The sequence below is a fragment of the Callithrix jacchus genome, chromosome X (assembly GCF_049354715.1).
Source record: "Callithrix jacchus isolate 240 chromosome X, calJac240_pri, whole genome shotgun sequence".
Classification (NCBI taxonomy): domain Eukaryota; kingdom Metazoa; phylum Chordata; class Mammalia; order Primates; family Cebidae; genus Callithrix; species Callithrix jacchus.
The window spans coordinates 144,838,478-145,987,776 of NC_133524.1; the positions used below are offsets into that span (position 1 = coordinate 144,838,478).

Genomic DNA, 1,149,299 nt, shown 5'->3' on the forward strand with positions numbered 1-1,149,299 from the left:
ACAGGCTGGGCACGGTGGCTCACACTTGTAATCCTGGCACTTTGGGAGGCTGAGGCAGGTGGATCACTTGAGGTCAGGAGTTCGAGACCAGCCTACGCAACAGGGTGAAACCCTGTCTCTACTAAAAATATAAAAATTAGCTGAGCATGGTGGCATGCAACTGTAGTCCCAGCTACTCAGGAGGCTGAGGCAGGAGAATTGCTTGAACTGGGGAGGTGGAGGTTGCAGTGAGCCAAGATCATGCCACTTGCACTCCAGCCTGAGTGACAGAGCAAAACTCCATCTCAAAAATAAATAAATATTTAAAAAAACAAAATAGCTTGTACATATGGCCTCTTTAGAAATGAGTGAAGCAAGAGGAAAAAAGAGCAGACCAACTGATGAAGAGCTAAAGATGTTGTTGACGAAGTATCACCGCAGCTTCAGCTTATTCAGTGCAAAATATCCATATTATGTCTACAAACTGACTCCAAGTCACCTAATAATAGTAGATGGAGAAAAAAACACACTGTCATTGTTAAAAATGTTAAGTTTCGGAGGGGGATTTCCAAGATGGCACGGTAGGAACAACTCAGGATTGCAGCTCTCAGTGAAGGCGCAGAGGGTGAGTCCTAGCCGCATTTCCAGATGGATCTTTGTTGCCCACAGAACGGGGAAATTCCCAGGTGTAGAAGAGACATGGGACGCCAGCGCAGCCCTCAGCTTGCCCGACCATTTCGGCCGGTGCTGCAGCGCAGTGGCACCCCGCACAAAATGCGTTGGTCTGGGTGCCCTGTTAAACCAGCAATCTGAGATTTGGGAGGGCAGATTAGCATATCCATCTGATTAAACGGGATGTGGACAGAGAGCCAGACCAGGAGATTCACGGGAAGCGACATTTGAACTGGTGCAGTGGGTCGCTGCACGGGAAATCACACAGATCCCAGTGCCCTTTCAGCAGGTGACTAAAACACCTGGGAGAGAGTCAACTGTTCAACTGAAAAAAAAGAGAGAGAAAAAGGGCTCTGAGGCAGGAAGCCAGGTGATCAGGCTCGGCGGGTCCCACCCCACAGGGACAAACAAAATGGCGATTTGAAACGCTCGCGGTTGAGAGTTTCACCGTGGGCGCAGCGGAATCCAGGACAGTGCGGCTCGGTGGGGGAGGGGCGTCCGCCACTACCGAGGCATTCCATGCCTACTGAGGTACACTCCCATTGCTGACGCAGCCTGCCATTGCCAAGGCAACCCACCATAACAGAGAGACTCCGCCAATAGGGCAGAGCCCATGACAGCAGGGCAGAGCCCACAGGCAACAGAGCAGAGCTCATGGCAACAGGGCGGAGCCCAGACAATAGGGCAGAGCCCACGGCAACAGGGCGAATCTCGTGGTAGCTGGGCAGAGCCTCAGCAGGCAAATAGTGACTAGACTGCCTCCTAGCTGGGCAGGACAGTGCAACGGATTCTCATAAAGAAAGCCCTAACTCCCGGAGACAGAGCATCTGAGGAATGAAAAGGGGATTTATAAGTTCTGCTGCAGCAGACTTAATGCACCTGCCTAACAGCCCTGAATGAACAATGAAGCTCACAGCTCAGCACTTGAGCTCCTATAAAGTACAGTCCGTCTCCTCAAGCAGCTCCCTGACCCCTGTATATCCAAAGAGTCACCTCAAAAAGGACTGATCAGACAGACAGTTGGTGGGCATCATTCTGGGACAAAGATAGCAGAAGAAGAAACTGGTAGCACCCCTCACTGTTCCGCAGCTGCTACAGGTGTACCCCAGACAAGCAGGGCTTGGCGTGGACCTCAGCAGTCATACAGCAAAGGGGCTAGACTGGTAGAAGGAAAACTAAGTAAAAGAAATACTTCATCATCAACAATCTGGGCATCCACTCAGAGACCCAATCGAAAAGTCAGCAACTACTCAGACGACGGGTGGATAAATCCACAAAGATGGGAAGAAACCAGTGCAAAAAGGAGGAAAACACCAGAAACCAAAACACCTCACCTCCTACAAAGGACCAAAACTCCTCACCAGCAAGGGAACAGAGCTGGACAAAGAATGACTGTGACGAAATGATGGAATCAGACTTCAGAAGGTGGATAATGAGAAACTTCCATGAGCTAAAAGAACATGTCTAAATCAATGCAACGAAACTAAGAACCTTGAAAAAAGATTTGAAGAAATCATAACAAGAATGGACAACTTAGAGAGGAATATGAATGAACTGAAGGAGCTGAAAAACACAACACAAGGATTTCGCAAAGCATGCACAAGTTTCAACAACCGAATTGACAAAGCAGAAGAAAGAATATCAGAAGTCGAAGATCAACTCAATGAAATAAAATGAGAAACCAAGATTAGACAAAAAAGTGCAAAAAGAAATGAACAAAGTCTCTAAGAAATGTGGGACTATGTGAAGAGCCCTAACCTACGTTTGATAGGTGTACCAGAAGGGGACGAAGAGAATGAATCCAAGCTGGAAAATACTCTTCAGGATATTATCCAGGAAAATTTCCCCAACCTAGCAAGGCAGGCCAATATTCAAGTCCAGGAAATACAGAGAACACCATAAAGATATTCTGCAAGAAGAGCAACCCCAAGGCACATAATCGTCAGATTCACCAGGGTTGAAATGAAGGAGAGAATACTAAGGGCAGCCAGAGAGAAAGGTCGGGTCACCCGCAAAGGGAAGCCCATCAGACTCACAGCAGATCTCTCTGCAGAAACTCTACAAGCCAGAAGAGAGTAGGGGCCAATATTCAACATTCTTAAAGAAAAGAACTTTCAACCCAGAATTTCATATCCAGCCAAACTGAGCTTCAGAAGTGAAGGAAAAACAAAATCCTTTGCCAACAAGCAAGTACTCAGAGATTTTGTCACCACCAGGCCTGCTTTACAAGAGCTCCTGAAAGAGGCACTACACATAGAAAGGATCAACCAATATCAGCCATTCCAAAAACATACCAAATGCTAAAGAACATCAACAAAATGAAGTATCTGCATCAACTAACGGGCAAAACAGCCAGCTAGCATCAAAATGGCAGTATCAAATTCACACATAACAATATTAACCCTAAATGTAAATGGACTAAATGCACCAATCAAAAGACACAGACTGGAAAATTGGATAAAAAGCCAAAACCCATCGGTGTGCTGTACCCAGGAAACCCAACTCACATGCAAGGATACACAAAGGCTCAAAATAGAGGGATGGAGGAAGATTTACCAAGCAAATGGAGAGCAAAAAAAGCAGCAGTTGCAATTCTCATCTCTGATAAAATAGACTTTAAAGCAACAAAGATCAAAAGAGACAAAGAAGGCCATTACATAATGGTAAAAGGATCGATACAACAAGAAAAGCTAACGATCCTAAACATATATGGACCCAATACAGGAGCATCCAGATACATAAAGCAAGTTCTTAATGACTTACAAAGAGACTTAGACTCCCACACAATAATAGCGGGAGACTTTAACACTCTACTGTCAATATTAGACAGATCAACCAGACAGAAAATTAACCAGGATATCGAGGGCTTGAACTCAGACCTGGAACAAGCAAACCTGATAGACATTTACAGAACTCTCCACCCCAAATCCACAGAATATACATTCTTCTCAGCACCACATCACACCTACTCTAAAATTGCCCACATAATCGGAAGTAAAGCACTCCTCAGCAAATGCAAAACAACTGAAATCATAACAGTCTCTCAGATCATAGGGCAATCAAGTTAGAACTCAGAATTCAGAAACTAAATCAGAACGGCACAGCTTCATGGAAACTGAACAACTGACTCTTGAATGTTGATTGAATAAACAATGAAATGAAGGCAGAAATAAAGAACTTCAAAACCAATGAGAATGAAGACAGAACATACCAGAATGTCTGGGACACATTTAAAGCAGTCTCCATAGGAAAATATATAGCAATAAGTGCCCACATGAGCAGAGTGGAGAGATCCAAAATTGACACCCTATCATCAAAATTGAAAGAGCTAGAGGAACAAGATCAAAAAAACTTAAACCCTAGCAGAAGACAAGAAATAACGAAGATCAGAGCAGAACTGAAGGAGATAGAAACACGAAAAACCCTTCAAAAAAATCAATAAATCCAAGAGCTGGTTTTTTGAAAAGATCAACAAAATAGACAGACCACTAGCCAGACTGATAAAAAAGAAAACAGAGAATAACCAAATAGATGCAATAAAAAATGATAAAGGGGAAATCACCACAGATTCCACAGAAATTCAAACCATCATCAGAGAATATTACAAACAACTCTATGCACATAAACTAGTAAACTTGGAAGAAATGGATAAATTCCTGGACACCTATATCCTCCCAAGCCTAAACCAGGAGGAAGCCAAAACTATGAATAGACCAATAACAAGGGCAGAAGTCGAAGCAGCAATTAAGAGACTACCACACAAAAAAATCCCAGGTCCAGATGGGTTCACAGCCGAATTCTACCAGACACACAAAGAGGAGCTGGTACCATTTCTTCTGAAACTATTCCAAATAATCCAAAAAGAGGGAATCCTTCCCAAATCATTTTATGAGACCAACATCATCCTGATACCAAAACCCGGCAGAGACTCAACAAGAAAAGAAAATTTCAGGCCAATATCCATGATGAACATAGATGCAAAAATCTTCAATAAAATACTGGCAAACAGATAGCAACAGCACATCAAAAAACTTATTCATCATGATCAAGTAGGATTCATCCCGGGGATGCAAGGCTGGTTCAACATACACAAGTCTATAAATGTAATTCACCACATAAACAGAACCAAAAACAAAAACCACATGATTATCTCAATTGATGCAGAGAAGGCATTTGACAAAATTCAACAGCCCTTTAGGCTAAAATTCCTTGATAAACTCGGTATTGATGGAACGTATCTCAAAGTAATAAAAGCTATTTACGACAAACCAACAGCCAATATGATACTGAATGGGCAAAAACTGGAAGCGTTCCCTTTGAAATCTGGCACTAGACAAGGATGTCCTCTCTCACCGCTCTTATTCAATAGAGTACTGGAAGTTCTAGCCAGGCCAATCAGGGAAGAAAAAGAAATAAAGGGTATTCAAATAGGAAAGGTGGAAGCCAAATTGTCTCTATTTGCAGACGACATGATAGTATACCTAGAAGACCCCATTGCCTCAGCCCAAAAACTCCTGAAACTGATAAGCAACTTCAGCAAAGTCTCAGGATATAAAATCAATGTGCAAAAATCACAAGCATTCCTATACACCAATAACAGACTTAAAGAGAGCCAAATCAAGAATGAACTGCCATTCACAATTGCTACAAAAAGAATAAAATACCTTGGAATACAACTCACAAGGAACGTAAGAGACCTCTTCAAGGAGAACTAAAAACCACTGCTCAACAAAATCAGAGAGGACACAAACAGATGGAGAAACATTCCATGTTCATAGTTAGGAAGAATCAATATCGTGAAAATGGCTATACTGCCCAAAATAATTTACAGAATCAATGCTATCCCCATCAAGCTACCATTGACTTTCTTCACAGAACTGGAAAAAACCACCATGAACTTCATATGGAACCAAAAGAGAGCCCGCATAGCCAAGTCAATTCTAAGCAAAAAGAACACAGCGGGAGGCATCACACTACCGGACTTCAAACTATACAACAAGGCTACAGTAATCAAAACAGCATGGTACTGGTACCAAAACAGAGATATAGACCAATGGAACAGAACAGAGGCATCGGAGGCAACACAACATATCTACAACCATACAATCTTTGATAAACCTGACAACAATAAGCAATGGGGAAAGGATTCCCTGTTTAACAAATGGTGTTGGGAAAACTGGCTAGCCATGTGCAGAAAGAAGAAACTGGACCCCTTCCCGACACCTTACACCAAAATTAACTCCAGATGGATTAAAGACTTAAACATAAGACCTGGCACCATAAAAACCCTAGAAGAAAATCTAGGCAAAACCATTCAGGACATAGGAGTAGGCAAGGACTTCATGAACAAAACACCAAGAGCATTGGCAACAAAAGCCAAAATAGACAAATGGGACCTAATCAAATTCCACAGCTTCTGCACGGCAAAAGAAACAGTCATTAGAGTGAATCGGCAAGCAACAGAATGGGAAAAAATTGTTGCAGTTTACCCATCTGACAAAGGGCTGATATCCAGAATTTACAAAGAACTCAAACAGATTTACAAGAAAAAAAAAACAAACAAGCCCATTCAAAAGTGGGCAAAGGATATGAACAGACACTTTGCAAAAGAAGACATACATGAGGCCAACAAATATATGAAAAAATGCTCATCATCACTGATCATTAGAGAGATTCAAATCAAAACCACACTGAGATACCATCTCACGCCAGTTAGAATGGCGATCATTAAAACATCTGGAGACAGCAGATGCTGGAGAGGATGTGGAGAAAAAGGAACACTTTTACACTGTTGGTGGGAGTGTAAATTAGTTCAACCATTTTGGAAGGCAGTGTGGCAATACCTCAGGGACTTAGAAATAGAAATTCCATTTGACCCAGCAATCCCATTACTGGGTATATATCCAAAGGACTATAAATCCTTCTACTATAAGGACATATGCACACAAATGTTCATTGCAGCACTGTTTACAATAGCAAAGACCTGGAATCAACCCAAATGCCCATCGATGATAGACTGGACTGGGAAAATGTGGCACATATACACCATGGAATATTATGCAGCAATCAAACACGATGAGTTCGTGTCGTTTGTAGGGACATGGATGAATCTGGAGAACATCATTCTCAGCAAACTGACACAAGAACAGAAAGTGAAATACCACATATTCTCACTCATAGGCGGGTGAGCAAAAATGAGAACACATGGACACAGGGAAGGGGGTACTACACACTGGGTTCTATTGGGGGGAATAGGGGAGGGACAGTGGTGGGGGGGAGCTGGGGAGGGATAGCCTGGGGAGAAATGCCAAATGTGGGTGAAGGGGAGGAAGGCAGGGAAACACACTGCCATGTGTGTACCTATGCAACTATCTTGCATGTTCTGCACATGTACCCCAAAACCTAAAATGCAATAAAAATAAAAAAATAAAAAAGAAAATCTTTGCTGGGCAAACACCTCCGTATAAAAAATAAAAATAAAAAAATAAAATAAAATGTTAAGTTTCTCCATAGAATATGGGAGGCTTTTTTAATTTGCCAGTTGATTTTTTATTTTTTTTTTACTTTAAGTTCCAGGATACATGTGCAGAATGTGCAGGTTTGTTAACAGAGTTATACACGTGCCATGGTGGTTTGCTGCACCTAGGTTTTGTTAAATTTTTTTTTATTATACTTTAAGTTCTGGGGCACATGTGCAGAATGTGCAGGTTTGTTACATAGGTATACACATGACATGGTGGTTTGCTGCATCCATCACCCCATCATCTATATCAGGTATTTTTCCTAATGCATTCCCTCCCCCAGCCCTCCACCCAGTGACAGACCCCAGTGTGTGATGTTTCCCTCCCTGTGTCCATGTGTTCTCATTGCTCAACACCCACATTTGAGTGAGAACATGCAGTGGTGCACCTAGGTTTTAAGCCCCACATGAATTAGGTATTTGTCTTAATACTCTCCCTCTCCTTGGCACTCAACCCCTGACAGGCTTTGGTGTATGTTCTTCCCCTCACTGTGTCTATGTGTTCTCCTTGTTCAACTCCCATATGAGTGAGAACATGTGGTGTTTGGTTTTCTGTTTCCATGTTACTTTGCTGAGAATGGTAACTTCTAGCTCCATCCATGTCTCTGCAAAGGACATGATCTCATTTTTTTTTTTTATGGCTGCAGAGTATTCCATGGTGTAGATGTGTCACATTTTCTTTATCCAGTCTACCATTTATTGCGATTTGGGTTGATTCCAAGTTTTTTCTATTGTAAATAGTGCAAATTTACAAGAAAAAGAAAACCACATCAAAAAGTGGGCAAAGGATATGAACAGACACGTCTCGAAAGAACAGACACGTCTCATTGGCCAATGAATATATGAAAAAAAAGCTCATCATCACTGATCATTAGAGAAATGCAAATCAAAACCACAATGAGATACCATCTCACGCCAGTCAGAATGGCAATTATTAAAGAGTCCGGAAACAATAGATGCTGGCGAGGTTTTGAAGACATAGGAATGCTTTTACACGCTTGGTGGGAGTGTGTATTAGTTCAACCCTTGTGGAAGACAGTGTGGCAATTTCTCAAGGATCTAGAAACAGAACTACCATTTTACAGCAATCCTATTGATGGGTATATGCCCAAAGGATTATAAATCATTCTACTTTAAAAACACATGCACATATAGGTTTATTGATTTTTTTTTTCAGGAGATTTACCCGGTTTCATTCTTCTATTGGAGTAGAGGTTATAGATTCGTTGACTCATAGGTTATTAGACCTTAGAAGTCCAGTAGTTTAAAAATTTTAGCAGCAGAATTATTTTTTAAATGAAATCTTATGTGAAACTCCATTATAACTATGGATGAAAGCAGAGTTGCTTGGGTAAGAGTGGGGAAGGGAGCTTGCCCCACCAGCTGCCCCCATTATCTCTGCAGCAGACACTCCTGAGGCACATTAGGGGATCCCTAGAATAGTAGGTGTGATTAGAAAACCCATAAATTTCACAAATGATAAAACAAATCTCAGGGGTAATGCAATGACTTGGCCAAGGTCACGCAACCAACAAGGCAGAGGTAGTATTTAGGTATTCTAAGTACTTTAGAAGTACTTAGTCAAAATAGTTAGCTGGGCTAAAGTCAAGATGTTTACAGCCACCCAGTGGATGGTAAAAGGTGGCTTAACTCATCAGACCTCTCGAACTATCACTTTTTGGCAATTTTTAGAAATAACACAAAAGAGAAAGTTACATTAATTTTCCTCCCATTAAATAGATGGCTTAAGAGTAGAAGGCAAAACAACTTTTGTCTAGTGCTTGGTAGCTCTCAATTCCATGGAGGAAGGAAGAGGCTAGGCACAGTCATTAGGAGGGCTTCTTATAGAAGAAGTTGCTTGGGAAATTATAGAACCATTGACTAAAATACATCAAGTACAGAAGGGATATGTAATAATAGAAAAGTAGTTATGCACCTAAGTCCTGAAATGTGGTATTACATCCATCCTGAGAGGTAATCACTCCTGTCATTACTAAGCTCTGCAATCACTCAGTCTAGCATGATAGATGGCTTCACACTCAGTCCCATCATAGGCAGATCTTGCTTCAGAACCCTGGGCTCTTATGGCTCAGCTGTGGTTCAGGCAGAAGAGAGAAATAGCCACTCTGGCAGTTTTTCACTAACCTTTAGGTATTCGTTACTGGCCTACTTAATTAAAATAAATGATTTTTTTTCATTAGTGCTTTATGGAGCCATTTAAAATTATAATCTTTCCTGTCTCAGAATTAGTTTAATATGATCCACTATGATTATCTCTAATTGTCTTTAATTTAGATTAAAATGTTTGAGCTCATATAATGGATAAGGCTCTACTGCAGTGTGTGGGGAGGGGGGCATGTGGGTATGCATGCTTAAATTTCAGGAGATTGATTCCTATTGCTATTGACTGCTGCAATTATATGTTACTAAACTCTGGACTAGCATACAGTCAGAATGTCATTTTACTGCAAAAATAGTTTGTCCTTGTTGAAAGTTGTAGTTAGAGAACATAGAGTGTACTGAAATTCTATCTTGGGAAGGAATAAAATGGAGCTATGCTATTTTCTTCTATCCCTCCCCAAACTGCCACCCCTAAGTATATGCTGCAACTTTTGCCCTAAAATGTATATTTTTACCTAAAGCTCTTGAGGTTTGGTTGGCCATCCCTCTTGTGAATAGTGAAGAACCCTTGTTAATAGGCAAAATGGTAAATGACATAAGCATTTAATTCAGGGAGTAATCATGGTAGAAACAGTCTAGGGCTCTAAACAGTAGATAAAATGTTCCTCATTGTGAAAGAGTAGGGGCTGATGGCTGGCATTGTATGAGCCCATTGGCAGCACCTGATAGTGGTGTTTGCTTTCTGCTTGCTTCTATGTCCTGAGTGGATCCTTGTTTGTGTCTTGCTGCTTCCTTCCTCCATTAGGGCTATAAAGTGACTTAGTTCTGCCATAATCAGGTGACTAAAACATTGTGGTACTTTTCCAAACATGCATTTTTAAAGCCATTTACACAGTGACACTGTGTTTTAAGAGCTCAGTGTGTCTCACCAGGGGCCTGGCACTTGCAGCTCACTAATGCACTGGCGTAGTTCCCTTTCTAACAGGAGGCACCGGTTAAAAGCCTGCTCCCACCTCAGGCCCATTGAGTCTAAAACCTGATTGGCCCAAAAGAGCCTTACTTTAGTGATTAAGACTTCAGATGGATTACCCTTGACTTGAATGCTGTGGATGGATTTGGTTATCACAGTGTGCAGATTTAAGGTTGCTATTGAGAACCACAGAGATGAGTTATCAGAACTGTTCCCTGTAAAACTGGAAGCATTATATACTGACTAAACATGTGCACGAAATCCAGAGAGGGTAGGAGAAGCAAATCTATTTCCAAGCCTGATGAGTGTAATGCTTCCTTCCTCTGGTTGCTGTCCAATGTTTCCTAGTATTCTGGGAGCTAGAATTTACAGCCTTGGGAACCTATTAAAATGAGTTTCAGAATACTATGGGATTAAAAAATGAGGAGTTAGGGAAATTTGCTTAGAACCAAGCAAACTTATTAATACTTGTATTCTCTTTGATTTTGCTCTACCCTTTTTTTTTCTTTTTTTAATGTCTAAATAGCTATCCAAGCAGAGATGCCAAACAGGTAGTTGGATATTATCTTAAAGAAATGCGAAAGCTAGAGGTAAGGGGAAAAAGAAGCCCACAATGATTTTTTTTGAAGTTTCTGTCATTAATATCACGGAGGTATTCAAAGCTATGTGTACAGATAGGTCTCCCAGAGGAAGCAGTAAGTAGCTAATAAGAGCTAGAATAAAACTTTAACACATTGCAAATTCATATTTCATTAGTTCAGCTTTTATTTTAAGTTTACATGAAAGCATTTTCAACATTTTCTGAATATCCTGCTGGTAATATGTTATCACATCTATTAACTGTTTTGAAATGATCTTATTACCTTACTAAGCATAAGGCTATTCATAGAAAATGGGCTATATCAACTTTTGATTCAATTTAACAACTTTTGACAAAGACTCATTTCTGCAGGTACTACAGGTATAATGTTTTCTGGCATAGAATAATGTGTGATAAAACTCCGCAAACTCTATGATAAGTTTATGCTTTTAGCCATTGAGAAATTCATCCATGATCATATTTCTGTTGTTCTTCAGTAGGATTTTGCTCCACCTTTAAACATCTGAGCTAGATGATAGAAAGTGGTAGAAACATTGACTCATCAGAAAAAGTGAGATACTAACAACTGAGCAGCTGACCTTGATAACCCTAAAGGAAGAGTTGGATGTTGGTGCTTCCTCTTTTATCCTTCATAGCTTTAGTCCCCTTAGAAACTGTTACTCTTGGGATGAGACATTGATTATAATCAGACTTTCACTTGACTATGGGTTGTTATATTCTTGTTGAAGGATAGACAGGAAACATCAAGACAGACACCATTGTTGTCAAGAGGACTGGGTAATCCCTATTCACTATCAAGAGAAGGAAGGAAGTCCAATTTTCATTTCCTTCTGTGAGCTGGAGTATACCACAAATATGAAAACCATCAAAGAATCTATGCAGGCTTCTGTTTCGTCTATAGCAAGTCTCAATGTGAAGGGCAAAGATATATCTTCAGTAATTCATATAATTTAATAAAGCAGCTCCCGAGCAAAATAAATGTGAGGAAGTGTGATGCTAATCTTAATAGAAAGGAGGAACTGGTAGCACAAATAAACAGTTTTCTGGATTGTCAGGACACTTACATGTTCATGTAAATCTAATCCAGAATATGAGCTAGGGACTCCCAACTCTTCTTTAGCAGAGATGCTCCCTTACCTAACAATCTTATGTCCCAGCCCCATTCCTCTGAATACAAGCAGTGAATGACATTTATTTGTTATGTTTCGGATTAAGTGAGGATAAAGTTATTTTTAATGAGGGGTAATAGAATTTTCAGTGCTCCTTAAGATCACTGGAGGCATTCTAAGGTGTCACAAAACCAATATTGGGAAACTAAACTAACTCTTCTGTTAAACTTGGTTTAAAGAGTTGGCAACTTTCAAATGTGTAATAAGTATGTTTAGAAATCATGAGGACAAACTTCCTTTTGGTTTTTACCAATTTCACCTTTTACCACAGCTCTTCCCACTCTGCGGCCATCTGTTTTGAGGTGGGGACTGATAACTCCCACAGGAAACTTCAGATTCTTATCTATTCTTACTAATGTAAGAGACATCTCAGCTTCAGGGGAATTTTGTGGTTAGTTCTTTAAATAAGAGCATCCATATTAAAATGTACATTTGGTGATTTGGTGCATCTGAATAGACAAAATAAGAGGCTACATGGGATTGGTTGATGTTAGTACAACCAGCCAAAGAGAGCACAGCCAGCAACCTACTGTAATTTTGGAAAGGGTGAAAATAGCCAGTGCAAGCTGTTATTGTCTTTGTTATTATTATCATTGTCATTGTTATAAAATAATACACATACAAATATAATAAACAGTATAAAATTAAAAGTAAAGTTATATTCTCTCTCCCCTCAACTCCAGTCCTATTTCCTAGAGAAGCTACTTTTAACTTTTTTAATGATTCTAGAAGATCACAATGCTAAAATATAGTGATATTTCTTGACTTTTCGTTGTTAGATAGTGTAAATTGACAGTATTTTCTGTTGCTCTTATAGATGAGGAACTTAGCAAACTACGCTTATTGTTTTCCACATTTCATTTCAACTTCCTGATTTTATTTATTATATTATTTTTAAAACCAACAGCGATTTCAAACTTGAATAATGTATATCCAGTTCTATTTCTTGTTTCATCAAATTTTGACACTATTTACTTATTCCCTACTTTGTAAACAAAAGAAATTAACACATACATACATATCCTACCTCTCCTTGTCTCCCTGTGCCTCCTGTCATCTCCTATATCATTACTCTTATGTTGTCAAGGTTTGTAACATTTACAACGTATTCTGTAACTACTGATTTTAACCATATGAAATTGTCATTTACGTTATTCAAAACTAGTAAAATATCAGCAGTTTTATGTGGTCCATTCCATGTTTGCAGATGATATAATCTTATATTTGGAAAACCCTAAAGACTCCACCAAACAACTATTAGAACTGATAAATTCAGTAAAGTTACAGTATACTAATACAATTATATTTTCTGTGCTTGCCTATAGCTTGATTCTCAATATTGAAAGCCAATAGACATTCATAATATTAGATATATGTATGTTTCTCATGACAACAGTTTGATAGTATCCACGGTTTTAAATAGCATTTAATAACTTTCACAAATAAATTCCCAGTCTCAACCTCTTCCCCGTAGTACATACTGATATCTACCTACCTACTTGTTACCTGTACATTCTAAAATGCTATCTCAAACTTAACTTGTCCCAAACATCTCTTCTTTTCTCTTTAATTTTTTATTTATAATTTTGTGGGTATGTAATAGGTATATATATATTTATGGGTACATGAGAAGTTTTCATACAGGCATATAAAGTATAATAATCATGGTCTGGGGCCAAGATGGCTGACTAAAAGCAACTATAGTGCATGACTCTCATGAAGAGGAATGAAAAGGGCGAGTAAGTAAATATGGCACCTTCAACTGAAACACCTAGGGACTTAACATTGGGACTGATCAGGGAAAGAGCTCAACCCACAGAGAATGGAGAAAAGCAAGGCAGGATGACAGCCCACTTGGGAGTGACATGAAACCAAGGAAATTTCTGCTGCCCATAGAAGCAATGAGTGAATGTGCAATCCAGGGAAACTATGCTTCTCCTATGGATCTTTGCAACCCTTTGGTCAGAAGAACCCACTCCTCTAGAACCTTCAGTCTGACACACAGAGGTACATGGAGTTTTGGCAGAACAGGTACTCAGGCATGTGTGGAAGCCCAGGAGCTTTATCTACTCTGGCTCTGGGCTTCCCGGCAAAAATGACTGCCACTCTGGCAAGGTAGGAGGTTGGACCTTCATACATACCCTTACGTAGGGGACTGAATCCAGGACATGGAACAGTGATGGTCTGCAGGCCCCACTTCCTCTGTGCCCTGAAAGATAAGACCCACTGCTTTAGAATTCCAGCCAGCCACCAGCAACAGTATTACACCTACCTGGGATGGCGTTACGAGTCGGGTGGAGGGGGAGGGCTACACTGCCATCTTTGCTGTTTGGGCAGCTCAGCCATTCTACCCTGTGGGCTTTAAAGAGTCTAAACCAACTGTGGTCCAAAGGTATCTCACAACACAGCACAGCTGTTCTACCTCAACATGCCCAAACTGCTTCTTTAAGTGGGTACCTGACCTGTTCCTCCTCACTGAACAGGGCCTCCCAACTGGGACCTCCAGTCACTCCCATTGGTATTCTCTGACTGACAGAGATTTGAATTCTTCCTGAGATAGAGTTCCCAGAGGGGTAGGAAGGCTGCCATCTTTGTTATTTGGGCAACTTAAGACATTCCAGCCTGTGGGCTTTGGAGAGCCAAAGCCAACCGGGATAGAAGCAATACCCCAGCATAGCACAGCTGGTCTACAAAAGTGTGGTCTTCCTTAAAAGGGTCCCTGATCCCATTTCTGCTCACTGAGAGGATCTCTTAACCAGGTCCTCTAGCTACCCCTGCCAGCAGTGTTCTCCCTGGGATGGAGTTTCTTGGTGGAGGGGTTGGCCACCACCTTTGCTGTTTGGGCAACCCAGATGTTTCAGTTTGCAGGCTTTGGAGAGTCCAAGCTGATCAGGGTTGGTAGGGATCCCCCATCCCAGCACAGCTGCTCTACTAAAACATGGTCAGACTGCTTTTTTAAGCCTGTCTCCAATCCATTCCTGCTCACTGGGTGGGACCTCCCAACTGGGGCCTCCAGCCACCGCCACTGGTGTTCTCTGGGTGACAGAGATTTCAAAACTTCTTGGACAGAGCACCCAAAGAGAGGGGCAGACCACCATCTTTGCTGTTTGGAGAATTCAGCCATTCCAGCCTCCATACTTTGGAGAGCCAAAGCCAACTGGGGACAGAGGCAGTACCCCAGCATATTGCAGCTGTTCTATGAAGGTGTGGCCAGACTGCTGCTTTAAGCAGATCCCTGATCCCATTCCTCCTGACTGGGCGAGACATCCCAATGAGGGGCTACAGTCACTCCGACAGGTGCATTTGGGCTGGCAGCAGGTTCATACCTCCCTGGGCTGGAGCTTCCAGATGAAGGGGTGGGCTTCCATATTTCTTGTTTTGCAGCATTCACTGGTGATACCTCCAGGTACTGGAAAATCCAAGGCAGCTAGGGACTGTAGTGGACCCACAGAAAATGGCATCAGCACTATGGAAAAGTGGCCAGACTGTTAAAGAATAACAAAAGCCACCCAAAGGTCAGCAACCTCAAAGATTAAAGGTAGATCAGCCCACAAAGATGAGAAGGACTCAATGCAAGAATGCCGAAAACTCAAAAAGCCAGAGTGCCCTCTTTTCTCCAATGACCAGATCATCTCTCCAGCAAGGGTTCAGAACTGGGCTGAGGCTGAGATGGCTGAAATGACAGAAGTAGAATGCAGAATATGGATAAATACAGTCTTCACTGAGCTTAAGGAGTACATTATAACCCAATGCAAGAAAGCTAAAAATCATAATAAAATATTTCAGGAGTAACAGACAAAACAGCCAGTACAGAGAAGAGTGTAACCAACCTGATGGAGCTGAAAAACACAATACAAGAATTTCATACTGCAATCATAAGTATTAATAGGAGAAAAGATCAAGTGTAGAAAAGAATCTCAGAGCTTGAGGACTGTGTCTTTGAAATAAGACAGGCAGATAAGAATAGAGAAAAAGAATGAAAAGGAATGAACTAAACCTCCAAGAAATGTGGGATTATGTAAAGAGATAGGATCTATGACTAATTGGTGTGCCTGAAAGAGATGGGGAGAATGGAACCAATTTGGAGAACATATTTCAGGATATTATCCAGGAGAAATTCCCCAAACTAGCTAGACAGGCCAACATTCAAAATCAGGAAATGCAGAGGACCCCAGTAAGATACTCCATGAGAAGATCATTCCAAAGACACACAATTATCAGATTCTTTCAGGTTGAAATGAAAGAAAAAATGTTAAGGGCATCTAGAGAGAAAGGCCAGGTCACCTACAAAGGGAAACCCATTAAACTAACAGTAGATCTCTCACCAGCAGCCCTTCAAGGCAGAATAGATTGGGGGCCAATATTCGAAATTCTTAAAAGAAATTTCAACCCAGAATTTCTTATCCAGACAAACTAATAAGTGAAGGACAGATAAGATCCTTTCAGACAACCAAATGCTGAGGAAATTCATTACCACCACCAGACCTGCCTTAAAAGAGATCTTGAAAGGTGTACTAAACATACAAAGGAAAGACTGCTACCAGCCATTATAAAACACAGTGAAGTGCATAGACCAGTGACACTGTAAAGCAACCACATAAACAAGTCCGAAAAATAACCAGCTAACAGCATGATGACGGGATCAAATCCACCACACATATAAATATTAACCTTAAATGTCAATGGACTAAATGCCTCAATTAAAAGACACGGAGTGGCAAGCTGAATCAAGAACAAAGACCCATTAGTATGCTGTCTTCAAGAGACCCATCTCACATGCAATGACACACATAGGGTCTAAATAAAGAGATGGAGGAAAATCTACCAAGCAAATGGAAAACAGTAAAAAGCTGGGGTTGCAATCCTAGTTTCTGATGAAGCAGACTTTAAACGAACACGATCAAAAAATTCAATGGCATTACATAATGGTAAAGGGTTCAATTCAACAAAAAGCGCTAAATACCATAAGTGTATATGCACCAAATACAAGAGCACCCAGATTAATAAAGCAAATTTTTAGAGACGTTCAAAGAGAGTTAAGACTGCTACACAATAATAGTGGGAGACTTTAACACCCTCTGACAATATTAGATCATCAAGACAGAAAATTAACAAAGATTGTCAGGACCTGAACTCAATCAACTCATGTTCACATGGACCTGATGGATAGCTTCAGAACTGTCCACCCCAAAATGACAGAAATATTCTTCTCATTGCCACATGGCACTTGCTCTAATATTGACCATATAATTAGAAGTAAAACCTCCTCAGGGAATGCAAAAGAACTGAAATAATAAGTCTCTTGGACTACAGTATAACCAAATTAGAACTCAAGACTAAGCAATTCACTCAAAACCACACAATTACATGGAAATTGAATAACCTGCTCTTGAACGACTTTTGGTAAATAATGAAATTAAGGCAGAAATCAAGAAGTTTTTGAAACTAATGAGATGAAGGATAAAATATGCCAGAATCTCTGGGACACAGTGAAGGCAGTGTTAAGAGGGAAATCTATAGCACTAAATTCCCACATCCAAAAGATCTCAAGATAACAACCTAACATGACAACTAAAATAATTAAAGAACCAAGAGCAAAAAAAAAAAAAAAAAAAAAAAAAAATCTCAAAGCTAGCAGAAGACAAGAAATAACCAAAATCAAAGCATAACTGAAGGTGATAGAGACATGAGAAGCCATTAAAAAAATCAATGAATCCTAGAGATTATTTTTTGAAAGATAAGAGAGAAAATTCAAATAAACACAATCAATCAGAAATGAAAAGGGGTATATTATCACTGACCCCACAGATATACAATCCACCATCAGAGAATATCACAAATACCTCTATGCACACAAACTAGAAAATATAGAAGAGATGGATAAATTCCTGGACACATATACCCTCCCAAGACTCAACAAGGAAGAAACTGACTTCCTGAACAGATCAATAATGAGCTCTGAAGTTGAGTCAGTAATAGTCTACCAACCAAAATAGCCCAGGACCTTTTTTGTACCAGATGTACAAAAAAGAGCTGGTACCAGTCCTACTGAAACTCTTCCAAAAAAAAAAAAAATGAATAGGATGGACTCTTTCTAACTCATTCTATGAGGCCAGAATCATCCTGATACCAAAACCTGGCAGAGATAAAACAATAAAAAGAAAATTTTAGGCCAGTATCCTTGATGAACATTAATGCAAAAATCCTCGATAAAATACTGGCAAACTGAATCCAGCAGCACATCAAAAAGCTTATCCACCACAATCAAAGAGACATTATCCCCAGGATGCAAGGTTGGTTCAACATATGCAAATCAAAAAGTATGATTCATCACATAAAAAGAACTAAAGAGAAAAACCACATGATTATTATCAATAGATACAGAAAGGTCTTCAGTAAAATTCAACACTCATTCATGTTAAAAACTCTCAATAAACATCGTACTGAGAGAATGTTCCCCAGAAAAATAAGAATCATATGTGTCAAACCCACGGCCAATACATACTGAATGGACAAAGGCTGGAAGCATTCCCCCTGAAAACTGGCACAAAACAAGAATGCCCATACCACTCCTATGGAAGTTCTGGTCAGGACAATCAGGCAAGAGAAAGAAATAAAGGCATTCAAATAGGAAGACAGGAAGTCAAACTATGCCTGTTTGCAGATAGCATGATCCTATATCTAGAAAACCCCATCATCTCAACCCAAAAGCCTGTTAAACTATTAAGCAACTTTATCAAAGTCTCAAAATATAAAATCTATGTGCAAAAATCACTGACATCACTATACACTACCAGCAACCAAACTGAGAGCCAAATCAGAAATGAACTCCCATTCACAACTGTCACAAAAGAACAAAATATCTAGGAATACAGCTAACTAGGGAGGTGAAAGATCTCTAGTAGGAGAACTACAAACCACTTTTCAAAGAAATCAGATGGCACAAACAAATGGAGAAACATTCCATGCTCATGGATAAGAGGAATCAATATTGTGAAAATCGTCCTACTGCCCTAAGTAATTTATAGATTCAATGTGATTCCCACTAAACTACCATTGACATTATTCACAGAACTAGAAAAAACTATTTTAGAATTCATATGGAACCAAAAAAAAGCCCTAAGCAACAAAAACGAAGCTGACAGTATCACGCTACTTGACTTCAGACTATACTACAGAGTTACAGTAACCAAAGAGCATAGTATTGGTACAAGAACAGACACATACATGAATGGAATAGAATAGAGAACCCAGAAATATGACCACACACCTACACCTATCTGATCTTTGACAAACCTGACAAATGCAAGCTATTAGGAAAGGATTCCTTATTCAATAAATGGTGCAGAAGATTGAAACCAGACCTCTTCCTTACAACATATACAAAAATCAACTCAAGATGGAATAAATACTTAAATATAAAACCAAAAACTATACAAACCCCAGAACACAACCTAGGAAATACCATTCAGAACATAATCACTGGCAAAAATTTTATGATGTAGACACCAAAAGCAATTGCAATAGAACAGATTGACAAATGCGGTCTGATTAAACCAGCCCCTGTACTGCAAAAATAAACTATCAACAGATTAAGCAGACAACCTACAGAATGGGAGAAAAGTTTTGCAAACTCTAATATCCAGCATCTATAAGGAAATTAAATTACAAGGGGAAAAGCAACAACCTCATTAAAAAGTAGGCAAAGGACGTGAACGGTTTTCTAAAGAAGACATACATGTGACTAATAACCATATGGAAAAAAATGGTTGTCATTAGAGAAAATTCACTTATCATTAAAGAAAATTCAAACTGCAATGAGTTGTCATCTCACACCAATCAGAATGACTAATATTAAAAAGTCAAAAAATAGCTGCTTGCAAGGTTGTGGAGAAAAGGGAACACTTACACAATGTTGGTGGGAGTGTAAATTAGTTCAACCATTGTGGAAAGCAGTATGGCAATTGCTCAAAGAGCTAAAAGCAGAACTACCACTTGACTCAGCAATCGTATTATATACCCAAAGGAATATAGATCATTCTTTTACAAAGACACATACACAGGTATGTTGACTGCAGCACTATTCACAATAGAAAACACAGGAGTCAAACTAAATGCCCACCAGTGATAGACTGGATAAAGAAAATGTGGTACACATATGCCATGGCATACTATGCAGCCATAAAAAACAACAGGACCATGTCCTTTGCAGGGACATGGATGAAACTGGAGGCCATTATGCTTAGCAAACTAACACGGGAACAGAAAACCAAATATTGCATATTTAGAAGGAGCTAAATGATGAGAATACATGGACACGGAGAGGAACAGCATACACTGGGGCCTATTGGAAGTTGGAGGTGGGAAGAGGGAGTGGATCAGGAAAACTAATGTGTACTAGGCCTAATACCTGCGTGATGAAATAATCTGTATGACAAGCCTCCATGACACACATTTATCTATGTAACAAACCTGTGCATGTACCCCTGAGTTTTATTTTAAAATAAACATTTAAATATGTGTGTATTAATCACATCATGTGAAATGTGGTATCCATCTCCTCAAGGATTTATCCTTTGTGTTACGAACAATCTCATTATACTCTTATTTTAAAGTGGATAATTAAATTATTATTGACAATAATCACCCTGTTGTGCTATCAGGATTGTGTTGATCTTACTAATTTCTATCTCAATAAACTATCTCTCATTTCTAGTAAAGGACACCACAACCCATCAGTTGCTCAAACCCCAAACCTGGGAGTCGTCTCAGATTCCTACCTGTTTTTCACTCCCTACTCTACCTTCAATAATATCTCCTATTGTCTCTTCCTCCAAAACATAGACTAAATTGATCAATTCTCAACCCCTCTAATATTACCAGCAAGCTGTTATAATCGCTTGAATCATATTCTAGCCATAGTCACCTAACTGGTTTCCCTGTTTCTATTCTTGATCTCATACCTACAGTCTATTCTCCAGAGGGTAACCAGAAAGATTTTAAAGCAGAGTCTGATCATTTCCCTTCCCTGCTTACAACCCTCCAATGGTTCTGTTGTTGCATTTAGAATGAAAGAAGAAAGACTTTTGCATGGCCTGCAAGGCTCTGCATAATTCAGCTGCAAACAAACCTCTCTGATCATGTGTTCCATCACTCATGTCCCTCATCTGTGGTCTTTCAGCTACAGCGGCCTTGCTGTTTCTGCCACATGCCATGATGCTTTCTACATTAAGGCCTTAGAATGAATTGTTTTCTCTGCCTGCAATACTCTGCTTTCAGGTCTTTCCATGGTTGGCTCTTTGCTGTCATTCAGGTCTGAGTGCAAATATCACCTCCTTGCCTAATCACCCAATCTTAAATAGAACATACCACCCCATCATTGGTCACTCATAACCTGCTCTACCACCTGCCCAGTTTTATTTTCTTCATAATACTTAGAAGAAGTTGAAATTTTCTTGTTTATTTATTTGTTCACTATTTATCTTGCACTATCTGAATATTTGCTCCATTATGGAAGAGTATTTTTTCTGTTTTTGTTTAGTCATGTATCCCCTGAACACCTAGGACCAATGTCCAGTATGTAATATGCACTCAAAAAATTATTAAACAATCTACTTTGTAAAGAAAGATGCCACATTTAGTTTGCTTCATCATTTGAAACGTAGCTCGTTTGTGCAGCTTTTGTTTTTGCTTTTTGTGCCAGAATTTCTAATTGCCTTTTCTTCCCTCCATCTCCCCCTCCCTTCCTTCCTTCCTTCCTTCCTTTCCTCTTTCCTGTCTCTGACAGAAGAGGCACTTGCTACTATTTCATCACTAAGGACCTCGAAGTTCTTATACATACAGTTTGTGGGATAGATTTATTTTCTTCTTAAAGATATTTTTCAAGCATTCCTCTAACTTCATGTTCAGACTGAATCAATTACGTTCTATCATTCTGGGATATATTTTTGTTTCCCAATTTAAAAGTACATCCTCCAATGTCCCCCCACTCCACCAAAAAAAGAATGAAAATTAAAATTTCCAAGTCTTTTATGCAGAAGATGGCTTTACTTTGTTCTCTCAGTTGATTGTTTTTTCTAGAAATAAAATTTCAGGTTTAAACTTACTTTCATTAGAACTTTAAAGACATTGTCCTTTACAGTTTTAATAATGAGAGTAACATCAATCTGATCCTGCTCCTTAGAGATGACTGATTTCATTGGTTTTCTTTTTATATCAGGAATCTTTTCATTTGTTCACTCATTCCACAAATGTTTATAATGTATCTACTATATGTCAGGTAGTATTTGAGTAACTAGATTTATAGAAGTAAATAAAGAATTGTTCATTGTTTTGTAGGCTAAAATCCCTGCCTCATGAAGCTTATTTTCTAGTAGGTAAAGAGAATAAAAAGTATATCAAATTTGTGGTACATAAAATGATGATAAACCCTATGTAGACAAATAACGCATGGAGGGATCAGAAGTAATAGGGGAGGCCGGGTGCGGTGGCTCACACCTGTAATACCAGCACTTTGGGAGGCCAAGGCAGGCAGATCACGAGGTCAAGAGATCAAGACCATCCTGGCCAACATGGTGAAACCCCATCTCTACTAAAAATACAAAAAATTAGCTGGGTGTGGTGGCGTGCGCCTGTAGTCCCAGCTACTCAGTAGACTCGCTTGAACCCAGGAAGCAGAGGTTGCAGTGAGTCAAGATTGTGCCACTGCACTCCAGCCTGGCCACAGAGTGAGACTCTGTCTCAAAAAAAAAAAAAAAAAAAAAGAAAAAAGAAAAAGAAATACTAGGGGAGGGGATTAAACTTAGATAAGGTGGTCTAGGAAGTCTTCTCTAGGAAAATGACTTTTGAGTAAAGATTTGAAGGAACCATGAGGATAAATCATGCCAATATCTGATGGGAATGATTTCCAAGGAAAATGAATAATCATAAAAGCCCTGATTTTAAAGCCAGGCAAGTTCATTTCATAAACAGTGGGGAGGGCAGATAGACCAATAGATTCAATGAATGAGTAGTGAGAGATGAAGTCACGGGCAAGTCGTGGAAGATGTGATAGGTTAGAATAAAGACTTTAGTATTTACTCTGAGTGAGATATGAAACCACTGTCAGATTTTAAAGAAAGTCTTTGGGATTGAAAGTAGATTAAATGTGGGCAAAGGAAGACGCAAGGAGAATAGTGAAGAGGCTGTTGTAATAATCCAGATAAGAATGACGATGGTTTGGGCCAGGGTGGTGGCAGCTGAGGTGGTGAGGAGCATCTAGATTCTGGATATATGTTGAGACAGAGACAACAAGGTTTTCTGGATCTGAAACATGGGAGAAACAGACGAGTCGAGGATAAATCAAAGTATTTTTTCTTAAGCACCTGAAAATATGGCATAATTAAAGTATGTCAGGCAAATTATAGGAAGGTATTTTCCTTGGATGGGGTGGGTGGGATATCAGAAGCTCAGTTTCATATATTAATTTTGAGATGTCAAGTAGGTGGTTGGATATACCAATCTGGATTCAGGAGAGAAATCCAGGATGAAGATATAAAGTTAAGACTTATCAGCCTGTAACTGGTATTTAGATTCATGGCACTGGATAATTCCACTTAGGAAGTAAGAATAGATAGAAAAGAGGACCAAGGCCAAGCTCAGTGGCTCACGCCTGTAATTTCAGCCCTTTGGGAGGCTGAGGCAGGTGTATCACGAGGTTAGAAGTTTGAGACCAGCCTGGCCAATATGGTGAAACCCCGTCTCTACTAAAAATACAAATATTAGCTGGCTGTGGCGGTGTGCGCCTGTAGCCCCAGCTACTCAGGAGGCTGAGGCAGAAGAATCACTTGAACCCAGAAGGCAGAGGTTTCAGTGAGCTGAGATCGAGCCACTGCACTCTAGCCTGGCAAAAGAGTGAGACTCTGTCTTAAAAAAAAAAAAAAAAAAAAAAAGGAAAGAAAAAAGGACCAAGAACCAAGTCCTGGGTTATTTCAATGTTTACAGTCTGTGGAGATAAGAAACCAGCAAAGAGACTAGAATGGAATGACTTGCTATCAAGAAGGGAAATCTACAGTGAATGATGTTTCCTGGAAGCTAAGGGATTTTTCTCTTTATCTTTCATGAACTGAAATTTCAACATGAGTAGTATGGGCCTTTTTAAAAATTCTGTTTGACACTCAAAGGGCTCTTTTTATTTTATCACCCAGGTACTCACCATAAGACTTGATAGAGTTTTTTGATACTCACCCTCCTCCCAACCTCCACTAAATAGGCCCTGGTGTCTGTTGTTCTCTTCTTTGTGTCCATATACACGCGGTGTTTAGCTACCACTTATAAATGATCTCAGGATTATCTATTTCCTCTACAGTCATTTTTTTTTCAATTCGGGCTGGTCCTTCTCTTTCATGGTGTTATTTTTCCTCAAACATCTGATTATCTATTATTGATCATTTATGGATGAAGAACTATATTGATTAGAACAGTTTCTGGCACAGGTTTCTTTTACAGTTATTCATGTACATAACTTCAAAAAGCTACTTTCTAGATTGATAATGAATACTAAATGTAGACTCTGTGGAAATGAGTTGACAGGCTTCTTTTTAGGATTTCTTAGTGGAAAGTGGGTAGGCTGCCTCAAGTCTCCTCCATGTAAGTGCTAAAGTAAAGGAAGATTTTACTTTGGGAGTAGAGTAATTCAGAGTTCATTTTGGAAGTAGAAGACTTTCATGTATTTCATTCCTTGGTAAAGTTAGCTTTTCTTGTTGTTGATTTAGCTGGCGCTACAGGTGCATGCCACCATGCCCAGCTAATTTTTGTATTTTTAGGAGAGACAGTGTTTCACCATGTTGGCCCAGCTAGTCTGGAACTCCTGACTTCAAGTGATTCACCCACGTTGGCCTCCCAAAGTGCTGGGATTAGAGGCATGAGCCACTGTACCAGAATTTTCTTTCTTTTTTTTTTTTTTTCGCTTCTTATGAGGTGTAGTGTTACAATACTCTGTACTCTGTCTCTTTATATAGCTACAATATTCACACTATTGGCCGTCTCTAGGAAAATATTCTACTCCATTTAGGAAACTGTTCTTAGAACTCCAGACAGGAATAAATATTATAGCTAGCTACTTTGTATACATTGAATAGGGGGAAGGGACAGCTAGCCTTATTACCCATTGGCAGTTTCCAATGTGACTACTCTGATTTCTTTCCTACAGCTCATTTCTGCACTTAGCACCTGCTGACTATGGGCTTGATGCCTTTCAGGGTCTCTGACAAATTATCTCCACCTCCCTGAGCCTTCTTCCATATGTATTTTGGATGACACCAGGCAGTACGGTTCTGATCAATACACTATGCTGCTTCCCAATATATCTTTACTTTGATTTGGTTGGGTCTACGAACAATGGGGAAGTAAACACAAGTGCTCAGTCATCTGGAACCAGAAATCCTGAGGCTATTTTCCAACTTTCAACACTAACTACAGTACTTCACTCACTTTTCGGCTCATTTAATAAAATGTTTACAGTATTAGACAGCTATGTACGATATACTCCTTTCAACAAACTGTTCTTAGCCTCCAGATATCCTACCACATGCTTATATTTTCTTCTTTTACCTGGTGGATGGAAATGGTAGCTAGGGAAGGGAAGAAGACCTAAGATATTTCATTTAATATCCTTTATAGCTTTATGAGGTGGATAACACCCACATCTTACAGATGACAAAGTAGAGGCTTAGAGAATACAGTAACTAGCCCAATGCCATTTGCATTGTCAGTAGTAGACTTGGTACTGGAATCCAAGTCTATTTTACTATAAACCTATATTTGTGTTACAACAAGCTCCCTCACCACCTTTCTGTCATTGTCCTCTATCATAGAAAAGAATTCTGCCCAACTTAATGAAAAATATTTATAGGCATGAAAAATTTAAAATTTCAACATGGTATGTATGAGAAGCATTGTAGTTATAGGATTTAATTGGTGATTAAGTGATTTAGTGATTTATAATCTTTTTTCTTTGTGAAACACATGTTGCTTTTCAAATGTTAAGCATTCTTTCTCAATGGGAAGGCTGATACTTTGTGCCTTTCATTTCTATCATAAGTTTAATTAATAACCAGTACAATTCTGCTGGAGGTAGTGGTTATGTGAGTAATTTTCGTTGTTCATGGTCTGAGTTTGCATTTCAGGCAGGTGCTCATTTTTTCTCAATCAGGCACACTGAATAGAAGAGCAGCTATCCTGAATGCAGTTGACTGTTACTGTCCAGCTACAACAGCTAAATCCTACAGGGATTTACTCAGTTGTGGAGCTGCGAATGCACCTGATAAGCAAAGATCTGACCAGACTGAGGGAAGTATATTGGAGAATTCAAGGAGCATGCTGGCTGTAGCAGGATAGACCCCTCAAACCAGGGCCATGGTGAGAAGTCTGTCACTCTTTTCGTTTTACAGCCACTTTTCCATTGACTGTCTTAGTCCATTTTGTGTTGCTATAAAGGAATACCTGACTGGGTAATTTGTAAAGAAAACAGTTTTATTTCACTCACAGTTTTATAGGCTGGGAAGTCTGAGAAGCATGGCACTGGCATTTCCTTGGCTTTTGGTAGGGCCAGGTGCTAGGTCAAAATATGGGTGGAGGTCAAAAAGGAAGTGGATACATGCAAAGAGAGAAAACCTGAAGGTCATCTTGGCTTTATAACAATCCACTCTCACGGGAACTAATCCATTCACAGGAGAGTTAGAGTTAATCCAGTCCCATGAGAGTGAGAACTCACTCACTACTGTAAGAATAGCAACAAGTCCTTCGTGAGGGATCTGCCCCCATGACCCAAACACCTCACACTACGTCCCACCTCCCAACACTACCACATTGGGGATCAAATTTCAGTATGAGTTTTGATGGGGACAAACTCAAACCACATTAAAACCATAGCAGACTGCTACCATATAATCTGCCGTTCAACATGCAAACACCAGAACACAGGAAAGCACATTCTAGTTACAATAGCATCTACTCCTAGCTACTAAAAAAGTACACTTGGGTCCTGGGGAGAGTGCGTCTGACCCTCTTGACCTCTGTAACTCACTTTTCCACCCCAGCTTTTCTGTCCTTCAGTGAGTTTGCCCTTGTTTCTGGGGACTGCAGAGCTCAAGTATGATGTATTTGTTTATGTACTGGGTCACCTTATGATAAAAACATTCAACTGCTCATCCCTTGTGTGATGTCCTGTTACCCATTCTTTTTTTTTATTTTTTTGAGATGGAGTTTCGCTCTTCTTACCCAGGCTGGAGTGCAATGGCGCGATCTCGGCTCACTGCAACCTCCGCCTCCTGTGTTCAGGCAATTCTCCTGCCTCAGCTTCCCGAGTAGCTGGGATTACAGGCACGCGCCACCATGCCCAGCTAATTTTTTGTATTTTTAGTAGAGACAGGGTTTCACCATGTTGACCAGGATGGTCTCGATCTCTTGACCTCGTGATCCACCCGCCTCGGCCTCCCAAAGTGCTGGGATTACAGGCTTCAGCCACCGTGCCCGGCCCTGCTACCCATTCTTAGACTAGAGCACTTCAGTCCTGATTCTTTCAAGGCTCATTGGGCTTCCCCCCAACAAATGTTTATTTGGTTATTACTAAATGCAAAAATAAAACTCCTTTCATTATGAGAAAAATAGTAAAATGTTTATGAAGGTAGAATCTGATAGGGCTGGAATTTGGGAGAGGTGAGAGAGGTGAATGAGCCTTGCAAGTTTTGGATCTGCTCTCACCAAAATGTTTTCTTAATATTTGAAACAAGGACAAGAAAAAAATTGCTGTTTTGCCTTTTATCACTTCAAATGAGAAGTACAAAAATGTATTCAAAAGGTCTTAAGAGTGACATAATTTGTAAGTGTAAGTCTTTAGTGAGTCAAAGAATTTTTGACTTTTTTCCCCTAAGTCATATAGAAAACAATAAGGTAGCTAATATATGCCGCAAGTGTCACTGTAAGCAGAAAGAATGTGACCTGCTACTGGGGAGCATTCGGTTCAACTTTCCAGCCTTCCTTTCTTTTCTTAATTACCATTTACTTAGAACACAAAACACAGAGAAACACAGTGTCCAGCTCCCAGTCACATTTAGGGAGATGCCTTTTACAGTCCTGAACTGAGAAAGGATAAGATGGCAATTGCATTTTATAAGCAATTAGAGGAATTTCTGAATTTCCACACACTCTGTGACTTGGCATCATGATAGAATCTAAAAGATTTTAATGTTAGTCCTGAAAGATGATAAAAATCATGTCTTGTGATGTAGAAAATGGAAGTTTCTTCCAAAGCTACATTAATGAGCCTATTTCCCTAAACCTCGTCAAGCCAACCATAGCCTATCTTACAGTTATGAGATGATGTCAAAGTGACAAAGATTTAGAATTTACAAGTTAAGACTAAGTGTTCAACTCTGGCCTTTGAACTACCCTGAAATTATCTTCTAATTTGATTAAAGGCACTAACTAATTCAATAAGCTACACATATCCTGGCTTGGAGTACATTGCAGGTAGTCTAGGAAGAGAAAAGAGGAATAGAGAAACGATGTTTATATAAATACACTGTAGTACAGGTGTTACTGGCTCCTGGAGATATTCAATTCCTGTGAATTAACAAACCAAGGTTGGAATTTGAGACAATCATAGAAAATTATGGACTAGATCATAGTAAAATAGAAAAACAAATCTAAATCCAATGTAAGAAATTAAACTCAGTGAAGGTGTTCAACAGAGTGTGTGTGTGTGGTTGGCCTAAAGGTACAAAATAAAACTTGCACCTTGACAGGGTAGCTCAAGTTTTTGTCTACAGAAGCATGATGTTTCTCTGTCCTCTTTCATATGGGATTGCCTAGGAACATTCAGAAGGGAGGATGAGAGTCAGCCATTTGACTTTAGGTCAGTTGCTATTTTAAGGAAGCCATCTCTGAAAGCCGCTCATTTCTGTTTCTATGTCCAAATTTAGGAATAAAATAAATACTACAAATATCCATTAAAACAATCCCATTTTTCACACTGCTTTACAGTTTATGAAGCACTTTGATCTCCCATCATTTAATTTAACATCTGAGAGGTGGGAAAGTAGCATAGTAGAGAGTTTGGACTCTGGGCATCTGCCTAGTAGCTATGTGCCCTTGGAAAAATAAAATGCCGTGCTGAGCCACCATGTCTTCACTTATCCTAAGGGGATCACAGTACCTACTTGTGAGAGGGATTGTGAAAAACAAAGGAATGCGTGCCAAGTGCCTGGTGCTGTCCTGGCACAGGAGGAAGCCCTCGCAAACATGAACTTTCATTGTTGTTAATACACCAAATACCTTATAAATTGGACATGATTATTTCTAAATTACAGCTCATAAATCCAAGACTTGGGGAGGTGAAATGACTGGCCAAATTAGCAGAAAATGAATTTGAACTCAAGTCTTCTTATTCAAGTTTAGAGTATACTCCAATCTCTAGACCACAACTGCTTACCTAGTGTTTTTGTTTCCTATGGCTTCTGTAACCAATTACCACAAACTTCGTAGCTTAAAACAACATAAATTTATTCTCTCACAGTTCTTGAGCCCAGAAATACAAAATCAGTTTCACTGAGCTAAAATCAAGGTATCAGCAGGACCCAATTCCTCCTGAGGCTCTACGGGAAAACACATATTTTGCCTCTTTAGCCTCTAGTGGCTGCTTACGATCCTTTGATTGTGGCTGCATCACTCAAATCTCTGTCTCTGGACACATCGCCTTCTCCTTTTCTGTGGTGTCAAATCTCTGTTGCTTCGCTTTTATAAGGCTACATGTGATTCCATTTAAGACCCACCTGGATAATCCAGTGTGAACTCACCATCTCGAGATCTTTAACTTCATCCCATCTGCAAAGTAACAGACATGTTACAGGGATTAAGACATGGATATCTTTTGATGGCCATTTATTCAGTCTACCACAGCTAGTGTGTAAAAAATTGTCTGGGCAACCTGTTCCTAGCTTGGTTTCTACCCCATGCCAGTTTATTCAAATGCAAATTCATCTCTATTCTCCCACTGGCTTAAACATCTGGAGCCCTGTCAGCCAACCTGGTCCCCTAGCCTGCCTTTGCATACGCCTAGAACTTCAAAAGTCTGTTTCCAGCTTCATCCTCAAGATCCACAATTGCTTTTCTACTTGGGTCTGACCCTTACTGGTTTGTCATGCCTCTCCCCAACTTATGACCTATACGCCCAGGAAATGCCCCTAAAAGTCAGGGTAATTTCATCTCATTCAACAAGGGTTGATCTACATTTTACAGTTAGAGAAGGAGATAGTGGTGGAAGGTTCTAATGCACTCAGATTGACTGGGATGTGAGTCAGGAATTTCAGGACCTACAACCCTGGATACCTTCTCTAGGATAATGATGCTTTGAGGAAGTTCTGGAGGCTACTGCTCCATGGCCAGTGCTGACTGCTCTGTAGGCCCCTGTATAATTTTACTGATGCTTATCAAAATACACACATACACACACAACATACATGTATATATGCACATGTGTATATGTGTGTATGTATAATATAGTCATATATACACACATAGGATAAAGTATTTTGATGAAAAGTACAGGATATATGCAGAAGTATGTAAGTATATAAGTATACATACATATCCTATACTTTTCATCAGAATAGTTTATATATTTTAATTCACATGACAACTCAAATAATACCTCAGTGGTTCTCATGCTTTCATTTACTGAGCACCTCCTCCATGCCAAGCCCCTTTTCTTGGGGTTAGGGATACAGAGGTGAATCTCCTGTGGTCTGCATTCTTCAGGGATCACAGTTTAAGGAGTAGACAGATTTAGATATGACTTATTAAGAAATAGAGTGATTGTTGATATTAGACTATGCAATCCTGGGATCAGGGTAAGGTGAGTGAGGTACACACCTGGGCACAAAATTTAAGGATTCTCAAAAATCTCATTAATCAAGGTAAATCACATTTACTGCAATACTTTGAAAAAAAAATTAATGGAAAAAAATCTGTGATGAACAAAAGTGCCTTCTTTTGCCATGTAAGGTAGCGTATTTACAGGTTTCAAGAATTGAGTCATGAATATTATTGGGGAAGGGACATTATTCAACCTACCACAAGTACTACCATGTGAATGAGTGGAATCCTTTGAGGGACAGTGCCTATAGAAGGGGAAGTTGGGAGAAGGGTGGCAGAAGTGAGTCCTCCGCCCACATTTATAAATAGTTACCTGTCTTCTCATTGATTCTTGTAAGTGTTTGGCAGGTGTTGGCAGTAGCTGAGCTTTGGTAGGATCTTTTGTCTTGCCGAAATAGACTAGGCACTGATCAATTTGGCAATCGCTGCTCTAGGAAATCAAAGCAGGAGTTTGAATAGAAATATTCCACCTTGACAGGGTGCTAGCCAAACTTGGCATTATGGCCATCTGGAGAGATGACGAGTGATGGAGGTTCCATATGTGCTGGAGGGAATATTTTTTTGGATTGCTCAAAGCATTGACTGCTGTGGTCTCTGCAACGAGCAAGCTTGAAATTTGTGAGTTGATCAGGGCTGATGCCTTCAGGATGACTTCCTTGGAATGTTTCACCAAGCAATTGAGGGTCACAATGGACAAAAGAGTTAGTGTAATGTAAATGTTAGAGGCAACTCCTAATAGGCAGTAGATCAAGTTGAAATGTCTAAGCATATTTTGCTTGCATCAGAGAGAATTTGTTCTAGCCTGCTTCAACTTCAAGATAAGAGCCAGGGCACTGCGAATCTTAAGTCAATGCAAAAAAAGAAATAGAATACTTAGGATCAGAAAGTACAAGAAGGGCCAGGTTTACTAGCCCACATTATACCTCTCCTCTCCTGCCCCATTTCATCCACATAGCATCACCTGTTACAGCTTCCTCTCAGAAGGTACATGTTTCATTTCTCAAACAGAAGCAATTTTCATAGTCTTCTAGCAGGTCTTTAGCCTTATTTCTATTTCCAAGTCAGGGCTATATCATGGTCAGCTAAGAAATATATCTTGTTTTAATATTGTTTTTTTATTATAAGAGTAATAAATATTCATTCTAAAAAGTTAAGAAAGGATAGAAAAATGAGATAAGGGGAGAAATCATATATCAGATCCCTGAAAATTGCTTATTGAAGTGTATTTTCTTTCAGCTGTTTTCAATGAATAGTGACTTTTCTATGCTTAGTTATATACATGCCTATAGGTATATCTATATATATGTGTGTTTCCATGTAGAAATATGTATATGTGCATATATATGTGTGTGTGCCTATACAGGATACACACACATCATATACATACACATACATACACACATACATATATATACACACATATATGATTAAGAGTTTTTCCAACTTTTAAAACTTTGTACTCTGGTTATTTCTTTGTTCTCATCTATTTTGATGTGATGATCAGCATCCGCCCACACAGTCAACCACTTCCTTCTCAAAACACTTACTTCCCTTTGCTTTTCTATCACCGAATTGTCTTAGTTTTCCAGTGATTCACTTCCCATTTGTTCTCAGAGTCTTTTGTCAACATGGCTTTCTTTATCTGACTACTGTATGTTGGAATTCTTCAGAGCTAAGACCTGCTCCTCTGTTCTTCTGGCTTTGTGTTTCTGATCCAAGTGGTTTTTCCCATTGTCATGATTTTAAATACTATTTGGATGAAGGTGCCTCTCACATTTCGATCTCTAGTACAAACCTCTTTTTTAAATCCAAGTTCACACGCCCAGCTGCCATACTTGATATATCTACTAGAATGTTTCAAAGGCATCTCACTCTCAACAGGTTTACACAGAGCTCTTGACTTCCCCTTCCCACACCTACCTCCTCCAATCTTGCCCATTTCAGCAAATGGGACCATGTTCCACCTGTGGCTCAATCCCAAAATGGAGGAGTCACCTCACTTTCCCTGGCCTCTCACATCCAATTCATCACCAAGTCCTGCTTAGCCTATCCCACATTAGGCTTTGAATTGACCCATTTCTTTATATCTCCATTGCTATCCCTTAGGCTTAGCAAATAGCTAATTTTACCTGACTGTGACAACAGTCTCTAACTCTTGTCCCTTCCAATCCATTCTCTACACAATGTCTGTAATCATCTTTTACAAAATAAAATATGTGATAAAAATTCTTTTTTTTTTTTTTTTTTTGAGACGGAATTTCGCTCTTGTTACCCAGGCTGGAGTGCAATGGCGCGATCTCGGCTCACTGCAACCTCTGCCTCCTGGGTTCAGGCAATTCTTCTGCCTCAGCCTCCTGAGTAGCTAGGATTACAGGCACACGCCACCATGCCCAGCTAATTTTTTGTATTTTTAGTAGAGACGGGGTTTCACCATGTTGACCAGGATGGTCTCAATCTCTTGACCTTGTGATCCACCTGCCTCAGCCTCCCAAAGTGCTGGGATTACAGGCGTGAGCCACCACGCCCAGCCAAAACTTCTTAAATATCTAGCTATTGACCTGATAAATGAATTACAGTAAAAATATATGTTGGAATACTACACACTTATAAAAATGAATGAGGAAGGCAGCTATGTACTGAAATTGAAAGATCTCTAAGATATATTATTAAATGAAAAAAGTCAATATATAGAGTAGTATATAATAACAAAAGTGTTAATTCAACCATTGTGGAAGACAGTGTGGCAATTCCTCAAGTATCTAGAAATAGAAATACCATTTGAACCAGCAATCCCATTACTGGGTATATACCCAGAGGATTATAAATCATTCTGTTATAAAGACACATGCACACGTAAGTTTACTGTGGCACTGCTCACAATAGCAAAGACTTGGAACCAACCCAAATGCCCATCAATGATAGACTGGATAAAGAAAATGTGGCACATATATACCATGGAATACTATGCAGCCATAAAAAAAGATGAGTTCATGTCCTTTACAGGGATGTGGATGAAATTGGAAACCATCATTTTCAGCAAACTGACACAAGAACAGAAAACCAAACACTACATGTTCTCACTCATAAGTGGGTGTTGAACAATGAGAACACATGGACACAGGGAGGGGAACATCAGGCTCTGAGGCCTGGTGGGTGGGGGGCTATGGGAGGAATAGTAGGGGGTGGGAGGATTGGGGAGGGATAGCATTAGGAGAAATACCTAATGTAGATGACGGTGTGATGGATGCAGCAAACCACCACCATGGCACATGTATACCTATGTAATAAACCTGCACAATCTGCACATGTACCCCAGAATTTAAAGTATACTTTTAAAAAACTGACATAACAAAAAGAAACAGAGATAAAACAACAATATCCATTTGTATCTCCATCACATTCTAAAAGCATTCATAAGAAACTAATAAAATGGTTATTTGTAGATGGGTAAGGGAAATATATAGTAGACAGGTAAAGGAGTGGAGGCAAGACATGACACAGTATATCTTTTTTATATTGTTTGGATTTGTGAACCATGTAAATGTATTTCCTATTCAAAAAATAAAGCTAGAAATAGCTTCCCATTGCACTTAGAATAAAACTAATTTTCCCTGCCATGGTCTACAAGGCCTGTGCCCACCCAGCCCCACTTCCCTACCATTCCTATTACTCGCTCACTGTTTTTCAGTTCAAATGATCTTCCTTAGTTAATCCTATACATTCCATCTCAATGGCTTTGTGCTTCCTTTTTTCTTTGCCTTGACTGCCATTTCACCTGGTCTTCGCATGGCCAACTCCATGAAATCTCTGTTAAAACATCACTTCAGGCCAGGCACAGTGGTTCATGCCTGTCATCTAAGCACTTTGGGATGCGGAGGCAGGAGGATCACCTGAACCAGGACTTTAAAATCATCCTGGTAAATATAGCTAGACCACCATCTCTAAAAAATAAAATTAGCCAGGTGTGGTGGTGTGTGCCTGTAGTCCCAGCTATTGGGGAGGCTGAGGCAGGAGGATCTCTTGATCCTAGAAGTTCGAAGCGTCAGTGAGCCATAATCACACCACTGTACTCCACCCTGTGTGATAGAGTGAGACCCTATTCCCCCGAACAAAAAAAAAGGTCACATCAGAGATCTTGTCCCTGAGGTGACTTGGTAGGTTCACTGCATCCTACCTTTTATTTATCTCAATCACAGTACCTTGGTCTCTTCCTTTCTAGCACACTCCACCATTTTTCATTATTTTGTTTAAATAAATAAATTATTTGGTTGTTCATCATCCGTATCTTCCACTAGAACCCAAACTTCATGAAGATGGGAACTATGTATGTCTTTTTCATTCTTGCACAACCAGCTTCTACCCTCTCTGCCTGATGCGTAGTAGGTAATCAGTAAATGCAACAGCATGTGTGAATGCAAATGCTTGTCATAAGCATTTAAGCCATATCACTATAAGTTTTTCAGAACATCTTTGTAACAATTATATAATATTCCATCCAGTTGCTACATAATAGTTAACACGGCCATTTTCATGTTAACATGTAGGTGGTTATCAAAAATATATAAAAATATGCTTAACCTCAACATTGTCAGTGTTGCATATAGTCATGTTTAAACTTTTTTGATTTATGTAATAGTTTGAGAATTGATAACTTAAAATTTTAATTTTTATTTCTTTGATTACTGGTACAGTATTACATGCTTTCCATATGAATCCCTTGCATTTTTTCATGGATTGTCCTAAACATCTTTTGAATTGTACCTTTCTCTTACCCTAATGCTAATGTCTTAAATCCAGGTCTTACCATTTCTAGCCTATATTGTTTTGTAGCCTTCCTACAAGTCTTGTGACCTCTAGCCTCACTGCCTTCCTTACAGGAGAATGTATCCTTTCCCCTAAAGCCAGAGTGGTTTCTTTCCAAAATGAATATTGTTCACAGTATTTATAGTATGACTTAGAACTCTTGATCCCATTGCCTCAAAGATAAAAACTAAGGTCTGTCAGGTTATAGCCCATAATTATAGCTTTAATGGATCCAGCTAAAAGTCTTAACCCATCCAATATCACCTACTCATACCCAAACCCCTGCCATGCATACACATCATGTTCATGTCTAGTTAGGTTGTTCTCTCTTTGTGGAATACTCTTACATCCCATCTTTCATCCAGCTGGGAAATATCTGCTCATCTTTCAAGATTAGATCAAGGGTCAGTTCTTCTATGAAGACGGAGTCTCCCAGTCTTGGTAAAGCTGATCACTATCTTCTTTATGTTCCACTTATACCTTATTCAGATTTCTATCATAGCAACCGTAATACTTGTTTGTGCTCCTTATTTCATGTATGATTTCCAGTAGATTTTAACTACTTTAAGAGACAGACCATTTCTTATAAATTTTACCTTCCCCAATGCCTAGCACATTTCTTGAAATATGGAGTCTATATCACATGAATATGTATTGACAGTATTTGCCATTATTTATGTCTTTTCCTTTTAGTTTTATATGAGTTATTTATATGTAAAAGATAATTCTTTACTTATTATGAAGTTTTTTTTAACCAGTTTGCAAATTATTTTTTAAGTTTGATTATTATATGCTTGAATAAGTTGGTTGTTTTATAGGAGTTTTATATCTGTATAAAGCCAAATTTATTAATGTTCTAAGTTTTGGATGTTTTATAGGTGTTTTAAATATCTATAAAGTCAAATGTATTCATGTTCTAAGTTTTTTCCCCTATTCCCATTAGAGATTTGATAAATATTTATCTGTTTTCTTCTAGTTTTATTGTTTGCATTTTTTAATCACTTAACTCAATAATCCATCTGGAATTTACTTCCTGGTTTATAGTAAGTATTTCATCTATTTTTCCTAGTTGGTTAACTACTTGTCCCAATATCATTTATTAATAAACCCTTTTCCCCCTTGATTTGAGATACTTTCTTTATCATATATTTGTTATAAACTTTGCCTTCCTCAATGCCTAGCATATTTCTTGAAATACATAGTCTACATCCAATGAACATGTATTGACAGTATTTGCTATTATTTGATTATTAATCTTTTCCTTTTAGTCTTATGAGTTATTTAAATGTAAAAGATAATATGTTTTACTTATTAATATTCAACTTATTCAAGCATATAATAATCAAACTTAAAAAATATATATATAGAGAGAGAGAGTAAGATCACCATGGGCAATACACATGCTTTAATATTTATAGATCTATAACCTGTATTTCAAATGCAATAGGGTATAAATAAAATTCTTAATATCTGATATGATGAATTTCCATTCATTACTCTTGTTTTTCAAAGTTTTCTATGTAATGTTATTCCAGTTTTTCCCAACTAATTCTTGGGATTATTTTGTTGAGTTCCCAAAGAAGTACTGTTATTATTTTGTTTGGAATTCAACTGAAATTATGAGTAATTTAAAAGAGAATTAATTTTTCTTTACCACATTTAGTCTTCCAACTCAGAAACATGGTGTTGTCCCCTACTTATTAAAGTCTTTTTTTAATGTATTTCTCAGTAAAGTTTTAGAGTTCTCTTTTGTAGGTCTCATATGGTTCCAATTAAATTACTCCTAGGCATTTTGAATTGCATTCAGATAACCTCTCTGGTATGACTGAAAATGTCCATGCAACCCATTGATAAATCTAAACCAGAATATTGGGGCCAATATAGTGTAGTGGTTACGTTTATACACTTTGGTGTCTAGATAGATGTGATTCTGAACCCTGGTTGTTCCTTATTACCAATGTGACCTTGGGCAAATTATGTAATATCTGGTCTCAGCTGCTTCATCTAGAGAACAGGGATACTAACAGTATCTCTCCTCATAGGGGTTTGGTAAGGAACATGCAGGATAATAAAAGTGAAGGCTTAACATGGTGCTTCAGACATCATAAGGGCTCAATAAATGTGAGCTATGATGGCAGTGCTGGTCAATGTTGACAACACAGTAGAACTGGAAATAGAACTATCTTGAAAATTCTGATTGCCAGAAATCACAGGAAAATAGAAAAAAAAAGTACCCAAAGGAAAGTGAGGATAAACAGGGAGAGGAAGATGGGAAAAGAATAGGTGCTTGTGTTAGGGAGTTATATCCCTCTTCTGGTTTGAAGAATATGGGGAAAGGGCTGTATCACTATTGGAAGTAGCAATAAGAACTATGCTAGGGTAACTACTGGAAGCCAAGGAGAGGGAAGGGGAAGCAGTGGCATGCGTGGTTAGTCATTCCTCACATAGCTACTCTTCTGCCTACTCAGCTGGGCCCTAGACACAAGATGAAGACAGAAGATGACCTGAGAACCACTGTGTTGGCAAGATTTGGTCCAATGGGCATGGAAACTCCAGGCACCAGATTTTCTACTTGCAAGAGATGCTTGTTCAGGACAGTCAGGACAGTGTAGATCAAAAAATGAAATTGAGTGATTCTCTGGGGGTGGCTGCAAAGAGAAGTGAGCACAGCCCTTGGTCTTTGGAAAGAGATGGAAAAATGTTTGATAACCCAACCCCTTGATCTGGGGGGCTTTTTGGCCCTAGATTTGAGTAATCATATTATTAATCACGGCATATTTTGTTTGAGCATGTGAGTAGCATTCAACTAGAAGGACAGATCACTTTTCAAATGTCGACAGGCATGGAGTAGAGAATGGGGAGGATGGAAAAGAGGGAGGCAGGGAAATAAAAGACAAGAGAGGTTGGTGCTTATGTGTGAATGCTTACATGAATGTATACTTAATTATGCCATGTGAACAGCAGAGTTTCCATTTAAATCTGGAGGTGATTTGGCATGGTCCACTGCAAGGAGGAAACTTTATCTATTGTGTGTGACCTTCTTTGGGGACAAATCAAGTTAGCATCCTTAATTTAATCTGAAGTACACACAGGAAGCTGAAGGCTTGAGGAGCCCTGTAAAGAGAATATGGGAAAGTGGCATGTTGCCTAATGGTTCCTGTTCTAACTCCTTTCTATTTTCAATAATATCCCCAAGGTGCAACTCAGCAATGATATTGATATAGTTTGGCTGTGTCTCCACCCAAATCTCATCTTGAATTGTAGCTCTCATAATTCCTACATGTTGTAGGAGGAACCTGGTGGGAGATAATTGATCATGGGGGCAGTCTCACAAGATCTGATGGTTTTATAAGGGGAAACTCCTTTCACTTGGCTCTCATTCTCTCTTGTCTATCACCATGTAAGATGTGTCTTTCACCTTCCACCAGGATTGTGAGTCCTCCCCAGCCACATGGAACTGTGAGTTCATGAAACCCCTTTTTCTTTACAAATTACCCAGTCTCAGGTATGTCTTTATTAGCAGCATGAAAACAGACTAATACAGTAAATTGGTACCAATAAAGTGGGACAATTCTGTAAAGATACCCAAAAATGTGGAAGGGACTTGGAAACTGGGTAACAGGCAGAGCTTAAAACAGTTTGGAAGGTTCAGAAGAAGATAGGCAAATATGGGAAAAGTTTGGAACTTCCTAGAGACTTGTTGAATGACTTTGACGAAAATGCTGATTATGATATGGGCAATGGAATCCAGGTTGAGATGGTCTCAGGTGGAGACAAAGAACTTCTTAGGAACCAGAGTTAGTTGGAAACATAGCAAAAGTGACTCTTGCTATGTTTTAGCAAAGAGACTGGTGGCATTTTGCCCCTGCCCTAGAGATTTGTGGAACTTTGAACTTGAGGGATATGATTTAGGGTATCTGGTTGAAGGAATTTCTAAGTGGCTAAACATTCAAGATGTGACTTGGGTGTTGTTGAAAGCATTCAACAGTTTTAAAAGGGAAACAGAGCATTAAAGTTCAGCAAATTTGCAGCCTGATGATGCGACAGAAAAGCAAAACCCATTTTCTGAGGAAAAATTCAAGCCAGCTGCAGAAATTTGCATAAGTAACCAGGAGCCAAATGTTAATCCTCAAGACAATGGGGAATATGTCTCCAGAGCATGTTAGAGACTTTTTGTAGCAGCCCCTCCCATCGCAGTATGCTCCTCAGAGGCTTAGAAGGATAAAACGGTTTCATGGGCCAGGCCCAGGACGCCGCTGCTATGTGTAGCCTAGGGACTTGGTGCCCTGCATCCCCACCACTCTAGCCATGGCTAAAAGGGGCCAAGGTACAGCTCAAGCTGTTGCTTCAGAGGGTGCAAGCCCCAAGTCTTGGCAGCTTCCACATAGTGTTGAGCCTCCAGGTACACAAAAGTCAGGAATTGAGGTTTAGAAATATCCATCTAGATTTCAGAGGATGTATGAAAATGCTTGGATGTCCAGGCAACAGTTTGCTACAGGGGTGGGTCCCTCATGGAAAACCTCTCCTAGGGCAGTACAGAAGGGAATTATGGGGTTGAAGCCCCCACACAGAGTTCCCACTCAGGCACTGCCTAGTAGAGTTATAAGAAGAGAGACACCATCCTCCAGACCCCGGAATGGTAGATTCACCAATAGCTGGCACTGTGTGCCTGGAAAAACTGCAGACACTCAATGCCAGTTCGTTAAAGCAAAGAAGAGGGCAGCTATAACCTGCAAAGCCACAGGGGTAGAGTTGCCCAAGACTATGGGAATGCACCTCTTGCATCAGCATGACGTAAGATATGGAGTCAAAGGAGATTATTTTAGAGCTTTAAGATTTGACTGCTCTGCTAGATTTTAGACTGCATGGGGCCTGTAGCCCCTTCGTTTTGGCCAATTTCTCCCTTTTGGAATGGGTGTATTTATCCAATGCCTGTATCCTCCATTGTATCTAGGAAGTAACTAACTTGTTTTTAATTTTATAGGTTCATAGGCAGAAGGGACTTGCCTTGTATCAGATGAGACTTTGGACTGTGGACTTTTGAGTTAATGCTGAAAGAGTGAAGACCTTGGGGGACTGTTGGGAAGGCATGACTGGTTTTCAAATGTGAGAACATGAGATTTGGGAAGGTCCAGGGACAGAATGACATGGCTTTGCTATGTCCCTACCTAAATATCATCTTTAATTGTAGCTCTTGCAATTCCCACACATTGTGGGAGGGACCTGGCAGGAGATAATTGAATCATGGGGGCAGTTTCCCCCATCCTGTTCTTGTGATAGTGAATGAGTCTCACGAGATCTGATGGTTTTATAAGGGGAAACCCCTTTTGCTTGGCTCTCATTCTCTTTTGTCTTGTGCCAGGTAAGATGTGCTTTTCACCTTCTGCCATAATCGTGAGGCCTCCCCAGCCATGGAATTCTATTACATCTCTTTTTGTTAATAAATTACCTAGTCTCAGGTATGTGTTTATCAGCAGTGTGAAACAGACTAATACATACATATTTTAGCTGCAATGTCCATTGTTAAATATAAGATATCCTAGCTATTCTGCAGTATCATGGTATCCTCTAACATTAGTGCTGTAAAAGCCCTTCAAGACCAACTAATTGAAGAGCTTCATTTGAGAGATAGCATCACTAAGGCCCAGAGGAGGAAAATGACTCATGCACAGTTGTGTGGTGAGCTGGTGGGCAGAGCTACAACTGACACAGATCTCCTGATTCACAGTGCCTTTCTGTCCACCATGACACAGGGTCTGCCTATTTTTGGAAACCCCCTAGGATATCTGTCTCTCAGAATGTACTCATCCTTTGCCCTGGGACCTTCTAGTGCATGTAGGAGATGTTTTACAAAAACTTACCAATGTCATTTTCTTTCTTTTGGGGACTAGGGTTATAGGAACATAGAACAGACCACATATGGAGAAGGAAGAATATTTTCCAGAAGCTAAATTGTATTTTTATCTTTTTTCCCTCTAGAGGTATTTCTGAAAAGATTTTTAAAAATTTAAACATTTTCATTTCATAGCTTGAAAGGCTGGCCTGCCTGGGCAAGGTATTCAAGATAGGCTATGCCAATGCTGCTTCCCTTCTAGGCATCCCAGGGGTCTTGAACATATCTTCTGATATTACTTAGCTCACTGTGTAGTAATTAGGTGAGTTGACAGCACTACAGCCCCTTTCTCTCCAAGGTTAACTGTGATCTCCTCCAGCACCAGGACTGGGCCTGATTTACTACTCAGAGTGAAGGGCAGGAACCCAGGGAATCCCTATGGATTAAATCCAAGGAGCAGAGAGGATATGAAAGAAAAGCTTAGATTTTAAGCTCTGGGCTTCTATTTTACTATGTGACCTAGAGTCAGTCAACAAACCACTCTCAGCATTGGTCTCCTTTGTATAAGGGGTTGATGATAATAATAGTGCCACCACTACCTCCCAGAGGATTATGAAGATGAATGAGGTAACTATCACCAAAGCTCCTAGTGACCTGAAAAGGACTATAGAAAAAGCAAGCATCTGAGAATAATGGCTAATATTCACTGAGAACTTATGGTATACAAGGAAGCACATTCAGCCTGTACAACTCTACTAGGAAAGGGCTACTGTCATCTCTATTTTATAGTGGGAAAATTAAGGCAAAGGGAGGCTAGACAACTTTTCCAAGATCACACATACCCATGAAAACACACAACTAAAGTTCAGGCTTCTTGTTTCATACACTGCTCTTGCTATTGAACTTATTGCATCTTGTCCTGGGAATATCATCCCAGTATCTCCTATGGAAGCATGCTTGGAGCATAACACTGCTGCTTTGAATATGTCCTCTCACCTGGGAAGAAGGTACAGATTGAAAAGATTGAAGGTACACATGAAAAGTTCTCCCTAAAGTTGGAAGATTTCAAATTATGTGTCAATTTTCAAAATGGGTTACTGAAGTGCCTGGGAGAGTCTGTCATCCCAGGTGGGTGGTGGAAAGTGAATGAGTACAGACAATCTTGGATTAGAAATATACACATTACTATCTGTTCTATATTTCACTCCAAACAATCTAGATCTGTATCATACACACACACACACACACACAGAGAGAGAGAGAGAGACATATAGCACTGACTTGCTGAAAGGTTGTTTAAAGCAATTTTTTTAGACTTGCAGTCTTGCTGTGTTGCCCAGGCTGGTCTCAAACTCCTGGGTTCAAGCCATTCTCCCTGCTTCAGCCTCCCAAGCAGTTGGGACTACAGGCATACACCACCACACTCAGCTGTGAGAGATAATTTTTAAATAAGATACAACACAAATGTAAGTTGGCCAACAGTCAGCTCCTTTGTAATACAATCTGACATTTCTAATAGATACCCAATGGTGTGGGGCTTATTACTTGCCCTTTGTGTATGAAACTAGGACATTTGTACTGTTTTCAAAAGCAAACTCCACCATTCAACACTAATCTAGAGATCCTTTAGGCACCAATAAGTAAGTCCACACTGTGTACACGTCTGGGCCACCTACTCTGTACGTGTGTGTGTGTGTGTGTGTGTGTGTGTGTGTGTGTGTGTGTCTATGCATTAACGTATGTCTCTGTACATCTTTGTGTCCATGCTTGTTTATGTGTGTTGAGAACACAAGGAAAGGACATGCGGTCCCTGTCCTGTGAGAGTAAAATGGCTTACATCTACAGAACACTAGTTTTCTTCAAAGTATGTAATAACAATGATAATAACACTTACAGAACCCTTTATAGCTTTCAAAATGCATACATACTATTTTAAATAGCTATATTATGTTTCTGATTATACATCTTCTTGCTCTTTAAAAAAATCAAAACTCTAGAAACATACATTATAGACAGTGTGCTCCATAATCTTATACCACTGGAGATAGTTATAACTGTTAACCATTTAGTGTCTGTTTACTATAGACCTTGTTCTGTACATATATAGATGTATAGTTTGTTTATATTACAAAAGGAAGCACCTAATAGAGTTTTGCACTTGATTTCTTTCACCTCTTTTAGTATGTCCTGGATACCTTTCTATCGCCATCTATGTATCTTATTATTTTTTTATTTATTATTATTATTTTTTTGAAACAGAGTTTCGCTCTTGTTACCCAGGCTGGAGTGCAATGGCACGATCTCGGCTCACTGCAACCTCCGCCTCCTGGGTTCAGGCAATTCTCCTGCCTCAGCCTCCCGAGTAGCTGGAATTACAGGCACACGCCACCATGCCCTGCTAATTTTTTGTATTTTTAGTAGAGACGGATTTTCACCATGTTGACCGGGATGGTCTCGATCTCTTGACCTCATGATCCACCCGCCTCAGCCTCCCAAAGTGCTGGGATTATAGGCTTGAGCCACTGCACCTGGCCCATATCTTATTATTTTTAATGGACATGTAGTACAGTTGACCCTAGGACAACACAGGTTTGATCTCTGTAGATCCGCTTAGAGTTTCTTCTATTTCTACCAGCCCTGAGATGGCAAGACTCTTTCTCTTCTTCCTTCTCCTTCACCTACTCAACATGATGAGGATGAAGAGGATGAAGACCTTTATGATGATTGACTTGCGTTTAACGGATAGTAAATGTACTTTCTCCTCCTTATGATTTTCTTAATAACATTTCTTTCTTTCTAGCTTACTTTATTGTAAGAATACAGTATAGTGGTAATCAATTGTTTATGTTATTGGTAAGGCTTCCAGTCAAGAGTAGACTATTAGTAGTTAAGTTTTGAGAGAGTCAAACTTATACATGGATTTTCAACTGTGCAGGAATTGATGCCCCAACCCCCAAGTTGTTCAAGAGTCAATTGTATTCCATTTCATATACATATGTATATGAAAGGTAGTAGATGGTAGTATATATATATATATATATATATATATATGAAATGGAATACAGTTGACCCTTGAACAACTTAGGATATATATGAATAAAGAGCCGGTTGTGGTGATGTGTGCCTGTAGTCCAGAATACTCAGGAGGTTGAGGCAGGAGGATTGCTTGAGGCCTGTAGTTTGAGAATGCAGTGAGCTGATATGATGCCACTGCACTCCAGCATAGAAGACAGAGCAAGAGCATACCCCCAAAAAATAAAAAGGTGGGATGCATTGGATTTGATAGATCTATGAGCTTGAAGGTAGGAAGGACATTCAGTGGAGTGAAGAGCAGGAAAAAAAAAAAAACAAGTTGGAAGTGGGACGCCCAGATGAGGAGGGAACAGGAGACCGGAGGCTCCCTAGAGAAGGCTAGCCTAGTGGAGAGACCTGCTCCTGTAAATCAGTGGTTTGTGTTCTGGGGCAGAAAGGGGGAGAAGAACCTATTAGCAGTGCTATAGGCAAGGTGGAATGGGAAGACCAAACACATGGAAAAGATTGTGTCATTAATCCGAACAGGCGCAAAAAGAAAAGCCACCAGTTGATGAACACTTCCTATGAGCCAGGCACTAGGTTAAATGCTTCTCTGCTTACCTTAGTTAAACCAGTACTGGCACTTCCCCTTCCTATCTGAGCAACTTAAGCTGAGTCACTAAACCTACCTGAATCTCCCTTTCCTCATCTATAGGCTGGGAATAATAATGGCATGGCCTTTCTGGTGAGTTAAATACTTTTAAAGTGCTTAGAGCATTGCTCAGCACTTACACAATAAATGTTAGCTACTGTTATCTTTGTTATCATTTCTTTGCCTATGACATGGGTGCTATTATGATTGCCATTTTACAGATGATGAAATAGAGGCTCAGGGAGTTCGCATGACTTGTCTAAATTCTCACAGAGAGTACATTAGAGGAGCAGGTTTTGGATCTCCAGTGAGAGTTCTTAAACACTCTACTCCAGGGCTTCTCCATCTTCCACTTGCAGATGGATCACTGGAGCATCCTATTAAAATGCATACTTTTAAGTCTGCAGATCTGGAAAGGGGCCTGAGATTCTGCACTTTTAAGGAGCCACCAGGGGATGCTGGGTTGCTTTTCTTTGGCCACATTTTGAGGAGGATGGTTCTATTACCTTTCGATTAGACACCTAGGTTTTCAACTGGGGAGATTCTTCTTAAGAAGGTTTGTCTGAATTTCTCAACTCTCTCCTCATGGAGTTTAGAGCACTGGCTCTCAGGTTTTTGTCTTTCACCTTAGGTATGAGTCTCACAGAATTCAGTTTCGTTTATTCTGTAACTTGTCATTTTCAGACATGTCATTTGAATCAGCAATACATAAACACTCACCAGGTTATCCTAGCTTTGACAGCTAATTGCTTTCAGTCCTTATCAAATCAGTTTCTGAGATGCCAGTTTCATATTGTTAATGATTACCTTTTTACTTTTATGAAAGGTAATATATTTTCTTTGGTTCTTTTCCTAACCTTCCATTCAATAAATATATATTACCTCCTCACCATGGGCCAGGCAGTGTTATGGACACTCAGCACAGAAAAATGAACAAAAACAGGCAGCTTATCCTCAGGGACTTGAAATCCTGTTATAGGGAGAATAAAGAGAAAAATAAGCAAGAATACCAGCTAGCAAGTTGTTGATAAATTACAGTAGAGACAAGTAAATCCAGGCAGGAAGGCAGGGGGAAGGTTGGGGTTCTCGGTGGGGGGTGGGAATGGGAGATGCTGTTTTCTGTAGAGTATCTAGGGAAGGCTACACAGATAATGTGTCCTTTAAGCACAGCCCTCAGGGAAATGAGAGCATACGATGTGTCTATCTGGGGAAAGAGTATTCTAAGTAATTATTTGGAGAAAAGCCGGGAGGAGATTGTGGGAGTCAGAGAGTAGAAGGTAGTAGGAATTAAGGTTGGAGAAGTCATGGGATGGCATCGGCTAGGGAGTACCTTAGACAGCTGTGGAAGAACTTGGGCGTTTCCTTCCAGGAGATGGGATCAACTGCAGAATATTGAACAGAGGAGTTTTTACAAGATGACTCTGGCTTTTGCATAAAGAATAATGAAAGGGGAGGGGTTAGGGTCAGGTATTAATGGGATGTACACCAGTTAAGAGGTTGGAAATGTTTGCTTTAAAATATGTTATGATGTCAGTATTTTAACCACTGACAAGTTTACAGAGGTGAAATCTGTCCAAAGAATCAGCAATAAGGAGGACAAAAACTACAACTGACGAAGGATCTACTCTGTTTCAGGCACTCAGATAAAGGCTTCACATGGTGTGATCTCACTGAATCCTCATCCCAATCCTGTCAAGTAGGTCAAGGCCATTTTCAGAGAAGGAAACCAAGGTACAGAGAGGTTAAGCCACTTGCTCACGATCACACAGCAAATAAAGGGCAAAATCAGGATTCAAGCTTAACTCTCTAATTTCACAATACTGCCCTTGCTCCCATAATCAAGGATCACAAGAAAGATAGATCAAAATTACTGTCAACTGTAATTTATCCTTATTCTATCCTTATCAATACGCTAACAAAATTCTGCTATTCCATGGCTCTATGACCAACTTTTAATTTGGAACAATGCAAAATAACACTATTAGTATAAGGTCCTAGGCTGAGCTGTTTGAGACAAACTCATTTTTGAGCCTCTTTTCCGCTAATTCTGGTAATTTCATCAGCTACTTGTATTAAAGGGAACAGCTCACTCTCCCCTTTCGACACTGCTGATTAGTTTATGTTGGAGGCCATCTTATGTGCTTGGTTGTTTAGGACGTCTTGCCTCTGTGAAATGGCACTTAATACAAAACAAGGTTTTTAAGGCAAAACAAGGTTTATATTGCTTTTCAACCCGGATATTAGAAAAGCCTCTACCATGGATCATATGCTCATTGAATTAACTGCAATTTTTTAAGAACTTTACAGTGAACCCGCTGCATCTTGGAAATTCAATTTAGTAGCCAAAAGACAAAGTTGTTGCTGTAATTGTTAGAATCATATTACATTGGAAATATTGGAGTAACTTAAACAGGGAAAATATATTTGACTTCTAGGTAAAACAAATCTACTAATAGATCCATGTAACTCAGTGGTGCTACCCTTGCATTTTTTCCCTGCTCTCCTAAACATGTATGCACACTCATGCTCACGCTCACTCATACATGCACACGCACACAGGAAAGGCTGCAAGCTGACTTTATGGACTTTCTATTGCTTCAGAAGCCACTTCCTGGCCTGGTCTTTCATCTGAAATCTCAGTATGACATCTCAGCACTGAAGGCAGTTATTTCTGTTGGTCTCTGGTTGAGAGATAGGCAACGTCCCATCTCCAAAGCTTCATTCTGTGGGTTAGGTAGTCATGCTGCCCCTCACCCTCTCCCCAACCTGCTCCCCACCCAACATCCAGGAAAGAAGATGAAACTCTGGTGTGTAGACTTAACAATATATTTTCAAAGACTGTAAATCTCTACTATTTCTTGTTAGCAAATAAGCATCCTGTGGATTCACACGTATTTTCTGGCAAATGCTCAGAGATACATGGCCAGCTGTTCCCCAAATTAAAGGGCATAGAGGTGTTCCCTGTGAGCAAAAGTTGCAAGAACTTTATCTAGAAACTGTCAAGCAAATCTTAAGGCTTTGCCACTTAACTGCCTCATGACCACAAGCAAGTCACGGGGTTCTATTTATAAATGAGGTAAATGGCATTTCCTTATTTCCACTTGCGTTGGCTCGCATTTGCCCCAGTGCAGGTCCTCTGGTTTGGTGGTGCATTGTTTTCCCATCCTAGATGCTCTTAAGTGCTGTTTCCAGGTAATGGGAAAGCAGAAATCCCCCAGGTGAAAACAGAGAGCTAATTGGCCACATTCTCCCTGATTAACCCTGTGGGAATCCTTATGCACATTCCAAATACTTTGGCCAGAATGCAGGCCACCTAAGACCCTGCAGGGGCTGAGGGACCAGCCTTTGGGAAAAGAGGTGCTGCCTCAAGAGGCCTAAGGAAGGAGTGGCTAGAATGCCATCTATCAAAGGGAAAGTACAGGAGTTATGTGACCTTGAAAATGACCTGGAGTCTCCTCTGGGACCGCTGGGAGGTATTTCAAACTTAGGTTCGAAACTGAAATCCTGATATTCCCTACCCGCTTCCCAAACAGGCCATTCTTACAGCTGCTCTGGCCAAAAGGCCTGGAGTCACCTTTGACATCTCTCCTCATGTCTTTGACATCTCCCATGTCTGAGCTATCAGCAAAATATATTCTCCCATCTAACCTTTTAGTCCCTTCCCACTTCAGCCATTCGGGCCCGAGTGGATCTCATCTCTCCTGTGCATCACTGCAATCCCCTCTTTGTTCCTACTTGTTCTTTCCTTTTCCCCTCTATATTTTATTCCTCCTGGAGGGAACGTGATCATGTGTGAGTCACAGCATAGTCCTCCTCTTCTTAAAACCTTCCCATGGCCCTTCAAGTCACTAAAAGTCTCCACAGTGGCCTCTGAGGCCTTGCATGGTGCAGACACCCTATAACTTCTGAAACTTTCTCTCTTATTACTCTCTTTTGGCTTCTCTCTTTTTCTTCTTCTTTTTTGTTAAACCTGTCACTGACCTGATGCTCAGCCCTTGGCTATTCTCATCATTCAAACTACACCGCCCATGTAGCTGTTCCAGAAACAAACCAGACTATTCCTACCTCAAGGCCTGTGTCTTAGCTGGTTCCTATGCCTGGACCATGTACACTCTTCGCCCAGATGTCATCAGGGCTACCCCCTACAACTCCCACAAAGTAGTAGCTTAAAACATTTTGTTGGATGGATATTCACTGAACGTAGAAAGGTGGAGATAGAAAGCCAGTGAATGTCAGAGATGAGGAACTAAGGGCACCAAGTCATCCAACTCATGCTGAGACCTTAGTCCCTGCCCCCAGTGCATTATAATTTATAGGTTTGCATGCCTGAGTAATTCAAGGTTAGGGTAATTATTAGGGACAGGGTTAACAGTTGCCTCTCAAGGACAGGGACCCGTATGCTTCATTTTTGAAACTCTAGCTACTAGCACAGCTATTAAGGCATAGTGAATGCTGAGGAAAATGTTTATAGAGTACATGAAGAAATGATGGGTGATAAAAACGCTGGTGAGAGAGAGAACAAACATCCTTAATGACGATAATAGCAAACAGTGTGCAGCATTTACCCCATGCCTGGTACTGTTCTAAATATTTTATACTTGTTAACTCATTTAGTTTTCATGTAACCTTCTGAGGTATATATTTCCCCATTTTTCCAATGAGGAAATGGAAGTACTTTGAAGTTTAGCTTGACCATGACCACACAGCTACTTAAATTTAAAGCTGGGATTTGAACCCAGGCAATCTGATCCCAAATCCATGGTTTTAACTCTCACATTATACCAAATCTAGAATTTAAGATTATTATGAATGTCTATTTTAACATGCTTAGCCCTGGAGAGAAGATTAAGGAGAGAATAACACTACTAGAAATCACTATTTTCGAATCTTTATTAGACCAAACTCTTAGACTACCTTATTGACTAATGTTTAACAAGTCATATTTTAGTGTATTATTCTACTTGTTTTTTTAAAAACTCAATGTAATTTATGAGTTTGCACACCTACATGAGTCAGCTTCAGGATAATGATTACAAATGAGTTAGGGGTTTCCTCTCAAGAGGAGAACCTTATATGCTTCATTTTTGAAACTAACTTTTAGCTCAGAGGAGATATTGTTCAAATAATATAAAAATAAAAGGTTTTGCTCATGTGCTCTACTAAAAATATCATGGCTGGGGCATGGATTGGGATGACTTTGACCTAGGCTAGAATGCTATCTATTAAAGGAAAAGAACAGAAGTTATATGACCTTGAAAATTGTTTTGACAACCAAAGAATAAATATTGCTATGGACTCATACTACAGGAAAGAACTCTGCCAAGATAGGTACATATTTATGCCAAGCAAGCAGAAATTAATGTTGGTTTCATTTTGATTACTGCTCTTTGAACATCCTGGGGAGATAGGCTAACAAGATGTTTGTGCATATATATATTCATATATATGTATATATATAAAAGGCCTTTAATATATATGAATGTATATATATTCATACATATGTTTATATACACACATATATATTCATATATATGTATATATATAAAAGGCCTTTAATATGTATGAATGTATGTATATTATTCATACATATGTTTATATACATATATATATTCAAGAGCTTTTAAACACATATCACTATTATTAGAATGATGAAGAGACTTAGAACTGTTTGATATTGTTATCTTTAGATTACATGATTTAACATATGTGATTTCAAAACTATATTCCTATTACACTGTTCCTTTCAGCTAGTAAAAGCATTAAAATCTCAGTGAATATTGAGTCAATAAGATCGCATAATATATACTCAGCTGCACGTCTCTATTGATAAGAGTACAATGAAAACTTTGTTTTATGTAGATCTTTGTAGCTCACTGGAATAAGTAGATTCTTAGACATTTTAATACTTTTTGTTAAGTATATGAAGACAACAGTGAACTATAGGTCCAGTAGATTGCTACCTATGTTTTGTGATACCATCTGTATTTGTGGCCATCTGTGTCCCAATATAATTAAGTTCTTGGATCAGATGATTCTGACATGGGGTGTCTTTTGCATCAATTTGATGGACAAAGGTAACAAGAATTAAATAATCTTCTTGGATAGTAGTTGCTAAAACTTGCTATAGTCTTGCAGAATAAGAGAGGGCTCTAGACTTATGAATATACTCTATGAGCTTGGCAGAATGCATTTCTGTAACACGCAGTCCCTGATAAAGAAGTAGTCATTATAGGGATGTTGGGGAAGGACAGTGACATCATCCAGCATCGTTCAATAGCCATTCACACAGTACATGCTGTATGCCAGGCCCTGAGGTAAGCACTGGGGATACAAAGATGAAGAAGTCATTGTCCTGCCCCAATTTGTAGCACTCCCTTTGGCTTTAAAATGGTATCTAATAGCTTTAGCATTCAATGGGAAGCTTATCGTGGCATTGGAAGGTAAAGGTTTCGCTTGCTTTGAGAAGGAAGGTTTCATCAGGTCATGCTGATTCAATGGCTTGACATTTTCTCTTTCACTTTTCAACAGGGAACAATGGATTTGTGTGCAGAAATTACATGGGTTGGCAGTTTGTAATTTGGGTTATTAGGATTTTCCTTAAAAATGTAGAGCTGACAACAGCTATAAATAAAAGTTTAACTATTCATAATTAATTTAGTCGTAGTTTATGTATTACTACAAATGCTAGTAGCATCACTTGTAAATATGTCACTGACTTGGAAATGAAAATGACTTATTGAATTTTCTAGTCCATTCTCTATCAATGCACAATTTTTCCCGCCTGTAATTTTTTAATTGCTTAAGCCAATCCGTCATGTTTTTAATGACTTGATATGTTAATAAATTAAGGTTTGGGGCCCACAGAGGGAAAATGTATATACATATTACAGTAGATTATGTTCCTCACAGGAGGGTTATACTCTTGCCAGTATAAAAATTATTTGCTTTTAAAAAGAAAACGAAGGAGACTTAAACTTTTCAGAGAGAATTTTGAGCTCAATATAAAGGCTAGCAAGAAAATTATAGTTATTCAAGGCCTTCTATTTGAGCAAAATGATCACAATTTAATATTTACCCTCATGTATTTTGAGGTTTTTCTAAAATTTTCTTAAAGAAATTAATGAACAATTGACTCTTTTGGTACCAGCTGATTCTTTATCTCTAATACTCCTGCTTTTATCGAAGACACAATAAGCTCCAACTTTTTCATGTTTCTCCTGCTGTGGACTCCAATATGCTATATTTTTATCAATAAGCACAATTCTGTTGTGTCCTCTAGTTACCTATCCCTGCAACCCCCTTATCTCTGTCTCTCTCTCTCTCTCTCTCTCTCTCTCTCTGTCTTTCATTTGAAATGTAGTTCCCTTCTTTCAGTACATTGTTTTCCCATCCCAAACTGGTGCCAAAGGTAGAAGAATGACATGTGATTGGGACCAGTGAAGCAACTATTATTACAAATCCCAAGAACTAGGCCAAAAACGAAATGAATAGAAAAGCAATAATTAGATTGAATATAACTTTAAAAAAAACAGAAAATACAAATGAATTATGACACTTCTTGTCTTTTTAATATGGAATGCTGTCCAATAGCCCAAACCACTTGACATTTATATGTGACTTTGTTTTCACACACCCTTTGAGTAAAAAGAGCTTTGTGAAAATTAGTTGGTTATTTATGTTCATGTTCTGTGTGGGAGTTCAGCATTACATCAAGATCTCCTTTACATCGGGGGACCTTGAAGATGACTTAGGAAGGCTGAGCTTTTAGCACCACTGACTCATGGGAAGTACAGAGGAAACCAAGAACAATGCTAATCTAAACAGCTCCACCTCCCAACTTGGACATGGTTCTCCTTGGGATCAGTAATATAGAACCATTTATTGTTCATTTCTTGAACTAAGGAGCAGGCAGTGTTTTCCTTTCTTGAACTTTGAGATTGGAGACTTCATATTCATACATTCAGATTCATGATTACAAGATTCTTACTTAATTAATCTTATACATGTATCTTTTTTTTCTTATGGTAAAAATTTCAGTAATTTGGAAAGAGGTAGGTGGAGTCCTAGCAGAGTTTATAGAATGGAAAAGACTGGAATTCACTTAAATGCAGATAAGTAAGAGGCATCAAATTAGGAAAAGTTGGAAATTTTAAAAGGAAGGGATGGTCAGTAGTGTAAAGTTCCAGGAAGAGGGACACTCTATCCGTAGTATTACCAGGCCGCAAGCAGGGTTCTAGAATACTGGTGGACGAGTCCTGCAAAGTCTTAGCCACTTGCAATAGCTCTTCCTCCTGCATTCTGTAGGAATGGATATCTCCCCCTAAGTTGATCTCGTCATGACCATTTAGGTTTAAGAGATGGCATCATATATTGGTTCTCTACTGTCCATGGCAACACACTTAGGAAAAGAACTAGCTTGGATTCCCAGGCCAATGTTCTTTCCCTTCTTTCCCTACATTACGCTTTTGTTGTTGAACATAGTGTTCCACAGTCTTTTGCTACTTATTAAACTTTGAAAATATCTTGTTAGGTTGTTTAATTGTTTATGATCTACTTAACGCCTCACTAGACTTTGAGCTCCTTGAGGGTATAACATTTCTTTCTTCTGGTGCTATGACCATACCCCATATTCTAAACAGTGATCATCACAGGAGGCCTTGGATAAGGCCATTGTAAGAATTTCATATTTGTCTTTTCCTCTAGAATATAATTTGTAATAGATAAACACTAAACTCATTACATGGAGTCACTACAATAAAGTAGTATATGTTTATTCATTCATTTTTTGATCAAATATTTACCAAACTACCATTTGGGCTATGCACTGGACTAGATGTTTAGAATGCAACAAAAATAAGGCATGGCTCCTGCCTTCAAAGAACATATAGTATAGTAAAAGAAACAGACATGTACACAAAAACAGAAATATTGGGTAAAAAGTACTATATTCAAAGTCGATAGAAATCATCTTTTCCCTCTCTACCCTGGCTTCACTGGAGTCATAAAGGGATATTTTAAAAATACTGATGCCTGAGAGAAGTCAGACACAAAAGACCACATATTATTTGATTCCAGTTATGTGAAAATTTAAAATATGCAAATGCATAGAGAGAGAAAGGAGATTAGTGGATACCAAGGGCTGAGGGGTGGAGGAAGGGAAGAAATGGGGAGTGACTGTTAATGAGTATGAGGTTGTTTTTTTCTTTTTTGGAGTGACGAAAATGTTCTAGAATTGGATAGTGGTAATAGTTGTGTAACCTTGTAAATATACTAAAACCTCAATTTTATACTGCATGGTATGTGATTTTATATATTGCATGGTATGTGATTTATATTATATATCAATCCAATTTTTTTTAACTCTGATGCCTGACTTTCACTCCTAAAGACTGTTATTTAATTAGCCTGAGGTGTACTATAGGCATTGAAGTTTTCACAGGCAGATCTGGGGACCTAGGTTGAGGACCACTGGTCTGACTACAGTGGTAGGATAGGGAAAGCAGGGATCAAACCTATTCAGATAAATCAGAAAGACTTCCAGTGGTGGAAGATGGAATTAAAGGACAAACAAGTCATTTGACTTTCATAGATCTGACTAAGACTTGATTCGACATAGAAATATTCTGTTAGTTCTAATTTGCCAAGATTTCATCAATATCTAAGCATCAATTTAAAGTAGTCCCTTTTATCTGCAGTGTCACTTTTCAAGGCTTCATTACTTACAGTCAACCATCGTACAACAATATTAAATGTAAAATTCCAGAAATAAATAATTCCTATGTTTTAAATTGCACACCATTCTGAGTTGTGTGAACAAATCTTGAGCCAGCCAGCTCCATCCTGCTCGGAACAAGAATCATCCCTTTGTCCAGCATAGCAACGCTATGGATGCTACTCTCCTATTAGGCACTTAGCAGCTGTCTCGGTGATCAGATTGACTGTTGTAGTATAGTAGTGCTTATGTTCAAGTAAGCCTTGGTTTACTTAATCATAGCCCCAGGACACAAGAGTAGTCGTGCTGGCATATTGTTAATCGCTACTTGTGTTTAATTTAGAAATTAAACTTTATAATAGATATGCATCTACCGTACAGAGGAAAACATAGTATATATAGGTTTTGGTTCCAACCGTGGTTTCAGACATCTGTTGGGGGTCTAGAATCATATCCCCAAAGGTAAGGGAGGACTACTGTGTTTCTGCAGCATTGTGAATATGGCTTCTAGGTGGTCAAGCAGGTGAGATTTCTTACCTTCGAATGTAGAATATGGAATTTGATTTTTCCATATCTAAGCAGTCACACATATTCTGCTTAAATATGCACTCTGACCCTGATGTAGCAAAGTTTTTGGAATTTCACAAGGGAGTTGATGAAGCCAGTGAGCGTAACACATTTTGAATAACTTGGGATCATAAATGATTCACTGTTTGATCAGAGAGCTTTCTAAAGTTTGGTAATTTTCTACCTCATAGCTGGTAAGACAGTAGATATACAGAATCAGTACAATTTACAAAGGAAATTTCTTACATGTTAGCCTCCCTTTGTGCTATTTTCAAAGTTACCTTAAACTATTAAAACAATATTAGTCAAAAGCTGTTTAATTGGATTATTTTTAGAACAGAAAATGGCAATTTGCTCAAAGGGAGAATTCAGAAATTTGTTATGAGTTAGACTCACCACCCCACTTCATATTTTACAACCTAAAATTTAGATGACAAGGCTGAATTATCCAATTACTGACTTCAAATTCTTATCATCTCAGATGTTGATTAATGTTCTCGTGCTTCCCTGCCTCCTGTTACTTCAGCGTTTAGAACTTGATTAGTAGACAAGAGCTTTCTTGTTGGCTGGTGATGACTATAGAAACTCCACAGGAGCAAAATGGTCAGGAAAGATGACAAGAAAGAATAAGAGAAAGAGGAACACAGAGAAGGTGGTAAAGATGGCAGAGCTACCGAAATGCAGATTAGAAGTGGCAGCTCACAGACTCACAAGGCAATAGATGACCACTTCCAAACCTTTGTGCTTATCAACATGACCTTTGTCCCTATTAAAAACACAGACCTCTGGTTGCACCACTAGAATTGAGCAGAACATAAAAGGGTGAGGCCCTAGAATCTGAATTTTTACGGTCTCACCCAGATGCAAATGGTTCCCAGCCCACACTTTGAGAAACCCCACAAGAGTGATGACATGACTGGTACTAGTAACAAAACCATGTTTTGTAAACAGAGAGCATTTTCACTGCATTTTTATTTTTGCTTCTCATATGATCTTAGAAGATAGATCGGGTAGATATTGTTTTCTTCATTTTAAAAATGAGTACACTAAAGTTCTAGGAAGTTAAAATGATCTGAAATCCAACTTTTTCTACTCTTAGAAAATTCCTTTTACAAAATCAGGAAATATTCACTAAAATAATTTAGTAATATAGAGTCATCCAATGTAAGAGCAAGCCTGACTCATTAAGAAAATGGTCTTTAATGCAGGGTACTATTAAAGGGTAGAAGATAATAGAATCTATTGTGGAAAGTTTTTTTAAAGTTTTAAAATGTCAAAGTTCAAGACACTTCAAGTGGTTCCTCTCTTTAGTTTGAGCCTTCACTAACTGAGAATCATCTAATGAAATATTTATTCATTTATTCAATAAATGTCACATAATTGAGATATTTCTAGGACAATGTTTACACAGCTTTGCATTTGTAACCCTTTGAAAACATCCTCACTTATATATATTATTTTATTCTTAGTCTCCTTTATGATTTTAAAATGTATTTGCATCTTACATGTAACTATACTGTGATGCATGTGTGAACACAATAAGCACATAAGCAGCATTCAACAGTTCCTCATGAAGTCAGACTCTCCCATCCCCGTTTTCCTCCTACTTTATCTACTACTTTCAAAGATGTGAGTCACCCATTCAGGTGCTCACTTTTCATTGCATCCACAAAATTGTAATTCTTTGTTCTTGATTCTCATCCCTTGACCCCACTGTATAGGAGTCTATAAGCTTTCTTTGTGGCCATTAACTTGTTTCTTCATTCTTCCTCACATAATCTTGGCTGAAAGGCTCTTGTGTGGCACACTGTGAACTTACGTTGCTACACGGCCTGGTGGGTTGGAGCTAGCCTCTGATCATTTTCTTCTGCCTTCATAAACTTGAAGAGCTAAAACATGAAACTATAGCATAATTCTGTATTGATTATGTTCAGCCCTCCCTCCTCTGGTGACAAGCTGCCTTCTGACTATAAATCAAGAAGGCTATGCCAAGAGTACCTCCTGGCAGGCCTATACATTTTTAAGGGAGCCATGAAATGAACAGGAAACTAGTGTGAAAACGTGCTTGATCATTCATGTTATTTCCTAATGAAAAACTCCCAAATCCTTCAGATGGTCCCTTCCTTTATTGATGTCTTTATTCCCATGGACCAATTTCTTTTAACATCTTCCTCTTCAAATAATTGTCAAAAACCCTGATGAGCCCTTCTTCCACCTTCGTATTTTAAACCCTGGCTTTTTTTTTTCACTTGAGCACCTCTGTTTGTAGCTTTATGCTTTGTTTCACCAATTTTGGCTCCTACTTCTTAAGCTTGCTCTTTAGAGATGTTTAATCCATGCTGCCTTTCATCTGCTGCTTTTGCCAAAGTGATATAATATATCATTTGTATCAGCTGTGATTGGTGTGGTTGGCTATACTGGGCCTGACCAAAGAAAGCCCCAAAATGGACCAAACTCTAAGACTTTTAGTCCAGAGAATACTCATGCAGAAAGGTGGAGCCTATCCTGTCAAATTCAGAAAAGCAAGAGTTTCAAGTTTTCAAAAATCACAGACATTGGGCCCAGATGACATGGCTTTCTGAATATTATCTTATGTCTCATATAAGGTGTTCCTGGGTTCAAAATACTAAGTATCTTAGTTCACACTGCTATGACAAAATGCCACAGGCTGGATGGCTTAAACAATACAAATGTATTTCTCACAGTTCTGGAGGCTGGAAGTTCAAGATCAGAGTGCCAACATGGTTGGATTTCATTGAGGCCTCTCTGCCTGGCTTGTAGATGGCTATTTTCATAGGTGTATCTGAATGACAGGCAGGAAAAACAAATGATAGAATATGAATGCAAGCTTTCTCTTGTCTCCTGTTATAAGGAAAAATCCCATCATGAGGGTCCCACCTTCCTGACCTCATCTAACCCTAATTACCTCTTGAAAGTACCATCTCTAAAAACCATCACATTAGTGCTTTCACATACAAATTTTAGAGAAGGGGACACAAACATTCAGTCCATAACACAAAGGGTGGGAAAGACAGCAGACTCATTTCCAATATTTCTGGTCTGGTGGACATCTCCATGTGAGCTGCCAATACTACAGAATTCAGGGCATGCCTTTGAAAGATGTAAGGGAAGCCTGGGAAGCTGAGCCCATCCCGGCATCCTTATCTCATTTGATCTTTGGTACTGCTGATCTACTCCTTTGATAAACCAAAGTGAAAGTGACCTCAAACCTGGACCAAACTTCATAGCTTAGTCTCCTGCAAATGTAATCAGCTATTCCTTTTTTTATCTCCATTGCTCTGTAGACCTTATCAGCAGGTCCACAGTCAACACATAGAGGAAGAGGCTCTGGGAGAGGCTTTGCCTCACTCTTCACTTTATATTCATTTCTATTCCCCACCCCGCTTTTTCTACCTTTTCTGGTTATTGATCCTGATCATGTGATTGCACTGACCTTGAATAAAATCATTCTTTAAATAATTTAAGATCCTACTGTGTGCCAGGTGCTGTTCTAAGCACTGAATATACAACAATGAACAGTAGAGATAAAAACTCTGCCCTGGTGATGCTGACATTAGACAGAATATTAGATGGTAAGACGTACCAAACAGGGAATGGTGATAAGCAGTGCTAGTGGCCACTTCAAACCGGAACTTGAACAAATTTACAAGAAAACAACAAAAACCTCATTCAAAAGTTGGCAAAGGACATGAACAGACACTTCTTAAAAGAAGACATATATGCAGCCAACAAGCATATGAAAAAATGCTCAGCATCACTGATCATTAGGGAAATGCAAATCAAAACCATGTTGAGATATCATCCCATGCCAGTCAGAATGGTGATTATTAAAAAGTCAAGAAACAACAGATGCTGGTGAGACTGCAGATAAATAGGAATGCCTTTACACTGTTGTTGAGAATGTAAATTAGTTCAACCATTGTGGAAGACAGTGTGACAATTCCTCAAAGACCTAGAACCAGAAATACCGTTTGACCCAGCAATCCCATTACTCGGTATATAGCCAAAGAAATATAAATAATTCTATTATAAAGATACATGCACATGTATGTGTACTGCAGCACTATTCATACTAGCAAAGACATAGAAGCAACCCAAATGCCCATCAATGATAGACTGGATAAAGAAAATGTGGTACATATACACCATGGAATACTATGCAGAATACATACCTCCTCTGTAGAATCTGATAGAAATGTAAGAAGATCATGTCCTTTGCAGGGACATGGATGTGGCACGAAGCCATCATCCTCAGCAAACTAACACAAGAACAGAAAACCAAACACTGCATGTTCTCACTTATAAGTAGGAGCTGAACAATGAGAATACACGGATACAGGAAGGGGAAAAGCACATACTGGAACCTGTTAGGGTGGGGGATGCAGTGGGAGGGAGAGCATCAGGAAGAATAGCTAATGTATGTAGGGTTTAATACCTAGGTGATGGGTTGATAGGTGCAGCAAACCACCAAGGCACAAATTTACCTATGTAACAAACCTGCACATCCTGCACATGTATCTTGAAACTTAAACTTTAAAAATGAACAAATTTTAAAATTAGATAGTGGTAATCATTGCACAACTCTGTGAATGTACCAAAAACCACTGAATGTTGCAGTTTATATGGATGAATTTTATGTGAATTACATCTCAATAAAGTTATTTTTAAAAAGTGGAAGGTCTAGCCAACAGGGCCTCTAGAGCTCTACTTGAAGTAATAGATTGTGAAAACTCAGCATGTGATACATGTGAAGGGGCCACTCTTTAGGAAAAAACATGGAGCACACTGAGTGGTGGGAGAGTGAGTGAAAGAAAGATGATAAGTAAGTGTTTCATCTCCCCCACCCACCCCATGTTAATAAGAATGGACTCTGGGGAAATGGAGGTTTGACATAAATATTTTTGTAAAAGTTGCCAATGGAGCAGATTCATGCCATTTTTATTGTCTGAGAGTCTGGAAGATCACCTTTAAGAGTGTCCCTCATCTGCTGGAGAGGACATGGAGAAATAGGAACACTTTTACACTGCTGGTGGGAGTGTAAATTAGTTCAACCATGGTGGAAGACAGTGTGGCGATTCCTCAAGGACCTAGAAATGGAAATTCCATTTGACCCAGCAATCCCATTACTGGGTATATATCCAAAGGACTATAAATCATTGGACAGGGAAAATGTGGCACATATACACCATGGAATATTATGCAGCAATCAAAAATGATGAGTTCGTGTCCTTTGTAGAGACATGGATGAACCTGGAGAACATCATTCTCAGCAAACTGACACAAGAACAGAAAATAAAATACTGCATGTTCTCAGTCATAGATGGGTGTTGAACAATGGGAACACATGGACACAGGGAGGGGAGCACTACACACTGGGGTCTGTTTAGGGGAATAGGGGAGGGACAGCAGGGGGTGGGGAGTTGGGGAGAGATAGCATGGGGAGAAATGCCAGATATAGGTGAAGGGGAGGAAGGCAGCAAATCACACTGCCACGTGTATACCTATGCAACTATCTTGCATGCTCTTCACATGTACCACAAAACCTAAAATGCAATAAAAAAAAGAGTGTCCCTCATCAATAAGGAGTGATCATAGCAAAGGGGAAATGGATACAAAAAGGAAGGCCACTTCTTCCATAACTCCTACCTGGCATAGAGGGATCCAGATGTCTCTATAGGCTCCCAGTGAGGGATATGGAAGATTGCTGAATATTGAGAGCCAAGGTGACTCCATGGCAGAGGTTATAGATGGCCAGCCTAATCCAAGGGCTGGTAGAAGGGTATGCCTGAGACTCAGAGGGCCTCAACGGCAATTATAGGCTAAGACAGGGCTTACTGGGCAGGATAGAAAGCAACATCATGCCTGGAATGAGATGACAAAAGAAGCAGTATTTCATTAGCCCTATACCTCATTGTTGGATGCCAGGATGATGGCGTATCTGAGGACATTGCTGTAGAGGCCAGTGAGCATTCACACAAGGATCTCTTTGCCAGCCTCTGTTGTTAGCTTGGGGAAAAAGGGATATAGGGATGGGCAGTGAAACTCTGGACCACTGAGCTTTTACCTAAAGGGACTAAGTTAAACCAGAAAAGACTATTTTTGATGAATGGAGACTACATACCCCACTAATTAGATTTTAAGGTGCTCCTCATCACCATCATTTATTGTAATAGGGACTTCAGATAGAGGTTAAAACACTTATCAGAATTTCTTGACCAATCACTGACACTCAGGGTAAGATAATCCTTTGTTATGCAGGGTTGTCCTGTGCATTTTAAGATATTTAGCAGCATCTAAGCCCTCTACCCACTAGATGCCAGTAGTCACTCGCCTCTCCATTCTGGAAGTCACAAAAATCTCTCCACTCAAGAGTAAAATTGCCCCCAGCCAAGAAACATTTCATTTTATGCATCCTATACATATCGAAGAACAGAGGGTTCATTTTTCGGCCCCTCTCTCTACCTATACGTTCTAGCTCAGGCCTCGAATATTCTACATCATGTGAGACAAGCTCACTTCCTCTCTTGTGTGACTTCTTCCTCTTGTTTAACAATGCAAAGAGCCTGAAAGCCATACCCTTTCCTGCATAATACATGTCCTTCTTTGTATTCAGCTTTGTTTCTTATACTAAAATTACATCCTGTTTCTTTGCTCTCAGACCCCACAGGCTGTGTTTTGACTTCCTGTGTTCTGATAAGATTGTATTACCTGTTTTAAGATGTGCTTTCTGCCACTCATGTGATTATAATTCATCCTTCCAGGTTTCTTTCCTTTGCGCTTCTGCGTTTTTTCCCCCTTCTGCACTGCCACCCATAGCTGTTACTGTTACCTCTGCACTCCTCTTTGTTTCTTCTTTTTTGAGTTGGGTTCATCTCTCTTGGCTCTACTCAGCCCTTTTTCTCTTAGTTTACTTTCCAATGGATTTTGGGAGGTGCCTATCCCCTGCCTGCTCCACCTCCACCCTGCTGACCTCTGTAGAATCTAATGAGCCATTGCTACTGAATAGGCAAAGGCTTGCTTTCCATTTCCCCAACCCACATTCCTTTCCCTGGACCCTCTTTTTCCTCCATAGCTTCTATCTGTTTTTATTCTTGGTTTCTTGTCCACTGCAAGCTGAAATTCAGCTTTTTCCTTTGTTCCTAATCTCACCCTTTCCCACATTTGTGACATGTCTGTGGTCTTCCCTTTGTCACACGAAAAACAGCAGGTGGGTGGAGAGCCTGGTGGAGAGGATGCACACACTGCTGGGAGTCAGTCATTCAGACAGAGACATAGATCTTGGAACGTATACATTGCTCAGTTGTGTAAAATGTGGGTAATAAGAGTACCTAATCCATAGGGGCACTGAAGGATTCAATGAGTTTCTAGCGTACAATGTTTAGTACATTCTAGACTGCTTGCCCTGATATCTAGTGGATACGCAGTGAATGTTTGTCAAATCCTAAAACTTTGGATCACGTGCAGCCCAACCCATTGCATAGTGAATGCTCAAAATGTCCTTCAGCTGAATTGAATCAAACTCTCTTTTTGATTATTAGATTTGATGGTCCAGACCTAAAAGCCAAACCTTACTTTCTTCATAAGACAGTCTTTTCTTCTTCAGGTTGAAACTTCTATGTCTATAATTTGATTCCTCAAGAAAGTAAAGATGCTACCTTAACCTACTACACAGAATCCTTCCCAAACTTCTTACTGACTCTTCTCCTAGTGTACCCTCCAAAATAAACTCATTATTTTTCTGCTGATTTGAAGCTTATATCAAACTCGTTTACTTTATGGGAATTTAATCACAACAAATAGGTCCCTAGGGTACATGCCAATTGGATTAGTAATCAGGATCCCCTGCACATAATCTCTGTGCACCTTTTGAAGCAGATCCACATGCCAAATCTTCCCTTGGAGGTCTCTCCCTGCTCTCCTCCCCCTCAATGTGGAAAAACTTTACTTTCTCCTTTGTTGGCTTCTCTTCTGCCTGTATCTCTCATGGAGGGCTAAGGAGAGATGTCACCGATACTGCTCCCTTTTTACCTCCTCCTTGCTCCCCGTTATTTTCTTCCTCTTCCCTCCACCCTGCTGCCATTCTTCAGACGTTTTTCTTTTTCCTCTGATTATTAAAGTTAATTTAATCCTGCTGGACAAATTGAACAGGTGGTATTAGCTCCATTGACAGATGAAGAAAGAGTGGCACATTACCACCATTGCTCAAGTCATAGAATGGCACAGCACTGCTGGAATCTAGATTAGAAGTGAATGTTCCACCTCTGAGCCTTTGGATTTTTCACTTTGTCAAAGCTGTATTGACTTCAAACAGTGTCAGGGATAGCATCAGTGGACATTACCAATCTCTACAAAATCTGAAATATGTTGTGTTTTTATCATTAAAGGTTGCTACCCATAATGAAGAAAGGATTCATATTAGTCTCTCTAATACTTCTATGGAGCAGTGTTCAAAATCCTTAGTATTTTATCTCCATATTTGTCATTTGTTATTTCAAAAATTATTTATGTATGTAAACAGGAAACAGTAACTACAAGTTATAGCACTTGAAATTTACAAAGTCATTTTATAACCCATTGGGTTCATTTGCATCCTCAAAACAATCTTGCAAAGAGTGTATTATTAACCCTATTTTACAGATCATGAAACTGAGGCTCAGAAAACTTCAATAATTTAATGTGAGACACTCAACTAGGAAATGGCAGAACCTTAAGTTGGAAATTTTCTTCTTGATTTCAAAGCTCATGCTCTTTCATTTTGAGCATTTTATGCACACATGAAGGGGCTGCATTTCTAAAACCCATTTAGCTTAGTTTATTTTCCTCTTAAGAGTAGAAATGCATCAAATATACAAACAAACAATGTAAAGGCAAATCAGTAATGTTATGTTTAGCTATTGATATGAGATGAAGTCTCTTGCAGAATTAAAATTCGTTAGAGGTAATAGATCTTTTTCATGACTAGGCTCTGCTAGATCTTATTATTTTGTAAATAGCACCAAAATAAAGGAGTTGGGTTTATTAGGGTAATTAAACAAGTTGATTTAGTCCCCAGTTGAGCACAGTGGGCTAAGTTTCGCCTGACTGCTCCCTCACAGTGCACTAAAGGTCTGTGACAGAGCGTAGGGAAAACACTGGGCTTTGCAGAGCTGCATGTGAGTCACCTGCATTTTCAGCATTGGGGGCTTGATCAGGCTTTCCATAATGAAGTTAGAAGACAGCAAGATCTGAGACTAGATTATACAGCTTAGCGAATACTCAAACTCTGTTTCTATGAATTATTAGAATAGATCTAATCCCCAAGTTAAAATGTTACATGCCTGAATTCGTTTTGTACAGGGAGATGAGGTTCCCTTTCAATCTTGTGTTTGCAGATGGACCAGATGGCCTGTTGATGCCCAGAACGTCAGGTGACACATTGAGGAGACATATGCATATGTACATGTTTTTGGATAGAGGTTTTATAATTTCCATGAGTTTCACAAAGAGGGCAGAGATTGGCTAGCCACTGATAAAGAGGACAGTTGATGCCTTGGGAGTGAATAAGTCTACCTGGAGGGAGTGGGGATAGAGGAAAGTCCCAGGCAGAACCTAGAAAATCGACCAGCTATAATACGTATCAGGCATTTTAATAAAATTATTCTCAAATAGTGTCACATAAATTACAGATAGTGTGATTGGATATCAGGTCACAATGATAAAGGTGGTGTGATTACTGGTGATTTTTAATCTCAAAGCCTATGGATGCATCATATGTGATGCATAAACCCCTTCAAAGTAAATGCATAACTTTGTGTGTATGTGCATATTAGCATGTACAGGGAGAGGAGCTCTAGATCATCAAAGTCTTAGAGAGGGTACTTGACCCCTTTGAAGGTTGGGAATTGCTGTGAGGGGTGGAGCAAGATGGCAGAATAGAAACCTCCACCATTAGCCCTCCCCAATGGAGCAACAAATGCTAACAATTATCTGCACACACAAAACCACTGTCACAAGAACTGAAAACTAGCTGAACAATTATAATACCTGGATTTGACTTCATATTACCATGAGAGACATTGAGGAGGGCAGGAGAAACAGTGTTGAATTGCCAACACCACCCTTCTCCATCCCGCAGCAATGGCCATGCAGCATGGAGGGAGAATCTGCACTGTGGGGAGGGAAAGGACAGAGACTGGGGTACTTTACATTCAAATCAGTGTTGCTCTGTCAAAGCAAGCAGAGAGTAAAGCCATGCTCTGTTCAACTAGCACCTGTGCATAGAGGGATCATATGGAAAAGACCTGGCCAGAGGGGCATCACCCATGCCAGGGGTTTGAACTTGAGTTTCTCGGCAAACCTCACCACCATGAGCCGAAGTGCTCTGGGATCCTGGGTAAACTTGAAAGTTAGTCTAGGACAAAAAAACTGTAATGTCTAGACAACTCCTAGTGCTAGGCTGGGCTTAGAGCCAGTGAACTAGGATGGCACATGACCTGGGGAGACACCAGCTGATATGGCTAAGGGAGGGCTTACACCATCCCTCCCCCAGCCTCAGGTAGTACAACTCACAGCAACAAAAGTGACTCCTTCCTTCTACTTAAAGAGAGGAGAGCAAAGGGTAAAGAGGACTTTGTTTTCCACCATGGATACTGGCTCAGCCATAGTAGGATAGGGCACTGGGCACAGTTGTGAGGCCCCCATTTCAGGTATAAGTTCACGGATGACATTTCTAGACACACCCCGGGCCAAAAAGGAATCTGCTGTCTCAAAGAGAAACACCCAGTCCTGGCAGGATTTATCACTCACTGACTAAAGAGCCCTTTGGCCCTGAATAACCGGCAATGATGCCCAGGGAGTACATGTGGGCCTTGGGCTCTAAGACCTGCCAGCTACAGGTGTCACCCAGCACATTCCCAGCTGTGGTGACTGTGGTGAAAGAGTCCTTCTGTTTGAGAAGAGCAGAGGGAAAAAAGTAAAGGGGACTTTGTCATGCACCTTGGGAACCAGCTTGGCCACAATAGAGTAGAGAAACAAATAAGCTCTTAGAGTCCTCGAGTCCAGACCTAGGACCTTGGACAACATTTCTAGACTTGCCCTTTGCCAGAAGGGAGTCCACTGCCCTGAAAGGTGAGTCCCAGGCCTGGCAGCATTCACTACAAGCTGATGGAAGAACCCTTGGGCTTTAGGTGAACATTGCCAGTATTCCTGTACCAAGATATCTCATGTACCCCATAAATATATACATCTACTATGTACTCACAAATATTGAAAGTTAATGTTTTTAAAGAATCACTATGATGAAAGAACCATCTGTGAAGCTTTCAACTCTGACAATAACAGTGATTCAGGCTTCTTCCTATGTCAGACTCCCAGATTTACATACTCTGTTTTCTATCTCTCTTTTTTGTTTATTTGACAAAGTAGTCCATTAATTGCAGAATAATGCAGTCCAATCTAAATACGTAAGAGCTGACAGGGGATATGTGAAAGGAGTATGTCTGAAGGGTTTACTCCATGAATACTCCCCCAGAAGACGTCTCTGTTAAAGTGAGACCTAACAGGTCTGTTTAGCATGTGACTCTTGAGCTGGCATGCAGGAAGAAGGCTGCTTGGGCAGAAAGGTTTGGATAGGAGGGCTTTGGATGACCACATAATTGAGTATTGAGTTCACATGCAAGACAAGGTATTTCCTTTTTGATTGTGTAAAACTCTATACACGAGGAAGGTCATTGCCAGACAGAAAACTTATGGGCTATTTATCATTATAAAGTGGGCAAAAGAAATTGACTGACCTGGTGGCTTAATCAGAATTTTGAGCAATGGCTTCATTAAATGATAATTCAGTGCATGAGATTTACAAAGCCCCTGTCTTCATTAACAATATAAATATTTCTTTAAAATAACATTTTTAAAAAATAAAATAAAATAAAAATTAAAAAATTACATTTTGGAATTGAACACAGTATGGTATAATAAGTTTCTTCCCTCCCCAAGCTTCTGGCAATTGATTCCTACCTAGCTGCATAGATGACACTTAGGTTTTAGCCCTCTTAAGAATCAATCATGAGACATGAGTTCCTGTGCTGTAATTTATATTTTGCCAGGGTTTCTAGATTTTATATAGGAAGCTGTCCTTGGCATCAGTGGGAAATCTCCAGGAACAGACTGGATCTGTGAGAGGATAGCCTCAGAATATTCTGGAATACAAATGGTGCTCTCGAGTGCCCCAGTTTATTCCCAGCAAGAGGCTGAGGCTGTTGAAGGTATACCCCCATTTATGTAATAGGTGTGCTTCTGAAAATCACTGTGTAAACACACCCACATAAAAATAATGAAGCTTTAAATTAACACAATATGGTCACTATTGAAGACAAAGTTTTTGTAAAGTGAAATATCTTTTTGTAGTGTGAATAGTGTCAGTGGATTTATAAGCAAGGTTTCTGGTAGATTCAACTTCTATAGAAGTGAAACCTATTCATATGTGAGCCCAGGGAGCTAGTAATTGCAGTCTTCATGTGTTCAGGCTGATTGAGTCAATATTTTTACAGGGTCTCTCTAATTCTTCTAAGTTGGGAGCAGATGGCCCTATTACATGAATGATAAATTGTGAAAATTCAGCATACAAGAAGAAGTAGTATTAGAATCAAATAAAACTTGTTACAAAGTTAAAATGCGACATGTATAATGATTTGTGTGGTAATTGGGCCAAAATAGTAAGTGGTTTCTGTAAATGGCTATAATTAGTATGGCTCCTGAAGGCTAGTCAAACATTTCCAGGGACAGAGGATGTTGATGGGAGTGTTAAAGAAAACTGACCAGACCTTTCGGAGAGCCCCTAGAATCATGACTCAGAAAGACTCAGGGCTTTCTCTCCTTCAGCTAGGCATGCCAGTAGCCCAGTTCTCAAGGAATTCCTGATTGACAGAGATTTATTGTGTCAGACCCAACCCTGTAAGACCAAACCAAGCAAGTCATACTTATCGTGGACCACTTGTTTTTCAACTTGAGCATGAGTCGGACTCCCGTGGAAAGCTCGTTAAAGCATTGATTACTGAGACCCATTCCCAGTGCTTCCCATTCAGTAGGCCTAGGATTGGGCTCAATAATTTATATTTTTAGTAAGTTCTCATGTGATGCTACTGCTTTGGGGGAAATAGTCTTTGAAAATCAGTGGCTTAGAGAAAGGGTGCACATCTTAGTCTGTTTTCTGCTACTATAACAGAATACCTGAGACTAGCTAACTGATACGCAGTAGATACTTATTTGGCTCGTGGTTCTGGAGGTTGATTCAGTATCCGGTGAGGGCCTTTATGCTACACCATTCCATGGTGGTGGGAGGAAGGACAAGAGAGGGCAAGGGTAAAAAAGCAAGAGAAGGCTGAACTTGCTTTCATAATAACCGATTCTCACAATAACAACCCACTTCTGAGATAATGACATTAACACATTCATGTGGGTGGAGCCCACATGGCCTAATCACCTCTTAACAGTCCTACCTCTTAATATTATCTTAATGACAATTAGCATTCAACATGGATTTTGGAGGGGACCTTCAAACCATAGAAGTGCTACTGCAGGAACCTCAGGAACAAATGGCTTATCACTAGAAGAAGCCCAGTAAGTTGTCATTTTTACCTCATGACATGGAGACAGAACTGGGTACAGGGGTGGATGGCCTTCAAGAGCTATCAACACTCCTCAGAATCCCTCTCCCCAGAGTCTTACCTGCATTAATGGATTCATTGGAGACATATCAGTCATGGGAACTGCAGCAGAGACTATTACAGTTCAGATGTATGATGAAATGTGCACACTGATGAGAATCTAGGTTGACAATGCTATGTGCATACAAGAGGTACAACTCCTAATACAACTATACTTTTCTGTTTCATTCCCATCCTGTTCTCCAATATGATAATTTCCCACACTCCATCTCCATAATTACCCAACATATCTTGCTTCATTCTCACTCGGGGATGACCTTACGTTTTATTTCACCAAAAACACTGAAGCAATCGAAGTAATTTTCATAAGCTTCCACATCTCCCCAATCACCTACACCTGAGCCATGTACCTAGTCTTCTATTTCATTACACTGAGTTAATTAGAGTTCTCCAGAGAAACAGAACCAACAGGACGTGTGTGTACAACAGTATATGCATAGATGATAGATATATAGATAGACAGATAGCTAGATTTTAAAGAACTGGCTCACACCATTGTTAGGGCTGCCAAGTCTAAAATCTGCAGGGCAGTTTGGCAGGCTGGAGAACCAGGAAAGAGTTGGTGTTGCAGTTCAAGTCCAAAGGCACTCCAGAAGTAGAATTCCCTCTTGTTCCGGGTACCTCCGTTTTCCTTAAGGCCTTCAACTGATTGCATGTGGCCCACTCATTTTGTAAAGGGGAATCTGCTTTACTCGGACTCTACTGATGAAAATGTTCATCACATCCAAAACACCCTCACAAAAATATCCAGGATAATGTTCAACCAAACATCTGGGTAATGCAGCCCAGACGAGTGGACACATAAAATTAACCATCACACTAGGTTAAATGGTCATGCTCTTTCCTGGGCCAGTCCTTCCCGTGGTGCCCTACCTCGATCCCATGCTCCTCACACATTTCTGAGCTTCTTTCCTGCCATCTGTCCTTGTTTTCCTTCCTGATCAATATTTTTCTGATACTTCCTGATCTTTCTCATCAGCTATAATAACTCTCATCATTATAAATTTTTCCTTGACCCCCATATCCTGCTCTAGCTACTTCCCAGTGGCTCTACTCCCCTTTACAGCAAAACTCCTCCAGAGAGTTGTCTATAACTGCTCTCTCAATCTCTACTCCTCCAACTATCCATTGAACTCACTGCAGTGAGTTCAGCTGAAGGCCTTAAGTGAAAGCAGTCAGGCTTTCATCCCCAAAACTACACTTGTCAAGGCTACCAGTCACTCCCTTGGTGTCAGCCTCAATGGATATTGCTCAGTTCTAATCAAGCAGCAGCATTTGGCACACTTGGTTTCTTCCTTTTTCTTCACATATGTTCGTCACTTGGCTTTTAGTACACCACACTCTGGGTTTTGCTCTACCTCATTGGCCACTAATGTATCAGTCTTCTTTGCTGGTTTCTCCTCATCTTCCTGATTTCTAAATATCAAAGTACCCTTGGGCTTAGTCCTTGGCTCTCTCATCTATTCTATTTGTGTTCACCTGCTAGGTGATCTAATGTGGCCTCATGAATTTAAATACTTTGGATATACTAATGACCTCAAAGTTACTCCAATAAATGTGTAACTGCATGCTAGAATCAATGCAATGAAGGAAAGATACACTATGCTATGGTATCACATATCAGGGTTTCTCGTCCCAGTCTGAAACAGGTGTTTGCAAGCTTTGGCCTGCAAGCCAGTATTCAGCTTGCAAATCCGTTTTTGCCGATAAAGTCTTATTGGAACACCCATTGTGTACTATAAGGCTACTTTTTACACTACAATGGCAGAGTTGAATCTTTGTGACAGAGATTATACAGCCAGAAAACCTGAGAATATTTACTGTTTGACCCAGAAGTTTGTTGACCCCTGGCTGGGAGATCAAGGAATACATGATGTTTGAATCGAAGTCAGAAATATGAATAGGAGTCATCCAAGCCAAGGAGAGACAAGATCATTTCAAGCCACTAGAACAACACTGTACAAGCCTTGAGAGGGACAGAAGCGTGGGGAATCAGAGGACCTAATGGAAAGCTAGTATGCCTGGAGAATGGGTTCAGCATACCAGATAAGGCTGATTAAATGTGGAGGCAGTTGTGTACCTCACAAACACTGCCTAAACCAGTGCTTCCAAGACTTTAGTATGTATTAAAGTAAAAACACCTGTTAAAATGCAGATTCTGATTCAGTAGGTGTGGGATGGGGCCTGTGATGCGTTTTAAGCAAGTTTCCAGGGGACACATAAGCAGTGTGTCTCCAGATCACATTTTGAATAGGAAGCCATGCTGAGTGGTTGGATAAGAGGCATGGGCCTGGGAGGAAGGAATCAAGGATAATTTCAAGTTTCTAACTTGAGCAGCCAGGTAGTTCCACTCACTGGGATAAGAAGACTGAGGACCAAGAACATTTGAAGATGGAGATGATGAGTTAAGTCTTGGATCAGTTAAATTTGTGGTGCCGATGGGACATTTAGGTGTAGACCAGCAGGCAGTTGAATATTGAAAGTTGAATTTAAAAGGGGAAATTGGTATTAAGGGAGGGCTTTTCAAAATTGAATGAATGAGACTTGAGCATTTTGATAGACTGAGAGAAAGGAAGGTTTCATGAGGATGTATCCAGAGGAATCACTCCCCTTGGACAGGAGGAGGTGGGGGTGTGAAAGGTAAAAATGTTTGTTTCTGTAGATGTGGTAGGGGGAGGGAAGCTTGAAGGCATCTCACTGTTTGCCCTTGTTTCCCTTGTGAAGAAGGCAGGAAGGCCATCTGGTGATAATTAAGAGACAGAGTTGAGAATAGAAGAAGAGGGACACGTTTGTGGTATGTGTGAGTATATATGAAATGTCAATAATTTGCATCTTCAGATAAAACTGTATTTTATTTTAAGCATTGTGGCTACACAGTGTGGTAGAAAAAGCCTGAAACTTGGAGAGAATTAAGAAACCAGGGTCTTAGTACACGCCTTGGTATTGACTTACTATTTGACACTTGACAAATCACTTTCCCTGTCTGGGCTTCAATTTCCTCATTTATAAAATGGGAGGGGTGGGAATTTATCCCTAAGGTGCCATCCCATTTGATAGTTCTGAGTCAATACCAAAAAGTTTAAGTTTAGCATATAAATAAAAAAAAGAAATATTTACATTATATATAGGAACCTAATGAGAAATACTCACTATGTCAAGAATTGGATGAGATTCAAATATACATTTTTATTTCAAGTCACCCTAAAGGTAATTGATGCATTAAAAAATATACAAAATTCTATAGAGATTTAGGTCTGTTAGGATTTCTGACTAAGGGTTTGCAATAATACGTAACACTCATAATCTTGAAACTGTTTGGCAGTCATAAATCTATCTTCACAAAATACCCTGGGAGATTGTTTCCCTTTTAAGATGGTACAGAAACTTAGGCAAGGAAATTGTGACTTGTCGAGAGCCTCAGAAGGAATCTTGCAGTCCTGTTCATTAAAGCCGGGACATGAGAAGGGTCATATTTGGCTGATTTTCTTTACTCAAACTGAAACTGCTCTGGAGGAAGCTGGTAGAAAAACTGGGTCATGTCACCTTCACCCAATGACATGAAGCATATCCTATCAACAAGATTATCTTCTTTTAAGGGATATTTTAGAAGATTCTTGAGAGCAGAAAACTATATACAACCTGTCTAGATATTTCTAGGAGACATAGTAGGAACTAAATAAGTAGTAGTTGAATAAGATTTTCTTTTCAAGCATTGTGTTTTGGAATGAGAAAATTAGACTTTTCCCAGTAATGTCTGGCCGTAATCAGAAAAGTAACAGCTGATCCTCAAGGTCAGAGTTTTGCTCACAGAGAATGTGGTTCTGATACTTTGTTCCTGGCAGGAAATTGGTGCTTGCCCAACTTGCTCTCTGGAATGAGAAAGTGGACTTTGGCCTTTTACTAAGTTGCTGTGTGCCAAGGTAACTGAAATTTTGCTTTACTGTTTTCCCATCTAGATGTTCAAAGCAATGGTGCCTTCTCCTATCTACCCCAAAGGTTTCTGTAATTATAGCTCTTCAGGACACTGAGCTCTTAGAAGAAAGGTATTATGTATATGACAAGTATTATCATATACCCAACAGATACTTTTTAGCCAAAATACATTTTTTTTTTTTTTGAGACGGAGTCTCGCTCTGTCGCCTAGGCTGAAGTGCAGTGGTGGGAGCTCAGCTCACTGCAACCTCCGCCTCCCTCCTGGCTTCAGGCGATTCTCCTGCCTCAGCCTCCTGAGTAGCTGGGATTACAGTCATGTGTTACCATGTCCGGCTAATTTTTGTTTTGTATTTTTAGTAGAGATGGGGTTACCCCATGTTAGCCAGGATGGTCTCGATATATATTTTAAAACCAAAATAAATACAGTTTCTGGCATGTCAGTTAATAAATATAAATGAATATACTGAATTTATCTGTACCATAGGGAAATTGAAAGAAGTAATTGATGCTTATAAACTTCCTGGAAGTCTTTGAATTAAAGAGTCTAAAACTTGTATGATTATCTTCCTTATTATGAAAGTTTTAATTAATACACATATGTTTCAATTCAGATGCATAGCTAAGACTTGTTTAAAATGAACAACCCCTTTAGAATTAATATTTGGGGAGGTAGCCTCTATTTCCTCTAGAGTTCTGACTCATTTGGCTGGCCACAAACTTATACAGATTCTAGTCTCACCCAAGTACATTCTGCCACCTGAAAAAATGGAGCTTCGCCCTTGTTGCCCAGGCTGGAGTGCAATGGCACAATCTTGACTCATTGCAACCTCTGCCTCCTGGGTTCAAGCGATTCTCCTGCCTCAGCCTCTGAAGTAGCTGGGATTACAGGCACATGCCACCATGCCTGGCTAATTTTTGTATTTTTAGTAGAGACAGGTTTTTACCATGTTGATCAGCGCTTCCCAAAGCGCTGGGATTATAGGTAGGAGCCGCTGCACCCAGCCCTGCTACCTGTATTTTATAATTTTAGTAATTTGCCTTGCATTAACAGCAGGAAAAACTTAAATAACCCTGTGTTATCATTTATTTGAGCTTCACAGAAATCAGGAGCTAAATAAGAGGGAGGAGAGATATTTCTACATTTAGCAAGGTTACTTCAGATGGCTTGATGTTCTCTGTGACATTTGCTTTAAAAACATTCTTCCAGTTTCATTAAACTGTTTTTGATTGATATCAACCAAATATTCCCTGTAGTCTAGATTTTCACATTCCTAAATGATTGGCATTAGAGTTAGAAGGGGAGAAGGGATATATGAGTAAATGGGCTGAGATGGGGGACAGACAGTTGGAAGAACTTATGGGGCAGGGCAAAGGAGTGACCACTAGTCATTAAGCAACAAAAAGCTCTGGAACTTTTTAGAAGTATACTGTATTTTCATTCATTTGCTGAGAACACCGATACAATTTGTTCAGATTACAAAGGAATGTCCCTCTTAAGTACATACTGTTCAGAAGGACAGAGAGCAAAATGCTTCTGCCCAAGCCCACTTGGTCAGGGTGTGCTAGGGAAAAGATTAAAAAATTACCACTTTAATCGTTCAAAAACACTTGAATAGTGTCCCCTGTAAAATTCTTTTAACATTGCTGTGGATTTCAATTTTCTACAATAAAATGTCAGAGAAAAAAATAGAAATGTCTCCTTGCTCCTATTCTACTACCACCCCTCCCTACTCCAGACATCAAGCACATAGAATTAGAACTCGCTGAATCTATTTAATTATTTTGTAAATTATATATTCTAGAATGTTCTTTGCCATTCTAAAGTGAAAATTAGGCATTTCTCTCTCACCACCTAAGGGAGTGGCAATAATATTATTAGAGCCAAACTATAGTAAGAGGCCTTTAAACACATTGAATCATACAGGACATAGAAAAGTTCATAATAACAGACCCATACACACACATTAATACCAAGTAGCCAGAGGTGATCTGAGGTTTTCCTCTTTGGAGGTGACAGACCGAGAGGTACACAGGGAAACAGTTCACAGTGAAAGAAAAGAAAATAAAAAAGTAGTGGTCTTTGTTATGTGGTGTACCCTGAAGTTTCTTAAAAAAAAATGTGGATTGACTATTTAAACAGTGAAGTAACCAAATCTCATTGTTCAATTACTGTTGCAATTATGAGGATTGTCGTTTCCAAACCTAAAACTGGGACACACACTTTGAAACTGGGACTGCCTAGAAAATTCAGAATGTGTGATATATCCAGCAGTCTGATTCTGGTCTCTTCCTTTGTACTCCATAGAACTAAAGGAAACCATTTGAGATAAAATTCTATGAAGGTTTGTCATGAATCTCATTTTCTGTTAAGGGAAAATTGGCATTTTTGAATTGGAGTCCTGGGGCTGAAAGCACATGTGCATAATGTAAATATCTTAATTATCATTCATTATCTTCAAGAGGTACATTATTATACATAATTATGCATATGCCTCTAAAGAGGTATGGTTTCTACCTACAGTGACCACAGTTCTCAAACCAAGAAGCATAATCAGCATGATTTAACAGGAGATTGGATTTTTTGAAATCTGGGCTGTCCTGAAAAAGCTCAAATATCCCTTGGCAGTATCTGTGTCAAATATGCATGCACCTTTTAACTAAGGCAAGGCAGAATAGGCCTGTTGTTCAGAGGAAAAATGTCAGAAGAAGGTCAGGGCTGGGTGACCTTGGAGCCATTTGGTCATATCTTTTTTGCAGCTGGGAAGAATGAGGAAGGTTAATGGCAGAAGCTCTAAGAAAAAAATAATAATAAACAAGGTCTCCATTTGGCATTGGAGTGAAAGAGCATTTCACATTTTGAAGGGCAGGCAGTACCCTGGGAGGATTCTCTCCTAGGCTGGGGACTTGGACCCTGGGCTCACTGTGTGTGAGCATATAAGCTGTGATGGGATGAATTAGATACCCCAAAATTTATATGTTGAAATCCTAACTCCAAGTACATCAGAACATGACTGTATTTAGAAATAGGATGTTTAAAGAGGTAGTTATGGTAAATGAGTTTAATTGGGTGCCACATAATCCAATCAGACTGGTGTCCTTATAAGAAGAGATTAGGGCACAGACACACGCTCAGGGAAGACAGTGTGAAGACACAGGGAGAAGACGGCCAAGGAGACAAGGCACCAAAGAAACGAAACCTGCAGACACCTTGATCTCAGACTTCTAACCTCCAAAACTGTGAAACAGTAAATTTCTGTTGTCTAAGCCACCCGATCTGTGGTACAATCAGTCTTCTTTTCCATGGGTTCAGCAGGTGCAAATTCAATCAATCATGGATCGAAATTTCTAAAACTAGCAATACAAGAGTAAAAATAACAGAAAATGTAAAAATATACAGTATAACAACTATTTATATAGCATTTACATTACACCAGCTATTATAAGTAATCCGGAGATGATTTAAAGTACATGAGAAGATGTGTGTAGGTTATATGCAAATACTATGCCATTTTATCTAAGGGACTTGAGCCTCCAAGGATTTTGGATACCAAGAGTATCCAAACCTCCATGGATACCAAGGGATGACTGTACTTTATTACAGCAGCCTGCCAAACTAGCACACCAACATAATGTTGATGCAAAGCAGGTCCTCCAACAGAAAGGGAACCATTTGGACCTGGAAGGGAATACGTCCTTTGGAAATTTCTTGCCCTTGGCGTTGTATTTCTCTGGTTCTTGGAGCAAGCCCCCAAAAGAAAATTAGAAAATGTGACACACTCTGAGACCTATAGTTGGTGAGTTTTCTACCCCTGTTTGCAGCCTCTCCACAGTGATCTGAGCATCCTGTATAACCAGTATGAGGCTTTACCAGGACTTAGATGAAATCAGCTTGCAAAGACCCTAAGAAGGCTGGTATCATCAAAAAGATTCCTGATAATAACACTGATGGATGTTACCTTCTAGTGCCCCTATAGAGAGTTACAACAACATGAGATGGCATCATCTTCAACTGACACCTCAATAGCTATGTGAATTTGATCATGCACAAGGACGGTATTTGGTTGTAGTTGTTAACAGTGCCCTGGGTTATTGTGATCTCCCAGGATAGAAATCAAGAGAGATCACCAAACACAGCAGCGAAAGAAAGTTTATTCAGCTTGTGCAGAGGGAGTCAGCACCAAGAAGGGAAAAAGGAATGGCTGCTTCTTGAAGATGGTCTGTGGGTTAGGGCAATAGGGATTTTGTAGAGGAAAGTATTATATCAGGGCATGCATAGGAGTAGGAGGGTTTTTCTAGTGCTTGTGCATTGGCTCAACATACTTTTTCATATATCATGTGTTGCATTAGTATTTTAAACCACCACCTGAGGCATAATTTTTGGCATTAAAATGAGGAGGCATTAACTATTGTTTGGAGTTTAAGACTAAGTGCACATAAACAGCCCCAGGGAAATCCCTAGCTTCCTGAAGTAGAAACTTTCTACTAATAGCTTCTTGCTTGGGTCTTTTGTTACTGATTGGCTTAAAGTTAGGTAAGCTTCAGCTTGAGTAGTAGACTCTTGTTATTTTCCTTCAGACCATATTAAAACATGAGTAATTCATGACCAAGAACCCAAAAGCAAATGCAACAAAAACAAAAATAAATAAATGGGAACCAATTAAACTAAAAAGCTTCTGCACAGCAAAAGAAATAATCAGCAGAGTAAAGGGACAACCCACAGAGTGGGAGAAAATCTTCACAAATTACGCATCTGACAAAGGTCTCATATCCAGAATCTACAAGGAATCCAAACAAATCAGCAAGAAAAAACAATCCCATCAAAAAGTGGGCAAATCCCATCTTCTTCCAAAAGAAGATACACAAATGGCCAACAAACATGAGAAAATGCTCAACATGACTAAAAATGCAAATTAAAACCTCAATGAGATACCACCTTCAAGACTTGTCATAACTAAAAAATCAAAAAATAGTAAATGTTGGTGTGGATGTGATGAAAAGGGAACACTTTACACTGCTGGTGGGTATGTAAACTGGTACAACCACTATGGAAAACAGAATGGCAATTCCTTAACTCAAAGTAGAACTACCATTCAATCCAGCAATCCCGTTACTGGGTATCTACTCAAAGGAAATGAAGTTATTATATGAAAAAGACACATGTACACACATGTTTATAGCAGTACAATTTGCAATTGCAAAAATATGGAACCAATCTAAATACCCATCAACCAACAAGTAGATAAAGAAAGTGTGGTGTGTATACACCATGGAATACTACTTAGCCATAAAATGGAACAAAATCATGGCCTTTGTAGCAGCTTGGATGGGGTTGGAGGTCAGTAATCTAAGTGAAGTAATTGAGGAATGGAAAACTAAATATATGTTATCACTTATAAGTGAAAGCTAAGCTATGAGAACACAAAAGCACAATAATGATTTAATGGTCTTTGGGCATTCAGGGAAAGGTGGGAGGGGTGAGGGATAAAAGACTACATATTGGGTATAGTGTACACTGCTCAGGTAATCGTGCACCAAAATCTCAGAAATCACCACTAAAGAACTTATCCATGTGACCAAAAATTGCCTGTTCCTCAAAAGCCTTCTAAATTAAAATAAAAAAATAAAATAAATCAAGGAACCAACCAGCCTGCTTATCTCATTCCTCCCTGGGAGATTGTATCCCCCTTATTCTTAAGGAGTTCTGCATGAATGTCTTTTTTTCTGTAGCTACTTTCTGCTGAGCATGGGCATATGCCCTATCTTTATCCCTGGGAGGAACAATAATCTCTCATAGCTTGGTAGAGGGACCAATATGTTTCTGGGCTGGTGGCCTCCAGAAATGGCTGGAAGCCTTGTATGACTGCTAACTTGACATAAAATCGTTCTCATCCGGAACACAAAAATCTTACTACTAGGTTAAACAAACATTAAACAAACAACAACCCAGAAATTAAGAGAAAAAGCGTTGCCAATAAGGGCCCCAAGAAGGGAAGAAACCAAGTTATATAGGGTAAGGCTGATTTTACAGCATTTCGTATCAAGTCAGTTATTGGATCCCCTTTACCTCAGAGTGTAGCCACTTTGCCTGATGACAGAGTCTTTGGATGTTAACTTCTACTTTCCCTGTAGTATTTATCCAAGTACAGCAGGAGGTGTTGGTGACTGTGCATATGTCTCTTCGTTCTGCTGATAGGTAGTCTAGGTCTAAGTGGTTATCCCACAACACGTTAGCAAGGAAATTGAGGGAGGTCTTCAGAACTTCCAGAGCCTTTCCTGTCTTGTCTACTATATGACCAATCTGTCATGTCAGATTATATGTTTACCTCATGATAAGTGAAGACTCTGCAATAGGCTAGTAGTCCAATATTTAGGCCTATTTCCACTGTGACCATACTGAGGTCTCACCTTGTTCAAATAGGGGCCTGATGTTGGCAGGTAGAGTTACAGAAGGTTACTTCATTTATCGTTTCCAAGGCACATTTACCCAGGAATTGTATATTGTCTATGCAACAATAGGCCTGAGCCAATGGAGAAAATGTATAAGACAAGCAGGACGTGATCCATGGGAAGTGGTTATTATTATTATTTGCATATACACAGAAAAACAATTCTCAGAAGAGTCCAAATACGAATGTCCTCCTGGGTATTATTGAGAATTGTGAGGTTTAGGTTATTAACTGTGTAATTCAGGCCTTGATAATTGTCTGTGTATTGCTCCATGATTTAATGTACTAGGTGGTCGGGGATGACCTTTGAGGTATCTTGGAGTGTGGCAGATCTGCCCCCATAGCTGAGCTTGTAATTTACTGTGAATCCTTGGGGCAGTGTAAAGCCGTATTTCCAAAGTGGTGGGATATTACCCTGCTGGTATTCACATTGCCCTGAGTAATCAGAAAGCATTTTGTAGAAGGTTTGGGCCCCTATATTTTTAATAAATCTGTAGGGAACCAACGAATTATATGTGCAGAATTTTAAGTTACAGGTGGGGTACCAAGCAAAGTAATGAGAAGGAAAATTGCAAGGAATACGTCCTGCTCAGGTGCAGTTTAATTCCTCATTGCCTATAGTGAGAGAATCATTTTTAGCTGTGGGAAGGGTGTAACAAGGAACTTGATGGTAGGAAGCAGTCTGACAGTTAAAGGATAGGGTTTAGATAGCTGGCTATCACTCTATTTAAGTGATATATGATCAGATTTAGGATAGACAGGTTTAAAGGATCTGCAAAATGAACACCCAAAGACAATTGGGGGTTCCTGTGGCGGATCAGCAGCTAGAAAGGGATCCTCCTCTACTGATGATTTTGGAGAAGTTGACCAGGCTATTGGGATTCCAGGGACCTTGCACCCAGACTAAAAGGAAGAGGGAATAATGACAGCGTGATTAATATTTAAGGCAGGATATAAGTTTGGTTAATAATTATGCACTTGTAAGTGACTTGATTCTAGCTAATAGGGAGCAGAGTGATGCTATATTAAGAAAACACTAACAATTAGGAGCAGTAAGCACACCCGTATCAGTTATTTATTTAAGAGTACTACTTAACTTCATTGCTGCCTTCCAGAGGCAGCTTCCTGAACAAATACTTGAGGTCCTCTCCAGTAGTAGACAGTTTCCTCCGAATAGGGCTATTCATCAGGAAAAGCAAAAGGTTTTTTTCTAGAGACATGGACTCAAGTTGGAAGTCCTTCCAACTTTATGACTGTTGGAGTGGACAAGATAACCTCGTAAGGACCCTTCTGTTTTTCAGTTAACTGATCCTCGAGGCTTCCTTCTCACCATGTCTTAAGTAGGACCTGTAAACCTGGGCAATACGGAAATGATCTGAAATCACCTTTCCTAGCTGAGGTCATCTTATTACTATACTAAATGATTGCCTGCTGAACTCGTCCCAAGTTAATGATGTATTTTAGAGCCTGATTTAAATCTTCATCTAGTAGAAAGCTTGTTTTGAGAAAAGGATGCCTGTAGATCATTTCAAAGGGGCTGAGCTTCGTGTTTCCCTTCAGGACAGCTCTTAATCTTAGTAAGACAATAGGGAGAAACTTAATCCATGATTCCTGGGTGTTTTGGCTTAGTTGAGCCAAGGTTTTTGTTTGCTTGTTTGTTTCTTGAAGAGTTTGGTTTACTCTTTCAACCTTCCTGGAATACTGAGAGTGACACGTGGAGTGAAGTTTGTACTGGATACCAAGACTGCTAGACAGTCCTTGGGTGACCCAGGTGATAGAAGATAGGCTGTTGTCACTTTGCAGGGAGGCTGAGAGCCTAAACCTATGAATTATTTTTTTTAAGCAGCCACTTACAAACTTTGGTTGCCTTCTCTGTTCTCATGAGAAAAGCTTTCTCCCAGCCTGTGAAAGTTTCTGCCAAAAATAAAAGATATTTGAATCATCCTTTGGGGGCATCTCTGAAAAATTAGTTTGCCAATCCCTCCAAGATACGTCCCCCAGTGTTGCAATGGAGAAGTCAGAGGTGGAGTCAGTAGATGGGCTTGGAGATATTTCTTTTTTTTTTTTTAAATTGCATTTTAGGTTTTGGGGTACATGTGCAGAACATGCAAGACAGTTGCATAGGTACACACATGGCAGTGTGTTTTGCTTCCTTTCTCCCCTTCACCCGCATTTGGCATTTCTCCCCAGGCTATCCCTCCCCAGCTCCCCCTCCCGCTGTCCCTCCCCTTTCCCCCCAATAGACCCCAATGTTTAGTACTCCCCTCCCTGTGTCCATGTGTTCTCATTTTTCATCACCCGCCTATGAGTGAGAATATGCGGTGTTTCATTTTCGGTTCTTGTGTCAGTTTGCTGAGAATGATGTTCTCCAGATTCATCCATGTCCATACAAACGACACAAACTCATCATTTCTGATTGCTGCATAATATTCCATGGTGTATATGTGCCACATTTTCCCAATCCAGTCTATCATCAATGGGCATTTGGGTTGATTCCAGGTCTTTGCTATTGTACACAGTGCTGCAATGAACATTTGTGTGCATGTGTCCTTATAGTAGAACGATTTATAGTCCTTTGGATATATACCCAGCAATGGGATTGCTGGGTCAAATGGAATTTCTATTTCTAAGGCCTTGAGGAATTGCCACACTGTCTTCCACAATGGTTGAACTAATTCACACTCCCACCAACAGTGTAAAAGTGTTCCTTTTTCTCCACATCCTCTCCAGCATCTGTTGTCTCCAGATTTTTTAATGATCGCCATTCTAACTGGCGTGAGATGGTATCTCAATGTGGTTTTGATTTGCATCTCTCTGATGACCAGTGACGATGAGCATTTTTTTCATATGATTGTTGGCCTCATATATGTCTTCTTTCGTAAAGTGTCTGTTCATATCCTTTGCCCACTTTTGAATGGGCTTGTTTGTTTTTTTTCTGTAAATCTGTTTGAGTTCCTTGTAAATTCTGGATATCAGCCCTTTGTCAGATGGGTAAACTGCAACAATTTTTTCCCATTCTGTTGGTTGCCGATTCACTCTAGTGACTGTTTCTTTTGCCGTGCAGAAGCTGTGGAGTTTCATTAGGTCCCATTTGTCTATTTTGGCTTTTGTTGCCAATGCTTTTGGTGTTTTCTTCATGAAGTCCTTGCCTACTCCTATGTCCTGGATAGTTTTGCCTAGATTTCCTTCTAGGGTTTTTATGGTGCCAGGTCTTATGTTTAAGTCTTTAATCCATCTGGAATTAATTTTAGTGTAAGGTGTCAGGAAGGGGTCCAGTTTCTGCTTTCTGCACATGGCTAGCCAGTTTTCCCAACACCATTTGTTAAACAGGGAATCCTTTCCCCATTGCTTGTTTTTGTCAGGTTTATCAAAGACTGTATGGTTGTAGATATGTTGTGTTGCCTCCGGTGCCTTTGTTTTGTTCCATTGGTCTATATCTCTGTTTTGGTACCAGTACCATGCTGTTTTGATTACTGTAGCCTTGTAGTATAGTTTGAAATCCGGTAGTGTGATGCCCCCCGCTGTGTTCTTTTTGCTTAGAATTGACTTGGCTATGCGGGCTCTCTTTTGGTTCCATATGAAGTTCATGGTGGTTTTTACCAGTTCTGTGAAGAAAGTCAATGGTAGCTTGATGGGGATAGCATTGATTCTGTAAATTACTTTGGGCAGTATAGCCATTTTCACGATATTAATTCTTCCTAACCATGAACATGGAATGTTTCTCCATCTGTTTGTGTCCTCTCTCATTTCATTGAGCAGTGGTTTGCAGTTTTCCTTGAAGAGGTCTCTTACGTTCCTTGTGAGTTGTATTCCAAGGTATTTTATTCTTTTTGTAGCAACTGTGAATGGCAGTTCGTTCTTGATTTGGCTTTCTTTAAGACTGTTATTGGTGTATAGGAATGCTTGTGATTTGTGCACATTGATTTTATATCCTGAGACTTTGCTGAAGTTGCTTATCAGTTTCAGGAGTTTTTGGGCTGAGGCAATGGGGTCTTCTAGGTATACTATCATGTCGTCTGCAAATAGAGACAATTTGGCTTCCACCTTTCCTATTTGAATACCCTTTATTTCTTTTTCTTGCCTGATTGCTGTGGCTAGAACTTCCAGTACTATATTGAATAGGAGTGGTGAAAGAGGACATCCTTGACTAGTGCCGGATTTCAAAGGGAATGCTTCCAGTTTTTGCCCATTCAGTATGATATTGGCTGTTGGTTTGTCATAAATAGCTTTTATTACTTTGAGATACGTTCCATCGATACCAAGTTTATTGAGGGTTTTTAGCATAAAGGGCTGTTGAATTTTGTCAGATGCCTTCTCTGCATCAATTGAGATAATCATGTGGTTTTTGTTTTTGGTTCTGTTTATGTGGTGAATTACATTGATAGACTTGCGTATGTTGAACCAGCCTTGCATCCCTGGGATGAATCCTACTTGATCATGATGAATAAGTTTTTTGATTTGCTGTTGCAATCGGCTTGCCAATATTTTATTTAAGATTTTTGCATCTATGTTTATCATGGATATTGGCCTGAAGTTTTCTTTTCTTGTTGGGTCTCTGCCGGGTTTTGGTATCAGGATGATATTGGTCTCATAGAATGATTTGGGAAGGATTCCTTCTTTTTGGATTATTTGGAATAGTTTCAGAAGAAATGATACCAGCTCCTCTTTGTGTGTCTGGTAGAATTCGGCTGTGAGCCCGTCTGGACCTGGGCTTTTTTTGTGTGGTAGGCTCTTAATTGTTGCTTCGACTTCTGCCCGTGTTATTGGTCTATTCATAGTTTCAGCTTCCTCCTGGTTTAGGCTTGGGAGGACACAGGAGTCCAGGAATTTATCCATTTCTTCCAGGTTTACTAGTTTATGCGCATAGAGTTTTTTGTAATATTCTCTGATGATGGTTTGAATTTCTGTGGAGTCTGTGGTGATTTCCCCTTTATCATTTTTTATTGCATCTATTATTTGTTCTCTCTTTTATTTTTAATCAATCTGGCTAGTGGTCTGTCTATTTTGTTGATCTTTTCAAAAAACCAGCTCTTGGATTTATTGATTTTTTGAAGGGTTTTTCGTGTCTCAGTCTCCTTCAGTTCAGCTCTGATCTTAGTTATTTCTTGTCTTCTGCTGGATTTTGAGTTTTTTTTATCTTTCTCCTCTAGCTTTTTCAATTTTGACGATAGGGTGTCAATTTTGGATCTCTCCATTCTTCTCATATGGCACTTATTGCTATATACTTTCCTCTAGAGACTGCTTTAAATGTGTCCCAGAGGTTCTGGCATGTTGTGTCTTCGTTCTCATTGGTTTCGAAGAACTTCTTTGTATCTGCCTTCATTTCATTGTTTATCCAGTCAACATTCAAGAGCCAGTTGTTCAGTTTCCATGAAGCTGTGCGGTTCTGGGTTGGTTTCTGAATTCTGAGTTCCAACTTGATTGCACTATGGTCTGAGAGGCTGTTTGTTATGATTTCAGTTGTTTTGCATTTGCTGAGCAGTGCTTTACTTCCAATTATGTGGTCAATTTTAGAGTAGGTGTGATGTGGTGCTGAGAAGAATGTATATTCTGTGGATTTGGGATGGAGAGTTCTGTAAATGTCTGTCAGGTTTGCTTGCTCCAGGTCTGAGTTCAAGCCCTGGATATCCTTGTTGATTTTCTGTCTGGTTGATCTGTCTAATATTGACAGTGGGGTGTTAAAGCCTCCCACTATTATTGTGTGGGAGTCTAAGTCTCTTTGTAAGTCATTAAGAACTTGCCTTATGTATCTGGGTGCTCCTGCATTGGGTCCATATATGTTTAGGATCGTTAGCTCTTCTTGTTGTATCGATCCTTTTACCATTATGTAATGGCCTTCTTTGTCTCTTTTGATCTTTGTTGCTTTAAAGTCTATTTTATCAGAGATGAGAATTGCAACTCCTGCTTTTTTTTGCTCTCCATTTGCTTGGTAAATCTTCCTCCATCCCTTTATTTTGAGCCTTTGTGTATCCTTGCATGTGAGATGGGTTTCCTGGATACAGCACACTGATGGGTTTTGGATTTTTATCCAATTTGCCAGTCTGTGTCTTTTGATTGGTGCATTTAGTCCATTTACATTTAGGGTTAATATTGTTATGTGTGAATTTGATACTGCCATTTTGATGCTAGCTGGGTGTTTTGCCCGTTAGTTGTTGTAGATTCTTCATTATGTTGATGCTCTTTAGCATTTAGTGTGATTTTGGAATAGCTGGTACTCGTTGTTCCTTTCTATGTTTAGTGCCTCTTTCAGGAGCTCTTGTAAAGCAGGCCTGGTGGTGACAAAATCTCTGAGTACTTGCTTGTTCGCAAAGGATTTTATTTTTCCTTCACTTCTGAAGCTCAGTTTGGCTGGATATGAAATTCTGGGTTGAAAGTTCTTTTCTTTAAGAATGTTGAATGTTGGCCCCCACTCTCTTCTGGCTTGTAGAGTTTCTGCTGAGAGATCTGCTGTGAGTCTGATGGGCTTCCCTTTGTGGGTGACCCGACCTTTCTCTCTGGCTGCCCTTAGTATTTTCTCCTTTATTTCAATCTTGTTGAATCTGACGATTATGTGCCTTGGGGTTGCTCTTCTTGCGGAATATCTTTATGGTGTTCTCTGTATTTCCTGCATTTGAGTGTTGTCCTGTCTTGCTTGGTGGGGGAAATTTTCCTGGATAATGTCCTGAAGAGTATTTTCCAGCTTGGATTCATTCTCTTCGTCATATTCTGGTAGGTTAGGTCTCTTCACATAGTTTCACATTTCTTGGAGACTTTTTTCATTCCTTTTTGCGCTTTTTTCTCTGATCTTGGTTTCTCGTTTCATTTCACTGAGTTGATCTTGGACTTCTGATATTCTTTTTTCTGCTTGGTCAATTTGGCTATTGAAACTTGTGCATGCTTCGCGAAGTTCTCGTATTGTGTTTTTCAGCTCCTTTAATTCATTCATATTCCTAAGTTATCCATTCTTGTTATCATTTTCTCGAATCTTTTTTCAAGTTTCTTAATTTCTTTGCATTGATTTAACACAGGTTCTTTTAGCTCAGAAAAGTTTCTCATTATCCACATTCTGAAGTCTAATTCCATCATTTTGTCACAATCATTCTCCATCCAGCTTTGTTCCCTTGCTGGTGAGGAGTTTTGGTCCTTGCTAGGAGGCGAGGTGTTCTGGTTTCGGGTGTTTTCATCCTTTTTGCGCTGGTTTCTTCCCATCTTTGTGGATTTATCCACCTGTCGTCTGTGTAGTTGCTGACTTTTTGGTTGGGTCTCTGAGTGGACACCCAGATTGTTGATGATGAAGTGTTTCTGTTACTTGGTTTTCCTTCTACCAGTCTAGCCCCTTCGCTGTACGACTGCTGAGGTCTACTCCAGGCCCTGCTTGTCTGGGGTGCACCTATAGCAGCTGCGGAACAGTGAGGGATGCTACCAGTTTCTTTTTCTGCTTTCTTTGTCCCAGAATGATGCCTACCAAAGGTCAGTCTTTTGGATATAGAGGGGTCAGGGAGCTGCGTGAGGAGACAGTCTGTACTTTATAGGAGCTCAATTGCTGAGCTGTGAGCTCTGTTGTTCATTCAGGGCTGTTAGGCTGCTATGTTTAATTCTGCTGCAACAGAACTCATAAAAAAAACCTTTTTTTTTTCAGATGCTCTGTCTGGGGTGGTTGGGGCTTTATTTATGAGTGTCTGTTGCGCCGTCCTGCCCAGCTCTGAGGCAGTCTAGTCACTATTTTCCTGCCAAGGCTCCGCCCTGCTGGTGTGAGGTTCGCCCTGTTGCTGCAGGCTCTGCCCTTCTGCTGCGGTCTACGCCCTGCGGCGGAGTCTCTCTGTTGTAGCGGGTTGCCTCGGCAATGGCAGGCTGCATCAGCAATGGTCGTGTACCTCAGTAGGGGCGATTTGCCTCGGTAATGGCGAACGCCCCTCCCCCACGGAGCTCGCCCTCAGGGACTCTCTCCACCAGGAGTGTTTGGAATCACCGTTTTGTTTGTCCCACTGCACTACCCCAAACGCTGTTTCCTGGAATCTCCTGGCTGGCTCACTGTCCAAGTCCCATTCAGCCTCAAGTTCAGCCCTCTCAAGTCTCAGATTGCCGGTTCAACTGGGCAGCCAAACCAACGTGCTTTGTGTGGAGCGCTGTGTAGCGCCCCTACAGCGCAGGCCCCCGCACACCAACTGCCGGCTGCACCAGCCAAAACCTCTGCCTGGCGTCCCGTGTCTCTTTTATACCTGGGAATTTCCCCATTTTGTGGGCAACAAAGATCCGTCTGGAAATGCGGCCCTGACTCACCCTCTCCGCGCATTGACCGTGAGCTTCAATCCTGGGTTGTTCTCACAGCGCCATCTTGAGTCCTCCAGCCAGGCTTGGAGATATTTCTAAGACAAATTTATATGCCTGAATTACCTGATCTGCTGTGATTTTTAAAGCCTTGCCCAGTAGGAGATTTTGAATTACATTTCATACTGAGCCCCTCTCATAATAAGTTGCCTCATGAAGGCCCTTGATGATTTTCCACCAGTCAGCTTCTAGTAGGAAGAGGCATTTTTGCTGATCTGGACATTCCTGACCATTTAAGTTGCATCCCTCATCCTCTGCCAATTTCTGTTGTAACTGGCTATATTGGGAATTTGAAGGCAAAATAGAGGGTCCAATTACAAGGGCCAAATTATCAAGTTACCCTATGCATGCTGCCTGTTTGGCGGTTTATCAGCCCGGTTGTTTCCCTGGCTGATTAAAGAACTGTTCTTTTGGAGCCCCTTACAGTGTATAACAGCTATTTGGTCAGGGAGTTGAACTTACTGAAAAAGGGATAGAATAACTTCCTTATCTTTTATCGGGGAACTCCTAGCAGTCAATATTAACTGCTGTTTCCAGACGACTGCATGAGCATGGAGCACTAGGAATCTATACGTGGAGTCAGCAGATACCTTAAGTCTTCTTCCTTTCCCAAGTTGAAGAGCCCTGAGTAGGGCTCTGAGCTCTTTTCCTGAGCTGAAGTGCTTAGGGGAAGTGCTTTTGTTTCTATGGCTTAGTTTAGGCTGATAGCATATCCTGCCTTCCAGACTCCATTCTCTACAAAGCTACTCCCATGTAAATTGGTCTTCATCTGGATTTTCCAAGAGGGAGTCCGGCAGGTCCATTCAGCTAGAATAGGTCTTCTCTAAAGTCTTCACACAGATGCGTTCTGGTGTCCCCAAAGTAAGCTAGGGAAACAAGGTGGCAGGATTCAAGGTCTGACTTACCTTTACGATTAAGTCTGGAGTGTCCAAAAACAGGGCCTGGTATTGAGTTAACCTTCCCCCAGTCAACCAGTGGTGCCCTTTTATTTCTAACACATCCTGGACCTGGTGGGGAGTGTCAATGACAAGGAGTTGCCCTAGTATAAGTTTGGAGACCTCTCTGACCAGGAGGCTAGTGGCTGCTACTGCCTTAGGGCAGCTGGGCCGCCCCTGGGCTACTGGATGTAATTGCTTTAAAAAGTAATCCACTGGCCTTTGGACAGGCCCTGGCTTCTGAATTAGGGCTCCCAGGGCTTGCCCAGACCTCTAATGTACAAAGAAAAAGAAAGACTTCTACAAATCTGGGCATCCCGAGATTGGAGCCTGCCAAAACTCAGACTTTAGCATTTCCTATGCTTGCTGTCAGGCCTTTTCCCAGTGGAACAGTTCTTTTTCTCCACACTTGAGTAACTCATAAAGGGGTTTAACTGTGAGGTTAAAGTTCGGGATCCAAATCTGGCAGAAGCTGGCCATCCCAAGAAATCCCCACATCTCTCTCATATTACCAGAGACCAATAGGAAGCAATTGCCTTCTTTTAGTCTGGGGTGAGCATTCTGGCTGCTGCAGTAAGTATGAATCTTAGAGAGTGAACCTGTATCTTGGAGATCTGAACCTTTGAATAGGAACTGTTTTATCCCTAGTCAACCAAGAAACTTAACGTTTTAATAGTATTTTGTTGAGAATCATGGAAGTCCTCATGGGGGGCTAGGGGAGGACAGAGGAGAGCAGGGAGGCTGGGGAGGGAAAACAATGGGAGAAATGCCTGATGTAGGCAACGGGGGGATGGAGACTGCAAATCACCATGGCATTGTGTGTACCTATGCAATAACCCTGCAGAATGTGCACATGTACCCCAAAGCTTAAAGTACAATAAAAAAAAATAAGCAGATTATCCACATATTGCAATAAGGTGCCACTTGTAAGTTTAAGGTCTCAGGTCTTTTGCCAGGGCTCACTCACAAAGGTAGGAGGTATCCTGAAACCCAGGGAATAGGATGGTCCAGGTATATTGGAAAGTTTCCTGGGTCTGTGGATCCTTCCATTTGAAGGCAAACATGTAGATGGAGTCAAGATGCAGCAGTATACAAAAGAAAGCATATTCTAGATCCAGCACAGTATAGAAATGAATACACATAGGGATTTGAGAGATAAGTGTGTATGTTTAAGGAGCTATAGTATAATGGGGACAACTGAGTCATTCACTGCCCTAAGGCCTTGAACAAAGTGGTACTTTCCATTTGTTTCTTTCACAGGCAGGATTGGAGTACAAGGGGGATGGCAGGGCTAAATTAGCCCATGCTGTAGGAGTTTTTCCAGAAGGGGCCATATCCCCCGTAGGGCCCTTGGCATCCAGTGGTATTAAGGCTTGCATGGGTAGGATATAGCTGGCTTCAGTTGTATTTTAATAGGCTCCGCAGTGATGACTCCTTCCAGTATACTGGTATCCCATATGGACTTTGCCACTCAAGCCAGTATCTCTTCTGAGACACAAGGCAGCTTCTAATCTTAGGGAGCCAAAAAGGCCAGTTAATAAATTTCCTTTCCAGGGGTTATCAGAACTTGTATGGTATTCTGCCCGAGGGAAGGTGAGGCTCCAAGCTTGTATAATAAATCATGACTTATTAAAGGAAGAGGACCCTCAGAGATATATATAAAGGAATGAGTAATAGCCTTATATCCAATTTAACAAGTTAAAGGAAAAGTAAGCTGTCTAACCTTTGGCCAATCACCTATTCCTGTCACCCAACAGTCAGCATTGGAGAGAAGTCTGATAGGCTGGGTCAGCATGTTGAAGGTGACCTGAGGCTCCAGAATGGTGATGATGACTGGAGCCAGATGAGCAGGCCCCCTTAAGCAGATAGGATAGCCTACTCACCTGAAAGGCTAGCAACAAGAGTAACAGGTTGGGGAGAGTCATTCTATCATGGCTTCCTGTGACAGAATTGACAGTCCCTTTTCCAGTGCCCCTTTTTCTTACAGTAAGTGCACTGGTTGCACACCATTCCTATGGCTGTTGGTTGAGGTTTATTCATACCTCATCCAAGGTTTTTCTGTTGCCTAGGGTCGCCTCAAGGCAGACCTATAATTATGGCACCCAAAATGTGTGCTTTTTTTTCATTTTCTCATCCTTCTATCCTTCTTTTCCTCCTCTGTCTAGTCTAAATTGTTAAAAGCCTTTAAAGGCCTAAGGAGCCTGGGGGTCACATTTCAGTTTCTGAAGCTTTCTCTGAATATCTGACACAGTTTGAGTTATGAAATGTATGACCAGAAGTGTTTGACCCTCATTGGTCTTTGGTTCTATATTGTTAATAGCATGTTTTCTGAACTTTTCAGAGAGCCTATTAAGGTACACAGCTGGACTTTCAACCTTTATCCCGAGTAATTTATTTTACTTTGTCATAATTTGCTGGATTTTCTGGAATGTTCTTACTCCTTCCATTTTGCAGTTGAGAAAATGACCTACCTTTGACTGTTGTCTTCTATCTTCATAAACCCACTGGGAGTTTTGTTCTGGTACCACTTCGCTAGATTCATGGTAAACGACATGACCAGAATTAGATTCTGCCATGTTTTCTGCATATTCCCTGGACTTTTTTAAGATCTGAACTTTCTCATCAGGCATATAAAGGTGGGTCAGAACTATCATAACATCTTGCCAAGTTCAAAAAACAAAAACGATTAGATCCAATTTAGTAAATTCTTGACTTTCCAAGAACCAGCTGAACCACTCCTTGTATTGACTTATAGCTGACATTGAAAAGGGCACAGGGGAATGGCCAAGATGGACAACCAGAGGACCTAGCGTGAGTGACTTTCACAGAGAGGAATGGAAAGGGTGAGGAAATACATCACCTTCAGCTGAAACATCCAAGAACTCGCATTGGGACTAATCAAGGAAACAATTTGACTCACACAGAAGAAAGAAAAGCAAGAAATGACAACGGCCTACTCAGGAGCAACATGAAGCCAGAGGATCCTCTCTCGCTGAGGGAAGTGGTGAGTAAATGTGCAACCCCAGGAAACCATGCTTCTTTCACAGGCTTTAGAGAGTCCAAACCAACAGGGGCAGAGGCAGTTCCGCACCACGACACAGCTGTTTTGTCGAGGCATGGCAAAACTGCTTCTTTAAACAGGACCCCAATCCACTCCTCCTCACAGGGCAGGTCCTCCCAGCCGAGTCCTCCCAGCCAGGGCATCCGGCCACCTCTGCCCGTGTTCTCCCTGGGACCACAAGCTAGACTAATTAAGAAGAAGGAGAAAAGATACAAATAAACACCATTAGAAATGACAAAGGAAATGTGACTGCTGACACCAATGATTAAAAACAAAAATTACTGCTAATACCTCTGTGCACATAAACTAGAAAACCTAGATGAGATGGATAAATTCCTGGACATGTACACCCTTTCAAGACTGAGCCAGGAAGAAACTGATTCCCTAAACAGACCAATAATGAGCTCTAAAACTGAATCAATAACAAATAGCCTACCAACCAAAAAAAAAAAAATGCCTGCCATCTGATGGATTTGCAGCTGAATTCTACCAGATGTGCAAAGAAGACCTGGTACCATTCCTACAGAAACCATTCCAAGATAATTGAGGAGGATGTACTCCTCCACAACTCATTCTATGAGGTCAAAATCATCTTGATACCAAAACATGGCAGAGACACAACAAAAAATGAAAACTTCAGTCCAAAATCCTTGATGAACATTGATGCAAAAATCTTCAACAAATACTTGCAAAACAAATTCATCACCACATTGAAAAGCTAAATCACCATGATCAAGTAGGCTTCATCCCTAGGATGCAAGGTTGGTTCAACACACACAAATCAATAAATGTGATTCATCCCATTAACAGAACTAAAGGCAAAAACCATGAGTGTGTCAGTAGATGCAGAAAAGGCTTTAAATAAAATTCAACACCCATTCATGTTAAAACTCTCAATAAATTAGGTATTGAAGGAACATACCTGAAAATAATAAGGGATATTATGACAAACCCACAGCCAATATTCATACTAAATGGACAAAAGTTAGAAGCATTCCCATTGAAAACTGGCACAAGACAAGGATGCCCTCTCTCATCACTTCTATTTGATGTAGTATTGGAAATCCTAGCCACAGCAATCAGGCAAGAGAAAGAGATAGGATGAGAGAAAGTCAAACTATCTCTGTTTGCAGATGATATAATTTTATATCTAGAAAATCATATAGTCTCAGTCGAAAAGATCCTCCAGCTGATATATAACTTCAGCAAAGTTACAGGGTATAATATCAATGTACAAAAATCACTAGTATTCCTATACACCAACAACAGCCAAACCAAAGCCAAATCAGAAAGACAATTCCATTCACAATTGCCACAAAAGGAAGAAAATACCTAGGAGAACAGCTAACCGGGGAGGTAAAATGTATCTATAATGAGAATTACAAAACACTGCTGAAATCTGAGAAGATACAAACAAATGGAAAATCATCTCATGATCATGGATAGGTAGACTCAATATCATTAAAATGTCTATACTGCCCAAAGCAATGTACAGATTTAGTGCTATTCCTATTAAACTACCAAGGCCATTCTTCATAGAACTAGAAAAAAAAACTATTTTAAAATTCATACAGAACCAAAAATGAGCTCGAATAGCCAAGACACTCCTAAGTATAAAGAACAAAGCTGGAGGCATCATGTTACCTGACTTCAAACTATACTACAAGGTTACAGTAAGGAAAACAGCATGGTACTTGTATAAAAACAGGCATGTAGACCAACGGGACAGAATAGCCTAGAAATAAGGACATACATCTATGACCATCTACCCTTCAAGAAAGCTGACAAAAACTACAATGGAGAGAAGACTCCCTACTCAATAAGTGATGCTGGGATAACTGGCTAGCCATGTGCAGAATTGAAGCTGGAGGACTTCTTTATGCCATACACAAAAATCAACTCAAGATAAATTAAAGACTTAAGTGTAAAACCCAAAACTCTAAAGAATTTGGAAGACAACCCAGGCAATACCATCCTGGACATAGGCATGGGCAAAGATTTCATGATGAAGACACCAAACGCAATCATGACAAAAGCCAAAATTGACAAGTGGGATCTAATTAAACTTAAGAACTTCTGCACAGCAAAAGAAACTATCAACACAGTGAACAGACAACCTAGAGAATGGGAGAAAATATTTGCAAACTATGCATCTGACAAAAGTCTAATATCCAGCATCATTAAGGGACAAATTTACAAGAGAAAAGCAACGTCATTGAAAAGTGGGCAAAGGACATGAACAGGCATTTCTCAAAATAAGACATTCATGTGGCTAACAAACATATGAAAAAAAAAACCTCAACATTATTGATCATTAGAGAAATTCAAATCAAAACCACAATAAAATACCATCTCACACCAGTCAGAATGGCAGTTATTAAAAAGTCAAAAAATAATAGATACTGGGAAGGTTACCAAGAATAAGGAATGCTTTTACACTGTTGGTGGGAGTGTAAAATATTTCAACAATAGTGGAAGACAGTGTGGTGATTCTTCGAGGATCTAGAAGCAGAAATACCATTTGACCCAGCATTCCATTACTGAGTGTATACCCAAAGGAATATATATTGTTCTATTATAAAGATACATGCATGTGTATTTTCTTTGCAGTGCTATTCACAATGGCAAAGACATGGAAGCAACCTAAATGCCCATCAATGACCACATTGGATAAAGAAAATGTGGTACACATATACCTTGGAATACTATGCAGTCATGAAAAGGAATGAGATCATATCCTTTGCAGGGACATAGATGGAGCTGGAGGCCATTATCCTTAGCAAAAAACCCAGGAGTAGAAAACCAAATACCACATGTTCTCACTTATAAGTAGGAGCTTAATGATGAAAACACATGGATACATAGATGTGAACAACACACACTGGGGCCTATCAAAGAGTGGAGGGTGGGAGGAGGAAAGGGAAAAGAAAAATTAACTATTGTGTACTAGTCTTAGTACCTGGGTGATTAAATAATATGTACATCAAACCCCATGACATGTATTTGCCTATGTGACAAACCTTCATATATACCACAAACCTAAAATAAAAGTTAAAAAACAAGATATTGAAAGACACACCACAGACTGGTAGAAAATATTTGTGTATTATAAACTTGCTAGGAATTGTATTTAGAATGTATAAGTACCGATGCAACAATCCTGCATGATCTGCACATGTACCCCAGAACCTAAAGTACAATTAAAAAAAAAAACTCATTCAACTCAATATAAGTAAAAATCTATTTTTTTTAAAGACAAGTGTACATGTATCTGAACTGTTTTTCCATTGCCAGCTGTTACTTTCCAGAGGGGAAAGCAGCTCTGAGCTGGTGGAGAAGTAAAGGAAGGTGTAAGCTAGGAGCCTGATCAGAGCCCCATTGGGGATAGCACTGGGGGTTGTTGGGAAGTGAAAGAGGAAGTCCTCCCTGACCCAGTCCAACATGGAGGAGGCTCAGAGTGCGAGGAAGAAGGACCCACCAGGGCAGAAGGACTCATTGCTCCTGCATGCCCCTGGAGAGGTGTTAAGAAAACAGCCATCTACAAGGTCAAAGTCTGAAGCAGAAATTGGCTCCTTTTTCAATTGTTTAAGAGATGCCACACAGACTCTGTAGGCGTCCAAGAGTTTTGAATCTTGGTTTAATTTTATAAAGGCCAGCACATATGGGATCTCAATGCATTTATTAGAATTTCTGCAATATAAGTTCAATTGTAAATGGTGTTATAACTCAAAGACCCCATTCCTAGGCTATGTCTCTTTGTTCCCCAGGGGGATTCCGAAGACAAGCAACATTACAAAGAAACATCAGCTTCTTTTTCATGAGAGTATCCAATTCTAATTCATCTCAATTACTGAGGATGCATCCTAGCCGGGGATGTTTTGGTGTGCCTGCAGTGTTTTCCATGATAGAGCTGGTTTCCTATGATTAAGTAGCCCGGAGAAGGATGGAACCTTTGGCTCTGATGAACCACTCTTCTTCCCATCCAACCCAGACCGTCAGAAACCTGGTGAGAACCAGGCAAGACAAGGAGGACAGAGGGAAGGGAGCTGACTGAGGGAGCTTGAGATACTCTAGCTCTCAAATTTTCTGCCCACAGCCCTCAAAATCTAATAGCTTGTAGGTTTTGCACCAGCTCTAAGTAGAACATACGATGTATTTACATTCACCAACCCTGATTCTATACAAAGATAAGGTGATGGACTAGGCAAACAAAAGTGTAAAGTGCTGATCTGGTCTAGTGAGTAAAGCCTTCTCCCAGGAATTGCGAAGTGTCAGGCTCACATACAACAAAGATCGTTAAAGGAAGTACATTTCACTTAGACAAATGGCAAAACAAATTTCCAGCTTCCAGACCCCACAGAGAAGACAAAAGTTGAGGAAAGTACTGAGAAATTTCAAAGTCTCAGACAAAAGAGAACTGCAAGTTGCTGACTGCTTTTTAGTCAGCTCAAGACCAGGGGACAATTGTTACCAGCGTCATGGATTCTTGTGACTGCCCAGGATAGAAATCAAAAGAGATAACCAAACATAGCCTCAAAGGGAAGTTTACTCAGCTTGTTCGCAGGGGGGTCAGCACCAAGAAGGGAAAAGAAATGGGCTGCTTCTCGAGGGTACTCTGTGAGTTTGTTTTATAGGAGTTTTCTACAGGAAAGTATTACCTCAGGGCATATCTAGGAGTAGGAGGCATTTTTTAGTGCTTGTGCATTGGTTCAACATGCTTCTTCATACATCATACGTAGAATTAGCATTTGACATCTCCACCTCTGGGCACGATTTTTAATGTTAAAATAAGGAAGGGGCAACTGCAGTTTGAAGTCTAGCTCTAACTGTACACGCGGAACCATGGGGAAGTCCTTAGCCCCTGAAACAGGAATTTGTGGTTAATATCTTCTTGGGTCTTTTATTACTGATTGAGAGTTAGGTAAGCTACAGCTGGAGTAGAGAACTTTCATTCTTTTCCTCCAGACCATATTAAAACAGGGAACCAGCCAGACTGCCTGTCTCATAGCTAGTTTGCTTTTATCTATTCCCAGCTTACCTGCCTTTTCCCAGATGAAATGAGACTCAGGTTAACCAAAATGCCATCCCATCTTTTATGCCTTTTGACTAGACACATTGTAGAGCTTTGGATTTGTTAACCCGGGATGGGAAAGGCTGAGAGGGAAAATGATCCTGGGTATGCTAATGAGAAGAAAGGAAGCAAGGATGGCATGGATAACTCTCTCTCTCCCTTCTCTGTGTGTCCTCTAGCTGTTGTACATTCATATGAGGTAGGTATTAATATAATCTACCTTTCGTAGGTGAGGAAGCAGGCTCAGAGAGTGAAAGGGACTTGACCAAAGTCACAGAGCCAGTGAATGACAGGGTAAGGGAGAGAAGCCATGTCTGCATGACTCAAAGTTTATATCTCTAATTACCCTACATACTACCCCGCCGCCTTTGCAAGTTATAAATAGGTCATGCTGGATTTACTCATTAAGTCCTGAAAAGTGAAAGAACAACTAAAGTTCTTTCACTTTTCAGGACTTAATGAGTAAAGTGAAAGAACAGCTTTCTTCCGGTATGCCTTGTACACATCCTGAAACTGAAAGGAAGCACTTTAGAACAAATTAAAGGCAGTCGTCTTCTGAGTCTTAGGGAACAAAAATACTAATTGTGTTTTTAACCTCAAGTTGTAGAGCCTGAAAAGATTGGCTTGAGAAGGAGCCTGGATCGTTCCCTGTATACCTTGAGGTCTAGAGTGCATAATAGAAGTTGACGAGTTTTTCTCAATGTGAAAGAAACAACAATCCTCCCAACCAGACAGAGAATTTACATATACTCCCTTTAAGACTGGGCAGGCAGCCAAAGGCACAAGTGCTTTGACTTTGGGCTAGGATTCTGTCAAGTCCATCAATCCTTTAACCTCACCTTCATAGCCATGATAGCCAGCCCAGTCTGGGCACTTGCTGTGTCCCAGCCACTGTTCTACTTCCTTTACTCTTCATTACAACCCTGAGGTTATGACTAGTATCACCTCTAGTTTGCAGATGAGAAACTTGAGGGCGTCTCATACTGACAAGAAACTGATTGGGAGTTACCTAATCCTTTCAATTAATTCTTTACAAGGGAAAATTTATTTAATTATGACCTCATAATTGCAGGTGGTAAAGAAGAATACTCAAATAAATAAATGCAGTTTGATATAGCAAAATATTTCAAAATGTGTAATCTCCAGTGGGGAGAGTTCTTTATAAAGGTGGTCTTGATGATGAGAAGCTTTGGACTGTCGATTGCTTTAGAATATATAATCTTACACAATTCCAGAGAATTCCAGGAATTCTAACGTAAATCTTAACCTTTGGGGGCCCATATCGGAAAGATCAGTGACCATTCTTGCTCAAATTCATCACTTAGAGCCTCTGGGCTGGGTCATTAGAATGACCCATTTCATATGTAAAGGCTTTGAACACAAGAAATCGGTCATCTTGTACCATTAAGACAACATGAAAACCCCCAAAACACGCAAGAAGGGACACACGTGCACAATAAATCTGTGGCTTGGGCCCCATTTCTACACTAAAATATATCACTCTTGCCTTCTATTCTACTTATTGTCACGGGCTGCACTTTGCTAGAATGGTCAGATCCACTGGGGGTAGAAATCCCAAGCATAGCAACAGTGTCCAAGCAGAAGCAGCAGTCAAATGTTTTTAACTAGCAGAGGAAAGGCCTGAGTACCAATAATCAAGCTCAGAAGCCAAATCAAAGTGGGTTCCACTGTAACAGAAATGACGTGGGGTAGAAATGACAATGAAGGGCAGGCAGGCCCTATCTTTTAGAATTTTGCACCAGATCTATGGAAATCTCCGTTCAGCAAAATGCATCTCAGCAAGCTGGAAAAACCTGGACTGAAAGTTTAGTGGCAGAAAAATGTGACCTGATTTTCCTCAGAAATAATAATGGTCATTGAGTGGTAACTGACTACATGCCAGATACTGTTCTAAGTGTATGTTACCTCATTTGATTTTGTAAAGGGATACACAACAACCCTATATGGTAGGGACACTTACTATGCCCCATTTTGCATGGAGGGAAACTGAGGCTCAGGAAGATTAAGGAAGGTGACACAATTTCAAAGTAGCTGGGCTAGAATTCTAGTCTCAGTGTGTGCAAATTCTAAGCCTATGAATTTACCAACTAGACCAGGGAATAGCAAACTTTTTCTGTAAAGAGCCATATAAATATGTTCAGGCTTACATGGTCTCTTGGACCGTGTAGACAGACTGCATGGTCTCTCTTACAATGATTTCTCTGCTGTCATAGTGCAAAGGCAGCAAAGGACAATACATAAATGAATGTGCATGACTGTGTTCCAACGAATCTTTATTTTAAAACACAGGCAGTGGGTCAGGTTTCACCATAGTTTGCTGACTACTGAGCTAGGCTATAACACTTCCCTAGTTGTCTGAAGCAACAAGCTGCTCTGCTCTTACACTTAAGTGCCCTGTAATCAGAGACAGTGAGCTATTGGAAGGAAAGGGAACTGAGCTTTAGGTTTTGGGCCTGAGCCTCAATAGTGTCACTTTTCGTGGGAACTTGGGCAAGTTATGAAATGCCTTTGTGCCTTAGTTTCTCTATTTACAAATAAAAATGAGACTTACTCTTCTGTGTACCTCACTGGAATATATGTTTTCAGGAAGATAGGGAAAACATGGATGGCCTGCACCTTGAAAAATGTAATTACCATGTAAATCTTATGTGCTTACTTTTCCTTATACCAGGGAGTGGTTATCTGGAGCCCTGTTGTCTTTGGAAGGAAGAGATACCCCATAGCTTTTCTGCAGAAGCAGGTGAGTCAGGGGCACTTGTATGCTCCTGTGAAACTCGATGCCTATGGCAACAAGCAGAATCAGAAGCAGCTCCCACGCTGTGCAAAAGAACAATGGGAAGACAACAAACTAGGAAGGGAAAATCAGACAAGATATGGAATTGCAAGAAGAGTCGGTTAAGCTCATCTTGAGTGGCTGTTGCTGATACTCAAATAAACTGCTGATGTTGATAATGTACTGTCACTCTCGGTGATACAGATTGTTTACATTGGGTGAGAGAGCTCTTGCCTTGTTGAAGTATGTGTTTGTGACATCATTAAACAGTTAAATAATATAGCTCTTCCTGATAAGGTGCTTCTCAGTGCTCTCACATCTGGGCACTAGGAAGAAGCTTTCCAACTAATCCCAGAAGCTTCTACCCTTAGCAAGAGGCTGCAAGGAGGATGAGTGCACTCCAGCTGAAATGGCCTGTACAGATTATTTGCTCCAGCTCATCATGCTTCCAGGAGGGAAACAGACCCAAGAAGTGGCCAGCTGAAGGTCCTTAGATGTTCCACTAGAACCTGCAGAAGATCTGACTCTTTGGACCAATGAGTCATCCCATATTTAGAATTTGAAATGTCTGCTTCAATACGCTGCTATGTATTACCGTTACTTTCATTGAAATACCCTGATATTTGCAAATGAGCCTAAGGCAAGAATGTTCTTACTGATTATTTTGCAGAACTTCAGTTCAAAGCCAATTATTTGGCCTCCTTCATTTCAAAGCAATAAAGAATGAGGCCTTCTACATCTCTGTTTTCCCATGCAATAGTTTAAAAAATTAGAAGGTAATCAGTAGCTTGCTCTTTCTTCTTAGTTCTAGTCATTATTACTTAGCGTCACATTGTAAATAGTTAATACTGATTTTCAACATGTTTTAAGAGAACAAGTGGTATCTATTGTAAGACAACTTTTTTTTTTGAGACAGAGTCTCTCTCTGTCGACCAAGCTGGAGTGTAGTGGCGTGCTCTAGGCTCACTGCAACCTCTGCCTCTAGGATTCAAGTGATTCTCTTGCCTCAGTCTCCCAACTAGCTGCGACCTAATGTGATCCTCCTGCCTTGGCCTCCCAAAGTGCTAGGATTATATGTGTGAGCCATTGCACCTGGCCAAGCCAATCTTTTTAAAGCTTTTCTTTACTAAAGATATCTAGACCCAATCAGTGTGTATTAGCTCTTAACAAATATTTTGTAAATTTTACCCTTAAAGTTACCAAAAAATAAAATATTTTATTTTGTTAATTTTTATTTATTTTATGTTTTATGATACTTTAAGTTCTGGGGTACATGTGCAGAATGTGCAGGTTTGTTACATAGGTATACACATGCCATGGTGGTTTGCTGCATCCATCCCCCTGTCACCTACATTAGGTATTTCTCCTGATGTTATCCCTCTCCAATCCCCCCAGCTCCTACTATCCCTCCCCTATCCCTACCCCCGACAGGTCCCTGTGTGTGATGTTCCCCTCCCAGTGTCCATGTGTTCTCATTGTTCAACATCTACTTATGAGTGAGAACATGCTGTGTTTGGTTTTCTATTCTTGTGTCAGTATGCTGAGAATCATGGTTTCCAGATTCATCCATGTCCCTGCACAGGACATGAACTCATCATCTTTTTTTATGGCTGCATAGCATTCCATGGTATATATGTGCCACATTTTCTTTATCCAGTCTATCATTGATGGGCATTTGGGTTGGTTCCAAGCCTTTCTATTGTGAACAGTGCCATAATAAATATAAGTGTGCATCCGTCTTTATAATAGAATGATTTATAATCCTTTGGGTATATACCCAGTAATGGGATTGCTGGGTCAAGTGGTATTTCTATTTCTAGGTCCTTGAGGAATCACCACACTGTCTTCCACAATGGTTGAACTAATTTACACTCCCACCAATGGGGTAAAAGTCTTCCTATTTCTCCATGTCCTCTCCAGTATCTGTTGTCTCCAGATTTTTTAATGATTGTCATTCTAACTGGCGTGAGATGGTATCTCAATGTGGTTTTGATTTGCATTTCTCTAATGACCAGTAATAGTGAACTTTTTTTCATATATTTGTTGGCCACATAAATATCTTCTTTTGAAAAGTGTGTGTTCATATCCTTTGCCCACTTTTTGATGGGGTTATTTTTTTCTTGTAAGTACTTTGTAGATTCCGGTTATTAGCCCTTTGTCAGATGGACAGATTGCAAAGATTTTTTCTCATTTTATTGGTTGCCAGTTCACTCTAATAATAGTTGTTTTTTGTTTGTTTGTTTGTTTTGCTGTGCAGAAGTTCTTAAGTTTAATTAGATCCCATTTGTCTATTTTGGCTTTTGTTGCCATTGCTTTTGGTGTTTTAGTCATGAAGTCCTTGCCCATGCCTATGTCCTGAATGGTATTGCCTAGGTTTTCTTCTGGAGTTTTTTATGGTGTTAGGTCTTATGTTTAAATCTTTAATCCATCTGGAGTTAATTTTTATGTAATATATAAGGAAGGGATCCAGTTTCAGCTTTCTGCATATGGCTAGCCAGTTTTTCCAACACCATTTATTAAATAGGGAATCCTTTCCCCATTGCTTGTTTTTGTCAGGTTTGTCAAAGATCAGATGGTTGTAGATGTGTGGCATTACTGCTGAGGCCTCTATTCTGTTCCATTGGTCTGTATCTCTATTTTGGTACCAGTGCCATGCTGTTTTGGTTACTGTAGCCTTGTAGTATAGTTTGAAGTCAGGTAACATGATGCCTCCAGCTTTTTTTTTTTTTTTTTTTTTTTTTTTTTCTTAAAATTGTCTTGGCTATGTGGACTCTGTTTTGGTCACATATGAAGTTTAAGGTGTTTTTTTTTTCCAATCTGTAAAGAAAGTAAATGGTAGCTTAATGGAAATATCATAGAATCTATAAATTACTTTCAGCAGTATGGCCATTCCATGGTACTGATTCTTCCAAACCATGAGCATAGAATGTTTTTCCATCTGTTTCTGTCCTCTCTTATTTCTTTGAGCAGTGGTTTGTAGTTCTCCTTGAAGAGGTCCTTCACATCCCTTTTTAGTTGTATTCCTAGGTATTTTATTCTCTTTGTAGCAATTGTGAATGGGAGTTCAGTCATGATTTGGCTCTCTGTTTGTCTGTTATTTGTGATTAGGAAGGCTTGTGATTTTTGCACATTGATTTTGTATTCTGAGACTTTTCTGACATCACTTATCAGCTTAAGGAGATTTTGGTCTGAGACAATGGGTCTTCTAAATATATAATCATGTCATCTGCAAATAGAGACAATTTGACTTCCTCTTTTTGTAATTGATTACCCTTTATTTCTTTTTCTTACCTGATTGCCATGGCCAGAATTTCCAATACTATGTTGAATAGGAGTGGTGAGATAGAGCATCCTTGTCTAGTGCCACATTTCAAAGGGAATGCTTCCAGTTTTTGCCCATTCAGTATGATATTGTCTGTGGGTTTGTCATAAATAACTTTTATTATTTTGAGACACGTTCCATCTATACCTAGTTTGTTGGGAGTTTTTAGCATACAGGGCTGTTGAATTTTGCTGAAGGCCTTCTCTGCATCTATTGAGATAATCATGTGGTTTTTGTCTTTGGTTCTGGTTATCTGATGGATATTACTTTAACTTTACCAGTCTAGGAAAACCTCAAACAACAAAACCTCCGTGTGCTTGGATTTGAAACTTAATTAGCTTTTAGATATCTGCATCTATTTGCAGAGAGTTTTGTATTTATATGACGTTTTCAGTTAAGGTATTTCCTCAACATTGCCAAGTTATTTAATTTTATCCCATGCATTGTACACATGAGGAAACATGGGAGCAAGGATAGTTTAAATATAATGGTAAAAACATGGGATTTGGAGTCACTGAAATTCAAGTCATAGCTCCTTTGTTTTCTAGTTGTATGATTATGGGATCATTATGCCAACTTTCCATCCTCAGTTTTCTCATCAATAAAGTAGGGAAAATAATGGTACCTGTCTCCTAGGATTGAGTTCCAGGTGAAATGACCTAATGCAAGCATGCTTGGCAAAGGTATGCTTAATAAGTGTTAGCCATTATTTCCTTGGGGATCCTGGGAACTTTATACCACTTACTTTTTATGATACAGGAAAAAAAATGTGAAATATTTATTTTGAAGCCATGAATAATGTTAGAGAAAAATGCAGAAATGCCAATTGTTAGTGCTGACATACATGCACCTTTTATGTTAAACCAACTTAAATTCAATTTCTTCATCAAAAATTCTGTACTGTGAGAAAATTTTATCTGTCACCCAAATGCATTCCCATTTTGAATGTAACTGGTATGTTTTATTATTGCGACATAATTTCCCACTGAACCGTTTTTCCTCCAGAACATGTGATGTCATTTATAGCTACTGGCACACACATTTCTTCCATATTTTGTCAATTAAGCATGTCATAGAATTTAATATTTATAGTCTTGTATGGTTCACTGAACTAATTGAGGGAAAGAGAAATAATAACATGGGGAACAAAATAAGACATTCTACTTTCACCAAAGAACGGGGATAGAATCCTACCCTGTTGATTTCATTAGTGAATATTAAATGTAATTATAAGCCTTATAATGAACATACTAATAACTTTGTTAAGCATTTCAAAGAACAAATTAATATTTAAATATTTAATATCTGGAACTCAAACTTTCACAGTCATGCTTGCCAAATCTCTCATAACAGACAAGATTTGCCTTGGGAAGCAGATGGTACAGCATGTTTGTGGAAGGTAATGTTGCTTGTTGCTAAAACCTAGATAACACAGAGGCAAACTCATTTGTATCAGTGAGATTGGTATGGTAATATGCACAGGTCACAGAAATTTTTGGTTTTGGTATAAGCAACTATGAGCAGAAATGCATTACCCCAAAATTCCTACCTCAGGATGTGACTGTATTTGAAGGTAGGGTCTTTAAAGAGATCATTAAGGTTAAATGAAGCCATAAGTGGAAGTTTCTAATCAAATCTGACTGATGTCCTGATAAGAAGAGGAGATTTGGACACAGACACACAGGGAAGACCATGTAAGATGCAGGGAAAAGGCAGCCATGTGCAAGCCAAGGAGAGACGCTTCATAAGAAACCAACATTCGTGATACTTTGGTCTTAGACTTGTAGTCTCCATAACTATTAGGAAATAAATTTCCATTGTTAACGCCAACCAATCTGTGGTGCTTTGTTATGGCAGCCTGAACAAACAAATATATAAGTCCAGTCGTTGATGACTTGATCCCCTCAGCTGAGGCAAGGAATCATAGTAAGTTCATATATGTGTATCCTTCCACCTCATTGACTCAATGAGTGAGGAGCGAAGCTGTCAAAATACCCAGAAGGCCCTATCTGAAGGCCTGCTTCTCAGGTAACAGAAGAGCTGGAATTTTCAAACAGATGTCAGGCATGGGATACCAGACTACATTCAGGGGTTCAGAAACCGAAGTATCCAAAGCACAGGTTAAAGAGACAGCAACGTGTCAGGAGCCATGGCAGACAGAAGGGCCATAATACAGGCTGATAATAAATCTAAGCAAAAGTAAATGTATCAATGATCAAATGCCAAGATGTGAACCTGATTCAGACAGTAATTTCTGCTTTTGCAAATGGTTTTCTATATTCTCTCTGTAGATGCATGAACAAGTTCTGAGATGGTTAATGTTGAGCTGGAAGAAAAAGCATGGTACAACGAAAAGGACATTGGGCCTCCAATAAGTAAGTCTGATCTCACATTTCTGGTTTCAAATTATTCTGGCAAATCATTGTTCTATAATACATTAGATATTTATTTACAGTGTGTCAAGTGCTGATCAAGGTGCTAGGGACAGAGAGGAATATGCCATCCAGAGGGACAGGAGAAGGAGATAAGGGAAATCGCAGCAGAGGTTAATTATGTTAGAGCTATAACAAAGCATGTGGTGAGGACTTTCATTTAAGTTTCATCAGAATAAACACTCTGGTGACAATTCAAAATGCTGGATAAGGAAGGGGCCTCGGCATAGCTGACTAGATGTCTCTGGTACTTTCCTTTCCCATGGAGAGGAATCAAAATAGTCAGTAGATAATCACATTTTGATATATCATCTAAGAGAGAACATTTTAGTTCAACAGAGAAGTGATGGGAAGCACTGAAAGCAAGGAAGGAGAAGAAAGCCAGGCAGCCTGTTTGGCTGGAATTGACAGAGGGTCTGGAGAGGTTCCTCAATGTAGGGAAAGGATAAATGAGAGACCCCCAGCAGTCCACATTTTCTCTGCAGATAATCTTAGCCACAGAAAAGCACCTCTACCCTCATAGGGCCTGAGACAAACATAGGGATCTGCCTGGAGACCTTGTGAAGGCATTGCTCCAGAGAGAGAGCTCATGCTGGGTCCCACAAACCCCTGAGTCCCAAGCAGCTCCAGCATGGCACCATTTTGAGAGATCAGTTCTCACCAGACAGTGTTCTTCCCTGGGGCTCAACAGCCCCTGCATCTCCACATCCCTGGAGCTGACATTCCCTACTCATAGCCACCACCACTAGGATTGAGATGAGATTTGCAGTCAATGACTCCAAACCCCACAGCAAAGGGGTGGCCACACATTTTCACATACCCAAAGGACAAATTTGGAGTTTGCTCATGCCTTGGCTCTACACTGGCGGCAAAGCCCATACCGTCAGCCACCTGCCTACCTCTGTTCTCACTTAAAATAACACTGCTCTCCTCAGTAGTGGGGCCACTATACAGCTGCTGCTGCCTCTGCCTAAGAATTCTGCTCAGGACCTATGGATCACCCATCCTTGCCAACCATAATCAGTGCTATACACACCAACAAGGACTCTGAGGGCAGGTCTGTGTGGACCAGCTTTACCCATTCCCAGTATCCAAGCACACCATCTGGGTATTTAGAGATGGCCTAGTCCAGTTCACCACTGCTGGGACCTGAGCACACCTCCTGGGGTCTGACGTCAGATCCATCTAACCTGCTGCTACCATCACAGCTGAAACTCAACTGCACAGGCCGTGGGAGGGCCGGGGACTGGCCCACCCAAGGCAGACACATGCAACCACCAACCCCAACATGGACTGCTTGTGTCCCAGAATGTGTCTTACTACTGCCACTGCCATTGCTCAGGTTGCACCTGCCGCCCAAAAGCTGGAAAACTCTCTCACCTACTTAGGCCCCTACAGCCACTCCTGGCACATGATCAAGCCATCCAAAGGCCCCCAAATCAGCCCACTGAGACTTGCTAATAGAGGCGGCAGCACATGCCCCTGGGACCTAAGAACAGGAATACATAACCCACTATTGCCACCACCAGGGCCCAAAGACTGGTGTCTCAGTCCCCAGGAAAACGTCACCACCGCCTTTATTAACAACCATGCCATAAGCCATGAAGGAAATCACAGACACCACTGGCACTGTTTACAGCTGAAGAAATCATACAAAGAACACACTACTGTATGCGTAGAATCAAAGCCAAAGTGCCCTCCCAAACCAATAGCATAGATACATCTTCAGGAAAAAGTCCTCCCCTGCAAAAATAAATATAAAAAAAATAGGAAGAAGTGACTTATACCAGATGTGAAGATATCAATGTAAGGACACAGGAAACATAAAACAGCAAGGAAATATAACATCTCCAGAGGAAAATACTAATTCTCCAGCAACTGCTCCCAATCAAAAAGAAATTTACAAAATTTTAGAAAAAACTCAAAATAATCATAGTAAAGAAGCTCAGTGAGATACAAGACAATTCTTGTATGCTACATAAAAATCCAAAGGTTACCTGTCATATGTGCATTTTGATGACATTTTTGAAAAGACAAGACTAAAGCTATAGTCATAGATAACTAATCAGTAGTTTTCAGGGGTTAGTGGTAAGGTGATGGGACAATTTTATATTTTTATTGTGCTGGTGGTTATATGAATTTATACATGGGATAAAATTCATGAAACTCGCACCAAGAAGTAAAATTTACTATATGATAATTCTTAAATTAATAAAATACCTACATCAAAAATTAGTTTACTTCATACTTTACTGTATTTATATTGTAAACATGGAAAAGTGAAAGAATTTTGTTCATGGTGTTGTGTGGATTAATAGCTTGTTCCTTTTAGTCACCGAGTAGTATTTCATTGAATGGATAAACCACAGTTTATTTATTTATTCAGCTATTGAACGAGATCTTTGTTGCTTCAAGTTTGGGGTAATTATAAACAAAGCTGCCCATAAATATCTTCATACAGATTTTTGTGTAAACATCGTTTTTCAATTCATTTGAAAATACCTTAGAGTGGCATTATTGGATTATGTAGTAATTATACATATAAATTTATAAGAAACCACTAAACTCTCTTACAAAATGACTATATCATTTTGCATTCCCACCAGCAATGAGTGAAAAGTATTTTTGCTCTGAATCATTTCCAGCAATTGGTGTTATCTTTTTTAAATTTACTTTAGCCCTTCTAAATAGACATGTAGTGGTTCTTATCAAGGTTTGATTTGCATTCCCTAATGGCTAATTATGTTGAATGTCTTTTCATGTACATATTTGTTTATATCTTCTTTGGTGAAGTTCTAGTTCAAGTTCATTGCTCTTTTTACAATTGGGCTATTGTTTTCTTTCTATGGAGTTTTAAGAGTTTTTTTTATATATTCCAGATACAAGCCATTTGTCAGATATGTGGTTTACAAATATTTTCTCATAATCTGTGTATTATCTTTTCATTTATTTGACAATGCCTTTAACAGAACAAAATCTAAAAAATGTTTTGAAGAGCAATTTATCTTGTTTTGCAGAATTATGCTTTGGATGGCATATCTGAGAACCTATCTCCTAACCCCATGTCATAAATATTTTCTCCTATCTTACCTACTTAATATCTTATGATTGTACGCCTTACATTTAAATCTATCATTCATTTTGAGTTAATTTTACATAAGGTGTGAAGTTTAGATAAAGAGCCATTTTGTTGTTGTTGCTGCTGCTGTTTAGGGATATGTAATTGCTCCATCATCATTTGTTGAAAAGACTGTTCTTTCTCCATTGAATTGTTTTTGTACCTTTGTTATAAGTTAAGTGGTAATAGTTGTTTGGGTCTATATCTGGGTTTCCTATTCCATTCCATTTCTGTATGTGTTTAGCTCTCAGCCAACAGTAAACTGTCTCAAATACTGTAGCATTATAATAAGTCTTAAAATCAGGCAAAAGAATTGTTCCCGAGTTTATTCTTCTTTCAGTTTTTTTTTTGTTTGTTTTTCCTGCTATTCTAATTCCTCTACCTTTCAATATATGTATTTTAGAACCAAACCATCTATATCTGCAAAATGATCCTGCTAGGATTTTGATAGGAGTTGTATAAAACCTGTATATCAATTTGGGGAGCACTGACATATTTGCTATGTAGAATCTTTTTATCCATAAATATAGTATGTCCCTTCATTTATTTAGGTCTTTGGTTTCTTTCATCATGTTTTTGTAGCTTTCAGATTACAGATTCTGTGCATTTTTAATGCACTTACTATGTTTCCCAGTCTGGTCTCAAACTCTGGCCTCAAGCAATCATCCCACCTTGAACATACAAAGTGCTGAGATTACAGGCATGTGCCATGATTCCAGGCCTCTGTGCACTCTTTAACTCAAATGTATACCTAAGTATGAAAAAGAGCAGGATAATGGAGGCAGGGATTATAATTTTAAGTCGGGTCGTCAAGGTGATAGTTGAGAAAAGACCTAAAAGACATGAGGGAGTTAGTCATGCTAATACCTTGAAGAAAAGAATTTCCAGTACTGCCAAAGCTCTACCAGTGAAAAAACCTTTAATGCAGGAACATTCTAGGAATAGAGAGAGAAAGGAGGCTAATTGACTGGTGTAGGGCAAATGAAGGGGAGAGTAATATGAGAGGAGTAAGAAAGACAGAATAAATGGACAAGGCTGTATAGGACCCTGTAGGTCAGGCCCTATACAAGACTGACTTTTATCCTTAGTGAAATGGTAAGCTACTAGAGGAAACTGTACAGAGAAGGGCCATCATCTTGTTTTGATTTTAAGAGAACTGCTTTGGCAGCTATGTTGAGAACAGACTATGAGTGATCAAAGATAGAAGAAGCCAGGCCAGCTTAGGTGACTATTGCAGTAAACCAGAAGTGGTTGTATTCTAAAGAATTTGTTCATTCAACAAATAAACATTGAGTAATGGTGGAGGTTGTGGGAAGTTGTCAATGATGCCACCAAAAGCTCAGGCAGTGATCTGGAAAGTGACAACTGTGAAATCAAATTTGGAAAAGAAAAATACATTACAACAGCATGAATAAACCATCTAATTACAAGTGTTAAAATCTAATTAGTATTCAGTTTATAACACCTAAGGTGCAAACAGCAGTGTGTGGGAAGCCTAGGATGCTATTGGACTCTTCCTCTTTGCTTCAATGAACAGTCTATTATCTACAGTAAGTCTCCACAGAAATATGTATGGCATATCTACCAGCTTTGCAAAAGTTATAAGAACTCAGTGTTAGGAATTGGGATATCTGATACAGCTGAAATGGTACTACATGGTAGGTTTATTTCTTAAGGAAACCAAAACTTGAATTAAACTGTCAGTCTTGTTGATTGGGGAAGAGCAGCAGAATTTTACTTAGTGTTCTTTCTGCTGCTCAGCCAATAATATGTGATCCCGAGTCACACTTCTATTTTTTGATGTGTGCATTCATAAATATTTGTCATGGGACCTCATATAATTAAATGGATTTTCAAATGTTTTTCGAGGTACATTGCCCTCCCTCCTCAGAGTACGCTGGCCATTATACTATAGATATTCATTAGGCAAAGACTTACAAGTCTTTAGTGACTTCGTAAGGATGGATTAAAAATTAAATTGGAGTTTTTAATGTTGAAACTTATGAGCTGTTATTTTATTGGGATATATTTTATTCTTCCTACTGCACATATCTGCAAATAGCATATACTCTTTGTATAATCCCAGTACTAGTAATAGACTGTTCACTTGTTTTAAAAAGTAATTTAGACTAGAATGAGGAACTATGCCCTAATTGATATAAAACAGGTTGAAGTTATTTCTTTGATTAGTTTATTTATTTTTTTTTTGCATGGGGTTATCCATAAGGTGACTTATAACCTAATGGAAGCCTCCCGAAGTAAATGATAACTATAGATCTTCTAGCTTGCTATAAAGTCATCGGGTAATATCATCTTAGAGGTAGAAGGATCCCCATTTTCCAAAGGAGGGAATTTGCTCCCCCACCCCACCTCCCTAAGAATTGGTTATTGAGCCTCTGCTCAGACAGTTTCATCAATGGGGAGCTCCTTCATTTTGGATCAACCCAGTTTTATCAAATCTGTCTCTCCAGCCCTTTTACCTACTGGTCCCACTGGAATAAATCAGAACTGGTCTACTCCCTTTTCCACTTGAGAACCCTTCAAATACTTGAATCCCACCGTCCCTGTCCTCTAGACCTTTCCCTGGTCTGGTTTTCTTCCTCTGGATGTCTATATTCAACTTGACTATTGACATCCTTGGTTTTGAATACCAAACACCTTGCCATCCCAGCTGGGCCTTTCCTGGGGTCCCTTGAGGTTTCTGTCTTAGCTTGTCATTTACCTTAACAAGAAAAAGGTTTCACAGAGTTTCTGGGTCTGAAAAGGAGTTCTAAAGGGGAGATAGCCCAACCATCTGTAAGCCAGACTCTCTCTGAGTCATACAGGACACTCTTCAAGTGTGGTAGGGAGGCCAAATAATGCAAACATCATTAAATTTCAGGGTCATGCCACACAGTCCTGCTCCCTAAGTATAATCAGCCAAAAGGATTTGTTGGATTCTTCTGAAACTTCGCTATTCATTCCTTCTCCCCATACGTTAACTGATTAGTTGTTAGCAAGTGCATTGGATAGTAGCAAATTAGACCACTAAATGCCCCCATTTGGTTAGTAAGGTGGTATAATTGGCCCACGAATAGACTAAGGTTACTTTGGATTTCTCAGGGGTCTAATTAGATCAATTAGTCAACCATTTGATCTACTGTTCAATGACTGACTACCAGAAGCAAATGCTAATTTGCCTGGATTTGGTTCATTAATAATACCTAATACTGGCTGGGCATGATGGCTCACGCCTGTAATCCCAGCACTTTGGGAGGCCAAGGTGGGTGTATCACCTGAGGTCAGGAGTTTGAGACCAGCCTGACCAACATGGGGAAACCCTATCTCTACTAAAAATATAAAAATTAACTGGGTGTGGTGGCGTGCGCCTGCAGTCCCAGCTGCTTGGGAGGCTGAGACAGGAGAATTGCTTGAACCCAGGAGGCAGAGGTTGCAGTGAGCCAAGATTGCACCACTGCACTCCAGCCTGGGTGACAGAGTGAGCCTCCATCTCAATAATAATAATAATGATAGTAATAATACCTAATATTTATTGCTTATTACATGTAAGGCAGTGTGTTAAGCATTATGTAATTTAATCCTCATAATAACTTCATTAGGGAAGTTTCATCATCCACATTTTACAGATGAAAAACTGAACATCCATAGAGCACAACTGAGCTGCTCTGGGTCACACAGCCAGTAAACAGTGGAGATGTGATTCAAATACAAACCTGTCTCACTGCAAAATCCCAAGCTCTTGGTCACAATGTTATTCTGTAGTGGTCTATGGACTACAGCTCTGTAGTTGTAACATCAGGCTTAGGGCTCATGATGCAAGTCTGGAGGATGAAGATATGGTGTATGTGGTGAGGTTAGAAGTGTAGAGTTCTGGTAGGTGAGTAGGCCATTTCAGCAGAGATGCTGTTAGTCCATTATTGTGTATCCCTTCATATTTATGCTCAATATCATTATCCAGGAGTGGCCAAGGCCTCCTTTCCGATCCCTCCCACTGATTCCTGAACCTCATTCTTCACGACAAAAAAGTTATCTCTGGATTCCAAGGTGTCAAATATGTGATAGGATAGACAAATTCATCTCAATATGTGAATAAAACAAGACTAGAGCACCTATGTCCCAGAATATTCCTTTCTCTCTCTAGTATTATAACATGTTCTCATTTAATGGAAGACTTCTGGATGCATTCTTCTGCATTAGCTGTCAAACCTTGAAGAATCACTGAAATTATGGGGTTTTCAGAGAAACTCCTAGACAAGCACGTGGAAGGCACATGTTGGATAAAATATAACCTTGGGTAACCTCATTGATTGCAGCTTTCTGTAGTTTATTCTATAGATGCATGATGAAGGCCATCAGTTAAGAATTCAGATATTACATTTGCTTTGCATAAGAACATACACTTCATAGGCAGAGTGGGGGCAATGTTGTCATCTGCAGTAAAACCCCTGATTAAGTCACTTAATTAGGTTAATCAGGTGCTTTGCTTTCCTAACACAAAAAGTTTTACTGAATAGTAATACTAAATTCTTGACAGCAATATCAAAGATAAACTGGTGTGTGTGTGTGTGTGTGTGTGTGTGTCTGCGTGTGTGCGTTTAAATGCATTTCAGATAAGATAATCAGATTACTGTCACAATATTATAGAGTATTTGGCTGTAAAGTGACATATTAAATATTGCTTTCCAATTTTCTATTATAATGCACAAAAGAGGTAAGCACATACTTTCATCAACAGCAATACAAAATGCAATACCATTGGAATGATAATAAGAACTACTTAATGTTAATTAAGAGAGAACTTTTTAAAGGAAATAATTTGGTGTTTGGAACTGTTCGATACCAAAGATCTGCTTCAGAAGTTTAAAGGTTATTTTTGCAATTGATCTCATATAGAGAACTGTCTTCCAGGACTGTTTTTATATTGTTCCAAAGTGAGCATAGAGGGAAATGTAGAAGCCAGGGATCAAAAGAAACCGAGCAATGTGAAAATGATAAGTGGGGCAGATGGAATTAATTTACCAAATAGCAAATATGTTAGCTTGAGTGTCCAGTCTGCACAGTGGACATCTATAGATAGCTTATTATTAATAAACAATATAACATAATTAAAGCTTCACCCTAGTGTTTTTGAGAAATGATGTGGTTACTCATTTGGGAGTATCCATCCAGAAGGGATTATTATTAGTCCTCAATTCTTAGACACAAGAGCCAAAAAGTTTGTTCCTTGGAGGACTAATTTTATTCCATAACATGTAATATTGTCTTTATTAGTTTCCCGGGACTATCATAACAAATGACCACAAATGTGGTAGATTACAACAACAGGAATGTATTGTCACATTGTTCCAGAGGCTAGAAGTCTGGACTCAAAATGTTGGCCGGACCATGCTCTCTCTAGAAGCTCTAGTGCTCTATCCTTCATTGTTTCTTCCCACTTCTGGTGGTTGCCAGCAATCCTTGGCATTCCTTCCAATCATTCCAATCACTGATACAACTGTATTAGTTCGTTTTCACACTGCTGATAAAGACATACTGAAGACTGCACAATTTATAAAAGAAAGAGGTTTATTGGACTTACAGTTCCACATGACTGGGGAGGCCTCACAATCATGGTGGAAGGCAAGGAAGAGCAAATCATGTCTCACATGCATGGTGGCAGGTTAATGGAGGAGCTTGTGCAGAGAAGCTCTCATTTTTAAAATCATCAGATTTCATGAGGCCCATCCATTATCAGGAAAACAGCACGGGAAAGACTCACCCCATAATTCAGTCATCTCCCACCAGATCCTTCCCACAACACATGGGAATTATGGGAGCTACAAGATAATATTTGGGTGGGGACACAGAGCCAAACCATATTACCAACTTAATCCAGTATGACATTATCTTAACCTGATTACACCTGCAATGATCCTGCTTCCAGATAAGGTTACATTCACATGTATCTTTGTTAAGACTTTCACATACCCTTATGGAGGACACAATTCAATTCATAAGAGTATTTGATAAAAGCACTAAAGTTTTAGAAATCTCTTGACTAAAGGAAGAGATTCCAACAGACTACACTTCAATGATGCTATATCTTCAGTACAGACTGTAGAAACTTGAATGAGTCCATTTTCACACTGCTGATAAAGACATACCCAAGACTGCACAATTTATAAAACAAAGAGGTTTATTGGACTTACAGTTCCATATGGCTGGGGAGACCTCACAATCATAGTGATGGAAACCATCAGGTCTCATGAGAACTCACTCACTATCATGAGAACAGAAGCATGAGGTAACTGCCCCCATGATTCAATTACCTCCCCCGGGTCCCTCCCATGACATGTGAGGATTATGGGAACTTACAATTCAATATGAAATTTAGGTAACAACACAGCTAATATGGTTTGGTTTGGTTGTGTCCCCACCCAAATCTCACCTTGAATTATAATAATCTTCACATGTCAAGGGTGGGGCCAGGTGAAGATAATTGAATCATGGGTTGGTTTTCCCTATGCTGTTCTCACGGCAGTGAGTAAATCTCATGAGATCTGATGATTTGAAAGTGGGAGTTCCCCTGCAAAAGCTCTCTTGCCTGCCACAATGTAAGACATCCCTATGCTTTTCATCTTCCTCCATGATTGTGAGGCCTCCCCAACCATGTGGAACTGTGAGTCTATTAAACCTCTTTCCTTTATAAATGACCCAGTCTTGGGTATGTCTTTATTAGCAGCATGAGAAACATATCATTCTGGGAAGCCCTTTTCCTATCTACCACCTCTGCTGCCCAATATATCCCGAGAGTTAGTGGGGAGGGTGGGTGGCATCTTCAGATCATACATCCCATCCCTGAACTTCATCTGAACTCCATTTCACACATCCTTCTTGGTTAGGAGGACAGGCTCTAGAATCTTATTTAGATTCAAATTTTTGCTGACCCCCCCAACCCCAATTGGCTCCATCCCTCAATACCAACTAACACATAAATTGAAGGAGCTGTCGCCATTTCGTTAGCTGGGTTTCTTACAGTGAAGTTGTTTAGCGAATTATATCATTTGATGTCAGACTCACTGCCACAGCCCTATTAACTTTGGAAATCTTTTTTAAATGTTTTCATTAAAAGAAAAATATCCTTCTCGATGCATTACGTTGTTTTATTCATACATAATTAGATATTTAGCTCTTCATTTTGAGCCTAATGATCATCGTGGGATTTGCTTCTTTGACCTTTATGATCATGTGGAAATCAGCATACAATATTTCCTGGGAGTTCTTTTTTCTAAATATTATTTTTGACAAGTGCTAGATCTTTTAACTGATCTTTGACTTAAACCCTGGCAGTTTTATCTTTTATGTCTTCCTTTGCTCTTGTGCATGGGTTAGGGTAGTTTTTATGAAAAGAATGTCAAAACACAGCAAATGGTTTAGAGTAACTCTGTTTATATCTCTTGGTGAGAGGGGAAAGGTCTTGGGAGAGAATTAATAATATCCTATTGCTGCTCAAAAAGCACATCAAACAAATTGATAGTGATCTTGTTTTTCCTGAAAGATAGTACTGAAATTCATGAGGATGAACTAAAGCTGAAGAGGCTAAAGCCTGAACCCTATGAAAGGGCTATTCTGTGCAAGTCTGGGTTGTTCATTAGTGCAAGATGAGAATTCAGAGACAAGATGGCTGGTCAGTAAACTCACAGGAGAAATGTATTTATGGATGGAATAAGGGTATAAGAATTCATAGTCAGAAGCAGAATATGTTTGCTTTTGTCTATATTGTAATATTATTCTGAAAATGTTTGAAAATCGCTTGCTTCCATCTGCATCTCAAGGAAATTCTTCCAGGTTACAAGCTTTCTCTCTTTCTTCTCCACTGGGTATCAATGGGGCAAATAATCACTCCACAGCATCAGCCTGTACATCAAGAATGAGAAAGTCACTCTTTTCTCAGAAGAAATTATAAATTTCATTTTTAATCTGCCTTGATAAAGTTGTTCAAGACTCAGGACTTTCATTTCTCTCAAGTCAGTAAGGCTCCTTCACTATTGTTTCTAGGGCTTTGCTGGAACCCTTCACCTCTTGGCCTCCCAAAGAACCCAAGCTATAGCCAGGCAATCATATATCACTTATAAAGCACAACATGCAATGAAAGCTTGACTTCTAGGGCAGGAAGTGGCATGAATATACCTGCAGTCTGATGCAAGTATTCTAGGAGAATAGTAGTTCTCATTTACAATGAACACATGTACCCGGGAAGGGACAAATTTTCAGAGCCCCAGATAAGGAGGCCAGTGGCCAGGGATCCTGACTCAGCTGTCCCACAGACTCTCTATGAGCAGGCATGAGCAGGCAGCCTGCAATTTCCCCATGTCTAATATGAACAGGTTTGAATAAGTGAAACCTAAAGAACTTTCTGCGCTAAAGTTCAGGTGCTTCCCTACACACTATGCAGCTGTGTCCCAGTGTGGCTTTTGGGAACCATTTCTGTGTCCAGGCTCTTTCTCATGCTTCTGCACTATACATTCCTATTTCCTTCCATCCTCTGCTCCTTACTTATCATTTTTCTTTTTCTCTTTGTTTCTCTAACCCCATTTCTTCCCTTTCTCCTGACCCTACATTAGGATTAAATAAATTCCCTTTGGGATCTTTTTAATATTTAAGTGGCATTTAGATGTCAACAAGGTTCCTCACCTCTGTTCTCTTAACACATCAGCCTTTTTTATTTTAAACCAAATTTTAAAACATATCCAAGAAGCTCTTAATACCCCCAGGTTATGATGAGGCATTCTAAAGATCTTGCAGTAATGCTGTTTCCATCTGGCACTCACAGACTCTTTCACCAGGCTGCTGACATCTTGCAGTCAGTAGTTTCCTAACCTCATTGTTCCCCCTACCCCAAGGAGTTTCCCAGGGCTAGAGAGACAAGCTGATTGTATGGGACCCTTCTGGAAACCAAGATGCTCTAACTTGAAGAGAGTACAGCTGTCACTTGGCCAGGAGCCACTCAGACAGTCTCAGTGGACATCTCCACAATGTGACCCTTCTAGCCTTGTGTAGCCACTACTTTGAACAATGTGCAATGCTCCATCTCTCATGTGTATGTGGAGTAAATCACTTTCTTTTTTGTTTTATAATTTCACAGAACGTATCTGCAGCCCTTTAGGTCCTCAACAATCACAAAATATTCCCTCACCTCTGATCGGGGACATTGGGAAATTAATATAAGCTAACATCTATTTACCTAGCACTCAGTCCCTCCTCACCTCAACTCCATGGGGTAGATGCTATTATTAGCAAACCTATTCTGCAGCTGAGGACATTGAGGCATGCAGATGTTACGCAATTTGCCAAAACACGTGCAGTTAAGCAAGGAGCTGAGCTGGAGATCAAAGCAAGATAGCCTGGATGAAAGCATACAGACGTAACCACTATACCATATTCACGTTTTCTCTTCCCTAGTTCTACAGCCAGTCAGTAGTGCAACTAGAATAAGAACCCATGTCTGTCCGGGGATAGAGCCCACATTCTCAGCCAGCTTGTCCTGTGGAGGCATGTTGGGGTTATGAAGCGGGCTAACCACGATGTGCCTGCTTTCTTGTGATTCTGAGGCTGCAGTGATTGAAGCAGGGCAGGAGAAACACAATCAACAGTTGTAGCTATTCAGGCTTTGGAGTATCACTTTGTAAAGGAGAAACCTGAAACTAAATGCATACCATGAGAATTACAGAATTACCAAACTAAAATGCAGGGAAATAGGAATATCGAAAAATCTCAGCTTGAGGCAGAATCTAATAAAGAGGAGTGGGGGTTCAGTAAAATAGACTTCTAGCATTCACACAGTAAACTAATAAACTTGGTAATTGTCATAATATTTGGTTTCATTGAGAACACAGCCTGTTAGCAACAGGGAATAACTTAATCTGTTAATTAAATACAAATTTCAGTTCTCATAAAAGCATAATAATTAACCTTTTCTTACCTTAGGATATCTGGATCGGCAAATACTGGAATTTCTCAAGAAAGGAAATACAGGGGTACTTATGTCTGTAATGCTCACTATTGCTTTGCTGCTGTAGATTTGCAAGTTCAGCACTCAGGAGACTTTTGTTTAACTTTTAGACCCTTTTTATTTATTTACTTGCAATTAGTATATGCTACTACCTGGCAACAGTAGATGACTCAGTTAAATTCATGTTACTTGAGCTGCGAAAGACTCTTAAAGGAGTGTCTTGCTCTGAATTTCTACTTCTTTAAACCCAACTAACTCTTGCACCCCAAAAATTCATTTTTAACACTGTAAGAAGCAAGTCAATTGATCATTAATTGGTTTGGTAGATAATTAAATAGAACAAGATTGAAAGGATTAATGCTTGAACATAGGGCCAATCACAAACATCTGTGCAGGTAGGGTGGTGCAGTGGTTAAGCAGAACCATAGGCCAGTTACCTACCATCTCAAAGCCTCCTTCCCTTGTTTGAAGTTAATGATATGTTCCTATTTTGTAGTACCACTGTTGTAAAGATTAAGCAAGACAAGATGGAGGAGCTTGGCCCAGTGCCATCTGCATTCTCCCTTTGATGAGCTAGACAGGACTAATCTTGTGGTTTTCCAGAAGAGCCAGGCTCTCTCTAGTCTCTTTTAAGGGCTTAGAGTCCCCTGAAGGCTTAGAGTCCTCTTCACTTGGCCAGAATCACAACCTGCCCTGTCCATTGCCTTCTCTTGACCCCTCCTGCATGTCCTCCAGGCGTGTATTCAGATGTGACTTTTCTTAAGAAGTCTTTCTTATTGTTATGTGTTAAGTGTGATAACAGTTGAACAAGTTTTTAAAGTTAAAGATGTGCAATAAAGTATGTCCGGATGAAATAATGTCTGTGATTTGCTTCAAAATAATACTTCAGGAGAAAATGGGAAGAAGAAATAAATGAAATTAGGTTGGCAAGATGCTGATAACTGTTGAAGCTGGGATATGGGTACACAGGGGTTTAATTTACAATTCTCTTTACTTTAGGGCATATTTAAAATTTTCGATTAAAAAAATTAATCTTCCTTAAATCCCCTATTGAGCTGATTTAGGTATCTCTCCTAGATAATCCTTAACAACAGTATTATATTATCCTCTAACTGCTACCCTAATTTTCTGTTTCCTAGATGGTCCCCACTATTAGACCATGAAAGGTAACAATCTGTGTATTATTCATTGAAGGTAAGAATCTGTGTATTATTCATTTCTGTATCACCACACCAAAGCAAAACATATAAATATAAGATGAACACTGTGAAAAAAATACTCATCGAGTTGAATAAACATTTTATTTAGAATGCCTCTTTCATGCTTTGAAGGCTTATTTTCCGAGGAGCTTGTTGTCAGGACCTTCCTCAAGCAGTTTTAGGTGCTGAGAGTTCTGTCCTATATCAGGCACTGGCTTTTAGAACTAATTAAAGAGAAAAACCATTATAACACGTCCTTGTGCTAAGAATCAAAAACTATCACTACTTGTCTAGTTAGAAAGAGGTGAATTTCCACTTTGTCCAAAGACTGCAACATTCACTTTCTCCCAACAGCTTTAAGCCACAACTTTGACTTAACAGATGTGTGTATAGCACTTTCTTAACAGCTCCCCAGTAATGACTGGAGCCTCCAAAACTATCATTATCCAAATAAATGTAAAGATGTTGTTGAGTCTATATTTAAGATATATTTATGATAGTATTGATGGTACTGCTCCTGTCTCCAAAACATTTTCTTGCCTGTCACTTTTAGATTATGTATACAGGTAAGAACGTATTTTTAGAACATATGGTATGCTTCTGAAGATCAAAATTTCATGTTAGCATACATCCCACTAAATTGTTAAAACTTCATAGCATGGCAGGGGTGAGGGGAGCTTGGGGAGATGTTGTTCAGATGATACTAAATTTTAGTTAAATACGAGGAATAATTTCAAGAGATCTATTGTACAACATGGTGACTATAGTTAATAACAATGTATTGTCGTCTTTTTAAAAATTGCTGAGAGAGTAGATTTTAAGTATTCTTACCACAAAAAATAAATATGTAAAGTAATACATGTGTTAACTAGCTCAATTTGGGCATTCCACAGTACATACGTATTTCAAAACAACACGTTATGCACAAGAAATATACGCAATTTTTATTTGTCAGTTAAAATAAACAAACGTGTTTAAAAAAAAAAAACTCCATAGCACTATGCAGCCCAATCTTGAAGCACTGGGGCCATACATTATCAAGTAATTAGAGGCAAGTTAGTCACCCATTCAATAAATATCTGTTATGCTTTTTTCATACGTGCCAAACCATCTTCTAGGCACTTGGAATACATTGAAGAACAAACTACATAACACTCTTGCCATCATGGAGTTTGTATTTTAGAGAATTCAACTAGTCCCATGTTAGAGATGCAAACAACTACTATAAAAAGTTCTCACTGGGAGCTATTCACTGAGGAGCTTGTTACACCACACTCCTCCCATCTCATCGACTCGTTGAGGGCCTTGTCGCTAATCATTCTCCTCTCTGTCTCCTGCGTCATCTATTTTATTTTCTCTACTAGATCATTTTCACAAATGTATACACATATTATAATATATTCCAATTAAGAAAAAACGCTCTTGGCCCCACATTTCTCTCTAGTTACCACTCTACTTCTTTGTCCCATTATAGAGTAAAAACTCCTTTAAAAGGTTGCCTGTATTGATTTTCTCTACTTTCTCTCTCCCTAAATGGTAATTTTGTCTCCTTTCATTCTCTCTGGAACCTGTTCATATCAAACATTCCCTTCTACCAGAATGGCTTTTGTCAAAGTTACCTATGACCTCTACTTTGTTAAACCTAATGATCGACTCCTAGTCCATATGTTGCCTGACATGTCAGGAGCATTTGGCTCAGCTGATCAATTTCTTCTCTTTGAAAAACATCTGGGACAGCACATTCTCCTGACCTTCCTCTTCCCTCACAAGCCATTTCCTCTCAATCTCCTTTGCTGATTCTCCCTCTTTCGCCCACCTTTTACCTTCACTCTATCTACACTCACCCCCTTGTTGCTATTGTCAAATTTCCTGGCTTTGCTATCTATATGCCAATCACTGCCAAATGTCTATCCCCAGCCTGGACCTCTTCCCTGAACTCTAGGCTCATACATCCACCCGCCTACTCAACATCCATACTTGACATCTTAAAGTTCACATAACCCAAACTGATCTTCTGATTCTTCAGTCCCCAAATATGCTCCTTCTAGAGTGTTCTCTATCTCAGTAAATGGCAACTCTAACGTCCCACTTTCCCTGTCAAAAAATGTCAAGCCATGCTTTACTACTCTCTCTTCTTTTTCTCACCTGACATACTATCATCTAGCAAGTCCTTTCAGCTTTACCTTCAAAATTTATCCAGAGCAGGATAACTTATTCTAACATCTACTGATCTCATCTTGGTCCAAGCCACCATCATTTCTTGATTGTACGTTCTCTACATTTGCCTCCTATATGAGAATATAAACACTAAGAGAGTCAGGGAGTTTTGTCTGTTTTATTCATTGTTGAATACCTAGTGTATAGAAAAATCTTGGACACATGGTAGGCACTCAGTAACTGTTGATTACTTGAATGAATTAATAATGAACATTTATTTTTACACAGGTATAGGAGATACAGTAAACAAGACATGGTCCTTGCCCCAAAAAAATCACAGTGGAAAGAAGAGAAATAGAAAAGTTAACAGAATTTCTATTCAATGTGTCAATTGCAGTCCTAGTTATGAATGTCCAGAAGGCTCTGGGAACACATGGTAGACAATAAATGCTTACCACACTTTAATAAATGATTTCCAGTTAGTTTAACTAACAAGAGACACACTTCTCTGGAGACACTGACAGTCTCCTAATGACTCCTGTCCTTTACAATCCCTGGGGAAGGACTGGAAACTAAAGAGAAACTGTTAATATTACAGTGTCTAGCTTTACCATGGGAAATGTAAAGCACTGATCTTTGTTACTTGTTAAAATCACAAAGTAAAAATAGAGTTAAACTGAAAGCAAAAGGCAAAAATGTACCAGGATAGGTCTACCCCAGAGAATTGCAATGAGACTTATTACTCTGCATTAAGATGTAAATTGCATAGTCCTTTGAGTCACTATTTGCCGATTGTAGATTTCCTTTAGCCAAAGGTGAGTCAGTTTGAGGAGTAAAAATAAAACAACAAAAGCATGAATTGCGGAAATGAAACCATCCCCCTGCTGCTAAAACTTTGCACTGACACTGTGTCTGCCAACAAACCAATAGATTGGAAAATGAAAAAGTGAGTCAACCAATTGTTCTGTCCACATGACACATATGCTCTGACTTCTTTACCCACTGAATTGATACTGTGTATATGTGGTTTGAAGGGTAGAAATGGGGCAGTGGAGGGGAGGGTATTTTGAAAAGCATTTGGTTCCACATCATTCTCTTTCCCATAATCTCACTTTTCCTGGGTGGTGAATGATTGAGAGTCAGCATAAACTATTCTGCAGCTATTCCAAACATAGTTTACATACTGTGGTTAGAAAAACTCCTGTTTCATTTTTCTTCACATCCTGGGAATAGTACATTTTGATCTGTACTAGAAGCAGACAAAGTCATTACAGGGGCCATTAGTAATTGGTACTATGGAGTAGGTATGCCCACTCAAATAAGTGGAGTACAGAGAATGAGAAAACGAGATCAAGGCTGGACTCTTTGGAATCCCTACGCTGAAGAACCCCATGAAAGAGAGAATGTGAGGGTGATGGTCGGAGAAGTTGGAATAGTGGTCCGTTTCAGTAGTGAAGGAAAGAAAGGGTTTATAATAGAGGTGAGAATGTCACATGCCTCTGAGAGGTCAAATCAGATGAGAACTAGCCACAAGGTGGAAGCAACCTAAATGCCCATCAACTGATCAATGGATAAGCAAGGTGTGGTAAATCCATATAATGCAATATTATTCAACCTACAAAAGAAATAAAGTACTGATATGTGCTATAACCTGGATAAACCTTGAAAAAAAGTATGCTAAATAAAGGAAGCCAGTTACAAAAGACCACACATTGTATAAATTCACTTGGATGAGATGTCTAGGAAAACCAAATCTATAGAGACTGAAAACAGATTAATAATTGTCAGGGGCTGAGGGAATTGGGGGGAAATGGTGAGAGACCCTGCTTAATGAGAACAAGGTCTCCTTTTGGGGTTATGGAAATATTTTAGGACTAGAGGTTATCATTGTACAACAAATGAATATACTAAATGTCATTGAATTATATACTTCAAAATGTTTATTTTATGTTAATGTGAATTTTACCTCAATTAAAAAAAGGCAAGGACTGAGCATGGCCCTTGGTTTAAGAGGTCATTAAGATTTCCATAAGAGCAGTCCCAGTGGTACCGTGAGGCAGAAGTCAGACTCTAGTCAGTTGAGTAATGATGGGATATTGAGAAAGGGGATGTAAGAAGTATACAGAAATCTTTCCAGAAGTAGAAAGATAGAGTTGGAGGGTTAAAGGAGGATAGTTTATTCACTCAACAATGCAGGAGACTTAAGCCTTTGTATTTACTAAGGAGAGGCAACTAGAGGAGAGAGAGGGGCTGAGAATGCAGGAGAGACACTGGCTGACAAATAGAGTGAGGTTCCTGCAGAGGCGATTGGGATGGAAACCAGAGGTAAAGGGGTTCACCTTAAATAAAAGATGGAGCCATGCCTCCTATGAGAGGCAAGGAAAAGTGATGCTAAGGCAGATGAGTGTACGTGGAGGAAGTTGAAGATTTTCCAATCTATTCACATTCTCTCTATGAGATTGGACACAAGAGCAATCTATAGAAGAATGATGAAAGCTAGCTAGTTGAAATAGCCCCCATATGATTACCAGAAATTGACTGACTTTTCCTTTCCTATAACCCTTAATGAGGGAACAAAGACTAGTCTCAAGAGTCTTTCATTTTTAGTTGTATCAGTTGTCTATATTGGGCTCATTCTTTTTTAATTCTGTAACTCCTTACTCCCCCACATATACATGAATTTAAATTATGAATTCCATTTGTCTAATGAGTAAATATATTTATAACATTAAAATAACAGTTAACCCAGTGAGCTCTCCAATTCTAATAATCTTAAAGTACAGTGTCTGAGGCATCGAAAGTTCAGTACCTTAGAGAGTTAATTAAGTAAAGTTAATTGGAAAAGATCTAATCTCCAGATAGGTAACATGGTTGATTATCTTGTTTATGTTTAAACAGAATAACGGAGGCCATTACAATACTTCTTAGTGCATTATTGATTGATACATAATTTCTTAATTAATTTTGATTGACAATATCTTGCCGCTTGAATTCACTGTTTCATCGGAATGTTGAAATCATTTGATCATTGAAATCATGATTATTTAGTAAATGATCATTTGTATAATTTAGTTTTAACATACAAAATACCCTGGCATTTGGCATTTTACTGACACTCTGTGTAAGCCAGCACATTCACGCATATTTGTGACACACTGCCAAGGGCCAAACTGAAAGCTTCTGGGAGCAGTAGAGGTACCAGTGAGTAGTTTGGACAGGATTTTTAGCCTTGCTTAATCTCCATAGATTTCTCCCACTCCCGAGCTACTTCAAGTAAACACATACTCTAGGTAAAAACTATGTGCTTGGTCAAGTGCAGTGGCTCACACCTGTAATCCCAACACCTTGGCAGGCTGAGGTGGGAGGATCGCTTGAGTCCAGTAGTTTGAGACCAACCTAGGCAACACAGCAAGACCCCATATCTACAAATTTAAAAATTAGCCAGGTGTAATGGTGCATGCCCGTAGTTCCAGCTACTTGGGAGGCTGAGGTGGGAGGATTGCTTGAGCCCAGGAGGTTGAGGCTGTAGCGAACCATGATTGTGCCACTGTGTTCCAGCCTAGGTAACAGAGTGAGACCCTATCTCTCAAGAAAAAAAATGTGTATTTGCTTGGCAAATACAACTTCAAGACAAGTTTTCTAACCCCTTCTTCCAACCAGTTTGCAATCCTGAAGCCCCTGCTTTATAAAAATGCTGGAGCTCTGCATAAGATAGTCATTTCTCAAAATGAAGCTGGGACATGCTGCTTTGTGACTGGAAGGTACTGTAAGTAGCGGAATCTGCTCAAGAGACTGTAGAGGGAGTTTCTAGTTTCAGTAGAAGTTCACACTAATATGATCTTCTAGGTGCATTTAATTATAAATTCTTAAATTCCAAGATTTGCGATAAGGTCAAACTACCAAAGAGACCTTGAGCTCATTCATGTTTCAATTATATATGTATGTTAACTATATATGTAGTTAACATATAGTTAAAACATACATGTACATATATATGCAAACATGCACATATGTATATATAGTATATACTGTATATATTGTATATGTATATTCTGTATATACGTATGTATATATATACTACGTATGAATGTATGTGTGTTTGTACTGAAATATAGCTGTGTTTACATGTGTATATATATGTATATTTCACTGAGATCTCAGTTTTACAATATTACAACTATTAAAGTAGTTATCTATAACTCTGTATTCCTCTCCAAATATTAATTATCAGGAAACTTAGTTACAGCAGTAGCCATTTGTAAAAAGATATCCCCAAATAAGTTCTGAAGGCAAACTGTCTTTCTTTTCTGCAATATTCCATAAATTAAGGCCAATGATTTTAGAGCAATTATCTGGAACAAACCATGGGCTTTTAGAGAAAAGGAGCTCATCTGGATTCTAACTCACTATGGAGAGTGTTCTTTTGCACATTTGTCAGTTACCGTCATCAAATGTCTACTATTCTGACCACTTTCGAAACATAAAAGATGGAGTTCAAAGATTCAAACTGAAGAGAATGGAGAAAATTGACAATAATACATAAAGCAGCTGTGTTTAAAATAAATCTTCAAATATTCTCTACCTCACCACTGGCACAGCTGTAGGGGAAACTGCTGTAAATGAGCATGTTTTACATTTGGACAGTATAATGAATTTTCCCATAATACTTAAGCAATTAGCTAAGTGTTAGTGTTTTGCATAGAATTTTGTCCTTGTCATAATTTCTTGCATGTTTATATCACTTTAGAGTTTGTAGTGTTCTTTGATGTATATCCTTTCGCTTTAACAAGTTACCCAACAGTTTCTCTGTGCTAGGCATTTGACATGTTTTACAATTTATCTCATTTAGCCTTCACAACAACCCCATACAGAAGACTTGTGATGTCATCTTGTGGATAAGCAGACAGGCTTGGATTGAGTACCTTATGCCTGCTGATGCAACTTCAAATTAGGATATGTAGCCTGGCTTCTACCTCACATCCCAGTTACCTGGAGCCCATGCTCTTTACCACCATTCATTGTGGCTTCTGAACTTTGCCTTCTCTTTCTTCTTGTTTGACTTTCACCTCTTACTTACCTGTGGTCCCATACTGTTTAAAACATTTATTGGTAGTCACGCTGGGGAGGTAGTCATAGAAGATAGAGCTGCTAAACAATGCAATCAAAACAATGACAATAATAGCAGTGTTTACTAATAATTATTGAGCTAAACTGACTGTATCTGGCACAGACTAGGGGCTTTTGATTCTTTATCTCCTTGAATCTCCACATCATTCCTGTATTTCATTTAAAACTTAGTCCCAGGAGGCTGGCAGAACTAGTGTCCATATCTATGATTCTCTCAGGCTAAGAGACACATCTAAGGTCACACTGCTAGTAGGATGACTACCAGAATCTAGGTCATCTCTCTTCCCATCAGATACCCTTACTCTCTCTACTACACACCTTACAAATACTAGTGATTGGCCACTATATACCCCCAGATGATACTATTTATATTTGTTTTACCAATTTATTTCACAGCAGGCACTAATACTGCAGTAAAATTAATGATTGTGTTCCTCTTTAGTGCTCTTCTATTCAAATTACTTTATGCCCCAAGGATAGGAAAGTGATGGCCTCTCTGTGAATCCGTGTCTCTTTTTCATTTCATCTTATTCCTGACAACAAATTGAACTTCTGATGTGGATAGATAAGATTCTGACTCACTGAGCTGCAAGGCAGGAGTGACTCAGTAGAATGAATATGTTTTCATGGAATTCTAAAGAGGTGATCTTAGGGCAGAAAAGAGTATGTACTAAGAAAATTACGTTTATCTCCAAGATGAGTCATTGTGTCGATACCTCATCACAATTAGTCCACTTTGTCCTAAGTTCTGTGAAGCAGTTAGCTACTTTGCTTCCCTTGTCTAGAAGGAAGTATGATATAATGGCAAGAGCATAGGAGGCCAGAAAATCGAGTTCTAAACTGATCTCTACCACCAACTAGCTGTAGGACTGCTTCCCTTCTGTAAGCCTAAGTCTCCTCATTTGCAAAAGGAGAATGTCATTACTAACTCATCTATAAATGCCTTTTTACTTGAAAAATAATGATAGATAAGTTTTGCAGAGGGTTTTATGAACCACTTCTATGCACCTTATCACATTTGCTCATCATTACAGGCTTGCCAGGGAACCATTTGTCTTTCTTCATTTTACAGACAAGAGAAGGACCGGGGCTCAAGAGCCTAAGTGACTGATCCAAGGTCATACAGCTAGAAGTGATGTAGCCAGGAATCAAACTCGTATATCTTTGATCCTGAATTTCATCTTATTTTCACTGCCCTACATCTACATTTGCTTCTGCTATGTCTGTGTTAAACATTTGTCTGGACCTTATTGATTGACATGACAGTCTCAGTAGTTGATTTTGTTGTGTGTATAGATTCTTTTCTAAATGGTCAAACATTACCTTAATTTGCTGATTTCCAACTAAAGAAATGCATTATAAATTGTAGAGAAAAATAATCTTTTATGATAGGAGTAATAGTGAAAGTAAATAGTTTCTTGAGTAAAGTTTAAACTTTATAAACATGCCATTATATTTAGGGCTTAAACTTACTCAGAAACCAATAAATCCCCCAAATAATTTATCCTTCTGAAAGGCCAGCCAAGACCTGCTTCTCACTCTTTTACAACGTCTCTTTCCACACATAAGTCTGAGATAGATAGAGACTTTGGGTGATATGTGGCCAATCAACCACACCTTATGGCTGAGCCCTGGGGGAAGTAGACCTAACTAGAAAAACACCCAGATGGACTTTTGGCTTGGTTTCAGTAAGGGCATTCCATCTTCTCAGAAGCAGAAAACTGGTAAGTCATTCCTTCTTTTAGGTACTTGATGCAGTCTACAGATTTAAATGATTCTGTTTAGTTTCTGACTCAATAAGCATGCACTGATCTCCTAGAAGGCAAATTGTGCTGTGTGGGAAATAAGAAGAATGAATAAAGATGGATGGTTCCTATTCGTAAAGAGCTTGCTTACAAGTGGGGGAGACAAGCAAATCATGATTACTAATCCACACAGGATCCACTAAATAAATAGGAACAATAGAGGGGCTATGGAAACTCAAAGTATAGAATAAAATAAATCTGACTTGATGGAGGCAGGGAATGGAATTGATGATCAAATGATCAAGGAAGTCTTCACAGAGGAAGTGGCACTTGAGCTGTGACTTGAGGAAGGATATGATTGCAAGAGATGGAGAACTAAATAAACAGCAACTCAGGCTGAGAGAACAATGTGTGGAAAGTTACAAAGGCCTAAGTGTTTATATTGACAATTAAATTGTCTTGAATTCCATGCTTTATTCTGTAGGCATAAGGAGGCATTGCACATTTTGGGGCAGGAGATAGATATGATCTGTCTGGAGGTTAAGTAAAAAGGCGTAGGTGGTGGTATGGAAGGATGGATGTGGGGGATGGGGAGATATGGGATAAATCAGAGGTCATGATGAGGTTAGTAAATGATGATCAGATATTGAGAGCCTGAATGGTGATACTGATGGAAAAGAAGACATGAATGCAATTTTTTTGTAGTGTTTCCATACTGAAGAAGGAGAACTTGATCACTTGGATATGGAGATAATGAAGAAAGATGTGACCATCTGGTCTTCAATAAAGCTGATGAAAACAAGCAATGGGGAAAATACTCCCTATTTAATAAATGGTGCTGGTATAACTGGCTAACAATATGCAGAAGATTGAAGTTGGACCCCTTCCTTACACCAAAATGACAACTCAAGATAGATTAAAGACTTAAATATAAAACCTAAAACTGTAAAATTCCTGGAAGACAACCTAGGAAATACCATCCTGGACACAGGAATGGGTAAAGATTTCATGACAAAGACACCAAAAGCAACCACAACAATTGACAAATTGAATCTAACTAGACTAAAGAGCCTCTGCACAGCAAACAAAACTATCAACAGAGTAAACAGACAGCCTACAGAATAGAAGAAAATATCTGCAAACTATGCATCTAACAAAGGTCTAATATCCAGAATCTATAAGGAACTTAATTCAACAAACAAAATGCAAATAACCCCGTTAAAAATGGGCAAAAGACATGAACAGACACTGCTTGAAAGAAGACATACAAGGAGCTAACAAACATGTGAAAAAATGCTCAACATTAGTAATAATCAGAGAAATACAAATCAAAACCACAATGAGATACCATCATGCACCAATCAAAATGGCTATTATTAAAAAGTTTTTAAAAATAGCAGCTGCTGGCAAAGTTGTAGAGAAAAGGGAATATTTATACATTGCTGTTGTGGGGTGTAAATTAGTTCAACCATTGTGGAAAACAGTACAGCAATTGCTCAGAGAGCTAAAAGCAGAACTACCATTCAACCCAGCAATCTCATTACTGGGTATATAACCCAGAGAAATATAAATCATTTTACCTCAAAAACACATGCATGCAAATGTTCATTGCAACACTATTCATAATAGCAAAGACATGGAATCAATATAAATGCCCATAGACTAAATAAAGAAAATGTGGTACATATACATTATGGAATAATATACAGCCATAAAAAAGAATGAGATGATATCCTTTGCAAGGACATGGATGGAGCTGGAGGCCATCATCCTTAGCAAACTAACTCAAAAACAGAAAACAAAATACCACGTTCTCACTTATAAGTGGGAATTAAATGATGAGAACACATAGACACATAGAGAGGAACACACACTGGAGCCTATCAAAGAGTGAAGGGTGGGAGGAGGGAAAGGAGAAGAAAAAGTAACTATTGGGTCCTTGGCTTAATACCTGGGTGATGAAATAATCTGTACAGCAACCCCCCGAGACATGAGTTTACGTATGTAACAAACCTTCACATGTACCCCCGAACCTAAAATAAATGTTTTTAAAAAGCCAAAAATAAACAAATAAATAAATAAATTACATAACACTTAACTTTGAGCCAGGTCCTGTTCTAAGCATTTTACATAAATTAACTTGTTTAATCCTAACAACAACTTTTATGAGATGGAGACTGTCAACTTTCAACATCACGAAATTAAGGAAAGAGAGAGATGATTTTCTGCCCAAATTCACACAGCTGGCTTATGGTAAAAATTATATCCCATCTTTATCCCACATGGATACAAATTCTAGCCATATTAACTACTCATATTTATTATAATGCAGTATGAACACTCATGTCTTAGCACATATTGCATCCTATGAATAGAATGCATTTCTGCCTTATTCCCCATCTTCCTGGGGAATAACCCTTCATATCTCAACTCCTCGGCTCTTCTCTGAAGACTTTTGAGTTATCCAGGCAGCTTCTCCATACCATTCACTGTGTTTCCACATTGTACCGTTTATATGTCCCCAATATTGCACTTACCATGCAGGATTGTCATGTTTCTCTTAACAGATTGGTAGTTAAGATGACTTTCAGAGAGTTCATGTCCTTTGCACAGACCTGGATGAACCTGGAAACCATCTTTCTCAGCAAATTGACACAAGAACAGAAAACCAAACACCACATGTTCTCACTCATAAGTGGGTGTTGAACAATAAGAAAACATGGACACAGGGAGGGGAACATCACACGCCAGAGCCTGTTGCGGGGTGGAGGGCTAGGGCAGGGATAGCAGAGGGTGGGGGGATAGGGGAGGGATAGCATTAGGAGAAATACCTAATGTAGATAATGGGGTGATGGATGCAGCAAGCCACCGTAACATGTGTATACCTATGTCACAAACCTGCATTATCTGCTCATGTACCCCAGAACTTATAATAATAATTTTTTTTAAATGATGGCCTTTAGAACCAGACAGATCCAAGTTCATACCTCATGCAACAACTTGTTACCTGTGTGACCTTGGGAAGGGTTTATGATCCCTTGTGGATAATAATACATACCTCAACAGGAAATTGTGAGGATTATTTAGGACAAGGTGTACAAAGTGCATAGCATAGTGCGAGAGACACAATTGATACTCAGTATTGTTTTAAATTTAACAATGCAGAAGATGAGAAGAGGTAAGACTAACCAGATAGCCAAGGCTTCAGGGGCAGAGGTTGCTAAAGATTTATGGAAGTTATGCTGGAGAGCAGGGAGAGAGAGAGCTTATATTTTATCCCTGAGGAGTGAGTACTGTGGAAAAGTGAGCAGCCTTCACTGAAGAGTATTACTAAACAGTGACATTTTAAAGGAAAATCATGTTTTGGTTAAGGCAATGATAGCTACAGATGAAATGTTTAAGAATTTCACTAGAAGTTACATATGATATCGTACCTGGAAACCCTCAACTCTCCTGCTCTGGAGAACAGGTTGCCCTAATAGGCTGAGGTAAAAATGTAGTCGATGGTAGTTCATAGGAGGGATGCCAAGTGTGGAACCACCACAGATGCCAGTCGAGGTTCAATATGACCACCTGTTCAGGGTGCTTTGACAATTGAAAGGCTTGAAACTACCTAAAGGCTCCTTCTGAGTCAAGTATGAAAAAAATGGATTCCCAAATTATGATTCATAATAGGATTTCTTCAGATGCTCTTTCTGATAACTTTGTTTCCAGTGTTGATATCTGATGTTCTCCTAATTACTTTGGAAAGCTTTCTTCCTGGAAGGCTCTATATGGCTCTTATCATTGAGCAGCTGCTTTGCAATGAGGGTGGGAAAAGAGCTCCATTATCTTCTGTTATGATCTAAGGCCCTCAGTGATGTACCCATTGCCTCCATGTATCTTCTTGGGAAGGCCTTTCTGAGGCTTTGGCTGGTATCCTAATTCTTGTGAAATATACTGATATTCTGGTGCTGTGATGTCTGGATATGTTGAGGTATTCATCATTCCCTGGCTGATGGTTTTCCTTTTGTTTATGTAGAGAGAGTCTCTGCTCTGGCAAAGGAAGAGATGAAAGGAATGGGAGGTAGAGGAGGGGAGGGGAGGGCAGGAGAGGAAACAATTTACTGTGCATTTTGAAAAAGAGATCAGCCAATAACGATGTAAGTTTTGAAGACAGACAAATCTATGTACAGCCTTGCCTTCATTGCTTTTAGGTCTGTGGTGTGGGGCTGGTTAATCTTTCTGAGCTTTAGGTCATCTGTAAAATGAAGCCAATACCATTTCATGTGCATGAGCCAGTAGACATATAAAAATCTTTGGAATTTTTTTATCTCGTTAAAAAGAAACTTTTTAAAAAGCAAAACCAGACCCAGAAGTTGTCACATTGACACCACAATGAATTTAGGACCCACCAAGTCCTGGGCTGGAGTACTGGCTTGTGTGACACTGAGGAAGTCACATTGCATTTCTGAACCTCAATGGTGCCTAGTGCAGTTTCTGAAACATAATAGGCTGTTTTAGTCAGAGCTCTTCAAAGAAACAGAACTAATAGCATATATATATATATATATATATATATATATATATATATATATATATATGTATGCATGCCTTTTACATATGTATATAAGGATTTCTTAGGAAGAATTGGTTCACATGATTATGGAGGATGAGAAGCCCTCCAATCTGCTGTCTCCAAGCTAAAACCTAAGAAAGTTAATAGTATAATTCCAGTCTGAGCCTAAAGGCTTGAGAACCATGGGAACCAATAGTGTAATTCCTAGTCTAAGAGCAGAAGATAAGATGAGATGTCCCAACTGAAGCTGTGAAAGAGAAAAAAAAAAAACCCACACAAAGTGGGGGCTGGGAAATTCCTCCTTCCTCCACCTTTTGTTCTATTCAGACCCTCAGTGGATTGGATTATACTCATCCACATTGGGAAGAGCAATCCTCTTTATTACTGAATCTCTCTAACTGCTAATCTTATCCAGAAACGCCCTTGAAGATACTGAGAAATAATGTTTAATCTGGGCAGCCCATGACCCAGTCAGGTTGACACATAAAATTGACCATCACATAGGCCCTTAGTAATTTTTAGCCATTGTTATCATCATCATCATTATCATCAATGGACATGTTGCTTTTCTGGTTTTGGGGTCAACAGAAGCAACAAACGTTTATTTGATACTTATTCTGTCCAAACAGATATCCTTTTTTTGTTATCCCAGTTGTTACTTAAATGTTGAATAGCCTTGAATAGTGGAAGCCAAATCTACGGTTTTGGTGGTAACATCTAGTCATCACTTATCAGTATACATAACACACTAAATTTAGAAAGCCCCTAAAAGTTCTTTGTCCTCAGACATAGGAGTGTTCCCAGAGTCACAGGGAAGGTCCTGAAGCAGTTGCCATGTATTTTTAGTTCCTACATTAAAGCATTTTCTTCTCTCTTTTGTATGTACGTGTGTGTTAAGTGAGATGGTGGAAGTAAGAGATCTTGAGATTGAAAATGGGCTAGATTGTCTTCTTTCTTTACCATTTAAGAAAATGATTCACCTTTCCATTTTGGGACCCTTTCCATACTAAGGGGTACCTTTAGCCAATTGTGACTCACTTTTCTATTTTTGTGTTACACATTCAGACTTGAAACATTATACAAATGCAATTTTGATTTATGTTTTCTTAATAGTAAAAGTGATTAAAACTCACTATAAAATCAAAGATCTTGGTGACAATGTCACCAACATGGAAAAAGAAACCTTATATAGAAAAAGAAACCTTTTATATGTAGTGGCAATTTACTCTCATCTAACAATGCCAAGGAGTTGAAATAATTATCTCAGATATTTTTTAAAAATCGATGGGCTTAATTTTTTACATCCTGGATTGTTAACAAAAGAACAATAACACAAAATATTTTAATAGGCAGACATGCACACACACCTGGGACCAATTAAATCTTTTCCTTGATCTTAATCAGAACTCTGGGGCTCCTCTCCTTCATAGTAGAGCTACGTTCCTCAGTTTTGAAGGTTTTCTTTTCTAAATTCAATTTTTAATAAACCAAATATGCTTATATTGAGGCTTTGTGTAAATGAAATAAATTACTGGTTTTAATGGTAGTAATGATATTTCACATTTGGATAGATTTTACAGATTTCAGATTACTTCCACACATTATTTTACTTGATCTTTCCAATAGATAAGTCTTATAAATTAAGCCAGCCAGGCCACATTCCCATTTTATAAATGAAGAAACTGAGTCTTAACTAGTTCAGGATCATACGTTAGCATCAGATCCAGAGTCAAACTCAGATCATCTGATTACTTAACCCAGTGTTCTTCCAAATGCACTGTCCTACTACTCAGCCATTCTTTGTTTCCTTTGTATTCCTTTAAAATGGCATGAAGAACTCTATTAGTTTCCTGCAGCTGCTGTAACAAAATACCACAAACTTGGTGGCTTAAAGCAATAGCAATTTATTCTCACATAATTCTGGAAGCCAGAGTCTGAAATAAAGGAATCAGTAGAGCCATACTTCCTCTGAAGGCACTAGAGGAGAATCCTTCTTTGCCTCTTAGCCCAGCAATCCTTGGTGTTTCTTGGCAGGTAGTTACATTACTCTAATCTCTGTCTTCACTGTCACATGGCCTCACTGTGTGTCTCTGTACCTTTGTCTAGATCTCTGTCTGCTCATGAGGATACCAGCCATATTAGATTAGGGGCCACCCTACTCCAGCATGACCTCATCTTAACTAATTACATCTACAACGTAACATGACATACCCGAGATACGTGGGATTAGGGTTTTAACAAATTATTTTTGGCGCAATTCAACCCATAACAATTTGTTAAAACCCTAATCCCACGTATCTTACACTCTTGCCCCAGTTGAAAGGAAATGCCTCCTTTTCCTGGGTGTAATTTGATAAATTACACTAAAAAATGTTATCACACCAAGCATCAAAAGGCATATATAAATATTGACAGAAACACACAAAATATCTTCATCAGTGATATATTATTTGGTGATGATTTCTATCTTTACCAAAATGGCTGGTGGGTTGAGTTTTATGTGTGTACTTTTGAGGCATTTTCTTGTGAGTGGGCATGTGTTCTCCCATAAATAATCTCTCATTTTTGAGGTATACCAAAACCTCTTAGCTCCTAAGGGGAGGAGAGATTACTAAGTCTGGACATGTTTGGAAAATATCTTCAGGTATATATTGGTGTCTTTTGTGATGTGGATCTGGATAGCATAAGAGCTGGAATTGGATCCATGTTTGAATGTGGTTCTCAGGAGCGGCTGCTTTTGGAGGGTACTTAGAGATATTTTGTGGTTAGAGAGGAGTCATCAGAAGGCATTTCCTTTCAACTGGGGCAAGAGTGTAAGTTTAGCTTTGGGGGATGGCCTTGTTCAGTGCTTTGTAATAAGAAAAAATCCCCATTACTTTCATAACAGCAAGGCTTGCAGGAGGTCTTTGAGTAAATAATGGGTTCAACGTAAGGAGCATTTAGTGAGCAGTTACTCTGTGCAAGGTCCTTTATTATGTTCGACACAGAGAGGAGTCAATCATTACACTCCAAGGAATCTAGCCTAGTTGTTCAAGTAAAAATAATACTGGCAACCTGCTTTGTGCAAGGCACTGTAAAGACACTGGTGATATAAAGGGGATGGAGAGGGAAAGGAGAAGGAGGAGGTATGGGAGGAGAAAACATCATGGGGGCATTCAATTTCCAGTGATAGAGGGAAGGCAAGTAGGAAGCCTCATATAATGCTGCAGATTCAGGCCTCTGGGAAGACAGACAAGGTGCACCTAGCACAGCCTGGGACTTCAGGCAGGAATACCACATTGCATGATTCTGAGGAACATTAGTCGCATAACTTGCAATATGAGGTTCCTGTTTCTGGGAGGAGGTACTGCTGCCTTAGCTCATTTAATAGTGAATTAGAGTCGACCAATAAATATGGAGAACAGATCCACCTGCCATTCATACTGTTCCACAAATTAGACAAAGTACCCCTTTCTCTAGGTGTGTACAGCCTTGCAAGTGGAATATAAGAAGTTTGGACCTGATTCTGCCAGTGGGGAGTGGGGAATTGTTGCCTTGACTGTACTGGGCAGAGTATTCAAGTAGCAACATTAAAACGGTTGCTAAGGTAGCAATACAAAGAGCAATGGAAGGGGAATCATGTGGAAGCAGTGAAGCCAGTTAGAGGCTATTACAAAGGTTCAGGAAGAGGAGGATGCTGTCATTTCTGACCAGGTCAGTAGCTTGGTCTTCACACTCCTTATCTAGTCCTGCTACAACCTATTTTCCACCCAGCAGATAAAGTCAGTGTTTTAGAGCATAAGACAAATCTTTTTTTTTTTTTTAATTTAAATGGAAGCCTTTGATTCTACAGTTGTTTCTCCCACTGACTTTCCAACTTTATTTTCTGTATAGGTAGTTCACATTTCGTTCAAGAAACAAAGGGTGTGTGAAATAAGTCCTGTAAAAATACAGCATTTTTTCATGGCCATCCTTAAGTATTTTTTAAAGGTAATTTAATTTATACTTAAATTAAATTATGTCATTCCCCTGCTTATAGCCTGTCAGTGACTTCTTATTGTCTCCTCATATCATTGACCTTGATATCCAAGGCGTGGAGATGGCACAGTGACCCTCTTCAAGTTTACCCTATCCCACCTTTCCCTTTGTTTTCTGAGGCATTTCCCTTTGTTTTCTGGGATCTAACCAAACTGCCTTCTTTTCAGCACTTGAAACACAAAAGCTCTTAGCTGCTTTAAGACTTTTGCATGGACATTTTCCTTCTGCTTGAAAAGCTTTCCCTCTGATCTTCTTATCATCCTAACCTTTCAGATCTTGGATAAAATGTCTTCTACTGAGAGAGATCTTTGTTACTCGATTTAAAACATCGTTTCCATTACCCTACCTCCTCATCCTACATGGTGGACACTGCTAATTGACTACATAGCATGAATTCCCTCTTCCTGCCTGAGTGGGACACTGCTTGTGTTCATGTGTTTAACTGTCACCCCTTGAACTCTGTCTTAAAGGGAGCTAATGCTGCCACAGTTGCAAGAATGGGCATGCTAAGTATACAGGTAACTGTATTTTACTTGCTAATTGTTGGTTGAGGAATGGTCATAATACCCAACTCTAGACAATTCATTGATTCACTCAAGAGATGTGTTCTGCACATCCTCTGCCTTTGTTTGTGCTGCTATAACAAAATACTATAGACTGGGTTATTTATAAACAATAAACATTTATTTCTAACAGTTCTAGAGGCTGGGAAGTTCAAGATCAAGGTACTAGCAGGTTTGTGTGGTGAGGGTCTGGTCTCTCCTTCCAAGATGGTGCTTTGAGTGCTGCATCTTCTGGAGGGGAGGAAAGCTATGTTTTCAGATGGTGAAAGGTGGAATGGTAAAGGGGGTAAACTCCCTCCATCAAGCCCTTTTATAAAGAAGACCTAATACCACTCGCAAGGGAGGATACCTTATTGCCTAATCACCCCTTAAATGCCACATCTCTTAATGTTATCACATGGGCAGCATTTGAATTTTGCAGAGACACATTCAAACCCTAGCACCTTCTATAAGCCGTACACTTCTATGTCCTGGGGATGTAGGACTAAGAAAAGCAAATTTTAAAAATCTGCCCTCATGTATTTTACATTGTAGTAGAGGGAACAGGCAAGGAGCTAAGGCAGAAATAGGGAGAGCAGCTTATTTATCACAATAATCCAGGTTAGAGATGGTAACAGTGAATTGGTGAGAAGTTGTATGTTTCTGTATATATATATATATATTTTTCCTTATGTTTTTATTGCATTTTAGGTTTTGGGGTACATGTGCAGAGCATGCAATACAGCTGCATAGGTACACACATGGCAGTATGTTCTGTTTGCTTTAACCGCTTCACCCACATTTGGCGTTTCTCCCCAGGCTATCCCTCCCCATCTCCCCCTCCCACTGGCCCTCCCCTTTTCCCCCCAGTAGACCCCAGTGTTTAGTACTCCCCTTTCTGTGTCCATGTGTTCTCATTTTTCATCACCCGCCTATGAGTGAGAATATGCGGTGTTTCATTTTCGGTTCTTGTGTCAGTTTGCTGAGAATGATGTTCTCCAGATTCATCCATGTCCCTACAAACGACACGAACTCATCATTTCTGATTGCTGCATAATATTCCATGGTGAATATGTGCCACATTTTCCCAATCCAGTCTATCATCTATGGGCATTTGGGTTGATTTCAGGTCTTTGCTATTGTAAACAGTACTGCAATGAACATTCGTGTGCATGTGTCCTTATAGTAGAATGATTTATAGTCCTTTGGGTATATACCCAGTAATGGGATTGCTGGGTCAAATGGAATTTCTATTTCTAAGGCCTTGAGGAATCGCCACACTGTCTTCCACAATGGTTGGACTAATTTACACTCCCACCAACAGTGTAAAACTGTTCCTTTTTCTCCACATCCGCTCCAGCGTCTGTTGTCTCCAGATTTTTTAATGATCGCCATTCTAACTGGTGTGAGATGGTATCTCAATGTGGTTTTGATTTGCATCTCTCTGATGACCAGTGATGATGAGCATTTTTTCATATGATTGTTGGCCTCATATATGTCTTCTTTCGTAAAGTGTCTGTTCATATCCTTTGCCCACTTTTGAATGGGCTTGTTTGTTTTTTTCTTGTAAATCTGTTTGAGTTCTTTGTAAATTCTGGATATCAGCCCTTTGTCAGATGGGTAAACTGCAACAATTTTTTCCCATTCTGTTGGTTGCCGATTCACTCTAGTGACGGTTTCTTTTGCCGTGCAGAAGCTGTGGAGTTTGATTAGGTCCCATTTGTCTATTTTGGCTTTTGTTGCCAATGCTTTTGGTGTTTTGTTCATGAAGTCCTTGCCTACTCCTATGTCCTGGATAGTTTTGCCTAGATTTCCTTCTAGGGTTTTTATGGTGCCAGGTCTTATGTTTAAGTCTTTAATCCATCTGGAGTTAATTTTAGTGTAAGGTGTCAGGAAGGGGTCCAGTTTCTGCTTTCTGCACATGGCTAGACAGTTTTCCCAACACCATTTGTTAAACATGGAGTCCTTTCCCCATTGCTTGTTTTTGTCAGGTTTATCAAAGATTGTATAGTTGTAGATACGTTGTGTTGCCTCCAGTGCCTCTGTTTTGTTCCATTGGTCTATATCTCTGTTTTGGTACCAGTACCATGCTGTTTTGATTACTGTAGCCTTGTAGTATAGTTTGAAATCTGGTAGTGTGATGCCCCCCACTGTGTTCTTTTTGCTTAGAATTGATTTGGCTATGCAGGCTCCCTTTTGGTTCCATATGAAGTTCATGGTGGTTTTTTCCAGTTCTGTGAAGAAAGTCAATGGTAGCTTGATGGGGATAGCATTGATTGTGTAAATTACTTTGGGCAGTATAGCCATTTTCACGATATTAATTCTTCCTAACCATGAACATGGAATGTTTCTCCATCTGTTTGTGTCCTCTCTGATTTCGTTGAGCAGTGGCTTGTAGTTCTCCTTGAAGAGGTCCCTTACGTTCCTTGTGAGTTGTATTCCAAGGTATTTTATTCTTTTTGTAGCAATTGTGAATGGCAGTTCGTTCTTGATTTGGCTTTCTTTAAGTCTGTTATTGGTGTAGACAAATGCTTGTGATTTGTGCACATTGATTTTATATCCTGAGACTTTGCTGAAGTTGTTTATCAGTTTCAGGAGTTTTTGGGCTGAGGCAATGGGGTCTTCTAGGTATACTATCATGTCGTCTGCAAATAGAGACAATTTGGCTTCCACCTTTCCTATTTGAATACCCTTTATTTCTTTTTCTTGCCTGATTGCTCTGGCTAGAACTTCCAGTACTATATTGAATAGGAGTGGTGAGAGAGGGCATCCTTGTCTAGTGCCGGATTTCAAAGGGAATGCTTCCAGTTTTTGCCCATTCAGTATGATATTGGCTGTTGGTTTGTCATAAATAGCTTTTATTGCTTTGAGATACGTTCCATTGATACCGAGTTTATCGAGGGTTTTTAGCATAAAGGGCTGTTGAATTTTGTCAAATGCCTTCTCTGCATCAATTGAGATAATCATGTGGTTTTTGTTTTTGGTTCTGTTTATGTGGTGAATTACGTTTATAGACTTGCGTATGTTGAACCAGCCTTGCATCCCCGGGGTGATTCCTACTTGATCATGATGAATAAGTTTTTTGATTTGCTGTTGCAATCGGCTTGCCAATATTTTATTGAAGATTTTTGCATCTATGTTCATCATGGATAGTGGCCGGAAGTTTTCTTTTCTTGTTGGGTCTCTGCCGGGTTTTGGTATCAGAATGATGTTGGCCTCATAGAATGATTTGGGAAGGATTCCCTCTTTTTGGATTATTTGGAATAGTTTTAGAAGGAATGGTACCAGCTCCTCTTTGTGTGTCTGGTAGAATTCGGCTGTGAGCCCGTCTGGACCTGGGCTTTTTTTGTGTGGTAGGCTCTTAATTGCTGCCTCGACTTCTGCCCTTGTTATTGGTCTATTCATAGTTTCAGCTTCCTCCTGGTTTAGGCTTGGGAGGACACAGGAGTCCAGGAATTTATCCATTTCTTCCAGGTTTACTAGTTTATGCGCATAGAGTTGTTTGTAATATTCTCTGATGATGGTTTGAATTTCTGTGGAGTCTGTGGTGATTTCCCCTTTATCATTTTTTATTGCATCTATTTGGTTGTTCTCTCTTTTATTTTTAATCAATCTGGCTAGTGGTCTATTTTGTTGATCTTTTCAAAAAAATCAGCTCTTGGTTTTATTGATTTTTTTGAAGGGTTTTTTGTGTCTCAGTCTCCTTCAGTTCAGCTCTGATCTTGGTTTCTCGTTTTATTTCATTGAGTTGGTCTTCGACTTCAGATATTCTATCTTCTGCTTTGTCAATTTGGCTATTGAAATTTGTGCATGCTTCGCGAAGTTCTCATATTCTGTTTTTCAGCTCCTTTAATTCATTCATATTCCTCTCTAAGTTATCCATTCTTGTTATCATTTCCTCATATTTTTTTCAAGTTCCTTAGTTTCTTTGCATTGATTTAATACATGTTCTTTTAGCTCACAAAAGTTTCTCACTATCCACCTTCTGAAGTCTAATTCCGTAATTTTGTCACAGTCATTCTCCGTCCAGCTTTGTTCCCTTGCTGGTGAGGAGTTTTGGTCCTTTCTAGGAGGCGAGGTGTTCTGGTTTCGGGTGTTTTCCTCCTTTTTGCGCTGGTTTCTTCCCATCTTTGTGGATTTATCCGCTTGTCGTCTGTGTAGTTGCTGACTTTTCGATTGGGTCTCTGAGTGGACACCCAGATTGTTGATGATGAAGTGTTTCTGTTACTTGGTTTTCCTTCTACCAGTCTAGCCCCTTCGCTGTACGACTGCTGAGGTCCACTCCAGGCCCTGCTTGTCTGGGTTGCACCTCTAGCAGCTGTGGCACAGTGAGGGATGCTATCAGTTTCTTTTTATGCTATCTTTTTCCCAGGATGATGCCTGCCAAATGTCAGTCTTTTGGATATAGAGGGGTCAGGGAGCTGCTTGAGGAGACAGTCTGTACTTTATAGGAGCTCAATTGCTGAGCTGTGAGCTCTGTTGTTCATTCAGGGCTGTTAAGGCTGCTATGTTTTATTCTGCTGCAACAGAGCTCATTAAAAAAACCCTTTTTTTCTCAAATGCTCTGTGTTGGGGGGTTCGGGCTTTATTTTTGGATGTCGGTTGAGGTGTCCTGCCCTGCTAGGAGGCAGACTAGCCACTGTTTGCCTGCCGAGGTTCCACCCTGCTGTTGTGTGGTTCGCTGTGTTGCTGCAGGCTCTGCTGTTCTGCTGTGGTCTCCGCCACGCCCTGTGGTGGAGTCTCTCTGTTGTAGCAGAGTCTCTCTGATGCAGCCTGCCTCGGCAACGGCAGGCTGCATCAGCAGTGGGCGTGTATCTCAGTTGGGGCGGGTTGCCTAGGTAATGGTGGACGCCCCTCCCCCACAGAGCATCTCAGACCACCTGCACAGGGATCGTTTGAAATCGCGGTTATGTTCGTCCCACTGGGCTACCCCAGACGCTCTGTCCCTGCAATCCCCTGGGCTGGCCCACTGTTCAAGTCTCGTTCAGTCTCAAGTCCAGCCCTCTCAAGTCTCAGGTTGCTGGTTCAGCAGGGCACCCGAACAAGCGCTCCCTGTGGGAAGCACTGGGTAGGGCCGGCCGCCACCACCCCAGCTGCCGGCTTCGCCAGGCAGAGGTACTGCCTGGCGTCCTGCGTCTCCTTTATACTTGGGAATTTCCCCATTGTGTGGGCAACAAAGATCAGTCTGGAAATGCAGCTCCGACTCACCTCTCCGTGGATTCAAGGAGAGCTCCAATCCTGGGTTGTTCTCACAGCGCCATCTTGAGTCCTCCCCTTTCTGTATATATTTTTAAGGTACAATCCAGGTGAGAGATGGTGATAGTGAAGTGTTGGGAAGTTGTATGATTCTGAATATATATATATTTCAGGTACAATTAATAGAATTTATTGGTAAGTTTAATATGAAGTATAAACAAAATAAAGAACAATCCTGGAAAATACAAAGATTATTTTTCCTGAGAAGCTGAAAGAATGGAGTTACTGTGAACTGGATTAGACAGATGGCAGGATAAGCTGGTTGGGGGGGTGGTCAGGAGTTGAATTTGCAACATTTAAGATGCCTGTTAGACATACAGATGGAGTTATCAAAAGGCAGTTGATTATAAAGGTTCAAGGGAGAGGTATAGATTGGGGTCATAAATTTGAGAGTCATAAGCATATAGATGATCTGAGTCTTGAGACTGGATGATATAATCATGAGACTTGCTGTAGAAAAAAAAAACAGGAAGAGAAATGAGAAATAAGACCTTAAGCTGAAATCTGCAGAAGATGAGGAGAACCAGCAAAGGTGACACACAAGGAATGGTCAGAAAAGTAGGAAGAAAACCCTAAAAATATGGCTTCATCGAAGTCAAATGAGGAAAGTGTTTTAGGGAGGATAGAGTGATCATTTGTGTCAAAGGCTATAGAAGGGCCAACCAAAATGGGGTTATGAGCACTGGATTTAGTCACATAGAATTCATGATCATTTGGGATTGCAGGCAGTGTGAGTCTGATTAGAATAGGTGGAAAAGAAAAAAGCAAACAACCCCATCAAAAAGTGGGCAAAGGATATGAACAGACACTTTTCAAAAGAAGACATTTATGTGGCCAACAAACATATGAAAAAACGCTCATCATCACTAGTCATAAGAGAAATACAAATCAAGACCACATTGAGATACCATCTCATGCCAGTTAGAATGGCGATCATTAAAAAATCTGGAGACAACAGATGCTGGAGAGGATGTGAAGAAATAGGAACACTTTTACACTGTTGGTGGGAGTGTAAATTAGTTCAACCATTGTAGAAGACACTGTGGCAATTCCTCAAGGACCTAGAAATAGAAATACCATTTGACCCAGCAATCCCATTACTGGGTATATATCCAAACGATTATAAATCATTCTATTATAAAGACACATGCACATGTATATTCATTGTGGCACTGTTTACAATAGCAAAGACTTGGAACCAACCCAAATGCCCATTGATGATAGACTGGACAAGGAAAGTGTGGCACATATACACCAGCGAATACTATGCAGTCATAAAAAAGGATGAGTTCACGTCCTTTGTAGGGACATGGATGAAACTGGAAACCATGATTCTTAGCAAACTGACACAAGAACAGAAAACCAAACACTGCATGCTCTCGCTCATAGGTGGATGTTGAACAATGAGAACACAAGGACACAGGGAGTGGAACATCACACACTGGGGTCTGTTGGGGGTGAGGGGCTAGGGGAGGGAGAGCAGGGGGTGGAGAAATTGGGGAGGGATATCATTAAGAGAAATGCCTGATGTAGGTAGTGGGGGAATGGAGACAGCAAACCACCACGGCATGTGTATACCTATGTAACAGTCCTGCAAGATCTGCACATGTGCCCCAGAACTTGAAGTATAATAATAATTTAAAAAACTAGAGAAAAAGAACTTAAAGACTGTGAACATAGGTTAATCTTTCAAGTGTTTTGCTATAAACAGAAGGAGAGAACTTGGGTAGTAGCTAAAGGAGAAATCTGAGTCAAGAGGTTTATTTTACTTAATTGTGTCAAGGTAAAAGAAATAACAGCTTATTTATACACTCATCAGAATAATACATGACAGAAGAGAAACTTGATGATGCAGAAGGAAGAGATTTATTAGAACAAAGTCCTTGATTAAGTGAGAGGTGATGAATTGTACTGCACAGTACATTCATAGAAATGGTAGGGAAGGCAGGCTGTGTGCAAATCCAAGTAGGTGTGAGCTCATGGAAGGTTTCTTCTGTTTTCTCATTAAAATAGGAAGCAAGGTCATCAACTGATAGTAAGGTAGGGGAGGAAGAGTTCAAAGTATGAAAAAAAGAAATGAACGTATATTACTCAAGGTTCTCCAGAGAAATAGTACCAATAATTTATACGTAGATAGTAACTTACGTATATAGAAATAATATGTGTATATAATATATATTTATATATGTATATAATAGATATTTATATATATATTTATATAATGTATAATATATAAATTAAAGTTTTATTATGGGAATTGGCTCATGTGATTATGGAGTCTAGTAGTCCCATGATCTGCCATCTGCAGGCTAGAGAACCAAGAAAGTCAGTGGTATAATTTAGTCTGAGTCCAAAGGCCTGAGAACCAGGGGTCTGCTGGTTTAAGTTATAGAGTCTGAAGGCCTAAGAACCAAAAGCTCCAGTGTGTGAGAAGATGAGCATTTCAGCTCAAAAAGAGAAAGAATAAACTCCTCCTTCCTCCTTCCTCCACCTTTGTGTTCTACTCAGGCACTCAACAGATTGCATGATGCCCACCCATATTGGGGAGGGCAGGTCTTTACTCAGTCTAATGATTCAAAGGCTAACATCTTCCAGAAACACCCACACAGACACACCCAGAAATAATGTTTCACCAGCTATCTGGACAGACCTTAGACCAGTCAAGTTGTCACATACAATTAATCATCACGGAAGGTATAAAATAATTTTCCAGAAGAGTAAAAGAAAGAATGGACTCAGGAAATATGATTGCATGGAAGCATTAAGAGTTCACCTAAGGCAATGGCCATTAATTTCAAGTGAGACCAGTCCTTACAGTGGTAAGGTTATCTCTTGGCACATTCAGCTAAATGGGTAGAGACATGAGTAAAAGATGGATATAATGAGACATAAGGAAAAGCCTTTTGCAGAATTTCTGGGAAGATTTTCCTCTCATTTATTTGAGTAGGAGTAGATCCAGATCATGTGGGAACTCAAGTGTTTACAGTTTCAGGGGAGTACTCGTTGATAAAAGCAATTCAAAACTGCAAATATAAAATTGTTTATGGAATTTCATACTTAAAACAAGATCATAAATCATAAGTTATAACTTTTAAAAATCTAACATCACAGGTTTGGCAAAACAACACATTGTTTTTATCAGCTGCCTTGCAGACTGTTATATATTTTTCCCTAGACTTTTTTGGCTGATATTCTTTGATCACCTCTTTTAATGACAATGATTTTGTAATATTTTCTACAGAACGATAAATTAGTGTTTCCTCTAACATCGTTGATTAAAATTTTATTTTTTTATCATTGGTAATTTAGAAGCATCAAAACTTGATGTTAGTAATATCAGATAGATTTTTAGAATTGTCAAATTTGGGGAAAACCTTTATCAAATTTCTTTCATAAATGATGAAAGAAATGTTTTTAAGGTCTTCTTGTGCAAAGATTACTGTTTGAATTAAGACACTCATAGACCAATTTGTGGAATATCCTCCTACAAATGGCAAAATCAATTTTATATTCATTGTCAGTGTCATTAGTTCACAGCAAATTACAACGAAATTTAATTTTTTCAAATATGTTTATGTGATTCACTCCTCTTCATTAAGTGGAATATCAAAAAACCCAAGTCTTTCTATTGGATGTTTATAATTATGCTGATATAGGAGAAATTTTTTGTTTTCTGGTATAGGCATGGTAGGATAGTACTGTAATATGATCTCTGTCCAGCACCTTCATTTCCCTAAAATTCCCAGTGCAACCTGACCCAAGGGAAAATGTAACAGAAGAGATTTTGGAGTAGAAAGAGAGAGTGGCTTTAACTGAAAGTGGTTAAAATCTTATCTTTTCAAATTTTATGAAAACCTATGAGCATGTGAATACATTGCTCGACCTTACCTAGAGCTTTGAAAGGAGCCTGTTCAAGTGAAGGACCCTGAAGCTTGATTAATCTTCATCACCATTACAATAAGGTTTCCGCTGTTTTGTGAGAGGCTCAGGAGAAAAACGATTTTGTTGTATCTTCAGGCGATACCTAAAATTGCTGCAGCATCTTGCTCCCAGGCTGAGGATAAAGCCAGTTTCAAAGATGGCAGAGCAGTGATGGAGACTTCTTGGATTCTTGATATTATTGAGCCATTATTGAAGCAATCCTGGAGCCTACCTTACCTCTGGATTTTATTCTTTAAATGACTTTGAGTTGGAGTTTCTACTACTTATAGTTGAAAGCATCCTAATTTCCTTTGTCTACTATCCTTTCCTCCAAGTACTTACTAATTTCCAAAATTATCTTTTGAGTTTACTTGTTTGGGGCTTTTCTGTCTATCTCAATGTAAGTTTTATTAGACTTTATCTTGTCTACTCTAGTATCTACAAAACCAAAACAGTGCGTAGCTCATAGTAAATGTTCAACAGTATTTGTTGAATTAGATGAATGAATGAACAAAGTATGGTGTTAACAGTGTGTGAGGCTGGCAATGAATCCTCACTTTCCTTAAGTTTTACACTCTCCAATGTGTACACTACAGGAAAGAGCCCGTTTCAGTAAAAATATTCACCTGGTTATTGTGATTACTCTGCTGAAGCACTGCTATTGCAGACATTTCTCCATTCTACTCCGGACCAATGGCCTACTGATTTCCTCCAGCCAACAAAGGCCAGGATGCTCTGGGGACTGAATGTGAAAGCCCAAGGGATGTATTGTCTTATTTCCAAATGTAGTACTAAATTGTGGGCTATCCAACTGTCAAAGAAGCTAGACCTCTTGGTAGGGAAAAGAAATAAAACATTTTCTTTGGAGAGTAACTTTTGGCTCCTAAGTATGCTTTGTTCTTCACAACCCATCTGTCACTATGTTCTGACATTTCTCGGAACGGAACATCATGTGTATTTGCCCTCGTCTCTTTATTCCCTGAGTAGGCTTCTTCCTGGAGTTATCTAGTGTCCTCAGCACTTTCACAAGTGTTCTTCAACAACCCACTCTCCATCTCTGGCCAGTTTTATCCTTAGTTTCTCACTTTAATGACTGCTGTCTACCAAGGAGCCTTTAGTGACTTCCTGGGGTCCTGGAGGTTAAGTCTATATTAGATTCCCTGGATACAATTAGTTAACTATATTCTTGGTGCTAGTGACAGCAGCCAATTCCTATTAGAGGATTAGCAAGGCACAAGACCACTCTGTAAACTAGAGAAAACTGCCTAGGTACTGACTTATCCATTTACTCTTTCTTTTCTTTCTCTCTCTTTCTTTCTTTTCTTTTTCTTTCTTTCTTTCTTCCTTCTTTCTTTCTTTTTTTCTTTCTCTCTCTTTCTTTCTTTCTCTTCTTTCTCTCTTTCTTTCCTAGTTTCTTTCTTCCTTTCTTTTCTTTTTATTTCTTTTCTTTCTTTCACACTTACTATGTACCAAACACTATAGTCAAAGCTGGAGATACAGAATCAGGCATAGTCCTTGCCCTGAAGGTGCTCACTGTCTGGTGGAGAAAACAGACACATAAACTGATATTTACAATGCAGTGTAATGACGGTAGATTCAGTGTTAGAAGAGCCCTTTGAAGGGTCATCTACCCCCTCATGATGACTCAGGGAGAAGAATCCTATGATAATCTAGCAAGGTTGAGTACAAATTAGCCCTTTTTGATACAGTATTGAAGTAAGATATTCCAGAAAAGGGAACAGCATGCATAAAGGCCTGAAGGAAAGAATGTATGTGTGGCACATTTAAAGAATGAAGAAACTCAGTATGGCTGGTGAAAGCTGTGAGAATAGGGTTAGTAGATAGAAGAAGCAGGAGAGGCAAGAAAAGAAACACAGCATGAAAAGCTATTAACATTTTCAATGCATCTTTAAGATTTTAGACTTTGCCTCAATGTATCTTTAAGAATTTAGACTTTGCCTCAAGACTTTGCTGCAGCATCTTGCTCCCAGGCTGAGAATGAAGCCAGTTTCAAAGATGGCAGAGCAGTGATGGAGACTTCTTGGATTCTTGATATTATTGAGCCATTATTGAAGCAATCCTGGAGCCTACCTGGTGGAGAAAACAGGCACATAAACTGATGTTTACGTTGCGGGTTTTCAACATGGGAGTGGCATGGTTACATTTGCATTTCAGAAACATCACTATGGCTTCAATGAGGAAAACTGATTGGAGAGAATTCTTGTGATAGGGAGCACAGTCAGGAGACTGGTACAGCAGCTCAGTGAGAGATAATGGTGACCTGATCTATGATTTTAAAGGTGAATATGGAAAACATGAACATATTTGAAATATATTTTGGAGGCATAGTTTACAGGAATTGGTGACTAGTTGTCTGGGAGTTGAAGCATGGGGAGAAGTTAAAGTAGGGATGGGGGTAGGCAAGAATTTTTTGAAAAGAAAACAAAAACCAGTAGAAAATGAAATTTTAATAAAGATACCTGCATCGACTTTACGTTTTATTAAGAACTTCTGTTTGTCAAAAGATACTATTCATAGAATGAAAAGGCAAAGCAAGGTCTAGGAGAAGATGATTTGAGCTCATATCTAGAATATGTAAAGAAATTATGTATATTAAGAAGAAAAAGCCAACCCAATTTAAAATTTGGGTAAAAGACTTGAACAGTCACTTTACAAAAGGATTTCTAAATGGCCAATAAGCATATGAGATGGTGCTCAACATTACTAGTCATGTGGCAAATTTACATTAAAATCATGATAAGATATTACTACACTCCCAGCAGAATGGCTAAAATTAATAAGGCTGACAATATCAAGCCTTGGTAAAGATGTGGAGCAATTAGACCTCTCGTACCCTGCTGATAGGAGTATCAATTGGTATAGCCAGTTTGGAAAACTGATCAGCAACATACAGTAAAGTTAAACATACACCTGTCCTGTGACTCAAAAGTTCAACTCCTGGGATAGAAGACTATGCTTACCAAAAGATGTATATAAAAATGTTGATGCCATTCTTATGAGCCCCAACTGGAAACAATGCAAATCTCCATCAATAGTAGAATGGATAAACGAATGGTGGCATATTCATAAAATAGAATACTACAGATAAATTAAAAAGAACAAATAACTGATAGATATAATCACATAGATACATATCACAGATATAGTGTTTATGAATGAAAAATGAGTAACTACAATATGATTCCATTTATCTGACCAGGCACAACTAATAACTTATAGATGTCAAAAGAGTGATTATCTTTAGATGCTGGTACTGACTGGGAAGGAGCATTAGGGAGCCTTTTGGGCGCTAAAAATATTCCACATCTTCATAGAAACAGTGTTAATGTTGGTGTGCACACATGCAAATATTCATTGAACTTTCTATTGGTGGCCGGTTCACTCTAATGATTGTTTCTTTTGCTGTACAGAAGCTCTGGAGTTTAATTAGGTCCCATTTGTCTATTTTGGCTTTTGTTGCCAATGCTTTTGGTGTTTTAGTCATGAAGTCCTTCCCTATGCCTATGTCCTGAATGGTTTTGCCTAGGTTTTCTTCTACGGTCTTTATGGTGTTAGGTCTTGTGTTTAAGCCTTTAATCCATCTGGAGTTAATTTTAGTGTAAGGTATTAGGAAGGAGTCCAGTTTCTGTTTTCTGCACATGGCATTCAGTTTTCTGAACACCATTTATTAAACAGGGAATCCTTTCCTTATTGCTTGTTTTTGTCAGGTTTGTCAAAGATCAGATGGTTGTAGATGTGTGGCTTTGCCTCCGAGGCCTCTTTTCTGTTCCATTGGTCTATGTCTCTGTTTTGGTACCAGTACCATGCTGTTTTGATTACTGTACCCTTGTAGCATAGTTTGAAGTCTGGTAGCATGATGCCTGGAGAGCAGCACTTCTAACCCCCACACCTGTCTCTTTAACCTCCTGATATCTACATCAGAGAAGGTAAAAGCAAGGGCTCTTACTGCTTGGGTTTGCATACTGGCTTTGTCACTCACCAGCTGTGGAACAATGGGTAAGCCTCTTAACCTCTTGGCACTACTATGTCTTCAACTGTAAAATGGGAACAATAAATGTATCATCTTACAGGGTTGCTGTGAGGTTTCAGTGAGATTATACATAAAAAGTGAGGCTTCAATGAGATAATACATATACCAGTATATGTTACCTAATGACATTATGTATTGCTCCTTGAGTCTTTCTATCAGAATTCTAATATTCTCAAGTGTCTTTCATCTTAAAAACAGAAAAGCTCCCACATACTCTTCCAACTATTGCCTTATTTATTTGCTGCAACATAACAACTGGACAAGTACTCTATACACATTACAGTCATTCCTTTCCTCCACATTTATTCAAATTCTTCCAAACTTGTCAAGGTCCCCAATAATTAAACTGTTGCAGGATCCAACAGACACTCTTCTGTCTTCATATTATTTAACCATTCAGCAGAATTTCCATGGCTTCTTGGGCATGCCCTCATCCATTAACCCCTCACTGCCATTGATTTTAGGACTTTCGGTGATCTTGGTTTTCCTCCTGCCACTTTACTGGATCTTGTATGATCTTCACTGACCAATCCACCTCTACCTGAACTTTAGTTATCAATTCTAGACCCTCCCATAACTTCAGTTACCACCTGCTTTAGTCAGGATGAGCTATTATACTATGGTCGCAAATTACTCCTGTAATATTAGAGATTGAAATAACAATTTATTTCACACTCGTGGCCGATGCAGGGACACTGGATGACATTTTATCATGTCCCAATCTCCTGATATGGCCTCATTGTCCACAACGTAAAGGAAAACCGAACATGGAAAACTCCCACTCCCACTTAACTGCCTCCAACTTTACAGTGACAAGTGTCACGTTCACAGCCAAAACTAGATATATTGTTCGAATTCACTTTAAGGGGGGCTGAGAAATCATATTATGTGCCAAATAAGGAGAAAAGAGCCAATTAGGGTAAGTTCTGTGTATTTGCAGCAAACCATGTCTATGCCAATTAACTTGCCAAATGATATGTCAAGCTCAGACCTTTCTTCTGACTTCCAAATCTATTTAAGTTGGGATTCCTGGTTGCAAGTAATAGAAATCTAACTCAGATGGTTTATGGATATAACATAATTTGTTTTCCAGATTATTAAATTGTCTTGAGAAAGCTAGATTCTGGGATATCTGCCAGAAATGAACTGGAACCAAGAAAACTAGAACCCAAGAAGGATTCCGTCCATCTAGTGTTGTATTCCTCCCTGTGTGCATCTACTTCATGATTTCCTTTTGCTTATACCCGAATGTTTCTGCTTCTAGTCTGCATTTCAGGACATGGTCACTGCCATTCTTTGGATTTCCAAGTCCTCTGTTTATCTGGCAGAAGAGAGTGTGACTCCTCTTTATCAGCTCTGTCTCTCAAATGCTAGGAAAGAATGTTGATTCTTTCAGCCTACAATAGATGCCAGCTCCCTGGCTATGTCACTGTGTGTAGGGGCTCTGTAGCTAAGTTAGTGATGGAGGAGTGGGCAGCAGAAGGGCAATTCACAGGAATTGAGGACAATTTGGGGATAAACAAGACAATAGATGTCAAGTAAAGAATTTAGTAATATGTTTAGCAAAGAGTTCATGAAAGTCTATTATATACCCAATCCTGTTCTGGGCACTGCTCATACATTACTGAATGAGATAGAGTGCCTGTCCTCAAGGAGCTATATTCCCATAGAGGAGAATGATAGCAAAGAAATAAATAACATAATTTGAGTTGACAAGAAATACTAGAAAGGAAAATAAAATGAAATAAATGGAATAATGAGTGATAGGTACTGCTACTTGAAATAGCATGATGAAGGACATGACTTCTGAAAAGGTGACATTTGAGCAGAACCATGAAGGAAATATGATAGCAATGCATGAGAATATCTGGAAGGGAGAGTGTTCCAGGCCAAGGAAAGAGAAAATATAATGGCCCCAAGGCATATATGAGCTGGAGGTGTTCTAGGAGAAACAAGAAGAGCAAGCAAGGGTCAGAGCGGCAGGAACTGAGCCTGGAGAAACAGGCAGGGTCAGGTTATGTCTAGTTGGTTCTGTTAAGGATTTTGGATTTGAATCTGAGTGCAGAGGGAAGTCTGAAGAGTTTTAAGAAGCGGGAAGATATGATTTGTTTTACATTTTTGAAAGATGATTCTGGCTGCACTGTTGATTAAAAAAACCCTCTAGTGAAGTGAGAGTAGAAGCAGGAAGTCCAAGTAGAGGGCTGTGGCAGTTGTTCAAGTGAGAGAGTGCAGTGGTAGAGATAGAGGGATCACAGTAGAGGTACTGAACAGCAGTGTTTAGACTGTGGATTCATTTTGAAGAAAGAGCTGCCAGAACTACCAATAGATTGGACACAAGGAGTGAGAGAGAGGGAGGAAACCCATAGGATTTCAGCTGGAGTACCCAGATAGATGGTGGTACCATTTACTATAATGAGGAAGATGAGGAGAAGCTATTCATTCCTGTGGGAATGATTCAAGTTATGCTTCTTTGGATAAATTAAATTTCAACAGATGGCTATATCAATAAGGTGGGAGTCATTGGCATATAGATGATATAAATCCAAGGGACTCACATGCTTCCCACAGCCTCAAGCCAGCCTGTGTCTCCTCCAGCAATCCCTAGTTCATTAGAATGTATCACCACATACAAGATTGTTCCTGTGACAAAACCTGCACGTCATTGTTACTGTTTTCCTCTTCATACCCAAACACCCAGCTTTTCACCAAGTTGTAATTGATTTAAAAGGCGAAATTTTCCTTAAATCCTACAATTTCTCATAAAAACAATTATGTTTTTCCATGCTCAAAGCCTTTTGAGGGCTTCTCACTGCTTGAAGAAAAATCCAAACCCTTCCCACAACTCACAAGACTTTGAATGAGTGGTCCTCAGGCTTTATTTTAGATCTCACATGGTTCTTTCTGGTGCCCTCCACTCCTGTTACAGCAGCCTTCTCTCAGTTCCTTGAACGTGCCATCAACTCTTTCCTCCAGACCTCGTTCGTTGTTCCTGAAACACTCTTTCTCCACCTCTGTTAAGTTAATTTCAATAGACATTATAGCGTAATGGTGACAAGGACAGGCTCTGCAGCTGCAGAATCTTGGAGAATTACATAAACATGCTGTGTGCCTCAGTTTTTCCATTTGCGCAATGATGATAAATGACTTTTTTGAGGATTAAGTGGGTTCCATCATGTAAAGCCTTTCAAATATTACCTGGCATGGAGCAATTGCCCAGTAAACAGGTGCTCTTATTCATTCTTTCAGGTACAGTTTCAATGTCCTTTCCTCAAAGAGGTCTTTTTATGATGCCAGCTGCCCCAGACATGCTTAGGTCTCCCTGGTAGATATGCCCATGGTCCATTGTACATATCTATATCTCTCTTATCACAGTTATAGTAATTTTGTGTAACCCTGAAGTTACAGCTCCTCCAATCCCGGGCTGTCTTGTTCTATCTTTCTCTAATAGCTAAACACAGTGTTTCAACATATATAACTAAATAAAGTAATATGTATGCCACACACTGCTAAACATGGGGATTCAAAGATATCATCATACTCAGCAACACACGCATACACACACACAGACAGCGAGCTCTGTTAACGGAGTTCTAACATTCATCATTAATGTAGTACATGTAAAAAAGTAATACGCTGTGAAACATAGTGTCTCACACAGATATTCCTATAGTGAATTATGCATGTACCTAGCTCTGTTAAAATAGTTTCAACATGCATCCCTAAAGAAGTCTACATGTAGTATATGTTACTAAACAGTGTTTCACACAGATATCACTGTAGTGAGTCATTCATGCACCTAGCTGTGTGAAGCACAGTTTCAAATATGCCACTAAAGAAAGCGATACATGCACCCACACTGCTAAATACAGCATTTCACAGATATGTCACTGTACTCAGTAACACATGCCTCTAACTCTGTAAACAGAGTATCTTTTACGGAGCATATTTGGGAAGGTGAGAGTCAGTCTATTCCAGAGGCCACCGCAACTCTCCCTTGCTTGTGCCTTCTTGCTGCTCCCATTTCCACTTCATTTTGCAGCCTGCAATTCCTATGGACCATTTCTGTAGTGCAAGGGGTGAATACACATGCTCTCACAGGAAATATACTTATGGGTTCACTCCAGTGCTTAATATTTTTTATTGTCCAGGGCCTAGAGCCTTGCACAGTCCCAGTCTTCACAGAGAACATCCCCACCTTCACACTTTCTCTGTGCAGATTCCCACTCAGCTTTAGGGAGGGTCCTCAAAAGAATCCATTCCTTTCCCCAGGACCTCCAGCTAGGCTCTGACATTCCTAAGTCCCTTTCCTATCCACCTCTGTGAAGGACTCACAGGCCTCTCTTCCCAGGTGATCCAATGGGAAATTATTAGGAGGAGACAAGGCCTCCATGTGAACATATCTGCAGCCCCAAATGACAAATATAAATTCTTCAAACAGGGTTGTCTGAGTCCTTTTTAAGGGAGAGAAACACTTGACTTCACAGTGATCAGCCCAGCTGACCCAGGAGGTACAAAATTGTGCTGGAGGTAGAATTTTACTCTGCTCTGCAGTGCTGCGTCAGTTCCCCTGTGTTCCTTTTAATGCCTTCAAGACTGTGCCCAGGGAGCCTGTAGGTGCATAAGAAATGGGAGCCATTACTGGGCAGTTGGCCTTTTAATAGCCACCACTTAGCTACGCAAACACCTGGCAGAAGCTTCGAAATGAAAGGGTTTCCTTTGTTTTGCGTCGTTTGAATGTGGTTACTTTGCTAGGCAGGATCCTCAGCTATAATCTCAGTCTTATGAAGGAGGTCCAAAGTGAGGACTTCATATTCTCTAAGAAACTGCCTGGGGTAGAGATGCTGATGGGACAGCAGAGAGATGCTCTTGAATTTACCTATAAAATGATTTGAATAACTAACTTTTATTTTTGCCTCAGACTGGAAGCTCTGTTTGTCCCCATATCCTAGTTCCTGGCACATAGTAAGTGTTTGATGAATATTTAGTCAAGGAATGAAACTTCCAGAAGTGTGAATAACTGCTCACATACTTAGATAAGTTATGAGAAAATTCAGAGAGCTCAAGTGGCAGATTACAATGTGGGCGGAAAGTACACCAGCCAAGTTCACTATACATTAAGGACAATGCAGTTGAGAACCCTAACTAGGAGATGAATTTGTATAGAGTTTGTCTTGCCGGTTGCCATTGGTTCAGGTGGGAAGTCACCGTCTTGAGGCAGAGGGCTGGAACCCAGACAAAAACCCAGTATTGTGCAGTGGCAGCTTTCCCAAGGATCACATAGGGGAAACAGGTGAGTTCTAGAGGCCTACATAAGCACCCTGTGAGGGAAAGAGTCCTGAAGAACATAGAGGTGGAATACTGGCAATGGGAACTTCCTCTGCTCAGGGCAATTAGGCAGAAGGAAGCAAACCAAGAAATCTCAATGAACTCAGCAACAGAAGTCACCTCTTCACATATGCAGAATATGGATCTGAAAAACAAAAGTATGGGGCTGAGCAGCATGCCAGGAACTGGCAGGAACATGTGAGTAAATATCATTTTAAGATAGAGGGTCTACATTCTGTCTAAGGCCAGAATAAGGCTCCAAGCGTTGATGGGATAGAACCCGCAAGTGGGTTCAGGAAATGAACTTGGCTCAGGGAAAGTTTACAAACTAAGGTCTGGATGCCAAGCAGTTCCTGACAGCAGAGGGTGATGGAATTAAAAAGAGTGCCTGCATGATTTTGACCTCCTGGACACAATCCCTTCATTCCTCTTCATGTTCCTTTGCTTTTGCTCTTCTTTTTCCTCCATTCTCTCTGTCAATTACATTCTGTTATTTTTATCATACTTTTCCTCATCCTCTTCTTCTCCTTCTCCTTATTCTGGTTCTTATTCATATTAAGCAGATAATATCTGAATACCTTTTCCTTATACAAGATTCTCACATTACCATTATTTATCTGAAGCCCAATTCAAGACCCAAGACAGGTATGTTCTAAGATGTCTTTCTGATCCTGATACCATTCTCATGTTTTAGTGTTTCTCTTTGGAACTTATAATTCCCCTTTTTTTTGTCCCAGTACCATGACCTCAATTACTGACACTTTGTAAACTCTCTAGAATTCATTTATGCCCATTGCAAGTTTTAAGGACAGGGTCTATTTCCTTGTTAAACCTTATCATCCATTCATTCATTCAAAGCATCTGTTGAGTGCCTGGTCTGTTCTAAGTGCTTGTATAATCTATAGATGAATTGCTTTCAGAAAGAGAAGCACAGAAAACATATTTATTAATAGCATCTTAGTCTGTCCAGGCTGCTGTAACAAAATACCTACAGCAATTTATTTCTCATAGTTCTGGAAGCTAAGAAGTCCAAGATAGAGGGATCTGCAGATTCAGCGTCTTGTGAGAGCCCACTTCCTGGCTCTTACATGGCACCTTCTAGCTGTTTCCTCACGTGGCAGAAGGGGTTAGCCAGTTCTCTGAGGTCTGTTTTATAAGGACAGTAATCCCAATCATGAGGGCCCTGCCTTTGTGACCTAATCACATCTCCAAAGGCTCCACCTCCTAATCCCATCACCTTGGGAGTTAGGGTCTCGACATATCAATTATGGGAGGACATGAACATTCAGACCAGAGCAGTCAGATATCTTTTTAAAAAGAATGAAAAAGGACAATGTTTAATATTCTCAATGTTGATTAAGCAACCAAACCCAGTATAGTTTTATTTTAGGACTGATAGTTGGTTTAGCCTAGCTGAATTGGCCTTTTTCCAGCTCTTTTTGCACAGCCTCAACTTTAGCCTTCTGATACCTTTTCAACTGACAAGGAACTTAGCTCTTCTTGCTAAAGGTCATCGTCCTTGCAGGCTGCTGTAGTTTATTGCTCTTAACCTGGGAGAATTCCCTTTAACAGGTTCAATTTTCATAAAGTCTTTTCTGCTTTTCTGGAGCAGCCATAATTTAGTGCCCCCAATTAATTGAGGGAGCTAAAATTTCATACATAGTTAACTACATCTTCAATCAGTATTTGGTGCCTAGAAAATAAGTCCCCAGTGGACATTTGCCCCAGCAAGTCATGTTGCACTGAAAAATTGGTGCCTGTTCACAGACTTTCTCCTTCAAGTGTTCAAGTTCAGCAGTGATAGCAGTCAGCTAAGTAGAGAGTGTTTCTAAGAAAAAGAGTGCTCGATGCTACTCCGGGGTATCTGACAAAGAAATGGAAGTGACTTTAACTTCCTCCAAGTAGATGAGTCAATAGTTATATTATTCACTCTTCAACCCATGTTAAATAAATGAGGGTCCCCAAGAAGGTGTACGTTCTCTTCCAATGAGTTGTTACTGTTGTGTAGAAGCAGTCACTCAACCCAGTTGCTGTCAGGACCTCAGCAATTATAGATGGTTCATATATGGCAGCTCACCCTGTACCCTCCTCCAAATCCCTGGAAGAACATCTCTGAAGGGTTTGCACAGATTTCTGACTGGGATGAACACTTCAGCAAAGGGATAGAGTCCTGGCTGGAGAGTTGGGAGGTCTGAGCTCTGGACTCAACTCTGCCACTGATTCCTTGTATAAGCTTACACATGTCCTTTCCCCAAATCCTGCGTCTGTTTCCCCACTCCAGATCTTTGATTGTTGCCTGCTATCACTACACACTGCAAGAGAATTAAAAATCAGGTATCTACTCAACAAATGTCCATAGAAGCATTATTCATAATAGTCCAAAAATAGAAACAACCCAAATGTCCATCAGCTGGTGAATGAATAATCAAAATGCAGCATGTCCATACAATAAAAACTCATTCAACCAATAAACAGGGATGAAGTACTGATACATGCTATGGTAAAAATTAACCTTGAATATATTATGTTAATTATGCTTATTGAAAGATGCCAGAAACAGAAGCCCATAAACTATATGATTTCATTTATGTTAAATGTGCAGAATAGGCAACTCTATAGACACTGAAAGGAGATCAATGGTTGTCAGAGGCTACAGGAGGGAGAATGCAGAATGACTGCTTCATGAATATGGGGTTTCCTTTTGGTGGTGATGATGTTCTTGAATTTGTTAGTGGTGAGAGTTATGCAACCTTGTGAATATACTGAAAACCACTGAATCATGCACTTTAATATAAAAGAATCACCATAATAGCTTGTTTGAATTATGGATTCCAGTCAAGAATGGAGACCAGATCATCTATATTTTTAACAAGTGGCCAGGTAACTCTAATGGTCACACAAGCTTATAATCAATCACTTTTTCCTAAGGGCCCTATCCAGTCTCTACTATTTGATTTCTTGCTGTTCAAATTATTCATTTGTTCATCCATGCACCATTCGCTGTGTACCTGAATAAATGTATCAGACAGCTCATGGTAAAGATATGTGCAATAGACAGTTCTTGCCCTGTTGAAATGTACATCTAGTGCTTTGGTTACAAGCAATGTTTCTAAATGCCTTTTACATTTTAAATCACATTCTATCAAACAACCAAACAAACTACTATAGAGAGCTCAGCTCATCTACTTAATAAAGTATTTTTTTTAGGTGGAAAACAATCATGATATTAAAAAGTGGCTTCTCACCACATCACCCTTATTGGAGCTAGTCCTGCAGGGTCTATGACTAACTTCCAGAATCCCTTTGGTTATATTAATAATCAAGACACTCGATGGTCTTTCGGAGCACAATAATATGGAAGAGTCCACACTGAGATATCATTTCTGTGGCAGCTCTAGTTCATAGCAACACAGAAGGCTGAACACATTCAGGGTTTGGGGGAAAGCCTTTCTAACTCATGAATTAGGAGGGTGCCTCACAGCAGATGCCTCTCTTGGCACTTGGAAAAAAGCTGCTTCTCACATGATTGCTTGCTGTCATAAAGCCTTGAAAATTCCGTGATTGGCCTTGAAAAAGAAATAAAACCGCTATACAATGGTGTGATTGAAATTTCAAAAAGGGTGCCACACTAATTAGTGCTTATGATTTGGAGACAAATTGCCTGAAATGATGCTGATGTTTTTGAATGCAATAGAAAAACATATATTCTCTATCAATAGTAGGCTCTCCAAAAGGTTTTTTTGAATTGAATTGAAGAAGACAGGTTACATAAAAAGAGGTAGCAGAGCAGGATTCTTCCATGCACACTTTTAGAATTCTAGCAGATTCTGCTACTGCCTACCTTCTCTGAATTTGGTGAGCTCCAATGTCTTCAAAGTGGTCTCTTCATACCAAGAGGAATGAGATTTAAGGAGGAGGAAAGAATGATGCATGCGACCAAACCATTCACTTTTCGGCAAAAATGTTTCTACTTTGGATACAGATAGACAACACCATCCATTATTGAAAAATAGAATGGTGAGAGCTTCATGAGACTCTTGTTCAAGCCTCCAGGCCTCTCAGCACAACTAGATAAGGCACACCTGAAACAGGAAGCCCTACGTGGTGACTTCTGTCTATCTGGCTGGCTGCAGCAGATACTCCCACTTATTTCTTTCCTCCCCTTTTTCCTCCCCTCATCTATCCTCTTCACTTTCCTTCTGTTACCCTTTGTCTACCCTGCCTCAGGCTTTGTTGTGGGTTCTATGGAATCAGAGATAACTTACCCTCATTCTTGTCCTAATGGAGCTCACAGCCAGTAGGAGGAAAAAGCATGAGTATCAGGCCAAAAAAATTGCCATTTCAGAGGTGTGCATAGGAGGCAGCAGGTACTGGTAGCTTTCCTCAGTAGAGGTGTGGCAGAGTAGATGGGCAGGGCCCAGCAAGGCTTCCCTCGGAAGAGGAGAACTGATGAGGCAGGTGCTATGATTTCCTGCAGAAGAGAGGTATATTTTCAATGCAAAGGGCTTTGGCAGTCCGCATGTTTGTGGGAAAGTAGGAGGAAGTCACATGAAACCTGGCCATTTATGTGTTTGGATGGGCCTTCTCAGGACGGTGGGGTGCGAAGGCTGCTGACTTCCCGATTCCCACTGGGGACGCCTGGTTTGTCTTTTCCACTTCTGGTCCTGCAATTTTGCCATTTAGTTGCAGCAAACATCCTAGGACGCATTGTTTGTGGGAAATTGATTAAATATTTCAAACTAAATGTGGTGAGTGGAGGATTATAGAACACTTACTTTGGTTAAGGGGCGGGGGAGGATCTTTTTTCTTTCTTTCTTTTTTTGGAAAAGGCTACCCTGATTCTCAGAACCCCATGAAATCAAATAAGGGCACCTGTTTCCTTTATCGGAGGAAATACTTTTTAAAAAGCAAGACCCCTTCCAGATTTCTAAGGGCTCCCAGGTTCTTGCATGCTTATGAAATAAATGTTGTTTTCAGGATAGAACGTGCCTGCTAAAAAGTCACAGACCACGAAGGCATCTCTCTGCCTACTAAATACTTGGGCTGTGGTGTAGTGGACGTGACAGGCTAGAATTTCAGGATGGGAGTCTCTCTTTCCTTCTTTCTTTTGTGCTTTGGGATATAACAGTGCTGGAGAGCTTGGTTATTCGTACACCAGTCTTGTGACAAGAATATCATGCAAGGGCAGCTTAGAGTTTATATTGATTAATATTTGTTCAGATATTATCTAATGGAATCACTGATTTTGCAAAATGGGAAAATTAGAGGAGGACAAGTTTGTTTTGTTTGGAGACCAGATCATCTATGTTTTTAACAAGTGGCCAGGTAACTCTAACAGTCACAGTTTCTTTTGGGAATCGAGGCTGTCTAATATGTCTTTTATGTCTAGTTGAAGTTCACCATGCATCATTGCTTATATGTACATTATTATTTTCCTCTTTAGTGTATAAAATCTAAAGAAATGGTAATACAGCCATGAAATATTGTAAGTAATCTGGCGATGAGAAAAACAGAGACATATTGCTTATTTCTCACTTTTTTCTCATGTTACTGAATGCCCTTCCCTCCTCTAGTTGTTTCCTTGTGATTTTGTGCCACAGTTTAACACTGCACATGTCCTAATTCTGCAAGACGGTTTGCTGAGTATCTCTAGGCGTGGAGAATAGAGCTGAAATAAAATGTATTTTTAGGCCATGGTTAACTCCTGCTTGCTCGTGTACAGAGATGTAGTGCTGAATAGGACATGGGCTTTGGAGGGAGCAGAAGTTACATGAGAACCACAGTCTTGCCCTTCAGGTACCAATACTCATGTAGAAGCTGCCACTTTCCACTTATTAGCTAAGTGAACTCGAATAACATGTTTAACTTGCCAAACTATGCTTCTGTCATCTGTGAAATGGGAATAATCACTCCCATGCTCAAACCCCTGCACTATCTTCCAATCACACTCAGAAGAATACCCAGGGCCTTTACCATGACCCTAGGCAGGACTTGCAAACTATCCTAAAGAGAACAATCACCCACATTTTTTGTTAAAATTTCCGATTTCCTGCCAGAAGGCATCTCCCCTATGACACGTGGTAGTCCTCTTCTTCCAGGCCTTTGATCACTTCCCCTAGTTTCTTTTTTTCTCCTTTGATGATTTTAGCTCCTGGATCACTGTTACTCTCTCGAATACTAGTCTTATATTAATTATTGGTGATTTCAACACCAATGTAGAAGAAATTTGAACAGCTTGGCCTTTCAGTTCCTTCACTTCCACCTCTTCTGTGACCTTCTTCTCTACCCCCTCAGCCAGTCACTCCCATGGCATGCCTCAGCTGTTCGCATTACCAGTAACTGCAACCCCTACAACCTCAATGTCAGGTATCCTACTCTCTTTCTACCACTTCCCATCTTTCTGGCTCATTCCATCTAATGCTCTATCTCCAGTCATCCCTTTAACCATGGCAGACCGTACAACCCATTGATCCTACAAACTTTTCATTCTGATGTCCCCTCTTCCCTCCTTAATTGCATGGACAAGCATTTTAATTGCTTCCTATATATAGCCTCAACTCCCTTGCACCCCTTTTACTTTGCTTAGCAAAACCACAATCTCAGTTAAATCTATCTCTCTGCCTACTCTGCGCTGTACTTGTGCAGTCAGTCATGACTGGGCAAAAATCCACAACTATGCTGGCTGGTATCACTCTAAATTCATGACCATTAACCTTAAGTGGACCCTTAATGTTGCTCAATAATTGTATAATATTTGCCAGGTTCTTCTACTCTCCCACTCTCCAAGACGATGATTATATAAGTTTTCTGCTCATCAAGCTTCCACCTCCTCCTTTCCATATTCATTTTCAGCTGATAAACATGCTTCCTATTATTGACTGAGAAAATCGAAGCAATCAGAACAGTTTAGTCACATTCCTTCCACTAGAGCTGCCAACCTGCCTTCCTTCCTGTTAACTTAATAAGCTGTTAGTGCTCAACCTAATGGTCACTTTATTGTTTTCCTCTTGACATAGCAACAGCTTGTTGGCACAGTTGACCATTTCCATCTCCAGGACAACTCCAAACTCTTGGTTACCTTCTACTTCGCTGGATGCTCCCCACATAATCTCCTTAAGCTCTTTGCTGGCTCCTCCTCACCTCTCTATTCTCTAAACACTATAGTTTCAGAGTCAGTCCTTAGACCTTTCTGTCTATACTTACTTCCTTGGTGATCTCATCCAGTTTCATAGATTTAAATTCATCTATTTGCTGACAACTCCCAAATTCATATCTCCAATCCAGACCTGATCATCCTGTATAAAAACGGTGCAGCCTACCCGCATCTGTAGCACTGGCAGTTCTACTTATGGGGTTATATTTTGCTTGTTCTCCAGCATGTAGCAATATGTAACGTACCTTGTCATTGTTTAGCCAGATTCTTGCTCTGTCATCTAGGATGGAGTGCAGTTACATTATCCTGGGTGACAGAGCAATGTCATCCAGGATAGTGTAATTACAGCTCACTGGAGCCTCGAACTCCTGGGCTCAAGAGGTCCTTCTGCCTCAGCCTCCAGAGTAGCTGGGACTACAGGTGTATAGCATCACACATGGCTATATCATTTTTAAAGCTGTTTATTTTCTGTCTTCCCCTACTGGAACGTAAGCTCCATTGAGAACATAAACTCTTTTGCTTGTGCGTGTGTATTTTTGAAGTGATGTATTACTAGTGCCTAAAATGGTATTTTCCACGTAGTAGGTGATGAGACTATTGGAGCTGAATTTTCAAGGAAAGGCCCTGGCAATTTGACATGGGTATTTGACATGGGTCCAAGGTCATTATTCCCCTTATACTGGGGAATTTAGGGGAGAGTTCTGGCCTAATCAGCCTTTCCATTGTCTCCTTCCTCCTTATCTGCTTGACCTAATTTTAGTTACTCTCTGTACTTCCCACGGAGTTTTACCACACTGGTCTTTTTATGATTCTTGTAACATGCCAAATATTTTCTGACCTCGGCACCTTTGCACTCGCTGTTCTCCTTGCCTGGAATATTCTTTGCATGACTTGCACCATCAGTTTATTCAGGATAATATTTAGTTTATTTATTTGGTTTATTCAGGACTGATAAATATTTGGGGATGTGCTTAAAAGACCATCCAAGAGGGCTTTCCTGCTCCATCATTCTCAGTCCTCTACCTTTTTTCATAGCACTTAGAACTACCTGGAATTAGATAATCCTTTTTTTTTTCGGTCTGTCTGGATTGCTATGTGAAAGTAGTACTAGCTAACACTTTGTTTTTTTATTTTTTTTATTTTTTTTATTTTAATAGGCCAGATGCCATTAAAAGTGTTTTGCATATAATAATTGTTTTAATCTTTATACCAACTCCAATGTTGTAATTTTATCATATCCATTTTGTAGACATGGAAAACTGAGGCGCATGGAGATTAAGTAACTAGCCCAAGGTCACACCACCAGTAAGTAGTGCGGCTTTGGCAATCTGGCTCCTGAATATACCTCTTGTTAGGTGACTTGAAAATAAAGAGGTTTGTCTATTTTCTTTACCATTGTATCTCCAGGGCTTAGAACAGTGCTAGGCACATAATGAGTGTTTCATAATAGTTAAATGTTGAATCAACGGGGCTTGTACTAGTCTTTTAGGGCTGCTATAACAAAATACTGTTTTTTTTAATACATCAGGCTGGGTGTCTTACACATCAGAAATTTATTTTCTCACAGTTCTGAAGACCAGAAATTCAAGATCAAAGTATCTGCTGGTTTTGTCTCTCTTGAGCCTCTCTTCTTAGTTTAGAGATGGCTGCCTTCTCTCTGTGTGTGTCTGTGTCCTGATCTTGTCATTTCATCAAGACACCACAGTCCTTTTGGAATAGGGCTCTACCCTTAAGGCTTCATTTAACCTTAATCCCTATCTTCAACTACACTCACATTAAGCATTAAGATTTTAACATATGAATTTGGGGAGAGGTGTATAATTCAGTCCATAACAGGCTGAAGCTCAGTTCCTAAAGAATCAGAATACCAAAATCAGAGTCACTGCCAAAGACCAGACATGCGAAGGAAGAGAGAAATTCATGTGCCAGGTACTCCATTGGTTTTCAAAGTCTGTGTGTGTGTGTATGTGTGTGTGTGTGTGTGTGTGTGTGTGTGAGAGAGAGAGAGAGAGAGAGAGAGAGAGAGAGAGAGAGAGACTGAATCCCTTTCTCAAAAGAAATCTTCCGTCTTTTATGGAAGCCTATTATATATAGTAAGCATGGAAACAGGGATTCACTCACTGTTGGGAGCTGAGGTGGAAGCCTGAGTGGACCCCAAGCACTCACTGAGGACTCACAGACCCTGGAGGACTCTTGACCAAAGCCCAGTGCCTCACTTTACAGAAAAGACTTTTGAGTCTGTAAAGGAGCTAGAACACTCTGCACATTCCTCATGTCTAGCAACAGGGTAGATCTCAGCTTATAGAGAAAGCCAGAATGCCTAGTTCAGCATTCATGGACTCCAGCAGGAAGCCTGGAAGCTCTGGCAGCAGGGAACCAGGCCAGGCCTTAAACCAAGAGTTTACGTTTAAGGTGGCCATCACAACTATGCCAGATGTAGTTGGGGATGCTGAACCCCACCCCAATCAGAATCATGACCAGGCTGCTGCTGCCTTTGTATTATTGGCAACTCATCATTTTCAATGAGAGGTTTAGGCTGTTTGAATGTGAAAAAATCCTGCAGTTAAAGTTCTCTGATTGTATAGATCTATATCGCCTTCCTTCTAAAGCACTGGAACTGTTGAAAACCCTATAAATCACTCCTGAGTGCTTCAATTCAAATATTATTTCAGTATGCAAATTACAGTCATAAAGCATAATGAAGCACATTTGAATATCAAGTACAAAAGTCACCATATAAATATAAAATAGGAGTGAATGAATGTGGTCAACGTTTTATTTTATAAATGCAATTTGCCTTCTGAATAGTTTAAAGAGCCTCTGACCAATATTTGTGTGTGTGTGTGTGTGTGTGTGTGTGTGTGTGTAATTTTGTCTTCTTTTCCATATTTCTCCATACCCCATTTTTAGGTAGGCTGTCTGGCTTGGCCATTCCTTGCCTTAAGAATTTTTACAGGTTTGAAGTCATATGTGTGCCCTGGACCACCTTTCTGTGAAAGGACTATGAGGATGGAAGAACTCAGGGAAATGGCTGCAAGGGTCATGTAGAAGAGATGCCCTACTGAAGAGTAAGGGCCTCAAGTAACAGAGCTATAGCCCTGAAGGGCCCATGGGGACTGAGACAGTATTTTTGCTAGGAAAAACCAGCTTCATGACCTGGAGTTCTCAGTGCTTCAGTGTTTAAGTACCTGAGGTTTTTGTATAATCACTGGTGTGGTAGAGTCCCCAACAATGACTACATTTAGGCAGTCTACCATTCCAAAAGTATAGGACCTCAGAAGTAGAGTTAAGATGGTTCAACAGACTGTCAAAGAAATATTCTCTCTATATAATATAGAGAGAATAATCATATTTCTATATAATATATTGAATATTTCCATATAATATAATATACATAGAATATTTCTACATATAGAATATTTCTATATAATAATATAGAAATATTATATATATATATATACACATATATATATTTGACTATCTGACTTCAACCCAAACCTGTGTCCAGCCCAGAACATAAATGGGAATGAAGGCCTCAACTTTGTCAAATGCCTTGCTTCTGCTCTTCTCTTTTTACCTTCTTTTTAGCAGTTGTATCCCATTATATCTTTTAAATTACATAGATAATACAAGAGCACATTCTTGTTAAGTAAGATTCTGAAATTTCAATTGCTTCAGTCAAGATCCAGTTCAAGATTTCTATTTTGTAGGAGGTCTTTCCCATCCTTATTTCTGTGTAATGACTTAACTCTGTCTTATTAGAACATCAGATATTAGTTTGTTTCTCATAACCAGGACTCGTTATTGATTATTTAAAAGATATTCTAGAATTTCATTTCTATACATTTTATCTGAGTAGATTACCATCTTCTCAGGGGAAAGGGTTACATAAGGGCCTTTATTTCTTTGATAAAACTCATGCTCAATTCAATAACTCAAAGCATTTGCAGAGTGCCAACTTCTATGCAAAACAATGTATCAGGGATTTTTACATTAATGAGCAGATTAATTGCTTTTGGAAGGTGAAGTTCTGACCAGAGTTAGAAGAGGAGAACCTCAAAGACATAAGCAGAAAAGCTGCATAGCCTTCACTGACCTTGTAGTCACTCACTTTGCACTTGGACATGAAAGACTGTATGGTTCTCAGCTTTAGGAAAGCTACCCTTATCCCTGCCCTATTCTCTTTTCCTATTTGTCTGAAACCAAGTCTCTGTACATTGTTAAAAACAGCCCTATACATTAAGAAATGTATCTTCACTCTTTATTCTAGTGTATTGTTTGGGTCAGTCTCTCTAGTATAGATTTTCTCAAAATGTGGCAGTCCTCTAGGGTGCTTGATAGAATGCATATTCCTTGGCACTAGACCTTCCAAATAATATTTGTGTTGGGCCTGAAAGTCTGTATCATAATGTATCTATCCCAAGTGATTCTGAAGCCCAGCAGTATCTGAGAGCCGTGTCTCTAGTACCTCCGTGGCCACTGTGGTGAATGCCATCTTGGCTCTCAGTGTCTTCACTTCATCTCCTCTTCCTAAATCACACAGAGAAGACTGTCTCCTCTTTCTGAATGGCTCTCTCTAGATTTAAGAGTCAGTTCTTCCTCAGATGCAAAGCAGATCTGCCTAACAAAAACTGAGCTCAGTAGCCAACCCAGCTGATCATTTATATAACTGTTTCTATTGTCCAATTTTTGGCAATTCTCCACTAATTCCAGAAACTCGATATCTTCAGGGGCATGGTCTTCCATAAACTTTCATAATTTGAGCTATATCATAATACTTTAAATGAACATTAGTAGTGATGTAGGCAATAATTCCACCAATGGAAAAGGAAGTTATGTGTACATTCAAAGTGATGTACACACACAGAAGCTGTTTCCCACATACTCAAAATATTAAATCTGTGTATCAATTCCAGTGGTATTTATGTCACAATTATGTCACATTTTGAGTGGATGATGGTGCTATTTATTGCTATGAGAAAGACAAAGCATATAACATCTGGTGGTAGTTGTGCTGAGGACCTGAAAGCTTTAAATTATATTATAGTTGACATGTTCTATGAGAAATGCAAGAGTATATTTTGACATGTAATCATAAAATTCAGGGAAGGGCCAGGGCTGGAAATATAACATTGGTAGTCGTCAGCCCACATGTTGGCTAATTGAAAATTCCTGGGAAGAGAATGTGGATAGAGAAAAAAGAGAAACCAAAAGCTTAACAAACATTTTTTTGGAAAATACACTCAAATGCACTAGTTATCTAGGAAATTAAAACAAGAATGAGATAATCCAGTGGACAGGTAGGCTCAGAAAAGTGAAAAACGCCAAGTTTTGGTGGGGATGTGGCATCACAGAGCCCTCATGTACTGTTGTTGGCAAGTGAAGACTGGAGCAGCCATTCTAGAGGGCAACCTGGTAGTACTCACTCAAATTAAACACATACCCCATGACCTAGCAATTCAGTTCCTAGGATTGTAGCTCAAAGGAATATTCACATGGGCCAAATGGGAGACAGAAGCAAGGATGTTCATGGAAATGTTGACAATCACAAGGTGGTGGTAAGTTGGGGATAATTTGTGCATCTACAACTGAAGGACAGGATGGGCAGGATGTGGTGTGCGTGCTGTGCAATGCTCAGTAATGGACCAAAGGGATCTAACTACTGTGTGGTAAAAACAGCCTGCCACATATTATGTAATACCATTTATGTAAGTTAAAATGTATGCGTACAGGTAACTATGTGAAATGATGGATATGCTAATCAACTTGATTGTGGTAATCATTTCACAATGTATACATATATAAGATATGTCGTACACTGTAAATATATATAATTTTTTATTTGGCAATTATACCTCAATGAAACTGGAGAAAAACATGCATATGAAATGACTTTCTGTTTTATAAGAACGCCTACAAACAAAAGGATACACACTGACTATATGAGAATGGTTATCCATGAGGCCGAAGGGAAATGGGATTGGGAGTTGGTGAGGAGTGGGAACAAATTCATAAATAAAGCAAGAAAAGGGCCTTGTGCAGTCCAATTATAAGGGCCATGATTTGAGAACTAATAAAACCCAATACACCTGAGGTCCAAGTCAAAAGGAGAGAGATGAGAAAAGCAGGTAGTAGATCGAAAAGCACCAGCATTTCGAGGTTAGGTGAGGTGAACACCTGAGTCCGCCAGGTAGGCTTTGTGTGCACCATGCCCTCCGAATAGATGCAAGATATATTCACATATTTGTTTTCTGCTTGACCTCAGAGGATTCTCTCTTCTTGTTGTCAGGAACTTCAATCCATCCCCACCTCAGCAAAGGTTTTATAAGTTTTAACACTGGACATATATAACACATAATTAAGAATAACCATTTCTGATTTGTTTCAGGAGATACTTTCCTTCAACAATTTAGGAATAAAAGGGGCTACACAAATATATTTTTCCTCAGTGTTTTCAGGTATGAAATGGCTGTCATTTGGTTTTCATCAACTTGTACTGTCAGCCTCCTAACTGATTTCCTTGCCTGAGAGCTGTCCTTCAGTCCTCCCTTTATGTTGCCACAATGATGTTTATAAACATAAAAATGGGATCCAGTTATTTTCCTCATTAAAAGTGTTGCATGACTCACTAATGTCTTCAGCAAAATATCCGCTGCCAGGAACAAGGCAGCATGATGTTGGAAGAAGCTCAGGGGTTTGGAGTTTAGACAAACAATTTGAAAATTAACTATCTATATGATCTTAAACAAGTTACTCCACCCCTGAGTTTAGTTTCTATACCTGTAAAATATGAACAATTCTCACCTTACAGAACAGTGGTTCTCATGATTTAGTGTGTTTTAGAGTCACCTGGAGAACTTGTCAAAACACAGAGTGCTGAGACCCACCCCTAGAGCTTCTGATTCTTTAGGTCTGGGATGGACTTAAGAATCTGCATTTCTAACAAGTTTCCAGGTGATGCTGTTGCTACTGGCCACTTGACTACACTACAGAACCATTATTACAGGGTATTGTGAGGATGAGAGATTATGCATATTGAGTACCTCCCTACTATGCCATCCATAAATGAAAGTTGCTATTGTTTTTTTCATGTCCCTCCAACAACTTGGTCTCTACTTCTCCAGTTTCATAGCCCACTACCAGCCTGCACACATCCTGTGTGCCAACCACAGCAAACCACTCACTGTTCCTGGAAGCTCCAATGTAGTTTTGCCCTTGGGGACCTATGCCTCTACTTGTCTTTCTTCCAAGAAGGTCCCGGCCCCTCCTCCCACCTACACTACCATCACACTTTGGAAGAACTTCCTCCTCTTCAAGACCCAGGAAGTTTCTGTATATCTTGTTCAGTTGAAATTAATTGGTCATTCCTACAACACTGTACCCATCTATTTATTTATTCATTAGGTAAATGTTTATTGAGTATGTGCTAGGCTCTGTGTTGGCTGCTGGAAATGCAATGTTGAACAAAACCAGATATTATCCGTGTTTTAAAGGAACTCAAAGTCTTTGAGGGGAAAAGAATTGTTACTCAAATAAATATAAATAAATGTAAAATTACAATACTGACAAGCAACAAAAGAGGAAAGAACAGGATGCTTTGAGCACTTTTAATAGAGAAGGATTTATAGAGGATTGAAATTCCTCCTTTTCTATATGAATTGTTTTACTCCGCAAGGTTAGAATGGGAGAACAATACAAAAATGACTTGGGTTTGCATAGCACCTTTTATAATGAACTTATATTTTGGCCCATTATGAAGATAATCTCATTAATTTTCATAATAGCATGATATGCAGTCTCACAGCTAACATATTGAGTACATACTAAGTTCGTGCAAATATTCTAGCTAGTATCAGGGGCTGTCAAAATAAATAAGATGTGGCTCCTACTCTCAAATTGCTAATACTCCAGTGGGAAAGGTTATATTGCACAGAAGTCTCAAACCCAAAGCACAAGAAAAAAGTAAAGGAAAAGGCATAATCATCTAGTTCCCTCCTCCGCTGCCAGAATGCAGGTAGTGACACTTTCTCTCTTGTGTACCAGTGTTGCCCAGGATCAAGACCAGTGCCTGGTGTATGATGGACAAGCAGTATCTGTCAGGTGAATGAACACATCCCCACACTCAATGTGCCTGTTCAGGCTTCCATCATAACTGCCCTACACTGCTACAACCTGACCTTCCTGACTTTAGCCGTGCCACCTTCAAGTCATCCCCCTTACCACAGCAAAAACAACACCACCAAAAACCACCACTGTGCAACTTGCAACTCTTCTATCTCCTATTTAAAACCTGCCAGTACTCCCTCTGCTATTGGGAAAAGTCCACTAGGTCTTATGTGGGCTATGAGGCCCTTTGTGATATGGGTCTGGTGTATAGCTTCTGTCTTAGCTGCTGTCCAGCAGCACCCCTCCACCAATGTGGTCCAGCCAGAGTGTGATACTTGTGGTTCCTTGAATGTGCCAAACTCCTTTTCCTCCGGAAACTTCATCCCTCACTTATGTTCCCACTGCCCACTGCTGATGAATATAAGCTAAAAGTTAAATTTCCCAACTTTGAGATACACCTGCCAATTACTTCATTATATCCTTTCTTATATCCTCAGCTTTCTACCGAGGGTAGGAGGATGAAGTTAATTATTAATGATGATTAACAATTGAGATAGAATTCTAATGGTTCTACAGAACTCCAGACACTTGTAGCTCCTGACCTAACAGCCCTATTTTCAAATAAATTTTGGGTGAATATGTGATTGTTGGATGAGTGAACACAGCAGCTTCCACAGGAAGTCAGGTAAAGTGATAGTGGCCTGCCTTTAAGAACAAGCTCCCCTATTTTGTTAATCAATGAGGGACTAAGAGTGTTATTGCTTGTGACTCTGCTAGGAACAGATCATATCTGCACATTTTCGTTTTCCTAATTTACAAATTGAAAACTAATATGTCCTTATCAACAGTGCTTTAGGACCCTGGATGGGTCTGTCCCGTAGGTCCAAAGCATAGTAAAGAAAGGCAAACTGGAGGCCGGAGCCCAATCACATGGCTGCTCCTCAAGGGAAGCCTCCAGTCTCTTAGGAATGTCTGCATCCTCTTCCTGCCATGTTGTTGACTGTTAACACCTGGCCTTTCAGTGCCATTAGAAAAAACTTCATTAAAATATTTTGGCACTTCTGCTTTTAGTAGAACCAGAAAGCCATGAAGCATGCAAACGAAGCATGAAAATGAAACGTACCCTGAGGATGGTTATGAAACTTTTTCAGACCTAAGAAAAGTTTTACTGCAGTCTGCATTTTGGTTTTGGTGGGAGCCCACATGATTTCCTTCACTTAAAGCTATAGATCCATGCCTGTTTTCTAACTAGCTCCTTCTTGGTTACATGGCTAATTGACCTCCACAGAGCCAACTTAGGCAATTCTAACAATGTCAGGCAGTGAAAATGTCCAGGCATAGATAGACCTCTGGTGCCCATTGCCCACTGAAAAAAGTCAAAATGTGAAGGCTGACTTGTAGATTTCTGAGCAAATGGTCAGTGAGCTGAGACACCCCGGGAGACTGTGACTATATCCTTTGAGGATCCTCAGGCACAAATCAGTTGTTCTATAATATAGTTGTATGCTTACCTTCTCCATAAGCATGTGACTATCTATAAGGTGAGAATTCTGATCAATCTTTTCTCTTTCGATCTCCCTTTATTCCCTCCCCCATCCTTCTCCTGAACATGTGTACAGCTTCTGACATGGTGCCTTACAGGACTTCAGGAAATTTCTTGAATCAATAAATGGCTTATATTCATGTTTGTGAGACTAAGCTATGCTGACCTCTCACCACAGTTCAACCCATGTTAGTTGAATGCCCTAGACATCTCTCTGGCATCTCACCCTTCTGGGGGATTAATACTGAATTTCCAGAAGACTTCCCAAAGCACAAGCTCTGAATCCAACAGAGTAGGAAGGTTTATAAATAGCAAACTTATGTCTTTTTCTGATAAAAGTTGCTTTTCATTCATTAGTGAAAAAAAATCAGCGTTATTCTTCTTCTTACTTTCTTTTAATGATAAAAATATGGCCATCATGTTATCCTTTTATAAGTATATTGCTTATTAAATACCCTGATTCTTAATTTTTCTGCTTCCTGTCATATCTGAATCCTACTTATGAAGTCAATTCATCTAAAAGGAAATCACCCCTGCCATTTCTCAGTTCCTGCTTGTCTCTCAGGTGATATATGAGTTCTTGGATACATTTAGGCAAGACCTGAAAGTATAGAATGTTCCAGGGTTGTAAATAATGCTAGGAAACCGTTCTGCCACAGCCCATTGGGACAAGTAAAAGAAGCCCTGGACACTGCCGTTCTGGTAAGCTGCTGGCAGTTGAAATGCACACAACCTTCTGTTCTCTCTGTTTCTAAGAAAGGAGTTATAATTATGAAAGGGCAAACAAAAACATTTGGATGCTTAGATGACTGTATCCGTAATGAGAATCCATGCTGTCTAAATGTAGGCTAGGAACCAGTTAAATGGAGAGGTCCCAGAGATTCCCATTCAAGAACCCTGGAAGGACAACATGAGTAATTTTAATCTTAACTATTTATTGTTGCTGTGGATACCAAAGGCTGTTAGTAAAAACTAACACAACAGATTCCTAAATCATAAAGTTGAGAAATTGTTGGCTGAGGTCTGAGCTGATGGTTTCTATTCTGACTAGGTCCCTTTCAAGTGAGAATCATTTGTCATATTTCAGCTTTCCATTTTCTCTAGCCAAAAACCTTGGAGTGAACCTTGAAGCCTTTCATACTCCAACTCCAAACCATTAGAAAACCTTATGGGCTTTACCCTCCAAATTATGTGTAGAATCTGACCATTTCTAACCAACTCCACTGCTAACTACCCCAGTTTAAACCACAATTTACTCTCACCTGGATGATAAATAGCCTCTTTCTTTGATTGTGGGTTTATATATTTTTATCAAAATTGAAAATTAATTGGCTAATTATCAAATAGGTTTTCTTCCCTCCTTTTCTTCTTTTTTGGAGACTTCAATTACTCAAGTATTAGGGCACTTGAAGTTGTCCAACAGCTCACTGACACTATTTTATTTGTTTATTTTTTAATTCTTTTGTCTCTGTGTTTCACTTTGGATACTTCCTATTTACATATCTAACACATTTATTATTTTTTTCTCATGCAATGTCTAATCTGCTGTTAATCCAAAATTCAGTTTATATTTTATTTTAGTCATTTTCATCTATAAAATTTCAATTTGAATCTTTTTGTATTTTCCATCTTTACTATATTCAATCGTTACTCCAGCTTCTTGAGCATATGGACTATCGTTTTGATATTTTTACCTGTGGTTTTATCATCTGTTTTAATTCTGGGTCCGTTTCAATTGATTGAAATTTCTCTTTAGTCTAGGTGATATTTTTCTCCTTCTTTGCATGTCTGATAATTTTTGATGAAATGCCAGACTTTGACTTTTTTTGTTGTTTGTAGGGTATTGCCCATTTTTACTGTCCTGTGGCTATTCTTGAGTTTTATACTGAGACATAATTGCGTTACAACTTTTGGGGGGACTAAATTTGTGGCCACTAACCTTCATGGTACCAATAACTTTGCTACTAGACAGCTTATGCTTCTGTGGCGTTTGGTACTTAGAAACAACTGTCTACACACTACCCAGGAGGTCTCCTTTGATGTTCATATATAGTGCTCTTTTGTCACTTTTCACATCTTGAGTTGGGAAGACTTTATACTACTATTGACACTACAGTAAGTCCTCACTTAATGTCACTGGTAGGTTCTTAGAAACTGTAACTTTAAGCATAATTATATATAGCAGGTTTTCAAGTAACATAATTTCCTTCAACACTATTTCCTTATAATGTGGATTTTAAAAAACTGGTTTGTTATATGTCATTTCACTTGAAGTCAGTTTCCAACTACCTATTGCCCGTGTTAAGTAAGAACTTGCTACAGTTGACTCATGTCTTTTCCGTCTTTGTTTCTCCCCCACCTTGTTATACCCATTCACACCCCAGGCCTACTGTCCTTGCAATTGTTTGGGGCCCTGGCCTATAATTGTTAATGATCATGGCTAAGGGCCTGTCTAGATTTAAACTCTGTGATACTGTACATGTAGACATCTGATAGCCCCCTAATGGCCCAATAATATTAGGAGTATCCTTTTCAATTAGAAAATTTAAGGCATCACTAAACAAACAAACAAAAAACTTGATGTGGACATGTTAATAAAAAGAAGATAATTATAAGCAGGATTTTCCAAATTTCTAGTGAAAATCTATTTTGCTTGCTTCTGATGCATCTATAATATCACATAATCAATATTTTTAGTATGAATTACAACTTAAATACATGTCATTTTCAAGTAGATGCAGATCATGTTTGTTAGGGGAGAAATAAATGATGACAAATGGAATTGGACCATAGCATTTCCTGAATCCTGACTATTGAAATCTGCTCTAAAGTGTTAAGAATTAGGTGGTACAAATGTATTCCCTTTTGAAAAGCTTTTGTTGCATAATTTCTAGACAGGGGAGAAAAGAAGGATAGATGACAGCTAATCTATTCCTGTAAATGAAAACAGCATCTAGAGTCTGCCTGAGGAGAAATTGTCTATGAAGATTATATTTCTGAATAAAAACAGGATTTCCTTTGTGATTTAATTCAATGAGCAATTATGGCAAAACATCATTAACTCAGATATACTCATTTTCAATATGTGATCTTTTGGACACAGTGGACAGAAGGTTACTTCTGTCTAGAAAATTTCTTCTTCCTTTTTAGAAGATAATTCTTATCACTGCAATTTGTTTGGCCATTACCCATAACTTTGTCTTATTAGGACCCATCCTTCTTCGTCCTGTTATACTTATCATCATCCCAGCTACCCACACTTCCATGCAGTTCCTTTGTGGCTCACGTTCTGATCCTGATCTCACAAAGCAGAAACCCCATGAACTAACTGGGTAATGATCTTTTACCTGTGCATACCACTTCTCGCTTTATAAAAACTTTTATTTTTATATTTCATTTAATCTTCATAAGAGGTCATTTTTCTCCCATTTTACAGATATGAATATTCAGGTTCAATGTAGCAGTTGTTAATACTGTTCACCACATGTTTCTACTTCTCCCCCCCATACAGATGCTAAGATGACACTTCCTGGCTTCTTTATGGTTTTGTGGAGCCAGATGACTGATACCAGTGAGTGGTTAGTGGCAGTGGCACGTACCACTTCTGGGCAGACAAATTAATTGTCAATATCATACCCTCGAGAGCTCTCTTTTCTATTTGCCGCAGGGACTGACAATGTTTGCTATAGCAGCTGCTAAGTGACAATAATGGACATGGAACGTGAGCTATGCTGGTATTTTCAAAAATGTCCTTGAGCAAAAAGAGTTAATTTTCTGCACCACTGTTTGTCCAAGGCGCAGTGCGAATCTGCAGGAACAAATAGTATGCAAAATTTTCTAGAATTATTTTACCAGAAAAAACAACAACAACTATCTTTTCTTGTGTAAAAACTTGGAGGGTTAGCACTGTGCAGAACATACTTTGGGAAGCCTTGTACTAGACCCTTTTTCTGCTTCTGTTCATGCATGCTCCTTCATCTTCCTCGGGTTAAGGGCCTTGGTTAGAGATGTAGTTAGGGAAGTTAGGTGGAGGTCTAGAGGGAAATTAGAATTAGATTGAAGATCCCTTACCAGCAATATCAGCATGAGCTAGGCAGACGGTAATGGCCATTGAGAGTATCTAAAGAAACAAGCTGAAGGCCAGCTGTGGGTCCAAGCCCAGTGTGAATAGTGAAGAGGAAAAAAAGGGCAGTCGCCTAGAGAAAGGGACAGTCAAATGAGCCTCCAAAGGACATGGATGGTGGAAGAATCCATAGATGAGGCAGACTGCTGAGCAGGAAGTGAGCACGAGAAAGGCAGAGATACAGCCTTACTAACAGCTACTATAACAATTACTAAGTCTTAGAGAACTCACTAAGTGCTGGGTACTTTGGTTAGCACTGTTTACATTTTTCTCACTTAATCCTGCAGGCATTATTAGTATCCCTACTTCACAGGTGAGGGGCTTACATAGTGTTACACAAACATTAAGAAACCAAGTTGGGATTTGGATTCATATCCCCTCACTTTCAAACACCATGTTTTTAGCCACTATTCTCTACTGCCTCTCTATAGCTTATGAGGCCTAGCTCTTAACAAATACTTTCTGTGAGTAGTTTCAACACTAGAAAGATGGTGGAGCAAGAGCAAAGAAAAATCTCTTTGGTTCCAGAAAATCTCCTGAAAAAGAGGAAGGCTTATCAAGCCCTCAAAGCCACCCAGGCAAAGCAGGCACTTTTGGCAAAGAAGAAGCAGAGGAAAGGAAAAGGGCTCAGCTTTGAGCGACTGGAATCATTCCTGTATGATTCTTGGTGGCGGAAATGTGACAAGCTGTGTCTCAGTGAAACCTCATGCCTTGGAACTGCCAGATAAACATTCCTTGGCTTTGTTGTACACATTGAAAGGATCAATGGTGTGAGTTTACTGGTGCAGAGAACCATTGCAAGACTTCACCTAAAGAAAATTTTTAGTGGTGTCTTTATAAAAGTCACCTCCCAGAATCTAAAAATGCTGCGTCTTGTGGAACCTTATGTGACCTGGGGATTTCCAAATCTGAAGTCTGGGCTGGAAATCATTTTGAAATGTGGACAAGCCAAGGTCAAGAATAAGACCATCCCTCTGACAGACAACACAGTGACTGAGGAGCATCTGCGAAAGTTTGGTATCATTTGCTTGCAAGACCTCGTTCATAAAATTACCTTCCCAGGGAAGCATTTCCGGGAGATCTCATGGTTCTTGTACCCTTTCCACCTCTCAGTGGCCCGTCATGCTACCAAAAATAGAGTGGGCTTCCTCAAGGAGATGGGCACACCTGGCTATTGGGGTGAATGCGTCAATCAGCTCATCTGCCAGCTGAACTAGACCTAGGTGCCAAACTGCAGTACAATTTTATCAATGAAGTGGAAGCATGTGATTTTGGTGTTTGGGCATTTTTGTCAACTATCTTCAGAGAAGAATATTTCCTGCTTTATTTTCAAAAACTGGAAAAGAAGGGTCAAAGAAAAGACAGTAGCTTATGTTCATGGCAAGCACCGCTTATCACAGTCCAGCTCCAAGGAGAACTTCCCAACATTTTCTACATTGGCTGCTGCTCGTCTGAAATCAGCACATTCCATGGAGGAAGGAGACCTGCTTTGTTGCCTCTTCTATCCTAGTGTTTAATGTTGGTCTATGAGTAACTCTAGCATTTGTATAAGGCTTCCTAAGACTACTACAGCAGTTGACCAAGTCCAGGGACATAATTGAATCTGGAGATTCCTGGGGCCTTGTTTTGAAAAAGACTTTAAATACACATAGGAATAAAGACCCCAAAATAAATGTTCACTTGTCTCTGCAAAAAAAAAAAAAAAACTTTCTGCTACATTGACTTTTCTCTTTGCTAGCCTAATTACTGAGATTTGAGTGTATTAGCAATGAAGAATCTAGAGCAGTAGACCTGTGGGATATAATTTTAGGGGACTTCCATGTTTGTATAACCAGGTTTTCCAGTTATTTTCTCAAAAGTCAATCTTGTAGATTAATCATCTTCCAAAATGGTCTTAGTCAGTAAACAAAAGACTTTCAAAACATCTTAATAACTAAAATCACTTTCTAATATAAGGCAACATCATTTTGATATCAACAAGAAACTGTTGTGTTTTGTGACAGAGGCAGAAACTGGATACAGACTGATCTCTTATATAGAAAACTGGAGAAATCCATTTCAAACTGTTCAGCCTCTGAAAGAAGATAATTTCTAATTCAGAAAGTTTCTTTTTTTCTTGCACTGCTCTAAGATTGGATTTGGATCATTTCATTTTAGTTTAGTTTCTGTGATTAGGTCCACAGAGTTCAAGAGAAATGAGTCCTAAACTTTGAAACACAAAGACCTCTGATTCATCTAGATTTGTTGAGTAGATGAGTCAGTATATTGATTAACTTGAGTGGCTACTGACACTTTTCCCTTTCATTACTAGTCATTCAGACACAGAATTGTTGCTGAGATACTTTTTTATACTTCTTTATCGTCAGACTTTGTTTTCTGTGGTTTGCTAGCTTTTTTTTTCTTGGTTATCTGTACAGAGATGAAAATTAAGCTATAAACAAAAGCATTGATTGAGTCTGTGAGTTGAATCACTTCGTCTTTAATTATGAACTACTTGGAGACTGTTAAAAATTCATGCAGTCTTGTATTCATAGTGGTACAGGTTTAAAAGTCATTAAGAAACAGCATGACTAGCTTAGATAATTAATATTTGGCTTGAAAAATGAAAACATTGCAATTATGAACAGCATGACCCATGGTCAATTATGTATCACATTTTTCCCAAGTAAAGTCTATAATCCAAATGAATGTATTATTAAATTAGCAATTCATTCATTCACTCAGTCATTCATTCAACAAACATTTATTATTCCTAACTACTGGGTGTCAGGAACTCTGTCAGAAACTGTCAAGGATCAGAGATGAAGAAAATCCCATTCCTACTCTCAAAGAGCTTGTAATCTAACAAAGGAGTTAATACCTCTGCACACAAAATGCCCTTTAACACTAGATATATGTAGAAAATGAGCAATAGAAGCATCAAAGTAATTCAATAAGAGATTCACTGGGGGAATATAGGAAAAGCATCTTAGAATACATAGAGTTCTGAAAAGCAACAGGGAACAGAGAAGGCATGATCAGAAAGTAAAATGTCATGAAAGATAAGGTATATTCAGGGACTGAAACTAAGATATTTTAACAACTGCAAATGCATGGCATAGGGCATTGCCTCTCAAACTCTATCATTTGTAAAAATCACTTGAAGAGCTTGTAAAATGCAGAGTATTTTTGGTAGGTCTGGACAGACTATATGCATTTTGTTATGAGATTCTTCATGTTTAGCTAGCTCCCAAGTACTGCCCATTCTGTTGGTCCATGGACCGCATTTTGAGTGCCACTGTACTAGAAGTCAAAGACTGAAGAGTATTTACAGTCAACAGTGTGATACAGACAATAAGGGCTATAGGGTCTTATAGGAGGGTGAAGTCAGTAAGCACTGGAGTAGTTATAAAATGTTTCTTAAAAGAAGTAGAGCTAGAACTAGGATGTGAAAGTATAGAGGACTCACTCAGTCAAACATGTTGGAGAGGCAGAGATTCTAGGTAGGTAAAATATGGTGAGCAAATATGCGGAGGAATGCATATAGTCTGTCCAGGCAACAATAAGCAGACCAGTCTGTCTGGAATGGAAGTTTTTTGGAGAGGATTAGTAGGTTATAATGCTATAAGCATAGGGTTAAGATGAGATCATGGAGGTCCTTAAGAGTCAGACTAAGATGCTTAAAAATCAGCTTGAATGCAGGCTTCGTCTGATGGAGACATAATACTGAAAAGTCAACAACAGCAACAAAAATCCCACAAAAGTACAATCCTGTCACTAAGCCCTGTACCCAGTAGCACTGGACCTCCCTGAAAGGTGCACTTTAAAATTTTTGTGCAGAGCTGCCATATGGGTACCTGGCAAGGAGGGCTGGTCAAGTGAGTGTCTCACTGATTGTACCTTCCATAGAGTATATATTTACTAATGTGTAGTGTGTAGTACTACTGTTTACCAGGAGGAAACATAAAGAATCAGAGATACTTAAAAAGCTAAAGATTAAGAGGATGGCCAGGTGGAAGACTGAGATTTGGGAGGCAATCATTTCAGCATTGGATGATGGTAAAATTGTCCAAGGAGGAAGTATAGACCAAACGTTAACATTTTCTGCAGGGTCCTGGACTCCTTTGAAATTCAATTAAATTATGGCCCCTTTTACCCAAATGCATAAACAGGTGTACACACAAAATACAATTTGTCATGAACTTACCAAGATTTCCTGGAACCCTCAGAAGTTTTTCCATTTTTTTTCTAAGACTAGAAGCCTTGCTTCTAAAGAGGGGGAAAGAAAAGGTGAAGGACAAAGTTTTGGAAGAAGAAGTGGTGAAGAAAAATAAGGAGCCCTCAGGTAAGAGGAGATACCACATATTTCTGTGTAAGATTGCCTGAGCCAAGGGAAAAGAGTTTCTAAAAGGAAATGACAACATTACGATAGGTCATAGTTCAATGAGGAAGAGCATGTTGATGAACATCATGATCCAACATGGTTGGATCATGGTTGCTTGTAAAAGAAAATGTTGAGTAGCATGTTGAGAATATAAACCCTAAGTTCAGCAGTAAGTAGACAATGAGGGAGTAGAGTTGGAAAGAAAGAGAATTGTAAAGAGATGATAGAAGAAATTAATAAGGTAAAGAGGAATTTTAGCATGAGTGAGAAGAAAATTGAGGAAACTCATGTCAGTAAATTAAGGTGTGAGGTTGCCAACTTGGGAGGGTTTGTAGAGTTGGAAGCTTGATGAACTGTTGGAATTGGTTGTCATGAACATAGGGAGTCCAGAAGGGATGAAATCAAGATCTGCAGTCTGTATTTGATATATTACTGATGATGAAATGTATGAAGCTTTTGAGCTTACAGTGTTTCTCTCTGCCATCATTCCCCAAGGATTGGCAATTTATATGTGACATGGTCAATTGCTGGGCTAAATTCTTGAGACAAAATCCTGGGCGTATCTGCTTCAAGTCATAATCTTCTCGTGTTACTGAAAAGCTGTTTTCTGTAAACAACTTTCCAAGAGTGGTTTACTTCACCCATCAAATGAAATTTCTCCCTTGAAAAGGCAGTGTTACCTGTATAGATCCACTGGAACAGGCAGCCACTGACAGTGAAACAAATTAAAAACTTCATTGAAATGACTGTATACACATGCATACGGGGAAGAATTTCATATTAAAATGTGAATGTAAATCATGAATTTGAAATGTATAACAGTTATTGTCATACTACCCAGGGTAGTGATAGCCCAACTTGAAACATTTGAATACAGGAAGATTTTAGTTTCCTCTGCTTCCTGGCAAGGATCTGAAGGTCTTGAGAGGGAAGTTATACGGATGAAAAAGAACAAAGACTGATCCAGGGGAGCCTGGTGAGACACAAGCACATTTTGAAGGCAAAATGTGTTGCTTGTACCTGCCACAACTGTGATTGGGTTTGTTAGATGGATTGAAATATAACAACTACCTACACAGTAGGCAGTCCCCAAATCATCCAAGTCACTTCTATCAGGTCTGATATATGGCACCCATCGAGATTACAGGCATAAAGTACATAGTACAGGGTCTGGTATGCACAGTAGCTTGTCAGAGAGGGCAATTTCCCCTTTCTCCATTTGAATTGGTGAGTGCAGGGAGGAAGTGTTGCTGTTTTGATAATGGCACTGAATCTAGTATTTAAGGCTTCTACCCACAGCAACACTTACATTTAATTTTAATTCATAAATAGTTAGATTTTTGTGCCTCCACATGAATTTTGTCGACATTTGTCCACATTACAAAAATGCAACACCAGATGACACATTTTGGCACTGCATTTAATCTCCATTTGAAAGACAGAGAATTGTAACGGGGAGTTGGCAAAGGTGTATATCTGCATTTCTAGCTGGTTGTAGCATTCTGCTTCTCTTTGAAGCTCTAAAAGTCATCACTTTTCATAACCCGCATAAAAAAATGGCTGCACTCTCTGAGATGTCAATATTTTACCATTGTCAATTCATCCAGAAGCTGGGAACACACTAATCAGTCATCTCTGACATTCTTACAAAATAACTGAACCAGAGAGCTATAAAATATAGGGTCACAGCCTACCAGCCACTCAGTTATTATGTATAATGTGCAGGCAACATCACCTCCATTGAGAAACCTTTTCTAAAAACCTGCCGTTCTGGGGTTATTCTAAGAAGAGAAGGGCATAGAACCCAAGCCTTTGAAGAGGAGGAATGAACTCTGAGCCCTCAGAGGTCACAAATATCACACAGTGACAGTGAAGCACGTCTTTGGAGAGCAGAAGAAACATGCTCAGCCATCCATGACCGTCCAGTCAAGCATATGACAAGAGCAATTTTCCTATTTGGCATCTTCCCTGCTTTTGGGCATCTCACAATTAATCAACCACTATTTTTGAAGGCCTACTATGTGCAGGGCCTCATGCTTGTATCTGTGGTGATCTACCAAACTGGCTGGATTCAGAAAGAACAGCACAGAGGCCTTTGCTGTAACTTGTCCTCCTTTCACCAGGTTTTCCAAGGTTTCTGAATATTCAAGTGTAACAAGGGGGGCAGGCTTAATGTTTTCTTTAATTGAAATATGAATATATAGGGGAAGCAGAATCTGGTCATTAAAAATTGAATATCAATGTTAAAACATTTTGTGCAGAATTAAGTTTTGTGTGGAGCAAATTTTTGTTCTGAGGACAAACTCCATGATACAGAACTTAAAGACAGAGATGGGAACTAACTTATCTGTGCTTGAAAAGTGCAGCAGAATACCAATTATGAAGAATTAGCTGCTATCCCCCGACAAAAGGGACACATGTTGTACTGCGTTCCCATTCTGTTCTTTTCATTGCCACGGTGAAAGGATGCTACAACAGAAACGAAAAGGAAATGAGAGCCAAATTCATGGCTTTTGCCTTTCAAATGCTGAGATCTAGAATGTCTAGGCATGCGACCAGCCTGAATCAGCCTTCTCACCGACTCCCTTGGCATATACTCTCTGAGGGGACTGTAGTATCATTATCAAAGTGTGACCATCACAGACAGGTTGCGTGAGTGAAAATCCCAACTCCACGGCACACTAGCTATGTGACCTTGGGCGAGGCCCTTAACTTCTTGGTGCCTCAGTTTTTCCACCTGCCAAAATAGTGCCAACAGTAGTACCTGCCTCACTGGGTTATTCTGAGGTTTAAGTTTCTAAAATATTTAGAACAATGCCTGACATGTAATAATAGTAACCACTAGATAAATGTTAATTGTTCTGTGGGTGAACTCCATGATATGAGCTCACAGCTTACCCTCTGTGGGAAAGGAGAGAGAGTGAGTGGAAATAAGAGCTTATGTCTCTGAGAAGCAGCTCCCTATAGCCCTGAGGTTGGGGACAGAGGTAATAATATGGTCTGGATGCTATTTCTCTCCAAATCTGTTGTTGAAATGAGACCTCCAACGTTGGGAGTGTGCCTGGTGAGAGATGTTTTCATAGGAGAAGATCCCTCATGAATGGCTTGGTGCCATCCCCATAGTGATGAATGAGTTCTAGCTCAAGTAATTCACATTAGAGCTTGTTGTTTAAGAAAGCCTGGAACCTCCCCGCAACTCTTGCTCTCTCTCTTGCCATGTGGCACTCTGGCTCCCTCATTATATTCTGCCATGATTGTAAGCTTCCTGAGGTCCTCACCAGAAGCAGATGCTGGCACTATGCTTCTTGTACAGCCTGTATAACTATGAGCCAAATAAACCTGTTTTCTTCATGAATTACCCAGCCTCAGGTATCCCTTGATAGCAACACAAATGGACTAACATGGGACGGGTTGGATTACAGGAACTGTAGGCAGGTTCTAGGCTTTCAAGAAGAGACGTGACTTGTGCCACACTTTGCAGGTAGTGGAATAGGCAGTAGTGAGCCTCAAAGATCTCTCTGTTGAAACCCAAATGGCTCAGGAGTAACAGATTTGAAATGGATGAGTATGTACCTAGGCTAAAGATGCAGAGGTAGCCTCTCAGCTTCTCTCAGTCCCAGAGCAGCAAGAAATAGGAGTTGGATGGTTTCCCATACACCAGAGATGAAGTCCAGAGCTGAGAAAGCCAGAATGTGGAGAGGGCCCACAGTGAAGAGTGAGGTTCAGAACAGTAACAGCTTGCATGGGTGTGCTATGGTTTGAATGGTTTTCACCTCCAAAACTCAGGTTAAAATTTAATTGTCATTGAAACAGTATTATGAGGTAGGGCCGTTAAGAGGTTATTAGGCTATGATGGCTCCATCCTCATGTATGGGATTAATGCTGTTATAGAAGGGCAAGTTCAGTTGCTTTTTGTCTCTTCTTCTGCCTTCTGCCATGTGAGGACATAGCAAGAAGGCCCTTACCAAACCTCTATAACTGTGAGAGAATACATTTCTGTTCTTTATAAATTACTCAGCCTCAGATATTCTGTTGTAACAAAACAAAACATACTAAGGCAGGGTGCCAACATGACAAGATGGTACCTGCTGATGATCAATACACTTGACCTGGGAACTCCAGAGGTAAGTGGAAAGAGCGAGCCCCTGACCTGACTGAGATGGTATGTCTTCCATCTAGCAAAGTAAAGACCAGTTAAAAAGGAATTAAACTGATTTATCAAAAAAGAAGTCACACATTTTACATACTTGTATTTAAGGCCCGAGGGTCATACCAGGGACTCATGTTTAGTTTTTATTAATAGTCACAACCATAATATGTATTGGTTAGTATTATCCTCGCTTTATAGATGGGGAATGTGAAGCTTAGGAAGGCTAAGGAATTTATCTAATGTCACAAGCCTAACAAATGACAGAGCTAGAATTTCAACCAGATCTCTGGATCCAAATGCCATGCCTGATCTTCCCACAATATCACTTTGCTTCTCAAGAGTTTGCAGGAACTATGCAAGTCTAGATGTCAATAAAGCAAGACTAAGATGGTGTCCATCGAACAATATAAAGCACACTGTATACCTTCTCCTGAACCTCCTTCTCTGCCCACAAGTTGAGTAGGTCATCGAATGACATGTGCTGAAATGAACCTCCCAGCCAGGCAAACACCTCAGCCTTGCCACCTCAGCCTTTCAATACTTATCTGGCAGATTTCCCAGAAAAAAACAAGGGAAGGTCATTTTATTCCCAAGAAAGCTAGACAGCATTCATTCAAGCTATTTTCACATGGTATTATTTCTTACTGTATGAAATAAATATATCAGGCCTCAGAGCCTCAGTGACAAGAAATCTCCAAGAACATCTTAGATACTGTTTCTGAAAGAAGACTGAATCCAGAGATTGGTGTGTCATTGGAACAAAGATAACTTAAACCCTTAAGCCTGGAATTGATTTGGCAGCTAAGCCCTGTGCCATCTCTGATTCAAAAAGACAGTTCTTCTAGCTGATGACCAGATTATATCTTCATAGGCTGTATTGCCATACCTCTTTCTCATCTTTAACTTGTGCCTTCTTGAATCTATCTTCTACTGATAATTTTCCATATTAAACCACATTAAAATGACAGCTCTGCAATTAATTTTAAAAGATCTAGGATTGAACAGAAGAAATACCAAGCTAATACACGGATTTGGAATCAAAGAAAATCCAGTTCCATGTCAACCCTGATAATAAGAGACCATGCTAAAATAAACCATAGGAGGTACGGTGCAAGTGTTTGAAGACATGACTACATTGGGTTTTGTTGTTGTTGTTGTTGTTTGCTAATAAAAAGGCACCTGGTAGAGAGCCAATATTGGAGGCAAATTTTCTTTGTTTTTGTCAACTTTATACAACTATCTAAGTCACAGAACTTAAACACTTTGTAGAAGCACACGAGGTGCTTTTATTTATAAAAGTCTCCCCTACTTATGCAAGAAATATTGAATCTTATTTCCTTTCTATGTTTGGAATTCTGGCTAAGCTTATTTAAATCTTTACTGACTTACCTTTACGCAGTATCTCATTTGAATGCTTCCATTGCATAATGCTAATTTTACATTTTTCTTGATGCTTTTGGTTTCACCTTGCTTCTTAGTAGGGTACATCATTTTTAGAAATAGATGATCATAGTCAAAATAATGCAACAAGGGGTTAATATACATGGAGAAATGAACCTCTTAGCCAGGGCAAACACCTCAACCTTGCTGAGCACCTTGACCTTGGACTTCCAACCCTCTATAACTGTGAGAGAATACATTTCTGTTCTTTATAAATTACTCAGCCTCAGATATTCTGTTGTAACAAAACAAAACATACTAAGGCAGAGTGCCAACATGACAAGATGGTGCCTGCTGATGATCAATACACTTGACCTGGGAACTCCAGAGGTAAGTGGAAAAAGAGAGCCCCTGACCTGACTGAGATGATATGTCTTCCATCTAGCAAAGTAAAGACCAGTAAAAAAGGATGATGTCAGCACCTTGACCTTAAACGTCCAAGCCTCCATAGAGAAATGTTATTTTGTGTTTTCTGTAGTTTATAAGACTCTCCCAGGTATTCATGCACAAGACTAAGCAGGCATAATTTTCACCTTTTGAATATAGTATAATAGAATCAATGCCTGATTATCCATATGTACCGTATTATTTTTGTGAATTGTTTGCATTACTTTTTAATGCCTCTATCAGCTTCCCACAACCCCATGCAACATTCTTCCAAATCAACTTCCCCCATTGACTGGAATTATTTACATTTTCATTTGCTGAAAAGACTGACTTATAAAACACAATTAGGAAAGTAGGCTTAATTAAAAGACAAAGTATTCTGAGCTAAGCTAGAGAACATTTCCAAAGTCAAACCAAAATGACTTTAGGTTTTTCGGACTTCTTGAGTTATCTGTACTACAATGCTCCTCTCTTTTATGGGTTATTGAGAGTTGGCTGTAATTCCCATTTGGTGTTAAATCATGAACATATGAGTAGACATAAGCCAAGAAGCATGTACATCATCCATATGGAGCTGTTACAGAAAATACCCTGCTGATGCTGAAACAGTGAAAATAAGAAGCCAATCTTGCTGGGACAGTAAAAATAAATGTGAAGATTGTGAAGATAAAAGACCAGAGTATAGAAAAGTTGACCTTTATTTTCTTATTTTTTCCTATGCTATTCATTGTTTTAACTATTTTTCAAATAAAAATTGCTGTTGAATACAGAGATTTGAATAAAATTCATGAAAAGTTCCATTCTAGACGGCAGAGCAAGAGAGCTTTTCGGCATAAGTGCACATAATCGTATCTCTCGGAATAATTAGTCATAGTGAACCCAGCATATTATGTTTTTACCATGGTGAACATCGCAAACCATTATTCATTTATCTAGGAAAACCTCAAGTGCCCTTTTCAGAGACTTTTAAAAATAGAATAGTGAATCTGTGTATTTGAGAAAAATACACATAAGAAGATGCTATGTATTGTCCAAGTAAGTTATTAAGTCTTAAAATAATTTTTCTTGAAGACTAAGCATCATATTTTGTAAAATTATACAGACTTAAAATGCAATAAGCTCATGTTTATCCTAGAGAAATTTGGAAACTGATGTTGGTTGTAAGCGTTGGCCAAATTTTTTCTTGCTTCTTGACTGAGTCGTTTAGTAGTTCATTTAAAAATTATTTAAAGTACAGTATTATTTGCATTATTAAGGAGAATAAAGGAGAAATCGAACAGTGAAATATATTTTTTTTCTATCATGGTTTTATTTGACTTTACATGGCTACATGGCTGAAATATCAACGTTGGGTTATCTGTTTATCTTTGTTTTATAGGCAAATAGTGTTAGGATTGTGCTGTTGGCAAATGAGCTCTTGCTTTTCATCATGATACAAGTTAACTCCTAGTTTATGTCCAGCTGGAAAAAAAATGGAGACTAGCATAAGAATGGCAAATGCCTTATTTATTGACAGAAACAGTGGACCAAGACATTTAAAATCAGTTAACTCCTCTGAAATAGTGGTCCCACGTAGACCCGGATTTGAGACTTCAGTTCTTTTTAGCACAACAGGGGTATAAACTTCTCAGAAATATATTATTTCAGATATCTGAACTGCAAAGCAGTCCAGGAAACAGCCTGCAAATGTGGAAAGAGCAATGGATGAAGACTCGGGAAACCTAAGGTCAAGTCCAGCTACTTTCCCTAAGAAGCAGGGAGACTGTGGGCAAGTCACTTCCCCTCTCTGAGCCTATGATTCTCATCTGCAAAGTAAGGACAATAATGTGTCTTCTGTTTTCTTGGGAGGATCAAATGAAAGTTTTGCAAACCATAAAATGCCAGAGCTTTGTACTAGATTCTCAGCATTGAGAAAAAGTATTTCTATTCTCCTATAAGAATGAAAAAACAATTGGTTGTTTATCTTTATGTCATGTGTAATATGTATTTGTTGCTGATTGATAACTATGTAGAATGTTCATATTCCACTAGGATGCCAGCCGGCATAGTTTATAATAAAGTCAAAACAGATAAATAAGGAGATGAATTATATCAGAATGAATAGTGGAAGCATTCATAAGTGTTATATGTTAATGGTATGCCCAAATCAGTTTCCATACCCAATATTTCCATTAGGAATTTATGAAAAGTGATATGATGTCTTTGAGCTTCTAAATTCTATTTGGATGCCTTGTTGTTCCCTAATCCAAATTCCCTCATTTTGAAAGCCTATAAGTCACCAACGGTCTTTACAATTCATTGCCTAGAACATGCAGAGCGCACTCTGGGTATTAACAAATGGTAACACTCAAAAAGGAACCAGATCATTTTCTGTACACTTTTTTTTATTCAGTGACACAATGTCACAGTGACATTATCAGTCTCTTAACCACTCAGGTCAGACAAAGTCACCATCTCCAAGCACTGAGCAAGCAGCAGAGCACTATAATTATGTAGGCTGTGTCTTGCTTGTACACTCCCTACACTTCCACTGAATACCTCACACCATCTTTCCAAACACTCATGCAAGTAGGGCTTTGTACCTCTTCCTTAAGCCAAAGGGCATAAGTACAACAGAATGGTCAGAATGAGAAAAACTTTGAACTCCATATCTTGGTTAGAATAAGTAGCCTTAAAGTGTCAATGACAATTATTGTCATTTAGAAAGCATCTGGACTAGAAGTATTCCTTGATGTCTTTCCTAGAACTGCTAGTGGCACCACCTAACTATTTTGGAACCATTGGTATATACATTGTTGGCTGGCAAATTCAAAAGCCTTTTTCAACGTTCTTCTCCCTGCTTCCTACAGATGTTGGAAGGCTAGGTACTTATAGCTGCGTTTGGTCGGAATTTGTTTGGAACTTGAGAAAATCATTGTGGTTTCCAGATAACAAAGTACATGTGTCCTCTCCTTTTCACTCTTCCTGCTAAATTGAAGACATAATGTCTGATGCTATAGCAGCGTTCATGTGACCATAAAGTGATAAAACCTTACGACCACACACACACACACACACACACACACACACACACACACAGAGAGAGAGAGAGAGAGAGAGAGAGAGAGAGAGAGAGAGAGAGAGAGAGAGAGAGAGACAGAGAGGGAGAGAGAGGCAGGCCAAAACTTAGGGTGTAGCAGAATAGAGAGATGGAAAGAGCCTGAATTCTTGAGAACACTGTTAAACTATCTGCTTAATGATGAGACTACCTTACTTCATACTTCATTTAAGTTCATAGTGAATATCCTCATAGATTTGAACTATACTCATCATCAAGTATTAGTTACTTTCAACCTAAAGCATTCCTAATGAATATAAGAATATTCATAAGGAATGTTAACAGTTTTAGAAAGGTGAATAACATTTTTCCTTAGAAATGCCCATGCTGTACATCACTTAGATTGGAAAAGCAAAAGATTCATAAAGTATATTTGAAGGAGGAGCCTGACAGAATTTTTTATTAGACATCATTTTTATATCTAAAATTTTGAGTTTTCCATTGCTAGTGGGCAGTCTCTCACCTCAAATTTAAATTTTTACATTTTAATCTCTATTGAATTATAGCAATATTTTTGTTATTTTCTACCCTCTATAAAAGGGAGTAAAGTTAGTATCTACAATATTGGGAAAAAAGACAGCCTTAAATCTCTTTTAAAAAGATCAACATAAACACACATCTACTAGTAATTGTGATATAGCAACCTGCCTCGTAATGTAGCCTACAAAAATGACAAAAAAGAATGAAGAAATGAATCAACATGACAACCATGTCCTTAGCATGGCTTAAGCATAGAGAATGCCCAAACTTCAAAGTAACTAACTGCAAGTGAAAAGAGAAAATTCACCAATTCCCAGAGAGTGATCTCTCATGGTCCTGGCCCATGCCTGTCCTGCTGTAAGACTCTATGGCCAGCAAAGGCAGACTTAACAAACAAACAAACAACCAGCCTCAGGGAAGACAAACAAGGGAAGCTAGAAAAATGTGCTAAGTTTATTTTAAACTTACTTCCAGAAAGCCTAAGTCCACTTTAATCCTGAAAATACTGAAACAAAAAGTTTCTAGGAAGATCAGAACATGAACTATAAGGAGAGAACTTAAAATTATACATAATCAAAAGGGGCACATATGATTTAAAGGAGTCAGGCACGATGTAACAGGAATTGGCTTCAAAACGCATAGCTTTGGTGGGGAGAAGAAAAGTAAGAAGGAAGGGAAAAGAATCATTCAGCAATTGGGTAGTCATAAGGAATACAAACACAGAGGGGGGAATTTTACAGCCCTGCAAGACAAAAGAGAACCACATCATCTAAGCACTTACAATTCCAACATTATAAACAAAGTATCTGGTCCTTGCTATACTGACAAAAAAACGATGGCATTTAATTTGGAGTCTTATAAAAATAACTCAATACCATAAAAAAGAACAAAAGAAAAGTGAAGTTAACAAAGCTATGGCAGAAAATTAGGAAACAAAATAACATACATATGAACTGAGGAACGCCCCCCTCACTAAAATCCTGTGAATCATACAAAGAACTAAGTCCACACACCAAACAGAATTAAATATATTTAAACAAGCCCTTGAGGCTATAAAAAACTGCCTTGAGTCAGAAAGTCGAAAACTAAAAGTAGAAATGGACTAAACAAAGGAAAAAATTAAAAGACAGATAAGTAACCTCTGCAAATAAATGGAAGAAAAATACAAAATTATCTTAGGAGTATAAATTATAAGGGATCCAAGGGAGAAGGAATAGGTTGAAATGAAAATGTAATAAGGGGCATTGAAAAAGGCAGAGAAAAAAAAGATTAAGACAATAAAAAATAAGAAAAAAGGTTCAAAAAGAAGGTTGTGGAAATGGGAGAGAGGCAAAGAAGCAATAGTATTTGTATTATTGGAGTCCCTGGAGAAGAAAACGCAGAAATACTGAAACAGGGCTAATATTTAAAACTATGAAACAAATATCTTCCCTAAAACAGATAAATGCCTACGTTTGCCCATGAGTACTTAGGGAAATTAACAAAGAATTTTCAACTCTGAAACAGACCTGGTAACATGAATAGATTTAACAAATAAAAGTAAAATCTTTGAGGCCACTAGGCAAAAAGATCAGTTAACTTACAAAACAATTAGATTGGCACAGAATTTTCATAATCAGCATACAAACAACATCAATGAAGCAGCATTTTGAAAAATAAAACACTCAATGAAAGAAAGTATAAACCAAGAATTGTGTATATTAACACAATCAGGCTGTCCTTCAAGTTTCAACTAGAAAACCAGTTTTCAACATTCAATAATTTAAGGAATTTGGTATTCATCAGGTTGTTCTGTGGAGTTCACTGCGGGATAAGCTTCATCCAATCAAGTTATGACTGTGAAACTTCCATAAAATAATTTATGATGTCATATTAAAACTGTAAAAGTACAGCTAAGACAAAAAGTATGAATGAGGGTGACATACACAGGCACAAAAATAATCTATTGTGATAAATTAATGTAACTGAAATTGGAAGGAGGAAGAAGAGTAAAAGAAAAAACATAGAAAGGTCCCTGCTATGTAAGCAATAGACATGTACTGAAGAATACAAATTAATTTTCTCTGTTTATTTTTTAACTGAATAGATTTTTCTTCTAATTTTTATTACTTCCTTCTCTTAACTTTGGGTTTAATTTGCTCTTTATTTTCTAGTTATTTAAGGTAGAATCAGGTTACTGACTTTGGATCTTTCTTCTTTTCTGATGTGTACATTTAATGATATAAATTTACCTCTGGGCAATATTTTAACTGCATCCCACAGATTCTGATATTCAGTATCAAAATGTATTTAGTTCAAAAGACTTTTTAATTTTTCTTCCAACTGCCTCTTTGATCTATGTGTTATTTAAAATGTGTTTGTTTTTCAAACATCTGGGTATTTTACAGATATCTTTTTGTTATTGATTTCTATATTAAGACCATTGGAGTCCAAAGTGCACTTTATTATTTCTATTCTTTCAAATGTGTTGAGCTACTGTTTTATTGTTCAGAACATGGCCTACCATGTGCGCTTGGAAAGAATGTGTGTTCTGCTATTTCTGGGTAGAACATTCTATTAATATCAATGAGGTAAAGTTGGTTGATAGTGTTGTTCAGGTCATCTGTATATGTTCTGATTTTCTGCCATCTTGTTTTATCAATAACTCAAAGAGGACTGTTAAAGTCTCCCACTCTAAGAATGAATTTATCTATTTCTCCTTTCAAATTGATTAGTATTTTTGCCTCATGTATTTTCAAGCTCGGTTATTAGATGCATATACATTTTCTAATTGTTGTGTCTTCTTGAAGAATTGACCTTCATCATTATGAAATTTCCCTTTTCCTCTCTAATGATATTCTGAAGTCTACTTTGTCTGAAATGAATATAGTTTCCTTTTAGTTAGTGTTTGCCTGATATATCGTTTTTCAACTTTTAATTTTAACCTATTGATTCATTTGTATTTAAAGTGGGTTTCTTATAGACACAAGGATATATATTAGTGCTTAAAGTCATAATTTATAATACAAATATATGACTTATAAATATTTATGCACCAAATAAGATCGCAACCACCTTTATGAAGAAAAACTACAGGAGATGGCATTAATAATGGGAGAGATTAATACACCAATTCTAGTGCAAGGCAGATCACATTGACGAAACATAAGCAAACAGAGAGAAAATCTAAACAACACAATCAATAGAGTGTATTTTATGGATATATATTGAATTTCCTTATAATAGCAAATACACATTTTTTTAATCAATGTGGCACAGGCACAATACTGATCAATGCTGGAATCTAAAGTATAGGTATACTGTTTTGGTTACATTCAGAAAAAGCTATAACAATAGTTTCCATGAAGTAAAAATATTACATGCAATACTCTAATCACAATGAATGAAAGAAGACATCATTTTTTTAAAAGCCCAAAAATAGAAAAGGATCTTCAACCTGAAATTCAAAAAAATATTCTATTAAACAACTATTTTTTTTAATGGAATTCCTGCTCTGTTGCCAGGCTGGAGTGCAGTGGCATGATATTGGTTCACTGTAATCTCTGTCTCCCAGGTTGAAGTGATTCTCCTGCCTCAGCCTCTGGAGTAGCTGGGATTACAGATGTGTACCACCACGCATGGCTAATTTTTGTATTTTTAGTAGACATGAGGTTTCATCATGTTATCCAGGCTTTTCTTGAACTCCTGACCTCAGGCAGTCTGCCCACTTCAGCTTCCCCAAGTGCTGGGATTCGGGGCGTGAGCCATCACACCTAGCCAACAGCTCTTGAATGTAAGAGAAAACGTAAATTAATATCATAGAATTAAAACATAAAATAATGACATTAAAAATATTTCTTATCAGAATCTATGGAATGCACTCAAAACAGTGAATTCACTATATTGCACACTAATTGATAAAAGTGACAGTTTGAAAATAAATGAAATGCCCAGCTCTAAAAAAACTAAAAGGAGAAAAACCAAAAGATAAACAACAAAGTACACAAAACAAATGAACAAGGAAGAATGTAAAGTTAAAAACAGAAATTAATGAAGCAGAATATAGAAAAAGTAGGTCTAATTAATCAATAAAAAAATATTGGGGATTTTTTTCTTAATGTTACCAAAACAGCAAAATCAGTAACTAAGTAAAGAAAGAAACAAAGAAAAAAGTAAAATCATACAAAATAAGAGCTGGTAAGAGGGAAGAAATCTGAATAAAATCTAAAGATACTATTTTTTAGACCTCTTGTAAATACATTGAAAACTTAGAAAAATGAATACTTTTTAATGAAAATCCATGTACTAAAAGTAAGCTCATTTGATTTAGAAAATTTAAGCAAACCAGTTTTCATAGGAATTGAGAAAGTTTTAAGAATTTACCTTGTATTTTTTTTAAATGCCATACTCAAATGGTTTTATAGGGGAATTGTACCAAACTTTCAAATATCAGATTGTCCCAATGTGCTATAAATTCTTTCTAAGCATTGAAAAGGAAGGAAAACTTTCTAATTACTTTTATGAGGCAAGTTTAACATAAATAACTAAATCAGATGAATATATTACTAAGGAACTAAACTAGAGAATAGTCTCACCTATGATTATAATGCAAAAATACTAAATAAAATATTATTGAATAGATTGTAATATCATATTATAAAAATAATATGCCATAATCATGTGAGATTTATTCCAAGCATATAAGGTTGGTTCAACAATAGAATATTTATTAATATACTATATTAGTAAATCTAAAAAATGCAATTATCTCCATGGGTGCTAAAAAAACCTTCAACAAATTTCATTATTAATTCATAAAAATGAAGAAAACAATAATTTAATATATGATGAAAGTGTTAAGTCACCAAGGTAAGATAAAATAAAGACTTTCTCATAGGTCGTTCTGGAAAACCTGGGAAGCCAATTGATGAAAAAGAAAAGATTAATTACATCCTCATTTCACATAAAAGACATTGACTCCAAATGGATTGGGATCCAAATGTCAAAAATACAACCTTACAAGTACTAGAAGAATACTGAGAGAATTCCTCTTTAACCTTAAGGTAAACTAAGACCCAAAATCCAGATCCAAAAAGGAAAAGGTTGATGAATTTGACTACATACAATTAAAAGAGAGACCTGAAAAATATTATATAAAAAGCCAAAGACATCTGATAAACAGGGAGAAAAATATTTGCAACATACACTACAGACAAACGGCTTATATCCTTATTATATAAAAACTCTTAGAAATTGAGGAACAAAGCTTCTACACAACAAAAGAAACTATCAACATAGCTAACAAACAACCTACAGAATGGGAGAAGATATTTGCAAACTATGCATCCAACAAAGGCCTACTATCCAGAATCTACAGGGAACTTAAACAAATCAACAAGCAAAAATAATCCCATGGAAAAATGGACAATGGACATGAACAGACACTTCTCAAAAGAAGACATACAAATGGCCAACAAATATACATTAAATGCTCAATATCATTAATCATCAGAGAAATGCAAACAAAACCACATTGAGATACTATCTCACACCAGTCAGAATGGCTATTATTAAAATGTAAAAAGAAAAAAAAAAACAGATGCTGGCAAGGCTATGGAGGAAAGGGAACATTTATACACTGTTGGTAGGAATGTAACTTAGTCCAGTCACTGTGGAAAGCAGTCTGGAGATTTCTCAGAGAACTTAAAATAGAGCTCCTATTCAACCCAGCAATCCCGTTACTGGGTACATACCCAGAAGAAAATAAATCATTCCACCAAAAAGTCATATGAACTCATAAGTTCATTGCCATGCTATTCACAATAGCAAAGACATGGAATCAACCCAGGTGCCAATCAATGTTAGATTGGATAAAGGAAATGTGGCACATACATATCATGGAAAACTATGCAGCCATAAAAAAGAAAAAAATATGTCTTTTGCAAAGACATGAATGGAGCTGGAGGCTTTTATCCTTAGCAAACTAATGTAGTAAAAGAAAACCAAATACTGCATGTTCTCACTTACAAATGGAAACTAGCCATTGAGCATACATGGTCAAAAATATGGGAATTATAGACACTGTGGACAACTAGAGGGTGTTTGGAGGGAGAGGATTGGGTTTAAAAACCACCTATTAGGTACTATGATCACTACCTGGGTGATGGGATCCGAACTCCAAACCTCAGCATCATGTAATATTCCCATGTAACAAACGTGCACATATACTCCCTGTATCTAAAATAAAATTTGAAATAAAAAAATCGAGGAACAAATAACCAAGACTTTGATAGGGATTGGAAAAAAAAGACAAGAACAGGCAATGCACAAATACACACACACACACACACACACACACACACACACACACTTCCTACTTCTGTCTGCTGGAGACCTAGGAGCAAGAATACCCCCCTAGCAATGAACACATCCAGTGCCCAGATCTCTGTCTCTAAACTCTTTGCTTCCATAAAGGAAACCAGGAGCTCTGAAAGACGTGATTGATTTTGGAGATGGGGCAAAGAAAACACAAGATTATCCTGGAATATCTTGTGGTAATCAAAAATAAGGAGGTGCTCAAGAAGGATGGAGGCATATCAAAAGAAAACCCCATTCTCAAACTAAAGAGCTTTTGCATGGCAAAAGGAACAGTCAGCAAAGTAAACAGACAACCCACAGAGTGGGAGAAAAATCTTCACAATCTATACATCTGACAATGAACTAATACCCAGAATCTACAATGACAAATTAGCAAAAAAAAAAAAAACCCAACAAACGTTCATCAAAAAGTGGGCTAAGGACATGAATAGACAATTCTCAAAAGAAGATATACAAATGACCAACAAACATGTGAGAAAATGCTCAACATCACTAATGATCAGGGAAATGCAAATCAGAACCACAATGCGATACCACCTCACTCCTGCAAAAATGGCCATAACAACAACAACAAAAAAAACAGTAGATGTTGGCATGGATGCACTTAACAGGGAACACTTCTTCACCGCTGGTGGGAATCTAAACTAGTACAGCCATTATGGCAAACAGCGTGGAGATTTCCTTAAAGAACTAAAAATAGAACCACCATGTGATCCAGCAATCCCGCTAATGGGTATCTACCTGGAAGAAAAGAAGTCATTATACAAAAAATAAACTTACTCATGCATGTTTATGGCAGCAAAATTCACAACTGCAAAATGTGGAAACAACCTACATCCCTATCAACCAACGAGTGGATAAATTGTTACATATATATATATATATATATATATATATATATATATATATATATGATGGACTACAACTCAGCCATAAAAAGGAATGCATTAATGGCATTTGCAGTGACCTGGATGAGATTAGAGACTATCATCTTAAGTGGAGTAACTCAGTGATATACATATATATATGTATGATATCTATGATGGAATACTACGCAGCCATGAAAAGGAATGAATTATTGGTATTTGCAGTGACCTGGATGAGACTGGAGACTATTATCCTAAGTGAAGTAACTCAGGAATAGAATATCAAACATCTTATGTTCTCACTCATATGTGGGAGCTAAGCTATGAGAATGCAAAGGCATATAAATGACAAAATGGACTTTGGGGACTCAGGAGGAAAGGGTGGGAAGAGGGTGAGGGATGAAGGACTACCGGTTGTGTGCAGTGTGTACTGCTCGGGTGGTGGGTGCGCAAGAATCTCACAAATCACCACTAAAGAACTTACTCAAGTGACCGAACACCACCTGTCCCCAGTAACCTATGGAAATTAAAAAAAAGAAATGTTAAAAGAAAGACAGAAAACCAGATTCCAAAATGACAGCACTCCCAATGGCCGAAAATGGAACAAATTGGAAATAAAATAAAATAAAATAAAACGATGGTATTGGAGTACAATTATAGAATAAAATTTACATCCGTGAATCCATATTGATATAAGTAATTCAAAAAATGAGGAGAGGAGTTAGGTAGTTCAATTTAACAAAAGAATGCCAATTGATAAATGTAGCAGGAACGAGAGAAGTAGAAAATCACCACTAAAACATCACCGTAAGCTAGGCATGGTGATGCGTGCTTGTAGTCCCAATTACCTGGGAGGCTGAGACATAAAGATTGCTTGAGCCAAGGAGCTCAAGGCCAGCCTAGGCAGCATAGCAAGAGCCCATCTGTTAAAACAAACAACAAACATAGTAAAGCCAAAGTCTAAATGACCTAGAGTTTGATAGTGATATTTTTAGATATGACACAAAAGGCATGAAAGAAAAAATTGGTGAGCTGGGAATGATTAAAATAAAAAAATTCTGCTCTGTGAAAGATACTGTCAAGAGAATGACAAGACGAGCCACTGATTGAGAGATAATATTTATAAAGACAAGCCACTGATTGAGAGATAGTATAACTGAACATACTCTTACCATACGATCAAGCAATTGTGCTTCTTGGTATTTACCCAAAGGGGTTGAAAACTCATGTCCACACAAAAACTTGCACACAGATAATGTCTTTATTCATAATTGCCAGAACTTAGAAGCAACTAAGATGTCCTTCAGTAGGTGAATGGATAAATAAACTGTGGTATACCCAGATAATGGAATATTATTCAGTGCTAAAAAGAAATAAGCTATCAAGCCATGAAAAGATATGGAGGAAAGTTGAATGCATATTACCATGTGAAAGAAGCCAATATGAAAAGGCTACATCTTGCATGATTCCAACTGTATGACATTCTGGAAAAGGCAAAACTATGGAGACAGTAAAAAGAGCAATGGTTGTCCAGGATTAACTAAAGAGGGAGGAATGAATAGGCAGAAGACAGGGGACTTTGGGGCAGTGAAACTACTTTGTATGATACTGTAATGGTGGATGTACGTCATCATACATTTGTCCAAACCCATAGAATGTACAATGTCAAGAGTGAATCCTAATGTAAACTATGGAACCTCGGTGATAATGATGTGTCAATATAGGTTCATCAGTTTTAACAAATGCATCACTCTGTGGAGGATGCTGGTAATGGGGAAGGCTGTGTATGTGTAGAGACAGAAGGTGTATGGAAATCTCTGTACTCTCTGCTCAATTTTGCTGTGAAACTAAAGTGTTCTCAAGAATATACTTTGTTTAAAAATAAATAAGTAGATAGCTTTGGGCATACATCGTTTAAAAAAAGAAAAATACTTGCTTATCCCTAAAACAGGGGATGGCGAGAGCAAGCATGGAATAAGCAGAGAAGGAAATTCAAATCCACAACTATTAGGTTGGCACAAAAGTAATTGCAGTTTTTGCCATTACTTTTTTTTTTTTTGAGACGGAGTTTCGCTCTCGTTACCCAGGCCGGAGTGCAATGGCACAATCTCGGCTCACCGCTACCTCCGCCTCCTGGGTTCAGGCAATTCTCCTGCCTCAGCCTCCCGAGTAGCTGGGATTACAGGCGCGTGCCACAACGCCCAGCTAATTTTTTTTTTTTTTTTTTTTGTATTTTTAGTAGAGACGGGGTTTCACCATGTTGACCAGGATGGTCTCGATCTCTTGACCTCGTGATCCACCCGCCTCGGCCTCCCAAAGTGCTGGGATTATAGGCTTGAGCCACCGCACCCGGCCCTTGCCATTACTTTTGATGGCAAAAACCCCAATTACTTTTAAGCTAGGAACTGTTACAAATTTAATAGTCATTTTCCATTTCAACATCTCAAGAACCTGAGTTGATATTTTGTAAGTGGACAAAAAAAGATGTTCAAAAATGTGGAGTAACTTGCTCAAGTTCACACAGCCCTTAAATTGGAAGATTTCTGGTAATACTTATTTTTTACGTTTATTTGTATTTTCTGCATTTTTCTAGATAAAACATATATTTTGTTGGGGAATTTTTCAAGCATCAAAGAAATACTAAATTATTTGAATTTGTTTAGGTCTTTTAAAGCAATTGTTTAAATATTCCTAGAGTACTATAGAAAACTTGCTGATCAAGCTATAGTTTTTTGCAAAAGGTCAGTGACCAGGTAGAGCACTACTGCATAGACTTAGAAAAAGAAGGGATTGGGGATTCCAGTTGACCCTTGAACAACATGGATTTTAACTGTGTGAGTCCACTTATAGTGGATTTTTTTCAGTATATTACACCTAGTGTGCCCACCTCCCCTGTTTTCCCTTCCATTTCCTTCACCTCTTCTGTCTCTGCTACCAATGAGACAGCAAGATCAACCCCTGCTCTTCCTATTCATCTTCAGACTACTCAATGTGAAGATGATGAAGATAAAGACCTTTATAATGATCTATTTCCACTGAATGAATAGTAAATATATGTTAAATATATTTTATCTTCCTTATGATAGTTTTAATAATATTTAATTTTCTCTAACTTACCTTATAAGAATGCAGTATATAATGCATATAACATGCAAAGTATGTTAATTTATTGTTTCAACTGTCAGTAAGGTTTCTGGTCAACAGTAGGCTATTAGTAGTTAAGTGTGGGGGAGTCAAAGTATATGTTCAGATATTCAACTGTGCCAGGAGTTAGTGCTTCATTCAACCCCTGTGTTGTTCAAGGGTCAAATGTACTTGGAACCAGCTTAGTCCTCTATCATAACAGCCCCTCATAATGTAAGGCCTCCTCAGACTTGACAAACATGATCTTTAGGTCTTAATTCAAACCCACTGATTAAAATGTTAAATTTGAATACAGAGGAGCTAATAGTGATCCCAGCATACCTCACCGTAGGATATTTTTAGGTCCTGTGAAGAACTACAAAATCCTAGTCATTTTTTGTTATCAGCAGCTAGTAAACTCAATTGTCTGTTCAAATCCCTCCCCTTCTAATGGTTCATTTGGTACTGACCCTTGGCTCTCCATTGGAAAACATGCTTAGGGAGACTGTGAGTAAAGGACTAGCTATAAGGAGAGATTAAGCCAAAGTCTTCCAAAACAATGTGGTGGCAAGTGTGCTGTCAGTAAACCCTGGATATTGTGTCATCCCAGCCCACTTTGTGACTGCAGCAAGGCTTTTGCCTTTTTTTTAGTCTTCTCACTTTCTAAATGGGGGATGTCCAGGAAAGGAGTGGAACATTACAGAACAGATCTCGTTTTGAGTGTTGGCCCTGCAACCTGTCAGCAGTGTGATGTTGAACAAGTTAATGAAGTTCTTGAAGTCTCAGTTTCCTCACCTGTTGTGATGGTTAATTTTACATGCCAACTTGAATAAGCCATATGGGTAAAGATGTGAAGAGAAACTGATTATTTTCATAGTCTCAAGGTATTGGCCACAATGTATTTATTAATTACACTGGAGAAAGCCAACAGAAACTTTATCAAGGTTAACGTCACCAATGATAACATCACCAAATCCATGATGAGACGTACTGAGAAAATTACAGTATTACTTATGTGATATTCTTGTCAAAAATGCACAGCCTCAATGTAATAATGAGAAAACATAAGATACACTCAAATTGAAAGACATTCTAAAGATAACTGACCAATATTATGAAAATCAGGGACAGACTGAGTAAATATTTCAGACTGGAGAAGACCAAGGTGACAGGACAACTAAATGTAGTGTGGGATCCAGAATTGGATCCTCAGGAAAAAAAATGTCATGAGAGCAGAAAGTAGTGACATTTGGATAGTTTATACAGTTTAGTTACTAGCACTGTATCAATTGTAATTTCCTAGTTTTGATAAGTTGTATCAAAACGCAAACAAGTTTTATGATTATATAAGATATTTACATTAGGGGAGGCTGTGTGAAGGGTAAATGACAACTTTCTGTATTATTTCTGCAACTCTTCTGTATGTCTGAAGTTATTTCTTTAAAAAAAATACAAATTAGAAAGGCACAAAAGTACCTGCCCTTGTGAAGCTATCATTCTGCGGGGGGGGGGGGGGGAGGGGGGAAAGGAAATAAAGAAAAAGCATAATTATATAAGTTAAAAAAACAAAAACTCTGAACCTATCCACCAGGAAATATAGTAAAAACCTGGGGTAAAATACAGCCTTAAGCTTTCGAGGGGGTAAATACACGAACATAGATTCTTGCACTTTCATAACTTCTGTTTGCTGACTTGAGATGCTGTAATGGTTCTTTTATGATTCCTTGCTGTGTTTTCAGTGTTCGTATGAATCTGTTTGAATCAGGTATAACAAAAAACATCATCTGTGATTTCCCCACCCCTTTCAATTTCCTTCAATGATTTTGTCTCCAAAATAGATTGTCTTTTCTACTTCTTCACAGGAATATACCTCACTGAGAAGATTTCTTCTAATTTACATGTCTTAGATAATATAAGGCAGATTTTAGTGACCCAGTGGGGATTGGCCTTAGGGAACTTCTGTGGATAACCTATCCCAATCTGAATGCAGAATTAACCCTTTTTTATAAATAAAATAAAATATATATGTATAGATTTCATTTAAAAGGTAATACAGGAGCATTATAAAAATGTTTGGAAAACACAAAAATATAGAAAAACAAATCACCCACATCTCATTCCCTTGCCTCTGACTGAAGACAATATATTTACTTTTTGGTTCATTTGCTTCCTTCCAGTCTTCTTCTTATGCATCTGTTTCATGTAGTTCAGACTTACTTATGTTTATATGATTCATAATATACATTTTCCCTTCATAATAAAACATTTTTCAGGTTATTACAAACCTTTTGTTAGTATAACTGTAATGGCTGAGTAATATTTCTTCATGTGGCTCTTGACTCAATCACTTTTTCCCATTTTTTGATATTCCATTTGATGAAATGCCTTGATAGTTTATGTGGCTTTAGGAGTCATGCTACTCTTCCAGGGGATGCTGACTACTGGCGTGTTTTCAGAGAAGGCATTGTGATGGAGAGGAATGAGCTCTAGATTTGTAGCAAAAGACATGGGTTCAAATTGTGAGTTTTTTATAAAGCTTTTAAACTTCATTTGCTCATTTTTCTTTTCTGATTCATTTCCTCAATTGTAAAATGCCATAACAGATCCATAATCTTCAAGTTTCCCTTGAGCTGTTGAGCTGTAACATTCTTTTTTTTTTTTTTTTTTTTTTTTGAGCTGTAACATTCTATGATAAGATTATGTGTTTTCCTATTGACTTGTGTGAGTTAATTATATTGTATTATTCTTTGTTTCCTTTGTTATACTGGAGCTTTTTAGCCCAATATAATCCAATTGTCTATTTTTTTTGAAGTCTTAGTTAAAAAAATTATTTTTTTTACCCAGACCAATATCCTGTAGTGTTTCCCCAATGTTTTCTTTTAGTGGTTTCATAGTTTCAGGTCTTAGATTTAAGTCTTTAAGTCATTTTGAGTTGACTTCTTTATATAATGAAAGAGGGGATCTAGTCTCACTCCTCTGCATATAGATTTCCAGTTTTCCCAGCACCGTTTATCAAAGAAACTGCCCTTTGCCCAAAGTATGCTCTTGGCACCTTTGTCAAAATGAGCTGGCAACAACTCAATAACAAAAAACAAAACCAAATAATCTGATTTTAAAATGGGCAAAAGACCTGCATAGACATTTCTCAAAAGAAGACATACAAATAGCCAACAGGTATGTGAAAAGATGCTCAACATCAGTAATCATTAAGAAAATGCAAATCAAAACTACAATGAGATATCCTATCATTCCAGTTAAAATGGCATTTATCCAAGAGACTTAGAATAGCTATTATTAAAAAAAGACAACAAATAGCAAATGCTGGTGAGGATACAGATAAAGGGAAGTGATCATACACTGTTGGTGGAAATGTAAATTAGTACAGCCACTATGGAAAGCAATATGGAAGTTCCTGACAAAACTAACAATAGAACTACCTCATGATCCAGCAATCCCACTACTGAGTATATACCCAAAAGAAAGGAAATTAGCATATTGAAGAGATCTGCACTCCAACATTTAGCGTAACACTATTCACAATAGCCAAGATATGGGATCAACCTAAATATCTATCAATGAATGAATAGATAAAGAAAATGTGTGTGTGTGTGTATATATATATATATATATATATAAAATGGAATATTATGCATCCACAAAAAATGAAATCTTGTCATTTCCAGCAACATGGATGAAACTGAAGGTCATAAGTTAAGTGAAATGAGCCGGGCACAGAAAGACAAATACTGCGTGTTTTCACTCCTATGTGGTAACTTAAAAAGTGGATCCCATGGAGATAAAGAATAGAATTGTGGTTACCAGACGTTTAGAGATAAGGGGAAGTAAATTATAAAGAGAAGTTGGTTAATGGGTACAAAAATACAATCAGAAGGAAGGAATAAGTTCCAGTATTCAATAGCACAGTTAGGAGACTGTAGTTAACAATAATATATTGTCTATTTTAAAATTGTTAGAAGAATTGGAATGTTTCCAACACAAAGAAAAATATTTATGGTGATAGGTATCCCAATACTTTGATTTGATAATTACATTTTTTTAAATTTTTTATTGGATTTTAGGTTTTGGGGTACATGAGCAGAGCATGTAAGACAGTTGCGTAGGAACACACATGGCAGTGTGCTTTTCTTTCCTTCTCCCCTTCACCCACATTTGGCATTTCTCCCCAGGCTATCCCTCCCCACCTCCCCCTCCCACTGGCCCTCCCCTTTTCCCCCCAATAGACCCCAGTGTTTAGTACTCCCCCTTCTGTGTCCATGTGTTCTCATTTTTCATCACCCACCTATGAGTGAGAATATGCAGTGTTTCATTTTCTGTTCTTGTGTCAGTTTGCTGAGGATGACGTTCTCCAGATTCATCCATGTCCCTACAAACGACACAAACTCATCATTTCTGATTGCTGCATAATATTCCATGGTGTATATGTGCCACATTTTTCCAATCCTGTCTATTATCAATGGGCATTTGGGTTGATTCCAGGTCTTTGCTATTGTAAACAGTGCTGCAATGAACATTCGTGTACATGTGTCCTTATAGTAGAACGATTTATAGTCTTTTGGATATATACCCAGTAATGGGATTGCTGGGTCAAATGGAATTTCTATTTCTAAGGCCTTGAGGAATCACCACACTGTCTTCCACAATGGTTGAACTAATTTACACTCCCACCAACAGTGTAAAAGTGTTCCTTTTTCTCCACATCCTCTCCAGCATCTGTTGTCTCCAGATTTTTTAATGATCGCCATTCTAACTGGCGTGAGATGGTATCTCAATGTAGTTTTGATTTGCATCTCTCTGATGACCAGTGACGAGGAGCATTTTTTCATATGATTGTTGGCCTCATATATGTCTTCTTTCGTAAAGTGTCTGTTCATATCCTTTGCCCACTTTTGAATGGGCTTGTTTGTTTTTTTCCTGTAAATCCGTTTGAGTTCTTTGTAAATTCTGGATATCAGCCCTTTGTCAGATGGGTAGACTGCAAAAATTTTTTCCCATTCTGTTGGTTGCCGATCCACTCTAGTGACTGTTTCTTTTGCTGTGCAGAAGCTGTGGAGGTCCCATTTGTCTATTTTGGCTTTTGTTGCCAATGCTTTTGGTGTTTTGTTCATAAAGTCCTTGCCTACTCCTATGTCCTGGATAGTTTTGCCTAGATTTCCTTCTAGGGTTTTTATGGTGCCAGGTCTTATGTTTAAGTCTTTAATCCATCTGGAGTTAATTTTAGTGTAAGGTGTCAGGAAGGGGTCCAGTTTCTTCTTTCTGCACATGGCTAGCCAGTTTTCCCAACACCATTTGTTAAACAGGGAATCCTTTCCCCCTTGCTTGTTTTTGTCAGGTTTATCAAAGATTGTATAGTTGTAGATATGTTGTGTTGCCTCCGGTGCCTCTGTTTTGTTCCATTGGTCTATATTTCTGTTTTGGTACCAGTACCATGCTGTTTTGATTACTGTAGCCTTGTAGTATAGTTTGAAATCCAGTAGTGTGATGCCCCCCGCTGTGTTCTTTTTACTTAGAATTGACTTGGCTATGCGGGCTCTCTTTTGGTTCCATATGAAGTTCATGGTGGTTTTTTCCAGTTCTGTGAAGAAAGTCAATGGTAGTTTGATGGGGATAGTGTTGATTCTGTAAATTACTTTGGGCAGTATAGCCATTTTCACGATATTAATTCTTCCTAACCATGAACATGGAATGTTTCTCTATCTGTTTGTGTCCTCTCTGATTTCGTTGAGCAGTGGCTTGCAGTTCTCCTTGAAGAGGTCCCTTACGTTCCTTGTGAGTTGTAGTCCAAGGTATTTTATTCTTTTTGTAGCAATTGTGAATGGCAGTTCGTTCTTGATTTGGCTTTCTTTAAGTCTGTTATTGGTGTAGACGAATGCTTGTGATTTTTGCACATTGATTTTATATCCTGAGACTTTGCTGAAGTTGCTTATCAGTTTCAGGAGTTTTTGGGCTGAGGCGATGGGGTCTTCTAGGTATACTATCATGTCGTCTGCAAATAGAGACAATTTGGCTTCCACCTTTCCTATTTGAATACCCTTTATTTCTTTTTCTTGCCTGATTGCTCTGGCTAGAACTTCCAGAACTATATTGAATAGGAGTGGTGAAAGAGGGCATCCTTGTCTAGTGCCAGAATTTCAAAGGGAATGCTTCCAGTTTTTGCCCATTCAGTATGATATTGGCTGTTGGTTTGTCATAAATAGCTTTTATTACTTTGAGATACGTTCCATCGATACCGAGTTTATTGAGGGTTTTTAGCATAAAGGGCTGTTGAATTTTGTCAAATGCCTTCTCTGCATCAATTGACATAATCATGTGGTTTTTGTTTTTGGTTCTGTTTATGTGGTGAATTACATTGATAGACTTGCGTATGTTGAACCAGCCTTTCGTCCCCGGAATGAATCCTACTTGATCATGGTGGATAAGTTTTTTGATTTGCTGTTGCATTCGGCTTGCCAATATTTTATTGAAGATTTTTGCATCTATGTTCATCATGGATATTGGCCTGAAGTTTTCTTTTCTTGTTGGGTCTCTGCCGGGTTTTGGTATCAGGATGATGTTGGTCTCGTAAAATGATTTGGGAAGTATTCCCTCTTTTTGGATTGTTTGAAATAGTTTTAGAAGGAATGGTACCAGCTCCTCCTTGTGTGTCTCGTAGAATTCGGCTGTGAACCCGTCTGGACCTGGGCTTTTTTTGTGTGGTAGGCTCTTAATTGCTGCCTCGACTTCTTCCCTTGTTATTGATCTATTCATAGTTTCAGCTTCCTCCTGGTTTAGGCTTGGGAGGACACAGGAGTCCAGGAATTTATCCATTTCTTCCAGGTTTACTAGTTTATGTGCATAGAGTTGTTTGTAATATTCTCTGATGATGGTTTGAATTTCTGTGGAATCTGTAGTGATTTCCCCTTTATCATTTTTTATTGCATCTATTTGGTTGTTCTCTCTTTTCTTTTTAATCAATCTGGCTAGTGGTCTGTCTATTTTGTTGATCTTTTCAAAAAACCAGCTCTTGGATTTATTGATTTTTTGAAGGGTTTTTCGTGTCTCAATCTCCTTCAGTTCAGCTCTGATCTTAGTTATTTCTTGTCTTCTGCTGGGTTTTGAGTTTTTTTGATCTTGCTCCTCTAGCTCTTTCAATTTTGACGATAGGGTGTCGATTTTGGATCTCTCCATTCTCCTCATATGGGCACTTATTGCTATATACTTTCCTCTAGAGACTGCTTTAAATGTGTCCCAGAGGTTCTGGCATGTTGTGTCTTCATTCTCATTGGTTTCGAAGAACTTCTTTGTATCTGCGTTCATTTCATTGTTTATCCAGTCAACATTCAAGAGCCAGTTGTTCAGTTTCCATGAAGCTGTGCAGTTCTGGGTTGGTTTCTGTATTCTGAGTTCTAACTTGATTGCACTATGGTCTGAGAGGCTGTTTGTTATGATTTCAGTTATTTTGCATTTGTTGAACAGTGCTTTACTTCCAATTATGTGGTCAATTTTAGAGTAGGTTTGATGTGGTGCTGAGAAGAATGTATATTCTGTGGATTTGGGGTGGAGAGTTCTGTAAATGTCTATCAGGTTTGCTTGCTCCAGGTCTGAGTTCAAGCCCTGGATATCCTTGTTGATTTTCTGTCTGGTTGATCTGTCTAATATTGACAGTGGAGTGTTAAAGTCTTCCAGTATTATTGTGTGGGAGTCTAAGTCTCTTTGTAAGTCATTAAGAACTTGCCTTATGTATCTGGGTGCTCCTGCATTGGGTCCATATATGTTTAGGATCGTTAGCTCTTCTTGTTGTATCGATCCTTTTACCATTATATAATGGCCTTCTTTGTCTCTTTTGATCTTTGTTGCTTTAAAGTCTAGTTGATCAGAGATGAGAATTGCAACTCCTGCTTTTTTTTGCTCTCCATTTGCTTGGTAAATCTTCCTCCATCCCTTTATTTTGAGCCTTTGTGTATCCTTGCATGTGAGATGGGTTTCCTGGATACAGCACACTGATGGGTTTTGGATTTTTATCCAATTTTCCAGTCTGTGTCTTTTGATTGGTGCATTTCGTCCATTTACGTTTAGGGTTAATATTGTTATGTGTGAATTTGATACTGCCATTTTGATGCTAAGTGGCTGTTTTGCCTGTTAGTTGTTGTAGAATCTTCATTATGTTGATGCTCTTTAACTTTTAGTGTGATTTTGGAATGGCTGGTACTGGTTGTTCCTTTCTATGTGTAGTGCCTCTTTTAGGAGCTCTTGTAAAGCTGGCCTGGTGGTGACAAAATCTCTGAGTACTTGCTTGTTTGCAAAGGATTTTATTTTTCCTTCACTTCTGAAGCTCAGTTTGGCTGGATATGAAATTCTGGGTTGAAAGTTCTTTTCTTTAAGAATGTTGAATATTGGCCCCCACTCTCTTCTGGCTTGTAGTGTTTCTGCCGAGAGATCTGCTGTGAGTCTGATGGGCTTCCCTTTGTGGGTAACTCGACCTTTCTCTCTGGCTGCCCTTAGTATTTTCTCCTTTATTTCAACCTTGTTGAATCTCACGATTATGTGCCTTGGGGTTGCTCTTCTTGCAGAATATCTTTGTGGTGTTCTCTGTATTTCCTGCATTTGAGTGTTGGCCTGTCTTGCTAGGTGGGGGAAGTTTTCCTGGATGATGTCCTGAAGAGTATTTTCCAGCTTGGATTCATTCTCTTCGTCCCCTTCTGGTACACCTATCAAACGTAGGTTAGGTCTTTTCACATAGTCCCACATTTCTTGGAGACTTTGTTCATTCCATTTTGTGCTTTTTTTTCTAATCTTGGTTTCTCGTTTTATTTCATTGAGTTCGTCTTCGACTTCAGATATTCTTTCTTCTGCTTGGTCAATTCGGCTATTGAAACTTGTGCATGCTTCGCGAAGTTCTCGTATTGTGTTTTTCAGCTCCTTTAATTCATTCATATTCCTCTCTATGTTATCCATTCTTGTTATCATTTCCTCATATCTTTTTTTAAGTTCCTTAGTTTCTTTGCATTGATTTAATACATGTTCTTTTAGCTCACAAAAGTTTCTCATTATCCACCTTCTGAAGTCTAATTCCATCATTTTGTCACAGTCATTCTCCGTCCAGCTTTGCTCCCTTGCTGGTGAGGAGTTTTGGTCCTTTCTAGGAGGCGAGGTGTTCTGGTTTTGGGTGTTTTCCTCCTTTTTTCGCTGGTTTCTTCCCATCTTTGTGGGTTTATCTGCTTGTCGTCTGCGTAGTTGCTGACTTTTCGATTGTGTCTCTGAGTGGACACCCAGATTGTTGATGATGAAGTATTTGTGTTACTTGGTTTTCCTTCTACCAGCCTAGCCCCTTCACTGTACAACTGCTGAGGTCCACTCCAGGCCCTGCTTGTCTGGGGTGCACCTCTAGCAGCTGTGGCACAGTGAGGGATGCCACCCATTTCTTTTTCTGCTATTTTTGTCCCAGGATGATTCCTGCCAAATGTCAGTCTTTTGGATATAGAGGGGTCAAGGAGCTGCTTGAGGAGACAGTCTGTACTTTTTTGGAGCTCAATTACTGAGCTGTGAGCTCTGTTGTTCATTCAGGGCTGTTAGGCTGCTATGTTTGATTCTGCTGCAACAGAGCTCATTAATAAAAACCCTTTTTTTCTCAAATGCTGTGTGTTGGGGAGTTTGGGCTTTATTTTTTGATGTCCGATGAGGTGTCCTGCCCTGCTAGAAGGCAGACTAGCCACTGTTTGGCTGCCAAGGCTCCACCCTGCTGTTGTGTGATTCGTCCTGTTCCTGCAGGCTCTGCTGTGGTTTCCGCCACGCCCTGCAGCGGAGTCTCTTCCTTGTAGCGTGTTGCCTCGGCAATGGCAGGCTGCGTCAGCAGTGGGTGTGTATCTCAGTAGGGACGGGTTGCCTCGGCAACGGCTGGCTTCGTCAGCAGTGGGTGTGTATCTCAGTTGGGGCGGGTTGCCTCAGTAGTGGTGGACACCCCTCCCCCACAGAACGTCTCGGACCGTCTGCTCGGAATAGTTTGAAATCGCGGTTTTGTTCGTCCCACTGGGTGTCCCAAACGATCTGTCCCTGCAATCCCCTGGGCTGGCCTACTGTCCAAGTCTCGTTCAGTCTCAAGTCCAGCCCTCTCAAGTCTCAGGTTGCTGGTTCAACAGGGCGCCTGGACAAGCGCGCCCTGTGGGGATTGCTGGGTAGGGCCGGCCGCCGCCGCCCCGGCTGCCGGCTTCGCCAGGCAGACCTACTGCCTGGCGTCCCGTGTCTTTTTTATACTTGGGAGTTTTCCCGTTCTGTGGGCAACAAAGATCAGTCTGGAAATGCAGCTCCGACTCACCGTTTGCGGATTCAACGAGAGCTCCAATCCTGGGTTGTTCTCACAGTGCCATCTTGAGTCCTCCGATAATTACATATTATATATAGGTATCAAAATATCAAATATACCCTCAAAATATATACTAGTATTATATATCAACACCTTTTTAAATGTTTTTAGTCAAAAATTTTTATTCTGTTTTCAGCAATTTTTAAAATCTTATATGCCAATGAATCAGTTTTGATGTTTACATGTCAATGCTTCAACATTTATAGAGGACATATTTATATAGTTCAAAATGTCAGAAAATGCTACCTACATTTTTTGTCAGTAGGCATACTCTTTGGCATCTGGGACCTCTAAATGAACTCTTTACAATTTTTCTATATTATCCAGTTTGAATAGAAAGTCTCTGTTTGCACGTCACAATGACCTACATACTCTGAACCAAATTAATTGCTGACGGAAGTACTGTTGGAGGTCCAAGAGGAACCCTAGGCCCTTGCCTAATGAACCTCTTGTAAGATGTTTCTTCCTTATTTTATGGTTTTCTTGTAAATCTCACAGAGATTATATACTTCTTGTTCCTATAAATGGTCCTGATACCTGTTCAACCTTTAAAAAATATTAACTATAAACACAATTACTGCAGAAAATTTCTATCATCATCTTTTTATCAGTGGACTTCTAGAAGCTACACTTTGGTGAGTGTATCTAATGGTTCTAACTGGCTGCTTGAAGGCCTGTAATAGAGGTTAACATATCGAAAAAACAACTCATTTAAAGTGCTTTTGGTTAAAAGCAGATACCTTGACTAAAACTGGGGCATGTGAAAATGGAAAGAAAATACTAGGTAACATTTCCATTCTTCACTAGCTCTCGAATATTAGATCAAAAGATTTTCTTCACACTCACATTTGCCTCTGATATACTCGAGGTGAATGAGAAAAGTAAGCAAAAGTTTTGTCTGCTTCAGAGATAGAATATGGTTTCCTTTTGACCTAGGTGAAACATTTTCCCATACACAGTCCAGCAGCTCAGAATGGGGAAGGAAGGATTCTATCATGAAAGGAGATTTGGGGAGACAGAAAGGGGGCTGCATGTAGGACTTTACATATGCTATGTAAATGATACCATGTTGGAGAAAATACACATTACAAATGAGGATAACAGAAAGTAAAAATACAGCCAGAACTTTTCCAATCCTAGAGCCTGTGGCTTTGTTTTTGGTTTTATTCTTTAACTGAGAATTACCTTGGCACCTTACACACAATAGAGCAAATATAATTCATTCCAGGAAGGCATGCTTTAAATAAAGAGAATTGTATGTGCTTTCCAAGTAGAGCTGACCATTTTCTCTTTCAAGTAAAGTGTCTACTTAACCTTGAACCTTAAACTGGGAACTTAATGAGCACTTCCTGATGATAGTTGATTACAGAGATAATCAATCCTCAAAAAAAGTAAATCATTCTTTTACAGACTATTGGATGGAATTTTCTTTTTTCTCCAAAGTATAAAGTTTCCTTAATTTATAGTTAAAGTGAAAAGTATTTTATAGTATAAAATGGTATAAGATGCAGTGGCTTAAGATTTCAAGACTGCGTAATTTGAGACTTAGGAGACCTGGTTATGGTTTTGATTCATATGGCTAGCTGTGTGATCTTGGTGAGTAATCTGGGCCTCCATTGGACTACAGATAATCAATAGGGTTCCTGGTAGTGCTGATATTCTATTATCTATATTTAAAAAACCCTAAATGCCAGCAGAAAAGAAATAGCCTATCTTGGGGCCATCATCCTACTGAGAAATTTAAATTAAAGGACTAAAATGTCATGTTCTGATAAGTAAAGTCTCAAAGTATGGCCAGTTGACCTAAGGAGATGCTGTTGAGTGAGGCTCAAGTGTGACACCTGGAAGTGCAGCTGAGTGAGGGATATGGCCCTCCTCTAAGCTGCAGTCTCTCAGAAGATTGTGAAGGCTTTTTGACCTGAAGTACACCTTTAAATTGGATCCCTCATAGCAATGCTAAGTAGACTATGGGGTGGAAATGGGCAGATACTTGTTTGCCTGTTCATAGTAGATCCCATTATCATTGGTGGTGGATCCAGAGACATCTCATTCATTCAGGAGGTTGCAGGTTTATGGAAGAAAGAGCCTAAGTGGAGACCATTGGGATAGTGGTGAAAAGTCTCCTCAGCCATTTAACGGTTGCAATCCAGGCCGACTCTGGGTCAGCCTGATCGTTCAGATCTGGTTTGATCCCTGTTAAAGGAGGAAGGACGAACTACCTAGTGGCAGGGAAGCATGGCCTCTTTGGAACAGCAGTTCCCAGGAGGAGAAGTGATTAGGCAAAAATTTTGGAGGCTGAGGCGTCTGCCCTCCTTTCACCCACAGAGCAACACAGCCTAATTGTATCTCTGATGGCCATCACTGAGCCCAAGCATCAAAGCTTTCAAGAATAAATCAGAGCTTGAGGGGTTTACTGCATTCCATTTTCTGAAAATAAAAAGGCAGAATCAGCTAAAACTTGACTGTAGGCAGTCATTTCATTTCTATTAATGACATTGCCAAGGATTTCATAGTTAGCGACTTATTAGAAAAATAAAAGTTTCTCACGATGCTAATAACCAGGAGGATTTAAACAAAGACACTGATTTCAAACCCTTTTATTTTATTTTATTTTTGAGACAGAGTTTCGCTCTTGTTACCCAAGCTGGAGTGCAATGGTGCGATCTCGGCTCACCGCAACCTCCGCCTCCTGGGTTCAGGCAATTCTCCTGCCTCAACCTCCCAAGTAGCTGGGATTACAGGCATGCACCACCATGCCCAGCTAATTTTTTATATTTTTAGCAGAGACGGGGTTTCACCATGTTGAGCAGGATGGTCTCGATCTCTTGACCTCGTGATCCACCCGCCTCGGCCTACCAAGGTGCTGGGATTACAGGCACAAGTTCAGTTTGAAAATCAGTGATCTGAACTCCCTCCAAAAAATGATTACCAAGTAAAAATAAGTTTATCCGTCTTAATAAATATTACTTAAAAAGCATGAAAACTTGCAACTGGAACCCATGCCTGGTTAATATATGCCCTTTTGTAAACAAACTAACAACAACCCAAAAAAATCCACCTAGAATTAAACATCCAAGTACTGCTAGTACACTTAGCACTGCTGATGTCACCTGATGGAGAAGCCTCTAAGACATCAGCTCTAGGGATGATGAGAGCACATATTTATCTGGGGCTTTTTGCCATTTACAAAGCACTTTCATATACATTAGCTTTCCTCTCTGGCCGCTGTGAAAATGCTTGACTTCCCTCTGGAATCTAGTCCTTCAGCCCCACAGAGCTGGCTCCAGGAAGAGACTCTTGGCAGTCATGCTGCTGAATGGGTTGATGAGAGCAGCCCAGGGATAGCATTCGGAGCTCCAGGAAGTAGATTTCTCAATCACCATATCAGACATGGTGATGACGGACAGGGCAATTGAGGTGACTCTTCAGTTTGCCTCCCTCATCATTGTAAATTCCCAATCTGCATTTCACCACGGACTGGAGGTTGTATAAAAGGACTTCAAATCAAGGAGCCATAGAATGTCAGAGCTGGACTGTTTCCAACTTCCTTGATTTATATACAAGGACATGGAGCCCTCAAGAAGTTGGGAGAGCGAGCCAGGGATTTGTCATTGTGTAGCAGCATAGCAGCATAGTCATATGCAGAAGATAACTCCCTGTGGGCACCTTATAGCCCACCACCATGTGTTCCCCAACAGTTGGCCAAAGAGGTTTCTTAGCCCTAGATTTATAATCTCCAGGAAAAAGGCCCACCCGAGTCTCCTTAAATGATGAAGCAAGAATTGCTCCACCGTATTCTTACTTCCTGTTGCCTATTAGATAGACTTTCTTTAATACAAGGGCCATGGCTAAGTCAACTGCCTTCCTCCAATTCAGCCACAGTTGAGATCAGGGAAATTGCACCATGAGAATTTATTTTCTAATCCAACAGTTAACTGATGCCACTTCAGTCCCAAACTTCCAGGGTGTGACCCTGAGACTATAAACAACAATGTGGTAAGTAGAACAAGCACTGGACTTCATGCCCAGACTCTGCTGCTCAGCTGTCCCACCATGTGCCCTTGGTGAAATCACTTTAACTTGTTTCCTCTACTGTCAAATGCAGATTGTGTTAATTATTTGTTTACCTCTCAGAGGTAAAGTGAGATGAAATACTTTGTGAATGCAGAAAGGGGGTAGTATGGCAGTGTGGATTAGTACATGGGTTTTGCCAGCAAACCAGCTTGGTGACAAAATCTGGCTATGGCACTTAGGAGCTCTGTGACTTTGAGTAAAATACTCAGATTCTGTGAGCCTTGGTTTCCTCCTACAAAATAAGTAAGTACAATACTAGTATCTACCTCAGAGCATCATGCTGAGGAGTAAATGGAATAATGTACAGATAATGTTTAGTGTGGTGCCTGGTATATAGTGGTTCAATCAATGTCGTCTGTTTTATTGTTATGCTAAATATGTACAAGGAATTACAGAAACATATCATCTAAAATCAGAATAACATGAACTTTCAAGTACCGTCAACCTAATCAAGCAGATGATTGACGTAAGGTCAGCTGGTGTTTGATATTTAAGACCTAGTAGGAATCCAGAGACAGGGACTTAAGAAGAGCTCTGAAATGGGATCATTTTCTATGATAACCGGAAAACTCAAGGGTAGGGTCTTTCAATCATAGTACATGATTGAGATCCAAAGTATAACGTGATAGAAAGAGGAGTTGTGGAAAAAATTACATAAGCATACTCATGAAGTTCAGAGAATTGTCCTGACCCAATTTGAAATCAACTCTTGAGATTGCTACCTACACAGAGGATGGTTAGAGAGATCCTGGAAGGGCCTACTATGTGTCAGATACCATCCTAGGCTTTGATGACATAGACTCAGGCCCTGCCCTCATGAGGCTTACAGTTTCTGGGGAAAACCAAGATTGAAATAGGCTGGGAACTGTGGCTCATGCCTGTAATCCCAACACTTTGGGAGGCTGAGGCGGGCAGATCACTTGAGGCCTGGAGTTTGAGACCAGACTTGGCCAACATTGTGAAACCCCATCTCTACTAAAAAGTACAAAACATTAGCTGGGCTTGGTGGTACATTCCTGTAATCCCAGCTACTGGGGAGGCTGAGGCAGGAAAACTGCTTGAATCTGGGAAGCAGAGTTTGTAGTGAGCCGAGATTGTGCCACTGCACTCCAGCCTGGGTGACAAAGTGGGACTCAGTCTCAAAAAAAAAAAAAAAAAGTACAGAAAAGATTGAAGTACCATTCCGGATGTTGCAGCCCATGTGTAGAAACAGCCCCAAGTTCAGAACCTTGTCAGTCCATTCTAAAATCATGGCGGCACCAAGTGGTTCTGTCAGAAGAGGAGCCACAGTCCATGAAAGGTGGTAGTCCCCATGGTGCCCACGGAATTCTTTCCAGCAAGCTTCCCGAAATGAACTGTAACCTGGATCGTAATTTTTTCCTAGAAAGTAAATCGGCCTGACAGAGTACCAGGTCACAAACAAATGCTTAACATTTTAAGTAGAAATCCGTGGTGTGACATGACATGTGTATCACACGCTGTCAATTTGTTCATTTCCTGTAACTGACATGCACAGTGCAACTTTCTTAAATTAATCCTAATTTTTAGACATGATCTATTCTAACCTACATGACAGTGCCTTTAGTACAACTATGCAAACGGAGGATTTCAAGTTCTTTAAAACAAAGATTAGTACCTGGAGACTACAAGTTAAACTTCTTTAAAAGTAACTCAAGCCAAAAATCTCACTTTAGAAAATCTGAAAATCAGCATTTCTATAAAACCAATATCTATTAAAATCAATTTATAGTTTTATCTCAATGGATTGGGTTATGGAGTCTCAGTTTTGACCCTTTCCTGTCTGAAAAGATGGCTTTCTATTGGCCCAAGAGTTCTCCCAGTAGGTTCCGTTTTGTTGGGGTTTTGTGACTAGGGGAAATTGATGAGGCACTGGCAGAGGTGGGGAGGCAGTTCGAATGGGAGAAGCCAACAGAGGGAGAAGGGTCAGAGGGAGAGAAGGTTGTTCAGTTTCTGAAATATTGGGTTGAACTGAGAGTTCTGAAACTGGGGCCTGATGTGGGTTTTGCTAGGTAAGATAGAAGCTGATTCCAGCCAAAACCAGGGCAACAAGCTGGTGAGGAAAAGTATTACACCTTAGCTAAGATGCCATAGGGAGTGGAATGAGAGGGAAGCAATTCGATCCCCACCCCAGGCTAGATGACAGCTAGATGACCCCAATATGACAAAAGCAGTGGGCCCTCCCTCCAGATAGCCTTTTAATTTCCTCTTGCTACTGCCCTCTTTGCAAAGTGCTTTCTCCTCCCTACTGGTAGCTTTTTGGTGGAGGAAGCATGGCTTGGATCCAGCATCCTGCCCACATATTTGAGGGTTCATTGAATAGCTGAGTTCTAGAGCCCCTGGCCCCATCAGAGCCAGGGAGGGATGCACAAGGTGAGGAGGAAGGGAGAAAGCACCCCTTGGATCAGAGAAGACAAAGCTACCTTGCTCAGTAGCTGATGCTCACTGAGCATGTGCCAGGCCCAGGCCAAGAGGCCTCAGGAACAGCCTGGCCCCTTCAGTGTTGCCTGTCTTAGCCTCATCTCTGTTTGAGGAGAGTGGCTAGGAAGTGGGGGCTCTTTCCACCCAACCCAACCTTCCTGCTTCGTTTTGATCTCAGGAAGGGAAAGCCCCTGCCCCTCTTTTGAAGCAGCAGCAGGCACCACTTGTCTCTTCTCTCCTTCCCGCAGGCGCTTCTGTTCAGAGTGCTGCCTCTTGCTGGCTCCTTCTGCTTCTGCTTGGTCCTCCTGCTGATTGGGAAGAAAGTGCACCAGTGGGGTGATGGGGGGCTGGAACTCTTAAAGGAGCAGCTTTATTTCTGTTGAAAATTTGTTTGCCTAGCATATTATTTTTTCTATCTTCCCCCAATAAATACAATTTTGTGAGAAAAGTAAACCAGAAATAAAGTGACCGTAATCACCATTTAAATGTTAATTGTAGATGTTCTGGCTTTACTTGAAGGATTTTCAAGCAGATCAAGTACTAATGCTGGCAACAATCATTACTAGCAATCAAATCCAATTCGAGGATCATTTACTGAGGGTAGAAAGGTTGGGGGCCGCAGATCTGAGTGAGGCAGTCCCTGTTGCTTTAAGGGCTCACAGTCTAGAGCTGAATACTTGAATTCCTTGAATAAACAAGGCACAGAGATAATTTGAAAATCCGCAGCGCCATTTTTGCCAATAGCCCTTCCTCCATAGTCTTTTTGACCAGAGAAGTTTACAGGTAGCCAAATCTACAAGTCACTTTGAGATGTAGTCTCCCCTTGGCTGCTCACTGGTTGATTTCCATCCATCAACCACTATCTGTTGAGGGCTTGGTCCCATGTAATATAAATAGACATCTAAGCAAAGCCCCACTGGACGCCTGAGTTGCAGAATCATAGAACCTTCTTCCTTTATGTTAATGATGTGCTTTTGTTTTGTTCTTCTATAAAAGAATATGAAAGAGACCAGAGCTTGGCCCCTTGTAGCTCAAATGCCAGTCATTCGTGGTTAGAGCTGAGGCACCTTCTACTGGCTCCAGCCCTGGAAGAGCTTCCCAGGTTCTAGGTTCTAATCTGGGATCCCTCTCTCGGGGAAAAGTCAGATCTTGAGCATTTTACTGTTTGGGGGCCCCTGTTTCTTCTGGAAAAAAATGAAGTTAAAAGCTATTTGGATGATTTTGACAGTATGAGATAATACCGTAGAAGCATAATTCAGACAGAAGGGAGAATGTCAGAGCAGTATGAACCAGAGGGCTGCTGGGTGTTTTATGGGGAAACTGAGGCCCAGATAAGTGTGACTTGCTTGGAGTCACACAGAGAGCTACTGGCACCCTGCTCTGACAGAGCTCAGTCTACTGTCCTTCCTAAAAGAGTACTAGCCTTAGAATTTGAATAATGTACCAATACTATTCCCTCTGTATAAAGACAGGAAGAAGCCGAATTAGATGCCTGGGACTCTAGAATGCTCAGGTCCTATGTGCCAGAAACTGGTCCCGCCCCTTCCCACATGCCTTTCTCTGCAGGGAGGCCAGGGAACCTTTCCCTCCAGGGAATTGGCAAAGGGATCCACCCCTTCCTGGACCAGTGGGGGAGGTTGAAGGAAGGAGGAGGCTCGGTTAAACCCTCCACGTGCAGAAAGACAGAATTTCAGGCCAGAAGGGAGACGGGCAGCCGGTGCGTGGGATACTGGGCACATACCCAGTGGTTTTCCCATTTCTCAGAGGAGGAGCGTGCAGAAGTCTTTTGCTCAAGGCACCTGGTGACTGTGCGAGGAAAGTGACAGTGGAACCCAGTTTAACTGTGTCCCAACCCCGAACTCAAGGACCACACAAGGGCATTCATTTCTGCCTATCCCTGCAGCCCGCTGAATCCAGGGCCTACATCTTGCTGACCTACTAGGTGCCTGCCCAGAGGCATACCTGGAGGGCTTGCGTGCGGGCACGTGGGGCCTCGGGGATGGTGAAGGTGACCGCCTTCTCATTCCTGGACCCGCCTGCTGTGCACTACAGACCTAAGGGGTGCATGGGCCCCCAAAAGTTTGCACCGTTACTGGGGGGCTCAAGGATCTGTCTCCGGACAGAGACTGTTTTGCGTGGCAGGGGGCGACCTTCAACCCCACAGCGGTTTGTGCTGTCTTTTCTAGTTCCAAACAGTAACTCTTAGCAGTGGGGGGCGGGGTGGGTCCTATTACCCAAGCCGGCGTCCCGGTCCCGCCAGCCCACCTCCTCTATTCCTGCCACAGCCCCTGCGTCCCGGCTCCGGGTCAGGGTCCTCAGCTCTGCGGCCGCTCTCACTAGCTGATTTTGACAGTGGGGCTGAGGAGGGGTTCCCGAACAGCGGGGGCGGGCGCGGCGAGCCCCTGCCAGATCCGGGGATGATAACGTGCCTGCTCCATGTCGCGGCTTCGAGCTGTCCAGGCTCCGCCCCCTGTGAGTGTGTAAGTGTGTGATGCTGCCGCGGCCGCCGCCGCCGCCTGTGCAGCCGCTGCCGCCGCCGCCGCCGCCGCTGCCTCTGCCCCGGCCGCCCCCGCCGCCGCCGCCGCCGCCGCCGCCCGCCCTCCCGCCGCCCGCCCGCAGCCAGCCAGGCGGGCGGCCCAGCCTGCCTGAGCCCGCAGCGGCTACCGCCGCAGCGTCGGGGCGCTGGGTGCGCGGACTACCGCGGACCGAGCGGACCCGAGTGGGCGGCCAGGCGCTTGCCCGCCCAGTGCCACTGCAGCCGCTGCCTCTCCAGAGCGCAGGACCAGGCACCTCCAGCGCCCGCCGCTGCTGCCGATGCGGCCCGGATACTTTTAGCTGGGCGGGAGGGCTGGAGAGCCGGGTCGCCGAGAACCGCCTGCGAGCTGTGCAGAGAGCCGCGCCGACCCGCTGCGAGCAGGGACAGGCGCCTGCCCGCCACCGCCGCTATGGATCTATTCGACTTTTTCAGAGACTGGGACTTGGAGCAGCAGTGGTAGGTGTTGATTTTTGCCTTTTCCTTTGATGAGCCAGTCCCCTAGTGAAGTCTCAGGTTTTCGCCTTTGTTAAGAGAAGCTGGAGCTGTCGTGGGGGGCGCCCCGGACCCCCTCCCACTTGCTCTCAGCCACCTCTGGCCCCGGCCGCGCGGACTCCTAGGTCAGATGCTGGCGTGGGGGGAGGTGTGGGAAGAGGGAGGGATGCGGACCCGAAAGCGTCGCTTTGCGCTCGGAGTCTAAAGAGTTGCATTTGGCTCACATCTAATTCGGTGCAGCCGAAGGGCTGAACCGCACGACCTCCCAGGAGCTTTTCTCTTGGAGAGGCTCGCGGGTCGGGCCTCCCTCAGCCCCAGATGCCGCCCGCCCGAAATGCCTCAACTTTCCAGGTGCCCAACGCCCGCGGCCGGCCTTGGGGGAAAGACAAGGGCCAGGTGCCGCCAGTCGCCCTCTGCTTCCTCGGTAGCCACCGCCCCCGCTGCCGCCACCTCCATCCCTGCTCTGCGCGGCGTGCACACCTTTCCTTCTGCCGACTCACCCCAAGTTCCCTGCTCTCCGGGGTGGAGCGGCGGCTTTGGGAACCACCACACTGGGGACCTCGGTTCGGGGCCGACTTCGGTGCTTGGCTTTTAAGACTCAGGGTTTTTGGAGTTGGCCCCCAAAGTCCGCCTCTCTTGTCAATGGACATTTAATTACCGGCTGGACCCACGTTGGGCTCCCACTGGGAGGCAGCCGTAGGTCTGTGTAGTGGGCACCCAGCTCAGATTCGGAGGTTGAGACAGCTCTTCACAAAATACCCTAAACTTGTCTTCCAGACATTCTGAAAGATGGTAGAAAGGTGACTGGGGAGCGGGAAAGTTGTTACTCTCTTAGAGATGTGCATGCGCGGGTGCATAAATACTTATATACATACCTATTAACTTTTCAAAAACTTCACCTACTGAAAACCTTATCACTGTTAATTTGTCATAATATTTAACATATCCGTTCTCCCCCGCCCCCCACAGTCTAAGAAATTAGATTGAGGGGGGGCCCAGTGGTAACCACTTAAAATTGCACTGTTGGTTATTCCCTTTTTAAATGTAGTTAAAACGATCTGTAGTACCTACCAATAGTGGGAAATATTTTGCAATGTTTAACTACTAGCGGCCGTTGGTTATGAATGCTATGTATTTTTACAAGGATTTCCCCTGTTGATGTGATATTTTAGGCAATTTCCTTCTTTAAAAAAGGGTCATACGCTTAGCCAACAGCTTCGTTATGCCAGTCATGACTCCTTTAGTTGCAAATCCAAGATAATCAGAACTTAAATACATTTTATTCTACCACAATTCCGGGTAAATCCTTGAAGCACAAATTATGCTGTATCAGTATTAATCTATAAGGCGTTTTTGAAACCAAGGTTTTATCAGCTCTGCAGAAATACATTGTTACATTTTAAAAAAAATCATGCTGTTATTTGAAAGTAAAAATTACAATAAAATTATTGCTCAGTTAGATATTATGCTCCTGCACACAGCCTTTACTCTGTTTCCCTAATTTATTTTGCAGACAACTGATGATAACCATAGCACCACTATTTGCATACAATTTGCCTAATACATGGTGTGGGTTACATCGTTAATTTAACAGACATTGTTATAATTAATTTCATGGGTATAGTTCAAATGTTAAGCATATACAAGGTATCAGGTTTTTAGAAACATGCTTTTTATATCAATTCTGGTTTCATCTTATGCATATGCAATTGCATATTTAAAGGAAATGCACTCTTTTATGTTTGATTTCTTTAAAAAAAAGATATGCTCCCTCACCCCTTGTGGGAGGCTGTCTCTTCTTATCTTAAGGAAAATGCAAAACCTTTTTTTCCTCCAGGTCCCTAACTGAGCCACATCAGTTAAGAAGCATAGACTTGGACACTTCGTGAATATTATGTGAAATACTGATTAATTAGTGTAACACATCTGCATAAATAAGCCTGTCCTTTCCTTCTGTACATGATCCAGGAAAATTTCTCTTCTTACTGCTTGTGAGTGACACACTTCGTTATGCATCTCTGTTTATAAACATTTGTAATGTGCTTGTGCTTCTGTGTTTTGTACGGCTCCACAGAGAAAAGGAACATAAATGTGACAATAGTGGATGAACTGAAAAGCTTGACATTGTCATGAATAGAAATTGGTAGCTTTCCCACTTCTCTTTGAAAGTCCAGAGCATGCCAGTTATATGTTCATTATATATTTACTTCTCTCCCTTGGGAGTAAATAGCTACTTAAAGTGATGGCCTCCACTCCCCACACCCCCAACCCCCGAGGAGGACCAAGTAAGGGAAAAAGACCAGCAAAGTTAAGGATCTTATTTACCTTGAATTTATTCTTAACATTCACTTGTGGAACAGTAAGCTCTGAGCTATCTCTACTGCAACCCTAGATGTCTGACAATAAATGGATCAGGACAGCTTAAAAACAAACTCATTTTCCTGGACATAATGAAGAAAGACTTTACATACACAGGCATATGTGTTATTTGCAAACACTTGACTGTAGTAAACAAAAAGTGTGTGGCCATTTATAAACATGCATATTTGTTAGGACGAATGGAAAGGATGGGATACTATTGATGCTGCAGTGTGCATGTTATGTGCAGTGTTTGGGAATGCTCACGTGCCTAATGCAACATACCACTGGATTTCACAAACTGCTAGAATAACTTAATGGGTCATGCTCTGGACTCGATTAAAGGGCCAAAGCTCAAGTTCTTTAGGATTCCTGGATGAATGAGCAACGTTCACCTGAGTTTGAATTTAATATAAACCATTCTGTGAAAGAAAAAAGATGGCACAGATGTGTCTGCGTGCGTGAAAGACATCACTTGCTCTTACAGAAAAAGATAAATTTTAAAATTCAAATTCTTCATTTAAATCATTCCATAGACTTGTTTTTGATAACCAAGTAAATGAATTCTTGAGGTGACTGAAGATCATGTAATGATGTCATTTATCCCCAGTTAAGGGTGGGGAGGGGGTGCGGAACAGATTCAGAGGGCCTACAAAATGTACAGCCTTTCATTTCTGTAAGCACCTCCCACCCAGTATTGATTAGGTATTGCTTTGTGACAGGCCAAGGTTCTTTGTGGGGCTGCTTACCTCTTCATTGGAAGGAAGGAAAGGAAAGAACAGAAAATACAGAAAGGGACACATTCTTAAAAAGAAGAAAAAAGAAAAGAAAACCACCATGATAGCAAAATCAAAACGTTGAAAAGCCTAGTTAAAATTGTGGTTAAGTGATTGTGACAGTGGCTGGCTTCTCAGTGCAAGGGACAGCATCAATTGTTTGTAGTTTTTATGTGATGTCTCACAAGTAGCCTAATTAGAGGCAAGCTTGCAAAGGGGCAGTTATACAGGAAGAGACTTAAACTCACTAAACTGTTATATAAATAGAAAGTTCAAAGGTCTGTGTGGGGCTGTCAAGGCTGAGAAGGGGCCATGTGCCGGCCAGGCTTCTCCTCCTCCGGTAAAGGCAGCCCCCAGGGCCTGCCCAAGCAGTCCGAACTGCACTTTCCCCAGTTTTCTTCGACCTTGCGGGGGCGGGGCAGTGCCGGAGAGGGGGCGGGGGGCTGCTTTCCAGACAAAAGTGAACTGTTTCAGCTCCAGCCAGGCATGGCCCATGCACTGCAGCAACCCGGCTGCCTCCTTCTGCTCTGTGCGCACAGGTCTTCCGAGGCCTCGTTAGCTACAATCCTCCAGAAGAGCGGAACGGGACTGTTTATGGATGGGAAGGTGTGGGAGATGGGGGGAACAGAACCTTTGCCAAGTTGGAGATACTAGGGCCGTGATGGGGTTGGGGGAGGGGAAGTCCTGTTTTGACTAAGGCTTAGAAATTCCCAGCATTTCTTGTTCTCTACCTCCATCCATCTATCCCCTTTTCCCTCTGTGGTCTCTTAAAAGGGAGACTGCCTATGGTCTGTTTTCTTTGCCAGTATAATATGCATTCTCCCGTGTGTTTGAGCATTCATTCAACAAACCATTTTGGGTTGTGTTTTCTTAAGGGAATGTGTGGGTAGGAGAGATTTAAGTCAGTGAAATTCGCTAGTAAGGTCTCCTCTGCAACCCCACCCCCAAACCCTCCAAAGAATAAAAGCTATCTCAGTAAATCTTAAAAGGCACATCTATTGGACACGGAAGAAAATTATCTCATGGTAGAAATCAGTTTAATGATACACGAATTGTTTTGCTAATGATTCAGTCAACCATTTAACAACTTTAAAATATACAAATCAAGATAGAAAATGACCGCCTTGAAAATGAATCCATCATTATAGACGTAAATGAGATTCCATACATTTAAGCATGCTGTAGATGGATAAAAATTACACTGTATTTAAACATGCTAATTATTGTTGAATAGAAATGGCTTTGATGTGCTAACCTTTAACATAAAATTAATATCCATTATTCGTAGCTCATATTATTTTTGCTTGCAAAATTTGCACTTATTTAACATAATTTCAAAATTGTGGAAGTCCAGTGAAGTGGCCTTCTTTGGAACATTATAGATCTGTGGCCTTAAGAGCTTGTAACTGTAGGTCATACCTCAAAGAGGAAAACTGACATATACTTGATTATCCTGTTATTTAGACAAAACAATTTTTGCTGCAGTGACTACATTTTTCACTTTTAATATTTTCTTTTTCTGATTACTGTTAGGTAAACAGAGATTTGAAAAACTTGCTTACTGATAAATGGAAAGAAATGTTACTGATTAAAGAGCTCAAGACTAAACTTGGAGAAGCCTTTTTGAGTGATTAGTGTGTGTGTATGTGTGTGTGTTTCAATTCTGATAGAACTCATCATTATCATTGCTGCTATAATTTGGGTGTTTACTCTGTGCTACAAGCTTGGATGAAATTCTGTAAAGAATCAATTTCGTTTAATCCTTTCAGCAACTTTCTGCGATAGGACCTGTTATGATCTCTGTTTTTTTGTTTTGTTTTTGAGACGGAGTTTCGCTCTTGTTACCCAGGCTGGAGTGCAATGGTGCGATCTCGGCTCACTGCAACCTCCGCCCCCTGGTTTTAGGCAATTCTCCTGCCTCAGCCTCCTGAGTAGCTGGGATTATAGGCACGCGCCACTATGCCCAGCTAAATTTTTTGTATTTTTAGTAGAGACGGGGTTTCACCATGTTGACCAGGATTGTGTCGATCTCTTGACCTCGTGATCCACCCACCTCGGCCTCCCAAAATGCCGTTTACAGATGAAGCAATGAAATCACACAGCTACTCACTCAGTGATGCAGTCTAAGTTTCAGCCTAGATGGAGCTGACCCCAGAGCTTGCATCATCAAAAACTTTGTCTGAACCTTTCCAATACGTGGAATGCTGTTTCACATGCTTTCTTATTTGATCATTGTGAGTTAGAATGTTCAGGTATTCTTCCCATTTTGCAGAATGGCAAATTCAATCCTAGAGAGGTTGTGTGACTCACCTAACTTCACACAGCCTGTTGGTAGTAGAGCTTGGTCACAAATCCACATCTCCCCTATTTCAAAGTCAGGTGCCTTTCCACAAAAGCTCATTGCCTATTATTTGTTGTGTGGGTCCGAGTATTTATTTAACCGTCACTGAAATAAATGGATTGGATTGTGTACATTGTACTTGCGGAAAAAAATCTGTGGAATTGCCATGGAATTTGACCAGGCGTGGAACTCTGCTTTTTCCTTTTAATTAGAAAGGGAACAGTCTGTATCTGATACAGTCTCGTAGCACATCATTTATGGATGCCCCTTTGATGAAAATGTAAGAATGAAAAAATTATATATATGTGAAACAAATCTCAAGTCCTTGAGAATTGTCCATTTAAATCTGAATGCCCAAATTTTGAAGATTTGATACTTGAAAATAAAGAGGACCCTGGTATATTTTTTGGCTCATTTGGAGGCTCAAAACTGGAGGTGTGAGGTTGATAACAATTCTTTCCAAAGCTTTCTAATTTACCACATGTATTGATTGATTTGATCCTCACAATGACCTTAAAAGTTTGTTAGAGATGGTAGTTTAGCTTCATTTTGTCGATAAGAAAACAGAAGTTCAGAGAGGTTAAGTTACTTGCCTGAGTTTGCACAGTAGGTGGATGGTCTTAGGATTTGTGTGTATTGCTCTTTTTGCTGCATCAGCACTGTTGCATTAAATTGTTCATGTTTAAATATCCACATGGCTTCCTAGAGAATGGCGTCTCACCCTCTGGCATCATTTAGCACAGTGTTTTTCCATCGCAGGTACTCAGTAAACATCTGTTGATTGATGTTACAGTCACATTCAACTCAAAGACTGTTCCAAGCAGATGCAGATCTCTTTCAAGGATAGTTGTTTAGTAAATCCTAGTGATAATACTGTCCCTCTGCCTGTGTGATCATGTTTTAATTATTTGTAATTCTTTCATGTTTCTTAGCAAGTATAATCTCTTTTGCAGAAAATAAAGAGAATAACCAATGGTTACAGAAGATTAATAGGAAAAGACAAAAATAGAGCCCATGTAATTGGCATGATTTACAAAAATAGAATTTCTATGAATTCCAAGATATGTTTAGCACAGAAAAAAAATGAGGAAAGAATATCCTTTAAGGTACAGCACTATAGGAATTAATGGACTTGTATTGTGTCTCAATCTGCATTGAGAACATTAATGAAGAATGTGTAACAAAAATCTGAGGAAAAAATGAGTGGTCAGAGGGTTGGGATTCCTCCAGCTTTCCTTGAGTTTCAGCCTTTATGACTTGTATTTCATCATGAGAAGGCTGTTTTTCTACTTAACTGTAGCAGATCCACACCATAAATTATCATGACTGTTAAACAAAGGTCCAGCCCTGGGTTCCTCTAATGTAAAACTTTTATGTTACACTTTAATGAAATTTTATATGCATGTTCAAAGCAAGGCACACTTTACATCATAGAGAGGGTGATGCTCTGAATTGTTGCATTTATTTTAAAGTAAATCTTTTAGATGACCTGAGCTTCCAGCATCTACTACTTACTGAGCTGAGAAAAGTTATCTGAGAACTGAAAAAAATGGCACGATTTAAGCAGAGCTGACAATAGCACTATAACTAGAACCTGATTTTGATTATGGATTGCTTTGTTTATGGGATGCTGTTTCTCAAATATACCTGTGTATTTTGCTTTATTTGAAAAATAAAATCAGCTAACATTTCGAAGTAATTTTTTACTTAGTTCTTCAGTAGGTACGTTCTCTTATATGAAGGTGTAAAAGCCACACTTTGAGGAATAAGCTAAGGAAACTGGGTTTGTTTTCATTACGAAATCAAAATCACTCATCTGTTTATTTTTCCAATGTTTCTTTTGTTGGAGAAGAAAAGAGACATTACTGCTATCCTATGAGGAACATTTTGTTTTGTTAGATTTCCAAATAATAGTTCTTGGTATCATCTACCATCTTCAATGAAAACCAGATCTCACTAGCAGATACTGGTTCACTTGGTGACCTTCATTAAACCATTTTCCCGGAGTCAGATTTTTTTGTTTTGTAGGCAGTGTATCTCCTGGAAATAAATAGCTCTGAAATGATTTCTTTTTTATATAAATAAAAAATAATATGCTACTTGTCTTGTAGTGCTGCTGAAATTGAAATCTTAGCTTTAACAATCATTGGAGGAAGTTGTTTGCTAAAAAGTGTGATGTCTTCTTGGTGTTTGGGTTTCTAGTATGGTTTGATCAAACCAACCAAGCAGATGGAATGTGTTGTTACTTTAACCTTTAGAGTATGGCAGTATGTACATGACAACCTGACTATCTGTTGGACAATGAAAAATGCAATCATGTAGGCTTTATTTCCCCCTTCAGGACATCAGTCAACTAATTTCTTAATAAATTAATTTTCCAAAGGGACTGATTGTTTTCATGCCAGGTCGACACAGCCACAGTGACTAAATTAGAATCAGCGTGATGGATGTTTCTGATGAAGTGCCATGGAGAGGTCTCATCAATTCACTATTATTTATTTGCTGGCAAAGTGCTTGGCTTTGGTGTGTAGACATTAATCAGTTCCTAGAAACCAGAGCTTTAAGGCTGGAGGGCCCCTTTGGATCATGTGATCCAACCTCCTCATTGTGTAAGTAAGGAGACTGAGGCCCAGGATGGGAAAATGACTTGCCCAAGGACATCCAGTCAGTAATTGGCAAAGCTGAGTCAGGAGCCCTTGTTCACTGTTTGTCACCTCTCAAGAACTGTTTCTATTGCCTACCTTCTCTGTGCCCAACACTTTACTGGTCAGTCCTTTTTAGGGAGAGATGAAAGGACTGTAGAAGATGACCTTTGGCGTCATTTTACATTGGAATGTATAATTAGAATTAGTATGACATGGACTCTAAGTAAAATAGGAATTCTGCGAGCGAGAGCGAGAATGAAAGCTAAATAGGCAAACCAATCCTGGTCAAGGACTGTGAAACTCTGATTACTATTAGTGCCGTTCAGAGTGAAATGCCTGAAATTTTGATTGTTGAGGGGACCAGGAATATTGAATATTCAACATAAGACAATTGACTTTGGACCCTGAATTATCTGGTTTGACAGTAGCTCACATTCATCACATAATTGCCTGAGTCCTCTTTTGCTGTGTGAATGAAGTATTCTCATTAACACTGAACACCATTTGCTGTGGGACAACCACAAAACTATCCCAACAATTATTTTAACTGTCTGAGCTACGGAAACATTTATGCAAACATTCTTCAAAGAAATGTCAAATGAAAATGTGTTTTTTCCGAAACAATTGAAACAAATGTTCGTAAATTGGCGCAATTGCTAGCAAAATGGCTGTTTTCAAAAGAAGTGTATTTCGTAGCTCTTGAGACGTTCACTAATGCATTGCTTTTGCTTTTTCTCCTTTTCTAAGAATATAACTGATTATTTTGTTTGTTAGGTGTGTACCAATATTTTACCATCAGTATTTCTTTTTCCTTAAAAGTGCCTTAGTACTATGTGATTGGTGTTGACATCTGTGTTTACGATTAGCTGTTTGGCTACCAAGTAATTCTTTGTCTGGCTATGTCATTGTTCAAACCTCAGCTCTATCTTTGGGAAGCTGCTAGCGAGCAGCAGACCTCCTGCCTCCTCCACCCCTCAAACTCCCATACTCCTACCCAGTCTGTTCAGATGCTTCTCTTCTGCTTTCATACCTTCCTGAGCTGACTTCTACCTTGGCTGGATCCTGCTTTCTCCCTCCCCCAACTCCTCCATGCACCTTTGTTGTTGTGAAAGAGGAGGATGTGTCTTTTATTTTTGTGTTCCCAGTGCCTGGCCCAGAATAATAACCTAATGCTGCCAGTTCAGAGTGCAGCATCATTCATTTATTCAGTTCATTCAGGCACTATGCTAGCTCTTCACAATATTAAATCTAGGTGAGAAGACCTAAAAGCAGTATCAATAATAGTAATAATTTAAGCTAATAATTAGAGGTAGCATTTCCTATGTGACAGGCTCTGATTTGTGTTATCTGATTTCTCTATTTAACAGAGCAGGAAACTGGGACAGAAGGGTTCAGCGACTTGCCCAAGGCCACACGGGTAGTATGCGGCTGAGCTGGAATTAATGCACAGGCCATGTGAATCCTTAGCTTTTCTGCTAATCTATAAGGATCCCCTAGGATAGATACTATAATAGCAGAAAGCCCTGCTTGTGCTGGGGGCTCTGTAGTAGGCTGGGCTAATGAGGACTTTGCCCCTCATCCTTAGTATTTACAAACTGGGTTTAAGTTCATTACCAAATGTGAGGCATGACTTTACAGGTATCCACTCCAGCAAGAGACACACAATTCCATTCCTCTTTGGTGTACGTGGCAGATTCTCTGCTTGGGAGGAAGGTATACTGGTCCATAAACCTGAACTTAATTCAAACTTGACGAGAATGTGAGCTCATTGAGGGTGGAGTTTTGTTGGTTTTATTCACTGCTGCTACTGCAATGCTTAGAACAGTGTGTGGTGCACAGTAGGTGCTCAGTTATTTTTTGCTGAATACATAAATGGAATGATTAAAAAAACCCTGCTTTTAATGCTTTGTGTGATCAAATTTGTGAAGAGATACCTCAGAGGTATAAGAATGAGCACTACGAGAAGTGCTAAAATCACGGTGGGCAGACAGGTAGGTACAGGTAGGTGTGTTGCCTAGCCTTCAATAGATATTATTTCTGAAATAGCATGCTTATTAAAATGTTATTAATTAAATGCTCTTTATGTGCATCTTACTTGCCAGAGATACTGTAGGGAAGTCTTTGTTGATGAGTAAAATCTCTCCTGAACAGCCCTAAATTTATCAGATTTCTGTACAGAATTTTTAGATTTTAGATTTTTGGGTAGAGCATTTTCTTGTCATGAGGTATACCTACATTGAATATCTGCAACAGTGCTTTAAGGGTAATTGTGCAGCCTTTAAAAAAAAAGTAGTAGCAACTTGTTACCATCCCTGAATTGTAGCTTTCATCTAGTACAAAGAGGGGGAGAACATAACTTCAACATTTGTTGAGAGTTTTTCTCTACACTTTTGTAACATTGTCTCCTCTTAGCTAGCTAGATATCTTGGTTAATAGTTCCTGCTTTGGAGGCTAACCTGGGATTTGGGTTTTCCTGACACGTTTTTACACTGAACACATTTTCTATTTATGCCTCTGGAGGATTCAGATTACAATTTCATCCCAAGGATGTGCAGTGAAGTTTCCACGTGTGTTGATTTTTGAGAAATCCCTAAGATACTTTGGTAGGGAAGGGGGATTAATTAGCATTTACAGAGCATAATGGCATATACTTTACATACATCACCTCCTTGAATAAGGATCCTAAAAGTTAAGTGTTTTCACCCCCCATTTTACAGACAAGAAAGATGAGGATCACAGGGGTGCACCCCTACCTTTCCCAAAGTCACACAATTAGCCAACAGCAGAGCCGCAAGTCCAACTCAGGTTTCTTGGGCCCAAGGCCCTTTTGCTACAACCTACCTTCACAGAGTTGAAGATGATCTGGTAATCGAGTTTGTTGGGTACCTTCAAAGTATTACAAGTAATCTGGAAAAACACCCCTGAACACTATTTTATTATTTTCAAATTGCAAAATTAAAAGTGGTGGGATACAGGTCCAGAAGATACACATAAACATGAGATGACAAAGAAATTTAGGAAATTTTAGTGAAAAATGAAACACCCAGTCAGTTAAATGAACCAGACTTTAAGGTACATACTAGGAGGACAGACAGTAGATAATTAATGGGTCTTTAATAAATTGGGTCTCATAATCAGAAATGAAACTTATTGAAAATTAATTACAGATCCAGAAAACATGCAAGATCCATGATGGGTCTTTTTAAAAAATAACAGTTAAATGTTAATTATATCTCTTTTGCTACAATTAGGCATTTTGGCCATTTAACTTTGAAGTCCTGTAACAGGTTAAACTTCAAAAGTGCAAATATATTCAGACTGTAAGTCGTAAAACTTCCTGTCAAGAATGATGAAGACCGTTTTCATTGGATGCTGATTAGCATCATACTTAGAATACAGCGAAATGCCAGTGAGCACTCTAATGCCATTGAAAAAGGACACCCATGACACATGTCTGCCGTACATACTTCAGTAAACAATTTCAGTGACTCATATATCTTGAACAAAAAATAGAAATTTGGTCAACCTATTTCAAAAAGCTTGAAAGTTAAAGCGAATTCTAAATGTAGATTAGTAGCAAATGATGACAGCCAAGCCGGCATTACCTCAGTTGATTAATTTATAAAGATACTGGTCAATGATTTTACCCAACAGCTATGCATAGTAGAATCCTAATGGGATCCGTCTGTTAAAATTACATAAAGTAGGGCATTTGATTTATTTCATAGTTTCTCAAGGCTCAATTTTAACTTTATACAAATAATGCATTAGTCACCCAGGATAAATGACATGCTGAATAAAGTTGTGATTTTCTCTGCTTCTCATAAGCAGATTTAGCAAAGGATTACATCCGTCTTCATAGTTTGTTCCTATCCTCAACATTTGTAGGTAGAGTGGGATCTTTACATCTCTTGTTTCGTATCTCATTAGATGACATCGGACCATCTAGCCCTTGCCCTGCCTCTTGGTTTCTGGAGTGTGTAAGGAACATTCACTGATTTAGGGGTAGTACCAAGAACTACCACATCTATAGCGAGGCACACAGAAGGATTTAAAGACATTGCTACTCTAAATATGTCATTAAGAGTATATTTCTATCTATATATTGCTGAACTATTTAATTTCATTTTTGAGATTTGGTTACATTCTTAAGTATGGAGTACATATTGTCATAAAGCAAATTCAGTAAAATAACACTAAAATCACTCAAATTCACTAAAGCAGGTGAAAATGTGGGGATCACCAAACTTTGCACCTAGTGCCTACTCTAAACCATCACCTCTAGTCATGCCCTCACCCTTGACCCTGGGGTTGGAAGAGTCTTTTCTGTGGGCTGTGAATGCTGCAGTAGCTGCTCCAGGGATGTATATCTCTGAGCCCTACAGTGTCACCCCAAATATTATTTCAGTGACAAGAACTGGCTGACTTTTATATTCCGATCACTGTTATTTCTGTCTTTTAGTAGCTTCATTGCCTTAATGGAGGATGGAAAGGTGAGTTTGCCCAACTGAAAAACTTTGAAATCTGTTCAGCCTACACTTGCACACCAAAATTAGAAGAAGGGGGAGGTTTTAAATTTGCGGCTGGCTGGAAATATGTGGGTTTATATTTTTAAGATATAAAAAAATATGATTAGGAGAAAGTTCTCAGAACTTCATGGACATCATGTAACTCTTAAAAAGTAAGGTAAATGATAAAATATGGGATAAGTTTCCTTAAATTGAACATATCATAAAAATTCAAGGCAAAGCAACATATTCTGCAAAATTTATGAGATTTGAGGGTGGGGGAGAGTTTGCAAAGCTTGACAACCTCCAGTGCATCTGACCTGGCACATTCCTGTTGGTAATGAGAACCTTATGGGGTGCTGGGCCTTGGTTTTCTTAGGCAGGGCCTGCTCCCCAAGGGTATCATAAATGATATGCAAGTCAGGAACTTCATGGCTCATGGTATTTCTCAGGGATGTTTTTGTTAAGCTGTCCCTCCCAGCTATAGTGGCAGAAGTTGGGAAGAGGGCCCACTCATAAATCTTTATTGAACATTAATTAATTAATTAATTGCCATTGTTCATAGGAATTTGAAAGGGAAAGACATATTGAATGACCATGCCTATTTGACTTTATAGAAATGGTCCAAGTTCTTGGGGTTAATGTGACTTTTATTATTTGGTAGGCATACATTTGTTAACAGTGAGAATAACCAGAAAACCACAGAAGTCTAAATACCAATAATGGAAAGTTTAATGTAAAGAGGAAAAAAAAAAAGAAGAAAAAGTGCTTTGCCAAAATTAGGGCTATTTCTTCAGGTATTATTTTATATTTCGTCTTTCCTTTTATTCCCACATGCCGTGGAAGTTTGGAGTTGGCCACAATCTCATTTGTGAATTCCGGCCTTCCACGGTAGGATGTGTAGGGTGGTAGGTCATGAAATGTGTATTTGTAAATATATGTTTGTTCAAACACGTTTTAACACCCAGATTTCCTGAACCTAGTTCTGATATGGCTTTATTCTCAAAAGACTTCCAGCAATGATTCTGCATTTTGGTGGCGACCTTTGGAGGCAAGGAAATGTCCAAGTTGAATTGATCTACATGATGTTGATCCTTTAACTATGAATGTTTACTGCCTTCCCTGGGAACTTGGAGCTTGGCTGACTTTAACAGCCATAGGAGACAAACCTGATGTTACTTTTAAATACAAACCCTCAGATTGCTGTCACCTACACTCTTCTTTCACTGTCTTTTAAATTCCTGACATTTATTCGTATAAACCGTTTACTAGTTACTGTTTTATTTGATTCCTTGAATAGGTCTGACAGCATTTGGAAAAAGCTTATGACGTGGGCATCATGGGCTTACTTCATTGTCTTCCTTTTAATCATATTACTTACAACTAATACATTTTCAGATTGTTTCCTACCCTTTATTAGTGATCTAGGATACTTATGGCAGTGTTCTGAAAGGTGAAAAACCTACCACTGTTTTCTGGGATCTGCTTAACTAATTTTTTATAAAGACTATTGTGCATTTCATGAGCAAAATGTTTAAAAGGTTGTTATGAATGAGACAGCCTACACTGAATGACTGAGGAGATTGGACAAAAAGAAACCTTATTTTAAAGGAAAAATAAGCTATTTTTACCTTCTATGAGTTTATTTTGAAAGGGTAATAAACAAATTGTTTCCTCACTGGAAAAAAGGGATGAAATAACATACTCAGGAGACAGAAGCCATTAATATCTTGCAAGCTGTTTTACTGTATTCTGAATTTCAGATGCAAAACTGTCATAGCTAATGTAGATTTATGACCCATCATTGTAAAAAGATCCAAGGAGGCATCTTGCATTTAAATTGTCGAATTATTAGACCTTAATTTTTGATGAAATAAAAAGACACTGGAAATTTCAGCTGTTTTGCTTTAGCTAATAAAGCCATGCTTGTTTCTATTTCTTGTGTCTTATTTCCAGTAAGACTGATTTTTCATAAATAGACAGTGGATAAGCAAGCCTTCTTAGCTTTAGTACTGATACTTTGTATCCCTCCCTTATTTATTAACAGGACAATTAAGGCCCTTTGCAAGCTACATTTTTTTCATAATGATAGTCTCCCATTTAAAAATAGAAATATAAAAATCATAAAAGCTACAACAACATAAAAAGAAATATGATTAATTTTTATGAATCAGTATGAACTAATTTCAGTGGTGTGCAGGCAAAATGGTAAATGCAGCTATGGCTCAATTCTCATGCAGAATCTCCCATTGGTTCTTTGCAACAGTTGCTCCTGATTCATGTCCCAGCAGTGCTATAGAATCTTAGAACTTCAGATCCGTAAAAGTCCTTAAGGGGGATGAGAGCAGGGCCAACCCCTTGCTCCCCACAAGTCGTTAGCCAGCTTCTGGTAGTCAAAAACCAAAACCAAAAACAGTAGGAGAATGAAACTACCTCCTATGGTAGCACATTTCTTTTTTGGATAGGTCAAAACAAATTCCATTGTATATGGGCAAAGAATCCTTCTTTGAACTTCTAGTCCTTGGTTGTAGTTCTGCCCTGGAGACCACACAAAATAGTCTGAGCTCTTCAGTTCACGTCAGAACCTCCCAAGGTCGAAGGACAGCTTGCCTATCTGTGTTCACTGTGTTTTCATTTTTTAGGACAGAACGTCCCAAGCCAAGCTTGGAGAGACTTCAAGAAACTCTGTCTAGATATGTAGGTGAGAGGTGGCTGGGTCCTGAAGGCTCTAACTGTACTTTTAGATTAGATAGAGCAGGGAGAGGCCCCTTTATCTCCTGCATATAAACTTTTTCAAGGCAACTTGAGCTGAGAAGCAGATATTCAACAGCCTTTTCCCAGGAAAACACTCCTCTGAATATCCCTTCTCATTGCCACAGTATGAGAACCCCAAAGGATCAAAAGACTAACAGGGATGTTTCCAGGAGGAATCAAATAACTAATGTTGAAGCCTGATACTTCCTGTGCAACCATACATCTCTCACTCTCACCATATTGGCATATACTTGGCAGATGACAATGGCCCTCCGAGTTTAGCAACTACTGCACATCAGACTCTCATCTGAACACTTTCCATACACAAACTGTTAATACTTCCAGTAACCTTGTGAAGTAGCAGGCAAGCTTATTGCCATTTTTATGATGGGGAAATTGAGGCCCAGGAAGGTTGAGTCACTTGCTTAAGATCACATAGGTAAGTAGTAGAGCTGGGATTTGAACCCTGGCACTGTAACACTTAACGGTGATATAGATTCCCAGAGATCGGTCCTAGATGTTGCTCGACGTTGGCCCCCTCTGAACAAACTACTACTCAGATGTTATGAAAAGCCAGTCTTCTGGCTATAACCATCACTCCATACTGTAAGGTGGAGATTGGGTCCTAGTATTATTTATTCCACTCTGATACCACATCCTTGAATAGCTACATTCTCTTTGCAGTCTATTTGGTAGGCGAGCACCAGCTTTGTGGTGGGTGAAATCTTAAGCATAGTGCCTCCTGAAGAGAGGAATGGACATTCATTCATTCCTTTATTCATCAAATATATTCTGGGTGTCTACAATTAGCCAGGCACTGGGGATATCACAGTAATCTTTGTGTAAATGGCCCCAGGAGTCAGACCATTAAATACTTAAAGTAGAACAAGCAACTGGGCAAAAGTCCAATGTTTCTCTAAGATGCCCCAGATCATATCTGAAAGTCCGAGATTGTGGCACTTTAAGATGGCAAAAGCAGATTCCCATTGCCCAGTCCTACCCAGCCTTTCCTTCAGTACCACTGCGCTGGTTGATTCATGCTGGAGATTTATGTGCATGAGATCAGCATAGGAGTTGTAATTGGTCAAAGCCACAGCAAACCCATTCCGTCGTATAAGGAAACACATGACCCAGGGCATCTGGCTTTCTTTGTGGCTGCCAGGATGCCAAGTGGACCCAACACTGCCTTGAATGATTTTTTGTGTCTGGTACTCATTTTTTTCACTTGTTGTACAAGACGCATCTTAAGTCTAAATCTAGCCCTTATTACATTGTACCACATTGTTGATTACTGCAACCTTTTAGTCATTATTCAACAAAGCATTTCTTGTACTGCACTATTGATTAGTTATTACAAAACCCTGAATTCAGCTGTACAGTATTGGTTCTTTTTGCCAGAGACTCTAAATTAGAAAATAATTTTGTCAAATACTATTGTCATAGCTATTAATGGGGCATCCCGAGAGGAATAGTTTCTTGCTACCAAATACTTTTTATAAATATTGAGTTTAGAATTGATACCAGAGATTCATCTTGACTTGAGGGGAAAAGTCTATTAAAGAGACTTTATATTCCATTTTGTTTTGGTCTGGTCTTCGCACAGGAGTGTGGATTTTGCTAAAAAGACCAAACAGAGCCAGCTGTTTTCTTCCAGAGAGCCATCTTGACTATCAGTGTGGGTGACAAAGGACAGCCTTTGTGGTGAGAAGTTTATTGTATTTAATTGGGTGGTGGTCTGTAGTATTTGCAGAGCTTCATTGGCATGGTGTCTCACTGCTGCAACAGAAGTTATCCACAACCATGGGTCATTTACTGTCTGTCAGGCGAGACCTTTATAAACCAATGTCTTTTGTGCTCTGCCCTGAGCAATGACCCCTACATGTGACTGAGCTTTGATGGAGAAAGGAAAAAGTGGTGTGTAGTGTTTGGTCACTTTCCACTTGAGTGGAGGTTACCTGGTAAAATTTAAGGTAGAGGAGTATGCCTGTCTGTGTTTAAGCAAAGACTGGATGACCCTTATTAGGAATGCTGTGGAAGGAATTCCAGCATTAGATAAAGGTTGAACTGGATAACCTTTCAGGTTGTTTCAGCTGCTGAGTTTTTATGGTGCTTTAAAATCCCCTAGGAGAAAATGGTAGTATAGGCCATTGGCTGTGAATCCCAAGCTTGATATTATCAGAAAAAAATGCTCAAATCAAATCACATTAAATTCACTTCAAATTTTAGAAATATATGACTTACAATATTTTGCCTGTTGTTGGTTGGGTTAAGGGGGAGAACAGGAGGAAGATTATTGCAACATAAAATACAACAAACCATGAAAATAAGATCATACTTCAAAATTATTTTTTTTTCAAAAAACTGAAAGTACTGGGAATTAATGACCTATATATTGCCTTATTTTTCTTTTTGACTCATTTGTGAGTTCAACAATTCAAGCCTATTAATTACTGTTGCCTCCTATTGGCATTTTAATGGCACCTTATATAAGTAGAGGCAGTGAAGCTAGTTGCCACTCTCCCAAAACTCCCCATATTTTGCATTTCTGACTTAGTGCAGGGACCCTTCTCCATTTGGTTGTTGGTATGCTTGTTCCAGAAGTCGGTTAACTGTTCTTCAGGTCAGAAGTGAGATGATAGCCTTCTCACAATGAAGAATGTGTGTTTATCTCCCTCTTATCTACTCACGTTCTGTGTGTTTTTAAAATAAAACCTAACATCTTATTCTTCTTTGTTCATAGCATAATGGAATAAATATTACAGTCTTTGCACACGTTCTTAGTGAAATCACTCGCGGCATTGTCTAGCGTTTGGTTTGTACTAGATATCTCCTACTCGTGTAGACATGAAAATACTACGAAGCGGAAGAAACTACAAATGAAAAAAGAAAACCAAAAAGACTGTTTACAAATTCAGAGAAGAATCTAAACGATTCTTTTGCTTATGCATTAAGGGCACATACTATGCACATGACATCATGTAATGACATTAGAATGTGCCATTCAGACACTGGAGGAAGTAAGTTAATAAGAATGTTTACCTGTGCATATATACAGTGTGTATATATACACACATATGCACTTATATACACGCTGTATATGCATATAAACTTTTGCAAACCTTCCTCACCACCTTCACTGCTGCTTTCCATTATGCTATGAACAAAGAAGAATAAGATGTTAGGTTTTATTTTAAAAACACACAGAACGTGAGTAGATAAGAGGGAGATAAACACACATTCTTCATTGTGAGAAGGCTATCATCTCACTTCTGACCTGAAGAACAGCGTGTATATATACATATATAATTATATGTACGCTTTATACATATATACAAACACATACATGTATATATACATACATATGTACTTATATAGATACTGTATATGCATATATATATGCACAGTGTATATACATACATACATATGTACTTATATACACACTGTATATACACACATATACAAACACATACATAAGCTAGTTGTAGGTCTAGGCTTTTGTGAAACTTAAACTCTTAAATATATGGTCCTAATACCCCATTCCACCTCTTTCCACTCCGTATATACAAATAACCTTTTTTACTCCACTAGCCTTTTTGTCTGGTTGAAGGCTGTTTTGTCTAAACACATTACAACATTTTATTTTAAACATTTTTTAGAATAAAATCATTAATGTTAGCTGCTCTGAACATTTGTGCATTTAAAAGTAAAATGAAAGCATATAAATGTAGTTTATGTCTGAGAAGCTTCAAAGAAGGACTTTAACTAGCTAACCTGTAAAAAACTTACAAAATCCCCTTAATGTCCAAGATGGACACACCTAGCTGTATTCTGGGCCTGCTGCTTGTCTAGAACTATTTTCAAACGCTTTTGGATTCAGTGAAACCCCAAATGCATGTTGCCTCAAGCCCTTTTTCCCTCTTTAACTTTGAGACCACTGTGTATTTGGAGGGAAGTGAAATGCATATGTTTCTGATTCATTTACACTTAACTCATCAAAATGTTTTGTAAGACCATTTGATGTTCCAAAAACTTTTGTGATTTTTTGAAAATAAACTTTTGCAAACCTTCCTCACCACCTTCACTGCTGCTTTCCATAAGAAACTGATATTTTGCTGAGGGTAAACAAATTGAAATGCCCTACAGGGTTGAGTTCAATTCTTTGTAGCTTTGTCAGAGTGTTCTGGGGTCTCCAGGTGGCAGGCACTGGGCTCCCACGTTTTTGTGCTAGCGTAACTGGGCTCAGCAGGTCGCAGGACTCTTCTGGTTCTTCTTAACACTGGCCCAGCTATTCTTTGTTTTGGATGCAATAGAAAGAATTTACAAATAGATTTAAACTGAACAGAGAATTGACTCCCGTAACGAGAACTTTCATTGAACTCTTCATAGAAGAAAGGCCTTTATCCTTATTTGTTATGTGAAATGAAATGTCTTAAGTGGGAATAACTTCCATGTCACACAGTGCCTTGTACTTTAGACATTACAGCTCTGTTAATAATTGTACTCGCTATACCTACAGTTCCTTTTTGAAAAAAATTAAGGAATCTCATATACAATAATCAGAAACAGTTTTGATCAATCTCTTTCATTATGGCTGGTGGCTCTCGCCTTTTTTGTAAAGTAATTTGTTTATGGTTACGATGACAAAACCCTCTAACAGCCCCATTCTATAATGACCCAAACAGTGCCTCTGCGAAGAAGTCTTTGTATGGAAGTCATACAGGTTAGTGGAGCATAAAGACAGCAAACATTGCCAAGGCCAGGACAGCCACTTATCAGTGCATGGCCTCCTATGCACTGGAAATGAACTTGGATAGAAGCTACCTTAAGTCTGCTTCCTTCTCACAGGGGTTTGACTTGAGGGAAGCAGGATTTCAGGGTTGCAGTCATATCAGTGTGTCAGTGGGTCACCAGGTACCATTTGTGTGGAGGCTCAGATAATGTCACTGTCACCATTCTTGCACCCTGTGACAATACAGAGGACTGGCCAATTACAAACCCAATATAGCCTCTAGTAATTATTCAAATTCATGGCACATTCAGGTATAACTTCCAACCTGAATGACATTCAGGTTCCACAGATACCTGAAAACACACACACACACACACACACACACACACACACACACACACTTTTGTCTTGATCTTACAAAAAGTTACCCTGAAAAATAATATGTCTACCTTTGGTGATAACTAACACTGCCGTACGTTTCGTAGGAGGTACTTTTGGTTATCAAGATACACCCCCCATCTCATAAACCTTAAGAAGGTATTAGAAACAAATTACATTGCATAGTTTATATATGGATATCTCCAAGGATTTCTATACGTCAATAAAATGCCAATCATCAGATTTGTCCTGATGTGAAAGTCAGGGACAAAATGACCACCTAGCTTCTCGGTTGAGGCTACATGGAATTACCTATGAGTATTCAGATAAGATCAGATCTGATCATAAACTCTGTATTTTTGTAGCATGTGATTATGTGGATAATGTGTAAAAAAGGAAGACATAAGTCAAATGTGTTGCATCTGAGACTCTCTTGCACTGAGGTTGGAAGGGCATTGCATCCATGAAACAGCCCTTGTGCTGTACACAAGTGCTACTCCTTTCTCCTCAGTTGCATCAACTTTCTGTGGAGCTCATACCGTTGCCAGATTAGGGCAATCAACAGGGGCAGAGAACTTCAAATGAAACTTCTGCCGCAGTGCAAGCATTTGTCACCATATTGCCAGTGAGCCAAAACATTTCCCCTTTGTGCTGATGGCTACGCAAGAATGCTCTCACGGTCTCCTTTGTTGTTCTTTTTCTGAGTGTGCCCTGAAAAAGTTCTGATGCAAAATAGTCAAATCATGGCTGTACCTGCTTGCCACCTGTCCTGATGACAAGAGGAAACAGGGGTTGCCCCTACTGGAACTAAAGTCTTCACTTCTCCAAGGATTGCAGGTGCACAGCTTGCTCTATTTAACATGTGGGCTGTCCCAGAGGCAGTTGAGAGGGCTTGTGCATGCATTTGCATGCGGCAGAATGATCAACTCTTGCCTCCAGTCCATCTGGTGATAGGGACAGTTTCACATTATATGTGTATTTTTGGGAACATTTTGTATTAAGAGGTAAGAGTGGACTTTCTGGGCATGTAATTGTTTATGGAAACAGGAATACATTGTGTCTACAAAGCAATAGGGAAAAGGCTATGAGGGAAAACTTCAGTCTCTTCTTGATTGGGGAGTATGTTGTGGGGACCTTTTAAGTTTTCTATTCACTATTTTACTCTAGATCTGCATTGAGTGGGATTAAATTTTAAATGCACATCAGATCTTTGCGAAGACTTTTAGCATATAGTTCCTGGTACAGTTGCTCATACCATTCTACAGTTGCACAATAATTACTTATGACTGATATGTATTTAGATTGACTTTGGCTAGGCAAGAGTGCTGTCACAAAACCCTGTTCCAATTTTGAAAAAAAACTACTTTATTAATATATTCCTATCTTGTTGATATTGTCATATTTACACATTTGTTTCCTGCAACTAAAGCCTTCTGTATTCCAATAACTTAGTATAAAGGACTGCTCTACATGATCACACACATGGGCATGCAAACACTAATAAAAGCAAAAACTGAGGCAAGGAAATCATGCAAATTTCCTGGGGTCAAATCTCTCATTGGTGATAGTATTGAGAATACATCCTTAAAACTGGAATTCAACTCAAGTGACTAAAACACTTGCTGTCTGTACAATCTTTGTGAAATGCAGGGGTGATATATATGCATATATATCATCTTTATTGAGAGGAAAGTGAGATATTTATGGTAGCAGCCAGTGTTAATATCAATTTTCAACATTAATAACAAAATGAGCAGAATGAGGCCAATAGATCCAGGTCCTGTGTATGATTAAATTTATTTATTTTCATTTTTAAGTGAAAATGTTAAATCAATTGCATGATTTCTTTTCAATTTGTAATAATGACATTATAAAACATATACATGCACCTAGACACCATTCATATAATTAAACAGATTCATCAAACATATTGTTGAAGAATCCTGGAAATGTGTGGGACAGAGGATTAATTAACTCAGAAGCATGTAAACTCTAAAAAGTTTGTTAATCTATTTTCATTATACATATGCTCTTTCATGTATGATTTGTGACAGCTTAAGGACAGATGGCCGAGTAATTTACAACTCTGACTTCAATTATATACCGTGTTGTTCAAGTGAAAATAGCTCTCTTGCAGCACAGATAGAGATGTTAGTAACCACTTATAAGAAGTGTTTGGAAATTAGGATAAAAGACAAAGCCTGCTTTGTTTGATTTCATGCAAAAAAATTTAAAATGCCTGTTCACAAAATAATTTTCAAATATTAATCTTTAGTCCTTGACAGTTTTAAAACCATGCAAGGTTAAAAGGGAATTATAACTGCTTTTCTTTTCTCTCTCATGTAGTTCGTAGCAGATATTTCAACACTGTCACTGCTCCAGGAAATCCTTGGATCCAGTTCCTCCAGATTGAGAAAGGAATGACATACTCCTTAGGGTAATCATGTAGGCAGGGATGAGGAGAATGGTCGAAGAGAGAATTCTGTGTTTTGACTTGTAAAGGCACCCACTCCACCTTTGTATTTTCAAAGTGGCTGTTAGATGTCAGACAGTATGATTCTCATTGAAAGCCTGGGATACCACAGAAGAAACTCTGCGTCTTGCCACTTAAACTTACTGTTAGTACTTCAGTACTGATGTGCAGCTTTGGTTGAAATCTGTCTGTCTATGTCTCTCTCTTTCTCTCTTTCTCTGTCTCTCTCTATGTGTGTGTGTGTGTTTGCTTTGAAAACTGTATCCCCTTTAAGATTATAACCTAGTCTGGTAACGTGCATGAGGAGGGTAAAAGTAAATATATGCCCCTATAGAGAAAAGGAGGTAATTTATTTATTGCTTTTCCATTTTTAATTTGCCCATTCTAAATAATGTTCCAGAAGGATTTGTATGACTTAATACTTTCCAGAAAATATTCTATTTTTGCAGGCTAACGGGTTCAGTTTACTTATTTTTTCATTGCCTTTCAGATAAGTACTTCCACAGGAACTTAGCATTAAAATTTGCCTTTTCAAATGTACCATATGGAATTCCCAAAGGAAATTATTTTTAAAGTACTAGTCTCACTCGTTAATTTGGCTGTAGAGCTGAGTTATTTTCCTCTTACATGCCTCCTCCCCAATTGAAAACACTTTCATAAACTCAGAAACAGAGGAGCCAACAAGAATCTCTGGATCCATTAACATTTAGACCTGTAGAATTTCTCAGAATATTCCCATCCTAAACGGAATGTAGAGACATTTGAATGGATGACATTATGTGTGTTTCAGAAGCCAGGTGTAAAGAGCACTTCTCCATACATTTTGTATCTGAGCCACCAGTGCTCCATTTTCCAGAGAGCAGGCAGCAGGCAGCATGTACGTCTTGGGACACTGAGCTTGCCTTCCTTTACTAAGGGCTGTAACTGCCACATCACCATTTGGAGTCATGACTTAGAAAGTGCTCAGTCTTCTTTGTTGACAACTGTTGTGGGCACCTCTCCCTTCTAAGTGTTCTAAAGGAACAAGTTTTGAGAAATTAGGTCAGCTGAATTTTCTAATATTTTTGGAATGTAAATTAACTACAAAAAGCTTCAACTGCGGTTGTAATTGTAGCTTGTTAAAAATGAAAAACAGAGATGTCAGAATTCTATTAGGAAAAAAATAATTCTGGTACTATTTTCCTGCTATATTGACCCTGCTAATTGTATAAAAGGAAGTATGTTCAAAATTTAACTTATGTGTGCATGTGTGTGTGCATGTGCAGGGGAGGGAGGGAGGGAGGGGGAGAGAGAGAGAGAGAGAGAGAGAGAGAGAGAGGTGCTAGAGCCACCAGTTTGCTGAATATGTAATAACTTTCCTTTTCTTCTTTTCTGTAACTAAGCATAAGATATTGAGAGCTTTGACATAACATTTAAAGTCTAAACTCCAGCCAATGTCAATATTATATAGCAAATATTGACTTTAATCAAAAAGGTCTGACTGATGTTAAAGCTTATAAGAACAAACAAAATTGTAGCCTTTATCACTAAATTACCAGTATATAGGTATGTAGACGATAATCTCTGCCCAGTGAATGGGCTGATTCTCAATAGATAATGGTGACATTAGTCAGATGTTATCATTTAGCTTATCTGTATTACTTATAAACAGTTTTTATTTAAATAACCAGAATAGAAGACTTCATAAATACACATTAAGCTTTGGGCTATAGATTTCAACACTATCTATCTATAGATAAAGCTATAAATAGATGAATATTAAATATGTTAATTTGACAATTAATTGTATGGTATTATTAAAAGGAATCACACTTGAGCCATTAATTGTAAGGATTCAAAATGTTAGAAAAAACAATTGTGAAATTCACAGAGAAAGACAGAAGGAACATTCTGAACATTATCTATTTTGGAGCTGGAAAACAGCATTTGATCTCACGTATATATAATGTATCCCATAGTGGGGACCCAGTGTCAGTGGGCTGAGATAACGTACAAGAAATTTGGAAGTTCTGACTGCTGTTTGTGCTTAGAGCCTTCACAGGGTACCAGACTTTACCAACTTCAGGACTTCCACCAGTCTGAGTAGCCAAGGCCCTCCAGTTTCAGCTCAGAGAGATACATCCTTAGGTTTGTTAAAAATACCCATTTCTGAGAGAATCATAGTATAATCGTTTTGACTCAATCCAGTGCTCTTCAGTGAGCAAAAGATCAGTTGGCAGAAATGGAATAGGAAATGTGGGCACTCCACTAGAAGAAAGAACTTTACCTTTGTTAATTCACGTAATCAGTGGATTCTTATTTTATTTAAAGAGTTGTAATCCATTACTATCATCATTTATTTATTTATTGCTAAATTTTGAGATAATTTTAGATTCATACGCACTTGCAGGAAAGAATATGCAGAACTCCTGTGAACTTTTATCCAGTTTTCCACAATGGTAATATCTTGCAAAACTATGATACAATACAACCTTTTTATTTTTTTGATGCACAAATTTTCCCATACTTGACCACTGGGAGCCATTTCAAGCTGGCTTCTGTGTCCTTTTGATTTTTAATCACTTCTTTAATTTCTGGAACAAAATACTTCAGGTTCATCTGGTACTTTCTCTGCTGCAGACATGGAATCATTTCTCTTAGGGGCCTAATTTCCTAATTGGAAAATGGTACTTATAGAACAACATACGGTGGATAGGTATACTTTTACTACCAGAGTGCCATTATTTTTAGGCCATCTCAACAAATAGAGCTAGAAAATACATACATGTACATGCACCATACACATACATGAACACACATCTATTTCTATATCTGTTCATCTGTATATACAGTATATTAAAATATCATGAGGTTATAATGATCTCACCAATTGCAATCAAACACCGCATTCCAGTCTTTCCCTTTTCTTACTGGTAACTCCCTTCTCTAAAATTGGGAAGTTTGGCTTACATGATCCACAGTGTACTTAGTCATGTGCTCAATCCAAATGTGAGAAATCAGATCAGGTCAGAGTCATCAATGGATTGAAAAAGGTGGGTGACAGTTTGAGGAGTAATGAAATATTTACATAATTTAACTATTTTCCTGCAAAATATTTATTAATTGCAAAGGGAAGAAATAGCAAATTGGCAGTGGAGAAACCTGGCAGACACTATACCTTAACCAACTGATCAAAGTGAGCATCATCAGGCATGAGACATGAAGACCTCCTGTGCCTCCTGATAAATTGCACTAAGGGGAACACTGAGGGGAGCACTTCTGTGGTATTTCTGCCAATAGTGCATAACCTGGATTTAACTGTGAGAAACAACAGACAATAAACCCAAATTTAGGAACATTCTACAAAGTAAGTGCCCTTTTTCTTAAAAAAAAAATTCAAGACAGTGAAAAATAGAACTAGAGAACTGCTCCAGTGCAAAGGAGGCTAAAGAAACATGACAACTACATGCAAGGCATGAATCTAGATGGGATCTTGAACCTTTTCTTTCTTTTTTTTCTATAACATATATTATTGAGACTGTTGGGAAAATCGAAATAACGTTTTTAGATTAGATAACGGTGGAATATCAACATCAATTTCCAGATTTTGGTAATCACATTGTGGTTATGTAGGAGGATGTTCTTTTTTTTTAGGCAATATACAACGTTGGGTTTACAGGTAGAGGGCTATCATGACTGCAACTTAACAGTACGTGAAAGATACATAGGCTGTTGTTTTAATATTCTTGCAGCTTTTCTGGAAGTCTCAATTTTTTTCAAAATGTTTCGAAAAACAAATGACAAGTATCCCCCTGCCACCTAATCCTCGTTGTATGCCTTGACCTTTGTCATTTCCTGGACCAGTAATTGGGTCCCTTCTAAGTCACCTGAAGCCATCTTGTTTGCTTGCCCTAAGTCTAGTACTGGCTCAGATGAGCCTGCCTCTGTACCTCTGTATCCCATTTCTCCTGTTGATTTCATTCTTCTCCTGACAGCGGAAAATCATTTGAAGGACAATGTACAGATTATCCTTTCTCTTGACTCTTTTTTACTAGCTCTCCAATGACTATTTGTCTTTATCTGACCCAATAAAATGATGCTGCTCATAACTATAGGTAGTGTCCTGTAATTGCAGATTTCAACTTTTTTTTGATATGCTCAAGATAGCCTAAGGCAAGTAACAGTCTGTGCTAGGAGAAGAGCAAAGACGACTGTAATTCACTTTACTTTTTAAATTTACCTCTGGAAAAGAAAGAACAAGAGAGCCAATAAAAATTTGAGGGATTTGTTAATGTTTTAACTTGGTATTTGATTTCCTCTTGCAGGTATACCTCACCGTATAGATTTTTTTCTACTTTGGGAACACATTAGCGCATTATTAAATTATGCACTATTTTAACTTATCGAGGCGAGCTTCTCATTTAAAGGGAAACTGAGAGAAATTCTTTTGTAAAATCAGTCATCATTTCCTACTCTTGTTAAAGGAAATATTTTCTATGTTCATATGTCTTTACGTGTGACGTGCACATACATGTTATAGAAATTCTCATGGTGTTCAGCCTCAGACCTTTGACAAGCTCCTGGTCACATGATCTCTTGAAAGGCAGAGTGGAAATTGGGGCTAGGCATGGTGTTGTGGCAATCATCCGGCTCAGGAAAGCTTCTGGAACTAGGGAGGGAAGCGCCTTCCCAGTTACATTTTGCATTCATTCCAGTTCACTTTTTGGATTCATTTCAGTTCATTAATTTTTTTCCTAAGCACTATAAGACTTTAAAATAATAAATATTTCTAAAAGAAACCATCCGTCCTCAGCTCGCTTAAACTAATGTATTCAAAAAGCCATATGAATGTTATTTTCATTCAGAAAATTACACATCTGGGTATGGAATTTGCTTCAACTTCAGCATGTTGAGTACAAGTGGTCCCTATTGTTTTTTAAATAAAGGGCTTTTCTGTAGTTATCTGAGCACAGTCGTACAAATATCTTTCAGATAATGAAAGTAAAAAATATGAGTCATGCTGATTAGTTATTTTAAAGACCTTCCTTTAGGAACATCTTCCATTTTCCTGCTGTGCTTGTAAAGTTGATAATCTTAACTTAAAATTAAATTGATACAAATTTTGTCCCATATTTCAGATCTGAAATATCACCAATCATAAAGATTTATACAAACACCATTAAAAATAAGTCCATCTGTTTTCTGCTCCAAGGGTGCTAATGTTAATTCTGAATTAATTCTATGCATTGAGATTTCTTAAGTCTGGTGGCAATTCTTGTGAATTTGCATACCAGTGTGATGTCCAGGACATTTTGTCTGCCTTCTTAATTAGCGAGAAAATCTGTGGTAGCCCAGTGCTGGCTTTGGTAGGTTGAGGGAGTGGACTGTCATGCATGATCCCATGTCCCTTCCCATTCCATTGAAACTTTTCTTCACCCATGATGACATGAAGCTGTGTGTTACATTTGAGGAACACTGAGAGCTTCTATCAGGCACCTTTTTTGTTCCTATGAAATGGGGCTTTTGTATATAAAAACAAAGTATGGGTAAACACAGCTACAGCAACTAGCTAATCAGTAAATGAGTAGATTGTGCTTGTGTTGATATTTCTGTTCTCAACCTAATCATTTGTTTGTTTAGCTGATGGTTGTCAACACATCAAAATTAAGCTTGAGGTGGTGATACATTGGATGCATATTTGTCCAGTTGTCTCTGATACAAAATGATATTTTATCAACAACCTTTTGATATGCACAAATTCTCTGATGAGGTTCAAGGAATAAATAAATTATTCTGAGGGTAGGAATACTCCCACCACATGGCAACCCATTTTGAAGTTTCTAGCACCCTCATGACCAACTTACCAAACCAAAGAATGAGGCTCTTAAAAACCCACCCATATTTTAATAAGTATTACAGGATGGTTGTAATGATTATTAAAACACAGTTGGAAATGTTTTTCCTCTACTGTTGGGAATGAAGTGACATAAGTGACTCTGCTGGAATGGCTGAATGGATGAGGAAGCAGCAAGTGTGTAGTCAGCAGTTTCTGGAGGCACACTGTTGCCCATTTGAATGTTAGCTTAACCATGTCATCCTGTGATTTTGGGCAAGTCACTTCCTCTCTTGGTGTCCTAGTTTCCTTATCTGTAAAAAAGGGTGGCTGTGCTTATCAGACAGGTGAATGTGTGAAGGGGCTGAGAAGAGTGCCTGGCATGTGATAATACCTGTGCCTACTTGGTAGGGCAGTCAAGAACGTTAGATGACTTCATACATGTCAAGTATCCAGGATGGTGTCTGACTCATATTGAGCACCCAAGAAATGTTAGCTACTGTTACCATTATTGTCATTCTCAGGTGCTCTGTGGACAGATTTGCCAGCCTTTTCCATTGAAGAGTAGATGCTCAATATATGGTAGCTATTGTTAATATTATATAATATTATGCTTGGCACATAGTAAGTGCTCAAAAAATATCAGAATGACTACTATTTAAAGTTGTTATTACATCATGAAAATGCCCAGAAATCTTCCATTTGGTTGAATTAAAACATTTTCCAAGTTAGGTGAGTTGGCAAGTGTTGCTTTGGGGTAATTTTTGCAGTCTGTTCATAACTTCAGTATTTAATTCCCATCCCATGCCTTCCTCTTTTCATATGAATTAATTCTATGCATTGAGATTTCCTAAGTCTGGTGGCAGTTCTTGTAAATTTGCTCCCTTTTTTTTTTCTGCTGCTTGCAATGTCTTATATAGTTAAGCTGCAATTCCCTACATCACCACCAGGTGCTGACGACTAACACATAATATGTTTCAGTCTCAAAATTTTTAAGATTGGGAAGCTTGAGATTCAGGAAAAAAATTAGTGTTATACTTAGGAAATGAGAATATTGGAAATTATATAAAATACTTTGGACTACAACAAGTAGATCCTATAGGTATGGTACCCTGACTATTCTTGAGAGAGAATTTAAAGCTTAAGACATCCTGTTTTTGTCTGTTTAGTCATTTACATTTAGCACATGTCTGGGTGGCTCTGCCAGGTGCTCAGCTGAGTGCGGTGGGACCAATGATGAGGAAAAAATGGAAAACAGACATTAGCTTTGCCCTGGCTTTCTCTCTCTCTCTCTCTCTCTTTTTAGGCATACAGATAGTGAATTGTTCATCAAGAAAAATAGAACTTCTGTTTATTAAAATGGACTTTCTTTATTAAAAGTATATCAGAAAGATTAAGGCAAAAATATATAGTAAAGTATGAACATAACATTCAAAGGCATCTTGGGATGATGAGGTAGACACAAACACAATTCTTTCCCTATCCCCTATCTGACATAGTCTTCACAATGCACTATATTTGCAAGGAGAACTGAATATTTGCTTCATGAAAGAAGGCAATAAAACAGCACTGATTCAAATAAAATGAAATCTCATGTTCCAGAATTCTGAATATTTATTTTAGGTACAAGGTAAAGAGCAGGTTGGAAAAATGTGGCTTTTTAAATCATCATTTGATAGAAGATATATTAGGAAAACATTCAGCATTATGGAACATGAGAGTTCATCTTCAGGAAAGTTACCCTGAGTTCCACTGGAGCAAAAGGAATGCAAATTTGTGTTAATTTATGCATGATTATTTATTGCAAGTAATGCATGAAGTAGAAGGAGGAGCATGGGACCTCTCTGAGCCTCAGTGTCTTCATCTGTGTAATAGGGTTGTTCTGAGGCTTTGGGGTATAGTGTAGGTGAAAACATTTGTAGACTTTTAAACAGTATACAAATCTGGAAGGTGGTTAAGGGGTTAACGTGTTTCCAAATATTGAATTTATGTTTGTAAGTGTAGACAGCATCTGTCTGTCTACATATTAAGTTGGAAATATTTATATTTTTATTACCAGGAATCAGATATTTGACTGTGTTAATAGCTACACAAGTCAGCTGGATTTCCTCAGCTTTTATTTTTATGTATTTATTTATTTTAGAATGTGTATATATGTGAGAAGAATAAGTATTGATAGGAGATCATGAATTCTATTTTTTTTTTAAAAAACCCAAAACCCAAAACATTGAACTAGCTCCTTCCTGTCATATATGTTCAAGTGTCATTAACATTCTTTAATGGGGGGGTTTTAATCAGTTCATCATCATCACCGAAAGGATATCACTGAAATCTAGATTTAGTAGCACAGCAAAGGCGGAACATACTGATTGACATTTGTATGTTTTCATGATTCCCATTTTGTGCAAAGCTAACTTACGATGCCAGTGACTCACAAAACATATTGTTTAAACATGTTCAGATTGCTAACAGACCATACTGTTATGCCTTTTAGATTCCAATAAAACATATGAAAATGCTAATTATTGAGTCTACATTAATTTGTATAAATTATGCAAATTGAGTAGCAATTAAGTATTACTGTAGTTGAGGTGGATTCCATGACATTTTTTAAGTTAATGTTGGACTGACACAGACACTGTTCACTGAAACAAATTGTTTTATTGTTGAGTGTTTACAAAACAATTGCTGATGGTAACTGGTTGTTGATGACACCATTGTGTATCTCAGTAAGATTCATTGAACCATATGCACCGCGACCAAAACACACAAACACAGGTAGAATGGTCAAGGAATGGCTTTCGACAGTTTGTTCAGAAAAACTAGAGTTTCTGTCCATGAAAATAGGCATTCTTTAAGAAAGTTATTTTAGGAAGATGAAAACAGACAAATAAGATAAAGAAAATCACTTGGAGAGATGTAGTTAAAGAACAATTGAAAGAAGTAAAATTTAGCAAAAAGTCAAGGCATCACGTTCAGTCTTTTAAGCAGGATATTAGGAAGTAATTATAATTTTAGCTGCCTCCACAGTATATGGATGAGGAATTCAGCCCTGATTTGTTCAAACTAATTGTGTATACTTTTGCTATGGCACACAATGGTTCTATGGTTCTGTCCAAATTATTTAGACATACACAAATATTCGAACCAAATAGTGAGCCTGGATATGGGGTGTGTGTGTGTGTGTGTGTGTGTGTGTGTATGTGTATATTCAACAGTGGGTCAAACAACATCTTCGTACTTTATCACACATTAGCTAAGTTATGAAGTGTTGGTATCTTGGGAGCAGCTTAGCCAGTTTTTAGTGATATTTCATAGAAGACTAATTCTGGGAGTGATCATTTCAACCCATTTCCATGGAAACCAGGAATCTGCAGTCATGCTCTGTCACCACTGAATGGAACTCAAGGTCAGCTATCTTCTGTCTCTGGGATTCAGGGTGGGTTTCGCAAATGTAAAGGTTAAGCACATTGATGCAATAATTATGAAAGGAAAACAAATCTTTCTTTTACCAAAAGTTCTTGTGTTAAAGAGTGCATAAATTATGATTCACAAGTGCAGTAATGGCTTTAATGTCGAAACATGGCAGGTGGTTAGTAGATTGTGTCAGTCTTTGGTCGTTTATTTTATGTTAGTTTCTCTAATCAGTGGTGGATTTGGGGAATCTGGATTCATGACAAGTGATCTTCTGGAAAATTGAGCCAAAATAAACAGAATATGTTATGAAATTTCTGCTAGGGTCACATTTATGCCATCATTCTAGTAAGAACTAAAGTTCTTACTAAAGTAAGGCAAATCGAAATTGATTAGTTTTATTGGTTTCATAAATTTGTCTTTCATAGTCTCTAACCCGATTTTCATTTGCTTTGGCTTAAAATATATCAGCATTCTGAAAATTTTGAAGAGTGAATCATTACATTCTGTATTTATTACTTAATATCTTAATAATAAATGTTAAATCTCCTAACAGACTGTATTTCAAATACAGCTCACTAAGTCCTCTGATTTTCTTTTAAAAACCAAGCTTCATTGTAATTCCCCCATTGCCACTTTTGCCAGACATTCCATCTCCCTGGCTAATCCAGGGAGGAAAAATGAAGTTTTCAAGCAAGGTCTGTGCTTGGAAAATTGAATTCACACTAACTCACTAGGTCACTTAGAACCAAATGATTCAAACAGAATTCTACATACAACAAAAGAATGGAAACTGTATGTAGAGATGTGAGTGAAAGCCTTGCTGCTTTTATCAGATAGGATGATTGCGTACAATAGCGGGCCAGCACTTCGCCACGAGTCTGACCGCCCCTGCCTAGGACCAGCTTCATGGCTCTAGGCAAGTTGTCAAACTCTGTGCATGGGTGTCCTCATCTGTGGCTACCATGAAGATCAAATGATATGCAAATGTGAAGGTTCTTTGGAATATGAAAAGGTTGTATACATGACAAGAATTACGGCTTAGTTAATAGGGCAAGGCATTTAAAAGCTGGCATCACATGTTGATTTTGGCTCAAACTGTGGCACTGCATAGTCTACATTTGAATTCCAGAACTACCCATGTTGAGCTGTGCAACCATGGACATATAATATAGTTTTGTAGGCCTCAATTTCCACAAGTATGAAATCATGAAAATAACGGTATCCACCTCATAAGGTTGTTGTAATGGTTAAGCAAAGTAAAGTCTGGCCCAAAAAGTGACTTAATAAAGGTTAGATGTTACTACCAGGATGTATTATATTAATGATGACAGAAAGAAAAAAACACTGTTCTGATTTTGCAAGTAATAGATGTCTGACTAAGCTTTATTTCTTTTTGTATTCGTTATCCTCCTATTAGAAGTTTTAGTCTTCAACACTTTATTGAATTATCACGAGTATCCCACATTTGTCCATGTAGTTTTGTTTCATTTCTGAATCACATCTCCAATCTTGTTACCTGCTTGCTCAATAGAATAGGATGGCTCCTTAAATGACACCCTGAGCTATTGTATAAGGAAACGTTAAAAGGTGTGGCTTTGTGGTCAGAAAGACATGGATTTGAATGCTAACTCTTCCCCTTACTCATCATGTGGCCTGGGAAAAGTTACTTAAATTCTCCATGTCTCTATTTCATCATCTGGAAAATGGAGATAATCATAGCACCTGAGTCATGGGATACTTGATTGTGAGGTAATTTACACAAGGACTTGGCCCATAAGAGTCAGTCAGTCTGACAGCTGCTGCCACCATCACTGTGGTTGTTATTATGATGATTGATTATTATGATTATTAATCCAAAACTCTTGAGGCTGGCATTTAGAAGCCCTCTTTAATGTGATCTACCTTTATTCTTTTCATTCTTTATGCAACAGTTTTTAAATTTTTGAGTATTAATTAGTAAGGCCCAAATATTGCATGAGGCATACTTATGTTAGCTAATCATTCACTATGTATCTGAAATTCAAATTTAACTGAGTATCCTGTGTTTTCATTGGCTAAATCTGCCCACCCTATTCACACATCTATACCTCCTACCAGTGTGCCTCCACCTCACCTCCTGCCAGGGGACAGAAAGTCTTCCAGAGTTTCCTAAATGTACCCATTTCTGGAGTCTCTACTCAAGGCGGCATTCAGGCCAAGTGCCAGCCATTGTAACAAGAAATTTTTTTTGTTATTTCCCTTTATTTATTTTTATTAACATTTGTTAATTCTTACTTGCCAAATGTGTAGTGTATGGAAGATTGGTGGGCCCGCTCACTTTCCCCACGGCTGTAGCCTTAGTTACTCACCCCATTCCCTACCCTGCTCTGCAGCTCTCTAACTCTCACTGTGGTTCTCTGCTCTGGCTTCATTGTAGCCGGTGGAATCAGATTTTATGATGGTGTGACTCAGCACTGGCATGTTGTAAAAAGCTCCCCTAGGCAATGCTGATGTGCAGCCAGGGTGCTGAATAATTGCTAGGCTTCTGCTTCAAGCTGTTCCTTCTGCCTAGAGTGCCCCCCTCATTCCCATTCCCACGTTTTTTCCTTTAAGAATTTGACCACCCATGTAGACCCTAAACCATATCACTTTATTCTTCTTCCCCAGACTCAACACTATCTGCCTTTCATCAGCAGGCAATCTTCTTGTGCCTAGCTATTGGTCCTGCAAGATTGGGAAGTCTGGAGGGCTGGGGGTGCCCGATTGGATTCAGTGTCCCTCACCCCAAATCCCAGCACAGTGCCCTCAGCATCACTGACAAGCCATTGATGGCTGATCAATTGAATTGACTGTGATATGGAGGCCCAAACTTTCTATGAAGCTAATAGAGATAGAAACTCATTATAGCTTTTTTAAGTACTTCTTTATGAAGAAACCTATGCAGATATCTAGTAATGATTTTATCCCAAATTGAGATAACTGTTAACTACCTGTGTTGAAACTTTAATAAGGAGAATGATAAATATTTTCATAGAAAACATTAACTATTATCAAGCTTTGGTTTTTAGTTTTATGTTGCTATCAAAAGTCCAGTAAAGTTATTTCAAAACCCAAAGAGCAGACATTGAAGTGGCTTAATTATTTAACCAGCAGCAGTGAACTTTGGGAATTTTGGTCTCTGTATGTGATTCCTAGACACCCATTGTGATATCCACATTTTTGTTTAAAACAGATTAATAAGCCAATAGATTTTTTAGGAGATCTTTTCCCATCTCAGTGAACAGTGAAATCTGAATCTATAGCTTGCAATTGAAACTATTTTTCCCCAAAGCCATTGAGGGCTGTTACTCAGTCTGGTGTAAACAATTTATTGGTAAAGTCTTAGAATATTTGCATTTTAATTATTAAAGAAAAATTTAATTAAATTCTAAACTTTGCTCAGAAAAGGCCAGTTTGGGCAGCTAGTGCATGCTAAGGTGCCTATTCAGAGATGACTTGAACGTCAGGAATTCTATGTTTGGTGCCATTTAAATAGCGAAATGGAATGTGTGTCTTTTTTGCTTAAAAATATTTTTCTGATGCCTTTGGGGACCCTCTCCAGGAGCAGACAGAGGGTTTGGAAAAGCTACAGACTGGTTAGATGTTGAGATGTTTTCGACAGACAGAGATGGATACAACAAATCCCATTGTCGTGGAAGTGGGGAAAGAGTTGGTGAAAGGTGTTGCTCAGGAGAGAGGTACGTATGAATAGGTACAAACATTTACTGAACACCTTGTATGTGCTGGTACCAAGTTAACCTGAATTCAAAGATGCGTTTTGCCAAGATGATTTACATGGTCCAGTTATAAGTTGATGAGAGGGCCTGCTCTGTGATGAAAGCTGTGGGAATGGAAAGGAAAGGAGGAGAAACTTATTTCTAAATTTTGATTTTTTATGTTTTTTTTTCTTTCTTTCTAGCTAAGCTTATATAATTGGAGCCTCCTGGATCCTGCCATTACACTCTCGGGAAAATAATTTGCAGTGTATGTTTTTGTTTATTTCCAGGACCTTGTACTGAGATCCATTCACTGTCAATCCCCTGGCTGCATGCGTTACTTTTCCTCCCTGCTGCTTAGCTCATGGCTTCAGATAGAGCTACTTCGTTTTGGGAGGTCAGGATAATGATGCTGCCCCTTTGTTCTGTTCTCCTGAAATGAAGCGCTGATAGCAGAGGGTAAAAGGCAGTGGCTTAGGGAGAAGCAGAAATGGCCCCATCAGTCGCATCAAGATTAAACAATTCTCCCATCTAATGGTAGGAAATGAGGCATTTTCTGTGAGCCAAACCCTGATAGCTGTGTCCTTGTGCCACACAGGATGTGCGGGGGTGTAGGTGCTTTGTAATGAAGCAAGTTAAGAAATAGACTCAGACGTGGGCTATCCTTCCCCTCCCATTAAGGGCAGACTTCAGTGCCATTAGACCAACCTCCTCCCTAGTAGCAAAACCTCTTATTCAGAAACACTGACGGGTATTTGACTGAATCCAAGAAAATCTGCTGTTTCTATTCTTATAACTGTTTATCAAGGCATTATGCAAAATTATGGGGACATATATTAAATGTTTCCCTGCATATAAGGCATTGTGCCTAATACCGTTGTTCTCAGGTATAGGTGAGCATTGGAGTCACTGGACTGTTAGCAGCATGCAGACCGCTGGACCTCTGCTTCAGTGTGTATGGGTTGGGACTTGAGAAGCTGCCTTTCTGACAAGTTTCTAGGTGAAGGCCATGCTGCTGGTCCCTGCACCACACTTGAACTATGAGGTTGAAGGGCAACATATGAGGTCAGTGCTTTCAAAACGTTAATGTACACAGAAATCATCCAGGAATTTTGTGGAAATACAGATTATGTCTCAGAATATCTGGCAAAACAATGACTAAATTAACCTGAAAGTTTAAGCAAAGCCTATTGGTTTATTTGCCTGAAAATTTTGATTTATCCAAAACAATATTATAAAGAAAATAAGCCTTTCATCACAAATAGCTACTATTTCCTAAATCCTTACAATGTGCAAGGTCTTGTGCTGAGAGCTTTGTATGTCTTATCTTATTTAGTCATTCCAATAACCTTATTAAAGTGAAGACAATCCCCATTTTACAGATGAGAAAGCTGAGGGCTCAAGAGAGATTACTCAAGTCATACAGCTAAATAAATTACAGATTCCAAATCTGAACCTAGGTGTGGCTGACTCTGAAGCCCTGTGACTTCTCTTTTATACTACACTGTTTCTTCTAATAGCTACCCAATAGTATCCACTCTGAAGACATTGATTTGATATTTAAAGTGTCTACCTCACTGTCAATCATGTTCCTTGCTGATCTTTCTTTGACTTGTCCTCTGCTGAGCAGAGTATTTATGACATGATACAGATAAGCAGGCAGGCTCTGCTAACCAGAAATTTAAAAAATGTTTTCAATAAGCAAGTGATGGGTTATAGAGTTGTCATTTTTCTTACACTTTGGTCAGCCTTTAAATGTAGTATGTCCTATGAGAGTTATAGGACGACAATGTAATCTAATTCATTAAGGGTGTGTTGTGTACCTTGTCCTTTAATATCTTTTTTTATCTTGTAACTCTCTTAACCATCCAGAAGGTTGGAATTACCCTCCCCATTTTATGGATGGCATTAGAGAAGTTTACTAACTTGGTTAGCATCACACAGCTAAAGAAGAGACTTGAATTGTGATCAGAAGTTGGTTGTGTTAGATTTCTAAGCCATGCTATTTTCATTAGGTCATAGTGTCTCTCGGTTTCCTCATCTGTACAATGAGGAGAATGATACTCATTACACAGGAAAATAATAATGTTTGACATAGATCAGGTGTTCAGTACACGGTACCTGCTTATTATTTTTATGAGAATCAACAAGAACTGGAAGCAACATAGATCCATAACACTCCACCTCCTCATTTCGCTTTCTTTTGCTCTTCTGTGCTCTCTGTTGTCCTCTCCCCCTTTCCATTTTCCCATCCAACATTCTCTAAGATTGATTTATCTTTTAAAAAAAATATAACAATGAAGTAACTCTTTCCTGTCTTATTTGTTCAAGTATTGTTAACATTCTTTAATTGGGGTTTTTAGTCAGTTCATCATCATCATCAAAAGCACATAATTGAAATCTAGATTTAGTAAGCCCCACTAAGCTCTACTTCGGCTGCAGTTTGGACACAGGGATTTTCAGATCAGTAGTGTTCACCGTGACCCTCACAATTACAAAGAGGAGTGCCATTAGATTTCCCATTAATTAAGGGCAGACGCTACCTGTTTTGGTGTTAGAGTATGTCTGTATCTCCAGTTTAGAAAGCCGTGATCTAAGTTGCTAGATATAAGATGTGATCTAAGTTGCTAGATATAAGATGTCATTTCTTGTCTTTTCTGTTAGGCCTAAAAACCAGCTTGCTTTCATTAGAAATAACTGTAAGGCATCTGCTGAAAATATGTGCACTTTCATTAATCTGGGATTACTCAAGAGAATGGCAAAGGGGTTTCTATATTACATTTGCTAATAAAGAGAAATGTTAAATATAAACAGTATTTCAAGATGAGAACTAAAATGAAATACCTAAAACCTCACCAGGTCCAGCTGGTTCATATTTACATTGCCAGAAGGAGGGATTAGGGAAGCACTGCAAATGCACAACACCTTCTGCATTCTTAAAATTAAAGGGACAAATCGTTATCTGAAATGAGCTGGAGGCCAGAGGGGGGAAAGATAACAATATCAGCAGGAACAAAGGTTGTGTCTGACCAGCTAAAAAGTGACCTTTTTTTTTCTTTTTCTCAGAATCTATAAATGAAATCCCATTAAAATGCATTTAAAAAATAGAAACAAAATATAACACAAAAAAGCCAATATAGTCGCAGATGCTAAGTTTACACTTCCCACAACAGAGATTGTGCTTTACTGTCATTCCCATCAACCCATCAACCCGGCTTCCCTCTAAACAGACACCACTTCCTGGGAGTAAATGAAGGATTTGGGGAGCTGCTCTCCCATTTGGTCTCAGGCCACTAGGGTCCCATTCAGTTAGTTATTACTTCAGGACACTTACTGGTTCCCTAGTGGCCCCAAATGAATGCTTGCAGCTCCTAAAACATCCTGACTTCCGGAAGTAGCTTGTGCATGAGGAGAATGTGCAAAACTCATCCAATGACATAATTCTGAAGCTTCCAGAATCCTGTTACATCCAGTATAAAGCTGTGAAGCAGCCATCATTGGTGCCTTTCATTGGTCAAAATCATAAGCATCCTTCAGGAAAGCAGAACTCTACCCTCTCACTGCTAGTTTTCTTCTCCATAGCCAAGACAGGAGAAAAAATAAATGTCTAAAAACTAAAGATCTTTCAGCTACACCAGATGTCGTTGAAAAGAAACAACTCAGTCATTCAAACAGCCTGATTTTATGAGGTGACATTTTAGATTATGATATGACATTGCAGATTTGACATGATTGTGCTAATTGTGAGAAAATATGCTACTTTGATCAAACTAGAATGAAGGAAATAAAAAGACACTGTGGCTCAACTTGTAATAAAGAGCAGCTCATCCTCACAGCTTTTTGATTGTTGCTCTAGTTATCTGTTCAACATGGGTTGCACAATACAGTTAACATTTCATTACCAGTAGCCTGTTGCGTGCTTATTGTTAAAAGGAATTTAACATACAAGTTTTTGTATGGATTGTTCGCCTAGTTCCGATTCCTCGTGCTGACTGGCATGAGACAGGGAGCTGGACTGTATTAAACTGGTTTTATTGTGATGTGACTATGATGGATGTGACAAGGACCTCTATTATTCACTGGGGAGTGTGGCCGTTAATGAAGCCATTAGCTGAGCTAAGGCAAGTGAAGAAAATAGGGAAATTACCATTATTCTGAAGCCATTAAGTTGTAATCCACCACTTTCTCTCCTTATTCAAAAAGGCATCTTCTTTTTAAGGCCTCCCTGACTGTCCTTTAAAGATTCATTAATTCATTAACTTTCCAAGGAGATGGGGGCGGATAGCATAGTTGAAATTTTAATCAGTTCAGCGTATCATATTATTAACATTATGGCAGCGTCTGTGCTCATTGCTGGACCACATCAGGTTAATTTTAAACAAACCACATTACAGCAGATGTCTTTCTGTTCTATGCATAACAGAAGAGTTTCCATTTGTAGAGTACTTTAGATTTCAGCAAACTCTTTTATGCTTGGTAGATACCTAGGGCAGGCACTATATACCCCTGTTATACAGATGAGTGGACTGAGGCTTAGTGACGCTAACTAACCTGAGGAATGAAGGTCAGCCAGCTACTAGATGGGCAGAAGTGGGTTGCAGCCTTAAATTCTCACTGAACCTTTGTATTATGAATTGTGCTTTTCCCATGTATAGTCTTTGCTGGAAAAAAGGGAAACCTCTGGTGAGCAACTTGTGTTGTGTTCTGTATTAAATGTTTAAATATATTCGTTTAGCTAATCAGGGCTTTGCATCTTTTTAAAACAATGGTGATGTGCTCTGTGTGAGTCGTGTATGTTACATACTACCCTATGGGCGGTTTTAGTTTACTCATAAAACGTTTAGCCCAGTCAACTTGAGTGAAGTCTACTTCTTGGCAAAGCAGAGTGGTTCTTAAAGATACAAACTTTGGCTCCACAGCCCTTAGAAAACCAACATTTCCCAAGCAGAAATTAGGACAGTTTTTTTCTTTAAAGGGATAGTGAGGTCCATTACCTGCTCAATCCTTGCCATGCTAAGAAAATTTGGGACCCAGAACCAGTGCCTTAGCCCATCCCCAAACTGATGCATCTTCAAACCTATTTGTGTAGATATGTTGCACATGTAATTGTTGTTACCTATTGCGAGGTCCAAATGGGTAAAGGATACATATTTTGATATTCTACACTAGGATATTCTTGAGACCTCCTAAAAGGGAGCATGAAGAACTGAGGCTTGGCTGGCCCCTGGGCAGACCACTTTGCTTAGCAGCCATCCATGCAGACAGGTGCCCACAGGCTGAAGGCCTCTCAGGGGAAGGCAGTCACAGGAAGGAAGGAGGTGGGATAGGAAGTGAAACACAGATCATTTCTCCTCATATATTTATGAGTTTCTCTAGGTGGGCTAGGGCCTAAAGCAAGGAGAAACTCACTATGTAGTGGTAAACAGAATGGATAAAAGGAAAGGGACTGTGGCTTAAGAGCTCGTTCAGCAGTCTATGATTTTTTGGGCCATCCCCATCTTCTTCACAAGTAAGTCCATACCTGGAAATGGAACTTTTCCCTCCAATCCAGAGTGGATCACCAGGGAGAGAGCTGTAATGAAATCTCTGTTTCTGAAACCAGGTGGCCTTACTGTTTCTGTGTGAGTTGCATGAAAAACCTTTCTGATGACTTCATTCTTTAGAGTGCAGAGGCAGGACTGGATCCGGGCCTCCTAAATTGTGGACCCGGGCATTCAAAAGGGGGTCCATGGAACAGCAGCGGCCTCTCTTGCTATAACATGTTGGAAATGCCTAATCTCAGGTGCCAGCCAAAACTTCCTCAATCTGAGTCTGCAGTGTCAAAAGATCCCCAGGGAATGCATATGCAGAATAAAGATCAAAGAACCCTGCTGTTGAGCTCACACTGCTGATAGGCTTGGTTCATTGAAATGTGAATCTTATGTGCAATGAGTAAACATTGTGTTCTTTTACCTTACTTTTACAAAAGAAGAAGAAGGGAACTGATCTTGATTGGACCCCCTACCCTGTGTCAGTAACTGAATGTGTCTGGCATGCTGTATTTCTGCTTGTTCAACCTTCACAACTACCCCAGGAGATAAGCATTGTCTTCCTGATCTTACATACAAGGAATTCTAAGCTGAAAAACAAAGCAGCTTGCCCAAGGCCACAGGGTAATTGTCAAGGCTGGGGTTTGAACCCTAGTTTGTGTGATTTCAAAGCCTTCCGAGTGACAGCATGCTGTAGTAGAAAGCACAGAGAGAAAATCTGGAAGAGATGAAATTGCTTAGTTCCTCCGGGAACATCTGTAGAGGATTGATTTTATTATCATTGTTCAATAACCCTAATTATTTGGGTCTATTTTTTATGGTGGCTTAAAGCCTCTCTTGATAAACATGCAAGAATTGGTACTTGGCAGTATTACGAAAAATAACATTAGGCTGTAACAGTTTTTTAAGTTTAGATATTTTTGTTGTATGCTCAATTATCTGCATGTCTTACTTTCAACTTTTTATTAACAGAGTTAAAGTAAGTGAACAACTCTTCTGCTGCTCCCATCCAGATCCCTTATTTATTTTTGTCCCTCCATATTCTGTGAAGGCAGAAGTCTTTTAAGTCACAACAGCTAATTACCTCCCCTGGGAGAAAGCTGGGAAGACAGGAAACATCGGAAAGGTCAACTCAGTTTAAGCTGGTGATTTGCCACAATCTGAGGTGAGGTGGTCACTTTCGAACTGGGAGTAAATGGTCACTAAGCAGGGGCCTTGCCAGGCAGCAAGATAAGGAACCTCCCAAGGCCACCCATCTGCTTCAGGCCTTGTGTTTTATTTCGTAGCCTGTTCGAATTCATTATATGGTTACATTTTTCCCAAACAAAATACTCACCGCTTAAATATAAACCAGTCCTTTCCAAGTTGAAGTAATTTTGGTATTTGCCATTTGAATTACCCACAAGACTTCTTTCCTATATACTCATGACCGCTGCTTAAAAGTATCCCAGTTGGGAAATGATTTTGCTGCCCTAAGAAAACAAGGCGGGTTTACATATCCCCCCCGCCCACCCCCGCTTTCTCTTTCTCTCTGATTTCTTCTATTCTTCCACTAGGGCCGACTGAGAATCCTACGAACGTGTGAGTGTGTACACACGTGTGTGAGTGTGAGTAGGTACACGTATATCAGTTTGCCTCTGTTTTAGGGATTGGGGGCCGCTGTAAAGCAGCCTTATAACTGGCAGTTTTCCTACATGTTGATTGTTAATGAGATTAATATTTTCTCCCTTGTTATGTAGGGCAATTCTATATTAACAAGCTGTCATCTTTTTCTTTTTGACTGTGGGACTTTCTCAGCTGTCACGCTATCAGGCTCGTGAGCCTTTTGTGAGAAAGACACAGGCCTCTTATGAGTCCACTGAGCTCAGTCCACATGAACTACCACTGCAGTTACTGGCAGAATTTTGGTACTCTGTTACAATCACCACAGCCATGAGTAAATCTGAGAGGAGATGCAGTGAGGCTCTGCAGATATCCCATTGTTTCTTAGAGCTTCACCCACTAGTTTTAGCATCAATTGATGAACGTTGCCTGGAAGAAATATTACTTTGGCGTTCTAATAACGATTTTCTATTTCCCTCCTTCCACCAAACTTTATTAATTGGAATTATTCTGTGAAGAATCCCTTCTTCTACTTTATGCGTTATTCAGTTTCTTTATATAAGTTGGGACTCATGGGTGTTTATTTTATTCTATGAGTTATAATCACATACTGTTGTTACTTATTTTGTTGATCAAACATTTCTAGCTGTAGCCAGGGGTTTTACACCCTCTACATTTCTGGTCGAGGAACAGGCTGGAGAGGGAAATGTCTTGCCCACTCACACGCCTTTGGAGGGCGTGCCAGGATTAGAACACAGATGTCTTTTTAAACTCATAGTTCAGGCCTGTCTCCATTATATTGTGCCACTTTATGAAACACTGAAAAGTATCTAGGTACACACTCTGACTTTGTTGTGTGTTTTTTTTAATCTTTTGATTAATACAGTTTTGATTGTCCTTCAGAGTTGGGTACGGGAGGAACTTTTGGGTGTCAGCTTGCTGTGTTGGAAAGTCTTTTTGTCACATACAAATAACTTCACTAGCTTGATCTACTGTAGAGTGGAATTTAAAATAAACGGGATGCCTTTTGTATCCCTTTTAGGTTTTTATCCAATAAGAAGGCAGCATAGGTAGGGTGACCGCGCATACTGGTTTGCCTTGAATAATCCTACTTAATACCTGTTTTTCAAGTATAATCATCAGTAGTACCTTCCCCCCTCAAAAGTGTGCATATTTAGATTATCAGTTATATGGTTACCTCAGTTTGCTGGTTCTCAAACTTTGGCTCCATATCAGGGTTACCTGGAGGGCTTAAATAAATTAGAAAAAAAAAAAAGGGTCACCTCAAGGACTTGTTAAACTACAGACCTCTGGACTCCACCCCCAAAATTTCTGATTCATTTTGTCTGGGGCGGGGCCTCAGAATGAGCATATCTAACAAGCTCTAAGGTGCTGCAGGTGCTGCCTTTTAGGGGACTCTGCTTTGAGCACCACTGCCCTAAGCATTGGACATACACTGTTTGGTTAATGCACAGGTGAATAGTTCAGCAAATAAATAGATGAAGGGATGAATGAATCTGTTGGGTGCTCACTATGTGACAGGCAAAGTGCTGTGCTGGTTGGTGGAGATAACATGGGAGTCTAGTGGGAGGAGATAGACAGGCAGTTAGCTAATGATAGTGGAGCTACGGGGTGCTCTGTAGTTAGACACCAAAGACACTGCATAGATTTGTGGTCTCTCTTTCTACACTCTGAGGCTAAGATTATATTGGGGTTTGAGTATTGTCCTAAATCATTTTTTTTAATTGATTATATAAGGGTAGTAATCATTCAATTGATTAGACACCAACTGAGAGTCTAAATAACTTTTTTCTACTCTTAAGCTTTTTTCAATTCAAGAGGTAAGGAAACAATTGCTATTAGCTTCTCTCTACTTTCTGCATGAACACATAATATCTCAGATATAAGAACAATAAATACATAAATAAAAAAATACTTGTTAGATTGAATTGGATTAAATTTCCCGGATATGTCATGGCCTTAGGATGATTCATTCCAATCTGCTGTTTTTATCTACTGGACTGAATAGTGTTCAATAAGGACCTGAATCCCTGCAGAAAGCAGAATGCTGTATGCCTTATTACTGTACTTAATGAAAGTCAGAAATCTGAAGGAATATGGCCCATTGCCAAAGGAATTTTAGAAATAAGAGAAGAAATAAAATATTTTCCTCGAACCCTCAACGGAAAAGTGTACTTCATTGGAAACTACCTTCCAAACACTTGAGCACAATTAGGTTTCCTTGAGTGTTCATTGATTGTATATAGTGATATGGGTGCTTTGTGTTTGCTTTAGCATTAGGAAGAATCTTACATGGACCAACCTGTCTAGCTATGGACATTGGCCAATGAAAGTCTAACCTGCAAACTCTGGTCTCAACCTGCTTTAAATTTGTGTTGGAATCTGGCAATGAATGTGGTTTATCCTCATATAAGCTGGTTTCCCGACACAGTGAGACCTGAAGCTGATGCCATAGCTGTTGGATGTCTAGGCTTTTGCTTGGCATTAAGAATATTGCTCTGCTTTTTTCAGGCTAAGTATTTGCCCTGGCCTCCATCCATGTCATGTTGAACCAGAATTACCAACATATATGCTGGGCACTATGCCATATTTTTATAGCTAAGATGTAAACAAGAATGGTCACATCACCTACAGAGCTAGAAACATACTGCATGATTAACGTGTTGATTAGCATCAATGAATTTCATAATATTGTAATATTTTATACCTTGAGATGATGCTATGGAATAGATTTATATTGAAAATTCTTGACTTTTTCTATCTAGTAAATTATGTTTACAGAGATGTGGTTACTGACTCAAAGATAAGATAGGAGTAGTAGCACTGCTGATTGTATTGCTGTGCATAAAAAATGACATCAATGTTATCGAGTACTGTTGATAGTCCTAAATGCAGGTGGATATAGTAAACTTTGATTTGAATATTCCCTGTAAATCTTGCTGAATCTTTTTCTTCCCTTCAAATTTTAAATTTTGCGTAGGCTCCATAGTTTTTATTTAAAGAGAAACGGAACTGGTAGGGGAGCCAACATAATTTTCCACTCTTTGCAACACTGACTTTGGGACAGATTGACACCTGCTCAGGTAGAGGACCTTTTTGTCTGATGATAGGATAAGGGCATAAACTGACCTCATGATATGCTCTTTCATATAAAGAAGACGCAAAAGATGCATGTGTGCATGCAGACATACTACCAACTATAATGATGACGACAAATTTCCTTTTTTTTGCCTTCTCTTGTTACAAGCCAAAGTTCAACAATGGTATCTCTGGCTTTTGGTGACTGTCATAGGCTTTCTTTCTGCATCAGTTCCCCGTTTTAGTACAGGAGTATCCATGAATGACGCAATGCAAGAACTGAATTTGAGACCTAATGTGTACCATTGTATCATGCTGTGTTTCCACACGTTGTTATTCCCTGACAGTTGATAAATATTGTTTCATTAGTACTACTTCAATAGTATTATAAACATAGCTCATTTTCTTGTCTATGCTGGAGAGAATCTCTTGGACGGGTACATTACCGGGGTTCTAATCATGTAATCAATAGTAAACCAAGTCTTGAAGCTCTGTGCCTCAGTGTTTCCTTCTCTGCAGGCCAATATATTTAGTGTTTTGGTAGTATTGGATTTAGATGTATGACACTGCTTTGTGTTGGCTGTGGCCATATCTTTAGCACTGATTGGTCCTCCATTGCTGTGTTATCAGGCATGTATTTAACTGAGCAGCTACTATGTGCAAGGAGCTGTGAGAAATCAACATGAAGCCAAGATATCGACATTGCCCTCAAGAAATTTACAGTCTTGTCAGAAAGATAATCCACACCCACAAACACCAAAAAAGGTAGACAAAATTTAGAAGTATGAGCGCTACACAGAGAACATGATGCGAATTCAAAGGAAGTACTACTCCTTTCTTACACTGAGGGGTCAAGAGTGGCTTCGAAGTTGATTTTGTACATGAAGAGAGGAGAAAGGACAATCTAAGTAGAAGATACAGGAGAAAGACACAAACAAACAAAAGAATGTCCAAGGAACTGTTTACAGATCCTTTGGTCTGGTTGCATGACACGGAATACAGCAGAAAGCCATGAACTAGCTGAAAGTAAGAAGGATTTGGCTGGCTGCAGAAAGGCAGTACCAAAATATAAGGGCACACTACCTCACTGCGGGCCAGTTACTACGCTAGGAATCTTATATACCTTCTCTCATTTCATCCTCAAAATTTCTCTGAGGAAGGGCTTGCTTTTATTTTACCTTGTAGTAAAGCCTGTGAATATATTTCAGGAGCAGAGCTTCCAAAATACTTCCAACAAATATGTGGGAGGGTTAAGCAATGGCACAACAAATTTAGTTACCATGACCTAGGTCTTTCCAAAGGCCCCTCTACAATTCAGAAACTCTCAAGGCATAAATGTCAATTTTTCCAAGTGTCCAGGTTTAATAACATTTGAACAAAGAAAAAGCTCTTCCTGGGAGACCTCCATTTTACCTGGAGGTATTTCCTTTCTATTGGTTCTACCTCTCTTGTCTATGCGAGTACCAAGAAAAGGGTCACATTTCCCCTTCATCCTGCACCTGTCACTCTCCACTACTCTCACCGCTAAGCTCTTTCAGCACCTGACATTGACTTGTGATTTAACAGGGGCCATGTGCTAAGCAGGACATTGCAGTATTTGGCTGGCCAGTTGAACTCAGCTGTCTCCGCACTGCAAGTCAATTGTTTTTGCCTGAAATTATTTCAGCAAGCTTTGTGCTGCGGCTGTGTCACACTTTTGGCTAGTTTGTGAATGTAAATGCTCCTTGGTAGTAGTAGGAAGATCAATTTCTGCTCCACCCACCCATGGACTTTGGAAAGTACCCTGTACCCAGTGGGTTTCACCAATACACATTTTGTGGTAGGCATGTTGGCAAAAATATTTGACTCCCAACCACAACTTCTCAAGGTTTTGCCATGCACATAACTCTCCTTATTGGCACACTGGGGCTTTCTGCAAATGCAATGTCCATCCATGTCTAAGGATGCAGCCAAATAAAGAAGCTGCTTCCCATTTATTTTATTTTATTTTTTTGAGACAGAGTCTCACTCTGTTGCCCAGGCTGGAGTGCAGTGGTACAATCTTGGTTCGCTGCAGCCTCCGCCTCGTGAGTTCAAGCGATTCTCCTGCCTCAGCCTCCCCAGTAGCTGGGATTACAGGCACGTGCCGCCACACCCAGCTAATTTTTGTATTTTTAGTCGAGATGGGGTTTCGCCGTGTAGGCCAGGCTGATCTCGAACTCCTAACCTCAAGTGATCCACCCGCTTTGGTCTCCCAAAGTGCTCGGATTATAGGCATGAGCCACCATGCCTGGCTTGTTTCCCATTTACTTTAAAACATCTATTCTGGCCGGGCGCGGTGGCTCACACCTGTAATCCCAGCACTTTGGGAGGCCGAGGCGGGTGGATCACGAGGTCAACAGATCGAGAACATCCTGGTCAACATGGTGAAACCCCGTCTCTACTAAAAATACAAAAAATTAGCTGGGCATGGTGGCGCGTGCCTGTAATTCCAGCTACTCAGGAGGCTGAGGCAGGAGAATTGTCTGAACCCAGGAGGCGGAGGTTGCGGTGAGCCGAGATGGCGCCATTGCACTCCAGCCTGGGTAACAAGAGTGAAACTCCGTCTCAAAAAAAAAAACAAAAAAACATCTGTTCTAGTCTTCCAGTGTAGGCATGGTCATAAGACAGGGATACCTTTAAAAGTTAAAATGGATTCTGACCAATTGGCTCATGAGATTAAGAGAAGATAAAAATGTAATCTTTTTAGTATGTGTGCCAAAATAAATACTGGCTAGATACATCTTTAATCATTTTTAAAGTCTTGAAATATCATCTGTCATGAAAGTAACTCTGCATTGCTATAAAATATTTGCTATTCATGACATTTTTGTTTTAGTTAAAACGAGTCATACAGCTAAAAGGAACTTTTAAAGGTCATCAGATTTGTTCTCGTAATCTAGCAATCGGCCATTCTAGGCAAATGAAAATGTAGTTTGCTTCTAACAGTGTTCTGAAAAATAATTTTTCAAACTTGAGGTGGGGCTTTGTCAACTATTTCCATATCTCATTCCTTGCCTGGAAATAGTAGAGACTCGACAAATATTCACTGATTAAGCAAATGAGCCTTTAAAGGAAATGCATTTAGGTAGAAAGCAAATTGTGAACACTTATTTGTAGCGTGGATGCATGGAAGAAGGAATGGACAGACAAAGCACTAGGAAATTTTCTGATATAGCTAACGTGATTTTCTCATGTTGCAGAGGAAATCAGTTTCTTCTCATTCAGTTTGCACGGTGTAAGTGAGTTTCTTCAACTAGTCATCATACCCTCTCTATTTGAAGGAAGTTATTAATTCTTCCCTCAGTCCTGTCTCTTCTGGCTGTGTAATCATAGCCTCGTTTACCTTTCCTCATAGGTTCATCTTTCCAAGCCTGTGAGAGTCTCTGTGGCTCTCCGATCCTCAAATGAGTCATAGTCTTCTCTCTGTTGGAGAGCCTAGGCCTAGATATGCCAACGTGAGATTTACAGAAGGATTAGTGAACATTTTGGATCTAAACCTCACGATGACAATCACAGACTTCATTAGTGGATAAAGAAAACCGTAAGACAATAGGGGTTTTGTTGGATTTGTGGTGAGTTTGTTTTCAAAATTATGTTTGACCGCTCTTTGCTCTTCTTTCCCCAGTAGCTATTTCTAGAACTCAACAGCTGTGATTAGACAGCATCAGAAAAGGAGGCTGCTACCTTTCACTCTTGGTTATTAAAAACAATATGTCTATTAGTTTATTACACATTTTCAAAGAGCTTCCTCTAAAAACTGGAGAAAGATTTCTCCCACCCCCGTACAATTCTGTGGCTCCAAGATTGTCTCTTGGCTAGAAATATTGATTTGCTGTTGTTTAGCCCCCAATGGATTACCTCTTATCTCTAAGACTGGATTTTTGTTAGAATAAGAGTTGACAGAATTCAGATTTAGTCAAGTGATGTATGTCAGAGTTGGTGAAATGTTAAAGTTTGAGGACAGACTGGATGTTAACCCAGGACATTTTGTGTGAATTTTATCAAAAGAAGTGATTTCAGGAAACAAGACTTTTGTGGTGTATTTTTGCAGAGAAAAATTATTTAATTGCAGAAGATAATTATTTAAATGCCTGTGTCTCCTTTGGGAGGAGGAGAATGAATTTCCACAGATTTGTTTATATAGGTTTAGTCATAAAGTAAATATGAAATGAAGAAAAAATCCAAATTTTGAACAGAGAATTGCATCCGGTTTGGTACATTCGTTTACTGGATGATAATTAATTTTTCTTCTTTGTACTTTTTTGAAATTTCTAGTTTTGTTTTATAGTGAACCTGCATTACTTTTATACATGCTCATATAACAAGTAAAAAGAGACACAAAAATATATCAAATATGACTCCTATTTTATCAAATAAGAAATCATATACAAATGTTCCCCCATCAAGCTATGATTTTTCGACCTTACAGTTGTTTGAAAGTGGTAAGCATTCAGTAGAAACCATACTTCAAATTAATAATTGAAGTGCATTTTCAGCTAACAATATTTTCAACTTACGACGGGTTTATCGAGGGGCATCTGTGAATACATATGTGCAGAAAAAAAGCTAGAAGGAAATATACCAAAATGTATCGTGTTAATGGTAATTATCAATGATTGGTAAGATTATAGGCTGCCTTTATGTATTTCTTCTCTGTATTTTTACAGTTTAAAGAACATGTATATGTGAATTAGGATTTCGTAATCTTGGCACCACTGACATTTGCAGCCAAGTAACTCTTTGTTGTAAGGGGCCATCCTGATCATAATCCTGAGTTTCCCTCATCTCTACCCATAGATAACGGAAACACCTATTCCTCCATAGTTGTGACAACCAAAAATATCTTCAGACATTGCCTAATGTCCCCTGGGAGGGGCAAAATCAGCCCTGTTTGAGAACCACTGATATAAATTAAACAAGTGTTTCTTTAGTAAGAAACTTTCAAGCCATATAGAAATAAAACTAAGGCTTACATAACTACAGATAAGGTAAGCAACAGTGTGGCTCCCCCGTACTACTCTGTTCTCTTTCCGTTCTCAGTAGAATGCGAGCATCGGATAATGGCCTGGTGAAAGTTTCCAGAGTTGTCAGGTGATGAATGGTTGAAAAGTCACCAATTCCCTCCCCGTAAAATAGATAGATGACATAAAACAGTATAAGCATAAAGATTTCTTATATGTTTAGGGACACAATTAGCACTTAATATATGTTTAATAATAAGCAATGAATCTCTTGCCAAATTAGCAATAGAACTTATGGTCCTTTTCTACTCTAAACTCTCCTCCAGATGCTGAGAAGTGAAAAAGAAAAAGAAAAAAAAAAGAAAGAAAGAAAGAAAAAGAGGTTGGGCAAAAGTCAAGGTGCTCTCTGCCTGTGTTCCTTGGAATGACAACTCTGAAAGTTTGTTCTGGAGACCCTGTGTATTGCAAAGGTCCCATTCAAGAAGAGAACTTCCTTTCCTTTGGAGAGCACCTGTGCAGTAAAGGTTGACCTAGCAAGCTTGGGGTGTTCCAACTCTGCATATTCCAAATATAGGGCCAGTCAGGGGCTTCTGGGAGATAATCTCTAGGTCCTTGAAATGTTCTGCTGCTGAGAGGTTCTTTGTATACCTGGGGCCTTGAGCCTCACAAGCTAGTATATGTTAACAATGTGGGTTATAATAGGGACCTTGGGCCACACTTTATCAGTTTGACCTCAGGAGGGGCTAGAGTCTGAATAAGTAAAGTCAGGCATGTGGGTGCTCCATAACTACTGACTAGTCCTCAGTAAAAGTCTGAACACTAATACTCAGGAGTGCTTACCTGGTTGGCAATATTTTGTACATCTTGTCACACATCATTGCTTGGGGAATTAAGCACTGTCTTTACTACTCTCCTGGGAGAGGAAAACTAGAAACTTGCACTCAGTCTCTCATGGACCCCACCATATGGATCTTTTTCCTTTGCTGATTTTAATCTGTACTATTTCACTGTAGTAAACCATAACCATGAGTATAGCACTTTCTGTGACTTGAGTCCTTCTAGTAAAACATACCTGAGGGTGGTCTTGGGAACTCCTGACACAGCCACATGTCCTTTAACTCACAGAGAGTGATGGGAAAGGTCAGGGTTCAAGTGTGGTTTGAAAACCCCTCATCTATGGCCTTGCCCAGTGTGTGTCAACTCTGACTTGATGTACAGCTTGAAATGGTTATTTGGCCCTCTAGTAGGCAGGGTCTTCACAAGCCAGGTGAATATTGAAACACAAGGACCTGACTGGGGGGCAAGCTGCACTTCAGAGCTGGGAGGTTCTATCCACCTGGGGAGGATATTGGTCAGTACCCCCTTCTCTGAGAATCAGACACATGTGCATTTGCCAGGGTTTCCTTTGCCAGGCAAGCATAGCAGAGGCGTGGCCTTTAGTTGCCTTTGGTTCTCAAAGTGTTCTGAGCAGTGTACCTGAACCACTATGCTTGTTGGTCTGCCCATTTGCTGTTTTGGTTTTTGAGTAGAGGGAACAAGTTTAATATTACAAAACAATTCTTGGCTTCATAGCACAGATAGGTTCCTTTGCATGAATGAAAAAGTCAAATCTGGGAGAATGGAAGGCCTTATGCTTTTGTATTGTTCTCTAACATGTTTCATTCAAAGCCTGTTTACCTCTGGATGTGGAAATTGGGAACATCCTTTACTTACAGCTTCTGCAGTGACAGCTGCCCCTAAGTTAGTCAGGGACCCAGCTCCACTTTAGGTATTTGTTGCTTGGTGGGAAGAAAATAAAAACAGTAAGAAATGAGAGGTTTTTACCCCTAGTAGTTTGATGTTGGTGGTAAGATAGGGAATTCCACCACAGATCTGACAAATGGTGGGGATTTAAAAAATGCTAAGGGTGGTTCTCCCCTCTATGTCAGAACACAGTATTTGAGGCTAAAAAGAGAAGATGCTTTTCTGTATGTAATTTTTAAATTGAGCTATAATTAACACACAATAAAATGTGTGAGTTTTGACATTGGCTCACACCCAGATAACCACTACCCAAAAGAAGATGCTGACCAATTTTGTCCAATAGCAATATAATACAAGCCACATCTATAATTTTGAGTTTTCTAGCAGCCACATTAGAAAAGGGAAAAAGATACAGGTGAGATTAATTTTAACACTGTATTTTCAATCCAGTATAATTGAGTCATCATCATTTCAACACATGATTAATATAGAAATTATAATTAAAATTCACGTTTTCTTTGTAACAAGTCTTTGTTATAAGCATATTTTATACTTATAACACATTTTATTCAGATGCCAACATTAAAAAAATTGTGGTAGAAAACACATAACAAATGTACTGTGGCCTTCTCTGAAAGGGGTATAAAGTTCTTAAGCCGTGAATGAGTAGAGGTTTCTGGAACAGAGCACTCTCCTTCACTTCCCAGTGACTTAAATCCTGGATCCCTGTGGTCAAAAGGTAGATTCTTAGAACTTGATCTGAAGACTGAAACTATACCTGAGCCTCCATCTGTGCCCTCAACTCATTCTTTGCTATTTGTTTATTTCTTCCATGTCCCCAAACCCTAACTTCTGTCCACTAATATTACTGAGAATTTGCCAATGCAGGACAATCTACACAGTTCTCCCAAGAGAAAGACAATGGCATTGCAATCCCTGGAAGAACTTGTAACTCAGTACAGGAAGACACTTGCAGACACCATTTCAAACTATGACATAGCTCTCAGACTAGAGGAAGCCTATGGTTAGAGGAAGGTCCAACCTGGAAGTGTGGTTAGGAGTTGAGGAGGCAAAGAACACGGTCTAAGAATGAATACAGTGTGGATTAACTGTCAGATGGCCAGCTCTACCATTCACAGGCTGTGTCACCTTGAGCCAATTGTTTCAGCTCTTTAGGCTTCTTTTCTATTACCTGCAAAACAGGAATAATATACATATTTACCATAGCTGTCAAACATGAAATAAAGAAGAATGTTAAACATTTGTTACAATGACTGACTCATTTACTCACTCATTCATTCAATAGATACTTTAAAACATCAACCATATGCCGAGTGCTGGGTTAGCTGCTGGGGCTGGGGTACAGCAGTAAAGTGAGGTACGCGTGGTCTGTATTCTCTTAAAGCTTGACATCCAGTTGAGGAGTTTAATTAACAGTATTTATTATCATAGAGAGAGGCAGACATGAGACAGGCCATGGTGCATGGTGCAGTTGAAGAAAAGTGAGGGGCTTAAATCAAGTTTACCTGTGCCTGTAGGGAGACAGGGCTGGAGGTTAGCAGAGGGTGATAAAACTGAAAGTGTTACATTGGGCCCCCCATCACAGCCTCAATCCTGCTGCAAAAATTTTGGAAATCTTCGATACATATTCCAATATTTGAGATTATTCAAGTATTTGAATAAAACTAGAATAGAATATTATGTTTCTTGTGAGGATAATGGAAGACACTTCAATTGAATTTACATTTGCCATGCCTCACCATCCAGATTTCAGACTCCTTAAGATTAGGGAGCATGCTGTACCTGAATCTTCCACCCAAACTGCTTTTGCAGTGTAGCTTAGATTTAGATTCTTCTTGACTCACTGCATGTGTTGGCCAGAACTGGGTCTGGCGCAGAATGAATATTCAATAGATGTGTGTTGAATGGCTAGATAGGAGAATGGATGGATGCCCAAGACATTGGCAGAATCAATCTGGCTATTCCAGGCTCCTCCTACAAGTCAATCTCTGCAGAGAGAAGGCATCTTTCCACTCAACAGAAGGAGCCCTGTCCTAGAAATTAAGGATATCTGGGTCCTCGCCCTGTGTCTGCCATTCATTTGCATTGTGATCTTGGGCAAGTCACTTAACTCCTCTGGGCCTGTTGCCCAACCTGCAAAACTAATGGGCTTTGACTTCTGGGATCTCTTTTGTGTTTCACATTTCATGATCTTCTGCCTCCCAAGGTTCATTTTCTCCTGTCTCCCGTCCCCTGACACTCACATGTTGTGCAAGCTGCTCACTAGCCTATGTTTTGTGGAACTGAACTCAAGCCAATTAAAACCAGAGTACATTAACAAGAGTTTCAGTGAAGATGTCTGATCCCATTGTTGTTGCAAAGGATTAGTGAAGGGGCTGTGAGAGGATTATGGTCTCTGTTGAAACCTGTGTTTAATTCTTTGTTCCTTTCTCTGTATTTTCATCATATACCCACTGAGTACTTGACCATTGCTGTGCATGAAGAAGAGGAAGAATTAACCCTCATCTGACCTCTATTTAAATGATACGTTTTAGTTTTGACATACAGTGATTCCAAGTTCTGCCCTGATAAGGCTGGTTTCTGCTACCTTTTTGATCTACAAGATGTTCTGCTTCCTGGTTTGAGCATCGGACTTGGATTTGTCAAGACATGCCCCTCAGCAATATCAGCATTTCTTTTTTTGGACAGTTACTGATTAAGCTCACAGCACTGGGGAGAAAGAACCGAACAGCTAGAAAGATGACAGCCAATGACTATAGGGTTCCCATCCCATTTTAGTCATCCCACACAAAACTAAAATCACCATAAGAAATCTTTCTGCATATGTAAGAGTCTGTATTTTCAGCCTTGGAATATTCATTCAGTTTTTATGCATCTGATTATGCACATACCAATAACCCTCTAATTTATGGATGCTTGCTATTAGGTTTTGTTTAAATGAGTTCCTTCCAAAAGGAACCAGCCTTCTGTTCTAAAGAGACACATAAACCACACGAGGTGAATTTTCCTGCAACCGATTTCAAACGTGGAGTTTTCAGGGTGTAATTTAGATGTAGCTGTGGTGGTTTATGGCCACAAAAAGTGTACGTGTGTGAGTAGGAGGCTACATGGTACTTATGAATGACTGGAAGCCAGAGAGCAGAGGGAGAGAGCCAGCAGTGAGGATTTTAGCTCAGTTTCACATCTCTACCCTAAGGCATTGGATGCCCCTAATTCTTCAAAAGCCAAAGATTTGTTTTACAAAAGAAATTCTGATTTGATTAAGATATTGCTTCCAGACCTAATGTTCCTTTAGCAAAGCATGCCTACATCCATGATTAGAAAAAAACTGCATGTTATCTAAGCATAGAAAAGCCACATGATTTGAAAGTATTCTACAGAAGTAACATTTAGTGTAATTACAGTACATTTAGATTAATTATAGCCCTGGTTCTGGGCGCCACCATACTTAAGGTCATATCAGCATTTTTGTTTTTAACCCTGTGTGGAATAAGTTTATCTTTTGACTTCATATTTTTTTTCTCTAGAGAATATTTGAGTTCCACAAAATGCAAGATCAAAATTGAATGGCCTTTTCTACTTTTAGGCTAACTTTAAAATGATATAATTTCAGAGAGGCTATTCTCTTTAAGACTGCTGTTTGTATACAGAATCTCAAAATAGGATGAGATTAATTTTGAAAAAAATTGGAAATGGTCACGATGCTTAGATAGGAAGCTGACTTGCTATAAATGGCTTGTGTTTCCCTTTGAAAGGTCTTATAGAATTGGTCATAAAGCAAAAACTGGTTGGTATTTAACTGCCATGTCCATCCAGAACTTACCTGTCTGACCTGAGTGTCCTTAGGGAGGCACCGCCTTATTCCGACAGTTGTACCTTAGGTAACAGTTTGAAATTCCATCTTTACGAATGGCTTTTGGAATCTGTCGCTGGTTCTTTTTTAGTATCCTTTATTCTAAGCCCCAGATTTTCATTTCTTGATGGTAGTGGTGATGGTGATTTGTTTTGAAACAACCAGAAAGTAATTTGGAGCCAGATTTGGTGAGTAAGGAGGCTGATAAGGTTGAATACAGGTTTTACTAAAAAATAAGCTGTGGCTCTAAGATAATGAATCTCATTTTCATGCATGGTTCACAACTGTAGCTGAATGTAATTCCCCCAGAGCAGTTCTGAATGTGGTTGAAGAATGCATGTCTCCTTGAAGGCGGTGTATAGTTTCCTCATAAGGTTGCTTCTAAGTGTCAGCATTCGTTTAAATGTTGAATGTCTGGTAGTTTCTCTTATGAACAGTCTCATGGTCTTATCGTTATACACTATGTAAAGAAAGGGAGATTTCTTTAAATTATAAATATTGGACTGTAATGACACTAAAAATTGTTATGACTTATGGCCTATTTGGCTGTTGTTATCTTAGAATACCAGAGACGGGTGATCTATAAAGAAGAGAGATTTATTTGTTACAGTTCTGGAGACTGGGATATCCAAGATTAAGGAGTTACATTTAGCAAGACCCTTCTTGCTGTGTCCTGCTGTAGCAGGAGGTAGAAGAACATGGTTCATAGCTGTTGCTGAAGATGATTCCCTCAGAGAAAGCATGCATGAAAAAGAGAGAGAAAGAGAGAGAGCAAGGTGGGACCAAGGAGAGGACTGAACTCTTAAAGATCTCACCTCTGCCATGTGGAGAAAGCAGAAACTGGACCCCTTTCTGGCACTTTACACTAAAATTAACTCCAGGTGGATTAAGGACTTAAACATAAGACCTAACACCATAAAAACCCTAGAAGAAAACCTAGGCAAAATCATTCAGGACATAGGCATAGGCAAGGACTTCATGACTAAAACACCAAAAGCATTGGCAACAAAAGCCAAAATAGACAAATGGGATCTAATTAAACTCCAGAGCTTTTGTAAAACAAAAGAAATAATCATTAGAGTGAACCAGCAACCAACAGAATGGGAAAAAATTTTTGCAATCTACCCATCTGACAAAGGGCCAATATCCAGAATCTACAAAGAATTAAAACAGATTTACAAGAAAAAAGCAAACAAAACCATTCAAAAGTGGGTGAAGGATATGTACAGACACTTCTCAAAAGAAGACATTTTTGTGGCCAACAGACATAGGAGAAAATGCTCATCATCACTGGTTATTAGAGAAATGCAAATCAAAACCACAGTGAGATACCATCTCACGCCAGTTAGAATGACGATCATTAAAAAATCTGGAGACAACAGATGCTGGAGAGGATGTAGAGAAATAGGAACACTTTTACAGTGCTTGTGGGAGTGTAAATTAGTTCAACCATTGTGGAAGACAGTGTGGCAATTCCTCAAATATCTAGAAATAGAAATTCCATTTGACCCAGCAATTCCATTACTGGGTATATATCCAAATGATTATAGATCATTCTATTATAAAGACACATGCTCATGTATGTTCATTGCAGCACTGTTTACAATAGCAAAGACTTGGAACCAACCCAAGTGGCCACTGATGATAGACTGGACAGGGAAAATGTGGCACATATATACCATGGAATACTATGCAGCCATAAAAAACGATGAGTTCGTGTCCTTTGCAGTGACATGGATTAATCTGGAAACCATGATTCTCAGCAAACTGACAGAACAGAAAATCAAACACTGCATGTTCTCACTCATAGGCAGGTGTTGAACAATGAGAACACATGGACACGGGGAGGGGAGCATAACACACTGGGGTCTGTTGGGGGAACTGGGGGGTAGGGAGGTTGGGGAGGGATAACGTGGGGAGAAATGCCAGATATAGGTGACAGGGGGATGGAGGCAGCAAACCACATTGCCATGGATGTACCTATGCAGCCATCCTGCATAATCTGCACATGCACCCCAGAACCTAAAGTACAAAAATAATTTAAAAAAATCTCACCTCTCAACACTGTTGCATTAGGGATTAAGTTTCTAACTTTGGGAGACACATTGAAACCATAACAACCTGTCACATATGACAAACACATTTCCTAAAATCTATTATCTTCATACAAATGAATGGAAACATTCTCAAAAATATTTGTTAATGCTAGTGAATAGTTGGCAGTTTTTTGAACACTTATTATTAGGCAGTGTGTTTCCCATGGTTAAACTGGTTTACTTATGACTTTTTGAGAACCTTAGAGAGCAATCCTTTCAAAAGGTGCCAATTATGTTGACGGAAAGGTTAAGTAACTTGTCCAGGGTACACAGCTTGTAAAATGCTGAGCTGGGATGAGAAGTAAGGCCAGTCTAACTCAGAGTCTGCACATTTTGCCCCATCTGATACTTCACTACATTTGGTAGACACATGCATCCTGAGCGGAGCCACAGATTACCGCTTTCCAGCATTCTAGCTGTTCTTTTTGTTGATCCAGGCAAAAATAAGGACTGTTCAGCCATTTTTTTTAACAAAGCAAGTAATTTTAAATGAACAAAAGAATCAAGGCAAAAGCAGTGAATTTCTCCAGCCCTCACTTGTTTTTATTTTTCTTTTCCCTTTCTATTTTGTGCTGCTAGGTTATATTTTACCTTTCTGTGGTGGAGTTGTGCAGGTGAGTGACTCTTATCAAGAACAAACGATGCCATAAATCTGGGATAAAATCAATGAGGTTATGAGCTCTAAGAGTGACATGCAGTTCTGTGGGCCCAATTGTTTTCCCTTCTTAACATGGTGCACCTTGGAAGCCAGAAGCTAGAGGCTTGGGTGTTGTTCTACACGCCATTAGTTCTCTCATTTACAGACCTATCTATATATAGCTGCTGTGTCACTGAGCTGAGTGCCCAATACCCGTCTTCCCATTTTAAACAAGAGGAATGTCGAGAAGAAATAATGGAGAATACGTATGCTCTCATGCCTGTCCCAACATATAAGAAAAGAGACAGAAAAGGTTGTGCCAAACAAAACCACCTCTTAGTAATAACACTGTAATGTAAAAATTATAGCCTGGAATTCTTGCAAATGGCTTCACCTCTCTCTCTCTCTCGGAGAGACTGGCATCAGCTCTTCAGCTTTACTCAGCTAAAGGGAACTGATTTTCCAGTGCCAAATGCATTACTTTAGTAAGAAAGAGAAAAATAGCAATGGATGCCATTCAGTTTTCTGATGACTGGTTGTGGCCATTTTCTGAAGTACTGATTTCACTTACAGGAAGCCCATTAACAGACACCAGGCATCCTAGGCAGTGGCTGTGAACGAGAAACATGACACTCAAATACTGTGCTTTTCATTCTCAGCTGTTGGTGCCCTTAATGTGTGAGATAGTGGAAGGGTAATAGGAGTGACCATTGAGATTTCCACTCCAAAAAGATAGGTTCGATCCTGTGAGAGAAACTAGTTTGGCAGTTGGAGTTGGCCTGTTCTAGTTGAAAAGGTGGGAAAATGGGCTTATTTTCTACTTCCTCATCACGCAGATTTCTTGGCTTGGGGAAGGGCCATTACTAAGGTCACAAAATTTTTAAAAAATCAGTAATCAAGATGAATATTATTTTAATGCGGTATTTGTGAAAAATAAAAACCCATGCAGAAAAATCCACAATGGGTAAAATATCAGATTTTTTTTTGTTGTTTGTTTGTTATACTTTACGTTCTGAGGTACATGTGCAGAACGTGTAGGTTTGTTACATAGAAATACACGTGCCATGGTGGCTTGCTGCATCCATCCCCTCCATCATCTACATTAGGGATTTCTCCTAATGCTATCCCTCCCCTAGACCCCCACCACCTGATAGGCCCCAGTGTGTGATGTTCTAGTCCCTGTGTCTACGTGTTCTCATTGTTCAACTCCCACTTATGAGTGAGAACATGGAGTGTTTGGTTTTCTGTTCCTGTGTCAGTTTGCTGAGAATGATGGTTTCCAGCTTCATCCATGTCCCTGCAAAAGACATGAACTCATCCTTTTTATGGCTGCATAGTATTCCATGGTGTATATGTACCACATTTTCTTTATCCAGTCTATCATTGATGGGCATTTGGGTTGGTTCCAAGTCTTTGATATTGTGAATAATGCTGCAGTAAACATATACATGTGCATGTGTCTTTATAGTAGAATGATTTATAACCCTTTGGGTATACACCCAGTAATGGGATTGCTGGGTCAAATGGTATTTCTAGTTCTAGGTCCTTGAGGAATCGCCACACTGTCTTCCACAATGGTTGAACTAATTTACAATCCCACCAACAATGTAAAAGCATTCCTATTTCTCCACATCCTCTCCAGTGTCTGTTGTTTCCTGACTTTTTAATGATTGCCATTCTGACTGGTGTGAGAGGGTATCTCATTGTGATTTTGATTTGCATTTCTCTAATGACCAGTGATAATGAGCTTTTTTTCATAAGTTTGTTGGCTGCATAATGTCCTCTTTTGAGAAGTGTCCATATTTTGATGGAGTTGTTTGTTGTTTTCTTGACTTCAAACTATACTACATGGCTACAGTAACCAAAACAGCATTGTACTGGTGCAAAAACAGAGATGTAGACAATTGGAAAAGAACAGAGGCCTCAGAAATAATGCCACACATCTACAACCGTCTTATCTTTGACAAACCTGACAAAAACAGGCAATGGGGAAAAGATTCCCTGTTTAATAAATGGTGTCAGGAAGCTGGCTAGCCATATGCAGAAAATTGAAACTGGACCTCTTCCTTACACCTTATACAACAATTAACCAACGATGGATTAAAGACTTAAACGTAAGACCTAAAACAATGAAAACCCTGTAAGAAAACCTAGTCAATACCATTCATGACATAGGCATGGGCAAAGACTTCATGACCAAAACACCAAAAGCAATGGCAACAAAAGCCAAAATTGACAAATGGGATCTAATTAAACTCAAGAGCTCTGCACAGCAAAAGAAACTATCATCAAAGTGAACAGGCCACCTACAGAATGGGAGAAAATTTTTGCAATCTATCCATCTAACAAAGGGCTAATATCTAGAATCTACAAGGAACGTAAACAAATTTCCAAGAAAACATATGATTTTTAAACAAAGACAGGATCTGTAACAGTGCCTTTCTGAGCTGTATTGAAGCCTGATGCAAAGGAAAAAATAAGACATTTTGATGTTTAACTGCATTGCATTAAAATTTCATTTATCTTGATGACAGTTTTCTTCTGAGGGGGGGTCACCTCCTGTTCTTCTCAAAGTTCAACTCTAATGCTATCTCTCTGGGGTTTTACCTGATTTTTCTCTGTACCCCTCGTCACTTCAGCGTCAGTAGATTTCACCTCTGGTCATCCAACAATACTTTCTGCAGATCTCCTTACGGTTTCTGCCTTGGTAGACCATATTTTTAAATTTATTTGAGGTATTTGCATCTGTCATATGACAATGGCTTCCTTGAGGAGGAAGTCTATGTGTTTTGCTTTTTTTATCTATAATGCCAGCCATATATTTCATAGATATAAAAAACATATATGTTGATTGATAAAAAGCAAAAAAATGAGTGAATGAATGACTTAAATGAATAAATGAATATAACCTTTGAGATTTATTTTAGTACTTTATTAGTGTATTTATATTTCAACAATTATTCCTAAATATAACCTTGGGTCAATTTTGACCTGAATTTGGGAAATCAAAGTCAAATGGAAAGAACTAGCTGTAGGATATTTTCTTTTATACCATCAGGCAGGGAGTCTTGTTTGCTAAATGGGTAATGATAAAGTCATCTTCGTGAACCCCTCCCAGCATTGAACTCAATTTCATTACATAGAAAACTCAAGAGCAATTCAGCCTCAATTTAGTGAAGTCTTAGGACAGAGATGATATTTTGTTGAATGGCAGCTTTCAGTTGATGCTTCAGTAAGCCGTATCTGACTATTCTAGGGCGTGGTCCTTATCTGGGTCCCAGCCTGAGGATCAGGGGTGGGGTGGGCTTCTTTTCCCAGATGCCAATCCATACTTGTACCTTGCCTCACTCCTACTGAGCCAGGATCTCTAGGGGTTGACTTCCTTGGTCCTAGAAGGACTGTGGTGGAATATACCATAGCCCTTACTAATTTTACCTAAAAGTTCTATGTGGCCAAGCTGTTTGGAAGCTTGCTTTACTTTTTTGAGAGCTACATTTTTTTACCCATTTTTATGATAGTGATTCAGGGGTAAGTTTCTTTTGACTGAAACAGTTCAACCTGGAGGAAATAATCTTTTTTTCCTAAAAGAAAAAAAACCAGAACCAGAGTGGAGCAAGTTATACAATATTCATGATCACTTCACATCAGAGAAGGAAAAGTCAGTATTGAAGTGCCCTTTGCATGTGGAGCTATTATGATTAGGATTTAGGGTCTGTGTCTTCTAATGCAAGTTGCAGGACACTGTGAAATTATTGAACTTACATATTGGAAAATGTTAACAAAAGTGGAGTTCCCACCCCCAACATTGCTACTTGTTTTAGAAATTTAATACAGCAGAGTCATGCCAGAAAATGATAGCTTTATTCAGTCTACCTGATGTCAAATGACTGGTCTGACTGATTTCTTTTTAAACTACTTTCAATCAGTTGTCAAGTTGCTTTGGCATTATACAGACACAGCCTGTGCTGTGCTGGGAGCTGTGTATTGATTCAGTATTAAGAAGCCATGGCTGAATGCTGAGTAAAAGTCATGCAACACCAGAATACAAACCATGGAAAGAATGGAGATTCGTAATCACAGACACTGCTACTCAGCCTTCCCAAGTGGTTCAGAAAAGTGCCACCTCCGGTGTCTGCCCTGGGCCCCTTGTTTTCTGCTGCTCTGCAAAAGATCCTAAACCTCACTCATAGCTACAGTAACAAGCCACCAAAGGGCCTCAGGTTTGTCCTTTCATGTAAGGTGTTGTTAAAACAATCTGTCTAACCACGCTTTCTTCCTTTCCTTCCCCAAGCCCTCTGGAAACCAGGGCTAGAGACATAGGTCAGCTGAACCATTCCAAAAAGACCCAAACAAACCTGAAGACAACTAAGTTCAGGTTGAAACGGATTTCATTGTTATTCCCAAGAATAACAGATGTCACTCTTCCTCTCTCTTCCTCTTTTTCTTCCTTCCTCTCTTTCTTTTCCTTTCTTGGAGTTCTGCAAGGGGCCTGCCAGACTGGAGGCCCTGAACCAGCTACTGAGGGCTCAGTGGGGAACTTGATGCCTGGTTGCACGGAGTTTACATTTCAGTCAGGGTGTGCAGACATGAGAAAAGCAACTAAGAAAGGCACAATCCAGTTTCAGATTGCAATACTGATTAGAGGAAACGAAAACAGGGTGCTGTAATGCAGTTACAGAAGAGGAAGAGGCTGACTTTAACCTGGGTTGTCTGAGCAGGCCCTGTGTGAGCTGAGGTCTGCAGGATGAGAAGCTGGTCAAGTGTAGATCTTGGGGAGAATTTCAAGGAGATAGCAGCGCAATTACAAAAGGGCCTGAGGCAGGGACATGCCTGGCTTGTTCACAGAATAAAACGAGCCTTGTTAAGGAGGGTAACTTTATAGAGGATGAGGTCAGCGAGGTAGGCAAGGATCAACCTGTGGGTACTTCAAAGGCCCAGATAAGCAATTGGAATTTTATTCTACCTATAATGGGAAGCCTTTGGAGGAGTTTTACCCGTGGGAAGGGGGATCGGATTTACATTTTAAAGGGGCATTTGGCTGCTATGTGGAGAACAAAATAGAGGAAGGCAAAGAAGGCACTGGAGGCCACCTGGGAGGCTGTCATTGCAGTGGTATGCACCAAGGTAGTGGCCATGGGAGGAGAGATAGGTTGGAGGTGGAGTCCACAGAAGTTACTGATGGATCCTGTATATGTGTGTGCATGCTGGGAGTGATAGAGGTGAGTGAAAGGGAGGAGTCCAGTGGTACCTTCTTAATTTTTCTGTTGAACGGCCAAGAGGATAGTGGTACCATTTGCTATGCTTTATGCTTATATAACTAGGACAGTCCGTTGAGACAGTTTTTCCCAAAGGACTAATCTTTGCCAAGTAAGTTTTATCTTTGCTGAGACAACAGTAAAATAAAGTAAAACTATTCGCAGTACTCAAATAGTTGTCTTTTACTAGTGGATTCACACATTAATTCGTCGAATTTCCAACATTTGGGGACTGATTTTCTGCCTGGGTTATCTCCCAGACTATGAGCTATTGAGGGTAGATAAGGCAGCCTATCTTATTTCTCCTGGTACTTCTAGTGTCAATGTCAGTGACCGGCACATGCCAGGTGTTTTATAAATGCTTGTTGAAAGGAAGAACTTAACAGTCTTTTATTTCTAATGCTTAACATGACAATGAAGAGGATACAAAAGGGAGAATAACATAAGGGCATCTCTGCAGATTAGGAAGAAAACTTCAATAAATCGTCAAGGGAAAAATATGATAGAACAAAATAAACAGACAGGCTATAGATCACTTCTTCCCTCACGGTTGAAATACTCGACAAATATCTAGCAGCACTTACCTGTCTGGCAGTATCTTAGTAATTAGGACTAAATTTCAACTCAGTTGATCCTTTGAATTCAATCCCAGATAAGTTTTAAATATATGTGTTGTTCATGTCTGAGACACTTAGGATGACAGATATATTATCATTAGGCTATATTCAGTAACTAATAAAGAAATTCTTAAGAAAGGAAAGTCCAAAATGCCTATGTAATTATAGAGGAGCTGCCTCATTCATTTGATGCAATAGAGTTAGTGAGCTATCTGGAAGAAAACCTGTTTTCCTCTAAAGCATTTGGTAGTTCCTTCTTGATTCTGGAAAAAAAAAAAAATCAACATTACTCTGCATGCCATTTTGGAGGCATTTTGACATGGCCAAAACCAGCCTTTTTTCACCCCAGCCTCTTCTCTGCCATTTTACACCATTTTCCATTCTCAATTGCTTACTCTTCTGTGCCTTTACTCTTGCTCTTCCAGTATTCAGAAAGATATCTCCCTCACGTTCTCTACTTCAAGTAGCCTAATTATCCTTCAGTGAACAGCTCAGATACAGTTACCCCTAAGCAGCCTTCCTGGATTTCCCCAGGCTGAATTCACACCATCCTGCATGTTTCTCTGCTTTATATTATGTGCGGTTTTTATGGATGTCTCCTACAGCTACATTGTATTTATCCTCCGCAGTTCCTAGATGGTGCATTCTGCACAGTAATACTCAATAGAGTTTTATTGAATGCCTAAGTGGAATTGCAATAATGTCACGGTCCCGTTTCTTATTGTCTTCCTCTGCATCGGAAGGAGGATATGTAGAATTGGCTGCTTTTTGCTTTTCACAGCAGGTCAAAATAAATGCAAGCTCTGACACATTACATGGAACTGAAATTAAGAAGACAGAGTATGATGCTTGTTATCAGTGGAATCATGGGCATGGTGGGGAAAAATTACACCAGTGTCAGGACTGCTGGTCTCAACCTAGAAAACTGGCAGTGCTTTGCTTTGTGACTGCAGGCAAAGATTATACCACAGTATATTAGTTGAGTGGTTGAATATATATCTGTTTTTGGAGGAACAGTATGCAATTCATCTCTAGTTTTTTAATATGTTTATGATAAGAATGCTGTTTCCCTGGTATTTTATTTTTCTTAGATTATTGAAAAAAAAAACAACTACTAACATTTTTCAAGCATTTTACTCAATATTATCCCAAAGACATAAGCAGCAAAAATGTATCAATATTCTTATTGGAGATGATTTGGTTTTTATTCCTGAAAAACAGAGCTAGAAAAATTTTAAGGTCATTAGCCATAAGAGTTTTAAATACACAGTCATTTGAGTATCTCCCTCAGATAACATAACACTCAAATATGTTAGTTTTAGCTTCTAAATTCTCTGGTATCTTTAGCTTTTCCCAATTTAAGTTAATGATGATAAAAATAAATTTCATACTTACTAGCTTTTTTCATCCTAAGGTGTTTAACAAACCTTAGGGGTGCAAATATAATGTGTAGCAATCCATATGCTTGCTCATAGGTTTATGGCCGTAAGAGCATCAGTTGATTACAATTGCTTTTGTTTCACTGAAATTCCTCACAATCAGCAGACGAATTGGGTCCTAAGTTACTGGAAAAATAAAAGCAGAAACCCTCGTCTACTTAGTTAACATGTCTTGGAAGATAACATGTTACATTAATACCAAACCTCCATATTTTTAGACTCTTAAATATATCTTTATTTCTATTCTTCCTTCCTTTCAACAATCCTTTGTTACATAACAGCTATGTGTTGGGTTCAGAGCCCAAGACTAGAAGTACAAAGATCAACAAGGTTGTTAGAAGTTCATATATATGTGTGTGTGTGTGTGTGTGTGTGTGTGTGTGTGTGTGTATGAGTTTATATATACATAGGAGTTAGGCTCAAAGTGTATATAAATATGACTGTGTGTAGTTTTATATATATATATGAGTTAAGTTCAAAGTGTATATAAATATGTGTATAGTTCAAAGTATAGATGAGAAGTACATTGTCAGATGTGTATACATATTCTTAGTAACTTTAATTTCCTGAGTGTTCACTCTCTGCCAAGCACTGTGCCAAATAGTTCACGTGCATCATCTCATTTAATGCTTACGACAACTCTGAGAAATATCATTATCCCATGGTGTAAATAAGAAAACCAAGACTCACAAATATTAATATTACCCATTTTGCACACGTCTACGAGCTAATAGTTGTCACAGTCAGAGTTGAAACCCAAGTGTGTCTGACTTCCAAGCTCATGCTCTTTCCCTATGTTTATAAGTGTTTCTCACTGAATCAGATGCTGATTTGTTCCCAGAAGTCTAGATTCAGAATAAAAGAAACAAAAGAATGAAAGTATTAAAATGGTTGCTCGAATATCAAAACTAGATGGTCATCAATACCAAGGATCTATTTATTTTATTATATACATGCTTTGGCAATCCTGGATTGGAGTAGGGAGTCAGTCCTCAGACACTAGTTCTCTATTTGATTCAGAGCAATGAAATGCAGCAATTCAGTGACTGTTGCATTCCCTTTCCATTCGCCAACTGCAGACCATTTTCTTGCTGAATTACTTAATGGTGTAGTCCTTTAGGTACCTCAGTAGCTAAGAAAGTGTTTTCAGATTAATAAGATGTTAAAATACCAGATGATACATCAAGGAGTATGCAAGGTCCCCATCCTTAAGAATCTCCATGTTGAGAAAACTGTTCACCCTAGAGAGCTGAACCATTCACCTCTTGGGATCATTGACAGTTCTGTGATTTTCACAACACGCTTATCAGGTTGATTTCACCTTAAGCCAAAATCTACTTAATAGTTCTTTATAACCAAAGTGCCAGCAAATCAACAAGGTGTCTCTGACAACCCTTAGACTGGATTGGACTCTCCATCAGGCACTTGCAGTACTTTGTTTCACAGTATTTCTTACCCTTACAGTTCATTGATTATTTGTGTAATGCCTGTCTCCCATGCTAGACTATGAACTCTAGTTGGACAGAGACTGTATTTTTAATGCTCAGTACTCCACCTTACCTGCAGTGCTTAACCTTGTGACTGGCAAATAGTAGGAAGTCAATAAATATTTATTGATGGAAGAATAAATGAATGGAATTTAATAGAAGACTAGACACATACAACCATGCAGCGGATTTAGTGTTGATTTATGCTACAGTGATTCCCATTCTTAATTTTTAAGCACGCCCCTAGTTCAATACCTCTTTCATGACCTAACAGCTCTAGGGGTTTTATGTGATGGAGGGCAATTCTGTTTGCTTGGTGATTACAAGAGGACAGATACAATATTTACTAGCCTTAGCAACTCCTGAGCAAATATGGTCCCTGGAGAAGAGCACATAATAATAAAGCAGGGAAACCTGGCTGCTATCTTGAAGCAAAGCCACACAGGCATCAAGGCTGTGGCTTGCATTCCTGTGGTCAGGAGCTCTGGAATTTTCAAGGATTATTTATGGTGACACTGATGAGATACTTCATTTAAATACTGGAACTGCTGAAGTATCCCAGAATGAAAAAGTCAGCTTATGGTGGAGTAAACACCTTGCTGACTCTTTGAACTCTCTGATATACCATTGTTTCAAGGATTTACACTAAAATTCTTGAGCCTTGTGCCCTAAAATGACCCAAGAGAGATAAACTGACCATGGCTGCCTCCTTTACATAGGATTTGGCTTCTTAAAATGAAGCTCACTCTTAACTTTACTCTGCCCATTGTTCTTTGATTGGTTAAATGACGCTATAAATGGAGGACTTTGATAGCAAAAAATAAATGTTTTATACATTGTTAGAAAAAGCTTTAGGGGAAAATTTTAGCAAAAGAACAGATTCTTTCTTGTTTCTATAGAAACCAGTAGCAATCAGGAGAAGCGAGGTGTTCTTTTAAGTACACACGTTAGTAAGGCCAGCTCAGCAGTCTCCAGCATACTGGATAGCTGGAGTCAGAGACCCACTAGCTGGGGGAGTGCCTCTGTCTGAGTCCTTCTGATGTCATTGGGAGTTAGGGACATCTTGCTGGAAATCCCTGGTTCCTCATAGGCTGAGTAGGGTTGCAGTCCACAGTCACTCAGCATCACAGAGCCAGAAGAGTTTTCAATAGGAATCCCCTGTCAAAATGGGGAGGAAAAAGATAAACATAAGGAATGCTTTAATATCAGATGTCAACAGGCCTTTAAACGTGCTCTTTACCACTGAGCAATAAATATCCTGGTTGTGTCCTGACCAGATCACTCGTTAACTGTTCAAAGTATGCATTTGAATAATTAGATTGTTAGATTGTATGACGATTTGTTGCCCTTTTGATTTGTCTACTTCCATAAAATCTTTTAAAAATGAAATTAGAATTAAATGTCTCTTTTTAAGTTAAATTTCTTTTTAAAAAAAAATTTTTTTAAGACGGGGTTTCACCATGTTGGTCAGGCTGGTCTTGAACTCCTGACTTCAGATGATCCACCTGCCTTGGCCTCCAAAGTGCTTGGATTACAGGCGTGAGCCACCATGCCTGGCCTTTAAGTTAAATTTCTAGAGCTGTTACATTCCTGACGAGTGAATGTTGGACAAGAATTACAATCAAATTCCAAAGCAAATACTTTTCTAAAGCCTAATCAATACTACAGCTTTCAATGATTTCTCTAGTCTTTTAAATGAAGTTTAGGTCAAATGGAATGACAGGATGAAGCAGATGCATTTTACTTAAACCTGACATGACCCAGAAGGTAAGAGAAATATCTGGTAACTGACAAAAGAGTTTTCTGTTTGCTTGACATTTACTCTGTATGTAAACAATCCAGTATATTGGCATGTCAATGTATTAGTTGGTGGTCGTCCAAAACATGATGCGAATTTAGATAGTATTTCTTTCTGCTCACAAATATATACTCTTGATCAACAAGAAAACATTATTGCAATCTAGCCTTGCAGTTGGCAGAGCAGACTGAATCATTTTGAAATATAAACTTCCTCAGATCTAAAATATATCATAGGAAAACACAATACATAAGGGGGGTGGATTATGAAATCAAAGGACCATATTTCATAGTCTATAAGTTATAACCATTAAAGATTGCCATTAGTAAGATGGTGGGCCAAATGTCTAAGACTACATTTGGCGAGCAGTTTTGAAAAACTCGTGATTTCCTTGAAACTTTTCTTTGGAGGCAACACTGCATTGTAGAAGGGTAAGAAGTGGCCCCTTACTGGCTGTGTGACCTTGGGTAAGTCACTTCCCCTCTCTAACTTCAGTTTCCTCATCTGCAAAATGGTAGTAGTAAAAATGATAGTGATGGTGATGATGATCATGATGATGATGAGGAGGAGGAGGAGAAACAGAAGTAGGAATATGAGGAAGAGGATTTCTCTATCTAGGGTTGTTGTAAAGTTTAGATAAGAAAATCTAGAAAACTCTGCATATAGAAGATGTACAATGTGAGTCATGTTCCTTCCTACCTTCCTTAAGAACAAACCATATTAGTACTTAACATCTCTCTTTTATCAAGCTTTCAGTGGTTGTTTCTCTGCTATTAAATGAGAACTGAAGTTTTGCTAAAATATGCTTCGGGAGAAGAGTAACCAAACATCTCTAAATAAAAAAATACAAGGAGGCCGGGCGCGGTGGCTCACACCTGTAATCCCAGCACTTTGGGAGGCCGAGGAGGGTGGATCACGAGGTCAAGAGATCGAGACCATCCTGGTCAACATGGTGAAACCCCGTCTCTACTAAAAATACAAAAAATTAGCTGGGCATGGTGGCACGTGCCTGTAATCCCAGCTACTCAGGAGGCTGAGGCAGGAGAATTGCCTGAACCCAGGAGGCGGAGATTGTGGTGAGCCGAGATCGCGCCATTGTACTCCAGCCTGGGTAACAAGAGCAAAACTCCGTCTCAAAAAAAAAAAAAAAAAAAAAAAAAACCAAAAAAACAAGGAATGAGAAATATGCCATGTTTTCTAAACACATTTTATTTCAGTTTTTTTCCCCCTGGGTGTAAAGTTAGGGTGCAAAATCCATAAAATTCTTCTATTAATTTTAAATTAAGAAATGTGGACACTTGCTATGTTAGAACCAAAGCTTTTCTGAGTCTCTGAGGAGAACTGTGTGTGTGTTTGACCTCTAGGGCTGAAGTCATGATATCAGCCTCATGTGACATTAGTGTTCAAAAGCTCTTTCTATGCATGGATGAATCTTGGTTGCCTAGCACAGGGCCTGAAACATAATGGGGCTCAATAAATATTTGTTGAATGAATAAATGAAAATCTTATAAAATAAAATTAAAAGTGTAATGTTTACCAAACTAATCTCAGTACATTTGTTTTAGTAATTTTTTCACACAATCATATGTGATATCAGACCACATGTGATATATATAAAAAGGATAGCTGTCAGTAAAATGGAAAGAATCCTTGTCTCCATCTCACTGGCTTGACTGATATATACTCATATCCAATATTTCCTATGGACAGGCTGCCATAATTAATTTGATTGTTCTTTCACATAATTTTGACTGGATCAAGATGCAGACGATTTACAATTTCTTTTTTTATTTTATTTATTTATTTATTTTGAGATGGAGTTTTGCTCTTGTTACCCAGGCTGGAGTGCAATGGCGCGATCTTGGCTCACTGCAACTTCTGCCTCCTGGGTTCAGACAGTTGTCCTGCCTCAGCCTCCCGAGTAGCTGGGATTACAGGCACACACCACCATGCCCAGCTAATTTTTTGTATTTTTAGTAGAGACGGGGTTTCACCATGTTGACCAGGATGGTCTCGATCTCTTGACCTTGTGATTCACTCATCTCGGCCTCCTCCCAAAGTGCTGGGATTACAAGTGTGAGCCACCGCGCCCGGCCCTGACGATTTACAATTTCTACCTATCCAAAGTGTATGGTGTATGTTGGTGTTGGTCTGTAATCTCTAAATAGCCATTGTCATCATCATCAACTGTACTTTGAGCCCTACTAGCTACATAGTATCACATCTACATAGTTACAGACCCTCAACATGCTTAAGATGAAATTTCATATCTCCCAATAAGAAATCTTCATTATTTATTAAGAATGAGTCAGGATGTTAAAGCAGTTGTGATTTATTGGCTTATTTCACTGAAAAACTCTTCAATTTGAACCAAGCAATTGTTACTCTTCTTTTAATGCAAACCACACACATAGGTGGCCCAAGAGTTGTAGTCTCATAACATTTAGTGAAGTAGAAATATGCATCTTCGTGGAAGAAATGTGGACTGTGTACTTGTAGTCTTCCTTTTCATTTCAAAGATAACACTACTTACAGCACTGATGATCTGGGCATGCAGATGTGACTGAAACAGTCAGTGTAGAATGTGACAAGCCTTCTACTTGAGACACAGAAAGTTCTCCCTTTGCATAGGGTCTCGTGTTTTATATTGGTTTCTTGGAGCTGCCGAAACAAAACACCACAAATTGGTGTGGCTTAGAACAATAGAAATGTTTTGTTTCCCAGTTCTAGAGCCTACAACTCAAAAATCAAGGGGTTGGGAGGGCCATGCTTCCTCCAGAGTTGCCAGTAAAGATGTGTTACATGCTCTTCCCTAGCTTCTGGTAACTGCAGACCGTAGACATTCCTTGGATTGTTGATCCATTGCTCCACTCCTCCACCTTTACATGGCCATCTTCTTTCTTTGTCTTCCCATTCTCTTGCCTCTCTGCATGCCTATCTCTCTGTCCCCACTCCAAAAAACACAAAAACCCACACTTTTTATAAGGATACTACCCATATTGGATTAGGGCTGACCCTAAGACCCTCGTCTTAATTTGATCACCTCTGTAAGATCCCCATTTCCAAATAGTTTACATTCTGACATGCTGAAGATAAAGACTTAAACATATATTTTTTTTGGGGGGGGGCGGTGGAAACAATTCAATGCATAACAAATTTTCATACCAAAGTTTGTTATTTTCAACTGTACCTCTGGTACTTGTGGTATAGATGAAGCATTAGCTCAAAAAACCCAACTGCATTCTTTGGAGCTGCTTTTCTGGGCAAGCCCATGGACTACTTAATCGCCACCCAAGTTCTATTATTAGGCCACTTGACTTGAAGCCATACTTCTGTGGATTCTTAAAGATGACACTTCTGCCCTTCTGCCTGTGATTACTGTGCCTAATTAGCTGCAGCATTGCCTTCCAAATATTCCAAAACTTGGAAGTTCCAATAATTTAGCTTGGACTGGTCTCTACTCTGCGCCATGCCCCACCTCCAGCTGCAGCTCATCTAGGTTCCTAAGTTTAACTAGGTCTGAAAGATATCAAGAAAATTTAAACTTTTGGGCACATTTTAAGGGAGAAAACAGATGGAAAAGGTGTCTTGAAGTGTAAAGTAAAGATAGTATTGATTAAAGAGAGGAATTCTAAAAATCTTGCAGCTAAACTTACTTTTGTGGAAAAAGCTGCTAACTGAAATCCTCCTAGACAAATAATTTAAAAAAGCACTGAGTTCACTGGCTTAAAAGCAGCCATTCTCAAGATAATATTATCATTTTAAAGCTTCTAAAAGCTTTCTGGAAAACTTAAGCAGGTTCATTGTCCTAAGGACAGATGGACACCTGATAAAGTATTTATGGCCTCAACTAAGGATCAGCACAGGGTGTCAGAAGGCCAGTGATAATAGGACTAATATCTCTACATCCACCTACATATAGGAAGCACTTTCTAAAAGTTATGAGAAAAAAGATTATTCAGCCTGAGGCATCAGCAACTATTTTGATTAAATATTGGTAGGAAGCTTCAAAGACCATCGTCAAGTAAGTGAAAAGACACATCATAGAATGAGAAAAATAGGTGCACACCATAGATACAGAAAAGACCAAAAAAAACCTGTTACAAAATAATTCAATTAAAAATTGAGAAGGCATCTGAATAGATATTTATTCAAAGATACACAAATGCTAATAAATACATGAAAAGACACTGAGTGCCTTAGTCATCAGGGAAATGCAAATATTAAAAAAAAACATAATGAGACACCACTTCACACCCACTAGAATCACTATGCCTAAGAAGATACACAATAACAAGTATTGGTGAGGATGTAGAGAAATTGACACCCTTTACTTGTAGAAATGTGTTAAATAAAATGATGCAGACACTGGAAAACAATTTTGGAATACCTCAAAAAGCTAAACATAGAGTCTTCATGTGACCCAACAATTTCACTTCTAAGTATACATTGAAGAATATTTAAGACATATGTCCACAAAAAACCTTGTACAGGAGTGTTCACAGCAACACTATTTATCACAGCCAAAAGTGAGAATGACTCAAATATCCATCAACTGATGAATACACAAACTAAATGGGGTCTATCTATACAAAGAATATTACTTGGCCACAAAAGGAACGAAGTACTGATGTGTGTTACAACTTGCGCTACAATTTTGATGAACCTTGAAAACATTATGCTAAGTGAATGCTAAAACAGACATAAAAAGTTACATATTATACGATTCAATTTATATAAAAAATACAGAACAGGCCAATCCATAGCTTGGTTGTCAGGGGCTGCTGGGAGGGAGAATGGAGAGTGACTGCTAATAGATACAAGATTTCTTTTTGGAATAATAAAAATGTTCTGGAATTAGATAGTGATGTTTGTTGCACATCTCTTGATATAAAAGAACCACAGAATTATCAACTTTGAAATGGTAAATTGTATTATTTATTAATTATATCTCAGGAAATTTTTAGAAAAACAGTTTAACTAACTAGCTTTAACATTAACTGATGATTCTTTGAAACAGCAACTATATCTATTGTTTACAACTTAGACCAACAATTTTTTTCCGAAAAGAGTATTTTGTCACTGGCATTTAGAATTGCTGCTGAGTGGTGGTGATAAATAGCAGACAGACTTAAAAAATTGTTAGGGAAATTATGTTGGAAAACATTAATCACTCTAGTTTTGTAAGAATTCACCCAGCTTCCAGAAAAAGATACACAGGCTGGTTTCAGTGTTGAACCAGCCAGCAATGACAGTCAAAGCTCAGTAGTTTGCTGGCTTTTCAGTTGTAAGGTCAGCCACGTACTCCTTGAAGCCTCTGGGACCCTGATCCCCAGCACATCCACTAGAGGGGGGCAAGGGAGGTAGAAGAAACATGCAATGAGTGAGGTCTTGGGGTGGCTAACAGTCTGGGAGAAATGCTATATGGAATGGATAGGAATTTGAACTTCTAGACCAATGTATTATTTCTTGATATTGTGAGTGTCTGTGGAATGCAATAATTGATACTAACCTCTTACTATTTAAAATGGTGATAAAGACAATTATTTTTGTCCTCAGGAATCACACGGAAAGCACCTTAAAATTAGAATCTGTTTGCATTAGACATCGGGGGTCTTTTAAAATTACATTTTAAGAAAAAACATATGGAGGAAAGTTAACTTTGATGTGAACAACACTTGAAAACCAACCGTAGGCATTTAAGGTTAACATATGTATTATTCCCACAACATAGGCAACTTTACTGTTTTTTGCAGTCATGGAAACAAGTTTGGGTTAAATGATATAGAGATTTGAAGCTTTACTCTGTGAAGTGAAGCTGAAAGACAGAACAAATGGAATATTTCTTGTATTAGGGAGAAAGAAAAATCATGATTCCACAATAAAGTTAGTATTTATGGGGCAAATATTTATTTCTGAGACTCCAAACTAAAAAAATCTCGGAGCTGGATTTTTTTCAACCTTAGCATCATGTAGTCTGCCTTGATAAGGAGGTTGTTGATAAGTCAACAATCTTAATTTAAGATAATAAATATAGAAAGATAGTTGAGATTTAGCCCAGTCTATATTTTTCACAAGAAAATCAGGGTTTTGATGACCTGAATCATCCAAAGAAAAAATAAATATTTCTCAGTCTCAATTTAATAACAACTAAATTTTGTTATTGTCTGAGTCATGGAAATCAGTATTTCTTGTCTACAGGGCACTGATGGCTCATGAAAATATTCATTCTCAACAATAGATAGTCAATTCCCACCAATCCTAAAAGCAGATTAGCTAATATGTAGATTATTTCTGGCCCAACAATTCAAACTAAAAATGTGTGGTAAATTTTTGTTTCTGAGACTCCAAACTAAAATTCTTGGAGCTGATTTTTTTTCATCCTTAGCATTGTGTACTCTGCCTTGATAAGGAGTCAAAGGATAAGCTAACAATCTTTTAAGATAATAGATATAGAAAGATAGTTGAGATTTGGCCCAATCTATATTTCTTAAAGGAAAATCAGGGTTTTGATGACCTGAAACATCCAAAGAATAAATATTTCTCAGTAAGGATTTAATAACAACTGAATTTTATTATTGTCTGAGTCACAAAAATCAGTAATCCTTGTCTACAGTGTACTGATGGCTCTTGAAAATATTCATTCTCAGCAGTACATAGTCAATTCCCACCAATCCTAAAAGCAGATTAGCTAATATGTAGATATGTAGATTATTTCTGGCCCTTCTGCCCTGGTGACAAAGAGAAGAGTCGGGCCTTAGTGAATGGATGTGATTGAATAGCTCTGTAAGTGTTGGTGTTGACAAAAAGGCCAAAGTTAGTGTATCCTTCATTATGATTCATGGCTTCTTGTAGGCAGCAACACCCAGCAAACTGAGCCATAACCACAGCCTTGGGTTTCGTTGCTTTGATCTTAGTCAATGACCTGGAAATCTCCCTTCATCATAGAAGCACACGGATTCATTCAGTAGCACAGCAACTTGTTTATTCTTGTTTGGGTCAAATTGTTTAGGGCTGGGGATGTGACTGAGGATCTTACTTCTGAAGGCAAGGATGGCGGGCTGAATTTATGGTGCTTTTTCCTACCCTGCCCTTGTGCTTCATGAAGATAACTGCAGAACAGCTGTAGTCTTAGTCTTTACCCAACTGCTAATATCTAATAATACTAACTACCATTGACTGGGTACTGGACTATGACTTTTACTTACCTTGTCATTTAATTCTCAAGAAAGAGCTAAGAAGTACATTATTGTTTCCATTTCAGGGATGATGAAACTGAGAGTCTGAGAAGTCTGTGTGTATAGTATCGGTAACTGCTTTCATTGGAATATTATGCCAATTCATAAATACATGCATATGGCGTGTGTGTGTGTGTGTGTGTGTGTGTGTGTGTGTGTGTGACTGAGCACTGGACACTGTGCCTGGGACAAGAGAAGCACTAAGTAAACGAGATTCACACTTTGTTTGTCTGACATAGCACTGACTATTTGCCAATGCCTACCTAGCAGATTCAATAGATAATGGTTGAATTGAATTAAAATCTCACTAAATAGATTTTTCAAGTTTGTTTTCCTTCTGTAATTAGCTTTCTTACAATTTGAGTGGTAATTAGTTGATGGAAAAAAATAATTAATAATAAAGGTTGTTTATTTGTGGAGTGAGCATTTATCACTGTTTTCGCCTTTTTCCATCAGCATTTAATTCACAAAAAGGAGTATAAGTTAACTATAGAGAAATTATATTACTATATATTTAATAGCGATTGCAATACCTGATATATTTTCCTTTTAATTAGCAAATAGACGGTTCATTATGTGTTAGATAATTGTTACATAGTACTTGATTTTATTTCTTTATCATTTGTGGCAGGTGATTACATTTCCAAGGGTATAATTTTTAATCACATTATTTTGAAATTTGATTGCAAGATTATGCAGTACAGAATTCAGTGTATTCAAATCACCCTAACTCTCTCACATTCTTTGCTTCTTGAAAATTTTCCCTTCTTTCTTTTTCCCTGAATATGTAGGATAAGCAAGAATTCAAAATTAATGAAGCCCAGTACTGGTGTAAATTTCTCTAAATTGCCCATATTTAGAGATCTTTGAACTTGAACTCAGAAACTTCAACTTGTGTCCCATTGCAATAGCTATCTCTTTTAAAATCAGTCTTCTTTCTGCTAATAAATGCAAATAATAATTATACAATAAAATAGAATGTAATACATAATTATTACCTGATATTGTAATATTATATATAATAAATGCAAATAATAGCATCTCTGACCCCTGAAGAAGCTAAATAGCATGTAGCGTGTCGCTTCCCACTTTCCTCTCTCTGTCTTTGAGTAATTGAGCTGATCATGCCCCTTGTTGCTCTGCTATGGGATTGACACCAGACGTTTAGCTATGACAAGAATTCAGTAGGAGTGCACGGAGACCTCCCTGCCTCTGCTTTGATAATGTTTATAATAAAGGAAAGATCATAGGCAGCAGCACCTATTACAATTATTGTTATATTCGGGCATTGGCAGATATGGCACCCAGATGCTTTGTCACAGTTTGTCTTAATAACTGGAATATCTGATTTCCTACAGGTTCTACAATGGCAGCCTTTGGGGGAAAGTTTCGTAGACTGAGCACTGTTTTAGACAAGGCAGCCAACTTGGTTTAAAATAAGATTCTATTAGAGGAGTGAGCAGAGTCTACAATTATAGGTCATACGAAGATTGTGATGACATTAAATGTGAAGCGAAACTCTTTCATTCCCTCATTTCATTTTATTCTGAGGAATTTAAATAATATTGCTTAATGCCATCAGGACAATGTTAGTACTTCAAGGGAATAACTTCCCTATTTAGACTTGGTCATGCAGTCTGTTTAACAGCTATTTCCTTTATAATGGCATGTTGCATTTCCCAGCATTCCTTAGGGTATGCAAGGAGAATGGCACGGACCTCTTGAATAATTAATATGGTTTTCTGAGCAGTAGTCATGGAAACCCAAGCAGTGTCACATATTTGAATTATAAGAATTAGGCACATTTCGAATATAACATTTAACCAGAAGGGTGGCTACCCACCAAAGAGGAAAGCCTTTTTCCCAGTTCCCCTAGTTTAGTGACGTGAATGTGGTCTGGGGTGTGTGTGTGTGTGTGTGTGTGTGTATTTGTGAGAGACAGAGAAAAGCGTTCTTGCTTCATAATACAATTATTTTTATATTTTTGTGTTTGAATTGCTTAATTGGTTCTCTTTGCTGTATTTTTGAATCCTCTGTTTAATTGAAATGTTTCACCTGCAAGCTTGTGTTTTCATACTTTATCTAGGGCTGCTCAGTCACAGGTTATTACTTTTTTATTAAAGATAAAATGTAGAACTTAATTTACAATAAAATAGCATACACCATTCACTGTCTTGAGTGTCTCTAAGGTATCACATCCTTTCTACTGCTGCCCCAAACCTCTGATGTTATTAGGTTGTAAGATTTTCAAGTGTATTAGACAATTGCTATTCATGAAAAAGCCTAAAGTGTTACCTGTGAAGTTTCTAGACCTGCTTTATTAGACCAGTTGTATGTATGGTTCTTTTATTTGTCTCAAAAAGTGTCTCTTCAGAATCAATATCGTCATTAGCTTGGATGTGTGTGTGTGTGTGTGTGTGTGCGCGCGCGCACGCACATGTACGCACAAGTCAACCAGGCAATAGCAAAAAGCTATCCTCCAGTCTTTAGTAATAGTGTACGTGAAAAGAAGAAGAATAACTGGAAGTTATTTATAGAGTGTAAACCCTCTGGTTTCATAAACCATGTATGCTGTTATTTGCTCAGTTTTATTCCACAAACAACTGCAGTGTCTAAGTCTCCCAAACCTCTGCTTTGCTAGCCTGATGAAGGAAGTGATTAGTAATACCATTAACAGAAGAGTAAAAAGAATACAGGGAAGCAAAGATTCCTTTTTGTTACTACTTCTAGTTTTATGCTTACTATTTAAAATTGTCTTCTCACAAAAATTTGCCATCTCATGGAAGCCCATACATGTTTTAACTATTTTGTTTTGCACTCTTGTTTGTTAAATGTGCTTAAATAGTGGGGACCTTCCTCAGAGCTCCAGATTTTTCTCTCATCTTACATTGATCCTTTCTCTATGGTGAATATGCTCAGTGGTATCGTCTTTTTTCCCCCAGATGCCTTTACAACAAGGCACTACTGTGTCTCACTTGCATTAGGGCCCACCTACTTTTCACCTCTGAGGCTGCGCCTGTGCTGTTATTAGGATTCCAGCTGCATCACTGGCCCAGCTTCCATCCATCTGTTGATAAGTTGCAGCTCCTCTGCGATTCTTTTTGGAATTACCAGGCAGATACTGGACTGATGCTTCAGCAAATCCCCAAATTCTTTCCTCATTTTTATTTGGTCATGTGTTAGCTCTTGGCCTTTAACTTTTCTGTGAACTGATTCAGTCAGAAAATTCCAACTGGAGGTGTCTTTTCTTATATAGTTTTGCTTGTGCTTTTAGGTTTTGGAAATTTGCGGTCCTGTGCTTATGAAGTTTACCTGCTTGGAAGGGCTTGTTGACTTATTCTCGTATGTCGCTACTTTACCCTGAGGCTCTCTCTCTGGCAGTTCCCTTGGTTGTTTCTTGAAGGCCAAACTGTCATTTTGATAGCTTCCCAGCATCTTTCTTCTCCCTCATCATTTTTTTCTAGATTAATGCTTGGAGGACTCCACTTAAGAGTCATTTCTTCTTTCATGATGCCAGCCCCTCCCAGGCTGAACCAAATGCCCCATGTGTAGACCATGGCATGACACTAACAGGTATGTTGAAGGGATCTGCTTTTATGTTTGCCCTACTGCCCCAAAACTTTGAGGTTTTTGAAAACAAACACCATATGCTGTTTTATTTTCTGTCTTCAGATCTCTGTATATTGTTAATCACATAGTATGTGCCCAGTACATATTCCTAGCAATGTCGGTTCCATGTTAAAGATTGTTAGGCTGCTTCTTTTTCTTACTTTGGATTATTTTTGTTATCTATAGATGTGTTCCGTTTGGGGGGAGAAAAATCACATCATGGGATACTTGGTTACACTGCGTTTGTCACTTAACTAGCACTTTGCACGGCAAAAATATTTGAATATGGACTTTGAAACATTGGTTTAATGAATTAATTTTTTTAATGTGTGGAGGGCATCCAGGGACATAAATGTTAGACTCTAGCCTCTTAGGCAAATGTTTTAGAAAGGCACCCTCCTCAACGAAAAGAAAATCACTATCATCACCTTAATTACTTACAAATAAAAAGATCTTACCTTGAGGTGAGATTCACTAGAAACGATGCCTTTTCTCAGAGGCTGAGCTCGGTTGCAGATTTTGTTTCTAGGCTACACATTAGCCATACCTGTTAGCATGGCAGCTAAGCTGTTTTGAAGCATCAGACACGAGGACTCTTGTAAACCTATAGAAAATGTGTCTATGACCAGGAATGTAAGCACTCTTTGAGTGATCCAGCAGCAGACAGAATCAATTAGTAATTTGGAATAAAAGCATTTTTGTTGTGATAATTAAGCACCATTGTTCGATTCCATACACTGAACTGAAAACCCATGTATGTCTGTAATTGATGGCTGAAATGGCTGAATACAGCTTCTGAATGTGTTACCAGAACGGCTCCAATATATTTGGTCTATAAATAACATTGGATTAGTACACATCCATAGAGAGCTAAATTTTACCTGAGATACACATGCACAATTTTCTCTGAGTTCAGTGCAAGGCCAAATACAATATCACAGCTACACATGTTTTGAAAAATAAAGTGATTGTTGTCGTTTGCCGTAGTAAAAGAGAGTTGTCTGTAGTAATATATTTAAATGATGCTGTTAGTCATTTATGCCCCAACATAAATGCCGTTTCATGTTTGTTTGATTAAATATAGTAGTATAGGAAGAATATTTTGTTGCTCAAAGACCTACATGAAAACTGGACTAAATAAAGTTAAGGAGCTGTCACGGCATGCAGCGTGTGGAAACGAAGTAAAAATAGTTTGATGTTTTGTGACTGTGACTGGAAAGCTCACCATGATCTTGCCAGCTGAGCTTTATTAAAGCATTCAGTGTGCAAGGTGGCCAAATAAATATGATAAAGTGTGAGGATTTCTTTAGAGGAAATAATTTGAGGTGCTATGAATGACATGGAGGAGTGGCAGAATTTAGCCTGGAGTTCTTGTGTGTGTTGAGTGAAAAGGGGAGGTAGGTCAGCATCTCTTTCGCAGTCCCGTTAAACTAATTTCCTTTGGGTCCTGCATCACTATTATACACTTTAGAGATAACATGTAACGTTGCAAGCCCCTTTGCTGCCAGGTTGGTAAGAGCTCAGAGACTGCAAACTGAGCTGAACATGCTATGCTGTTTATAAACCAAGGTGCCTCTGTGGAACTAGTATTTTAGTTACTTGTCCAAGTAGTGCTGGATTTGCCTGGATACACTTGCCTGTTCATGTCCAGGGGCCTTGTGCCCAGTGCCTCCTATTTGCCAGATGGCTGCTACTGGTTATGAGTCAGTGAAGCCTGTGGTTATCAAATAGAACTCAACTTCTAGGAGCTCTTAGGGGGCTTATCCTTGGAACCAGCCCATCCACCTTTTGTAAAAGAACCCCCAAACAAAATCTCTGTCATTGGATATTTCTTTAAGGGGAAAATAGGTAAAATAAAATGAAAAATATTGTCTTCTTATTCTTTTAGCCATGCCTGTTAGCATGGTAGCTAAGCTGTTTTGAAGTATCAGATATCAAGGCTCTTGTAAGCTTAAAGAAAATGTGTCTAGGATCAGGAATTCAAGCACCCTTAGAATGATCCAGCAGCAGACGGAATCAAATAGTAATTTGGAATAAAAGCATTTTTATTATGAAAATGAAGCAACATTGTATCATTCAGATTAAGTTGTAGCAAAGACCAAAACAAATTTTTAATGAAAATTATTTGAAGTTAGGCACATTTTTGAACAAACAAGTTCATAACAGTTATACATATATACATATATATGTGTGTATTTTTAAAAATAAGCTCAAATAGATGGGTTGAAATAAAACATTTAATTCTTAAGGCAAATAAATCAACCTTATACTATTATTAGAGCTTTTAAAAAATTTTTTACTTTGACATGTAGAAAGTTACGAGTCATGGAAAGAATTCTCATATCCTCATTACCCAGATTCCTCCAATGTTGGTGTTCATACCACATTGCTTTCTCCTCCCCTCTCTCTTACAAATATATACCTATATACACCTCTCACACACACATATGTGTGTATATACACACACACACACACATATACATACATGTATATGTATACACAAGCACACATTTTTCCTGAATGGTTTGAGAATAAGTCGAAGACATATTGAACATAAAATTCGATGGATATTTACTAAACACAAAGATTATTTTACATAAGCACAGTATATTGATCAAAATCAGGAAGCTAACACTGGTACTAATCTATCTAAAGACTTTAAAGGATTTATTCAGATTTTGCCAATTGTTCCAATAATGTCCTTTGGAGCAAAAGAAAATCCAGGATCATGTGGTGCATTGGGTCATTATGTTTCTTAAGTCTCCTTTAATCTGGGAAGTTCCTCATGCTGTCTTTGTTATTTCATGTCCTTGGTATTTTGAACACTACAGGGCACTTTTTGTTTTCAAAGTGTCCTTCATTTTGGGTTTATCTTATTGGTTTTGTCTTTGTTAGTTTTCCAGTGATTAGAGTCATGTTATGTGCTACTGAGGGGAATACCACAAAAGTGACGTTGTGTCCTTCTCAGTGCATCATTTTAGGAGGGACACTGTTGATGTGTCCCGTTACTGGTGACGTTTCACTTTGATCATTTGCTTACGGTGGTAAGGTGGTAGAAAGCTTGTCATGATACTGCCATGTTTCTCCCCTATAAAGTTAGTATGTTTTTCTTTCTAAATTGTAAATATCTTCTAGGGAAGTATTTTGAGACTATGTAAATGATCTCGCTGCTCATCAAAATTTTACTCACAAACCAATTAAAAAATAAGAAGAGCATATAAATATGCTCATTTCTTCAAAGAGCATATACAAATGTCCAATAAGCATATATAAAGATGCTCAACACCATTAGTCATCAGGGAAATGCAAATCAAAACCTCAAAATCAAAACCACAGTGAGGTACCACGTTACATCTGCTAGAGTAACTATGCGCAAGAAGACACAAGTAACAAATATTAAAAAAGTGGAGAAATTGGAATCTTCATACATTGCTGCTGAGAACATACAATGGTATAGCCACTGTGGAAAACAGGTTGGCAGTTCTTTAAAATGTTAAACATAGCATTACCGTATGACCCAGCAATTTCACTCCTAAGTATATACCCAAGAAAATCGAAAATATTTGCTCACACTAGAACTTGTAAACAAATTTTTATAGTAGAACTAATCACAATAATCAAAAGGTAAAAACATCCAAAATGTCTATCAGTTGATGAATGCACAAACTAAATGTGTAATGTCCATATAATGGAATATTATTCAGCCCCAAAAAAGAATGAAGTACCCATGCATATTATAACTTGTAGCTCAACTTGGACAACCTTGAAAACATTATGCTAAATGAAAGATGGCAGACACAAAAAGCCACATATTGTATATGATTCCACTTATGCATAATATGCAGAATAGGCAAAGACACAGTAACAGAAAGTAAATTAGTGGTTGTAACTGTTTAGTGATGGAAAGATGGAACACAACTGCTTAATGAGTACAGGGTTTCCATGGGGTTAATAAAAAGTGTTCTGGAATTAATAATGGTTATGGTTCCATAACCTTGTGAACATACTAAAAGCCTCTAAATTATACACTTTAAAATAGTAAATTGCATGGTATCTGAATTTTATCTCAGTAAAGCCATTACAAAAATGAAGTTTCCCTCACTAGATTTAGCATTCATTGACAATTCTGCTGAATCAGTTATTATCATGGTGGATGCCAAATGGTGATTTGTGAAAAACTGACTTTATTTTTAAGAGCGTTTTTAGTTTCATAGCAAAATTGAACAGAGGGTACAGAGATTTTCCATATACACCATGTCTCCATACATGCATAGCTTCACACCATTATAGTATCATGCATAGTAGTTTCACTATCCCAAAAGTCCTCTGCAAATACTAAGTCCTCTTAGCAGATAGAGCTAGAAAATCCATGTGTATACATATGTGCATATATGCATATGTAGATACACACATCTATTATATATTTTTATCTTTCATACAGACTTCAACAAAGACAAAGACACACATTAAAAGCCAGAAGCCTTATACCTCCAATTCCCATCTGACATAACAAGGTTCATTCTTTCTTTTTCCCTTTCCATATTTGTAACTCCCTTTTCTGACATTGAGAAACCTGAGCCCAATTATTCACTATATATTAACTATTCATTCAATTCTAGAATACACAGAAAAGTACTTTCAGAATTGCTAACCCATGACACGATGGAAATAATCCTACTATCTAGTGTACAACATTTGCTCAGAGTTCTTTTTGTCTTTAGCCTAAGGACATAAAGATTGAAGACTGTGCAAAAATCACTTGCCTTAGCTCTTAGTCCTCTTACACCCCGACCCTCACTGTGGTTATGTTATTCATTTGAAATATACTTAAGTTTGTTCATTTCTGTTTGTATTCCTTTAAAATTTTTGTTTCCTCACTTTCATTTATTTCTTTTCTTTTAAAAAAAAACACTGTGAAACATTAATGTGTTTTCAAATGTCAGAACTTTTTCATTTAAAAAGGTGTCTTGGATCTTACTCAACATCAGTTTATAGAGAGCTACGTCAGTTTAAAGCTTATTTTAATTAAACAGATCTCTAGTAGAGGTTTATTAAATAATGTCTTACTCTCTTTACAAGAAAAAATGTCATTTTATTTTCTCTTTTAAGTTTTATTTTCCAATTCCTGGGTCTGGGAAACTGTTAAAATGGTGGCAGAGTATGTCCAAGGAAACATTAGCATTCAAGAGAGGAAACTAGGAAAATGACTGATGTAGTAATTAAATAATCAGGGAAGGTATTGAAAAACTGAATTTTATTATGTCTGCTTACCAGCTGTTAAAATCAGGAGCACGGGTCAGTTTGACCTATTTATTTGGCCCTGGAGTTAAATGAAACGATCTTTTTCTTTTTCTTTTTTTTTTTTTTTTTTTTTTTTTTTGAGATGGAGTCTTGTTCTGTTGCCCAGGCTGGCATGCAGTGGCGCAATCTCGGCTCACTGCAACCTCCGCCTCTTGGGTTCAAGCGATTCTCCTGGCTCACCTTTCTGAGCAGCTGGGACTACAGGTGCATTTTTTGGGTATTTTTAGTGGAGACGATTTTCCACCGTGTTAGCCAGGATAGTCTTGATCTTGTGACATTGTGATCCTCCCGCCTCAGCCTTCCAAAGCACTGGGATTGCTGGCAAGAGCCACCTCGCCCAGCGTTAATGATCACTTTTTAACTGAATGCCCACTTAGTGGCAAGTGCTATTTAGGACATAAAAGAAACATGAGATTTGGCTGCTGACTTTATAGAACATCAGATCTAATTGGAGAAAGCAACCGAACATATACAAAAAGAAAATTAAATCTTTCCAAATTCAGATAAATAGAGGTGCTGTTCCAGGATACTAGATAATTACTTGATTAATGGATTGTCCCAGCTTCCAAGGAAGTCCTGACTGCTCTGAGAGTAGTTCAAAGGTGAAGTGCTCTGAGAACTGGATTGGTCAGGGGATGTCTGAGGATGAGTTGGGGTTGAGAAAATTTTTTGGAGAACACCTGGGTAGGTGAAAGGAACCAGGGATCTATTGCAGAAGTTAGGACAGCTACTGGGTACAAACATAGGCAGGACTGTCCAGTGGTTTTGAGGAAAGAGCCAGAGCGAGACTCCCTGGATTTCACTATGGTGGCCCTGCCATTTATTAGCCCTACAATTGTGATCAAGTCACTCATTGCTACAAGTGTCAGTCAGTTACCCTCGTCTATAAAATGGAATGATAATAGTACCTGCAACCTAGAGATCTTGTGAGACCAAAATAGGATAATCACTGCAACTTTTAGCACCGTGTTTGGCACACAATATGCTCTCAGTAAATATTTTGCTATTTATTGTGCAAAAGCATGAGGGCAAGGAAGCACAAGATGTAATTTAAGAAGACTGAATAAAACGGCCTGATTGGATTAGGATGTTCAAGATGGGAGCAGTGGGAACGTACTGGATTGTGGAAGGAGCAGTATCGTAGTTAATATTTATATGAGGAGACTTACTGTATGCTTGGCAGTCATCTAAATGTTTCTTAAAAATGTATAACAATCCATTTCTGCCTCTCGCCAATCCTATGAGAAAGGTATTATTATTATCCTCAGTTTACTGGTGAGGGCAGATTGAGGCACAGAGATGTTAAGCAACTTTTCCAAAATTGCACAGCTTCTAAGTGGAGAATCCTGGGTGCCAGATCAAGGAGTTTGAATTCTGTTATATAGGTAGTGGAGAGTTATTGGTGGATTTTTATTTTATGTATAGATGCATGGGGGTTATTCATATGCAATTGCTTGAGTTAAGTAGCCACTCAATCAGCCTCTATTACATGAAGAGAGAGAGAGAGAGAGAGAGAGAGAGACGGAGAGAGAGAGAGTGAGAGAGGCATCAGGGCCAAGCAAATAGATAAGTAATGACAGTTCCCCACTCCTCTTCACCTCCTTTAGCATGTATAGTGGTGTATAATGGCAGAAGTACCTCATCAGAACATAGTTTACAATTGTGTGTATATCAATAATTTAGTTTTGGTACATGTGCATTCAGATGAAGTATATGATATTAGAATATTTTTTCAAACTTGGGAAAATACTATTTTCTTTTCAAAGATTACTAAATTTGTATGCTGAAAACTCACCAATACTGAATGTGAAGTCGCACAAATATTCCTGCATATTGTAATATAAGTACTAGCTCAGTAAATACTCAGTATTAAGTAGCCTTGAGTTACAGGGTTTTATAGACACTTGGAAAAACTTCATTACCTCACTTCCAGAAGATATGAATATGGAAGTGGAGGAATTAATGGCAACAGTGGCAACATTTGTATTACCAGAAGATAATCTCAGGCATGCCATGATGGAAATACAAATTAGGCTTTTGGAATTTGAAGAGATTAATATTCTACAAGTATTCATTTTAAGTGACATCAGCGTTCTTTCCTCTCATAAATATACATTATTACAAGAGGATAATACTCAGATTGTTGAATTAGAGTGGTGATAAGTGTTTTAGTAAACCTATGGAAACACTTCTCAATCCGAGCTCTGCCAATCTGCAAATTAAGCAAATATATACCCAGTTCATCTTTTTAATGTAGTTTAAATATTTGAGACAAATAATTCTTCAATGTTTAGAGAATAGGACAGATATTGGACTAATAAGGGATGCTCCCCTGAATACTCTTACATATTTCATTGGTGACCAAAGGGCTTTTTTATTAACTGTATTATAACTGATATAAATGGACAGTTTAAACCATAGGAGCACAGACTTACAGAGCAGGCCTGTAGAAATTATCTGCCTCACTCTCTTCATTTGATATAATGGGGTAGGCTTGGGTGGAGTCAATTACTTGCTGAAGGTCACACACTCAATACAGTCTTTCTTCCTTCCCTCCCTCCCTCCCTCCCTATCTCCTTCCTTTTTGGCTTCCTCCTCCCCTTCCTTTCTCCCTCCATCTCCTTCCCCCTTCCATATTTTCTTTCAACAAACATTTGAATTGGACACATTCTAGGTGCTAGACCCAATTCTCAGCATTGGGGACCCAATAGTTTACAAGGTAGAAGCGTTCTGTGCTCTCATAACTCTAGCCCAATACTCTTAATAACTATTTGTAGACTAGAGCTTATACACTACTCCATTACTCTGCTAAGGATTCACTGGCTCAGATAGTTTAGAAGGGGAGATACTTCATGTGTTAAACAAAAACAGTTGTAACATACAGCCAGCATTTTGCATATTTTAGGGGATATGTACAAGAAGGGCTATTATTTCTACCTTGATTCTAACTATGTTTCTTTCCAAGGACTGTTGAGGAGCCAACCACTCTAAAATTGAATGACCAATTGGAAATTACTTTTAAACATATTACTCGTGATGAAAAAGCATGCATTTTAGTGTATGAATATTTTATTAAGCAAAGTGCCTGTGACTAGCTCCAGAATTTTGTAATACTTGGAGTGAAATATGTAATAAATTGCACAATTGAAAAAATAAAGGTGATTACAAAAACATGGCTTAAGGGGCTAATAACTCCTAGAAAGAGCACACCAATGCATAACTGCTTGAGCATTAGAGTACTATATCTCGAAAAAGGCCTGTAGTGGAAGTTTGAGTTGAGCCTTTAAAAGGAAACATCACACTAAAGTACCTTTATCTCTTTGCCAAAGGAAAGCGATTGATTGTTGAAAAGTGGCTGAAGTTGATTGCATGGTCTGCCTGGCCCTAAAGTACCCTTGCAAATGGGACCGAAAATCCAGAGTTATATGCCCTCCAACTGAGAAAGCGTATTTGTTGACTTTGAGATGTATCTGTTTTTCAGGCATGCTTAGAGACCTACTCTCTTTTCTTACGTATTATTCATTCTATTTATCTTCAAGTCCCATAATTTCCTAGACGCTCTGCATACTCTTCGCCCACAGTAGGTGTCACACGTATAGGTTTGCTGGTAGCATTGATTTTGCATGGGTTTCAGCTTCCCAAAAAGGCAGTCTTCGAGCTCCTCTTTAGGGAGCATCATGTGCTTTTAACTGGTGGCTTCATTAGTCTTGGTCCCTTCAATGGCGTTAGTGGATTTTAACTGAAGGAAACTAGCCTGCCTGCTTCATTACGCTCTCCAGCAGGGTTCTGATGCAGTACCTGCATTCACATGGGCTTTATCCATAGCACAGCTTTCCAAGTGAATGAAATGTCAACATTAATCCAGAAGCAGTGATATTTGTTCATATGTGTAAAATGTAGACATTTCTAATACAATTATGTGAGTCTGTCAAAGGTACTCCTTGAAATGATGGTGTCTCAGTAGTGTCATTGCCTTAAGATTGGCACTCACAAAACTGGCAGAGGCCATAGATGTGCAGCAGACAGTGAATGTTTCACAGTTGTTGCCTCATCAGGCCTCTATATGTTAGTCCCTCCAACAAGCCAGAGGGAAACTGTTTATGGAAGGTAGAGACAGGACTGTCTCATGAATCCTGGATTCCAATAAAGATCATACTGAGCTGGTGGAGTTGTTCAGTGATTCAACTTGCCGAAATTATCATGTAAATTTTATTTATCCAAACCAATCATTCCTGTTCATGTTTTTTAAAAAAATTCATCAAAATCTGGGTCTTTCCTGATTAGTGTACTTTCCTTCTACTGTGAAAGTTGTCCTCTAAGTAAAGGCAGCAATATCAAAACATTATGCAATTTGTACTAGCTTACCAGTGTAGTCATGTTTGTTTGGTCATCTGCATGCCACTGTCTTCTTCTTCTTTCTGATCATCTGCTCCAGATTGTTTGAGAGAGCTCGAACCAGGCTAACTTACAGTCAGTCACAGCACTCCCTCGTCTTTCTGTTGTGAGTCAGCATCAGAACTTGTAGAACTGCAAGGACATACTCAGATTTGTTAATGTTCACTTTGGAGATCACATGAGCCACTATAAGTTATTGCGTAAAAGAAACTGAATGTATACCATGGATCCACATGGTATGTGGACAGTTACAAGCTGAAATCGGTCGGCTTTTGCAGCAGGAGAGTTGGAAACCTGTCCTGGTCATAGCTAGCCCAGCAGGTCTCTCAATGCAGTGACAAGACAATCAGATTGATAGGCTTTGAGAACTTTCCTCTTTCAACATAAGTGTGGGGGAGCGGACACAGAGGCAGCGAGAGCCATTTAACTGTGCTGATGTGACTTTTTAAATTTGCTGTCATTGATGCCACGGACATTAATTCTGGCAGGGTTAATTATTAGAAATTAAAAAGCTGCTCTGAACAGACTGTACCCTTCGCACTCTGATAGAGCAGGCTCTGACATGAGAAAATCTCTTCATTAATATCCATCCCCAAAGGGCTACTACATGCAGCGTTTGGAATATGAATCCTGAACTTCCAGGGACAAGGCGGGACACCAGGGAGATAGGGTTCAGAAAAGGATGGCTATGCTTATTTCACATTTTCAGGAAAACACTGCAGTGCCTGCCTGGAAATCACCTGGCTGGTGACATTTGGAATGGAGAATTTATTTATTTGCTTGTTGGCGTGGTATGAGTTTTGAAATACGGTTTTAACTTCATTTCATGTAGACCCCACTGCATCAGGGTTCTCAGTGTTTCTGTGTAATCCATGCAAACACCAACAGGTAGGCTTGCAGAAGCCTTGTAATTGTTTACCATTTAGTATGTCACCCACGTGGCTCTAGGGTATGCATTTCTTTCTCAGGAAAATTTCACCAGCTCCTTACACTAGGCACTCTTCCACCAGCCTAATATATTATACTAAATAGCAATCTTGTTACACCAAAGACATTGCAGAAAGTAAACTGTGAACAAATACTTATATAAATAGTGCAGCTGCAAGGCAGAAGCTGGGGAAAAAATAAAAGCTTTCCTATGCAGTATGTTTAATATATATTATTGTAACCTGAAAGGCCATGTTTTGAGGGAAACTCACCAAGAAATGGAAGTAGGTAAAACAGTCAAATGCCATAGCGGTGTTACCTTTCAGCAGAGATAAAGCCCTATTGTTCAATGGATTGGGAACTGAGGCCGGTCACAGAGCAGCTCTTCATGCTAAAGCTCTGTTCCAGAACACAAGTGGAGTTCCCCTCAGTAAGGGCATCTGCTAATCATTACCACCAAACACGCAGTTGGAAAGACATTAAAATATACTACCTTTTTATACTGCAGAGCTGGCAGTGTGAACACAGAGCTATTCTTGGATTTGCTGGCTCTCTGAGGAGCTGACAGCCATTGGCTGTTAGAAAAAACAAAATATGAAAATCCATCAATATGTAATTATTTCTTGTGTTTTGTCTGAAGATCATATTGCTCAAAGGGATATAATAAGGCACAACCCTGTTGTTCTGCCTCTGCATTCTCTTTCATGCCTTTTCCTTCCTAGTGAGTGGGCACCTACCTACCTGGGCCTTGATTCTGATAGTCCACTAAGAGCTATTTTCATAGCCATGGTCTCTGCATGGGTTTAGGCCTCCCTCCCTTCTTTCCTTTTAAATTTCTCAAGCCCCTGAAACATCAGTGGTTCTCTATGAGAGGCATCTCGCTTCTTTACATTCTTAGCTAGGAACTGGGAGTTAAACCCCAATGTTGCCTAATTTAAGACCTCAGGGCATCATACTACATGGAAGTGTTCTTGGTGGCACCCTAGTGGCTTTAAAAAATACCCACATACCCTTCTAGAAGAACCTGAGAATCGTGAGAATAAAATAGAAAGGAGCCCAGGGGTTGCTAACTTTCAAAACAAGGAATTGCCTCATTTGTTATATTTGTTTTCCTCAGGAAATGTTTCCTACTCCCAAGACCCAGTAAAATGAATATTTTTCATTATGATTTCATAGAGGGGTAAACACAGAAGGGGAAAGAATCACATGTGCAGAATAACTGGATCATAACTACTCTTGTCGTTTTTCCATTCAGAAAATACTTGTACACAGAAACTCATTGGGGGAAGAAGGTTGTGGTTTATTATATAATCCTGGTCTGCAATTTTCCTTAGACACACAAGATGGTTGTTTTTGTTTCTCTTTGAATTACCCATGTTGTCCTCTGGGTATTACATAAATGGTAAATTTGTATGTTCATTGAAACATTACCAGTCTTCATCCAAAATGTTCGGTATAATTTTTCTTCCTCCTGAGCTTATTGCTCTTGCTGTGCTGCTGTCACTGGTAGTGTCATCCAAAGATAATGGACCTAAACACCATCAGCAGACATGAGCCACAAGGAATAGGGAATAGGTGGGGGACATAGGTCATCATAATTATGTGAAATTTCTTGGGCACTGTTTACATGGAAATAACACTTGACGGTGTGTGGAAGCTTGTCTACAAGTGAGCCCCCTAGCTCAACTCTAGAGTAAAGAGTTTCAAAGCTCTGGAGGCAGGATACCTGGGTTCAAGGCCCAGCCCCGCTACTGATTCATTCTGGGCCTTTAAGTTAATTAACCAACAAAAGCCTCAGTTTCTTTCTCTCCTTCTGGAATAGAGCTAACAATCATTTATGTTCTGCTTTTGTTACTAAGGATCAAACGAAATGCTGTAGAAGTGCTTTAAAAACCAAAAACTGCCATGCATATGCTGGTTATTCTTGAAGCTTGTATATTATTATCTAAGTCCTTTATTTAATGGCTTCCAGCCGCAATCAACTCTTTCAAGGCATGGACTGGATTTATTCCATCATTAGTGAAGAAATTTTCTTTTCTGAGAGGGCCAAGATTACATTTTGTGTAATCTAGCCTTCCATAGAAGTGACCACTGTCAAATACTGAAATGCACTTGAGCATTGGGCAAATGAAGTGAAATCCTTTTTTAAAAAACATCTTTTCTTTTGGGACAATTGTTGCAAAACACTGATAGATCATTTCTCATCAGGGTAAGGATATGCACTGTTTTCAACTGCATTTCTTGTTTTCATAAAAAATGCAGCTCATTCAAAACTTGTTCCTGTCTGAGGAAAAGGCTTGCGCTTGCCGCATTTCCTCATTAGCTTTGCCTAAGACAAACTCCTGTGTCATGGCTGATGGAGCCTTTATGAGCTTTTTAGTCAAATGACTGATGTTTGCCTCATTATGTTAGATCTAAGGGCACTCCTGGCTTCTCTCTTTATTCCCTAACACCATCAATTGAGCACTGCTGTGCACCCATGATCAGGCTGATTAGGAAAATGTGCTCAGGAGCCTGACAACTCCAATTGTCTTTTATCTGAAGAGGCCAGTAGATGCTGGCTAGAGCTTATAGTTATGTGAACAGTGGATTTTGTTCCAGGAATGGCAGATGAGAGTCACTGGAGCTGAGTCCATAGCAGCTAGGTGAGTGCCATGAAAACTAACATTGGTTTATTATAGAAGAAGCTCCTAGAAGGACTGGTTCTGGCCATTTTAGTCATTTTCCCATTCATCCCTTAGAAAATGTTTTTGGACTTTTCATTTTGGTTTCATGTCCTAGACAAGTTTATTATTCTCATGACCATAAGAGAAAAGCTTTTTAAGCCCAAGGCCTGCTAAAAAAAAAAGTATATTTTTCCTAAGTGCACTTTTTAATGAAGATAAATATTTTTTTATGGGACACATCAAATTTCAGCTGTACCTTCATGAAGTTTCCCTGAATATATGATGACAGGTTTCATTTGCTGCTGAAATTAAAAGTGATCTGTGACCTTCTCTGATCCTGGGAATGCTACTGGCCTGGTAGAGTGGTCTGCAAATGATGGGGCTTGGGCTTCATTAGGGAACTGGCCTACTCCTGTGAGCTAGCTTGATGGGGTTAGGCCCTGAGGCATGTGGCCTTTGGATGGAGCTCAGCTAAGTGCCTCAGCAGGGAGTCAGCTCTATAACCTCCCAGCTGAGCCCAGACAGGATGAGGTTGAAGCAGCCCATTGTTTTTCCTCGTCTAGGCTTTTTTCCTTACCCAAAAGTAGCCCTGTGGCTTTTCTCTTTTTTCTTTCTTGCCTAGTCTCCCTTTGTATCATCTTTTACTTGGAAAACCAGAAACCTGTATTATAATTTAGTTCAGAACCTCAGGTTGTTCTAAAGTGTTTGAAATAGATCACTCTGCTGAGCCCACACCAGAGGACATCCTTGTGTATTCAGGAAAACTTGGTGAGACAGTAGCTGGATCTTGATATGCTAATTTGTAGTCATTTCTGAGAAGCTGTGCATTCTCTAAACTAGCAAGTTCTTGTGGTGCTCAAACAAGTGAATGGGGGTAACAATTTTTATGTTTGCTTAACCCTTTTTATAATTAGTTTATAATCAGTTTATCATAATTGCGTTTCTTGCTACTGACAAGGGGTGTAGAACATGGGTGGGCGATAAAACACAGTTCGAGGCCACCTGGAAGTGAAAGAGGAAGTTTGGTAAAGAATATAGGTTTTGTAACCCTTGTCTAGTGTTAGAATCACCCAGGGAGGGTTGAGAACAAACCCATGTCCAAAATCCACAGCTGAACCGTTAAGTGGTAATCACTTGGGTGGGCCCTGCATGGGGATGTTTTCAAAGCCTCCCATGTGATTTGAGTGTGCATGCAGCCAGAGATGGAACCGCTGGTGTGGTAGAAGCAGCATGAACTTCCAAGTCAAAGACGAGACTTTGAGCCTTGTCTTATGTCTGTGCCTTACTGGCGCTGTGGATTTCAATAAACCATGTAACATCTCTGTACCTCAGGGTCTTCATCTGTAAAATGGGAATCAGAGTAATAGCTGCTATTTATTGAGTGCTTTCTTGTACCAGCTATTGTGCTGAGCATATTACACACACTCTTGTTTAATCTTCACAAAACCTCAAAAGATTTGCGAAGACTGTAGTTATCTCCATTTGACAGATTTAGAAACTGAAGCTCAGAGTGTGAATAATTTGTCCAGGTCATATGAACAATCAGCATGGAACTAGGACTCTTACCAGCTGATGTTTGCTCCAGAGTCCAAGCTCTTAACCATGATTCTAGAAAGAATGACCACCACAACAATTTCTTGACAGGGATATGAATTAAGTGAGTTAATATATGTTTAAATCCTTTGTAAACTGTGCATGGATATACATGTGGAAGTTGCCTATTAGTAGTGGTGGGAGTAGGAAGAATAGGCTGGGAACTTTGGTGTATGAAACATCGGTGTCAGTTGAAAAGCTATAGACATGCAAACAGAAGTGAGTGGGATGCGGCTAAGCATTTGTGGGCTCTTGTGACTTGGTTAGAATTACAAGACAGCTCTTTAGAAATGCTTAGTCTGAGCTAGTCAGGACTTACTCGGGTCTGGAATCAATTCAGAAATACATCTGGGACTGCCTCCTGAGGACCTCTTTATCTTATGTTTATGTCTAGTAAATTTCAGGTTCTTTCTCAGTTTACAGAAGTAACATCAGGCACATAATTTATGTTTTAAAGGAAGGGAGAAAGAGACGTGATTGTCATATGTGAATTAGCAGCTTCGGGTTTTTCAATAGTGGACTGATGACATACCTCTAATTTAACTCCTTTTTAAAACCACACCAAAACTATGATAAGGGATTTTTTTTTTAAAGACATAAACTCAAAAGGACTGGGGATATGGGAGAGGAAGTAGCCAAATTTCAGAAGCTGGAAAGCATTTGAGTAAATATTAGCTGATTTAGCAGGTCTGGAAATCCAAATCCTAACAGTGGGAAAGCTAAGAATCAATACAATTCACATTGCAGAACCTTCAAAAAGCCCAGGAATTGGTGATATCAGATATTCCTTGAAGTGGGAGTGAAGAGGGTTTAAAATATAGAGGATTGATTAAAAGCTGTGTCAGAAGTTGGATCTCTAATTCCTCTCCCTCAGTCTAACTGCTCTTTCTTTTCCCCATCCCGGCAGAAAATTGAACTTTATTTTTTATAGAGGATAAAACAGAGAGTTGTTGTCCTGAAGCACTTTCCTGGAAACAAGGACTTTTAGCGAACAAATACATACACCACAGCTAGACACAGGGACCGCTGGTTTGCTTCCACTAGAATGCTGGCAGTGAGGACTCACTGTGACATTCCAGAAAATAAGGAGATAAAGAGAAAATTCCAAAAGCCTCAAGAAAAAAGTAGGAAGAGAGGAAGGTAGGAGAGAGAGAGAATAGGTTATTGTGCAATGGGAAAGAATGGCTTTGGCTTTCACAGCAACAATGGAAACTCAAAGACAATTCTGAAGGAAAATAACTTCCGTCTTAATATTTCTACTAAGCAGGTGATAGTTACAAAGGAAACAAGGAAGTCCAACGGTAGAAAAGCAAAGCCTTCTTCAAACTTTTATTTTGAAGGAAAAACCATCAAACAGCAATGAAATGCGCTGCAGTGCATCTGAAGGAACAAGAGCGCTGCCCCCAACCACTTCGTGGCCACTTGTGCCTTGGTGTGACGGCCTAGCCAAGGGGTCAGGGAAGCTGCACAAAAACCCTTTCATCTAGCCAGGTCTCTCTCCTTAATTGCCTGCAAACCCAGTAGAGCTAACCCAAATACAATGAGTACTTGAGATGTGTCTGAAAAAAGCATAAAGTAGGGTGACTATGTTCCCATCTCCTCTGGCTGCAGGAATCAGGATTTCCCTGGAATTTCCCATGAGCCTCGCTTTTTAGTATTTCAGCTCTCCCAATTTGGCCAAGTACTGATATGCTGAATGCAGGGGCAGATCCTAAATGTCAGTTAGTGAGGTTTAATGAAAGGCAAGAGCTCCGTGCATAGGAAAGTCATATTAACAGATATTTGTAGCTATTTGCATAATTGATATGACTAAATACTTTAATCAGGAGAATACTGGAAATATCTGTTATACTTTTAGCCTCCTTTTGTATTGCTCTAGGATAAAAACTGTGGAGATAACTGAATGTATTGACGAACTCCTCAGGGAATGTGATACATCTTTTGACAATGAAAACTCCCAGCACTACTAAGCAACAACTCAATGGACCACGTTAACACTTCCTGTCTGTCCCCAGACAACCACCAGGGGTTACTATTGCCAGACTGTATACAGAAAGAGTTAGAACATCAGCTGGGGGGCAGATGAAGGGATCTGGGGTACCCTATTTTCTGTGGTGAAGCTACAGTCAGTTAATTTGAAATGAATAATGCCTTAGTGGACTTTACCAAAACCCTCTGCTTGTAGGGCCTTGCAACAAAGAGAATGCTTAAGCTGAAAAATGCTTAATATCTTTTAAAATCTCAAGCCAGGTTGTTTTTTTGTGTTACCCTGTGAAAGGTCCTACAAGGAGGTGGAGAAGCTGAGGTGGGCAAAGAGGGGAGTGTGGTAATTTCAAAGAGCCAGGTGAGCTGGACAGCTATTTCTTTTCTCTATGCCAGGTAAAATCAGCACAGGAGCCCTTAATCGCTTGTTGTTCTAGGGTATTATTAAGTGAATACATTTTTCATGGCCCACCTGCTAGTGTAACTAATTAACAGCCATTCTCATTAATTACATTGATCAGGATCATAAAATAATTTCAAATTGCTGAACATGATCAGCGGGAGTAAAATGGTTTCACTTTAATCCCTTAATGATTTTTTCATGATTAATCAAACAAAATATATGTAGTTATTTGATCCACTTTTTTCATCTTAGAACTGCAACTCAGGGCAATTATAGTCGACATAAAGTTGATGCAAACACAACTACATTTCATGCAGTAGCTAATTAAGCAATAAGACACAATGGGGTGGGGGTATATGATTATCATGAGATAATCACCCCCCTGAGGAGTCACAGAGCAAAAGGTACAGTTGAGTACCTCTGCTCCCACAGGGCTGTCATTACCTTCCCATAACCACGTATCCCGCCAGCGCCTTATTGCTAATCGGAAACTCTTTTCGTTTTACACAGAAATAAATTGAGGAAAAATGACTTTGATCATAGGAAATGGCTCACTGCAGTATAAAGGTTTCATCTATTAATAGTGACAACATTAATGCATACTTTGAAAGGTTAAATAATCAATCATGCTGTTCTCACATCATCAATGGGAGTTGGGGGATTTTAAATTGATTGTTTACACTTTGAAGTGTACATACATCTGGTGGTTTGGGTGTGTGAAATGTAGTCTACAAATGCTCATACATCTAATAATTAATGTTCAATTTAATTGGAAAGGTTTTGATTTTAAGGTACTAGACATTTTTGAATGGAATTGTAAAAAATAGTAAGGCAACTCATTTCCAAAGTCTAAAAAAGAGAAAAAAATACATCTGCTAAATTTTGGCCATATTTTCTCAAATTGTTGCCAGCATTAAAACTTTCACACTATCTTCTGGCCAGCAATAAGATGTGACAATGGGAATACAAGGCCATTTAGGTGAAGGAGGTAGTTCTGGCTCTATCTGAGACATGGTTCATCCCCTTCCACCTCCCCATAAATGAATAAACAAAATAAAACCTAAACAAAAGCAAAGAAAAATGACCTTGACCAGGTGGCAGAGTGAGAAGGCCTTGTTGCTATAGTGCCACCATCCCAAGGCAGTAGCATTCTCCTGTCCTCATCCGCACACTGCATGCTGTGGGAAACCTGAATTCATTCCAACCACCAGACTTAATTATTTCTTCATCTAGAAACAATAATGGTGTTATAGTAGGGGTCACACAAAAGAAAAGCAAAATAAACAGGCAAAAACCTACTACCCTTACCAGGAACTTCTAAACAATTGAGAGTATAGATAAAATCTAATGGCTGACAAATATACCTTTGGCTACCTTGGCCGGGTAGCGTTTGCATTTAATATCTTGAATGATTTTGTTCTTGTTAACTATAAAGAGATCCCTTGTAAACTTTAATGATATTGATCAACCAAACTTCTCTTTTTTTATGAAAAAATGACTATATGTATCTGGGTTATGCCTAAAACAATCAGATATATTTCATTTTGTATTTACCTCCTGTTGAGTTAATAATTATGGCTTTCTCAAAAGTGGTTTCTTTAAAACCGTTTTTGTCTCTTTTAACTCTAAAACAATAAGAGTAGATAAATAGTTGTCAGCTCTTGAGAGGTTCATCCAAATTTGCCCGTTTGTTTCAAAATTAGAATGCCTTAAACTAGGCATTCTAGCATCTATGGACTTCCTGAAGGAAATACATTTGTGTACTTATTGTGACCCTGTGAAATGAGTATAAATTGTGCCACATGCAGGATCCCCTGGCTTTATGACATGCATATATTGAAAATTGAGTATCTCCTATATATAAAAGCATCCTTCAATTTCTTATGTTTTTAACATAAGTTGGTTAACAATGTGGTGAATTGAAAAATATGTATGTAAAACAATTGGACACCAGATGCAAGAATTTTCCGTAATGTGTTGATAAGTGCTGTTTTTGGAAACAAGAGTCTCACTTTAGCCTTGCTAAACATTCGATTCAAGCCATATGGCTTGATTAATTCAAACATTTGACTTGATGTGCCTCTGCTTGGCATGGGGTTCCCTACCATAGTGAAACACTTTTTGTGGTCAGCGTTATGAATGACCAAGACTTTACTGAAAAACAAAACAGGCAGAAGATAGAGGCAATCGATATGATCTTTAAACATTGGCTTCATACTGAGTCTACTGGTCTCTCGGCTTATCTAGGGTTCACAGCAGCACTCAAGCTTACATTATGTATTACGAAGAGAAAATGTCAGTTATTAACTTAAGTAGCATAGGTACGAATTGTAAAAGGGCTTTTAAAGTGCCAAATGCTGGAAAAAGGAAATTAAATGTAGTTATTTACGATGGAGCTTTAGAAATACTTAGATTTATTCTTGGAAGACCTGGCATTTAGATTTTAAATCATGTTCAGTCCTCGAACTTGAACAATTCATCTAAAAATAAAAATATAGGCATCTTCCCCCATAATCATCTAAATGCATATGTATGTTTGGCCATGATTTCTGCACCCCCACCCCAAGCATTCAACCATCACAACTTTCTCCCTCAATAAAAGATAACACTTTCTTCTATCTGGTGAGTTGAAATGAGGACAGGTGAAAAAATTGACAGCTTGACAAGTGAAGGACATTTGTAAACCTCTTTCAATTGAGATTAATTTGTGTGTGTGTGTGTGTGTGTGTGTGTGCGTGCGCGTGAGCGCGTATATGTGTGACTCTTCCACATTTGGTGGAGATTGTCTACAGAGATCTTTGTATTTGTAAACCTTACAGGTGTTTTGATCTTTCCAAGCTAAGGAGACTTGGTAGTCTTATGTGGAATTTAGCAACACAATAGGTCTTTAGATTGATGGTCCACATGGTTATCAATGAAGTGCCATTTAGGAATTGTTCATTGGCCCAAACAAGTGGGAGGACAGCTTGGTGAGACAGATGGAAAGGGCTACTTTAAGAAGGGATCAGAAAAGGCATTGCTCCTCTGCTGGCCTAAATCCACTAATCTGATGTTATTATTAGCGATAAGGAGCAGTGGCCAGAAGAAAATCTCATTCTCTACAAATGTCATTTAAATAGGACTCTGATATTTTCTGGTCAAGTCAACAGGCATTATTCAAATACTGGGCACTTTATTTGTAAATGCAATAGGGAAAGAAAAGCTTCAGTTCAGCTTTTCTTTTCATCAGTTCTTAGGATGTCAGCTTACTAGTATTGATTAATCATTCAGTAGTGGCAGCTGCTTCTTTATTAAATGTGCAGCTCACCATACAAAAGATATCAGCTGTAGGAAGTGTTGATAATTCAAATTTTTGCACAACGTGGCAGAACCTACTCTTACTTGTTCAACTCCTGTTCCTAGGAGTTCACTTCCTTCTGTCTCCAGATGCCTGCCACTCCTAAACTCCCTGTACCAGCTCCCAAGTCAGTTAGTAGGGTAAGCTTCCACCAAACAGGCAGTGACTGCAACATTTAAAAAAAGTCTCTGAAAATATTTTTAAACTGTCCCAAGCTAAGTGTACAGCAGATGCAAAGGCTCTGGGATATGAATGAGCTTGGCAAGTTGAGGAAAGACAAAGGAGGCCATTATTGGCAAGAAGAGAGTAATTAAGTTGGAGAGTGGCATGAAATGATACAAAAGAAGTAGGGAGGACAGATACTGTGGGGCCAGGAAGGCCATGGGAAGGAGTTACATTTCATTCTGAGAGCACTTCTTTTACATTTCCTTTTCTTTTCTTGTCATTGTTTTGCTCTTTGGAAAGATCTTGCTACTTAAGTACTGATTTCAATTATAGATGTAGCACATATATTGCTAATTACTTGTATTCTCAGAATTGTGAAGCTACTTCTTACCTGTGGAATGAGGCATCTTAAAAAGCTGAAAGAACTCTTTGAGACCACTAGGGGTACTGTTTAGCAAGTTATCTGCTTCACAATTGTACCCCAGCGAGGGCGATTATTTTCTGAAGTTTCCTGAAATATCTCACAGTCAGAGGTGAGTTTACACTTTAGGAGAGCCTGGCATATATGTAAATCTTCAACGGGTTTATCTCAAATGCACTTTTAAGAAACAAAAATCCAATAAAAAAGCTTTCTTACTCTTTCCTACCCTTCAAGATCAATTTTAAGTTCATCTTACTTTAGTATTCTTCAGCTCTTTAAATTTTCTTGGCATTTAACTACAGTGGCCCTCACTTGGCATTCAGTATAAATGAAATGTGCATTATTACAGGCATATCTTTTTTCCCCCTCCAACTAGAAAGTAGGAATTTCTTAAAGTTATAACTTTAGTACTTGAAATCCATAGATTATGAATTTTTAAGAACAATCTATTATAATATAATTTAATTCCATAAATCACTAAAATGTCTTATAAATTTCAATATTTCAATATCCCAGTGACAAACTCTAGATGCCTCTTTCTGCAAACAGCATAAAAAAGTTTTGTTAGATCCTGTGTCTCCATTCAATAATGGTATTTTTCTGGCTCATCAGGAAACATGGCCAATATATTGATTATTCTTTCCTCATTAAATAAATTTATTTTGAGTTGTTACTGTGTGCTGTATTTTCTGGATACCTGAGGATACAATAAATAACTAGACCAAATGACAATTGATACTGCTATGAATTAAAAAGCATTGGCTACTAGAATAAGGATGCATGGGGTAAAGTGATGGAGTGAGGGCATTAGCTTTAATAGGATGCTCAGAGGAAGGCTTTTCAGATGAGGTTCCATTTAAACAGAGAGCTTGGAGAAAATTGTCCCAAGCTAAGTGTACAGCAAATGCAAAGGCTCTGAGGTATGAATGAGCTTGGCAAGTTGGAGAAAGAGAAAGGAGGCCAGTATTGGCAAGAAACGAGTAATTAAGTTGGAGAGTGGCATGAAATGAAATCAAAGAAGTAGGTGGGGAAAGATTGTATGGCCTGGCAGACCATGGGAAAGAGATTTCATTCTGAGAGCAGTGGGAAGTTGTTGGAGAATTCAAGTCAGGCAGTGACAAGATTTGATTTATGTCTTATTAGTAAAAATGTAGTCCTCTTCCACATGGAGAATGGATTGGAGAGTGTGGGATTGGAGGGGTGATAATAGAGGATGAGAGAAGAGTTGGGTGTTATTATGGCAGTTTTCTAAGTGAGAGTTGATTCTGGCTTGGGCCAGGGTCATAGAAATATAGATGGAGAGCAAGGGAATACATTTTGGAGGTAGATAGATGAAACTTGCTCGTGGGGTTGAGTGAACAAAAAGAACCAAGAAATGACTTGAGAGTGATTGTTGAGGCCATATAATGAGAAGAGGCTGAAGGAGAAGAACAGGGAATATAACAGTTAAGAGCTCCAGTTTTGTCATGGAGCAGCCTTGGTTTTGATCCTTGGACATATTCTCTAAGCTTCATTTTCCTAATCTGTAAAAGGTGAATAATAGTAGCCACTGCAAAGGTTTTTTTTTTTTTTTTAATGGAATCTGTAAGGACTAATGCAGGTAAAATGCTTAGCACAGTACATCATAAATAATAAATGCTTAGTAGATAATTACAAAGGAGTCTTAGGAGAGAAACAACTTTGGAACTTCATATAAGTATTTTAGTTAAATAACTGATGGAACTTCTCCCTCTTCCAATATGAAATTTCTGATTTGACACATTAAAAAGTCAAGAATGTGTCTAGTCAAGCATAATGTCAGCAGCACAGCTGGCTAGCTTGAAAGATTTACCTCCACAAATCATAAGAAATAACAATATAGGAAAAGTAAATTCTACACAAAACTAAATGCTTTCAGCATAATTTGAAGACAGACAGTGCCAAATGTGAAATCACTACATCGTAAAGAGGAAAAAAAGTTACCAAATCTCAGTGTGTGATTTCGTGATTCTGCCCTGACTCTGCTCAAATAAAAGACTTTGCAGTCAGCAAGGGGAGACAGAAGAACTTCAAAAAGGGCCCGTATGTGCAGAATTCCCTAAGTTCTTCTATGTTGAAAAGTTTTATTTTCTGCTATATTGGTCTTTGAGTAACAACGTGGCAAGATATAAAATCTAGCCACTTTCTTGCATTAGGAATTTTTTAAAATTATTATTGTTATTCCCCATCATTGCCTTGGTTTTGAAAACTGATGCCAGTCCAATTCTTTTGCCTTCTGTAGCTTATTTGTATTTTGGGGGTAGGCTTCAAGAGGTTTTTCATTATCTTTGAAATCTACTAGTTTTGCTACCAAATGTGTTGAGCTGATCATTCAGGATACTTTTTCTGGATATGCAGTGAGCCATTTTAGTGGGTTGATTCAGATCTTTTTCTATTTCAAGAATGTTTTCTTGTATTATAATTTTAATTATTAGCTCTGTTCCAGCAGTTTTGTTTTTTCTTTTCCAGGGACCCCAATAATATAAATGTGATTTGTTTTTTGCCCTTCTTCCATTTACAATACACTCTTTCTGCCTCTTTTTGGATTTTTTATTTATGTATTTGTCTTGGTTATTTTCCTATCTTCTTTCTTCAGCTAAGATTATTGACATCTTGAACTCCCTGATGTGATGTACTGAGAAAAGTATGATAACTCCAATATTACTTCTGTGGTATTTGCCCAAATGCATAACTCCATATAATCATGATAAAACATAGAACATACACAAATTGAGGAAACTTTTCCAAAATAATTTACCAGGATTGATAAAAGTCTGATGATCATGAAAGATAAAGAAAGATGAGGAATTAATTGTCGCAGATTGGAGGAAACCAGGGAGACACAACTAAATGCAATGTAGAATCCGAGAGATGATTTTGTACAGAAAGAAGAACATTAGAGGAAAATCTTTGGAAATTAGAACAAGCATTGTAGTTTAGTTAATTTTGTTGTGTTAATGTTGATGTCCTTTTTTTATATATAATTCTATTAAGGTAATATAAGTTGCTAACGCTAAGGAAGGGTGGACAGAGGTTACACCTAAATTCTCTGTATTGAAGTCTAAAATTCTTTTAAAATAATGTTTTGAAAAAAGTCAAGTCAGCCTTGTGGATAAATTTGTAAAATTTTCTAAACCTGACCCACTTTTTAGTAGCCTGTATATTTTCTATGATGTTTCCCAGCCTTGTATATGCTATAGCATGTGAAGGCTATATGCCAGAGTTTTCATTTTCTCTACCATGCAGGAATTACCCATTTTCAAATGATCACTTAGAACTAAAACTAGATTGTATGTAATTGAATCTTTGACAATTCATTAGGCACTTCAGGACTTTGTAATACCTCTGGATCATGATTATGAATGTCAAATGATGGTTGTACAACATAGGAGACTCACAAAGAAGTGCCAATTAACAGATTCCTGATTGATACAATACCATACAAATGAGTGTTTTCCCAATTCAGACCTGAATTAGTGAAAGTGAAATAAAGAACTTGTTCTATTTCTTTAAAGCATTTACTCTGAGTTCTCTTGAGCTTGTTTCTGGGGCTTATACAGCTCTCAACTATAAGAAGTTGGCTTCATGTGCCATGTACCATGTTTAGGGTCATAGATGTTAAGATGTAAAGCAAGAACATCGAGACCTTACTATGGGCTGAGTACTTCAAGATGAGGAAACAGAATCTCATAAAGGTAAACTAACTGGCTCCCATGCTCACTAAGCTAGTAAAAGCTTTTGCCCAAATTTTCCAGATTCCAAAACTCAGGTTCCTTGATTTATCCAATATTGTCTTTAGAATAGAGGTATAAAATCATTTGAGAACTTGGCCTGTGATATTGTTTGGCTGTGTCCCCACCCAAATCTCATCTTGAATTGTAGTGCCCATAATCCGCATGTCATGAGAGGGACCTGGTTGGACGTAGCTGAATTGTTGGGGTGGGTTTTCCAGTTCTGTTTTCATGATAGTGAATAAGTCTCACAAGATCTCATGGTTTTTTGAAGGGCAGTTCCCCTGCACACATGCTCTTGCCTGCTGCCATGTAAGATGTACCTTTGCTCCTCCTTCACCTTTTACCATGATTGTGAGACCTTCCCAGCCATGTGGAACTGTGAGTCCATTAAACCTTTTGTTCTTTAGAAATTACCCAGTCTTGAGTATTTCTTCATAGCAGTATGTAAATGGACTAGGCCAGGCACAGTGGAGTGGCTCACGTCTATAATCCCAGCACTTTGGGAGGCTGAGGCGGGTGGATCACCTGAGGTCGGGAGTTTGAGACCAGCCTGACCAACATGGAGAAACCTATCCCTACTAAAAATTCAAAAAGTTAGCCGGGTGTGGTGGCACATGCCTGTAATCCCAGCTACTCGGAAGCCTGAGGCAGAAGAATCGCTTGAACCTGGGAGGTGGAGGTTGCATTGAGCTGAGATTGCACCACTGCACTCCAGCCTGGGCGACAGAGTGATACTCCATCTCAAAAAAGAAAAATAGAGAAATAAAAAGAAAATAAAATGGACTAATGCAGCTATTTACAGTAGAGGGCAACATCAAAGGAGCACACAACCACTCTATACAAATCCTGCAGGAATATCTTTTCTCTTATCATTTGAAAATTTGTGTCAATTATTTTATGACAAAGTTGATTTTGTATTTAATTATAAGGAAACAAATCTCTTTACAAATAGTTCTACAAATCTATCTGGTTTCTTTTTATTTATTTATTTATGTTAAGACAAGCTATATACTGGTAATGTGCCTGGCAGGCCCTTGCTATCTCATCAGACCAAAAAGAGGGTTTGCACTCAAAATGTTGCCTAAGCTGCAATGTGGAGCTTTTGAACAGAATAATAAGATGAGTATTTTGAGAAGTTGATGATGCCTTGCCATCTTCACAACTGCTGCTAAAAGGGAATATTTAATATGCCGTGTAAAGTGGCAGTTGTGTTTTGGATACTAGAAGTCAGTGTGCAGCTGTAATCTACTTCAGTTGCACTTACAGAGGTCCAGGATAGAATGAGAACAGGGTTTTCTGCAAAAAGGGACAAAAAAGCTATGGTCATGTATTGGATTATATAGGACTGGGAAGATGTATTACAGGACTTACAGACTGGTTTTGACATACCCCACTGTGTCCACAATTTTTTTCCAAATGGTGTTATGAAGCTGTCATAAGGTCATCAGAGCAAAATTAATTTGGTTAGCATACACACAGTCACATAACTATGCAGTACTTCTGTAAAGAAGTGGGAAGGATGTCATGAAATCTAAGAAGCACAGATATGGAATTGCACCTTCTGAATCCATGGAAAACTCTGGCTACCTGGTGACTTTCGTGTAGTTGCTTGGCTCTACAGGAAGCTAAGGTTGGTATTCTTTATTGGTAGGGGAGTCTGTGGAATACTTTATTTTAATTGATTTTTTTTAGGGACAGGGTCTCGCTCTGTCACCCCCACTGCGGTGGCATGATGGTAGGTCACTGTAATCTCAGATTATGTGGTTCAAGCCATCCTCCCACTTCAGCCTTCCAGATAGTTAGAACTACAGGCACGCACTACTAATGCCCCCATGCTGGCTAATTAAAAAAAAATAAAATTGATAGGGATGGGGTCTCACTATGTTATCTGGGCTGGGAGAAATATTTTAAATACTTCTTCAGACATCTCCAAAGTTTACATTTTACATTCTTGTCCTGAAATCCAATCTTAGTTTGTAATGGCGTATATGTGTAAAGGTGCTTTTAACAACATGAATGTTTAGTGTGGCGTAGAAAGTCCTTGAGCGAAATCCCGCCTTCAATGTGAACTTAAGTTTCCATTAAAGGAGAGTGGCAACTGAGCTTATAGAGCTAAGGGTAACATTTGAACTCTTCTGTAAGAAATCAGAGTACTAGGAACTAGGATATTGAATTTCACTTTTCCCGGTGCTGACATTGACTTTCCTCTGGAGCATCACCAACTAGTGAGATCTAGTTCAGTTGTGTGATTTTTTGTTTTTCCTCAGTAACCAAAATCCAGAGATACAAATGCAGGGCTTAGGGGGCTCTCATATAGATTTGCCATATTCCTGAGGGCCTGTGGGAGCTTAATCACTTTCATATTTTATTTATAAAGCAAATGTTCCGTGACATTGAAACATTAAATGTATTATACTCAGTCATGTGCAATGTATAATTTTCTAAAATCTCTGATTAATTTAATATGGGTGATTTTCCTTCTTTGATATGTAGCCTTGGTATAATTTATAGCAAGCTATAAATATTTGAAATGCCATGAAAACGTGGTTTGGGGAATAGTATTAACACCTGCCTTCTATTCTAGTTGGCTTATATTAAGCTCTGAATGTACGTGGGTATGTTTCTGGGATATTATTTGATCTGTGGTCTGTCTGAATCTGTGTACGTAGTGACTGGATGAATTACAAGGGGCTCTCACTATTTTCTTAGCTTTTGATCTGAAACCAAGTCTAATTTTGGGAGTTTTATAGCAGCATTCCTTTTCTGTACTTCTTAATTCCTTGTAGAAGCAGAAATGCCAAAGCACTTTGCATGCTAACTCCTCTCCTTATTACTCCACACAGCCTTCCCAATTCAGTATGTGCATTATAAACAGGAAATAAATAACATGATCCCTGTTAAAGCCTGTGCCCAGAGACACAGACATTGGATATGGTCCTGGTGACATTCGTCCTGTCATGGTATGGCTTAGCGAACCTGCCCAGGGAACTACAAGGATAAGGATTGTCCTGGAATCTGATCCTTTCCTGCTTCCTTGGGAAGGCAGGTGAAAGGGGCAGCCTCTGATACTGCTCTCTGAGCTCAGTGCCCTAAGATTTGCCCCTCCCACATCCATCTTGGTCTTAGGAAGGGATAGAGTGAGTGTCAAGCAGAACCTGTGAAAGCTTTTGGATTTCCCTAAGCACTTCCTGGACTCCACTACTGAGTTATCTCAGCCTCATGAGCCTCACTTCCCTTATCTGTCAATGATGGGTGATAATAGTGCCTATCTCATAGGATTGTTTTAAGAACTAGAGATTCTTTGGGAGGCTGAGGCAGGTGGATCACGAGGTCAAGAGATTGAGACCATCCTGGTCAACAAGGTGAAACCCCCGTCTCTACTAAAAATACAAAAATTAGCTGGGCATGGTGGTGCACACCTGTAATCCCAGCTACTCAGGAGGCTGAGGCAGGAGAATTGCTTGAACCCAGGAGGCGGAGGTTGTGGTGAGCTGAGATCGCGCCATTGCACTCCAGTCTGGGTGACAACAGCGAAACTCCGTCTCAAAAAAAAAAAAACAACAAAAACAAAAACAAAACTAGAGATTGAGCAGGTGAAGAGAGAGGGGGGCAAAAAGGGTGAGAGCACTCATGCATACTTGGTACATAGTATGGGTGTGTTGTTATTATCACTGTAGTTCTGTCACCTACGACTAATAATTCTAACTGTAAATGACTTGGCATTGAGTCACAGGTGGTCAAACAGCCTGTTTGTTTCTCACTTGGCAGTTAATGGCCAATCCAGTAACAGAATGTGGGATTCCTGACTCCTACTTCAGGGTTTATTCTACCTGATCATGATTCTCTTTGCCCTCTTAGTATTCCATATTTAATGATATCTATGTTTTGTATATTTCCTTTCAAAACAATACAAACCAAAGTGAAGCAAAACAGAAAACAAATATTCCTGCAAACAACATTTAGTGAGGGCAGAGGAAATTGAACTTCCCTTTTCTGTGTTTTCCCCTTTCATTCTGAGTGAGCCATAGATTTACACCTAAAAGTTACGCAGCTGCTTCTTTTTTCTTCTACAAAATGAGTGATTTATGATTTATGGAATCAGTTGGGGGTTTACTTATGCGAGTAAACTTCTGCCATTTTAACTGCATTTCTAGTGGGTGATGTGCCTGGAGAGGTGTAGGGCTTGGTCTTAAGGCTGCTGCTACAATCTGGCATTTGGGAAATGGCATCAGGTTATCTCTACTTTGTGACATGGGGCTCAACTCACCTTATGAGTCTTTCCAAAGACTGCTGTGTAATATTTGAGGGTCAGAATAAAATATATTTTAAAATAGACTTTATTTCTCTATATAGGCATTACAATCCCTTTAAAAGGTATAGAGGGAGCTTGTTAAATGGCAAATAAAGCTAAGGAGGAAACAATGAATGAATTATATTAGCTGACATTGAAAGCAGTAACTTATTAAAATAATATTTTATAATTATTTTACTTAGCCCAATGTTTTCCAAATATTATTCTGTCTTTCCAGTATTTCTAGCAGAGACATGGAAAACAGGCCCATTTATCAACCATGTGATGTGACAGTCAGATGGAAAGTTGGGCTAGATTTTTACTTGTGTGAATTTACACCCTGGAAGTTGGACATTCGTGGTCACGCGGTCTGGCAGGTAGAGGAATCCCTGGGTAAATGGTTGTTGTTTTAGTCAGTGAGATATTTGGAAGATAAGTTTTCTCTGGCGAAATTGGCTTTGATGTCTTGTCTACAATTTGTTGAAATTAAACGGTACATTCAGGTAGTATGGTCTAATGGTTACAGAAATGTTTGTGAGGATGAGAAGTGTATTTGTATACACATGTATTTGTATTAGTGTCCTATGGCTGCTGTAACAAATCATTACACACTTAGTGGTTTAACACAACACAAATTTATTTTCTCACAATCCTGGAGGTTAGAAATCTAAAATGAGTTAGCAGGGTTACGTTCCTTCTGGAGGCTCCAGGGGAAAATCCATGACAGCATCCCTTCCACAGTACTTTCCCAAACTCATCTTCCTTTGCTTCCTTAAAATCGCTCTTTCTTCAGACAGGCTGGGACACTCACTGTGCCCTGAGTGGGCTGGGTGGATTCCTATCTCTGAGCCTTACATAGTCTCCCTTCTTCATCCTGGGAGGCTCCAGTTTCAACTCCTCCATGAAGCTGTGCTTGCCCACTCCAGCCTCAAGGATTTCTCCTTTCTCTGGGCCCACCTGGAGTGCGCCTACCCACTCATTTGGCATTTGTCAGGGAGTGTCTATATCACTTCATTGTCTTTATGTGTCAATAGGTCTTATTTCTCCAAATAATTATAATCTTGAGAACTGGGGCCATTCCTTGCACATTTGTGTGCTTTCCACTCAGCATTTAGTACACAGTAAGCCTTAAATAGATATTTCTTGATAACAGCATGTGTGAATACGGATTAGCTTTACAGGGCTTTTGTTCTGGGATTTATTTTCTGTGCTATTAATCAGGTACTTTATGCCATTTAAATGTATTGACATTTAATTTCTTAAGCTTTCACGTAGTGGAAACCCCCTCAGTCTACCATGTAGAAAGATTTATGTACTGACTCATTTTCATGACTGTGAAACTATATGAAAGTTCATGTAAGTTTTGTGGTAAGCTAGACACCTTTTATAGTTCTGACAATAGCGACTTTTCCTAAGCTTCAGTCCATGTATCAGACTAGGCCTATTTAAAAAGAGTTCTTATCTATGGAAATTTTCGCTCCCTGCCTAAGATGTCTGAAATCTCTATTAACAAAGCCCTCTCTTCTTGTGCATTATATTTGTAAGGCATAATCTTTGTAATTTCCTCCAAGGATTTCCTCAATATGAAAGAGTAAACTGTTTGGCTAAAGCAATGGAATATCCATTGCTTTTTCAATAGAATATTTTCACCTGATGGATGCTGCTGTTCCTGCTGCCAAACTGAGAAGTAAATGCATATTAGCAAATGGACGTCCTTCTACAAACAGACACTGCAGGCCGGGCGCGGTGGCTTACGCCTATAATCCCAGCACTTTGGGAGGCCAAGGCGGGTGGATCACGAGGTCAAGAGACCGAGACCATCCTGGTCAACATGGTGAAACCCCGTCTCTACTAAAAATACAAAAATTAGCTGGGCATGGTGGTGCGTGCCTGTAATCCCAGCTACTCAGGAGGCTGAGGCAGGAGAATTGCCTGAACCCAGGAGGCAGAGGTTGCAGTGAGCCGAGATTGCGCCATTGCACTCCAGCCTGGGTAACAAGAGCGAAACAACATCTCAAAAACAACAACAACAACAACAGACACTGCATATGTGGGAAAAACATTTCTAGAGACTTTCAAGGTAGAAAGGAGACTTGATCACCAGACCGGTTCTAGGTTTGTGGCTTATGTAAGATCTGGGTTGGTAAGTTAGTTGTTTACCTTGTGGCAGCCCCCTAACTGGAAGAAACAGTCAGTGCTAGCTGAGGCCAGACATTTTGTACAAGAGAATTTTCTTATTGGTAAGAGAAGATAACCAATGTGCAAATATTTATGATCCAACTGGTGAAATTTCCCAAGTGGTTTTGAGACCTTGGAGAATGCGGCCTTCATGAAGTCTTTTGTTTGTACTTTCTTTCCCCCTTTTTAAAACTTGGCTCTTAAAAAGGAGGGGAGGGAGGGAGGTGGACAATCTTTTAGAGAAGTTACAAAATAAGCACTGTGTTTGTGTCAAAGCTGCCTTTTGAGACTATAATAATGATCACATCATTATTATAAAACTATGACAGTCACAGTTTCTAAATTGGAGAGGCTGTTTCCAGGGGACTCAATAGTGACCATAAGTATTGTTGTTAGGCTTCATTACAGCCTGTTTCCATTTTACACCCCCTAATATATTAGGCCGTAGAAATCAGAAGTGTGAATTCACCCTTTCATTTATGATTGCAGCTCCCCACTTACCTTTAAGGCCTTAATTTTGCAGGCTCAAGTGGGCCTCTTGTGCTGGCAATTAGCCAATTGCAGGTGCAAAATCTTGATGGCATCCATAGGGAGGCCTTGGTGGGAATTGTCCAAAGAAATGGATCCCTCTTTATACACTTGGATGTGGTATTTGCGAGGGGACGGGTATAGAGAATATTAAATGCATAACAGATGACCTGTCAGGAAAGTATTGCAAGTGAAAATAAATGTGAAATTGCTTGTCTACAGATTGATCTTCTTTGATTAGGCAAAGGAGACCCTTCACCCTAAGCCCTTTGCAATAGAAATATCCAGGGTACAGTGGGAATGGAGACATTTAGATGTATACTCCATCTAAGGATATACCTTTGCAATAGAAATACCCAGGGTACAGTGGGAATGGAGACATTTAGAGGTATACTCCATCTAAGGATATTTATAGGTATACTCCATCTAAGGATTATCTAAGAGTATAATTACAAATACCATAATTACAAAGATTAGGCCTTACAATGGCCATCTGCCTAAAGAGTTCAGTAATGGGTTGGCCTTCCATGTCTTTCCATCCCCATTCAAAATCAAGGCAAAATGTTAGAGCTTGGAATGTGAGCACCAGCACAGTTTAGCCCCAGTTTTATCTCCCGTCACATGCCCTCATGAGCCCTGTGCTATAGTCTCTTGTTGTCACCTGAGCGCACTGTCTCTCTCTGTTTGAAATTCCTTTCCCTGTTTTATATACTTTAACTCATTTGTAAAGACACACATCAGGTCCTTATCACTTCTGAGAAACTTTTCCAGATCATTCCAGCCAAAGGTAAAATCTGTATTCACCACATTCCTGCTGCATTCTGTATCACTGTTTTTGTACTTACCCTTGAATTAGAGTAATTTATGTTTCATTGATTTGTGTACTCCTATAAAACCTAGTCTGGTGCTTTGGTACCAGTTCATTAAATTAATAACAACTGTATATTTAGGTTAGGAAAAACTTGACATAAGAAAATCTGAGCCCATTCTTTTAAATAAGATATGTAAGAATTGACAACTCATTAATGACTTAATTGAGAGGCTGGGTGGGCCTTCAGAGATGGAGAGCTGAATTGTTAGGACAAACTATCAATTGATGATCAATTACAAATGAAGACAAATTATTTGTAAGACCATAATCAAAGAGAAAGTGGGAAGTGACTGATGATCGTTTAATCCACACACAATTTTTTTTCCTGCTACACCTTTCTGAAATGTCTTCCATTATTGTAGAAGTAGATGGAAAGCTGAATTGGCCCATTGAATGAGAGCGATGTCTGTTAATGCCATTTATGAATCTAATGCTAGAGGCCAGATTGAAGAAATGAGATACGGTATTCTATGTTTCATACATGAGATGCAGTTTTGCCTCATCATAGCCAACAGGATTTGAAAAGACCAACCTTCAGAGTCAGCAGATTCAAAACTACTATAGCAGGCCACTTCCTCCATAGCTTTTCCTCCCTCCCTCTCTCTTTTTCTTTCTCTCTCTTTTCTTTTCTTTTTGTTCTTTCTTTCTTTTCTCTTTCTCTTTGTCTGTATTTCTCTCTCTCTTTATTCTTCCTTTCTTTTAACTTCTTTCTTTTTTGCTTTTCTTCCTCCCTTTCCTTCTTTTTCAGCCTTATGTTTCTTTATAGACAAAGATAAAGGACTAATCAGTTTTCTTTAATGAATAGATGATTCTATGCAAGAGAAAGGGGAAATGATCATTTAACTTTACATTATTTCCCCACCCCTCCCTTCTTTCTTTCTTTTCTTCTTCCCTCCCTGCCTCCCTCCCTTCCTTCCTTCCTTCCTTCCTTCCTTCCTTCCTTCCTTCCTTCCTTCCTTCCTTCTTTCCTTCCTTCCTGACTTCCTTCCTTCTTGAGACAGAGTCATGTTCTGTCATCCAGACTGGAGTGCAGTGGTGCGATCTCGGCTCACTGCACTTCCACCTCCCAGGTTCAAGCGATTCTCCTGCCTCAGCCTCCTTAGTAGCTGGAATTACAGGTGCGCGCCACCACACCCGGGTAATTTTTGTGTTTTTAGTAGAGACGGGGTTTCACCATGTTGGTCAGGCTGGTCTCGAACTCTTGACCTCGTGATCCACCTGCCTTGTCCTCCCAAAGTGCTGTGATTACAGGCATAAGCCACCACACCCAGCCCAAAATGAACATCTGTTTCTGTTGGCTGGTGTAACTTGTGCCCTGTTCCAAAATGTTGTCATCAACTATTGAAGGTTTGCAGGTTTGCAGCAAGTTTATATGTCTTTTGTCACCCAGCATAATTCATGCCTGCTTTTTCCTCCTGTGACTTCCATACTAAGGAAGATTAAAAGCCCATTTTAGCCTAAGCAAAACAAAGTTTTTTACTATACAGCACGTAGATTAAAGAAATGCAACAATGCACTCAGAAGCCAAGGGCTGAGTCTCCTCAGCTAATGCATTATTTCAAGTCTCTGTCACTGGCCTTCTTACACATAGAAGTTATGTGATAAGTTTGTAGAAGTTAGAATGGAATTTTACATCGACAATGTCATTTTGGTGGTTTAAAGTTTAGATGGAATTGTCAAACCATTATTGTGGCTCTGTGTTATCATCCCTAAAAGAAAATTACTGTATGTGAAATTAAAATGAATACTTTCTGATTTTCCCATCTCTTTTCTATTTGTGCCTTTAGGGGGCCTTTAAGGACTAGAAGGCAGAATATTATGAAAGGAGATAGATATATTTATTCTACTCATGAGAAGGCCCAATGCTCTTGGCTTCAACCGCCTGTGAATCATCGTGTCTTTCCTCCCTTGAAGGATAAATATGGCATTCATTCCAACCCATTTAGCCCATTATTCTTTTGTATATAAAATAGGTCCAATTAAGACATTCTTGTGTTAATTTCTGCATTCTATGTATGGCTAGAAAGAATTTAAAAATATCCATCACAGCAAATGTCTCAAAATGTTTCATGCATACTGAGCGTACCACTCTTGCCCCCCTCTTCAACCCAAAGGCAATAATTCACCCAATCATGGAGATTTGTGATTTTATGTTTTCCACTTACCTACATTAAGGCTCTGTGTTTGCACAAATCAATATTTAGATGAAGCCATATATTTGTAAATATCTGGGATTTTTACTGAAAGTTTTCATTTTCATCCAGATGTCTGACATCACAGAAAATCAGTCTAAGAGTCTGCTCTTTATGTATTAACTCATTCATGGTTACTCAAGCATACAAACAGAAACAGACATGCTTACCTTGTTCTCTGCATCCCCTGCCCCTCCTCAACCACTGAGGGGGTGGGATCATCACGTTCTAAAGTATCGAATTGAAACTTTATTATATGTCTTTCACTGCTCATGGCAATTCATTAGACAAGCCACTCTGGGCTCTAATCTTCCACCATTTACTAGCCATGTGATCTTGGGGAAGTCATTTAACTTCTCTTTAGAGCTGGCTGCTTTAACTCTTAAAAATGAAAGGAACTCAGGGAAGAGTTGAGATCTTATAATTGCTTAGACTCCATTGCAACCCAAAGTTCTGTGAATTTCTTTAGTTGTACCTTGTATGAAAATTAACAGTCAATGAATATTATCGTGAAGGTGTCCCTGGTGTAATAATTTAGCATACTTTAAGGTGATGTTGACATCTTGTGTGTAAGTTGGTAGAGGAAACAATAACCAAAAACAGTGTTTTCAAAATTTCAAAATAAAAGGACAACGTTTTCAAAGACCCCTTGAATGTTGAATGTTGTGTATTGATGCAATTCACACTCACCTTATGTTTACTCCTTGTAAAATCTTTCTTTTGTAAGAACCTCATACAAAATATCTATCTTCAAGATCCTATAATATTTGGTTACTAAAATGATTCACTGCCAGAAGAGATACAACAAAGCTCCTCTGAATTATGATGTAAAACTTTGAATTTCAAAATGTTGCTTTCCACTGAAAGGTATCTTTCCACTAGGGAAAACATGATAGATCTTTACACAAGAATGACACCCGGGGAGAGCATTTAGGGTATATATACAATGAACCTTACTTATTATTTTTTTCTCTCTCTCTCAGTGTATCTGTACATTTATATTTATGTGTGTATATATTTATATATGAATATCTATTGTTTATGTTATTAGAAAAAGCTGAAAGTTATTTATAACCTGAATTTTGTTCTTTCTGTGACTAATGCTTTAAAAATTCTAAATATCTATTTGAGTCATTAAAATAAAATCTTATTTTCTTACCTACGGGACACCTGAGGTTTATAGCCTGTGTTAGTCTGTTCTCATGCTGCTATAAAGAACTGCCTGAGACTGGGTAATTTATAAAGGAAAGAGGTTTAATTGACTCACAGTTCCACAGGGCTGAGGAGTCCTCAGGAAACTTACAATCTTGAACTCCCGACCTCAGGTGATCCGCCTGCCTTGGCCTCCAAAGTGCTTGGATTACAGGCATGAGCCACCACGCCCGGCCCAGGAAACTTACAATCATGGTGGAAGCATGTTCTTCTTCACGTGGTGGCAGGAAGGAGAAGTGCCAAGAAAAGGGGGAAAAGCCCCTTATAAAACCATCAGATCTTGTGAGAACTCACTCACTATCACAAGAACAGCATGGGGGAAACTGCCCCCATGATTTAATTGTCTTCACCTGGTCCTGACCTTGACACATGGGAATTATTATAATTCAAGGTAAGATTTAGGTGGGACACAGAGCCAAGCTATATAGCCTTGAGATTGAATGGATCTAATTTAAAAGATTATACCATTTCATTCCTTTATAAATATTTTCATTTATGATGACATTAGCAGAAATTGTTACAAGGTGGATTTTTATAAGGGGGCTTCATGTTAGCTGGGACATATTTAGGCATGGTGATTATTTTCTTATGAAGGAAACAGATTGAAGTGACAAAGGGATTCTGCTCTCTTTAAAAGTGAGCAAGTACTGAACAGGGAGAAATATCTAGTCAAAATGGATGCCTACTGAACAATACTTTTGGAACTGAAAGAGTATGTTGCATCTTTTGTCTTGCTTATTACCCACTGCCTGATAACTACCAGAAGGAAAGAACTCCCTATTCAACTGAGTGTAGTTATGATGCAGCCTGTCCAGAGGCAAAGAATGTTAAATGGAAACACCCAAGGACACCAGAAAAATTTAGATCAACATTCTTTTCTTTCTGTTCTTCCTTAGCTTCTTATAGTCTATTTTCCTTCACTATGACCTATTATTCATCTTCAAAATCCCTCAAACTGGCAGTTTTGAAGGATTCCACAAATAGCCTTGCATACAATCCCTCATGGCTTTCATAAAGACCCTGTCATTTGTCCTGCATGAGTCCCTCCTGACCTCTCTTATCCTGGGGCTACAGACTTTCTCCAAGATGGCTCAGGTGCTAATGTCAGTAAAACAAAGCTGAGAATGGTTGGTACTGTGTGTGGGAGTGCACTCTGACTATTGAAACAGCACTAGAACAAAGACTTTGGACCAGATACATAGCTGAGCCCCAAGGTTGCATTATGAAAATGAAATTCCCCAACTTCCCTCCCTCACACACTTCATCTCATTTTGTTGGATGGCTCCAATGTCATTGATGAACATATTCTTTACCAGAACTGTTAACAAATAGATTGAGAAAAAGTGGGTTTCATCTTTTATTCCTGCTATTAATCTTCCAAAAGGTGGTAAGACATCCAAAAGATGAGAGATTGTTGGCAGGTGGAATGCTGCATGAATTTAAGACTTCTCTGTGTTGATAGAATATTCCTCATATGCCTACTGTAAACAGCTGTGTGAGAAAGATTTATCATAGTCCGTGTATCTGAACTCCCGGTTGCATAAGCTACCTACAGAAGTCAAGCGGGTGATGTGTACCCAAGTATATAACAATAGTTTTTCTCCATCTTGCCTCCCTAGAGGACTTTCCCAAAGCACAGTCTTGGTGACCGCTATTTCACACTTTGGCTATGTGATTTTGTGAGTTCTGCGTGATCTACCAGCACATTTTTGTTTGCTTTAGCAATTTTGCTAAGAAATATGTAATTGGGATTATTGTCCTGACAAAGCATTTACATCAGTGTGATTAGAAATCTGTAACTTTAGACAGTGATAATAATTCCCACCCCAATGCAGGCAGTTTTGTGCTTAGATTAGAGGGACTAAGTTCTCAGAATGCCGATAACATGAGCATGCAGATGTAGTCAGCATTGTCAAACTCTGGAGTTCAGTCTCAACAGAGCTGTCGCCAGGACTTGAGTCGCAGGTGTCAGTTTTTCTTGGTGAAGGGTGTCTTGGGCCATTGGTTGCGTAAAGTAAGGCTTGTCTCTCATTGCTACTCAGTGGTCTAGTAAGTGATTTTCTTAGGAAATCCATACTTTGTGGTTTGCGGCTAGCAAATGTGAAGGGAATAAGTTAGGTGGCAGGAGAGCTGTGTTTGTAATAAAGATTGTTTTCATTTTTCCAATAACTTCACCTTCATACTATTGTTATTCATAATATGTGCCATAGAACTCTCAAAATGTAAGGTAAGGACCTTTTAAAATGTATCTTAATTTACTCATTTTAGAGAAACTGAAATGTACAAATTAGTGCATTTTGTCTGTGCTGGTCAATTTCTGAATCACTTATTATGCCCTGGGTTCAATAAAATATATATGTATATCCTTGTTACAGTGAGTTTTGGGTTGTAACATAGATTGACCTTACTGTGGAAAAAGACATTCTCATCAGAAGAACTGCATTCCAATCTCTCTAATATTTTGAGCATGTCTTTTTGTATATCTCTGCCTTATCTTAGCTACTTCTCCCTAGGGGGCCTTTTAAAACTTTTTCCCCTCTATTAGATTTCTGGACTTTGTTGTCTCCAAAGGAAAAGCAGTGCCTCTTTAACCTCCAATTTTTAGCAATCGTAGCAATCACCCATTTCATGAAAACCTTTTATCAGAGCTGCCAACTCATACCATAAAGGATGAATTAGCATTTTTCAATTCTTCTATTTTCTGGTCTGCCCTTTGTTGGTGATTTCACCGAATATCAAAATAGAATCCTCGCACAAGTATCATAACTCTCGGACAGCAAAATAATGATAGAAAACACTCTCAAGGGAGAGCTGTCCAAGGCACTGAAGGCTTCTGAGCCAAACAAGCACCTGAGTTCAGAAGAGACGATTCCAGGGAGCTGTCCTGGTGTAGCCGCCGTAGCAGAAGTGATGGCAGGAGCTAAGGACATATAGATTTTTTTGCTTTCCCGAATTATACAATCTGTGGTTAGAGCAGAAGCCCTTTTGTTGGACGAGCTTGGGACAAGTTACTGGTTGACTAATCAAAAAGTCATTTCAAGCAAGGAGTTATTTAGAAATTTTAACACATAAAGCATTTTGTTTTAATGTGTATAAAGCATATATATTCATTTTCTAGTTGTTGGTCTTTTTTGGAGTATTGAATGACTTATTGAAGTTCCATATTGTTGTTGTTGTTTTTTTTTTTTTTCATAAACCACGCCCATAATCCATTTCCAGTTTAAGTTTCTTTAAACTGGAATAGAATTTACAGACAGTTGGGAAATGATCTCAGCAGTTTTTTTAGTGATACATTTTAATCAAGTTTCTCCAGATATTCAACTTAGTTTTTATAGAAACATTAAGTCTGTTTTGCACACATAGTCAGTTTATCTTATATTTGTTTCAATTATGTAATCATAATAACAACTACAACTGGCATAAACTCTTCTGTGGTAAGACAGCAACTCAACTAACAAGAACATAGCGTTCAGGTACTCTACCGAAGAGCCCATTAGTTGTGGATATTTAGCTTTTTTTTCAGTAAAATGTGTTAGGATTATCTACTCATTTATTCTATTTATTGAGCTACCTACTATGTGCCAGGTACTCTGTTAGGTGCCGGGAATATGTTGGTGATGCATTAAAATGCCACTGACCAGGAGCTTACATTCTAGTGGGTGAGACAAAGTGAACAAGTAAATATAGCTATCGAGGTTTATCCTATTTACTTTAGTCTAATATGCATAATTTGTAAGTACTCATTTATGATGTTAGCATGTCGAGAGCATTGGGAATATACTGCTGGTTTACCCGTAGTTACTTTAACATTGTCAATTGTTTACTTGAAATTCAGCTCCTGAGTGATTGAAAAGTTACATATTCTCAAGCCTGAAAGAGTCAGTGAAGTGGGGCATTTTTGTTGTGTCGTACCTCTGATGCTTATAAAATAGATGCAAACAGCAGCTGAGGCAGCCCTCTCTGAGAGCTCTGACAAGGGTTTCTATTTATTCAGTGCACATGGTTTGAGACTGCAGTCGTCAGGGTCCTTCAGTGAAAGAGAGCCAGTAAGGAGATAGTGTAGATAAATAGAGGGAGAGAGAATTTTAGTTTAAGGGACTGACTGACACACACAATTGTGGGAGCTGGTACATCTGAAATCTGTAGGAAAGCCAAGAGGCTGGAAATTCAGGTAAGAGTTCATGTTGCAGTCTGGAGGCAGAATTTCTTTTCTGGGAAACCTCAGCTGTTGCTTGCAAGACCTTCAACTGATTGGATGAGATCCACCCACACTATGGAAGGTGACTTTACTTAATGTCAACTCACTGTAAACATTAATCACATCTACAAAATCCCTTCCCAGCAACACCTAAACTAGTGTTTGACCAGCTGACTGGGGACCATAGCTTGGCCAAGTTGTTTTCTGCAGTTTACCCTCACAAGCACCTACTCTGCTGGTATGGTGCTCAGTGCTGGGAGCTGACAGGCTGTTTCTGTGCTCAAGAGCTCTGAGTCTTGTAAGTCAACACAGTCTGCTGTGAGTGTCATAACTGTACAATGTAGTAGGGAATCAGTTGCTAATGTCTCTTGTGATGTAGTCCCAGGCCAACCTGTGCCAGATTTCTGGCATCGGCTGTTTGCCTATTCTTGCTACTCTCCTTCCCATACCACACTCTCATTCACTTGCTCCTTGAACTCAGCGTATGATTTGGTAGCCATGGTTGAATGGCTCCAACTACACTGGAAGCTCTTCAGGGACATTATATGTTGGCCTCCTGGACAGGAGGCTGATGAAGATGAAGCAGGGGCTTGGCAGAAACAATTCAGGTGCAGTGTGTTGCCATTGATTCTAGCAGGAATTGCCCAGAGATTAAGAAATAAAAATAAAAAGCCATCAGATTAGTTTTAAAGGCTATAAAGATGATATCATATAACATAAAGAGATTTACATGCTGTATCTTTCTGGGCAAATCATTGCTCTTTGCTGACCCTTAGTTTTCTCATGTGCAAATGAAAGAGACAGATGAAGTGTTCTCTTTGCTCTAAAAGCAAGTGATTTTAATTGCTTCCATGCAGAAGACCATTAATATTATTTAGTATTAAAAGAATGGCCAACAGTTGTTTTTCTAAACCTTTGAAAGGCTTAGAGGTAGAAAGAAATTGTTCTTCTTAAGATCTGTTTGAATTGGTATGCCTTAAAAAAGTGAATGTGTGTATCTCCCATTCCACTGTGCCTAGCTTAGTGCCTGGCACCAAGGAGGTGCATATTAATGTTTGCAGAAACTGACTGAAAGAAGAACTTAAATATTGGAGGGTTTATTTTACTCCCTTTTTTATGAGCGTATTATGTAGTTCATATATATGTCCCACTCAAACATCTGAATAAATATGTGTTTTTTCACTTGGTATAGAATTTAAACCACCGCAACTTATATGAGGAACAAGAAATGCTATATCAATAAATATATAGGTAATTAAAATAAAAACAGATACTCTGTTTGCATGGAAGGCCTGTGTAGTTTTTATGTGTTAACATAAAATAACTACAGGCTTTGAAACTGCATCAAGCTAGAAGGGCAACACCAGATTCATAGTTCCAAGTGTGAGCCTCTCCTATCCCAGCTCTTTTGAAAATTCCTGCCTCTGTTAACATGAGGTTTCATAATTTGGCCAACACATGTGCCTTTAAAGCCAACAGGGTTGGTAGAAGGTCTGCGATAAGCTGGCAGTTTTGTTATTCAGATAGGGATTTTGTAAGTGCAATTTGACCAAAGCTACACATTTAATTTAATTCTTAAGATGTTTCTAAACCAGCAGCTCTAGACATAGCAAGCTAATGACAAATAGCATAGGCTTATTTTTTAAGGACCAAGTCGTTACAATTTCTGACTTACTGGGCAATTTTGAAGTGTCGAATGATGCATCTTCTGCATCTTCTCACAGTTAAGCTGCTTTGAATTGGCAGCGGTTTTGCAGTCTGCAGCCCCTTCCCCGTCACCACGTCTGAACTTATCACCAGCCATGTTTTGTTTTGAACCTCTCCATTAGCAGCTAATTTTGTCATTCTGCACATAAAAAATTATAATGATCTAGGTTAAAATGTATTCGATTGCAATATAACTTTAAAAAAAGCTTTCTCAGGATGTATCAGCGTTGAAGTTGCTTCCACCTTTTAAAGCCATACAGCCATATTACCAGTGTTATTTTACTTTGCATACCTGCTTCAATATGTTTTATATTGCCTTTGCAGATCATATTTAATTTGCTGATCATAGCAACATGAGTTTCAAATGATTTATGTATATGTTTTCTTTACATACTATAGACATACTTCTTATTGAACAATGATAACCAGAAGGAAAATAAGACTGGATTGTTGAAAAATGAATGTAATTAGTATTCATTTCCTTTTGCATTTCTTTTTGCTTACATATCATTAGTATTTATAAAGCCAACATAATATTCACAGTTACTTTCAATATAAGAGAAATTACCACTGCCCAAAACCTGACTATAGGGCACCCAAAATCCAGATGGGAACTAACATTTCTGTCACATATCGAATTCCCCCATATGGTAATAGTCCTCTTATACTCGGACATTATCTGCATCCTAAATATGTATTCAGAAACATTGATGCGTCTAAGAATGGAGTTACAATAGTTGTCCCAAGATGTCTGAAATTTAGTTTGTACTTACCCCATAGCAAAATGAAAGTGAACAGAAGAAAACCACTTCTAACATTTTGAGTCTCTAGTTATAAGCTCCATTTTCTCCGTTGTGATTACCCTTTGTATGCTAATCAGATGAGTTGTCTCTTGTGAATCTATCTGTGCAGGCTTCTATACTATTTCCTTGTGTCTATGAGGGACCTGTCACTCTTCACTGACTTCATCTTAATAATTTGCTTTCCCTGTGGGCTTTGCTTTTCCACAGGGATTAGCTACTCCAAAGAAGGGTTACCTAACTTGAGGCCCTAAGCTCAGCAGCAAGGCCCTGTCAATAGCTGTGAATAACTGACTTCTGGGCATTCAGCTGCACATGAGCTTCCAGAGGTGCAAGACTAATGTGTCCCCTGCTGGATTAGCATGCTGGTCTTTCCTGAGACTAACGTGACTTGTAGAATTGTTACCTTGTCACAGACAGATTTTGCTTAGTGGTGTTGACTCTTGACCCCTTACCCTCCCGCTAAAGAAAAGGTCAGTGCAGCAAAAGAAATCTTCAAAGGACAGGAGAGTGGTCACTCTTTCCAGGCAGAAAGAATATGCAGCTCAGTCAGCCTCATTATCAGTCACATCTGGCCTCCCACCAATTAGAGGACACTTCATTTAGTGATCTACTGCTGCCTGTCCCTTCCTCCTCTGGACTGGCTGGACATCAGAAACTTCAGATGCCACTTACCTTTCTTTCATTTCTCCAGTCTTACTAACGTGTTACTTAAAAAACGTCACACTTTCTCTTCTCCATCGGAAAAATGTCTTTGTTCCTAAAGATAGAGGATTCTTCAGCCATTCTGACTTAGAAGGAGAAGGTAAAATGCATTAGTTCAATTTAAACACCAGAGACTATCACCGATGACCTGTTTAAGCAGGGCGTATCACGGGGATTAATGACAGACTCAAGGGAGCCGATGACCCACTGCGAAACCAAAAGGCCATTAACCCCCATCAGTCATTTAATTCCTGGGGAAAACCCATTTGGAGGTAATTATTGCTGTTATAAACTGGAAAAGAAAACCAGAGGTGCATGAATTATATTAGTGAACTGATCATTTTATTTTATAATTCTAGTCCAAGAAATAAAGAAATGTTTTAAAAATTTTAGTTTCCCTACTTAATTTCTAAGGAAATGCCCCTTTGGAAAATTTTGTGGTGCCAAGAAAGGCCCAGCAGTTTGGTAGACTCTGGCCCTATTCTCTATTCAGTTGTTAATCTCAGACATGCTGAACTAAAGAGACATGGATGTCAGGTGGTATTGTCTTAGAGTATCATCTCTCTACCCTTTACTCTTTATGGTTATTTGTGTTAATATTTAGCCAGAAAGGCCTTCTGCTTGCTAGCTTGCACACAAATCATTTTACTCTCCTGGTGCAAGTTCAGGTCTCTTCTTCACTCCCTCCTCTACTCCCACCTTTGTTCAACCATATTTAGCAAGAATGTACTATGTCCAAGGTGCTGTGTTCTACTGGGGTAGGTGACATGGATGTATATTTTATATAGACCAAGAGGCTAGATTAGGATTTCTGAGATAGAAGGGGTGCATTAGTGTGATAGGACTGCTGTAACAAATTGCCACAAACTTGATGTCTTCAACAATAGTTTTTTTTTTCTCTTATGCTTCTGGAGACCAAAAGTCTAAAATCAAGGTGTCCAGGGCCACACTCACTCTGAAAGTTCTAGGAAAGAATCCTTCCTTGCCTCTTCCAGCTTCTGGCGATCCCAGGTATTCCTTGGCTTTTGGCTGTAGTACTCTTAATCTTTGTCTCTATCTTCACATGGCCTTGTCTCTGTCTTCAGTCTCCCTCTCCTTTCTCTCATAAGGACACAAGTCAATGGATTTAGGACTCATCCTAAATTCAGGATGATTTCATCTTGAGATTCTTCATTTGCTGTGCTGCAAAATTTCGTATTTTCAAGTAAGTTCACATTCACAGGTTCTGGGGGAACATATATTTTGGAGATCACTATTCAAAATACTATAAGACTGGACATAGTGGCTCATGTCTGTAATCTCAGTGCTTCGGGAGGCTAAGGCAGGAGGATTGCTTGAGGCGAGGAGTTTGAGGCTCCCATGAGCTATACTATGATCCTGCCACTGCACTCCAACCTGGGTGACAGGGCAAGATGCCATTTCTAAAAACAAAAACAAAAAGCCAAATTCTATAGGAATGAAATTCCAGACAGGATCATTAGAAAGGACTTAATGGAAGAAGTAGCCTTTACATGTAGACATGTTTCCAGGTGGAGAGAATAACGTGAGGGCAGAGACACCAGACAAAGGAAGTATTGTGGCAGGGATAGAGTTGCAAAAGGATTGAATGGGGGTTGGCTTGCCTGGGCACAGAATGCAGACAACAGAGGAGTGAGGGACAAATTTAGGAGATGGGCATGGGCCATATCATAACCATTGGCCTTGGAAAGACTGAACACTGTAAAATAAGACAGTAGGCTTTGGAAGTGCTTGTAAGAGAAAAGTAATAAAAACTTAGGGCAGTAGCAATAGCAATTGATAGGAAGGACTGGATTCTGAAGGTAAAATGAATGGTCTGGAAGCTTGTAGATTTCACAAATGGATGAAGTAGTGTAAACAAATAGCAGCGAAGGGATGGAGGCAAAGATGATGCCTATATATCATACCTGTGTGACTGGGGATTTGGTGAAATTGATTAAAGAAATGAGCAACACAGGACAAGGAGCAAGTCTGAGGAAAAATTTGTATCATATGGACTTGGAGACATTGGAGAGCCAGCCAGAAACGACCCTCTACCAGGTGAGCTTTCAAGGCTTGAATTCAAGTGGGTATCACAGGTGTCTTTTATGTAGATTTAGGTGTCTTTTGTATAGAGCACCCTTCAGAACTCTAAGATTGGCCAAGCTGGCCAAGGGGAAGCTTATGGTGTTTGGGAAAGAGCAAGCACAAAGAGAACCTTGGGGACTTACTCATTTGAAGGAGGAGAAGCAGAAGGTGGGAAAGGAGATTGTACAGGAGAAGCCAGGGCAGCAAAATTCAGGGCTGATGAGCCCCATTCTCCTGAAGTCAGGCAGGAAGGTACCAGGAAAGTGGGACTGCTTTGAAGTGAGAGACTGGTGATGAGTGGACAACACTGTAAACGCACCTAATGCCACTGAATTGTATGTGTAAAAATGGCTAAAATCGCACATTTTTTACTCTATATTTTTGATTATATATTAATATATTTTAATTTGAATAGAATATTAATGTAATGTACCAAAAAAGTGGAAAAGATCAACAATGTCAAATACTATGGATGAATCCATGGAGATAACTGGGAAGAAAAAGCAGCCTGCTTTAAAAATATTTGTCAGATACTTTAAAAATATTTGCCAGAGATAATCAACCATGATTAGAAAGGTCATTTAGTTATCCCCAATCATCCTGATTATTTGGCACTTTGAAAAACATGTTATCATATTGGGTTACTTCTTGTGTTGCACACTTGGCATTATAAAACAGATAGATGACCCAAAACAAAAAGATTCATGGGGCTGTGAATGCACGGCCTGCTTAAAGTCAAAGTGGTCATACACACGGGAGCAGAGGAAGGTAGCTATGAGATTTGTTTCTAGAAGTAAAATCCCAATTCTGATAGTTAATGATATGCTAATTGCTGTAAAGATATAGTGGCAGTTTCTTCAAGACTTTGACACCTTCTCCCGAGAGATGTAACAGCCGCACTGTATTGGAAAGCTGCATTCTGCCTTGGCAGATGAATGCTGGCAATCTCCAGCAGGCATCTCTCATGGTTTGCTGAGATATCAGTTTGACTCTAACTTTTTTTTTGATGTGTTGGTTGGCATTGCCCATAGGAATGAGCATTTGCACCATAAGTAAATGCGACTTTTATGGTAGTACTATTAGATACACTGATATAAAATATGTATTTCCCAAAGTGTATCTCATTTTAAAGTAATTATTCAAGGAAAATAGAAATTTAATAATAGAAATTTTTATTATTAAAATATTCTTTAATAATAAAGAATATTAACTGGCCTCAGATGAATAACAATTATATGGCAAGAGGTATGTGTCTATGTGTGTGTGTGTGTGTGTGTGTGTGTGTGTGTGTGTTCTGAATGATCAGGGAGGTTGGAGGAATAGGGGGAAGAAGATGATAATATCTCCATGTCTCAGTTTTTTCATGTATAAAATGAGGGGGCAGAACTGATTAGCCTCTGAAAGAGTACCTTCAACTGTAAATATTATGTGCTTTTAATATTGTGAATAAAGCAGCAACAGACATACCTAAAAGTCTGAGATAAAGCTTTGTATGCTTTCAACTGGCAAATCGTTACTTTACTTTAATGAATCCAAACTTTACGAAGTCAAATATTTGATTAATTGTGTCATTAATCTGTTTCTATTAGCTGATTGAAACAAATTGTCTATTAATTTCCAGTTGGTAATATGTAAATTTATAATTTAATTAAAATCTCATTATGTATTTTTTAAGACAAAGGGCACACTGATACAGAGTTTGATGAGTGAGACACAGACAATGCTATAGAATCAACTCAGCTGCAAGAAAGATAATTCGTTACCAGACTCTGTGCAGACGGAGAGCTGGGCCTGGGGCCAAGCTACTGGGCCCTCTTAGAATCATGGGGAAGCTTTTTATAGAATGTGAGTTCCCTTGAACACCAACATGCTTCCTCATTGAGTCTGAAAATTAGAACTTTAGAAGTGAGAAAGCTTTTCAACATTATCAGGCTCTAGTCTGGCTCCCTATCAAGTATTTGAACCCACAACTCTTGAGCCCATTTTGTGGGCCAAGCAAAGTTTGCCTCCCTGTGGTTGGAACCCAGCTCACCCTCATATACCTTCTTCTCTGTGAACCCCCAGGAATTCTGCTTTATCTTCCTGTAGAATTATCTACAGGACAGCATTATGAGCCCACTCTGCTTCCCTTGAAGCTGTTACATTTCATTTTGCCTAATTTTCCAGAGAGTACCAGACCCCACAGAAATGACCCCTATGAGCCCTGTGAGGAGTCTTCTCTGGTCAGGGTTACCAATTAAAGGTATTTTCCTTAGAGACCTGCGTGCAGGTTAGTGAAGCATCTTGTTGAGGGAGGAGGTTTCTAACACAAATGGCCAGAAGGTAGCCATTTTTCAGTGGGGATTAAAGTCCCTCACTGGGCTGAAAAATTTGCAGTGACCTACATCTTGGTGATTTGGTTTTGATTTTCTGGGTAAATTTGGGGAGCAGTTATGGGGGAGATACAACATTTGCCTTTGCCTTTGTAGCATAATTATTGACCATTTAGGGAAATATTTTTATTCTTTGTTTTCCTCAAATAGTTCCCTGATTCTTGCAGGTGGGAAACAGTTAATGTCACCTGGGTGCAGGTGCCAATGATGTTTCCAAGGTGGGGAACAGCTTGCCTCTGTCCATTGCCCTCACTGCTGCCTAACAGTAGAACGTTTAGAATGTTTCTTTTGGGCACTTCCCTCCACTGGAGGAATGGACATTGCAGATGAATAACCTCTCTTGCCACTCCTGTGTCCATTCCTGTCCCCAGCCAGCCTGCCCTCCTTTCTATGTTTTATAACTTTTCTGGGCAGAAAGACAAAGAAAACTGCTGGTGGAGTCCAGAGAACACTTTCATTCCTGCTAACCTTTACAGGTTCCTCGCTCATGACTGTTCGTCAAATACCGGGTTAAGCCTGACCCGTTGTTCATAGTTGCCATTCCACACCTTTCCTCTCTGTGAGTTGAGGCCCTTACTTACCCCAAGCTGGGCAGATGCATTCATCTTCTGCTTCTCAATCTTTCTTCCTCTCCAGCTGTCATAGTGGTGCTCACTGCTTCCAAGTGATTTGTCAGTCTTCAGCCCCTTCTCCCTTTCCCCACAGACTGAGAAATACCCTGACGCCATCCCAAATTGGTCCATCATTCTTCATTCTTCCAGTGCTTTTGTGCACCCATGAACAAAGGGATGATTTTTTCTCTTTAGGCTAGGTTCAGCATTCCAGAAGACTATATTTGTCTAAAGACTCAACACCAGAGAAGATACAGCCCAAATGAAATGCATCCCTTATCAGTCTAAGAGTGTAGTGAAATTATATGGAATAAGTGATTTCTGATTCAATATATGAAAGGAACAAAGTTCTCAGTTTTGTATAAGATTGTTTTAAGAAAGTTTTTAGAGAGAGGAAATATATATATGTATGTGACTGTCAAGTACAGATGTAGAAGTACAAGGGCAAGGCACAAGCCTGACTGATTGAACTGGGAGAGATATAGCAAGAAATTTTCAAATTCAGACAGTTTGGTACCTACACAGACAGCAAAGAGAATAATAAGCCAAAGAAGCCACTTCCCTATTATCCTTTCCCCACACTACAAGAAGGACAACAGAAAAATAAAAGGGGCCAGATGGCTGTACAGTGAGTTGTAGAATACCTCATCGCTGAGGACATCATTCCAGACTGCAGCTAAGTGACATTTTTACTCTGAGCTCCATTGAAAGGCATGGGGAGGAGGGCATGGGCCAGAACCCGGGAGTTGATGAGAAACTGGCTTATAACAGTCTTCCAGAGGAGTTAGGGAGGTAAGTGGGAGACAGCCTCAGAAGAGCTCTTTTAATAAAGGCCTGACATCCTCTCATGTTTTGGGAGATCACAAGGCATTCCACAAAGACTCACATCAGCTATGGTTCAAACTTCTGCTTGTGTGGCTATGTGCAAGGTTGCCAGGGTGCCATGCCAGAGCCATGCCCCAAGAACAGTAAGAGACCAGGTAAGGCACAGATGAATAACGTGTATCTTGGTGTCTATTTAAAAGCCTGCCTCTGTGAGAAGAGGGATTCCACTCAAATGCATCCATCATTTTGGGTGTCACTGGTCTATGAACCCCGTAGTGAGAGACTAAAAACGAATTTGTGTTGAACTTGAATGTTAACTTAATAATCAAATAAATACCTTCATGTTTAATGCTTAAGCAGAATTTCATTAAAATTTCTTTGACGTTAAGCCAAATTTTGAAGTGAATTGGAACTGGTTTGCATTTCTTAAATTGGTCTTTCTTTGGAAATAATGAAAAAGTGTTAGAGTCTTGGCCGAATTCCAATGACTGTGACTCAACTTGTTAAAGTTAAATTTTAATATTTACACATTACATAGTATAATATTTATACTAGGCAACAGATTGGGTGTGTAGAATTCAAAATAGGATACACTTTGACTTGGAATTGCAGTGTGGTAGTCATTACACCCAGAGAATTGGGGGTTATCAAATACTGAGAGTGAGGCAGCCCAAGCAAAGGAGTCTGAAATATAAACACTGCTAAGTGTGCAGTTCCAGCTTGTACTTATGTGTTGATTTTCATGACAATGTGTGCTTTGTACTCTGGCTGATCATTGATTTGACTGTTATTGAGATACTTAGGGGAAATCTAGCTGGTACATGACACCATCTACTAGGCTGGATGATAATGTAGTCAGTGAGACTGTCAGTGACCTCCCCTCAGCATGACAAGAGCCAGGCTGGCTCACTACTGGAAACTAGGGGAAGTTATGTAAAGATGAATGTAATCTTAGAATTCCAGAGTGTAAGAATTGCTTGGCACACTGGAAAGTTTCCAGTACAAACTCCCTGTTTTACATGTGAGGAAGCTGAGACCCAATAGGGTCAAAAGATCTGCTCAAGATCACTGAGCTAGTCAGTGGTAGAAAGATGGAAACCCAGGTCTCCACCTCCAATCCATATATATTAGCTACCCATGAATAGAAACTCACATCAACCTGAGATTGATCTTTTTGAAGACAGAGAAATAATGGAGAAACTCCTGGATCAAACATCCCTAGATTTTTTGGCAATGATGTTGTAAAAGGCATTTAAGAGTCATTTGGAGTGTAGAGTGCAACTGGATACTGCTGCAATTCCTTTCAAAACTCAGGGTTCCAGGAGTACTGTGAAAAAACAGAAAATACAAGTTGGTGTAATATTAAGATCTCAGGTCTAGGGCCTGGAGGGCAAGGGACTCAACACAATGCCCTTTCTCGCCCACTCACAATCATACACAAAGGGATTACTGGGCCAACTTGTGAGGTCATTGGCACCCTGAAACTGATCTTACTACTTGTCAGAAAGAGGATGTGACATACTGAGTGGAGCATCGAGTAGTTTAACTCCATGACTACATGCAGCCTCTTTTACTCTGTGGTACCATAATGTAAATCTGCCTGCCTCATCCCTAAATTGTGGGTGTGCATATGCTGTGCATATACACACATACACACACACACACACGCCTCATTAGCATTCACTGTACCCTAATATTCAGCCGTATCATTGGCTTAATAGCGTCATGTTGTCCCTACAAGATCAAATTGAGACAGCCACTTACAAAGAAAGCATTCTGTTAGTCACTTGGCCGTTTAGTCTCCACATTCTTCTTTATTTAATAACTTTCTACCTTGTGCCAAACCATGGGCTTTCTTTGGAGGGCTTCCAAGTTACTTTTTTCCTAAACTAATCCCACACAGTCTGGAATATGACAGCCTTTTCACATAGACTGGATTGCTTGCAGACACTATGTCCTGTTAAGTTTGTAGTGATTCATGAGCGTTTTAAATGAAACTTCCAAAACTCATTTTATGTGTTCAGCCTCCTGTTTACAAACCACAGGACTAGAGGAATGATCTTTTTGTTGCCTCTTTCACCTTTACTTTCTCCTATGAAAAAGTGAACTAAGATCAAGGGTCAGAATAACCCAAAGAGTGGTAGAAAGAAAAGAGCACCAAATGAAGAGTTAGGAGACCTGGGTTCCGGCCCAAGTCATGCCACTGACCAGGTGGATGACACTGGGCAGCCCACTTCCCTTTCTTGTACTTGATCTTCCCTATAATTGAAAATGACTGCCATGATCTCGATACCCTCTAATAACCCTTTGACTGAAGGTTGTTTCTGTGCTCAATTTTCCTCTGTTTTTCATGTTCCTGATTTGAACTACCATAAAGTGTTTTGCAGGTGTGTCATGTCTTTCAGGGTAATTTTCCTTCTATTGGAAGACGTATTGTCTTTCTATTGTTGCAATGTCACTGAAACTCCTTATTATCAATAAAATGGATGGGTAAATATGTTAGGTTTTATAAACAAGTAACCACAGATTTCGTAAGACTGTAATATGTAAACATGACAAATCCGTCTTTGATTGTTGTGCTCAAGTGAAATGTAAGAGGACAACTGTGGCCCCACTTATCTAGAGCAGTTGAGCATCTAGTTATTTGAGGTAATTTAAATGTCTTGTGTCAGACTTTTAAGCTACTTGCATATGAATAGAAAACATTTCTATGGTCACTTTTGGATGGTTACTTTTACTGAGTTTTACTGTGTAATAATACCTTACATCTCTATGTAAGTGAGACCTGTTCCCTCTTCTGTCCCTCTCTCAAAGATCTAGTATCTCTTCTCTTAGAAATAACAAGCATAGAGACAAATAACGTGTATAAAGCAATTTATCTTCAACAGACATTTTCACATACCTTATCTTATTTGAGAGTCATAGCAATCCCTGGAGATCCTTACTGTTGAGAAGAGTCAGCCTTGCAGAGCTGAAGTGGCTCACCTCAGCTCTCATGGGCATTAAATGATAGAGCAGGTGTGGATGACACAGGCCTTCAGGCTCTGCCCTGCCTCACCCAGTGATCACTCTTCATGTGTGAGGTGATTCTGAGAAGAGACATTTGAAAGCTTTCATAAATAATTCTCATGCATTCATTTACCTCAGGAAGAATTTTTAAGCCCTACTGTATGTCATGTGATGGTCTGAGACACTAGGATGACCACAGTGAATAAACCGTTATACCTATATTAGGCAAAATAATGCGCCACTTCCCCCAAACTGTCCATGTCCTAATGTATATATATATAAAGAAGTATATGAATGCACTACTCTATAAGGCAAAAGGAACTTTGCAGATGTGATTAAGTTAAGGATCTTTAGCTGGGGAGATTATCCTGGATTATCGTGGTGGGCCTAAAGTAATCATAAGGGCTCTAATAAAAGGAAGGCAGAAGGGTTAGGGTTGGAGAAGGAGATGTGATAAAACAAGCAGGGGTAAGAGGAAGAGAGATCTGAAGATACTATGCTGCTGGCCTTGATGATAGGGAAAGGGCCACCAGCCAGGCAATAAAGGTGGTCTCTACAGGCTGGAAAAGGCAAAGATAGGGATTCTCCCCTGGAGCCTTCAGAAGGAATGCAGCTCTGCCAGCACCTTGATTTTAGCTCAGTGAGACCTATTTCAGACTTCCTACCTCCAGAACTGAAAGAGAGTAATGTTTTGTTGTTTGAAGCCATAGCATTTGTGCTAATTCATTACTATGAAACTGATGTAATACATGTCTCTAGAAACTCATCATGTATTTGGGAGAATCACAAATAAACAGCTCCATCAAAGAGGAATAAGTGATGCTGAAGAGAAGCTGCACAGTGTCGCGGACTAGAGACTCTGAATGCAGCCTGAATGAAGGGCGCAAGGCTTCCTCAAGGAGGCATCTAGGAAGATGAATCAGAAATGTTCGGGCATTTCAGGAACTAGTGACTGGGGCACATTGTTTTATGTGTCACTGTGCCCAGTATAGGGCCACTCCAGAGGTAAAGGAATCATAGCCTAAGCATTCAATTTACATTTAGGAGTTGGGGACAGAGAAATAGGGGGCACACCATTCATAGGATTCTGTACCCTGGCCCAGCATTGGTAGAGTTAGCCTATCTGCTTCCATGGAATAAGTAAGCTGCAGTATGGGCTTCAATTATAGATATGTGTGAAAACTACATATATGCAATATATAAGTGTGTGTGTGTGTATTTATTGATATATTTTCATCTAGTGCACCCAGCATATTTATCAGCATAATATTCAACATCCATTAACTTAGGGACACACTGTGGAATTTGAAACAGCTGAAGCTTAAAGTAGATCATCTCCTTTCTTTCCAGTCTGCGTTGGATGATACATTACAATGAATAGAGGCAATTATAGGCAGATTCAATGGCAGTGCTGTCATTTATTGGAGTATAATTCCTCTAGCCAATCAGTGCTCTAAGTAACAATAAATTATGTTGAACTTCCAATATTACTTGAGCATGTCTAGGGCTATGGATCAATGGGTATCTGATACTTGAAAAGCTTCAGCGTTCAGTACTTGTTGAATCTGTAATTAACAAATGAAACTAAACTAATCATAGTAAATTGTTTGTTTGGCAACATTTTTGTTGTTGAGCACGCTGTGTACTGAGAAACAAGAACATGAAGTGCTGCAGGGCATGGGCCTGCACTTTTCTATGTCAAAGTGCCCAACAGCAAATGAATGCATCTATCAAGGCATCCAAATGGTGAGTTGCTGTGATAAAACGATTCATCCTTGCAGGATGCTGATTTATCTGGCTTGAACAGTGTGTGTTAATCAAAGATTGTTTTACATTAAAAGGCAGAGTTTAATTTTGATACAGATTGGCTATCAGTTTTCCAAGAAAATATCAGTAAACTGAGGGGGTTCTAAAAGTTGTGTGTGAAATGTATGTGAAACAGGTAGAAAAAAACTCCTGGTGGTTTATGTGAATCAAAATCCTTTCCAGCTATTATAAGTATCTTGGGAAAAAAACAGACATAAAAGGCTTCAAAACTGCACAGTTTAGATTTAAAGACACAGTTATTGGTAGATCGCCCCACTCAATTATTTAGAATTTTTAGCTTCTATGCCTGAAAAATGACTTCATCTTGTAAAAGGCAATTTACATTAATCCCAGAATAGTGCTTAGGAGCTTCAGATATTTCAGAGAAGGGCATGCACTGGTTCCCACATACCAGCACAGTGTTTGTGATGTTCATTAAAAATATTAGGGACCACGATGTTCAGAAACTACTTAGCATAATTTTGTTTTACTAGTTTACTATGCACCAGTGATGCTCAATTGGGTCTTAGCATTAATACGCTCATAAAATACAGTGCACTGCCTCCATATGGTGCATTGGATAGAAGCATATTAAACATATTACACAAACAGAGCTCAACACCTCACATATTATTGATCAGCAATGCACCAATTAGACAATACAACAGTCATGAAAATAAACACTGGCATATGTGACCCAGGTCTAGATGAAAGTGGATTGATGGGGAGAGATGAAAATAGAAAACGGGAGATAATTAAACAGGATGGCCCAAGATGGCATAGGTTAGACTGTTACAACAAACCCAAAGGCACTGTTTTTTATTGTCCTGAGGCACAGCACTGAAACCAATACTGTTTAAGCTGTAAATGCCTTATTAAGTAGACCTAAAAAATTTCTACTTTTAGGCTAGTGCTAACCAGTAGAAATATAATGTAGGCCACGGACACAAGCCATATATGTATGTAAGTTTGAATCGTACTCACATTAAAAAGGAGTATAAAGAAACAGATGAAATTAATATCTTTTAACTCACTCTATGCAAAATATTTCATAATGTTGTCTGTATAAAACTATTAATGCTATATTTAATGTTGTGTACATATTAAGCCTTTGAAATATGTTATATATTTTACACGTATAGTGCATCTTAATACAGACTAAACACATTTCTAGTGCTCAGATTGGCTAGTGGCTCAGATTGGTTAGTGGAGTTTTGGATTATTTCATTACAGTTGTATCTTATCCTCCTTGTTTATTGTATGCTCCTTTGGATAACTGGGTTTCTTTTTTAGAAGGCTGTGAGGGTGCAGTTGAATGCATTAACTGCAGGGACAGAAACTCAGAATAGTCCAGGGACTTGCCCCAGGTCACACAATCTCTAAGTGGCAGAATAACTCTCTGAGGTCTTTTTCCACCACATGACCTCCTCCTTCTAAAAGTTCATTCTGTGTATGTCTTTCCATATCATTGTTTGCCATAAAAGCACAATCATGATCTATTAGCTAGTCAGTTAATAATGATGACCCATTGTATTGGTCCATTATTGTATTGCTGTAAAGAAATAGCTGAGACTGGGTATCTTATTCCATTTTCATATTGCCATAAAGACATTACTTGAGACTGGGTAATTTATAAAGTAAAGAGGTATAATTGACTTACAGTTTTGTATGGCTGGAGAGGCCTCTGGAAAGTTACAAATATGGTGGAAGGAGAAGGGGAAGCAAGGCGTGTCTTACATGGTGGCAGTAGAGAGAGAGAGCAGGGGAAATGCCACATGTTAAATGCCATCAGATCTTGTGAAAACTCCCTCACAATCATGAGAACAGCATGGGGGAAACCACCCCCATGATCCAATCAACCCCCCCCACTAGGTCCCTCCCTTGATGCTTGGGGATTACAATTCAAGATGTGATTTCGGTGGGGACATAGGACTAAACCATATCACTGGATAATTTATAAAGAAAAGAGGTTTAATTGGTTCACTGTTTTGCAGGCTTTATACACATGGCTTGGCTTCTAGGGGAGGCCTCAGGGAGTTTTAACTCATGGCAGAAGGCAAAGCAAAAGCAGGCACCTCAAATGGCAAAAGCAGGATCAAGGGAGAGAGGGGAGGTGCCACAGACTTTAAACAACCAGATCTCATGAGAACTCATTCACTATGGCGAGCACAGCACCAAGCCATAAGTGATCTGCCCCCATGATCTAAACACCTCATGAGATTTGGGTGAGGACAAATATCCGAACTATAACCCCTATAGGAAGCTTGTCTCTAAAAACCTTAAAATAATGCCCCTTTGCTCTAACACTTAGGACCACTTTCTACATTCTATAGGAACAGAATTTGAAAGCATTTTACAATGAGAGCAGGGGGTGATAAAGAAGAAAAAATAACTGCACCCGGACTCAGACCATCTGCATTCATATTCTGGTTTTGCCCTTCATTACCTGAGTGACAGTGAATGCTAAGCAGTCAGCCCTTCTGGGTCTCAGTGCCTTCATCTGTGAAGTGGGAAGTCAGAGTGCCTGTCTGGCCTATTTCTCTAGATTGCTGGACATTTTGTGTAAGATCTTATTTCTGTAAGGAAGTGCTCAGTAAAGTGAAAAGTACCATGCAAATGTAAGAGTCTGTTGCTTTTCAAAAGGGAAACATTTTAAAATCCTGGTATGCCCCAGATTTATTCATTTATTTATTTGATAATGACATCAATAATCTGTAAATTTACTCACCTTCAAAAAATTCAGCCATGACAGAAAAGGCGAATATCGTCTCAGTATACCCCCAACTCCACCCTTACTTGCTTAGCTACCTATTGCTAGTTTGCTTGATACAAGGATTTTGTCAAAGTGAGAACCTTTGGATTAAGGCCCAGTGCTATATAGGAGACAAGCAATTGATGCACACAGAGTTTTGAATGGAAGGCTGAGCTGGTGACCCCAGGTAAGCAGAGGCTATTCACCTCTACAACAGAACACATTTGTAGCAGTGGAATTGGTCCTGTGCTGCCACATATAATGTGTTTATTGTGTATGTAAGGGTGTATGCATGTGTGCGTGCAGTGCCGAGGCTCAAGAATGAATTACTCACTAGTGAGAAAATCCACTGAGTCTACACAAGATGCAAAGGATAAATGTGGCTCACATTGAGTCAAAAAGAAAGAAGAAAATCAAGCATTTTCTATTTTATATTAATTGGTAGAAATGTGGGCTATTAAATCCACTGTGGCAGTACTTGGTGCAGAGAATGTTTTCTTTATTCAGTGAGGATAGTAGAGGAGAAGACAAATCTGCCCCAAACACTATCATACCACCTTAAGTAGTGCTAAAGATAAGGATTCTAATTATGATAGAAAAAGGAGCTGCTATTTGATGAATAAGTTTTGTTTAAAATATGAAATATTAAAATATTAAATTGCAAGGCACTGTCCATTTTTATTCACTGTTCTTCCGACAGCAAATGCAAGGTGACAGAAGACTTTTATTAAAAATAGCATGCGGACCTAGAAGAAGCATTGTTAACCAAATTACTATCACTGATATCATTTACATGTGTCATGTTTTAAAAGAAGAGTGTGTTGTTTTAATTTGCTTTTCAAACACTACAACAAGGTCTCAAAACATTTAAATAACACAGAAACAGTTCATTCGAACAGAAGGAAACTATCTGAATATATTGGTCACAACTTGCTTGCAAGCATTTCTGACAGCACCCCTCTGTTGAAGAGAAAATTGCACAAATTGCCAGTTATTATCATTTTTAATAAATAAGCCTTCTACTTGCTCCCTCCCTCCCTCCCTCTGGCTTCTATGTGATTGTGTTCAACACATATTTTCAATGGGACCATTTCTATTACCGAGTGATTGAGCTCTGATTTACACATCAATTACCCACCTTCGTGGAGATTTTCATGCTCCCCTAGCTGACATCAATGAAGCGTAACTGCATAAATGCTTTATTTCATACCAGTTTTAGATAACTGAGACTGATAACTAATCATATTGAGAGACAATGTGCTATAATACACTAAACAATAAATGTTTCTCTTAAAAATGTCATTTCTTCTTTACGAGCTAACGGTTCATATGCTTATCTCAGTTGTCCATTTCTGTCTTCAACGATCTTCCTGTCACTAGATATCTCAAATGAAGTTAGGCTTTTACCCTAGTATACAAGCATTGGCAAAGGCCAAATTACCATTTTCCAGCTTCAAGGATCAGAAAATCTTACTGTTTTCTTTGCAGTGTTGTAGACCAATTTTGCCAGATATCTCATGGACAACCCGCTGGACTAGACTTGGCTGTATCTTTAATCTCTTGTTGACCCTTCCATGTTTGTCCCATGGTATCATCATTAATACCACTTCATTCATGTGTACTTGAATTAGGTGAAATGTTCAAGTCCCAGCTGGAGCACAGCTGGCTGATTTTGTTTCCTACCCCGCGCCAACCTGAGAGTGCTCCTATGGCACTTACCTCGTAAAGTTATAACATGTGTTACTCTGCACTGCAATTATTTTGGAATGGATTTTCTTCTCCTTCTGGGGTATGAATTTCTCAAAAGCTTTTATTATTATTTTTTTTTCTGAGCACTAAACATGATAGCTGGCATGATGTAGATATCCAGTAAATGCTTGTTGACTAAATAGACAAATTAATATATTAATTAATATTTTGTCAACATTTGTCACTGAACTTGGGCAGAAAAAAATGTTTGCCTGTCATTTGTTCATTCATTTTGTTGAAAAATATTTATTTTGAGCTGAACACTGAGCTTGGCATGTTTCCAGATAAATGGGAAGCAGAAATGTGTTATTCCTCCCTAGTGACAGTTTCATTTAACACCCACAAGTTCTTTCAGACATAGCAGGAAAGGGGGGAAAGAAGAATGAGTTGGGAAGCCAAAGGAGCTGTGCTAGGGTAGAAGGGACAGGACTAGCATGGATTGAATGTGATATAGAGTAAAAGAGACAAGGTCTAGATGATCTGCATGCACTGTGAGGAAGCCTGGAGAGTTCACTGTGACCTGGCTCAGGAATGCAGTCTGCCGGTACATGCGTTTGGTAGTCTGAAATCAAGATGCTGGCAGGGTTGGCTCCTTGTGAGGGATATTAGGAAGAATCTACTAATTCTTCCTAATACCCCTGAAGTTTGAATGAAGTATGAAGTTTCTGGTAGTTTGTTGACAATATTTGTCATTCCTTGGCTTGTGGAAGCATCACTGTGATCTCTGCCTTTACCTTCACATGGAGTTCTCTCTGTATTTCTGTTTGCACATTTTCCCCCTCTCATAAGTGTGCCAGGGACATAGGATTAGGGGCCCGCCCTACTCCACTATGACTTTATTTTAACTAATTACATCTGAAATGACCCTGTTCCCAAATAATGTCATATTCTGAGGTACTGTGGGTAAGCATCTCAATGTAGGAATTGTGGCTTGACACAATCTAACTCACAAGAGGGTTACCCTGATTCTAGTCAGGCACCTTGTTAGGGCATGAGGGAGAAGTGTTACCTAGGGGAGAGTCAAACCTATAGGTCCACGTGAGAAAGCAAGCCTACAGTTATGACAGTTTGCTGCTGCCCTACTCTCATAGTCAGGCCAGGGCTCTGCAGGAGTGCATAGTAGAAGGAGGCAGGGCCAAAAGGTTAAGCCTATAGGGGGTTGGATTTGCCTGGGCAAAAATTAGTGCGTGCAGGTGGATCAAAGGGTTTGTTGAGACGTGAAAACAGAGTCAGCTTAAAATTGTCAATTATAAACTGCTCCTTAAGGGCATTAATTTCCTTAGTTTAGAAATAATTAAGAATACTATTGCTGAGAAAATATTGTTTTAAATTAAGTAGTTATTGAAATTGCCTTGCTTATAGCTAAATGAAAATAAAACACGTTTTAAAGTGTCATTTATGAGAAGCCAGAAGGTTATACTAAGACTTTGACTTGGAAAAGAATTCCTGATATTTAATGGGAATAGAGAGGAAATACTTCAGGTAGCTTTTTCCTAATTTGAAAGACAGAGCTGTTCTGTGTAAGTTGGCTGCAGAAGCAACTAATATGGAGCTTGGGACCTGGCACATGGGATGAAGTCAGGACACATTGGGATGGGACAAGGGCTCATCAAGAGCAGAGGGCCAAAAGCCACTGGGCAGGCAGGCCTGAGGAACGAGGAAGAGGAGGAGAACCTCATTGATGACACCAACTGTGTACTCCTGAGCAGTACCATAGATTCCATAAACTCAACCTTGCCTCAAGCCAGAATTCAAATAAACCATGAAGTACTTTAGTGCCATCGCAAGTATTCTAAGTTTGTCACTGCCTCTCTGCGTCCTTTCTCATAAACCCATGGGACCATTTCTGGTTGTGGAAAGCATCCTCTTGAAGTAAATCAAGAATTAGATCTAGTAGCTCTTTAAAGCTCAGCATTACTATCAACTTTGACTAATTTAGGTAGGGAATTATAAATGAGGTTGGTTCAAATTGATAGTAAAGAGTGAATGAAGAAATATTGGACGAAACATGAACAAATAGGAAATTTATAAAACAATTGTTACCTCTGGCAACGGGGAACAGGGTGGATGCTGACGAGAAGTGCGAATGTGTTATATCAATTTGATTTTTATGTTTAGTAGTTTAAATTTTTGATCCTATTCAAAAGTCATGAAATATAAATGAATACATGTACTATATTCACTATCTGATTACATATTTGCTTGGTTTTTGACATCCATTCAAGGCCCCTACTAGTCTTCAGGAAGTATTTTTATAAGCTTCCAAGTCATGCAGTTGTCTGCAGCTCTCTTGCTTTGGCCATATTGAGTGTGAGCACTGTAAGGCATTGGTTTCTGTTACAAATGGGTCAATGACCCATATGAAGTGATAGTGATTTTTAATTAATAGGTCAGAACTAAAGTTATTTTAAAATGATTTTCAATAAAAATGAAAATCAGACATGTAATCTAAGAGCATGTTATAAGAGCAGAGCAGAAACTCAGGGATCCTTAGATACCTGTTGTGCAACAGAGCTGTAGTAGGATATATACGTGTGAAAAAAGGACAAGGAAGCGCTAGGCATGAGATTTAAGGAGATAAAGGCAGACAGTCCATAGTTGTGAATGGATAACTGACACATTCTGAGCTGCTTGGGAGAAAAGGGAAGTAACACTTATTGAGGACATAGGTACACCTCTCAAGCAGTCAGGGATGTTGGACCATATCTCTTGCCCAGCAGTTATAGTTTATGAGGACAAAATAATTTAATTTCACTGGAGAGGTTGCTTTTAGAGGAAATTTCATTGGCATAGAAAGTGGTTGATATGCTGAATACTGCAGCAGGCAGATGGGCACCTTTGGGTTGCTGGAGTCATGGTCATTCTATATAAAAGTGGCATTTCCATTAAAATGGAATCCCCTGAAAATGTAGTTTTAGTGCACTCTTACAATATTTTTCATAATCAATATCCATCTGAGTGTCTACCTGTGCCTGCTGTTTTGAGAAGAATGTAAACCATGCTCCCATAGCACCTTAGAAGCCTAGATATTCTGAAGAGAGTTAAAATTTTAGACATACCTTCTGGATCAATTGCACCAAGCATGTTGTGTGAGCAGAGCTTAAATATGTGAATGTGCCTCTCTGTGAGCAGAGTGCCCTTCTCTTCTGTGAGGAAGACTAGAATCTTCTTTATGACCAAGAGGGTGGCCTCTGGATTCTGCCAGCCTCAGTGGTTATTGTGTTTGTACCACTGGCTAATTGTATGGTGTTGAGCATGTTAACCTCCCTGTGTCTCATGTACATGTCTCAGTTTCCTCATCTGCAAAATGCGGATGGTGTATAACTTCAGAGTTTGTGTGAGGATTAAATAAGATAATACTCATAAAATTCCTGGAACAGTGGCTGGTGTAAACAAGGAGTCAACAGATAGTAACTATTAGTGTTATTGTTCTTCTGCACAAGTCTATTCTTGTAATAATTGCTTTCACGTTCTAGGTACTTTTCCCAACATATATCAGTAATATATATTTCTACATAACAGAATACATTAGTTCTGTAAAGGTGTCTGGTCCTTGATTTTCCTTCATGAAATAAAGAGATAAATGATCTCTTCAGATTCAGTTTGTCAGATTTCGATATGCCCAAATGGGTCAAATAAATAAATTTATCTATTAATATAAATGACTGTATTGTGTGAAAGACCACGAGTTGTTTTCCATATGATTCCTGGGGCCCACACTGTGAGATTCTGATGCAGCTGGTCTAATGTATGCCCTTAGCCTGGAGATTTATAAAATCTTCTCTGGATGATTCAGATGGGCAGCCAAAGTTGAGAACCAAGTGATAGAAGAAATCATTACAAACATTTTAAATTAAAAAGTATTATTTTAAAATTCAGGTCAATATCAATTTGTGAATTACATTTTTAAAGTGACAAATTTAGTGTTTCTGTCTCTATCTGAGTCTATAGAGAAAAAACTGTAAAGAAAATTGTAAAGGATGTCTAATGAAATTAACTTAATCTGTTACTAGAAAGACTTTAGACTTCAGCAATCATGAAATTTTGCTGTTTTTACAGAGTAAAGAGAACTCTTAAAAGCTGTAAAGAGATGTACACATTGCTTTATCAGGGTGTCAGTACTCACATCTGTTAAATGTGAGCAGCCGTTAGTAGTTCACAGAAACCTTTCTCGGTAACTATCGTATTTAACCTTTACATTAACTGCATGCAAAGAAGACATAGAGTTTATTTTCATGTACAAAGGAGGAAACTGAGGCTTAAATATAAAGCAATTTATCAATGAACAAGAAACTTGTAAGTGAAAGAGACAGAGCCTATCCCAGATCATCTGAATCTGGCTGCCATCTTTTATGGGCACACTGTAAAATTCCTTTAAGCTTTCTACCTGGGAACAACAGAATCTGTTTCTTCGATTGGCATCCGGTTAGGTTTTTACTAGGTTTTTACCATTTCTAAGTGTATTAAATTATCTTTGCAGCTTAAGTATTTGGTATTTGTTAGAGAGATGACAATGTCTTCTTTTTTGGTAGGCCAGTCAAAATAATTTTGTCCAAAGCCTAAGCCACACACCTTTTTTTTCAAAAAGCAAATACATTTTCCTCATGACATTTGCATTGGCCATTGCTTATTTATGTACAGAAAGGTTATTTGTGTTCACTTGGAGGATGCAGTGACTTAAAAGCCTCTAATCTTAAGAAGGGAAAAGTCTAATTGGAAACAGAGAATCCTGGTTAAATCATTACAAAAAAAAACAAGATTAAGCCCTCTTAATGCCCAATGAAAGAGGCCATGCACAAAAGACCACATGTTGCATGATTCCATGTATATGAAGTATCTAGAATTGGCAAATTCATTCAGAGAGAAAGTAGATTAGTGGTTGCTTAGGGCTGGGCTGGATGGTAGGGATGCAGGGCAGGGTGATACCTAAAAGTGTATAGAGCCTCCTTTTGAGTTGATGAAAATATTCTAACATTGTATCATGGTGATGGTTTCAAGACTCTGTGAATATGCTAAAAACCACTGAATTGTACACTTTAAATGGGTGAAATTGTATGCTATATTAGTTATATCTTAATCAAGCTGTTATTAATAAAAAGAGAGGACTAGAAAAGAAGCAAAGCAGTGGATACAGAAACAAGGTAGGAGGAATGGCTCTTGGAGGGTCTGCCTGACTTAATTGGAAGATGATTAGACAGGCTTTGCAGATGAGCTGAATCTTTGCTTCCATTTTCAGAAATGGAGGGGATGAGGTAGGCCCAGGGTGCTCCTACATTGAAATATTAAGCCTGTTTCTGCCAAAAAACGCAGATATAAAGGAAAATCAAAAACAAATTGTAATGATCAGATGGGCAGCTGTCTAGAGCTAAAAACATGTGTTTCTCATCTTTTCATTCTCTTCTTGATTATTTTTCATGAGAGAGAGTGTTTGCAGGGAGATAGCTCTTTTGTTGGAGAGAGTGGTTGTATGCAGAGCTCCTCTGAGTCTTGCCATTAAATATAGCTGAGGAGGTTCTACTGATTTTGGAAATTCTTTTCTAAGGCCAGTCACCTCCTATTCTTTTGCACACCTCCAGATCCAAGGTTGTTGTGTTATTACTCTATATGTGTAAAATATTGATAACCTGTTTAAGTTGTTTTTCTAGTTTTGATTTAGCACTTTACTGAAGTTAAGTTTGAGTTTGAAGATATTGGATAGCAGAGATTTTCTTTTCTTAAGAAAAAGAAGTTACATAGAGATTAGATCAGTGTCAAATTCAAAATATGACTAGATATAGAAAAAGTACCACCTGAAACTCTGGAACATGTAATATGGATACATATCTACACATGTTATAGAAGGCAGGGACTCATTCAGAAGAACCACAGGAAGTGAGTGATAGCTTGTTTGTCCTTTGGGTGGATTAAATATGTATTTTTATGCTTTTGCAAAGACATTAGCCGAATAAGGGTGTTTAGTGCAGTTGGACTGGAAAACAAGTGAGGCTGAATGATTTACCTTCATGTACACTGCTGCTACAGTAAATCATAGTAGCAGTATTTAAAAATGTCAATTTTTAAAAAAGTTTCCCCAAGTAGCTTTGTAAAATAACCAAATTAGGTAAACAATGAGTATTAGACTTCATGAAATATATGAACCAAATGGACTGAAACTGGTTTATACTCTCCCTCCCCCAGCCTCTTCCCCACAGATGCAGTTAATTTTTACAATCCCCTTAGAGTCTGTACATTTTGATATAAGGAATCTAATGGTTTGTCTATACTCCAAATTAAATCCCTAAAGTTTTTCCCTACTGGCAATTTCGAATAAAGTGCAGTCCTAACAAAAGGTGACCAGTGGAGCGCATGTGAGGCTCATCTTCATTCTGGAGTGTGATGGAAACACAGGAGGCAGAAGGGACAAACCCTATAGCATGGGAATGTGAAAGCCTGAGTTCCAGCCTTCTAGTTCTCCGACAAACCTGCTGTGAGGCCCATTACCTTTCCTTAGTTCTATTTCCTCATCTGTAAAATGAGGGCACTGCAACTAGATGATTGCTAAACTCTCTTCCTGTTTTAAACAGTGTCTGTTCTGAAAGACTAGCCTGCATTGTCAGCCTGCATGTACCACCACTGTGCACTAATGAATACGGCATAATTGAACTTTCTAGATCTCAGGGAATCTACATGTACCCTGTGTTTTATTGTCCCACCAATGTACCTGAGGCTTTAATGAGCAAAATGAGGTTCAGGTGTCTGAGAGAAGGGGAAGATATTACTTGAATTTGAAGATGGAAGACACAGATTCAGATCTTCCTTTGCCACTAGCTTTATGACGGCTTGAGAAAGCTCCCTCTCTTCATTTTAGGAGGGCCTTAGTTTCCTCTTTTGTGAATGAGGGCAGTTCATCTGTTTGTGGAGGCTAGGGAAGCATACAGGTGGATGAAATCATAGCTAATATGAAGGTTCTAGGCCGGGCACCGTGGCTCTCACCTGTAATCCCAGCACTTTGGGAGGCCAAGACAGGTGGATCACCGGAGGTCAGGAGTTTGAGACCAGCCTGGCCAACATGGTGGAACCCCGCCTTTACTAAAAATACAAAAAAAAAAAAAAATTAGCCAGGAGTGGTGACTGGTTCCTATAATCCCAGCTACTTGGAAGGCTGAGGCACGAGAATCACTTGAACCCGGGAGGCGGATGTTGCAGGGAGCCGATATTGTGCCATTGCACTCCAGCCTGGGCAGCAAGAGGGAAAACTCTGTCTCAAAAAAAAAAAAAAATTATGTGATAGAGAGAAGCTTCTCACCATCATGCCTTACACCAGAATGATTAACAAAGTAGTTTAAATGTAATTTGTTCTTCTTTCTGACCTTTTCCAGTCAGCTAGTGTGGATATCAATGAAACAGGGATTCAAAAAAGGTAACCTGGAGAGAGAGAAACCTAAGGCCTTCGGATAATTCATAGTAAATTTGGGTTTGAGTAGTCAGTTTTTGTATTATCATAATGTGACCAATTTTATTATATCCAGGAGAAAAAAGTTGGAAAAACATCTCAACTTGCTAAGAGTGGTGAATCCCTGAGTTGAGCTTTTTGGCTTAACTTCTCAATATGAAGATGGGTTTCCATGCTGATAGATAGGATCAGTTCAGTTTGTCCTGTCTCCATCGCGGAGAATAAACTTGAATTGTTCATACCAACGATATGATGATTAATTCAGGTTTTTGGCTTCAGCATTTCTTTGTGAACTATGGAGCTCTTTTTCCTTTGGAAAGCAGGCCTGTGTATATATGATATATCGAATTGTCAGGGGACAGACATATGCTTTCCTGCAGCCTCTGCAGGGCTCACAGGTTCAAACACAACCTGCCTGAATCATAAGAAATTTAATTGAGTAGATAAAGAGGTCCTCATAATTATAAACTGCAGTAGGTATAACAAGAGGCTAAATACATAGCTGTGGTTTTAATTAGCTGGTGCTTCAAATTAGTAATGTTGGTTTCAGTCAGAAATCAGTGACGTTATAAACTGAAAGCCTCATCACCATGTAGTTCATTACTCATTAGACCTCACTGCGTGAAGCCTTCAATACAACGCCATGCTGAGCAAGAAAGGAAAAAGTTGGAGATATTTGGTTGCCTTCCAAGAGCAGTGGAGCTCTGTGGAGATTAAATTCACTCTTGCCAGAGATATGAGAATTAACTGTTCTTTGTTGGATGTGTTAAAAAATGCAGCAGGCAGTTTTGCTTGCAACAGATAACACCCGTGTGCACACTCAATCTGCTATTCAAATTTGTGTCTGGAATTTGGTAGCTAATGAACTGATGCAAAATGCAGCCAAGAGCCTCCTAACAAATCAAAGCTGGAGCTAAAGCACCGAAAGTGCCCTTACTGCTGGTCGTTTGAAAGGTTGTCATGCAAGTTGAAGCACGTTTCCTTTTCTTCTCCATCTCCTTTATTTTTTTTTTTCCTTCAGGGTTTTAATTATATCTTTCCCTCGGAGGAGAAAGAAGGTAGTTTGCAAAGCCAAGAGACCAAAGCACTTCAGTTCTCTTCACGGAAGAATTAAATGTGATGTATGGGCCTGTCATTCTGAGCTGTCAGGTGCACAAAATGAACAGATAGCTAGAAAACTGACATCTTGCTCGCATTACTCAGAAAGAAAAGACTTTGGTTCTTGTTTGTGTGTAGACAATAATCCGCTATGGAAAGCAAAGAAATTAAGTGCCCTTCTCCTTTGTAACAACCCCGCCCTCACTAAATACCGCTTTAACTTGTTACTCTGCTCCCATCCTAACATCCAATCTTTCTTACATTTGGACACATGGATGGGATTGGACTACACACAGCCAATTTATGTTGTTGAGGTACAGTCACAAGCTCCCCACTTAATGGACTGAAGATGTTACTGTGCCTGATTGTGTCCATGTCAGTCTCCAATGTGAAGACATGGAGACACACAGCAATTGTTTGGGGTTCTGAGTTCAACTTGTGAATGGAAATGAAAGATGATACTAGAAAACCTGATACATGTGGAGGGCATCTGAAACTGCAAACGATAGGCTGCTTTCCAGTATCTGGACATGGCATCTTCCTTGGCCAGGCGAGGACTAGAGGTGGGGCCCTGGCTTTGGCTAGAGCTGTGAAGGTTTTCTTCGCTTTGCTCAGACAGTGATAACATTTGTTGAATATAGTCATGAATGGCCCAGTGAACTTTAATGTATCTGACATTGTTTTTATTATGAAAGGATAATGTGCACTTAAGCATCCTATAAATGTTGTCACTGTTTTTAAATGAAGAAATGAGTGCTCTTTATCCAGGAGATGAAGTTATCAAAGTCACTTTGAATTTGACCATTCAAGGATTTCTGGGAAGAAAGGTGGAAGATTAAGTATAGTGGGATTGTGTACACTCCATGTTTATCCACATCTACTTAAGCTGTGCAGATAGTTTATGTTCTAGGTTCTTACTTTGTAAATTAAATTTTGATACTCAGCAAACTAGCCTACCAATGACAGATATTAAGATTTGGGATATAGTCAAAGCCTATCAACTGTACTTTTATGTCAGTAGATCTCTTGTAATTCCTTTAGCTATTATGTTCATTTGCATGATGATTAGCTAATTAAGTCTTAACATGGGAATACTAACATGGGGAAGGAAACCAACATTTATCCAAGATCTGCTAGGCATTTCGTGGACATTTATATAATTTAAATTTGCCCAGTAGATATGTACCCTGGGTAAGGTTAACACCAAAAGCATGAATAAAAGGCCAATAAATAAAATAAAAGATATACCACTATGAGACTTACAGATTATGGTTTAATTTGCAGTCTTGCATGATGAAGAAAACAATTGTTTCCTTAGTAAAGAAGCATTCCGTTCCATAAATCCAAAAGGCCCAGAATATATCTTAAATGTTGTTTAGAAGCTTTTGATCCTCCAGTGGAAAAGCCTGAAATGTGGTAAGAGTCACAGGCATTATAAAACATTTGTGCATTAAGGCCATTATAGGCTTTTGACACCTTTTTTTCATCCACAGTTAGTCATTTGTTAACTAACAGATCCCCTTTTTTGTGAAGAGTTTCTCAAAAAGGCTTCCATTCACCTTTGAAGAAAATTATGAGAAGACCAACACCACAACAACCAAACAAAAAGAAGTGTAGGTGATTTTTTTGTGTGTGGACTTCTGAAAATGTACTTAAATTCCCCTGTGAGTTCATTCAAACACGCTCACTTTGGCTATGGGCTCAGGACAGAATTCCAGTTTATCTGTAGCTCCACACTTTGATAATTCCTTTCCCTTAGGACTTTGTGACATCTGTGGATTCTGAGCTCTAGGTAGTTGGCAAAACAATGCAACTTTAATTCAGTACCTTTCTGCACTGTGGACTCACTTTTGGGGAGTATGTAACTGCTTATAATAATCAAACAAGGACAAGGGAAGAAAATTTTGCTTTACTTGCTTGTCGTGAATATAATTTCAAATAAGCAAGTGTCTGTTTTCTTCTTTATTCTGAAGAACTGGTCAGCATCTTAAACTCAATAGGTGTAATGAAAAGGATTATCTGCTCTCTATGCAGTGTCAACTTGGGCAGCAAGTTGACTTGAATTTTTTTCTTCTTATTGACAACAAGGGGAATGTCAATGACTTGCATGATTAATCTTTTTCTCTTTTCCTTTTCATATCAGCCACTATGAACAAGACCGTAGTGCACTTAAGAAAAGGGAATGGGAGCGGAGGAATCAAGAAGTCCAGCAAGAAGAAGATCTCTTTTCTTCAGGCTTTGATCTTTTTGGAGAGCCATACAAGGTAGCTGAATATGTATGTACTTTTTCTTTCTGGAAAATGGTTGCTTATTGCATTTTTGAGCTCATTAATCAACATTTAATTTATGTTTAAAGTACCCAACTCATTTCCAGGGGAATATATTTTACAAGTGAAATACATATATGCACTGTATTTGAGACAACTGCAAGTTTCTGATGAGGTCTTCAGAAACGGATTTCATTTTCTTTGGGGAGCACAGAATGATTGAAGAGAGGCTTGTGAGACTTCCTGTTTTGAATGAGCCCCTCTCTGCCCCAACACTTCCTACAGTAAGGAATGCCCCCTTGACACTTTCTACTGCTGTGGTTGTCAGTAGGCAGCTCCTGAAGACTTCATCACAATGTCAATGGAGATGTCTATTTCTTTTCCCAATCAGTGTCATCCATCGCAAGGCCACTGTTTTTCTTTGCCATTTTAGGTTGTTAGCAGTTCTTCAGTGGTTTGAATGCTCTTTGAAAATCACTGTTCTAGAATAATGGAAAAAGCCAATCATTTCTCCTGGTGGTTAATAATCATGGGTTAGAAGATTGTCTCAACCAGAGGAGGGTGGTATAGCTAGGTTGAATTTCTAGCGGTATTCTGGCTAGTGTGTAGCTCCAATAATCACCAAACTGCTGTGCCTACAAGTATTGATTTTACAATGACTGCTTCTTAACTTTCTATTTGGGGGTAGAGATGAAAGGCGACTGAAAAGAGATTATGATGGAAGAAACTTATTGAATTGCTGGCAGCTGGTTGGTTTTTATTGAAATGTAGTAGCAATGTAATTTTCTGTAATAAAACAAAAATGATGTAAGAAATACAAAAATGGAGGAAATTTTCAAGAGTTGTGATTTTGGAAGAGCATCCTTTAAGGGACAGTGACTTCTGGAAAAGGGGAGTTCTTAAGGATGACAACGTAGGCCCAAATGTTACTCTGGGGTGGAGAGTAAGCTGTTTGGATTGGTGACCGGTGAGACGAGGGTCTTGTTGCCTTGTTTAGAGCAAATAAACAACTCTTGGTTGAAACATTCCAGGAACTTTCAAGTTTGGTAAACCTGCTGAAGAAACTTAGGTCACCTACGCTTTTGGTTTTCAATCTGTCAGTAATAGTATGATCCTGCAATAAAAAATAAATAAATAAATAAAATAAAATATCTCTCAAGGTTGAAAAAAAAATAGTATGATCCACAAAAAAGCACTGTTGCCATATCAATAGGTTCATTTTTATACTACTTTGGAGGTATACATTTAGACATATAATTAGTTTAACAAACATTTGTGAAGGTCAGCTGTGTGCTAGTCACTGCATTAGACAAGTGTACAAAGAGAAATAGCATAGCCTCTGTTTTCAAGGAATTCTAGTCAAGTTGCAGAGATCATTTGAACCAGTGATATGGCATGCCTTCATGGTGACAGAGAGCTAGCAAGGGAATGATCAGTGAAGACTTTGTATTTGAAGTCATTCTGAGGAGTATGAACATAATTTTTTCCATGATGAAAAAATCATTACAAGTATTTAAGTCAGGGTATGTCCAGAACAAATGAACAGTTTAAAATGATGTTGTTGGGCAGTGTGGAGAGTGGGCTGGAGGGAGGGAAAACTAAGGGAAGATAAAGAAGCTACTATAATTGATGAAGGGAGCTTATGTCAGGAATGACTTAAGGTAGAGTAAGGAAGTTGAAATGTTGGAATTGGGTATCTAATTGCATGTGGGGAGCATGGAATATGAATTAATGGTTCCCCAGTTTTTTATTTGAGACGACGGTAATATCATGAACAAGTTGTTCAAGAGGAGAACAGGCTTGGTGCTTGTAGAGAAAAAAATAATTCATTTAGTTTTGAGCATATTGGCTTTGAGATGCTAGGTAGTTAGTTATCAGGGGAGAGCTATCCAATAGTCTTGAATATATGGGTCTGAAACTCATGGGAGTGATCAAGAGAGAAATTTAGCTGCTACTGTCTTGTAGGTGTCAGTAGAAGCTGTGAGAATGGCTACCATCACTGAAGAGATTATGGAGTTAAGAGGACATACAAATAGTTCTTGGGAGTAGCACCATTTAAGGGGTAAAAGAGTTGGTGAAAGCAGAGGCCGGGAAAGGAAACTTCGGAGGAATGACCAGTGTGGTAGGAAGAGAACTAGAAAAGAAATATTTAATAGCAACCGAGGGAACAAAGGATTTTATGGAGGAATGATTTGCTGTGCCTCAGAGAGGTTAGGAAAGTTAAGAACTTTAAAGTGGCTGTTTGGATTTGGCAGTTAAGGAGTAACTGATGACCTTAGTGAGAGTTGTTTTATTTGTTGATGGCAATGGTCATTGTAGGATGCCAAACTGCCAGGGGTTGGAGAATAAATGGGAAGTGGTTAGGTAAAGAAAGTGAGACAGTCAATGTAGATATGATCTTGCAGAAATGTTTTACATAGAGAAAAAAAAGAAAGATAGAAAGTAAAGAGAGGAATGATATAAAGGGAAGCTTTAAAGAAAAATGAGATAAACGTGAACATGTTCAGAGATTGATGGGGAGCAAATAACTTCAATGGAGAAAGAGAAGGTGGAAGATACAGGAGAGAAGGGTGAAGCTAAGTGGAGCAAGGGCCAATGGAGATTAAAAATAATACAAGATGGAGAGCAGTTGAGGAATCATGAGGTATGGTGTGGAAGGTAGATATAGAACATTAAAATGAGAACAAAGCAGGAGAGGGGAAGGAAAATTAGGGAAGTGAAAAAAGTCAGGGCTTCTTGCATTTTCTCCAAAAGATGGAGGAGAGGTCAAAGGATGGTAGGTGTCTTGTCCTTTCTCAAGGTGAAGAAAGAACAAGGAGATAAGTTTTACATGTTATCATTGGATGGGTTAGAAAAATGAGCTTTACTCACAAGGTTTATTCTTAAAATCCAATATCCATACTATCCTCAACACTATAATTAGGTGAAGAACTCTTGATTTATTCTCCCTTCATAATTTTAAGTCATGATGAATTGATGGTCTTGTACTTTTAAGGGAAATGCCATCTTTTCACAAGATCTGTTATATGGAACCATTTTAAAAAAAATGTTAGCAGTGTATTTTTGAGTAAACAGTTGGAAAAAAAATCTGTTACCAACATTTTCAGAAGTTTTCTTCTTTTTTTTTTTGAGATGGAGTCTTGCTCTGTCACCCAGGCTGGAGTGCAGTGGTGTGATCTCAGCTCACTGCAACCTCTGCCTTCTGGGTTCAAGCAGTTGTCTGCCTCAGCCTCCCTAGCAGCTGGGATTAACAGGCGCCCACCACCACACCTGGCTAATTTTTGTATTTTTAGTAGAGACGGGTTTTCACCATCTTGGCTAAGCTGGTCTTGAACTCCTGACCCTGTGATCCACCTGCCCCAGCCTCCTAAAGTGTTGGGAGTATAAGCGTGAGCCACCATACCTGACCAACATTTTCAGAAATTTTCAAAAGTCATCTGTCTTGATATTATAAGGATACATTAGGTAGAGATATAGAAGGGAATATTTAGTATAGTGTTGGGCAGGGCATATTGTGTGATTAGTAGTAGCTTGTTACCTTTGTGCTTCCTGATGGGGAAAAACCTTTGTTATTTTTTATTTTTCTGAGATGGAGTCTTGCTCTGTTGCCCAGGCTGGAGTGCAGTAGTGCGATCTCAACTCACTGCAGTGTGGCCTCTTTTTTTTTTTTTTTTGAGCCAGAGTCTCACTGTGTCACCCAGGCTGGAGTGCAGTGGTGTGATCTTGACTCACTGGTGCCTCTGCCTCCCAGGTTCAAGTGAGTCTCCTGCCTCAGCCTCCCAAGTAGCTGGTATTACAGGTATGCGCCACCACACCTGGCTACTTTTTGTATTTTTAGTGGAGGCGGGGGTCTCACCATGTTGGCCAGGCTGGTCTCGAACTCCTGGCCTCAGATGATCTGCTCACCTTGGCCTCCCAAAATGCTGGAATTACAAGTGTGCACCACCACGCCTGACCAAAACCTTTGTTCTTAAGTCAAAACTGTGAAGGAAAAGAATAACGCTAGTGCTTGCTGACCTAATAATTATTTTTCTTTCACCCTTGCTTCGATGATTGGTTGTCATCTTGGGCTACATCCACATTCAGGGTTCTCCGAGAGAGCGCTGAGAAGTAAGAGAAAAGTAGAACCGATGTTGCACCTCCATAAGTCTCCCCAGACCAAGACTGGGCTGGATACCCTTAGAGTATCTGGATATGCCAGTGGTCATGGGAGTCCTAGAGCTGGCTTATGGTCCACTGGTAGAAATGAAGACATACCACAGCTCTTCCCTAAGGTAGTAGTGGGAGTGCTTATCAAATTTAGAATAAAAATTCCTGATGGTAGATCAAAACTTTCAGTAACGTTCTTGCTACCCTGAAGCCTAAAACAAGGTCCAGTCACCTGTCCAATAGCGTCAGTGATTCATAAATTATCCAATATGAACACTGATCTTTAGGACCTATTATTCTTTTTTGACAGAGAGATAAATGGTGACCTCTCATGTTCCTGACTGATTTCTTTCCCTTCTTTGCTTTGCCTCTACCACTGTCAGAATGGAGAGAATGTTGACCACCCCTAGATTTGGTTGGTGATAGGAAACTTCTCTCTGGGCTGCTTTTGTAGCATGTGATTTTTAAACTGGAGTTTGTGTTATGCTGTTGAGTAGGATGTCTTCAAATGTGCCTGAAAAATATTAAGCCATTTGACTTGTCTAGGTTAATGCAGTAAGTTTGGTGAGGAACTGGCATGTACCAAGTGCATACCAGCTTAATGTGTGCTAGGCATTGTGCTAGGGTTTCATGTATGTGTACATTTAGCTCTTAAAACAACTGGAGTATGTAATTTTCCCATGTTTTCGATGAGGAATTTTAACTCAGAGAGTGAGATGGCTCTTTGCATTTTTATATCCTTATATGTGAGAAATTTAGACCTTGCATCCAGTTCTGTATGATTCCATATCTGTAACAGGAAGTTATTAATCCTCTGACAGGAAGTCAGAAGACTTGATAAGCTTACTTGCTGGGTGACGGTGGAAAAGAAACTCCCTTTCTCTGATCCACAGGTTTTCTTTTTCCTTTCTGAAGTGAATCATAGTAATTAATAAGAACAGTAACATTTTATGGCTCTTCGTAGCCTAATGAGAATGAGGAAACTGAGGTGTAGAGATAATTATTAAGTGGCTTACCCAAGGTCATTTGTATTGGAGCACATAGAGGTAGAGGCTGGATGGAGGCCAGAGCTACTCTGCTGACTCACATGGTTGTTTTAAGAATCAAAATGAAATAATCTGGGAAACCTTGCTTTGAAATCTGTAAGGTGCTATGTAAATACAGGTATCATCATGGTTAGAATTAGAAAAAAAACAAATAGGAACTTAGAGCTTAGAGAGATTAACTGCAAAAATATTAGAATTAGAAAAAAACCAAATTACTAAATAAACATTAGCCACAATAAAATAAAAGAAAAAAATGAGCTTCAAAACATAAATTATTTTGCTACTTTTATTAAAAAGAAATACTATGGTACAACACCCAGCACCTTAGTCTTTCATGCAATGAAATTATACTACTTATTTGTAGATAGCATTAGAAGCAAACTGAGGGAAGTTTGCATTTCTTTAAGTAATGAGAAGCAAAAAAGCTTAAATGAAGGAATGCTGTTAATCATGAGCCACAAATCAGACATGTAATTTATGCTTGAAAATACTTGGAAAGTGCATTTCTTGATGATAGAGAAATTGTGATTACTTAGAAAATAATTGCTGCAGAGGTTACCTTTAAACAATCAACCAATTATCTAGACCGGGAAGTAAAGAATTGGCCAAATTGAAAGAAGCATGTAATTGATTGAAATGGCTGTATTTTATTTTTGTAATGTTTACAATGTTCAATCAAGATTACCAAGACTATTTTGCTCCTTAATAGGATTACTAAGACTCTGGAGAGTGAAAAAGAGCATTTAGTATGAATCTGAAGTTGCTATGGTGTATAATGAGAGTACATTGTGTAGGTGTGTATAAATGTATTTCAGGCCCCATGGGTTTTCTATCCAGTGGTTCTCATATCTCCATCTTGAGAAATTTAAAAACTGGTTGACAGTTACCCACCTCCAGTGGTGGGAAGGTGGAGTGCTTACTCTGACAACCTGGACTGGACTGCTAATTATGTGCCAATTGTCAAATGGTGAACTTCTTGAGGCTCTGTGTCCATGCGTCCTCTGTGCATAACCCTGCCTCAGGTGGGTCTCAAATTTACCAGTGTCTGTCTTAAGAACTACTACGATAATTCTTACTTGTAGCCACAGAACATCTGTTATGCAAAGCATATGGATCTTCCTTCAATCAGCAACTCAGCATCATCAGTGAACGCAACCTTGAATTGTGTATTATACATTTCCTGTCACAAGCCCTTCCGAGACAATTGCTCTATGACGAAGCTAGTCTAAGGGAGATGACATCCCTCTATTTCTCCAAGTTATCACAGCTTCACTCCTGTGTCATTAGTGTGCAAGAAACCTGCACTCCTCGACTGTATTAGCCTAGACCTCTAAGTCCACATGCAGACATGCTTTCACTGAGTTAGTCATCAAAAGAAAAAGTCACATGAAGACATCTTTGTTTCATCTTGGAAAATGAGGCCCCAAATATTGTTTTATTGCTCAAATGTTCTTGTAAACATATCAATGAGAGGAATTCCTTTTCACATTTTATTATCATGCAACCATTTGTCTCATTTAATGAATTAGGATATGCTTCTTTCCATCCAAGATAATTCTGTAACCTACAACCTTTTCCTTTTTGCCTTAGCTACCAGGAAACCCAAAGTTCAATTTAATGTTCAATCATAGTAACCAAGTTAGCTTAATTTTTACCTTCTATTTATGTACCTTTGACTCCAGCTATTGCAAATTCTTTATTTTGATATAGACAGGGTATGAATTTTAATTTATCCTGTTCAATACTGTGAAAACTTATTGCATATTTGATAAGCACAAGACATGGTGCTACATCTTGGGTATATAAAAATAAGTAAAATGTGGGCTCTGACCTTTAAGATCGCATAGTTTTATTCAAGAAAAGATATCATAAATGTAGTATACACTATGTAGCAAAGGTTGATTTTCTAGACTTATTGAGAGAAATTTCAATTTTCATCTAATTTTGTTCACATAGACACAGTTTTAGACATTGGCCAGTTTAGAAGTTCTCTTCATTTCAAGCATATTTTTGAAACCTAGATATGGAAAATTATATCTAAGCTTGCTTCAGTAACCCAGATTATTATAAGTAAATGTAAATGAAGAGACATTACAAAGTAGGCAAGGTTCTCCCTACTGAGATTAAGATGAACCTCTTTATTTATTGCTGAAACAAGAACAAGAATTTGACTAGCTTACTTTTAAGCAAATGAGCTTTCATGTTCTTGGGTCCTGATTGTGTTTCTCTAAGGAGACTAGAATGACTTCTCAGGGCATGGAAGTGTTACAGTGGTCTCCCTGACACCTACGGACAAGGTTCTGATTTTGCAAAGCTCTGTTTCTGTGAAAGCCATATAATGAAATGAAGGCATTTCCAATGGGAAGTGAAATGGTGCTGTTTTCCCTTGTTGGGTCAGATCCTTGAATATGACCAGGTATCACTGTTCATGAGGCAAACATCTGACCCAAGAGCTAATCTGACAGGCCAAAACAGCCTGCAGATGTTTAAAGCTTGCATCAGATTCTTGTTAGACCCTCAGCACAATGAATTTTTTTGTTGTTTTAAATTTAGAGATTGAACAGAGAGCCTGGTTTTGGCTGCTGTCCATGTGGTTCATTGTGCAACTCAGTTGAAGGAGACCACTATATACAAAGAGTTTGTTCTTGTCTGTGCTAAAAAGTAATTCGTTCCATTAAAAATGACAAACCCAGAGACTTCTAGGAAATAAAAGTCACTACTACCCATCTATAACTATTAAACATGTCTTTCAGATGTACTTCTAAAAACAGAGTATTATTCAGCTGAGGATTATATGGAATGTGAATTGTTTAATCACTACTTCAGTACCAAGGTTGCATATGATGCAATATATGATTGGAGGATGAGCAAACTAAAATCGACATAGTTATTTGATTTCTAAAAATTCCTGTCCCTGACAGAGCTCCCTTATCGTATGTTTAGCATACTTTTCCTTAATCTTTGAAATTTATATGTCTCCTGGTGCCCTCATTTCTTTGGAAGTGTCTCATAGGGTTTCACACACACGGTATGAGTTAAATACTTTATATGGTATGTTGAGATGGTGCTAATAATGAGGCCAAGGTTCCCAATTTGATTCTGTCTCTCTCTGATTGTTTCTTCTTGGTATCATTTGCTGGCTCCTTTTCTCTTAGTCTCTTAAAGATTGATGTTTCCCAGGGTTCTCTGCCAATCCCCATCTTCTCATTCTACATTTTCTTTCCCCAGGAGATTTCACCCATTTCTGGCACTTCACCCTCTGTCCATCTGCATATCCTCCCATCTTCACATACAGAGGAAAACACACAGCCATACACCCTAAGTTTAGACTGAGATGCTAGACCTAGATAGGTATACTCCCTGTGTACACCAGGAGACTGGGCTATGTTAAACTCATGCAAAAAATCTTAGATGTTAAACAACTATCTTCAGCAAAGAGTGTATCAATGGTTAGATGGTCACTCCCTCCTGTGCATGGAAACTGTGCCCATGACTCCTTGAAGGGGACTTGAAGGTCACATAGGGTGGCATCTTTCCCATCTAGTGGCCCAGTTGGCAGATGGCTCCTTGAATACTGGTAACCTTTTATCATTGCAACATCTTGGGCCACGATAGTGCAGCCTATGTACAAAAAAAGTCCTTTGGCTTTTGGAATTCAGCAGCTTGTTTTGATTACCTCTTTGGCATATAACGAGAATAAAGAAAGCCACTTTTGGGGATGAACAACGGAGCTTTCATCAGTTATTTCCAAGTATACAGCTAACCACTGTGTTCAAGTCATGATAACTTTGCTTTCTGTATTAAAAAACCCCAGGCAGGAACATAATTATTTTAATAACAATCACAACCATTTTAATAGGACTAATACTACAGGGGGTGGTGTAGCTGGTATACTCATTGTCCATCAAATGCTTTGCTTGCCTCTGTAACTGTTATGCATTAGGCTAGCATCACTTTGAAAAGATAACTTTGTTTTGGTTTACTTAAATGACAGTTTAAACACTTGAAGAAATTTTCCTTAATCATTGAAAAGACACAGAAGGGCTTGAGTCACTGTTGATGAACAATTGCACCATCTCAAAGTAGATGAGTATGAATCATCAATATGTAAGCACAGTCCTTCCAGAATATATAGGCAGACACTGGTAATTCCTACAGTTCTTTGATTAGAAGAAATCAGATTCACGTTAGTCATAAGATAGCTCAATTAGATGCTGTTTAATTCCATGCCTTTTCTAAACTTAGTATAGTCATGGTAGCACAATTTAACTGATTTTTTTATCCAATAGTCTAAGCCTTTTTCATGGTATAATGTGGTGTAAAGGCTGATATGTCAAGAATATATATAAGTAGAACATTCCATTATAACTCCAATGATTGGTAAGCAGAAGTTAATCACAGTGTAAAATGTAGCAATTCAGCTCATCTGACACAGAATAAGTTATTTTTCTAATAAAATCAATAAATGATGTAATTTAAAACTTTTTCTCAATGAACATGTTTAAGGATTGGCTAGGGAGTATACAAATGTTAATCATACCCACTCATTCCAAGAGGCTTTTTCAATAGTGTTATTGATTTTTTTTTCTTACATAGCACATGAAAAGCATGAAATTAGATGGCAGCATGACAATTTTAAAGAACCCCGTATGCTAGTCTACTTAGGGCATCTGTTTGAAACATTAACATTAGGAAACACAAACCTATTCATTCTCTCTCCTCCCACCCCCATCTTTTTGTTATTTTAGACAAACAAAGGTGATGCACTTGCCAACCGCGTCCAGAACACGCTTGGAAACTATGATGAAATGAAGGATTTGCTAACTAACCATTCTAATCAGAATCATCTAGTGGGAATTCCAAAGAATTCTGTGCCCCAGACTCCCATCAACAAAAATGAAACAAGCTTTTTTCCAGAACAGAAGAACAGGATAATTCCACCTCACCAGGATAACACCCACCCTTCAGCACCAATGCCTCCACCTTCTGTTGTGATACTGAATTCAACTCTAATACACAGCAACAGAAAATCAAAACCTGAATGGTCACGTGATAGTCATAACCCTAGCACAGTACTGGCAAGCCAGGCCAGTGGTCAGCCAAACAAGATGCAGACTTTGACACAGGACCAGTCTCAAGCCAAACTGGAAGACTTATTTGTCTACCCAGCTGAAGAGCCCCAGATTGGAGAAGTTGAAGAGTCAAACCCATCTGCAAAGGAAGAGAGCAATGCTAAATCCAGTGGAGAAGATGCTTTCAAGGAAATCTTTCAATCCAATTCACCAGAAGAATCTGAATTTGCCGTGCAAGCTCCTGGGTCTCCCCTAGTGGCATCCTCTTTGTTAGCTCCCAGCAGTGGCCTTTCAGTTCAAAACTTCCCACCAGGGCTTTACTGCAAAACAAGCATGGGGCAGCAAAAGCCAACTGCATACGTCAGACCCATGGATGGCCAGGACCAGGCACCAGACATCTCTCCGACACTGAAACCTTCAATTGAATTTGAGAACAGCTTTGGGAATCTGTCATTTGGAACACTCTTGGATGGAAAACCCAGTGCAGCCAGTTCAAAGACTAAACTGCCAAAGTTCACCATTCTCCAAACAAGTGAAGTAAGTAATTTTTAAAGTTTCGTTTGGTTTCACTTTTTTTAGTTCTCTGCTCTAACCTCTATAATCCAGTATTCACAAGCAGCTCTCATTTACCTTATTGAGCTGTATAAGATTCTCTTCAAGGTCAGAGTCTGAATTTTTTGATCTTCTGTCACTTGTGACATGACTGATTAACATGCTGCAAATACAGTTAAATCTCCATAATTTGGAATGGCAAAAGACAAGGTTGGTCTGAGTGAATGAATGACAAGTTGGAGTTATAAAATAGTATCATAAAATACAGTTGTGGTAGTATTATGTGCAAATTAATAACATTTGAGATTATAATTGGCCATAAGTAGTATGAGGTTCATGAGAAGATTGCGAGTCACTATAGGCCTTCACTACTCAATATTGTTAACTTAAAGCATATTCTAAACTTAAAACACAGAAGTTCCTTAAAGTACAAGAATGTGCAAGTATGGTTTGCTGGAACCTGAAGTAGAAGGCATTCTTTAAGAATCTTAGTTTCTTGAGTGATTACAGGGCTATTCCTTGGCAAGATCTTAATGTGATCTTCCGTATCCATCAATCTTCCCTTCCACATCGCCTTCCTCCACGGGTGTCTCCGTAGCCCTTTTACTCTACCTTCATCCTTTCTGTCAAAGCAAAAGGCATTACGATCAACCAAAACCCCACTGGTGTAGAATGACTATCCTACCCATCTCAGGAATCATTGCCTTGTAAAAGAGAAGTCCAGAGGGACCAAAGCCTCTTCCAAGGAATGAATCGCTAATGATTGGATTCCAGGCCTTGTGGCCCCTGGGTGGGGGGCATATATGGTGCTGCCTCTCAGACACCACCATGTAAGCGGCTGTCTACTGCATCTCAAGCGCTTGATTGGAAGAAGCCACTGCCTTTAGATTGGATTCCTGTCACTGGTGACTAAAGGCTTGAAATGACACAGAGGAAGAAAGTAGGCTTAAATTCTTACTCGATAGGAGTGACAGGCAGTCTGTCTGAATGGTTGCAGATTCCAAGTTAGTGGTATCTAGAGAAGTCTGATCCTATAAGTCCCTGGATCTCCTTCCTTTATTTATCCTCAGCAGATGCGGTGATTTCAGAGGACAATGGGAACATGAAGGGAGGGAGGCCTGGGCTGTTGGCTGTATTTTCTGAATGTATGTTTTTAATATTGTTTCATTTCTGAGGCGATTTTGCTTTTTGTGTCATCATTCATCAAGTCTTGTCAAGCTTCCTCTTAAGTATCTCTCTAGTCTGTCATCTCTACCCCCACTGCCTTTGAACCACCTGTGAGCCTTCAGTGGACTGCTGTGAGAGCCCCTCCTGACTGGTCTCCTTCCCTCTAGTCTCATCTCTCTTCCAAACCATCCATGCAGGCTCATCTAATAGGCAGATCTGACCATGTCACTCCTTGCTTTTGATTCTTCAGTGCCTTCTCATCACTTCCAGGGAAAGTCCAACTTACTTAGTCACACATACAAGGCTCTTCACCCTTTAGTTTCATGCTCCCTTTCTGGCTACATATTTCACTACTTCTTCATGTGCAGTTGAAATTCCAGCCATATGGGACTACCTGTGGTTCCCTGTCATGTCATGCTTTATCACGCTTCCTTGCTTTTTGGCCTGCTGTCCCCTCAGCATCGAATGTCTTTCCTCACCTTCCCTTGTCTTCCTGGTAAAGTCCTGTTTCTTTCAGGTCTGGTCATTTGTCACTTTCTCTGTGCAAGCTTCCCTCATACCCCCCAACTTAAAAACCCCTTCCTCTGACATCCTCTAGCACCTTCTATATGCCCTGATTGGCACCGACTTCATTGTATTATAGTGATTTGGTTATGTTTCTCTTTCCTTACTAGACTGTGAGCTCGCTGAGAGCAAGGAATATCTCATTCTCTCTGTATCCCAAGTGCCTAGCAAATATCTAGCACATAGTAGATATTTAATAAATGTTTGTTGAATGAATGAATTTCAAAAATGGTTACTTGATTACATTTTCTAAGCCACAGTGTTAATTTACTAACATGTACAAAGGTAAACAACTGGTAGGAAACCCACTATGAGTTATATCTTTTTCAGTTGTATTCTGTCTGCCTGTTTCTTACTCTGCTCTACTCCTGTTCAGTCATTGAGAAATCTTAGCCGTAATTTCTACTGGATGACTTAATACAGGCTTTAATACTTAAAAACCAAAAAGAGATCTGCTTTGAAAAAGTACAAGTGTAATGGGTGGTGGGAATATCATTCTTGTTTCTTCTTTTGCCCTGGTATCTGCTGTTGTTCCCTCCTTATACAGCCAGAACTGATCTGGAAATAGCACTGCCCCATAAAGCAGTCTGTCAGCCTGTTTCCATACCTCATTAGTGGAGTGACAGATCACAGACCCAGTGAAATCCACTCTGTTGTAATTCTCTCTCTTATACATTCACAAAATGGCTGACCCAGATTCAGAAATGACTTCATGCTTTCACTCAGTGCTCTGGCATGCCAATGAGAGGTACATTTTCAAAGAGAGTCTGAGCTGTCATCAGCTCTGGAGAAGATTATCCAAGGAGCAGCCTATGTGCATGCAGCCTTTGGTAATGGTACAAACAGACCTTGGTAGAGGTCTGCATGAAGAATGGGCCAGGTGCAGTAAAGTCATGATAGGAGATCAGTGAAGAAAGTACTTATTTTAAAATATGGGTTTCAAGGAAGGATTTGACAGAAGAGTAGAGAGAAGCTTAAAGCCCTAAAGGCAGGGGCATATACAGAACCCAATGGTAATGTGAAAACCAAAAATAGGAGGAAAGGAAATGAGAGGTTAGACAGCCCAACAAGAGAGCTTAGGAGGGTGCAGATTAAAATGCCGGCATAAATACAGACAGGGTGGAGCATTATGGAGCTTTGAACCTAATGGAATTTATGTGGCTAAAACTCTGACCAAGTCTGAAAATTCACCCTATTAAATCTTGATGCACTTTTCAAAAGCACTTAGCATTAGAATTCAGCCCCAGTTCCTGGCGCCAAGAAATTTCAGGCACTGGGTTCCGGGTCCCTAGTCAGTGTAGTTCTCTTTGATGAGTGGTAGCATTACTCTGAGTTATTACCAAAAAGGCTTATCCATGGAGCAATCACAGTATTTCTTTGAGCATTCTCAACTTTTCCCCTGTCTTCAGTGACAGGAGGTTGATGAGTGTTAGTTAAGTGCATTTGTAGGGAGGGCGAAGCAGGGTGGGTTGAATGGCCAGAAAACAGACAGCATTCTAAGATGTACAATTAAGCAGATAACATGATATTTATGAAATGAAAGATCACAAACTATTATTGAATTGTGATGTGCAAGTGTGTGTGCCCATGTTTGTTTATGTATCCACATATTGAGTATATAGTGATGAAATTTTTATTTTTTGTCCTTGAAACATTCCATGCTTCTTAGAATTCCTGTATCAACAATAAGGATATTAGAAGTATAACCAATTTTTTTGCAAAAGGTCAGCTTTTCAATTGAAGCATGTCATTTTAACAAATAATTTGCTTAAAAACTTCACGTCAGCAGGGTGCAGTGGCTCATGCCTGTAATCCCAGCATTTTGGGAGGCTGAGGCAGGCAGATCACATTGTTAAGAGATCAAGACCATCCTGGCCAACATGGTGAAACCCTGTCTGTACTAAAAATAGAAAAATTAGCTGGGCGTGGTGGCACACACCTGTAGTCTCAGCTACTTGGGAGGCTGACGCAGGAGAATCACTTCATCCTGGAAGGCAGAGCTTGCGGTGAGCTGGGATTGTGCCACTGCACTCCAGCCTCGTGTCAGAGTGAGACTCTGTCTCAAAATGAATAAATAAATAAGTAATAAACAAAACTCCATGTCACAGAATTTATTAACATTTCTGGCAACAACAACAACAAAAGGCTGGTGTGTTCTGCAGTTGGGTTTAGAAGAATTTTCTGGGAACTGCATCTGAAAACAGTAAAAGGCCTAATTATATCAAGTGGAAACATAGGGTTGCTTGCAGATGGTGTTTTATTAGGAAATGAATTTGTTAATAAATGTAGCTTTATACATGATTTATTTACAGATGTTTTTGTTTATTTTTACCTTAGGATAAAAATCTGCTAGTGTAGACAGCTTTGCATTTTGGTGCAATTTGTTATTAGTATAGTTTGCCAAGTAAATACATGCACATGAAAGGATTGCTATCACATATTCAGTGTCTCCATCCTGAGTCAATAAGCTTTTGAAAGTATAAAGCAAATGTGTGGAGTGTCATTTCCGGAAAGGGTCATTTTTTTTACATGCTGCTCTTGGCTGTGATCTAAGGCTATCTGAGGCTCCAATGGCTGCAGAACTAGATGCCTTAGAAAAGTTTAATAGAAATTATGTGGGATTTGTCTGTAGCTTATTTTAGTGGTTAGCTTTGTTAACCAGCTGAAAAATAATTGTTGACATTTGTAATTGTGCCTGTTTTGTTTCACACCCTATGCAGTGAACACTGGGAGTACAATTACCTTTATTTATTATGAGGTGGAGAGTAAACTCAGGTCCCTTCTGTGACAACTGCAGAGAATACTGGGATATTACCATTGGTGTTCTAGATATGTCCATGCAGCTACACAGAAATGAGACAGCTGCTTCAATGAATGGAAGGCCATCCAGTTACTATTTATAATTCATGCTAAGAATTTTTCACTTGATGTATTAGTCTGTTTTCATGCTGCTTATAAAGACATACCTGAGACTGGACAAGTAACAGCAGAAAGATTTTAAGGGACCTACAGTTCTACGTGGCTGGGGAGGCCTCACAATCATGGTGGAAGGTGAGAGGCCTATCTCACATGGAGGCAGGCAAGAGAGGAGAGCTTGTGCAGGGAAATTCCCCCTTATAATAACCATCAAACCTCATGAGACTTAGTCACTATCACGAGAACATCACAGCAAAGACCAGCTCCCGTGATTCAATTACCTCTCATTGGATTCCTCCCACAAAACATGGGAATTGTGGCAGTTACAATTCAAGATGAGATTTGGGTGGGGACACAGCCAAACCATATCAATCTGCTTCAGCCCCACCCAAACTTCATGTCCTCACATTTCAAATTCAGTCATGCCTTCCCAACAATACCTCAAAGTCTTAACTCATTTCAGCATTAACTCAAAAGTCCACAGTCCAAAGTCTCATCTGAGACAATGCAAGTCCCTTCCTCTTATGAGTCCGTAAATTCAAAAGCAAGTTAGTTACTTCCTGGATACAATGGAATAACAGGCATTGATTGGGTAAATACAGCCATTCCAAATGTTAGAAAATGGCCAAAAAAAGGGGGGGTGGCTACAGGCCCCATGCAAGTCTGAAATCCAGCAGGACAGTCAAATCTTAAAGCTCCAAAATGATCTCCTTTGACTCCATGGCTCACATCCAGGTCATGCTGATGCAAAACATGAGCTCCCATGGTCTTAGGCAGCTCTGTCCCTGTGGCTTTGCAGGGTATAGCCCCCATCCTGGCTGCATTCATGGGTTGGCATTGAGTGTCTGTGGCCTTTCCAGGTGCATGGTGCAAGTTGTTGATGGATCTACCATTCTGGGGTCTGGAGGATTGTGTCCTTCTCACAGCTCCACTAGGTGGTGCCCAAGTAGGGACTCTGTGAGAGCTCTGACCCCTCATTTCCCTTTCACATTGCCCTAGCAGAGGTTCTCCATGAGGGCCCTGCTTCTGCAGCAAACTTCTGCCTGGACATCAAGGCATATCCATACATCCTCTGAATTGTAGGAGGAGGTTCCCAAACCTTAGTTCTTGACTGTTCTGTACCTACAGGCTCAACATCATATGGAAGCTGCCAAGGCTTGGACCTTCCACCTTCTGAAGCAATAGCCCAAGTAGTACCTTGGCCTCTTTTAGCCATGGCTGGAGTGACTAGAATGTAGGGTACAAAGTTCCTAGGCTGCACAGAGCAGGGGGCCCCAGGCCTGGCCTGCAAAACCATCATTTCCTCCTAGGCCTCCTGGCCTGTGATGGGAGGGGCTGCTGTGTAGACCTCTGACATGCCCTGGAGACATTTTCCCCATTGTCTTCAGGATTAACATTTGGATCCTTGATACTTAGGCAAATTTCTGCAGCTGACTTGAATTTCTCCTCAGAAAATGGGATTTTCTTTTCTATCACATTGTCAAGCTATAAATTTTCCCAACTTTTATGCTCTATATCCCTTTTGAAACTGAATGCCTTTAACAACACCCAAGTCCCCTCTTCAGTGCTTTGCTGCTTAGAAGTATCTTCTGTCAGATACCCTAAATCATCTCTCTCAAGTTCAGAGTTCCACAAATCTCTAGGGCAGGGTCAAAATGCCACTAGTCTCTTTGCTAAAACATAACAACAGTTACCTTTGCTCCAGTCTCCAACAAGTAACTCATCTGCATCTGAGACCACCTCACCCTGGATTTTATTGTCCATATCATTATCAGCATTTTGGTCAAAGACATTCAACAAGTCTCTAGGAAGTTTTAAACTTTCCCACAGTTTCCTGTCTTATTCTGAGCCCTCAAAACTGTTCCAACTTCTGCCTGTTACCCAGTTCCAAAGTTGCTTCCACATTTTCATGTATCTTCTCACCAGCACCATACTCCTGGTACCAATTTACTGTATCAGCCAATTTTCATGCTGCTGATAAAGACATACTGGAGACTGTGCAATTTACAAAAGAAAGAGATTTAGTGAACTTACAGTTCCATGTGTTTGGGGAGGCCTCACAATCGTAGCAGTAGCTTAAAGACACATGTCTCATGGCAACAGACAAGAAAGGAGAGTTTGGCAAGGGAAACTCCCCCTTATAATAACCCTCAGATCTCATGAGATGTACTCACTATCACCAGAACAGCACAGGAAAGACTTGCCCCTGTAATTCAAGTTCGTACCACAGTTTCCTCCCATGTGGGAATTGTGGGAGTTACAATTCAAGATGAGATTTGGGTGGGGGCATAGTCAAACCATATCACTTGATGTATATCACCAGTTTACTTTTTGTGCATTCTTATGAAAATAAAATAGTATTTAGTTCAAGGCTGTATCTGGACTATTTCCGACCCCATCAAAATGAAGTATATCTTTATATTTTGATATCTTTATACTTTTAGGGTGCCAGAAAAGACTCTTGAACTACTTAGTATTTGTTTTATAGCTGTGTGGAATCTAGAAAGCTTTGTACCTTCTTCTCTGCTAGTCCATTCCCTGGTAGTTGCATTTTGTGTGTGCTTTTTTACTAACTTTTCCAACTCACTGGTCTCATTGGTGTTCAAATTCATTTTCTTATTATATTCCTCCTTTCTCTTCGTATTCCGCCTAACTTTAGTGTCTCCCTAAGCTAAATGAAGTGGTCTCCAACTGAACATGTATAGTTGATAGTAATACAAGTAGAATACCTGGATTTGCATTCTTTGTGATGGAAAGGTTGAAGATGCTAGGAAAGGAGTGATTAGGAAAGGTGTCCTGAAGAGGGGACTCTGAGACCGTTCTCACAATAGCAGGAATGATTTGTCAGACAGGGACATGTAGTGGTAATCCACGAGGATTTTGCAGAGAATGAATGGGAAGCTTGTTTTGAACTTGACCTTTAACATTGGGTGGTAATAGAGTAGTTCAAGAGGAATCTGGAGAGCAGTTCATGTGTGTACATATTAGTGGATTGAGATAATAGCATATACAAAAAAGGGAAGTGAGAAAAATGTGAACTGTATTCTAAGGACAGGCCAGATTATCTGCAGCTGTGGGCATGTATGACCACAGTGAGAGAGCTCGAAAGCCAGACTGTCAGTTATCTTGAATTTATAGGCAATGTGGCAACCAGAATGTTATGCTGAACTTGGCACTTTACTTTCCCTGGCTTCATAGGAGACTAGGAATTCTCTCAAGACAATTGTTTTCATCAATTCAAGCAGTAATTTATGAGCTTTTCCAGGTTTGTTCTCTATTTCCCTACAAGAAAGGACATCTCATTTCTTCTCTTTTAACCATCCAGTCTTTTTCACTGTGCTTTCCCAAGGATCTTCCTAAATTAATGCTGAACTGGCTAGTTTATATGATACCTTCCTTCCCTTGGAATCTCTGTCCTCCATTCATTCCCTTTCCCTTCCACTTTTTTCATTAGCATTAGTCAAACTCAGAGATAGATCTCAAGGAAGGTTTATTAAAGAGTATGCAAATACTTGGGATTTCTTTTCTTCCTGTTTCCTCAAGTCCTCTTCTATCTCATTTGTATTTTTTTTTTCCTTTTCTAAGGCTCTATGCGAGTGGTTCTAGCCATCAGCATCCTAAAACAATGTCAGTGATTTTAACATGCCATTTTCTAAGTCTATCAGATATTTGGTTTCACTGCATCTTTCTTGGCGCTCTTTGCCTTTAAAGCCCTTGTCGTTTTTTTAAAACACTTTTTTTGGTTGGAAAGAAACCAAAAGATTGATTTAGTCTTACTCTCTTAAAAAAAAACTTTAATTCTTATGTTATACACATTTCTGTCATCATTATTAATAATGGTGCAATTTAAAACAGACTATTTGATAATTTTAGTGATTCTTCATGAGATAGCTGAAAGTAAATCTCTATGTTGGAACATGTGAAATATTACAAAGCATAGTTTTAATGAGGTATACTGAAATGTGCATTTCACTTCTTGCCTGGACTGGGTTTGTAAAATTAAAAGAGTTATTTTGCCTTTCTAGGCCTCTTGTCACATGAGGAGATTAAACTAACTCATTGGTGGGGTTGTTAACAGCTCTAAATCTTCTCTTGGTGGTTAAGCCCAAACCCACCTTGCTTCTATAGTAATGTCAGCCATTAGCTCCCCGACCCGTAACCCTCTAGGAGTATCCACACTACAACAACATGAAGGGATCTGAGCCCTGCCTGTACACATTCAGAATCGTTTGGGACTTTGTAAGACTAGGTAAATATGGGCAGACTCAAATTGGATGTTTTTAGGGATTGACTACCAATTCAGCTGGAGTATTCTTATATTTCACCATTTTTTTTTCAAGGTAACAACTATATGCTGCATTTTACCAGGAAGTACCAAACTGTAGACTCAGCAAATAACCTCCTAATCCTTTTGTTACCACCCACTGAAATAATGAAAGTTAGAGAACTCCTATTTTCACATTATTTCTAGGAAAATATTTTGGCAGATTCAGCATGCAGTAAAGTGATAAGCTTTTGTTATGTGTGTTCCAAATCATCTTGTTGTCACTGGATATATCGATTAGTTCAGTACTTTCTGACCCAGTCATAAAAAAAGACTTCTCTCTTTCTGCATTAAAGAATAAGAGAAATTGACAGGTAGATAACCATGTTGATTCAACCCAAATAGTAAATGCAAGGGGCTTTAGACATAAGTTATAAAACTCTTTATGGGAGTTGTAAGTGTGTTTAGTGTTTTCTAACTGACATGAAAGAAAATAATCTCTAATTAACCATCATTTTAAAGTGAACTATGCTTTTATTTGAGTTTATAGTATAGGTGCCAATAACAAAAACCTTTATACTTTATACTTTATACCTTTATAATTTATAATTTGCAAATGCCTTCACATACCTTATCTTATTTTGATCCAATTCTAGCAGGGTCTGGAATTATCATCATTTCCTTTTCACAGATGCAGAAACTTAGTCTTGGAGAGGCTAAGGGTCACTCGCCTGAAGACACACAGCCAGCAAGTGGCTATGGTAGGACCAGAATCCAGGCTTTTAGTGACACTTCCACGTGGCATTTGGTGCATGGTGTCCTACTGTATATGTATGGGTTAATTTTCTAAAAGTAGCTCCTCTACTGGCACATAAAGAGCAAGAGAATAATGAGCTGAATCCAGCTTAAGTTAAAATTCCCTTGTTTGGTTCATATTTCAAAAGTCTGGGACCAAACACACCAAAAGAGCAATTTTTCTTGTGGCATTACAGGTTACAGTCATGTGTTTTTCATTTACAAATATGGTGAGAAGTAGTGTTTCTGCAATATTCCTAAATGAGTAACATATGACATAACTTGTTAGAGGACCTTTTCTTGGTTCATAAAGTTTCTGAGTTTTTGTGTTTTTAGTGGGATGACTTTATCAGAAATACTCAGACAACACAGCTAAAATCTAAATTTATGTGGTTGAAACACAGCCACCCTCAAGATAAACCTTAGATGTAAATGAGATGTCAATAAACAGTGGGTATGAAACTAGTTGCTATAGAAGGAGTAAGACCCCTCAATTGTTTGAGCCCCTGAAAAATAGATTAATTTTTAAAAAACTGTCTAGGATCATCAAATAGCAAAAGTAGTTAGCAAGGAACAGACAGAATTTTGACTTTTATTCATAGACATTAAATGGATGAGTGCCACTCTATCTCAGCAAGAGAATGCAGATAGTCTGCAGACAATCTATTTTAGAAAATTACAGTGACAATAAATGAACTAAGTAGCTGTGAAACTTCTCTGAAAAGTGTATAAGACTCTGCAAATGGGAGGTGTATTAATTTCATCTAGCTGCAACGGAATATCACAACTGAGTGACTTAAAACAAGAGATGTATTATCTCATACTTCTCGAGGCCAGGGGGCCAGGGGTCCAAAAAGATGCCACACACATTGCAAATACTCTAGAGGAGAATATTTCCTTGCCTTTAAGTAGCTACTGGTGGCCCCAGGCATTTCTTGGCTTGTGGCAGTGTCACGCCAATCTCTGCCTGCATCTTCACATGGTCTTCTTATAGGTCTGTCTCTCTGTGTCCTCTTCTTCTAAGGACATCAGTTATTGGATTTAGGGCCCACTTTATATCCCAGGTGATTCATGTCTAGATCCTTAAGTAACTCCATCTGAAAATATTATACATACATCCAAAAAAGTCACATTCTGAGGTACTGAGTGGACATGAATTTTTAAGGAATAGTATTCAATCCTGTATAAGAGAGGTCATTTTTTCCTAATTTTCAGACTAAGAATAGAGGTATTCCATGCTCTATTCATTGTGAAAAACCTAAGCCAGTTTTTTGGAGGGAGGTAGGCTTCCCCAAGTCAGAACTGACTTCAGGTTCAGTCCACAATGCTTCTGAGCCGAATCTTTAAGCTGTTTGTCTTCACTGTGACTGTCACTATGACTTCACTCTGAGTCTTGGACTCAGACACAGTGAAAGACAATGGCTGTAGGTTAACTGTTCAAATACAATTGTGCAAAAGTGAGATTTAAAAATCTTTTAGGGAAGTATAAAGTTTCTTTTCACTTAGATAATAGATAAAAAACAATTTGTTAGTACAATTGACTTTTTTGGTGAGCTATAGCCAGATGGCCAAAACTTTTCTGAAAAATAATTATTTTCCACTATATGGGCTATATGGTCTGTCTGTCACGAATACTTATCTCTGCTGTTGTAGCATGAAAACAGCCAAAGACTGTACATAAACGAATGTGTATGAGTGTGTTCCAGTAAAATTTGATATATGGATTCTGAAGCTTGAATATCACGTATTTCCATGTGTCACGAAATATTCTTTTCCTCTGTTACAAACATCTTACCGTGTAAAAAGTACTTAACTTGCGAGCCAAAACACAACAGGCAGTGGGCTGGATTTGGCTGGCAAAACGTAGTTTGCCGAACCTTGGGCTAGATCTAGACAAATTTTCAGACAGCAGAACACATTTTGCTTCTTGTTACTGTTATCAACAGGAAGACAGCTTTGAGAAAGTGGGGAAGGTCAGTCTTGTTCTTATACAGAGCAGAATCCTAGAGTCAGGAAAGGTATCTTACAGTCAAGGGAGAACTAGCCAATGGAGTAGAGGCTCTCCCAGGCCTGGCCTTACAGACAGGTGGATGTAAATGTTGTATACCCAAGATTTGAAATACTCTTCAACACGTCAACTCTCACCCTCCATTCAAAAGAATCTTTTTTCTTAGTTACTCATGGGGTTGAAGGTCATTTTGCTTTTTGCTTCCTTAGAGTTTCTGGACTCCCAGGGCAGGAAACCATTTGCATGCCCAGTCTTGGACTCAGAATCACAAGATATAAAAAAGGTGACCAAAGAGATAACGGCTAAAAGGAAGCCAGTCCTATTATTTTATCTAGGGAGAAGGTGACCTAGGCCAAACCCAATTGGCATTCTGGCATCCCTTATGGATCAGAAGGACTAAAGCATGTATTTGACTTGGGCATGGGAGGTAGAGATTTCTAAGATTCGTGGAATAACAAATCCTCTTCTATAGCCTAAGGTTCTGAGTCAAATTGGGTGAAAGGGTTGATGGTCTGTGGCAGTTCCTACAGGCTTTGCATAACTGATGTGTAGGGGTGTTTTTGTATGTGTGTGCACATATGCATGTGTTAGGTGTCCATGTGTCTTTTTACGGGGAGTGCTGAGAAAGCCAGTGGACTTCTGGGTTAGAAGGCTAGAAATTATGGCATTCTTGGTACTTTCTGAAGATTTTGCCCAGCGTGCAGGGAGATATCTAGGTTCCTAGATGATGTAGAATGAAGGAGCGATAACAGACGGGATCTGTTTAGTTAAAGCTTTAAAGATGAGGTGAGGTTCAGCAAGGACTTTGGGAAGCACATGGATTGATGGAAAGTAAGAAAAGAGGAGGCAGTATCTTAGATGTGATGAACTGCGTAAAAGTTTGGAAGTTAGTGGGGCTCTAAGGTTCATGCTTCCTATGAACTGAATTATGCCACTCACGTCTTAAAGTAGGTATCAAAGAAAAATGCTCCAATGATGTTGCCGTTTCCTGAAGAAGTTTGGTGTTGGGAGAAGTAGCTGCCATGTTGTGTAGTTTCAAGGTCGCTGTTCTTATAGAAAACAGGGTGAATTGTGACCCCTGGAGTCAGTTAAGGAGATGGTCCCAGCTCTAGATTGAACTTGTTCTTTGGCCTTTCTGCTTGTCAGGATCTCTTATTCTTCCAGATCTTGATGTGAACTTACTGAGGAAGCTGATTTTCTCTGGGACATCCAGAAATGCTTTCCTTGGGCATCTGCTGGAGATGCAGACCAGGATGCTCATCCCAAGTGGGGTCTGACCAAATGGTCTCTCCCGTGTGTTGAGACACCAAAACTGTCTTTCTGCAATTCTACTCTATTTAACTTGAATAAGTATGGTCTTCAGATGCTTGGGAAGATGAGATCTAACTTCCCTTCCCAGTCAAGATTGATGTATAAAAAGGGTTCACACCAGAGACATAAGCCTGAACCCGCAATCCACATAAATTATAATAAATCTAGAAGCAAGTGGTCTTGTTCAATACTAGAAGGAAGCATTTGGCTCAAGGACAAATGTTTTAAAAAACCTAGTGTAATATTTTGAGTAGTTCACACTGAGTTTGATACTATGAATTGTGATTTTTTTTAACTCTGAAAATGTGATCTTACAGACTGTTGGAAACATTCACTAGATGCCTGTAAAATCTCCTATTTTCTTTTTTCATTCATTCATTTACCAAATTTTCATTGAGTGCCCATTGTGTGCCAGGTACTATGCTAGAAGCTGGAAAACTGAGATGATGACATGTTGCCTTATCTTAGGTAGCTTAAGTCTGGGGATGTAGACACAAAAACAGAAAAGTCACAATGAAGGACAATAGAACAGTGTTTGGTATTCTCTCTAAGCAGAGAAAGAATAGATATCTGAGGTGTTTAGAAAAGCTTTCTCAGGGGGGTAATAACTTGCAGCTAGCTCTTAAAGTATGATTAGAAGGTTTATTGGTGAAGAAGTGGAAATATAGGCGTTCTCTGCAATGTAGACCCATATCAAGTTGTAAATTGGCTTGATGGCTTCTGGGCTTGATGAGACACAAGAGTCAGCTGTGTCTGGATAGAGAAGGGAAGATTGGGAAGACTGGGGGCTTGGTATCAGCTCTACATGATGGGGAGTCTTAAATCATTAAAAGGTATAAGGTATAAGCATGATAGATAATGTTTTAGAAAAGCCATCTTGACAGGGTGATTGGCAGGGGGGTTGGTGGAAGGGAGTAACATGTTAGGGCTGGTGAGATTCAAGGCAGAAAGATTGAGCAGGCTATTGAAATATTCCAGGCCAGAAATGCTAGCAATTTGAATTAGGATAATTTTTGAGATAGATTTTTAAGTCGGATTCAGTGGTATTCAGTAATTAATTAGATGAGCCATTGAAAGAGAGCCAACAGAGAGAAATTTAAAATGACGCTGAAGTTTCCAGCTTGGGCAAGCAGTAGAGGGTAATACCGTTACCCAAGAATCCTTTCTTTCACACTGAGAGCTGCACAAAGCAGGTAAGTTTTTCCTTTGATCTCTTTTATTGTCATGCTGTCATGATATAGGCTTTGAATGTCATGATATTTGATTTATGTTTGCACAGTTTTTCTTGTTGTAAAGCTATGTTCGAAAAAATCATGATTATTTTCCTATAGCTCATTGAAAGATTTATTTCCTACAAATGACGTTTTTGGTTCACCACTTAAAAAGTTAATATCTTACCTCAGAGAGGTTTGATAGTACAGAGAGCATGGGAAAATATGCTGAATATTTTTTTAGAAATCATAGAAGTCATAATTTTCCATTAGTTATGCAGCATATTAAATATTAAATTATGTTTTGTCTTTTGTAGTTTTTGAAGTCCAATGAACACATTACCAGTTGAATTTATCTTGTACTGATAGCTGTGGACTTTTCTATGATACTTCCTTACTTCGTTTCCTTTAGACTGAAGCTGGCTACACAGGGAACATGTTTACAATAGAGAGTGGGTGTGGCTTTGCACTCCATACTGCTCTTCTCTCCCTCAGCCCCAGTGATATAATCTTGAGTGAGAAATGACATCCTTTGATTTTGGTGGAGTTGGTGTAGAGTTGTTCTGACTAACTGTCTATATAAATTGTTACCTCAAAAACTGTTCAACTCAGCTCCCCTGCTGTTATTTGGTGGACATGGACATGGCCTTTTAGTTAAGATCAGTGAATTTCTGGTAGTGGAAGCAGGAGGAAAGAGTGGAATTGAGTGTACAATATTTTTGCACTCCATAGTTTCTATGATTGCAATTATGTTTTTTCAAATATAGATAAATTAGTCGTAATATATTTATTTGACTTTACTTATCTAGTCCTTCTCAGTTCTCAACTATATGAAACTCTCTCTGTAACTCCCATGTACTTTTGTATTTTGAAATTACTGTAAACAGAGACTTTGAGACCTGAAAGCTTCACTTCTTGCAATGAAGAATGTAGAAGCTTGGCAAGAGGAGGCCTCACCAAGTGCCTCACCATGGCTAATTATAGAACTGAGCCTTGAACTCTCCACCCATGAATCTGGGCATTAAGTGAAAAGGAAAAAATAATCAACATTTTGAAAAGCACTTATATTCTATTAATGCACATGAATTAAAAGAGCAGTACTCTGAGAAAATGGAATCATTATTTTCTTTGGGTGGGGGCCAAAGAGTGGCAGTAAAACTGTGGAGGTGATAGTGGTACTATTTATAGAATTATAGATTCTTGATTCTGAGAGGGCTCTGCAAAGCCAGTGAGTCCAATTGGCTTAATAGAAACACGTTAGTCTGCTTTTAGGCTGCATATTCCTCGCTCAGGAATGAGAAAGTCCTGAAAGGCCACAGGTGAAACCTTCATCTGAGAGAGCTTGCATCAAAAATAATCAAGTGTAGCGTGAAACTTGGCCGTGTCCCATAACCCGAAGATACATATAAAAGTTCCTTAGTTGGTAGACTCCAGCAAACATATTAGGCATGTAAAAAAGCAGCATCTAACTTCTGTATTTTGACTTATATTTCTGTATTTTGACTCCCAGTCACATGAATAAGTTCATTTCACCTACTGTAGGGAAAAGAAAGGAAACTGTAGCTACACTGTGTTATTGAATCTTTCTGAAATCAGCCTTTAGAATTTCGGAAGATTGAAAGATTGACTGCCAATGCCTTCCACACACAAAAACCAAAAAGTTATTATATGTTTGCATCAACATAGGTTCAGTGATGAAATACAGCTAGTCAAAATCCATGTTAAAATTTTTCCTATATTATGTAACACTGCTGCATAATACATTAAAAGACATCCTGGGTTGGGGATAAATTACGGAAGAGATACCAGATTTAGTTTGTAGGTTTTAACTGCAACATAATTCAGTACATGATTTACATAGGTAGACATAAGTACATGTCTTTCCAAACTACATAGCAATGTAGATACAAAAGCTATAAAATAAAAGAAGCAAAACCATACTAAATGACTGCTGGGAAAAGATGACTGTTAATGTTTGTAAGCAGCAATCTGATAGTAAAGTTAACGTGATACAGGAGAAAAGGGAAAAGGTTTTACTAATAGACATTTAAAATTATGTCTTCATAAATCAAGAGGATATAGTACTTAGAGCTAGAAATAACAGTGTTGTGATTCCTGTTTTGAATAAACCATTATGCATTTTTGTCTTCGCATCCCTATTTAATTTGTACAGTGTTATTTATTTCAATAATTAGTGTTAACTTTCTTGGCAGTAGGCGATATAATTACCTTTAAAATTTAAATGGGATAAAAATGCCTTGAGAAGATGGTTTAGGAAAATTCTTAATATTTATTTTCACTTGCCTCTTTAATTATTCATTTATGTAGTATTTGAAAGAAAGTCTTGAAAAATGGAAGGCCGCTGACAGAATGACTTGCCAGATGAGCAGACTTGGTTTTTCAGTTGGTTGGGTGACATTCTGGACTGCTGAGGCATTAGTGATGCCAAACTGAAGCTCTACTACCCATTCAACATTGCAAGTCATTATTTCAAATAAGTCATTATTCTGAAAATCAGCCATTCACATGACTTCTGATTTCAAATATACATATGCAGGTGATCATTTTCCCAAATATATAAATTAATTTGAAACTAGTTTATAATCTTAATAAATGCTGTAACTCTGAATAAGTATACTAGTCTTCAAGAAAATCAATGTTTCAAAAGATGGACGGGATAAATCTAGCCTGTCCTCAGCCATTAAAAAATACACAAGCAATGTCAAGATAAGGTTTACAATATTCATTCATTTATTATGTACTGAACACATCTATATGCATCACATAGTTTTAACCTTATAGGGGGATCTAAAAACTTTAGAAGAAGAGATGACTGGATTTTTGCCAATTCCAGTCATAATACCTGGCACAGAGTAGGTGCTCATTAAATATGTGCTGAATAAGTGAATACATCCCCTGGAGAGCTGAAGAGTCCATAGCATATCTGAAGCAATTAGACAATGATAATAAGGAAATCTGTATGCAGTTGTGTGATAAGAAGTTATAAAATAAGGATATTGCACGTGCAGGACTTTCTCGAAGATGACAGCCCAGAGATTGACCAGAAACAATTCTGACACTTGGGGAAGTTAGCCTTCTAGGTGAGAGGAATTAGATGACCAAAGATCAAGAGTAGGAGTAAGCATGGTTTTCGTAGGTAACAACCAGTCACTAAATTAAAAACAAAACAAAACAGAAACCTCTGTTTGATGTTTATCAAGCACTTATCATATGCAGAGTATGGTGCTAGGGCTTTGAGAGAGACAAAGTTGGAAAAGATTGTGATCTGCCCTCAGGTAACTTATCTTTAGAAGGACAATTGTGATATATTCACAATGACAACAGAGCAACACAATGAAGTAAAAAAATCTGGGTTGCAGGTTTAGAGTACCATGGGAGCCCAGAGCAGAGAGAGGTGCAAATTGGCAGGTAGATCTAGGGTGACTCTAGGGAAGTATGGTATTGGCATCTGCACTAAACCCTACAGAACCCTGGGATGAAATCATGGGCATTCATAAACTTTTTGGGCCTTCACCCTTTGTGAGAAGCTGGTAAAATCTCTACCTCCATGTCTCAGAAAAATGTGACTTGGAAATACTCTAACTATTTTTTATGCAGTTGCTTAGGCAACCTCAAGTCAAACTATGAACCTCTAAGGAAATTCATGTACCCAGATTTGACACTTTTGATGGAGTGAGAGAAAACTCTCTTTGGAAAGGGGTAGAGCAATATTCAAGTTGCAGCTACCACCTCTAGCTTTGTGATTTGGACAAGTTTCTCAAGCCTTCAGAGTCTCAGTTTCCTCATCTGTAAAACAAGGATAATAAATCTTACTTGAGATTATTTTAGCATAGAACAAATTAACAGAAATCATCTGATCACACCAGGCACCAAACACATTATACTTTTCAGAGTACCATGGGGCTGATTATGTTTTATTGAGAGTAGGGGAGTTGGCTGCATCACTGGGTTATTATCAAGTGCCATCATTTTTCTTTCCTTTCCTAACAATCAACAGATTATTTGTATTTTAAAATAATCCTCAATATGCAGAGTTTATGAGTACACAGGGCCAAATTCACTGAGAAATATAATCCCTCACTGGATTCTTAGGATAAAAACACCAGAAAATGAGCCTACATTTTCAGTTGTGATGTTGATGATCACAGTGTGCTAAAAGTTGTGTGTGTGTGTGTGTGTCTGTCTGTATGTCTGTGTGTGTGTGTGTGTGTGTGTGAAAGAGAGAGAGAGAGAGAGAGAAGCAAACAAAGAGAGAAATAGAATGTTAAAAGGGGACTTCAGTGGTATCTCTGTTTTTATGTTCCCCACCAGAGGGCTTTGGGATTTTGTAGGCCTCGGGTATTTCCATCTTCATGTATTTCCCTATGCTTTATTTTCAGTTACTGATGGATGGCTGAAGATTTTGGTGGAAGCATCCATACTCACAAAGAAACACACAAACACACACATAGACATGCACAGTAGCATGTATTATAACAGAGGAAAAGCAGCAGGTGACAAATACATACTTTAGCTGTTGTACAAACTTATAATGTAATTTTACAAACACGATTTTTAGAAGAAATAAAAGGAGTTTAGTGATGGGTGGTTGGGTTTAGAATCAAAAGTCACTCAGCTGGTCGTTATACAGGTGGCTCAGTTTGGCTTTGTATACAGTGAACGTTTTTATTGCAGGACTTAAAAATATGTAATCCTAATTTTAAGAAAACTAATGGAATAAACACTCATTATGCACACAAAAGCCCTTCCATTCAGCCATTCTTTGCTTTGCAGTTATTTTCTCCAAAATAGAATGAGTAATTATTTGGAAGTACTTTCAGCACATGCACCATGTGGGCTAAGCTTGTTCCCAACATCTACAATCCTTTGAATGGAAGTGCCAAAGGCCTCCTGCCACCATGGGCCACAGCCAAGTGTCATGTGAACCTGAGTCTCACAGGTTACATGGGAAATAAAGGACTGCCAGAACAGCCTGCTTCTGGGAAAGATGCGAAATGCAGGAACTAGAGAACAGCGAGAACAGCGAAGAGGTATTTTTGGATACTAGGCACCAAGTAGGTATATCTTATGTGTAAGGATGGGTGGACAAGTGGATGGATGGATGGATGGATGGATGGATGGATGGATGGATGGATGAATGGATTGATGGACATTTCAAGCAAATCTAAGGACATAGCAAGTTTAGAATCTACATAATGGCTCATCAGGGCCATTTACTTAAAGGAATCTTTTTCAAAACATGATACTTGTGATTTGGTTTACCAATAGTTAACATTCTATATTTTTAGCACAAACTTATGCAAAGTGTTCCTAACATGTATTATTTGAGTGATTTTTTCTTGTACTGAGAAATTCCAAAAAGTTAGGTTGCATAGACAGTAATACCTAAACCTCAGGTCTTTGGTAGAGTATATCAGAGATTTGCAGTACTCATTAAATGGTAGATATTACTATTCTCATTATTATAATTGTTAGAAGGACAAATAGTTCTAGAGTGTGAGGAAATAAGAGTGGATACAGGTTTTGCTATACCACACTCTTGTCTGAGGTGACCTGAGTGGAAAGATCCACAGAGAACTTTGCCATCATCTAGCTGATGAATTGTGTGGTCTTGGATTTTCGTGTATTGATTACACATACACTCAGCAAGTTGCATCTACCCTCTGAGCTGACTTTCTCAACTGTATCAGAGGGAGTAGTAATCTTTGATTTTTGCTTTCTTTAAAAGGCTGCATGAAAATGTCCTGAGGTTGTGGACGTGTGAGTGCTGTGTAAACTCTAAAGGGTTTTGTGCTTACAAGATGAGGGCTTCATACATCTTCAGTAGAGCTCCCCAGATACTTTTATCTGTGCAATTAGAATTACCTATGTGTTCTTTTCCATTTCTATGGTTGCAAAAATGAATGTATCAGTCTACATAGTACTCAGTGACAGAATGGATTAACTTTTAAAATACCATGTTTTGAGCTCTGGCTTTGGATATTTATGAACTTCTGGAGATGTCCATGTGGACGTGTCCTGTGCTACTCTGCTTTCTTGTGAATGAAGAGGTCTGAAACGCTGCTGGAGTGCTTCTTTGCCGGTTTTGCTTATGTGCATTTAACATGTTGGTCTTACATGAAAGACATGCCTTTATAAGTATAAAGCACATATTTCTGGCCTTTTTCTCCCTTCTCCATCGATAAATTGTAACTGCAGTTTTTGTTTATAACCTTTCCAAGCCTGGCGATTTTTCATCTGATTTAACCTTTCTCTTGACAAAACCCCAGCCTCAAATGCTTTGGCCATTCCTGGTCAAGGATTACACTTGCACTCTTCCCTAGGGGCAAGAGACTTTTAGTTGGCTCGTTGCCTCTCAGAAGACTACTTTTATTGGATCACTGACTTTTTTGGCTTTGGAGGCTTGGGGAACTATTTAGAGCATTTCTTTTTATGAGGCAACATTGCCCAACAGAAAGTTACTTTCTGTTGACTTTCCATCATTAGGATGGATTTGTGCCTGGTATACATTAATTTCACCCATACCTAGTTTCTCAGAAGTTACCCTGTGAGAGAGCCTGTGCAAACATTTTAAATGAAATAGGTCTATGTACAATCTAGGTCTGAAAGACATGAAAGATGTTTAAAGTGTTGTCATTGGAGAAGAAGCTACGGAGGCTACTTTTAATAAGAGTGTGACAAAAGACATGTCTTTCATGTAAGTCCAACATGTTTAGTGCACAGGAGCAAAATTAAGAATAGATCGTTATTGTTATAAAGTAATTAATGCATATCATTGGCCTTTACTAATCAGAGGCTTTCAAATTAGAAATATCAGCTCTTAGATTTCTGACATTTTTGAATTTAGCAATGTCCAGCAGTCATAATTTTGAAGGAAGCTATTGGTTGGCCTTTAAGTTTATATCTTCAGCTTCAAATTCAGCATGTTCATGCAATATTATATGGGAGCCTCAGTAAATCTTACTGAAAATGTAATACATTTCTTCAAAAAAGTTTTAAAAGGCAGTATTTCAAGTTCGATTGATAAAGGAAGTACCCATAAGTTAATGAGGCAGTCCCAGTTTCTAAGCTGGGTCCTTTATTATAAGCACAAATTTCTGTAACTGCTCAAAATAGCACATAGGCACTTAGAACAAATATACATCTGGGCCACCTACACACCTATTTGATTTTCTAAATGTTGGAGCTAAGCTGCTAAGTTTGAAAATGAACCTCAACAAGCAAGTATCAATTGAAAAGAATAAGCACCCCAGTAGCTAAGTTGAGAAATGCAATTGTAATTATTTGGTGAAATAGAAATCAGGTCATTGCAGCTGCACATTGTCATAGAATAAGCTCAAAAGAGAAATGTCTTCATTTTGACTAACACTGCCGTATTTTAACTTTGGGTTTGTTATAACTTGTTTTCTACAGGCATTATCTGTATTACGTATGTTTAGGAACCAAAGTAGTTCTTAGGCTCCAACAGCTAAGTAGAAATAAATGTGTGTTGAAGAGCTTTTCTAGCGTTTAAGGAGAAAGCAATGCTTTTCTGATTTAAGTACCATAACTCAGACTTGATTCCACAGTGGACATCCTTGACTATAGACATTTCTGTAGGCACTTAAGTGCAAATTAAGCATGCTAAAACCCAAGTTAGAGTGAAATCTGTTGTGAGCCGATTTACTCTGAACTGCAGTCCTGGAGAGTGAGAAGTGATCTGCTAGGTTGCTGCTTAGCTTAGACCTTGGTGCTGCCTCCACTGGGGAGGGAAGAAAAAGGGGAGATGGAAGGAAGAACACTTATCAGTGGCTGAAAGTAATTTAATAATCAGTTAGTTTGTGCATTATTTAAACAAAACCAGAAACGTTTTTAACGTAGTTAAGTATCCCTTCCCATAGCAGGAATTATTGGAGGATGCCACAGGAATATACAGGCTATTGAAAGCATCTGCTTAGAGCCTTCAAAGCTTGAATCATGATAGCACCAATGGTGACTTTATTTTTATATGAATTCAAATTCATATAAAAATTTAATTTTTCCTTTTAAAAATATTCCATAAAGCATTCAGTATCATCAATAACAAAATGAAATTCCCAAACTCTAGAATGGGAGAGTAAATTCTCAGTGGAGAAATCGCTATTCTTATACATAATCAACGACAACAGTTCTGGAGAAATGCTGTTGTAGGTAGGAACCATTTAAGAGCCAACGTTCATGAATATAACGTTCAAAATTTCCAAATACCTCCCTTTTCGGCATAGCTGCCTTCTAGCGCCATACCAAAATATCACTTAATCTTCATTTTCTTGAAAAAATTACTGATCTATTTATCTTTTTTGTAAATTTTCAGGACTTTGACATAGAACGTATCCAGGTGAAAATATATTACCTTGTCTCTTCCTTTCTCTCTCTCTCAATCTATTTCTCTCTCACACACACATAAACACACACTCCTATCTGTAACCATTTTTCTTCTTTTTTTTCTTCTCAGGTGATTTTAAGCCAAAATGGCCATTAATTTTTCTATTAAGAAATACCAACATTGACTTCAGTAGTATATTAGCAGTGGAAATTTTGAAGTCTGTAATTTTTTTTTAGCAAAGCCTAAGTGAATGTGTGAGAACTAATGAACATGATGACAAAATGTTGCATCTCTTTAACGGTTGGTCTTCTGACAAATTCCCGATCATTTCATATATATGTGAAGCAATCCAGAAATCAAGGAATGGGGTGAAACCATTGATCTTATTTTACATATGCTGAATGAAAGGCCTAGGAAGAGAGAGATGCCATAGTTGACCACAGTTCTTCTGACTCTCACATGAATGTATGCAGCAGCGGTGACCCTTGTCTTTTGCTCTTCCTTCAGTTAGACTGAGTCAATCCATCAGCACACATTAATTGAGTACCTACTCTGTGCTAGGTAGTGATAGAGTGACTGTATGAGTTATTGTTCTGAGCAGGACAGGTTTTAAAGTGAAAGGTGGCATAAACCAGTGAAACAGATGCCCGACTCCAGCTGAGGAACCTTGGGCAAGTTACTTAGCCTTTCTCTGTCAGTTTCCTCAAGTGGGGATGCTGAAAATATATGTATCAAGTGGCATGTGTATATTGCCTATCAGTACCTGCTACACACAGTAGGCCCTCCAGAAGATTTTGATTTCTTCCTTTTTCCTGGAAGCATTTCCACTTCTGGAATCTTGTGTGTTTTTGTGCAATACTTAATGACATTTACTGAACGTGGCCTCCTATTGGGTTCCTTTGGGTACATGCCTGTGTTCTCTTAGTGCTGTTTAGACCAGAATTTCTTGGAGAGCTGGGTCTATGTCTTTTTATTTTTGTATTTACTCTGATGCCGCTAGCTGATTAATTAATTCAATAGCTATTGATTGAATACTCTCATTTAGCAAATAATATATACATTTAAGATGAGTGTAGAAAGATAGGCAAGTAAAACAAACCTGTGTCAAATGAAAAAATAAGAACCTGTGGAGCTTAAAGAGTTGATACCACCTCTATAGACACTTTAATGCTTAAGCAGTGGCTTGTGACTCTAGGGGAATATTCCTGACCACATTTAGATGTACAGATCATCAGTTTTATTGTCATATGTGTTGGCATTTTCATTGGAATGAGAAGGTAATAAATACAAATAACCATCTCTATATCATAGGGTTAAAATAAAACAAATTATTGGGTTTCAGTTTCAACTATTAAAACAATATTGCCAAGAACTTATTTTAAAACCTGTAATTTTGTCAATTTTGAGATTTATTTGAAATTTTTTAGATGTCCAAAAGATAATTTATGGCGATTTCAAATCTGGTTTTCACATAAAGGTATTCTTGTTTATTTTTAATTAAAATCAATTAGGTACATATCATTGTGTTGATCTGGTAGCAGAAAATATAATATGTAATACCTTTAATAGTAGAAAAAAAATGTCGAAAGGCATATTTTCAAATGTCATTTAGCCGATGAGATTTAGAGTTTTCTACATATTTACTTCTTAAGATGATATTGGTACTTAGGTAGGAGCTCATTACTTAAAGCCTTTGATTTCCCTTCTGCTGGATCCTTCTGTGAAACCAGAAGTTTGTGTCTCTAACTTCCTAGTCTCTTTTTATGCCATGTCGGTGGGGTGTGTGTGTGTGTGTGTGTGTGTATGTGTGTGTGTCAGGGGGGCACAACCAAAGATGTCAGGAGGTGTGCTACTTTGTTTAATATACATCAATGTTTAAACATTTAAACATTGCTAAAGAATATCAGCTGGCAAATAATTTAGACTTACGTATGGTAAGTAATTCCTTTTTCCTCTTTCTCCCCCTAACCCATGTCTTTTCCTTCTTTCTGTGTTGGATACCTACTCTGCACTAGGCATCAGATATGTATATGCAGCTGTCTTGTACAGATCTCTATTTAGAGGTTCCCACTGGGACCTCATATTCATCATAACTAACACTGACACAGTTGATGGTACTAGTAGCAATGCCCGAAGCCTGGAGTCACCCACAATCCTTCTCCGCCTCATGTTCCATAGCCTATTAATCATCAAATCCCACCTGCCTCATTTACATTGAAACTGTAATTCTAACACTTTTGCCATCACCTTATAATAGGTAAGCAACACGACTCACCTGATTTCTGCTGCTGGTGTTCTTACCTCTGGCCCCACACTGCTGAGCTCATGCCTTCTCCACATTGCAGCCAGACTGATCTGTTAGTGCCACCCATTGCCTAAAGAAAGAAGTCAAACCTCTGGAGATCCCCTTGTGACCTGGCCCTTGCTGCCCTTGCCAGCTTCTTCTAACATACTGCCCTCCATCTATATGAAGTGTGCCGTTGTACTTTTACCTGCTAATCTCAGTTTACTCTTGATATCCTTTGGGAAGACTTCTCAAAGCAGGTATTCTTCTTTACTGTTTCTGCAGTTTGTAGTCCTTAAGCCGCTGAAACTCGACTCACATTCTATTTTGATTGCCTGTTTAAATATGTTTCTCTCCCAATAGCGTGGAATCTCCTTGAGGGCAGGGAGTGTAGTGAAATTAATTTATCATTGTATCCACTGTGCCTAGCACAGAACCTAGCAGTTAAGTGGGGGCCCAGTAAATATAGTCATGCATCACTAAGCAACAGGGATGCATTCTGAGAAGTGCATCATTAGGCAATTTTATCATTTTGTGACTATAATGGAGCATACTTACACAAACCTAGATGGCATAGCCTACCACACACCTAGGTTGTATGACATATCCTATTGCTCCTAGGCTACAAACCTGTATGACATGCAACTATATTAAGTACTGTAGGCAACTATAACACAATGGTAAGTATTTGTCTATCTAAGCGTATCTAAACATTGAGAAGGTACAGTAAAAATACATCATTATAATCTTACGAGGCCACCATGATGTATGTGGTTAGTTGTTGACTGAAATGACTGTACTTGCTGTTTTGTTTCTTGTAGTTGTTTGCTAGGTTGGCTATAAAAGATTATGTACTAAAGCCTGTGTGGTCTAAGCAAGAGAAACATATATATCCTCCCAGATCTGGAAGCTAGAAGACTGAGGCAGTGCTGGTTTCTTCGGAGGCCCCTCTCCTTGGCTTTTAGGTTGCTACCTTCTTTCTGTCTCTTCACATAATCTTCCTGTGTGAGTCTGTGTCCTAATCGCCTCTTCTTGTAAGGATACCAATCAGCCTGTGTTAGGGCCCACTCTAATGACTGTGTTTTGCTTTAATTACTTTCCTTAAGGCATTATCTCCCAAAACAGTCACATTCTGAGGCAGTAGGGGTTCGGACTTCAACATACAAATTTGGACTGAGGCAACACAACTCAGCCCATTGCACTTGCCTTTCAGATATTTGCAAACTAGTGCTTGATTGTCACTAAGGTCTGTCTTACGAGATGTGAATAGAAATATTTGGAGTGGGACTTTCACAGTGGCCTTCTGGAGTGTCTGTGGTCCGGAAGGCCCCAAGTTCTAAGTGTGTTTGGTCCCCAGGACCACTCCTGGCAATGAGTTTCTCTTTTTCTAGTTCATGGATTCAGATGGTTTGATTGCTTCAGCAGCAATGATGATAGGCTGTGTTTAGGAAACCAGAGCTGAAAGGATGTCTTTTGGTAATGTTGGCTGTACTGCCAGATCTGAAGGCCTTTCCTTTACTTTCAGGGCCCAGTGAATGATATTGTAACTATTGAGAATGTGACTATTATCAGAAACATGTTTCTGTGATAAAATTTAACTACTCACTTTTTGCAAACATATTTGAAAAACTTTACCCTTAGTGAGTTGACTTACTACTGTTAAGGCAAACTTGGATAGTCAGAAAGTATTTGCCTGGCTTTGTTGCATTTTCACCTTCTTGATGAATGGAATCTATTAGTTATTTGCTTATTCAGAAACATGTAAATTATCTATAGCATATGCTAAGCTCTCTTAGTGTATCTGAATCAGTGACACTGTTTGCCATCTCTCAAGTATTCTTTGTGTATATAAAATCCCAGACTCCTGTGCAGTTTAAATGTAAAATTAGAATGTAACCAAAAGACTCAGGCATTTTCAGCTTGGCCTGACAGCTCATCTCATGGAAGGCCTGCTGGAACTGATGGGCCCTTGACGTCAGCAGACCCAGACTTCTGAGGTCAGAGGAAAGAAAGTATCTAGAATCACAGATCTTCCAGAGGAAAGGGGCTGCATGGCAATTTGTACTGAGGGACGGTTGTGATCAAATAATCAGGAAAGGGGATGCCTCAAATTGTCAGAATGTGTAATCATTTTACGCTAAGTCAAGGATAACTCAGTAACTGAGCAAAAAAGCTTTTGTTTTCCAGTTAACCAATTAGGTACAACCCACTCTCTGGTAGTGTGGACCATAGAATCATAGAACCACAGAGAATGTAGCAGTAAGTACCCACAGGAACCATCTAGTCTAAACCTCATTCAGACATTTAGGGAAAGTGAGGTCCAAAGAAGAGAATGAACTTACTCAGGACCATGTGCTGGGCCAGAGACTGAGCTGGCACCTGCATTTAGGTCTCCTGACCCTTGGTCCAGTCCCCTTTCTTCATTATATCAGCATTTAGGCCTCTGCCAGCCCTGTCACCATTTACACGCACTATAGCTTACCATCTCAGTTGAGAGGCAAAAGAGTTTAGCAGTTAACAGCATGTGCCCAGGGACTAAACTGCCTGGATTTGTATCCCATACTAGCTCTATGACATTCACTGAGACACTTCCTGTCTGTATAAGTTTTTGGCATTACCAGAACAAAGTGCCACAGACTTGGTGGCTTAAACAACAGAAATTTACTTCCTCACAATTTTGGAGGCTAGCACTCTAAAATCAAGGTATCAGCAGGGTGGTATCTTCTGAGGGTCTCTCTCCTTGGCTTGTAGATGGCCACATTCTCCCCATGTCTTCATGTGGTCTTCCCCTGTGTGTGTCTTAATCTCTTGTTCTTAGAAGGGCATTAGTCATTTTGGATTAGGGCCTGCCCGTATTACCTCATTTAATCTTAATTACTTATTTAAAGACCCTATGTCCAAACGTAGTCACAATGTGAGGTAGTGGAGGTTAGGACATTAATATATGAATTGGAAGGGAGTACAATTAAGCCCATAGCCATGTGTCTAGGCCTCAGTTATTGTATCAACAAAATACAGATGACAATAGATTCTACCCAAAAAGAGTGTGAAGATTAAATGAATTGGTCTAACATAGAGTGATTAGAACAGTGGTAGTGTGTAAATTGTTAATTCATCAAATGACAACAGCAGAATCTAGGATTTTCATTTCATTCACAAGTATGAAATGTAAGTGTTTAAAATGTCAAAACATTGTTTCCTACTTTCATTTCCTTATTCAACAGTTGTTTATTTATATCTGTGTATCTTACATTGTGGTAGTTGCCATTCTGAATGAATAGTAGGCTGGCAGAGGCCTAAACACTCTGATATAATAGTCTAGAGCAGAGACACTTGACTGCAATGGGTACAAAGTACAATGAAATATGAGCAGGGAGCCACTAAGAAGAACTAATTTGACCTAGGAGAATCTAAAAGGCTTCCTGGAGGATGTGATGAGGAGCTAAATAGTGAAGTGTGAGTATGAATTGCTCAGCAAGCCAAATGCAGGAAAAAATTTAGACTTAGGGCAGAGCGTGAATAAAGGCTAGGGAATGTAGTGGTGAGTGGACCCACTGTAGTTTGGTGTAGCTGGAGTATCGGCTGTGTTGGGGAAAGTGGTATATGATGAGACTGGACATTTTTTCATGCTCAGTAGGTTAGACTCATATTCCATAAATTGAAGCTGGCTAATAGTGATGGCTGCCATTACTAATTGATTGCATCACTCATTCTCACTGATCCTGATTGAGGCCTTAAAATCCATCTCAACACAACTCTAACTAGAGTCGACCTGTATCCCAGCTGTCGACAGTAATAATTATTAACGAATAAAATTAAGTCGGAAATATTCATTTTACCTAAAAACTACTAGACTTGAGATTATTAGTTTAAAACTGCATATTTTCTTAGGTTGCAAAAATGTTCTTTTTTTTTTTTTTTTTGCCTGATTTGTAGATCCAATAGGAACATTCCTTGAAAGAACCGGAATTAGATAACATACGGTAAATTGGGTTTACAACAGTTTTGTAAAAAAAAGGAAAAAAAAGATAAAACTGTCTCACATTTTGATCTGAATTTATCAGGCTCTTGAAGTTCAATGAAATGTTCAAATACATCATCATATCCTGACCATTGGAATCTCGAATGACACATCTTAGTGTTTTTGCTTTTACTAAGGGATACACGATTTTCCTCAAGAATGCAAACAAAACAGAATCTTTAAGATTACCCTCTATTGTAATAAGGTAAGCATTTAGGACTGAATATATTGGTCAGCATTACTGATTTGTATCACAAGACCCACAATATTCCAGAAAACTTGACCTGCTTTTCTGTGTGCCATTTTAATACTTACATTTGTGTTCAGAAAAGAAGAGGTTCCTGTTAAGGAGGTAAAATAGACTAAAATGATTATTCTCGGTTTTGGTGAGTTTTATACAATTTTTATAAATCATGTACTATTCATTTCTGGAAAGATAAAGTCATATTTACTTTTGGGTCATACATGTAATTGTATATAAGCAAATTAAACTTCACATGTAGTTGCATGTTCTATTTGCTTTCTTAAGTTTTCTCTTGTATGTGTGCAGAGACAAAGGATGGTATCAATGAAGCCATCTCAGGACAGTTTCTTGAGGAAGTTGATTCTGAGATGAAGATTTTTGCATGTGGCCAGGTTCTTGTGGAGTGCATTTATGGTCAACACTTCTGAAGGAGTAAAGAAAATAAAATGACCTTTAGAGTTGTCCTGAATTGAGGCAAGGTGCCAGGCTTTTAAACCCCTGCTTCAACTAGTAATTGGATGTGGGCTGCCCAGAAAGTCAGCACAACCTTGAGTCAAGAGCTCTCTTAGGATAAGAGAAACTCTTGGAATGGTAGCTCAGTGGAGGTCAGCCAGCAGCCCACTCTCCCAGCAGATGAAAGAGTTAGTGTTTCTGCTCAGAAAGAGGCAGGGATCTGGGACACCTGGGGTACACCATGGACATGTTCATCTGGACTAATATTCACATCCTTTGCATCTTATGGAAACCTGTCTTTACATGGATGGTGGTATATTTAATAGATGTTTAGCTTATGACTTCCCACATCTAATTTTAGTTCTTCTACTATTTATCTCCAGAGTGGTCTGATATATGCTTCTTTTGCTTACATCTTCTTCAACTGAATCAATTTGATGTCTGTTTCTGGCCTCCTGGACCAAGCCACTTAAGAAAAGGCCATAATTTGCTATATATTAATATAATTCTCCCTTCTGTGTGTACCAGATATTGTCTGCCCAAGGAAAGGAAGTTATTAGTTTGCCCAGAAATAATCAGTTGTTTCAATGGAATGCATGCTCCTGGCCTCACCTGGCAAAAAGTTATTATTTGGCATAAATTTACAATGAATTCAACTTCTTTTCCTCTTGCCACACTTCAAAGTGAAAGTAAAAACCTGAGTCACATTTGAGAATGAAACACAAGCAGACAGGAAGCTGTGCAATTGGCTAGGACCAACTTATTGTTGATGCCTTATGAAGAAGGCTTTATTAGATGGAGAGAACTCTGAACTCAAGGATATGGGACTATTGCATACAATTTAATGTTCATCAAGTTTGCTAGGTAGGGGATGGAAGAGAGGCAAGTAGAGTTTATAAAGTTTGATAGCTACCATAGGCACGTTTTTTTAGTGTTTTCAGTCTTAAAATAAAACATTGCTTTGTTGTGCCCAAATCACCTGCGGCTTGTTTGCATGTTTTGCTGTTTTAACTCCAAGAGATAAATGCACATAAGCACTATGTATTCATGCTGTTAATGTCATTAATTTAATGAACTTAGAAAAATTACTTGATTATAGTAAGCGTTTTAAAACTTTATGTTTACATTTTAAATTTGAAAATAAAATAATCTGTTTTAAACCATGAGTAAGGTATCATAAAGCACATTTAAAAAGTTTTTTTAGCTGGAGTCTCACTCTGTTGCCCAGGCTGGACGGCTCACTGCAACCTCCACCTCTCAGGTTCAAGTGATTCTCCTGCCTTAGCCTCCCTAGTAGCTGGGATTACAGGTGCTCACCACCACATCTGTATCTTTAGTAGATACAAGGTTTCACCATGTTGGCTAGGCTGGTCTCGAACTCCTGACTTCAGGTGTTCCACCTACTTGGGCCTCCCAAAGTCCTGGGATATAGATGTGAGCCACCACACCTGGCCTCCTAATAGCGTATTTTTAACTACTACCCAGTCATTCCAGTTACTATATGTGTGAGCTGGGTTTTACTTCTAGCTTCATTTCAACTTCACCAGTAATCTTTTGAGAGCCTATTAAATACAAATTGTATTTGTATGGTCAGGCTCCATCTGGTGACAAGTAGGAAGACTGTGTATTTGGATGTTGCTGACACCTGGTCATGATGGAATCTGTGCCATTGGAAGCAGAGGCCCAAGTATGTCTGAGATAATGACACTCTAGTGTAATGCATGTATATAGAATCCGAAGACAGGCTTGATGAATAACAATACCATCTGACAGCAAATAATCAACGCAGGAAATTTAGGCCACAACAGCTTGCTTGCTCTTTACACTGTCATGGTTGATTGGTTATTCTCATCACCCTTTGTTTAAAATCATTTCAGAATTAATTGGCATTCATTAACGAAAGTCTTTGCAGTGGAATTGCAGAAACAGTCATTAATGTAGCTAATAAACATAAAAAAGAAAAAAGGTCCTATTACTGGGTCCCTACAGGCTGTTAACTAACATTTTGAATAAGAATACATAAACATAAATTAAACATTTTTCAAACTGCTAAGAATGTGGGAATTTCACATGGTGGTCTGTAATAATGCTTTAAACTAATTTGTTCCTTTTTTAACATGTAGTTTAGAGAAAGTGATTCTGTTTAGAAATTATCATCTTGAGTGATCTCTCAGAGAAGCCAGAGCAAAGCCAAAGGTAAGCCACCATATCAGCCAGCAGATTTTAACTAAAAATAGAGCACTCAAATGTGTATGACAATAACAAAGTCTGACATCATGGGGTTATTTGATCACTTAGTAGGTAGGTTTCTAAGGTATGAACCTTAATGATATTTAGAAAAGCACTCATTCCACAAGACAAAGAAACAAATCTTTCTTTTCAAGAAGCAATGCGTTATTGATCAGGTGCCTCAGTGGGTGTATCAGTGTTGTATAATGTCGAATCTTCTACCAGATGCCATTAGAACAAACCCCAGGGAATATCCACATCATTTTGAAATGATGAAATAATGCCAACTTTTGTTTCAGTTCAAGGGCCTAGGGCTTATAAATATTTTTAAATTAGCTTCTGACTCGCATCTTTATCTTCATATACATAGCTCTGGTTAACTCCAAAACGTGCACCATTCTAGCAGTGATCTGCAGCCTGGGTAGATAATCCATCAAAATGTCTTATTATTCTGTGACATGACTAGGCATTTCCAGTTATCCAACGTGAAATTGAAAAAATTGCATAGTTTTAAAAGTTTACTTTCCTATTCAAAGGATATTTGTGTCACATGCCAGTGTTGTGTTTTTAAGAACAAAACAAAGTATGGAGAGAATCTGTGCTAACACCAAATACAGTAGAAACTCCCTTAACTCACACCGAATTCAAAATTTGCAGGATTAACCAACACTCTGTAAACCCCGTGGGAAATATGCTGGCTGCTGCCCATGACATACACATTGTTGGACAGAGGCAGCTTTTGGGTACACTGCCCCTTCTGCTCCCAACAGTTGAATTGGGTGGCTAGTGGGGATTAGTTATGTTTGCTCCCAACCCTATTAATGCCAGTCGTACGTATTATTGTATTTAATGAAATTTAGTATTGCATAAACCAAAGAAAAATGAGTGAATAAAAGGAAAATTATTTCTCCTATAAAATGAATGTTTTAGAAAAATGTAGTGGTATGTTTCCTATCTCTTCTCAAATGTCTTTAAGTTCCTACTCCACTTTCAGGAATCTCAAATGAGCAATCTTAGAGGTGTGTATGTTGTGGAAATCCAGTCAGCGATCTGTACTCAAAGAACTTAGCCTTGGGTTAAAAGATTTACCATTTTATGGATGAACTTATAATATAATTTTTAATATACTAAATGTTGTGATACCTCATTTAAATTAACTCCTTTGATTTGGTGGCCAACTGAGGGTTATAATCAATTCCAGTTGAAAGAGCTTCTCCTCTAACTAGAGAGTATCATCATTGTAGGCTGAGATTTACTGTCTCATATGAATAATCAGTATTGAGCATTATAGATCTTGCCTTTATGTCCTGCTACAACATCTACAGCAGATGGGTCAGGCCATTTACCAACCCAGTCTCATCAGGCACATTTCTTTCTCTAGGACATTGTTCATACCATTTTTCCTTATATACAGTGCTCCTTCTGTTCCCACTTTTTCAATCTTTCCCTTTACTCTTCAGCAGGAGACATTTACCTTATTCCTTGTTCTCATTAGAAAAAAAGAGCCAATTTAGGTAAATTTATAATTCTGAACTTTGTTAATTTGATGTATCATCTTCGTACTTGAGTAGCCTAGGTCATGGGCCTGCAAAGACCTATTGTGGTTGTTGCCTATTCTATACTGAAGATGATTTTACTGCATTTATACATGATATGACTATGGTTGGTTCAAAATATATGTCATAGCTTTAGCCTAGAAAAATGTTTTGTTAATGTATTTGAACATAAAATACCAGGACAGGTAATTTATAATGTGATGTTGATACACTTTTAGTAAATTCCAGATCTCCTCAGAAGTCCAAATGCTGAATGTATTGCAACCATGCATAATTGTATTATGGCAACAAACATACACGTGTGTGTCTAGAGTACACATGTTATTGCAGGTGTCATAGTACAGTGGATTTATATTGAACTCTTAACTATGACTAAAGTCGGTCCTGATTTCATTTAAAAAATTGTGTTAACCTTTGGTAATTAGAATAAAAAACCAGGAAGACTCAAAATTGTTAGCCTAACTTTTGTTTATTGACTAGAACATCTAAATGGCTTTAGGCATCACAAAACCATAAAAAAATGTGGCTTCCTATTGGGTCTTTGATCCATTTTAATTTATTTTTGATGCTGTATGCAGTTTCTGAATATCTTTTGTGGCTTGTAATAAAATAGCCGCAGTGCAATTTTGCATGTATGTCAAGCGACGCGTGACCTGCTATGCAAATTTAATACCAAGGTGCCAAAGCTGAATTCATAATGTTTCCCAGCTACAGAGCTGTTTAAGGCAGTTTAGAAATCAATGAATATGTAATATGAAGGTGATAAGACCTAAATAAAAACCCTATTTATCTACTATGAAAAAGTATTTATACACAGAATACTTAGCACAAGCAGAAAATGGACAGAGTTTCCAATTATATGGTTTGCATAAACAAATGTTAAACTGCGTGCTCTGAATAGATAATAATGTAGCCAGTCCCTCTGCATTGTGCTTTAAACTTTGAAAATGTTTACAGATGTGTTTCCCCTCTTAAGATATAAATAAAACAAAATGTGCAGCTGAAGCAGTGGATCTACTCTGAGTTCTAGTGTTTTTTTTTCCATATTTTATGTTAACCTAGATTCTATACTTGATATGGGACTGATCTTCTTTAATACCAGGGTAAGCAGATATGTGTTTTATGAAGTCCTGTGCTTTATTTTGCAATAAGAAAGATCAATTGACAGCAATTGATGAAAGTGAGAAAATTCCAGTAACCCAGGTTACTGTAGAATGTGTAATATTATTTGGATCTGAACTTCTGATATGCCACTTTTTCAGTCTATATGATGCTACTGTTTCTGTTGGAGTGGTTATGCCATAATTCTAGTAAACATTTAAGGAGTTTGTATGGTAGCTGACTACAATGTGGGAAGAGATTAATAGGGAAGACAGGGCTTGATTGATGGGAATCAGTGCTGGCTTTTTATCATGGGAAAAATATATTCGCATTTCTCCCTAGAGAGAAGGAGAAAGCAAGTGAGTGTGTTTTTGTATGTGCAATGTGTGTGGATACATGCATATATAAGTCTGTATATGTATACATGCACATACATGCATACACACATACACTCAATCTGTACTGTTTATGATACCCCTGCCAGTCAGATTCCAGACACATTTATATCCTCTGGTTTAGAGTAAGCTGCTACAATAATGACTAATAGTGTGTAGAGCAGTCAAGGAAAATATAGGGGCGAGATTTGAAAATAGCATCTATAATGCCATCTGGGTGGTGCTGATACTTACAAAAGCATGGAATACACATATCTAGAGGGCAAATGCTATTATAACAAAGTCAGAAGAAGGTCTGTACGAAAGGAGAAGTCATGACTCTTGGTAGATAATGATCAACTTTCACTCAGGGTCTGTATTTAGGTCTTTGAAGGAAGATACTCAGTTTCTAGAAATTTAGCTCAGTTAAACCCACAATTGGTCCTTAGATAAGCTGCCAGAATAGACACCACAGCTAGAAAACTGGTGGGTCGTTGTCTTTGAATTTTTACTCACCATATGTTTCTTTTGGAAAGCAGCATACTCAGTAAGACAGTAATTCTAAGGAAGGCCAAAATAAAGACCAAGTATAAGTATATCTGATTAAATGTCAATGTTTTAATGTTAAATTTTACTTATATTGTTTTGGTCCATTGTATTTTCTTCTAAAAAGCTTAAGCACATAGTAATGTATGCATTTCACCTGAAGGTTACATATCACTTTATAAATGGGATGTGATTTCAGGCACTGTTCATCCTATTTAAGAAATGGGGAAACTGTCAGGGTATGTGATGTGATTCTCAAAATATCAGTGATATATTTGGGTTGTGGGGACTGGTGAAATGGAGATGTGGCAATTACCACGGTCATTTCAACAACGTAGACAGCCAAACTTGATAACTCAGACAAAAAATAACATACCTTGGCCACTTTCATTGAGCAGATGAGCTGAAAAATCGCCAAATCTCAACTTCCTGATGCTCTATTCAAACGAGCCTTCTCTGCAACAGGACAAGGAAAGAAGGCTGACTCCCAGCGCAGGCTCTTGTTCTTCTTAGCTTAATTAAATATGCCAGGCACCCGAAGTGGTGGAGTTACCCAAGGGAATATTTGGATCCCATATTGATCCAAAGGAAGGGAGCACTGTTGAAGAGTGTGTGAGTGTGTGTGTGTTTGTGTGTGTGTGTGTATGAGTGAGACGGTGGGTGGGGGGTGCTATTCTGAAGTGCCCACCATGTTTCTAAAAGAACCTCAGTCCTAACACTGAAGCACTCCTTCCTCCACAAGCCCCCCTCTCCTGATATATTCCTTCCAATAAGCTCTTCTGTCCTTGGCTTTTTGCAGATGCTTCCGGGAAGAGGAAGTTAATAATGGGTGTTTTGGAATATAACTACAGAAAAGCATTACAAATTGTTGTTGTTGTTTAGAAAGAACATCTGTAGACTCGATTATTTTTCAAGATTCTAATTTACTGCTGTGCAAACAACAGGCCAAATTATATTATCTGTATTTAGCCCTACTCTGTTGCTATACTCCTGAGGATTTAATTGGCAAGCAAATGTCCTGTAAAAATGCCTTCTGTGGCTGGAAATCTTTCTAGCTCTTAGAGATCATAAGAATCAAAATTAAATAGGATTCCCCTAATAAAATTTCAGTTGATAACTTGGGGCCTTTTCCCTTTGTATTCATTCTGTGAGAACCTTTTTGGTAGGTATGAGGAGAGAGAGAGAGAGAGAAACAGAGAGAGAGGGAGAGAGAGAGAAAGACGGAGAGAGAGAGAGAGAGAGAGAGAGAGAGAGAGGTATAGAATGTGTGTGTGTGTGTGTGTGTGTGTGTGTGTGTGTGTCCGTGTCTGTGTCTGTGTTTTGTGCCCACGTGCACATGTGCCCACACCATTGTGGTAAAATGCCTTGGTGGATTCCACTCAGCTGTGTAAAAATCTGTAATGCTAGCAGGAACAATTATATCGTATCCATAATATTGAAATAGACCTCCTAGGTTTAGAGAAAAGTGGTTTTGTGCAAGCAAAATTGTGTTCTGAGTGATGTGCTAGTAAGCATTTTGATGAGTAAAAGCTTATGTGTGGAAAATGTTCGACCCATCTCTCAGCGCCTGGTGGAATATTCACTAGTTTTAACATTTAATGTGCTTTTAAAAAATGACACTTTGAAAAAGTATATAGGGTCTTCCATCTGTTTTGATATCTATTCCTTCATAGATAAGAAAAATATCTTCATTGTTCTAGAATTCATTGCCATGATAAATGACGAAACTTCTAGGGAATTTATATAATGTCCAAATGAGGAAAGCTAGTCCAAGTTGAATCTGCATTGAAAATATAACCATTATTTGCAACCATTACCCATGATTTTGAATGTTCAAAAATTAGCAACAAAAATTTGGAATTATTTGAATACTCTACAGAACGGCACTATTTTTCTGAAGAGCAAATTTTCTAGACTCGTTGCTTTAGAATGTAGTTTTCAGTGCATCTTAATTGGGAAAAGCTTGTGGTACTCTCACACACTCAGTTTGAACCTGAAGTATAATTTACTTAGCACTTAAATTGATTTTATTTGTGGTTGTATGTCTGTGAATTAGTCTGTAACTTACTGTGAAATTTACCATCTCTGCCATGACCAACCCGTGAAATTTATCATCTGTCTCTCTGATTTACATAAAACTTCATTTATAATCATCAAACCCAATTCACAAGTGAAAAGTATTAAACTAAAATACTGAACATTGAACATTTTGACATTGTATTTGCTGTGCATTGAAAAAGTAAATTACAAGTATGAACCATGTATAGATATTTTGATATTTATAGTTTTAGGTTTCATTTGATTTTAAGTATGCCATTATTGTGAATTCATTTGCTGTTACTGGAAAAGTACTTAATATAATGGATTCATTTGGTATCCACGTGGATGCCACATTTTTAATGTATATTCTACTATGGTTTTATTTCAGTTCCACTCTAGAATTGGTTGATGTACTCTCATAACTATAGTTCATTTCTAAAAATCTAAAACTCTTAACTAAATTTTCTCATATTTAAAATCGTTTAACTATATGACTTGGAAATAGAAAATTTTATTTGGTCCTTGTCAGAAATATTGAGTAATGGCAGCTCTATTATAATTACATCCATTGTTGATAACTGGGAACAATGTGTTGAAAATGGTGTTAAAGAGACATTGGTGAGGAGGAAAACAAGAGAAATGCCATTTCCAGGTAAGTTTTTCCGCACTCTTTTCTTTTTTGATAAATACCATCATCCTGAGCCCTCACTTGTCCTTGTCTTTTCTTAATGTTTTATCTATTCCTTCAGTGCTGCATTCAGGCACAGGTGCTTCCCTTCACCAAGTGAATGAATATTTAGTGCTGTCAGGAGTGTCCCATGAAAGCCCTTCCTGATATTCCCAAACTAGGCTGATTTGTCATTTCTGAGCAGGGGATTCCTGTTGAGTCACTTCTACTTTTAAGTGAAACCTAACCAACAGAATTACCTAACACTGCAGTTCAAACCTATATGATTAGTGGTGAATCTTCCTAGGGCATTTTAAACAAAAGTGGCTTCATATCCAATTATACTGGAAAGGGTAGACGGTCTGCGTCAAAGCTTCGGATTGTTGAGAAACAACAGCATACGGTTATGATTTTAGCTTGTTTGTACAGCTACAGTGAACTATTTTCTTGAGATTCGATCTCGGGTAAACAAGCCCCTCTAGACTCACTTTGAAAAGTGAACAAGCTCATTAAAACTCTTTGCCTGTTAGTCTCAGGAAGAAAATTGAGGCTGAAAGCTGCCAATGTTTATAATGGAGTATTTGATTCAGTTGTTTTATCTTATAGTAAAACCAGTCAGAAGAGACAAAGAATTTGAGGGACCAGAAGAGACAAAAGTACATAGAAAGGTATGTTTAATAAAGGCATAGTGTCAACGCATTTAGACCTCTCTATTCTACTGTCAGCATTTCCTGATACCTTTAATGATGTGGTGATTATCCACTCTGATATCAAATGCAATCTTCTAATTCAGGAATAAATTATATACAAAAGTTATTTTCATATCACAGGGACATGAAGACAAAGGAGTGCCAAGTCTGGACCAAGATATTCCGATTATAATTTGTTTTCTTTTTCTCAATCCTCACTAAACATGAACCATTCCTCCCATTAATGGACTGGTAACAGGTGTCATGCCAAATGATTCTTTTAAAAATAATACCTGTTTCCCATGTGGCAGGTGTGTGTCTATCTCAGGAAAAATGATGGTCATGATTTATATGGATCCCCAAAGTACATTAAACTTGGATATTAAAACAGTAGGTTTATTCTAGGTGAGTCATGGATTAGAAATTTAGTTTTTGTTTCAGAGTTTTTGAGAGTAAACCTCTTGCTTTAGAGTTACGGATGCAGTGGAACAGACAGCATAACAATGGTTGATTCTAAGGTAATAGAATTTAATAGGGCTCACTGTATGGTTCACAACCTTTTCCTCTACCCTCTTCTTGCGACCTATGTTAATCATTCCCAAATCTGATCTCCTGTAAACTCAGATTTCTAACTTCATTTTGTATTTTCATCTGGATGCTTCACACATATTAAAAATCCTACTAATTTTATTCTTAAGATTTTCACTTATTAGTTATAATTATTAGTTGAATCCTAAATAGGCCAAAAAGATTAAACTCAGTCTTCTTTCTTATTGAGACATGATCTTGCCCTGTAGCCCAGGCTGGAGTGCAATGGCACAATCATGGACCTCAACTTGCTGGGCCCCCATCTTTTATAACATGATTTGTTTCACACAGGCACCCAAGTTCAAAACCCTACCTTCAACTGCCAATCCAAGACTGCCTGATAATTTACCAATTTGTGTTGCATTCCTCTTTGGATCTTTTAAAAATTTTAATCATAACATATATCACACTTCAATTTTTATTATGATACTTCTATCTTTTCTCCTATAATGTGTATTCCTTGAATAGATCCTTAATATTCATCATGGTATTGCCTCTCCCCAACACAGTATCATTTACACAGTAAGTACTTCGTCAATGTTTGTGAATCAAGTCAAATGGAATCAAATGGAATCCAAGTATATAATTGCAAAAGGTCAAGGTGCCACAGTTAAGACTTCATAGCAGAAGGATTACATATTTTAGTGGTTAACGTGGGATGTGGTGATCAAACAGCAAACAGACTCTTAGCCAGGAGGAAGTGTAGTATCTTCCAAAGGGCGGTGATCACACTGCAGTTGACTCTATACTGTTAAGACTGTATCACAGGAGTTTCACTGAGGACTGGGTGCCACCATTAAAGGGACCGTGAACTGGAATGAGTTAAGAGGAATGGGAGCAGAGGACTTTGAGCTTCATCATGTCAAGCCAAGTCAGATAACTTAGGGAAGAACAAAGTTTTCATCACATATCTGACAGTCTGTTGAATGGAAGGGAAGAGGATTATGGCTCGTTCTATGTGGCTGTAAGGAATGGAATCCCCATCAACTGATGAAAACTTCAGAAAGGCCAATATTAGCTGAGTGGTCAATAATGTATGCCTCATCTTGAGTTAGACGAAGTATGAGTTTCCTGTCACAGAAAGTGTGTAAAGAGGGACTAGAGAGACACTCGAGAGGGGATGATTCATAGAGGAATCAAGTATAAGATGAGGATCCTCATCAACTAGACGTCCACAATAAGGAGATCCTTCTAACTGTGCAATCCTGGGGCTTTCTATATTTGGAAGGGTCGTCCTTATCATCTCATAAAATATTTGTCGACTTAAGTTTTACTTGTACATTTTGATCCTCTGTCAGTCAGCTGGGCTTCTTAAACCTCTTAACTTAGTCTAGCTTCTGATGACACTCTCTTCATTTTAGTGCAAGAATGATTTGTGTTCTCCAGTAATTAACTCCAAAATCTTTCTCTCAGAGCCTTGCTTTAAAATTGCAACTTCAGAAGTGAGTGCTTCTGGTAGCCATTCCAGCTACAGTTCTTCCTAGAAACTATATGGACATGATGTCTGCCATTTTAACCTGTCTGTTCAGCAAGAAAACAAGTGATTCACCTTTGCATATGGAGCAATAGAATTGTAGGTCAGAGGAACTGTTTATAGCTTCTGTCAAGAGTTCTCCCACCATTGAATCCACCAGCGTCACTATTGCCAAAAAGCTATTGGCCATGGTAAACTCAGCTATTTAAAACTTTGAGAAAGCCCATATGCCATATGACATTCATGGCACATGCTTCCACTACTGTAATGCCTTTACTTTATTGGAGTTGTCCCAGATACATTTAAGTACCAGTGTACATCCTTTTCCAGATCAAGAATGTTCAGCTCAGGATCAAGAGGGTGTGTTGATGTGATAGCGTGCACCAGAATGTAAGGATGCTCTTTCTTTAAGGATTGGAATACAGCGAAAGAGATCACTTGAAATGCATATGGCTTCCTATGCCCCTATTTCAGCTTTACTGACCATTTGCAAGGGTGTTCCGTAGTTCCTGAATGCAATCACTTTTAAGTGTAGTGAGGAAAAATCATTGGCCAATTTAAATAGTCATTGTCTGCAATTATTTCATCAGAATTATGCCTAAACAGAAGATTCTCTTTTTAGGATAGATACCATTCTTTCATCCTGTCTGGTGTTAGAGCCAGGCTGTTTCTTTCAGTAGTCTATCATTGCTTTGAGGGCAGAGATTATGTCTTGTCTTTCACTGCGTAAACAGAGCCTATCAGAGTCACTTGTACTCATAGTAATGGCTTTGGACCCATTTACTAGATTGAATGGATTGAATTTAATTTGGAAAGTTGTGATCTGTTCTAGTTTTTACTTCAGTTTTAGTTTCAAAACAATAGCTGATTTGCAAATTGGAAGAATCTAGACTGTTAGAAGACTGTCAAAATAGAATGTGACTGTACAGAGAGTCCATCTAATTCTTATTTCTGGGGACAGTAACACGGTGACCTCTAATGTTGCCCTAAACATATATCTTTGAAGAGTTGAAATCATTCTGCTTGCTGTATTTGTACAGAGATATATTTTATTCAGTTTTATCTATTCATCGTAGAGAGTAAAATCTGTGTGTTATAGGCATTAATGTATTAATCTTTTTTAGTTCTCCAGAATAGAATCATTCTGGTACTTTCATCTTTGGAAATTATATCTCATAATTAGGCATATTATCACTTTATGGAAAAATAACTGAAAAAAATATGTATTTTCTTTTTCGTCATTTGGGGGAAGGAAGGTGGTTTACATTGAGTATCTCTTATGTGCTAAAAAGTGTGGTAAGTTTTTCGTATACATCATTTCGTTCAATTTTTGTGATTCTTTGAAGCAGGTGTTATTGTCATCCCAATTTTATTAATGTTCAAACTCAGTCTCCAAGGAATTAAAGTGTGTGGCTTAAGGTCATAGAATAGAGGATTTAAACTAAAAATCTGTTCAGTTTCCAAACCAGTGTTTCTTTAAACTACAATATATCCATGCAATTGGACTCGTTGTCTATGGCATCATACTATGTATTACTGTTTTACTTTTGACCCCATGTCATCGTTGCAATTTTGCAATGCTTCTCCTTTATTCTAAGAATAGCTAAGATTAAAAGAAATGCAGAAAGAATGACCACTCAAATGTTAGTGGTGGTAATGTTAGAGGACAGAATTTCAAACAAGTCATTACAAATATAAAATAAACACATAGAATAAAAAGAACAAAGTATACTGTTGGAATTACTCTGCAGCCCCTTAAACCCTACTAACTTGCAACCACAATTGTTGGCTTTTCCTTGTTAGTGTTCCAGTATTTTGATTGTCGTTTTTTAAAGCTTACTCACTCATTGTCACAAAATGTTCTGTTAATTGGATATTTTAAAAATCTTCAGATTATTATAGATGAGCTTGTTTGCAAATGTGCATGCATTAGAGTCTGAACTGTGCACTTTAACCATCCTAGAGATATTGAAAACATCCTATAAAGTTGTGTCCTGGAATAAAAAAGAGCTAAATCAAAGATAAGCTGCCTCCTGTCACTCCATTACAGACAGCTACTCACATGCCCCATTGTGGTCTAAGTGAAAGATAAATCTTATAAATAATAGCCTTATCCTCATATTCTTTGATCAACTGAGCTCATTTGGAACTATACAAGCAACAAAAATATCCCCTGCAGGTTAAAATTTGCCTTCCTTCTAATCTAAGTGAAAATATTACGGTCACTAGAAATATGGTAATATGATGCAAAATGGATCACTTCAGATCAAGATTTCATGGGTCAGCTTGTTTGTTTAAATTTTCAGCTAAATTTTGGATTGACTGCCTTGCCAAATGCGCCACAGTCATTTAACTGCCTCCCTGACCACTTTTAACTCAAATGGGAAAAGATAGGATTAGAATGACTGTTTTTAAGGATGTCTCTTATATGTCTTTGGCACCTAGAATAGTGGTTGGCCAACTGTTCTAGGTGCCAAGGATATATAAGAGACATCCTTAAAAATAGTCATTTTATTGAATGTCAGTTTATTGAATGTATAACTTAGTGTGTTTAATGTGAGTGCTCACCAAGGGAAAAACACAATATATAATTTGTCACTTCTGCAAAATTATAATTGTAGCTATCTCATGGAGTTACAGTGTAAGGATAAAATTATATAATCATGTTAAATCCTTCGAGTAGTGTATGAGACATTGTAAGCACTCAATAAATATTAGAGTATAAGATATATAGTAGAGGTTTGCTTTTTACAGTGACTTTGCTGTTTGAACTGTGAGATACATGTATACACGCACTTGCAGTCAAGCTCACACACATAGACAGTGTGGCATGGTAGAAAGGGTAGCATACTAATGGTCGGGAGAACTGGATTTGAATACGTATTGCAAAGTTTGCATGTTCTCGGAAGTCAGGAAGGCGTTATTACCTATCTTGCTTCAATTGTCTGGCCTGTAAAATGGGAATTGTAATACTTGAATTGCTTGAAGGCAGGGTTTTAAGATAAACTCTCTTTAGAGGGCTTTTCAAAGGTACTTAATGGCCCTGAGTCAATGATAAACCTACTATAAATTGAGAAAGCCTAATAGAATAGATTCATGATCTATAAATACTTAATCTAAAAATCATCACTTAATGATAATGATCACATAACCTAGAATAGTTATGGATTATTTAAACTGGAAAGATCCCTTACTCAACAGATTTGGAAATGGAGACCCAGTTAAATTAAGTAAATTGTGCAAGCCCAGACACAATTTCTAAGAGGAAGATCCCAATTAGAAATTACACATTCAACTAGTGATGAAATTGATCAAGTTATTCTCATTGCATCACTGACTTGGATTAAAAAATGGCACAACAGAACTGAAGACAAATAAGGCTCTTAAAACATATGCAGTGATAATAAAATGGATCTCTTTCAAAATGGATGATTCTCTGTACCCTTCCTCTCTGCCTCCTTAGATAGCAGTTTCCATCCATCATATAGGCAATATAGATTTGAGAGCAACATTTGTAATTTTTCTAGGCTTCTGCTCCATCTTCCTGCATAGACAAATGGAAACATTTAAATGCTTATGATTTTATAAATAACATAGCATTACATATTTATTCTTGTGGAAAAACATGTATAGCATCAAGTTTACCATTTTAATGATTTTTAGTGTACAATTCTGTGGCATTGAGTTTATTTGTAATATTGTATAACCATTATCACTATCTATTTCCAAAATTTTACTTTTTCATCACCTGAAACAAAAAGTTCTCAACATATTGAGAAATAAAATATATGCTGATTTTTGGAAAATCTGTTAGACTAGTACATTAACCTCATGTAGATAGTTTGCACAATGGGTTTATGTCTCTTTTTCTGTTAAATTCAGTTAAAACCATGATTTTATTTGCTCTAGGTATATGTCATAGCCCTTGGAGGCAAATTTCATGTTATTTCAATCTGTGAAATATTACCAGTTTCATAGAATGGGGTGAAGCACTGGCTTCAAGTCATTTGACTCGATGAAATGTAACAATTGTCTATCTTAAAAATGACAGCTGGACTGGGCTCATTGTAATACTCTTACTGATGACCATTTTCATCTATTGTTTAATTATTTAGAAACCTTTTTCTGTAATGAATTACACCTGATTAAATTACTTGCATTACCATGTGTTTAAATATGCTAACATCAGCCAAATATTATTATTAAAATGCTCAATGTGCCAAGTATGGAGTCACTGGCAAATGGGTAAATAAAGGATGTAGTAATTTTCTCTATGTAGAAACTTTTTTCTAAAGGATGTAGTAATTTTCTCTATGCAGAAACTTTTTTCTTTGCTTGAATATATCATAATTAAAATTTTTTCTACCAGAGAACAAAGGCTTAAATTCAATTCAGCTCTGGGAAAAAAATCATTTTGTAAAATGGATAAACTGCCATTTTTCTTACCCAATGATTCATCATGTGTTTCTAAATTCTGATAAGAATTGTTACAAGTCTTTTCTGTAGCATTATTTGAAAATCTACATTATTATGTATGACAGACCATGTCAAAATAATTGTGTGTGGGACTAGTCTAGGTTAAGGGGGATCATATTTGATGTTACTAATTTTCACATTATTTCACCTATAAAAATTCTTCTAGCAGCAAAAGTTTTATTGCACTGTATTTCAGAGTCTCTAATTTATTCATGGGATAAATGTTTCATATAATGAATTTTCAAGTAAATGTATTCTGAAATTCATGCAGAACCATGCCTGCTCTAAAACTATAAAAACTTGCTTAAAATCGAGGCACCTCCTCATTCCCCTTGGAAAGTGTATTGGGGAACCTGGAATATTTTATGCTAATGAAAGCAATATTGTTCAGCTTTCCTTTTAATCCAATATAGTTATTTTATTGAGTTCAAGCCATTGTCCTAATTAATAACTTTAAATGGAAGCACTTCATTAATTGTATTGAGGCACTGCTACTGCTTAAAAGGTAGTATGTGCTAGGTCCGTTCTGTGTCATTTAACACATGCCTTGTGATAGAGAAATATGTTATATTTTCTTCGGAATATTTTGTGTAGTTTAAGAGCCCTCTGCCATGTGGCCTTGCATCTGCCTTTCTTCCCCCACTTACTCCCTGCTTCATCTCCTTCTTTGGATTTTTGTTGTGGTGGTAGTGGTTGCTCAATTCGATGTTGTGCTATAGTCTCTGGGCATTGGTAAGAAGCATCTCTCTGGTGTGATCCACACACAATAAACAGACATGAATACATGTAATGAATGAAAGCATGCAGTCACATCTGCCTCTATCTTCACGTGAAAGGGTGGTCTCGGGTTATTTTGGCAGGATTTTATTAAACTATTTGTTCAGTTTGCCAATGTAAGAGAGAAACACAGGATTTGGAAGTATAGAGTCTGTGTTTATCCTCAATACCAAGAATTCTTGTGCCTTGGGAATGTTGCCATGTGCCAACCCAAGGTACTATATTTAAAGATTAAGTTCCTGAAAAACCCAGATTTTCAAAGAATAACATTATATTCATTTGAAAAGCTGTAAAGTAGAATTTCATATTTTAAAAAATCTGTTATTCACTCCCCTCAAGACAGTGAAGAAGGTCATTTTTCCTAGGGAAGAGAACAACACAAATCTTAAAAGATCACATAGTGTATGTTTCTCTGTCTAGACAGCCTCTTTGGTTTGGAATCCTTCCCTGAAAGATAGGCAATGATCAGAATGGACAACCCCTCCCTTAATTAAAAATAAGGAAAAGATCAGGCTATTATGTATACTTTTTAATGGGTATAAAACTCAATATGAAGTGAATTCCATATACAATGAAATGTCAAAAATTTGACATACAATGAAATGTCTCATTTGAAGAGACGGGCTTTTGTGCAGTTATACTCACTTATTCATTCAGGTATTCAGCGACATTTTCTGTGTACCTAGTATATACTTGTCACTTTTCTACATACTAGAACTATAATAATAAAACAAGTCAGGACTGTGTCCTCTTCTAACTTGCATCCTTGGAGGGGTGGGAGATGAGTGACAGAGGATAATCAAAATAAGTATGTAAAATACAAAATATGTAGGATGAGGCAAGTGCTATGAAAAACACGAAAGTGGGGAGGGGTTAGAGAATGGCTCAGGGGCTCAATTTTTAAGAGTGGTTAGGAGAGGCCTAACTGATATGATGTTTCAACAAAGACTTGAAGGAGGTGAGGAAGAAGCCATGGACTATGTGTGGGAAGAGCCTACCCAACACGGGAGAAATGTAAAGCAGGTCATAGGGGCTGGAGCCTGGTACTCAAAGGAGAGAATGGCAGCAATGAGACAAGGAGGGGAGGTTGTTTCCCTTTTGGGTAGGTGGAGAACAGGTCTTGGAGCATCTTGCAGACCATTTATAGGGGCCCTGCATTTTACTCTAAGTGAGATGGAGAGCCATTGGAGGGTTTCGAGCAGCACGAGCGAGGCACCCTTGTGTGGCACTTTAGTGTTTATAGAAATGCATTAAATTTAGTAATTTCCCTTGATATGATATAGTAAACTTTGATAATGGGATTTTATAAAACTCATATCTCTTAGGGCTAGCACCTTCAGTGGTGGGGGAGGTTGGCCTTCCAGTGAAGAATGTATAATGTGCCTTGATTAACTAATTAGCAGTAGATTTTACAGAAAATGCCTTCAGTATAGGATTTCCAGTACTACCTATTCTACCCAACAGACAAAATTTCTGAAAATAAATTGTGTTCAAAAACCACTTGCAGTCAGCCTAATTATAGGCATCTCTATCTCTTCTATCCATTGGCAGGAATAAGCTTGAAATGTCTGCCCAGTTATTGACTCTTGAGTCCAAAAATCAATGTGAGGTAGTCAGTTCTCAAGAAAGCAGAAAGATGATTGAAAAATCGGCCTCCTCAGAATGCACGGAGAGGACATTTGCAGCCTTAAGGGGCATATTTTCTAGTAGTATGTCTTGTTAGGGGCCCTACTGAGGTAAATGAGTTAATCTTAGTCTGTTTAAGAAGTTCCATTATAATGCTTCTTTCAGGGTATGAAAATGCAAAGAAGTGAATCTTTTGATGACCAGAAGCATGGAAGCATGTTTTAAATGGCTGCAATGTAATTGATATATGCTGCCATCAGTTGTGATCCAGGTAATAGTGCAGCTAAAATAATTTCAAGTGGGTCAACATATCCCTGGAGTACTTCCTGCAGTGTTATAAAAATCTCCCAACAATGTGTCTTAAGTTCTGTAAATCATGTTAAACTTAATGAAACCTTCTAAAAGAGCATTCCATTTCTATGATGCATCTAACTGCAGTTGTTGACATGTTGTATCTTGATTGAAGAAATATATAAACTTTTGATTAGTTGCTGTGGTACTAGGAAGATAAAATATATCAACCACTGTTTTTCTAAGTAAGATTTAGGGTATGTGTCTTCATGTATAATTGATTACTCCCTAATTAATTAAAATATGTTCCTTTAGACTTTGTTTTCTATCTCAGACTAATATATGCATTCCTCTGTTGTGGATTTAGTTTATCATGCTTTTTTTTTTTTTTTTTTTTTTGAGATGGAGTTTCACTCTCGTTACCCAGGCTGGAGTGCAATGGCGCGATCTCAGCTCACCTCAACCTCCGCCTCCTGGGTTCAGGCAATTCTCCTGCCTCAGCCTCCCGAGTAGCTGGGATTACAGGCATGTGCCACCATGCCCAGCTAATTTTTTTTGTATTTTTAATAGAGACGGGGTTTCACCATGTTGACCAGGATGGTCTCGATCTCTTGACCTTGTGATCCACCCGCCTCAGCCTCCCAAGATGCTTATTTTTTTAAGACAGAAAACTCTGAAACTCAAGGCTGAACTGCAGTATGTTCATCATGTTTATTGTTATTGCTTTGGCACAATTGAGTTTGATAATAATAGTGTTAATTGAGTTCCATCGGATTCAGTGCCTGTGGAGTACCTACTCTGTGCAATACCGTCTTTTGTGAAAGTCGTGCAGTGTCTTCAAAGTGAACAAGTATATACCATGGTTACATCACAAAAAATTTACTGAGAACCAACATTTTATGCCAATGGCCTCTTGGTAGTCTCCTTCCCTTCTAAGATGTGGCCTTCAGAAGGTCAGGAGCTTCCTCTGTCTCATTCACTTCTGTATTCCCAGCTAGATTCACACATCAAGTTAACCATCACAGTGCTGGACACAGAGTAGGTGCTTACTACCTATTTGTTTTCACATGAATAAATGTGAGAACGAACATTTACTGTATACCTACTATGTGCAGGGATCTGAGCCAAGTAGCTCATAGTCCCTCCCATCAAGTAGTTTAAAGTCTTGATGACATGAGAAATGAGGCTGAAGACAGAAATCAGAGAAACAAAAATAAAGGGAAGAGGAGAGTGAAAGTGCAGAAATGAGTTGACGGTGTCTGCCCAGAATGAGACAGAAATGCCGTCACTGCAGAGGTGGGGTTCAAGGAAGCATCTCAGGACCTTGAACAGCAGACAGGGTGAAGGGTAGTCTGGCTGGGAGAATGACGTTAATAGAAGCACTAACAGGGGAAAGGACACATTATGTTTGCAGAGCAGCAAGTGATTTGAGTTTCTTATCAAGCAATTTATAAAAATGTAGCCATGTTCCTTATCAAGCAATTAGTAAGCATGTTCTTCTAGCACCTTTCATGTCACTAGATTTAGTTTCTGGTTAGGTATACAAGCAAAGGAGAAGTTGTTCAGCAGGTAATCCATCAAGAAAGCCACAGATCAGCACATGTATGTACACTGTCCCACTCCCATGAGTGTGTCCTCACTGGCACACACAGACATGCATACACACACACATGCATGCCGTGGATGATTCTAGCATAGCTCCCTCCTGTTGCTGCCAGACTTGAGTTCTTCTAATGGTGGGGAGCAGACCATAGAGAAGTCTCTTGCACATATCCCAATGTGAGGATGACAGGAACCATGTGAATACATGTGTCCAAAGAGAAACTATGAGGTTTTAATTGTGGTCAAAAGTATTCTACATATAGACTTGAATCCAAATGGATGAATTCACTGGTCAACAGCATAGGTATGAATTTGTTTAATCAACTTCCTAAGAGCCATGTCAGATTCATATACAATTATTTTGTAGTCAAATTTTCTAGAGGTCCCAAAGTTTTAACAACCATCTTCTCTGATTTCTTATAGGAAATGATGATCTCATACATCTAAAATGTTTTAGTTACTCAAGGAATACACGAATACATTATTTTTAAACACAAACAGTACAGATAAGCCTCAAGTGCCCTTTTGCTTCTGTCTGAAATTCTTGTCTCTTCTGCTTTTGTAGGTAAAAACTGCTATGAATTTGGTGCATACAAGGTATCATTTCTCTGTGTGTGTATTCAAAAACACACCATATATATTATTTTGCATAGTTGCATTTTACATAAATGGTTTTTTATATATACATATATATCCATATATGGTAAGTGTTGCTGTTTTTGCCTGACTATATGTCATAGTAGTCTACTGCCTCTAAGTCAATCCATTGACCAGCCATCCCAAATTCTATGCTATTGGATATGATAATGCACTGTTTTTTGGGCCATTCCCTTGTTGGAGGACAATGAAGTTGTTTCTAGTTTTTTGGCTGTTGGAAACACTGCCACACGTAACACATTTTTATGCTACTCCTAGTGCTCCCATGGAAGAATCAAAAGAATGTTGGACACTACAACTTAGTTTTAAACAAATGTCTTCCCATAGAAGAATCTAAGCCTGTGTAAGATTAGCTTCCTTATTTCCTCAACTTCTTATTTGGGTGATATGAACAATCTTGGTTGGGGGAGTGTTTCTAGATTTGCCATTATTGGTTCTACATATATTTTCCCATGGCATACAGGGTGGCAGGCCATTTTCTCTCTGAGTTTACTATGGATGGCTCTGCTGCAGTGTCTTGTGGTGTTGAGATTGCATATCAGAGGGGAGTTCTAAACGCAGGGAGCCCTGTGTCAGATACCTTATCTATAGATACTCTTACATAGGAACAGTGACTTACTACTTGGTCTCCTCACTCACCACAGATGCCTCTTGGGGTCTCTCTCTTCCTTCTTTCTCTTACAAATAGTTCTTGGGCATCCTTATGTGCCACACACTATTTTAGACACTGGGAATCCATCAAGGAACAAAACAAACTAAAATCTCGCCCATGTGGATGTTATATTTTAGAGGGAGGAAACAGATAATAAATGGTAAACACAGTAAAGAAAGTTTAGTATGTTCAAGCATGCTAAGTGCTAGAGGATAAAAAGGAAAACAGTCTGGCAGTTGTGCAAAAAGTTAAACATAATCATATGACCCAACAGTTACACTCCTAGGTATACATTTAAGAGAATTGAAAACATATGTCCACACAGAAAAATTGCACACAGATATTCGTGATAGCATTATTCATAATAGTCCAAAAGTGGAAACATCTCAAATCTCCATCAATGGATAAATGAATACACACAATATGGTGTATCCATACAGTGGAATATTATTCAGCTATGTAAATGAATGAAGTACAGTTACATACTATAACATAGATGAACCATAACAACAGTAGGCTAAGTGAAAGAGGTTCGAAACAAAATGTCACATATTATATTACTTCACTGATATGAAACATGGATAAGCATCCACTGCTGTATTTTCAGGTCTCCTTTGACCCCACAAAATGGGCATAGGGTCATCATTTCCTTTTCAGAAATACTTATACATAATTGAGTGAGGCAGTGATGTGAACTGAGAATGGCAATGGACTTAGGACAAGAAGCATGTATTTGGGGCCCAACGCATGTATTTATAATTTGTACAGCCTTCCACAAGGCACTTAGCTTCATCTTCAAGCTAGAAATGTTATCTTTCCTACCTATGTAACTGCATAACTATAAGGTTCATATGATCAAAGATATATAACTGCTTTGAAAAGTACAATTTCATAAATCAAAAGTATTACTATTAGTCATCAAACATAAAAGCTGTTATTTAGAAAACCTAAAATCTCAATTCTTTGTGTGCTTGCATATTTATATATTTTTTATTTTATGATAGCATACACGTGGAGACTCTGAGCCCCTTGAGAAAAGGGAGACCTGTTTATTCTGTATCCCTGGCACTGACCATAGTTCTATACACACAGTAGGAGCATAGTTAATTAGGCTAGGTTGAGTGAATGGATAAACAAACCAACTGTATTTTGAATTATTCTCATGAGGTAATGGTTTACAGTGTCCCATGATTTACCATGAGCACTGTTTGATAGTTTGAGTGCTCAGGTGTCTAAAAATAGATGGAGGAAGCTAATGAAACAGAGTTGAAATTGAGATTATGTCATAATTAGCTTTTTTATTGTGACCTAGAATAGGTAAATAAAATAAAATAAAATAAATAAAAGAACATGGTGAATCCACAACAGTTTCGGGGCCAGTAAAAATTGGCAGTCTGGGATATTAAGGTGGGTTTTAGTTGTAGCAACCCACAGGAAGGTTGTAGTGGCCCATCTATCTATCCCAGATGAAAGACATACTTCACCCCTCCTTGGTCCATGAAGTTCAAAAGGAGGCACCAAGCATTTCAGTCCTTCTTGAGGATGAAAGTAGGCAATATGAGTTGGCTGTAGAAGGTCTACAATCAGCCAATGGCTTAACGAGTAGCTGTTCTCCCTCTTTGCAAATGAGTCCTTGATCATAGTGAGGTATTTCCTTTGGCTTAAGGATATCCAAAGCACTGATTAAAATACAGTTCCTTAGAGGTAAAATTGTATGGATTTTCTTCTCTCAACATAGGGAAACTGAGACAAATACAAGTTAAAGGCCTCAGGGTAGTCAGAATGCTTGCCTGACTGTCCCTTGTGGAACTAAGGACAAACAGAGCATAATGGACTGGATCTGAGATTCTCACATCAGAAAGTGAACAGAAGAAACTGAATGTCATTCTGAGACTTCAGTGTAGGATCATGTCAGTTTTCTCATATGCCAAATAGGGATAATTATCTCTACCTTACTAAGTGGTTGTGGGAATCAAAACAAAAACAATAACAGAACAACCTATTGGTCTGCTATTTAAGTGTTCACATGTTCCAGAATGGATGGTGCAAGCCAACAACATGGGGTTGAATTTGAAGTCAGAATTAGCTTCTTTATTATCAGCTAGATTTGTTGCTTTCTAACCAGCAACAATGATGACAAAACTTAGCATATGGAAGGGCCTAGCAGAGTTCCTGGCACATGGTAGATGCTCACTGAATATTAAGAAATACAGACCCTTAATGAGGGTTGCTTGGCAATGGGTGTGTGGAATGCTAGAGATAACCACTTACTTTGCCCAGATACATCAGTTAGACCATTGCCACCGTTTGCACTCCCAGCCTCTTCTCTTCCTCCTACTCGACTCTCTCCACTCCCTGTGTGTTCTCTTGTGTCTTTCTCTAATGTTTCTTTTTCAACTCTCACTTTTTTTCCTCCCCTATTTTTGCCTTGATTCCTCAGTGAGATCTATGAGCACATTACACTCCAACCGCAGTAATTCACCTTGCTGAAGTGGCTGCTGAGTTTTGCTTTGAAGCAAATTTATTTATTTAATTTTGTTGAGTGAAGTTGTGACTGGACAACTTATAGAAATATAGCTCTAGTTTTCTGGGAATGTTTAAAGAAATCATGCACCAATGTACGTTGTCTTCCTCCGTCTCTCCTTCCTTCACTTTCTTTCTTCCTTTCTCATTCCCTTCCTCCCCCTTCCTTCCTTTCTTCCTTCAGTCATATATCCATATTAGTATATAGATACGTATTTTTTGCCTGTAAATCTTGTCAATTCTATCTTCATTTTCCCCCTTTGGGCTTATAAGTATCTATAGTCGATGTTCCATAAATGTTATGAGTAACAATGCTGATACTGCTAGAAAGAGCAACACATGTGCTATTTCTCAGTGCTTTTTATCTCATGTACAAAATTAAACACTAATGTTGCCATCAGTTACTCCCAAAAAGATGGTGGAAGCATATTTGTTAGTAATATTTTTGATAATAACTATATAAACAGATATTTGTCATGCTATTCTGACTCCTACGTCTTCATTCACAGCAGAACATTTTATTTACATTGTCAAGTAAGAGAGTGGCAATTTAAGTGAGACTTGCAATTTATCACTTGCTTTGCTTTCCAAGGCAAGTCCTGGGAGTTGCATTTTTGAAATGGATCTAGAATCATTCTTTTCTAAATGTTTTCAAATATACTCAGAAGGATAAAACAGATATCTATATCTATATCTCATATCTCTGTGGAGGACTCATAGGATATTTGTCCTCCATAGAGATATGAGATATAGATATTACCTCCATTTGCACCCTGGGACATTTTCCTTGCCTCAGGTAGTTTAGTTGATTCAAAGCCACCAGGCTTTACAGTATGTCTGTCTAACTGCCTCTTGACATTATAGGCTTAAAGTCTATGTGTGGAGGATCCACTTGGTGGAGGGCTACTTTCTTTTGGATGTATATTTTACAATCAAAGTGAGATGTTTCAAAATGCAAAGGAAAACCAGTACACAGGAAGTAGCATAAAATTGAACAAAATTGGGCAAGCCTGACAAAAAAATACGTGTGGATAAATGCCAACTTGAACCTAACAATGAAGAGCACATGATTTAGAGTGGGGCAACAATGGCCCTACCACTTACTTGCTTTGCAACACTGGGGAAGTCCTGCTCTGGTCCTCAGTTTCCTCACATGTAAAATGGAGATAATAATAGTCTCTACCTTATGGTGTTATTGTGAATCACAAATGAAACAAATGCATTGAAACTCATCGTGAGGATAACACGAACTAATATTTATCTAGTGCTTAGCAGATAGATAAGAGCATGTGATAAATAAGAGCAGCTATCACTACTGTCCTATCAGACAGGTTGTCTGTGTCAGCCCCTCATTAGGATGGCATCATCTGCTTAGGACCAACAGTGGGAGGCCATGAAGGATTATGGGGTAATGATTGTTTTCTGACCTTTAAGGATGAATAATCTCAGAATCTCAGGTTTGAAGAGACAGAGTAAGCTTCATGAAGGAGACATGATTTTATTTTAACGATTTCAATTTATAAGTGTATCAGATTGCTAGGGCTGCTGTAACATAGTACCACAAAGCAGGTTGCTTAAATAACAAACATTTACTGTCTCATAGTTCTGGAGACTAGAAGACTGTGGTGATGGCAGAGCCATGGTCCACTGGAAGATGCTTCCCTGCCCCAGGTGTAGCCGTAGCACTTCAACGTCTGTCACCATTGTCACATGATACTCTCCTTGTGTGTGTGTTTCGATGTCCACATTTTCCTCTTCTCATAAGGACATTGGTCATATTGAATTAAGAGCATACCCTAATTTAGTAACAGTTCATCTTAATCTCACAAATTACATCTGCAGTGGCCCCGTTCCAAAATAAGGTCATATATACAGGTACCAGAGGTTAGGACTTCAACATATCTTTTGAGGGATGAGGATGCAGTTCAACTCATAATAGCAAGTATCTGTTAAGGTCTTATAGTGTACTAGGTGTTGATCTTGATGTGGAAGGATTGGTCAGAAGGGCAGAGGAAAGAGGGCTTTAAATGAGGGAAATTGTGTGAGTTCTCATTCAGGCACAACAACAACAACAACAAACCCACAAGATTTTGTTCAGAAAGTAACACTGCATTGATTGTCAGCGTATAGATTTCCCAGTGAGCATGGTGGGTAGAGTTGCTGACAAGAAAGGCTAAGCGACACATATCCACACCTTCCAATATTTGGGGTCATGCTGGCTCTTTTTTTGCCTTATTCCCCCACTTAGAGAATGGCCTTTCCCTCCACTCAGGCTTGCAAGACCTTTACCAGCAAGACCTTGTAGAATTCCTGCCTCTTTTCATGTTCATGTGAGATCTCCTCTCTCATCAATCACTGCAGGCTGTCAAGCTGGCCTCTGCTCGCACCATTACTGCCTGGAACACGGTGGTGACTTCTTTTTAACTTGTTTTTCTGTTTCCAGTCTCTTCTCCTGAGTTGGTCCTCCATAATACTGCAAATCTGAACATGTCAACACCCTGCGTAAAACTCCATCAAAGATTGTCCAACACTAACACGATGAAATTCAAACTCCTTAGTTTAGCATAAATGCCTAATGTGCCTACTCCCTCACTTCCAATGCATTCTGCAGTGCCATTACAATGAACTACCAATGTAGCACCTCAGCTGCCCCAAAGTGTGTCATGCCTCACTACCTTTCTATACCCCATCCCTCAGGGCAATGTTCTCTTCCTTTCTCTCCCTGTACCATCTTGCTAGCTGTTTCTTAAGTCTTTACCATTCAACTTAAGTATCACATTCTCCAGGAAGCCCTCATTGATCTACTGTCTAGTCTGAGATAGATTCTCATTTTTCATGAATATAGAGCTGTGGTCAATCCTCTACCTTGTTATATAGCACAGTGTACCACAATCACTAGTTACTGTGGTTTTCCACTCCACCACACAATGAGAAGTGTGGCTTGCCAAGGCTTGCGGCTCATGTCTCTCTGTAGCCCCCGTGCTGAGTGCTGGGCATAGCCCAGGACAGAAGGCCAATATAAATGTTCATGGGCTGGAGAGTAGAAAGGCAGCAAGCTAGCCAACCTCATGACGTGGGAGTTACCCCTGAGATGATTGGTTCTCTCATGTCATCTGGCAAAAATGCAGATCAAAATATCTCTTCTACCACCTACAAATGCTTTGACAACGGAGACATTTAATGCAACTGAGAGATAAGGAGACAACCTTTCTAATTATACTGCTCATGGGCCTAGCGTTTGGCAGGGATCATGTGAGGCACTGACTTTTCTCTGTTTTAACTCACCATTTTCCAAAGTCTAATTATTGAGAGCACATTAGGCAGAAGATGAGGAGTGAGAATAAAAAAAAATAACTTCAGTAGACAATCACCTTGTAAACATCTTGTGATGAGGCTGGCTGTTAAACAGGAACGTTTGGTACCAACTGAAGCTCAGGCGAGTTTAGCCAAGCAAATCAATGCAAGTTAATCTTTCAGTGTCAGCTGGCTGAGTTTTGGACTAGTGATGAATGCCTTGACTGGAAAGATGAAATGCTGGAATGCCAGCCAGTGTTCTGACAGCTACAGATGGTGCCAATTACTGCCAGTGGAGCCTGTCCTGCTGTGAGCCCAAGATGTCTGATTTGTGGCCACAGGAAAATGAAAAAGAGGCCTTCCAGCTGGGCCTGTCACCTGTCCTTTATTGTTCTGTAACCAAAATTGTATTCAGGTGTGAAAACCATTTTTTTTGGTGATGGTGCTGGGGGCACTGGGTATGGGGAGGGAACAGTGTTACTCATGTTAATTACACAGCCATGCTTATTGCCAAGCATATGCCTGAGGAGGTAAAGCAAGTCACTACCAAGGTTGGTCATTTCTTCACATCCCATTCCTAGCAAACAAAACACTGTCAATTATCCTGAAACATGGAAAAAGGCAAATGAAAATAGCCCCAAGGCTTATGATTGCCATGGGATTTTGTACACACAGGTATGATCTATTGTATCATTTGAGGAGGGTGGTTTTTCTAGGAGGATTGCTGTGCCTCTCTCCTATGGCAGACCTCAGCACTGGTCTATCTTTGTATTTAGGCCATGGTAACAAATGAACTCAGGTACATATTTGGTGTCTAACACCCAAAGGCCCTCTACTGTGCTCCTCCTTTGAGAGAGTAGGCTGCACTCAAACTTTGGAGGCCTCCAAGAATGATATGTTGGCATAAATTGCATCCTTATTATAAGAATAACAATATAAAAATAATAACATCAACAACAGTAATATCTGCCATCACATTCATTTATTAGGAGCTTTTGATGAATAAAATATTAGGCCACGTCTTTTACATCCTTTGCCCTTAATCTTAACAAAATTGCCTGAGACATATTACTCTCCCATTTTACAAATGAAGGGACTGAGTAACAGAGAGGTTGAATGGCTTGCCCAAGGCCACAGAATTACTGAGTGATGACACCTAGATTTGAACACAATTCTCCAAATCTTACGAGAGAGTGCAACCAAAAAGAGAAAAGAACACTATTACTTTCATGTCTCATAGTTAAAGAGTAAGGTGTTCAATTTATGTTGGAATGAGCATAAGGGAGCTAACACTAAGCTCTTTAGTAGTAGTGGGATAGCAATAGGCAGAACGGAAACAACAGCAGAGATAGTAATTAATACATCAGCTAGATTTTTACTATTATTACTGTTAGCCAAGTTTTGCTTCCAGTAGGTCGCTGCTAAATGTTATGGTTCCGGTCCTAGATAATGGATAGATAATACTAGGCACAAGGGTAGTCATTTTGTGAAGCAGGCAAGGACTGTCCTGCTGTGGTATCCAGCTTGAGTCAAGAAGAGACAACAGCCTAGTGTAATTGTAAAGCCATAGGGTGGCATTCGAGTCTTACAACACACCTAAAGAAAGCCACTCCAGACATATCCATCAATAATTCCATCAGTCTCTTGAGAACCCTTCAGAGGCAATGTGACGAATGGAAAAGCCAGTCTCAAAAGCCCCACCCCTAGGGGCCCTGCAGTAGTGTCACTCCTGCATGGCCTGCTCTTCTGCTCTACATTGGCTGAGCCCTGTCAGCCTGGATGTTGTCCTCCATCCAGTGTGGTTTCCAAGGAGGTGGAGTGGGTTCTGGGATCATGTTATCAGGATTTGGTCTAGAAGATCAGGTACTCTAATAAAAGACCATTCCCTCCTTTAATAAAACGTGCAGCATAAAACAGGCTCCAGTGCCCTCTGGGAAAATCTCAAAGACTTAACACAGTGTCTTAAAAGGCACTTCCTCTAACTTTGTGGGCAAGCAGAGATTAGAGTTTGGGTCCTAAGAAAACTTAGCTCACTAAGATGTGGCTGGTGCCTTGAGAACATTTTTACTTCTTTGACATATTGTTCATCTTTGATCAGCTTTCAGTGCATTTCTCCCTTTTCCTGTTTTCTTATTCAACACAAATCATTATTGACTGCACTTCCATGTTTCTTTCTATCTTTGTTGAGACATCTGTGATCTCTAATTAATTTCTTCCCCAAAAGACAATTGATTATAAAAACTTAAGTGACTCAAAATTATTTTACTTGTAATACTTTAAATTATTGTGGATAGTATATCTTGATCACTTTAGTTTGCATTCCTGGCTTTTCAAGATGCTCAAGAGTTTCTTGAAGAACTAGCAACAAATCAGAATAACTTTGTAGTTTTGGAAGAACTTTATATTAAAAAAATAGAGTGTTGAAGGGCTATCGGCCAGTTTTCCTCAGTAATTTCCATGTGGGGACTGTTTAGGGGGTTCCCAAGACCACCCAGTATTCACTGACTTGCTAGGAGGACTTGTGGAACTTAATATGTGTCAAATTCAAGACAGAGACACAGCGAGAATAAATATTACAGCAAGAGCAGCAAAGGGAAAGACACATCAAGAAGAGCCTTGAGGAATCCATGTGCAGGATTTCTATGCTCTATCCCTGCCATGAGGGGCCGCACAGCAAGCTATCACCATAGGAACAAAAATGCAGCAGTACACATGCAATGTTTCTTCCCAGGAAAGTCCATTTGAGACTTAATGCCCAAGGTTTGTACTGGGGTCTAGTCACATAGGCCCACTCTGCCTAGCAACTACCAAAATTTCCAATTCCCAGAGGGAAAACCAATATTTACGGCCCCAGGTGGGCAAAACAGCCTTATCACCAAGGGGAAACTTCTTATCAGTATAGGGAACTGTTTACCAGTCAGGTGCCCAGACTTCAGCCAAAGACTAACCTTGTAAGCAAGACTTTCTAAGGAGAGCAGTCTCAGGCCTGCTATGTTACCTCTGTTTTTGCACATACCATCATTTTGTTCATTGGCCAAGGCATCTTTATAACAAAATCACTATCAGTATGACCCCATTTGGCAGGGTGAGACCAACCTGCAGTATTGATCTCAGTCATGTCTTTTAGGGGTCATGGATTTAGCCAGTTGAAACAAATCCCACCAATCGTAAAGATCTTTGTTAAAAAGCCAGGTGGCTTCCTTCATAATTTTTTGTGTGAACCATTTTGACCTGGCCTTGGGTATTGATTTAGGTGCAGCACAGCTCTGGCAGTGTGTTGGCAGTTGACCCAAATACCTTGCAAGCCTGAAGTGGTATCCTGATAGCCGTGGCACACACAAGAAGCACAATGCCCCAGGGCACAAATGGTCCCCATGCAGATGCACAACTTACAACTGTTAGGGCATCCTGGGCAGTACAGATTAACAGAGCCCCTACTGTGGCCTCCCATCCAAACAAGATGGGGCAGGCATCCTTTTTCTTGTGCTTTTGGAAAGGCAGAAGAAATGCTTTATAGTCAAATTTGGATGTTTATTTATTTATTTCAAATTAATAATGACCTGTAATCATTGACTTCATTTAAGCATAATAAAATGGGGATCTGCTTCTTTCTCTTCAGAATTATCTGACTGGAATAACCTAACTGCTAATAGCTTCTAAATTAAGATGGACAAAGGATATTTTTCTCATTTTATTAAATATGTCCTATAGGAATTGGGCTATTTTTCTCTCATCTTCAAATATAAGTATTTAGCAAATTTTAGGATACATTTAATAATAGAATTATGCCAGCAGAAAAATAGCCTTATAAAATGACCATCTAAGCATCTGGGAAGCACGTCAGAGTTGTGCATGTTGTATTTCCACCATAACACTTTGCAGAATTGATAGTTTCTGCCCCAAATGACTATGAATGCTAAACCACAGTCTTTTAAATAGGAAATTGGCTTTTACATTAGAAGTTTTGGAAACAAAGATAAATGGAGAGAGTGAAAAAGGGGCCAATGACGATACAGCGCTTTACAGTTTGCAAAACACTGTCCCATTGATTCCCACAATTGTCCTCTGAGGTTGGCATTCTCATTGCCACTTTACAAGTAAAAAAAAATGAGCTTGGAACATGCTGAAAAACACTCTAAATAAACAAGTGGCAATGTATGGAATTAGGCATAGATGTTCTGACTCCCACCACTACTTTTTGCACTAGTGTTAATACCACAAGGCTAGCTTTTAAGCCTTCAGCCTCTCGCCTTGCTTCAGCATGGAAAAAGCCTACAGTACTAGAGGAAGCCTAGCTGACCATTCACAAGTGTTCTTCGTAGCCTTGTAGTGTCTCAAGGCTGTGTTTCTGTTGCAGATCTTCCTCACTTTTTGGATTCAAGATCAACAAACAGTGTTCCTATATACAAAAATATATTGTATTTTGTATGTTTTTTATAATTGATGGTGTTCGTGTCTTTGGTATTAATACATGAGAGCTTCTGAAGAGCCATTGGAACAGAGATAAAGATGGAAGACACAAATCTCAACTTACCAAATACTATTCCGAGACACTAACTAGTTAATCATCTGACTCGGGTAACTAGCTGAGCTTGGGTGTGGCATGCAAGCCTCACTCCAAACAGAGTTGCTGTCACAGCCTCATTGGGTTTAACTATCCGTTTTCCTTTGTTGTAGGCTATTTAACAGCAAATCTCTAGCCTTAGCCTTTCCAGGGACTGGCTTCTTGTTGAAGAAATCTCTGCTGTCTACTGAACTCATTTTCATTTCCTGCCAGCAAGAAGAGAGGGGATAAAACTGGTGCAATCCATAGGCCATAGGCCCCAAGTGGACAGTTTTCTGTAGAGTTGGAGCAGACGATGGGTGGGTTTATGTAACATTAAACCCAGGTGGGTACTTACCCACTTTGCCTTGGTACAGCATGTTTTGGACTTGGCACAAATTGGTGTGTTTGTCTTTCATTCTACTTGGCCACTGGCCAGCAGGGACACTCTATTTTCATTTTGAAATTTCACTTGGCAGATCCTTAAAAGTCACCAGAGGACTTTTCCCGAGTAATAAAAAGCAACTTTTATTGAAAACTAATTATTTTTTCAGTTGAGTATGCCAGCTGTTTAAAAATGCTGTGGTCACGTTAAAGCATATTTTAATAATGTACTTGCAAATGCAGATCCAGTTGTGAAGTGCTTTTTGACAGTGACTTGTAAGCACCTTGTTCCAGTGTACCTCTATGTCTAGTTCCATGCAGGTCTGAAAATCCGATAAATGCCAAAAATATCCACTAGGTGAGTGAATCACTTATTTGAAAATGGACACATATTATAAAATTCACTATATAACTAACAGATTCTCCCTGCTTAGGAGTGAAGACTGACAAAAGAAATGCATACATTATTCATTGAGCAACTCTAAGCTTTTAGGAGGAAGTAGGATCGAATGACTTGGGAAGGTTTCCGTTATTCTGTGTATACTTGGGTATGTGTGTCACTCTGCATTTTTGGCTGTGTCTACACAAATAGTTGTGTATTTCCTGTGTTCTGGGCTCCACGCTAACCACTGAGATAATGTATGAAACACCAAGATGAATTAAACATTGTCTTTGCCTGCCAGGAATTTACAGCTTCATGGGGTGAATCAGAAGAGAAACAAGAAGAGAAATGTGAACAAGACAGAATTATGCACGTGTGAAGGGCTGTCTTGGACTGACACAAAGCCTGGTGCACATTCTGACTCGAGGGACCAAGGAAGAGTGTGATAATAGAGGTCTCATTTGACCCAGGTCTTGAAGGATGAAAATCACAACGATTAGTGGAATGTAGAGAAAGGACATTTTTCATTCATTGAAGGAATAATAACAGAGACACCAAAGAATAAAAGGGCATGGTCTGGAAGGGAGAGTATCAAAGGAGATGAGGCTGGATGGAGCAGATGATAGAAAGTCTCAACGTGACACTACAGAGGTTATTTTCTTTTCTGTATAGATTTGTAAGAGGGGGAATGGATTTGCTCTCCGTTGAGTCTAGGCTTGTGAGAACAAACCTGGCATACTCAGGCTTTGTTTTGTTTTCATTCTGGTGAAGAGTAGAGAATGAATTGGGGAGTCATAAGACTAGAGACAGGGAAACAGACCAGTTAGGAGCTATTACAATCGTTCACGGAAAAGAGGACAAGGGCTTGAAAGGGGCATTAAAACAATTATCCAGTGAATTTAATCAATGCAGAGAGTGATCTGGCTAATTCAGGGGGATAAGAAGAAGGCACTTTACTCTCAATTACTTGTTTTTATTGGCCTGACTTGGTCAGATAATTGTCTCAGCTTTCCACTTTGCTATGCCTGTGTCACAGCCATTGTATGGTTTGGACAAACTGCTTAGTATCTCTGGGTTTCATTTTCACCAGCTGTAAAATAGTGATAATAATTCTTGCCACCAATGATAATTGCCTCATAGGAATGTTCTATGCATTTGTGTCAGTGTTAGCATATCTGTGGCATGCAATAATTATTAATAAGATTTCTAATGCTTCTACCAACATGCTTCAAGATCTTCTGGAATGTCAACATGCCTAAATACTAAATATTTTAAATTCAAGGAAACATTTGAAGTGATAAAAGTGTGACATCATTTGATTAAGCAATAACCCCAATGGCTTCTTTTATTTGCAAATCCTTTCTGATTTATTTTCATTTAAAAACTTCATTTTATAACATAAATGTAATATCAAAATTGTCTTAAGAACCTTTCTAGGATTTTTGCAGCAGATTGGAGGCTGGTTTCCACCAGTTACAAAGCTGGTCCAAACACCAAAGATTTCCTAGACCATGAGTTTGCCTGTCTGTCTGCAGGTAACAGTTGAAGTCCAGATGTGTTTTAGAGTTCAGCAGTGTCCTTTATTGAAGACCTAAGGATCCAGTAATAGGATTAAGTTTTATTATTTTTCTAAATCATGATGAAAACTTTAAGAAAAATATGTCTTGGTTGACTGATCTCAGACTATTGTGGAGTGTTAAGAAAATTAGGGGAAGATTTAGACCACATTTTCTTTCAGGAATTAAGCCTCCTCCTCCCCCAACCTCTACTCCATGAAACAAGACAAAACTGCACATTCATGAGATGTACATGTGTTGACACGATCCAAACTATGTTTTTCAGAACTTCTGGGGTTAGTTGGCCAGTATTAGCAGTACTTACAAAACAAAACACCCAAAGCCAATGTTGCATGTCAGTTCTACTACTAACAAACAAACAAGTGAAACCATTCCTGGGGCTTAAAACTAGTTCAGCAGAAAGTTCAGGTCAGTGAGAATTGAGCTGCCCATTGCCAGTGCAACTTTCTGATGGTGGTGTGGTCTCAGGAAGCCAAGCTGTGGAAGAGAGAAACTCCATTTCAGCTACTAACCTTCTAGATGTCTAGATGTTGAAGCATGTTATTCCAAGATGAGGTGTCTGGCAGCCAGGAAGATTGTGTACATAAATCTGGGAAAGACTCTAAAGGCCTCTGTCTCAGATCAGCTCTTTCTGCCAAGTTATTTCAGTGAGACCATTTCAAGGTATGGCATCCGGTTCCTTAAGTGACCTAAATCTCCCCAAAGCTGCTCTACCCCCAAAAAGATTCCAAAGATTTCACTTCTATCTATGCGTTGCCAAGCATCTTAGACCAATTTATAGAGAAGGGTTCTGCTCCACTTGTGCACACCTCAGGGCTTAGCAGTAGCAAGCCAGGTTGTATCTTTTCCCAGCTGGTCTTGGTGAAAGACCTGTCCCAAAGGACCTAAACTGAAGTGGCAGTGTTTGATCTACCTAAATGAGTTGCTTTCATAGGAATGGGAAGATTTTTTCTGCGAGTGTGTGGGGCTGGCCCTGACTTGATAGCTGACTACAGGTTCACTTTTTATACTCCATCCCCAAGCATCTGAGAAATTGCATTTTCCTTCGGCAGATTGCAACCCCTACCTTTGCTCAGAAATAACAGAAGAAAGGAAGCACTTACTTTTGAACAAGGTAGAAAACTCTTCATTTTTAGAAGGAAGAGTTTTAAAAATCACTGGATACAGAGTTAAAAGGCTCAGGTTCAAGGAAAAATTCTGCCATTTAAAAAATTACTGTGATTTAGGGGTAAGTCACTTCAGTATTCTGGTCTTGTGTAGCTCTTATATATAGAATAGGACTACCTAGTACCTGCTTCACCAGCCTCTCAGCATTGCTTAGAGGGCCAAAGGAGGTGATCCACGTAGTCATTCCTTGAAAATATAAAGGATTGCTTATTTGGAAGTCTCTGTTTGGAATGAGGTATGCTTTATGAGCGAAGAGCTGTAATTGTCCAGGTTAATTACCTGTCACTAGAGGCAGAAATAATTCAATATCTCAGCGGCCTACTTTCTTATTCAAGCAACATTGAATAATGTGTTGTGGCTTCCTTTTCCTTGTATATAAATAGCACCAGCTTCAAAATGATTTGATGTTTGGTCAAAGGTTATGACTGACTCTGATTTAGAGATACAATTAACTTCCCATCAATAACTGTATTCAACCTAAAATTATTATGATTATTATTTTACCTGCAAGATTGTTGTCTGGAGGTAGGGTTCACTATTTTACCCTTGTTCATGAACTGCTGAAAATGAAGTAATAAAGATTAGTTCTTTTGACTACTCATGCAACCTTGTCTGCCTGCTTGACATTGTGTGTTAAGAACATTTAATTATGGATGGCTGAAATTGTCATTCATTGTTTATTAAAATATTTGTGACACAAACATTGTATCCCTTTAAACCTAGTATACTTTTCCTTCTTTTGTGCATTCATTCATTCATACTTTCATTTATTCGTCTCCTTGATAAATATTGGGATGAACCCTTTTTCTGTCTAAGAAACAGTGTTAGTGGTCTGGAAGTTGGAACTCAGTAGGTTGTCTATAAGATACCTGACACAAAAGAGACTATAAAGTGATTTTTGTGAAAAACAAAAAATTAAAATATTACTGATAAGCAAAAAATACACGTTTTATCAAAGCAAAAGCCATACTTTCTGAAACTCCATGATTCGTGTTTTTGTGCTTGCAGGTTTAACTTTTTGTCCTTTATAGTGCTGCCACTGACTTAACATATCAATAGATGCAGGACCCACCAGTGGATATAATTTATGCTTGGAAATTGTGGCTTTCAGAAAGTCACACCAAGCACAGGAAAATGTCTTAATTTGACTATGGGTCTGACCAAATGCTGCTTTGTTTTTAAAGACGAAACTAGCCAGTTATGCAGTGTATGGTCTGTAATCTGACAGAAGGAGACTAAATCCTACCTAGCTATTTCCATTCAGTGGTCTTGGTTCCAACAGTAGTGCCATTCACAGCAAGACTATTAAATATCCTTACATGGCATCAACTTATATAAATATAGTGGTGAGGGACCAGAAGCCTAGGGACAGAACATTGTGCTGCAGCCCTCTGTCTGCCCAGTGGGGACCTTCCGGGCCACATTACACTCACACAGGGAGGGCGGTGAAGTGCTTACTCTGCACTTCATTTCCCTCCAGTTGTTGCCGATGGATTCCTTTCCTGTAATAGGAAAGTTATTTGACTACTGTACTCGAGCTCTTGTATGATTTCAGCTCAAGAGTTTGGATGCAGTAGCCAGGGACTACTACAAAGGTAATAGTGTGAGACTAGCCATTGAAAATGGAAGAGAAAAGAAATAGTTACTAGACATATACTATGTGCTTGGCACTCTGTTAGACCTTTATGCACATTATCTCATGTGTATCTCTCAATACTATGAAGTAGGAACTCGTAGTGTATCCCCACTACGTTGCAGAGAGACCAGCCACTATCCCGAAGCCGCACAGTAAAGCATGGAGCCAGGATTTCATCCCACGTCCATGTAGGTTACACAGCCATATGCTTTATTCACTTTGCGGATCCCCCTTCCTTACCACTTCCACCAAACAATAGAGGCAATGAAACCCAGTGTTTACCAAATGGTTCTTTGTAAACATATTTTTCTATAAGTTTTGTGCATTTGTATTTTTCGTGTACCTTCAACTGGTTTGAGTATGTTTGGAGACACACGTGTGAGAACTGGAAGAACACTGAAAGATCATCTAGCATGTTTGACTGATGCATAAATTTAGACCCAGAGAAGGAGACTGTTATTGTCTCCAAAGTCACCAGCAAGCAAGTGAAAACACTAGAAGCTCACCTTGAAGATAATGTCATTGTGTGCCTATAGCTATAAATTAGAGCACCCAGACTTATTGGGCATCGATTCATTTAAGAATGGACTCCTTAGTTTTGCAGAGGTTTGACAGATATGCACTAGTGGCTTGCATGGGAATTACATGTATCTCAGGCAATGAAGCAAGAGATGGCACATTATCTTTGATGCTGTAAAGACCAAAGACCTAGGAAAATAATTTTTCGTCCAAGAATGAGTACACAAATATTATCTCAAATTCTCTGATGTTCTCTTTGAGAGTCTGCATATATTTATGCACATATCCACCTTTAGTTATTCTCTCAATCCTATGTTTAGCTTTTTGGAATTTAAACATAGTGTGAAATTTTTGTTTTGTTTTGCATTTCATTAAGGCACATGAAGACTATGTTGGAACACTTGGGCAAAAATGCAGTTCTATCATATAGTTTATCAATTTTAAACAAGCCAAATATTGGTACATATGATAATATTAAAATGTGTTGTTCTAGTACCTCCATCTTTTTTCCTGCTTATGTAAAGAAATGAATGCAATTCATTGAGACTCCTTTACTGTGAAGATAAGTGAACAGTACAGATAAGTTTCCTTTTTTCGGAGTACCTAAATATTTATCGTATGCTATTTTTCCTTAAGTCTTATTGGGGCACAGGTGGTAGTTGGTTGCAGGAGTCAGTTCTTTAGTGGTGATTTGTGAGATTTCAGTGCACCCATTAACCAAGCAGTGCACACTGCAGCCTATTTGTAGTTTCTTAACCCTTGCCCTTCTTCCACCCTTTACCCCAAATCCCCAAAGTCCATTGTATCACTCTTATGCCTTTGCATCCTCATAGCTTAGCTCCCACATAACAGTGAGGACATATGAAGTTTGGTTTTCCATTCCTCAGTTACTTCACTTAGAATAATACTCTCCAGTCTCATCCAGGTCACTGTAAATGCTGTTAATGCATTCTTTTTATGGCTGTGCTGTATATACCACAGTTTCTTTATCTACTCATTGGTTTGTGAGCAGTCGGGTTGGTTCCACGATTTGGAAATTATAAATTGTGCTGCTAAAAACATGTGTGTACAGGTATCTTTTTCAAATGACTTACTTCCCTCTGAGTACATACCCAGTAGTGGGATTGCTGGATCACATGGTGGTTCTATTTTTAGTTCTTTAAGGAAATCTCCACGCTGTTTGCCATAGTGGCTGTACTAGTTTAGATTCCCACCAGCAGTGAAGAAGTGTTCCCTGTTCAGTGCATCCATGCCAACATCTACTTTTTTTTGTTGTTGTTGTTATGGCCATTTTTGCAGGAGTGAGGTGGTATTACATTGTGGTTCTGATTTGCATTTCCCTGATCATTAGTGATGTTGAGCATTTTCTCACGTTTGTTGGCCATTTGTATGTCTTCTTTTGAAAATTGTCTATTCATGTCCTTAGCCCACTTTTTGATGAACGTTTGTTGGTTTTGTTTTTTTTTTTTTTTGTTGTTGTTGTTTTTTTTGCTAATTTGTCATTGTAGATTCTGGATATTAGTCCTTTGTCAGATGTATAGAATGTTAAGATTTTCTCCCACTCTGTGGGTTGTCTGTTTACTCTGCTGACTGTTCCTTTTGCCATGAAAAGCTCTTTAGTTTAATTAGGTCCCAGCTATTTGTCTTTGTTTTTATTGCATTTGCTTTTGAGTTCTTGGTCATGAAATCTTTGCCTAAGCCAATATCTAGAAGGGTTTTTTCAATGTTATATTCTAGAATTTTTATAGTTTCAAGTCTTAGATTTAAATCCTTAATTCATCTTGAGTTGATTTTTGTATAAGGTTAGAGATAAGGCTCCAGTTTCATAATCCTACATATGGCTAGCTAATTATCCCAGCACCACTTGTTGCAAAGGGTGTCCTTTCTCCACTTCATTATTTTGTTTGTTTTGTCATAGATCAGTTGGCTGTAAGTATTTGGGTTTATTTCTAGGTTCTGTATTCTGTTCCATTGGTCTCTGTGCCTATTTTTATATCAGTACCACACTGTTTTGGTGACTATGGCCTTATACTACAGCTTGAAGTCAGGTAGTGTGATGCCTCCAGATTTGTTCTTTTGGCTGTCTCACTTTGGCTGTGCAAGCTCTTATGTGGTTCCATATGAATTTTAGAATTTTTTAATAGTTCTGTGAAGAATGATGGTGGTATGTTAATGGAGATTGCATTGAATATGTAGTTTGCGTTTGGCAGTATGATCATTTTGACAATATTGACTCTACCTATCATGGGATGTGTTTCCATTTGTTCGTGTTGTCTGCGATTTCTTTCAGCAGCATTTTGTAGTTTTTCTTGTAGAGGTCTCTTCACTCCTTTGTTAGTTATATTCCTAAGTATTTTATTTTGCAACTATTGTAAAAGGGGTTGAGTTCTTGATTTGATTCTCTGTTTGGTCACTGCTGGTGTATAGAAGAGCTACTGATTTGTGTGCATTAATCTTGTATCTGGAAACTTTGCTGAATTCTTATAACAGTTTGAGGAGCTTTCTGGAGGAGCCCATAGGGTTTTCAAAGCAAACGATCATATCATCAGCAAACAGTGACAGTCTGACTTCCTCCTTACTGATTTGGATGCCCTCTATTTCTTTCTCTTGTCTGATTATTCTGGCTAGGGCTTGCAGTACTATGTTGAAGAGAAGTGGTGACAGTGGGCATCCTTGTCTTGCTCCAGTTCTGAGTGAATGCTTTCAACTTTTCCCCATTCAGTATTATGTTGGCTGTGGGTCTGTCATAGATGGCTGTTATTACGTTAAGGTGGGTTCCTTGTATGTCTATTTTGCTGAGAGTTTTAATCATAAAGGGATGCTGGATTTTGCCGAGTACTCTTTCTTCATCTATTGAGATGATTATGTGATTTTTGTTTTTAATTCTGTTTATGTGATGTATCACATTTACTAACTTGTATATGTTAAACCATCCCTACATCCCTGGTATAAAACCCACTTGATCATGTTGGATTATCTTTTTGATATGCTGTTGGATTCGGTTAGCTCATGTTTCCTTAAGGATTTTAGCATCTATATTCATCAAGGATATCGGTCTGTAGTTTTCTTTTTTGGTTGTATCCTTTCCTTGTTTTGATATTAGGGTTCTGCTGGCTTCATAGAATGAATTAGGGAGGGTTCTTTATTTCTCTATCTTGTGGAATAGTGTCAAAAGGATTGGTACAAATTCCTTGAATGTCTGGTAGAATTTGCTGTGAATCCATCTGGTCCTAGACTTTTTTTTGTTGGTAATCTTTTAATTACCATTTCAATTTCACTGCTTGTTATTGGTCCGTTCAGGGTATCTAATGTTACCTGATTTAAGCTAAGAGGGTTGTATTCTTCCAGAAATTAATCCATCTCTTCTAGGTTTTCGAGTTTATGTGTGTAAAGGTGTTGATAGTATCCTTGAATAATCTTTTGTATTTCAGTGGTGTCAGTTGTAATATTTCCTGTTGCACTTCTTAGTGCGGTTATTTGAATTTTCTTCCTTCTTTTCTTGGTTAATCTTGCTAATGGTCTATCAAGCTTATTTATCATTTCAAATAACCAACTGTTTGTTTCATTTATCTTTTGTATTTTTTTGTTTTGTTTTAATTTTATTTAGTTCTGCTCTGATCCCGGTTATTTTCTTTCTTCTACTGGGTTTGTGTTTCGTTTGTTCTTGTTTCTCTAGTTCCTTGAGGTGTGACATTAGATTGTCTGTCTGTGCTCTTTCAGACTTTTTGAGGTAAGCATTTAGGGCTATGAACTTTCCGCTTAGCACTGCCTTTGCTATATCTCAGAGGTTTTGATAGGTTGTGTCATTATTGTTATTCAGTTCAAAGAGTTTGTTAATTTACATCTTGATTTCATTTTTGACCCCATGCTCACTCAGGAGCAGGTTATTTAACTTCCATGTATTTGCATGTTTTTGAAGGTTTCTTTTGGAATTGATTTCCAGTTTTATTTCACTGTGATCTGAGACAGTACTTGACTTAATTTAAATTTTCTTAAATTTATTGAGGCTTATGTTATGGCCTGTCACATGTTCTATCTTGGAGAAACTTCCATGCACTGTTAAATGGAATGTGTATTCTGTTGTTGTTAAATGAAATGTTCTGTATGTATCTGTTAAGTCCATTTGTTCCAAAGTATAGCTTAAATCCATTCTTTCTTTGTTGACTTTCTGCCTTGTTGACATGTCCAGTGCTGTCAGTGGAGTATTGAAGTCTCCCACTATTATTGTGTTGCTGTCTATCTCATTTCTTAGGTCTATTAGTCATATTTTTTATTAAATTTGGGAGCTCCACTGTTGGGTGCATATATGTTTAGGATTGTGATATTTTCCCGTTGGACAAGGCCTTTTACTATTATATAATGTCCCTCTGTCTCTTTTAACTGCCATTGCTTTAAAGTTTCTTTTGTCTGATAAAAGAATAGCTACCCCCTGCTTGCTTTTCATGTCCATATACATGAAATGCCTTTTTCCACCCCTTTACTTGAAGTTTATGTGAGTCCTTATGTCTTAGGTGAGTCTCCTGAGGGCAGCAGACGGTTGGTGAGTTCTCATCCATTTTGCGGTTCTTTGTCTTTTACGTGGAGCATTTAGGCCATTTACATTCAATGTTAGTATTGAAATGTGAGCTGCCATTGCATTCATCATGCTCTTTGTTGCCTGTGTACTTTTTTTTTTTTTTTTTTGCTTTTTAACTTATATTTTTGTTTTATAGGTCCTGTGTGATTCGTAATTTAAAGAGGTGCTGTTTTGATGTGTTTCCAGAATTTGTTTCAAGATCAAGAGCTCTTACAGCAGTTCTTGTAGTGGTGGCTTGGTAACGGCAACTTCTCTCAGCATTTGTTCATATGAAGAATACTGTCTTTCCTTCGTATATGATGCTTACTTTCACTGGATACACAATTGTTGGCTGATAATTGTTTTGTTTGAGAAGGCTGAAGATAGGGACTCAATCTCTTCTAGCTTATAGGTTTTCTGCTGAGAAATCTGCTGTTAATCTGATAGGTTTTCTTTTATAGGTTACCTGGTTTTTCTGTTTCACAGCTCTTAAGAGTCTTTCCTTCATCTTAACTTTGGATAACCTGATGACAGTGTGCCTAGGTGAAGAGCTTTTTGTGATGAATTTCCCAGGTGTTTTTTGTGCTTCCTGCATATACATGTCTGGGTCTCTGGCAAGGCCAGGGAAGTTTCCCTCTATTATTCCCCCAAATATGTTTTCCAAGCTTTTAGAATTGTCTTCTTCCTCAGGAACACTGATTATTCTTAACTTTGGTCGTTTATAATAATCCCAGACTTATTGGATATTTTGTTCATATTTTCTTATTCTTTTTCCTTTGTCTTTGTTGGATTGGGTTAATTTGAAGATCTTGTCTTTGAGCTCTGAATTTCTTTCTTCTACTTGTTCAATTCTGTTGCTGAGACTTTCCAGAGCATTTCAGATTTCTAAAAGTGTCCAAAGTTTCCTGAATTTTTGATTGTTTTTCCTTTAAGCTATCTATTTCCCTGAATATTTCTCCCTTTACTTCTTTTATCATTTTTTTTGGATTTCCTTGCATTGGACTTCTCCTTTGGTTTCTCCCTGATTAGCTTAATGACTAACCTCCTGAAATCTTTTTCTGGTAAATCATGGATGACTTCCTGGTTTGTATCCATTGCTGGTGAACTAATGTGATTTTTGGGGGGTGTCTAAGAGCCTCATTCTGTCATATTACCAGGGTTGGTTTTCTGGTTCCTTCTTATTTGGGTAGGTTCTGTCAGAGGGAAGGTGTAGGGCTGAAGGCTGTTATTCAGATTTCTTTTGTCCCACGGGGTGTTGCCTTGTTGTAGTACTCTCCCATCTTTCCTGTGGTTGTGGCTTTCTTTGAGACTGTTGTCCCTCTTCTGGTTCTAGCTACCCAGCGAGTCTACCCAGCTCCAGGCTGGTACTGGGGGGTGGTCTGCACAGAGTCCTGTGATGTGAACTGTCTATGAATCTCTCAGCCATGGATACCAGCACCTGTTCCAGTGGAGGTGGTGGAGGATGCAATGGACTCCATGAGGGTCCTTAGCTTTGGTGGTTTCATGCTCTATTTTTGTGCTGGTTGACCTCCTGCCAGGAGGTGGTGCTTTCCAGAAAGCATTAGCTGTAGTAGTGCGGAGAGGGACTGGTGGTAGGCGGGGCCCTAGAACTCCAAAGAGTAAATGCCTTTTGTCTTCTACTACCAGAGTGGGTGGTTAGGGAAGGACCATCAGGTGAGGTTGGGGTTAGGTGTATCTGAGCTCAGACTCCTTGGGTGGGACTTGCTGTGGCTACTGTGGGGGATGGGGCTGAAATTCCCAAGTAATTGGAGTCATGTACCTAGGAGGATTATGGCTGCCTCTGCTGAGTTATGCAGGTAGTCAGGGAAGTGGGTTAAAGCTGGCAGTCACAGGCCTCACCCAGCTCCCACACAAACCAAAGGGTTGGTCTCACTCCCACCATGCCTCCCCCAACAGCCCCAAGTCTGTTTCCAGGCAAAGGGCAATATAGGCTTGAAAAGTTGCCCAAGGCTTTCCACCTCTCAGCTGCCAAAGAAAAGGGCTTTATAGTTCTTCCCCCTGCCTGTGAAGTTGGCTTGCTGGATTCGCACCCTCCCCTGAGTTCTGGCCAGGAGGCTTCTCACCCCGTTCAAATTGTTACAAAGTTCAGCTAGAGAATTCCTTCTCCCTGTGGAGTTTTACCCCCTGCTCCTCTGGCCACCCGCCCAATGGATCCCTGTGGTGTCAGGCAAGAATGGGCTACTTGGGGGCCCAGAGAGCTCTCAGGGCCTTTCTGCTGTTTCCTCTACCCCTGTATTTCACTTGGCTTGGCTCTCTAACTTGACTCAGCTCCTGGTAAAGTTGGAAACGTCTCCTGAAAACAGACTTTCAGCTTCTCCTTTGAGAGTGTGTGTTCGGGAGAGGAGGGTCTCCCTTTCCCACTTCCACTGTGGGGCACTCACAGTGTTTGGGGTGACTCCCAGGTCCTGCAAGAGCAGTTTGCTTCCTTCAGAGGATCTGTGGATCCTCTCAGGATTGCTGGTATATTCTTGCATTTGATCTGGAGCTAAAATTCACAGTGCAAGCCCCTGCATGCTACTCTGTCTGGAGCTACAATTTAGTCCTGCCTCCCATCTGTGATGATCCCCACAAAAAAGTTTCAATTAGTGTCCATGAGTTACAATCAAGATAACTATACATTTCAAGTGAATACTTCTATGAATCTTTTATGTATTAAAATACAAATCATCATTTAGCAATGTTTACTGAACATATTTCTGCAAAGAAATCTCTCACTAATTGCTGGATGAAAATTATACTTGATGATCTGTATCTCATCAAATCTTGAACTTATACATGTTTGTTAAAATCGGAAAGGAGAAAGTAAAATTTTGGTTTAATCATTACATTTTATATGAGTTTTAGGAGGTATTACACATTATCTGTTTCAAGTACAATAAAAAGCTCTAAAATAAGTGTAAGCATTTCAGTTTTAGTTTGCTGAGGACTATAGCATGCCGTAGTGGAGTAATTACTGCATCAGAGTCAGAATCCACTGGAGTTCTGTTTTTCTGTCTATAAAATAAAAATGAGACTAAGAGAGTCCCTAAAATTCTATCACGGTGTTGGAAAACTTGCATGTGCTTTGTAGGTAATGGATTTAAGATTCATATTTGCTGTAAAAAATGTGAGATGAGTATTATTTTCCCACAAGAACAGGATGACCACTTGCTAAATACCAGTGGGTTATGTTCTCTATTCCTAGACTTCCCATTTCCTTCATGGACTCCTATCAGTCCATCTTTCTGCAATCACTCAAGAGGTCTGTATGGCTTTCTAGATTTCTTCTCTTGGCTTCAGAAATTTTATTTGGGTTTTGTTCCAGGTCACATTTTATTTATTTATGCAAACTTTGTCTCCTCTTGCTTTTCCCTTCTTTAGGGTCTTTTAAAAGGACTCTGTTTGGTGGTCAGAATAGGGTGTAGTAGTTATGTTATTTAAAATGAAGTCCTTAATGGCTTCTATTACTGAAAAATTCTGAATTGATTATGAGAGTGTGGAATGCTGGCAAAGAATGGAGAAAACTGCCAAATACACACTGGATTTGTTTGAAAGGAAGCCTTTTAAAAGAGGGGGCAGAAACATAAGTAAATATGTGTGTATGAAATATATAGAAGGAAATGGGTAACTGTGTGCATATGTTACTACTTTCTAGTATGCCGGCATTTCTATATGGAAACAGCCCAAGGAATTATATCTCTAATTTTTTTACATATTATGTACCCAAAGAAAGGTGTAATTAATGGTGCTAAGAATCCAAGCAGATTACATTTATATTTTTCAAATCTCTGCATTTTATCTCATCTCATTTAATGCTCACAACAGGCCTGTGAGGTAGAGGCTCCTGTGAAGATAGAGATCCCGAGTCTCAGCATAGTTAAGTAGCAATCTGCCTTGGGTTACACAGCCAATGAGTGGAAGGGCTGGGGTGAAAGCATGGCTCATAACCAAGCGTCCTGTCTATTTTTTGTAATAAAGTTTTATTATTTAAAATGATGATTTAGTTAGGAATCTTGCGTGTATATAAACATGTGAAGAAGAAAACAATGCTAAGCATAATGTCATTACCCAGAAATATCAACTATTAATGTTTAATTTCCTTTCAAATACATGCATGGGTAGATAAAAGACAAGAATTGAAGTTATCATGGCAATCAGAGTTTTGTGCCTTGTTTTTCTCCTTGTAATGCAATATGAACTTTTTAATCATGTCATTAGATAGTCTTCAGAATTATAAGGTTAAACTCTCAATTCCTTTCTCCTGGTTCATGCCACCCCTTTCTAATGGAATTCATCCATCATTGGTGACAGTCCAAAACAGAAAGATGACACATGCCAGCATTCTAAGAGCCTTCCAATACTCATGATCACATTGTCATGGGGATATGTTACTTTAGTGAGTTTTGTTTTGTTTTTGTTTTTTGTTCTGTTTCATGTTTTTTAGGGCGGCATGGAGAGAAAAGCCTCTAAACTGTTAGGTTTTAAAGCAGACCCTGCTTCCATTTTTAATCCTCAACTTGTCATGATCATCTCTCTGTCATTTATCTATGAAGTAGGAGTGCCCCTCACTGGTGAGGGAAGGATTGAATGAAGATTCAGGATCCCTTAATATGTAGGACTTTGGCTGAGGAAATAAAGGATAAGCTAGGATTTTCCAAGCTGTCTCTACCATGGCACAGGGAATAGAGTCTTGTGCCTGGCTCCCGATTTAGGTGGACATGTTGGTGGATTATTGCTCTTGTAAATATTCTGCTGTATATATACTTTGGTAAATTAACAGGTTGTTAGCACTCCTAGGTTTCCATGTTGCTTTAATTCTCATTGCCCTGTATCTCTGAGGCAGTCATTTCCTCAATGTGGCTTCATTTCTAAAATGAAGATGTTGGATTAGCTGATCTTCTTATTCCAACAAGTTCTAAAATTGTTATACATCTATCATGTACTATTCAACAAATGGATGATCAGACATGAGCCCTCTAATGCAGCTCCACAGGCAGTGATGGGGACGTAGAAAACATTTTCTAATTTCTGTTAACCCTTTTCCCCATCTATTCTATCTGTAGACTTATTTTTTAGAAGTCAAGTGCTTCTTGACTTTTTACAAAACAATATTTTGATGAGTTAATTTAAAATAGATCAGCAACATATGGACTCTATTTTACTTGAAGTGTCCACTCATTTAAAAACGAAATGATGATTTTGGCAGATGTTTTTTTTTTTTTTTTTTTTAATTTTTTATTGGATTTTAGGTTTTGGGATACATGAGCAGAGCATGCAAGACAGTTGCGTAGGTACACACATGGCAGTGTGCTTTGCTTTACTTCTCCCCTTCACCCACATTTGGCATTTCTCCCCAGGCTATCCCTCCCCACCTCCCCCTCCCACTGGCCCTCCCCTTTTCCCCCCAATAGACCCCAGTGTTTAGTACTCCCCTTTCTGTGAGATGTTTTTTAAAGTATCTTGAAACTTAACCCAGACTTTCTGTGCCTGTGCCTTTGTATGAATGTGATTATTGTTCTTGTTTCTTTAAATCCTGAGGCCTGTAGTGACTATTACAATTACATGTTCACTAAAGAACAAGTAAACATCAGCTGACATACTGCATTATTATTATTGTTGTTATTATTTTTTTATTGTACTTGAGGTTCTGGGGTATATGTACAGATCATGCAGGATTGTTCTGCATGATCATGTATGCATAGGTACATACATGGCAATGTGGTTTGCTGCCTCCATGCCCCCATCACCTATATCTGGCATTTCTCCCCATGTTATCCCTACCCAACCTCTCCACCCCCGGCTGTCCCTCCCGTAGCCCCCACAACAGACCCCAGTGTGTTGCTCCCCTCCCTGTGTCCATGTGTTCTCATTTTTCAACACCTGCCTATGAGTGAGAACATGCAGTATTTCATTTTCTGTTCTTGTGTCAGTTTGCTGAGAATGATGGTTTCCAGGTTCATCCATGTCCCTACAAAGGACACGAACTCATTGTTTTTGATGGCTGCATAGTATTCCATGGTGTCTATGTGCCACATTTTCCCTGTCCGGTCTATCATTGATGGGCATTTGGGTTAATTCCAGGTCTTTGCTATTGTAAACAGTGCTGCAATGAACATTCGTGTACATATGTCCTTATAGTAGAAAGATTTATAGTCCTTTGGATATATACCCAGTAATGGGATTGCTGGGTCAAATGGAATTTCTATTTCTAGGTCTTTGAGGAATAGCCACACTGTGTTCCACAATGGTTGAACTAATTTACACTCCCACCAACAGTGTAAAAATGTTCCTATTTCTCCACATCCTCTCCAGCATCTGTTGTCTCCAGATTTTTTAATGATCACCATTCTAACTGGTGTGAGTTGGTATCTCAATGTAGTTTCGATTTGCATTTCTCTAATAACCAGTGATGAGGAGCATTTTTTTCATATGTTTGTTGGCCTCATATATGTCTTCTTTTGAAAAGTGTCTGTTCATATCCTTTGCCCACTTTTGAATGGATTTGTTTTTTTCTTGTAACTCTGTTTTAGTTCTTTGTAAATTCTGGATATTAGCCCTTTGTCAGATGGGTAGGTCGCAAAATTTTTTTCCCATTCTGTGGGTTGCCGATTCACTCTAATGATTGTTTCTTATAGAAGCTCTGGAGTTTAATTAAATCATTTGTCTATTTTGACTTTTGTTGCTGATGCTTTTGGTATTTTAGTCATGAAGTCCTTGACTATGCCTGTGTCCTGTATGATTTTGCCTAGGTTTTCTTCTAGGGTTTTTATGGTGTTAGGTCTTATGACACTAAAATTAACTCGTTAATCCCTCTGGAGTTAATTTTAGTGTCAGGTGTATGAAAGGGGTCCAGTTTCTGCTGTCTGCACATGGCTATCCAGCTTTCCCAGCTCCATTTGTTAAACTGGGAATCCTTTCCCCATTGCTTGTTTTTGTCAGGTTTGTCAAAGATCAGATGGCTGTAGATGTGTGACGTTGCCTCCGAGGCCTCTGTTCTGTTCCTTTGGTCTATATCTCTGTTTTGGTACCAGTACCATTACTTTAGCCTTGTAGTATGGTTTGAAGTTTGGTAGTGTGATGTCTCCAGCTTTGTTCTTTCTGCTTAGGATTGTTTCTGGCTATGTGGGCTCTCTTTTGGTTCCATATGAAGTTTAAGCTGTTTTTTCCCAGTTCTCTGTGTTATTATTTTTAGAGTCTCATTCTGTTGCTCACACTGGGGTGCAGTGGCACAGTCTTGTTCACTGCAACGTCTGCTTCCTGTATTCAAGCAATTCTCCTGCCTCAGCTTCCTGAGTATCTGGGACTACAGGCACCCACCACCACGCCTGGCTAATTTTTGTATTTTTAGTAAAGTCAGGGTTTTGCCATGTTGGTCAGGCTGGTCTTGAACTCCTGACCTTAAGTGATCCGCCTGCCTCATTCTCTTTATGTGCTGGGATTACAGTTGTGAGCCACTGCGCCCAGCCCATAGTGCATTATTGGAAGGGAAAAATGCCTGCATTAAAAAACACAATGTAGCTTATAAATTAAAAAAATAGTAGCCAAAGCAAAAACAAGAAATATCCATTGAAACAGCTACTTTGTTAGTAGTGTGTGACTGTGATGGTGCTATAGGCAGACAAGTAGCAATAGTCTTCTACTTACATATTCTTAATTAATCTTGAATCCCTGACAAGCTTTTCATTGAAAATTCCATTTTGCTCCTTTGGATATCAGATCCTGTTTGTAGATGCTATTTAGTTTCTCATACCTATGAACTAACCTTTTCTCTCTCAAGCCTTTTCAAAATGAATATTTCATAGCATCATTTGCCTTCCTTTATAACTAGAGTGTTTTGGAAGGCTACAAATAAGAAAACACAGGTTGTAAAGTCAGGCAGAATTATTCGTCTTACTTCTATTGTATAAATCAGAGTGTTGGTTTTCTAAAGGGATCGGTGCCATTTATCTGTTGGAGCACATTAAACCCCTGCCTAAAGGATTTAGGCTACTGCTTTCTCTTCCAGAAAGGAATTACCACAACCATACAAGTTGGCATAGTAAGAAGCTAAGAACATTTTATCAATTCTTCCATTCATTCATTCATTCATTCATTCACTCATTCTGCATTTCCTGCAACTTCCTATCCTGGGCAGGAGATAGATGAGTAAATAAGTAGTGACAATGCCAAGCTCTCTAATAGAGGGATGATGCAAGGAGGGGCTTACTGCCATTAGGCAAGTCTTCGCAGAGTCAATTCCCTTCTGGCCGACTGACAGCCAGTTCACCGGTAGAGACTAGTTGAGACTGACATCCCAAGGAGGGAGAAACAGATTGTACTGAAGCATGGAAATGCAGAAGGATCTGGCCCACTTTGGAAAGAAATTCAGCCTGTGTAGTCATTGACATGCTGGCAGAGAGGTAGGTGGACTGGGAATAGTGTTCCTAGCACAGAGAAGCATTAGGTATTTGGTTATTTCTCTAAGAAAAATACAAATAATTTTCAAGTATGATCCTAGGATTTCTACTTGGAGCACTCCTGATTTACATACCCAGAAACATTTATATCAATAAAAGCTATTGTTGGCAGTAACCTAAACTCCTCATGAACTCCTGCTCATCCTTCAAGAGCTAGCTTAAATAGCACTTTTGTAAGGAAGCCTCCCTTGATCCTAACTTCATGTCCCCTCTCAGAGCATCATCTTTTGTACTAGTCTGATTTGCCTATATTGTTTACCACCGTATCTCAACGTTCAACATGGTGCCTGCCCCTAGATGGAGCTCGGCAATTTTCGAATGGGCAAAAGAATGTACATTATGCCCATTAAGACTCTATGAAGGCTACAGGGACAACCTTGAGCACACATGCAAAAAAATATTGTAGCTAAAATAGCAAAAGGAAGTAACACAATTTGAATCTTTATCATAAGACATTTAACTTGAAAGCACCAAGTTGAAAGTTTTTGGTTTTTGATTTGTCTTTCAAAGCCCAGAGTCCTTGGCCAGGCGCGGTGGCTCACGCCTGTAATTCCAGCACTTTGGGAGGCTGAGGTGGGTGGATCACGAGGTCAAGAGATCGAGACCATCCTGGTCAACTTGGTGAAACCCCATCTCTACTAAAGATACAAAAAATTAGCTGGGCATGGTGGCACATGCCTGTAATCCCAGCTGCTCGGGAGGCTGAGGCAGGAGAATTGCCTGAACCCAGGAGGCGGAGGTTGCAGTGAGCCGAGATCGCGCCATTGTACTCCAGCCTGGGTAACAAGAGCGAAACTCCATCTCAAAAAAAATTAAATACATAAATACAAAGCCCAGAGTCACTTTCCAAATAATCTGCCTGGGACTATTTTGTTGTTTACACATTTCTTTATTTTTTTTTTCCTGCTGTTATTTTCATTAACAACAAATACTTTTAATATCATTCTAAACTGAGCTATATTAGATCAACTCAAAATCTTTTCAGCTGTCAAAAGCTGGGCATTACATATGCAAAACAGGACCTAATGTTTCAGAGCTTCATATTCTACTATAATTATATGGTTCAATGCAAGTGATTATATCTCTTCTTCAGTAACGGGCTGAAAAGTTTTGGTTTGCTGGTTCCCTCATAATTTACTGCCTAGGTATAATAGGCTAGTCTTGTGGAAAAAAAGATGATAAATGATGCTGGCTAGGAATCATAGATTTATTAAATTTCTATCAAACAGTGCAACAAAAAAAATCTGCTTAAGTTAGAAATGGGCTCAAATTTTTTAATAAAAATTCATGAGTCCTGATGCTTGGTTCAGTAGGTCCAAGGAAGGCTTGAATTGAAGACTGATTAAAGAAAATAAAAGGCTTATTTGAGGTAATTTTTCAATGACGGCTTTTAATTGGATGTTAAATCAAATTCTTATCTGCCTTTCTGCAGATAGCACATTATATAAAATACAGTTAGCAGCACGACCACTGTAACGGATACACTGAATAACAATCGACTTCTCACTTTACAGTGAGAGGGTAGAAGGGCTGTGTTTGTCAGCCTGTCAGAAATTAAGTATGTAAATTAATGCTTAAGTGTATGAATATGAATATGATTTACAAGAGGCTTGGAGTATTGTTGGGGAAAATACTGAGGTTTCTCTTTCCCCTTCAAGGTTAACAAGTGCTCAGTGACCTTTACAGACAACGTGCAGCCATGAGTGTGTTAGTGTGTGTACTCACGTGTGCATTTTGTCACTGAGCTTGGGCTGGGAGCTTAAATACTCCCGAAGAGCAAATACTGCACTCATTCTCTAATGTCCCTTTCTGCCATCCATGAATGTCAGCCCATAAAAGCAATTTCATTAGCATTTCCTCGTTTTCCAATATAAGCAGTCAGTGTGGTACTAATAATGGGTCCTTATCTATCCTTTGCAGAGGATGGGTACTGTGCCCTATGGAGGGAAGATGGGCTACCTTGACTGCGGGTCTCAGAGAGTACCCTGGCTAGCAAATAGAAGCACTTGAGATCCTGTTTGGGAAAAATGGTTGGCATTCCTGAAAAAGTGCTTGCTCTTTTGCAGGCCATACTGGGGATGGGGGTGGAGCAAATTCATCTTTCACAGCTGACTGATATGAAGATGGTTTGCAAGACTTAGTGGAACTTTTGTTAAGTGCTGAATTAATTCCCAGGATAGCATCTACAGATTGGAGGAATGGAGTTTGCATAGACTGGTTTTCTCACATACGTTTTTAATGGTAGATCTTTAGTAGACAGCTCATTAATTTCATGATTCTTTATTGCCAAGAATAATATCCTTTAGGTTTGGGAAAATTTTCTCCCATTTTTGTTCTAACTTTTGGAGGAACTATAAAAGCCGTGCTTCATAGAATTTAAAAAGGGGAAACCCCAGTACATAGTATAGTTACAAATACATATCAGTTTCTCTGTTGCCCTAAACAGAATACCTTCTGTGTTGGCTTTCCATGTTTGAATACACACAATATCATCATTTTGCTGATTGAGAATTATTATTTAAACTAGTAAAATTTACATTGTCTTCCTAGTCTTTTTCTTTTTCTAATTTTAGAAACAGAGTCTTGCTCTGCCACCCATGCCAGAGTGCAGTGACATGATCATAGCTCACTATAGCCTCAGACTCTGGGGCGCAACAGATCCTCCCACTTCAGCCTTCCGTGTAGCCAGGACTTCAGGTGCATGCCAGCATTCCCAGCTAGTCTGTTCCATTGTGTATTTTCTTTACCACTTGAGTAAAGTTATTTTAATTGACAAATTCTAAATTGCATTAATAATAATAATACTTACATCTGCTATATATTGAGTGACTCATTTGGGTCAGGCTAGTTACTTGATATTGATGGTTAACAGTCGCTTGTGGTGAGTGCTATAACACCTGATGAATATTCCAAGGCCATATGGTCAGAAGTGGCCCAGTAGGTATTGCAGCCCCACTTGTATTGACCCCAGACCCTACGTGCTACACCATAATGTAGTGTGCTTCTCTCCATCAAATCTTCACAGCACTTGCAAGGTAGGTGGCATTAAGCATCTTTTACAGTTGAAGAAACTGAGGCTCAGGAAGGTAAGTAATCCAGAGCACAAGAAAGTCATCGGTGAGAAATTTGAGCAAAAAGTATTTTCATTTCTACCCTTCACCCACTGCCACCTCCTCACCTTACACTGAGCACTTTCTCCACCATGATAGTGAATGCCTTCACCGCCCACCTGCTTTTTAAGATGGAATTTCACTCTTGTTCCCCAGGCTGGACTGCAATGGTGCCATCTTGGCTCACTGCAACCTCCGACCCCCAGGTTCAAGCGATTCTCCTGCCTCAGCCTCCTGAGTAGCTGAGATTATAGCCTTCTGCCAACACACCTGGGTATTGTTTTGTATTTGAGCATGTTTGCCAGGCTGGTCTTGAACTCCTGATCTCAGATGATCCGCCCACCTTGGCTTCCCAAAGTGCTGGGATTGCAGGCCTGAGCCCCCACGCCTGGCCACTTGCACCCTTAACAGTCATTCAGAGACTCCTGTGCAGTAGTCCTTTCTGGGACCTCAAATTTGTTGTTTTTATATTTTCGTGGGGATTAGCATTTGACACTTCCCCATCCTTGTTTTGAAGACTTTTGACTTGACATTGTATTTTCTTGGTGCTCATCCCACCTGTCTGTCATTTGCTCTTTTCCCTTCCATCCCTCAGCATGAGGTATCATTTTATTACTTTAGCATTCAGCCTTTTTAGCCATCAGATGCAGTCATTCTCTTATCCAGTCATTTCTAACTGTGTCATCTCTCCCAGACTGCTGGCTCACACTTCTAGCCATGCTCTACTTGTGTCAGATTTGTATTTAAAGCTGGATCCTGTGGAACCCTGGAAAAGTCAATGAACATTTCTATGTCTCTGTTCATTTGTAAACTGGGAATTATAATACTTCTTCATAGGGTTAAATGAAGTGCAGTGTTTATAGGGTTAAATGGTTTTTGCAAGAATTAAACAAATGAGATAGCAAAACTAGAGAACTGAGCACAGTGCCTCGCACATAATAAGCACTCAGCAAATGGTAGCTCTTATTCTTGTTATTAGCATCCACCTTTGGATCACATGGCCCAAGTTGCCTTGCATTGTCATTCTTAATGGCCATGTCCTGTCTCCGTGAGAGACCATGAGCAATTTGAAGCTGTAGATGTCTGTATATTATTCTGCCTCAATAAAAAGGCATATTCTTGACTTTTTTTGATAGCAAGCATTTAGAATGGTTTATTTTCATTCTGTGAGCTGAGTATAACAATATGCTTATTTCCAAATTCTCCAATGTTTGCTGAATATTATTTTTTTTGAAACTACATAAAGATACTATGTTTAAATCCCATAAGTAATAATTCTGTGCTAACAGCATTTTTGAATATTTCAAGGAAATAGCCAGTTTATCCAGAGAATTGCTAGTATTACCAACATTTTTGGTGAGGTTTCTGTCTTGGTTTGTTCACTTTTGTAGCCAGTTTGAAACCCTGGATATGGACTGCTGTGGACAGTGTAAAAACCAACAACAACGTTCTCTAGCTAGTTCATCAGCTGCATTATGATGTATGTGAGAACTAGATTATTCCCTCTATGCAACAGTTGTGTTTTCTAAATGAGGCAGTTGCTTTGGGAATGAGGGACCTGTGGTATTTCCAGAGCATTCAAGATTTCCAGATTTGTAAACACTTATGCACAATTTTATGCCTTTCTCAACATGACACAGAACATGTGGCCAGACTGGTCTTTCTGTAGGAAAAAGCACACTACAAGATAAGAATGGCTGAGCAACCTCTAGTAGATAGGGCTTGTTCTCTGGAGAAATCTGCGTATTGTGATTATGTGTGCATGTCGGTGGACATGAGGAGTTTCTGATTAGAAAGCTCGTCTTGTCTTTAGTAGCCAAATAGCAGGTGCTTGAAAAATGGTGGTATTGGCATCCATCACCATTTCTTAACTAGGCCTCATGGATTTTGCCTGGTTAATTTGCCTGCTTTCCCTGACATGATTTGTTTGTTCACTCTCCGTGCATATTGTGTTATTTCAATTGGGGCTGCTATAACAAAGTACCACAAACTAGGAGGCTAATAAACATTAGAAATTTATTTCTCACAGTTCTGAAGGCTGAGAATTCCTAGATAACAGCACCAGCAGATTTGATGTGTAGTGATGCCCTCTTACATTCATAGTATCTTCCTGTGGCATCCTCATGTGGCAGAAAATGCAGAAAAGCAAGGCAGCTCTCTGAAGCCTCTTTTATCAGGGTACTAAACCCATTCACAAAGGAGAAGCCCTCATGACCTAATCACCTCCCAAAGGCAACATCTTCTAATACCACAGTATTGAGGGTAAGGATTTCAACATATGAATTTGAGAGAATGTAAACATTCAGACTATAGTACCTGTACTAGTCCCACTGCCGGGAATACCATCCTCTTTTCTCTGCCGATAATCATCTGTACCTTTGACAACAGAGCAAACAAGTTGTAATATGAACTTTGTTAGTCATTGTCTTTTATGTACTGCTAGGCCTTCCACCTACCTTTGTGTCCAGTACTCAACAGGATGTCTTGAACCCAGGATGAGTTCTCTTAATGTTTATAGAAGTAAGGAAGAGAAGGGAGAAGTGTGCAATTTAGTCAACTTGTTAATAATCCCAACTATGGAGTTTGCCCATCTAGTTTTAATCCTGAATAGCATCCCATTTTAAAAAAATGGATTTCAAGTGAGAGAATGTCATGGTCACATTAGTATTGAATGAGCCACAGCATGTCCCTGATTTAATTAATGTTATGTGAAAATTTAAGTGATGATGTAAGAACATATCCCTTTTGGAGCATTTGCTGTTTTTTAATTTAGCCTTTGTAGCAGAAGAAACCATCTCCTCAGTGAAGACCCCTAATGAAAGCTGGTGGAAATTCATGTTTTTGTTTTAACTTCATGGAAGAAAAATAATACATTACTTGCATAGATATGTTTCTAATTATAGTTTTTCCATTATACTCTTTTAATTGTCTTCTTAAATGCAGTATTTGTCATGCTGCCAGGAACGTCTAAATGACTTCTTCATTGAGCAAAGGGTTTTTAGACATCAACTACGTTTCTTAAAACTGTACAGTTTTACAACATTAAATCTTTTCTTCCAGAGTCACGTTGCAGCTTATATTCCTCCCTTCCCAGGACACATCATCCCCCTCTGCATAAATGTGAAGGGTGAGGCAGGAAGAGCTTGAGCAGCCATTTGTAAGGCTCGCTTCTTTTTAAGCTGTAAGACCTTGGGGATGTTGTGATGATATAGCTGTTTGTCTGTGGTGGAGGAAATAGGATTAAATGAAATGAAACCATACCAGAATCACTCAACTCCACATTTTTATAGTATGCATAATCTGCTTTTTTTCTGGAAGTCATGAAAGAAGTTCTTTATTTCTTGTTTTACAAAAGTAGCTGCCTCTGGGTATTGATAACACTAGTTTAAATTCTTTAAAAGAATCCGTGAATTGTAACTGCTCTGACAGTTCTGCAGCTATTTTTAAATTTGTGTTTTTGCTGAGAAAATTATAAGCTGTGGCATAAATTTTAAGTGCAATTATATACCCCTGGAGGAAACTTTTGAGGCAATATCATAAATGGACTTATGGGGCAACCTCCTGATAATATGGGACAGCTGATTCCGTAACATATGCATCTGGACTTTCTCATTAAACCCATTCTGACACATTTTTCATGTAATAGCTTTTCTGATAACTTTGGTTTGTAAAACATTAATATTGTATCTTTTGGAGGAAGACAATGATGTCTCTGGTTTAATCTCCTGTAGCTATGATGTGTATACTACACTTTACAGAGTGGCAGAAGGTGCAGCTTCTAACCATTGATTGTGACTGGGATGTGCTGTTGATGCTGAGATTCTAGCCAGTGTCCTGAACTGAAAAGTTTTCCATAGACCACTGACAGAAGATAGGCCATGGAGTCGTGTTCCTTCAGTTTAGTTCTACATTCCGTGGAAGCCACTGATACCTGGTCTGTTGCTTAGCCTTTCAGACATCTCCCCCATTCCTTCTGATTATGTAATTGGCTCTCATCTTACTAAGTATGCCTAGCTACAGTGTGCAGAATACAAATGACAGAACCTCCCAATATTTAAGCAAATCCTTTTGCACTTGAGGGAGGAAGGCGGGAAGTGGGGGTTTGTTTCTGATCAAGAGTTTCCCATCCAATCAATCACAGCTATGATCAAGAATAGACCGCTAAAGAGGAAGGCATAACAGATCACTGCACTCTGTGAAACTATGCTCCAAGTCCTGTTAACATACAATACACAGTGATTATACAAAAGACCCTATTATGTCACATACAATATGCAATCCACACCAGTAACCATGCTATATTACACTTTAAAACTCTATTAATCTAATAAGCAAACTGTAACAAGCCTTAATTCAACATTAAGTACCAATAAGTATGTTAGACTTGTTAGAATCTTAAGAAACTTTGGGGGATTGATTTGGTCCTCCATGTACTTTTAAAGTCTTTTTTTTTCTGGGAAACGTGAGCTGATAACAGTTTTCTTCATGTCAATACATTTCCCCATAGCAAAGACCATCAGGAAGGCGTGAAGAGGGTGAAGAAAATTTATTTGCTTTCAGGATCCAGAGGCTAGCTATGGGGATCCAGGGATCCAAACATCTGACCTTTCTCGATCTCAACTAGTAGAACGAGTCACCTTTCACCTCTTCTTACTGTGTGGCCCCTCCCGCTATTCCCTTTCCCTCACCAGCAGGATAGAGCCCTGTTGCAGAATCCACTGAGTGTTTGGATGTTGATCATACATGGTTGAAAAAACGATTAGCTATTGTTAAAGGGGGATGTATAAAGTGCTGAAAAGTGGTAACTTGTGATTAGAGGCGTTCCCCTTCTTTCTTGTTGAGAGACTGTTCAATTTAACTATGCTATTAAAGAATACAAGAGGTATAACACAGATAACCCCTGCCCTCCAGAGGCTCATAATCTATTATGAAGACTAAGAGAAACATACAAAGGATTACAATGAAATAAATAACAGGGCTCTTCCTCATAACATCTTAAAGGATTCTGAATAAGTTTGATGAACACATCAACATGCTGATTGAGTTCATGCTCTCGTAGATGGGTTTTTCATGTTGATTGTCGTGGTGATTACGTTTTGTAACTGTCATAGCTAGTGTAGGAGTCTAAGAGATAGATTAATATTTGAAACTTCCTGATTGCTTTCCATCTTGGCATCAGGTTATCATTTTACTTGCACTCATACCAGAAACTCCCATGTTCAATCACTTCCTTCCGTATTATATATTTAGCTTTATCTTGATTATGACTGAAACTGCATTTGTCACTTTTGTTTTCAAATCATCATGGCATTGAGACAGTTCAATGCTTTGTCTGTGCTTAATTATGATATTCAGTTACAGAAAAATGGTTCCGTTTTTTCCAATTTGCCTTAATCAGGGCCTTAAGTCTGACCTCTAGCTCTGAATGATGTTGTATTTGCCCCTCAACAAAATAGCAGAGCAGTCCCTGTTCAGGTTACACTAAATCAGAAAGTGATGGGGAAAAGGAGGGGTGACAGGTTCTGCAGCAAGTTAGAATCATGTACTGTTAGGTTTTTGCCAGGATGGGCCAAATTCTAACAGAAAAAAAGAAAAAGGAGATCACTGCATATTTCCAGATACTCTGAAGTGAAATCATAGCATTAGAGTGACAGTATCTTATTCTTCAGGCAAAGGAAGTATATAGAATTTCTAATTAGAAAATCAAAAATACTCAAACATCATTTAAATTATCATACAGTAAAATATCCAGAGATCATCTGTTATCTCTCTTTCTCTCTCTCTCTCTCTCTGGATATATATATATATATCCATTCATCCATCCATCCATCTTTCTGCTTCTGTTTACTGAGCCATCATATGGGGTGTTTCATAAATTTTGCTTGGAACACCCACATAGCTTCCCTGAAACAACATGCTGTTGGTCATCTGAGCCCTTTGCTCCTTCAAGGAAAATTAGTGGAACAGAACAGCTTAAATTGAAACACTGGCTAGTTTTAATGTTTATAATTAGCGATTGTTTACAAGCTTGATGGACTGGACTTGAGCCAGGAAACTATTAAAAGAGACTGGGCCCATAACATTGTGGAGTAATGTAGGCTAGGGTATTCATATAAAATAGGCTTTAGAATATAACAGTCTGCATTCACATTCAGGAACTGTCTCTTTCTAGTTGTAGGGAAGATATTTAATTGCCCTGAGTCTCACTTCCATCATCTACAAAATGGGAACAATAATAATGACTACCCTAGAGGGTCATTTAGGATCACACGAAATAAACCATGTGAAGTGCTTAGCACAAAAATTGCCTGTGCTGTATATCTGCTAACATTTATATAAAGCTGGCTTGGTGGAAGAACAGCACTGGCTAAGATTGGTGAAAGGTAAGAACAGTTAGCGAGTTAATATAGTGGGCTTCTCTCCTTGTGCTGTGTACCTTAAACTGGGAATGATCACATATGAAAGAGTTAACTGTGTTTTCCTCTTTGCTGGTGAATTATGAGAATTCTGAACTTTATGAATTTGGAATGTGAACATTTCATTTCAGAGTGGTGATTTGTGTCCTTTATAATCTGCAAATAACCTATTTATTTGAAATCAAAAAGAAGACAATTCAAGAATTGACTTATTTCCCTCTGACATCTCAGTAGTAGTACATTTGAATCTTCATTCATTCACCATGTCTAAGTCGTATAAACCTGCCCAGGCATGATGAATGAACGTATAGTTTTGAATTTTTAAAAATATATGAAACATGTTTGTAGCAAGCTTCCTCACTTTCTGGATGATTAGATATAGGTGGTGCAGACTGAATATTTTGAGGGCTTATCTGGCAGCTTAAGCACAATGTGCATGCTTGCAAGTTAGCAACTAGAATAAAAGAAGTTGAGACACATAAATGTAACAAGTGAATGAAAAGTGGTAGCTTTTGATTTCTCAAGCCATTATATTTGGCCTGTAGGCCCCTGGTTAGGGTGGGAGTTCATAAATGTCAGAGAATAACAACATAACATGAGCACATGGAGTCCAACAAAAGGATCAGGAGGGGAACATAATATGAGGAGGGTGAACTTTAAAATCATATTCAATTTAAATTCATTCTGATACATTTAGAAAATGTTCGGTTCTGTAACAATCCTACCTCAAGGTATAATACGGTACTGGCCATTGTAGCCAGGACTGTATTAAAGTTCCATCTGGTGTAGACCAGGGGTTTACAAATTACAAACGCCTGTTTTTAAAATAAAGTATTATCAGCACACAAATATACCATTCATTTACATATTGTCCATAGTTGCTTTTGCACTGCAAGGGCTGAGTTGAGTAGTTGTGACAGTGACCATATAGCCCACAAAGCTGAAAATGTAGTATTTGGTCTTTCACAGGAAAGTTTGCTGACTGCTATTTTAGAGGAACAACAAAAAAGGCTATCATACACATATATGCTATATGTATGTCTATGTATATGTGTGTGTATGTCCATATATATGTATACAATTTAAAGCTCCATATATGCACGTTAATTAGAAAATTATAACGAGTACTATAACATGCTACTAGCATGGTAATTGACTCTCAGTAGGTACCAAATGAATCAGTTATTAGTACTAAAAATAGTCTGCATACAAAATAGCCTAGATTAGATCTTTAAAAAGTGTTTTGCACAAGCAAGGATTATTTTATAAAGAAACTGAGGAGCAGAAAGACTTGTTCATTTTTGGTAAAATGAGAACTAACCCCAATCTTTACTTTTCTTTGACAAAATTGAACACAATCATTGACTTAATAAGACTTAAAAATCCTCAAACCTTTTTTAAAATTTATCTTTCCCTCTTCTTTTTGTTCTTATGCTTTATAGTTATTAAAAAAATTAAACTCTCATGCATCTCTGTGCTTTGTAAGCTGGGAAGAGAACAGCAATATCAAAAAAACAAAAGTCTGTTCACATAGTAACTGTAATTTTGTCAAAACATGCAGTCCTAAATGCTACCCTGGAGCTCATTTGGAGTAAATTCATATATTTAGATGAGGTCAGGTGACATTGATAACTATCTGAGTAATTCATTTCACATTTGGCCTGCTATTATTAAAAAGTACATTTTTGCATTATTTAGTATGATCTTATGTAGAGCCAAGCCTCACATTGAGCAATCTGGTTGATTCCAGTGTATTGTATTTGAGCAAAATACCATGTAGGTAGGGGCAGAAACCAAGAAAGCAGAGTAAGAAGCTCTTGAGAGTAATGTATAGAACAAGACTTTCTGAGGCCAAATTTTAGCTTGGAAAATATCAGGGAAGAATTTAACTGTCAATCTAAATGTCAAGTTTTTTGAAACAACATGATTCTTAAGACACAGAAACACCTTTCTCAAATATTGGATAGCTGTTTTTGTGATTTTGCTTGTTTAGTTTTAGGGGCGGCACTTTGGCAGATATTTCCCATAACTTGTTTTAATAAAAGTGATAGAAGTTGATTGTGGAACATTGGGAAACTGCAGAAATGAATTAAAACTAGAATGAAAATTACCCATAATCTCATCAACAAGCAATAACCACTGTAGATAGCTCAGTGATATCTATGTCTCTATCTGGTTATCTATCTCCCCAAAACAGAATCATGGTACGTATATGGTTTTCTGTCATGCCTTTTTGAGCATTTTCACTAATCATTAATTTTTAAAACTTGAAGGAAGACCTTCCATATAATGTCATGGAATATGATTACATATTTGATTTAACCTTTCCCCTTTTGTTCAACATTTAGACATTTCCATTCTTTGGTATTGTAAACAGGGCTGCAATAAACAGCATTTTGCATGAATCATTTCATATGTGTTTAGCTTTTCTCCCTTAGGATAAAATCTTATGAGTGGAATGATTGAATCAGAGAGTATGAACGTTTTTAAGTCTATTGATACACATTTCTCAACTGTCTTCCAAAAAGGTGGTAGCATTGCACCTAAATCCCAGCAGAATGAGACTCTCTCCTCCTCCTTGACAGTGCTTGGTAGCATCACTTTTAAAGTTTTGCTATTTTGAAAGTTTAAATTTGTCATTTTGAAATGTGTGTTATGAAATATTTACCATTACCTAGCTATTGGCTATCATTGAGTCATTCAGAAACATAAGGCAGATTCTTTGCTCTTCAGGATACTTTTATAGGAATAGTGTCTCTCAAAAGTAAGATAACAGTTTCTCATTTTATTTTGCTGCCTGAAGCTCCTGAAAAAATGTGTGGGGTGTGTGTGTGTGTGTGTATTGAGACAGAGTTTCACTCTTGTTGCCAGGATGCAGTGCAATGGTGCAATCTCGGCTCAATGCAACCTCTGCCTACTTGTTTCAAGTGATTCTCCTGCCTCAACCTCCTGAGTAGCTGGGATTACAGGCATGAACCACCATACCTGGCTAACTTTTTATATTTTTAGTAGAGACGGTGTTTCACCATGTTGGCCAGGCTGGTCTTGAACTCCTGACCTCAGGTGATCTGCCCACCTCAGCATCCCAAAGTGCTGGGATTACAGGTGTGAGCCACTGCACCCAGCCAACAGTATGTTTTAAGGAGTACCAACAACAGTCCTGAATTTTCAGTGCTAAACTTGGCAGTCCTGGGCACATGAGGACAGTTCGTCATTCTATTTTGCTTTGTGTCACCTGGACATAGGACTTAAATCCTGGAAAATGTCAGGACATTGGGTTTGGAATTTGAGAGAATCTTTACAGAAAGCTGCATTTCTGTGGGAAAGTCATTCCTTTAGTTCACATGATCCTTGAAAATATGTACACAATTATAAACCATTCTACTTTCAGAGCCCTGAGTTTTTTGTACTAGCTTAACTATTTCCATGACATTAAGGGTTCTGGATAATTTCTGATTTCTTTTGAATTATGAAATAAACACATTTATATTCCAAATAGAAAGAATGAAGAGTTTTATTTCCCAACAAATATTGTGGAATGAGTTCAAGGATTATTACTGAGATAAGAAAGAATGAATGCAGTATGACAATGAAGACCCAGTGAATTCAGAGAAGCAAAATCATTCTGAAAGTGACATTTTCTCACACAGTCCTCTCCACTGACATTATTGTAATCAGTGAATGCACAGTGCAAGCATGGTGTTGATTTTAAATCACAGGGAAATAGGGCTGGAGAAATTTTTCTTTATATTTTGAGGATATAAGGATCATTATGTTATCCTACGAATAGTTTTGTTAATAGAAATGCCTCTGATTCTCCCTAGATCTATCATAAATAGATTCAAATAGCTTCAGCAGCATTGATCCTGTGCTTCAGTCGACTTCCACGATGTACTGTGATTATGACAATGCCTGAACTGTGTCTGAGAATTGTAAGTTACATTCAGCCTGGAATAAGAAATTATTGTCTTACCAAGTAAATCCAGTAATGCCATCAACTTTTTGGCACATTGTGAAAGCAGTTGTGAATTAATACTTTTGCTTTGAGCCACAGTAGACAGAGTAGAGAGTGGAAAATTCACCTGAAAGAGTTTTTTCACTTTTCTAACAAATATATCTGCCCAAAAGCCATTTTGACTGTTTTCATAATAGTAATGTTTTAGAATAAAAAATAAAACATTGAAACTTAGCCATTTGTGATTTTCTTTGTTCCAGTTTCCCATAGTTGGAATTTTCATCAGATTGGAAGAATAATTCACTCACAAAGTAACCCTTACTATGCTAGGTTTAATAAATGAGCTTCAAACCCACCCAAATCAGGATTTAGAATGGAAACAGTGACACGCTTTCTGAAGTCTTTAAAGTAGCATTGAGTGGAGCTGCTTAAAAGGCCAGAGTGGAGTTTTCTATGGGCCTCCTTTCAAAGACCTGCAATCTCTGCTTGATTACAGAAGACAATGTTCAAGACAAATAAATGCTTCGTTTCTTTCTTCTTTTCAGACAGAATTCACAAAAATTTCCTCAAGCTTTCAACAGTGTCTCTCTCAGTGGCTCCTCAAGAAGGATAGCCTTCAGGCATCCTCAAATATTCACAGGGAAAGAGGCTTTTTTTAAAGAATTGTAGTACCAACTGCATGCTCACAGCTGGACTCACTCAATGGGTTATGAGACAATGGAAGGGCAAGATGTTAGTGTTATTGAGGAGAAGCAAAATCATTGAAAATAAATAGGAAATTTCCCATTTGTGAAAGAGCGAAGTATGCAGAGGTATAGAAGTGCATGCCTAGAGTTTGTATCGTTCATCTGTTTGAACACTTACAGCATTTTCCAAGTGCCTTAAGTGACGCAATGTTGGATAGTCTGTCAATATAATAAATAGTAAATACAGCTTTTATTAAAATATAAAGTCATGTTCTTAGAATATAACTATGTAAGATTTTAACATATTCCTGTATTAAACTGGCATTCAGTGCCAAGTCTAAAATTATTGAACATACACACCTCTATTTGCCAATAGATTGAAGTGCAGCTCTTCTGCATGGGGCTCTTTCCATGTTACCTCATCTATTTACGTATCCTTCATTTCAAATAATCTGTGCATCTTATAACTTCTCAGGAGCCCCTCTTTACTCTGGCTGCTAGGGTAACTGCCCTTTGCTATCCACTTGGACTAAATATTCAAGATTTTTAAGAAAGTACATGTGCTATTTAATCTTGGCCTGATCCCGCCGTCCATATTTCTTCCAGTTTTAAATATCATTGTATCGTGTTAGTGTCCACAAACTGCCTCACATCTATTCTGTGGCAGAACAGGATTGAACATGTGAAATATAAAAGTTCATATGGCATGAGGTGGCTGACCTTACAGCCCAGGCTGGCAACACTTTTTCTGAATAGTTAACCTCTTGAACTCTGTGCTCCCATTGCTGAATTACTTTACATTCTAAAATAAATGTACCACATCCCTTCTCAAAACAACAAATATTGATTTCAAAAATCTTTTTTAATTTTGAGAATCTCAAAGTATTTTATAGTTTAAAGGTATCTAGACTGGACCATTCTTTTCTGCTAAAATTTATCCAGCAGTACTTGGCATTGTGTTGGGGACTGATAAAGTATTTAGTGAATTTAATCATGCTCCATATTTTACTTTCTGGGCTTTTCTGTGTGAGTACAAATCAAAATCAAAATCATAATCTTAGTCTCGGAAATATGGGTAGAACATGTTAATCAGTGTTAAACCTCAGGTTGACATTCATCTCTGCATCCTGCACCAGTATTCATTTTAGGATGCTGTATTCCAAACACTTTCTACTTTGAATGAATGGGAAGAGATTGCTACAGGGGTAATTTGTTATCTTCCACCCAATTTTTTTCTCTTTTTTAGAGAAGTAGGTGATACTGCATGGTGACTTTAGTTATTAACAATGAATTATTGAAATTGCTAAGAGATATTATAAGTGTTCTTACCACAAATAACTAGTAAGTATGTGAGATAATGCAAAAAAAGAAAGAAAGACTAGAAAGGTAGGTGGAACATAAAAGAACAACAGCCAACACTGAGGAATATAGAAATCTACCTGATTAATTTTATGAAGTGGCACAGTAGAAAAGCAGTAACAGAAATTGAGGATGAATGCAACAGTTCTGGACCTCCCGAAGGGCAGCTTTGATTCCCAACTGATTTTTATTTCTACCACTGTTTTTATATTGGTGCCAGTTGGAAGTATAGCATGCAAGGTGTCACCAAATAAACGAACTTGCCCAGGGAGTAAACTAACAGAGATAACGTTTTCCTGGAAGCTAAGGGAGTAATTAGAGCAATAACTTTTAGAGACATCATTTCATAAAAGTTCATGCTTTAATATTCAAATAATTACATTAATCTGTAGATTAGTCAGCTGAAATATTATTTTTTTTGGCACGAGCTTAATGAAAATTGTCATAATGGTGCCAAAAAGAAATCTTATGGTCGCCTTTTCTATACAAAAGAAATTCTCCATTGTTGTGCTAAAATACAGATGTGACTTAGAAAGAAACTTGCGTGGTGAGCAGAAATAGAATATATAATTAGAACAAAGAGGGCTTAAATCAAATTAATCTTCATCTGACAGGAACGGTTACATTTACATCATTGAGTGCAAAGTCATAGCCAAAACTGAAATTAGAAACAGATAATTATGATAAGAGAGGACACTTATGCTGACTTTTCTCATGCATAATTGGAAAGCATACAAAATGCAATGCTTGTTCTAATTAGAATTAGCATTAAAAGATGCCAGTTTTGATGAATTCTGGATTTTTCCATAAAATAAGTTGTCTAAATAATTAAACTATGGACATGCAAATTTGTTTGCCTGTTTGTTCAAGATACAACTTTAATAGTATCCGTGATATGAATGCTGTTAATTTCTTTTGTCAATGGCATATTGTAGTTTTGTTGGCTTTTTTTATTTCTATTTCTTCTTGAGAATCTGATTTTATTCTTAAAACTCTGCCATTCATTTCTTTCGGCAGTCTCTTTTAGTATGTGTACCTACATATACACATGTCTTATAAAAACACAGAGTCTAATTTTTCACTTGGCATGTACGAAAAGAGTGTGTGTGACAGTTTCAAAAATGCAGATGTCAAAAGACTGTGATACAATCCTTCTTTTTTCACCTTGGAGTTCAAATGTGCTATTTCTGAATGGTACTGAAAGAGAAAATGTGCATCCCATTGACAAATTCTTTTTGGAGTATTTCTTCCTGAATTCTTTACTAGAATCAATCCCTTGCCTGGGTGGCTTTTCCAGCGATTCTAGCAGTTGAGAGAAGCAGGGACAGGTGTTGGCCATCATCTTGGGGCTTCATTCACCACTCTGTAGTCTTTGCTTTTCTTTTATTGTCGTCATTTAAAAAAAACATTTAATTTATTTATAGAGATGGGGTTTCGCTATGTTGCCCAGGCTGGTTGACAACTCCTGAGCTCAAGCGATCCTCATGCCTCGACCTCCCAAAGTGCTGGGATTAGAGGCATGAGCCACCACGCCTGGCCAATCTTAACTTTTCTTGATCTCTTGTTCTGTTACTCTTTTCTTATTTTCCTTTTTCTTCTTCTCTTTCCCTTCTCCAAGGTGAGGCTTCCAGTCTCTGCAGTAGCAGCGGTGGGTCTAGTTGTTTAACTGAATCTCCAGGGGCTCTTGGGAGCAATTTCATTCTGTTCCATTAAATTCATTCTGACATACAATAATGCATGTTATTGTAGATTGTGAAATTCCTGATTTTTTTTTTTTGGAAATGCATGAGTTTCTTTCACAAGAGGTGGACCCAGACCAACCAATGAAAATTCATTACAAAGCTTCTTATTTCTTGTTTTTGGATAAAGAGTTTTTCTCTGCATAAACAAAATGGATCTTATCTGTATAGCATACAGGGTTTCTGGTTAGGGTAACATAGAATGCCTTTCCACCTAGGGCTCTTTAAAAACTTGTGAAGGATTACTAAGGGAGGTTGTAGATTTCCTCCCTAAGGAAGTCTTTATAAGCAAGGAGGATTCTAATCCCTCAAGGATTATTTAGAGTGATGCTGCCTGAGGTTTCTCTAATTCTATGCTCATGATCATTATCAGATTTCTTCCTGGTTTAGTGTTCTCTCAAAATTTCCCAGTACTCAGAAATGCCAAAGAAACATCAAAGTGTAGATTCTCACTTAAATCTTCATTGCAGTATCTTTCCTTAGCCTTCATACTTTTCTTTGAATTGTGTTTTTGTTTGTTTAGTTCATTTTGGTCTAAGGGCTAAGGGTAAAGAGCAAAGGAAAAAGTCATCAGTATTTTATTTTAGGGACTGCAGTAGAATGATACTTGAAATGCCATTCTAATATAACTTTTCAAATAACTGTATTGTACAGGCAAAATAGTTGTTGCCAGGATGAATTGTATAAATGATTCATTTATTGTATATTATATTAAATAAAGGCAACATGGAAGAGGGAAAGGATTTTTAACACCCAAACAAAAATAATAATTTATCATAAGAAGCTCCAATTTGTATTGTTAATGTGGTTGGATGATGTATGTTAAATAATAGTTGATTCAAAGGTAATTGTAAAAGCTAAACAGTAATAACATTAAATAACAGGATATTATTTGAGAAAATGGTATCATGGAAGAGAGTGTGATTGTTATGTAACAAGTGGCATCAATGTGACCATCTCAGGAAGATTTTTGCTTTTAAAAGACAAACAAAACTTTTCAAATGATGGACTCAAAAGAGCATTTTCAGTTGAGAGATTTAGTCATATAGGCTGATTTGCTTCAACCTGAATGCAAGGTTTCTCAGTGCATTTTCCCCTGAAAGCCACTAGCAGCCTAAAGCTCGGTCTTAAGACAGCAAGGCATCCTAGACCCTGTGATTTCATAATATCCTTGCAACCATATGCGAAACAAACTAGCTTGCTAAGAACTTAAAAGGGTTGACAAACAAATTACAGCCATCTTGATAGGAGGTGATTATTGGCATTACCAACTCAGTTGGGTATTCTTAATGAACTAAGACAGCTTTATTTTCACAACTTGCCTTGAAATGTAGGTGAAGGATATTTAATGATTTTTAAATTAGCAATATTATATAGTTACACAGCGCTTAAATTTGCACATATCATTTAAGTGAACTCTATTTATTTTTCCTTCAAAGGCTTCTAGGAAGTGGGTCAGGATAACCAGGCCCATTGTATGGAAGACATAATTGTAACATGTGCTCTATCTGATGAGCCTTGCCTATGTAATCTGAACTCTTACAGACTAATGGCCATCAGCCCTGGGAGGCTGACTGGTGCCTGCCACTAATTTATGCCTCCTCTATGCTGTCACTTCTGCTTGGAATACTTGACTGTTTCCACTTACTTCCTCTGCCTGGTGAACTTTTATTCATCCTACAAGAGCCTGATCAAACTTGCGCCTCTTCTGAAGTTTGCTCTGCCCCTTTTTCAGCCCTTTTCCCACCCCCATGTTCACCCTCACCCCCATCCTCAGCAATTAGTCCTTCTCTTTCCTAGTTCGAACTCCCTCTGTTCTGTTCATATGGGTACTATAGCATCTATCACACTATAATATAGTGATCTCATTGCATATGCTTCCTGCATTTGACTGGTGATCCCTGTGGTCCCTACATCTGGGACAGTCCAGGTTACCTGCAACTGTCTCCTCTCCTGAAGAAATGGAATCCAAAACTAAGAGTCCTTAATTAAATGCGGTTCACACCTCCTTGACTTCACTTCCAGGTCTTCAGAGGTGAGGCCTGCTGTTAACCACTCCTGCTGTTCTTGCTGACAATTTTATAGAGGATCTTTAAGGGCTTTCACACTGGGCCAAAAATATGTGCATATGCGCACGTGTGCACACACACCCACCCACACACACACACACATATTTGCAAGTTACTGTGACCTGCAAGACCTTTCAGTTTGAGAAGAACAATGGCTTCAGCTATAGAGAAGCTGTTTCCATAGCTATAACATAGAGAATAGATTAAAGTTGCCATCTAAGGCACAGGTTAGGGAGGAAAAAGACAGCATTTTGGGTTCATTGACCCAAAGGTCTTTGCTGTGGCAGAAACTTATGAGGACATGTTTTTGTTCATTGTTCTTCTTGTTTGTCGTACAACTGGCCATTAAATTGCAGGTGGATCCTCCCAGCCAACAGTCCCATCTGTGTCCTGGACGGTGGCAAGTTTGTGATGGTTCAAGATCAAGTTCAAGATCCAGATTAAGAATCAGATCTTGACAAAATGTTACTTCTTTTTTATTGCAGTCTTTCTCATTCAATTCCTGTCTACAGCCCTTTGAAGTAGATGTTATTCTTTCTCATTTAAAGGTAACAATATTGAGACTTTGAAGGGACAAGGAGCTTGACATGTGTACAGCTAGTTTTATGCCTATTGGACTGAGCCTTGAAATCGTGCAGCCTCTCATTTCTTCCCACTGAACAGAGCAGGGACCCTGCTTGAGGAAAACTTGGTAGATGAAAAATTATATTACAAGACAAGTACATTTGAATTTTTACTTTTAGAAGGATTACTATAGAAGTCTTTACAGTTTGGACTTGCTTTGTGGAAGGCAAGATGGGCCTTCCTTCTGAAGAGGTTCTATTGAATACATTGGGTAAAACGCAGCTATAGTGTCATGAAGGCTGCCAACAGGCATGGAGTATGAGTGGTTTTCATGAATAGCAAGAATACGAACCTGTGACAGAAGAAACTTAAGTTACAGGGTAATAGGCAACACTGACAATGATGTATTTTTGTTCCCTATTGATAAACTGTTAAAACACTTTTGCAATACACCGTTCTTTATGTTCCTCAGAATGTGTCACGGGGAAGCTCAGTTAGAAATGTAGAGCCATTACTTAGTACATAGTGGACTAAGACCTCAGTCTTGCCCCTTCATCCTGGATTTGATTCCCATTTTGCTCTGTGGCGCGGGGTGGGCAGTCTTTAGTTTTAATGAGAATCCAGAACAGACATTCTGAATGTTTTGGGAGAGAGCCAGTGCAGCTGGAAAATGATGTGCCTCTGACACAGGACTCTAAATTAGTAGAAGAGCTTCCAAACCCAGATACCTTCTCATTAACTTGATATTATATTTCAGACTGACTTTCAGAAAGAATCCCCAGGTTTGCAGCTGTTCAAATGGGCAGTTTTATACAAACAGGTGCATTTTGTAAACCAATAAAAATGGTTTCATAGCATGTGATCTCTGCTGCTGCAGGGAGAGCTTTCCATGGAAAGATATGCCTTCTTTAGAAGTCCAGTTATCAGCAATTTCACAGGGGCCAATTCAAAGCCTTTCCAGATTATTTAGTCATCCATCTGTCTGACATACATTTGCTGAGTGCCTACTATATGCAAGCACTGTGCTAAACATTGGTGATGTGTAATGGGGGAAAAACTGGAAAGGACAAAAATCTATTGTAATTGGATTAGACACCTCCTTGGTGTGGCATGATATTCACCCAAACATCTGTAGCTCAAGGTAGAAATTGCTAAGAGGTATAGATTAACTCCAGCCAGGGTTACTGGGGAGGGCTTCAGAAGCAGATTATATCTGAGAAAAATCGGAAGTCCATTTTGTAAGTGGACATCCTGAATTTGAAAACTGATATTTTCTTCTCTCGAATGACACAAAGAAAATTGTTACTCTTAGATACATTGTAATCCAGTTTGGTGGAGTCCCACACATTTGAAATATCAGTGAGATTTGTAATTGTAAAGTTTGGGGTATCATTTTAAGAGCAGGAGGTACTACAAATGGAGGAAATGTTAATAAAAACATGGACAAAGGGGTAAAAACTCACACAAAGTTAGGTCATATAATACGTGATATTTCTCAGTAGTCCATAATCTTTTGATAATTGGGAGAGATTGTCCTGGCTCCTGTAGTCTAGAAGGGCCTCACAGAAGTCTTCAATAGAACATATTTAGAGCTGGGATAAAGCCTCTCACTCCTTCGTGAGGATGGTAAAACATGTTTTAATGCAGATGCTTCCTTGATCTGCTTATGATGACCTTTCAGTTGCTGAAATTATTTGCAGCTTAATATGGTGTAAATGTATTTCACTGCAGGAGTATTGGTGCTGAATAGAGTTAATATTGCAGTACTGAAACTGCAGTTTTCTGAAGGGCCTGCTTACAAGGTTGGCCTGTGGCTGGCCTCTGGGAACACGGCTTTGAAAATCTTCCTTAACTGAAAAATGTGGCTCACTGTGTCTCAATTGTTTGTACAAACGTTGTGATTCATGCTGAATACCTGCTTTCTTTCACGGTGTCTGGAATTTTGGTATATGCTAGGCAGAAGGGGCCTATGTGGCTAGTCCCAAATGAAAAGATTCAGTGTGAATTCTATAATGGGCTTCCCCGAGCAGAACTTCTCACGAGATAGAGAGAACACCAGGAAGCCTGCATATGGGTTCCTCCAGACTCTGCCTGTTTCTTTTTTCTTATTTTCCCATTGTAAGCCTTAGTCGTGAGTGAACTACATGTTGAATTCCATGTGTGTTTCTAGTGATTCTCCAAATGTGTGGGTGGTCTTATGGACTCTGCCAAACATAATTAAAGTGTATCTAGGAGTAGCTATCTTCTTTGTGTTGTTTGAGAGAATAAAATACCAGTTTTAAAATTCAGGATGTCCAATTAGAGAATGTGCAGCTGATTTTTCACAAACAGAACCAGGACCTGCATTTCCTCCTTATATTCATTTCTCCTTCTCTTTTCCATGTGTAATTGCAAGAGAATGGCCCCTGACTTTTGTATTGAACTGCCTAATAATGATCATTCCTTCAACACACTGAATTCTCTGAAAAGAAGCTACCTTTCAGGCTTGTGACCAGTTTGTGTTGTGATTGGCAGTAATCCAAGTAAAGACAGTAGTAAATATGTTTTCTCCTCTCACACCAGGTGATCCTCAGTCAATCTGATTGTTGACTCATTTGCTCTCTCACTGTAACAGATGTTGCTTTTGGAGATGGGAATCAATGTTACAAAGTATTAACAAGGGGAGAACTTACAGGAAAGTGAACGTAAATGATTCTTTGCTGATTTAATACAGCCTGATCTTGGCCTGTTATTATGTTGGATTTTGCCGACTTATTTTAAAGGTGTAATGTCAAGTAGGAAATTAGTTCTGTGAAGTGTATATATGCATCCCAGAGAGGCAAGAGTAGTGAAAGTAGGAAGACAGGACCCCAATTTGAAATGTAAAGACAGATCAAAAGTTGACTTGAAAAAGACACCTGCAAAATTCATGCAAGACTGGATGTAGGCAGGAGACTATTGGCCCTACAAATGTGTTTTTTGACCCATAATAGGTTACAGCCTGATTTAATAGGTCACATTTCACTGCTTTTATGGGCATCCTTACATCTTCTTTTCAGGGTAATTATCTCAACACACAACTGATGTGGCAATGTAATTGACTCCTGCTTTTGTACAGTTATAGGTTAATGAACCAGACTGACTTTTTTAGAACAAATCACTCATGTTTTGTTTTTGAAATGAAATAGAAATGTATTTAGAAGGCGATGTTTGATATATTGAAAATTCTCAGATGGCTGACAACTTTGATTTCTCATCCTTTAGGCATCACAGTGTGTAGCCATGAAGAAAGGATTATAGAGGCATCTGAAAGCAGCTTGGATGTTTGAAATTTAGAATCCAAGGGGAAAGAATGGCAAAATGATGTTTTCGATGAGTTAACGTTGACTATATAGAATAGTATGTGATTATTGTAGAAGAGTGGTTTACATTTTCAAAGTTTTCTTTTTTTTAACCAGACCCCACTATTATTTTCAGGTATAATATGTGGTTACTTTAAATTTTCAGTTAAAATTCTTTCCAAAAGGCTGTTTCAGATGTAATTTGTTTGTTCTCTGATGAAGCTGCATAAAGATTTCCTTATTAATAATTTCTAAATGGAGGCAATAAAGATATAAAAGATATTGAAACTTAGAATTGGGATTGAGAAAACAAATACCTTATCATTTATTTACATTGTCATGGAGTCAGTCCTGTGGAATCTATAACAACAGAAATGTGTAGCAAATAATAACTAATAATTCAACCATTGATCAAGAAGCAAATCATTATGTATAGCATAATTATTTTTGTTTAAAAATGCTTGAGTAACATGGACACAGAGGGGAACAACACACAGCAGGGCCTGTTGGAAGGGTAGGGTTGAGGAGAGGGAGTTTAGAGGACAGGTGCAGCAAACCACCTTGGTACATGTATACCTATGTAACAAATCTGCACATGCTGCACATGTGTCCCATTTTTTTTAAGGAGAAATAAAGAAAAAATAAAAATCAAGATAAATGATAAAATAATAAATAATAACAAAAATAAATCAAGATAAATAAAACAAGTATAAATCAAGATAAAAAAGAAAAAATAAAATGAAAAATAAATTGCATTTGACTAATAGAAAAAAAAACCACTTGAATATATAAAAAATGCTAGAAGACCATATGCCAAGATGTTAAACCTAGTAATTTCTAGAAGCCATGGATTCTCCTTTTAAAGATATTTCCTAAATTTTATATAAGTATCATACAGGTTTTGTTATAAGATGAAAGAAAATTTGTGTATCTCTTTTAAAAAGTAATAATTAGTGTAGGGAGTTCTGAAAGTAATAGGGACTATGTATTTGATTGTGGTTGCATTTTTTCCCCAAAAATCTTCATGAGAAGAAAGTAATCCTCCTAAGAAGTCTGTTTCCAGCTCTTATTAACTAGCCTCTTATAACCAATCAAGGGCCAGGGCAATTTCACAAGCATTTGTGAAGAGGGTAGCCTCCTGAGTAGTAAATGAGATTCATCTTGGAAATATGCAAAATTGGGGAGAGAATTAATCAGAGTGACAAATGCAAATGCTGAGTATGCTATAGAGATGTAAAGCTGTAGTTCAAAAAAATATTGTCCAAGGTTTGGTGGTAGAATTAGCTCTCATTTCAGGAGCCCTTAAAGCTGGGAAGAAGAGGACTCCAAATGCACAGGAAACTGGGTCTCATAGAAAATCTGAGCTAGAAGTTGCTCATTTTGCGAAAGGTCAGAATCTAGGAGAGGTGTGACCACCATGCTCCAATAAGTTATTTCATAGACATTCTTAAGATTTTGGGAGAACACCACCAATTCTAAGAATTTTCTCTGAATGAAGAATTAGGATTCATCTTGAGTTACTACAAATATTAACTCGCAGCACGTATTCGTCAGAAATGCCAAGTCAGGGTGACTGCCTATATCCTATAATATTTTTAATTCACTTGCCGTTATTAGTTTACATCCCATCTTTTCCAAAAATGAATCAGGTCAGCCAAAAAGTTAGAATGAATGTCAGCAAAGACAATTCAAGCAAATGATTAAAGAGTTCTACATTTATTTAGACCAAGAGGAAAGAGACATACCAGGAACCTCACCTACAATCACCATCCACAATTGAGTACTTAATTTAGTGCTGGTAATCTTTTTAGTGTGAGAAAGATGTCATATCCTTCTTGTATGAGCACAGACTGACATGGAAGAAAAGAGTCTGGAAAGATTTGTCTAACAGCCTATAGATCCATACTGGTTTCCTGTACTTGATGAGCACTTTAATAATTTTATGTCTTCTTCTCCTTTTTCCTCTTCCTTCCTACTCTGCTGAATTCATATCCTACATTCGTCTCTTATTCATCAGCCTTTCTGTTTGTTTCCCCTGTATACATAATTTGGCTCTTGCTATTCTAACACTCATGGCTGCTGCACTAAAAAAAAATTCGTAAAAGCCACCTGTGCAATTCTTCCAGAATATCCCTCCCTCCTTCTTACTCATATTTTTGTGAAAATGTTGCTTTTGCTTGAGGAAAATGTTGTTTCTTTGGGCTCAGATCAGTAGGTAGGGACTGCAGTTTATAGCTAACTTGGCAGGCTGTTCTCTATATAACAGTAGCCCAATCCCGTGCTTGTTCTTTGGTCTAATGGCAGAAAAGATAAAAATCAGTGAGTGTTTCATCATGTAATGAACTTATGTGACCTTTTGAGTGATCAAAATGAGTGAGGTGGACTTTACTGGACTTGAACCTGTGGAGTAATTCTATTGATTGTATAGTTCAGCACTTTTGCTTGGTTATTTGTAATTATGCACAATCAACACATCCTTATTTTGAATGTTTATTCATGTAAATGAATACACCTTTAGTGAAAAGCTCTACAGAGTAGTACAGCCCTCTTTCTTCATTTAGATGCATTTGATAATCAGGGGATACATTTGTTATATAAATTGATTAGGTGGCCAGGAAAGAGTCTCATATTTATTTTGGTTCATAACTTCTGGCAAGTTTTACCTAAAAGTTCTGTAAAATATGCATGTTCTACTCAGATTTCTGAAAATAGCTTATAAAATTAGAAATATTGAAGCAGGCAAGGTGGAATAATAATGACCCCTGTGCTGGCATGCACTTAGCCTTCTTTGACAGCACTTGGTAAGTTTTATGTAAGTGTTAGCCTTTATTATTTTTACTTATTTGTTAAACTTTTCACATTGAATCTGTGAGGTAGGCATGGTTAGCCACCTTTGACAGTGAAGCAAAGTGAGGACCAAAGTTGTACAGATTCTCTATGGGAGGTATAACAAATTACCAAACACTGGGTAACTTAAAATAATGTAAATTTATTATCTCATAGTTTTGAAGGTTAGAAGTCCAAAATCAATGTGGCTGTAGAACTTTCCAGAAGGCTTTGGGGAGAATCTTTTCTTACCTCTTTTAGTTTCTGGTGGCTGCTGGCAGTCCTTGACTTGTGGCCTTATCACTCCAGTCTCTGCCTCCATCTTCACAACGACTTTTTCTCTGTGTGTTTTGTGTGTCTTCTATTCTTCTCCTTGTGTCTGTCCCCAGACTCCCTCTGACTCTGTCTTATAAGGATACAGTTGATTATATTTAGGGCCTATCTAGATAATCAGATAAATCAGGATAAATGCATCCTCTCAAGATCCTTAACACACATATATTTATATGTATATATACACACACACACACAGACTTTAAGTTCTGGAATACGTGTGCAGAATGTGCAGGCTTGTTACATAGGTATATATATGCCATAGGGGTTTGCTATACCCATCAACTCATGATCTATATTAGATATTTCTCCTAATTCAATTCCTCCCCTTTCTCCCTACCCCCAACAGGCTCCTGTGTGTGATGTTCCCCTCCCTGTGCCCATATGTTCTCATTCTTCAACTCCCACTTATGAATGGAAACATACAGTGTTTGGTCTTCTGTTCCTGTGTTAGTTTGCTGAGAACAATGGTTTCCAGCTTCATCCATGTCCCTGCAAAGGACATGAACTCATTCATTTTTATGGCTGCATAGTATTCCATGGTGTATATGTACCACATTTTCTTTATCCAGTCTAACATTGATGGGCAGTAGGGTTGGCTCAAGTCTTTGCTATTGTGAATAATGCTGCAATAAACATATGTGTGCAAGTTGTTTCCTGACTTTTTAGTGATCGTGGTTCTAACTGGCATGAAAACTATCTCATTGTGGTTTTGATTTGCACTTCTCTAATGACCAGTGATGATGAACTTTTTTTCATATATTTCTTGGCTGCATAATTGTCTTCTTTTGAAAAGTCTATTTTCGTATACTTCACCCACTTTTTGATTTTTTTTCTTGTAAATTTAAGTTCCTTGTAGATTCTGGATATTAGCCCTTTGTCACATTGATAGATTGCAAAAATTTTCTCCCATTCTGTAGGTTGCCAGCTCACTCTGGTGATAATTTCTTTTGCTGTGCAGAAGCTCTTTAGTTTAATTAGATCCCATTTGTCAATTTTGGCTTTTGTTGCCATTGCTTTTGGTGTTTTACTCATGAAGTCTTTGCCCATGCCTGTGTCCTGAATGGTATTGCCTAGGTTTTCTTCTAGGCTTTTCAAGGTTTTAGGTCTTATGTTTAAACCTTTAATCCATCTTGAGTTGATTTTTTCATAAGACTGTAAGGAAGGGGTGCAGTTTCAGTTTTCTGCATATGGCTAGTGAGGTTTCCCAAAATCATTAATAAATAGGGAATCTTTCCCCATTGCTTCTTTTTGTCAGGTTTGTTGAAGATCAGGTGGTTGTAGATGTATGGTGTTATTTCTCAGGCCTCTGTTCTGTTCCATTGCTCTATATATGTTTTGGTTCCAGTACCATGCTGTTTTCGTTCCTGCAGCCTTGTAGTATAGTTTAAAGTCAGGTAGCATGATGCCTCCAGCTTTGTTCTTTTTGCTTAGGATTGTCTTGGCTATACAGACTCTTTTTTGGTTCCATATGAAACATAAGGTTGTTTTTCTAATTCTGTGAAGAATGTCAATGGTAGCTTGATGGGGATAGCATTGAATCTATAAATTACTTGGACAGTATGGCCATTTTTCATGATATTGATTCTTTCTATCCATGAACATGGAATGTTTTCCCATTTGTTTGTGTCCTCTTATTTCCTTGAGCAGTTGTTCGTAGTTTTCCTTGAAGAGGTCCTTCACATCCCTTTTAAATTGTATTACTAGGTACTTTATTCTGTTTGTAGCAGTTGTGAGTAGGAGTTTGCTCATGATTTGGCTCTCTATTATTGGTGTATTCCTATGTGCTTGTGATTTTTGCACATTGATTTTGTATCCTGAGACTTTGCTGAAATTGCTTATCAGCTTAAGGAGATTTTGGGCTGAGATGATGGGGTTTTCTAAATATACAATCATGTCATCTGCAAACAGAGACAATTTGACTTCCTTGCTTTCCATTTGAATATCCTTTATTACTTCTCTTGCCTGATTGCCCTGGCCAGAACTTCCAATACTATGTTGAATAGTAGTGGTTAGAGAGGGAATCCTTGTCTTGTGCTGGCTTCCAAAGGGAATGCTTCCAGCTTTTGCCCATTCAGTATGATATTGGTTGTGAGACTGTCAGAAATAGCTCTTATTATTTTCAGATATGTTCCATTAATACCTAGGTTATTGAGTGTTTTTAGCATGAAACGTTGTTGAATTTTATGAAAGGCCTTTGCTGCATCTATAGAGATAATTGTGTGTTTTTTTCATTGATTCTGTTCATGTGATAGAGTATGTTAATTGATTTGCATATGTTGAACCAGCCTTGCATCCCAGGGATGAAGCCAACTTGGTGGATAAGCTTTTTCATGTGCTGCTGGATTTGGTTTGCCAGTATTTTATTGAGGATTTTCACATTGCTGTTCATCAGGGATATTGGCCTGAAATTTTCTTTTTCTATTATGTCTCTGCCAGGTTTTGGTATCAGGATGATGCTGGCATCATAGAATGAGTTAGAAAGGCATCTCCTTCTATTGTTTAGAATAGTTTCAGAAGGGATAGTATCAGCTCCTCTTTGTACCTCTGGTAGAATTTGGCTGCGAACTGTATGGTCTTGGGCTTTTTTTGGTTGGTAGGCTGTTAATTACTACCTCAATTTCAGAAATTGTTATTGTTCTATTTGGGGATTGGACTTTTTCCTGATTTAGACTTGGGAGAGTGTATGTGTCCAGGAACTTATCTATTTCTTCTTGATTTTCTAGTTTATTTGCGTAGAGGTGTTTATAGTATTCTCTGATGGGTAGTTTGTATTTCTGTGGGATCAGTGGTGATCTCCCCTTTATTATTTTTTATTGTGTATATTTTATTCTTCTTTCTTTTCTTCTTTATTGGTCTGGCTAGCAGTCTATCTATTTTGTTAATCATTTCAAAAAACCAGCTCCTGGATTCATTGCTTTTTTGAGGGGTTTTTCGTGTCTCTATCTCCTTCATTTCTGCTTTGATCTTTGTTATTTATTGTCTTCTGCTAGCTTTTGAATTTATGTGCTCTTGCTTCTCTAGTTCTTTTAATTGTGAAGTTAGGGTGTTGATTATAGATCTTCCCCACTTTCTCTTGTGGGCATTTAGTGCTATAAATTTACCTCTAAACCCTGCTTTAGCTATGTCCCAGAGATTCTGGTATGTTATGTCTTTGTTCTCACTGATTTCAAAGAATGTATTTATTTCTGCCTTAATTTTGTTATTTTCTCAAGAGTCATTCAGGAGTAGATTGTTCAGTTTCCATGTAGTTGTGCAGTTTGGAGTGAATTTCTTAATCCTGAGTTCTAATTTCATTGCATTGTGGTCTGAGATACTGTTTGTTATGATTTTTGTTCTTTTGCATTTGCTGAGGAGTGTTTTACTTCCAATTGTGTGGTCAATTTTAGAATAAGTGTGATGTGGTGCTGAGAGGAATGTATATTCTGTGGTTTTGGAATGGAAAGTTCTGTAGATGACTATTAGGTCTGCTTGGTCCAGATCTGAAGAACTTGCTTTATATATCTGGGTGCTCCTCTATTGAATGCATATATATTTAGGATAGTTAGCTCTTCTTGTTGCATTGATCCCTTTACCATTATGTAAAGCCCTTCTTTGTCTGTTGTGATCTTTGTTGGTTCAAAGTCTGTTTTATGAGACTAGGATTGCAACCCCTGCTTTTTTTACTCTTCATTTGCTTGGTAAATCTTCCTCCATCCCTTTATTTTGAGCCTATGTGTATCTTCACATGTGAGATGGGTTCCTGAAAACAGCACACTGATAGGTCTTGACTTTTTATCCAATTTGCCAGTCTGTGTCTTTTGATTGAGGCATTTAGCCCATTTACATTTATGGTTAATATTGTTATGTGTGAATTTTATCCTGTCAGTATGTTACTAGCTTGTTATTTTGCCCATTAGTTGATGCAGTTTCTTCATAGTGTCAATGGTCTTTACATTTTGGTTTGTTTATGCAGTGGCTGGTACTGGCTTTTCCTTTCTATATTTAGTGCTTCCTTCAGGAGCTCTTGTAAGGTAGGCTGGGTGGTGACAATCCCTCCATATTTCTTGTCTGTAAAGGATTTTGTTTCTTCTTCACTTATGAAGCTTATTTTGGCTGTATATGAAATTTTGGGTTGAAAATTCTTTTCTTTAAGAATGTTGAATATTGGCCCCCCTTCTCTTCTGGCTTGTAAGGTTTCTGTAGAGAGATCCACTGTTAGTCTCATGGGCTTCCTTAGTAGGTAACCCTACCTTTCTCTTTGGCTGCACTTGACACTTTTTCCTTCATTTCTACCTTGGTGATTCTGGCAATTATGTGTCTTAGAGTTGCTTTTCTTGAGGAGTATCTTAGTGGTTTTCTCTGTATTTTCTGAATTTGAATGTTGGCCTGTCTTGCTAGGTTAGGGAAATTCTCCTGGATAATATCCTGAAGAGTGTTTTCCAACTTGGATCCATTCTCACCGTCACTTTCAGGTACACCAATCAAACATAGGTTTGATCTTTTCACATAGTCCCATATTTCTTGGAGGCTTTGTTCATGACTTTTCATTCTTTTTTCTCTCATCTTGTCTTTATACTTTATTTCAATAAGTTATTCTTTAATCTCTGATATTCTTTCTTCCAATTGATTGATTAGGCTATGAATACTTGCATATGCTCCATGAAGTTCTCGTGCTGTGTTTTTCGGCTCCATCAGGTCATTTATTTTCTTCCCTAAATTGGTTATTTCAGGAAATAACCTCTAACCTTTCTTCAAGGTTCTTATTGGGTTAGAACATGCTCTGTTAACTCGAAGGAGTTTGTTATAACCCACCTTCTGAAGTTTAATTCTGTCAGTTTCTCAAACTCATTTTCTGTCCAGTTTTGTTATCTTGCTGGCGAGGAGTTGTGATCCTTTGGAGGAGAAGAGACGTTCTGGTTTCTGGAATTTTCAGCCTTTTCGTGCTGTGTTTTTTCTCATCTCCATGGATTTTTCTACCTTCAGTCTTTGCTGTTGGTGACTTTTTGATGGGGTTTTTTGGGTGGTCTTTTTTACTTATTGCTGTTGATGCTATGCTTTCTGTTTGTTAATTTTCTTCTAACAGGCTCCTCTTCTGCATGTCTGCTGGGGTCTGCTGGGGGTCCACTGCAGACCCTGTTTGCCTGGGTATAACCAGTGGAGGCTGCAGAACAGCAAAGACTGCTGCCTGTTCCTTCCTCTGGAAGCTTCAACTCAGTGGGGCACCTGCCAGATGCCAGCCGGCCCTCTCCTGTATGAGGTGTCTGTCGACCCCTGCTGGGAGGTGTCTCCCAGTCAGGAGGCATAGGGGCCAGGGACCCACTTGAGGAGGCAGTTGGTCCCTTAGCAGAGCTGGAGTGCTGTGCTGGGAGATCCACTGCTCTCTTCAATGCCTCCAGGCAGAAATGTTTAAGTCAGCTGAAGCCCACAGCCTCCCCTTCCCCCAGTTGCTCTGTCCTAGGGAGATGGGAGTTTTATCTATTAACCCCTCACTGTGGCTGCTGCCTTTCTTTCAGAGATACCCTGCCCAGAGATGAGTCTAGAGAGGCAGTCTCACTTTAGCGGGTTTGTGGCACTGTGGTGGGCTCCACCCAGTCCAAACTTCTTGGTGGCTTTGTTTATGCTGTGAGGGGAAAACTGCCTACTCAGGCCTCAGCAATGGTGGATGCATCTCCCTCCCCCAGCAAGCTCCTGCATCCCAGGTCAACTTCAGACTGCTGTGCTGTTGGCAAGAATTTCAAGCCAATGGATCTTAGCTGCTGGGCTCGATGGGGGTGAGATCCACTGACCAAGACCACTTGGCTCCCTGGCTTCAGCCTTCTTTCCAGTGGAGTAAACAGTTTTGCCTCCCTGGCATTCCAGGTGTCACTGGGATATGAAAAAACAACCCTGAAGCTAGCTCAGTGTCTGCCCAAATGGCTGCCCAATTCTGTGCTTGAAACCCAGAGCCCTTGTTGTGTAGGCACCTGAGGGAATCTCCTGCCCTCTGGTATGTGAAGACTGTGGGAAAAGCATAGTATCTGGGCCGGATAGCACTGTCCCTCATGGCACAGTCCCTCATTGGCTAGGGGAGATAGTTCCCCAACCTCTTTCACTTTCCGGGTGAAGCAATGCCCCACCCTGCTTCTGCTCACCCTCCATAGGCTGCACCCACTGTCTAACCAGTACCAATGAGATGAACCAGGTATCTCACTTGGAAATGCAGGAATCACCTGCCTTCTGCTTTGGTTTCGCTGGGAGCTGCAGACTGGAGCTGCTCCTATTTGGCTATCTTGCCCAGGAAACTTTAAAATCCTTAACTTAATCATGTTTTCTAATATAAAGTAATAGAATAGTTAATGTTCATAGATTCCAGGAACTTGACATGGAAATATCTTTTAGGAACCATTTTTTGGTCTTCCACAAAGGATTTACACCAATAAGTGACAGAGCTGAGACTGACTGAAATTTATGTATCTTGATAGCCAAGCATGTGTTCTTCTAATACTCTAGAAAACTACCCCTATCTCTGCTCTAGAATAAATTTGGAGACCACTCAATGTTACATCTATATTTTGGAAGTTAGGAACTGAGTCCCCAAGAGGAAAGATGTTTTGATATATGGTTAAGAAATAACAATAACAAACATAAAAACAAATCAGATTCACAGTTAATAGAGCAGAATGGTTTTTCCCATTTCTCTATAAGGAAGTAAGGATTTTGCTTGGTATATTTTATTTGAAAGAGTTTTGTATATTATTTGGACTAAACTAAGCTAAAAAGAATATTTTATTTTATTATGCATTTTAGTTAGCTTATTATCAGTAATATGTTTAGCATAAAATTTATTAGTGACATGCCCTTTAATTTAGCCTATCTAATTAGTGCTAATTTAGTTAGATTGCATTAAATCACACCATTTAATGTAGCTATACATGAGTCAAGAAATTTATTTCAACAAGTTAGGTAATTTTTATGCAACTGAACAGTAAAAATGGCATTTAGGTGGCTGAAAAATGCAATGTTCCAAAATAACAGTTTTCCTGAAGCCTTGTTAGAAAGGCACACAGATCTTATCTTCCAACATCTCTACTCATTTTTGCAACCTGTAAAAATTAGCCAAAGTATAAATCAGGATAAGGGGACTGATGCTTGCAAGGATACTGGAATCTTAATGGACGATCCTTGTTCTAGCCTTCATTTCAGATTCCCTATGTTATGGGGCAAATAACATTGAAAAAGAAAAAGTCTGATTTCTATCCTTGATCTTTATGTCTTCCTATTTGGATTTTGTTGGTTTGGATATGGAAGTATGATGCTATTGATATTTCCCCCTCAGTGGTATAAAGAAAAAAGTCAATTGATGTTCAGAAAACACATACACAAAAACAAAACACGTTGCCAGTGTGTAGCCTGTGCCATTTTCTCAGACTCCGTTTTAACCATCGTGAACCACTGGAGGTTTGGATGAGGTTTTATGAAGACATAAAGATCAAAGATGGGAAACAACCATTTTTTTTTTTCTTTTCTAATGTTATTTGCTCCATAACATAGCAAATCAGAAATGAAGCCTGGGAGAAGGTTTGTTTGTAAAGTTCCCGGTACACTTACAAGTGTTGATCTCCTTTTCCTGATTTGTGTTTAGCTCATTTTTACAGATTGGGAAAATAAGCAGAGATTGTCTTTCAGGGGATCTTTTCTTGCCCACTTTTGTCACTCATTTCTGTCAACTCTGTCAGTGCCACACGTCTCCCATAGATAACTAAATGGATACTTTAACATTACTGGAGCTCATTCTAGAACTTAATAACCATCCCAAGATGTGAAATTTTTTTAGCTTGTCTCTAGAAGGAAGAATTGCCTTGGTCTTGAGGGAAGGTGGATCTGCAATAATCCTAATTAGATCCATAGGTGGCCTGCAGTTTGCTGTCAGATAGCTAAAAAACGAGGGCAGACTTGCAGAAGTATAGACAGATTTGACAGAGAATGAATGCTTCTCTTAAGGGAGCCTGTAGAGTACAGGTGAACCAAGCATCAGATACCACAGGCCTTTGAACTAATGGGGCATCACACAGTATTTGCAGTAGCCCTGGGTCTCTCCACGTGTTTGCAACACAATTCAGCTGCTGCCTCCCCTCCTTAGCTTTCTATAGTTCTGGGAGCAAATGCCCCACAACCCAATTGGTTTTGCCATTTTGCAAGTTAGAAACTCCAGCCTTCATTGAATGTCCTCTACGGTGGCTGAGGAGATACCAACATGGCCAGAGTGTTACAGGAATGCAGAGTAGATTAAGAAAACTTCCCTAATGCCAGAGAACTAGGAATGTATGCTAGCCATTGCTCCAATGTGCAACAATGCTGCCACCCCTCAGTAGCCAGGCTGTGAGTACTACTTGGTTACTGCCGCTGCCTTTTTGGATCTCTTCCTTGCAAGAGGCAGCTGAGGTGATGCCTTTGTTCAGCCCCTAGTGCTAAGCTCTTGGGTTGCTGAACCCAAGACTCAAGAGAAATGGGACTTAATTAGGAAAAGCTGCAGGGAGCCAGCAAAATGTGAGCAGCATTTTGAAGGAGAGACAAGAGGAAGTTGGGGATATTCTAGACTTGGAAAGGCCAAAGGAGAGTGTACAGGCTGGCAGCATTATGTCTGGGGTGCCTGTATTGGCAAACCCCCAGAGCTGAATACCTTGGTGAGGTGAAATGTTCCCCAGTACCTAACACTACAGTGCTTAAGGATGAGAACATTCTCACTGAGTACTGTTCCTTCCAATAATAAAACTAATTTGACCATTTGGAACAATATTTAGTAATGGGCCTCATCCAAGCCTCTAAATATGCATATCCCACTTTGGAACTGTACATAATTGCTCAATTGCACCTGTAAATCATGTTGTTAGCTCACTAATTATTCAAATAGTGGGGGCAATTCCACAATCGTGTGTGTAATTGTGTTAATTGTTAATGCAGTTAGGTACAGGTGCACCGTGACTAATTACACATGCAGAAGCTGCTCCCGAATGGCCCACTGTCTCCATGCAGGCGCTGCCCCTCTCGGAGGCAGACATAAGTGGGTGACACAAACAAAGCCATAGGCCGTCAGTGGGGTTCCATCTGGCAAAGCTTTCACTTGGGAGCTGCATATACATTTGGGAAACAATCAGGTCTTTGACTGAATTCAGCTGTTTTTGCTTTGGTTCTCTTGTCCCCCCCTTCCCCCAAGGCAGTGAGAGGCTTGGGGCGCTGGGTGCCTGAGCTTGTGTGCACGCATGTGCATGCACACATACACAGAGTCACACAGAAACTAGTTTGTAGGGCTCGCTGTACTCATCTTTTTGCTGATATTCCCTTGCCTGATGAGATCAGCTTTTAGTCAGGGATTTTATTGCTATCTTTGTCATCCATATGGTTTCAGGAATCATGCTTATCTGTACCCAGTATCAGGATATTTTTGCCATTTTCAGGGTAAGAGATGCAGCCTGGGAGGTGAAATTTAGGTGATTTCTGGGACATTCTTACGGCTTATGTTAATGGGACCAGAATGGGGACTGCTGCCACATTCGTACTTCACCCAATTCCTCATCTCTTCCCCCAGGTCGGCCTCATTTTGTGGCTTGGTGCACAGCACTAGTAACAGCCTTCCTGGCTACAAGACATGTGTGATAAGTGGTGAAGTGGCTTTTCTGTGTCTGTGGGTCGGGGCTGGTTGCATGTCTCATGCTGTGGAAGGCATGCTGTAGATATGTTCCCAAATTTTTAAGACTGACCTCATATTGAATACTCTGCCCGGTTGTCTCACAAACAAGAAGTTTTACCTTTTGATGGATCACGGGGTTATTCTGAAATTTTGATCCCAAAGATGCACATAGGCACACATACAAAAGTTTCCATACAATTTCAGACTCCCTGAAGCTGATTCATGAATCTCAGTTTATCATCCCCTTCCAGAAACCCTCACGATTTCAACACCTAACAAAGTGCCTGGTTCATAGAATTGGTTTGATGGAATGAAATAAATGATATGAAGGCATTCTCATTTGACGTATATGATAACTGAATGAAGTTGGTAAAAATTACAATGCAAATATACACAAGTCTCACACACACACACACACACACACACACAAAGAACTTTAAGTTGATAAATCCTACATTTTGTTAGGAAAGACATGGTCAACGCAGCTATAGGCTTTTATTATTGTCACAACTATTAGTTTCACAACATAGGTGGTAAATTTAAAGATGAGTATTTGTTGCCAAATATGCATTTGATGATCTGGAAAGTGTGCACTTAGAGGGAGAGAGGGAAGGAAGGAAAGAGAGGAAGAATTGGGGGAGGGTTGCAGGGTAGAAGTATACGGACTTTTGTAACCATAGACTCTCTTATACATAGGATGTGGGACTCCCAGGCTGCACATGTGCATGGCACCTTGGGCCCTTCTAGCCATCAACGTGTACTTACTGTTTTGACTCTGTGCTCTGTAAGCCTAGCTCTGAGGAACTGGCTCTCATAAGAATACCCTCCCTGCTATAAGGAAGACAGATCAGCTGTAAAAAAATTAATTACCACTGCCTTGGAAGCTCAATGCCAAGAGGAAAATAAGCCACGCTTAAGACAAATTAGTCTGTGACTGAAAAAGGAGAAACTTTTGAGGGAACACTGAAGTTAAGGTTAAGGGAACCCACACAAATTGGCCTCATACTGGTAGAAGCAATTAACTTTGCATCACTGCTGCACAGGGCACAGAATTGACCCACTTCATACCCAAGTCTGTCCCAGCAAGGTGCCCAGTGTAACACAGGAATAATGTAGAACTCATATTGCAGGATTGTTTTGAGTGTTAAATGAGATCATCTTAGAGGCCACGTGTGGTGGCTCACTCCTGTAATCCCAGCACTTTGGGAGGCCAAGGCGGGCAGATCACAAAGTCAGGAGTTCAAGACCAGTCTGGCCGACATAGTAAAATCCCATCTCTACTAAATACAAAAATTAGCCAGGTGTGATGGTACACACCTGTAGTCTCAGCTACTTGGGAGGCTGAGGCAGGAGAATCACTTGAACCCAGGAGGTGGAGATTGCAGTGAGCTGAGACCATGCCATTGCACTCCAGCCTGGGTGACAGAGTGAGACTCTGTCTCAAAAAGAAAGAAAAAGGAGAAAGAGAGATAATCTTTGTGGGGCACTTAGCACCATGCCTAGCCCATATTAAGTATTTAGTAATTGTGACTGCATCATTACTATCACTATTGTTGTTGCTGTAATTATTTCTCCTATTGTCCTTTTACTCTATAAATATGGGAAATTAACCCTGCACTGCTGTTGCCTCCCACCCTGATCAGTCTCTGCCTCCCGTCACTGAGTACTGTTCCTGCCTTCCTCTTGTCATTTTCTGTAGTCTGACTTGTAGTACAGGCATTCATACATTTGTCTTAACCCATTAACTAGGCTACATGACTTAATTAATTTGCTAGGGCTGCCATAACAAAGTACCACAAAGTGGCGTAAACAACAGAACTTCGTAGCCTCACAACCTGGAGGTTAGAATTCAAAGGTCAAGCTTTGGCAGTGTTAGTACCTTCTGAAGACTGTGAGAGAATCAGTTCCAGATCTCTCTTTTGCTTGTAGATGGCCATCTTATCAATTCTTGTGTCTTCATACCCACTTCACTCTATGCATATCTTTGTATAAATTTCTACATTTTATAAGGCCACCAGTTATATTGGATTAGGTCCCAGCCTGGTGAACTCATTTTAACTTTATTACCTCAGTAAAGGCCCTATAACTAAATAAGGTCACTCTCTGAGGTACCTGGGATTAGGACTTCAACATGAATTTTGGGGCACTCAATTGAACCTATAATAATCACCATTAACAATATAGTCTGCGTTTTATTTGTGCTTGAAACTCCTACAACAATGTCCAATTCAGTGCCTGGACTGTATTTGAAGAAGCAATGGGCCTGCCATGGTAGAAGCCAACAGGCGTGGGTTCTAATCACTTTTCTCTCCACCCAGGGGTCAGTTAGCCAGTGTGAGTCTAGTACCTGCACATAGTAGATGCTCAATAAAGTTAGTTTTTGCTCAAATTTTTGCTGTGGAAATTAATGAAAAAGTAATGTCTGCAGGGGTGATTGAAAACAATGTATCTAGTCACAACTGTTGGCCAGAATTAAGTTTTTAACATCTTTGTTAGATTGGCCTCTTTTTCATTTACTTTCATGTTTTTTTCCCCAGTCCATGTGTAATGGAAATAAATTAATACACTGATTTGGAACAGTGTGAGCAGCCAGCAACTTCCTGAACCAATTTGGTAAAGAATGACTGACATTGTGGCCGTGCATGCATGTGTGTGTGTGTGTGTGTGTGTGTATACAGAAGTTTATTTGGGCAGTCCAAGTTGCCTTTTTAGGTGTGATATTTAATTTGTGGATAGAAAAAGCCAGCTTATCACTTCAAATTAAAATTTGTCTATTAAATTTCAGAAATGTTTATAATTGTGTTAGAAAATATTCCCAATAACAACAATGTATCTAAGGCCATGATGTCTGGTAGTAAGGAAGCAGAAAATAGGCACTTGTCCAGAAAGGAGGAAAATTCAAAGTTCACATTGACGTTGTTCTTCATTATGGTTTCAGTTCGGTAACACAAGAGTGTCAAAATCAAATTCCAATTTCCTTTTGCCTGCTCGTCTCCACATGGCAACTGTGGCTTAATGTGCATTATTTGCTACTTGGTTGACGTACATGGGAAAATCACTAACACCAAAAAGCCAACCTCATAATCACTGATTTTTTTCACACTGTGTCAATTGCAGTAAATCACGGAAATATAGATACGTGTAGTTGTCATGTTGAAGGTGATTAAAAGATGTTGAATCTGTAATCACTACAATGAAAGAGATTGTCATCAATAAAGAGACTCTAGAGCAAGGGAGTTATATTGATCTGAGCATAGGAATTTGCAGACTCTCTCAGTATCTTGCCCTTCAAGAACTGTAAAAGATATAGTAGCACATTTTGTGGAAGAAAGTTCATATTTTAATTCAGAGTACTTTGTTCATTTTCAGCTTCCAGGTCCTAATGTGGGCCTTCTCAGTGGATGGCTACATTGTCATTCATGTTATCTAAAATTTGATATATATCTCCTTACTAAGCTCAGCTTCAGTGCATTTGGCAGCACATCCTAACTGAGTTAGGCATCATGGAAAAATCATTTGGAGGAGAGAGGGAGCTATAGAGACTGTTTATTTTCATTCGCAATTATCCACTGGCTGCAATTGGTTTCATACTAATTCTATAAAGCAGTATAGAATTGTGAGTAAAAATGCATACTAAACAACCTAATGCAATAAAAATTAAGCAAGAACACTGTACTTCCATTAAGTTTTCTCTCTTAAGCAGTTACACAGAGCCATGTATCAAGAACATGTGTCTGTGTGGGTCCCCATTAATATAAAGCTTGCGTTATTGCAGGTCAGAGGGGCCTAAACCAACATTCTGTGTGCCGAGTCTATGCACCTTCCTACTGTCCTGCCGCTGTTCTCACCACTCTCTTCTTTATGCTTGGGTGGTCATATTTTGAAATTTCCCCAGGACCAGTTTATCATGCAGTCACGTTTCTCATCACATCTGAAGGATGTTGTGCTTCGCATGGTAATGAGGCCCTCTTTGTTTCAGCTGCTGCACTGCTCTCAGTAACTACCATCAGTTCCTACAGTCTGAGGGCTAGTGCTGTGATGGTAGTGTGTGGAGGGTCTCTCAGGGAAAATAGCTTGCTTATTACTTGATTAGGTTTTCAAAAACAGATTTAAATCAGTTGCAGGTTTTAAGCTGTTATGTTTACTCTGGTTTTTTAATGCATTAAAACAATTTCTGAGCAACACTTGCAAATTCTGTGTGGTTATGTTTGTCCAGATTATTGTGCCCATGTATACAACTTACTATATGTTTATAAAAGAGGCTGAACCAAGTCACTGACACTCACTTGAACATATTCTAAAGAAAGAGATGACATTCTTGGATGGCATTAATTAATTTACAAATGTATTAGCTGTGATAGTGTATTTCTCACCAGAACTGCTGAAGAATATTATTTTCTGTCTTCTTTCAAAATAATTGTTGGTTTCAAGTTGCTTTAAATTGCATCCAAAGAACATGTTTCCTCCATAGAGATATAGTCTGCCAATTTTATAAAATACGTGCCCATGCCTTATCTCAGCTAATTAAGCATCTAGTCCTGCAATTCTTATCTAGACCCTGGGAAATTGTGAGAACGTGATGCAATAAAAGGATGACAGGATTGAGTTCGTTTTCCCACTAGCTGATTATACCATGATTCCAACAAAATCTATGTCCCCTGAATTTGGACAGAAATACTGGCTATTACCAAAAATAACGGTTTCACTGAAAAATGCCCTGAAATCTTATGAATCATACTTGTAAATATAACATAAAAGCCACAATAGACCAAACAGGCTAGAGAGGGACTTAGGCCCCTTCATTTCATAGTGTAGATACTTTAGCCCAGAGAGCATAGGTGATTCACCAAAGACACACAGCTAGGTAAATGAAACTTTATTTTAAAAATGAACCCTAACTGCCAGAATAGAGAGGAATGATCCCTGTGATATATTTTGAGGCTGACAAAGGTTGCCTTGACAAAATGGAGAACATCTGGCAAACTAACCCTTACCAAGTGTTCTTGATGAAGGAATACCATGTTCTCCTAAAAGCAATAATCAATTGTAGAGTATTATTAAATGACTATCTCACCATTGTTAATCGGTATAATCAATACATTTGATCTCAGTTTACATCTTTACACTTTTGGGAGGTGTGCAAAACCTGGAATACCTGCTTTTGCAGTCTCTTCAATTCATAGGAGGAGAACCTGACAGAGATCTAAAGAAAGGCGAGTATATTCAGGATATTCTGACCTCAGCTGCAGGGCTCTTTATTATGGGTCATCTGTCTTCTTTCACAGTGAACCAAACATTTAAAAAATTTCCTCTCTGTTGTTGGTATATTGTAATCTCATAATTAGGCAAACCCATTATGAGATTTATTTATTGTCCAACTTAGCACTTTCAAAACAGAGAGCTGTAAGAATAAGTCCATTGATATGTTGAATTGCCCAAACAGTGGTACTGGTTGTCAAACAGTTAGCTTGGCCATGCCAGTCAGAATGACAATTATTAAAAAATCAAGAAACAACAGATGCTGGCCAGGTTGTGGAGAAATTGGAATGCCTTTACACTGTTGATGGGAATGTGTATTTGTTCAACCATTGTAGAAGACAGTGTGGCGATTCCTCAGAGATCTAGAACAAGAAATACCATTTGACTCAGCAATCCTATTTCTGGGTATATACCCAAATGAATATGAATCATTCTGTTACGAAGATACATGCACATGTATGTTAATTGCAGCAGTATTCACAATAGCAATGACGTGGAATCAACCCAAATGCCCATCAGTGATAGGCTGGATAAAAAATGTGTTATGTATTTACCATGGAATACTACATAGCCACAAAAAAGAATGAGATAATGAATGTCCTTTGCAGGGACATGGATGGAGCTGGAAGCCATTATCCTCTGCTAAGTAACGTAGGAACAGAAAACCAAACACTGCATGTTCTTACTTATAAATGAGAGCTGAATGATGAGAACATATGGACACAGGGAGGGGAACAACACACATGGGGCCTGTTGAGGGCAGGGGGAAGCAGAGGAGAACATTACGGAAAATAGCTAATGTATGCTGAGCTTAATACCTAGGTGATGGGTTGATAGGTGCAGAAAATCACCATGGCATATGTTTACCTATGTAACAAACCTGCACATCCTGCACGTGTACCCCAGAACTTAAAATAAAAATAAAAATTTTAAAAAATGATTGAAGGAGTATTTCAAACAAGACCAAACTGCAAGATCTATGCACTCTGAAAGCTTTGGGTGATAATAATGGAAAGAGCAGGTTTTCTCTCACTAGAGCTAAATGGAGCCAACCAACCAGTAGTGAGTCCATTAGAAAGAACTTGTGAGAAATGCAGCTTTTGAAAAATTAGGCTTTGAAATTCCCATAAGGAGGACCCATTTTACCATTATTTGTCAATAGCAGATGAATATATATTTATTCTATGCACACTCCCACATAGACTTTCACATATTCAGAGAGAAACACTAAAGTTGCTGTATTACTCTGTTCTCATGCTGCTGATAAAGACATACCCAAAACTGGGTAATTTACAAAGGAAAGAGGTTTAACTGACTCACAGCTTTACACAGCTGGAGAGGCCTCACAGTCATGGTGGAAGGTGAATGAGGAGCAAAGTCACATCTAATATGGTGGCAGGCAAGAACATGTACAGGGGAACTCCCCTTTATAAAGCCATCAGATCTCATGAGACTTGTTCACTATCATGGGAACAGCACAGGATAGACCTGCCCACCATCATTCAATTACTTCTCACCAGGTTTCTCCCATGACATGTGAGAATTATGGGAGCTGTAATTCAAGATGAGATGTGGGTGGGGACACTGCCACACCATATCAGTTGCAAATTTAGAAATCCATAGCAGGTCAATTAATTGTTTTAAAAACTTTCATTCTTGAATTACTTGTCTTTATTCAACAGCCTCAAGATAATCTTAGCTTCTTGTTTAATTTGTTATGCAAAAAATGACACCAAATCATCTTATGGCTATTTGAGTCAATTGTTTTTTGAGATTTTATAAAATGGCCAATTGAGCTCCACATTGTATTTTTCTGTGATTAATCTGAAGTGATTATATTGGCCATAGCAGTTATGAATGCAAGAAAATAATAATATTATCTTGTTTATGATACTGAACTGGGTATATATAACTTTATACTCATCAGAACAATGGGCAAATTTGGCTCATTAAACTGCAACTTATATTTTTATGTTCATTCCATTATATTACACTGGTACAAAAAGGAATTTTGCAAAATAAAAATAACGAAACAACTTAGTTTTAGTAGTGACTACTAGATTTAGATATACATATAAATATAAACCACTGTTTGATAATATAGTTGAGAACTAGTCTTTTGTACAGTGCTTAAGAACATGGGTTCGAAGTCATACAGACATGGTTTTGTATCTTGGCTTTATTATATACTAATGGTGTAACATTGGGAAAATGACTGAGCCTTTATGAACCTCAATTTCGTCATCTACACCATGGAGATAATAATGCTTATAGCATAGAGTTGTCATGTAGAATAAGCAAGAGGAAGGATAGGTCTGGCACACCTAAATGCTCAACAAGCATGTCCTATAAAAATAACCATTTATGTACAAAAATTAGCCGGGCATGCTGGCATACACCTGTAATCCCAGCTACTCGGTAGGCTGAGGCAGGAGAATTGCTTGAACTCAGGAGGTGGAGGTTGCAGTGAGCCGAGATTGTGTCATTGCACTGCAACATGGGTGACAAGAGCGAGACTCTGTCTCCAAAAAATAAAAATAAAAATAAAAATAAAAAATAACCATTTACGTGACTGTTTTAATACAAAAGTGATAACAAAGGCTTTGCTGACACAAGTTATTTTCATTTTCGTACCTTACCTTTAACTCAGTATACTATTAATCATTCCGTTGGGAAAATAATTATGTAAAATGTCAGTGCTAAGAGGGTCTTTATATAGAACTGTATGTAAAGTTCTATATAACTTTGTGTTATATATAACTTTGTGTGCCTGGGAGGAAGTTGTGATAAAGTGTTTTCTCTAGTATAGATGGACTAGGCCTGAAGATTACTGTTAGGCTATGATTTGGCTGATGGCATACACCACAATGCCTAATTAGGGAGCCCCAGTGAAAGTGATCATTTTCTCTTTGATGTGACCCTTCCATTTAAGGGCTGGATGTTAGGGTTATGTTAATCAAACTAGACAAGAAAAAGAAATGAAGAAGGCAGAAAATTTCCAAAACTTTCAGAAACACAGCTCATAGACACTCTTAGAAAGGAGGCATGCCTGAATCCTTTACAGGAGTGGGGCGTTTGCAGCTGCTCCAATGCATCTCTCTCCAGAAATTAACAAGTATTATTATTTTCTGCACTTAAGTCATAATTTACAAAACAGGTTTATTCATCCAACTTTCTCTTCTAAATAATTCCAACTTGCTAACATTACATTTTCTCATCTTCTTTTGAACATGGCCATGACATACCAGCTAACCTCACCTCTACAGCCAAAGCCTCTAACGAGGAGCTGCAGCCCTTCGCCTAACATAACATACCTGGTGCTAGGCAAAGCTGGATTCTGACTTCCTGAGGGACCAGCCTTTGGCAGCATGGGTGGGAGAGGGCAGGGCCTACACTGCTGGGTAACTGGAGAGCAACTGCATCAAAAAAGTGCCCACAGACTTTGCCTCCCTTTTATGTAACTTCTGTTCTTGCTTTCACACTGCTTTTTCAGACATCTTTTTGTCACAGCTTTAACAATTACCCTATCATCACAGTATTTAGAATTTTTTGAAGAGATACTACATTTGAACACTGTTTTCAGAAGTAAGGTGGGGCACACCTCCTCTCCTCCCCTCCACCCCTGCTGCTTCCCAACAGGATACAGAAGAGACTTTGTAGATCTTCCAGTAGAAGAAGCTTGATGAGAGCTTCTTGAGTTGCTTAATTAAATTGCAATCAATTCAATGGAATCATGAAGCAATGAGTCCCCTGTCATGAGATTCATGTCAGCAGTACTTGTATGATATGATGGAAGAACTTGGCTTGATCAGATGTTTTAAGGTTAATCCCATACCTTCCATTCACAGGGTTATGTGACCTTGGGCAAATCATTTCACCTCTCTGCACTGCATTTGTCCTCATCTTTAAAATGGGACAGAAGGTAGAAGGGTGGAGTATATGACCCCCAGGGCCTTTTCTCTGTCAGGAGCCTGTATAGGAGATGAGTGTATCCAGTCATTACTGGACAGGCAACTCAGACGTATTCTACTGAGAATGAACAAGCAGCATTAACTCTGCATGTGAATGATGGCAAATTTATTATCAGATTTATTTGATTTATTACCTGTCCTTCCCCTCCCTGTCTTCCAATAGATTTAGTAGATCTCAGTCAGTTTTAATGCTTTGGGCCTCTGCTGTACCTGTAATATCTGGCTGCCAGAGGCAGCCCTTTTTCAAAGTCCCCATCTTACTGTAAGTAACCAGAATTTCTAAGGACAGAAGGGTTGCCCCTGCGAACTCTATTTCACTGTTTCCCTATTCCTTGAAAGGATGAATGAAAGGGAGTGGGTATGCCATGTTGTATAAGCATGTGCCTGCCTTCATTCCAGCCTTGCCAAGGCTCCAGTAAGCTCATTTTATCACAAATTTATGACTCCTAAAATCAATACTGGCTGTGGATGTTCTGGAGAGGACAGTTTTCAGGGCACGTCTGGATTACCAGCCAACGCACAGGAATTCCTTTCAGTTGGTTGAAAAATGACTGAGAAACAAAAGCTAACGGAGGAGTCAAGGACTACAGCATCAAGGTGCTGAACTCAGTGTTAAACCTGAGTCCTTGGTGCTTAGCAACACTGAAGTCCTGGATGGAGGAAAGGCTTGGTTGGTTTGTGATAATAGCAGATGCTTTCCAAGGTACAGACTGTCTGAGTCATTATTATACAGGCCAAGTTTTCCACATGCCATTTTGTAGGTTCCTTTCTAGACTGTCGGTGTATTGCCTTGGATGTTGATGGTCAGTTTGGAATTTGTGAAAACATTATTTACCATATAACAGGGATAAACGTTTCATCTTGCGGGGAGGGAGTTCCCAGCAGTTTATTAGATTGGCTCCTGGATTGCTATGGCTCTAGAGGGAACTACATGGATAAATCTATGTTAAACAATAGCAGCATGAAATAGTGGAAGAAACGCTGGACTGTTTAGCCCAAAACCCAGGGACTAGTTTCCACCACTAACTAGCCACACAACTTCAGACAAATCATCAACATTTTGAAGCCTCGCCTGTTTTTCTTCTTAAAAACCAACTCATTTTATCTTTTGCCTACTTCAGAAGATTGTTGTAAGCAACAGATGGTACCGGGAGGGAGATAAGGGATAGAGATGTGAAAGGACTTTGTAACCTGTCACGACTCTAAATTTCCAAGGAATGATTTGGATTGACAATGGTCTTAGCAGCAGTAATAGTAGAAGATATTCTTAATATCATCCTGATATAAATGTCTTCATTCCCCTTTGTTTTCATATGCCACCAGGATGCTATTCTTAAAGTTTCAAATTAAGAGGTTAATATCTTCACTTTAAGGATTTAGGAGATCTCTCTCATGGGCTTAGATTATCATTTATAAAGAACAGAAATGGAGGATCTTGAAAATGTTAATTGTAAAGCTTATCATTACAGAATAGAGGTTAGATGCTGCCCTAAAACTTTGTAGCATCCTAATAAGGTGTCATGCTTTCCTTTTGAGCATAGATTGTAAAATGAAGGGTAAAACATTTCAAAATTAATAAAGCATATTTAAAAACAATACAACTGGCAGGGCATGGTGACTCACGCCTGTAATCCCAGCACTTTGGGAGGATGAGGCTGGCAGATCACGAAGTTAGGAGTTCTAGACCATCCTGGGTAACAAGGGGAAACCCTGTCTCTACTAAAAATACAAAAAAATTAGCCAGGTGTGGTGACAGTTGCCTGTAGTCCCAGCTAATGAGGAGGCTGAGGTAGGAGAATCGTTTGAACCCAGGAGGCGAAGGTTGTAGTGAGTCGAGATCACACCACTGCATTCCAGCCTGGGCAACAGAGGGAGACTCCATCTCATATATATATATATGTATATATATACACACACCACAATGTGTCAGACTACATAATTTCAAGATTAGTGTAATCATAATAAATTTTTATTTACCAAATACCCTCAACCCAGAGCTTTTCAGATAACCAATAAATGCACACTAAGTATTACTAATTGCAGTATTTAAATTGGTATATTATTTTAGGTTTAGAAGGTCCCTCTTCTTGATGATAATGCATTTTCATGAAGAAAGACCTTAAAACTGATTCAAAGGATCTTCAAATAACGTATCATAGTGTACTATATGTTGGTGAGTTTGTTTATCTTGAGTTAGGAGCTTTTATAGATTCCAGCTATATGTCTTCACCACAAATCTTGGTTTTTTTTTTTTTTTGTGCTCATGGCATGAGCGAGAATAAATGGAAGTTGTGGAGTCTGTGAAGGCCACTGGAGGGAGATTTCCCAGTCTCCTAATATATCAGTGTCTCTTCCTGTCTGTTTCTGATGGGTTCCTACGGCAGGTCAACATCCTTAGGTAAAGAAAAACTTCCTAAGAGTGAGCAGCAGTCATTGAAAGTAAATTAATGAAACCCAGCATCTGTTGATCTCTTTGACAAGAAGGAATTCTAGCTGCCAACATTTAGAAAACACTAGAAGTGGTCTCCATTGGAAACCAGGTTTCGACTTTCTGCCCTGGGCTGCCAAAGTATTGCAGTAGAAACATGCGAAAGTAAGTTGAACTTTGAATTATAATTTCAATGACTGTCTAACGAAATGGATTCATGCTCTGGCACTGCACCTTTGAGGCTTTGGGGTTGATTCACATAAGATAAAAATCTGTCTGGCCTGACAGTTGAAAAGGTCGCAAGAACACTTGAAGTCTGATGGTCTCAGCGTACTGCCATATCTTGATTAAAATGGAAGAGTTAGGAACAATTATGTTTTTTTCCAAAATAATCTTTTCAAACAGAGTCATTTCTACGTGTTTTGGCTTCAAGTTTATTGACTTAGCCAAGTGTAGATTATATTTTCACTCCCATTTAGTAATAACTCTTACTTAACGTGAAGCTCTCACGTAATTGAGATACTTTGGTTTTGGGGCCAACACATTATTTTTGAAAATGACATCTAATTGTCAATATCACAGCTTGATATTAAAAATGGAACTGTCTAAGTTTTAATGCTTCCACTGTAGCACGTTGCCTATTATCTGTTTTCATTTTGAAAATACATTTTTACTTCTGTAGATCATACAGGTTCTGTACCTGTGAAATGTATAGCTTTTAATTTTAGATTAGAGACTTCTACTAACTAGAGACTAGCTAACACAAGTTGAACCTTTCAAATTAATCTGCTTTAGGACCACAGATTGATAGGCTCAACAGACAAAAGTCACTTTAAAGAATGAATTCTAAGCCAATCCTCTTGTTTTGCATCTGGGAAAACTGTGATTTGCCCAAAGTCATACAATTTGTCACTGAACCAGTAGAGTTTTTTCAAGACAGTGAATTTAACTATATTAAACAATATTTCATGAAATACTAAAGGAATCCTGAGGGCAGGGACAAAGTGTTACATATAGATGTCCACCACACTCAGAGAAACTGTGTTCGGATTAATCTACCACATTTTCTGTTCTTAGCCAATTACATTTGACTATGACAAAAATAAGGTGCTTTCAGGAAACTACTTTCTATCTTTTCCAAATGTGAAAATCACTCTCTATCTGAATTTCTTCTATTATTCAAAGTTAAGGTCATGTTTAACTTCCTTGCTTGACCACCCAGATCCATGTACAGTTTTTTTTCTTTTGTGACTTTCTATTAAAGTTATTGTCAGAGACATACATAAAGCTTTTTAAGATAGGATCACCACATAAACTAGGATTCAGGATAGCCCTGATTTCAGTTCATTCTCCCCATAAATTGATATTCTAGAAATTCCAATATTTGGCCATGTAAATCACGTCATGCAAGCTGCTTTTGGTACCGACTGAAAGAATTTTTTTCTGCCAAGGTGCCTCATTTAGGGATCAAAAAAGATATCTGCTAATGCACTGTAATTCCTCACTTTAGATATGCAGGTCTTGTCTACTCATCTATAGTATACACTCCCTGTCTTAGTCTGTTTTGTGCCTCTGTGACAGAATACCTGAGACTGGGTAATTTATAATGAACAGAAATTTATTGGCTCCCAGTTTTAGAAACTGAGAATTCCAATATCAAGATTTCAGCATCTGGCACAGGCCTTCTTTCTACATTATAACATGGTGGAAGGCATCACAAGGAAAAAGTTGGGGTGGCAGGGGAACAGAGACAACAGAGTGCCAAACTTGTCCTTTTATCAGGAACCTGCTCCCATGATAATGGCATTAATCCATTCATGAGGGCAGAGCCCCCATAGCCTAATCATCCCAAAGGGCCCCACTTCTGAATACGGTTACAATGGTAATTACATTTCAACATGAGTTTTTGAAAAAACAAACATTCAAGCCGTAGTACTCCCTGTGGACAGCCATTATTTACCACGTACTCCATTTCACGTAATGCGTAGCTCAGTGCACTGTGCATTGTGGGGGTGCAATGCATATTTGTCATTTGGGATTATTTACTTTACATGAACGGATTTTCCAAATCCCAAATTTAGAAATACTTTAACACATTGATTCTGGTCAAGAGTAGGTTTGGTTATTTCATTAAGAATTTATTTGGTCAGTAATGTGTCATGCTTGTACATGAAATTATAAATGCCTGCCAGGTATCTGTTAATCCTACATACTTCCACAACTCAAAAATAATCAATACCTTGTTTTCATGTGGATGTGAGACAAGATAGGATCATTGGTGCTGGGTATATGCTGTCCACGTTAATTGGCATAGACCATTAGGCTTCATAAACCATGGTACACCAGGTATCACTCCTTCTTTGGTCTTCACCATATAATTCAATGGGCTTGAGATGCTCCACAGAGCTGGACCACACTTAATGTCACAGAACCTTTATGACACACACTATGTCTATTTCAGGGGTCGGTTTTTGCAGAGTGATTTTCTGGAAAAGTGCCATGCCCTTCCATGAGCCAAGAATATCAAAGTGTCCCGTAAATGGTGGACAGACAAGGCCTTGGGGCCATCTCTCCAGCTAATAGAAGATACGAGGCAGGTGGATCACGACGTCAAGAGACCAAGACCATCCTGGTCAACATGGTGAAACCCTGTCTCTACTAAAATTACAAAAAATTAGCTGGGCATGGTGGCGCGTGCCTGTAATCCCAGCTACTCAGGAGGCTGAGGCAGGAGAACTGCCTGAGCCCAGGAGGCGGAGGTTGCCATGAGTCGAGATCATGCCATTGCACTCCAGCCTGGGTAACAAGAGCGAAAGTCCATCTCAAAAAAAAAAAAAAAAAAGAAGTTACTAAGTAAGGCCCAGGGGAAGTTTAAGTAACAAACTTCTTATGTTTGTTCTACTGATTTTCCTGCCAAGAAGAAGTGTAACAAATTGTGATGTTTTCAAATAAAAAGTATCAGGAATAAGCTCCAATTTTATTAAGTGATTTCCTGGACATACATGCCAGGTGCATTTTGGAAGAGGCTTGATATAGCCAGGGATAGATAACAAAGCCAGGTCACTTAACATAGCAGGGAAGATAAGGACCATGCCTGCAAATCATTATTTATAATGAAACAAAATGGTAATTTTGCCAACACTCCCTTCTCAAATATCAGACCATCATCATAGTAACGAAACTATTACTCTGACACAGTTTACTTATCAGGAGACCAATCTGAGATTGATGACCTGAAAATGGAGCTTGTCTTTAAATTCATTTGAAATGCAAACCAAGTAGACAACCTATAGCTACTATGGCATATTTTTTAAGCAAAACCAGGCACCTACATTGACCTCCTATTTACATTTCTTTGAGAAGAAAAGAAAATCACATAAAAGCTATCAAGAAACACATTTCACAGCAGGCCAATTAATTGGTTTTACAGTATTTGAATGGAGGGTTTGTCTAATAAAACATGCCGTGACAGTTAATAGTGTCATTTAGAGCCAGAAAATTATTGGCTTATTTGTTATTGGATAAAAGGAAGGCAAACATTTTGTATTAGAAAGTTTTAATGTGTTTAAAATCCTCATTAGGGATTAATGGACATGCTTGCTTAGCATAGCGCCTCATTAATTTGAGGCTAAACAGTTACTTCTGTGTTTCAATCTCAGCGTTGTTTCTTAACATTTTTTTTACTTCTCTTTAATTAGATCTTGCATTTGAGTTTGGTCTCTACACCACTGGAGATGTAGAATTAATTAATGAGATTTATAAATCTAATAAAAGTGAGTTATTCTTAGCTATCATTTCATTTCAGTGAGCAGTTAAACCACATGTAAGTGGGTGCAGATCTAAGAGATTTCAGAAGTACAGAAAAAATGTGAACTTTCCTGAATATATTTAGCTGTGTCACTTGGCATTAATAGATAAAAGTGTTTTAATTGGAGTTATAAATAATAGGGGCTCTGGCGAGGCTTCAGTTCCCATGCACACGGCTTGTTCTTTTGGATCGTCACTGTCAAAGAAGAGCAATTGTAACTCTGTTTCTGTGGAATTCCTGTGTCATCCACTGGCAATTAAGACAAGCCTATGTGCAGAGTATAGTCAATAAGGCGCCAAGCTCGCTAGAGGTTAGTCTGAAAGTATAGCCACTTTCTATCAAGTGCATTCTGTTGTCACATTTTTATTGGGGACATCTGTGGATACCATTTATAAAGCCTATTCCATTTACATTGCTTTAAGTGGAATTTAGTTAAAGGGAAAACTGAAATCTGAGTTTTCAGTTTTCAAACAGATGTTTTAATCATTAGCTATTTATTTATAAGAAGAACATTATAGTTTCTTTAGGGTGAGGAATTGTGAATGTCACAGTGAGACCATTTTTTCTAAAATATTTTCAAAAATAAGAGTGAAAGATACATATTTAAAAGCTTCTTTTCTAAATGAGGTTATGGAACTTAATTTAAGATCCCATAATATGCCCTTGGCAATGCCTTCAGAAACTACCAGAAAAGCCTGAACTTCCACTTTTTTTTCCCCATGAGGAAGTCCTTGTATCTTAGACACCATAAATCATTTGAAGAACTTGTCAATCCAAGACATATAAAAGATAATTATATTTTAAAATACTTCATGATAGCAATCACATGTTAAATGTATAAAATGCTTGTTTGAACACAAAATATTTCAATGATTAAAAATAGCTCTTCTTTAAACAATTCAGAAATTCCTTCCAGTGTTCTATAGGAATGACTTCTCACAGGAGGACATGAGTGAATCGAGTTCTCTCTGCCCCCAAAGAGACAGAGTAGCATTCAGTTAGGCCCAGAGGAGATCCTCAAGCCTTGGGGCTTATATTTAGCCCTGGGCTTAGTTTCATCTGGCCTTCTGGATAATATTACAGGAGTCACTACTGTGAAGTCCTGGTCATTAGTCCTACTCCTGCACTTTTGGCTACTGCAGTCAGAATGAAACCTCTCCTAAATTAGAGCAGTTGAATTGTGAACTGTGGATAATTAGTGTTGGCAAGTGCAGAGGCTAATAGTGAGGAGCAGCATCAGCTTTGTCCAAATCATCAGAGCTACTTGGCCTCCAACTCCCTTCTTCCCACCCCTCCGACCCCACCTCCTTGTCCCTTCTATTATATTTCCCTAGAAAGTCTGTGATCCATGTTTCTGTTTTCCAAGACAACTATTCCAACCTTTCCTTTCTCTTCCAATTTCCAATAACCACACCCCACTCTCAGCTGATGACCTTGTCACATATTTCATAGAGAAAAATAAGACACAGTCAGACAAGTACCATTTCATCTTCTTATCTTTAATTTCTCCAACCCAGCTGCGTATGTAACTAGGCACTCTGCCTTCCCTCCTGTTACAATGGAAGAAGCGTCCAGAAGTGTCCATGATCCTATTTCAGGCCAACCTCTTCAGTTGTGTCCCGATCCATTCACTCCTTCTCAAGGACTTTGCTTTTATAATCATCCACCTTCTCTTTTGCAACACTTTCCCCCTCTTCACTGAGTTCTGTGCATCAAGTATATAAATATGTCTTAATATCGTCCCTCTTATAAAAATAAAACCAGACAAAAACCTTGACCCCACATCACCACTTCCTATTCCATTTCTCGACTCCCTTTCACATTAGGAATTTTTATTCACTCTCCACTTTTGCCCCTTCCACTCTCTCTTCAATACACAATCAGGTTTACATCCCCACTATGCTGCTGAAACAGCTTTGACCAAGGGTACCAATGACCTAGAAATTGCTAAAGCCAATGGCCTATTCTGCAGCCTCATCCTTATTAATGGCCACTTTTTCCTGGAAGCACTTTTTCTTCTAGGCTTTTGGGACCCCATGCTTGTTTCTATACACACTTTAAGAATTCATGTTTGGCTTTGGAATACATGACATGTGATAGACGATATGCCACGCTATATGGAGTGTGGCCTCTTAGCAAAATGACTATTACATATAGCAAAATACATAAAATAGGAAAGAATAGAGCAGGGTGTTAATAAAATCGAATCCAAAAGATGTCTGAAAGATCCCATAACCTGGTGACCAGTCCAAAGTGAAGGTGTTGTTATTCAGTGACAACAAAGGAAATATAAGATAATGATGTGTGTTGATGTTAGCATAAATTTAACTGTTCTGTATTTTGAACAAACTGGCCTTTATTCTGAGATTATGCCTTATTAACCTTTTGGATGGTATAATTTTTTTATAAAATAATAGTGCCAGTGGTTGATTTTGTTTTGTAATGCCTTTATTGATAAAAGACAAAGTTGTTAATATTGTATGTATCCCTCATTATTTTTGTACTGTTATGTGAAATACAAAACACTGGGTAATTGTAATATACTCCCATGCCTTGGCTGTATAAGCTGTTTAGGCTACAGGCTGGCGAGTGAGGAAGTAGATTGTCCCATATTACACAGGTAATTTGTGGCAGAGCTTGGACACATAACTACTACTTCCCATCAGGTTTTTTCACACTTTATAAGATTTGTTATTTGAAAGTGAGATGACTGCTTTGCACTTGTTTACTTTCTCTGTATTATGAGGGAGTGCTATGATCATTGAAGAGGTCAGGAGCCTACTACAACTTTAAAGCCTGTAATATTTACTTTTTAGTTGACAGAATTCAAAGGTGAACTTGCCTCCTGATATACCTTTTCTACACATTTAAATAATGGATTCATTCACTCCAGTTTGTACATCTCTAGTTTTGCAGTCTTCTCTTTTATTATGAGAGATTATTATGGGCCTGCACACAAGACAGTCGTTAACATTAATGAGAGTACAGTAAATAGGGATTAAGTGGAATTTAGATTTTGATCCTAAATGGTCTTTGGTTGCAGTGCTAGAACTTTGGGAGAGAAGTGGTTATCCTGCAGGCCCTGAGGAGTTTGCTGCTTACCTAGGAATTTCAAAAGGAAAGGACCAGGGCCAGAAGATCTGTGGATTGTAGGGCAGGCACCAAAAGGAGAAAGAAGGTCAGGAAGAGCATAGGCAAGAGGGGGCAAGCAAGTGAGGTCAGAATCTTGGAGGCTGGCAAAGAGAAGTAGGAGGAGACATCTCAAGTCTGAGCCCAGAATGATGGCGTCATGGCAAGAAGCCTAGAGACTCTGTAAGTTAGAGATCCGTCCCTGTGAAACTGGGCTTGAAGACCCTACTCAGCTGGGGCATGAGTCTGGGTAGATGCAGCAGTAGCAACCAGAATGACCTTTCTGGCTAGCCCAGGGGACTTGAGGCAGGGCATCCTTGGGGGAATGTGGGCCAGGCAGCAAAGTGCTTCCAGATAGGTATTGATTTCTAACAGTAATATTTCTACATGTTTACCTTGTTTTTCTCTAAGACTGTAACATATCCTCACTCCCCCTCAACCCCTTTTATAGCTCACTCTTCTGTAGAAACTAGTTATTAGAGCAAATAAATGAACAGTGAGCTAATGGCTATTCAGAGCCCACTGAATTAAGTACTCTTCACTTGAAATTCCATCTGCCATTAGGTACTCTCAGCTGATGATGGGTCTTTCTGCATATGCATTCCACGGTTGCCCATACCCAATATAATCAGTGAAGAGATGTCCTCATAATGAAGCGTGTCACCCACCCCTCCTCCACCCTTCTCATTCCCACTGTCTCTTATCTCCGTTGTCATATCCACTTAAGTCCCATCTCCAGCCTCCTTTTTCACCGTTAGTGAGAGCCAGCAGATGGAGAAGCAGCCTGAGACTTTTTACACACTGGGCTCCTGAATAGGATTTAGTTGTTAGCAACATCCATAAGATATCATGGGAGCCAGTTGACATGGCGAGCAAACTAGCTCCTCAGTGGTTCCAAGGCTCAGAGTGCTGACATCTTTCTAAGGACCTTTGAGAAAACTTAGCATACAAAGTGCTGGTGGAGACAACATGTACCCCCTACTAGGCTAAGGTATTTTTTATACACTTCACTTCAACCTCACAAAAATCCTAGAAGTGGATTCTTAAATTTTTTCTCTTACACAGATAGGGATACAGAGGCTCAGAGAAGTATAAGTGGCTTGCCCAAGGTTATAAAGCAAGTTACACTTCAGAGCTGGGACTGAAATCCAGTTGTATGGAGCTTCAAAGACCAGGCTCTTTCCACTGCCACTTGAAGCCCCCAGAAAATATAGTAAAGTATCTCATTCGTTTGCTCAAAGCAATAAAAGTTCATGGTTACCTTTTAGTTTTATGTTCATGTATGCTCCAAACAAAGGGTCATTTTCTGCACTTCGCTAAAAAGACGTGTTAAATTCTTTTGATCTTCATGCTCTACTTTTTGTTCTTTTTGTGTGTGTGTGTGTTTTTTTTGGTGCATATTAGCTTGTTTTACATGAAGTATTTTCGCCATGAGACTTACTTAAAATTTGGCTGGAAGCAGTATTTTAAAGTAAACACCAGCTCTTTGGATGCCCAGAACTTTTGCTGTATTAAAATGAAATTGGAAGATGAGCTGGTTAGCTGGACCATGTAACTGTTGTGAAATTGTTTTTGTTTTGATTAAAGTTATATTACCCGAGGACTTCTGTCTACAGCTTATGCAATATTAACTGTTCCCGTTTAATCATAGACTCATGAATACAAACTAGACAAGAAGCAAGAGACAGATAGATCCTAATGTGAACTGAGCTTGTTTTCCAAATTCATTTTGGAAAACTGGGGCTCCCAGGATAGAGACATAAGGGATTCCATAATGCATGCAAATAAGAACTTCAGAGGCTACTGTCCTCTGTTTTTACAAGTTATCAATGATGGGAATTACAAATTTTATAAAAGATTGAAAACTCATCTGATAGTACGATATCATAACCTAGGTCTTTATTTTATTAGTAATTCTGTGTCAGGGGACGTCTGTGTACCATAAATCAATCATGGGGATAAATGGGGAAGTTTGTTAATGAAAGTACAAACGAAATTAGTTTGGAAGCCGCCAACAGTGTCTGTTGTGGATATTGGTTAACTGGACCCAGTTGTTTAATTTGCAATTAAATTTCTGTTTTTAAGTTTCACTTTGCGAAAGCATTTGTCAAGGTGGAATATACCTAGACTACTGGAATTTGATTGCCAGGTATTGTAGGACCACCCTCAGGATGATTTTATGGGAAAACATGACCTCTCTTCCCTCACAATGCCTTAATAATAACATACTCAGAGGCATGCACTGAGCGCCTCTGGACGAACCATGTGATGATCATTATTCTATTAATGTTTTACATTAATCTCCATGTTTTCTATTAGTGACGGCTGCTTCTTACATCTCTCAATGCCACAATCAAGGTGTTTTTGATATCTTGTATTAGCCTAATTGCTAAGAACTAATGCTCCAAACTGATTAATTCCAGAATGATTAAAACATCCTATGCAATTCATTTATTGTTGCTGCGGTTAACTGAATATTTGATGATTGAAAGGTACCCTGATTATTTCAAAAGATATGTGTTTATCGCCAGGCAGATAATCCATTCATGGTCTCCCTGTGGCTACATGGGTGGCAGCCTGCACTGTCAGATGCAAAGAGGGTAGGCACTTGTGAGGGTTCTCAGCAAACTCACCACCTGCCTGATGTGCACCTCCCTTTCCTGGCCCTCGGAGGACCACATTTGTGCCCAGCACAAGAGGGTCGTCTGGGGCCAGGAGTGAGAGCACAGCCCCCCCCTGTGTGTCGTGCAGCTTGCTTTCTGCTCCAGAAGGAGGGGGCGGAGAGGGGGAATGAGAAAGGACGCTGCAGCTCTGAGTGGCTAACTTGCGCTTTGTGGACTATCTGAATACTCAAGAGTGGATTTAAAGAGAGGAGAAGGTGCCTCCGGAATTAAGCAGCAGCTTGGCAACTCAACGGGCAGCAGTTCTAATCCCAGTGCCACCACTAGTTCTCTTCCTCGGTCTCTGTCTTTCACACCTGTCCGAGTAACTCCTCCAGAATTACTGCAAAGACGTGTGGGTGTTTGTGGGAGAGAAAGAGAAAGAGAGTACAAGAGAATAGCATTTGGGGCCGAGCCCCGGCCTTAGCTCAGCTTTCTTCCAGTGTGCAGAGTGACCCTGGTGCATCTCCGCAGGGGACTCAGTGACTGAAGTGGCCTCAGGTGGCCCCACCACTTCTCAGTCATGTCGAATCCTTGGCCTCTCACTCCCATATGGAGCGAGGACTACAGTGGGGACCTCAACGGCTGGGAGCTCCTGTCTGACATGGCGCTGTCGGTGAACCCGGTAGGTACCATTTCCCTGGCACTTAAATCAGACCTCCTGTTTGGTCTTGTCTGTTTCCCTGTAAATGCTGTCTCCTCTATCTGCATGGAGTCTTGAAGGCAGACATGATGTTGTCTTCAGTGTCTTTAAATCTTCCCTCTTGGCACCATCCTGAGCACAGTGTGAGTTCAATCAGGATTTGTTATCTAAAGAAATAAATGGGAGAGCTGATGAATAGGCGGACAGGCGAATGAATGCGATCCTATTACCCTTGTCATGACTACCTTACAATGTATGTCCCAGTGGGTTTCTAATTGTTTGTTTTCCTATCCCATCTAGACGTTTAACTCTGAGAGAAAGAAGCTGAGACTCAGAGTGATTTGTATTACCAACTCTCCATGCTTTGCACTGTGCTAGGCACGTAGGAAATATTTGCTGGTTAATTAAAAAGCATTTGCAGGAAGGAAAAGCACTTGTGGCTCAAATGTAGTTGTCTTACGGAGAAAACAGCGGCGGGCCTGGGCTAGATGAATTTGTGGAACTACTGACTTCATGAGAATGTTGGATTTCAGTGTTTTCTAAAGAAAAAATATCTGAACACTGAGTTTGGATGCATATTTGTTTCACTGCTCTTGTCTTTAGAGTTCTCTGTCCTGAGTGCTGCCGACTCCAATAGTCTGTCATTATTAGATTTGCTGCAAAGCTCCAGACTGCACAGCACTTTCTTTTGTGACAGTATTTTGTCCCATAAAGAAGTGGATATTTATATAATATAAAGAAGTGTAGAGATGATATTTGCAGTTGGCAAGAGTGAGTCAAATCTTAGTTTGAAAAGATGAGAAGACAGGACTTAAGAAAAGTAAGGAGAACAACAGGACGAGCGGTAATAACCTAATTCATTGTATGGGGCTTTGCGGGTTACAAAGCACATTCACATCACTTACTTCACTAGATGCTCACAGAAACCCTGTGAGATTTAAAAAAGATGGGTATTACTATTCTTTGCTTTTGTTTACATTTGGAAAATCTGCAACTCAGAGGGGTACAGTTATTAAGTCCTATTCCCAAGTGGTAGGGCCAAGACTCCCTCCAAATTCTTTTGACTCATCAGCAGATGCTCTTGCTGTGTCTGCATATCACTGGTATATTTTCACTTTGATTTGAAAATTAACACTGATGTGTTTTTGTGGGAAAAGGGGAACAAAGACCTTTTCATGAGACCGGGCCACACATTTTTTAGCGTAGGCTGCCCACTCTGATACAATGCAACAATGATATTGAAGATTTAAGCCTTTCTTATAATCCTTTGACCTTTGTATTTGGGGAATGTATTTGTTAGAAGTTCAAGAACTCTCTTGGAAAATACAGTTTCTGGACCACTGAACAACGGAATGAGATTGTATTTGCAGTTAAGAAGTACCCGTTTCGTCGTATAATCATATAAACATGTTAAACCAGCTTCTTCAGTTGTATGTTCTGCAAACATTCATTTTGTGTAATAGCAGTAGTTATTAATTGAAAAATAAAATAACAAAAAAAAAAAAAAAAAAAAACCTAAACCTAAACACCCAAGACTTAAAGGTCTAGGAAGTTGGGAAGGTACTTTATTAAAAACTTAGGTGTCTCGTAGCTTTTTGTTTGCATCATGGATCTCCAAAAGGGGATGCAATATGGGTTGCAGCATTTCCCACACTTCTTTGGACACAAAACCTTTTATTTTGCACAACTAGTGTCCATGGGATGCTCACCTTTGTAGTACTTCCTCACAGCTTATAGTTGTGCATTAACTGTGTGGTTCCTCATATTCACCTTCCTGTTGAGCCTGTAAACTCCATGAGTGAGGAAACTGTGTCTCCTTTTGTTTCCCATTGTACTCTGCCTAGCACCGAGTGTCACAGTCCTTGGCTCTCAAAAATTATTTGTTGAATGAATGAATTAACTGTGCTACACCAAATTGCCAGTGGTTCTCTATCTGAAACCTGTATTTAAGATTCTTTACAAGGTGTGCCTGCCAACTTAAGTCTTTTCTTCTACTGTGTCTTCTACCCAGTATTAGAGTATTCTTGTTGCTGAGATGATGACTGTATAAATTTGTCATCCAAACTGGGATATTTTTGAGAGGGAAGGGGAGTACTATCAATAAGAATACAGATAACAGATATAACCTGATGCTATACTGGACCATCTAGAATTGATAGCCCTTTGTTATTGGTGACAGTCTCAGGCTGTCTCTCCTATTTGGGATCTTAGGCCTCTTGGAGCAGGGACTTTTACATGTAGAAGGTCTTCAATAAATACTGGTTGTAATTAATGCATGTACAGAAGTGACTATATATATATAATGCTGTTTGAAGATTTGCTGTATTGTTTAACTTGTAGTTTTTACAGGCGAGGAAATCTAGTGCCATAGTCTAGTCTTCATTATTCCAAGTATAGTTGAGTCCGTACTGAAGTCTGTTGGGGAGTGAATGATTCTCCTTGCAAGAAGTCTGGGCCATGTAGATGTTATGGCAGTGCTCTCTTAACCGGACTGGGCTTTCATCGATCAAGGCAGTGAATGAGAGACCCTCTGTTCTTACTGGAACAGGCAGGAAGCAGATGTGATCAGATTGCAAAATCCTGGAGAGGGTGAAGGGGAGTTAGGAACGTTTGGGGGATGCTTGAGACCTGCACAGATGAAATGGTGATCAGCAGACATTTTTCTAGATAGTTGTCTGACTCTCAGGTTCCTGATCATGCACTGTTTTATAGCTGGTATCTTATTTTGTTATTTCACTTCTTGCTTTCACTGATTCTGAAGCACCTGCACAAAAGGGCTATGGGCCTGACATGGAGTAAACCCTCAGTACATTTCTGCTAGTGGCTTGAATCTTGATTCATTAGGAAGGTGTCACACTAGGAAAAATGATCATGAGATTCACTGAATATACTTTTGAGACTTTCTCTAACTGCCAAGGCAAGCATGCAATTTACACAGGCCATTATCCTTACTGTTTTGTAGGTATCTAGTTGGACTCCCAAGTTGAAAAAGAACTCAATTTAATCACAAAAGTGTTTTATATAGGCCTCATATTTTTAATGAATAATATCTAAAACTATGCCAGAAGGTCAAAGAGGCCTTAAAGATCACGAGATCAAGCTCTCTTTGGATCGGTGAGCAAAGAGAAGCTCCAGGGGAGGAGGGATGGGTCAGTGTCTCAAAGCAAATCAGTGACAGAACAAGGAGTCACTTTCTGTCTGCGCCATACACTGTGATCGTACCACTTCATTAAAGTAAAACAAAATTAGTCATTTTCAAATACTTTTTTCTATTTAATAGGAAAAAGTTGATATAGATTTTCTTGCTTTACAATTTGTCCTACAGAGTAAACTATTATACAAGAAAAATAATTAGATGTGCCTAATGTTTTCTGTTTATTTTGTTTCAGGTAAGCCTTCCCAGTGATCCAAGCTGTGTTGAAGAAATCTTGCGGGTGAGTTTAAACCTTTATTTTTGTACCTTTTAATAATGAAGCAATCTATCTGCCTAAGCTATTTAAAGTAATTACTGTTCTGTTTCAAGGAGTTTCATGATGGGAAATCCTGGCATTCTACTTCAAGACCATTCTCCTTATTCCAGTGGTCTCATTTCTTACCTACCTTCTTTCCATTTTGTAATCAAGCTAGTCTTGTAATATCACTAAGCTTCTGCCCTATACATTCCTACATCCTTCTCGGACAGAGACTCAGCACCTCCTTTAGGAAACTTTCCCTGTTCAAGCACCATACCCTAAATTTTTGCCTTTTACCTTTCTGGGATCTCAACTCAATCTCACTGCTGCCGTGCACTACATGGAACAGTGTTATCAAGATTGATTGTGGCCTATAATGAGGGGAAGAGATGCGGGAGTGGGAGAGGAGGAGAAGATGACAGACTTGAAAATGAGGGCATGTTGTAGGAAGTGTTACTTATGGAAGTGAAGCTATGTGTGTGAATGCCATGGGGACAGAACAAAGTTGAAAAGAGTGGCTATAATCTCTCCTCAAGTAAACAAGTAAACGAAAAGAAGAAACAAAAGTTAAGCCAGAAAACCGTATCTGTCTACTATCTCTGGCCACTGGCATCATAAGGCAATGTAGAATCTCAAGAATAGGAGTCATGGTAATGAGCTCCTGTCCCAGCTCTACCATTTGTCACTTCTGTGACTTTGGAAAGATGACTTTATGTCTCTGAATCTCCTTTCCTTGTCTGTAAAAGAGGACAGTAATACCTGCCCTAACTCCCTTATAGGCTGCCAAGTGGTATATAAATTCTTGCTATTCTGATAAATGATGACCAGTGTAGTCATGTGAAAACCATGAAGGCTTTCTATCTGGTAAAGAAAATAATCTGGGTGCCAGGGAAAATTCTGCACTCCCTTTCCTCACTTACCAAAGTCACTCCAACTCCCTCCTGATTCCCCTCTCCCAGTAAGTGCCTTCTCAGCAGCCCAGTGTTTGAAGCAAGCCCTGAGAAAGTGCAGCCAAAGGAATAGTTAAGAGCCAAAAGCTGTTTACCATTGAATTGGCTTGCCACCCGGAGTGTGCCTGTTGTGAATATTTGTGCACCGGTTTCAGCCCAAGAACATTATTCCTGACTATTAAAGAAATGAGTCAGTCATGTCACTGTCATCAGAGATGAGACTATATGGATTAAGGCAAGTGTTCCCAATCCCCAGGCCATGGACTGGTACCGTGTGTTCTTTATGAGAATGTAATGCCTGCTGATCTCAGGTGGAACGCTTTCATCCGAAACTATCTACCCACCCCTACTCCCACTCCCTACCTCTTCTCCCGTGAAAAATTGTCTTCCATGAAATCAGTGCATGGTGCTAAAAAGGTTGGGGACTGCTGGATTAGGGCTATGCTGACTACTATTGTAAGATAGGAACCCAGCAACCCTTCAGTCATCTGTCTCAGGGGTCCGATATCGGGTGGAGACAAGGCCGCTGTTATGAGAGCCACAGAAGGAACACACCCTGGAAACTCAGCTGCTTGCTCCTTTCCCATTGGGAAAATACATTCAATCCTTGCTCATTTATCAACAGCCTTCCTTAACAGAAGGTAACAACATTGAAGGAAATGTCTTACTCTGCTCTAGATAGTAACCTTGTTATTCCTTTCTTCCCCAAGTCACAAGGGTAAATAAAGTCAGTGGTCTTTTTCTTAACTCCCAAAGGAATGCCAGGCATATCTCAAAATCTCCACCTAATTTGTCGCAATTGAAATTACCTACTTAAAAGCAACTGGGCCCTGGCACCTAGGTGGTTATGTGACTAAATTCAGGAAGTAGGGTGAACACCTGGCACAGGCTGGTGACACCAGTCTCCTGAAGCAGCCACTTAGAGAAACAACGAGAATTTCACTTACACATGGGAAAAAAAAGCAGGTTGCCTTAATAAGCTCACAAAAGATAACATGCTTTGAGAAAATAACAAAAGTCCTGTTATTCTTAAAAGAGAATCTAGAGAAATGTTTCTTTTTTTGAAGGGCTATAGATTGTATAGAATTCTCTTTTTTTTCAACAACACGGTTAATGCGTGGGCTTTCCTGTATTAAAGAATGAATGTTTCATTCTCTGTGCTTCAAATAAAAACAAACTTTCTGAAATTTGTGTCCCCAATTTTATGACAAATTCTTAAATTTGTATAGACCATATTGCAGGTGACAGTGCTTGTTGGGCTTTTTGTTTTAATCACACATTCGTGTTCCTTTTACTTTGAGGGCCTTAGAAGCCTGTGGAGGTTTCCTTACTAAGTTGGTCACCTCATTCCCCACCAACGTCTTTCTTAGGGAAAAGTATATTTTCTATTTCTCTCTGCCTCTCCTGGCCCCACTCAGTGCTTCTCAAACTAATCAGAGGCTCAAGCAAGGTCATCTCTCCTCACTGAGGGGCGCTATGCAGAGGAAGGACTGCTAGCCCCAGAGTGGAGGAGCTGGCTTCCAGTTGCTCATGAGATTCCCTTATTTCCTAGCTGTGTTGCTTTTTGGTGTCTTCATCTAGAAGCATTGGCTAATTATTACTCCCTCCATCTCACTGCCCACCTCCAGTGAAGGAATATTTAAATTATACACACTGTTTGCGTCTGCAGCATGAAAATCTGAGTCCGTTTGCTCTCCCAACTTTCCCACCTCCCTTATCCCCCTTTTTTCCCTCCACAGCCTGGCAAGCAGACACATGCAAACCCACTTCATCTCACTTGGGGACAGACTTCTTTTATTAACCAAATGCAACACAGCCAGCTTTCCGCACTCTCAGCCCCTCAGTTCTCCAGGCAATGGAAATGCTTTGCCTCATGTGTTTTGTTATGGCCCCCTTTCTCAAAATGCTGTCCAAATTCAAGTCAGTTGGTTTATATTGAAAGCCCCTCTCACCATTTTTCTGAGAATGGTCTCAGCTCCCCTTTAGACCAGTGGGTCCACTTTTTTTTTCTTTGCTTCCCTGGGCAAAGTGCTATAACATGCTGGAGCCCACTTTGTCTGTTCTTCCAGCAATTTTTTCTTGCCCTCATGCCCTTGCAGATGGAATCAGATCACAACAGGCTAACTTGATATGGCAACCTTATTTTCCTATGGCAGGTGACGGCTTTTAGAAGCATTTTTACCTCATTGTCTTATTTTGGTCATAAGGAGTAAGGTAGTTCTTATTATTTCATGAAATCAAGGTCCAGAGAGGTTAGATAACCTGTAATCCAGAGTGGGGCTAGTATGCGGCAGAAGTAAAATGGTATCTGGCCTTTGCTTTCTAAATCTAGTGATCTTTGCACTATACCCAACTCTCAATCACCCTGTCACAAATCTAGAGTGAGAATCTGTGGATAATAAACAAAATTGCTTCAGACAGTAACTGACATTTCTAGCAACTTTAAGAATACCAGCGAACTGACATAATTTGAACAGGTATTAGAAATTAATTCTTCCTTTTTGTCATTCTTTAATATTTTAAAATTTCATTTCAAGTAATAATAAAGCAATAGCAAATTTGCTTCTAATAATAAAAGTACTAATAATAGTAATGTGTTGTCTGTTGCATGCCAGGCACAGTTCGTAAGGACATTATATCTTTGAGCCTTTGCAACAACCCTCAAAGATTGTATTATTAGTCATGCTTTACAGAACGGTAAAGAGTGAAAGTCAGAGAGGTGAATTAATTTGCCTCAGGTCACAGTTCTCCAAGTCTCTGAGGAGTCATGCTATCCATTCTTCTAGTCCTGTTGGCTTATCTGAATCCATTCTTATTTAACAGGCTGCAGTCTGCTCTATGATTAACATTATAGTGGATTCAACCACTAATTCATTTCAGCTTCTGTCCTTTCCTCAATTTGTACAATTCAATTATGCCAGAATAGTTTAAGTAGGTTTTTGAACAAACTAAAATTCTTCAGCCTACAACAACATTCCGCCAAACTGACCTTCTCCCACAAAATGAGCTACACGAATTCAGATGTATTTGCTCATTTTCAAGCATATTACTGCTTATTATGAATTTTACAAATCAGAAGCTTAAAGGCAGCAATCTGTGCAATGCATCCCAGCTTGTACACTTGCTTCCGTAAGCATGCTGTTTACTCTTTAGAGTCAAGCTACCCTCACGTGCAAACGGAAATGAAAAATAATAACAACTCTGGCCACAGTGATGGCATTTTGCAGTTACAATTCATCGATCATGTGAGGGATTCTTACGCTGCTCATCTGTAATAATATGAGCACCAGCAGCAGCTTCTTTTCTGAGCTCTACGGGGTTTTATGGATCCTAGACTAATCATTTCTGGAAGAGTTAAGCCAAGGAGAGCAGCATGCTCTAAATGCTACTAGCTAAGGATGGGTGCTCAATGATTATTTGTTCTGCAGTGGTATGATTTATTTGTTCATAGCAAGAATTTACTTTAAAAAATCAACAAACTATTAAATCCTTTCTGGAATCAAAAATGCAGATAGAGCATTTCTTTTAGATTTGATGCTGAACAGATTGTCTCTCCTAGCAAAGCACCTTCTGTAGTTGATAATTTCATAGGCAAACATCTGTAAGGGTAATTCAATGTTTATGAGGGATGCTGAATTTGCTAGCTAGGATTTAGGGAACTTGATTTGATAAACTGTATCTTCTTACAGATTTATCCCTGCCATATGGATAAGGTTGGTAAACACCTACTTGGGCACCTCTTTTTGATTACAGTATGATGTGTGTTTACAGCATTCTAAATTATGGCAACTCTACTTATTAGGTTGGTGTTTTAGTTAACAGTTTTAGCATGGAAAAAATTACTAAATATTTACAGGGCAGTGTTTGTTATTTTATTTTTATTTTTTAACAGAGAAATAAATGAAAAAGCCCATCTTGCAAATAAGAACAAAATGGATCAGGGAAAAAAAACTGATCAGACAATTATGTCTGAAAGGAAATTTCATTATATTATCATAACTATGCAGCATAATCAAGCACCTTTCAGTAGAATTTCTTTTATAAATTTAACCAATGATTAGGCAATTGATTTTATATCCTGTGAAATTAATGTCTAAATAATGTTCAACTTGGATTCATGCAAATGATTTTCTATATAGCTGTCTTAAATACGCATCCTTCTGGAATGTTTCAGAAAGCGTGTATCTTATTCAGGTGTGGACTTTTAAAATCATAGTTTCTTGAAATAATAATATAGTGTTTCATCCAAGAAAGACAAATGCTAAATATAATTTAGGCTATAATTAATGTTAACATTGATGAAGTTAAATAAATGTATTAACTAATGATTGTGCCCTTTGCTAATCTGATGACCAGTTCTTACCTAATGGCACTGGGAAATATGTAAATTTGTCAGCAGGTGAAAATGCCCTTGACTGAGTAAATTATCTACAGTATTACCTTTTCTGAAGCTAATTCAGATCACTAATGGACTTAATACATAGCACGCATATGTGAGGTAGGCTATTCATGGAACCAAATTAGCTCATAAGAGATAGTATCCATTATTTGCCTCCTAGTAATCATTTCCTCTTTTCTCAAACACAAACCAACCCAGAAGAAAGATGCTACATTTAATTATAACAACTATTATGTGAACAGTGTAGGTAAACCATCCAGTGTGCTTCCAAATGCACTTAGAACCGGTCAAGCAGTTTAAATATTTTCATGTGGAATCCAGGAGTTTGCAGCTAGTATATGAGGCGAATTTTAAATGATTTTACAGACGTCACTGGGAGAGTGAGTAATATGAGTAATGAGGTGACTGGGCCAGTGAATCATGGGAACCTGTCAAACATGGGGAGATGTCAGGGAAGAGATGATGTCAAATAGCAGTAACTTAGCAACCAGCATTTAGCCGTCCAGAGAGTGAGCAAGAGTAGCCCCTTTAAAATAGCTGAGTAAATATATGAGTCCCTATATATCTTAGGTATGCTATAAAAATAAGTCTGTTCTCTGTCAACCTGTTTCTTTTTGGGAATATGGTGATTTATGATTTCCACTGAATTGGATGAAAGCAGGTGAGAATTTAGGCCATGTGTAGAATTTACACCTGCTTTCTGTATCTTGATTGTACAGAGAGGGTAATGAAACAATGTATTGGTTTGCCAAAAAGCATTCTAAGCTTATCTGAAAGAAGAAATAGCTTCCAACTGTTGTCTGAGAACGAGCATTTTTGTCCTAGTTTTGCTAGTGGGATTGGGCTGGGGAAAGGAGAGGTAATGCAACGAAGTTAACCATTCCACTCACATCTGTGTAAAGGTGAAACTCACATCTCTGGAAAACACATTGAGGAAGTAGCCTCTTGGAATCAATTTGGTAGGCATCTCCCAATTTTGAAATGAAAGAAGGAAAGAATAAAACAAGGCTTGTCTTTCTCTTGTTTGTCACTGGAAGCATTTGGGAAAATGAGAAAAATAACTTTACACTCCATAATTGATGTAACCAAAGGGTATCCATAACCCTGACTCACAATTTATTCTGTGAAGGTCAAACAGGGAAGAAACCAAAAGGTGATGCCCATGGTCTTAGATTTGTGGCACAGCAGTTGAAAGAAACACTAATGTTCAGGATAAGCAGCACATGATGAAAAGCAAAAACAATATTAGAATAATAAGAATGCGTATTTAGGTTGGAGATGGGAGCTTCCATGGACTAAGTTTGGGACACAGTCTTGAGAAGTAGGGAAGACAGGACTGAATGAGAAATTACATAAATAATCCATATTTGTGAAAGTCACTTTGTTAGTGATGCAGGGTGGATGACTGAGATGCTGCTGTGCAAGTAGCCTGTAGAGCTGATGTCTGTTGATATGAGAGAAGTAAAGGCTGAAAGCTTTTGGGCACACAGCATTGTATTCTGAAGAGAATTCCTGCTAGTCTGGAATTCAGACAACAGCCCTGACTGGTCCTGGAAGAATTCTTGACAGGAAAAAAATAGCAATAGAAAAAAAGAATCACCAGAAGATCTATGCAAAAATATATACACAAAAAAGCATGTGAGAAAAGTGTACCAGAAAAACAATATTGTTATGGAAAAAATTAAAGCTGTGACCAACATAGTGGCATGAATTTGTTAAAACCATGAAGCAATTTTATCTAAAAAGACAAGAACAAAATCAGGGATACAGGAAATTAAAGATGGTATTTAAAAAGTAGATAAATCAAGAGGTGTGAATTAATGTATTTTGACAGAACATCATTATAATTAATAAATTCAACATCATTTTCCCAAATAAAACAAAAACATGACAAAATAGATACTTGGTTACCTAACCTCATCAAGAAAAAATGGAAAACACTAATACATAAAACAAGAACTAATAAACAGAAACAAACTCAGATACAGAGAAAACTAAGAGCATCACAAGTAGCAATTTTCTCACCTCTGTCCAAATAAATATGAACAGGTGGATGAAATGGATGGTTTTTCTACTGAAATGTAATTGACAGAGACTAATTCCAGAAAAGACAGAAAATCTAAACAGACTTATAGGCATCAATGAAATGAACACTCTCCCCACCCCTTAACAAAAGCATCACTCCCAGATGGGATTTCATGAGGAAATTCAACTAAACTATCAAAAAATATCACAATATAACTTTTATACAACATAGAACAAAAATAAAAATTTGCAAAGTACTTTTTAGAAAAGCCAACCTCGCTTTTATACTGATACTAAAACTGCCAAAAATAGAACACAATAAAGAAAATTACATAATGATATCATTTATGAATAGTGTTGCAAAGCTCCTTAATGAAATACTAACAAACAGAATCAGACAGCATTTTAAAGGATACACCACCTTTATCCATCATGACAACATCACCAAGTGAATTTTATTCCAGGAGTATAAAACTAGTTCAGTATTAAGAAATCCATTTATATAACGCCTTTTACAAAGGTAATTAAAAAAAATTACACAGTCATCTTCATATAGATGATAAAAGAGACTTGACAAAACTGACCACACAGTCATGATAAAATAGAAATAAATTGAAATATCTTTATTGTGATAAAATATATCCACCACCTTAACCCAAAATCTAGTACCACATTTCATGGAGAAACTCTCCAAATATTCTCATTATAGTTAAGAAAAAGACTAGATATTCTTAATACCACTATCATTTTATGTTTTTCTGGAGGTTAGCCAAGACAATTAAACATGGAAAAAATAAGATGGAATTAAAGTGAGAAATAATGCTTAAAATGGTTATTATTTGTATATTATACATATATTGTTTTCTTGGAAACAGTAAGCAAATTAACTAAAAACACCATTGTGAATAATACACAAATTCAGCAGTATTGCTGTGTGCAAGACAAATGTATGGAAATAGTCTTTATATATAAAGCAACCAACTATAAGATATAATGGGTAAAAAACTCATTTATAGCTTGATATAACAAGAAATGTGTCAGAGAGCTATATAAAAAAACTAAGTCACTATGAGAGATGCCAAAGAATACTTAAATAAAAAAGCATACAATTCCTGAATTGGAAGACAATGTCACAGACGTTTATGTTCTCCGTAATTTAAACTTGGATCCTTACCTCACACCATACAAAAACATTATTTCTAGATGTATTAAAGATTAAAAACAAAAACATAAAGATTAGAGATATATATGGGAGATTTTTATTTATTTTTAATTTTCAGGTCAAGTCTCAGAATTAGATGGCAGGGATAAGAAGCAGTCAGGGGAAAATTCAGAGGTTAGAGGAGATTGGAGAATGAAACAGTAATTGAAAGTGAAAGAGAGAGAGATAACTCTCTCTCTCTAAGGGAATGTAGTAAGATTATGAGGCAACAAGGCTCCAGGTGATATTGAAGATACTATATTTATACAGGTTCCAATCTGTAGATTGTATAATTTCCTCCAACAGTGTTTTTTCATTACCCAGAGACCACCACCTAATGGGTTGATGACAGCCTGGAGGCCTTAGAGAGGTTGAAAATTGCCCCTAATCACGTAATAATATAGTTATGAAGCAGTTGATACAGAATTGGAACTCATGTTGGCCTGAATCCAAAGTACACACTAATAGTAGTACACACTAACAGTAGTACCACTTACCTAGCAAATTTTTGTACCTGGCACTGTTATAAGATTTTCACATACAGTAACTCATATAATCACCATATCAATGCCAAGAAGCAAGTACTATTATCATCCCCTTGTTAGATAATGACATAGAAGTACTCTGAGCCTAAGTGATTTTCTAAATTCAATAGCTAACCAGTGACAGAGCCAAAATTTCAAACCGGGCAGTTTTTGGTGATTGTGAATAATGTGGGTATTAATAATTGTGTAAAGATTTGTACATGAACACATGTTTTCATTTATTTTTTGAATATATCTAGGAGTGGGATTGCTGAGTCATATGCTTAGAGTATGTTTAAATTTATAAAAACCATACAAAATTGCTTTTAGAGTGGCTGTACCATTTTGCATTTTCACCAGCCAAGTGTGAAAGACCCACTTACTGAGCATCCTTGCCAATATTTGTTCTACTACTATCTTTATTTAAGCTTTTCTAATATATGTATACTGGTATATATTGTGATTTTAAATTGCATTTCCTCAATAACTAGAGATGTTGAGCATCTTTTCATGTGCTTATTTCCCATTTGTGTATCTTTTTTGAAGAAGTGTCTGTTCAAATGATTTACTCATTTATTAAATCAGGTTGTCTGTTACCTTAGAAATGAATCTTGAGCGTGTTTATTTCTGGATATAAGTCATTTGTCAAACATGTGATTTGCAAATATTTTCTCTCAGGCTGTGGCTTGTCTTTTCATTCTCTTGGTGGTATCCTTCTAAGAACAAAATTTCTTAATTTCGATGAAATCCAATTTATCTTTGTTGAATGTTATAGATTATTATTTCATTGTCAAGTCTAAGAACTTTTGGTTTAATTCGAGGTCAAAAAAATTCCCTCCCATATTTTATTCTAAGAGTTTTATTTAAGTCTTAAGTTTGGATTAATTTTGATATGTAATGTGAGGTATAGATTAAGATTTACATTCATTGTGTTCCAGCACCATTTATTGAAAAGATTGTATTTAATCTTTCTCCATTGAATTGCTTTTGCATTTTTGTAAAAAGCCAATTGACCATATTTGTGTGGGTCTATTTCTGGATTCTCCAGTCTCTTCTACTTGTCTGTATTCCTGACTTTTCACCAATACCATAATGTCTTAACTTCTGTAGATATTGTCTGAAAATAGCATACTATGAATCTTCTAACTTTGTTCTCTCCTAAAATGGTTTAGCTACTGTAGTTCCTTTTCCTTTCCATATAAATTTTAGATATGTCATTTCTATTTACAAAGAATTCTGCTTGAATGTTGGTTAGTATTGCATTACACCTATAAGTAAATGTTGAGGGAATTAACACCTTGCTGTGTTGCATCTTTCAACTCATGAAGGTGGTCAATGTACCTCTCCATTTATTTTGGTTAGCCACTCCATTTTTGAGGGACACTGGTAATGTATAATTCCGCTTTAGATAATTAATGGTATGAGAAAAATCCAAACTGCTAGAAAAACTATGTGACCAAAGTTATTCATTACATGATTCTTTATAATAGCAAAAAAATTACTATATATCTAACAATAGGAGAATAGTTAAGCAAACTCAGATACATTCAGAATCATAATCAGCCATTAAAAAGATGGCTTTGCTGATGATATAACAACATGAGGAAAAATTACGAGATAATGTTAAGTAAAATAACATTTCTCAATTTACATAATTTATATTACTTTCATAAAAATATTTAAGAAGCAATTTACTCATGTAATGAACCTGCATGTTTACCTCCTGAACCTAAAATAAAAATGAGAAAACGATTTAAGAAGTATGTTGCTGAACTAAAATTCATTTAGCAAAGTAACCAGACTCAGTGGGTAGTTTCCAAACTTGAATGAGTAAAGAGATAGACTAGATTAAACAGCAGACAGTTGAACTAGTTGCCTGAGAGACAACCTTGTGGAAGCAAGAGGCTCAGAGGCTGCATTTGGGATGGAGAGAAGGCCTCAAATGGTGGAATCCAACTTTTGAGGGGCAGTTATAGACGTATAAGTGTTAGGACAATAAAAGCAAGAATGTTCTAGAGGGGCATCATGTTTATGGCAGTAGAGCTTGGCTTTTCTCAATTGCCAAATGTTTTTGGGTAAATTAACCATTTTGTATATCATTTACAAAAGTATGATAATATGGCCCAATTCTCAGAATTTTGGGACAGTTAAATGAGATGATGCATATGAAACCTCCAGAACAGTGCTTGGAGCACTAATTAAAGTCTTCCTTTCTCCCCTGTTCTAATTGGTAAATCTGTCCAAGGATAGATGGAGGGGAGGTCTTTGTCACTGAAAGTCTTCAAATAGAGGCACTGTGCTCCCCCAGTACCTACAGGATAAACTTGCCAACCCTGATCTTGGAAGTCAAAGTCCTTCCTATATGTCACTACTCATGCCTGTCTCATGTCTTGCCAATTCCCCCAACTATGTGCCCTTTTCCACATCCATTGCAGACTTCTCCCCTTTTATCAAATGTGCCATCTCCTCCTCTGCCTCTGTGTGCTGCCCCCTCCCTCTGCCTGGGATCTCATCCACTCCTTTCTTTGTCTGGTGACCTCCTGTTTATACCATGTAAGATCCAGCACAGAGACCACAGATATTAATGAATTAATTTCTTGATCTGTCTTCTAGGTCCTGATAGCAATTTTTATATACCTACACTTGCCTTTGTATGTGTGTATGTTGGGGGGTTGCCTCTTATGGCAGAATGTGAGGTCCATTAGGGCATAGTCTGTGTGGAAATCCTTACTCTGTCTCTTTGGCAAATTCCAGGTGCCCCCCACATACATGCACACAGACGTGCCAAGTGGAGGAGCATAAAAAGTGCATAGAGTAGATGCAATGTGTTTATTAAATGAGTTACATTTGTAGAGGAATGGTTAGAGAAATGACTTCATAGTGTTAATTCCAGCCAAGGTACAATAATGATTTGATTTTCCATGAAAATAGTGTAAGGTAAAAAGCAGATAATAACACTTACTGGATAGAATAATTATACAAATATTAGGCATTTTAATGACTCCATTTCTTATTTATCCAAATGATATCTTTAGCACCATTTTTGTGCTTTCTCCATTGCCAATTTCTTTTTAAGAAGGACAAACACACATGCAGCTCTAATCATTCAGATGTGTGTGGATTCTTGGAAACTTGACTACCCTATGTTCTCCTGCAAATGGACCTTGAGAGCTTGTTTGGATGTTGTAGCAGGGAAGCACAGCTGCTCCTATACCTTTAACCTAAGAAGGGCTCTCCTCTAAGGAGAAGCAGTGATAAGAGTGGAAAATGACACCCATCTAGCAAGCCAGATCAGTTGAATCAATCCAAACGGTCAGTGGGTTAACAGATGTCACAGCCAGACAGTCATCACATCTTCAATTGCCAATTATTATTTCATACCGTTGTTATAGCTCATTTTTGATATTGTTCCTGAAAATGCAATAATGTTGGCATTATCACTTTAAACAAGGTACTGAATAAAGACAAGGCCCCATATGCTACTACAATGGGAGAGATTTTCAAATCTCTCAAATAATGTTTTGGCACCATTCACTGTGCTTATTTATCATTGTGATCACAAGAAAAGAGCTTCCACAAGATTCATTTTCTTCTCTAAAGTGATTCCTCTAGGTTTTTGTTTGTTTGTTTTTTGGTGGATAACCTGTATGTTGCTTCTATTAAACACTCCCTTTCTCCATTCCCCAAAGCCCTTCATTATTGGAATGAACACACTAACACGAACAGACTCATCCTGCTCTTTTCTTGGCAACATGTTAATTGAAATTGTGGAATTATAAAATAAATAACTAAGGCCAATCTAAAACTAAGGTGTAAAAACAGCATCCTGGCTGTCTGAGCCTCTGATTATTTTCTATTCAACTCCTTTACTGCTTCTTAGGACCTGTTGGGTTTAGAGGACACCTAAAAAGCTAGTCCATCCTACAACTTTGCAGCCTCCTCACTGCTGTTTAATCCAGGAGCCCCAGCCCATTCTCACACCCCTAGTGCTTTTGATGCAAAAGTGAATGGCAGGTTTGACACCTGGAGAATCCACCCTGATGTCAGAGCCTGGTCTGTTAGAGAGGAGACCATGCAGCATCAGCCTTTGAAAGAACTGGAATTAAGATAAAAGCAATGTGCCAGTGACACTGGACCGGGAAGAGACCTCGGAGCTAGTTCTGATCCTACCTCTACCTTATTCTGTGACCCCTGGCTAGTCTCTTAATCACAGTGTGCTTCAGTTTCTCCATCTGTAAGGTGTTCAATTTTTTGCACTCTCCAGTACAGAAACACCAACCACATGTGGCTGGTTATATGAATTTAAATTAATTAAATTTTAGTAAAAGTTCAGTTCCTCATCCATTTCAAGTTCTCATTAGCAACATATGGCCAGTGTTTGCCATATTGGACAACACAAAACTCAACATTTCCATCACTGTAGAAAGATACAGTGAACAGAACTGCCCTGGATTATCTTTCAGATTTGCTCTAGGTTTTTATTCTGAGTTTTATCAGCAAATAAAACCAAATCTTGTTTTACCTTCTAGACTGTGTATTCTAGACTGTGTTTAAAGTGTATCTGACCAATTTATTTCCTCCTGAGGCTTATATACAATACATTGATCAAATTTTACTCTAGTTCTGAGCAGTACCCCTACTATATAAGACAGAACAAAAAAATAAGGCTAAGTAGGTAGAAGGAGATAAAGCAAGTATTCCCACAAAATAGAGAAGACTAGAGACATTTCAGGTATACACCTGGTTTGTTGGGCAATGCACGGACCCATATATTTCTCATTCAGGCCTCAGGCAAAGTGTCTTTCCCTATGTTCAATAAGACTAATAATGCTTTCATCCCTAGGCTCTGGAAATAAGAGGGTACATCAGACCCTTGAATGGCCCTTTTAGGAGAGAAATTGTTCTATAAAAACCCAGGACTTGATTCATATTTGCTTCCTCTCTCTCTCTCTCTTCCTCTCTCACTCTTTCCTGCACTCTTCAGCTTTTCCATCTCTTTAGACATCTACCTAAGATGCATCATTAAAGAAAGGACCACAGCAGCACTTGGACAGCTCCAGTGACTTTAATTGTCCCACCTCCTCAAAAAGGGAAGTTGCTTATCTACACCTTGTTGTAGCACAGGGGCTTGAGATCTAGATTATTAACTTTAAAACTGATTGAGTCCTGAGAAAAGCCATTCATTGTACAAATTTTCAGTTATACAGGGTAAATAAGTTCTGAAGATGTACTGTATTACATACTCAAAATTTACCAAAAGAGTAATGTTTTATGTTTTAAGTAAATGCTTAAATGTTCTCACAACGTTTAAACAACAAATAAAGGTAGCTATGTGAGGTGATGGATATATTAATTAGCTTGATTGTGGCAATCATTTTATATAATGTATACATACATTGAAACCTCACGTTTTATACCATAAATACATATTAATAATATTTCTTTTGTCTGTTATACCTCCATAAAGCTGGGGAATAAAAAGCCATTAATTGGAATGTATTCTGGTGACAAGGCAAATCTAATCAATTTGTGCCTCTCCTTAGGGACAGGCTATTTTCTCTGACTTGCCATTTGGGTCACTTGCCATTGGGTTGTGTGTGGCATGAGTAAGGGCAGTGGTTTCAAAACAATTATAAGTTTGGTTATGTGACATGTAATCCCAACATTTTGGGAGGCTGAGGTGAGAAGACTGCTTGAGACCAGGAATTCAAGACCAGCTTGGGGTAACAAAAGGAGACCCACATGTCTATAAAGGTAAATTAATTAGCTGGGTGTGGTGGTATACACCTGTAGCCCCAGCTACTCAGGGAGGCTGAGGTAGGAGGATCGCTTGAGCTCAGGAGTTGGAGGCTGCAGTGAGCCATGATCACACCACTGCACATCACTCACTCTGAGGTGACAGAGTGAGACCTCATCTCTAAGACCACACACACACACACACAGAAAATGATGATAAAGTAGTTCTTATAACCACCAAAATATAATAGGCATCCAGAAAGGTGAAGGAGCCTTGTTCCTGCTACAGGATTGGAATGTTCCCTTTTAGAAAACCCATCCTATAGAGCATGGTGGTGCCCAAAGTCTAGAGCCCAAAGCCAGACACCTGGGCGGAGGTCCTTGAGCTGCATGATATTGTCTCCAAAACTCAGTTATCTGACCTATGAAATGAGAACAATAAAAACTACTTTTCTGTATTCTTCAGTGGATTAAATGTGATTACATAAATGAAACAGTGAATTCTAAGCCCTAAATACATACAAGCTCCTATCAGATTGTTATTATGACTCTTCTTGTTGTTCAGAAATTCCAAATATTTTCAAAGTATAACTTTAAATTTCATATTTCAACCCTTCACAGACTCTTTATCTGATTTGGCCAAGGAGTTTAGATGGCCCCTGTGATTTTCTTTAATATTAAGTATGTAAGCTCCTTTCATGTCTTTAGTAGAGTGGATTTTTTTTTCATTTTTGACCACTCCATAGTTCATAAGGCACATTGCAGCTTGTCGAATTGTCAAATTTGTTTAATTAGCCCAGGACCCTGCCAGGTTGGTTTTTGTCAGCTGTATAACAGCCTCTGTGGGTGGCTTGCAAATCTGTGATCAGGATTAAAAAAAAATCATTTTACACATTTCTTTCCTTCTTTAATACAATTGAAGGAGAGACTATATGAGCAGGAGGCAGTGGTGGGGGTGGGAGTAGGAGGGTAACAGGCTGTGGCATTGGGAAGAAAGATGTGAGTAGAGCCAAGTATGAAACTACTGGTTGGCAACTGGCTTTCGGGCAAGAGTTACAAATTGATTACAAGTAACGGTTGGAATCCCAGGTCTGAGAGATCCGGGTTTATATGTGTGTTGAGGATGGGGTAGAGTTCTCCTTGATCTACTTATGTAGTTCAAGACCAGTGTTTCCCTTGCACACCAGAACCTTCCTAGGTAAAGAGTTGACATTGTTCCCTTTGAATCTTCTATTTGGTGCTTTGCTAAATGTGTAGCCAGGAGTAAAAGTATTGATCTGGTTACCCCAAGAGATGTTTTAGGCCAAAAAAAGATAGAGGTTTAAAGAGGATTTAGAGACACTGGATTCTCAGAGGGATATTAGGGAACCGTGCAAGGGAGGGTGGGGGTAGTTGGAATGCACCCCTTCCTTATGGTTTGTAAATGTTTTGAAGTACAAATGTGGATGCCCTAAAAGATGTCAATTTTTTAGGAAACTATTACTAAAATAAACTTTTATAATAGTCTTCCTGTGTGATTGTTGCCTTTTAATTTTTTTAAAAAAATAAGACTACGTGGTAAAATCCAATAATTAGATTGGATTGATGTTTAACAAATACTTGATATACAATATCTTCTACATATGAATCAGTAACTACTTGTGCCTTATACTGACAAGTGGCTATTTACACCAGGGCACAGAGGGATTTTTGGGTTTTTGTACATACCGCTGGCCCCAAGTGTTCCCATTGAGTTTAGAATATTCTCCTTCTTCATCAAATATCCTTTTAGAAAAAGATATGCCTCTCACTTGTGCTGCATTTTTGCCATTGTTAATATGGAATACAGCTGCTATTTATTTTCCATTATTTGGAGGAATTGCAGAGAAAAACGAATCTGAGGAGAGGAGTGACTGTCCAGGCATTTAGAAATACTCAAACTATTAGGGGCTTGAAATACTTGGAGGGGGCTTTCTGAATCAATTTCACTGTGACTTAATAGTGGTTTTGATGTTGCTAAATTTAGGCTACTGCAAAGAATTTGATACCTCTGCTGGTTTATTTTTATTTTTATTGAGGGGTGTCTCGTGTAGGGGTGCAGTAGAGAGGGCCTGTGTTCAGTAGTTAGACTGACATCTTGTGATAGATTTGTTAGTTAATTTCATGTGAATGGGACAAACCATTTCTCTTTCATCCCCCGGCACTGTGATTCTTAGATTGAAATAGCTGTTTCAGAGGAAAGACAATTCCATGCAAATCATATTGAATGGAGTTTCAGCTGTGTTAGTGGCCTGGGACCTTATTTTTACTGAGCTTACGAATAATGAGAGAGCAAAGCTTATAGACAAGTTGTTCACTGGAGGTTTCTTTAATAGATATTACTTCTTTATTCCCCAGCAATTGAGCCTTTGTCCCTTCTAAAAGCCGTTGTCTCGAACTCCTCATAACCATTTTTCTTAATGTGGTAAGTGTAAACTACAAGAAAGCTATCATGTTTGAAAAGCTATAGCAGCCCTTAGAAATGGAATACTAATGCCTTCTGTAATTCTTTGAAAAGACTTAAACTGAGGATTGTGTGAAATGTATCCTTCTGCCCGCCTTTGCCTAGAGTTGTCATTCTCTGGTGCCTTTCACTTATAGCATAAGCTGGCTTTCTAAAGGACTGCTGTGTTGATGCATCGACAACGTAGTTCTCCAACAATGTGAAATCAACAAATCTTTTTGCTAATTTCTGAAGCATGATAACAAATTGTGCGTTATTCTCTAAAAAAAAATAGAAAAAATCAACTCCGATAGGGTTATTTTAATTCTACTTTGAATGGTAACTGGTAATTGTTATTACTTTACTCTCATTCCAATTATGAATACTCTAGCTACCTAGAGTGCCCCCAGACCCTGTACCTGGACCTAGTCTAGCCTCCTGGCTGTTAGATGCCTTGCAGGGAGTAGACACTCAATAAATGTTTTCTGAATGAATAAAATTAAATATAGATTATTAGATATGGTGCTGGAGGAGAAGCCCATGAAGGTGTGTGAGTTTTATTAAATTGGTTTGCCTGAGCTGGTGCGAAAGGAACAAATTGGAAGTTAACCATTAAGAAACATCTCATGCTGTGAGGATATAGCATGCCATTCCATCTTATGAAGTGACTTTGAAAGAATAAAAAATTATGGCTGCAGTATTATGAAAACCTAGTGAATTATCTCAAATTAGTATATTTTAAGTGATGGTTGTTGGATGTAGTTGATGGGAAAATAATTTGAAGCAGAAGAGCTAGAAGGTCAGTAGTGGCAGTTAAAAATAACTTTTGAAAGGAGTTACAATTATCTGATGTCAAAATTAGCCTCTTTTAAGAATGTAAGAAACAGCTTCATCCTGTGTATACCTATGTAACAATCCTGCATGATCTGCACATGTACCCCAGAACTTAAAGTATAAAAAAAGAAAAATATACCTAATTATTATTTTAAGTTATGATAAAAAGCTCTCAAGTGGGATTTAAAAAAAAAAAATGTAAGAAACCATTTCAAGGGTTGGAAATGTTCAGAACTGGCCCTCAAGAACCTTCAGAATCCTGAGATACGTGAACTGGACCACTTAGCAAAAGCCCTCTGTCTCGATTCACTTTTGACTACTGCTCTTTGCAAAACAGTTTCTCAGTGGCCACTTCTTACATTTCTCACCTTTGAACTTGTGTTAATTTTGCCTGTATCAAACAAGGCTAACAATTCAGTGTTCAATCTGATAACATTTCCTAGTGAGATGTCCAGTCTTCTATTCTGACTGGTTCAACCTAATTTACACAGAGACGAAGGCCATAATAAAGATTAAAATTTACAAGGCAATCATGTGTTTAGGAAGTCAAATCCCTTCAGTTAGATGGGCTGTGGCCTCAGGTTGCTGCTGCTGAAAACTTTTGCCTAACTAAAAGTCTGGTCGAATTCTATCCAGTATATCACTATAGTGTTCTGTTCCCCTGTACTTACATTTGGAGACCTTTCTTTGCAGTGTCTGAATGTAGAATGCCCAAGGAGTAACTTGGCCAAAAAAGGATGCAACAATAGGCCCTGCACATGGTCATATATGTTCCTGTTGTATTTAGTGGGCGAAATTGAATTGATTGCATCTGGCAATGGCAAGAAGATGGCTTGATTGATTGCCTGATTGAATACACAGTGGAGATTCAGAATACTGATCACTATACTTCCCAACTGTATATTGCAATTAGGGCTCTTTTTCAATGGAACCCTGGTTTGGGGGCTGCCAGGATGAAGGCAGCCAATGTGAGCTGAACTTTTTGCATGTACAGTCCTGGGTCCGAAGGAGAAAAATTCTAGATTCCCTTAAACAACTGCCAGCACTAAACAGTTTGAATAAAGAATTCAATTATGTATTTGAAGAAACATTGCCAGGGTTTTTATACCACACCACTGAAATAATAAGTTAGTATTAGCAACTTTTAAGAGAATTGCATTTTGTGTTGACCCATTGTTATGCCATGATTGAGAAGTTATGTTTAACTTACCAGTTGATTTTATACTTCCTCTCTATGAGCACTTGCATGGAAATCAGAGGAGCAATCTCAGGAGACAGTCTTGACAGCATTCCAAACAGAGGAATATTCATTCAATTGAATGGAACAGAGTTTTGACCCCTAGAGAAGCTTGGCAGGAATGGTTAGTGATCAAGCCCAGGAAAGTCTATGGTTCCACTGTTGTTAGACTTTCTAAGAGCTGAGCAAACAGTCAGACAAATTGGGCTGTTAGCTGTCTCACTGTGAAACAATAGGCTCCCCTCAGCGTGTTCCCCCCACCCCTATTCCTGGGAGAATGAAAAATTTTCTTAGCCAATTTAGTCAGCCGTGTTTATGTGTCATGCAAAACAGCTGCTCCAGGTTTAGTTTTGCATTTTCTCATATGTATCTGACTTTACAGAGGTAAAGTGTGTGATTATCTGATTAGGTAAAGCAGTACAGTTGGTTCACAACCCCCACTCCACCACCTTTTAGGAATCCCTTTTCACTGTTCTAGGCAGAGGCCATTTCACCTTCAGAGATGAACTGCCTTCTAAGGCTGTAGCCTCCATGATTGGAAAGTTCACATGATTGGAAATTCTTAGTTTGAGCTAAAATTGGTCCCCTGACAACTTTACTTATACAGCCAGCCTTAACCTCTTGGTCCACAAAGCAGTCTCAAATCTCTTTCACATGAAAGCCTTTCATGGATTTAAAGACACTCCTCCCTCTCCCTTTTCTGTGGACTAAACTTTCCCTGTTTCTTTAATGTGTATGTATATAAGAGATGAGCGCTCCAATCTGTTGCCATTCTGGTAGCTGTCCCTTAGAGATACTGCAGTATTCCCATACCCCACTGAGATGGGACATCTAGGAGAGCACTCTGAGAGGGCCCAGAGAGGAAAAGATCAGTAGCACTTCCCACATGCCCTACTTCCTTCCAAGGGGAATTTCATTTGGAACAGCCAAGCTGCCTGACCCAGGGCAAAGGGCCCTGTCCTTCAGAAGTCTGCCTGAAGGGGATTAGTAGAGAAGCAGGCAAATTCCTGTGTCTGTAGAGGCTGCACAGCAGTGTGGCCACACTCTGGTACATCACACGGGGAGCAGCAGCCTGTGCAGATCACATCCAGACTGTGAATCCTTTTACAAATGTGTAGCTCCCTCCATGGGCCCATCATAACCCTACTCCTGCTATTGTTGTCCATTTTCTATTAACAGCCCCACTGCTGCTACAGATAAGGGTGCTAATGCCCCTGCCTGGCTTTGCTCTCCTATCAAGGAGAAGCAGAATGTCCTACAGGCTGGTTAGCAATTGATAGCAGATTGAGGGCCAAGGAAGGATTTGATTGCTGCTCTCCTGAATTCTAGCCCCAGGGCAGCCCTTTCTCTGCATCCTAAGGGCACTGTTGCCTTATTCCCTCACAACCTGGTGTTCAGCTGCTTCATTCCTCCATTTCTGGCTCCTCACAGAACTGTCAGGAACCATGGATACAAAGGTCCTAACTCATTCATTCAAACAAATTAGGTTTTCTGGTGAGTCATTAACACTGCCCCCCCACACACACATATCTGTTTTTGTAAATGCATGAGAGCCTTTAGATAAAGAAACAGATTCATCAGTCTAATAAGAAGACCTCAGTCACATACATGGGACATGTGGATTAAACGTTTTCAGGTTTACTTTAGTTTTGGAGAAGGAAAGATGCTGATGTTTCTTCATCCTTAGTCTGTGATGGCTTGTAAAGCTACTCAGTAGGATGCCTCTTGGGAGTACACTATCTGGAAAGCAAAACTAAAAAAGAAAAGAAAGAAAGAAAAGAAAAAAATGAAGGAAGGAAGGAGAGAGGGATGAAGGAAGGGAGGGCCCCTCCAATAGAAATCAGAGACCAAGGTGAGTTACCATGACTCATCAGTTATGTACTTCTGATTCCCTGCGAAAATATTAATAAACTTGAACCAATTTTGCAGATGTATTCTTCTATGCAACCATATTTTTATTTGAGCCACTCAGCTGTTCCCATCTATTCTTAATCACAAGAATTTGTGAATACTTTCAAAATTTTATCTATTACATTCTTGGTATTTCAGTAGAGGGAAGGGAGAAAGGTATATGCAAACCCTGTCTTGAGCCTTGGGCAGATCCCAAGCTGCCTGGTTGCTGAGCCAAGCATGCAGGCTGATACTGGCAATGCATAGCCATACCTGTTGGGCTGGTAGCAATGAGGTTTGAATGTGTACAACACTATATGGTTTCCAGAGCACTTGCAGACTTATTAATTTGCTTTTCCTTATGTCAATCCCCTGAGGTAGACAGAACACATAGAATCGGAGATGAACAGTATTCCTAACTGGAAGCACTAGAGGCCATCCACGTCAAAGTCCACATGTTATAAGCAGGAAAGCTGAGGCCCAGAGCAGAGAAGCAACTTGACCAGGGCCGCCTAGATGGCTTTTTGCAGAACTAGACTTGAGTTAAGCTCTCCCTATCTGAATACTTAGTCCAAGTTGCTTTGGGGGCTCTTTCTGACTATAACAACATCAATGAAATATGTGAACTATCATCACCATTCGCCTTCATTAAGGTGGGCATTTGAAAAATTGCCCTAATCATCTCTTCAGTTTGAGCTCTTTTATGCTAAGTACCTTAATATTTATGCTTAACCCAAACACATTATTTGAACAGCTACTATATGCCAGGTATAATAATGGCCCCTAAAACGAATACACACACACTCACACATACACGCGTGTGCCCACAAACACTGGTCCTCTCACTTCTGGTGACTTTCCCCACCACCTTGTTCTCTGCATCTTTGCTCATTCCCTCTCAAGGTGATTTGCTTGTCAGGCAGTGAGCTCTTCAAAGAGAGGTACTTGACTTTATCATTTCTACGTCCCAGTGACTGGCTTATAATGGCTACACATTAAAAATTAGTAGAACAAATGCAAACAATCCACCAAACAGATCTGCCATTTGCTATGTGACCTTGGACAAGTCACTTTACCTCTTTGTGCTTTGATTCCTTATCTGTGAAAAGGGTGTGAGGCTAATGCCAGCCTGTTTAGTTTTTGGTACAAAAAGACCAACCAATTACTTCCTACACACTAAGCAGGAGAGATGAAAGGTGAATAAGGTAAGTCTTGTGACAACGTACGAGTTACTTGAGAGAACAGCAATTCAGGTAGCTGTATGTTAGGTGAGTACAGAATCCATCTCAGGTTAGCAAAGCCTGGGACATAGACTGTCTTCTGCCCTCTGGCCTGTCGCATACCAAGCTCTTGTGTCTAAATGGGCAAAGCAAGGATACCTGCAAGTGGTTTTGGATTTCTTTTGAGTCCTAGCTGTGAGCTATGGTATACATAATATGGTGGAAATTGAACCTTTTGTGATTTTGTGGGGTTTGACTTTGGGATCTTCATATCACATTAACGCAAGTGTCTTCCTATTATTAGAAATTATGTAGAATGCTCTATCTCTTATGAAACCTATTCTTTGCCAGATACTAAAAGATTAAACAGTATTCCTTAGTCTTTTCTTCTTTGTCCATGTTAGTCAGTCTTACAAAGTGGAGACATATTTGTTATAGTGGAAAGAACGTGCACTCTTGTACCAGTAGCCAATCTTCACTTACTACTAAATGTAAGGCTGTGTGTAAGTGACTTCAACTTGCGGAACCTCCATTTCCTCAGCTGCCCATTGGGAGTATGAATTCCTTCTCTCTCTCTCTCTCAAAGGATCAAAGGATCCCAAACATGAAGTAGCGCTTCTTTGTGGAAGTTCAGACTAATCTCAAGTGTGTGTGTGTGTGTGTGTCTAACTTATTTTTGTTAAAAGAGAAGTGATTTTTGGTATTGTGTGCAGGTACTCATCATTGGATCCTATTGGTAAAAGCTGTGGCAACATTTTGGGAGCAGGGGCTCATTCCTACCTGATTCCTGGGTGAAGGATTAGTAAAGTTGGGAAAGAATGCATAGGTGTTCTTATCTTAGGAGTAGCAAGAACATAAAATGTATTAATATCCTTCAAGTGTTAATGAAAAGGATAACAATGGAATATCTGCTGTGAGCATGCCACACTTTACAAGTCTGACTCATTTTGAGAAGTGAAAGAGCTTGCTCCAAAGTCTTTTGCAAAAGATATTCTTTCAGGAAATTATGTTCCTTTAACTACAGCCTGCTACTGTAATCAAATGCATCAGCGGTAACATGGACTCAGTGTGCTGGTTCATGAAATTTCACATTTTCAAATACAGTTTGAAATCAGTTGTAATTGAAAAATACAAAAGTTTATGCAGTTTCACGTGGATTGGCCAACAGGGCAGTGCACTCCACTAGTAATTCAAGATAATCAGATTCTGCCTCAGAGAAAATACGGAAATCTAAGGGAAAAGCTACACCTTTGAGTAACTTTATTCTTCCCAGTGTCTGAAACACCTTTTAATAAACCCAGAGGCACACCTCTAAAATCAGTGGTGAAACCAGATAAAACTAAGCCTCTAATCAATTTAGGCATATCCAGTAGTTGCTGAAAACAGACAACACTCCTTTTTCAGACAGAGGCTTACTGCTGTTTTTTTGACTCTGACTAAATATGAACTATATTTTATTTATTTTGAAATAAATATATTTTGACAAAAATCATATATACTTACAGGGTAAAACAGGATGTTTTGATATGTATATACATTGTGGAATGATTAAATGAAGTTAATTAACATATTCATCACCTCACATACTTTTTTATGGTGGGAATATTTAAAATCTCTCAGCAATTTTCAAGTGTACAGTACATTATTACTATTAATAACTATAGTTACCATGTTATACAATGGCTCCTTCAAAATGAAACTTTGTATCCTTATACCAACATCTCCCCCATCTCAAGCTATATATTTTGAATGATATGACTATTTTGGAGACGAGCCTTAATCAGGAAAAACCATCTAAATTTTAAAAGACATCATGGAGTATTTTAAAAACTCATAGTAATTAGAATTTAGCTTTAAACTGTTGTCACATAGAGTGACTTTAGGGCTAGTTTTGATGAATACATAAGTAGGATTTGTCATAAATGTTATCAACTGGATACAAATGCACAGCTCAGAAACACTTGGAAGTAGTCTGTCTCTTAAGTAGGTTAAGCACCTCCTCTAAACTGTGTATGCATTTTTAATGGACTTACCTCCTCCTTTTTAAATAGTGCTAGGTGAAATTCCATCTTTGTCAGAATAATACTTACAAATTCTGCTTCAGCAGTCCCACTGTGAATGAATCTGTGAAGTATCTCTTCGCATTTCAGCTCTTCATACATCAAAGACTCTTTTTGAACTGAGTAATTATAGAAGGAAAAAAACACCTTGTTTTAGTGCTACCTGAGAGTTCTTATTATTACCTTTGAAATGAATTATGTTACTTTAAAGACCCCATAAAAACAAGTATCATGAAACTTACTCATTTAAAAAGACTGTCATAAACTTTGATCCCCTTCATCCCTCCCCAAATCCCTCCTTTATTTCTATCATGATTTTTGTTTAATGCTTAATGTTTATATATGGAAATGATGACTCCAACACATACTGACTCCCGCATTCCTGACAAAACTTATCATCTTTCTGTTGCTGGGATTCTGAGCATGTGATTTAATTATCTTTGTTCTTAGGGTAAAGCATGTTGGCCACATGCCCTAGAACTCGAGTAAGATTTGAACAGCATCACGTCCAAACTTAGTATTTGAAAGAGCTGCTGCTAACAGAGGGTGGGAGCCTCAGGGGCTTTTCCTGTTTTGAGACTTGAACTCACAAATACACTGTCTGTGTGTATGGCTGTGTGAAGCCGAGCTACTGATCACATAGTAGCCTTCTCTGTGAATGAGAAAGAATTCTCCTCAGCTGCTTCATCTTTGCATTGGAAAACCCACAATATGTGCATCACATGTCACTAACGGTTGGACTGTGTCCAGAGAAGATGAGTATCAGAAGTCAGTGACAGTGCTGTCCTCCCTTGAGCTGACAGATCACAACTGGACTAGGACACCATGATTTAGAAGTGCCCCAGGCAATCTGGAATTCCTCCTGGAAGCACCAAAGATAGTGACAGAGTGCAGAAATTGAGCATTAGAAGAAAAGTTGAAGGTTCCCAATAAATGATTGAAGAAGCTAAGAATGTCTCAGCCTGGCGAAGAGACCATGATAGATAGATTAGTCTTCCGACAGCTGAAAGCCTGTCATTCAAAAGAAGGAGAAGATGCATTCTGTGCAGCTCCAAAGTACAATCTGTAGGTAGAAGTTCCTGGGTGACAAGTTTTTAGCTCACAAAAAGGAAGAGCATCTGCTGGATGGTCCAAATGACTTTAAAATCACCTTAAAAATTAGGTCAATTGGCCGGGCATGGTGGCTCACACCTGTAATCCCAGCACTTTGGGAGGCCGAGGCAGGTGGATCACCTCGGCCTGGCCAAGATGGTAAAACTCCGTCTCTACAAAAATATAAAAATTAGCTGGGCATGGTGGTGGGTACCTCTAATCCCAGCTACATGGGAGGCTGAGGCAGGAGAATCGCTTGAACCTGTGAGATGGAGGTTGCAGGGAGGTGGAGATTGCAGTGAGCCTAGCTTGCGCCACTGCACTCTAGTCTGGATGACAGAGCAAGACTCCTTCTAAAAAGAAAAGAGTAAATTAAGTTAGTAATTATAAAGGACCTACTCCATTTAATGCCAAGAAAGGGCTTGATTTTCTATGTGCCCTGAAATAAAGTTGCTTTATTTTTCCCCATCAGGAGATGACCCATTCCTGGCCTACTCCTCTCACTGCCATGCATACTGCTGGACACTCTGAGCAGAACACATTTTCCATCCCAGGACAGGTCAGTTCTCCTCCTTCCTGCATTTTTCTTTGTGCTATTTTAATTATATCAATCTTCGAACTGGCTTCTCAGTGACAAAAATGCGCTTGGTCTTCTAGTGCCATAAAATCTAGACTCTTTCTCTCACCCCTCAGAATAGCAACATGAAGATCATTTTTATTGAAAGTGAGTCTTTAAGATAATATACACACAGATACTGGCATGCATATCTTAACTCCATAGGGTGTTGTCCAAGTCACTGTACCTAGAACAGATGAATCAGAGATTGAAGGACTCATCCTTTAAGAAATATCAGATAGGTGATGGAAAAACAACATTCAAGATTTTAAAGTTACAAAACCTGTACTCTTTAATGAACTGATTTCATTTTTATCACTTTCCAGTTCTTGCTCACAAGAAGATGGATCTTTACGAAACACCACATCACATTGACAGAGCTTTTTCTTCTATAGTTCTACTGTTAAATGTTTAATATTATTTTTATTCACTTTCTCTCAGTAAGATTTGCTTCTTTGCCAGCAGTTTTTAAAATGCTCAGACATGGCTATTCTAACATGCTTTAAAAAATATATATATAATGTCTTCCTTTCTTCACCCATTCCTTTCTTCCTTCCATCCATTTATTCAGAAATAATTTACTGAGAATATACAATGGACTTAAAGTTAGGGGTGAAGAAAAATCCTCCACATGTTATCACATAGATCACAAAACAATGTAGTAAATGTCTTTATAGAGAAGATAAGACTCAGAGTAGTATCTAACACTCCCCTGGGGAGTTGAAGAAGTGCTCACCACTGATGTGGTGGCATTTAGAGGATGATTAAGATGCTGATGGGTGAAGAAGGGCCCAAGAGAAGAATACAGCATGCAGAAGACTAGCGTGAGCAAGGTCGTGAGAGATGAGGGTCATGCTGTAATGCATGGTGATATAAGGTCTCAAGTGGCAGAATTAAAGTTTGTGTGATGAAGAGAGTGGAAAGAGAGGAAACCTGGGCAAGTAGGTGCGTCTTTGGAAAGCGCCTCAGATACCACCTGATGGAGTTTGGACTTTGTTTGTAGAAGGACAAACACCCAAAGGAGAAACCCTTAGATTTTAGGGTAACGATTTTGACAATAACACTGGTCCAAACCTTGATTAATGATCTTCCTTCACCTATGAAAGAGGTCAGAACTAAATGAACCGTGTCCCTCACTGTCCCTGTATGGGTGTATGCTATTCCTTTTCGCATCCCCACTCACCCTCTTTAGGCTTCTGTGACTTATTGTCCTCCCTACCATCTCCAGCAAAGGGAGCTCTCCATCCAGTTCAGGACCAACACTTGGACAGCAATTGCAGTGTTTTCAGCTGGGTTCTCCAATTTTGGAAATAATTTGTGCAAGTTGCAAATTTGACATTTACAAGTGTGTACAATAGAACTGTTCTTTAAATGGGCTTTTGTAGTAAGTGCACAATTTAAAATCAGACACAATTTGCATTTTCTGTCAATTATCTGTGCTACCATCAACCCCATAATAAAGGTAGAAGCAAGTGGGCTAAAATGGTGAAAGCAAGAAGTCTATACACTCTCTCCTGTTTCATTTGATTCCTGCCGAAATGTTGGTTTGAAAGAAAAGTACGTTGTAAATAACAAGCAACACATATAATGGTACCATGTGCCTCATGTCATCATTTTTTGTGGACTCCTTTGCTATTCGTTTTCACCTGTCAATTTTCTCAGCGCCTGTGCCTCTAGAAGTGTTTCCCCTTCCTTGCCATCTTTGATTTGCAAATGAGTGGGAATCAAGTAGTCAAGCGTTTTAGAGTCCTTTGTCGAAAGACAGTGCTGTATCAGGGAGAGCACAGAAGCCCCTGAGCAGCAAACAATATGGGCTTTGTGACAGACAGCTCTTTCTCTAAGAGGTCTTTTCTGCCTCTTACTGAGTTTGTGTTAGTCTTCTGGAGTGGTGATCTTGCTGGAAGACAAATCTCTTGAGCAACAGAACCATAGTAAATACACTGGAAATTACACTTTTCATTAAAGCAAAGTGTTATAGTTCTTCCTTATTTTTTATAGAAGATAATGAATACTGTGAGCCTAGTTTATCTACAGAGGGTCAACATTAGGCTTAATAAATAGATTACTTGGAACAGTGACTGATAGAACTAATTCTTGTATTTACTTGAATTTATTGTCTCCAGTTTTAGAACACCTGCTTTGTGGTTTGTACTGTTTCTCTTCCATCCACATGGTGCCATGTGTGCCCTGAACATTACTGTAATGCTTCCACCTTCAAGTTTTGTCATATCCACACAGGTGTGCCAGACCCCCAGCAAGGCAGTATGTGCAAATCTGGATTTCTCAAAACAGTGAATGAGTTGTGTATAGTGTGACTTTCAAATCAAATTTAACTTCCTTTAAATAACACAGTCCACCAACATTTGACATTGCTTCCTATACTTCAACAGACTTGCAATGCAGTTTTAAGAACACTTCTTATACACAAAATGAGGTACATCTGTGCAATGTGTCATAAAAAGTTGGATCTGTTTCTGTGAAAGGGAAAAACTGAGCAAATCTATTAATTATGATCTTGTTTACAGTTTTAAAACAAACACGATTGTTTGACTCAAGCCCCCTGTACTCTTTTAGAGACATTGTTTTCCAGCTAAGTGAGAAATTATACACTTCAATTTCACACACATGGGTCATTTGTTCCCATGTTACACACATTTCCAAATAGTTACCAGTCTTATAATTTTGATTAAATGGCAGTTATGATCATGTTGCAGCAGGTTTGGCTGGCAAATATTTATCCTTCAAACAGAACTATAGACAGAAGCTTAATTAATGGAATTGTTAACAGCAGTTTCCTATGTGCAAACATTGGTCAACTATATCTTCAGCAATAATTAATACACCGCTATTCTCCTTGTGTCATTTAACTAATGTTTGTATCATATATGTTCTTCCTTATAGGAATCGCAGCATCTGACCCCAGGATTCACCTTACAAAGTAAGTGGTTTTGAAAAATCCTTCTTAGTCCAAACATCCATGTCCTCTGCTCCCTCACTTTTTCCTTTTTCCTACTCAAATTCATTAAAACATGAAAGAACAACAATAACAAAAAGTTACTTTAATGTTAATTTTTAGCTCTGTAAGTGAGGCCAGGCAAGGTGGCTCATGCCTGTAATCCCAGCACTTTGGGAGGCTGAGGCTGGCAGATCACGAGGTCAGGAGTTCGAGATCAGCCCGGCCAACATAATGAAACCCCCATCTCTACTAAAAATAGAAAAATTAGCTGGGCATGGTGGTGCACGCCTGTAGTCCCAGCTACTGCAGAGGCTGAGTCAGGAGAATTACTTAAACCCGGGAGGCGGAGGTTGCATTGAGTGGAGATCACGCCACTGTACTCCAGCCTGGGCAACAGAGTGAGACTCCATCTCTAAAAAAAAAAAATAGAAAAAGAAAAAAAGAAGTAAGAAGATGCAAAGCTTGTCTGTCTGTACCTGGCCTTTTTCACTTAACATAATGCGTTCCATTTCCATGATAGATCTAATTGGTTCCCTTTTTTTTTTTTTCCACCTATTACTTATCGCAAGAAGGTAACTTGGGGTATTGAATGTTTGGAGATCAATTTAATTCAGAGTAATCATTTGACAGTAGAAACATGAACAGTAATTGTTTATATCTTTTCTTTTCAGAGTGGAATGACCCAACCACCAGAGCTTCTACAAAGTCAGTATCTTTCAAATCGTGAGTGGTTAGATTTCCAAATCAGGCCTTTTTGGGGATATTTGTCAAGGAAACAGTGCCTTAGTGTTGAGCTAATCTTGTTCTTTCCTCTGCTCCTTGGAACTATGAACCTTGACTCATAACAACATGTAGTTTGGTTGGGGTGTAGGGAGAATCAGATTTGTCATCATCTTAGTCTGCTTGAACTGCTATAACAAAATACCATAAACAACATGGCTTATAAACAACAGAAATTTATTTCCCACAGTTCTGGAGCCTGAGAAGTTTGAGATTAATACACCAGCATAAAGGGTATTTTGTGAGGGACCATTTCCTCATAGAAAGCTGTTTTCTCACTCTGATCCCACATGGTGTAAGAGGTGAGGGGTTTCTCTCAGGCCTCCTCTTATAAGCGCACTAATCCCATTCATGAGGGTTCAACTCTCATGTCATGATCCCCTCCCCAAGTACCCACCTCCTAATTCTATCACTTTTCGGGTGAGGATTTTAGCATATTAATTTTGAAGTGATTCAAACAGATTATAGCACGCATAATAAGTAACAGTAAAACGAATGAGATCACCATCAGGCTTTCTAAGTGTGTAGACACAGACCAGGTTGATACCTGGGATGTGAAAACAACTGTGATTTCAGTGAAAAAAGAAATCTCTAGATGGTTTGTTTCCCACATTTTAACTAGTTGTTCAAACACTGTATAATTTCAGCTAAAGACATTATTTTACAAAATATTCAGCCACCACTGACTGGAACGGACAAGGGACATATCTAAGTAGCCATGATTGCACATGAAATGTGAGTGAATTGCTATGGCCAGTTAGCCCATGACCTCGCTATTTACAGGTCGTCAGGCCTGTATATTAAAGACAAACAAGGGCATCCAGGAAGAGCCTGGAATAAGATATTACATGATGGTGGGTTGAAGTTCTGAAGCCAGTGCCCTGCAATTCACTCAGCACTGTCTTCATTTTTTATTAATGCTAACTGAAGGAGGGGTTTGGAGAAACCAATTTCCTCAGATTAACTATTGTAGATTTTCTAATATCCATTTGTCCAAGAAAGTATCAAGGGAGTATTTCTCTCACAACTTCTTTCGTACCTAATAATAGAAAATGGAAGTCGACTTTTCTGTGTAATAGGCACATACTTGCAATTTTTCAAAATGAAATAATTTATGACATTAGTGGCCTAATGGCACACTTGAAGTGAATTGCTCACCTTTTGGAAGATCATGAATAATTGCATAAAACAACTGGGAATGACTCCCAAATAGACTGAGGATTCGAGAAAGTCAGTGGCATTTCTAAGTTCTTGGTGCAGTGCAGTAGCAAAGCCCCAAAGCCCTGACCCCATCACTGGTCCATTTATTTGGTTTCCTAGCTGATCTGTGCCTTCTAATTCAAAGTTCAGTTTTAACAACCAATAATTGTCAATTTTAAGAAGCAAGAAAAAAAAACAGAAGAAGGGGATAAAAAAACCATAATTCTGAATTAAGGACCAAATTATGTGAAAACACAAAAATCAAAGTCATCTTTGATACTGTACATTTCAGCTCTTCCATTAATCACATTTTGAATTGCCCTTCCCCTTGTTATTTTAGGAAACAATAGATCTGATCCTCCCTGCCTTCCCTCCTGCCTTACTTCATCCCCATTAAAAAGTCAGTAAGATTCACACACACACACACACACACACTCACATGCATTAGAAAATCAACACGTTTCCAAACTTGAAAAAATATAAAATGGTATTTTCTAGTGTAAAATTATCTTACTCCTAAAGCAAGAGTATTAGGCTCCTACTGTGAAATATGCTGCTTTCCATATATATCATAGAATGCAATGTTTCAGCAGTTTGTAACTAACAGAAATAAACTCGTCAATTGTGGTTTATAGTTAGAGGCTGCATTTTCAGAGAACAGCACTTCATAGCAGAGTAATATATAGTGTAGTCAATACGACTAAAATACCCTATAGGAAGCATCTGTAAAACTAGAAGACACTGAGTCCATTTTATCAATGAGCTCCTCTCTTTTTGTCTGTTTGATCTAAAGTCCAAGGACTGCCCATCAGATTTTAGCTGGAAAAAGTTCCCTTCTTATGATAGGGTATGGGTTTAACATGGGACAGATCAGAATCGTAATAAAGTTATTTTTGTTTTTAGCTTCCAAATTATCTGCTTAGCCATCACCATCGTTCTCCCATATTTAACTGCAGTGTGCTTTTTAAGCCGCCTCTTAGGATTTTCCATTTGGCAGAGCAATCCTCCCAGTGATTAAGATCATTCTGAGTGTAGACAGACTGCTAATGCCTTCACCTTGGTGAGAAGCAGCCTGTAAGTCAGCCATGCAGCAGGAAAGACCCAAAGCCAGAAAGTGTCCTAAGCACACTCCTGACACAGTGCAGCCAAGAGAGATTAGAGTCTTGTAAAGCAGAATCCCTTAATTACTGGGACACTTTATTACTTTTCCTCATCTTGGCCTGTTTTCCCTGGTTGACAAAACACAGATCTTCCATTGGAGTATGCATTGTTTAGAAGGACTACACACATGGGCACAAGGTCTGAAAACATTGGCCACAGTGTGCCTGAGTATAAACTTGGAACTAGCCAGTCTCCCTCTTTCTTTTTGACAGTTACTGCTCTGTCTGAGCCTGACCTCAACAATATGACTGGCTTTTTGGAACACTGGGTATTTTCCTTCTCAGTATACTCCATTGGCATACAGTGCTTTTTATCAGTATTCGTTCATGCCGTGACATCCTACCCACTTCAGCTGGAACTGAATGCTTATGAGGCAAGAGTACTGAAGTGGGGAAGTTTGGAGACCTAGGTTTAATCTCCCACTTTGTGTCAGTTGTGGTATTGGTGGGGAAAGTACTGACCTAGGATCCAGAAGATATGAGGTTAAATCACAGAAGAATTTATTTTTGTTTCAAAGTATACAGATAGAATCTCTTAAAGGAAATTAAATTAATGAGTATATGTGTCTACACTTGCAGGTATACCCACAAACATTTGTCAGTGTTCAAATTTAAGTAGTTATACTCTTTAATAATTAAATATAGCAACATAAAAATGTGTTTAACTTTAATCATGAATACTATCTGGAGGAGAAAAGACCAGGTCTCCTACCCCGCCCCGCCCACAGCTTCTATGAATCTGAGCCATGTTACGGTCTTGAAACAGCCCCCACCTAGGTCTTCTAAATCAAATGGAGTTTCTAACCTCCCCAAAAAGATGTCTCTGTCCCAAAAAAGAGGGTGAAGCATGGCATAAGAAGGTGAAATTGCAGTTCTCAGGGCTGTGGAGTTGTATGTTTACACAGTAATATCATGTCTGTCTATTCTGTCTCAAGATCTGTTTATTTCAATGACAGGATTCAGGCTCTGAATGGACTCACCAGTCATTGTGTTACTTTGTAGTTACATAATGAATTTATTAATGGGCAGTGAGGAAGAAAACAGAAACGAAACTGAAGAACTTGGATTTTCTGGGTTCAGTTGGACTGATTTAGCCAGTGGATTATAATGTCTTGCCACTTACCTGTCAGTTCAGTGGCCTTCCAAAATGCATGACCTTGTTGGTCTTTTATGGACCATCATAGGTAGGAAAAGATAAGAAGTATTAAGTCACCCTGAGAAGGATTTTCAGGCAGCTTCCATGAACTTAAGGGTGAACATCCAGTTAGTTCTCAACTTCAGTTTTCTGAGTACTGTTTAGGGGATGGCAGCTCCAAATATCAAGTTCCTTTGTAAAACTTGGTTATTATCATTAGGATTATGTCCAGATGGAAACCATTCAGACACCCATTTAACTGAGCAGCTCCTGCATTTTAAACCATGCTGTTGAGAATGGCTGGATAGTTTCCATATAATCTTAATATAGCTGTAATGCTGTTTTTTCTTTCCATAAAACCAGTTCCCCAACTTATGGTATTAACTATATGTTTTAAAATATCCCAACTATGGATTCAGAGAGTTGATGGAAGGTCTAATGGAGACAGACTGGTTGAGGCCAGCGTGAGTTTACATGTGGGTGATTGTTATGCATGTCTCATGAAGACATCCTTGATTCTAGCACTAGTTAGGAGGAAAGGGCACTATACTATCGCAGGAATGGCACACACAAACGATAATTATTGTGCTGTTGAGAGCAGGTGCCACATGCTTTTATGTACATTGCCTTATTAAGTGTGCCAGCCATTGTGGAGGCGCTACAAAATTATTCCCTTCTTACAGATAAGAAAAGCAAAGCTAGAATAACAGTCCTTCTTCCTGAAGTGTACCCTGTCCAGTAGGAAGACAGACTGGTCAGGGCCACTTATTTTGAATGGATATTTTGGCTCTAAACCTACAGAAGAGCCCCAAGTCACAGTGCTCCTTACTGAGGAAGTTTGAATGCAGGCGGCAGTCCCTGTGAGTTCAAAGCTTCCTTTCATCCTACTGAGTTTCCCTTCCCCACGGGATGTGATAAGTTCGGGGATTTAGTATGCCAAATTTGTCCTTTTGTACCTGGACACAACATTCCCACAACCTGGTGGGATATAGTCCCACAAGAAATTATACCTCTCTGTCTTCAGTGAGGCAAAACTGGGTCAAATTGTTTTATTTACATAAAATGCCATTATTTCTAAAGTTTTCTGTAAGTGCTATGAAAATCTCATTACCAAAGAGAATAGAAAAACTGTGAGAATGTTTTCCAGATTGCTATAACCAATACCAGAACTACATTATTTCTTAGATAAATTTTGAAAATATTTTTACTAAGAGAAATAATTCATATTCATTACAACCCTGGCCATCCTTTTACCAAACCTTTCATCATTGAAAATGTTTCCTTTGAGATTTTGATTTGAAATTGAAGAACCAGAATGCATTATTGCAGAGCAATAACCCACTGTCTACCAATTTCATATATTCTTTCCAATGTAGATGTTTGGTCTACTACTTAGATGCAATTTTGGTAGCAAAGTGACTGTGTAATTGGGCAATGGAAAAAATGACTGTTATTTTCTTAATCAGATTAATTCTTAATCAGAATTTATGATTTGGTACTTGGAATTTAAAATTACTACTCGTCAGTTTGAGACTTATAAAAGCCAAACTAACTCTCCTGATAAAGAGGTAATCTTGGTAACTTTACTAGTTGCAGCCATTCTGGTTTTTAAATAAGAAGTATACCAACTCTTGCTTTTAACTTGTCTTGTATGCCCCGCATCTCTGAGCTTGCCAACTTTTCCTAAGGACTTAATATGTTTTTGGAAGTCCTCCACTGCATCAGGGGCAGCCACCTGGGAGCAAAGAAAACAAAATGTGGCAGCCTGTTCAAGCTGTGAATTAAAGGTAATTCACACTTTGAAATGAATCAGCGTGAGGTCCTTAAGAGTAATCAGACATCAAGAGGATTTTATGTTGAGGATTGTATATTGGCTAATGTGACAACAAGCAATATTGGCATTTTGAATGTTTGCATCAAGAACTCTGAAGCTGCCAAGGCTTGATGGGTACCAAGATCTCAAATGGGGGCTCCTGTGAAAGAGAGCTGTAGATTTACATTTCTATCACAAAAGCTGAAAACAACAATAAGTTGGCTCAGCCATCGTAATTGAAAGATTAGATATGATATTTTTGGTGCTGTGATAGGACCTCAGTCTATCATAGGATTTGTCTGTCTCAGATGACTTTTGAGACACCTCTGTAATTGAAAGCAAATGTAATGTCTCTCTCTCTTTGTCTGTTTCTCTCTCTCTCTTGCTGGGAAAAGTCAAGCATTTTTTCCTTTCTACTAAATTTCATTGTTTTCAACAAATATGCATTTAGTACCTACTATACGTAAAGCTCTGGGCTAAACACTGGTAAATCACGGTGAAACACTGCATATCATTGTCTCAAGGAACTCATGGTATAGTGACAATAAGCCTTGCATCGACAATGCCGTCAACCCAACTAACACATACTTATTGAGTGCCTACTATGTGCCAGGCACTTTCCATGTACTTTTTTCCTTACAAGCAATCCCATGGGGTTCATCATCATTATAGTGTATGGAAGTAGAAACCAAAGCTCACAGACATTGAGTGAGTTGCTTAAATTATCACAGTAACAAAGAGGGAAGAACAGGACTGACTCCAGAGCATATGCTTTATTTTGTTTTATTTGAGACAGAGTCTCACTCTTTCCCCAGGCTGGAATTCAGTGACACGATCTCGGCTCACTGCAATCTCTGTCTCCTAGGTTCAAGTGATTCCTCTGCCCCAGCCTTCTGAGCTTCTGGGGCTAGAGGTGCGTGCCACCATGCCTGGCTAATTTTTTGTATTTTCTTAGAGATGGGGTTTCACCAAGATCGCCAGGATGGTTTCAATCTCCTGACCTCGTGATCCACCCACCTCGGCCTCCCAAATCCAGAGCATATGCTCTTAACTTACACTAAACTATCCCATGAGTCATTTGGAGGTGGCTTTACTGATTTGCAGTCAAGTGTGTTCTTGCCCAGGCACTAGGCCAAAAAGTACTAATGGCAATGCCATTTTGGTTTAAAACAGGGGAAGTGTTAGATTTAAATATAACTGAGTTAGGTCTTGCATATACTACACATGCTGACATGGACATTGAAGACAGATCTACCCTCAACACAGGGCATCCAGATTGTGTCACCAGGACTCTAGAATGTTCCCTTCAGTGAGGCTGAAGGATCTATTCCTGCAAGGGACTTAGAGCATCACAAAAAAATTCATGTAAGATTGATTTTGGCGGCATATCCTTTCAGAAATCTTCATTGTGCCACATTAAAGTGAAGAGAAAAGTGATATTTGGGTCTGTTTTAATAAGAGACTCATCCATCGCCTTTCATGCTTGCCAACTTGTTTGATAATTAGAAAGTGGCTTTATATCCTCATGGTGAAATAATTTCAAAAATATCCCCATCTGTTATCAACCACAGTGGCATATTTCCAAATTCTTCTCAGCATTTTTAAACAGTACCTGGAAGTGAAGCAAATAATGTTGGTGGAAGGAACTGAATTTAATAAGCAAGGGACCAAAGTTAAAAACATTTCAGTTGTATAATTGAATGTAATGTTGTGATAAAACACCCACGCACACACACATGCATACATATGCTCTGTATCCCAGAACAGTAGGTCACTCTAATGTTGTCTGATCTAATGAGATGCACACATACACATATGCACACTCTTTTTTCAGTTATTAGATTGTAAAGTGCTATGACCAGAGATATTTTTCATGTGCATAGCAAATGACAATTTTAACACACTTTCACACAAGACATTAGCCCATGTGAGTGGCACAGCAATCCTGTTAGATAGCCAATTGAAAATAAACCAGGCATAAGGAGGGGAAGAGATTTTCCTGAAGTCCTCCACCTAGGCAGTGGTAGGGCTGGGACTGGAAATCAGGATTCTTCATTCTCATTAGAATATGCTGCCTTGTCCCCAAATTCCACAGATGACTGCAGGGCCAGAGCTCATCAGAGCCCTGACAAGTCTTCTAGGCCCAGATGAAGAAAATATAGCAGCAGTGTAGACAAGCTCCATGGGTCATTATTCTTAGAATTAAAAAAGAAACAAATAAAATCCAACCGAGATTGGAGTAGAGGAGAAGAAATATCCGCTTCTGAACTATTCATTCTGTTATTTCATCTCACAAACAGCAGATCCTTTACCACAATTACGTTATTGAGAATGTTAGGTTTAAATGGTCTGCCCTTGACACCTTCTCAGAGTTGCTAAAAGCGCTTCCATTTTACACTGATGAGTAGGGAGCAGTGTTGGCAGAATACCGCAGATGCACACACAATTACAGCTGTAAAATCAGTTGAAGTATCTAACAAATGCCTTTCTTTGTGGTTCATCCATCCACTTTAACGATGAGGACCAAAAAAGGAAAAGGTCTCAAAGCTATTTGATTGACATCTACACATATGCTGCCAAGACTGGGACAGAGTGGGTGGGATGGAGTAGATGGGGTTAGGGTAGGCGTTCTGAAAACCAAATGAACAAAATTTATTTTCTTCGCTATCCTGTGGGATTTTGACACTGAAGATCTACCAGTACAAACCCACAGTACACTGCTTTGTCCTTGTCAAAGGTTCTTGGGTGCCTGAGAGAGCAATGAGGGAGAGAAAAATATCCAGAGAAGAGTACAAGCTAATGATTTAGCAACTTATAACTCTGACAGCTCCATTGCCTAATTTCTGGAGTTACTTGTTTTGGCATAAGAAGCCCACGTTTTAAAAATCCCAGAGAGAGATCTCAATTTTGTAACTACATAGAATATTTCTTTTATATTGTTTTTTTTAAACGTTTAGGTTTTGAGGTACATGGGGGTTTGTTAATACGTATTGTTTCATCACTCAGTTTTAAAGCCCAGCACTCAACAGTTATCTTTTCTGCTCCTCTCCCTCCTCACACCCTCTCCTCTCAAGTAGACTCCAGTATCTGTTGCTTCATTCTTTGTGTTCATAAGTTCTTAACGTTAGCTTCCACTTGTAAATGAGAACATGCAGTATTTGGTTTTCTGTTCCTGCATTAGTTTGCTCAGGATAATGGCTTCCAGCTCCATCCATGTTCCTGCAAAAGACATGATCTCGTTCTTTTTTATGGTTGCATAGCATTCCATGGGGTGCATGTGCCACATTTTCTTTCTTCCTTTTTTTTTTTTTTTGTTGAGACGGAGTTTCGCTCTTGTTACTAAGGCTGGAGTGCAATGGCGCGATCTCGGCTCACCGCAACCTCCGCCTCCTGGGTTCAGGCAATTCTCCTGCCTCAGCCTCCCAAGTAGCTGGGATTACAGGCACGCACCACCATGCCCAGCTAATTTTGTGTATTTTTAGTAGAGTCGGGGTTTCACCATGTTCACCAGGATGATGGGCATTTAGGTTGATTCCATGACTTTGATATTGTGAATAGTGCTGCAATGAACATATTTGTGCATGTGTCATGGTACAATGATTCATATTCCTCTGGGTGCATAACCAGTAATGAGATTGCTGAGTTGAACAGTATTCCTGCTTCTAACTCTTTGAGGAATCGCCATACTGCTTTCCACAATGGTGGAACTAATTTACACTCCCACCAACAGTATATAAGTGTTCCCTTTTCTCCACAGCCTCACCAGCAGCTGTTTTTTTATTTTTTATTTTTTACTTTTTAGTAATAGCCATTCTGACTGGTGTGAGTACATAGAATATTTTTAAATTTTTCAAAAGAAAAATCTTTTAAAAGTATCTATTGCTCAAAATATCTGCAAATTGTCTAAGCTATCTAGAAATGGAAAGGGTCATTGTAGGTTCCTCCAAAATAATTTTTGTATATTATATGATACAGAAAGAAAGGAAGGAAACAATCTGGATGTAAGCAGTATTCTCTGCAAACACCACTTTTGGCACCTACTATATGCCTGGCACTGGGGCAGATATTTTACAAACATTAGCTATTTTATGCTCACAACAGCCTCGTCAGATGGATATCATTATCTCCATCGCCATCGTCACCACTATCATCACTCCCAGGATTGTCCCCTCACGGGCTCGGAGAGAATGTCAAACACCTGTGACCACACAGTCAATGCTGGTACGCGCATTTGAGGTCAGGCCTGCCTGGTGCTCTTTGCTGTGCAATTTCACTGGTTCACTTGTTTAATCACCTTCCAGCCTCATAATGTCTCTGAGAGGTTGATAAGATTAAACGGATTTTAGGGAGAAGGAAATTTTATCCCACAACAGTTAAATGACTTGCTCAAGATCACACAGCTAGTTGTTGAGGGAGGTGAAATTTCACTCCAGAATTCTTGGATCACAAAATTCAAACCTTTCTTAATACCCTATTTGCCTCACCCACATAAGGTTTAAATTGAACTGTTATTAAATGTTAAATACAAAGGAAAATAACATCATAACCTTAATACTACCACTACTTTCTAGTTCTTTGGCATTATGTGTTTTCTACACATATTGTTCTTTTTTTTTTCTTACATTTGGTCTTTACTCAATTTCTGGAGCAAGGATACAAGGGAGGGAGCCAGTATTGTCCTAGAGAGCTCACAGATGTGGGGCATCCATTTCCGGGTGGCTTAAATCCCAGCTCTCTCACTCCCCTGTCATGTGACTTGATGAATTTACTTGGTGCTTTTCTGAGCCTCTGTTTCTTCCTATAATAAAACAGAGATGATATATTACTCAGACTCTGTAGCAAATTTTGTTGTCAACAGATGAGCTCATGGTTGAGCTTTGCAGTCAACTACTCTCTCTGGTTCTCTCTCCATGTTAGAAGTGAGGAAAGTCGTGCCCAGGTGACCAAAGTGAGGCGTCCCAGCTCACAAAACTAATAGTGTTGCTAAAGCTCAGTCCTGTTTTTTTGACTCCCAGTTGAGTGATCTTTTTGCTAATATTGGCAATTATTTTTCAAAAGTGTTTTGTCAATGCAGTTTGAATCAAAAGCCAATGCTGTCAGAGAGCAGTAGACTAAAAATCAATAACTATGTGTGCCACTCCTCTCCTAATTAGATATCCCCTGCATGTTTCTGGATGTTTCACGCTGCTGAGAAGAGTGAGTGCATTTTTCCACTCAATTATACCCAAGGAAACATTGTTCAATTTACTAATAGTTTTAGAACTTGTAGAAGAATTTGAAAACCTTACAAAAATCTCATTCGTTTTACAGTCTCACTGTGTCATAGAGAATGGAATTTGGGACTGGGTCCACCCTTTATCTTTATGGTTTTATTCAGTGCTTTAAAATTTTGATATTGAAGAGGGCCTGAAACTGGTGACCTGTGTTGCCCTTTACTACTGGATTAAAATTTCAAGTTGCTACTATGGTAACCGTACCTTGAAAATTAGATCCTGACAAGAGTTACTAAGAAATGTAAAAGTGCACTGCTGCCATGAACTTTGAAGAAAGGTTGCACACAATTGTTAGCGACAGCCTCTTAATTGAAATAATCTGCCTTTCCCATCTGCTAGAAAGAGTTTGTGTGTCTTGGGGAGGGGGGACAATAAGATTATATCTTGATGGATTTTTAACACACAAATGGCTGTAGTTCGAAGCAAAGCTGTTTTCTGCATGAAATTTAAATCAACTTCAGCTCAATTTATGCTATTCAGAAAGAACTGTGATACTCAGTATTCATGGTGGCAAGAAGCCAAGATGCACAGTAAAGATGTAACGATACTGAGAAAAGATACTGCCGGGGATCTATCCTAGAAAAACCCCAGTGACCCCAGGGTCCAAATGGCAACCTCTTTCAAACCACAGATTTCTGTGCCCAGGCCTCTGGGAAGTTGGGGAATGCAGAGCAGCCGCATGACAGACTTTCACATCAAGAGGGCCAGCAGTCACTGATTTGTTTAGTGGCATAAAAGCTGAAATCATGTTGATGCTCCCAGAGCCAGGGAAATGAAACAAGCAACATAGGGTCCCTTGGCTTTCAGGAACATGAGGGATTGAGGCACTTGCAATTTCAGGAATTCCTTTGTGCGTGTCTTTCCCAAGGCAAGCACATCAAGGGGTGTCTGGCTTTATAACTAGTTGTGGCTATATCTGTGGTTCCATAACAGGACTTTTGTTGTTGCTGTTATTAGGCATTTTTCTTTATTTTTTTTCGAAATTCTCATAAAGGGATTTTGATGTGTGGCTCTAATGCCACACATAGAAAATGACTCTTTAACTCTCTGAAGGACAAAATTTCAGACCAGAAGTGAGGTTCTCCGAGAATGTTGGTATACTGTTTCGCACACAACAGATATCAAGTATTAAACCTGTTGGACATTATCAAGTAGTTAGGACTGAGGGATGTGAGCCATGGGAATTCTCACCACCCAGTGGTGGGAAAGTACCTTGAGTGGTAGTTCTATCTGGAGACTGCATAGAATCGCCTCTCACCTCACTTACGAGTCTCTTCATTTTGGTTTGGTCAGTGTGGGTACTAAAGAGACTCTGATAGTGATGATTGAATTGTGATATACCTCCAAAACCAAGGAATGCCATGAAATTCCAACAAACACATATTGCCAGTCTTCTACCTGTGAGGAGTATGGATCCACATGTAGCAGGATGTTTGACTCTCCTGACATGATAGTTTCACAAATCTGTTCACCTGAGTGGAAGAGGTGGTAAACCACTCCCCTATTTCTTCAGCAACCAGTGCAGGAAGAACCTACTACGCAACAGATAACCAGAAAATATTCTTGAGTGTAAAGTGAAAGAATGATCCAGAAAGTGTCACTTGCTCTGAATTAATATTATTTTATTCTTATATTTGTTAATCCATATTTTAAAAGTAGTATTGTAAGAAAAAATATAAATGCATGCATGTGTGCATATGTGTGTGCATATGTATGTGGCTGGAAAGCAAATACAATGCAGAACTTGAAGTGGACAGGCTCTGGAGCTTGAATGCCTGGTTTCAAATCCCGGCTTCACCATCTTTTAGCCATGTGATCTTGGTCAAGTTACTTAACCTCTCTATCACTCAGTTTCCTCATCTGTAAAGTGGTGGGTGGTAATAGCACCTACATCATACAATTTAATGATTGAAGTGCTTATCACAGTGCCTGGTACATAGAAATTTTTTGATAAACACTTTAATTAGTCATCCTCATGATTATTGTGATCATCATCACTGAGTCTTTCGAGTGAGTGCTGTTTGTACTACGTTCCAATCTTTGGTCACTTGGGAAGCCTTTCACTTTGTTCCCTGACTTGTCCCAGAGGCCCCCAGTTGGAGAAAGACCTCTCCAGAATGAGCAAACCTGGGGACTCCATTGAATATTTCGTCAGCTCTCATGCATACCCAGACATTAAAAACAAAGAATGGCTAGAATGTCTTAAATGTATACATATTGGGTACTAGGCACAGTCTTCTCATTCTTGGAGCTCATCACAGCATCTTATCACAGCCATAATTGTACTCTTAGTTTGTAGTTATTTCCAAAAATAAAAGCTAGGACTTATGTGCCAGGCACTATGCTGAGTGTTTTATATTCACTAGCTAATTGACTATTTACAACCCAGTGAGATGTAGGCACTGTTGTTACCCACATTTTACAAATGAAGAACTGAGGTTCACAACTTGAAGCTGAATTTTTATAAACAGTAACGATGGATTCATTACTTGAACTTATATCTGGTTGACTCTAGTAAGAAACTCCTTAACCCCGGCCCTCCTACCTACCCATGGACTCTCCAATCTCAGAGTCCATCAGGACTTGATTGTCTTGGGAAATGACAACACCTCCTCAGAGGTAGTGGAGCAAATATAAGAATATGAGAGGGAGGAAACAATGGAGGACAGGAGTTTGACCAGAGACATTCTCTGCTCCTGAGTTCCAAAATAGCCTCTCACATTTTATAAAATCACCACTGGGATAATTTGTTGACTCATAATTATTGATTCTGTGGTTCACATATATATGAAAAACTACTTTTGAAATATATAACAAGCATGTTGTCAGTTTTCTAATCAGGTAGAAGAAATTATTTTCTTTATTCCCAGTTTTTGCATGCATAAAGGAAGTCGTCTGAATAAGAAAACATGTCAATAAAATTTCATGGAATAGCCTCTGCCATTCTGTGAAATAAACATTCCATTCCCTTGCCTGGGCAAATTGTTCCTATTGCTGCATAGCTACTTCTGTTTCCTTGGTCTAAAAAAGACACTTCAGACTCTGCCTTTAATTATAATAAGGATTGACTATTAACCCTTGAGAATTAAGCTTTATTTTTGCTGGGAGGGAAGATAAAATAACATTTAAATTGGTTTAAAAAATAAGACTGGAATCTCAGAAGACACACTAATGTAGAATATACTGTATATCAAAATATATAAGTACATAGTTGTAAGTTGTAACAGTGGCTTAGTAAACACATTGCTGAGTGAACTATGAAAAATAATTCACCAAGGTACTATTTCCCGTACTTCTAAGAACTGAGTTAAGAGAGTAATTCCATAAAGTACATATACACTGTTTAAAAATATTTGTGTGTTTTTTAAAAAATACTTTGTTAAGACCCAATAGACTAATCATTTTTTTCTTCCGTTGCAAAAAAGTACACTGTAAGGAATTTAACCAAGTGGTATATTATGTGAGGGTCTAAAATAGAAGATAACAATTCTGAGCAAAGAAATGTCTTTAGTAATTTGATTCTGAATGTGACGTAAATTAACTTTATAAAATAGAATTAGAAGACGTTCAGTTATAGCTTTTCATATTTTCGCATAATTTAGCATTTCATACTCATTGTATTTGCTGCGGGCACCTTTATTATAAAAGCATGAAACTTCAGGTCAGTTGAGTACATATATGGATATAAGTAAACTGATATTTGTTTTCCAGAGAAAGATTTTTCTCTGGGCAACCTGATTTATCCCAGTTAAGAGATTACCTCTATGGAAGAACAAGTCTCTTGAAGACCATTCTTACATAAGGTTTTATGCAAAACTCTTAGAAACCTGTTCAAAATTATAGAATAATAGGAGGTGTTCCTAAGCTTTCAACCCTCCAGTGCTCTCGCTTAAATTTTGGATCTCCAGTAAAGTAGCTTGACTTTTGAAATTATGTTTCAATTCAGGTTTGTTGTCTTTTAATTTCACATAAAATAGTTTGATGAGATTATGATGAGAAGAGGGGGGAGATGATAAGGCAGTTCATTATGCACATCAGAGCATTTCAAAACATTTCTGGTTTAAAACCATTAAATAATCTCCCAAATTTGAACCTGTGATATAAACTCTTTTTACAGTCTAAATCCAATGTAAATGGCATACCTGTGGAAAGGCTTCAAAGCAATATTTCTTATAAATAGATTTTCAAGAACTTCTCCTTTAAAAAAGAAAGCAAGGAGGAAAGTGGATGAATCATGACAGTCTCCCGTAATGAGAAAACTGAGAAAATGCTCATTCACATGCCCACCCTATTACAGTGTAGTTTGGCTGCATGATGGTTACTACTGAATGATTATAACACACGATTTTACATGGGAGGGAAACAGAAAATCATATATAGATGTTTTCCCACTTGAAGCAAACCTGTCACAAAAATTCTAGCATATATTTCCAAACAGATAAAAAGGTAGTTTTTCACCCTTAAAAAGAATCCTTCACTTTGAAAATGATTCACTGCAGGTTCCCTCTAAATAGTAAGCTCATCTCATGCATTTACAATATGGTTTGATTTTCAAAACATCAATTTGCATTCACTTTCCAATAACAAATCTATTGTGCCAAGTGATGCTTACTTGTATAAGATAAAAAGCAAAAGTATTTTTTTAATTGGACTCCATGGTTTATAGTTTGCTTGCCTTTAATATTGACTATAGTCCAGCAGATTTTGCTATCACAAGTAGAGATGGAGATGTCACTGGCTGCCTCAAAGGTAGTTCTGTAATGCTCATTCATGATTATCAAAATGCCGTATTTCAGCAGCAATCAAATACAACCTTGTTCTTGTTCTCATGGGAATCTAATCCTTAAGTCCTTTCTTTCCCCTTAAATTTGTCTGGTTCAGAGACACATTCCATGAGCTGAAAATCTAACAATAAATTAGTGAGGAAATTAGAGCATAACATTTGAAAAGGAATGTAACCTTTGTGTGAGCAATATTCCCAGCCGAGGTGAAATGGACAGATCAGTAACTGGAGGTGTGGTGTCATACCTCACAGAACATGAATTCTCTAAAGAACCCTAGCCACCCATGTGAAAATTGTACCTGGAGTCATCATTTTGAATAGAGCAAAATACCACTGGAAAAGAGGCTAGCGCTGAGCTGCGCAGCGTCATTTGAGATCTGTGCACATAGAAACTGTAAGCACATCTCAAATACAGAAGACGCACCTCCCTACTTTCACTGTAATATTTTAAATAGTGTGCTGGCTGACTTTGCTTTTTAAAACAAATGTCTTTAATCTTTATTAGGGAGAGAGTCAAACCACAAAGGAACATTTACAGCAATATATACATTGACATTGTATGGATTTTGTACTCTCTTAAGAAACTTTGTTAGGGAAAGTCACCCTTTTCCACATAAAAAATAGCAGCCCATAAAATATATCAAAGCAGTTAAGGCTTCACTCCGATAGCTTCAGTAAACACATTTTTTTTAACTTTCCCATGGAATTCAACTTTGAGGGTTTTACATGAGGTAATACTGAAATGGTTGTACAGAGTTAATCTTGAGTCTCTTATTTATAAAGCAATAATTTCAGACTTTTTACAAAATGTAATTGTCTCAGATAATTTCTAAGAACAAATTGAGCTTCTATGATTTAAAAAGAAAAGGTCCAATTCTGTTTATTTGTGGCCACCAAGCAGGTCAGTGAGAGAATCATGTATGTGTCACTGAGTGATTATTGTGAGAAATTGAGTATACTGACTCTCATCTTCTAACTGAAAATTGGATTGCTGCTGTGCTTTTTAAACAGTTACTTATTAATATGAGACAACTTTCCTTGGAAGCTTTGGGCTATATGGTTTTATTTATACCATGCAAATAATGTGAATAGTTGAGGCAATAAAATGAGAGGAAAATAAAATAACCTCACTTTTTTGTCAATTATGTGGATGTGTTAGGCAAAATTATTTTAGGAATGAAATATTTAGATTCCCTTTTCTAAATCCTTTATTATGAAATAGTTACTATGAAATATTAATTGGTATTCAGCAAAAAAAAAAAGAAGAAGAATTACATGATCCAACATATTTGGGAAACAGTGGGTTAAAAACAACCTAACAAGTCTTTTCATTGTAGGAATTCTTTGAGCCTTTAATATGCAAATGTTCACTGTGTTTCTACAAGAGGGGTGTAGAATATGAAGTGTTTTTCAAACTAACTTGGCCATAGAATTTTTTTTTTTCCCAGAATCCCCACCAACATGATGTGGAATAATTTGCGCCAGTCCAATCTAGATAACTACACCATTATAGAGTTCTTTGTGCATATGTAGACTCAGCTTCAATCTCGACCTGGCGTGTGGATGCTCATTATCTTTTATCTTACCATCTTCACTCCACCTTTCCTCCAGTTGCCCCACCACATCAGAAAATACATTTTAAATTAAATATCCCTTTTAGGCAGCTTAGTGAAATTACAGATAATTTGTATTCCAAAATTATGAGGGCTTTACTTTTGTACTGATAATGTGGAGGGTGTTCTGAAATTCCAACGACTCTCAACCAAAAGATTTCTTTTGTGAGGAGGCTTTTGTCTGTTTTTTTTTTCCCCATCAGACCACCTGCAAGTCTAAGTTGTCTCTGGGTGGCTGGCTGGGATCATCTTCCTTCACTGTGAAGAGAAAAGCTGGCTGAATAGAGACAAAAACACTGCATACTCACTGAACATTCTTGGGAGATAATTTGCTGCCATGTTTTATAAAACCAGGGACTGGATGTGCTTAAGAGCTTTTTATTAAATATTGCCAAGAGAGATAATAGCCCTATTATCCGGGTGACTTTCGAGACGATTCTGAATGCTAGTGTTATTGAAAATGCAGTAATGAAGTCAACTCTCAGATCTAAGCATGTGGATCATCCACTTCAGACTGTGTCTTCCCCAGCTGCCTTGCTGAGGTCACTTGGCCCAGCTCTGGGCTGCCTTCCCCTGCCCTCTGTGGGAATGTGTTTTGAGAATGCAAATTCACATAATGTGAGACTGAGAAAAAATGCAATGAAGAAGATATTTTTTTAAAAATGTTGGGAGGGGGGTGATGCATTATACACAATCCGGAGTCTAAAGGAAAGGACTTCCCATTTTGCCCTCATTTTCTGTGCACTGATTGGCTGTATTAGCGCCAGTAATCCAGAGCTGCTGTAGTCCCTCCTAAACAGCCAAATCATATTTTCAACAAGGCCAAGAACGTGTCCTTTATTTAAGCTCTTTCTTGATAACTGATCTCCTATTATGAGAGACATTTATACATAGTTAAGCTGGTACAAACTAGAATTTCTGGTTTTCTGATCTACACACTTAGAGCAAAGATGTTTCTGTGTACACAGTACTTCATTCAATTATCATTTTAATTCTTTTATTGACTTAAACATTAGTATTGAACACATTTTACAATAATAAATGTAACATACAAGCAATTTATAATTTTAATTATGTCTTACCTCATTCACATTATCTGAAGCTTGATAGCAGATAATTAGTTGATAGAATATGAAAACACCCAAAATATTGATGGGTAGCAGCGATGAGCTCCAATTAGTTGACTCTTTCTTCCCTCAGCAATTATATATTATTCTCTATGTTTATTCCTGGTATATACTCAATATGTATAATATGCACATTTGGAATTTGTACAGTGGGAGGTGGCTCAGTGATTGTATTTGGGCTATATGGTAACAGCTACCTTATAATATCTATGAACACAAATATCAAAATTTTTATTTCTGAAATTAACCTTTCTACTTTAGAGTTTCTCATTAATTATTACTTTTGTTTATTTTATATATGGTGTTAGAGACCTGTTTTTGAAAATATTTTTTCTCAGCAAACTGGTAGGGTTAAATTTAGAAACTTGACACTAGAAGAACTATCTACAGAAAATAACAAAGATGAAAATGCAAAATGCTGAGAGGCTGGGACAAAAGTACAGTTTACAAGACTGTACTGTCCTTGAGGTTGGAAGTTCCTGGAGAAAAGTGGCTGATGATCTCACACCTAATCTAGCTAAACTCACTTTCCATACATCAAACTCTTCTTTACATTATCTTGGTTACCTGCTCTATGAAGTGGCCATTCAACCTTATTTAATGTTCTCAAAATCTGGCTGATTGATTGCCTATTCACTGAGATTTGGGGAACCTCAGATTGAAACGTTATCCAGGCAGTAGCAACATGTACTTTTTCAAGGACATTTAGAGGAATACTAGTACACTTCCAATGGGTATTCCAAATCTAGGTTTATAGTCATTCTTTGAGGCAATACCAAGAGTATGTAGAGATACCTAGCTTGTCTTGTAAAGTTGAGGTAATCATTTCTTAGGGACGCTTTTCACTGTTATTTGAGCCTTCCCTTGCTGTTGCAATTTTATTTGTCCACAGGGAGAAAAGGGATGGAAGGGGAACAATGCTGGGAATCCAGGTGGCAGTATGGGAAGAAATGTATATTTTCATCTACAAAGAGAAGAGAAATTAAATTCTTAGAAGTCAGAAGATTCTTATGTTTGCTATAAATAAATTTCTGCTGGCAAATCCACCTCAGGTGGACCTGGGTTTGGGGTGGAAGATCCTTAATTTGCTTTCCTCCCCAAATTCTGATGAAAGCCAAGAGAAAAATTAGTCAACCAATATCAAATCAGGGCTCAAAGATATCCTGATGCTGCACTGTGTGTTCATTGGTAAGCCCCAGTGTACTGTGGGCAAGTCTTCATCATTTGGTGTGTGGCCAATGAGAGATACTTAACTCAAAGAGAAGTGGCATGGCATAATCATTGAATTTGATTCTGCCAGTTTACTTACCCTGAATTTGAAAGTGGATTGGCTTCAAATGGTGAACTGGCAAAGTTTTCAATAGAATATTCTCCTCCAACTCAGTGACTTGAGATTAGCTAAAAGATAAAAAGGCTTCTCTGTGTCTGTAACTTCTGCTTTAGCAATGAATAACTAGGAGTCTTGGTGGTGGTGTGGTTAATATACATACCAGTCATTTCCTTTGGGGAGGAGAGCCTTGCTATTTGAGGTAAAGCCCAATTGCTTGACTTTCCCCCAAATTCCACCAACACAACAATATAAACAGATTTTTTTTCCATGAACTCCATTGCAGTATCCGAAAAACAGGTAGATTTAAGCAGATTAATTTGGCATAGTTCAGCAAATTGCTGCTGTGAGATACATCATAGAATTACTTCCTAGCTCAGGCTAGCTAATGGCTAGAATGAAATAAAACATAAAAATACATTTACATGGACTTTTTATAAGTCAGATAAAGCTTTATGTTACCTACCATTGGAACTGGACATGTTTTTGCAAGCAACATAAAGGTTGTTCATTTAATACTTTCATTACTTCCAGCAAGTGTAAAACAAAATAAAAACAAGAACATTGAATTTAGCTACCATTAACTACCATTAACTGTAATTTTTTCTGACAAGCTCTCTCTCATATGATGATGAGTGAAACGCTGGGAAAAGTCGACTGAAAAATTGTATCAAGGTTGATGAAATATGCCCTTGTATTTTAAGCATGCCCAGTTCAGACATTTAAAATAGAGCAATTTATAATGTGTTAGCAGCCAGAACTCCATCATGTTTTAAATAAATTTATTTTTCTACTTCTTGTGAGACTCTAAGTCACTCTAAGAAGACTCATGACATTTCACTGTACAAGGCAGGTCACAAATTGAGTAATGCGAAATAACTTTATTAGAGAACTGAAGAAAATGATATGGGAATAATGTGTTTTACAGTAAAATTTGATAGCCCTCTAAAGATCAATGAGTGTGTTTGTTTACTTTGAAGTGAAAGGACAAACGTTTCAGAATGGAATTCAGAGAAATGCCTGAATTAAAGGCATCGTTGCCAGCTAAAGTGGCTTTCCTTGTCTGTGGTGAATTCAGAAAACCTACCACGTACTTTGCAGTAGAAAGAATAGCCTAGGTACTGTCTGTGATAATATGCCATTATAAAGCTGCTCTGGAATGAATGAAAGTCCTCTCGTGTGGCCACACAGAATAAAACAAGCTGCAAGTCACAAGGTTCTTGTCCTGTCCCAAACATTGATTGAAAAGGCACTTTATAAAGGGAGAAAGAAACAGCGGGGGCACCCTCATTTGCATCACCAAGCCCTAATGATGGAGGCGCTTTTATGGACACACTGTGTACATAGAATGGGTTCAATTAAAAAGAAGCCATTTTACACTGGCCTTTAACCCACTAGGATTTTTTCTAAAGACAAAACAAAGACCATTTATCTGGGTAACAATACATTACTTTAAAAAATGAGGCAGAGTGTAGAACATAGGGTAAGCAAGAGGCATGGGTCTCCCATGGTTTTATCTTTGCCACTTCTTTTCTTAGCCAGTGCACTGCAGACGTCATGAAAGCATATTTTTGCCAAAATAAGGTAAATATGAATGATGATTAGAGTAGGCAGGAATCTTGTAGCTGGCCCTAACTAGGAAGAGCAAGATTCAGAACTTCACATGAGTTTAAAATGAAGCTCCATTAGCAGGGACCAAAATGAATTGCTGTCTGATATTTTTGGCTTCAATAAAACGAGTTGGGGGTTTGAGTTCAATGCCTATGGACAGATGTTCCACAGACAAAAAACGCGCCTCTTAATTGGCACTAATTAGCACCCTTGATGGCAGGGAGAGATTGACAAGGTTATTTCTATGACACTGCCCCTGCTGACTCCCATAGCTGTTCTTTCTAAGATAAGGGGAAAGCAATGTAGGTAAACTTATGGTCTTAGCCTTCAAGGATTATTTGTGCCCCCAAACAAAGAGAGTCTTCACATTTCCAAGCTGTCAACTTACTAAGATTCTTTGCCTAGGATATACATTGGCTTTTATTTTTCATTAAATAAAGTGTAATTAGTAGGAAACAATCAATGCGGTAGAGTGACAAGCACTTTTATGTTGGTTTGTTTGTCCCTGCTTAAAGAAGCAGAAGCAAAGAGAGAAAAAGAAAGAAGCTGTATTAAGGATGAGAAAAACAATCTAAGCACATTATAGATGTTAACACCAGTAGAGAACATAGAGGATGTTTTGTACTGACACAAATCCCTGCAACCTGCTGTGCAATACATCTTTTCAGTGCTCTGTTTATAATCACCTGCATCTGTAAAATGGGGAAATGGCACCAGCCTCCTGAAACGGCTAAAGTCTGTAAAGAACCTGGATGTCCTGGGGCAAAAAGGTATCTTATAACTATAAGCTAACTCTAAAATGAGTAGCATGATGAAGGAGCTGTGGCTGCATTCTAACATACATTAAGCAGAGCTATACGGAAGTATGCTTTAAGTTTCTGCAAATGCTTTTTTCTCTATATTGCAAACTTGAGAATTATGCAAAAGTAGTCAGTTCGCATTTATTCAATTTAGTGCTAATAAGGAACTCAAAGAATGGATTAAAGTCATTTTTAGTAACTTGACAGATTTTTGTCTACTGTAGCATAATGGTGTACATTGCTGAAGAACTGGAGAGGCTCTTAAATGTAGACTAAGCCCGTTTATTTTTCCAAGAAGACAGAGGGATTAGATCTCCTGAACTAGATTCAAAGAATGCTGATCAACAAGACCCACAGGTGGTAGAAATCACCTGTGGGGATGGGGTAGCTGGATGGCAGGGTCCTGAGAAGCAGAGCCTGACATGGCATTCCTGTGGATGAACTTTAAAGAAGAAGAAAACTGTAAGGAAGTGAAGAGAACAAGTTAGATGATGGGCTTGGCTTCAGCTTGATCCCATGAAGAGTCCTAGAGCATGGACTAAATCACAGAGTTGTCCTACACTGAGGCAAGATGGGGAGGTGGGGACAACCATTTGGCTGGATACTGGCTGAACACATTCCTGTCATTTGGACAGGGGTTTCCTATCCGAGAGCCAAGTGGCTTTCCTTCTGCCAAGGACAAGTGTCTGGGGAAGGGCCCATGTGGAGGGCCCCAGAGAAGGAACCACAACAGCTAGAGTATCTGTGCACCAATATGGTAAAAGAGATGAGGGAAGGGCCATGCTACCAGCCTTCACAGGACTAAGGTTGGTAGAGCCAGGTAGCTTCTCATTTAAGCAAGGCCTTTTGTTTCCTGAGCAACTTTCAGAAGACCATGATATTAACTGAGCAGAATAAAGCCCATCCTTAGATAATGAAATTTAAAAAAACTATCATTTGATAATTAGCAACAGTATGCACATAGATGAGCTAAGCAATATTTTCTTTAATGTGAATAGTCTTTGAAGTACAAGAAGACAACACAGATGTTAATATGGGTTTTCATGTGTTCAGATACTATGGAAACAGAATTCCCTGTTCCTCAAACTCATCCATACCTGTTTATACTTGTATGTGCCTCCTGTGTCATGCCTCTGTCTGGTACATCACAATGCCAACCAACCCTCAACCACCCGTTTTATATACCCTTAAAACAACCACCTCCAGATGCCCCCAGCTCTTCTTCCTTCAGGGCCACAGAACTCTGCAGACCACATGCATCCCAGCAGTTAGTTTCAGAGACTGTGGCTTCTGTTGCCCTTGAAGTATCCTAATTAGGAGTATTGCCTGGCCAAAGTTAGGCCTTAGAATGATTATTCAGGCCAAAATGAGAGATCCTGAAGGCTTGAAATAAGGTATGGATAGAGAATAGAAGACAGACTGTGCTCCCGTCAATGGATCTGAGTAACTGACAAGGTGTGTGAAGTGAGAAGGAGGGTAGAAGTGTTAAAATGACCAAGCTTGCTGGCTTGAAAATTTGGGTAGATTTGTACTGCGATAACAAAATACCTAAGACTGGGTACTTTATAAAGAAAATAAATTTTTTTTCTCACAGTTTTGGAGGCTAGAAGTCCAAAATCAAGACACCAGCAGGTTCAGTTGTCTGGTGAGCACCTGTACTCTGCTTCCAGGATAGTGCCTTGTTGCTGCTTCCTCAGGAGGGATGAACACTATTCTCACATGGTAGAAGAACAAAATGGCAAAAAGGGCTTAACAAGTTCCGTCCAGCCTTTTATAAGGCACTAATCCCATGTATGAGGGCAGATCCCTCATGGCCTAGTCACCTCCTAAAGCGTCCATCTTTTAATATTGTTGTATTAAGGATTAAATTTCAGCAAGAATTTCGGAGGAAACACAAACATGCAAACCATGGCAGATGCAAAAATAAAGCAGAGGAATGAAGTTCTGACACATGCTACAACATGGATGAAACTCAAAAACACTGTGCTAAGTGAAATATAATATGATAAAAGCCACATATTATATGAGTCCATTCATATGAAATGTCTAGAGTAGGCAAATTAATAGAGATGGAAAGCAGATTAGAGGTTGCCTAGGAATGGAGGGTGGAGGTCATAGAGAGATTTGGGGAATGATAGGTAGTGAAAAGTTACAGGGTTTCTTTCTGGAGTGGTGAAAATATTCTTCAAGTAGATCAAGGTGATGGCTGCACAACACTGTGAAGATACTAAAATGCACAGAATAGTCCATTTTAAAATGATGAATTGTATATGTATTTTATTCACAAAATAAGTACATAGATTAAAAATAAAACAAAATAAATGAATGAATGCATATATACATACTTAAACCAGTAGGAGGGACATGCAAGAGATGATGAGCTCAGTTTTAGCTTTCTTAGGCTTCAGGTATTTGTGAAACAAGGTGGTGAAACTGGATTTAGGTGCCCGGAGCTCAAAAGAGTGTTATAGTTGTTAGGGCTGTGAATGCCCCCATTTTGGGGAGCTGGGACTCTAAGAACTGGGGCAAAGCCCTGTATTAGCTTCCTAGGGCTGCTATAACAAAGTCCCCGATGTTGGAAGGATTAAAACAACAGGAATATCCTGTCTTCCTAACTTCCAGATGTTAGAAGTCCAATAACAAGGAGTTGGTTCCTTCTTGGGGTTGTAAGAGAAGATCTGTTCCAAGCCTCCCTCCTTAGCTTGTCTTCTCTCTCCCTAAGTCTTTTCACATTATCTTCCTTCTATGTGTGACTGTGTCCAAACTTCTCCTTTTTATAAGGACACCAGTCATATCAGAGTAGGGATCAATCTAACGACCTCAAGACCTTATCTCCAAATAAGACCACATTCTGAAGTACTAGGGGTTAGAGCTTCAACATATGAGTTTTAGGTAGGAACACAATTCACTCCTAACAAGCCCATTTTCTGAATTTCTCTTTTCTGAATGGCAGCAATCTTAACGATCCTCCAATTACAGCAGTGGTCAGCTGCACAGTTCTGTCCCATCCTAGGTAGTGGGAATTTGGGGGTGCTTTCCCCAGGAACCACTCTGGAGCTTCCTTTCATTCTTCTGCACTCTCGCAGAATAACATGGACTTAGAGAGCTGACTCAAGAGTCATCTGCATGCAGTCATTTTCAAATAACATTGTTACTGCAATTACTAAGTTGAGAAAAGCTTACTCAACCACTACTTGGGCAATTGATAAGGTAATGAAACAAACAAACAGATTTACTTTTTCATGTGAAGACAAAATGTTTGTAGGAAGCAGCTCCCAGATTCTTTGTAAGTAGCTCTGCACTGTGGATTTTTTCAACATCTTTGACCAAGCCTGGCTTCTGACCATTTTGGTTTTCTTTTTTTTTTTTAATTGTACTTTAAGTTCTGGGGTACATGTGCAGCTCTTGCAGGATTGCTGCATAGGTGGTTTGCTATCTCCATCCCTCCGTCACCTACATCAGGCATTTCTCCCAGTGTTATCCCTCCCCAACCTCCCCACCCCCAACACACCCCAGACTGTGATGCTCCCCTCCCTGTGCCCATGTGGTCTCATTGTTTAACACCCGCCTATGAATGAGAACATGCGGTGTTTTGTTTTCTGTTCTTCTGTCACTTTGCTGAGAATGATGGTTTCCAGATTCATCCATGTTCCTCCTACAAAGGACAGGAACTCATCTTTTTTTTGTGGCTGTGTAGTATTCCATGGTGTATATGTGCCACATTTTTCCAATCCAGTCTATCATCAATGGGCATTTGGGTTGTTTCCAGGTCCTTGCTATTGTAAACAGTGCCACAATGAACATACGTGTGCATGTGTCTTTATAATAGAACAATTTATAATCCTTTGGGTATATACCCAGTAATGGGATCGCTGGGTCAAATGGTATTTCTATTTCTAGATCCTTGAGGAATCGCCACACTGTCTTCCACCATGGTTGAACTAATTTACACTCCCACCAACAGCATGAAAGTGTTCCTATTTCTCCACATCCTCTCCAGTATCTGTTGTCTCCAGATTTTTTAATGATCGCCATTCTAACTGGCATGAGATGGTATCTCAATGTGGTTTTGATTTGTATTTCTCTAATGACCAGTGATGATGAGCATTTTTTGATATGTTTATTGGCCTCATAAATGTCCTCTTCTGAAAAGTGTCACTTCATATCTTTTGCCCACTTTTGAATGGGTTTGTTTGTTCTTTCTAAGTCTGCTTTAGTTCTTTGTAGATTTTGGATATTAGCCCTTTGTCAGATGGGTAAATTGCAAAAGTTTTTTTCCCATTCTGTTAGTTGCTGGTTCACTCTGATGATTGTTTCTTTTGTTGTGCAGAAACTCTTCAGTTTATAATTAGATCCCATTTGTCTATTTTGGCTTTTATTGCCAGTGCTTTTGTTGTTTTAGTCATGAAGTCCTTGCCTATGCCTACATCCTGAATGGTTTTGCCTAGGTTTTCTTATAGGGTTTATATGGTGCCAGGTCTTATGTTCAAGTCTTTAATCCATCTGGAGTTAATTTTAGTGTAAGGTGTCAGGAAGGGGTCCAGTTTCAACTTTCTGCACATGGCTAGCCAGTTCTTGCAACACCATTTATTCAACAGGGGATCCTTTCCCCATTGCTTGCTTTTGTCAAAGATCAGATGGTTGTAGATGTGTCACATTACTTCAGAGGCCTCTGTTCTGTTCCATTGGTGTATATGTCTGTTTTGGTACCATGCTGTTTTGTGTGTGTGTGTGTGTGTGTGTGTGTGTGTGTGTGTGCTTTTGAGATAGGTCTTGCTCTATCGCCAGGCTGGAGTGCAGTGGCATAATCTCGGCTCACTGCAACCTCCACCTCCTGGATTCAAGCAATTCTTCTGCCTCAGCCTCCTGAGTAGTTGGGACCACAGGCACATGCCACCATGCCCAGCTATTTTTTGTATTTTTAGTAGAGACGGGGTTTCACCATGTTGGCCATGATGGTCTCGATCTCTTGACCCTGTGATCCACCTGCCTCAGCCTCCCAAAGTGCTGGGATTACAGGCATGAGCCACCGTGCCCGGCCCCATGCTGTTTTGATTACTGTATCCTTGTAGTATAGTTTGAAGTCAGGTAGCATGATGCCTCCAGCTTTGTTCTTTTTCCCTAGGATTGTCTTGGCTATGCCAGTTCTTTTGGTTCCATATGAAGTTTAAAGTGCTTTTCCAGTTCTGTGAAGAAGGTCAATGGTAGCTTGATGGGGATACTGCTGAATCTATAAATTACTTTGGGCAGTATGGCCATTTTCACGATGTTGATTCTTCCTAACCAGGAGCATGGAATGTTTTTCCATCTGTTTGTGTCCTCTCTTATTTCCTTGAGCAGTGGTTGATAGTTCTCCTCAAAGAGGTCCTTCATATCCTTTGTTAGCTGTATTCCTAGGTATTTTGTTCTCTTTGTAGCAACTATGAATGGGAGCTCACTCATAATTTGGCTCTATGTTTGTCTGTTATTGGTGTATAGGAATGCTTGTAATTTCTGCACATTGATTTTGTTGAAGTTGCTTAACAGCTTAAGGAGGTTTGGGCTGAGACGATGGGGCCTTACAAATGTACAATCATGTCGTCTGCAAATAGAGACAATTTGACTTCCTTTTTTCCTAACTGAATACCCTTTATTTCTTTTTCTTGCCTGATTTCTCTGGCTGGAACTTCCAATACTATATTGAATAGGAATGGTGAGAAAGGGCACCCTTGTCTAGTGCCAGTTTTCAAAGGGAATGCCTCTAGTTTTTGCCCATTCAGTATGATATTGGCTGTGAGTTTGTCATAAATAACTTTTATTATTTTGAGACACGTTCCGTCAATACCTAGTTTATTAAGAGTTTTTAGCATAAAGGGCTGTTGAATTTTGTTGAAGGCCTTCTCTGCATCTATTAAGATGATCATGTGGTTTTTGTCTTTGGTTCTGTTTATGTGATGGATTATGTTTATAGATTTGTATATGTTGAACCAGCTTTGCATCCCAGGGATGAAGCCTACTTGATCCTGACAGATAAGCTTTTTGATGTGCTGTTGCATTCAGTTTGCCAGTATTTTATTGAACATTTTTCTGTTGATGTTCATCATGGATATAGGCCTAAAGTTTTCTTTTTCAGTTGTGACTCTGCCAGGTTTTGGTATCAGTATGATGTTGGTGTTATAAAATGAGTTAAAGAGGATTCCCTCTTTTCATATTGTTTGGAATGCTGTTAGAAGGAATGGTCCCAGCTCCTCTTTGTACGTCTGGTAGAATTCGGCTGTTAACCCACCTGGACATGGACTTTTCTTCATTGGTAGGCTATTAATTGCCGCCTCAACTTCAGACCTTGTTATTGGTCTATACAGGGATTCAACTTCTTTCTGGTTTAGTCTTGGGAGGGTGTAAGTGTCCAAAAATTAATCCATTACTTTGGTAGTTCATTCCCTGGCTTTGTGGTGGAACATTATGCCAAGAGAACTCGCTGGAGACCAAGAGACAGATCAGACTATTGTCCCACACTTTCTTTCCACTAAATCACAGTTTTCCAAGGGAAGGTGGTTATTGTGAAGCTGTCAAACAGAGGCATGTTAAATGGGCTGAAGTGAAGGCTCTTATTAACAATAGCAGCTATCTCTGTCAGATTCTAGCTCTGCAGACAGTTACAAGGCAATTTGGCCCTGATAGGTGGGCTATTAAAAATAACCAAAAGCAAGAAGAATGAGAGAGGAACATCCCTTTTACTTCCTGGTCTGAAAACCAAGGGGGCAACTGAATATTACACACTTGGACCTAGCCTGCAGTTAGTGTGGCCTTCATAATCGCACAGGGACAAGACATCCTCCCCGTCTGGGTGTTTTCCTTTAGCCAGGGCTGGAATGGAAGGTGGCAGTCAGGGAGACAGCAACAAGGTCTCTATCAATTTCAAGGTGACCAAAGAGTTCTAAATCTGATAATGATTGGAAACAGTGTCACTGGTAAGGGGAGTATGTATGGTGGGGGTGGGGTGATGATGCCCTCTGCATGAAAAAGAGCAGTGTGGACAGTTTTACAGTGTCATATCTAAGACTGAGAAGGTTAGACTATAGACAACTGGAAGAGGATTAAAGGGAAATTATCTCTCAGCTTAAGGGAGCCCCAACCTAAATTGGATTTTTGAGTTAACTTTGGCTTACTGTAGGAGTTGCACACCAGTACAGGGTCCTGGTAGGAACCTGGCTACCTAATCTCACATGTTAAGATTTGGAAAATCAATTAGCCCGCGAAGGACCAGGCCTTGCATGGACCCAGCAGAGGAGAGAGACACTGCTGCAACCCAGGCAGTCTGTACCTCTGACCAGCAAGAATGGACACCTTTTCTCTCGTTGAAATAGATTCAGAGTCCCATTTTACCTGTGCTTAATGAATTCATACATAACATGATCCTTACCCTAGCTTCTTCTGTAATCACTAAAATGTGAGCCTCCTTCCATCAGCCATGACATCGTATTAGAGCAACTCATCCAAACTGGCAGACCACATTAACCACATGCCTCCTTGTAGGTTTTATTGGGGGTGGGGGCAGGTGATTTGTACTGTTGTGAGGGACATTGCTAAGAGAGATTCCTTCTTTACTGACTTCAGGTTTAGAAATTCCGAAGTCAGAGAAGAGAAGAGTCTTTGCCCACAGGATCTTGGCTTGGTCCCCACCCCTTCCAGTCAGCTGTCTCTTTAATGTAATGCTTTGTCTCTTTTGGAAAAGACAAAGCCCTTTTCCCTTGGTGAGGCTTCTGCTGGTCGTATCAATTGCAGTTTTAATGTAGGAAAAAATACAGTAAGAAAGAGATTAGACAGGAAAAAAATAGCTCTTTTTCTCTGTGTTTTTGTCCACAGATGTGCCTAGGAATGCAGAGACCTTCTGCCATACTTCGTTGTACAGGACAGTAAGCAGAATGGTTAGGGACATGAGCTTTGGCATCATGTGGATTTCCATACCAGCTCCCCCTTCTTCTTTTGGCCAGCTGTGAGACTTAAAAAAAAACAGCTGTATTTAGATGCATATAACATAAAATTTACCATTGTAATGTATACAATTAAGTGTTTTCTAGTATATTCACAGAGTTGTGAAACCATCACCACTATCTAATTCTAGAAAATTTTCATCACCCCAAAAGAATCTCCATAACATTAGCAGTCACTCCCCTTGCCCCATCCCCCCAAGCCCTGGCAACAAGTCTGTTTCTGTCTCTACAGATTTGTTTTAGACATTTCATATGAATGGAATCATGTGATATGTGGCCCTTGGTGACTGGTTTATTGCACTTAGCACATTATTTTCAAGGTTTATTCATGGTGTACCATGTGTCAGACTTTCTTCCTTTTTATAGCTGAATAATCCTTCATTTCATGCGTCTATCACATCATGTTTATCCATTCCATAAGTTCATTGACATCTGTGCTGTTTCTACTTTGTGTCTATTCCCTGATGGCTAAGGATGTTGAGCATCTTTTCATCTGCCTATTGGTCATTTGTCTTTCTGTATCTGTCAGTCTGGGCTGCTGTAACAAGAATACCATAAGCTGGGTGGCTTAAACAAGAAACATTTGTTTCTCACATAAGTAGCTGTTGGGAAGTCCATGATCAGGATGCCAGTATGGTTGGGTTCTGCTAAAGACCCTCATCCTGATATAGTCAAATGGTAGAAAGAGAATGAAAGGAAGCAAGCTCTCTTAGTTACCTTCTTAGAAGGGCACTAATACCATCATGAATATTCAACCATTATGACCCAGTTACCTCCTAAAGACTCCACCTCCTAATACCATCACACTGGGGATTAGAGTTTCAACTCTATATGATTCTGAAGGAGGAGAACACACAAACATTCAGTCCATAGTGATATCTTCTGTGGAAAAATGTCTATTCAGATCCTTTGCTCACTCTTTAATTGGGTTACTCATCATTTTATTGTTGAGTTTCCAGAATTCCTTATAAATTCTGGATACTAGATCCTTATCAGATATATGACTCACAAATATTTTCTCTCATTCTGTGTGTTGTCTTCTTAACTTTTCTAAGCCTGAATTTCCTCGCTTGAACAGAGAAAATATAAGTACAACCTCCCAAATTTCTTGGAAAGGTCAATGAAGTGATCCATTAGAGCACTTAGAGAAGTGAATGTCTGGCATACATTAAGCTTACCTTAGTAAGTATTAGTTATTATTAGTTAGTATTTGCTGACTTGGATTTATTGTGAGACAGAGACAAGGTGTAAGTCCTCAAGTCATAGTTGTACATCTGACAGGTGTGATGTGAAAGGTTCAAAGTGCTTTGATTATACTCACATATTATTCCTAGAATGATTGGAGCAATTTTATTTGAGAGACTACATTTTTTATCCTTAATAGATTTCCTAGTTCTAGATATTAAAGGCTAACTCTTGGCCAGTATTGTGCTCTGCTATTCTCCACGTAGCTATATTTATAGTTCTTTCTGATTCTTTCTAAGTAACTAGCTACCTAGCTATCAAAAATGTGAGTCTATAAATAATAGGATAGAAATAGGCAAGTTCTGGGCAAGTATTCAGAATTGCCACCCTCTTACCCGAAGCCAAATCAGGAAAGAATAGACATCCAATTTAATAAAATGTTCATCTACTGTATGTAAAACATACTTTCATGTCTCTCTGCTGTTGCTTAAACTGCTTTCTTCAACCAGAGACCTGGTGGTTTCCTCTATAGTGACTCTTTTAAGGCTGCTTCTAAATATATTGATATAAAAACCAGGATCCTCTTTGTCTTAGTATCAGTAATAGTGGAAACAGTGGCATTTATCAAGTGCTCACAATGAACTCTTTTCACATATTAATTCAGCTAATCTTTGCAACAACCCTGAAAAGTTGTCATCAATAGCCTCATTTTAGATACCAAAAAAAATGGCAACTCAGAGAGGTCAATTAGTTTGCCCAGATTTGTGCAGTTAGTAAATGCAAGACCACCGGCTGGACCCATAGTCTATTCAGCTCCGAACTCCTTGCTATTTCCTTTACTTATTGTTGTGCCTAACGATATTGAATTACAGAGCCTTTGATTGTTAGACACCTGTGTTATTTCTGTGTTTCAGAATTAGAAAGCCAGTCTCTTCTAATTCATTAATATACGGTAATACAGAACAGTTTACCGTAACCTACAAATATTATGGGTATGTTATTTGTTGACAGTGGCCCTCCCTTTCCTTGAGAATCCTCCTCTCTGGTTCAATTTTTCTTTAGGAGTCAATGGGAGTGCTAAGACAATGGCCTTACATGTGTTCAGCAGGGTCACAGGATTAAGAAACACCCATAGTATATTGGTGAGCCACAGAAAATTCATTTGCCCTGAGTTGCAGTTTGAAGAGAGATGGCCAAAATGACTCAACATGATTGGCTTTCCACATCAATGTAATTGTGCCATGTGCTATAATTTATAGTGTAAACAAGTTTTCTGCAAAAGCTAAATAAATCATGCAACTCATTTAACATGCACAGAAGGAGCCGTTAAATTATTTCAGTCCCATTACTCAAAATGTTAAGAAAATTCCTCTGTGTTAGAGCCAGTGTAGGATTGGCTCTGCAGCCAAGTGCATCAGCATAAATGTTGAATTCTCAGAAGAAAATGCATGCCTCGTACTGTTACTTAGGGAAAATATATGCCCAGACATTGTGGAGCCCCTTCTAAAACAATTTCATTTTGTTAAAACAGTAAGATCAAATTTTCAATCAGGTTATAAGACATCTCTGCATTAATAAAGCTTGCAGACAATTGTGAATGTCAATAAAAAGGTGATGTGTTTTTAAAGGATTCATAATTTATGAAACATGGAAATGGAAACTGAGGCTTTTTATGTCATTTTCTTATTTTGTCTTTACCTACATGGAAAGAATGCCTTGTGAAAGCCATATGTGATGCTTTAAAACTGTTTAAATTGGAGTAATTATCAGAACAAATGGTGTCATTGGATGATATTAGTCTGTTTCTGTTCTTTCTGTCTACCCAATGAATCAACATTAATACATATTTTTGAAAACATTTGAAACACGGTCATCTGTGATTTCGTTTTCATTTTAAAGTATATGTTTAAAGTTGATCTAAACTTCCATATGTACTAAAACATACCTTAGATTGATAGTTTCAGTTACATATTCGTTATGTAACTTCCATATCCTTCTCTACTCAGCTGTTAAAGAGTCTAGATAAGGAATGGATATAACATTTTATTAAGCTTATTTTTGGCATCTATTGAGGTGATCATCTGGTTTTCATCATTTTATTTATTGATAATGTGTTATATTCTATGAATAGACATTTCATTATCAAAATGTTTTAGCACTCCTGGTATATACTAGATTCATATATTATGATATATAGTTCAGTTACATTTTATGTAGATTTGAATTTTCAAGACTTGAAAAAGTTGATGTAGTAATATTAAAAAGGTTCTCATTATACTAAAAACGTGATCTACTTCTGTTTCTGGCATGCAAAAGCTATTTGTGGCAAAGATACAGTTATTTTTCTTCTTTCAAATTTTACTTTAACACAAGAACACATTTCTCTAGTTGCCTTGTTTCCAAATAAAATGACATCTGATGTATCAGGATAATTCAAGCTGAACTATCTTGAGCCAGTAATCACAGATGATAAAAACTGAGTGATTCCTATGTGCTAGGGGTTTGAAGTGAGATATCGCATTTAATAGTTACGGCAATTCTGTAAGACACTCAGATGTTCAAGGGATTTGATCTGAGGTGATACAGCTAGTGAGAGTCTGAACTTGGGTCTGACTTGTGTGTGACTACTGAGTACGGTAGCCTGCTCTATTGCTACACTGAGCTCTTCACCGTACGCAGTAGTCACACACAAGTCAATTAGCTTTGCAAAGTGGAAAGTTACTGGTGTCTACGGACTCTGAATACTGGCTAGTTCTTATGGATGTGTGCCCTTGGACCTGACATGTTACATGATGAGCTCTGGCTAGCTTAGCTTACATGCATCACCCCTAACAGAGAAACAAGTCCATTAGCTATTGTTCTGTTTATGGTAATGATACTACCAGCCTTTGTTAGAATTTAAATGTAGGCAGCACATTCACAATGAGACATTAGTAAATGAGAGTTATGTTCAGCAGGTCACCAGGATCTGAAACTCACGTCTTGTAAGAAGTAGTTATCAACTGACAAGAATGTCTTGTGCTGTAGGGGAACAGTTTTATCATGGCACTCTGGAGACCTTCAGGAATCCAAATAGACCCCATAAGCAGAGACTTAAACCACAGCTAATCTGAGCCTTCGTGGAACACCCAGTGATCCTCCCATAACAAGAGAGGACAAGAAGATCGTAAGATGTACTTCAAGGCCATTTTCCACTCACCTCCCTATCTCCTTTGGGATGCTTTTATGAGACAGTTTCCTATCACCTCCTAGGTTCTGTTGAGTTTTCTGTCCTGCCCTCCACAGAATAGAACTCTAGCCTATACAACTGCTAAGGTGAAGTCTAAAACTGACTCCTCAACCACAGTGTGTCCTATAATTTGGTCTTCAGTCATCTGGTCTCTTTTGTTTTGGTGTGTGGGACAACAGTCAGGGATTAGCTGGCACCTTTGGTAATTCTTCTTTTATTTCAAGCCTAGTTTAGTGAGTACTAAACTATCCATATCTAAAAGTGGGCCTGTATCTTTACTGGTTGAATTAGCCAGGCCTTGGCCTTGACCTTGCCCTGTCTCGTATGTCTGTGTAGCAGGTGGTACTCATATTCATCTGCTGAAATGCTCATAGGACTCCTGGGCTACATGTGCCCATGAAGATCTATCCAGCTCTACAGAGTTAAAATACTGTCAATATGGGTTAGAAAGCAATCTACTTCTTACCCTAACCTGGAGTATGGAGAGTGATTTTGATGCAGCCAAAAGAGCTGAGCAAACAAATCAGGTGGGATTTTTATAAATGACTGAGCAACAATGCTGTCAAAATTTTAGTTGGGCCTACATTGTCAGGCTTGAATATTTTGCTTAAACAGTCCGAAATAAAATGTGAGTTCTTTATGCGCCAGCATAAGGGAAATCCTATCTGCTGTGTAAATTCAGGTAAATAGACCTTCTTGACAGCCTTTCTCTGGAAATGGGTTTGAGAAATGGTTTAAAGCATTCCAAGCTAAAGTGTTCTGTTATCAGCAGCTGAGAATTTGCCATGCATCACATAGGACTAAGAATTGGTCCTTGTCCCCATTGAGTTTAATGTAAGACACAATGGATGTCAGCAGGTATGAGTTGTAGTGCACTTAACAGTGACTTAATATTTCAGTTGTTTTGGAGAGTTTCCTTAGATAAATATTAGTGGACCAACTCCATAAAGGAGTTATCTCCTTAATCCTTTGACAATCAGGAGCTGATGTGAAGAGATGGGTAATGAAGTACCCTTTGTGATTGTACTTTGGAGATAACCACAGGGGTTTCTTCTATCTAATCTGCTCTAGTTGCTCTAAGAAGCTAAAGGGAGACTGAGAGGGACAACTCCAAAAGAAAGCCTTCTTGACAAGAATTCTGCCTTTCCTCATCACTTGGGAATGTAAGCTAACCAGTGACTGGGTCTGTCTTTAAAGAGAAATGCTGAGTACTAGAGACACTCTTCTGCCTAATAGAAAGAGGTCTAGCATAGGTCCTCACTCGACATCTGAGCCTTATCAAAATTAAAAGACATTCGATAGAGAGGCAGCCTAGTGTGAGGGATGGCTTTGATGTCTGGTGGAATCCCTGATTTAAATTCAGTGTTCTCAGATGACCAAGAATGTTAGGATCATCAGTGTCCAGAGTCAGTTAATTCTAATTCCAAAATGTCTCTAGAATCTGGCCTCCACTATCTGCACTGTCTGTGCTCTGAGCCAGGCCACCAACCTGTGTTACCTGGAGTACTATGACGACGGTCTAACTGGTTTCCTTGATGCCTCCTTCTTTCAGTCAATCTATATTCTTTACTTCCTGCAATCTCACCCACAAATACCAAGCATCGTAAATGGTCTTGAATGAATTGCTACTGCTCCACTTGGATGACTTTCCATATCACCTAGTATGACTCAAAGGAAATTCTTTCAAGAGGACTTGCACTGCCCTACCAAAGAGCAGAACATCAGCTATCAGGGTCCATGCTTGACATTTTTTTTAAAGATAAAAGATTCTATGTTCTCCTTTGGAATTATCCCAGCATTTGTTTTCAGGCCCAGGTTGGTCTACTGAATTATGGTCTTCTCTGGGGAAATTCACTCTTAGATGTTTTAACACACATACTTCTAAAAAATGATACAAGAGTGTTTTGTTGTGTGTAACATTTTCTTGAAAGCCATCTGAATTCTATTAGGCACTTTGTCATTTGCATGATACCTTGAGTTCCCACATTGGGAGGAAATTATATAACTCAGAGAAATATACCAAGAAAATGAAAATCAAATCCGAAATAATGACAGTGGAGCAGAAAATTGGTATTGTGCTGAATTTATGTGATCAATTCTAAGGAATTCCAAGGTCGAAGAGGTGACAATTTGATTCAAGTCAATAATCATATACACCAGCGTTCATGTGGCTTTTGTGTACAATATAGATATAATTCATATGTACCACATATGTGTCCAGACAAAAGGATAGTTACTCTACTTTTTTCCTACTGTTTATGAACTCAGCACTCTAACCTGTCAGACTATGTGGCACTTTCTGAATCTCTGAGATACATATTATTTTTATTTCCATTGCATAGAAGAGAAAACTGAGGTTTGGATAGCATAAGTAAATTAGGCTCAGGTTCTCTTATTAAATCATATGCAATATCCATGAAGCCTCAACCATCTCCATGAAATGAGGAATCTTAAGTAGTTAAGTTGTTTTTATGCATTGTTCCTGCAAATCCCCGGGAGTTAACAAAGCAAACTACTTTAATCTTATTTGAGGTGTCTTGTAAGGTTTCATTTCGCTACCCAAGAAAAGATTTTTTGAGTTTGAGAGTTTGAAAATTGTTGACTTAAAGCAAGGGTCAGCAAACGTTATTTTGATAAAGGCCTAGGTAGGAAATATTTCAAGGCTTCCTTTGGTAGCAGCTACTCCACCTGGTCCTCACAGCTCTAAAGCAGCCATGGCTTTGATATAATGAATAGGAGTGGCTGTAGACCAACAACACTTTATGGATAATGAAATCTAAGTTCCATATAAATTTTTATGTGTCATGAAATACTATTCTTCTTTTGGTTTTTTACACACTTAAAAATGAAAAAAAAAAAGCTGTTCTGAAATCATAAGCAGTACAGAAACAGAGGAAGGCTGCTGTGGGCTGAGGCCTTCAGTTGGCCAGTCCCTGGACTAGATGGTCCCTAAAGGAACTCCTAGTTCTCACACTAAGGAGCCCAATTAATCTTATGAAATACCTATTTTCTGAACCACGTGGAAGGCCATCAGCTACAGAAGACAATCTTTATCAGGCCCACATGCCCATGGCAGGGTGCATGTTTAGATCCTGCCTGTGGGCACTGTGGTTGACACTGAGCCATGGGTCCCCACCTGATAGGTCTTGGAGATTTGTTCATATAGAGTGTAATACAGATTTTCAAACTCGTTGTCACTGCCACAGCCCTCAGACAACAATTTTGTAGGATTCTCAGTGAGGTGGTGGCCGTTGAATTAGAAACTTTTCTTTTTATTATTACACTTTAAGTTCTGAGGTACATGCGCAGAATGTGCAGGTTTGTTACATAGGTATACACGTGCCATGGTGGTTTGCTGTATCCATCCCCCTGTCACCTATATTAGGTATTTCTCCTAATGTTAGCCCTCTCCAATCCCCCCGCATCCTGTGCTATCCCTCCTCTAGCCCCCACCCCCTGATAGGCCCCGGGGTGTAATATTCCCCTCCTTGTGTCCATGTGTTCTCATTGTTCAACACCCACTTATGAGTGAGAACATGCACTGTTTGGTTTTCTGTCCCTGTGTTAGTTTGCTGAGAATGATCGTTTCCAGCCTCATCCATGTCCCTGCAAAGGATGTGAACTCATTCTTTTTTATGTCTACATAGTATTCCAAGGTGTATATGTGCCACATTTTCTTTATCCAGTCTATCACTGATGGGCATTTGTGTTGGTTCCAAGTCTTTACTATTGTAAAGAGTGCCACAACAAACATACGTGTTCATGTGTCTTTATAATAGAATGTTTTATAACCCTTTGGGTATATACCTAGTAATGGGATTGCTGGGTCAAATGATATTTCTAGTTCTAGATACTTGAGGAGTCGCCACACTGTCTTCCACAATGGTTGAACTAATTTACACTCCCACCAACAGTGTAAAAGCATTCCTATTTCTCCACGTCCTCTCCATCATCTGTTGTCTCCTGATGTTTTAATGATCGCCATTCTAATACACCATGGAATGCTATGCAGCCATAAAAAGGATGAGTTCATGTCCTTTGCAGGGACATGGATAAAGCTAGAAACCATCATTCTCAGAAAACTAACACAAAAACAGAAAACCAAACACTGCATGTTCTCACTCATAAGGGGGTGTTGAACAATAAGGACACATGAACACAGGAGAGGAACATCACACACCAGGGCCTGTCAGGTGGTGGAGGGGCTAGAGGAGGGATAACAGGGGGGTTGGTGAATTGGGGAAGGCTAACATTAGGAAAAATACCTAATGTAGATGATGGGGGGATGGATGCAGCAAACCACCATGGCACGTGTATACCTATGTAACAAACCTGCATGTTCTGCACATGTACCCAGAACTTAAAGTATAATAATTTAAAAAAATTAAAAAATAGTTTCTGATTCAATGGCCACCACCTCACTGAGAATCCTACAAAATCAGAAACCATTAAGTTAAAACCTTGGGAAAATAAAATGTGGCTAGTCCTAAGCAGGGGTGGGGGAAGCCTGAGGACCTTTACTGCAGGGAAACGGAATGAATTCTCTGAAAAGTATCACCTCCACTTCCTTATCACCTGCCTTCCTAACAACAAATGATTTAGTGCTGCAGAGACTACAAAGTACTAGATAGGAAAATATATAATTCCCTGAGTAATTCTAAACCAGTCATGTTTTATTTCTTTTAGCTTACTTTATAAACAGGAAGTACCATTTAAAGAGTCAAGAGGGCTAAGTTACTATTCTAGAAGAGGGACCACAGTGAGACTCTGCCTGATGAGAAGGTGCAAGCCCTCTCTGGGCTGTGTTATTAACATCAAAGTCAACTGTGTCATTCATTTAGGCCCTTAGAAACTTACTCTGATTGCCAGGAACTCTGGGGTATTTAGAAAGACAGTGATAATTTAAACCAGTAACTAGAAGACCCCAAACTCACTGGGCCAGAAGTTATAGCTCTGTGTTTTAGTTAAGAGCTCAAAACCTCAGTGAATGACCCCTTCCCTCTCTGCATGACAGAGGTGGCAACACTGGTTCCATCTTCAACACCATTGCAAGTCCAGGTTCTGAGTGTGGACTATAGGGAACAAGACTCCAGCTGCAAGGTAGAAGGTACAGGAAAGCACGTGGTAACTCCTAAATGGCAGATCATTCTCACAATTAAAGATACTGAGCAATAGAAAGCTATTATCTATCAGAGAAAACATGTGTGACCCTATGTTAGTGATGTCGAGGTTCTCTCCACTAGGAGGCACAGTGACATGGTGAAAGAGATGGCACTCACAAGTACTTTCAACTGCAACAGTACATCTGAGCATCAGTCATCAGCATTGCAGCTAGCACCATACATACCTTGAAGCTGGGATTTAGCCAGTATCAAGTGCTGCTCTCTGCCAAGAGGAACACCATTTTGTAGTTCATAAAAAGGCACTGAGTAGGCTTGCAAGCCCTGAGAACAACTCAGTAGTCCCAACGGTTGTTTCTGAGCAAGGATTCTGGATCAACTAGCAGCCTATTCTGCCCAGTCTTATACACAAACTTCAGAGCCAGATGAGTGTAGGAATAACCTCCTGAGAGTGACAGGCCCAAAGACATGGCGCTCAAGGTGAGCACAACTTCTAGTGGGGGTCACCCTTGATTCATTTCTCTGGATCCGCAGGTAGCTTCCCAGGTATAAGAATTAGAACCTCGGGGTCACTCATTTATTTCTGAACTCTCACTTGATACTGTCTGGATGTTTCCTCTTGCAACTGGCTTTCAAAATTTCTGGGATATTTTAAGCACCCCAAGAGAATCTAGGGAAACCCAAGACAGAGCTGATGGCTTTAGACCATTTCTAAAAGAGTAAACCAAAGCCCCAAAACTTTCCAAACTCCTTAATAGTCTTTGAACCTCTCCTTATTTGGGCAAGGATTTCCAATGATGTGTGGGGCCTGATATTTATGCCAGCCTCTGAGTTACCACCTCACCTTTTAAAAAGTATTCTTCCCACCTCTAAAAATTTCTCTGCCAATAATAATAACAATAGCAACAGTAACTGAGATGAAAGTGATAGTTGGTAGCTATATTGGCTTCTTGGCAATTCATATAAACTGTATTTTCTAATTCTAGAAATTGTACAGAGTAGGTATTATTATTGCCCATTTTAACATACACAAAATTGAGATTTAAAGGATCTTATTTACTGGATCAAAAAAACAAATCCATTAGGATTCCTGTGTTTGAACTCAGGTCTGTTTGGCTCTCTAGACCTTGCACTTATGTCCATGCTGACTCAACCAAGGGCTTCTTCCTACAGCCTTCTATAATAATGTTTCACACCCTCTATTTTTTCCTCTTCAAAATCACCTAAGCATTCCACTATGTAAAACGGCAAAGTTTTTGAAGAGTGATCTTAGGATTTTATGGTTATGATTCGCATGGGGCCTGTCATGTCATAGTGCACTAGAATGTTTCAATGCAAAGAACCCTTTGAGGCTACTAGGTTCAGCTTAAAGCTCAGAAAACCAAGGGCAATGATCCTCTTTTGGTCCATTCTATATCATCCAGATTTCACTATCTGAGCTTTTTATAGGATCATATCCTCAGGGCAAGAACTTGGGTTTTTTGGTCACAGTTTTATAGATTATTCTATGTCTTAGTGCTACAAATAATAGGTTATCGTAAAAATGAAAAACAGCATTTTTGCACCAAGGTGAACATTGTGGATGGCTAGACCCTGAACAAACAACCAGCTTCACTAAGGAGGTCTAATTGGTTCTGTTTTCACCTAATTGAAAAGTTGAAGAACAATGTCTGTTTTTAAAGATCACACACACAGGCGTACATTTATATGAGCATTTTTTTCACATTTTTGTGATAGCCAATGTGTGATGAATTTGTCTATGGAATTATAACCTCATGAAAAGAGATTACCATTTTTCTGCTGAGACGACCTTAACTGCAATGGGTGTGAATGGTGCTGCTATAATAATTAAATCTAAAATCTTTCATAATCCTACGCTTTCCCTAGAGTAATGTTCAGCATTAGCCAAGGATGAAAATGCAAACAAGTACATGTATATTCAATAATAAAGCTTAATAGGTCAGGGAAGAAGTGGAATGAAATGAATGCCTGGTGCCTCCAGAGATAAGTAATAGTAATTTGCCTTCCTAGTTACTTCTTTGACTTGTGTTTACTGGGACTTAAGTATGTGCATCAGATTTTCCGTTATTAACAACCAAATTCATACCAAGCTTGTTGCATGGTGGGGCGGGGGGAGGTAGTTTAATGCCAATTGCTGTGTAGATTGGCTGCCTATTTCCAGAACTGTACATTTGAGGACATTTCATCTCCATGTTGAAATCATATAATGTTGGTTGGAGAGTAAAATAACTGCTGAGTTCAGTCCTCTGTGCTCTGACTCTGGATATGCTAGTTCTAACTGAAGGAGAGAAACCTGAAGACCATAAGCCCATTTCTACATCTGGCCTTGAGATGCCCTTAGACATTTCCCAAGTCATCATGGATTACCTTCAGGTTGTTCAGAAAATTAAAAGGAGAAGGGCAAAGGCACACAGAGACTTCTGTTTCTGATTACTTGTTAATAGTACTAATGAAGTCCATTATTTCCAACTGAGATATCTTTCCAGACATAATGGTGCCCCGCATTGTTAGTTCTGTGCTTTCATAAAGCACTTTCACACGCATTACCTCTTGTTATGCTCACCACCACCCTCCTGTGACAGAACCAAAGTATTATCCCATTGAACAGATGAGGGACACAGATGTACCTCAGAGCTGGTGAATTACCCCAGATATTGGGGTTTATGATTAACCAGCAGTTGAATCCAAGTATCTTGACTCCATGTTAATATGTTTTGTGAGATTCTTGTTGTTGCCATCAATTTTACTGAATATACCGTCTTTTATAAGTTGTACCCTCTAGAAAAACCTTGTATACTCCCAATTCTGGCTGGTTATGATCTAGGTTCTATGTTTGCCTCCATGATTTCTGGCTGTGTGTCTGAGCAAACACCTTAACCTTTCTAAACCTCAGAGTCCCCATCTGAAAAATGCAGCTGTAACACCATCTCCTTCATAGATTTATTGTGAGGACCAGATTCCATGCTGCTGGTCAAATACTTAGCACTTCCTCTGTCTCAGAGCATTGACCATCTAAATGCGGGAATTATTTCCCATTTCTTTTGTTGATTACTTGAATATAAATTAACATATAGACATTCCCTAGATATTGAGGTGTGCGCGTGCACACACACACACGGAATGTAAAGCTGTTTATAATAACAAGCATAGGTAGTTTTTAAATATTTGGGTTCTATAGCTTATGAAAATGATACAGTCTTCATTTCCCACAATGTGTTGTAAAGAATTATTTGTTCAGAGTCATAAGCCTGCAACTGCAAAAGAAATACCAAGATATATTTTTCTCCTTCTGTAAGATCTTCAGCACATCCTTTAGTCTCTTGAAGGACAGTCATAAATCCTGCAAATTTAGTTTATCTGAAAGCAACTCTAACAGTTGTCCTTCCCACCAATCATCCTTTATATCAGTCTTTGGTTTGCAGACCTCAGTGTACACATTCTACTGTTATGTGGCTGAGCATGAAAGTGGGGGAGCTGTGCTTTTTTTGGAGAGTTATTGGATGCCCACTCTGCTCTGAATCTCTTTTCAATATTTGAACGTAACCTCTGAAGTAACTTTTTCCCTATTTATCAAATTAGAAGCTTCTTCTTTCCTTCTGGATTCTCTTCTGGAAAAACACCCAGGTGGGATTACAGAGGTGAAAATTTTGGGAGTGGCTCTAGCACTAACTATTAATAGCTGTGTGACCTTGAGCAAGGCAATTCACCTCTCTGAATGTTTCCTTCCTTGTCTGCAAAATGAGACCAGTAGACTAACTCTATCATTTCTGGGAAGGTGCTGTGAAGCACAGTCAGCTGAAAATGCAGCACCCTCTGCCCACATGGGATTTATGGACTTGTGGGGAGACATTCAGTGGAAAGCTGTGCTGTGATCCAGCTGGAGCTGAGGGTTCAGCAGAGGAAAAAAAAATACTCTTCCTGAGATAGGGATTCTTTCTAGAAATCTTTTGTAGTGGAAGTGGGATCACTGGGCTACAAAGGATAAATAGGATTTCCAGAGTTGAGAAAGAGAATTCTAGCCCTGGAGCTGAGACTGATGTAGAGCCTAGGGGCAAGGAAGAGCAGTATATGCGTAGGAAATGGTGATTGGTCCAGAGAGCCTGAGACTGTCCCCTCGTGAAGCCTAAGGATGAGGTATAAAGTTGTATTTAATAAATAAAAATATGAACACCAACAGGACTTCAAAGACAGTGTAGCTGGAATTTTAAGATAATAAGCTACTCTTCCTGCTGTAGCTCACACTTGGAGATAGAGGGGATGCCACTGGAATTAATATCCCCATAGAAACAAATGACTCTGTGGCTCCATAAACAATTTGGAAAGTGCTGGTTCATCACCAAAATCCAGACCACTCATTTTTCAGGTGCCTTGCCTTAGGAGAGAAACATTTCTTATCCACATCATGGGCTTACATCTCTCAGATCAAATTTTACAGGAAGAGATCGGTCATATATCAGAAGGTTAACGACTAGTCATTTCTCTCCCAGCTCTTTTGTGGCCACCTAGCTACCCAGCAGCAGAGGGCACTGAAAGCCAGTGCAGGTTCACTGTGCCTTTTACCGCTATCATCCAGAGAGACCCAGCAGGTTTTTGCAATAGTCTCTAGAGCTAGGGACTGCTATCATGCCCCTCTTCTTTCATGGGAGACGCCAAGCACCTTGTCCTGTAGAGATCCAATGCCCCATCCCACCTACACAGTGATTGATCGGTACATTTATTGCACTTTTAGTAGTAAAAATGTATAGAATCCAGACATCTCTGGAGATGCTGAAATAGTATTTTCCCCTTGATTTAGGGGAAGGTAGAGAGGGAAGATGTGTGCAGAGTATGACATAAATATAAGAGCTCAAATATCTAATTAGCTGAAACAATCTTGGTTCCCTCTAGACCTTTGAAGGATTTGCAGCTGTCAGATTGTAGCTTCAGTATTTTATTCTCATTGCAAGATGTATCTGAGGATGATTTAGAAAATATGTTTTCTAACTCAAACATGACTGTGATTTCTTTGTAGGATGCTTGAGGATGACCTGAAGCTGAGCAGTGATGAAGATGACCTTGAGCCTGTGAAGACCTTGACTACTCAGTGCACTGCCACTGAGCTCTATCAGGTAAGAAGAGCTTATGGCTTTGTTTTGGGACTAAGCGGGGAGCAGGAGGAACTGGAACAGCTTTGACATGCTTTGACATGCACAAACTTTCCCATGCTTTATCCCTGGGCTTTGGAGAGAGGGAAAGAAGCAAAGATGAGCATAGTGTTCTGGAACAAGTCAAATCAGCTCAAACTTACATCAAAGCTGTAGTAAGGAGCTACAGAGCTCTTTAAATGTGCTTTCGGCCCCCTCCCATCTCTCTCTCTTTTCCATACACAAGTGCTGGTCATTAGTAAACAATAGAGATTTTCTTGCCTTCTCTTGGACTACTTAATGTCTTGGGTGACGTATAACTTTTGTTTGGTGACTCCGCCATGAGGTTTCTAGCCCATACCCATTAACTTACATATAAATGTGATGCTTCATTCACCTTTCCCAGATGCACCATTACAGAATGCGGCTGAGAATCAATACGCAACATCTTGCCACTTAAATGAACCCTCAGGCAAAAGACATTCAGCAAAAACTTGCTGCTGCCCTTGTCTCCTTCTATTCCACATTTTAAGCATTTACAGTACTTTACCACCAAATGAGATGGCAGAAATGTGTGTTTTCAGCATTTCCTTGAGACTGGACTTTATGATTTGAAAAGGCCAAGTATCATTTATGACTTATGAGAATGGCAACCTAGTGTGTGATGTCAATGATGCTTGTGCATTTTCTCTTTGAGAGAGAACTGTCTCGAATGTGGGGTCCTTTTGGGTGTGCTTATCACCTTGAATGAGGAATGCAGAAGGATTGCCTTTCTTTGAATCCCGTATCTGACCAAGGTCTTCCTACAGTGAAGTCTGCTACATCATAGAACTGAGACTGTTAAAAGGAATGCTTATGAACTGATATTTCAAGAGAGTTAACAAACATGGAATTCCATGTTCATTAAATAGTTCATGAGGAAGAGCCTGCAAAGAAAAGCTTAGGAAAAATTATCAAGGCTCACCTACTCTATTCTCACCCACAGTTGTTTATCGCTTTAGAACTCCTACCATTCTGGTATACTTTAAAAATCAAATGCATCTTCAAAGTTATGTGGCCAAAACTTTCATCTGCTTTACTTTCTCCATTTTCCTGTGCTTTAATTTTAATAATATGTAAAAAAAAATTGCATCTTTGCAAATTTAGTGCTTTATCAACATCAACCACAGGGTAAGTGCAGACATCGTACATTTACTGAATGCAGGCTGTCTCTCTCTTACTTGAGTTGGGCTTCATAGGAAATGTGAAATGCACACTTAATTTCCAAAAACGACATTTCTGCTTCCCACATTGAATACGCCAATGACAGGAGCATCATATTTATAAGTAAAAGAAAAAGAAAAACAAAAACATTCTAGGATCATTGATTTTGACCGATAGAAATTTACTTTTCAATGGAAATATTTAAAGTAGAAATCAATAGTAGTTGAAAGTAGAGTTTGCACATTGAGTTCCTCTTTATGTAATTATATGAATGTAATCTGCTTTTTAGTTTATAAAGTTATTTTCGGTACTTACGTTAAAATTGGCAAAGGGTCTCTTGGCCTGAATCATCTGGGCTTTAGGGTGTGTTCATTGACTTTGTGTAAGTGCCAAGACTCTCAGATGATCAGGATTGGTGGGTTGGAATGTTTTTATGACATGCTACCCCTAGTCATGGTGTCCTCCTCAAAAAGGCTTAGGTTCTTAGTAAAAGTTCATGAGGAGATTGAACTGGGGGCTCTAAGTTGAGGCAATATGACAACTTATTCTCTCTAGTTGAGTCCTAGGAGACAGATGTAGGCACAAGGTTATAAACATTTACAAATGCACCCTCCTTGTAGAGTTTGAAGACTAGTTACAAGGCCTGGAAGGGTATAGACAAAAAGAGAATGCTTGTGCAGTAGTGGCTGCAGTAATCATAGCAGTGTTTGCAGAACTCTGCCTTTAGGATGCATAATGTCCTTTTGCAAAAATAAATGGGTTGAAATAATTTTCTTTTTTATTGTGGTAAAATTCACATAACATAAAAGTCACCATTTTAAAGTGTACAATTCTGTGACACTTCATACATTCACAAAGTTGTGCATCCATCATCAGTTCCAGAATTTTTCATCACTCTAAGTGGAAACTCCATACCCATTAAACAGTTACTCCCCATTTTCCCCTCCCCATAAACCCTGACAACTGTTAATCGACTTTTTGTCTCTATGAATTTGTCTATTTTATATCAATAGAATCCTACAATATGCAACCTCTTTCGTCTGGCTTCTTTCACTCACCATAATGTTTTCTTGGGTCTTCCATGTCGTATATCAGTACTTCATTTTGTTTTATGGCTAAGTAGCATTCCATTGTATGAATAAACCACATTTTCCTTTATCCACTCATCATCTGGTGGACATTTTGATTGTTTCCAACTTTTGGCTATTGTGAGTAGTGCTACTATGAAGATTTGTGTACAAGTTTCACATGGTTATGTTTTCTTTCTGGTATGTACCTAGAGGTGGAATTGATGAGGCACATGGTAATTCTACTTATAGAGGAATAACCAACATCATTTTCTTTTAGATAACATAGTGCCATGTAGCACTTAACATTTATTGCGGCACTGTTCACAATAGTAAAGATTTGGAACCAACCCAAATGCCCATCAGTGATAGACTGGATAAAGAAAACGTGGCACATATACACCGTGGAATACTATGCAGCCATAAAAAGGATGAGTTTGTGTCCTTTCCAGGGACACGGATGAAGCTGGAAACCATCATTCTCAGCAAACTAACACAAGAACAGAAAACTAAACACCTCATTTTCTCACTCATAATTGGGAGTTAAACAATGAGAACACATGGACACAGGGAGGGGAACATCACACACCGGGGCCTGTTGGGAGGTGAGGGACTAGGGGAGGGATAGCATTAGGAGAAATACCTAACGTACATGATGGGGGTTGGATGTAGCCAACCACAATGGCACGTGTATACGTATGTAACAAACCTGCACGTTCTGTACGTGTACCCCAGAACTTAAAGTACAATTTTAAAAATGTTCAAAAAAAGAAAAAAACATAATATAGTGCCGTGTAGATAACATAGTATTGTTCACTCATCTTTGAATTGGGACAGTCGTACCTCCATCACCATCGTAAGGAGGAGTATGGAGACTACCACTTTTGGAACCACTCTTGCTCTGTGTCAGGTACAAGTTAGGTGTGGTGTCTCATTTGAACCTCACAGCAAACATTACCGGTAAGTTTGGGCCTCCTGGCTGAGCAAAAGAGTGCAGAATCATTCCATTTGTGGCAAAATGCTTAGGGAGAAAGCATACAAACAAATGCATCAGTCCATAAAACTGTGCTCAAGGGCCCAGACAACACTGCTGGTTTCAGCCGACATAATAGTTAGAAATGGCTCAGAACCCAGTGGCTGCATTCATGCAGACATAGTCCAAGAAAAAAGCCATTTACTTTCTGGAGACATCCCCAGATCATCTCATACATAATCATTACACCTTGACTCATTTGAAGAAACTCATATTGTCCAGGTGTAGTGAGTACATAGGAATCTTTTTCAAACAGTGTCTAAGAACTTATACTGTGGGCTTAGACCATAAACATCCCCAAGAGAATAAAGTTAAAATACATGTATGAAATCGAAACACAGGATCAAGTTATGTCAGCTTCTAAATTGGCACTTGGGTACCAAGTATGTTACAATCAGAACAGCCTTCCCTTTTACTGCCACTTCCACCTTCCACAGCAGTATTAGCCATGCTGAACCAGCTGACGGGTCCCACGCACAAATACAAGCAGAGCAAGTAGGGTATGTTTAAATGCTAAATATTATTCCCTCAGATGGGAAAATGGAACATGAGGCCAGAATGGGGGCATTATAATATAGAAATTAAAGATGCCAGTGGTCATCCACAGAGACTCATGGTCATATGAAAACATTTCTAACAGAAGATTTTACCTTCTACTGACCCTTTAAATTCAGTGATATATAATCACACGTGTGCATGGCTTCAATGAAGAAGCATAGTGATTGCAGCCTGAAAATGTCTCTTTAAACTTTCTATTTTCTCTCCAGTCCCCTACTGCATTTGACTTTCTTGGTTGGGACTATTTGGGCAGCAGACATGTCCATGCTGTATTCTAAGGTAGAGGGACAATGCTGGGACAGTGAAGGAGACTGCATGAGAGTATAGCTCTGTAGTCAGACAGACATGGCTTTGAATTCTAGCTCTGCCACTCTCAAACTGGTTGACCTTGGGCAAAGATCCAAGTACCTGTAAAATAGAAATAAAAATAGCAACTTCTTCATTGGGTCATATTGGGGATTCAATGATTAGGTAAATCAATACAGACAAAGGCACCTGACACTATGCTTAGCACATAGTAAGTTATCACCACTTTACGTGATAATCATCATCATCGTTATGAGGGCTACTAATGATCTAAAAACTTCTCATTCTTTGAAATGCTACACATATTTCCTTTCCCTTTTCTTGTCAGGAAAGGGATATTAAAGACAGCTCTGGATTATCTATTCTGTATGTGGCAAACTTGAATGAAAAGGTTCTGTCATCCTAAAATTTATTACTGGTGTGCCTGGCCATGAGTAATTTTAAGTGTAGATATTAAGAACATAGTTTTTGGAATAAAGAATCCTGGGGTTTAATCCTAGGCCTCAAATACTAGCTGTATTGCATTGGGCAAGTTGTTTAACATCTCTGAGTCTCGGACCTCTCACCAGTAGACCGGAGTAAACCAGTCTTATCTGGTTTAAACCATAGGAGTATTGTAAGGATCAAATGAGGACAATGTATAAGAAAGTGTCTTGAACTACAAAATAGGTGGTTATTCTTCCTTGCAGTCCTTTTAAACATTAACTGGCAGCCCTCTCTTTATGATCCATACGGAAATACACATAGCCCTTCATTTTGGCCTAGGTATCCATAGGCATCTGTTAGGAACTGCATTGCATGTCTTAACTGGGCCCCAAAGGCAGCCATCGGATATCAGTGACCTTAACTTTCCTCTAAGCCCTGACAACTTTTAAACTAGAGATCCCAGGAAGAAAGGCTAGGTTGCCAATGGTCTGCGCCAAGTCCTCCAGGAAATTATGTGTCTCTAAAACAGTTTTTCTTCCAAGGATTTGTGCAGGTGGAGAGTTGATTCATACCCTTCTATTGCAGTTCTTACCTTCTCTTTCTGAGCTCATGCTGTGCCCTAGAGAAAGACTTGAAGGCTCTTCTAGGATGCTGTGCTCACCTTGGTTCTCTCTAAGGAACCATCCCTGAATGGGAGATAAATAACTATTTCAGGTTGACATTGGACATTACAAACATCCAGAACAGAGTTAGAATTGGACATAGTGCCTTGTACTAGTGTCTGAATAAACATATGTGGTGCAATGTGTTTTTTAAGTTTGATATCAATGGCATAGGTGAGATATCGGGGCCACATGATGTCCATTTCCCAGCTGATTGCATTTTTGTACTTCTCAGCTGCCACTGTTGACATCATAGATATAAAATCCAACCCTGGCCTTCCCCATGCAACATTTATTGAATTGCCGTTTTCAAGCCAGCCCTCTAGGCAGGCAGTGATGGCCACTGGAGTTTGGCTAGAGAGTGGCTTGACCCAGAAGGACAGATATTTTGGGAGCGGGAATATGTTATGTTCTCTGTATGCCCCTACCTCATACCACTAAACCTTTGGTTTTTCGTTTTTGTCAGTTTTTCTTTTCATTTTTCTCGGGGTTGAAGGAACCCCTGAAAATCAGGAGTTAAACCTGGAATCAATTTTCATTTACAGCTGAGAAGCAGTTATTGATGCTGTGCTTGCAGTTCAATAAAAGATCTAAAGATATAGACCTTGTGCTTCTCTTTCAATATAAGCAGGCTAATCAGTCTCAAATGTTTTTTTAACAAATAAATTGTATTGACAGGTTTATTAAAATCGCTGTCTTTAAAGTTTTAACTCTCCGCAATTTGACCTATTCCAAAGGCTTCTAGAATGTGTGGTAGGCAAACTCCAAAGCTCCCTCCAGCACATGTTTTTAGAACCAGGTGAACATCTGCTTAAAGTTTCATTGAGTGATATTATGATGTTTGATTTCCACAGTTCTAAACATGTAGTCTGTTGTCTACCGGTGGCAGGATGGCTTGTGATGCCTGAGTTCTGAAGCCTAGTTAGATCTGGGCATGGCTCTCTCATGCCTCAGTTATCTCACACTAGCATTAGAAGCAGCGGACTTTAGAAATCTAAAAGCCATAAAAGAGATGGGTCTTGTTAAAAACTTCCTTTAGGGCATGATAACATGAATATCATCTTATTAATATGAATTAGATTGAAATATTAGATGACTTCATTTAGCCCAATTAGACGTTCCGAAAACATTTGATATGACTGAAAATGTTCAATTAATGACCAGGTTCACTAAAGACTCTAGATAAAGCTTGGAGTAGTATGCTAGTGCTTTAAAAGCAGAACTGAGCCATTAAAATTTTTTTTGAGCACAAAACATTCTAATATGCTGTGTCTGGGCACATGATTATGAGTAGCTCCAGTGTACCCAATTTTATCTTCTTTTTCTGCCAAAGAAGTACCCTGGTATTCTGTGAAATATTGACTTAATTGAAAGCATGTTAATTACTGGAGATGTATGGACACTAGTAACAGAGTTGCACCTTAAGCTTATGACCGTTTACAGAAAACAATAATCTTCTTAGATCTTCCCCCCACTTCATAGTTTTGCTTTTTTTCATCTTCAGATTTCTAATTACCTAACACACACCAAAAAAAAAGTTTATTTTAATCGAGATTCTTGATTTTGGTTTTATATTTGATCCATTTTGGTTTGTTTGTTGTTTGGTGGTGGTCATGTCATGGTGGCTGTTCTTGTTGGGCGAGCTTACTGGCCTCGTTGGTATTTGAGAATTTCAAATGAAATGAATTACGTAGACGCTGAAGACTCGACCATTCTGGCACCTTTGGGATGTGTTCCTGATAACCTGTGATGCACACTGAACTTTCAGAACCTAGTAGCCACGTTAAATTGAAAGCCCACTTTTATGTTTTAAGTTTGCTAACGAAAAAGATGCAATACATTTTACTCCAGCTATCAGCTGGCTCTTTTGAAGTTGTTGCGCTGTAGAGAATATATTAGTTGTGACAACAGATACTCTTCCCTGCTGTAATCGGTCCTATTTTGTAGCCACAGTTCTCCCTCATCATACTGAACAAGTCGTTACCTCCCCAAGGTTTCTCTGCACTTCCATCTACTTTGTTATCAGCAGAAAGGCTGGGGAAAGCCTCTTCGGTAATGACATCGATACAGCACACACAGCAAGAGAGGTCAGCCTGTCAGAGCTCTAGAAACAGCAGATGGATTAGGATGAAACTGAGTGCAAAATACCTTTGATAGAGTCTTTTAATGTAAACAGTTTATCTGTCATTGCCTTTCATTGAAATCCCTCACAAAATGATAGTATTTGGGCTGTCAGGGTTACAGAATGTAGCTGAATAAAATCCATACATTGTCATACTCAAACTATCCACGAATTAGAGAATGAGAGAACATTGTAATTTATTCATTAAAGACAGGAAAGTAAATAGGATAATGTATAAGGTTAAATAGAATAACACTGGCCTTCATATTCCCAAGATTGCATTTCCCATTTGGCTATATTAGCATAGAGACTAGATTAATAGCAAACTGCTTAGAGCTTGTATCATGTGATTTTTTTAATATACTTGAGACAAGTCTGTCACTGTTTAGAGACCTGTGTACTGAATTATTTTTATTACAATTAGGTCTTCTCCTTTAGTGCCAAATTTTTTGACTTGCAATCTACATATAATAGAATGCTTTCAGCATACAGAGATGCATAGAAGTGTAATGTTTTTACGTGTTGTGCTTACCACATGGTCAGTAATGACCAAATATTGGCTAATGTCTCAAACACTTTATGAACTGTCCAACTATGAGCATGTCAGTTGCAAAGCCAGTAGCTCTTTCGCTCAGCTTAGCACTTTTCCACAACGACCTCAAGTCGGACACTGGGGAGGGTATGTTGCTTGCCCCAAGATACAAACAGAAACAAAAATGGATATGATCTGTCATTTCAAAATAGATAATGCTCATGTATGACAGGGATGACCACAGCCTTTTCACCCACAAAGAACACACAGCACATATATGGTTCTGTAAAGAGTGTGGCAGTGAGAGTAGCAGCCACCTCTGGAAAGCTGGGGACCACTAAGTACAGATTTCAGCTGAAGTGCTGGAAGAAAGCGTTCTCATCATGTTGCTCTTGTCACTATTTCTGGGCTGGAGGAAGTGGCTAGACATCACTGGTCCTTTCTTCACTCAAACCCCACCCCAAGCACATTCTATTGCTTAAGTCTCTTCATCACCCCAGTTTGGGTCCTAATTAATTTTTGGAGCCTGGAAGTTTCACTCTGGAGTCATTCACAAGTAAGTCCCAAGAAGTGCACCATGTGTGCCTAACTTCACTGGTAGCTTCCAAGCCTCGAGTTTAATCAGGGTTCTACAATATACCTACAACAGTATGCACATCTCAAGCAAAAGCTGTATCATGAAACACTTTGCCACATTGAAAAAGTAAGATTTTGAAATTTATATCCTGGATTGAAAATTTTACTGGGGCTTTGGTTTAGGGCTCTGTCCCCTCCCCCCAGATGTCTACCATCTGCTACCATAGTCACCAGGTGGGCTACAAACACCAAGGACCTTGTTCTGTGTGGAAAACAGAATTGATAATTTGTTAAGCAGCTGTATTTACTTTTATACTTATTTATCAAGAGCAAAGAGCACAAGCATTGTAAGTGCACAGAACAGTTTCCAAATTTCAGATTAACCAATTCAATATTAACCATTCAAAATACAGGTGGGTGGACAGAAAAAAGAAACTAAACTTTCCAAAATGCATGGGCCACACAACTCATATTTCACACAGCAAAAATTTCATGGGAGTCTTTGGAACATTTTACTAAAAACGTATAAACTTGCTAAAGCTAGTTTCTCGTTAATGGAGGTGGACTAAGGTTTCATATTTAGCCCTGAATCATATTTGTGTGTGTGTGTTTCTCAAAACACTAAAAATAGACCTACTACATGATCCAACAATCTCACTACTGGGTAGTTTTCCAAAGTAAAGAAAGTCAGTATATTAAAGGAATACTTGCACCACCATGTTTACTGCTGCACAAGTCACAATAGCTAAGATATGAAATCAATCTAAATGTTCAACAGATAAATGGTTACAAATGTGATATATATATATATCTAAACTAAATATAAAGAACTAAAGCAAGTAGGGCTTTAGTTCTTCCCCCTCCTATGTAATCTAGATTCATGCCCTTCCCCAAGATTTCTCAGTGGGTTCAAATTGTTACAAAGTTTAGCTGGAGGTTTGTTCTCCCTGTAGCCTCTTCCATATGCCTATGGCAGTCCTCCTAAAGGACCCCTGTGAGGCAAGATGGAAATTGCTTACAGGGGGGCCCAGCAAGCCCACAGAGCTTTTCCCACTGCTTCCTCTACCCTTGTGTTTCACTAGCATGGATACTGTGCTTACAATAAAAATGGCTTGGGTATGATTCCATAAAGCAGTGGGGATACAGGTAACCAAGTTACAATTAGCAACATTTAATTCGCTCAGACAATGAGGGAAAGAGAGACTAACACTGTACTGACCAAATGTGTTATACCCATATATTTTTATTTGAATATTGATATAAGTGACACCCACCACCACCTTAGACACACACATATAAATGAAGTGTGCAATAACATCCTTTTGTCTTGTTGAAAACAAATATGGCCATGCTACTATATGACTGTATTTGTGATATTTTTGCTGTGAACAGTGTACTCTATGAGTGTGTGTGTGTGTGTGTGTGTGTAAGAGAGAGAAGGAGAGAGACAGAGAGAGAGAGAGAAAGAGATACAGAGACAGAAATTCTGTGCATTACTAATTGGTACACCACTGCCCTCACCTATGGATGTCTGTTCCAATCACATATACTCTGTTGTGTTCCTCTGTGAAGTGAATGGTGCATTGGTGCTTCTAATAATTCCTCAGAAAAGTGGAAGAACCTGGGCTCTTCTATCCTTATCTGCCCTCTTCTCCCCTCTGTGTCTTCTCACTTCTCCTGCACATGTATTCTTACCTCTGTAATATTTCTCCCAGCCTTCACTTGGAGCAGAATTGCAGCATGAGCCCCGGTTCTTCAAGACAGTGATTAGGTTTCCCTTCAAGCCTCTGAGCCATGAGCTTGCCTGGTAACGTGGAGAAAACTTTATAGTGAGTGAGAGCATCCCTATGACCAGGCATGTCCCAGAACCCCCAAGCCTGTCTTCAGAATACTCTAGGCATAAACATGGACTCAGGCGTCATTAAGTCTTAGTAAGTCTTTATTCCTTTTTACTGCATCTGCAGAGAAACACCATGCTAGATATAACTCCTTAGCTCAGGGGAGCAGATGTGTTATAAAATGATGGGAAGGGAACTATCCTGAAGAGAGAGGAATCTGTTTGGGGGATGGTGTTAATTCAGCTTCCCTCGGGAGTCATGACATTGATTTTGTACCATTAAGTCTTCACAATGTGACCATGAAACTGTTCTCAGCAACTTTTCTGTTTTAATATATTTGTACAAATCCTGATGTAGTTTCATAACTGTTACAATTGAGGCTTCAAAAGATGAAGGACAAGACATCTAAAATAGACAAATTAGACTCTGTGGCACAACTCTGTTTATTGGCAGTGTGCTTGCCTGCAGATAATGGCAGCAACTTTCTTTCAACCCAGCAAGATTCTCCTTTTCAGTTTATCACTAATGGTGAATAGATACAGTCTTTGGAGAGAGGCTTGCATGTGTTTCAGCTCTTTTGGCAGAAGGTGAAGAAAATTCTACATTTTCCTAATGAAACATATTATATTGTCCCTTCCGGCCAGAGCAGAAGTAGCATTTCCTGAGAGGCTCCCTTCCTGAATGATGATAGGATAGACCTGATAATATGACCAGGACATGCTACAGAGCATGGTTTTCCTGACTGTAGTTAGAAATAGACTGGGGGAAAATTGAGTACATTAGACAATGAGTTGGTATTTTTTTTGCTTTCTTAAGTTTAGTCTATTTTGAGTTATTAGCACAGAAATAGTAATGTCGTCCATGGTCCAAGAGAGATTCTGGTTTCATCTGCCATGTTCTTGTGTTCATTACTTCTCTTTTGATTAACGAGAAAGTAACTCCCTAGCTTCCTGTTTTCCCCTCATTGTGTCCATCTTCATTATTGTATCCACGTTTGTCTTCACAAATTAAATCTGACTCTATCCAATTCCTTCCCATGAGCCCTACATTCTCCATTGTATACTACAGAGTTTATGTAATAAAGGGCAAACACCATTGTTGCCAAAGTCCTTCACTCAATATCCAATCACACATATATATGATTCAAGGCTAAATGTGAAGCCTTAGTCCACTATATATATATACACATACATACAGATAGATACATATAGATATGCCTTTGAGATATATATATATTTATATATATGAATTACTCCTGCATGTGTACTAAAATATAGAATACCAGACCTTAAAATGACCATAGGGAGTTTTTACTCCAGCTTTCAATTTTCACGATAAGAAAACTGAGATACAAAGCAGTCAGTATTTAGTACATAAATAAAAGTCAATGTAGTTTCATCACCCAAAGTATAATGTGTTCCAAAGGAACAAGAAGCCTGATCTTCCCAGTCCAGACTATCATCGATGGGCATTTGGGTTGGTTCCCGGTCTTTGCCATTGTAAACAGTGCTGCAGTGAACATTCGTGTGCATGTGTCCTTATAGTAGAACAATTTATAGTCCTTTGGATATATACCCAGTAATGAGATTGCTGGGTCAAATGGAATTTCTATTTCTAGGTCCTTGAGGAATTGCCACACTGTCTTCCACAATGGCTGAACTAATTTACACTCCCACCAGCAGTGTAAATATTATGCAGCAATCAAAAACGATGAGTTCGTGTCCTTTGTAGGGACATGGATGAATCTGGAGAACATTCTCAGCAAACTGATACAAGAACAGGAAATGAAATACCGCATGTTCTCACTCATAGGCGGGTGATGAACAGTGAGAACACATGGACACAGGGAGGGGAGCACTACACACTGGGGTCTATTGGGGGGAATAGGGGAGGGACAGCGCGGGGGGAGCTGGAGAGGGATAGCAGGGGGAGAAATGCCAGATATGGGTGAAGGGGAGGAAGACAGCAAATCACACTGCCATGTGTGTACCTATGCAACTATCTTGCATGTCCTGCACATGTACCCCAAAACATAAAATGCAACAGAAAGGAAAAAAAAAAGAAGCCTGATCTTACTAGTAGCTTAAGGATAAAGATATATTACCCAGTATTTCTTGCCAATTAGGTTTTTGAATACATAATTGAGTACCTATGTTCTAATAATACACTTCCCATTTCTTCTGCTTATACATGGTAGGGAGGAAGCCTCCATTAGGCATTGATTGTCTCTCACTAAAAGACACACGTCATTTTGTGAGGTGTGCCCCCTTAGCATCAGGGGCAAGAGGGCTCAGATTGGTTAGGGGAAAGAAAATTGAATTTTCAAACCCACAACTCCCAGGAGAACAGAGTGACCAAGTGCCACTTACATTGGGCCTCCTGACGGGAAAATAAATGCCTCATAGCAATACTGAAACGCTTGCCTGGAGTCTCCATATTTACTCCACTTAGAGAATGATTAGTGTCAACAGATGACTTTTATGGGTGAAACATGCCTCTTCACCAAAGACAGTACATTTTTCATTAAGTTACAATAAACCAAACTTTAGTTATAAAGGAAATTTCCAGTTGACAAATGGATATTGCTAAAGGATTTTCTGTGCAGCAAAATAGCCAGAGTGAAGGGAACAAGTCTTTATGGAATGTAGGCACTTCTGAATGCTGTTATCACATCACCTTTGGGCCAGGCACTCACAAACTCTGGCTGCCATGGTAGTGAAATGCACATGCAGGTACAACGAGCACCCGCTACACTGGCTGTGGCAGGGTCTTGAATGGCAGTGAGGGTAAAACTGATATTTACTCAATGAGCAATGGGAAGCCATGAAGGATTATGACAATGAAAGCAATGTGATCAAAGTGGAGCCTTAGGAAGATTCGTCTTGCAGTAGAACATAAAATGGATTTAGGACAGGGAGACCAGTAGAGCAGTGAGGTGGCAGTGGCCATAGTCCTGGTGAGAGGCAGTACAAATCAAGTTAAGCAGCAGCTGCAGGAAGAGTGAGGAAGCCACAGGTAGCTACAAGCCTTCTTTCAGAAAGTGGTGCTGGAAATTCACCCTGTGAATGCTGCTCCAGACTCCCTCCTCTCTGGAGTGTAAACAAGAGCCTTACATTCAGTTGCAGGATGAATTTAGATGCACAGCAGCCTGGAGCTCAGGTTTTCCTCCAGAGGCTTATTTTTCCCTCCATAGAGAGCTTAGAGTCCTCGGGTACATTTTCTTTTTTCTTTCTTTTCTTTTTTGAGATGGAGTCTTGCTCTGTTGCCCAGGCTACAGTGATGCAGTGGTGCAATCTTGGCTCACTGCAACCTCTGCCTCCTGGGTTCAAGCAATTCTCTGCCTCAGCCTCCCGAGTAGCTGGGATTACAGGCACCCACCTCCGTGCCCAGCTAATTTTTGTATTTTTAGTAGAGATGGGGGTTTCTTGGCCAGGCTGGTCTTGAACTCCTGACCTCGTGATCCACCCGCCTTGGCCTCCCAAAGTGCTGGGATGAGCCACTACATCTGGCCTTCTTAGGTACATTTCCATACCCAGAGCACAATATCCAGGCCTCTGAGACTGCCTAGTCATTCCTGATTCATTTATCTCATCAATGGTTATTAAGTGACTATTAAGTGCAAGACATAGTTCTATCCACTTAGAACAATTTTTCCCAAACTCTCCCTGTCAAAATTCTATTTCTTCCCGTTATGTATAGCACAGACCTATTTCATTGATTATTAGAAAGGAATTAATAAAGTTAAAATGTGGAAAGCCCAGTGATCTAAAGATCGGTAATGTGGTTTTGCTTCCTAGAAGTTCAAGGTTCAAATACAGGATATTTCCATGTATGTTTTCAGGCACCCATACAGAAGGTTAAAAATAATGGGTAGTCTTTTCCTAAATATTATAAGCTCTGTATGTAAAGTCAGAAATTCAGGCAGATATCCAGGTGCTGCAATATGTTGAGTGACATTTTGTCCTCTTAATCTGCCATCCTTGGCTGTGTGTGCTTTCTGCCAGGCGAAACCCCAGCCTACAGGATACATTGTCTTTTGCCATTTTACTCATTCCAGTGAAATCTATTTAAATGCTGTAATTAAGAGCTTCAATTTTATATTTAAGCAAGTGCTGTCAGTATATATCTCTTCAATTGATTTAACCAATTCTGTACGTATTGATTTTAGACCATCTGAAAACCAAATGATGAGTTCATTTGTTAATAGAAGAGTTTCTCTTCTGAACTTAGGCAATCAATGCAATTTAGCGATACATGCTGGTAGGTTAGGGTATAGCTGTGTCTCACAGAACAATCATGTGAAAAGAAAATTTAAATCCAAAGCAAAACAAACACAAAACCCATGCAATTGTTTTGCTGTCTTTTTCCATGTTGTTGAATATCCAGTTATTCGAAATTACCTGAATGACTGGGTTTTCTTTTTTGATTAGGAGTTATAAAAACCCAGTTTGGATGTATCTGCTAGTAGAATGTAAGGAAAATGCACATGAACTAGGAAATGTAAAAAGCATATAGAGCAATACTAATAAAATCACATTTATGCTTGACTGACAGCATTATTATTGATTATGGAAAACAACACCTGAGTCCACTGCTACACTATCTCTAAGCCATCCAAGTGTTCACTCTGATAGTCTCAACATACATACAGGCAACAGATTGCATTAGATTGGTTTTCTGTCAAAGGAGGGGAATAATGTTATAAGTCTGACTATAACTATTCAGGGCATGCTTCTTGTAACCCTCAAAAGATTCTCTACATTTTCTATAAATATAGTATACATGTCTATTGGACTAGAAGAGCAATTAAAGGAGTATAATCTCTGGGACAGAATTACCTTGCTAAAGAATTTTGAAGATGTGTGATCATTATATAGAAGATGACTGGCAAGTTTTCTAAGCACTTTTTATGTCACATTTTATCCCTAAGGAAATATATCATGTATGCCATGTTGTTGGGACTCAAGAGACAGCAACTGTCTTTCCTTCCTTCTTTCCTTCTACCTATTTTTTTGATGATAGGTTTATGTAATTCAATATGGTTCCTGAGTTACTGAGCTTTAGTGCAGCACAAGGATTCTCTACATAAAAGAAAGACAAGGTTCTGATTTTCAGAAACATAGGTTTAGCGAGGGAGCAACTCTGAGCCTGTCTGTAGCCACTTCATCCCTCCAAAGGAAATAAATTTGCTGATAATGAGAGAGGAGTCAGCTCAGAAATGCTCCTTGGAATCATAGAAGTGCTTTCTTCCTTGGATAGAATTTCTCAAGATACCCCATGACAGAGGGGCCCCGGGTAGAATAGGAGCTTCAGGGCTTCCCCGTCCTCAGGGTCCAATGTTAATAAAAAAAGTCAAGAGCCCCTCTGATGGAGTGAAGTGTGGAAGGAGGGGGCTACTAAAAGACGGATCAACTGGAAAATATGGAATCATCTTAGGCTTCCTTAGAAACAGAGCAAGAGAGAGAAAAGAGAGAAAGACAAATAGAGTGTCAGAGAGAAAGAGAGGTCTGTAGAATCTAAACATATCAAAGTCTTCTGTGAATAGCGCTTTCCACACAGAAGTATTCTGTTCACTCTGGAACCACTACTCAGATGGAGAGTAAAAGCTAGAGGTTCCTGTAATCCTCATTGGAATAACTACTTAGGTCTCATACTACAACGTAGCCTCTACTCAGTAAGCCCAGTAAACGATCTGGCTGTAAAAATCTATGCATGAACACCTGTGTAGAAAGCAGTCGCAATCAAGATGCACCGCATTTACATAACATGCTGCAGCTTCCAGAGCACTTGTCAGTGTTGGCTGCTCACAACCACCCTTGCTGTAGAAAAGGCAGAAATTGTTATCTTCATTCTTTAAATGAAGAAACTGTTTGTTGCTCAAAGGTGTTTAGTACTTGCCGATAGCGTAAATGGCAAAGCTGGGACTAGAACCCAGGTTTTTAACATTTCTGGCACAGCACTCTTTCCACTCTAGCCTATTACCTCTCATCTTACCATACTGGAGCATATTCTCTAACATTTTGATTTCTTTTATTGTTTTTAGTTATACTAGAGCTTCCTCAAAAGTGAGATAAATATCATGATAGGAAACCAGGATACAAAATAAGAGAATATAGGTTTATAAAAGCATAGAGACGTTATAAATTAAAGCAGCATAACTGTTAACTCTCTAGCTTCCATTTTCCAATCAGTTTTAATTACTTTAATGTGTGTTTTTAAATGTAAAATTAGCTGCAATCCCAATATGTAACTGTCTTGATGTTTAGTGAATTGTGTTATGTGATTTCCTTTTAATTTCCCTTCTTTTGTAGTGTGTCTTACATTCCGGCATGTATATCTGGAACTTGGGATTGTCTTCTTATGTTCCATCATTTCAAAAGGGAAATTCGCTCTTCGTGTATTTTGTAAAATAATTCTTCTACCTTAAAGGCACATATCATTTGCACATAAATAATTAACTTAAAATGTTTTCCTCAAAGTCTCTTAATATAATAATTCTTCATAGCATGCCTAAAACAACATCAAATTACAGTGAAAGCAAAGTAACAAATTGAGAGCTGTTTCTCATATGGTGATGTTCTCTGCACACAAGAGGATGACATAAGGACATCTGACTAGAGCTGTTGGGACATCAGAATGATCACAAGTTAATTTCCAAAGAAAAGAGAACCTCTCAGCATAGACATTTTCAATCAATAAGCAAGCAACCCAGAAAAAATTAATTTGAAGGAAGTCATTTTCCTATGTTGGCTCTATAAAAAGATATATGTTCAAAGAAACTGGCCTCAAACATGATCATGTTCCTTTTGATCAGAGAAAAATAACTGGGTCTAATTGACAGTTCGAAACCATAGAGCAGAGAGGGTATTTTCAAAAAAACATGCTTCTAAATCAAAGGGAGGTTAAGCAATGTCACTTTGATTTTTCCCTCTCCCTGTGTCCTGCCACTGGCATGCTCAGCCTATCACATCCAGCATGTTTTAAAAGGAAACCACTTGAACACAGCCCCCATTAGTCTGTGATAACCTAAGTCTTCTAGAACAGACTTAACTGTTCTAAAAAAGTGGATTCGCATGATTTCCACAGTGACATGTCTTCAGCCTACTGCTGTATCTTATTGCAAACCAGCCAGCCTTGGGAGAGAAAAGGGTGTTTTTTTTTTTTTAAAGAAAAAGCAGATGTGAGTGTGCATGTGTGTAGAGACTGGGTCCTGCTGCTGTAGTAAAAGGTGCATGGCAGTCCCCACTCCATGCCAGTACCACCTCTCCCTTTGTTCCTCTGACCTGGCAGAATCTGCAGGGTCAGTGAGATTTGCATCCTCTGTATATGGACTGAAAATGGACACGCTTTCATATGTAAGATATACGTGACAGGTGAGTTGGGCCAGCCAGACACATATGTCTTCTTTTCTCATTTTCACCTCTTACCTCATTCCTTAGCTTTTTTCCTACTCTTGCCAAAATTCAACCTCAGGCACAGATGGTGAGAAAATGATTTTTGCCTACCAAGCCAAAGAAAGTGCCCAAATATTAATGGTTATTTATCTAGAAACAGAACCTGAGACTTAATAAATGGAAGCATGGATTTCTAGCACTAACATCTAAACTTCAGAAGTGTTTTATTTATTTTTAAAAATACTTGCAATTGCATTCAGTTGTTATGCATAGAGTGTCACCCAGAGTGTCAAGTCCAGAGTTAGATTATACGTTGTCTCTGCTAAAAGTGGTTGCTTCCGTGTTCTAACTTATAGCAGTATTTTCTTCTGTAGCCCTTACCCACGTCCAAGAAGTACAAATATAAAGGTCCCCAAAAAGATACGTTTTTAAAGGATCTGAACAACCCTGAGGTTGTCAAATGGCTGCTTCAGTGCTCTTTTATCAAACGTAATTTCTATGGCCTGAAAAAGTCTATAGGAGTACAAGTTTGGTTCTGATTACATAATTATGCTACAGAAATATGAAAATAAAATCATCACTAAAACCCTCCAGGTGCTTAAACAGTTTGATAGACTGTAGCCATTCTGCCATCAGCACCCCCAGCTGTGTTGCTTAGCAACATTTTAATTCCAGAAGAATCGAAGGAGATGAAATCCCTGTGGAGAAGGAAACAGAAATAAGAGGGCTGTTGACAGATGATCTGAGTTGTTTCTTCTAATATACTGTGAAGATCACTAGCTCTTTTCATGAATGATAAATGGACTGTACACAGATCAATGGGTTCAGCACTAAACTGGAACCAGACTCCATGTCTAAGGCAACGCAGGCCGAGAGGCCCAGAGTTTTCCTCATTTCTATGATTTGGTGTGTATTTTCTTAAAGGTTCCACAGGAGGAAATTGATCTGAGTATTCAGTCATTTTTTGCCCTTTTATGGTGTCGGCTAATAAAAATGATTTTGGAAATGGACACTCGACTTTCTGTCATGGTGCGAGTGTGGCCAGGTTTCAGTAGTAGTGTTAGGATGAGCAGTTCCCTACCACAAATCTAAAACTCCAGGATATGCCCACAACCACTCCCTCTGCATCTATTTCCCCTATCTGTCATTACAACCCAATCAGGTCCAAACAGGGTAAGATGAGAGTGAAAGGTTGGAAGTCAGGCACCCTAGTTGTGCACCCACGAGTCTACTTTTATGGTCCCTGATGAACTTTCTAGGCAGCTGTCACAATGCCTGCCTGTATTGGAAAGCTGCACTTGGACAGGTAACCATGTTTCCCAGGAGAAGAAAATTGCTTTCTGAGTCTCCAGTCTGCTTATCTACAGCACCCTTAGCTCCTTATGTTTCTGAAGAGCATTTTATATTGCTTATTGTTTTGGTAGCTAGTTGCAATGATTAGGCCTGCTAATGTCGTCTAATTGTGTATTTTCTTCTGTTTACAGGCTGTTGAAAAGGCAAAACCGAGGAATAATCCTGTGAAGTAAGTTATTATTTTTATTAGTTGCAAATGTTAATTTTAATGGACTCAGTGCATGTGAAAAAATAAGGTCATAAAAGAGACCTTGGATTTTGAGTTAGTCTCTGTTCATGACAATTTGAAGACAAAAACAAAACAAGCCAAAAAAAAAAAACCTCCAATGAGCAGGGACCAGCTTATACTTTTCCCTGTGTTCCTGATGAAGAAATGCCCCAAGTTGTACCCAGTTTACATAAATTAATATGTTCAGTCCATGAATAGCTGCCAAATACTATTATAATCATATTCAATGCATAGTACTTCAAGCCTTTGGGTTTTGCACATGCTAAAAAGATTACATTTTTAATTGCAAACCTTGGACCTATGACAGAGACGTAAATGACTGAAAGTGTGCCAAGTGATTTCCAGCCACGTGGGGAGGTTTCGCACCTTGGCATCAAGGCCTCAATACTCTGTTAATGAAAAGCTCATAAAATATACTTAACTAAAGGCTTTTCTTTTTTGTTTTAGCTAACAGAAAGCAATTCCCAAGGCATTTTATGAGATACTCTTAAATCATAAACAAGCCACACAGCCCTCTTTTAAATATAGTACATCTTAGACATCCTGTCTCTTCCAGAAGGGAGACTTTCAAATTAAGAAGGATGACTGTCTTGTCATTTGGGTTTGTGACATCTGATTGCAGTGTTACAATGCATACTAGTCCTGCCAGCTCTGTGGCTGAGGGAGGACTTTTTCTATTTGCTGGGTTATTTTAGGTCTGGTAATATCACATCTTGAGGAACACTATGTGTTAATTTATTTCGGCTGACTTCCATTATAGTTGGTACCAAAGAAAGAAAGGGAGAGTGCATTGATTATTTAGTTTCTGGGAGAATGGATCGGCTAATGCCAATGACAAGAAGCCTGTTTATCTTTTGTATAATAAAATAATTAACTTTTCCAGGGCTTCAGGGTAGCATTTAGCATACCATTAAATCCAAGCCCTAGTACATGTTTCCAAAAGGTGTTGTGTGCTTTTAAGTTTCATTTTTCTTAGGCCAAAGAATGTTCCGTATCAGGCTCTGTAACGTATAGAGGGGCATCTGTAGTCTAGAGATATATTGTGCTTTAGTCCTATTGAAGTATTTGTACTAGCTGAGGTTTCGTCTGGTTGTTCATTTGGGGTTGAAATCTTCTCTGCAGCCTGATTTCTTTTCCGTCTGAATGCCCTGAAGGCTCCTCCACTGTGAGCCTGTGGCTGGCAAGCTCAGAGAATTAGAGGATGGTGCTAATGAGGCCAGGGTCAGAGCTTCTGTCCCTGGGTGGGCGATTAGTGATCTTCTCTCCTGCAGTTCAACTGCACTCCTCCTTCCAGTCCGCCTGCATGCAGATGTGTGCCCCAGGTTACAAAGCATGGGGCTAGGGCTGGAGGAATGTAAATCGAGGCCCTCTATGGCAAATGTCTCCAAGCTCCAGCCCTCCCAATAGGAAGTGATTCCCAAGCTGCATTTTTGCATTCACAGAATAGCCCATTGGCATGTTTGGGGTTGCATTTAATTCTATTCTAATGGCCTAGAAGTGGGACCAGTTTTCTCTTTGCTCCTTGTGAGAATTTGACCCTACAGTAATTGTATTTTTTATGAGTTCTTATTAATTCATGGCGCAGACTCTATCTAATGTGTGGCATTTTGAGGAATGTTATAAAAAGAAGGCAAGGAAAGTAGAAGAGTCAAAGGATTATTGAGCATTGTGCTTTAAATATATTTAAAAATCCACTTAGTAATAAACCTAAGTCACAACCAACTGGTATGTGTTTAGAATTGTCTTCTAATTAAAGAAGATACTATTCTCAGGGTGAGTTTGGGTTCATGATACCAAACTCAGCACTTGAAGAAGAGAGACTTCCTCAGGACCTCAGTTCAGAAACAGAAACTTCACCGTAGGGTTCAGTTGCACTGCCTGACAGAAGAACAGAGTCAAAGGTTTTAAAAGTTGTATACATAGTGGTCCTTTCGCCATTTCTGATGTCTACTAGACAATTTCAGTTACACGCAATGCACTGGAATCCCAAACAAAGGTTCAATACATGTTTTCTGAATGAATGAACAAGTAAACAAATTGCACATATCCCAGAAAACAGGGATTCTTCCAGGAAAATAGGTTTCTTCCGGTAACCTAGCCTGCAGGCTTGATAAGGCTGGTGGCTCTCCTCTAGTAGAGTGCCACCATCATGTCAAAAGGACGTGTGCATTTGTAACTAACCAAGTGGTCCAATCCCTGTTATTCTTGACTCATGACACATGTAAAAATGTTCCTCCATTGCTCTGGTTCTCTCTAGCTGTTTTGTTTCTGACCAGTTCCTTGTTTGATCTCATATCAATAATTAATATTCAACTGTCTTTTTGAGCATAAAAAGTGAGTACAGTTTTGCTGGAAAACAGAGGTCCAGTGGCATCATTTACAACTCAAGTTTGAACACAAATTGGTGAATATGGCCATGTATATGATTTGATATAGCCGTTTGGTGTAGAGTTTGGCAAATGGTTGAAAAAAATCAGAAGAAGATTTCTTGACATGTGAAAATTATATGAAATTCAAATTTCAGTAAGTATAAATAAAGTTATATTGGAACACAGCCACACTCATTCATTTCCATATTGTCTGTGGCTGCTTTTGTGCTACAATGGCAGAGTTGAATAGTTGTGACAGAAACTGTATGTAGCCTACAAAGCTGAACACTTTTACCATATGGCCCATTATAGAAAGTTTGCGGACTCCTGCTCTAGTTGGTAAGGTAGAAAAAAGCATTAAGCTTTTTTGTGATGCTGAAGGTTGAACTATCAATCCTTTCTCCTTTGGTGTTTAAAACAATGAGTAGATATTTACTGAGCCCTTATTGTGTGTTTAGGACTTTCTAGGGTTGATGTGCCACTTAATTCTCATTCAGAGGAAAGAGACTCACTCTTCACTTACTACCTTTGAAAATCATACAGATACGAAATCCAGTGACAGGGCGTTGATGTCTCAGAAACCAGTGAACACACAGAACACATATCTAGAGCATACTGAGCATACTGCTAGTCTTCCAAATTGTGCATAGATGGATTTATTGCAAAAGCATAGGAATTTTCTAAAATTCTGTCACTTCCATATCTAACTAAGGCTAAATAAGCTTTCAGTTATGGTGATGGTCAATAAACTTCTTAGTACATGGCTAATAAGTTTCTAAAAGTTTCACCTCCCCCTCCCTATTTCTCAACCACTTGTTCAATTTATTTTTAATACTTTCATGGTTGTAAGCTGCTTCTTTCATTGCCATAGGGAAACTGTGATACACACTAATTACACTCCATATAAAAGAGAAATTAAATATATGCCTAGTGAATATAAGCACATAATATGCCTGGACACACTAATGCCATTCCCTTGAAACATTAAATAGTACCTCTGAGGGTAAGACTCAAGCATGATTGTTCTTAAGATCAGTGATCCAGGACAAGAGCAGCCTGGTGTATTTCTCACCGTATTGGAACCATACTGGTCTCAGAGCTTGATTAGTGTGTTCAAATTATGGCTTTTTAATGCGTCAGAAAGACTTTCACTTATATTTTAATGTTCTGTGCTGTCATCTCCAAGATTTCATTGTGACTGCAAGGCCTGAGAGATGTACAGATTTCTTCCACCATATGTGACTTATCACATACATTTTTTTCAAAAACACATTTCTGTTATTAAGACATATGTGATAGTACATTTCTAAAAATGTGAATTGCTTTTGGCTAAAAGCCATGCACTAATAAGTTGAATTGAATCTAACCAAGGTTGACATCTGTTACCGAAAGAGAGACAGGAAGAAACAGAGAGAGAGAGAGCATGCACACACTGTTGTCAAGCATAAAATTATTTCCTGCTTTTACGCTTTAACAACATTAAAAAATGTGATGGTTGTCTTTCCCAATTCGGGATCAGAATCCACTCTGTGTAGGAAATTACAGGTTTTTTTTTTTTAGGAACTGATTCATTATAGACATGGTGCTTTCATTAGTGAAAATAACAAATAGCCACAAAAGTTTTCCTGATTATGATGTTTGTGCGTTATTCATTTACTCACCTGATGAATATTTATTTAGGTTCTACAACATTCTGGGAACTGTGATAGATGCTGAGGGAATTAAAAGTAAATCTGACACAGATCCTACCCTTGAAGAGTTTAGAGTCCAGCAGAAAAGATAAAATCGGTTTGTAAAGAATTAAATACAAGATACATAGGGAGAGAAATGTTTGTTAAGTGGGGAACAGATAAAGTATAGGGAAGCTCTAAAGACAAAAAGTTCTTCTGGTTAACACTGTCGAAGATGGAAGGGATGATGGGGGAGGAGGAAACATTTGCACCAGGATTTTAAGGACTGCTGGTTTGTGACGCTGGTGCTGAGGTATGGCAAGGGGAAGCAAGGAGCCCAGGATGCTTGATGGGATGCAGGCAGTGAAAGGCCAGGATGGAAACCAAGGCTAAGTAGAAATGGAAGCCTAGGGCCCTCAGAGCTTATCCAGATGAAAGAGATTCACACGGTAGAGTCAAACAGCATTGAAGAGCTCTTCACTTGGCACCGAATGAGAATCATCAATCACAAAGAGTTATTAAACACAAATAGTTGATAGACTTGGGTTCCAGTCTTGAATCTGATATTAGTATGGAATTGCACATGTCGCTTCCTTGGTATAGGCCTCAGCTAGATGACTTATACGGATATTCCACTTCTTTAAAAAAACCAAAGCTTGGAAATCTGTTTTATAATTTTACTCATTTTAGAACAATATTAGCCCTGTTAGTTTGATGTAGATTCATGCATGAACATAAATTATATATGTGTTTATATGTGTGTATAATGCATCTGTGTTTAACTCCATACACACTCACCTGCAGACACATAATGCCTTTCCCCATCATTTTTACCTTTTACTTTGGTGAAATAAAGTACAAAAAGCCACATCATTAGAGTTTTAAAAAGATATCTTTTGTAGAAAATAAGTGTGGCTCCAAAACAATATTAGCCCTGTTAGTTTGATGTAGATTCATGCATGAACATAAATTATATATGTGTTTATATGTGTATATAATGCATCTGTGTTTAACTCCATACACACTCACCTGCAGACACACATAATGCCTTTCCCCATCATTTTTACCTTTTACTTTTGTGAAATAAAGTACAAAAAGCCACATCATTAGAGTTTTAAAAAGATATCTTTGGTAGAAAATAAGTGTGGCTCCAAAGGCATTGGGTAAAGCCTCTGAAATGGCCCCTAGGACCAAAGGGAATTCCCCATTTGGAGTCCGTATCTCTTGTGATGTTCTTGTATACATGCACATCAGAGATGTGCAGAATGTCAGTCAGTTAAGCCACCATTCTGAATGATAAGACAGCAGAACCTGATTTGTGTTCTGCCAACCAAGTTTTGAGGGATTGTCTCCTTTAGAGACAATCCTTTTAGAACAAAAGGCTCCAGCACCATGAAGTTTCGGCATCTTCTATACTATCCCTTTCCTGGAGCATCACTGTGCACAATCACATAAGGTAGCCTCAAAGAAAAAGTTCTGTTTAGCTTTGTCTTACCGAAGGATTCCCAGATGTGTTTGGCCGGACGATATCTTTGTCTGGCAGGGCAAATATTTCATGAAACGTAGAATTGGTTGTTGTTGCTAAAAATGAAGTACTGTAGTTCCATTTAAAATTGTTTGATTCCACATTTGTTGGCAAGGTTACAGAGAAAAGGGAACACTTATACACTGCTAGTGGGAGTGTAAATTAGTTCAACCATTGTTGAAAGTAATGTGGCAAATCCTCAAAGAACTTAAAATAGAATTACCATTCAATCCAACAATCCCATTTTTGGGTATATATCCGAAGGAATATAAATCATTCTACCATAAAGACATATGCATGTATATGTTCATTGCAGCAGTACTCACAATAGCAAATACATGGAATCAACCTAAATGCCCATCCATGGAAGACTGGGTAAGGAAAATATGGTGTATATGCACCATGGAATACTATGCAGCCATTAAAATAATGAAATTATGTCCTTTGCAGCAACATGGATGGAGCTGGAGGCCATTATCCTAAGCAAAGTAATGCAGGAACAGTAAACCAAATACTACATTAAAAAAAATTACTTTAAGTTCCAGGATACATGTGCAGAATGTGCAGGTTTGTTACATATGTATATGTGTGCCATGGTGGTTTGCTGCACCTATTGACTCATCCTCTAGGTTCCCTCCACTCGCACCCCACCCTCCAACAAGCCCTGGTGTGTGTTGTTCCTCTCCCTGCGTCCATGTGTTCTCATTGTTCAACTCCTACTTATAAGTGAGAACACGAATACCACATATTTTGAGTGGGAGCTAAACAATGAGAACCATGGACACTACAAAAGGGACAGTAGACACCTGGGCCTACTTCAGGGTGGAGGGTAGGAGGAGGGAGAGGATTAGAAAAAATACCTATCAGGTACTATGCTTATTAACTGAGTGCTGAAATAATTTGCAAATCCAACCCCATGACATGCAGTTCACCTATATAACAAACCTGCACATGTACCCTGAACATAAAATAAAACGTTGTTTTAAAAAGAATATGAATTTGCTGTAAATGCTTAGATTTATTTCTGGGTTCTCTATTGTGTTTCATTCTTCTGTGTGACTCCTATGTCTTTTTTACAGTGTCACACTCTAAATTATTTTTATGGATTGTAAATGTCCTGAGATACAGTCCTCAATGATGGTACAGGAAATTTTGGGGTGGGTCCCAATGGTGAGATACATGAAGCTAAGTAGTCCCCAGTGAGCTTCATCAGATCAGTGAGCAAAATGCCCAGTCCACTCATTTCATAGTAATAAGGCACCCTCAACGATGCGCTTCCTACCACCTCCCCAGACCGCTAGTCAATCTCTTACTGGCTCTAGCCATTTTAAGTACAATTGAAATAACATTTCTCTCTAAATTACTGCATAAAATAAATTGGGCCTTTTATGTTGTCCAGATAGATACAATTGGATGCAACAGGTTCCAGCAATCATTCTGTCAGTTAGTGAAATTTGCACAAATTTCTGGACACCTTCCTTTTTATTGGTATTTGGAGTTATGCCATCTAGATGAGAAAACTGAGACCCAAAGAGCAAACTGCCCAGAACCCCAAGTTTCCAGGAACTCTCCAGTTTTTACCAGCTCCCTCTCAGGATACATGTGTCCACTTTCAATGCCTAGAAATGTGTTATTGGTTTTTTCAGTTGTATTATGTAACTTTATTTAATGATTTATTTTCTTAGAACATGATACCAAATGTGTCAAAAATTAATAAATCATCGGATTTGAAAGTTCCTTAACAATTATGTCAACTTCAATTATATTAAATTTATATCTGTAAGGATAAGTTTCTTCAAACTTCAAACACATTGGTTGCCTCATTACCATCACTCATCTTTGCAAAAGTTTTATGAGAACCTTTTCTCTTTAGGTGTTAAATTAATACTCTAATAACCATGGAGATAAAATAGAAACAGAAAGCACCCATTTGTTGGTGAATCTGATGGACCTCAACTAAGCCAATGTGGAATTAAACCATTTTAAAGGGAACTAAACCACATTCTTCTTAGTAACAACATTCATAAAATACTGCCTGGTCCACATGTTAGTTTTTTAACTCTGTCCTTCTTAGTGTTTGCTGCTTAGACAAGAATGGACAACTCTGTCTACAATCTGCCAGCACAAGTCAGCTCAGTTTTTGCTACATAAAAGTCACACCTAGAATTTTATTTTAATGTTTCCATGTAGTTATCTTTCAGTAAACTGTCAAAAAGTTAGAGTCACATAGCTAATCTGCTAGAATTCAAGCAAACCACATTTTTGCTCTTTTAACAGACAATAATGATGTCCCTACTATGTGACAGACTCTGTCGATAGAGAGATGAGTTAAATGAGATCTCTGCTCTGAGAGTCCCCATACAGTGGCAGGGAAAGACAAGGCCATTATACTACAGAATAGGTTGTTTGTATGATTGAAGCATGTGCAGCATTCTATGGGGCAGAGATGAAGGAAGGAGCAACTGCTGAGAGTGGGCTCTCCCTATCTCAGTAGGAGTCCACCAGTGAACAGTGGGGAGAGGCCATTCAAGAGAACAGAACAATACTTTCAAAAGGCACTAAGAGAAGAAAGCAGATGCTGTGTTGTGAGCAATGTCTGGTACTTAGAGTCAGCTTAGGAGGGGGGTCATTTTTCACAGTAGCAGAAGATACCAAGTGTGTGAGCTGCAGAATAGAAAAGAAAGAAAAGAGGTGTTGCATGTGCCAGGATACCTGAAGCATCACGCTGCCACATGTTAACACTTGGGCTCCACTTTTGGTATTCGGAGGAGAACAGTGCAGTGTGGGTAAAGCTAACAAAATGCTGGAAAGGATTCTTTTATTCTAGAAACTTAAAGGTTAGATTAGGGAGAGATTATAAGGTACTCTTTTTAAACTGTTTGCAAAGAAATAGACACATCAAGTCCTTTCAGATTATATCTAGCTAATCCTTCTCTATGAACTGTGATGTAAGTCTCAGCTCATATAGAGTTCCTGTAAGTATTCAGCTGTTCCCTTGTGGCTTCATGAACCCCTGATTATTTCTTACATTTTAAAAAATGTTTCTTTCATACAGTTCCTTTCACATTACTCAAATGTCTAGGTTACACTAAGATATAGTATTTTAAGCATGACCCAAACACCATTATTTTAGCTTCAGTTTCTGAATTCACTTCACAGACATAAAATTTCTTGCTGAATGTATTTTTGTCAGCCCAAAACATAAGCATAGTAGGGCTGTTTTTATTTCTAGGGAAATGATGCCTGCCCCCATGGTGACTACACACAAGGCTCCAAACAGTCAATCAGTCCTCTGTCGACCACAAAATGCGTTCAGAGTCAAGAGCCTGAGGTAATAAGTTATTATTTAGTTGACTACTAGTTTGGGGGGACTGAGAACTATAGAAATCACTCATTTTGGCCAGGGACTCAAATAGGAAAAAATAGTATCTGCTTTCTTAAAGCTTTTGCCTAAACCAACAGCAGTTAACTAGAGAGCAACCATTAAAAAAAAAAAGTAAATCATTCTATAGGAAAATGTTTTTATTTGTAAAATTTACAGCATAAGGTATATTACATGTCATTATAATCCAGTTATATGCACATGTGTTTATATACTCTGCATCAGCATACCCTCATGCAACTTGGTAATTTGGATCCAAGACAAAATTGTTCCCCTTGTTGAGGCAGACAGAAGCAGCCATTACTAAAAGAAGGTCTCAAATCTTTTTTCTCATTTCTCATTCCTTTTCCAATTTTTTGACTGCCTTTTGCCTGTCTCACCACCATACTGTCATAACAAGTGGGTCCCACGTACTTAGGGAAAATGTTTCAGAAAGCTCTTGTGGCCTAGATTCCTCCATGGAAGTCCGGCAAAGGGAGCTCAGCGCAGCCGGAGAGCTCATTTGTACTCAATCATGTTTGTGTTATCAAACGCTGTAGTGTGGTTGCTGGGGATCTGCAAATAATAGCATCTACATCTAAAAACACAACTTTTTCATCTCTCCAACGAACTGGACATGTGTGTTACCTCCAACACTGGCTAGGTGAAAGTTTAGCTTGACTCAAACCATGATGCAAGGGTTTGATAAGCAAATTAGACATGTTAGAAAACTTGCTTTAAATATATATGTGGATGTATATATACACTATCTACATATACATTGTACACTCACATATAATTTAAGCTTCACCTGTTTCCAAAAAGGGATGTAACATAATAAAAACAAGATTGTAGAGGAGAATGCTTAAAGAAAATGGAAGAACCTCCTATTTCCAAACGCTACAGTAACATCTGTTTACATATGTGATGGAACTAGAAAAAGCTATGTGTTTTTAAAATCAACACCCAAGTAAGGGCTGCCCAACAATGACAGAGCAGAGCACAGCTGTGCCCTTCCTGCAATGATGCTGTTGTGGTGCACAGCCTGTTGGGAGATCTTCTTGGAGAGTACAGTCAAACCATGTATGAGGATCTTGTCCTGGTCTTAGTGATGGGTAATAGACTTTTGAATTTAGTTTTAACTTTTTAAAACTAATCTACGATGGTGATTCAGAGCCGTGGATGTTGAAAAACAGTTGTCAATCAAAGCAGCTAATGTGGTTCAAAATAAGAATGATTTCCTCTTGCACATAGTGAATGTCTTGAAGAGGAATTTTACAAGGCTTTAAACAGGGATAACAATATTGGACCACTGCTGTATACAAAATAGCATACAACATATGCACTTTTACTCTCTTTACCTACTTCATTTTTTTCTCTTATCATCATTATTTTCTCTCTCTCTCTCTCTGTCTCTCTCTATTTCTCCATGTTTTGAAGTGTCACCTCCCACAAGAATGTAAGGTTCACAAAAGTGAGAATGTTGTTTTAGTCACTGCTGTAACCCTAGCATCTCAAACAGTAGCTGTCATATAACAGCAGCTCAATATCTTGAATGAGTAAGTGCAGGCATCTAGGGATATGACTTTAAAGTTCAACTGTCCTTGTTTAGTTTGAGTATGAGTTTAGTCTTAGAAGGATTATGATTTTGTGTTGCCCATTGAAAATCATACTGAACTAATTATTAGCCATTGGGTAAATTATTAGCTTTTCTTAGAAAGAAATAGAGTTTTATTTTATAATCATCTATATTCCATATTAGCTTTACTCTGAGCCATCATAAAGCTAGTTTTACCCTTATTAATAGATCTAGAATTTGACTTTCCAATAGAATTTGACTTTCCAAGTGATTCTTCTGCTGTATGTCCACCTTCCTACTTTTGATGAATTCCCTCTATGAATTTAAAAGAGGAGGCACAGAAGTGAAGATGTAGGCCTCCCTATGAATGGGGGTAACACAAGTGTAGTTATGTTTGATGTATGTCATTAGGCATTTTCAAGAATGACCGAAGTCAAATTTTCATAACATGGGACAAGGAAACAAAAACGTCATTAAGATAACAGTTGAAAACACATGCAATTTTCTATTTTTGAAAGGCATCTTTATGCTCAGAAATTCGCAGGATTGGACACACAGCAGCCAATTTCAGAATCCACACACTTGTCCTCTTCTTTGGAGTTGTGGAGTCTGAGATGCATCTGATACTTCCCTTTTCTCTTTTATGCAATACTCCACTATCACAGCACTAAGAAGCATTAGGCAGCCTTTCCCATTGGCCAATAGTTGCAGAAGTTCGATGGCTCCAAAGTTTTAAGGGAGCTGCCCTTAAGCAAGGCTTGACTCACAGTCATGGATGTTTCTAGACACAAGGCCTAGGCAATATCTCTGTAAAGTGGTTAAACAAAACAAGCTTTCTTTAATGTTATATTCTTCTCATAAATATGTAAGTCATTAAATCATTTGGTCACATCTCAGTGATGGGGTTTTAAAAAATTCCTCACTTAATATTGAAGTGTACAAAATAAACAAACAAACAAACAAACAAAAAACCCGAGACCATGTTACAGGAAATAACATTGCTGCAAGGTTAATTTTACCTCATACAGCATTTCCTAGAATTGAATTGCCTGATCTCCTCTCTTGAGGATTGCTCCAATGCTTGCAATAACCAAGGCTGATTTTATTGGAAAATCACCTCCAGAGGAAGTTTTGCGTGGGACAAACTGATTTCTGGTGCCAGTGGCATGCTATCCAGGCTGGCACTGTTTGAGTTCCCAATCTTTCTGTTCATTCGGGCAGCACATTCATTAGCAACCCTTAAAACAGGGTAGAATAACTAGACATCTTAGGGAATTTACTTTAAATTGTTTTCAAGTCTTACTGGCTAGCAGGCCAGCATTCAAATTGTAGCTCTTAACATGCACATTAAATGTTTTACTAGTAGTGGTGAGACTCGCGGTAATTTTTATTTCAAATGCTTAACAGATAACTCTTTTACATAATATAGGACACTCAAAGATCCTGACTGGGAAGAATTATGGAGGGTAGAATGAGAGGAGAGAGGATGATGATACTGAGTAGTGAAGCTCTCACGTTATCTTTGTAGGCATGGCTTATTGATCAGTCACTTTCTGTTAGTTGGCTTTTGTAATTATAAAAAGAATCTGTAGTTATCTTGACAGCACAGCTTAGCACAACTCACCAGGAGACCCAAATTCAGAAATGCACCCCAGCTTCCAAACTTCACCAAGTGGAAACAGAGAATATTATGAATGACATACATTGAGCCTCCAGGAGGAAGGAAAAGGAGGAGGAAATTGATAGAGAAGCCACACATCAGAGGAATCTGGTGACCTTGTATGACATTAATTCTAGAGGCTAGAGGACAGATACTCAAAAGCTGATTTGATTCAAGATTGGATAGTTGGAGACAAATCAGAAAGGATAGTTTTATGAACAAGAGGGGGAAACAGCATATATCTCATAAAAGTACAGACTGAATCTGATCCTCAAGCTCCTCAGGCAAAACCTACAATAAGAAAGAGACAAATGACCCCCTGTCCTATTCCCTTTAAAAGTCTCTCTGCCTGGGCCACTCACCAAAGCACAAGAAAATTTGTTCAGAGACAATCTGCCTAATGCCTACTTCTAGGTTTGTAATAATTCAGACATGAATGTAAAAAGCCAAAATATCTATCTGTGCTGACTGGTTGGTACCCTCTCTTTATGAATTTTGTGTCCAGATTACTATTATTTAATTTAACTGAAAGAGGGAAAGTAAAACAATTCCCAAGATTCAGCAGTGACACAAAGCTTTTTAACTACTGATATAAGTGGCATATGGCTTAATACTTCGGTTTCTAGCAATCAAGAAGCAACCCTGTGCAATATCACCATAGCTCAGTTCCCAGTGGGCATAACAGAGATGATTAGATATATTGAGTTCTTTGTGTCATTCAAAGAATAAAGAATCTCATACACATTGGTGTTAGCTTCCTCTCACTTCATTTCAATTTTCAATAACCAGTGTCATCACTTGTAACAGTTTTTTCATAATGAAACCTCATGTCGAAATGGATTTGTCTTTCAAGTGAAAGCATATTGGGAAGCCTTCTGAAACCCGATCCTTGGTAATTTTTACTGCAACAAAAAATTTATACATATATATGATTCCCCAAGCAAGAATAACATAGAAAATGAATAATAAAAACCAAATTGTGACATTTGAAAAAAAAGTTATAGGTCCACTTTTCATATTTGACAAGTCTGGGGGAAGAAGGGCTCTGGTTAATCCAAATAATTTGGTTAATATAGCTACCACCTATAGAGAGAATGATTTTCAAGGAATTAGAAGGCTATATACCCTTAATAAGAAACAATGGGACTCATAATATAATATTTTCTTGATAATTCAGAAAGGCGATATAAGATTATTGTTGTGAATAGTTTTCAAATATATGGTAGTGTCTGCACAAATTCTATAGTGTCCAGGTTAAGTCAAACATTGCCTAGACATTTTGTCTCCTTCTTTCACAACATGAAGATAGTTGAATTAAGGTCGTTTTCCTATAGAGTCGTGAGAGTGGAACTTCGCCAAGGCTTTTTAGTGGTATAGATGACAGAAATCCAGACATATTGATCCTTGTAACCCTAGGAGCCCTGAGGTCTCTTGACTTCAAACCATCATGTTAGTTTATGCTGACGTACTATTCCAATTCTTTCCTTTGTGGGACAAGATTTGTAAAAGGTTAGGAATTACTATCCTAGGAATTTAGGTGTTGCATATCCATGTTTATTTTTTCAAAATTAAAATTCTATAAAGCACGGTAAAGTACTCAGATGGTAAAAGCTTTAAAGTAGTGCTTCTCTCTTCCTTCAGCCAATTTGATGGGCTAAGTCAGCATTTCTTAAGTTATGGTCCCTGAGTGGTGTTTTGAGGCATGTTAATAGGTATTGTGAAGGACACAAAACAAATGTGTGTGTCTGTGTAGGGTGTGTGGTGTGTGTGTATGTGTGTGTGTGTTTGGTGGAGAGTGGTTAAATAAATGCTGAGGTTTAAAAGTTTTCTTCTAAGTTGAATTTTCAGCCCTTAATATTACGTTGTGCATCTCTAAGATGGAGGACATAGTTTATTGTTGTGTTTCCATAGCGTATTTGACTCTAGAAGCTTTTTGCCTATGGAGTATCAGAATCAAGAGACATGCTGGAATGAGTGAAGTTGAGTTGTGTTGGTGATTTTGACACATCAGTGGGTTAAGGAAAGTCATTGTCATGTGAGGCTACGCCCAACTGAGCCAGAAACAACAATACCTTTAGCCAATGTGTTTCTGACATATGGAGCCACTGAAGCAAACCCTGGAAGGTTCGCCAGCCTACCAATGGGGCCACTAAGCTGGACAGTGGTCCTAAGCAGAGAGTCTTTAAGCTACAGCCTCATTTCAAGCAGATAAATTCAGCTAAAAAAATCAGAGATTTATGGTTCAACGATTTAGGGGATTATGAATACTCATAGTGGCTAGGTCAGCATCCTTAGTAATGTCTATTCCTCCCTTAAAACTTTCCCTGTGGTAGAAATATAAAGTGGGGGTTTTGAGATCATTACACTATTTTTAACAGCTTTTTTGAGATATGATTAACATCCATACAGTTCACTGATTTATATAATTCATTGGCTTGTATATGCACAAATTTTTGTAACAGTCACCACAATGAATTTTAGAACATTTATTTTACCCCCCAAGGAAGCCCTATACCTCTTAAGTAATCATTCCTCATTTCTCCCTCCAGGAAGCCTTGGCCAGTAAACTACTTTCTGTTCCTATGGATTCGCTTATTTTGGATATTTTATAAAAATGGAATCATACACTCTGTGGCTTTTGTGTCTGTCTCTTTCACTTAGCATGTTCTCAGAGTTCATCCATGTTTCAGCATGGGTTAGAACCACTAGCTGACTCTAACTAGGGAATGTTACTAGGAAAAAAAGAACAGTCTTCCCTTTTGTACATTCCAAAAGTATAGCGAGAAGGAATATGACGGCATTTTAAGAACATTGAGAGGTACTGAAATAAAAGTAAATTAAAACTTGATATATTCTGATGCTTAAGATAAAATGACTCTATTATGTGGATCTTTCTCAAAAGCATTGAACATCTTGCGGATTTACTTTTTAGTAAGCTGGTGTTAAGTATGAATGGTGTTCTTCAGTTCCGTAAACCATTCATCCTACTTGCAAAACAAGGAGGCGGTGCGGCTGTTGTATCACATGTCTATGGCTTCCCAATCATATTGTTACATCTGGCAATTTCCTATAATTTATGAAATATTTTAATATGGCAAAAGTCATTTCAATTACACAGTCATTATAAGATTTGCCAAGGTTGAGTATGGATCATTTTGTGTTCATTAGAGCACAAAATTAGAATTTTCATTGCTGCAACTATAAACACCATTGGCACAAAGGATTTGAGCATTTTCTCATAAAATCTTGGATAACTGATAATTGGTGTTTTCCCTGTCTTTCAGCATATTTTAATTTTTTGAAACTATTTTCTGTTTTCCCTCCCCTGGTATATTTCTTCTGGCCTAGATGTGATTCTCTTCCAAACGGATGGTGTTGCATGCAATGCATGAACCAGTGAACACAGAGAGCATCATCCCTAGAGTCAGGCGAAAGTGAATAAATTATTTTTTTAATTTTCTCAGCTTTAGGTGGCCCAAAGTCTGGCAGTTAGACCTGAGTAAGTCTGGAAAAGCTGTCTGGCATGCCTACATCTGTTCTCACATTTGCCAATCAGGATTTATCAAAAATCAATGACTCAAAAACATGAAGTTCTTAAGAGGTGCTAATTTGTAGCTAAAGAATAATTCAAATGCAGCACCATTTGATCTTCATAGAATATGGTTTTGATTTTGGGAAATTCAATGACTGTTTCAACTTGCTCTCTTATATTTTCTGTTAAAAGAAGAAAACCTGGAAAGTAGTTCTAATCTAAGGACTTTATTTTCCATACCTTTGTCTCTTTGGAAATTTGGAGTAACTTTGCCAAGGGGATTTAGATACCTTGGTGCTATTTATTTATTAATAGTCACTCATACATCCCTGATCTCTTCCTGATGTTCTCAGCAGAACACCAACACTTGATTGTGTTTTCCACTTACCATCCCTTTTTCCAACCGTCTGCCTGATATTCGAAGTCAGTCACCTATGAAGAAGGTAACTCCCATTCCTCTCCCTCCCAGGCAGCAAAGAAGATATAACATTCATTATTCATTGCAATGTTTCTCCTTTGCCAAGATATATTCTCTTGCTTCAAACTCAGAACAGCTTATTGGCTTGTTGGAGTTCAACAGCCATGGGTGGAGGAAAATGTTCATTAAAGGAAGCCTATGACTCTGCCAGATTAAACTGACAGATTTTGAAGCTGGAGCAAGCAATTGGCTGACACTCTTCAGGCATGAATGCCCTTTGACTCATGCTGTGTTCATTGTTACAGAGGTGCTCCTTATAAAGTACATGGACACTTCTAAGATCATAAAACCAATAATGTCATTCACATACCAAAAACTATAGGGAGCTTATGCCTCCATGCGGAATTTGAGATGGGAGCAATCTATACTATGATGTCTATGTATGGTATGTATACATATGAATGATTCAATGTAACTGGCTAAATTATGCTTTGATACAGTTAGATTGCATTGATCAGACTTTGTAGATTTGAAGATTGAAATGATTTGCTTTTGAACCTCGTATGCTTGGAACAAGAGGTTTTGTCTCTGAATGCCAAAAGCTTCTTGTCAAAAGGTAGCTTCCTTAATATTGCTTCTAAGATGAGCTTTATGACGTGAGGTCTAGTGTATAAACATTAAACTCGACTACTGTTTGCCAAAATTTTTAAACAGAAAGATACCAAACCATATTTAGCTCACTAGTAAGTAAAAATCAAAGTATGTGTGATAGATAAAATATGGGCATGTGTTAAAAAACCATGGTGTATATTAGCAGACTTGAACTGGGTCCCACAGATACAGCACAGAGAATTGAAAAATACTTCAACTTCTAAGAAAACACTCAGTTGTTTGCCTCGTAGGATGTATATAGTTTGCCTAGAAGAGTTTTATTCTCTGTGAGGGAATCTACAGTGTACCAAATATTCCCTCTTGCAGGATCACAAATCACTTTCTAAATCTAACCAAAACCTTCTCTGATTGCATGTATTTATGAGGCTGGTGAGTGTCCAGGCCCTTGAAGAAGGAAGACTGTTTGGGTATATTTGTTACAGGAAAAGGAAGTTATGGAGGTTTCTCTAGAGCTGTTTATCTTTTGTGAAAAAGTAGAATATGTCAAAATAGAGCCACAGCTAAAAGTCCGGCAGTTGCCAGCAAATAAACGAGGCCTAATTATATTTAAGACTTCAGCTCTATTTATTTACATCAATAATAGCGATAGAAGTGACGACCAGATTTTTAATTTTTCCATAAAAAGTGAATTGAATGTCAGCTTCATATAGTTTGGATGAGCTTCAACGATCCTTAGAATAGAAGAGCAACTATAGGAAATCAAAATGTAAAATCAAAATGTGGACTTTGATTTTCTTCAGGGACATAATTAACCACCAAAGATAATGATTCAACCTATCAGCCAATGAAAAGAGAATAGTGAGATAGTGCGATTTGTAGAAAACCCGTCATGTAGATGCATGGGTTTGCATGTGTGTGTGGTGGGGGGAGGTGTTTGTATACACTTTTAGCAAACATCAGTTTTCTTTCACTAGAGGTGAATCTGCCTAAATTCAGGGTTCTTACCTGCAGCCTGTGCCTTCCATGTTGATGAACAATGCTAGACATTATGAAATTATAAAAAATGGAGATAACTTGGACAATTAGTATCTCTTCCAAGGAAAACAATCTCTTTAATTTGATGGAGATTTTAATTTAATTTAATTTAATGGAAATGTGTTGAGCCTCTACTCTGATAGACAGAGTAGGAAATTCCAAAATGAGGAAGCAGTGCCTGCCTGTAGGGGATTAGAGTTTAGGTGGGGTGGGAGCGGGGAAGGGAGGCATTCAGACACACAGCGTCTTCTACTTACAGATAGATGCCAACCCAAGTATGACACAGAATAATTTTGAAAATGTTAGAATCAGGCCAAAATTCCCCACAAATCCTGCTAGTTTCAACAATATTTGGGTAATATAGGCTTACAATGATCTGTTGAGTTCTAATGTCTACACACTTTATCTCAGATTTTGCCAGAAGGTTTTTTGTAAGCTGAATATCAGCAGACAGCCCAGCCAGATCTACTCAATAAGTGCATGCATATAACAAGACACTTGCACACACATCTAAGTCTAACCATTCCATCAAACAGTAATAAAAAGTAAATCTGCATGATATGAAACCAGATTATTTTAATGATTTCCCTTTAAGACCAGCTGTCCAGTTTGTATACATCCCCTCTTGAATCAAAAGAAGGGTGGATATGCTCCACGCAGCTCTAATCCTGTCTAATCTGTGAATCCTTATCTGCTAGTGTGTAGCTTCCTGCCAGTAGATAGCCATAGGGATATACTTAAGAATATCCAGTGGTGTTACCCCAAATCTTAAAGAAACCATCATACTAATAAGATGTTATCATTTTTTTTTTTAGAGAAAATTTTAAAGACCAACAAATAATTTGAACTTTTAAACCAGCTTATAGAGTTAGTGCCTAGAACACAGTACGCATTTAATATTTGTTTCAATGATTGAATGCAATAAATATTAAAGAAGAACTCAGCCTTTAGGACAATTTATCCACAGTGTGTTACAGGCATACTTGTTCCGAGGGATGCTAAGGGGTCAGCAGTTTGGTGTTCCAGTTACCTCCAAAGAAGAATGCTGGCCGATGGCTCTGGCCTTGGGGGTCCAGGCCTCCTGTAAGGCTGTCAAAGAACCTAAGTTACAAGAGGCATAGCCTGGAGTAATGAGGAGCACAGTGTTCAGATTCAAATCCCAGCTCTGTCACTTCCTCACTGGGTAGTTTTGGGCAAGTTACTTTAGCTCTTTTTGTTTCCCTTTCCTTACCTGTGTAATGGGGATAATGGTGGAATGTGCCTAATAGGGTTGTGATGGAGATTAAATGAACTGATATGCGTAAGGCACCACCTGGAATAGTGTAGTTATACAAGCCTTTGGTATGATGTGCCTTCCCATATTGGATAGCCTTCCAGCTGGGTTCAATGGCAAGAGTTCCATACCTGGTGTAAGAAGACCTAGATTTGAAATCTGGTTAGCTTTGTGGCCTTGGGCAATTTCTCTAATTTTTCTCAGCCTTAGTTTCCTTGTTTCTAAACTGACATAATGCTTCCTGTAATTGCTGTGAGGATTTAAAAAGATAATTAAATGAGATTCTATGTGTACAAAAATCCCTGGCATATGGTTAAGTGCTGGATAAGTATCTTCTGAGTCTCCTGGATGAGAGTCCTTAGAGCAATGCGCCGCCCCCCCCACACCCAGCCACGCTTAAGCTGATCTGATATTCCTGGTATTTTCCTTGCCTTATATTGCAGCTCTACTGCTTCCTTTGCATTGTGCATTATGTAGAGAGTAAGTCCAGAGGTGGGGAAGCATCAAGGCTGTACTGGAAGTTCCATTTTAGGCCAAGGCTTGCTATGTCATAAAAGAAAATAACGAAGTATGTGTTGGTATTTTTTGCCAAGAGCAACCTAATCACAGCAAAGCCTGACAGTTCCATTTATTTGCTCTCTTCTGAGATGAAAAGGGCGAATGGAAATCCTCGCACTCCACATCACACTGGTTACATGAGCTCCCTCTCCACCACTGACAGTGGCCGACTGATGGTACAGTTTAAGAGGGAGATTCTCCCTCCACCTCAGTCATTACTCTTGTTGGGGATCTGTGGGAAGTCAATTTCATTGCAGAGCAGAAATGGAAGTTGCCGTGAATGCCATAGTTTCTAAATGAAGACACAGCATATGGAGAATACAGAGTGGAATTTCTAGCTGTTAATTACAGAGGATATGTGGTTGGTCAAGTCCATCTTGCTGGTGTTCACAGCAATCCACTCCTGCCCACATTAAAGCACTGCCAAATTAAAACAACCCCCTGGCCATTTTCCCAGTGATTGAAGCTTGCACACCACTTCAATCCATATTTGTTGATTTTCGTCAATCAAAACCTTATTAATGGATCTATTTGGGTGACCTCTTAGAATAGAAGCCTCAGTGTCACATAGAAATAACAGCTTATGAATTCTGCTCTGAGGCTCTAATTGAAAGATATACAAAATATTTAGCAGGTGCCCACCTCACCACTCTTCTTCTTCCCAGATATTTTCAGATTCTCCAACCCTGAGACCTAAGGCATCGCTTTCTCTAGTAATTGTGTTTGAGGATTTTTTTTAGGAATTCTCATCATCGGTTTACCTCTTGGTGCCACTCTGAGTAATGTTAGGATTTCTTCTTACGGTATGCCTGAGACTTAAAGTTTTCTATTTTTCCAGAGAGCTAATACATTTTGGAAAAAAAGAGAAATTGGGACCTTAAGCATGGACATTTATCAATAACTACTAATGCTGTGACTAATGAATTCTTTAGAGAGAGGGAGGGAGTACAGCTGAGGCAGGGCTCAAGGCAGAGAATATGTATTGGCAGAAAGCTTATGGCAGACAGACTAAATAAGCTTAATAATTTTCTTATTTAAACAAATAACACTTTTACTGTAAATCAATCCTCCCTGTTTTCTTCTCTACCCTTCTCTCTTTTATCTTGTTTTTCCTTTTGCTGTATGTCTGCCTCTTTGTCTCTTTTCTGTTTCCTCACTGTCATCTCTTTCCTTTCCTTTCTTTTTTTTTTCTGTCTTACACTCTCATACTCTACCTACCAGGCCTCAAACTCAACTGTGATCTCGTTAGACTATAGTTTACAGAAGGAAAGATACCTGGAGGCTAGGCTAAAGGGAAGGGTCCTCCAGCTATTCTCTTATGCTTGGTTATTATTTTGAACACTAAACAGCAATTCACTCACCGGCAAGAGGGATCTGGCATTCTGTATTCTACTGTTATGTTGACTGCTTTCATGGAGTGTCATGAAAAATATTTATTACCAAAGCACTGCCAAACTCCTTATTTTTGGAGATGGAATAAATGATGTTGTAATGCTTTTACACATTCACTACTGAATTGCACTTTACTTAAATGAAACAATTCTGGGGAAGGAATTACTAAGTATACCACACTGTCATCTTTCAGGTGGTGTTTCCATGTGCTGAGTTTCTTAAATGAATGTAAAGATGATCAGGGATTTTCTTTGTATTCCTAAAGATACAAACGGTATACAACATCTCCTCAAGGAAAGCTTTGGCTCTGTTTTTCGTGAGGTTCCCACTCTGTTCATATAAAGAAGTGTATCTTAAATATAAACCTATCATCAGGTTTAGCAAATCAATACCGTAAGAGTGTGAAATGTTCCCCAGAACTCTCTACAAGGGCATTTCACAGTAAAAGCAATTGGAAAAGAAGCTGCAATGGAATATCTTATGAGATAGCCATTTAGATCACAAAAGGGCCATAAAAGTCACAAGCAGTTTGTGTGAAGCAAGGTTCATAATATAATCATACAGGACTTGCTGGAAAGAAAGAGGAAAATTGCAAACCAATTTGTGGTTATAGCTTTTTCTGTCACTTCTACTGGGATTTAAAACTTGTAAAAGGTAGCAACTTCTGCCAGTGTACATTATGTAGAGAGACTGTGATAACCATAATCACAGTAGCCAAACAAACACCAATTATTTGAAGCCAATAAAGCCTTTATTAACTTCAAAGCAATTAGTGCTTCTTGGACTTATTAAGCCACAGAATGAGAAGGTGCCACCCAAGACCATTTGTCAGCAACGAATTTGGGAGTCATCTCAGGATGCTTCATTTACATCTTTCAAAATGGTTTTGCAATTGAAGGATGAATAGTTGTAAAATCCAGTAGAATAAAGGGTGGCCCTGCTTTGGGGAGCCTGTAGACGCTCTAAGATGGCACTCAGAAGCAGGCCCTGCTTGGTATTTAATGCTGTTGGACAACCTGCCGTGTCCATCATTTCAGGCTCTGCAGACCCAGCCAGCTTTCTCAAACCAATTGCAGTAGTATTTGCTGTCTTTACTGAGGGCGTGCTGGACACCGCAATTTCTATGTGCATCATCTCTAATCAGTTCATCAGCTCTGCAAGGCCCTTATTCTCTTCTTACAGATGAGGAAACTGAGGCTGAGAAAAGTTAATTAGTGGTATTTGAGAATGGAACCCCATCTTGCTGGGTTACCTTACCTGTGATCTTGCCAGGCTCCTCCCTCACTTGATGAGTCAGTTGATGGCCAGAGCCATACCACACATTTTTCTACTTGGCTCACCGTCACATTACCAAATTCAGACTTAGTCCTCATGTCCTCTTAGACTGGAGCCAGGAGCTGACAGATCTCCTGGCTATATGTAATTCTGTATTTCTTGCTCTAGCTTTAAATTAATCTTTCCTGAACAGTAAGAAAACTAATAAGAGTACAATTGCAAGTCTTTTAGCATGAATCTTTATGATTCACTCACTGTTGATTACAAGCTGATGCACAGCCATTCTGTCCAGGTCTTTATTTTCATCTGAGCAATGCAACTAGTTTCTGATTTCCCTTCAGTTAACATTTCTCTTTAAAGAGCAGCATTCCATTAATGAAGACATGTGAAATGAAATTTTGTTGCTGCTATACTCAATCTGATTTCTACAAACAAATGAAAAGTTATACTGCCTCTTTTAATATCATTAGGAAAGCTGACATCTCATAATTATCTTTAGGTTGTAGTACATCTGAGGCAAGAGTCCTAGTATTTTTGCGCCACGTGTGCATCAATGAAGTACTTTCCTCAAATGGCAAAACAGATTGCACTGGTGCTCTTGTCATCTGTATATGTAGCCTTTGAGACCAGACAAAAATGTCTATTTGTGTGTTTGCAAAATCTTCATTCACCCCAAGAATTCATGCCTATAGAGCCCTCTCAGTGGATCACTCACTAGTCTTAGCTTAGCTAACAGTCTGGGACCCAGTCGGTATTATCCCCTTTCTTGGCTTATAAAAACCAGAGATGAAAGGAAACCCAGATTCAAGTTGTCCAGAAGAGTTCTAAAAGTCCCCAGGACTCAAAGCCAGCTCTGAAAGATCCTACAAAATGAGTCGCACTCTAGTACATGGAAGTTGGTGGCCACCCACTATTTAGTAAATTTATGGGCAGAAAGTTAACACACTTTGCCTGAGTGTGTCCTGCAGCCTCATAGCCTCAGGCAGAACCTTGGCACAAGACGTCAGAGATGAGACAGACCTGAGCCATTCTGACACTGCTGTGTTCTAGCTCTGTGGCCTCAAACTAGTCTAGTTCCCTCCAAGAGAATCATGATTTTTACTGGCAAATGGGAAGAAGTAAACGGAGGTTATAATCTCTGCACTGGCTCCCTCACGAGGTCACTTCAAGGAAGGAAGAGGATGTTCTTTGTCCAATTTGTGTATAAATGATAAGAACCTGTAAATTAACATGAGATTATTCTCATCATACAGTATCCAAAGGAGTAGGTAAAACATCAGGTCTCAATATGCCCCTGCCTACAGTAGACATTAGAAAATATCCTATGAATCTGAAACATCTTTCACACTGAACTATACCAGCTTCCTTCATTAAAGGGGAAGCAAATGCCAAAGGGGAAGCCCTGGTGGGGGCTGAAGTTGTGCAGGGCACTTGGTGTTTCTACACTGGAATGGAATTACTCAGGAGATGGCAGAAGCCCTCTGTGTTCCTGAGCCAGCCTAGACCATTGTGAAATGTCCACTGTCCCACCATTACCGCCCTGGCATAGAAACTAGTGATCACTTCAAATAGCTACAACCAATTAGCAGCAGAGCCTTGCCCACAAGCCACTACAACTTCAAATGCTCTGTTCTCCATCCCCATTCACTACTGGCATTCTAAATGTCTGATTTCAACTGCATTGGTCCCAAACCATGTTATGTGTATCACAAATAAAGCAAGGACTCTTTGAGGCCTCTGGCTCCTCAACCTGGAAAGATGTCTATCACCTTGCTAATCACCGACCTCAAGCAGATGAGGGTTTAAATAACACAGTGCTCCTGGTCCCATGGCCACTAAGGCAGTGCATTTCAGCAGCTTCTCCTGGCTGACTTCAGATAGAGTCTTGGGATGACTGATATTTTTGCAAGCTGCAAATGCCTCTGAGTAATGGATTTCATTCATTTCGTCCAAGACCACATTTTACAACTTGTTGTGCTAAGTGGACATTTAAGAATTCATATGCAGCTGGGTGCAGTGGTTCGTGCCTGTAATCCCAGCACTTTGGGAGGCCGAGGCTGGCAGTTCACAAGGTCAAGAGATCGAGACCATCCTGGCTAACACAGAGAAACTCCATCTCTACTAAAATTTTAAAAAAATTAGCTGGGCATAGTGCCATGTGCCTGTAGTCCCAGCTACTCGGGAGGCTGAGGCAGGAGAATCGCTTGAACCCAGGAGTCGGAGGTTGCTGTGAGCCGAGATCACGCCACTGTACTCCAGCCTGGGTGACAGAATGAGAGACTCCGTCTCAAAAAAAAAAAAAAGAAAAAAAAAAAACAAAACAGAGAGAATTCATATGCAAGCCGTGTTTGTGATTTGCATTCTCAACACAGTTATTTCACAGTATCTGCCCGTTGCAGTGCATTGATATTTTAAATAACATCTCTGCTTCTTAGAGTAAATATTTTAAAATGTGAAGGTTATAATAAACATTATAACCCATTTATCAGAGCAGTACAGCTACAAATTGTACCGCTCCAATTAATTTGTGACTTTAGTTATTATGTAAACACAAATCACACCAACTAGCATCTTCTTATTTCCATGTTTTACACCATTTTTATCAAATAGAATGACTTACATTGTTGAAATAGATTTGTTAATGTTACTCAGAAGACAAAAGCACACTATCTTGTTTTCCCTTGTAACTGTTAATAAGGTGAAGGCTGAAATGCATGTTTTTATCCTGCTGTAGGTGTTATGTCATATTTGGAAAGGAGTGGGGTTCTTTTTCTGAAAATGCATTGGGAAATTCTGGTTTTCGACTGGGTAAGTGCTGGAGAACTAGCCCAGAACACCATTATGGGAAGAATCCACTCCACAAAGAAAGGAGGGATGATCAGTCTGTTCGGCCTTAAGTGCAACAATTTGGACTGCTCACTTGCTACTTACATGTAATTGGGACTTTACATTTTCTTCATTTCTATTGCTGCTACTGCTGATATCAGGAAACATATCCTAGGCTAACATCATCCTCAGTGTGGCAGATATATAGTAGACTCCACTGGGAGCCAAGAGACTAGCACTCTCCCACCAAATCTGCCTCCAACTCGGCATTTCTGTTGTCAAGTCCCTTTCTCTCTGGGATTCAATTTATGCTCCTGTTGAATGGAGGAATAGATGAGACATTCTTCAAGTTCAATTCTAAAAAGTTTGGTGGGAAATTTTATAAATTTGGATCTGCTTCTGAGGATGAATCATGTAACTGAAGGTACCACTTTGGTTGAGATGAGGTATGGCTTGTGCAACTTCATCTTCTGAGAATTTCTCAGATTGGAGACAAGTGAGGGTTATTCTGGATTTCCTGGGGATTCACCAGAATCTACAGGCCTGCTAAGAGGCTACTGCTCCTCTGTGGGTTTGAAAAGAATGATTTGATTGGGCATCTACCACTTTCTTTGTTGTTCCCTTTTGCATAATAGGAAGAGCTTGGGACTGAGGTTGACATAGATGACTGCTAGCTTTTCCAATTACAGCTGTGTGATCATTGGCAAACCTACTTAAGCTACTGGAGTCCTGTCAGCTACACACTAAGAAGCCTTTCTTCCCTACTTTCCAGCATCAAACTCATGAACACAGTCTCCCTCCAGTTGGGTTAACTGGGTTCCAGCATTATTCCCATCTCTTCAGAGAATGATTGTGAAGATTGAGAAAACTTATGTGAAGTATCCAACCCCTATCACTGAGTAGTTGCTCAGTAAATGGGCACTTTTATTCCTATAATCTGTTATTAGGGTTCACTTTGTCAGTTGTTGAAACCATCAAGCTTACCATAATTTTGAAAACACATACTTTTACAATTATTCACATTCATTCATTTGTGTATTAAATATTTATTAAATGCCTGCTAGTTGTCAGGGACTATTCTAGGAACTAGAGATACAGCCAAAAAAAAAAAAAAAAAAAAAAGGCCGGGCGCGGTGGCTCAAGCCTGTAATCCCAGCACTTTGGGAGGCCGAGGCGGGTGGATCACGAGATCAAGAGATTGAGACCGTCCTGGTCAACATGGTGAAACCTCATCTCTACTAAAAGTACAAAAAATTAGCTGGGCGTGGTGGCACACGCCTGTAATCCCAGCTACTCAGGAGGCTGAGGCAGGAGAATTGCCTGAACCCAGAAGGCGAAGGTTATGGTGAGCTGAGATCGTGCCATTGCACTCCAGCCTGGGTAACAAAAGCGAAACTCCGTCTCAAAAAAAAAAAAAAAAAAAAAAAAAAACCAAAGCTCTGCCCTAGTGGAGTTTATATTTCCTTTGGTGGAGACAGGCAGTAAATAACATGAAAGTATAATGATAAAATATATTGGAAGGTGATAAGTATTATAGAGAGAAATAAATCAGGGGAATGTGCTAGAAACAGATGAGATGGAGCTGTAAATAGATGAGATGGAGCTAGAAATAGATGAGATGGTGATGAGGGAAGGCTTTCTGAGAGCTACATCTGAGCAATGTCCAAAAGGAAGTAAGGCAGTGAGCCCTGCAGTGACTGCAGGGAAAACATTGCAAGAAAAGGAATAGCACGTAGAATGGCCTTGAGGCAAGAGTATACCTGGTGTGCCGTAGAAACAGTAAAAAAGATAGTTCAGCTGAAGCAGAGTAAGCAAGGGTAAGAATATTAGAAAAGGAGATCAGAACTTGCACTGGAAATTAAACTGTACAAGAGCTGGTAGGACATTGGAAAGACTTGGCTTTGATTCAGTGAATTGGGAACTGTGGGAGAATTTCAAGTAGAGGAGAGACATGATCTGAATTATGTCATAAAGGGATCACAGTATACATATTGACAAAGGACTATGGGAAGGGAGCAAGGGTAGAAACATAGAACAGGAAGGAGGCTCTTACCATAAGCCAAATGAGAAGGATGGTGGCTTGTATCAGAGTAGTGGTGATGAGTGGTAGACTGGATGTATTAGCGATGTATTTTGAAAGGAGAACAGATGAGGTTTGCTAATAGAGTAATTGAATAGGGTAGGGATACAGACAAAAAAAAGAGAAGTAAAAAACAATTCTATGAGTTTCGGCCTGAGCACTTCCAAAGGTGCTGTTTGCTATTATCTGAGTAATTTACTATAATTATTGTTTGCAGGTAGCATGGTATCAATAAGACCATATGGAAATATTTGAATAATTTTTTTCAATAAACAAAGTGGGAGAATGTTAGTTTCTTGTTATCTATTACCAATATTGAGGGGGAATGTCCAAAATATGTGAGATCATTTATCCTCACACTGACCAGTGCTTCCCCCTTTCCTTCCCACCTGATCAGTCCTTTGATTGACTTTCATAAATCCAGGCTGCAAGTACTTGCACCAAATCAGTGTTTCTCAAAATTGGAAATCAACTATGGAGCTTGTTAGATAATCCAGGTATGAGATCACCCTCTCACATCCATGGAATCTGACTGGTGAAGCATAAACACACAGCAGCCACACACATCAAGTTGTCACATATTTTTACACGACTGAATCAGTCAAATACCTGGTTTGTGGCTGATCACTAGTCAGCTCTCAAAATAAAATAGTTGGGTGTTTTAAAGAAAACATTTTTTCTGTCCAGGTTATCTGTATTCATCAGCTTCTGTCCACCACCAAAGTAAAATGCCCATAACCGATCTTACCCAGATGAGGGTTTAAGAAGTTGATGGACTCACTCCTGTGACCTTTAGTTCCCTGAATGCAGTTTTGTTTGGCCTCCATTACTGTTTTGACAGTTTCAAGAGATGAATTAGTGAATCTCCAAGGTCTTCTATACCCATATGATACGGATACTGTAATTCTTCTGTGTTGCTATGAAATAGAAGGCCATTTACCTCTTACATCTGGGTATTCAAAAAACTAGAAACCAAAATGATGATGATAGATGTTTTATTTAAATTTCATATAAGAATTAATTCCAAGTCAAAGTAGCATAGTAGTAAAAGATCATACAGTCTTTGTGATTGGAAAGACTCTCATTCAAACTTTGATTCAAGTTGCTTAACCTCTCTACACCTCAGTTGTTCACTTGTAAAATGAAGATAATAACAGCATGTACACCATACTCCTGTTATGAGGGTGAAGTGAGGTTTCATGAAAAGTAGTTAGCACATTACTTGACACAGAGTATGTCTCATAAATAGTAGCTATCACTATCATTATCATTATCAACATCATAATTGCTATTAACTGAAGAATAATAAACACGCCATTTCCAATTGTCATTGAAAGGCATAGAGAAGGCTGCAAATACTTTTATGAAAGCATATGTTTGAAGATTTTAGCACTAGCTCTTCAATAGGTTTGTCTGAAAATACACATATGGATGGATGATTGGTTGAAATAGAGCAGAATTTTTCCAAGTGTGCTTAGGTAAAACAGACAAACAAAAACAACCAAAAAGCATGCTTGTTTTTTTCTAGCCACTTACTGGCTGTGAGACCTTGGACAAAGTCATGGCACATATTAAGAACTCAGCAAACGAAGTGTTATTGGTATTATTATTATTATTTTACACACACACACACGTAGACATAATGGTGGCAAAAGGAACATGCTGGAAAAAAATATTTATATGCATGATGGCCTAATAACTTCATTAGGTCTTACAATCAAGCATCAAACTCAGAGAAGAGAGGAACATATTTTGAAATTAGGTTTATATAAGGCTTTCTCTTTATAAGCTACAGATTGTTGATAGGCAAGCAATAAGCTTAAATTTTTGTCATTTGAAACTGTATTTACATATATGAATCTGCATTCTTATACAATTCCATGCCCGCATTTCATATTCCTATTATCCTTTTCTGTATGAGTAGCTCAATTTCAGAGGAAATGTTATTGGTCCTCTTCACTCTCATGGACAAGTTAAGTCCATATCAACACATATCAGACCTTCCTGAAGCTCTCAGCACACCTCCAACTTCGTGATCCTTGGTTTCATGTGAAATTGCCTCCTTCTGAAGGCCAGACGGGAAATGAGGACTTTGAATAAGCACAGCTCTCCAGCTCTGCTCCTGCCTTGGCAATTTCGGTGTTTCACAATAATTGCTATGTTTTTTATAAGAATGATAAAAAGGCAGATATAAAGGCAAATATCAAGAAGACTTCCGGCTGACAAAAGCAGACTTCAGAGAGAAATGTGAAAATAGCAACTTATTTCAGCAATAAAGGGAGTACATTTTATACTCCAGTTTTTTTTTGTTTTGTAAAATCATGACTTTCTAGTAAATGACATCCTAGAAGATATTTATCAAAGCAGGAAATCTGTGGAAAAGAGCACCTCGCATTCACTTTAATATTTTGCCTTTTCTTTTGACATTTTCTTGCCTAGAGATCTAATTCCATTAAATATGTACATTTTTTTTTGGCTGGAAGTCTTCTTCGTGTATCTTTCAGATAAATCTTAAAAGTACATAAGGTCTGTAGGTCAGCTTTTTTTTAAGTGCAAATGAGACACACAGTAGAATATTGTCTCCAAATTGTTTATATTCCTGCAGAACTTTACCTTGAATTTTCTGCAATAATGATAAGGGAAAAGGTAAAATTCCAATATGCCTTCTGTGGAGCACTGTCAAATCATATGAGTCCTATTTAATATCTGACATGCAGGAATTTACTTTGGCTGATCTCCACTTTGATTGGCTTTATTTGGCATTGTCAAGACTAACTTAGCCTGATGGACAAGGTAAATAGAAGTGTAACCAAGTGTCAAGTAACAGTGTACTGGGTAATATTCCATTATGCCTTTGCAAATGGACATGGCCTCACTACTCTGCTTCACCATGACACTTCCCTAGGACTTTGAAGTGAAAATGTTTGCTAAATTGGAATATTACATTCCAGGTTCTATAAACACTCTGGGTGAATTGGAATGTCTCCTAGTAGACTTCCAAGCATATACTGTTACATCTGTAATTTCTTCTGTTGCTTTTATTTCCCATTCCCTATGCCTTCAACTATTTTTCTGCATTCATATGAAATCAAACTCCCACCATAGGATTCACAAATACATGTTTTTGAAGGTCACATTTTATGGTTAGTCACTGTGGGGAAAGGGGCTACAGTTGAGAGAATCTAAAGTTGGAGTTGAGGATAGGAGTAATCTAGATTTGGGTTATGTTCTGCAGTGGAACTACCACTTCAATTGCTACATACCTTCTAAGTGTGATCTTTTCAGCAGGTAAGACCTTCAGTATATCAAGGGAAAATGCAAAGTCATTGAATAAAGTGAGTAGGAGCACTGAGAAGCTACTGCAGGGCTGAAACACTCAGTGACATTACTCAGAGGCTCAGAAATGCAGTGCAGGCTCCAGCCTTCTGCAAGCCAGCTCAATTGATGGCTGCAGGCTAGGCTGGTAGTCCTATGGGATAGGAGACGATACTACAGTTAAGAGTAGTTTTTCCTTTGCATTATAAAGGCAGGAAAAAAGTCTCCGTGATTATAAGGTTCTTTGCTTCCAAATGACCCATCTATGTGACTAAAAACTATGAGACTAGACATTAGAAAGACACATATGAGAACCCAGAAGAAAGGAGAAAAGAAAGGGTAATCAAGAAAATCTTCCAGCCCTAAACACAACTAAATCACATCCCCAGTTCACCTTAGATCTCTGGTTTGTTGGAGACAACTTTCCATGAGAAGAGTTGATTCATTTTTCCCCCACATATGTCTTACAGCTTTGGGTTGTCTCTGGTCATTAGGTAATTGTGGAAGCTTTCCACAAGTAATTTTCCTATTGCCAAAGATAAACATGTGTTGGAATTTTTGCATGGTGAAGGAGACAGTGGGAATGAAGGGAGAGTGCAAAATATGTTGCCTTTGCAAAATTGTCATCGAAAGGATAGCCAGAACATAAATGATACTGTTTTGGCTTCAAAAGGGTAAGCAGGTGTCTTCAAAGTCCCAAATGAGCTGTGTACAAGCTTGTACAAACAAGCGCAGAATCAGGCCTGTTTGTTATTCACACAAACAGAGTGTAAACCATGTGAGTTCCACAGTTCCCAGGATTCAGATGGTGCACAATGGTCCATAATGAGCAGCACCTGTGCTTACCTCAATTACCAGACAGTTCTCAACAGCAGCAGAAAGGGCTCACTAGAATTGTTTTTCAATAATAGATTTAGTTATGTCTTTCATAATTGGATTCAAAAGCTCAAAATTTCATTTTGCAACTTGTTCATAAAATTTGTATGAAAAAGTCTGGCATTTATTCAAAAGAAAGAGTCTATGAAGAAAAAATTGCAAAACAGCCAACCACTGGTAACTAAGCAGCCAAATTATAGTCCAACCACTTGGCAAATACACCATCTTTTTATTATTTCAGTAATTGAATTTCTGTTAAAGTATGGAGCATAATTTTACATGAGAAATATATTTATAATACAATAGTGTTTCAGTAATAAATGCATTATGATTGTCACTTTTAATGGAGTCTTATGTATTCCCTCTGAGACTGTGTGGCAGACTTTGAGACAGCCACTGCACCAGTGTTGTTTGTAGACAATTGAATTAATTGGAGACAGGGTCATTAACTCGACCTGAATACCTCTGATTGCTTCTGTAAATAAGGTTAGAGAGCAAATGGCTAATCTTCGTTGTCATTATAGATTCCTCTTACATTTTCACACTGCCTTGTATATTAAGATCATTTTGCTAAGCAGCTTTTCAGACTCTCCTTATATTTACAGTATGGTCTTGTGTGGCACATAACCATAATTGTATCAGACTTACATTACATTCTCCATAGCTTTATAAAGCACCATACTAGAAAAGAACCTATGTTGAATCACAACTCGTAAAAACCATCAGACCAATAAATGAAGAAACCACAGTGTGTAAACCATCATATCAAAGGAAAGTAAAACCACACAGCAAAAGTTGCTTTGGTCTCCTCTTGCATATCCATGTACAATTTGGAAACACAATTAACACAGGATGGGCTCCCGAAGATGCAATCGCTAAAGAAAGAGCACAGCAAGGGAAGCATTAATTTAAATATCTTTATGTTTCAGTTGATGTAATGCCCTTTCTTGCCCTTCTGTAACAACATTAATAACATGGAAATCAGAGGAGGTTAGATTTTTTTCTCCTTGTTCATTCTAGAGTGGAGTTAAATAAGAACTATTTCAAATACAGATATTAAAAACATTTAAATATTTGACTTATAGTGCTATTTTTGTAGCTTTATCCTGTTATAGGCATGCAAGATATTTAGAGGGGATTTGAAGAAAAAATCTTCTTCCTTTATGACTCAAATAATTCAAAAAGTGCCTATACTGGAAACATATCTAAAAATGGACTTTCCAGTCATTTTATAATATGAATCAGAAATATTATAAAGGACCATTAAAAATGTACAGCATTATGTTGAATAATGACACATTTACAAATAGGATACCACAAAGAGATGAAAAGGAAGAGGAGGAGCAGGAGGAATATGAGGAGGAAGACAGGAAAGAGGAAGGAGAAAAGAAAAGTAATTATGTGCTTTTGTTTTCCTTGGCAAGATTAAAATATACTGAATATATCAAAGAGATCATTTATACTAGATCTGTATAAATTATCTATACTACTAGAAGAGTAGATCACTTCCTCATTGTTGTATGAAGCCATTGGAAGCCTATCAGTTTTCATGAGTTCCATAGCTCACTGAAAGTATTGACATTTTCTTTGGATATTAAATGGGTCATGCTCAAAAGAGAAAAATAACAACCATTTCAGTTGTTTCAGACTTTTTGTCTTTGTATATTCTTATTTTAACACTAATATTTGTGTCTATGACGAAAATGTTACATTTGACTCTCATACATATGAATGTACATATGTGTATCCTAGTAATCATGGCTAGAACCCAAATGTGGGTTATCGTAAACATTGGCTGGCAGCAATAGTGTTTTTAATAAATGACTAATGGCTAACATGTGCTGCAGAAGTCAACATCTCTGTCCTTAGCCAGCTAACAGAAACATTATTTTTAAATTAATATTATGCACACCATTCGAAGGATGACACTTCTTTTAATGTTTTTACTTCTTAACCAGCCATCTCAATTAATGCTGAAATGATTTGACTTCCTTGGTATTACCCATCTTGGATTTTAACCAATAGGTGTATACATACATAAATACTCACTCAAATGCAGACTTGCACACATACATACACACACATGCATTCATCCATTAACAAGGCACAAATACTCATACTCATGCACACACATATCACCTCTTATTTGAACACCTTGAATTTAGGCATAGTTATCTGAAATGCATATTGAAATATAATTACAGTCAAAGGGAACATTTTCACATATAACCTTTCTGGAAAATATCTCTCTGCCAGTGTTTTGCCCAAGTTTCTAACTGGCATAGTAATGTACCCAGGTTTTGTCATTAAGAATGACAGTAGTAATATGGGACTCACAGAAACTGCACTGGATTTTGAGATGTTGATACCATCAGATTAGAAATTACTCTTATTGGCTGGGTGCAGTGGCTCACGCCTGTAATCCCAGCACTTTGGGAGGCCAAGGCGGGTGGATCACAAGGTCAAGAGATCGAGACCATCCTGGTCAACATGGTGAAACCCCGTCTCTACTAAAAATACAAAAAAATTACCTGGGCATGGTGGCGTGTGCCTGTAGTCCCAGCTACTCAGGAGGCTGAGGCAGGAGAATTGCTTGAACGCAGAAGGCGGAGGTTGCAGTGAGCCGAGATCGTGCCATTGCACTCCAGTCTGGGTAACAAGAGCGAAACTCCGTCTCAAAAGAATAAAAAGAAATTACTCTTATCTCAATAAAAGTATATGTCTCCCATGTTTTGCAGGTCAGAATATTTTATCTGTTTGTTTGTTTGTTTGTTTGTTTGGACATTTAAACCCCACCCCCCAAGTTGTCAAAGCCTTGTGTACACTATAATCCCTCAGATGTGCATTTGTTTGAATTTAGTTGGTAGGGACCCTGTAGCATTGTGATTTGCTGTTGACACACTAAAAGGGCATATGATGTAACCTTCGGAACATGCAAATTCCTAGATTTTTCTGATGAAGTGATTGACCACAAATGTAATTTGTTTAACCCCAGAAGGTATTTTAACTCCATGTTTTAAATCCATTTTATTCCAAATTCTGCCTTCTTTGAAATTGCTAAATTTCCTAAATTCCTCTTAATAACAAAACCAAACACCCTGACCTTGTTACCACAACCTGTTTGACGTCATCACAAGTCCTGCCAGTTCTTGGTGCAATGCCTAAGTTTGTTTCCATTTCTTTCTGTGTCAGCATTTAATAGATTCTGTGTTCATTTGTAACACAGGATTGTCATTCCTCTGTTGATCTGGTTGTAAGCCCTGCCATTTCACATACAGGAGTCAGTGTTGAGTAAGGCTGCCTGTACTTAGCTATCTTATCACTGGTGGCCATGTACAGACTTCCTCTTGACGTCAAAGGCAAGTTGGTTACAATATCAAATGAGTTCCCCTAGCATGGGAAAAGTGTGGTCCTCTTTTCTTCTCCCATTTGCACTTGGCCTCCTTCAATTTAGCATTGATGAGAAGGGAGACTATTAGCTAGAAGGTAAAATTTTCAGGCAGATAGTGTTAAGGGACTGAAGATCCAGTATTTCCTATGCTGTCATTCAAATTAACAGGCATACGAACTTCTGTTTAAAATAGCTGGGCTTTTTGACTAGAGGGCTTTTGTGTAGAAGATTGAAGATGTCAGCTTTAAATATGACGTTGATAGTCTTTGGCGAAGAATGGGGGTGAATTTTTGTAGAAACTGCCTTTTTTCTGACTGTTTATTAATGGTCTTTGTGATTTATAGTAAATGCTGGGGAGGATTTCCAGGCCCATTTATCACGAGAAGGGAACACCTTCTTGTTCTTAATGTGACTGTGTCATAATTAGCAATGCATGTGTGCCAGGAGATTTAGTTCTGTCTTTTCTGAAAGTCCTTCAACCTTGTATTTAATCCCAAACTGATTGAATATTTTTTCTTCTCTGAGGAAATTAATTATGCCACTGGAAAAATTGTCAACTAGAGAGGGAGTTGGTATCAGGCACAATGTAGGCTGGGTTGGCTGATGTATCAAAATGACATGATTAGAGTAACTCACATCTTAGACAAATTGGAATAATGGAGTCATCGTTCTAATTAAAAACAGGAAGGTCTGTTTGTATGTAGCATTCATTTTTAATAAGAGCCACACCATTTGTTTTTCATGTTCAGGCATGTTTGCATGTTTGTATACTCTGTGACCCATCAATGGCTGTTTCTCTAAATACCAATTACGTCAAAAATATCCATCCAGATACTTTGCATTTTGCCAATGGAACTGAAGCTGAAGAAGGAGTTGGGCACTGTGTCATATGACACAGAAGCAGTCGAAAGGCTACAAATCCATCATCATGCACCCGATTTGCCTGATTATTTTCATCAAATTAACTTATACTTCAGGATGTTTCTGTGTTCCATAGGCTGGCCTAAGTACTGGCTTCTGTTGATAATCAGCAACACATAGACATTTCACAGTTAAGTATTGTTCTTTACCAGGCAACTTTGTGCTTCATTTGTATATATTATAAGGCCATTTGAAGTATTTTTTATAACAAGAAACCTATATATAATTTATCATGCCAGTCACCCCAGGATATGCAAAATGACTTTACAATCTGGTCCCTGCCATCAAGGAATGTACAGTTTCGTTGTGCAGGTTAGCACAATGAGATAAAATCATCTGAGAATAACGAAATGATAAACTGTGATGCAAAACAGGGAGGTATTTGTAAGAATTAAAAAGTCATTAGTGATGACCTCATATTATTTGAATTTGACCTTGAAAGATAAAGATTTAACCAAGCAGAAGAGAGGGGAAAAGTGTCACTGCAGGTGGAGCGAACAGGATAAGCAAAGACATGGAGACAACGTGGGAGCAGAGGGGAGACAAAAGCTGCAGTTGTGTTGGGAATAAGTCAGAAATGAAACTGACACTAAGGTAGGGTGTAGATGGAGATCTATCTCTGAAAACCTTATAGCAAAGAGTGTATATATCTGCCAGAAAGTCATTGTGAATTCTGAAATCGAGAGATTTCATGACATAACATATTGTCACAGAGGGTGAGTACAAAAGAGTAAAGCTTTTAGTTCATCAGGGAATGAGGTCAAGGTGAGTAAGAAAAGAACACTGGATTTGCTGCTAGGCATGGTGGTTCATGCCTGTCGTCCCAGCACTTTGGGAGGCAAGACAGGCAAATCACGAATTCAGGAGTTTGAGACCGGCCTGGCCAACATGGTGAAACCCCATCTCTACTAAAAATACAAAAAATTAGCTGGGCGTAGTGGCAGGCACCTGTAATCCCAGATACCCGGGAGGCTGAGGCAGGAGAGTCTCTTGAACCTGGGAGACAGAGGTTGCAGTGAGCTGAGATCATGCCACTGCACTCCAGCCCAGAAACTCCATCTCAAAAAAAAAAAAAGAAAAGAAAAGAATGCTGGATTTGCAATGATGAGTCAGCAAGAGAAGGGTTGTTGTTGGCAATTAAGAAGTAGTTTTACTAGCCACAAGAGTTTCAAAGCCTACTTATTAGGCATGAAGATGTTTCTAGTGGTGAGGATGTGGAAACAGTAAGTGTTAACCTTGACAACATCTTTAAGAAGTTTTCATGGTGGAAGACAGTCAGTGACTTTTTCCTAATTAGGAATATATGGGCTAGTCTGGGTGACCATCCAGAAGGGCTGTCTGTACAGCATCCACTTCTCTTGGCAATGTGTTGTGTTGCTGCCTTTTCCTCTTGTGAGGGTTAGACAGCAATTTTGCAAGTTTCCGTTTTCGCCATTCTCTTAGATTTCTAATGCTCATATTTACAATACAATTATGAAGTAAGATTCAGTAAGGAAACTATGTGACTTCTATTTTAGAAATTGTGTATGTGCTTTTGAATAGGCCAACTGCAACAAGGTTTTCGTAGCACACAGCGTTGGTGTCCTTCAGTGTTTTCAACACCAAATTGTTACAACCGGTTTCATTAGATCACTAGAAGAAAACTTTTGGATTAATTCTGAGTCTTATTTCTTTCTGATATGATTAAAAAGATGGGTTTCGTCGTGCATTTTGATTGTTTTCATTGCCGCAAGCTTGCCAGTGTTTAGTTCATGGTCACAGTAGCCTAGTGAATAGGTAGTTGGAAGGATACCTGTTCCTTCTACCTTCTAGTGTTCTTGTGGCAATCAAATCATGGGAGTTAACTTGCTTGAAATCTATCAAGTGCTCTGCACTTAAAAAGTATTCTGATCTTATTGATCTGATGGTGATGATAGCCTCTTGGAACCATAGGGTCACAGAGCAATAGGGATGTTAAGTGCCTACCCAAAGGCAGAGGATGTGTTTGGGGACAGTCCTCCCTGAGATCTATAAAGAAGACTTCTTTATGGCTTTACTCTAGGGTATATTAAGCACACTAAGCATTTTACAGAATATGTGGTTGATAAAGTCTCTGGTCTTTGAAGCTTACCTTCTAAATCAAGTGTCTGTGATACATCAGGTAACAGATCAGACATGAAGGGAAGCAGACAATACTGATAAGAAGAATGGCATTGACCGACATCACAGAAGAGATATAGTCTAAAGGGAGATTGGAAGAGCAATGCCCACTTCCCAAATTGAGCAGCAGGTCTAAGTACAAACAGTAAAGAAGACATAAAGCAGGGAAGAAGGCAGAGGCTTACGCTACACCACTGTGAGACTGTCTTGAGGAAGATCTGTGCCTAAGCATGCTTTGTACTTTCCTAGGGAATTCAGCCTGCCATCTGCTTGGATTTTCCTGACAAGCAGTTGGGACCCATCTTCAGGCCAGTTTTTGGAACACAGTGGAGGAGATTCCTCCATGGAAGCAGGTTCTTGGTTTAAGACACCCAGTAGAAGTACACACCCTGCTCCACCTAGGATTCCTGACTAATATGATTCTTTATTGGAAAGCCTTGACCTTGTTATACACTCCTGGAGGCTGTTCTAAGTTTCTTGTGAATGCAAGCTGCCGCTCAATCATTCATTCTCAGCTTTGCAGAGGCCAGAGGTCACGGGAGTCAGTGTTCACATACACTTGCTCGCCTTTCTTCTCTCTGTTGCTCCCATTTTTAAAAATGGACTTTAAAGGCAAAAGGTACAAAAATACTTGGCTTTATATGATTTTTTTCCCCCACCTGTTTGGCTGTTTGATTGAAACAGTTCTGTCTCATGCCAGAAAAGTCAGTGTGATTTTTTTTTTATTGTTTCCATTGAAACTAAAATATCAGTTTATTCTCCCATATGCAAATTGCAATGCTTTCAAGACTTAATGGCCCACTAGCCAACATTGGCCAGTCTTACTGGGAACATGCTGACATCCTCCAGAGTGTCATCTCACCACGTGCCATGGTAAGGTTGAATCCAGGGTCCTTTTCTTCATCCAGGTTGAATCCAGGTGCCTCTTTTCATTCATTTGAAATTGCATATTGAAGTTAATCTCATAGTATCCTTAAAACTATTTTTCAACTTGATATGGTTTGGTACTACATCCCAGTATTCTCAGCTGTAAACTGGAAGTAGTCAGAGTATCTACTTTATAGTATTGCGGTGCAGATTAAAGGAGAAACTGCAAGGTAATCGCGCAGCAGCCCAGTTCCTGGCGTACGTTCACTAGCACTACCAGGATGAATTATGCCATGGATCTTCACTATGGCAATGGATATAGCCTGCTATGACCCTGAGCCTTGGTTGAGCAGTGGGAAGCCACCTTTGAATGTCCTTAGTGATCCACAGGACATGTTCACAGGAAAGAAACATGCATTCAGTGAACTAGTGGTATGGACAAGTAGGCTCAGGAAAGTGGTAAACTGATATCCCAGCTTATCAGAAGGAATCTGATAGAAATCGTTCAGGAACAATTGCCTAAAGAAAGCTTAAATTTCATCAGGTCAGATTAAAAATGACACAAGTAGATAACTTTCTCTGTTGCTAAAGGAGGACAGAATAATTATGAAAAAACGAAAATCACAGTTCTCCTCAGAATTGGGTTTTAGCCTTTAGTTTCAAATTTGTAACTCACCAACTTCTTTTTCTCCTAGTGGCTCCCATCTTAATAGCCCCATGTAGGTAGTAGCCTTGTGGGCCACTGGGAGTTATCTGCGTCACCTGTGATTTTATTGGAACTGCAGAACTCAGACCTTGCCCCAGGCCTACCTAATTAGAATCTGCAGGTTAATAAGATCTCCAGGTGATTTCTATGCACCGTAAATTGGAGAAGCACGCGTTCACGAAGCTCACTCACCTAAATTATCTCATCCAGCCCTCTTAAAAACCTGTGTGATATATTGTCCCCATTTTACAGTTAAGGAAACTGAGACCCTTATGTTAAGTGCCTAGCCTAAGGTAATACAATGATGAAGCATCCAAGGTGACATTCAAAGGCAGATCATCTGACTTCCAACCCTATGCTCTTCCCCTTGTACTAAAACTGACTCTTTAAAGCCATTAAGGAAAATGCAGCTATCTAGATATGTGTCAGTGAAATTGAAAATGGGAGACAGGCACGGGTAGGAGAAGAAGAGGCCAAGTGCCTGGGTCTGGTCAGTCTACAGAAAGGACAACCAAGCCCTGATTAGTTGTGAGTCAAACATAGTGCTACAAATCCACTGGCAAAATCACTCACAATTATCACCTCAGAAAGGAAATAGGGGTTAAGTTAAAAGAAACAGGCACCAACAGCTGGTGATCGAAAAATGTCAAAAGACAGTCATTTACAGTTTTCATAAACGTTCCAAACAGTCTGTTTGCAGCCTCTCTGGAAGATGTAACTTCTCATTGCACCATTGATGTGGCATTAATCTAGCGTCTTTTTTATTCAGAGATCTGTTTCCCAGCACATCATTTAGCCAACAAGGTTTCCTTCCCAGGGTGGCTTTGTATGTTTGGACTTCACTGAAGGGAAACTAAATTTTACAAACAACCAAAAAAAAAAAAAAAAAAAAACTCTGTTCAGGTATAAGAGGCTGCACTCAAAATTTTAATTCTTTGGATTTTGTATTAGCTCTTTATTGCTGCCGTAAGAAATTATCTCAAACTTAGTGGTTTAAAAGAACGCACGTTTGTTATCCTAGAGTTCTCGAGGTCAAAAGTCAGATGTGAGTCTCACCTGGTTAAAATCATGGCTGTGTTCCTTTCTGAAGACTCTAAGGAACAAACGGTTTCCTACTCATGTGAGTTATTGGGAGAATTCAATTCCTTATGGTTATAGGACAGAACCCTCCATTTTTTTGAGGGTTAACTCATTTTCTTGGCTGGTAACTTAGGGCCAATCCCAGTTTCTAGAGGCTGCCACATTCCTCAACTTTTGGCTGCCTTCTTCCATCTTCAAAAGCCAGCATAGTAGATCAAGTCCTTCACATGGCATCACTCTGACCTCCTCTTCTGCCTCCCTCTTTCACTTCTAATGATCCCTATGGTTATATTGGGACCACTTGGATAATCCAGGATAATCTCCCCATTTCAAAATCCTTAACATATTCACATGTGTGAAATATCCTTGGCTATATAAGGTTCTAAGTTCACAATTCACAAGTTGTAAGAATCAGCATATGGACATCTTTGGGTGAGTCATTACTCCCTCAACCAAAGATCACTTCAATCATTCAGGGCTTTCAGCAATATCACGTATAGTAACTTGTCTGAAAAAATGAATAGGAATGAAGAGGTGTGGACCTCCTTATTATTCTTTGCAAATAAATTGAGACTATTTCAAACAACAAGATGAGATAACAGGACAAGCATCTTAGTCTATACATGTTAGGCAAAGAGTATCTTTTCTTGAAGTTATATCAGGTTGTGGCCCAGATCACAACTGGACCATGACTGACTGTCTGGTCATCAGTAGCATCAGAAAATTAGCAGAAAATATATTTGATTGTGACTTGCTTGTGATGATGTTGGGATATGAATTATTTTATTTTCAAATTGTGCTCAGGGGGCATCTTAAGGAGGCTCCCTCCTCTCTCCACATCTCTTGTTTCTTGTGTCCTCCAGGGCAACTCTGCTTTTATCGGTTTAATATAATATACTTCTGTGTACACTTTCTATTGCATACACTCTTTGTTGCAGAAATGGGCTGAGTGGATTTTCAGGGAGCAAGGGAGATGGGGGAAGATTTCAAAATTGCTGACACAGACCAAATGGATTCTTCCCACTCTCTGGCTAGAATAGGTTCAGGGTTCAGAATATCTGCCTCTGGTGGCCTAATGTGATGAGGCAGACACAGTGCTCCAGTTCTGGAACCCAGAGTTCAGAGACAAAAATGAGGGAGGAAGGGAGATAAGATCAGCTGTGGATGTTGATTCCTTTGTCTGAAGTTCATTTCACTACAGCTTCATGATGAAATCAAATATGAAACCATTCTAAATTATCTAGTAGACAGACATTTGATCCCAGTAAAACTGGAACGCAGTCAAGTTGATGAAATTCATACAAGTCTTAACTGAGGAGGAGGGTTTCACATAGGACTTTCTCATTAAACATCTCATGCTCCATGTCTTTGGCAAGTTCTGGGCCTTGTGAAATGTGTTGCCAAAATCAATACCCTGCGGACTTGCTTATAGAATCTTCCCATGTACATTTCCCATTCATAGTGTGGATGCCCACACAGCTTGATGGAGCAGAATGGTCAATTCATCATCTCTGTTTATTTCCAGAGAAAGGGATTTACAGTTAAATTAGAACTAGACTCAAACAGCACTGGTGCAGATGTTTGGCTTTCTCGAGGCCGTTAATCTGAGTTACAAAAAGTCTGACTTACAAAGTATCCTTACAGAGGTGCGGTTTTAATCCTGTAAGGTTTATGCAATAACCCTACGACTGATAAAGTATTGTAGAGAGCAGGACATTCCTAGACTTGCCTTACAGAGCAGATTGGATTGCACGAATGTCTCCTCACAATTTTTCTCATAAAGGCCATGAACAGCCTCACTTAAAATCCCCAATACACTTTAGGTTCATAGGGATTACAATCTTTGAGTTGAAAGACACCTTAAATGTTGTGAGTAGTGACTATCTGGGGCCAGTGGTGCAAGTGGCAAAAGAGTTTACCAAGAGAGTTATAGGTAAAACAAGGAAGATTTATTTATTTTTAATTTTTATTATTATTATTTTTTGAGAAAGAGTTTCGCTTTTGTTACCCAGGCTGGAGTGCAATGGCATGATCTTGGCTCACCGCAACCTCTGTCTCATGGGTTCAAGCAATTCTCCTGCTTCAGCCTCCCGAGTAGCTAGGACTACAGGCACGTGCCACCATGGCCAGCTAATTTTTTGTATTTTTAGTAGAGATGGGGTTTCACCAAGTTGACCAGGATGGTCTCGATCTCTTGACCTCGTGATCCACCCGCCTCGACCTTCCAAAGTGCTGGAATTATAGGCGTGAGCCACCACGCCCGGCCGGAAGATTTATTAAAGTATAAAAATATGTGGCAAGGTTGCAACAGGCAGCACAGCACATAGCCCCTTCTGGTACAACCCTATAAAACTTCATTTTGCCCATAAAACAACGTCATTGTACCTGTGTAATGAGGTCATTGTTTGAGAATAGCCATCTCTCAAAACAACTGGGTCCGCTTTCTCATTGTTGTTTACTTATCAGGACTCCCTGTTAAAGATCATCCAACCCCATTTCAGACCCACAATAGGGATTTTTTTCCCACATTCTTTATGGCCTGATGGCTATCTAGTCACCTAAGGTGTAGGGTTCACTGGCATGCAAGGTAGTGCATTTTTTTCTGTGGTCAGCTGTAAAGTTTTAAAAGTATTTCCTGGTGTTGAGGTAGAATCTTTCTGACTAGATCTCCAACTACTGGTTTTGTATTTACCTTGAAATTTCAGAACAAGCCCCCTCTTTCCCCACCGCCAGGGCAGACCTACACATTGTTTGAAAATTTTCATTACATGTGCCCCTTCCCCCACCCCCAATCCAGAGTCTTATTCAGGCAGAATAGTCAGTTTCTTCAATGTGGCCTTTGGGTTCTTCATCTTTTCTGCATCTATTCATTAATTACGGTGCTACACATTAATCCCTTTATTGCAGAAGAGTCTGGATAGTGTAAGCATAGAAAGACTATCACTTATAGAGTCTAGGGTGCCCAGACTGTCTCTTAAAGCCCATCTTTTCCCCCTGGTACTCTCAAGCTTTCCACCAGGGCCAACCCTGTCTGGAGAAGGCATCTTAAATGCCTCCCCAGCTTCTCTCCCATGGGCCTACTCTTTGATCCCCTTCCCTAGCTTTGGATTCCCACACTAGTGTCACTGACTTGCTAAGCCATCTTCTCTGACCCCAGTCTGGCCTATGATCATGAAGACCTAACGAAGGGATTTGGGATTAAAATGAAGCTTAGTTCTATGCAGTAAAGATGGCTCACTCTGATGAATATGATAGCAAAATCTGATCTTTGAAAAGGTTAAACAGTTGACTTTGAAGTCATTACAAATGTGGGTCCTTTGAGAAGTTTTATCACATTGTAGCGAAGTTACTGAGTACACTTTTAATATTTACAGACTGTAGAGTACATGGTTTAATATAACAGTATTAATTATTTTTAGTATCAGACATTATGTTTGTTGTAACCACTAGCATTCTTTTTAAAAGAAGCTTATTAAAATATGAAAGTAAATGATGTGTGAAAAATAACATTAATACAGTTTTAGTGAATGAAGAATATATAAATTGTGCATTAATTTTTCATCTCCTAGGCAGAATCAAGTATTACATGGGCTAGCTTTACTCTACAGCCACTTTAATATACATCTGGAAAACAAATTAGCAATGTATGAAAATAAATGTAGCAGAAGTGGAAATTTAACTAGCTGAACAGCTAATAACAGATTTCAGTAAAGAACCGAAAGTGACATATTATGATGCTTTGCCAACTTGAAAGTTCCATGGTGTATTCTAGACAAGAATGTGGCCTTAGGCCAACTATTCTGATATTGATGTTTGACATGCTTTTAAAGACAACGTTTCAGTTTTGTACTCACTTTTTGTCCCCGGGAGCAGTCCCAAGTGGGAGCTAGGTAGGCCCACAGGAAATGAGGCTCAGACTCAGATGTGGAGCTTACATTCCTTAGCAGGCTGGGTGCAGCTACAGTTTCCAGCAAGCCCATGAGCAAAAGATGGAGAGTAGAATCACAGGAAACGTGCTGGTAGGAGCAATTTTGCCTCCATTAAATCAACCATTATTCCCTTCCACAAACGCTTACTCTCCATTTCCAACCGTGCAACTGCCCAGAGAAAAGAATTCCTTCACATTAATAACTGAAATCCTTCACCCCTAGTTTGAGTTTTCATGGCGTCCTCCCTGAATTGAAGTCCCCCTTCCTTCTTATCCCCAAGTCTGTATGTCTGAGTATAAAAAGCTGATGTCCTTCTTGTTCTTCCCATACTGATTTCTTCTAAGTGTTCATTGTCAAAATTGACTGTCCATGAGGTCCCACCTGAGAACACAGAAACAGATTTAGCTATAAAGTTTCTTAAGATAAATAACTTCAGGTCTCATTTCACTGGGTCTCAGTCAAGGTTGCCCTTATGTTTAAAACAATTCCACGTCTTTATTTATATCTATTTATAAGTATTGTCAAATTTTCATATATGGTTTCTATTCACATCCATAATTTCTTACAATTCTGAAATTCAAAAAGTTCTAAGAACCATCATTTTTTCTAACCTTGAAACAAACTCATTTGATGATAAGACTTAACATAAACTGCTGTAAATATATTTATTTAAAACATTTGTGTATTCCTCTTATTGTGAATGTTACTTCAGCAATAGTAACAAGTTTTATTAAAGGGTGCTTATCCAGATCCCACTGAGAATATTATATATGATATATTCAGCATATTAGTTTTTGTTTTTTTTTTAAGACGGGGTTTCACAATGATGGCCAGGCTGGTCTTGAACTCCTGACCTCGGATGATCCACCCACCTCAGCCTCCCAAAGTGCTTTTTAAAATTAAAAACATCTGAATACTAAAATGCACCTCTCCTCAGAAGGGCTTTAGATAAGAAAGATCTATACAACACACACACACACACACACACACACGTACAGCCCAATTTCTACTACATTCAAGAAACTTTGATTTAGCTGAGGAATAAGTTGATTTTGGTAAATGAATCATCTGTGATTCATGTACATCACCTTAATGTATTTGGTTGAGGGAGTAATCCCTGGGATTTTTCGTTTCTTACAGAAGTTGGTAGAAAATCATCTAGTAAATGGAACTCTATCCAGAAATATTCCAAAGTCAACCTAGAATCTATTTTAGCTTAGTAATAACAGGATGACCAGCTCCTTATTGAAAGCCAGAAATGAATGCATAGATGTGAAATGATAACTAGGAAACGGCGTTTTCACTTGAGAATCATAAATGTGGATACAAATTAGATTTTATCCCTCAATCTACCACCCAGTATTCTCAGTGTTGCAGATGCTCTGTGTTATATTTAAAACTTCACTTGGGGGGAATTGAGGCCAAGTTAGCCTAATCTCTGGATTAGTCTCACTTAGATTTCTGTTCTCTCAATCTTTATTTAGTAACCAAAGGCAAAAACAATTGATTAGATTTAAAGAGAACTTTGCATAAATAGGGTATCATTACTGACAAGAAAGGAAGAAAGGGAGATCTACAAAGGAATGCAGGGCAAGAAGAGCCCTGCCATAGTCTCCTCACTTTACTCCCATTGCTGGAGGAAGGCACACAGTTCTCAGGAGATACAGTAGTCTCCTTATTTCTTATTATTATTTAGTCTACTTATTTCTTATTATTCCCCAATCTCTTGATGTACTTGACAGAGGAACATGCTTGTAGTTAGCATTTACTTAGCAAATAGCAGTTCAAAATGAGCTTTCCCTATATGAAAGAAAATGTCTACCTGGGAAATTAAAGGGCCAGTCTTCAGGGACACAGGGCACAGGAAGTGGAAAGGCTCTCTATACTGAGTAGTTACTGACAAGGAGCCCATGCTGGCTTTGAAGGGATCCTATTCCTTCCCAAGCAGCAGCACAGTATGGCTTGAGCTCAGCAAGTGAGAGTTGTAATGTTGGAGAAGAGGCTTTAGTGAGGGCGTGGGATGGGGACATGAACTTGTTTGGGTTCAGGCAGTGTTTTAAAGATCTATGCTCCTTGAGTTGGGGGCTGGGGAATCCTGTGGATCCTTTTTCTCACATTTCAACGAGGGGCCACAGGACCAGATGACCTCCAGGACCAGACTGGGCTCTCTTAACTGAGCTGCTGCTTCAGATTTGGGGAATGCGAGGGAGAGAGCAAGTCAAGATGCTGCGAAGATCATGTAGATGGAGAACAGACGAACAGGCCCCCAGCACCCCTCCCCATGAGCTAAACTGATCTCCAAAGAGGATTGGGCTGAAGAGACAGAGGGAGATTAGAACCTTCCCCCAAATTTAGAGACCCATTTCTGAGAGAAAGCAAACTTCAATCCAAAGCAACAATGAGAAAAAGAAAGAAAGGTTATAGCATACCCCAGTTTGCCAAGATGCAGCTGAGGCTGATTTGTTATGGGGCACAGAGAGCAAACGATCGGTGAGGAGGAGTATTGATTATCAATAAAGGCAGAGTAGCAAATGGTGTCACTTTCCAAACACTTTGCTTGGTCAGCTTTACAAATTTAAAATCAATCATTACAGCTGGTTGGTCTCTTATGATTATACTGGTAAGACTTACAAAGAGGTTATAAAAATTAGGGCGGAGGAGACCTGGAAGTGTGTTATCTCATTCTCTCATTCATACACCCCACAGACAGCAATTGAGGACCAACTCTAGTCACTTTGGGACGGAGCCCCAGGCCCTCAGCAATGAATATGCTCAGCATAGCTAGTGCCCTTTGAGGGAGCTGGGAGGTCAGCGTGCTAAGTACTAGTCTTGGCTGTCCAGCTAGCTGTGAGGCAGAGACCAACCCTACCACCTTTCTGAACCTCAGTTTCCTCCAATTAAAATTATAATTGAACTCACTCCTTCTGGCTAATAGAATTATATACCATGTGTTTACCTAAGATCAGAGCCCCTTGACGGACCTGTGGGGTGTTGAACAAGGAGGGAACAAAAAAATGAAAAATTATCTTAACTGAGAAAAATGGGACAGTTTAACATCTAAAGCTCTATATCTGTATCTGCATCCAGAAGGCATGCAAACTTGGCTTAAGGTTTGTATGTTGAGGTAGGGTGGCAAGGCTTTTCTGGAAGACAAGGCAGTGTGATGGAAAGCCAAGGAATGTGGATACACACAGGCCTGGTTCTTATCGAACCTTTGAACTTGGGCCAGTCACTGGGCCTCCTAAGCCTCAGGTTTCCTATCTGTAAAATTGGGACACTAAACCCCACTCTGCCTGTGTTTCACGGATCATAGGCCCTTCTGCTGAATTGGACTATTTTCCATCTGATTTGAGACTAAATGAGGCAATGATTTATGTCATCTTTCTTTCAGCTCACCTTTGGCCACTCCCCAGCCCCCACCTGCAGTGCAAGCCAGCGGGGGTTCTGGCAGCTCCAGCGAATCAGAGAGCAGCTCTGAGTCAGATTCGGACACTGAAAGCAGCACCACTGACAGCGAATCTAATGAGGCACCTCGTGTGGCCACTCCAGAGGTGAGTGAAAGACCCAGGGCCCTAACCATGATCTGCCTGTCCCCGAGGCATTACACTCAACACACACACACACACATGCACACAGACACTGACACACACACACACACACACACACATGCACACAGACACAGACACACACACACACATGCACACAGACACAGACACACACACACACACATGCACACAGACACAGACACACACACACACATGCACACAGACACAGACACACACACACATGCACACAGACACAGACACACACACACACATGCACACAGACACAGACACACACACACATGCACACAGACACAGACACACACACACACATGCACACAGACACAGACACACACGCACACAGACACAGACACACACACACATGCACACAGACACAGACACACACACACACATGCACACAGACACAGACACACACACACACATGCACACAGACACAGACACACACACATGCACACAGACACAGACACACACACACACATGCACACAGACACAGACACACACACACACATACACACAGACACAGATACACACACACACACATGCACACAGACACAGACACACACACACATTTTCAGCACAATAATTAATTTAGCATAATAACCACTTCAGAAAAGTATCCAGATGTTTAAAAGTATTTTAAAAAAACATATATTCACAAATCCTAACATGCATAAATTTTTTGCTGTGTGACTGATTTGCTGTGTGACTCACTTAGCTACTCTTAGCATAGTGAAGCTACCATAGTAATGACTAGACTAGCAGTTTGTCTTCTGAGAGGACCAGTGAAGCCAGTCAAGATCCAATTCTGGCCTTGGGGACACTAACTCTTACTCTAGATTAAAGTGTGAATTGTTCCTGGGCATGTAAGACCCAAGAAGTTTGACTTTCCTTAAAGGTTAAATGATCATTTAAATGTTATATGTTCTTTATTTTAATATGCATCCTTTAAGTGTGTTTGATAATAATTCACAAAAACATTCGACACAGCTCCATGAAATACTAAAATAATAATTTTGAAATAAAAGAATTTGCTTCACATCCTCTGATTCCAGGATGGCTGCTCAATTTTCCTGAGCCTGCATTTGGTACAGCAAGTAAAATTCACCCCCAACACCTGGCTCTTCATAAACTTGTTTTTCAATAATCTGAAAAGAAAACAATAGGAGACAATAGTAATATTTTTGCTATTAATAATAGAAACTCCTGTTGAACATGGACCATGCATGTTCCAGGCACTGCTGAACCCTTGACTTGCATTTTCTCATATCATCTTCATAACAACCTTTTAGAGTACTTATTATTATCTTCATTTTACAGATGAGAGAATAAGGTTCTAGGAGGTTGAAAAGAACTTTCCCAAAATCTCACAGACAGTGGGAGAGCTGGGACTGAAAATTCGGGTCCATTTGTTTCCAGAGCTGATGTTTAACCCAACAGCTCTGTTGCCCACAGTGGCAGTGGATACAACTTGCTCAACCCTTGTCTGTCATCGTCTTGTGCAGGTTGCAATCACAACTACTCAAGTGGTTTTAATTCTGTCATCCTCTATTGGCTGGTACCATAAGCTTCTGCTGATGGTTTTCCAAAGAAAAGCTCTTCTAATAAAAATGATGGCTCTTTTATTTCAGCAGGCAGACCTAAGAGTTGGGAATCAAAGACCCGAATAGTATACATCATTGCCATGGTTTAGTGGACGCTAATATCTGCGTGCATGTCCCTATAAATAGGTTATTGCCCATACACCAAGAAAAGTGCGGTGGTTTCTATTTTTTGGAAGTCAAATCTTTTTGACCTTCAGTAAAAATACAAAAGGCTTGCTCTGTTTGCAGTGAAAGACAGCATCACATAGAAGGTACTGGCATTTTGGCAGTTGGAAAGCCTTTCCTTTTGAATTACACTTGAGATGCACTTACATTCCTTTCAGGATCAGAGACTATTACCTCTGCCTCCTGGTGAGAGGTTGAGTGATGATTCCCACAAAGGATTTTGGAAACAGGTTTCCCTCATGGGCACCCCTGCTAAGCCACTGGAACATCTCTCGGTGAATAATTCTTTTCTTCCTGGCCAAAGTGGAGAATATTTTCAGAGAAAGAGTGGAAATGAGTTTAAATAAGTAGACTGCAGCTGGTTTATATCTGACTATTTAGGTCGTTTGAATATTGTGGACAGTGGGTGTGTGCAGGGGTGTGTGTGTGTGTGTGTATATGAGTGTGTATTTGTGTATGTGTGAACAGTCACTTAACATCCAAAGCTTTTAGTAGTAGTCTCTGTACTGAGGGTTCTCCTGAATCCTTCCCAAGTGTAAAAATCTTTCTCGATGCTGTTTCTCAATCTGCAGCCTGAGCCACCTTCAACCAACAAGTGGCAACTGGATAAATGGCTTAACAAAGTGACATCCCAGAACAAGTCTTTTATTTGTGGCCAAAATGAAACACCGATGGAGACAATTTCTCTGCCTCCTCCAATCATCCAGCCAATGGAAGTCCAGATGAAAGTGAAGACAAATGCCAGTCAGGTCCCGGCTGAACCCAAAGAAAGGCCTCTCCTCAGTCTCATTAGGGAGAAAGCCCGTCCGCGGCCCACTCAGAAAACTCCAGAAACAAAGGCTTTGAAGCATAAGTTGTCAGCAAGTAGTGAGACAGTGTCTCAAAGGACAGTTGGGAAAAAACAGCCCAAAAAGGTTGAGAAGAACACCAGCATTGACGAGTTTACCTGGCCCAAACCAAATATTACCAGCAGCACTCCCAAAGAAAAAGAAAGTGTGGAGCTTCCTGACCCACCAAGAGGCCGCAACAAAGCCACTGCCCACAAACCAGCCCCTAGGAAAGAACCAAGACCTAACATCCCCTTGGCTACCGAGAAGAAGAAGTACAGAGGGCCTGGCAAGATTGTGCCAAAGTCTCGGGAATTCATCGAAACAGATTCATCTACATCTGACTCCAACACAGATCAGGAAGAGACCCTGCAAATCAAAGTCCTGCCTCCGTGCATTGTTTCTGGAGGTCATACTGCCAAATCCAAGGACGCCTGTGGTGCCGGCCTGACCCTCAGCACCTTAATGAGCAACAGTGGCGGCAACAACAACTTATCCATCAGTAACGAACAGCCAGCATTTTCACCCACTCCTGTCATGCAAACTGAGATTCTGTCCCCTCTGCGAGATCATGAAAACATGAAAAACCTCTGGGTGAAGATTGACCTTGACTTACTCTCTAGAGTACCTGGCCACAACTCCCTCCATGCAGCACCTTCCAAGCCAGACCACAAGGAGACTGCCACAAAACCCAAGCGTCAGACAGCTGTCGCTGCTGTGGAGAAACCAGCCCCAAAGGGCAAGCGTAAGCACAAGGTAAATAGTCCAAAGTGGCCTGCCCAGTGCTTGTGAGCAGTGGCTGTCTGTTGTCTGACTTGATCTTGAGCTTCATTTTCAAGGAAGCCAAGGCCGTGCATTGCAGATTTTGGTGAAGGTGATGATGCTTTCTATGGGAAATGCAGTATTTGACATAATCAGAGAGGAAATACTAGGAATGATCTGTAGCCAGTGGCAAGACTGTCCATTATGGTAAATGAGGGCTTACGATGTGTGGGAAAGAAAAATACGAAGAAAGTCTCCTTACTTAGGCAAGGCACCCAAGTGCCCCCAGTGTCTAAATGCATTTTCTAGGGCTTATTCATTTCTCTGGACAAACATTAGCATCCCCACAGCCCAGTTATACTGTTAGTGTCCAGGGTCCTACCATCCACATGTTCTGCCCAGCCAGCCTGCTGGGATCACTGACTTGGTAGGCTTGACTTGGGAAAATCTTACCTCCAGAAGTTTAGGGATGAATTCCAAGGCTATAAATTATACTGATAAGGGGAAATCCAGAATTGCCCTTTTCATCTGAACTGTATCTAGAGAGATGGTTTGGTATCCAGTATGCTCATTCTGTCCTATCTCCACATCTCAGGGTAGTTTTTTTTTAGGGTGACATCTCATGATAATGATATTCAGGTAATCTTATTTCTAAGATTGTCACAGTGGCTAGAAAGGAGGGTCCCAGTCTTCCTTTCTTCTGTCCCTTTCCAGGAAAGACTTAAGATTCCTCACTGAGTCACAGCCCCACTGTGGCCAGGCCATCCTACTGACTAGGAAGCTGCAAGAATGATTGCAGTCATCATTCAGCTTGACTGTACAAGTTCCAAAACAAAGGGCATTCTCTCTGAGTTGCATACAAACATACCTAATGAGAGTAGGGTTTGAACATCCCAAATCTGAAAATCCAAAATCCAAAATGTTCGAAATCTGAAACTTTTTGAGCACTGACATGGCACTCAGGAGAAATAAATGTTCATTGGAGCATTTTCCAATTTTGGATTTTTGAATTTGAGATGCTCAACTGGTAAGTTTAATGAAAATATTCCAAAATTCCAAAATATTCAAAATCAGAAACACTTCTGGTCCCAACTATTCTAGGTGATGGCTACTCAACCTATATTCCAAAATAGGGACCAAGAAGTCAAAGGCCTTTGCCCTACCACTGATTCTCCATACTTAGTGATGACAACAGTACAACCTCAGCTGACAATGTACCTTCAGAACAGCACATGCCAAAGTCCAAAGGTGTGCTTTGAACATGGTTCATTTCCTTGCATGGTGTTCATTGTATAAGCAACCTTTAGATGTCAACCACCATCCCCATGCTGCTTGGACAGGGTTTATGTCACGTTCAAGTTACAATGTTAGTTTCTAAACTACTCATTTATGGGGGCACTGTTGATGGGAGAAGTGCCCAAAAATTGTATTAATAGATTCTCTTTACTGTTGTTGTGAGAGTCCCATGCCACCCAGTCTTTACACAGAGGTTCAAATCACACAGTTCTACTCTCTCAAAATGCCAACTTCTTGGTAGGACTAGGCGAGGCAAGGTTGATTGCTTTTCTGTCTAATCAAAGGTGCAAATTTAACCTTCCTACCTAATCTAGAGATTAAAATAAAAGCAAACTATGTATCTTGCTCATTTTTTAGTTTATAAAACATGGTTGTCTGAATGGTGCCATGTATTTCAAGCCCTGTGTATTTTTTTCCTGTTAAAGCCAACAGAAGTTGCAGAGAAGATTCCAGAGAAGAAGCAGCGCCTGGAGGAGGCCACGACTATCTGCTTGCTCCCTCCTTGCATCTCACCAGCCCCACCTCACAAGCCTCCCAACACTAGAGAGTGAGTTTGCCCTGTCTCTGTATGATGGCTTGGTGTGATTGTTCAGACTCCTAGGAAATCCTGTTTGAACCTGTTTAGGGGATCCTGCCCCAGAAGACTCTAAGGTAAAAAACAAGAGTATCTCAGTCAAGGCCTGACAGCTGTCCCTGGCCACTGGTCTAACAAGGGTGTGGTAAAAGGTGGAACATAGGCTGCCAGACTTGGAGTGACTCCATGAGCTTTTAGCAACATTTCTTTACTCCAAGTCAGATTGATCACTAAAATCAGTCAAAACAAAATCTGAGTACTCAGTAAAGGGTAAAAGGAAATAAAGAAATTAGGAAGCATCAAGAGAATCCCTATCACTTTAACCAGATCACCTGCTCCTACCCAACCTTCAGTTCTGATGGTGATTACTCCGTTTCCCTGGAAAAGCAACTCCCTGATCTTGACAGGATGAGGCAGCTACTTCCTCTTTGATGTCATTACTTAACATTGATATGAAGCTTGAGGACCAGTAGCTATGTCTGGAGTGCCACAGAAGCTAGGGGAATGAAAAATAAAGCGGCTTTCCCTGACATGGAAGTGCCCCAGGAGGAGGGCCACTCCCAGACAGCTCATCTCTCTGGCCTCCCCAAACATGTCATTCCAAGGAGGTGGCACCTCGTCTCCCTTCTCTCTGTGTGGAAGGTTTCAGAATCCAGCAGGAGGCCTCCTGGTACCTCCTCACTCCAACAGCTTGAGTCTTCTCCAGAGAAGTCCTGCCTTGTGTTTCTGCCAAGCATTGTGACCAAGTTCTTTCTGTCTTATAAATATCACTTAACTAACAATCATGTCAGCTACTTGAACCATTCTGTCTGAGTAATTATTGCCATAAATTCATTCAACATTACAGATTACTTTCATCAAAGCCCAGTTTTGGAGCCTATTAGCAGCCCAGAGCAGAGAGCAATCTGGCTAACTGCTGCGAACAATTGATTTCACAGACTATTGTTTAACGTCAGTGATATGGCATCAATCTGCTACACATAAGATGTCAGAAATAAGTTATCAGCTTACATTTGTCTGAATTTTTGTTTTGAGATGAAAGGAAGGAAAAGATCAATTACCACCAGATCTGGTTTAACTAATAAGGGGATTCGGATCCTCCCTGAGGATCAGGAGCTATTGGTGAGGTGCATCTGTATTCTCTGATACAACTTTGCTCTGAAACATCCCTTCACATACACACTTGGAGTTCTGAGAACTAGAGACCCTTCCAGTGGAACAAGCTGACCCCTTCACCTCAGGGTGGACCAGCCATATGAGGAGGCATGCTCCCCTGATGGTCAGACATGGTCATTCCAGGGCCCTCCTCCTTCAATTGCAAGGAAAAAGGACCTGTCACAACTGTCAGTCCCCACTGCTACACTCTCTAGGTGACCAGTAGCCTATCGCTTTCCCCAGTTTATAAAAGAGAGATGACCAAGTATTACATAAAGATCTAGTCATTTGAGTTGGTTCTTACCAAATGTCATGCTCAGGATTGGGGTCCAGCCCCAGCTGAGATCTGAGGGGAGTGGGTGGATATGGAGCAGAGAGCTGGAAGAACACTCAAGAGACAGCAGGTAAACGAGGCATAATTTTATTTAGCAGCTCCTTCGCAGGGTGAGTGTTGTATCTATACACTACACAAACAGTAGCGGCTGAGAGCCAGGTGGTAAGCTTCTCTATGTTATGTCTACATGGCTATGATTATATAAGACATGGGACTATGCACTTGTGCCCAGATCCACTGAGTCATCTAGGCTGTTTACCTCAGCCTATGCCTGCTTGGCTTTCGCACAGCCATGTTCCTTACACCAAATGCTGTCTTTAATCCACTATCTTTACAATGTCTTTACTTTTCTTGTAGGTGGGAAAGCAGTGTTTCCCTTGTAGCATTTATTATTCAGAAAGGGCCTCAATCACTTTCTTATGCCCACCAAACAGATGTGTTTTCTCTGAAAAACTTTCTGGAGTTGAGGAAGAATGAAGCAATGACTGGCCTCTTAGGGGTCTACTCCTGGGAACCCTCTCCCCAAGCTTTGCTCCTTTGTGCTCTATTAACCTTTCAAACAAAGTGGTAGACAACATTCATTTTTCTAAATGACTATTTTTAACCTCATAAAGATGCCACATCAGACTATGACAGCTATAATTCCCCATAGTTCCACAGAATGACTCTCCTGAGTCTCACCTTCTTCTTTAGAGCTGGTACCATCAGCAGGGCCTCTGAGGAATTAAGTGCAGGTGGTGATGCCTTTCTTTTGTCTCCTATTCTCCTCTGGCCTATTACAAGAGGTACCCAAAGAAGCAGAAGCTGTTTTTTAGTTGGCAGTCATAACAATGACAGAGTGGTCTCTAGAAAATGCTCCCTGGGTGTCTTTCACCAAGGAAGTCTTTAAAGACTCCATGGTTCCAGGTCATGACCAGGCAGAAGTAAAGGGGGACAGGTCACTGGTGCTCACTGTGCAGAATGCACTGAATTCCTGCTGGTTCTTTCAGTGGCAGATGGGCAGGCATTGCGTGACTGTAGTTGCCAATGGCGAATTAACTGCCTCTCAGAAGCAGCTCTTTCCCCTGCAGCCCCAAGTTCCTTCTTGGGCAGCTCAAGTAGTCGGGGAGTAGTTACAGCTAATGAACCACTGTTCACCTCCTGTAAATACCACAGCAGTTCTTGACATCTGCACATATAAATTCCCAAAAGCCTGGTGCCTTTGTAATTATTACACTTAATGTGATCTGATATTTGTGGAGCTTCCTCATGGACAAGAATCTTAATCCGTATGTTCACCATCATTTCAATCAGGCATTACTGCTATTGTAAAATGGTTATGCATGTGAAAGCAATTTTTAAAATCTATTGAAAAGTATCTTTTAATTAATTTTAATCAATTGAGGTAATGACAGAAACAGTTGTGTTTTTTTCAGTTTCGCTACTCAACAAATATTAACATAGGGCCACATTTATGAAACAAAAGATGAACAAGATGACAGGTATTACAATTGGCAAATTTGCCACAGTGGAGGTGGGACAAGGAGGCTGCACTGGCTTTTATTTCAGGGAATCAAACCACTTGAGTGCTTGTTCATCTTTGATTTGTTGCTTTGAGATATTGTAAATCTATATTTCTAGACACTGACCGAAATCGACCAAGAGGAAAACATAAATTCTTGTTGACTTAATCCGCTATTGAAAATTGTAGTCAATAATCATGAAAAGTAAATAGCTGCACAGTGCAATAAAATAAAATAAAATTCAAGTAATCTTCATTGATTAGTCTCAGACAGTAAGTAAAATGAAAATCCATGACCCAATTACCATGTTAAGCAGCAAGCATAAGGTTTCAGTTTTTCTGTTTTATTTGAAGTCTCAGACTATTTGATGATGCCCATTTAATGAACAGATAAATCAGTTTGAAAGTACGGGAGCACTTTTAGAATTGCAGATGTCTAGTGTGAATATGACAAAATAGCATTTTTCAATGGAGTTTTGTAAAGTGGAGTACATCAGTACTTCAATGTAACAATTTAAGATTACAGGCTCGTTATGCCTTGGCGTTGGAGTAGAACATTCTGTATATACAATTTGCAATGTGTGTCACAATACTATTTAGTGCATTATTTATTTCTAAGTAATGTATAAGCATAATATTTCTTAAGAAAATATTCTTCCACTGTTTATTGTGCCATTTATTGCATGATTGTGCTGTTAAGTCCTAGGGCAAAGTAAGTAGGAACCATCCTGAAAAATGATGGCATTAAAGTCTGCATTGTATTTTCCCTAAAAATCTAATTAACAGAAATCCTGAAAAGTGGAAAACACCCTACTACAGCACACTCCATTAGACATTTACATTTGTCATGGAGTTCCGCTGCAAAGACTTTAGTTTATTCTTAGATACATATGTATGCATATATCTATATTTATGTAGAAAGCTATCTACATCTATATGCATTTTTATATATACTCTTCACCATAGGTTGAGGGATAGCAATTTAAATATTACTTCAGCTGACAGTACTAGCGTCATGGGGAAAATCAGAATAAAGAGAAATAAGACTTTATGACACCCTACACTTCTTGTTTTCCACAGAAATAATTCATCCAGGAGAGCAAACAGAAGAAAGGAAGAAAAACTATTTCCTCCTCCACTTTCCCCACTGCCAGAGGACCCTCCACGCCGCAGAAATGTCAGTGGCAGTAATGGTCCCTTTGGACAAGACAAAAACATCGCCATGACTGGACAAATCACATCTACCAAACCTAAGAGAACCGAAGGCAAATTCTGTGCTACTTTCAAAGGGATATCGGTAAATGTAAGCATCTTGGAAGAAATATTATAATTGTCAGGTAGCAATGAGTTAACCCAGCTCATCTAATTTGATCATTTGGGGATGTTGCAGGAGGAAGGGAGGAAGAAGCAGAGAAGAAATATGAGAAGCGGGTGTGCACAAATACACAAACTGTTATTTCTCTTCGTATAGTGCCTTGTATATTGTCACAAATAATTAGGTATTATAAATAACACTGATGTTATTATGACAATGATCATGCTTTAAAGAATCTGCAAAGTCATTCTCATAAGGGCTAAAATCTCCTGGGGAAACGTGATAAATATATAAATATTTGCTCCTAGAAATATATCGTCCTTCTCAGGGAAATCACTAGGCTTCTCTGATAGGAGTGAGCAACAATGCCTCTTAGTCCATTCTTTCTTTCTATTAATGATTTCAAATCTAGGAGACTTGTGGTATGATTTTTGCCTTAGCCTGTAAGTTAAGACACTTAACTCTTATAGTGCCAGCACTGCATCAAATTTTGTCTGTGACTCTGGGCCAATCATGAAACATCTCTGAGATCATCAAATGAGTGGATTTGACTAGAAGATCTATAGAGCCTCTTCTAGCTCCAAACGTGTTTACAATTTTGTGCTCGCAGAGTCTTCTCTATTCCATTTAGACATGAAGTTCTGTTTATTGACTCAGTGGGTGAGCGAGTGTGGACAGATGACATGTTTATATAACTGATATAATCATGGCTGAATTCAGCCATTTCCAGTCAGATGTGCCAGGACTGACATCCATGCCATGTGTGGTGGATGTAATGTTTCAGGGTTCTTGCCACATATCTTGGCCATACAGACAAATGACACTGTCTTGGGCTGATCTTACTGTTTGGTCTAGGCCAAGCTGGCTCTGGCAGTGGAGACATGGAGCTGGCTTACAAGTTTCTTATGGCACTGTTTCATTTAAAATGTTTGGGTTGAAAAAAACTCTTCATTTTCTTTATATCCATCATAATAATTTGCAGATGCCTAGCTTCTCAGCACATTTATCTCAGTAAGATCTAGGTGGTAAGACTTATTTGGTATTCAGAAGGTCCAGGATAAAGTGTAAAAGATCCACATAAATATAAGAAATACATTTCACGTTTGGCTTTTATCTTTAAAGTGACCCTGTTGACTATGGCAGGTGTCCATGTATGTGTGCATGCATGCACTCAGCAAACACTGAGGGTACTGGGCTGTGGGATGGAGGGACAGTATCATAAATCAGAGATGGCTCCAGTGCTCAAAGAGCTCTCAGTCTAAAGTGAGCAATGAGACATGGGCTCAAAGGGCTAGAATATAAAATAGCTGGTGACTGGTGTCTCGGGGCAGGGATAGAGACAGGTCTCTGAATGGTCCAAGGAGAGTTAAAGCACGTCTGCACTTCTGGCTGTAGGGATAAGGTAGTTCTCCTGGTGGAGGAGGCATTTCTTGAGTTAAGCCTTAATAGATGAGTAGGGTTTAAAAATGAAGGGAAGTGGACAAACAAAACGTGGTCTATTGATACAATGTAATATTATCCAGCCTTAAAAAGGAAGGAAATCCTGTCATATGCTACAACATGGATCAACCTTGAAGACATTATGCTAAGTGAAATAGGCCAGACATTAAAGGCCAAGACTATATGATCCCATTGATATGAGGTCCCTAGAGTAGGTAAATTCATATGAGGTCCCTAGAGTAGTTAAACTTATAAAGACAGAAAGTAGAATGGGGGTTGCAATGGGATAAGGCAGAGAGTAAATTGGGAGACATTGTTTAATGGGTACAGAGTTCCAGTTTTGCAAGATGGAGAGTTCTGGAGACTGGTTGCACAACAGTGTGAATATACTTAACATGACTGAACCGCACACTTAAGAATGGTCAAAATGATAAATTTGGCTGTGCACAGTGGCTCAAGCCTGTAATCCCAGCACTCTGGGGGGGGGGGGGCCAAGGCGGGCAGATCATGAGGTCAAGAGATCAAGACCATCCTGGCCAACATGGTGAAACCCCGTCTCTACTAAAAAATACAAAAATTAGCTGGGCATGCTGGCACACACCTGTAGTCCCAGCAACGCTGGAGGCTGAGGCTGGAGAATTGCTTGAACCCAGGAGGCGGAGGTTACAGTGAGCCGAGATCGTGCCATTGCACTCCAGCCTGGCGCCTGGTGACAAAGCGACACTCTGTCTCAAAAAAAAAAAGATAAATTTTATTATATGTGTACTTTACCACAATTAAAAAAAATTTTAATGTGATAAAAATAATAAGTGGAAAAAATTATCACAAGGTAGTAAAAAAAAAAAAGGGAAATAAATGAATGGAAAGCTTTTTGAAATCTAAAACTTCACATGTACCAAATCAGGAAAGTGAAAAAAGCAGGGGCATGTTAAATTCAGTTGAAATTAAGGTTCACAGAAGGGAACAGTTGCAATTGGGCAGAAAGCTACAGCCAAATCAGGTAGAGCTTTGAATGCCAGCAAAGGAGCCTCAGCCTTGAGTTTGCATTTGAGTGCGGGACAGACAGATGCTAGGAACTTTGTTCAGAAAGTTCAAGCTAACAGACAGCAGACTGAGGCCAGAGGGAGAAGCGAGCTCAAGGGTTGGGAGTCCAGCCAGGAGACTCTTTGGTAGTCTCAGTGAGAAGCCATGAGGGCCTGCATTTTGAGGCTTTGAGGAAGAAAGGGACAAATTCGAGAGATGTTGGGGAGATACATTTAAAAGGAGTAATTAACTGTAATTAACTGGTAATGTTGAGGAAGAAAAATGACAAATTAAATAGCGCAGTAGTTTTCGAAAAGAGTTTTAGGAGCATTATCATGTTTCAAAATGAAGTAATTTATACAATTTCAATATATAAAGCCGATTAAAGCAGAACAGCTCAGATGGAAAGAAGGGTGGGGAGTCCCTATTTTGCAGGTTTCAGTGCCCACTAGCCCGGATAATACTGCAGTTCCCTGGGTAACTGTGCCAAACTCAGTTTGGATTTTTTTTTTTTTTTTTTTTTGAGACAGTCTCGCTCTGTCACCAGGCGCCAGGCTGGAGTGCAGTGGTGCAGTGTCGGCTCACTGCAACCTCTACCTCCCGGGTTCAAGCAATTCTCCTGCCTCAGCCTCCCGAGTAGCTGGGACTACAGGCATGCGCCACCACGCCCAGCTAATTTTTGTATTTTTAGTAGGGACAAGTTTTTACCATGTTGGCCAGGATGGTCTCGATTTCTTGACCTAGTGATCCACCCGCCTCGGCCTCCCAAAGTGCTGAGATTACAGGCGTGAGCCACTGCACCTGGCCCAGTTTGGAAATTTTTTATCAATATGGAGAAATTCTGCTTTGATGACTAGGGAATACCATCCTGCCATCAACAGGAAGAGGTAATTGGTTTGATTATTGATTTGGTTTGTGAAAAATTTGAGGTGCTAACGGCCACGTTGGTGGAATTGTCCTAAGACAGTCACTGTAGGCTGGAGCTTTGGAGATTGGGTAAAATTGAGGTTTCCATTTGGGTGTTACCTACTTATTGTTGAATCCATGCCAACAACATACAAGATTCACAGATCATATCAAGAAAGAAGAGAACTGAGAAGTGAACTTGGGGAATACCAACCTTAGGGAGATACCAACTCAGAAGAGCAGAAGGAAGAAGAGGCACCCTAGGAAGCATGGTCAGAGAGAGAACAGTCAGGAGAGTCCCACCATTACCAGGGGTGGGAGGGCAGAGTTGGCCACTTGAACACAGCAGGTGATCTCGTGATACCACACTGTCACATAATCTTACCACCTCCTTTCTCCATCCTCTCTATAGCAATGACAGTTCAAAGCAAATCCCTTGTAAGTCTCTTACTCATTTTATTTTGGACCTAGCAGAAATGAGGCTTCACCATCTTAAGGTTTCAAAACAAAATGGAGACACACTCACATGGCATTCACTTAGCCAGAAGCCAATCAAGTGCCTCACGTGAATAAAAGGGCTGCTTCAACCTCAGTTCAGTCAGGGCAGGGATTAAGTAGAGTACCATTTCCTGGTATTTTCTGGGCTGTATCTGATATTTTGCAGTGACCTGAGAATGTTACTTACTCTGAAGAAAGCTTCTGGGCTGGTTCCCTTATCACAAATACCCACATCAGGGTCAAGGGCTTTATTTAATATCTCTGTGTCTCTCTCCCTCCCTTTGTTCATGCATCTCTTCCTTTCTCCCTCCCTCCTCCTCTCTCCTCTGTATTCTTCCTTCCCTTCCCCCTCATATTTACCATTGGATTTAGCCCTTTGCCATGGCTGTCTTAATGGTGGAACTATGTAATTGCAGCATCTGATTAGATTGGTGTTTGGTATCATCATAGAACAAAAGCTGTTGATTTATGGTGTTCATAAAATATCCAGGGTCACCTATTTATCCTCAAGCTGTGTGAATTATTTTCTTTTCCTTTTTTTTTTTTGCCTTTTTTCTTAACGTGCTTGACATTCAAAGCATTTATGAAAAGATGTTTCGAAAAGTTGGAACTAATGGAAACTGTCCTCCTTTTTCTCAGGAGGGAGAAACTCCGAAAAAGGCAGCCTCTGCCACTGTCACTGTCACCAACACTGCTATTGCCACTGCCACTGTCACTACTACTGCCATTGTCACCACCACTGTCACAGCTACTGCCACCGCCACGGCCACCACCACAACTACTACCACTACCATTTCCACCGTCACCTCTACCATCACTACTGGCCTCATGGATAGCAGTCACCTGGAGATGACGTCCTGGGCGGCTCTGCCCCTTCTTTCCAGCAGCAGCACTAATGTCCGGAGACCCAAGCTCACTTTTGATGACTCGTACGTTGTTCCTGATTATCATGGACAGTTTGGAGTAGTGAATGGGGGTGGGGGCAGCATGGCTTTTCTAGTGCTGTGTATATGTCACCCTAAATAAGACCTCAGCATCAGCTCCTATACCCTTAAAAGTATACCCCCTCTCCCCGCTGCATGCACTGTCCCCACCAAGAAATGTTTTGGGCCCATTTTAATCATGCAGCATTGTTACTGTTCCAAAGCAGGTGCAAATGCAGGTTGTTTTATCCTTTCCTATCCATGGCCTCACATATAACCAACACACGGATTTAAAGCCAGGGGTTGATCTATTTGGACAACTGTAATGGTTGGGGTTGGAGGACGTGGTTATTTATCCTAATGTGACATTATGTACTTCAGATTTCATTTACGGTATTAATTCAAGGTTGGTTATGATACGAATGGCAGCATTAGTCTGCCTTTTTCAAGGCATTATATGGGAATAAATTTATAGCAGAAAAGGTTTGATGATTCAGTCTTTTAATGAAAAGATGAAACACTGGTTTCTGAAAGACCTTGTTTTGTTTATTTAGGGTTCACAATGCTGATTATTACATGCAAGAGGCTAAGAAGCTGAAGCACAAAGCTGATGCACTGGTAGGTTTCCTTTTTCTCATCGCTCTGTTTCCATTAAGGATTTATGTTTCAAAAGAAAACAAAGAAAGCACTTTTCCAACAGATTTTCAGTAGCACAGCCCACACCTGCCTGGCAACACATTGCTGCCCTGGCATAGGGAGGTTGGAACTGGTGAATTACTTAGCTCTGTAATTCCCAAAGTTCTCAGGGCTGTGTTAGCGTGTCATTCGTTTTTCCACTGTTCTTCCCCTTACCCCAACTTCAGAGGCTAAATAGCATATACCATTGTCATATCTTTCAAGTGAAATTGAAATGACTTATAAAACTTCCCCTGGAAAGTATGCTCTCTTTGGGTCCAGTAAACCAGGACTCATGTGGGAATGGGAGTGTTGTTGAGAGCTATCTAAATGTCCTCAAAAATTGGCTTTGCGAAAACTAGACCTGAGGAAAAAGTCAGCTCCTTGCTGCATTTGATGACATGTTTTCAGAGTGAGCCCCACAGTTAGGCTGGGACCCCAAGCAGAGAAAAGAAATGCTGTCATCTGGATTTCTCAAGATACTTTGTCCAGCTGTCTCCAAGGGTTTTGGCCACCTAGATCAGTGATATGCTCAACATTTTGAGTTGTTTGATTTGGTTGAGGATCCTAACAGTGGGTCTCAACCACATATCACATTGGGAAGCTCTAGAATAACTCTGGCCCATACTCCAGACCAATGAAATCAGAATTTCTGGGACTGGGACCCAGGAATGAGTATTAAAGCTCCCCAGGAGATTCCCAAGTGCAGCTATTTGAGAATCACTGTCCTAGGGAGTGCCTAAATTCAGGCTTCTCACTTTAACTAAACCCCATTGAGTTAAAACAATAGCATCCTCAAACATTGCATTGTGTCCAGCTAGGACTTAGTTGTCCCGGTGGTGTTTAATTTTTGGAATGCTGTGATGAAATACCATGACTACTGTGTGGCCAACATCAATGTCCATGGTTCTTACATCTGTCTTTTCTCTGCTTTCTGTCATTTCCCCCCTGGGGCACAAATTGCTTAGCGTCTGCAGCTAACCTTTCTGTGGTGTAAATTGTTCCTTAGAAACAATTTTCCCCTACTCCTGCAAACAAAAGTGACAAGGCAGGCTGGGTGCTAGCTCCACTGGAGATGCCAGGACAACTGTGCCTGTGACCATTGTATGGGCGATGAGAGATTTGAAAGGTATTGGATGCCAGTGCTGCTGCCTCAGAGACCAAAGGTGTTCTCTAAATGCCTTCAACTCTACGGCACTACAGAGCACTCCAGTGCTCCTAGGGTTTTCCCTCTGTCAAAACTGGGGTTAGAGAGTACACACATGTTCCTTTGACAAGCTGTTACATGAGCTGATGAAGACTGGGGCGTACATAGGAGACCATGTAGATGAGATGCTTGAAGAACTGAGAATGCTCGGTGCCACAAACATATGTACATATGATTATGAACTAACATCACTCTACATTCCAAAGTTGTGTTTATATGTATGTCTTCCAAGTGATCACATTTGGCCTAATCCATTTAGAGGATGAATTCCCAGTTCAGGAGATACTGCCCATATGGGGGCAAAAATTGGTTTCAGAGAGGGGATAAAAAGGTCTTAGGTATTGCAATGGGGTGTGACCCTCCAAAGGGCCACAGGGCATAAAGAGAGGATAAGTATATTTTTTGTATTAAAATTTCATTGGGGGTACATGAAAAAATACAGTGATCCCTCTGTATCCATAGAGGATTGGTTCCAGGACCCCCTCAGATACCAAACTTCTCAGATGCTCAAGTCTCTGATAAAAAATGGCCATTTGCATATAACCTGTTCACATCCTCTAATATGCATTAAATCATCTCTAGGTTACTTATAGGATCTAGTAGAATGTAATGCTATGTTAAGAGTTGTTATACTGTATTGTTTAGGGAATAATGATAAGAAAAAGTCTGTGTATGTTCAGTGCAGATGCAACCATTCATTTTTTTCTGAATATTTTTGATTTAAGGTTGGTTACATCCATGGATGCAGAAGCCTGGATACAGAGGGCTGACTGTATCTTAAAATGTCCTTATTGGGGGTGGGTGGTATTGAAAAAAAGGTTGCGAAACACTTAGAGGAATTATATTTTTGCTAGGCTTATGCCTATATTAACCCGGGAAGCACTCTTATAGTTTAAGCCACTCATTTTATGGACGGGGAAATAAGCCCAGGGATCGGGCATAACTTGGCTATTAATTGGCACTACGGCCATGTAATTTTTTGTCTAGACATCAGCTACTCCTAGGGAAAAAGGAGTTTAGGCTAGGTGATCTTTCCAGATCTTTCCAGCTATAGGCTAATGAATGAAAAGCCACTTTCAGAAATCAGGATCTGAGATTAATTTCCAAATGGGAAAGCCAGTAGAGCCAGATGACCTAAGGAAATTATCTTGCAAGGCAAAAGAGAAAGGACCTAGTTTGCATGTATGTACACAGGGCTTCATGAAGTCAGTTTGAATTTGATTGAAACCAGTATTTCTCCACAGTAGCTTACAGAAAGAAACCCACAGAATTCCTGCAGTTCGCAAAAGCTAAAGAACATTTATTGTAAAAAGTCATTTACAATAAGAGATTCTGCAGGACCTATAACTAATCATTTGATAGTTGTGCTTAATCCTTTGCTAGAGACATCTACCCTGCCATTTAGAGAATGAAAATATTTTGATAAAAGGTATACAAGAAAATTAAAATAGCTAAATCTGCATTACATTTGTTCTTTTACATAAAATGCCATATTAGTGGAATTCTTACATCCTGCTATCAAAAATTGAAAATGTGAAATCCTGTTATAAAATACTCACTATAAAAGTGTCATATATAATATTCATTACACATAAAACGAAATCAGTATGGCTAAGTCAGTTTAATCATGACCATTATCAGGGCTAAAACCTTTGCAAGAAAATTTTACTAAACTAAAATATTTAGTGGTACTATATTGTTTGGCTTTTTGACACACTATTTCAAGCCATCATTTACAGTGAAAGTGACATGATTATTGTCAACAGTCATACTACAGCTTCCCACTTTTCATGACAATATCATCAATTTGTTAATCTTCTCCTGAGGGTGAGGTTGATGTGCTCACAAAGAGTTCTAAAGCAAAAATATATGTGTTCATTGTCCATGAAGCTTATAAAAAGCAGCCCTCAGTTGCAAATACTGTCTATAGGACACTACAATGACCAGACAGTTAGTAAATTTAGTGAATAGAAGCTACTTGAGGCAATGATTTTGATTCAGGTCCACCAAAAAGATAATGATAACAGCAACAACAATGCCTCAAACCACATATGATACCCTGCCTGCGTTTTTCTCCTCTCAACTAGCCTTGGTGTCGTGAAGATAAAACCATTAGCCAGGAACTTCATTGTTAATACCAATTCATACATTGTCTTCTTGATCTGTGTTTCTTAGCCTGGGTACTGCTGACATTTTGGTACAGCTCATTCCCCATTGTGGGAGCTGTTTGGGGCATAGCAGGAAGTTTCGAAGCATTTCTGGCCCCTGTTCACCAGATGCCCCTTCTCCCCAGGGATGACAACTAAAAGTGTCTCCAGACATTCCAAATGTTCCCTGTGGGAAGGGGGCAAAACTACCCCCTAGTTGCAAAGCACTCTTTTATATGAAGGAGAAAACAGAGTATCATCTTGACAAGTCATCTTCCTGTTTCAGTTCGAGAAATTTGGCAAAGCCGTGAATTACGCCGATGCCGCCCTCTCCTTCACTGAATGTGGCAATGCCATGGAACGCGACCCTCTGGAAGCAAAGTCGCCATACACCATGTACTCTGAGACTGTGGAGCTCCTAAGGTGAGTGGCCTTTCTGCAATTGCCTTCCTACACTGATTTCAGCTAGAATTAGAAACTGTGTTTTAAAATATATATCATTTCCATTTATTAATAATTTGTCCAAGGCATCTTCTTAGAAGTCATCATAATCAGTTCTTGCCATTTTATTAATATCATGAAAAATTTATAATTGATGGACACTGATTTTATAAATTATCCCCTTCAGAAGTTATAATGTGAGTATTATAATTCGCAGCATTTGTAACATTAAAATGGAAATGTAGTGGGTAGAAGTAAGTATAATCATTTTACCATTTAGTATCGACTTGTCTTTTCAAAGGTGCAGTTTTATAATTCAAAAAAATGGTGTTCTCAGGATTTCTATTACAAACCATGTTGTCTAAGAATTTTTATCTTGTTATTAAAAAGGGAGGGGGTACTGTTCCAACTCAAAGTAGGCGTTTAAGGCCGCAGGTGTGGAGTAGACTTTCCATGCATCTGGAATTAGGAAAATAGATGAGGTGGTAGTAGGGGCTGGTGGTACAGATGAGACAATGAGAATAGGAGAGGGGATATTAACTGCACACATTATTGGTTTCATTTACATTTTAAATGAAATTTTCTGGCTGTTGATCTTGGTGGTGTAGAATTTCTGGGTTATCAAAAAATCCATAGAAGAAGAGGTAGAAGAAGAAATGATCCATTCTGATGTTATCCAGTAATTTGTAGATATTTGTACAATAATTTAATCCACCCCTGAATGGTGGCTAGGCACCATCGTTCACTAGATGAACCAAATAATCACTTTTGGTTGATTCAGTAAGCAGTTTTTACCTAAAAAGTCCTTATGTCCAGTCCCATCTGGCTTGATTAATCAATAATGCCAGGACTGGTTTATACTACCTTGCTTGTATTTGCATTAACCATTACAAATCTGAAGATATTTGTACCTAAATCTTCAGAAAAATGTTGGACAGATTTAGTGTGCATATTTTCCCAGTGACACATTCCAAAAGATAAAAAGAAAAGAACTATTTTTTTTATTAAGAAAAAAACAGCAACTCTCCTCACATAGAATCAGAAGTTTACTTAGAGCCACAAAAGTAGGGTGATTATAGGGGCAGCTTTAGCCTTGCCTGCTGAGTCAATCAGCCAGCTTTCTCTTTGCACTGCTCTGAAATGTGGGCACCAAAAAAAGTGTCAAGTGTTTCTCCTTGATTTACTTTATATACTGTGGAAGGCACCACTACCATTCTGTAGCTTTCAAGAAGGAATTGATGCTTAGTATCTAGTCAAAACTACCTGTGATTTTCAAAGATACACAAGATGAACATATTGGCAAAAATTGTAAGGATTCAAAATTGAGGGGAAACATTAGTGAACAAACACAGGGATAATTTATGCTCTACATTCATTCAAAAATGCAGATTTAAAAAGGCACTTTTTAAATTAACAAGAAAATGTAACAACATTAATACCTAGCATTAAGAACTACAGCAAAAGCTGGGTGCGGTGGCTCACGCCTATAATCCCAGCACTTCGGGAGGCCGAGGTGGGTGGATCACGAGGTCAAGAGATCGAGACCATCCTGGTTAACATGGTGAAACCCCGTCTCTACTAAAAATACAAAAATTAGCTGGGCGTGTGGCACACGTCTGTAGTCCCAGCTACTCAGGAGGCTGAGGCAGGAGAATTGCTTGAACCCAGGAGGCGGAGGTTGTGGTGAGCTGAAATTGCGTCATTGCACTCCAGCCTGGGTAACAAGAGCAAAACTCCATCTCAAAAAAAAAAAAAAGAACTACAGCAAAAAAAAAAAAAGCCTCACAGTGAACGAGACCTCTCCTATGCAGCTGATGGGAATAGAAATTGATTATTGTAAATTGAGGGCAATTTGGCATTGTGTAGGAAAAGCCATACAAGTGGGTATTCATATCTTTTGATCCAGTACCTTAACTTGTAGAAATCTGAGTTTTCTCTCCTGATGAAAACAACTGTAAAGACTAGAACAAGTAATCAGTATGATGCTCAATTTGACATTATATATAATAGCACGCAATTGGAAGCACACCAGTAATAAAAGAAAAGTAATTACATAGTAGGACACTCAACAGAATACTTTGCAGCCATTGAAATACAACAATGACAGAGACTATGCAGCCGCACAAAACGTATTTATAATATGATGTTAAATAAAATCAAGCTGCAGAATAACCTGCACATTACAATTATGATCATGAAAAGTTTGTTTATGCATCTCAATCAAACTGGAAAGGAAATTAGATCCCACCTGTAATAGGTGAGTGAGATTATGAGTGTTTTCCCTTTCTACATATTCTTCTTTCTTATTTTCTTTTAAGAAAACACATGCTGTCTTAAAAACATAAAAGTAAAATACACATTTTATTTTATGGTAAAAGTGCAATGTGAATCATTAAGTAATTTTTCCTTAATTATTCACAAAATAAGTTATTTAGGGAAGAAGCGTGATTTATGTTTTATTATATGATATTTTACTGTCATAGAAGTTTATTTCAATGAAACCTGAAAGTCAATGGAGAATTTATGGACATTCACTTTAAAGTTAATGTTTTTAGACTTTATTTTCAGGTAACTGTAGATGCACATGCAGTTGTAAGAACTAATACAGAGAGTTCCTGTGTGCCCTTCACCCAGTGTCCCCCAATGGGAACATCTTGCTTAACTATAGTACAGTATCACAGCCTGAATGCTGACATTGATATACTCCACAGACATCATGCAGATTTCATCAGTTTTATTTTGTTTTGTTTCCAACTTCACCATTTTTTGCATGTACTCATTTATGTCTTCTCAATTTTTAAATTTTTTATACTTTCTGTAAATTACATGTGTGTATAATATTTTTTAATGAGAGGAATTTCAGTTGGGACTAAAATGAGTTAAAGCAACTGGGTCTTCTGGTCCATTTAAGCAATTGAAACTCCACTATCAAGCCACTTCAAATGTGGTTGCAATTAGAGGGTGACTGTAATATAAACATAGTTTTTAGTAGTGCAATATTATGTTGAAGAGACTTTTATTACTCTCTCCCCAACAGTATGCTGGCTACAGAGAGAGCCCCATTTTCTTCATTCAAGTAATTATAGTTCCTCTGAGCTCTGGGAATCTGCAATAGAAATGTATTTGTGAAAACAAGTGGGGCATCACAATGACTTGACATTTCAGTGATCCACCTGTCAAAGAAAGTTAGATTTATTCCATAATAAAAATCCCTTTGCTTCATATTGCAACAAAAGAAAGGACCCACATTCAATGTACAGGTGCCTTTCCTGGAAAAAGTTCACTCAACAGAACTGGAGCAATAACCAGGAGAGCAAGGTGGCTACAATGCTGAGGAGGCCGAGTCTCAGAGGGTGAGCATAGGCTCCCCAGTGTTCTGCTAGGGAAGGCTGCTGTAACTGAGGAGTCAAGCATGCCAGCTCAGGGGCTCTGCAGGCTTTCCATTGCCTTCTTACAAATGAGAAATTTCAACTTCCTTCTGGCACGCTGAACTCCATTACTTATTCTACCACAAGTACCTGTGAAATTGCATTAAAGCTCAGACAATGATTTTATGCAATGAATTGATTTTCAAGAGTCTAAATGCCCTGAATGGAATGTACTTGGCTAGAAGAAAAAATAAAAGTGGGAACTACTCAACCTTTTATCACCCCAGTGCAGAACAGTAACAATTAAGGAGAATAGAAAGACAAAATATACAGGCATCATAATTTAAGGGTGCTTAGACCTTAAAATGCTGTGAAATCAACCTTTCTTCTAAAAAAACTAAACCACTTTCAATAAGAATATATTCAAAACCTGAGCCATTAGAAAAGACCTTTTAACTGTGTTATTGAGGTCTTGCTGTGCTCGTGTCAGACATAGTTGTGTATTATTTACCTAATCTGTCATAAACTGAACTGAAACTGACATTCTTGTCCACCTCTCATTGAAAACCAATAATGTTGTTTAGCTACAGTTTTCCTAGAAACAGTATTTTATCAGCATTTAGATACACACACACACAAACTCACAGTAATTGCACAGCATTGCCCTAAGGCTCATGATTACATTGCCTTCTCCAGAGATCAACTCTGTATTTCACATGAGTCCTCTTATGATGCTTTGATCCCCATTTTGTGTATGTTTTGGGAAAGCATGCTTTTGCCCGCATGCACCAGTCAGTCTTGTTGCCCAGAGCAAATATGGGAATAACTCATTCAGGCAATCAGAATACCAATGACTTCGGGCATTTCTGAGGCATAATACAGATTCCACTTCAGCTTTTCCTTTCTCTTCAAAGGTATGCGATGAGGCTGAAGAACTTTGCAAGTCCCTTGGCTTCGGATGGGGACAAAAAGCTAGCAGTACTATGGTAAGTCCTGTGGAGGCCACAAGGAAAGCATAGAAATGTCATGGAAGGATTTGAAAACTCTACATCAACTTAAACTGCTTACCCCAGATCATTGCTCTTGTTTTTCATGAAACTATTAAAGGATAACTAATAGATTTCTTCAGTCGCTGACTAAACATTTACTCTCCTAATTTATACCCTTATCAAAATGGGATTTGCATGCTTGCCCCTTCTCTTTTTAGAATTTATTTACTTATGTTTCTCAATCTAACCATAGGAGAGTAACTGCAAATTGTGAATCAGCATTCTTCTTAACAGTTTATAAATTTCATTAAGCACTGGCATTAACAGAAGACTTTCCTCATCACCACAGCTACCGATGTTTATCACTCCTCTATTTGAGGATGTTTAAGCTGAAGAAGGACCATGCTATGAAGTACTCCAGATCACTGATGGAATATTTTAAGGTAATCCTTATTTTATATAATTTATAGGTACAGGACGATAAAATCACTAATAAGACATGACATGCATGTTATCAAACATCAAATGCTGCCAAAGGCTTAACTTCTTTCCTCCCTGCTGGCCATGGCCCTCTTACCCCTCCTTAAGGGCTCAGCAAGGAGTTTGTGTCTGATTCAATTCCAGGGAGAGAAGGCACAGTAGTGCAATCCCCTGACTATTTTCCAGACTTACCAAATGGCCCTTGGCAGCCTTCTGGTTGCAGTGGGGAGTATGTCACCTTTTGTGTTGCTCCGTGAGGTGGGCACAGCTTGTGGCTGTAGGTATGCCCAGTCTTTTGTTAAATGATAGGTCAGCCTAGGAATCTCTCAGAAGTGAGAGAAGTCACTGTGGCCACCCTGGCTCTGTGTGGACACCCACACCCCTAGAAGGCCTTTGGCCATGGGGTGTCTTGGAGTGCAGTACTTGCAATTTAAAAGAACTGATTGCTTTGGTTACCAAAACAAACAAACAGGGCCATATTGTAGGGAGCTGGGGCTTTTAACTTGCAAGCACAAAAAAGATAGGCAACCACAAAATGCAATGCTAAAATCTGAGAATGAGTCCAGGTAAAAATTGCAAGTAGCAGCCTCATACTAAGCCTGGTCACTGTACCCTCTAACACCAGTCATGATTTAAAGTTAGGGAGACTCAATGTTCTTCTCTTGCACAGGTCTAAAAGAAAAGGACATTATTTTTTTCTTTTTTTGCCAAGTGCATGAGTCTTCATGGCTAAATTACACCAGAGTAGTTGTTTGAAACGAGCGAAATTATGGCCTTACATGAAACATGCAGTGAGTCGAAGTGCATAGCTTTATGAAGACACTGTGGCACGGTTGGGAAAAAGAGCAAGTTCCCCAGCTATTATGTGGTGTGGCCATAATCCCATACAGCTAGTATTCATGTGGGTAAAAGGGGGTCATGTGCAACAGGCCCTCTTCCCTCCATATGTCTACACTCTCAACCTCTGCTTTAGAAAATGCTTTCTTGAACTTCAGTGGGCATCAGAATCCCCCAGAAGCCTTATGAAACAAGAATGCTGTGCACCAGGCCCCGGGTATCTGATTCTGTAGGTCTGAGGCAGGGCCCAAGAATTTGTATTGCTAATAAGTTTCCAGGTGATGCGGCTGCTGCTGTTCTTGTGATCACACTTTTAGAGACACTGCTGTAATATTTGCCCTCTTTGGCCTGTCCTATATAGTTTACAGGGTATTGCAAAACTCCAAACAAAAATTAAATAATTCATTTATCTAGGAGTGTTTTGAGCTTTGTTGAAGTTAAAAACTGGAGTCTGCAGAATGCATCTTAGGTGTGGGTCTGCAAAGCTCCAGAGAAATATTTCATTCTCACTGGACTCCTGAAAATGCTGACTCTTTCCCTGACACTGCTTTTACAAAGGGGGCTGGGCTGGCAGCAAAGAGGCAGAAGATGAGCATCATTGGGGCTGTAACTGCTGAAAGCACATCTGAGTCAGGCACAGTGCCACAGGAGTTGTGGCCATCTATGCTGCTTAACCTTCAAATTGGGGAGGCCATTACAATGAGCCTGATACCTGTCCTCTAGTGGTAATGCTGAATGTCAGGTTTCCCTCTGATCCACAAGTGTGTGGCCATGAAAATAAAAGGAGGCCCATCCTTTAAAGCAGCCCAGTTCCATCAGAGGAACAAAAGCATGTTTAGCGTTTGATTTCAACACAAACCAGTCACTTTGTTAAATAGGGAAGCTCTTTAACCATGAGGGTTTGCATGTAAATATAGCAAATCAAGGTGATTCCTGAAAACTTACAAACAGACACATGAAAATGCTGCTTGGCTCTGACACATTCTTGGATTATTAGAAATTACAGCTCACTCTACATCCCAGGGAAAAAGTTTGCAACTGGAGCTAAAGGTGAAAAGCTTACTTCTACTCTGAAGAGCTTGTTTTGCAGAATAAATTTCAGATGACGATAATTAAACCACTTCTTGGAGAACTGAGTCTGATTTCACTGGGCCTTTTAGTATATAAGATCTTTCATCAAGTGACTTTCATGGTCCTGATTGGAGCCCACTAATTATCCTAACCAGCTATTTTCATCGAGTATGCGTCGTGGTGTGCTGACGTGCACATACATCCCAGCTCTGCATCCCGAAATGCTGCAATCAATATTAATGTACTCTAAATCACACTTCCATCTGTTTCTGAATTAATAAAACACAAAATAGATGTCCTTATTTCCCTTTCTCTCTCTCTTTTAGCAAAATGCTTCAAAAGTCGCACAGATACCATCTCCATGGGTAGGCAATGGAAAGTAAGTATTTTATGAAAATTGATTTTTCATGACAATGAGTGATTCAGTAGACCCCAAATATTTTGCATTGACAACTCAGGAGTGAAGGTCAATTGTAAAACTACAGTCATTCTTGTGCATACAAAATTCTAGCCATTAAAAAGATGTGGTTCAGAGTTATCTCACTATTTGATCTTTAAGCCAAATTATAGCCATAAAAATATCTGCTAATGAGATGGCAAGCACCATGCCATTTCAGGAGGCAGGATAAAGTTAACTCCACTGCAGTGATTTATCAATGATTCACTCAATAATGAAAGACCAATGAAATATTCATTCATATATGGTAAATGCTGTTTAATAAAACCAAAGGCATAATAGTGCTGAAAATGTGAAGGCACTTGGTCAGGCAATTATCCAAGGCTTCATGATAATGTTTATATTAATACTAAAATGCCCTGACCTAAGATAGAAAAGCATCTACTATAATGCTGATCGGAGGCTCAGGGAACTCATCCGTGCCTAGGCCTTATTTAGAGTTATATCTGCTTGGGACAGCTCAGTCTTCACAGCAGTGGGGTAGGGTTGTCAAAACTGTTGGCTTGTTGCTGAAGTTGCCCTTGGCTTATAGGGTAAGCTAAGAGGGCTCTTGCCTCTATCTGGGCTTGTGCTCCTGCTAAAATGAAGGGTTTGGACCCAGTGCCCTCCAAAGCCCACTGAAGCGATGTCTCTTATAGAGAGAGAGTTTGAATCCCAACTCTGTCTCAGCCATGAAGTTAGATAACTTTCCTGAGCATCGTTTTTCCTCTGATTCTCAATCCCCCCTCACCAGCCCAAGCCAATATCCCCCCAGTAATGGTAAGGGAAGCTAGATGACTGTGCACATAGGCCATTTTACAACTCCAAGCTGCTTTTTCAGTTTTTCATCATTTCAAAATTCCTGATCTCTGATCAAAAGAATTTCTTCAAGGATGAAACAGTCTCTACTGCCACTTCATAAATATCTACAAAACATACTCCAAAAGCAATGGGACAATGAACTCTACCTTGAGACCATAAAAACCTTCAGTGCAAGGGAACTGCTCCATTGAAAACTACACATTAACTCAATTATTGCATTGAAAGGAAGCACTGTTTAAAAAGTTGAATTAGGTCTTACTCTTATATTGATAAACAAAAAGGAAAGAGTGCTTCTCTCTTAAGAGAAAAAAATAAGTTCAGACAATAAAAACCCAGAGAAAGCTGTTTTCTTTGAGCACAGAGTAAAGCAAGGGCAAGGGCAGGTAAGCAGCTAGTAAAGGATCACTGGACAAAAAAATGCTTTTCTAAAAAAATTCTGAAACGAAAGAACTCAGACACATCCTAAGCTTGTGAAGTCTAATGAAAAGCCTCCTGAAATGATTTTTTAGCAGGTTCTGCATAAAGAAAGCACGTTCCCTTTGGTAGGCCACAGAGCTTCTGAGTGTGGCAACTCAAAACAGTCACTCAGGGTTTATGTCCCGTTCATTCAGCAAATGCTGTTGCGTGCATCTGCAGCATGAGGGGCTGGGGACAGAAATCTGAATTTGATGTGATCTCTGCACTCTGGAAGCACTCAGTGCAGTGCAAGGAGGTGACAGATATGAACAAGGTGCTGTGGAAGCCTAGAAGGATCTGGGGCCTCCCTGCGTGGCTAGGAAGGGCTTGCTTTTTGTTTGCAAGCAAGATTATGGCCTGGTTTCTCTGTGAATGAGGGTAGTGTGCCCCTAGAGGGCCTCTCACAGCACCTTCCAGCAGCATCCTCTGACTTCAAACTCTCAGACGCTGGCTAGCCATTGGGGAAGTCAGTTGCCCAGAAGTGGTTAAGGTCTCTGCAGGAAATTATATGGAGAAATGAGCAGAGAGTTGAGAACAGACATTCAGGAACTGCTTCCAAGGAAGCTGGGGAAAGAAAGTGCAAAGAAGCAATTGGAAGAAGGAGCAGAAAAATCTGCTGGGTTTACAGCAGGGGCCAGCAAACTTTTTCTTCAAAGCACCAGACATGACATATTTTGGGCTTTGTACCAAGAGGCAAAACCAGGACTACTATATAGAAAAATATGAGAGAAAACAAATTTTCACCAAATTTTTACTGATAAGATTCAAAATATAATAATATAAATTTTGACATACAAGTCTATTGGTAAGAAGAATGTAAATCTTTTTTATAACATTTTGCTTAATTGGGGTTCAAAGTTAGTGTTCCCTCTCAACAAATCAATTGCAAATGTTCATCTTTTGCAAACTACTCATAGCTCACAGGCCATACAGAAACAGAAGATGGGCCAGATTTGCTGACTCCTGATATAGGGTTCCAGAATCCACATTGTTGAGAGTTTTAAAAGTCTGGGCAACAATTCCGAATGTCATAGAGAGTTAATAAAAGACAGAAGGCTGTCATGGTGGTACATGCCTGTAGTCCTAGCTACTACGGAGGTTGAGGTGGGAGGATCTTTTGAGCTTGGGATGTTGAGGCTGCAGTGAGCTGTGATCCTGCCACTGTGCTCCAGACTTGTTGACAGAACAAGACTTTCTGGAAAACAAGGCAAGAGGAAAGCTATAGAATTTTGGAAGAAGACCATTCGAGGCTTTCAGATGAGCTTTTTTAGTAAGCAGGTAGATGTGGAGTCCATATGAAAAGAGCTAGTGGCCAGGTGCGGTGGTTCCCGCCTGTAATCTCAGCACTTTGGGAGGCCGAGGCAGGCATATCACGAGGTCAAGAGATTGAGACCATCCTGGCCAACATGGTGAAACCCTGTCTCTACTAAAAAACAAGAATTAGCTGGGCATGGTGGCGTGCAGCTGTAGTCCCAGCTACTCAGGAGACTGAGGCAGGAGAATTGCTTGAACCCAGGAGGCGGAGGTTGCAGTGAGCCGAGATTGCGCCACTGCTCTCCAGCCTGGCGACAGAGCGAGACTCTGTCTCAAAAAAAAAAAAAGAAAAGAGCTAGAAGAAGGGATATTTCTATGTGTTTGAGATGTTAGCAAATTCAAGGAACATGAGGCATCTGGTGGTCCCTGGAGAAATCGTCCAGATCAAGAAAAACCTTCTCTTTAAGCTTGCAGAAGGCTGTTCCTGTATAAACCTGGAGAGAGGAGGAAAACAAACTATTGTGGATGCAAAGATGAGGGGAGAAGTAGACACTCATATCAAGTGAAATCTTTAGTCATGTGGATAGAAGGACTTTGAGGTAACATGGTGGAATGGGAAGAGAATGAAGAGAATGGGCTTTGGTGGAAAATGGATGTGCTCTCAGATCCTAGCTTTTCAGCTGTTTAGGCTCTGTGGCCCTCCAGACAGAGCTGAACTTCTCTGAGGCCAGAAGCAGTGGCAGCAGAATTTGCCCTGCAGAGTTGTGGTGAGGCTTAGACAGAATATTGGTGAAGTCCTGAACTATGCTTGGCACACAGAGAATGTGCAACAAATGATGGCTGTTGCAGCTGCTGTTGGCATGATTATTGTTGTAATCGTGACCTTTTCAACTTAGAAAGCATAGTGGTCCTGCTTCTAGAATTCCCATAATACTTGGTTAGGACTCCAGTTTTGGCACTTACCGTAAATTGCCAGAAAAGAATGTATTTTGCTCCTGTATTAGACTATTTGCTCTTTCCCCGTAAGTAGCCATTTATCCTATCATTCACCAAATATTTATTGAGTACCAACCTTGTGGGAGATACTCTGCCAGGCCCTTTGTAGACATATCCCCTATCCTTGTGCTGTATATGCTGTTCTCCTTCTACCTTACAGAGCACTTTATGTGTAGTAGATACTAAATAAGGCATGGAAGCAAGTCATTAATTTATTCAACTGGTATTTATTGAGAACATATTATATGCCAGACACTGTTCTAGATGGTGTGGTATGGCACAGAGCGAAACAGAAAAAAAACAAAACAACCTGCCCTCATCGAGGACATATTCTGTTGAAGGAGAAAGGTAACAATGAACATGTGACATACTAGGTGATGGGAAGTGTCATGGAGAAAACTGAAACAAGGAAGGCAGGCAGAAAAGGCTGCTGAGGATAGGGAAGGGAGCGAGGGTATCGTGCTGAATCTTGGGTAAGGGCGTTAGAGAAGGATGATGGCAAAGCAAGCCATAGCAATACTGTAGTGATTTCTTCCAAGCAGAGGGATGGCAGCTGCCTCTGAAGCAGGAGGGAGCATGCCTGACAAGTTCAAGGAACAGCATGGCAGGGCGTGGCTTTGCAGGGGAAAGAATGGTGTGTTGGACCAAGGTGGTAGTGGTGGAAGCAGTGAGATGCATGTGCTTGTGTGTGCATGCTCATTTGCATGTGCCATGGAAATGTGGAGAAAAGGGAGATCTGCAAGTAGATACACACCAAGAGCAGGAAGGGAAGCCGTAAGCAGTGATGAGAGCTGAGTCAGTGCTGGAGAGCATGCTGAAGTGAGAGAGCCTGCATCAGCCCTCGCTTAGCCACAGTCACAACTTCTTTTTCGTTTTCTTTCCTTTTTTTGGAGATGGAGTCTGGCTCTGTCACCAGGCTGGAGTGCAGTGGCCCGATCTCAGCTCACTGCAACCTCTGCCTCCTGATATCAGGTGATTCTCCTGTCTCAGCCTCACCAGTAGCTGGGACTACAAGCACGTGCCACCAAACCCAGATAATTTTTGTAGTTTTAACAGAGACGGGGTTTCACCATGTTGACCGAGTTGGTCGGAAACTCCTGTCCTCAGGTGATCCACCCGCCTCAGCCTCCCAAAGTGCTGGGATTACAGGCGTGAGCCACTATGCCCTACCATTTTTTTTTAATGATACAGCCTCACTCTGACTGCAGGCTGGAGCACAAAGTGCATGATCATGGCTTACCAAAGCCTCAATCTCCTGGGCTCAAGTGATCCTCTCACTTCAGCCTCCCGAGTAGCTGGAACTACAGGCACATGCCAGGTGTCTTTCTAACTTCATTCAATATTTGTGGCACATGACAGCTTTGTCATTTTTTCTAAGAATTGCAAATGAGAACATATTCCTTTCTTGTCATAAATTGACATTTAATAGTTAATGACTACCACTGGGGAAAAACACCAGGAAATAGCTTTTGCAATGTACCACAACAAAGAAACCCAGCTTTCAATGCCTTTTCGTTATTTCACAGCGTTCTGTGCCTAGGCCCCTTAGCTTGGACATCTCCTCATCCCACACCTACCTTGAGAATAAATCTTTCTTTCAAGAAGGAACAAAATCATTCAGAAATTATAAACATAGCAGGACCATTCTCAAACCCACTCATACCAGACAAGCACAGAGCAAGTATGAGGACCAACTTGCTCCCTCAGACCAGACCAGAACATATCAGAAAATAGACTCTGTTTGCAGAAACAGTCCAGCTCTCTCTATAGCTGTAGACACAGCCTGTGTGAGTCTCAAGAGCATTGCCATTGTAATTGTTCCCAGATCTAGTCAGCAGCATTTCAGCATTTTGGTACACTGCGATTACTGTTTCCCCAAATCATCTATATGTGCTGCCCATCAGGGTGCACATCTGTTCTGAGAGCCACCCTGGAAAGCTACAGTTGCCAACAATAGCAACGGGTAAGGGGTGGGGGTGGGGCATGAGACAGAGTTCCTTGATGGTGTGATGAGGTATGTTCAGAGGAATAAGGAAGAGATTCTTTCAAACATGCAGACTCATGGAGTCCCAAAGATATCTTCCCCCCAGTTTTTTCCTCCCTCATTACATTCTGTACTGATAAACTGATGTGTTTGCCTGGGCAGGTGTCCAAAGTGTGGCTAGAGGAGGACAGAGAGGCCAAGGGGCACACAGACCTTGCTTCAGTGACTCTTCCTGGGCAAACATGTGGATTCCTTAGGTAGCCTGCCCTAAGGCTGGGCCTCGGAGGAAAAATGACCTCCATGCTGTATGCAGCCAGCAGATGACTCCTTGTTGCAAGTATTAAAGAATGTAATGAAAATGTGTGTCCAAACAGCGGTACTGTCTGAAGTGGAAACTCTGAAGACTTCTTTTCATAAATCAGCATGCAGGTGGATAGTCAGCAATTAACAGCCCATCTCTGTAGCATGTCTTAAAGAACCCTAAAAAGAGAGAATACTACTTTTCTCAGCTTCCCGAATACTGCCCCTTGGGGGCTGTAAGAGTTGTACTTTGCTTACTGTGGTAACTGTATTTAGAGCAAACTGACATTGTGGTTTCCACAAAACACTTTGATGATAGACCAATATTGTACATCAAGTGTTTTCTAACTGCTGATAGCCATTGCGGCAGCAGGTAGAGAAATCATCATAGCTCTGAGGTGTTTCTTTCTCTGAAACATCACAATACATTGTTATATATATTCAAAGGAAGAGCTATATTTGTGGATAGAATTAATGCCAGAAAAATATCCACCAAGACCTCTCTGGTATTTGAAGACAAAAGCAGTGGTGTACAGGGAGCCCTCTGTAGTTGTCAAAAGCAGTGGGGACCTTGGTGTTTAATGTTAGAAAAGAAGGGGAGAGGGCCTCATTCTGTAGCATGGTACTGTAGTCCTGGGTGGCTTGGTCAAATGAGGCAGGTATGGGGTGGTAATAATGTCTGTATCCACTGAAGCCTCTGGAAAAGCTATTGTGTTGACAAAAGCTATTGCATTCACAAAAGCTGTAGATGTCCTGTGAGAAGAGTCAGTGGGATGTGGGAACAAGCACACTGTGATGGGGCTTCACGTATGTATACTATGCTAAACTTCACTCTGGCGGATGGCATTCTGATGAGATCCCAGCGTGATGGGGGAGGACTAGAACCCCACTGTCACTCTTTCCTACCAGCCTAACAAGGCCTGTCTCTTTCAATTCCCCAGGAACACTCCATCTCCAGTGTCTCTCAACAACGTCTCCCCCATCAACGCAATGGGAAACTGTAACAACGGCCCAGTCACCATTCCCCAGCGCATTCACCACATGGCTGCCAGCCACGTCAACATCACTAGCAATGTGTTACGGGGCTATGAACACTGGGATATGGCCGACAAACTGACAAGAGAAAACAAAGGTATGCTCACCTGTTCTACCTGTATAGCTCACAGACCATGATGAAATTAACTTCACTTTGAAGGACTTGAGTTGTACTTGGTGGCCTTATATCTTTCTGTCTCTCTGATTTCCAGGACTTAGATAAGGGAAGACAGAGTTCACTCAGGGCTGGCACAGTGACCTATTATTTTTGAGAGAATTAAAAAGCCCTGGAATTTTTTTCTCCTTTAAAACTTAAACTAATTTGAACTGTGATGTGTTTTGAATTTCACTCAGTGGCAAAAATCAACACACAGAAACAGAGGCAAAGTCAAAAATAATGATTTGCAAATTAATTAACATCCTTTTGGCTCCTGTTATTATTTTTGTTTTGAGAGGTGAGGTTGAACTAAGGCCTTCTACCTTCATTATAATTATTAGCTCCAGTGAAGTACATGATAATGCAGCTTGCATTTGGAAGCAAGGGCCAAAGCTCAGCTAGTACTTTTCACACATTTGACAGCTGGGATGAAGAATCAGGGTGCTGTTCATAATGACACTTGAACTTTGCTACAAAACAAATGCAGAAAGGATCCTGCTTAACTAGAATGAATTTGTGGTCTTTGGTGACTCATGTTGACATCTGTGACCTTAGCTGTCGTTGAGGATCACAACAAAACCTCACTATCCTAATGAAGGTGGGAAGTAAAATTAAACTGTACATTGTTCCCAGCCATTCTTTTGACTTGGCTGATTCTGACCCAGCAGTCACAGACTGCTCCACACCAGTCAATGTGGGGACAAATGTGGGCTGCCCATTCCTGCTGTATTGCTGAGCATGTGGGGAAATCATCTCATTGGAATAAGAAGGATGCAGATTTTGCAACCCGATCATTTAAGTTTGAATCCTGCCTGGGTCATGCATTACCTGGGCAACCTTGGCAAGTTAATTAAATCTGTGAGCTACTTCCTAGCTTCCATTTCTATAATGGACATAACAATGATGATGATGGTGAAACTTCCCAGAAGGATGATAGAGATGAGTTGAATTAAATAATAGGTGTAAAGCACCTAGTATAAAATTCTGAGTTCCAGGTAGAAATTTTACAAATGTTTATTATCTTTCCTTACTCCATAATACCATGTATCTATGTAACTCAAAGATTTTGTGGCTCTCAAAGCATGCTTCATAGTTTGATACCTCACCTTTCAATGCAGCTATAACCTTACACTGACCCCTAGGAATATGTGCATGTATTGGTTCCACAGGTTTGCACAGCAATTTCTATATGCCAGGAACTCCACTATTGCTTTATCGTTTGTTGTCTCGTTTATCCTTATTTTATACATGAGGAAACTGAGGCTCTATGAGATTAACAAACTCATGCATGTTATCACAGCTCTTGCTTGTTAGAAGCACGAATTGAATCTAGATGTGTCTGATTCCGGAGTCTCATCTCTTAATCAATAGGCTACGCTGCCCATCTAGAGAGCAAGGGTAATGACAGGTCCTCAAAGACCTTTGGTGAGATCCCAAACCATTTATCTGAGCAATGGATAATTATTAAATTGTCCACTTTTTTATACCTCTGGAAATCCAGAGGCAACTGGCCTATACAACCAGACCCGTCCAGGGGTTCTAGAATTGCAAGTGAGGACAGACACATCTTAAGATTTGCCTAGCATGTCTGCCTCTACTATTTCTCTGTTACTTTGTATCAGAAACCGGAGGGCAGTTCAATATTTATGGATTTCCTTTATCATTGCATCCATTTCCAAAATCTCTTAAAGTATTTCCTTCTAAATTAACTTCAGAACTTTCCAGGAGCAATGTGGTGGCTGTGCTGATGTTAGGGTGAAATGATGTTAATCTTGTCATTAGCACAGTGTGTCAAGGAGTTGCTAAATTCCCTGTGTAATATTGAATGAAAACAACTCCGTCACTCCACCAGCAGAGAGAAAATGTGTCCTGCTAATGCTGTCATTGAGGTTTTCAGTGGACTGGGGAGAGGACTAGTGTGAAATCTGCTCACAGCCTTGAGTTTCATACCTTGTCATTTCTGATCTACTTAGCTTTGGGGATTCTATTCACATCTACCTTGTCTATGTAGAAATGAGGGAAGTGAGGAGCTTCCCTTTTGGTTGCCGCTCTGCATCTCACTGGAGACAACCACGTACTTGCACCTTTTTTACCCAGTGGAGGTGGGTGAACCTGGTTTTCCCAGTGAAAGGTCTCCAATCCTGCCTCATGCTGCCTACCAGCTACAGCTGCAGATGGCTTATGGTAGAAGGTTCTGGTACTGAAACAAGCCAACGGGGCTTATGCTACCCTCTGGCCTTTGGTCTAGAAGCCTACCTGCCCAGCTCCTTATACTGCTCACTTGGAGCAGTTATTAAAATGGTGTCTAATTAAGAATGCCACAGAGAGCTTTGTACAGAATACCCAGGGAACATCCTGCTCATACAAGGCTCACATTCATTCAACAATGACTAGGTCCTTGAATATTTTCCTTAATACTGTATTACATAGGAAAATATTTTAGATGCCAGAAATAATTTACTCTTTCATCAGCAGAAATTATTTTTATTGCATAGTGCAGGTTAAAAAGTATCACATAATCAAATGAGGTTGATACCTAGAGAAGGATCCTATATGTTATATATAACATGAAGAATAAATGCATTGTTTGATGAAATTCCATCTGCTGAGCAATCAAGCACGTGTAACCCATGCATGGAAATCGCTTTCCAAAAAGGCAGGAGAGCATCCCACATTAGGGCAGTCTCCAGTCCTATCCACTCACCCCACCCCCTGACCCAGATTCCTACCTCCCAGCCAGCACATAGCTGAGGCTGCTTCCTTTGCCAGAGAGCTCTCTCATAACCAAGCGCCAGGAAATAAATTCATATGTGAAATGGGAATACCTAGCTAGTTTTTAGAGATCATATAGTTTTTCCCACATACTATTTCTGTCCCCTAAGGCAGACATTCCAAAACTCCAGTCATGCTGGTTAGTAGTGTAGCCTCTGGGCTGCCCCCTTTCCTAAGTGAGCCAAGGGGAAATCAGCTGGGCATTCTTACATTCATGTCCTGGGTCAGGAGCTGGAAAAGTTGTTAAGTGACAGATAATTGCAGGCCATCTTCCATCCCCAATGAAATTGGTAATAAGACTTACAGAATCAGATTCCTCCTAGATGCTTATTTAGCTGTGGAGGCTGATGGCTACTATTAATGTCCAGATTCATGGGCCTTGTCCACACCATGCCAAGAAAACTCAGTAAACTCAGTTCATTTAGACAAAAGGAAAAGAGGATATTTTCAATTCAGTAACACATAGAATAACAAAATAACAGCTTGACATTAGATAGACAATGTGGTATAGAAATACCCTTTTCTAAAAATAAATGTATAATCTATAAAAACACAAATTTATTATGTGCTGGAGAGTTTTTGGAGCTCACTAAAGATGATCAATAATAGGGTCTGATAAACACAGAATTTTGCTCTCCTAGTAGGCACTTTATAAATGTTTATGGAATGAATGAATGAACAAATGAATCACGTTTCCAATGTCCATGTGGTTGTGGTGGATTGTGAAGGCAGATTCTCAATGTGGTGCATATTTTCATGATATCATATAAAGACCTGACTGAGGACTGCTCTGCTTTTCAGAATTCTTTGGTGATCTGGACACGCTGATGGGACCTCTGACCCAGCACAGCAGCATGACCAATCTTGTCCGCTACGTTCGCCAAGGACTGTGTTGGCTGCGCATCGATGCCCACTTGTTGTAGTGGGTGTTCTTCCATCTCTAACATCACGACCCATCACTCTACCTCTACCAGCGCACTGATGGTCACTGGTGGAACTCCACTCATTGGGAAAAGTTCTCTTTGGTTATATTTGTTTTTATGCTTCTTTTGTTATCTGTGAAAAACAGAAGTCATTGTAAGTTGACACTACAACTTAAGAGGAGTGTACATTTTATTACCTATTTTTTAGCATTTGATATGCATTTCTGAGATCCCACCATCTTTTTGTGCTTTATGGAATGACAGTCCTACAATATTGTTTTAAGTCCACACTACCCAAAACAAAGAATGGGAAGCACTTGTGATAAAGACAGGCTCCTGAGAAATGCAACAACTGGTCTTACATATACATTAGAATTTACACACAAGGGACCATCCCCCAAACTATACACTTATGTCCAGAAAAGAACATATTTCAGAATCTATCATTAAACTTTTGTGTATCTCACAGATTCAATCTTCAGGTGAGAATTTTCATTGTTAAAACCCACTGGTTAGATGTTGTAGCAACATCATAAAATCAAAAGCATCAAGAAAATAAATGAGCTTAGCATTGCTACTCTAAAAAGATGCTATGCCACACGACCAGAGGACTTTCTTGTTAACATCCCTTTCCTGATTCCCTATTTTGTTAATTTTATTGATAAGAAGACATTTAATAATGTCAAAATTTTATTTTGACAACTTTTAGACATCAGGTGACATCAATATTTTTTAACTCCATTATTCAAAGTGTAAATCCTCACCTGGGATTCTCTGTGTGCAAAGCTCTCCTTTTCAGGAAGACTTTGGTCGAGGCACGCCTTAGTAGCTACAGTGCTACACTCTAGACTTATAGTTGGGGGTTAAGAGAGGTCTGGAAAGTGTCCAACAAGGAATTCACACCTCTGCCTCCTTTGCAACAACATTTACACAGTTGGTAAATGGGTCCATAACTGGCAGGATTTTCAAATTGTATTTTGCTCAAATCTATAGAAACAAAAGTCAAGTTATCACTATCTAGAAGTAATAATATATAGTTTTCTTCCTAGTGGCTTGAAAATCCGGACTTCCTCAATTATTTTCTTTCTTTTTTCTACTTTCTTTTTTCTCTCATCTGTGTTTCCTTTTCCTTTGTTTGGCTCATTAACTTTTGACTGAATTACAATTACTGAGTTTATTAAAGTCGATATTATCATGAACTATTTCCATGAAAATTCCTAAGGAAATTCTAAACTCTAAATAGTAGCTAGCTTTTTTTTTAATGAGTCTTGGGATAGTGCTTCACCCTGAGATGCTTTGAGAGACCTCAACGTAGAGAAAAATTCACCTAATTTGGAGACATTTCCCATTGGTTGTGACGACCCCATTATGATTCTTTACATTCATTTTATGTCCCTAAACATCACAATGTAAATATCATTTGTGATGTTCCAGCTCACCAGAAGATTCTTACACTTGTAGTAAACACTACCCATGCATTACTTACTGGTAATTACCTGCTGGTATATAATTCCATGTAGCCTTTAATATGCTGAGTTATCAAATTCTGTTCACTGAGTGATGACCAGATAAATAATAGATATGCACATGAAAGATGCAAACTTGTATGATTATTAAACAAGTCATGCAGGTCCATGATAGAAACAGCAGGTGATCACTCAGTACTCTCATTGTCAAGGTTAGATATATCCCCAGTTACAAACAGCCAGACTTGAGCTGTGGTCTGGTCATCTTTGATTTTAAGGCCCTTTGTTGTATACGGCTGTGGAAGTTGTACTCCAATGGCTGCAGCCATGTTTTTAATATGGCTGATGGGAGCATCCCAGCAGCTGAACCCAGCACTTTTTATGCTCCCACTGTGGTTGAGCTTTATGTTTACAGTCTTGACAACAACACTTATGCATGTACACACACAAACAGTGAAACCTGAAGGAATCTTTTCTGAGCCTCTTAAAAGGGGAAAATAATAACATTAAAGACTGAACACCCAAGGTTGGTGTCACATATAAAAATTTAGCTGATGACTTTACAATAACTCAAGTTCTCTCTTTATCATGGTTTACCAGGTAGAGTGCCTGGCTGTTATTATATAATGAAGCCCACTAACTTGACTTGTGGCCTGTATCACAGTCCTAGACCATCATGGATTTAGGAGTAGATTCTTCTTGAAATCCCACATCCAGAAACTAGACATTAGAATGTTGGGTCAGTTTTCCAGAGAAACAAGTATATTGCTTCATGGATGAAAGACTTGTAGTTCTAGTTTCAGTGACTTGTTATATCTATTTACATACAACAGGGAAGCAAGAGGACTCTCTGTCATCTCTGGTGACTGAGTGTAAAATATGTGCCAAGTCAGCAGCACAATGACCGAATCTGACAATCGAGCTCTGAATCACCACTTGATTACTTAGTAGACTCATTTATAAAGCAGCTTAGGAACCAGCTAAACATGGAGGATGAATTACCTTCCTATCCTTTGAGATAAGACATCTTTCGGTTTCATGATTAAGGATTGTTGCTGTTTTATAGGTACTCTGTTAATTACAGTGTAAATGGTGATGTGTGTCGTAGGTGTGCAGCTATTTGAGGGATTAAGGGATGGAGATATTCTGTCAAATGAATCTCTTCAGTATACCAATTTGTGGGAGGGATATGAGACTTGTGGATGGCAGTGAGAGATCGTGCCTCTAGATCTTGATGGAGGCTTGGTGAGACACACTTAAATAAGCACATGGAGGTTAGAGGGCAGAGTAAAAGGAAACGCCATCTGACCAAGTACACCAAATGATCTCAGCCCTGCAACTTGACCCAGGTAGGGCCACCACTATGCCTTCACTTGTCACCCAAGCTCCAACCACAGAGAGTTTGACAAGTTTGTGTTATGATGTTGGCTTGGCTTTGTATTTTTAATTAACTTTGGATTTTTAGTGGTTTTATCATATTACTGTCTGAGTTTGGTAGGTAGGATTACTTTGAAAAGTTTACTAGTGTGGTCCTCCGGGTAGAATTTAGCTGTAAGCATGTTGTTAGCCAGCCTGTAGACTGTTAATTACTTAATAATCTCATTGGGAAAATACCAGTAGTTTTATATTTGGATGACATAACTGGAAAAGCAGATTAGCTGCTACTACTTTTAAAGGACCTGAGGTCGGGATGCCTTTTTTCCATGTAAGGAAATGAAAAGATCAAAATCTTCAGGCAATAAGCAAGTTGCAAAATTAGAAACCATTGGTGAAAATGTGTTTTGTTGAGTTTCCAAATGGATGAATTTTCATTTGGACATTGCATCACTAAATGCATTAGATTTTGTCTGCATTGGAAAGATACTTCTAGCATATCTTTCCCAAAGATATCTAATTTGGATTCTGTTTTATGCAAATTTGCATCCGGGAGGTTGAAGTTGGAGTTTGAGATTGGAAAGTATTTTTGAAGGCAGAATCAATTGAGTTGTGAGGGTGAAGCCCTCACATACTTCTCAACAGACATGATAAAATTCACCTGCATGAGTTGGCAGGTGGGAGAACCAAACTGGATCACTGGGTAAGACTACTCAGTAAAGCAATGAACTGCTTGCTTAGAGAAGCATCACTATCCCCATTGAGAAAAAACGTGTGGCAAGACGATATAGCTACACAGTATCAAATGAATGGGTCAATTCAGTGCCCCCAAATTTAATTATTTGGGGAAAAATTATTGAGCCAGTTGTCAGTGTTCTGTTACACAACTGGCAGACTAAATTCTTCATCGTCGTTGTTATTGTTATTGTTGTTTCTCATTTTCACTCAAACAGCCTTATTCTCATAATTAAAATCTGATTCGTTTTCTCTTTAGTATTAGCAGACTCCAACAGCAGAAGTGGCATCTGTGTATTCATAATCAGCATTTACCCTGGCAGGAGACTAATCAGATAGGCCGCTCTCAGACATTAATTCTACTATCTGATATTTTTGGTGACAGAAAACGTGTTAATTTTCTTTCCATTATCCTCAGAAATATAGAAGACCTCTTTACCAAAACCATCACATTTTACTCTGTAATCTACCAGCTAAAAGAAAATTGCATTGTGGGGAGGGTAGAAAGAGGGTGTGGGTGGGGGTGGAGGGTGGGGAAGCCCCACAAAGCCAGATTGCAGTTCTTGCCCCTTTTTGCTTCTGACATGAGATGTTAAAGAATTATTCATAGTGCTCACATTCGGTTAGGGGACACTGAACTGCTTCTTAGATCCATGATCAGTCATCATTCTTCTAAGAGATTGGAGCTTTGCTGTTTCATTAACTGTGCAGTGTAGACTAATGGTGTTTAATAAAAATCATTCAAAATTTCAAACTCTTTTGCCAGTGACCTCAATTTTGTTGGCTCTTTGATTTGTATCAGACTTTGAGGAGGGAAGGGGGAACTGAAGGAAGCCTGCTTCCAGGCCCCTGGCAGGATGCTGCAGTGGCAGACTCAAACTCGCCTGCCTGCCAGCAGTTGCTGGTGAGCTGCAGCATGCAAAACAGCTGTGGGAAGCCTCCTGAAGAATGCCCCAGCTGATGCTTTCAGCTGGGAATAGCTTGTTCCTATTGGGGAACTCATTGTTCTCCAGTCTCTGCAGCAGGAAGCCAGCTGTCATATCCAGAGGGAATTTCAGATGCTTTACCTTTTTGGTTTTGCCCTGCATCACTCATGTGGCTATGAAATAGAAATGTCTCTGTGAGTAGATCCCGATGTGGTGACAATGGGTAGTCAAATGCATCCCAGATGCTCATGCCCTTTTGCGGTTCTGCAATGCATATGAAATTGGGGGGAACAGAGACCCTAGACAGTAAGCAAAATTGGAGAAGCTCCAACGAGGCTGAGATGATGCCATGTTGCCCAGACCAAGAGCTAGTTTCTCATTTGGTCAGCCTAGCATGTAACCAGTGGCGTCCTGGTAAAATGTTTAACCAGCTCACTGAGAACAGAAAGCACCTGGTTTGCACCATTTGCCAATCTCCATGGCATAAATACTACCACTTTAGATTATTTTAAGCTACCAACTGTGATGTCACTGAACACATGGTTGGAAAGAAATGCACACAGTTGGCCCTTGCAAGCCTGGGCAAAAATGCTTCAACACATTACTGGATGCAGCCACAGAGGGTTCATATTTCATATATGTGTTCATGTGGACACACAGAGACACATAGACAAACTCACCTTCACACACACACTTCAATGACTAAAACAGTTACATAGTTTTAAGTTATGAATCAATCTGTGAATGTAGAAAGTTTATGGTAAGGCCCTAGAGATATGGGCTGTCCTGGAAGCCTAGGTTTTAAGCAGGGGAATAGCTGAGAAGAATGAAGCCATCTTGCATTGAAAGGAGATATGGATCAATGGAGATGGTTTCATCATCTCCCTCCATATCTCATAAGTAAAATGGGCACTTAGAAAACCCTCATCATTGATTTTTTTTTAAAAGTAAGTGTTTTTTATTATCATCATTATTTTGATTTACACATGTTATTTGTAACTTTTACATGTAACTAGTGTAAAGCATTTACAGGAACTCTATGGAGAATAGCACAATCCAGAATTTAATGTATTATTTTTTTTGTGATGTGGAAACTCAGTAATTCTCCCATCTTCACATTGTTGTTCATAAGATTTTTTACTTTAGTTATTAGGGAATTTAGGGTTTTTGTTAACATTTGCTTTTAGTTAAACATATCTATTTACTGTTTTGCTCTGAATTCAAACCAAGATGTTTCTGTATCAACTACATAACTAGTATTCAGAAACAATCATCCAAACCAAAATAATCCTCTTTTCCACCCAGTCAAAGAAAACTTAAGCCCACTAACAAGAAGACATACTAAAGTATATAATGAGGCTTTCATTAAATACACACGCACTCTGTCTCACACATACATACATATAGCTTTTAAATTAGGCCTCCACACATAAATAATCTTGAAAGTAGAATAGAAAAATCTCAAAGAATTCATTCTCCTGGTCCTGTGCATCTTCTGCAGTTAATAAGAGGTTTGTATCTGGAAAGACTGAAGAATGTGTTCTAAAATCTTATTTTTTAAAAAATATTTCCATTTTCTATCTGGGCCTGTGTCCGTGGTTGAATGTTAGCCCCGGAGGAAACCCATGTCTTGCTCTTTCTGACCCTTATCTTTTGCCTCTGCAATTCTTTTTGTCGCTGGCACAATAGCAGGGACTGGGGGTCTATCCTTTCATGGTGTTGCTACAACATTTGTCCTTACTGGAAAATGGTAACATCCGGGGCTGATTGAACGGCATTACACACACAGGGACTCCGAGCACCCCTGTCACCACACCAGACAGTGGACAAGTTTTCACAGCTACGAAGAGTAGAGATGTGTTTAACATCATTCAATGCATCCCCTGCTTCAAAACCACCCTAATCAATCATATTCACCCATAAATATTACAAATGAGATTGATTCTGTCTCAAGACAATTTGTCAAATACTTAGTTTTCTTCCTGGATGATTCTACTCACTGGATATTTTATAAAGAGAAATATCTGAGATAAAATCCCTCACATTTACTCAATTCTACAAATTGCTGTTTCTATTCCTGTTCTGAGTAGTGCTTCTGAAGACTGTTGTAGTGTTGTCTTTGATAAAATGAATGTCAGTAGTGAGCCTTTTAGAGATACCATGCTCAGAAATCCTTCTGGGGATCAGAAGATACCTAAATTTCTCCCTCTTTGCCCACTTGGTTAGATGAGTGACATATTCTTTGGACCCTTCAAAGAAGAGACTGGTTTCTTTTCTTTTCTGGTGGTGATAGTGGTCGTAGCTGTGGCTGTGATGGTTGTTGTTACTTGTCTCTCTCTCTCTCTCTCTGGCTCTGGCTTTTGCTTTCCTGCTAGTGTTCTTTCTTTTTCAAACCAAATAGTTAAATTAAATGTGAGCCTCTGAATTGTACTTGTTTATGCTTTTAAAACATAACAGATTAATAAAAATAAATGTGTCCTGATTTAAAACATGCCTCCTAGAAAGGCATGCTGTATTACGAAATCGTGATAATATAACTGCATTATTACATGGCAGTATAAATAGTAGTCTGTTGAATTCATTTGTCCAGTTGTATAACTTTGTGGAGCAGTGTTTTGACCTTTGCTACATAATTTTGGAGCAAGTGGAGTGGTTGCAGGCAGATGAGACAGTATTATATCAGGATTTTTCAATGAACTTTAGTTGGAGGCCTGGCAATGACCAACATCTTCAGATGTTTCTGGAACCATTATAAATATGAAAAAAAAATCTTCAAAAAATTTCCCAAAGTACTTGAGTGAAGACTTTTTAAATACATCTTTTTTTTTTCCTTTCTTCGTTTCCTTTTCCATTATTTTTGGAGGGGGGGTTGTTATCAATGACTGAAGAAATATTTTGATTGCAATAGTCTCTCTCTCTCTCTATCTCTCTTCCCCTCTCTCTCTCTCCCCTCTCTTCTTTCTTCCCTCCCTCTATCCATCTCCCCTCATTAAAATATTGACATCTGGAGTCTTTGATAAATCTGCATTAGACAAGGCTATATGCTAGGAATGAAATTTAGGCAAACATTGATGGGTTTTCAAAGAACATTCCATGTTCACTGGGCCCTTTCACACCCCACAGTGATAAATGAAAAGGATAGACGTAGTTTTTGCAAAGGGGCACTGTGATGCTATCCTCTGAGACCTAATGCAGTTTAACAAATGACTCCACCTATTTTTCCAGTAAGTAAATTGAGACTTGCAAAATACCCCTGAGAGTTGTTAGGGGTGTCTTCTGCCTGGTCTATAGTGTGTGTGTTTGCTTTGTATCTAACAGGCACATTCACGTCTCATGTGCTCATATGAAGTATTTCCTAACATTCCCATTAGCCTGTATATAAAAACCAGAAAGATAATCCCAACATGTTGTAATTGAAGATGTGACTCTATAACGTTTCTCTTCTTCTTGGGAAAAAAAAAGACATTTTCATGCGTATTTTAAACAGAAACTTTGTATATTTAAGTGTCATGGAAAATATTTATTGAGTAACTGGGATACAAATGGGAATTTAATTGTCATCATATGCTTCATGTGTGGGGATGCTCACTAACACCATGTCGCTGGACCATTGTGGCAAGCCATAACTGCACAAAGAGTACAAAGTGTATGTGTGTGCGCGTGAGCGTGCGTGCACATGCGTGTGTGTGTTCCTGCATGTGCAACATGTCTAGCTTGCTGTCCTTCATGGGATTTTAGCTTTCCCTTCTTGAAAAACATTATTTTGCAGTTCTAGGAGGCCCTGGTTACATTACTATATGAAGGCAGTTTTTTGAAATGAAAATTTCTTTCCTCTTGGAAGCTTTGGTCATAATATCATGGTTCAATGAAACGGATTCCACCGGTCTTTGTGATGGAAGAGGCTCTGTTTAAATCCAACTGAGTTTCCCAGAGGAAGTTGTAGGTCAAGATGGATGAGAGGGAAGATGGAGGCCACCTCAGCTGCAGCAACATGAGCTGAGTTGAGCCTGCAGTGTTGAAGTTGACTTGCTCCAAGCTGCAGTCCAAAACCCTGGGGCCCATGCCTGGCCTATGCTCCCTCCCCAGTAAGTAGAGGAGCAGAACCATCAGGAACAGCCTGCCTGGCTCCTAAGAAGAAAATTACCTGTGGTCCTGTCCCCAGAGGAAGACCCTTTCCCCAGGGGCACCCCAGGTGGCCATTAAATTGTGATGATCATTAAGAAAGTGCCCCCTTGGCTTTATGAGACTCCACTTAGTGTCTTGAGCCACCTTTCCTTGGGTGCAGATTTCCAGTATTCATACTCATTGCAGATCCACCAACTGTCACTGTTCTTAACAAGCATGCTAGTCTTGTCAGAATTTCAGTAAGTTCCAATATCCTGTACAGACCAGGGTAAACTAACATCAAACAATTAATGAAATGTTATCTGGTTTTTAAAAGATGGTTTCATGTGCTTTATGTGTATAAAACTATATCTGCCTGTGTGGCTTTGCATTTTAAATGTGTGGCGCACAAGCCTTTTGTTGGTGCTTTGTTATCAGTACAGTAACTCTGTGTACAAACATTCTAATGTGGTTTTGTTGTTTTCCAACAAGATGTCTCTGTAAAAATGATATTGGCTGAGCTGGTGCGTTGGTTTCTCTCATAGAGGCATTAACTATACTGCCAATGCATTGAATTATTTAAAAATGCAAAATAAAATTTTTATGAAAACCTCATTTTAGACATGTAGATCATTCTGCTTAGAGACTTTCCCAGCCATAGCACCTTGTCATCAACTCTTCCACATTATAATACATAGCCAGTGCCTCCACTTACATCAACAGCCGTAACACTGGCAGCCATAAAGAAAGCAACTTTCACAAAGCCAATCCATTTTGTAGGAAAGACCCTTGGACCATCATTCAAAGCCCATTTAAGAGAAACTTGTAATATATTTAGTTATCTGTATTCCTAACACAGAGCAGAAAAAGCTTGCAAAGTATAAAGTTATAACTGTAGCAGATGCTGACAGAAGAGAGAGAATTATGAAACTAGACTGAAAACTTAAAAACGCAGCTGGAAGTGGCCATTTACTGCAGGGGTATGCAGCCACTAGCCCTGGGAGGACAGCACAAGCAATAATTTCGGGTCACAATAAATGTCTGAAAGTCATGAGGAAAAGGTTAAGTATACTCTTTTAACTAAGGCAGAAACTCATGCCATATATTTTAGAACTGTTTCCTTCAAAATGTTAAACATTTTCTGGACAGCTGAAGAGATTTCAGGTATCTAGAAATTTCATGTACTTGGACTATATTCTCTGGCCACTTAAAGTGAGGAATTGCAATGCTAAGACTACACGGCACAAAACACCTGTCAGTAAACACAACATTAACAGCTTGGCTGGATTTCATGTGAACAAATGAACTACATTTGGCTTGACCGGATATTTTGACTCTAAATAATTATAATCATAGTCCAAGTGTGAACATGAATGTAGCTAAATGTGATTACACCTGATGGTTGTAATACTGCCACTAAGAATTCCAAATCCTTTCCAAAACGTAAGACCCAGTATCTGTAAATAAGAACATTTTTATTGCGAGATGATGGGGAAATAATGAGCTGAGTAAAAAAGAGCTAAATGGATTATCAATGTTTTCTCAAGCAACCAAGTTGTTTTCTACTTCTCTCAAAGCAAACAGATACTATAAATGATGACCATGCCTAGGTAGAAGCATGTACACATGCAGAGAAGAACTTAGAGGAAATATGCAGAATGACATTTTAAAAAATTAGGGGTGCTGGGATTATGCTAACTGATTAGTTGCCATGACATTTACAAGCACCAGTAAGGTGCTACTGTCCAGGCACTGTTTTAGCACTTTCTTATGTATTAATGCACGTAATTCTTTTAAAAGCCCTATGAGACAGGTACTAGTATATCTCTGTTGTATAGATGACAACATGGAGACACAAAAAAGTTAAGCAACTTGCCTGACGTCACACAGCCAGGTGGCCCCAAAGGCTTTAATCTTAACTACTACCCTCTACTACCTGTTATTATTAACAATGCTATTGATTCTATAGCATATATTATTTACATTTTAGAAACAAATGTAAAGCAGGACCACAAGCCCTCAGGAAGTGATTTCCTCTCAGTCTTTCCAGAGGTCTCTAGAGGAAAGGCATTGGGCCAATCTTCTAGAAACACCTTTTTCTATGAAGAGAGACTAAGGCACAGGAGGAGTCAGCAACTCAGGGAACATTTGGTGAGGTGGGACCCTTTAGTCTTGGAAGTAACAAATAGAAGAAGAGATGACACCACCTTTCAGGCGAGTCACTCTTGCTGAGATAACGATCAAACCTTGGACTGCTAGAGCTACTTATTTATTTATTTATTTATCTGAGATGGGGTCTCACTCTGTTGCCCAGGCTGGAGTGCTGTAGCACAATAATAGCTCACTGCAACCTCCACCTCCCGGGCTCAAATGATATTCCTGTCAGAGGTGTTTGAACAAGAGCAGCTCCATCTTGAATAAGAGCTGGGTGAAATAAGGCTGAGACCTCTTAGGCTGCATTCCCAGGAGGTTAAGGTATTCTTAGTCACAGGGTGAGATAGCAGGTCAGCAAAAGATACAAGTCAAAAAGACCTTGCTGTTAAAAGAGCTTGCAGTAGGCCGGGCGCGGTGGCTCAAGCCTGTAATCCCAGCACTTTGGGAGGCCGAGGCAGGTGGATCATGAGGTCAAAAGATCGAGACCATCCTGGTCAACATGGTGAAACACCGTCTCTACTAAAAATACAAAAAATTAGCTGGGCGTGGTGGCGCCTGCCTGTAATCCCAGCTACTCAGGAGGCTGAGGCAGGAAAATTGCCTGAACCCAGGAGGCAGAGGTTGCGGTGAGCCGAGATCGCGCTATTGCACTCCAGCCTGGGTAACAAAAGCGAAACTCTGGCTAAAAAAAAAAAAACAGTGTGGCGATTCCTCAAGGCCTTAGAAATAGAAATTCCATTTGACCCAGCAATCCCATTACTGGGTATATATCCAAAGGACTATAAATCATTCTACTATAAGGACACATGTACACGAATGTTCATTGCAGCACTGTTTACAATAGCAAAGACCTGGAATCAACCCAAATGCCCATTGATAATAGACTGGATTGGAAAAATGTGGCACATATACACCATGGAATATTATGCAGCAATCAGAAATGATGACTTTGTGTCCTTTGTAGGGACATGGATGAATCTGGAAAACATCATCCTCAGCAAACTGACACAAGAACATAAAATGAAACACCGCATATCCTCACTCATAGGTGGGTGATGAAAAATGAGAACACATGGACACAGAAAGGGGAGTACTAAACACTGGGGTCTATTGGGGGGAAAAGGGGAGGGTCAGTGGGAGGGGGAGGTGGGGAGGGATAGCCTGGGGAGAAATGCCAAATGTGGGTGAAGGGGAGAAGAAAAGCAAAGCACACTGCCATGTGTGTACCTATGCAACTGTCTTGCATGCTCTGCTCATGTACCCCAAAACCTAAAATCCAATAAAAAATTAAAAAAAAAAAAAAAAAAAGAACTTGCAGTAAAGGCCCGCCAAATCCTGCAAAAACCAAGATGGCAACAGAAGTGACCTCTGGTGGTCCTGACTTCTCATTATATTCTAATTATAACACATTAGCATGCTAAAAGACATTCCCACCATCACCATGATAATTTACAAATGCAATGCCAACCTCAGGAAGTTACCCTATATGGTCTTAAAAGGGGAGGAACCCTCAGTTCTGGAAATTGCCAACCCTTTTCTCTGAAAACTCATGAATAATACCCCTTGTTTAGCATATAATCAAGAAATAACCATAAAAATGGCCTTCCAACAGATCCTGCTACTGCTCTGCTTATGGAGTAGCCATTCCTTTATTCCTTTACTTTCTTTAATAAACTTGGTTGTATTTTATTCTATGGGTTCACCCGAATTCTTCCTTGCATGAATCCTGTCTTGGGGTCTGGATCTGGACACTTTTCCAATGACAATCCCACCTCAGCCTCCAGAGTAGCTGGGACTATAGGTGCAAGGCAACATGTTCAGCTAATTTTTGTATTGTTAGTAGAGATGAGATTTCACCATGTTGCCCAGGCTGGTCTCTATCTCCTGCGCTCAAGTGATCCATTCACCTCAGCCTCCCAAAGTGCTGGGATTACAGGCATGATCCACTGTGCCCAGCCAATGGGTAGAGTTTTAATATCAGTTCACTTTAAGACAGGCCCAGCCCTGCCTTAACTCCTACTCCTTGCCTCTGAGGTGCAGTGAATGGTTCAAAAGGGAAGTCGAACATCCCAGAGGAGTAAGTCCCCTAGGCTTTTGGCAGGATTTTAAATGAGGTTCTCACTGCCTGAGTTAAGTGAGATATGTAACCTTTTTGTGCCCAACTTTCTTCCTCTGCAAAATGAAGTTGGTCATATCCACCTTCTCCCTGCTACCCACAAGTGAGCAAGATGTTATCTAGACTGGTGTTTCTCATCCTACATTCTGTCTTGGAAACCCTGAGAATTTTGTTTTTCCAAATAATTTCTTCTGACACACTGTCGTTCCCAAGGCCAAGAGACTTAATCCTTTGAGGGTTTAAGAGTAGTGAGGCAACTTCAAGGTTGCGTGTCTAGCAGGGGATGTGCCACAAGTGGGTAGGCTGTGGCAGAATGTATCACACAGAGGACTAGGAATGCACTGAGCCTCATGCTTTGGGGAAAGTGTGTTTAGCTTTGTGAGATTCTCCAGGAAACACATTTTAGGCTTTGGTGGGAGATTTTGTTTCATCCCCGCTTTTAAGAAAAGAGAATAAAATAGTAAAAATGATAGTTGTGATATAAGAGGGAATCTCTATAATTTGGTAAGGGAGATTTGGCCAATAAGTTTCAGGTATCGGCATTTGAAATTGACTCATGGTGTCAAAGCCCTTTGCAGTTATACAGGTCATGAGCTGCAGGGTTACTGGGATTGACAATTACACAAACTAGTGTGTGAGTTCAGGAGTTCAGGGAGAGACAGGAATGACTTTCAATCCCTGTCTTCCTAGCCCTGGGACTCTCCACCCTGAAGAAATAAAGGAGGACTTTTAAAAATGCAAATGTCAGGCCTCTTCCTCAGAAATTCTGATTCCATAGGTGTGTGTCAAACGTCTCTGATAACTGTATCTTTTAAGGCTCCCTCGTTGATTCTTATGTGAAACCAGTATGAAGAACCACAGCTGTAGGCTTATCAGAGAAAAGGCCCAGTTTCCCATTTATCCCACCCACCTTCCTGGGGGAACAGGAGATAATGGTGCTTCTTGTGTTCCAAGAAAACCATCCCACAGGAATCCAACCTCTGAGTATTCTTCTCTAGGGAAGGAATTTCTTTTCATGCTTTTGTAACTCTCCAGGTGTTTTCCAGTTAGCTCAAACCACAATTCACTTGAACATATTCTCATTTCCAAAATAAGATAAACCCTGCAGCAGGCCAGAGATGTGAGGGGAAATTGATGAGGAAGGATGTATATCTCTGGAAACAATCCTCTTCAGCATGAATGGACCTGGGCGGAGGATTGTGGTATGGATCTGAGGTTCTCCCAGAATTCTCAACTCTGAAGACACAGCAATGAATGACCAGAAAGGATCCAGAAGGAACCTTCTCTCATAGAGGTTAATTTTAAAAGTCCCTCCCACATCCTTGCTGGGCCAAAGCATTTGCAGGACAAAAAAAAAAATTAAATTAAAAAAATAAAAATAGAAACCACAGACTAAGCAGTGGGAGCAAACCTTCCTGAGTTTATCCTAGTGTTATAAATGGTCTCTGTGTATGGGTCCCTATGTTGTTTACCTGTTCACAGCAGGCCAGGACTGGTTAGCTCAAAAGCCCTGGGGACAAAATCAAAATTTTACACATCAAATTGTTTTAAATATAGCCCGAATAAGCAGATTTTTAGCAGTTTAGAGCCTGTTTGTTTTGCACACCGAATGAAGCTGTACCCAACATCTCTTAGGCATAGATTAGATAACCTTGGGGATACAAAGACCACGGCTGCCCTTCAGAGCTGTCTGACCCAGAGACTCCCCATTGAGTTACTGAGTGATATCAGCTAGACATAGAAGCCCACTCTCTCCCCACTACCAGCTTCTTAGCTCTCTTCCCCTTCCTGATGGTGGCCTCTGGACCCTCGCATCTGAAAGGTCTTATTCTGTGAAGGACTTATCTCACCCCTCCACATGCAAATCTGTCAGTGTCACCCAAATAAGCTTTTTGTGTGCTACTGTCACCTCACAATGATAACCTTTTGCCTGATGAACCCCCAAATTTCCTCAAACTCACTATAGGAATCAAAAATGGGCCCTGAAAGGTCAACTGACAGGAGGAAGGGGCAAGCTTTATTTGGGGTCTTCTCCTGCAAGCCCCAAAGCATCCTGGTCACCCGCCTAAACTGACCAAGTCTTGGCCAAGAATCACTGAACAAGTCCTGTGACAGACACCAAACACATCTAAAACATTGCCCTCACTGAGAAAGAGCCAGCTCCTTCAAAGTATGGCCCAAACACCTCCAGTACCCAGTTGGTGTATCCTTGCTCTGGACTTTAGGCCCAACTCATCTCCCACACTCTGGCACAGAGCACCTTCACCTTGGCTGAACTTCAAATCTTACCAATTCTGGGAGCCCATCTCAGAAATTCTGATCCAGTTGATTTGGATACAACTGTCTACCTCCAACCCTCAACTTCCGCAAATGGGTAGTTTATAAAGTTTTCCAAGTGATTCTAATCTGCAATGAGAACTAAGAATCCCCTTTCTAGCCAAAACTCCTTCATCTGGGGTTGTGCACCGTACCCAGCACCAACCCCAATCCACCACCAGTGTCTGGCAGTGGTGGACTGGATCCTTGAATATGACCGAATTTCTGGGCCCATAGCCTATCTTTGGTAGATAATCAAAGGTCATTCAAAAGCCGTTGGACATTTGGGCTTGGGAACTCATATTCAAACCCCATGGTGTACACTTTGGATCCTGGAATATCCTTAAAATCCCTGTAGAATCTGTTACTAATGGAAATAGTCATCCACAAAATGATTATAATCTTTGCTAACTAAACTGTCAAGTGTAAATTGTAGTCCCTTAGGAACTAAGCCATGCCAGTGCCTTCTGAGAGAATAACCTTTAGTTTGGGGCAGAGAAGAGACCCAGGTTTGCATCTAAGCTTTGGGGAGACCTGCACTTGTGTCCCATGATTCCATCAAATCTTTGAATGAAATAAAGGCCTTTTAAGAGAGACAACATTGTTTAGGGCACATCTGGATACAGGATGACTGAGAAAAAAGTTTCTTCCATTTAGGATTTCAGAGTTATATTTGACTATCCAGTTGAATCCATAGTCTTAATCAGTTCCAAACACAAAGCACAACATTTGCAGGGTACAGGTGATGCCTTTTGTTAGCTTCTGTCATTGGGTAACAAAGTATTTTCACAAACTTAGTGGCTTAAAACAATGTATGCAGTTATGACCTCTCTGTTTCTGTGGGTCAGGAGCTCAGGGTCTCACAAGGGTACAATCAATTGTATTTGCCAGAGCTGTGATCAGCTTCAGCTCTGGGTCTCCTTTTATACTTCCTCGGGTTGTTGGCAGAGTTCTTTTTTTTTTTTGCAGCTGTGAGGTTATCTAGCTTCCTCAAGACCAACAGAAGACAGGGCCTGTCCTCTATACCCTCTTTCAAAACCTCCCCTAAGTCAGACTCACCCAGAATAATCACTGTGCTAATGTACTCAAATTAAACTGATGAGGGACCTTAATTACATCAGCAAAATCCCTTCACCTTTGCCATATAATGCAACGTAGTCACACAAGTGACATTCATCTTCACAGGTCCTGCCCACACTCAAGGGAGTTTATGCAGGGTGTGTATACTGGGGGCATGAATCTTATGGGCCATCTTAGATTTCTGTCTACCCCGTTCCCCTTAGGTACAAGAAGACTTCACATCCCGCACAGAGGACTCTTCTACCTTCCTATTATCCCTGGAGCATTGGGCCTGGAGCTACTTAAACTATGGCCCTGCCACCAACACCGTCCTTTTCTCTATGCCTTAGTTTCTCCAAGCAGAAAATTATTCATACAACCCTCACTTCTGTGCTGCTTAAGGGAGCATTATAAATTAATGAACTAATTGTGTTAAGCTCATTAGTCAGATGAAAGGTGCTATAGAAATGCAAATTATTGTTATTTTGAAGTCTTGTGGCTGTCATCACAAACTTTGCACTTAGCTATTAGACACTGTGCCTTTGCCATCTATCAGCCCCCAGTTCACTAACAATGCTCATATTTTGCTTCAAACCATTAATTTGCAAATAACCACCTTGGTGCTCATGATGTGCTGATGAGGAATTATCTGCCCTGGGAACTTGCCAGTAATAATTATTTTTAAAAAATTTGCATTAGCTGAAGCTGAAAGAGGAGATCCAATGAGGAAGAAGGAAGAATATATTCCCACTTTTTGTTTCTCTTACCCTCCAGTGATTGCAGAATGGCTTCTAACAACTCTCATACCCCCAAGGAGCCCCAATATTCTGATGGGAGAGGTGCAGATAGACTCCTCTTTCCTTTTGACTATAGCTGCTAACATGATGTAAGGTTTCCTGCCCGGGGGGCTTGCCAAGGACAACTTCCTTTTCTGGTCCCTACTTTCCAAGCATTCCTGGAAGACCTAAGCCCTGCTCCCACATAGCATCAGACTCTTGAAGGGGCCAGGTTTTATTTTTTTCAGCCTTTGTCTACAGTCCCTGCCTACTTCCACCACTTCCCCTTGAGCTTTGCATATTCTCCTGAGCTGTTTCCTTGCAGTCAATCCTGCCCTTGTTGGTCATGGGGGAATCTCTGATGTACAGGCAGGTCCTTTATCTTTTCGGGAAACCCCTGCCCTCTCTCCAACCCTAGAGAGTCCTCTTAAATCAATTCTCCCTAAGAGCACCCCTCAAGGCCTAGCCCAGCCTCTGCCTCTCTGTCCTGCTGTAGGAGCCAATGGGTAGAGAGAAGACTGAGTGGGTGGGAAGGGAGAGGAAAGCAGGCCTTCACCTAGAAATACCCAAATCTGAGGGCTTGTGTTTGTGCTCATCCCTAGCTGGTGCAGTACCTCTCACCCGCTGTACTAGCCAAGGGCTGGACCCCAACTGCTCCATACTCTTGGGGTCATCCAGCCCTCCACTAGCTTCAGGAGACTTCCATGCACCCATTGGTATCAGGGCTGTGCAGGTTAGCTGTAATCCTCCCAGGGACAGGCTTACTAGATTTGAATGTGCAGTGTTGTAGGAGCCAGCAAGGAATTGACCTGCCATTCTCCTTAACTCTAAGCTGGAAGAAAGTTCTAACTGCTTGCCATGGAGAAGTCTGAAGAATTTCTGCCCTTGGGTCAGTTGTGCCTAGCTATGGGTTGAATCCATGTCAGAGTCCTAACCTGTAGTACTTCAGAATGTGACCTTATTTGGAGAGAGACTTTCAGAAGTAATCTCAAGTTAAAATGCGGTCCTTAAATTCAGTGCTAATCCAGCATAACTGGTGTTCTTAGCCAAAGGGGATATTTGGAGACAGACTCACGTAGAGGAAGAAGGCCATGTAAATATGAAGATGGCCATTTATAAGCCAACGAGAGATGCCCAGAACACATCCTTCCTTTACAGCTCTCAGAAAGAACCAACGTTGCTGATGCTTTGATTTTAGACTTCCAGCCTCTAAATGTGTGACACATATGCTTTATCCATGTATAAATGTATACACATGTATAAATATAAATATATATGTATATATATGTGTGTGTATTTGTGTGTGTGTGTGTGTGTGTGTATATATATATATATACGGAGATGGAGTTTTGCTCTTTTTGCCCAGGCTGGAGTGCAGTGGTGCAATCTCGGCTCACTGCAACCTCTGCCTCCCGGGTTCAAGCGATCCTCCTGCCTCAGCCTCCTGAGTAGCTGGGATTACAGGCATACGCCACCATACCCAGCTAATTTTTTTGTATTTTTAGTAGAGACAGGGTTTCAGCATGTTGACCAGGCTGGTCTTGAACTCCTGACCTCAAGTGATTCGTCCACCTCGGCCTCCCAAAGTGCTGGGATTACAGGTGTGAGCCATCATAATATAAAGCCTTACTTTATATTATTTAAGCAGCCAAGTGTATGGTACTTTGCTATAGCAGTCTAGCAGATTAATATAGCACTCATTCCTTTATTTGCTGAATATTCATTATGTGGACAATATGAGGTTCTAATACCTCATGGGGAAGCAAAACCAGATGCTCCCCAACCCTCATGGATCATATGGTCCAAAAGGAGAGAGAGCCATCCAGCAGGTATTTACACAAATGAATAGGAAGTTGCAAATAAGAGAAATATTGTGAAGAAAAATTGCTTGCTACTGTAAAAGCCTAGCATCTAATGGGAGGTGGGTGGCAAGTCAAGGAAGGCTTCACTGAGGAGGTGTCACTTGATCTGAAACCTGAAAGCTATGAAAGCCTCAAGTAGACAAGGAAGAGAGGGAAGAGCAGTTCACGCCTAGGGCATACTAGGTACAAAGGCCCTATGCCGGGACCTGCTGCAGGCCCCCACTCAGACTCTCAGATGGCCCTCAAACACGCTGTCACCCTTACAGCCCATGAGCCATTGTCAGCTCTATGAGGGCATCCCCAAAGAACCCTCAACGGAGGATATCCATCATTTAGGAAGGAAGAATTCAGATAAGAAGAAGGCCTGGGAACTAAGGCAAGAACAGTTTTGCCCAAACACTGGCTCCAGTTCTCTGTGTCCATGACATATGCACTGAAGACAGCACAGGTGTCCCAGGAAGGAGCCATGAGAAGGCTGGCCTTGGCTGGAATAGTTGCTCTGCCACTGTCTGGTCAACACATCATTTAACCTTTCTATTTTGTAGATCTATTTGAAAAACCAGCTCCTGGATTTATTGATTTTTGTAGGGTTTTTTGTGTCTCTATCTCCTTCAGTTCAGCTCTGATCTTAGTTATTTCTTGTCTTCTGCTAGGTTTTGAGTTTTTTGGTCTTGCTCCTCTAGCTCTTTCAATTTTGGTGATAGGGTGTCGATTTTAGATCTCTCCTTTCTTCTCATGTGGGCACTTATTGCTATATATTTTCCTCTAGACACTGCTTTAAACGTGTCCCAGAGATGCTGGTATGTTGTGTCTTCATTCTCGTTGGTTTCGAAGAACATCTTTATTTCTGCCTTCATTTCATTGCTTATCCAGTCAACATTCAAGAGCCAGTTGTTCAGTTTCCATGACGCTGTGTGGTTCTGAGTTAGTTTCTGAATTCTGAGTTCTAACTTGATTGCACTATGGTCTGAGAGACTGTTTGTTATGATTTCTGTTCTTTTGCATCTGCTGAGGAGTGATTTACTTCCAATTATGTGGTCAATTTTAGAGTAGGTGTGATGTGGTGCTGAGAAGAATGTATATTCTGTGGATTTGGAGTGGAGAGTTCTGTAAATGTCTATTACGTTTTCTTGGTCCAGGTCTGAGTTCAAGTCCTGGATATCCTTGTTAATTTTCTGTCTCGTTGATCTGTCTAATATTGACAATGGGGTGTTAAAGTCTCCACTGTTATTGTGTGGGAGTCTAAGTCTCTGTAAGTCATTAAGAACTTGTTTTATGTATGTGGGTGCTCCTGTATTGGGTGCGTATATATTTAGGATCGTTAGCTCTTCTCATTGCACTGATCCTTTTACCATTATGTAATGTCCTTCTTTGTCTCTTTTGATCTTTGTTGGTTTAAAGTCTATTTTATCTGAGACAAGAATTGCAACTCCTGCTTTTTTTTGCTCTCCATTTGCTTGGTCAATCTTCCTCCACCCCTTTTTATTTTGAGCCTTTGTGTATCCTTGCATGTGAGATGGGTTTCCTGGATACAGCACACCAATGGGTTTTGGCTTTTTATCCAATTTGCCAGTCTGTGTCTTTTGATTGGAGCATTTAGCCCATTTACATTTAGGGTTAATATTGTTATGTGTGAATTTGATCCTGCCATTTTAATGCTAGCTGGCTGTTTTGCCCGTTAGTTGATGCAGTTTCTTCATTGTGTTGATGCTGTTTACCATTTGGTATGTTTTTGCAGTGGCTGGTGCTGGTTGTTCCTTTCTATGTTTAGTGCCTGTTTCAGGAGCTCTTGTAAAGCAGGCCTGGTGGTGATGAAATCTCTGAGTACTTGTTTGTTCACAAAGGATTTTATTTTTCCTTCACTGATGAAGCTTAGTTTGGCTGGATATGAAATTCTGGGTTGAAAGTTCTTTTCTTTAAGGATGTTGAACATTGGCCCCCACTCTCTTCTGGCTTGTAGGATTTCTACTGAGAGATCTACTGTGAGTCTGATGGGCTTCCCTTTGTGTGTAACCCGACCTTTCTCTCTGGCTGCCCTTAGCATTTTCTCCTTCATTTCAACCCTGGTGAATCTGATGATTATCTGCCTTGGAGTTGCTCTTCTTGAGGAATATCTTTGTAGTGTTCTCTGTATTTCCTGGACTTGAATATTGGCCTGCCTTGCTAGGTTGGAGAAGTTTTCCTGGATAATATCTGAAGAGTATTTTCCAGCTTGGATTCATTCTCTCCTTCACATTCATGTACACCTCTCAAACATAGATAAGTTCTTTTCACATAGTCCCATATTTCTTGGAGACTTTGTTCATTCCTTTTTACCCTTTTTTCTCTAATCTTGTCTTCCTGTTTTATTTCATTGAGTTGACCTTCGACCTCTGATATCCTTTCTTCTGCTTGGTCAATTTGGCTGTTGAAACTTGTGCATACTTCGTGAAGTTCTCGTGTTGTGTTTCTCAGCTCCATCAATTCACTTATATTCCTCTATAAGTTGTTTATTCTCATTAGCATTTCATCAAATCTTTTTTCAACGTTCTTAGTTTCTTTGCATTCTGTTAGAACATGTTCTTTTAGCTCATAGAAGTTTCTTATTATCCATGTTCTGAAGCCTGATTCTGTTAATTCATCACACTCACTCTCCATCCAGCCTTGTCCCCTTGCTGGTGAGGAGTTGTGATCTCTTGTAGGAGGAGAGGCGTTCTGGTTTCCGGTGTTTTCTTCCAGTGTTTGCTCTGGTTTCTTTCCAGCTTTGTGGATTTATCCACCTGTCGTCTTTGTAGACTTTCAGATTGGGTCTCGGAGTGGACGTCCAGTTTGTTGATGATGAAGTTATTTCTTTCTGTTTCTTAGTTTTCCTTCTAACAGTCAGGCCCCTCTGCTATAGGATTGCTGAGGTCCACTCCAGGCCCTGCTTGCCTGGGGATCACCTGCAGCAGCTGCAGAACAGTAAGGGTTGCTGCCAGTTTATTCTTCTGCTATCTTTGTTCCAGAAGGATACCCACCAGATGTCAGTCTGAGCGCTCCTTTATGAGGTGACTCTTTGGATATACGGGGGTCAGGGAGCTGCTCGAGGAGTCTCTCCTTTATAAGAGCTCAAGTGCTGAGCTGTGAACTCCATTGTTCATTCAGAGCTACTGGGCAGGTACGTTTAAGTCTGCTGCAGCAGAACTCATAGACTCCCCTTTTTTTTTCCCAGGTGCTCTGTCCCAGGGAGTTAGGGTTTTAATTATGAGTTTCTGTTGTCCTGCTGCCTTTTTTCAAGGCTGCCCTGCCCAGCAAGGAGGGAGCCTTGTCACTGTCTGCCTGCAGAGGCTTTGCTGAGCTGCTGTGGGCTCTGCCCAGCTGCCGTGTGAACTTCCCTGCAGTCCTGTTTATACAGGTATAGTATATGCCCAGCTACTGTGTGAACTTCCCTGCAGTCCTGTTTATATGGGTAATGGCAGCCCACCTCTATAATGGCAGACTCTCTCTGCAATGGCGGGCTGCCTCAGCAATGGCAAACTACCTCTGTAGTGGTGGACTGCCTCAGTAATGGCAGACGCCCCTCCCCCACAGAGCTGTACCATCCTGGGTTCAGCTGTGCTTGCTGTGAAACTCTCAATCCAGAGCATTTCTGATTGCTGTTTTTTTGTGGAGGTGAGACCAGCCAAGCCTGATCACCTGGCTCCCTGCCTCAGAGCCCTTTTTTTTTTAAGTTGAATGGTTGACTCTGTCTCCCAGGTGTTCCAGTTGCCTGTTCAAAAGGCACCAGGATCTGTGTGATTTCCTGTGCGGTGACCCACTGCACTGGCTGAAACAGCCACTCTGAGATTCATGGGCCCTTTTTGCCCAGGAATCTCCTGGCCTGGCTTTTTGTTTCAGTCCCCTTTTATATCAGTTGAATGGGCAACTCTGTCTCCTAGGAGCTCCAATCACCAGCTAAAATGGTGCCTGGACCCATGTATTTTGTATGGAGAACTTCCATGCCGGGGGGCCAGCCAAAACAGCCACACCAGCAAAAACAGCCACAGGGGCCAAACAAGCCACGCTAGCCAAACCAGCCACACTGGCAACCCATGGGGCTCCTCCACCTGGGAATCTCCTGGTCTGTGGGCAATAAAGATCCCTCTGGAAATGCAGCATCCACTCACCCTCTGTGCTTTCACTGGGAGCTGCCATCCTGAGCTGTTCCTAATCGGCCATCTTGGATCCATCCCAACCTTTGTATGTTTCATTTTTCTCACCTATAACACGGAGACAACAAAATGCCTCCCAATCTTAGCCCCACACAAAGGGTATATATAGCATAGAAGAAATACTCAATAACTACTACAATTAACCTAGCAAACCTACCCACATTCTACTCCTCTACATTCACATATGGCATTGGGATTGTTTCTGGAAATAGTGAATGGTACACACACTACACCCATAAGATTAACCTTCCATATACCCCTTAGGAGAGTACAGGTGGTAGGGTATGAGAAGGCAAGTCAAGCAGGTTGGGCCCCATGAGGAGAAGTCACCTCCAATCAGGCCAAAGGCCAGTGGGATGGAGATGCAGTAGTCAAGGGGAGGATGCAGGGCCAAGGGAGCTGCTTCCTAGACCTGCCCCCAACCCCAAATGGTCCTGACCTACCACTTCTGGCCATGTAGCTATATTTCCTTCCTGACTTTCAGGGACTGTAATTTATGGCTTGGCAAACTATGACTTCTTTGTAGTGGAGCCATTGTGTTTGTTAGCATAATCATTTCACAGAAAGAATGTCAATAAAGGCTGGAGAGTGAAACACAAAACCCCCTACAACCCTAACTGCTAAATAATTTCTGGAATGAGTTGTCAGGAACCTTTTATTTACTGATTTTGTGCATTTCATTTATTTCTGGCACAGGGCCAACCTTCCTGACAGTTAAGATTTATTGATTTAATTGCCTAGGGTAACCATGCAATAAAATCATCTCAAAGATAAATTTTCATGGCACTGTGCAGCATGGAGGTAATTTTTCAAATGCTACGGCTATATTTCTGCAGGTTACAGGTGCAAAATTTGCTTAAAGCTGGGATGTCTCATTATTGCAGCTTGGGAACACTGGGGGCCAGCTCTTCAGTGGAAATTCTACAGAGGAGAGAGTAAGACACACAAAGAGACAGAGAGAGACAGGGAAAGAGGGAGGGATGGGGAGGGGAGAGAGAGAGAATGAACGAGAGAGCACAGCCCTTTCAGAAAAGAAATGATATTTCCTTAATTGGTTCATATATTCAATGCCCATGAGAAAGTGGGGCTTCACTTTAATTAGGAATGGGCTTGGAGGTTATTTACAGTGTTCTGTGGAATCATTTGTTTCCAGCTGTGCGATGCTTTGTATGGCATGAGCCTCAAAAGGTAGATGATTGCCACTTGTGACATTCGCGTTTATTGCTTCTTTAGATCTTTTTATTTACCCTGTTAAAGTGCTCATATGGCTTCTAACAACGGGTAAATGAAAAACTCTGATTAACTCTCAGGTTAATGGTAACATTTTGGGAAGTCAGAAATAGCATAAACTTTTAACAATGTGAAATCTTTTCTTATCTCTCTTGATTTGTTTTACATTGTTTTTGCTTTGATTGCAGTTTTCAGATGGTGCCATTTAATAGCTTATTAAACTTGCAGTGTAGCAGGTCGGCTGTTTGGATGAAATTTTATTTTTGCTCAGGTGTAAACTTTTGGAGCAGATAGGGTTTTTTTCCCCACCTTATTGAATTCCAGTGACCAGGGTTTGGCTGATTTTCTCAGATGTTCTTTGTGTGACACAGGACCATGCAGGGACCAGTCTGAAATTGTTGCCCATTAAACCTCATCGTTTCCCATAGTGGAGAAGGATGACAACCTCGGATGGGAAGGAGAGCTCAGGCTTTTCAGATGAATCTGAACAAGGAGCCAAGAACTATTAATATGTGCTATGTTTAAATCAAGCCCCAGCCTCCTCAATGCTTGGATGGAGAAACTGAAGCACAGAGAGTTGGGAGTAGAGGTCCTAAAACCAGATCTGCAGACGCTCAGGGCAAATCATCTCATCTTTATACTATCTATGCTGCCCTATTAATATTACTCGCTGCAGTATAGTCCAAGTACACATTAGCCGGGGTGACTCATCCTTCTCTATACTTCAATTTCTGTTTATAGGTAAAGGAGGTTGGAGTAGATGCTCACTGCTTGCTTGCCCACCTTTGACAGTCTGTGGTTCTAAGGACATGTGCATATCTAACCAGTCTTACTCCCATCACCTGGCCATTAATCCAAGTGAACCATTCTTCCCATGAACCATTAGACTTCACGAATTCAATATGCACATGTGCCAATGGCCCAGACACATCATCCACTCTTTCATGGTTATACATTCTCTCCCAATGGAGTAGGCTTTGCATAGTTCAGTTTGGATTTGCAGAACTACAAAAGTGAAATTAGACTTTGACTAAAGATGCAGCAATGGAAATTTGAACTAAAATGAAGTAGTGAGCACAGCTGACCATGCAGACATTTCTCCCTACTGGAGCCAATGGCTGGGTGGAAACTAATCTGATGTCGGGGTGTCTGCAGCAAGTTTCTGAGGGTCAGTGCCAGGACTGGTTGCTAGCCACTGTGTCTGTGTGTGTGCACATTCACATAACCCACCCAGATGTGGGAAGAGACCATTCTAACTAGGGTCCTACACAGGAAGGAGTGTGAAGAATGAGAGGCTATGTGAGCATTGAAGGGACATACCTACACCCGGCTCAGGTGTTCTGACTTGCCCTGTCCAGGAAACTAAGGTTTTGGGTGTTATATTTTTGCACTGTAGCAACAGCCTCCTATGTGTTCTTTCTGCTTCAACTCTTGCACCTTTTAATATACTCAAACAGCAGCCAGAGGCACCTTTTTAACATGCAAATCTGATTATGCCAATTCTCCATTTAAAATTCTTAAGAGACTCCCCATCACTCCCAGGATAAAGTCCAGAAGGCTTGGTTCGATGTGACAAGACTTGGATGCCCTGGTTTCTGCCGTGCTCCCCGGCTGTCCTCTTCGAACCAATTACCAATTCCTCTAGAGCTTCATTGAATGGGCCAGCAACCAACCCACGTGCTCAAATGAAGCATGTGCATGCGTACCTGTATGTGTTCACATACATGCATGTACACACACACACAGAGTTCTCGATTTTCTCCTTTCCATAATCACTTATAACCAATCCAGCAAGAAGTCCTGTCAACACAACTTCTAAAACAGATTCAAAAGCCCTCTTTCCTCTACCTCCACTGCCTCCATACTGGTTCAAGCAACCATTATCTCCCATTTGTTCAGTAGCATATTAAAGAGTCTTAAAAATCTCCTGGAAAAGGAAACTTCTGTTTCCTTTTGAACTATGGTTAACCCTCAAGTTCCCAAATATATTAGACAATGACTTTTGTTGAACAACTGTTAACATTCATTCAGCAACTATTTTTTGAGGGCTTTATGTTATAAATTGTCTAGATGTTGAAAATATATCATTGAAAACAAAAAGACAAATTCCCTGCTCTTGCAGAGCTTGCAGTCTGGTGAGAAAGACAGGCAATACACAAAATTAACTCTACAACACCAAGTAATAAGTGCTGCTCAACTGGGATGAGAGGATGACTGGAAGTGATTCAAATGAAAACGCAGAGGCTTGGCTCTCCACAGGAGTACAGACAGTTCGGCCATTGTGACAGAAGGGCAGGCAGAGCACATTGACACACATCTGAGAATGAAATGTTCCAGTGTTCCAGGAAACTGTGCAGGAAATTATACGTACAGGATAAATGCCCAACTCAAGAAACTTTTTGCTGCAGCTGAGTTTTTCACTATATCTTAGCTCTTGTATCACTGACCCCCTCATCCTCCCTTCCAACACACTCATATACCTCTCCACTCCAGCAGCTCCCAGCTACTTTCCAATTCCCCCAAAAATACCTACTGACTTTCTTTGTCCACACAGCCCTCTTTACTTGAAATACAGACTCCCCCCTTCTTTGCCTGGCAAAATCAGATTTGTTTTTGCATCCCTTATCTCTTTAGCAGTTAGCACAAGGTCTTGCCTGGAGTTGATGCTCTGAAAATGGTAACTTGAATTGTTTTACCTTACTCTTTACTTTGTTAACCCTTCCCTTCCCACAGCCATACCATTGCCATTACTTTTCAAAGGAGGAAACTAAAGACTCACCACAAGACTTCCCAGGCCAACAGGCTGGCATGTCCCATTTGGACACAAAAGGATGTCTTAAGGCCTCTGGCCCCCAGTGCCCCAGATATCCCTAAGAGGAAGCCCTATATGAAGAATGGGAAGCTCAGAGTTGCTTTTCCACCTCCCCTCTATAAATCCTGAGAGTGAAGGCCCAGCCTAAATCAGCACTTCTGATTTTCTGATTCTTTCCACTTGTTCCCAAGTTACTACGGGGAGCATGTGAAAGTAATCAAGGTCCTTCCAAAGGCAAAGAAGACAATGGCCAATAAATGGCTAGTTCTTGCCAAGAGAGTGGTTTGGAGACCACAGAAGGGCAAGACAGAAAGCTGATCCCTTGTGAACATTTCTAGGAGCTTGTTAGGACCCAGTTAGTCCAAGGTAAGGGGTGGAAAAATGAAGGTGTCCCTCATATGGAAGATGTTAAGATTACAGGGCAGGAAGTTCATGTAGGGAGGATATTAAAAAGCACACATTTGTGCTAATTTGGAAATAGTCATTGGAAGAGTGTACAGGAATGGGGCAGCTCTGGCAGTGCTCTCTGGTGTAGAAAGCTGGGGGCATATTTCTCAATTGATCAAATTTGTATGGACATCAGGCGTACTTCTACTCCTACCCCATCAAACACCAGCAGGAACTTAAAATATACTAAAGTTTTGTGGCTCTGCATTAACATTTTAAAGTCCACTGGGACATTCATGTCTCTCTAATTAGAAACCTTCCATTGTCAGGGGTTCAAGGCTTCCGGTCTGAGAAAACCTCTAAGGGCCTTTCCAATGTAGTGGCCTCTGTGCACCTGTATGGAATGAATGGCCAGGTTTCTTGGCTTGTCTATGCAGGGGACTTACCAATGAATTTGGCCTGGTACACACTACAGTGACCATTATAATATAAGCACATGTACACTCAGGCTAGAAGGCTTTAAAAAAACTACAATGGGTAGAATATAAAGCCCTTCCCGTTGCTGAGTGGGTTAAACTCACAGGCATGTGTCCATGAACACTCTGCTGATTTGCGATCACTTACATGAGCCTGGTTGGTGTGCTGGCAGCAGCCAGGTTAAAGCACATTTCCCATTGAATCAGGTCATTGCTTTGGAGCCAAGCAAAACACATCACTTGAGGTTTCTTCTACCTATGGCAGTCCTTCCCCAGGGTACCTGTGTCTTAGCATGGCCAACTGAATCAGCATGAGAGAAGCCAGGGCATAAGCCCTGATAGCTGATTGAACAGCAAAGTAGAACACTGGAGGAAACTGAACTGGGTCTTCAGAGATCATCTCATTATATCCACCTAGGTCTGACTTCATATTGAATTAAGCTGCTCTGCCTATGTCCCAGCCCCTATCTTCTGTGAAGCTATCCAGTATCTCATTTATTCATAAGCTCATGAGCTCAATAGTCACTGGACACTCACTATGTGCCAAGCACTTGTGTTAGTCATTAAGAATACAAAATTGCATGTGACAGGCTCCCCTCCCCAAGGGGAGACAAAAGGCTCCCACAAAACCTGTGCTGAGAGACTTGTGGGTGGTGAGTACATAGCCACATGCCACTTTCTCTACATTAGCAGATGTCAAGTTCTATATTCTTAATAACTATCGAGAACCCCAAACAACTTGTATTTACATGTATTATGTCTATCACTATCTACCACATTAGAAGTCAAGAATAAGATATGAAAAATATTAATTTGTTAAATAACTATAAAATTAAAATATCAACCCAGTACATGTTTATGAAAAGTAACTATATATTTTCAAAACAAAAAATATTTAGTTAGAAGAGATGCATTGTTTTACAGTATTGCAAATGTCTAATCTCTGTCTTAATGAAACATAGATTCTCCTACTTCCACATTGAATCTGTTGTTTTGTTTGAAGTATATGAAGAAAATGCATTTAGAAAAAAGAAAATCATTTTAATAGACCAGATGGTTTTGAATATTCTTCATTGATGCAACATGAAAAATCTCAACAAAAGGTACTTTTTAAAAAGTTTAGTAACAATAAATATCTAAAACCATGTGAATGTTTGTACTCTGCTATATTAAAATCCATTGGTCTCTCTATCATGCTTTTGTAACACTGTGCACTGGTCATTTGGAAAACACTGGTGCCCTGAGTTGTATCTATCTTTTAAATGATGATACCTTTCATTATGTAATACCCCAAAGCCACATTTGTTAATATCACCACTAATCTGATGAGAAATGTTTTTGGATACTGGGGAGCTGTCAAGCTCACAGTGGTGAATCTACATTTCCCAAAATTCTAATTTTTTCTTGAAAGCTAAAATTTTGTCACTGGCAAAAAAGTTAATTTGCTTTTTTATTTTTGAAGTGGCAGGCTCACTGTGTTCATTTTTGAGCTGTTTACTAAATACTTAAGTCTAAGTCACCATAGATTGTCCTACAAAATTTCAAGTCAAAATAGGGTTCTATGAAAAAAAAAAATTCAGCCAGTTCATCTCACAATTCAATTGCGCAATGAGTCAACCATTGTATTGTAGTGTATATCAAATGCTTTATATGTAGTTCCCATTTTGGCGCACAGAATATTAAAAAGACCTGTACTCAAGGCTCGAGATTTCATAAAATTAATAACGTTTTCTACTTCTTCAAGGACATTCTTAAATGAAACTGTTTTTTTAACTGCAGATGTGGCAGTGAACAAGCAAAAAGCTACTAGAACAGTTTGGTTCTACTAGTTTGATTTGCACCCAGGTGCCAGTAGCTTTACCTACTACTGCTTTTCCACCGTCAGTGCAGATGTCAACTCAGAAGGCAAATAATGAAAATAGTTTTTACTTCACAGAATCTCCAAAAGAGTCTCTGGATACCCATGAGTCTATGGATCACACTTCAAGAATCATTGCTCTGTTTAATTTTCATGCCACTCCCTTTAAATGGGTGGCTATGTTCCCCAGACTCTGGGACCTGTGCCATTGAATCTGCCTCTATGCATAAAACTCATCCAGTCTGCAAACTTTATGAGGATGGGGTTCTGCTCATTGCTGTATTCATATCATCAGGCACAGGGTCTGATATGTGACAAGACCTCCTTTAATATTTGCTGAATGAAAAAAATGAGTGAATGAATGAATGAATTGCTTGAGAGTGAAACTGAATGTAGTGTACTGTAACAGGTTCACCAGGAGGTGGCTACTCTGCTCTCTAGTTCATTTCTTGACCTTTCTGATTTCTGTAGATGTAAGAATGGACTATACCTCTCATGGAAGAGTGGTGCTTTCAGAAATGAGCAAAAGCTACACTTACAGAGCTTCCTCGGCAGGGAGTGTTTGCAGAATTCCTAAAATTGCTCACTCAATGGGAGCTTAGAGAGAAAAATGAAAATTCCACTCTTTTTCTTGCAAAGGCTATTTCATTTTCCATTTTAAGATACTGATGATGTCGGCCTAATGGGGTCTTTTGAGAGAGGAAGATGGAACCAGGAGGCCCCTCAGAGAGAGACAGCTTCACCTAAAGGGCAGATTAGAGTGAACCACAATAAGCCACATAAAATTGGTCTTCTGAACAACTCTACAGAGAGCCTTAGACGTGAGAGCCACATTTGAAAACAAATTCCACATTTAAAAGGTAGCTCACAAAGATCACAAAAGAAGCAGGAGCTGTGTGCAAGAGCGACAGCAACCCACAGGGAAGTTTTCTCCTGTTCTGAGTTGTGTGAATGAGTGTAGCAATCATGACTGTGGGAAACCCTTCTGTCTTGTTCACTGTGGCTTCTTAGGACATTACCTGGCCAATAGGAGGAGCTCGATTGAATGAATGAATGAATGAATGAATGAATATATGAATGAATGCTGAGAACTATGTAATCCAAAGAGCACATTTTACTACAACAGGTTGCTCCTCTTTACAGTCATCCGCCTTACCTGCTTTGGTTCTGGTTCCCACAGGCTGAAATGCTATTCTTTGTCAACATCAACCTCGCCCTACTCAGCCTTGAGTCTCCATACCAGGCCAACCCCCTATGAAGGCACTGTCTTTCTCAGGCGCTGACTCCACGTGCCGTGGAAGAGTTGACCTTAGCTAGGAGTGCACACAAGATTTTTTTCTCTCCATTTTATAGTTTAGAATAAAGCTGGAGAAGGGGCTGTCCAGACAGACAGAGTGGCCCCTGGGATGTGCAGGGTCCTAGGCAAATATTTATATTTTTGTGGGCTGTTCTCTATGTGAACAATTTAATGAAAACATGTATTATGAAATTCATGGGCCCACGTGAGGTATAGTGATTTGTTGATGAAGATTTAGCATAAGAGGCAGAGAGGAGGTACCTAGCTGTCTGTTTACTATGCCATCAGTGCTTGTGAAGGTTCCCTGTAGGATTCAGGTTCCACATCTTCTTGCTCAGGCCCAGGAAGCATCTCTTCATGTTCCTTATTGTGTAATGCAGCACATATGGCAAGCTCCTATCTCCCACTGAGAGGAAAAGAGAACATCACTGTTGTTGAGCGCCTACTTGTACTGGAACAGTCTAGATCTTCTTACTTCTACAGGCCCCTGACACCTTTAAGTTCATGCTCGCTACACCATGACCTGTGGCATTGCCATTATCCACATGTGATATTCACTGGTGCCTGTGAATATCAGCTCCCAGGGTACTCTCAGACATTGTTACTGTGTATTGTTGATCATGAGCACAAATGCACACCTTCCCCAGAGTTTGTAGAAAAATATGAACAACGTGTCATTTTATGGTCATGGTAACATACCATTTGGCACTTTACAGCATACGTGTAAAATGACATATCTTCCAACCATGGCCTCATTTGAACCTCAGAGGCCATAATCATTGCATTCCTAGGATGGGATGTCTTTTTATGTTGACTGCACCTCTGCATTCTACAAATGCCACCACAAGCAGAGAGGATGAGTGGAGGGCCCACTGGCAGAACATGAAAAGTGTCACATGAAAAGTGATCTCATTCACATAAGGAATGATCATGACATCATCACATGAGCGAAAGCAAAAGAGGACATTCATCAGAAAGGACCACTGAAAAAGTGAGACAACAATATCAGAAGCTCACAAAGGAGACAGAAATAGTTAACTCTATATAACTGCTTGACAAGGGCCACAACGTCTATAGAGAGAGTAGTGTCCTGGGTGTCGGTGGCAGAAGTCATATCAAGTAAAAAACTCCTGCCATAACCTCCACCTCTGGTGCTGTAGACTAGAAGTGGGTACACAGATGGCCAAAGACTCATGCATAGGTTCACACGTGTAACTCAAGCTCAACTGGTTCTGGTGGACTAACAGGATTCTACGGTGCTGAGTCTGTCCTGTGTCAGTCAACTCAGCATGTCAGCATTATTCTAGCAGCCCAATCTTGCACAATTTCCTAAAAAAAAAAAATGCCATACAACACACTGGAACAACTTACAGATATGAGTCCAGGAGCTCCTAAGGGGATCTAGTTGACCCCATGACCATCTGTGCCCTGTGAGGGCACCACAGGGGAATAGGTGGAGAGTACTCAGAGAGAAGAAATGGAGACAAGAGCCTATGTGGGTCTCTGTTAGGGCTCAGGGTGCCCTCTCAGCTGGCACTGCCAGTCTGACTGGTCCCTTTCATTGGAAGGGGACTTAGAAATTTTCAAGGAAGGATTTTCCAGTGATCAGAACCTATAAAGGACCCAGTCCAGACTGGCAACACCCTGCCTGGATGGTACTACTTGTCCTGGCTAGTCACAGGTACCAGATGGAGTCTTAGAAAATTTTGGGCAGCATTCCAAAGCAGGGGACCCCTGTGGAATAGGGACTGGATGAGAAGACATGTTTGTTCAGGTTTGAGGGTGGAATTGCAGCTAGAGACTGTATTTCTGAGCTCTCCTTGAATCTAGGTAGAGTTATAAGACTAGTTCTCACAATGGAATGTGAGTGAAATTAATGTGTACTCCTTCCAAGCCAAACTAATGAAAAACCAGAAATGATTTATCCATCTTTTATTTCCACTTCTGCCCACTGGTAAGTGAGTTCTCTGAAGCCCTAGTTGTGGCACATACATAAGATGGAAGGACCCAACGTCCCTGGATCATATGTGGAGGAAAGGCTGCCAACCAGCAATTTCCATAATGCACTGCCACCTGAATGAGAAATAAACCTCTATTGTGTTAAGCTACTGACATTTGGGAGGTTTATTTGTTAGAGAACCAAGTGTTATTCAAAATGTAAAGTTCAAGTTTACATGGGGCTTACATTAAGAGTGGGCATGATACAGTGTTAAAGCTCTCCAAATGTGTCTTCTAGCCTTCTGATTACCAGCAACCTCATTAAGTCTGACATAGCTTGGGACTCATTGGGACTGCAGCAGGTGAAGATACAAAATGCCTGGAGGTCACAGCTCAGGAGAGAAGGATTAGCAAAAGGGATGGGTCTTTTTTATTTTTCGCATTTCTAGCTGCACTCTACAAACTGACTCTTACAGGTTCAGACAACTGTGTCAGAGCTCTCTGCAAAAATTTTCCAATGTCCAGGAACCCTTGTAGACATAAAGGATCTAGGATAATGGTGGTTAACCCTGGAGCTAAAAAAAATATAGAAAGGTAATGTGGTTGATTTGTGCTCCCTGAATTTATTAGGCAGAGCTTTGATTGACTGCATGATATCATGGTCCTTCATAGTCTTCATTTTTCTTTGAAATATAGCATATAGAACACTAATAATAGATGATATTGATTTAATGGGGAATTTTCATGAGGAATAGATTTTTATGAGATGCAACAGTACTTATTTGAAACATATTGACATTTTTAGTGCATGCTGAGCAGCTTCCAGATTTATGGGCTACAGCCTTATAATAGAAAAAAACCACCATGAAGATCATTAGGAATCCTAAATTAAATTGGAAATCTTTAAGAACTATACAGTTTTAGTCAGAAAGTAACTGTCAAGAGGGTCCTAAGTATTAACTCTGGGATTTCCAGCCACAGCAATCATGCCTTAGAAAACAATAGAAAGCATAGTTCATTTTTAGCTGTTTTAATACAGACACTCATCCTGATAGGAAATGTCTTCACTTTACTCCAAACATGGCAGTTTTTAGCAAGTATTATCTCTTCTTTTGTGGTTACCCTGCTATCAAATCCCAAGAAACACTGCATAGATAAGTGATGGAGTTATATGATCAAGACAGAGATATAAAGACAGCGTGAAAAGCAACATCTCCATCATCAACTGGTTGTCAGCTTCTAAATATATCACTAGTCCCTTGAGGGTTGAAACACTGTCAGCTACTCATCTATGTAAATTCTTCACAGCAATCACACAGTAAGTCTAATCCAATAATGTGCACATAGTAGGAATTAAAGGTCACTTACCTATTGACTTATTTACTCATTAAGTGTATATTTCCTGAAGCCTACTCTGTGCTGAGCCCTGGGGGTGCAGAAATAGATAAGCAAGGTTTAACTTTAGGCTTTCAGTTTCAGACACATACCATATCTAGTCGATTAGCACAATCTAATTTGATCAGCATGAACAGAAATGTACTGTTGTAGAATATTTAATGATGTGTAGAGTGTTCAAAATATAGCAGATTACAAAAGAGAGATAACACTACCTTATCTAAATGATAATTTACATAATAATCTTATCTAAATAATAATAGATAATCATTATTTTTGTATAACACTGAAACAGTGTTATCATAATAACATAAGCATATTTTTGCAAAGAAAAAAATTGGAGACTTCTAATTAAGATGGTATTCTCAGTTCATATTCTGAACCATATCCTACCACATCACCCTTTCTTCCTCCCTCTTCCCCTCCCATTCTTTAGACATACATCACTGTTAGATAAAATGTACAGAGAAAATTTTAAAAGAAAACAGCCACATTCTGAGACAGAATAATAACCCTTAATACAGAAAAACAAAGTAGCACACAGGATGACGTGTCCAGGAAGGTGTACAGGACATGGTTTTAAAAGCAACCAGAAGTGTTTAGGAGTTTCTGATGTTTAATGAGGCACAGAAATACACCATGCAATATGGAAAAGATGCAAGGCTTGTTGCTCGAAATGAGGAATTGGCATGGTGCTCCATTCAGGCATCTAAGCTGACAGCCAAATCAAGAATGCAGTCCCATTAACAATAGCACACACACACACAAAGAAATACATAGGAATACAGATAACTAAGGATAAGGAAGCAAAAGAGATATCTACAAGAAGACCTATACAATACTGCTCAAAGAAATCAGAGATGACACAAACATATGGACAAACATTCAAGCATTCCATGAACATGTACAGAAAGAATCAATGTTGCTAAAATTGCCATACTGTCTAAAGCAACTTACAGATTCAATGTTAATCCTCTCAAAATACTGATGACATTCTTGATAGAATTAGAAAAAACTATCTTAAAATACACATGGAACAAATAAAAGAGCCCAAATAGCCAAGGCAATCCTAAACCAAAAGAACAAAATTGAGAGCATCACATAACCCAACTTTAAACTACACTACAGGACTACAGTAATCAAAACAGTATGGTACTGGTACAGAAACAGATATATAGACCAATGGAACAGAATAGAGAACCCAAAAATAATGCTGCACATGTACAACCATCTGACATTCAACAAAATTGACAGAAACAAGCAACGGAGAAAAGACTTCTTATTCAATAAATGGGAATGAAATTGCTATGGTTATAGTTAGAATGGTTATGGTGATAATAGAATGATTATGAAATAACTGGCTAGGCATATGCAGAAGATTGAAACTAAATGCCATCCTTATACCATATACTAAAAAAAAAAACTCAAGATGCATTAAAAACTTAAATCTAAGCTCAAAAACTATAAAAATCATGGAAAATAGCCTAGGAAATACCATTCTGGACATAGGACCTGGCAAGGATTTCATGATGAAGATGCCAAAAGCAATTGCAGCAAAACAAAAAATCAACAAATGGGACCTAATTAAACTAAAGAGCTACAGCATAGCCAACAAAACTGCTGTATATTTTTGGTGGCTTTGTCAAAAATGGGTTGACTGTAAATGCATAGATTTATTTCTGCATCCTCTTTTCTGTTCCATTTGTGTATGTGTCTATTTTTATGCCAGGATCATGCTGTTTTGCTTACTATATCTCTGTAGTATAGCTTGAAGTCAGGTAATGTGATTCCTCCAGCTTTGTTCTTTTTGCTCAGGATTGCTTTGGCTGCTCTGGGTCTTTTGCCAATAAATTGGAAATCCTAGAAGAAATGGATATATCCTTAGATATATTCAACCTACCAAGACTGAACCATGAAAAAATCCAAAACCTGAATATACCAATAACAAGTACCAAGGTAGAAGCCATAATAAAAAGTTTCCAACCAAAGAGCAGTCCAGGATCTGATGACTTCACTGCTGAATTCTAGCAAATATTTAAAGAACTAATAGCAGTCCTACTCAAACTATTCCAGAGAAGCAGCACTATTTTTGAAAGCCCCAAACTGTAAAAAAGAAGCCCAAATGTGTATTAACAATACAGATAAATACATTATTACTATACAGCAATAAGAATGAATGGTCTACTTCTACATGCAACAACATGGATGAATTTCACAAACAGAGATGAATAGAAGTATTCCAATGCAAATCAGTAGAAAATGTATGATTCTATATGTGTTGAAACTTTGAAAAACAGGCATATTAATCTAAGGCAATAGAAGTTAAAAATCATGGTTAACTTTGAAGAGGTGGGTGTGGAAAAGGATTGAGAGGGTACAAGACAAGGGCTTCTGGATTTTAGTAATGTTGTATTTCTTGATCTAAATGGTACTGATATAGATGTATTCACTTGGTAATTTTTTTTTCAAACCATACCCCTTAGAATTTATGGACTTTTATGCATGTAGAAAATTTATAATGGACAAAAGACATCCAAAATTGCTAAGTGAAAAAAAAATCAGGGTAGAAAACATATGTGTTCTAATTTATCTAAAAAGTGGAGGAAGCAAATGCACACAAACATACATACACACACACGTATCTGTGTGTCTTTGCTGTACTCCTGCCCCTTCCACCCAAAAAGCATGGAAAGACAGCCATAACATTTTTAAAATGGAACTTACAGAAAAAATTAAGAAACAAGATGAGAGTATGGAGATAAAAGCCATGTCTCCTGGGGATATTTGGATTGTATATTATACTTTGGAATGTTATGAATGTGTTACATAATTTTCAAGGATAATTGAATGAAAAGGAGAACAAATCCACTCCTATAAACTGGAAACAAAATTTAATGAATGAAACTGTGTATTAAGTTTGTGACAGAGCCACACAGAAATAGATTATTTCAACTGTCAGTAACTGAACCATTCATCCTTAGCAGGATATACACTGGGACAAAAAAAGTGCCAACCAAACAATGACAAAAAATTAACCAAACCAAGCTCAAAACCCAACAACAAAACAAAACAAACAAGCAAAGGGGAACTGGAAAAAATTAAACAGTTTTCTGTAACATTGGTAATAAATATTATTATTGTTCTCTTAAACAATTATATATGTATAATTTACATACATAAATTATATATGTATAATTTGTATACATGTATATATAAATTATATATGTATAATTTGTATATATGTATATATAAATTATATATGTATAATTTGTATACATGTATATATAAGTTATATATGTATAATTTATATACATATATATATATATATTTTAACCTAGTTAGGGAATTAGGTTAATAATGTCTTTAGCAATGAGGTTTTCCTCTCCACAAAAGAAAAGAAATAGAAACGTAAAATGAAGGAAGCTGACTATGAAGTTTATGAACCTGATTTTGATTTAGAAGTATTTCTTATCCCAGCCCTCCACCACTATCAGTTAAGTATTGCACCAAATTGCATATAACTTCTTGTGAGAGTCATTAGTGCTAATCACCCAATATTCATGTCTTGCTGTCATCTAGGCACATGGTAGGATTGTACCTCCCCTCACTTCTTTGAAGTTAGGTTGGAATGTGTAACTTGATTTTCCCATAAATATGAGTACAAGTTACACTGTCACTTCTGGATGCAATTTGCTGCACAGTATTCCACTTTCTGAGTTAATCATGAACTCACATACTGAGGGGGAACATCCAGAAGTGTGGGTTTCTGAATGGCTCCTATGAGCAGAGCCCCTCTACTGACTCATGTTGGATATATAGCATGAGTGAGAAACAGACCTTTCTTGTTATTCCACTCAGATTTGAGAGTTGTTTGTTACTGCAGCATCTTTCAGTCTATCCTCACTGATACACTCTCCTCTGGGCTCTGGAAGAATCATATTAAAAGCCAGCTGTGTACCTCTCACAGCTCTATTACTGAGCACCTTCTGCAAAATTAATCGTGCTTATCCTAGAACATTCTATGAAACCTAAGACTTAACAATTCTTCTTAGGTATTTCTCATATGATAGTCATCTTGCAATCAACAAAGCAGAATGATATTAGCCCCATTCCCCACAATTTGTGGCTCAGGATTTAACCTTCTATCTGTAGTAATCTGTCCTTGCAGAGCTATAAAGAACTACTGGAGGCCAGGCATGGTGGCTTGTGCCTATAATCCCAGTACTTTGGGAGGCCAAGTTGGGCAGATCACTTGAGGTCAGGAGTTCGGGACAAGCCTGGCTAATATGGTGAAACCCTGTCTCTACTAAAAATACAAAAATTAGCCAGGTGTGGCGGCATGTGTCTGTAGTTCCAGCTACTCAGGATTCTGAGACAGGAGAATCACTTGAACCTGGGAGGCAGAGGTTGCAATGAGCTGAGATCACACCACTGCACTCCAGCCTGGGTGACAGAGCAAGATTCTGTTAGAAAAAAGCAAAACAAAAAAAACTACTGAAACTGAGTAATTTATAAATAAAAGAGGTTTAATTGGCTCATGGTTCCACAAGCTCTATAGGAAGCAAGGTTCAGGAGGCCTCAAGAAACTTGCAATCATGATGAAATGTGAAGGACTTCACATGGCCAGAGCAAGAGGAAGAGAGCAAAGAGACGTGGGTGCTACCCACTTTTAAACAACCAAATCTCATGAGAAATATATTATGAGACAGCACTAGGGGGATGGTGCTAAACCATTAAAACCACCACCGTGATCTAATCACATCCAACCAGGCCCCACCTCCAAAACTGGGAATTACAATTCAATGTAAGGTTTAGGTGGAGACACAGAGGCAAACCATATCATATCACAGGCTGGATGTCAGCTGAATGAGCTTGGGAACTAAAGGGGCTGAAATCCATCAAAATGGCCTATAGTAGATAAAATGTAGACTATGTCATGTGGCAATAACAAACTACATAGGTGATGGGGACAGAGAAGAGGGAGCATAAATCAAGCAGCCATTTTTTCATGGAAGTAGACAGTCAGTGCCTGCAATGGAGAAAAGTGATGAGGATCTTTCCAGTGTTAACAATAGAGGCTTCTTGGAGTAACAGAAGGAGTATTGACTCAGAAACCAGGAGACCCAGGCTATAGTCTCAGATCTGCCACTGAGTCACAGTAGCCCTGGGCAAGTCCCTTGGCTTCTCTGTCTCCCCATTTGTAAGATGAATGTGTTCGGTGGACTCTGGGCTGGTAACACTCAAGTGCCAGAAGGCACTAGGAACTAGGAAGATAACACAAATATGTTATGTGCCTCAACTGACCCTACCGTAGTGGTAGGAGCTTAGGTGAGTACATGCTCTGCCTAAAGGAATCAAATTCAAGTTTTTGAAACATTATGGAAGACAGAGGAAAGGTATGTGTGGTCTCCTTTGACTAGGACATCTCTATGATTGACCACTGATTAGTCTTGAAATATCTGTCTAGGTGATACTGCATTGTTAGGGCTTCTCATTTTTTCTCCTGACAAATTTTAGAATGCAGTGAACCCAGTATTGGCCTCCCAGAATGTCTTCCAAATGACAGGCTTAAAGTCACATGATGACTTCACTTTTAGCTTTTAACACTTCATAAAGTGTTAGAATCTTAAAAGATTGGCTCCAATAGCCAGGGTTTCAGAAGGATCTATTTCTATTATTTACTCACGAAATGTCTCTAGTACTCACTCAGAAAAAAATCTCAGGATTGCTGTCCATTATGGCCTTCTTTTCTCCACACAAATGACTAATTGCCTTGGAATCCCAGAGGCAGTGCAAGGCAGAGGGGAGAGGGAGAATAAAAGAAAATTGCTTTAAATGGGCTAAATATACCTACGAAGAAAAAAAAGCAAATTTTACTACAAGGCAAGTGCATCAATTAAACCTTTCAATGCTCTGGAATATATATTACAGAACTCTATTTACTACTCTAATTAATATAAATGAGTGGTTACCATAGCAATTATTGCATTATATGATACACATTAAACTCTGGCTATGCTTAGAGCTAGGGTCAATATTTTAAGTCACTCTTGGCTCATCATGAATCAAATATCCCTTTCTGGATATTCCAATGCATGAAGGTTGAGCCTTTATAAGTAATAATGGAATGTGGAATTAATGTAGCACATTTTATCTTTAAAGCGTTTTAACTATATTGACCAGCTAAATTCCACAGCATACTCTTTGTGAGCATCTGTCTTTTCCACCTTTCAGATGGAGAACCACCATAACCACAATGGAGGTCTGTTGAAGGGCATTTCCTTAGAGGGGAGTGGCACTCTTTTCTATGGTTTGGAAATCCAAGGAACAGAGTTTTATTGTCTATTGTAGGAATGACATAAGAAAGAATTTACATCAAATCATAATTCACAGATGCCTTTTGGTATGTGCCTGAGGAAAAGTGTCTGAGGAAATGTGAGAAGCCGGGAGTAGCCAGGTAGGGAGAAATGGGGAGGGAGTGGAGAAAGGGAGTGGGTAAATTTTGTCTGACAGCCTGATGACCTGAGACATGTCAGGGAGGAGAATGGATGTGCAGCTCTCCTCTCTCATGTGTCTGTCTCTCAGCATCTTTTTCTGTGGCAAATCTATTTCCCAGGCCCTTGATGCCACTTGGTACTTACTATAGCCTGGAACTCTGCTCCCTCTATTGCCTGACTGTCTGCCCCTCTGGGGCAGAGGAAGGCCTAATTCCTCTCTGTACTCTCTCAGCAATGAGTACAAAATCTGGCACATAAGAGGTGACCAATCAGGGTCAGCTTCATGGGCATGCAGTCAGGGTAGCTCCCCAGGGCCCCAAGCTCAGAGCTCACAAAGGTCTTGTGCTTAGGTTAATGTTTCATGGTCAATGTCTTGAAATTCTTAATAATTTCATTTGAATTTGTGTTTTATAAATGAAATCTGGTGAGACGATAAGGCCTCAGCTCATCTCCCACCAACCCCCTACCTCTCTGGAATAGGTTCTTGGGTACTTGCTCCCCTGACCCTGGTATTCTAGAGACCACCAGTTTTTTCCCTCCACATCATCTCCCAGAGACTATAGCTGCCCTCTATCCCTAGCAAGGGCCTGAGTATGCAAATTGCACACGGCCACTGTGGAGTGTCAGGGTGAGTCATGCCTTCCCAGCATATTCAGCAACTCGGTAGGGATGAGCCTTGCATCTACCCCTGACCTAGGTACTGTAGATGTTCTGGAGTGGAGACTGCGATCGCCAGCAGTCTCCTGTATGCTGTGGGTTGGGGTGGTCATCCAATGAGAAGAAGAGATGCTTGGGTTGACTTCTCTGCTCTCAAGCACTCAGCCAGGGCTGTGTGTATATATGTCTAGAAGCTGTCAGGAGGGAGAATCTGGCTGCTGGTGGACGTCATGGTGTTCCCTGGGTATCTCTGAGATTTGCACTTGCCTAAGTATCTCTGTGCCCAACTGAATGTAACACTAAAAAGCAAATAAAAATCACCAGGACAGGTCCAGAGAGAGAAGACAGAAGAAAGAAAAAAAAAGTTTTATGTTTTTGTGACTTTAACAGCATTTTCCTCTGAATTTTGAATATGGAAAACATTTTAATTTTGTACTGGACCCTGAAAATTGTGTAGTGAACTTGTGTTCAATGAAGGCTCATTAATAATAGTAGATACTATATATTGACAATTGTTCTGACTAGGCACTATTCTAGGTTTGCATGCATCATTTCATCTAATCCCTATGACAGCCTTATGAGGCAAGTCAGTTTCTTACTACTTTCATCACTGAAGAGATTGTGTCCACAGGCATGTTAATCATCTTTTATGTGCCCCAGTTTTCTCATCTGTAAAATGGGCCATATTAGGTTAAACTACATTAATTAATGGTCACTACAGTCAACTTTTAGTCATAGATATGATATTTTTAGTAGTATATCATCCTTCTTTTTATACATAAGGAAACAGGGGCTCCTAGGAGTTGGGTGACACAGCCAGAAAGAGGTAAGTCTTAGATGGGAGCTCAGGCCTTCACTTCTTGAGCTGAATTGCCTTTCTTTCATGGGTATTTGGAGAAAGCACCAGGTTCCTCCCATCTTCGTACAACCTTGGCCCAAGGAAATGTGCCCTGAGCTGCAGCCCTGACAGGTCTCTGTGAATCTATCCTTAACTCTGTTCCTCCAAGCCCTTACTAGCATTGCTTTTTCTCCATCTCTAAAATGAGAGAAATTTCCTCAGCCTGAAAACGCAGTGCATTTATGTGCGTTGACAGCAAGAGAGTAAGAGGGCAGCTGGCCAGCAAGGTATTGTCTAAAGAGAATGAGTATTTTCTTGTATTTAAATCTAGTTTTCCAAGGACAGAAACGTCTCAAGATTTGTCCTCTCTGATGTCTTCTTTCTTGGAGGACTCATCAGGATTATAACTGCAATTGATTTCTTTTTATTAGCTGATGATGAACTGTAAAAGGGTAAAGGTTCATTCTGGATAAATCCTCAAAAGTTCGGAAAGCTCCCAAGACTCCTGCTGAACTTTCTGAATCTCTCCACAGCTTTGCGTTCTGTGTAATTATCCATATTTGTGAAGGGTAAACTGCTCTTGGCTTCTTCATCTCTGTCACTTCCGATTGCTTGCTGGTCCCAGAAGCACCACTGCTCTTCCATGAGAGTCCCACAGTGCTTTCTCCTGAGCCCACACAAGGTCAGTATTGCCTGGGAAGGTACAGAGGCAATTCTTCCCTAAGGATCCTAGGCCTAACAAAGTGGATTCCATTGAAATCAGAAAGCCAATAGTCAGGGGCCAGCGGGGAAAACGTCCTGAAATTAAGAATATTTAAAAAATGAAAGGCCCTTTGAAAATGAATGTGTTACTAAATCTTCCTGGGACGTAAGACCTTAGTAATGGTTCCCATTTCTCTTACTCACTGAAGAGTGAACAAAACTGTCTCTTCCACTCTCATTTCCAAGAATTTCCTGAAAAAGTCATTCCAACAGTCTTTCTGAGGAATTTTGAGAAATGTTTTTTAACCCCAGCACAGTCTTAAGACAAATTGCCCCTGACGAGTGAAAGGAGAATGTAGGTAAAGTGACCTGGAAATGCTTCGCAACCAATCCTGTCCTTCCACAGGAGACAGTCCCAGAGGTTGTAAAGCTCACAGCACCATCTGAGAGTTAGGAGCCCTCAGTTCATGACCTGGCTTTGCCACTCATCCCCAGGGATACCTTGCCCCAGCCATTTCCCTTTTTGGCTCTTGGTTTCTTTACTAGGAAAATAAGGGTTTGGAATGCAACCTCTAAAGAATCCTTCAGTTTCAACACCCTACTTTAAAAATTTAGTGATGATATTAATGGCAGTTACCTAATAATACTCTCTATTATTAAGAATCTATTATGTCCAATGCCACTTAGTAGCTAAGTGAATTTAGGGCAAGTTACTTAAACTCTTTGTGCCTCTGTTTCTTTATTTGCAAAATGAGGATAAGACTCACTTCCCACATAGGATTATGAAATGACTTAATTAATCTACATAAAACTCTATATGCTTGGCACATTGGAAGGCCTCAAGAAATGTCATCTGTGACATTATTACTATCTGCTGGGTATTATGTTAGGTAGTTTGTAGAAATTACGTGGTCTGTGCACCTCCTTCAATGCTAAAATTACTACTCAAATTAGCTCATCTAGAGGTGAGGGTATAGGTTATCTGGAGTGATGGAAGTAACAGAATTAGTGAGAAAAGGGGTAGATTTGTTCCATATAAAAAATTATGATTTTTAACTCAATCTTCTAAATGTGTTTGTTATTTGTGAACTGATGGAGTTCTCCAATAATTCTAGGGATTCACAACCACTGAGGTCCATGTTTCTCCCAACAGGAACAGCTTACCAAGACCATGTCAATTACCTTCCCACTCTAGCTTCTTTGAGGGGCCTGGGCCAGGCCTGGGTTGTGAAGAAAATACACAAGTGTCCTGGATCTTCATCCTAGCTCTGCTAGTCTCTAGTTCTGGGCCTGAGAATGAGGCTAATCTTTCTGGACCTTGTTTTCCCCAGCTAGAAAATGAGGAGTAGACCAGGCAGATGGTCTTACAGGTCAGTTCTGCCACTCTAGTATTAAATAGTGCTAAGTGAAATTTTATCCACAACTTATATTGATGGCTCTGTCTACTTGAAGAAAATTACTACCTTCCTAAGTAAAATAAAGTTTATATACTTCAAGGCTAGCAATCTCATGCCAAAGGGAGATTCTTGAAGTGAGAAGGTCAACTTTATAAGCTGTATCTTGCATCCTTACCTAAAACCAGCCCCATTCATTGTATGATCTCTCTGATTCCAGATGTCGCTCATGCACTAGTGTTATTGGAAGTAGAAAGAGGGTATGGTGGTGGAGGTAGCCCCACCCTGTTACTCATCATTCTGGCTAGAGTGTGAACATAGGACTTTGCACTTTACTACTTCACAGCTTAATGGAGAAATGGCTGGAGCATTTAAGTAAGATTTTACTAAGGGTTTGAAAATAACAACTGGAAAATTAACCAAAGTCAGCTAAGTATCTACATAATCTGTCTTGCAGGCTTAGTTTTACTCTCTAGGGAGCCCCTAGTTCCTGTTCCATCCTAGCTCATGGTCTACCTGCAAGAGCAACAAAAGCAATCTTGTTAAGCACACAGAGGTACTAGCTCAGAGATCTGTACTCCCTAAATAGTAAACTGCAAAAATATCAGTTTAAAAACAAATCAGGTCCCCTTCCCCTCTCCTGGCCTCCTCAAGACCACCTGCCTAGCTGTAGTTGTCTAAGAATCCACTTTTGTTAATTATAGACCCTTGGAGTCAGAACAGAGCACTACCATGGACTACCCAGACAAGTTGAACTTGACTGAAATTAACATAGTAATAACAATTCTCATAACTGCACCAAGAACTAACATGTTTGAGTGTCTATTCAGGCACTGTTCTAAGCACTTTACATGGGCTAATTTACTTCTCCCAGCAAGGTTATGAGGTTGATACAATTATCCTCATTAACAGATGAGGAAACTGAGGGACATAGAGGGGAAATAACCCGCCCAAGGCCTCAAAGCAAATTCCAGCAGAGTTGGGAATCCAGCCCAGGAAATCTGACTCCAGAGTAACCATGTTTAACTGATGCCCTATGTGTGAGATTCATTCAGAAATAGCCAGAACTAAGCAAGTCTTGAAATGAACTGGAGAGAACAGTTTTCAACATTGAGTAATATGCTCAGAGCTTGTAGGTGTTAGAAAAATGACCATCTTTTGAATGAGTACATAAGGAATTGCCTCAAACTGCTGATAGGCTAGAGGAGAGACACAGGCACATAGACAAATAATGGTATAATACCATGCACACAACGAGGACAGTTACTGTTTACTTTTGTATCGAGTTCAGTATAAAGTATGAAAGAGGCAACTTCTAGGTCCTTCTTCCAGGGTAAGCTTACCAAGTCTCTCAGAGTATACTGCTTCTATGAATACACAGAGGATGTTGTTGCTCCTCGTTGTTTTGGTAGACCACACTTGATATGTAAAATATGTAAGAAATTATTACAGAGAAAAGACAGAATTTTAGAATACATAAATGTTTTCTCATCCATTAGGATGGCTACTGTCAATAAAACAGAAAATAGCAAGTGTTAGATGTGGAGAAATTGGAACCTCTTGGCACTATTGGTGAGAATGAAAAATGATACAGCTGCTATAGATGACAGTATGGCAGTTCCTCAAAAAATTAAAAATAGAACTACCATATGATCCAGCAGTTTCAATTCTGGGAATATATCCAAAATAATTGAAAGCAAGATCTCAAACAGATATTTGCATATCCATGTTCATTGCAGCATTATTCACAATAGCTAACAGGGGGAAGCAACCCAAATGTCTGTCAATGGATGAACTGATAAAACATGGTTCATACATACAGTGTAATATTATTTACCCTTCAAAAAGAAGGGAATTATGTCCTATGCCACAGCAACTTTGAGGACATTATGCTTAGAGAAATAAGTCAGTCACAAAAGACCAATATTGTATGATTCCACTTATATGAAGTCCCTAGAGCAGTCAAATTCGTAGAGACAGACAGTAGAATGACGGTTATCAGGTGTTGTCAGGAGGGAGAAATGGGGATTATTGTTTAATGGGTATAGAGTTTCAGTTTTACAAGATGAAAATGTTCTGAAGATTAGTTGCAAACAATGTGAACAGAGTTAACACTACTGAACTATACACTTATAAGTAGTTAAGATGATAAATTTCATGGTACGTATATTTTACCTCAAATTTTAGAAAAGCATATACATAAATCATGGCAGTTGTGCTATAATCCTGATCAAATATAAAGGTGTAATTTTGTGGTGACGCCCAGAGTATTGCTGACTCCTAAAGGTCTTTGTTCACGCTGATGCGACCTTGATTTCTAAGCATAACATGAAATGGCAGCCAGATGCACCTCGAATCCACAAATGAAATCCACTTTGCCCTTTTTTCGGTCTCTGCAAGTCTTTTTTCCATATTAGCACATTATTAGCAACATAACATGCCAACTGCCTAATTGAGAAGATGCAGCCACAGCATAATGATCAATGTGTTCAATAACCATAACAATATTTATTCTGCAAGGGATAAAGACCATCAGAGTCTTGTAACAGGCCCCTAACATGGAAGCTATTGTATTCCCATTTAAACAGAAAAGAGGAATCCACAATCTGTGCTGCATGTTAAAGAATAAAAGCCCAGGAAAGGCAGTGAATAGCCCAGGGCAGTAAAGACTGGGATAGCTCAGTGCCTGGCTATAGCAAGTCTTGTTCTCCATCAGTGTCTGGTCAAGGGGTCTTTGGGATAAATGGAGCCCAGGAGGCTTCTGAAGCACTCCCTCAGCAAAGGCAGGCTTTGTCTAATCCTTCCATCTGACAAGTTTGTCAGTCACCATGTACTCACTTGGGTGGGCCCCTGAGAGAATCTCTAATTGAGCTCATTTTTAAGAAGTGTTTAGTCCCACTGGGGAAGACTTAACATGCAGCTTTTGAGTCCAAAAATCCCAGATTCAAATTGTAGCTCTTCCATTTAGTGGGAGTGTGATTAAAAAACTTGTTTTCCTCCGAGTTTCAGTTTCTTCTGTAAAATAAGAATAATAACACTATTGGGCTCGTAGAGTTGTTGTGAGGATTATACATGTAAAACTCAACCACAGTTCTTGGAATTTATTATTAATAATTCCATAATACATTATTGCTATTGATATTATTATTATTTTAATATTGTGCTAAATAAACAGAGTGTCCAATGACCTTCCTGAAGTATTTCTGTGGCTTAGAGTTCCTGGAAAAGAGAAGGGGGAATATCTTCAGTACTTGCTACATTGGAACATGGTTCAGTCTGTTAACAAGTAACTCCTGAGGACTCAGGGGGCTATAGCACAGTATTGTGCTGGAACACTGCTGAATCTTTACCTTGGTCTTCTCATTAGCAATACTGCTGTGCATTTAGTAGACTTCAGTAAATGTGGCTGCAAGATGTCGGAGCATGCACTGCCATGGCTCAGTTCAGAGATTTCTGCTGTGTCAGCAGAGCCCTCAACCACTGCACCTCCCTACCACCAACACAGCATCTGCCAAGTAGCTGGGCTCAGAGCCAGTAGCAGAAAAACCTGAAAGCCCAAGTCTTCCTCCTAGAGCTAGTGCTCGTGTTGCTTGATCAGCCTTCAATGGCCTGACCAGCAGAAATGCCTCCCTTATTTCATAGAGATTAGCCTCTCCTCAAAGAATTACTAGAGTTTCCCCATACCAGTTAGGCAGTTGTTTGAGGACCCATGAAGATAGGACACTGGCAATCAGCACAACCACTGGCTAACATAGGCTCCAGGCTAGACCTGGTAGAGACCAAGTCTTAACTATTTCTAACAATTTTGCATAGAATATCTCATTCTGAGATATGTATCACATGCTTAGACATGATTCTAAACACTTCACATGTATTCACTTAATGCTCACAAGAACCCTATGAAGTAGATGCTCAAAGAGGTCAAGTCTTCTGGCTACTTTTCATAGATCTCAGCTGGAATGAGGCTCTTGCCGCTGCTTAGTTTCCATCTCAGTTCATTTCGTGCTGCTACAATTGAATGCATGAGATTGGGTAATTTATAAGGAACAGAAATTCATTTCCTCACTCTAGAGGCTGGCACGTCGAATATCAAGGCACCAGCATCCGGTGAGAATCTTGCTACTGTATCACCCCATGGCAGAAAGCAGAAGGGCAAGAGAAAAGGAGGAAAAAGATCCAAATTTGCCGTTTTATAACAAACCCACTCCTGCCATATGGTATTAATCCGTTAAGGAGGGCAGAGTCCTCATCCACCTCTTAAAGATTTCACCTCTTAATACTGCTACAATGGCAATGAAATCTCAATCTGAGTCTTAGAGAGAACAAACATTCAAACCATAGCAGTCCCTTAAAGACACAAATTATACTATATAGAAGATTCTGGTATAAAGCCATAGTCCCTATCCAAACAATCTGCTCTCTACCTGTGAACTGAGGATAGCCAAGGTTAAGGTACAAAAAAGGAATCAGAAGTGTTACTTTTTTTTTTTTTTGAGATGGAATCTCGCTCTGTTGCCCAGGCTGGAGTGCAGTGGCATGATCTTCGCTTGCTGCAACCTCCACCTCCTGGGTCCAAGCTATTTCCTGCCTCAGCCTCCCGAGTAGCTAGGACTACAGGTGCATGCCACCATGCCCAGCTATTTTTTTTTTTTTGTATTTTTGGTAGTGATGGGTTTTCACTGTGTTAGCCAGGATGGTCTCAATCTCCTGACCTCGTCATCTGCCTGCCTCAGCCTCCCAAAGCGCTGGGATTACAAGCATGAGCCACTGTGCCCAGCCGGAAGCGTTACTTTTGGTGAGTAATGGAAATGGTTTGGAGTTTCAGCACTAGCAGTATAACACTAAGATAATACATGTGGAGTAGATTAATAAATGAATAAATCATATGAATTGTTTTTCAGCAAAGACTTATGTTAAATCACCCAATAGCCAAACAAACAAACAAAAAAACACATAGATAAGAAGAGATTTTTCACTTCTGTTTTGTGGGACCTAGAGCTCAGGAAACATAGAAATAATTCTATTGGTTTCCGAACCTCTGCTATGTTCTGACATGGAAGTGGTAGAAGAATGGGAACTCAGGAACAGGGAAGCATGATGCTTTGGACAACTGGGTAGTGTGTATTCAATGTAGTAAAAGTGGAAATTGGCTTTTGTCTGTCAACCAGAAGAGACCCTTGCTGACTCTTTCTGCCCCACTGGGCCATTGAACATGAAGTTATGAAATGACTGCAGCCCTCCCAGGGTCTTTCATCTGGCCAGAAACCCACTGAATGCCTTGTCTTAATGCTACTTCCCAGGGAAGCACCTTTAGAGGCAACTCAGCCCAGCCCTGCACTATTAGCTTCAGATGATTTGGGCAATGCAGATTTGTCATCCTTAATCTAGTGGGTTACTCCGATCCCCAGGAAAGAGCTTTGAATCCAGGTTTCAGTAAACATTTTCTCTCTAATCTGTAAGCTATTTATCAAATATGAATGCGCTTTTTGAAATGAGTAACTCATTTCCCTGGTGTTTTTGTTCCAGAAATAATTGAAAATGACGATACAAAGAATTACACAGAGTTGAATCATCATAAAATAAATATAAAGTTGGAACTGCCCTTGGAAGCTCACTCTCTTGTGCAGCTTCCTCTCTGAGGAGGCACAGATAATTCCACAGGCAGATCTATGTTCCATTATTGATTAGCTTTTAGACGCTCGTTACATATTATTTTAGAATGGTTCTGTGAATAAAGAATAAACAGTCCACCATACACAGAAACATCTTATGAAAGAGCTTCTAACTTTTTTTTAAAGGAAATGTCATTTGGGTAAAATCTGAGAAAGTGACAGAGGCCGTTAAACCCATATTCTAGGTGACTTCTTACATTTATATTCTGTTCTTTTCAGAAGGAAGCCAAAGATCACATTTACCCAATTTAGCATGTAGGTGCACAAGTGTGTGTGTGTGTGTGTGTGTGTGTGTGTACATGTCTGTGTTTATGTATCCACCACTTTGAGCAGCAATTTGAAACTAAGGCATCAGATGACATTCTAAAGGAGAATAAATGATTTATGAGACCATTCTTTAAGATTAGCCATTAAAAGTCTAAGGTTGATGTTTAAAAGGGGATGCAAGTTCAAATATTCTTGAGTTCAGCCAAAAACATCTGGCAGCACACTCTTTCTCCTGCTTCCTCTCCCTCTCCTCCTTTCCCTGAGTTTTCCTTTCTTTTTCGTGTAAATGCATCTGCCTCAAAAACCATGTGGACAAGCGACCAGTGAACCTTGCAAAGTTGTGTTGATTGCCAGAAACAACCCACTGAATGTGGACCACTTGATCCAGAGCACTATTTTGGCATTATCCCAACTACAAAATCCTGGTTGCTACACTTAACTCCACTTTACTCATTCTAGAATTTATGCCCACTTCAGGCTGCCATTGTTGTCCTTCAATAGAGAAAATAACCTTCCTGACCAGGCACTTGTTGGTCATTATCTGAGCTTGTATATGTTTTACATTGTTGCTGTAACAAATTACCACAAACTTAGAGGCTAAAAACAACAGAAATTTATTGTCTTACAGTTGTGGGGATCAAAAGGGAGACATGGATATAAGAAATCTAAAGTCAATATGTTAGCAGGGCTGTTTCCTTTCTGGGGGGAGAATCTGCTTCCTTACTATTTCCAGCTTCTAGAGACATTCCTTTACTCATGGGCCTTTTTCCCATTTTCAAAGTCAATAGTGTCACCTTTCTCTTACCCTTCTTCCATTGTGACATTGCTTTCTGATTATGGTCAGGAAAGTTTATCTACTTTTAAACACTCATGTGATTAAGGTGAGGGTCCATCTGGGTAATCCAGTACAATCTTCCCATCTCAAAGTCATTCACTTTAATCCCATTTGCAAAGTTAACTTAGCCATGTAAGGTAATAGATTGTGGATTTAGGATACAGATATCTGTGGGGGCCATTATTCTGCCTTCTGCAGAGCTCCATCGTATTTTTTCCCCTTGTGATGGCAATACTAGGAGAACCTCCCTACTTCCATTGGATCTGAAGAAAACAACAGAGGTTATTCAATCTAAGAAACAAAAAAAAAAGGCTCCAGTGTTTCAACCATCATTGTGGTCACTGAGATGCTCACTGTCTACAGCCTATCAGCAAGATGAGAAACTCATCTAGTTGGCTCAGATGAACCTGTACACTCAGGCCCTCTGGTGTTTGGGATCCATGATACAACCTGGCTACTTAATAGCTCTTCCTTCCTGGAATGAGAAATTGTTTCTGCAGAAGTGAAAATTTTTGACTTCTATAAAATTGTACTTTTACTGTTGTCTGTTTTTCACAGATACATAAAGTATGTATACTTCTAACAACAAAAAAACCCCACATTTTCTTTTGTCAAATTAGCACATACCATGCTTTTGCTTTCATTTGAAAAATATCTATTTTTATTTAAATGCCTAGTAAATAGCAATGCAATTGTACACTGAAGGGAATAGAAAACTTACCTGAAATGCCATAATCATCTTTTAAGTCAAATTGCTAAGCTTTCATTGAATCATGATTCCATGGCAGTTAAAACAAATGTAGGCGGCTAATGCTGAGAAGATCAATTACATTTTTCAGCACAGGGAAGTAATGTATTTGCCCCCCTCAAAAGGTGTTTAAGTAATAAAATATTTCACAATGCAAATGGGCTGCTGAGGTAGGGGAGGCAGTAATTTCCAGTGAGGTTTGGTGTGGGAGTTGATTCAGTCACTACGACTCACACAGACAAATCCAGGCTGCCAAGTCTAGAGCATTAGCAATGTCATAAATTTGGGCAGTTCAGAATGTATAATTCAGCCTGAAAAAATAAACAATCCCTTTCTCCCCTTCGCTTCCTGTGTAATAAAGGAAAATACTGACTTAGTTGCCTAGATAATTACAGGGCTGTAGGCCTGGCCTCAGGCAGTTTACAGAAGTGCCAATAATACCATCTGAAAAGTGAAAAATATCAGGCAATCAACTGTTGGCTTTGTCAAATAACTGGTTTAAATGATTTCCTTACTCCTGTCCATTTTGAATTGAAGAGAAAATGTTAATATGCCTGAGGGGTTCATTGCATACACACTTGGACTATGGAAGATGCTGACAAGGACACTCCTGAATGTCTGCTCTTTTATACAGTGAGCTCGCCTATTTACCTAGTGACTCCCAGCCTTAAAACCAGAGACAGCACCGATTCTCTCCTGTGTTCCTACTTCATCAAGGAAATTGAGGCCAAGGGGCATAAATTAATCTTAATTTTCTGCCCTCTTCCCATCTGCTAAAGTATTCTCTAGGCTCATTCTTACTTGTCTCCCTCTTACTAGTTTTATGAACTCAAGCAAGCCATTTTACCTCTGTGAGCCTCAGTTTGCTCCTCTGTAAATAAGGAAGATTTAAAGGCACACTACAAGTGCTCTAGGGAGTATGAGTGAAGATGATGATGGCAGTGTGATACTGGTGACTCTGCTGTGTCTCCTGAGAGAAGAAGGAGGAAAATGGGATGAGACTGGGGAGTTGCCTGCCTTGGAGGATCTCTGCTTCTGCCTTTCTCCACCCCTCACTTCTCTATCTCATCTCAACTCTTTCAGTTAAGGGCTTAGATGAGAGAAGGTGAAGGGTAATGATATAATACATCTCTAGAACACACAATAGTGAACTGTTCTGAGAGAAGCCAGGTTGCCTTTTGTGCTTCTTCCTCACTTCTGGGAGAAGGAACCTGTACAAAGGGATAAGTGGAACCAGAAGCACAATCATAAATTTCCTAATCTAAACACACACAAAAAAACATGGTTTATAATCCAGAAGCATTTCTCTACTACCTGAATTCCTTTCAGTTTAGTGGGTTAGGTGTTCAAATAGAGGCAGGAAAATCATAAGATGTGATTTGAAGTTCTAGTTCTTCATGTACAAGCCTTTATCTTTCAAAGCCTTGGTCATCTAACTTTGACGGGGAATGAAGATTATAGGTGTCTTAGTCACTTTTAAACATATGAAACTTGTATAAGAGCTATTTTTTTGTGTTTTTAAAATAAGCTTTCTTAGAACAGTTTTAAATTTACAGAAAAATACAAAGATAGTAAAAAAAGTAATCATGTACGCCATATCAATGTTCCCCTATTGTTAACATCTGATATTAGTATGACATATTTGTCACAACAAATGAGCTAATATCAATACATTATTATTACTAAGGTTCATATTAATTTTATTAGTTTTTTTTTGTCTTTTTTTTTGTTTGTTTGTTTTGATGGAGTCTCACTCCGATGCCCTGGCTAGAGTGGCACAATCTCGGCCCACATTTGTCTCCCAGGTCAAGCAATTCTCCTTTCTCAGTCTCCCAAGTCTTAGTTTCAACCTAATGCTATTTTTATGTTACAGGATCCCATCCAGGGTTACATTTCATTGTCTTGTCTTCTTAGGTTCCTCTTGGCTGTTACAGTGTCTCAGGTTTGACTTATTTTTGATGACCTTGATGGTTTTATGGAATACAGATAATCCCCAACACAATAGTTTATGAGTTTTTTAATTTATGATGGTGCAGAAATGATATATAGTCAATAGAAGCTGTGCTTTAGCAGAGTATTCAATAAATTACATGAGTTATTCGATACTTTATTATAAAATAGGCCTTGTGTTATATGATTTTACCCAACTGTTGGCTGGGATAAGCTATGGTGTTCAGTAGGTTAGGTGTATTAAATACATTTTCAACTTAATATTTTGAACTTAAGATGAGTTTATTGGAATATAACCCCATCGTAAATTGAGGAACATCTGTATTGGTCAGGTATTTTGTCAAATGACCATCAACTGGGAATTGTCTGATTTTTTTCATGACTAGATTGGGATTATTGGTTGTGGGGAGGAAAGCCACAGAAGCAAAGTGCTATTTTCATCACATCACATCAAAGGAACATGCCATCACCATCTGCCATCCATTGCTTATTTTTTTCAATCCCATTCTACATGTATAATGGTTTCAGAATTTTTCCTCCATATAGTAAAAAACAACTTCACCAGCATAGTTCTTTTTGTCTTTAGACTTAACATCTCCACTTCTTTCTAAAGTTACTTAAATCAGCAACTCTTCCCTCACCCCTTTGAGTGTGGTTATGTCAAACATTTCTAACACAACTAGATTATTTTGTCACAGTCTGCTAACTTGGGTTCATAATCTCCCAAATGATTTTTTAAATGTGTATACAATAAGATTCATACTTTGTGCTCGTGTGGTTACTGACAAATACAGTTTCATGTACCCATCACTATAATATAATACAGAGTAGTTGCACCACCCTAAGGAATCCCTTATGTTTCACCTATTCAATCTTACTCCCATCCCAAACCTCTGGCAATTGTTGGCCTGTTTTCTGACTTTATTTTGTCTTTTCCAGAATGTCAAATAAATGGAATCATACTGTGCATATTCCTTTTAAACTGGCTTCTTTTACTTAGTCAGATGTATTTAAGATTCATCCATGATTTTGTGTGGCCTGAAAGCTCATTCCTTTTCATGATTGCATAGTATTCTATTATATGGATGTACCACAATTGGCTAACTAATTTGGTAATTGAAGATACCTTGGCTGCTCCAAGCTTTTGGTGATTATGGTTAAAATTGCTATAAATATTCATGTGCAGGTTTTCTGTGTAAACATAACTTTTCAAGTCAGTTGGGTAAATACCTAGAAGCACAATTGGATTTTATGATAAGACTATATTCAGCTCTGTAAGAAACTGCCAAGCTGCTTAGCAAGGTTGCTGTACCAGTTTGCATTCCTACCATCAATGAATGAGAAGACCTGTTGTTCCACATATTTGCTAGAAATTAGTAATATCTGTTTTTTGGATTTGGACCCTCTAATATGTGTGTAGTGGTATCTCATTGTTGTTGTAATTGGCAATTCCCTAATGACAAAAGATGTTGAGCCTCCTTTCATAAGCTTATTTGTTTGTTTTGTCTTTTTATTATACTTTAAGCTCTGGAGTACATGTGCAGCTCTTGTAGGACTGTTGCATAGGTACACACATGCCATGGTGGTTTGCTGTCTCCATCCCCCCCGTCACCTACATCAGCCATTTCTCCCAGTGTTATCCCTCCCCAACCTCCCTGCCCTCCGTTGTCCCTCTCCCGGGCCTCCACTCCCCAACATACCCCTGTGTGTGATGTTCCTCTTCCTGTGTCCATGTGTTCTCATTGTTCAACACCCACCTATGAGTGAGAACGTTCAGTGTTTGGTTTTCTGCTATACGTACATCATCTTTGGTGAAATATTTTTTCAGATATTTTGTACATTTTTAAGTTGGGGGTTTGATTTCTTATTGTTGAATTTTACGTGTTCTTTATGTGTTTTGTATACAAGTCCTTTATCAGCCTATGACTTGTCTTTTGATTCTCCTAACAGTGTCTTTTATGGAGTACATTTTTAAAATTTCAGTAAAATCTAACTTATGCACATTTTATTTTATAGGCTATGTTTTCAGTGTTATATTGAAAAATTATCACCAAACCTAAGGCCATGCTGATTTTCTCCTGTTTTCTTCTAGAAATTTAAAGGATTTTGCATTATGAACTTATCTTCTCATTTCTAAAATGTTTTGCATTTTATATTTATGTCCTTGACCCATTTTAATTTTATTTTTTAAATTTAGGGTGTAAGGTCTGTGTCTAAGTTCTTTTTTTCTCCCTTTTACTTATGAATCCCAAATTGTCCCAGCTCCATTTGTATTTTTTTAAACTGGCTTCTTTTACTTAGCAAGATATATTTAAGATTCATCCATGGTTTGTATTCTTTCTCTATCAAACTGCCTTTGTGCTTTGGAAAAAATCAGTTGACTATAATTGTGTGGTTCTATTTCTGATCTCTATTCTGCTTTATGGATCCATATGCCTATTTTACACCAACACCACATTGCATTGATTAAAGTTGTTCTGTAGAAAGTTTTGAAATTGGGTAATATGAGTCACCCATCTATGTTTTTCTTTTTCAAAATTGTGATGGTTATTATAGGTCATTTGCTTTACATATAAGTTTTATAATCAGTTTGCCAATATGTTTTTTAAAGAAGCCATTTTAAGAGTTTTATTGGAATTGTGTTGAATTTGCAGAGCAAATAGGGTAGAACTTGGTATATCTTTACAATAGTGAGTCTTCTATTCATGGATTATCTCTCAATTTCTTTATATATTTTATTTCTTTCATCAGTGTTTTGTGGTTCTCTGAGTTCAGATATCATACATATTTTGTTAAATTAATAACTTAGTATTTCATTTTTGCTGTTATTATAAGTAACATATTTTAAAATTAAAATTCCAGTTGTCCATTGTTGGCGTATAGGAAGGCATTTGACTTTTGTATATAGACTTGTATCCAGCAATCTTGATATACTCACATTAGTTCCAGGAGTATTTTTTTATTTTTTGGGGGTTTTCTACATAGAAAATCATGTATCTTCAAAGAAAGACACTTTCATTTCCAATCTCTACACATTTTATTCCTTTTACTTATCTTATTGCACTAGCTAGGACTTCCAGTTGTCTTAAGACTTCCTATTCCAATGTTGAATAGGAGTGGTGATAAAGGGTACTGTTGCCTTGTTACTTATCTTAAGAAGAAAGTATTCAGTTTCTCTCTATCAAGTATGATGCTAGCTATAAGTTTTTCATATATGCTCTTTATTAGAATGAGGAAGCTCCCTTCTTTTCCTAACTTTTGAAAGTTTTTTTTATGAATATGTATAGAACTTTGTCAGATGCTTTGTCTACATCTATAGTTACATCCTCATTGTTTTTCTTATTGATGCTGTTAATATGTTGATTTGCATTGACTCATTTATTAATGTTGAACCAGCATGTATTTCTGGAATGAAACCCACTTGTTTACAATGCATTATCCTTTTTAGATATTGCTGGATTTTATTTGCTAGCATTTTGTTTAGAATTTTTGCATCTGTGTTCAGGAGAAACAGTATGTAATTTTCTTTTCCTAAAATGGCTCTGCATAATTTTTGTATTAGAGTAATTCTGGCCTCAGAAGATGAATGGGGAAGTGTTTCACCTGCTATTTTCTGGAAGAAATTATGTCAAACTGATACTAAGTCTTCTTTTTTTTCGTAGCATTCATAAAAAAGGACATCTGGGCTAGGTGGTTTACTTGTTTGTTTTGGAATGTTTTAAACTACTAATTCAATTTATTTTCATAGATTTAGCACATCCAGGTTATCCACTTCTCATTGAGTAAATATTCTTGGTTTGTGTGTTCCAAAAGATTGGTTCATTTTATGTAACATATCCACTTTATGTGGACATAGGGTTGTTCACAGTGTTCTTGTATTATCTTGTTTAATATTCATAATATCACTAGTGATAAAGCTCCTTTCATTCTTGATGTTGGTAATTCCTGTCTTCTCTCTTTTGTCTTCATTGGCCTAGCTAGAGGAGGCTTGTCAATTTATTGATCCTTTCAAAGAATCACCTTTTGGTTTGGCTGAATTTCTCTATTGTTTTTCTGTTTTTATTTCATTGGTTTCTGGCTTAATATTTATTATTTTCTTTCTTCTGCTTACTTTAGTTTATTTTTTAATTCATTCTCTATTTTTTATAGTAGGAACTAGGGATTATTAATTTTGGATCATTTTTCTTTTCTAATATTTGCAACTAATTCCATAAATACCTCTCTGAGCACTGTTTTAGCTGTATCACACAAATTTGGTAAGAGATATTTTCATTTTCATTCAGTTTCATAAACTTTTAACTTTCTCCTGACACTTCTCTTTTGACCCATGATTTATTTAGAAATGTGTAGTTTAATTTCCAAACATTTGAGACTTTTCCAGCTGTCTTTTTGTTATTGATTTCTAGTTTAGTTATATTTTTGTCAGAGAACATATTTTATATAATTTCTATTTATTTAGATTTGTTAAGGTGTGCTGTATGGCCATAATGTTATCTAGCTTAGTGAATGTTCCTTGTATACATCAAAAGAATGTGCATTCTTTTGTTTGATGAATTCTGCTATAAATGTAATTTAGATCAAGTTTATTGATCGATATTACTGTTTGGGTCATATATATCATTACTGATTTTCCACTTCCTGGATCTTGTAATTAATGACAGAGAGGTGTTGAAGTCTCTAACTGTAATGGTGGACTATCTATTTCTCCTATTACATTTATTTTATAAACAATATGCACTTTGCCCTTCTATTTAAAATTTATTCTGATAACTTCTGCCCTTAACTGGCATATATAGAGAATTCATATTTGGAATGGTTATTGATTGATCTAACATTTCTGCAAATTTTTTGAAATTTTTTGTTTCTTTTTCTCCCTCTCTGATTTCTCTGGTTTTAGGTCAGCATTTTATATGATTCCAATTTATTAATTTTATTTGCATATAATTTCTACATGATTTGTAAATTTTTTTTTTTAAATTTTTGATTGCATTTTAGGTTTTGGGGTACATGTACAGAACATGCAAGACAGTTGCATAGGTACACACATGGCAGTGTGTTTTGCTTCCTTTCTCCCCTTCACCCACATTTGGCATTTCTCCCCAGGCTATCCCTCCCCACCTCCCCCTCCCCGCTGGCCCTCCCCTTTTCCCCCCAATAGACCCCAGTGTTTAGTACTCCCCTTGCTGTGTCCATGTGTTCTCATTTTTCATCACCTGCCTATGAGTGAGAATATGCGGTATTTCATTTTCTGTTCTTGTGTCAGTTTGCTGAGAATGATGTTATCCAGATTCATCCATGTCCCTACAAACGACACAAACTCATCATTTCTGATTGCTGCATAATATTCCATGGTGTATATGTGCCACATTTTTCCAATCCAGTCTATCATCAATGGGCATTTGGGTGGGTTCCAGGTCTTTGCTATTGTAAACAGTGCTGCAATGAACATTCCTGTGCATGTGTCCTTATAGTAGAACAATTTATAGTTATTTGTATATATACCCAGTAATGGGATGGCTGGGTCAAATGAAATTTCTATTTCTAAGGCCTTGAGGAATCACCACACTGTCTTCCACAATGGTTGAACTAATTTACACTCCCACCAACAGTGTAAAAGTGTTCCTTTTTCTCCACATCCTCTCCAGCATCTGTTGTCTCCAGATTTTTTTTTTTTTTTATGTGTTTAAAATGGAGACCTCTATTGTGTTTATTTGTTCTGGCTCTGAGTTCAAGTCCTGGATATCGTTATCAATTTGTTGTCTCATTGAATCTAAATCTCTTTATGTGTCTTATGTATCTGGGTGTTAAGATCTCTTATTGTTGCATTAATCCTTTTACCCTTGCATCCTTGTAGCTTTGAAATCTATTTTATTAAGTGTGAGAATTGCAACTCCTGCTTTTTATTTATTTATTTTTGCTCTTCATTTGGTTGGTGAGTTTTTTTTCCATCCCCTTGTTTTGAGTTTTTGTATATCTTTAGATATATCGTTAGATTTTGTGGATAATATATATTTTGCATGTTTAAAATGGAGAGCTCTATTGAGTTTATTTGTTCTGGATCGTAGTTCCAGTCCCGGATATCGTTATCAATTTTCTGTCTCGTTGAATCTAAATCTCATTATGGGTCTTATGTATCTGGGTGTTAAGATCTCTTATTATTACATTAATCCTTTTACCCTTGTATCCTTGTAGCTTTGAAATCTATTTTGTCAAATGTGAAAATTGCAACTCCTGCTTTTTATTTATTTATTTTTGCTCTCCATTTGGTTGGTACATTTTTTTTTCCAACCCTTTATTTTGAGTCTATGTATATCTTTGGATATACCATTAGATTTTGTCTGTATCTTTTAATTGGGAGATTTGGTCGATTTAAATTTAGGGTTGCTGCCGTTTGATATTAGCTGGCTATTTTGTCCTTTCGTTTATAAAAATTCTTCTTTATGTTAATGCTCTTTACTTTTTGGTGTATTTTTAGAAAGGGTCATACTGGTTGTTCCTTTCTGTGTATAATGCTTCTTTTAGAAGTTCTTGTAGAGCAGGCCTGGTGGTAATAAAATCTCTGAGTATTTGCTTGTTCCTGAAAGATTTTATTTTTCCTTCAAATGTAAAGCTTAAATTGGCAGGATATGATATTCTGGGCTGAAAGTTCTGTTGATTAAGTATATTGAATATTGGCCCCCATTCTCTTCTAGCTTGTAGGGTTTCCGTTGAGAGATCTGCTGTAAGCCTAATAGGCTTACCTTTATGGGTAACTTGATCTTTCTCTCTGGCTGCCCTTAATATTTTCTCCTTCATTTCGATCTTGGTGAATCTAACGATTATGTGCCTTGGGGTTGGTCTACTTGAGGAATATCTTTGTGGTGTTCTCTGTATTGCCTGGGGTTGAATAGTGTCCTGCTTTGCTAAATTAGGAAAATTTTCCTGGATAATGTCCTGGAGAGTATTTTCCAGCTTGAATTCATTCTCTCAGTCACATTCAGGTACACCAATCAAGCGTATATTAGGTCTTTTCACATAGTCCCATATTGCTTGGAGACTTTGCTCATTCCTTTTTATCCTTTTTTCTCTATTCTTGTCTTGTTGTTTTGTTTCATTAAGTTGATCTTCGACCTCTGATACCCTTTCTTCCGCTTGATCCATTTGGCTGTTTAAGCTTGTACAAATTTCACTAAGTTCTCGTGTTGTATTTTTCAACTCCATAAGTTCATTTGTATTCCTCTCTATTCTTTTCAACATTTCATCTAACCTTTTTTCCAAGTTCTTAGTTTCTTTACATTGGGTTAGAACAAGTTCCTTTAACTCCCAGAAGTTTCTTATCATCCACCTTTTAAAACCTACTTCAGATAATGGAACACAGTCCTTTTCCATCAGGGCTTGTTCCGTTACTAATGAGTCCTTTTCCATCAGGGCTTGTTCGGTTGCTGATGAGTCCTTTTCCATCACGGCTTGTTCCGTTGCTGATGGGTTCTGATTTTGGGTATGCTCGGCCTTCTTAGGCTGTTTTTTTCCCTTCATTGTAGATGAACCACCTTTCTAATTAGTTTTCTGAGTCGACGTCCGACTTATTGATTCCCAGTGCTGGGATCCGAGCAACCCACTGTGGCGGCCTAAATAGCAGCGATAAGACTGATGGTGCTCTTCTGCCCGGAAATCTCTGGTCTGGCTTCCCTCTTGAGTCCGCAACAAGCGGCTCTGACTTCCCGGAGCTCCAAACTCCGGTCAGTAGGGGAAGCAGTCCCGTTGGCTCTGCATGAAGAGCTGCTGCGCCTAGATGGCAAAACCGCTGCGGCGGGCACAAGAGTCGCGCTGGCAACCCGTGGGGCTCCTCCACTGGGAATCGGCTGATCGGTGAGTGACAAAAATTTTTCTAAAAGTGTGGCATCGTCTCGTTCTCTGGGCTTTCACTGGGAGCTACAGTCCTGAGCTGTTAGTGGTCGGCCATCTTGGATCGATCTCCCAGATTTTTTAATAATCGCCATTCTGACTGGCGTGAGATGGTATCTCAATGTGGTTTTGATTTGCATCTCTCCGATGACCAGTGATGATGAGCATTTTTTCATATGATTGTTGGCCTCATATATGTCTTCTTTTGTAAAGTGTCTGTTCATATCCTTTGCCCACTTTTGAATGGGTTTCTTTGTTTTTTTCCTGTAAATCTGTTTGAGTTCTTTGTAAATTCTGGATATCAGCCCTTTGTCAGATGGGTAAACTGCAAAAATTTTTTCCCATTCTGTTGGTTGCTGATCCACTCTAGTGACTGTTTCTCTTGCCGTGAAGAAGCTGTGGAGTTTGATTAGGTCCCATTTGTCTATTTTGGCTTTTGTTGCCAATGCCTTTGGTGTTTTGGTCATGAAGTCCTTGCCTACTCCTATGTCCTGGATGGTTTTGCCTAGATTTCCTTCTAGGGTTTTTATGGTGCCAGGTCTTATGTTTAAGTCTTTAATCCATCTGGAGTTAATTTTAGTGTAAGGTGTCAGGAAGGGGTCCAGTTTCTGCTTTCTGCACATGGCTAGCCAGTTTTCCCAACACCATTTATTACACAGGGAATCCTTTCCCCATTGCTTGTTTCTGTAAGGTTTATCAAAGATTATATGGTTGTAGATATGTTGTGTTGCCTCCGATGCCTCTGTTCTGTTGCATTGGTCTATATCTCTGTTTTGGTACCAGTACCATGCTGTTTTGATTACTGTAGCCTTGTAGTATAGTTTGAAACCCGGTAGTGTGATGCCCCCCACTGTGTTCTTTTTGCTTAGAATTGACTTGGCTATGCGGGCTCTCTTTTGGTTCCATATGAAGTTCATGGTGGTTTTTTCCAGTTCTGTGAAGAAAGTCAATGGTAGCTTGATGGGGATAGCGTTGATTCTGTAAATTACTTTGGGCAGTATAGCCATTTTCACGATATTAATTCTTCCTAACCATGAACATGGAATGTTTCTCCATCTGTTTGTATCCTCTCTTATTTCGTTGAGCAGTGGTTTGCAGTTTTCCTTGAAGAGGTCCCTTACATTCCTTGTGAGTTGTATTCCTAGGTATTTTATTCTTTTTGTAGCAATTGTAAATGGCAGTTCGTTCTCGATTTGGCTTTCTTTAAGTCTGTTATTGGTGTAGAGGAATGCTTGTGATTTTTGCACATTGATTTTATATCCTGAGACTTTGCTGAAGTTGCTTATCAGTTTCAGGAGTTTTTGGGCTGAGGCGATGGGGTCTTCTAGGTATACTATCATGTCGTCTGCAAATAGAGACAATTTGGCTTCCACCTTTCCTATTTGAATACCCTTTATTTCTTTTTCTTGCCTGATTGCTGTGGCTAGAACTTCCAGTACTATATTGAATAGGAGTGGTGAGAGAGGGCATCTTTGTCTAGTGCCAGATTTCAAAGGGAATGCTTCCATTTTTTGCCCATTCAGTATGATATTGGCTGTTGGTTTGTCATAAATAGCTTTTATTACTTTGAGATACGTTCCATCGATACCAAGTTTATTGAGGGTTTTTAGCATAAAGGGCTGTTGAATTTTGTTGAATGCCTTCTCTGCATCAATTGAGATAATCATGTGGTTTTTGGTTTTGGTTCTGTTTATGTGATGAATTACGTTTATAGACTTGCATATGTTGAATCAGCCTTGCATCCCCAGGATAAATCCTACTTGATCATGATGCATAAGTTTTTTGATTTGCTCTTGCAATCGGCTTGCCAATATTTTATTGAAGATTTTTGCATCTATGTTCATTATAGATATTGGCCTGAAATTTTCTTTTCTTGTTGGGTCTCTGCCGGGTTTTGGTATCAGGATGATATTGGTCTCATAAAATGATTTGGGAAGGATTCCCTCTTTTTGGATTATTTGGAATTGTTTCAGAAGGAATGGTACCAGCTCCTCTTTGTGTGTCTGGTAGAATTCGGCTGTGACCCCATCTGGACCTGGGTTTTTTTTGTGTGGTAGGCTCTTAATTGCTGACTTGACTTCTAACCTTGTTTTTGGTATATTCATAGTTTCAGCTTCCTCCTGGTTTAGGCATGGGAGGACACAGGTGTCCAGGAATTTATCCATTTCTTCCAGGTTTACTAGTTTATGTGCATAGAGTTGTTTGTAATATTCTCTGATGATGGTTTGAATTTCTGTGGAATCCGTGGTGATTTCCCCTTTATCATTTTTATTGCATCTATTGGGTTGTTCTCTCTTTTCTTTTTAATCAATCTAGCTAGTGGTCTATTTCGTTGATCTTTTCAAAAAACCACTTGGATTTATTGATTTTTTGAAGGGATTTTTGTGTCTCTATCTCCTTCAGTTCTGCTCTGATCTTAGTTATTTCTTTTCTGCTGCGTTTTGAGTTTTTTTGATCTTGCTCCTCTAGCTCTTTCAATTTTGGATCTCTCCATTCACCTCATATGGGCACTCATTGCTATATATTTTCCTCTAGAGACTGCTTTAAATGTGTCCCAGAGATTCTGGCATGTTGTGTCTTCGTTCTCATTGGTTTAGAAGAACTTCTTTATTTCTGCCTTCATTTCATTGTTTATCCAGTCAACATTCAAGAGCCGGTTGTTCAGTTTCCATGAAGCTGTGCGGTTCTGGGTAGGTTTCTGAATTCTGAGTTCTAACTTGATTGCACTATGGTCTGAGAGACTGTTTGTTATGATTTCAGTTGTTTTGCATTTGCTGAGGAGTGCTTTACTTTGAATTATGTGGTCAATTTTAGAGTAGGTGTGATGTGGTGCTGAGAAGAATGTATATTCTGTGGATTTTGGGTGGAGAGTTCTGTAAATGTCTATCAGGTTTGCTTGCTCCAGGTCTGAGTTTAAGCCCTGGATATCCTTGTTGATTTTCTGTCTGGTTGATCTGTCTAATATTGACAGTGGAGTGTTAAAGTCTCCCACTATTATTGTGTGGGAGTCTAAGTCTCTTTGTGAGTCATTAAGAACTTGCCTTATGTATCTGGGTGCTCCTGTATTGGGTCCATATACGTTTAGGATCATTAGCTCTTCTTGTTGTATCGATCCTTTTACCATTATGTAATGGCCTTCTTTGTCTCTTTTGATCTTTGTTGCTTTAAAGTCTACTTTATCAGAGAATTGCAACTGCTGCTTTTTTTTTGCTCTCCATTTGCTTGGTAAATCTTCCTCCATCCCTTTATTTTGAGCCTTTGTGTATCCTTGCATGTGAGATGGGTTTCCTGGATATAGCACACTGATGGGTTTTGTATTTTTATCCAATTTGCCAGTCTGTGTCTTTTGATTGGTTCATTTAGTCCATTTACATTTAGGGTTAATATTTTTACATGTGAATTTGATACTGCCATTTTGATTCTAGCTGGGTGTTTTGCCCGTTAGTTGTTGTAGATTCTTCATTATGTTGAAGCTCTTTAGCATTTAGTGTGATTTTGGAATGGCTGGTACTGGTTGTTCCTTTCTATGTGTAGTACCTCTTTCAGGAGCTCTTGTAAAGCAGGCCTGGTGGTGACAAAATCTCTGAGTACTTGCTTGTTCGCAAAGGATTTTATTTTTCCTTCACTTCTGAAGCTCAGTTTGGCTGGATACGAAATTCTGGGTTGAAAGTTCTTTTCTTTAAGGATGTGGAATATTGGCCCCCACTCTCTTCTGGCTTGTAGTGTTTCTGCCAACAGATCTGCTGTGAGTCTCATGGGCTTCCCTTTGTGGGTGACCCGACCTTTCTCTCTGGCTGCCCTTAGTATTTTCTCCTTTATTTCAACCTTGTTGAATCTGACGATTATGTGCCTTGGAGTTGCTCTTCTTGTGGAATATCTTTGTGGTGTTCTCTGTATTTCCTGCATTTGAGTGTTGGCCTGTCTTGCTAGGTGGGGGAAATTTTCCTGGATAATGTCCTGAAGAGTATTTTTGACCCTGGATTCATTCTCTTCCTCACATTCTGGTACACCTATCAAACATTGGTTAGGTCTCTTCACATAGTCCCACATTTCTTGGAGACTTTGTTCATTCCTTTTTGCACTTTTTTCTCTGATCTTGGTTTCTCCTTTTATTTCATTGAGTTGATCTTTGACCTCTGATATTCTTTCTTCTGCTTGGTCAATTCGGCTATTGAAACTTGTGCATGCTTCGCGAAGTTCTCGTATTGTGTTTTTCAGCTCCTTTAATTCATTCATATTCCTCTCTAAGTTATCCATTCTTGTTATCATTTCCTCGAATCTTTTTTCATATCTTTTTTCAAGGTTCTTAGTTTCTTTGCATTGATTTAAAACATGTTCTTCTAGCTCACAAAAGTTTCTCATTATCCACCTTCTGAAGTCCAATTCTGTCATTTTGTCACAGTCATTCTCCATCCAGCTGTGTTCCCTTGCTGGTGAGGAGTTTTGGTCCTTTCTAGGAGGCAAGGTGTTCTTCTTTCAGGTGTTTTCTTCCTGTTTGCGCTGGTTTCTTCCCATCTTTGTGGATTTATCCACCTGTCGTCTGTGTAGTTGCTGACTTTTTGATTGGGTCTCTGAGTGGACGCCCAGATTGTTGATGATGAAGTATTTCTGTTACTTGGTTTTCCTTCTACCAGTCTAGCCCCTCCACTGTACGACTGCTGAGGTCCACCCCAGGCCCTGCACCTATAGCAGCTGTGAAACAGTGAGGGATGCTACCAGTTTCTTTTTCTGCTATCTTTGTCCCAGAATGATGCCTGCCAAATGTCAGTCTTTTGGATATAGAGGGGTCAGGGAACTGTTCGAGGAGACCGTCTGTACTTTATAGGAGCTCAAGTGCTGAGCTGTGAGCTCTGTTGTTCATTCAGGGCTGTTAGGCTGCTATGTTTAATTCTGCTGCAGCAGAACTCATAAAAAAATACCCTTTGTTTCTCAGATGCTCTGTCTCAGGGGGGTTGGGGCTTTCTTTGTGAGTGTCTGTTGTGCTGTCCTGCCCAGCTAGGAGGCAGTCTAGTCACTATTTGCCTGCCGAGGCTCCACCTGCTGGTGTGAGGTTTGCCCTGTTGCTGCAGGCTCTGCCCTGCTGCTGTGGTCTCCGCCCTGCTGCCACCGGCTATGCCCTGTGGTGGAGTCTCTCTGTTGTAGGGGGTTGCCTCAGCAATGGGAGGCTGCGTCAGCAATGGGCGTGTACCTCAGTAGGGGCAGATTGCCTCAGTAATGGTGGATGCCCCACCCCACGGAGCTGCACCATCCTGGGTTCAGCTGTGCCCTCAGGGAACCTCTCCACCCGGAGCATTTGGAATCACTGTTTTGTTTGTCCCACTGCGCTACCCCAAAAGCCGTTTCCCTGGAATCTCCTGGCCTGGCTCACTGTCCAAGTCCCACTCAGTCTCAAGTTCAGCCCTCTCAAGTCTCAGATTGTCGGTTCAACAGGGCACCCGGACCAGTGCGCTTTGTGCAGAGTGCTCTGTAGCACCGCTGCGCTACAGCGCCGGCCACCGGCTGCACCAGCCCAAACCTCTGCCTGGTGTCCCGTATCTCTTTTATACCTGGGAATTTCCCCGTTCTGTGAGCAACAAAGATCCGTCTGGAAATGCGGCCCTGACTCACTCTCTCCCCGCATTCACTGAGAGCTTCAATCCTGGGTTGTTCTCACCGCACCATCTTGAGTCCCCCCCTGTAAAAAATTTTAATGTTGTCCTATGGTTTGCAAAATACATTGTTAAATAAATAACACATGCCCTCAAACAACACTATATCAGTTCACATAGAATATAGGTATTTTATAGCAGAGTATTCTCATCTTCTTTGTTGTGTCTCTTATGACATCCAGTAATTCACTAAACTTACCTGTTTGCTAAAAACATTGAATACGTTGCTATTATTATCGTTTTAAACAAGATTTATCTTTTACCAATTAAGAATAAGAAAGATACTGCAATGAGAAAAGGATAGTCTCTTTAATAAATGGTATGAGTGAAATTAGACACTCATCTCACAGTATATATGAATATCAACTGAAAATTGAATAAATACTTAAGCATAAGACCAGAAACACTAAATCTACTGCAAGAAAACATTTTAAAAAGTACATGACATTTGGAAGCTATTTAGATTTGATCCCCCAAATTCAAGCAATAAAAGCAAAAATAGACAAATAGAATCACATCAAATTGCTGGACACGGTGGCTCATGCATGTAATCGCAGCACTTTGGGAGGCCAAGGTGGGAAGATTGCCTAGTGAGACCCTGCCTTTACAAAAAATTTAAAAATTAGCCAGGCATGGTTGTGCATGCCTATTGTCCCAGCTACTTGGGAGGCTGAGGCAAAATGATTACTTGAGCCCAGGAAGTCAAGGCTGCAGTGAGCCATACTCAGACCACTGCACTCCAACCTGGGCAACAGAGTAAGACCCTGTCTGAAAAAGAAAGAAAGAAAGAAAAAAAAAAAGAATAATATCAAACCAAAAAGCTTCTTCAAAGGAAACAATTAGCAATAAGAAGAGACAGCCTATGAATTGGAAGAACATAAATTTGCAAGCCATACATCTGATAAGGGGTTGTATAAGAAACTCCAACAACAGAATAGCAAGAAAGCAAAAAATCCAATTAAAAAATGGGCAAGAGACTTGAATAGACATTTCTCAATACAAGACATACCAAGAAACAACAGATGCTGAGAGGTTGTGGAGAAAAAGGAATGCTTTTACACTGTTGGCAGGAATGCAAATTAGTTCAACCATTGTGGAAGACAGTGTGAATATGGTGATTCCCCAAAGATCTAGAAGCAGAAACATCATTTAACCCAGGAAACCCATTACTGGGTGTATACTCAAAAGAATATAAATTATTCTGTTATAAAGACAGATGCACATGTATGTTCATTGCCACACTATTTACAATAATGAAGACATAGAATCAACCCAAATGTCCATCAATAATAGAGTGGATAAAGAAAATGTGGCACATTTACATCATGGCATACTATGCAGCCATAAAAAGGAATAAGATCATGTCCTTTGATGGCTCATGGATGGAGTTGGAAGCCATTATCCTCAGCAAACTGACGAAGGAACAGAAAACCAAACACCATGTTTTCACTAATGAGAGCTGAACAATGAAAATACATGGACACATGGTGGGGTACAACACACAGTGGGGCCTGTCCAGAGGCTTGGGGAAGGAGAACATCAGAAAGAATAGCTAATGAATGAAGGGCTTAATACCAAGTGATGGGTTGATCTGTGCAGCAAACCACAATGGTACATGTTTACCTGTGTAAAAAACTTGCACATCCTGCACATTTACCCTGGAACTTAAAATTGAAGTTGATGAAAAAAACAAAAAAGAAAACATGCAATGGCCAACAGATATTTAAAAAAATGCTCAACATCACTAATATTGGGAATATGCAAATTAAAACCACAATGAGATATTATCTCGCACTTGTCAGACAGCAATTATCAAAAAGACAAAACATTAATGTTGGCAAGGATGTAAAAAAGGAACCCTGTACATTGTTGGTGGGAATGTAAATTACTGCATCCATTTCAGAAAACTGTATGGAGGTTCCTCAAAAAACTGAAAATAAAACTTCCATATGATCTAGCAATTCCACTGCTGGGTATATATTCAAAAGAAAGGAAATTGGTATATCAAAGGGATATCTGCATTCCCGTTTTTTTTTTTTGTAGCACTATTCATAATACCAAATTACAGAATCAACCCAAGTGCCAACCAACAGACGAATGGATAAAGAAAATGTGGTATATATATGCAATGAAATACTATTTAGCCTTAGAAAAGAAGGAAATTCTTTCATTTGTGACAACATGGATAAAATTGGAGAACATTATGCTAGGTGAAATAAGCCAGGCACAGAAAGACAAAATACATATGTTCTCACTTACATGTGGAATCTAAAACAAACTTACAGAAGCAGAGAGCTAGATGGTGGTTAAAGAGACTGATAGGGAGAATTGGGAGATGATGGTCAAAGGGTACAAAATCTCAGAGAGAAGGAATAAAGTATTTTTTGAGATCTATTGCATAGCATGGTGTGTATAGTTCATAATCATGTATTTTAAATTTCAAAATTGCTAAGAGTAAATTTAAAATATCCTCACTATAAAAAAATAAGTATTTGAGGTGATTGATATGTTAATTAGCCTGATTTAATCATTCCACATTTAAAAAATAAATTATAAAATCACTTTTTATCCCATAGATACATACAATTTATAACAAAGTATAAGAAAAAGATTTTATTTTATCTTCATGTATTCATTCTATGACACTCTTCCTTCCTTTATGTAGAATCCAGTTCTGTTCAATATCATTTGGCTTCTGTGTGAATAACTTTTAATATTTCTTGCACAACAGGTCTGCCAAGAGTGAATTCCCTGAATTTTTGTTATATAAGAATGTCTATTTCCCCTTCATTTTTGAAGGATAATTTTGCTGGACATAGAATTCTAGGTTGAGGGTTTGGAAGAAACTATTATTGATATATAATACACATACCATAAATTTCATCATTTAAAGTGTACAATTTAGTGGTTTCTAGTATATGCATATCTTTTGCAAGCATTTTCATTGCCTTATTCTAGAATATTTTCATTGCCTGAAAAGAAACACAGTAAGACTACTGGTTAGCAGTCACCTTCCTTCCACCACATGCTGTCCAAGCCCCTGACATCCACTAATGTATTTTCTGTCTCTATAGAATTGCCTAGTATGGATATTTCACATAAGTGTAATCATGCAACATATAGCCTTTTGTGTCTATCTTCTTTAAATTATTATAATTATTCCAGAATGGTAGCATGTTATAGCATGCATCAAGACTCCAGTCCTTTTATGGTCAAATAATATTTTATTTTGCAAACATACCTAGTTTTGTTTATTCGGTTGATGGAACTTCAGATTGCTTCCACTTTTTTGTTATTAGAAATATTGCTGCTATGAATATTAGTGTTCAAGTCTTTGTGTACACATACGTTTTCAATTTTCTTTGGTAGATGTCTAGGAGTAGAATTTCTGGATCATACAATATCCCTATGTTAACTTCTTAAGGAAATTGCAAGGTGTTTTCCACAGAGATTGCACCATTTTATTTTGCCATCAACAGCATATGAAAGTTCCAATTTCTCAACATCCTTGTCACACTTGATATTTTCTGTTTCTTCATCAGAGCCATCTATACTGGTATATAGTGCTTATTTACACTCCTATATCTTTTTCAATGAATTGACTGTACAAATCTCTTGTCTATTTTTTACGTTGTTATTTTTCACATATTTTGTCAGATTTATCCCTAAGCATTTCATACTTTAATGCTAGTGTAAATGACTTTACTTTTTACAAATATTTTGATTATTTGTCCTAGTGTATCAAAATATATAATTTAGATATTGACTTTTATCTTGAAACCTTGCTAAAATCACTTACTAGTTTTAGCAGGCTTTTTTTGTGAATTTCATTGGATATTCTACATAAACGATTAAGTCATCTGCAAATAAAAACAGTTTGAGTTCTTTTCTAAACTTGTTGCTTCTGATATCCTTTTATAGTCTGATTTCATGGCCAGAACTTCAGTATAATGGGAGTGAACATCTTTTTCTTGATCCTTACATTAGAAGTAAAACATTCAGTGTTCTACCATAAAGTATGATGTTACCTATTGGGCTTTTATAGATGCTCTTCATCAGTTTGAGGAATGTTTCCTTCTATCTTTAACTTAATGTGAGTATTTTTTAAAAATAAAGAATATGTATTGCATTTTATAAAATTATTCTTCTGAATTTATTGAGATGATCATATAGCTTTTCATTTTTAGTTTGTTACTAATATGAATTACATTGATTTTCAAATGTTTAACCAACTCTTTTGTTCTCATTTGATCATGGTGCATTGATTTTTTATGTAATCAATAATACAAATTTCTCCTTCTGCCATGCCTAATCTGCTACTAAGTCCAACCACTGTGTTTGTCACCTCAGACACTATAATTTTCATCTCCATAAGACCAATTGGGGTGTATTTTATGATTTCCATGTCTGTACTTAATTTTTGGACATATGAAATATAGCTATTATAACTATTTTAATGCCCTGTCTGATAATTCTGAAGTCTGTGCTAGTTCTGGGTCAGATTTGATTTTTCAAGGTAATTTTCATTTGATTTTCTTACCTTAGTGAGGTTAAACGTCTTTTAATATGGTTAAGACTAGTACTATATTGTTTTTGTAAATTGTCTGTTCATGTCTTTTTTTCCACATTTTTCTATCAAGTTTTCAGTATTTTGTTCCAACAATTTTTAAAGTTTTTACATGTTAGTCATATTAATGACCTAGGTTATAAATTTTCTCCAGTTTTTCAGTTGCCTTTTGATTTATTGTGATGGTTTTGTTCTGCTTTTTAAAATTCTAAGCATTGTGATGCTTCTTGGATGAGCACACAACCAGCAGACACCAGAAAGTAAGTGCTGCATAGGAAATTATAGGAAGCCCTGCTAACCCCAATGGTTGTGTGCTCAGGGGACCTCAGGCAGGCTGAATCCACTAGTTGATCAGAAATATAAGACATATGGATAACTTCACAATCTCTTTTCCCTTTTCTTCAGAAATTTGAATGGGAGACCCTCTAACTAGGGAGCTTCAAAGATATAAATTAATTACACAGTGTCTCATCCAAGAAGCTGGAAGCTTGTTAGAGCTACTCAGAAAAATGAATTATACCAGTGTATCAACTGTGAGGCAAGCTCCCAGGAAGGTAGGATGCTAACAGTGTCAGCAGTAAAACAGGGTGAGAATAGCCTCTGACTTGTGAGGACATATTTTGAGAAGACCTTGGCACCTAAAGGTCACATACCTCTGCTTAAGGCAAGCTCCTTCTTGGGAATACTCATCAGTCTTAGGTTGTGGTTTTTTGCATGCAATCTCTCAACATAACTTCTGGCACATGGATATCTGCCTCATCCCTCCTACACTGTTAAAACCCAAGTCCAGTACAACATCTGCTGAGATGACCATGACCCCCAGGTTTGAGATGAGATGAGGATACCCAGTGAAGCAAGTATGTTTACTGAACATAGACTAAAGACAGTGTTTTCAGAATGGATTGTGAAAAACTGAAGAGAGCTGCATGGATTGGGAAAAGGAGATGGGATGGAAAAGTTTACTGGTGGTAGCCTTAACGTGAGAAGTCTTCCAGATGCATAAGATAAATTTGTAGTAGGAAAGAGGATGATTCATGTCTCCACAGACACTTAAATATGGCCATATCACTGTGGATGGATTGTAGGTAAGACATACAAAAACTAGGTAATAGTGAAGAATGGGAGAAAACAGAATGTACCATTGGATGGTGTGGCTGTGGAGAAAGACTTGGAAGAGACATCCTCTCCTTGCCACATGATCCACCAGAAATAACATGGGAAGCTAAGAAGGGTGACAGTAAATCTGGAAGCTCTTTTAGGGGTGCCAAACAAGTGCTCCCTTTCTCCAACCAGAACATTATAGCTTCCCTCACATTACCTCTTCCCTTAAGAAGCTATCCGGATAGTGCATTTGATATCTAAGCCTCTCTCTCCCCAGCACCCAGGGCTACCACTGGCTGGGTAGTGGCTTACTGATCAATCAAAGCTCAGGGGTAAGGCTCGTCACTGTCCTAGGAGGGGTACATATAGGGAGAGCAGGTGGGCTGAGGTAGGCCATTGAGAGACACTGACACGGTGAAGATGACCAGGAGGACACCATGAGCTTCCAGTCCAGTTGTAGAACAACCACTGGCTGACACCAAAGAGGCGAGGAAGAGGAAGGCCACCTCTCAACCAAAGTCTGAAAGCCCTATCAAGGTGAGTGACCCACCCAAGCTCCTCTTCATCTTCCCCTTGACTCCTCCCTCCCAAGACTCCTACCCTGTCCTTGCCTGGTACAACCCCCACCTCAGCCTGTACTGCTTCTCATAAAGCTCCTGTTCCCACCTCTCCTCTATCCACTTCTTTAAAACAGATGCCCTTCTGTGATCTCCCTATTGTCCTTCCAGGTTTACAAGACAACCTGAAGGAAAAAGGAACCCTTTGAGGGAGTTCCAGGAAAAAAGCTACTCCCTAAAAGATGACCTCTTTAAGAAAACCTGAGAAAGAGAGCAAGGCCAACACTATGTGGCCACTGTGACCAACTGAATGAGGAGCTCAGTTAAAATGAGTCACAACAGGACCAAAAAATCAGGAGACCTCCACTATCTGCAGCATCTCCCTGTACATCCAGTAATTTCAGGACAAGGCCAGAGACCTCATCTATATCTGAAAAGTCTCCAGAAGTCTGACTCCAGAGAAATAGCTAACAGGGTCTAGAGTACATCCTACACCCCACAGGGTACGCCCCATGATGATGAAAATAAAATAAACCTGTTGTAAAATGATGTGCGTGTCTGCATGTTCTAGGATGGTGGGGAGGGAGGAAGGAGGGAAGAGGTGGTGTGTGGGAAGGGAAGGAAGTGGATTCTGTGGTTGGAGTCAGACCGACAGTTCCACAGTTAACCAGACATGGAGGATAATCACTGGGTAAGTGCTGAGCACTACTGAACACTTTCACCAATGGGTAAGGTGGAAAAAACTTGGTATCTTTGCCTATGGGGTTGGGGGAAGACCCAGATGAGATGTGATGTGCGGGGTGACAATGACAATCCGTGAAAAAGGCAGAGAACAAAATCAACTGCGGGCCACCTACCTGATAATGGTGCTTGCTGCACTCTATGATGTAAGCACCAACAGCCTTCAAAACACCCCAAACATCTTACCCTACTAAAAGTTAGTTAGTCCAAAGAATCAAAATAGTGATGTTTTTTGGAGATCTCATACACTACGCTGATTACACAACTTTCTTGCTAAGAAACTTGGGGTGGAATAGCAGATGAACAAGGGTGCAGCAGTGGGGGAAGTAGTCTGCATTCCATGCAAGCAATAAAGTAAAGCATTTTCTGTAGAGGGTTTTTTCTTGTTTGTCTACAAACATAAGCCCTGCAAAAGTTATTCATCTTTTTAATTGTTACCTTTTTACTCAAAAATGTTTGAATAATATCAGATGTCAGTCATGAAATACTCTCCACTCCCCGCAAAGTCTTCTGTTGGTCTAAGTTCTGGAAGTTTGGTGTAATTTATGTTGTATGTATATGCATGTGTTGTACATGTGTGTGTTTCTGTATGTGTATATATATGAATGTTATTATTTCATTTTACCACATTGTTAGCACTTATTCCTTAAAATCCAACATATTCTTCAAGGGAGTTAATTTGGAGAGCTTCCTGTTATACAGGTTGGCCCCCAACCCTGGCTGACAGTAACCATTGCTTCTTTTGTATCAAGTTTTTGAAGGTTTGGAATCGCTTTAGGTAACTTCAACGGAATCCCAGTCTTCAATTCCCGTATTGATGTGTGGAATACATATATATTAGGTTGAAAGGGTCAATTTGAAACAAACAATGATAGCACAAAGATTGTAAAAGTTTACACTACTGCGTTAACTTGTTTTATTTATGTTTCAATCAGCAAAACGGTGTGAACTCTGAGGTGCAAAGTTTTGTTCTAGAAATCCAAAATTTTCCTGTATTTGAGCATAAAATATATATATATTTTGAGACAGAGTCCTGCTCTGTCACCAGGCTGGAGTAGGTGTGATCTCGGCTTGTTGCAACCTCTGTCTCCTGGGTTCAAACGATTCTCCTGCCTCAGTCTCAGTCTCCTGAGTAGCTGGGAATATAGTCTCATGCCACCATGACCAGCTAATTTTTGTATTTTTAGTGGAGACGGGATTTCATCACGTTGGCCAGGATGATCTCGATCTCTTGACCTTGTGATCTGCCCTCCTCTGCCTACCAAAGTGCTGGAATTACAGGTGTGAGTCACTGTGCCCAGCCAACATAATATATGTTATACTCATCTTCGAAAGTGTCTTTATCTTTCAAATATAAAAAAATATAGTGGAATTTATTATTATTTAATTGTCAGTTACTTATTTTAAGACTATAGAACCAAGCAAGAAAATAAAGCATTACATTAGTTGTGGTTACTTAAATTGTACCCTTTGCAGATGTTTTGGTTGCCTTAAAATATTTTTACTGTCAGAATTATAAATAAAAGTCAATAAAACAAATCTTAAAATATGTATATATTCCAAGCATTATTATTTTCTTTATACTATTGAAAATTTGTTCTATTGAGGAGGGAGTATTAAAAAAATACTACTCTCTGGTATGGAATACATTATGTATGCTGCTAGTAGGAGACTTGTTTTTGCCAAAACCTTTTTTAATTCAGATGTAGTGTCCAGGCTTTATTTTGTATTTTTTATTAGAATTTTCCCTTCTATTCCTACTTTGCTAAGAGTTTCTATAAGGAACACTTGTTGGATTTTGTTAAATGTTCATTCTGCATCTATTGCTTTCTTATTTGGTTTGTTAATAAAGTAAATTACATTGATTGGTTTTGAAATGCTTAAGCAACCCTAGATTCCTGGGAAAAGCTTCACTTGATCATGATGTATTATCCATTTTATATATGGATGAACTCTGTGTCTCATTCTAGGTGGCTTCTACTGCTATGTCTTCAAGGCACAGAAAGATTTCCTTCTGCTATGTCTAATTTACTATTAATATTATCAAATGCATTTTCCATCATAAATACTAATTTTTATTTCTATAAGTACAAGCTAGGTGATTTTATGTCTTCCATGATTCTACTACACTGTTTGAACATATAGAATTCAGTTTTAATAACCATTTAAATGTCATCTAATTCTAAAATCTGTCAGTTTGGAGATAGTTTCCATTTCTCAGGATAGGCTTTTAAAATTTAAATTCAGTTTTTCTTTTAAGTTAGTCTTAGTCTTCTCAGGCTACCCTAAGAAAGTGCCATAAATTTGATGGCTTATAAAGAACAGATGTTTACTTCTCACAGTTCTAAACGCTGAGAAGTCCAAGTTCAAGGCAACAGCAGATTTGGTGTCTGTTGAGGGCCGGCTTCCTGATTCATAATCAGCTGTCTTCTTGATGTGACTTCACATGGTAGAAAGAACAAGGGGGATCTCTTTCAGGCCTCTTTTATAAAAACACTAATCCTATTCATAATGGCTTCACCCTCAGAACCTAAACACCTCTCAAATACTCCACTTCCTAGTACCATCACCATAGGTGTTAAGATTTTAACCCATATACACACATATTCAGTGTATTGCACTTAGTGAGGTTAATCAGCTTTAAATATGGTTAAGGGCTATTTCTATACCTACTTATGAATGGTCTGCTCATGTCTTTTTCATATTTTTCTGTTAGGTTTGGGTCCATTGTCCAAAAAATTGTCAAAGTCTTTACATATTAGGGATATTAGCCCTCTAAGCTACACATATTTGTAGCCCTCTACAGTACAATTTTTCCCCAATTTGTCAGTTGTCTTCTGATTTATTTCATGTTGTGTTTTGTTCTCCCTTTTAAAATTTTGAGAAATGTAGTGCATTTTGATTGAGTAGGCAATCAGCGGACACCAGGAAATAAGTGCTTTACAGGACACCCAGGAAAGCCCCCTATACCAAATAGGTGTGTGCTCAGGTGAGGACCACAAAATGGTTCAATTTGCTAGTCAATTAGGAATCTATGGCCTAGGGTAAACTCCACCATGCCTTTCCTCCAGGTCCATGAACCCAAATAAGAGATCGTCTACCTGCAGAGCTGTATGGACAGGACTTGATTACACAGTGACTCCTTCCGGAAGCTGGCAGTTTGTTATAACCAGAGCCAACTTTGTAAGCATGCAACCTATGCACTCACACAGGGCCTGAAGCTTAGAAGGGCTCTATGTACTTGGTTTAATGCTTGTCTTGAATTTTGTAATAATTTTTGAACAGGAGTCATATTTTCATTTTACACTTGCCTTGAAAATTATGTGATTTGTTTCTTCCCCACCCTCAGGCTTCTAGAATCAGGATTCCTGTGGTGAGTGCTAGACCTAGAAGTAAAAAGGCTTCAGTCCCATTACTTTACCACTTCTTAGTTGCAAACAGTTCTGTGACTCTCTCCTATTTCACATGGGAAAAACATAAAGACACAGACAGAAGACAAATATGTTCCTCAAGATACTCCTCCTCTGGCATGCAAAACCAAGATACCAGCTGTTGGAGTCTCCTGTCTGCATCAGGAAAACTCATGGAACTTGTTCTTTCACTTTCCAGTTGAACTTACACCTTGAAACTAAGGGCAGCCTGGCAAGTAGGCAATATGGACGGACTCCCGGAGATATTGAATTCAAATCCTTGAATACTCTTCACTTCTAAGTTCTCAAATGAGGCCATGATCTACTGCAGCATTGTGGCATACTTTGTCTATGAGTCAGAAGAAAGGAACTGGCCAAGGCTTTGTATGTTGTCAAGACATCAAAAGGCCCTTATGACCTTTTTATAATTGTAAACGATTCAGCAAGATTTGGATGAGATTTTGCCTCAAGCACTCACGAATTCTAATACTAGGAAAAGGTGATGAACAAAATATATTGATCAGAGGTCAAAAGCAGCAGACTACAGACAACCCCAGATGAAACCTCACTTTTCTTGCCCAGGTATGCAAGCCAAATGAAAGTACTTTATCCTTTTCAGAAACCTGGATTTTCACCATCTGGTCCAACAGTCATGGAAACCTGAGAAAGCAGATTTTAAATGCTAGTGATCACATACTCTGGAGAATGATACATTCAAGGCACCACAAGCAGCTCCTTTCACACCTTTGTTTTCTAACTTGTTAGCTAAAACAGTTCTTGCCTGCCATATAAGCCATATCATCTGTCTTTCATAGATGTTTCAAGTTGATAGTGACCCAAGTACAGCAAAAGGGTATTTTAGGAATTGACCCTGGAGGCATTGTTTTCTGCATTGCATCTTCTGCTAAGCATCTTCCAGAGCTGAAGATGAGCAAGATGGCCCCACTTCCTACATGTCTTGTGGCATGACAGCTCCAAACCATACCAGAATTCCCATGTCCCCTTACATTTTGGCAATTAAAAAAAATGGGACTAGCAGGAACTGCCAACATTTGGAAGGAGATTGATCGTATCCATTCTGTGTGTTTAGAGATGAAGCATCAGGACAAATGGGGTTGGCAGTTGTGGGACAGATACCTACCACTGCCGAGACACTTCAATTCTGACCTGTGACAGAGTTCTTGGGATAGCTAGCTGAATCAATCTCCCAGGCTTTTATTTGTGAAATGTAGTTATAGAGGCTCATTCATAGGTGACAAAGATCTAAGCATGCTTGGTGAATGGAGTACTGGTTGGTCTGCCATGTGAAAAAAATGGAAGCAATCATTTTTGGGGTGCTTTAACTCTTTAGGCCCTTATGACATAACTTGGTGGTTACCTGATTTGTGAACCACTAATGTCCTCATTTGTCACCAATAGTAGACCCCTTATTTTGAAAAGACTGCTAAACACTGGTTATCAGGCAATGATCTCTGAGGCAGGCTGCACCAGCAGCAGTTCCTAGGCCTCATTCCAGCTTTTTCTCATTGGAAAGATCAGTATCCAGAAGTATGCGACTCTCTGAAGTGATACAGATTCTAATTAGAAATAAATAAACATATTTTGTTTTAGCAAATAAAAATGTTTCAAACTGAGAAGGCAGAAAAGCAAACACAATTCCCTTCCAAAGACAAAGCCTCCAAATTGACTGTTCCACATTGGTGTCTTTAAAGATTTTACACCACTCCTGCAATGTGCAAAATTGCTGTATATAAAAAATACAACATGCAAAAAAAATTTTAAATTATAATTCACTCACACCCATTAAGATGGCCTTCAAAAAATCAAAACAAAACAAAAGAGAAAATAACAAGTGTTGGCAAGGATGAAGAGCAAAGGGAACACCTGTGCACTGTTGATGGGAAGATAAATTGATACAGTCACTATGAACAACAACATGGAGGTTCTTCAAAAGCTAAAGATAGGACTACCCAAGATTCGGCAATCCTATTACTGGATATTTATCCAAAGAATATGAAATCAATTTGTTGAAGAGATATTAACACTCCCATGTTCATTTCCATATTATTCACAATAGCCAAGAGGTGAAAATAATGTAAATGTTCAACAAATGAATGAATAAAGGAAATGTGTTATGTTTGTACAGTGGAACATCCAACCTTTTTAAAATAATGGAAGCCCTATCATGCTACAATATGGATGGCACCTGAGTACATTAGACTAAGTGGAAAAAAACAATCACAGAAGGGCAAATACTGCATGAATACAGATATATGAAGTATTTAAAGTAGTCAACCCATAGAAACAAAAAGTAGAATGGTGGTTGCCAGGTGCTGGGGGTAGGGGGAAAAAGGAAGCTGCTGATCAATGGGTATACAGTTTTGGTTATGCAAGATGAAAATGAATTCTATAAATCTGCCATATAACAATGTGCATATAGTTATTTATACTGTACTGTACATTTCAAATTTATTAGGAGGGTATATTTGATGTTATGTGTTTTTCTTACCAAAATATTAAAAAGTAGTTTATTTGCAGAGGCATCAACAGTAGCTGCCAGTGGTTGGTTGCAGTGAGGTTGTGATGGTCTCAAATGATGCTCTCCAACTCTGAAAAACTAGGGGGATATAGGGGACCCAGGGCCGTTCTAGGCACCATTCTTACGATGCTTCCAGCTTCACCCATTTTCTCATTATTTGTTAGGCTATATCACTCCTCTTGTTAAATGAGAAAAATAAGACATATGTCTAGCAATATCTTGGAAGGCAACTTAAATAACCTGTGTCTTTAAACACAGTGCAAGTACAACATGGGCTCTGACAGGCCATGAGGAGTGGCACTGGCAAGATAAGGTCTGGGGATGAAGCAAGTAGCCAGGTGTCTTAGTCTATTGAGGTTGCTGTAACATAATACCATAAACAATACAAACTGATTTCTCGCAGTTCCAGAGTCTGATAGTCTGAGATCAGGGTGATAGCATGGTTGAGTTCTGGCCAGAACCCTCTTCTTGGTCATGGAATGCTGTCTTCTTGCGTCCTCGCATGGCAGAAAGATAGCAAGCAAGCTCTCTGGGACCTCTTTTATAAAGGCACTAATCCAGTTCAGAGGGCTTTACCCTCATGACATAATCACATAACTCCCACAAGCTCCATTTATAAATACCATCAAATTCAGGATAGATATAGCACCGTATAAATTTTGTGGGGGCACGAATAGTCCACAGCACAGGGCTTTGAATTTCACCAGTGAGCATCACAGGTCATTGATTCTGCTGAGTCTGGGGCCAGGAGTGCTCAGGATAGCTTCTAGCTGCCATTGATCATGTTTGATAAGGAGAGTTCAGCATTTCAGAGCCAGAACAGTACACTTGACTGATTTTATTTATCTGCCATTCATAATTGTATTAGTCCATTCTCACACTGCTATAAAAAAACTACCTGAGACTGGGTAATTTATAAAGAATAGAGGTTTAATTGACTCACAGTTCCACAAGCTGTACTGGAGGCATGGCTGGGGAAGCCTCAGGAAAGTTACAATAATGGCTGAAGGCAAATGGGAAGCACATCTTACCATGGCAGAGCTGGAGAGAGAGAGCTAAGGGGGAAGTGCTATACACTTTCAAAACAACCAGATCTCATGAGAACTCTATCACAAGAACAGCAAGGGGAAAGTCTGCTCCCATGATTCAATCACCTCTTGTCAGGCTCCTCCTTCAATATGTAGGAATTACAATTCAACATGAGATTTGGGTAGGGACACAGAGCCAAACAATATCAATGATTCTCATTCATAACACACACATTTTCATGCCTTCTGTGTGTCTGACACTGTGCTGGGCCCAGAGGGACTAGTAGAGAAAGGTGGCCAGAGGGGCAGAAGAGAAAATCTTTTGGCTTGGGCTCTAGACCAATACTTCTCCATCCATAAAATCATGGATCTCTGAGGGGCTTTGGAGTTAATGAAGAAGCTTTAGCACTGAAATGAGCACCAATTTTGGGTTGAATAAATAGTATAGGCACTTCATAGAGGTTCTATAGCATAGTGGTCAAGAGCTGGAGCCCCAGAGCCAGACTGCTTGGGTTCAAATCCCAGTTCTGACATGTAGGTAGTTTCTTCATTTGTCATGCCCCTGTTTCCTCATTTATATAATTGAAATAATAATATTTACCCAAGTGTTAGCACATGTGAAGCATATAAATATTTGATTATTACATGTGTGCCACATTTTTTCAAATGTTTCTAGATGCCATTAAAATAAATTAAATATAAATTTGTTTAAAAATGTAACCTAATGTAGCTTATGGTTATTCTGCATTTTCTCAATCAACTGATGCTGAAAAATATAAATAGTGTCAAGTAAGGATATTAAGATTTATTTGTATGTATGGAACAAAAGATGACATACCTCCTTGATGATGTTACCCTATGATTCTGGTGCTTTCCAGCCATTTTCTTACATAGACAGAGTCTAAGATTAGGGACTGGCTGGGTCCAGTTTCTCATCCCAGCTCTACTCTGTCAAACATTCAAGAAACATTTATTAAGAATCTAATTATACAAGGCCAGGTGTGAAATACTACCTCTTACCTGCAAACCCTGTCACAAATTATTTCATCTGCCTAAATATAATTGTTAATCTGCAAAGTTGACATCTAACTTCCAGTTTGTTTTGAAAATTAGAGGAGTTATACATGTAAAATAATCTAGCACGGTGCCTGGCACAAAATATATGCTCAATAAATGTCTATTTTGTCTCTAACTCATGACACAACAGTTTGAGAAATGGCTGTGTTACCTGCTTAAACCTCTAAATACGAGAAATCATATTTGGTTTCATGATAGTCACCAGAGGTGAAATGTACCCTGCTCTCTTCAAGCAAGGGTTGGGGAAGGTATACAAATGAGATCCCATAAAGCATATCTTGGCTAGGGGCTGCTACTGCCCTTTACGGAAAAGAACCCAGCAGGCAAACACTGGTTAGGAGAGATTCTAGCCTAGAAATGCTCAGTGGCTTAGAATTTAATCAAGTGGGGTGTCAACATTTAGTTATGAATATGGCTCCTAAGGGTTTCTAATCTATATCAATATCCTTTAGATAAACATGGAGCTCCCAAAGCCAAAGGGAGGAGGAGCATGGCTCTGAATTATAGGATGAGACAGGAGGATGTATAGGGAACATTAATTAACCCCAATCGTGGAACACTCATTTGAAATTTCATCCCTGTGGATTACATGGCACTAGAGTCTATGCATGAAGAATACTGTAGTAATGATAACAAATCCCTACCACATCAGGGATCAGGGCAACATGTACTATGAGCTTCCTGGAAAAAGGTTACGTATCCCCCGACCTGGCATAGAGGAAACAGGAATGAACAAGTTGGATAAAGAACCTTCCTTCATGGACCTTACAGTCTAGTAAAGGGACAAATAACAAACACATGAATATACAGTATCAGGTGATGCTAAGCACTATGAAGCAAACTGAATCAGGACAAGGGGTCCATGACTGACATATTAAGTGAGGCTGGGGGCAAAGGGGCTCTTTTAAAATAGAGAGGTGAAGGAAACTATCTCCGAGGAGTTAGCTTTGAACACAGGGGAGTATGTGGTAGGAGAGGAAGCCTTGTGAGGATCTGGGAAGAGTGTCTGAGTCAGATGGCAAGGCAAGTGCAAAGGCTTCGAGACATGAATAGGCTTGATGAGTCCGGGAGTAGCACGAAGAGCAGCATGGAGGTTGTGAGTGAGAAAAAGTGTAGGAGAAGAGGTCACAATGGTAGCCAAGATATGACCACTTCCAGCCACCTCTATCACTAACATCATGGCCTAAGCTACTACCATATCTTGCCTGGATTCCATATATTCTACTTAACTGATTTCCCAGGTTCTGCTCTTGATCTCCTTCAGTCTATTGTACTGGTTTGCAAATTTTGCTGTGCATTGGAATCATCTGCAGAGTTTTTATTTATTTATTTAATTCATGTTTTTGAATAATATCTGTTCACAAGTGGAAAAGCATTCCAAAGGCTAGTAGAGGCAGAATTAGGATTTGAAACAATTCAGTTATTTCCAGAGTCTCGCACACCCTAGCTATCATAATTTACTTCCTACCTGCAAATTAAAGATGCTAAATAGATCACAATTACACAGTACCTACTATGTGTTGTTAGTCACTATTTTACAGATATTAACTGGTTCAATCCTCATGAAAATCCTATAAGGTCAGTTTTATTTTTAACCTGTGATAAGGTTGAGGAAACCGAGGCTCACAGATGTTATACTGCTTAATTAAGTTCACACAGCTAGTAGGTGGTGAGTTTGGTATTTAAGCCCATGTCATCTGGCTCTAGAGCACTCATTTTCAACAGAGTCCATATCACTACCAAAAGGACAATAATTTTTTTGGCAGGATGAAAAATTTTTACTTTTACATAGAAGGCCCAAATATACATACAGTACCTAAATAGTATATTAGTCAAGTTTCTCCAGGGAAACAGAACTAATAGGATGCATGTATATATTTATACAAATATATAGTTATTATAAGGAATTGGCTCATATGATTATGGAGGCAGGCTGAAAATCCAGGAAAGTCAATGTTCAAGTCTCAAAGCAGTCTTGTATAGGACAAGAAAACACTGATGTCGCAAATGAAGTCTAAAGGCAGTTTGCTGGGGACTTCTCTCTTGCTTGGGGGAGGCTGTTAACTGATTAGATAAAGCCTACCCACAGCATAAAGGGTAATCTGATTTACTCAAAGCTCACAGATTTTAAATGGTAAACCCATCCAAAAACAACCTCACAGAAGCACCCAGAATAATGTTTGACCAAAATATCTGGGAACCTTATGGCCCAACCATGTTAACACATAAAACTAACCATCATAAATAGACATACAATATATCTGTGGTATTAACATCTCATGGGGAAGGCGAATTGGAATTTTTTTTTTAACTTTGAAAGGTTCCTTGATTGGAGAGTGTTGTCTGGGCAATAATGAAAAAAGAGATTGAGAAACATGGTGCTAGAGTGTGCCTTAATCACCACACAGTTTAGGATGGCCAATCTGCTAGAGAAACCACATAGGTGGACAAATGGCTTAGTAATTATAACTGACAACTAATACTTATTGCCAGCATGTAATGTGCAGATACTACGGTTAGATTTTTACATGCATGTGCAGGGAGTATGGCTAATCAGTGTCATAGTTCCAGCTTGCTCTATTTAGCTCCTTCCTCCTGCTCCAGGGGTAGGGTAGGGGCTCCTACAGGTGTAGGGGCTACCTCTATTACCCAAATCCCCCTTCTATGAGATCAAGGTATCATTGCCATTATGGGTTGGTGTCCACTGAGCTAATAAGGCAAGGACAGAGCAAGGCATGGCTGGGCATCTCTCTCACTGGAGTTCAGAACCCCACCCCTAATGTACAGATAGAGGTGGTGAAGGGGTTATAAGCTCTGGGTGACAAGTTCATGGCAAGCAAGACTGTGACTTGTGGGCCCTTTAAGACAACTTCGCTGACATCAAATCCCAGGATTTTAGGCCCCACCGCAAAAACGTTCTCGCTTGTGCTTCACTGGGGAGCTGTTAAAATTTCCCATTCCCATGTCACACACTTAACTGAATCAGAAGGCCTGTGGGTAAGGGATCAGCATGTTGTAACAATCCCCATGTGATTCCATTGTGCAGCAAAATTTAGGAGTCTCTGGGCCAGGCGTGGTGGCTCATGCCTGTAATCCCAGCACTTTGGGAGGCCGAGGCGGGTGGATCACGAGGTCAAGAGATCGAGACCATCCTGGTCAACATGGTGAAACCCTGTCTCTACTAAAAATACAAAAAATTAGCTGGGCATGGTGGTGTGTGCCTGTAATCCCAGCTACTCAGGAGGCTGAGGCAGGAGAATTGCCTGAACCCAGGAGGCAGAGGTTGTGGTGAGCCGAGATCGCGCCATTGCACTCCATCCTGGGTAACAAGAGAGAAACTCTGTCTCAAAAAAAAAAATTTAGGAGTCTCTGACTTATTTTCAACACTGCTGCTAGAGTTATCTTAAAAAAAAAAGTCTAATCATGCAATTCTCCACTGCTTAAATTCCTCCAGTGTTTACCTATTGTACTTCAAATCCACTTTTTTCATGTGACCTATAAGCCCATCTCCCCATTGTTATCTGAGTGCATTCCTCCCCCACTTACTATCCTTTAACTGACCTCTTTTTGCTCCTCAAACATGCTGAGCTTGTCCTGCCTTAGAGCCATAGTACCTCAAGATTGGAACACTCTTCTCAACCTTAACTCTTCATGTTATTTAGACTTCAGCCCAAATATCACCTCTCCTAAGATTCCTTCCCCGACTCTTCTAGATAATTTTGTGCACAGACATCTTTTAAATAAATACTGTGATGTACAATTGAGATTCCCCTTCAGGGACTGAAGAACTTGCCCCAGCTGTTGAGAAAGGTGTCAGCACTTGACTTTGGCTGGATAGACTGCACCTAAAAAGGTGCAGTCTACATCCAGTGACTTGTCATTGGCAAAGTTTTTGGGCACAGACACCTTGCTGTAACGTGGGACAACTTTGGAGGGCCATCTTAGCCTCAGCACTCCCCAACAGGTGACATAAGCCTTGGCTGAGAATATACCACAGCACAAATTCTCCCCTGTCCAATTCTGGTTCTTCCCCTTGCATAGCTATTGATCCCAAGAGCATTTCCCAAGGATATTTCCATACACTAATTTACATCTCAGAGTCCAAGGTAACTAAAACTGCAAAGGTTGCTGCCAGGAGTAATCTTAGAAAGCAAACACTAATATGGTATTCTGGAGCTGGAACACCTGCCAGACATTTGGCACCATGAACCCCTTCACTGCATATAGGTGGGACATAAATAGGTCTAGCACAAGGCAACAATTAAATTCTTAACACTTTTACCTGTGGGAACTGGGATGTGATGCTTGTGGAAAGAAATTCACTAGCAAGGGTAGACTTGGTTGGCCTGTGTTAAGCATGATTAATGCTTTGGAGAAAGGTAGCAAAAGGCTACAAGTGATTAATGTAGAAGGTAAAGAGGTTCTCATGTCTTGCATCCAGAGAGCAGAGAAAGCTAAGACCCAGGCTTAAAAATGAATCACCTAAGTAACAAAGCTCCAAAGAATTTTAAATTCCCAACCAGGCCTGTTACACCAAAGCCAGGGCCCTGATTGGGAAAGAATGGCACCCCAAATCATAGTGTGGGGACATCTGGGCTGATGTACCTGCAAATGTGGAATCCTCAGGAGTTCCCTCAAACCTTTTGCATATGCAGAAGTGGCCCACTCCTTCCTAGAAATGCGATTTCCTTTCCTGATGATGATGCAGAGGCCTCTCCCTTGAAAATTACACTTGCATCTCAGGGCCTGCCTCTGCCTCTTCTTCTGGCAGATAGTCTAATAGGGAAGTTCTGTCACAATATAACCTGGCTGGGAAAAATGATGGGCCTGCTAAGGGAGGAAAGGAATGACCTCAAAGAAGCTGCTGGACCTAGTCAACCTGAACCAGACAGCACGAGCCAGGAGAATGTTTATGGGACTGAGTTCAGAGGGTACTGGATCAAAAGGAAGTCAGAATATTAAACTGCATAAAATCTATTTATATGGGAGCACCAGTAGACACAAGATTTAACACTCTGGCAAGGACTCTGGGAGATGATATGAAAATGCTGCCTAAAATGACACTTAGAAATATGGAAAGAACAGTAGTCTGCACCAAGCATTTAAGGTAGAAATGCCAGAATTGTTGAAACAGGCAGTAGTAAAACGAATGAAAGGACCTTGGAAGTGAGCATGCTACATTAGCTACCCCATGGAAGTCTGGAATTCCTACTGGATGAATATACCATTTCCCGAGGCCATTGGGAAAACATAGAATAGAGGAACACCAGCATCATTAAGGTCAGTGGTGGATCTCCTCTGTAGGACAGGGAAGATGGTAGTAAAGAAGACCATAGAGATGAGTTCACAGATCACAATAAGAACAGCAATAGAGGCCAGATGATAATATTTTACCATCAGAAGCAATGAGTGTAATTATCATAATGAGCCGCAAAATGAGAGTTGCCATGAGGACCTGACCCACAGAGAGCCATGGAGATAGTTAAAAAACAAAACAAAACAAACAAAACACACACACACACACACACACACACACACACACACACACACACACACACACACACAGAGTATCCCTAGGGACAAGCTGGATGGGCAGCCAGCAAGCGTAGCATTCAATCTATTCAATCAGAAGAAATCAAAGACAGGCGAGCAAGAGGTTGTGACCAGTCACATGGACAAAAAGTCAAAATTCCTTGTTTAGCTTCTAAAACTGAGCAAATTTTCAGATCTGGAATCCACTGAATGAAGGAAAGGCTGGGTCCCTGGGAGGAAGGATCCCATAACACCAGGCAAGTATATATGGTAATGGTTCCTTTACATGTTTGCAAAAGGGACAAATGGCCATTTACTTTGGTAACTGTATAGTTGTGAAGGAGACTACCCAAACATTTCACAACATCCATGTTTCTACTGATAACCAAGGACTTGAAGCATCATTGACCCTCCATTACAGCAGGGGCACATGAAGACCAAGTAACCAATGTAGTCCTGGCCCAGATCTGGCTCAACAATGTGTCCGCAGAATCCACTGACCCAATTGATAATCACTGATTCCTCTACAAATGTATAATTGGAATTGACACACTTGGTAGTTGACACATGATCTGAATTAGTTCCCTGGCCTGAGAGATAAGAGGTATAATAGTGGAGCAGGCCAAATGACGGCCCTGTGTCACTCGGGTTAATGGCAATCCAAAATAGGAGAATCACAACAAAGATTTCTAGGGCTGAAGAGGAGCAAGGCCATGACATCTAAGGTGGAGAATTATATAACTTTTATTAGACAGTTTCTGGCATGCTACCAGGCCCTGGGAGAAATGAAGCATCTGATCATGAGTCATCAAGTGACCATGGAGCCAGAGTTGCTATATGTGAGCTGGGTGATTTTAGACCCACCAAGTCATAAGGTTAGGTATACTCAGCAGCAATACATTATAAGACGAGCTGATGGTGGAGGGAAAGCACAGCTTCTTTCTCACATTGGCTGAAGAAACGGGAAGCAAGCTGATGACAGACCATAGCTGCATTGTAACCCACTGAGGACTGACCTTAAAAGAAGCAGTTGATAAGTTCTCCCAGTGGGCAGAGCTTTGGGTGGTGCAGTTGTTCATTCACTTTATTTGAAAAAAAAAAGATACCCTGAGGTTATAATATGTAAGGAATCACAAGGAATCACCAACAGATTGGTTGGTCAGAGGCCTGCAAATAGAAATAAAAGATTGAGGACAAGGAGGTCTGAGATATGTATGAATTCACAGAATTGAGTATGAAACGTGAAGATCTTTGCATATTTCATGATAAAAATCCATGAGAGAACATCTGCTGTAAAAAAGGCACCAAAATCACAAGGTGGACAAAATGACTAGTCCAAATGATGTCAGTTACCCCAGTGCTCACACAATAGACACACAAAAAGAGTAACTGTATGGCACAGATAGCAGCTATGCATGGGCCCACTGGCATGAGTTCCGACTCACCATGGCTGATCTAACTACTGTCATAGCAGAATGTCCAACTTGCTAGCAACAGAGACCAACACTTAGTTTTAGTCCTCAATATACAATATATTCCTAGCTTGAGGAAATAACCAGACATTTTGTGGCAAACTGACTACATGGGAACTCTTCCATCTGAGAAGAGTGATTCATTTGACAAGTGGTTCATTTTGACAAGAATAAAACTAAATTCTAGAAATCATCTCAGACAGCACAGGAATATTTGATTCACTAACTGGCATAAGATTATATATAACATCACAGCAAGCCAAGGAATGTATGTTACAGCCAAAGAGGTGCTGAAAAGCATGCATGACCATGGGACCCACTGGTTTTAGAACACCTATACTACTTAGAAGCTCCCATCCTGACAAAGTACAGTCTGATGAAGGTACAGCAGAGGTGACAGTTCAAAGGGACAGTTCAAAGGGAGTTACCCTCAAGGATACAGTGTACACTATAAATCAAGACCTTTATATGGTTTTGTGTCCCCAGTGGGTAAAGAATACATTGAATCTAGATTCAAAGGGTAAAGGCAGGAATGGCCCCTCTTATGGGACTTGTGCTTACTGTTTTCACTCAATGATCTTTTGGAGAATCCGTGTTTCCTGTCTTCACAAATCTGAGCTCTATGGATTTAGAGCTCATAGTTCCTAAAGGGAAAACACTTCTACTAGGAGCGCAGCAAGAGACCCATAGAGCTTTAAGCTACAATCTTTTGCTATGGGACCAGCAGCCAATAAGAGGAGTCACCATGCTGGCAGGGTAATTGATCTTGATCATCAGGAGGTGGGTGAGATGCTATTGTAGAACAGAACTAGGAAAGAATATGTGTGGGACATAGGTGACCCAATTAGTTGTCTAATCCTGATTGTGAATAGATGAAATTAGCAAACAATGGATTGAAAAGGTGAACAGGGATTCAGGCACTTCAGAGATAAGATTTCAGTCATGCCACCACGTAAGCCATCAAGACCAGTCAAAGTACTAACTGAGGAAAAGAAGAATTTGGAAAGGAGACTAGATGAGAGATATATTGAGTGTCAGTTGTGGCCTCAAAACTAGTTGCAACAGCAGGGGTCATAATTTGTCTTGTAAATCCTCTTACAAATTTTTCACCAGGAAAAGAAACACACCAGAGTTCTGGAGTTGCTGCTCCCAGAATTTCTATAAAAAAGAGGGTCCAAGTGGTAGAAGAGATGGACTGTAGTGGATGTTAAAAATGTACCACGCAAATATGCCTTCAGGACTGAAGGATTTATTTCCCTAGCTTCTAGGGGAGCTACTGGGCTAATAGTTTTCAGCTGTCAGTTCTCTTCGGAAATTGCCTTTAGCTGGACCTCTCCCAAGCTCACATCACCCTTCTTAAAATCATTTGCACCCAAAAACTGATAAATGTGAAAGTAAAAATGCTTCATCTTTTTGCCACAATGTGGCACAACTCTAAAGGGTTGTCTCAGCTTGGCAGCCCTGTTGGATTCAGGCCTTTGTTGAGCAGTGTTACAGTTTAACTTTCCCTCTGCCAATCTTTCTTGCGTTTCTTCTCTACCCTTCCACAGTTGTTGATCCTGAGGTAGCTCTCTAGTAAATTTCCTGTGTACTAATCTCTGTCTCACAATCAGCTTCGTGTAGAATCCAACCTGCAAAATACACACACACACACACACACACACACACACACACACACACACCCTTGTAGTAATTCTCTGTTATATCACCATTTAATTGCTCCACTAGACTTACAACATATCCACTTTTCCTATGCATTTTTTGGTTGTTTATTATCTGTTTCTACTTCTAAACTTGAATGCCACAAGAGCAGGAACCTAGCATTGTTTATTTACCATGACATACTGTACCCTTAGTCCTTCCTTTGTACATATATGTAAGGAACATGCTTGCACTGCAGACAGGCAGGCATAGGCTGAGGTAAACTTCCTGCATGACTCAGTGGGATTGGAGTTCAGGCACACAATTCTTTGCATTATATAACCACAGCTATGTAGCCATAACATGGGAAGGCTCATCACCTGGCTCTGAGCCACTATTGTATGTGAGGTGTATAAATGCAGCACCAGCACTGTGAAAGAGTTGCCAATTAGAGCACTGTCTCCTCTACCTGCTTTCTCTTGACTGTTCTTCCAGCTCCCTGGCCCCCGTGCACCCTTTTCTCTCAGACCTCAACTGGGGCTTGAACCTGACATTTGACATAGTCAAAAGGATAAGGTGAGTAAGTCTTAAGCCCCTGAGGCTCCCGGGTCAGCTATGTGGCAGCAGCATGGGTTGTGGCACCCGGCGGCAGCAGTGCTGCTAGGATGGGCCCCAGTGGAAACATGGGAGGCAGTGGACGGGTCTCCCATGAGTGTGGAGAAAGCACTGAAGCAGGCGGAAGCACACAGCATTGAGAAGGAATGCATCTTTACTGGCAGAGTCAGATAAGTCTTTCTGATTCAACTGCGGGAAGTATATGTTCAGTCCCTGTGGGATGCTGCACAGAAGGGACCTTCAAGCACAAGCCACAGGCCTGGGGACCCAAATACACAGCTTGGAGAAAAACCTCGTGATAAGGAACCTCCGGGCGGAAACAGGGCACTTGGAGGTCCAGATAAACGTCCTGGAACAGGAGTTAGAAACTGCTGTCGTTGGGACCTTGAGCCCATCCTCCTGGCCGGAAACTGAGGAGGAGGAGGCTCCCCTGCTGCAGACTCACCCCGTGATCCATCAGAAGGTAGAACATGAGCAGCCGATGGGGCCTCAGGGGCGGGGTCAGGTACTCCTTACCATGGTGGAAGAGATTTCCTATAGTGCCTATTCCCCTGCTGAGCTGTGGGAGTTAGGCAAGCAATGTCAGCAGTGTCCAGGGTAGCCCCTTCCTGCTTGGTTACTCTGCCTTTGGGAGGAAGGAGCTGACAGCATTTCCTGCCCTGCCTCTGAGATGGAGAAGCTGACTTCTATTACAACTCACCCCTCCCTTCCTCAGTGGTTGCAGCTGAGCCAACAGTTACCACAGGGGCAAGGTGACCACACTCTGATTGAGTGGCTGATGGCAGCCGTACAAACTTTGTGGAATGATGCTGGAGAAATACCAGAAACTGAGTTAAAAGCAATCATATACAGATTTGGTGCAGATACTCCGGGAGATAGGTATATGGCAGGCTGTGGTGGATCTGAGCACGCAAGGGCCAGATGATGAATGTTTTACCTCCCACATGAGGGATCTTGTGCTGGGCTCAGTGCCCCTGAGTGCTTTTGGCTCTCTGGTCACTGTCCCCACCCTGTATGTGGGGCGTCGCATACATGAAGTGACTACTGCTATGGCAACTCTCAGGGAGGCAGAAGGCCATTGGTGGGACTGGGGAGTCTGTGCCATAAAAAAAGGGAAGATGCCCGCTCCACAGGTAACCACCCCACGAGATCAAAAGGGGCCCCAGTGGGTGACTTGCATGCAGATGTGGATTGATTTAACTTCAGCTGGGGTTGCTCAAGAGAAAATTGGCAGGCAACCCAATGGAATGCTGTCGGCTCTATGGAGGCAACTGTCCCCAGAGCAATAATTCCAGAAAATGCCAAAGAAGGGGCAAAACAATGTTGCTCAACCTAATCCCACAAGAACGCTTCAACTCAAGGACTATTTGCAGATGGGTGAAGATATGGAGACTTTCTTGTCTGATTAGGAAACTGGCCAAGGTGCCTGACCAGAAGCCATATGTGGAGCTGGCAATCCACTGGTCCCCCACTAACATACAGTGGATGCTAGCACAAGTAGATACTGGTGAAGACTGCAGTCTTGTTTATGGGAACCTGGATAAGTTTCCAGGCAGACCTGCATTTATTAATAGTTATGAGGGCCGGTCAGTGAAAGTAAAACCTGTCTCTCTGCATCTTGGCTTGGGCCGCTTGGCTCCCCACCTATACACTGTGTATATCTCTCCCGTACCCGAATATATTTTGGGGTGGACATTTTGCATGGTCTGAACTCACACACCATGGCTGGAGAATTCACACTCCAAGTCTGTGTAGCAAAGCCAGTACTGCATGGACATATTATATATCACTGGCCTCAAGTTGTGGCACAACCCCGACAGGTTACTTCCACTCATCAATACCATTTGCCAGGGGGGCATAGGGAGATAACTGAGACTATTAAGAAGTTACAGGGCCAGGCACAGTGGCTCACACCTGTAATCCCAGAACTTCAGGAGGCCAAGAGGGGCAGATCATGAGGTCAGGAGTTCGAGACCAGCCTGGCCAACACAGTGAAACCCCGTCTCTACTAAAAATACAAAAATTAGCTGAGTGTGGTGGCGGGCACCTGTAATCACAGCTACTTGGGAGGCTGAGGCAGAAGAATCACTTGAACCTGGGAGGTGGAGGTTGCGATGAGCTGAGATCATGGTATTGCACTCCAGCCTGGGCAACAAGAGTGAACTCTGTCTCAAAAAAAAAAAAAAAAAAAAAAAGGAAGTTAGAGGAGGTACAAATAGTGTGTGACATTGATAGCCCCTAAAATTCCCTGGTGTGGCCAGTCAGGAAGCCTGATGGGACTTGGCAGATGGCAGTGGATTATTGGAAACTGAATAAAGTAACACCCTCTCTGCTTTTAGCTGTACCTTCCATCATGGATTAGATGGACCACTTGACAATGGAACTGGGACAGTACCACTATGTTGTAGACTTGGCTAGTGCATTTGTCTCCATTGACATTGCTCCAGAGAGCCAGGATCAGTTTGCCTTCACATGGAAAGGACGACAATGGACTTTCACCATGCTGCCACAGGGCTATGTGCACAGCTCCACCATTTGTCATGGTATTGTTGCCATGGATTTAGCTACCTGGAAATGTCCAAAAGGGGTCCAATTGTTCCATTATATTGATGGTATGTTAACCTCTGATTCTCTTGTAGATTTAGAAGTGGTGGCATCCCTCTTGTGACAACATTTGGCAGCATGTGGATGGGCCATCAATGAATCCAAGGTCCAAGGGCCTGGATTGTCTGCCAAATTCTTGGGAGTTATTTGGTCAGGTAAGGCAAAGGCCATACCAGAGGCCATCATTGATAAAATCCAGGCATACCCCCAGCCCACCATGGTGAGGCAGCTGCAGAATTTTGGGGGCCTCTTGTAGTATTGGCTGGCATTTGTGCCCCTTTTGATTCAAATGATAAAACCATTATAAAGGTTAACAAAAGTGGGGGCTTCCTGGGATTGGGATGATGAGGCTGACATAGACTTTCTGGCAGACAAGTGGGTTATTCAGCAAGCACAGGCCTTACAAGTGATTGATCAGGGGTGCCCATTTGTACTTGAAATACATGTGACTACAGATGGTTTTGGCTGGGGCTTACTGCAGCACACAAAGCTTTTTAGAATGCCAGTAGTCTTTTGTTCCCAACTGTGGAAGGGAGCAGAGCTCTGGTATTCATTGATAGAGAATTAGCTGCTGCATATGCTGCCCTTCAGGCCTGTGAGAGCATGACAGGATGGGCTAGAGTCACCATATAGCTGTCTTACCCAATAGTAGAGTGGGTATGCTTCTCAGTAACAACCCCCCACACTGGGATGACACAAACACCCACTTTAGCCAAATGGGGTGCCTACTTGGAACAGTAAAGTACACTGTGTACAAGTCCCTTAGCAGCAGAGTTACAAGAGGCCTTGGGGCCTACAGTCCTAATGTAAAATAAGGCCATGGGGCCTGAGGCAACCCTAGGCCCTGAGCCATCACTGTTTAAGGAACGGCATTTCCCCATTTTTGATGGGGCATGGTATATGGATGGGTCCAGCTAGGACACTACTGCTGCCTGGACTGCTATTGAGGCTTACCTTATGGTTGACTACCTGGAAGTTACAGAATTGGCTTGTAGGTCATCCAGTCCATTTGGGGCCAAACCATTTGGGAAATAGGTCATCAGAAAGATGTAACTGTCGATCATGTGTCAGGCTATATGCATTTGGCAGCCCCAGTAATGATGAGGCAGATGCCTTGACCAAATTCCAATGGTTAGAGTCAGCATGAAGTATGACCTTGTGGCTACACAGGAAACTGGGACATGCTGGGGGTTAGCTGATGCAACAAGTCAACTGGTGGTGGAGTCTTTCTTTGCCCTAGCAGGATATTTGCAAGGCCTGCCAGAAGTGCCCAGTGTATGCTCAGGCATACCCTAGAGAGAGACAACTGCCCAATGTAACACAAGTGACAGTAGGGCAGATGCCCTTGACTAGATGGCAAATATATTACATAAGGCCATTGCCAAAATCGCAGGGTTACACACATGCACTGACTGGTATAGACATGGCGACCAGTCTGTTGTTCACCTACCCTTGCAGGGTGGCCAATCAGCAACACACCATTCAAGCCGTGCAACACTTATGTGCCTTATACAACCTTCCCCTGGCCATCCAAAGTGATAGGGGAACACATTTCACTGGACAGCAGGCACAACAGTGGGCACAAAAGGTAGACATACAATAGGGGTTTTATATTCCTTATAACTCATAAGCCACTGGCATGATTGAGTGACATAACAGACTCCTGAAGAATGGGTTACATTTGCATGTTATTCCCCTGTCTTTGTGGGGCTGGAGTTCCAGGCTGGACCTGGTGCTCCAAATCTTGAATGGGTGGCCACAGAAAAGTAGCCCAGCCCCAGTGGAGGCACTGTTACACTGGGATGGCACCCTATCCAGCTACAGATACATACCAAAGACGACCTGCTCCACCCAGGTATGGGGACAAATGGTAACCCCTGTTAGTACCCCAATGCCCCTGAAGGCGGGGAACAGAAAACCTGGTGTTGGACATGTACCAATCTCCAAGCCAAAACCTGGTGTTGGCCATCTCCAAGCCCCAATTGCAGATGGTTGGCTATTGTAGCCCCCTGCGGGGAGGGCCTGCAGTATGATTTGCATGTTACTCCTTGGGTATTTAATGTGTGGCTTCCACAATAGACTATTCATAAGGCAACGGTCAGGGAAGGGACCCTTCTCCGGGGCACATATGTGCTGTCTGTGTGGCCTATCATGAGCTCTCCTGTGACCCTGACATGGGTATGGAACCTAAAAGAACCATGAGGAACTGAGGTGTGGTACCATGGCCCAGGGCAGAAGCCCTTGGTAGCTGCATTCTTATCCAGAGATTAAAAAGTTGGCCCGTATCTTGCCTGAGGGATGTGATTTACCCCTGTTAGTACCTGTGCCTACTTTGTGATTTTGGCCATAGGTTGGCATGCTCCAACAGCATTGTGGACTCGGCCCACACCTATGCCAAGGTGACCAATGTCTCCAACTGTTGGATCTGCACTGTCATTCCAGCAGCAGCTGCAGATGGCTTGCCCTGGCATGTACATTCAGCTTCTGTGAAAAACTGGATGTGGCTAGAGACTTGGGGTCCCATGGACAATGGTTGGGATGCAACATGGCAAACTTTGGATAAGGGGAATTACAAAACCCATGGCATGCTTGCCCCCTGGCTGACCCATAGCATTCATGATAAATGGGGCTTGCTAATGGGAGAACACGTGGTGCCTCCATTGCAGGTTCCTTGATATATAGATCAATGCTGGGGTAAAGTCACTGCGGGATGGTTGCCCACTGTGGCCTGTAAAAACCTAACACATGTCACCACACCAAGGCTGTGGTGAAACAACAAGCAGCCTTACTGAGGCCAAGCCCTGATGGACTTTGTGCTCCCTGGGAGTTAAGGGGTCTGAGGAGACACTGGATGGCCATATCTGCCAGCCAACTGGACTGGATGCTGTACTTGGGAATGCCCTTATGTGCCTGCTGCTCTACTTCCCATATTGCCTAGGCACCTACACAACTGGGAGGTGCTACATTCCTGGTTTTTGCAAGTGTGGTTTGCCCCTGGTGGCTCTACCCCTTAGCAATAACTATCCCTGGATCAAGTTTCATCTCTGTGGAAAGGCAGGTTACAGCCCTTGCTGAACACACAATTCAGGCCCTGAATTACACCTGAGTTGCTCTTCTGTTAATTGATGAGGTTGATCAAACCAGGAAGGTGGTGTTGCAAAGCTGGACAACCTTAGACATAGTAAAACCTGCCCAAGGTGGTACCTGTGCCTCTATAGGGTCACAATGTTGTACATGTATCCCACAAGGGGTGTCACAGGACATTAAGGGATTGAGCGCATTATTGATGACCCCCTACAGAGATGGTAGGTGTCTCTGGGCTCTAACCTACATTGGGCCCTAATAATCATGGGTAGTAACAGCAGGAATATTAGTGAAAGGTGGTTGCTCCCTGTATTGTTGCTGTGGCCTGTGGGTTCAGGGTGCTGCCTTATGTGCACGGGTCTCCACTAAGAGGTCTCCATCGGCCTAGAGAATTGAGTGTAAGGAACATGGCTGCACTGCAGCCAGGCAGGCATAAGCTGAGGTAAACATCCTGTGTGACTCAGCGGGATTAGGGTACAGGTGCACAATTCCATGCATTATATAACTAACCACAGCTATGTAGCCATAACATGGGAGGGCTCATCATCTGGCTCTGAGCCACTATTGTCTGTGAGGTATATAAATGCAGCACTGACACTGTGAAAGAGCTGCTGAATAAAGCCATGTCCCATCTAACCACCGTCTCTTGAGTGTTCTTCCAGCTCCCCGTCTCCCGTCCACCCACTCCCTTTGGACGTCAGCTGGGGCTCGAAACTGACAATATAGTTCCTTAATAAATATTTTTCAAAAGAATAAATGAACATATGAATGATGAAAGAAAACACTATTTTAGAGGTCTGAGTTGTGTCTCTTGCTTGTTTCTAGGGGCTCCTCAGCATTGATTTGGTTGAGGAAATGACAGATGTGTGATGGAGAAAAGGGAGTACCAGTTAGGCTTAATGAGAGACTGATAGCTTTCTCCACAGACTTCTGCCAGCAAGTGAGCAGAACAAAGTCAGAGTTTATGACTTAAAATTAGGCCTCAGGAATGGAGGAAGGTGTTCAAGTCCCTTGAAGAGCAGGAAATCTGAAACAGCCTGTGTGCTGGTTATTGCTCATTAGCCACATCTCTATCTATACTCCACTCCAGAAGGCTGATCTCTATGAACTTCAGACCCAGGTTCCTTGATTATGGCTAATGGATGGGTGGCTGGCTAGGCAATTGGAGAGAACAATATTGACATTTTTATGACAAGGTGTTGAGAGATATGTAAAAGGACATCTCAGAATGGGCACAGGGTGTCAAAATAAATGTGTCTTAGGCAAAGTCCAATAGACAGCCAAAAACCTGAGTACCCAAAGTGTGAGACAGGGAAAGTCCACCTCTGAACACACATCCTCCCTAGGGAGCCTGAAAAATCTAGATCACAGGAGAAGGATTTAACCTTCCCTAGAGCTGAAACAATTTAGAGAGCTGAGCAAAATATAAAATAAGCAGCAGCAGGAAGAGCCCTGTAGGCACTCCCAGACCCCAAAGAAGCCAATGAAACCCGTTTCTGACTTTTTGCCACAGGGATTTTTTGGGAGGCTGTCAGTGGAATTAGGGAAAGACTACAAGGACAAGGAAACTTCCAGCTGAACTTTATAATAATTTTAACTGGGCGTGAATTTTCCAGGGCAGAATCTGGGGGTGCAGAGCAAATGGGAAATGCAAATATGAGCACAGAAGCCGTGTCATGGAGTGGGAGCAGGTAAAGCCTGAAGGTCCTGTGGGGAGGCTTATAGCCTGGGGCAAATTCCTAGCCCTGCTCACCAGCTACCTGCATATAAACTCAGTGCTGTTGGGGTAGCAACACGAGTGAGACTGGCGTTTCTGGCCGTATGGGAGCTGGGTGAGGCCTGTCACTGCTAGTTTTCCCTCACTTCTGTTGTGGCCTGTATGAGGCAGCAGAGGCAGCCATAATCCCCCTGGGAAGATAACTTTATTGGCCTGAGAAAACCACCCCATCCCCCACAGCACCCACAGCAAGCTCTACTCAAGGAGACTCTGAGCTCAGACAGGTCTAACCCTTTCCACATCTGATGGTCTTTCTCTACCAACCCTGGGAGCTAAAGACAAGATATAATCTCTTGGGAGCTCTATGACCCCACCCACTGACTGAGATGTGCAGTATTTATTCGGGAGACCCTAGGGCAAGCTTGTATCTTCCCTATACTATCATAGCTGATGCTCTCCTGAAAGCTCCACTTCCTGGCTGGAGGGTAACCAACACTAACCATTACAGCAACTCATAAAACAACAACACAGCCCCAAGAAGGGAGAAAACAACAGCTAACCTCACTGCCTGTAACGTCCCAGCTAACCAGAGGTTCTGAGTCTGTCCACATGACAACTTTACTGCCAGTACAACCAGCGTTTGAGAAAACTGGCACACTAAACAAAACTACAACCAAGGTCCCACACAGAGTCCACTTCACTCCCCTGCCACCTCCACTGGAGCAGGTGCTGGTATCCACAGCTGAGAGATCTGAAGATAGATCACATCATAGGAGTCGTTGCAGACACTCCTCATTACCAGCCTGGGGCCCAGTAGCTCCGCTGGGTGACTAGAGCCAGAAGAGAAATAACAATCACTGCAGTCTGGCTCTCTGGAAGCCCCACCCCTAGGGGATGGGGGAGAGCACTACATCAAGTGAGCACTGCTGGAACAAAAGAATCTGAACAGCAGCACTTGAACCCCAGATCTTTCCTCTAACATAGTCAACTCAAATGAGAAGAAACCAGAAAAAAAAATTCTGGTAATATGACAAAACAAGGTCATTTCACACTCTGCAAAGATCACACTAGCTTACCAACAATAGATACAAACCAAAAAGGAATTGTTGAATTGCCAGAAAAAGAATTCAGAAGGTCGATTATTAAGCTACTCACAAAGACACTGGAGAAAGGTGAATTCCAACTTAAAGAAATTTTTAAAATGTTACAAGATATCACCAGAGGAATAGATAGCATAAATTAAAAAAAATTAAAACTTCTAGAAATAAAAGACACACTTGGATAAATGTAATACACAGTGAAAAGTGTCAACAATAGAACTGAACAAGCAGGAGAAAGAACTTCAGAGCTCAAACACAATGACAAAAAAAATAAAAACAAGTGAACAAAGCGTCCAAGAAGTTTGGGATTATGTTAAATTACCAAACCTAAGATTAATTGGTGTTCCTGGGGAAAAAGAGAAATCTAAAAGGCTGGTAAACATATTTTAGGGAATAATTTAGGAAAACTTCCCTGGCCTTGCTAGAGATCTAGACATCCAAGTACAAGAAGCTCAAAGAGTACCCAGGTTATCTAAAGTCAAGACAAACAAAATAATCTTAAGAGCTGTGATGCAAAAGCATCAGGTAAGCTATAAAGGAAAACCTATCAGATTAGCAGCAGATTTCTCAGCAGAAGCCCTACAAGCTAGAAGGGATTGGGGCCCTATCTTTGGCTTCCTTGAACAAAACAATCACCCACCAAGAATTTTGTTTCCAGCAAAACTAAGTTTCATAAATGAAGGAAAAATACAACCTTTTCCAGACAAGCAAATGCTAGGAGAATTTGCCGCTACCAAGTCAGAACTATAAGAACTGCCAAAAGGAGTGCTAAATATTGAAACAAAACCTTGAAATTCACCAATATAGAATCTTCTTAGAGCATAAATCTCACAGTATGTATAAAACAGTAACACAATTTACAAATGAAAGTATTCATGCAACAATTAATGTGATGAATAGAGTAGTGCCTCATATCTCAAGGCTAATGCTGAATGCAAATGACGTAAATGCTCCAGAATGGCAGAATGGATAAGAATTCATCAATCAACAGTCCGCTGTCTTCAAGAGACTCACCTCATACATAAGCAGTCACATAAAATTAAAGAGGTAGAAAAAGATATTCCATGCAAATAGACACCACAAGCTAGCAGGAATAGCTATGCTTATATTGGACAAAACAGACTTTAAAGTATCAGCAGTTAAAGAGATGAAAAGGGACATCACATAATGATAAAAGGATTTGTCCAACAGGAAAATATCACAATCCTAAATACATATGCACCTAACACTGGAGCTCACAAATTTATAAAACAATTACTACTAGACCTAAGAAATGAGATAAACAGCAATGCAATAAGAGTGGGGAACTTTAATACTTCACTAACAGCACTAGACAGGTCATCAAGACAGAAAGTCAACAAAGAAAGAACTGACTTAAACTATACCCTAGAACAAATGGACTTAACAGATATATGCAGATCATTCTACCCAACAACTGCAGAATATACATTCTTTTCATCAGCACATAGAATGTTCTCCAAGATAGACCATATGATAGGCCACAAGTCTCAGTACATTTAAGAAAAAAGAAATTGTATCAAGTATTCTGTCAGACCACAGATCAGAGTAGAAGTGTATGAAACTGAAACCAAAAATATAAAAGATAAATGAAACAAAAATTTAGTTCTTTGAATAAACAAAATTGATAGACCAATAAATGATTAACCAATAAAATAACAGAGAAAATCTAAATAAACCCAATTAGAAAAAAATGGGAGATATTACAACTGTACCACAGAAATAATGCAAGGGTACTATGAACAGCTTTATGCACACAAACTAGAAAACCTGGAGGAGATGGATAAATTCCTGGAAATACACAACTCTCCTAGATTAAAACAGAAAGACATAGAAACTCTCAACAAATAACAAGCAACATGATTAAAGTGGAAATTAAAAACTTGCCAACAAAAAAATTTAATGACCAGATGGATTCACACCTGAATTCTATCAGACATTCAAAGAAGAATTGTTACCAATCCTCTTGACACTCTTCCAAAAGATAGAGAAAGAGGGAATCCTCCCTAAATTATTCTATGAAACCTGGATCACCCTAATACCACAACCAGGAAAGGACATAACAAAAACAAAAGAAAACTACATATAAAAAGAAAACTATTGGTGGACCGCTCTGCACCTCATGGGGCATGTCCCGCCATGCGCTGGGACCGGGGTCTGGTGAGGAGTGCCCTTTGTCCTGGGAAACGGGGTGTGGCCAGAAAGGCGACTGCCCTCTTGCCCATTACACAATGTACGTTCACGTTTGTGGGGAACCTGGCACTAAACAGTTCGAAGACACCCTGCTTCTGGGTCGGGGTTTCAAATGTAGCAGAGCAGTTCCCTGCCTGCGATCTATTGAAAGTCAGCCCTCGACACAAGGGTTTGTAAAGAAAAGAAAACAAAACAAAACTATTTTATATGAATCCTGAAATTCATATGCAAAATGCCTAGGTAGCCAAAGCAAGACTCAGTAAAAAGAACAAATCTGGAGGCATCATATTACCTGACTTCAAACCATACTACAAGGCCATAGTCACCAAAACAGCATAGAAATAGTCAGTGGCATAAAAATAGGAACAATGGATTAGAATAGAGAACTCTGAAATGAATCCAAATACTTCCAGCCAAATACTTGACAAAGCGAGCAAAAACATAATGTGGGGAAAGGACACCCTATTCAACAAATGGTGCTGGGATAATTGGCAAACCACATGGAGAAGAATAAAACTAGATCTTCATCTCTCACCTTATACAAAAATCAACTCAAGATGGATCAAAGACTTAAATCTAAGACCTGAAATCATAAAGATTCTAAAAGATAAATTGGAAAAAGGTCTTCTAGACATTGGCTTAGGCAAAGACTTCATGACCAAGAACCCAAAAGCAAATGCAAGAGAAACAAGGATACATAGATGGGACTTGATTAAACTCAAAAGCCTTAGCACAGCAAAATAATAATAATAATCAGCAGAGTTAATAGACAACCCACAGAGTAGGAGAAAATCTTTGCAAGCTATCCATCTGACAAAGGACTGATATCCAGAATCTAAAAGGAACTCAAACAAATCAGCAAGAAAAAAAAATCCTATCAAAATTAGACTGAGGAAATGAATAGACATTTCTCAAAAGAAGATATACAAATGGCCAACAAACATATGAAAAAATGCTCAACGTCAAAATCCCTGAGTTGGTCGGGGAAATGCAAATCAAAAGCACAATATGATGCCACCTTATCCCTACAAGAATGGCCATAATAAAAAATTACAGATGTTGGTGGGAATGTGGTGAAAACGGAACACTCCTACACTGCTAGTGGGAATGTAAACTAGTACGATCAATATGGAAAACAGTGTGGAGACTCCTTAAAGAACTAAAAGTAGATCTACCATTTGATCCAGCAATCCCACTCCTGGGTATTGCTACCCAGAGAAAAATACCTGGGTATTTTTCTACCCAGAGAAAAATAAGTCATTATACAAAAAAGATACATATATATGGATGTTTACAGCAGCGCAATTCGCAATTGCAAAGATATGGAAACAGCCCAAATGCCCATCAATCAACAAGTGGATAAAGAAATGTTGGTATATACATACCATAGAATACTACTCAGCCATAAAAATAAATGAAATTATGGTATTTGCAGCTACCTGGATGAAACTGGAGACCACTATTCTAAGTGAAGTAACTCAGGAATGAAAACCAAACATGTATATTCTCACTTATAAGTGTGAGCTAAGCTATAAGTACACAAAGGTATAAGAATGATACAATAGACTTTGGGCACTCTGGGGAAGGGTGGGAAAGGGATGAGGGACCAAAGATTAAACTTTGGGTACAGTGTACATTGCTCAGCTATGGATGCACCAAAATTTCACAAATCAGCACTAAAGAACTTACACATGTAGCCAAACATCACTTGTTTCCCAAAAACCTATTGAGATTATATACATATGCATCTTATATGTGTTCTTGCCAAAGAGACTTGCCACTCCAGAGGATGCCACTGATAACCTGGTAAACAAGATGAGACTTTCCCCAACTACATCAATACTTGCTCAATATACCTGTGTACAAAGTGGCAGGGTTGAAGACTATGCATGGGCTCCATACATGGCCTTTGGCTCACTGGGCTTGACTTGGATACTGTCACTACAGGGTGACAAGCCTGTCAACTGAGGGAGCCAACGCTGAGCTCCAATATGGTACCTCTCCCTTGGAATACTGAGCTAATCACCTAGTGTCGGGTTTGTTCTGTATGGTCATGAAAGAAGCAGAAATTTGTCTTTGTAGCAACAAATATTTTTCTGAGTACTGATTTGTTTTTCAGATCCACAGCACTTCTTCTACCCTCACCATTTATGGATTTAGGGAATATTTTATACTTTACCTTGTTATTCCCCACAACATTGCCTCCTTTGACCAAAGAATTAATTTTGCAGCAAAAGTGGAATCATTCGATTTTGCCCATGGAATTTACTAGTGTTAACTTATGTCCCCTCACTCAGAAGCCTAATAGAAGGTGGGATGGCCTACTGGAGACTCAGTGATGATGTCAGCAGGGAGATACCAATGCAAAACTGAGGTGCTGATCTATAGGAAGCAGTATATGTTTTAAAACAGTAGCCAAGATATGGTGATTCTCCACAGCCAGAATACACAGGTCTGGGAACCAAAGGGAAGAAATAAAAATGACCTCAATCACTATTATACATTACACAAGTGTGCTTCCTGTCTCTCAAGCCTTCAGGTTAATGGATTTGGAAGTTCTAGCACCCAAGGGAAGCATATTTCCACCAGAGAATAGTGGTAATGATTCTCACTGTCAGGAGCTTAGCTGAGCTGGGAGAGCTGGCTGAACTGCCAGGTGTCATGGTAGCCAATTAAACTAAGAAGTTACAAATGAGTTAAGCCTCTAATCACTTACTAAGATGGTATTAGCAAGAATCCAAACCAGAGTGCCAACTCCTTGTTTTATTCCCATCTATGGAATGGCACACAAGTTGAGGGCCCAGTGGGTCAGTGCAGACGTGGAAGTGACCTCACTATTAAAGGAGCCCTAAATAAAAGGCTCCAGTAGTTTTATGGGCCCTGGAATGGGGAATGAGGAAAAGAAGAGAGCTCAAAATAAAAAAGTACTAGGTCCTGAGTCGGTCTAAGGGCCTTGACTCCAACTCTACTTCTGTGTACTAAGTCTAGTGTGAACAGGGAAGATTTTTTATCTGCCAAGTAAAGTCTTTGTAATTGCCTATGGTAAGGCCTGAAATATCACAAATATGTTTCTAAGCAGGAGCTGATGAATTAGAAGTTGACACTGCCTTCTGGTCACTTCAGGTCCCTCAATATGCTGAACCAAGAGGTAGAGAAGGAGGTGACCATGTTGAGTGGGGTGATTAATCCTGATTGCCAAAATAAAATTGAGTTACTGCTACAAACTAGCAGCCAGGAGGACTGAAAAGGACCCAGGTGATTCACTGAGGTCGTTCTAGCATTCACATTGTCAATAACAAAGGTTAATGTAAGATTGACGCAATTCAGTAAGAGTGGACCAATAAGGACTTAGAGTCTGTGGGAATGAAGTTTTGGGTCATGATGCCATGTAAAAAACCTTGAAGATATTAGAGAGTATAAAGAAGATGGAATGGGTATATAAAGAAGGCAGATAGGATTTATCAATAGAGACCTAATGATCAGCTACACAAAAGGAACTGTAGCAGCCATGTATTTTGTGTTATTTCCCTCCCTTCATCTTGTTACATTACAAGAGTATCAGGTCCCCTTAATATTTCTAACTTCACAAAGTATGTTCTAGGTAGGAGTATGAATAAACAGATATGAACTTGTGATACATTGGCTAATGGGACTCTGTGTTGAAGACAGGAGTTTCTTCATCTAGGCAAAAGATGAGACTAGGTGCTGCAAGGCAAAGTGGACCTATAGGGCTTATTTCCAATTTTGCCACACCAAAATCCATTATACACCTCTCTCTGTTCTTCTCTGTACCCCTATGAGATTGCATCACCTGGATTCCCTAGCATCTGGTTGAGTTTGGTCAATTCAAGCAACAGTGAGAGATAGGAGAGTGAGAGGAAAGAGATTTCAATACTGATACCCTTCTCACCTCGTCCCCACTGTGCCTTGGATTTTCAGGGCCTGCTTTCCTTTACCCATGGCCCAATAGGGTAGTCCCTGTTCTGTGGCTTTAATTTTCACTGAGCGGTAGTAATGATGTTCTTACTCTTGCTTCTTTAGGTCTTAGAGATGTGGCAGCTTTTCATTATTGCTAGCCTCTGAATGCCTCACTACTCAGGCACTGAAGAGTGTCAGTTCCCTTAACCCTCCCCATACTTTTATACATAGTTCCTTCATTAAATTGTTTTCAGTTAAACTCTTTTGCATATGCTGTCCCTTTGCTCTAGAATTCTAGCAACACATAAGGATGAGGATTTCTGTGATGTGAGATTTTATGGGGAGATAGGTTTATGGGAATTTCTATGTTGAGGAAAGTAAAGTTGGAGAGGAATAGATGTCTAAAGAACAATGGCTAAAATCCCCCCAATGTTTCTTTTCTAAACTTCAGAAATGATGTTACTACTTAGCTTTTTTTCTTGACAGTCATAGGCTAGGCTGGGAATAAAGTTCTAGAACTCTAGGCTTGCAAGCTCCCTTCTTGTTCTTGGGTAGGAAAGTTGGAGTCACCAAACCCGTCAGAGGGAGACTGTAACACTCTCTTTATTCTAGTCACCAATATCTTTCATAGCCTCATCTTGGTTTGCCTTTCTTTGATTATCTGCTGAAAATCAATCTAAATTATTTTACTGATGTCTTGCTATTCCAGTTACAAGAAATTATCTGAGGAAGTTAAATCAGTAAATTTCTAAGGTGAAACTCCAAGTGCTCTTTACATTATAAATCGTTCACTGGGTACAAATTTCAGTTTTTGTGGTAGAAAAGAAACAATGCTTAGTCCTAATGCCCACTTCCCAATAAACTAGTTATACAACTTTGGGAAGATTTTCTAATGTATATGAGCGTCATATCGGGTTTGTATACCTCTTATGGTTATTATAGGCTAATGAATATGGATCCTAGATAGGTCAAAAGTGAAAATGCCAAATGCACCCTTAGTATTCATAGAGAATGTCAGCTACCACCTACTGAATAGCCAGTTGTTATATGAAATATTCAGTAAATAAATTTATTGAGCACATGCTATATGTCTGGCACTGTGCAGAGCAAGTTATACACATGCCTCTCAAGAAATGAACAAGATATCCAAATGTGAACTGATTTAAAAATTCTTTCGGGTGAATTGTTTTGAAGCAATAGCTGGGTTCTTGGCCATATTCTTAATCACTGGGACTATTGGTCTCACTTTTAGATTGAAAGGGTTTAACTACACTCTCTAAGCTATAGATGACAACTTATTCCTAGATAACTGGATCTATAACATACCTCCTCCAACATAAATTCACATCATTAAAAGGATTCCAGAAGATCTGATATATACATATCATATCTGTATAAACCATACACACATACACACACACACATACACACACAGAGGTATACACACCTATACATGTATACAGGTACCCATTTCATGCACACACACACACATCTTTCCACTCAGTTATAATTATTAAGACTAAAATTTCCTGATGACTTATCATGTATTCAGTGTCATTCATCATGCTAGGTGTAGGTGACACATTATTTCATTTAATCCACATAAGCATCCTAAGTAGTAAATTCTGATTCTCATATTTTGCAGATAAGACTTAGTTTAAATGATTAACCCAAAAACACATAGATATAGTAAATGGTGGAGGTGGGATTTGAATTGAGTTTTGTCTGACTCCAAAAGGTGTCCTTGAACACCTCATTCTATTTCATTTAATACAAATGTCTGTGTTCCATGTCATATGACCCTCATCCTTCAGTGAGCTATGGTTTGGGCAAGGTTTGTTTGTCCCCACCAAAACTTGTATTGAAATTTGATCCCCGGTATGGTGGTGTTGGGAGGTGAAGCCTAGTGGGAGGTGTTTGCATCATGGGGGCAGATCCCTCATGAATGGCTTAGTGCCATTCTCACAGTAGTGATTAAGTTTCCACTCTGACAGGACTGAATTAGCTCTTATGGCAATGGATTCATTTCCTTGAGAGTGGGTTGTTTCAAAACTAAGATGCTTCAGGTTTTGCTTCTTTCCATGTGTCCACTTCCTCTTTGACTTTCTCTGACATGTTATGACGCAGCACAAAAGGCCCTAACTAGAAGCCACGCAGATGCTAGCAACTAGCTTCTTGAACTTCTCAGTTGATAGAACCATGAGCTAAATAGACACTTTTTTTGTATAAACTATCCAATCTCAGGTGTGCTGCTACAGCAACACTAAACGGACTAATGCAGGGTATATGAAAAAATGCTCAACGTCACTAATCATCAGAGAAATGCAAATCAAAATCACAAATCACAAGAAATATTATCTCTGTATCTCTCTCCTGTTACAATGGCTTTTATAAAATGGCAGGCAATAATGGATGCTGGCGAGGATGTGGAGTAAAGGCAATCCTTGTACACTGTTGGTGGGACTGTAAATTCATAAAATCACTATGAAAAATTTTACAGAGGTTCCTAAAAATAAAAATGGAACCGCCATATGATCCAGCAATCCCACTACTGGGCATATATCCAAAGGAAAAGAAATCAGTATATCAGAGATGTCTGTACTCCTGTGTTCATTGCAGCATTATTTACAATAGCTAAGATATGGAATCAACCTAGGTGTCCATCAACAGATTAATAGATAAAGAGAATGTAGTATATATACACAATGAAATAATATTTGGCCATAAGAAGGAAATTCTGTCATTTGCAATTATATGGATGAACCTGGAGGACATTATGTTATGTAAAATCAGGCATAGAAAGACACATATTGCATGATCTCACACATGTGTGGAATCGAAAGAAGTTGATCTCATAGAAGTAGAGAGTAGAATGATGGTTACCAGAGGCTGTGGTGATTGGGAGAGATGGGGAGAGATTGGCCAAAGGATACAAAATCACAGTTAGATAAGAGAAATAAATTCAACAGATCTATCTTCAGCATGGTGTCTATATTTAAAGAGGGTGTATTCTTTAATTTTTTTAACTTTTATTTTAGATATGGGGGCAGATGTGCAGGTTTGTTACATGGCAGTGAGCATATTACCCAGTAGGTAACTTTTTCAACTTATGACCCCCTTCCTTAACTCCCTCCCAATTCTAGTATTCTGCAGTATCTATTGTTCCCATGCTTATGCCCATGGTGCTCAATGTCTAGTCCCCATTTGTAAGTGACAATATGCAGTGTTTGGTTTTCTGTTTGGGCATTAATTTGCTTAAGATTATGTCCTCCAGTGCATCCATGTTGCTGTCAGAGATGTGATTTCATTCTTTTATATGACTGTGTAGTATTGTATATATGTACCATTGTATATATGTATATTTTCCATTGTATATATGTACCATATTTTCTTTATACAATCTACCATTGATGGGCAAATAGGTTGATTCCATGTTTTTACTATCATGAATAGCACAGCAATTAACACATAAGTGCATGTGTCTTTTCGGTATAATGATCTATTTTCCTTTGGGTGTATACCCAATAATAGGATTGTTGAGTCAAATGATAGCTCTACTTTAAGTTATTTGAGAAATCTCCAAATAGCTTTCCACAGTGGCTGAGCTAATTTACATTCCTACCAACAGTGTATAAGTGTTCTCTTTTTTCCACAGCTACACCAGCATCTATTTTTCTCACTTTTTAATAATAGCCATTCTGACCGGAGTGAGATGGTATCTCATTGTGATTTTGATTTGCATTCTCTGATGATTAGTGATATTGAGCACTTTCTTCATGTTTTTTGATCACTTGTATGTCTTCTTTTAAGAAGCATCTGTTCCTGTTCTTTCTTTGTCCATTTTGTTTCCATGAGGCTGATTTTGCTCATTGATTTGTTTAAATTTCTTATAGATTCTGGATACTAGCCCTTTGTCAGATGCATAGTTTGCATTGCCTCCCATTCTGTAGATCATCTGTTAACTCTATTGTTAGTTTCTTTTGCTGAGCAGAAGCGCCTTAGTTTAATTGGGTCTCCCTTGTCAATTTTTGCTTCTGTTGTGATTGAAACCAAAAATTCTTTGCCAAGGCTGATGTTGAGAAGAATATTTCCTAGGTTGTCTTCTGTTTTTTTTTTTTTTTTTTTTATAGTTTAAGATCTTACCTTCCAAGGCCGATGTTGAAAAGAGTATTTCCTAGATTGTCTTCTGTGACTTTTATAGTTTGAAGCCTTACCTTTATATCTTTAATCCAACTTGATTTAATTTTGCATATGATGAAAGGTAAAGGTCCAGTTTCATTCTTCTCTATATGGCTAGCCAGTTCTCCCAGCACCATTGTTTCAATAGCGTGTCCTTTCTGCATTGCTTAGTTTTGTCGGCCTTGTGGAAGATCTGATGTTGGTAGTTGTGTGTCTTTATTTCTGAGTTTTCTATTCTGTTCCATGTGTATATGTGTCTGTTATTGTACTAATACCATGCTGTTTACGTTACTGTAGTCTTATAGAGTATTTTGAAGTTGAGTAGTTGTATTCTTGAAAAATGGTAAAAGAGTGGATATTAAGTATTCTCACCACAAAATGATAACTATGTGAGGCAATACTTTAATTAACTAGATTTAACCACTCCACTATATATATATATATAAAGACATCATATTGTTTAAGAAAAATATCTGCACTGCCAAGTTTATTGCAGTGCTACATTATCTATCAATTTATAAATAAGTACATATGAACATTCTACCTAAAAAAGTTTTACCCATCAAAGATTAATTTCTATGAAATGTTTAATGGAAGCTAAATGACTAAAACAGATACATATTTATCAATTATTCTCAAAAAGTTAAATTTGGTTTGTCATTCTCTGTGACCTGGAAAATGTTATAAAATTTGGATGAGCTAGCTCCACATTTTCACAGTTCTCAACTGTGAAAGCATAAATAAAAAAGAGTATTTTTTTCATGTATTTTTGAAATGAAGAGTGTTAATGCAGAGAGACTAAGCAAACTACTTCAAGACCCCTTCAAACAACCAAAAAAGGACTCAAGTAGTCAATTTCACTCTTAGAAAAAGAGTGAGGAAGTTGCTAACCAGACACTACAGGCTGACCCAGAGCAGAGACACCAATGCCTTTGGCTTTGCCAAAAGCTGCAGAGGTAGCACATTGGAAGAGAATATTTGAGCTACATTGGTGTGTAGAAAATACAGTGACCTTACAGTGCCATTGTCATGCGTACCAAAACACACTCAAACCTTTTTACACCTGAACATACATTTTCAGTAAATACAACACTACAAATATGAGGGAAAGTTCAATGGATAAAGAATGGCCCAGAGACTTCAATTTCCCTTTATGACATACTAGATTATTCAAACAGCCTTCCCACACTAAATAACAAAAGATTGATAACAAATATATTTTAGCTCTGAACATTTTTGAAGATGTGACAACAGAGTAAAGAATTACAAGGTGAAAATCTGAGGGAAAAAAAGAAGTACACAAGTTTGTAAAGAGGTAAACTGAGAAAACTTTTGCTAAAGGCATGTCCCAATCTTGTCTATTTTTAACTTGGGTTTTCTGAGGAGGCCAAAGTCAAAACAAAGGGCCTACCCAACGTGAGAGACATCAGACAGAATAGTCTTTTTACTTTAAACTTGGGTTTCAAAGGGCTGCCTCCTCAGTGTAAAGGTGAACCATGTGTAAACTTACCACTTTACCTCCAGATTACCGTAAAGAAAATTACCTTAGTACTGAGGGGCAGTTGACCCTCAGAAGTAGTAATCATAAGCTAATATTCATAAAGATTCGAAGACCAAATGGCCAAGTCCTGCCTGATCCCAAACACCAAAAGTCACAAATTTAAATCAAAATGGTTCCAGGCTGCTAGTGACCTTGGCGCCTGGTGGAAGGAAATGCAATTCTACTCTGGAGAAAAGCTTCACTGCCATAGCCATTAAACAATTTCTATAAATAAATTTTAAAGGACAAGAGTCAAAACACAACTTAAAAATCTAAAGAATAAGGAATAATAAGAATAATTAAATAGTAAAAGCAAACAGTAGAAACAGGCCTGAAAGACATTACATATTAGAATTATAGAACAAGACTATAAACCAGCTATATTTTATATGCCTAAAAGTGCAAGTTTGAAAATGCATACAGGAAATAGAAAACCATAGAAAAGCAGATTGTTTAAAAGATAAATAAGCCTTCTAAAATAGACAAAATATGGAAAATACAAAAGATACTGTGAGAAACACAGAAGCTAGTGGAATAAGTGGGGGAGGTTTGGAAGACAAAGAAAGGAAGGCAGGAAGGAAAGAAGGAAGGAGGGAGGAAAGAAGAAAGGAAAGAAGAATATTGAAACAAATGAGGGGATGTACTATGTTCAGGGAACAGAAGACTCTGCATTGTAATATATTAATTCTCCCAAAGCCAGTCTATAGATTAAATGCCAATTCTACTCAACAGTGGTGTGTGTGTGTGTGTGTGTGTCTGTGTGTGTCTGTGTGTGTATGTTTCTGTATGTATGTAAAACTGACAAGTTGATTCCAAAATTTATATGGAAAGGCATAGGATCAAGAATATACATTGAAGTATTGGCTATAAACACTTGTTTTAAAACTACAGTAATTGAGACAGCATAGCATGAATACACAGAGAAATAAACAGACAAGGTAATTAGAATAGAAAGCCTATAAATAGACCCACACACATATGGACTCCTTTTTATGTAAAGGTGACATTATACAGCACTGGAGAAAGAATAGCTTTTTCAATAAATTACATTGAATCAATGTATATATGCAAAAAAGATGAAATTGGGCCTGTTCCTCTTTCTATACATGAAAATCAATTAATTGTATCTTGTAGAGCTAAATATGAATGACAAAACAGTAAACTTTTAGAAATTAATATGAGAGTATATTTATAAGCTGAAGATAGAAACAAAATTTTAAATGGGACACTAAAACCAATAAACAATAAAAGAAAGTATTAATAAGTTGGAGTATATTAAATAACTTATTTTTATCCAAAGACTTCATTAAAAGAGACAAAAGGCAAGCAATGCTTTTTCTTTGCTTTTTTTATGCTTCACTATGCATATAGGAGATAGAGTGTTTATTGAAAATATAAATCAGATCCGATCATTCCTCACTTATAGCCTTCCAAACTTCTTACCCTAGCCAACACTTTGTCTAGTATCACTCTCCTTTGTCCATTATAATTCAGCTACATTCCAAATTACTTTCCTATCTCTTGGACTTCACATATACTGTCTTTATCCTACTCCTCAAATCCTTCTTTCCTTCAGATTCTTTGGGTATCAGCCTAAATGTTTCCTCCTTAAAAAGCTGTCTTTGACCATCTATTCTGAAGTCTATTCCTACATTATTGTATCTTAGAATACCATTGCTTTTTCTTTCATGGTACTTACAATATACTTTCATTATATAGATCAGATATTTTACTTGTTCTCTGAATTTCTGCCCTATCAGTCCTAAATTCTAATCATGTGTTGAACATGAATGGATAGACGGATAGATGACTGAACAATTCAGAATTTGCTTTTTACATTTGGTGAAAAGTCTCCATTTCCAGACTCCAAATTCAATAATTTTATTTCACTAAATATCTTTTCAGGTATACAAAGGATTAGTCATTTTTCTATCCACGTATTGATTCAATCATACATTCAACAAGTGTTTTTGAAAAGGCTGTTTGGGTAAGTGGATGGTGGGTAAAGCCATTGAATGACCACATTTATGAATAAAAAGAGAAACACGAGGGCATGGCGAGATTCATACATACAAATACACTTTAAGGACCCATAGAAATATGATTTGAGGGGGAAGTTTTCTGTATTTCAGTTGTGACTTTCTTTGCAGTTGTAATAGTGAGACAGTAACATGCTCTGTAATGTCAACTACTTTTTATTCTAAAATTTGCAAATGAGTCATCAGTTATTTCTGTCAAGTTTTCTCAAGTATCATATAACAGTTGTACTTTGGAAATTACATTGTTTACTGAGTTAACTATTATATCCTGTGGTTGTTTGAAAGTGTGAACACTTTTGGCAGCATCTTCCAAGATAGTCTACCTCTTTAGTAGGCATAGGAAACAATTAAGAGAAATTAAAATGTCTGGTGGTTATAAAACATGACTGCAAATTATTTAACACTCTTCTCATTGAATGATGGAGTCCATGCCACCTCCGTTGGAATCTTAGTGGGCTGTGACTTCTTTGATAATTAGAATATGTCAGAAGTGACACTGTGTGACTTCCAAGACCAGGTTATGAAAGGCTTGGCCAATCCTTTCTAGTTTTCTTGGAACATGTACTCTCTTTGAAAGCTTTATCTCAGGATGCTGTCTTTCAGAAAACACCTGTCATATTGTAGGAGGCCTCAGCCATATAATAGGCTACATGTAGGTACTCTGGTTAACAGTTTCAGCTGAGTCCAGCCTTCAAGACATTGTAGCCTAGGCATCAGATACATGAGTGAATAACCTTACAAGTAATTTCAGTCTTCAGCTATTCAAGTTATCCCAGTCATATGTGTTCCCAGCTGAGGACCCAAAACACATGGAACAATCCCCGCAGTGCTCTGTCCAAACTTTTGACTCAAGAATCCTTGAGCATAGTAAATCAATTGTTGTTGGATTTGACACTAAATTCAGAGTGGTTTGTTGTGTAGCAATAATAATTCAGAAAAGATGATGAAATGAAAATTTTGGCTGAAGCATTGAAAAGTGACATCTTAAATGTGGAATTAAAAAAATAAGTCAATGCATTATAAGAATATTACAAAGCAGGGTGGGAATGACAGTTCAAAGGCAATAGTCTCATCTTTCAAGGTTAAATTATTGGACAATGTCCCTAGGTTATAGAATTATTCACATTTGATCCATAATTTAGGAAGGATCAAACACTCTATTAATTTAATTATCTAAAGGTTAGTGTTCTGACATCCTCAGGCATCTCTAACATAGCAATCAATATAGAAGAAAAAATATGTAGCCATAAACAACACCAATAACAACAAATAAAATAGATTGGTGGATAACTAGAAGAATGAATAGATAGGTAGATATAGCAAGAATGGTGATAAAGTAAGTGTAGTAAAAGGTTAATTGTAGAATATCTATAGCTGTGTAACAGATAATTCCAAAAGTTACTGCTTTCAAACAGCATGCTTTCATCACCTTAAAATTTCCGTGGCTTAGGAATCTGAGTGTAGTTTAGCTGGATCTTCTGGCTCTGTCTCTCACAATGCTGCAATCAAGGTGTCACTGCTGCTGCAGTCATTTTAAAGCTTGACTGTGGTAGATCCATTTTTAAGTTCAAGAGGTTGTTGACAGGGTTCAACACCTTGCAGAATGTTGGCTCGGGCCTCTCTTGGTTCTTTGTCATATGGGCTTCTCTACAGGACAGTTTACAACATGGCAGCTGGCTCCATTTCGAATGAGTCAGCAAGAAGACAAAATAATGCTAGCAAGACAGAAGTTACAGTCTTCTGTAGCCAAAATGTTACTCTTATAGCATCAAGATGAACTTATGCTTACTCTTAAGAAGGCAACGAAGCAAGTAAAATGGCTTAGAAAGATTTCCAACTAAAAGAGCTCACATCAAAAGTGTTATTGAGCTGAAGGCTATCAACTATAAACTTCAGTTTTCTGAAGTATTTCTTTATATGTAAGAGTAGCATTCTGCTGGTTTCCTGAAGAAGCCTTCCCTGACCTATGAAGATCCCATCCTTCCTTATTAAACCCTTGCATTTTTGCTCCAGAGTGCTTGCAACCACGGCAATCCACCAAGGCTATGATTCCTAACTAGGGTTACCAGATAAAATAAGGAAATTGAATAATAAAAATTGACATTCAGATAAATGATGAATACTTTTAAATATATATCTCATGCAATATTTGGGACACGTCCTTTAAAAAGTTAGAGGGCATAAACACTTTTTAAAAGGCATGTCCTAAATATTGCATGAGATATACATTTTAAAGTATTCATCATTTTTCTGAATGTCAATTTTAAGTATGCAATATTTTTATTTGCTAATTTGGCCACCTCTCCCTCTAGATCTCTCCTGCTGAAGCCCCTGGACCTCCCACGCTCTCTCCCTTTGATTCCCTGGGACTTTTCACCTTTCCACCTCACAGGCCTGAAGGAAAGAGAAGACTGGGGAGTCCAGGTTCCAGCTGCCAGAGGCTAGACAGGGCTGTGGAATTGCTGCTGGCATCCACAATTAGTCCCAGGAGCACATTTTCCCATAGAAACAATAATCTTAATGGTGGCTGGTTTTCTAGTGCTATGGGCCCTATAGTCCAGCCATATTCTTGGTTAAATAGGCCTTTGTGGACTGGCCTGGGAACCTTCTCACCATTTGTAACATTGTTTCCATGGGAAAAATGCTTCTCAAGTTCCAAACAACTGACTTACAAACAAACTTTTGGAACAAAACACTTTGCTAAATTGGAGAAGGACTGTAGACTCTCCCAGAGTCATTCAAAGGCTGGTGACTTCACTCCAAGATGTTAGCAAAGTTTGGGCCTGCTTAGCATACCAAAGGGAGGCCACTGGGTTTGCTAAAGAAACTTTAATAAGCAAACAGACGAGATTGACAGATCCATAATAGACAAGCTGACTCTGTCTTTGATTGGCTACATAGACGAGCATTTACACTGAAAGATTTCCCTTAATCAAACACATGCCTTATCTGGACAGGCAGGACACTTATCCAACTAAGTGGGTGGTTATTAATGGCAGATACTCTGTATCTAATTGTACATTTAGCACCCTTTCACATACACCAACGTGCCAGAGGAAAGACAAGCTTATTTTTTCCCTCCATTGTCTGATACTTTCAGTGTTTCATTGGTTCATTCACCTTGATGAAAACAGAGCAATTATGCAGGTTTCATCTGTTTCTTTGAAAGGCATATGGAAAATTCTGCTTTCAGGAAAAAAATTATTAATTCCACAAAAGTACTTCAATGCCTTCTGAGAAGCAGTCTCCTATATTGCTGAAATTACATGCAGTGCTGCAGCGTTTGCATAACAAATGTGACAGAATGGCTACTTAAGACACTAAAACAGGAGGACTAAAATGTATAGAGATACCTCATTTCTCATTACTTATTCAAAATGGAATGTAATGCCACTAGCTATAGTATGCCAGAAGTAGAAAGATATGTATCATCATGTATTTTAAAATCCTTACAGAATATAATAATAATTAAGAAATTATGACACTACTCATCTTTTAGAAGCAATGTAGCCACCTGTTCTTTCCTCTATTAATCACCAATTTTCTTCCTCTTTAACACCACACAGTAAAGATTATTAAAGGGAAGAATACAAAAATAGAGGTAAGGAGAGATAATTTATATCATGTAGCAAAAGTATATTAAAATGTATCATTTTAATTAAGACTTTCACTAGTAGAGAAGTCATATTTTTGGTCTGGTTTATAGCAACATATAATTTGACTTAAAAGAATAGCAGTGCATGTTAGTAATTATTGTTGTTGATATTATTAATTTGCTCTAAAATTAGCTGTAAGTGATTCTTTTTTTCTCTTCTGAGCAGCAAGCAATCCCTATCATAAAACTGTGTTTACTGTGTGGTTGAGTGAGATGCATTGAGTCAGGGCTGTAAATAGGAGCAAAGTACTGAGTTTCTCAGGGGGAAAGATGGGATAGGGCGCTGCCTGTGCAGGAAAGCTTGGTCCCTATGTCCCAGTCAGCTGAGTTCCTGCCATAGAAACTGGTGTGTGACCCTCATAGCAACTGGGCAGACACTGATGCCACAGGGGGCAGCAACAAATGCCTGTCTAAAGATGCTGGAAAGGAAAGTGAAAGCTAGAGTAACAAATCTCTATTCAAGTTCTAAAAGGGCGTTTTTTTGATCACGTAACCCTGAGCAAGTCAGACTCTATTACCTTTTTTTTTTTGCAAAATTTTACCAACCTTTATTGAAAATATCCCAAAGTCTTGGTTGTTGTTTTTTAAATTATGAATTGGGAAACTGCTTGTTAACAAAATAAAGCAATCAACATAATCATTTATTCTGTTAATAATTGTTTTATTGGTTGAATTGTGAGAAGTCTAGCTATCACTGGTTATTCACAAACTGGATTTTTAATTTTATTTTTAGAGTTAACATAAAGTAAAATTGACTTTTGGGGGTGTATACTCCTGTGCATTTTAACATGTGTAAATTTGTGTGATTACCAACACGGTAAAGATACAGAGTAAATCCATCACCCCATAAAACTTTCCCCTGCTATTTCTTTATAGTGACAACTCTCTCACTGCTTTAAATGGCACTCTCTCCCACCTCTCCCTGGCAACCACTGATCAGTTTTCTATCACTATTATTTTGTCTTTTCAAAAATGTCACATAAGTGGGACCATACAGTATGTCACCTTTTGAGACTCTCTTCTTTCACTCATCATGCCTTTGAGATTTACCCAAGTTGTTGTGCTTAGCAAAAGATCTCCCCTTTAATGGTTGTGTGGTATTCCATTTTATAAATGTACCACAATTTCTTTAACCAATCACTTACCCATTGAAGAACATTTGGTTCATTTCCAGGTTTTGGTGATTATAAATTTATCTGCTATGATCTGTGATTATGCATAGGCTTTTGCATGAACACAAGCTTTTATTTCTCTAGGAAAGAATGATTAACTGAGTCATATAGTAAGTATATGTTTATAAGAAATTGACACTGTTTTCTAGAGCAACTGTACCATTTTGCTTTCCCACTAGCCATGTGTAAGAGTTTTAGTCATTTTGCATTCTTGTCAGCACTTCATAGTGTGAATATTTTTTATTTCAGCCATTCCAATAGGTTTGTAATGGCATTTAATTGTAGTTTTCATTTAAATTCCCCTTGTGCACAATTGTATTGAACATCTTCATGTGCTTATTTTCCTGTGCTTCATTTGCTTCATCTGTATATTTTTATTGGTGATGTGTTTGTTGAAGCATTTTGCCCACTTCTTTTCAATTGGATTGTTTCCTTAGTTTTGAGTTTTGATAATTTCATATGTATTTGCATACAAATCTTTGTCAGCTATGTGGTTTGCAAATATTTTCTCCTTGTAAGTAATTACCTTTGAATTATCCTGACAGTGGCTTTGGCAAAAAAAAAAATGCTTAATTTTGATGGAGCATGATCTTTTTTTCTTCTTTTGTAGATTTTGTGTGTGTGATTTTGTGTGTGTGTGTCTATTCTGTCTCAGAATTCTTTGCCTAAGTCCAGATTACAAAAATTTTTTCTGTTTTTCCAAAAAATTTTGTTGTTCTACATTTGACATTTAGATATATGATACGTTTTCAGCAATTTTCTGTATAAAGTATGAAGTTTAGGCCAAAGTTTATTGTTTTACCTATGGATGTCCAACTAATCACCATCATTTGTTGAAAAAGCTATCCTCCCTCCATTGGCTTGCTTTTGTATCTTTGCCAAAAATCAATAGGTACAATCTCTTACCTGCAACAGAGATCAACAAACTGTGGCCCACAGGCCAAATCTCGGTCACCACTAATTTTTGTAAATACAGTTTTATTGGAAAACAGACATATCCACTTGTTTAGTATTGTTTATGGCTGCTTTCATGTGCAAAAGCAAAGTGAAGTGGTTGTGACAGAGACCATATATGGCTTGCAAAGTTGAAACTATTTTCTATCTGGTCCTTTATGGATAAAGCTTGCCTTTTGTGTAGGCTGCTAAAGTAGTCCCTATAGTACAATGAGCAGGACTATCAGATAATGACTTTGGCTGTTCATTTTGGATTGCCTGGAGAATGAAGTCATAGGAGCTGGAGTTCTGAGTTCTCCTAGGGGAAGGGCCTGCACCAAAAGTCAAGTTCCTATGGGACTGGTGCCTTTTTCACTGCAGCAATGAAGACTAATATTCCATGGGCAACTGACATTCCCAGACAATTCTTGTAAATCACTGCCACCTCAAATCCAAACTGCCTGTTGCTTAGCAGCGTGTATATCCCTCCATTGATATGACTGCTTCTTCACATTTACCCTATAAAATGGGGACCTAGCAATGGGGTATGGTCTCCTTACTTAGAACCAGTAGTGCTCTGGCTCTTGGTTTGCCTCTTCTTGGGATGACAGGAGGATGGAGGGTATCTGATTTATTTGTTGTTTTTTTCTGGCTGTTCTGGACCTGCAAATTTATATTTTTCTCAATAAAGCCCATCCCTTAACCCATACTATGTGACTGTGAAATTCACCCTGAAGGGTTATGCATAACAGCTGATCACTCTGATGACATCCATCCTGCATGCCAGCTGGGGCACCAGAGAGACCACTTACCACAACGGCCTCCTTACTCACCTCCCTGCCTCCACATTGATTTTCTTTCAATTTCTTCTTCACATTGCAGTTAGAGTGGGTCTTTCTGAACAAACCTGTTAAGTTACCCATTTTCCCCCACCAAACCAATTTAAGACATTTCAATGAGTTCCCATTGGTCTCAAAATAGAGCAAAATTGTTAACATAGCTTAATAAGACAGCGTGATCTGGCCTCTACCCTTTTCTCCAGCCTTATCTTCCACAATTCTTTTTTCCTCTCTGATCTCCAGGGAAACAATATTTTCTCAGTCACTTACAATAAACATGTTCCCCCTTGCTAGTAGGCATATCTAGGAGAGGTAGACTTTACCCTTTACCTCTCCTATTCTTCAGTATGAATCAAATATTGCTTCCTCAGTGAAGGCTTTTCTCAACTCCTAGTCACATTCCCAGAGCATCAGGAAATCTAGGAAATATTTTACACTTATTTTTATCAGTACATGGTTACAGTCTGTTTTCCTCACTAGGCTATAAGATTCATGTCTCTTTTTGTTCACAAGGAGCCTAGTCGATATAGTGCCTGTAATAAAGTGGGTGTTCAATAATATTAATTGAACATATTATTTTAAGTACAACATACAAAAAGCCAAGCCTCAAAGATCATGTGTTGTATGATTCTGCTTATATGAAATGTCCAGAAAAGACAAATCTAAAAAGAAATAAAGTAGATTAGTGATTGCCTAGGGCTGGAGGTAGGAATGGTTATTAAATGTAAACTGGCATGAAGAATTTTGCTGAGGTAATGGAAATGTTCTAAGACTGTACAACTAGGTAAATTTATTTTTAAAAATCATATTATAAATTTAAAATTGTTGAATTCTATGGTAGATAAATTAAACCTTAATTAGGGTATTTTAAAAAATCACTGGCTATACATATGCAGAACTACTTCATTCTCTTCTGTTCTATTAATCTATGTGTCTATCACTTTCCTAGTGTCATGCTGTCTTCATAAGTTTGTCTTTATAATAAGTTATAAAATTGGGTAGTTTGAATCTTCTAGTTTTATTCTTCTTTTTACAAATTGTTTTGGCTATCCTACATCTTTTGTCTTTATTTACAAATTTTTGAATCAGCTTGTTGAAATATATTTTTTAAAGGTTTTCTGGAATGTTATTTGGAATTGCATCAAATATGTAAGTCAGTTTGGGGAAAACTCACATCCTTAGTATGTCGAGTCTTCTGATCCATAAGCACAATATACTTCTCTATTTTTTAGGGGTTTTTAAAGTTTTCATCAGATTTTCATAGTAAAATGTAAATATTTTATTTCATTTATACCTAAATATTTAATTTTTTTGGACTTAATATAAATAGAACATATGATTTTTAGAAATTTCAGTTTGCAGTTGTTCATTACTACTATGTAGAAATATGATTAGTCTTGTGCATTGATGTTTTGTCTTACAACATTGCTGAACATACCTGGAGATATTTTGTTAGAATTCTAGAAATCTTCTTTATAAGCAATCATGTAATTTGATAGAGAGACAATCCTATGTTTCCTTTTCAATAATTATTTTTCCAACAGTCTTGCTTAAGGTTTAAAAATTGGATTCATATTCTGGTTTTATTGACTTTTTCTATTTATTCAATGTGATTAATTTCTGCTCTTATCTGTATTATTTCTTTCTTCCTTGATTTACATTCATTTTTCTCTAATTTTCTAGGTTTATTAAGGGAAGACTTTATATTATTGATTTGAGAACTTTCTTCTTTTCTAATATGAGCATTTGATGCTATAAATTTTTCTCTAATTATTGCTTTAGTGGCATTTAAAAATGTTGTAAGTTTTAGCTTTATTTACATTCAATTATTTTTAAATTTTCCTCAATACTGCATATTTGACTCATTGAATAAAAGTGTGTAGTTTAATTTCCAAGTGCTTGGATTTATTCAGTCATTTTGTTGTCACTGATTGGTAGCATAATGGCGTTGTGGTCAGAGAATATGCTCTGTAATATTTTAATTATTTTAAATCTGTTAAGGTTTGTCTTATGTCACAGGATTTATTCTATCTTGGTGAATGTTCCATGTACACTTGAAAATAATGCTACTTTTGGCTGGATTACTTAATAAATGACAATGAGTTCCTCTTGGTTGATGGTGTTGTTCAGTTCATCTATATTCTTGATGGTTTTTTGTTTTCCAATTCTATCAATTAGAAAAAGGAGCATTGAAGTCTCCAATATACTTGTAGATTCGTCTATACTTCTTTTCAGTCATGTTTGTTTTTAGCTTCTTATATTATAAATCTCCTTTGCTGGTGCATACAGTTTACAGTTTTTATTTGTTCTTGGTGAATTCACACTTTTAGCATATTAATTATCCTCTTTACCTCTGATAATCTTCCCTGTTTGAATTCTAATTTGTGTGATATTTATTTATTCACTCCAGCTTTCTTTTGGTTAATGATTGATAGCGTATCTTTTTATTACATTTTGTGTAGCTATATTATTATAAATAATATGAGTTTCTTGTATATAGTTAGGTCCTATAGCTTTTCAATTTTATTCTGACAATGTCTGTCTTTTAATATGTATGTTTAAACCATTTGTGTTTAATGTAATGGCTGATAGGTTTGGATTTGAATTCATCATTTCTTGTTTGTTTTCTCTATTTTTCATACATTTTTTTTCACTCTTCTGTCTTCTTTAGGTTTATTCAAATATATGATATGCAAGTCAATTTATCTATTGTGCTTTGATTACACATCTGTGATTCTTTTTTAATTCATTACTCTAGCAATTACAACATACATGTTTAACTTTTTATAGCCTACTTAGAACTAATAGATTGCCACTTCAAAGGAATATAGACCTCTTACCATCATACTTGTTCTTTCGCCCTCCCCCTTTTATATTATATTGAGTTGAGTTTTGTATTATACCTTTGTACATCAAAATCCAATCAGTGTTATAAGTTTTTATTTCTTTTTTTTAATATATAGTCTCACTCTGCTGCCCAGGCTAGAGTGCAGTGGCATGATCACAACTGACTGCCACCTCGAACTCCTAAGCTCAAGTGATCCTCCCATTTCAACCTTCCAAATAGCTGGGACTGCAGGAACACACCGCCATGCCAAGGAAAATTTTTTAATCATTGTAGAGACAGAGTCTCACTATGTTGCCCAGGCTGGCCTTGAACTCTTGGACTCAAGTGATCCTCTGGAATCAGCCTCCCAAAGTGCTTGAATTATGGGTGTGAGCCACTGTTCTCAGCAACTCTTGACTATATTTGAAGAATCAAGATGAAAATAGTCTAATTATCATTTATGTTTCTCTTCTTTCATTCCTGGTGTTTCATATTTCCTTCTGGTATCATATCCCTCTCAGAGCAAAGAACTCTTAGCAAATCTTTAGAGCAGTTATATTAGCAATTCATTCTCTTAGTTTTCCTTCATTTGAGAATATCTGTATTTTATCTTTGTTTTTCCTGAATTATATTTCCATCTAGAATTCTGGAATGGTACCTCTTTTCTTTTGGAATTTAAAAAATGTTTTGTACTTTTATTCTAGCCTAAATGGTTTATGATGAGTGTCAAGCATTACCTGAGCAGTAACATTGTAGCAACTGTTAGTTTGGCTTGTTACAGTTCCATAGATTCAGCTAGTAAGGAGACAGCAAGTCCAAATGGAGTTAGACAGGTGATTACTCATGCCAATAGCATAAGCAAGATCAGCATGGTGTCAAGTATCTGTATCCCTATTCTTGCAGAATGACACTGAACTGGATGGACCAGATGATTAACAACATAAGCAGAGAATTGCTATGTCTTCGAACAGGCAACTCTAGACTTTAGTAAAGCAGCTTTATAGCATGAAGCTGTACACAAAGAGGGGAGGCAAGGTGGATAGCATCCTACACTTTACCAGAACCAGGGAGGTAGGATGAGGACCTTTCTCATGGCAGCCTCTCAAAAAATAGGGAGGCAAAGTGAGAAACTTGTGATCACTTCTTACATGTTGCCTATCATAGCATGTTTCAGAAATTCACAGGATTAGGTCAAAGTATGATTTAGCCTTGCCTGTGGAACCTAGGTGGAAATGTGCAAGATGTCCAGAGTGCCATGGTAGAGCTCTTCCATTGTGATAAGTAATCCATAGACAGGCAAGTCACTGTTTTCTTATAACTATTGTATTATATTTGTCTGTCTACAGTAGAGAATTTTTTCTTTATCTTTAGTTTTCAGCAGTTTTATTATGATATGTAAGGGCCTGGATTTTTTTTAGATTTAACTTCTTTAGATTTCACTAAGCTTCTTAGGTCTATAGGTTTATGTCTTTTAGCAAATGTGGGCATTTTTCAGCCATTTTTCTCCAAATTTTACCTGCATCTCATTTTTTTATTCTCTATTTGTGGGACTCCTATAACTTTAACCCCTCTTATCAGAAAATTAGATTTCCCTTTTGAAACCACTTTTGAAAAGTCTATGACAGTGAGAGAAATCCAACATGGCTAGCTTCTTCTTGCTTCTAGCCTCACAGGCTGGCTGTCTTCACTCATTCCTGGGTATTGGCCAAGCTAACCATACAAGAAATTTAGTTTATGGCTTAACTTGGAATTATAGATTATAATTCCCTTCCTAAAACTAACTTCCTCTATGTTTGGGGGCTGAAACTACCTTCATAAAACTAATGAAAGGCCACAAGATTAGGATTATGGAAGGGGCATAAATTCTGCAAAAATATAGGCATATGTTCTATAATCTGTTACTGCTCAAGAGTCAGTATGGCCAGACATGATAAGATTTTTGACTTCCTCAATTGTTTCCATATATAATATCATTATTACAGAACCTCAGATTGGTCTTTTCAGATTTTTTCAGACTTTTGCATTCTGTCAACTGACTTACCCCACCCAGACACAAAACTCAACTTGTCATATGGCTTCTACCACAGGTGGACTCATTACATGAAGACAATTTTCCACACCCTTATGACTGCATCCCCAATCAATCAGCAGCACCCATTTTCTAGCCCCTTGCCTACTAAGCTATCCTTGAAAAACCCTAACCTCTGAGCCTTCATACAGACTTATTTAAATGATAACTCTAGGCTTGCCTCTTGGTGACCTTGTATTAATTAAACTCTTTCTTGAGCAGGAGTTTCTACTCTTAGATAAAAGACTTTAAAACAATAAAAATTAAAGACAATAAAAGGCGTCACATAATGATAAAGAGTAAACAAGGATAAGATAAACAGGAAGACATAACTATCATAATTATATATGCACCTAACATTAGAGCACCCAGATTCATAAAACAAGTTCTTCTTAGCCTATGAAAAGACTTTCACAGCCACAGAACAATAGTGAGATTCCTCAACATCTCCACTTAAAGCTTTAGACAGATTGTTAAGGCTGAAAACTAATAGAGAAACTCTAGACCTAAACTCAATGTCTCACCAATTGGACCTAATATCTACAGAACACTCCATGCAAAACCCACAGCATAGACTTCTTACCTTCACATGGAACATATCTTAAGATCAACTACATTCCCAGTCATGAAGCAAGTGCCAATAAATTCAAAAACATTGACATTGTACCATGCACACTCTCAGAACACAGTGAAAATGGAGAAAAATGATGTTAAAGTTTGAAAGAATAAAGCAGGGGCTGCAATCCTAATCTCTGACAAAAAAGGCTTTGAACCAACAAAGATAAAAAAAGACAAAGGGCATTCATTACATAACGGTAAAGGGAACAATTAAACAAGAAGAGCTAACTATTCTGAAAATATATGCAACCAATACAAGACCACCCAGATTCATAAAAACACATTCTTATTGACCTACAAAGAGACTTAGACCCCCACACAATAATAGTGGGAGACTTTAACACCCCACTGTCAGTATTAGGCAGATCAAGGAAACAGAAAATTAACAAGGATATTCAGGACTTGAACTCAGCCCTGGATCAAGTGGACCTAGTAGATGATTACAGAACTCTCTACCCCAAATCAACAGAATATACATTCTTCTCAGTGCCACATGGCACTTATTCTAAAATTGGCTACATAATTGAAAGTAAAACACATCTCTGCAAATGCAGAAGAACTGAAATCATAACAAACAGACTCTCAGACCACAGTGCAATCAAACAGAACTCAGGATTAAATTGCTCCTGAATGACTCCTGGGTAAATAATAAAATTAAGGCAGAAATCAAGACGTTCTTTAAAGCCAATGAGAACAAAGAGACAATGTACCAGAATGTCTGGGATGCAGCTAAAGCAGTGTTAAGAGGGAAATTTACAGTACTAAATGTGCACATTAGACAGTTATGTAGATCTCAAACTGACATTCTAACATCACAATTAAAAGAGGTAGAGAGTCAAGAGCAAACTAATCCAAAAGCTAGAAGAAGACATGAAATACTTAAGATCAGAGAAGTATTGAGGGACATAGAGACACGAAAAACCTTCTGAAAAAAAAAAGATAAAAGGGATATCACCACTGATTCCACAGAAATACAAACTACCATCAGAGAATACTATAACATCTCTATGCAAATAAACTAGAAAAATCTAGAAGAAATGGATATATTCCTGGACAAATACACCCTCCAAGACTAAACCAGAAAGAAGTTGAATTCTTGAATAGGTCAATAACATATTCTGAAATTGAGGCAGTAAGTAATAGCCTACCAACCAAAAAGGCCCAGGACCAGACAGATTCAGAGCCGAACTCTACCAGAAATACAAACAGGAGCTGCTACCATTCCTTCCGAAATTATTACAAATAATAGAAAAAGAGGGACTCCTCCCTAACTCATTTTATGGGGCCAGCATCATCCTGATACCAAAACCTGGCAGAGACACAACAAAAAAAGAAAATTTCAGACAATACCATTCAAGGCATAGGGATGGGCAAAAATTTTATCTCCAAAAGCAATTGCAACAAGAGCCAGAATTGACAAATAGTATCTAATTAAACTAAAGAGCTTCTGCACAGGAAAAGAAACTATCAACAGAGTGAACAGGCAACTTACAGAATAGGATAAAATTTTTGCAATATACTCATCTGACAAATGTCTGATATCCAGAATTTACAAGAAACTTAAACGTATTTATAAGAAAAAAACCAACCCCATCAAAAAGTGGGCAGAGGATATGAACAGACACTTCTCAAAAGAAGACATTTATGTGGGGCCAACAAACATATGAAAGAAAGCTCAATGTCACTGATGATAGTAGAAATGCAAATAAAAACCACAATGAGATACCATCTCACAGCCATCAGAATGGTGATTATTAAAAAATTGGGAAATAATAGATGCTGGCGAGGCTGCAGAGAAGTAGGAATGCTTTTCCCCTGTTGGTGGGAATGTAAATTAGTTCAACCATTGTGGAAGACAGTATGGAAATTCCTCAAGGATCTAGAACCCAATTGCTGCCCAATTTCAGACTATACTATAAGGTTTTAGGGACCAAAACAGCAAGGTACTGGTACAAAAACAGACACAAAGACAAATGGAACAGAATAGAAACCTCAGAAATAAAGACACACACCCATAACCATATAATCTTTGACAAGGCTGACTAAGCAAGCAATGGGGAAAGGACTCCCTACTCAATAAATTGTGCTGGAATAATTGGCTAGCCATATTCAGAAGAAGGAAACTGGACTGTTACCTTTAACCATATGCAAAAATTAACTCAACATGAACTAAAGATTTAAATGTAAGATCTCAAACTATAAAAATCCTAGAAGAATGACCTTCTTAACATTGGCCTTGGCAAAGAATCTTTGGCTAAGTCCCCAAATGCAATAGCAACAAAAACAAAAATCGACATGTGGTACCTAATTAAACCGAAGAACTTCTGCATGGCAGAAGAAACTATCAACAGAGTAAACAATCTACAGAATGGGAGAAAATATTTGCAAATTATGCATCCAAAAATGGTTTAGTATCCAGAATCTACAAGGAACTTAAATCAATAAGCAAAAAACAAATAACCCCATGAAAAAAAAAATGGACAAAGGGCACAATCAGACACTTCTCAAAAGAAGATATAAAAGCAGCCAAGAAACATGAAAAAATGCTCAATATCACTAATCATCAGAGAAATGCAAATCAAAACCACAAGGAGATACCATCTCACACTAGTCAGAATGGCTATTATTAAAAAGTCAAAAAACAACAGCAACAAACAAACAGATGCTGGCAATGCTGTGGAGAAAAGGAATATTTATATATACAATTAATGGGAATGTAAACTAGTTCAGTCACTGTGGAAAGCAATTTGGAAATTTTTCAAAGAACTTAAAACAGAGCTACCATTCGATTCAACAATCCTATTACTGGGTATATACCCAAAGGAAAATAGGTAATTATACTAAAAAGACATATACACTTGGATGTTCATTGCTGTGTTATTCATGATAACAAAGACATGGAATTAACCTAAGGTGCCTATCAATGGTGGATCCTATACAGCAAATGTAATACATATACCATGGAATACTATGCAGCCATAGAAAAGAATGAAATCATGTCCTTTGCAGGAACATACATGGAGCTAGAATCCATAACCCTAAGTAAATTAACACAGGAACAAAAAAACAAATATAACACATCTCACTTATAAGTTGGAGCTAAACATTGAGCACCCATGGGCATAAACATGGAAACAACAGACACTACAGATTACTAGATGGAGGAGGAAGGGAGTGGAGCAAGGGCTGTTCGTAATATGTTCACTACCTAGGTGCAGTATACCCATGTACCACAACTGCACATGTTGCACCCCCTGTATCTAAAATAAAAGTTGAAATTTAAAAAGTAAATAAATAAGCTCTTTCTCCACTGCAAAACCACAGTCTCAGTGAATTGGTTTTGTCCATAGAGTGAACAGGAAGAACCCATCAGGTAATTATACTTTCTCACAATTTTAGGCACCTGAAGCCTTGCTGCCATCACTGTCATTATCACCACCACCACTGTGGGAATGTCTGGGGCCTGAGAAGGAAAAGAAGATAAAAACGTAAAATGAATCCTACTCCCACTGAATATTAGTTATCTACTTTCCTGCTTCTTAAACCAGAACTATGTTTTTCCTCAAGTTCTGCCTGGGTTCCTACCTTGGACTCAGAACTGAAGACCCTGGAGGAAAAAAATGGGAATCTCACCAACAATTAGTTGGTACTTCACATTCCCATCTTCCTCTTCAATCTGTCTGCTACCACTTACTTTTCAAAGCCCTCACTTAGCTGCTCCATGTAATCTGTCTAAATTTTATAACTGTATTCCCTAAGAAAGACAAGGTAGAGTATGGTTATTCCCTCTCATCTCTTAAAGCCAGGACTTTCTTAGCCTCAATTATGTCACCTGAGAACTGAAACAGTGGCCACACAGCATAACTGCATCAAGAACATTATCTTACTATCTCAGGAAATTCTTATCTCGGAAGATGAAATTGTATATAAAAAATTTCTGGCTGTTTCAGCAACTTCCTAAAAATTCAAATATTTCTCAAATTGGCAAGTCATTCAGTGGACTTTTTTTGGTTATTGTTACTATTCAATGCTTGCTTCAAAACCCTTACCATACTGTGTTCAGCACCAAATGATTGAAATATCACAAACTATTCCAATCCTAATCATGTTCCTGCATTAAATTATCTACTCTAAATCAGACTCCCAAAGTCTTATGCATACCTTACTATTGACTACCCCTTCCTAGACATTACTAAGACAGTCAAATACTGATATCTCTTATTGCAGTATGCGATAAATGGACTTAGATTGATCAATCAAAGCATTATTATGGTGTGTGTACCAGTTAGGGTTCTCCAGAAAAAGAGAACCAATAACATATATATATTCTATTTTCCTGGAGAACCCTAACTGGTACACATACCATTGTATATACATACATGTGTGTGTACCAGTTATGTACATATATGTATATATATATATATATATATATATATATATATATATGCATGTGTGGGCATAAAACAGGGAACTGGCTTGCATGATTATGGAGGCTAAGTGCCATAATCTGCTGTCTGAAATTTGGAGGCCAAGGAAAGTTGATGGTGTAATTTCAGTCCAAACTTGAAGGCTTAAGAACTGGAAGACTAATGGTGTAAGTCCTGGTCTGAGTCCAAAGGCCTAAAAACTGGCTCTGATGTCTGAGGGTAGGAGAAGACGGATGTCTCCACTCAAGCAGATAGAAAATTCTCCTTTCATCTGCACTTTTCCTCTGTCTGATGGATTGGACGATGCCCACTCACATTGGTGAGGGGGGATCTTCTTTAACAATTGATAGTCCAATTCAGTCTACCATTTCAAATGCTAATCTATTTCTGAAACGTCCTCACAGACACACCCAGAAATAATGGTTTGCCAGCTATCTGGGCAACCCTTAGCCTACCCAAGTTGACACATACAATCAACTATCACAGGTGTGTGTGTGTGTATGTGTGTCTGTGTGTGTCTGTGTGTGTGTGTAGAAGTCAGCAATTGACAGATATATTCAAAAATATTCTTGTGGGACCAATTTAGCAATTGAAAACCCTTACCAGTTCCTCTACTTTCACAAAAATAGTTTAGACAAATCACTAAATATCTTAGTAAGAGTTTATATATCATAAGTAAGAGACATGAAAATTACCCAACTTATTTACACCTGCCAACCTCTACGGACTAGAAAGTTCCCTGGATCTCACCATCCTGGCATTGTCAATGAGAAGATTTTTATTTGTTTTGCTTTGTTATACGTGATACCTAGAAAACAATTTTATGCTTCTATGCCCACTTTTATGTTCAAGAACTTTCCTATATTAGAGTCATGTGGTTAGCTCCCATCTTCCGAGTCTCTCTTAAGCTCCCAGACACCTACCTCAAAACAGTTAACTTCTGTACCCTTTTTCTTTGAACCAATGTTCCTTGTTCCGTATGTACAAAACTATCACCTGTTCTGTAGAGAACCAAACCATAATTATTGGATGTTTGAACTGTAAATGTCACACCACACACTAATGTGTTAATATAGGTATGTGTGTAGTTAAATAAATATGTCTGAGCTAAAGGAAGAAAAATAACTTGTTTGCCCTTAATCCAATTTATTTACAGGCTATATGACTTCTCTGGCTTTTGAAAATTTTGCCTAATATTTCAAAGGCTCTTTTCCCCTTTTTGCTTTTTATTTGAAACAGAACTGACATTAATGCATTTAAAAGTATCATGTAAATATGTTATGCATGCTGTAACAAAAATCTGAGGCACTGAGATTTTAGAATCTGTGTCTTTAAAATTTTCCCTTGCATTTTAGAAATATTCGCTGTAGTTTGTCATATTGCAGTTTCCTTTGTTTCTCCAGCTTCTTTTCACTACCCGAAAGTCTCTACTCCTGCTTGACCATCCACTCCACTCTTCTTTTCCATTTCCTACCTCAAATCCCTCTTTCTCTAATTACTTCTATCAGGTTTGACACACATAGACTTAAACAGTGATTTGTCTCTGGTAAAGTATACAGAGATAAAGCTATGTACACTAGAATTTTGCTTGAGGGGAATTCGCAGTGGGGAAAGGATTTGTATAATTCCATTTTTTCTTTTGGGGACTTTATCTCTGTTCTCTGGGCTTCTTATCAAACCAACTCACAGGGCTCTTGTATATAATATTTGCATTTCCCTGTTTACAAATTACTTTGATATATATTTGATCATTGCAAGAACTGCTTAAGACGGGGAGCAGCATTATCCTTCTTGAACAGATTAGGAAACTGAGTCTCACCCAAAAAAGGGACACCATGGGCCATGTGCTAAATTAGGCAGCTTTTCCATGTTTTAAAAATAATTTACTCATTTATTTATTTACTCAGGAAATATCTTATGCACTCTTAGGCTGTGTGAATTTCTGTGTTAGGTGCTAGGCCTTGATCCTATATTATTTCCAGACTTCTGAAGTATACAGATAAGATAGCTTCCTTTAGAATTTGAATAATAAAATTCTTTTGCTTACTACCTTTTTTATTTCTAGCTCAAACCCAGGTGTATTTCAGCTCAACCCAAGTTGAATTAGAAATTAATGAAAGGATACAGAAACAATATTAAATTGGAACTCAAGAGACATTAGGTACCAAACCTTACTCAGTCTTTCATTCCGAGTATGACCCTAGATGACTCCCTTTTTGTCTCTGAGTCTCAGTTTTTCCATCTTTAAAGAGAGACATTAGACTAGGGGTACTTACGGCTCTAAGAATCTGCCTTTAAAGATTCATATTAATTGGCTTTTACTATCTATTCAAAGCTCAGTTACTCTTAGTGGTGAGTGAGGACTATATTCCCCAAGGAGGTGGTGTCAGAATCTCAGAGTGTGTGGAATTTGAAGAAATGCTTTTAATATTATAATTGTGTATTTCAAAAAGCGCAAAAAAAATCGTATCGGTTTTGTAATAAAACTGCCAAACGCAAACTACGGTAAGCCTCTAGACTCGTGAGCACAGACAACATAAATGCAATTTTTATAGTTAATTTGGGGTGAGAAGAATAACATACTATCCTTTGACCTAAAGTGTCAGTAGGTTTTAAGAAGTATAAAATGCTCTGCTTAGCTTGCAGGAGTGGCAGGCAGGGCTGGGGCAGGCATCACAGACACTTTGGCCACCCTTAAGAATTTCTGTTGGGTTGCCTGCTGGGTGTCACTCCCTCCTCCTTCCTCCAGGTCCCCATCTGTCTTGTGGGGTGGTGGCTTTTGCTGCAGTGCTCTCTCCTGGCCACAGCAGCTCCCCTTTCTGATGGTGCTACTGATTGAATTACTGTCTGCTACAAGCCAAGTGTATTATTTAACAGTCATTTACCTTGTTTCACTGTCTTCCATTGTAGACAACTTAATTTTGGTTTAAATCTCCATATTGTGCTTTTTCCCTTTCAGTTTCCTAACTTGTTGATTTCAGCAAGCATGCCCTTGCTGCCCATTCCTCCCTTGATTTCATCTCTCATTTCACTAACCTGTTTCTTTCCCTGAACACTCCTTCTCACTGCTTTTTATTTCCACTTTGCCAATTAGTACTTTGGTGTACACACCCTCTCTCAGCCTCATCCATAGCTTTTGTCTATCTAGCATTTAGCTGTACATATCTTTCTGTCATATTCTTGCAGATTACTAGACCTGATGCATCAATTTTCCCCCTTTTTGCCTGAGAAAATAGATACTAGCTAAATGATTGTGCTTTTCAAGCCTCCCTTACTTGAAGCTCACAAATTATCATTGATCAAAGACTTTGATTAAGTGCATCATTAAGCAAACACTATTCTTTAACACACCTGCAACCTGTCTTTCCCAGAAGAAGAAAGCAGGGAGAAGACCAGGGCAATTCCATTGCTAAGTTCTTCCTATGAAGATGGCGTGAAGAGCAGCCCTTCATCTCCATGGGGCTGCTCACGTCTCCACATGAGCACATAACTGGCAGTGACATAAATCAATTTTTTACGGATTAACACAGGCTTCCATGCAGAAGACAGGCAGGGCTCCTAGTGACTTGCATCTGAAGAACGCTCCTGATTTCTTTTCTTGCCCCCTTTAAAATAAAATAAATACAGAGGCTTGGAGTTGAAAGTCTCCTGAATGCTAGCAAAGCTCTGTTGAACGAAGCAAGTTGCCACGCACTGTTGAACTCCCTTTGCTCCCAGAAATGCCACTTGAGCCACCTTCCAAACCTCAGCCTCTGTGGCACCCCTTTGAAAAGCCATTGTTTCTATTTCAACTGCTAAATGTGGCCACTGACTCCTCATTTACCCCTTTGAAGCCCTGCAAAAAGGGGGAAATTGGAGGGAGGAAAGCACCTGGGAAAAGCCGCCCAAGAGCAAACATCAAAATGCCTACACCCTGCATGTGTCAGAAAAAAAAAATCAGTGAAACCCAGTGGGAGCCAATAGCATGTGTTTCTTATTCTTAAAACCCCAGCAGGCTTCACTGTACCCAGACCAACTTTTGAAATGTAAAGGAGAAAAAAGAAGAGATGATTAACAAAGAAGAAAAGCCATGCTTAGATGATGATTTTATTTCCCAGATACGCCTTTCCTGCCTCATTAATATACTTCTGGAGTGGATGAAAGTACTTGGCATCCAAAGCAGGTAGTAATGGCCCATCAAGAGTTACCATGTCAGCTTCCTTAATGCCTTATCAAAGGTTTATTGAAGAATGCAGTCATCTTGCTACTCTCACTGGTTTTAAAGAGTTACATGAAGACAAATGAAATGCCCCTCTCCTTCATACTTTTTCCCTCAACCATTTCTGACAATATCTTTCATGTATAAATCATTCTTCTCTGATAGCATTTGGCTGGGTCTATCATATTAACAATGGGACCAAGATGAGGCCAAAGGTCTGAGTAAATGCTTTATGTTCATTTAGAGATGCAGAAATGTGTTCACAGCATATTAAACCCCAGAGAGCAGTGGGCTGTTGTGCATGCTATGTACAATATTACTGGTGCTGAAACAACTTGGGCTTTGTAAAGTGGCAAATATATTATTGGAAGTCTGCATAGAGATGTAGTTGAGATTACATTATTAGTAACAACAAAATGGAAAAGCTATCTCTCACCAGTGGTTTTACTGAAATCAAGCTTGAATGGCTTTTGCTTGCATACCTATGTGTAATAGTGGAAGCAGATTTACCCAGGTGCCCAAACTTGGGAGGTTCCACATGCCAGACACTAGCAGTGGGTCTGGTCTCTAGTGTACAAAAGGCCAAGTCATTCCACCCAGTCACTATCCTGCCATTTCTTCTGCTTCCAGGCTTTGAGCCATATTTGGCCCCTTTCTCTGCATCTTATCAGATGCTATGATGTCCCGTTGTTTCTCTCTCTTACAGAGTGTTCTACCTCCTTAATCCTCTCTGGGGATGCCCTTGCATAGCACCTCTTCACCTCTTGTTGGGATACTGTAATAATCTCTCTGAGGGTCTGCATACCTGTGTTGTTCCACTCAAGGGACCATAGCAGAGTTTCTATCCCGAAACTCAGCTCTGATCACATGCCTTCCTGCTCACCACTGCCATCATGAAACCTAAAAGACTTCAATTTGCTTGCATAAGAAAGTACTATTGCCTTGTTCTGGCATTTAAGGACATGTTCCATGAAAATCCAGAAGCTGTATTCGTACCACATTTCCACATCAATATTTTGCTACTACTCCCCTTCATGTAATCCTCTCCTAAAAGTGTAAAAGTATTTTAGACAACTAAAATACATTTTCTGCATGCACCTAACAGATGTTCCAAGCCTTGGCTCATTGTTTAAGCCACTCCTTCCATATTTTACCCTTTGTTCCCACCCCATGCCTACATATCTAAATCTCCATCCTTCAAGATGCAGTTCAAAGGTCAATTCCCCCATAAAGTCTTCTGTTTCCCAAAGCCAGAAGTGATTTTTTTCTCTTCTGACCCCCACAGAGTACTTGCTTTCTGCTTCTGTTGTGCTTTGTCACTCTCTAGCCTGTATTTGAATAATTCCTCCTGATACATGTAATAGCAGTTTTTATTTTACAAAATTGTTATATATCTTAGGTCAATGTTCTGAATGTTTGTGTCAACCCAAAATTTATATGTTAAAATCCTACCCCTCAGAATGATGGCATTAGGATGCAGTGCCTTTGGGAGGTGATTAGGTCATAAGGGTGGAGCCCTCATAAACAGAATTAGTGCCCTCATAAAAGAGGCCCAAGGCACCTAGGTCCTCCTCTGAGAGGACACAGAGAGAAGATGCTATCTATGAACCAGGAAATGGGCTCTTATCAGATACTAGTTCTGCCAGCGCCTTGATTTGGTCTTCCCAGCCCCCAGAACTGTGAGAAATAAATCTCTCTTGCTTAAAAGCCACCTAGTCTCTAATATTTTGTTATGGCAGCTCAAACTAAGACTCTTTATAATCTTCTTAACAACTTTATCACATAGGTAGGCATTATTATCCTAATTTTACAGATGAAGAAACTGAGGCTGGAAACGATGAAATGAGTTATCCAAAGACCTAGAGTGTGTGGCAGATTCAGGAGTTGAACCCAAGTTTATTCTTCCAATTCCAAGTTTATAACTCCCGTTTGTAAATATGAGGGGAAAATGTGGTTGAAAGTACCTTTTTAAATGGAGGAATCAGATTTCAATTAGGATGATAATTAGTTATTTGATTCAATTCATCCATTTATCTTCCATCTCTAAATGATTTGGGTGTGTGGATGCCATAGAACAGTAAGAAGGATAAATTTGAACCTGTGTTTTGCCACTTTTGGCTTATATGTTCTTGGCAAATCACTTTCCTAATTTGGTCTTCACTTTCCTGATCTGTGACATGGGCATAATTGTGCTTACTGTCAAAAGACAAAATTACAATGCATTTAGTTTAAAGATCTAATTGGTTTTTATTTGCAATCTGAGAATTTGGTAACAACCTCATTTTGTAAAATAGAATGACTGTCTCTGGGCATGACAGAACAATTGGTTTCTGTAAGGTGGAAAAAGTAAATCGAACAATAAAAAAGCAGATTGCTTAACATTAAGTTATTACCAGTCACTCTTCTTGTAAGGGTTAAAGAAAAGGGGATTTCCTTATCACACTGATTCAGGGAGATTGTGCTCTTTCTAATTAGTTGCTGTGAATCTCCTGTTTTCAGGAAAAGAAAAACAACTGGTCTATTTGGGGATCTACTTGCTTTTATAAAGTTTCAGTTTGATTATTTGGCATTTAGCGTAAGTGACTGCATTCTGGTTTGGTCTGCTTTTTCCGGGGCCTAGTGTAGGAGACTAGTCCAAAGCAATGGCCTCCCATTAACTTTAGCATTACATAGTCAGAATTAAGAGGATAATGTATTTGCCAGAGGATTGGTGATCACCACCCCTTTACTTATGTGTTCTGGGTGCTCCCTAGGGTATTTATCACTGTTTCCCACACACTATGGAAAATAGGGAGCACAGAGATAAATACTCCTACCCCTGCCAGCAACTTTTATCTGACTCCTGTCCTAGGATAAATCAATGCAGCAGATTGTTTTCTGGCTCTTTCTAAGTGAGATATGCTCAGCAGTATTCTGAAGAGCCTGTTTTGTTTTTCAAAAATAACTTCAGGCAAATGGTAGGGCATGTATGCCCTGGATCCTGCTCTGCTCATAGCTCTACCCAGAGTCACCCAGCGTTGGGAATCAATCATTTGGAGGTAAAAGTAACCACCATTTGGTGCAAAAGACTAATTTGCGACAAGGCCACTTTGTGGTGACTGGACTAATTTAACTCAATTTGCTAGAGCACAGTGCTCACAGGCCAAGGGTTTCAGACTGATCCACATGTGGACCACTTTACCCAGAAGCATGCTGTCCCAGTCGTTCCATCTAGCCTCCGGGCAATTTGTCATAGACTTTTCCTCTTTGACAGTTATTGGGAAAATGAGTGATTGATTCAAAGTGGAAATCAATAATAGAGACAGAAATCAGAGGTAAATAGTAGGAACTAAAAGAAAACTATGTAAACATAAAGAAATGTATTTAAAAAATCATTTTTCAAAGGGAATCCACTCATAGAACTCCACCGAGGTCAAGAGATAGAACATTACCTGGATCCCAGAAGTCTTCCTCATGGCCCCTTCCAAGCATTATTCTCTTCCCCAAGGGGTATGAATTTTATCAGAAAGCCAGATCCAGAGGAGATCAAACTTCTAGAAGGCAACCAGTATCGAAGACAAGTTACTGCACTTTGACTTTCTCATTTTTCCCAACTGTAGTATCAAAACGATAGTGCTTTCCTTGGAAGGCGGTTGTGATAATTAAATGAAATCATGCATAGCTCTACAAATGGTTCTTGATACAAGATGTTTCAACTGAAAATGTTTCAACTTTACAACGATGGTGCAAAAGTGATATGCATGTAGTAGAAGTGGTACTTTGAATTTTGATCTTTTCCTATGCTAGTGATATGTGGTCTGATACTCTCTTATGATACTGGGCAGCAACAAGATGTAGCTCCCAGATAGCCATAACATCATGAAAGTAAACAATCCATATTCTACAGTGTACTGTATTGCCAGGTAATTTTGCCCAACTGTGGGCTAATGCAAGTGTTCTGAGCATGTTTAAGGTAAGTTGGGCTAAGATACGATGTTAAGTAGGTTAGGTGTATTAAGTACATTTGCCACTTACGGTATTTTGAAATTTATGATGAGTTTATCAGGACATAATTGCACGGTAAGTCAAGGAGCATCTGTATAAACTTAATAGGTGCTCAATTAATAGGTGCTGTTATTTTACCACCAGTATTATTGATGAATTTACATGATGCAGCGTAAACCCAAACTCAAGGCATCTACTACACTTTAATGTACCTCAATAGCAGCTGCTGCAAGAGGTGTAGCCTGTGGCATCTCTCACTAAGAGATACAAGGGCTGTTCCTACAAACATCACTGAGGACCAGGCTGTGGATGCCAGAGAGTTCATTCTACCTGCTTCATCAAATAACTGATGTGTCTCGGGAAATCAGGCCCAATCTCAGTCCTGCCTCTTGTAATTATTTTGAACTGCAGGCACATGCTGCACAAAGACCAGCATCAGTTCCCCAGGGGAAGAGCTGCAGGAGCAGGTTTGGGGAATAGAAAATGGAGAGTCTGAGGGCTGTGATGGTAATCTGAGAAAGAATAGGGCATGTGTTCAGAATTTCCTCAAACCATTTTTTGTGAGTTTCTATGATCATGTTACAGTCACCTTTTTTTAGTTGTGTGTATTCTAATAAGTTGAGAAATAGGTTACCTTTGCTGTTCTTCTAAAGAACAATTAGCAGTAGGTGTGGATGGTGATTGGTTAAACCTATTTTTTAAAATTATGTCAATAATCATGGCTTCCATGATCTTTTGTTCCAAACACTCAAAGGAAAAAAAGCACTTGGTAATATCTGGCAGGATGTTTCTTGCCCTCAGGAGAAAGTAAAGATAATACGGTCTTTGCTTTTTGGGCTTCCGTTTTACAATGCCTGATCATCCTCCCACTGAATTTCGTCTTATCTTTGGGTCCATCCGATGCCTGCTTCATCATTCGACCTGCTTCATCAAATAACTGATGAGGTAGGAACCCTACTGGCTAGGGTTCTTACTCTGCAGGGATGAACACTTGGCTTGGGCTTTTCAGCCATGATCGCTCAAAGGCTTCTCTTTAGGAACTCTGGTATCCTTGGAAAACCACTGCTCTTTGAAGAGTCTAGATCCAGCTCATGCTTCTTCCACCTTGAGAGGCTTTCCTGGACGCACCCAAGCAGACTTGATCTCTCTCCTTGTTGCTACTCTTATAGGAACCTGGAGCTCAGCACAGACTCCTCTGCATGGAAATGTATTGTTCATTTCTTTGTCTGTGATCTCCCTCAGTGCTAAGGGCAATTTCCTTATTCTTCCCTATATCTTCATCTTTTAGCTCAGTTCCTGGCACATAGGGTAAGCAGTAATCCCCCAGATTGATGAATAAATGTTTGTGCTGGCCATACACTTTGAAAAAATCAATTGCCAGCTCTTTTTATCTACATTTTTCCTATAGAGTGATAATAAAGCAATAATAATTATAATCTTTCTTACATTCAACCTAAAGTAGAATTTTTTTTAGTAAAATATCTCCTTGTATTAAATAATAACAAACCAATTTATTTTGTCCAGGCTGTCTTGTCTCTTGGCACGTTTACTTTTGCCTTTCCTTTCAGATTCCCTAGTTGATACTCAGGTCTTCGAGGCCTATCACATTCCTCAACTTTAGGCTTCAGTATTTGACTGTAATTCTTGGGGGCTTGAAGAGTAACATTCAACTCCCACTATAGCCAAGTATTTAAAGTTGTCCTACAACTAGCCCCCAATCTGCTTTTTAAGTGTGACATCACAGTATCTATCCCTTTGGAGTTTGGGTCACACTAGACTATTCCTGTTTTTGTTACATATACAATCACCTTTCATATCTTCACATTTGAGCATTGGTCTTGTCGAAATGTAATCTTTGGTGTTGGGGGTGGGGCCTTGTAGGAAGTGTTTGGAACATTGGGGGCAGATCCCTCATGAATGGCTTGGGCTATCCCCTTGGTGATAAGCACGCTTTCACTCTGAGTTTACACAAAATCTGCTCATTTAAAAGTATGTGGCACCACCCTTTTGTCTTGCTCCTGCTTTCGCCATGCGAGACACCTGCTGCCCCTTTGCCTTCTGCCATGATTTTAAGCTTTGTAAGGCCTCCCTAGAAGCTGAGAAGACACCTGCAGAACCATGAGCCAATAGAACCTCTTTTCTTTATAAATTACTCAGTCTCAGGTGTTTATTTATAGTAATGCAAGAATGCCTTAATACAACACTTTTGTTCAAACTGGTCAGTCCTGCAACTCCCTTCCCTACCCTTTTGGCCTACTGACATCTTACTCAGGTTCACATTCAACTCGAATATTATCTCTGGTATAAAATAAGTTGCCTCCTTCTCTATGCTCCCATAACTCTTTGTATGCACTTCCCTGATCACAATTATCCTTTGTTTCTTATGATATTACTACTTGTGAGCCTGTCTGCTTCCTGCCTAGTCTTCATAATCTCATGCATTCTCCATGTTAGTATCTATCGTACCTGCCCCAAGTGAGTGCCCAAAAGATTCATAATTTATCCCTTAAATGTCATTTTATTTAACATAGAATTTAAGAACCTTAAAATGTGCTTAGATAAAACCAAACAGATCATAATTTGGAAAACAGGATTTCTCTATTAACTTTTCCTGAAAACAGTTTTACTTATCGGAAGACAGCAAACCCACCATAATTAAATGAGAATCCTTTTGTAAGATTTTTCAAATTAGTAAAGATATCTTAGTTAGATCACACATTACTTGATCTTATATGACAACGATTCCACTGTCATTACACAGGAATTAAAATGTTTTCCTGATGATCCTTATTTGAACATGCATTTTAATATGTATTAATGGAACTCTAATGAAGAATACAAACAGCAGAGTTACCACAGATTAGAAATCATTTTTCCCTAATGCCAATTATTAAGGGTCAATTGCCATTTTCATCTTGAGATGTGATTTTCAGGTACAACTGGCTCAGAATCATGAGCTGAATGTGAAGTACTTGATTCTGAAAGGTAAGTCACAGAAACCATGCAATTTGGGGAGATTAAAAATGGTCTATTGCTTTCCTTGGGGTCGGTTATGAAAAGCAATCACCATGTATGGAATTGCTTTGCTTTGGGGAAATTGTTTTTGTATTTTAGTAGTTAAACTGGATTTATTTTCTAAAATGAACTCTTCCTCTCAATTACTTCTGAGGGGTGAATGATGCTTGCACATTTGGCAATCAGTTGGCCCTTTCCCATTGTGCCACTGCTCATTCACAACCTCCTCATAAACCAAGCAGTCAGGAGTCTCTTGATAATAAGAAAAAACGGAGAATGTACTGATGACTTGTCCTTCCCACCCAAGTTGGAAGGAAAGCCTGGTTGAGGTCCCTGAGCTGTTTTCTATCCATTTACGTCACTTAACACCTTATCAAACTAAGTCGTTCATTGAGCATTAAAATTAATGTCCAAGAACATTAAATGTAAGTGAACATATCCGGGAGATTTAATCACTCTGTCTAATCAACCTAAAGGCTCTAAAAGCTAAACAAGCAGTCTACGTGAGGAGTTACATCAGAAAGGTCAAAGGGTGCTGACTACCCTAACACCAGATCACAAGCTTCAAAACAAGGGGCAGTCAAAAGTGACAGATTCCAGCCATGATGATGTATGGAGACCTTCTCGGGTGACCCGAAGTGTCAACTCAAAATGTAATGACTCAACAGTAAGGAAGAACAGTGGAAAGGGATCAGGAACACAGTAATCTGGTTATGACATGTAATGTGTGCTTAGAAACAAGTGTCAATTTCACCCAGACTGCCTTTTTAGCCTTGAAAAACTGAATCAACACAAATGAATGGAGTTCTGAAAGTTCAAAAGGTTTTCTTTGAGAAAAAAAGAAAAAAAGATTGTTTCCTTAAAATCAAGCAATCACTCAGGAGACATACAATGCTATTACTTCCAAATGTCTCTCATTACCACTCAGAATATTTTCGTATCAGATTTATGGCAGTTTGAGTTTGTTTTCCCTCAAACCTTTCTTTACCCAAAGAACCCCTTTTAATTTGTAACTTGAAAAAAAAGTAAATTCCCCACAGACATTTGCAGACAGCTGCTGCCTAGTATTGCAAATTCAGCTTTCAAATAGGATTCATTTTTTGCTCATTTTCAACCTGAATCCTTTTGTTCTGTACAGCAGAAGCATGCATTTCTATTTCCACTGCCTTTTTACTTCTCTTGTTAAGACTTCTCGCTCCTGTTTAAAAAATCAAGCTTTTTGAAGGCAAATTAATAAAAATCAGAAACAACAACTGACTTATGTTCTCAAGAACACACATAGCCACCCTGATGTCACCAAGAGCAGTGGGTATTGGAGGCCAGAGTCTCACTTGACAGACAAATGTATTTATTGCATCTACATTTTAGTCACTTGGGTTGAACAGGAAAACTCACTTAGCAATTCACTTATTGCACCCATATCCCAAGGCTTGTTTCAAACTATGATGTCTACTGTGAGGGCAAAGAGTGACCCTCAGGAAATTTCTCATGGCAGTGATTTTTGTCATGGCAGTGATGGCTGCATAGGTACAGTCTTTGTGTTGGTTGGGAAGGTTTTAAAATGCAGAGTTTGTGGAGTAAAAATGGTAAGACAGAGTAGCCCTAGACAATCCTGTATAATTAGCTACTGCTGAAATTAAAGGCTAAGTGACATGTTATCTTGTTGTCAATTTGAACATGATTGCAAGAGATTTAACATAAATCATGCTCTCCTCTTCCTGCACATAGCATTCCCCTTAACACACACACGCACACACACAGACACACACACATACATACAAAGATGTATAGATTCTGTTTAGAGTAGGTCTGCCCTTCTGGTATCCTGCTGAATAAAATTTGCTACTTGTTTTAAAATAGCAACTGTTTTTAATCAGCTCAATATAGATGAAAGCCGAACACCCAAGGAGCCCACATGGAAAAGTTTCCTTTGAGTTGTAGCTGATGTTATTCTCCACATTTCTAAATTTGGCAAATATAGATCCAAGCCAGTTTTAGCTCTCTCAAATTTTAAGGAGTATTAGATATATCCCACTTTTTTGGTGGGAGAAAGGTTATTGTACTTTGGTTTCACTTAGGATTTGAGACTTTGAAATTATTCCCTGGGTTCAATCCCAGGTTGGAGTAGAAGCTGAGATGAGGATAGGAGATCTGTTCAGGCTGGTTCCCAATTCAATCCTGTTTTAAGTAGAGAAATCTGATCCCACCTACCTACACAGGGCTCACTGTAAGAGAACTTTGCTTTTTTTTAGGTGAGGGTCTCTAATTTATTTATTTATTTATTTATTTATTTATTTATTTATTTATTTATTTCTCTTTCTTTCTTTCTTTCTTTCTTTCTTTCTTTCTTTCTTTCTTTCTTTCTTCTTTCTAGAGAAAACGTGGACTCAATCCATCTAAGTGAAGGACAGGCCTTTTAGTTTAATTAAGTCTCAAATGAGAAAAAAAGCCCCCTCAGACATAACCCTTTGGTTACAAATCTAGTGTAACCTTTTCCAGGCAAGTCACATTTCCCTCCCCAGTTTCCAATCTATAAATATGCGAGGTGCACAGGAACAGCCATTTCTACATCACTAAAGTATAAAGTTAGTTATTCCTCTATTAAATACTGACCAAGATGGTATCCTTATTTACAAGATTCAGTATGCCTCCACCACTCCCACCACATACACTGCTAACTCTTAATGGATTTTTGTCCTTGAATAAGACAACCTGACTCATCTGTGGAATGATTCACTACTCCTTAGAGCATATATTATTCCAATTCTCAAGAGTTAAAAATCTCCAGACAGAAGTGAACCATACAGAAGGCAAAGGAAAAATGAATTAGTGGAAAATTGTCATAAAGAAAAAGAAAATCTAAATTGCATTCTACAGATGTGTGTATACTTGTCCAAAACATGGCAAAATTGAGCCAAAATGGACTGTTTTTATTCTAAACACTGCATCAATACAAAGGTTAATATAATACATTGCCACTATAAATATGGCTAAAAGCTGTGAATACAACCTGGAAAAAAATGACCATAGACAAAAATGACCACAGCCAAAAATGAATACATAAGAGATTGACTGAAAGGTTTAAAGCCCTGTGTCTGTCAGGTAGGAAGGAGAAGGCCTCTCTGAGGAGTGGGAACTGTTACATCAGTTTTGAATAGATCCTGTTCATTTTATGAAGTGTGTGACAGAGTTAGGAAATAGTTTATGCACAAATGTATGGTCCACTAATGAACAGATTAGTCATACCATTTCTAAAGGACAGCATAACATTGGTTAGATGACTATTTCCTTACAAATGATGTCAACTTTAAAAATTGTTTATATTTAGTACTGATTTTTTATGAAGAGGATTTTCAACCAGATCCATCCATATAAGACATACTGCAAGGCAATTTTGTTGGAGGGAACATTGGGTTAGCATAGATCTGACTTAGCATCATGCCTTCTTTTACCATGGCTGGTAAAAGACCAGAATGAGCATTTATACCACTGTGTCCCAAAGGACTCTGGAATCAAGCGGCAGTGCTTCAGACAAAGGATTCAGGCATTTTTAAAAGACAAGGTAGAGTCAGGCCACCAGAAAAGGCAAGACATTGAGGCAATGTATCCAACTGCCTGGGTTCAAATCCTGACTCTACTACCACAACCCATGTGAATATGGTTGTGTTAATGTCTCTGAGCTTCACTTTCCACAACTGTAAACTAGAGATCACCATAGGGCCTACTCCAGAGAGTTGTGTTGTAAAAATAAAAGATTATACATGTTAAACACTTAGAATGATTCAGAGTAAGCACTAACTGAATGTTAGCTCTTGTTTTTGCTGATAAAGTATTCTAGACCATTGCTGGAAGGTTTGACACACATGGCTGCCTTTGAGATTGTACTCACAAGTTACTACTGGTCAAAATATAACCCAGCCTCCACATAAGAATAGGAAAAGAGAAGCGTGAGGACATAAATTTATAATTGGCACTTTCTCTCTTGGCAACACGTTCTTCTAATTTCATTTATACATTGAGCAATAAGGATGGGTCAGGCGCAAAGAATAAAACAATGATATAAGTTGCTGTGGTCATTGAATGAGTGGAGCTTACTATCTATCCTGTGCTCACACTTGTGGGCCCGAGGAATATTGGAATGGGTTTTTCTTACCATGTGGAGACTCCCATATTTCTTCCTCTGGAACCCCTATGGCTTAAGACACAAGTTATCAAATCGTCTGCAAAATAACACATGACCAGCTGCTTTCAGCATTTCAGGATTTGTAGTCAAATGAACAGATTTGATAACTTCTATGATTTTTATTTATGTTCCTGTGTTTGATATTTTTAATCTGCCTAGTTCCACAAAGGTTGTGACACAACATAAATGATATACTCCACAATAACAATAAAATAAGTGTGATGGTTCCCCTCAACATAGCAGATTAAGCCCTCCCTTCCTCATATTATTAGAAAATACAGAAAAAATATGTTTTATAGGGAAGCAATAAATGTAAAGAAGTGCTGATAAACAAGAAAGACTGTCACTCGGAGACTAGAAATGTTAAGGAATCCCTGGAAGATAGAAAGCAGATTGGACTGAAACTGAGACCAGTGTACACATGGAAGATCTCTTTAAGCTCACAATCAATAGAATCATGTAGGTGGAGGGGCTCCAGGGTTAACAGTTAAGGTAATTAACTTGGGAACTGCTTCCAAGAAGAGTTCTAGAAAAACAAAAGAGAGAGAAGATAAAGTGAAAAAATTGTGAGGATACCTAATATCTACTCTTAAAAAAGTAGATAGAGTCACCATGATATATATTAGATTTCTAGAACTTACTCATCTTAAGTTTGTACCCTTTCACCAACAACCACATCCTAGCTTCTGGCAACCACCATTTTGTTGTTACTATGAGTTCAAAGGTTTTTAGATTCTACCTAAAACTGAGGTCATGCAATATTTGTCTTTCTGTGTCTGCCTTATTTCACTTAATGTAACACCTTCCAGGTTCATCCTAGTTGTCACAAATGGCAGGATTTCCTTCTTTTTAATGGCTGAATATTATTCCATTGTGTGTGTATGTATACATATATATATTCTGATATATATAAAATATATATTCTGTTTATAGAAATATGGAATATGTGTATACACATATCGAATATGTGTATATATATTCCACATATATACATATATATACATATTCCATATATATGTATATATATACATATTCCATATATATGTATATATATACATATTCCATATATATATATACATATTCCATATATATATACATATATACAGACACACAAAAAAAATGTAAGATATATGTTTATCAGTGAATGCTTAGGTTGTTTTCATGTCTTGGCTATTGTGAATAGTGCAACAACGAACATGGGAGTGCAGATACCTCTTTGACATACTGATTTCATTTCCTTCCGATATGTGACCAAGAGGGGAATTGGTGAATCATATGGTAGTTCTACTTTTCATTTTTTGAGGAACTTTCATACTGTTTTCCATAATGGCGGTACCAATGAACGATCACATTAACAGAGTACAAGGGTTCCCTTTTCTCTACATCCTTACCAAAACTTACCTTCTGACTTTTTTATTATAGCCATCCTAATGTGTATGCACTGATATCTCATTGTGGTTTTAATTTGCATTTCTCTGATTATTAATAATGTTTAGCACTTTTTCATATACCTGTTGGCCATTTGTGTTTTTTTATTTTAAAGTTGTGTGCATGTGTGTTTTGTTTTCTTTTCTTACTATTCAGTTATTTGAATCCTTACCACACAAATGGTTTGCAAATATTTTCTCCCATTCTATAGATGGTCTTTTCCTTTTGTTGATTTTTTCCTTTGCTGAGCACAAACCTTTTAGATTGATATAGTTTCATTTGCTTATTTCGACTAACATTTGTTGCCTGTGCTTTGGTGTTATATCCCAAAAATGATTGCCAAGATGAGAGTCAAGGAGTTTGCTCCCAATTTTTTCTTCCAGAACTCTTATACTTTCAGGTTTTACATTTACGTTTTTAATCATTTTAAGATGATTTTTGTGTATGGCATCAGATTAAGGTCCAGTTTGTTATTTTGCATGTGGATATTCAATTTTCCCAATACTATTTACTGAATGTTTTTATTGAAATACTATTTACAAAGAATATACAATACAATTTCCTATTGTGTATTCTTTGTCAAAGATTTCTTGACTGTATATGTGTGAATTTCTTTCTAGTACCACATTAAACAGTGTGACAAGAGTGGTTGAACACACTTGTAGTGTTCCTAATCTTACGGAAAAAGCTTTCAGATTGTAACTTTTGAGTATGAGTTTAGTTGTGGGCTTGTCATATATAGACTTTATTATGTTGAGATACATTCTTTCCATGGTGTATTTGCTGGGAGAATTTGTCATGAAATTACAGCAAATGTCAAATGTTTTTTCTGCATCTATTGAGATGATCATATGATTTTAATCCTTCATTTTGTTAATGTAGCAAATCATACTTATTTATTTGTGTATGTTGAGTCACCCTTGCATCTCAGAGATAAATCCAAGGTAACCAAGGTGTTTGATCCTTGATATACGCTGGAGGATTCAGTTTGTTAGTATTTTGTTGAGGACCTTTGCATCTATGTTCTTCAGGGATATTGAGCTTTCTTTTGAACTTTCTTTTCTTGTAGTGTCTTTCTCTGGCTTTGGAATAAAGGTATTGCTGGACTCTTCTTCAAGAGAAGAAGAAGAAAGAAGACACATCTAAACCAAGTAGAAATGAGAAAAGAAATATAAATACATATAGCTATTAAATTTTGTAAATTACATGAGGATTTACAAGCTTATTCCAATAATTTTGACACTCAAGAAAGCTTCCACATGATATAAATTGTTTAACAGCATTTAAGACATTTAAGAACGTTGACAGGAGATGCCAGTACCATGCTTTCTGTACAGCCTGCAGAATCATGAGCCAAAATAAACCACATTTTAAAAATAAATTACCCGGACTCAAGATGGCGCTGTGAGAACAACCCAGGATTGGAGTTCTCGTTGTGTCTGCGGAGAGGTGAGTCTGAGCTTCATTTCCAGACTGATCTTTGTTGCTCACGGAACGGGGAAATTCCCAAGTGAAGAGGAGACGCGGGACGCCAGGCAGATATTCCGCCTGGTGAAGCCGGCAGCCGGGGTGGCGGCGGCCGGCCCTACCCAGCGCTCCCCACAGGGCGCACTTGTCCGGGTGCCCCGTTGAACCGGCAACTGGAGACGTGAGAGGGCTGGACTTGAGACTGAGCTAGACTTGAACAGTGGGCCAGCCCAGGGGATTGCAGGAACAGAGCGTTAGGATTGGCCCAGTGGGACGAACAAAACCGCGATTTCAAACAAGCCCCGTGCAGACGGCCGAGACGCCCTGAGGGGGAGGGGCGGCCACCATTACCGAGGTAACCCGCCCCAACGGAGATACACGCCCATTGCTGACGCAGCCAGCCGTTGCCGAGGCAACCTGTCCCTACTGAGATACACGCCCACTGCTGACGCAGCCAGCCGTTGCCGAGGCAACCCGTCCCTACTGAGATACACGCCCACTGCTGAAGCAGCCTGCCATCGCCGAGGCAACCCGCTACAACAGAGAGACTCCGCCGCAGGGCGTGGCGGAGAACAGCAGAACAGCGGAGCCAGGGCGAGCCTCACAACAGCAGGGCGGAGCCTCGGCAGGCAAACAGTGGCTAGGCTGCATCCTAGCTGGGCAGGACCTCAACGGACATCCAAAAATAAAGCCCAAACCCCTCAACACAGCATTTGAGAAAAAAAAGGGTTTTTTTAATGAGCTCTGTTGCAGCAGAATCAAACATAGCAGCCTAACAGCCCTGAATGAACAACACAGCTCACAGCTCAGCAATTAAACCCCTATAAAGTACAAATTGTCTCCTCAAGCAGCTCCCTGACCCCTCTATATCCAAAAGACTGACATTAGGCAGGCACCATCCTGGGACAAAGATAGCAGAAAAAGAAACTGGTAGCATCCCTCGCTGTGCCACAGCTGCTAGAGGTGCACCCCAGACAAGCAGGGTCTGGAGCGGACCTCAGCACTCGTACAGCGAAGGGGCTAGACTGGTAGAAGGAAAACCAAGCAACAGAAATACTTCATCATCAACATTCAGGGTGTCCACTCAGAGACCCAATCGAAAAGTCAGCAACTACGCAGACGACCAGTGGACAAATCCGCAAAGATGGGAAGAAACCAGCGCAAAAAGGAGGAAAACACCCGAAACCAGAACACCTCGCCTCCTAGAAAGGACCAAAACTCCTCACCAGCAAGGGAGCAAAGCTGGACGGAGAATGACTGTGACGAAATGACGGAATTAGACTTCAGAAGATGGATAATGAGAAACTTTGGTGAGCTAAAAGATCATGTATTAAATCAATGCAAAGAAACTAAGAACCTTGAAAAAAGATTTGAAAAAAGATTCGAGGAAATGATAACAAGAATGGATAACTTAGAGAGGAATATGAATGAATTAAAGGAGCTGAGAAACACAATACGAGAACTTCGCGAAGCATGCACAAGTTTCAATAGCCGAATTGACCAAGCAGAAGAAAGAATATCTGAAGTCGAAGACCAACTCAATGAAATAAAACGAGAAACCAAGACTAGAGAAAAAAACGCAAAAAGGAATGAACAAAGTCTCCAAGAAATGTGGGACTATGTGAAAAGACCTAACCTACGTTTGATAGGTGTACCAGAAGGGGACGAAGAGAATGAATCCAAGCTGGGAAATACTCTTCAGGACATCATCCAGGAAAATTTCCCCCACCTAGCAAGACAGGCCAACACTCAATTGCAGGAAATTCAGAGAACACCACAAAGATATTCCGCAAGAAGAGCAACCCCAAGGCACATAATCGTCAGATTCAATAGGGTTGAAATAAAGGAGAGAATACTAAGGGCAGCCAGAGAGAAAGGTCGGGTCACCCACAAAGGGAAGCCCATCAGACTCACAGCAGATCTCTCGGCAGAAACACTACAAGCCAGAAGAGAGTGGGGGCCAATATTCAACATTCTTAAAGAAAAGAACTTTCAACCCAGAATTTCATATCCAGCCAAACTGAGCTTCAGAAGTGAAGGAAAAATAAAATCCTTTGCGAACAAGCAAGTACTCAGAGATTTTGTCACCACCAGGCCTGCTTTACAAGAGCTCCTGAAAGAGGCACTACACATAGAAAGGAACAACCAGTACCAGCCATTCCAAAATCACACTGAATGCTAAAGAGCTTCAACATAATGAAGAATCTACAACAACTAACAGGCAAAACAGCCACTTAGCATCAAAATGGCAGTATCAAATTCACACATAACAATATTAACCCTAAATGTAAATGGACTAAATGCACCAATCAAAAGACACAGACTGGCAAATTGGATAAAAATCCAAAACCCATTAGTGTGCTGTATTCAGGAAACCCATCTCACATGCAAGGATACACAAAGGCTCAAAATAAAGGGATGGAGGAAGATTTACCAAGCAAATGGAAAGCAAAAAAAAGCAGGAGTTGCAATTCTCATCTCCGATAAAATAGACTTTAAAGCAACAAAGATCAAAAGAGACAAAGAAGGCCATTACATAATGGTAAAAGGATCGATACAACAAGAAGAGCTAACGATCCTAAACATATATGGACCCAATGCAGGAGCACCCAGATACATAAGACAAGTTCTTAAGGACTTACAAAAGGACTTAGACTCTCACACAATAATAGTGGGAGACTTTAACACTCCACTGTCAATACTAGACAGATCTACCAGACAGAAAATCAACAAGGATATCCAGGGCTTGAACTCAGACCTGGAGCAAGCAAACCTGATAGACATTTACAGAACTCTCCACCCCAAATCCACAGAATACACATTCTTCTCAGCACCACATCACACCTACTCTAAAATTGACCACATAATTGGAAGTAAAGCACTGCTCAACAAATGCAAAACAACTGAAATCATAACAAACAGCCTCTCAGACCATAGTGCAATCAAGTTAGAACTCAGAATTCAGAAACAGACCCAGAACCGCACAGCTTCATGGAAACTGAACAACTGGCTCTTGAATGTTGACTGGGTAAACAACGAAATGAAGGCAGAAATAAAGAAGTTCTTCGAAACCAATGACAATGAAGACACAACGTGCCAGAACCTCTGGGACACATTTAAAGCAGTCTCTAGAGGAAAGTATATAGCAATAAGTGCCCATATGAGGAGAATGGAGAGATCCAAAATTGACACCCTTTCGTCAAAATTGAAAGAGCTAGAGGACCAAGACCAAAAAAACTCAAAACCCAGCAGAAGACAAGAAATAACTAAGATCAGAGCTGAGCTGAAGGAGATTGAGACACGAAAAACCCTTCAAAAAATCAATAAATCCAAGAGCTGGTTTTTTGAAAAGATCAACAAAATAGACAGACCACTAGCCAGATTGATTAAAAATAAAAGAGAGAACAATCAAATAGATGCAATAAAAAATGATAAAGGGGAAATCACCACAGATTCCACAGAAATTCAAACCATCATCAGAGAATATTACAAACAACTCTATGCGCATAAACTAGTAAACCTGGAAGAAATGGAAAAATTCCTGGATTCCTGTGTCCTCCCAAGCCTAAACCAGGAGGAAGCTGAAACTATGAATAGACCAATAACAAGGTCAGAAGTTGAGGCAGCAATTAAGAGCCTACCACACAAAAAAAGCCCAGGTCCAGACGGGTTCACAGCCAAATTCTACCAGACACACAAGGAAGAGCTGGCACCATTTCTTCTAAAACTATTTCAAACAATCCAAAAAGAGGGAATCCTTCCCAAATCATTTTATGAGACCAACATCATTCTGATACCAAAACCTGGCAGAGACCCAACAAGAAAACAAAACTTCAGGCCAATATCCATGATGAACATAGATGCAAAAATCTTCAATAAAATATTGGCAAGCCGATTGCAAGAGCAAATCAAAAAACTTATTCATCATGATCAAGTAGGATTCATCCCGGGGATGCAAGGCTGGTTCAACATACGCAAGTCTATAAATGTAATTCACCACATAAACAGAACCAAAAACAAAAACCACATGATTATCTCAATTGACGCAGAGAAGGCATTTGACAAAATTCAACAGCCCTTTATGCTAAAAACCCTCAATAAACTCGGTATCGATGGAATGTATCTCAAAGTAATAAAAGCTATTTATGACAAACCAACAGCCAATATCATACTGAATGGGCAAAAACTGGAAGCATTCCCTTTGAAATCTGGCACTAGACAAGGATGCCCTCTTTCACCACTCCTATTCAATATAGTACTGGAAGTTCTAGCCAGAGCAATCAGGCAAGAAAAAGAAATAAAGGGTATTCAAATAGGAAAGGTGGAAGCCAAATTGTCTCTATTTGCAGACGACATGATAGTATACCTAGAAGACACCATTGCCTCAGCCCAAAAACTCCTGAAACTGATAAGCAACTTCAGCAAAGTCTCAGGATATAAAATCAATGTGCTAAAATCACAAGCATTCGTCTACACCAATAACAGACTTAAAGAAAGCCAAATCAAGAGTGAACTGCCATTCGCAATTGCTACAAAAAGAATAAAATACCTTGGAATACAACTCACAAGGAACGTAAGAGACCTCTTCAAGGAGAACTACAAACCACTGCTCAACGAAATCAGAGAGGACACAAACAGATGGAGAAACATTCCATGTTCATGGTTAGGAAGAATTAATATCGTGAAAATGGCTATACTGCCCAAAGTAATTTACAGAATCAACGCTATCCCCATCAAGCTACCATTGACTTTCTTCACAGAACTGGAAAAAACCACCATGAACTTCATATGGAACCAAAAGAGAGCCCGCATAGCCAAGTCAATTCTAAGCAAAAAGAACACAGCGGGGGGCATCACACTACCGGATTTCAAACTATACTACAAGGCTACAGTAATCAAAACAGCATGGTACTGGTACCAAAACAGAGATATAGACCAATGGAACAAAACAGAGGCACCGGAGGCAACACAACATACATACAACTATACGATCTTTGATAAACCTGTCAAAAACAAGCAATGGGGAAAGGATTCCATGTTTAACAAATGGTGTTGGGAAAACTGGCTAGCCATGTGCAGAAAGCAGAAACTGGACCCCTTCCTGACACCTTACACTAAAATTAACTCCAGATGGATTAAAGACTTAAACATAAGACCTGGCACCATAAAAACCCTAGAAGAAAATCTAGGCAAAACTATCCAGGACATGGGAGTAGGCAAGGACTTCATAAACAAAACACCAAGAGCATTGGCAACAAAAGCCAAAATAGACAAATGGGACCTAATGAAACTCCACAGCTTCTGCACGGCAAAAGAAACAGTCACTAGAGTGGATCGGCAACCAACAGAATGGGAAAAAATTTTCGCAGTTTACCCATCTGACAAAGGGCTGATATCCAGAATTTACAAAGAACTCAAACAGATTTACAGGAAAAAAACAAACAAGCCCATTCAAAAGTGGGCAAAGGATATGAACAGATACTTTATGAAAGAAGACATATATGAGGCCAACAACCATATGAAAAAATGCTCATCGTCACTGATCATCAGAGAGATGCAAATCAATACCACATTGAGATACCGTCTCACGCCAGTTAGAATGGCGATCATTAAAAAATCTGGAGACAACAGATGCTGGAGAGGATGTGGAGAAAAAGGAACACTTTTACACTGTTGGTGGGAGTGTAAATTAGTTCAACCATTGTGGAAGACGGTGTGGCGATTCCTCAAGGCCTTAGAAATAGAAATTCCATTTGACCCAGCAATCCCATTACTGGGTATATATCCAAAAGACTATAAATCGTTCTACTATAAGGACACATGTACACGAATGTTCATTGCAGCACTGTTTACAATAGCAAAGACCTGGAATCAACCCAAATGCCCATTGATAATAGACTGGATTGGAAAAATGTGGCACATATACACCATGGAATATTATGCAGCAATCAGAAATGATGAGTTTGTGTCGTTTGTAGGGACATGGATGAATCTGGAGAACATCATCCTCAGCAAACTGACACAAGAACAGAAAAGGAAACACCACATATTCTCACTCATAGGTGGGTGATGAAAAATGAGAACACATGGACACAGAAAGGGGAGTACTAAACACTGGGGCCTATTGGGGGGAAAAGGGGAGGGCCAGTGGGAGGGGGAGGTGGGGAGGGATAGCCTGGGGAGAAAAGCCAAATGTGGGTGAAGGGGAGAAGAAAAGAAAGCACACTGCCATGTGTGTACCTACGCAACTGTCTTGCATGCTCTGCTCATGTACCCCAAAACCTATAATCCAATAAAAAATTAAAAAAAAAAAAGAACGTTGACAGCTTACTTTCAAGTTATACAAGGCTACACTACCTCTATATTTACAAAAGATAAGTTTAGCACTAAAGGAAAAACTATACCTAATCTCTTCTCTGAAAATAGATTTAACATCCTAAATAAAATATTGGCTATCAATTACTGATCAAGTAGGCTGTGGCAAAGATTGCCAGTTGCCTACCCATTATCCCGTCTCCTGTTTTTTCTTTTTAGTAGAATCTTAATTTTAATTTGGTGGGAAAATGTGCCCAGCTGAACAAATTTTCCAATCCTGCCTGTAGATACCTGTGATGACGTAGCTAACTCAGTGCTGGCAAATGAGATGTAAGTAGAATTACTAAACGGAAATTCCATGAAAGTCCTTAAAATAGGTATATGCAATTAACCTAATCTCTTTTATCTTCTCTCTCCCTTATAATGAATACTCTGCATTTCTTCCTCCAGAATTGCTCTATCCTTTTCCATTCTTCTCTGTGGCCCCAGACCAACCTGTATGGATCTCATCAACAAGTGCCTTGTCCTCTAGATTCTTGTTTGGGTGTAGCCAATGAGAGGCACCAGCAGGAGACTGAAAATGGAAGGGCAGAGAAATCAAGATATTTAGTCCCTGGGCTCTCTCCCTGTCAGGCCGCATGTTGACAGTAGCTTCTTATCTCTACCAAAGGACACAGCTCTGATCAGACAACCCTCTCTTATAACCATGGCTGCAGCTCTTTTTGGATTACTATTATAATTTCTGTCCCTTTCCCATTCAAGGCAAAGAGTAGTAATGACTCACTATTGTCGCTAACGCCTGGATTTCTTACCATCCTTTTTTCATTTCCTTCTGCCCATATAATAGTAAAAAGTCAATCCATTAAGTTTGACCAGTTAATTCATCTGTTTTTTGCCAGGATCCTGACTTATATACTCATTCAGTCTCCTGTGTGGAACATAGATGTGTTACCTGGAGTTAACTTATTTTATGTTTCCAATTCAGCTATCACATTATTTCCTGGAAACTCTGTAGACCCAAGTCTAGTTTGAGTTTATAAGGGCAATGTGGTAAATAAATGGATAGTAGGGATAGAAAAGATGTGAAATTTTATTATTTCATGTATTGCAATGGACTGAATGCTTATGTTCCCTCAAAATTTATATCTTGAAATCCTACCCTCCCAATGTAATGTTATCATCAATTGAGGCATTCGGAAGGTGATTAGGTCATGAGGTTGGAACCCTCATGAACAAGATTAGCATTCTTCTAAAAGAGACTTTAGAGACTTCAGTTACCCTCTTTTTGCCATATGAAGACACAGCAAGAAGACGGTAGTCTGCAACCCAGAAGGGTGGCCTCATCAGAACCCGACCATAATGGCACACTGGTTTTAGACTTTCAGACTCCAGAACTATGATAAATAGATGTTTGTTGTTTAAACTACTCAGTCTATAGTCATTGGTTATAGTATCCTGAATTAAGATGTGTATCATCCCACTACATGCAATAATATGTCATCAGTTGCCTTCTTCCACAGGAGAAGATAGTTAGCAAGTGGTGGGAAAGAGTCCAACTCTTGAAGATCAAGTCACTTAACCTGGTTTGTTTTTAATAAATTTCTATATCTAATCCTCCACAGAAAACATCATGCCAGCTTACGCCTGAAGGGGTCAATTCAGATTCTTCACTGAAATTTCCCATTTCAGTAAGTACCTCAAAATCAAAATGGTCTTGCTGGCATTGTTTCAATGCAGTGAGGAAATCCTATCCTTATTTTCAAAATCACATGCAGCATCTTTCCCCTTGAGGAAGTCAGCATACCTCATTGTAGAAAAGCAGAGTCTTAGATTAATTGCTTGATTCTTCTCATGGCAGGGCAGCCTGAAAAGAAAGTAATCAGAGTACATATTTTGATCATATTAGTGACTGTCATTATTCCTTTCAAAACTGAGATAAGATCAGGAGACCAGTTGTTTACCACTAATTATTTTCTATAAACAAATTTGTGTATGCTTGGACATTCAGGCATAACCTCTAATTTTTTTTTTGGCACCTCCCTTCCTTGATGTGCAAATTGCAGATTCTCCATCAGTACTAATCCAGACGTACTGTTTTCCCCAGCTTAAACAATCACTCACAAAATAATTATTAAGTAAATTTAAAAAGCCCTCTCCCCTTCTGTACTCTCAGTTGTCAGTGATAAATATAATAATAATAAAAATAATTGAATTCAACAATCATTTATGTCCCACACATATATATGCCAAGAGCTGATTTACACTCTATACATGCATGGTTTTGTTTTGTGAAATGTACGCTTTCATTCACACGTGATAGTAATTGCTCTTTCGTTTCTTATTGATGTTTTGTAACATCAGACAGTATAATTTAACACCTTTTTCTTCTTTATCCCTGAGCAATATATTTATCATTAAATTTGCAATGCTATCACAAACTTCTTGGCGATCAAGTGACTTCATACCTGTGTATGAAGTCTGAGTATGTGTTTGGCTGCATGAAAGAGACCAAAATTAGCAAAGGCTTCTATCTTTTATAACAGTCTGGAGTTAGAAGATTCAGGAATGGCATGGAGGCTCTGCTCCAGGAATTAGTCCAGAGATCTAGGGTCCTTCTAGCTTATTGTTTTGCCTTCTTTTAAGTGCTGCCCTCACCTGTGTGGTTCAAGATAGCTCACTACCACATCCACAATTCTACAATACAGGCAGCAGATGGAAGAAAGAGGGGAGAAGGCACAATGTCTCTTTCCTTTAAGGCACACTCAAGTCTCAGGTTGAATGGTTGCATAAAGGCATCACAGCCTGTTATTGTAGCCAGCAAAAAAGATTAAGGCAGGAGAGTGGTTGTTCCTGTTATTTTATGGTAGGGCATGTATTAGGAATATGGGAGCAAGAAAGGCAGAAAATCAATGTTTAACAAAATGATTTACCTTAATATTCATTGGCTAGAATTCAGTCACGTTGCCACACATAGCTACAAAGAAACTGAGCAATTACATATTTGTTCTGAGTGTCCATATGCCAAACTAAAATGTCAGAGTTTTTCTTTCTGCAAAAAAAGTGGAGCAGACATGGGTGACCTCTAGTAACCTCTGTCACTTCTTGATATTTCTACGGGCAGCAAATCCTTGAATAATGCTCTTATAGTTTTATCTTGTTCTTTGTGTTTAATTAATTTATTACTGGAAAATTTTATTGTGCACTTGCATAGAAAATATTTAATGTCATGTGTTTTGTTAGAAAAGGACATGAGGCTGGGCGTGGTGGCTCTTGCCTGTAATTCAAGCACTTTGGGAGGCCAAAGAGGGTGAATTACCTGAGATCAGAAGTTCAAGACCAGCCTGATCAACATGGAGAGACCTCACTTCTACTAAAAATACAAAATTAGCCAGGCATGGTGGCACATGCCTGTAATCCCAGCTACTCAGGAGGCTGAGGCAGGAGAATCGCTTGAACCTTGGAGGTGGAGGTTGTGGTGAGCCAAGATCTTGCCATTGCACTCCAGTCTGGGCAACAAGAGGGAAACTCTGTCTCAAAAAAGAAAAAAAAGAGAAAGACATGAAAGCTGTGATGCCTTTATGCAACCATTTAACAATTTTTAGTATTTTGAACAGTCATAAGCATGTTTTCTAATCACACTTTCCTTTTTCTGTCTTTCTCCCTTCCTTCCTTCTTTTCTGCCTTCCTTTCATCCTTCTATTTTGCCTGCTTATATAAAATCATCACAATCACACATTCAGTCATCCTAGAACATACAGATACATGGTCTGTTTGTACTTGAGTCCTGCTCACCATTAAATTTACCACTTTGTTCTGAGTTACAGTGTTTTAGTTATCATTTTAATAAGTTCTTTATACTTCATTAAATAATTTTAAGTCATTAGTCTGTTTTTGAATTTAGGTTAAAATCAAACACAATAACCAAAAGGAACAATGAAATATACTATACAAACCCCCTAAGCAATAACATACAAATGACACAAAAATATGAAAATGAAGAACTATGTTATAATTGATATTAGGCAAGAGAAGCTAATCAACTAAGTCCTTATAGTGGATGTGTGATTTTTAAGACTATAATGATTATTAAGAAATGTCTGTGACTATCATAATTAATCTTACATTTCAAATCTAGGGAACATATGTGAATAAGTTAATTTCATTGCTTTTTTCAATGAAATATGTTTCATTGCTTTTTTCAATGAAATATGGAATGCTTTTGGAATCACTTGATATCCCATCAGAGAGCTATGTTAGTGTTCTGAAGCCTGCACTTTGAGAAATACTATTTCCTTACTTAAATTGGCCCTGGTGTGGTTTGTATATTCATTTGCTCCAATCAACCAGTCAGTTTCAGCCTGGTATTGCAGCCAGCACAAAAGATGAAGGCAGGAGAGTTGTTGTTCCCGTTATTTTATCGTGGGACATCTATTAGGAGTTTGGGAGCAAGAAAGGCAGAAAATCAATACTATTTAACAAAATAATCTTATTAACAGGGATTTTAATATCTCTGAAAATTAGTGTCAGTCAGTGGTGCAGGCTATTACTAAGTCACCTTTGCTACCCAGTGGTTGCTTTTCTCTAACTTCAGAAAGTTTTGGAGAGATAATTTAGATATACATTCCACCTAGATTCCAGTGATCCTTGAATTTTTAAAATATCTAGCAACCCTACTAATACACTAATATTCTAAGACCAAAGTTCTTGTGAAAAATAGAGATCGAAATGGTTGCCAACCCACCATTTACCTCTTGCAGACTTTGTATGATGAAAAATTTGAGTAGAATATAATGCGTGAAAGGAAATGTGTTAAAGCTAAGGAAAACATGGCTTATGGATATGGCTGTAATCCAAGCAGTTTGGGAGGCTGAGGCAGGCGGATTACCTGAGGTCGGAAGTTCAAGACCAGCCTGACCAACATGGAGAGATCCCACGTGTTAAAGGTAAGGAAAGCATGGCTTATGGATAGCTTTCCTCTGGGGCCTGGAAAACTGAGCAGATCATTTTCCTTGACTTCATTCTCTTGATCTTCACTGGATCACAACTCCACTGGGCCAGTGTTTTTGGGAGGCTTCATCAAACTTATGGAGATAATGAAGTTGATATAGAGCAGCAGCATAACATAGTTATTTTAAAATTTGTAAGAAATATGAAAGATTTTAATGAACTGGAGTAACATTGATACTTGCTTTAACTCATTGATCTCAACGGAGTGATTTTCTGACTGAACTAGAATTTCGAAAATTGATGGATCAAAAGTGATTTGCTTATTTCAAAAACTTTTTGCATCCTTTCATCAAATCAGAGAACATCAGGACTACAAGAGACCTTAAATAGGCATATAAACCTTCCTCCTATTTTATTCTATCTGCTAGTTATGATCCTATGGTACTGGTACTATGTAACACCAGATGATCAATCATTGTCTATATTAGTTAGATATTACCACAATAATGCTGCCTAACAAATTTCCCTCCCAAAATTCAGCACAATACAATAATAGGTATTTCATTTGCATTCACATATCTGTGGATTGGCTAGAGATCAGCAGATCAAAGGTGGGCTCAACTGGACTTTGCTGTAAGTTGTGGGTTGGATCCAAGTCTGTTCTATGGGTCTGTCATTTTCCTTGGGCAATGGCTAAATGAGCATATTCTTATAGTGAAATGCAGAAATGCAGGAGAGTAACATAAGTTCACAAGCACATTTCAAGCTCTGTTAGCATTAAATCTATTGATATTATATTTGGCAAGGCCAAAATCAAGAGGGCAGGAAAATACACTCTGTCTACCACAAGGTTGTGGCACAGATGTGGTGGATGCATTAAAAATATTTCAGGGCAGGGAAAAATTGGGAGCAATAATTTAGTCTCACACATCATCTCCATGCCCTTCAATTGTTTCTCATATGACACATTTTGAGACCTCTCTCCATGCTGGGAGCTCTCCTCTTAGCATGATCAAGTTTTCCCTTATTTCTTTGATGATGCACTGGGCTCATGACTCTAATATTTCAGGCATGGTTGATAGTCAGCAGATACATACCAGAGGTATCCCTTTATATTGGCTGTGGCATCTATTAGCTCTGGTTCCATGAATTGCTGGAACTATACACAATAGAGCCAATTTATCACCACTCTCTTTGTGAAACTCTATTTTATATAACATGAGATTCTAGTGACTTTTTGGTATCAATATGTTGTTAAGTTGTTAATTAGCCACTATACTATTTAATTAACTATCTCAATTATGAAGTTTTCATTTCTGTTTTCATGTTGCAGTAAGTTAATGCTTTGTTTAGGAAGAACACAACTTACAGAATATTTTATTTAATGTATTGAAGTAGCATGCTTTTTTAACAAACCAATCAGAATAGATTAGTGTAAGAGTGTGTGTGTGTGTGCGTGTGTGTAAATTCTCCAAATGAATGTTTTAAAGTAGGAAGTCATAAATGTATTCAAAATGTTTGTGAACATACTTTTGATTGTACAGTACATGCCATAGCAGTATAAAATCCATGGGCATTCACAATAGATTTAGATGTAAGTTCTTGGAGAAGGCAGCTCTGCTTATATAGAAACAGTAGTCAAGATCGCATTTCTAACCATTCTAATAGGCATATTGTTAGATCTTATGGAAGAAAATGAAAAAGAAAACTGTTTAGCATAGATGTTCTGTAATATTAACACCATATACCTTTTTTTGGAGTCCTGGAAAAGTACATAAGTTACTCTCAAATCCTAAAACAGAAAGCAGCATCCAGCGATCAGTGCTATAATTAAAGATTTCAGGATGGCTTAGCAATAATTTTAATCTATAAGCTTTTGCACATTGCTATTACCCTATCAAAAGATGGAGTGTTTTTCCCTTCCTTTGAACTCAGGCAGGCTTTTGTCACTGCCTCAACAATGCAGTAGAAGTAACAATGTGATGCTAGTGCATGAAAGGAAACCTGAGTTCCACCTACCCATGCCATCCCTCTCTTGATATGCTTGTCTTTGGAACCTAGCCACCATGATGTGAGGAGGACCAGTAGTCACATGGAAAGGCTATTTGTAGGCTTAAAGCTAAAGCCTGGGCAGTTTAGTCTGCTAGCTGACCGATGATGGCACCAGCTTCCACACAATATGAGTAAGTGAATTTCCAGATGATTCCACCCTCCAGCCTTTTATACAACTTGCTGAGGTTGAGTACAGCAGAGATGGGCATCCCTGTCAAGCCGTACTCAAATTGCAAATTGATGAGCAAAATAAATGCTTTTTGGGGTGTCTGTTATACAGCAGATAACTGGAACAGAAGCAGGGCAGAGAAATCAGGCATTAGCTTGAGGAGTTGTGGGGACAATAGAGAGTGGAGATGGTGGGTAAAAGAGGGTGTTTTGAGAAAAGCAGAGGAAAAATAATGAATTTGGTTTTAAATATGTGGTGTTAGAGCTGCCTGAGAGAGGTATACAAGTAGTGCTGCCCAGTAAGCATGTGAATATAACAAGTTGAAAAGTTTGAGGAGTTATCCCTCTAAAGAGTACTGGCCTGGGAGGCTACAGACAGGATTGCTCCCTACTTCATCCCTAACTTACTGAGCGACCATGGGCAAGCCCTCTTCCTCTCAGAATCACATTGGACACATGATATTGTGCCACATGATATTGTGTCACACAATATTGGGACATGGTGTTGTCATTACCTACCCTGATATACATTGAGAGAGATGGAATTTTAGGGTTCATTTCTGCTCTAACAGCATGTAACAATGTTTATTCTCAGATGTGTATGTATTCCTTGTTCTGTCATTTATCATTTATTCTTTAAAGAGCAGTAAATCAAATAAGCACAGAGAATAATATCTACCTTGCAGTGTCATTTTAAAGCCTAAACTGACTAATGCATGCAAAAGGCCTAGCCTCTCACCAGGCCTGTAATAGGAGTACAGTAACTTACCATTTTCTTCTTTTTAATCCCTCCAGCAAAGGTGTAAACTACTGATACTCAAGCCATGGCTCCCAATTTGCTCCCAGGAAAGCTCTAAATCTCCTGCCACCAGAGCACCCAGGCACTTGGGAGGATGCTACCACCATGTTGCTACCTCAGCCTTCTGATCCTTGCTAACTTATCAAAGGTCAAGTTTCACGGTGTAGTGCTCCTACAATATCTTCAAAACAATAATTACCAATATATCATTAATTGTAAACACAAAATCTGTCTGAAAATCCTTAGTTTGCAGAAATATGGAAGTCATTTTTTGGAGCATTGATTTCTCCTCTGAATACATCATCACACACAGTTTTCTTTCTTTCTTTCTTTCTTTCTTTCTTTCTTTCTTTCTTTCTTTCTTTCTTTCTTTCTTTCTTTCTTTCTTTTTATTTGAGACAGAGTTTCGTTCTTGTTACCCAGGCTGGAGTGCAATGGCGCGATCTCTGCTCACTGCAGCCTCCGCCTCCTGGGTTCAGGCAATTCTCCTGTCTCAGCCTCTGGAGTAGCTGGGATTACAGGCACGCAACACCATGCCCAGCTAATTTTTTGTATTTTTAGTAGAGACAGGGTTTCACCATGTTGACCAGGATGGTCTCGATCTCCTGACCTCGTGATCCACCCGCCTCGGCCTCCCAAAGTGCTGGGATTACAGGCTTGAGCCACCGTGCCCGGCCCACAGTTTTCTTATGCTTAGTAGTGTAAGTGCCTGCCAGATCATTACATATTAACTGATAAGCAGATTTTTTTTTTACCCTACAATCTGTGAAATATCACAACTGATACTATGGAACAAAAAGTCCATGGCTTAGAGACCACCAGTGTTTAATTACTCCCAGAGAGTATTTGGAGAGATCCAGATTCAGGTCAGTGATTTAATGGAGCTTCCAAACATGTTGGACATGTCTGTCCTTCCAAACAGGACAGACTCTGGCGGGAGTATTGTCCACAGGAAATTACATGCACACTTTGAGAATTGAGATGGCAAGAGATAAGCATTTTCTTAGGCTGGCTGGCATGAAGTTCTGAAACAGGCACACTTTGAAGATTAAGGCTTGCCTACTCTATCTTCTGTACCCCCCGACTTTCTTGTATAAAATAGAACAGGGGAATCATGTGAACTTGGTTAAAGCTGAGGTCTAGCAAAAGAATATGCTAAGACAGACATGGATCTTCCCTGTGTGTCCCAGAGCCAGGCCTACCTCCCTGCTAGAGGGCCTGTGTGGCTGTGGGTGTGGGTTTTGGTCTGCAGAATCATTGCTCTTTATTATGATTACAACTAATGAGGCTATTGCTTTACAGGCAATTTTGTGGACTTTCCTGCAGTTTTACTAGTTAGGAAGTAATTCATAACTATGAACACTCTGCCTTCTTCCTAAGTTCATGGCCCTAGGGAAGGGAGGTGTCCTACATTAGAGGCACCAAAGAAACTGCCATAGCACAAGTCAGACCCATTCATTCCATGCAGCATCAGTCCCAACATCCATTGACAGCCCCCTTAGGGTTAGGCCGTGGGGTGGGAGTGGGAAGTTGGAGAGGCAGCAGGGATGAGGTTGACATAATCCAGGCCTTCACAGAGCTTGCAGTCTCGTGGTGGTTACAGACTTGCAAACAGGTCATTCAAAAGCCAAAAGCAAAGCCAAGAGAGACCTGGAAAATCACCAGAAAGCACCTGGGATGCTGTTCAACTAAAAATACCCAAATGAAAATGTCTTAAATCCAGAAAAAGAAGGGCATTGCCCTATTAGAAAAAAAAACTTTCCACAGATCCCAGCAACTTAGAGAAAACAATTCAAACTTCAATTGTCACTCTCCATAAGCTGGCTCTATTCTACCTTATAACCTTACCTCCTCTGGCCAAGGCTTCTTTCTGTCCCCATGTTTTCTCACCCCTATTCTGTTTCCCTTGTCTAGTGGGGTTTTTTAAGTAATTTCAAAATAATTTGTATTATGAAAATTATACAAGCTAGTGAAAATAAGGTAAGCTGATGGTGGCTGTAGCCTATCCAGAGCAGCTGCTTTGAAGACACAAGTGGCAGCAGGGGAGGCACAGCCAGAGCTGTGCACTCTGTGGAGCCAGTGGGCTCTGTAAACAGGTGATTCCAGTGGAAGCTTCACCAAGTTGGCATGGCAGGAGCCCATGCTCCCAGGTGCAGCTGTAGCCACCCAGCCATAGCTCCAGACCCAGGCAACTCAGCACTCTTGGGAGCTTGGGAAGTGCCTGCTCCTGCTCCCTGGCCTCTCCCTACTCCTGGTGTCTGGTCTAGTGTGGAGCAATGTTGTGGTCAACTGGCTGGGTGTGCACATGCTTGAGGTGGTGTTGACATGCTAGCTTTCTGCTGCCTTGGCCACCTCTGGACTTTGGGTACTTACAAGCGCAGGATGGATGCTGAGGGGGCTGAGGGTGGCTTGGCATGGGTATGTGGGCACTCCTCAGTGTGGAAAACCTGGGCATCATGGATAAAATGTTAATGGTAGCAGAAGCAGACAGGTTCCTGGGGGAAGAGGTCGGTCCCCAGTGAAACCTCACCTTCAAGCCGGGGTCAGCCTGAAGCCTTGGACCCAGGGACTGGGCTGCCAGTTCCAGGTGGAGTCCACCACCTGTAGTGAGAACTTCATTGATGCTTTTCAGCTAATTGGAAGGTGCTTTTTCTGGCCCACCCATGGCCACCCATGGACCAATCAGCATGCATTCCCTCCATTCTAAGCACATAAAAACCCCCAGACCCAGCTAGACACAGACACTCATCTGGATGACCTGCCTGTGGAAAGGAGCTACCCACTTAGGGTCTCTTGAGAGCAGTTCTGTCACTCAGTAAAACTCCTTTCCACCTTGCTCACCCTCCAGTTGTCCACAAAACCTAATTCTTCCTGGACATGGGACAAGAACACAGGATCTACAGAATGGCTGGAGCAAAAGGAGCTATAACACATTCCTGATTGGCTTTCTGAGCTTTGGGTGGTGACATGATCCTGGACTATGGGAGTGAAGAGTGGCAAGCCTTCTGGGGGACCAAACCTTGGGATTCCTTGAGCCAAACCTGCGGTAACACTACAGCCCTCCTGCCCTCTGCCAGTGCCGGACAGCCTACCCATACAATAGGAAACAGCAGCAGAGCCAGGCAAGCCCAGAAGCCACCAGCTGGAGTGAGGCAGTAGGACTGATAGAGCTGTAATAAGAATGGGCTAAAATACACCCGTCCAAAACACTCCCCCTCCCTGCACTCACCACACTGAAGGCCATAAGGAGAGAAGAGCTGTGGCCCTTCTGGATGCCCAGACCTCAGGGCTCCCTGAGCCAGGATTGTGACATGCTGTAACACCTTCTCTGGGGTTCTCTGGTTCCTGGCATCTCTGAGCTTTCAGGTGCCACCACATTTTCTATTATCTACATGCTGGTGCCAGCAGTGGAAGCAGCTTGCAGTATATCTGGTCTAGCTGCAGCCTCACATGGAGCTGGGCTTGTGTGCCTAGCTATAAGCAGTGGCTGGGCCCTTTGCTTGCTCACTCACACACCCATTTCTGATCCATGCCTGACTTTCCCTTGGCAGGCATGGAACTCCAAACCAGTAGCACAGACTGAGCACAGCCTGCCAGGCCTAGTGGACGTAAGCAAAACTCAAACAGAGATGCCACCAGCCGCAGTATCTGCCTGGTGAAGTGACACCCTAAGGATCCTATGACAAAACCATCCAATGATGATATGCTAAAAATGCTTATAATCCCCTTTTCCCCCATTTTCGGGATAAGCAATGTAAAATCTGGTGCCTCTCCTTTCATGCCTTTCTCTAGCCTTATATGAACATATATTTCTCTGTTTTGAAGGCCAACTCCTCTTGCTTCTCCATAGTCGTTTCATATTCTAATCCTACCTATCTTCAAAAGCCATTTTCCATTTCTTCAAAAAGTCTTTCCAGATCTTCCTTCCTGTTGGAAGCAATCTTTACCATCTTCAGTTCAAACTATAATGATAACAACATAATGACAACAATAATGGCTAACGTTTTCTAAGGACCAAATACTTACCTGCTCCTGATAACTGTATGTACTCATCTATTTTAATCCTCCCAATAAAAAGTGGGCACTATTTTATCCCTCTTATAAATAAAGAATCAGAGGCTCAGAAGATTTTAAAAACCTTGTCCAGGTTCCCCATAAGGAGATGAGCTGGAACTTGAACCCAGGGCTGCGTGTTCTGAAGACAATGCCCTTTGCATTCCATTCTACTTTTTTTTGACAGATTTCATATTTCCCCAACTGAACCTGAGTTCTCTAACAGAAAGATACACTGTGATGTATGAGGTATCATGAGCTCAGAAACGGTCGTGGAATGCTGCTTATCTTTTGAAGATGGCAGAGTAAAGTGTAATCAGTAGCTCACTACTGTGATAGAAGTGATTTTTCTCTACTCAGGACCGAAGATTTTACTCAAAATGTGAGGAAAACTCTAAAAGCCCACACAAGTTAGATAAGTGAATTCTAGGTCTATGCCTTATGACAGCTGTTATATAAAACATGAGGCCATTGTGCAGTTCAGCTGTGTTTCTGTTCCTTGAAAGTATCTTGGGTATTACATTCAAGTTATTTAAGTTGGGGGTTATTTTAGCAGCCATAAATTACAGTCTAGTTAAAGGCCTACTTGCTCTATGCCTCTTCTACTACCAGTAATCAATATACCAGTTCAGTTTGAGATAAGACTTTGTGACCATGTCCCAGAATTAAAACCTTCACAGCTTAAATGAAGTTCTCAGCTCCTCACCAGCAACCACTATGGTTTATTTGCAAATGGTCAAGTAAGTGCTGGCCTAGCATGAAAGACTCACAAATGGAAAGCAGAGACCTATTTCAATTCGATCTACTTCCTCATATTTTCTTATGCAGCATTCAGGCTAAGAATTTCTGAAGAAGGGAATACAACACTTCATAACATTAGTAAGTCTCTAGAAAAATTATAAAACTTTTATTAAAATAATGGCAATCACCCATTTTTTCTTTAGAGTCAGGGGATAGAATTCCTTTCTCATCTAAAATTAGCTTTGAAATTTTGCCTTTTGCATGCTGTGGAGAGTGAAAAATTTAGAAAACCCAAGTATCTGTTTTGAAGATCTTGTTTGGAAACGTGAGATTTTTATTATAATTAGCTGTAGAAAGATAATTACTATAACCACTCCTTTATTGTTTAACATAAAAAATTATTGATGCATAATAGATGTGCATAGCTTTGGGTGCATGTGATAATTTAATACATTTATATGATTTGAAAAGATCAAATCAATGTACTTCAGTACAGTGGATGCTCAGAACTGACCTATGTGAGTGGTAAAATCGTCATAACCACCATTTCAAGAAAAGATGGACATTTGATTAAAATTTAAAATATATGGGTTTTTTAAACTATCACAATGTTTTCAATATTATATTCAATATCAAATACATTCTGGTTCATAAACATAAATTGTCTGTATAGCCTGGTAGTAGTAATTTTGGTACTTGTTAACTTTGACTACAATAATAACAGCTCATACTTGAGAGTTTCTATGTTTCAGGTACAGTTCTGTTTTGCAAGTTTTATCTCACCTAATCTTAATAGTAATCCATGTAAGGCAGATACCACCACCACCACTACTACTACTACTACTACTACGACTACTATTACCATTGTAATCTGTATTTGACAGGTTAAGAAACCGATCCCAAGGTAAATTAAGTAAGCTACCCAAGATTGCACAACTAGTAAGTAGTAGAGAAGATTTTTTTATTTTTTATTTATTTCTTTTTTTTATTTATTTATTTTTTTTAAATTTTTTATTGGATTATAGGTTTTGGGGTACATGAGCAGAGCGTGCAAGACAGTTGCGTAGGTACACACCTGGCAGTGTGCTTTCTTTTCTTCTCCCCTTCACCCACATTTGGCATTTCTCCCCAGGCTATCCCTCCCCACCTCCCCCTCCCACTGGCCCTCCCCTTTTCCCCCCAATAGACCCCAGTGTTTAGTACTCCCCTTTCTGTGTCCATGTGTTCTCATTTTTCATCACCCACCTATGAGTGAGAATATGCGGTGTTTCATTTTCTGTTCTTGTGTCAGTTTGCTGAGGATGATGTTCTCCAGATTCATCCATGTCCCTACAAACGACACAAACTCATCATTTCTGATTGCTGCATAATATTCCATGGTGTATATGTGCCACATTTTTCCAATCCAGTCTATTATCAATGGACATTTGGGTTGATTCCAGGTCTTTGCTATTGTAAACAGTGCTGCAATGAACATTCGTGTACATGTGTCCTTATAGTAGAACGATTTATAGTCTTTTGGATATATACCCAGTAATGGGATTGCTGGGTCAAATGGAATTTCTATTTCTAAGGCCTTGAGGAATCGCCACACCGTCTTCCACAATGGTTGAACTAATTTACACTCCCTCCAACAGTGTAAAAGTGTTCCTTTTTCTCCACATCCTCTCCAGCATCTGTTGTCTCCAGATTTTTTAATGATCGCCATTCTAACTGGCGTGAGATGGTATCTCAATGTGGTTTTGATTTGCATCTCTCTGATGATCAGTGACGATGAGCATTTTTTCATATGATTGTTGGCCTCATATATGTCTTCTTTCATAAAGTATCTGTTCATATCCTTTGCCCACTTTTGAATGGGCTTGTTTGTTTTTTTCCTATAAATCTGTTTGAGTTCTTTGTAAATTCTGGACACCAGCCCTTTGTCAGATGGGTAGACTGCGAAAATTTTTTCCCATTCTGTTGGTTGCCGATCCACTCTAGTGACTGTTTCTTTTGCCGTGCAGAAGCTGTGGAGTTTCATTAGGTCCCATTTGTCTATTTTGGCTTTTGTTGCCAATGCTTTTGGTGTTTTGTTCATGAAGTCCTTGCCTACTCCTATGTCCTGGATAGTTTTGCCTAGATTTTCTTCTAGGGTTTTTATGGTGCCAGGTCTTATGTTTAAGTCTTTAATCCATCTGGAGTTAATTTTAGTGTAAGGTGTCAGGAAGGGGTCCAGTTTCTGCTTTCTGCACATGGCTAGCCAGTTTTCCCAACACCATTTGTTAAACATGGAATCCTTTCCCCATTGCTTGTTTTTGTCAGGTTTATCGAAGATTGTATAGTTGTATGTATGTTGTGTTGCCTCCGGTGCCTCTGTTTTGTTCCATTGGTCTATATCTCTGTTTTGGTACCAGTACCATGCTGTTTTGATTACTGTAGCCTTGTAGTATAGTTTGAAATCCGGTAGTGTGATGGCCCCCGCTGTGTTCTTTTTGCTTAGAATTGACTTGGCTATGCGGGCTCTCTTTTGGTTCCATATGAAGTTCATGGTGGTTTTTTCCAGTTCTGTGAAGAAAGTCGATGGTAGCTTGATGGGGATAGCGTTGATTCTGTAAATTACTTTGGGCAGTATAGCCATTTTCACGATATTAATTCTTCCTAACCATGAACATGGAATGTTTCTCCATCTGTTTGTGTCCTCTTTGATTTCGTTGAGCAGTGGTTTGTAGTTCTCCTTGAAGAGGTCTCTTACGCTCCTTGTGAGTTGTATTCCAAGGTATTTTATTCTTTTTGTAGCAATTGCGAATGGCAGTTCGCTCTTGATTTGGCTTTCTTTAAGTCTGTTATTGGTGTAGACGAATGCTTGTGATTTTTGCACATTGATTTTATATCCTGAGACTTTGCTGAAGTTGCTTATCAGTTTCAGGAGTATTTGGGCTGAGGCAATGGGGTCTTCTAGGTATACTATCATGTCGTCTGCAAATAGAGACAATTTGGCTTCCACCTTTCCTATTTGAATACCCTTTATTTCTTTTTCTTGCCTGATTGCTCTGGCTAGAACTTCCAGTACTATATTGAATAGGAGTGGTGAAAGAGGGCATCCTTGTCTAGTGAGAAGATTTTTTTAAATCAGTGTGCATTTAAGCTATGATTAAAATTTTAGGGAAATGATACTTTTATAAAACATTGAATCTTCCATTCCACTCACATGTTATATCTCTATTTATTTTAGTCACCTTTAAAGTCTCTTAATAAATTTATAATTTTTCTTGTATTGGTCTCACACAAATGAAGCAGATTTTCAACTTAAGCATTCTGACTCCTGAGGCAAATTTGTAACCACAGCATTACACTACTGTCTGACACTGAGGAATTTAATATCACTTTTCATTCTCTTTAGACAAGTAATAGAATGTTCATAACAGCACTGTTTGTCATTACCCCAAACTGCAAATTACGCAAATGTCCATCAACAATAGACTGAATTAATAAACTGTGGAATATTCACACGTAGAAATACTATGCAGTATTTCTACGTGTGAATATTCCACAATATTCCAACAATGAGAATGAACAAGTTAGAACCTGATGCAACAACTTGGATGAATCTCACAAATATAAACACTTAGTAAAAGAGGTAAAACTTAAGAGAGTATATGATGTATGATTCCACTGACACAAAGTAAAGAACAGGCAAAATTTACTTATTGCGATAATATTCAGGGTAGTGATTACCCTGAGGGTAGACATAGTGACTGGAAGGGGGCATGAAGGGGCATTTGAGATGCTGTTGTGTTTAATGATCTTGGTGCTAGTTACATGAACATGTTCAGTTTCTGAAAATTCGTCAAGCCACAATCTAAAGGCCTGTGTACTTTCTTGCTTGTTTATTTTATTTTAACAACAATATTTGAAATGTCAAACATCAACATACTGAAATTGATTTGATATTAAGAAGAAAAAGAAAGTCAAGCTTTTCCTATTTGGACACTATTCTATAAATGGACTATAACAAAACACTGTTGCTGTCAAAAGAAACTAATTGTATTATAAAGAATAATAAAAATTAAGTAGTTCCTTGAAGATATTCTTGCATTTTTTATCAAAAACAACATTTGACTTTTTAGAATACAGTTATTTATTTATTCACTTATTTAACAAATATTTAGTGGGCTGTTGCTCTTGTTGGTGGCTGGGAAGCTTTTCCAGGTGCTATAGAGACAACAGTGAACAAGATAGGCAAGGTCCCTGCTCTCACAGAGCATACAATTGACACAAGCAAAGCAGTTTTAGTGGGGAAAATCATTTGGTTTTGAACATGTTAGACTTGGGACTTAGGTCAGTGAAGCATCAAATAGAAACATTGAGTAAGTGCAATTCAATAGAGAAGATCCAGGCTATAAATAAATTTGGGGAGTCATCAGCATAAAATCATTAGTTGACAGGCATGTATGAACCCTCCTAAAAGAGAAAAGCATCTAGGACTGAACTCTGGGGAACTATATCATTTAAAGTTTTAATCAAAATATATGAGTTGTCAAGGCAATTAAGAGGAGAAAAAGCAAGAGTGTGGTGTAATGAACATTAAAAGGAAATAATCAGCTGTGTCAAACACTGTTGAGAAATCAAGATAAAATGGGGATTCAAAAGTGTGTTTTGGATTTAATGATCTTGGGGCTGCAGATGGCCTTCTCAAGGATAGTTTCAGTAAAGTGTCGAATCTATAATGTTAAGACTGGGTTGATAAGACAATAAGAAGTGAGTAGATACAGACAGTAAATGTTTACAATTCTTTTCTGAAGTTTGGCTGTTGAGGGTGATTAGTCCCTAGCTTAAGACAGATACGATGCAAAGAGGTATCATGTTCCAATATATTTTATGCCTCTATGAAAATAGAAGCAAAAATTCCAAACAAAATACTGACAAACCAAGCCCAGCAGCATAAAAAAATATATAAAGCATGAAGAATTGAGATTTATCCCAGAAATGCAAGGTTGGTTTAACATATGAACATCAATTAATATAATATACTTATCAGAACGTAGGACCAAAATCACACAATCATCTCCATAGACAAGGAAAATCATTTAGCAAAAATTTAACATTTCTTCATTTATTAGTAATTTTGGGCTGCTAAAACAAAGTACCATAGATTGGGTGGCTAATAAACAACATAAATTTATTTGTCACTGTCCTGGAGGCTGGAGGTCCAAGATCAGGGTGCCAGCATGACTGGATTCTTCTGAGGGCTCCCTTCCTGGTTGCATATTGCTGTATTCTCATTGTATTCTCACATGGCAGGAAAAGGGTAAGAAAACTCTCTAAGGTCCCTTTTATAATGACGCTAATATTATTCATGAGGGCTCCACCTTCATGACCTAACCTCCCAACACTATCATATTGGAAGTTAGGACACTTTTTTCTTTCCAACATTTATTTTAGGTTTCAAGGATACATATGCCCTATAAGTAGTTTTTCAATCCTCACCCTCTATATTAATCTGTTCTCACATTGCTATAAATAACTACCTAAAACTGGGTAATTTTGAAGAAGAGAGGTTTAATTGGCTCACAGTTTTGCAGGCTATACAGGAGACATGGCAGGGGAGGCCTCAGGAAACTTACAATCATGGTTGAAGGTGAAGGGGAAGCAGGCACGACCTTCATATGGCAGAGCAGGTGAGAGACAGAGTGAGAGGAGAATAACTACATACTTTAAAAACAACCAGATCTCATGAGAACTCTATCACTAGATAGTACTAGGGGGATGGTGCCAAACCATTAGAAAACACCCCCATGACTAAATCATCTCCCACCAGGCCCCACCTCTAACACCTGAGATCACAATTTGCGATGAGATTTGGATGGGGACACATACCCAAACCATATTATCCTCCTCCTACCCCCTACCCTCACAAAGGCCCTGTTGTCTATCGTTCTCTTCTTTCTGTCCACGTGTGTTCAATGTTTAGATTCCGCTTACAGGTGAGGACATGCAGAATTAGGTTTTCTGCTCCCATAATAATTATCTGAGGATAACGGCCTCATGTCACTACAAAGAACATGATTTTATTCCTTTTTATGGATGTGTAGTATTCTCTGTTGCATGTTGCATATGTACCACAATTTTCAAATTCAGTCTACCTTCTATGGACCATCTAGGTTGATTCTATGTCTTTGCTATTGTAAACAGTGGTGCAATAAACATACTAATTCAAATGTCTTTATGGTAGAACAATTTATATTCCATTGCATATATACCCAATAATGAGATTGCTGGGTTGAATGGTATTTCTATTTTAAGTTCTTTGGGGAATCTCCAAAGTACTTTCCACCATGGCTGGACTAATTTATATTCCCACCAACAATATATAAGCATTCCCTTTTCTCTGCAACCTTGCCAGCATCTGTTGTTTTTTGTCTTTTTAACAATGGCCATTCTGACTGGTGTGAAATGATATCTCAGTGTGGTTTTGATTTCCACTTCCTTAATGGTAGTGATATTGAGCATTTTTATATGCTTGTTGGCTGACATAAGTCTTCTTTTCAGAAATATCCTTTGCCCATTTTTTATGGGGTTGTTTGTTTCTTCTTTGTTGGTTTAAGTTCCTTACAGATTTTGGAACTTAGATCTTTGCTGTATGCATAATTTTGCAAATATATTCTCTCATTCTTAAGTGGTCTGTTTAATTTATTTATTAATAGCTTCTCTTTCTATGCAGAAGCTCTGTAGTTTAATTGGGTCCCGCATGTAAAGTTTTGTTTTTGTTGTGATTACTTTTGGAGTCTTCGTCATGAAATCTCGATCAGGGATGATAACCAGCATGGTATTTCCGAGGTTATCTACTGCGTTTTTCGGTTTAAATTTATACTTAAGTCTTTAATTCATCTTGAGTTGATTTTGTGTATGGTGAAAGGTAGGGTTTCAGTTTCAAACTTCTGCATATGCCTAGCAGTTATCACAGTCCCATTTATTGAATAGGGATTCCTTTCCCTATTGTTTGTTATTGTTGACCTTGTCAAAGGATAGATGGTTGTAGGTGTTCAGCTTTATATCTAGGATCTCTATTCTATTCCATTGATCTACATGTCTGTTTTTGTATAAGTACTATGATTTTTGGTTACTGTATCCTTGTAAGTGTAGTTTGACATTGGGTGGTGTGATGCCTTCAGTTTTATTATATTTGCTTAGAATTGTTTTCTCTATTTGGGGTCTTTTGGGTTCCAAATGAATTCTAGAACAGTTTTATCTAATCCTGTGAAAAACGTCATTGATAGTTTCATAGGCATAGCATTGAATCTGTAAATTGCTATGGGCAGTATGGCCATTTTAGCAATATCAATTTTTCCTATCCATGAGCATAGAATGTTTTTCTATTTGTTGGTGTCATCTCAGATTTCTTTGAACAGTGTTTTGTAATTCTCTTTGTAGAGATCTTTTATCTCCCTGGTTAACTGCATTCCTGTGTATTTTCTTCTTTTTGTGGCTATTGTGAATGGGACTGCATTCTTGATTTAGCTCATAGCATCAACGTTATTGGTGTATAGAAATGCTACTGATTTTTACACATGGATTTTGTATACTGAAACTTTCCTGAGTTGTTTATGAGATCTTGAAGCCTCTGAGTAGAGATAATGGGATGTTCTAGTTATAGAATCTTATTGTCTGCAAGGAGAGATAGTTTGTCTTCCTTTCTTCCCATTAGGATGCATTTAATTACCTTTTCTTGCCTGATTGTTCTGGCTAGGATTTCCAATACTATGTCTATTAGGAATGGTGAGAGTGGGCATCCTTTTCTTGTTCTGGTTTCCAAGGAAAATGCTTCCAGCTTTTGCTTACAAATTATGATATTGGCTGTGGGTTTGTCATACATGGTTTTTGTTATTTTGAGGTATGTTCTTTTGATGCCTACTTTGTTTAGGGTTTTTAATATGAAGGGATGTTTAATTTTATCAAAAGCCTTTTCTCCATCTATTGAGATTATCATATAGTTTTTTATTTTAGTTCTGTTTATGTATTGAATCAGAATTATTGATTTGCATATGTTGATCCAACCTTGCAATCTCATATGACACAAAAATTTCACCATCTCCTTGATCCTCTCTTTGTAATTGTGGTCATTCTAATAAGTATGTAGTGGTATCTCATTGTGGTTTTAATATGTGTTCCTGTTGAGAATCTTCTCATGTGTTTATTTGCTACCTATATATCTTCATAGGTGTAAAGTTTATTTAAATCCTTTGTCCATTTGTTCATTCAGATGTTTATTTTCTAATTATTGAGTTTTTAAAGTTATTTATATATTCTAGAATTAAATCCTGTACCACCTATATTATTTATATTCTTTGCAAATATGTTTCCCCAGTCCACAGCTTATATGCTTTATCTGATAGTGTCTTTCAAAGAACAGAAATGTTATTCTGATAAAGTTCAATTTATCATTTTTTTTCTTTTCTGTGAACCATGATTTTGGTGTTGTAGCAGAGAAGTCTTGGCTTAACTAAAGGTCACAATTTTCTCCTATTCTTACTTCCTGAAGTTCCACAATTTTAGGATTTATATTTATGTCTGTGATTCAACTTGAGTTAGTTTTCTTAAGTGGTGTGAAGTGTGGAATCAAGTTTATGTTTGTGTGTGTGTGTGTTTCCTTATAGATTTCCAGTTGCTTCAGCATCATTTATTGCAATGTGCTATTCTTTCTCCACTTTATTGCCTTTGTTCTTTCATCTACATTAAATAGATCACATCTTCTGGTTCATTGATCTATTTTTCTATATTTATGTCACTACTTTGCTTTTTGTAGCTTTATAATCAGTCTTGAATTCGAGTGGTGAAAATCCTTTAACTTTTTCTCCTTTTTCAAAGTTCTGGTTATTGTAGGTTCTTTAAATTTTCATACTAATTATAAGACCAGTTTGTCAATTTCTTAAAGGAACTGCTGGAATTTTGAATGGGACTATGTTGAATCTGTACATTAATTTGGGGAGCATTGACACATTAGCAATCCATGAATATGTTACAGATCCCCATTTAGTTATGTTTGCCTCAATTTTCTTAGCAATATTTTATAGTTTTCAGTGTACAGTTATTTTGCATGTTTTATCAAATGTATATACTTTTAAGCTATTGTAAATGGTATTTTTTTTTTAATTTCAGTTACTGAATGTTCTTTGCTACCATTTGGAACTACAATTAATTTTGGTATATTGATCTTGTACCTACTAAATTCACTTGTTAGTTCAAATAGTTTTCTTGCAGATTCAATCAGATTTTCTACCTAGATGATCATGTCACCTACAAATAAAAATAATTTAATTTTTATTTTAAATCTAAATGCTTTTTATTGCTTTCTCTTTCCTTATTTACACTGGTGAAAACCTTCACTACAATGTTAAACAAGTGGTCCTTAGGAGACTAAAGAAGTTCCCTTCTATTCTTAGTTTACTGAGTTTTTATCAGGAATGGATGTTGGATTTTGTCAAATGTTTTCTATGCATCTATTGAGGTGATTGATTATATATTTTTTCTTTTAAAGTCTGCTAATATGGTAAATTACATTGATTTTCAAATGTTAAGCTAACCTTGCATTGCTAGACTAAACCTCACTCTGTCATGATATATTATTATTTTACATATTGTTCAATTGAATTTGGTGAATTTTGGCCAAATTTTTTGCATCTATGCTCAAGAGGGCTATTCTGTGGTTTGATGTTCTTTTAAATTTTTTTGTAATATATGTTGGACTTTGTTATTAAGATAATATTGGCCTCATAGAATGAGTTGGGAAGTATCTCTGCTTCAGTTTTCTGGAAGAGTTTGCATAGATAGCTTTTATTTCTTTTTCTAATGCTTAGTAGGATTCACCAGTGAATTTACATGGCTCCAGAGATGTCTTTGTAGGAAGGTGTTTAACTACAAATACAATTTCTGTAATAGATATAGCTAATCCAGATTATCTATAGCTTTTCCAGTGAGATTTGATAATTTGGGGCTTTCTCAGAATTGTACCACTATATCTAACTTAGTAATATTATTGACAAAATATTCTTGGTAATAGTCCCTTATACTTTTTTACCATCTAATATATCTGAAGAGATGCCACTTCTGTCACTCCTGATATTAGTAATTTGTGTTATCTTTATGTTTTCCTACTGGCCTGGCTAGAAGCTTATCAATTTTACTGATCTTCTTAAAGAACTATCTATTTCATTGATTTTAAAAAAATATTCTGCTGCATTCTATTTCATTGATTTCTTCTCTAGTCTTCATTATTTTCTTTTTCCTGCTTAATTTACATTTCATTTACTTTTCTTAATCTCACTTTTAAATTTAGTGCTAATGTAATTTATTTGAAACATTTTGTCATTTCCAGTATAAGCAGTTTTAAGAAGGCAAAAATACAGCTATTTGTTCTTTTCCAGTATGCTTTATTATTACTAAGGTATAAGTGTTTACATTGTTTGTGTAAGCCGTTATTCTTGTTACCCTAGATTTACATTTTGTGCCGCAAGTTACAACCTCCCACAGAGCATAAAACACAATATCATTTAAAATGTGATATCCTGCAAATACTACAATGAAATTCACCATTTAAAATATCTTGCATCTAAATTTAAAACATGGTAAAATTAAAAAAAAAAACTTCAACTTTTATTTTAGATTCAGGGGGGTACATGTGCAGGTTTCTTACATGGGTATATTGTGTGATGCTGAAGTTTAGGGTATGAATGTTTCCACAACCCATATAGTGAGCACAGTACCAAATAGGTGGTTTTACAGCCCTTACTTGCCTCTCTCTAACCCCTCTCTTGTAGTACCCAGTGTCTATTCTTGCCAACTGTATGTCCATGTGCACTCAATGTTTCTAATATAAACTTTCTTATTCTTATAAATTTCCCTCTAATGACTAGACAAGCTGCATTCTACAAATTTTAATGTTTTATTTTTATTCTATTATTTTTGGATACCTTATAATTTCTCTTTTCATTAATTTTTTTAACCCATTGGTTATATTGAAGTGTGTTGCTTACTTGCAAGTAGTTCAGGATTTTTCCAGTTATATTTCTAGCATTGATTTCTAATTTAATTGCATTGTTGTCAAAGAACATAAGTTCATGTTCTAGAATATGCTTTATTTTGTTAAATGTTTTGTGTACACTAAAAATTAATTTGTATTTTGCCGTTGTTGAGTGGAATGTTTTATAAATGTCAATTAGATTAGCTTGGCTGAGACTGTTGTTCAAATCTCCAATAATCTAATTGATTTTCTGTCTACTTGCTCTGTCAGTTATTGATAGAGGGGTGCTGAAATCTGTAAATGTGAATTTGCCTGTTTCTCTTTGAAATGCTATTCATTTTTGTTTTTTGAGTTTTGAAGCTCCATTTTAAGGTTTATGAACATTTAAGATTCTTATGTCCTCTTGATGAACTGACCCCTTTATCATTATAAAATTACTCTCTTTCTCCCTGGTAATATTTTTGTTCTGAAATCTAATTTGTACAATATTAATAAGGCCACTTGTGGTTTCCATTCATTGGTATTTGCAAGATATATCATTTTCTGTCTTTTTGCTTTTAGACTATTTGTGCCTTTATGTTTAAAGTTGTTTCCTCCTAGAGAGCATATAATTGGCTCATGCTTTTTTATTGACTCTGACAATCTGTTCTTTAATTGGTATTGTGAAACCCTTTACATTTAATCTTATTATTGATATGACTGTGTTTAAATTTATCCTTTTGATATCTGTTTTCTATTTTTCCCATTCATTTTTTGTTCCTGTTCTCCCTTTTTTCCTAACTTGGGGTCTAATCAAGTACTTTTTATACTTTCATTTTATATCCTTTGTTTTCTTATTCATTACAATGATTTTTTATGTTTCTTTAGTAGTTGCTTTAGGATAGATTTATAGCATGCATCTTTAACTTGTCACAACCTGCTTCATGGATAGTATAGTAACCTCAATACAGTATACTTTTAATTGTCTTCTTCCAACCTTTTTTACATTGTCCACATTACTTTCTATAATATTTTTACATATATTATAAACCCCACAATACATTCTTATTATTTTTGCTTTAAATGGTCAGTTATCTTTTACAGAGGTTAAGAAAAAAATGTCAGTCATATTTACTCATGCCAATAGATTTCCCATATTTCATTCTTTATGTATATCCGGATTTACATCTGGTGTGATATTCCTTCTGCTAAAAAAAATTCATTAAAAATTTATTGTCAGACAAGTCTGTGGATAGTGCATTATTTCAGCTTTTGTATGTCCAAAAACATTTGTATTTCATTTTTACTGTTGAAAGCTATTTTAGCTGGATTTGACGGACAGCTTATATGTTAACTTGGTTAGGCTATAGTACCACTTTATTCAGTTAAACACGAATCTACATGTTGCTGTTAAAATATTTTTTAAGATGTAGGTAACATCTACAATTGGTTGAAATCAAGTAAAAGAAATCATCTTTAATACTTCAATGGCCTTAAAACAAAACAGGTTTCCTTGAGCAGGAAAAATTCTGCTTCAAGAATGCAACATTGGTTCCTGCCTGAGAATTTCCAGCCTACAACTCTGTCTTATGGATTTTGGGAATACCATTCTCCAAAACTACATGAGCCAATTCTTTAAAATAACTAAATAACTAGCATCTCCCCACTACCCCCTTCTCCTACTGGCCCTGTTTTCCTAAGAACACTGATTGATACACTGGATAAAAAAATTCTAGGTCACAGATTTTTTTCTTTTAGCACTTTAAAGAAGTTACTCCACTCTCTTCTCATTTGCATTGTTTTTGATGAGAAATACGCTGACTTCCTTATCTTTACTCTTTTCTATATATTCTATTTTTTGTCTGCTTTTCAGATTTTTTATTACTAGTTTTAAGTAATTTGATTATTATGTATGTTGGTAATAATTTACTTCGTGTTTCTTATTCTTGAGTTTCATGAATTTGCAGGTGTATTAGTCCATTCTCATGCTGATATTGAAGACATAGTGATACTGAGAAATTTATAAAGGAAAAGGTTTTGTTGACTCACAGTTCTGCATGGCTGGGGAGGCCTAGGAAACTTACAATCATGGCAGAAAGGGAAGCAAACATGTCCGTCTTCACATGGCAACAGCAAGGACAACTGCTAAGCAAAAGCGGGGAAGCCCCTTATAAAACCATCAGATCACTCACTATCACAAGAACAGCAGTATGGGGCTAACTGTCCCCATGATTCAATTACCTCGTACTGGATCCTCTCTATGATACATGGGACCTAGAATTCAAGATAAGATTTAGGTGGAGACATAGCCAAACCATACCATTCCACCCCTGGCCCCTTCCAAATCTCATATCCTCACATTTTAAAAACCAATCCTGCCTTCCTAACAGTCCCCTAATGTCTTAACTCACTGTAGCATTAACTCAAAAGCCAAACTCCAAAGTCTCATCTGAGACAAGTCAAGTCCCATCCACCTATGAACCTGTAAAATCAAAAGCAAGTTAGTTACCTCCTAGATACAATGGAGGTACAGGAATTGGCTAAATATAACCATTCCAAATGGGAGAAATTGGCCAGAACAAAGGGGCTACAGGCCCAATGCAAGCCTGAAATCCAATAGGGCTGTCATTAAACCTTAAAGTTCCAAAATGATCTCCTTTGATGCCATGTCTCACATCCAAGTCACACTGATGCACGAGGTAGGTTTCCATGGTCTTGGACAGCTCTACCCCTGTGTCTTTGCAAGTTACAACCTCCCTCCCAGCTGATTTCATGAGCTGGCATTGAGTGTCTGTGGCTTTTCCAGCTGCATGGTGCAAGCTGTTGGTGGATCTACCATTCTGGGGTTTGGCAGTTGGTGGCCCTCTTCTCACAGCCCCACTATGCAGTGCCCCAGTGGGTTCTTCATCCAGGCATTTCCATACATCCTCTGAAACCTAAGTGAAAGTTCCCAAACTTCAATTCTTGACTTCTGTGCACCAGCAGGCCCAACACCACATGTAAGCTACCAAAGCTTGGAGCTTGCACCTTCTGAAGCAACAGGCTGAGCTGTAAGTTAGAGCCTTTTAGCCACGGCTGGAGCTGAAGCAGCTGGAATGAAAGGCACCATGTTTCAAGGCTGCATGGAGCAGAGAGGGGCTGGGCCTGGCCCATGAAACCCTTTTTCCCACCTAAACTTCCAGGCCTGAGATGGGAAGGGCTTCCATGAAGGGCTCTGACATGCCCTGGAGACATTTCCCCCATTGTCTTGATGATTAACATTTTGCACCCTGTCACTCACACAAATTTCTTGCAGCAAGCTTGAATTTCTCCCCAGAAAATGGGGTTTTCTTTTCTATCACATCGTCAGGCTGCAAATTTTCCAAATGTTTTGCTTTCTCATCAACACTTTTGGGCTTAGAAATTTCTTCTGCTAGATACGCTAAATCAACTCTCTCAAGTTAAAAGTTCCACAAATCTCTAGGGCAGGGGCAAAATTCTGCCAGTCTCTTTGCATAGCAAGAGTGATCTATACTTCAATTCTCAACTGGTTTCTCATCTCCACCTGAGATCACTTCAGCCTGGACTTTATTGTCCATATCACCATCAGCATTCTGGTCAAAGACATTCAATAAGTATCTAAGTTCCAGAGTTTCCCACGTCTTGTCTTCTGAGCCCTCCAAACTGTTCCAACCTCTGCCTGTTACCCAATTCCAAAGTGAATTCCACATTTTCAAGTATCTTTATAGCAGGACTCCACCACCCGGTACCAATTTACTGTATTAGTCTATTCTCATGTTGCTATTAATGACATATTCGATGCTGGGTAATTTATAAAGGAAAGAGGTTAAAGTTACTCACAGTTCTGTATGGCTTGGGAGGCCTCAGGAAACTTAAAATCATTGCAGAGGTAGAAGCAAACATTTCCTTCTTCCAATGGTGGCAGCAAGGAGAAGTGCCCAGCAAAAGTGGAAATAGCCCCTTGTGAAACCATCAGATCACTCACTATCAGGAAAACAGCAGCATGGGGATAACCAACTCCATGACTCAATTACCTTCTGCTGGGTCCCTCCCACAACATTTGGGGGATTATGGGAACTAAAATTCAGATCGAGATTTGGGTGAGGACACAACCAAACCATCTCAGTTGGTTTACAGCTTATATCAAGTTTGGAAAAAGTTTTATTCATTGTCATTTCAAATATATATTCTGCTTTCCTCACTACCCCACCCTCTCTTCCTCCAGGAAGAGAAGAAATATATATATATATTTCAAAATTGTCACACAGCTCACTAATGTTTTGTTCACTTTTTTTATCTTTAGTCTATGGTTTTATTTTGGATAGTTGCTATTGCTAGTCTTCAAGTTCACTAATCACTTTTGATTTTTAATTTTTGTGGGTACATAGTAGTGGGAGATGGAGGAGTAGGAATGATTAATGGGTACAGAAAACAGAAAACAGTAAATAAGACAATAGTTGATAGTCAACAATAACTTATTTTTGCTTTTAAAATTGTACATTTTTAAAAAAGAATGCAATTGGATTGTTTGTACCACAAAAGATAAATACTTGAAGGGATGGCTTCCCCATTCTCCATGATATGATTATTATGCTTTGTATTAAAATATCTCATGTCAATTGAGGGGCAAGATAGTCTACTGGAGACAGCCAGGAAGAACATCTGCCACTGAGAGAGTGGGACATCAGGAAGATCAGCACATTACTAGCACGTCTTCAGAGAGAAGGCGTGGAGAGTGAATGGAGGAAAGACACAGATGCTGTAATGAATGGGGAGGCAGCTGGGAACCTTGATGTTGATAAAGCACACTGGGACTCATTTTTAGCCCCCAATGACTCCTGGATAGTCAAACTCCTGGTTAAGTTAAACAGGCAAAGAACAATCCATTCTCACCACAGGCCTCTGGAATCCCAGCAGGAGGAGACCCTGTGGTCACCATGGGCACTTGAGTTGGCAGGGAAAGCTGCTTAGAGAAGTGTTAGGGATGGAACTCCAGCTGGCACAGAGCCCAGAGGGTTTAGTGGTGGAGCATCTGTAGTGGAGCATAGCCAGGGAGACCCATCTGCCTAGGCTCAACTTGTTCCTATAGAAGACTTTAGCCATAGGGCAACTATGATACCTGAACTCTCCAGGGTAATCCTGCCCAGGAGACAGGGCCAGTCCAACCTGAGCACCTGTCAGTTTGCTGTCCTCTCCTGGGACTCAGCCTGGCCATGCGTGCTTGCACAGCAGCCTCTGTTACTCAGGGGGCATATGCCTGAGGGCCTGCATCATAGCTCCTGAACTGGTGGCCTATGCCTGACCAGCAGAGATCTTCTGCAGAATGGCCCCTGTGTACATGCACCAGCCTGCCATCCCTCCCCCTACTGCAGCCACCCCCATGTCACTTGCCTGCATGCATTCACCCACAGCCACCCTCAACATTGTTTTACCAATGCATGTTTGCACAGATGAACTTTGCTTTTCCTTCCCCATGAGTGCACATGTGTGTGTGCATCCTGTGGTGCCACTGCTGCCAATAGAAGTGCACCCCTATTCTTCCTCCATGATACTGCTATTGTCATTGGAGTATTGGTGAGACTGGTGCCCACAAGCTCTGCCCCTGCCAGCACATAACCCCTACACCAACATGGCCATAGGCATGAAACTAGGTTTGGGAAACAGTGGACCCACCACCTCCCTGAGCAGTCACTGCCACCCATGTGAATACACACAGCGAACACACACAGTTTTATGTCCACCAGCACACTGGTCCCATGCTAATACAGCCACTGGCATGAATGCATGCACAGTCACCAGTGGGAGACCCCATCCCAAGTCTTGTGGCCCTGCGAATACCCATGCAGAGGCCAGCACTTCAGCACTGCTAGCATACTGCTCCAGCCAACAAGTATGCCCCCTGCTTCACGGTCACTGCTACTTCTGCTGCTGGCACATATGAATGAGGATGGATCCTGCTGCCACTGCCCTAAAACGAGCTTTTTCTGGCATCACTCATTGGATGTTGTGACCAGTGGGTCCTGGAGCACCTCAGGGCCCTCCAGCACAGAGGGTGCCTAACCTTGAGTAGCCAGAGAACAAAGCTGGGGTCAATACCACTCCCCTGAGTTAGGACATGCAGTCTAAGATCCCTTTGTTGAAACTTGGCCCCCTAAAATCTTCCAAAAACAAAACCAGTTGACTTAACCCACCTTATATCGCAATCAAACCTTCAGGGTCATCAAAGAGGACAAAGGAAATAAAAAACTTCCAAAGGACAGCAACCTCAATGACTGATGGAACATCAGTCCATAAAGATGAGAATGAACCAGCACAAGAACTCTGACAACTCAAAAACTTATAATGTCTTCTTTCCTCCAACAACTGCACTAATTCTCCAGCAAGGATTTGTAACCAGGCTAAGATGGTTGAAATGACAGAAATAGAATTCAGTCTATAAATAGGAATGAAGATCATCAAGATTCAGGAGAATGTTGAAACCCAATCCAAGGAAGCTAAGAATCACAATAAAATGATACGAGAGCTGACAGACAAAAAATAGCCAGTATAGAAAAATAGTGTAAGTGATCGGATACAGCTGAAAAACATACTACAAGAATTTCATGATGCAAAGCAATTATTAACAGCATAATAGACAAAGCTGAAGAAAGAACCTCAGAGTTTTAAGGTTTGCTTTCTGAAATAAGGCAATCAGACAATAATACAGAAAAAAGAATGAAGATGAATGAAGAAAACCTCTAAGAAATACTGGATTATGTAAAGAGACCAAATCTATGATGCATTTGTATACCTGAAACATGGGGAGAAAGGAAACAATTTGGTAAACATATTTCAGAATGTCATCCATGTCAACTGCCCCAACGTAGCTAGAGAGGCCAACTTTCAAACCCAGGAAATGCAGAGAACCTTCACAAGATACTTAACAAGATCATCCCCAAGACACATAATCATCAGATTCTCCAAGGTTGAAATGAAAGAAAAAATGTTAAAGGCAGCTAGAGACAAAGGACAAGTCACCTACCAAGAGAAGCCCATTAGACTAACAATAGACCTCTCAGCAGAAACTCTACAAGCCAGAAGAAATTTAGGACCAATGTTCAACATTGTTGAAGAAAAGAAATTCTAATCAAGAATTTTATATCCAGCCAAACTATGCTTCCTAATCAAATAAAATCCTTTTCAGAAAAGCAAATGTTGAGGGAATTTATAACTACCAGATCTGCCTTACAAGAGCTCTTGAAAGAAGCATTAAATATGGAAAGGAAAGATCATTACCAGCCACTACAAAAACACACTTATGTACATGGAATTGTCACACTTTAAAGCAATGCCACAAAGAAGTCTGCATAATAATAATAATTTGATAAAAGGATCAAATCCACAGATATTAATACTAACCTTAAATGTAAACAGACTAAATGCCCCAATTAAAAGATACAGACTGGGGAGTTGGATAAAAAAGTAAGACCCAATGGTACACTCTCTTCAAAAGACCAGTCTTACATGCAGTGACACTCACATGCTCAAAATAAAGGGATGGAGGAAACTCTATCAAGCAAATAGAAAACAGAAACAATGGAGTTGCAATCCTAATTTCAGGCAAAATAGACTTTAAATTAACAATGATCAAAAAAGACAAAGAAGAGCATTACATAGTGGTAAAGGGTTCAACTCAACAAGAAGACCTAACTATCCCAAATACATATGCACTCAACCCAGATTCACAAAGCAAGTTCTTAGAGAAGAAATTTAGACTCCCACAAAATAGTAGTGGGAAACTTCACCTGATTGACAATATTAGACAGACCATGAAGACAGAAAATTAGCAAAGATATTCAGGACCTGAACTCAACACCAGATCAAATGGACTCAACAGATATCTGTAGAAATAACCACCCCAAAACAACAGAATATGCATTCTTCTCATAGCCACATGGCACATATTCTAAACTCAACCACGCAATGTAACATAAAATGATACTCAGCAAATGCAATAATGAGAACACACGGACACGGGGAGGGGAACATCACACACCGGGGCCTGAGGGGTGGGGGATTAGGGGAGGACTAGCAGGGGGTCGGGGGATTGGGGAGGGATAGCATTACGAGAAATACCTAATGTAGATGATGGGGCAATGGGTGCAGCAAACCACCACCATGGCACGTGCATATCTATGTAACAAACCTGCACAATCTGCACACTCCAGAACTTAAAGTATAATAAATAAATTTAAAAAATAATAATAGTATCAAGCATTCTCTCAGACCACAGGGTAATAAAAATAGAAATCAAGACTGAAAAAGTCACTCAAAACCATACGATTACATGAAAATTAAACAACTTTCTCCTGAATGACTTCTGAGTAAATAACACAATTAAGACAGAAAGAAAATGTTCTTTAAAACTAATGAGAACAAAAATACAACATACCAGAATCTCTGGGACATACCTAAGGCAGTGTTAAGAGGGAAATTTATAGCACTAAATACCCACATCAAAAAATTAGAAAGATCTCAAATTAACAATCGAACAACACAACTAAAAGAACTGGAAAAGCAAGAGCAAACCCGTCCTATGGCCAGTAGAAGACAAGAAATAATAAAAACCGAAGCTGAACTCTGAGAATGAAACCGGAAAAGACATTCAAAAAATCAACAATCCAGGAGCTCGGTCTTTTAAAAAAATTAAAAAGATACATAAACCATGGCTAAATTAATAAAGAAGAAAAAAGAGAAAACCCAAATAAATACACTTAGAAACAACAAAGGGGTTGTTACCACTGACCCACAGAAATACAGATAACCCTCAGAGACTACTGTGAACACGTCTATGCAAATAAACCAGAAAATATAGAAGAAATGGATAAATTCCTAGACAAATACACCCCCCCAAAACTGAAACAAGAAGAGATTGAATTCCTGAACAGACCAATAACAACCTCCAAATTGAATCAGTAATAAATAGCCTACCAACCAAAAAAAGCACAGGACCATTTGGATTCCCAGCCAAATTTTATCAGATGTGTAAAGAAGAGCTGGTACCATTCCTAGTAAACAATTCCAAAAAATTGAGAAGGAGGGACTCATCCCCAACTCATTTTATGAGGTCAGCATCACCTGATACCAAAACCTGGCAAAAACACAGCCAGAAAATAAAACTTCAAGGAAATATCCTTGATGAACATAGAGGCAAAAATTGTCAACAAAATACTAGCAAACTGAATCCAGCAGAACATCAGAAAGCTAATCCACCATGATCAAGTAGGTTTTATCCCTGGGGTGCAGGATAGGTTCAACATATGCTAATCAATTAATGTAATTCATCACATAAACAGAACAAAAGACAAAAATTATATGATTATCTCAATAGATGGAAAAAGGATTTCAATAAAATTCAATATTGCTTTATGTTAAAAGCTCTTAATAAACTAGGTATGGAAAGAACACACCTCAAAGTAATAAGAGCCATTCATGACAAACTCAAAGCCAACATAATACTAAATTGGCAAAAACTGTAAGCCTTCCCCTTGAAAATGGCAGAGAAAAGGATGACTTCTCTCACCACCTCACCACTCCTATTCAATATAGCATTGAAAGTCCTGGCCAGAGGAATTGGGCAAGAGAATAAAATAAGATGTATCCAAATATGAAGGGAGGAAGTAAAACTATTTCTGTTTGCAGACAACATTATTCTATACCTAGAAAACCCCATAGTATGAGTCCAAAAGCTCTCTAAGCTGATAAAGAACTTTAGCAAAGTTCCAGGACACAAAATCAACACACAAAAATCACTATCATTACTATACACCAACAACAGCCAAGCCAAGAGCCAAATCAACAATGAAACCATATTCACAATAATCACAAAAAGAATAAAATACCTAAGAATCCAGCAATGCAGGGAGATTAAAGATCTCTACAATGATAATTACAAAACGCTGTTTGAAGGAATCAGAGATGACAAAAACAAATGAAAAAGCGCTCCATGTTCATGAATTAAACAATCATCATTAAAATGACCATATTGCCCAAAGCAAGTTACAAATTCAATGTTATTCCTATCAAATTACCAATAACATTCTTCACAAAGCTAGAAAAACTATTTTAAAATTCTCATAGAAATGAAAAAGAGCCAGAATAACCAAGGCAATCCTAAGCAAAAGAACAAGCTAGAGGCATCACATTACCAGACTTCAAACAATACTCCAGGTTACAGTAATGAAAACACCATTGCACTGGTACAAAAAGAGACACATAGACCAATGGAACAGAATAAAGAGCTTAGAAATAAGGCTGTACACCTACAACTATCTATCTGATCTTCAACAATGTTGGCAAAAAGAAGCAACGGGGAAAGGACACCCTTTTTAATAAATGGTGCTGGGATACCTCACTAACTATATGCAGATTGAAACTGGACCCCTTCTTTAAACTGTACACAAAAATCAACTCAAGATGAATTAAATACTTAAAACTCAAAATCTATAAAAACCCTAGAAGAACATGTAGGCAATAGCATTCAGTACATAGACACAGGCAAAGATTTCATGATGAAGAACCAAAAGCAATTGCAGCCAAAAGCAAATATTGACAACTGGGATCTAATTAAACTCTACAGTTTCTGCAAAGCAAAAGATACTGTTAATGGATCAAACAGACAACCTATAGATTGGGAGAAACTATTTACAAACTATGCATCTGACAAAGGTCTAATATCTATCATCTATAAGAAACCTAAACAAATTTACAAGAAAAAAAATCTAACAACCCCATTAAAAAGTGGGCAAAGGATATACAAGGAAGGTCAAGCTATACAAATGATCCATTTAAGGCTGATGATGAACAAATGCTTTTCAAAAGAAGACATACCGTGCAGCTAATAAGCATATGAAAAAGCTCAGTATCACTGATTATTAGAGAAATGCAAATAAAAACTACAGTAAGATATCATCTGACACCAAATGGCTATAACTAAAAAGTCAAAAAATAACAGATGCTGGTGAGAGTGTACAGAAAAGATAACACAGAATTGCTGGTGGGTGTGCAAATCAGTTCAACCATTGTGAAAAGCAATGGTGATTCCTCAAAGAGCTAAAAACAGAACTACCATTCAAGTCATCAATCTCATTATTTAGTATATACCCAAATAAATACAAATTGTTCTATCATAAAGACATGTGCATGCATATGTTCATTGAAGCACTATTAACAATAGAAAAGACATGGAATCAATCTAAAAGCCCATCAATGATAAACTGGATAAAGACAAATGTGGTACATATACACCATGGAATACTATGCAGCCATAAAAAGTGAGATCATATCCTTTTCAAAAACATGGATGGAGCTGGAGGCCATTATCCTTGGCAAACTAACACAGGACACAAAACCAAATGCCACATGTACTTACTTATAAGTGAGCAGCTTAATGGTGAGAACGCCGGGACACAAAGAAGGGAGTAACAAACATTGGGACCTAACTGAGTGTGGAGGTTGGGAGGAGGGATAGGATCAGAAAAAAGTAACTATTTGGGCACTAGGCTTAGTACCTGGGTGATGAAATAATCTGTACAACAAAGCTCTGTAACATGAGTTTACCTATATAACAAACCTGAACATGTACATCTGAACCTAAAAGTTTTTTTTACAAACATCTCATGTACCCCTAATAAATATATACACCTACTATGTACCCATAAGTTTACTAATCTTTTATTCTGCAATGTCTGGCCTGCTGTTAATAGAATAGCATCCACTGGATTGTTATTATCAGACATTATGATTTTATTTCTAGACGTTAGGCTTGGGTTTTTCATACATTTTGTATCTTTACTTAATATTTTTAATATTTCCCTTGGCTTCTTGAACATATAGAATATAACTATAATAATCATTTAATATTTTTGCCTATTAATTCGATTATCTGTGTCATTTGTGAATCTGTTTTTATTGATAAGTTTTATTCTCCTTTTTTCCTGTTTCTCTTCATGACTGATAATTTTAATTTTATGTAGACATTGTATCTTTTAAATAAATGTGTGTCATATATTTCTATAAATAGTCTCAAAGTTTCTTTGTAAATTTACCTAAATTACTTTGAAGTAATGCTATCCTTTTAGGACTTACTTTCTAGCTTTCTTAAGGGGGACCAGAGCATTTACTTTAGGGTTAATTTTTCCCTATGACTGAGGTAAACCTCATCTATACATTCAATCTAATGTCCAGTGAATTATGAGATTTTCCACTATGGCTCTTGGGAACAAGCACTATTCCAGGAACTGTATGGACTCCATGGTTAGTTCCCTCTATTCTTTTTTAGGGGGTTCTTTTCATAACCTTGGGTACTTTCCTCACATGTATGGACTTATCAGTACTTGGCTATATATTCATGCGGGGCTCTGTGCGGATCTCTAAAGTTCTTTCTCTATGTAGCTAATATTCTCTGGTATTTTACCCTGTGATCTCCGGCTGACACAGCCTACATGGACTCCAATTCCTTCTTCTCAAATTAGGAAAATTATCTTACCTAATATCTAGCTTGGAGACTTTCTCTAAATAGTAAGATGAACAAATTGTAGGCTATATTTGTTTCCTGTCCCTTTAGGATCACCGTTCATTTCCTAATCATTAATGCTTTGAGAATTGTCATTTCATATTCTTTGTCATTGTATGTTATTTCATGTGGAAGAGAAAAACTAGTCCCTGTGATTTTATCTTACTTAGAAGCAAAAGTCTTCAATAGTTTATTTTAATGGGATAGGTTGAGTATGTTTTAAGGCAAAGAAGAAGGTTATCGTGGAGAAGGGGTGGTTTAATATTTAAAAAGGAGACAATCAATGCTGCTTAGCTGTTGAGAAGGCAGATATGGATAGAATCTAGAATACAGTTGGAAAACTGACTTTAAATGGGAGGAAGAGCAAATTCTGTTATAATAGGAGGGATGGAGGAGAGGATAGGTGTAGATGTGGCAGGATTTTCTTCTTAAGGGGTTCTATTTTTCTGTAGAAGAAAATTTTTCTGTCTTTTCTATGGAAAAGACATCTGCTGAGAATAAAGGATGTAGTAGAGGTTAGAGACATTTTAAAATAAACATGTAGTTTTAATGAAAGTTGTAGAAAGAGGGAAATTACTTGATCAGAAAAACATACAAGGAAGGTCAAGCCATACTAATGATCCACTTAAGGCTGATGATCACAAATACATATTGGAACAAATCTAGCCTAATATCTCCTCTTGACAATGAACAGCTCAAATTCAACATATTCACAACTGAAAACATCATTTTAAAGTGACTACTTGACATGGTTAACTGGACAAAGAAAAATGACATTTATTGAAATGGTTAGCATAAGAGGAGGAAAAATTTAGAACCAAGATGTATTTAGTTTTGGACAACCCGAATTTAGGAGAAGTTAGTGACCACCAAGACCACCCAACTGCAGCTTCACATAAGAGATCACACGGATTCCTTTGGCTACTTTTTGTCCTCAGTATTCAAGATCATTAATAATCTTGACAAAAGCCAATTGATACTGTTTGGATATTTGACCCCTCCAAATCTCATGCTGAAATTTGAAAGTGGAAGGTATTTGGTTCATGGGGGTGGATTCCTCATAAATGACTTGGTGCCATCTTCATGGTACTGTGTTAGTTCTTGCTCTGTGAGTTTCCACAGAAGCTGATTGTTAAAAAGAGCCTAGCACCTCCTCTCCTCTGTCTTGACTCCTCTCTGTCCATGTGATCTCTGCACACACTGGCTCCCCTTCACTTTCCACCATAAGTAGAAGCAGCTTGAAGCCCTCACCAGATGCAGATGACAGGTTCATATTTCTTGTACAGCCGGCAGAATCATGAGCCAAATAAACCTCTTTTATTTATAAATTACCCACCCTCTGGTATTCCTTTATAGCAGCATAGAAACAGACAAAAATACCAATTCAGTGAGTGGTAGCAGATGAAATGAGATAGTAACATCAGGATAAGAATAGAAAGAGGATATACAGACCAAAGAGCACCTTTAAAAGAGATAAATGATTTGAGCATGTTTAAACATTATTGGAGAAGATACACTGTAAAGAGGAAAAAGGTGAATATACATAAGAAAGAAATAAACCATCATTGCTGTATGATTTTGTGAAATTGGGCAGGGATGGGATATGTAGCATATATGAAAATGTTGGCTTTATTATATTTTACTGCCCACAATTATGCAGATGTAAGATATCAATAAAGCAAACTACATGAGATTATCATAGACTCCTGATTATAAATGCTTCTGCAAAATGTGTGTGTTGTATCATTAAAAGAATCAGTGTCAGCGTAAATGTTCCCCTGACATAATAGAAAATAATTTTCAGAGATAAAATAGAGGGCTATATTTTACTACCTTTTTAAATTTGAGAAGCTTCCAGAGTAATTGGCTCTGGTCAAAACTATAATTGTCTTTGTAGACCTTGTAAAAACTCACTACAATATAAATGACAACACTCAGCAGGCAAACTTGGTCAGTTATTCCAGGGCACATTCAGCAGCCAACTTATCTTGGCAGACTTATATAGAATCAGAATTTCTGAGGAGTGTGAATGAGTGTTTTCTATGGCTGAAGGGAGTAACACCCACTTTGAAATTCTTCTAGGCCAAGTGTATTAGCCCATTCTCACACTGCTATAAAGCATACTATCTGAAGCTGGGTAATTACAAATGAAAGAGGTTTAATTGACTCACAGTTCTGCAGGATTAACAGGAAGCATGGGTACGAGGTCTCAGAAAACTTACAATCAAGGCAGAAGGGGAGGCAGACATGTTTTACATGGCAGCAGGTGAGAGAACAGTGCCATCAGGGGCAATGCCAGATGCTTATACAGCCATCAGATCTCATAAGAACTTCCTCACTATCATGACAATAGTATGAGGGGAACCACCCCCATGGTCCAATATCCAATCACTTGCCATCAAGTTCCTTTCTTTACACCTAAGGATTACAATTCAAGATGAGATTTAGGTGGGGAAACAGAGCCAAACCATATCATTCCAACCCTAACTCTTCCCAAATCTCATTTCCTTACATTTTAAAACCAATCATGACTTCCCTACAGTCCCCCAAAGTCTTAACTCATTCCAGCATTAACTCAAAAGTCCAAGTCCCAAGTTTCACTCATGACAAGGCCAGTCCCTTCAGCCTATTGGCCTGTAAAATCAAATGCAAGCTAATTACTTCCAAGATACAATGGGGTATAGACATTGGGTAAATGATCCCATTCCAAATAGGAGAAATTGGTCAAAACAAAAGAGTCGCAGGCCCCATGCAAATCTGAAACCCAGTGGGGCAGCCATCACATCTTAAAGCTCTGAAATTATCTCCTTTGACTCCATGTCTCACATTCGGGGCATGCTAATGCAAAGGGTGGGCTCCCACAGCCTTGGGCAGCTCCTTCACTAACTGGTGTTGAGTGCCTGTAGCTTTTCCAGCCACATGGTACAAGCTGTCGGTGGATCTATCATTCTTGGGTCTGGAGAATGATGGTGGTCTTCTCACAGCTCCACTACGCATTGTCCCAGTGAGGACTCATGTGGGACTCCAACCCCACATTTCCCTTTCACACTGCTCTAGTAGAGTTTCTTCACAAAGACCCCACTTCTGAAGCAAACTTCTGCCTGGACACCCAGGCATTTTCCTACATCCTCTGAAATCTGAGTGGAGATTCCCAAACCTCAATTTTTGACATCTGTGCACTTGGGGCTTGGACACTCTGAAGCAATGACTGGAGCTATATCTTGGCCATTTTTACCCAAGGCTAGAGCTGGAATAGTTGGGACACAGGGCAAAAGTCCTGCTTTTGCATGGAGCAGTGGGTCTCTGGGGCTGACCCACAAAACCATGTTTCCCTCCTAGTCTTCTGGGCCTGTAATAGGAAGGGCTGCTGCAAAGGCCTCTGACATGCACTGGAGACATTTTCCCCATTGTCTTGTCTATTAACACTCAGCTCCTCATTACTTATGCAGATTTCTGCAGCCAGCTTGAATTCCTCCCCAGAAAATGAAGTTTTCTTTTCTACCACAAATTTTCCAAACTTTTACACTTTGCTTCCCCTTTAAACATAAGTTCCAATTTCAAACCATCTCTCTGTGAACATACATAACTGTACACTTTCAGAATCAATCAGGTGACCTCTTGAATGCTTTGCTGCTTAGAAATTTCCTCTGCCAGATTCCCTAAATCATCTCTCTCAAGTTCAAATTTCCACAGATCTCCAGAGCAGGGACAAAATGCCACCATTCTCTTTGCTAAGGCATAGCAAGAGTCACCTTTGCTCCAGTTCCCAAAAAGTTCTTCATCTCCATCTGAGACCACCTCAGCCTGAACTTCATTGGTCACACCATTATCTGCATTTTGGTCAAAACCATTCAACAAGTCTCTAGGAAGTTCCAAACTTTCCCACATCTTCCTGTCTTCTTCTGAGGCTGCAAACTGTTCCAACCTCTGCCTGTTACCCACTTCCAAAGTTGCTTCCCATAAGTGTGGAACTCCAGGATCTCATTGAAGTACCTGTCCAAGAGGTACCTGTCCAAAGAAGTACCTTTCCGAGAACATATCATTGTAGTAAAGGTATGAATCATGAAGCCACATTGCCTGAGTTCGACCCTTGAATCTGCTGCTTACTGGCTGCTTTACCTTAGTATTTTTTTTTTCTTTTGGCTGCAGTCACATCTATTTTTTATTTATTTATTTTTGCATTTTAGGTTTTGGGGTAAATGTGAACAACATGCAAGATAATTGCATAGGTACACACGTGACAGTGTGATTTGCTGCCTTCCTCCCCTTCACCTGTATCTGGCATTTCTCCCCATGCTATCTCTCCCAACTCCCCACCCCCCGCTGTCCCTCCCCTATTTCCCCCCAACAGACCCCAGTGTGTAGTGCTCTGCTCCCTGTGTCCAGGTGTTCTCATTGTTCAACACCCGCCTATGAGAGAGAACATGCGGTGTTTCATTTTCTGTTCTTGTGTCAGTTTGCTATTTTTTAAAGGTATCTGTGCCTTACTTTCCTTATTTGTGAAACAGGAAGGGGGAGAAATTATAGTACTTACTGCATAGGAAAAAGATTAAATGAATTAACCTTTGTAAAGCACTTAGTGTAGTGCAGGTACATGGTAAATATTTAGTGTCTGTTAAAAAGCAATATTTAAATTGATGAAGAACTGCATTGTGAAAGAAATTCTGCCTGCAAGACAAACTTTTATCTGGGTGAAGATATTGGTCACTGTAGTCAACTGTAATAGCATCATCAACTTGTCTATTTGCTAAGTTATATTAATATTACCTTAATTGGCTAACCAGGTTACCAGATATGTTAAACAGAAAAACAAAATTTTGAAGTGGATGCCATAAAACTAGCAAAACTCTAGCAAAGAGGTGTAAAAATAAAAGAAGTTTCAATATTGAACATGCTATTTATAAACACTATAGTTTGTCTCTGACTTGTTCTTTAAAGTAAAAGTGTTATTCCATGAGAAAAGCAGATAATTCAGCTAGCAACTCCAAGCTGAGATCATCACTGGACTTTGGTACATGGAAGAAGTGCTTTGATATGAACTTCCCATTTTGTCACATGAAATATTAAAAAGACATGTGCTCATGGGTCAAGATTTAGTATAATTAATAATTTTTAACGAATCATCAAGGACATTCTTATGTGAAATTGGCTTTTTTTTTTACTACAAGCATGTGACCATGAATAAAACAATGGCTACTAACATGTTTTTTTGCCATTGTATTTATTCACTAAAATCATGGGAAATAAATAAGTTATAAAAAGTGATATTTCAAAATTAAAGTTTCAGACAAAAACATCCTCCTGAACTTAATCAGCACAACAGTTTTTAAGAAAAAAATAATGTGAAACAAAGTTGAATTGTGCATTAAGTCTAAATGAACCCAAACATTTTCCTTGCCATACAAGTAAGAGAAATGAAGAGGTAGCTTCATTCTATTGTGCACACGAGCTATTTCACATATTTCAACATGGTCAAGTGTTTTGCCTTTTTTTCCTCTAAAGTTGATTTTCCGTTCTATAATTTTATTTTTAGATGCAGTATCAGTACAAGATAATTGTAAGCCCCACCACTCCAACAAAGAAAAATAGATCAAGATTAAGATGTCTACAGAAAAATAAAGTATAATGCACCCTGATTACTGTAAATCTTATGTTCAGACTATATTTATTTTCATGTTGTTGTTTATTAAAAACATATAGTTGTTTTCCTTGTTTAATTATTCAATTTTATTGTTCAGTATAGGTGATAATCGCTTATGTATCTTGGATTAAGATGAATGCATAGTAATTTTTCCCATTAAAATTAATAGAATTTTTTTGCATTCAACAGCTTTTCACTCAGCAGCAGGGTTTTCAGGAGCAAATAAAAGTCATTTAGTTAGGGATAGATATGTACTATGTAGTATTTTAGTTATATTCATCAAACATGTTGTTCAGGATATCTAAAACATTATACTGTTGAAAAGTGAAGTTCTCTAACTCTTCTTTAAATAAAAGTAATCAACTGACACATGAATGTAAGGGTGGCCCCATGTTGAATGTAATCTTATTATCACTGTAAAATCTCATTCTCCCAAATAATGGTCAATTCACTCTGACATGTATGTCCACCTTTATTGATTTATATCTCTACACTTTTTCAAAAAGGTTTGCAGCAGTGTACAACGATATAAATTAATCAAAGCTCATAGATCATTACCTGAAAAGTAGTAAGCACTCAACAAATGTTTGCTGTTATTTTCATTATACAGATACACGTTGAAAACAGTAGGATGAAACTGGAAGATCAATTATATGCAAATGCAAAAGGAAAATAAGCTAACATTAAGGGCTGATAGTTACAATGATTGAGTGAGCATTATACTTCCCTCAGAGTTTCCAAACAACTAGAAAAAAAGGTCTATAGAAGTATTTTCTGACAGAAGGAAGTCTAACAATTCTTCAAAGAAATTAAACTTTCTCTTGGTGGTGTGGTTTTTATACCAGGGATTGTGAAAAACATAATGGACAATATCTTACATAATAGTTTTCTAGTAAAAGCAGCAGTTAATTTATGCATCCATTCATTTAGAAAATATTTTGTCATTTTTTTGTGTGGCCAAGGGCATAACAAGAAAGCACAACTCAATTAGGGTGTCTCTATAGAAAGCTAAACAAATGAGGCCAAGTATAAAGCTTTCCAGAAATCTAAAATATGAAGGTTAGAATTTACATTACCTGGTGTAACAATACCTAGTAACAAAAATCAATACCTAGTAACAAAAATCAATACCTACTAACAAAAAAAATGTTAGTAGCCATTGTTTTATTCACTGTCACATGCTTGTAGTAAAAAAGGGCCAATTTCACATAAGAATGTCCTTGATTAATGATTAAAAACTATTAATTATATTAAATCTTCACCCTTTAGCACATTCTTTCTAATATTCCAAGTGACAAAATGGGAAGTTCATATGAGAACATTTCTGCCATGTACCAAAGTTCAATGATTGTTTTAGCTTGGAGTTCTAGCTGAATTATTTGCTTTTCTCATGACATAACACTTGTACTTTAAAGAACAATTCAGAGACAAACTATAGTTATTCAGATTTGGGTTTTTAGCAGACATTACATGAAAATGAACAAAATGAGGCTACCATTTCAAGAAAAACAACTGCCAGACTGGGTGCAGTAGCTCATGCCTGTAATGCCAACACTTTGGGAGGCCCTCGCGGGCAGATCACGTGAGGTGAGGAGTTCAAGACCAGCCTGGCCAACATGATGAAACCTTGTCTCTACTAAAAAAACAAAAATTAACCAGGTGTGGTGGCATATGCCTGGAATCCCAGCTACTTGGAAGGCTGAGAAAGGAGAATTGCTTGAACCCAGGAGGCAGAGGTTGCAGTGAGCCAAGATCGTGCCACTGCACTCCAACCTGGGAGAGAGTGAGACTCCATCTCAAAAAAAAAAAAAAAAAAGGAAAGAAAGAAAAAGAAAAAAACCACTGACAGTATTTGTGGCCAATGTTAAAATTTCATCTTTAAAGTGAACATTAGAATTTAGGAAAATTTGAATCTACCACCAAGACTTTGTCAGCTTCTTTCCAGTACTTAAGGACTTTTGTGATTTGGGAGGGGGACATCAACGAATGTGAATTTCCAATGTTTCATATTGAAATACGTCAACATTTGGAAGATCTGCATAACTCAGTGAACCAGTATTTTACAAAATATTCTAATGTATAACATTAAAAACTTATGCTTGAGTAAATGATTCATTCAAAATATAAGCAAGATCAATGGATTTTGATATAACTGAGTATAAAAGATTCATTGATATTTCAGAATTCAGATTTTAACTTTTAGAAAGCTAACTTTTGGTTGTTTGATGCAATATCATAGAAGAATATCCACAATTATACAAAAAGGGGAAAAGAAACCTCACTTTTCCTACTATATATCTCTGTGAGGTCAGATTTCCTCTAACCAAAACAATATAATGCAACAGACTGAATATAAAAGCATATATGAGAATCCAACTCTCTTTTATGAAATTTAGTTTTCAAAAATATTAAAACAGAACACTTCTGACTAAATTATTTTGTTTCAGAAAATATATTTCATAAAATGATGTTTTAATTATAGCAAATACCCTCTTATTGTTGTTCTAAAATAAACAAATATGTAAAAATTGAATCAGCTTTAATTTTGAATATGGTAAATATTGAGCATTATAAACAATATAAACAAAAAATTGGGGGGGGTTGAAAATAATTTTTAAGAGTGTAAAACATTCATGTCCTTTGGAGGGACATGGATAAAGCTGGAAACCGTCATTCTCAGTGAACTGACACAAGAACAGAAAACCAAACACTGCTTGTTCTCACTCATAAGTGGGTGTTCAACATTGAGAACACATGGACACAGGGAGGGGAACATCACACATTGGGGCCTGTTGGGGGGTAGGGAGCTAGGGGAGGGATAGCAGGAGGTTGGGGATAGGGGAGGGATAACATTAAGGGAAATACCTACCATAGATGATGGGGTGATAGATGCAGCAAACCACCATGGCATGTATATACCTGTGAAAAAAATTGCACGATCTGCACATGTAACCCAGTACTTAAAGTGTAATTAAATAAAAAAAAGAAAAAAAAAGAATAAAGGAGGGAGACTTAGCCTACTTAGTATCAATACATAATTTTAAGCTACAGTAAATAAGACATTTCAATATTGTCCCTGGGATAAACAGATTAGTGTAACAGCTTAGAAAGCTCCAAAAACAACCCACACATATATGGAAATATGGAAATACTATATGACAGAATAACATGGCAGACCATGGGGAGAAACACCATTGAAAATGTAGTACTGAGACGATTAGCCATTCACATAAAGAAAAATATAAAATTGAATCCCTATTTCATAGCATATTAAAAATTCTATTCTAAGTGGAGTAAAGATTTGAATGTGAACTGTAAAAGTATTCAAACTTTGACAAATATATTTACAATACAACCTTAGAGTGGGAAAATTTTAAAACAAGTTACAAGAGGCACACATTATACAGGAAGTGACTAATAAATTCAAATACATCAAAATTAAGAACTTTGGTTCTTCTTTGGTAAGAACTTTGGAGTAGCAAAACAAGCTAAAAGCTGGGTAAAAATTTTTGTAACATGAATCAGTTACAAATAATTAGCTTCCAAAATATATAAATGACTCTTATAAACCATTAAGAAAAATACACATAGCCCAATTAAAAATATACATATATACAGTTATATATGGAGAGAGAGAGCACAAAAACTGAATAGGCGTTTCCCAGAAGATGAAATACAAATGACCCATAAACTATGGATAGATGCCTATTTTTTAAATTGATTTTTTTTATTGCATTTTAGGTTTTAGGGTACATGTGAAGAACATGCAAGATAGTTGCATAGATACACATGTGGCAGTGTGGTTTGCTGCCTTCCTCCCCTTCACCTATATCTGGCATTTATCCCATCCTGTCTCTCCCCAACTCCCCACCCCCCACTGTCCTTCCCCTACTCCCCCCAACAAACCCCAGTATGTAGTGCTCCTCCCTGTGTCCATGTGTTCTCATTGTTCATCACCTGCCTATGAGTGAGAACATGCGGTATTTCATTTTCTGTTCTTGTGTCAGTTTGCTGAGAATGATGTTCTCCAGATTCATCCATGTCCCTACAAACGACACAAACTCATCATTTCTGATTGCTGCATAATATTCCATGGTGTATATGTGCCACATTTTCCCTGTCCAGACTATCATCAATGGGCATTTGGGTGGATTCCAGGTCTTTGCTATTGTAAACAGTGCTGCCATGAACATTCGTGTGCATGTGTCCTTATAGTAGAATGATTTATAGTCCTTTGGATATATACCCAGTAATGGGATTGCTGGGTCAAATGGAATTTCTATTTCTAGGTCCCTGAGGAATCACCACGCTGTCTTCCACAATGGTTGAACTAATTTACACTCCCACCAACAGTGTAAAAGTGTTCCTTTTTCTCCACATCCCCTCCAGCATCTGTTGTCTCCAGATTTTTTAATGATCGCCATTCTAACTGGCGTGAGATGGTATCTCAGTGTGGTTTTGATTTGCATCTCTCTAATGACCAGTGATGATGAGCATTTTTTCATATATTTGTTGGCCTCATGTATGTCTTCTTTTGTAAAGTGTCTGTTCATATCCTTTGCCCACTTTTGAACGGGCTTGTTTGTTTTTTTCTTGTAAATCTGTTTGAGTTCTTAGTAAATTCTGGATATCAGCCCTTTGTCAGATGGGTAAACTGCAAAAATTTTTTCCCATTCTGTTGGTTGCCGATTCACTCTAATGACTGTTTCTTTTGCCGTGCAGAAGCTGTGCAGTTTCATTAGGTCCCATTTGTCTATTTTGGCTTTTGTTGCCAATGCTTTTGGTGTTTTGGTCATGAAGTCCTTGCCTACTCCTATGTCCTGAATGGTTTTGCCTAGATTTTCTTCTAAGTTTTTTATGATGTTAGGTCTTATGTTTAAGTCTTTAATCCATCTGGAGTTAATTTTAGTGTAAGGTGTCAGGAAGGGGTCCAGTTTCTGCTTTCTGCACATGGCTAGCCAGTTTTCCCAACACCATTTATTAAACAGGGAATCATTTCCCCATTGCTTTTTTTTGTCAGGTTTATCAAAGATTGTATGGTTGTAGATATTTTGTGTTGCCTCCGAGGCCTCTGTTCTGTTTCATTGCCCTATATCTCTGTTTTGGTACCAGTACCATGCTGTTTTGCTTACTGTAGCCTTGTAGTATAGTTTGAAGTCTGGTAGCGTGATGCTTCCCACTATGTTCTTTTTACTTAGAATTGACTTGGCTATGCTTCTTTTGGATCCATATGAAGTTTAAGGTGGTTTTCCCCAGTTGTGTGAAGAAGGTCATTGGTAGCTTGATGGGGATAGTGTTGAATCTGTAAATTACCTTGGGCAGTATGGCCATTTTCCCGATATTGATACTTCCTAACCATGAACATGGAATGTTTCTCCATCTGTTTGTGTCCTCTCTTATTTCGTTGAGCAGTGGTTTGTCGTTCTCCTTGAAGAGGTCCTTTACGTTCCTTGTTAGTTGTATTCCTAGGTATTTTATTCTCTTTGTAGCAATTGTGAATGGCAGTTCGTTCTTGATTTGGCTCTCTTTAAGTCTGTTATTAGTGTATAGGAACGCTTGTGATTTTTGCACATTGATTTTATATCCTGAGACTTTGTTGAAGTTTCTTATCAGTTTCAGGAGTTTTGGGGCTGAGATGATAGGGTCTTATAAATATACTATCATGTCATCTGCAAATATACAATTTGGCTTCCTCCTTTCCTATTTGAATACCCTTTATTTCTTTTTCTTGCCTGGTTGCTCTGGCTAGAACTTCCAGTACTATATTGAATAGGAGTGGTGAGAGAGGGCATCATTGTCCAGTGCCCGATTTCAAAGGGAATGCTTCCAGTTTCTGCCCATTCATTATGATATTGGCTGTTGGTTTGTCATAAATAGCTTTTATTATTTTGAGATACCTTCCGTCAATACTGAGTTTTTGAGGGTTTTTAGCATAAAGGGCTGTTGAATTTTGTCAAAGGCCTTCCTTACATCAATTGAGATAATCATAATCATATGGTTTTTGTTTTTGGTTCTGTTTTTGTGGTGAATTACGTTTATAGACTTGTGTATGCTTACCCAGCCTTGCATCCCCAGGATGAATCCTACTTGATCATGATGGATAAGCTTTTTGATGTGCTGTTGCTATCGGCTTGCCAGTATTTTATTGAAGATTTTTGCGTCTATGGTCATTATGGATATTGGCCTGAAGTTTTCTTTTCTTGTTGAGTCTCTGCTGGGTTTTGGTATCAGGATGATGTTGGTCTCATAAAATGATTACCTGGTAAAGTTGAACCTGGCATATTCTATAATCCAGTGATTTTACTCTTAAGTATGACCTAAAAGTACTTATACAATGAGAAATATACAAGAATGTTCATAGCACCATTGAACCAAATAACCAAAACCTGGAAATAAGTCCAATTATTGATCAGTGGCAGGATAAGTAAATGAATTTTGGTTTATTCACACAATGATTACATTACAGCCTGGGCTACTCTGTGTAGAACTCCAGGGAAGGGGGATTCACACAGGTTACGAACCAACTGCAGATAGATGCATCAACATGGAAACTCTCAAAAAGGACAAAGTGAATAAAATAAGCAAATAACAGAAAATTCCCTGAGTATGATTTTATTCAAAGCCCCAAACCAGGCAAAACTAGACAGTACAACTGCTCAGGAATGGCTGTATAAACACAAAAACTAAGGGAGGAGTGAGGGTAATTCTATGATTTGGGTAACTTAATTTTTATCTAGAAGATGGAAAAAACAAAGAGCAAAGGGATGATCAATACAAATTCCAAAGAAAAGTTACAACTGGGGCAAGGAAGGAGGGACAGGGCATAGAGGGGCTTCTAAATTACTGGCAATATTTCATAAGGTTGGTGGTGGGTAATTTTTATTAGCAGTAGTAATAGCATTTTGTGTGCATGATATACTTTACAATATTTTGAAGGGGCTGGCACCTCCATGCCATAACAATTCAAAACAACCTTTTGGCTTATCTCCTCTTAAAACTAACTCCAATAACTTTCAGCATATGGTTTACTAGGTTGGTGCACTAAACCTCATTTGGGGAAAGGAAACAATAAGCAGTTGGTAATGATGATGTTCACATTTCTCATTTTTACACAGGGTGAACATGTTCTCTGGAGAGCAGAGATAGTTCACAACAGATAAAACAGGTGTGCTGCTCGATGCTTCCCTCAAGTCCCAATTAGTCATGCAGCAAAAGAAACACAAAATAAAGCAGGCATGTGTTTGAGTGTCTAGAAAGGTAATTTTATAGAAATATCATGTGTGAATGCTTCCCTTTCAGAGTCAGAGGATTTGAGAAGGTGAGTTTGTGAGGGAACTCTTTCACAAGACACGACTAGCAGAAACAACCCCATCTTTCTTCCTTCATTTTCACAGACGTAGTGTATTTAGGTGAAAGTGCTGCTTTTCTTTTTGTCAGCATTTTTGCAAGCGGGTGGAAATGCTTTTTAACCAACCACTGGGCCTCATTCTGGCTATGGCCAGATGTAGGAGCTTCATAACAAACCCTTTAACATTCCCACTACTTTGGGTTGAAGATGCTCCAGGAAGGTCTACATCAGGGACAATAATTTTCCACCATGGAATGAGAAAGATCCAGAGTAATCCTGAAAAGATCAAATACATAGTTTCAAGAAGTCCAGTGGCTCCAACTGCTGTAATCATAGGCTCTCCTGTTAACTCCATTTTCTCAGTAATAATGCCAAGAAGGTATTTGCAGAATTATCCCATGAAAAGATAAGAAAACACAATTGTATTTCAACATATCTAATTTTGACAACAATCTCATGAAGCAGATACTTATCATCCCCTTTTTTACAGGTGAGAAAACTGAGGCACAAGAAGAGAAGTGATATGCCCAAGGGCACTCAGCTTATGAGTGGTATAGATCTCCTAGCATTGGATCAAAGAGCCCATTCACAGTCTCTGTCCCCTGAAGCCACTTTCTGTCTTCTGTGGTCTGTGGGCCCAAGTCTCTCTTACCCCTCCCTCTTTTCCATTCCCACCTACACTAACTTCTCTCTATCGGTCTGTCAATATTTTTCTACTTGATTATTTGAACAGCCTTTCGAAGCATCTCGTTACTCCCTGTCTCTGACCTCCTCTGTTCATCCATCACATTGTCCATTGACTGCATTCTCTATGTAGCCTCCATGCATCCCCACACTCCATTCTCCTTCCCCAAGCTCTTGTGGCATTTTGCTTGAACCACTTTTGAGTAGTGAGTTCATGCAACATTGTATATGGCACAACTATCTGTCCCAATTATAATACTTCTTATAACATTCTAGGCAAAGCAAATTCGCTTTTTACCTTTTTAGTATTAGTGTTAGTTTTAGTCTCAGTACACAGGAATTAGAAGTCATTCCTACTGGCAATAATTTGAAGGGAAGAAAGAGGGAATAAGAGGTAGAGAAATAAAAAGGGAAGTAAATGAAAAGGCAAAGAAGGAGTTAAGAGACTTGCAGTGAAATCTGAGGAGGAAAAAAGAAAAGTTAAGGAAAGGTTAAACAAGGCTAAGATCAATACACTTGGTCTTGCTGTTTTCCCCATGCAGAGCCAAGGCCAACAAAGACAGTGGTGGCTGACCCTGCCAAGTGTAGCCAGGTAGCTACTGATATAATGCAGTAGTCCAGATACTAGGACAGTATACTAAGTAGGAAGCATGGGTAACCCCTCTACCACTGTAGAGTGTAGGGCAAATAAAGGTTGTTCAACAGAGAAGAGACCCAGAGATGGAAGTCTCCACAGCCTTAGATCAACCTGGAGAGTCCCTCATCATGATTCATAACCTCAGCCCGCTTAATACTTTATTTTCATAAGGTCTAAATTTTTTCAGGGATGAAGAATTTTGTATAATAAATATAATAATAGAAGTACATATTTAATATTTCCTGTGTCCCAGACACTAGACTAAATGCTTTCTGTACATTATCCTGGTAATCCTCATAACACAAATGAGGTAGATTAAGAAAAGCAAATACCATTTTCTTCATTTGACAACAGAAGTAATATAGGTTTTACTGCTGTAGTGCCTTGCCTAAGGCTACACAGTTGTAAGGGGGAAGTTCTGGGATTCCAACCTAGAGGGCTGTGACTCTGAAGCTGGTGCCTTTACCCATTAGTCTTTGCTATTTCCCAGACTGTGCTCCAGAGAGAGACTACGGTGGTAATGGGGTACATTGCAAGTGTTATGGGAGGGAAGGAAAGGGAGAAACTGTTTTAAACTGAGTAAATCCATGATGACTTTGAGGAGGACGTAGGCTTCATTGAAATACACTGTCATTATAGGGGAGCATCTGTACTACTACACTGTATCAGTAAATACCAGGCTACACTTGGCAGGGTCAGCACTGTCAATTTTCCTCCAGCCAGAGACCATCAGGAGCACAGTGTAGTTTAACAAATCAGAATTATTTACTTGTTGCAATGAGGGTGACCACACATCATGGGGAGGAATTGTATGGTGCTACAACAAGAGGAAGACAGAAAGCACTTAAAGCATTATCATAGGATCTGGGATTGCATTAAGTGTTTTAGGGGAAGGTTCAATAAAATGGGACTCTGTTATGGACTGGATGCTGTGAGGAGTGGGGGTAATTTATGATTTGAATATCTTAATTTTTATCTGGAAGATTGGAAAAACAAAATGAGAATGAGTCTATAACTGGTTAAAAAAGTAGCAGTTAGTCATATTAACCAGGATAGTGGGAATTTTTGTGAGTTTTGTGATTTGAACAATCTTCTTGTTCATGCCTGTGCTCAGACTTGTTTACAACTAGTCTTGATCTATTAAAGCCACAGAATGGCCTTATCTGATGTTGATGCTCTGTGTAATTGTTTATGCTTAACCAGAGAACACGAAGGTCTGGCTGTGAGTGCCAAACCAGTTTTCAGATGTCAGGGGTTGCTTTTTTCTCTCTCTTTTTTCCCTTTTTATTGCATTTTAAGTTTTGGGGTACATGTGCAGGACGTGCAAGATAGTTGCATAGGTACACACATGGCAGTGTGATTTGCTCTTTTCCTCCCCTTCACCCACATCTGGCATTTCTTCCCCTGATATCCCTCCCCAGCTCCCCCCTCGCTGTCCCTCCCCTATTTCCCCCAATAGACCCTAGTGTGTAGTGTTCCCCTCCCTGTGTCCATGTGTTCTCACTGTTCATCACCCGCCTATGAGTGAGAATATGCAGTATTTCATTTTCTGTTCTTGTGTCAGTTTGCTGAGAATGATGCTCTCCAGGTTCATCCATGTCCCTACAAAGGGCACGAACTCATCGTTTTTGATTGTTGCATAATATTCCATGGTGTATATGTGCCACATTTTCCCTGTCCAGTCTATTATCGATGGGCATTTGGGTTGGTTCCAGGTCTTTGCTATTGTAAACTGTGCTGCAATGAACATTCGTGTGCATGTGTCCTTATGGTAGAACGATTTACAGTCCTTTGGATATATACCCAGTAATGGGATTGCTGGGTCAAATGGAATTTCTATTTCTAAGTCCTTGAGGAATAGCCACACTGTCTTCCACAATGGTTGAACTAATTTACACTCCCACCGCCAGTGCTGGGGAGAATCTCACTCATCTGGACTGCCTGGATCCCTTGGAGCCAGCAGGGGGAAAGCTAAGTTTGCTGTTACATGGAGAATTTGGCTTCCCATCCTCCCAGGGCCTCTGTCCCAGGGATATCAGAGGCCCTGGTGACATGGTCTTGCAAGAGGGAATCTCATGATCCATAGGTTGCACAGATCTGTGGAAAAAGTATGGTTTCCCAGACAGGGTAGCATGATCACTCACTGCCTCCCTTGGCTGGCGGTGGGAGCTCCCTTTTCTCCATGTGACTCCCACGTGGGCTGTCACATCACCCTACATTTCCTCACACCAACCACCTAGTCAGTCCGAATGAGATAACCTAGATACCTCTGTTGCCAATGCAGGATTTATTTGCCATTTTTATTCTTCTCTGTGGGGGCCTCCAACCACAGCTGTTTCTAGTGGGCCATCTCTGTCCCTTGATTTTTTTTTAAATTCTGTTTGTGTGGTGTATCACATTTATTGGCGTGCATATGTTAAACCAACCCTGCATTCCTGGTAAGAAACCCACTGGTCATGGTGGATTATCTTTTTGTTATGCTGTTGGATTCAGTTAGTTAGAATTTTGTTGAGAATTTTTGCATCTATGTTCATCCGAGTTATTGGTCTGTAGATTTCTTTTTTGTTGTTGTTATATTATTTCCTGGTTTGGGTATCAGGATAATACTAGTTTCATAGAATGATTTCGGGATGATTCTCTCTTCCTCTATCTTTTGGAATAATTTCAGTAGGATTGGTACCAATTCTTCTTTGAATGTCTGATAGTATTCAGCTGTGAATCTGTCTGGTCCTAGACATTTTTTGTTGGCAATTTTTTTTTATTACTGTTTCAATCTCTCTACATCTCATTTGTCTGTTCAGAGATTTTATTTCTTCCTGGTTTAACCTTAGAATGGTTGTATATCTCCAAGAATTTATCTGTCTCTTTCAGGTTTTCTAGTTTGTACATACAAAGGTGTTCATAGCCGCCTTGAAAGACCTTTTGTATTTCTGTGGTATCGGTTGTAACATCTCCCATTTTGTTTCTAATTGACATAATTTGGATCTTCTCTCTTCTTTTCTTGGTTAATCTCACTAATGATCTATCAATTTTGTTTATCTTTTCAAAGAACTAGCTTTTGTTTTATTTATCTTTTGTATTTTTTTGTTTCTATTTCACTTAGTTTTGCTCTGATCTTCTCTATTTACTTTTCTCTGTTAAGTTTGGGATTTGTTTGTTCTTGTTTCACTAGTTCCTTGAGGGGTGACCTTAGATTGTCTATTTGTTCTCTTTCAGACTTTTTGATGTAGGCATTTAATGCTGTGAACTTTCCTCTTAGTGGTGCTTTTGTTGTATTCCAGAGGTTTTGATAGGTTTTGTCACTATTTTCATTCGGCTCAAGGAATTTCTCTTTCCATCTTGATTTCATTGTTTACCCTAGGATTATTCAGGAGGAGGTTATTTAATTTCCATGTATTTGTATAGTTTTGAGAGTTCCTTTAGAGTTAATTTCCAATTTTACTCCATTGTGGTCTGAGAAAGTACTTGATATAATTTTGTTTTTCTTAAATTAAAGTTTTGTTTTGTGGTCTATGATATGGTCTCTCTTAGAGAATTTTCCATGTACTAATGAAAAGAATGTATATTCTGCAGTTGTTGGGTAGAAAGTTCAGTAAATATCTACCCCTCTATAGTTGTGTTGCCATCCATCTCATTTCTTGGGTTTGGTAGTAGTGATGTTATAAATTTGGGACCTCCAGTGTTAGGTGCATATATAGGATTGTGATATTTTCCTGTTAGACTAATCCTTTTATCATTATGTAATTTCCTTCTTTGTCTTTTATATATTGCTCAGTTCCCTGAATCCATTTCAGCACTAGATAAGGTTAAATACCTCTCCCATGATTTAGCACTTTAGGTTCCCCAGTAGTGATGTGTGTTTAGACGCAGACTTTTCCCCTCTCACTTGTTGAGAACTCACAGTCTTTTGGCTTTCTCATGGACTTTGCAGCAGCCAGTTGCTACTTTCAAAGGGTCTGTGAATTCTTTCTGTTTTCTTAGTATATTCCTGTGGTTGTTCTTGGAGCAAATGTTCACAGTCTCTACATGCTCTTCTGTCAACCCAAGTGGGAGCTGTACATTAGTCCTGTCTCCTATCTGCCATTTTTCTGGTCCTCTTCTTTCATTTCTCAAATTAGTTATTTGAGTCTTCTGTTTTCCTTCTTGGTATAGTTAAGGATTTGTCATTTCTTTTTTATCTTAACAAAAACTCTTAGTTCTATTTTTCTATACATTTTCTACTTTCTATTTAATTTATTTCTATTCTAATTTTTATTATTTTCTTCCTTCTACTAACTCTGGGCTTTCATTTTATTTTTCTGGTTCATTGAAGTATGAAGTTAGATTGTTGATTTGATATCTGTATTCTTTTTTAATGTAGGCATTTATTACTAAGAATTCTCCTCTCACTACTTATTTTACTGCATTCCAAAAGTTTTGGTAATGTTATATTTTTATTTGTCTCAAGATATTTTATAATTTTTCTTATGATTTCTTCTTTGACCCAATGGCTGTTCAATAGTGTATTGCTTAGTTTGCACATATTTTTCAATTTTCCATTTTTTTCCTGTTGATTACTACTTTTATTCCATTGTGATCAGAAAACATCATTGGTATAATTTTAATTTTGTTACCTTTATTAAAAGTTGTTTTGTTGCCTAACATGAGATCCATTTTAAAGAATGTTCTATGTGTGCTTGAAAAGAATATGCATTCTGTTGTTGTTGAGTAGAGCATTCTGTATATGTCTATTAGGTCCAATTAGTCTATGATGTTGTCCAGTCCTCTATTTCCCAATTGATCTGTGTGTTTGTTCTATCTGTTATTGCAAATGGGCTGTTGAAATCTCCCAGTATTATGGTATTACTACTATTTCTCTCATCAGTTCTGACAATCTTTGTTTCTTATATTTAGCTACTCTGCTGTTAGGTGTGTATACATTGGTGTATAAATTTATATCTTCCTGGTGAATTGACACTTTTCTTATTATATAATGTTTTTCTTTGTTTCTTATTAAAGTTTTGAGCTTGGTCTATTTCGTCTGATGTAAGTATAGATAACCCAGCTCCTATAGATATTTTAGTTTTGGTTAACCTGGAGATTACATAAAATATATTACAATGACAATAATCTATTTTAAACTGATAATTTAACTTCAACTACATATAAAACTCTATTTATTTATCTTCCCCGTCCACTTTACATTATCAATGTTACAAAATATATCTCTTTATATTTGTATTCATTAACATAGTTTTATAATTGTAGTTATTTCTTAGGCTCTTACATTTTAAAATTCTATACCTGGATTAACAGTAATTTATGTACCATCATTACAGTATTATAGGATTCTGTACTAATTTATTTATTTACCTTCACAGAACTTTATATTTTTGTGTGTTTTTGTATTGATGTTTAGTGTCCTCTAGTTTCAATTTGCACAATTCCCTTCAGCATTTCGTATGAGGCAGGTCTGATGGTGAACTGCCCTCAGCTTTTGTTTAACTGAAAGTGATTTTCCACCTCATTTTTGAAGAAGAATTTTGTCAGATTTAGTATTTTTGGTTGACTTTTTTTTTTTTAATTTCTGCACCTTAAATATATCATCCCCGTCTCTTCTGGCCTATAACATTTCTGATGAGAAGTCTGCTGACAGTCTTATGGGTGCTTCCTTGCACATGACAAGTTGCCTTTCTTTTGCTGCTTTAAAGATTATTTCTTTGTCTTTGTCTTTTGACAGTTTGATTATATTGTTTCTCAGTGTGGATCTCTTTGGATTCATCACAGTTGCAGTCCTTTGAGCTTCTTGGATTTGGATGTCCATTTCCTTCCTCAGATTTAGAAAGTTTTCAGTTATTAATTCTTCCAAGATGCTCTCCTCCCCTTTCTCTTTCTCTTCTACTTTGCACTTGCACTTTTTAAGGGATGAGTAATTTGAGAGATCAGATCAATTTCAAAAGATACACAGTGATTATGTTACAGAACTAAGTTCTGTATGAAAGATAATCTGAATCCTGGACTGTGCTTAGCATCTGTACCCCATATTGAAGCTAGCAGGCAAGGAGATGATGACGAACCATACAATCTGAGGCCATTCAGTGCAGGAGCAAAAAGGGCTACATCACTGAGTCAAATAGGAAAAAGTCTTCATTTCTACTTGGTATTGTATTTACTTAGGAAAATTAACATATAGGCAATTTTAGAATGGTTTACATTAAAATGCACATTTTATATCTAAATCTGCTTTTAAAATTGAAAAATGATAAGCTTTAGTTTTTAAAATATATATGAGAGATGCTTTTGAGCCTAGCTCTCTATTACTATCTCACCTTATAACCTGAAGCAAGTCACGTTGCCAGGAAGTGTTGACCTTGGATTTGAGCTTATGACTTCTCAGCCCTAATGCTCCTTTACAGGACAGAAGCCATGTGGCATTAAGCTTTGCAACACTTACATCATACTGGAGCATGTAGTCTGGCACTTAACAAGCCCTGTATCAAAAAATGTAGATATTCAAAAGTTGGAAATAGTCCTCTGTAGGACTTAGGTGGTTCAACTCTTAATGTATTTTCATGGCTGTAGTGGTGTTAGGAGAAGAGAGGATGGTGGAGTCCTCACAGCTATTGGTGCAGAATAAGTCTTAGGAAAAAGGAAAAAGGCAGAATGGGCAGAATGTCTGAAAGACAGGACCAGAGGATTGGTGAGAGAGCTATCCCTACTTGCTAAACTGGTGAATCTGGAAAGGAGACATGTGAATACGGATAGGAATCACTACAACTTCTTGCATATTTCTTTTTTCCTCTCTCTTTCTTTTCTTTCTTTCTTTCTTTCTTTCTTCCTTCCTTCCTTCCTTCCTTCCTTCCTTCCTTTCCTTCCTTCCTTCCCTCCCTCCCTCCCTCCCTCCTTTCTTTCTTTCTTTTTTTCTTTCTTTCTTTCTTTCTTTCTTTCTTTCTTTCTTTCTTTCTTTCTTTCTCTTTCTTTCTTTCTTTCTTTCTTTTTCTTCTTTCTTTCTCCATCCTGCTAATCACTACAGAGAAATAGATCCAGGGAGTTTACAAAAATATGAGGAAAAACATAGGGGGAAAACAAAGATTATGAAATGTTCTCACAGTCACTCTTGCTGAGTTACACTCATTAATTTCCTTGCTAAAGGATGTCCTGAATCTCCATTGTTCCCGTTATTTGTATACATTTAACATTCCTTACTTTTTATAACATTATAACATTAATAGAAATCAAAATGTACCTGCGGTCCCACTAGCTATATGAATCAAGCAGGATGTCATAATCAGAGACCATCAGTTTTTGAGTCCTGATACTGCCATTCCCTGGCAGTCTGAAGCTGCTCAGCTTTACTAAGCTTCGCTGTGTTCATCTGCAGAATGAGCATGACAATAATGCCAACCACCCAGGGATTTTGTAAGCATTAAATGAAATAATGTACATAGAAGTACCTCATAATGGTAATTTTCTGGGTACTTTGGTTATAATTACTTTTTTCTTTTATATTCTCTTCCCACTCTTGTCCATAAGCGTATAGGCCTTTCCCAGCTGTGATTGTTTTACACAGAAATTCATAACTTGTCCTTTGCTCTTATCATGGACTCGTTTGCTTGTTGCTATATCACCACTATCATCATTTTTAAGGTTGTAGGTCTTGTTAAGTGGATGTGCCAAAATGCATTAAATCATTTCCCCCACTGTTGAGCAGTGTGTCTATTCATGAAACTTTACTATATAGATAACAAAACTGAGCATCTTTTAATAGTCTGTAATTTTTTGAACATCAACAGGACATTTAAAGTCAAAGTCTATAAGGGCTTAAGAAGTTTTTCTTCTGAGTGTGTAAATGGCTAACATCAGGCTTGGTACCAATAAGACTTTCATGAACCAGAGCTGCTCTGCCACAAAGGCAGTACTGAAGGGCCCACAAATTGTGCTTTTTGCCCCTGCAAAGACAGGAAACCAAGAGTGCAAGACCTGGGCAATGATTCTTCAGTGTGACTGTGGGAGTTACTGTGCATATTGCTGGGAGCAATTATTTGGGAATTGGAATAGATGTAAACACAGCTTTCAAGCACCACAGGCTAAAGTCCTTGCCCAAAGAGGTTACTACTTCAAATCTTCCAATTTGATGTGGGAACAAAGAGCAAAGCTACCCAGGCTTCCAGTCACAAAGAGTCTGGACATAGAATTAGTGCCATTAGAGGTCTTGCTAGGAGGCAGATCTGGGGCAGGTCAGAGTTGGAAAAGTAATCAGAAGGAAAAGAGGCCAAAGCCAAACACCACTCAGATGGAAGGAAAGACTGGGAGAGTAGAGATGGTTAGGTAAAGCAAGAGAAATCATAATCTAACCCTAGGGGAAGAAGCTTCTTCAAAGCTGCCTCATTAGGAAAGACCAAGTGGAGTGGAGAGAAATGACCTCTCCTTTTAACGGCAAAAAAAAAGACAGATGATAACTGGCTTCAAGAACAGCCTCTAGTGGCCCCAGAGGACATAGACGCTAACCATCATATAAACCCAGGGAGAAGCCAGACTCCCTCCACTGTGACACATGGAAGAGGTGATGGGAGTGGATGCAATCACAAACTAATTTGACAGTGTCATCTCCCTGCTTAAGATCTTATCACGGTTCCCTTTTGCTTTTAGGACAAAATCTGATTCCACGATGTGGCTTACAAGGCCCTGAATGTTCTGACTGCTGCCAACCTTGTCAGCCTCATGTCTTCTCACCACTCGCTCTTTGATTCAAAGCCTGTCCTCTCAGTTCCTTGAGTGAATTTTGCTTTATTTCACTTTCAAAGCTTCTTACATCCTATTCCTTCTGCTTGCAACACTCTCCCTTCCTACTTCCCTCACCGAGCTAATTCCTATTCATCATTAGGGTCTCAATTTAAATGTCACTTTTTCCTGGAAGTATATATAACATCCACTCCTTGGCATTCTGTGTATACTCTGTAGTGACACTTTCCACACTCTTTAGTAACTGTTTACTTTCCTGTCTCTGCATAATCTGTAAGCTCAGATGAACCTATACTACATCTTTCTTGCTCATCACTAACTCCCTAGTGTGTGGCATAGAGTAGGTATGTGATAAATATTTTGAATAAAATAATAAATAGATGAAAGCAAATGGACCAATTACTTTTAGTTAATTCACCACTTACTGAGTGCATAGTCTATAGCAAACTTTGTTGTAAAAGTAGTTAACAAGACAGCATGGTCCCTTTCCTTATTTCAGCCCACTGTCTAATCTACTGGGAGCATAGACAAGCACACAAACAATCCAAATATAAGTAATAATCCAAGAGAGATGCAGAGTGTTTTTAGTGAAGGAGGGGTAGTCACGCCAAAGAGGAAGAAAGAGGAAGACTCCATGGAGAGGAAAGGATTAGAGTTTTGCCTTGAAGGTCCAGTAATGGTTTATCAGACACAGAAGGGTGAAGAAGTGTGTTTCTGGCAAAATCGTGGAACCAGGAACTAATTGGAAGATGTTCGGTGGACAGCAGGCAGGCTGGGTGGCCACTGTTCAAGATATGAATTTGGGCTGTGAGATGAGAATGGAAAATAGACAGTGGCCAGTTCACAGAGGGTCATACTTGCCAAGCTGAAGAAAATGGACTTTAGCCCATAGTTGATGGGGAGATATATATCGTGTTTGAGTACAGAAGTCACAGGATAAGAGCTGTTCTGTGCTTATGGGCAAACTGCCAGAGGACAACAGCCTGCATGATTGGGGAATCCACATTTTGTAAGCACCAAGCCTGGGAGAAAATTTTCTAAGAAAAACCTGCATGTTATAATTTATAGTATAAAACTGTATAACTGTTTATCAAATTACAGAGGCATAGAAAGAATGTTGGCTAAATCCCGGAATAATCAAATGAAATGGGCTCATTTGGAGCCAAACTTATCATATACATTTACCTGGCATAGACCAACTAAAGAGAAGGGCTGCAACATAGGCACAAGTGAGAGCTACAAAATGGGTGCAGTGGAAAGGACCAAGGACAGGAAGACAGGTTAGGGTTCTAACTCCAGCTCTGCCCCTGAGTTGCTGTGCAACCTTAAGCAAGTTCCTTCTTCCCCTTAGGCCTCTGTTTTCTCTGCTAAGCCCTTTTCATTCTAATGTTGTAGAGTCTGATGGGATCTCAGAGTTTAATTTCAGAAGATGTCACATCCCAAGGCTGCTATTAGCCTTTGTGAACATAAAAGAAGTGTCCCTCTCTCTGGACACTTTACTTATTTTAGTTAAACAACTTCTCTAAGAAATATACAAATATTTTCCATCTACTAAGTGAGGGGCATCCCCTAGGGCTGTATAGTGCACAACCTACACAATTGTCTGGCAACGCTAGACTCATACAGTACTCATGTTCAAAAGTAGAAGCTGGGAAAGTCATTGGACTGGCCCAGTGAGACATATATTACTGTTTTAAGACCGATAAGGAAGAATGTGCCTTTGAGGTGAGCAAAGTAGATTATAAAAAGCCTGTCATAAGCAAGATTAACAATGACTCCCACCAACAGGGCGATGGTGGCAGTTCTACAGCCATCTCTTCTCCATCCACCATGCAAAATTTCTGAAAATGACTTTAGCCGGAGACTTAGAAGCAGATGTGTGGCTGTGGCCATGAGGATGAGGATTAGTTGAATAGCCCAGTTGCTTTTGGTGGCAGAAAAGGGGTGTCTTTCTGGCTGGCCCCTATGCAGATGATGACAGCTATTTGAGCATGTCCTCTCAAGCAAGATTTTCTCAAAGTCATTTCAAAAGGAGGCTTATACTGTGAGGACTATCTCAGACCCTTCAGACACCCAGATACAGAGAGAAACAGCGGACTTGGCATGTAAGTCTACTGAATATTTTAAAGGACTGGTATTTCTTCCTCTACAGAATAAACCTTTGTAGCACATGATGAGTACATTTATCTGGGACTGACTTATTCACCAGCAACTAAAACATGAAATTAGCTAGTCCTTAAAGGCAATTTTGTCCTTCTCTGCCTGATGTTTTAATAAATCATCTCAATCAAGGTCGGCAGGCATTGGGGGAAGGTACCACATTTGCTTTTCGTATTCTCACATTCTGTTTGAACAATCGTTTTCCATTCAGGACCTGTGATGAGCCCCTTGAGACCATTTGCATGATCTTGTGATTTCTAGTTTCTGGGGGAATGGCCATGTATTTGCCTTGGCAGACTTTAGAAAGAAAACTTTCTTTTCTTTTTTCGTTTCAAAATGTAAATTCTTGGGAATGTTTTGGTCAGAACTCTGACCAAGACAATGTTTCCACTGTAATAGAACATAACAGAAAATGTTCTCATGAGCAAAATCCTTCTCCTTCGCTTACCGTATTTTTTTTAAAGAGTGAAAGAGACTTTATGTGATAGGTCGTATTTTCATCAATCTCTCCTGGTGCCATATGTATGAAACACGTTCCTCTTGTGTTGACACCCCAGAAGCCCCAGAAGATGCCATTTCTTTCTGCCAAATAGTAAACTTACATGCTTCTAGGAAAAAGAAGGGCTTAGATAAGATGTAGATGGTCCCGGGGTGAGAGAAGCCACAGCTAATGGTCCAGCAATGGTCAGTAATTGTGATGGTGACAGTCATGCTAAGGTCTAAGGTCAGAGGGATCTTTCTCCTGGGCTGAACAGGAGAGAAGGAGGACCTATAAGGTGTGAACCATAGCAATCTACTTGCAAAGATAAGTGATGCGCAATCTGGCCCAGGGCTCCCAATGCTAGGGTAGCCATGGTCTCTAGTAATCACCCCATTCTGCAGTGGAAGCAGTGCTCCTGAGGATTTTAAAAACCTATAAGCTATGAAAATCACACACCCCATTTAGGTTTTTGTTCTTCCTAGGTAGGCATTGCATTAGCTGAATCCAAATTTCCTCATTAGGTATTTGTATTTTCTTCAAATTCTTATGCTGTAAAAAACAAAACAAAAAAGTGAGCACCCCTAACACCAGGATCTGGAAATGAAGCAGCACATTAATAACTATCATGATCTTAAAGATAATTTTTTAAAAATTTTAAAATAATTGTTAAATTTGTTGTGATGTCTTCAATAATAATTTCATGAATCAAGCCAACAGTTATCTCATTTGATAGCTATTTCCACATTTTACCTGAAAAAGGAAGCCATGAGGAAGCTCAAAATCTTGCTGTTGTCCTATATTTTTTGCTTTTCCAAAATCATTAACTCTTTGTGATTCCTTTAACAGAAATGAAGAGAATAGAATTAGCTTTGCCATTTTATCATGAAGTTAAGATATTAAAGGAAAATGCCAGAGTGCCTATTCTGGTGAGAAGGAGAGATGAAGAGAGAGAGAGAGAAAGATGAATCTTTGAACTTTGGAGCCTCAGTTTTTTACCCATAAAATGAAGCTGTTGACACAGTTGAATGATGGTGATTAGAACCAATGTATGGTACCTCTTCTTAGTGGCAGCCAGCTCTGAAGGAACTAATTAAAACAAAAAATAGCACAAGATTGACTAATGATCATCCCAGTCATTTTTTGAGGACCTACTATGAGTCACAAGCTGGACTGGGTATGCATGATCAAGCCCTCTAAAGTCCTTTACAGACCACATGAAAAATATATAAACCAATTAATACATTCTCTGATTGATGCCACATTAACCCCATGAAGGAGATATTATTATTTTACCCGATTTATGGATAAGGAAACTAAGGCTGAGGAGGGTTGGCCCAAGGTCACAATTTAGTAAATAGAAAACCTGTGCTTTTAACCCAAGACCATGGAATGCCACATTATCTGCTTTTCCCAAAATTGGTATGATTAAAATTTTTCAATGATGTCATAGAATCAGAAATATCACAACTGGAAGAGACGTCAAGAAATTACCTAACTCACCCATCTCTTTCCACAAGTGAGAACACTGAAGTTCAAATTGAATAAGTGATTTGACCTCAGTCACATAGAAAATGATTGGCAGAGATGGAAAAAGAATAAAAGTTTGCAGTTACAGGAGGGGTGTTCCTTAGTAGAGCAGCTCCCCTCCCTAAGACCACACTGCTCAGAAAAGAAAAAGGAGGGAACTAGCAGCCTAGGCTCCTGCCACCTGGCTCAGAGTCTGTCCTCTTCTAGCAGGGGTTCTTGACCTGTGAACTGTGAACTTGGATTGGAAAAAAGTTATGTTGCTAATTTCACAACTTCTAAGGAGATTTAGAATTTCCCCTAATTAATGAATATGGGTAATAAACCACAGCAGTATTAGCAGTATTTTTGACATGTTATCAAGAGAAATTGTAGATATTAGCAGATCACGTTAAAGTTGTTGAACATATCTCAAAATGTCATTTATACTCATTACTCTAAAGTTATAGTACTTGTTCATAACAAAGAGTACGTATGTTACTGTATTACAAATTTGTTTGTAAAAACATTTTATAACTATATTTCAATATTATTGGTGTATTTTGTAATCTCATTTATTTGATTATATTCATTTAAAGATCATTTCTGATATAGCCCTATAGGTTTCACCAGACCACCAAGGGGTCCAGGGTATCAATACAGGTTAAAACTACCTGCTACATAGTAAACAGTGCTCTCATTCAGACAAGGCTAACCTCTAGGTTGGAGGACAAGAGTAAAATCCTGTCTCACCAATAAATGACATTATCTTCTAAATCTCCAAATATGTGTCTAGTGACATGCCCCAAAATGGACCTGAAAATCAGTTCTTCTCATGATTAGATTTCAACTTTACCCCCTTTCCTAACTAAACACAGAATAAGGATCGTGATGAGCCAAGTACAGCTGGGGGGCAAAGAAAGATCTTGCCCCAGCTACAAATACTTTTGGAAGGCACAGAGCTGGCTTTTCATCCTCAGATCACAACCTCACCAACAAGCAACAGAGTATATGTCCTCACTCCAAAGGTTCTGGAAAATACAATTGCTGGGATCACAGATGGGAAAAATGGACTGAAGTAATTCTAAGGATTTCTCACTTGAGAGCACAGGAAATGGGCAACAAAGTAATTACGGGACATATCATTGAAAGGTCCCTGTTAAACTTTCTCTCTGGAGTTAACTCTGATTCTCAAGGCAGTCTAATGCTAAAGATGGCCAGAATATACCTGTAAATACTCAACTGCTGGTGCAATTATGAGAGCTAACTGGCCAACTCTCATTTGGGGAAACAACCACCTAATTGCATCCTTAACTAAGTATTTGTAGATATTGTCAATACATGCAAAAGAGAAGGTCACTAAGAGCCATGACCATGAACCTCATTATCAAATTATGAATCCTTCTACAACAACAGAGAGGATATCCGGAAGCCAGCAGCTTTCCCGTGGATCAGTCATCCTGATTGGACAGAGAGGAATGAAGTAAGATAGGAAAAGAGAACAAACTATGTTACTCTCCAACGGCCTGAACCAGGCTTTTGGAATGGTCAGCCTCAACCAGGCTCATTTAACTGCAGGAGAATTGGCCCCATAGCATCAAATGAGGAATGAGATAGGGAGGGCAGCTGGCTCCCCTATTCTCAGACCTGGCATAATACAATACTGGTTCAACACTTGTTAAAGTTGGTCAGACCCTCCAAAGCAACCCTGCCTTCATTAACTATGCATCACATTGATTGAAATGTGGCCATTGCTCTGAATTGCTACATCTGCTCAAAGAGCTGACTGAAAATATAATTTTTAAAAACAACAACTGCAAAGCCAAAGATTTGGCTATAAAAGGCTTCTCTTATCTTTTATAATCATCAAAGGAATTGGGGAAGGGTTTCACTTGTCCATGTCTCTCAGTACCATGATCAAACTCACCTGTTGGTCAGACAGCTGCTTCCTGTTCAACCTGACAAATCAGAGACTTGAGAAATGCCAGAGGTGGGAGGGCCTTTGGAGAGCATGAAGGCCCATGCCTCATGTATTTTTCAGATGAGCAAGTAGAGGGAGAGAAGAGGCTTGTTTGAGGTCACATAGAAAGTTAGGGAGAGAACTGAGACAAGAATCTAGGCCTCCTGGGGCAGTGGCCAGGATATCACCTGATTGCCAATTGCTGTTTAATATGAAACGCACATACATGAGCCCTGAAAGTAAATAATATGTGTGAAAGAACCTTGACAGAGCCAAGACAAGTCACTTCTGGCCTCCTCCCCCTCCTAAACCTGTCCCAAGGAACATTTAGCTGCTCCTCCATTCTGATTAATATCTGGAAGATAGAATTCCCTGTACCTGTGTTGTCCCCAAGATTTCCTAAAGTGAATGGTACTGGAAAAATGCATAAATTAGTGATGGCTGGAGATGGCAGAATCTTGTGGCAGGCAAAGCCATAAAAATAGAGAACAACCTTTTCTAGGTATAAATATTAAACTCCTCTGGGAATTTATCTGAAGGAAAAGTGTTTCTGTAACACTGAGTTAAAACCTAATTATATTATTTGGAGCAATGTAAGTGTGGACTAAGAAATAACACATAAAATAAAATGGCACTTTATGAGGAAGACTCATCCTGTATTCCAGGTATTTTCTCACTCTGAAATTTGTTATTTAATATGGACACTTTTTGCCACAAAATTTCTAGAGTTTATTCAATATCTTTTATGTGCTTTACAAGGTCATTAGAGAATTTATTTGCTCTTTCCCTTACAGATTGGAAGGTGGGCAGTGATATATGAGGTTTCACATTTTATTTATTCACCAAACTGTTCCAGATGTGATCCCATCATTTATCCACTGACACATCAAACCTGCTGGGTGCCCTGCACACTGACCTCCTCCCAACGTTTGCTTTCATGCTCTTAAAGTTATAGCAGGGCTCACTTCAATGGGAAGACAAGAGAATTGCTATTTGGGGAGAGATAGTGGCAAGAGGGAGATGATCAAACTTCAGTAATAAAAAATTTAATTGCTTGGCTATAATTTGGAAACAATAACCAGGTGGAAAAGTGACCCAATACCTTTCCCCTAAACCATTGCTTTCTGCTTGCCCTCCACACAGGCTGCATGCCTCAGATTTGGAATGTGCAGAATCTGAATAAATGGAATTGAGCAGGTACTAAATCATTTCCCCCCTTCTCCAAGTGATTTGTCACCATAATAAGCATTCTGAGGGTGATAGAACTTTTATTACTACACACTGTTAAGCAGGAAGGAGGCTGCGATGTATTCCTGGCACTCTTCAGGAAAAATAATTACCCCATGCAGGCATTTTTAAATATTGATTTAACAGAAAGAGTTATATTTAAACCCAAGTGCTTATTTAGTAGAAAATATAAAACATTGTTATGTTTGCATTGGAGAAGACAGTGGTGACTCATCCTATGACACTACAATCTCTGAGATGCAATTCACATTTTCCAAAACAACCTCTCAACATATTTTGGTAGGGGCAAAGAGAGAAAGAGTCTTCCCACAAGAGGGCTTCTCATTTGGGAAGCCTCTTTATAATGTCAGTTTTATGTATATTATAAGCACATGCTACTATCTAATATTTGAAAAGCATTTTATATCTTGCTTAATGATATCATATGCTTTATCCTGTTTGATCCCTACAACAGCCTTATGAGGATTTCAGGGTTGATGTTATTGGTCCCATATTCCAGAGGAAAATACTGAGGCTCAGAGAGACTGAAATGATAGTGCAAAAGTGTGTCATATATCTAGAATTGTCACTGTACCCAGGGCTTCCAAACTTAGTAAAAATAATTTAGCATATTGCATGAGACATAGCTGTACTAAAATATTATTAATTATTTATTTGAAATTCAAATTCAACTGTGTGTTCTGTATTTTATCTGGCTGCTCTAACTGTAATGGGGCACCAAAATGAGAAGTCCTAAGAAGAAGGGTCTTGCTCCCACCAAAGAAGAAATATATGAGTTGGTTAGAAAAGTGCAGGTGACTGGCCCACAGTTCCATGGTAAGTAAATGGCAAAGTTGGAAATTCAGATCATTTATTTTACCTCTTAGCTGAGTACTGACACTTGGTACCAGAGTCAGGAGGATGGGCACATGCTGTGGTGTCATGGACATCAACATGCTCAGGCCAACTGAGGTGACAAACAGTTCTCTCAGGCCTTTGAGTTCCTATGCTCATCTAAGGCAATGATCTAAGGGCCACTTTTGCCTGGAATCCCCCGCACTTATCTACATCCAAGCTAACCCAACCTAACAACCACAGTACCAAAATGGATGGTTCTCTTAAAGGGAGCATAAGAAAATATGCTCAGTCTCACCCCAAAATACAGAAATGTACATCAAAACAATGCAATGCCATTTTCTGCTTATCACATTGGCAAAACACTATGCTATATTATACCTTGTGTGGATAAAAGGGGAGATAAAAAAGGGACCTCTTGTATACTGTTAGTGAGAGTATAAATGGAAACCATTTTTCTGGAGATTGATCTGACTCTATCCATGGCAATGTAAAACTCACCTATCATTTAACACAGTATTTTCATAGATATGACAAGAAAAGGACAAGCAACTAAGATCGCTAATTATATGTGTCAAACTGAGTGGGCTAACAGATGCTCAGATAACTGTTTAAACATTATTTCTAGGTGTGTGTGTGTGTTATGGTTTGACTATGCCCCCCCCCCAAATTTCTCTATACTTAAATTGTAGTTGTGATAATCCCCACATGTCATGGAAGGGACCCAGTAGGAGGTAATTGAATCATGGGGGCAGGTTTTCCCCATGCTGTTCTTGTGATAGTGAATAAGTCTCATGAGATCTGATGGTTCTATAAAGCGTAGCTCACCTGCACAGGTTCTCTTGCCTGCTGCCATGTAAGACGTGCTTTTGCTCCACTTTTGCCTTCCACCATGGTTGTGAGGCCTCCCCACCATGTGATGTTGTGAGTCCATTAAACCTCTTTTTCTTTATAAATTACCCAGTCTCGGGTATGTCTTTATTAGCAGCATGAGAACAGACTAATATAGTAAATTTGTACTAGTAGAGTGGAGTGGAGTGTTGCTGTAAAGATACCTGAAAATGTGGAAGTGACTTTGGAACTGGGTAAGAGGCAGAGCTTAGAACAGTTAGGAGGCCTTAGAAGAAGCTAAGAAAATATGGGAAAGTCTGGAACTCCCTAGAGACTTGTTGAATGGTTTGACGAAAATGCTGATAGTGATATGGACAATGAAATCCAGGCTGAGGTGGCCTCAGATGGAAATGAGGAGCTTGTTGAAAACAGGAGTAAAAGTCACTCTTGCTATGCAAACAGACATGACATTTTGTCCCTGCCCTAGAGATCTGTGGAATTTTGAACTTGAGAGAGATGATTTGGAGTATCTGGTGGAAGAAATTGCTAAGCTGCAAAGCATTCAAGAGGTGACAAAGCATAAATGTTTGGAAAATGTGCAGCCTGACAATGCAGTAGGAAAGGAAAACCCATTTTCTCCTTGTTAACAGTAACAAGGAGGCAAATGTTAATAACCAAGACAATGGGAAAATGTCCCCAGGACATGTCAGAGACCTTCATGGTCCAGAAACCTAGGAGGTAAAAATGGTTTCATGGGCCAGTCCAGTCCCTGCTGTGTGCAGCTTAGAGACTTGGTGCCCTGCATCACAGCCACTGCAGCTATGGCTAAAAAAAGCCAGGATACAGCTCAGATGGTGGCTTCAGAGGGTGCAAGCCCCAAGCCTTGGCAGCTTCCACATAGTGTTGACCCTGTAGGTGTAGAATTGAGTCAAGAATTGAGGTTTGGGAACCTCCGCCTAGATTTCAGAAGGTATATAGAAATGCCTGGATGTCCAGACAGAAGTTTGCTACAGGAATGGAGTCCTCATGGAGAACCTCTGCTAAGGCAGTGCAGAAGGTAAATACAGGGTAGGAACCCTCACACAGAGTCCCCACTGGGGTACTGCTCAGTTGAGTTGTGAAAAAAGGGACACTGTCCTCCAGACCTCAGAATGTTACAGCCACCAATAGCTTACACCATGCACCTGGAAAAGTCACAGATACTCAGTACCAACCCATAAAAGCAACTGGGAGGGTAGCCTTACTCTCCAAAGCCACAGGGGTGGAGCTGCCCAAGGCCATGGGAGCCCACCTTTTGCATCAGAGTGACCTGGATATGAGACATGGAGTCAAAGGAGATCATTTTGGAGCTTTACAATTTGACTACCCCACTGGATTTTGGACTTGCATGGGGCCTATAGCCCCTTTGTTTCACTCAATTTCTCCTGTTTGGAATGGAAACATTTTACCCAATGCCTGTACCTCCATTGTATCTAGGAAGTAACTAACTTGCTTTTAATTTTACAGGCTCATAGCTGGAAGGGACTTGCCTTGTCTCAGATGAGAGTTTGGACTTGGACTTTTGAGTTAATTCTGAAATGAGTTAAAACTTTGGGGTACTGTTGGAAGGCATGATTAGTTTTGAAATGTAAGAATATGAGATTTGGGAGCATCCAGGGGTGGAATGATATGGTTTGGCTGTGTCCCCACCCAAATCTCATCTTGACCTGTAGTTTCCATAATCCCTAAGTGTCCTAGGAGGAACCCAGTTATAGTTAATTAAAATATGGGGACAGGATTTTCCCATGTTCTTCTTGTGATCGTGAATAAGTCTCATGGATCTGATTGTTTTATAAAGGGCAGTTTTCCTGCATACACGCTCTTGCCTGCTGCCATTCAAGACATTCCTTTGCTCCTCCTTTGCCTTCTGCCATGATTGTGAAGCCTCCCCAGCCATATGAAACTGTGATTCCATTAAACCTCTTTTTCTTTATAAGTTACTCAGTATCAGGTATGTCATTATTAGCAGTGTGAAAAGGAACTAATACAGTGTAAGGGTGTTTTTAGAAAAGATTAGTATTTGAATTGCTAGACCTACTAAAAAATATTGTCTTCAGCATTGTGAGTGGGCATCATCCACTCTATAGAGAGCTTGGATAGAACAAAAAGGCAGAGGAAGGGCAAACTGACTCTCTGTACTTGAGCAGAGACATCCATCATCTCCTGCCCTTGGATATAGGTGCTTTTTATTTTCCAGCCTTTGAACTTGTACTAGGCCTTACACTATTCCCCAGTTCTTAGGTCTTTGGATTTGGAATAGGTTTACATCCACTCACCATTCTTAGGTATTTGGAATTGGACTAGAACTTACACCATTGGCTTCCTGGTTCTCAGGCCTTTGGGCTTGAACTGTAACTACACCATGATTTTCCATAATCTCCACCTTGCAGACAGCAGGTTTCAGGACTATTCAGACTCTGTAATTACATGAGAAAATTCTGTATAATAAGTCTCTTCCTATATTTATAAATATATCCCATTGACTCTGTTTCTCTGGAAAGCCCCAACTAGTACAAAAAAATCATTTCTTCAGACTTCAATCAAAATATATAACAAACTTTTTTTTAATTTTTTGTAGTCAAGTCATTTTTATCAAAAGCAAATGACAGTTGGACTGTATAAGTGATAAATTTGGAGGTGTCAGCTTGAGGAGACAATGAAGATATTTTGAGGGGCCAACACTATTTTGAAGTGATCAGGAAAAAATATTTTAAAAAATTTTCCAGTTACATGGTTAACCCTAAAAGCAGAAAGATATAACCCTGTTGGAATGGTTTGTTATTTTATGAGGTAAAAGATGAATGGCTCTAATGAGCAAGCATTGAAATAGTTCAACTCTCCTTCAAAGTAAAGGGAAAATGAAAAGTAGTTGTTGAGCACAGACAATATGCAAGGAAGGCACTGCAGTAGACCTATGGTCCCAACAGTCTATGGCCAGATACCATTTCCATCCATCTATCCACCAGAGTCCTAGACTTGCTGTACTCTTAGGAGTTCAGAGACACAATTCTAAAGTGCAAATCAAAAGAATATAGTAGAATGCAAAGAGCTTCAGCCTAAGATTTACATTTGAGATTTAGTGCTTGGATCTCAGGTAAGTGCTTTCACTTCTCTAGATCTTGATTTCCTAATCTCCAGCATGAGAATAATAATGCTTGTCTTATATCTCACAGGGAAAATACTGTGTTAAAAGTAGAAATAACAGATACGAATGTTGACAAAAGTAAAACCGTAACATAGATGCCTGGTCCTGTAATAATGAGGTTTGGACGGGAGAAGACATTAAAGGTGTGTCTCAGTTCTGCATGCGCTAGCCTCATGATCTTGGAAAATTATTCCATTGCTTTAAGGATTTTCTGGGAAGGAGAACTAAAGAGCCTCGTTTGGCTACTATTCAGTCTCAAATATGTGCAAGGCATTGGTTGTGAACCTTGTAAAAATAGTGATTTCAACCCTGCACTCCTATGTCCTCAGAAAGATTTTTCTGAGAGCTAAAATGCCATGGGTTGCAGATGATGTTGTTTATAAGTGGTAGGTGTCTCATGTTTGAAGATCTCTTGGGATACATTGAGAGCTAGAGTGTCATGTTCACTATCCTACTCATATGGAGCCTCTTCCCAAAAAGCCCACAGAGACAGCCTCTTTGGATGAGCATATTTAGCATTTTCTTTTCATGCAATATAATTAGACTGTAATGATGTATCACAAACTGGATTTTTAAAACTATACCCTCATTGTTGAGTACACAAAAATGCTTTAAGCGTTGCATTACTTTTATATCTGCTTGATGTAACTCACCTTTCTATATCAAATTCTTCACTAAAGACATAATTCTTTATTTCTAGTCTGCTCAGGAATACTTTGTTCTTTGCAGTTGTCTACATCGTATTTAGCTTTTCATTAGCATTTACTCTGGTTTGAGTAAAACAGAACCATCTTTTGCAATCAATTTTTTTCTTCACCTGCTTACAGGTGTTTCTATTTTGTCATCTCTGTAACAATATTTTTCAGACCTGTTTGTAATTTTTTACTATCCACATTGTTTCATCTACAATTTTAAAAATGTAAAAATTCAACTACTCACTGAATTTCCTAAATTTAATAGATATTCTTTAGGAAACGACTTAAGTAATAAACCAGTAAGCATGCCTCTCCAAAATGTAGGAATTTCACTGTTTCAATTTACTTGTTCTTGGTTCTACAAATAATATAATATTTCAGAGGAAATCCAAGATGGCTGAATAGGAACAGCTCTGGAGTGCAGTTCCCAGCTAGAAGAATGCAGAGTGTGAGTAATCACCGCATTTCCAAATGAGTTTCTACTGCCCACAGACAAGGAGATTCCCGGGCTGAAAAAGGCAATGAGTTTCCAGCATGGCTGTTTCAGCCGGCGCTGTGGGTCTCCACACAAAAACTCACACAAATCCGGACAGCCATTTCAACAGGCACCTGGAATGCCTGGGATACAGAGCTGCCCATTCTACTGAAGAAAAAGGGGGCTGAAACAGGGAGCCAGGGGATCTGGCACAGCAGGTCCCACCCCCTACAAAGACCAGCAATCTGAAACTCTCTGAATTAACAGTTTCACAGCAAGTGCAGCTGGACCGGGACAGTCCAGTGGGGGAAGGGCACCAGCCATCCCCAAGGCAGTCCACCACTACTGAGACAGTCCAACATTACTGAGGAAGTCCACCATTACCGAGGCAGTCCACCATTACCAAAGAAATCCACCTTTACTGGGGTAGTCTGCCATTACAAGGCAATCTGCCATTACTGAGGCAGACCACCATTACTGGGGCAGTTCTAACAGGGAGTTCACACAGCAGCTGGGCAGAGCCCACAGCAGCTCAGTAACACCTCCACTGGCAGATTGTGACTAGACTACCACCTTGTTGGGCAGGGCATCTCTGAAAAAAGGCAGCAGCCATCAGGAACTTATAAATAAAGCCCCACCTTCCAAAGACAGAGCACCTGGGGAAAAAGGCATTTATGAGTTCCACTGCAGCAGACTTAAATGTACCTGCCTAGAAGCTTTGAATGGAAGAACAGAGCACCCAGCTCAGCACTTGAGCTCCCATAAGGGATAAACTGTCTCCTCAAGCAGCTCCCTGACCCCTGCATATCCAAAGAGACATCTCATAAAGGATAGCTCAGGGTGACATCTGATGGGTACCATTCTGGCAAAAAGATAAGAGAAGAAGAAACTGGCAGCAACCCTTACTGTTCTTCAGCCCCTGTGGGTGATCCCCAGGCAAGCAGGGTCTGGAGCAGACCTCCAGCAGGCCTCCAGCAGAGGGCCCTGACTGTTAGAAGGAAAACTAAAAAATAGAAATAAATAACTTCAACATCAACAAAAAGGATGTCCACTCGGAGACCCCATCTGAGAGTCACCAACTACAAAGACCACAGGTAGATAAATCCACAAAATGGGAAGAAACCAGCACATAAAGGATGAAAACACCCCAAACCAGACTGCCTCTCCTCCTCCAAGGGATCACAACTCCTCACCAGCAAGGGAACAAGTCTGGATGGAGAATGAGTCTGACAAATTGACAGACACAGGCCTCAGAAGGTGGGTAATAAGAAATTTCTGAGATCTAAAAGAACATGTTCTAACCCAATGCAAAGAAACTAAGAACCCTAAAAAAGGTTAGATGAAATGCTAATGAGAATAAACAGTTTAGAGAAGAATATAAATGACCTGATGGAGCTGAAAAACACAACAAGAGAACTTCATGAAGCATACACAAATTTCAATAGCTGAATCAACCAAGCAGAAGAAAGGATATCAGAGATGGAAGATCAACTCAATGAAATAAAATGAGAAGGCAAGATTAGAGAAAAAAGAGTGAAAAGAAATGAACAAAGCCTCTAAGAAATATGGGATTATGTGAAAAGACCTAATCTACGTTTGATAGGTGTACCTGAATGTGACAGAGAGAATGAATCCAAGCTGGAAAACACTCATCAGGATATTATCCAGGAGAACTTCCCGAACCTAGCAAGGCAGGCCAATATTCATGTCCAGGATATGCAGAGAACACAACAAAGATATTCCTCAAGAAGAGCAACCCCAAGGCACATAATCCTCAGATTCACCAGGGTTGAAATGAGGAAAAAATGCTAAGGGCAGCCAGAGAGAAAGGTTGAGTTACCCACAAAGGGAAGCCCATCAGACTCACAGCAGATCTCTCAGTAGAAACCCTACAAGCCAGAAGAGAGTGGGGGCCAATATTCAACATCCTTAAAGAAAAGAGCTTTCAACCTAGAATTTCATATCCAGCCAAACTAAGATTCATAAGAGAAGGAGAAATAAAGTCCTTTCTGAACAAGCAATTGCTCAGAAATTTCGTCACCACCAGCCTTACAAACTGAAAGAAGCATGAAACATAGAAAGGAACAACCAGTACCAGACACTCCAAAAATATACTAAATGGTAAAGAACATCAACAGAATGAAGAAACTACATTAACTAACAGGCAAAACAACTAGCTAGTATCAAAATGTCAGAACAGAATGAAGAAACTACATTAACTAACAGGCAAAACAACTAGCTAGTATCAAAATGTCAGAATCAAATTCACACATAACAATATTAACATTAAATCTAAATGGGCTCAATGCCCCAATGAAAAGACACAGACTGGCAAATTGGATAAAAAGTCAAAACCCATCAGTGTGCTGTATGCAGGATACCCATCTCACATGAAAGGGCACACATAGGCTCAAAATAAAGGGATGGAGGAAGATTTACCAAGAAAATGGAGAGCAAAAAGAAGCAGGAGTTGCAATCCATGCTCTGATAAAATAGACTTTAAACCAACAAAGATCAAAAGAGACAAAGAAGGACATTACATAATGGTAAAAGGATAAATGCATCAAGAACAGCTAAATATCCTAAATATATATGCACCCAATACAGGTGCAGCCAGATACATAAGGCAAGTTCTTAATGACTTACAAAGAGACTTAGACTCCCACACAATAATAGTGGGAGACTTTAACGCTCCACTGTCAATATTAGACAGATCAACGAGACAGAAAATTAACAAGGGTATCCAGGACTTGAACTCAGATCTGGACCAAGCAAACATAGTAGATATTTACAGAACTCATCACCCCAAATCCACAGAACATAATTTCTTCTCAGCACATTGCACCTTCTCTAAAATTGACTATATATAATTGGAAGTAAATCACTCCTCAGCAAATGCAAAAGAAAAAAAATCATAATAGTCTCTCAGACCACAGTGCAACCAAAGCAGAACTCAGGATTAAGAAACTAACTCGTATTGAACAATGAGAACATAGGAGCACAGGGAGGGGAGCATCACACACTGGGAGCTGTTGAGGGGGGCCAAGGGAGGGACAGCGGGGGGTGGGGAGATCAGGGATGGATAACATGGGGAGGAACACCAGATGCACGTGACGGGAGATGGAGGCAGCAAACCACATTGCCATGTGTGAACCTATGCAACAATCCTGCATGATCAGCACATGTACCCCAGAATCTAAAGCACAATTTTAAAATAAGAGAAACTAACTCAGAACTGCACAACTTCATGGAAACTGAACAACTGGCTCTTGAATGTTGACTGGATAAACAGCGAAATGAAGGCAGAAATAAAGATATTCTTTGAAACCAGTGAGAATGAATACACAATGTAACGGAACCTCTGGGACACATTTAAAGCAGTGTCTAGAGGAAAATTTATAGCAGTAAATGCCCACATGAGAAGCAAGGAAAGATCTAAAATCGATACCCTATCATCCAAATTGAAAGAGCTAAAGAAGCAAATCAAAAAAGCTCAAAAGCTAGCAGAAGACAAGAAATAACTAAGATCAGAGCAGAACTGAAGGAGATAGACACACAAAAAACCCTTCAAAACATCAATAAATCCAGGAGCTGCTGTTTTGAAAAGATCAACAAAATGGACAGGCCATGAGCCAGACTAATAAAAAAGAAAAGATAGAAGAATCAAATAGATGCATTAAAAAACAATAAAGGGGATATCACCACTGATTCCACATAAATACAGACTACCATCAGAGATTACTACAAACAACTCTATGCACATAAACCAATAAACCTGGAAGAAATGCATAAATTCCTGGACACTTACACCCTCCCAAGCCTAAACCATAAAGAAGTTGAAACCCTGAATAGACCAATAATAAGGGCTGAAGTTGAGGCAGCAATTAACAGCCTACCAACCAAAAAAAACACAGGTCCAGATGGGTTCAGAGCTGAATTCTACCAGACATACAAAGAGGAGCTGGTACCACTCCTTCTGAAACTATTCCAAACAATCCAAAAAGAGGGAATTCTTCCCAAATCATTTTATGAGACCAACATCACCCTGATACAAAAACCCAGCAGAGACTCAACAAGAAAAGAAAACTTCAGGCCAGTAATCATGATGAACATAGATGCAAAAATCTTCAATAAAATACTGGCAAACTGATTGCAATAGCGCATCAAAAAGCTTATCCATCACCATCAAGTAGGCTTCATCCTGGGTATGCAAGGCAGGTTCAACATACACAAGCCTATAAACATCTCACCACATAAACAGAACCAAAGGCAAAAACCACATAATTATCTCAACAGATGCAGAGAAGGCCTTCGAGTCTCAATAAACTCTCAATAACCTAGTTATAGATGGAACTTATCTCAAAATAATAAGAGTTGTTTATGACAAACACACAGCCAATATCATACTGAATGGGCAAAAACTGGAAGCATTCCCTTTGAAATCTGGCACTGGACAATGATGCTCTCTCTCACCTCTCCTATTCAATATAGTACTGGAAGTTCTAGCCAGAGCAATCAGGAAAGAAAAAGAAATACAGGGTATTCCATTAGGAAAGGAGGAAGCCAAATTATCTCTATTTGCAGACGACATGATTGTATATTTAGAAAACACCATCGTCTCAGCCCAAAATCTCCTTAAACTGATAAGCAACTTCAGCAAAGTCTCAGGATACAAAATCAATGTGCAGAAATCACAAGCATTTCTATACACCAATAACAGACTGAAAGAGAATCAAATCAAGAGGGAATTCCCATTCACAATTGCTACAAAGATAATAAAATACCTAGGAATACAACTACTAACAAAGGATGTAAAGGGCCTCTTCACAAAGAACTACAAACCACTATTCAAGGAAATAAGAGAGGACACAAACAGATGGAGAAACATTCCATGTTCATGGTTAGGGAAAATCAGTATCATGGATATGGTCATACTGTCCAAAGTAATTTACAGATTCAACGCTATCCCCATCAAGCTACAAGACCCTCTTCACAGAACTGGAGAAAACCACCTTAAACTTCATATGGAACCAAAAGAGAGCCTGCATAGCCAAGACAATCCTAAGCAAAAAGAGCAAAGCTGGAAGCATCACACTACCTGACTTCAAACTATACTACAAGGCTACAATACCAGGCTACAGCATGGTATTGGTGCCAAAACAGAGATATACACCAACAGAACAGAATAGAGGCCTTGGAGGCAACGCCACACATCTACAACCATCTGATCTTTGACAAGCCTGACAAAAACAAGAAATGGGGAAAGGATTCCCTGTTTAATAAATTGTGTTGGAATAACTGGCTAGCCATAGGCATAAAAGAGAACCTGGACCCCTTCCTGACACCCTACACTAAAATTAACTCCAGATAGATTAAAGACTTAAACATAAGACCTAACACCATAAAAACCCTAGAAGAAAACCTAGGCAAAACCATTCAGGACATAGGCATAGGCAAGGATTTCATGACTAAAACACCAAAAGTATTGGCAACAAAAGCCAAAATAGACAAATGGGATGTAATCAAACTCCAGAGTTTCTGTACAGCAAAAGAAACAATCATTAGAGTGAACCAGTAACCAACCAAGTGGGAAAATTTTTTTGCAATCTACCCATCTGACAAAGGGCTAATATCCAGAATCTACAAAGAACTAAAACAGATTTACAAGAAAAAAACAAACCCATTCGAAAGTGGGCAAAGGACATGAACAGACAATTTTCAAAAGAAGACATATATGAGGCTAACAAACATAGGAAAAAATGCTCATTATCACTGGTCATTAGAGAAATGCAAATCAAAACCACATTGAGATACCATCTCATGCCAGTTAGAATAGCTATCATTAAAAAATCTGTAAACAACACATGCTGGAGACGATGTGGGGAAATAGGAACAGTCTTACACTGTTGGTGGGAGTGTAAATTAGTTCAACCATTGTGGAAGACGGTGTGGCGATTCCTCAAGGACCTAGAAATAGAAATTCCATTTGACCCAGCAATCCCATTACTGGATGCATATCCAAAGGATTACAAATTGTTCTATTTTAAAGACACATGCACACATATGTTCATTGTGGCATTGTTTACAATAGCAAAGACCTGGAACTAACCCAAATGCCCATCAATGATAGACTGGACAAGGAAAATGCGGCACATATATACCATGGAATATTATGCAGCTATCAAAAACGATGAGTTCATGTCCTTTGTAGGGACGTGGATGAACCTGGAGAACATCATTCTCAGCAAACTGACACAAGAACAGAAAATGAAGTACTGCATGTTCTCACTCATAGGTGGTTGTTGAACAATGAGAACACATGGACATAGGGAGGGGAGCATCACACACTGGGGTCTGTTGTGGGGGAGTAGGGGAGGGACAGTGCAGGCTAGGGAGGTTGGGGAGGGATAACATGGGGAGAAATGCAAGATATAGGTGGCAGGGGAATGGAGGCAGTAAACCACATTGCCATGTATGTACCTATGCAACAATTCTGCTTGCTCTGCACATGTACCCCAGAATCTAAAGTACAATGAAAAATATATAAGAAAAATATTTCAGAGTGTCCCCAAAAGCTGTCCAGCCAAGCTGCACTGAAGTTGCTGGGGGCCTATGTCCATCTCAGGGCTGTTGTGAGAATTACATGCAGCCATGAGGAGACAGTCTTTGTCCTCTATTCACATGTGATTTATTATTTTTATCCATGCCACTCATGCTATTGGCAAGATAAATCAAACTTTCAACTTTGGAAGACCAAAGTTGGTGGTGTCAAGGAATACATCACCATGCTGTTAAACCCAGAGTGATGTACATCTCTCTCAGATAGCAGGTGCCAGATTCTTCAAGAGTTTAATCTGCTCAGAGCCTGGGACTTTTGATACATTTGATGACCGACCAAACCAGATGCTTGTGACCAGCCTCCTTTGCCTTCTAGCTAATTTTGAGACCCATCTCACTTGAAATAGGTGAATGATGATGTAATGGCTCAAGAGCAAACTGAATCAGATGGTATTACCTTTTATCCAATGATGAAACACATGTTTAGCAAGTGACACTCTGGGATACAGAAAGGATGATTCTCTAAAGGAAAATTGCAGGACCTGGATATAAGTGACCAATCTAGAACCCAGGCATAAGTGACCAATTCAATGTAGACAAAGGCCAGAAAGCGTTTTGCAATGCCAACCTGTCTCCTACCTTCAACAATGCCCCCTTATTGTCAGCTTTGTTTCAAAGTACAAGATATAGCAATACCAAGATAATGGTGGCCTCCAACTCAGGCAGCCAGCTATAGGAGCAAATGGGATAGAAGCAATATGAGAACTATTAATGAGAATCACAATACAGGTTCTCAGTCCACTGTCCACATTGTCAAAATTCAAATGGTTGTGAGTATGTAACATTTCTTCTTAACTAATTCTGTAGCAAAACCTGACTCGAATTGGCAGAGGGGTGGTATTTGTAGTCTTTGTTTATTCTTCATAATGTGGATATTCCTACCTATTCCTGCAGAAACATCATTTGTTTGATTAGGAGTTGCTGCCCTAGTAGTATGTAATACACAATATATGCACTTTATTGCCTTTTCAGAATTTGAAATTTGTAAAGCTGTGAACCACACCTGGCTCCAAGACTTTCAGGTAAGGGATAGTGGACGTGTGGAGTATAGTGATTTAAAATGTGGGCTCTGAAGCCAGACCTTCTGCCTCTTGTCTGAGCTTTACCACCTAATAGCTGTGTGGCCTCTGGTAAGTTAATTCACCTCTCTAAGCCCTGATGAAACAGTGGAACCTAGTTCAAAGGGCTACAAAAATTGAGTGAGGGAATAAACATAAAGTGATTTATATTAAGAATAATGATCTGGGGACAACTGACATAAACCTGGACTCCCCAGGAAGCCAGGCTCCTACACCATAGGATATATCAGCCATCACCAAAGAGATGAGCTTAGGGACTCTGACAATGCTGGTTTCTGGAAGAGAGTAAAGGGAAACATTTACTGATAAAGCTAAACCTCACTGCCGTCACTTAGGGTCCCAATGTTTGAAAGCTGACCTGTTCTTTCAAATCTAGACTTGACTCTGCTATCAACTTACATTGTGAGCTTGAGCAAGCGACTCACTCTTTTTGGACCTTTGGATCATGAACAAGTAAATTAGATTATTTCCAAAGGCCATCCAGCTGGAACACATTGATTCCAGTAGGAACATACAGCAGAAGAACAACTCTGGTTGGGGATATGAAAACCTCTCGCTTGCTAATTCATGGGGCCTAAGGAAACACAATCCTTGTTTTCATAACCCAGAGTTATGTCCAGGGCCAGGCCAGAGCAGCAAATGGACAGACCTGACTCCTAGTCATTTGTAATTGATCAGGACACACTGTAATGAAGTAATTTTCTTGTCTTCATTCTCCATGTCAGCAGGGGCCTGTCTGCCACGTAGGAAGGGTGACAGAGTAATCTGAGCTGCCGCTGAAAACCTGCTTTTTCTCCACAGTTATTTAGCCTGCCACGAGCTGTGGCAGGCAGTGGGAAAGAGTCCAGACAAGCAGGGGAATTTGGCTGCTCTCAAAATATCATACAGGAACTTTAAAAATTGAACTGATTTATGCTTTGTAATGCTTTTAATAATGTGTAAATGAAGTTAGAGCTTGAATCTGAATTTAAGAAAAAATTGTATGTCACTAGACCTGAAAGGGCCACAGAAAAATCTCATTGTATGATAACAATCCCTCTGCTGCACCAAGAATTTCACTTTGCATAAATAATAAGTCCTGAGGTAGAATGTGTAACATGTATTACTTTTCAGCATCAAAGAATGCTCAAAATTACCTGGAGGTCTGAAAACTCCTCTGGGGCTTATGAATTCCTGGGTTCAGGCAAAGGCCTTGCCACTGTAAATCTGGCTTACAAGCTCTCCAAACTCAAACTGCTGCTATGGAAACTTGACACACATCTCAACCTTTTCAACTGAGATACGGGCATCATAGGCCCATAATTTGCCCCAACCCAGACTCTGGATTAAGAAATAAACCACAGTCTCAGTAGGTACCTATGTGTCTACCCAGGACACTCTCCACCCAGGGACACTGTGCCAAAGGTCAAGTTGTGTGACTCAGAGTAGCTGAGGCCCTAGAATGCCTCCCACACATACATTCTCTGAGCCAGTGCCCCATATTTTCCCCCTAAGGTTTTATTGTCCTGCATTTTTAAAAATTGCATTTAAGGTTTTGGGGTACATGTGCAGAACATGCAATATATTTGCATAGGTACACACATGGCATTTTTTTAACCTCAGAAAATTTTACAATAGCTAGATTTGGGACAAACAAAATAAACACGACTCTAGCAAAACCATTTGCATATGGTATCGAAACAAAGACTTAGGGATGAAAAGTGCAACACAGACCTGGGTGTCGTAGCCCATTTGCTGGTATAACCCTCTCTGCCCATTGGGAACAGCTGGAAAAGCTCTCCTGAAACCCAGAGGCCCTGAGTTGGTCATAAGAATCCAGTTAATTTGTCTTCAGTCTGATTGGAGGTCAGTATAACAAACATCTCTGGGAACATCATGCTTCTGCCTACCAAAATCTTCAGCACAGCATCTGTTTGTCTTATGGAAACTTGCTAGTGGAGTCTGCTCAGCATATCAAAAGACAAAGGAAATTTGACACTTGCATTACTAAAAGCTTTTTCTAGAAGTAAGCATGATGGCTAGTTCTGAAGAGTACTAGATATTCCTTCACATCTGGAATATCATAAGTGAAAACACTTTGCATAGTATCAAGTACTACATGATGCAGAGATGTCATGTGAATGTTCTGAAATTGTAGTTTATTCCAGTTGGACCACATCATGAAGCTGGAGAGGTGTGTTGGGTGCAGCATGAATCAGGACAGAGGAAAGCAGAGAAAAGGTGCAGCAGCCAGAGGAATGGGCCTTGGCAGTGGGAGGAGGACACAGGCTCAGGCTCTAGACATGGGAAGTGTGGCTTTGCCTTGGCTGGGGCCAGTGGCAGATTAATAATTTTGTGTTACAGTAAGGATTAGGGCTCAGATTATTACCACAAACATACTAGTGAGGGAGGCCTGGCAAAGAGAAGACTAAAAGGGGCAAACTCTTGTTAAAGAGTACATGTCTGGAACCCCAGACCCATAACAACATTCTGGGGCTAACCCAAATCACCTGAGGCCCTGAAGCACAGTTTCATGACCAATGGTCTATTTTTACGCACAAAGATTGTAGTCCCACTTACAGCCAACCCATACAGTGCTAGAATGCTGATTATTAGTATCGTACAAGCCTGGCATAAATACAGAACTCGTGCTTTTCAAAGCATGTCATCAATAAATTCATGTTTGCCTTCACTCAAAAACATTTTAGGCAAGTAAGGTGGTTGTTAATCTTCAACTACATAGAAAGAGGTCTTACCTAAGGTCCTCCACCCACCCAAGGACAGAGGAAAGTGGCGTATCCTCTGATCTCAGGGTTTTCACCAGTTTCATACCCTTTTTAAGGACTGACCCATGAAAATTTAGCCAGGTTTCAACTGGGGAATAGCTCATTTCCATAGGACCTCCACGTTCTGGGCTGCTTAGGACCATGGCCCTTCCATTTTTCAATAGGTCTGCAGTTTAAAAACTAGATTCTGATGAGAAGCATCTGGAGTCTGATAAAAGCTAATTACAGTTAAGAAATATGAAAATTGAGAACTCAGGAGAAGATCAGTTTCTACTACTGCCTGGGCAGAATAATCAAGAAATTAGCGCAAAATGATGGTGACCATAAAGAGACACTAGAGGATAATTGAAGCATTAAAATTAAAGACGTGCTGGCAAGTGGTTTGTCCCTTGAGAATCCAGGCCATCTTCCTTGCTGCAGGACATAATACGACTGAAGAGCTTTTCAACAAGGCAATGGGGGCTTTGTAGAGGGATTACCTCATAAGCTAGGGCTGAGGCTGGGGCAGAGGGATGCTGGTTAATGAGTAGGCTTTTCTGCATGAAGCATGAGGACCCTACTTGGGCCCCACACTTTCAGGGTTGTTCTAACAAAGTAAAGCAAGTACAGAGAATAGCAATCAGAGAGAAGGGTCTGAACTCACAGCATGGGAAATTCTTTAGAGATGGCTGGGCTTTTTGTTGATGAGGCAATGGCTTCAGATGAATACAGTTGGTATTTTCAGTTATTTTATTGAAGACATCACTAAGAGAAGAGATTGTACATAGTCTCTAGTGTACCAAAGGAATAGCTAAAACTACATTTAAAGCATTTTTAACCAAACATTGTTGAGCTCCTTTCACGTGACATACAAGGGACCTACAGTTTTCATACGTGGTCTCATTTAATCCTCAGGACCACCTGTGAATTAGGATCTGACCTGCAAAACAAGGCATTATTCTTCTTTTATAATTGGTAAACAGATGCTCAAAGAGACAAAGTGGCTTCCCCAGAGTCAAATGAAGGAAGACTGAGTCTTGACATTAGTTCTGTCTGGCACCACATCCCAGGCTCTTTCCACTACTTCACACAGATCTTAATTTGACATAAGAAACACTGAACATTTAGAGATATGCCACAATAGGACTCATGCTTCATGAGATAATGAATTCTCTATCATTTGAGACATTCAAACAGAAGCTGGTTAACAAATTTGGCAGAGATTCAGATATTATGTGCAGGTTGGAGGATATGACCTCTAACATGCCTACCAACACTGAGCCGTTGGACTTAGCCACCTCTAAAGCATGTGTGAAGTGGGTGGGGTACACGTTGTAAATAAATCCCTCATTGATCCCCAGTAACCAGAAAAAAGGGAGATCGATGACTCACAAATCATTCTAAATCCTTCTTTTAGCCTCCTAATCCAGAGGCTATTCAGTACCCACTTCACAGTTCCCTAATTGGACAGCAGCCTCCTGTTTTCTTACCCTTTAAAATAATGTAGAAAAATATTAATAGATGAAAAGGGGGAGAGATGAGATGTACATCTTAACATGGAGAATAGTTTGCATAAAGGTCCAGGGGGAAAAAATAAGGTGGCCAACCATGACACAGTATTTGTCAATATTTTCACCAATTGACCATTTTTCAGAAGGCACAGCATCTTACTCAAGCTAATACATTTTAATCTTCATCATCAAGCTACATAATACGATCCTTAAGAAGACTACCTTTCACTCTAGACTACACCTACCACACCATCTAGTCATCCTCCCAAGGAATTAGGCTCCAACATTCCCATCTAATCTCTGGCTAACATTGACTCTGTGAATTTTGGGCATGCTTACTGGCTGAGCCTTAATGTGCATTCTAACACAATATGATTTGGTAATATGATCAAAGCAGACACTCCGAAATAATTAACCTTGGGAATACAAGTATATGTGGAGAGAATCAATGTGTTATGTCTTTGTACCACATCTATTTCTCCAGAAGGATTTTAGGCAGCCTGAGTATATCTTAACACCAATACAATACAACAAAATTATTAAACAAGAATAAAAATAGAAGGGTCATGTATTAAGGAGTTTATTACATGGGAAGATCTGGGTCTGAGACTCCAAACGCAGATGCCTAAAGGGGCTAGGCAAGTAAAATAAATGTGTGGGGCTAGGTTTGAGACAACTGGGAGAAGGAGGGCCTGTGGAATTGATGAATATATATATATATATATATATGTGTGTGTGTGTGTGTGTGTGTGTGTGTGTACATATATATGCTTGAAAGCTATGTATATTCATGAGTCACTTAACAATAAAAATATGTACTAGGGTCCCTTAACGATGGAGTTATGGTCTGAGAAATGTTTCATCAGGCAATTTTTATCATTGTGCAAACATACAGTCTACTTACACAAACTTAGGTGGCATAGCCTACTACATACCTAGGCTATATTGTATTGCCTATTACTCCTAAACTACAATCCTGTATAGTACATTACTGTACTGAATAGTGTAGGCAACTGTAACACTATGGTAAGTATCTGTGTATCTAAATGTATCCAAATATAGAAAATATAGCATAGTAAAAATATGCTATTACAACCTTATAAAACCACAGTCTTATATGTGGTCCATTGTTAACCAAAACGTTATGTGAAACATAACGCTATCTTTTAAAACACAAAGGTAGCTGAACACAATTCATTGTTAGGCATCATTTGCACCCCAGATTATGACTCCTGATTCAGATGAAGAAAAACTGTTAAAGATAAGCAAAGATTTGACCCTGAAATTCCTAGAAGACAAGGCAAAGGTGGACAAATGATGTCCTAGAAGATCATCAGCAGCTCACAGAAGCAAGCTGACTAGCCTATAAAGAGAGACAACCTGTTTTTTAAATTTCAGAACTCTAAGAAAATTTTTTTGCTTAAGTCTTTGCTTAATGGAACTTGCATGACACAATGGACAGTATACCTAACAAGAGTTTTACCTAAGAAATGTACTGAGACTCCACATATGGTATCTATCATGTGGGCCCTCAGGAAAATCTAAATGCATAATGTTAAGCTATAGTTTTGTAAAGGCAGTTCCACTGGGAGCAGAGTGATAGAGACCAGGTCTGTAGCTTCCTGGTAGGCTGGTATGAAAGGAGGATAAAGCTTTGAAAATTTGGAGGAATTCCATAAAACTGGCACTCTTGAATATCAACAGCTTCCTCTGGGTTTTTGAGAGGAACTGTAATACAGATAATTCAAACTAGTGGTCTCAAGAGAGGGTTAGAAAGAATGAGAGATGCTCTTCAATGTTGGCAGAAAGAGGATCTATATTCAACTCAGCGTGGAGTTACCAGAATATCACCTGCTGGCTGAGACTATGCTCATCTCAAAGGAGAGTTTCATTTATACATTTGGGATGTACCCTTTGTTTCCCCAGTCAACCTTTGCTGTGACACATCTGCGCATACCTCAGACACACAAGGGATCATGATTACATCCATTCTCATGACTTTAAATACCAGCTTTAAACTTTATGCTCATGTCTTCCAAACTGATATTTCTAGTCTAGACATTTTCCCTAAGCTGCAGACTTACACAATCAACTGTTTTCTTTGCATTTCTCCTTGGATGTCTCATAAGCATCCTAAATCCTGTATGGTCAAAGTGTAGCTCTTGCTTTTTTTCAATTTTTATTTTAATTTCAGGGGTACATTTGTAAGTTTGTTACATAGGTAAACGTGTGCCATGGTGGTTTTCTCCACATTTCATCCCATCACCTAGGTATTAATCCCAGCACATATTAGCTACTTTTCCTGATGCTCTCCCTCCTCTCACTACCCACCCTCTGACAGGCCTCAGTTTCTGTTGTTCTGCCGCATGTGTTCATGTGTTCTTATTGTTCAGGTCCCACTTATAAGTGAGAACAGGTGGTATTTAAATTTGTTCCTCTTCCACTCTTGTCCACCTCAATAAATTGCATCAACATCACCCCAACTGCTCAAGACAGTAATACGAGAGTCATCACCCTTGATTTCTACTTCTTGAGCTCACACAAGGGCATACAGTTAAAGAGCCTGATGGGGATAGCATTGAGTCTGTAAATTACTTTGGGCAGTATAGCCATTTTCATGATATTGATTCTTCCTAACCATAAACATGGACTGTTTCTCCATCTGTTTGTGTCCTCTCTTATTTCGTTGAGCAGTGGTTTGTAGTTCTCCTTGAAGAGGTCCCTTACGTTCCTTGTAAGTGGTATTCCTAGATATTTTATTCTCTTGGTAGCAATTGTGAATGGCAGTTCGTTCTTGACTTGACTCTCTTTAAGTCTGTTGTTGGTGTATAGGAATGCGTGTGATTTTTGCACATTGATTTTGTATGCTGAGACTTTGCTGAAGTTGCTTATCAGTTTCAGGAGTTTTTGGGCTGAGACAATGGGGTCTTCTAGATATACTATCATGTCGTCTGCAAATAGAGACAATTTGGCTTCCTCCTTTCCTATTTGAATACCCTTTATTTCTTTTTCTTGCCTGATTGCTCTGGCTAGAACTTCCAGTACTATATTGAATAGGAGTGGTGAGAGAGGGCATCCTTCTCTAGTGCCTGATTTCAAAGGGAATGCTTCCAGTTTTTGCCCATTCAGTATGATATTGGCTGTTGGTTTGTCATAAATAGCTTTTATGATTTTGAGATACGTTCCATCAATACCAAGTTTATTGAAAGTTTTTAGCATAAAGGGCTGTTGAATTTTGTCAAAGGCCTTCTCTGTGTCAATTGAGATAACCAGGTGATTTTTGTTTTTGGTTCTGTTTATGTGCTGAATTACGTTTATAGACTTGTGTATGTTGAACCAGCCTTGCATCCCCGGGATTAATCCTACTTGATCATGATGGATAAGCTTTTTGATGTGCTGTTGCAATTGGCTTGCTAGTATTTTATTGAAGATTTTTGCATCTATGTTCATCATGGATATTGGCTTGAAGTTTTCTTTTTTTGTTAAGTCTCTGCCAGGTTTTGTTATCAGGATGATGTTGGTCTCATAAAATGATTTGGGAAGGATTGCCTCTTTTTGGATTATTTGGAATAGTTTCAGAAGGAATGGTACCAGCTCCTCTTTCCCATCATGCTACCATTGACTTTCTTCACAGAACTGGAAAAAACCACCTTGAACTTCATATGGAACCAAAAGATAGCCCTCATAGCCAAGTCAATTCTAAGCAAAAAGAACACAGCAGGAGGCATCACACTCCCGGACTTCAAACTATACTACAAGGCTACAGTAATCAAAACAACATGGTACTGGTACCAAAATGGAGATATAGACCAATGGAACAGAACAGAGGCATCGGAGGCAACACAACATATCTACAACCATACAATCTTTGATAAACCTGACAAAAACAAGCCATGGGGAAAGGATTCCCTGTTTAATAAATGGTGTTTGGAAAACTGGCTAGCCATGTGCAGAAAGCAGAAACTGGACCCCTTCCTGACACCTTACACTAAAATTAACTCCAGATGGATTAAAGGCTTAAACATAAGACCTGGCACCATAAAAACCCTAGAAGAAAATCTAGGCAAAACCATCCAGGACATAGGAGTAGGCAAGGACTTCATGACCAAAACACTGAAAGCATTGGCAACAAAAGCCAAAATAGACAAATGGGACCTAATCAAACTCCACAGCTTCTGCACAGCAAAAGAAACAGTCATTAGAGTGAATTGGCAACCAACAAAATGGGAAAAAATTTTTGCAGTTTACCCATCTGACAAAGGGCTGATATCCAGAATTTACTAAGAACTCAAACAGATTTACAAGAAAAAAACAAACAAGCCCATTCATAAATGGGCAAAGGATATGAACAGACACTTTACAAAAGAAGACATACATGAGGCCAACAAACATATGAAAAAATGCTCATCATCACTGGTCATTAGAGAAATGCAAATCAAAACCACATGGAGATACCACCTCACACCAGTTAGAATGGCAATCATTAAAAATAGAAATTCCATTCGACCCAGCAATCCCATTACTGGGTATATATCCAAAGGACTATAAATCATTCTACTATAAGGACACATGCACACGAATGTTCATTGCAGCACTGTTTACAATAGCAAAGACCTGGAACCAACCCAAATGCCCATCAATGATAGACTGGACTGGGAAAATGTGGCACATATGCACCATGGAATATTATGCAGCCATCAAAAATGATGAGTTCATGTCCTCTGTAAGGACATGGATGAATCTGGAGAACATCATTCTCAGCAAACTGACACAAGAACAGAAAATGAAATACCGCATATTCTCACTCATAGGCAGGTGATGAAAAATGAGAATACATGGACACAGGGAGGGGTGTACTACACACTGGGGTCTATTGGGGGGAATAGGGGAGGGACAGAGGGGAGTGTGCTGGGGAGGGACAGAGGGGGAGGGTGCTGAGGAGGGATAGCATGGGGAGAAGTGCCAAATGTGGGTAAAGGGGAGGAAGGCAGCAAAACACACTGCCACATGTGTACCTATGCAACTATCTTGCATGTTCTGCAGATGTACCCCAAAACCTAAAATGCAATTAAAAAAAGGTAAAGAGCCTAAGTCTTGAAGTCCAGTGCTTGGGTGTGAATTCTAGGGTTATTTTTAACCAGTTGTATGACATTGAGCAAGTCATTAAAAACCTCTATGACTCAGTTTCCTCATTTGCAAAATTGGAATAGTAATAATTCTTATTTTATAGATTTTAGGAGTACTAAATGAGAAACAGCATAATAAATTCTTATAATGGTAGCCAGCACTTAGTAGTGCATGTTCCATAAAATTTCCCTGTTATTGTCTTCCCTCTTACCTTGTATTCTTTCTAGTAGCGGTTTTATTCATCTGTGAAATATATTTAATACATTTATTACATTTATTCATCTGTGAAATATACTTAATGCACTTTAAATTACAGGAATATTTCGATGATTAAATGATACAAAGTACATACAGCACCTGAGTGTGAGACCCTCAATAAATAGTGACATTTACTAGTGATAATTGTTATTTTTGCTGAGGCATCAAGGAATAGTAAAAAGAATTTATTCATTTACTATGATTCAACAAATATTTTTCAAGCATCTACTAAATGTCAGGCATTATGATAGACACTGGGAATGGAATGATGACATGCACAAAGATTTCTATATCCTTGCCCTTGTGAGAGTTTATTTTCCAATGCCTATTGTAGGATTGGATTGTCCCCCATGTAAGCAGATAATCAATCAATAAGTGAAGTAAATAAGTCAATTACATAGTATCTTAGCTGGTAAAAAAAAAAAACTGCTACTGGGAATAATAATGCCAGGAAGGAAAATTGGGAGTTTAGAAGAGGATGATAGTTTTAAAGAGGATGGCCAGGCAAGGCCTCCCTGAGAAAATAATATTTGAGTAGAAACATAACAGAAGGGAGGAGAAAACCCATGAATAGCTGAGGAAAGAGAATTTTAGGCAGAGTGAACAGCCCTTGCTGATGCCGAGTAAATCACATGGCCAGTTTGTTGGAGGAACAGTAGAGAGGAGTGAGGAGGTGGTGGAAGATGAAGTCACAGGCAACAAGGGACAAGAGCACGGAGGGCATGCTGGACCCTTGAAAAGACTGACTTTTTCTTGGATTGAGATGAAGAGCCTGTGGAAAGTTTCAATGATAGGAAAAACATAATGCATTTTGAAAGATCCATTCTGCCTGCTCTACTGAGACTATACTGAAGTGGCTCATGGTGAAGAATGGAAATAGTGAGTCTAGTTAGTTAGGAAGTTATTGCAATAAAGTGAACCAGAGAAGATGGCAGCTTGGACCTGAGTGGTTTCAATAGAGGGAGAGGGAAGGGTTCAGATTCTGAATATATTTTGAAGGTAGAGCTCACATGGTTTTGCTGACTGGCTATAAGGTATAAAAAACCAGGAGTTACGGATGTGGGTCAGGACCAAGATGGCTGACTAAAAGCAACTATGGTCAGAGGCTCCAATTGCAAATATCCAAAACAGGGTGTGAATCCTGCACCTGCATCTGAGGTAACCAAGTTCTGCCATAAGAACTGACCAGGTGGCTGGTGTGACCCACAGAGAGGAAGAAAGAGCAGTGTAGGGCAGCAGCCCACCTGAGAGCCACATGGGGCAGGGGAGTCCCCACCGCCAACAACGGGAGGTGGTGAGTCAGCATGGTACCCAGACTGGGAAATTGTGCTTTTTCCACGGGACTGTTCAACTCAAGGATCAGAAGATCCCTCTCCGGATCCCATGCTGCCAGGGCCTTGTATCTTATCCATGGAGCCATGCAGATTCTCAATAGCCACTGGGCTAGAATTGGCCTGAGCCTGCCAAGTTCCCCAGGAGAGGGATGACTATCACTGCTGCTGTGGCTGCCTGTGGTCTAAGCTGTCCAAGCTCCTTAGAGAAGGGGCAGCAGCCAACACCATGGCTGCAGGGCCTCCCTGCAAAAACTCCAACTCCAGCCAGGAGCTCAGGAACAGAACTCTGATCTCTCTGGTCCTGATTCCCTAGGGATTAATTCCTAGACATACACCCTCCCAAGACTAAACCAGGAAGAAGTCAATCCCTGAATAGACCAATAACAAATTCTGAAATTTAGTTAGTAATAAATAGCCTACTAACCAACAAAAGACCAGGACCAGAAGGATTCACAGCCAAATTACACCAGAGGTACAAAGAGGAGCTGGTATCATTTCCTCAGAAACTATTCTAAACAATTGAAAAGACGGACTGCTCCCTAACTCATGTTATGAGGCCAGCATGATCCTGCTACCAAAACTTGACAGAGACAAAACAGAAAAAGAAAACTTCTGGCCAATATCCCTGATGACTATTGTTATGAAAATCCTTAGTAAAATACTGGCAAACCAAATCCAGCAGCACATCAAAAAGCTTATCCATCACAATCAAGTCAGCTTCATTCTTGGGTTGCAAGACTGGCTCAACATATGCAAATCAATAAACATAATCCATCACATTAACAGAACCATTGACAAAAAACACATGATTATCTCAATAGATGCAGAAAAGGCCTTCAACAAAATTCAACATCCCTTCAGGTGAAAAACTCTCAATAAACTAGGTATTAATGGAACATATCTCAAAATAATAAGAGCTATTTATAACAAACCTGTAGCCAATATCATACTGAACGGGCAAAAGCTGGAAGCATTCCCTTTGAAAACCAACACAAGACAAAGATGTCCTCTCTCACCACTCCTATTCAACATAGTATTGGAAGTCCTGGCAGGGCCAATCAGTCAAAAGAAAGAAATAAAGCATATTCAAATAAGAAGAGAGGAAGTCAAATGATCTCTGTTTGAAGAAGACATGATCCTATATTTAGAAAATCCCATCGTCTCAGCCCAAAAACTCCTTAAGCTGAGAAGCAACTTCAGCAATGTCTCAAGATACAAAATCAGTGTGCAAAAATCACAAGCAGTCCTATACACCAACAATAAACCAGCAGAACACCAAATCATGAATTAACTCCCATTCACAATTGCTACAGAGAAAAAAATATTTAGGAATACAGTTAACAAGGAATGGGAAGGACCTCTTCAAGGAGAACTACAAAGTACTGCCCAAGGAAATAAGAGATGATACAAATGAATGGAAAAGCATTCCATCCTCATGGATAGGAAAAATCAGTATCATGAATGTGGACTTACTGTCCAAAGTAATTTATAGATTCAATGTTATTCCCATCAATCTACAATTGACCTTCTTCACATAATTAGAAAAACTGCTTTAAACTTCACATGGAACCAAAAAAGATCCCATATAGCCAAGGCAATGCTGAGCAAAAAGGACAAAGCTGGAGGCATCACACTACCTGACTTCAAACTATACTACAAGGCTACAGTAGTGAAAACAACATGGTACTGGTGCCAAAATAGATATATAGACCAATGGAACAGAACAGAGACCTCAGAAACAAGACCACACATCTACAACCATGTAATCTTTGACAAACCTGACAAAAACAAGCAATTGGGAAAGGATTCCCTATTTAATAAATCATGCTGGGAAAACTGGCTAGCCATATGCAGAAAACTTACATTGAATCCCTTTTCTTACACCTTATACAAAAACTAATGCAAGATGGATTAAAGGCTTAAATGTAAAATCCAAAACCATAAATACCCTAGAAGAAAACCTAGACAATACCATTCAGGATATAGGCATGGGCAAAAATTTTATGATGAAATTGCCAAAAGCAATCGCAACAAAAGCTATAATTGACAAATGGGATCGATTTAAACTAAAGAGCTTCTGCACAGCAAAAGAAACTATCATCAGAAGTAACAGGCCATCTACAGAATGGGAGAAAATTTTTGCAATCTAGCCATCTCATGAAGGTCTAATAACCAGAATTTACAAGGAACTTAAACAAATTTACAAGAAAAAAAAAAAACCCCATCAAAAAGTGGGCAAAGGATATGGACAGACATTTCTCAAAATAAGACATTTATGTGGCCAAGAAACATGAAAAAAAGCCAAACATCACTGATCATTAGAGAAATGCAAATCAAAACTACAATGAGATACCATCTTACACAAGTCAGAATGGCAATTATTAAAAAGTCAAAAAACAACAAATGCTGGCTAGGCTGTGGAGAGATAGGAATACTTTTACATTTTTGGTGGGAATGTAAATCAGTTCAGCTGTTGTGGAAGACAGTGCGGCAATTCTTCAAGGATCTAGAACCAAAAGTATCATTTGACCCAGCAATCTCATTACTGGATATATACCCAGGGAAATATAAATCATTCTAATATAAAGATATATGCATACATATATTTATTGGAGCACTATTTACAATAGCAAAAACATGGAACCAACCCAAATGCCCATCAATAGTAGATTGAATTAAAATATATGGTGCATATACACCATAGACTACTATGCAGCCACAAAAAAGTAACAAGATCATATCTTTTGCAGGGACATGGATGAAGCTGGAAGCCATCATCCTCAGCAAATTAACACAAGAACAGAAAACCAAATACCTCATGTTCTCACTCATAAGTGGGAGTCAAACAATAAGAACACATGGACACAGGGAAGGGAACAACACACACCAGGGCCTGTGGGGGGTGGTGAGGAGAGGGAGGAAGAGCATCAGGATGAATAGTTAATGCATGTATGGCTTAAAAACTAGGTGACAGGTTGATAGGTGCAGCAGATCACCATGGCTCACATATACCTATATATACCTATGTAACAAACCTAACCTGCATATTCTGCACATGTATTCTGAAATTTATGGTACAAACAAAAACAAGCAAACAAACAAAAAAAACTAAAAATGAACAAACAAAAAAACAGAAGTCAAGGATGATTTGAAACATTGGAATTGGAAAGAACTGGTTCCAAATCCGATTACTGTGTTTGAATTCAAGTGGCAAATTATAGTCACTGCAGCAGGGGCCCAAAGACACCTAGAACTCTGAGAGAGGTAAATCTTCTGCATTTGGAACAGGTTTGGTCCCAAGAGGGTGGGGAATTAAACAAGGAATCAATAATACAAAGATATCAGGAAAATCTCCAAGTTTAGGAAAAACACAATTTAAAATATTTCATAAGCCAAAAAAAAAGTCTCAGTAAAGTGTTAAAAATATATCTAACTGAATAGAAATGCAAATACAACATATAAAAATCTGTGGGATGCAGCCAAAGGTGCACATTCAGTATACAGCATTGTTTATTTTAGAAAATAAGAAAGATCTCAAATAAGCTTGCAGTTCAAGATACAAATGTGGCCAACAAACATATGAAAAAAAGCTCAACATCACTAATCATTAGAGAAATGAAAATCAAAACCACAATGAGATACTATCTCATGCCAGTCGGAATGCAGATTATTAAAAAGTCAGGAAACAACAGATGCAGGAGAGGGTCTGGAGAAACAGGAATGCTTTTACACTGTTAGTGGGAATGTAAATTAGTTCAACCATTGTGGAAGACACTGTGGTGATTTCTTAAAGATCTAGTACCAGAAATACCATTTGACCAAGCAATCCTATTACTGAGTGTACACCCAAAGGAATATAAATCATTCTCTTATAACGATGCATACACATGCATTTTCCTAACAGCACTATTCGGAATAACAAAGACATAGAATCAACCCAAATGTCCATCAATGATAGACTGGATAGAGAAAATGTGGTACATATACACCATGGAATACTATGCAGACATAAACAGAAATGAGATCATGCCCTTTGCAGGAACATAGATGGTGCTAGAAGCCACTATACTCAGAAAACTAACACAAGAACAGAAAACCAAACGCTTCATGTTCTTTTTTTTTTTCCGTTTGGGAGGTTTTTTTTATTTTTAAATTTTTTATTGCATTTTAGGTTTTGGGGTACATGAGCAGAACATGCAAGACAGTTGCGTAGGTACACACATGGCAGTGTGTTTTGCTTCCTTTCTCCCCTTCACCCACATTTGGCATTTCTCCCCAGGCTAACCCTCCCCTCCTCCCCCTCCCACTGGCCCTCCCCTTTTCCCCCCAATAGACCCCAGTGTTTTGTATCTTGAACTCCCCTCCCTGTGTTCATGTGTTCTCATTTTTCATCACCCGTCTATGAGTGAGAATATATGGTGTTTTATTTTCTGTTCTTGTGTCAGTTTGCTGAGGATGATGTTCTCCAGATTCATCCACGTCCCTACAAACGACACAAACTCATCATTTCTGATTGCTGCATAATATTCCATGGTGTATATGTGCCACATTTTTCCAATCCAGTCTATCATCAATGGGCATTTGGGTTGATTCCAGGTCTTTGCTATTGTAAACAGTGCTGCAATGAACATTCGTGTACATGTGTCCTTATAGTAGAAGACAGTGTGGCGATTCCTCAAGGCCTTAGAAATAGAAATTCCATTTGACCCAGCAATCCCATTACTGGGTAGATACCCAAAGGACTATAAATCGTTCTACTATAACGCTTCATGTTCTAATTTACAAGTGGGAGATGAGCAATGAGAACACATGGAGGCAGGGAGAGGAACAACACACACTGGGGCCTTTTGGGGTGGGGATTCAGTGGGAGGGAGAGCATTAGGATAAATAACTAATACATGCAGGGCTTAATACCTGGGTGGAGAGTTGATAGGTGCAGCAAACCACAATATCATATGTTTACCTATGTAACAAACCTTCACGTCCTGCACATGTATCCTGGAACTTAAAATAAAATAAAATTTTAAAAGACATGAAAAAGCAAAACCAACCAGAAGAAAGAGGATAGTAAAAATAAGAGCAGAAATCAATGAAATTTAAAACTAAAAATAGAAAAATAATGAAATAAAAAATTTAACAAAGATAAATAGAATTGATATCACCCATAGCAAGACTTATAATAAAAGAGAGAAGACTCAAATTCATATCAGAAATAAAATGGGGAATATCTCTAGAGGCCCTACAAACAATAAAAGGGAAATAAGGGAATCATATGAAAAATTCTATCTATATACATTTGGCAATTTAGATTAAATGAACCAGTTCCTTGAAAACCACAAGCTAACAAAACTTATCAAATGAGAAATGCATAAATCTATATAGTACTATAGTTAATAAAGCAATTGAATCTGTAGTATAAAGACTTTCAAAAAAGAAATGATCAATTAGTGAATAATATTAAATACTTATAGAAGATATAATACCCGTTTTACATAATCTATTGCCAAAATTAGAAGAAGAGGAAATACTTCCTGATTCATGTTATGAGGCCACTATGACTGTGATACCAAGTCAGACAAAATAATTATAAGAAAAGTACAAACCAATACTCCTCATGAATGCAAATTCTTCAACAAAATATTAACGTATAAAGTTCAGCAGTATGCAAAAAGAATTATATGTAAAAAGAATAATAAAGAAATTGTAACATTGGTTCCATATTCAATCAATGAATGTAATCCACCATATTAACAGTATAAAGAAAAAAATGTAATCCTAACAACAGACGCAGAAGCAGCGTTTGATATGATATAATATACATTTACGATAAACACTTCCTCAACTTATAAGGGCATCTATCAAAAAGCCTACAGCTAGCATAATGTTTAATGGTGAAAGACTAAATGCTTTTCCCTTAATATTTAAAACAAGGCTAGAACGTCTACTTTTACCACTCCTATTCCATATTGTACTGAAAGTCTTAGTGCAATAAAGAAGGAAAAAGAACTAAGAGCCATACAGATTGGGAAGGAAAAAATAATATAGTCCCTATTTTATTTGGCATGATTGCTTATGTAGGACATCCTAAGGTATCTACAAAAATCTCCTAGAACTAATAAGTGACTTATTCAAAGCCACAGAATAGAATATCAACACACAAAAATCCAACGTATTTCTACATCTAGCAATGAAGGTTTGGAGACCAAAATATTTTAAAATACCCTTTATAATAGCTAAAAAAACATGTAGGTATAAATGTAGCAAAACATGTACAGAATATGTATGTTTAAAATTACAGAACACTGACAGGAAACAAGACAACCAAAAGAAATGAAAACACAACTACTGTGTTTACAGATTGGAAGGCTAATCATATTAACAATATTTCCCAAAATAGTTTTATATATTTAATAAAATTCTAAAATCCCAGTGGGATTTTTAATAGATATACACAAGGTAACTCTAAAATTTATGTGGAAAAGGAAAAGAATCAGAATAGTGAAAATAATTTTGAGAGAATAACGTTGAAATACTCACACTATGCAGTTTTATAACCTACTATCTGTATATAGCTACAGTAATAAATACAGCGAGACATTGGTAGACATATAGATCGATAGAACAGAATTATGTCCAGAAAATGATTCACACAAATAACTTCAATTGATTTTTGACAGAGGAAAGACAGTCTTTTCAACAAGTGGCTTTAGAAAATTTGAACATGTATAGAAAACACAAACAAACATCTTATTTTACCTAACTTCACATCTTATAAAAATTAAATGGATCATCAATCTAAATGTAAAACATGATATTGTGAAAGATTTATAAGAAAACACAGGAAAGAAATTCTGTAAGCTTGAGTTATGCAATGAGTGCTTAGACATGACCAATGGACTGATTCATAGAAGAAAAAATGATAAATTGGACTTCAGCAAAATGAAAAATTTTGCTGTGCAAAATACACCATAAGAAAATAAAAATACAATCTAAAGACTTGTGAAAATATGTTTCAAATTATATATCTGATAAAGGACTTGTAATGAATATATAAAGAGATTCAACAATAGTTCAACAAAAAGAAAACAATGCAATTAGAAAATGGCTTAAAGACCTGAAGAGACAGTTTACCAAAGAGGATATATGAGACATGAATGTGCATATGAAAACATGTTCAGCATCGCTAGCTATTAGAGGAATGCAAAGTCAAACCACAATGATATATCACTACACACCTACTAGAATGGCTAAAATAAAAAATGCTGACAAAGTGTTGGTGAGCACCTGAAGTTCGTATACATTGTTGGTAGTAATTCAAAATGATACAGCCACTCCGGAAAACAGGTTGTTTTGTTATCAAGTTAAACATGCACTAACCATATAACCCACCTACAGCACTCTTGGGCATTTTCCCCAGATATATTAAATCTTATGTCTACACAAAAAACATATATCTCTATGCTCAGAGCAGCTCTATTTATAGTAACCCCATATTGAAAACAACTTAAATGTCCATCATTAGGAAAATAGATAAACTGTGATACATCTATACAGTGCAATACTACTTATCAATAAAAATCAAATTCTCATAGGTATCAACTTGGATGAATCTCAAAGGCATTATGCTGAATCAAAAGGCTAGTCTCAAGTTGTATTCTGTAGTATCCATTTATATAACAATCTCCAAAAGGCAAAAACATAGTGGTGAAGAACAATACAAGTGTGTAAAATTCTAGGCTCCTATTGTGTTACATTGATGTATGTGTCTGTACTTAGTGCTGAACTATGAGCTTCTCAAAGGAAACAGCCTTATCACATTCACCTTTGAGCCCCCAGTGTCTTGTACATAGTAGGCTCTCTCTAAAGGTTGCTGGATGGAAGAATGCTGACTTTGAAATTTCACATATGGAGATACAGGTGGGCAAATTCAGAAATGAAACCCAAGTCATGGCTTTTCACATCTGTACACCTCCATCTACCAATACTCAGAAATAGCAACTATTATAGCATTTCTTCTTTAAGAATAATCACTCTCAGCTCTCCCTCTTTATAACTGCTGTGCACAACAGCCAAGCTATAGGATAAGGCCATCGCAGAAGTAGCCTTGCTCTAAGTAATTCCAGATCTTGATGAGCTAAGTTCTTGCTGAGATGCTGAGATGGTGAAGGGGACTTTCATTTGTTCATCAGTCTCCTTGGCTAGGAAATTGATGGTAAATTGGCAAGGTACCCTCAATCATATTGCAAATACTTTTTAAAGAACTGTCAGTGAAAATTTTCCAGTGGGTCTTTCATCATCTCAGATTCTGACAATTTCAGACCAAATCCTTAGAATAATTTTGTAGAAGTCACAGAGTGTCAATTTTGTGAATCGTGGCAAGTCATGTTTTGTTTTTTATTGGCTTAGAAGTTAGTATGTTTTATGCTTTTGTACTTTCAAGGCCAGAATACAGCAGTTGTCCATTTGCTCATATTTATAAGGTTGGTAGTTGATGGTTACACCCATATATTTCATCAATATTTGTGGAGATTGTGGCAATCAGATATCGCCACATTATCCCATATTGACCAATCAAACTTTCATTCAACCGTCCAAACCAATTATATGCCTAATAAATTAAAATATGCCCTGATTCTAGTCTTGTCTGTTATAAATACATTCAAATATTCTTAAGGCAATCACACAAAATAAATGAATTCAGCAAAAACAAATCCTTTTGCAAATTAACATTATACATTTATTATTTACTCATGCAGATAGCTAATCCTGCAAACCACTGTCTCCATGGAAGCACCTATCAAAGCGCTTACTCTCTGCTGCATATATTTCACATGGAAATCCCACACTTTCACATCTAGTCTATGGTCAGAAGCTCATGTGTGTCTGAGGCTTTGTAGTGTCTGCCTGTCCACGCATCTGGGTCACTGCTCAGGGAAAGTGTTCTGCATGTCAAATGATAAATCGAAATTACAGAAACTCTCAGGTTGTTTGTCAACTTTGTGTAGGTCACCTGCTGTTGCTTTGCAGGTATCCTTAGTTTGGTAGTTGTCAATGTGAGCAGTACATTAGAATTACTTGAGGAGCTTTTTAAACACATTCATGGCCAGAATTTATACCAGAACAATTAACTTTGACTCTCCGGAGGTGAGACTAGGCATTGACATAGTAAAAACTTTCCAAGTGTTTCCAATGTGCTGCCACAGTTGAGCAGTACTTTTCTGAATCAACCACAGTTACAGACACTCCCATACAGTCATTGTAGACCTTGCTGCAACTCTAATTTGATTTGTAATATTCATATGCCAAACACATTTGGTAAAAAATGTATTTTCACCTGGGAGTAGTTTGTCCTTTTAAAGGAATCTCTGTTTGTAGAACTACTGAGAGAGGAAGAAAAATTTGCAGTCAAATGACAGCCCCCAGGTTTTCTTTGCAGTCAGTCCTCCAAAGTTTTATTTCCTTCACTACAGATGTTTGGGTAGCTCTGAGCTACGACATAAGTTCATTATGCCTAGTGGTAAGCGTGGCAAAGGGATAAAAGTCTTTCTCCAAGCTGTATTCTCAAAATAGTGTCTTTAGGGAGCCTTACAGAACAAGTCCTTTACCACACCAGTGCTGAAAAGTCAGTTGATATTTTGTCCCAGTCTCTTTAAATGACCCTAATTTATTAACACAAATGTATCTTAGAAGTGTGTAAAATATGCTATAATAAAATATAAAGGGGCTCTTTAGTCATTAGATGATGGATTCTGCTCAGACCGGGGTCTTCCCTTCAAGGCGCAGGTTCCCTTCTGGCCCAGAATTTGTTTAGAAATGTCATCCCAGACCTAGGCTCTGGAATGGCAGCCTCAGTACTCTCCCTGGCATCATATTCTATTACGGCTGAACCAGTATCCAAGTTGCAAGTCAAAGTCCTCTTTATTCTCACCTCTCCTCTCCTCAAGCATAGGGAAGTACTCTCTCAAAGCTGTGAACTGCACTGCCTGGGGTTAGGGGAGTGACACAGGTACTCCCTTGGCCTCCCTAGCTGGTCCCACGAAATCATGTGTACCCCAAGTCCACTGACTCCAATCCCAGCACAGCACCAAGAATCGCCCAGAAATTGCAGTCTTTGTGGCCTAGACTGCCTTTCAAGTTTATTTAAGAATCCAGAGAACTTTAGCCTCTGATGGAGAAGCTTGCTGGAATCCAGGTTCCAACCACTGGTATGGAATGATTTGCCTCTGGCTAGGGCTGGTCTAAAAGCTCCCTCCATGGCTTCTGGTTGAATTCTGCCTTTATTGTTTTCCACTGTGCCAGAGCAACACTGAGTTCCAATCCAATGACCCATGGGCACTACACTTTCCCTCCCCCAAGCACACAGATTCTCTGCAACATGTAGATCCTGTCAGGGGTTGCGGTAGGAGTGGTGTAGGCAATTCAAGACTATCTTTCCTATCTTCTTCAGTGCCTCTTTCAGTGACATGCAGCTAAAACCAGGTCAGTTTATACAACCAGTTAAATCAGCGACATGCAGTGACATGCAGCAGTGATATGCAACAACATGCAACAACATGCAGCTAAAACCAGGTCGGTTTAGACAACCAGCTAAAACTGTGATCACCCACTTGATTTGTAGTCCTTATGAATGTGCTTTTTGTGTAGATAGCCATTCAACTTGTTCCTATGTGAAGGAATAGTCACTGGGGGCTTCTATTTGCCCATCTTGCTTGATCTCCTCTGAGCTTTACCCTTCACTTTCTTGATAGTATATTTTGAAAAGCAAAAGTTTTGCATTTGATAAAGTCCAATTTATCTATTTTTTATTTGGTTGCCTGTGGTTTCGGTGTCATATCTAAGAAATCATTGCCTATGCAAGGTCACAAACACTTATCCTTATATTTTCTTTCAACAATTCTATAGATTTAGCTCTTACATTTAGATGCTTGAACAATTTTGAGTTAATATTTGCATATGGTATGAAGTAGAGGTTTGCATTCATTTGTTTGCCTGAGATATTTACTTGTCCTAGAACCATTTGTTGAAGTTAAAATCCCCCAAACTTAAAACTAATAGCCTCCTGTTGACCAGAAGCCTTACAGGTGACAAATATTAACAGTAAATTAACACATATTTTGTTTATTATATGTACCATATACTGTATTGTTTGAAAGTAAGCTAGAGGAAAGAAAGCATTATTAAGAAAATTATAAAAAGGAGAAAAAATTCCTAGTCTCTAAGTGGAAGTGGATCATCACAAAGGTCTTCATCCTCACCAACTTCATATTGAGCAGGCTGAGGAGGAAGAGGGGTTTGATTTTGCTCTCTCGGGGTGGCATAAATAAAAGAAAATAAGTGTATAAGTGGAATCTTGAAGTTCAAACCCTTGTTGTTCAAGAGTCACATTTATATGTGCTTCAAGTTGCTGTGCTCTCTCTTTCTCTCTCTCTCTCTGCCTGACTCTTCATCCTGTCTCATGTCACGTGGGAATGGAGCATTGCCCTCCTGACTCATTGTATGCTCCCTGCCCAGAAGCTGTAAGCAAAAAGAAAAAGAAAAAAGAAAAAAGAAACATTTGAACTTATTTCCTCTTGTTGTGGTATATTGGATTTGTGCCTCCCATCTGATGCACCAGAGGCTTCCCCAGGTCAAGTTTTCTCCAGAATGCCAGAGAGAACACAAGGAAAAGTTCCCAGCTCCAGAGTGATGGTCATGCAGGTATAAACTGGACACAAGCCAGACAAGAGCCACAAGGGCATCTGCCAGTATAAACAAATTTCTCATGTGAGGGGCTCCTTGGCTGCATGTTTAACAAATAGGAATTGGATCATTCACCAGGTAAAAAAATTATCTCATGAAAGGCACAACACTGATTCCCAGCTTCTCTTCATTTTCAATTAGGGCAGCGTTACTAGTAGCTCTGGTACTAGAACCCTAATTTAGCTGGAGGCTCTCAAAACACAGTATCACATTGACTTGGTTTCTGGAAATTTGTAGTAAGTTTTGAAATCAGAATGTGTGAGTCCTTCAACTTCGTTTTTCTTTCTCAAGATTGTTTTGGCTACTAAAGATCTTTTACATTTCTATAAAAATTTTGGAATCAGCTTGTCCATTTCTCCAAAATATGGCAGGTTGATAGGAATTGCATCAAACTAGTATACTGATACTGAGAGTGTTGTCATCTAAACCATATTAAGCATTCCAATCCATGAACACAGGCTGTCTTTCTATTTATTTAGGTCTTATTTTTATTATCCATTTCACTAGGCCATCTAATTGTGAACATATATTGCCAACATCTTTTTGATGGATTTACCTTTTATCCTTATAAAATGTTCTCTTTCTCTTTAGTAATAATTTACTTTTGTTAAATTCTGTTATCTCTGATATTATTACAGCCACTCCAACTCTCTTTTTATCATTTGCATGGTATCTCTCTTTTCATCCTTTTGTTTTTTATTCTATCTGGATTTTTTAAACTAACATGAGTCTTTTGTAGACATGATATAGTTGGATCACATTTTTATCCATTATGTGAATCTCTTAATTGTAGAACTTAACTCATTTACATTTAATATAACTATAGATAGAGAATAACATACTTATGCCATTTTGCTACATCTTTTATATATGTCATAACCATTTGTTTTTAGTTTCCTCTATTACTAGAGGAAATTTGTGGTAAACAGATTTTTTTAGTGTACCATTTTAATTCCCTTGACACTTTGTTTAGCATATATTTTTCAGCTATTTTCTTAGTGCTTGCCCCAGGGGTTAAAAATAACATCTTAATTTAGAATAATCTTATTCAGATTAATACTAATTTAACTTCAATAGCATGCAAAAGCTTTGCACCTGTATCAAAATCCTACTTCCTGCTGTTATTGTCACAAGTTACTCTTTATACACTGAGTTCTTATAAACATACATTTACAATTATTGCTATGTGCAGTTGTCTTCTCAAATAACTAGAAAAAGAGGAGTTACAAATGAAAAATTCATTTATAGTGGTTTTTTAATTTATCTATGTAGTTACCTCTGCTAGTGCTCTTTTTTTCCACATGTATATGAGTTAGTGCTCTCTAGTCTCCTTCTATTTAAGTTTTAAGGACTCCACTTAGCATTTCTTACAGGGGAGATCTGTTAGCAATAAACTCTTCCCAGAATCTATTTTTCTATCTTGAGATGTCTTAATTTCTCTTTCATTTTTGAAGGATAGTTTTCCCAGATACAGAATTCCTGGGTGCAAGCATTTTTTTTCTTTTAGCACCTTGACTATGCCATTTTACCATTTTCTGGCTGATAGAATCTACAGTGAGAAATTGGCTGCTAATTTTATTGAGTATCCCTTGTAGGTGGTGATGAGTTGTTTCTCTTGCTGCTTTCAAGATTCTATCTTTGTCTTTGAATAGTTTTGTTATGATGTGTCTAGGTATGGATCTCTTTTAGTTCATTCTTCTTATATTTCATTGAACTTATTGGATTAAAGATTAACAGTTTTTTAATAAAAGTTGGTATTTTTTCAGCCATTATTTTCTCTAACATTTATTTTGCTACTTTGTCTCTTTTATTCTGGAACTTCCATTATACCTGTGTTAGTACACTTGATGGTGTCTCACAGGTCTCAGATGCCCTGCTCTTTTTTCTTCAATCATTTTTTTATTTCTAAAACAGGATGATTTCACTTGTTGAAACTTTACAAAGCACCGTGGACATGCATTCCCCAGACTTTCTTCCAAGGCTTTTTTGTTAATCTATTGCTTGCTCTGATTATTATGCATTGCCTCAAGCAGCAAAGACTAAAACTTTTGCCTATAAGTGTTTTTGACAAATGCCCCCAGGGTAGCAACATGAGCAGTGGGTTAATTCTGAGTCAGATGAAATAAAGAGAGGGCTTCTGGTCGGATCTTCCAGGAAACCACTATACAGATAAAATAATGACAATTCTTTGCAAAAGAAATCTTCTCTGTGCCCTCCAGAACCAGTAATATGAGTTGTTATATATTAAGGCTAACTCTGAGCTGGTTAGTGAGGAATAGTACTAGGGTAAATGAAAATACCATAAAGCTTGCTCTTCTTATTGAGATTCAGCTGTGCATTTTTAGAATAAGTGCCCTCATGGGTTGCTGCAAGCAGTGGTTAACTTTTAGAATAACAAAAAAAGTTAACTGATAATTTTTGCCAGTTTTTTAAAGTGATTTTTTTGAAGGGGCAGAGTTTTTGAGTTCCTTATTCCAGCATTTCACTGAGTTCACCTTTTATACCATTTTTGAGCACTTTTTGTGTTACAGGCACAGAAATATCTGCCTTTAGAATGATCTCATTTCATCTTTGTAGTAGCCCTTTAATGTGGGTATCATTCTGCTTTAATAGATAGAAATTTATGATAAAATGCTTTAAAATTGAATTATAATAAAGGTTGTAAAACTCAGTCAATTTAAGAGAAATCACTGAATTTTACACTTAAAAATACTTAAGAAAACTGAGGCTCAGAGACATGAGATTACACTTGGAAGTAGCAGAACTGTATTAGTCCATTTTCATGCTTCTGACAAAGGCATACCTAAGACCAGGCAATTTATTAAGAAAAAGAGGTTTAATGGACTCACAGTTCCATGTGTCTGGGGAGGCCTCATAACCATGGCAGAAGATGAAAGGCACATCTTACATGGCAGCAGTCAAGAGAAAATGAAAGCAAAGCAAAAGGGGAAACCCCTTATAAAACCATCAGATCTCTTGAGAACTCACTCACTACCACAAAAACAGTATGGGGGAAATATCCCCCATCATTCAATTATCTCACACCAGGTCCTTCCCACAACATGTGGGGATTATGTGAGCTACAATGCAAGATGAGATTTGCATGGGGACACAGCCAAGCCATATCATTCTACACTTGGTCCCTCCCACATCTCATGTCTGCACATTTCAAAACCAGTGATGCCTTCCCAACAGTCCCCCAAAGTCTTAAATCATTTCAACATTAACTCAAAAGTCCACAGTCCAAAGTCTCATCTGAGACAAGGCAAGTCTCTTCCATATATGAGCATGTAAAATCCAAAGCAAGTTAGTTACTTCCTAGATATAATGGGGGTACAGGCATTGGATAAATGCACACATCCCAAATGAGAGAAATTGGCCAACACCAAGGGTCTAAAGGCCCCATGCAAGTCCAAAATCCAGTGGGGCAGTCAAATCTTAATGTTTCAAAATGATCTCCTTTGACTACATGTCTCAAATCCAGGTCACACTGATGCAAGAGGTGGGCTCCCATGGTCTTTGGAAACTCCAGAACTGTGGCTTTTCAGGGTACAGCCTCCTTCCTGGCTGCTTTCAAGGGCTGGCATTGAGTGCCTGTGGCATATCCAGGCATACAGTGCAAGCTGTTGGTGGATCTACCATTCCAGGGTCTGGAGAATGGTGGCCCTCTTCTCACAACTCCACTAGGCAGTGTTCCAGGGGGGACTCTGTGTGGGGGTTCAACCCGACATTTCCCTTCTGCAATGCCCTAGCAGAGGTTCTCCATGAGCGTCCCGCCCCTGAAGTAAACTTCTCCGTGGACATCCAGGCATTACCATACATACTCTGAAATCTTGGCAGAGGTTACCAAACCTCAATTTTTGACCTCCGTGCATCTGCAGGCTCAGCACCATGTGGAAGCTTCCAAGGCTTGGGGCTTGCACCCTCTGAAGTCACGGCCTGAGCTGTACCTTGGTGCCTTTTAGCAATAACTAGAGCAGCTGGGATGCAGGTCACAAAGTCCATAGGCTGCACACAGTGGACAGTCCTGAGCCCACCCTAAGAAACTACTTTTTCCTCCTAGGTCTCAAGGCCTGTGTGCAAAGGAGCTGCCTCAAAGGTCTCTAACATGCCTTGGAGACATTTTCCCCATTGTCTTAGCAATTAACATTTGTCTCTTTGTTACTTATACAAATTTCTGCAGCCAGCTTGATTTTCTCCTCAGAAAATGGGTTTTTCTTACCTATTCCGTCATCAGGCTACAAATTTTATGAACTTTTGTGCTGTTTCCCTTTTAAAACTGAATGCTTTTAAAAGCCCCCAAGTCCCATTTTGAATGTTTTGCTGCTTAGAAATTTCTTCTACCAAATACCCTAAATCATGTCTCTCAAGATTAAAGTTCCACAAATCTCTAAGGCAAGGTAAAAATGCCACCAGTCTCTTTGCTAAAACATAGCAAGAGTGACCTTTACTCCAGTTCCCAACAAGTTCCTCATCTCCATGTGAAACCACCTCAGTCTGGATTTCATTATCCGTATCATTATTACCATTTTGGTCAAAGCCATTCAACAAGTCTCTAGGAAATTCCAAACTTTCCCAAATTTTCCTGTCTTCTTCTAATCCCTCCAAACTGTTCCAACCTCTGTGTGTTACTTAGTTCCAAAGCTGCTTCCACATTTTTGGGTATCTTTATAGCAGTGCTCCACTCGACCAGTACCAATTTACTATATTAGTCATTTTCACACTGCTGATAAAGACATATCCAAGATTGGGCAGTTTATAAAGAAAAAAAAGGTTTAATGGACTTATATTTCCACGTGGCTTGGGAGGCCTCACAATCATGGCAGAAGGCAAAAGTTTGCCTTTCATGGTAGTAGACAAGAGAGAATGAGAGCCAAGCAAAAGGGGAAAACCCCTTATAAAACCATCAGATCTCATGAGACTTATTCACTACCATGAGAGCAGCATGGGAGAAACCATCCCCATGATTCAATTATCTCCCTCAGGTTTCCTCCCACAACACATGGGAATTATGGGAGCTACAATTCAAGATGAGATTTGGGTGGGGACACAGCCAAGCCATATCAAGAATGATAATCTAAATCCAGATCTGTCTAAGTTAAGAAAAAGTTTTTCTGCATCAGGTGGCCTCTTATGGTGAGGTCAAGTTGAGAGCTTGTCAAATCAGAATAAAGAAGACATAGGAATGTTGCTACCAGTTGAGGCTGGAAGTGAGCACCACAGATGGGCCCACATTCCCTCAGGGAATAAGCACTTCCATAGGTTTTGTTCAAGTTATTATCAAATGAAATGTACAGTAAGTAATGCATAAGTAAGGTGCAGCTGCACAAAGTTGTTCCATCTTCTTCCATGTGGCTATTCCCCTGGATTTCCAGGGACAAGTATACTTTTTATAAAATTAATCTCTGTTTCTATGGAATTTTCTTTAAGGTCAAGTTTAACATCTCTGACTTCACAGAGAAAGATCTTGAAAGGCTTAGAAGATTTGAAGAAGGAAGTACTTTCTCAGAAAGCCCTTTCTTTCTGATTTTCAGGCCAGGACAAACTTTTATGAACCTTCCCATTGAAGCATTTGTTATTATAATTTTACATGTATTAGTATGACTACTGATTGTCTCCCCCCAAAGACTTCGAGCTTCTTGAGAGTAGGGACCCTGACCCTCTTTTCACCTCTGTGCAGTGTCTGGCACATAGAAGGTGCTCAGCAAATATTTGTGAATGAATTAACAGGAAACTTAGCTTCCTTCCTTTATACAGCCTGACCTTGAAATTAATCTCTAAGAGGCTAAAAAATTAAAAACATAGAGCATTGGTAAAGATAAATAAGATATAATATAGTAAAAAGAGACACAGAAGAAATAATCAAACCATTCTTCTAGGAGTACATCCAGGTTTAGTTACATCTAAACTTCACAGAATTTGAGGAACACCTCTTTAAGGAAAAGAATTTCTACTAAAATGCATAATTGCTAGGACCTTCACCCCATCACAGATATGGGGACAAACTATCAAGATTTTTTATTATCTAGGCAAAAGTAGCTATAAGATTCTGCCACGAAGCCCATGCAGAGTCCTCAGATGAACCCCACTTGGAGCCAAGACTCCTGGTTGTGGGCTTGCCTAGAATAGAGAGAACATTTGATTTCCAGCAGCCACAGAAAAGGTTTTCTTCTATCCCTTTAACAAGTTTCCAGGCAGCTGGCAGTGCCACCTACTCATCAATATATCTGGGTTCTAAGTACCCTAGGTAGCCTACTGTGATTAACCCATATTGTAGTTTGGTCTGGAGAGTCTGCTGGTTTCCTGCTCCCTAGAAGCACAGAGAAGAGGATACAGGCCTTCCTTTTGGAGAGAGAGAGAGAGAGAGAGAGAGAGAGAGAGAGAGAGAGAGAGAGAGAGAGAGAGAGAGAGAGAGAGAGAGATATTAGTTGAAAAGGAATATTGTAAAGACTAGCAGACTCCTTGAGAACAGGGAGTGCACCAGAGACATCACCTCTGGCCATGCTGGCACAGAGTATGTACTCAGTTAATACCTGTGGCATCAAAGTGGACAGAGTCTGACAAAAAGAGCCGTCTTCCAACCTTGTTTCAATCCCAGCCCTCCAGCCTAGCAGGAAGCTGCAGAATTACTCAGAGTCTGCTTGGCAATCACCAATGCTTCCTTCCTTCTTAGACCAAAGCTCTGGTTTAACTGAGCCACAAAATACACAGGCCTTCTGATATTATTTGAAAATAGTGTCCTTTTGCAGAAATTGTGCCATCAATCCAATGAACATGCCTCCCTCTGTGAACAGTCACGCCAGAGACAAATAAATGGCCAGTGCACATCATGAATCCCTCCATGATAGGGCAGCTTGGAAAAAGGAATGGAGTTCAGTAAGTTTGTATAAAATAAAAATGGATAGGATCTATTCTGCAGCAATCTAAATTCCAGCTGCTCTGACATCTAAAAATGCCTTGCCTATGTTCTTTACTGTCAAATACCTTACAGCTTGGGCTGCTTGTCAGGGCTTTTTAGTAGGAATACAAGCCTAAAAGAATTCCTGCACCTTTCACTAATTGCAAGGCAAGCAGATCTCCTAACTTCTGCAATTCAGGGCTCACCTGAAGATCACCCTTATTATGCTCAGAAAGGGAAAAGAAAAACAAGGGAAATGGTCACTAGCAGGAGTAGAGAATCCAATTGCCAAGTCTTGAACTTGCTCCCCATTTTCTTTCTCCATTTATATAACAAATATTTGCTATACCCACAGTGACAGATGACCCTGTGATCTCCTTGCAGGGAGAGACCATGTCTTGTTTTTTTTCTGTAAGTGACTATGAATTCAGGATGGAAAAAGATGTGGCCCTGGCCATCAAGGAGATCACAAGACAGCAAGGAGACAGATAACTAACCCAATCAAAATGAAGTACAACCAGTATGTTGATAAAGATAGACACAGGCAAAGATCAAAAGAGACAAAGAAGGTCATTACATAATGGTAAAAGGATTGATACAACAAGAAGAGCTAACGATCCTAAATACATATGGACCCAATACAGAAGCATCCAGATATATAAGGCAAGTTCTTAATGACTTACAAAGAGACTTAGACTCCCACACAATAATAGTGGGAGATTTTAACACTCGACTGTCAATATTAGACAGATCAACCAGACAGAAAATTAGCAAGGATATCCAGGGCTTGAACTCAGACTTGGAACAAGCAAACCTAATAGACATCTACAGAACTCTCCACCCCTAATCCACAGAATATACATTCTTCTCAGCACCACATCACACCTACTCTAAAATTGACCACATAATTGGAAGTAAAGCACTCCTCAGTAAATGCAAAACAACTGACATAACAGTCTCAGACCATAGTGCAATCAAGTTAGAACTCAGAATTCAGAAACTAACTCAGAACTGCACAGCTTCATGGAAACTGATCAACTGGCTCTTGAATGTTGACTGGATTAACAATGAAATGAAGGCAGAAATAAAGAAGTTCTTCAAAACTAACGAGAACGAAGACACAACATACCAGAATCTCTGGGACACATTTAAAGCAGTCTCTAGAGGAAAATATATAGCAATAAGTGCCCATATGAGAAGAGTGGAGAGATCCAAAATTGACACCCTATCATCAAAATTGAAAGAGCTAGAGGAGCAAGATCAAAAAAACTCAAAAGCTAGCAGAAGACAAGAAATAACTAAGATCAGAGCAGAACTGAAGGAGATAGAGACATGAAAAACCCTTAAAAAATCAATAAATCCAAGAGCTGATTTTTTGAAAAGATCAACACAATAGATAGACCACTAGCAAGACTGATAAAAAAGAAAAGAGAGAACAACCAAATAGATGCAATAAAAAACGATAAAGGCGAAATCACCACGGATTCCACACAAATTCAAAGCATCATCAGAGAATATTACAAACAACTCTATGCACATAAACTAGTAAACCTGGAAGAAATGGATAAATTCCTGGACACCTGTGTCCTCCCAAGCCTAAGCCAGGAGGAATCCAAAACTATGAATAGACCAATAACAAGGTCGGAAGTTCAGGCAGCAATTAAGAGCCTACCACACAAAAAAAGGCCAGGTCCAGATGGGTTCACAGCCGAATTCTACCAGACACACAAAGAGGAGCTGGCACCATTCCTTCTGAAACAATTCCAAATAATCCAAAAAGAGGGAATCCTTCCCAAATCATTTTATGAGACCAACATCATCCTGATAACAAAACCTGGCAGAGACTTAACAAAAAAAGAAAACTTCAAGCCAATATCCATGATGAACATAGATGCAAAAATCTTCAATAAGATACTGGCAAGCCGATTGAAACAGCACATCAAAAAGCTTATCCATCATGATCGAGTAGGATTCATCCCGGGGATGCAAGGCTGGTTCAACATATGCAAGTCTAGAAACGTAATTCACCACATAAACAGAACCAAAAACAAAAACCACATGATTATCTCAATTGACGCAGCAAAGACCTTTGACAAAATTCAACAGCCCTTTATGTTAAAAACACTCAATAAACTCGGTATCAATGGAATGCATCTCAAAGTAATAAAAGCTATTTATGACAAACCAACAGCCAATATCATACTGAATGGGCAAAAACTGGAAGCATTCCCTTTGAAATCCGGCACTAGACAAGAATGCCCTCTGTCACCACTCCTATTCAATATAGTACTGGAAGTTCTAGCCAGAGCAATCAGGCAAGAAAAAGAAATAAAGGGTATTCAATTAGGAAAGGTGGAAGCCAAATGGTCTCTACTTGCAGACAACATGATAGTATACCTAGAAGACCCCATCGCCTTAGCCCAAAAACTCCTGAAACTGATTAGCAACTTCAGCAAAGTCTCAGGATATAAAATCAATGTGCAAAAATCGCAAGTATTCCTATACACCAATAACAGACTTAAAGAGAGCCAAATCAAGAACAAACTGCCATTCACAATTGCTACAAAAAGAATAAAATACCTAGGAATACAACTTACAAGGAACATAAGGGACCTCTTCAAGGAGAACTACAAACCACTGCTCAACGAAATAAGAGAGGACACAAACAAATGGAGAAACATTCCATGTTCATGGTTAGGAAGAATTAATATCGTGAAAATGGCCATACTGCCCAAAGTAATTTACAAAATCAATGCTATCGCCATCAAGCTACCATTGACTTTCTTCACAGAACTGGAAAAAACCACCATGAACTTCATATGGAACCAAAAGAGAGCCTGCATAGCCAAGTCAATTATAAGCAAAAGGAACACAGCGGGAGGCATCACACTACCGGACTTCAACCTATACTACAAGGCTACAGTAATCAAAACAGCATGGTACTGGTACCAAAACGGAGATATAGACCAATGGAACAGAACAGAGGCATCGGAGGCAACACAACATATCTACAACCATGCAATCTTTGACAAACCTGACAAAAACAAGCAACGGGGAAAGGACTCCCTGTTTAATAAATGGTGTTGGGAAAACTGGCTAGCCATGTGCAGAAAGCAGAAACTGAACCCCTTCCTGACTCCTTACACTAAAATTAACTCCAGGTGGATTAAAGACTTAAACATAAGACCTGGCACCATAAAAACCCTAGAAGAAAATCTAGGCAAAACCATTCAGGACATAGGAGTAGGCAAGGACTTCATGACCAAAACACTGAAAGCATTGCCAACAAAAGCCAAAATAGACAAATGGGACCTAATCAAACTCCACAGCTTCTGCACGGCAAAAGAAACACTAGCATGAATCGGCAACCAACAGAATGGGAAAAAATGTTTGCAATTTACCCTTCTGACAAAGGGCTGATATCCAGAATTTACAAAGAACTCAAACAGATTTACAAGAAAAAAACAAACAAGACCATTCAAAAATGGGCAAAGGATATGAACAGACACTTTACAAAAGAAGACATACATGAGGCCAACAAACATATGAAAAAATGCTCATCATCACTGATCATTAGAGAAATGCAAATCAAAACCACATTGAGATACAATCTCACGCCAGTTGGAATGGCAATCATTAAAAAATCTGGAGACAACAGATGCTGGAGAGGATGTGGAGAAATAGGAACACTTTTACACTGTTGGTGGGAGTGTATATTAGTTCAACCATTGTGGAAGACAGTGTGGCGATTCCTCAAGGACCTAGAAATAGAAATTCCATTTGACCCAGCAATCCCATTATTGGGTATATATCCAAAGGCCCATAAATTGTTCTACTATAAGGACACATGCACACGAATGTTCATTGCAGCACTGTTTACAATAGCAAAGACCTGGAACCAACCTAAATGCCCATGAATGATAGACTGGACTGGGAAAATGTGGCACATATACACCATGGAATATTATGCAGCCATCAAAAACGATGAGTTCATGTCCTTTGTAGGGACATGGATGAATCTGGAGAACATCATTCTCAGCTAACTGACACAAGAACAGAAAATGAAATACCGCATATTCTCACTCATAGGCGGGTGATGAAAAATGAGAACACATGGACACAGGGAGGGGAGTACTACACACTGGGGTCTATTGGGGGAAAGAGGGGAGGGACAGCGGGGTGGAAGCTGGGGAGGGATAGCCTGGGGAGAAATGCCAAATGTGGGTGAAGGTGAGGAAGGCAGCAGAACACACTGCCATGTGTGTACCTATGCAACTATCTTGCGTGTTCTGCACATGTACCCCAAAACCCAACATGCAATAAAAAATAAATAAAATAAAGACTTGCCAAAGGTCACACACAAAAAAGATAGGCACAGGCACTATGCTAACACATAAAGAAGACACCTAGTCTTCAGGGATGGCAAGGCTTCCTGAGTGAAGTGACATCTAAGATGATATCATAGAAGTGAATAGCACTGAGCTGATAAAGGAGAAGGGTGATGCAGGCTGTTCCATCTGGCTTAACCTGTGTTTTGATTGACCCAAAAAGCAGTAGCTGGGGAGTTTCTGAAAGTAATTGCCCCACACAGGGTTAGTTGGGATTCCAAAGAAAGAAGGACTAAATGTCAGGGTGATCCATCCAAAGCATTTATTAAGAGAATTTACATACAGAGTTCTGTAGTAGTCCTCAAAATGGACAGCAAGCAGAATTTCCACCTAGGTAGTCTGCAACAAGATGATTGGGCTATGGAGTTTATATCAGCCTTTAAGAATCTAGCTCAGGGACAAGAACTATTTTTTCATATTTGTAGCAATATGTTTGATTTTGTACTGTTTCAGACAACAGCCTAAACAAGTTTATCAGTGTTTGGGAATATATTCCTGTCTTGTGTTTAAGCCTGCAGGGAAAAACATGTAGCTGGCCAGGTTGTAGAGAGGTCAAGACAATCTGTATTCCTTGATCAGGAACACGGCAGGTAGTATTAGAGTACCCTACACAGACAAAGGGAAGTACAAGACCAGAGGCTTGGAAATAAATAAGAACAGGACACATTGCTAGGACCTAAAGAAACTTCGGCTGGTTGAGGAACCCAGTTTTGTCTATCTGGCTAATGGCAAAGAAGCAAGAGATGAGGCTGGAGAAACAGGCAGTAGCCTGATAATGAAACCATATTAAGTACTTTGAATTACTATTACAGCAAGGGAAGCTGTTGAAAAGTTACAGTCAAAAAACTAGCTGGTTAGTTTTCCATTCTGGAAATCGCTCTCTGGCTGTAGAGTTAAAGATTGAAGGAGGAAAGACTATCCATATGAAAGATGGTTGAGGCCGGGCGCGGTGGCTCAAGCCTGTAATCCCAGCACTTTGGGAGGCCGAGGCGGGTGGATCACGAGGTTAAGAGATCGAGACCATCTTGGTCAACATGGTGAAACCCCATTTCTGCTAAAAATACAAAAAAATATCCAGGCATGGTGGCACGTGCCTGTAATCCCGGCTACTCAGGAGGCTGAGGCAGGAGAATTGCCTGAACCCAGGAGGCGGAGGTTGCAGTGAGCCGAGATCATGCCATTGCACTCCAGCCTGCGTAACAAGAGCGAAACTCCATCTCAAAAAAAAAAAAAAAAGAAAAAGAAAGATGGTTGAAATAGTCCAAGAGATGATGCTTGCCTGAACTTACGTGGAGACAGTAGGAATGAAGAAGAGTAGACAGACTCAAGAGGTGTTTTCAGAGCTATGTTCAATGGCACATGTAGGAAAAGAAACAGGGCTGGTTATTTCCATTCTCCATGGTTTAAGGGAAATAAGTCCCTTCTATACTGGAGACAGTGTCTAGAACAGAAAACAAGTTTAGATACGAGTCAAAAAGTTGCTTCTACAGAGAGGTCCAAGGAGGCAAAGGCCAGGAGCAGGATCCCAAAGAACAGGCCATCTTTCTGCCAGGGAAGCTATTGTCTGAGTAACCACTGAGGAGCAGGATGTAACTGATGGGAGATTGAGAGAGTCAAGAACTGGGTCCTCAAGGAATAGTTAGCTCCTATTGGGTAAGGAATAGGATCCAACGCAAAATCTCACCACACTGCTCCCATGTTGTCTATTCCAGTCAAGATAATCTCAAAAACAGAAGCAAGCCAGGGCCCAAAGTTTATGTCCATCAGTAGCTTCAGTCATCATTGTGTTGGTAGGGATTCTGGAAGGGCTCATTGGGCAGATTCTGCTCCACGTGGCATCAACTGGGCTCACTTGGTGGTGTCAGCTGACAGGTGGGCCAATTTGCAAGATTTAGGATGGCTTCAGTCACATGTCTGGTGCCCCAACTTCTGGGGATCGTTGGAAGTTTTCCACTCGTGGGGATTATTGACCAGAATGCTTACACATGGCTGCAGGGTAGTTAGAGTTCATTCATAGTATCTAAGAGCTCCCAGAGAGGTGTCCCAAGATTCAGGAAACTGACACAGTATCACTGCCATTGTATTCTATTGCTCAAAGCAGTCAAAGATCCCGTAGAAGTGGATTCTTCATGATGGAAGGAATGCCAACAACTTTGCCTCTGTCTTTTATTCACCATGAGACCTGAAGAGACCTAACGTGGGTAAGGTGCTTAGCATAGTATCTGACACATAGTGAGCACACGATACAGAAATAGCTTTTTTGTAGCTAATGGCAAGGTTCAAGTAAAGAAAACCATGACTTGGAAGGTTTTTTCATAGTTCTCAAGCTATTGTGTTTCTTCACTAGTTAATATGATCCAATCCAGCACCATATTCTGTTCTCAATCCCTTGGGCAGTTTGATAATTACATTTTCTGCATCTACAGGTTTTTGTTGAGAAGAAGAAATAAGGCTGTTGTAGAGAATGGAGTCCATGTGCAAAAATTAAAATCTGTGTGTCAGCATGTCCTCAAAATCAGTGGACAGGAGGGAAGAGAAGCAAAAGCATGCAGGGTATGCCATGGCAAAAGATTTGGGTGGCTGAGAGTCCCTGATCCATAGATCTGCCACTGTTTTTGGTCCCAGGATTTAGTGCCAGACTCACAGAGATGTCATGAGACAGTGAGGCCTCCTGGTGCTGGAAAAGGTCATGTACCACACAACATGAGTACCCTCTTAAAACTACCTTCCTATCCAAATGCCTCCTTGAAAATCTCAACTCAATTGAAAAAGAAAAATCTTTCAGTTCCGATATGTTAGGAAGACAGTTCAAGCAGCTGCTATTTGTATTTTATTTTTAGACATCTTTAATTTTTCCCTGACTGATCACAATTTCTATAATATTATTTCTTATTCTAGGTCAAACAACATCTGCTGTATAAAAAAGAAAAGAAACGAATTCACATTGTCAAATTTACAATTTCCATTTTATTGTGCTGCAGCAATATCATGCAGTTATTTTATTTCCCCTCAGAAGAAGTTGTTATGGTTGACGGTGTCAGTCAACCACAGACTAAGAGGTCCCCAAATAGGCTGTGGCACATTGTTGAGGCTTTTAGTGTCAATAATCCTTGAGTAGGCTCTGATATGATTAAATACAGAGCTCTAAATGATAAAGTTCTGTTTATCATAAAACGGAACTCTGATTATGTCAAGGAATACCTTTCATAAATTTCCTTCCCACCACATTTTGTTTCTTCCTGGCTTAGGATCTCCATTAAATAAGAAATCTGGGTGAAGTCACTTTTGTAGCTTGATCCTAATGATGAGGAAAGTATGTTTTTAAAAGAAGCAAATGAACAAGTTTTTGACTAATGAGCAGGTTACTATAGCTAAAAATTACTGAAGAATCAACCCCCTGGCCTCCTTTCATTTTGGTGCACATTGCTGTTTGCTTCTTCTGCCTGGAAGCCTCTTCCTCACCCACTCCTTTAGCTCACGCCTACACATTCTTCAGATCTCAGCCCAATCATCACTGTCATCTTATATCCCCTCTCCTAACAGAATAGGTCAAATCCCTTTACTCTTCATTCTTGCCACACCATGTACCTTTCTGTCTGCACACTTACCACAGTTGCAATTTTGTTTAAATTTGTGAGATTATTCACTGAAACTCCCACCAAACTAGATGTTCTGAGTAGAGGGACCATGACTAATTTGCTCATCATTATATCCCTAGCACTTGGCACAATACTTGGAATATAGTAAACGTTCAATAAGTATTTGATGAATCATCAAGCTACCTCTGTGCCTGTATCTGGACAGAATCTCAGTGGATTAACACAGTAAAAATTTATTTCTCATTCACAGCAAATATAACATAGATTGGACAGCTCTTGGTGGAGGCTATTTTCCATGTGATTATCTGGAGATCCAGATTTCTTCCACCTAGTGATGCTACAGTCTTCAACATACAGTGAGCCCTCTGTAAAGGAGACTTCTGCATTCACAGATTCAACCAACCACAGACAGAAAATACTCAGAAAAAAACAATTGAAAAATAACAATGCAAGAGCAAAAAAGCAAATAGAAGAAAAAATACAGTATGATAGCTATTTACATAGCATTCACTTTGAATTAGGTATTAAAAGTGATCTCAAGATGATTGAAAGTATTGGGGAAGATATGTGTAGGTTATATGCAAATATATATCATCCTACATCACAGACTTGAGCATCCATGAATTTTGGTATCTGCAGAGGTCCGGGAACCCATCTCTGTGGTTACTGAGGGATAACTATATAGTGTGTACAATCTCTAAAGAAGGAAACAAGAGAGCATGGACAGTAGTGTAAGAGATTCTATAGCCAGGCTTAGAAATGGCAGACTCTTACTTGTGCTCACACTCCATCCAACTTGACCATAAGCAGGGCTGAGAAATGTAGATGTTCTGTGTATCCAGAAAGAGAAAACAGGATTTGTGAATATCTGTCCTTCTTTGCCACATGCTTTTCTGCAGCTTACCACCTTCTACAACAATGAATACCAATCAGATATCAACAAACCCCAAAATATTCTGCTCAGTTTCTCTCCCTACTGTCATACCTTACCTTAGCCATCCTTGATCCCAATTAGAGTTGAGGGCTTTAAATCAATGGTGTCTTGGTTAAATATTGTTTAAGAAGCAAGTAGATACCTGGAAAACTGAAAAACATAACCAACCCAGATTAGGTCCCTCATCAAAACCCTCTAATAGCTTCCCATCACTTGTCACAGACATACAAGGTTTTCCATGCTTTAATCCTTAATACCTTTCCAGAAGCAAGCAGGAAATTTGTTTAAGGTAACTTGCTTTATCTTAAGTATTCATGTGGCCAGGTGTGGTGGCTCACACCTGTAATCCCAGCACTTTGGGAGACTGAGACAGGTGGATCACCTGAGGTCAGGAGTTTGAGACCAGCCTGACCAACATGGTGAAACTCTGTCTCTACTAATACAAAAAAAAAATTAGCCAGGTGTGGTGGCATGACTATAATCCCAGCTACTTGGGAGGCTAAGGTAGGAGAATTACTTGAACCTGTCAGGCAGAGGTTGCAGTGAGCCAAGATTGTGCCATTGCACTCCAGCCTGGGCAACAGAGTAAAATTGTTGCAAAAAATAAATAAACAAATAAATATTCATGTGAAATTTTTCATTCTGCTCCAAAATATAGCTATGCATAGTTAAATTTAAGCTGTCTCCCTAGAAATTTCTAAACATAGTGATTGTTCCAGGAAGATGGCCTGCCATTATTCAGGTTTTAGAATGCTGCCTGGCATGAGTGCAAAGGTTTAAGCAGCACAGCCCTTGAAACCCTGAGAAATGGTGTGTTAAACTGACTCTACTAGAAAGAGCCCAACAGAGATGCTCCTAACTGCCTAGGACCCTGTCTTAGTTTGCTTGGGCTGCCCTGACAAGGTATGACAGCCTGAGCGGCTTAAGTAATAGACATTTATTTCCTCATAGTCCTGAAGGCTGAAAGTCTGAGATCAAGATGTCATCAAGGTTGGTTCCTCTCAAGGTTTCTCTCTTTGGCTTGCAGATGGCCACCTTCTCCCTGTATCCTCACATGGCCTTTCCTGTGTGTGTGTCTGTGTCCTAATCTCTTCTTCTTTTCAGGACATTAGTCAGATTGGATTAGGGCTTACCCATATGACCTCATTTTACTTCTTTAAAGGCCCATCTCCAAATACAACTACAATATAAAGCATAGGAGGTTAGGGCCTCAGTGTCTGAATTTGAGGGGCACACAATTCAACCCCTAACAAACTCCCAAGGTAATCTGAAGAGTACTGCAAAAAAGAAAAATTCCCCTATGAATTCATTGCAAGAAGTGAATGGGCCTTCCTCAACATACCTACATATCTACCCATGTTTTGGCAGGTTTAGATTTAGAGCATTTTGATTTAGGGAATTTTTGCATCTGTCTAGTGGCCGTGGAGGAGTTTTGTGCTTTGTGGGACTGTTTTGTAGTTGGTTTTTCCATGGCTGCTGCACATCTAAAGCAATAAAAGGGATTTTAATTGCAATAAATTGCCTTCTTTCTGTCATTTACAGTGCCCTGACTTGGTTGCCAAGCTTTTGAGAAAAATTAGTTATACACATAATTTCTATGCTGATACCTGCCACCTCTCTATTTGTTTTCTGATAAATATGCCCTTTCCCTGGAATTCTACTCAAATGCCAGTCTGTGATAGATTCTGGTGCCTGTCTTGTCCCTGTGTTATATGACAGCCCTTCCTACATAGGAAGCCTTGCCCCTTCAGAGATATGTGCTCAGAACTCAGTCTCCCCTATCCTCCCTCAGCCAGCACTCAGCAGCTGCTGAGCAGAAATGAGTTTTGGGAATGGCAATGTGACAATTACACAGGTACTGAGAACCAGAAGCTCTGGTCTCTGCTGCATGATGGCTTGAGGGAAATTAAGTGCAAGCTGTTTGGTGAATATTTCTCCTTAGGACATCATGAAATCCCAGAGGTGGGGATACGTGGACAGTGCCTGCCTATTACTCTCCCCCTCCTCCCTCAAGCTTCTAGAAAGAAGAAAGAAAAGGCTACAGCTTAGTATTTGATATTTTGAATTAATTAGAGCCCCAAATCCCACACCAGCCAGCAGGTTTCTTAATGAGGCCAATGTATTCATCTTCTTCAGGGATCATTACAGTGCCTCACGATGCCCTGTGCGTTTCAAAGCGTTACTGTACGCCACTGCTTCATCTGGGCCCCACAATCACCTTGGTAGGTGGTCAAGACAGAAGTCATTCTTTCCATTCCTAGATGAGCTTTCAGGGAGGTGGAGTCACTTTTTCAAGGTCACATCACTAATAAGCAGTAGAAACCGAATTTGAACTCAGCTGGTCTGCTACCGGGTTCCATGCATTTAACCACTGCTGTTCTACACTGTCTCTCCAGAAAGATGCATGACTGCTTCATTACTGAGTTATTTATGCAAAAAAGATACAGAGGTTCAGTAAAATTTGAATTTCAGATAAACAATTAATAAGTTTTTTGTATAAGTATGTCCCATAGTTCTGCTTATCTCAAATATTGCATGGTAAATACTTATATGTACTAAATATTTATTTGATCTTTATCTGAAATGTAAATTTAACTGGATATCCTGTTTTGTATGTGCTAAGTCAACCAATGCTGTATTCAGCACCATCTTAACAAGGCTGGCCAACCACCTGGCCTGACCAGCTCTACTCCAGCCATACCCATGCATGTCTAATACCACTTTCTTTTACTGACCTCAGCTTGCAACTTACCAGCCATGCCTTCTCCTTCCACCTGACTTCACCTGCTTAATCTGTCACCAAGCCCAAGAGAGTCAACATTAACTTTGGTTCTCTCATCTGGCCCTTCCTTCCCATTCTACTAAGCACCACTCTGATCCAGAAGCTTATTGCTTCTCATCCAGACCACGACCAAAGTTCTTCTAGTTGCTGCATTCAACAGATGATTGGCAGACCTTTTCTGACCAAAGTACAGAACATTTTCCTATTCAAAACTTACTAAAGGCTTCCTAAGTTTCTTAGTGTGACCTTCAAACCTTTATTGACGGGGGTTCAACTTGAATATGCCACCTCCTCTCCCTACTCCTACCACAGTTGAGTGTGAATTATAAGCCTCAGTCACACTGAGGACCCCAGCTTCCCACTTTCGTTTGCTTCTGTCGCACCAATGACCTTGAATCTCACCTCCCTTGGCATCCTCAGGTCCAGTTTGACAACCACTGCCTCCAGGAAATATTTTTAGGCCATAAGTGATTTTGCCTCTGGCTCAACTCTCACAGTGCTTCCTAACTCTTTCGTACATGCCATATTATCTTTGTTTTCTTGTTTTGGCCCTGTCTTAGCTCTTCTCTCATTGCCTTACATTCATAGAGGACAAGAGATATTTTTGTGCTTTGTTACTCCTCTAAAGGGTTTAGCAGTTTCTGTCATATAATACATGTTCCATAGAAATGTTTGGATATAAGTGAATGGCCTGATCCCAGAAACTTTCTCTGCTCTATGACACTTACTCTATGCCAACATTGGAACACACCATGGGGGATTAGAGTGATCTCTAGGATCTGGTCTTGTCTTAAAGGCATACCATAAAAGCAGAGAAAACTTAACTAGAATGAAACTAGGCCACAATGAAGCCAATCTAATCTCCATGTTTCTGCAAAAGAATCACACACCCAAGTCCAGAATGTTTTGAAGAATAAGGGAGGATTTTTCACTTAATAATCCTTGAGAACGGTGAAGAGGGTACAGAGAGGTGAGGACAAAAGTACCTCCTACAACATGCAGCAAAATATTCTAAGTCCTCTTCCAGTTCTCCAGCCCAAACTCACTCTTTGTGGTACCTACTTATTCCACCTCTTTCTCTCCCTTATGCCCTAAACTCAAAAAGTAGCTCTCCTTCAGCCTCGATGGTGCTCCATGCTCAATCCAGCCCTCTCCTGGGATTTTGTTTGGTTTTGAAGTATTGCTTCAAACTCTCTCATATTGAGTCATTGAGCCCTTCTCTTGGTTTCCATGGCTACATCCCCAGGCACTACCTGTACAACAGAGTACCTAGAGAGGCCAAGGGAAAAAATAATACTTTTTTTCCCCACCATAAATCAATGAGACACTCTGTGAGGGCCTTCTAAAGGTATACAAAAAAGAAGGCCCAGAAAGAAGAAAAGCAAAGAATGAGAAGGAAGACCTGAGTAGAGGGCCGGAAGCCCGTACTGCTCCTTCATCTTTGGTGACACTTTCTCTTACAAGTCCTCCTTGTAACTTGTAGTACACCGTCTCTAAAGCGACCTCTAAGACGATATCCAGTGGGCCCATCTCTTGGTATCAATGCCCTGTGTCATTCTCTCCTCTTAGGCTTGGGCTTGACCTACTGATTCACTTGTAACACAACCAAATATGGCAGAAGTGATGGGATGTGACTTCTGAGGTTTTAGGCTATTAAAAAACTCCAGTTTCCACCTTAGTGTCTTTGTCTTGCTTGTATTCTCTTGCTCTCTCTTAGGTTGCTCCTCCTAGGTGAATCCAGCTGCCACGCCATCATTTGGAGGGGTCCAGGTACACGAGCTTAGACCCATTCCCCCACAGTTGACCCTTGAGATGACCACAGCTCCAACTTATCATGACTGAATGACATACCTTGAGCTAGTGGCCACCAGCTAAGCTGCACCCAGATTCCTGATCCATACAAACTGTGAGATAATAATTGTTAGTTGTTTTAAGCCACTAAGTTTCGGGATGATTTTGTTTGTTATGCAGCAATAGATAACAGATACACAGCTAAAGTTTCCACATGCTTCACTGATGACTCAAGCACACCCATCCTACTTCATGTCCAAATGTCATTTTATAATGCTGCAGTCGAAATGATAAAGCTGGTGGTCTCCAGAGACAGTTGTAGGGCTTTTATAGCTGTTACAAATTCTGCTTCATGAATCCCAGACCCATATGCAAATGTGAAGCTCAACCTTTGATAAGCCATTTGATTTCCCTTTTAGCTAATGAAGTGAAAATACACCATTTTACACTAAGATTAAATTGCTAAAATGTTTCACTCTGGTCCCCAGTTAGTTGTAATTAAAAATAGAAATGGAAGAACAGGAAAAGTCACAGACTCTCTTCTGACATGCTGAGCAACAGAAGGGGAAACTGTGGTCCTCTGCAACCTCTAATTCAAGGTAAAAGGGTGGACATGGGGTAGCAGGGTGAGAGCACAGACCTGCCCAAACTGGCAAAGGGTGTGCAGTCATTCCCCTAGCAGCTCTGAATGCCAGAAGAAATGTTTCCCCATGCCTTCTAGGGAGGAGGAAGAAAGGGAGGGCATTCCTATTTCTCAATGCCTGCTTAACACAGAGCATCTTAACTTGACACTCACAAATACTTAGGATATGAGTGAGTTTCAAAGGCTCTGGAAATTGCTGACGCATAGTAAGAACACAAATATGTAAAAGAAATTGTGTGTGTGTGTGTGTGTGTGTGTGTGTGAGGGTGGTGTTTAGGTATCTGTGGACTAAGATAGAGAGTGGGTGGGGGAGTGTATATGAACCTCTGTGTAGGTGTGTTGTGTATAGGGATCCATGCGTGTGAGATAAAATAAGTGAGAAGCATATATAAAAATGTGTGTGTATTTAGGTACCCACATGTATGAGAGAGAGCATGAGTGAGGAAGTGTCTACGAGCCTATGTGTCTCTGTGTGAGGGTATTGTGTAAGTACACAAATACTAGGCTTATCTATGTAAGAGCTAGGGTGTGTCTATGCATGTGTGGGAGTGAAAGTATGGGTGAGGGGTAGATATTTATGAATGTACATTATTGACATGAGAGAAAAGTGGTTCTCACAGTATGTAATGCTTGAGAATCCCCTAAGCATCTCGTTAAGAAGGTAGGTCCTCAATCCATACCTCCTGAGATTCTAATTCAGTAATCTGGGGAGGGGCCCAGAAATCTGTAGGTTTTTAGCCTGGTGGTTCTCAGGTCGGTCCAGAGAGAAACACTACACCCAGAGACCCAGAGTGAAAAGGAACTATAAAAGTCATCATTCCACAGATGAGTAAACTAGGTCTGGAGGAGAAAAGTGGCTTGCTGCAGGCCACACAACTAACAAATAAAAGCCACAACTCAAACCCTGGCCTCCTGTCTACCAGCTCAGTACTCATTTAGGTATGGCAATATTTCTCCAACAGGAAGAGACATGGGGAGAGAATCACACGAAGGCTTTCTTCAATGTCCCCCATCCCATATAGTTGCCCTTGAGAATCCTTGCCATAGGGAACATTTGTTGTGTGTGTTCATCATATGCCAGGAGGGTGTTGGGGAAGAAACCAAGACTTGATATCATATCGCATCCCTGCTACGACTACTGTACTAAACAGCAAAGGCAAAGGACAACCCTGTCAAGTGAGCCCTGTATAGGGGGATGTCCTAGCTGGAAGTACAAAATATTCTACCTAGCAAGCAGCTGGGATGAGGAGCAGATACCCTCTTGGCAATAATTGGGCTCATGCATGATTCTGGCTTCAGAGAAACTGGGTGTAGCCAATGGCATTTCATAGGAGAGACCCTTCAAAGACATGCTTACAAAAGAGCCAAGTGCTATTTTTGATTCAACCATCATGCCATCTAACAGCCTCTCTCATTACCCTCTACTTTGCCCATTCATCTCAGATGCTGAACATTGTCAGATGCTTTTCAAAAATCTAAGCACACTGTAGCCCCTGAGTTTCCTTTATCTGCCATGACAGCAATGTCTTCAAAGAACTTCCGTAGGTTATTTTAAAATGACCTCCTCTAGCTTGGAGCTTAGTTTCCCAGAGAGCTTTCACTTCAGTGCTGGATATGAGCTGGAGAGGACCAGGAAGGCTGATTCAGCAGCCCTGCTGAAGCTGCAGTGAGCACTGGCAGAGAAGTGTGGGGGGGGCCCAAGCAGTTAGCGGTAGATGTGAGGGGAAGCTCTGCCTCAGTCATGAGCTGATGTCAACTCCTTAACTCCATGTGTCTTCATCTCTGCAACAGCTTAGCCAAGGGAATAATGGAGACACTTCACCCCTACCCCTACCATTTCATTTACCATGTTTCTGTAGACACACAGGGGCCACTAGCACGGCAGCAGCCACCACAGACAATAACTCAACAAAAAGATTGGCTAGACCACAATCCCACAATTCATTTTTCTGTTCTCTTTCCATCCTAGTCATGAGGCAGGGGGCTAATAAACAGCCAAGCATTACAGGGCTGAGTAGAACAGAGATGATTAAGAAAATTGAAGTCTCCTTTGTGGCTCTTGAAGTCTCCTTGTGGCTCAATAAAGATTGAGCCAGTGGTGGAAAGCATCTTCAGGGAACCCCAAGCTTGCCATCTGAAGCATAGAGCTGTTGACTCTGTCTGGGGTTTTCCCATTATTCACAGTGTTACATGTGCGGATTAGCTGAAACCCGATTTCTTGAACTCTCAGGCTTTCACTGTCCTTCCTTTGGAGTCTCATAGCCTTTTCCCTGAGCCTTTCTAAGACCTATGCCTCATTGCCCCCTATATTACTACTGGTTTACACTTCTCGGTCAGGATATAGCTCTAGAAGGCAGGGCCTCTGTGCCCTGCATGCACCTTGTCCAAGACCCTTCAAATTGTGGATGTTTGGAAACGTATGTATCTCTGTTGCTAGGCAAAAATTGGCTGCTACAATTATTCAAGATGAGATTTTGATGGGGACACAGCCAAACCATATCAGAATTGTTTATAAACCTGGGCTTTCCTCAATCTTGTATGAGGAGCCTGAGCACATTTCTAACCCCAGGACCCTGGGCTCTGGCAAGGGCTTCAGGTTTACGGCTAGGCTATTGGTACCATGACACTCTCTCTGCAGGCTAGACTCAACGTTATTCTGGACTCAGGAAGCCAGACACGTAATGATTCCTGCCATTGCAATCTATTCTCCACTCATTTATGCATGCATGCATTCATTCATAAATCAATGCATTATTTATTCACTTGACATTTTTTCCCTTTTTGCATCACTACCCTCCCCCCTTCTTTCACCTCCTTCCACGTCTGTCTCATTCTCCATAACACATGTCAACAACCTCAATGGTATCTTTCAATATTTTTCTACATGCTCAAAGAAATTTGGGGCAGCTGGTCATTGTTTTAGGAATCTGAGATCACAATGTGTAGATTTTCTGCACACTACTTTTCTCATTCAGAAAACTCTCCCAGAAATCTTCCTAGGTAAAATGGTAAAGCTCTAGCTTGTTTTGTTATATGGATGCAGTCAGATCCATCATCTAACTTAACTTTCAGCCATATGTAAGAGTTGGAAGTTCCCTGAATACCCCAGACTATATCCTGTCTCTGTGCCTTTACCCATCCTGCTCCTTGGACCTGGCAAGTCCATTTCCCTATTGACCTGAAGGATACTTCCTCATCTGTGAAGACTCAGCTTATAGTAAATCTTTCCTGCCAACAAATGACCTAGCACAAAAGTGACCCTGCTCTCAAGGTGCCCTGAACAGACTTTTATCTGAAAGTGTCTAAAATGTTAAGTGATGTATTGTCATCTGTCTCCCCCCACAAGACTGTAAGGTCCAGAAAAATAAGACTTGTCTGTTTTGCTCACTGCTGGAATACTGTAGGTACTCAATAAATATTCTGAGGCTAGGTGTGGTGATTCAGGCCTGTAATCCTAGCACTTTGGGAGGCCGAGATGGGCAGATCCCATGAGCTCAGCAGTTTGAGACAAGCCTGGGCAACATAGCAAAACCCTATCTCTACAGAAAATACAAAAAAATAGCCAGGTGAGGTGGTGTGCACCTGTAGTCCCAGGAACGTGAGGGACTGAGGCAAGAGGATCCTTTGAGCCAGGAAAGTCGAGGCTACAGTGAGCTAAGATTACACAACTGCACTCCAGTCTGGGCAACAGAGTGAGACTCTGTCTCAAAAGAAATTAGACATGATAGGTGGATAAATAAATAAACAAATGAGGATGATGAAAGCCTGAACCAAAGAACTGGCAGTGGAAGAGGAGTTACATTGGTACACTTCAGAGCTATTTATGATGTAGAACTGCCAAGACTTGGCAATTAGCTTAAGGGAGTGTTTCTTATTTCCACAAGAACATAATTACTATGAAAGGTCATGTTGTCTTGTTCATGGTGTCCTCCCCATTGCCTAGATTGAATAGTGCCTTACATAGTTAGTGCTCAATAAATATTTATAAAATAAATTAATTGCACTGGATTCAGGGATCTCCAGCCTGGGCCTTGTCCCTGACCCTGAGGAATAGACCCTTCGGCAACCCAAACCTCTCACCTTGTTGGTTCTCAAAGACTTCTGTCCTCTGCTTGCTTCCCTGTACTGTCCAAATCATAATGCAGCATCCTTCTCCCTTGGAATCTTTCTGAAGTCTTTACTTTGGCTAGTCTCAGTTATTTCCAGCCGAAACCTGTGCTGATGAATGGCTGCGTGTTTTGTGTGTGCATGTGCCCACATGAGTATGTGCAGCTGTATGTGTACAAATGGTGTGGGTGAGTGTGAAGTACAATTCCCAGCAGGAAGGCTCAGAATATTTCTATCACAGAAATAGGAAGCAGAGCTCAGGGGTTATTCTTGGCAGCAGCAGAGAAAACTGATATTCCTGTGCTGAGGTGAGGATGGGCAGGGCTGCCTTACTCTCCTTTTGGCATCAGGTCAGAATCCAGGGTATGGAGAAAACTCAGGAGGTAGACCTGTGAGATATTTACCCTGAATTGCCTTTAGGAACCTTGGAGTCCAGTTACAGGTATGTAGAGGAAGAGAAGGCCAATCTTCAAGCCAAATCCCTAGGAAGTCTTCATCAAAAGAGGATCTCCCTTTATGCTCCTAGCCCCATCTACAAGAGGGGTCCCCGAAGGCTTTGCTTGGGGGTGGCAAGGAATAGAGTAGCAAAGAGTGATTCCGTCTTGTGACAATGGCCATGCTCACCTAGAGTTTCTGCCATAAATCAAAGTGAGAGACCAAAGGAACTCATTACACTACAACAAAGCAATAGCCCGAGAAAACGCACTGATCATGATGAGTACAGAAATTTCCACAGGCTACTGAGGAGCTCTGATTTGTGTCTTAAGGGTACATAAAGAACAGGGGTAATAAATTGGGCTGAAATGAATGGTAGGGTCCAGACCATGGCGTTTCTTGAATGTCTTTTTAAAAGGCTTGGGCTTTATCCTAAAGGCAATTTGAGGAGTAGGGGGTATAATCCATGAAAGAGTTTAGGCAGAAAAGTGACATGATCAGCTTTGGATTTACAGTCACTCTGGTGGTAATGAGGAGAACAGACTAAATGGAAGCAAGATTCAGGTACAGAGGAACAAAGAAGAGACTGCAAAGGTTGCACTGGCACCATAGATATGGCAGGGGACATGGGAAAAGTGGATCATCAAGAGATGCTTAACGGATAGACTTAATAGAACCAGGACAGTGGCAAGGGAATGTAGAGCAGGCCTAGATGTCAAAGAGATGATGGGAAATCGTGGAAGATGGCCTGGAGTTGAAGAAGGTTTGAAGGTGGAAGGCAAGAGTTGAGTCAGAGGTGACTCAAACTTTACAAAGAACCAGGAACAGAAAAGATAAACCAAAGGTCCTCAGGGGAGTGTTGGTGTGGTTGGAGGATTTTGGGGACAACAGGAGTGCAGAGGCCTGTTTTGACCAGGTAAACTGGAGATCTCAGCAGTCAGCCTAGTGTAAATCCCCAAAAGGCAGTTGGGAAGAGAAGTCAGTACTGGAAAGAGCAACCTGAATTTGACAGCATGAGATGACTCAACCCCCAAGCCAGGCCAGTGCTATGTCACTGATCCAGAACACAGAGGTTCAGACAAATTGGACAATCCTCACCTGCATCTTGGCACAAGGCACATGCCCTGCTACCTCCCAGCAACAGGTTCTCACAATCTAAAATCTGCCTCCTATATGTATGGCTTGAAGGAGATGCGTTTAACTTAGGTTTGGAATATAAAATGTGTATACAACTATTTATTCCATTAGCACATTCACTTCCCACCTCAGAACTAAATGCCTCTACTAATTAAATACATTTATTTTAACTGCAGAAGCATTTATTTCCAAAATAAGGACATGTTAATTATCTGCAAAGTGAAATTAACCCCAGGATGCTAATCTATATATTCATCTGCCTGGATATATATTACCCATGGATGCCTGGCTGTGCTGCCAACCATTGCTCAACACTGTTCAATGCTCTCTTACCACCTGCATCCCCATCCTTCTTGTTATTGTCTTACTGAGAACTGCATGGTTGATGTGGAATGTGTAATTTACATATTACCACACTCAACAAGCAGGTTCTGAAATAATTAAAGGGCATTTTTACTGGAAGAGGAGGTAACTGTATCCAACTACCCTGAGGAAATTTTTGCTCATGTTTTATGAGAACTGACACCTTAATTCTCTTGTCACTGACATTTCCTAGACATGGGTACATATCTGTAATTCTCATGATAAGTCATTAGTATTAATTAAGCCACATCAATAGCATAATTTAGCTAGTCAGTCAACATCTTCTGAGAGCTCTCAGTGGGGGTAGCCCTAACTCAGAGCACTGGAGAGTTAATAAGGTAAAATAAAATACAGCAATAAAGTTTTCCAGAAAGATGAGCATTCTTGCCTTCACAGCCACTGGGGAATCACTCACAGAAACTTCATGAAGAACTGAGGTCTTCTTGTATGATATAAGATATGTTTTTCTCATCTGCACAATGGAGCAGAAATACCTTGCAGCAGTCTGGCATCAAGGGGAAGAGCTTCAGAGAGAGTGGGCTTCAGTGAACCTGGAGATAGGAAAATGGAAGGCAATTGGTTCCAGCAGGAATTTGGTAACTCCGTGGGCCAAATTCTGGCTTTTGGTCAGACCAAGTCTGGTCAGTCAGAAGTGAAAAGATAAGAGAGCCCTCTCAGTTAACAGAATGCTTTCTTTCTTCCTTCCTCTCTGTCTCCCTCCCTCCTTCCCTTTCTCACTCATTTTATCCCACCCTTTCTTCCTTCCAGAATATTTTTTTTAGCATTTTCTATGTGTCAGATACTATGCTAAGTAGTGGAGGAACAATAGTGAACAAATAAAAGTTCCTTCTCCTAAGCAACTAGGATTCTAGTGAGGGGAGAGAAATATAAGTAAACAAATAAACAAACAAAACAATATGTCAGCTGGTGAGAAGTGTTATAAAAAATAAATGAAGATACAGGAACAGATGTGATGAGAGGGGATGGTATTTGAACATCAGTTACTTCCCTGTGCAGCATAGACATAGTAGAAGTCAGCAGGAAGGAGGATATTCCTACTCTTGGATACCCAGACTCATGAGGCATGTTTGCTGTGTTAGCAGCAGTTGAAATAAATCTTACATTTTTAAAGTGCTAGCTTGTGTTACTAGAACTACAGATTTTATACACCCAAATGACTTTCCTAGCCAAGTACCATGTGATCATGCCTACAGGAAAGGCACAGGCCATTACCACCTACTTTTTCCCCTGGTCTAGTACCAATTTGACTCATCAAAGGAAAGCTCAAGAGCTTTAATTTGGGGATTCCCTGAATTCTGATGAGTGGGAGGACAAATGAAAAGGAAATGCAAGTCAGAAGTTATGTTTCTATTTCCATGAATGAGACATGGGTTGGGCTCAAGGTGAATAAGAGTCTAGAACTGAATGATTTGATAGTGGTCTAGAAGACTGCATTGTCTAACATCAGGGATAAGTGAGACTATATTAAAGAATTCCAAATTGAGGATTTAAACCCCAAATCCTCTGGTCCCCTATGCATCCTTGATTGTAGTATGTAGAAGAATATGGATGTGTATATGCAATTTTGCACATACAATTTTTAAATACGCTAAAGTACACTAATGTGTTATACACAAAGTTCAAGATGCTTGAACTTTGCTTTGCTTGGCAGCCAGTGGTTCTAACAACTACACTCAAGATATGGGCATTGTCAAATATTTCCAATAAAGGAGGACTGAGGAAAGATTTCCTTCATATGTGTGTGGATGTCTACCAACTTGAAAGAGTATATCATGCTATTGAGGCTCCTTTCCCTTCTTAGTGACCAGAGAAAATGTTTATTTAAGATAGATTTATCTAGACGATTTAGCCTATGTAGATGACTATTATATATGAATCTGTGCATTTGTTTTTGTCCATCCCTCCCTCAAGAATGAATGCTTCATGATATTTTATGTACTGCTGCAGCATTAGTGCCTCAATAATGTCTGCCTCAGAACAGATACTCAACAAATATTTGTTGCATGAATGAATGACATAACTGTTTGCAACGGATCTTTGGGAGAGCACAAGCTGCAGCCCCTTAAGGTACTGGGCTGCATAGAGAGGGCTGTTTGTTTTCTTATGATTTCCTTTGGAGAGTTCTCTATATAAATCTAAATATAAGTCTTTGTCAGGTATTTGCTTTGCAAATATTTTCTGTGCCTTGTCTTTTTATTATTTTATCAGAGTCCTGTAAAAGAAATGAAATTTATTTTGTCCAGCTTATCATTTGGTTCTTTTATGGATTGTGCTTTTGTTGCCATAGCTAAGAAATCTTTGCCTAAACCAAAGTTACAGATTTTCTTCTGTATTTTCTTCTAAAAGTTTTAGTTTTAGGTTTTACATTTAGGTCTGTGGTCTATTTCAAATTAATTTCTGATTATGGTGATGTAGTGGTCAAGGTTCTTTTTTGCATTTGAATACTCAATCCTTCCAGCATCATTTATTGAAAAGATTATTCTTCTAACTCCATCCATGTCCCTGCAAAGGAAATAACCTCATTCCTTGTTACAGCTGCATAGTATTCCATGGTGTATATGTAGCATATTTTCTGTCACTGATGGGCATTTGAATTGATTCTTTCTCCACAAATGCAGCAGTATTTGCAATAGCACACTATTGAAAACAATGTAAACATTCATCAACAGGGGACCAGTTAAATAAATTCCAGTATACTTATCCATTGGAAATCCATGGCACCATTAAAAAGAATACAATAGCTCTATACATACTTATTCTGAACAATCTTCATACCCTGTTAAGTAGACATAAACATTTTAAATTGAAATAAAAATAATTTGCATATATTTTTCTATTAACCATATGTTCACATCTTTCCTTTTTTTTAAATTGTACTTTAGGTTCTGGGGTACATGTGCAGATCATGCAGGATTGTTGCATAGGTACACACATGGCAATGTGGTTTGCTGCCTCCATCCCCCCTATCACCTACATCTGGCATTTCTCCCCATGTTATCCCTCCCCGACCTCCCCACTCCCCCTGCTGTCCCTCCCTTGGCCCCCCGCAATAGACCCCAGTGTGTGATATTCCCCTGCCTGTGTCCCTGTGTTCTCATTGTTCAACATCCACCTATGAGTGAAAACATGTGGTGTTTGGTTTTCTGTTGTTGTGTTCACATCTTTTCATCCAATAAATATTCACTGAGATCTTCTCATGTGCAGGCACTGTTCTAGGCACTGAAGATACAGCAGTTATAGCTAATGGGAGAAGCAGACAATAAACAAAGAATTTATGTGATAGTTAATTGTATGTGTCAGTTTGGCTGAGCTAAGGGATGCTCAGATAGCTGCTAAAACATTATTTCTGGATGTGTCTGTGAGGGTGTTTCCAGAAGAAATTGACATTTGAGTCAGTAGACTGAGTAAAGAAGATCCAACCTCTCCAATGTGGGTGGCCATCTTCTAATCCTCTTCTAATTCATTGAGGGCCCAGATAGAACAAAAAGGTCGAAGAAGGTAAAATTCTCTCTCTCTCTTCCTGACCTGGGACACCTGTCTTCTCCAGTCCTGGGACTTCGGTGCTCCTGGTTCTCAGACCTTTGGATTCAGATAAGGACATATACCATTGGCTCCTCTGGTTCTCACAGCTTCTGGTTTGGACTGAAACGACACCACTGGCTTTCCTGGGTCTCCAGCTTGTAGATGGCAGACCATGGTTCTTCTCAGACTACATGATAGTGTGAGACAATCACTCATACTAAATCTGTTTCTATATAGCTATATATCTCTTAATGGTACTATCTCTCTGCAAACCTAGGATAAATACAATTACCTGCACACAATATTGGATCATGAAAAGTACCATGGAGAGAAATAAAACAGGGTAAGAAAGATGTGGAGAGTGAGATTGAAGGGTTACAATTTTAATAGGGTGGACATGGAAGGTTTTATCATGAAGGTGACATTTGAGTAAAGACTTAAAGGAGGTAAAAAAGTGAATCACACAGACGTCTGGGAGACAAGCATTACGTAGTGAGGAAAAGCAAGGCCCCCAAGGCAACAGCTGTTGGAAGACTTTCAAGGAGGCCAGTGTGGTTGGAACAGAGTGAGCAAGTGGAAAGGAGTGGCAGGTAATGAGTGAGGGAGACAACAGGTCAGTAGGGCCTTGTAGGCTACTTACTGGAAAGACTTTGGCTTTGACTCTTAGTGAGATAGGGAGGGATCTGAAGGAGTTTCAGCAGAGAAGGAATAATTTTGTTTATTTGTAGAAGCTCTTTATATATTTAGGAAACTACTTGTCAGACATATTTTGGAATTTGTTGTTCCCATTTGTCATTTCTGTTTTTACACTTTGCTTATAATATTTTTCTATGTAAACCTTAATATGTACTTAATTAAATTCATAAATTCTTTGCATAATTAATAGCTAGCTATTGTTGGCCTACCTATAATTAATTTTTTCATTTGGGATCCAGCCCTCTCCCCTCACACTATGCAGGGCCTGGGAGAATAAGGCCTGCTGGAAATAGCTCCAGCCCTGCCAAACATTACAGTACCTAGCACCTGCTCTTCCCACCATAGTGACTAATATGGGAAGGAAGGAGACCTCAGTCACTCCAAGAGCCCAGCTATTGGCTGTCAGTACCATCTTCTCCCCTAAAGATGATATCCATCTATACTGAAGGCTTCCAAAATTACCCTGTGCCCACCTGTCACATGAATGTTTGGAGGGGTAAGCCTCTGCCTTTCTCCACCCCATACTTCCTTTGTACGGACAATATGAATGGGCAATGTCAGAATGTATTATTTACATCACCTAAATTCAAGTCAGAGGGAGAAGCAACAAATCAGCAGTACCTAAGAGGTTCTCAAGTCCTCAGGGTGAACTTAACCTATATATACAAAATATATTTGCCTCTTTCCTTTAACCCTTTTTCTTACTCCCACCACTTTCCACCCAATATGTAATACTATTAGTCACTTCATAGAGTTCTTATGAGGACTTAAATCAGAAAATACATGAAAACCACTGAGGGCTGGCAACATGTTCTATTGAGTTATGAGTATTATTATCTCCCTTAGGCTGGATGCACAGTGTCAACCCTTCTAGGACCATAGTAAGCCAGTGTTTCCATCTCCTTCTATGTCTTTTTAATTTGGGGAGTGGCTTAACATATTAGATGATCCTTTACATGCCTGAGCAGTCTTTATTTGCTGATATTTCTATGATCTTATGAACAGCTAGATACTGCCACTCTATTTTATCTTGTTGTGGCAGCTGGTGTTTAGCCAACTTGTCTTTTTTTCTGTCTTTATATTTTGGTTTTGTTTTTTGGCAGAAGCCTGTGTTTTTCAGATTGCTTTTTGCTTGTGTCTACTTTTTCCCAAAACAATATTACATATTAAACTTATTGTATATTTAAGTTTATTTTATGCATCAAAAGTTGCATTGAATTTCTACGCTATTGTGATGTCAAGTCATTTTGTCCCAAACTCGGCTCGTCTTTCCATATATTCAAATCTTCTTTTATGTCCCTCAACAATTTCCCTCACATAAGTACTGCTTATTTCTTATTAAGTTTATTTTTCTTATCTCCATTTTGGATGTTTTAAATGTAGTCTTTTCTCCTTTAGCTCTTTATTAAGGATTGCCAAACTACAGCCTGTCTTTGTAAATAAAGTTTTGTAATAAAGTTTAAATGGCCACACCCATTTGTTTACATGTTGAGTATGGCTGTTTTCAGACTGAAATGGCACGATGAAGTAGTCATAACAGAGGCAATATGACCAGCAAAGCCAAATATATTTATTATCTGGTCATTTACAAAAGAAGTTTGCCAACCTCTGCTTTATATTTTTGATCTAGTTGTTATTCGAAAATAAAGCCATTGATATTTGTATATTAATTTTTCACACAGACAACTTACTGCTTTTATCACTTAATAGTTTACAGTATTTCTTTTTGTCTTTCCAGGTGTCACCAGTAAATATTAATAAATCTATTTGTTAATATTTCATTTAGAACTTTTATATCGATATTCACATGAGAAGTTGTCTTTAATTTTCTTTTGAGTTTATCAATCTGTGTTCACTCAGGAAGACAAAGCCACTTAAGTATACCAGGAGCGGAGAGTTTAATATAGAAATGAGGGCTTATTTGGATTTTTGTGAAAGCTGATGAAACAGGTCAGCAGAGTCACTGCAGAAGACCAGGAAAGTTACATCAAGAAGGTCAGGGAAGCAGACATTAAAGACTTAAGCCTGAAGCATAGAAGTAAGGATCCTTCAATAGTTACTGGCAAACTTCTGAAATTCTCAAGAACCTCTGAGAAATCTCCCATTCGGTGGCAATAAAGTGGTGATACTCAAGCCATCACCAAGAAGCCTTTTTAACATTCTCATCTATCCATATGTCCAAAGACAACTTGTCTCTGCTTCTCTTCTGTCTCCTAAATCTGTTAAGATTTCCTCTTTTTTGTTTAAGTCTAATCCAGAACACTTATATGGCAAGTAAATCTGGGAAATGTAGTCCCTTGTTTCTCTGAAGGGCTGGGAATAATACCAAGTTTGTAACAGACAACCTAGCACCTTTTTAAGGTTTTGGCATCAATGATTTATTTGTGCTCTAAATAGTTCTTATGATTATTCCATGGGTGCTTGAAAAGAAAAATCTAATAATAGATTTTATTGTTATTTGGTTAAGTCCTCCACATTTACTTATCTTTTCACTATTTTTTATGGAAAGATGTAGCTAAATAAATATTTTTTTTAAACAAAGCAATTTTCTATTTAGATAAGAACTTTCAGGAATTTGCTCATGGCATGTATTTCAAGAACAATATAGCCTAGTCATAAATAATAAGGGAATTTCACAATCCATTCAACACCTGAGGAGTATGAATACATGAATTCATTTCAATCGAAAAAAAGAAGTACTCTATGTCTTTCTAGTTCCTTTGTATTCTCTACATTTTGCTTTATAATTGTTTTCTTTCTTAGAGAAACAATTTCCTTACTTCTATGCTTTCTTGCTGTGTCGCCAAGGCCGGAGTGCAGTGCGCCTTTTAATTTTGTGGGGTATATAACTGGCCTTACTTTTTCTAGTGGTTAATTTTATACATTTAAATAGGTTTATACCTTTTAAACTTCAATGGCCACCTTTAAAAATATTCTGACCCTACCCAGTACATGCACAATCTCACTTTCTCATCCTTTACATTTCCTAACTTTCATTGGGTATCTTAATATCTCTTCATCATTATGATTGATTGCATTTATACGTATATTGCAGTGGTAGTTCCCATAATTGTTATAACCTTTCACCATAGTTCACATTAATTTTTGGCACAGGTTTTCCCATTCACCTTTCGGTTCAACTTTATCTTCTTGTGGTTTCTTCAAAAAAGTGTTTATGGAAACTATATTCCAGGAATCATTATTGCATATTTGAAAATATTTACCTGTCACCATTGTACCTGAATGACAGTTTAGCTAGGTCAAATTTATTGGCTCACATCATCTTTTTTGGTAATGTTCTAATCACTTCTCTACTGTCATATAATGTTGTATGTAGGTTAGCCTAAAGCCAACTTGTGTTTTTAATTTTGTTGTTATAGTAGTTTGATTATTTTTGCCAGAATGCCCCATAGGGTTATTTTTCTTTGTCTTAGGAAACCTTACTAGACTATGGTTCAGTGCTGACTAGGCTCTTTTTTTTTCTTAACAAACACCATGCCCTTTAGATACTTAGATTCAAATATTTTTTTAATATCAGTAAAGTTTTCAAAGTTGTATCTTTGAATATTTTATATTTTTCTAATAATTCTTAAAGAAGAAAATATTTTTGCTAGTGTTATCATTCCTTTGCCTGTCTTCCATATCTACAATTTTCATCTAATCATTTTTTTAAATTTCTATTTCATTTTTCTCAATTGCCTCAAAGCTACTGTCTGTTTTTCTGTTGTCACAATTGTACGCTTACATCAGCTGGTATGATAACATTGTGTCACCAGTTACTAGTATTTATAAGGTAACCATAATTTCTGTGATGATTGTGGTTTTCTCTTTTACTTTGTGTCCTAAATACAGACAGCTCAATTTTAATTTTTGTTGCCATTCTTGATTCCTTAAACCTCTGCATTAAGCTCTTAATTCACCAATTACCTCAATTGTTAAGTTCTTGAGTTCTTAGACAAATATTTGGTCATGACTTTCATCTATTCCACATCAAAATGTTCATGCTGTATAAGTTGTTTGCCTTTGCCTTTTTTTTCCTGCTATTTCCACCATTTTGTGATATTTTTGTATGGGTCTCCTTGTTCCTTTTTTATTATTAGTCATCCTTGAGTGAGCAGAAACCTTCCTATACCAGGTATTTGAAAGAAGTAGTGTGGAAGAGGGGCCAGGACTGTGTTCTGCTTTAGTAGAAAATCCCCTGATTCTTAGTAAAATCCTTGATGATTCATGGTCTTGTGTGAAAAGGTTGTGAAGTGGGTTTTGTGAAAAGGTTGTGAAGTGGGTTTTGTGAATGTGTTTCGTGTGCAATAGAGAGTGACTGAGAGGTAGTTTAACCTTTCTTCTTAGCCCACAAAGAATGGCTGCTACAGAGCTGCTTAACACCCACAGTTTTTCTTCTACAGACCACACATTTACAAAGATGGAGTATCTGTGAGTTTTCTCACTAATTCCTACTTCCCCTGTCATTTTAAAGTATCCAAGGCAGTTACAGAGATTCCTGCAGCTAAACATGCACCCAGATCTTATTGTTCCAAACAAAAGATTATTAGATTTGCCCTCCGAGTAGGTCACCTACTTTGGAGAATTTTGTGCTCTGACAGCTCTCTTCAAGATTTGGAAAAGCAGTTGTTTTCTATTGGAGCCCCCATCACTTCAGTCCAAAGCTCACTGCATGTGACATTGCATCTTATTTTTGTGGTTCCTGATTATAGGAGTTTCCTAGTTTCAACAAAAATAGTGTCTGTTTTTGTTTCTTATTCATTTTTCCCCAGTTTTGTTTCAAAGGGAAAAGGAAAAACATTCTTACTCTAACATCTTAAAACTAATGTCTGGGGGGAACCTAAACTGCTTGTTAATATATGCCATACTGGATGTGATATGGCAGAGACTGCTACCCATTCATCAGAATCTATTTTTTTTTCTTGGATACACAATGAGACTACATTTCCTAGTCTCCCTTGCAATTGCATGTGACCATGTGATTAAGATTTACTGGATGAAATTTAAGCAGAAGCAAGGTGTGTAAGTTCTAGGGCTAGCCCATTAAAAACCCTAACATGGGCACCTGGGTGTTTTTCTCTTTCTGCTTGATGGGGTTGGAGATAGTCACAGAGATGCTGAAAGCCATACACTAAAGAAAGCAGAGCCTCCCTCTGCTTGGGTTCCTGAATGGCTGTGTGGAACAGAGGCCCTTGCCACTCTTGGGGCATTCTGGATTGTCACATGCACAAAGAGTAAATTTCTTTTCTGTTAAGCCATTAGATGTATGAGTTTATTTGCTGTTACAGCCTAGTCCGACCCAAATGATACAGTGAGGGAGGCAGGGAAGCCTATTCGGTATGGAGTTATCCTTAGGGACAAGTTATAAAAATTATAAGGATGAGACACCACTGCTGGTTAATCCATCATAGACCAGAATAAGCAGGTGGTATGATTCCAGTAGGAGATACCATTGTTGTGAGAGAAAGATTAACCATTGCTATAAACATAAGGGTAAAAGAAAGTATCCAGTCACCAGAAAGCTTAGATTAAGGAGGATTGTGACTACCTGTATATAACATGCAGGAAGAAAATGGGGCAGGGTAATTAAAATGAATTGCAGATACAAAACTATTTGTGCATATTAATTTAAATTTAAACCTAATTTAAAGATAATTTAAAGGAAAATTTTCCCTTACCTATTTCATGCTGAAGGGGCTTTCAAGTTGTTAAACTCTCTATAAATAACACTGCACAATCCAGACTTTCTGGAATCCAGAGATGAATTGCATGTGGTAGCTGATGGGTGGGAAGCCCACAGAGTAGCACTTCTGGATATTGCTATTGAGCTAGCTGGTGCTCTCAGAAGAATGAGATGAAGAGGCATGACTTTCAAGCTTCCTCTGCCATACAAGGTGAGTTTGGGTTCCAGACTTCCTCCTAGCCCCTGTTTCTGCTTCCTCTCATTTAACACCCTGTCATTGAGTACCTACTAAACACTCTAAACCGAAACGAACAGGGAAGTCAACAACCTTTAACCAATGCCTGATGAGGATGAAGGTATGACCTGTCCCTCAAAGAGTCTGTGGTCTTCCCGTGGCAATGCCCTTCCTTCCCAGGCCAAATGGACTGTGAGAAACAGCAGTCTTAGATGAATTTATTGAAAAGCTCATGAAGACTCAGCTAAATGGGCCATATTTGCAGGGACCCCTTACAAGGCTCTGCACTTGATTTTATAATTTTGAATTATTTTTCTCAAAAAGGCCTCCCAAAATTATGTAAGCTTCAGGCCCTATAAAACTTGGATCTGTTCCCTTCAAGCCACATAGGCTTATCAGAAATAACTTTCAGGCCTCAGTGGGTGCTGGAGAATTCATGTAGATATTCAAATAAAAATGTAGAGAATCTATAGGGCTTATCAACTGAGACCAAGGCTTTTTTTCTGGTAGCTTGACTGCCAAGAAACAGAAAGCAGGGCATCTCCACCTGCTGGCAGAAAGCCAAAACTACACTGTATTGCATTGACCGCAGACATTAGGCTTTGTTTCCTTTTAAGAGAATAGGTAAAATCAATCAAGCAAACTGGAATTAGGAAAACAGAAGGAAGACTCACAACCATACCTCCACAACAAAGCTATCACTGTCATTTTCAATAACCCCTTTCCAGCCTCTGTTTACATCATTCACATTACTACGTGGACATAACAGCGTTTCGGGCAGTCCTGCTTTACAAAAGGCATTTGTTTCGCTGACCATAAGCATCTTACATGCTTCTACATTGTCTTCATAGCCAGCTGTCTCAGGTTCTACATTATCTATCAGTGACAGGTCCTGAGTAAATTCAGCAGTCTCCTCTGAGTAACTTGTATATATCCCTTTTATAAAGAATGCTGCAGTGGCCACCCTTAAGTATAAAACTTTATCTTTCCCAGGGACTACTTACAGGGAACTGGGGACCAAAAGCCACTCCATAGCATAGCTTAGGGGAAGTGAGATTCCAAAGGACACAGTGGCCTGGCACATATGTAGTGGATGACTAGAAAAATGAGAGTGAACGAGAGAATCTGTTGTCAGCGGATGGCATGCAATGTAACCCCAAAGGCCTGCTCCAATTTGCACTATCCCTAAAACATCCCAGGGTGTCAGTCTTATCACAGTCTCATCAGCGTGACAATCATCATTCAGAGAATTTTCGCCATGAGAGTTTTCACACTCTGCTCTGGAATTTTGGAGTTCCAACTGCTTTAACAATTTATATAGTCAGTCAAATGTAGAATCCAGTAAATTATTAATGACAATTTTGCTCCACATATTGAAAGGGCATTCTACATTAATCAATTACAAATCATGATAAATTGCTTTCTAAAAAGTATACACTTGAAACCCAGAAATGTTCAAGCCCTTTTGCCAAGCACAGCCTTCACCAGTTCACATATATCCTTAACCATGGTTTGTTAACTGAGTGACCAGGAAAAAGAGAAAGGAGGATGTAATCCATGGTAACTGGCCAGAAGTCAGAAGACCTAGATTTTCTTCCTATCCTTTCCACGGAATTGCTCTTCAACCCTAGACAATTCATATATCCCCTGTGTTTACCATATTTCTAAACTGAAGCGGTTACACTGAGTACTTTCTGAGGTCCTTCTAACACTGGAGATCTATGAGTTCATAAGATCACACAGAGTCTTGGACTTTTCAGAGATCCTTAGGCATAAGAAAGCCCTCAAGGACATCCTCTTCCTAGATTGACCACTCCAAGCTAAGACCTTAATGGGTCTACACTGTCATCCATTTACATAGGAGAGAGGATGGGACAAGCTATGTGAAAGTCTGTTGTCAACTCAGGAACCAGGGTACAGTTCCAGCAATCAATCTCCATAGAGGGTTAGCAGAGGTCTTGCCTAGCCAACTAGGGTTTGGCACTGCCATATGCTGCTAGAAAGCACATGCCTTCATGCCAGGCAGCACGGTGGAAAGTGCAATGCCATTAAGGACCATACCTTAGCCTACTCAAACTAGCCTGGGATTGAGTTACTGAGCTCAAAATACAATTCAGCACACTTTCCTGCCTCACTTCAAGTTAGGCCAGCCACTGGAGAACTCTAAGGCCAAGGCAAGCCTGGAGTTTGTCCCCAAGGAACTCCCAGTCTAGTGGAGAAGATGGGTCCATAGCAGAGTTACAAATGTCCAAGATAAGAGCAAAAATTCCTGGGTTCTTAAAGAGAATTCAAATACACACACACACACACAGAGAGAGAGAGAGAGAGAGAGAGAGAGAGAGAAATTAATTTCAATGAGGAAGGGAGGTAGCAAGAGATGGTGCCAGCAATGGCTTCCTGAAGAAATGTCACTTGTGATGGGTCTTTTAGGTGAGTTGGACATTGATAAAAACAATCGAACAGGCACCCGATAGGGTAGCTTTCAGGAAAAAAAATGTATGCACAAAGGTCTAGAGGCAAGAAAGCGTGGGTGTGCTTGTAGCAATGAAGAAGGACACCCCCAGGCCATCAGTAGGCTCTCCTTCTTGGCAGGAGTCCACTGTGGCTGGATGAGGAACAGATCAAAACAAGTCTTGACTGAGGCTTGGCCCAACAACAAGGCCAGCTGTTGACCATACTTCTAAACTGAAGTGACCAGGGCTTCATTTACCCTCAGCCTTCGCTCCCCCTGGTGTTGTCAGAGACTCCAAAGGCAGTCCCAGAGTGTTGTTTCAAAACAAGGGCACATCAGGTTGTTGTCCTCAAGTGCCTTATCTTGTTCTGTTTGTTTTAAGAAGACATATGAGAAATATCCAGGTGTCTGAAGAAAGGGCAGAATTGGGTTGGTCTCCAAGGAAAATGAGGTTTCTCCACCATGGCTGTTCTCTCCAGGCAGCAACGGCCAGGGTCCCCAGCAGCTCTTTGCTCAGCGCTACTGCTGCTAGGCCTGATGCTTCCCATATAGTCAGCTCAGATGTGCAACACTTCTTGATTTTTATTATTTGAGCAATATAATCATTATTGCTCTCATTACCCAAAATCATATAAACACCCATTTAAGAGTAATGTAGGAATCATTTTTTCTCTTTTATTGGATGATCTAATCTTTCTGGTTGGTTCTCGAGGTGGGAGGGGTGGGCAATGGGAAGCAGCCTCCCTCATCTCACTCTTTCCTAGGCCTGCTCTTCAAGCACATGCCCCACAAATCCCACCTCTGTGGGTTGGAAAAGGGACCCACAGAGGGTCAAAGGTATCTGAGGAAGGGCCAAAGCCTACTTCGCCTGACATCTTGGAACATTACCAACCAGGAGCCATAACTCCTTTAGGCTAGTCTGCCAGATCAGGTATGGCAAAAAGGATTGATCTCAATTTCTGATTTTCCAGGAGTGGGAGTGGCTGTCTGGGAAGGAGTCCGAGGCAGCATCTGGACCCTGTGTAAAATGGCTTTCCTGGTCCTCATGAAGCTTTCAGAACGTGAGATTTTAGAAAGTCTTGGCTCAAGAGGTAGATTGTGTGAAGAAGGAATTGGTAAGAGCCATTATAAACTCAACATCTATTGTGTGCCAGGTGCTGTGACCACTCCCTTCTTTTTAGTGGGGGAAGTCAGGGTCTCACTATGTCACCCAGGATAGAGTGTAGTGGTATGATTATTGCTCATTGCAGTATTGAATTCCTGGGCTCAAGTAATTCTCCTGTCTCAGCCTTCTGAGTAGGTGGGACTACTGCTGTGTGCCACCATACTAGCCTCACTCCTTCCTTTCTATCCTGCTGCATCATTAGTGCATGATACCCACCACCCCTTCAGAGCCCCAACGTAATGCACTGTCTCAGAAAAACACCCTGTGAGTCAATAGAGACAAACCTGGGGGGGTGACTAACTCCAAAGTCCAGGCCTTCCTCTTTTGAGGAACAGCATGGTTTTCCTAGGGAGTATCATTCCATGGAGACAAGGCCTGCAGACAGATGTCATTTTTATCTGTTCTTTTACTAGCCCTTGGAAGATTTGTTCCAAAAGCCTGAGGCACTGAGGTTTTCCCCAGCTTTCTTTCCCCATACCTAGTGAATAACTCTGGCCCAGCTTCCGCACAGCAAGGCCCACAGCTCTGACAGAGCCAGACAGGCAGTCTCAGCTAATAAGAGCTGTACCCTACAGGCATCAGCAGGGACTTCCAGAGACACCCTACAAGCTCCAACTGCTGAGAAAAGTAGACTGGAGTCTTCCTCAGACTCCACCGAAGACAGCCAAGTGGCAGCAATGACATGAGCACCTAATTCCTGGCCTACATAGACTCTGGCAACTGCATGAGAGGAAGGCTCGGAATTCACCTCTGTTCCCAGGATGTGTGATATCAATGCACACTGTCATATCAGATACACCTGCCAAACTTGAGAACCCCTGGGAAGTGGCCCACTGAATGCCACTGAATTCAACACCTTAGACCAATGAACATGACCACATGCTGGGTCCTGTGCCCAGACCTGGCCCTCAAGAATATCTCTGATTTTTAGATATGGCAGGAACATTGGAATCTCTGCCCCCACTTTTTAAAAATCTATTTGGATTCCACAAAAAAATTGATTTTGAAAAAGGAAAATTTCACTCTCTGAAAATAAGAGTAAACATTTTATCAGTTAAAAGTAACAACTCATTTACAGAAAGGGAATGGGCCCAGAAAAGAAAGGGCCTCTCCCTTAGTCTCACAGTTAGATTTTCTTATGGCAAAGCACAGACTAGAAAATATTCTTCCTGAACCATATGGAAGGGTCTTACCCACGGTCACACAGTGAGTTAGAGTCAGACTTGGAACTCAGTCGCCAGTTTCCACCATTTTATGAGAACTATCAGATCATGGGGATGCCCAAGTTCAATGTTGTTTTTTTTTCTGTTCGACCTTCCTTCTAGCATGTCACCTTGCTTACCTCCATGGGAATTGGAAACAGGTTTTCCCACCCTATATGGACCCTAAGGATAGTCAACAAGGGCCTCCTAGAAATACTGCCTTGCTCCAAAGAAGGGATACCTTGTGATGGTATGCGTGTGTGTGTGTGTGTGTGTGTGTGTGTGTGTGTGTGACAGGGGTGCATTTCTAGCATCAAAGTATGAGCTTTGCACTAGTTGAGTGTCTCCACCTTCCCTGTCTGTTGTAACTTCCTACCCTTTGGCAGCTTGCCCTTGAAAACATATTGCCTCATATCTCAGTGCTACTTTTGCTCTGCTGGTAGGCCGAGGAATCACCATTGAGTTAAGACCTACTATGTGGAGGCTGTGAGAAAGATTTCTGAAGGAAGTCCATGTGCACTAGTACATGGACTTAATTGAAACTACACCAGCTGCTGGGGTGCTGTGAAAGTGTTTGACTTTTTCTCATTCTTGACTGAATATCAAACAGATGACAGGGTAGCCAGGTTTGGGATCTTAGATGGTAAGTGAGGAAGGATCTATAGAAGATAATACTCAAGCTCAGGTTCTTGAATGCTGAAAGCCTGGGGTACAACAGAGAACCGTCTGCTGCCTGTAACTCAATAGACGGGGTACTCAGACACTTGGATCCCACTCACGGTCTCAAAGGATGACATGTTCACCAGAAACATGTCCTCTTCTTTGGTGAAGTCATTGACCCTGTGCCAAGATGCTTGACAATTAGCCATCTGACTAAAAGGAAATTATTCTAAACATTTCCTCATCAAGACCCACGACACAAATTTGCCTGGGGACACATGCATTTGTTACCTTTCTAACTGCCAGCTATTATTAAAGGCATTAGAATAGACCTAAAGTAACTATTTCACCATTAACATAAAGATGGCTTTTAAGTTGTCCTGGAATAAAAGAAATTGTGAGACTGTTCAAATGTAGGAAGTCAAGAACCCAAATGAGTGGCTGTTTCATTTTTTTAAGTAACTGACAATTTGCATGTAGGAGATTTCATACAATGAAATGAATTGAAAAACGAAGGTGGGAATAATGTTTATCTTCCCTTTCTAACCCAAAAAATGTACTACAGAACTGAAATGTCATGCCAGCCCAATGAATTTTTATAAGCTACCCATTTAATACTGTTTGTTAAATAATACTTCTCTTAGATCCATCATAAGAAGTCCCTCAGAATCATCCTTATTTTAAAGTCTAACCAGAAACTATAGTTGACATCCAATTCATCAGCATTCTCATTAACGTATGTCAAGTTATATGGCAGGTCCTATACTGTGTACCATGTATTTTATCTCCTATGCTCTTTGCAACAACCCAGTGAAGCAGACATTAACACCATTTTATAGCTGGGGAAACTGAGGTCCAGAGAATTGAAGTAACTTGTTCCAAGTCACACAACTAATAAGAAGTAGAGCCAGAATTTGAACTGAAGTATTTCTTTTTTTTTGCTACTATCTGTTCAATAATCAACCAACAGTAGCTATCTGGCTCTGCATAGACTATGCTGGGGAATCACTTGGCCAAGGTTTGTTCCCCACTTTGTACAAGATGAGGGACCAATTTTTACAGCCGTATGAATTGTGAAATGTTTCTCTCACATAATCTCATATTTGTTCCCATTGACAAGCCAATTCAACATTTTCTTCCAATGAGACATAGAAAGCAGGAATATTTGTGAAACAGGTCTACATCGCCCACCAATTAGGGGCTCACATGCCCTATTTGGGCAGCCTGTCTCCAGAACTTATCCTCTTCTCTGAATTAACACCTTGAGATGCCTTGTATCCGGAAGCATACTATTTGTATTTACTGAATAAATAAATGAATGAATGAATGGATGGATGAGGAGGCTTCTGGATGCCCCCCTTGTTTCATATCCTTTAAACTAAGTTTTCAGGAATCTCTTGCTCTTCCTTGCCCACAATCAGCAGCACAGGCTTGCACAGTAGAGATCTAGGGCCAAAGGAGTCCTGGAAATAGAAAGAAGCAAGGAAGATTCAAGAAACTGCATTGAAATAAGCCAAGTTTTGCCTTTGAATCTAGGCCACCAGCAACCTTTTCCATTGCTCTCAGAGTTGGTGGGGTTTTTTCCTAAATGTCTAATTACACAAGTTTTTCCTGTAGATGTAAAAAATCAACATAAAAATTTCCCCAGCCTATACACAACTAAAAACTTCATTATGGGACATGAAAGGAGTTCTGCAGCAAAGGGGTTCTCTGACAGTGAGCTGGGTGAGCCCCAAATGAGATGAAAGAGTTTTAGGAATGAAACAGTGTGTTTTCAGGAGCATACAGAGTCCCCAGCCCCAAGATCCTTTGTAGAAGCAAACTTGTTTGGAACAGATTTGCTGTGTTGATGAGTTCACCCAATATGACTTGGGCAACATGGGTGAGACAACATGTTCTCCTGGCACAAATACCAATCTTGGATTCTCTTCTCTCCCTGTGGGTAGGAAACATTTCTGAAAGAAATGGGAAACATCTGGGGAAAAATACAACACAGCGGTGAACATCAGATGCCATCTACCAGATTAGCTCCTGAGTTACATTTCCTGAGGAAGAAGAATACACCCTTAATGCAATTACATGACAATACTGCAAGCCAACCAAGGAGCTAAAAGGCTTAGGTATCTCCCTAAGTTCTAAGTGGCTTTGTGTGCACGAGTTTAACTTTCCACCAAGATTTTAGGAGTGTGACATTGGAGCCTATGAATTTAGATAGCTCATTGGTTGTGGGACACTAACCACACACCAGTATCAAGTATGTTTTTAGATCCCTCAAATATGAGGAGAATTCAGGTAGAGTATTGCATGTTACCACCTACTGCAGACTCAGACACAGCTCTGAATTTCTATTATGGCCTTATTTATAACTTTCGGACTTCATTAATTTGGGTAGAATTATGATTTGGCTTTAGCTTTTTATTAAGGTTGTGTGTGACAAAAAAAATTATGCTTTCAATTTGTAAAACCAAATACCTACATGAGACCTGTCATGGCCAGCATGAGCTGCAGACAGTCATGTTGATGGGGTTAATTGCCATTTTAAAATAATTCACTGCCTCCAGATTTATTCTTCTGTTTTTTGTCTTTACACAACATTACTGTGTCTCACTCTAATTATTCAATGCTAAGTTCATACTTCTGAAGCAGGAGACTGGAGTCAGAGGAAATGGTGTTTGATTTGTTGCCATGGAAACATCTCACTGTAGATGGACTCTAATCCCATGACAACTCTCTCTCTCTTAAGAACCACTTTTTTCTGACATAATAAAAATCTGATCAAGGTCAGATTTAATAACCATCTCAATTCCCCGACTTTCTCCTGTATTTGGTGTCAGAGAGTCATTTTTGACGAAGCAATGATTAAAAGAACTTTTGCTTGCCTTCTGTATAAAATTGTTGTTTGTGCCTCTACATTTATAAACCTGGCTCTGTGGCACATTAATTTGCAGCCATACCTTTTGTTATTGCATAATTTCTGCATTAAAAATTACTTATAATTGTTTGCACTATGTTGGCAGATGTTAACATTTTGTGGTGCATTGTTCTTGCTAATACATACATTAAGGGTTTCAATAAAGCTTATCATTTGTCAACAAATGGTGTTTACAGTATTAACAAATGCCATGGTCATTTATCTTTCAGTTTGTATTGTAATAATTTTCAGAACTGATTATCATGCAAGTATGCAGTTCAATGAGATTGGAACTGTGCAAGGCTGCACTGAAATGAAATGCTCCATGTTGGAGAAAGGTAAATGAGAAATTGCCTGCTGTATGACCTTAAGCAAGGCCCTTCCTCTCTGAGCCTCTGTGGCCTCATCTGTACAATGAGAGTTGAGACCACATGATCTCTAAGGACCCCTTCTGCATCTGGCAGACCCTGATCTGCTTCAGCCTTGTAACGTTAGGGTCATAAGCTCCTGCCTGGCCCCTCCTTCTGAGGGTTTTATGGAATCGTGGGTCTGTAACCGATTCTCCTACTTGCCATGCATATGGCACTTGGCCAGTCCCAAAGCTTTTAATTTGCTTCATTATAGCCTTACACTCATCCTGTAAAGGGGAAGGGCAGGGATTTTTGATTCCAGTTTATAAGTAAAGAGACTGAGACTCAGAAAGGTTCTGCCACCTGCTCAATGTCACACAGCTTCTATTTAGTAGAACTAGATCTCATGACCCCATTCTTTCACGTGGTCAATGGAGTCATGTTAGTGAAACCTTGCCTAAGTACACATATGAATCGAACCCTTTTCAGACTCAGAATGTTGAATTCCAGATGCACCTTTTACCACTCGTGCATCCCGAGGGAAATTATTTCAACTATCTGTATCTCAGTTTTTTTATCTGTAACAAGGGGAAGCTAACAACAACACCTCACTGGGCTGCAAAGTTAATCAAAGGAGATTATACATGTAAAGTGCTTACCACAGAGCCTGGCACACAGGAGGTTCTTGTAATGGCAATGGCAATGAGCTTCATCATCAACCCCACTAACCACTCCAGATGGAGGTCCTCCCATCTGTCCACCCTCTGACAGCTACTTTTACATACTCGCTGGAGATCCAGGGGCTTTCTCTTCCTTTCCCAGGCTTTTGTGCTCCTGTCATTCCCAATGACTACAAATCTTCCAGAAAAATACCAAACATGAAATAAAACAGATGCCTACATGCTTAAATCATTCCGTTCCTTGACAGTCATTCTGTAAACATGGTTCTGATCTCCCTTTAGACATAATGGGCCCATGATTTATGTGACAAATGTAGCAGATGCAAATATTTTTCTTGCCTACTTTTCTGCTTTCCTTCCACAAGTCATCAGAGCTTGTTCCACAGAAATCTGTGAAAGCGTCATTCTCTAGGGTGAGAGTCTACATGAGGCCAGGTCACCTGAGAAACCATCATCCATCTGGACAGGGATTTTCTCCCATACTTGACTTGCTTTGCAATTCTATCAATGTCTAAATACACTGGCCTGGTGCAAGACTTAGAGTGATACAGATGGGAGATGAACAACTTTTCATTTCTTAGGAGAATACAGCTTCATCTCCCTGCCTCCTAGCGAGGAAAACCTTGGCCCGGAGTAATTTCAATTGTTTTTCATACTTGTTCTTGTTTATTCGTTGCCATGTGCCAAGGATTAGTGAATAACACAATTCTGACTCTGGGACCTCCATAAACTGCTCATACAACTCTCCTCCCCTGACTTTCCATCTGACACCACACATACACACACACACACACACACACAGACACACACACACATCATACTCACCTTAAAATGAGTGGATTGGATGAAATGGCTTCCAATAAGCCCTTTTGTGCTGACAGTGGGGAAGTAGATAATTTGTCTCAGCCCCCCTGCTGGATACATGTCCCGCCAGCAGGACTGTGATTAATTGTTCTCAGGGCTACAGGCTCAAGGAGGGGTGAACACTAAGTCACTGTTGCCCATTGCTCTTGTAAAACTCACTTGTTTTTCCATTTAAAATGGAAAACCAATTAAGAAATATGTTAGACAAGAAGTATAATATTTTAAGACTTACGAGACTTGTGACCAACGTTTCACTCTCTGAATGTTAGTGCAGAGAGTACACTAAAAATATAGGCAAGGTGGTAACTGGATTACACTCTCTTTGGCCATAACAATACCTTCCTCTCTGATGAGATTTTAAATAATTGAGTGAGATTTTGCAGGTAGTAACAGCTGATAAAATAATATGGTTATGCTTTGTGTCCCCACCCAAATCTTGTCTTGAATTGTAATCCCCATAATCCCCACATGTCAAGGGAGAGACTAGGTGGAGGTGATTGAATCATGGAAGAGGTTTCCCTTATACTGCTCTCATGATAGTAAGTGAGTTCTCATGAGATCTGATGGTTTTATAAGGGGCTTTTTCCCCTTCACTCAGCACTTCTTTACGCTGCTTTGTGAAAAAGGTGGTTTGCTTTCCCTTTGCCTTCCACCATGATCTTAAGTTTCCTGAGGTCTCCCCAGCTATGCAGAACTGTCAGTCAATTAAACCTCTTTCCTTTAAAAATTATCCAGTCTCGGGCAGTTCTTTAACAGCAGTCTGAAAAGGGAGTCAGGTAAAGAGACCAAATTTCTATTTATGTCAAAACTCCTACTCAGTCCTCCCTCATGGATTATCCAGTTTGATTTTGGGTTAGCCAGTCTGGTTTGTGGCAAGTTTAAATTTACAAAACATTTTCAAAGTGCTACTACCTTCCTAACACCCTCCAAATGGGCGTTCTCTCCATTTACTATGCTACTTCTATGATACGAAACCTCACCACTTCTTTCTTTGTCACTATACCAGCCGCTTAGCTGGCTTCTCTGCCCTCCTTCTAGCCCTAACATCAGGGAGATCTTGCTAAAACACAACTCTCTCAAAAATAAAATGCACACCTTATTATTTCCTTGAAATCCTTTATAAACTGTCTACTGTCTTCAGAATAAATCTCAAGCTCTTAAGGGGGGCCCACTAGGCCCACCTGATCTGGCCCAACCCACCTCTTTGACTCAACTTTTCTCTTCTGTCATGTGCCAAGTAGTATCACTCTCTGGATCATCCATCGATTAATTCGTTATTTCTCTTCCTCTGCATCTCCCAACCCTTGTGTCTAGCAAAACAGACCACTGGAATTAATTAAATACCTTCTGTGGTAGATTATCTACAAAAATGGTCACCAATCACTCTCCTTCCTATATACACATGATGCTCCTTCCATCAAGTAGAGTTTATTTGCTCTCCCCTTGCCCTGTGACTTGCTTTGGATAATAGAATGTGGCATAAGTGACACTGTGACTTGTAAGCCTAAGACTTAAGAAGCCATGGAAGCTTCTGTTTTTACTTTTGAAACACTCACCATTGTGTAAGGAAGCTCAGTCTAAACTACTGACTCACAAGAGAACACTTGAAGAGAGAGGCCCTGGGACCAAATGGAGAGAGACAATCACTCATCTAACATTCAAGGACACAGCAATGAACACTCACAGATCATCTTATATGATAAGCAGAACATGGGTTGGAATCAAAGCAGGAAATAGGCTACAGAGACTAGATATTTCAATTATACCAGTTATGTCACCTGTGTGACCTTGAAGAAAGCATATAACCCCTCTGGCTCTCAGGATCCTTGACTGTACAATGGATGTGAAAGGAATGATAGCTCTGCTTACCTCGTAAGGCTATAGTCAGACCCAGGTGAAATTCTGTGGCCTGAATAAAGGGCCCCATCTATCATGAAATGCTGAATCTAGGTAATGTGATGTCCCAGTTGGCTGAAGCAAGGACTGAGTAATCTGAGCAGGTCTCCCAGAGAATGTGAAATGTGGACAGAAAGTTTGAGGAGGACTTCACAAGGTATGATGAAAATATGAGGAAGCTTCCACATTATAAGGCTCAATTACAACAAAGAGAGACACATCTTTCTGTCCCTTGATAACCAACCCAGTTGTGGCTGTCTCTATGACCAAGGCAGTAATGGTCTTTTCCATCTTATTTACCCCAAGTACCACTGCAGAGTCTAGAACATGTTAGTGGACTCCAGTGCTGAAAAGAAAATGACCAATTATATGGGACTACCAGATACTGAATTGCTGTCAACAGTCTGGTGAACAAAGCTGTCATTGTTCTCTCTTGCTCCCCTAGTTTCTCTACATTCCAGTATTAATTTTGTAAGAATGCATGTCAAAACATTTTACGGTAAGAGCCAAAAACTGAAATAAAAATCACCACAAGCAAATAAGAGCAATTGCTGTCAGAAATCACATGCAGATTGGTTTTGGCAAATATTGGGAAATGTCTCACAATGTTTCAGTGAGCACTTAGAAATGCCCCCCAAAAGACCCTGCTGATGGTAGGGCAGAAAGGTCTGGGTGAGGGCAAATAGCAGAAGGCAGGAGCTCGATTCCACTTGACAGAAAGTCCCATAACAAAATCTTCATTACCTTTAACGATTAGTGTTTAGTTTTGTCTTCCTAATGAGTGATTTCACCCATTCACTTTGGGAGAAGCACACTGCACCAGAAGTCAGGAGATCCCTGTTGGAATCCCTGGTTTGCCTCCTACAAGCTGAGTAAACTTGGGCAGAGGTTTTGACTTCTCTGATTCAGTTTTTTCATCTGTGACATGGGGTGAATCTCCACCTAACCCACAAGCTTGTGTGAGAGAAGGAAAGGCAATGTAATTTGAAGGCTGCAAAATGCTGGACAAATGGAAGTGATTTTATGATTAAATCAAGCCTTGGAATTTACACATTTGCTGCCTGCTCTCAAGGTTGAAAATAGAGATCAGAGGTCAAGTGCAATTTATTAAAGCCTAATTAGAAGACAAATTGTGTTTCATTTACACACGTGATACAGAATCCAGCAGCTTAAGGAATAAGGATAGTTTATTTTAAACTCTTTGTTTCAATTCAAAGCTTCCAGGATTTATGGAGCAGCTGCTCTGTGTAGGCCTTCTGAAGGGGACACAGAGAAGCAGAGGGCACCATGCTCACCTGCCTAGAGCTTGCAGTCCAACTGGATGAGAAGACAAGACCACAAATAAACAAGAGACAGAGCATGCTTAGGGGCTGAAATAGCTACAAGACTAATGCCCTAGGCTAGGGTTCCCTTGGGGACTGCGATGTTATCTGATTGGGAAGAAGTTAAGACGGTACTAAAGAAGGACTTGAAGGACTTGAAGGAAAGGGAATGTGTGGGTTGGCAGAGACAGGCAGCAGACAGAAGCAAAGTAGCAGATGTGGGAGAATGTGGGCCTAGTCCAGAAACCTCCAGGGTCTTGTCTGGCCTGGCTGTGGCATATGTACCCCACGGACATGTCAAACTGTTGACATGAGGCCTTTGCCTGGAAGCCAGGAAGATCAAAGTCAGGAATGAAGCCTTAATTCAGTTGTCAGTGCAGACCTGTAGCCAGCACAGGATTTATAAGAAATGACTCCATGTACTTTCATTTTCTTCCGTTGACTTAAGTGGAGCTGTAGTTTTCCTACTTCATTGTCATGCCCAAATGCAAGATTATACATATTTGATCTGACCTTGGTCTTCAACAACCCAGCTTTTTCATTCAGTTAGCCAGTCTTCCTTTCCTTCCATAATCATTTATTGAGCACTGTGATGGCTTTTTAATGTGTCAGATACTTTACACTCATGGGGAGTCAGTTACCATCCCCACTTATTCACTCAAAGAGGAATCTAGGTGCTATGGTGGAAGGGATTTTATTTCTTAATGAGTTCACTTAAGTTAAACTTAGGTAGATGATCTTAGATGGCCCTGACTTAATCAGATGAGTCTTTAGAGAGTTTAGACCTTCCATGAGGCAGATTCCAAACAGCTCCTGCTCACAGGGTTTCAGCCTGTCTATGATCTTCTCTCCTGACTGCTGTCTGTGGATAACAAGCTTCAGCCAGTGCCTGTGAAGTTCTAGACTGCTAGCCTGCTTGTGATCTTTCCTTCCTGGCTGCCTGCTCTGCAGACTTCAGACTTATTTAGCTAGGCCTACTAATCACATAAGCCACTTCCTTGCATACACACACACACACACACACACACACACACACACACGGAGTATCACTTATCCGAAATTCTTGTGACCAGAAGCATTTTGGATTTCAGATTTTTTAGATTTTGGAATACTCATATTATACTTACTGGTTGAACATCCCTTATCTGAAAATCCAAAATCCAAAATGCTCCAAAGAGCATTTCCTTTGACCATCATGTCCATCTTAAAAAAGTTTTGGATTTTGGATTGTTTTGGATTTCAGAGTTTTGGATTATGGATGCTCAACCTGTATATAATACATAGTGTATATAATATATATTATGTAGTATATATAATAGTATAGTTATAGGATATACATATGCATATACATATTATATGTAGCTATCTAGAGAGACAGATAGCTAGATAGATAAATAGATAGTGATATGTTATATCTGTGTATCTTACTGTTACTTATGTTTCTTTGATCAAATCCTGACTGACACAAGGAACTACCAAGTATAAAACTCTGTACAGGGTACTAACAGTATAGTGGTGAGCAAGACATAATCCCTGTCACCAAGGTGCTCATGATTTATTGGAGATGAAACGGGCAAGTCAACTGGCATTTCCAGACAGCAAATCAATGCTGGGAAGGGGTCGCATGGGAACACAAAACAAAAGGATATTTAACCTAGAATGGGGAGGTAAGGGATGCTACAGGGAGATATGATGACAAAGTTGAAATCTGAAGGATAAGAAATTTGCCAGATTAATGGGGAGAAATGGAAGGTGTTCCCAGCAAAGGAAGCATTCCCAAGGCTGAGAACGTCTTGCTACTCATTCAAGAAAATTCTGAAGTAAGATACTCTGAGTTCAATAAATAGTTGTGGAATTAATTACCTTAATGCCTAAGGGAAAAAGAAGACATTGTCCTGGGTAAGAATATAAGCCAGGACCAAGCATTGCTTATTGAAGTAAGGAAACAAAAAAGAAACAAACAATTCCAGAAATTGAGAAGAAGAGAGAAAAAAGTAGTCTGCAAAGATCCTTTGAATAAGTAGTTAACCTGAGCACAGTCTAGGGAATGTTCCACACGTAGAATGTTCCCTTTGGTACTACACATCAATTTGTCTAGGCCTGTACAGAAGTCACAGTGTAGATATAACATAAAAGAAGCCCCTGAGTTACAGAAAGAGTGATGATGAATATAGGCAAAAGAAAAGTCAAGGTCCCATGGTGGAAAAGAAGATCATGTCTGATAAAGGGGACTATATCTGCCTGAGCAAAAGGCCTTGGCCATATTTGTGGATATAGTCTTTCAAATAATTTCATTTTTTAATTCAAACTTTTAATGTAATTATTTGGTATTAATCCAGGAAACAAAATATAAAAACAAATGTAAAGGAAAAGAAGGTACGGCTTCCTTAAGTTTAAGAGAAAGGACTGATGTAGTGCAAAACAGAATCTAGTCTAGAAAGATAGATCTGAAAATAATAGTGAAAAGTGTTTAAAAGTGCCCAACACTGCTCTACAGAACAAAATTGGTGAGATATTGATCTCGTGAGGAAATGACCAAGCCCACCAAGCAGCAATCCCCATGAAGGTTTCTCTAAAAAAGAGGAAAGCCAATCAATCTTTGTTCATGGTGGGTCAGTTCTGCTGATTCAAGTGACATTTAACTGTTGACATTTTAGAATCTGAAACCACACTTAGCAAAACAAAATTGCACTGACAAAAACTATGGATATAGTAGTAGTAATATACCATGTTATTCCTCATTTTTCTTCCAAAATCTCCGAGGTTAAGCATGCTGTATCCATCCACTTAACCATGCTTAATGCCAGGCATTAGAGTTCTAGAGATGAATCAGTCATGGTGCTTTCCCTCAAGGAACAGTCTCCTGAGAGACTCCAAGAGATAAAAGTGGAGGAGAAACTGGGAGAAAAGTCTACTCCAAAGGAGTCAGTTCTACTGAGCAGGGGATGGTTCCCAGATAGAATGGCTATTAGCCAGTTATACAACCATCATGAAGAGGCAAGAATGTTCCAGGCAGAACAAGTCATGGAAAGCAAGGTTCAGAGTCTTGAAAGTTCTGGAACTATGAATGTGTCCTACTGGCTATAGAGTTAGAGGGAAAGGGAGTACTAAGAGGGAGGTAGGATAGATCCTGTAACAAGTGGCTCTTAATTCTGTACATGAGAATCACCTGGAAACGTAGAAAATTAGCAAAACATGGGACCCAATAGAGAGCACTGAGCCAAGATCTGTAATATTTTGATGCAGACTGACACTGGCAAACCAAGGCTGGAGACACTGAAAAACCCTCACAGGGTTCTTTGATGATGGATGCCATGTTCATCAGACCTTGAATGATATTTAGAGTCTTAATAGGCATTTCAGCCACAAGTATTTTCCATTAAAACCTTTACACGGTTTGACTGTTATTAAATTAAAAAAAAAATTAACCAGCCTTTTTCACAAAGCTCAAAGTGTATTTCCTGTGTAATTGTGCTGACACAACAGGAATTTAGTCAACTCAATCACGGAAAATCCTCACTCTCAATGTCATGAGCCTCTCATTTTTTTCATTTTCCCACTTTTATTTGCCAGTGTTCAGGACAGAGGCCTTCCCTGTGACCTCCGTTCAGCATCAGCATCAGCATTCAAGAAACTGGCATTGCTCACTCCGAAGACCTGCGGGAAAAAGAGGTAAAGAAGTGAGAACTTCCGCAATGCTGTTCCAGGGGAGAGAGTTGCAAATTGGAAGTCCTGCATGAGCTGACGACTATGCTGAAAATAAAGATTGTTCCAGAAATTGACAAGAAGAGAGAAAAGTAAAAAAATTTCTGGCATTATTACCAGATAGTTCTCAAATAGGCACAGAAGTTATCCTGAAACATATAAAAAGGTGGTCCACTTACTCATATTAAGAGAAATGCAAATTAAAGCTACATTTTTTTACTGGGGAAAAAAATATGGGATTTTTTTTCATTACGCACTTCCAATAATGGGGGTAGGGGGACATGACATTTCTCCCTAAGGACAACTGAAAATCCTGGACACTATATATAAAACAAACATGAGAAGATTTTGAACATCAGAGAGAAGGCATTCCAGAACCTGGGGATGACATGGCAGTGAGTTTCCGGCTTTTGTTTTCTCTTGTTTATCCTCATATATTGCACTTGAGGGTGAAGAATCTGGCATTGCGGGAAGGCCAATAGGTATAAGGAAAAAGAAAATTCCCACGAAAGTCTGCTTTCTTCATTCAAAGGACCCAGAAAGGAGCAGTCACATGAGACAAAACTTTTGAATAATAGTCACTCAACTTTAGCCAAACATCAAGGAAATAATTATGACCCCAACCCATTCCAGCCAGTAAAGACTGGGTGGGGAGCCTAGACTTCCACCCTCACCACACTGAAACAAAGCACCACAAGAGTGGTGTCGCAGAAGGCCAAGGAAAGAGCTGGGACTTTCAACCCCTTCTCCCCAGCAGTAAAGACGCTGCCATCATGCTGTGTCAGCAAGAGGGCACAGGGAGACCACTGGTAACAAGAAGCCCCATCCTTCTTGCTGCAGTGGTGTCAGAGGACACTTAGTGGAATCTACATTTTCATCATGATCCAGTGGTGACAAAGCTACCCCCAACGGCGTCAGGGGAGACCACACAGGGAACCAGAATTTCTACCTCTGAACAGCAGTAATAAGGTGCTCTTCCCACTCCCTGCTTGAGTAGCATTATTGAAAGTATCTCCTGTTGGCAGAAATCAACCCTGCCCCTATGCAGTATCAGAGGAGACCCTGTGAGGGGAATAGTAATGAGGTGTCTTTCCCAATCTGGACCAGGGATGTATTAGTGGAAGCCTGGTGGGGAGTCTGAATTCCTACCTGTGTCCATCAGTAATAAGAAGCCCTGAGTGTCAACAGGCCCAGTGGAGAACCTAGAATTCCATCCTCAACTAGCAACAATTAAGCAGTACTCCTGTTTCCAATCAAGCTGGAACTCAATTGAATGGGCTTGTTGATGGTAATGGTATTTATAGGGCTAACAGCTCCAAAACCACTTTTTGTGTATTATGGAAATGAGTAAAGAATAAATTCATTAATGTTGTTAGAAACTGAAGTTCTCACTCTGGAAGAAAAGTGATATAAATATAAAATGGGGGAAGAGAGAAAGAACATTGAATTGAAAGTATCATTATCAAGTTACAATTTAAATTTGGGGTGGGTACGTGTGTGTGTGTGTGTGTGTGTGTGTGTGTGTGCGCGCGCGCACGCTTCTATCTTTTTCCATTGAAAGAACCTAGAAATATAGACACCCTATTGACAATGAGCTGACCTAGCAACCAGATATCAGTTGAAACTCCCCACTCAAAAGAACCAGAACTTCTTGGAAAAGTGGCTGATTCCAGACTAGGGCAGAGTAGGGGATCCCTGTTGAGGCAGCCACCTCATCATAGTCAGATGTCTGTTGGCATCCTCTGTGATAGCAGCAGACTGGACTAAAGGACAGTGGACCAAAAAGTCAAAGGAAAACCAGCCATTTGGGGCCTGAGCCTTATCATGATCAGGGACATGCCAAGAAGCCTCTCAATCAGGGCTGCCTTGCTATGATCCCTCAGTATTAAGTACTCTTGAAGACTTTGGCCTGTCTCAACTGGGCCTCAAGGAATGAATAGAAAGCATTCGCATCCTCACCTGGCTTGGACGTTTAGCAAGGGGTGGACATAATACTAGGGGCAGCCAAAGCCAGAACAGCCCGAGAAGGACTATGGTCCCCCAGTGTTTCCTCAGTATCTCCTGAAGTTCTTTTTGGCTTCTCTTTTGGGAAACTCAGATGATTCTTACAATAGAAAAGATGGTCTCCAACAAGTTTGCGTGAGGCCTAATAGGGTTTGATTATTTTGGTTACCTGCTTTGGTGTTTGGCAACTTTATGTTGGGAAGTGGTTCTTACTCCTTCACACAGTGGGAGGCTAGAAGGGTCATCAGTTAGGGAGGGAAGCTTTCTCAGTGTCTTGTATGATATGTGCCAGAAGGAGGTGCCCACTGCTGCTCTGCTGGTGTTGAGATGGGTCAGGGTGTGGGCTCTGACCTCAGTAGTGGCTGGGCTTCTCAGTTGAGCAGTCCTTTCTTCAGCTGTCTACTTTTTAAGGAACACCTATTTTGTATCAGCTCAGAAAATACTGAGCAGCTATTTTGTTATGGGAACTAGAGGTCCAAAGATAAAGAAGTTGCACTTTGTCCTCAAGGATTCTAGTCTTTGGCCATAGAGAGATAAGTAAACTAACAAGTGCAACATGGTGTGGAACATTCTCCAATGTGCAAGATCAAAATGCACAATTACACTCCAGACCCTTTTACCTCTTAGATTAGTAAACTCCCTAGAGGAGACAGATATAAAGCAAATAATACCACCAAGCCTTGCATAATTACAAACCATGAGAAATGCTACAGCGGGGAGACAGGATGCTATTCTAGAAGGGAAAAACTGAGTTCAGTTTGGACATGTTGAGTTTGAGGGACCTGTGAGCTAGTACATGCACTTTGTATTACAGAAGAGATTTAGGTAGAACTCTAGTCCGACAAATAAGGAGGCTTGATCTTGTACCTCCTAATTCTCTTCTCATTGACAAAATAAGTAATAGAACCATGAGTTGCAAAGGATACAAAATGCCCTTGGGCAATTGTAAAGTAATTTAATAAATTTTATGCCTGGTAAATTTAGGGCTATACTTGGGCTGGTAAATGACTGGGCCCTATGGATCCTCTAAGTGAAATCCAGACTGCTGGAATTCCAAGGATCTTGGAGATTGCCTACAAAAACTTCTTCACTTTATGGATAAGACACCCTAGCCCAGAGAGCAGATCTACTCAAGTTAATATGGCTGGTTTCTGAGATGATGCACACTTAGGTTTTCTTCAGTGACTTTTTGACCTTTAAGCCCCTTGCACTTCAGTTTCCACATTGTTAAATGGGGAATAGTGACAGCATCTACTCCATAGGCATGTAGTGCTACTTCTTTGTTGGCACTGAAGTGTGTGTCCTCTAGCTGGAGTCATCCTTCAAAAGCTCAGCCAACCTAGTGAGTACTCCTACAGGCAGAAGGTGACTGGACCTTTGATTGCCCAGAGGCAGTTTTAGTATTAGGGCTTCCTGTACAGAGATCTGGGCTGTGGGGGAAATATACATTGGATTACAAGTTGAGTTGATAACAACCATAGTCATAGCTATTCATATTGAGCACCAATCATGTGCCAGGCACTGTGTTAGAGACTTTATAGTTGCAATGGCTAACCATAAAACAAGTCTCACAAGTAAATAGAATCATTCCTATTTTACAGAAGAAACTGAAGCAAGTGAGAAACTTAATAAATATTGCAAGAAATATAATGAGTATCCTTCATATATAAGGATATAAAACTCTCATAAATCAGAAATTGGAAAACAACACAAAAGAGACAAAAGACGCAAATAGAAAATTATGACATATGCATCATATATATTTAATAAACTTTGAAATACCAACATGATTGGTAATCAAAGAAATGCAAATGAAAATAAGACATTATTTGCCCATCAAATTGGCAAAAATTCTAAATGTAAGAATACATAAAACTGGCTAAGGGGATGAGATATGACTATTTATGCACTTATGTTAAATTACCAGCTGGTAAGACTTTTCTGAAAGGCAATTTGGCAAATTATATAAAAATCTTTGAAAATCTGTATTGTTTGACTCAATATTTCTACTTACAAAAATGTATCCTACAGGGATAACTAGAAAAATGCATCCATTTGTGAATGAGAACATTCAACACTATTATTAAAAGTCTAATTAGTCAACTAAACTGTGGCATATTTATGTGATAGAGTACAACTTGCCATTAAAATTATGTTTTTATTAATAGAAGTATATTGTTCATGATATAATTAATAAGCAAAATAAAACAGGATACAATACATCCAGCACGACCTCAATCTTATGTTTGTATAGACATATACACTTAATACATTCATGAATATGTCTGCATGTTCATGGAAAAATTCTGAAAGAACTCCCAAAAGTATTGCAACAGAAGGATCTTAAGGAGGTAGAATGATTGGTGATTTTAGGGTTAAGTTACTCTTGCTAAAATATCCCCAATGCCTCCTCCACCCTATTCAGATAGAAGAACAAACAGAACAACTAAGCCAAGACATGTTAAGGAAGTTTGAAGAGAAAAATAAAAACTGTAAAAATTCAAGAAGTGTTATTTTTTTTTTTTGAAAGAAAGAAAGAGAAAAAGGGGGAGAGAGAACGGGAGTCTTGCTCTATTGCCCAGGCTGGAATGCCATCTAAAAACAGGCATTAAAAACCTCTTTTATGCCGATAATTGTGCTTAACAGTGGAGACAGGAAGGAATAAGGGAAGAAAATAAATAACAGACAATTAATATTACATTTAAGTCTGTGAAATGCTATGCAAATGCTGAAGAGTGATTTACTTCCAATTATGTGATCACTTTCAAAATAGGTGTAATGTGTTACTGAGTAAAATGTATGTTCTGTGGATCTGGGGTGAAGAATTCTATAAATATTCACTGAGTTTACTTGTTCCAGGTCTGAGTTCAAATCATAAATGTCCCTGTTAATCTTCTATCTCGTTAATCTGTCGAATATTAACAATGTGGTGTCAAAGTCTCCCGCTGTTATTGTGCGGGAGTCCAAGTCTCTTTATAAGTCATTAAGAACTTGTCTTACATATCTGGATGTTCCTATATTGGGTGCATGTATATTTGTGATTATTGAGTCCTGTTGTGGCATTGATCCGTTTACCATTATGTAATGTCCTTCTTTGTTTCTTTTAGTCTTTGTTACTATTAAAGTCTATTTTGTCAGAGACGAAAGTTATAGGCCGGGCGCGGTGGCTCACACCTGTAATCCTAGCACTTTAGGAGGCTGAGGCGGGTGGATCACGAGGTAGAGAGATCGAGACCATCCTGGTCAGCATGGTGAAACCCCGTCTCTACTAAAAATACAGAAAAACTTAGCTGGGCATGGTGGCGCATGCCTGTAGCCCCGGCTGCTTGGGAGGCTGAGGCAGGAGAATTGCCTGAACCCAGGAGGCGGAGGTTGCGGTGACCCGAGATCGCGCCATTGCACTCCAGCCTGGGTAAACAAGAGCGAAACTCCGTCTCAAAAAAAAAGAAAGTTACAATTCCTGTTTTGTTTTGTTTTTGCTCTCCATTTGATTGGTAAGTCTTCCACCAACCCTTTGTTTTGAGTCTTCGTGTGTCCTTGCTTATGAGACGGATCTCCATACAGTGTACTGATAGGTTTTAACTTTTTATTCAATTTGCCTGTCTGTGTCTTTGATTGGGCATTTAATCCATTTAAATTTAGGAATAATGTTGATATTTATGAGTTTAATATTGTTGTTTAATTCTCACTGGCTATTTTACCAGCAATGAAGAATCTATATCTTCATTGATATAGATTCTTCATTATGGAGATGCTCTTTACCTTTTGGTAAGTTTTTGGGATGACTGATACTGGTTGTTCCTTTCTGTGTATAGTGCTTCTTTCAGAAGCTCTTGTAAAACAGGCCTGGTGGTGATGAAATCTCTGAGTGCTTGCTTGTTCGTGAAAAATTTTATTTTTCCTTCATTTATGAAGCTTAATTTGGCTGGATATGAGATTCTGGGTTGAAAATTCTTTTCTTTGAGGATATTAAATATTGACCCCCACTCTCTTCTAGTTTGCAGGGTTTCAGCTGAGAGATCTTCTGTGAGTCTGATAGGCTTCCCTTTATGGGTAAGCTGACCTTTCTCTCTAGCTGCCCTTAGAATTTTCTCTTTTATTTCAACCCTGGTGAATCTAACAATTATGTGTCTTGGGATTGCTCTACTTGAGGAATATCTCTGTGGTGTTCTCTGTATTACCTGGGGTTGAGTATTGTCCTGCCTTACTAGGTTAGGAAAGTTTTCCGGAATAATATCCTGAAGAATATTTTCCAGCTTGGATTCATTCTTTTCATGATATTCAGGTACACCTATCAAATGTAAATTAGGGGTCTTTTCACATAGTCCCATATTTCTTGGAGATTTTGCTCATTCCTTTTTACTCTTTCTTCTCTAATCTTGTCTTCTCATTTCATTTCATTAAGTTGGTCTTCGACCTCTGATATCCTTTCTTCTGCTTGATCAATTCGACTGTTAAAACCTGTGCATACTTCGTGGAGTTCTCGTACTGTATTCATCAGTTCCATTAATTCACTTATATTCCTCTCTAGATTTTCTATTCTCATCAGGATTTTGTCAAACCTTTTTTCAAGGTTCTTAGTTTCTTTACATTGGGCTAGAATATGTTCTTTTAACTCACAGAAGTTTCTTATTATCCACCTTCTGAAGCCTAATTCTGTTATTCGAATGCACTCCTTCTCCATCAGGCCTTGTTCCCTTGTTGTTGAGAAACTGTGATACCGTGCAGAGGGAGAGGCATTCTGATTTTGGGTATTCTCAGCCTTTTTTACGCTGGTTTCTTCCCATTATTGTAAATTTATTCACCTGTCATCTTTGTAATTACAGACTTTCAAATTAGGTCTCTGAGTGGACATCCAACTTGTTGATTCCCAGCGCCAGAATCTGAGCAACCCACTGCACTGGCTAAAACAGCGGCATTAAGGTTTGTGGTGCTTTTCTGCCCAGGAATCTCTGGTCTGGCTTCCTTCTTGAGTCCCTTTTTAAATCAGCTGAATAGGCAACTCTACCTTCCCGGAGCTCCAAACGTCGACTAAAGGGGGACCCAGTGCCCTTTACTCTGCACCAAGAACCACCATGCCAGGGTGCTGGTAAAACTGCTGTGCCAGCCACAAGAGTCATGCTGGCAATCCGTGAGTCTCCTCTGCTGGGAATCTCCTGGTCTGTGAGCAACAAAAATTCATCTGAAAGTGTGGCGATCTCTCGTTCTCTGTGCTTTCACTGGGAGCTACAATCCCGAGCTGCTAGTAATCAGCCATCTTGGATCTCTCCCAAGATGGGGGATTGTTATAGTGAAGCCCAAGTTTCTCTTAAAAGAATCAGTATGTCAGCATGTTCAGCTCTCTTATTCTTAATTCTCTATTTTAAAGTTTAACTTCCTTGTAATTCCAGTAAATAACATTCTCCACCAGCTCTAATCAGGAGTCCACATATGCTCCCCCTCCCTCTGGCTCCATCCTGACCTATCTCTGACATGCCTGTAACAGTCCTTCCTGTCAAAGTACCCACCCAGCCACTCCAGCTTGGATGCCTGCACTTTTTAAAACAACTAATTGGGATTAGTCTAGCATGTGAGGTCTAACCCTAGCCAACAGGGGACGACACAGCAGTAGGAAGGACCCTTGTCAGGCATAAGTACCCCTTCCTCCCTTGTCCAAGCATGCAGCAGCCATTATTCCATCCATATGCCGCACCCTTCTATAGAAGTAAACTGCCTTGCTGAGAGGAATAAATAAATAAATAAAATGTTCTTACTTTTCTGCATTTTCCAATTTTGTTCAGTAACTTTATAATCAGAAAATGCATATATTTACCAAGAGACAACTGAAAGTTACTCTAAATGAGTTTATAGCTCCTGGCCTGGGTAAACTCTGCCCCAAGGCTCATGATAATGAAGGAATAATTAATGTCTAGCAATCCTTGTGAAATTTCTCTTCTAAGAACAGGAATGTTATTGGAACAGTAGAAAATACAACATTCTATCCCAATTTTACAATATGAGAGGATGGCATATTCTATAAATCAGACAGTTTAGTGGACTTACAACCAATTAAATGACTGCCTGTATGCCTCAAATTCTAATTAACTCAAACATGTTAGAGGCAGGGGGACTTGAAGCCCATATAGTTTAACAATTTCCAACAAACTCTTGGATGTAGACATTGATGGCTTATAGATCAAATTGACAAATATCAAAAAGGTGGGAAGGAAATAAACTATATCAAAGAGAATAAGGACACATAATTATTTAAAAGGAAGAGTTGGTGAAAAAAATATGAAAATGAAGTTTAATAAAGATAGTGGTGCAAAGCTCTGCACTTAGGTCCAAAAAGTCAATGTTTTTAGGGGAAGAGCTGAATGAATGGCATTCATAAAAATGAATTGTAGGTTTTTAATAAGGACCAGTTGTATCCAAAACAATTGTGAGATGGGGCTGTCCTGAAGACTAGGGTCTGCTAAGGCTCTTGGAATAGAATATGTGACTCAGAACAAGTGAGGTGATGACCCAGCTCAACTCTGTCCCAAGAAGACCACAGCTGGAGGGACATAGTCAGTTCTTGGCAACAACATGCTCTCAGAGGGGCACTGAATTCTTGAACTCTGATAAGAAGATATGACCAGTAAGGCAAGCTGTCTCATCTGCCAGAGGAATTTTTGAACTGGAGATGTTTGATCCAAATAAGAGAACGATTGAGAGGTGCTCAGAGATTGTACTCACTCTGGATGGTTCCAGGAGGGTCTGAATAGGGTTCAGGACAAGGAAAGTCTTTGTAATGGAGTATTTACTCCCTGAGGCAGTAACAGCCTGAATAGCCACTCAGGTGAAAACTGAAACTATATTGAAACAGGTGAGCTCCCTGAACCCCCTCTCATGACATGCAACAGGGGTGTAGTTTGTCTGTTCAGCCACCATGCACTCAAACCCCTTATGGAAGGGGTAGCATGCAGACAGGCAGATGCATGAACCAGGGCAAATGTTTTTGGACTCTAGCCCAATGGTAGTGTCTAGGAGTGGGTGCCTGTGACTCCTGAATCCCCAATAAGAATGTTGCAGTGCTTCTTTTAGCTCTGCTGTCCACAGGTGGCTTAAGTGTTAACCAGCTCAGTGCCCACTTTGTACCCAGGTCTTTGTCTGGCATCCAGGAAGAATCAGGTCACACCACAGACTTGAAGGACGGTGAATGTGGAGGTTTTATTGAATGGTGGAGGTGGCTCCCAACAGGATGGATGGGGAACTGGAAAGGGGATGAAGTGGGAAGATGATCCTGTCCTGGAGTTTGGCCATTCTGCGGCTGATCTCTCCAACCGTCCCTGGCTGACCTCCTCTCAATGTCTAGAAGCTCCTTCTCTTCTCTCCTTCTCTGCCATTCCACTCTTCAGTTTCTCTGATCTTCTTCCCATCTTCTCATGGAGCCTGGGATTTGGGGTTTATTTGGTTACAAGTTTGGAGGTGGGTGTGGCAGGCCAAAAGGCAACAACATTTGGGAGCAAATTCAGGAATGCCTGTTCCCATTTAGGGCTGGGGGTTTCCACACCCCCTCAGTTCCATTCCAATGAAATCACTCCTCCGTCCCCCTTATGAAGCACTTCTAAAACATTTCCACCTGTATACATCTGCTTCTGCTGTGTGTCTACCTAGAAGGCCTTCTTGCCCTGCCCTCCTCTCCACCAAACTGATCCTCTGCTTCCCTGAAGGCCTACCCCACACTGCTGTGGCCTGTCACCCCCTTTAGACAACTAAAGGGGCATACCAGGTGGCATATGCATTCTCAGGGAGGCTTAAATCCCTCAACTTTGTATCTTGCACCCCAACACAGGCATTGCTTAACAGATGTCTGGCAGGAAGGGCACAGATGTGACAGTGCAACCATGGAGATCTGGGAAGGTCATTAAGTAGAATAATATCCTAGAAGGGTGCATATGCTCTTCTGTTCCCTATTATCCTGTCTGCTTGTACCTTTCAGGTCCTTGACAATTTATGGTGTAGCAAAAATCCCATTAGAACAGGCTACATGAATATGTTCAAATTATGTCATTGTACTGGAATTTGGGTGTATTGAAGGCAATTCCAAATAAAAAAAATTACTGTCCAGATCTTAGGCAATTTTCATTAGAGTGGAATTTTCTTTGTCATGTCATTAACAAGAAAAAGATTGACTTAGTCTTGAGGTTGGCCATAGAATGAAGTGATAAATACCTGGACAAAAATTGTAATTAGAGTTCATAAAAGCTAGACATAGCCCTTCTAGTTTTTAATTACAGTATATGTTATGTGGCTGATAGATAAAATTTGGTGTCATAGGTTCAGAGACCTGGAGCAGCATATTACGTGTGTAGCCAAAAGCGAGTGACTATTAGAAGACGTAGCTTGGGATGCTAAACACTAACTGTATGTTTATATTTTGTGTATAAATATGATGGCCTCTCTTCTGTTACTCTGAGGAATCTTTGATAATTCGCATGTGAAATTAAAGGCATCTTATTCATTCAGTTATTTATTATTCTCTGTAAAATGAGTTAGGAATTTGTCCCCGTGAATAATGTTAGCTATAATAGTTAATTTACTCCTATTCATTGGCAGTAATAAAAATGTACAAGGGGAGGCAGAAACATTATTATATCTTGCTTGAAGTGCAATTTCATGTGGTGAGAAAAACATGTTAATATGCTGCAAAGTGCTACAGGAATTTAGTTCTCAAAGGAATGGCGGTATTAAATGTATTCTGACAAGAAGGAGCCTCGGAAGGGAAACATTTATCTTCATAAAGTCATTAAATTTACTGAGCAGCATCACATTCTTCCTGCAATCTGCTCACTCCATTAAAGGCGAAGCCATGGAACTGCCTCTGTCACATGAGAGGTCCCTGCATTTCTGAAAAGAGGAAGAATGGTGCTCTTTCTCCTAATAATGGGTTTCTCCCTCAGAACCAACAGGCTCATGCACAGCTCCACGCATGAGTGCTCTGCTACCTTTTTCCAAAATAAATAAATGAGGTACTGACAAGATTCTTCACTTCTCCACTATCAGATGATTCTCCATGTGAGTAAGAGAAAACAGATTTTGCAGAGCATCCTGTTTCACCATTCCAGGAGACTCTTGGCTCCCAGGGTGTTTTCCCATCCTGCTGAGTTGGAGCCCAGGCAGCTCACACAGGTCAGGGTCAGCACGACAGCATGAGTTGTTCTCCAGAGCTGTTTTATGTGTATGCATTCCAAAACTGAGTTATTCTTATTCATACACAATACATGAATGAGTGTTTTTAAAAATTAAAGCAAAAGACAGGGCTGGCTCAGTTTCCTTGGGGTTGTACATTTCCCTTATGTTTTCAATAGATAGGTGTCATTAATGAGCTAAAATCACCAAGAAATGCAAGCAGACTTCAGAACCAAAGCCATGCTGTCAGCTTGGACACATGGCAGGGAATGAAAACAAATTGAATAGTTTTCAATAAATTGTAATATCATTCCCATTCACCCGATACCTTTCTTCCCAACAGTTTGCAAACAGCTGTTCTGAGAATGAGGACAAATATCTTACTTGCATTCATGTTAAGAGAAAGAATGTAATTTGAAGAACAGTTTAGGAGAGGATGGGGGTATAGAGCACAAAATAAAGACATTAGATTAAGAAGAGGTGTTGTGGATAATGATTTTTACATCTAAGTGCAAGTGTATCGAAAGAAGAAAATGTCTCCAACTGAACTAAGAAGCTAAGGGCTCCTCCCCACTGCACCAGAACCACAGCTAGGGCTATCTGAAAATCAGTACAGACGAGTCAAGCCATTTGTTTGGTGACATGAAAACCAGACAACTGAAAGGAGCTAACTGTAAGCTCCAAGAGGTCAGAGACAATATCTTTCTTGATCACTGCTGTAGTGCAAGCTCTTAACCCATAGGTGCTCAATATATATTTGGTAAGTAAAAGAATGAATGCATAGATGAATTTTTAACTTTTGCTCTGGGGATTTGCAGAATCAGATGGATGAATTCCTAATGATGTCCTCCAAGCAATATTGGCCTGTCCAAAGGAAACTAGATTTTGTTAGCAAGATGGATTCTGACATGTTTAACCAGGTAGAAAGAATCTGCAGTGACCAATACCCAGAATTAGAATTCTCCATTATGACAGAAGACTAATGTTTGTTGTGTCTAACATGTGCTAATTATTTGATCTGTGTTTTTATTGAATCCTTAGAACAGCCCATTTTACAAATGAGGACTCTCAAAAAGGTTAAGTAATTAGCCTAAGAGGCCACAGCTAGTAACTGGTAGAAAAGTACCCACAACTCATCAATTCATGTGAGAACTATCCCGTACTGGTCTTCGACAGGCCAAGCCCTGTTCTCCGTGCTGGAGAAGACAAGCACAGTCCTTGTCTTCCTAGAGCCAATGATGTAAAGTTGCAGACTGTCATTAAACAATTAATATTCCACTTAATCATATGACTATACTGGTGATAAGTGCTACAAAGAAAAAGCACACAGTGGTATGAGAAAAAACAGTAGATGAAACTAATTTTATTTTGGACAAGGATCAGAGAGGCTTCCTTCAAAAAGTGACATTTGGGCAATACTTTTAAGGATCAATAACACATAACTAGATAAAAAGAGCAGAAGGGGAGAATATGTCATGCAACTGGATCATGTGCAAAGAAAGGCCTACAGGTGGAAAGGAACATACATCTTCTGAGAGACCAAAAGGCAGCCTGTGTGACTGGAGGGCAGACAGTGAAGGAACAAGTGGCTCAGTGTGAGGCTGAAAAAGGCAAAAGTGATCATTAGCCTATGTTAAGAATTTGACCTCATAATTAAAGGTTCTAAACAAGGAGGAAAATGACCTAATAAGGCCTGCATTAGTAAGAATCACTTTTGCCAATGGATGGAGTACAGATTGAAAGCAGGTAAGGGGAGAAACTGACAAAGGACTCCTTCTCCTGGAGTTGGGAAACCAGGACAGTGAGGACTCACCTCTGATTTTTTTTTATCTTGCCCAAATTCTTATCTAAGGGGTCTGGGGAGTTATGCCCTACAAACCACATATTCTCATCAGATGGGCTTTATTTAATACTTTGTATTGTGACTTGCCTTCCAATATGACTCTGGCATAACATTATATATGACAAAGAAAAAAATAAAAATATTTTATCCCAAAACATGTTTATTTACCATATTTTGAAATGGCCCCAGAAAGCTGTCCTTTGTGGGTGAAAATTTGCATCTTTGAAGAATCTCTATTAATGTAGCTATATCTTTTTCTTCCAGCCCCTCTCAATCCTAAAGAGATTAAATGAGAGTTTAGTACCTTTTAAAGGTCTGAATAGCAAACATTTGTCATCTATTGTCTCTAAGGCCAACTACTATGAGAATTCAAAAGAAACTTGGTCTCCACAATCCTTAATCTTAACCTGAACATTTCCTTTCTATTGATTCCAGGTCCTTAGACAACTCAACCAATAGTCAAGCAGAAAATGCTTAAATTCACCTGTAGCCTGGAAGCCTCCCCCTCCAAACTGCTTTAAATTGTTCCAACTTTCTGGACCAAACCAATGTATTTCTCAAATGTATTTGACTGATGTCTCATGTCTCCCTAAAATGTATTAAACCAAACTCCACTCTGACCACCTTGAGCACACGGTCTCAGGACCTCCTGTGGGCTGTGTCACAGGCCATGGGCACTCATATTTGGTTCAGAATAAATCTCTTCAAATATTTTAGAGTTTGACTCTTTCCATTTATAACAGTTGTCCAGATGAGAGATGATGTGGCTTGGGTTAGCAGAAAAATATGAAGACAGGAGGATGTAGGAGAAAGGTACTCAGGAGATGGAATCTACAGGGAGAAAGAAATATCAAGGGTGACTCTCAGATTCTGGACTGAGCAACTAAATAGATGACAGTAGGCCGGGCGCGGTGGCTCAGCCTGTAATCCCAGCACTTTGGGAGGCTGAGACGGGTGGATCACGAGGTCAAGAGATCGAGACCATCCTGGCCAACATAGTGAAACCCCGTATCTACTAAAAATACAAAAAAATTAGCTGGACATGGTGGAGCATGCCTGTAGTCCCAGATACTCAGGAGGGTGAGGCAGGTGAATTGTTTGAACACGGGAGGCAGAGGTTGCAGTGAGCCAAAACTGCGCCACTGCACTCCAGCCTGGCGCCTGTCAACAGAGCGAGACTCTGTCTCAAAAAAAAAAAAAGAGATGACAGTACATGACTCTGAGACAGGCCTTGGGAGAAGGAGGACACTTTGTCTAGCTGGCATATATTTACTCTACATTCTAGCAGAAAAACCTTTTTGACTCAATCACTGCGAGGACTCCACCCTTGGCCTAGTGATTTGCATCAATTTTAGCGGTAAAGTATCATTCTCATTGAGGAAGGAGTCGGAATTTGTCAATGAAAGCTCAAATGACATTTGTGGGAAGACAAATGCCCATCTGGATTACAGACCACGAGGCTTTTCTTTAAAAATGATGCTAATTGGATGGCTGTAGCATCTGTGTTAACACCAGTAAGCAACCCACCTCTATTCAGCCTTTCTGCAGTTGTGCCACCAGGTTTCCCAACCTGATAGCACCTGATTTTCAGCACTGATGCTCATGAATAGAGTGAAGACACCAGTGATGAGCCCAAGTGTTTCTCTAAGCCTCATGCAGTCTGTTCAATTTAGAATGTCTGCCCTCCATAACTGATCTGATGATCTGCCAGGCCATTTGAGAACCCACAGAGAAGAAGGCACAAGAGGTTTCAAAAAATGGACTGTGCAGAGCTCAATGTTTGACAGCCTAATGATTCTGTGAGACAGTCTATCAAGAACAAGCTGAAAGATCTTTGCCTTAATGGAATTATGGCAAAATGACCCTTCAAAGAGGTACTTGTTCCCATAAAGCAAGGTAAGATCATTTCCTTTTAGCACTATTTCATTGATGAGTCAAAAAGAGAACTTGACCTGGCCCTAAGCGTAGATTTTTATACAGCATCAAATTCCTACATACATGGCATGTCCAAATAAAGAAAATTCATTTATCCAACAAATATTTATGTGAAAATGGAAAATCAAATGTTCAAGAGTTACTCATGTCCTAGTAACATGACCATCATTCTACAGATCTTACATGAATTACAAGAATGTCCCGTAGTTTCTAGAGGACTACTCTATGTGAGACTCCGTCCCCCATCTCTCACTCTCTAGTGTCAGGTTGCCAGCCTTTTGGACTCCCTTCTCTGGATTTCTGGATTTGATTTGCCTCTTGGCTCTTATCTCCAAATACTTTTATAAAATCAGAGTTCCTTCACAATTTCAAAAGCAAGATTTCCATATGATTCTCAGCTTCTTAAAACTCTTCCAGGTGAGTCACACTCAGGAAAAAGCTTTGATTAGCTCACTAGTAGCCTTTGAACCTAACATTACTTTATCTAGTAGTGTGCCCAGATAAACATAGGCATATACATGCACACTGCTGCCCCCATACACGCCCCTTCCAACCAATTGCCTTTCTCACAGGTCATACATGTCACGCTCATATTCTTCAGGGAGGCAGAACTTGTGGCACCATGGTCTCACCAACTCATCTAACTAGATCCAGATGGGCCTAAGGTACCAGACCCACAGTAACCATGTATCCTGGGATAAGTCTTAGTATGTGAAGAGGCAATCACTTTGGCAGTGATAGTCAAAGATTCCACCGCTGCTAACGGTGGGGCAGAAGAGGGAATCTCCTCTGAAGCAGTTCCTGGGCCAGTGACAATGCTAGGATAAGCATGTGGCAGACAGACCTTAAGGTAAGCCCTGATTATTCCCATCTTTTGGTGTTCATGCCTTTGTATAATCTCTTCTCTAAGTGGTACCAGTGACTTGCTTCATACCAACAGAATGTAACCTACAGAATGGGAGTCATGGGATGTCACTCCCATGATTACCTTGTTATATAAGACTCCATCGTAGCAGACTAGAAGGAGAGATTCTCCTTTATGGCTTCATGAAGTAAACGGCCATGTTGAGGAAGCCCATATGACAAGGAAGGTCAGGTGGTCCCCAGCCCACAGTCAGGAAAAAAAGCCGAAGGCCTTCAGTCATACAGCCACAAGGAAATTAGTTCTACCATCAAACTGAATAGGATTGGAAGTAGATTCTTCCCTATCTAAGCCTCTAGAAGAAATCTCAGCCCTAGACAACATGTTGATTTCAGCCTTGTGAGAACCTAATCAGAGGGCCCAGTTAAGCTGTCGCCAGACCTTTGACCCACAGAAACTATGAGATAATAAATATGTGTTGTTTTAAGCTCTTAAATTTGTGAAAATTTGTTATGCAGTGATAGAAACAAAAGGCCTATAATCAAGGGCTTATGGAAAACCAGGAGTTCAGAATTAGTCCAGATTGACTTCAGGCTGTGTGGGAGAGGGAACAGATAGAAGAAGAAATGGTGGGGAGAAGGATAAGAAAAGTCAGGGCTGGAAAAACCCTAAACATCAGTGCAAAGGAAGTGCCTCAGTCTGCCATCCCAAGCCCTCTGTCCTGCTTCCTAGCTTTGGTTCAAATATGCATAAATTGTATCCTCCATTCCATTCATTCAACCCAGAAATACTGAGCACCTGTCATGTGCCAAGTCCTTCTTAGATCCTGAGAGGAAGAGACATGAGAAAGTCAAGGTCATTGTTTCTTAGGGGTTCAGGGAAAGAACTTGACTCCCTAAGGGGACTGATTGATCCAGGATGCTTGTTGAAAATGCAATCTCCTGGGTTTACCCACAGAGATTCTCAGTAGGTGGGTCTCGGTCAGTGTACAGGCATTCATATTGTAAACACACATCTCATATGATTCTTATGCAGGTAGTCCAAAGTCAATACATTAAGATCAAACACTGACCTATAGGGCTATTGGTAGGTTTTCAGTAGAAGAATGACAAGGTATAGCTTACATTTTAAGAGACTCATTTTGGCTGCTGCATGAAAAATGAACTGATTAAGGACAAGGATGGAAGCATGGGATAAGCAGGAGCTACTGCCATGGTACAGGAGAGACAATAGTGGCTTGACCAGGATAGAAACAAAGATGTTACAGAAAAATAGATGGATATAGGCCATATGATGGAGGTGGAGCCAGCAGAACTTGCTGTTGAGTTGAATGTGAGGAGTGAGAGGGGGAAGAATTGAGGATGATGCCATTATTATGATTATAACTACTAAAGTTATAAGCCTATTGCAGTCATCCCACAGTACAACACTTATGAAAGGGAACAGGTAAATACAAAATCAATTTTCCCATCAAAATAATTTAAGAAACTGATTGCAACACATTGATTTCCGTAAATCAATAGCTGTGTCCATCATCATGAATGAATCAAATGTTTAAATATCATTCCTCAGACAAAAAAGCAAAAGCACCCCCTTGTTTAGAAGTGTGTGACTTTTTTCAGAGAAGTCTAGTTCAAAGTGTTTCAAACTGTTCATAAAATGTTTCAAGAAGTGCTCATAAAACTCTAAAGGCTTTAAAACTGGGTAAGGATGTCCTCTTTTCTATGAGGAGGAGAAAACAAGTACAAAAAAGAGTTAAGTAAGTACACGATTGCCATTAAAACATTTCCTGAGTGTGGTAGACTGATTTGGGAAACGATCATTTCTGTAGGGTAGCTTACTCTTCCATTTACGTTGAGATTATTAAATTTTTTCTTTGCTATGTTTGGGGTTGGTATTTGGATTTGATATCTTGGCTGTTACTGATGTTAGCTCTATCTGCTTGATTCAGGGAGTCTGTACCTTGAGTGATGTCCCTTGAAGTAATAGAAACATTACTGCTATGGTTTGAATGTTCCTTTCCAAAATTTAGGTGTTGTCAATGTAATAGTACTAAGAGGTGGGATCTCTTTTTTTCCATGAATAAATGGATTTATTCCAGGACGCAACAGGTCCGATGTCAGGAAACCCATTAATATAATACACCATGTTAACAAATGTAAGGAAAAATTCACATGGTTCTTTCCATAAATGATGAAAAAGCAAGAGGTGGAGTCTTTAAGAGGTGTTTAGGCCATGAAGATTAATGCTTCAAAAATGAGATTAAGGCTGTTACATAACAGGTTTCATGTCACATTCAATTTGCTTGGCTTTTTGCCTTCTTTTCTCCGGAGGATGCATCAAAAAAGCATCATCTTGGAAGCAGACAGCAGCCCACACCAGAAAACTGGGCCTGGAAGTATGTTGATCTTGGACTTCCTAGCCTCCAGAACTGTGAGAAAATATAATACATTTCTGTTCTTTATAAATTACCCCATCTCATATATTTTGTTATAGCAACACAAACAAACTAGACAACTATTTTTCTATAGTTTCCTTCAGCAAAGAGGTAGGCATTTGGCTACTTGGTAAGGATCCAGATTCTGTTTTTCAACATTAACTAAATATTTTCACTCCCTTAGGGATCCTTCTAGAATAGGCAAAGCTTGGGCCAGGCTAGAACTAGGGCAGCATAAGCATGGTACCTAGTGGCTCTAGGTGCTTCACTTACCACACACATCCTAGTGCCTGCCCTGCCTGAAACATAGGACTAACATTTATCCCCAACAAAAAATGTTCAAAGGTTTAAATTAGAAAATCATTGATAGTAGACAGCTATTTTGTTTCTTTTTTTTCAGCTTTATTGAGGTATAAATATTATATATATTCAAGGGTACATTGTAATGTTTTGATATGCAGGCATACCTCATCTGTACTTCACAGATACTGTATTTTTCACAAATTAAAGGTTTGTGGCAACTCTACATCCAGGAAGTCCATCAGTACCATTTTTCCAACAGCATGTGCTCACTCTTCATCCCTGTGTCACATTTTGGTAATTCTCACAATATTTGAGATGTTTTATTATTATATACGTGATGAGTGATTTTCGATGTTTTGGGGCACCACAAACCATGCCCAAAGAAATTGGCAAACTTAATTGATAAATGATATGTGTGTTCAGACTGTTCCACTGACCAGTTTTTTCCCCATCTCTCTCCTTCTCCTCAGGCCTCCCTGGACCCTGAGACATGCATTATTGAAATTGGGCTAATTCATAACCCTACAGTGACCTCTAAGTGCTTAAGGGAAAAGAAGAGTCATAAATCTCTCACTTTAAATCAAAAGCTAGAAATGATTAAGTTTGGTGAAGAAGACATGTTGAAAGCTGAGTAATAGAATTTAGATATGTGTCCCCACCAAAATCTCATGTTGCGTCAGCCCACCTGTACGCTGGCCAAAATATGAAAACACCTCAAGCCAATGCTGGAGGTGGGGCCTGGTGGGAGGTATTTTAAGCACAGGGGTGGATCTTTCGTGGCTTGGTGCTGTCTTTACGATGATGAGTGAGTTTTCATAAGATCTGGTCATTTAAAAGTGTGTGGCACCTCCAACCCAACGCTCTCTCACTTGTTTCTGCTTTCAGCATCTGAGGTACCTACTCCCCCTTAACCTCTTTCCATGATTGTAAGCTTCTCAAGGGCTCCCCAGAAGCTGAGCAAATGCCAGCACCATGCTTCCTGTAAATCCCGTAGAACTATAAGTCAATTAAACCTCTTTTCTTTATAAAATTACCTAGTCTCAAGTATCTATAGCAATGCAAGAATTGCCTAAAATAGTCAGAGATAAGTAAAAAGCTAGGCCTCTTGTGCCAGTTAGCCAAGTCGTGAATGCAAAAGAAAAATTATTGAAGGAAGTTAAAAGTGCACACATGAATGGTAGGAAAGCAAAATAGTCTTATTGCTGATATGGAGAAAATTTCAGTGACTTGAATGGAAGTTCAAACCACCCACAACATTCCCTTAAGCCAAAGCTTAATCTAGGGCAAGGCTCCATCTCTTCAATTTTGTAAGGGTTGAGAGTGGTAAGGAAACTGCAGAATAAAAGTCTGAAGCTCACAGATGTGGGTTCATGAAGTTTAAGAAAAGAAGATATCTCCATAACATAAAACTGCAAAGTGAAGCAGTAAGTGCCGATGGAGATTCTGCAGCAAGTTATTCAGAAGATCCTAAGATAATTAATGAAAGTGGCTGCACTAAACAATAGACTTTAAATGTAGGTAAAACAGCCTAATATTAGCTATTTGCCCATTTTACAGATGGGGAACTCAGGCACAGAGAGGTTAAGTAATTTGCTCAAGAATGTACAGCTACTTAGTAGCAGAGCCAGGATTTGGGATCTGATCCCAGAGCCTGCATGTCTAACCACCTTGTCTATTACCTTGTACTATAAACACTTGCTATTGGCTTTCTGCTATAGATAAAGCATGCAAGGGTAAATTATAGACACTACAGAGAACAGAAATGCTAGAAATCTTGCTGTTGGTAATGCAAAATGCAACCCCTTCATGGAGAGAAATCTGGTAATATTTAGCAAAAGTATGTGTGTTTGCCCTTTGACCTGACAATACCAATTCTAGGAACTGATCCCACCTATACACTGGCCAAACTATGAAAACACATATATACAAAGCTATTCATTACAGAATAATTTGTAACAGCAAAAATCTAGTAACAGCTCAAAGGTTCATCAGTAGGAGATTGAAGATACTACAGTGTATCTACACAATGGAGCACTATGCAGCTGTTAAATGAGAGAGAGCTCTATAAAGAAATAAAGTCAGTGGAAAGAAACTTTTGGAGGTGATAGAAAAGTTTATGGCCTTGACTGTGGTGGGAATGATCTTACTAGGTGTGTACTCATCTCCAAACTCATCAAGTTGCATATATTAAATATGTTCAGCTTTTAAAAAATGAAGATCTCAATATACCACTGTAGAGTGATTTCCAGTAAAATTCGTTAAGTTAAAATAAGGTGTAGAAAAATGCTCACATCATACTGTCATTGATCTAAGAATAGAGAGATGCAAATATATGAATATTCTTATATTAAAACATTAAAAAATAGAAGGATGAACCTCAAAATTTTTTTGAAATGGTTGCCTCTAGAGTTGGATGGAAACAAGGTAGAGAGGAAAGAGATAGAAGCTGGTCTTATTTGAATATATCTTGGCTTGTAGATTTGACTTTGGAACAATGAAAACATATTACATAATCATAAAACAACATTATAAAATAGCAATTCCTAAAAATTTAAAGAAAATGAAATAAACTAATCTAATTATATATGTAGTTGATGGCAGAGAGAAATTATTCCATATGACTTCTAAACACAGGAATTTGATAGTATATCCCTAGAGAGATTTACTTTAAGGACAAAAAGAACTTTAAAAAATGTAAATTATTTATAGTGATCATGTTGGTAGTGGTGGCATTAGAACTGTTACTCTGAATCAGTTCTATTTGTAAGATGAGATACAGTGAATAAGTAATTGTGTGAATATTTTAATTGATATCAATCCCTGTGGCCTTGAAAATTGGGATTCTTAGTGTGGGAGTAGGATGATATGGATGTAAGATTGAAGTTACATAAATGCCCTGTAGTACTGAATTTAAATTGTTATGAACTCATGATATATTTAATCTTAAAAATACATTTCCCAGTGTTACAATTCATTTAGAATTTGTCTAGCCAATTTCCCTATTTTCACCAAAAATCCCACCCAATGGAAAAAGAAATACACTTCTAGCATTTCCACTGAAACGCTCTAGAAACACTGACTGATCCAATATAAATGTATCCTCTTAAAATGCAGATTCTGGCCTTGAAATACCATTTCCCAATAAAAGAAATGAAATATTCTTAGAGAAATGGCTGATTCTAGATCTGGATCAGGAAACACCCGAAATGAGCGTAGCGTATCTTGTCCTACCAGATAACAAGGAAACTGTAAAGACTACGAGGGTTGTGGCAAAGGACTCAGAAAGCAACTTACTGGCCAAAGATGGCACAATCTAAGTATTAAAAATGACTGCAATTGATTGAACACATTTAGTATATTTAAATCCATAATTTTATTATAAAAAATTCTAGTTGGTCACCTTTTTTCTGATGATAGGGAATCAACTTATTGCTTTGAAAATTTGTAATTAAAAGGAAAGACTCAGATATTAATTATGCATTCCCCATATGAACTATGCTACTGGGCAACCAAATCATAGATGAAGGAAATTTATTTTTATAAAAGTATTCTAACTAATAAATGAAGATATAACTAGAGTTAGAATATCACCATTTTGCAGTCACTAATGAAGTGATGGATAGACATTGAGCAATAATAATTGCTATTATAACAAAACTTCAAGACGTGCCTGCTGAGATAACCAACATTATATATGACATATTAATTTTGCCTCCCCCAAATCAAATCTGAATCAGATCACGCCTATAGATCCAACTACCAATTCATTTGAAATACAAAGGTCAGAAGAACATCTTAATCTATACCAAGAGGATTCAACCAAAAAAATCCAGATTGTGAGAACCTTGACAGGAAAATTGTTTGGTTTTCCCAGAAAATAAATTAGGAGAACAAAAAGATGGAAGAATATCTTGTAGTTTTTAAATATTTCAAAAGACAAATCGACCAATTATACTATATGGACTTTATTTTGATCCCAATTCAACAAACTGTGTACTGTGTTTGTATGTGTGTATATAATTGAAAATTTGAACACTGACCAGATATTTGATAACATTAAGAAATTATTGCTATGTTTATATTTAACAACTGCATTTTGGTTATATTATAAAAAATTTCCTAACTTTTATTAGTACATATAAAATATTTATGAATTAAATTATACAAAGTGTAGGATTTGCTTAAAAACAATATGGGAGGGAGGATGTAGGTGGAGCCAGAGATGCAACAAAGCTGGCCCTAAATTGATAATTATTGAAGCTGGATAATGGGTATATGGTGGTTTCTCATACTATTGTCTTCACTTTTGTGCATTTAAAATTTTTGATATTTAAAAATAAAGGTCGAGCTGTCTGGCATTAATTGGTAGAAAAACAGAAGGAAAGGTAGAGGAAGAAGTAGAGATGCTATAATATTATTCTCATCCCAGAAAATGGAAAGTTAAGAAGCTCTTTTTAAAACGGACAACCAAGAAATAGAGGTCTACTATTTAAAGTTACAATGTAACTAATAAGAAATATTATTATTTAAATTTATAATGAAACTAATGAGAGAACTAAGCAATAAAATATCTACAAATTGTGGAGGATATATCAGTTATCTTTTATTGCATGATAAATTACCCCAAAACTTATTTTCTGAAAGCAACAAACATTTTCTTGCTATTTCTGAGGATCAGGAATCTAAGAACAGCCTAGCTAGGTGGTTCTCGTTCAGTCTTTCAAGAAGTTACAGTCAAGCTGTTGGCCATGGCTGTCATCTGAAGGTTTGACTGGAGCTTGGGTATGTTCTTCTAACACAGCTTATTCACATGGCTGTTTCCAGGAAGCCTCAATTCCTCACAGACTGTTGACTGTACATCTCAGTTCCTTGCCACATGGATCTCTCCACAGGACTATTTGCGTGTCTTCAAGACATGGTAGCTGGCCTCACCCAGTATGAGTGATGGAGCAGGGAGGGAATGAAAGAGACCAAGGTAGAATCTACAGTGTTTTTTATAACCTAACCTCAGAAGTGACATACCATCATTTCAACCATATGATCCTAGTCATGCAGCTTGACTATGGTACCCTGGTACAATATGGGAGGGAATTATACATGTGAATAATAGGAGGTGGAGATCATTGAGGGCCATCTTGGAAGTTGTCCACCTCCAAGAGTTGAGGGGTAATATCCATAAGTAATTGTCTTTATAAATACATAAATAGATAGATTTATTCATATTGAATAAATTCGTTAGAGTTATAGGATTAGCCAACAGAAAAGCTAAACACAGGTATATTAAAGATGTCCACTACTAGGGAATGAGAGGGAATGAGGGTGGGGCTGGAGAGGGATAAGATGTAGAAATGTTGCTTTTCATTATAGGCCCTTTTATGCTACTTGATTTTTTGACATGTTTATTCATTCAAGTGAAATTACAAAATCATAGTAATTTGAAAAGTACTCCTTTACAGAGATAGTACTAAGTTAGTATCTTTGTATATACTTCTTTTATATGAATTCAGAGTTCAGAGAGGGGTAAGTTCAGGAGTCTGGACCATAAGAGGTGATAGCAAAGATGAAACAATAGGCCCAGGAAACAAGGATCAGGAGTGGGACTCAATATAGAGCCACAATCTTTGTGTATCTACCACTCCCAGGCACAGGGAACAAAAGACCCTGACTGGCAAACTCCAATAGGCATCCCTCAGAGGCTAATGTGGCCCAAGAAAGGATCATCTCACAAAGCTTTGGATTTCAGATCAAGCCCACAGTAGCTTCTCTAGGTTAGGTGCTTTATAAGTGTTCTCTTGAGCACCTGCATGGAACAAACTATGACCCAGGCAGTGAGGAAATATTTTGAGCTTCCCACACTCTCTTGGCAACTGCCATCAGGCCCTTCAACATCTCAAGATCAAACATTTATGCAAGAAAGGAATCTGTCATCATTAGAATGTCTGCCTCCTGGAACATCCTGTCCTTTGGTCTGCATGGGTAGGAGCATTAAGCTTTGTTTTTGATTAGTTCGATGGTTGACTTGGATGGTGACTTAGACTTACACATATTTCAAATTCACTTGACTTTATAGAATTAAAGCTTCTGAGGGTCCTCAGAAACCTACTCTGATAGACCTTCAATGTCCTCCTACCACTCCACTTCCCATCCTCAATGATCTACAGCTGTTTAGAAGAACCTCTTCTTTCTAAAACAATGAAGATAACTAAAAGAGCGTCTGCACTTAAAAGACTAATCTAAAACACAGCTTAATACTGCTATGAGTATTTAATATTATTATGGTTGTCAGTTGATTTAAATATTTTAATGAATGGCTTTATTATGCTTCTGTCCTAAGGCTTTAAGCATAAAACAATTGTAAAAATCAAATGTTTTTGTGGCCATATTTCTTTGGCATTTTAGTAGTTTGTGGAAAAGATCCAAATCATGGTTGTTATGGCTCACACTGAGAGATGAAAGCAACAGTGATTTTGTACCAAGAACCTTAAACTAGGTATCAGGAGCCTTGCATTTAAATTCCATATCAAAACATCATGTTCTTTACCTTCAATATATCTGATTTTTATTTGTCATTTATACCTCAATAAAGCTGGAGAAAATAAATAATATATAAATGATGAAATACAGAGCTCAACAGAGGACATAACTGTGTTAATAATTGAAAAAATGATGGATAAAAAGTAAAAACTTCAGCTGAGTAAAAAAATAAATAAATTCTATATCTGCTTCTTACCAGCTAGGTGAACTTGGATGAACATCTTAACCAATGCGAGCCCGTGTTTTGTTATCTGTGAAAATAAGATAACGAGCCTGACTAAAATAGTTTTTTGTGAATCAAACTGGTTAATATGTGAACATATTTTCTTCTTCTTCTTCTTTTTTTTTTTTTTTGAGATGGAGTCTTTCTCTGTTGCCCAGGCAAGAGTGCGGTGACGTGACCTCGGCTCACTGCAACCTCTGCCTCCTAGGTTTAAGCAATTCTCTTGCCTCCTGAGTAGCTGGAATTACAGGCATGCACCACCATGCCTGGCTAATTTTTTTTTTGTATTTTTAGTAGAGATGGGGTTTCACCATATTGGCCAGGCTGGTCTCAAACTCCTTACCTTGTGATCCACCTGCCTCGGCCTCCCAAAGTGCTGACATTACAGGTGTAAGCCACCGTGCCCAGCTGTGAACATATTTTCTAAACTGTAAAGTGAACGGCACATAGAAAAGATTTACACTCCTTTGTATAAGTGAAAAAATATGTAGTACTATGAAAAGCTAAATTCTAAGTTCTTTCTTTCACAAAGACATACTGAGCTTCCACCATTCACCTAGGAGGAACTCTCCACCCCTTTTTTTCTCAGAGCCTGCTTGTATCAGCTGTGTCTGAGAGCAACAGAGGAGCCGCCCCATACCCACAGTGCGGGCAGAGTGTCTGGCACAAAGGACACCTGATATCCACTTACTACACTGGAATGAACAGTCCTCTCTCCCACTCAAACTGTATTAAGCCTCTACTTCCAGGGCTTTCTGAAAGTTGCTGCATCCCATAGTCCAGAGAGATCACATGACTTACTTCATGGCCTCCTGTGACTAGCCTTTACCTTGAGTCTATGAACATCAGCAATGACATCTGACCACAGGCTACCTTGGCTTGGATGGTGACTTGGAATTACCCACATTTCTAATTTGATTGGCTTTATAGATTTCAAACTTCTGCTCTTTTTATTAGAATTTGACCTTAGTCTGAATCACAGATGCCTAGTTTCTTCCTCTCTTAAGTTTTAGATAAATTGATTAATATAGCAGGAATTTTGCTGCTTTCTAAGATATTTACCCTTTTTAATTTCATCCAGGACTGGGAAGATGTCAAGCCAACAAGACTTGTGTATCAGTCACAGCCAAAGCCATTGGCAGACGGGATTATAGGTAAAATGGGACTGGACCCAGTTTGAGCCAACAAGTGGCATAGGAGTTAGCAAAGGGTAACAAAGATTATATTGCTAGTACAACTGGGCAAGGTTCAAGGAAGCCAGAGCAGCAAGTTCAGTAGAGGCCAAGAGTTCTGTTTACCTGCTGAGAGAGGAGCAGGCAAAGGCACTCAGATATCCTGGCAAACTTCTTGAAAGACAGAGCTGGTTAGACTGAGGATATGTTCTGATTGCTGCCTCTGAGCTTCACTGTTAACCACTTGGCATTCAGTTTTGCTGGATCTTCAACCCATTCCTCCAGCCCCCATCACTTTTAGAGCTGGTGTTGGACCAACTAAGCCCAAAGACATAAAAAAGAGGCAAAGATATACCTACAAATAAACGGGATTGGTACTATTACTATCAAAGTAGAGTTTAAGGAAACAGGATTAAGCAGAAGAGAGAGATTTTATATAACTAAAACACACAGTTCAACAAAAAGTAGTCAGCATTGTGAATCTTAAAATACCAAACTATCCAGCATTTTTTTTTTTGAGACAGTCTCACTGTGTTGCCCAGGCTGGAGTGCATGGCACAATCTCGGCTCATTGCAACCTCCACCTCTTGGGTTCAAGAGATTCTCCTGCCTCAGCATCCCAAGTAGTTGGGATTACAGGTGTGTGCCACTATGCCCAACTAATTTTTGTATTGAGTAGAAATGTGGTTTCTGCTAAACCCCCTCTCTACCAAAGTTTGAGGGCAGACTGGTCTCAAACTCCTCAGGTGAGCCACGCTGGTCTCCCAAAGTGCTGGGATTGCAGATGTCGACCACTATGCCCGGCCTAGCTTCAAAGTCTATAAAGCAAAATTTATAGAACAAACAGGAGGATATGAAAATTGAGAGAAAAATAGAACCCACATGGTGGAGGGACTTGAATACTTCTGAAGGAATAAGTATTCTATAGGAGACAGGAAACCAAGTGATCTCTCTGGTCCTCGGCTGTGCCTTTGATTTTTCTGCTTTTGTCAACCTCTGTCTGCAAGCAACCCCAGGAAGCTACTCCACATCCCCAGTGTCAACCACAGTGGACACAGAGGCCACCTAGGACATACTACTATTCTAGAATGAATGAAAATGATCTCCGTGACCCTGCTCCTTATCCAAAGTAAATTCATTCTCCTTCGAGAATGTTACAACCCATCTTTTATATCAAGCCTTCTTCCCACCCAAAGTCCCCCATGATCTCCTTCTCCCACCTCTGAGACTTTGGAACCATCATCAGTTAAACTCTTTGGTAATTTAAACACACCCTGCTTGTTACCTATCTTATTCTGTATTATCTATTTGAACTATTGATTGAATCTTGCCTTACCACTTCAGTTTCCACAAGCTTGTTTTTATCTCCCCAGTTTAGCTATATACCTCAGAGGCCTGATGTGGCCTTATAATTTTTGTTTTTGTTTAGAGCAGCATCACCATCCTACCATAACAACTGCACATGTAAAGTGCTTTCTGAGAACTCAAGCAGACTCTGGGACAGTGGGTGGATGGGCCTAAAAGGCAAGAGGCTTCCTGTGATAGGAACCTGCTATGACCGTACAAGGCAGGTGTAAGGAGATTTTCATGGTTAATACTATGTCAAGTTGACATATAGTATGCCTGTAAGATGCTCAGATATCTGATTCAAAACATTATTTCTGAGTATGTCTGTTGAGAATGTTTCTGAAAGAGATTGGTATTTGAATTGGTTGATTGAGTAAAAAAGATGACTCTCCCCAATGTGGGTGGGCATTATCCAATCTGTTGAGGGCCTAAATAGAACAAAAAGGCAGAGGAAGATTGGATTGATCCTCCCTCTGCCTGAGTGCTTGAACAGGGACATTGATCTCCTACTGTTGGTGCTTCTGGTTCTCAGGCTTTCAGACTCAGATAGGAATCTACACCAATGGCCCTCCAGTTATCAGAACTTTCATTTACACCACTCGTTTTCCTGGGGCATCATCTTGCAGACAGAAGATCATGGACTTCTCAGCCTTCCAGTCACATGAGTCAATGCTTTATAATAATGATAATAATTTCAGACAGATAGATAACTGAAACAACTGTTTCAGTCAGATACGTGCATTTGTGTGTGTGTGTGTGTGTGTGTGTGTGTGTGTGTGTATTCTCCTGTTTTTTCTGTTTCCTTGTGTCTCTGGAGAATGCTGACTGATACAGAGATGGTATTTGCTTATGCTACAAGGATATGATGCAATTAAATTCTCAGGGAGAAACAGGGCTGAATGGGCTAAAAGAAGTAAGAAAGAGTCAAGGATAGCTCTAGCTGGTTTGATTATGATCTGCAAGATTCCAAACATGGTGATGACATCCATGACCCAAGATAAACCCTCCATACCAAGAGGGCACTATTAGCAAAAGTTCATTTGCTCATTTGATTCAGGGTTTGAATCAAATTCAATGGTTCTGACCCTTGTAGGGATGGCACAGGGAAGGAGGAAGGGTAGCTCAGCAGAGGCCACTCTCATGCAAGCATTCTGCCTTTGCTCCTGCCATGTCCAGCTCCCCACCCTGCAGATTACCCAAGCCCTTTTCAGACCGAAAGCTAAAGATCCCTATGGAGGGGCAGAACACCCCTCTGGCTCCCAATACCAAAGATTAGATACAGACAAGCCCTGGCTACAGATCACCATCTCTAGATGCCTGACCACAAAGGGCTCCTCAGAAATCATGATTCTCCCTCACTCCCCTGGTGGTCTTAGCAGCTGATACATGGCTTGCCAATGTAACTCCACCCCCACTCCAATGCACCTAAGGGCAGTCCTTCCTCTGCTGCCTGAAAAAGGCAATCAGAAGCTGGCTTCTCCATGTGCTCCAGGCAAAAGTAATGGTTCCCCTCAAATCATTCAGTTTGTACTTCTCTGTGAATGGCTGTATGGAAGAGGGAAAGTCACAGGGACTTGAAAGTCAGAGAAACCTGGGCTAGTATCTTTGTGACCCTGGGCAAATTATCACCCATATCTGGGTTCCATATCTAACAGCTTGTTGCCAGGGTTAAATGGAACCTAGCACAAGTAGGCACCCAAGAAACAGTAACATACATGTGCACTCACACACACGTGGTTTTAGAGTTCAAATTCAAACAAGTCTGTCTGGAGCACCCAGAATTCATGCTTTCTACCGCACTCCACTCTGCTTAATATTTCCTTCTTTCTTCTTTACTACCCAGCCAAAAAAGTCGATCATTCTCTAATTTAGTCTCCTTTTCTGTGGCTCCTGGTCACCTAGGAGTTTATGGCCACAGAATGTAGCCAAGCCTTCAGGCCAGAAAGATGAATATACCTACAAGCAGTGACCCAGCAGCTTCTGTTTTTAACAGTTTAATTTCAAAGGAAATGGACCTCACTTAACTAAATTTCCTTTTCTATTTTTTCTAGCTATTAAAGAACTTGCATATCTAATAAATATTTAATAGGAATTTCCCTCCAGCTGAATTCAGGCCCCTTAGCATCTCATTACCATGTCTTAGAATAGTATCCTCATTGTCACTTGCTTAATTATGCTCAGAAAGAGTTGAATTGTGTGGCTGTTGGGATCAGAAAGTGATTAAATTCACTTGGCAAGACTTTGGATATCTCATTATGATCCTCATTTAGCACTTCTAATGGAGTTATTTTTTTCCCCCAATACTGACTTGGGAAAGGCTTGCTCAGTGTAGCTAACTATTTCCCTAAGCTTTGCACAACTTCATACTGTTCCAGAAAAGATCAGAAGTTACTTCACACCTCATTTGCACTCCCAAGAAAAACAGCCATCCAAAGTACAATGATATAAGGCCCTGGAGAAAGCAGTGGGGAAGTTAGACTTTGAGACACTTTCCAGATCACTCAGTTCAGTCCTGTCTGATGGTTGAATCCCTTTTCTAGCAGCAGTATCAAGGACTGGTCTAGGTCTTGATTGGATTCCTCCAATATTAGGAAATACACTTGTCCCTAAGGCAATCTGCTCTCTCCTTAAGGGACTCAGTAAAACCTTCATTGCTTTCAATCATTGGTCCACACCCTGCTCTTCAGGTCCTCCTGGCTTTGTCTGAGAACAAATTATATGCCTCTTTTAGAAGATCCTTTGGTAATTTAGAGATTCATTCTATGGCCACCTGAATTTTCTCTTCTATCAGTTAAGTGCCCTCATTTCCTTCCCCAATTTTTCATATGATATGATTTCCAGTCCCTTTCTCATAGAAATAATGCTCTCCTATCTCTCTTCTTTTCTTGCTTCCTTCCTCCCTTTTCTTCTTGAGTGCTTACCCTACTAAGTAAAAGCCATGAAGGTAGGTGCTGGACATAGATCAGTGAATATGTCAAATATAACACCTACCCTCCCTCCCAGGGCTTAGAATCTAGGTGGAGAGAAAAACAAGCACTCAGATCTCTACAATGGTGATGTAACCATTATGTGAGTACCAAGAGATGGAGACGTATCTGACATTTATTGAATGTTGACTCTGTGCCCAGCTCTATGCTAAGCACTTCCTATTATTTCACTTATTCTTCACAATAACCCAATTCTACAGAGAAGGAAACCGAAACACACAGAGATTAAGTAATTTTCCCAAGATCACACAATAAGTAGCAGATTCAGGATATAAACACCTAGAATACACTGTTATTAGACTCTTTGAGTATAGAACACAGATTATGATTCAATACCTCAAGAGTCCTCTGATGAGTCAAGAAAGCACAGCACTTCCTGTTTGAGCACTCTTTCTTTGCCTCCATCTGAACTCTTCTTTCTTGTCTTGAGAGCATGATCCTTCCAAATGCTGGTTCTTTCAAATGTGTTGACAACAAAACCAGAGATTCTGCTTGCCTATTGCTCATCTCAAGCAACTCCCCTGAACCTCCTTCCTTCCTGCCCCTCCCCAGCTTTCCCTCATAGGAGAGGTCCTGCTAGGCCCCTGAACCCAAGCCCATATGTCTACAGGCCCAGGTTTGACTTAAAAGAATTGAATCCTGGAAGGGTGGCCTAAAGGAGGGTTCTGACTGATTACCCAATGCTTCTCAACATTCCTGGGCCTTATTTTTAGAAAACTTTGCTTTTCTGCACATGAATGAAATAGATACAGCAGTGCTACTCAAAGGTTTTAGCCCAAACAAACTGTGCATTTTACTCACATCTCTTCTTTTGTTAAACTTTTCTGATAAAAGGTGGACATGCCAGGGGTGAGGCCAAGAGGCAAATAAGTTTTAAAAAGTGTGCTTCTGAGGGATCCAAGATGGTTAATTAGGAGCAGTTCAGGATTGCAGCTCTCAGTGAAAGCAGTTTTGCTGGCACTCTGGCACAGCAGTTCTCTGTACAAAATACATGGGTCCGGGACCTGTTTTAGCTGGCGATTGGAGCACCTAGGAGACAGAGTCACCCATTCATCTGATTAAAAAGGGGACTGAAACAGGAAGCCAGGAGATTCCCGGACAAAAAAGCACCATGAATCTCAGTGCAGCTGTTTCAGCCAGTAGAGTGGGTCGCCGCATGGGAAACCACACAGATCCCGGCACCTTTTCAACAGGTGACTGGAACACCTGGGAGACAGAATCGACCGTTCAACTAAAAAAAAGAACAAAAAGGGGGGCTCCGAGGCAGGGAGCCAGATGACCAGGCTCGGCTGGTCCCACCCCCACAAAAAAACAGCAATCAGAAATGCTCTGGATTAGAGTTTCATGGCAAGCACAGCTGCACCCGGGATGGTCCAGCTCTGTAGGGGGGGCATCTGCCAATACCGAGGCAGTCCACCACTATGGAGGTAGTTTGCCATTGCTGAGGCAGCCCGCCATTGCTGAGGCAGCCCGCCCTTACAGAGAGAGTCCGCCATTCTAGAGGTGGGCCACCACTGCTAAGGCAGTTCTAACTACACCCGTATAAACAGGACTGCAGGGAAGTTCACATGGCAGCTGGGAGGAGCCCACAGCAGCTGAACAAAGCCTCTGCAGGCAGACAGTGACTAGGCTGCCTCCTTGCTGGGCAGAGCAGCCCTGACAAAAGGCAGCAGCACAACAGAAACTCATAATTAAAGCCCTAACTCCCTGGGACACCTGGGAAAATAAAAGGGGGGTTGTGTGTTCTGCTGTAGCAGACCTAAATGGACCTGCCCAGCAGCTCTGAATGGAAAATGGAGCTCACAGCTCAGCACTTGAGCTCGTATAAAGGACACTGTCTCCTCAAGCAGCTCTCTGACCCTGGCATATCCAAAGAGTCACCTCATAAAAAAGAACTAAGACTGACATCTGGTGGGTATACTTCTGGGACAGAGATAGCAGAAGAAGAAACTGGCAGCAACCCTAACTGTTCTGCAGCCACTGCAGGTGATCCTCCAGGCAAGCAGGGCCTGGAGTGGACCTCAGCAGTCCTACAGCAGAGGGGCTAGACTGTTAGAAGGAAAACTAAGAAACAGAAAGAAATAACTTCATCATCAACAAACGGGACATTCACTCAGAGACCCAATCTGAAAGTCAACAACTACAAAGACGGCAGGTGGATAAATACACAAAGATGGGAAGAAACCAGTGCAAAAAGGAGGAAAACACCCGAAACCAGAACACCTCTCCTCCTAAAAGAGATCACAACTCCTCACCAGCAAGACAAGAAAGCAGGATAGAGAATGAGTATGATGAATTGACAGAATCAGGCTTCAGAAGATGGGTAAAAAAATACTTCTGTGAGCTTAAAGAACATGTTCTAACTCAATGCAAAGAAACTAAGAACATTGAAAAAAGATTTGAGGAAATGATAACAAGAATGGACAACTTAGAGAGAATATAAGTGAATTGATGGACCTGAAAACCACAACATGAGAACATCGCGAAGCATACACAAGTTTCAACAGTCGAATTGACCAAGCAGAAGAAAGAATACCAGAGGATGAAGATCAACTCAATGAAATAAAATGAGAAGCCAAGATTAGAGAAAAAAGGGTAAAAAGGAATGAACAGTCTCCAAGAAATATGGGACTATGTGAAAGACCTAATCTACGTTTGACAGGTGTAACTGAATGTGACGGAGAGAATGAATCCAAGGTGGAAAATACTCTTCAGCATATTATCCAGGAAAATTTCCCCAACCTAGCAAGGCAGGCCAATATTAAAGTCCAGGAAATACAGAGAACACCACAAAGATATTCCACAAGAAGAGCAACCCCAAGGCACATAATCATCAGATTCACCAGGGTTGAAATGAAGGAGAAAATGCTAAATGCAGCCAGAGAGAAAGGTCGGGTCACTCACAAAGGGAAGCCCATCAGACTCACAGCAGATCTCTTGGCAGAAACCCTACAAGCCAGAAGAGAGTGGGGGCCAATATTCGACATCCTTAAAGAAAAGAACTTTCAACCCAGAATTTCATATTCAGCCAAACTAAGCTTGATAAGTGAAGGAAAAATAAAATCCTTTGCGAACAAGCAAGAACTCAGAGATTTCATCATCACCAGGCCGGCTTTACAAGAGCTCCTGAAACAGGCACTAAACATAGAAGGAACAACCATCACCAGCCATTCCAAAAACATACCAAATGGTAAAAAGCATCAACACAATGAAGAAACTGCATCAACTAATGGGCAAAACAGCTACCTAGCATCAAAATGGCAGGAATAAATTTACACATAACAATATTAGCCCTAAACGTAAATGGACAAAATGCTCCAATCAAAAGACACAGGCTGGCAAATTGGATAAAAAGCTAAAACCGATTGGTATGATGTATCCAGGAAACCCATCTCACATGCAAGGATACACAAAGGCTCAAAATAAAGGGATGGAGGAAGATTTACCAAGCAAATGGAGGGCAAGAAAAAAAAGCAGGGGTTGCAATTCTCATCTCTGATAAAATGGACTTTAAACCAGCAAAGATCAAAAGAGAAAAAGAAGAACATTACATAATGGTAAAAGGATCGATACAACAAGAAGAGCTAATGATCCTAAATATATATGAACCCCATACAGGAGCACCCAGATACATAAGGCAAGTTCTTAATGACTTACAAAGAAACTTGGCTGGGTGTGGTAGCTCATGCCTCTAATCACAGCACTTTGGGAGGCTGAGGTGGGTGGATCACGAGGTCAAGAGACGGAGACCATCCTGGTCAACATGGTGAAACCCCGTCTCTACTAAAAATACAAAAAATTAGCTGGGCATGGTGGCACATGCCTGTAATCCCAGGTACTCAGGAGGCTGAGGCAGGAGAAGTGCCTGAACCCAAGAGGCAGAGGTAGCGGTGAGCCGAGATTGCACCATTGCACTCCAGCCTGGGTAACAAGAGCGAAACTCTGTCACAAAAAGAAGAAGAAAGAAAGAAAGAAAGAGAGAGAGAGAGAGAGAGAGAGAGAGAGAGAGAGAGAGAGAGAGAAAGGAAGGAAGGAAGGAAGGAAGGAAGGAAGGAAGGAAGGAAGGAAGGAAGAAAGAAAGAAAGAAAGAAAGAAAGAAAGAAAGAAAGAAAGAAAGAAAGAAACTTAGACTCCCATGCAACAATAGTGGGAGACTTTAACACCCCATTGTCAATATGAGACAGATCAACCAGACAGAAAATTAACAAGGATATCCAGGGCTTGAACTCAGAACTGGAACAAGCAAACCTAATAGACATTTACAGAACTCTCCACTCCAAATCCACAGAATATACATTCTTCTCAGCTCCACATCACATCTACTCTAAATCTGACCACATAATTGGAAGTAAATCACTCCTCAGCAACTGAAATCATAACAAACAGTCTCTCAGACCATAGTGCAATCAAGTCAGAACTCAGAATTCAGAAACTAACTCAGAACCACACAATTTCATGGAAACTGAACAACTGGCTCTTGAATGTTGACTGGATAAACAATGAAATGAAGGCAGAAATAAGAAGTTCTTTGAAATCAATGAGAACAAAGACACAACATACCAGAATCTCTGGGACACATTTAAAGCAGTCTCTAGAGGAAAATATATAGCAATAAATGCCCACATGAGAAGCAAGGAGAGATCTAAAATCGACACCATATCATCAAAATCAAAAGAGCTAGAGGAGCAAGATCAAAAAAACTCAAAACCTATCTGAAGACAAGAAATAACTAAGATCAGAGCAGAAATGAAGGTGATAGAGACACAAAAAACCCTTCAAAAAAATCAATAAATTCAGGAGCTGGTTTTTCAAAAAGATCAACTAAATAGACAGACCACTAGCCAGATTAATAAAAAAAGAAAAGAGAGAATAATCAAATAGATGCAATAAAAAACAATAAAGGGGAAATCACCACAGAGTCCACAGAAATACAAACCATCATAAGAGATTATTACAAACAACTCCATGCACATAGACTAGTAAATCTGGAAGAAATGGATAAATTTTTGGACACTTGCATCCTCCCAAGCCTAAACCTGGAAGAAGTCAAAGCCCTGAATAGACCAATAACAAAGTCTGAAGTTGAGGCACCAATTAGTAGCCTACCAACCAAAAAAAGCCCAGGTCCACATGGGTTCACAGCCGAATTCTACCAGACACACAAAGAGGACCTGATACCATTCCTTCTGAAAATATTCCAAATAATCCAAAAAGAGGGAATCCTTTCCAAATCATTTTATGAGACCAACATCATCCTGATACCAAAACCAGGCAGAGACTCAGCAAGAAAACAAAACTTCAGGCCAATACCTTTGATGAACAGAGATGCAAAAATCTTCAATAAAGCACTGGGAAACCGGTTGCAACAGCACATCAAAAAGCTTATCCACCATAATCAGGTAGGATTCATCCCGGGGATGCAAGGCTGGTTCAACATATGCAAGTCTATAAACGTAATTCACCACATAAACAGAACCAAAGACAAAAACCACATGATTATCTCAACTGATGCAGAGAAGGCCTTTGACAAAATTCAGCAGCCTTTTATGCTAGAAACCCTCAACAAACTAGGTATTGATGGAAAGTATCTTTAAATAATAAAAGCTATTTATGACAAACCAACAGCCAATATCATACTGAATGGGCAATAACTGGAAGCATTCCCTTTGAAATCTGAGACTAGTCAAGGATGCCCTCTCTCACCACTCCTATTCAATATAGTATTGGAAGTTCTAGCCAGAGCAATCAAGCAAGAAAAAGAAATAAAGGGTATTCAAATAAGAAAGGAGGAAGCCAAATTTTCTCTATTTGCAGATGACATGATTGAATATCTAGAAGACCCAATTGTCTCGGCCCAAAAACTCCTGAAACTGATAAGCAACTTCAGCAAAGTCTCAGGATACAAAACAAATGTGCAAAAATCACAAGCATTCCTATACAACAATAACAGACTTAAAGAGAGCCAAATCAAGAATGAACTGCCGTTCACAATTGCTACAAAAAGAATAAAATACCTGGGAATACAACTAACAAGGAACGTAAGGGACCTCTTCAAGAAGAACTACAAATCACTGCTCAACGAAATGAAAGAGGACACAAACAGATGGAGAAACATTCCATGTTCATAGTTAGGAAGAATCAATATCATGAAAATGGCCACACTGCCTAAAGTAATTTACAGATTCAATGCTATCCCCACCAAGCTACCAATGACCTTCTTCACAGAACTGAAAAAAACCACCTTAAACTTCATATGGAACCAAAAGAGAGCCTGCATAGCCAAGTCAATGCTAAGCAAAAAGAACAAAGTGGAAGGCATCACACTACTGGACTTCAAACTATACAACAATGCTACAGTAATCAAAACAGCATGGTACTTGTACCAAAACAGAGATATAGACCAATGGAACAGAACAGAGGCATCGGAGGCAACACAACATATCTACAACCATGCAATCTTTGACAAACCTGACAAAAACAAGCAATGGGGAAAGGATTCCCTGTTTAATAAATAGTGTTAGGAAAACTGGCTAGCCATGTGCAGAAAGCAGAAACTGAAACCCTTCCTGACACCTTACACTAAAATTAACTCCAGATGGATTAAAGACTTAAACATAAGATCTAACACCATAAAAACTATAGAAGAAAATCTAGGCAAAACCATTCAGGACATAGGCATAGGCAAGGACTTCATGACCAAAGCACCAAAGGCATTGGCCACAAAAGCCAAAATAGACAAATGGGACATTATCAAACTCCACAGCTTCTGCATGGCAAAAGAAACATTCATTAGAGTGAACCAGCAACCAATAGAATGGGAAAAAAATTTGCAATCTGCCCATCTGACAAAGGGTTAATATCCAGAATCCACAAAGAACTAAAACAGATTTACAAGGAAAATAAACAAGCCCATTCAAAAGTGGGTAAAGGATATGAACAGACACTTTACAAAAGAAGGCATACGTGAGGCCAACGAACATATGAAAAAATGCTCATCATCACTGGTCATTAGAGAAATGCAAATCAAAACTACATTGAGATACCATCTCACGCCAGTTAGAATGACGATCATTAAAAAATCTGGAGACTCAGATGCTGGAGAGGATATGGAGAAATAGGAACACTTTTACACTGTTGGTGAGAGTGTAAATTAGTCCAACCATTGTGGAAGACAGTGTGGCGATTCATCAAGGACCTAAAAATAGAAATTCCAATTGACCCAGCAATCCCATTACTGGGTATATATCCAAAGGACTATAAATCATTCTATTATAAAGACACATGTACATGTATGTTCATTGTGGCACTGTTTACAATAACAAAGACCTGGAACCAACACAAATGCCCATGGATGATAGACTGGACAGGGAAAATGTGGCACATATACACCATGGAATATTATGCAGCCATCAAAAACAATGAGTTTGAGTCCTTTGTAGGGACATGGATGAACCTGGAAACTATCATTCTCAGCAAACTGACACAAGAACAGAAAATCAAACACCACATGTTCTCACTCATAGGTGGGTGTTGTACAATGAGAACACATGGACACAGGGAGGGGAGCATCACACACTGGGGTCTGTCAGGGAGAAATAGGGGAGGGACAGTGGGGAGTGGGGAGTTGGGGAGAGATAGCATGGGGAGAAATGCCAGATATAGGTGATGGGGAGGAAGGCAGCAAATCACACTGCCATATGTGTACCTATGCAACAATTTTGCATGTTCTTCACATGTACCCCAAAACCTAAAATGCAGTTTAAAAAAAAGAAAGAAAAAGAAAAAAAAGTGTGCTCCTCTGACTTCCACAGAGAGGTGAGATGAAGCAGGGAATCTCCCTCTTATGGGCCTAGGGGCCCCCAAGCATGGAAATAAAGGAAAATCTTGAGCTCCTTCACAGGAAATTCTAGGCACCTAGATAGCCCTGAGATGTAAATAAGCAATTTGATAAGCAAGAAGATAACAGTAGCTTAAAACACTAGCCAAGGAAGTTAGAGTCAGTAAGTGTTTGGTTCCCCTCTGGTAACATAGAACTGAAGACTGAACTCTGTCCACCATTCTTTGTTCTAAATTTCTTCCTGAGGATCCTGGAGGGAGTCACACCCATGAGCCAGAGCTAACATTATTTTCGGCTGATCCCAAATTTTTAAAGAATGCTTCTCTTCCTTAACCAATTTCAAATCAGAAAATCTTTTACTCTACCTGTGACCTATAAGCCACTGCTTCAAGATATCCCACCCTTTTAGGCCAAAACCAATGTGTAATCTCTATGTATTGATTTGTGATTTTGCCTACAATTTCTGCTTTCCTGAAATTTACCCCTTATTTAAAAAAAAAAAAAAAAACTCTTGCTTGCAAGATATCATGAAGATCTGGATTTGAGCATTAGGTGCCTAGTCATTCTTACTTGGTGCCCTGCAAATAAACACTCTCTTTTTTCCCACTGCAAACCTGGAATTTAATATCTGGTCTTCCTTTGCCCTTTGAGCAGCTCCCAGTTCTGTTCTAAAACAAAGGCTACTCCTTGGATGAGAAGAATCAATTGAAAACTAAAATGGATCACCCAAGTTCTGTCACCAAGTTGTACTGTGAGCTTGAACAAGTATCTTCCTCTACCTAGGTCCTTCATTTCTTAAATAATGAGCAGTTTAAGCAAGCCAACTTCCATGGGCCCCTCTAGCTTTAAGATATGAACTGTTTGAGCCCATTTATTAAGAACCATCTCTTTCAAGAATATCCGTAAGTGCCTACTAGGTGCAAATCCCTTTAGAGAAGGGGTAACTCAATTCTAGGGAAGAATGATTGAGAAGCCAGAGGCAACCATTGTGATGCCAAATGTCAGCCCTCCCTTAGACCTCCTTTTTGCCCTATTGCTGGCTTTTTGCAAGCCTAGCCCCATGTCCTGAGAAGCACCAGCACCACACAGCAGGGCAGAAGGAGGAACTCCCAACCTCAACTATAAACTGGTTTCTAGTAGCTCTCAGGTTACTCCCCCAATAATAAACCAGCCATCTTCACTCTGAGACTAGAGCTTCTAGTTTGCTTCTTCCCAGAGAAGGTAGGAGAATTAAATGCAATCCCTGACTTGCCAAGTTCAAAATAAGACAACATTCCAAAAACACATGGAGCCATTGTCAGTATTCACCACTATTAGGGTTATCATCTGTCCTTAAATGGAACAGGAGAGCAGAGTACTGATGTTTGGAAAGAAGAGGTTTGCCTTAAAGTAACATGAAAATGTATCACTGGGATTGGCCTGTCAGCTGACATCACAAAGACCAAACAAGCTGGTACAGACTTGGGTGACTATACAGAGCCTGGCCCATATCCCATAAGCACTAATGATGAGCACATAATTATTTATAGGTTGATTAGACTTAGGGGTGCTCATCCATCTCTCAAAAGCATCAATGGTCATAAGAAAGCAAACCTAAAAGGCTCTTTACTAGATTATAATAAGGCAATAAAACTGCCAAGGAAAGTAGATATTTTGGGTCCCTGGGAAGCCAACTTGTCATTAGAAAGTTGCTTGGGCAACATGGAGGCACAACTATAGATTCTTGGTATGGATTGTATCGATCAGGGGCTTGAATGCTTTCCTGGGCATATGAGGAAGTTGAACAAGGTGAAACAGAGGAGTTCCCTTTCCCCCTTGCAGGGCATGTGACAGGGGTATGGCTCGCTTCTTTGGTGCCCCTCTGCTCAAACTCCAAGGGGGCACTTGCAGATTAGCAGGTCGTGGGGAGCATTTTTTGGGCTTCCACCCTACAACAGTGTCTAGGGTTGACTGTTGACAGCTCCCGAAGCCCCAGTGGGTGTGTGTTACAATGTGCTCTTTCTGTTTTGCTCTCTGCAGGTGTCTTGTGTTAATCAGCTCAGTTAAACCCTCTGCCTTATCACAGGACAGAGGGCTTTCTGTATCCCATATTCTTGCCCTAGTGTACCAGAAAAATCAGACCACACATGGGCTTGGAGGATGGGTGAAAACTTTTATTGAGTGATGGAAATAGCTCTCAATGAAATGGATGGGGAGGCCATAAGGGAAATGGAGTGGGAAGGTGGTCTTCTCCTAGAGTCGGGCCACCCATCAGCCAGACCTTCCTCCAACTGTCCCCAATGGAATTCCATTTTGTCCCACTGTCAATGGCCTGCTGGCCTCTGCTGGTGTCTGTCAGTATGTTCTTCTGTCTCTCTACTCCTCTCAACATCCAGCTGCTTGTACATGTGACCCCTAGTCTATCAAAATTTTTATATTCAGAGGATAGGGCATGGTGGGCAAGAGTTGTTTTGGAAAATGCAATATTTGACTGCATAAACAGAAGTGTCTGTCCTCATTTAAGTTTGTGGCACAAGCCCAAGGGTGGAGCCCTCTCCAAGGACACTGCCCATCTCTACCCAGAACTTCCCTGTCCCCCTTCTGTATCAAAGGCAGTCTTTGATCTCCTATTCAGCACTTAGACTGAATAGAATAAACGTAGGTTCTTCTCAGATTTGCAAATCACATCCCAAGAGAGTTCCATCTCTCCTTCTAGACTCAAACACCCACACATATTCTCTCCTCTGTCTTCAGCATCTTTCTCTTCTCAGTTCTCTACATCCCGACCAATGCAGCCACCATCACTTGGCTGCCAAGGCTTTGAAGCCAGGCTCAATTAAGTACTCCTTGATTTCCCCAGTTCTTCTTCCTAGGCCTCCATATTTTTTGTGTAGTCACTACAATGTAAAAACAGCCCTAAGTGCTAAGTTATCCCTTAGTATTGCCTTAGAATCTGCTGCTGCTTTCAGGAAAAATGAAACATTTTACTAGACATTTGTAACTGAATAGAGTCTCCTTATCCAATGGCCCAAACCTCTTATAACAGCCACAACTGATAAGCACATAGTCCCAATAAACTCATATACTTGAATAAAGTGCTTTTACTTTCATGATATTTTCCCACAGGCTTACCCATCCCAACCCAGCACTAACAAGATGAGGACCACAGGTGGGCAGACTGGCACTGGAAGTACAGAAAGTCAGAGGACTAGATTCTGGAGTCCAGACTGAAGTTGATTAAGTAAATGACCTTGGATAACCCCTTTTGCCTTCCTGAACATCACTATGGCCCTCTTGTCAGAATGGGCTTATGGAAGTCAGGTGACCAATGGGGCTTTTGCTCAAATCCATTTTAAAGTGGCCCAGTGGGTTCCTGAACCTATATTATGGTTATTTCCACAGATCCAGATGCACAGTTGGAATAGACAGAATCAATGGCAGAATTCCCACATTTGTTCACTGACTTCTGGAGTGATGGCTGTTATAATGTGAAAAGCCAGATGGAAGACATTAGGACTACCTCTACCTAGAAAAAGAGTAAATCAAAATCACCCTTGGAGAGATCTCAGAGATTAGTGCCACCAGCAAGTACTTGAAAGATGCACAGGTGGTGATTCCCACCACATCCCAATTCAACTCTACTACTTGTCCTGTGTGAAAGACAGATGGATCTTACACAATTACAGTAGACTTAACCAAGTGGTGACTCAGATCAGAACTGCTGTACCAGATGTGGTTTCATTGCTTGAGCAACTTGAGGCATCCTCTGGTACCTGATATGCAGTTATTGATCTGGACAGCTATTCTGTAACTGTCCATAAGGCCCACCAAAAAAAATTTGCTTTCAACTAGCAAGGACAGCAATATACCTTCACCTTCTTACCTCAGGGCATATCAGCTGTCCAGCACTATGTCACAATTCAGTTTGAAGGGAACTTGATCACCTTTCACTTTATACAATATCACACTGGTCCATTACAGTGATGACATGATGTTGATTAAATCTAGTGAACAAGAAATAGCAACTAGTATAGACTTATTGGTAAGACATTTATATGTCAGAAGGTAGAAAATATATCTCACTAAAATACGGGGATCTTCTTCCTCAGTGAAACTTCCAGGAGTCCAGTGGTGTAGGGCACATCAAGATATTCCTTCTAAGGTGAAGGATGAGTTTTTGTATCTGGTTTTCCTTATGGAAAAGAGGCACAATACCTAGCAGAACTGTTTGGATTTCAGAGGCAACATATTCTTCATTTGGGTGTGTTGCTCTGACCCACTTACCTAATGACCTAAAAAGCTGCTACTTTTTTTATTGCATTTTAGGTTTTGGGGTACATGTGAAGAACATGCAAGATAGTTACATAGGTACACACGTGGCAGGGTGTTTTGCTGCCTTCCTCCCCTTCACCCACATCTGACATTTCTCCCCATGCTATCCCTCCCCAGCGCCCCCCCACTGTCCCTCCCCTATTCCCCCCAATAGACCCCAGTGTGTAGTACTCCCTTCCCTGTGTCCATGTGTTCTCATTGTTCATCACCAGCCTATGAGTGAGAATATGCAGTATTTTATTTTCTGTTCTTGTGTCAGTTTGCTGAGAATGATGTTCTCCAGATTCGTCCATGTCCCTACAAAGGACAGGAACTCATCATTTTTGATGGCTGCATAATATTCCATGGTGTATATGTGCCATATTTTCCCAGTCAAGTCTATCATCAATGGGCATTTGGGTTGGTTCCAGGTCTTTGCTATTGTAAACAGTGCTGCAATGAACATTCGTGTGCATGTGTCCTTATAGTAGAACGATTTACAGTCCTTTGGATATATACCCAGTAATGGGATTGCTGGGTCAAATGGAATTTCTATTTCAAGGTCCTTGAGGAATCGCCACACTGTCTTTCACAATGGTTGAACTAATTTACACTCCCACCAACAGCATAAAAGTGTTCCTATTTCTCCACATCCTCTCCAGCATCTGTTGTCTCCAGATTTTTTAATGATCACCATTCTAACTGGCCCAAGATGGTATCTCAATGTAGTTTTGATTTGCATCTCTCTAATGACCAGTGATGATGAGCATTTTTTCATATGTTTGTTGGCCTCATGTATGTCTTCTTTTGTAAAGTGTCTGTTCATATCCTTTGCCCATTTTTGAATTGGCTTGTTGGTTTTTTTCTTGGAAATCTGTTTGAGTTCTTTGTAAATTCTGGATATCAGCCCTTTGTAAGATGGGTAAACTGCAAAAATGATTTCCCATTCTGTTGGTTGCTGATTCACTCTAATGAATGTTTCTTTTGCCATGCAGAAGCTGTGGAGTTTGATTAGGTCCCATTTGTCTATTTTGGCTTTTGTTGCCAATCCTTTGATGCTTTGGTTATGAAGTCCTTGCCTACTCCTATGTCCTGAATGGTTTCGCCTAGATTTTCTTCTAGGGTTTTTATGGTGCCAGGACTTATGTTTAAGCCTTTAATCCATCTGGAGTTAATTTTAGTGTAAGGTGACAAGAAGGGGTCCAGTTTCTGCTTTCTGCACATGGCTAGCCAGTTTTCCCAACACCAATTATTTCCCCATGGCTTGTTTTTGTCAGGTTTATCAAAGATTGTATGGTTGTAGATATGTTGTGTTGCCTCCGATGCCTCTATTCTGTTCCATTGGTCTATATCTCTGTTTTGGTACCAGTACCATGCTGTTTTGATTACTGTAGCCTTGTAGTATAGGTTGAAGTCCAGTAGTGTGATGCCTCCCGCTGTGTTCTTTTTGCTTAGAATTGACTTGGCTATGTGCGCTCTCTTTTGGTTCCATATGAAGTTCATGGTGGTTTTTTCCAGTTCTGTGAAGAAATTCAATGGTAGATTGATGGGGATAGCATTGATTCTGTAAATTACCTTGGGCAGTATAGCCATTTTCACGATATTGATTCTTCCTAACCATGAACATGGAATGTTTCTCCATCTGTTTGTGTCCTCTCTGATTTCGTTGAGCAGTGGTTTGTAGTTTTCCTTGAAGAGGTCCCTTACATTCCTTGTAAGTTGTATTCCTAGGTATTTTATTCTCTTGGTAGCAATTATGAATGGCAGTTTGTTCTTGATTTGGCTCTCTTTAAATCTGTTATTGGTGTATAGGAATGCTTGTGATTTTTGCACATTTATTTTATATCCTGAGACTGCTGAAGTTGCTTATCAGTTTCAGGAGTTTTTGGGCTGAGGCGATGGGGTCTTCTAGATATACTATCATGTCGTCTGCAACTAGAGAAAATTTGGCTTCCTCCTTTCCTATTTGAATACACTTTATTTCTTTTTCTTGCCTGATTGCTCTGGCTAGAACTTCCAGTACTATATTCAATAGGAGTGGTGAGAGAGGGCATCCTTGTCTAGTGCCAGATTTCAAAGGGAATGCTTCCAGTTATTGCCCATTCAGTATGATATTGGCTGTTGGTTTGTCGTAAATAGCTTTTATAATTTTGAGATACGTTCCGTCAGTACAGAGTTTTTGAGGGTTTTTAGCATAAAGGGCTGTTGAATTTTGTAAAAGGCCTTCTCTGCATCAATTGAGATAATCATGTGGTTATTGTTTATTGTTCTGTTTATGTGGTGAATTACATTTATAGACTTGCATATGTTGAACCAGCCTTGCATCCCCGGGATTAATCCTAGTCGATCATGATGGATAAGCTTTTTGATGCGCTGTTGCAATCGGCTTGCCAGTATTTTATTGAAGATTTTTGCATCTATGTTCATCATGGATATTGGCCTGAAGTTTTCTTTTCTTGTTGAGTCTCTGCCAGGTTTTGGTATCAGGATGATGTTGGTGTCATAAAATGATTTGGGAAGGATTCCCTCTTTTTGCATTATTTGGAATAGTTTCAGAAGGAATGGTAACAGTTCCTCTTTGTGTGTCTGGTAGAATTCAGCTGTGAACCCATCTGGACCTAGGCTTTTTTTGTGTGGTAGGCTCTTAATTGCTGCCTGAACTTCAGACCTTGTTATTGGTCTATTCATGGTTTCAGCTTTCTCCTGGTTTAGGCTTGGGAGGACACAGGTGTCCAGGAATTTATCCATTTCTTCCAGGTTTACTAGTTTATGTACATAGAGTTGTTTGTAATATTCTCTGATGATGGTTTGAATTTCTGTGGAATCTGTAGTGATTTCCCCTTTATGGTTATTTATTGCATCTATTTGGTTATTCTCTCTTTTCTTTTTTATCAGTTTGGTTAGTGGTCTGTCTATTTAGTTGATCTTTTCAAAAAACCAGCTCTTGGATTTATTGATTTTTTGAAGGGTTTTTCGTGTCTCTATCTCCTTCAGTTCTGCTCTGATCTTAGTTATTTCTTGTCTTCAGATAGGTTTTGAGTTTTTTTGATCTTCCTCCTCTAGCTCTTTCAATTTTGATGATAGAGTGTCAATTTTGTATCTCTCCACTCTTCTCATATGGGCACTTATTGCTATATATTTTCCTCTGGAGACTGCTTTAAATGTGTCCCAGAGATTCTGGTATGTTGTGTCTTTGTTCTCAGTGGTTTCGAAGAACTTCTTTATTTCTGCCTTCATTTCATTGTTTATCCAATCAACATTCGAGAGCCAGTTGTTCAGCTTCCATGAAGCTGTGTGGTTCTGAGTTAGTTTCTGAATTCTGAGTTCTGACTTGATTGCACTATGGTCTGAGAGACTGTTATTATGTCAGTTGTTTTGCATTTACTGAGGAGTGCTTTACTTCCAATTATGTGGTCAATTTTAGAGTAGATGTGATGTGGTGCTGAGAAGAATGTGTATTCTGTGGATTTGGAGTGGAGAGTTCTGTAGATGTCTATTAGGTTTGCTTGGTCCAGGTCTGAGTTCAAGTCCTGGATATCCTTGTTAATTTTCTGTCTGGTTGATCTGTCTCATATTGACAGTGGAGTGTTAAAGTCTCCCACTATTGTTGTGTGGGAGTCTAAGTCTCTTTGTAAGTCATTAAGAACTTGCCTTATATATCTGGGTGCTCCTGTATTGGGTCCATACATTTTTAGGATTGTTAGTTCTTCTTGTTGTATGGATCCTTTTACCGTTATGTAATGTTCCTCTCTGTCTCTTTTGATCTTTGTTGCTTTAAAGTCTATTTTATCAGAGACAAGAATTGCAACTCCTGCTTTTTTTTGCTCTCCATTTGTTTGGTAAATCTTCCTCCATCCCTATATTTTGAGCCTTTGTGTATCCTTGCATATGAGATGGGTTTCCTGGATACAGCACACTGATGGGGTTTGGCTTTTAATCCAATTTGCCAGTCTGTGTCTTTTGATTGGTGCATTTAGCCCATTTACATTTTGGGTTAATATTGTTATGTGTGAATTTGATACTGCCATTTTGATGCTAGCTGGCTGTTTTTCCCATTAGTTGATGCAGATTCTTCATTTTGTTGATGCTCTTTACATTTGGTATGTTTTTGGAATGGCTGGTGATGGTTGTTTCTTTCTATGTGTAGTGTGCCTCTTTCAGGAGCTCTTGTAAAGCAGGCCTGGTGGTGACAAAATCTCTGAGTACTTGCTTGTTTGCAAAGGATTTTATTTCCTTCACTTATGAAGCTCAGTTTGGCTGGATATGAAATTCTGGGTTGAAAGTTCTTATCTTCAAGGATGTTGAATATTGGCCCCCACTCTCTTCTGGCTTGTAGAGTTTCTGCCAAGAGGTCTGCTGTGGCTTCCCTTTGCGGGTGACCCAACGTTTCTCTCTGGCTGCCCTTAGCATTTTCTCCTTCATTTCAACCCTGGTGAATCTGACGATTATGTGCCTTGGGGTTGCTCTTCTTGCGGAATATTTTTGTGATGTTCTCTGTATTTCCTGGACTTGAATGTTGGCCTGCCTTGCTAGCTTGGGGAAATTTTCCTGGATAATATGCTGAAGAGTATTTTCCACCTTGGATTCATTCTCTTTGTCACATTCTGGTACACCTATCAAATGTAGGTTAGGTCTCTTCACGTAGTCCCACATTTCTTGGAGACTTTGTTGATTCCTTTTTGCACTTTTTTCTCTAATCTTGGCTTCTCATTTTATTTCATTGAGTTGATCTTCAACTTCTGATACTTTTTTTTTTCTGCTTGGTCAATTTGGCTGTTGAAACTTGTGTATGCTTCATGAAGTTCTCGTGTTGTGTTTTTCAGCTCCTTCAATTCACTCATGTTCCTCTCTAAGTTGTCCATTCTTGTTATCATTTCCTCAAATCTTTTTTCAAATCTTTTTTCAAGGTTCTTAGTTTCTTTGCATTGATTTAGAACATGTTCTTTTAGCTCACGGAAGTTTCTCATTACCCACCTTCTTAAGTCTGATTCCATCATTTTGTCACACTCATTCTCCATCCAGCTTTGTTCCCTTGCTGGTGAGGAGTTTTGTTCCTTTGTAGGAGGTGAGGTGTTCTGGTTTCGGGTGTTTTTCTTTTTTTTTACACTGGTTTCTTCCCATCTTTGTGGATTTATCCGCCTATCATCTGAGTAGTTGCTGACTTTTTGATTGGGTCTCTGAGTGGACGCCCAGATTGTTGATGATGATGTATTTCTGTTTCTTAGTTTTCCTTCTAACAGTCTAGCCCCTCTGCTGTATGACTGCTGAGGTCCACTCCAGGTTCTGCTTGTCTGGGGTACACCTGTGGCAGCTGCAGAACAGTGAGGGATGCTACCAGTTTCTTCTTCTGCTATCTTTGTCCCAGAATGATGCCCACCAAATGTCAGTCTGATCAGTCCTTTTTGAGGTTATTCTTTGGATATACGGGGGTCAGAGAGCTGCTTGAGGAGATGGTCTGTCTTTATAGGAGCTCAAGTGCTGAGATGTGAGCTCCGTTGTTCATTCAGGGCTGCTAGGCCAGTATGTTTAAGTCTGCTGCAGCAGAACTCATAAAGCCCCTTTTTTCCCTCAGGTTCTCTGTCTCAGGTAGCTAGGGCTTTCTTTATGAGTATCCATTGCACTGTCCTACCCAGCTAGGAGGCAGTCTAGTCACTACCTTCCTGCCAAGTCTCCGCCTTGCTGCCATGGGGTTCACCCTGTTGCCATGGGCTCTGCCCTGCTGCCAAGTGTAATTCCCTGTAGTCCTGTTTATATGGGTGTGGTTAGAACTGCCATGGCTATGGTGGCCCACCTCTGTATTGGCAGACTTTCTCTGTTATGGTGGGTTGCCTTGGCAACAGCAGGCTGCATCAGCAATGGGAGAGTACCTCAGTAGGCACAGAATGCCTCGGTAATGGCGGACATCCCTTCCCCACCGAGCTGCATCATCTTGGGTTCAGCTGCCGTGAACCCCGTGCTTGCCATGAAACTCAACCCTGAGCATTTCCAATTGCTGTTTTGTTTGTTTTTTTTTTGGGGTGGGACCCCTGAGCTTCATCACCTGGCTCCCTGCCTCAGAGCCCTTTTGTTTTTTTTTTTAAGTTGAATGGTTGACTCTCTTCCAGGTGTTTCTGTCGCCTGCCTAAAGGGCACTGGGATCTTTCAGTCACCTGCCTAAAGGGCACGTGCAGTGGCCCACTGCACTGGCTCAAACATCACTTCCCGGGAATCTCCTGGCCTGGCTTACTGTTTAAGTCCCGTTTAATCAGATGAATATGCTAATCTGCCTTCCCAAATCTCAAATTGCCAGTTTAACAGGGCACCCAGACCAGTGTATTTTGTGCGGAGTGCCGCTGCGCTGCGGCAACAGCCGAAATGGCCACACCAGCCAAAATAGCTGTGCTGGCATCCTGTGTTGCTCCTACACCTGGGAATCTCCTAGTCTGTGGGCAACAAAGATCCATCTGGAAATGCAGCATGCACTCACCCTCTGCACCTTCACTGAGAGCTGCAATCCTGAGTTGCTCCTATAGCGCCATCTTCGGAAGCTTATTTTCATGGCAGAAGGCAAAGCAGGCCCTGCTACTTTTAAGTGGGACCCAGGACAGGAGAAGTTTCTGCCACAGATCCAGGCTGCTGTACAAGCTGCTCTGTCATTTGGGCCACATGATTCAGCAAATCCCATGGTGCTTGAAGAGGCCCCTATAAGTGAATTGCAGTGCAGGCCTTTGATATTCAGGAGCATGGTCCTGCCATCACTCACAGGTAACTATTGTCCGTTTGAGAGGCAGCTCTTGCCTTGCTACTGGCCCTTAGTAAAAACTGAATGCTTGGCCAAGGGTCACCAAATTATCATAAAATCTGAGTTGCTCATGATGAACTGGGTGTCATCCGACCCACCAAGTCATAAAGTTGGGCATGTAGGGCAGCACTCCATCATTAAATGGAAGTGGTTTATATTTCATCAGGCCTGAGTAGGACCTGAAGGCACAAGTAAGCTATGTGAAGAAGTGACCCAAATGCCCAAGGTCCCCATTCTTGCTACACTGGCTTCTCTCTCCCAGCCTGCACCTATGGCTTCATGGGAGTTCTCTACAAACAGCTGAAAGAGGAAGAGAAGACTAGAGCCTAGGTTACACATAGTTCTGTATAACATACAGGCTCTACCCAAAAGTGGATAGCTGCAGCACTACAGTCCCTTTCTGGGATGTTACTGAAAGAGAATGGTGAAGAGAAATCTTCTCAATAAGTGATCTTTGAACAGTGCATCTGATTGTGCACTTTACTTGAATGAAGAAATAGCCAGATGTGCAATTATATACCAGTTCATGAGCTCTAGCCAATGGTTTGGCTGGCTGGCAAGAACTTGGAAGAAATGTGATTGGAAAATTGGTGCCAAAGAAACTTGGAGAAATATGAAGATAGACTTCTTTGAATAAGCAAAGAAGATGATGATTTTTGTGTCTTATGTGGATGCTTACCAAAGGGTGACCTCAAGAGAGCAGGACTTTAATAATTAAGTGGATAGGATGAGCCATTCTGTGGATACTAGCAGCTGCCTTCCCCAGCCACTTCAGTGATTGCCCGATGGGCTCATGAACAAAGTTTCCATGGTTGTAGGGATAGAGGTTATGTATGGGCTCAGGAACATGTACTTCTACTTACCAAGGCTGACCTGGATACAACCATGCTGAGTGCTTAATTTCCAACCAGTAGAGACCAACATTGAGTCTCTGATGTGGTACCATTCCTGAGGGTAATCTTGAAGCTATTTGGTGGCAGATCGATTGCATTGGATGGCTTGCATCATGGAAGGAGCAGTGTTTTATCCTTACTGGAATAGACACTTACTCTGGCTATCGATTTGTCTTCCCTGCATACAAAAATTCAGCTACAACTACCATCCATAGACTTACAGAATGTCTTATTCACCAACATAATATTCCTCACACTATTGTTTCTGACCAAGGAACTCATTTCACAACAAAAGAAGTCTAACAATGGACCCATGCACATGGAGTTCACTTGTTTACCATGTCCCCACTATCCTGAAGTAGCTGGCTTGATGGAATGGTGGAATGGCTTTTTGGAGACTCAGATAGTGCTAGCTAGGTGGTATTACCTTGCAAGACTAGGGAATGGATCCCCAAAAGGCTGTAAACGCTGAATCAGTGTGTAATACGTATTGGTGTGTCTTTCATAGCCAGCATTTATGGGGCTAGGAATCTAAGTGTGAAAATGGGAGTACCATTTCACTCTTACTCCTAGTTACTCACTAGAAAACTTGTTTTGAGATACTGATTTTTTTTATTTCAATTTTGTGGATGAGTAGTAGGTGTATGCATTTATGGGTTACATAAAATATTTTGATACAAGTATGCAATGCTTAACAGTCACATCAGGGTAAATGGGGTACTCATTACATCAAGCATTTATCCTTTGTGTTACACACAACTGATTATACTCTTTTAGTTATTTTAAAATGTAAAATTAAATTATTTTTGACTATAGTTACCCTGTTGTGTTAGCAAATATTAGGTCTTAGTCATTCTAACTATTCTTTTTAGACCTTATTCAATTCTAACTATTACCTGTGCCCATTAACCACCTCTAACCTGTCCCATTCCCCCGACTATCCTTTCCAAGCTCTGGTAACCATCCTTCTTCTCTCTGTCTCCATGAGTTCAAGTGTTTTAATATTTTTGCTCTCACAAGTGCATGAGAATATGTGAAGTTTGTCTTTGTGTGCCTGGATTATTTCACTTAACTTAATGACCTCTAGTTTAATCCATGTTGCTACAAATGACAGGATCTCATTCTTTTTTTAATGGCTGAATTATACTCCATTGTGTATATGTACCATATTTACCCATTCATGTGTTGATGGACATTTTGGTTGCTTCCAAATATTAGCTATTGTAAATAGTGCTACAACAAATATGAGAGTGCAGATATCTCTTCAATATATTATTTCCTTTCTTTTGGGTATATACTTAGCAATGATATTGCTGGATCATATGCTGGCTCTTTTTTTAGTTTTTAGAGGAGCTTCCAAGCTATTCTCTATAATAGCTGTATTAATTTACAACCCCACCAACAGTGTACAAAGTTGTCTTTTTTCTACACCCTCACCAGCATTTGTTATTTTCTGCTTTTGGGCATAAGCCATTTTAACTGGGGTGAGATTATGTCTCATTGTAGTTTTTATTTGCATTTATCTGAGGATCAACAGTGGTGAGCACCTTTTCATATACCTGCTTGCAATTTGTACGTTTTCTTTTAAGCAATATCTATTCTTATCTTTTGCCCATTTAAAAAATTGAATTCCTAGATTTTTTTCCTATACAATTGTTTGAGCTCTGATATGGTTTGGCTGTGTCCCCACCCAAATCTCATCTTAAATTGTAGCTCCCAGAATTCTTATGTGCTGTGGGAGAGACCTGGTAGGAAGTAACTGAATCATGGGATGGGCTTTTCCCATTTCTCTTCATGACAGTGAATAAGTCTCATGAGATCTCATGGTTTTACAAAATGGTAGTTCCCCTGAACATGCTCTCTTGCCTGGCATCATGTAAGATGTGCCTTTGCTCCTCCTTTGCCTTCTGCTGTGATTGTGAGGCCTCCCCAGCCATGTGATACTGTGAGTCCATTAAACCTCCTTTTCTTTATAAATCACCCAGTCTCAGGTATGTCTTTCTTAGCAGTGTGAGAACAGACTAATACATTAAATTGGTACTAAGTAGTGAGTGCTCCTATAAAGATACCTGAAAATGTGGAAGTGACTTTGGAACTGAGTAACAGGCAGAAGTTGGAAAAGTTTGGAGGTCTCAGAAGAAGACAAGAAAATGTGGGAAAGTTTGGAACTTCCTAGAGACTTACTGAATGGCATTGAGCAAAATGCTGACAGTAATATGGATAATAAAGTTCAAACTGAGGTGGTCTCAGACAGAAATGAGAAACTTGTTGGAAACTGGAGTAATGTCACTCTTGCTATACAAAGACTGGCAGCATTTTGCACTGCCCTAGAGATTTGTAGAACTTTAAACTGTAGAGAGATGATTTAGGGTATCTGGCAGAATAAATTTCTAAGTGGCAATGTGTTCAAGAGGAAGCAGAGCATGAAAGTTTGGAAAATTTGCAGCCTGACAATGCAATAGAAAAGAGAAATCCATTTTCTAAGGAGAAATTCAAACCTGCTGCAGAAATTTATATAAGAGAAGCCCAATGTTAATCACCAAGACAATGAGGAAAGTATTTCCAGGGCATGTCAGAGACTTTTGTGGCAGCCCCTCCCATTACAGGCCCAGAGGCCTGGGAGGAAAAAAGTGGTTTTGTGGGCAGGGTCCAGGGCCCACCCTGCTGTGTGCAGCCTAGGGACTTGGTGCCTTGCATCCCAACCTCTCCAGCCATGGCTAAAAGGGGCCAAGGTACAGTTTGGGCCATGACTAAAGGGACCAAGTTACAGCTTGAACCCTTTGGAGGGTGCAAGCCCCGAGCCTTGGCAGCTTCCATGTAATGTTGAACCTGTGAGTGCACAGAAGTCAAGAATTGAAGTTCGGAAACCTCCACCCAGATTTCAGAAGATGTATGCAAATGCCCAGTTGTCCAGGCAGAAGTTTCCTGCAGGGTTAGGGCCCTCATGGAGAACCTCTGCTAGGGCAGTGCAGAAAGAAAATGTGTGACCAGAGGTCCGACACAGAGTCCTCATTGAGGCACTGCCTAGTGGAGCTGGGACGAGAGGGCCACGTCCTCCAGATCCCAGAATGGTAGATCAACCTACAGCTTGCACTCTGCCCCTGGAAAAGCCACAGACACTCAATGCCAGCCTGTGAAAGCAGCCAGAAATGGGGATGTATCCTGCAAAACCACAGGAGATGAGCTTGCATCACTGTGACCTGAATATGAGACATGGAGTCTAAGGAGATCATTTTGGATTTAAGATTTAATGACTGTCCTATTGGATTTCAGACTTTCATAGGGCCTATAGCTCCTTTGTTTTGGCCAATTTCTCTTATTTAAAATGAGTATATTTACCCATTGCCTGTACCCCCATTGTATCTAGGAAGTAACTAACTTGCTTTTTATTTTACAGGCTCATAGGTGGAAGGGAGTTGCCTTGTCTCAGATGAGACTTTGGATTTGGACTTTTGAGTTAATGCTGAAATCAGTCAAGACTTTGGGGGACTGTTTGGAAGGCATGAATAGTTTGGAAACATCGGGACATGAGATTTGGGAGGGACCAGAGATGAAATGATATGGTTTGGTTTTGTCCTCACCAAAATATCTTGAATTGTAGCTCCCATAATCCCCATGTGAGGTGAGAGAGACCTGGTGGGAGGTAATTGCATCATAGCAGTGGGTTTTTCCTACACTGTTCTCATGGTAGTGAATAAATTTCATGAGATCTGGTGGTTTTATAAAAGGGCAATTCCTCACACACACTCTCTTGCTTGCCACCATGTAAGATTTCTCTTTGTTTCTCCTTTGCTTTCTGCCATGGTTGTGAGACCTCTTAAGCCACGTGAAACTGTGAGTTTATTAAACCTCTTTTTCTTTAGAAATTAGTCAGTCTTGAGTATGTCTTTATTAGCAACATGAGAACAGACTAATACAAGCTCCTTATATATTTTGTTTGTTTGTTTGTTTGAGACAGAGTCTCATTGTGTCACCCAAGCTGGAGTGTAGGGGTACAATCTTGGCTTACTGCAACCTCCGCCTCCCGGGTTCAAGTGATCCTCCTGCCTCAGCCTTCCATGTAGCTGGGGCTACAGACATGTACCAAGATGCCCAGCTAATTTTTGCATTTTTAGTAGAGACGGGGTTTCACTATGTTGGCCAGGCTGGTCTTGAACTCCTGAACCTGTGGTCCACCTGTCACAGCCTCCCAAAAGTGCTGGGGTGACAGGTGTGAGCCAACACACACAGCCTATTCTGGTTATTAATCTCTTTTCAGATCAGTAGTTTGCAAATATGTTCTCCCATTCTGTGGGTTGTCTCTTCACAAGATTGATTATATCCTTGATAGATAGATAGTTAGATCGATAGATGATAGATAGATAGATAGATAGATAGATAGATAGATAGATAGATAGATTTATCATGAGGGATTGGCTCACATGAGTATTGAGACTGAGACATCCCATGATCTGCCCCCTGCAAGCTAGAAGCCCAAGAATGCCAGTGGCATACTTCATATAATCCCATTTGTACATTTTTGCTTTGTTGCCCATACTTGTGAGATATTGCTCAAAAATTTTTCACCCAGACCAATGTTCTGGAGATTTTCCTCAATATTTTCTTGTAGTAATTTCATAGCTTGAGTTTTTAGATTTAAGTCTTCAGTCCATTTTGATTTAATTTCTGTATATTGTGGGAGAGGGACATAGTTTCTTTATTCTGCATATGGATATCCAGTTTTCCCAGCACCATTTATTGAAGAGACTGTCTTTTTCCCAGCGTATGTTCTTGACACCTTTGTCAAAACTGTGTTCACTATAGATGTATGGATTTATTTCTGGGTTCTCTGTTCTGTTCGCCTTGTTTATGTGTCTGTTTTTATGCCAGTAGCATGCTGTTTTGGTTACTCTAGCTCTGTAGTATAATTTAAAATAGGTAATGTAATTTTTCCAGTTGTGACCTTTTGCTTAAGATAGCTTTGGCTATTCTGAGTCTTTTTTGTTTTCCTACCAATATTAGGATTGTTTTTTCTATTTCTGTGAAGAATGTCATTGATATTTTGATAGAGGTTTCATTGAATCTGTAGATAGCTTTGGGTAGTATGGAAATTTTAACAATATTGATTCTTCCAATCTATGAATATGGAGTACCTTTCCAATTTTTATGTCCTCTTCAATTTCTTGCATGAATGTTTTATAGTTTTAATGGTAGAGATCTTTCACTACTTTGCTTAATTCCTAGGTATTTAATTTTGTGTGTGGCTATTGTAAATAAAATTACTTCTTTATTTCTTTTTCAGATTGTTCATTGCCAGCATATAGAAATGCTACTTACTTTTGTATGTCAATTTGTGTCCTGAAACTTTAAATAATTTATTTATCAGTTCTAATAGGTTTTTGTGGATTCTTTAGGTTTTTCCAAATATAAGATCATATTATCTGCTAACAACTATAATTTGAATGTTTCTTTTCTAATTTGGATGTGCTTTATTTCTTTCTCTTGTCTGATTGCTCTAGCTAGAATTTCTAGTACTGTGTGCAATAACAGTAGTGAAGGTGGGCATCCTTGTCTTTTTCCAGATCATAAAGGAAAATGTTTCAGTTTTTCCCCATCCAGGATGATACTATCTGTGGATCTGTCATATATGGCTTTATGTTGAGATATATTCCTACTATACCCATTTTTCTGAGGGTTATTATCTGGAAGAGATGTCGAATTTTGTCAAATTTTCTTCACCATCAATTGAAATGATTATATGGTTTTTGTCCTTCATTCTATTGATATTATGTATCATATTGATTGATTTGCATATGCTGAACTATCCTTCCATCCTTGGAATAAATCCCATTTGCTCATGATGAATGATCTTTTTAATGTGTTTTTTAATTCAATTCCACTGGTCTAGATATATTAGTTCCAAAAGGAGGGATGCTTTTACCAGGAGACACAACAATGATTCCATTTAACTGGCAAGTAAGATTTCCACCTGGCTACTTTGGGCTCCTCATGCCTCTGACTCAACAGGCCGAGAAGGGAGTTATGGTGTTGGCTGCAGCAGTGAAGTCACAATATCAAGGGGGAAATTGGAACTACTGCTCCACAATGGAAGAAAAGAAGAATGTGTCTGGAGTAACAGTGATCCTTTAGGGTGTCTCTTAGTATTATCACACCCTGCAATTAAGGTTAATGGGGGGAAAAATAATCCAGGTAGGACTATGAATGTCCCAAATCCTTCAGGCATAGAGGTTTGGGTCAACCTTCCAGGTAAGGAACCATGATCAGTTGAGGCTGTTGCTGAAGACAAAAGGAATACAACATGGGTAATAAAAAAGGAAGGAATAAATATCAGCTACTATCATGAGACCAGTTACAGAAACAGGGACTAAAATTGTCATGACATTTCTTTCTTATTTTAGATAAATACAGTTGTGTGCATAAATTTAAACTTAGCATGAAAAAAAGAGGATAGGAAAATATTAAGCAAATATCTTTGTTTTGTTTCCTCTTGTATTTCCTTATCATGTAACATAAGATGTATTTAGTTTGTTTTCGTTTTTAAGTAATGTTAATGTTACCGCATAGTATTTAAGTTAGAGAATATCAGAAGAAAAATAACATAACTCAAGGACTTCTCCTCTTCTGGGAAAGGGATAAGTGTGTATTAGTTGCACACAGAACAGCTGCATCGTGTTAAGTAATTATGACTTTGTTATTGTCTTTATTTGGAGAATAAGTATGGTTTAAGGAGATGCATACAAGTGTGAGGTTGACAAGGAATGGAATTGTGATAGTTAATTTTATGTGTCAACCTAACTAGGCTAAGATGCCCTGATAGCTGGTAAAATGTTATTTCTGGGTATACCTCTGAAGGTGTTTCTGGAAGAGATTAACATTTGAATTAGTGGGCTGAGTAAAGAAGACAGTCCTCCCCAATGTCTGTGGGCCTCGTCTAATCCATTCAGGGCCTAAACAAAACAAAAAGATGGAAGGAGGAATTCACTCTCTCTCCTTGAGCTGGACTGTGTCTTCTCCTGCCTTTGGACATCAGCAATCCTGATTCCTACACTTTTAGACTCACGCCAAAACTTACATCTTTGACTTGCCTGGTTCTCAGGCCTTCAGGCTTGTACCTGAACTATACCACTGGCTTTCCTGGTTACAGATGTCAGATCATACGATGTCTCAGTCTCCATAATCATGTGAGCTCTGAGCCAATCCCTCATGATAACTCTCTTTACACACACACACACACACACACACACGCACAAAATTGGTTTTCTTTCTCTGAAGAACCCCGACTAATATAATGTTTGTATCTGCAGTGTGGTGAGAACAGACTTAGTGTGAAAAACAAACAAAAGAATAGGGAAGGTACTTAATCAGTAAACAGTAACTATAGCACTGTTCTAGATCCTTTATAAATATTAGCTTATTTAATCATCATCACAGTCATTTGCAGTAGATACCATTGCTATTACCATATTATAGGAGAAAAAACTAGGGCACAGAAAGGTTAAGTAACTTGCCCCAGGTCACACAGTTTGTAAACAGTAGACCTGGGATTAGAACCCAGGTAATCTTGCTACAGAATCTGTACTTGCAACCATGATGCTATGCTGAGAAACAGAGCCTGTTTTTACTACCCCTGATTTGCAATTGCCAGTAGGCTTGAATTCCACATTCAGTGCTCTTTCCCTTACATTGCACTGCCTCTCATATAGCTGTATGCTCACTGAAGATCTACTATAGAAAGTTACATCAGGAAGAACCTGAAAATCCTCAAGGCTTCACTCAGACCAGAGATCAGTACTTCTCCAAAGGAGTGTTTGATGTTCCTGTGAAGTTTCACAGGAGACTTGCTTCTGAGGTCCGTGGCATTGATCTTATTCACAGCCATGTCCTCATTTATCATGATTCTTTAATCAATAGATACTTCCACAACTGGAACTTTGGGCTTGTATTCATGGAGATGACATTTGACTGAGGCCAGTCTCCTTTCAGATGACCAATACAACTCCCCTACCGGGGAGCAGATTCAAGACTCCTGCAGTTTCTGAGGCATAAACCTTTTTCTCCACAGAAGGTGAGGCCATGGTTCAAAGTTGTCACTTGGCTTTCATATAATAAATGTCTGTCTTGGGAGATTAACGGGCTTCATTTCCTTTTCCTTCATTTTATGTGGCCTACTTGGCTTGCAGGTAATTTTAACAGCTGGAAAAGGAGATGGAAACACCTTGTTGAAAGCAGTACAGAGCTCTGTTGGTTCTCTGCAAGATATTTTCCAGAGGCTTTCTCCCCCTCTACCTCCACTTCAGTGAGCAGGACTATAAAAGGCAGAGAGTGCCTTCTGTCAGAATCTGAAGCCTGGAAGATAATTCTCCTGAGAGACACACCAACTAACCAGTTCAGAGCACTTTCCTACCCCTCAAGCTTTAGAATATATTTCACAGCCTTCTCTGAATTCTCATATCTAAATACATGCAGGTAGTAAAACTACTATAAAACTACAATGACATAGTTAAACAAAAATGCTTCATGGTTTCATTCTTTTTTTATCCTTCATCTCTGGGAAGGAGAAATATCTTACAGGCACTTTAATGAGGAAGCCCCACCTTGAAAGCAGATAAGGCATCATTTCCTGAAGATTATATAGTGGTCCCATTTTTCAGAACAAATGATTTTAATTCACAAGGTCTTCATCACTAAGATCATCTTTCTAAGATCACTCTGGCGAGGAGAAGCAAGTCTGCAACATAAAAAGTATCTCCTGTGTCATGTTTTTTCCAACCTAAAAGTAATTCACACATGATTGTAAATTATTCTTTGTGGTAAAAAGTAGGGAAAATACCTGGAAAGGTTGAAATGATCACAAATAGAACAGCTGAAAGAAAATGGTTAATTGTTGATTTAATTTTGACATTAGCTCTATGGATAAATGGCAGCCCTATCAAGTGCTCATTAAGAAGTGTCAGTACTGGCTTCTTTATGGTATTCAATCAGGGAAATAAAGGATGGAAGAAAATCCATTTTTATTAAGTTTCTACAGAGCCGAGGGCACAAAGCTAAGTGCTTTCCTGCATGGTATCTTATTTAAGCTGCAGAATGCTCCTGTGAGAGTGGTATTACCATTAACTTCAACAAATTAGGAAACCAAGGCTAAGAGAGGTAAGTGGTTTACCATGACTAGGAAGTGGCAGAGCTGGGGTTCAAATATCATGTTGCTTTACTTTTTCTGAGGCAACTATTAAAGAAACACCATAGCAAATACAACCCATAATTTTGAATTGCAAGAAATCTGGGGTTTCCCAGAGTCATATCCTTCAGTACATAGTGTCTCTCCATCTAACACTCTCACTTAATGAGCAAGAAAATGCCTCCTAGGGTCCCCTGTACTTTGAGTCCGTGACTATTCTTTGTAGGTGTCCTTTGAGTTTTAGCTATTTGGTTAGTTTCATGATTCATTCTTTTCGTAATTTCCAGTGGCCACAGAATAGATAGTTGACCACCTCCATTACTCAGGAATATTTTGGTTGCAACTGAGAGAAACCAAATTCATTCTAGCCTAAGCATTTCACGCCCCCCCAAAAAAAATTCAAAAAAAAATTTTTAAGTAGTATTTTAATTAAAAAGTCCCAGGAAAGTTTTAAAATTCAATACCTGGGATAAGCAAGAATCCTCACAAACAATGGGAACCAGGAATTTAGATGCCATTAGCTAGCTCACCCCTAAGTATATGCACATTCACTTGTAAATTCTGTGTGTGCATGTGTGCATGTAAACACACATGCACTGAAACCTTATAAGGTGTAGCTACAGGCCTCATTCTCTTGAGGTTAAGTTCAAAACTCTTATAAAAGGGAATACTTCCAGCTTGGGATAGTGCCTATACCAATGAACCAAACAATAGTGGCCAAAGGGCAAGGTCAGAACATGGCCACATCAAAGATAATCATGTAAAAGGAGACAGGCTTAGGAAAAAGGCATGATACAGGCAATCCTATGGAAGTCTGTTTATCAGTTTATGGATGAGCTACCCTTAAAAGTGTCTACCTTAGTTCAATTAGTTACAGTTGAGAGCAATCATGTACTAAACACATCCCACTAAGGGCTACCCCTTGAGCTGGGGCTGAGCATGGGAGAGGCACTCTACTATACATATACAAAGCCTATTCAGAATCTGGGAGCCAATGAAGCTCTTAGATATAGCACTCAAATCCCTGACAGCCACAGGTAAGGGATAAGACACAGAAAAGCTGTGTGATACAAAAGTGATGGTACACACTTCACCTTGAGCCTCTTTTTTCAAGCAATGTTACTCAAGCCCTGGCCAGCAGACAGTTCTGCCACAACCAACTCAAGGGTCACTAAGGAAATACTCTCACAGGAAGAATTTGCCACAAAAAGACTAATACAAGCCCTACTCATCAGCCATTTAATTTCCATTAATTTTTTTATATCCAAAGAGACCACCTCTTGCCCACTTACATTTGGCCTCCATTTGTTTTCCCATCATGAACAGGAGTGGAATTGATATCTATGTTTGTTTTACCTGTGATGAAGCTCAGAGATCAACTTAGTGCTCATTAACATCTCACCTCAGTTTCCTAGAGGAATTTTCTATTCCAGTTCTCATTATTAGAGACAAATCAGTGGACCATTGGTGACTCTGGTATGCAGACCTGCATCGAATCACACACACAGTATTTTTAAAAATATGAATTACCTGCCAAAATTTAGAACTTAGAAAATTTACATAAACATGTAAGTTTCTATCCTCTCATGAAAACATGAACAATCTGGCCCCACTTGACATCCCTCCACACAGGAGTGCCTCCTGGAAACAATCAGCTAGAGGTCAGGATGGTTGCTCCTTTCTGTGGGACATGTGCTCTTCAGATCACCCTCTGTTATCTTAAATCCACTTCCCTCAGTACCTTTACTGGCTATCTGTCTGGACCCTGTAGGTGTCTGAGTTTGAGATCCCTGCCTTCAGTGATCTTTGAATTCCAAAACTGGTAACAAGGCTGGTGTATATGTCTTTCCATCTCAAATCATTCTTTTTGGAATGATTACTTATACTTTATAAAACACTGTTTTTTAAAAAGAGATCATTACAGAACTTTTAATGGCTTTACAATAACTTTAGGATAAAGTTCAAACCCTTAGCATAACATTCCAAATTCTTCCTAATCTAACTCTAAACTGTGTTTTGAGACCACAGCACACAATATCCCATCATGTCTGCTCTGCAACAGCCACATTCCAATGATTTCAGCCACTTTTCATTTCTTAGGGCCACCATTGTGATTTCCTGCCTCTGTCACAACTCATTCTCCCTCTGCTTAGGATATTCTTTGCCTGGTTGCCTGGCCAGCCAACTTTGAATACTGTTATATAGCCCAGATGTAATAGCCCTTCAAATCATGTGCCTGTCCAGGGTCACCTGCTAACCCATACAGTCCCTTAGTGAGAATTTAAAAAATATACCCCTTATAGGCCAATATTCAACATCCTAAAAGAAAAGAATTTTCAACCCAGAATTTCATATCCGACCAAACTAAGCTTCATAAGCAAAGGAGAAATAAAATCCTTTACAGACAAGCAAGTGCTGAGAGATTTCATCACCACCAGGCCTGCCCTCCAAGAGCTCCTGAAGGAAGCACTAAACAAGGAAAGGAACAAACAGTACCAGCCACTGCAAAAACATACCAAACTGTAAACACCATCAACACTATGAAGAAACTACATCAACTAACGGGCAAAACAACCAACTAGCATCAAAATGGCAGGATCAAATCCACACATAACAATACTAACCTTAAATGTAATTGGGCTAAATGCCCCAATCAAAAGACACAGACTGGCAAATTTTTATCAAATTTTATCAAAAAAAAGTCAAGACCCACTGGTGAGCTGTATTCAGGAAACCCATCTCATGTGCAAAGATACACATCGGCTCAAAATAAAGGGATGGAGGAAGATTTGCCAAGAAAATGGAGAGTAAAAAAAGCAAGGGTTGCAATCCTAGTATCTGATAAAATGGGCTTTGAGCCAACAAAGATTAAAAAGACAAAGAAGGGCATTACATAATGGTAAAGGGATCAATGCAACAAGAAGAGCTAACTATCCTAAATATATATGCATTCAATACAGGAGCAGGGGGTGGGGGTACTGGGGAGGGATAACGTTAGGAGAAATACCTAATGTAGATGACGGGGTGATGGATGCAGCAAACCACCACCATGGCACGTGTATACCTATGTAAGAAACCTGCATGATCTGCACATGTACCCCAGAACTGAATGTAAAATAAATAAATAAATAAAACATACTCCTTTCTTCAAACAAATTCCTTTGTCTACCAGAAAACTGCCCTAATATATATATTTTGGGTGCCTACACTATGGATTGTTTCTACTTAAATTTTTCACCTTTGCACAGTACATGATCTGCATGGCTGTATTTAGCTATCCTGCTGCTGTCAGGGGCAATTAAGTAACTCTTCTGTGTTCCTACAATAATATTCCACACTTCCAGCATAGAATGAAAAACATCATAGTGTAATGAACTTCCCATGTCTGTCATTCCTACAGACATGCCATGAGTTCCTAGGGGGCAGGAACCACATACTGATGATTTCAGTTTTCTCAGGACACATGGAGGGCAGCCCATAATGGCCACTGAATCAGTTTGTCAACTATTGAATTGCAAACACCCAGTAGCTGGATAGACTGAATGGAAGGTAGCAAGATCAGAGTGTCCAACAGCATAATTAGAAAGGAGTGGAGGGTACAGCAAACAAAGGGGCTCAGAGAACCCCTTAAAAGCAGCTAGCTTTGAATTGTCAGGAAAAATATTAGAGATCTATAATCCTATTAAAATAAAAACCAAGAAGACTGAACTAAATGTGTTGTGTTATTCCATTCTCAAAACGGATTTTTCTTTATATTTTTCTAACTCCTAACACAATAAAATAGCTTCATTCTGACAGTCCTCTTACTTAAATGAAAACGTGTTTTAACAAAATGACACTTTATGAACTGTAAACCAAGCAAATATTTGACATAAAATGGAAGAGAGAGACAGACAGGAGAAGGATAGGAGTGGCAAAAGAAAAAAAATAAGTCTGCTTCTGGGGGTGCACATGGGCCTGTTTTATAGTCATCACACCTCCAGGTAGGGTTCCTGGCTGATCCAAGGGATAAGTGAGGAGAAAGAGGTCGAGCAGGTATAAAGCAAAAGACAGGATAAGCCACAGAGGTCAGCACTATCAAGGTAGTAATCTTTGCTCAACAGAGACAACAGCAGGACCAGGGAGAGCTCTGTGAGCAGAGACTACTGCTGAACACAGAGAACTTGAAAAGTTGGGGCCGTTCTCTCTCTGCAGCCCAAGTATGTGGGCTGGACTTAGAGGGATCTAGGCCAATCAAGGTAGTATCTTGTCTCTCAAATATCAGGAATTACACCAAATCAACCTCATCTGAAGCCAGAGCTCCATCTTCCAGCTTGACTGGATGCACAGGGTCTTGCTCGGTCTAGCCCTAGAGTAACAATCCAGGCTTTAACTTGCTCTTTGTAGAACTGTCCTTCCTCCTGTGCTGAAGCTGAGGCTCAATCCACTTATGCTACAGCCTGTGATCTACTGTTATTTCTCTTTCCCCTTTGCCCATGCCTAATTGATAAAGGAGTCAGGTGTTCTCCTTCACTGCTGTGGTCAGTGCCTTTAAACTTCTTCTCATCTGACCTTGGCTGAAAGAGCAGTCTACTTCCTTCTTGTGGACTGGAAAGACCATGATGATATGGTTAGGCTTTGTGTTCACCCCAATCTCATTTTGAATTGTAACCCCCATAAACCCCATAATCCCCACGTGTGAAGGGAGAGATCAGGTGGAGGTAATTAAATCATGGGGGACAGTTACCTTCATGCTGCTCTGGTGACAGTGAGTGAGTTCTCATGAGATTTGGTTTTATAAGGGGCTCTTCCCCCAACCTTTGCTCTGCACTTCTTCTTGCTGCTGCCATGTGAAGAAGGATGTGTTTGCTTCCCCTTCTGCCATCATTATAAGTTTCCATAGGCCTCCCCAGCCATGCAGAACTGTGAGTCAAATCCCTTTCCTTTATAAATTACCCAGTCTCAGACAGTTCTTTATGGCAGCATTAGAACAGACTAGTACACATGGGTTCCTTAGAGCAGAGACTATTCCTAAAACTCAACCTTCCATTAAGAACGGGACCAATCTCCTGCTCCAATCTAGTCCTTCTTTCTTTTTTTTCCTTTTTTTTTTTTGAGACAGAGTCTCACTCTGTTGCCAAGGCTGGAGTGCAGTGGTGCAATCTTGGCTCACTGCAACTTCCACCTCCTGGGTTCAAGCAATTCTCCTACCTCAGCCTCCTGAGTAACTGAGATTACAGGTGCATGCCACAATGCCTGGCCAATTTTTTGTGTATTTTCAGTAGATATGGGGTTTCACCATGTTGGCCAGGCTGGTCTCGAACTCCTGACCTCAAGTAATCCACCTGCCTTGGTCTTCCAAAGTACTGGGAATACAGATGTGAGCCACTGTGACTGGTCCATCCTTCTTAAATTACAGCTCTCGTCATGTCACTTCCCTGCTTAGGTACATACATTGTCTCAGGCTCCATGCTCAGTGTTTTACATATAATTAATCATGGAGTCATCACCTAAGACCCACTGGGCAGTGTATTAGTATGTTTTGACACTGCTGATAAAGACACACCTGAAACTGGGCAATTTATAAAAGAAAGACATTTAATGAACTTACAGATCTATGTGGTTACGGAGGCCTCACAATCATGGCAGAATGCAAAAGGCACTTCTTACATGGTGGCAGCAAGAGAGAAAATGAGAGAGAAGTGAAAGTGGAAACCCCTTATAAAACTATCAGATCTCATGAGACTTGTTCACTACCATGAGAACAGTATGGGGAAACTGCCACCATAATTCAATTATCTCCCACTGGGTCACTCCCACAACAGGTGGGAATTATGGGTGTCACAATTCAAAGTGAGATTTTGGTGGGGGCACAGAGCCAAACCATATCATTCTACCCTGACCCTGCCAAATCTCATATCCTCACAATTCAAAACCAATCATGCCTTCCCAACAGCCCCAAAAGTCTTAACTCATTTTAGCATTAACTCAAAAGTCCACAGTCTAAGGTCTCATCTGAGACAATGCAAGTCCCATCTACCTACAAGCCTGTAAAATCAAAAGCAAGTTAGTTATTTCCTAGATACAATGGGGGTACAGGCTTTTGGTAAATACAACCATTCCAAATGGGAGACATTGGCCAAAACCAAGGGACTACAGGCCCTGTGCAAGTCCAAAATCCAGAGGGACAGTTAAATCTTAAAGCTCCAAAATGATCTCCTTTGACTCAATGTCTCACATCCAGGTCATGCTGATACAAAAGGTAGGTTCCCATGGTTTTGGGCAGCTCGGTCCCTGTGGCTTTGCAGGATACAGCCTCCCTCCTAGCTGCCTTAATGTGATGGCACTGAGTGTCTGAACCTTTTCCAGGTAAATGGTGCAAGCTGTCCTTGGATCTACCATTCTGGGGTCTGGAGGACAATGGCCCTCTTTTCACAGCTCCACTAGGCAGTGCCCCAGTAGGGCTCTGTGTAGAGGCTCCAATCCCCCTTTCCCTTCTGCACTGCCCTAGCAGAAGTTCTCCACGAGGGCCTCACCCCTGCAACAAACTTCTTCCTGGGCATCCACATATTTCCATATATCCTCTGAAATCTAGGAGGAGGTTCCCAAACCCTAATTATTGACTTCTGTGTACTCACAGGCTCAGCAACACATGGAAGTTGCCAAGGTTTGGAGCTTACTTCCTCTGAATCCATGGCCCAAGCTCTATGTTGGCCCCTTTCAGCCACAGCTGGAGTAGCTGGGAATGCAGGGCACCAACCAGGGACCCTGGGCCCAGCCCACAAAACCATTTATTCCTCCTAGGCCTCCAGGCTTGTGATGGGAGGGGCTGCTGTGAAGACCTCTTGACATGCCCTGGAGATATTTTCCCCATTGTCTTTGGGATTAATATTTGGCTCCTCGTTACTTATGCAAATTTATGCAGTCAGCTTGAATTTCTCCTCAGAAAGGGGGATTTTCTTTTTTATCATGTTGTCAGGCTGCAAAATTTCCAAAGTTTTATGCTCTCCTTCTCTTATAAAACTGAATGCTTTAACAGCACCCAAGTCACCTCTTGAATGCTTTGCTGCTTAGACATGTCTTCTGCCAGATACCCTAAATCATCTTTCTCAAGTTCAAAGTCCATAAATCTCTAGGGCAGGGGCAAAATGCCCCCAATCTTTTTGCTAAAACATAATAAGAGTCACCTTTGCTCCAGTTACCAACAAGTTCCTCATTTCCATTGAGATCACCTCAGCCTGGATTTCACTGTCCACATCATTATCAGCATTTTGGTCAAAGCCATTCAACAAGTCTTCAGGGAACTCCAACAATTCCCACATTTTCCTGTCTTCTTATGGGCCCTCCAAACTTTTCCAACCTCTGCATGTTACCCAGTTCCAAAGTTGCTTCAACATTTTTTGGGTATCTTTTTATTAGCACCCCACTCTACTGGTACCAATTTACTGTATTAGTCCGTTTTCAGGCTATTGATAAAGACATACCTGAGTCTGGGCAATTTATAAAACAAAGAGGTTTAATAGACTTACAGTTTCACATGGCTGGGCAGGCCTCACAATCATGGTTGAAGGCAAAGGCATTTCTAACATGGCAGTGGCAAGAGATAAAATAAGTGAGAAGTGAAAGTGGAGACTCCTTATAAAACCATCCAATCTTGTGAGACTTATCACTACCACAAGAACAGTGTGGAGGTAACTGCACCCATGATTCAATTATCTTATTTCCCACTGGATCCTTTCCATAACACGTGAGAATTCAAGGTGAGATTCGGGTGAGCCAAGCCATTTGAGGCAGGTACTTTTTGGTTTTTTGTTTTGTTTTGTTTTGTTTTGTTTTACTTTGAGACTGAGTTTCACTCTTGTTGCCCAGGCTAGAGTGGAATGGTACAATCTCAGCTCATCACAACCTCTGCCTCCCAGGTTCAAGCAATTTTCTTGCCTTAGCCTCCCACGTAGCTGGTATTACAGGCATGCACCACCACGCCTGGCTAATTTTTCATTTTTAGTAGAGACAGGGTTTCTCCATGTTGGTCAGGCTGGTCTCAAACTCCCAACCACAGATGATCCACCCACCTTGGCCTCCCAAAGTGCTGGGATTACAGGCATGAGCCAATGCAGCTGGCCAGGCAGGTACTACTATTATTCCCATTTCAATTTCACAGGTGTGTCTCATGGTAGTTTATTAACATACTTAAAGTTACATCTTCAAATAAGTAGTGGATTCAGAATTTGAAACCAAGACTAAACAAAAACTGAAGATCAATCATAGTCCCTGGGATCTAGGTAAAATTCAGATTCTGAATCAGTGGGCCTGAGGTGAGCCTAAGATTTGGATTTCCGAAAAGCTCCCAGGAGATGATAATTCTGTGGTCCTCAGACCAAAGTTCAAATGTTAAGGCTCTGGAGTTTTCTGTATCCCAGAGGAAAAACCCAGTAATAATAGTTCTACTGTCTTAGAATCATAAAGACTTTTAGCCTATAGGTAGTCTGTGATCCACCAGTCAGTGATGTCATGTATCAAAAGCTATGATGGGCAAGAAATGGGCATAAATTCCCCAACTTTCCTAGGAAATAACACAGAGAAGAAGCTAACAGGAAAGGAACCACCTCCAAAACCCCACATTTATGGCCATTCAATGTTTCTTTCATCTCCCTCAAGCAAATCTCTTACCTTTGCTCTGAGTCACAGTGAAATGAAGACTAAGAATGAAGTTCTAAGTAATCCTCTCTTTGAGCTGCAAAACAAGCACTTGGATAGCCTACTCCTTTCACTCACAGCTGCTTAGATAGCCCCAGAGTGCACACCAGAGAAATGTTGGGCTCTAGATCATAAAGAGTTTGGACAGACACAAAATTCCACTGAGGCAAAAACATCTTGCTACCAAGGGCCATTTATATAAGTTTTGAAATCAGTGAATAACCAGGCAATTGCTATAAATGTGCTTTTCTTGAATGCGGCTTTAGAAAATGTCAGATGAACAATGTAAGTACTTTCAGGGTAGCAGCAGGTCAGGTGAATGTTCAGCCTCACAAGAGTATTCACCATGACCTTCAAGGTTTCCTTAGCTATTTTATGTACAGGTGAGCACCAAATCCTTCTTTAAAAAGTATGTCTCTCAACTTCTAGAGGTCATACTTCCAAACTGGAAGCTAGTAATGGAGCCCAGTCTCTTTTTGTGAGTCTATTTTTTTAGAAAACATAAATAACCTTTCAAATGTTTCAGAGACGTATGGACAATGAAACACACCCATTTCTTACCCAGCCATTATGCAAGGAGCAAAGCATAGATAAAGGCACTACAATGTGAATTCTCAATAAATGCATTGCTGCCAGCAGAGGCAAGTATTCAAGGCTTTCAGCAGACTTTGATAATTAAGGGTATTTTATTTCCTCTAAACAATGTTGTTGTGGTATCTCTAAAGGAAGGATTCTACAACTTGGCTAAATCTTCCAAGGAGTCTCCGAGTTGACAACTAATAATTAACAAATAATGAACAGTGTCTTGCTGTCCATCACAGTGACTAGTACTTTCATCTGTGAGAAGAGAAAGATGGGCTAATGTGGCAGGCTTCATAATACCCAACTTAGAGCTCAGCACCTGATGTGCTGGGCAGTCCATTTTCCGGACAATTTGGCAAGTGGGGGTTGGAGGGACAAGTGGCAGCTCTCTGGAGCCATTATAGAGAATCCACTTGCCAATAGAACAGAAATTCATAGCCCAGAGGCTCTTTAATTTAGTTATTTCATCATCTTTCTTTGCAATGCTCCTCTCACCAACTTAGATCAATTCTACTCATACTTGCTGAGCACCTGCATGTGCAAAGACAGAAGAATTCTGGAGATTAACAGGCCAAGTACTTCAAAGGATGTTGGCTGCTGAGCTTGGCTGTGATCAGTGGGAACACAGAAAAGTAGTCCTGTTAAGTGTCACTAAGCTGTATGGCCTTAGTCCTGGCAGGATCATTTTCTATTCTCCCCTCTTAAGACATTACCCACCTCATTTCAAGATCTATGAATTTAAATATACATACACATGTGGGCAGATCTATTGCAGAATCTCCAAGTAACTAATACCCAGAGCCATCTACCCACCTGGCATGGCAACTGGCTTTTTTAGGACGGGAGGAGAGAGAGCTGGGGAAATTTTCTCAAGTCACTTAGGGAAATCTGTCCAACCATGGGTATGGCACAATCATGGATACCAGCAGAGTTAAGACACAAAAGACTGCTATCTGGAGACCAGGACCCCCATGTTCTAGCGTCATCCTGCCATGGACTATGTGATCTTGAGAAAGCCCCTCCTGTCTTCGAGGAAACTGAAGTGCCTATCTACTAACAGGGAATTGAACTGGATGATGTATGCTCTTCGCTGCATTCCTAGCCCTCAGCTCAGTACCTGAAAACGTTTATTGCCTGAATGATCTGCCGCAGGCTCTTCCACTGCTGACATGCCAGAACACTGTGGAATCATCCCCCCTGGTACTTTGAATCTGCCTTCACAGCTAGGCTATCTAATGACAGAATCTTCACTTGAATGGGGATTAAAAAAAAATAAAGTGGCAATCATCTAAGTTTCTCTGTTACTTTTAAAATCATTCCTCAGCTCACAGTTGCTTCCTACCATCACCCAGGAGACAGAAGCTCACACTAATCATGGTCCCTTCACTGGTGGTATGTGCCACTGCACACAGAAATTGGTGAGGTCTGTGAACATAAGAAAAGCATTAGAGACAAAAGCCTGAGTCCCATAATCCCCAGCTCAGGCAACACAGCACATAGCCTTGCTGCCAATTTGTACAAGGAAAGAAGGGAGCAGACAGAAGAATATTAACACTGTCAATCTGAATATGAGGATTTAAAATTAGTAAAGGGAAAAATATGTCATTCATGATTCAGGGAGCATTGTCGATTGCTTTGCACATTCAATTCAACCAACAAACCACTTGGAATTCTTCATATCCAAAATGTCTACTGACAAAAATTAGTTCTAAGATTGGGCTTGAGTGAAGCAAAACAACTCACAGAGAAAATAGGAAGGAAAAGCTGAAAGGAGAAATTGAAATCAAAGATTAAATTGGTGATTACTATAATTCTCTTTGTTGATTACCAGATAATTCTGGATTTATTGGAAAGTGGCCAAAAACAGCAAAGAGAGAGAGAGGAGCAAAAAAGAACCATGGCAAAATATGCCAAGGAGAACACCAAGCAGGCAGATTTTGTGAGATTAAAAATTTGTGAGGCTGCTTTCACCTCTGTTCTCAAAATATAACTGGATGCTGGAACACAGCAGCAAGAGAGAAATGCAGCACTCACATGAGAGCCATCACCCCATGCCTTAGTCCTGTTGGGAGTGGAAATGGAACACCCGAGGGAGTCCAGTGAGCAGGACCAGGACAGGCAGGCTAATCATCACCCTGGGGGCCATGGGGAGTGGGAGGAGGAGGGAGGGAGGGGAGCAAGCTCGGCACTTCACTGGGATGGAAGGATAAGAGGGGAAAGGGCATGCAATTGAAACCTATCCACTCACCCTTCTCGATACTCAGAATGTGGGAGGGTGCCAGGGAAGAAACCACAAGGCTGACCGTGAGTAATGGAGCCTCAAAGGCCATAGGAGCTGCCTGACCAGAGCCCTACCCGCCAAACCACACACATACGCATTTTTTACATTAGGTGCAGCATAAATATTTGAAACAGAAACAAGTTTGTGAAGCTCACTCCCAGCTCTACCATGTGTTCTTTCTTGAGCAAATACCAGCTCTTCCCTGAATTCAGTGTTCTTAATTAGGCGCTACAACAGTTGATCTCATAGGGACCATTTGGATCTGTCATGACAAGGCTAAAACAAGCTTAGGGGTTATGGGAACACAAGAAGAGCCCCCTAATCAATTCACCTGGCCCAGGCCAGGTGAAATTGAGGATGCGTGCTCCAAGCAGAGCACCCAACAAGTATCAAGAGGATTGTCCTGCAATTGTGGTGGGCATGACAGACGCTTCCAGTAGTCCTGGCCTTAGAGATACTTGATTAGCCATGAACAAAGTATTCATTACCCAAGTGATTAAAGGCATGCTTGCTTCAGTCCTGACACTAATGTCCTAGCTGATGCAGGCTCACCCTGTCATTCCAAGATAGCCTGTCAGCATCTCATAATTAGGAAAATATCTGTTTCTCCCATCATCAAGAAGCTCAGTTTTGTAGATAGCTGCCACAAGTGAGACAGTATTTCAAAAAAAAAGGTTTAAAATACCAAACTCCAGACACTGCAAGTAATATCTCGACATGGCGCTAGATAACTCAATATTCTTAAACTTCCCTTCTTTCTTCTTAAGACAAGAAACTGCCCTTCTTTTTCCAAGACCAGAACCATTCAAACTTTTAAAGTAACATTTTTCAATCTCGCTAGAAGAAGGATTTTGCATTTAGCAAAAAACCCAACATAAAAGGGGAATATCTAATCAAAGTCAAAGTCACTGAAATCATGACCAGCTACACACCTGTGCCTTGAGGATACACAGGAAATGGAAACCATTGTGACCTACAAAATGAATGGTAAAAGCTCTGGAATGGGTACTGGATGTTTAAACAAGAACCGTCAAAAGAGCAAAAGAAACTGCCCACCTGACTTTCATTTTTGGTCTATAAATCATTGCACAGATGAAACACGAGGGCTTTCAGCTTCTAGTCTTTTCCAGTGAGGTCTAGTCACATGCTTTAATCTGCCATATCTAAATAGTGAGACATCTTAACATAAGCTCTCAATATTCAAACTGGCTAATTGGAGAAAGGAGGGTGGAGGCAAATCAAAGAGAACGATAATATTTTTCCATCTGAATATGCAAAATTATAGTATTGTATGCCACTAAACTTTTCTCATAAGACTCCTGTGTAAAGAAGTGATTATGTCCTCCTGCAAGGACTTGAAGGCAAACAATTGAAGTGCTTTATTTTTTCCCTTTTTGTCCATGCTTACTATACACAAATGAGGCTTCTGGTTCACTAGTCAAAGGGAAATAAAATGGAGGCCACTTGGTTAGAAAAGATCAATGGAGTTTCCACTGGTGTTCCCATGTTTGATAAGTTCGTTGGCAGTGTTTCTATGATAAGAGTAACAAATGCTCATTACAGAAAATTTGGAAAACCTAGAGAATTGTACAAAAAGAGAAATAAGTTCTATACCAAAACAACCAATGTAAACATTGATACAATTCTGCTATGGTTTAAATATTCGTGTTCCCCAATTCTTATGATGAAGCTTAATCACCAATTCAATGGTATTAGGGGATGGGGTCCTTTGTAGGATGATTGGGTCAAGAAGGCAGAGCCCTCATAATGGAATTACTGTCTTTATGAAAAAGGCCCCAGGGAGTTTGTCTCTTCCGCAGTGTGAGGACACAGCGAGAAGGCATCCTCTATGAGAAAATGAAACCTCTCCTGACATGGATACCACTGGTGTCTTGATCTTGGACTCCACAGCCTTCCAAACTGTGAGAAATACATTTCTGTTGTTAAGTTACTCAGTAAATAGTACTTTGTTATAGCAGCCCAAGCTCCTAAGACGATTTCCTTCTGTCTTTTTAGTTATAAATAGTCCTATTTGTTTTATAATGTTATAATTGAACCGTGTCCACAATTGTATGCAAAAAAATACATACAGTTTAAGTTTCTTTACATGTTACAGCCATCATTTTGAGAGCCAAATTAAGTGGATGTGATAGACAAAAAAGTGCACCGTAGGTGGTTAAGAGCATGGGTTTGGGGATTAGATGCAGCTGGAATCAAATTACAACTCTACTGGTTCTGTGGTCTTACATGAGTAAGTCAACCTCTGAGCTTCAGCTTCTTTCTCTATAAACTAGGGATGACAATAGCAGAGTACCCATTATCAGATTGTTTTGAGGCTTAATGAGATAATGCCATAAAATATTTAACATGGTGCTGGGAGTAACTCCTTAGTACATGTAACTGATATTACTACTGCTATCATTTTAAAATTTATCCATTCTCTTACTGTTTACCATTGGATTGCTTCCAAATTTTCCATTTGGACAAATTTGCAATGTGTACATACATAGTTTGAGTTCTTTTCCTTAGCATATATTTTCCAAAAGTGAAATTCCTGGATATTCTGTGGTCATTAATATGTATTTTCAATTTTATTGGTTAATGATTTTGTCCTACTGGGAATCAGTGCAAAGATAATGTCGAGGGTTGGAGAACAGAGTGAGACTAAGAGACCCTTGAAATCCTTAAATATCTTAAGATTAGGAAGGCCCTTGAGGATCATCAAGTGCAATCCTGCTTAGAATACTAATGGGAGACAGTTGCCCATATCAATGACTTTGGCCTCATTTAAGATAGGCATAGACCATCAGAGCAATGTGCATATGAAGCAGCATGCAGTCAGGCACTGATGATAGTTTGCATCATCCATCCACAAATGCAACTGTGCATTTAACATCGAATCATGTTCCATGGATTCTAGCCTTATCCTGAAAGTCAAGAGCATCTTCTCACACATGCTTAGAATACCTATCTTCATCAGGAACATTTAGAAGCATGTTAGTGGAGTAACCTGCCTGAAGTGTTTTTCTCCAACTTTTTGAATAGACACCTCCTTCTTATGCTTTATGTCTCAACTTCCAGGCCATCTCCTCCAAGAGTTGAGAACACCCAGTTTTGAGTAACTACCTCACCCACAATTCCGTGTAAATTAATTTCCTTCCAAGCATCCATCTTGGTTTATAATCATTTATTTGTTTGTTCACTTATTCATAGTGCATCTCCCTAACTTGACTGTCTTCTTCAGGAGGGTTAGGACCATATTCAGTCTTGCTACTGTTGTACCCTGAGTCCCCAGCTAGCCAAGGGCCTGGCACAAAGTAGGCACTCCTGCCCTCATTACCTATTTGTCTGATGCTCAGGGACCTCTTGGCAACATAAGCAGCTTGACCATGGAAATACAGAAATGGACAGTGGGAATACAGGAATGATGTACATATAATCCCTGTATTTACAGAGTGCCCATGGCAGGTTTCTTTTCACAGTCATCTTAGAACTAAGAAGCCCTTTTACAAGAGCTACATTCTATAACGCTAAGGAGGGAGCTAGAAGTTGGAACTCAACAATGGATATCCAAACACAGGAATGGTTATTCTACCACCCCAACATGTACACTTGGACTTTGCACCTGTGTAGATCTTTTCTGCTTTAGATAGCCCTCAAAACGTATACCTCAGGGGGCCCTCACAACGTCCCATAAGCCAAGAGCTGAAAGGGCTGGTGAAGCAGAGCAAAAATAAAGAAAAAAATGAGGCAAGACACAGGGCCAGAACCTCAAAACTTGGCTCTAATCCCAGTTGTGCCCCTTAGGATAAAGGGTAGGTTATATTAACCCTGAGCTTCAGTTTCCTCCTGAATATTAGCATATAGTACACTCTGCCCTGCCTTGTGGAAGGCCTCAATGACCATGTGTATGAAAAGCAATACTGCAACAGGGAGCTTAAGGGTTGGTATAGAAAGCTGGAAAGATAAAGGGTATGCCAGCCTGGTGACACGTTGGGGCCCCTCTGGCAGATGTCAATGGTGAAGGCAGAGAAAGAACCACATCTGTGCCTAGACCTGAACTTCTCTGGCAGAGGAATCTTTAGGCCTCTTTAAATAGCCTTAGGTTGTACCTCTTCCTGAATGATCACCCAACAGCTATGTTCTTCAAAGCAAGTTTTCTAAACAAATATGCAATATCTCCGTAGCAGTCAAAAGTGATCTTTAATGAATATAAAAGCTCAGATGAACCACAAATGCCCTATTCACCATATCAGTCCTACAAAAAAAGTTGGAGTTCTGTCAATTTCCCTTGCCACATACAGTGCAACACTGGCTTATATTACTAATTACATGCGGCATGTGTGTCTCAGGTTATAACAGATGGTGTTTGCAGTGCACAAAAAGCTTCAGATAGTCAAATAGTACAGCCATGGATAGTTTCCAAAGAGAAGACAAAACAACAACAGAAAGTAATCTCACCAGTGAAACTCGGAAAAGTGTTTATATTATTTTCTACTGTGGCAAAATAGAGATCATCCAACTTCATCAATAGCTTTGCTGACTGAGAGAAACCAGCCAAGCACAGAGAGACTGATGCTAATAGAAGACTACCTGAGCAGCATGCTGTCACCCTTCTAGAAGGGCTATTACTGAAAACAGGTGAAAGTACAGAGTCTAGGCCTCCTTGCCCTGCCAATAGATCTGCAAGCTGTCAGCGTTGCCAGCTCCATTAATGGACTTTTGTAGTTGGTAGAAAACTTTGTTTTAGTAGAATACCCAGGGTTTCCTTCCTGGAACTTTTAAACTAGAGCTTAAGGGACACTAAAAATTCATTGTCTTCAACCTCCTTAATTCCCACTTAAGCCAACTGAGGCTTAACTATGAGAGGATATTTAGCCAAGTTTATGCCTGAATAATGACTTGCCTTAGCTCTCTAAGCTGGTGCACTTGCGAGGCTCCTCACACACTTAGAGAAAAAACAAAAAGAGCCTACTCATGTTTTACCAATTTCTCAAGACCCATCTGCTCCCACTTTTTCCTGACCTGCTCCTGTTCTAATACCCTTGTGACTCATGCCTTCCTTATGACTATAAACTTGAGCCTGTCTCTGGACCTTCAGTTGGGGTCTGGATTTTGCCTCAAGCTTTCTGTAAAACACTAAGACTTGCTTCCCCATCATTACCCACAATGTTGACTCCACTAACTCCACCTCCCAATCCCAGCAATCTCATCTGAACCATGGCCCAGCCAGTTCAAGCCATGGCTGAACCAATGCCAACATGGAGGAGATTCAGACAGTGGCAAAACCAAGTTAAATCCCAGGTCTTCTGACCCTAAAACCAATGAACTTTCTACTACTTTCCACCACCTACTCCTTGCCCCTGCATTACTGTTAGTTTTATGTTCTGCATCAGCCAGTAAATCTAGCCTCTCTACTTCATTATGTGAAGACAGTTTTCATGTCCCTGTATCACCACAACCGATTTTTCTGAGCCTTCTCTCCTCTACATGAATCATCCCCAGCTTCTGCGAACTGACCTCATAATTCATAGTTTCCAGACCTTCAAAGGGCACATAAACTCAATCATCATCCTCTTTAAAAGAAAAAGTGATAATACTTTGGATCATCCCATCCTTTGCTTTAGACAATCTGCTCATATCAATGCAGCTCTGGTCATGGTCATAGTTGCATCCGCTGCATGTCATATTATGCCAAGTTGTGGCCAATTAAAACCCCAGGTTTATATTCAAAGTCTGGATTCTTTTTGGATATTGTTCAAATCACAATAAGAGAACAGAGGTGCTTTTTCTTTTCTCTGAGGCCTCTATGCTGGGATTTTGTAAACTCAAGGATTCCAGAATCCATGTTTTCCACCAAGTGAAAAAAGCTCATCTGCAATAGGAGAGTTTGAAGCATGAATAAATTAGCAGAGCTCAATCTCTCTCTCTCTCTCTCTCTCTCTCTCTCTCTCTCTCTCTCTCTGTGTGTGTGTGTGTGTGTGTGTGTGTTTTGAGAGAGAGAGAGAGACAGAGAGAGAGAACTAGTCCATACTAACATATGAACACACAATCACTGGTGTTATCAAGCCTCCAATTCCCCAAATCACTGAGGTCTCCAGATGTGCTTTAGGTGTGAAGCTCTTTCACTTGTTCTGCGAGCTACACCAGTATTCTGCCAATACATTTTTTTGCATGCTTAAACAAGAAAGAAAGCTTTCTGTTACTTACAACCCAAAGAAAATTGACCCTGAATTTCTTAAAATCTTCACATTGCAGGCTTCTTCTTGTCGTTGTTTTATAGCCCCAGTGTGAAGAATTTCCTTGCTGAATGAAATTCAGATCAAGAATCTAGACAGCTCGAGAGGTAGAGAGAAGGAGAAGAATAATACTACAGACCAAGTCTTCTGCTTACCACTTTGCTGAGAACCAGCCCAAGCTTTCTCTAGGATGCTCCAGTGATCCCTCTCATCCCATAAAGCTCAGGTGAGAATGCACAGAAATCTATAATCTTGCTGTTTCCTGAGATCTTTTCTCCAGAAGGCAAGCTCTGTGGAAGACTGGTTCCTGGGATGGACAAGAAGTTAGTTCCCGGGAAAATTGTAAGTCTGTGACACAGTGTGAATTTGTTTTGTTCCTGGGCCCTTTATGATGCCAATCTACCCATTTGTTTTCTGCCATAGAGAATCTAAGAAATCTTGAGCTGAAGGTAACACAAATCATCATAATCAAGTTGAATCTCACAACTGCCTTGGGCTCCTCCTTTTTAAGTGTTCTCTGTACACATAGGAAAGGAATTTAGCTTAAGGCCCAGCAGCTAAAAAGTAAAACAAACAAACAAAAGATCCACAAGACCTCCAAGCCAGCTATTTGCTTATATGGGCAACATGGTACAGGAAGATCACTAATACGATGTTGCGTAGAGAGCAACGTTCCTGGCATTACTGTCCTCAGTGTGGCTAAGAGGCTGTCCAGCATGTACCATTACCATTAGTATCTAGAGGAACCATGGCTAGTGAATAGCCTTATACAGATGTAAAGTCACTAAGAAGGAATTATGTGCCTCTAATAACACAGTACTGTTGGAGCAAGCTTTGCTTTATTGCATCCTTGACCACAAGACTTTAATTCAAATTAGTCTACCAAGAAATCTGAGTTTTTTCTTACATTAATTGTAGAAAACTACTAAAGAAAGATTTTATTGGCTAACTGGTTTCCACTTTCTTGCTTTATTTCAGGAAATAATGATGCTTCTGGAACCACAGAAGGATGAAAGCATGGGAACAAAATGTCACCTGTTTATGGGAAACATAGTTCATATATATATATATATATATATATATATATATATATATATATATAAAACATATATATGTATTTTATCAATGTAATAAAGTACACACACACACACACACACACACACACACACACACACACACATGCTTTTTAAATAGTAATTGATTACTAATCTTTGGAGGAAATGCAAACTATCCAGATGGCAATAATCAGGAACAAGAGCTACTAAATGGCTTTGGATTAAGCTACTAAGCAAAAATGAAGAGAGATTTACACTTGAGTATACACCTAGAGTGAGAGAAGAAATTTCTCAGTAGATATTTAGCCAGCACCTTCCCCCTAACTAACCTTTGACGAAGCAACCTGCTCACCCAGTTACAGATCATCTTAGAGCCTATACTTGGCCCCTTGAAGCTATTTTAAAAAGCACAGAAAGGTAGTACTTTTTAAATTAACATTGACCTTGGAATAAGGCACTTTATAACTCCTTTAAAAATAGTGTCCCAAGAAAAGTGTGAGAAAGTCACAGAGAGGAACTGGGACTTTGGCCAGTGTTCTAAGTATTGTCCTTCATATCATTGGTGCTATTCAACCAAAGTCACTTAAAGAATGAACTTGAAACTGCTTGAGCAAATAAGTTGCAGGAATAGATTAACACTGAGGTCTACTGAGGTTTGATTGTATAGTTTGCTTCACACACAAAAAAACAAGTTGTAGATCTCTGCTTTCAAGGCAGATAACTACCCTTAATAGATGTGCAGAAACAGACCACAGCCAAGTACATGAGAAAGTACATTGGGAGAATGTGAGCCCTTGCTAAATAAGCAGTACAGATACAGCAAATATCTGTCTCCCTCTTTCCAGAACTGTCCTGACCTTAAATACCCTAGTAGACAGTATTCTAATAAACTCCTAAAGTGTTCTAGAAATACCAATATTTCATCAAATAGTGACAAAATTAAGTCAGTAATCATAGCAACACAAACTTCAACAAATTACAGCGATCACATCACAGGTCATATGTCCCTGGTTCTCCAATGATACTGATAACACAGTACTCCGGATTTAAGAGCCATTTCTATAGTTTGGTGTTTTGGGTGGAGGTTGTTGATTATAAGTACCCACAAAGAATTCTGGGTAACTTGAGCAAAAATGAGAAAGTATTAGAAGGCCATGGGGAATTTTTAAACAGTCATAGAAAACTGAAGAACCAGGCTTGAAACAGACAGGAAGCAGGAGCTTCAGAGGGCTTGGGAACACCCAGAAGGTTCAATCAAGTATATGCCACCACTGGAATTCATTCACTCATCCAACACATATTTGCAAGTACTTATCATGTGCCAGGCATATGATAACAGATAGAGGATACTGTTATATCCTCTACATGCTGAGGATATAACAGTAAACAAAACAGGCAACATTCCTCATTCCCAAGGAACATTCATTCTGGTAGTGGGAGATACAAAATAGCAGTAAAACTGTTAGCAGTAGTAATATCTCCAACTTTTAAGCACCTACTGTGTGACTGGCACTGTGCTAAGTGTTTTACATGTTCATACATTTATTCAAAAATTATTTATTGAGTCCTAGTATGTCAGAGACTATCCTAAGTACTGGAAATACAACTATGAACAAAACTGATGGGAATCCTTGCCTTTGTAAAACTGATATTGTGGTGAAACAAATAAATTCAAAATCCTCAAAGATTAAAATCTTAGGAAACAGCATACAATTGGCCATGCTGATGTTATGTATCTGCCCCCAGCTTCATCAGGGCAGTGAGGGGGATGCTCTGATAGAAGGAATCACATACACCCTGTCTAGCCTTCTTAAAAGTGGGAGGGCTGTCATCCATATTTACTGCCCAAGTAAGACTGAAAACAGTGAGAGAAGAGTCCTCAAAAAAAAAATCAAGGATCCATGAGCAAAGGAAATGGAATGCAAAGCAGAGAAAACAAATCCATTCCAGTGCTTAAGACACAGGACAATGAAGATTACTTCGTCTGGGCCTTATCAATGTGTCTTGGTAAAAACAATACTAGAAACTAGATTATATCTAGAACACAAAGTGAAACCATATTTTAGACCACTTGAGCTTGATTTCAGCTCTATAATTTACAAGGCTACCTTTAGGACCATGAGCAAATTACTTAACTACTCTGTATCTCAGTGTCCTCTTCTGTGCAAAGGTCCCACTTTGTTAGTGTTTACCTAATAATAATGTCATGAGTAATAAATAAGTTAATATTGTAAAATGCTGAGAACAATTCCTGAAATACAGTATGCATTATATACATGTCTGTTAAGTCAATAAATTAGAATACTTAATTGATGGAAAGACATTCCTGGAATATGACATGAAAAAGCAGGTTGCTCAATAAGGGCACAGTAGAATCCAAATTTTTATAATAAAAATTGTCATTATTTATATATATAAGAAATATGCATATAACATTAGAATGCACTTTTTTTTCAAATGCACATGGCACATAGAAGACTAATGTTAAAATATTTATACTGGGAGAGAGATCCAAGATGGCTGATTAGCAGCAGGTCAGGATTGTAGCTCCCAGTGAAAGCACAGAGAGTGAGTGGACGCCACACTTCCAGACGAATTTTGGTTGTCCACGGACCAGGAGATTCCCAGCAGAGGAGCCCCACAGGTTGCCAGCATGACTCTTTTGGCTGGCGCAGCTGTTTTCCCAGCGCCCCAGCACAGCAGTTCTCAGTGCAGAGTATACGGGACTGGGTGCCCTTTTAGTTGGTATTTGGAGCTCCAGGAAGGCAGAGTCGCCCACTCAGCTGATTGAAGTGGGGACAGAAGCGGGGAGCTAGACTAGGAGATTCCCGGGCAGAAAAGCGCCACGAATCTCAATGCCATTGTTTCAGCCAGCACAGTGGGTCACTGCAGTGGAAATTACAAGATTCCGGTGCCCTTTCAGCTGGTGACTGGAACACCTGGGAGAGAGTCGACTGTTCAACAGGAAAAAAAAAGAAGAGGCTCTGAGACAGGGAACCAGGTGATTGGGATCGGATGGTCCCACCCCCACAAAAACACAGTAATTGGAAGCGCTGAAGACTGAGAGTTTCACAGCAAGCACAGCTGAACCTGGGAAGGTCAAGCTCTGTGGGGAGGGGGCGTCTGCTGGGGGAAAACTAAGAAACAGAAAAAACGTCATCACCGACAAGCTGGACGTCCACTCAGAGACCCAATCTGAAAGTCAGCAATTACAAAGATAAATGCACAAAGATGAGCATAAACCAGTGCAAAAAGTCTGAAAACATCCAAAATCAGAATGTCTCTCCCCCTACAGGGGATCGCAGCTCCTCATCAGCAATGGAACAAGGCCTGATGGAGAATGAATGTGATGAATTGACAGAATCAGGCTTTAGAAGGTAGATAATAAGAAACTTCTGTGAGCTAAAAGAACATGTTCTAAACCAATGCAAAGAAACTAAGAACCTTGAAAAAAGGTTTGATGAAATGCTAACGAGAATAGACAATTTAGAGAGGAATATAACTGAATTAATAGAACTGAAAAACACAATATGAGAACTTTGCAAAATATGCACAAGTTTTAACAGTTGAACTGATCAAGCAGAAGAAATGATATCAGAGGTCGAAGATCAACTCAATGAAATAAAACGAGAAGACAAGTTTAGAGAAAAAAAAATGCTAAAAAGGAATGAGCAAAGTCTCCAAGAAATATGGAACTGTGTGAAAAGACCTAATCTACGTTTGATAGGTGTACCTGAATGTGACTAAGAGAATGAATCCAAGCTGGAAAATACTCTTCAGGATATTATCCAGGAAAACTTTCCCAATCTGGCAAGGCAGGACAATACTCAACTCCAGGTAATACAGAGAACACCACAAAGATATTCCTCAAGAAGAGCAACCCCAAGGCACATAATTGTTAGATTCACCAGGGTTGAAACGAAGGAGAAAAATACTAAGGGCAGCCAGAGAGAAAGGTCGGGTTACCCACAAAGGGAAGCCTATCAGACTCACAGCAGATCTCTTAGCAGAAACCCTACAAGCCTGAAGAGAGTGGAGGCCAATATTCAACATCCTTAAAGAAAAGAACTTTCAACCCAGAATTTCATATCCAGCCAAACTAAGCTTCATAAGTGAAGGAAAAATAAAATGTTTTGTGAGCAAGCAAGTACTCAGAGATTTCATCACCATCAGGCCTGCTTTACAAGAGCTTCTGAAAGGAGCATTACACATAGATAGGAACAACTAGTATCAGCCATTCAAAAACATACCAAATGCTAAAGAGCATCACCATAATGAAGAATTTACATCAATTGATGGGCAAAACAGCCAGCTAGCATTAAATGGCAGTATTAAACTCATATATATCAATATCAATCCCAAATTTAAATGGACTAAATGCCCCAATCAAAAGACGCAGACAGGTAAATTGGATAAAAAGCCAAAACCCATCAGTATGCTGCATCCAGACCCATCTCACACGCAAGGATACACAAAGACTCAAAACAAAGGGATGGAGGAAGATTTACCAACCAAATGGAGAGGAAAAAAACAAACAAACAAAGAACAGAGCAGAATCGATGAAATAGAAAACAAAAAAAACAATAGAGACAATCAGTGAAACCAAAATCTGGCTATTTGGGTCAATCAATAAAATTGATAAGCATCTAGTCATGTTGATCAGGGGAAAAAGAGACAAGACACATATTACTGATATCAGTAATGAGAAAGGTGACATCACTAAAGATTCTACAAATATTAAAATACTAACAAGATGATATCATGATTCAACATATGAAAATAAATCAATGTAATATGCCACATTAAGAGAATGAAGGGAAAAATACATGATAATCTCAACTGATGCAGAAAATTTATTTGACAAAATTCATCATGCTTTCATGGTAAAGACATTCAACAAACTAGGAATAGAAGAAAACTACCTGAATATAATAAAGGTCATAAATAAAAAACCCACAGTAAACATCATATACAGTAATGAAAGATGAAAGATTTTTCTCAAAGATCATGTACAAAACAAGGATGCACTTTTTTGAAATTTCTAGTCAACATAGTACTAGAAGTCCTAGCCAGAACAATTAGGCAAGAATAAATAAAAGGCATCCACAACAGAGGAGAGGAAGTTGAATTGTCTCTGGTCGCAGACAACGTGATGTTACATGTAAAAACTACTTAAGATTTCACAAAAACACTGTTACAGCTAATAAATCCAGCAAAGTTGCAAGAAACAAAATTAACATGCAAAAATTAGTGCATTTCTAAACACTAACAATGAAAAGCAAGGTTTACAACTAATGCTATTTACAATAGCATGGAAAACAAGAAAATACTTAGGAATAAATTTATCCAGTGAGCCAAAAGTCTTATACACTGAAAACTATAATACATTGCTGAAAGGAATTAATAACAGCAACAATAAATAAAATAATCTTTTGTCTATGGATTAGAAGACTAATATTGTTAAAATATTTATACTAACCTACAGATTCAATGGAAATCTTATAAAATCCCAATAACATTTTTTGTAGAAATAGAAAAATTCACCATAAAATGCCTACGAAATATCAACAAACTATGAATAGCCACAAGAATCTTGAGAACAGAGTTGAAGGTCTCACACTTCCAGATTTCAAAACTTACTATAAAACTACAGTAATTGCCAGGCACAATGGCTCACACCTATAATCTCAGAACTTTGGGAGCCTGAGATGGAGATTGCTTGAGTCCAGGAGTTTTTTGAGACCAGCCTGGGCAACACAGGGGGACCCAATCTCTACAAGAAAATTTTGAAGTTATGTGGTGGCATGCACCAGTGGTCCAGCTGCATTGCAGCCTGAGCAACAGAGCAAAACCCAATCTCAAAAAAAAAGCTGCAATAATCAAAACAATGTGGTACTGATACAGACAGAAATATAGACCAATGGAATAGAATAGAGAGCCCAGAAATAAATCCTCACATACATAGTCAAATGATTTTCAACAAGAATGCCAAGACTGTTGGATGGGGAGGAACAATCTTTTCAATACATGGTACTGGGACACCTTGGAATCCACATGTGAAAAAATTAAGTTGGACCCATACCTTACACCATATACAAAAATTAACTCAAAATGGATCAAAGGCCAAAAGAACTAAACCCCTTTAGAAGTAAACAAAATGGGAAAATTTCATGACATTTAATTTAACAATAATTTCTTGGATATGACACCAAAAGCACAGTAAACTGAAGAAAAAAATAGACAAATTGAACTTTATTAAATTATAAAGACTTTTGTGCATCAAAGGACACTATTTGAATGGGAGGAATGAATGAGAGTAATGAATGGGAGAAAATATTGCAAGCTATATATCTGATAAGGAGTTAATATCCAGAATATATAAAGAACCCTTATAACTCATGTATAGCCTTATGTATAACAAATATTCATTAAAATAGTAAATATTTTGCCATTAAAAATGGGTAAAGGATTTGAAGAAACATTTCTCCATAGAACACATACAAATGGCCAGCAAGAATATAAAAATATCCTAAAAAGCATTAATGATTAAAGAAATGCAAAGCAAAACCACAATGAGCTATCACTTCTCATGCATTAGGCATTCCATTGATACCTAGTTTTTATATATCCCTCTTTTTTTATTGTTTGGAATAGTTTCTTTTCTTCTTCTTTGTTAAAACATAGCTATATTTTTAAAAAATTTAAGAAAACAGACAAAAAGTACATAATTATTTCAATAGATGTAGACAAGGCAAACAACAAAATTACACAGCCCTTTATGCTAAAAACTCTCAACTAGGTATCAATGGAACATTGTCTCAAAATAGTAAAAGCTATTTGTGACAAATCCACAGCCAAATAGCTATATTTTTTAACAAATATGATATTAATAGCAAAAAATATGAACAGACATTTTTAAAAAGAAGACATTTGCACAGCCAACAAACATATGAAAAACTGCTTATCAGCACTGGTCATTAGAGAAATGCAAATCAAAACCACACTGAGATACCATCTCACACCAGTTAGAATGGCAGTCATTAAAAAATCTGGAGATAACAGACACTGGAGAGGATGTGGAGAAATAGGAACACTTTTACACTGATGGTGGGAGTGTAAATTAGTGCAACCATTGTGGAAGACAGTGTGGAGATTACTCAAGGACCTAGAAATAGAAATACCATTTGACCCAGCAATCCCATTACTGGGTATGTATCGAAAGGATTATAAATCGTTCTATTATAAGGATACATGCACACGAATGTTCATTGCAGCACTGTTTACAATAGCAAAGACTTGGAACCAACCCACATGCCCATCAATGATAGACTGGATAAAGAAAATGTAGTATATATACACCATGGAGTACCATGCAGCCATAAAAAACAATGAGTTGTGTCCTTTGTAGGGACATGGATAAATCTGGAAACCATCATTGTTAGCAAACTGACACACGAGCAGAAAAACAAATACTGCATGTTCTCACTCATAGGTGGGTATTGAACAATGAGCACACGTGGACACAGGGAGGGGATCATCACACATTGGGGTCTGTTGTGGGGGAATAGGGGAGGGACAGTGGGAGGTAGGGAGGTTGGGGAGGGATAGCATGGGGAGAAGTACCAGATATAGGTGACAGGGGAATGGAGGCAGCAAACCACATTGCCATGTATGTACCTATGCAACAATCCTGCATGTTTTGCATATGTACCCTAGAACCTAAAGGGCTGTTATGACCATTCATGTACAAGTTTTTGTAAGAATATAATTTTCATTTTTCTTAGGTACATACCTAGGAGTGGGAATTCAGGATCATACGATAATTGTATTTTAGCATTTTTTTGGTAACCGCCAGACTAGATTTTAAAGCTGCTGTGCCACTTTCTGTTTCCACAAACAAGGTATAAGGGCTAAAGTTTTTCCCAACTTTACCAAATCTTATTATCTGTCATTTTTTATTATTACTATCCTAGTGCATGTGAAATGGTATCTCATTGTGGTTTTGATTTGCATTTTCATGATGGCTACTGATGCTGATTATGTTGATATCTGCTTATTGGTTATTTGAGATATGTGTTTCATACTCCTTGTCCACTTTTAAGTTGGGTAACATTGTTATTATTGAGTTGTAAAAATTCTTTATATAGTCTACATGAATTTTTCTTACTGACATTATAATCTGCAATTTTTTCCCATTTTGTGCGTTGTACATAACCTTCTTTATTTTATCTGTTGAATCACAAGGTTTTGATTTTGATGATGTCAACTTAGCAAAATTTTTCTTTTGTTACTTTTCCCTTTGGTGTTATCCTCTAAGGCACTACTGCTGAATGAAGGGTCATGGATAAATTTGCCTATGTTTTCTTCAAATAATTTTATAGTTTTAGCTCTTTCATTTAGCTCTTTGATCCAGTTTAAATTAATTTGTATATATGGTGTGAATTAGAGATCCAAATTCACTATTTTGCATGTGAATATCCAGTTGCAACAATACCATTTGTTGAAATAACTATTCTTTTCCACTGACTTGTCTTTGAATCCTTGTTAGAAATCAATTTTTCATAGATACATGGGTTTATTTCTGGCCTCTTATACTTATATTCTATTATTGTATATGCCTGTCTTTATGCTAGTATCACAATCTTTTCATGACTGATAAGAGCTGCTATGCCAATATGAAACAATAGAAAAATGAAGAGGTCGATACAGTCATTGGAAAAAAAGTGAGATGGGAAGTTTTGTGTAGTAGCCAATAATGAAATTGTCTTCAAGGAGCATAAGAGAAATCTTTTGAAGGGGAATGAGGTGATTTATATCTACACAGAAACTTAAATATAATCACATTTTCTTGGAGAGATTTTAGGTAAGCTATCCAAAATATTAGGTCATGATGAAGAATGGGAGAGAGTAAAATAAAAATGGAATGAAAGTGGCTATGGAGAAAGATTGGAGGCATCACTTTTTTCTTGCCATCTGTGCAAGTAATGAGAAAGGGTTACAGGTCAGTTTGGGAAAGCTTTTTAGTGGGATGTGAAGGAAATGCCACTGTCTCCAACCAGAGCACATGAATCTCCCCAACATTCTCACCATTAGGCAGAAGCCAAGAGTCCTTTGTGATGTCTACAGCTCCTTTAACCCCTGCTGGCCAGAAGAAATGCCTAGATGAACAAATAAAGCTAAAGGGTGTGGCTCCTCATTGTCCTGATTATGAGCATTTTATATGGTGGGAGGGAAGACTACTGTGGGGTTTCAACATGGCTAAAGTTACCAGAAAATTGAAAGGATGTAGCAAAGTTGTGGAACAACCAAACTCAAGCACAAAAAAATTAATCTCAAGCAAAAAAGGGAAGAAGAGAAAGAACTCCTCTCATCCCGGGGCCAGAAATGGAGGCAAGGTGAGATCACCTCACTCAAGCTCTTTTCTCTTGATTCACCCTCCCCTATGTCTCCTACATTTTACCTGCCTGGAACAAACCCCTTGATTAGCCCATGTCCCTTTTCACAAAGCTCCTCTTCTCATTCAGTGCCTATCTCCTTCCTCCAACACAATATCCTTCTGTGATCACTCTGTTGCCCTTTCAGGTGAGGAAGATACAGAGGGCAATAAAACGACTGCTTCATGGGAGTTCAGGGAAAAAAATCTTCTAGTACTATTACAGAAATTCCAGAAAAGGTAAAAAGTGAAAAAAGCCAAGAAGTTCTGGCAACTAGCAAAGATTGAATAGGACCCAAAGCACTCAGGCCAGGACCAAGATGCTGTAAAAAATGACACTCCTACAAGATACAACAGCATCATGAAACAGTGGTGGTGGTAATTAAAACAAAATCAACATGTTATGAAGACTCTTTATTTCAGAATATGTGCATGTATCTCTATAAGTTTTCTGATTGTGAGAAAAGAGAGAAGGAAGGGAAGGGGCAATTTGTGAGACAGAAGCAAAGTGAGGTCCTGGAGAACTGAAGGGGGTTGACCTGCCAGTGGGTTTATAGACATGTTTGCAGGTCTACTATGAGCCAAACGTTGGGTATAAGGTCTGGGTGAGGATTGAGCACTGAAGACAAATTTCCATTCTTAACATTATAACCCATAGCCAAGAAGAAAAATGGGCCTGGTGTTTCTGTTTGTGTGTATGTGCATGTGAATGAAATTAGAGTTTAGGTTGCTGGAACACAAATGGGGAAACGTGTAGTGTGTGTTGGGTGACAGTATCACTTCCTAAAAAAGGCGGACAAAGAAACCATCTTCAGGCTTCCTATTTCATAATGGTCAGACTATGTAACAAGCAATTAAATGCTCTCAGAAAGGACCAAAACTAGCCCTAATACAATTTTTTGCTAAGAAGATTTGGGATACAGCAGTATCCTACTATGGTTAAGAATATATCTGTCCAATCACTAGCCAACCATTAAACCAAAAGAATAAATACTTTGGTGGCCACACAAAACAAAAAATACTGACTACAGAAATAGTTCAGAGAAGTTACTAGACAAGCAAACAAACATTAAGCAACACCAAAAAACTCCAAGGAAATAGGGATAATTTGATTTTGAGAATTGCTACATTATATCATTTATCTTAGGCCGTTCTTGCAATGCTATAAAAATAACTGAGACTGGGTAACTTATAAAGAAAGGGGGCTTTAATTGGCTCACAGTTCTGAGAGCTTTACAGAAAGCGTGGTGCTGTCATCTGCTGGGCTTCTAGAAAGGCCTCAGGAATCTCACCATCATGGCAGAAGGTGAAGGGGGGCAAGCAAGACAAATGGTGAAAGCAGGAGCCAGTTAGAGAGAGAGTGCAGGGGAGAGATGCCCCACATTTTTAATGCCACGTGTGAGGCCACAGACCAGTTCATGCATGAACTCAGAGTGAGAGCTTATTTACCAGCAAGAGCATAGCCTATGCCATTCATGATGGATCTACTTCCATGATCCAAACACCTTCCACCAGGCACCATTTCCAACACTGGGGATTATATTTCAGCTTAAAATTTTGGTGGGTAGAATATCTAGACTATATCATTTCACCCTTGGCTCCTCCTAAATCTCATGTCATTTCTCACATTTTAATGTATAATTATCCATTGAGAAATGATCCCCCCAAAGTCTTAACTCATTCCAGCATTAACTCAAAAATCCAAAGTCCAAAATCTCATCTGAGACAAGGCAAGTCCCTTCTACCTATGAGCCTGTAAAATCAAAACCAAGCTATTTACTTCCAAGTTACAATGGGGGTACAAGCATCGGGTAAGCACTCCTGTTCCAAAATGGAGAAATAAGCCAAAAGAAAGGGGCTGCAGATGCTATTCAAATTCAAAACACAGCAGGGAAGTCATTAAACCTTAGTGTTCCAAAATAATCTTCTTTGACTCTATGTCCCACATCCAGGGCACACTGGTGCAAAGGGTGGGCTCCCAAGGCCTTGGGGAGCTCTGCCACATGGCTTTGCATGGTACAGCCCTTGAGGCACCTGTCAAGACCTGGAGTTGACTGACTGTGGCTTTTCCATGCTGAGGGTACAAGCTACTGGTAAAACTACGATGGGGTCTAAAGAGTGTGGCACCCTTCCCACAGCTCCACAAGGCAGGGTCCCATTGGAGACTCTGTGTGGATGTTTCAACTCCACATTTTTCCTTTACACTCCCCTAGTAGAAGCTCTCTCTGGGGACTCTACTCCTGCAGCAGACTTCTGCATGGGCAGCCAGGCTTTCTCATACATTCCCTGAAATCTAGACAGAGGCTGCCAAACTTAATTCACTCTAGCCCTCTGTATACCTGCAGGATTAAAACCATGTGGAAACCACCAAGGCTTATGAATTGCATTCTCCAAAGTGGCAGCCTGAGCTGTACCTGGGTCCCTTTGTGCTATGGCTGAAACTTGAGCAGCCTGGATGCAAGTAGCAGTGTCCATGGTTGTGCAGTGTAGCAGGGACCTGGGCCTGGCCCGTGAAGCTATTCAGTCTTCCTAGACTTCAGACCTGTAATGGGAGGGGCTGCCAGGAAGGTTTCTGAATGCCTTAGAGGCTTTTTCCCCATCGTCTTAGTTATTAACACTTGACTCCTTTTTATTTATGCAAATTTCTCTATCAACTGGTTGCTCCTCAGCCTGCTTCGATTCCTCTTCTGAAAAAGTTTTTTCTTTGGCACATGACTAGACTGCAAATTTTTTTACCTTGTATGTTCTGCTTCCCTTTTAACATAAGTTCCAACTTTAAGTCAGTTTTTTGTTCTCACATTTAAGCATAGGTTGTTAGAAGCAGCCAGGCCACATCTTGAACAATTTGCCACTTCAGAAATTTCTTCCACCAGATACTGTAAGTCATTGCTTTCAAGTTTAAACTTCCACAGTCCACAGGCCATGGGAAAAATCTAGCCATGGAAAAAAATCAAGTTGTTTGCTAAGGTATAACGTGCTTGACCTTTCCTCCAGTTCCCAATAAATTTCTCACTTCCTTCTAAGACATCATAAAACTGTCCTTCACTCTCTGTGTCTCTATCAGCATTTTGGTCATAACTATAAGACTAATCTCTAATAAGTTTCAAACTTTCCCTTATCTTCCTGTCTGCTTCTGAGTCTTCCAAACTCTTCCAACATTTCTTTTTTATTCAGTTCCAAAGTAGTGTCCACATTTTCAGGTATCTTTGTAGCAATGCCCCACTCCTCAATAACAATTTTTTGTGTGTGTTAGGCTGTTCTTACATTGCTATAAAGAAATAGCATAAACTGGGTAATTTATAAAGGAAAGAGGATTAATTGGGTCACAGTTCTTCAAGCTTTACAGAAAGCATGGTCCTGGCATCTGCTCAGCTTCTAGGGAGGCCTGAAGAAGCTTATTATCCTGGCAGACGGTGAAAGGGAAGCAGGCATCATACATGATGAAAGCAAGAGCAAAAGAGAGAGAGAGTTGAGAAGGAGGTGCTACAAAGTCTTAAGTGACTATATTTTGTCTGAGCTCAGAGAGAGAGCTCACTTATCACCAAGGGGATAGCCCAATCCAGTAATTAAGAATCACCCCCATGATTCAAACACCTCCCACTAGACTGAATCTCCAACATTGAGGATTACATTTTAACATGAGATTTGGGCAGGGCAAACATCTAAACTATATTATTACTTGAAGTATTTATTCTGTTTTCAACAAAAAGTTATGTGACATAAAAGAAACAAGAATGTATGACCCATATACAAGAGTAAAAACAATCAATGGAGACAATCCTTGAAAAAGCCCCAAGATTGGACTTACTGGACAAAGGCTTTAGATCACCTATTTAAATATGTTCATAAAGTTAATCTTAACCATGTCTAAATCACTAAAGAGCAGTATGAGAACAATGTCACAACAAATAGAAACCATCAGTACAGAAATATAAATTAAAAACAAATAAAAATTCTGCGGTTAAATCATTTAACTGAAATAATTGAAATGAAAAACTCATAAGGATGGCTCAACAGTAGATATGAGTGGGCAGAAGAATAAGTAATTTGAAATTAGTTCAATTGAGATTTTTGGGGGGTACTTTTATTTCTATTTATTAATTTTTTCCTTATACTTTAAGTTCTGGGGTACATGTGCAGAACTTGCAGAATTGTTGCATAGGTACATACATGCCATTGTGGTTTGCTGCTTCCATCCACCTGTCACCTACATCAGGCATTTCTCCCAATGTTATCCCTCCCTAACCTCCCCACCTCTGCTATCCCTCTCCTGACCCACCACACCCTAATAGACCCCAGTGTGCGATATTCCACTCCCCATGCCCATGTGTTTTCATTGTTCAACATCCACTTATGAGTGAGAGCATGTGGTGTTTGGCTTTCTGTTCTTGTGTCAGTTCGCTAAGAATGATGGTTTCCAGATTCATTCATATCCCTGCAAAGGACATGAACTCATCCTTTTTATGGCTGCACATATTCCATGGTGTATATGTGCCACATTTTCTTTACCCAGTCTATCATTGAAGGGCGTTTCTGTTGGTTCCAGGTCTTAGCTATTGTAAACAGTGCAGCCATGAACATATATGTGCATGTATCTATATAATAAAACGATTTATAATCCTTTGGGTATATACCCAGTAACAGGATTACTGGATCAAATATTATTTCTATTTCTAGATCCCATTTCTAGTGTGAGGAACAGAAAGATAAAAAATGAAAAAAAATGAACAAGGCTTCAGTGTCTTGTGCAATAATAACAAGTGTACCAAAATATGCATAATGAAAGTCCCAGAAGAGGAGTGAAAGAAAGACGTTAACATAATATTTGAAGATACAATGAAAAAACTTCTCAAATTTAATGAAATTAATCTGCCCATCCAAAAAGCTCAAATATGAGAAACACAAATAGATCTACACCAAGACACAGCATATTAAAATTATCCAAAGACAAACACAAAGAAAGAATATTGAAAACAGCAGGAGAGAAGTGACCCATAACTTACAAATGATATAGGTAGCTAATGCTATGTAACTTTTAGAAGAAAACAAAGGTATAAATTTTTGTACAAGCAATTTAAAAAAGTTGGAATTCATCATGAGTAAAATCTTTGGCACATCATAAAGTCTTTGAAGAAAATTTTTGCAAATTATATATCTGATAATAATATAGCACCCACAATATATAAAGACATATTTCAGCTAAACAATTAAAAAGCAAGCCAATTAAAAATGGGCAAAGGGGCAGGGCACAGTGCCTCACGCCTGTAATCCCTGCACTTTGGGAGGCCGAGACAGGTGGATCACCTGAGATCAGGAGTTCAAGACCAGCCTGACCAACATGGAGAAACCAGTCTCTACTAAAAATACAAAATTAACAGGGCATGGTGGCCCATGCCTGTAATCCCAGCTACCCAGTAGACTGAGGGAAAAGAATCGCTTGAATCCGGGAGGTGGAGGTTGTGGTGAGCTGAGATCGTACCATTGCACTCCAGCTTGGACGACAAGAGCAAAACTCCATCTAAAAAAAAAAAATGGGCAAAGGATTTCAATAGACATGTCACAAAACAAACAAACAAAAAACACAGAAACCAGTAAGTACATGAAAGAATGCTCAACATAATTAGCCATCAGAGAAATGCAAATCAAAACCATAACTAGTTACCACTTCAGACCTCCTGAGATGGCTGTAATATTTGAAAAAAGAGGAAAATAATTTGTGTTAGTCTGTTTGGTCTTCCATGACAAAATACTTTTATTGGGTAATTTATAAACAAGAAAAATTTATTGCTCACAGTTCTGGAGGCTAGGAAGTCCAAGATTAAGGCAGATTCGATGTCTGGTGAGGGATCACTCTCTGGTTCATAGTTGATGCCTTCCCACTGTGTCCTCACATATTGGAAAAGACTTGCTAGCTCTTCAGAGTTATTTATTTATTTATTTATTTATTTAAGACAGAGTTTCGTTCTTGTTACCCAGGCTGGAGTGCAATGGCACGATCTCGGCTCACCACAACCTCCGCCTCCTGGGTTCAGGAAATTCTCCTGCCTCAGCTTCCTGTGTAGCTGGGATTACAGGCACCCGCCACCGTGCCCAGCTAATTTTTTGTATTTTTAGTAGAGACGGGGTTTCACCATGTTGACCAGGATGGTCTCGATCTCTCGTGATCCACCCACCTCGGCTTCCCAAAATGCTGGGATTACAGAGTTATTTTTATAAGGGCACTAATCTCATTTACAAGAGCAGAGCCCTTATCAGCTAATCACCTGCCAAAGGCCCCAACTTTTTTTTTTTTTTTTTTTTGAGACGGAGTTTCGCTCTTATTACCCAGTCTGGAGTGCAATGGCGCGATATTGATGATTAGGCTTCAACATATACATTCTGGGGAGACATAAACATTCAGCCCATGTTGCATGAGTTTTGGTGAGGATATAGAGAAGTTGGAGCCCTCATGCATTTTTGTCGAGAATGTAAATTGATGCAGCCACTGTGAAAACCAGTTTTGTAATTTCTCAAAATGTTCAACACAAAGTGGCCATATGATAGCAAATTCTGGTTTTCATCCAAGAGAATTAAAAACATGGCCACACAAAGACTTGTACACATATGTCCAAAACAGCATTACTTATAACAGTTAAAAAATAGAAACATTCCAAATGTTCATCAACTGATGAATGGCTAAACCAAATGTGTTATACATACAATGGAATATTATTCAGCCATAAAAAGCAACAACGTATTAATACATACTACAATGTTGATCAGCCTTGAAAGCAGTAAGTGCCAGAAGCCAGTCAAAAAAGATCACATATGATTCCATTTATATTTGATGTCCATAAAGTCAAGACTACAGAGGCAGAAAGTTAGTTGTTGCTTAAAATGGGAGAGGAAGAGGAAAGAGAGTAGAAGGCGGATAAACAAAGAGTTTTCGGGGTTTTTTTGAGGTAATTAAAATATTCTTAAATTAACTAGAGTGAGGATTGCACGTATCTGTGACTATATTACAAACCATTAAGATGTCCATTTAAAATAAATAAATTGAATCATATGTGAATTATATCTCAATAAAGCTATCAAAAGGCAAAAGAAAAAATGCATATTGGTTTAGGCTTGTGCTTTGGATAGGATCTAGCAGAGCATCCAGACTGACAGTCCCACTGGACTGTTTTCAATGGATGAAAGAAGACATTTAAAATAAAATCTGAGGTGCTGTTATTAAAAAAGGTGGGACCAATGTTTAAACATTGGTAAATTATAATTTTACTTACAATAAAATCCTAATATGTTACCATAGACTACCAGACCCTAGATGGCCCATTTTCACCTGTCTCTCCAATTTCATCTCCTACTCCTCTTACTTCTCTTTCTTCTCCTTCTTCTTTCTGCATCCCCTTGGACACCTTAAAGCCATTTATGCCTCAGGGCATTTTTATCTGCTTTCCTTCCACCTGGAATGCTTTCCCCCCAGGCATTTACATGGATTTCTTCTCATCATTCCATTCTCAGATCATAGGTTATCTTTTGAGAGAAGCCTTCTCTGACCATCCTCATCAAAGTTGCTTGCCATTTTACTACTTTGTCTTCATAGGCAATATTATTTGATAATATTTTTATTATGCTATGTATTTGTTTTTGTCTTTCTCCCTCTCATCTGATAGAATATAAACCCTATGAGATCAGGATCCATGATTATTCTGTTCAGCAAGATGGTCTCAACCTGTAGCATAGGGATTAGCACATGGTATAACCTCAGGAAGTGTTTGTTAAATGAACTAGTAGTTTAAAAGTCCCAAACTTACTGAAAATCACCTCCTTTCTGCACCATATGCTATCACATTTCTTTTTAAATAAACCAGTGGAAAGGAAAACAGGCAATTTAAAAAACGCTGAAGGAAGTTAAATCAGTGCTATGAATGGGACCTAGGCAGCCACTCTCAGGGAGGCTGTGGCCTAACACATTTCTTCCTTATTTATTTTCACACTCTCAGATTCAATCCTTTCTCTGTCTCTGTCTTTGTAATGTAGACACATATAATAGGTAGTTAGTTGGGGGTCTCATCTGCTATATATATTTCTTTTTTTCTGAAAGCAACTGTCCACATCACTGTTCATAGGTTAATTCAAGCCCTTCTCTTCCTTTAAAATCTTTCAGTTTGTGCCTGTTTATACTGTGCTGCCTGATGTTAGCATGGCCAAAATAACTTGGTTGCCACCCATCTCCTAGAGGCATCTTAAAGCTTCCAAAAACAGAGTTCTAGTGCCCATGGCAATCTTTGAAATGGTTACTGGGTCATGGCTCAGAGGCTGCAGCCAATCTGAGAAAGGCAACACAAGAAGGTGTATGACAGATGACAGATTGCTGCTGCTGAGTTGGCCCTGAGTCCTGGCCTAGCCCTTGGTGCTGAATGAATGAATATCAGATGCCCACCTGCACCAAGGGAGTTACAACACATAAGCACACTCATTCATGGGTGGTCCAGTGCTGAAGGCCTTTCTGCATTGCACTGTCTCTCTATCAGCAGCCTGCCCATACAAGAATAAACAGAGTTACTGGCTCCAGTCAAACCCAGCAGCTCATTGTGAAGGTGGAAATGTGTTGGAACTCTATTCTGAGAGAGACTTTAGGTGATCTATACCACTAGAGAAACAGCTACTAAGCAATGGTCTTGGTGTTCACTAACCATTTAAATGGGAATTACCTTTGGATAAACCAGTGAGGAGAGTCTTGAGCCAGGAAGTCCTTGACTCAGAATAGGTTTCTTTTTGTCCCAGTCACAGGATCTTGGAGACCTGTAGCCCTATTAAACCATAGGTCTATGGATGAAATCTTTGGGATGCAGGTTGCAACCTGACTGGGGAAAAGAATACAGGAAAGTAGAGGTAACTAGTTGTCTTATTTTATTTTCTGTTACTATAACAGAATACCTGAGACTGGGTAATTTATAAATAAAATAAATTTATTTATTATAGTTCTGGAGGCTGAAAGTCCAAGCACATGGCACTGACATCACATCTGATGAGAGCCTTCTTGTTGTGTCAAAACATGGTGTAGGACATCTCATGGTGAGAGGGCAAGAGCATGCATGTCATACCAGGTCTCTCTCTTCTTATAAAACTACCATGATGACTTTATGTAATCCTAAGTAACTCCCAAATGTCCCACCTCCAATAAACATGTGAATTAGGGTATTAAGTTTCCAACACATGAAAATTGGAGGACATATTTAAACCAAAGTACTAGTAATCTAGGTTTGCAAAGCCTAAGACTGAGTTATTCCCTCTGAGGTTGTTTCCCCTCCTTGCCTCACTGGATATGGTTTAATTGCTTATCCTGTTAGCATAAACTACCCAAACTTCCCATTTCTATTTTCAGGATTGGATAGGAGCCCTTGGAAGAGCAACACCCCCTGTGGGATAGGCCCTGGGACCACTGGCCATTTGCTCTACCTTATCTTTCTCCTCAGAGGATTTGAAGGTTTAGTGCCACACTTAGACACATGCAAAAATAACCCCTATATGGCCTCTATGCTTTAAAGGATCTTACTTTGAAAAGGACACAGTGGAACTCAGGAGATGTAACCACACAGAACCCGTGGTTCACCTTCTAGATCTGTGTGGGCACCTGGGAAGCTGGAATTCCATGCCTCAATGTTCCCAAGCCCATTCTCATTTCTAGAGCTTTCACAGACTCCATTCCTGGGTCTGTATTCCTGGACACCCACACACACACACAAGCGCAGACACTCACATACATACATTTATATGATTACCTGTATGCTTCAGGGGTTTCTAGGAGGCAGCTGTTTGTTATATGGGGAAAGTGTGGATGAAACTTAGAAGCATGGGGAGGGGGTTCCACATAAACATGTGTAAGGCCCCTCACAATGAAGGGTGAACCCAGAGTAGGAAGAGAAGAGGGACAGGTGGGTCAGTTGCTGGGGTCCGGTCCTCTCAATGTCACCAGATTTTGGTACAGAACTCTGAGTCCAAGGATTTTAAATTTGAATGTGGCTTTCCAGGTTGTTTTCCACATATATTTGTTTAGGTAGAAATATCGAAGAGTTTGTTAGCTTGAGTGAGTTACAAATTTTGAATATTTAGTACATATTTCAAATATGTAGATATGGTGTGTCAGCCTTCGTTTATAATCTCATCTGGAACCCTGTGCATTAGTCAAGTTTCTCCCAAGAGGTTGTTTAAGAAATCAGCTCACACAATTGTGGGGACTGACATGCTTGAAATCTGCAGGTTAAGCTGGTAGGTTGGCAGAGAAGAGTTGATGTTGGAGCTTGAATCTTAAGGCAATCTGAGGGCAAATTCCCTCCTGCTCAGAGACTCTCAGTCTTTTCCTCTTAAGGCCTTTAACTTCCTGGATGAAGCTCACCCACATTATGAAGAGTAATCTGCTTTACTCAAAGTCTGTTGATTTAAATGTTAAATCTAAAAAATCCTTTCAGAGCAACATATAGACTGATGTTTTACCCAACAACTTGGCACCATAGCCTAGCTGAGTTGACACATAAAATTAACCATCACATTTTGCAAATGCTAAGAGCTGACCTAAGCAGATTCACCTTTCACTGCCACCATGTGCTCCTCTGCCTTATGGTCTTGCCAGATTAGACGAGTTTTCTAGATTCCTCCCAAGCCTCATGTCTGGTGAAAGTCTAAGTGGCCTCTTCTTTTAAAATGATAGTCACTGTGAAAAACCTCAGGGAAACAGGCTGGGATTTTTTTTAAGATGGCACTCTCTATACCAGTTTTACCTTTCATTCCCTTCAAGAAGAGGTCCTCATGGCTACTCCAGGCCCTCAGGATTGTCTCTGTCTACACAGAATATTTCAGTACTCCAGACTCAAGTGGGATTCCCAGTATGTCAGGAGAAATTCAGAAATGGAGACCACTCAGTTCACAAACAGGGAAGGTGTGCATGAAGAGCAACATGATACAGTAGAATGAACAATGGACGTCAATTCAGAAGATGTCAGATTGAATCTTAGCTCTGCCACTTATCATGACTATCCTTGAGCAGTCACTTTAAGCTCTTAGCCTCAATTTTCTTATGTGCAAAAATAGTCATATTACTACCCACTTTAGAGATTTGTTGTGATGAATTTTGGAGAAAGTGTACCTGACAGCAAATAGTGGTCACTCATAGTTATCAGTTAAGTCTGAAGCTCTAAGAACAAGTAGATGGAAAACCAACAATGTGATTTAAGACTTGAACAACACTATAAACCAACTAGATCTTTTAGATATCTACAGAACACACTTCAGCCAAAAGCAGGAGGATATACATTTTTCTCAACCACATATGGTATATTCTCCAGAATAGGCATACGTTAGTCGTAAAACAAACCCCAAGAATTTTTAAATGATTGCAATCATACAAAGTGTCTGACAACAGTGGAATTAAATTAGAAATCATTAACAGGAAAAAATTTGGAAATCCCTAAATATGCAGATGTTAAACAACACACTTCTAAATAATTCATGATTCAAAGAAGAAATCACCAGGGGAACTAGAAAACAAATAGAGATGAGTGAAAAGAAGGAACAACATATAAAAATGTGTGAGAAGCAGCTATAAAGCAGTGCTTAGAGGGAAATTTATAGCTTTAAAAGCCTATATTTTAAAAAACAAGAAAGATCTCAAATAAATAACTTATATTTCAACTTTAAAAAACTAAAAAAAGAAAAAAAACATAAACATTCCAAAACCAGTAAGAGGGTATAAATAATAAAGGCTAGAGTGGAAAGTAATGAGAATATAGACGAATAGAGAAAATTGACAAAAGTCGATTCTCTGAAAAGATCAACAACATTGAAAAATCTTTAGATAGACTGACAAATAAAAAGAGAAAAGACTTGAAAGACTAAAATCGGGAATGAAGAAGGGAACAGCAATACTGACCCTACAAAAATAAGGACTGGGTGCAGTGGCTCACACCTGTAATCTCAGCAATTTGGGAGGCCAAGGTGGGAGGACTGCTTGAGTTCAGGAGTTCAAGACCAGCCTGGGCAATATAGGGACACCCCCATCTGTACAGAAATTTTAAAAAAATTATCTGGGCATGATGGCACACACCTGTGGTTTCAGCTACTTGGGAGGCTGAAATGTAATGACTGCTTTAGCCCAGGAGGTGGAGGCTGTAGTGAGCTGTGCTTGTACTACCACACTCCAGCCTGGGGGAGAGAGTAAGACCTTGTCTCAAAAATAAATAAATAGATACATTAAACAAGGTTGTTAAGGTGTATTCTGAACAATTTTGCCAATAATTAGGTAAGTTAAAGAAAATAGGAAAGTTCCTAGAAAGACACATACTATAAAAACTGACTCAATAGAAAATAAAAATGTGAATAAGCCTATAATTAGTGAAGAAATCAAATTAGCACTTAAAAAAAAAATCCCACACAAAGGTCCAGGCCCAGAAGGCTTTACTAGTTAATTTAACATAACATTTAAAGATGAATTACTAAAAATTCTTCCAAAAAAATAGAAGCTGAGGGAAGACTTCCCAACTCATGCTAAAAGTCCAGTTTTGGGCCGGGCATGGTGGCTCACACCTGTAATCTCAGCACTTTGGGAGGCCTACAGCTAATGTTTTACTTAAAGTGAAGACTGAATGCTTTGTCTGCATGCCAGAAAAAGATTGGAAACAAGGTGAGGATGTCTGTTCTCACCACTTCTACTCAACATCATACTGAAGGTTCTAGCCAGTCCATCAGGCAAGGAAAAGAAATAAAAGGCTACGAGCTTGAAAAATAAAAAATAAATAAAAATATGTTTATTCACAGATGACATAATTCTCTTTGCAAAAATTCTATGAATTCCATATATAATGCAATATTAAAACAAATACATCAGTTTAGCAAAGTTAAAAGATAAGAGATCAGTATAAAAACATTAGTTGTATTTCTAAATACTAGCAATCAGTAATGTAAAAATAACTAAGAAAATAATTTACTTGATAATAGCATCCAGAAAATAAAATACTTAGGAATAAATTTATCAAAGGAAGTACAAGACTTGTAGACTGGAAAATACAAAACACTATTCACAGGAAATAAAGAACATTAAATAGAGAAATATTCCATGTTCATGGATTGGTAAGAGGACAATTTTCCCCAAATTGATCTATAGATTCAACATACCTCTCTCAATATCCCAACGCAGGTGTTCATAGCAGTATTATTTATAACATATAAAAAGTGTAAATGATGTATAAATATTCATCAACTGATTAATAAATAAAATGTGGTGTATCCATACAATGGGATATTGTTCACCCATAAAAAGAAATGAAATATCAATAAATACTACAATATGGATGAACCTTGAAAACATTACGCTGAGTGAAATAAACCAGTCACAAAATACCATTATATATACTGCATCTGAGTGATCTCATTTGTATGAACTATCCAGAAGAGACAAATCTATAAAGACAGAAAGTAGATTAATTGCTTAAGTTTGGGAGAGGTTGGGGGAAATAGGTAGTGACTATAAATGGGCACCAGGGATCTCTTTGTGGTGAAAGAAATGTTCTAAAAGTGGAGGGTGGTGATGGTTGCACAAATGTAAATGTAATAAAAATTGTCAAATTGTACATTTAAATGAATTTTATAATGTGTAAATTATATCTCAATGAAGCTGTTAAAATGAGAAAACACACAAAATCCTAAAGCTGGGACCTTTAGGATTGAACTTGATTCTAGGGATATGGCAAAATTGGGGAAGACAGGGCTTGCTGGCCAGCAGTTCCTAATTTAGAATTTCTAATTTTAATGTTAATCTCAATTTTTTGTCTTCTGCTAATTGTCTATGATAACCTAGATTTTTTTTCCTGATACGTGAAATGACCTTTGGATAGCCTTTGACTGCGAAGCTGTTACATTTTAGGAAAACCCATCATTCCTCCATCTCTTTGCATCATTAAAACCACACAACCCCATATCTACTAAAAAGCAAAGACAGCTGAACTTCCACTATAGTGTGTAAGGGATAATGTGTGTAGCCTCAGCATGGAAGCAGTATTTCTAAAATCTCATCTTCGGTTTTTGCTTTCAATAGTAGGGATGTAGATCTGGTAGTTGCGGGAGCTGTATATGATAATACTGAATTTATAAATTATACACTGCCCCTCCAGAATGTTTATTTCTTCCCATCACCCCAACAGCCTAAGCAATCCATAGTATAATTGTATTCAGTCACTGAGCTATCAACAATACAGTAGTGCAGATCTTCCAAATGCTTAATGTAGTCATTAGCTGTGCAGCATAGTAGACACGCATGGATATGGTAGAGGGCTGGGGAATAGCTATTTTTTAAATGGAGAAAAACAATAGAACATCTGTGTGCCTCCACCGGGAGAACCTGTTTTTCCTTTTTCTTTAGGACTCTGGAATTAACTCAAGAGAGAGCAGTTGAAAAAATAGAGATAGAATGAACCAAAATACTCAAGAAAGGGAGGCAGGGAAGGGCCTCACAAGAAATGTTCTCCTCTGAGGGCACAATGGTTGCTTTCTGCAGCCAGCAGCAGGTGCTACAGGTTGGGGAGACCCAGGGATTATGCCAGAATCTTCTGCTGCAAATGTGGGGGCTGGTGGCATAATATTTGTACTGCTGTTTTAAAGTAAAGATTCCTCCTACAAAGTAGGAGACTCTAATTTGTAGGAAGAAAAAAGTCAGAGTGAGAAAATTTAGTCCATATCCCAAAAAAGAACATTAAGAAGTCTCTTAGGAACCTGATTGCATTTTTACAGAGCAGTGCTGTTCAATATGGTAGCCACTAGTCACATGTTGATATTTAAATTTGCATTAATTAACATTAAATAAAATTAAAACTTTACTTTTTCAGTCACATTAGCCACATTTCAAATGCTCAATAGCCACATGTAGCTAGTGGTTACCATATTGGAGAGTGTATATATAGAACATTTTCATCACAGAAAGCTCTTTTGAACAGTGCTCTTTAATCTAGAATGACATTAAAGTCATCAGTGTATTTTGTATGATGCCACTCACTTATTCTAAGAAGCAGGGAGATGGTATCTGTTGAATAAATATGATTTTATGAGATTAAATTAGGGCCAGTAGGCATTGTCAATATGCAAGTTATTCCTGGTATTCGCTCAGTGTCCTCAGCCTCAGGCACTCATCCACTAGTTTTCTCAAACCTGACTGCAAACCTATCTTAGAATATTCTAGGGAGCCTTTAAAACTGATCAATTAAATCTGAATCTCAGGTGATGGGGGCAGTTATCAGATTTTTTTTAATAAATTTTATTTTATAATTGTTTTAGTGTTACAGAAAAATTGCGAAGATACTACAAAGTTCTCATATATTTCATACCCAGTTTCCCCTATTATTAACATCTTACATTAGTTTGGTGCATTTGCGACAATTAATAAATCAATATGATACATTATTATTACTCAGTTTATACTTCATTCAGATTTCCTTCCTTTTTACCTAGTGCCATTTTTCAGTCTCAGGATCCTATTAAAAATAAATAACACATTACATGTCTCCTTAGGATCCTCTTGGCTATGACAGTTTCTAACAGTTTCATAGTTTTTCATGACCTTGACAGTATGGAAAAACAATTGTCAGGTATTCTGTTTAATGACCCTCAGTTGTGGTTTGCCTGATATTTTTCTCATTATTAAACTGAGATTATGGTTTTGGGGAAGAAGAGCATAGAGATTAAGTGCCATTCTCATCATGTCCCATCAGGAATTCATACTGTCAACACACTCATAACTGTTGATATTGACATGGTTGCAATAGTGTTTGTTAGGTTTGTCTACTATAAAGTTACTATATTTCTTCCCTTTCCATACTATAACTTTAGAAGGAAGTCACTTTTAAGGAGTGGCAAATTATGCTCTTCATTGAGAGGAAAGTACCCACATGAATCATTTCTAGTTCTTCTACATGAAAGATTTGTGTCTTTTCTCTTATTTATTATTATAATTTGATTTTATAAGTATGAACTCATTCACATGTATTCTATACATCAGGTTATAATCCAAAAATAAGTTATTTATTTTGTTCTTTAACTTGCTCTATCTCTGCCTGTCAGAAGCTCTTTCAGTTGACATGTCTATCCCTCTAACATACCCCTATAATGTAGTGGGCTTTTTTCTTAGCACTTTCTTATGTTAAGGTACCATGGGATGCTCCAGGATCATCCTGTATCTATCTTGACTCATTCCTAGAATCAGACATTTTTTCAAGAAGCCCTGGTTCTTTTAATTGAAAAGTGGTAATACAGACCAAGATCTGGGCACTAAGTGTACTTGTTACTACTGAGGTATCATAGCTTTTAGGCTGACAGAACAACGAAATATATGTACATATACTAACTTGTGTATATATATGCACATATCTTTCCATATTTCTCTATATAACCACTTTCATATAATTTAAGCTGAAGATAAGCTCATACTGCTGTCTTCAATTCTTCATTACCACACAGGTCATTCTAGCCTTCTCCTTTTACATATGTGTACCTACCCACTCCAATTGTGAGAAATCTGGTTCCCACCATGCGCCTGCATTTACCTGGTTGTTGAATTCCAGTAAACATGTATAGTGGTATCAAATTTGCTAACCCATATCCCTGTAGAAAACAAATGTTATCACCTAGAGTACAATGCTTATGTGCAGTACTTACTATCTTTAGTTCTACAATCTAAAGCACAAAACATCCATTTCGAAAGTTACTTCGGTCAGCAACTTTTTTCCCATCTCCTTTTATCACACATTTATTTGTAATGCAGTTTATATTAGTCCATTCTCACACTGATATAAAGAAATAGCCGAGACTGGGTAATTTTTACAGAAGAGAGGTTTAATTTGCTCACAATGCTTTGTGGCTGGGGAGGCCTCAGGAAACTTACTATATGGCAGAAGGTGAGGGGAAGCAAGGGCCTTCTTCACATGGCAGCAGGAGAGAGAAGAGTAATGAGCCAAGAGGGAAGAGCCCCTTATAAAACCATCAGATCTCATGAGAACTCACTATCATGAGAACAGCATGTGGGAAATTACCCCCATAATCCAATCACCTCCTACCTGGTTTCTCCATCAACATGTGGGGATTATGAGGGTTACAATTCGAGATGAGATTTGGGTGCTTGTTACTAATGAGGGATTCAAGGCTTTTAGGACAACAGAGCCAAACAGCGTCACAGTTCAATTCTTTATTTCACTATCTGTATTTCATCATGGGATCCATTGACCTCAAATGATTTTTAAAATTTGCATACATTAAGACTTACTCTTTGTACTGTAAAGTTCTGTGGATTTTGAAAAAAATAGCATCATATAGTCACCATTACAATTTCACTGCCCTGAAAATTCCCCTGTATTCACCTATTCAACTGCCCCCATGTCATCACAAACCGCTGACAACCGTGATTTTATTTGTCACCTCTACAATTTTGCCTTTTTCAGAATGTCATATAAATAGAATCATACAATATATAACCTTTCAATCCGGAGTTTTTCAATTAGAAATACGTATTTAATATTCATGCATATCTTTGCATGGTGTGATGGCTCATTCATTTTATTACTGAATAATATTCCACCTGTATGGATACATTACAGTATGGTTATCCATTCACCTATTGAAGGACATTTTGCTTGTTTCCAGTTCTGGGTGATTATGAGTAAAGCTGCTATAAACATTGAAATGCAGGTTTTTGTGTGAATGCAAGTTTTCAAATCAGTTGAGTAAATTCATAGGAGCATGACTTCCGCACTGTATAGTAAAACTATGCTCAGCTTTGTAAGCAACTGCCAAACTGTTTCTAAAGCAGTTGTATCATCCTGTATTCCCCACCAGCAATGAATGAGAGTTATTGTTGTTTTACATCCTCACCATCAATTGGTATTGTCAGTTTTTATATTTTGACCATTCTAATACATGTACTTTTTTGAAAAGCCATACATGAATTGAAATACAATTTACATAAACTAAAAAATTAGTGCATTTTATTGTACAGTTGTATGGATTTTGACAAATGTATATACCTGTGTAACCACAACCACAATAAAGATATGATATTCCCATCACCTAACAAGATTACCTTCTGTTTCTTACCAGTCATTCCCAAAACCCTACTCCCACAGATCTGTAAATATATATCTGTAAAAATATAGGAACCCAACACTGGAGCATCCAGATAGATAAAGCAAGTACTGTAACAGCTAAAGAAATAGACCCAATACAATAAAAGTTGGATAATTTAACACCCCACTTCCATAATTGACTAGATCTTCAAGACAGACAATCAACAAGAAACAACAGACTTAATCTGCACTATACATTAAATGGATCTAATATTTCCAGAACGTTTCATCCAAGAACTGCAGAATACATCTCTTTTCTTCAGCACATGGTTCATTCTCAAGGAGAGACCATATGTTAGATCACAAAACAAGTCTTAAAACATTCAAAAATGGAAATAACATCAAGCATCTTCTCTGACCACAATGAAATAAAAATGGAAATCAATAACGAGGAATTTTGAAAACTAAACAAACAAACAGAAGTATTAAACAATATGCTACTGAATAACCAGGGGGTCAATGAAGACATTAAGAAGGAAATGAAAAAATTTCTTTAAACAAATGATTTTAACCACTTATAAGTGTAAAATTCAGTGACACACAGTAAATTCATATTGTTGTGCAACCATCACCATCATCCTTCTCCAACTTGCACAACTGAAACTCTGTAACCATTAAACAACGCCTCCTTTCTCCAGCCTCCGGCAACCACCTTTTTACTTTCTGTCTCTCAGTTTGACTACTCCAAGTCACTCATACAAGTCAAATCATATTTTATTTGTCATTCTGTGACTTGCTTGTTTCACAATGCCTTCAGTTTGTCCAAATTGTAAAGTGTGTCAGAACTTTCTCTCATTTTATGGCTGAGCAGTATCCCATTATGCATATCCATTCAACTATCAACAAGCACTTGGATTACTTCCAACTTTTGGCTAATGTGAATAATGCTTTTATGTACGTGGGTACACAAATATCTATTCAAGTCTCTTCTTTCAATTCCGTTAGATATATAGTCAGAATTAAAATTGTTGAAATATAAGGTAATTCTATTTTTAAATTATTTAGGAGCTGTTATATTATTTTCCAAAGAAATCGTACCATTTTATACTCCTGCCAGTAATGCTTGTACAAGGACTGTAATTTCTACATATCCTGCAATATTTAACATTTTCTCTTTTTTTGTAGTTTCAGTGAAAATTTATTTACAAAAACAAGTGAAGGGTCAGAGTTGGCCCTTGACTGTCCATAGCAGCATTATTCGTAATGGCCAAAAGGTGGAAATAACCTAATGCCCATCAACTTGAAAGATAGATAAATAAAATGTGGTATAAGAATATAACAGAATATTGTTTGGTCATGGAAAGAAATGAAATACTGATATATGCTACAACATGCATAAATATGAAAATATTATGCTAAGTGAAAGAAGCTAGTCACAAATGATTATATAGTGTATGGTTCTATATGAAATATTCACAATAGGCAAATCTATAGACATAAAAGAGATTAGCAGTGCCTTAAGGCGATCAAGGAATGAGGAAATTTAGATTTGACAACTAAGGGATGAAGTGGTGTTGTTTGGAATTATGAAAATACTCTGAAATTGAATGAAGTGATGGCAGCATAACTCTGGGCATATATTAAAAGCCATTGAATTGTCCACTTTAAATGACTGAATTGTATAATATGTGAATTATATTTTAACAAAGCTGTTAAAATTAATTAGAACTGTTCTCGTGAAAAAAATTCAATAGGTTTCAGATTGGGTGTGGTGGCTCACGCCCTGTAATCCCAGAACTTTGGAAGGTTGCAGTGGGCAGATCACCTGAGGTCAGGAGTTTGAGACCAGCCTGATCAACATGATGAAATCCCATCTCTACTAAAAATATAAAAATTATCCAGGTGTGGTGGCACATTCCTGTAGTCCCAGCTACATAAGAGGCTGAAGCAGGAGAATCGTTTGAACCTGGGAGGTGGAGGTTGCAGTGAGCTGAGATTGCACCACCGCACTCCAGCCTGGGCAACATTATAAAACTCCACTTCAAAAAACAAACAAACAGAAAGTAATTCAATAGGGTTTGAGTCTTGACTCTTCCACTTACAAGCTATGTGACCTTAGGCAAATTATTTTCCCTGACATTCAGTTTCCTTATCTGTAAAAGGAAGTTAATAACACCTACCTTATAAGGCTATTGTAAGGGTTAAATTAGTGATTTTCAAACATGAAAATATGAAGACCCTAAAAATAAATCTGTGGACCCTTGAGAACATGTTTTGTAGACTCAAGTTTGAAAAACACTGCCATTTTAGTTCATCGCAATTACAAATACCAGTGATAAAGCAGACACTGAAGCCATGTATCGTGATATATGTATACATATATATGCACATATATATAAAATAGAAAAATAGATATATATTAACTTGAAAATGTATGAAGACAAAAGTATAAAAGTGCAGAAATTATAAGCCAACATTCCTGTGTAACCATGGCCCTGGTTAATACTGCCAGCATCCTGGAAGCCACCTTCAGACGCCTCCAAATCACTACTTCTCCTTACTCCCCAAAGAAAATTAATCTTAACTTCTACAACATAGATTAGTTGTGGAAAACGGTGTGGAGATTCCTTAAAGAACTAAAAGTAAAACTATCATTTGGTCCAGCAATTCCACTATTTGGTATTTACCCAGAGGAAAAGAAGTCATTATATGAAAAAGACACTTGCATCTGCATGTTTATAGCAGTACAATTAGCAATTGCAACAATATGGAACCAGTGTATATGTCCATCAAACAATGAGTGGGTAAAGAAAATTCCAAGGAGTGGATATGGAATACTATTAATCCATAAAAAGAAATTAAATAATGGCATTAGCAGCAACCTGGAAGGAGTTGGAGACTATATTCTAAGTGAAGTAACTCAGGAATTGAAGCCCAAACATCATATGTTCTCACTTATAAGTGGGAGGTAAGCTATGAGGGCACAAAGGTGTAAGAATGATATAATAAACTCTGGGGACTTAAGTGGAAGGAGCTGAGGGATTAAAGACTACACATTGTGTGCAGTGTACACTGCTTGGGTGATAGGTGCACCAAAATCTCAGAAATCACGACTAAAGAACTTATCTGTGTAACCAAACACCACCTGCTCCCCCAAAACTATTGATATAATAAGAAAAAAAAATATTTGACAAAGTTGAACATTCATGCTTAATAAAAAAAACTTTTAACAGTTTAGATAAAGAATGAAAGGTCATCAAAATAATGAAGGCCAGTTATGAAAAACCCACAGTTAACATCACAGTCAATGGGGAGAAACTGAAAACTTTTTCTCTAAGATCTGTCAAAAGGCAGGGTGCCCCTTCTTGAAACTTTTATTCAACATAGTACTGGAAGTACTATCATGAACAATTAGACAAGAAAAAGAAATAAAAGATATACATATTGGAAAGGAAGAAATAAAATTATCTCTATTTGCAGATGACATGATAGTGTATGTAGAAAAACACAAAGACTCTCCCAAAAAGCTGTTAGACCTAAAAAATGATTACAGTAATGTTGCAAGCTATAAAATTAACAAAGATGTATAGCATTTTGAGCTACAGTAACCAAAACAGCAGGCTACTTGTATAAAAACTGACACATAGACCAATGGAACAAAATAGAAAACCCAGAAACAAATTCACACACCTACAGTGAACTCGTTTTCATTTTCAACAGAGGTGACAAGATCGAACATTAGGGAAAAGGCAATCTCTTCAATAAATGGTGCTGGAAAAACTGGATATCCATATGCAGAAAAAGGGATCTAAACCCCTATCTCTCACCATATACAAAAATCAAATCAAACTGAAATAAATATTTAAATCTAAGACCTCAAACTATGAAGCTCCTGCAAGAAAAATTGGGGAAAATCTCCAGGACATTGATCTGGGCAAAAAGTAGTTGAGTAATACCCCACAAGCACAGAAACCAAAGCAAAAATGAACAAACGAGATCATAACAAGTTAAAAACATTCTGCGCAGCAAAAGAAACAATCAACAAAGTGAACAGACAACCAACCCTCCTAATGGAACAAAATATTTGCAAACTACCCATCTGACAAGAGATTAATAACTAGAATATTTATGGAGCTAAAACAACTATATAGGAAAAAAATCTAATAATCCAATCAAAAATGGGCAAAGCATGAATAGACATTTCTCAAAAGAAGACATACAAATGGCACACAGGCATATGAAAAAGTGCTCAACATCATTGATCATCAGAGAAATGCAAACCAAAATTACAATGAAATATCATCTCATCCCAGTTAAAATGACTTATATCCAAAAGACAGGGAATAACAAATGCTGGTGAGGATGTGGAGAAAAGAGAATCCTCATGTACAGTTGGTGGGAATGTAAATCTGTACAACCACTGTGGAGAACAGTTTGGAAATTCCTCCAAAAACTAACAATAGAGCTACCATATGATCCAGCCATCCCACTGCTGGGTATATACCCAAAAGAAAGGGGATCAGTATATCAAAGAGATAACTATATTACCATGTTTGTTGCAGCCCTCTTCAAGATAGCCAAGATTTGGAAGCAACCTAAGTGTCCATCAACAGATGAATGGATAGAGAAAACACGGTACATATACATAATGGAGTACTATTCAGCCATGAAAAGAATGAGATTCTGTCATGTGCAGCAACATGGATAGAACTGGAGATCATTATGTTAAGCGAAATAAGCCAGGCAGAGAAAGACAAATATCACATGTTCTCACTTATTTGTGGAATATAAAAATCAAAACAATTGTACTCATGGATACAGAGAGTAAAAAGACAGTTGCCAGAGGCTGGGAAGGATACTAGGCAGGTAGCATGTGTGGGAGGTGGGGATGGTTAATGTCTACAAAAAAAAGATAGATTGAATAAGATGTACTATTTGATAACACAACATGGTGACTATAGACATTAATAACTTAATTATATATTTAAAAATACCTAAAAGAGTGTAACTGGATTATATATAACACAAAGGATAAAAGCTTGAGGGGATGATACCCCAATGTCCATGATGTGATTATTATGCATTGCATGTCTTATCAAAACATCTCATGTAGCCCATAAATATATATACTTACTATGTGCCCACAAAAATTAAAAATTAAAATTAAAAAATCCATTGCGTTTCTATGTACAAATCAAGACCACAATACCATTTCCAATAGCATCAAAAAATGAGATAAAGTACCTCGGAATAAATATAGCCAAAGATTGAAAGATCTGTACAAAACTACAAAAAATGGATGATAGAAATTGAAGAGAACACAAATAAATGGAAAGATATTTCATGCTCATTGGTCATAAGAATTAATAGTCTTAAAATGTCTGTACTACCTAAAGCAATATATAGATTCAATACAATGCCTCTCAAAATCCCAATGGCATTCTTCACAGAAATATAGAAAACAATCCTAAAATTTGTGTGGAATCACAAACGATCTCAAATAGTAAAAGCAATTCTGAGAAGAAAAAAGTTGGAGTCATCAAACATTCTGATTTAACATGATATTATAAAGTTATTGCAATCAAGGTCATATAGTACTGGCATTAAAACAGACAGCTAGACCAGTGGAACAAAATTGAGAGCTCAGAAATAAATTCAAACATATATAGTCAACTTTTTAAATGAGAGCACCAAAAACACACAATGAAGAAAGTGTACTTTCTTCAATAAACGATGTCGTGAAAACTGGATTTCCACATGCAAAAGAATGATATTGAACCCTTACATTATATTATACTATACACAAAAATCAACTCAAAGTGGATAAAAGACTTAAATGTAAGACCTAAAACCACAAAACTCCAAAAATAAAATATGGGGGAAAATATTGAGATTGGCCTTGGCAATGATTTCTTGAATATCACAACTAAAGCTCAGGCTATAAAAGAAAAAATAAATAAATGGGACCATATCAAACTAACAAGCTTCTTCATAGCAAAGAAAACAACCACCAATGTAAAAAGGCAACCTACACACAGGGAAAAATATTTACAAACCATATATCAGATAAGAGGTCAATATTCAAGCCATTTAAGGAATTCATACAGCTCAATAAAAAGAAATCATATTACCTGATTCACAAATGGGCAAATGGCGAAGCTCAGTGGTGGGCACCTGTAATCCCAACTACTGGGGAGGTCGATGCAAGAAAATCACTTGAACCCAAACCCGGGAGGTAGAGATTGCAGTAAGCCAAGGTCATGCCACTGCATTTCAGCCTGGGCGACAGAGTGAGACTTCATCTCAACCATAAAAGGGGGGGGGTGCAATGGACTTGAATAGACATTTCTCCAAAGATGACATTAAAATAACTAACAGGTAAATGAAAAGGTGCTCAACACCACTAACCATCAATAAAAAGCGTATCAAAATCACTAAGAGATACCACCTTACACCTGTTAGGATAGTTATTCTCAAAGAGACAAGAAATAACAGGTACTGGCAAAAATGTGGAAAAATGAGACCTTTGTACACTGTTGGTAAAAATGTACATTGGTGTAGCCGTTAGTAAAAAAAAAAAAAAAAAAGTATGGAGTTTCCTCAAGTTCATCTCCTCTGTTGACCTTAGCTCTGGCATTAGTGTCCAGCCTCTCACCTGAAGTCCAACACAGTGGGCCTCCACCTTGGTTGCATGTTGGAATCACCAGATGTTTAAAAGTTACTGATGTCTGAGTCTCATCTCTGGATATTCTAACATACTTTGGTGATTCGAAGAAAAGAAAACAGTTGATTCTAACATATAGAAAAGATGGAGAACCACTAATTTAGAGAGATTCGGAGTGGGTGTGCAGTGCAGGTCTCCTTGGGGGACTTTGATGAAATTTGCCAACAAAAGGTGCTAAGATAGGGATGCATTTTAAGGGGCTGAAATAAAGTGGCTGGTGAGGATGGAGAGGAGATAGAATCAGCTGAGCTTGGTGATAATGGGCGTCAGGGCAGGGAGTCAGGCATAGCTTCCAGGGTCTTGGCTTAGACAGCAGGAAGGATGAGGTAGGGAAGACTAGAGAGAGGAAAAAAACTTGCAAGAGGAGACATATTACACTTTGAGATGCCTGTTAGCCTTCCATATAAAGATGGTGAGCATGGAGTTGGACACGGTAGTCTGGAGCTTGGCAAAAGGTCTACTGCACAGGTAAATTTGCATATCGTTTAAAGGTGGAGGGATTGGTGAAACCACCCTAGGGAGGAAGTATAGGAAAGAAGAAAGCTCCAAACAAAACCTTTTGAGTATTCCAATACCTGGCTTTGGAAACAAACAAACAAAAAAAAAGTGATTTTTAAAACAGCTAATATCTATTAGACAATTTGTGCCAAGCCCTGTTCTAAAGGTTTTACTTGTTTTAACTCATTGAATCCACTCAACAGGTCTATGAGTTAGGTCATAACTAACTCTCAAAGTTAGTTTTAGTGCGAGAAAGCTCTCCACTGATAACTTTCAAGTTCAGTCCCTATTCCTTTCCCTTTTGCCCCATGTCTGAGCAAGTTAGGTGCTTTGCCCCTTGGCACCAGTAGAAATTTCAAACCATAAAAAGACCAATCCCAGGGAGAAAGCTTCACCCCAGCTCCATTCTTAGCCAGAATAAAAACCAAAATCCACCCACCACGACTTCACTCCTAACTCACTCCACAAAGGCTTAAGCCTTTCTCTTTGGGGAATACTTTTGCTGTCTACTATGTGACTGATAAACTGTATGCTTTTCCTGTGGCTGCTGTAAATTACCACAAAATTAGCGGCTTGAAACAACAAAAATGTATTTTTTCACACTTCTAGAAGGCAGGAGTCCAAAATCAGTTTCACTGTCTGAAATTAAGGTGTAGGCAGGACCATACTCCATGTGGAGGCTCTATGGGAGAATGTGTTCCTTGCCACTTTAAGCCTCTGATGGCTGCTTGTATCCCTTGGCTTGTGACTGCATCACTCTAATACTCAAAAACAGCATCTTCGAGTCTCTATCTGCTAATTTTTATATTGGCATCTCGTGTGTGTGTGTGTGTGTGTGTGTGTGTGTGTGTAAAATCTTCCTCTTGCCTCCTTCTTATAAGGATACATGTGATTGCATTTCTGTCTCACTCAGATAATCCAGGACAATCTCCCTATCTCAAGATCCTTAATCTGAAAAATCCACAGATACTCTGTTTTCAAATATGTTGACATTTTCAGTTTCCAAGGATTAGAATCTGATATCTTCTGGGACTATATTTCAGCCTACCACAACATCTATTGGTGCCTATGTGTCATTTGTCCCAACATCCATAAACCTTTGGGGTGAACATTACAGAGTATCCAGCAGGGGATGCTAAGCACTTAAACAGAACAATAATATTACCAGTTCACAGATGATGAAATTGATGGAAGACTGGAGGTTGGGGAACTGGAGAGAGATGTGTTTGGTTTTGTTTTCTTTCAACAAGACTACTCCCTCATTACCTAGAAAACTCTTGAGTCCTTAACAGCAAGCCCACAAGAAGTGAAAATGCTATCTGAGGTCCAATGAGCTGGCTTAGAAGTGTTGAGGGAAATAACATAAAGAGATGTCCAGACTCAAAGGAGCATACCAATTCATAATTATAGAATTCGCTGATTCCACTGTGACCAGATAAAATACTCTGAATGCACGCAGGTAACTAGTAACTGTCTACAAAGCTGGCGTGGATTTTCAGGTCTATTTGTTTGGAATTAAAGCTACGGTTGTTCTACATTATTCTACTTTAAAAAAACAGTAGACATTCAATTTACATCAATAGATACCTTGACAGTAGTTATTCTTGAGTTCTGTTTTTCCTAATTATTAGGCTTACTCTGACATTTTGTTCTTTATAATTCTTTATCAGCATCCCCTGCAGTTTCCCATGACAGTTTATCTAGCACATATGATTAGTCGTATCCTTTAACATTCTTCACTGAGGTTAGATTAAGTTCACTTTCCCCACGAAGTCAGAATACTGGGTCCACAGTGCAGTTCTTCCACTAACTTGCTATGTGACATGGGGCAAATCCCTTCTTCTATTCAGGTTTCAGGTTTTACATCTGAAAAGCAAGGGAAGTGTATGGCCCTGTTTAAAAGCGTAGAGTCCTTTATGGCTGCTGAAGTATTCTAGACTCACCCCAGAGAGAGATAATTATAAGCAAGTGTCATGATCCAGAAAGAAACCAAAGCATGCCTCTTAAACCACAGTACTGCTGACCAACATCAGAGGCTGCTGCCTCTGCAAACGTCTCAAGGTGATCCTAAATTCTACTATGTGGCATTAGGCATAGAAAGGCAATCATTCTTGGAATGACTGTAACAGACCTCATTCTTGGCAATTACTGTAGGTGGAAATGAGAAAATTCTTTTATGGTGAACAAAAGCCTTTGTGTCTTTTCCAAGCAGTGAAAAACTGCCTAGATGGACACACCAAATCACCCTGATGGAAGAATTTGGAATGTCTAATTTGAAAAACAGGCACATGGCAATACAATGAAGGTCTCTGCCTCTTTTCTTTTCCATTTCTTTTCCTCTACTCTGCTTGTTCCACTCTGCCCAATTTAAACAATGTCCTCTAGAAATTTGAAAGCTTCACTGTAATCATTCTTATTAGATTTAAGCAAGTATTAAATTAATTAGCAAAATAAAGCTGTCAAATAACCAGCTTAATGTGCTCATAGGGTAGACAGCCTTTAAAGAGTCTCTTTATTTCATCAGAGTTAAGCCACTTCCCTCTAGCATAGAACAGTAAGGAGAGCATAGGTTTTGAGCCTGACAATGTTGGGCTGGAATCTCAGCTCTATTGCTTCCTATGTGACCTTGGGCAAGTTGTTTATCCTTTCTGGGCCTACATTTTCTCATTTATAAAATCAGCTACTTACTGTGTTAAGTGGTTTACATGAATTGTATCATTTAATCTCACAATAGCTTCTGAGGTAAGTGTCATCTGCTTTTTGTAACGATTCAGTGAGATCACCCAGGTGAGCATATACTCAGGTGAGATACTCAGGTGAGTACATAGTAGGTGTTAAAAAAAAATTGTAGCCAGTTTTTACCATATGCTTGACTGGTTATTTTTTTGGAAGGATTTGGATGAGGTTGGATTAAACACCCCTCCTGGACAGATGAGCCCCAAGAGTAATAGGGCTGAATATAAACCAAATGAAAGGCAGACAAGACTTGAGACATTCAAGTCGTTTTTGCAGGACAAGAGAGGGGCTTTCATTCCTCTCCCACAAAATCTTTACAGCATGATCTTTCCTCAAGTTGGTCTCGAGTGACTGATCATCCCTCCTCTCTCACTGTCTCGAATGTTCCTTGCACAGCTTGCCCAACCCCTATTCTTGATATTCCTGGACTTCTTCAGGTTATTCCCCAGTTCTGACAGAAGATTACATGTCCATTGAAATTCGACTCATCTTACAAGTTTGAATGGCCCCTCTGAGGATGGTATCAGGATTGAAAGTTGAGGCTGACTATATATGGCATATGGTGAAAATAACAGCTGTTTAATATGATGAGAGCTGATTGGAGTAGTTTAATCCCTATTAAAAGCATCACAACTGTATGGTTAATTTTTAAACTAAAAGTAAGGGTGATATTTATATAGTATGCATAAACCAATTATAAATACAAAGCAATTAATAAAATGTCAGTACTACCCATCAGAGGTCAACTCATTGCCATATACCAATATGTGTAACCTTACCTATCTAAATAATACACACATACTCTGCTGCATAGATTAACATGCTAACACTTTTGAATTACATGATTACATGTGACTTATAGATTTATATATGCAGAAAACACAGTTAACCAATGAAAAAACAATACAGTTGGCTGAGGCACTAAACAGCCTAAATAATAAAGGAATGTCAGAGGCTAAAATATGGTACCAATAGCATCAGTAATTTAAAATAAGAAATGCAGTGCATAAAACTTGACACTCAGGTTTTAGGCTACAGTGACTAAAAAGAAACAGGTTCCAAATTGCAAAAATAAAATAAAATAAATAATGATCCACTTAATTTTACTAAGCCACTGTACTGGATTGAAGAGTGTCTGCCCAAAATTCATGTCTACCTGGAAGCTCAAACTGTGACCTTATTTGAAAATAGAGTCTTTGCAAATGTAACTAATTAAAGATCACACGGTGAAATCATTTTGGATTTAGGGTGGGCCCTAAATCCAATGACTTCCTTATAAGAATAGAGGACACAGAGACACACAGGGGAAAAGCCATGTGAAGATGGAAGCAGAGATTGGAGTGATGTGTCTACAAGTCAAGGAATATCAAGAACCGCAAAAGAACCACTAGAATCTAGGAGAGAGGAATGAACTGATTTTCCCTCAGAGCCTCCAGAGGGAACCAAATCTACTAACACTGCTACTTCAGACTCCTGGAATCCTGAATTCTGAGAAAATACATTTCTATTCTTTTAAGCTACCCAGTTTGTGATAATTTGTTACAGCAGCCTCAGGAAACTAGTACAACCACCTTAACTTTGATATCGGAACCTGACAAAGTACCAAAAATAGAACTGAAAACCACTCTAATTTGTAAATATGGAAGCATAGAAGCATATATTCTAAATAAAATACTAGCAATGCAATTACTGAAGAATAAAAAATACTAAAAGACTAGTCCACCATGACCAGGCAGGTTTTATGTTAGGCACACATAGGTGTTTATTAGGAAATCTATGAATAGCACTCATTACATCAGTATGAAAGTCATAAAATCATCTTGATATATGTCACGAGGACCTTTGTTAAAATCCACAAGTTCCTAAGAAATATTCTTAATAAAATACTTTATAAAGACATTTCCTTAGCAAGACATATAATATGCATCTGAATGTGTATATGTTTGTGTGTATACATACATATACTTTGCAGCTCTGTCAACTGAGAAGACCCTAGAAGCAATGGCCCTGGTAGCAATTAACACACCTAGTTCCCAGATTTTGATTTCAAAATACCATTCTCCTTGGAGAAATGGACTGGGACATGAAATGGGCAAGATGAGCCTGAAGCATCTTATAGTACCAGAAAGTAAAGAAATGATCAAAGAATGAAGGGATGGGGACATGCCAAAAGGACTCAAGCGCTAACATGAAAAGTCATCCAATGGCCACAGTTAAAACAATTTGAGCGACAAAAAAAATACCATAGTATTGAATTATAACTGAAGGTATGAAACATATATGAGTCCATATAAAGCATAATTGAAATAAATAAATGAAGGAGATAGGAAAGCTCTTTCAATTAATGAATATAGAAGGAGTAATGGAAACAGAAAAGCACCATTTGGCAAACACCACAGCAATACTTGTTTCAAGAAAAACAATCAGTGGATGCTAAAATTAGTGGATAAAAGTATGATGGAAAACAGGATATTTACATATTCTCAAAATATCTCCCCACAGGATGCTTATAATTACTAAGGGAAAATAGTATCTTGACGGTGGAGAAAGCAGGCAAAAAACAATCACAATTATCATCAATATTGGAGCATATTGACATCATATCTCTCTGGATAGGATGCCCTATGAAGAGCACAGCATTATTTCATGGGTACTTTTGCCAAAAATGAAAAATCTGGATTTCGTCATAGAGAAGCCTCAGACAAACTCAAGTTGAATAACATTCTGCAGAATAAATGGCTAGTTATCTTCAAAAGTCTTAGAATCACTAAAAATAAAGACTAAAAAACTTCAGTCTCAGATTATAGGAGACTAAGGATACCTGACAATTAGATGCAATATGTGGTGATGCATTGGATCCTGGATCCCCCTCAAAAAAGGTATTAATGGGATAATTGAAGTCTGTATAATCTTTGCAGATTTATTAATAGTACAGATGGTCCTTGACTTAACAATGGTTCAAGTTATACATTTGTTTACTTTACATATGGTGTGAAAGTGATAATATACATTAAATAAAAACTGGTGTGAAAGCGACAATATGCATTAAATAGAAACTGTACTTGAAACTTTGAATTTTGATCTTTTCCTACACTAGCGATATATAGTGCGATGCTCTGAGGATGCTGGGCAGCAGCAGTGAGCTGCAGCTTCCAGCCAGCCACGTGATCACAAAGGTAACCTATATTCTACAGTGTATTAAATACACTTTGTACATATATTTTCAATGTACAACGGGTTTATCAGGCAGTAACCCCATTGAGAGCTGAGGAGCATCTGTATTGCATTAATGATAATATCCTGATTTTTATAATTTTATTATGGTTATATAAGGTGTTAATATTTGACGGAACTGGATGAAGGACATATGAGAATGCTATGTACTATTTCTTTAATATTTGTAAAACTGAAATTATTTTAAAATCAAAAGTTAAATATTTAAAAATTAAAAATAATGTAAAATAAATTATAGTGCCTCTTAAATAATGGAATTTTATGCAAATATTAAAATTAGGATTGTCTTAAAATAGTAGAGTGCCAATGAAGATATTCCTACACTAAAGTAAATTATCATACTATATTTAAATTATATCAAATCCTACATATATTACATTATGTATGTGTTTTGTGTAAATTTTATGCTCTATATAATCCCAACTTTATATAATCTGTTTATAGATATACATATAGCAAAGCAAGGAGAAGAAATTAGGTAATATTGGAAATTAGAGGACAAAATTATCTTTGCAGATGCTGTCACATTCTACTTAGGACATCTAAGAGAATCAACTATAAGAACTACTAAGAGAATTCAGTTAGATGGTTACAAAATAAACATATAGGATTTATAGTATTCTATATGCCAGCAATAACAAGTTAGAAAATACAATTTTTAAAGAATCATTCATTGATTTTTTTTAAGGATTTTTCAAGTCCCTATCTCCTTCAGTTCAGCTCTAATCTTGGTTGTTTCTTGTCTTCTGCTAGCTTTAGGGTTTGTTTGCTCTTGTTTCTCTAGTTCTTTTACTTGCAATGTTAGGTAGTTAACTTGAGATCTTTCTAGCTTTTTGATATTTAGTGCTATAAATTTTCCTCTTAACACTGCCTTAGCTGAATTTCAGAGATTCTGGTACATCATTTCTTTGTTCTCATTAGTTTCAAAGAACTTCTTAGTTTTAGCTTTAATTTAATTATTTACCCAAGAGTCATTCAGAAGTAAGTTGTTCAGTTTCCATGTAGTTGTGTGGTTCTTAGTGAGTTTCTTTTTTTTTTTAATTTTTATTTTTTTGAGACAAAGTCTCACTCCGTAGCCCAAGCTGGAGTGCAGTGGTGCAATCTCAGCTCACTGCAATCCTCAACTCTGGGGCTCAAGCAATTCTCCTGCCTCGACCTCCCAAGTAGCTGGGACTGGAGGTGCGTGCCACCACACCTGGTTAATTTCTTTGTATTTTTAGTAGAGACAGGATTTCACCATGTTGCCCTAGATGGTCTCAAATTTCTGAGCTCAGGCAATCCACCTTCCTTGGTCTCCCAAAGTGCTAGGATTACAAGCGTGAGCCACCGCACCTGGCCCTTAGTGAGTTTCTCAATCTTGAGTTCTAATATGATTGTGCTGTGGTCTGAGAGTCTGTTATGATTTCAGTTCCTTTGCATCTGCTAAGGAGTGTTTCATTTGGGATTATGTGATCAATTTTAAAGTGCCATATAGTGATAAGAAAAGTGTATATTCTGTTGCTTTTGTTGTAGAGTTCTGTAGATTTCTATCAGGTTGGCTTGACCCAGAGCTGAGTTCAGGCCCTGAATATCTCTGTTAATTTTCTGTCTTGATGACCTGTCTAATATTGTCAGTGTCATGTTAAAGTCTCCGACTATTATTGTGTGGGAGTCTAAGTCTCTTTAAAGGTCTCTAAGAACTTGCTTTATAAATCTGGGTGCTCCTCTATTGGGTGCACATATATTTAGGATAGTTAGCTCTTCCTGTTGAATTGAACCCTTTCTCAGAGGTTTTGTTCATTCCTTTTCATTCTTTTTTCTCTATTCTCGTCTGCCTGTCTTATTTGAGAAAGATAGTCTTCAAGCTCTGAGATTCTTTCCTCCACTTGGTTTATTCCGCTATTAATACTTGTGATTGCATTGTGAAGTTCTTGTAGTGTGTTTTTAAGCTTTAACAGGTCAGTGGTGATCCTCTGTAACTGGCTATTTTGGCTCTCAGCTCCTGTATTGTTTTTTCATCATTCTTAGCTTCTTTGCATTGGGTTACCACATGCTCATTTAGCCTCAGCAAAGTTCATTAGTACCCACCTTTTGAAACCTACTTCTGTCATTTCAGCCATCTCAGCCTTAACCCGGTTCTGAGCTCTTGCTGGAGAGGTGTTGCAGTCATTTAGAGGAAAAGGGGCATTCTGGCTTTTTGAGTTTTCAGTGTTTTCATGTTTATTCTTTCTCATTTTTGTGGACTTATCTACCTTCAATTTCTGAAGTTGCTGAACTTTGGATGGGGTTTTTGTGGGTTTTTTCTTGTTGTTGTTTTCTATTTCTTTGTTTGAACAGTCAGCTCACTCTACCATAGGGCTGCTGGAGTTTGTGGGGGGTCTTCTCCAGACACTAGTTGTCTTGATTTTTCCCATTCCTGAAGGTGTCCCCAATGAAGGTTGTGAAACACAAAAATGGCAGCCTGCTGCTTCCTCTGGAAGCTTCATCCCAGAGGGGATCAAGGAGGTGGCTGGAAACCCTGGTCGGGAAGTCTCAGCCAGTCAGGAGGAATGGAATCAGGCATCCACTTAAAGAAGCAGTCTGGCCGCTTTTTGGTAGAACAGCTCTGCTGTGTTGGAGGTCCCTCCAGCCCTTGATTGATTTGGGCTTTCCAAGGCTCACAGGTTGGACCAGCTGGGAAGTTTGAATAGTCAAGATAGTGGCTCTGTCCCTCAGCCACTGCTTCCCAGGGAGAACACAGGCAGGGGTAGCTGGTAGCCCTCAATGGGAGGACCAACCCAACAAGGAGAAGTGGATCAAGATCCCACTTAGAGAAGCAGTCTGGCCAGGCCTCCACAAAACAGCTATGTCATGGTAGGGAACCACCTCAGCTGCTGTTGGCTTGGCCTTTCCAAAGCGTACAGACTGGAATGGCTGAGTTGTCCAACCAACCCAGGTGGCAGACCTCTCCTTCCCAGGGCAGCCCATTCCGTCTATTTAATAAATATTTGTCAGACACTCATTATGTGGTAAACAGTCTGATAGGCTCTAGGGACATGTTATCTTAGTCTGTGCTGCTACAATAGAGCACCACAGATAGTAATTTATAAAGAATAGAAATTTTATTTTCTCACAGGCTAGGAAGTCCAAGATCAAGGTGCCAAGATCTGTCACAAGAACACAAACTTCTCCTCATGGCATTTACATTCTGGTATAGCAGGTATATTAAACATGTAAATGCACAAATAAATACTGTTTAAAATTACACACTTAAGTACTTTGAAGAAATATTACAGGTTTACTACTACAGTACATAATAGGCTACTGATTGGCTGGGACTGTAGGAGTGATGGGCAGAACATACACAAAGTATTAAAATTTATTTTCCAAAACTTTAAAAGTGCTTATTATTTTAATACAATCATTAATGATTAGTAATGATTCTTCCTTTTTATCATTTTTGCTATATTGTCCAAAATTTTAGCAATTAACATATGCTATGGTTTAAATGTGTTCCCCAAAATTTATGTGTTGGAAACTTAACTCTCAATACAATAGTGTCAGAAGATAGGACCTAATGGGAGATATTTAAGTCATGAAGGCTCTGCCCTCATGAACAGATCAATGCCATTATTAAAGGGCAAGTTTGGCTCCCTTTTGCCTCTTTGCCCTTCTACCACGTGAGTACACAGTGTCATGGAGCACACAGCAGGGAGACCCTCAAAAGATGCCAGCACTTTGATCTCAGACTTTCTAGCCTCCTGAGAAAATACATTTCTATTCTTTATAAACTACAGAGTCTGTGGTACTCTGACACAAGCAGATTAAGACAACATGTGCTATGTTTATAATCTAAGAAATAAATAGTAAATGTAAAAGAAAAACATAACAAAAATAAAATAGATATTTTAAATATTGCTGAATAGTTTACCAAGCCTCCAAAGGTCATACTGTCTAACAGGGCAAGCTAACCTTTGAGTCCTTGTGTGCACTCACCCTGGTGGCCTGATGAAGTGTCCACCAACATAAAGGAATACCTAAACAATAGTCTTATCCAAACTACTCTTCAAGTTTTCTTGTAAAGTTGATGTCAAAATGTAAATATCTTCATCATTGATTTACCTCAAATGAAAAAAGAAAGTCTATTTTGAATATACTAGTGACCTGTTAAAAACAAAGATTTGAAAACACAGTTGAAATCAAAATACTATGACATAGACCAAAAGGAAAATTCAGCTATATTATACTATCTGAAATCATCTTTGGAGTAACCTCCAATTGGATGAAAAAGATACTGGTATGATTTGTGTACACCAGTATCTTCCTATGTTTATAGAACATAGATTCAAAAGAGAAATGTGATAGATGTCAGAGAGAAAGGAGTCTGATCCAGATAAGGTGTGATTCTTTAAGATCAATTATTTTCATCAGAGAAAAATATTTTGTGGCCCGGGCAATGCAAAAGTATGGTGTAGGACCATTTATCACAATCTCAAATTGAAAACTCCACAGTGAACAAAGGACCAGAAATCAGGAGGCTCTTAATCAACTGATCTAAGTTGCTGCAGTAACTAGGGGTAGGCCCAAATATTGTGGTACTCCTGCTGCATGTACATATAGAATTGAAATTTCCTAGCCCATTTAGAGAAATTAACTTTTATTTATTTATTTATTTATTTATTTTTAAATTTGTTTTTTAAGACGGGGTTTCACCATGTTGGTCAGGCTGCTCTTGAACTCCCGACCTCAGGTGATCTGCCCACCTTAGCCTCCAAAGTGCTTGGATTACAGGCGTGAGCCACCACACTCGGCCAGGAAATTAACTTTCATCTTTCAGTTTGAATTGATCAAGTCCTTGCTTTGGCCGATGAAATGTGTGAGGAAGTGAGGAGCAGCCAGTGTCACTGTGATCATGGAAGCCTGGGTGGGGATGGAGGCTTCAGCAATATGAGTAATCACAATGAGCAGAGTTTCCATGACCCGAGTCAGACCTAAGTCAGGTATGCATGCTGCATGGGTAATAAATATGTTTTTCGTTTTGTTTTTTTGTTTGTTTTGCTAAGCCACTGAGATTTAGGGGTTATTTGTAACTAAAGCAAAACCTGACCCATACTGTTATTAATGAAAACCACCAGCTGTCCTTGATCAAATTTACTTAAACCTTTATTTCTAGTGATAGGAAGTTTAGTAGCTGGTATTCAGCTAGTTACAAAAGACAGACTGTTCCAAGTTTCACAGGACAGTGAAAAAGAATAGCTCATAAAGAATAGCACAGGCTTTGAAGTCAGAAAAAAAATTAAAGAAAAGAAAACTGTGTTCATGTTCTGGCTACTACTAGCTCAGTGCAGGGACAAGTCATTAACCTCTCTGAGCACCAATTCTTTTTCATTTGTAAACAATATAATATTGGCAAGTATTTATTAGGATTGTTGTAAAAATAAAATAAGACAATGCATGTAAAGCATTTTGGCACAGTAGTTGGAAGATAGTGAGTAGTCAATAAATGATTATCAATATCATTATTATTATTATTACTTCTCAGTATGTATTTACAATCTTACTTTTTAAAATACCGTAAGGCCAGTAACTTGTTAAGTTTATGGCTCTCCACATGGTAGAGAGAAGCATTTTTTGCATACAAATATATCATATTTCTTGATTCCTCTGTCCCTCCTCAATGGAAGAAAGTAGTGTTGGTAGAAATAAAATATCAGCCTCAATTTGTACATGTACTAAAGATCATGTAAGTCATTACAATGTGTTTTTGAGAGTTGCCACTTCACTGCTCTATAAAAAGCTTCCTGGAAAAAGTATTAACAGATGGCCTCTTACTCTTGGAGACTGTTAGTAGCACACCAGATGGCAACCCAAATGAGAAGATTCAACTTAAATTCTCCAAACTGAAGGAAATGTGACACTAGCTTTTTAATAGGTGTGCGGAATTAGAGGTAGCAAAGAAATTATCAGTTAAAAGAGAAACTCATTTTCTTGCCTTATTTCAATGTGGAATCCAGCCTTCATTGTCTTATCAGTTTGCCAGACATTTCGGGTAAAACACTGGAAATAGTTTTACCAACATAAACTGAAATCTTAATTGAAATGACTGACAGATTTATGAGGTGTAAGGCTAGTCTAAAGAATGAGAATGCAAGGCAGTGCCCCAGGGGTGAGTGCACTATGCTGTGGACACTCCTTTCTCTCCAGGATCAGTCATTGGTTTGCAACATTTTGTTATTATTGTTAGAAATATGAGGTTTCATCTCAACTGTGAAACTTTTGACAGGGAGGTAATAACTGTTCTAAGATGCTTATCCTTCCATACCTCCAACTCACCCACTGATGAATAAAAGCCTGAACTGGGTGGGGTTCCCTTCCCAGGCATTGGTACAATACAAATTCTACCAGATGCATTTGGATTCCAAAACAGTGTTGTCCCATTAGGGTTTAAGAAAGGCCAACAATTTTCATATTAGGGTATAGATGAAATATTCTGTCATATTAGACTGTATGAGTCAATTAAGATGTTTTGGCCATCAGAGAACTCCTAAATATAAACATTTTAAGAGGATTATGAACCAACTTTGGGGACAAAGTTGACACTCGACTATTCCATTCAAACCCCCTTGGATCTTTAGATATTGACACCAATGGAGGCACACTGTAAAGACAGATTTTTGGCAAAGTGGCTGGAAGTATGGTCCAATGCATGTATACACATTAAAATACGCATATATATTCTGAACCAGTCTATAGGGAAATGTGAATCACAGCCTCCCTGACTACACAAAACTTTAACAGGGAGGTAAACCTGGGAATTTTTCAGCCTTGGCCACTGCTGTCATCTCCTGTCCAAACTCTAGCTCAGGGCTGGGGTAGACACAAACAAAACATGACTGCCACAAATCACATCGAATTTATAGGAACTCCTTCAACTTTTCTTGTGAGTTCCTGGAACAACTAGAGTCAATAAAAAGCACAGACTGGGTCCATATCTGCTCACATAAATCTTCTATACCTGTGGAGCTAAGGTTGTGGACATCTTATAATTAGAAGAAACTCACATGGCTCCAGGGATTAAGGGAACATGTACTGTCTAAAGAAAGAATGTATCAATCGAGGGGGCTAACCATCATGGAAAACTGAATTCAAAGAAACAGAAGTTGCCATGCGTATATCCAGCACTGTCTAAGGGAGAAAGATCCTGTATCTGGAGGCCACTGAGAAGAGGATCTTTACTCTAGGACAGGGACAGCTCACTGAGTTCCCTCATTGATGGAGTTAAAAGTTCGCCCTCAGGCCACATTCCTCTCCAGGTAACATTTGGCTAAATGATTCTACTTCCCATGTCTCTGGATATTGAGAAGTGAACACAAAAGCATTCTGGTTACTAGAACGAGGGAAACCCTGTTATAAATTTTGCCTTATACATCACTGTCTGATATTTCAGTTAGCATGACTCTATCCTCACTCTGGCACCCTGAGACCGTTTAAGACTGAGAACCGGGCCCAATAACTGGAGTTTTTAACCTGGAATCCATGGTCCTTTAGGACAAATCTTTGGAAGCTCAGTGGGCCCCCTGAAACTATATGTATAAAAGTGTATAAATGAGTATATAAGCATGTGGGAGTGTGGGGCAAACCGTAAGTTCTCTCAGTTTTCCAAAGTGATCCATGACTCAAAAAAGATTAAACACACTTCTCTAGAACGTGGTGACCTAACCAAGAAATTTACTCAAGAAAGGTTAAACCACATTCTCTAGAATGTGTTGATCTAACCCAGAAGCTGCTCTTGAGAATCCTTGCTTATTGCCAGCCATAACCCTTAGATGGCACCTACATGCTTAGATGGCATCATCATCGCATCCCTCAAATTGCAACAATGGAGTACCTAAACCAAGCCAGTTATGATAACTTCAATTATGTCCAAACATTGTCATAAATGATTTTACCACTTTCCTCAATTACTTATCCAAAAAGCCATCCTCAAAGTCAAATAATGATCCCTTTATGTGCTACCAATTCCTCACCTTACAGATGAGTTTATGGCTTTTGTATGGCTAAACCTTGGTATAATTAGCTGATATTTCAGGAATTAGAAGAGAGGTCTGATGGAAGACTATTTCTGTTCAACCCAAAAATGTCTGGGTTTTGTTTGCCATGTGATGTATTAGGGCTCAAAGAGAGGTTACATTAATCTCATAATAATGAAATAAAAACACGATTGCCAATTAACAGCATAGGACAATGTATAAACATGCAAACAGATGTCCTTTTAGACAAAGAAAGCATTTCATTAAAGCCAAATATACTGATGACAACATCACGTGCTTACCATGGTGGTGGATGCGAGCAAAATCCCACAGAGACAGCCTTCCTCTTGGCTTCAGCATTGGCTGCCATCCAAAATTCACAGACTATAAACAAAAAACTTTCCATAGAGAAAAGCTAGGGATAGAACTTGCTTGGGGTCCCCAACTTTCTAAGGAAGTGCTCATACCATAAGTCAAAGCAACATTTTCATCAGCCCAAGGTGGCAGGCAGGATAAATGACCTGGCTGTGAATGCACACGTTGAGAGGGAACAGTGAAAAGGGCCCTCAGGAAATACCCATGGAATGCTGACTCCTACCCCAACAGGGCTGGGCTGAAGAGGAAGGCCCTATTGAAGGTGTTAAACCACAGTGGGAAGCATAGCTCCTCCAATCCTGTCTCACTCCAATGAAACACAACGGCTTCATTGTTGACTTTCCACTGAAACAAGTCTCTGGTTTTACCAGCAGCCTAGTTCAGGGAATGTGCTGGCTGGGTTTTTATGTTATATAGAACTAAGAAGGCTGAGGATGGCCCTAAGTCAGGTCCTAGGCACTAAAGCCTAATGCTGGCCTAGTCCAGAGGATTACAATTTTCTCTGTGATTACTGCTGCTTCAGGTGAGCACATGTCCACATATTTTATACCATATTTTTCTGAGGTGTTGACATTTTCTAGCTTTTGAAGATATAAATTTGTGATGTGTGAAATGAAAAGTACAGTACCAGCTTCTTTGAAAACCTGAAGAAAAAAATCATTTAAAAAATTATTTCCTTTTGAGGTCACTGTGTTGAATCCACCTCAGTCTGGTTGTTACCAAACCGCATTACTAAGGTTTAATTTCTAAATATCAAAATTTCAGGGCATCAAGAGAATAAGAGAGAAAGTGGTACTGAGGTACTCAATAGAGACTGAGGGAAGATGGGTTGACCAGCACTCTCAGCAGCTAGGCCAATTGGGGTCTAGATTCCAAAGAAAGGGGTTCATTATTGCTGGGAGGCCCAGAATTATTGTCACAAATCCACTAGAAGCTTATGGGAATGAACACTCTTTATTCTTTTTTTAAACTGTGAAATATCTGCAGCATGTTCTTGGGATAAAGAAGGAGAAAGGGTCACCTTCTCCTACCGAGTTAATCACAGTCATGCCCTGGGCAAGAGCCTTTTCAGAGCTCTGGTCTCTGGGAGTAGAGTGGAGAGTGGAGAGTTGTAGATAATGATGGGAACCTGTGACTCTAAGAATACTTGTAACCATAGAATTAGGGTTTAAAGAGACTGTATATAACACAGATCTCCCCATGAAATGAAGTGTTTCTGGGAAATTTCATGGGCACTTTTAGATTCCAAATTAGAGCTTCTTCTGTGGCAGTGATGGATGGAGATCAAAACCATGAGAATCTGAATATATACTGGATATTGGGCTAGGTTTCTTCACACACACCAACCTCCCAGTGCTTCTATCAGTTACAAATGGCTATGTGTTATTGAACAGTCATTGAAACCACATATTAAATAAATACATATCCAAAGGACAAAAAGCTACTGAATACATAAAGTGGCTGGCAAGTATAAAGAGTGAACACATGGTTTATTGATATTGCTATTATTGCAAAGTCAATTGAAACTGTGAACAATTTCTATCACTGCACTGAGCTCCCTGAGAGAAGAAACTTCTTGGTATCTCCTACAGTACGGAGCACAGTTCCTGAAAGATCACAATAATGTAGTCAGTGTTTAATGAATGTATTTCAGTGAATACACAGATCGACAAGAAAGAGTAAATAAATGAATGAAAGAAAAGGCACTTCATCAGCATAACATGAACATTCATCCCCCTTATTGTATCAACGCTGTTGTACCTCCTGAAATTTTAAGACATTCCTCCACTTTTCTCTAACATCACTGCCACCATCTTGTCATCAAGTTTAGCCTGACTTCTTCAAAAATTTCTCTAGTGATCTCTCTTCTACCTATCTCAATTTTCCTTCCAATTATGCTCCACTCTGAAGCTAAAGGAATCTGTTTAGAATTTATCTGATCATCCTGTCACCCTCTTTCTTAAAACACCACAATAAGTCCATTGCACTTGGGACAAATACGAAACTCTTTATCATGGTGTGACAGATTAAAGATGGATGCAAATTGTCTGCAACACTCCCCTACCCCACCTCATTGAGAAGTGGAATCTACTTTCCCTCTCCTTGAATCTGGGATGGACTTATTGACTCACTGAACTGATAGAATGTGGCAGAAGTAATGTTCGGAGACTTCGGAAGCTATGTCAGCTTCTGCCCAGCTTTCTTAGAGAGCTCACAATGGAGAAAGCCAGCTGTCATGTAAAAAGGCCAAATGTCCTGAGATGGCCATACTACAGGGTAAAACGCTGTATGGAGAGAGAGATCAAAGAATCCTGAAGTTTCAGATTTGTGAGTGAAAAAGCCAACTGAAAAGTGGATTATCCAGCTCTAACCCTGACAAGATGAGGCTATGTGGATCAGAGGCAAATCAACCAGCCACCCTTCCCAGATTTCTGACCCATAATATTACCAGCAAAATAAAATGGCTGCTTTAAGCCACTAAGTTTGAGAGTAGTTTGTTATACAGTTATAGATAACTAATACATGGCTTGAAAGATCACACATGACCCAGTCCCTGTTCATTTTCCCCAGACTTGTTGCATGCCATTATTCCCCCACTCTGCATCCACCCATACTGGTTATCCATGATATCTTCTGTCTCAAAGCTTTGCACACACAATGTCTCACTGCCACATAACCATCATCAGCATCCACTACTTGTCTGACTTTTTCTTCCAGGTCTTAATATTATTTCGGGGAAATCCTCCCTAAATCCCAAGACAACGTTGGGTCCCACTGTACTACGCCCATAATAGCACTTGCCACAGTATCTTGTCATCATGTATAAGTCTGCCTCCCTCTCTGAGATAAAAGTTCTTCAAAAATTGTCTTCTTCATTAACCCAGCATTGAGCATATTGCCTAATACACATAGCTGCTCAATAAACGTTGATTAGTTAGCTGATTTGTGGAATGAATTAACGCATAGATGCACGACGTAATTCCTAGAGAAACAGAGGAATAAATGCCATAAAATGCCAGGATCTAATCTGAGCTCAGTGATCCCTTTCTGGTGGACCCATAAGAAATTATCAGCTTCCTCATATGCACAGCACTTTAATGTCTGTAAGTCACTATTCCATCCATCATTTAATTTCCTTTGAATTAGCCTATTTGTCCTCTTTATCTCTCAAATGGAAATGATACTTTTTTTTTCTTTTTTTTTTTTTTTTTTTTTTTGAGACGGAGTTTAGCTCTTGTTACCCAGGCTGGAGTGCAATGGCGCGATCTCGGCTCACCGCAATCTCCGCCTCCTGGGTTCAGGCAATTCTCCTGCCTCAGCCTCCGGAGCAGCTGGGATTACAGGCACGCGCCACCATGCCCAGCTAATTTTTTGTAATTTTAGTAGAGACCGAGTTTCACCATGTTGACCAGGATGGTCTCGATCTGTTGACCTCGTGATCCACCCACCTCGGCCTCCCAGAGTGCTGGGATTACAGGCTTGAGCCACCGCGCCCGGCCTTTTTTTTAAGAAAGAAAGAAAGAGAAAAGGGGGAGAGAGAACAGGAGTCTTGCTCTATTACCCAGGCTGGAATGCAATCTAGAAATAGGTATTAAAAACCTCTTTTATGCTGATGATTGTGCTTAACAGCAGAGACAGGAAGGAATAAGGAAAGAAAATAACAAACAAACAGCCAACCAATATTTCGTTTAAATCTGTGAAATGCTGTGCAAGTCCTGAAGAGTGATTTGCTTCCATTTATGTGGTCACTTTAAAAACAGGTGTAATGTGATACTAAAAAAAAAATGTATGTTCTGTGGACCTGGGGTGTAGAATTCTATAAATATTCACTAAGGTTACTTGTTCCAGGTCTGAGTTCAAATCATAAATGTCTCTGTTAATTTTGTATCTCACTGATCCATTGAATATTAACAATGTGGTGTCAAAGTCTCAGGCTATTCGTGTGGGAGTCCAAGTCTCTTTATAAGTCATTGAAAACTTGTCTGATATATCTGGGTGCCCCTATATTGGGTACATATATATTTATGATCATTGACTCCTATTGTTGCATTGATCTATTTATCATTATGTAATGTCCTTCTTTGTTTCTTTTAGTCTTGGTCTATTTTGTCAGAGACAAGAGTTACGACTCCTGTTTTTTGTTTGTTTGTTTGTTTGTTTTGTTTTTCTTTCCTCTCCATTTGATTGGTGAGTCTTCCTCCAACCTTTTGTTTTGAGTCTTTGTTGTCCTTGCTTATGAGATGGATCATGATACAGAGTGCCGATGTGTTTTGACTTTTTAATTCAGTTTGCATATCTGTGTCTTTCACTGGGGCATTTAATCCATTTAAATTCAGGATTAATATTGATATTTGTGAGTTTAATATTGTCATTTAATGCTGGCTGGCTATTTTGCCCATTAGTTGCTATAAATGCTTCATCATGGAGATACTCTTTATCTTTTGGTAAGTTTTTGGGATGACTGATACTGGTTGTTCCTTTCTGTGTGTAGTGCTTCTTTCAGAAGCTCTTGTAAAGCAGGCCTGGTGGTGATGAAATCTCTGAGTGCTTGCTTGTTCATGAAAAATTTTATTTTTCCTTCACTTATAAAGCTTAGTTTGGCTGGATATGAGATTCTGGGTTGAAAATTCTTTTCTTTGAGGATATTGAATATTAACCCCCACTCTCTTCTAGCTTGTAGGGTTTCTGCTGAGAGATCTGCTGTGAGTCTGATAGGCTTCCCTTTATGGGTAACCTGACATTTCTCTCTAGCTGCCCTTAGAATCTTCTCTTTTATTTCAACCCTAGTGAATCTAACAATTATGTGTCTTGGGGTTGCTCTACTTGAGGAATATCTTTGTGGTGTTCTCTGTATTACCTGGAGATGAGTATTGTCCCACCTTACTAGGTTAGGGAAGATTTCCTGAATAATATCCTGAAGAATACTTTCCAGCTTGGATTCATTCTCTTCATGACATTCAGGTACACCTATCAAATGTAAATTAGGTCTTTTCACATAGTACCATATTTCTTAGAGATTTTGCTCATTCCTTTTTACTTTTTCTTCTCTAATCTTGTTTTCTCATTTCATTTCATTAAGTTGGTCTTTGACCTCTGATATCCTTTATTCTGCTTGATCAATTCGAGTGTTAAAACTTGTGCATACTTCTCGGAGTTCTCGTGTGGTATCCTTCAGTTCCATGAATTCACTTCTATTCCTCTCTAAATTGTCTATTCTCATTAGGATTTTGTCAAATCTTTTTTCAAGTTCTTAGTTTCTTTTTTATTTTTATTTTTTATTGTGTTTTAGGTTTTGGGGTACATGTGCAGAACATGAAAGATAGTTGGATAGGTACACACATGGCAGTGTGTTTTTCTGCCTTCCACCCCTTCACCCACATTTGACATTTCTCCCCATGCTATCTCTCCCCAGCTCCCCCCTGCTGTCCCTCCCCTATTCCCCCCAATAGACCCCAGTATGTAGTACTCCCTTCCCTGTGTCCATGTGTTCTCATTGTTTATCACCCGCCTATGAGTGAGAATATGCAGTGTTTCATTTTCTGTTCTTGTGTCAGTTTGCTGAGAATGATGTTCTCCAGATTCATCCATGTCCCTACAAAGGACACGAACTCATCATTTTTGACTGCTGCATAATATTCCATGGTGTATATGTGCCACATTTTCCCAGACCAGTTTATCATCGATGGGCATTTGGGTTGGCTCCAGGTCTTTGCTATTGTAAACAGTGCTGCAATGAACATTCGTGTGCATGTGTCCTTATAGTAGAATGATTTATAGTCCTTTGGATATATACCCAGTAATGGGATTGCTGGGTCAAATGGAATTTCTATTTCTAGGTCCTTGAGGAATCGCCACACTGTCTTCCACAATGGTTGAACTAATTTACACTCCCACCAGCAGTGTAAAAGTGTTCCTATTTCTCCACATCCTCTCCAGCATCTGTTGTCTCCAGATGTTTT

The 1,149,299-nt window shown here is 39.2% G+C and overlaps 2 protein-coding genes and 1 pseudogene across 9 annotated transcripts; all 3 read left to right on the plus strand.

The window, feature by feature from the left end:
- Positions 1–177,950: 177,950 nt before the first annotated feature.
- Positions 177,951–178,697, plus strand: LOC100384973 (ribosomal protein uL30-like pseudogene; annotated as a pseudogene).
- Positions 178,698–221,099: 42,402 nt separating this feature from the next.
- On the plus strand, positions 221,100–707,104 carry AFF2 (ALF transcription elongation factor 2). Of its 8 annotated transcripts, none has more exons than XM_035288892.3 (21): positions 221,100–221,605; positions 372,078–372,210; positions 382,145–383,005; positions 524,318–524,362; positions 550,482–550,568; positions 553,527–553,563; positions 554,253–554,286; positions 598,743–598,839; positions 618,056–618,093; positions 665,934–666,093; positions 668,444–669,454; positions 671,182–671,303; positions 675,401–675,623; positions 680,142–680,431; positions 680,980–681,043; positions 684,741–684,877; positions 689,178–689,249; positions 689,602–689,695; positions 691,967–692,019; positions 698,830–699,020; positions 702,654–707,104. In XM_035288892.3, exons 1-21 carry the CDS (start codon positions 221,559–221,561, stop codon positions 702,773–702,775), a joined length of 3,918 nt encoding a protein of 1,305 aa, XP_035144783.1. In that variant the 5' UTR covers positions 221,100–221,558; the 3' UTR covers positions 702,776–707,104. The 8 variants fall into 8 exon arrangements, with proteins under 8 accessions (XP_035144783.1, XP_035144784.1, XP_035144786.1 ...); XM_035288893.3 differs by having other exon boundaries at positions 372,078–372,198; XM_035288895.3 differs by lacking the exon at positions 550,482–550,568.
- A 396,421-nt stretch (positions 707,105–1,103,525) lies between these two features.
- Positions 1,103,526–1,103,992, plus strand: LOC128930627 (uncharacterized). The gene is given in 3 exon segments (XM_054250957.1): positions 1,103,526–1,103,666; positions 1,103,854–1,103,901; positions 1,103,903–1,103,992. Coding segments are annotated over 3 exon segments (279 nt in total).
- Positions 1,103,993–1,149,299: the final 45,307 nt, after the last annotated feature.

Bases quoted from the DNA above. Each gene is read 5' to 3' on its own strand.
- AFF2 (XM_035288892.3), top strand. From the start codon at position 221,559: ATGGATCTATTCGACTTTTTCAGAGACTGGGACTTGGAGCAGCAGTG. The intron at 598,840-618,055 runs GTAAGAAGAGCT...TTCTGTTTACAG, and splicing joins CTGCCACTGAGCTCTATCAG to GCTGTTGAAAAGGCAAAACC. The intron at 675,624-680,141 runs GTAAGCATCTTG...CCTTTTTCTCAG, and splicing joins TCAAAGGGATATCGGTAAAT to GAGGGAGAAACTCCGAAAAA.